Source organism: Caretta caretta, chromosome 1 (assembly GCF_965140235.1).
Source record: "Caretta caretta isolate rCarCar2 chromosome 1, rCarCar1.hap1, whole genome shotgun sequence".
In the NCBI taxonomy this organism is placed as follows: Eukaryota; Metazoa; Chordata; order Testudines; family Cheloniidae; genus Caretta; species Caretta caretta.
Genome location: NC_134206.1, coordinates 353,908,830 through 355,007,411, shown reverse-complemented (window position 1 = coordinate 355,007,411; position 1,098,582 = coordinate 353,908,830). Strand labels below are relative to the sequence as shown.

Below are 1,098,582 nucleotides of genomic sequence, written 5' to 3'. Positions count from 1 at the left end.
CTATACGTATATCTATTCGCCAACTACCCCGCACGCCCACGCCCCGCACGCCGACTACCCCACACGCCGGAGCACGCCAACGCCCCCCCACGCCAACTACCCCGCACGCCCACGCCCCGCACGCCAACGCCCCCGCACGCCAACGCCCCCGCACGCCAACTACCCCGCACGCCCACGCCCCGCACGCCAACTACCCCGCACGCCAACGCCCCGCACGCCGACTACCCCGCACGCCCACGCCCCGCACGCCGACTACCCCGCACGCCCACGCCCCGCACGCCGACTACCCCGCACGCCCACGCCCCGCACGCCAACTACCCCGCACGCCAACGCCCCGCACGCCGACTACCCCGCACGCCAACTACCCCGCACGCCCACGCCCCGCACGCCAACTACCCCGCACGCCCACGCCCCGCACGCCGACTACCCCGCACGCCCACGCCCCGCACGCCGACTACCCCGCACGCCGACTACCCCCGCACGCCAACTACCCCGCACGCCCACGCCCCGCACGCCAACTACCCCGCACGCCCACGCCCCGCACGCCAACTACCCCGCACGCCCACGCCCCGCACGCCGACTACCCCACACGCCGGAGCACGCCAACGCCCCCCACGCCAACTACCCCGCACGCCCACGCCCCGCACGCCAACTACCCCGCACGCCAACGCCCCGCACGCCGACTACCCCGCACGCCAACTACCCCGCACGCCGGAGCACGCCAACGCCCTGCACGCCGACGCCCCGCACGCCGACTACCCCACACGCCGGAGCACGCCAACGCCCTGCACGCCTACTACCCCGCACGCCCACGCCCCGCACGCCGACTACCCCACACGCCGGAGCACGCCCACGCCCTGCACGCCCACGCCCCGCACGCCGACTACCCCACACGCCGGAGCACGCCAACGCCCTGCACGCCGACGCCCCGCACGCCGACTACCCCACACGCCGGAGCACGCCAACGCCCTGCACGCCGACTACCCCGCACGCCCACGCCCCGCACGCCAACTACCCCGCACGCCGGAGCACGCCAACGCCCCCCACGCCAACGCCCCGCACGCCAACGCCAAGCACGCCGGAGCACGCCGACTACCCCGCACGCCAACTACCCCGCGTGCCAACTACCTCGCACGCCCACGCCCCGCACGCCCACGCCCCGCACGCCGACTACCCCGCACGCCAACGCCCCGCACGCCGACTACCCCGCACGCCAACTACCCCGCACGCCCACGCCCCGCACGCCAACGCCCCGCACGCCGACTACCCCGCACGCCAACTACCCCGCACGCCCACGCCCCGCACGCCGACTACCCCGCACGCCCACGCCCCGCACGCCGACTACCCCGCACGCCGGAGCACGCCCACGCCCCGCACGCCGACGCCCCGCACACCGACTACCCGCACGCCCACGCCCCGCACGCCGACTACCCCGCACGCCGGAGCACGCCCACGCCCCGCACGCCGACGCCCCCGCACACCGACTACCCACACGCCCACGCCCCGCACGCCAACTACCCCGCACGCCCACGCCCCGCACGCCGACTACCCCGCACGCCGACTACCCCGCACGCCAACTACCCCGCACGCCCACGCCCCGCACGCCGACTACCCCGCACGCCAACGCCCCGCACGCCGACTACCCCGCACGCCAACTACCCCGCACGCCCACGCCCCGCACGCCGACTACCCCGCACGCCAACGCCCCGCACGCCGACTACCCCGCACGCCGGAGCACGCCCACGCCCCGCACGCCGACGCCCCGCACACCGACTACCCGCACGCCCACGCCCCGCACGCCGACTACCCCGCACGCCGGAGCACGCCCACGCCCCGCACGCCGACGCCCCGCACACCGACTACCCACACGCCCACGCCCCGCACGCCAACTACCCCGCACGCCCACGCCCCGCACGCCGACTACCCCGCACGCCAACGCCCCGCACGCCGACTACCCCGCACGCCGGAGCACGCCAACGCCCTGCACGCCAACTACGCCGCACGCCGGAGCACGCCCACGCCCACGCCCCGCACGCCGACTACCCCGCACGCCGGAGCACGCCAACGCCCCGCACGCCGGAGCACGCCAACGCCCCCCACGCCCACGCCCCGCACGCCAACTACCCCGCACGCCAACGCCCCCCACACCCACGCCCCCCACGCCGACTACCCGCACGCCGACTACCCGCACGCCGACTACCTCGCACGCCGGAGCACGCCCACGCCCCGCACGCCGACTACCGCGCAGGCCGGAGCACGCCCACGCCCCGCACGCCCACGCCCCGCACGCCAACTACCCCCGCACGCCCACGCCCCCCACGCCCACGCCCCGCACGCCAACTACCCCGCACGCCCACGCCCCCCACGCCCACGCCCCCCCACGCCGACTACCCGCACGCCGACTACCCCGCACGCCGGAGCACGCCCACGCCCCGCACGCCCACGCCCCGCACGCCAACTACCCCGCACGCCCACGCCCCCCACGCCCACGCCCCGCACGCCAACTACCCCGCACGCCCACGCCCCCCACGCCCACGCCCCCCACGCCGACTACCCGCACGCCGACTACCCCGCACGCCGGAGCACGCCCACGCCCCGCACGCCGACTACCCCGCACGCCGGAGCACGCCAACGCCCCCCACGCCAACTACCCCGCACGCCGGAGCACGCCCACGCCCCCCACACCCCGCACGCCCCGCACGCCAACTACGCCGCACGCCGGAGCACGCCCACGCCCACGCCCCGCATGCCAACTACCCCGCACGCCAACGCCCCCCACGCCCACGCCCCGCACGCCGACTACCCCGCACGCCGGAGCACGCCAAAGCCCCGCACGCCGGAGCACGCCAACGCCCCCCACGCCCACGCCCCGCACGCCAACTACCCCGCACGCCAACGCCCCCCACGCCCACGCCCCCCACGCCGACTACCCGCACGCCGACTACCTCGCACGCCGGAGCACGCCCACGCCCCGCACGCCAACTACCGCGCACGCCGGAGCACGCCCACGCCCCGCACGCCAACTACCCCGCACGCCCACGCCCCCCACGCCCACGCCCCGCACGCCAACTACCCCGCACGCCCACGCCCCCCACGCCCACGCCCCCCACGCCGACTACCCGCACGCCGACTACCCCGCACGCCGGAGCACGCCCACGCCCCGCACGCCAACTACCCCGCACGCCCACACGCCCCCCATGCCCACGCCCCGCACGCCAACTACGCCGCACGCCCACGCCCCCCACGCCCACGCCCCCCACGCCGACTACCCGCACGCCGACTACCCCGCACGCAGGAGCACGCCCACGCCCCGCACGCCGACTACCCCGCACGCCGGAGCACGCCCACGCCCCCCACGCCAACTACCCCGCACGCCGGAGCACGCCCACGCCACCCACGCCCCGCACGCCCACGCCCCGCACGCCAACTACGCCGCACGCCGGAGCACGCCCACGCCCACGCCCCGCACGCCAACTACCCCGCACGCCAACGCCCCCCACGCCCACGCCCCGCACGCCGACTACCCCGCACGCCGGAGCACGCCAACGCCCCGCACGCCGGAGCACGCCAACGCCCCCCACGCCCACGCCCCGCACGCCAACTACCCCGCACGCCAACGCCCCCCACGCCCACGCCCCCCACGCCGACTACCCGCACGCCGACTACCTCGCACGCCGGAGCACGCCCACGCCCCGCACGCCGACTACCGCGCACGCCGGAGCACGCCCACGCCCCGCACGCCAACTAACCCGCACGCCCACGCCCCCCACGCCAACTACCCCGCACGCCAACTACCCCGCACGCCCACGCCCCCCACGCCCACGCCCCCCACGCCGACTACCCGCACGCCGACTACCCCGCACGCCGGAGCACGCCCACGCCCCGCACGCCAACTACCCCGCACGCCCACGCCCCCCACGCCCACCGCCCCGCACGCCAACTACCCCGCACGCCCACGCCCCCCACGCCGACTACCCGCACGCCCACGCCCCGCACGCCGACTACCCCGCACGCCGGAGCACGCCCACGCCCTGCACGCCGACGCCCCGCACGCCGACTACCCCACACGCCGGAGCACGCCAACGCCCTTCACGCCGACGCCCCGCACGCCGACTACCCCACACGCCGGAGCACGCCAACGCCCTGCACGCCGACTACCCCGCACGCCCACGCCCCGCACGCCAACTACCCCGCACGCCCACGCCCCGCACGCCAACTACCCCGCACGCCGGAGCACGCCAACGCCCCCCACGCCAACGCCCCGCACGCCAACGCCAAGCACGCCGGAGCACGCCGACTACCCCGCACGCCAACTACCCCGCGTGCCAACTACCTCGCACGCCCACGCCCCGCACGCCCACGCCCCGCACGCCGACTACCCCGCACGCCAACGCCCCGCACGCCGACTACCCCGCACGCCAACTACCCCGCACGCCCACGCCCCGCACGCCAACGCCCCGCACGCCGACTACCCCGCACGCCAACTACCCCGCACGCCCACGCCCCGCACGCCGACTACCCCGCACGCCAACGCCCGCGCACGCCGACTACCCCGCACGCCGGAGCACGCCCACGCCCCGCACGCCAACGCCCCGCACACCGACTACCCGCACGCCCACGCCCCGCACGCCGACTACCCCGCACGCCGGAGCACGCCCACGCCCCGCACGCCGACGCCCCGCACACCGACTACCCACACGCCCACGCCCCGCACGCCAACTACCCCGCACGCCCACGCCCCGCACGCCGACTACCCCGCACGCCAACGCCCCGCACGCCGACTACCCCGCACGCCAACTACCCCGCACGCCCACGCCCCGCACGCCGACTACCCCGCACGCCAACGCCCCGCACGCCGACTACCCCGCACGCCAACTACCCCGCACGCCCACGCCCCGCACGCCGACTACCCCGCACGCCCACGCCCCGCACGCCGACTACCCCGCACGCCAACTACCCCGCACGCCGACTACCCCGCACGCCGACTACCCCGCACACCAACTACCCCGCACGCCCACGCCCCGCACGCCAACTACCCCGCACGCCCACGCCCCGCACGCCAACTACCCCGCACGCCCACGCCCCGCACGCCCACGCCCCGCACGCCGACTACCCCGCACGCCAACGCCCCGCACGCCGACTACCCCGCACGCCAACTACCCCGCACGCCCACGCCCCGCACGCCAACGCCCCGCACGCCGACTACCCCGCACGCCAACTACCCCGCACGCCCACGCCCCGCACGCCGACTACCCCGCACGCCAACGCCCCGCACGCCGACTACCCCGCACGCCGGAGCACGCCCACGCCCCGCACGCCGACGCCCCGCACACCGACTACCCCGCACGCCCACGCCCCGCACGCCGACTACCCCGCACGCCAACGCCCCGCACGCCGACTACCCCGCACGCCGGAGCACGCCCACGCCCCGCACGCCGACGCCCCGCACACCGACTACCCACACGCCCACGCCCCGCACGCCAACTACCCCGCACGCCCACGCCCCGCACGCCGACTACCCCGCACGCCAACTACCCCGCACGCCCACGCCCCGCACGCCGACTACCCCGCACGCCAACGCCCCGCACGCCGACTACCCCCGCACGCCAACTACCCCGCACGCCCACGCCCCGCACGCCGACTACCCCGCACGCCAACGCCCCGCACGCCGACTACCCCGCACGCCGGAGCACGCCCACGCCCCGCACGCCGACGCCCCGCACACCGACTACCCGCACGCCCACGCCCCGCACGCCGACTACCCCGCACGCCGGAGCACGCCCACGCCCCGCACGCCGACGCCCCGCACACCGACTACCCACACGCCCACGCCCCGCACGCCAACTACCCCGCACGCCCACGCCCCGCACGCCGACTACCCCGCACGCCAACGCCCCGCACGCCGACTACCCCGCACGCCGGAGCACGCCAACGCCCTGCACGCCAACTACGCCGCACGCCGGAGCACGCCCACGCCCACGCCCCGCACGCCAACTACCCCGCACGCCAACGCCCCCCACGCCCACGCCCCCCACGCCGACTACCCGCACGCCGACTACCTCGCACGCCGGAGCACGCCCACGCCCCGCACGCCGACTACCGCGCACGCCGGAGCACGCCCACGCCCCGCACGCCCACGCCCCGCACGCCAACTAACCCCGCACGCCCACGCCCCCCACGCCCACACCCCGCACGCCAACTACCCCGCACGCCCACGCCCCCCACGCCCACGCCCCCCACGCCGACTACCCGCACGCCGACTACCCCGCACGCCGGAGCACGCCCACGCCCCGCACGCCCACGCCCCGCACGCCCACGCCCCGCACGCCAACTACCCCGCACGCCCACGCCCCCCACGCCCACGCCCCGCACGGCCAACTACCCCGCACGCCCACGCCCCCCACGCCCACGCCCCCCACGCCGACTACCCGCACGCCGACTACCCCGCACGCCGGAGCACGCCCACGCCCCGCACGCCGACTACCCCGCACGCCGGAGCACGCCAACGCCCCCCACGCCAACTACCCCGCACGCCGGAGCACGCCCACGCCCCCCACGCCCACGCCCCGCACGCCCCGCACGCCAACTACGCCGCACGCCGGAGCACGCCCACGCCCACGCCCCGCATGCCAACTACCCCGCACGCCAACGCCCCCCACGCCCACGCCCCGCACGCCGACTACCCCGCACGCCGGAGCACGCCAAAGCCCCGCACGCCGGAGCACGCCAACGCCCCCCACGCCCACGCCCCGCACGCCAACTACCCCGCACGCCAACGCCCCCCACGCCCACGCCCCCCCACGCCGACTACCCGCACGCCGACTACCTCGCACGCCGGAGCACGCCCACGCCCCGCACGCCGACTACCGCGCACGCCGGAGCACGCCCACGCCCCGCACGCCAACTACCCCGCACGCCCACGCCCCCCACGCCCACGCCCCGCACGCCAACTACCCCGCACGCCCACGCCCCCCACGCCCACGCCCCCCACGCCGACTACCCGCACGCCGACTACCCCGCACGCCGGAGCACGCCCACGCCCCGCACGCCAACTACCCCGCACGCCCACGCCCCCCATGCCTACGCCCCGCACGCCAACTACGCCGCACGCCCACGCCCCCCACGCCCACGCCCCCCACGCCGACTACCCGCACGCCGACTACCCCGCACGCAGGAGCACGCCCACGCCCCGCACGCCGACTACCCCGCACGCCGGAGCACGCCCACGCCCCCCACGCCAACTACCCCGCACGCCGGAGCACGCCCACGCCCCCCACGCCCCGCACGCCCACGCCCCGCACGCCAACTACGCCGCACGCCGGAGCACGCCCACGCCCACGCCCCGCACGCCAACTACCCCGCACGCCAACGCCCCCCACGCCCACGCCCCGCACGCCGACTACCCCGCACGCCGGAGCACGCCAACGCCCCGCACGCCGGAGCACGCCAACGCCCCCCACGCCCACGCCCCGCACGCCAACTACCCCGCACGCCAACGCCCCCCACGCCCACGCCCCCCACGCCGACTACCCGCACGCCGACTACCTCGCACGCCGGAGCACGCCCACGCCCCGCACGCCGACTACCGCGCACGCCGGAGCACGCCCACGCCCCGCACGCCAACTAACCCGCACGCCCATGCCCCCCACGCCAACTACCCCGCACGCCAACTACCCCGCACGCCCACGCCCCCCACGCCCACGCCCCCCACGCCGACTACCCGCACGCTGACTACCCCGCACGCCGGAGCACGCCCACGCCCCGCACGCCAACTACCCCGCACGCCCACGCCCCCCACGCCCACGCCCCGCACGCCAACTACCCCGCACGCCCACGCCCCCCACGCCCACGCCCCCCACGCCGACTACCCGCACGCCCACGCCCCGCACGCCGACTACCCCGCACGCCGGAGCACGCCCACGCCCTGCACGCCGACGCCCCGCACGCCGACTACCCCACACGCCGGAGCACGCCAACGCCCTTCACGCCGACGCCCCGCACGCCGACTACCCCACACGCCGGAGCACGCCAACGCCCTGCACGCCGACTACCCCGCACGCCCACGCCCCGCACGCCAACTACCCCGCACGCCCACGCCCCGCACGCCAACTACCCCGCACGCCGGAGCACGCCAACGCCCCCCACGCCAACGCCCCGCACGCCAACGCCAAGCACGCCGGAGCACGCCGACTACCCCGCACGCCAACTACCCCGCGTGCCAACTACCTCGCACGCCCACGCCCCGCACGCCCACGCCCCGCACGCCGACTACCCCGCACGCCAACGCCCCGCACGCCGACTACCCCGCACGCCAACTACCCCGCACGCCCACGCCCCGCACGCCAACGCCCCGCACGCCGACTACCCCGCACGCCAACTACCCCGCACGCCCACGCCCCGCACGCCGACTACCCCGCACGCCAACGCCCCGCACGCCGACTACCCCGCACGCCGGAGCACGCCCACGCCCCGCACGCCGACGCCCCGCACACCGACTACCCGCACGCCCACGCCCCGCACGCCGACTACCCCGCACGCCGGAGCACGCCCACGCCCCGCACGCCGACGCCCCGCACACCGACTACCCACACGCCCACGCCCCGCACGCCAACTACCCCGCACGCCCACGCCCCGCACGCCGACTACCCCGCACGCCAACGCCCCGCACGCCGACTACCCCGCACGCCAACTACCCCGCACGCCCACGCCCCGCACGCCGACTACCCCGCACGCCAACGCCCCGCACGCCGACTACCCCGCACGCCAACTACCCCGCACGCCCACGCCCCGCACGCCGACTACCCCGCACGCCCACGCCCCGCACGCCGACTACCCCGCACGCCAACTACCCCGCACGCCGACTACCCCGCACGCCGACTACCCCGCACGCCAACTACCCCGCACGCCCACGCCCCGCACGCCAACTACCCCGCACGCCCACGCCCCGCACGCCAACTACCCCGCACGCCCACGCCCCGCACGCCGACTACCCCACACGCCGGAGCACGCCAACGCCCCCCACGCCAACTACCCCGCACGCCCACGCCCCGCACGCCAACTACCCCGCACGCCAACGCCCCGCACGCCGACTACCCCGCACGCCAACTACCCCGCACGCCCACGCCCCGCACGCCAACTACCCCGCACGCCCACGCCCCGCACGCCGACTACCCCACACGCCGGAGCACGCCAACGCCCCCCACGCCAACTACCCCGCACGCCCACGCCCCGCACGCCAACTACCCCGCACGCCAACGCCCCGCACGCCGACTACCCCGCACGCCAACTACCCCGCACGCCCACGCCCCGCACGCCAACTACCCCGCACGCCAACGCCCCGCACGCCGACTACCCCGCACGCCAACTACCCCGCACGCCAACGCCCCGCACGCCGACTACCCCGCACGCCAACTACCCCGCACGCCCACGCCCCGCACGCCCACGCCCCGCACGCCGACTACCCCGCACGCCGACTACCCCGCACGCCCACGCCCCGCACGCCAACTACCCCGCACGCCAACGCCCCCCACGCCCACGCCCCGCACGCCGACTACCCCACACGCCGGAGCACGCCCACGCCCTGCACGCCCACGCCCCGCACGCCGACTACCCCACACGCCGGAGCACGCCAACGCCCTGCACGCCGACGCCCCGCACGCCGACTACCCCACACGCCGGAGCACGCCAACGCCCTGCACGCCGACTACCCCGCACGCCCACGCCCCGCACGCCAACTACCCCGCACGCCGGAGCACGCCAACGCCCTGCACGCCGACGCCCCGCACGCCGACTACCCCACACGCCGGAGCACGCCAACGCCCTGCACGCCGACTACCCCGCACGCCGGAGCACGCCCACGCCCTGCACGCCCACGCCCCGCACGCCGACTACCCCACACGCCGGAGCACGCCAACGCCCTGCACGCCGACGCCCCGCACGCCGACTACCCCACACGCCGGAGCACGCCAACGCCCTGCACGCCGACTACCCCGCACGCCCACGCCTCGCACGCCAACTACCCCGCACGCCGGAGCACGCCAACGCCCCCCACGCCAACGCCCCGCACGCCAACGCCAAGCACGCCGGAGCACGCCGACTACCCCACACGCCAACTACCCCGCGTGCCAACTACCTCGCACGCCCACGCCCCGCACGCCGACTACCCCGCACGCCAACGCCCCGCACGCCGACTACCCCGCACGCCAACTACCCCGCACGCCCACGCCCCGCACGCCAACGCCCCGCACGCCGACTACCCCGCACGCCAACTACCCCGCACGCCCACGCCCCGCACGCCGACTACCCCGCACGCCAACGCCCCGCACGCCGACTACCCCGCACGCCGGAGCACGCCCACGCCCCACACGCCGACGCCCCGCACACCGACTACCCGCACGCCCACGCCCCGCACGCCGACTACCCCGCACGCCGGAGCACGCCCACGCCCCGCACGCCGAAGCCCCGCACACCGACTACCCACACGCCCACGCCCCGCACGCCAACTACCCCGCACGCCCACGCCCCGCACGCCGACTACCCCGCACGCCAACGCCCCGCACGCCGACTACCCCGCACGCCAACTACCCCGCACGCCCACGCCCCGCACGCCGACTCTCCCGCACGCCAACGCCCCGCACGCCGACTACCCCGCACGCCAACTACCCCGCACGCCCACGCCCCGCACGCCGACTACCCCGCACGCCAACGCCCCGCACGCCGACTACCCCGCACGCCGGAGCACGCCCACGCCCCGCACGCCGACGCCCCGCACACCGACTACCCGCACGCCCACGCCCCGCACGCCGACTAGCCCGCACGCCGGAGCACGCCCACGCCCCGCACGCCGACGCCCCGCACACCGACTACCCACACGCCCACGCCCCGCACGCCAACTACCCCGCACGCCCACGCCCCGCACGCCGACTACCCCGCACGCCAACGCCCCGCACGCCGACTACCCCGCACGCCGGAGCACGCCAACGCCCTGCACGCCAACTACGCCGCACGCCGGAGCACGCCCACGCCCACGCCCCGCACGCCGACTACCCCGCACGCCGGAGAACGCCAACGCCCCGCGCACCGGAGCACGCCAACGCCCCCCACGCCCACGCCCCGCACGCCAACTACCCCGCACGCCAACGCCCCCCACGCCCACGCCCCCCACGCCGACTACCCGCACGCCGACTACCCGCACGCCGACTACCTCGCACGCCGGAGCACGCCCACGCCCCGCACGCCGACTACCGCGCACGCCGGAGCACGCCCACGCCCCGCACGCCCACGCCCCGCACGCCAACTACCCCCGCACGCCCACGCCCCCCACGCCCACGCCCCGCACGCCAACTACCCCGCACGCCCACGCCCCCCACGCCCACGCCCCCCACGCCGACTACCCGCACGCCGACTACCCCGCACGCCGGAGCACGCCCACGCCCCGCACGCCCACGCCCCGCACGCCAACTACCCCGCACGCCCACGCCCCCCACGCCCACGCCCCGCACGCCAACTACCCCGCACGCCCACGCCCCCCACGCCCACGCCCCCCACGCCGACTACCCGCACGCCGACTACCCCGCACGCCGGAGCACGCCCACGCCCCGCACGCCGACTACCCCGCACGCCGGAGCACGCCAACGCCCCCCACGCCAACTACCCCGCACGCCGGAGCACGCCCACGCCCCCCACGCCCACGCCCCGCACGCCCCGCACGCCAACTACGCCGCACGCCGGAGCACGCCCACGCCCACGCCCCGCACGCCAACTACCCCGCACGCCAACGCCCCCCACGCCCACGCCCCGCACGCCGACTACCCCGCACGCCGGAGCACGCCAAAGCCCCGCACGCCGGAGCACGCCAACGCCCCCCACGCCCACGCCCCGCACGCCAACTACCCCGCACGCCAACGCCCCCCACGCCCACGCCCCCCACGCCGACTACCCGCACGCCGACTACCTCGCACGCCGGAGCACGCCCACGCCCCGCACGCCGACTACCACGCACGCCGGAGCACGCCCACGCCCCGCACGCCAACTACCCCGCACGCCCACGCCCCCCACGCCCACGCCCCGCACGCCAACTACCCCGCACGCCAACGCCCCCCACGCCCACGCCCCCCACGCCGACTACCCGCACGCCGACTACCCCGCACGCCGGAGCACGCCCACGCCCCGCACGCCAACTACCCCGCACGCCCACGCCCCCCATGCCCACGCCCCGCACGCCAACTACGCCGCACGCCCACGCCCCCCACGCCCACGCCCCCCACGCCGACTACCCGCACGCCGACTACCCCGCACGCAGGAGCACGCCCACGCCCCGCACGCCGACTACCCCGCACGCCGGAGCACGCCCACGCCCCCCACGCCAACTACCCCGCACGCCGGAGCACGCCCACGCCCCCCACGCCCCGCACGCCCACGCCCCGCACGCCAACTACGCCGCACGCCGGAGCACGCCCACGCCCACGCCCACGCCCCGCACGCCAACTACCCCGCACGCCAACGCCCCCCACGCCCACGCCCCGCACGCCGACTACCCCGCACGCCGGAGCACGCCAACGCCCCGCACGCCGGAGCACGCCAACGCCCCCCACGCCCACGCCCCGCACGCCAACTACCCCGCACGCCAACGCCCCCCACGCCCACGCCCCCCACGCCGACTACCCGCACGCCGACTACCTCGCACGCCGGAGCACGCCCACGCCCCGCACACCGACTACCGCGCACGCCGGAGCACGCCCACGCCCCGCACGCCAACTACCCCGCACGCCCACGCCCCCCACGCCAACTACCCCGCACGCCAACTACCCCGCACGCCCACGCCCCCCACGCCCACGCCCCCCACGCCGACTACCCGCACGCCGACTACCCCGCACGCCGGAGCACGCCCACGCCCCGCACGCCAACTACCCCGCACGCCCACGCCCCCCACGCCCACGCCCCGCACGCCAACTACCCCGCACGCCCACGCCCCCCACGCCCACGCCCCCCACGCCGACTACCCGCACGCCCACGCCCCGCACGCCGACTACCCCGCACGCCGGAGCACGCCCACGCCCTGCACGCCGACGCCCCGCACGCCGACTACCCCACACGCCGGAGCACGCCAACGCCCTTCACGCCGACGCCCCGCACGCCGACTACCCCACACGCCGGAGCACGCCAACGCCCTGCACGCCGACTACCCCGCACGCCCACGCCCCGCACGCCAACTACCCCGCACGCCCACGCCCCGCACGCCAACTACCCCGCACGCCGGAGCACGCCAACGCCCCCCACGCCAACGCCCCGCACGCCAACGCCAAGCACGCCGGAGCACGCCGACTACCCCGCACGCCAACTACCCCGCGTGCCAACTACCTCGCACGCCCACGCCCCGCACGCCCACGCCCCGCACGCCGACTACCCCGCACGCCGACGCCCCGCACGCCGACTACCCCGCACGCCAACTACCCCGCACGCCCACGCCCCGCACGCCAACGCCCCGCACGCCGACTACCCCGCACGCCAACTACCCCGCACGCCCACGCCCCGCACGCCGACTACCCCGCACGCCAACGCCCCGCACGCCGACTACCCCGCACGCCGGAGCACGCCCACGCCCCGCACGCCGACGCCCCGCACACCGACTACCCGCACGCCCACGCCCCGCACGCCGACTACCCCGCACGCCGGAGCACGCCCACGCCCCGCACGCCGACACCCCGCACACCGACTACCCACACGCCCACGCCCCGCACGCCAACTACCCCGCACGCCCACGCCCCGCACGCCGACTACCCCGCACGCCAACGCCCCGCACGCCGACTACCCCGCACGCCAACGCCCCGCACGCCGACTACCCCGCACGCCAACTACCCCGCACGCCCACGCCCCGCACGCCGACTACCCCGCATGCCAACGCCCCGCACGCCGACTACCCCGCACGCCAACTACCCCGCACGCCCACGCCCCGCACGCCGACTACCCCGCACGCCAACGCCCCGCACGCCGACTACCCCGCACGCCGGAGCACGCCCACGCCCCGCACGCCGACGCCCCGCACACCGACTACCCGCACGCCCACGCCCCGCACGCCGACTACCCCGCACGCCGGAGCACGCCCACGCCCCGCACGCCGACGCCCCGCACACCGACTACCCACACGCCCACGCCCCGCACGCCAACTACCCCGCACGCCCACGCCCCGCACGCCGACTACCCCGCACGCCAACGCCCCGCACGCCGACTACCCCGCACGCCGGAGCACGCCAACGCCCTGCACGCCAACTACGCCGCACGCCGGAGCACGCCCACGCCCACGCCCCGCACTCCGACTACCCCGCACGCCGGAGCACGCCAACGCCCCGCACGCCGGAGCACGCCAACGCCCCCCACGCCCACGCCCCGCACGCCAACTACCCCGCACGCCAACGCCCCCCACGCCCACGCCCCCCACGCCGACTACCCGCACGCCGACTACCTCGCACGCCGGAGCACGCCCACGCCCCGCACGCCGACTACCGCGCACGCCGGAGCACGCCCACGCCCCGCACGCCCACGCCCCGCACGCCAACTACCCCCGCACGCCCACGCCCCCCACGCCCACGCCCCGCACGCCAACTACCCCGCACGCCCACGCCCCCCACGCCCACGCCCCCCACGCCGACTACCCGCACGCCGACTACCCCGCACGCCGGAGCACGCCCACGCCCCGCACGCCCACGCCCCGCACGCCAACTACCCCGCACGCCCACGCCCCCCACGCCCACGCCCCGCACGCCAACTACCCCGCACGCCCACGCCCCCGACGCCCACGCCCCCCACGCCGACTACCCGCACGCCGACTACCCCGCACGCCGGAGCACGCCCACGCCCCGCACGCCGACTACCCCGCACGCCGGAGCACGCCAACGCCCCCCACGCCAACTACCCCGCACGCCGGAGCACGCCCACGCCCCCCACGCCCACGCCCCGCACGCCCCGCACGCCAACTACGCCGCACGCCGGAGCACGCCCACGCCCACGCCCCGCACGCCAACTACCCCGCACGCCAACGCCCCCCACGCCCACGCCCCGCACGCCGACTACCCCGCACGCCGGAGCACGCCAAAGCCCCGCACGCCGGAGCACGCCAACGCCCCCCACGCCCACGCCCCGCACGCCAACTACCCCGCACGCCAACGCCCCCCACGCCCACGCCCCCCACGCCGACTACCCGCACGCCGACTACCTCGCACGCCGGAGCACGCCCACGCCCCGCACGCCGACTACCGCGCACGCCGGAGCACGCCCACGCCCCGCACGCCAACTACCCCGCACGCCCACGCCCCCCACGCCCACGCCCCGCACGCCAACTACCCCGCACGCCCACGCCCCCCACGCCCACGCCCCCCACGCCGACTACCCGCACGCCGACTACCCCGCACGCCGGAGCACGCCCACGCCCCGCACGCCAACTACCCCGCACGCCCACGCCCCCCATGCCCACGCCCCGCACGCCAACTACGCCGCACGCCGACGCCCCCCACGCCCACGCCCCCCACGCCGACTACCCGCACGCCGACTACCCCGCACGCAGGAGCACGCCCACGCCCCGCACGCCGACTACCCCGCACGCCGGAGCACGCCCATGCCCCCCACGCCAACTACCCCGCACGCCGGAGCACGCCCACGCCCCCCACGCCCACGCCCCGCACGCCCACGCCCCGCACGCCAACTACGCCGCACGCCGGAGCACGCCCACGCCCACGCCCCGCACGCCAACTACCCCGCACGCCAACGCCCCCCACGCCCACGCCCCGCACGCCGACTACCCCGCACGCCGGAGCACGCCAACGCCCCGCACGCCGGAGCACGCCAACGCCCCCCACGCCCACGCCCCGCACGCCAACTACCCCGCACGCCAACGCCCCCCACGCCCACGCCCCCCACGCCGACTACCCGCACGCCGACTACCTCGCACGCCGGAGCACGCCCACGCCCCGCACGCCGACTACCGCGCACGCCGGAGCACGCCCACGCCCCGCACGCCAACTACCCCGCACGCCCACGCCCCCCACGCCCACGCCCCGCACGCCAACTACCCCGCACGCCCACGCCCCCCACGCCCACGCCCCCCACGCCGACTACCCGCACGCCGACTACCCCGCACGCCGGAGCACGCCCACCACGCCCACGCCCCGCACGCCAACTACCCCGCACGCCCACGCCCCCCACGCCCACGCCCCGCACGCCAACTACCCCGCACGCCCACGCCCCCCACGCCCACGCCCACGCCCCCCACGCCGACTACCCGCACGCCGACTACCCCGCACGCCGGAGCACGCCCACGCCCCGCACGCCGACTACCCCGCACGCCGGAGCACGCCAACGCCCCCCACGCCAACTACCCCGCACGCCGGAGCACGCCCATGCCCCCCACGCCCACGCCCCGCACGCCCACGCCCCGCACGCCAACTACCCCGTACGCCAACGCCCCGCACGCCAACTACCCCGCACGCCAACGCCCCCCACGCCCACGCCCCGCACGCCGACTACCCCGCACGCCGGAGCACGCCAACGCCCCCCACGCCCACGCCCCGCACCCCAACTACCCCGCACGCCAACGCCCCCCACGCCCACGCCCCCCACGCCGACTACCCGCACGCCGACTACCTCGCACGCCGGAGCACGCCCACGCCCCGCACGCCGACTACCGCGCACGCCGGAGCACGCCCACGCCCCGCACGCCCACGCCCCGCACGCCAACTACCCCGCACGCCCACGCCCCCCACGCCCACTACCCCGCACGCCCACGCCCCCCACGCCCACGCCCCCCACGCCGACTACCCCGCACGCCGACTACCCCGCACGCCGGAGCACGCCCACGCCCCACACGCCGACTACCCCGCACGCCGGAGCACGCCCACGCCCCCCACGCCCACGCCCCGCATGCCAACTACCCCGCACGCCAACGCCCCCCACGCCCACGCCCCCCACGCCGACTACCCGCACGCCGACTACCCCGCACGCCGGAGCACGCCCACGCCCCGCACGCCGACTACCCCGCACGCCGGAGCACGCCAACGCCCCCCACGCCAACTACCCCGCACGCCGGAGCACGCCAACGCCCCCCACGCCAACTACCCCGCACGCCGGAGCACGCCCACGCCCCCCACGCCCACGCCCCGCACGCCAACTACCCCACACGCCGGAGGACGCCAACGCCCCCCACGCCGGAGCACGCCAACGCCCCCCACGCCAACGCCCCGCACGCCGGAGCACGCCAACGCCCCCCACGCCAACGCCCCCCACGCCGGAGCACGCCAACGCCCCGCACACCGACTACCCGCACGCCCACGCCCCGCATGCCGACTACCCCGCACGCCGGAGCACGCCCACGCCCCGCACGCCGACTACCCCGCACGCCGGAGCACGCCAGCGCCCCCCACGCCAACTACCCCGCACGCCGGAGCACGCCAACGCCCCCCACGCCAACTACCCCCCACGCCGGAGCACGCCAACGCCCCCCACGCCAACGCCCCCCACGCCGACTACCCCGCACGCCGGAGCACGCCAACGCCCCGCACGCCGACTACCCCGCACGCCGGAGCACGCCCACGCCCCGCACGCCGACTACCCCGCACGCCGGAGCACGCCCACGCCCCGCACGCCGACTACCCCGCACGCTGGAGCACGCCAACACCCCCCACGCCGACTACCCCGCACGCCGGAGCACGCCAACGCCCCCCACGCCAACGCCCCCCACGCCGGAGCACGCCAACGCCCCCCACGCCAACGCCCCCCACGCCGGAGCACGCCAACGCCCCCCACGCCAACTACCCCGCACGCCGGAGCACGCCAACGCCCCCCACGCCAACTACCCCCCATGCCGGAGCACGCCAACGCCCCCCACGCCAACGCCCCCCACGCCAACTACCCCGCACGCCGGAGCACGCCAACGCCCCCTATGCCGGAGCACGCCAACGCCCCCCACGCCAACGCCCCGCACGCCGGAGCACGCCAACGCCCCCCACGCCAACGCCCCCCAGGCCGGAGCACGCCAACGCCCCGCACACCGACTACCCGCATGCCCACGCCCCGCACGCCGACTACCCCGCACGCCGGAGCACGCCCACGCCCCGCACGCCGACTACCCCGCACGCCGGAACACGCCAACGCCCCCCACGCCAACTACTCCGCACGCCGGAGCACGCCAACGCCCCCCACGCCAACGCCCCCCACGCCGGAGCACGCCAACGCCCCCCACGCCAACTACCCCGCACGCCGGAGCACACCAACGCCCCCCACGCCAACGCCCCCCACGCCGGAGCACGCCAACGCCCCCCACGCCAACGCCCCCCACGCCGACTACCCCGCACGCCGGAGCACGCCAACGCCCCGCACGCCGACTACCCCGCACGCTGGAGCACGCCCACGCCCCGCACGCCGACTACCCCGCACGCCGGAGCACGCCAACGCCCCCCACGCCAACGCCCCCCACGCCGGAGCACGCCAACGCCCCCCACGCCAACTACCCCGCACGCCGGAGCACGCCAACGCCCCGCACGCCGGAGCACGCCAACGCCCCCCACGCCGGAGCACGCCAACGACCACCACGCCGGAGCATGCCAACGCCCCGCACGCCGACTACCCCGCACGCTGAAGCACGCCAACGCCCCCCACGCCAACTACCCCGCACGCCAACTACCCCGCACGCCAACGCCCCCCACGCCATCGCCCCGCACGCCGACTACCCCGCACGCCCACGCCCAGCACGCCAAAGCCCCGCACGCCGGAGCACGCCAAAGCCCCGCACGCCAACGCCCCGCACGCCGACTACCCCGCACGCCAACGCCCCGCACGCCGGAGCACGCCAACGCCCCACACGCCGACTACCCCGCACGCCAACGCCCCGCACGCCGGAGCACGCCAACGCCCCGCACGCCAACGCCCCGCACGCCGGAGCACGCCAACGCCCCCCACGCCAACGCCCCACACGCCGACTACCCCGCACGCCAACGCCCCGCACGCCGGAGCACGCCAACTACCCCGCACGCCAACGCCCCGCACGCCGGAGTACGCCAACTACCCCGCACGCCAATGCTCCCCACGCCGGAGCATGCCAACTACCCCGCACGCCGGAGCACGCCAACGCCACGCACACCAACGCCCCGCACGCCGGAGCACACCAACGCCCCGCACGCCGGAGCACGCCAACGCCCCGCACGCCAACTACCCCGCACGCCAACGCCCCGCACGCCAACGCCCCGCACGCCGGAGCACGCCAACTACCCCGCACGCCAACTACCCCGCACGCCGGAGCACGCCAACTACCCCGCACGCCGGAGCACGCCAACTACCCCGCACGCCGGAGCACGCCAACGCCCCGCACGCCAACGCCCCGCACGCCGGAGTACGCCAACGCCCCCCATGCCAACGCCCCACACGCCGGAGCACGCCAACGCCCCGCACGCCAACGCCCCGCACGCCGGAGCACGCCAACCCCCCCCACGCCAACGCCCCACACGCCGACTACCCCGCACGCCAACGCCCCGCACGCCGGAGCACGCCAACTACCCCGCACGCCAACGCCCCGCACGCCGGAGTACGCCAACGCCCCCCATGCCAACGCCCCACACGCCGGAGCACGCCAACGCCCCGCACGCCAATGCCCCGCACGCCGGAGCACGCCAACGCCCCCCACGCCAACGCCCCACACGCCGACTACCCCGCACGCCAACGCCCCGCACGCCGGAGCACGCCAACTACCCCGCACGCCAACGCCCCGCACGCCGGAGCACGCCAACTACCCCGCACGCCAACGCTCCCCACGCCGGAGCATGCCAACTACCCCGCACGCCGGAGCACGCCAACTACCCCGCACGCCGGAGCACGCCAACGCCCCGCACGCCAACGCCCCGCACGCCGGAGCACGCCAACGCCCCGCACGCCGGAGCACGCCAACGCCCCGCACGCCGGAGCACGCCAACGCCCCGCACGCCAACTACCCCGCACGCCAACGCCCCGCACGCCAACTACCCCGCACGCCAACGCCCCCCACGCCAACGCCCCGCACACCAACGCCCCGCAAGCCGAAGCACACCAACGCCCCGCACGCCGGAGCACGCCAACGCCCCGCACGCCAACGCCCCGCACGCCGGAGCACGCCAACTACCCCGCACGCCAACGCCCCGCACGCCGGAGCACGCCAACTACCCTGCACGCCGGAGCACGCCAACTACCCCGCACGCCGGAGCACGCCAACTACCCCGCACGCCGGAGCACGCCAACGCCCCCCACGCCAACGCCCCACACGCCGGAGCACGCCAACGCCCCCCACGCCAACGCCCCCCACGCCGGAGCACGCCAACGCCCCCCACGCCAACGCCCCGCACGCCAACTACCCCACACGCCAACGCCCCACACGCCGGAGCACGCCAACGCCCCGCACGCCAACGCCCTGCACGCCAACGCCCCGCACGCCAACGCCCCCTACGCCAACTACCCCGCATGCCAACTACCCCGCACGCCGGAGCACGCCAACGCCCCCCACGCCAACGCCCCGCACGCCGGAGCACGCCAACGCCCCCCACGCCAACGCCCCGCACGCCGGAGCACGCCAACGCCCCGCACGCCAACGCACGCCAACGCCCCGCACGCCAACTGCCCCGCACGCCGGAGCACGCCAACGCCCCCCACGCCAACGCCCCGCACGCCGGAGTACACCAACGCCCCGCACGTCAACGCCCCCCATGCCAACGCCCCGCACGCCGGATCACGCCAACGCCCCCCACGCCAACTACCCCGCACGCCAACGCCCCGCACGCCGACGCCCCGCACGCCGGAGCACGCCAACGCCCTGCACGCCAATGCGCCACACGCCGGAGCACGCCAACGCCCCCCACGCCAACGCCCCGCACGCCGGAGCACGCCAACGCCCCGCACGCCGGAGCACGCCAACGCCCCGCACGCCAACGCCCCGCACGCCGGAGCACGCCAACGCCCCGCACGCCGGAGCACGCCAACGCCCCGCACGCCAATGCGCCACACGCCGGAGCACGCCAATGCCCCGCACGCCAACGCCCCGCACGCCGGAGCACGCCAACGCCCCGCACGCCGGAGCACGCCAACGCCCCGCACGCCAACGCCCCGCACGCCGGAGCACGCCAACGCCCCGCATGCCAACGCCCCCCACGCCAACGCCCCCCACGCCGGAGCACGCCAACGCCCCGCACGCCAACGCCCCGCACGCCGGAGCACGCCAACGCCCCCCACGCCAACGCCCCCCACGCCGGAGCACGCCAACGCCCCGCACGCCAACGCCCCGCACGCCGGAGTACACCAACGCCCCGCACGCCAATGCCCTGCACGCCGGAGCACGCCAACGCCCCGCACGCCAACGCCCCCCATGCCAACGCCCCCCACGCCAACTACCCCGCACACCAACGCCCCCCATGCCAACTACCCTGCACGCCAACGCCCCCCACGCCAATGCCCCGCACGCTGGAGCACGCCAACGCCCCCCACACCGGACCACGCCAACGCCCCGCATACCAACACCCTGCACGCCAGAGCACGCCAACGCCCTGCACAGGGCCCTGTGAGCCCAACACACTGCAGCTTACACTCCTCCAGGCACCCGCTTGGCCCCAAAAGCCCAGGTAGGGCCGGGGCACAAGGAAGAGGGGGTTGTTGTAATCACTGGGCCTGTAACTTGATCCTAAGTGTGATCTGAACTGTGAAAAGGAAGTGAAAGTTCAGACAGCATCACAATAACCTAGAGTGACAAAGGGAGTCAGACAGGCGGAAGTAGACCAAACGAAAAGGCCGACTAATAGAACTCCAGGACTGTGTTAAGATCATGCCCGGTAAACAAGAGACATGTGGGACCAGAAATCAGTGAACCAAAATTGGTGTGTCAGATATTCGTCCTAACTAGTGGACAACATCATGAGGGGACAAGCTATTTAGCTTGTCACTCCCTTTTGGGGTCCTCAGAAAAAGCCTCTGGGGGGAAAGCTGGCTACCGCAATGCTGGATGACTGAACGACAAACGAAGGGGCAGGAGGGAGCTTCACCATCATAGCTGCAACCCTGACCTTCTCCTGGGACCCTGGGTTCTACTGTGACAACACAGTCCCTTCTTCGTCCTGATCCTGAGAGGTGTCCTGACAAGGCCAGGTCAGAGACAGGGATCACAATGACATCTTGTGATGGAGGGGGAATTCTCTAATATTTTGTATGAATACTGTGTGTGCCTCAGTTTCTCCTATGTGCTCCACGGTTAACGGGGGGGGGGGGGGGGGGGAAGGTTGCAGAGTTCCAGATGTGACTGATGCCTGGCCATCTGGGGCCTGGGGCCCATGCCCATGGACAGTCCAAGATGACAATGGCCACTCCAATTGCCTGGACATTTGGTACCTAGCAACTAATGACTGTGGACAGCCACCCCCTCTGCAGGAAGCCAGCTGTGTTTGCCCAGGAACAAGGACAAGGACTGAGGAGGGGTCCAGTGGGGGGTTGTTAAGTTTGGGCTACTGGAAGCAGGAGTCTCCTGAACTGGGACAGAAAAGGGGTCAGAGGGCTCTGGGCTGCCCAAGATGGACCAAGCAGTAACTTCCTATTCTCTGAGCTAACCAAGGATGGTCTACACCATGTTCCAGACATCTAATAAACGCGACTGTTTTTACCACGCTGGCTGCGAGTCACTGCAGATGCTGGAGGTGGATGCACTGCTCCCTTTGGGTGTATAAGTCTCTCTCCAGTGCCCAGCTCAGGACGACTTGCTGCAGGGAGCTCACAACATGAAGCAGGGGTGCTGAAGGCTTCAAGGGTTGGATCAAAGAGGTGGTGAAGCCGAGTGGCTTGCTCTAGCAATAGAGCGAGACCTAAGGGGGCTGGCACACTGAAGGGGTCTCCCAGGGACTGCTCCAGAGCTGCTCCAGAGCACTGGGTCTGTGGCTCCGTGACACACCTCCACCAGCTCTGGTTAAATCCCAATCATCACCTGGGATATGACACTTTGTCCTCCCTCCCTTCCGTGTGTCCTTTTCTCCCCCTACCTTAGCTTTTTTTTTTTTTTTTCCCATCTCTCTCCTTTTTCCTTCTGTCTAATCAGAGTCTGGTTTAGCCAGCCAGGACTGCCTATTTTGCAACACTGTGACCCGAATGTAACCCTTCTGCCCGTCAGAGTTGGCAGCAACAAGGGCCGGGTTCAATATCTAGGGGTTCCATTCCAATAACACAATGCAAACCAGCTCGAGCCCCCACCCAGTGACCTGGGACAAATATATACCACCCCCTCTGGGCGCCTCCAAGAGGCAATACTTCCCCTCTCGCAAGCACATAGTCTGAGTGTAGCAAAAGCCTTTTAATAACAGAGAGAAACAATGTGGCATTATGTTGGGGAAACACCACCAACAGGATTCATAACACAACCCATGAGCAAAAAAAACCCACCCCAGGCAAATTGGGGCATGCCCCTTTCCCTTTGGTTCTTGAGTCCAGCAACCCCAAATCACCCAAAGTCCCAAAAGTCCAATGCCCCAAAAGTCTCTGTCCCTGGTCAGGGCAGCCCCAGAGTTCGAAAGTTTATCTGCGGAGCTTTACCTCATAACCTGGGTGTAAATGGGACGGGGGTAAGAGGCACCTTACGTGATCTGAAGCTGACTGCCCCATAGCTCCATAGCAGCGCTCCGCTCCGCCAGCCGCCCCACGAACTCCTTCGCTCAGCTGCACTCCGCTCCACCAGCCGCCCCATGAATTCCTTCGCTCAGCTCCACGGCCCACAAGCAGCTCCTGCCATCCACACACTGCTCCGCATCGAACTGCTTCACCAGCCGTCCCGCAAACTGCTCCACAATATATCTTCAGGCTCCCCCACTACTTAACACAACACTCAGTGATTTCAGCTCTTAGGTGAATTCAGCTTATAGTAGGGGAGCCCCAGTGCTGGTGCACTGTCAGCCCAAAGTGAGCTCAGCAGCCTATAACTAGACTTCTAATGAAATCAAAATTAGCTCTGATATTCCACAGTGGAGAGAGGAGAAAGTGCAATTAGCATGTAAGGCCCTCACCAAGGGGCCTATGCCACCAAGTATTAATACTTGTCCCCAGCCTCTCTCTATTCACACAGTTTTGGAACCCATGACCCTTGCCTAGCGAGTGCTACTTAGTTGATGGTGAATCCCTCCATCATAACAAAAGGCCACGTACAGTTCCAAGCACAGTTCCCATAATCAGGGTAATAACAATTTATTCTTCCTGCCCCAATAACAGAGACACTGGGGATCCCACAGCAGCCAAAGTGACCATTTGGGCAGCTATGGTCTCATTCTAGGCGTGGTGGGTGTGCCTATGCAAATGAGATCGGCCCCTGAAGTTCTTTTCCACAACTTGCCACACCTCACCACCAGATGTCAGGGTGGAGCTCATCCTGACACTGCTTACACGAAAAACAGTTAAAAGCAATGCCCCAAACAGCTCGATGCTTATACAAGTTTGCCAGGTCTCAGACCAGCTGATAAAACCATGTGCTGGCCTGTGTTTCCAGCAGTGAGCTTACAAAAGAGAGTCAAAGCTAAAGACAGAAGCTGCATTTCCAGTCTTTGCTGCTCTTCCCCCTTGTCTGTACCTTGTTAGTCTTCAGGAAATGAGATTGGATTTTAACAACAGCCCCAGCCCATCTCAACTCACCTCTTCTCTTCTCCCCAGAAGGCCAGTGCTTATCATCGAAGAGACTCTCAGACGTGGGGGGTTTCCTGTAAATACTCTCTCCAGCTAATGGTAAAGGAAACAAGAAAGACTGTTAAAATAAAACCCTCACTTGCGTGCACCCAGTTGCCAAGTGACCCAGATTGCTGTTGATGACCTGTCCTCTCCATCATTCACCTCTCCCCGAGTCTTTGGCTCAGTTGGAAACTTTATCAGTGATGATTTTATGTTTTCTTCCAGGTCTCTGGGAACACAGGGCAACTCCAGCCGTGTGGCGGGTTTCGTGTCACTTTCATGTAACACTATAATTAGCTGCTTCTCCAGAGACGTTCAGCCAAGTCCCCTGGGCGAGCGTGTGGATTAAATGTTCTCTGCCTGATGCCACAGGCTTTGTGCTAATTCCCACTGGATGCATTCCCAGTGAGGTACCGAGTCCTTCAAACCAAGGTGCCGGGCCCCTGCTGGGAGGGAAGACAAGGCAGAGACTTGTCATTCCAGCTCTGCAGCTAGAGCAGCCCCAACTTCTGCATGCCTCGCTGGATGATCTGGGGAAGCGCCAGGCTGGTTTTGATCCCTCACCTCCGGGCAGGGTGGGCTGCTTATGCCGGCTTCGCTTGCTCTGCTACTCATGGCTCGTGCTACTCAGAGTCAGTGGGTCTGAAATTAGCCAAGCTGCGCGCTGGGTCTGTTGCTCTTTACACAGCAAATGTAATTGGAAGAAACCACACGGGCACAGTGGACTCAAATCACCCTGTCTGCCTAACCATGGACACCATGCGAGCCTAGCTACACCCAGCCCTGCCTCTCCGCAGGGACTGCGGGGGCTGGAACAGAGAAGACAGAGAGCGCCACGGGAGTGCTCACAGACTACTTGAAAGGATGCTGGCCAATTCTTATAGACTACAGAGAGAGACTGAACTGGGAGCCAGGGGACCTGTTGGGGGAGTTCAGATCTGACACCCCAAGGGCTGGTCAGAATCCAGGGGGTCCAGCACCCCCCACCCCCCCAGGCTGGCCCTAGCTATGGGAATGTTCCTCAGAGTCCACACACAAAGTTTCCCGTGAGCCGTGACCAGAACCCCTACCCTTCTCAGAAAGCACCCTCCAGGCCCTCTTCTCCGAACCACCCCAGCAACAGCTGGTCCAGCTTTGTTCTCTCGCTTTTTTCTATGAAGAGTGGCTCTTTGATTCAACAGAAAATTTCTTGCAAAAATGTCATTTAATGTTGGGATGGGGGCAGGGGGAGGTAGCTCTCTTTTGTGGACACCCAGCCAGCCAGTTAGCTATAAAATCCCTCTTGGTAGCTGTTCTCTACTTGCTTTACCTGTAAAGCCGGGGTCTCAAAGTCCCGGCCCGTGGGCCATCTGCAGCCTGAGAACCTCCCCACTGCAGCCCACGGAGGAGAGACCCATGCAGACAGGCTGGCAGCTCTGTCTGCTGCAGGCGCCGCCCCCCCAGCTCCCATTGGCTGGGGAGAGGGACAGAGATACCATCACTAGTCGCCGGGCAGAGTCAGCCACAGAGGCAGCGTCACTTTTTCCCGCAATGAATATAAACGAGTCCAAATCCCGAACACAGCGGTCTGACGCCCACCTCGCGGCAACCCGAAGGTGTCAGCTGCTCCCTCACGGAGGCCAAACATCAACAACCTGACAGAGCCGAAGCATTGCCGGGGTCTGGCCGACACTAAGAACTCTCGGGCAGGCGAAGAAGTGTATAACGTTGTATGACAGTGTTATTATTTCGAAGACTAGAAGAAGAAGAAGAAACAATACAAGATAAACATTTTCTTGTCTGAACACCATCTTCAGTGACATTATTGGCCCGCTGGGAAGATTTGAGGACTGGCCCTGGCCCTAAGGTAAATTGAGTTTGAGACCCCTGCTCTAAAGGGTTAAAAAGTCTCGCTGCTATGCATAGGTGAAAGGCAGCGAGTGGGCACCTGGCCAAAAGGGCCAATGGGAAGGCCAGAACTTTTTTAACATTGAAACAAGACTCCCCTTTTGTCTGTCTGTGGCTGTTCTCCCGGAGAGGGGACACAGAGCAGCAATGCTGTAAGAAGCTTGCACCAGGTACGAAAAATCATTAAATCATACAAAGAAACTACCCATTTTGAAACCCCAAATATGTGAGTAGGTCAGGGAATGTCGAGGGAGATGTGATGAGGTTTGTCTCTTTGATTTCTTCATGGCTTGTGGACTCCTCTGTGCTAAACCCAGGCGCTTTCGTTTTACTTGTAAGCCTCAGTTCCAGATGCATTTTCTTTCTTTTTGTTTTTAATAAAATTTACCTTTTTTAAGAACAGGATTGGATTTTTGTGTCTGTGACGCTCTGTACCTCGGGGAACACGCTACACCCCCATGTTCGTCTTTATAAAATGATTGTGGGGTATCCAATGCAAAGTTTGTCATGTTGGGAGTCTTTGGAAGGCTCATAATGCACTGAGCATGGTTGTTATAGTGATGTTGTAGTAATTGTTACAGTAATGTTATAATAAGGTTATAATTTCATGTATACAGTTATGAGGCTGAAAATGTGTCCTCATGGCTTAAAACAAGCCCAGGCAAAACTCTCCAGGAACAGAGGGGCAGTTCACACCTCATCAGGGCATGTATGGGACAAACCCAGCCCAGCCTCACAGGAGCAAAGGACACTGACCTAGGCAGCAGCTGACCTAGGCAGCAGCAAAGGATCTGTTGGACTCACGAGTGAGTCACCCCCCTTCCTTTGGTCAGTTTGGGACTCTCACAGAGTCCCGGGCGAAGCTCTGGAACTGCTCCCTACGAAGCCAGTCAGGACTCTGGGGAAGTCTCCTCTCTGGGAGCAGAGTGTCTGCAGGACACACAGCTCACACAGCTTCCACCTTCCTGGGTCTGACCTCGGAGCATTCAGCATCCTCTGCCCCTCCATGCACTTCCCACAGCAAGTCTGCCAAGGCAGGGTCCTGGGGAAGCCAGAGGGTCCTGCCCCCCAACTCCTCAATCAGACGTGACTCTCAGCCAGCCAGTAAAACAGAAGGTTTATTAGACGACAGGAACATGGTCTAACACAGAGCTTGCAGGTGCAGAGAACAGGACCCCTCAGCTGGGTCCATTTTGAGGGGGGGCAGTGAGCCAGACAACTCCGTCTGCCCTTCACTCCATGTCCCCAGCCAGCCCCAAACTGAAACTCCCTCCAGCCCCTCCTCCTCTGGGCTTTGTCCCTTTCCCCGGCCAGGAGCTCACCTGATTCCTTTGTTCTCCAACCCTTTAGCTCTCACCTTGCAGGCGGGAAGGGCCCAGGCCATCAGTGGCCAGGAAACAGGGTGTTGGCCATTCTCTGTGTCCAGACTCCTGCACACACCTGCCCTCTAGGGCTCTGCAACCATCATACACCTTTACCCCACCCCCTAGATACTTAAGAACTGCCTAGGGGAAACTGAGGCACCCTCACACTATTCAGAGGAAACATTAAGAAGTCCCGCTTCGTCACAGGGACTACGATGAGATAATGCTCACCTGACCCTGAAGTGGGGGTGCGGGGGCAAAGCCAAGAGGGAGGAAAGAACATGATAAAAGGGAGAGACATTTTGCCAGGCTCTCTCTCTCTTCCACCTACAGCTACAGACACCACCACCACCACCAAGCGACCGAAGCGCTGATCAGAGGGGAGAGCCTGGCTGAGAAGTGACCAGCCAGCCTGTGGTGAGAAGCGTCTATGTTTGCAAGGGCACTGAAGGTGTTAAGATCAGCTTAGAATGAGTTTTGCTTTTATTTCATTTGACCAAATCCGACTTGTTTTGCTTTGACTTATAATCACTTAAAATCTATCTTTATATTTAATAAATCTGTATGTTTGTTCTACCTGAAGCCGTGTGTTTGTTTTGAAGTGTGTCAGAGGCTCCCTTTGGGAGAACAAGCCTGGTGCATATCAATTTCTTTGTTAAATTGACAAACTCTTATAAGCTTGCAGCGTCCAGCAGACATAACTGGACACTGCAAGATGCAGGTTTCTAGGGTTGTGTCTGGGACCGGAGATATTGGCTCATGTCATTTGGTGGCAAGTAGCTGGGAGCAGCTTACATGCCAGAGGCCGTGCGTGAACAGCCCAGGAGTGGGGGTTCTCACAGCAGAGCAGGGTCAGGCTGGCTCCCAGAGGCAAGGATTGGGGTGGCCTAGCCGATAACCAGTCTAGATAACACCAGAGGGGAACATAAGAATGGCCTTACTGGGTCAGACCAAAGGTCCATCCAGCCCAGTATCCTGTCTACCGACAGTGGCCAATGCCAGGTGCCCCAGACGGAGTGAACCTAACAGGTAATGATCAAGTGATCTCTCTCCTGACATCCATCTCCACCCTCTGACAAACAGAGGCTAGGGACACCATTCCTTACCCATCCTGGCTAACAGCCATTAATGGACTTAGAACTAGATAAATTCATGGAGGTTCTTTTAAACCCTGTTATAGTCCTAGCCTTCACAACCTCCTCAGGCAAGGAGTTCCACACATTAACTGTGCGCTGAGTGAAGAAGAACTTCCTTTTATTTGTTTTAAACCTGCTGCCCATTAATTTCATTTGGTGGCCCCTAGTTCTTATATTATGGGAACAAGTAAATAACTTTTCCTTATTCACTTTCTCCACACCACTCATGATTTTATAGACCTCTATCATATCCCCCCTTAATCTCCTCTTTTCCAAGCTGAAAAGTCCTAGCCTCTTTAATCGCTCCTCATAGGAGCAACTCGTTTGAACAACTCGTTCAAAACCCCTAATCATTTTAGTTGCCCTTCTCTGAATCTTTTCTAATGCCAGTATATCTTTTTTGAGATGAGGAGATCACATCTGTATGCAGTATTAAAGATGTGGGCGTACCATGGATTTATACAAGGGCAATAAGATATTCTCCATCTTATTCTCTATCCCTTTTTTAATGATTCCTAACATTCCGTGTGCTTTTTTGACTGCCGCTGCACACTGCGTGGACATCTTCAGAGAACTATGCAGGATCCTCGGTCCTCGGGCCGGTTTTGTTCAAGATCTTCATAAATGATCTGGAGGATGGTGTGGATTGCACCCTCAGCAAGTTTGCAGATGACACTAAACTGGAAGGAGAGGTAGATATGTTGGAGGGTAGGGATAGGATACAGAGGGCCCTAGACAAATTAGACAACTGGGCCAAAAGAAATCTGATGAGGTTCAACAAGGACAAGTGCAGAATCTTGCACTTAGGAGGGAAGAATCCAATGCACCGCTACAGACTAGGGACCGAATGGCTAGGCAGCAGTTCTGCAGAAAAGGACCTAGGGGTTACAGTGGACAAGAAGCTGGATTTCAGTCAACAGTGTGCCCTTGTTGCCAAGGAGGCCAATGGCATTTTGGGATGTATAAGTAGGAGCATTGCCAGCAGATCGAGGGACGTGATCATTCCCCTCTATTCGACATTGGTGAGGCCTCATCTGGAGTCCTGTGTCCAGTTTTGGGCCCCACACTACAAGAAGGATGTGGAAAAATTGAAAAGAGTCCAGCGGAGGGCAACAAAAATGATTAGGGGACTGGAACACATGAGTTATGAGGAGAGGCTGAGGGAGCTGGGATTGTTTAGCCTGCAGAAGAGAAGAATGAGGGGGGATTTGATAGCTGCTTTCAACTACCTGAAAGGGGGTTCCAAAGAGGATGGCTCTAGACTGTTCTCAATGGTAGCAGATGACAGAACGAGGAGTAATGGTCTCAAGTTGCAGTGGGGGAGGTTTAGGTTGGATATTAGGAAAAACTTTTTCACTCGGAGGGTGGTGAAACACTGGAATGCGTTACCTAGGGAGGTGGTGAAATCTCCTTCCTTAGAAGTTTTAAAGGTCAGGCTTGACAAAGCCCTGGCTGGGATGATTTAGTTGGGGATTGGTCCTGCTTTGAGCAGGGGGTTGGACTAGATGACCTCCTGAGGTCCCTTCCAACCCTGATATTCTATGATTCTATGATTCTCCTACCCCAAAACATTCCTCAACCCTCATCCCAAATCTCCTGTAAAGGCAGAAGAGCCCAGAAGGTGCTATCAGTGTAATTCCACTGATCCCCTGAGGAATAGATGCCCTGTGCTAGGAGGAAGCAGGCAACCAATAGCCCATGTTAGCTCTGCTGCCCTCAACACAGAAACCCCCCAAGCAATTGGAACATACCATATTGGTTCTGTGAGGTTTAGCCTCTGAAGAGCCAGATACGGAGTTAAGGCTGTCCAACTTGATGGCAGGGAATACTTGGGGCAGAGGGATACAGGGGTCCAGATCTCTCTGGTTAAGCAGAGTGTGGTTCCAAAGGCCAGTATGTTGCCTGGCCAAATGGCAGAGATTGTGGGAGTGGGCAAAAGCAAATTCCTCATAGCACTAGCTAAAATCCATGTGGTTTGGGAAGGTTTGGAAAGGTTTGACTGTGGGGGTAATGGAACACCTCCTATTTGACCTGCTCCTTGGTAATGATATTTTCCGTGTAGCTCAGCTTAAAGTATTTGACTGCAGCAGGAGGCAGTGTTATGCTGGGACCCCCAGGGGAAAGGGTAAGGTCTCCAGAACTGCTGAGAGAATAGGAGAGAGTCTCCTTGATTCTTCTGCAGCTGAGGGAAGCCACATGCTTCCAGGTGGGAGGGTGGTGGGACTAGATCACCTCCTGAGGTCTCTTCCAACCCCAATATTCTATTATTCTGACTCCTGCATTAAAGCTAGAGGCAACACCACATCGGGAAGGGACGGGGGCGTGATGCCTGCCAGGGAGAGAACTGCCCAGGTTGTCAGCTGCCAGCAGGCTGCAGCTGAACCAGAGGCAAAACCATCTCTAGGGAGCAGAGCGAAATGTGTCCCAGAGGAGAGTCCAGAGAAGGGGCAGGGGATCTCAGAAACCACTGAGGTGGGTGAGGATTCCTGTGACTCTGTAACACAGGGAAGCGGGGTGCTTCCAAGTATGGGAGGGGCTGAGACTAGCTCCTTTCCAGCAGAAGGCAACATGCCCTCAGGTGTGGGGGAAGGAGAGGTGTTGTCGGTGATTAAGGAAACTGTCCCAGTTGTTAGCTGGCAGAGCTCTGCAGCTGAACAAAAGACAGGACCATCCCTAGGGAGCACGGAGAAACGTGTTTTATGAGGAGGCCCAGAGGAGGAAACGGGGGAAGGAACAGTGGGGGTACAGGAATGTCTCCTCACCAGTCACTTGGGGCAGGATGCCCAGGACGCTAGCAGGATGGCTGGGTCAGCATCTGTCACCCAAGCACTCAGCCTGTGACCCAGGTTTTGAGAAGGAACTGTGTGACTGACCTCCTGGAGGGGAGCAGTCACACAGCTGACTTCTCAGGGACAGAGAAAGGGGTGGCGGAGGTTACCCCAATCCAGGTCCCGTTTTTTCAGGATGCTATTTCTAATAAGTTTTTGGAAAGTCTCTTTAAATCAGGATGCAGCTCTAATGCCTGTGATAACAGAGGAGTTGAGACCAGGAAATTGCCAGGTGGTCATTTGCCAGAATACAAATGACCCAACTGACAGAGAAGGGGGTGTTTTCCCCAAGGCTGGAGAGACACAGAGAGCAGTTATGGGAAGGCTGCTGGAAAAGGTGCAGCTGATAGAAGGGTAAACACCCCTAGCCCACAGAGCATGGCTCGCAGCCCTCTAAGGGGCAGGGAGGGACTCAGTGCTGGGAGGGGGAAACACAGGGTAACGCCAAAAGGGAAGCTGGATTTTCTACATATGTACAATCCTGGGGTTGGGAGACCGCTCCCCACAGGGCCAGCCAATGTGCAGGATCCCCCTGAACACCTATCTTGCCAGACCCTGAGGCACCAAAATTCCAGAAAAATGATTAAATTAAGAGCCCACACATAGGGAAACACTGAAGGGACAGAAAAGCCAGTGACAGATTACATGGGAGAGAGTCAAAGGACACAATAGGTAATGAACAAACTAAAATATCTGAACAGAGGGCGTGGTATTATAAAGATACTTGTAAATGCACAGCTGAGATAACATTTTTGGTATTAATGTTAAGTTTTGGGATAAGAATTTTGTTACTGATGTTGAACCTTATGATAATGCTACTTTTCAATTAATACCTGTAAACAGGTTTAAAGCTTATCACAGCAGAGAAACCATTAAAAAAACTGGTTTGCTGTGTGTGAATGGGGAAACTGAGGCATGCTGCCTCATGCCTTAATGGCTGGATGCCAAGAGAACTATAACAACAAACTGCCTTCGAGCTAGTCAGTGACTAACCGTCTTGCAGTAAACCTAAGAGGGGAGGTGTCACGCTCTGTACCTTGGGGGAACACCCTACACCCCCATGTTCATCTTTATAAAACGATGCAACGTTTGTCATGCTGGGTGTCTCCAGAAGGCTCATGATGCACTGAGCATGGTTGTTATAGTGATGTTATAAGAACAGGAGGACTTGTGGCACCTTAGAGACTAACCAATTTATTTGAGCATGAGCTTTCGTGAGCTACAGCTCACTTCATCGGATGCATTCAGTGAAAAATACAGGGGGGAGATTTATATACAACCCTGTACGCAGCCAAGCAGGACTAAATTGGCCAGCTGGCAACCCTCAGCTCTAGAGTCACTGTCCCAAAGGTAGGCCTGCTCCTCCCTTGCCATGAACCACAGCCCACCAGAGACCGTAGGTCACACTGGAAGGGTCTACACGCAGACAGGCCCAGCCTGTGCCAGCCTTGGGCCCAACCTGGCTGTAGCCCGTGCTGTACACCGTTGCGGTGTGCCGCTCGTCACACATCAGTCAGTCACTGGGCACGACAGCACAGCTGGACACGGGGGGCTTGGGGTGCGGCAGGAGAGAACTCACGACTGAAGGGAGGCAGGATTATGGGGCGAATGACTAGGAAAGATCCAAGCAGGAACAGCGTGCGTGTGTGTGCACGAGAACGAGTGTGTCGGACAGTGCAGGTGTGAGAATGAGTGAGTGCTCAGGGGGGTGGGGAGGGATACCCAGCTCCGCAGGGGAGGGGGCAGTGAGTATTTGTGTACTTTTGCATTCACACTGAGCTCTTAGCTCCTGGGCTGGCAGGGTGACCAGACAGCAAGTGTGAAAAATCGGGACAGAGGATGGGGAGTAATAGGCGCCCATGTAAGACAAAGCCCCAAATATCGGGGCTGCCCCGATAAAATCGGGACACCTGGTCACCCTAGGGCTGGTCTGGTGAATTTCTCTGGCAGTTTTGCAAGACTGCTGGTGCCTTTGCACGTGCCGGAATGGAGTGTTTTAGACCCTTGCCGGGGGCACAAAGGGTCTCCAGACACCTCGGGGTAGGGCTGGGGTGACCTGGCTCTGCAGAGGGGCTGGGCTCATTAGAGTCCTGGGAGCTCCATGCTAGACTGTTCCTGCCAGAAGCTGGCTCCCTGAAGGGGGTTCTCCATGAGACCCCGGGCCCTGAGCTACAAGGAAATGCAGCAGCTGCTGTTCTGGTTCCTAGAATTCAGGCCCAGGCTGATCATACCACTGCTGTCTCTCCTGCATGCTCGTGCCTACCTCATCAACCTGCCCTGGGGACAGGGCGAGGCCTGGCTCCAGAACCTGTGCCAGTCCTATCTGCCCTGGGAGGGAGGGGGTTTTTGCCCCTTGTCCGCACCCTGCACCCATCCCCAGCTCTGGGTGCAGAGGTTCAGCCCTTGCAGGTCCATCTGCCTGCCTCTCAGCACACAATGGGTACACCATGCACCACAGGGATCCAGCGCTGCCAGCACGGTTTGCTGTGTCATCAATTATTCAGGGCCAAGAGGCAGAGCGAGGGGGTTTGCTGCTGCATAAGGAGCGAAGCTGCTGCAGAATTCCTGCCTCCCGCTGCCAGGGTCCTGAGCGAGCAAGTGGCAGCCCCCAGTGCTTGACCTTCCACAGCTTGACAGCGCTCCCCAGCCAGAGAAACGGCAGAGCCCAGGGGCCACCTCGGGATACGGAGAGGGCTGGGGAGAGCACGGCACGGGGCCCAGCAGATGCAGTGTGTCACCAAGCGAGCAGTGCAAACCAGGAGGCACAAAGGCCAATCCAAACCCAGAGAGGAGCCACCGCGCAGCCAGCGGCCTGGACCAGAGACTGGGCCATAAATGCCCCCAGCCAGTGTCCCAAACACCAGGCAATGCGAGGGGGAGAGCGAGAGATTCCCCGGAGCTGCTGGGAATTGTGAGCCATGCCTTGGGGAACAGCAATGAGGATGAATTGGGCCTGACCCTGTGAACTGGCCAGTGATGCAGAGATGGCCCCGCAGTGCACAGTCACCTGCCAGCAGGGTGGGAACGGACAGGAACCACAGACAGGAGTTCACAGCTGAGGAGGGAGGGACAAGGACCCTCCCCTACATTCTGATGCTTTGCAACACTTGTCCAGCGTGGCCTGCCCATCAAGCTGCAGTGAACTGAACTGAGTTGGGGGGAGCTCAAGCAAGCGTGGTATCCCTCTGCCAGGGGGAGTCTGCAGTGACAAGGGCTGAGTTCAATATCTAGGGGTTCCTCTAAACCACACAACACAGAACCAGCTCTAGGCCCCATGCAGTCACCCGGGACAATTACACACCACCCCTGGCACCCCCAAGGGGCAATACTTCCCCCCTCACAAGCACAGAGTCTAAGCACAGAACAGAAACTCCCAAGGGAAGGAGAGAAGTCACCTGACATTAATTTGGGAAAATGCCACAAGCAGGATTCCTAAATATAAAACCACGAGCCAAACCCCCACCCCAGTGCTTGTTGGGCAGCGTCCCTCTGCCTCAGGTTCCTAAGCCCAACAACCAAAAGTTCCTTTAATGCTTCTCCTTCCTTCTCCGCATCCAACTCACTGTTGTTGTCCTTGGCCAATGAAGACCCAGAGTTCAGAGGTGCATCTTCATGAGTTCACCTCCCACACTTGCAGGGGTGGGGGGAAAGGGACCTTGGTTGCCCTGCTGTCTAGGTACTCGCTCTGGAGTCTACCACTTAGCACTCTGCTCTGCTAGCAGCTCACCCAGCTTCTCTGCACTCTCTAGGATATCTTAAGGTGCTACCACTTAACACAACTCTTACTAATTTCAGCAGTTAGTAGGATAGCCTCTTACATCAGAGACACTATTCCAGAGCAGGTCTAATGCTTACACCTGGTTATCAGTAATTATAGCCCCAAAAATCTGTAACAAAAGACTCTCATCCTTATCTAGTACCCACACCACCAAGTACCCACAACTGTCCCTACCCTCTCTCATCCCTAGTAAGCTTTGGCATCCCTATCCCCTGCCTAGCACGTGCTGTTTCGTTTACAGTGACCCCTCACTCAGGGTATGCCAAGCACAGTTCTGCTGCCCTGGATTCACACAACAAGGACAATGACCTTTAGTACCCCTGCACCTAATAACAAAGGGCCTTGCAATCCAACACCTGCCAACAGTGATCATTGGGGAAGAGCAGCCCCATCACACTGCTCAGCTAGGCAGGGTGGGCGTGCCCATGCAAACAAGGTTGGCGCCTGAAGTCCTCTCCCCCGGCTCACCACTAGATGTCAGGGGAGAGCTCATTCAGACCCTGCTTGTGTGTGAATGGGCATGGAAACACATGCATGGGTGAGTGCAAATATGTCTGCATGCATGCAAGTGTGCATGTGTAGACATGTGAGTGTGTGTGGGCCTTGTGTGTCTGTGATGGTGCATGTCCTGCTTCTGAGCAGCACCAGCCCCCACCCGCACGCTCATGCGATGCCAAGCAGCCCCAGAGCTCGCTGGGCCACGCGCAGACCTGGCTCAGAGCTGACTCGGGAATTTTTCCCCCAAGCGGCCACAAGGGGGAGCAGCTGACTCACATAAAGGGCCCGACACCCGCCCATTGCCTGGGACCGGGATGGGGCCCACCCCTCCCAAACCCCACACAAGGCCCCAGAGCCAGCGCTAGCCATACACAGACTAAGAAGCGATTGCCTAGGGCCCCGAGCAGCTCAAAGGGGCCCACTATTCGCTTTTTATTATAAGACCTTGCCCGTTTTAGTGTGTGTGGGGGGGGGGGAATCCTGCTCAGTGCCCCCAGTGAGCTAGCAGGGGCACTGCCCTATCCCCTCCCCCACCTCCCTCCCACACCAGCCCCCCACTCCCGACACCAACTCCAGCCCTAACCCTTCCCCCACCTGTCCCCCAACACCAGCCCCTCCCCATCTCCCTCCAACACAAGTCCCAGCCCCTCCCCCACCTACACCCCACCCCTGACAACAGCCTCTCCCCCACTAATCACCCCCCTCAGCCCCAGGCCTAACCCTCCAGGCCAGCGGCCCAGTCATGCCCCACACACTCTGCCTGGGGCAGTGAGCACACCCCACAGGCACCACGCAGGACCCCAGGGGTCCCAGGGCACACCCGGGCCACGGGGCCCAGCCTCCCCACCCCAGAGCTCAGCGCCTGCAGCCCCACTGGCCGTCTGGCTGGCACGTGGCAATTCCCCAGCTGGGTTGCCAAGCCGCTGCCCAGCCTGGTAGGTCCCAGCCAGCGGGAAGCCAGTTAGTGCCGTTCCCTGACCAGGATGCTGCGCTGCCTGTCCACGCCGTGCGCCGGCAAAGGGGAGAGCGCCCGGCGGCTTGGCGCCCAGCCAGCCCAGCCCCAAGCGAGGGGCCTTGGTCCCGTGCTGGGCACCGCAGGCAGAGCCCGCCTCCCCTGGGGCTGCGGCACATGGCCAGCCGCGGCCAGCCGCGCCGGGCGTCTCCCTGGGGCAGGGAGCGTGGCCTGAGGCTGCGGCACTGAAGAACCCGGAGGAGGGGCCCCAACGCTACCTGGGGCAGGGCCCTGGTGCTGGGGTGGGGGATGTGCTAGGCCAGGGGCTGAGACTGTGAGCACTGACTCCCCCAAGGGAGAGGCCCCCATGCAGTGGGGCGGGCAGGGCCCTTCTGCTCCCAGCTGGGCTGGGAATGGACTGATTAGCCGCACGGCTTTGGCCCGATTGCCCTCCCCGGGGAGGGTGCCGAGGGGTACAGGCGCAGGGCAAATCCTCCCGTCCCCGGGCTAGGACCGGATTGGCTGGGCGATGGGGGGACCGGACGGCGTTCCTTGTCACATCGCCGCGGCGATATGGGGCATGCGACTGCTGCGTAGAGGAGCCCGTATTGACTGGGGTCCGTGCTGCATGCCAGGCCCAAAGGGGCCCCTGCGCCAGGCCCATCACATGTCCCTCCTGCCGGGGCCCCTAGCCATTCCCACAGGGAGCAGCACAGACTCAAACCAGGGTTAATGGCAACTAACAGGAGCCTCAGCTGGGGGTGCTACCCAGCCCCTGCAGCCCGTGCCACCGCCCCACTCTGTGATCGCTCGAGGGCTGCATCGGGAACGGGCCGCTATGGATCTGAGAAGCAAAGCCCTGCCTGGAACGGCTGGGCCCAGCTAACAATGGCCTGGGTGCCCCAAGGCTGGGCATGGGGTGTACTGAGACCTGGCAACCCCCCCGCCCCCATCTCCAGGGCCGCGGCAGCTATGCAGCTCCCCCGGTGCTGGATGCCCTGAAAGGGCTAAACCCAGCCAGCGACAGCCCTTGAGCCCCTGGCTGGGCAGCTGGGGGGGAGGGGGAGGGAAGCTGGCACTGCCGAAGCAGCTGGCTCTTCGCTGAGCAGGGGACAGCTGAGTGGCACATGCAGGGCAGCGCGAGTGGGAAGCGCGGCTCTGGAGCCACCTTCTGCTGGGCTCCTCTCTGCACCCTTGGTCCCAGGCATGGCCCAGAGGCCGAATCAGTCCCGAGGTGGGGGCTCAAGGAGGGGCAGGCTTAAGTCTCCCTACTGTGGGGTGAATTAGCTGGCTCCCCTGGAAAGCAGGGCCATTGCATGAGACTAGGTTAGCAGGGCTGCTTGGGCTCTATGGTGGGCTTTGCCCTGAGCATGGTCTAGGTGCCTAGGGTTGCCAACTTTCTACTTCCCCCTGCCCCGCCCTACTCCAAGGTCCTGCTCCTGCCCCGGCCCTTCTCTGAGGCCCAGCCCAGCTCACTCCATCCCCCCTCCCTCTGTTGCTCACTCTCCCCATCCTCACTCACTCATTCATTTTCACTGGGCTTGGACAGGGGTTGGGGTGCAGGGTTGGGAGAGCACTCTGGCTAGGGGTGAGGGCTCTGGTGTGGGGCCGTGGATGAGGGATTTGGGGTGGAGGAGGGGGCTCCGGGCTGGGTTTGAGGAGTTCGGAGTGTGGGAGGAGGCTCTGGGCTGGGGCAAGGGGTTGGGGAGCAGGAGAGGGTCGGGGTGCAGGCTCCAGGTGGCGCTTACCTCAAGCAGCTCCTGGAAGCAGCAACATGTCCCTGCTCCGACTCCTACACAGAGGCGCGGCCAGGCGGCCCTGCGCAATGCTCCATCTGCAAGCGCCACCCACGCAGCTCCCATTGGCAGCGGTTCCCGGCCAATGGGAGCTGCAGAGCCGGCGCTTGCAGTAGGGACAGTGCGCAGTGCCCCCTGGCTGCCGCTATGCCTAGGAGCCAAAGCAGGGACATGGCGCTGCTTCCAGGAGCCACGCAGAGCCACGATAGGCAGGGAGTCTGCCTTGTCGAAATGCACCGCTGACTGAACTTTTAATGGCCAGGTCAGCGGTGCTGACCAGAGCTGCCAGGTCCCTTTTCTACCAAGCGTTCTGGTCAAAAACCAGACACCTGGCAACCCTATAGCTGCTGCTTGACCCAGCTGGTTTGTTGGAGGGCCCAGGGATGATGGGGAGCCAAGAGACGTACTCCCCAGGAGAGGGGGAGGGGAAAGGGGGTGGTCCCCATGCACAGAGAGGCTCAGGGCCCTGGGGGGCTCCTCACTGCTCCTTGGGGATGAGAATCAGAGGGCAGGAACAGCCCTATCTGGCAATGTCAGGTGGCCCCAGTGATCCAGGCCCGGGGCTAGCTCGGGGCCCAGGGGAAGGGAAGTGGGAGAGTCAACGGCTGGCTGGTGCATTCCGCACTTGCGGAGTGGAGCTGGGACTGCGACTCACTAACACAGCTGTTTGGCTCAGCGGGGCCAGTGGACTCACTTCCAAGCGCTGATGGGATTGGCTAGGAAAATTGACACCCCCTTAGCTGAAGGCTCCTGGAGCAGAGAGGGCTGGAGAGCGCAAATGAAGTGTCCATTCCAGAGAGCCAGGGAAAGGCCATAAACTACCCCGGGCTGATTAATCTCCTCCAGTCCTAGGCACGCTCAGAGCCGTGGATCAGAGAGGACTGGCAGCCCCAGGTGATGGATAGCAGCCCCTTGACTTTTCCATGCCCAGGCTCAGAGCTGGCTATTAAAGGAACAGCAGCACTGAGTCTCAGAGACCGGGTCAGCTCACCGGGCTGGGGCTGCAGGGCTGTAAAACTGCAATGGGGTCGTTTGGGCTGGGGCTGGAGCCCTGGCTCTGGCACATGTCCCCCTTGGGGGTCCCAGAGCCCAGGCTCCTCCCCCGGCCCAAATGTGCACACTGCAGGTTTACAGCTCCACGAGCCTGAGTCAGCCTCCCCAGGCCAGCCGCAGCCGTGCCGGGGGCCTTGTCTTGCAGTGTAGATGTCCCCCTGAGGTTAGTGACAGCAGCTGGGGGGCATGTGGCTAAGGCCTGTTTTGATAATTGGGCCTACAAATTTACCATAATTGTGAGCGCAACTGTAAACCGTGCATATAAGTTCCTAGCATGTCGCACTATCGGAGCCCAATGAGCATTGCTGGGAAATGGTGCAAGGAGGAGACAGAGTGAATGAGCCAAATAAAAAGGCCACGTGGTGTAACTCAGGGACTGTGTTCAGGTCATGCTGGGTAAAGAGACATGTGGGACCGAAAATCCATGAACAAAAATTGGTGTGTCAGAAATTAGGGCTATTGGTGGACAAACTAATGAGGGGGTGGGCTATTTGGCCTGTCACTCACCTTTGGGGGGGCCTCAGAAAGAGACGGGGGGGAAATGGGGCTGGACGGATCCAAAATACTGGCTGGGCAAAGGGAAGGAAAAGCGTCACCATCCTGGTGCCACCCTCACTGTCTCCTGGGCCTTCGCCATCCTGTCCTGAGCAGACGGTCCAGAGAGAGGGACCCAGGGACACCGCCCCGGCTAAGTCCCAGGCACCACCTGGACTGGCCTGCACTGAAAGCTCTCATCGGCATAGCTGTGTCTCTCCGGGGTTTGAAAACCCCACCCCGAGAGCTGGAGCTCTGCCGCCCTCGCCCCTGCCCAGGCGCAGTTTGGGGGATGGACGGGTTTTCCCACTGAAGTCGCTACGGCCCGCGGGAGGTGGATGACTTGTGCTGACTGGAGAGCCCCTCCTGGCGCTGTGGCAAATGTCGACACCAAAGCCCAACAGCAGGTACGGCTGCCACTGTAGCCGTCTACGTGTAGACACAGCCGGAGCCTTTGTCACCCCCGCCCTAGGCTGTTCATTTCCCTCCCCACCGTTTCTTTCCGCGTGCTCTCCTCTTGCCGTCTGGCTTCGCTGCCCAAGCCGGCGTGAGAGCCTGTGACCAGAGACAGCTAACAGCAAGGCCGCCCGATGCTGGGGCACGGTTGCTAAGTCGGAGTGGCTGAGCAAACCCTGTGCTGGGCCCGTGTTTCTCCTGCCGGGAGGTTCCAAGCGCGAGCCGGCACCCGAGACAGAAGCTGCATTTTCCTGCTTTGCTGTTTGTTTCCTTCTCCTTGTGTGTGTCTCATTGTGTCCTCTTAGGCAGTGGGATCTTCCTTTAACAACAGTCCGTTTTCTCCTCTCCCCACAAGGACAGTTAGCATCGAAGAGACTGTCAGACCAGGGCCTTTTCCTTCTAAAAACTCGCTCCAGCTAAAGGAACAAAGGCTGTTGTTCCAACAAAAGCCTCACTTTGTACCGCGATTTCCAGCACTTCAGCTGCTTCTCCTTCCTTTCTGTCTCGCTGGGAGAAGATTAAAAGGATTTGTGGTGGGGTGTTTGCCCTGGCGCTGAGCAGGCTGAGCTGCTGTGTACCAACCCTGGACCTTGTTGAACACGGTTTAATGTTGAACAGTTTCAGGGTCATGTTAACACCTTTGACACTTTGGGCCCCTGCATTGCAACTAAATTAATGGGCAGGGACTCAGGGAGCAGGGGTATCTCCCCCTGACTCTGCTACAGCCTCATGTCCCCTGGGACGAGGGCTGTGCAGGGGATCCCGCACGGGGGTGGCAGGAGAGCTCAGGGCCCTGCTTTGGAGGACACACTGGGGATGGGGCCAATGCTGGAGTTTTGGGAATCTGGAATTTCTGGGAGGGGGCTGCAGCTGCTCCCAGCTGCCCAGCCCTGCTGCCCGTCACCTCGCCTGTGCGACCGGCAGCTGTGCAGGGCGGCATGTTCAGGCCTGGGTGACAGGGAGACTCCGGACATGGCAGCGGGACTCAGCGGGTAAGGGCAGGCCAGGCACAAGAAACATGCTCTCCAAGGAAAGGTTATTGCAGCACAAACAGGATCAGTCCCATACAGCTAGGCTAGGCCTGCCCTCCTGGGAATGGTCTGTAATATCGTTATGCCCCTGTCTTCCTATCTCTGTGGTATAGCTACCAGCAGCGCCCCAGGGCTACATGCTGCCCTGGGGCAGCACAGGAGACTGACGGTGTGTTCTCTGGGGTGGTCTGAATGGGTGGTTCAGGAGGGGCTGGGGCCAGCCCATATCAATGGAAGACCCCAAAGACTGAACAATTGGGACCTATGAGCAGGGGTTCCCAGGGGGCTGAATGTGTGACGGCAGCAGGGCCTTGCAGCAAGGCCGGTGGGCAGTGGTGACAGGAGACACGAGGAGAACTGGCCTCCCCAGTCTCTTACCTGGGGCTAGAGAGGGGAAGGCAGGATGGATCCTACAGCAGCAAGACCAAGGGAGCTGGGTGCTGGCTCGTCTGGACTAGGTCTGAACTGTTGCTTTGCTGCGCTGCCCAACGACCGTCCCAGGCGGCGTGCCAGGGGACTAGGACCCGCCTCTGATTATTTGAAATGGGTTCATGGAGTCACTGCAGATACCTGCTGATGGGCATTGATCCCTGAGGGGGTCAGAGTCTTTGACCAGGAATCGCTCACAGTTGGACTTGGTGGACAGCGCTCAGGGGAAGAACGGGATACGTCTACACAGGAAGCAGAAACCCACGACAGCAAGCCCCCGAGCCTGGGTCTACAGCAGAGATCCCCAAACTTTGCCATTCGGGGGCACAGCGGGGCCCAGGCCAGCCCCCACGGGGGCACGGGGAGGGAGCGCCACCCAGTCCTGCTCTGCCCTCAGCTCTGCTCCGACCCTGTCTCCAGTCCCAGCCCCAGCCTCTGGCTCCTGGCCTGGCTGCAGCCTTGGCTCCTGACCCTGTTCCTCTACCCCACCCCCACCCTCACCCACAGCCCCTGGCTCCTGGCCCCAGCCTCAGCCCTTGGCTCTCGACCACAGCCCGGCTCCCAACCCCAAACGGTGGTCTGGCTCCGGCCCAGCTCCCAGCCCAAACTGCACCCCCACTCCTGGCCCTGGCTCCCGGGGGTGGGGCCGGGGGCGCAGGCAGATTACATTAGGGGTAAGAGAGGGCACGACATAAAACATTGGGGCAGTACCAGCCCGCAGCATGGGGCTCTGGCAGGCCTTCGAGCTGAGACTAGCTGTGTAGACGTGAGTGCTCAGGCCTAGGGAAGGCAGAGGGCTTGAGACCCTGAGCACCCATGTCTACACAGCTGCTTTTAGCCGTGCAGCGCGAATCCCACAGCCCACAGATGTGGAGCCAGGCTCTGAGACGTGCTGCCAAGGGCTCTGCTTGCCATGTAGACGTACCCAGGAGCGCCGGAATCCAAGGCTCAGGCTAGGAGGTCATGTGGCCTACGTTGTGGAAGAGCGGGACCCCTTGGGGGTCTGGCACCCTGAAGAGGTCCTCCCAAGGCACTACTGACAAGCTGTGGGTCTGTGGCATCTCCCCACTGCCCTGGTGTCACGGAGTGTGGGGGAGTCCAGGCCCTGCACCCCTCTTCCTGGGATCTACTGAGACTCTCAGCCAGCCAGTAAAACAGAAGGTTTATTGGACAACAGGAACACAGTCCAAAACAGAGCTTGTGCGTACCCCCAGGACCCCTCAGTCAAGTCCTTCTGGGGGAGCAGGGAGCTTAGACCCCAGCCCTGGGGTTCCCTGTGTTCCTCCACCCAGCCCCAAACTGAAACTAACCCCCCCAGCAGGCTCCCTCCTGCAGCCTCCGTCCACATTCCTGGGCAGAGGTGTCACCTCTCCCTCCCCCTCCTGGCTCAGGTGACAGGCTCTCAGGTCTCCCCTCCCCAGGGCACATTCCCAGGTCAACACTCCCCCCTCCCTGCTGCCTCACATCCTCACACCTGGGAGCGCTGTGAGCGGGAGGGGATGCTCTCTAGGTCCTCTGGCCAGGGTTACCGCCTAGCCATTAGAGCACGGTGCTCCCAGGACGCCCCACGCCGCCCCGCTGGCTCCTTGGCCTGGCCGCTCGTTAGGGTTGCCAACTTTCTATTTGCTGAAAACTGAAGACCCTTGCCCCGCCCCTGCCCTGAGGCCACGCCCCTCTCCCATTCCTTCCCACCCCTGCTCCCTCCATCCCCCCTCCCTCCGTTGCTTGCTCGCCCCACCCTCGCTTGCTCTCTCGTTTTCAGTGGGCTGGGGCAGGGGTTTAGGGTGTGGGAGGGCGTGCGGGCTCTGGGTGGGGCCAAGGATGAGGGGTCTGGGGTGCGGAGGGGGCTCTGGGCGGAGGCCAAGGGGTTCAGAGTGCAGGAGTGGGTGCGGGTGCTGGGCTCAAGTTTGGGTGCAGGAGGGGGCTCAGGGCTGGGGCAAGGGGTTGGGGTGAGGAGTGTGGACTCTGGGTGGCGTTGACCTCAGAAAACTCCTGGGAGCAGCGACATGTCTGGCTTCTAGGAGGAGGGGCCGGAGGGCTCTGTCCCACGGTTCCCGGCCCATGGGAGCTCCAGAGCTGGCGCACAGGGCAGGGGCACCCCTGTGCCTAGGAGCCAGAGGGACATGCTGCCGCTTCCGGGAGCCATACAGAGCTGGGCAGGGAGCCTGCCTGCCCCGCAATCAGACTTTTAACGGCCCAGTCAGCCGTGCTGACCGGAGCCGCCAAGGTCCCTTTTCGACCGGGCCTCCTGCTTGGAAACCGGACGCCTGGCCACCCTACCGCTCTCAGCGGTGCGGCATGGCCTGGGCAGCAAATCGACCCTGCTGCAGATCCCACGTGCTGCACAAGCTCAGCGTAGCAGCAACCGGGTGGCAGGGGAGTCATGTGGGATCGAACCGGGGGCCTCTGGCCCTAAGACCTCGGGCTACAGCAGCTTGGACGAGCGGCCCTGCTCTGTCGCTCCACAGCCAGAACAGACTCCGCGCAGGAGGCTGAGGAATCCCTGGAATGGGGCTCAGATCCCCGCCCCCAGCCATGTGGGCTCAGGACACAGCCCCATGCCATATCCTGCCTGTCCCTCGCTCTCCCTGACACTGCCCCCCCCACCAGCATCCTCCCTGTCCTGTCCCCTTCCTAGCCCTGCCCCTTCCACAGCATCAGCTGTGACATTTAGTCTTCTGAAAGCCCCAGCTCCTGGGGCAACAGACTCAGGGAGTTTCCAGCCCTGGCGGCTGTGAAGACAAGCCTGGAAATGAGATCCCAGTGTGGCCGGATGGATCCAGAGCCAGAGGCCAAGAGAGACCCAGTGTTTATGATCCCTTGAGCCAGGGGCGGGGATGAGGGGTGACTGTGATTTTTGTGGGATTGGCAACACTGCACCCTCCCTACCCCCATCTTCCCCCTGAAGCCCCCCCCCCCACTCCTGGTGCTCCAGCTGCCATGGGGGACACGGGGGGTAGCGGCCCAAGGCTCAGTCCCTTCAGTGACCAGACACTGAAGCACGGCAGAGACGGCAGCAGCTCTGTGCTGGGCCTGACCCCGTGGTGTCTCAGCAGACGCAGGCCTTGCTGTGGGTGTGCTGGGGGGATGCCAGTGGGCACGGAGGGGGCCCTTGCCGTCTGCCAGGGGAGGATGGGAATGGAAAGAAGCCCACAGAGCCGCCAGCTCCTGGCATAATGTCTCCCCTGCAGCTCTCCGCAGTCCTGCCTCTGGCCTTCCCCAGCCCCGTCCTGCCGCACAGGCTAGCGGATTACAGACAGGGGCCCCCGGAGGGCCATGTTTCATGGGACTTTGGCCAGGTCAAGGCTAGGCAATGGGGACGGCCTAACAACATTGCTCGGGGGGAGAAATGCACCCCCAATGGGGCGGGCACAGAGGGTCCTCACTGCAGTGCTGCAGCTGACCGCTGTAGCATTTTAAGTGGGGACGGCCCTTTGCAGTGCTCCCCCCACCCAGGGCAGGGGAGCGAGAGCTGCATGGGGAGGCAGGGAAGCAGGTGCCGACTGGCACAACGGACCTGTCGGGCTGGCCACATGGGAATGGGGTCAAAGGAAGTCGCAAGGACATTAGCTCTTGGCACCTGCCAGCCAAGGGAGGAGGAGATGTGGGCACAGCAGAGCTGTGAGGGAATCATAGAATCATAGAATCATAGAATATAAGGGTTGGAAGGGACCCCAGAAGGTCATCTAGTCCAACCCCCTGCTCGAAGCAGGACCAATTCCCAGTTAAATCATCCCAGCCAGGGCTTTGTCAAGCCTGACCTTAAAAACCTCTAAGGAAGGAGATTCTACCACCTCCCTAGGTAACGCATTCCAGTGTTTCACCACCCTCTTAGTGAAAAAGTTTTTCCTAATATCCAATCTAAACCTCCCCCACTGCAGCTTGAGACCATTACTCCTCGTTCTGTCATCTGATACCACTGAGAACAGTCTAGAGCCATCCTCTTTGGAACCCCCTTTCAGGTAGTTGAAAGCAGCTATCAAATCCCCCCTCATTCTTCTCTTCTGCAGGCTAAACAATCCCAGCTCTCTCAGCCTCTCCTCATAACTCATGTGTTCCAGACCCCTAATCATTTTTGTTGCCCTTTGCTGGACTCTCTCCAATTTATCCACATCCTTCTTGAAGTGTGGGGCCCAAAACTGGACACAGTACTCCAGATGAGGCCTCACCAATGTCGAATAGAGGGGAACGATCACGTCCCTCGATCTGCTCGCTATGCCCCTACTTATACATCCCAAAATGCCATTGGCCTTCTTGGCAACAAGGGCACACTGCTGACTCATATCCAGCTTCTCGTCCACTGTCACCCCTAGGTCCTTTTCCGCAGAACTGCTGCCTAGCCATTCGGTCCCTAGTCTGTAGCTGTGCATTGGGTTCTTCCGTCCTAAGTGCAGGACCCTGCACTTATCCTTATTGAACCTCATCAGATTTCTTTTGGCCCAATCCTCCAATTTGTCTAGGTCCTTCTGTATCCTATCCCTCCCCTCCAGCGTATCTACCACTCCTCCCAGTTTAGTATCATCCGCAAATTTGCTGAGAGTGCAATCCACACCATCCTCCAGATCATTTATGAAGATATTGAACAAAACCGGCCCCAGGACCGACCCTTGGGGCACTCCACTTGATACCAGCTGCCAACTAGACATGGAGCCATTGATAACTACCCGTTGAGCCCGACAATCTAGCCAGCTTTCTACCCACCTTGTAGTGCATTCATCCAGCCCATACTTCCTTAACTTGCTGACAAGAATACTGTGGGAGACCATGTCAAAAGCTTTGCTAAAGTCAAGAAACAATACATCCACTGCTTTCCCTTCATCCACAGAACCAGTAATCTCATCATAGAAGGCGATTAGATTAGTCAGGCATGACCTTCCCTTGGTGAATCCATGCTGGCTGTTCCTGATCACTTTCCTCTCATGCAAGTGCTTCAGGATTGATTCTTTGAGGACCTGCTCCATGATTTTTCCAGGGACTGAAGTGAGGCTGACTGGCCTGTAGTTCCCAGGATCCTCCTTCTTCCCTTTTTTAAAGATTGGCACTACATTAGCCTTTTTCCAGTCATCCGGGACTTCCCCGGTTCGCCACGAGTTTTCAAAGATAATGGCCAATGGCTCTGCAATCACAGCCGCCAGTTCCTTCAGCACTCTCGGATGCAACTCGTCCGGCCCCATGGACTTGTGCACGTCCAGCTTTTCTAAATAGTCCCTAACCACCTCTATCTCCACAGGGGGCTGTCCATCTCTTCCCCATTTTGCGATGCCCAGCGTAGCAGTCTGGGAGCTGACCTTGTTAGTGAAAACAGAGGCAAAAAAAGCATTGAGTACATTAGCTTTTTCCACATCCTCTGTCACTAGTTTGCCTCCCTCATTCAGTAAGGGGCCCACACATTCCTTGGCTTTCTTCTTGTTGCCAACATACCTGAAGAAACCCTTCTTGTTACTCTTGACATCTCTGGCTAGCTGCAGCTCCAGGTGCGATTTGGCCCTCCTGATAACATTCCTACATGCCCGAGCAATATTTTTATACTCTTCCCTGGTCATATGTCCAACCTTCCACTTCTTGTAAGCTTCTTTTTTATGTTTAAGATCCGCTAAGATTTCACCATTAAGCCAAGCTGGTCGCCTGCCATATTTACTATTCTTTCGACTCATTGGGATGGTTTGTCCCTGTAACCTCAACAGGGATTCCTTGAAATACAGCCAGCTCTCCTGGACTCCTTTCCCCTTCAAGTTAGTCCCCCAGGGGATCCTGGCCATCCGTTCCCTGAGGGAGTCGAAGTCTGCTTTCCTGAAGTCCAGGGTCCGTATCGTGCTGCTTACCTTTCTTCCCTGTGTCAGGATCCTGAACTCAACCAACTCATGGTCACTGCCTCCCAGATTCCCATCCACTTTTGCTTCCCCCACTAATTCTACCCGGTTTGTGAGCAGCAGGTCAAGAAAAGCGCCCCCCCAGTTGGCTCCTCTAGCACTTGCGCCAGGAAATTGTCCCCTACGCTTTCCAAAAACTTCCTGGATTGTCTATGCACCGCTGTATTGCTCTCCCAGCAGATATCAGGAAAATTAAAGTCACCCATGAGAATCAGGGCATGCGATCCAGTAGCTTCCGTGAGCTGCCGGAAGAAAGCCTCATCTACCTCATCCCCCTGGTCCGGTGGTCTATAGCAGACTCCCACCACTACATCACTCTTGTTGCACACACTTCTAAACTTAATCCAGAGACACTCAGGTTTTTCTGCAGTTTCGTACCGGAGCTCTGAGCAGTCATACTGCTCCCTTACATACAGTGCTACTCCCCCACCTTTTCTGCCCTGCCTGTCCTTCCTGAACAGTTTATAACCATCCATGACAGTACTCCAGTCATGTGAGTTATCCCACCAAGTCTCTGTTATTCCGATCACGTCATAGTTCTTTGACATCACCAGGACCTCCAGTTCTCCCTGCTTGTTTCCAAGGCTTTGTGCATTTGTATATAAGCACTTGAGATAACCTGTTGATCGCCCCTCATTCCCAGTATGAGGCAGGAGCCCTCCCCTCACAGACATTCCTGCCTGTGCTTCCTCCCGGTATCCTGCTTTCCCACTTACCTCAGGGCTTTGGTCTCCTTCCCCCGGTGAACCTAGTTTAAAGCCCTCCTCACTAGGTTAGCCAGCCTGCTCGCGAAGATGCTCTTCCCTCTCTTCGTTAAGTGGAGCCCGTCTCTGCCTAGCACTCCTCCTTCATGGAACACCATCCCATGGTCAAAGAATCCAAAGCCTTCTCTCCGACACCACCTGCGTAGCCATTCGTTGACTTCCACGATTCGACGCTCCCTACCTAGGCCTTTTCCTTCCACGGGGAGGATGGACGAGAACACCACTTGCGCCTCCAACTCCTTTATCCTTCTTCCTAGAGCCACATAGTCCGCAGTGATCCGCTCAAGGTCATTCTTGGCAGTATCATTGGTGCCCACGTGGAGAAGCAGGAAGGGGTAGCGATCCGAGGGCTTGATGAGTCTCGGCAGTCTCTCCGTCACATCGCGAATCTTAGCCCCCGGCAAGCAGCAGACTTCTCGGTTTTCCCGGTCAGGGCGGCAGATAGATGACTCAGTCCCCCGGAGGAGAGAGTCCTCGACCACCACCACCCGCCTTCTCAAAGACAAAGGGGACAAAGACAGGCAGTTGTGACACTGCACCCCGTATTCTTCACAGTGATATTAGGGTGATATGGTCATGGCATAATTATGATGCATTTTGTACAAGATGGATCATGTGAAGTGTCACTGGAAAAGGTCTGATTTGCTGAACGTGAGTATCCTAGGGGTACATGTGTATCATTTTGTAGCTGAAGTTATGAATATTTTTGTAGCTGAAGTTATGAATATTGACTGTGTATCTGCATTTCACATGTAGTCACACCTGGGTGACACCCACTAGTCTAAATACTGGCTGTAAAGAGCCTATTCAGGGCAATGGGCCATGAGAAAAAACAATAGGCCTTAGGAGAAGCTTATCCCCCACCGGGTGAGCCTCCCTGAGAATGCTTCAGACAGCCTGTGAGTGATGGCTGCTATGACTCTATAAGGACATGTGACCAGGCCACATGATGCTGGACTCCATCTTGGGATGTCAGTATTTTTTCACAAATTGGTCTGGGAACCAAGCTTTGAAACAAAGGGTTCCCGCCATATGCTAAAGGCAGAGAGTAACATCATCTGTGGTTCTTCACTCCCCACACAAGGAGACTCCTGGAAACACCTGAGGAACAAAGACTGAACTGGGGGAAGTGCTGGACCCAGGCTAAAGGGATTTCTAGCCTGTGTATGAAACACCTAGGAATTCCAAGCTGTGCAGCTTGTCCCATAAGAATCTGCAGCTCTTCTGTCTCACCAGTCAAGGTGAGAATTTGCTAGTTCATATCCTGTCTTTCTAGTATCTCAGACTTAGTTTGCATTTTGTTTATTTACTAGGTAATCTGCTTTGGTCTGTTTGCCATCATTTATCATAGAATCACAGAAGATTAGGGTTGGAAGAGACCTCAGGAGCATCATCTAGTCCAACCCCCTGCTCAAAGCAGGACCAACCCCACTTAATCCCCCATTTATAATCACTTAAAATCGATCTTTTGTAGTTGTTAAACTTATTTTATGTTTTAATCCAAACCAGTGAGCTTTGACTGGCGTGTTTGCGGAAAATCTCTCCTTGGTTACCGCAAGCATGCATAGTTCTCTTCACATTGAGGGAGAGGCAGCCAGGGTGTTAAACCCATATACTGCCCAGCTTTGACCAGGGCGGGACGGCACTGCTCTGGGGTCCTAGGCTGGGAGGCTGGCGGTTAGAGAGCAGCTGGGTGTGTCCCTACCTGTGTGAATGCTGGTGAAAGTGCAGGCTGGAGGGCTTTGCAGCTTGTCACGGCAGCACAATGTGAGAGGAAGCCCCGGCTGGTGGGTCAGAAGGCTCAGTGGTACCCCAGTTCCAGGTGGCACCTTGGGGGGAACTGGTCACAGAGGTGTGAGGGGAGATGGTGTGTTCAGTGAATTGACACAGGCAGGCATGCCACATGGATCCCAGGAGGACATGGAGTGATGGGACAGTTGCTTCTGCCAGTGCCAGCTCTGTTTGGAGTGTGGCTTTTCCATGTGAAGCTAAGGCCTAGCTCATGCTGGATTCCCAGTGACTGATACCTGCTGGCTTGAGAAGGCTGCCCTGCCTTGGTGCATCACTCCCGGCGGGGGCAGCAGACTCCAGCAGCAGCCTGAACAGCTGCGGACCCACTGCGGGGCCCTGGCTGAGCGCATGCAGTGCTGCAGCCCAAAGGCCCATTCCTGCAGCTGTCGGACGCTAAGCCCAGGGCATGGTGAACATGAAGGGAGCTCCGCAAAGGGGCTGACGTGAGGGGCCCAACAGACTTGGGTAGATTTAGGACACCCCATGGCCATGTGAGCCGGGTGTTTCCCTCCCCTGGGGCCAGAATTTCTAAAGAGTTCAGCAGCCAACAGCCCCTGAATTCTCCATGCGGTGGGGGGTGAGGGCTGTTCTCCATTGCACTCCACACTGGGGTGGGCAGCTGGTCTCCATAGTGCTCCACACTGGAGGGGGGGGGGTGTCTTCTCCATTGCGCTCCATGAGCGGGGAGGATATTCTCCATTGCAATTCCACACTGGGGTGGGCAGCTGGTCTCCATAGTGCTCCACACTGGAGGGGGGGGTGTCTTCTTGTGACGAACTGGAACTGTTCTTAATGTTTCCTCTGAATATTGTGGGGGTGCCTCAGTTTCCCCTAGTCAGTTCTTAAGTATCTAAGTGGTGGGGTAAGGGTGTATAATCACTGCAGAGCCCTAGAGGGCATGTGTGTGCAGGAGTCTGGACACAGAGGATGGCCGACACCCTGTTTCCTGGCAACTGATGGCCTGGGCCTTTCCCCCCTGCAAGGTGAGAGCTAAAGGGTTGGAGAACAAAGGAATCCGGTGACCTCCTGGCCCGGGGAAAGGAACAAAGCCCAGAGGAGGAGGGGCTGGAGGGAGTTTCAGTTTGAGGCTGGCTGGGACATGGAGTGAAGGGCAGACATGGTTGTCTGGCTCACTGCCCCCCAAAATGGACCCAGCTGAGGGGTCCCGTTCTCTGCACCTACAAGCTCTGGTGGTGGTGACCTCGAGAAGGGCTGGCACACTAGGGGTTCTCCCTGGAAACCGTGGGGAGCTGAGAGCACACAGTCCTGTGAGTCCACAACAACTTGGGAAGAGCGGAGTGATGGCCTGTCACCGTCTCCTTAAGAAGGACATTGTAACCCTGTGCAGAAAGAGAGGGTTGAGCATTGGAAAGTTCACCAAAGCAGAGTTAACCGTGCAGCTGGAGGAGGATGACCGCTCTAAGGAACAGATTCCTGACCCCAACTGGGGCTATAGCAGGATCTGGGAGCAGCTGGAGTGGGAGCCAGGCATCCCCAAGACTCCTGTCCCCGACCAGACGAGGGTCTTCATGATCGGGTTCCCCATCGGGGGATCGGAGACGGATGGGATTGGAGCTGAGTCCGAGAGAGCCAGAGGACTGTGAGAGACAGCGAGAGCCCGAGAAAGAGCTGCAGAAGCAGCAGCATTAACTGGCGGAGGTGGAGCGGAGAGGCCTAGGGGACCTCCCAGGGGTGAGTGGGAATAGACCCCGGGGGGGCCAGTTCCGCAGGGAACCTCGAGACTAAATTGCTGCCCTTGGTTAAGGAGGGGGGGGATGTGGATGCCCACCTCACTGCCTTTGAGCAGGCTGGCGATTTGAACCAAGGGGACCCTGCGGAAAAGCCCCGGTGTCTAGCTCCCTTGCTGGGTCCCAAGGCCATAGACTCCGTCAGCCAGATGGTTGGGGATGTGGACAGGCTCCCACTCCTGGTCCCAACCTATATGTCTGTGTGGAGTTTCCTGGGGTCAGGCCCCTCGGACCTCCAGTGGGAGCAGAAGGTGATGGTCAATGGGGAGACATTCCTGGGGTGGCGAGATCCTGGGACAGAGAGAACTGGTGTCAGGCCCCGGGTGGTGCAGCCTCAGATGCTGAGGGGCTGTGTGAGCTGGGTGAGGGTCCCAGGGACGAAGCCCCTCACCCTGCCTATGGCCCAGATCCCTGTGCAGACCCAGGAGGGGTCGGGCTGGCTGGTTGTTGGGGTTCTCCGGGATATCGGCTGCGAGACCCTGTTGTGGGGTGACTGTGTCTCTTTGGGACAGGATCCAGGCCATGCTCTGGTAACTGCCAAGGGTTTGAATTTGAATCCAGGGAACCAATCGGTGGAGAGGGAAATGGTCAGTGAAAATGCAGATGACCTGGCTGGCAGGGGGAGGAGCGGCTAGGCTCAGGCTACCTGCCTGCCTGTAACCGGCTCCTGGGGCTGGGTGGGACAGAGAGATGCTCCCCACCCCCCTGCACACCGGAGAGGGGGGCTTAGGGGGCTCAGGCTCTGATGCAGTGAGGAAAGCAGCGAGCTCGTTGCCTACCCGCACTGGGACAGCAAGGGCAGCGCTGAGCACAGTGGGAGCTGAGACCCCAGCTGAGTGGGGGGAGTGTCACGGAGTCCCTGGGCGATGCTCTGGAACTGCTCCCCATGAAGCCAGTCAGGACTCTGGGGCAGTCGCCTTTCTGTGAGCAGCCTGTCTTCAGGACACGCAGCTCACTCAGCTTCCACCTTCCTGGGTCTGACCTCGGAGCATTCAGCATCCTCTGCCCCTCCGTGCGCTTCCCACAGCGAGTCCGCTCAGGCGGGGCTCCTGGGGAAGCCAGAGGGTCCTGCACCCCTACTTCGCAGTCAGACGTGACTCTCAGCCAGCCAGTAAAACAGAAGGTTTATTAGACGACAGGAACATGGTCTAAAACAGAGCTTGCAGGTGCAGAGAACGGGACCCCTCAGCTGGGTCCATTTGGGGGGCAGTGAGCCAGACAACCACGTCTGCACTTCACTCCATGTCCCAGCCAGCCCCAAACTGAAACTCCCCCCAGCCCCTCCTCCTCTGGGCTTTGTTCCTTTCCCGGGCCAGGTGGTCACCTGATTCCTTTGTTCTCCAACCCTTCAGCTCTCACCTTGCAGGGGGGGGGAAGGGCCCAGGCCATCAGTTGCCAGGAAACAGGGTGTCGGCCATTCTCTGTGTCCAGACTCCTGCACACACCTGCCCTCTAGGGCTCTGCAATGATCATACACCCTTACCCCACCCCCTAGAGACTTAAGAACTGCCTAGGGGAAACTGAGGCACCCCCACACTATTCAGAGGAAACATTAAGAACAGTCCCACTTCGTCACATGGAAAGCAGCGAGCTCGTTGCCTACCCGCACTGGGACAGCAAGGGCAGCGCTGAGCACAGTGGGAGCTGAGACCCCAGCTGAGTGGGGGGAGACACAGGCAGGGCAGGGGATCTGTTGGGAGTGGCAAGGTGCTTGGTAAGGAAAGTTTGGATGAGCCTAGGCAGCCTTGTGAGCTGATGGCTGTGTCTAGTCAGCAGGGTGGGAAGGCGAGGAGAGTGGAAGATGAGTGTCCCTGGACCTTACCTATTACCTGGGTGGAGAATTGCGACAGGGAAGGAAATGTGTCTGTGTCTGTCAGGGGTATTGACTTGTCTGTGGAGGGAGCTACCCTGATCTCCAAGCAGTTGTCTGTGACCAGCCTTGTGTGCTGGGACAAGGGGAATGAGATCCCAAGCTGTGTATCTGGGAAAGGAGAAAGTGTGTCCGGCTTGTCTTTGTCTGTGGAGCAGACAGAAGGGGCCTTTCAGCCTGTGATGGTTGAGGGTCGTGCAGTTGTCTCAGAGTTGGTTCTGGATTCAGCTAAAGCCCAGGAAGGGAAGGGTCCTAAGTTTGGGTCTGCTCGGGAGAATGGCCCTGTAATTAGGTCGCATCCAGTTAGTGTCTATGTAAAATCCCAGAGCCCAGGCAATTCTGGTGCTTGTATTTTGCCTGTTGCTAGTGTGTTGTTGGGAAAGGGTGGAGCAACTCTGTCTAATCAGGGTGAGATCCTAGCCAGGGCACAAGGAGATCATGAAGGTGATGTGATTGTGTTACCTACTGAGGGTGTAGAAACCTGTAGCAAGAAGGAAAAGATTCCTGAACTTGTGTGTGGCAAAGGGAAGGAGAATGCTTCTAGCCTTTTATCTAGGAAGTCTGTCAGTTTGCCTGAAAGGGGATTGTGTAGGAATCCGCTGGATGGGCCAGAGGTAATTCTGGATGTAAGGGAGACCCAGAAAGTGTCTGTTGTTGCTCAGGAAAGTGTTCCTCAACAGCAAGCCCTAGGTGAAGAGGGTAAGAGCAGAATTTCTGTGAGGGGTGAACTGTTGCATAGAAAAGCCCTAGGGAAAGGAATCCTCATGGAGTCTTTGCAAGCAGTTTACAGCAACTGAAGGGTGTGAAAGTGATTTAATCAAGAAAGTTTCAGTTCCTAGCAACCAGAAATTTTCTGCTGTGAATGGATCCACTGACTTTCCTGTTGAAAGATCCAGTGTGGAGAGCTTTGAGAAGGTCTCAGATGAAGTGAAAGTTGTTAAGAAAGTTAAACAGTCCGATAACCAAGTGGCTGTGTTTGGCCAGCTTGTTGGGGAGAAGACCCAATCCCAGTTTGACCCCCTGGGGTTTTGGGGTGGCCAAAGGGCACAGGCCGCATAAACCTTCCCACATGCGGCCTGCGAGTGCTATCGACCACCCCCGACCTAAGGGAGGGCGTGAAACTGGAAGGACCTGGTGTAACTCCTACCAAGGAACGGGAGAGATGCTGGGGCATCCATGGGAACGTTGGTGGCTTCGAACTTCCCCAGGTCACTGGCTAAAGTGACCCTGCTCAGTTCGATCTCGAAGGGGGGAGAGATGTGACGAACTGGGACTGTTCTTAATGTTTCCTCTGAATATTGTGGGGGTGCCTCAGTTTCCCCTAGGCAGTTCTTAAGTATCTAAGTGGTGGGGTAAGGGTGTATAATCACTGCAGAGCCCTAGAGGGCAGGTGTGTGCAGGAGTCTGGACACAGAGAATGGCTGACACCCTGTTTCCTGGCAACTGATGGCCTGGGCCCTTCCCCCCTGCAAGGTGAGAGCTGAAGGGTTGGAGAACAAAGGACTCAGGTGACCTCCTGGCCCAGGAAAGGAACAAAGCCCAGAGGAGGAGGGGCTGGAGCGAGTTTCAGTTTGAGGCTGGCTGGGACATGGAGTGAAGTGCAGACGTGGTTGTCTGGCTCACTGCCCCCCAAAATGGACCCAGCTGAGGGGTCCTGTTCTCTGCACCTACAAGCTCTGTTTTAGACCATGTTCCTGTCGTCTAATAAACCTCTGTTTTACTGGCTGGCTGAGAGTCACGTCTGACTGCGAAGTTGGGGCGCAGGACCCTCTGGCTTCCCCAGGAGCCCCGCCTGAGCGGACTCGCTGTGGGAAGCGCACGGAGGGGTAGAGGATGCTGAATGCTCCAAGGTCAGGCCCAGGAAGGTGGAAGCTGTGTGAGCTTTGTGTCCTGAAGACAGGCTGCTCACAGAAAGGCGACTGCCCCAGAGTCCTGACTGGCTTCATGGGGAGCAGTTCCAGAGCATCTCCCGGGGACTCTGTGACACTTCTCCATTGCGCTCCATGAACAGGGAGGATATTCTCCATTGCAATTCCACACTGGGGTGGGCAGCTGGTCTCCATAGTGCTCCACACTGGAGGGGGGGGGGTGTCTTCTCCATTGCGCTCCATGAGCAGGGAGGATATTCTCTATTGCAATTCCACACTGGGGTGGGCAGCTGGTCTCCATAGTGCTCCACACTGGAGGGGGAGAGGGGGGTGTCTTCTCCATTGCGCTCCATGAGCAGGGAGGATATTCTCCATTGCACTCCACACTGGGGTGGGCAGCTGGTCTCCATAGTGCTCCACACTGGAGGGGGAGGGGGGGGTGTCTTCTCCATTGCGCTCCATGAGCAGGAAGGATATTCTCCATTGCAATTCCACACTGGGGTGGGCAGCTGGTCTCCATAGTGCTCCACACTGGAGGGGGAGAGGGGGGTGTCTTCTCCATTGCGCTCCATGAGCAGGGAGGATATTCTCCATTGCAATTCCACACTGGGGTGGGCAGCTGGTCTCCATAGTGCTCCACACTGGAGGGGGGGGCTGTCTTCTCCATTGCGCTCCATGAGCAGGGAGGATATTCTCCATTGCAATTCCACACTGGGGTGGGCAGCTGGTCTCCATAGTGCTCCACACTGGAGGGGGAGGGGGGGGTGTCTTCTCCATTGCGCTCCATGAGCAGGAAGGATATTCTCCATTGCAATTCCACACTGGGGTGGGCAGCTGGTCTCCATAGTGCTCCACACTGGAGGGGGAGAGGGGGGTGTCTTCTCCATTGCGCTCCATGAGCAGGGAGGATATTCTCCATTGCAATTCCACACTGGGGTGGGCAGCTGGTCTCCATAGTGCTCCACACTGGAGGGGGAGGGGGGGGTGTCTTCTCCATTGCGCTCCATGAGCAGGAAGGATATTCTCCATTGCAATTCCACACTGGGGTGGGCAGCTGGTCTCCATAGTGCTCCACACTGGAGGGGGAGGGGGGGGTGTCTTCTCCATTGCGCTCCATGAGCAGGGAGGATATTCTCCATTGCAATTCCACACTGGGGTGGGCAGCTGGTCTCCATAGTGCTCCACACTGGAGGGGGGGTCTTCTCCATTGCGCTCCGTGGGTGGAGGGGGGCGTGCTCGCTGTTGTACTCCATGGGGGGCGGGGCATGCTGTCCCTTGCACTCCATGTGGTGGGGAGGGGGCTGCTCTCCATTGCGTCCCGGGGGCAGGGAGGGGGATGTTCTCCATTGCGCTCCATGGGGGCGGCGGGGGGGGATATTTTCCATTGCGCTCCTTGCCGGGGGGGGACACAACTGCTCTCCGTTGCATCCCGGGGGCAGCGAGGGGGATGTTCTCCATTGCTACATGCTGATCCCTTTTGCAAACCTGTCCTGGGGCCTGCTGGAAGGCCACGTGAAGGGGCCGTTCCCGGGACACTCATTTCCATCTGCTCATTTCTGACACACAAGCTCCTGCTCCTGGCTCACACCACACGCCTCCCTGGAGAAGCCAGCAGTTCGGGGGCATGAATAGAAGGGAACTAATGAGATGAATGCAAATAACTGGAGCTAGATCTGTCACAGCCCCGAGTTTTGCAGTGAAATCGAAACACTTTGCAGGAATGCGAGGCACAGAACTTTGATCTCAGAGAATTTGAGCCATTTTTAACCAATGCGGGTGCCTCTCTGAAATGCTGGGATCAGCACACACCACCCACCTCCCCCCGCAAACACCAGCTTCTTCTTTATATTTGAAATGTTTACCAGAACCATGCAGAGCCCTGGGTGCGGGGAGCCCTGCAATGGCGCAGCCGGGAAGGGGAGCTGCGGGTCGTGACTGCAGAATGCGGGGTGGAGAAGGGAGGAGCGGCCCGCACCTGGAATAGCAGGGGCCAGGGGTATGGATTGGGCTGGAGGGGCATAGCAGAGTAGGGCTGAGATAAGAGGGAGCTGCATGTGGGGACTAATTGGAGTGATGAGGAAGAGCTGGGAAAAGCAGGGGGCTGGAAGTCGAGACTGAAGAGCTGGGGGAAGAGCCCAGAGCTGGAATACCAGGGCCGTGGGTCAGGATTGAGGGGCATCGCAGAGCTTCATGGGAAGTTTGCAGGCACCTGCCTGCAGCATGCCTGGCTCAGCCAGCGCTAACAGTCCCTCCAGTGCAGCCCTGGGACTCTCCTGGGTTGAATAATTGTATCAGGCAGCTGTTGTGGCTGTTTAATAGACAGCAAAACGGGGGGCATGGGGCCAAAGGAGGCGAGCCTGGGGGAATGGGGCCTGGTAGGGATGGGGGCAGACAGATTCCGTGAAGCAGGGTGCAGGAAGGTGGGTCATGGGCCAGAGAAGGCCTGGGGTACAGGCGGAGAGAGAGGGGTGTGAGGGGCGCAGGTGGGAGAAGGTAGGGGGACAGGCGGAGAGGGAGGTGTGTGAGGGGTGTGGGTGGGAGAAGGCAGGGGGACAGGCGGAGAGGGAGGGGTGTGAGGGGCGTGGGCGGGAGAAGGCAGGGGGACAGGCGGAGAGGGAGGGGAGTGAGGGGCGCAGGCGGAAGAAGGCAGGGGACAGGCGGAGAGGGAGGGGAGTGAGAGGCGCGGGCGGGAGAAGGCAGGGGGACAGGCGGAGAGGGAGGGGAGTGAGGGGCGCGGGCGGGAGAAGGCAGGGGGACAGGCGGAGAGGGAGGGGAGTGAGGGGCGCAGGCGGGAGAAGACAGGGGGACAGGCGGAGAGGGAGGGGAGTGAGGGGCGCGGGCGGGAGAAGGCAGGGGGACAGGCGGAGAGGGAGGGGAGTGAGGGGCGCGGGCGGGAGAAGACAGGGGGACAGGCGGAGAGGGAGGGGCACGGGCGGGAGAAGGCAGGGGGACAGGCGGAGAGGGAGGGGCGCGGGAAGGAGAAGGCAGGGGGACAGGTGGAGAGGGAGGGGCACGGGCGGGAGAAGGCAGGGGGACAGGCGGAGAGGGAGGGGCACGGGCGGGAGAAGGCATGGGGACAGGCGGAGAGGGAGGGGCGCGGGCGGGAGAAGGCAGGGGGACAGGCGGAGAGAGAGGGGGGTGAGGGATGCGGCAGCAGAGGGAGATGTGCTGGCGGGGGAGACGTGGAGCCTGCATTGCGGGGGGCGCGAGCCCCTGTGATACGTGCTGGGCAGTTCTTGGTGTCAGGGTTCGGATCCCTGAGGCTGAAACATGGCTCTGCCTTTCTGCTTCTTCTCCCAGCTCGGGGCTGGGCCCTGGCCCGGTTCTGGGGTGAGTTGGGGCAGGGTGGGCGGGGAGCTGGTCCGGCACAGACAGCCATTTCATCCACTCACCCACGCTCCCCGTCTGCACAAAGCGGCCTCTGATCCCGCTCCTTGGCTGCTCCCCCTAGAACTGGGTCTCGCCCACTCTATGCTAATGGCACGGGGTGGCCTTTCGGGACTCAGTGCTGCTCCGACGGGGAGGGGTCCGCAGGCCAGACAAAGCCCAGAGACCTCCTTGTCCAAGGGGGTGAGGGGCAGAGGAGACAGGGTTAATTACTGGCCCGGCGAGAGGCTCAGGGAGCCGCCCATGGAGAGAACTCAGGTGGCCCCCCTGCCTCGAGCCTTCCCCACTTGCCTCTCACCGGGGGCCTGGCTGTGGATAAGGACCTGGCACTCCTGGCACTGCCAAGCAGGAGTCTGCAAACCTCACTCGCCAGCCACTGTTGAGGAAGACACTGAGCTCTGGGCAGCCCCTTCCCCCATCCCCAGCCCGCATGGCGCCAAGCCCCCAAACTTTGTGCTGCTCCCTGGGTGTCACTTATGCAAATTATTTAATAAGACAATTTGCATCTCTGCAATAACTCGCATATAACCATAAACTTCCTCTCTATGGTCAACACAGCCTGGCCCTAGCAGGCTGGGGGCACGTTAGCTCAGCCGAAGGGGAGTGGGAGCTGGGAGCAGCTGTATGGGGCTGGCTGGGGGTGAGAGCAGAGATCCCAGAGAATGGGTGGGTAGGTGCTAGAAGTAGCTGGAGGTGGGTGTTTGCAAGGGGCTGTGGCATCCAGGAGCATGAAGGATGCTGCGGGGTTGTGGGTCTGGGAGATGGGGGTAGAGGAGATGGGGGGCAGGTGTATAGGGGTGCAGAGGAGTTGGGGCAGAGGAGATGGGTGCAGAGGAGATGCGGGAGGTGTATGGGGGCAGAGCAGATGGGGGGTAGGTGTGTAAGGATGCAGAGGAGATGGGGCAGGTGTATAGGGGGGCAGAGGAGATGGGGGACAGGTATATAGGGGTGCAGAGGAGATGGGGGCAGGTGTATAGGGGTACAGAGGAGATGGGGGGCAGAGGAGATGGGGGCAGGTGTATAGGGGTGCAGAGGAGATGGGGGGCAGAGGAGATGGGAGCAGGTGTACAGGGGTGCAGAGGAGATGGGGGGCAGAGGAGATGGGGGCAGGTGTATGGGGGCAGAGGAAATGGCGGGCAGGTGTATAGGGGTACAGAGGAGATGGGGGGCAGAGGAGATGGGGGCAGGTGTATAGGGGTGCAGAGGAGATGGGGGCAGAAGAGATGGGGGCAGGTGTACAGGGATGCAGAGGAGATGGGGGCAGGTGTATGGGGGCAGAGGAGATGGGGGGCAGGTATATAGGGGTGCAGAGGAGATGGGGCAGAGGAGATGAGGGCAGGTGTATAGGGGCGCAGAGGAGATGGGGGGCACGTGTATGGGGTGTATGATGGTTGGGGCTGGAGCTGTAGATGGCAGTCTGGGTGCCAGAGTGTGTGGGAGAGGAAGGGGGCTGTGGCCCCTCCGGCCATCACCCTGAGCAATAGCAGCCTCAGTGCCCAGCCCAGGGGCAGGGAGGAAGCCCAGGGCAGCCGTAGGCTCCAGCCCAGCATGCCTGGCTATGCGGAAGGACAGGCAGGGCAGGGGAGCCTCATAGGCTCTGTCCCCATAAACTGACTTGCAGGGGGTGTAATGCGGGAAATAAACAGAAAGTGGGGCTGGAGCCCAGTTAATTCCTTGACAGTGAGAAGCAGGAACTCGGAATCGCCCCTGGGGGAAGGGCCGGGGCCCCCCCAACAGGGGGTGGATCCAGGTGGGAATCGCCCCCGGGGGAAGGGCTGGGACCCCCCCGACAGGGGGTGGATCCCAGTGGGAATCACCCCCGGGGGAAGGGCCGGGGTCTGTCACTCCCTGACACGGGGTGGATCCAGCCAGGAATTGCCCCCAGGGGAAGGGCCAGGGCCCTGTCAAGCCCCAACGGGGAATGGATCCAGGCAGGGATCCAGAGATCCCTGTGCAGGAAAGCTTGGAGGCAGCAGATCGGTTTGAGTCGCCCCTGCCCAACCCAGTGCCAGGACCTGAGCGCACACCTGTCTCCCTCCTGGCCCAGCCGCCTGCTCTGCCACACGCCCCACACGGGGTCACTCACTTCCAGCCTCCATATTGCCAGCCAGGGCCACGGGGCTGGGGAGGGACAGGAGCCCTGTGTGGAGCTGGGCACTGCCGGGCGAGCACACCACAGGCTCTGTGTCTCTGGGGTGGTTTGTGGGCAGGGACTGGCAGGGACTGCAGTCCTGTACAGGGCACTGAATTTAGCCGTATGGAGTGGAAATCCATGAACATCATGAAAAAACTTGTACAGATACAGACAGACAACATCTTCCTTCCCAAATGCAAACGGTTGGACATCGTACCAAAAGGACTGAGGGTAAAAAATCCGTTACAATCTACATACCACACAGACTAGGCTGACAGCTTGTGCCACACGCTCTCAAAGAAACTGCAGAACCACCTGATCAGCATCCTCTACAGCAAACAGGGAAGGTTAAGAATGAGCTCTCAAAAATGGATACTCTCATAAAAAAACAACCCTCCACACAAACTTCCTCATGGCTGGACTTTACAAAAACTAGACAAGCCATTTACAACACACACTTTGCTTCTCTACAAAAGAAAAAGGACACTAAACTATCTAAACTACGACATGCCACAAGGGGCCACAGCAATGGTTCCCTCAACCCACCCAGCAATATTGTTAACCTATCCAACTATACTCTCAGCCCAGCAGAAGCAGCTATCCTATCTCGGGGCCTCTCCTTCTGCCCCTCCACCCCCACGAACATGATACAGTTCTGTGGTGGCCTAGAATCCTATTTTCGACGTCTCCGACTCAAGGAATATTTCCAACACACCTCTGAACAACATACTAACCTACAGAGACCTTCCTACCAAGACTACAAAAAGAAGGATTCTAGGTGGACTCCTCCTGAAGGTCGAGACAGCAGACTGGATTTCTACATAGAGTGCTTCTGCCGACGTGCATGGGATGAAATTGTGGAAAAGCAGCATCACTTGCCCCATAACCTCAGCCGTGCAGAACACAATGCCATCCACAGCCTCAGAAACAACTCTGACATCATAATCAAAAAGGCTGACAAAGGGGGTGCTGTCGTCATCATGAATAGGTCAGAATATGAACAAAAGACCCATCATTCTCACAGATCTTGGGAGACAGGCCAGTCCTTGCTTACAGACAGCCCCCCAACCTGAAGCAAATACTCACCAGCAACCACACACCACACAACAGAACTTTAGGCCCCTTGTTTTGAAGAAAGCCTTTAATCTTCTTTTATGGTAGTTTAAATACTTGCAGAGGAGACTCATGGATCGGAGTTCATCCAGTTCATAGAATATCAGGGTTGGAAGGAACCTATCCCAGGAACCTATCCTTGCAACAAAGCCCGTTGCCAACTGTGTCCACATATCTATTCAGGGGACACCTTCACAGGGCCTAATCACATCAGCCACACTATCAGAGGCTCGTTCACCTGCACATCTATCAGTGTGATATATGCCATCATGTGCCAGCAATGCCCCTCTGCCAAGTACATTGGCGACGAAGTGAGCTGTAGCTCATGAAAGCTTATGCTCAGATAAATTGGTTAGTCTCTAAGGTGCCACAAGTCCTCCTTTTCTTTTTGTGGATACAGACTAACACGGCTGCTACTCTGAAACCCAGCAAGTCAGATGCTGTCCCTTCCTCAGCAATGCGGGAGAGGCTGCGCTAGGGGGCGGGGGCAGTTACGCGGCCCCTGAGGAGCCCAGGGGCGGGGGAGACTCTGGGTGCCGGGGACCTGCCCTCCTGCCAAGGCAATGAGAAGGGGGGTCACAGCCAGACAGGTCATTTCAGCTGAGCCCAGCAGCGGGAGAGGGGAGCCGGGGCTGGGTCCCTCTGGCCCAGGGAGCGTAGGGCCAGACAGCGCAGCCAGGCTGCATCCATCATTAACAAGCCATGCTCCAGCCCCTGCTAACGAGGGGAAGAGCAGCGTGGGGATCAGGTTCCAGGCCGAGCTGATGTTCCAGGTCAGGCTGGGGTCAGAGAGCGGCTCAGCCTCCGAGGCATGAAGGACCCATGGCAGAACGGGATCCCTCATCCAGGCCTACTTCACTCAGAGTGCCCATCCCCGGCCCTCTGGCCTGCCCTGGTGTGATGCAGGAGGGAGCGGGGCGGATTGACCAGGGAATATCATCTGGTTTTACTGGGACTGTCTGCATTGGGGATGGGAGAGCAGGAAGTGACTTTACTTGGGGGAGAATACCTGAGCCAGGAGGTGGTTGGACCCAGGTGCCCGGGAAACTGGACAAAGGCTGGAGGAGGAGCTGGGGGGATGGGGAGAGAGACGGCTGGAGGGGGGTTTGTTTTCAGTTTTGGGCTGGCGGGTGGAACGCAGGGACCCCCAAGGCTGGGGTCTAAGCTCCCTGCTCCCCCAGAAGGGCTTGACTGAGGGGCCCTGGTTGTACCTATGTGAAGATGTGACGCAGCAGGGAGGGGGGAGTGTTGACCTGGGAATGTGCCCTGGGGATGGGAGACCTGAGAGCCTGTCACCTGAGCCAGGAGGGGGAGGGGGAGGTGACACCTCTGCCCAGGAATGTGAAGACAGGCTGCAGGAGGGGGCCTGTGGAGGGGTGGTGGGGGGTGGTGGTTTAGTTTCAGTTTGGAGGCTGGGGGGAGGAACACAGGGAACCCCAGGGCTGGGGTCTAAGCTCCCTAATCCCCCAGAAGGACTTGACTGAGGGGTCCTGGGGGTACCCACAAGCTCTGTTTTGGACTGTGTTCCTGTTGTCCAATAAACCTTCTGTTTTACTGGCTGGCTGAGAGTCACGGTGAAGCCCAGGAAGAGGGGTGCAGGGCCTGGACTCCCCCACACTCCATGACAACCTACAAGCTCTGCTTTGGACTGTGTTCCTGTTGTCCAATAAACCTTCTGTTTTAATGGCTGGCTGAGAGTCACGGTGAATCCCAGGAAGAGGGGTGCAGGCCCCGGACTCCCACACACTCCGTGACACCTGGTGACAGCCTGGGGACCATCCCCCATCCTGCATGCTGGCCCAGCTTGGTGCTTCTTCCCCCCCCTACACTCACCCATGCTGTGTGCCCAGCCTGGTGTCCCCTCCCCGGCCAGCATCCCTCAGCCTTGGCATCTGCCCCCCAACACTGTGTGCCCAGCCTGGTGCCCCCGCCCCGGCCAGAACCCCCAGCCTTGGCGTCTCCCCCTCCAACGCTGTGTGCCCAGCCTGGTGCCCCCTCCCCGGCCAGAACCCCCAGCCTTGGTGTCTCCCCCCCCAACGCTGTGTGCCTAGCCTCGTGCCCCCTCCCCGGACAGAACCCCCAGCCTTGGCGTCTCCCCCCTCCAACGCTGTGTGCCCAGCCTGGTGCCCCCTCCCCGGACAGAACCCCCAGCCTTGGCGTCTCCCCCCTCCAACGCTGTGTGCCCAGCCTGGTGCCCCCTCCCCGGCCAGAACCCCCAGCCTTGGCGTCTCCCCCCTCCAACGCTGTGTGCCCAGCCTGGTGCCCCCTCCCCGGCCAGAACCCCCAGCCTTGGTGTCTCCCCCCCTCCAAAGCTGTGTGCCCAGCCTCGTGCCCCCTCCCCGGCCAGAACCCCCAGCCTTGGTGTCTCCCCCCTCCAACGCTGTGTGCCCAGCCTCGTGCCCCCTCCCCAGCCAGAACCCCCAGCCTTGGTGTCTCCCCCTTCCAATGCTGTGTGCCCAGCCTGGTGCCCCCTCCCCGGCCAGCACCCCCTGCATTGGCATCTGCCCCAACACGAAACCAGCCTCTGCTGCAGCTTCTCCCAGACCCAGCTCCATCTGCGCAGCCCGCCCTGCAGCAGTGCCCCGGGCACGGGCAGTGCCCTGCTGGGATGGGCAAGGCAGGACAGGCTGCGTGGGGGCACTCACCATGGCTCTCTGCAGAGAGGGGGTTCGCCAACTGGGATCAGCCCTGTTCTGGCTGGGGGCTCTGACTGGGCCCATGGGGGCCGAGCCAGGGGCACAAGGCAGGGCCTGGCTGTCAGTGCCCTGGCACCCCTGCTCAGTGGTTCTTTTCTTCTCTGCCCGCCTTTGTGTGGCTGGCGAATTCCAGGCACAGCTGCCTGCGGAGAGCGAGCCGTGTCCCGCCAGGCAGGGCCGGGCTGCAGCGCGGGGGCAGCTGCTGAAGGGCTGTGCTATGCCGGGGCGGGGGGGCTCCCTGCCTCCCCCTCTGCTCTGGCTCTCAGTGGCTGGTTTCTCTGCACCGAACCCTGCAGCCACCTTGGGTTTCACTGCCTGGGAGGCGGGCTGAGGCCGGAAGAGGAGCTGCCGGCTCGTGCTTGGGAGTGGTGCCCAGCCCATGGCAGCCCATCCCCTATGGGTTCTCCCGGGCACGCGCAGGGCCCCCAAGTGACCTGGGACCTTGCACCTCAGCTCCATCTCAGGGAGCGTTTGTCGGACCTGCTGGCCCCCGTCACCGAGTGGCTGCCGCTGCCCCCCCCAGGCTGCCACAGGACAGGTAGGTGACATTCCTGCTGCCCACTGCCCAGGGCCGGGTGTCTTGCCTCAGTCCTGCCCGCAGCGGCCCCCTCGGAGACAGGCCAGACAGGAGCTGGTGTGATCCCTGCAGCGGGGGGCAGGGGATGGCAAGCCAAGGACACGGCCCGGTGCGCTTGCCTGCCTGTCCCACGCCTCTGGGGCCTGGCCTGGCCGAGAGCAACCTGGGGGTGTTGGCTCCGCCCTTGCTGGGGTGGGCATGCGAGCCCAGCCGATCAGTGCCAGCAGCGCGGGCAGGCGGCCCTCTGGCAGAGCAGCCACCTGTTCCCCTCCCAGGCTCTGCTGAGTGCTGAATGGCAGGGTCCTAGAACTCCCTTCGCCACGGGAAACCGCGGACGGTGCGTTGTCACAGGGAGTCTTTGGTTTTTGCATTGTGAGAAAACAGAACCATGGTAATGATGCTGGTTCTGACGGGACCCAACGGAGAGTGCCAATTCAGGACAAATGGCTTCAAGCAGGGCAGTCATAGCCCAAGGCTGGGGTTTTTCCACCTCTAAGGCAAACCAAACCAGCCAGACAGAGCGGACTTTGGTCTCACCCCACTGGCTAACCACAAGTCACACAAGCAATTCCTTAGACACCCCAGTTTCCCAGTATCCCCACCAGGGCCACTCGTTATGGGGACAAATGGTTATGAAAACCAACACCCCAGTAAAAGAAAAAAGGTTCCCTCGATCCCAAAGGACCAAGCCCCAGACCCAGGTCAATATACCAAGCAGATCTTACCCACAAATCACGCTGTTGCCAATCCTTTAGAATCTAAAATCTAAAGGTTTATTCATAAAAGGGAAAAGATAGAGACGAGAGCTAGAATCGGTGAAATGGAATCAATGACATACAGGGATGGCCAAGTTCTTGGTTCAGGCTTGTGGCAGCGATGGAATAAACGGCAGGTTCAAATCAAGTCTCTGGAGAACATCCCCAGCTGGGATGGGTCCTTCAGTCCTTGGTTCAAAGCTTCAGTGTAGCCAAGTCCCCCCAGAGGTCAGAAGCAGGATTGAAGACCAGCTGGAGGAGCTGCAGCAGCTTTGTATAGTCTCTTGCCATGTGGTCTCTCTTTCTGTGTCCCAAGGACAAGCTGCCCATCCCATGGCCTGGAAAACCCTCAGAGTTCTGTCCATAGGCAGGTCCCTGCACACCTGGCTGAGTCCCCAGGCGTGTCTGCCTTCTCTCAATGGGTCAGTTGTGTAGCTGGTGGTCCTTAAGGGGCCATCCAGCAGGCTAGGCAGAGCTGACCCCAACTTGTCTGGGGCGTCCCCCAGAAGCACAGCACAGGTTTGAAATACAGACAGTACAGAGCCAATATTCGTAACTTCAACTATAAAAATGATACACACACAGACAGCATAATCATAACCAGCCAACCATAACCTTGTCTTAGACACCTCATTTGACCCCCTTTATACAAGATTTGGTGCCATTACACATGGTTGCAACAATGATCTATACGGTCCCAGCTTATGTCAATAACATCACAACCATACACAGCAGAAACCCGGTTATCCGTCCCTCTGTATTAACCGAGCCGGGCTGACAGCCCAAGTCCAGGACCAGCGGGGCGGCCTCCAAGGCCGAGCCCCGTGCCCCAGGGATGGCCAAGGGAGGAGCTCTAGGCTGGTGACTCCTTTGCTGCTTTCCCACCTTAAGCCCCACCCCCACTCTCCTCTTGTCCCAGCAAACCCACTCCCCGCCCCCCAGCCTCTTTCACCTGCTTCTCCCACACCCTCCTGCCACCTCTATGATGCCGCCAGGAGCCAGCTGCCAGCTGGTCTGGGCCAAGGGGCCGCAGGGCGCTGGGATCTCGTCACTTCTGGTACAGACACTGCCTCGGTGATGCAGAGCCGGCAGGTTGTGCCCAGCACCCCCTGTAACTGCGTGATCTAGTGTCACCCCCCCGCACACACATTGTACCTACTGTCTAGCTAGGCCCTTGTCTCCCTCTGGCCAGGTGCCTGGGTCACTGAGCAGGGCAGGCAGGGACTAGATAAGTTCATGGAGGATAGGTCCATCAATGGCTGTTAGCCAGGATGAGCAGGGATGGTGTCCCTTGCCTCTGTTTGCCAGAAGCTGGGAATGGGCGACAGGGGAATGATCACTTGATGATTCCCTGTTCTGTTCATTCCCTCTGGGGCACCTGGCATTGGCCACTGTCGGAAGACAGGACACTGGGCTAGATGGACCTTTGGTGTGACCCAGTATGGCCATTCTTATGACACCCTGACTGTCAGCACCACCCAATGTGCGGGGGGGGGGATCTGCTTCTCCACGTGGGCACTAATGATACTGCCAAGAACAACCTTGAGCGGATCACTGCGGACTACGTGGCTCTGGGAAGAAGGATAAAGGAGTCTGAGGTGCAAGTGGTGTTCTCGTCCATCCTCCCCGTGGAAGGAAAAGGCCCGGGTAGAGACCGTCGAATCGTGGAAGTCAACGAATGGCTACGCAGGTGGTGTCGGAGAGAAGGCTTTGGATTCTTTGACCATGAGATGGTGTTCCAGAAAGGAGGAGTGCTAGGCAGAGACGGGCTCCACCTAACGAAGAGAGGGAAGAGCATCTTCGCAAGCAGGCTGGCTAACCTAGTGAGGAGGGCTTTAAACTAGGTTCACCGGGGGAAGGAGACCAAAGCCCTGAGGTAAGTGGGGAAGTGGGATACTGGGAGGAAGCATGAGCAGGAGAGCGCGAAAGGGGAGGGCTCCTGCCTCATACTGAGAAAGAGGGACGATCAGCGAGTTATCTCAAGTGCCTATACACAAATGCAAGAAGCCTGGCTGTATTTTAAAGAATCCTTATTGAGGTTGCAGGAACAAACCATCCCGATGTGTAGAAAGAATAGTAAACATGGCAGGCGACCAGCTTGGCTTAACAATGAAATCCTTGCTGATCTTGAACACAAAAAAGAAGCTTATAAGAAGTGGAAGACTGGACAAATGACCAGGGAAGAGTATAAAAATATTGCTCGGGCATGCAGGAGTGAAATCAGGAAGGCCAAATCACACTTGGAGTTGCAGCTAGCAAGAGATGTTAAGAGTAACAAGAAGGGTTTCTTCAGGTATGTTAGCAACAAGAAGAAAGCCAAGGAAAGTGTGGGCCCCTTACTGAATGAGGGAGGCAACCTCGTGACAGAGGATGTGGAAAAAGCTAATGTACTCAATGCTTTTTTTGCCTCTGTCTTCACGAACAAGGTCAGCTTCCAGACTCCTGCACTGGACAGCACAGCATGGGGAGGAGGTGACCAGTCCTCTGTGGAGAAAGAAGTGGTTCGGGACTATTTAGAAAAGCTGGACGAGCACAAGTCCATGGGGCCGGATGCGTTGCATCCGAGAGTGCTAAAGGAGTTGGCGGATGTGATTGCAGAGCCATTGGCCATTATCTTTGAAAACTCATGGTGATCGGGGGAGGTTCCGGACGACTGGAAAAAGGCTAATGTAGTGCCCATCTTTAAAAAAGGGAAGAAGGAGGATCCTGGGAACTACAGGCCAGTCAGCTTCACCTCAGTCCCTGGAAAAATCATGGAGCAGGTTCTCAAGGAATCAATTCTGAAGCACTTAGAGGAGAGGAAAGTGATCAGGAACAGTCAGCCTGGATTCACCAAGGGCAAATCATGCCTGACTAACCTAATTGCCTTCTATGACGAGATAACTGGCTCTGTGGATGAGGGGAAAGCAGTGGACGTGTTGTTCCTTGACTTTAGCAAAGTTTTTGACACGGTCACCCACAGTATTCTTGCCAGCAAGTTAAAGAAGTATGGGCTGGATGAATGGATGATAAGGTGGATAGAAAGCTGGCTAGATTGTCGGGCTCAATGGGTAGTGATCAATGGCTCCATGTCTAGTTGGCAGCCGGTATCAAGTGGAGTGCCCCAAGAGTTGGTCCTTGGGCCGGTTTTGTTCAATATCGTCATAAATGATCTGTAGGATGGTGTGGATTGCACCCTCAGCAAGTTTGCAGATGACACTAAACTGGGAGGAGAGGTAGATACGCTGGAGGGTAAGGATAGGATACAGAGGGCCCTAGACAAATTGGAGGATTGGGTCAACTAAATCTGATGTGTTTCAGAGGAACAGCCGTGTTAGTCTGTATTCGCAAAAAGAAAAGGAGTACTTGTGGCACCTTAGAGACTAACCAATTTATTTGAGCATGAGCTTTCGTGAGCCACAGCTCACTTCATCAGATGTGTACCGTGGAAACTGCAGCAGACTTTATATACACACAGAGAATATGAAACAATACCTCCTCCCACCCCACTGTCCTGCTGGTAATAGCTTATCTAAAGTGATCAGCAGGTGGGCCATTTCCAGCACAAATCCAGGTTTTCTCACCCTCCACCCCCCCACACAAATTCACTCTCCTGCTGGTGCTAGCCCATCCAAAGTGACAACTCTTTACATAATCAAGTCGGGCTATTTCCTGCATAGATCCAGGTTCTCTCACTTCCCCCCCACCCCCATACACACACAAACTCACTCTCCTGCTGGTCTAAACTGACCACTCTCCAAGTTTAAATCCAAGTTAAACCAGAATATCTGGGGGGGGGGGGGGTAGGAAAAAACAAGAGGAAACAGGCTACCTTGCATAATGACTTAGCCACTCCCAGTCTCTATTTAAGCCTAAATTAATAGTATTCAATTTGCAAATGAATTCCAATTCAGCGGTTTCTCGCTGGAGTCTGGATTTGAAGTTTTTTTGTTTTAAGATAGCGACCTTCATGTCTGTGATTGCGTGACCAGAGAGATTGAAGTGTTCTCCGACTGGTTTATGAATGTTATAATTCTTGACATCTGATTTGTGTCCATTTATTCTTTTACGTAGAGACTGTCCAGTTTGACCAATGTACATGGCAGAGGGGCATTGCTGGCACATGATGGCATATATCACATTGGTGGATGTGCAGGTGAACGAGCCTCTGATAGTGTGGCTGATGTTATTAGGCCCTGTGATGGTGTCCCCTGAATAGATATGTGGGCACAATTGGCAACGGGCTTTGTTGCAAGGATAAGTTCCTGGGTTAGTGGTTCTGTTGTGTGGTGTGTGGTTGTTGGTGAGTATTTGCTTCAGGTTGCGGGGCTGTCTGTAGGCAAGGACTGGCCTGTCTCCCAAGACTTGTGAGAGTGTTGGGTCATCCTTTAGGATAGGTTGTAGATCCTTAATAATGCGTTGGAGGGGTTTTAGTTGGGGGCTGAAGGTGACCGCTAGTGGCGTTCTGTTATTTTCTTTGTTAGGCCTGTCCTGTAGTAGGTAACTTCTGGGAACTCTTCTGGCTCTATCAATCTGTTTCTTTACTTCTGCAGGTGGGTATTGTAGTTGTAAGAAAGCTTGACAGAGATCTTGTAGGTGTTTGTCTCTGTCTGAGGGGTTGGAGCAAATGCGGTTGTATCGCAGAGCTTGGCTGTAGACGATGGATCGTGTGGTGTGGTCTGGGTGAAAGCTGGAGGCATGCAGGTAGGAATAGCGGTCAGTAGGTTTCCGGTATAGGGTGGTGTTTATGTGGCCATTGTTTATTAGCACTGTAGTGTCCAGGAAGTGGATCTCTTGTGTGGACTGGACCAGGCTGAGGTTGGTGGTGGGATGGAAATTGTTGAAATCATGGTGGAATTCCTCAAGGGCTTCTTTTCCATGGGTCCAGATGATGAAGATGTCATCAATAGAGCGCAAGTAGAGTAGGGGCTTTAGGGGACGAGAGCTGAGGAAGCGTTGTTCTAAATCAGCCATAAAAATGTTGGCATACTGTGGGGCCATGCGGGTACCCATAGCAGTGCCGCTGATCTGAAGGTATACATTGTCCCCAAATGTGAAATAGTTATGGGTAAGGACAAAGTCACAAAGTTCAGCCACCAGGTTAGCCGTGACATTATCGGGGATAGTGTTCCTGACGGTTCAACAAGGACAAGTGCAAAGTCCTGCACTTAGGATGGAAGAATCCCATGCACCGCTTCAGACTAGGGACCGAATGGCTAGGCAGCAGTTCTGCGGAAAAGGACCTAGGGGTGACAGTGGATGAGAAGCTGGATATGAGTCAGCAGTGTGCCCTTGTTGCCAAGAAGGCCAATGGCATTTTGGGATGTATACGTAGAGACATTGCCAGCAGATCGAGGGACGTGATCGTTCCCCTCTATTCCACATTGGTGAGGCCTCATCTGGAGTACTGTGTCCAGTTTTGGGCCCCACACCACAAGAAGGATGTGGAAAAATTGGAAAACATCCAGCGGAGGTCAACAAAAATGATTGGGGACTGGAACGCATGGCTTAGGAGGAGAGGCTGGGAGAACTGGGATTGTTTAGTCTGCGGAAGAGAAGAATGAGGGGGGATTTGATAGCTGCTTTCAACTACCTGAAAGGGGGCTCCAAAGAGGATGGCTCTAGACTGTTCTCAGTGGTAGCAGATGACAGAACAAGGAGTAATGGTCTCAAGTTGCAGTGGGGGAGGTTTAGGTTGTATATTAGGAAAAACTTTTTCACTAGGAGGGTGGTGAAACACTGGAATGCGTTACCTAGGGAGGTGATGGAATCTCCATCCTTAGAGGTTTTTAAGGTCAGGTTTGACAAAGCCCTGGCTGGGCTGATTTAGTTGGGGATTGGTCCTGCTTTGAGCAGGGGGTTGGACTAGATGGCCTCCTGAGGTCCCTTCCAACCCTGATATTCTATGACCAGAGATGGGCCAGCAGCTCTCCGGGGACAAGGGGACAGCTGGCTGCTGAGAGAGCGTGGACTCCAGGGGGAGCCCCGCATGGCCTCTGCCAGACCCAGACTCAGGAGGGCTGAGGACCCCGGCACCGCCAGAGCCACTCCCACACCATCCCCAAAGCGAGCAACCATCCGCTGGATCCCCTCACCGATTGTGAGCTAGGGCCCCTGTGTCCAAACTGCCAGTCCCAGACCAGAGCTCCCTGAGGCCTCTGACCCCAGCCAGAGGCCCTGACCCAACCCACCTGGTGCCGCCTTCGGAGGCCCTGTGCACCGAGAGACCCCACACAGAGCCCCTCGGGCTGGCAACTCTGGCTGCATGGGTGCCAGCAGGCCTGGCTCCTGCTCACAGGGGCACCGCATAAGAGCCTGAGCAGCTCTCCCAGCCAGCACACCTACCCCATCGCCCTGGGGATGGCACGGCTTAACCAGCTGTTACTCTGCCCATCCACACACCAGCCAGGCAGCCAACCCATGCACCCATCCCTTGCCCCTGAGGGCCAGGACTGGACCTGGACTCCCACGGCTGGCCAGCCAGCCCTGCCGGCCCCCAAGGGGTTGGTCCCTCTCCCTGGCTCTTCCAGCCTCTCTGCTTTTGGCCAGAGCCTTTCTCCTGCCTGTGGCCCATGGGAGAGAGTTCAGCGCCTCCCCGTTCGGCATGAGTGGTCCAGGACTGGCCCTGGCTGGTGAACTGCAGAGAGGGGGGCTTAGAGCAGCCCCTATCAATCTGTGTCCTCTCCCGCTCCCCCCGTGCGGCTCCCCACACACTGTCGAACAAAACCTGCTTCTTGAAGTGATGTGGAGACTTCTTTATTTAATGACCAGGCACAAGCAGCTTCTCTGGGAGCCCCAGCACAGTGTCTGTGATTCATGGCTAGAAAACTGCCTTAAGTGCACCTTCCCTGTGGCTCCTGTGACAGGGCCACTCCTGGCAGGGAGCGAGCCGCATTCACAGAGCCGCTAGTGTAGGTGGGGAGGCAGGACTGAAATAGCGGGGGGGTACTGGGGCTGCGTGCGCGGGGAGACCAGAACTGGAATCGTGGGAGGGAGGGCTGCAAGGTCAGGGCTGAGGTGCATCCACAGAGCTGCTGGGAGGTGGGGAGAGAGCCCAGGGCTGGGCTAGCAGAGGGGCTGCGGGGTGGGAGTGAGGGGCACCGGCAGAGCTGTGCAAGTCAGGGCTAGACTAGCCAGGTTTGTTTGTTTTGGGGATGTGTGATGGGTTGTTTATCCTACAAATGCCATAATGGGATTAATCTGGGTCTGAGACCCAATTAAGCTGCCTGCTGGGACTGGGAGGGTGGGCCAGGGCTAATTAACGATATAGCAGAGCTGCGGAAGAGCAGGCCTGGGTGAGCCCCATTGGGGGAGTTTCTGCTCTCCGAGAAGCAGCCTGAAGGATGGCTATGGAGGTGAAAGGGAGGAGAGCAAACTGGTTTCTCTGGGGTGAGTGGAGCCTCCCCGGACCCCTGGGTAAGAGGAGGAGAGGGCCACCCCTAGGCTATGGGGTGGATAGAGGCACTGAATGCCAACCCAGAGGGCAGAGTTACACGTGCGACGAGAGGCAGGTCAGCTGAGCCCAGCCGGGCTGAAGGTCTGGTTTTTTATACATTACTTTAGGGCTTCAGTGAAGGCCTCTGAGGCCCCAGAAGGGGTGGGGCTCTGGAACGGAGTCTGGGTGGAAAGCCAGGATGCTCCGGTGACTGGAGTAGGCCAAAGGATGGGGTGGGGGAAACTGAGGCATGGCTGTTGCAATGCCATATCTGGACACAAGGGAGTGCATTGCGGTGGCAGCATACTACAGGGTGTTTCTTGCTGGGCCCATCCTATCTCCCGTGCCTAGGTCTAGGTCCCTCTGTATCCTATTGCTACCCTCCGGCGTATCTACTCCTCCTCCCAGTTTAGTGTCATCCGTGAACTTGCTGAGGGTGCAATCCATTAGCCTTTTTCCAGTCGTCCAGGACCTCTGTCACTAGGTTGCCTCCCTCATTCAGGAAGGGGCCCACACTTTCCCTGGTGCCTGGCAGATACAGAGGTGGCTCCTGCTGTATCCTCCAAGAGGGCTGTGCCCCCCTCCCGGTGGTCTCCCCACCCCCGCTCTGTGTGCAGGTGAGGCCCCCGGGGAGCCAGTGGGAGGGTTTGGGCTCTGGGGCCGCCCCAGCGCTCGGTGTCTCTGAGGCGCCAGGGCCAGGTGGTGCAGACTCCTGGCTGTCCCAGCCTGGCCGAGACGGGAGCCCGGCCAGCAGGAGCCGGTGAAACCTGGCTGGGTGGGGAAGGGATGGGGGCTGCCCCCACTGGCCCAGCCCTTGTCCTTGCCGGGCTGGGCACTGGGACGAGCTGCCACGCAGCACGACCCGCGCCCGCCGTGGTCCTGCAGCCGCAGGATTGGCCAGGAGGGAGTCAGTCTGGCAGTGACACGAGCAGCCTAGTGCATTTGAGCACTCTGATTGGCTGCCTGCCCCACTTGCCCGCCTCCTGAGGCTGAACAACCAATCAGAGCTGCTGGAGGCAGAGAGCCATCTCTCGCCCTTCCCCACGTCTCCCCATTCGCACTCTGCGGAGGGGGGGTGAGGAAAGAACCCAGCAGCCCAGGGCAGCCCCTCCCCCCATGAGCACCGGGAATGATGGTGACTCTGCCCCCCCAGAGCACCCAGCACAGGACGGGCACAGGGGACCCTGCTGCAGCTCCCGAGCCTCCAGGGCTCCCCCCGCCCCAGCCTGGGAACTGCTCGGGGGCCGCACTGCAGGGAGTTGGGGGCGCTGGACTGAGGGCCAGGGGATGGGCAGAACTGCTGTCAGGACAGGCTTGATTGGGAGGTGAGGGGCAGAATTAATGGCTGGGCAGGTGTTGGGGTGAGAGCTCCTGCAGCAGGGCCCAGCCCCAGGAAATGTGGCATACTCAGTCTGTTCTAGGGACACAGCGAGCCTGCCTGGTCCCGGAGGGGTGGGTGATGGATGCTGGACTCCACTGGGGGTGTGTTTCCTGCTCCAGAGGGGCTGGGAGATAGCGCATCCCGCCTGAGAACCAATCCACTTTAGTGCCCAGACCAGTGAGGGGCAACCAGCATGGCCAGGACCCAGGCTCCCCTCTCATTCCCTGCAGGCTCGGCTCATCCAGGCAGCGCCAGCCCAGCAGCTCTCCCCACAGGCACCACCTGGCTGTAGGGCCCCAACACCTCCCAGGGGACTGTGAAGCCCAAGGAGGCTCTGATTATATGGCGTCCCTAGGGCACAGACAGCTTGTGCAGCTGAGCCCAGCCAGCCGACTGGGAGCCTGGTATCTGATCCCCTTGGGGGAATGGAACGGATCCTGGGAATGAGATTCTCCTGGGAATGAGATTTCTCCTACCGTTTTTTGAATGTTATGATTCCTGATGTCAGATTTGTGTCCATTTATTAAAGAATAAATAATTTATAACCGGTAGGAGAACACTTCAACCTCTCTGGCCACTCAGTAAAAGATTTAAGGGTGGCAATTCTGCAACAGAAAAGCTTCAAAAACAGACTCCAACGAGAAACTGCTGAGCTTGAATGAATATGCAAACTAGATCCCATTAACTTGGGTTTGAATAGAGACTGGGAGTGGCTGGGTCATTATACAAATTGAATCTATCTCCCCATGTTAAGTATCCTCACACCTTCTTGTCAGCTGTCTACATGGGCCATCTTGAGTATCACTACAAAAGTTTTTTTCTCCTGATGACAATAGCTTATCTTAATTAATTAGCCTCTTACAGTTTGTGTGGCAACTTCCACCTTCTCTGTATATGTGTGTATATCTTCTTACTATATGTTCCATTCTGTGCATCCGATGAAGTGAGCTGTAGCCCACGGAAGCTTATGTGCTAATAAATTGATTAGTCTTCAAGGTGCCACAAGTCCTCCTGTTCTTTTTGGGCAGAGAGCAGCACCATGATGGGGAGCTGGGGCCTGGGCATTGAGTCAGGCTGGGGGCACTGGTATCCCAGTGACATTGGTGAGGCCTCATCTGGAGTCCTGTGTCCAGTTTTGGGCCCCACACTTCAAGAAGGATGTGGATAAATTGGAGAGAGTCCAGCGAAGGGCAACAAAAATGATTAGGGGTCTGGAACACATGACTTATGAGGAGAGGCTGAGGGAGCTGGGATTGTTTAGCCTGCAGAAGAGAAGAATGAGGGGGGATTTGATAGCTGCTTTCAACTACCTGAAAGGGGGTTCCAAAGAGGATGGCTCTAGACTGTTCTCAATGGTAGCAGATGACAGAACGAGGAGTAATGGTCTCAAGCTGCAGTGGGGGAGGTTTAGATTGGATATTAGGAAAAACTTTTTCACTAAGAGGGTGGTGAAACACTGGAATGCGTTACCTAGGGAGGTGGTAGAATCTCCTTCCTTAGAGGTTTTTAAGGTCAGGCTTGACAAAGCCCTGGCTGGGATGATTTAACTGGGAATTGGTCCTGCTTCGAGCAGGGGGTTGGACTAGATGACCTTCTGGGGTCCCTTCCAACCCTTATATTCTATGATTCTATGATTCTATGATCCTGGCTTGGGGAGGAGCTGAGCTGAGCTGAGCCGGGGGTGGGGGGGCAGAGATCCAAGCTGGGCTGGGGGTGCCAATACCAGGGCTTGGGGGGATCTGAGCTGAGCGGGGGGGGGTGGTTAAGCACGGGGGGGGGCATAAATTCAAGCTGGGGACAGGGATGCTGTTACCACAGGAGGATGGGGGATCCAAGCTGGGCTGGCACCAGTTACTGTAGGCTATGGGGGCAGAGATCCAAGCTGGGCTGGGGGAACCGGCACCATGGCTTGGGGTGGGGGGACCTGAGCCAGGGGGCTGTTACAACAGGGGGTGGGGGGCAGAGATTCCCCACTCAATGTCTCCTGCTGCCTCTGGGACCAGATCTTCCCCCATCCCTCTCCCCACACAGGGCATGGAGAAACAGCCTTGGGAACATGCGGGACCAGCCCTGCACCCCTCGCTGCCCTACAGGGGGTATGTGGCCCTCTCGGGGAGGCAGGGAAGGTTCTGGCCCAGGCTGCCCTACGCCCAGGCTTGGGGCAGATGCAAGCCCAAGCAGCAGCCCCAGGGCAGTAGTTTGAGGAGAGCCCAGGCAGGGTCATGGGGGAGGGTTCCCCTTCGAGCCAGGGGGCCTGGCAGGATAGAAAGCCCCTCCTTGCCTGGGGGAGCCTGACTGGCTGGCTCCCTGAGGCAGGGAGCTGGGGTGAGCCCTGGTGAAGGTCACAGACTCAGCTGGCTGGTGTTTTGCCCTGGGAAGAAGAGCCATCGCTCTCAGCCTAGGGAGGGGGCACCCAGCTCGTGGGCCAGCTGGGTGCTGAGCTCTCTGCACACCCAGTGCCGCCTGCTGGGTCAGCTGTGTGCCCTGGAGGGGCAGGGGTGTGGGCAGGCCTTGGCAGGTGCAGTCTGGGGGCTGTGCTCTGTGCCCGCTGTGGCTGGGCTTGCTCTGGGGACGCGGAGGCCGAGCCATCGGGGAGCAGAGGGGAAAGCAGGAGCTGCCAGGACGGTTTGTTCCCACAGAGAGATGGGCGGGGGCTGGAGGAAAGGGCAGTGCCTACGCTTGTCCCCCAGGAGAGTGACCCACTAAATCCGCCAGGGTGTGGCAGGAAAGGCTCTGAAAGGGCCATGGGGGCTCAAGAAGCCATGGGATTGGGTGCTGTGCCCCCCCCAATCATTGGGCACTGTGCCCCCCATCATTAGAAGCTGTGATCCCCTTCCCCATGTGACCCTGCACTGTGACCCCACCCCTGGCTCATGGCTGGGCGCCACGTCCCCCCCCACCCCCCCGGGTCTGTGGCTGGGTGCCGCATCCCCTCCCCCCCCCACACACACCTGTGGCTAAGAGTTTGAAGCATCACCTGCCCTTTGCTATGTCCCCAAGGCTCCATGGGTTCTGCAGAGCAGGACCTGAACCCCACCTCCCTCAGCCAGACAGCTCAGCCCAGCTCTGGCCCACTGGAGCAGGGCACACGAACCTGTGCGAGGAACCTGTGCTCTCCTCCCTCCCAGCTCTGCCCCCACTGACTCGCAGGTCTGAGCGGCTCTTCGTGCCTGGGTGCTGTTTCCCTGCCTCCTGCAGCCTTGCCGAGGTTGCTATGAGATGCCCCCTCAGCAGCCGGAGCAGAGACAAGGCACAGCGGAGAGACTTCAAATGGGCTGGGAGCTTAGAATCACAGAATCACAGGGCGGGAAGGGACCTCAGGAGGTCATCTCGTCCACTCCCTGCTCAAAGCAGGACCAATCCTCAATATTTGCCCCAGATGCCTAAATGGCCCCCTCAAGGATTGAACTACAATCCTGGGTTTAGCAGGCCAATGCTCAACCCACTGAGCTATCCCTCCCCCAAAGCTCAGCACACGACAGTAAATTGTCTGCTCTCCCCACCCTGCAACGTGGGCTCCTCATGCTGCATAGTTCACGGCTCTCTGGGTCTCGGGGTTAAGACAAATCTAAGGAGCATTTAGCCGCTGCTCGATAGTTAGTACCTCTGTGTTTGATATAACACCCCCATGGTACCATGGCATGCGGCAGCTCCCCAGCTCCAGGCCGGCGGGCTCTCTGCAAGGGACCCAGAACCAGCCCCCGCTCTGCAGCTTCTGCTCAGGAACAACCAGCTCACTCCAGTGCCTCCAGGTGGGAGAGGGAAATCTGCAGATACCGGACCCCGCCTGCCCGCTTCCCAGGGATCGGTGGGGCTCCCAACTCAAACAGCATCAACAGAACACACAGCTCAGAACACTGGCCTGGGCAGCTCTGGGTACAAGGTTTGCTCCAGCCCAGCCAGGCGTTCTGGGCTGGCTGCAGGAGTCACTGGGTGAGGGTGTCTGGCCTGCGCATTGCAGCCACTCAGACCAGCTGATCAGAACGCTCCCCTCTGGCCGTAACATCCGAGCCCGTAACTGGGGCCCTGCAGGCCCAAGCTGCCCCGATCCCAGCTGCTGCACAAGGGGAGTTCACTGCAAGCCCTAGCTCAGCTCAGTGAGTGCGTCTGCAGGGCAAGCAGAAAGCAGAGAGAGGCTCAGAGGCTGGGCCCACAGACTGGGGCTCGCAGGGTTCACGCTGCACCATTCAGAATATCTGTGGAGACACCCAGGCTCGTGCCGGAGCTCTGGCTCTGCAGCCCATCTACCCATCCCGTCCCTCCCCCGCCCCCCAACCCCTCAGCTTCATAGCGGAGCTGCAGCCCAAGCCTGTCTACACGACCATTAGCAGCATCGCACAAGCGCCAGGAGCCCAGCCACAGCCCCGCGACTTGCTGCCGGGGGTTCTGCTTGCCGTGTGGACGCACCCAAGCTGCCTCCCCTGCAGCTTCCACGGCCCTGGACACAGGAGCCCTGTGTCACCATGCAGGGGCCTAGCAGCTGAGACCATTACAGGGAGGTCTGGCTGCCCCCACCATTCCCCCAGCCCCCCCGGGGGGAAGAGCTGTTGTGTTCACAGTGCAGCATGGACGGATGTGCGTGGCCTGAACCTAGTGACCCACTTCCCCCTTGCTTAGGGCACTGTACCGTCCAGCGTGCACCCAGGCACTCCTGGGCGTGTGCCGGGGTGTGCACATGCCACTCCTGTGTGCGCACACCTGCGTGCACATGTGCACGTGCAGGCTTGTGATGCTGAGCCCAGCAGCCGCCTGCACAACTTGCTGGGATGCACGCGGGTCCCTCTCCAGGGCCTGGTTCTGCTACCCAGCCCCCTTCGTGGGATCTCTCTGAGAGGGGCAGATGGGAGCTCCCGCGAGCACCAGCCGCATGAACGGAGCTGTGAGTGGGCGGAGGGTCCTTTCTGTGCCGGAGCTCCAGGCTTCCCCACCTGTGCTGTCCCCTGAGCCGCTGCCAGGGCCAGATTTGGAGCCCCCATTTCCCCACCCCTAGGAGCTGGGGGGCTGTGGAAGGGGCTCAGGGCCTCATTGCTGGAGCCTCAGAGGGGCCCGAGAGGAGCGGGGGGATTTTCAGCCCGTGCCAATGGCCTTTCCTGGAGATGATCACAAGGCCCATGAAGGCCCCAGAGCTCCCCATGCACAGGGCTGATCCATCTGCTTCTCCTTCGGCTAAACCCACACGTTGGCCCTCCGACAGCAAAGGCCCTGAGTGCGGAGATTGCTAACCTGGGGAGCAACACACCCGTGAGCTGGGGTACATCACACTCTATCAATACCAGTCCCTGCAGGGCTCGGGCATCCAGGGGGCAGCCCTGGGGGCCGGGCTCCCGCATCCAGGGGTTAGGGCCGGGCATCCTGGTGCGGGGCCAGCCCTCTAGCAAATTTGAGCAGTCTATTGGCTGCCTGCTCACTTGCCCACCTCCTGGGGCAGAACCACCAGAATGCTGCAAGCAGAGCGCTCGCTCGCTCTCTCCCGCCCCCCAGCAACCCACACCGCTCTCACAGGAGCAGAGAGGTGAGCAAAGGGGGCCGAGCAGCTCAGGGCCACCCCTGCCCCCTCCTCACATGAGCAGCAGGGATGGGATGGTGCCTCTGCCCCCCTGCCAAATCCTTCCCTCCAGCACCCGCGTGGCAGGAGCAGAGGGGGGTGAAGAGCCCCTAGGGGCTGCAGTGGGGCTGGCTCCCTATGTCTTTTAGCCTGCTGTCATGGGACAAGTATACCCTGTTCCCTCTTGGGCTAGGGTTGGGGTGTCAAACTCATAGTTAAGTGTGGCAGGCTGCCCTCCACTCCTGAATGGCAGGGGCTAGCGGCCAAAGTCTATATGGCGTCCCTGCCTTCAGAGTTACGTGGCTTAGCAGCCAGAGTCACTATAGCTGCCCTTGTTTTCAGGGCTGTGTGGCCAATTAGCCAGCATCAATGGGCTGCCCCTTGGAGGACGGGGTGGCAGCCAGGGTAGGTGGACCCAGGCCCACCCTGCTCCACCGGATCCCAGTCCTGGGCCCTAGCAGCCGCAGAGTGCTCCACCACTGAGCCAGCTGGGCCCCACCTGAAACACGCCCCTTCCCCCAGCACTAGGGCTAGGACCCCCCGCCCCCTTCCTAGCCTGTCTCTTGGAGCAACAGTCAGGACATTGTTGGGGTCTCCAGGCTCCTCAGCACATGCAGTTCCCAGTAACGCCGATCCCTCTCCGGCATCCACAGGTACCTGGTTACCTGCCTGGCTTCCACTGTCAGAGCGGCTCCCAGGCTGGATGAGAGCCTGCAACGTGCATCCTTCCTCCTCAGCAGTCAACCCAGACTGAGCTGAACTGCTCCCTTTTTCACTAGTGCAGCAGCTGGAGCGAAGGGGCGTGGTTTCTTCTGCCCAGAAGGAGGGGTTCACCCCTGCCTGAGCATACCCCATCAAACCTGCCCTGAGAGCAAACAGTCCTTTTTCACCCACTGACAGCAATGCAATGCGTAGGGTAAACTGAGGCACACCTCGCTGTCATGTGAAAATACTACAAAAATTCCCATTTCATCACAATGGGCAGGCCAGAAACATGATTTTGTTATATCGGGTGATTTTTGGTCTCTGGAGGGTTGCAATATGCGGGATGCACCAGGCGTTTGCTGCCCTCCTACTGGAGGTGCCGCTGCCTTGGCACACTCTTAGAAGCAGCCCTTGTGGAAGAGAATACCAGCAAGTTCAGACCTCCACGGGTTGCCTAGAGAGGCCTTCTAGGAACAGCAGCTGGTGGAACCAGCAAGACATGGTCCTCCAGTGGCCTGAAGGGCTGGGAGCAGGCAGAGACCAATTGGGGCCCTGAAGGCCAGATAAAAAAGGCAGGGAGGGGTGTGTGTGATACTGGCCTGGCCTTTGCACCCAGGGCTAGGTGGCCATGCTGAGTGTTAGTCTGTTTTCTGTGATGTTAAGATGAGCTCGCTCTGCGTAATGCCATGGCTTGGCTGCACCCCTGGCTGTTTGGTCCTAGATGGGCTCCTACCCTGGGGTGTCTGAGCTCCTGGCAGTTGTGCACTGAGCAATGTGACTGGCCGGCATGGCTCACTCTCTCACCTCCTCCCAGGGAGCAGGGCATGCTTTGTGTTGGCAAGATTTCACTTCTTTTTATTTATGTCCATGCTGCTCTGTGTGTGTTAGGCAGGCCAGTCGGAGCAGTGCGCCTGGCATGGACTAGAAGGTGGGGCAGCCTGGGACCATCGGGCATTCCACACTCCAGGGCTGGTCCTCGAGAAACCTCCCTCTCCTTAGCACAGGAGCTCTGCCCTTGCTGTGGACAGCTCCATTGTGCCAGAGGAGAGCAGTTATTGAGCACAGCCCTCAGCCGGGAGCTTTAGTTTGCTGGGCCCAGGCCATGGAGTGCCTGGGAGATAAGGAGCAAGCCCAGGGATTTGACAGGGGGTCTTTGGGACAGCAGTGTCAGGCTGGAGGCCAGGTGTGACATGCTACATCATTCTGCACTAGCTGGAGTTTCCTAAGGGCTCAGACACGTGCCATTGCCGTAGCCCAACCAGGAGGTGACAAAAGCATGAACAGCTGAGCCCAGGTCTCATGTGCCATGATGGGGGGAGTCTCCGAGGCGACTGGAGCTGGTGGAAAGTGTCACTTGCAGCTGCTGCTGTGTGAGAGTGTGGTATCCCAGAGCCCCCCGCCAATCCCAGGCTGTGTGATGGGGCCGGGGGCAGGCTCCTGTGCCCTGGAGTCTCTGCACTGGTGTCAGGCACAGAGCCCCAGGTGCCCAAGGGCTGGTAGCAGGAGCTGACCACAGGTGTCCTGGGAACAGGCCTGGGACCCAGGCAAGCATGCGTGCAGCAGAAGGCGGCGGGGGCAGGATTAAGGAATCAGGGATGCAGCTGTGCTCAGCTGCGTCTCCCCTGGATGAACATCACCTGGGGGATGGGCAGGCTGGGGACCAACTACACACCCTTGCGGAGTGTCTGTCCTGGGAGGCAGAGGAGCCCACTGTGTCCATTGTCCCACTCGTCTGTTCTGGGGAGACATCTCCCCCGTGCCCCCCCTTGCTCCCAGGCTCAAGGGGAAGTGGGAGTCAGGAGAACTCTGGGGGAAGCCAGTGCTGCGGAGAGGAGTCGGGGGCAGGACAGGGATCCTGGTGCCAGGCCTTTCCCAGGGGGCAGTGGGGTGACCCTCCATGCAGAGTCAGCCCCTCCTGGGAGATCTCTTCCATGTCTCTGCACTGCGGCATCCACAGGGTTAACCCTGCTGTGACCCCTGGGTGTGAGCTCCAAGGGGCTAGGCCCACCTGAATGTCCTGGGCAGGAGCTGTGTCCTTTGTCTAGCAGGGGGAGCCCTGCTGCTTCTGCCTCCAGGGATTGGGCAGGTGGGGAGGCGCCATCTCCCCTGTGCCCGGGCTGGGGACAAAGCTGGCAGCTGCCCCTGCATGTCCTAGCTCCCCCGACTCCGTGCTGGGAGCTGGATCCAAACACACATGGTAGACCCGGAACAAGCCCAGAAATGTGTCTCCCTCGCACCTGGGGTCAAGTGCCTGGCTCCAAGCAGCCTGGCCATCTAACCCAGCCCCATCATCTCCCCGAGGAACCAGCACGGTCTAAAAATACAGCTTGTGCCATTGCTAGGCTCCTCCCGCCTTCGCTGAGCAAAAAGCAGGGTAAAAATAGCTGTCTCCGGGGTCGGACTGTGAGACGCAGCATCAATGAGGAGGCCTGGGGGAGCATCCCAAACAGCCTCAGCCCGTCGCCCAAGCCTGGAGCGGAGCTGGCTATCACTGGGCACGCTCTGGCCACAGCAGCTCTCCAGGTAGCAAAGACCCTGACGCCAGCCTGCTCCAAACTGCAGGAACAGCCTGGGCGGCAGGAGGGAGAGCCCCTATCAGCCCAGCTCTGGAGCTCCTGGGGCCCAGTCCAATGCCCAAGCCCCAGGCCAGGAGCTCCCCGACTCAGGGCCTGCATGGATGCCGAGGAGGCTCTGAGGTGGGAGAGGTCAGGTTCTCCAGCTCTGTGCTAAGGCTGGCATGTCAGGCACCGTGACCGCTACGCAGAGACGCGGTGGGTACAGTCCTGCTTTCCCCCAGGAAGCCAAAATCCTGTCCCAGGATCTCCGAGCAGGGACAGTCACGGCACGGCTGGTGCATGTGCCTGGCCAGCGGCTGTAAACCCCTCAGCGGCTCTAGGCCTGCAGCTTGTCTCTGCAGAGGCCTCTCCCGGTCCCCAGGACGATAGGGCACCCACCAGTCCTCCCAGCTAGGAAGGTTTGGTTGTAGGCACTGAGAATCTGGAGGCCAGGGCCTGGCCCCTCTTGGCTCTGGGGTTCCCACAGTTCCCCGTTCCCACATAAATCATCCTAGAGCCCAGTAACCAAGCCAGGTCCCATCAGAGGATTCCCCTGAGGCATGGGGATGGGTCCTCTAAGGAACCAGCGAAGGCTCTGCTGTATAGGCTGCTGCGTGGCACATCCTCTCCTGGGGACCGTGCCCAAACACCCAGCATCTCCGTGATTCAGGGAAATCCTCTGGCCTGCCTCACACAGCAGCTCAGAGTAAGGGATCACTGGTCCCTTCTGGCCTGAGACCCTCTGAAACCTCGAGTAGGGTGTGGCCCGCCCCTGTGTTCTGCGCATGGAGCCCTTGGCCAGCTCCCCCCACCTTGCACCTTCCCTCCTGCACAGGGGCCACCTTTGTCACCAGTGACCTGAAGGCTGAAGCAGGGTGAGCGGGTGCAATTGGCTGCCACAGTCGCAGGGAGCCTCAACCTCTCCCGAGGCCTGGCCGCGTCGGCACCAACAGGCCACACTGTAAACAAGCTGCAAGAAAACCCGACCACACAGACTGGCCCACTCGCTCCAAGGATTCGCACTGCTCGTTCTTCAGCAGGGGCCTCCACCTCAAAGACCCCGTCTGTCTAGCAAGGCCAGGGCAGCAGCTCGGTTTGGGCATTAGACAGGAGCAGCAGGGCAGGCTGCCGGCGCCTGCATCCCCACCCTCTGGCTTCTCAGCACTTGTGTCCTGACTTTAATGCGGATTTTACAGATTTTTTTAAACTGATTTTCAGAATTTTGAAAAAGAAACTGCTCCCTGATTAATCCCAGAGCGAGCTGTAATCACATTGCAATAAGGCACAGCTCCTGCTTATCTGAATGTGTAATCACCGCAATGAATAATACTCAGTACTTAGCATTTAGCTAATTAGCTCTGTCTGTGAGGTGCTGTGCTTTCCACAGACAAGCCCCCTCACCCTCTCCTTGGGAGCCCACCTGGAAGTCACAGCTCCGAGAAGGTCGGGGACGGAACCCTGGCATCTGGTCAGTTCTTAATGGTTAATAAGAATTGCTTGTATTTTAGAGGCCCCAGCTGTGGTGCTGGACTCTGTACAGACAGCTGGTGAGAGACAGTCCCTGCCCCAGGAGCTCCTGGTCTCCTGAGACAAAGCAGGATTATTATCCCCATATGACACATGGGAAACTGAGGCACAGGACTTCAGGGACTTGCCTAATGTCACATGGGGTGTCTGTGACAAAGCCAGGAACTGAATCCAGCTCTTCTGGATCCTAGTCCAGCCCCTGAACCTCTGATTCCTCCTCCCCCTACAGCCAGCGCTAATGGGCAGCCTGCACACAAGGTCTAGCTGTGTTCAGGACAGCTGCTGCGCACGCCTCCCACTGCCACTCTGGGAAGCTGTCACGGAGTCCCTGGGCGATGCTCTGGAACTGCTCCCCATGAAGTCAGTCAGGACTCTGGGGTAGTCGCCTTTCTGTGAGCAGCCTGTCTTCAGGACACACAGCTCACCCGGCTTCCACCTTCCTGGGTCTGACCTCGGAGCATTCAGCATCCTCTGCCTCTCCGTGTGCTTCCCCCAGCGAGTCCGCTCAGGCGGGGCTCCTGGGGAAGCCAGAGGGTCCTGCACCCCAACTTCGCAGTCAGACGTGACTCTCAGCCAGCCAGTAAAACAGAAGGTTTATTAGACGACAGGAACATGGTCTAAAACAGAGCTTGCAGGTGCAGAGAACGGGACCCCTCAGCTGGGTCCATTTTGGGGGGCAGTGAGCCAGACAACCACGTCTGCACTTCACTCCATGTCCCAGCCAGCCCCCAACTGAAACTCCCTCCAGCCCCTCCTCCTCTGGGCTTTGTTCCTTTCCCGGGCCAGGAGGTCACCTGATTCCTTTGTTCTCCAACCCTTTAGCTCTCACCTTGCAGGGGGAAGGGCCCAGGCCATCAGTTGCCAGGAAACAGGGAGTTGGCCATTCTCTGTGTCCAGACTCCTGCACACACCTGCCCTCTAGGGCTCTGCAATGATCATACACCCTTACCCCACCCCCTAGATACTTAAGAACTGCATAGGGGAAACTGAGGCACCCCCACACTATTCAGAGGAAACATTAAGAACAGGCCCACTTCGTCACATCTCTCCCCCCTTCGAGATCGAACTGAGCGGGGTCACTTTACCCGGTGACCTGGGGAAGTTCGAAGCCACCAACGTTCCCATGGATGCCCCAGCATCTCTCCCATTCCTTGGTAGGAGTTACACCAGGCCCTTCCATTTTCACACCCTCCCTTAGGTCAGGGGTGGTCGATAGCACTCGCAGGCCGCATGTGGGAAGGTTTATGCAGCCCATGCCCTTTGGCCACCCCAAGAATGTCTCCCCATTGACCATCACCTTCTGCTCCCACTGGAGGTCCGAGGGGCCTGGCCCCAGGAAACTCCACACAGACATATAGGTTGGGGTCAGGAGTGGGAGCCTGTCCACATCCCCAACCATCTGGCTGACGGAGTCTGTGGCCTTGGGACCCAGCAAGGGAGCTAGACACCGGGGCTTTTCCGCAGGGTCCCCCTGGTTCAAATCGTCAGCCTGCTCAAAGGCAGTGAGGTGGGCATCCACACACACCCCCCTCCTTAACCAGGGGCAGCAATTTAGTCTCGAGGTTCCCTGCGGAACTGGCCCCCCGGGATCTATCCCCACTCACCCCGGGGAGGTCCCCTAGGCCTCTCCGCCCCACCACCGCCAGTTCATGCTGCTGCTGCTTCTGCAGCTCTTTCTCGGGCTCTCGCTGTCTCCCACGGTCCTCTTGCTCTCTCAGACTCAGCTCCAATCCCGTCCGTCTCGATCCCCCAATGGGGAACCCGATCGTGAAGACCCTCGTCTGGTCGGGGACAGGAGTCTTGGCGATGCCTGGCTACTACTCCAGCTGCTCCCAGATCCTGCTATAGCCCCAGTTGGGGTCAGGAATCTGTTCCTTAGAGCAGTCATCCTCCTCCAGCTGCACGATTAACTCTGCTTTGGTGAACTTTCCAACGCTCAACCCTCTCTTTTTGCACAGGGTTACAATGTCCTTCTTAAGGAGAAGGTGACAGGCCATCACTCCGCTCCTCCCAAGTTGTTGTGGACTCACAGGCCCGTGTGTTCTCAGCTCCCCACGGTTTCCAGGGAGAACCCCTAGTGTGCCAGCCCTTCTCGAGGTCACCACCTCTTTGCCAGGGTCGAGCTGCAGACTCCTCCGCCCCTAAGACTGCTCACTGCAGTCCCCAGGAGGATCCCATTACTGCACAGTCCTTCTCGCTGGTCACACACTCCCAGGGGTTAACCGCCCCCCGAAACCGCTCCTTTCTGAGCCTTCAGCAGGCCTGGTCCTCGGCAATCCCCCTTCGTGTTACTGCTCCCCAGTCACTTACTGCAGGAAGCGCCATCCACGGGGTGCAGTACATCCCACCGCTGCCACCAGTTGTCACGGAGTCCCTGGGCGATGCTCTGGAACTGCTCCCCATGAAGTCAGTCAGGACTCTGGGGTAGTCGCCTTTCTGTGAGCAGCCTGTCTTCAGGACACACAGCTCACCCGGCTTCCACCTTCCTGGGTCTGACCTCGGAGCATTCAGCATCCTCTGCCTCTCCGTGTGCTTCCCCCAGCGAGTCCGCTCAGGCGGGGCTCCTGGGGAAGCCAGAGGGTCCTGCACCCCAACTTCGCAGTCAGACGTGACTCTCAGCCAGCCAGTAAAACAGAAGGTTTATTAGACGACAGGAACATGGTCTAAAACAGAGCTTGCAGGTGCAGAGAACGGGACCCCTCAGCTGGGTCCATTTTGGGGGGCAGTGAGCCAGACAACCACGTCTGCACTTCACTCCATGTCCCAGCCAGCCCCCAACTGAAACTCCCTCCAGCCCCTCCTCCTCTGGGCTTTGTTCCTTTCCCGGGCCAGGAGGTCACCTGATTCCTTTGTTCTCCAACCCTTTAGCTCTCACCTTGCAGGGGGGAAGGGCCCAGGCCATCAGTTGCCAGGAAACAGGGAGTTGGCCATTCTCTGTGTCCAGACTCCTGCACACACCTGCCCTCTAGGGCTCTGCAATGATCATACACCCTTACCCCACCCCCTAGATACTTAAGAACTGCCTAGGGGAAACTGAGGCACCCCCACACTATTCAGAGGAAACATTAAGAACAGTCCCACTTCGTCACAGAAGCATCCTGGAAGAATCATAGAACTGGAAGGGCCCTCAAGAGGTCATCTAGTCCAGTCCCCTGCACTCATGGCAGGACTAAGAATTATCTAGACCATCCCTGACAGGTGTTTGTCTAACCTGCTCTTAAAAACCTCCAGTGACGGAGATCCCACAACTTCCCTGGGCAATTTATTCCAGGGCGTAACCACCCTGACAGTTGGGAAGTTTTTCCTAATGTCCAACCTAAACCGCCCTTGCTGCAATTTAAACCCATTGCTTCTTGTCCAATTCTCAGAGGTTAAGGAGAACAATTTATCTCCCTCCTCCTTGTAACAACCTGTTATGTACTGAAAACTGTTATCATGTCCCCCCTCAATCTTTTCTTCTCCAGACTAAACACACCCATTTGTCACGGAGTCCCTGAGCGATGCTCTGGAACTGCTCCCCATGAAGCCAGTGAGGACTCTGGGGAAGTCTCCTTTCTGTGAGCAGCCTGTCTGCAGGATACACAGCTCACACAGCTTCCACCTTCCTGGGTCTGACCTTGGAGCATTCAGCACCCTCTGCCCCTCCGTGCGCTTCCCACAGCCAGTCCGCCCAGGCGGGGTCCTGGGGAAGCCAGAGGGTCCTGCACCCCAACTTCGCAGTCATTGGAACAATGTGTACAGTGGGGGTGCTGAGAGCCATTGAACCAAACTGTAAACCCTGGATATGGTGGAAACCACTTCAACCCAGGGGGTGCAGCAGCTCCCCCAGTTCCAGCACTGATGAGGCCAAGGTCCCAGTGTCTCAACTGACCACTGCCAAACACACAGCTGGAATCAGGCTGGTTCACCAGGGTGTTGGGATGGTTAAAACTGGTTTAGCATTATAAGGATGCATTTAGACGTTATTGAATACTCGTGAGTGGCTGCCTGCGTTACTTTCACTTATAGCAGCCATATCCCCTATGGCCATGAGCAGTTGTGTTCTTAGCCCCGTGACTGTGTAAGTCACCAGACAGCAGAGAGGTGTTCAGTAGTGTAAAGTGCTGATCTTCCGTCAATGTTGTTACATCTTTCCCAAAAGGAAAATCCCTCAACAGCAGACGACTATTGTGGGACATTAAAGAGGACAAAAAAGTTTCTTGTTCTTCTCTCCCCACATGAGCATGTTCTGCTCCCCCTCCTCCTTGTAACAACCTTTTATGTTCTTGAAAACTGTTCTCATGACCCCTCTTAGTCTTCTCTTCTCCAGACTAAACAAACCCAATTTTTTCAATCTTCCCTCATAGGTCATGTTTTCTAGACCTTTAATCAGTTTTGTTGCTCTTCTCTGGACTTTCTCCAATTTGTCCCCATCTTTTCTGAAATGTGGTGCCCAGAACTGGACACAACACTTGAGTTGAAACATAATCAGCGCGGAGTAAAGAAGAAGAACTACTTCTCGTGTCTTGCTTACCACACTCCTGCTAATACATCCCAGAATGATGGTTGCTTTTTTTTGTAACAGTGTCACACTGTTGTCTCATATTTCGCTTGTGATCCACTATCACCCCCAGCTCCCTTTGCACAGTACTTCTGGCACCGACCCCAGAGGTGTCTGTGCAGTGCCTGGAACGGACCCTGAGCTGGTGCTGACCCCGGGATGATCTGGACAAACTGGAGAAATGGACTGAAGTAAATGGGGTGAAATTCAATAAGGACCAATGCAAAGTCCTCCCCTTAGGAAGGAGCAGTCAGCTGCACACATACAAAAAGGGAAATGACTGCCTACAAAGGAGTCCCGTGGAAAGACAGGAGAAGTAATTCTTCTGCTCTAATCCGCACTGATTAGGCCTCAGCCAGAGGTGAAAGAGCCGGTACGCCGTGCCGGACCAGACCAGCTTCCCCAGGCCGGCGACTTAAAAGGCAGTGGCTGCAGCCCCGGGGCCCTTTAAATTGCCGTCCGAGCCCCGCTCCCAGAGCCCCTGGGTGGCAGAGGCCGCTCAGGCAGTGATGTAAAGGGCCCTTTAAATCACCCCCGGAGACCTTGGCGGCCACTGTTCCCCTGGGGGCTCCGGCAGCAGGGCTCGGGCAGCGATTTAAAGGGTCTGGGGCTCCAGCTGCTGCTGCCACAGTGGAGCCCTGGGCCCTTTAAACCTTCCCCAGAGTCCCGAGCCTGCAGCTGGGGACTCCGTTGGCGATTGAAAGGGTCTGGGGCTCTGCTGCAGTAGTGGTGGCGGGAGCCTGGGGCCCTTTAAATCGCCCCTGAGCCCTGGCCTTGTTTGGGCACCGGAGGCGTTTCCAGGCTGGGCTGGGCTGAGCTGAGCTGAGCCAGGCTACCTGTGAGTAAATGTGCAGCCTGCACCAAACTAAGCACTTAATTAGCAGGAGCATCTTCCTCAAGAACATCACCTAATTAACATAGAGAATGGTGATTAAAAGCCAAGGGGGAGAGAAGGCACCAGGGAAGGAGGAGGCCAGCCAACCAAGGCCAATGGGGCTATCAGGGAAACCTGGGCACCTGCCAGGCCTGGGCTTTCCACCCCACTGCCGCCCCCCGGGGGATCCTAGCCCCACCCAGAGCAAATCACTGCGACTCTCCCCCCAGAATCCCAGCCCTGACCAGAGCAGGTCACTGCCCCCGCCCAGGGGATCCCAGAGAAGGTCCATGCCCCCTTCTCCCAGGATCCCAGCCCCGCCAAGAGCAGGTCACTGCCCCCCCCCCGGATCCTGCCCACAGTGGGTCACTGACGTCCTCTCACCCCCACCCCCGGGGGATCCCACCGGCTTACCTCGTGAGGTAGGAGCAGTGAAGGCTGGGACTGTTGCCCACCTCTCGGCCAGCTGAGATGCTCCAAGCCCACAGGTTGAATCTGAGCTGCAGAGGTTGCCTGGTGGGGTTTGTCTGGTGAATTAACACTTAGAATCATAGAATCATAGAATATCAGGGTTGGAAGGGACCTCAGGAGGTCATCTAGTCCAATCCCCTGCTCAAAAGCAGGACCCATCCCCAATTAAATCATCCCAGCCAGGGCTTTATCAAGCCTGACCTTAAAAACTTCTAAGGAAGGAGATTCCACCACCTCCCTAGGTAACACATTCCAGTGTTTCACCACCCTCCTAGTGAAAAAGTTTTTCCTAATATCCAACCTAAACCTCCCCCACTGCAACTTGAGACCATTACTCCTTGTCCTGTCCTCTCCACCACTGAGAATAGTCTAGAACCATCCTCTCTGGAACCACCTCTCAGGTAGTTGAAAGCAGCTATCAAATCCCCCCTCATTCTTCTCTTCTGCAGACTAAACAATCCCAGTTCCCTCAGCCTCTCCTCATAACTCATGTGTTCCAGACCCCTAATCATTTTTGTTGCCCTTCACTGGAGTCTCTCCAATTTATCTACATCCTTCTTGTAGTGTGGGGCCCAAAACTGGACACAGTACTCCAGATGAGGCCTCACCAATGCCGAATAGAGGGGGACGATCACATCCCTCGATCTGCTCGCTATGCCCCTACTTATACATCCCAAAATGCCATTGGCCTTCTTGGCAACAAGGGCACACTGCTGACTCATATCCAGCTTCTCATCCACTGTCACCCCTAGGTCCTTTTCCGCAGAACTGCTGCCGAGCCATTCGGTCCCTAGTCTGTAGCTGTGCATTGGGTTCTTCCGTCCTAAGTGCAGGACCCTGCACTTATCCTTATTGAACCTCATCAGATTTCTTTTGGCCCAATCCTCCAATTTGTCTAGGGCCCTCTGTATCCTATCCCTGCCCTCCAGCGGATCTACCACTCCTCCCAGTTTAGTATCATCCGCAAATTTGCTGAGAGTGCAATCCACACCATCCTCCAGATCGTTTATGAAGATATTGAGGAGGCTCAGGCCACCTGCCCATACAGAGGTTAATCACTCAGGGAAACAGGGCAGGGCTTGTCCTTTTTGAGCGACCATTACAGTTCCCTGTGCTCGTAGCCCTTCGCCAGGGCTCTCCATTGCCGGTGCTCCAGGGAACATGCAATGACCAGCTGATAGCTCGGCCTCACCCCTCAGCACCTGGGGGCTGCTCATCCTTTGGTCCTCCCAGAATGAATAGCTGGGTCACAAGAATTATCTTCGTCTTGTGCTGGGGCTGTCACAGCTCACAGGACACACTTAAAGTCAGTGCCTGGGGCAATTCTGTGGGCTCAGGCCAGGGTGGAGGAGCGGGGGGTCCTGGGAGCCTGTGCACCCATGAGTCCCTGTGACGAAGTGGGACTGTTCTTAATGTTTCCTCTGAATAGTGTGGGGGTGCCTCAGTTTCCCCTAGGCAGTTCTTAAGTATCTAGGTGGTGGGGTAAGGGTGTATGATCATTGCAGAGCCCTAGAGGGCAGGTGTGTGCAGGGGTCTGGACACAGAGAATGGCCGACACCCTGTTTCCTGGCAACTGATGGCCTGGGCCCTTCCCCCCTGCAAGGTGAGAGCTGAAGGGTTGGAGAACAAAGGAATCCAGTGACCTCCTGGCCCGGGAAAGGAACAAAGCCCAGAGGAGGAGGGGCTGGAGGGGTTTTCAGTTTGGGGCTGGCTGGGACATGGAGTGAAGTGCAGACGTGGTTGTCTGGCTCACTGCCCCCCAGAATGGACCCAGCTGAGGGGTCCCGTTCTCTGCACCTGCAAGCTCTGTTTTAGACCATTTTCCTGTAGTCTAATAAACCTTCTGTTTTACTGGCTGGGTGAGAGTCCCATCTGACTGCGAAGTTGGGGTGCAGGACCCTCTGGCTTCCCCAGGAGCCCCGCCTGAGCGGACTCGCTGTGGGAAGCGCACGGAGGGGCAGAGGATGCTGAATGCTCCGAGGTCAGACCCAGGAAGGTGGAAGCTGTGTGAGCTGTGTGTCCTGAAGACAGGCTGCTCACAGACAGGCGACTACCCCAGAGTCCTGACTGACTTCATGGGGAGCAGTTCCAGAGCATCGCCCAGGGACTCCGTGACAGTCCCCTTGTCCATCCCCTTCCTTCACAGGAAGCTCTGCATTGCCTTCAGCATGCCCATAACTCTTGCAGCTCTGCATTATGACACTGACTATAATCAAATCTGGTGCTTCAGGGCTTAAGCCAGTCACTTGCAAGGGTCAGGAAGGAACTTTTCCCAATGAATGACTGGCCAGCTGTTTTCTGGGGTTTGTGTTTCACCTTCCTTCAGACGCATCAGACATTGACCATGGCTGGATCCAGGACACCAGGCACGTGCCCAGTGGTGCAGAGCTTTTTCTAGGGATCTGGCTGGTTTCGCTCACATGCTCAGGGTCACGCGGGTCATCAGATTTGGGGTGGGGAAGGAATTTTCCTTTGGGTCAGATTGGCAGGGACTTTGGGGACTTTTCATCTTCCTCTGAAGCATGGGGCCTGGTTCACCGACTGGCACCATCTGGGAAGGTCTCACCTAATCGGTTCCCTACCACTGCAAGCACCTTGGGCACTGATGGCTTCTAGCTCTCTCCTGTTCTCTGCCTGGCCTCACTAAGGACTGACGTGCTTCGGCTAACTAAAGTTTTTGGCTCAGTGTGGGGTAACTGCCGAAAATAAGAACATAAGAACGGCCCTACTGGGTCAACCAAAGGTCCAGCCAGCCCAGTATCCTGTCTTCTGACAGTGGCCAGTGCCAGGTGCCCCAGAGGGAATGAACAGAACAGGGAATCGTCAAGTGATCCTTCCCCTGTCACCCATTCCCAGCTTCTGGCAAACAGAGGCTAGGACACCATTCCTGTAAATGTAATGCCCTGTGGTGTGCAGGAGGGCAGACTGGATGGTTTGATGGTCCCTTCTGGCCTTGGACTCTGTGACACGATGAAATCATTAGGTCCTCAGATACGTGAGTGATAGTATCTCGCCAACTAGCTAGTGTCTCGCTAACTAGCTAGTGTCAACACCTTGACTCCCTGCCCAGGGATCTTGTTTAACCGGGTTGGCTGATTTCAGACAAGGCAGCTCGTGGGGCTTTCTTGACTAGTTCACTTTAGTAACTCAGCCAAATGCATTAACATGAAAACACCTGTGTGATCCTGACCCACTCCGGTGAGGTAAAGAGAAGCAACCACTCCACCTTCCCTGTCCCGTTCATTATTCCATATCCTGCTGTCCTAGCCCCTCTTACTCATCTCCACTCGAAACTATAGTAGTATTTGCAGGCCCCTAATCACTGGCACTGCCCATCCCTGAAGCCCTTGTGATGCTGGCAGACCAGGTGCCAGCTCAGGCCAAGGTCCCCCTGGGTCAACTGAACACTGACAAACCCACGGCTGAAATCAGGCCGGCTCACCAGGATGTGAGTACTGTTAAAACAGGTATCAGCATTACTAGGGCGTGTTTAGGGTTCAGACTCTATGGAATGCTGATGAGCGGCTGCCTGCCTTACTCTCACTGGCAACATCCGTACGCTCCACGATAAGGTAAAGTTTGCATGTCTGCATTGCAAGGCTCGGTAACTGTCAGTCACCGGACAGAGGAGAGACATTCCGCTACGCTGGAAGTGCTACGACGGCGCAGCTGGTGGCGACGGGAGAGAGCCTTCGTAATTACTCCACCTCCTGGGAGAGGCAGCAGCTGTGTTGGCGGGAGAAGCTCTCCTCTCAGCACAGCGCTGTCCACACCAGCACTTCGGGGGGTGTAAGTACGTCACTCGGGGTGGATTATTCACCCCCTGAGTGACTAGTTCTAGTGTAGACAAGGTCCTAGTGTAAAGTGCTGATCCCCAACGGAAGGTGTGATGTCCTGGCCAACAAGGAAGGCCCATTGACCCCAGACAGACGAGAGTGCGGCATTAAAGAGGACAAGACTTTGTTGTTTACTCTCCCTGAAACCGCCAGCTGAGTCTTGCAAGTGTATTCCTCCGCTCAGCTGAGTTTGCAGCTCAAAGCAGAAGGGGGGAAGGGAATAGAACCCCAAACCAGGGGGAACTGTATTTCATTCTTGCTTGGACTCTAGGGGCCAAGGATTACTAGACAGAAGCAAAAGATCCCTGCTTACCATAGAAGCTTCCATTACCATTCAAAACTTAAGATTGGAACTCATTTGTGTGTGTCTTTGTTCACCTGCTTCAGCCTTGTAAATAACAGTCTTATTACCTTGTCCTATATGATAAATCTGTAGACAGTTATTGTAGGATTGGCCACATGCATTGTCTTTGTTGTGAGAGCTAAAGTACAATTGATCCGGGGTAAGTGATTGGTCCAGTGGGACTGGAGTGATCACTTTAGATAAGCTATTACCAGCAGGAGAGTGGGGTGGGGGGAGAGAAAACCTTTTGTAGTGATAAACGCCCATTTTTTCATGGTTTGTGTGTATAAAACCATCTTCTGCAGTTTCCACGGTATGCATCCGATGAAGTGGGCTGTAGCTCACGAAAGCTCATGCTCAAATAAATGGGTTAGTCTCTAAGGTGCCACAAGTACTCCTTTTCTTTTTGCGGATACAGACTAACACGGCTGTTCCTCTGAAACCTGAGTATTGCTATGATCCTTAGTGTTCGGGACCATCTATCACAAAGGTGCACTCACCTGGGTGGTGAGGAGGATCCGAGTGCCCAAGGGGACTGTCGGTGACTCCATGTTACGGCTGTTATAGTGCTGAGCAGTTTACACTGGATAATTGGTTGGTGACATCAAAGTGTAGAACTCACAGACAATCTGGGGTTTGTGCCTGAAAGTGGGGTCTCTGATGGCCCTGGGGGGGAGGGGACGTGCTCAGATTCTCCAGTGCAGTCAGCGGGGAGAGTCTGGATTCACATCGCTAAGGCCGAGGGGAGCTGAGACAGCTGGTGACATGTGGCAGATACCGCAGGGCGGGGGAGCCCCTCGTTCACACAGGCAGCTGCTGAGGTGAATCACCCACTGGCTCTGCTCCCGCGTGCAGCCTGCCCTCCCGCTGGGCCTGCCCGTGGGGAACTCAGGGACGCCTCTCTGGGCTCCACAGCAGCCCACCCAGCAAAACCAGCAGCGGGGAGGCACTGACTCCACCCCCTGCCAGGTGCCTGGCTATGCCCCCGCCGCTCAGTGCACGCTCACCCTGACACGCTGCAAGGACCCAGCCCTTGCACACACACCCCGTGCACACACAGCTGGACAGGCTGCCTCCCACTCCCCCCCAGGTGTGCACACAGCCCGTGCACAAACAGCTGGACAGGCTGCCTCCCACTCCCCCCCAGGTGTGCACACAGCCCGTGCACACACAGCTGGACAGGCTGCCCACCCCAGACGTGCACACACAGCCGTACAGGCTCCCCTGCCCCCAGATGTGCGTGCGCGCACACACACGCTTTGCTCAGACATTCATTCACCCCTCTGCACACCCCCAGCATCCTCCCCTGCCTCCCCCGCGTGCCGTGCGTCACCAGCTCAGCCTCGTGCATCTCGCCTGAGCAGCCGTGAGCCAGGGATTGTCAGAAAACAAATGGAAATCGCACAGAAAACCTTGAGTTTTGCAGATTTTAGTGTGACCATGTGATGCTGTTGCCAGGACGACAAGTCATGTGCCCCCAGCTGTGACTTACACCTGTGGCAGCCCGTAAGTCAGGCCCCGGGGCTTCCCAGGGAACCAGGCTTTGGGCACATTCTGGCGCCCCCTCGCCGCGCGGCCTCGTCTGCCCCGGGCAGCCACGATTCGCCCACCCTTGCTAGGAGAGCCCCAGTCTTTGGGGCCCTTCTTGTCCCACACGTCAGATGGGGGGCCCTCTGTGGCTCTCAGCCCTCGGCCGGTCCCAACGGGGCCCGCTCTGCGCTTGCTCAAGGGCTGTCGTGGCCAGTACCAGGATGTCCGGGGCGTTGGGCCAGGACCACCAGGGCCCTCACAGCAACTCTTGGTCGCCTCCCTGTTGGCCTCTCCGCCGCTGCCCGGGGTAAGCCCCGCTCGCCGGACATAACCAGGGCTCTGTGGCTACCCAGGCCCCAGCCGCTCTCCGTAGAGAGCTCACAGCCTGGGTCAGCCGGGCACAGGGACTCGGGCCCTTCTCTCTGGCCCGGATCTCCCTGTGGGCAGCACTCGCTTGAAGTGCCTGCCAGGCCGTCCGGAGAGCCGGGCATGGGGGTGGGGAGGAGGGCGTCTTCGCGGAGGCAGCCAGAGCTCTGGGTTGGAATGACGGCGGGGCCAGGCCTTCGCCACAGACCACGGGTGGAGCCTCCTTCGCAGGTGGCTCAGAGACGGTCGCTTGCTGTTTGGAGCCACCTGAGCCGTGCCCAACGGCAGCAGCTGAGCACTCGCCGGCATGGGCTGGGACGGGCTCGCCTGCCTTGTGTAGGGCTGGCCCCGGTGCTGGCTCAGACGTGGGCGGTGCACCGTGAGCCTGTGTCCCGGCGTCCCCGGGCGATGCTCTGGAGCTGCTCCCTACGAAGCCAGGCAGGACTCTGGGGAAGTCTCCTCTCGGAGAGCAGCCTGTCTGTAGGACACACAGCTCACCCGGCTTCCCCCTTCCTGGGTCTGACCTCGGAGCCTTCAGCCTCCTCTGCCCCTCCGTGCGCGTCCCACAGCGAGTCCGCCCAGGTGGGGTCCTGGAGAAGCCAGAGGGTCCTGCCCCCCAACTCCGCAGTCAGATGTGACTCTCAGCCAGCCAGTAAAACAGAAGGTTTATTAGACGACAGGAACATGGTCTAACACAGAGCTTGTAGGTGCAGAGAACGGGACCCCTCAGCTGGGTCCATTTGGGGGGCAGGGAGCCAGACAACCGCGTCTGCCCTTCACTCCATGTCTCCAGCCAGCCCCAAACTGAAACTCTCTCCAGCCCCTCCTCCTCTGGGCTTTGTCCCTTTCCCGGGCCAGGTGGTCACCTGATTCCTTTGTTCTCCAACCCTTTAGCTCTCACCTTGCAGGGGGGAAGGGCCAGTCCATCGGTTGCCAGGAAACAGGGTGTCGGCCATTCTCTGTGTCCAGACTCCTGCACACACCTGCCCTCTAGGGCTCTGCAACGATCATACACCCTTACCCCACCCCCTAGATACTTAAGAACTGCCTAGGGGAAACTGAGGCACCCCCACACTATTCAGAGGAAACATTAAGAACAGTCCCACTTCATCACAGCCTGGTAGGAGGAGGCTGCAGCCCGGTACCTGTTCACCAGCAGCTGGACAATTCACCACCTGTGAGACACACACACCTGGATCCAGCATGCTTGGAGAGGAGCCTGGGCAGAGGCAGCGAAGAGAAGCCCCATTGTGGGCGTAGAGGAGGCTGGGGCACAAGGAGCGCCCTGGGCAAGGTCTGTCTCAGGCTGTCAGCAACCTGGGGCAGGGCCATGTCTGCCTATGCTCGTGTAGAGCCCAGCGCAATTGGGCCCGATCCCGGGTGGGGCCTGGGGCTGCTGCAATACAGATAACTATAGCTGGGCGGCGGGCCCCAGGATCTCTGAGCCTCTCTGCCTTAAGGAGGGTCTGGCTGTGGGGGCAGGGGCTGCCCCAGAAGGGATCCAGTCCAGTGCTGGCCCTGGGGCATTCACAGTCCCTGGAGAGAAATTTCCCAGCTGGCGTTTCTGGAGAGGGACCTGGCTGTGTCCCAACCTTCGACCTGGGGGTATCTGTGTTCTTGGGGACCCTGCCATTGACTCCTAGGCCCACGGGATGAAGGGTAGACAGTCATGGCACCCAGGGGACAGGATCGTTCCCTTGGGACTGGCACTTGCCCGCTGTCAGACATGACTGCAAATGCCCCTCCCCAGTGCCTGCCCTGGGCTCAGGTCAGGACTGACTAGGAGTGTCTCTGGGATTGCTTCATGCTGCTCAGCACCTGGGTCCATGAGACGCTGGGATCAGGCCTAGGTGCTCTCTGAAAAGCTGGCTTTGCGGAGATACCCTTCCCAGTGGCTGGGGCGCTTGCCCTGCATTTAATGCTGTGCTCCATGCAGATGCCTTTGATTCCGTAACTCACAGCCCTGGGAAGGCACCATCTGCAGCCGCACTGTAGGGAGCTTTCCTGCCGAGCCTGTGCCTGCCACGTCTGCTCTGCCACATGACCGGTGATGCATCCTAGGAGCTGGGGATGGCCTGGCCCAGTGCAGCCACCCATCCTGCAGCCTCACCCTCATGCCAGGCACCAGCCAGTGCCCTGGGGACTCTGCTCACCTCCTGACCTGCATGCCCCCCCATCCCCCAGAACTGCATGTCCCCCTCCAGAACTCTGACCAGAGATGGGATCCAGCTTCCTCTGGGCCACACGGCCTTGTCCCTGTGTCTGAGGGCACCATGCTCCTGGGCTCCAGTTCCGGCTGCCCAGGGTATGTTCCATAACTGGCCCCAGTCCAGTCGCGACTTTAGAGTGCAGTACCAGCTCTGTGGACTCTGCTTAGCTCTATGCACAGCCTCCCGCTGCCCCGTAGATCCATAGATGCCAAAGCCAGGAGGGACCATTAGGCTCATCTAGTCTGGCCCCCTGCAAGACGCAGGGCAGAGAATCTCAGCCAGGGATTTCTCTATCCTGCTTATCTCTTCTGGCTGAGCCAGAGCCTCAGAAACAGCCAGTCTTGATTTAAAGACCTCAGGGGGAGAACAGGGGGCCTGAACCCCAAAGAATAAGCAATTGAATCAGCTGATTGTATAAAAGATTATTAAACGTGTATCGAGTAAGTTCTTTTGTGAAAGCCCGTGACCCTGGCGATTAATGTCCCTGTGAAATGTCCGTATTAACACTCTGTGAGAGATTATGGATGCTCACTGATACTCTGCTTTAAAGTCTCTGGCCAAACAAAGGGAGAAACAGGTTTTCTCCCACACAGGAAAGATGGTTATGACTCACTGCTTACAGTTCATCCAGTGTCTGACCCCCCTGCAGCATTGTAATAGGAGAGGTGTGACCTTGGGAGCCCCTCAGTACCAACTGGTAGAGGGACCCCGCAGACTGTAACTCATAGCAGGCCTGGCACATACATTGCCCCAACACACTGTTGTCATAATATGGAGCTCAAAGGTGTCATGTAAGGCATCCTATGTAAACTGATGACATGTTGGTCCTCAAAATCACTGTGTGATGTATGTATGGATTGTGTACAAAGAGCTATGGATGTGTGCTAGAAATATGTTCTTAAAATGTGTTTAGGAAAAAGAGCATGAACCTAGCCTGCCCTAGACAAAGGAATGTATGTTCACCCATCTGACTAGCTTGGTTACAGGCAGAGGATGATGGAAGTACATCTACATGTAAGGTAAACAAAACCATTGAGATAAATGAGCGGGGAAGAAGTCCAGTTAACAATCATGCCAGGGGACAGAATCTGAACCCCAGGAAGCCTTCCTGGCTCTTGAGGCAGAGAGAATGGACTTTGAGTAATACAGGGAGCAAAACCACCTTTTAATTTCCCATCACAGAGGAGATGTAGGGTACAGCACTTTGTGAGCTTGGGAAAGTTGGATCACCCAGTCTGCAGGACAAAGGTTGCCGGTAACTGGATGTAAGTAAGAAAACTGCTTAGGCAAAGATTATAACGTGCTAACATTATGTTTTAGTCTCTAGGAACTGTATTTCGTTTTATGCCTAGCTCTTGTGTTCTTGCTTAGTATCACTTAGATCTCTGTTCGTGGTTAATCAGCTCATTCTTGTTTTATTACAAAACCAGCTCTGTGCTGTGTATTAAACTGGAGAGTGAGTCCTCAGCTAGCCAATCAGGCTTCTGTGAGCTCTGTCTCTTTGCAGGCAGCAAACTTAGTCCCTTTGTTGAGTGTCCAGGGAGAGGGACTGGACAGGGAAGGGAGTTGTCTCTGGGGAACTGGGGATCACTGCTTATTACCAGCAAGGCAAGGTGTGGACGGGCAGAGTCCTGAAGAGCTGGCTGGCAGGCAGACAGGCTGCTGCATCAGGGAGCTGACACAGTTCAGCAGCAGCAAACCTCTCACTTGCTGAGGTTGAGCGGGTAAAACAGGAGCTCACAATTCAGGGTACATCACAGACTCCAAATGATGGAGAACCCACCACATCCCCAGCTCAGCTGTTCCAATGATCAGTTGTTAAAATGTTCTTGAGTCCAGTTTGAATTAGAGCCATAGGCTTTTGGGCTGCTGTTGTCTACTAGGGTGAAGACCCCCCACCTCCCCCATCAGCAATCTCCTCCCATGTATGTACCAGATGGACCTTGATCAAATCACCTCTTGACCTTCTGAAACCTCAGGGTCAGTCCATCGAAGGGTGATACCGGCCGGGCGCTGCTCCCTCACCCATGGCTAGCAGGAGGTACCAATGGCTTCTCTACAGTGTACTCCGGAGCCTGACTGGGAAGGGGCATACGTAGTAAGTACCCTTGCTTGGGGCCAGCAGGTGAGGGCGGGACAGGGAACTGGTAGGGTTCTTTGCAGTGGGTGGTGGCCAAGTGACCAGATATCTCTGGGAGGTGGCTGACTTCTCAGGATGTCTATCTGCAGTGTCCTCATCTGTTCCAAGTACCCCCTCATCACCATGGTAGCTGAGCACCTTCCAGTTGTACATTCAGGGAGTGACTGTCATGTGTGGCTCATCCTCTCCCCAGGGGCTCTGTGCACAGCGTGGTGCTCTCTCTTGGTAGAGTTATGGGTTTATCATTTCTGCTCCGTGTTATGTTAGTGAAGGTTGGTTGGAGCAGTGCACCCGTGTGACAAAGCGGGACTGTTCTTAATGTTTCCTCTGAATAGTGTGGGGGTGCCTCAGTTTCCCCTAGGCAGTTCTTAAGTATCTAGGGGGTGGAGTAAGGGTGTATGATCATTGCAGAGCCCTAGAGGGCATGTGTGTGCAGGAGTCTGGACACAGAGAATGGCCAACACCCTGTTTCCTGGCAACTGATGGCCTGGCCCCTTCCCCCCCTCCAAGGTGAGAGCTGAAGGGTTGGAGAACAAAGGAATCAGGTGACCACCTGGCCCGGGAAAGGAACAAAGCCCAGAGGAGGAGGGGCTGGGGGGAGTTTTCAGTTTGGGGCTGGCTGGAACATGGAGTGAAGTGCAGACGTGGTTGTCTGGCTCACTGCCCCCCAAAATGGACCCAGCTGAGGGGTCCCGTTCTCTGCACCTGCAAGCTCTGTTTTAGACCATGTTCCTGTCGTCTAATAAACCTTCTGTTTTACTGGCTGGCTGAGAGTCCCGTCTGACTGCGAAGTTGGGGTGCAGGACCCTCTGGCTTCCCCAGGAGCCCCGCCTGAGCGGACTCGCTGGGGGGAAGCGCACAGAGGGGCAGAGGATGCTGAATGCTCCGAGGTCAGACCCAGGAAGGTGGAAGCTCTGTGAGCTGTGTGTCCTGAAGACAGGCTGCTCACAGAAAGGCGACTACCCCAGAGTCCTGACTGGCTTCATGGGGAGCAGTTCCAGAGCATCGCCCGGGAACTCTGTGACAGCGCCCGTGTGACGAAGCGGGACTGTTCTTAATGTTTCCTCTGAATAGTGTGGGGGTGCCTCAGTTTCCCCTAGGCAGTTCTTCAGTATCTAGGTGGTGGAGTAAGGGTGTATGATCATTGCAGAGCCCTAGAGGGCAGGGGTGTGCAGGGGTCTGGACACAGAGAATGGCCGACACCCTGTTTCCTGGCACCTGGTGGCCTGGGCCCTTTCCCCCTGCAAGGTGAGAGCTGAAGGGTTGGAGAACAAAGGAATCCGGTGACCTCCTGGCCCGGGAAAGGGACAAAGCCCAGAGGAGGAGGGGCTGGAGAGAGTTTCAGTTTGGGGCTGGCTGGAGACATGGAGTGAAGGGCAGATGTGGTTGTCTGGCTCACTGCCTCCCCCAAAATGGACCCGGTTGAGGGGTCCAGTTCTCTGCACCTACAAGCTCTGTGTTAGACCATGTTCCTGTCATCTAATAAACCTCTGTTTTACTGGCTGGCTGAGAGTCAAATCTGACTGCGAAGTTGGGGTGCAGGACCCTCTGGCTTCCCCAGGACCCCACCTGGGCGGACTCGCTGTGGGAAGTGCACGGAGGGGCAGAGGAGGCTGAATGCTCCGAGGTCAGACCCAGGAGGGTGGAAGCCGGGTGAGCTGTGTGTCCTGCAGACAGGCTGCTCACAGAAAGGAGACTTCCCCAGAGTCCTGACTGGCTTAATGGGGAGCCGTTCCAGAGCATCGCCCAGGGACTCTGTTACAGCCCGACACTTGGAGCGGCAGCTGGGGAGGTTAGGAGAGTCCTTTGCATCTGTGGCAGTTCATTCCACAGGCTGAGACCGGCCCCTGAGAAAGCTTTGTCTCCTGCCCAGATGAGCTGCTCCTTTGTGCCAGAAGAGCAGAGTTCTTGATCACAGGCTTCACCTTGGAGCTTTAGGCTCTTTTAGATTCACTTGTCCCAGGCCATTGAGCGCTTTGAAGATACAGAGCGACACCTGGAACTTGACGCAACGTTCTCTGGGAAGCCAGCGTAGCGAGCAGAGGACAGGCATGATGTGCTCGTGGCAGCCAGTGCTGCTCAGGAGACAAGCTGCAGCATTCTGGACTAGTCAGAGCTTCCTAAGCATGAGGCAAACCCTCAGCCAAACCAGGGCTGCTCACTCAGCTGGCCCCCCAACAGCCCCATCTGTGGCCACACCAAGTCGCGAACCTCCTCCTGGGCTGGCCAAGGAGAAGGAGGTTGGATGGGGAGGTGCTCTGCGAGTGTGGGGCTTATGTTCGCTCCTCCCTTGCCTCACATCCCCGGGCACAGTTCCTCTGGGCTGCCTCTGCTGGCCCCCTGGACGCCTTTGAGCAGCAGTGCTGTCTGGGGTTCTCTGCTCCATGTCCCGCTCTAGCTCCCTGCTTTTGACCCTGTAACCCTGTAACGATGCTGGTTCTGGCGGGACCCAACTGAGAGTGCCCATTCAGGACAAATTGCTTAAAGCAGGGCAGTTACAGCCCAAGGCTGGGGTTTCTGTGCACACCAAGGCAAACTAAACCGGCCAAACAGAGAAGACTTTGGTTTTACCCCAGTGGCTAACCACAAGTCACTCAAGCAATTCCCTTAGACACTCCAGTTTCCCAGCATCACTCGTTATGGGAACAAATAGTTATGAAAACCAATACCCCTGTAAAAGAACAAAGGTTCCCTCGATCCCAAAGGACCAAGCCCCAGACCAGGTCAATATACAAATCAGATCTTACCCACAAATCATGCTGTTGCCAATCCTTTAGAATCTAAAATCTAAAGGTTTATTCATAAAGGAAAAGAAATAGAGATGAGAGCTAGAACTGGTTCAATGGAATCAATGACATACAGTAATGGCAAAGTTCTTGGTTCAGGCTTGCAGCAGTGATAAAATAAACTGCAGGCTCAAATCAAGTCTCTGGAGAACATCCACAGCTGGGATGGGTCTCTCAGTCCTTGGTTCAAAACTTCAGTGTAGCAAGAGTCGGTCCTGGGGCTGGTTTTGTTCAATGTCTTCATAAATGATCTGGAGGATGGTGTGGATTGCACCCTCAGCAAGTTTGCAGATGACACTAAACTGGGAGGAGTGGTAGATACGCTGGAGGGTAGGGATAGGATACAGAGGGACCTAGACAAATTAGAGGTTTGGGCCAAAAGAAATCTGATGAGGTTCAACAAGGACAAGTGCAGAGTCCTGCACTTAGGACGGAAGAACCCAATGCACAGCTACAGACTAGGGACCGAATGGCTAGGTAGCAGTTCTGCGGAAAAGGACCTAGGGGTGACAGTGGATGAGAAGTTGGATATGAGTCAACAGTGTGCCCTTGTTGCCAAGAAGGCCAATGGCATTTTGGGATGTATAAGTAGGGGCATTGCCAGCAGATCGAGGGACGTGATTGTTCCCCTCTATTTGACACTGGTGAGGCCTCATCTGGAGTACTGTGTCCATATTTGGGCCCCACACTACAAGAAGGATGTGGAAAAATTGGAAAGAGTCCAGCGGAGGACAACAAAAATGATTAGGGGACTGGAACACATGAGTTCTGAGGAGAGGCTGAGGGAACTGGGATTGTTTAGTCTACAGAAGAGAAGAATGAGGGGGGATTTGATAGCTGCTTTCAACTACCTGAAAGGGGGTTCCAAAGAGGATGGCTCTAGACTGTTCTCAGTGGTACCAGATGACAGAACAAGGAGTAATGGTCTCAAGTTGCAGTGGGGGAGATTTAGGTTGGATATTAGGAAAAACTTTTTCACTAGGAGGGTGGTGAAACACTGGAATGCGTTACCTAGGGAGGTGGTGGAATCTCCTTCCTTAGAAGTTTTTAAGGTCAGGCTTGACATAGCCCTGGCTGGGATGATTTAATTGGGGATTGGTCCTGCTTTGAGCAGGGGGTTGGACTAGATGACCTCCTGAGGTCCCTTCCAACCCTGATATTCTATGATTCTATGAAAGTCCCTCCAGAGGTCAGAAGCAGGACTGAAGACCAGATGGAGGAGTTGCAGCAGCTCTTTATACTCTCTTTCTCTCTTTCTGTGTTCCAAAGACAAGCTGCCCATCCCATGGCCTGGAAAACGCTCAGAGTTCTGCTGTCAGGCTGCAGGAGCTCTGGTCCCAGTCCCGGGGCAGAGGGAGCCCAGCTGGCGGGGTGGGGGGAGGGAGGTGGAGATGATCCAGTGAGTGGCGTGCGGGAGGGGGAGCGAGCGATGGGGCGGGGCCTTGGGAGAAGAGGCAGAGAAGGGGGTGGGGCCTGGGAAGAAGTGGAGCAGGGGCGGGGCCTCAGGGGAAGAGGTAGAATGGGGGGGGCCTGCTCGGTGGGTGGGGGGCGGTTACTAGCAATTAGAAAGGTGACAACCCTACTGACCACCTGGCTTCGACCCTTTGCCAGTACCAGGACTCCGGCTACGGTACTGATTCTGGCTTGTCTGATCTCGGTTCTGACCGCGGCCTGGCCCCAGCTCTTGGTTCCAGCATGACTCTCTGCCCAGTCCCAACCCTATGGCCAGCGTCACTCTCCGCTCCAACCGCTCGGCCTGGCTTGCAGGCCGCAGCACCTGACAGTAAGGGCTGAAGGCTTCCCATCCAGGTGATTCACACTGCTGCAATGCAGCTGAGAGGGGATGAAGGCATGAATAACTGATGTCAGGTCTTCATCCACCAGGCTGGGATGGAGTCTCCTAGCCAGCCAGAGGTGGTGAAAAGTGTTCCTGGCAGCGGCTGCTATGTGAGGGCTCAACGTCAGTGGGGAATCCTGGTGCATCCTAAACCACAGCCTGGAATGACCAGTTGTGGGTGTAAACTTGCCTCTGCAGGAGACAAACTCCTTCAAGTGCTTTCCTCTGTCCTCCAGTGTCACCTCTGTCTCGCTCACGGCAGCCTCAGCCAGCTGTTCTGCCCCCGGGAGCTGATCTCGGCCCAGCCCTGGGCCAGCTCGTGGCAGTGCTGATGGACAGGTAAAGCTGCCTGTCATGTGCCTGTTGCCGGCACTTGCGCCCACGTCACATGAGCAGCTCACACTGTGGTTGCATGCAGACGCTGAAAGGTACTGGGCAGAGACTGGCCCTTTGTGGGACTCCAGAGGGGAAGGCCTGGAGGTAGAGCTGCAGCGCTCCATCACTACCAAGGACTCACACCCTACTCTGGACCCTGCACCTCCCTCAACTGGGACAGCAGCATTTCACGCTCCACGGGGCTGAGCGCTGCAGAGGGCACCAGGAGAGGGAGACTGGCCCCTGGCCAGAGGAGAGAATCCTCCCAGGTAGGGACCATTGAATTGTGGAGGTGAATGCATGGTTACACAGGTCGTGTCGGGGAGAGGGCTTTGGATTCTTTGACCATGGGATGCTGTTCCAGGAAGGAGGAGTGGTGGGCAGAGACGGGCTCCACCTAACGAAGAGAGGGAAGAGCATCTTCGCAGGCAGGCTGGCTAACCTAGTGAGGAGGGCTTTAAACTAGGTTCACTGGGGGAAGGAGACCAAAGCCCAGAGGTAAGTGGGGAAATGGCATACTGGGAGGAAACACAAGGAGGAGGATGCAACAGGGGAGACCTCCTTATTCATACTGAGAAAGTAGGACGATTGGCTAGTTAGCTTAGATGCCTGTGCATGAACGCAAGAAGCCTGGGAAACAAGCAGGGAGAATTGGAAGTCCTGGCACAGTCAAGGAACTATGATGGAACTGAAATAACAGAGACTTGGTGGGGTAACTCACATGACTGCTGCACTGTTCTGGAAGGACAGGCGGGGGAGAAAAGGTGGGGGAGTTGCACTGTATGTAAGGGAGCATTATGACTGCTCAGAGCTCCGGCATGAAACTGGAGAAAAGCCTGTTGAGAGTCTCTGGATTAAGTTTAGAGGCAAGAACAACAAAGGTGATGTCGTGGTGGGCGTCTGCTATAGACCACCAGACCAGGAGGATGAGGTGGACGAGGCTTTCTTCCAGCAACTAACAGAAGTTTCCAGATCACAGGCCCTGATTCTCACGGGGGACCTCAGTCACCCTGACATCTGCTGGGAGAGCAATACAGTGGTGCACAGACAAATCCAGGAAGTTTTTGGAGAGTGTTGGGGACAACTTCCTGGTGCAAGTGCTGGAGCAACCGACTAGGGGCCGTGCTCCTCTTGACCTGCTGCTCACAAACAGGGAAGAATTGGTAGGGGAAGTAGAAGTGGGGGGGCAGCCTGGGCAACAGTGACCATGAGATGGTCGAGTTCAGGATCCTGACACAAGGAAGAAAGGAGAGCAGCAGAATACGGACCCTGGACCTTTAGAAAAGCAGACTTTGACTCCCTCAGGGAACTGATGGGCAGGATCCTCTGGGAGAATAACATGAGGGGGAAAGGAGTCCAGGAGAGCTGGCTGTATTTTAAAGAATCTTTATTGAGATTGCAGGAACAAACTATCCCAATGTGTAGAAAGAATAGTAAATATGGCAGGCAACCAGCCTGGCTTAACAATGAAATCCTTGCTGATCTTAAACACAAAAAAGAAGCTTACAAGAAGTGGAAAATTGGACAAATGACCAGGGAAGAGTATAAAAATATTGCTCGGGCATGCAGGAGTGAAATCAGGAAGGCCAACTCACACCTGGAGGTGCAGCTAGCAAGAGATGTTAAGAGTAACAAGAAGGGTTTCTTCAGGTATGTTAGCAACAAGAAGAAAGTCAAGGGACGCGTGGGCCCCTTACTGAATGAGGGAGGCAACCTAGTGACAGAGGATGGGGAAAAAGCTAATGAACTCAATGCTTTTTTTGCCTTGGTCTTCACAGACAAGGTCAGCTCCCAGACTGCTGCACTGAGCAGCACGGTATGGGGAGGAGGTGAGCAGCCCTCAGTGTGGAAAGAACAGGTTAAGGACTATTTAGAAAAGCTGGACATTTACAAGTCCATGGGGCCGGACGCGCTGCATCCAAAGGTGCTGAGGGAGTTGGCTAATGTGATTGCAGAGCCATTGGCCATTATCTTTGAAAACTCGTGGTGATCGGGGGAGGTCCCAGACGATTGGAAAAAGGCAAATATAGTGCCCATCTTTAAAAAAGGGAAGAAGGAGACTACAGGGAACTACAGGCCAGTCAGCCTCACCTCAGTCCCTGGAAAAATCATGGAGCAGGTCCTCAAGGAATCAATTCTGAAGCACTTGGAGGAGAGGAAGGTGATCAGGAACAGTCAACATGGGTTCACCAAGGGCAAGTCAAGCCTGACCAACCTGATTGACTTCTATGATGAGATAACTGGCTCTGTGGATACGGGGAAAGCGGTGGACATGATATATCTTGACTTTGGCAAAGCTTTTGACACTGTCTCCCACAGTATTCTTGCCAGCAAGTTAAAAAAGTATGGATTGGATGAAAGGACTATGAGGTGGATAGAAAGCTGGCTAGATTGTCAGGCTTAATGGGTAGTGATCAATGGCTTAATGTCTAGTTGGCAGCTGGTAACAAGCAGAGTGCCCCGGGGTCGGTCCTGGGGCCAGTTTTATTCAACATCTTCATTAATGATCTGGATGATGGGATGAATTGCACCCTCAGCAAGTTCGCAGATGACGCAAAGGTGGGGGGAGAGGTAGATACACTGAAGGGTAGGGATAGGGTCCAGAGTGACCTAGATAAATTGGAGGATTGGGCCAAACCAAATCTGATGAGGTTCAACAAGGACAAGTGCAGATTCCTGCACTTAGGATGGAAGAATCCCAGGCACTGCTACAGGCTGGGGACTGACTGGTTAAGCAGCAGTTCTGCAGAAAAGGACCTGGGGATTACAGCGGACGAGAAGCTAGATATGAGTCAACAGTGAGCCCTTGTTGCCAAGAACGCTAACAGTATATTGGGCTGCATTAGTAGGAGCATTGCCATGAGACCGAGGGAAGTGATTATTCCCCTCTATTCGGCACTGGTGAGGCCACATCTGGAGTATTGCGTCCAGTTTGGGGCCCCCCACTACAGAAAGGACTTGGACAAATTGGAGAGAGTCCAGTGGAGGACAACGAAAGTGATTAGGGGGCTGGGGCACATGAATTACGAGGAGAGGCTGAGGGAACTGGGCTTGTTTAGTCTGCGGAAGAGAAGAATGAGGGGGGATTTGATAGGTGCTTTCAACTACCTGAAAGGGGGTTCCAAAGAGGATGGCGCTCGACTGTTCTCAGTGGTAGAAGAGGACAGGACAAGAAGTAATAGTCTCAAGTTGCAGTGGGGGAGGTCTCGGTTGGATATTAGGAAAAACTATTTTACTAGGAGGATAGTGAAACACTGGAATGCGTTACCTAGGGAGGTGGTGGAATCTCCATCCTTAGAGGTTTTTAAGGTCAGGCTTGACAAAGCCCTGGCTGGGATGATTTAGTTGGGGATTGGTCCTGCTTTGAGCAGGGGGTTGGACTAGATGACCTCCTGAGGTCTCTTCCACCCCTAATCTTAGAATCATAGAGTCATAGAATATCAGCTCCAGCCTGGCACACTCCCAAGCCAGGGCGGCCAGCTCTGTCCCCGCTCCATTTATGTGCGGATCTCTCCCACAAGCTTGTGTGCAAAGGGCGGGTGGGAGCAGCACATGTCCCAAGGGAGCACTCGGCTGTCTCTTCCCTTAAAGGGACAGTGACTCAGGGCACTGTTGCCAGAGTGCCCCCTGGGGCCACTCAGTGCTGGAGACAGGCAGGCATGGGATCTGGAGAGATGGGAGATGACTCCCCGCAACTCAGGGAGCATCCTTTCCACAGGGGATTACGCCTCAGTGCTTCTGCCAGGCCTAGTGCAGAGGTCCCCAAACTGGGATGTGCTCCCTGATGGGGGTGCAGAGGAACATTCAGGGGGTGTGGCTGGGGCCCAGGCCAGCTCCCAATGGGGGCAGGGAGGGAGCACCACCCAGCTCTGCTCCTGGCCCAGCCCCCACCCCTGCCCCCAGCTGTGGCCCCAGCCTCAGCCTCCTTCCCACTGTCCACGTCCCCTGTTCCCAGAGCCACGGCCCCACTCCCGGCTCTGGCTGGGAGGGGGCACGGACAGGGGTAAGGGGGGGCCTGAGGTAAAAAGTTTGTGGACCACCCACCTAGCGGGAAGCTCCCGAGAGTCTTTGAGGGCTGGAGGCCACATGCGGGGCGGCTGAGTGGAGCAGCCCAGCTCTGCACTGGGAGCCCAAACGCTGCTGGGGCTGCAGGCTCCCAGACTGTGGAACTGGGGCTCCAGCGGGCCCCATACATCCCCCAATCCCTAGTCTCTGTGTGCATCTCTGAGCACCAGATTGGGGCTCCCAGACGGGCCCTCCCCCGCCTGGCTCCATGCTCCCCTTCTGTTCCGGGAGACACCACTTCCTGCTGCCTCCCACTTGCCGTGCTTGGCTCCTGTTACGTATTCTCTGACCTTCAATTCAAGTAATACAGCCAGACATGCCAGGAGCTCAGCATCTCATTCTGTCCCCGTGCAACCCCTCCCTGTGCGAAAATCCCTATGTAACACCCGCAGTGCAATCCTCCATGCAGCACCCCCCAATTCCTGGATAGCCTACCCCCATCCCCGGGCTGCAATCCCCAACCCACCCCTCCCCAGAACTGAAAGCCTGAAGGCTTTGGTAAGACAGAGGCACTGCAGAACTGCTCCGCCAGACATTTGCACACTCGCTGTAGTGCAGACACACATGTATGTTTCCTCCACAGATTCATATCTATGCACATACTTATGCCTGCACATCTGTTGGACACACTCCTCCAGGGTGCACTCAGGTAAGGCTCAGATTTACACAGGGGCTGACAGGCGCCTGGCACCAAACGCCCCTGGGCTTTCACTGGCATTGGAACACCGGGCTCACTTAGGCCACAAACACTTGTGCTTGTATGGAGTCACATCCACACACAGAGACTTGCAAAAGTCTGCAGGTGTATGCACAGGCTCATATAGTCACACGCACCCACTTGCACACGCTTGTGCTCGCAGTTGCACACACTGACATAAGCCAACCCATGTACCCAGTGCAGCTTTCCTGAGCTCTGGGTCTCCGCTCTCTGCTCATTCAGGGTCTATTTCCCATTTGGCTGGTCTCCAGGGAGCTGCCCATGTGCACGGAGTGGCTCCATGCTCAGCTCTGGCATGGCTGAGCTTTCCCGGTGCAAAGTCTGGACCAGTGTGTGAGCTGCCCGTTCCCTGTCCCCAGCATGGGCCCAGGCAATGAGCTGTGCCAATGGCCCCCAGGAGAGTCCCCATAATCTCTGGAACATGCCTTACCCATGGGGTGACCTGCATTACTGGAGCAGAGCAGCTGCCATGGGTGGATTTATCCCCATCCTTGTCTGCCCATGACTGCCCTGTGCTCATGGTCCTTCCTGAAACCACCCAGCTGCCTGTCAGCCCCCTTCCCTCTCCTCTTGCTGGGGCCCGTCTCCCCATCACTGCTCGTGACAATAACGCCTTTGGCTCCCCTGACCCAGAGTTCTAAACTCTGTCCCTGGTCACCCCAGCGCACGGCCCTCGCTCACTCCCACTGGCTCTAACCTGCCCTGTCTGGGCCAGGGGCCTGGCGGTGTCTCCATCAGCGATATGCAGCTGTCAGTCTGTGCTCCAGCCCCTGAGTGCCCTCGCTGCTCCCTGCACGTTCCCCAGCTGGGCGCTAGCCTCCTACTAATGAGGAGCCCAGGTCGAGCCCGAGAGGCCAGGTATGCCCGTGCCAGAGCTGCTCCGAAAGGGGCAGTGTGTGAGGCCTCTGCATGCTGCTCAAGGTCACGTTGGCTTCCTCTGCAGCTGTGAGCCCAGGCAAACTCTGCTGCTCCTCAGTCCCTCTCCAAGGGGCTGCTCCTGGGCTTCTGGCCCCACCGGGGTTCTGGGCTCCGGATGGTTCCCCCCAGACAGCATGGCTGCCCTTTTCCAGATGAGTCTCTTTGTTCCATGGCCCCCACCCTCGCAGGTCCCATTGTTTGGTTTCTCTGGGTTACCCCCAGCTTTGTGGCATCTGGAAAAGTCATTCTCCCCTTCCGGGCCCTTGGTGAAGATGTTCAAGGAGAGCAGCCTTGTCTCTCACAGAGCCAGCTCTCCTTCACTAAGGCCAGCTCCTCAGCAGGATCCAGACTCCCATTGATTTCATAGAATCGTACAATATCAGGGTTGGAAGGGACCTCAGGAGGTCATCTAGTCCAACCCCTTCTCAAAGCAGGACCGATCCCCAATTAAATCATCCCAGCCAGGCCTTTGTCAAGCCTGACCTTAAAAACTTCTAAGGAAGGAGATTCTACCACCTCCCTAGGTAACACATTCCAGTGTCTCACCACCCTCCTAGTGAAAAAGTTTTTCCTAATATCCAACCTAAATCTCCCCCACTGCAACTTGAGACCATTACTCCTTGTTCTGTCATCTGGTACCACTGAGAACAGTCTAGAGCCATCCTCTTTGGAACCCCCTTTCAGGTAGTTGAAAGCAACTATCAAATCCCCCCTCATTCTTCTCTTCTGTAGACTAAACAATCCCAGTTCCCTCAGCCTCTCCTCGTAAGTCATGTGTTCCAGCCCCCTAATCATTTTTGTTGCCCTTCGCTGGACTTTCTCCAATTTTTCCACATTCTTCTTGTGGTGTGGGGCCCAAAACTGGACACAGTACTCCAGATGAGGCCTCACCAATGTTGAATAGAGGGGAACAATCACGTCCCTCGATCTGCTGGCAATGCCCCTACTTATACATCCCAAAATGCCATTGGCCTTCTTGGCAACAAGGGCACACTGCTGACTCATATCCAACTTCTCGTCCACTGTAACCCCTAGGTCCTTTTCTGCAGATCTCCTGCCGAGCCATTCGGTCCCTAGTCTGTAGCGGTGCATTGGGTTCTTCCGTCCTAAGTGCAGGACTCTGCCATAAGGGCTAGTTACATCTACACAGCAATTAACTGCCCACAGCTGGGCCAGGCCAGCTGACTTGGGCTCGCAGGGCTGTAAAACGGCCATGTAGACATTTGGGCTTGGTCTGGAGCTGGGGTTCTGGGACCCTGTGATGAAGTGACTCAGCAGGGAGGGGGGAGTGTTGACCTGGGAATGTGCCCTGGGGATGGGAGACCTGAGAGCCTGTCACCTGAGCCAGGAGGGGGAGGGGGAGGTAACACCTCTGCCCAGGAATGTGAACAGAGGCTGCAGCAGGGAACCTGCTGGGTGGGTTTAGTTGGCAGTTTGGGAGGCTGGGGAGAGGAACACAGGGAACCCCAGGGCTGGGGTCTAAGCTCCCTGCTCCCCCAGAAGGACGTGATTGAGGGGTCCTGGTTGTACCCACAAGCTCTGTTGTGGACTGTGTTCCTGTTGTCCAATAAACCTTCTGTTTTACTGGCTGGCTGAGAGTCTCAGTGGATCCCAGGAAGAGGGGTGCAGGGCCTGGACTCCCCCACACTCCGCGACAACTGGTGGCAGCGGTGGGATCTACTGCACCCCGTGAACGGCGCTTCCTGCAGTAAGTGACTGGGGAACAGTAAAACGAAGGGGAATTGACGGGGACCAGGCGTGCTGAAGATTCAGAGAGAGACGGTTTCGGGGGGCGGCTAACCCCTGGGAATGTGTGACCAGAGAGAAAGACTTTTGCAGTAACAGGGTCCCCCGGGGGATTGCAGCGAGCGGTCCCAGGGGCGGAGGAGTCTGCAGCTCGACCCTGGCAAAGAGGTGGTGACCTCAAGAAGGACTGGCACACTAAGGGCTTTTCCTGGAAACCGTGGGAAGCTGCCCGGCCTGCGAGTGGCCAGCAGGGAGATGTACGCTAAACGCCTTAAGAGTGACCTGGTGGAGCTGTGCAGGCAGAGGGGGCTGCGCATCGGGAGGTCCACCAAGGAACAACTGATTGCCCAGTTGGAGGAGAGGGATCGCTTGGATGACCCGATCCCTGTCCCTGAGGGGAGCCGCCCGGCAGACGCAGCGTGGGCCCCGGGGCCTGACCGGGCTGGGAGGGGTCAGACTGCTGCCGAGGACATCCCGAGACCCTTCCTACCTATGCCTGGGGGAGGGGTTGGGGGAAGCCCAGCGAATACCGAGGGCACCCTGACCCCAGCACCCAGCAGGGGATCCTCCCGGCGGAGCTCCCCATCCCTGGAGCGGAGGCGGCTGGAATGGGAGAGGGAGATGAAAATGAGGGAGCTGGAGGATCATGAAAAACAACGTCAACATGAGGAGAAACAACGTCAACATGAGCAGGAGGAGAAGGAGAAACAACGTCAACATGAGCAGGAGGAGAAGGAGAGGGAGCGTCAGGAGAAGGAGAGGGAGCGTCAGGAGAAGGAGAGGGAACGTCAGGAGAAGGAGAAACAAAGACAGCATGAACTGGAGCTGGCCAGGCTGAAGAGCAGTGGGGCCCCGGCTGTGGTGAATGAGGGGGGACCCAAGACTGCAAGGAACTTTGATAAGTGCTTCCTGGCCCAGCGTAAGGAGGGGGAGGACATAGATAGCTTCCTGACGGCCTTTGAGAATGCCTGTGAGCTGCACAGGGTTGACCCTGCAGACAGGCTCCAGTTTCTCACCCCCTTACTGGACCCCAAAGCCGTGGAGGTGTACAGCCGGATGACAGGGCCGGAGGCAGGGGACTATGAACTGTTCAAACAGGCCCTGCTCCGTGAGTTTGGGCTGACCCCCGAGATGTACCGGAGAAGGTTCCGGAGTCAGCGTAAAACGCCTGAGGTCACCTACCTACAACTGGCCAACCGGATGCAGGGGTATGCCCGCAAGTGGACAGCTGGGGCCCGAGCTAAAGAGGACCTGCTTGACCTAATTGTACTGGAGCAACTGTATGAACAGTGCCCTTCCGACCTGAGGCTGTGGTTGGTGGACAAAAAGCTCGAGAACCCCCAGCACGCAGGGCAGCTGGCCGACGAGTTTGTGAACAGTCGGTCAGGGGGTAGCCGGGAGGAGTCCCAAAAGAACAGGCCCCCCCCGATGCAGAGAGAGAGTCACCAGGGGGCCTCCCAGCGGGGAAATAGGGAGAACCCCCTCCCAAGGGGAACGCCTGGCGTCGGGCCCCTCCGACCCGCTCGAGGGGACCAACGTGACCTGAGCTGCTACCACTGTGGCCAGAGAGGCCACATACGGTCCCAGTGCCCTGGGCTCAGGGACAAACTGAGCAGACCCAACCTACCCAGGGTTAATTGGGTAGGGACCCAGCTGGACGAGGGGCAGACGACCCAGGAAAGGGGGCCTACCAGTTTACCACCTGCTCAGGAGGGAAGAGTACCCCAGGCCAGCTCCACCAGAGGGCTGGAGGCTCTGGACTCAGGGCGCTCAGTTTACAGGGTGGGCGCGGGGCTGTCCCTCCGGAGAGAGTGCCTTGTTCCCCTGGAGGTGGATGGGAGGAAGGTCAATGGATACTGGGATACGGGCGCGGAGGTGACGCTGGCCCGGCCCGAGGTGGTGGCCCCAGATCGGGTGGTGCCCAACACCTACCTGACCCTGACAGGGGTGGGCGGGACCCCATTTAAGGTGCCCGTGGCAAGGGTACACCTGAAATGGGGGGCCAAGGAGGGCCCCAAGGATGTGGGGGTACACCACCATTTGCCCACTGAAGTTTTGATGGGGGGAGACCTAGAGGACTGGCCAAGCAAGCCCCAGACCGCCCTGGTTGTGACCCGTAGCCAGAGCCGGCGAGGGCCACTGCTCCCTGACCTCGGGGAGGGTACCGCACCGGAGGCGCAGGACCCTACCCTGGTGGGAAGGGAGGGCCGAGGGGCACGGCTCAGAGAGGCTGAGGCCTCAGACCTGGCCACTGAGGGGGAACCGGTCCCCATCCCTTCCCCAGCTGCTGAGTTCCAGGCCGAGTTGAGGAAAGATCCCTCCTTGCGGAAGCTCAGGGACCTGGCCGACCTCAGGGTGGTACGGACCATGAGGAGAGGCTGCCAGGAGAGGTTCCTGTGGGAGAAGGGGTTCCTATACCGAGAATGGGCTCCCACAAGGGAAGTAGAGTCCTGTGGGATCAGGAGGCAGCTGGTGGTCCCCCAGAAGTATCGCCGCAAGCTCCTGTACCTGGCCCATGACATCCCCCTCGCAGGGCACCAGGGAATCCGGCGCACCCGGCAGAGGTTGCTACAGAACTTTTACTGGCCCGGGGTCTTTACCACGGTCCGGCAGTATTGCCGATCCTGTGACCCCTGTCAGAGGGTGGGGAAGGCCCGGGACAAGGGGAAAGCGGCTTTGAGACCTTTGCCCTTCATAGAGGAGCCTTTCCAGAAGGTGGCCATGGACATCGTGGGGCCTCTCAGCAAGACGACCCGGTCGGGGAAGAAATACATTCTGGTGGTGGTAGATTTTGCCACCCGCTACCCCGAGGCAGTGCCCTTAGCTTCCATTGAAGCAGACACCGTGGCCGATGCGCTCCTGACCATTTTCAGCCGAGTGGGGTTCCCCAAGGAAGTCTTGACAGACCAAGGCTCCAACTTCATGTCGGCCCTGCTCCGGTGCTTGTGGGAGAAATGTGGGGTCCGGCACGACTGGGCCTCAGCTTATCACCCCCAGTCCAACGGGCTGGTGGAGAGGTTTAACAGGACGCTAAAGATGATGCTGAAAACCTTTATGAACCAGCACCCGCAGGATTGGGACAAGTACTTACCTCACCTGCTGTTCGCGTACAGGGAGGTGCCACAGGAGTCTACCGGATTTTCGCCTTTCGAACTGTTATATGGAAGGAGGGTGAGGGGCCCCCTGGACCTGATGAGAGACGAGTGGGAGGGGAAGGCCACTCCCGATGGAGAGTCAGTGGTGGAGTATGTCCTGATCTTCCGAGAGAGACTGGCTGAACTCATGGGCCTGGCCAGGGAGAATCTGGCCAGAGCCCAGAAGAAGCAGAAGGTCTGGTATGACCGCACGGCAAGGGCCCGTGCCTACGCCACCGGGGATCCGGTGATGGTTCTCATCCCTGTGAGAAAGAACAAACTACAGGCCGCCTGGGAGGGCCCTTTCAAGGTCGTCAAGCAGCTCAATGAGGTAAACTATGTGGTGGAGCTGTCGAACCGGGCGCACCACCGCCGGGTGTACCATGTGAATATGATGAAGCCATATTATGCCAGGGGGAATGTGGTGTTGGCCGTGTGTGGACAGTGGGAGGAGCAGGGAGATGACCCTTTAGTAGATCTATTCCCTGGGACCAGAGCTGGTTCCCCCCTGGAAACAATCCCCCTCTCGGATCAGCTAACCCCTGCCCAGCAAGCTGAGGTCAGGGGGGTGCTGCATCCGTACCGACAGCTGTTTTCCAACCAGCCTGGACGCACTAATCTGACTGTCCACCGGGTGCAGACAGGGTCGCACCCGCCGATAAGATGCTCCCCCTTCCGAGTCACAGGGAAAACTGCTCAGGACCTGGAAAGAGAGGTCCGGGACATGCTGGCTTTGGGGGTGATCCAGCCATCGGCCAGCCCTTGGGCCTCGCCGGTGGTGCTGGTCCCCAAAAAGGACGGGTCGGTCCGGTTCTGCGTGGACTATCGGAAGCTCAATGCCATCACTGTATCTGATGCCTACCCCATGCCCAGGCCGGACGAGCTCCTAGACAAACTGGGAGGAGCTCGGTACCTTACCACCATGGACCTTACAAAGGGCTACTGGCAAGTGCCGCTGGATGCAGATGCCCGACTGAAATCGGCCTTTATCACCCCTCTGGGGCTCTATGAGTTCCTGACCCTGCCTTTCGGCCTCAAGGGAGCGCCGGCCACCTTCCAGCGCCTGGTGGACCAGCTCCTGAGGGGGATGGAGAGTTTTGCCGTGGCGTATATTGATGACATCTGTGTCTTTAGCCAGACCTGGGAGGACCACGTGTCCCAGGTTAGACAAGTGCTGGACCGACTCCAGGGGGCTGGGCTGACTGTAAAAGCGGAGAAGTGCAAGGTGGGGATGGCGGAAGTGTCTTACCTGGGCCATCGGGTGGGGAGCGGCCGCCTAAAGCCGGAACCAGCCAAGGTGGAGGTGATCAGAGACTGGCCCGCTCCCCACACCAAAAAGCAGGTCCAAGCCTTTATTGGGATGGCAGGATACTACCGAAGATTTGTGCCCCACTTTAGCGCCATAGCCACCCCCATCACTGAGCTATGCAAGAAGGGGAAGCCAGACAAGGTGGTCTGGACCGAGCAGTGCCAGGTGGCTTTCCGGGCGCTGAAGGAGGCTCTGGTCAGTGGCCCAGTTCTGGCGAACCCGGACTTTGACAAGCCCTTTGTGGTGTTCACCGACGCCTCCGACACGGGACTGGGGGCGGTGTTAATGCAGGAGGATGAAAAGGGGGAGAGACACCCCATCGTGTACCTGAGCAAGAAGTTGCTACCCCGGGAGCAACACTACGCGGCCATCGAGAAGGAGTGCCTGGCCATGGTGTGGGCCCTCAAGAAACTAGAGCCCTATCTCTTCGGGCGACACTTCACCGTCTACACCGACCACTCTCCCCTGACCTGGCTGCACCAGATGAAAGGAGCCAACGCCAAGCTCCTGAGATGGAGCCTGCTCCTGCAGGATTACGACATGGACGTGGTCCACGTGAAGGGAAGTGCCAACCTGATAGCGGATGCGCTGTCCCGGAGAGGGGGCCCCGAACTTCCCCAGGTCACTGGTCACAGTGACCCCGCTCAGTTCAGTCTCGAAGGGGGGAGAGATGTGACGAAGTGACTCAGCAGGGAGGGGGGAGTGTTGACCTGGGAATGTGCCCTGGGGATGGGAGACCTGAGAGCCTGTCACCTGAGCCAGGAGGGGGAGGGGGAGGTAACACCTCTGCCCGGGAATGTGAACAGAGGCTGCAGCGGGGAACCTGCGGGGTGAGTTTAGTTGGCAGTTTGGGAGGCTGGGGAGAGGAACACAGGGAACCCCAGGGCTGGGGTCTAAGCTCCCTGCTCCCCCAGAAGGACGTGATTGAGGGGTCCTGGTTGTACCCACAAGCTCTGTTGTGGACTGTGTTCCTGTTGTCCAATAAACCTTCTGTTTTACTGGCTGGCTGAGAGTCTCAGTGGATCCCAGGAAGAGGGGTGCAGGGCCTGGAGTCTCAGTGGATCCCAGGAAGAGGGGTGCAGGGCCTGGACTCCCCCACACTCCGCGACAGACCCTCCCCATAGAGATGGAAAATCCACACCCTGAGCTGACCTAGTGCCCAGACAGCGCTAGGCTGATGGCAGAATTCCTCTGTCCACTGAGCTACCTCCTCTTGAGTATGCTGATGGGAGCACCCCTCCCGTCGCCGTCGTGAGCTCGACAGCTGTGCTGTCAAAATGTTTCCAGTGTAGACAAGCCTTTAACGTCCCAGCTCCTGGAGTCCTCGGAATGGGGGAAAAGTCTCAGATCTTGTTTAAGAAAAACAAAGCTGGGAAACACGGCCCCTAATGTCAAAGCTCAGAAGGCAAAGAAACTCTAAAACATTGTTTAAAAAAAATCTCCTGGTTTTTAAGTGACTCTCAAGATTCGGAGGGCCTGGTGCACAGTTCCTGAGTGCACGGAGCGGGTGACACTGCATGAGCAAGGAAATAATCGTCTCCCGGTCACTGCAGCGGCTCTGGGAGCGTGGGAACTGGGGCTAGGTGTCCTGGGTGGAGATGGACGAGGACTCTTGGGCACTGCAGCTGTCCTCAGCACTGGGGAGCAAACAGGGCCCTTCCAAGATTACAGCAGAACAGGGCATGGGGGGATTAGAGCCCACAGGAACCTTGTGCTGGGCCAGAACAGCCTGGTGCTGGCTGGTCCACTCGCACTGGGAGAGGCCATTGTAGGAGTGGGTGACTCACGCTGATGCCTGGAGCCCCTGGGAGGCTATTGTCAGCCAGGGAGAGGTTTGTGCTGACCGGGCCCAGCCTTGGGGTGAGGTCTGCGCCAGCCCCTTGGGAGGGGGACTGGGCCGGCGCCTCGGGGCGGGGACCGGGGCGTTGCCTCGGGGCGGGGACCGGGCCGTTGCCTCGGGACGGGGACCGGGCTGGCGCCTCGGGACAGGGACCGGGCCAGTGCCTCGGGACAGGGACCGGGACGGCGCCTCGGGGCGGGGACCGGGGCGTTGCCTCGGGGCGGGGACGGGGGCGTTGCCTCGGGGCGGGGACCGGGCCGTTGCCTCGGGACGGGGACCGGGCTGGCGCCTCGGGACAGGGACCGGGCCAGTGCCTCGGGACAGGGACCGGGACGGCGCCTCGGGGCGGAGACCGGGGCGTTGCCTCGGGGCGGGGACCGGGCTGGCGCCTCGGGACAGGGACCGGGACGGCGCCTCGGGGCGGGGACCGGGGCGTTGCCTCGGGGCGGGGACTGGGCCGGCGCCTCGGGACGGGGACGGGGCCGGCGCCTCGGGGCGGGGACTGGGCCGTTGCCTCGGGACGGGGACCGGGCCGTTGCCTCGGGGCGGGGACGGGGCCAGCGCCTCGGGGCGGGGCCGGCGTCTTGGGGTGGGGACGGGGCCGGCGCCTCGGGACGGGGACCGGGCCGGCGCCTTGGGGCAGGGACGGCGCCTCGGGACGGGGACCGGGCCGTTGCCTCGGGGCGGGGACTGGGCCGTTGCCTCGGGATGGGGACCGGGCCGGTGCCTCGGGACGGGGACGGGGCCTTTGCCTCGGGGCGGGGACCGGGCCGTTGCCTCGGGACGGGGACCGGGCCGGTGCCTCGGGACGGGGACGGGGCCTTTGCCTCGGGGCGGGGACCGGGCCGTTGCCTCGGGACGGGGACCGGGCCTTTGCCTTGGGGCGGGGACCGGGCCGGTGCCTCGGGACGGGGACGGGGACGGCGCCTCGGGACGGGGACGGGGACGGTGCCTCGGGACGGGGACCGGGACGGTGCCTTGGGACGGGGACGGGGACGGCGCCTCGGGACGGGGACCGGGCCGGTGCCTCGGGGCGGGGACGGGGCCTTTGCCTCGGGGCGGGGACCGGGCCGTTGCCTTGGGACGGGGACCGGGCCGGTGCCTCGGGACGGGGACGGGGACGGGGACGGCGCCTCGGGACGGGGACCGGGCCGGTGCCTCGGGGCGGGGACGGGGCCGTTGCCTCGGGGCGGGACGGGGGGTTGGGCTGTCGGGGACATGCCCAGCACAGGTGGGTGTACAACCAGCTGGGTTAGGGTCCCTGCACTGATGACTCACACGGCACCAACCCTCGACGGGCAGCATGTCTGGGTTCCTTTTGGCAGGACAGACACAAGTCAGCCTCCCCCCCACCCCTGCGCGCTGTGCCCCTCTCACCAGGGGCAGGCCAGGTGGGCAGGGCTGGCCATGGGATGGGAGGCCACCAGAAGCCACCGAGGGACTCCAGGGTGGAGTGCTGGGGATTCAGTAGGGGGCGCAGTCCCTGTGGGTCGCTGCTAGCCCCACGGGCATGAGTGGGCCCTGCAGGACACAGTGCTGCTGGGGGGTTGCCTTAAGGACTACCTGAGTAGCTATTACCATTAACGATCATTCCATCCTGCCCGACCCCACACATTCCATCCTGCCCCACACCCTCAGGCCAGTCCCATGTCTGCCCAGCTCCGCGCACTCTGTCCTGCCTGCTCTCGGCTCGGCTCTACGTGCTCCATCCAGCCCCCTCCCGGCTTGGCCCCACAGGCTTGCTCCTTTCCCTGCTCAGCCCCACACATTCCATCATGTCCCACACCCTCAGGCCGGCCCCACCTCTGCCCAGCTCTCTACACTCTGTTCTGCCCCTGCCCACTCAACCCCACACGCTCCATCCTTTCCCTGCCTGGCCCCACAGGTTCCATCCGGCCCCACCCTCTCAGTCTGGCCCCACCCCTGCGCAACCCATCTGGCCCCTGGTTCATGCAATGAGTGCACCAGGCCTGGATGCAAACTGCCCCTCCCTGTGCCTTCTGCATTCCTATGGGGCTGACAGACAGTCCCGGGGGAGGAGGCTGCCCCCCATCACAGCCTGGGGGTGGGGCGGGGGGTTTCCTCTGGGCGCAGAGCAGGAGGAAGTGGAAATCACTGCTCTGGCAAGGTGCTTCCTGGCTGTGCAGATAGTCTGTGGAAGGCACATCCTGACTTGCCCGGTGTGTGTCCAGATTCTTTGGGAAGTGTGTGCGCACACACACACACACACCCCTCCATCACGGGACAGGCCCCACAACACACGTACACACAGACAGAGCCCTCCCAAGCCAGGCATATACACGGCCCCCCAGCCCATCTCCGCCCAGCATCGCTACTTCGCCCTGTCTATGGGCTTCCCTCCCGCGATGGGCCAAAGGGCTCATGCAGTGTCTCCGCCTGAGGAGGCGGGTTCTGTCCTGTGGCTGGAGAGGGGGCAGGCGAGAGCCTAAAGGGGCGTCCTTTTCCTGGCAGGAAAGGGGCAGAGCCAGTGGCTGCAGGTTTCCTTTTGGCGCTGGCCCTGAGCGAGGCCGGGAGCAGGAGCCGCTGTGGAGGTAAGCGGGGCCCGCTGGCTGGGCCCGCACTGAGTTCTGGGCCGAGGGAACTGGCTAGGACCTGGGCCTCCCTGGACGTGGTGGGGGAGCCACTGGGGCCGGGAGAGACCCTCCTGCTTCGCGACGGTGGCTACTGCCCATCATGGGCCCGGCCTCCCGAAGCGCTGGCATCGCCCCACCTCCAGAGTCCCGGCAGACCCTCCCGCTCCCTGCCCCGAGGAGCTGCCAGGCCAGGGAGGGCACGACGGGGAAGGGGCAGCAAAGCAGCCAGGGCACGGCTCATGCACTCGCCAGGGCTTTCCTCCTCCTGTCTAGCAGGGAGTGCTGGGCACTCTGCCATTTGCTCTGCCCCAACAGGGTGGGGCCCCGCGCTCTCATGGGCTCTGCTGAAGCCCCATTGTTGGGCTCCAGGGGAGCGGAGTCAAGCCCAGCTTTAGGGGCAGGGTCCTGGCTAGCTCTGTGGCCAGGGCCATGAGGCGGGTGGGCAGAGCAGCCTGCGGCCTGGGCCAGGCCAGTGGCCAGGGCTTGTGCTGTGCACGGAGAGCTCCCTGGTGAGCCGGAGTCCAGCCGCACGCTCCTTTGGGGCGTGCACGGCTCAGTGCCGCACTCTCAGCTGCTGGCGGTAATTCCCGTGTGCGGCAGGGAAGCGTCTTGTTGGCACACGGGAAATCTCACTGGCAGGGAGGGCTGCAGCCTCTCGCCCCTGCATGCCCTGAGATGGGCCATGCACCAGCCTCCTCCCCGTTCATTAGCTGCTCCAGAAAGTGGAATCCTGCCTGCAGATTTGTGCGTGGGGGGATGAGGGGGGGGAAGGTGGTGGCGGGAGGGGCAGGAACAGATGGGAAGAGGGGGCTGAGAACATTTTAACTCGCCTGAATTTCGTGGTGTGAAAAGTCGGTTGATAAGGAAAGATTAAAAGAGCGAATGGCACCAAGCAATAAGGTGTAGGTACAATCAGCTGCATCCTGGAGCTCCCCGATGGTGCTAGCGTCACCGAGAACGATTGTGGTGAGCGAGTTCTACCTCCCCCCGCCCACGCACACCCACCCCCACACACGTACACGCAGATGCACACATCCCCACATCCCCACTGCTCACACCACACATGAACACACACCCACACCCCCAGATACACACACACACACACACGCAAATGCACACACCCTACTCCACTCTCCCCACACATGTACCTACGCACACCCACATCCACATACACGCAGATTCACGCACCCCACATCCACACACACAGGCGTGCACACACACACACACACACACACCTCGCTCTGGGCTGAGTTCCTGGGTCTGTGCTGTCCTTTGTACTTGTCACAAAAGTGATGTTTACGACCCCCACTCCAGCCCCTAAAGGGCACCTGAGAATCCCCCCTCCCCCCAGGGCAGGGTACGGCCTTGGGCACAGCCCCCGGCTCCCCACCCCGCAGGGCAGGGTGTCACTGAGGACAGAGCCCCCAGCTCCCCTCCCCCACCAGGGCAGGGCGGGGCCGAGGACAGAGCCCCCAGCTCCCCTCCCCCCATGGAAGGACGTGGCCATGGGCAGAGCCCCCAGCTCCCCTCCCCGCGGAGCGTGGCATGGCCATAGCCAGTGCCCTGAGCTTCCCCCTACAAGGTTAGGGTGTGGCTTAGCACAGAGCTGCTTCCACACAGGCGTGTGTGCACACAGGTGTGCCATGCCCACCACCTGCACCCAGGTGGGCCCACCGCCTACACTCAGGGGTGTGCCGTGCCCCCTACCAGCGCAAGGGGTGTACCATGCCTGCCGCCCACACACAGGGGTGTACCGTGCCCACCGCCCACACACAGGGGTGTACTGTGCCCACCGCCTACACCCAGGGGTGTACCGTGCCCACCACCTGCACCCAGGTGTGTACCATGCCCACCGCCTGCACCCAGGGGTGTACCACGCCTGCCGCCCACACACAGGGTTGTACCGTGCCCACCGCCCGCACTGAGGGGTGTACCGTGTCCACCGCCTGCACCCAGGGGTGTACCATGCATGCCGCCCACACACAGGGTTGTACCGTGCCCACCGCCCGCACTCAGGGGTGTACCGTACTCACCGCCCGCACTCAGGGTCGTACCATGCCTGCCGCCCGCACTCAGGGGTGTACCGTGCCTGCCGCCTGCACTCAGGGGTGTACCGTGCCCACCGCCTGCACTCAGGAGTGTACCGTGCCCACCGCCTGCACGCTGGGGTGTACCGTGCCCACCGCCTGCACTCAGGAGTGTACCGTGCCCACCGCCTGCACTCTGGGGTGTACCGTGCCCACCGCCTGCACTCAGGAGTGTACCGTGCCCACCGCCTGCACTCTGGGGTGTACCGTGCCCACCGCCTGCACTCAGGAGTGTACCGTGCCCGCCGCCCGCACTCAGGGGTGTACCGTGCCCGCCGCCCGCACTCAGGGGTGTACTGTGCCCACTGCCCGCACTCAGGGGTGTACTGTGCCCACCGCCCGCACTCTGGGGTGTACCGTGCCCACTGCCCGCACTCAGGGGTGTACCGTGCCCGCCGCCCGTGCTCAGGGGTGTACCGTGCTGGCATGCACACAGGTGCACGGTGCTGACCCATGCATAGGGGCTTTGGGGGAAGCAGGGCCTGATGGGAGAGGTTTAGACCCCCCTGACTGTGGGAGGCTCCCCAGCTCCGAGCAGAGAGCCCCTCACTCCGCTCGTGGCCCCCCGGCACCGCGTCTGGTCCCTCTCGTGTGTGCAGAGGGTGCGTGTGAACAAGAGTGGCTGCGTCCTGGGCTGAGGTGCCCCTGCGTGTTCCCACGGCCCCCACAGGAGCCCCCCACCTGGCTGCTTTGGCCGGGGGGCTCAGGCAGGGCTCACGGTCCCCACAGTTTGTGAGCGGATGGTGCCACCTGCAGGGAGAAGGCCCCAGCGGACCGGGGCTGGGGGCCGCCAGAGGCCAGGACTTGCCCTGGGCATGCACCCGCCCCGGGCAAGTGACACCCCCTGGCCAGAGGCAGCTTTCGCCCCAAGGCCTGGGCCTGGGGCGGGGTGGCCCAGGAGGGAGCTGCTGGGCCAGGTGGGGCTGGCTCCCAGAGGGGAGGGGGATTCCGAGGGAAGGGCGCCAAGGTGAGGGGTGCTCAGCAATGGCGGCATGGGGGGTGGGTAGAGAGCTCTGGCAGCTGGCTGTGCCCTGGGATTCCTGTCCCCCCAAAAGGGAGCCAGCTCAGGGCAGGGGTAGTGTTTCTGAGGGGCGCTGGGGCGGGGGGGGGTGGCACCTGCCGGGTACCCCCCAGGAGACCCAGCCCCCCCACCCAGCTGGCTTTGAACTTTCCTTCCCTCTCCCTCTCTCCTCACACATACTCTGGTTGCCATGACAACACCTTAAACTAACACTCGGCTCCCCAGGCTGTGAGGGGGGCTGAGTTCGCAGGAGAAATTTATCTTTCTTGTTCCTCTCCCGAATCCCCTCCGCCCCCACCCCCAGCACTCCTCGCTTGCTGGCTCGCTGGCTGGCTCACTTGCACGCTGGCTGGCTCCTGGCGCTCGCTAGCGCTGCTATGGTTACTCGGGCCCTGCCATCCTATCCCTGTGCCGTGAACAGGCTCTGCTCCAAAGGTAAGAGCTGTGCTGGCCGTGGGCACCACACCGGGCTCAGGGGCTCGGGCCGGCTCCCGCTGCCCAGCAAACTAGCCACAAGTGGGCTTTCCTCGGCCAAGGCAGGGGAGGAGGGTGGGGAGCCTTCAGAAGTAATTAAATGCAGCGGGTGTAATGAACATGGGCACGGACAGAGCGGCGAGCGCATGTGCTGGTGGGCATGTGTTCCGAGGTGTGTGTGCCAGGGAATAGCCATCGTGTGTGCACATGTGGGAGTGCGGGCACAAGCAGCGAGGGGCTGTGCTTTCCCAGTGTGCGCGCCGGGGGAGAGGGGCACGTCTTCACAGGGAGCCTGGGCGGGTGCTTCTGCCGGGGAACGGGGGACATGTCTGCGCCGGGGACACGTGGGAGTTCGTGTGCTGGGGAAGACGAGTTGTGCTTTCACTTGGGGGGAGTGGGTGACAAGGGGCCGTACGTTCACGGGGTACACGTGGGAGTGCGGGCGCTGGTGAGCGGGCCGGGCTTTCGTAGCACATACACGTACACGCATGTGCTGGTAAGTAGGGCCCGGGAATTAACAGGGTACATGTGGGAATATGTGTGTTGGTGAGTAGGGGCTGTGCTTTTATTGGGTACACGTGGTAGTGTGCATGCCAGTGAATAAGGGCCGTGCTTTCACAGCACACACAGGAGTGTGTGTGCACTGGTGAGTAGAGGCAGTTGTTTCACAGCACACACATGGGAGTGTGTGCACTGGTGAATAAGGGTGTGCTTTCGCAGGGCACACACCGGAGTATGTGTGCGCTGGTGAGTAGGGGCCATGCTTTGACATGGTACAGGTGGGAGTGTGAGCGCTGGTGAATAAGGGCGTGCTTTCGCAGGGCACACACCGGAGTATGTGTGCACTGGTGAGTAGGGGCCATGCTTTGACATGGTACAGGTGGGAGTGTGAGCGCTGGTGAATAAGGGCGTGCTTTCGCAGGGCACGTGTCGTAGTATGTATGTTGTTCTTGCACAGGGCACACGTGGGAGTGCGTGCTGGTGAATAGGGGCTTTGCACAGGGGAAGCAGCAGTCATTTCTCAGGTGCAGGGTGTCCTTTGGTGTGTCTGTGTTATTGAGTGTTTGCCCTTGTGGGTTGTGCTGCACACATGACTGCCCATGCTCATTGCTGGCACACGTCTCTGTGGGTAGGTGCCCAGGGTGTCATTTTTCCTGTGACAGGTTTCAGAGGAACAGCCGTGTTAGTCTGTATTCGCAAAAAGAAAAGGAGTACTTGTGGCACCTTGGTTAGTCTCTAAGGTGCCACAAGTACTCCTTTTCATTTTTCCTGTGAGTGTAACGTGCATAGACTCCCTGCGTGCCACACCGTCGCCTGCCCCACGTGTTCCAAAATCACGGGCAGGTCCACAAACGTGGGAGGTTGTTCCAGTGGAAGTGCTGGGACCCTCCTATTTGCCTGTCCGATTCTGACCCTTCCGACTGCACTGAGGTCCTGCTTTGGGCTTTTCTCTGCAAGCACGTGGGCCATGCTAAAGTTGAGGTTTTCCTGTAATCGCCTCCTTGTGGAGCTGGGTCAGGTTCCACACCACGCTTGGCTAAATCAGTGAGTTGTGTGTGGGTGTGTGTTTGTCTGAGCATGCATGCGTGCTGTTGTGTGCACGTGTGAGTATATCTGTAATCAGACAGGAGTGCAACAACGGGGGACCCAGGTCTTCCCTTGGCCATAGACCAACACTACTCCAAATTCACTGTCCCGGTCTCTCCAGGGAAGGGGAGGGGAGAGAAGTCCCAGCCAGTCCCAGTCCCTCTGGTGGGAGGGGAATGGGCGGAGGTCCTAGCCGGTCCCAGTCTCTCTGGTGGGAGGGGAGGGGTGGGGGGATAGGTCCCAGCCGGTTCCGGTCTCTCTGGTGGGAAGGGAGGTGGGAGAGGTCTCTGACCAGGCTCCCTGCTTCCCAGAACCTTGAGCCGCCATCTTTTCACACTGCTTCCTCCACCTTTTGCACTCCTGGGTCTGCTCCAGAAGGGGAGATGGTGGCTTGGCGAGGACTTGTGTGGCAATGCAAAGGGGGGAAGGGGAACCCTGTGTGCATGCGTTCACCTCCCGAAATGCAATGCATGCACACAGCAGGATCCTGCTGATGAGGAAGTTGGGATGTAACATATGCTGTGACCTCTGCTACTGGATAGGTAACCTGGGGACTGGGCCCCCCTGGGCCCTCTCCTGAGAAGAATGCTGGTGGCACCTTTGATTTCAGGGCACTAGCATGGAGGGAGAACAGCCTTGAGGAAGCAGACTGGGCTGAAACAGGACCCAGTCTCTTGTCCCTAGCTTTTAAGCCAAGGCAGGAGCTCCTCAAAGCCCTCGGTGATATACATATTATGGCAGTCTGTGGCAAGGCATCATGGGAAATGTAGTTGAACATGGAGGTCATTTTTGTGGTCCTGCCTGTGACGAGGCCTGGTGGGAAAAGGCTGGGGGGTGACTAGTATATAACCAGCTCCCTTGGCAGTCCTAGGGGGAGATTGAAGGGAAGGGTTTGTGGGCAGAATTCCTTGGGTGCAGTGAAGGGTTCAAGGTGTGATGAGAAGCTTTAGAACCGACCCTCCTGCAGGCATCCACTGTTCTCTGGGTTTGTTCTCCCTCTGTGCATTTCTTTTTCCTCTTCAAGTGATTGCACATGTCCATTCCGCTTCAGGTGTGTGTGCCCAGCACACCAAAGTCAGGTATCCATCAGGACAACATATGCACCCTCTACACACTCATGCCACTAGCCGATTGTATTAAGAGAGGAGCATCCCTCAGTTCCTTCTCACTAGCCATGATCGGTAGTTGAAGCATGTGTGTCTTGTCACACAAGTTCCCATTTCTCTCAGAGAAAACTTCTTTACACTGAGTATCAGAGGAGTAATGGTGTTAGTCTGTATCCACAAAAGCAATGAGGGGTCCGGTGGCACCTTAAAGACTAACAGATTTATTTGGGCATAAGCTTTCATGGGTAAAAAATCCACTTCTTCAGATGCATCTGTAGAAGTGGATTTTTTACCCACAAAAGCTTATGCCCAAATAAATCTGCAAGTCTTTAAGGCGCCACCGGACTCCTCGTTGTTTCTTTACACTGCTGTCAATAGTTTGAATAGTCGGTTTAGCATTCGTTTTAGGTAGTGGTGCTCGCTTGGCTTTTTGTTTTATTGTTTTGATATTTCAGCTTTTACTTCATGTCATTGATGCCCGGGATCAGGAAATGCCTATGCCTCTGGAATTTAAATGCTGCTCTGGCTGTATTTAAATCTCTGCCAGTCAGTGATCCCCACCTCCCCAGTCTAAAGTGTTTGGGAGAGGGACATGTTTGGGGTAAACGCCTGAGCCTGATCTGCAAGAAGTTCAAGACTAGGGCCAGGAAATCCAGAGAGGTGATGGTTTGACACCCGCTGACGTAAGCGGCACTGCATCCTCTCTCAGAACTCAGCCACTTGGTACGCAGAGCTACCGACTCTGCTGTGCCTCGGAGTGCCCCTCTGGGCAATGCGCTTCCGGGGACTTGGGAAGGAAGCATCATTCTCCATCTCTGGTGCTGCGCAAGAGACAGAAGTCAGACAATCTGCATTCTTCAAAGCCTAGGAGACCTTCCTCATCAAGGAGACCCCAGTGCCTGGCAAACCAGGGAAATATAGCTTAGACAAACCTGCTATAAGGTGGGTGCATAACTGGTTGGAAAACCATGCTCAGAGAATAGTTATCAATGGATGACAGTCAAGCTGGAAGGGTATATTGAGTGGGGTCCTGAGGGATCTGTCTTGGGTCTGGTTCTGACCCAGTATCTTCAGTATCTTCATAAACGATGTGGATAATGGCATACAGAGTACAATTATAATATTTGCAGATGATACTAAGCTGGGAGGGGTCGCAAGCGCTTTGTGGGACAGGATTAGAATTCAAAATGGTCCTGACAAACTGGAGAAATGGTCTGAAATAAATAGGATGAAATTCAATAAGGACAAATGCAAAGTATTCCATTGAGGAAGGAATAATTAATTGCACAAATACAAAATGGCAAATGACTGCCTAGGAAGGAGTACTGCAGGAAAGGATCTAGGTGTTATAGTAGATCAGAAACTAAATCTTAGTCAACAGTGTAACACTGTTACAAAAAGAGCAAAAATCATCCTGGGGTGTGTTAGCAGGAGTGTTGTAAGAAAAACATGAGAAGTAATTCTTCCACTCAGCTCCACGCTGATTAGGCCTTAACTGGAGTGTTGTGTCCAGTTCTGGGCGCCACATTTCAGGAAAGATGGGGACAAATTGGAGGAAGTCCAGAGAAGAGCAAGAAAAATGATTAAAGGTCTAGAAAACAACCTACAAGGAGAGAGTGAAAAAAATGGGTTTGTTTAGTCTGTAGAAGAGAAGATTGAGGGGGGACATGAGAACAGTCTTCAAGTATGTAAAAGCTTGTTATAAAGATGGTGATAAATGGTTCTCCTTAACCACTGAAGGAAGCACAAGAACTAATGGGCTTAAATTGTAGCAAGAGAGATTTAGGTTAGACAACAGGAAAAGCTTCCTAACTATCAGGGTAGTTAAGCACTGGAACAAATTACCTAGAGCAATGGCTTTCAACTTTTTTTCATTTTTGGACCCTTAAAAAATTTCGAATCGTGGTGTGGACCCCTTTGGAAATCTTAGTCATAGTCTGCAGACCTCCAAGGATCTGCAGACCACAGGTGAAAACCACTGTTCTAAGGAAATGACAAACTTTCATAGACCCCCATAGGCATAGTCTGTGGACCCCTAGTAGTCTGCAGACCACAGGTTGAAAACCACTGACTTAGGGAGGTTGTGGAATCTCTGTCACTGGAGATTTTTAAGAGCAGGTTAGACAAACACCTGTCAGGGATGGTCTAGATCAGGGGTTCTCAAACTGGGGGTCATGACCTTTCAAGTGGTCGCAAGGTTATTACTTGCGGTGGTCGGGAGCTGTCAGCCTCCACCCCAAACCCTGCTTCGCCTCCAGCATTTATAAGAGTGTTAAATATAAAAAATGTGTTTTTAATTTATAAGGGGGGTATCACACTCATAGGCTTGCTGTGTGAAAGGGGTCACCAATACAGAAGTCTGAGAACCACTGGTCTAGATAATACTTAGTCCTCCCTCAGTGCAGGGCACTGGACTAGATGACCTAGCGAGAGCCCTTCTGGCCTACATTTCTATGATTCTGTGACCTTCCAGGAGCAAGTTGGGTACCCAGGTTAGAGCCCCAGATTAGGTGAGGCACTTCCCACTACCACATACTTCCTTGGCTTATGTCATGTGAAGTCATTGACTCTGCACCAACATTGGCAGCATTGAGACTGATTCCATTGCCGGGGCCTTGTGTGATTTCAGCTTCATACAGTGCTCTCAATACAGACTACATGTGAAGAGTAGGAAGCAGCTAAAGATCTTTGCCTTTCGGTACTGGGCTCCCTGATTCTACAGGCTGTAGGGTTATCAGTACCGCCTACCTCTTCACAAGTGCCGGTGCTGTCTGCAACTTTGTCACCCTATCATTCGATGCCGGTTTTGACATAGCAGCCCTTGGTACCGATGACTGCCAAGACTTCAGCACATCTTCCAAACAAAGGCTTGGTACCGTCAGTGGGTAAGCCCTCACTTCCAATCATAGATCTTGACTGCCAGTCCTTTCTACTCCACCCAGTACCCTGCCTCCACGGCCCTCCGATTACTCCTATTTATCTTTGGAGTCAGAGGTCGGATCCTACACATCCCAGTCATACAACAGGCGATCTCAATTTGCCCTCCTCCTCATGAAGATCAAGGACTCAGCACTGATGCTCCCACAGGAGTAGGTCCAGGGATATGGCCATGGGACACTTATAACTGGGACCCAATGCCTTACCAGTGGCCATTCTGGAATCTGTGGGGCATGCCCCCAACTTCTTGAGCTTCTCCAGTGCCTTGAATATTCAAATCTCCTCCAAGGCAAAGAGTCATGCCCCATGCCAATCCAAGTTCCGACCTTGGAACCCATCAAGAATCAGAGGTTTTACAGTCATAACTGGAGGGGGATGGGAGGGGAGGGATAGCTCAGTGGTTTGAGCATTGGCCTGCTAAACCCAGGGTTGTGAGTTCAATCCTTGAGGGGGCCGTTTAGGGATCTGGAGCAAAAATTGGGGATTGGTCCTGCTTCAAGCAGGGGGTTGGACTAGATGACCTCCTGAGGTCCCTTCCAACCCTAACCTTCTATGAATCTATGACCCAAGTGATATAACCTCATTACAGCCACCAGTGCACCATCCTGTACAGCCACCCCTTAGTACATCTTTGTCCTCTCTTGACGAAGCAACAGTGTTGGAGTCATCATCCCAGATTCAGGACTATTCTAAGGCCTAACAAGAGTTATGAAAAAGAGAGGGCAGCTCCGTGGGTGTGCAGGTAGAAATGGTGTAGGGGAATCAACGTAAATTGGTGGATAACTTGCACACTTCAGGGCCTGGTAGAGTACACCTGCCATCTTGGAGCCCACAAAAAATTGTGACAAACCCTGGCATCTCTTCCACCCACTGCTGAGAGAACAGAGGGGACATACCAAGTATCATCCCAAGGTCCCAAGTATTTCTACATGCAGCCCACCCTTGTTCTTTGGTGGTGACTGCACTCAACGAGAAATCACATCATGGATGTTCCAAATCTACCTAAGGATAAAGAATAAAAAAAGCTTGATTTTTTTGGTAGAAAAATTTATTCATGCTCAGGGTTACAATTTAGAATTGCAAACTACCCGGCTGTCTTGACCAGATACGATTTCTCCATGTGAGACAATATGGCTAAATTCATTGACAACTGCTAGATGAGGCTAAGCAAGAATATCAGGCCATGCTGAAGGAAGCTTGTCTGGTATCTGGCAACTTGCCTCAGTTGGCTGTGGATGGTACACACTCTGTGCCAGGAGTGACAGCATCTGTGGTCACAATGCGACACTCCTCTGGGCTGCAGCCTGGAACACCAGCTAAGGGCCAGCAGATGAGTGAGGATTTCCCAGTAGAGGATCCTAGTTTGTTTTGGGGAAAATGGAGAAAGTGCTGCATTCCCTAGAAGACTCTAGGGCAGCCCTTAAGTCTCTGGGGTGTTTACACCTGGGTCTTAAGAGGAAGCAGTTTCATCCTCAGACTCAGCAGAGGTACCCCTTGTATCCACCAAGGCAGCCTGAGCATATGAAGAGGTGCCATAAATCCCAAAGAGAGAGACGTTGCCAACTCCTCCTCCTGCAATAGCTCCATGGAGATAACCCACGACAGCTACTCAGTCTATCTGACTCCTTAGTCAAGGCCAGCGTACCACCTTGTTGGGATCGGATCTCTCTCCGTCCCTCTGGCAGCAGGTTGTCCCGCTTGCTAGGTTCTTGGAGCCCTGTTACAACTGATTGAGTTTGGGTTCTACCCTGCAGCTTGTCACTGGTCCCCCACACCTCCCACTTCCCTGTCCCTTTTCAGGGACGGATCTCATGGCCTGCTCTCATTCCAGAAGTGCAGTCTCTTTGCAATCAGAGGCTATAGAACCGGTACCTCCTCAGCACTGGGGGGAGAGATTTTCCCATTTCAAAGTCCAAGGGAGGCCTCAGACCTATTCTCGATCTGCGAAACCTGAACAAATACTTAACAAACAGAAAGTTTGGCATGATTACCTGGCCTGTGTTATCCTGTCCCTAGATCCCAACGATTGGTATGCTGCCTTCAACTTGAAAGACGCTTACGTACACCTGCCATCCGCCAGAGCCACAAGATCACTGAGGCAAAGGTTCCTTGTGGCAAAGGCCTATTATCAATTCACAGCCCCCTGTTCAGTCTGCCCTCAGCCCCTGGAGCCCTCACAAAGTGCATGGCAGTGGTGGCGTTACCTTTTAGGAAAGAAGGCGGCCAGGTGTTCCTGTCCTGGGCGATTGGTTGGTCTGAGGGTGATCCAGGTATCAGGTGGAGATCAGCTTTGAGCAGATCCAGGCCCTCTTTTGCTCCTTGGGCCTGTTGCTCACCAAGGACATGTCAGTATTGCTTCCTGTACAACCAGGCTTCTCTCCAACCAAGAGAACCTGAGCTCTGTCCTCCTTCCTGGACAGCACTGGTTCTCCAACCTCTTGAATCTTTCCATCCAGGAGCCCGTGACTCGTCCTCACGTCACAGACATAATTTCACAGAACCACAGCCAGCTGCTGAACCCCAACCCTTGCAGCCTTCATCTGATAGCTGGGATGCTGGGTGATGACCAGTTCAGGGACAGAGTATTCCCTAGAGGTTCTCCGAACCCACAGAAAACCATCCCCCAGGTCTAACTTCCTTTCTTGGTGTGGCCCAGCAGCAGGGTCCGCCTCCTGTGCACTGTTCTCCTCACTTATTGGAACATTGACTCTACGTTAAAGGGAAAGGGCTCTCCCTCAGTTCTCTGAGGGGTCAGCTGGTGGCAACTGCTGCGCTCCATCCCCTACAGAGGGTAGGTCTATATGTTGCAACCCTGTCACTGTATGATACTCAAAAGGATTGGACAGGCACTTTCCACCGGTAGAGACCCCACATCTCCATGGGGCCTGCATTTGGTTTTGTTGGCATTAATATGTCCAGCTCTTGAATCTATGGCTCTGGGTTCATTTCGGCCTCTCTCCACGAAAGTAGCTATTACTTGCACCAGGAGGAGTAGCTGGGATTTGGGCATTAGTAGCAGACCCCCCCCCCATATACAGTTTGTTATAACAAGTTATATTTGTGCCCACATCCTAAATTTCTGACTACAGTGGGCTAGGATTTCCACCTTAATCAGTCTATCTATTTACCAACGTTTTTTCCAAAACCTTCTTCATATAAGGACAAAGTGACGCTTCACAGTCTGGACATCCACAGGGCTTTAGCCTTGTACCTGGACAGGACGAAGCAGGTTACAGGGACCCCTCAGCTGCTTGTTTCCTTCGCTGATAAAATGAAGGTGGTGCCTGTCCTGTCGCAAAGAATACCTTCCCGGACTGGATCCTGGCTTGTGCGGTGCCTTGGTACCGCTAGAGGAGCTAAGCTGGGAGAGTGTCAGCACACTCTCCATGGGCTCAGCGGCGCCAGCAGGGTTGGACAGGGGCCCATCAGTAGCATAAGCAGAGCTGCAACCTGGGCACTGGGGCATATGTTCACTAGCCACTGTGCTCTCTCCCAAGCCTCGAGCGCTGAGGCTAGATTTGGGAGGGCTGTGTTGCAATTGTGGCTCAGATAGGCTCTGAAACCCTCTTCCATCCTGAACTGGTTGTGTGTCATCTAATGTGGAATGGACAAGTGCAGTCACTCGAAGAATTAAAATGTTTGCTTACCTGTTCTGTAACTGCTGTTCTTTGAGGCGCGTTGCACACATCCATCCCACGACACACCCTCCTTCCCCTCTACTTTGGCATATATGTCCTGGATTCCAGTGGGAACGAGCTGAAGGAGCGCTGGGCGGGCTCTGCCCTTTATACCAGCTGCTGGGAGCATGCGTGTGCGAAGGGTGCACATGCTGCCTCCGTGGGAACCACCACGGGAGGAACCTCCAGCTGTGGTACATGGGGCAGGCGCACTCCTGAAGTGGAATGGACAGGGGCAACCCATCTCGAAGAACAGCAGTTACAGGGCAGGAAAGTAACCACTTTTCCTTGAGCTCTGCCTGTCCGGCTGCTGTGAGGCTGGGTAATGGCAGGCCTTGGGGCGCATGTGGCCAGGTGGTGGAGTGCACTTGTGTGCACGTTTCACATGGCTAGTTATGCTTTGGTGGGCAGCAGTATGTGACTATGAGGGAGTGGACAGGTTGGGTGTGAATATGGGCTGTGAATGTGTGTGCTGTTGGGTGTGAGGCAGTGTGGGGTGTGTGTGTGTGTGTGTGTGCCTGCATGCCGGTATGTGCGTGTGCTGTGGGGGGGGAGCATGTGTGCCTGCGTGCTGGGTTGTGCGTGTGTTTGTGTGTGCATGTGTGTCTGTGGGCTGGATTGTGTGTGTGTGTGCTGTGGGGTGTGTGCGTATGTGTCTGAATGTGGGGTTGTACGTGTGTGTGTGTGTGTGTCTGTGGGCTGGATTGTGTGTGTGTGTGCTGTGGGGTGTGTGCGTATGTGTCTGAATGTGGGGTTGTACGTGTGTGTGTGTGTGTGTGTGTCTGTGTATGGGCCTGCAGGCTGGGTTGTGCGTGTGCTGCGGGGGTGTGTGAGTGTGTCTGAATGTGGGGTTGTACGTGTGTGTGTGTGTGTCTGTGTATGGGCCTGCAGGCTGGGTTGTACGTGTGTGTGTGTGTGTGTGTGTGAATGTGGGGTTGTACGTGTGTGTGTGTGTCTGTGTATGGGCCTGCAGGCTGGGTTGTGTGTGTGCTGCGGGGGGGGGGGGTGAGTGTGACAGGCCGGGCTTTGTTACGCGGAGCTGAGTGAAGGGTCCTGTGGCAGCTGTGTCAGGTGTGTGCTGGGCTGTCAGTCCCAGCAGGAGCCGTGGGCCGGAGCAGGCGTCACTGGCAGGCTCTCCGGGCTGCGCGTTGCAGACTGGACCTTCCTAGTCCTAGTCAGGGACTCTCCTCTGAGCGGCTGTGGATTAGAAGGGACCCGTTAGCTGTCCAGCTGCACCGGGCCTGACACCCTGACTGGCAGCAGGGCCTTGCCGGGCTCTGACAGAGAGCGGGGTGGAGCCATGGAGGGAGAGCCCACGCAGGGCTGCCTGGGCCTGGGGCCTGGGTTTCCTGCTCTCTTTGGTGCGGCGTTAGGGGAGGGGGGCGTTGGCAGAGGATGGGCCCCTCTCCTGAGCTCAGCACGTCTGTGCAGTACCAGGGTGCGGGAGCCCCTCTGATCTCTGAGACGGGGAGCCAGCTTTGCCACTGTGACGCCTACCTAGGTCTGGCCCTCCCAGGCCCTGCCCTGATGTGTGTGGAGGGGAAGACTGGCTTCTCTGGGCGTTACGGTCGTGTGCCTCCGGAGACGTCAGGGCCCCACTCTGCTGAGGTGCGGGGTTGGAGCTGTCACCAGCGCATGCGTCCTCGGCCCCAGGTACAGCCCATCGGCCGGGGCACAGCCCAGAGGAGCCCATCAGAGAGTCAAAAGAAAAGGAGTACTTGTGGCACCTTAGAGACTAACCAATTTATTTGAGCATGAGCTTTCGTGAGCTACAGCTCACTTGAGCTCATGCTCAAATAAATTGGTTAGTCTCTAAGGTGCCACAAGTACTCCTTTTCTTTTTGCGAATACAGACTAACACGGCTGCTACTCTGAAACCCATCAGAGAGTCCTTAGTCATGGTCGGTCACATGCTGCCCCTCCAGGTGACTGTACCAGCTCCCTCCTGCAGAGCCCAGAGGGGATAATCAGTCCCACAAGCTCGATGCAGAAGGGGAGGGGAGCCAATGAGACGACTGGGACAGGGGAATGTGTCATGAAGCCACAGGATCGGTGCTACGCCCCAGCTTGTAAACTGTCTCCTAGAGGAGCCCCCCCAGTGAGCCAGACCCCCACAGGGTCTCACTCTTTCTCCAGGGAGACAATGGAGCCTCACCGCCTCCCAGACCAAACTTCAGGGCTCCAGCCTTCCTGCTTCCTCCCGTCAGCTCTGCCCAGCGAGTCCAGCTGACAGAGACTCCTGCTCAGAGGCTATTACACGCGTTGGGGTCCGTGCACTGCAGAGACTCAGGGAGCCTTTCCAAAGCAGGCGGGTTTATCCGCGGACTGCAAGTCCTTAGGGGAGCACAGAAAAAGGAAAGTTATGGCACAGCCCATCTGGCCAAGCCCGTGCCAGCCACTAGCCAAGCTGCCCTGGACTCCATTTCAGACTGGCCCTCTGTCGGTCCCAGGTGAGAGCAACCCAGCCTCTCCCAAAGCCAGCTCTTCATGCCTGCCTGTTACCTCTCAGACCTGTGTTCCCGAGGCGGCTTCTGCTCAGCTTCTCTGCTGCTAGGAGGGGCAAGAACCTCCTTCCTCAGGGTCACTGATTTCTAGTGTCAATGTTCTTGCCATTGTGGTTTCCATCGTCTCCTTGGATTGTCCATTGATACATTAAGGATGGCCGGCTCCTTAATGACACATTATGTCCATCCCAGACAGCTGGCTGCACACACATCTTGTGTTGTCTGCACGGCCCCAAGAGCAGACCAAACCCTCTGGCCCCCACTGGAGAGCCAGGCAAAGTAGAGGGGGAAACTGAGGAACACACAGGCTGCATACAAATATTACAGAAAATTCCCACTTTGTCACAATGTGCTCAGAGCAGCAGGGGAGGAAGGAGAGGGTTCTAGGGTCTCCTCACCTCATACAGAGACAGGCTTGAGCCCTGAAGCAGGAGGTTGATCTCTTCCAGAGCTCTGTTAGCAATGGCTATTACAATGCTGGATACTCTCCTTTTCCAGGGGACTGTCCAGTTCCTTTCTGACTTAAGTTCTGAGCCTTGGTGCTGCTCTGCTCCAGCAATCCCTGCTGGCTGAGCAGCCCCTTGCCATCCAGCATAAGTTAGAGCAGCCCCAAGGCTTCAATAACTTACTCCAAGGCTGACTTGGTCCCAGTCAGCCTTGGAGATAAGGTAGAGCCAAGGAGGCTAAAGCTACCTTTGCTGCCATCTCCATGCACAGACCCTGGGCTGACACTGAGCCCGTCTTGGCGAGGCCCCGGGATTGGGCTCTTAGTCAGGGTTAGGGTTCTTCGGTCCCCTGCGCAGCAGCAGAATCCGGTGACATTAATAGTGACAGAAACCAACAGAAAAAACTGTGGACTGCCACAGGGCATTCTGGGGCTGGGCGGGGGGGCTGCCGTGGCATGGGGGTTCCACAGGGCATTCTGGGACTGGGGGGGGCTGCCGTGGCATGGGGGTTCCACAGGGCATTCTGGGAGTGGGGGGGGGCTGCCGTGGCATGGGGGTTCCACAATGCATTCTTGGAGTGGGGGGGGCTGCCGTGGCATGGGGGCTGCCACAATGCATTCTGGGACTGGGCGGGGGGCTGCCGTGGCATTGGGGTTCCACAATGCATTCTGGGACTGGGGGGGCTGCCATGGCATGGGGGTTCCACAGGGCATTCTGGGACTGGGGGGGGCTGCTGTGGCATGGGGGTTCCACAGTGCATTCTGGGACTGGGGGGGGGCTGCCGTGGCATAGGGGCTGCCACAGTGCATTCTGGGACGGGGGGGGCTGCCATGGCATGGGGGTTCCACGGGGCATTCTGGGACGGGGGGGGCTGCCGTGGCATGGGGGTTCCACAGGGCATTCTGGGACTGGGGGGGGCTGCCGTGGCATGGGGGTTCCACGGGGCATTCTGGGACTGGGGGGGGCTGCCGTGGCATGGGGGTTCCACAGGGCATTCTGGGACTGGGGGGGGCTGCCATGGCATGGGGGTTCCACGGGGCATTCTGGGACTGGGGGGGGCTGCAGTGGCATGGGGGTTCCACAGTGCATTCTGGGACTGGGGGGGGGCTGCCGTGGCATGGGGGTTCCACAGTGCATTCTGGGACGGGGGGGGCTGCCGTGGCATAGGGGCTGCCACAGGGCATTCTGGGACTGGGGGGGCCTGCCATGGCATAGGGGCTGCTGCAGTGCATTCTGGGACTGGGGGCGTTGCCCTGGTATGGGGGCTTCTGAAGGGCATTCTGAGCCTGGGGGGCTTCCCTAGCGTGGGAGCTGCTGCAGTACATTCTGGGCCTCAAAGGGCTGCCATGGAGTGGGGGCTGGCTAGGGTTGCCAGGTGTCTAGATTTTGTCCTGGCGGCTCCGGTCGGCCGTTAAAAGTCCGGTTGGCGGTGCTGTAGGGCTAAGGCAGGCTCCCTGCCCAGTTCCGGGTGGCTCCTAGAAGCAGCCAGCATGTTCGGCTCCTAGGCGAAGGGGCAGCCACAGGGGCTCCGCACGGTGCCCCAGCCCCAAGCACCAGCTCTGCATCTGCCATTGGCTGGAACTGTGGCCAGTGGGAGCTGTAGGGGCAGCGCCTGTGGATGGGGGCAGCGTGTGGGGCCACCTGGCCACCCCTGTGTCTAGGAGATACCCAGAGGGACATGTCAGCCGCTTCCAGGCTCTGATTGAGGTAAGTGCTGCCTGGAGCCCACACCTCTAACCCCTGCCCCAGCCCTGAGCCCCCTCCCACACTCTGAACCCCTCGGCCCCATCCCCCAGCCCGGAGCCCCCTCCTGTACCCTGAACCCCTCATATCTGGCCTCACCCTGGAGCCCACACCCCCAGCCCAGAGCCCATACCCCCTCCCTCACCTCAACCCTCTGCCCCAGCCCTGATCCCCCTCCCACATGCTGAACTTCTCAACCCCAGCCTGGAGCCCCCTCCTGCCCCCCAAACTCCTCATCCTTGGCCCCACCCAGAGCCTGCACCCCAGCCGAAGCCCTCACTTCCTCCCTCACCCCAACCCCCTGCCCCAGCCCGGAGTCCCCTCCTGCACCCTGAATCCCTCATTTCTGGCCCCACTCTGGAGCCTGCAACCCCAGCCCAGAGCCCGAACACCCCAACCTCCTGCCCCAGCTCTGTGAAAATGAGCGAGTGACGGAGGGATGGAGGATGGTGTGAGTGGGGGGCGGAGTCTCTGAGAAGGGGCAGGGCAGGGGGGCCTCGGAGAAGGGGGTGGGACAAGGGTATTAGTTTTTCTGCAAATAGAAAATTAGCAACCCTAGGGCTGCCTTAGTGCATTCCGGGCAGGAGGGGCTGCCATGGGGGCGAGGGCTGCCGCAGTGCATTCTGGGCGGGGGGGCTGCCATGGGGCGAGGGCTGCCGCAGTGCATTCTGGGCAGGGAGCGCTGCTATGGGGCAGAGGCTGCTGCAGTTAGGGTTGCCAACTTGGTAATACTTAAAAACTGGACACTTCCCCAAAAGCCCCACCCCTGCCCCATCCCATCTCTTCCCCTGAGGCCCTGCCCCATCCACTCCTCTTTCCCCCTCCCCGCTGTGGCTTGCTGCTTTTCCCCTCTCACCCCCCTCGCCCGGGTCAGGAGGGACTTGCCCGTGGGGCCGTGGCTGGGAGCTGCAGGCAGCCCACACAGGTAGGAGGCGGCCCTGGCTGAGTAGGGGCTGGAGCAGGTGATGACCCAGCGCCTCCCTACCACAGTAACCGGACTCTGCGTGTCCTGTCAGGAGAGCTGACCGGACACTGGCGAGCCCCCTTTTTGACCAGACTTTCCGGTCGCATGCCGGGCACTGGCCACCCTATCTGCAGCGCATTCTGGGCTGGGGGGTGCTCTCCCCGGGGCAGGAGGCTTGTTTCGGCTCCTGCTGCAGTGTGTTGGGGGACCCTGGGCCGCGTGGTGTGGCCGGCACAAGGGGAAGGTTATGCAGCTTCCAGCACAGGCAACGTTTACATCAAGACTGGGTGTTTTGGTCAGAGATCTGGTTCAAACAGGAACGATTTGGGGCAGCCTCTGGCCTGGGTCACATGGGAGATCAGACTCGATGATCACAGTGGTTTCTTTGGGCCTTGGAATGCACGAATAATCGATGAACGTGCCTGGAAAGAAGTTGTGGTCCCGGCCGGAGATGCAGCTGAGTCTGCGTAACTCTGGCAACAGGCAGGCACTCCGGTTCAATGGCGGCCTGTCAGCTGTGGGGCACCAGAGATCCAGCGCGCCACGGGGGAAGCTCCCCAGGGCTGATTTAAGCCCTTCCTGAGAGTCAAGTGTTTGTGCAAACCCTTACCAACCATCTGCCCCAGCTCCCTGTCACAGCCGGCTGGGGGGACGGGCCCCGCGTAAGGTGAGAAGCAGGTTAATCAGGAGCCTCTATGGTATCATTAAATATTGAAATAGCCTTCCCGGCGGCAGCGAACGCTCCTCTCAGCAGCGGTGTCGCTCTGTGCTCGGAACTCGCGGGAGGGTGACTTACCGCCGGGGCTGCTGGCTGGGAGCGGGGTTGTGCTGAGCCTGTGACTGTGTGGTAAGGAGCGTCCTGTCGCAGTGGGTCCTCTCCCCATGCCATGCGGCATCTTCCTGTCCAGGGGGCTGGACGGTTCCCCCACAGCAAGGACGCACCACTACCGCTTTCCTGGGGTGGGGGGGTGTTCCTCTTTCAGCCCCCCATTTTCAGGAGGAGCTCGTTTGTGGGCTGCTCGCTCTCTCCACTTGTTCCCAGCCCAGGGCAGGGCAGTGGAAAATGGCTGTGAGGAGCAAGGGGTGTTTTCCCCAGTGGACTAGCCTGGCCCCTTGGGCTCTGGGCTGTGTGGCACCTTCCCAAAGCTCACTCCCAGCCCTGGAGCCTGCAGGTCTCTTGCTCGGGAAGAGGACGATATTCTTAGCTCATTTAAGGAGTGGTTTGACTTTCCTACTGGATCCATCTGCTTTTTATAGACCCCCTCGGGGAGTGCAAAGAATGGCAGGAAAAGCTGCAGATCTGGAAGCGCTCAGCCCAGAAAGCCATTGTTCAGGGTGTGACGGAAGCCAGCTCCAGCCAGACAGGGCTGGGGCAACCTCTTCTTGCTTGGGGGAGGCGAGTGCCTGGCACTTGTAGCACAGATTTCTGCCGGGCAGCCCACAGCATCCCTTGCCCTGGGTACAGAGGTGCGGTCGACCGAGACTACAGGTCCCAGCCTGCAATGCGAAGGCAGGGCAAGGTGGTGCACTGCATGCTGCGACTGTGGGCCAAACCTCTGGAACAGGAGGGCAGCTGGAGTGCGCCTGGTTTGACACCTGCTGGGTGCAGGTCAGGGGCTGCCCACAGGTTGCCCAGGAGGCCCCTGGGGCTGCGGCAGGGTCACTGCCTGATGGCACATACTGACCCTCCTAGGACTCGCTGGGGCAGGTCAGTCCTACGCTCCTCGCCCATCTCTGGGGAGGAGCAAATCTGGGAACTGAGCAGAGAGGCTCAAGGGTGTGGGCTGAGCAGTCTGGGAGGAGGAGCTCTAGGAGCAGCCAAGCTGGGGCGAAGGTCTGAGCTGGACGTGCTGTGGTGGTGGTGAGGTTTGTGCTCATAAGGCCAGGTCCTAGGCCGGGGGAGTCTGGCCCCTGCCTGGAGGTGGGGACTGGCGCCTGCTCCTGGGGCGTGGCTGAGGGCATCAGCTTTTTCTTTATTCCTGGAGTGTCACCGAAAGTGTCCACTTCCTCCCTGTTTCCAGTGTCCTGGGCCTGTTGGGACATGAGGACAGGTGGGTGGCATGGCGGCCCACTCTTCTTTGGCCTGCCTTGCTGCGGGGGAACTGGAGAAGGGGCTGAGGGACAGGCTAGTAGCTGGCCAGGATGGTGCCCCTGATGTTCTGAGTCCTGGGAAGGCTCCTGCATGTCTCGGGGAGCATGGGCAGGTTCCTGGCTCTCATGGGGCCACAGGCAGCCCAGCTGTGCCCCACCGGCCCCACCTGCCCCGGGCGGCCCAGCTGTGCCCCACCGGCCCCACCCGACCCGGGCGGCCCAGTGCTCCCCACTGGCCCCTCCAGCCCCAGGCGGCCCAGCTGTTCCCCACCGGCCCCACCCGCCCCGGGTGGCCCAGCTGTTCCCCACCGGCCCCAGCGGCCCTGGGCGGCCCAGCTGTTCGCCACCGGCCGGCCCCGGGCGGCCCAGCTGTTCCCCACCGGCCCCACCTGACCCGGGCGGCCCATCTGCTCCCCACCGGCCCCTCCAGCCCCGGGCGGCCCAGCTGCTCCCCACCGGCCCCTCCAGCCCCGGGCAGCCCAGCTGTTCCCCACCGGCCCCACCTGCCCCGGGCAGCCCAGCTGTTCCCCACCGGCCCCAACCTGCCCCGGGTGGCTCAGCTGTTCCCCACGAGCCCCACCGGCCCCGGGCGGCCCAGCTGTTCCCCTCCAGCCCCGGGCGGCCCAGCTGTTCCCCACCGGCCCCACCGGCCCCGGGCGGCCCAGCTGTTCCCCACCAGCCCCACCTGCCCCGGGCAGCCCAGCTGTTCCCCACCGGCCCCAACCTGCCCCGGGTGGCTCAGCTGTTCCCCACCGGCCCCACCGGCCCCGGGCGGCCCAGCTGTTCCCCTCCAGCCCCGGGTGGCCCAGCTGTTCCCCACCGGCCCCACCGGCCCCGGGCGGCCCAGCTGTTCCCCACCAGCCCCACCTGCCCCGGGCAGCCCAGCTGTTCCCCACCGGCCCCAACCTGCCCCGGGTGGCTCAGCTGTTCCCCACTGGCCCCACCGGCCCCGGGCGGCCCAGCTGTACCCCTCCAGCCCCGGGCGGCCCAGCTGTTCCCCACCAGCCCCACCCGCCCCGGGCGGCCCAGTGCTCCCCACTGGCCCCTCCAGCCCCGGGCAGCCCAGCTGTTCCCCACCGGCCCCACCCGCCCTGGGCGGCCCAGCTGTTCCCCACCAGCCCTACCTGCCCCGGGCGGCCCAGCTGTTCCCCACCGGCCCCTCCAGCCACAGGGGGCCCAGCTGTTCCCCACCAGCCCCACCTGCCCCGGGCGGCCCAGCTGTTCCCCACCGGCCCCACCTGCCCCGGGTGGCCCAGCTGTTCCCCAACGGCCCCTCCAGCCCCGGGCGGCCCAGCTGCTCCCCACCGGCCCCACCTGCCCCGGGTGGCCCAGCTGTTCCCCAACGGCCCCTCCAGCCCCGGGCGGCCCAGCTGTTCCCCACCGGCCCCACCGGCCCCGGGCGGCCCAGCTGTTCCCCACCGGCCCCTCCAGCCACAGGGGGCCCAGCTGTTCCCCACCAGCCCCACCCGCCCCGGGCGGCCCAGTGCTACCCACTGGCCCCTCCAGCCCCGGGCGGCCCAGCTGTTCCCCACCGGCCCCACCGGCCCCGGGCGGCCCAGCTGTTCCCCACCAGCCCCACCTGCCCCGGGCGGCCCAGCTGTTCCCCACCGGCCCCACCGGCCCCGGGCGGCCCAACTGTTCTCCACCGGCCCCTCCAGCCACAGGGGGCCCAGCTGTTCCCCACCGGCCCCACCTGCCCCAGGCGGCCCAGTGCTACCCACTGGCCCCTCCAGCCCCGGGCGGCCCAGCTGTTCCCCACCGGCCCTACCGGCCCCGGGCGGCCCAGCAGCTCCCCACCGGCCCCTCCAGCCCCGGGCAGCCCAGCTGTACCCACCGGCCCCTCCAGCCACAGGGGGCCCAGCTGTTCCCCACCAGCCCCACCCGCCCCGGGCGGCCCAGTGCTCCCCACTGGCCCCTCCAGCCCCAGGCGGCCCAGCTGTTCCCCACCGGCCCCTCCAGCCCCGGGCGGCCCAGCTGTTCCCCACCGGCCCCACCGGCCCCGGGCGGCCCAGCTGTTCCCCACCAGCCCCACCTGCCCCGGGCAGCCCAGCTGTTCCCCACCGGCCCCAACCTGCCCCGGGTGGCTCAGCTGTTCCCCACTGGCCCCACCGGCCCCGGGCGGCCCAGCTGTACCCCTCCAGCCCCGGGCGGCCCAGCTGTTCCCCACCAGCCCCACCCGCCCCGGGCGGCCCAGTGCTCCCCACTGGCCCCTCCAGCCCCGGGCAGCCCAGCTGTTCCCCACCGGCCCCACCCGCCCTGGGCGGCCCAGCTGTTCCCCACCAGCCCTACCTGCCCCGGGCGGCCCAGCTGTTCCCCACCGGCCCCTCCAGCCACAGGGGGCCCAGCTGTTCCCCACCAGCCCCACCTGCCCCGGGCGGCCCAGCTGTTCCCCACCGGCCCCACCTGCCCCGGGTGGCCCAGCTGTTCCCCAACGGCCCCTCCAGCCCCGGGCGGCCCAGCTGCTCCCCACCGGCCCCACCTGCCCCGGGTGGCCCAGCTGTTCCCCAACGGCCCCTCCAGCCCCGGGCGGCCCAGCTGTTCCCCACCGGCCCCACCGGCCCCGGGCGGCCCAGCTGTTCCCCACCGGCCCCTCCAGCCACAGGGGGCCCAGCTGTTCCCCACCAGCCCCACCCGCCCCGGGCGGCCCAGTGCTACCCACTGGCCCCTCCAGCCCCGGGCGGCCCAGCTGTTCCCCACCGGCCCCACCGGCCCCGGGCGGCCCAGCTGTTCCCCACCAGCCCCACCTGCCCCGGGCGGCCCAGCTGTTCCCCACCGGCCCCACCGGCCCCGGGCGGCCCAACTGTTCTCCACCGGCCCCTCCAGCCACAGGGGGCCCAGCTGTTCCCCACCGGCCCCACCTGCCCCAGGCGGCCCAGTGCTACCCACTGGCCCCTCCAGCCCCGGGCGGCCCAGCTGTTCCCCACCGGCCCTACCGGCCCCGGGCGGCCCAGCAGCTCCCCACCGGCCCCTCCAGCCCCGGGCAGCCCAGCTGTACCCACCGGCCCCTCCAGCCACAGGGGGCCCAGCTGTTCCCCACCAGCCCCACCCGCCCCGGGCGGCCCAGTGCTCCCCACTGGCCCCTCCAGCCCCAGGCGGCCCAGCTGTTCCCCACCGGCCCCTCCAGCCCCGGGCGGCCCAGCTGTTCCCCACCAGCCCCACCTGCCCCGGGCGGCCCAGTGCTCCCCACTGGCCCCTCCAGCCCCGGGCGGCCCAGCTGTTCCCCACCGGCCCCACCGGCCCCGGGCGGCCCAGCTGTTCCCCACCAGCCCCACCTGCCCCGGGCGGCCCAGCTGTTCCCCACCGGCCCCTCCAGCCACAGGGGGCCCAGCTGTTCCCCACCAGCCCCACCCGCCCCGGGCGGCCCAGTGCTCCCCACTGGCCCCTCCAGCCCCAGGCGGCCCAGCTGTTCCCCACCGGCCCCACCTGCCCCGGGCAGCCCAGCTGTTCCCCACCGGCCCCACCCGCCCCGGGTGGCCCAGTGCTCCCCACTGGCCCCTCCAGCCCCAGGCGGCCCAGCTGTTCCCCACCGGCCCCACCCGCCCCGGGCGGCCCAACTGTTCCCCACCAGCCCCACCTGCCCTGGGCGGCCCAGCTGTTCCCCACCGGCCCCTCCAGCCACAGGGGGCCCAGCTGTTCCCCACCAGCCCCACCCGCCCCGGGCGGCCCAGTGCTACCCACTGGCCCCTCCAGCCCCGGGCGGCCCAGCTGTTCCCCACCAGCCCCACCTGCCCTGGGCAGCCCAGCTCTTCCCCACCGGCCCCTCCAGCCACAGGGGGCCCAGCTGTTCCCCACCAGCCCCACCCGCCCCGGGCGGCCCAGTGCTCCCCACTGGCCCCTCCAGCCCCAGGCGGCCCAGCTGTTCCCCACCGGCCCCACCCGCCCCGGGCGGCCCAGCTGTTCCCCACCGGCCCCAGCGCCCCTGGGCGGCCCAGCTGTTCGCCACCGGCCCTACTGGCCCCGGGCGACCCAGCTGTTCCCCACCGGCCCCTCCAGCCCCGGGCAGCCCAGCTGTTCCCCACCGGCCCCAACCTGCCCCAGGTGGCCCAGCTGTTCCCCAACGGCCCCTCCAGCCCCGGGCGGCCCAGCTGTTCCCCACTGGCCCCACCGGCCCTGGGCGGCCCAGCTGTTCCCCATCAGCCCCACCTGCCCCGGGCAGCCCAGCTGTTCCCCACCGGCCCCTCCAGCCACAGGGGGCCCAGCTGTTCCCCACCGGCCCCTCCAACCCCGGGCGGCCCAAGTGTACAGCTCCCTTTGGGTCTTACCAGCTCATATTCTGGCCTGAGTCTTCTCGGGTGAGAGTTCTCCGCAGGGGAGGCATGTGGGCCGCAGTTGGCCCAGGCCGTCTAGGGTCCATGCCCTGCAATAATGCCACTTCCAGGGTTTATTGGCTGTGTTGGCAGAGAAGAGGGGTCTATGCTACCCTCGCAGAGGCAGTGTCCTTACAGGGATGCCGTGGGTTACTGAATCAGAGCTCACACTGGGGATGGACGTCGGCTTTCCACAAGGCGGGTGAGGAGTGGCTGGACTAGCTTCCACGAGGAGTCCCCCTCACTTGGAGTCTTTGAAGCACACCTGGGAGTATCCTAAGAGCTGCTCTCACTCAGCCAGGAGCTGCGGGCTCAGTTTGGGCAGCACTGGGTGGGACAGTCTGGTCTGTGGGAGGATGCAGGGGTCTGACCGGATCCTAAGGAGAGTGGGACCCAGTGCACATCTCATGCCCTATGCACGGCTCTCTCTGGCTCCCTTGCGCCAGGAGGTGTAAGTGGTCTGGTAAGCATGGCCCCTTTTCGGCAGTGCTGGTGGTTGCTGAGCACTGGGATCTGTGGTTCGCAGTTGGGGGACAAGCCTCTTTGCCCTGCATTCTCCCTCTTCTCATGATGCTGTTCTGATGAGGTGTTGGTGGCTGCCAGCAAGCCTGTCTGTGATATATGGGCAATCACAGAAGCTGATGGGCATGCTTGTCACCTTGCATTCAGGTTAAATGGAAGAAGCAATTAGCTCCTTTATGGAGTAGAAAAGCAGAAACAATAGAAGCCACCACCCAAGGCACTGGCCACAGGGTTAGTCCTGAGCAAGAGAGGTTTCCCTGGGGACTGATCCTGAATGCAGGGCTAGGGCACTGACTGGCTGCAGTGTGTGTATCTGTGCTGGTGTCAGGGAGGAAGCCAGAGAAGCAGTCAGGAGCATGGCCCTGAAAGGGATCAGGGATGGAGTTCCTTGGGGCACAGGACAGACTGGTGAGGTAGGCTTGGAAATCGTGAACCTGCCTGCTGTTTGTAAATAAACAGGCTTGCATCAAAGAAATACCTGCCTCACATAATCAGTTTCTCCTCCTAACGGAAACAACCTGGCAAGGCCCAGGATTTTGGCTAACATCTCAGGCCGAGGGGCAACAATATTAAGCCAGCATGATGAAGCCACGGGTCCCAGGGCCTGCACTTTTAGGAGGTGAAAACAGAGGCAACTGATTGTGGCTGCACGAGGATGCCTCTCATGTTGGGCACCTGTGTTATTGTGTCTATCCCAGGGGTTCTCAAACTTCTTTGCACCATGACCCCCTTCAGATAGCCAAGTTAATACCTGACCCGGGGATGGGGGGACGGGGGGCAGAACCCAAGCCCCTCCATCCTGCGTGGGGGAAGAGGGGGCTGGAGCCTGAGCCCTGCTGCCCTGGGTGGGAGTGGAGCTCAGGCTTCAGCTTCAGACATGGGTCCCAGCAAGTCTAATGCTTTGGAGTCCCGACCCACAGTTTGGAACCACTGGTGTCTGAAGCCAATGCAATGGCGCGTCTCCTAGGGTAGGTCTACACAGCAGCAGCGAGTCTCAGAGCCCAGCAGGTGCTCCTGCTGGAGCCGGGCTCTGACACCTGCCGAGTGGGGTGGGGCATAGGCCAGGCTCCAGCCCCAGTGAGTTAAGTCCACACGGCTAGTTGTAGCCTCATAGTGCGAGCCGCAGAAGCCCGAACCAGTTGTCCTTGGCTCTGAGCCTCGCTGCTGTGGGTTTTTGTGCTAGGTGACTCCCCACTCTGTGGCAGGGACCGGCTCTCCGTGTGCTCTCTGCTGGATCAGGGTCCTTGATCTCTTTGTCCTCTGCTCAGATTGTGTTTCTGGGGCTCAGCGAATGGCACAAGCTGCTGCAGTTGCTGTGAGCCTGCAGTGCCAGAGTCGTATCCCAGGGGGGGAAAGGGGGTGGTAGGAAGGCAGGAATCAGGGTGCTGAAATGCCTGACTCTGTCAGGTGCCGTCCAGTGAGGATATGTGCAGCAGCTGGCACCTCTAGCAATCCCTGAGCAGACTCTGTCAGCAGCCAGCTCAGGCCAGCTGCCACCAAACTTAGAAAAACTCCAGGTAAAGTCTGTGCGAGAACAAGTGGCTCTTCTCCGCTGCACCAGCATGAGCTGGCCTGCAGGCCAGGGCTGCAGGTCTCGGCTGACACACCCGTCCCTGCAGATTTAAAGGTGTAATACATTGAAAACAAAAGCATAGGTTACAATCTAAATACATCATAGCTTATCTGCATAATTTATTCTCCTCTGAAGAGTTTAATCTGTCAGCTCCAATAATAAACTCATCAATCCCCTTCAGTGGTTGGCAGGGCTGCATTTCATGGTTCTGAGGAGACGCTAATGTTACGAGCACTGAATTTGTCTCTGAAATCGCCTCCTCTGCAGATGAATGCCTTTGGCAACACTGAATGCATATTCGGCCGATGCCACGTTCTGCGGGGCCAGACATCTTCATTTGTAATTTGGAACCAAAACCTGGTACCTAACTGGGCCCAGCTTGTCAGAGGAGTCCAGAGCCTGGGGCGGAGATCGGGGAGAACACGTTACTTGTGCTGCACCTGGGGCACTGGGAAATCACAGAACCATAGGGTATCCGGGCTGGACGGGACCTCAGGAGGCCACCTAGTCCAACCCCCTGCCCAGAGCAGGACAGATCCCCAGCTAAATCATCCCAGCCAGGGCTTTGTCAAGCCGGGCCCTAAACACCTCTGAGGACGGAGATTCCACCACCTCCCTAGGTAACCCCTTCCAGTGCTTCACCACCCCCTCTCAAATGGGGGCTCACAAAGAGGTGGAGAAAGAGGTGGTTAGGGACTATTTAGAAAAGCTGGACGTGCACAAGTCCATGGGGCCGGACGAGTTGCATCCGAGGGTGCTAAAGGAATTGGCGGCTGTGATTGCAGAGCCATTGGCCATTATCTTTGAAAACTCATGGCGAACGGGGAAAGTCCCGGATGACTGGAAAAAGGCTAATGTAGTGCCAATCTTTAAAAAAGGGAAGAAGGAGGATCCTGGGAACTACAGGCCAGTCAGCCTCACCTCAGTCCCTGGAAAAATCATGGAGCAGGTCCTCAAAGAATCAATCCTGAAGCACTTACATGAGAGGAAAGTGATCAGGAACAGTCAGCATGGATTCACCAAGGGAAGGTCATGCCTGACTAATCTAATCGCCTTCTATGATGAGATTACTGGTTCTGTGGATGAAGGGAAAGCAGTGGATGTATTGTTTCTTGACTTTAGCAAAGCTTTTGACACGGTCTCCCACAGTATTCTTGTCAGCAAGTTAAAGAAGTATGGGCTGGATGAATGCACTATAAGGTGGGTAGAAAGTTGGCTAGATTGTCGGGCTCAACAGGTAGTGATCCATGGCTCCATGTCTAGTTGGCAGCCGGTGTCAAGTGGAGTGCCCCAAGGGTCGGTCCTGGGGCCGGTTTTGTTCAATATCTTCATAAATGATCTGGAGGATGGTGTGGATTGCACTCTCAGCAAATTTGCGGATGATACTAAACTGGGAGGAGAGGTAGATACGCTGGAGGGCAGGGATAGGATACAGAGGGACCTAGACAAATTGGAGGATTGGGCCAAAAGAAATCTGATGAGGTTCAATAAGGATAAGTGCAGGGTCCTGCACTTAGGATGGAAGAACCCAATGCACCGCTACAGACTAGGTACCGAATGGCTCGGCAGCAATTCTGCGGAAAAGGACCTAGGGGTGACAGTGGATGAGAAGCTGGATATGAGTCAGCAGTGTGCCCTTGTTGCCAAGAAGGCCAATGGCATTTTGGGATGTATAAGTAGGGGCATAGCGAGCAGATCGAGGGACGTGATCGTCCCCCTCTATTCGGCATTCGTGAGGCCTCATCTGGAGTACTGTGTCCAGTTTTGGGCCCCACACTACTAGAAGGATGTGGATAACTTGGAGAGAGTCCAGCGAAGGGCAACAAAAATGATTAGGGGTCTGGAACACATGACTTATGAGGAGAGGCTGAGGGAACTGGGGATGTTTAGTCTGCGGAAGAGAAGAATGAGGGGGGATTTGATAGCTGCTTTCAACTACCTGAGAGGTGGTTCCAGAGAGGATGGTTCTAGACTATTCTCAGTGGTAGAAGAGGACAGGACAAGGAGTAATGGTCTCAAGTTGCAGTGGGGGAGGTTTAGGTTGGATATTAGGAAAAACTTTTTCACTAGGAGGGTGGTGAAACACTGGAATGCGTTACCTAGGGAGGTGGTGGAATCTCCTTCCTTAGAAGTTTTTAAGGTCAGGCTTGACAAAGCCCTGGCTGGGATAATTATTTGGGGATTGGTCCTGCTTTGAGCAGGGGGTTGGACTAGATGACCTCCTGAGGACCCTTCCAAACCTGATATTCTATGATTCTATGATTCACAACATCCCCTGGCAATGAGTTCCACAGATTGACTGCGTTGTGTGAACAAATACTTCCTTGCGTTTGTTTTCAACCTTCTTCCTATTAATTTCATCGGGTGACCCCTGGTTCTTGTGTTATGTGAAGGGATAAATAACACTTTCCTATTCACTCTCTCCACACCAGTCATGATTTTGCCAGAAACAGACAGGAGTGGAGGAGCTTTGTTGCTGCCCTAAATGCCAGAGGGCTAATGGGAACATGATGATGATGATTCTTGATTTTATAGACCTCTATCATATCCCCTCCTTAGATGAACAGTCCCAGGCCTTTGTAATCTTTCCTTATATGAAAGCTGTTCCATACCCTTAAACATTTTTCTTGTCCTTCTCTGTACTTTTTCCAATTCTAATATATCTTTTTTGAGATGGGGTGAGCAGAGCTGCACATAGGATTCCAAGTGTGGGCATACCATGGATGTATATAGTGGCATTATTATATTTTCTGTCATATTCTCTATCCCTTACGTAACATGCTGTTAGCTTTTTTCACTGCTGCTGCATTTTGAGCAGATGTTTTCAGAGAACTATCCACGATGACTCCAAGATCCCTTTCTTGAGAGGTAACAGTTAATTTAGACCCCATCATTTTGTACATGCAGCTGGGATTATGTTTGCCAATGTGCACTACTTTGCATTTATCAACAGTGAGTTTCATCTGCCATTTTCTTTCCCAGTCACCCCAGTTTTGTAAGATCCCTTTGTAACTCTTCGCAGTCTGCTTTGGACTTAACTATCTTGAGTAATTGTGTATCGTCTGCAAATTTTGCCATCTCACTGTTTACCCCTTTTTCTAGTTCATTTATGAACATGATTTACAAGGAGAGGCTGAGGGAACTGGGGTTATTTAGTCTGCAGAAGAGAAGAGTGAGGGGGGATTTGATAGCAGCCTTCAACTACCAGAAGGAAGGTTCCAAAGAGGATGGAGCTCGGCTGTTCTCAGTGGTGGCAGATGACAGAACAAGGAGCAATGGTCTCAAGTTGCAGTGGGGGAGGTCTAGGTTGGATATTAGGAAACACTATTTCACTAGGAGGGTGGTGAAGCACTGGAATCGGTTACCTAGGAAGGTGGTGGAATCTCCATCCTTTGAGGTTTTTAAGGCCCGGCTTGACAAAGCCTTGGCTGGGATGATTTAGTTGGTGTTGGTCCTGCTTTGAGCAGGGGTTGGACTAGATGACCTCCTGAGGTCTCTTCCAACCCTAATATTCTGTGATTCTATTAATTCTATGATTCTTTGTTGAACAGCACAGGTCCCAGTACAGATCTCTGGGAAACCCCACTATTTACCTCTCTCCCACCTTAAAAACTGACCATTTATTTCCTATCCTTTGTTTCTTCTTCGAATGCTGTCCCTGTGGGTGTTCCACTCAGGTGTCAGTGCATCCCGGCACGCTGATCGGAGATTTTCAGTAGCAGTGCCTGGTCGGGATGCGCGGGCTCAGTAACCAGCTCATGGTGCCGCTGGCGACTCAACTAGTGCCCGCATGTCCCGTCTCTCTCAGTTCCTTCTCAGCCGTCCTTAGCTGCACACAGAGCTCCAACGCCCGTGTCACAACATCCTCAGGAAAGAGTTAGAAATAGTTATTAGTTAAGTTTAGTCCTCAACAGTTAGTTACTTTATAGTTGACCAAGGTTTTTCCATTTTAACCAGTTAGATTCCCTAAAAAACAAACAAACAAAAAACCCGCTTGCATCCCGCAGTTTTTGACAGGGACGTTTTCAGATATGCCTGGCTCCTCAGGTTTTAAAAGGTGCACTTCTTGCAAAGATGCAGTACCAATCTCTGATTGGATTGACACTCCCTTTGTGTCTGATGCTTAGGCGAGTCGCACATACCACAGAAGTGCGCTCACTGCAACACTAGGGCAAGGAGAGATAGGGACCTTCAACTCAAACTCATTTTAATTGAGAAATCCCTAACACCTGCCTCGGACCCTGGACAGACCACAACAAGGGACACTCTGGGCACAGCCTTTGTTGACAGACTAAGTGCCATCTCCTCTGTAAAATCGAGGAAAAGGGCCACATCGTCACTGAGCTGAGAACTGTTAAAAAAGAAACAGTCTTCGGCGAGATCTCTAACTGCGGTTCTGACCTCATCCAGAGCAAGCACGGTTGATGCACTGGGCACCTAAGGCAGGACGAAGGAGTCGAGTGGCAGGCACAAAATGGCCTCCTCCTCCACTGCACTGATTACCCCTGCAAAGGGCTCAGTACCACAACCTCTGCCACACATGATGGCTCCCCCTCCAGCACCGAGTTCATTGGCGCCGACCACGGAACCGCCAGAACCGACGACTGCGGCACCGAGGAAGGCTACGCACAGAAGGTCTGCACCGACCTCGCTCCTACATGAGGAGGTGGCACAGCAGGATATGGCACCATCTGTGTCAGCACTGATCCCCCTAATACAGGTATCTGACAGGCAAGTGTCATCGACACCCGGATCTCCCTACTCGAGACCGGCTGCTGACTGGTACCGATGGCACTGGGCCAACCTGATTCTCCCTTTCTCAAGTGATGAGAATGATGACACAGAGGAGGCAGTCTTCTCTTTGGGACACTCCTCCCCCACAGGCACTGAACCTCATTATAGACCCAGGGAAGAGAGCACCAGGGACCTACCACCACGGCTCGCTAACCACTGGATGTGCCCTCCCATGCCATTTCCCATCCAATGGCCACCATGGGATCCATGGGCAGCCGACAGGTCTCAATTCCACAGACCTCCCTCTTCCCATAGGAAGCCCATACGCTCTGCACCAAGTCAGTACCCGAACCCTGTGTGGTAAGAGAGGAAGGGGAGGAAGAGTGGGATGACACTACGGAACAGGAGGCGTCCCCAGAGCACAACTCCTCTTCTTCCCTTGATGAAGCCGTTATGCTCCCACCTCCTGCGACTACAGATGACTTTAAACAATTTCAGGAGCTATTGCAGCGGGTGGCTCAGAGTCAGAACATTCCTCTTGAAGAGGAACAGGAGACAAAACACCAACTCCTTAAGACCCTACACACTTCCTCTACGTTGAAGATCGCATTGCCCATCAATGACGCCTTGCTGGAACCCGCTGACATGGTGTGGCAAACTCCTGCCACCGTTCCCCCAACCAAGAAACATACAGACAGGAAATACCACATACCAAATAAGGGAATGTACACAGGACCCTTGCTAGAACGCAGGATTTGGGATCCATGTGTGGTACCGCATTAACGCGGGGACCGCGTTAAAATGAATTGCAATTAAAGTAATTAAATTTGAGATCCATGGCCACGACCGCGTTATATGCAAATTTTCACTATATAGAGATGCGTTCTATCGAGGGTCCGGTGTATTTCCTGTTCTCACACCCACAACCAAACTCATTCGTAGTGGAGGCAGTTAACCGACGGGGCAAACAATCTCAATTCAAATCCACACCCCTGGACAAGGATTGGAAGAGATTAGACTTCATAGGACGCAACGTTTACACTTCAGCGACCCTACAATTCCGCACAGCTAACTATACAACATTGCTCTCAAACTGTGACCATGACAACTACACCAAATTGACAGAATTTGTACAGGATGTCCCTGAGGAAAAAAGAGAACAATTTCGGGCCATTGTCAATGAGGGACAACTTATTGCTAGAACAGCGCTCCAGGCATCCCTCGACGTGGCAGACACAGCAGCACACATGATGGCAACATGCGCAGAGCATCATGGCTTCATTCATCGGGCATCGCCAGAGAACTACAACACAAGGTTGACAATCTTCCCTTTGACAGAGACAAGCTCTTCTCCGCTAAGACGGATGTGGTCCTCCACTCCATGAAGGACTCTAGAGCGACACTAAGAACCCTTGGGATATACACCCCTGCCCCCCCCCCACAACAGAAGATATCAACCATACAATCAGAACAGAGACAACACATTGCAGGGCCAACAGAGGCCATACGATGGACAAAGACAAAGAAACAGACCACAGAGATGTCGCCATAACCAATCTCAGACTGCCACATCCCAACCGCCACCAAACAAACTGCAGTTTTAAAACGTTGGTCAAGGGCCTGACTGACTCCCTCAACCACCAGCACCACTAGAATGAGCAACCCAAATTTTTGGTCATCGACTCCAACCATTCTACCCTATGTGGGACACTATCACCACAGACCACTGGGTTTTGGAGATCATCCAAACGGGTTATAACATCCCCTTTACCTCCATCCCATCTACCCACCCCTTCCCTGTCCCTCTTCAAAGACTCTTCTCATGAGCATCTATTGAGAGAAGAAGTAGATCACCCCTCTACAATTAGGGGCCATGGAAAAAGTTCCAACACAACACAGAGGGAAAGGGTTTTACTCCCGTTATTTCCTGACTCAAAAGAAAAACGGAGGTTGGAGACCCATACTCGATCTCAGAAAACTGAACAAATTTGTCCACACCCACAGATTCAAAATGGTCACACTGAACTCGATCATCCCAGCGCTGGAACAGGGGGACTGGTTCTCAGCCCTCAACCTACAAGATGCATATTTCCACATTTCCATCCATTCCTCTCACAGGTGATTCCTATGATTCACAGTGGGACAAGATCACTTCCAATACAGAGTACTGTCATTCGGACTGTCGACAGCTCCATGAGACTCTACCAAAACCCTTGTGGTGGTAGGTGCTTATCTGCACAGACAGGGAATATTGAAATTCCCATACTTAGACGATTGCCTACTAAACGGCCCTACCAGGACAGAAACATTACACATCACTCGACAAACCATCCCTCTGTTTCACTCCCTAGGGCTACAGATCAACAAAAATAAATCTACCCTAACTCCAGCACAACAACTGGACTTCAGCGGAGCGCACCTGGACTCACTAGAGGCCAAAGCTTCGCTACCAATGCCCCGATTCACAGCGCTGACCTCCCTCATATCAGTGATCTCAGACAGCCCGTGTGTGTCTGCACGTACCTGCCTACGACTCCTGGGACACATGGCGGCCACCAGTTTTGTTGTGAAACATGCCAGACTACACTTGCGCTGTTTTCAAGGGTGGCTGAACTCAGTGTATGTTCCACGAACTCACAGCCTACACAAACGACTCACGCCGACCACAGAAGTCCTACAGTCACTACGAGGGTGGACAAACCCAACAAACGTGTACTCAGGCATCCCATTCCAGCAAGATCCACCATCCATACAAATCACAGCAGATGCCTCACTTATCGGACGGGGAGCTCACCTACACCAACGTACAACCCAAGGCAAGTGGTCCCCCACAGAAACACACTTACACATCAACCTGCTCGAATTACGCGCAGTCCATCACGCATGCCTACATTTCCTCCTATCTATTATAGGAGGCAAAATTATAAGGATCCTGACAGACAACACCGTGTGTATGTTCTATATAAATTGTTAGGTTGGGACACGTTCCCACTCCTTATGCACAGAGGTCCTAAAACTATGGAACTGGTGCATAAAACACAACACCTCTGTTACAGCAGCATACCTCCCAGGCTGACTGAACATGATGGCGGACACTTTAAGCACAGGTTTCCCAAGAGCACAAATGGGAACTGAAAGACGAAATAACACAACACATTTTTCACATGTGGGGATCTCCACACATAGACCTGTCCGTGACATCAGTAAACAAGAAATGCCCAAAGTTTTGCTCACAAGTAGGACTCAGAGCACAATCCATGGGGCATGCTTTTCTCACCAAATGGAATGCTCCTCTCCTATACGCATTCCCACTGTTACCTCTGATCTCCAAAGTGATACACAAAATATGAAACAACAAGCCAAAATAATACTCATAGTACCAGCATGGCCCAGACAGACTTGGTTCCCTTACCAGACGACACGCATAGCGATCTGCACACCGTTCACTCTCCCTTGCCTACGGAATCTTCTCTCCCAGGACGATGGTCAAGTCCTCCACCTGGATCCGGAGAGACTTCACCTGAAGGTATGGCTACTTCATGGCTCTGCCCTGGGAAACGGGCCTGCTCGGAACAGGTAAAACAAGTGGTAATAAACAGTAGGAAGCACAGCAGACGTACTACCTACCTCCAAAAATGGAAAAGATTTTCTGTGGTGCCAAAACAAGCAAATATCTGCAAGCCGGGCACCACTTCCTCTAATCATGGGTTATTTATTATCCCTAAAGAACTCAGGGCTCGCTGTGAGTTTACTTGGAGTTCACCTTGCGGCCATCACAGCCTTCCAACAGGTAGACGGGACGTTGGTATTCGCCCACCCGATTACCAAGAGATTCCTAACGGGCATACAGAATATGTACCCAGACATCTGAGAACCCACGTCTGAATGGGACTTAAATCTGGTTCTTAAAAGTCTAACCAGAGCCCCTTTTGAACCCCTAGCCACATGCTCATTACTTCACTTACCTATGAAAGTGGCATTCCTGGTCGCCATTACATTGGCACGAAGAGTCAGTGAGATAGGGGCTCTCATGGCTCACCACCCATACACAATATTCTTTAAGGACACTTAGAACCAGGGCCGTCCCTAGCAGGTGCGGGGCCCGGGACAAATCAGCCTGTATCGGCCCTCCTGGGGGCAGGGGCACGCTGGGTCTCCCATGGGGGTGCTGGTGGGGGGGGCAGGGGGCGCGCTGGTGGGAGCAATGGGGCTCCAGCTGCTCCATGGGGCGTGGGCCGAGGAGGCTTACCTGGAGCAAGGCGCACCCACTGGTGCTCGGGAGTGCCTCCTGCCCAGCCTGGGCTGGGACCCCCACCCTCCCCAGCCTCCGCATTCGAATAATGGCGGGGTCGGGGTGGGCGCATGGGGCGTGGGAACTGTGTGCTCAGCACCCTCCCGCCAGCACTGCCCCGGTCCCGGCAGGAGCCGTGGGGGAGCCCAGCTATCTACGCGGCAGCCAGAAACCCCTGATCTGGGCCTGCCGAGGCCCGCTCCCCTCCAGCTATGCCAAGGGGTGTGAGCCGCTGGGAGGAGACAGAGCCAGACGCACCACGCTGCCTCCTGCTCGCTGGCGGCCTCTGCCTGCTCTGCTCAAGGCGGACCGCTGCTGTCCTCACCCCATCTGACACCATGAGGCTGAAGCAGGAGGCGAGGCTGTGACGGGGCTGCCTGTGGGAGCCAGCTGAGGTCACTCAGTCAGGGTGAACTGCAAACAGACCGAGGCAGACACCCCCAAACGCTGGCGGCCATTCCACTACTGAGCTTTACCCAGCCAGCCCAAACCAGCTTCTATAGCCCCTCCCTGGTTACTCAGACGTCCAAATAATGCCATTCCCTTAAAGTGCCCAGCCTCCAGCCTCCATCCAGACACACCTGTCAAGCATAGGATGATCAATTCTGAAAATCTTATTTCATCATAGAAAAGAAAAGGTTCTCCTGACCCCAAAGGACCAAGCCCCAGACCCAGGTCAAATGATAACTCAGATTTTACCCCAAATACACGCTTGCAATCAATTCTTATTAACGAAACTAACATTTATTAAAAAAGGAGAGAGAGAGAGCGAGAGCGTGTTGGTTAAAAGATCAATATACAGACAGACTTGAGTTCAATTCTTGAGGTTCAGCTACAGAGCAGAGATGAGTTTGTAGTGGCCAAAAGTCCTTTTAGAAATAGTCCATAGGTTATAGTTCAATGTCCATGTTCAGGGTGACTCCAGTCAGTGACTGGGGATCTTAATCCTTATGGCTTAGGGTTTCCCCTTCTTGAAACCCAAAGCAGATCTAAGATGAAGAAGGTTCGTGTCCCAGGGTTTTTATACATTTCCTGCAGCCTTTTGGCCTGAGAAAACAATAGCTTAACTTTTCTTCTTCCAGACATCCTGGCAATTAGCACAGGATAATTTATCCATTAAACAGTTCAGATACAGGTTATCACAACCTTCCCAGTGACATATAGAGACAATAATACTATTTCACTCAAGTATCTTCCTAAATGTTAATATTCCTTTTTTGATCTTTGAATCAAAGCCATAGCCATCGACAAGACTTGTTTGCTTACATCACAAGACCTGAACAAACATCTACTCTTCTATCTCTAACAATGCAGGCTGCATTTCAAAGCTCTGTTCATTTACATCTCTTCCTAACCAGTCTCTAAAGTTCGGCCATGGGTCAGGTCAGTCTGTGAGTTAATTAACTCTTTCTGGCCCTGTCACCTCTCAATGAGATATTATATTACACTCATAACATCACAGAGGCCCCCCCAAAGTGCAGGGCCTGGAGCGTTCGCTCCTATTCGTGCTCTGCTTAGAACACATCCTAAATTTATACCCAAAATATCGTCTTTGTTCCACCTCAACCAACCAATTCACTTACCTACATTCCACCCAAAACCACACACTAATGTTCAAGAGGCAGTCCTGCCTCTTGATGTGCAGGGTGCCTTAGCTTTTTACCTAGACAGAACAAAGCCTTTCCATAAATCACCTAAACTCTTTGTTCAACAACAGAACAATTGCAAAGATTGCACCCTATCGACACAAAGATTATCCACATGGATATCCAGCTTACCCATACATGCTATTCACTACACAACACTGAAGCCCCTCTGGGCATCAGAACCCACTCGACAAGAGCTTTAGCTACCTCCATAGCATTCCTGCACAATGTGTCCATTCTCGACATCTGCAGGGCGGCCACCTGGGCCTCTGAACACGCATTCACAAACCACTATGCAATTACTCTCGGTTCAAGCTCAGACACAAGACTAGGCCTCACGGAACTAGTCTCAGCTACTAACTCCACTCCAAAGTCCTTTCCATCCTCATGAGGACATTGCTTTACATTCACCTGAAGTGAGCACCCACAGGGGCAGCACTCAAAAAAGACGAGGTTGGGCAGTAACATGTTCTTCGAGATGTGTGTCCCAGTGGGTGCTCCATTACCCACCCTCCTTCCCCCTTCTTTGGAGTTCGCAATAAAGACTCTACAGTAGAGAAGGAACCGGGGGGCTCGAGACATGCGGGCCCTAGTTGAATCACCAACAGCACCACAAGACAGCTACTGGGCACATGTGTCCCGACCAGGCACTGCTACCGAAAATCTCCGATCAGTGGCACCGGGACGCTCTGACACCTGGAGTGGAGCACCCACAGGGCACACATCCGAAGAACCGCAGTTATGGCACGAGGTGAGTAAGCTTCTCTTCCTGACTTTTAATCAGTTACTGATCCAGGAGAGGACCTTCCCTCTTATCCCATGACAGCTTACGCTGCTTAAGAGCCTTTGGTAAGAGACCTTGCTTGTCAAAGGCTTTCTGAAAATCTAAGTACACTATATCCACTGGCTCCCCCTTGTCCACATGCTTGTTGACCCCTCAAAGAATTCTAGTAGATGGGTGAGGCATGATTTCCCTTTACAAAAACCATGTTGACTCTTCCCCAGCAAATTATGTTCATCTCTGTGTGTCTGACAATTTTATTCTTTACTCTTGTTTCAACCAGTTTCCTTAGTACTGAAGCCAGGCTGACTGGCCTGTGATTGCCGGGATCACCTCTGGAGCTTGTTTTAAAAGTCAGTGTCACATTAGCTCTCCTCCCGTCATCTGGTGCAGAGGCTGGTTTGAGTGATGGCTCACAGACCACAGTTAGTAGTTCTGCAATTTCACATCTGAGTTCCTTCAGAACACTGGGGTGAATCCCATCTGGTCCTGGTGACTTACTACTGTTTAGTTTATCAATTTGTTCCAAAACCTCCTCTAATGACACCTCAATCTGGGACAGTTCCTCAGATTTGTCACCTAAAACTAGGTGTGCGGGGGAGACATGTACAGTACGCAGTCCCCAGAGGAGGCTGCCCCGTTGGTTTATATAATGGCATTATTATGCACCTCATCCTATTCCTTATGCATCCTGACATCTGCTTTACTTTTTCGACCACAGCTGCACATTGCACAGAGGTCTCCACTGAGTTTCCGCAGTAACGGCGAGTCAGGACCTTTCCTGAACGGCGACAGATACTTTAGAACCCTGTGTGCTGGATAAATCAGGGTGGACTAGGTGATCTCGCTGGGCTTTGCCATTGATAATTGCTGTGGTTCTAGGCTGAGGTTCGTTAACTGTCCCAGGAGAGCAACAGTGACTGCTGAGGCCCATGGGGCTGGGGCTCCCTGGGGCTGGGATTCCCTGGGGGAGCAGTGTGTGGTGAGGGGAGGGACATCTGCACGTACCCAAAGCCCAACTCTCACGGCCCTAGTGGTTCAGGGTCAGGGTGTCAGGTGAGGGGGTTGGGGGGAGGCTGCTGTGCAGAGGGGAAAGGGCCTGCAGAGCTTTGGAGGCAGGACCAGACTCAGGTCTTCTGGTTTTTAACCCCTCTCTCGCTCTCCTAGGAGTCCTGTTGCCCCCTTGCTATGGGTCTGTTTGTCCCAGGGCCTGTGGGAGGCAACGCCTCAGAGGGTGAGCTGGGCAGCCAGCAGGGCCCTGCCCTGCTCCCTGCCCATCCTGGCGCTGAGCTGCGGAGGCAGGACGCCAGCTCCCGAGGGCCGCACCCGGGCACCAGTGCTGCAGGAAATCCCTTGCCGCGGCCAGCCAGGGGATTCCCTGCTCCGCAGCCAGTATGAGCCAAGAGGCATTTCCCGGCTGTGCAGGCAGGCGGAAGCTGTGAGTGAGGCGTGGGGCAGGGCCCAGCCTGGGCTGGTGCCAAGTGGGGAGAAGGGAGAGGAAGCTTGCCCTTAACCCTTTTACTGCCCCTCCAGCTGGCCCCACGCTGGGGGCTGCAGCAGCTTCCCCTGGTAGCCAGGGGCTGCAGGGCTCAGTTCCTGGCTGTCGCCGGGCTGCAGGGCCCTCTGAGCCAAGGAGCTGAAACCCTCCTTCTCCGGCCCACAGGGCAGATGTCTCATGCTCCCATGCTCTCCCAGCCGCCGCAGCGCCCACGTGCATCGCGGGAAAGGTCTGCTTGGGCCTCGTTCTAAAGTCCGACCCGGGCCCGAAAACACCTGGCCCGAGCGGGACCCAACCTGCACCCAAGCCTCCCCCCAGTCCTGAGTCAGCACCGCCACTGCCTTGCCCTCGGAGCGGGGCCTGGGAGGGTTCCCCCTTTGCCATGCCATGGGCAGGGGGCTGTGAGCAGACACTTCCCAAGCCAAGCCAAGCGGGTCTGGTTCTTTTCTGACCTGACCTGAACCTGACACGTGGAGTTGGGTCCTCTCAGGTTCGGGTTGGGTTGCAGAGCCCTAAATCACAGCCCCTGGCCTTGCATGGCAGGGGGTCACCACAGGCTGCCCCTGCCCACATACAGGAGAGCTGCTGCCTCATTCACTGGTGCAGCCAAGCCAGCTGCTGGGGCCCAAGCACACACCACATTGTTTTTGTTAGGTCCTACATAAATAGTGGTGGGTGTTTTCCTTAGCTCTTGAAACCTGTCGATTCTGGTACTCCCAAGAGCTCTTCCTTGGGATAGCAGTGGGGGCGGGGTCACAGCTGGGCCATACGTGGGATGGGGGGATCACAGCTCGGCAGTACACAGGATGGGGGTCACAGCTGGGCTGTACGTGGGAGGAGGGGTCACAGCTGGGCCGTATACGGGATGGGGGTCACAGCCGGGCCGTACGTGGATGGGGGTCACAGCCGAGCTGTACTGGGAGGAGCGGTATGACACAGTAGGGAGTGGTGTTGCCCTGGGAATGTGGCAGGGGAGTTTCACTGGGGATGGGAGACCTGAGAACCAGAAACCTGAGCCAGGAGGGGGAGGGGGAGGTAACACCTCTGCCCGGGAATGTGGACAGAGGCTGCAGGAGGGAGCCTGCTGGGGGGGTTTAGTTTAGTTTAGTTTAGTTGGGTGGTGGAATGCAGGGAACTCCAGGGCTGGGGTCTAAGCTCCCTGCCCCCCAGAAGGACTTGACTGAGGGGTCCTGGGTGTACCCACAAGCTCTGTTTTGGACTGTGTTCTTGTTGTCCAATAAACCTTCCGTTTTACTGGCTGGCTGAGAGTCTCAGTGGATCCCAGGAAGAGGGGTGCAGAGCCCAGACTCCCCCACACTCCGTGACAAGGGGTCACAGCCAGGCCGTACATGGGAGGAGGGGTCACAGGTGGGCCGTACGCAGGATGGGGAGTCACAGCCGGGCCGTACATGGGGTGGGGTCACTTTTGGGCCGTAGGCGCGGGGGGGGGGGGGTCACAGCTGGGCTGTACACATCATGGCAAGACCCAGGCTGGGGCTGTGTCATGCTGCACAGAAAAAGAGGGCACTAAATATTTCAGAGAAATCTCAGTCCCTGTGATTTCTCTGCCAATGGATTCTACAGTGAAACTTATAAATTGTTAAAGGCCTCCTGGAGACTTGAGCATCCACACTGAGCCCCCCACGGAGCCTCCAAGAGTCAGGCTCCACCCCCACCCCCACGCTGACCCCTGGCTGTGTGCTCTGCAGCCGGGACCCCCCCACCCCTACATTGACCCCTGGCTGAGCGCTCTGCAGCCGGGATCCCCCCACCCCCACGCTGACCCCTGGCTGTGCGCTCTGCAGCCGGGACCCCCCCCACCCCTACATTGATCCCTGGCTGTGCGCTCTGCAGCCGGGACCCCCCCCACCCCTACATTGACCCCTGGCTGTGAGCTCTGCAGCCGGGACCCCCCCACCCCCACGCTGACCCCTGGCTGTGCGCTCTGCAGCCGGGACCCCCCCACCCCCACGCTGACCCCTGGCTGTGCGCTCTGCAGCCGGGACCCCCCCACCCTCACGCTGACCCCTGGCTGTGCGCTCTGCAGCCGGGACCCCCCCACCCCCACGCTGACCCCTGGCTGTGCGCTCTGGAGCCGGGACCCCCCCACCCCCACGCTGACCCCTGGCTGTGCGCTCTGCAGCTGGGACCCCCCCACCCTCACGCTGACCCCTGGCTGTGCGCTCTGGAGCCGGGACCCCCCCACCCCCACGCTGACCCCTGGCTGTGCGCTCTGCAGCCGGGACCCCCCCCACCCCCACGCTGACCCCTGGCTGTGAGCTCTGGAGCCGGGACCCCCCCACCCCCACGCTGACCCCTGGCTGTGAGCTCTGGAGCATCTCACAGTGGTGCAGCATCTCACAGACAACGCTTGGCAAAATCCCACGTTAAGACATTTGTAATTGTCTACCATGCAGCCACCATTTCAGCCCCGCGCCCAGGCAGGGTCTGTCAGGAGCAGCCGGGCGAGGGTCAGAGGGAGGGTTTCTAGGCAGGAGAGGGCAGAGGATGCGGTTCCCTCTCCTCCTGGCTGGCCGTGGTCATCTCCACATGAGCCTGGGAACGCCTTGGGGACGGGCTCGAGTGGTGCTGGGTCCCCTGTGGCTGGTGGCTGCTGGGCCCAGGGGGCCCTGCCCAGGGTGTGTGCAGCCAGCAGGCGGGAGCGGGGGTTTCTCTCAGTGTCGCTGGTCTTCTCGCTCGGTTCAGGTGGGCTAGCTGCCTCGCTGGGCACACAGCAGTGCCAGCCTGTGTGCTCCACGAGCTGGGAGGTGTTTGGGGAGACCCAGACCTGTCAGTTGGAGCCAGGTCCCTCTGCTGGAGCCCTCCAACCTGTGTGCCCCGTGCAATGCCGCAGGCCAGGCATGTTCTCCATGCTCTCGGGCCGTCTGCCTCAGACACGCCCTTCGTCGCATCTGCCTCTGCCCCACGGGTCCCCATGGTGGCTGAACGTCCGGCCCTGCGGGGTGCTGACCTGGGCCCGGTGATGAGTGACAGTCCTTGCTGATCCCTCTGCACCTGCCTCCTGCCGTGGATAGCCCAGGACTTCCCGGGGGTCGCTGCAGGTTCCAGATGGGGCCGGGCTGGGGGCTCTGCCCCTTCCCGGGGGGTCACTGCAGGTCCCAGACGGGGCCAGGCTGGGGGCTCTGCCCCTTCCCGGGGGGTCGGTGCAGGTTCCAGATGGGGCCGGGCTGGGGGCTCTGCCCCTTCCCGGGGGGTCGGTGCAGGTCCCAGACGGGGCCGGGCTGGGGGCTCTGCCCCTTCCCCGGGGGTCGCTGCAGGTCCCAGACGGGGCCGGGCTGGGGGCTCTGCCCCTTCCCGGGGGGTCGCTGCAGGTCCCAGACGGGGCCGGGCTGGGGGCTCTGCCCCTTCCCGGGGGGTCGCTGCAGGTCCCAGACGGGGCCGGGCTGGGGGCTCTGCCCCTTCCCGGGGGGTCGGTGCAGGTTCCAGATGGGGCCGGGCTGGGGGCTCTGCCCCTTCCCGGGGGGTCGTGCAGGTCCCAGACGGGGCCGGGCTGGGGGCTCTGCCCCTTCCCGGGGGGTCGCTGCAGGTCCCAGACGGGGCCGGGCTGGGGGCTCTGCCCCTTCCCGGGGGGTCGCTGCAGGTCCCAGACGGGGCCGGGCTGGGGGCTCTGCCCCTTCCCGGGGGGTCGGTGCAGGTTCCAGACGGGGCCGGGCTGGGGGCTCTGCCCCTTCCCGGGGGGTCGCTGCAGGTCCCAGACGGAGCTGGGCTGGGGGCTCTGCCCCTTCCCCGGGGGTCGCTGCAGGTCCCAGACGGAGCTGGGCTGGGGGCTCTGCCCCTTCCCGGGGGGTCGTGCAGGTCCTAGACGGGGCCAGGCTGGGGGCTCTGCCCCTTCCCGGGGGGTCGTGCAGGTCCCAGACGGGGCCGGGCTGGGGGCTCTGCCCCTTCCCGGGGGGTCGTGCAGGTCCTAGACGGGGCCGGGCTGGGGGCTCTGCCCCTTCCCGGGGGGTCGTGCAGGTCCCAGACGGGGCAGTGCTCGTTGCCTTGGGAAGCATGGGGCGGGGGGGGGGGGGGTTGCTGCCACCTCCCCACACTAGGGACACCCCAGCTCTGCTCTCTCCAACCCGGGCTCAGTGTGCAGGTGAGGTCCCTGGGCAGACAGGGGGAGAGGCTGGGGCTGTGCGCTCAGCTCCCGAGTGCCAATTCATCCGATCCACACTGCTGCCCGGACGGATGCCCGACAGAGCCCCTGCCCACCCTGAGTCCCTGTCTGTCCGCACTGCCCTCTGGCTCTGGGATGGGTGCACGGGGCACTGCATGCTATTGACCTCCTGCCCTCTCTGCGTGTTCTCGCCCCTAGGTAGATGAAGAGGGATTTCCATGAACCTCAAGCCTGTGACATTCTCATCAGGTAGGTCCCGCCGGTAACCCTCTGGGGAGCAGCCCTTCGGGATGGCATCGACCTCCTGGGTGGGAGTGAGGCGCAGCCTGGCAGGAGCCTATGGCAGGGCTCAGGCAGGCAGCTGGAGAGGGATGCAGAGATGTGGGTGGGTGGGACTGTGTGAAGCCCAGAGGGGAGGCTGGGGGACGTGAACTTGCTGCAGTGGGGGAGTGGGGGCTGATGAGGACTGGAACGGTGGGGACGGACATGCCCAGAGCAGTGCTGGGAGGGGGATCCTAGCAGCAGTGCTGTGCAGGGCCTGAAGAGGAAAGAGGTGGGCAGGCTGAGAGGGGGCCAGTAATGGAGGTGGGGGAAAGGGCTGGGCCTGGCCCAGGCTCTGAGAAGCCAGGAGGGAGGGTATGTGGTGGCGTTTGGGCAGTTCGAAAGGAGATCTTTGATGGGATCTCTGTATGGTGCACGTACACAATGGGAAATGACTGCCTAGGAAGGAGTCCTGCGGGAAGGGATCTGCGTGTCAGAGTGGATCACAAGGTAATATGAGTCAGCAGTGTGACACTGTTGCAAAAAAGCAAACATCCTTCTGGGCTGTGTTAGCAGGAGTGTCGTAAGCCAGACACGAGAAGTAATTCTCCCGCTCTGCTCCGTGCTGATTAGGCCCCAAATGGCGTATTGCCAAGGTTCTCAAACTGTGGTCAGTGGTCCGCAAGCTCCATGCAGGTGGTCCGTGGATAGTTCCCTCCAAGGTGCGCGCCTCGGCAACCGCACACGAGGGAACGAAGGGCCACCCACCTAATTAGTGGAGTCGGGGCTCCACTGATTAGGTGCCTGGACCCTGGAGAAAATGCACATGTGAGGTGAGGGGGTGGCCTTGGGGGGAATAGGGGCAGGCGGGAGGGGGCAGTGGGGTGAGGTAGGGGAATGGGGTAGGTGGGAGGGGGCAGTGGGGAGAGAAGAGGGGGTAGGGGGAATTTGGGACGTGCAGGGCTGTGGCAGCCAGAGAAAGAGGCGACTTTCCCCAGCTCCAGGGCTGCAGCTGCAGGGGAGACACTCCCTTGCTCCTTCCCAGCCCCAGCTTGGGGGCTACTGCGGTGGGGGAGAGAGGGAGAGACCCCCCCTCCTTCCCAGCCCCAGCTCGGGGGCTGCTGTGGAGGGGGGGAGAGGGCACATCCATCACATTAGAAAGGGGAGACTATGGATATTAAAATAGGAGTTGTGGGCTTTTATTTGTAGAACAAAAAAATGTTAATTATTATTAAATTTATTTTTTATCCAAAGTGCTTTACAATTGTTAGCTAACGGTACAAACAACATTTGGAAAGATCATTAAGTGGTCCGCCCAGACCCTCAGCAATTTTCAAGTAGTCCGTAAAAAATATTTTTTGAGAACCACTGGAGTGTTGTGTCCAGTTCTGGGGGCCACATTTCAGGAAAGATGGGGACCAACTGGAGAAAGTCCAGAGAAGAGCAACAAATATGATGAAAGGGCTAGAAAACATGACCTGTGAGGGAGGACTGAAAAAACTGGGTGTGTTTAGTCTGGAGAAGAGAAGACGGAGAGGGGACATGAGAAGAGTTTTCAAGTACATAAAAGGTTGTTACAAGGAAGAGGGAGAAAATTTTTTCTCCTTAACCCAAGAGGATCAGACAAGAAGCAACGGGCTTCAATTGCAGCAAGGGAGGTTTAGGTTGGACATGAGGAAAAACGTCCCAACTGTCAGGGTGGTCACGCCCTGGGATAAATTGCCCAGGGAGGTTGTGGAATCTCCCTCATTGGAGATGTTTAAGAGCAGGTTGGACAAACACCTGTCAGGGACGGTCCAGATAATACTTAGTCCTGTCTCAGTGCAGGGGTCTGGGCTAGGTGGCCTCTGGAGGGCCCTTCCAGTCCGACAGTTCTATGCTCTGCCAGGTGCCCGGATATGCCCCACCCCAGGGTATAGGTGTGTACCAGTGTAGGTGTGTACCAGCCCCACCCCGAGTGCAGGTGTGTACAGCCCCACCCCGAGTGCAGGTGTGTACAGCCCCACCCCGAGTGCAGGTATGTACAGCCCCACCCCGAGTGCAGGTGTGTACCAGCCCCACCCCGAGTGCAGGTGTGTACAGCCCCACCCTGAGTGCAGGTGTGTACCAGCCCCACCCCGAGTGCAGGTGTGTACAGCCCCACCCTGAGTGCAGGTGTGTACCAGCCCCACCCCGAGTGCAGGTGTGTACAGCCCCACCCTGAGTGCAGGTGTGTACCAGCCCCACCCCGAGTGCAGGTGTGTACAGCCCCACCCTGAGTGCAGGTGTGTATCAGCCCCACCCCGAGCAGCACCGGGCAACCAGCAGGGAAGGTGGAGACAGAGGGAGCCAGCAGCCACCTGGGCTGTGCTGGCAGGAGGGGGAACGTGGGGCAGACCTGTGGAAGTGGTCGGGGATGAAAGGGGGTATGGGGAGCTGAGAACGGCACTGGGGGGTGGTATGTGCGTGCGTGCTGGCTGCTACAGCACAGGAGCCTGCGGGGAGCCCCAGTGAGTTGTCGGATTTGATTTGTGAGACGAGTGTGTACGTCTGTTTGTGTCTCTCTGTGTGTGTGTCTGTGTCTCTGCATGTGTGTCTGTGTGTGTGTGTGTCTCTGTCTCTGTGTGTCTGTGGGTCTTTCTGTGGGTCTGTGTCTCTGAGTGTATGTCTGTGTCTGTCTCTGTGAGTGTGTCTCCGTGTGTGTGTATCTGAGTCTGTGTGTGTGTGTCTGTGGGTGTCTGTGTCTATCTGTGCGTTTGTGTGTGTGTCTATGTCTCTGCTATGTGTCTCTCTGTGTCTCCGTGTGTGTGTCCGTGTGTGTCTGTGTGTCTATGTCTCTGCATGTGTGTGTCTGTGTGTGTGTGTCTATGTCTCTGTGTGTGTGTGTCTGTGTGTGTGTGCGTCTGTGTGTCTATGTCTCTGTGTCTGTGTGTGTGTGTGTCCGTCTGTGTGTCTATGTCTCTGCGTGTGTGTGTCTGTGTCTGTGTGTGTCTGTGTGTCTATGTCTCTGTGTGTGTGTGTGTCTGTGTGTGTGTCTATGTCTCTGTGTGTCTGTGTGTGTCTGTGTGTGTGTGTCTATGTCTCTGTGTGTGTGTGTGTCTGTGTGTCTATGTCTCTGTGTCTGTGTGCGTCTGTGTGTCTGTGTGTGTGTCTGTCTCTGTGTGTCTATGTCTCTGTGTGTGTGTGTGTCTGTGTGTGTGTGTCTGTGTGTGCGTCTGTGTGTCTATGTCTGTGTGTGTGTGTCTGTGTCTGTGTGCGATGCATGGGCATTAGGGTATGGAGAGTTCGGGCAGATATAGGAGTTGCCAGGCCCAGCCCCGCCAGTTACCCTGGCCCCAGCGGGATTTGCCATTGCCTGTGTGTTCTGGGAGACGGGGGCTGAGCAGCAGCCAGTCTCCCTGGCATGGTTTGTTCCCTTCGTGTCCGTGGACATTGCACTGGGTTTGGTGTCACTCTCTGCTCCATTCCTTACGTATTGTGTTGCTCTCTTTGCTTTTGGGACAGCACCGTCCGCAGGCTCTGTGCGACGCCAGCTTTTCAACAAGCCCTTGAAGGAGCCCCCCAGGGGTCCCACTCTGCCTTAAGAGCAGGCCACAGGCCTTAACACCCCCAAGGCTGAGCATCTGGGCTCCAGCCCTGCTGGTTCACCCCAAAAGCTCTGCCCGGCAATTCCCGCTGAGACCGGCTCTGGCTCAGAGAGGCTGCACTGTTCAGGGATCCATGCACCATTACAGTGATGCCAGGCAGCCTTTCCAAACAGAGCAGGGTTTAGGGGTCCCCTGGAACATGGCATGGGGAGCCCGTAGACCAGCGTAGGGCAGCAAAGACACAGTCCAGACTGGCCAATGCCAAGGCTCCCGTTTGCTGTAGGAAGCACCTCGGTTTCCATTCTCTGTGTCTGGCCCATCGAGAGAGCTGTGTCTTTCCTGGGTGTGCAACTCCACACCTCGGAGAGACGTGGCTGCTCCAACCTAACCCCTAGGGGAGGGAGGAATTGTTCCTCGCCCTAGCTACGGCCTCTCAGGGAGGGGGAGTCCCTACGCCAAGGAGAACCCCTCCCATCGACAGGGTAGCGCTGTGAGTGTAGACATACCCACAGCTGCCTGCCCCATTGTCCTCCTCCTGCCCACCAGCTGCGCTCACATGTGCTGCCTGCCAGAATTGCCTGGGGATGGGGTCAGTAGCTCAGTCCTTGGGGTTCCCACTGTCTTTCCACAGCCTCCATTGCTCTGCGTCAGTTCCGGCCAGTCCTGAAAAACCCGTTCATACCACCCCAGACAAACATCTCCTGTCTCCTGCTTTCCTCCAGGGGCAGCATTTTAACCCTTTGACATCTAAGTCACTGCCATATGTCTTGCTGCCTGGAGCGGTTCATAGCCCGGAGTGCCAGCCTCAGGGCAGGCTGTCAGAAGCTGGGCAGACGCCCCAAGCCGGTCGCGTGTTCTGCGATTAGAGTTCACCAGCCCAGTAACAAGTGTGAGTTCCTGAAGCACGAGAGCAGTCTTACCGGGGAGTCACAGGGGCCCTCCAGTCTGTCTGCCATCCACGCCTCACTTCAAAGACAACACTGGTCGCCGATCCCATGGCAAACTAATGCAGGGTTCATTAACTAGGAAAAAGAAGCAAGAGAGTTATTCACATGTTAAAGCAGGCAACATGTACACACAGATGAGTTACAGTCTCTAACGTGAGAGAGCTGTAGCAATCTGTCAACACTGAATGTCTGATACGGCTAATCCCGGTTGACCCTGGGGATCTCTGCTTCTCTTCCCTAGCTCCAGCCCAGGGAGAGTCCAAACAGCTAAGAGTGAGATGAACAATTTTCTTGTGGTCCTGTTTTATTCCCTTCTTCCAGCATTCAAGCTGATGGGACAGGCTTTCCTGCACTTAACACCTGCATGGGTGTGAGAGGGCCCTGAACCAAGTCTTTGGATCCTGATGTTCTACAAGGGCCCATTGAGTTCTGATCGTCCTTCCTGATGGGTGGTGGACCATTCCTCCTGCCTGGGTTCACAGATTCAGAGCAGGCATTTCTACAGTTATAAAGCAAAGCTTACATATCACCTTGTAGCATGGGATACAGACATTACACATGAGATTAACTCTGGCAGCAACGTACAAGCGTTCCACAGAGTCTACACGCTGAACACATTATTGTAAGTTGACAGGTTTCAGAGTAGCAGCCGCGTTAGTCTGTATCCGCAAAAAGAACAGGAGGACTTGTGGCACCTTAGAGACTAACACATTTATTTGAGCATGAGCTTTCGTGAGCTACGGCTCACTTCATCCACTGAATGCATCCGATGAAGTGAGCTGTAGCTCACGGAAGCTTATGCTCAAATAAATGTGTTAGTCTCTAAGGTGCCACAAATCCTCCTTTTATTCTTGTAAAGCTCACCCCTAACTCGGACAACACTAACATACAGGAGAGCTGCGCTGGTGTCCAGCTATGGATTTGTCAGTGCAACGCTGACCCCTGCAGCCCTGGCACAAGCTGGTACCTGCTCTGCCAGCATCACACCCTGCACATCAGTCATAAAAATATTACAGAGAATTCCCACTTCATCCCACTCGCCATCACATTCCTTCTGCCTCGTGTTGCTCTGTTTGCTTTTGTGACAGCCCCTTCCCCTGGAGGAGGGTTTTCACTGAGCTCTCTGCAGAGAAGCCTCTGGTGACAGGAAGGCAGTCTCTTTCCTGAGCGTTTTACAGTGCCTGTTTCCTATAGGCCCCATGGCTGAAGGTGGCCTGGTGAGTCAGTTGCTGGTCCCCAGGAAGCTGATGAGATGCTGCCCTAGGGCTTGGGTTGACAGGCTTAAATAGTCAGCTGGCCCAGTGGACACCAGTCTCCCAATGAGAGACCCTGGGCTCTGCTGTGTGCATGCTCCCTCCCATATGAGACTTCCCCGCTCCCTGTCCCCCCCAGTAGCAGTCCCAGCTCCCGTCCCCCAGTAGGAGAGATCCCAGCCCCCTGTACCTGAGGTCCCCTGCACCCCTTGCCTCTGCTCCCCACAGGAGAGCTCCACACCTTCTGCAGCACCTGCCTCCTCTGTACAGCAGCGTCCCTCTTGTTCCCATGCTAAGCAGGTAGCCGATTCCGTCTCACGCAGAACAAGGTCAGGCCCAGGCCAAGGGAAGGGGTTAGGGTTCGGGAGAGCTTGGCAAAGGTTCCCCAGCCACGCACAGGGCAGTGATTTCATAGAATCATAGAATATCAGGGTTGGAAGGGACCTCAGGAGGTCATCTAGTCCAACTCCCTGCTCAAAGCAGGACCGATCCACTATTAAATCATCCCAGCCAGGCCTTTGTCAAGCCTGACCTTAAAAACTTCTAAGGAAGGAGATTCCACCACCTCCCTAGGTAACGCATTCCAGTGTTTCACCACCCTCCTAGTGAAAAAGTTTTTCCTAATATCCAACCTAACTCTCCCCCACTGCAACTTGAGACCATTACTCCTAGTTCTGTCATCTGCTACCACTGAGAACAGTCTAGAGCCATCCTCTTTGGAACCACCTCTCAGGTAGTTGAAAGCAGCTATCAAATACCCCCTCATTCTTCTCTTCCATAGACTAAACATCCCCAGTTCCCTCAGCCTCTCCTCATAAGTCATGTGTTCCAGTCCCCTAATCATTTTTGTTGCCCTCCGCGGGACTCTTTCCAATTTTTCCACATCCTTCTTGCAGTGTGGGGCCCAAAAGTGGACACAGTACTCCAGATGAGGCCTCACCAGTGTCGAATAGAGGGGAACGATCACGTTCCTCAATCTGCTGACTATGCCCCTACGTATACATCCCAAAATGCCACTGGCCTTCTTGGCAACAAGGGCACACTGTTGACTCATATCCAGCTTCTCGTCCGCTGTAACCCCTAGGTCCTTTTCTGCAGAACTGCTGCCGAGCCATTCGGTCCCTAGTCTGTAGTGGTGCATGGGATTCTTCCCTCCTAAGTGCAGGACTCTGCACTTGTCCTTGTTGAACCTCATCAGATTTCTTTTGGCCCAATCCTCTAATTTGTCTAGGGCCCTCCGTATCCTATCCCTACCCTCCAGCGTATCTACCTCTCCTCCCAGTTTAGTGTCATCTGCAAATTTGCTGAGGGTGCAATCCACACCATCCTCCAGGTCATTAATGAAGATATTGAACAAAACCGGCCCCAGGACCGACCCTTGGGGCACACCACTTGATACCGGCTGCCAACTAGACATGGAGCCATTGATCACTACCCGTTGAGCCCGACAATCTAGACAGCTTTCTATCCACCTTATAGTGCATTCATCCAGCCCATACTTCTTTAACTTGCTGGCAAGAATATTGTGGGAGACCGTGTCAAAAGTTTTGCTAAAGTCAAGGAACAACATGTCCACTGCTTTCCCTTCATCCACAGAACCAGATCTCAACCAGAATGGTTGTTAAAAGCAGAAGGAAAGTGGCGTTAAGGGGAGAGCTGCTTTGCTTCATGCTTCCCACAGCTCCGCTGGACCTGGCGCCCTCAGCTCAGCTCCCTGGAGAGTGTCCCTCGCAGCCCCACTGCCAGCCTGGCAGCATCACACAACCCTGCTTCCCTTCACCCCATCACTGGGATTAATAGCTGTCTTTCAAAGGCTTACTGATCTCGCGGGGTCAGACCCACCTAGGCCAGACCAGGTTGTTTGGCTGCAGCTCCTTTCCGTCAGGCCTCAGACCACTATCCTGCTGCCCACCACTGTAGTATCTGAACACAAGCCTTTAGCCGTCACAGAGCTTTTCACACCCCTCTTTGCAGAGGCCTGGGCGGGGGATTGAGGCCCCATCTGAACAATGTGGCTCAGTTAATGCCTCTATAGGAACTTTAACATTTGCATGTATCCACTTGTTTAACTGCCCATCTGCAGTGCTGTTTGCAGAGAGAGAACTCTTGGCTGGTTAATAACATTGGCCATTGCAATGGACTAAGCAAGGTGCTCCAGCCTCCCCCTCCCCCGGCCCCCCGAGATCACTTGGGGCAACAGGCCTGTTCCCCCCTTGGCTTCTCTCAGTGGTTAGCTGGATGTGGCAGGTTTCTGAATGGCTGGATGGGCCTAGCATGGGGCTAGCAGGATCCTGGCCACCAAAAGGCAGAAGGAGAACCCTAAAGCTTCGGGCGTGCAACACATTGCAGATGGAAAGCCCATGCTGCCTGCCCACACACATAGGCACAGCCCAGAACCACCCCGAGTTTAGCTGGGAGCAGCCACAGTCTCACATTCACATTGGCGTACATCTGTGCCAGGCCCAGTTTGCAAAAAGGTACCATGAAAGTATGCAACGTGCAAATGCAGCAGGTGTTTTTGCTCACTCATTTCTGTGTGTGCAGTGCTGAGAATCAGGCTGAAGCATCTCTTCCCTCTGTGGTCTCCTGTCCCTGAGGTTATGGGAAGGGGAGGGTCAGTGCAGCCAGGTCCCAGGGAATAGAGGGAAAGAGAGGGTCAGTGCAGCCCGGTCGGAGGGAGGATCAGTGCAGCCGGGTCCCAGGTTGGGGGAGGGTCAGTGCAGCCGGGCCCTAGAAAGCAGAGGGAGTGGGAGGGTCAGTGCAGAGGGGTTATCTTTTATTTCAGCAGATTCTCGTCAAGCTGTCCAAGCAAATCGCCCCCTGTGCTGTGCCTGAGACGGGAACTTGTCCCAGGTGGGACCCAGGTGGTCAGCTGGCCTGTTGCCTTTGCTGTGAGTCCGGTCGGGGTGGGGGGGGGGAGAGCCAGATTGTCATGAGCCTTCTGTGCCCTGTGGTGCTGGTCCCTGGATGGTGGGGGCGGAGGGCAGGCCCAGGGTAACTGCCCAGCCATGCTGTGTTCTGCCTGGCTCCGAGCACGCCTTTGGCTCTAGTGCACGGGATAGCGGGCTGGGGGTCCTTTGTTATTTGTGTTACAGCGAAGTGACTTTGTACCGCAGGGTTACCCCTACACTTGCCCAGTGTCCCAGACGTTTCTGCAGGACCCTGATTTGCACCAGTTCTTCATTCCATAAAACTGCCTTGTTCTGCCCCTGTGGAAGGTGCGTTGCTGCAGTGGGTCCAAGGCACTGGGGGTCCGCTGGGGCAGCCGGCCCCAGGGAGAGTGTTCAGGGCAAGGAACTGGGTTTGGTGACTGTCTGAGCTGTGCTTTTGCACCAAGTGAGGGTGGACAGCACTTATTCAATGTTTCCTTCAGATGTTGTGCCTGGGAGAGAGCCACTATCCCAGGAAATACCCCCGTGTCACTGCTGGGTCAGACAGTGGCAGCCAGCACACCAGAATATGGTCCCTAGCTGGCTGGCTAGCTTGCAGTCCTGAGTGTAGAAATTGGCCTGGCTTTTGATGTGAATTGTCTGGTCACCTCTTAGTGCAGCAGGCGGCGAAGGTTGCAGCCCCATGGCACTGGAAGTCGCACAGACCCTGCCCCAAAGGGCCTGCAGCGAGAATAGCTTTTCCCCCATGTCACCACGGGAAACTGGGGCAGAGACACAAGGGGACTTGCCACATGCTGCCTAGCAGGGAATTGAACCCAGCTCACCAGGCCAGAGCCCCAACCACACAGCCACCCTCCCTGTCAGTCTCGCTCCCTGACAGGCCCAGTGGGCAGCAGAGGGCAGAACCTGCCCCAGAAGTGCCAGGTCATCCTAGCAGTCCCCCCTGGGCTGGTGCAGGCTGTCCTGAGCATCTGCCCTTAAAGGGGGCCATGCCCAGGTCAGGGATGTGGGGGGATGATCCTGCCCCTCCTGAAGGGCTGGTAGCCGACGTGTGCAGGGAGGCACAGGGACAGCAAGGCTGCAGGGAGGTAGATTAGCCTGGCAGGCCCAGACGAACAGATGGAGGCAGCTTGATCCTATTACAGTGGCTAAGCAGAAGCAGCTGTGCTGAGTCTCGGCTGGCCGACTGGCCAGCTCTCTGGGCTCCTGTAGCCGCAGCCACCTGGTCTCTGCTCTGGCTGGGATCTCAGGAGCTCTGCGCCTCAGCGACACGCCTCCTGTGAGTACAGGTCAGAATTTCTTTCCTAGCATGCTGCACCGGCCAACCAGCAGCACCCCAGGCCCCGGCTCTGCCACCTGGAGCACTGGCACTTTGACAGCTAGGAGGCTGCCAGCTGGGAACATTGCGGCTCCCCCAGCTTCTGGCATTGGGACTTGGCCAGCCAAGGGACTCTGGGATGCAGCAAACCACTGGCTCTGGGACTTTCCTGGCTGGGTTCGCAAGGCTACTGTGAGCCATCAAAAGTGGCATTCAGCTAGCGGTTGGCACAAGGATCCTTCCAGCCTAGGGCTCTGGGTCCCTGGGTCTTGGCCAGCTGGTGTCACCAGGAATTTTCTAGCATGAGCCCTGGAGATTGGCCAGCCAGGAGCTCTGGGACTCGGTAGCTCCAGTCACTGAGACCCAGCAGGATGTGGAGAGTCGTGGGCCAGGGGCCACGGGGGCTCTGCCAGCTCCAGCTGTGGGCACTGTGAGTTTGCTGCAAACATCCGTGTGACTGCTGCTTCCATTGCATGCCAGCCTCATTACTCATACTCCCCTCTTTGGCACACGATGGTTCCTAGCCCTGAGGCTGGGTGCACTGCACATTGCAGCTTGGGCCAGGCCACATGCCCCCATGGCTCTGCAGGCGTGAAGAGCCATGCTTCATGCTGCAATGTGCCCATGTGGCTGTCGGCCAGGGAGGTCCAGTGCCTCAGGCCCCCGTCTCATCGGGCTCATTACCCAGGGGCTGCTGGGGCAGGGCTCTGTGCATTTTGCTCACAAGGGAGGGCCATGCTGCATTCTGCACTTTCCGGCACACAAGAGCCAGGTGGGAAATGCCCATTTGCCAAACCTGAAGCCGTTTGCAGGGAAGGGTCAGTGCGGATAGATTTCTCCATTGTCAATTCCTGAGCATTTTTCCCAGGATGTGAAACTATTTACTGTCCCCGTCTGCTGCACAAATCTGGCTGTCTCTGGGCCCTCATTCCCCATCTGTTACATGAGCAAGATAATACTTCTTTTTGTCTGCCTTGTCCTTTTAGGGTACAAGTTCCTGGGAACAGGGCCTGTCTTTCACCATGTGTCTGGAAGCACCTGGCACAATAAGGCCCTGATCTCCGCTGGGCAGGGCCTGTCTCCCTCTCTGTGTCTGGGCAGTGCCCGGCGTGATGGGGCTCTGGTCTCAGTTAGAACTTCCAGAAGCTCCTATAATACACACAGTAAATAACCATCTCAATAGCTTGACCCCACGGGCCTGGCCCCGAAAGATGTCAGTTCCCAGTTAGTACAGGGAAGATGGGTGAGAACAGGGTCCAGAGAGCGGGCCCGGGGGCCAGGGAAACACCAGGTGAAATGGAGAGAAGCGGGGAAGCCCAGCAGCCGCCCTGAGAGAGGGGCAATTGAGGGCCTTGGCAGAGAATGGCCCCACCGCTTGGTCAGGGCCCAGGGCACCCAGTGACAGCTCTGGATTGCCCAGGGGTTTACGCGTGGCTCTGTTAAATCACGCGGCTGTGGTTACCGAGGTTACTGTGTTAACTGATGTTCCTATGGCTACGAGTGTGAGCTGTATGACCCCCCCCACACACACACACGCAGTCCTGGTGATTCCCAGTGACGCAGCAACGCTGGCTGTTACCGCAGTGACAGGGTGGGAAATGGAGTGACCAGTTCACACTGTTTGGGAATGACCAGAGTGGAGGCTGTGATCCATGGTACTTCATACCTCACTGTAGCTGTGAACACACAGCCCCCACACGATGGCCACGCCTGTGGCTGGACCCCCACCCCACATCCCGCGTATGACTCATCCTAGGCGAGGAACTGGGGGCCTGGAGGCGCAGATTCGGCAGCTGTGCGTAGTGCCTGGGAGGGTGAGCTTTCAGGGTCTGGCTGGGGCACAGGGGCTGATTTCTGCATTCTCTGTCATGCACTGATTACTCCCTGTGGTGTAGGGACCTGTGTGCCCGAGCACCTTTGGACAAGGGCCTGTCCCCTCCTCTCACAGCCCAGCCAGGCCCCTCCAGGGGAGCAAGTGCCCCCAGACTTCGGGGGAGGTCCCGGACGACTGGAAAAAGGCTAATGTAGTGCCCATCTTTAAAAAAGGGAAGGAGGAGGATCCAGGGAACTACAGGCCAGTCAGCCTCACCTCAGTCTCTGGAAAAATCACGGAGCAGGTCCTCAAGGAATCAATTCTGAAGCATTTAGAGGAGAGGAAAGTGATCAGGAACAGTCAGCATGGATTCACCAAGGGCAAGTCATGCCTGACTAATCTAATTACCTTCTATGACGAGATAACTGGTTCTGTGGATGAAGGGAAAGCAGTGGACGTGTTATTCCTTGACTTTAGCAAAGCTTTTGACACAGTTTCCCACAGTATTCTTGCCAGCAAGTTAAAGAAGTATGGGCTGGATGAATGGACGATAAGGTGGATAGAAAGTTGGCTAGATTGTCGGGCTCAATGGGTAGTGATCAATGGCTCCATGTCTAGTTGGCAGCCGGTATCAAGTGGAGTGTCCCAAGGGTCGGTCCTCGGGCCGGTTTTGTTTAATATCTTCTTAAATGATCTGGCGGATGGTGTGGATTGCACCCTCAGCAAGTTTGCAGATGACACTAAACTAGGAGGAGTGGTAGATACGGTGGCAGGTAGGGATAGGATACAGAGGGCCCTAGACAAATTGGAGGATTGGGCCAAAAGAAATCTGATGAGGTTCAACAAGGACAAGTGCAGAGTCCTGCACTTAGGACGGAAGGATCCCATGCACCGCTACAGACTAGGGACCGAATGGCTCGGCAGCAGTTCTGCAGAAAAGGACCTAGGGGTTACAGCGGACGAGAAGCTGGATATGAGTCAACCGTGTGCCCCTGTTGCCAAGAAGGCCAATGGCATTTTGGGATGTATAAGTAGGGGCATAGCGAGCAGATCGAGGGACGTGATCGTTCCCCTCTATTCGAGATTGGTGAGGCCCCATCAGGAGTACTGTGTCCAGTTTTGGGCCCCACCCTACAAGAAGGATGTGGAAAAATTGGAAAGAGTCCAGCGGAGGAGAACAAAAATTATTTGGGGGCTGGAGTGTCACGGAGTCCCTGGGCGATGCTCTGGAACTGTTCTCCATGAAGCCAGTCAGGACTCTGGGGCAGTCTCTTTTCTGTGAGCAGCCTGTCTGCAGGACACAAAGGTCACACAGCTTCTCCCTTCCTGGGTCTAACCTCGGAGCATTCAGCATCCTCTGCCCCTCCGTGCACTTCCCCCAGCGAGTCCGCTCAGGCGGGGTCTTGGGGAAGCCAGAGGGTCCTGCCCCCCAACTCCGCAATCAGACGTGACTCTCAGCCAGCCAGTAAAACAGAGGTTTATCAGAGGAGAGGAACATGGTCTAACACAGAGTTTGCAAGTGCAGAGAACAGGACCTCCTCAGCCGGGTCCATTTTGCGGGGCAGTGAGCCAGACAACCACGTCTGCACTTCACTCCATGTCCCAGCCAGCCCCAAACTGAAACTCCCTCCAGCCCCTCCTCCTCTGGGCTCTGTCCCTTTCCCAGGCAGGAGGTCACCTGATTCCTTTGTTCTCCAACCCTTTAGCTCTCACCTTGGGGGGCGGGGGGAAGGGCCAGGCCATCAGTTGCCAGGAAACAGGGTGTAGGCCATTCTCTGTGTCCAGTCCCCTGCATGCACCTGCCCTCTAGGGCTCTGCAATGATCATACACCCTTATCCCACCCCCTAGATACTTAAGAACTGCATGGGGAAACTGAGGCACCCCCACACTATTCAGAGGAAACATTAAGAACAGTCCCACCTCGTCACACTCTCCTATTGGAAGTTTCCTGCACAGCCTCCCTAGGGTCCTATTCACCCCTTTCATGCCAGTGTGGGGCAGACTCCCCATAACAACCCTTTATGTCTCTGGCTAGTTTAATTTTGTTTAGGGCCTTGGCCTTTCTAATTTTGTCCTTACGTGCTTGTGGGTTTTTTATATTCATCCTTTGCAATTTGACCTAGTTTCCACTTTTTCTCAGATTCTTGAGTTTCAGATCATTGAAGATCTCCTGGTTAAGCCAGGGTGGTCTCTTGCCATACTTCCTCTTTCCTACGCAGTAGGATGATTTGCTATTGTGCCCTTAATAATGTCTCTTTGAAAAACTGCCAACTCTTTTGAACTATTTTACCCTTAGATTTTCTTCCCAGGGGTTCTTACCTACCAAATCCTGGAGTTTACTAAAGGCAGCATTCTTGAAATCCAATATCTTTATTGTGCTGTTTTCCCTCCTACCATTCCTTAGAATCATGAACTTTCATTTCATGATCACGTTCACACAAGCTGCCTTCCACTTTCAAATTCTAAACCCTTTCCTCCCCATTTATGATGTCTCCTTGCTGGGGGTCCCGGGGGCTGTGACATAGCAGAGGGGACAAAGTCATGTCTCAGGGCTGGGGGTACCCGGGGGCTGTGACGTAGCCGAGGGGACGCAGTTGTGTCTCAGGGCTGGGGGTCCCGGGGGCTGTGACGTAGCCGAGGGGACGCAGTCGTGTCTCAGGGCTGGGGGTCCCGGGGCTGTGACGTAGCAGAGGGGACGCAGTCGTGTCTCAGGGCTGGGGGTACCCGGGGGCTGTGACGTAGCCGAGGGGACTCAGTCGTGTCTCAGGGCTGGGGGTCCCGGGGCTGTGACGTAGCCGAGGGGACGCAGTCGTGTCTCAGGGCTGGGGGTACCCGGGGGCTGTGACGTAGCCGAGGGGACGCAGTCGTGTCTCAGGGCTGGGGGTACCCGGGGGCTGTGACGTAGCCGAGGGGACGCAGTCGTGTCTCAGGGCTGGGGGTCCCGGGGGCTGTGACGTAGCCGAGGGGATGCAGTCGTGTCTCAGGGCTGGGGGTCCCGGGGCTGTGACGTAGCCGAGGGGACGCAGTCGTGTCTCAGGGCTGGGGGTCCCGGGGCTGTGACATAGCAGAGGGGATGCAGTCGTGTCTCAGGGCTGGGGGTCCCGGGGGCTGTGACGTAGCCGAGGGGACGCAGTCGTGTCTCAGAGCTGGGGGTCCCGGGGCTGTGACATAGCAGAGGGGACGCAGTCGTGTCTCAGGGCTGGGGGTACCCAGGGGCTGTGACGTAGCCGAGGGGACGCAGTCGTGTCTCAGGGCTGGGGGTCCCGGGGCTGTGACATAGCAGAGGGGATGCAGTCGTGTCTCAGGGCTGGGGGTCCCGGGGGCTGTGACGTAGCCGAGGGGACGCAGTCGTGTCTCAGGGCTGGGGGTCCCGGGGCTGTGACATAGCAGAGGGGACGCAGTCGTGTCTCAGGGCTGGGGTCCCGGGGGCTGTGACGCAGCCGAGGGGACCCTGAGGCCGGGGTAGAGGTGTGCTGTCACTGAATGCTCTTGGTTGGGTTCTGGTCTCCCTTGGGGTCTGCCCTCCCCTTTTGTGGTCCTAGTGCCGGTGAAAGCCACTCAGCACCCCCGGCCTTCCCTCCGTGGTGACGTGGTTCTGGGCAGGCGCTGCTCTCACCTCCTCCGTCCTGCTGAGAGGAGAGGGAGAATGAGGTGCTGGAGGCCTTATCTGGGGACTGCTGGAGCAGAGCCCTCCCCAGTCACTGTCCTAGGGCTGGGCTGGCTGGGGATTGACTTTCTGGCCTGGGAGGTAAAGCCAGGTTTGACCCGCTGTCACGGAGTCCCTGGGCGATGCTCTGGAACTGCTCCCCATGAAGCCAGTCGGGACTCTGGGGCATTCGCCTTTCTGTGAGCAGCCTGTCTTCAGGACACACAGCTCACCCAGCTTCCACCTTCCTGGGTCTGACCTCGGAGCATTCAGCATCCTCTGCCCCTCCGTGCGCTTCCCCCCAGCGAGTCCGCTCAGGTGGGGCTCCTGGGGAAGCCAGAGGGTCCTGCACCCCTACTTCGCAGTCAGACGTGACTCTCAGCCAGCCAGTAAAACAGAAGGTTTATTAGACGACAGGAACATGGTCTAAAACAGAGCTTGCAGGTGCAGAGAACGGGACCCCTCAGCTGGGTCCATTTTGGGGGGCAGTGAGCCAGACAACCACGTCTGCACTTCCCTCCCTGTCCCAGCCAGCCCCAAACTGAAAACCCCCTCCAGCCCCTCCTCCTCTGGGCTTTGTTCCTTTCCTGGGCCAGGAGGTCACCTGATTCCTTTGTTCTCCAACCCTTCAGCTCTCACCTTGCAGGGGGGAAGGGCCCAGGCCATCAGTTGCCAGGAAACAGGGTGTTGGCCATTCTCTGTGTCCAGACTCCTGCACACACCTGCCCTCTAGGGCTCTGCAATGATCATACACCCTTATTCCACCCCCTAGATACTTAAGAACTGCCTAGGGGAAACTGAGGCACCCCCACACTATTCAGAGGAAACATTAAGAACAGTCCCACTTTGTCACATCTCTCCCCCCTTCGAGATCGAACTGAGCGGGGTCACTTTAGCCGGTGACCTGGGGAAGTTCGAAGCCACCAACGTTCCCATGGATGCCCCAGCATCTCTCCCATTCCTTGGTAGGAGTTACACCAGGCCCTTCCATTTTCACACCCTCCCTTAGGTCAGGGGTGGTCGATAGCACTCGCAGGCCGCATGTGGGAAGGTTTATGCAGCCCATGCCCTTTGGCCACCCCAAGAATGTCTCCCCATTGACCATCACCTTCTGCTCCCACTGGAGGTCTGAGGGGCCTGGCCCTAGGAAACTCCACACAGACATATAGTTTGGGGTCAGGAGTGGGAGCCTGTCCACATCCCCAACCATCTGGCTGACGGAGTCTATGGCCTTGGGACCCAGCAAGGGAGCTAGACACCGGGGCTTTTCCGCAGGGTCCCCTTGGTTCAAATCGCCAGCCTGCTCAAAGGCAGTGAGGTGGGCATCCACACCCCCCCCCCTTAACCAGGGGCAGCAATTTAGTCTCGAGGTTCCCTGCGGAACTGGCCCCCCGGGATCTATCCCCACTCACCCCGGGGAGGTCCCCTAGGCCTCTCCGCTCCCCCACCGCCAGTTCATGCTGCTGCTGCTTCTGCAGCTCTTTCTCGGGCTCTCGCTGTCTCCCACGGTCCTCTTGCTCTCTCAGACTCAGCTCCAATCCCGTCCGTCTCGATCCCCCGATGGGGAACCCGATCGTGAAGACCCTCGTCTGGTCGGGGACAGGAGTCTTGGCGATGCCTGGCTCCCGCTTCAGCTGCTCCCAGATCCTGCTATAGCCCCAGTTGTGGTCAGGAATCTGTTCCTTAGAGCGGTCATCCTCCTCCAGCTGCACGATTAACTCTGCTTTGGTGAACTTTCCAATGCTCAACCCTCTCTTTTTGCACAGGGTTACAATGTCCTTCTTAAGGAGACGGTGACAGGCCATCACTCCGCTCCTCCCAAGTTGTTGTGGACTCACAGGCCCGTGTGTTCTCAGCTCCCCACGGTTTCCAGGGAGAACCCCTAGTATGCCAGCCCTTCTCGAGGTCACCACCTCTTTGCCAGGGTCGAGCTGCAGACTCCTCCGCCCCTTGGACTGCTCGCTGCAATCCCCAGGGGAACCCTGTTACTGCACAGTCCTTCTCGCTGGTCACACACTCCCAGGGGTTAACCGCCCCCCGAAACCGCTCCTCTCCGAGCCTTCAGCAGGCCTGGTCCTCGGCAATCCCCCTTCGTGTTACTGCTTGTCACGGAGTCCCTGGGCGATGCTCTGGAACTGCTCCCCATGAAGTCAGTCAGGACTCTGGGGTAGTCGCCTTTCTGGGAGCAGCCTGTCTGCAGGACACACAGCTCACACAGCTTCCACCTTCCTGGGTCTGACCTCGGAGCATTCAGCATCCTCTGCCTCTTCGTGCGCTTTCCCCCAGCGAGTCCGCTCAGGCGGTGCTCCTGGGGAAGCCAGAGGGTCCTGCACCCCAACTTCGCAGTCAGACGTGACTCTCAGCCAGCCAGTAAAACAGAAGGTTTATTAGACTACAGGAACATGGTCTAAAACAGAGCTTGCAGGTGCAGAGAACGGGACCCCTCAGCTGGGTCCATTCTGGGGGGCAGTGAGCCAGACAACCACGTCTGCACTTCACTCCATGTCCCAGCCAGCCCCAAACTGAAAACCCCCTCCAGCCCCTCCTCCTCTGGGCTTTGTTCCTTTCCCGGGCCAGGTGGTCACCTGATTCCTTTGTTCTCCAACCCTTTAGCTCTCACCTTGCAGGGGGGAAGGGCCCAGGCCATCAGTTGCCAGGAAACAGGGAGTTGGCCATTCTCTGTGTCCAGACTCCTGCACACACCTGCCCTCTAGGGCTCTGCAATGATCATACACCCTTACCCCACCCCCTAGATACTTAAGAACTGCCTAGGGGAAACTGAGGCACCCCCACACTATTCAGAGGAAACATTAAGAACAGTCCCACTTCGTCACACTGCTCCCCAGTCACTTGGAAGCACCATCCACGGGGTGCAGTACATCCCACCACTGCCACCAGTTGTCACGGAGTCCCTGGGCGATGCTCTGGAACTGCTCCCCATGAAGCCAGTCGGGACTCTGGGGCAGTCGCCTTTCTGTGAGCAGCCTGTCTTCAGGACACACAGCTCACCCAGCTTCCACCTTCCTGGGTCTGACCTCGGAGCATTCAGCATCCTCTGCCCCTCTGTGCGCTTCCCCCCAGCGAGTCCGCTCAGGCGGGGCTCCTGGGGAAGCCAGAGGGTCCTGCACCCCTACTTCGCAGTCAGACGTGACTCTCAGCCAGCCAGTAAAACAGAAGGTTTATTAGACGACAGGAACATGGTCTAAAACAGAGCTTGCAGGTGCAGAGAACAGGACCCCTCAGCTGGGTCCATTTTGGGGGGGCAGTGAGCCAGACAACCACGTCTGCACTTCACTCCATGTCCCAGCCAGCCCCAACCTGAAACCCCCTCCAGCCCCTCCTCCTCTGGGCTTTGTTCCTTTCCCGGGCCAGGTGGTCACCTGATTCCTTTGTTCTCCAACCCTTCAGCTCTCACCTTGCAGGGGGGGAAGGGCCCAGGCCATCAGTTGCCAGGAAACAGGGTGTCGGCCATTCTCTGTGTCCAGACTCCTGCACACACATGCCCTCTAGGGCTCTGCAATGATCATACACCCTTATTCCACCCCCTAGATACTTAAGAACTGCCTAGGGGAAACTGAGGCACCCCCACACTATTCAGAGGAAACATTAAGAACAGTCCCACTTTGTCACACCCGCAAATCCTGTCCCTGCTTCCACTGTCCCAGGGCCCGGCGGGGTGCTGTGACTGAGAGCTCTGGGAGGGTGGAGGCAGACGCAACTCTCCTGAGCATCCCCGGCGCACTGGCAGGGCTGCAGTAACTCCGGTGCTTTCTCCATCCCATCCTGCCGTCGCCGGAGGGACCCTTCCACTTCGGGGAGTCCTGGCCCCCAGGTGTGCCAGAGGAGCCCCAGCTCCCCAGGACATACTAATCAACGGCCCAGGTACTAGCGCAGTGGCTCTGTCCTCTCCCCTGGGGTCCTGCTAGTGGAGGCTGGCCCCGGCCTGTGGGAGCTACTTGTGCCTGGCCCAGCCCGGGACACCTGGCCTCTGTCCCCAGAGCTGTTAGTCCTGCTGGGAGTCTGGGCTCCCCGATCCACGGCCAGTGCTGCTGGGACCCTAGAGTTCTCTTGGGAGGTTCTCGCACAGAAAGCACCTGGCTTTGCAGAGGAGAGATTCCCCTGGGCCTCTCCTCGCCTGGCCCGGCCACATCAGCAGCACCACGGAACCGATGAGGCCTCCCTCGCTCCTTTCACCCCCAGCAGCAGAGCGCCTGCTGGCTCACCCAGGGCTTCGTTGCCTTCAGCTCCAGTGAGCCTGGGCAGTAGACATGCTCCGCTGAAAGTGGCAGGACTTTCCCTTTAATCAGCCGCACGTCCCCAGTGACCCACTAACCTTGGGACGCAGAGAGAAGCAAAATCAATTGGCTGTGGAATTACCCATCAGGCCTTGGTAGACATTCTGTAGCTGGGAGTAAAGGCTGATCAATGCTCTTGCTGCTCTGCTTTCGTCTCCTCTCTCTACAATGCTGCTGAAGTCGCTCTGGCCGGGCGGTGTGGGAGGGACAGCTTAGAACACTGGGGCAGCCCAGCCCCACAGCCCGATTAGCTAGGTCATACAAAGAAAAGGAGGACTTGTGGCACCTTAGAGACTAACCAATTTATTTGAGCATAAGCTTTCGTGAGCTACGGCTGATGAAGATGAAGTGAAGCTTATGCTCAAATAAATTGGTTAGTCTCTAAGGTGCCACAAGTCCTCCTTTTCTTTTTGCAAATACAGACTAACACGGCTGTTACTCTGAAACTAGGTCATACAGCCGCCCTCCCCAGACGGGCTAGGGGAATGCAGCCCCGGCTTCCCCAACTCACACAGACCCACCTACCATAGAATCATAGAATATCAGGGTTGGAAGGTGTTAGGGGCTTATTCCTTCACCCACTTACTTCCCTGGTCCTTCTCGCATGAACAGAGAGCAACAATACCCGAAGTCCAAAGGTGCAAACAATTCGATGTTTATTGGGGTGAACTTCCAGCAAGCATGATTCCAGTTTCCTTCCTTAGTATCCTCCTTCCCAGCTCTGACACCACAGAGCCTTACACCTGTGTCCCTGTTCCCATTCCTGCCCTTAGCCAAACATGATTCCAACTTCCTTACTCCCATTCCCTGTTCCCATTTCCCCCTTTAGCAAAACATGATTCCAACTTCCTTACTCCCATTCCCTGTTCCCATCTCACACACCCACATGCCCATGCCCATGCCCATGCCCATGCCCATGCCCACCCACCCCCAGTCACTTCCTCATTGACTACAGATTATATAGTAAAACTTGAGTTCTGCTTAGCTATACCTTAACCAATCATTTTCCTGAAATTTAACTAACCAATCCTAACATATTGTAACATGATTATGTAACCAATTATATCCCACCACCTCAATTAGTTTACACCCAGCAAAATTAATTATACAGCAGGCAGGAACAATCACAGAACCAGACAGAGATTATACAGACAAACAACAGCAAAGTGGGAACTATAATGACAAAACAATACAGAAGTGAGGATTTCACATCCCAGCTATTGATAAGTGAGTTCTTGCCAGACAGGATGCTATCAAACTAAGTTTCCTTTTACATTTTCTAGGCACTTCCCTTTCTCTGGAGGTGATAGGAATACAATCCTGTCCTGATAGTGCCTAACAGCCCAATAGCACCTTATTTCAATGTGACTAGTTTGGAATGTGAGGATGTGACCGGTCGCTTCCCAGCTTATGGCTGCCTCTGCTGCTTAGCCAAAGGCCTGAGCCTAAGCACAGGGCCACAAACTGTCACAGTAAGAGAAGGCCCTTACACTGGCAGACAGTGGTTTTGATTCTTTCTTTTATACCTCTATCACTAGCCAAGTGATAAGAATACACCTAAATTCTTAGAGTATAGGCCTTTACAGACAGGCCTGAATATCTATATCCTAACAGAAGGGACCCCAGAAGGTCATCTAGTCCAACCCCCTGCTCAAAGCAGGACCAATTCCCAGTTAAATCATCCCAGCCAGGGCTTTGTCAAGCCTGACCTTAAAAACCTCTAAGGAAGGAGATTCCACCACCTCCCTAGGTAACGCATTCCAGTGTTTCACCACCCTTATAGTGAAAAAGTTTTTCCTAATATCCAACCTAAACCTCCCCCACTGCAACTTGAGACCATTACTCCTCGTTCTGTCATCTGCTACCATTGAGAACAGTCTAGGAACCCCCTTTCAGGTAGTTGAAAGCAGCTATCAAATCCCCTCTCATTCTTCTCTTCTGCAGGCTAAACAATCCCAGCTCCCTCAGCCTCTCCTCATAAGTCATGTGTTCTAGATCCCTAATCATTTTTGTTGCCCTTCGCTGGACTCTCTCCAATTTATCCACATCCTTCTTGAAGTGTGGGGCCCAAAACTGGACACAGTACTCCAGATGAGGTCTCACCAATGTCGAATAGAGGGGAACGATCACGTCCCTCGATCTGCTCGCTATGCCCCTACTTATACATCCCAGAATGCCATTGGCCTTCTTGGCAACAAGGGCACACTGCTGACTCATATCCAGCTTCTCGTCCACTGTCACCCCTAGGTCCTTTTCCGCAGAACTGCTGCCTAGCCATTCGGCCCCTAGTCTGTAGCGGTGCATTGGGTTCTTCCGTCCTAAGTGCAGGACCCTGCACTTATCCTTATTGAACCTCATCAGATTTCTTTTGGCCCAATCCTCCAATTTGTCTAGGTCCTTCTGTATCCTATCCCTCTGTCACGGAGTCCCTGGGCGATGCTCTGGAACTGCTCCCCATGAAGCCAGTCAGGACTCTGGGGCAGTCTCCTTTCTGTGAGCAGCCTGTCTTCAGGACACACAGCTCACACAGCTTCCACCTTCCTGGGTCTGACCTCGGAGCATTCAGCATCCTCTGCCCCTCCGTGCGCTTCCCACAGCGAGTCCGCTCAGGCGGGGTTCCTGGGGAAGCCAGAGGGTCCTGCACCCCAACTTCGCAGTCAGACGTGACTCTCAGCCAGCCAGTAAAACAGAAGGTTTATTAGACGACAGGAACATGGTCTAAAACAGAGCTTGCAGGTGCAGAGAACGGGACCCCTCAGCTGGGTCCATTTTGGGGGGCAGTGAGCCAGACAACCACGTCTGCACTTCACTCCATGTCACAGCCAGCCCCAAACTGAAAAACCCCCTCCAGCCCCTCCTCCTCTGGGCTTTGTTCCTTTCCCGGGCCAGGTGGTCACCTGATTCCTTTGTTCTCCAGCCCTTCAGCTCTCACCTTGCAGGGGGGGAAGGGCCCAGGCCATCAGTTGCCAGGAAACAGGGTGTTGGCCATTCTCTGTGTCCAGACCCCTGCACACACCTGCCCTCTAGGGCTCTGCAATGATCATACACTCTTACTCCACCCCCTAGATACTTAAGAACTGCCTAGGGGAAACTGAGGCACCCCCACACTATTCAGAGGAAACATTAAGAACAGTCCCACTTCGTCACACCCTCCCCTCCAGCGTATCTACCACTCCTCCCAGTTTAGTATCCGCAAATTTGCTGAGAGTGCAATCTACACCATCCTCCAGATCATTTATGAAGATATTGAACAAAACCGGCCCCAGGATCGACCCCTGGGGCACTCCACTTGACACCGGCTGCCAACTAGACATGGAGCCATTGATCACTACCCGTTGAGCCCGACAATCTAGCCAGCTTTCTACCCACCTTATAGTGCAGTGCAGTGGTATACCAGTGGTTCCCCAGGCAATGCTGCCTGCACCCCCCCAGCCCTGGGTTTTATTCCCAGCTCCCCTGGAGGGGCCCCCCTGCTCCTCGGAGAGCCTCAGTCACATAACCTGGAGGGGGAGCCCATCCTCTTGCAGCTCAGCCATGGGGCCAGCAGAGATGGCGGGGGCGGGCACGTTGTGGTCATGCCTCTGGCTGTGGATTCTGCCAGGAGCCTGCAATCATGGTGCAGAGCAGGTTCAGAGAGCGATGAGAAGGAGTCTGAGCTGCTCTGGGACGCACAGACAAGACAGTCTGTCATGCCAAGGTGTGCCGGCCAGTTCAGTACCAGACAGAGCAGGGACACCACAGACCTTGGCATCCTGCAAGGGCAGGCCTGGCAAGAGGTTGGGCAGCTGTGGGAGAGCAGGTAGGCGCCAGTGTCCCTTGGCAGCGGGAAAGGATGCAGGTGCAGGGCTTTACCCACCAGGTCAAGTGTGGCCAAGATTGCAGCTGCTTCCCTCACCCTGCTGGTGTTCCTGGGGTAGCCGCCGTACAAGCCCAGCTGGCCAGGGAACAAAGATATGGTGGAACCAGGCTCCTGGCACGGAATCATCCCCATTCTCATCCCTCCTGGCCCCTAGGCTGTTCTAAGGGAGTTAGCGGGGGGCAGGCCTGTGTGATGCAGGCCAGGCTAGGTGATCACAGTGGTCCCTGCTGGCCTTGGAATGTCTGAATCCATAGCGCATGGACTGTGCCCTCCCTCCCTGGCCTCAGGTGCTGGCAGAGTCTGCTCAGGTCCCCTCCGGTTTTCTTGGAGCCAGGCTAGACTGGGTTGGATCTCAATCAGCCCCCGGCCTGCAGCATTCCCAGGGCTCCTCTCGGCTCCCCCTCCAGCTGTCAGTTTCTGTCTGAGATGGAGAAGCCTGGAGCAGAGCACGGGGCCTGCGGGAGTTGGGTGGTGTCTCCCTGGAGCTGCGTAGCCAGGGGCCATCCCCTTGCTGTTCCATGATGCAAGGCCCCAAAGCACAGTGCCCCCTGGAAGCTGCCGTGTGGTTTGCTGCAAGCGAAGGTCTGCCCCTTCCCTGCCCAGCAGAGGGTCCGTTTACCTCAGGCATCTTGGCCACCCGGTGCTGGCCCAAATCTTGCTTGATTCCCAGCTACCTTGGCCCCTGGTGGACTGGTGCTTGTCAGACTTTGTTTGTTGGATGTCACTGAAGGATCAGAATGTGTCCAGAGCAGGGCGTCCCTGACACTGGAGACCCCGGCCCCAAGGCTAGCGACCCTCCGGCCAGGGCGCAACACCTGCTCTCACAGACCAGCGTGCAGGAGAGGGGGAAGGCGCTGGGCAGCCCCTCCTCTGGGGGCACGAAACACGCTTCCTTTCCTGCGTGAGATGGAGCCTGGAGAGCCATTACCAGCTTCCCCCAGCCATGTCCCTCCTGCCCACTGCAGAACGACATGGCTCCAGGGGGCTGGGGCTCCCTGCTCAGCCTGCGCCCAGCCCCGCAGCCCAGGGAACCTCCCCAGCGCCCCCTGCTGGGGAGGGCCGTGCACAGCTCCCCCTCGGTGATTCGTGCCGCATAAGGGAGAGCAAAGGACAAGGGCAGGCAGCCACATGCTGCTTGCCAGGGCACAGCTCACGTGGAGCTGGGCTGGAGCCACTGCAAACAGCCCCGCTCCCACACTGCATCCGTCCTGATACCCAGCACAGAGCCGGCGCCTCTGTGTGCCAGGGCTCCACCGCTGCCCCGGCTGAGTGCAGAGGTGCCCCGGGCCCACCAGCTGACGGGGCGTCTGGCGGGAGACACCAGCCCCGAGCCCTTGGATCAGCAGGAGAGTGACAGAGGAAAAGCCCTCGAGTCCCAACAGCCCCGCGGTGTGCTTGCTGTGCTGGGCGGGGGAGATGGTGGCCGCACACCCTCAGTCCTCCCCGCACGGGGGACATTGCTCCTGGGACTCCCACGCCTGCCTTCCACCCAGTCTGAAATCACTGACCTCATCGCCCAGCCTGGGCCCCTTGGCCTCTGGCAAATCAGTGACGTGCTGGCCCAGGCAGGGACGCCAGGCTGCAGCCTGCCCTGGCCCAGCTACAGAGTGCAGTGGACGCAGGCCTTGGTCCCGTGTGGCAGGATTTGGGGGCTAGGTGGGGGCCTTTGCCCCCCAGGGGAACAGTGGCTGGGGAAGGTAGGGAGTGATACCCGGGGCTGCGGGGGGCTCTTGGGGCCAGCAGGAAGCTGGGATGGTGAGGGGCTGTCTCTGCTTTGTGCCTGAAGGGTCTGAGGCAGGCTGTCTGGCTGGAGCTGATTGTGCAGGGGTTGTTAGTCTCTTCCTGTTACCCTGGCACTAGTGCCAGCCGGGCGGGTGGAGGGGTGAGGAAGGCTCTTTTGGGTGGGGCTTGCAGATGGGAAGCTCCTTGGGGTGGGGCTTTGTGTGGTGCTTGGTGCACTGGGCCCTTGGCCTGGCTTCTCTCACGGTGTTACTGCAATAGCAGTGTTCAGTAACAGTGCCCCTGGGGCAGAGCCCCCAGGCCCAGGAACCACACCTGGCTGGCTGCTGCAGCCTGCTCGGGTGCCCGGTTGAGGCGAGGTGCAGGGACCCTGGGAATTCCCTCTGCCGAGGGGCCTGGCTGCAGAGCTGCAGCCTGCTTGGGTGCCCAGATGTGGTGAGATGTAGCCCAATGAATGGCCTGTTAATGAATGAGGAGGCCAGGCTGAAATCATCGGGATCCTAGAGGGACTGCACTGCTTTAGCAAACTGGCCTGCACAGAGGAAAAGCAGTTTGACCAAAGAGGCCTGGTCAGCATGGCTGTTGGTGAAGGGCGTCTAAGGGAATACCTGGGAATGGCCAGCTAGGAGCAGCCCAGGACCCATCTCCTGGCTCACAAGGCCCAGCACCAGCTGCTTCAGGGGAAGGAGCAAAAAAATCCTTTAATGGGCAAGTCTGGAATAACCACCCATGGGGAGTTTCTCCCAGCCCAGCAGCCAGAGGCACATTCCATTCCATCCTATCTAATATGATGGGGGAGGGACCCATTCCCCACAAATAGCTGACCCGCTCTTGAATCCTGGTAATCCCTTGCCCTCAGTGATGTTTTGTGGCAGAGAGGTCCACAGGCTAGCTGTGCATTGTGTGAGAAATACTTGTTCCACTTTTAAATGTGCTGTCTTTCCATTTCCTTTCCTTTGTGCGTGAGAGGGGGCAGCCAAGCAGCCTTCTCCCACCCAGTCATGTTTTAAAATTCTGCTAGCAGGGTCCCTTACTGAGGTTCTCTCCCAACTAAACATTCAGTATTTCCTCTCCCAGTCCTTAGACAGCCTCATATGTCAATTGTGTTTCAAGCTCTTGGGCTGCACCTTCACCAAATGTTTCACTGAGCTGCCCCTGGTGTCGTGCAGGTCTCTTTGCTCTGTGGTTCATCAGAGCCCAGCAAGGCGTGAGTGTTTGAATTATTCTTTCCAATGTGCATTGTCAATACTGAACTCTAGCCACCACTGGGCTCCCCATTCCGCTGACTCAGTTGGGTACTGCTGACAAGAGGGTCTTACTCCCCTTGACTTGCAGTCATGCATCTGCCTTGGTTTCTCTCCTCTGGTCCCTATGCTATGCCCACTCCAGGTCATCCTAGAAATCATAATTAAAAATTACTTTTCTCCCAGGGAATTCCTTCCTCACTCCCTGGAAGTTCCCAGCCTGAGGCCTCCAGCCCACACCAGTGCTGTAACCCAGGCCGCCCCCTTAGTCAGTCTTCTGCGGACACACTCAAAGAATTGTGACAGATTAGTGAGGCATGAGTTTCCTTTGCAGAACCATTCTGGTGAACCTCTGTCATATCACGTTCATAAGTCTCTATTGTTTCAGCCTGTTCTCCTGGTATTGAAGCAAGACTTGCTGGTGTGTAATCCCCAGGATCACCACACCATCTTTTTTAAAGATAGTTACGTTTGCTTCCCTCTACTCCAGTAGCTGATTTTAATGAGAGAAAGGGAACGTATACAAAGCAGTAGGCCTGGATTCAGAGTCTTCTGGGTGTTATTGAACACATTTACTGAGCCATTGGCAGTTGTATTTTAAACGTTGTGGGGGACTAATGAGGTACCAGAGGGTTAGTAAAAGAAAAGTGATCCTGACAATTATCATCTGGTAAATCTAATGTCTCTCCCCAGTGAAATAACACGACAGATATGAAAAGAAATGAAATCTGTAAGTGACAAGAGGCAAACAGAACCAGGCGCAGTAAGCAGCCGATTAAGATAGAACAGATCTGCTCAGATGTCACTGCCTTGTCAGACACAATGACAGATTCAGTGAGGGAAGGGGGTCCACTTGGTGTCATGTCTCTGAACCGTAGTAATGCATTTGATACAGGCCCCCACGTCTTCTCACAAGCTTAACTCCAGGCAGCTTGGTTATGAATCTATGGGGTGGACGGCTGGGTAATGCCAGAGGGCAGCAGGGGGCCAGGCTGGGGCAAGGGAGCCAGGAGATGCAGGGTCCAGTTTTACCATCAGTCTTGCCCAAACTCCTCATTAATGGTCTGGAAGAAGTGGGGAATAGAATGTTAGCGACATGTCTGGATGCTGTAGACAGCAGGGAGCCATGTGCTCCGGTACCAGTGAAAAGGGCACCCGTGGGGCCAAGCAGTTAGGTCCCAGCGCAGGGAAAGAGGTGTTGGGTAGAAAATTGTGATGAAGTGGGAATGTTCTTAATGTTTTCTCTGAATACTGTGTGGATGCCTCAGTTTCCCCTATGCAGTTCTTAAGTATCTAGGTGGTGGGATAAGGGTATGTGATTGTTGCAGAGCCCTAGAGGGGCTGCACAGAGAATGGCTGACACCCTGTCTCCTGGCAACTGATGGCCTGGGCCCCTCTCCTCTGCAAAGGTGCCAGCTGAAGGGGTTGGAGAACAAAGAGATCAGGTGACCTCCTGGCCCGGGAAAGAGACAAAGGCTGGAGGAGGAGCTGGGGGGAGGTGGGGGAGTCTGGGGGAGACTGCTGGAGAGAGTTTCAGTTTTGGAGCTGGCTGGGGAAATGGTGGGAGGGCCAGAAGGGCCTCTGGCCTCCCTGCCCTCCATGGGGAAATGGAGGGAGAGCCAAATGGGGCTCTGGCCTCCCTGCCTCCCGAAGATTGTCACGGAGTCCCTGGGCGATGCTCTGGAACTGCTCCCTACGAAGCCAGTCAGGACTCTGGGGAAGTCTCCTCTCTGTGAGCAGCCTGTCTGCAGGACACACAGCTCACACAGCTTCCACCTTCCTGGGTCTGACCTCGGAGCATTCAGCGTCCTCTGCCCCTCCGTGCACTTCCCCCAGCGAGTCCACTCAGGTGGGGTACTGGGGAAGCCAGAGGGTCCTGCCCCCCAACTCCGCAGTCAGACATGACTCTCAGCCAGCCAGTAAAACAGAAAGTTTGTTAGACAACAGGAACATGGTCTAAAACAGAGCTTGCAGGTGCAGAGAACAGGACCCCTCAGCTGGGTCCATTTTGGGGGGCAGTGAGCCAGACAACCCCATCTGCCCTTCATTTCCCCAGCCAGCCCCAAACTGAAACCCCCTCCAGCCCCTCCTCCTCTGGGCTTTGTCCCTTTCCCCCGGCCAGGAGGCCACCTGATTCCTTTGTTCTCCAACCCTTCAGCTCTCACCTTGCAGGCAGGAAGGGCCCAGGCCATCAGTTGCCAGGAAACAGGGTGTCGGCCATTCTCTGTGTCCAGACCCCTGCACACACCTGCCCTCTAGGGCTCTGCAAGGATCATACACCCTTACCCCACCACCTAGATACTTAAGAACTGCATAGGGGAAACTGAGGCACCCCACACTATTCAGAGGAAACATTAATCAGTCCCACTTCGTCACATCTCTCCCCCCTTCGAGATCGAACTGAGCGGGGTCACTTTAGCCAGTGACCTGCGGAAGTTCGAAGCCAATAACGTTCCCGTGGATGCCCTAGCATCTCTCCCATTCCTTGGTGGGAGTTACACCAGGCCCTTCCAGTTTCACGCCTTCCCTTAGGTCGGGGTGGTCAGGGGTGGTTGAGCAGGGGGTTGGACTAGATGACCTCCTGAGGTCCCTTCCAACCCTGATATTCTATGATTCTATGATAGTACTCGCAGGCCGCATGTGGGAAGGTTTATGCAGCCCGTGCCCTTTGGCCACCCCAAAACCCCAGGGGGTCAAACTGGGATTGGGTCTTCTCCCCAACAAGCTGGCCAAACACAGCCACTTGGTTGTAGGACTGTTTAACTTTCTTAACAGCTTTCACTCCATCTGAGACCTTCTCAAAGCTCTCCACACTGGATCCTTCAACAGGAAAGTCAGTGGATCCATTCACAACAGAAAATTTCTGGCTGTTAGGAACTGAAACTTTCTTGATTAAATCAGGTTTCAGAGGAACAGCCCTGTTAGTCTGTATTCGCAAAAAGAAAAGGAGTACTTGTGGCACCTTAGAGACTAACCAATTTATTTGAGCATGAGCTTTCGTGAGCTACAGCTCACTTCATCAGATGTTTACCGTGGAAACTGCAGCAGACTTTATATACACACAGAGAATATGAAACAATACCTCCTCCCACCCCACTGTCCTGCTGGTAATAGCTTATCTAAAGTGATCAACAGGTGGGCCATTTCCAGCACAAATCCAGGTTTTCTCACCCTCCACCCCCCCACACAAATTCACTCTCCTGCTGGTGCTAGCCCATCCAAAGTGACAACTCTTTACATAGTCAAGTCGGGCTATTTCCTGCATAGATCCAGGTTTTCTCACATCCCCCCCACCCCCATACACACACAAACTCACTCTCCTGCTGGTAATAGCTCATCTAAACTGACCACTCTCCAAGTTTAAATCCAAGTTAAACCAGAACATCGGGGGGGGGGGGGGGGTAGGAAAAAACAAGAGGAAACAGGCTACCTTGCATAATGACTTAGCCACTCCCAGTCTCTATTTAAGCCTAAATTAATAGTATCCAATTTGCAAATGAATTCCAATTCAGCAGTTTCTCGCTGGAGTCTGGATTTGAAGTTTTTTTGTTTTAAGATAGCGACCTTCATGTCTGTGATTGCGTGACCAGAGAGATTGAAGTGTTCTCCGACTGGTTTATGAATGTTATAATTCTTGACATCTGATTTGTGTCCATTTATTCTTTTACGTAGAGACTGTCCAGTTTGACCAATGTACATGGCAGAGGGGCATTGCTGGCACAGGATGGCATATATCACATTGGTGGATGTGCAGGTGAACGAGCCTCTGATCGTGTGGCTGATGTTATTAGGCCCTGTGATGGTGTCCCCTGAATAGATATGTGGGCACAATTGGCAACGGGCTTTGTTGCAAGGATAAGTTCCTGGGTTAGTGGTTCTGTTGTGTGGTATGTGGTTGTTGGTGAGTATTTGCTTCAGGTTGCGGGGCTGTCTGTAGGCAAGGACTGGCCTGTCTCCCAAGACTTGTGAGAGTGTTGGGTCATCCTTTAGGATAGGTTGTAGATCCTTAATAATGCGTTGGAGGGGTTTTAGTTGGGGGCTGAAGGTGACCGCTAGTGGCGTTCTGTTATTTTCTTTGTTAGGCCTGTCCTGTAGTAGGTAACTTCTGGGAACTCTTCTGGCTCTATCAATCTGTTTCTTTACTTCTGCAGGTGGGTATTGTAGTTGTAAGAAAGCTTGACAGAGATCTTGTAGGTGTTTGTCTCTGTCTGAGGGGTTGGAGCAAATGCGGTTGTATCGCAGAGCTTGGCTGTAGACGATGGATCGTGTGGTGTGGTCAGGGTGAAAGCTGGAGGCATGCAGGTAGGAATAGCGGTCAGTAGGTTTCCGGTATAGGGTGGTGTTTATGTGGCCATTGTTTATTAGCACTGTAGTGTCCAGGAAGTGGATCTCTTGTGTGGACTGGACCAGGCTGAGGTTGGTGGTGGGATGGAAATTGTTGAAATCATGGTGGAATTCCTCAAGGGCTTCTTTTCCATGGGTCAAGATGATGAAGATGTCATCAATATAGCGCAAGTAGAATAGGGGCTTTAGGGGACGAGAGCTGAGGAAGCGTTGTTCTAAATCAGCCATAAAAATGTTGGCATACTGTGGGGCCATGTGGGTACCCATAGCAGTGCCGCTGATCTGAAGGTATACATTGTCCCCAAATGTAAAATAGTTATGGGTAAGGACAAAGTCACAAAGTTCAGCCACCAGGTTAGCTGTGACATTATCGGGGATAGTGTTCCTGACGGCCTGTAGTCCATCTTTGTGTGGAATGTTGGTCCGACTTGACTATGTAAAGAGTTGTCACTTTAGATGGGCTAGCACCAGCAGGAGAGTGAATTTGTGTGGGGGGGTGGAGGGTGAGAAAACCTGGATTTGTGCTGGAAATGGCCCACCTGTTGATCACTTTAGATAAGCTATTACCAGCAGGACAGTGGGGTGGGAGGAGGTATTGTTTCATATTCTCTGTGTGTATATAAAGTCTGCTGCAGTTTCCACGGTAAACATCTGATGAAGTGAGCTGTAGCTCACGAAAGCTCATGCTCAAATAAATTGGTTAGTCTCTAAGGTGCCACAAGTACTCCTTTTCTTTTTGATTAAATCACTTTCACACCCTTCAGTGGCAGTAAACTGCTTGCAAAGACTCCATGAGGATTCCTTTCTCTAGGGCTTTTCTGTGCAACAATTCACCCCTCACAGAAATTCTGCTCTTACCCTCTTCACCTAGGGCTTGCTCTAGAGAAACACTTTCCTGAGCAACAACAGACACTTTCTGGGTCTCCCTTACATCCAGAATTACCTCTGGCCCATCCGGGGGATTCCTACACAATCCCCTTTCAGGCATACTTACTGACTTCCTAGATAAAAGGTCAGAAGCATTCTCCTTCCCTTTGCCACACACAAGTTCAGGAATCTTTTCCTTCTTGCTACAGTTTTCCACACCCTCAGTAGGTAATACAATCACATCACCTTCATGCTCTCCTTGTGCCCTGGCTAGGATCTCACCCTGATTGGACAGAGTTGCTACACCCTTTCCCAACAACACACTAGCAACAGGCAAAATACAAGCACCAGAACTGTCTGATCTCTGGGATTTTACATAGACACTAACTGGATGCGACCTAGTTACAGTGCCATTCTCCCGAGCAGACACAAAGTTAGGACCCTTCCCTTCCTGGGCTTTAGCTGGATCCAGAACCAGCTCTGAGACAACTGCACGACCCTCAACCATCACAGGCTGAAAGGCCCCTTCTGTCTGCCCCACAGACAAAGACAAGCCGGACACACTTTCTCCTTTCCCAGATACACAGCTTGGGATCTCATTCCCCTTGTCCCAGCACACAAGGCTGGTCACAGACAACTGCTTGGAGATCAGGGTAGCTCCCTCCACAGGCAAGTCAATACCCCTGACAGACACAGACACATTTCCTTCCCTGTCGCAATTCTCCACCCAGCTAACAGGTAAGGTCCAGGGACACTCATCTTCCACTCTCCTCGCCTTCCCACCCTGCTGACTAGACACAGCCATCAGCTCACAAGGCTGCCTAGGCTCATCCAGACTTTCCTTACCAAGCACCTTGCCACTCCCCACAGATCCCCTGCCCTGCCTGTGTCTCCCCCCACTCAGCTGGGGTCTCAGCTCCCACTGTGCTCAGCGCTGCCCTTGCTGTCCCAGTGGGGTAGGCAGCGAGCTCGCTGTTTTCCTCACTGCATCAGAGCCAGCCTGAGCCCCCCTCTCTGGTGTGCAAGGGCGGCGGGGAGCCCCAGGGGGCTGGTCATAGGCAGGCAGGTAGCCTGAGCCTAGCAGCTCCTTCCTGCTGCCAGCCAGGTCATCTGCATTTTCACTGACCATTTCCCTCTCCACCGATTGGTTCCCTGGATTCAAATTCAAACCCTTGGCAGTTACCGGAGCATGGCCTGGATCCTGTCCCAAAGAGACACAGTCACCCCACAACAGGGTCTCACAGCCGATATCCCGGAGAACCCCAACAACCAGCCAGCCCCACCCCTCCTGGGTCTGCACAGGGATCTGGGCCATAGGCAGGGCGAGGGGCTTCATCCCTGGGACCCTCACCCAGCTCACCCAGCCCCTCAGCATCTGAGGCTGCACCACCCAGGGCCTGACACCAGTTCTCTCTGTCCCCGGATCTCACCACCCCAGGAATGTCTCCCCAGTGACCAGTTTCAGAGGAACAGCCGTGTTAGTCTGTATTCGCAAAAAGAAAAGGAGTACTTGTGGCACCTTAGAGACTAACCAATTTATTTGAGCATGAGCTTTCGTGAGCCACAGATGAAGTGAGCTGTGGCTCACGAAAGCTCATGCTCAAATAAATTGGTTAGTCTCTAAGGTGCCACAAGTACTCCTTTTCTTTTTCCCCAGTGACCATCACCTTCTGCTCCCACTGGGGGGCCGAGGGGCCTGGACCCAGGAAGCTCCACACAGACAGATAGGTTGGGACCAGGAGAGGGAGCCTGTGCACATCCCCACCCATCTGGCTGACGGAGTCTATGGCCTTGGGACCCAGCAAGGGAGCTAGACACTGCAGCTCTTTCTTGGGCTCTCGCTGTCTCTCACAGTCCTCTGGCTCTCTCAGACTCAGCTCCAATCCCGTCCGTCTCCGATCCCCCGATGGGGAACCCGATCGTGAAGACCCCAGTCTGGTCGGGGACAGGAGTCTTGGGGATGCCTGGCTCCCACTCCAGCTGCTCCCAAATCCTGCTATAGCCCCATTTGGGGTCAGGAATCTGTTCCTTAGAGCGGTCATCCTCCTCCAGCTGCGCGATTAACTGTGCTTTGGTGAACTTTCCAGTGGGCAACCCTCTTTCTGCACAGGGTTACAATGTCCTTCTTCAGGAGACGGTGATAGGCCATCACTCCGCTCTTCCCAAGTTGTGGACTCACAGGCCTGTGTGCTCTCAGCTCCCCACGGTTTCCAGGGAGAACCCCTAGTGTGCCAGCCCTTCTCGAGGTCACCACCTCTTTGCCAGGGTCGAGCTGCAGACTCATCCGCCCCTGGGACCGCTCGCTGCAATCCCCCGGGGGACCCTGTTACTGCAAAAGTCCTTCTCTCTGGTCTCACTGGGGTTAACCGCCCCCTGAAACTGTTTCTCTCTGAATCTTCAGCACGCCTGGTCCCCATCAATCCCCCTTCGTTTTACTGCTCCCCAGTCACTTACTGCAGGAAGCGCCGTCCACGGGGTGCAGTACATCCCACCACTGCCACCAGTTGTCACGGCGTCCCCGGGCGAAGCTCTGGAACTGCTCCCCATGAAGCCAGGCAGGACTCTGGGGAAGTCTCCTTTCTGTGAGCAGCCTGTCTGCAGGACACGCAGCTCACACAGCTTCCACCTTCCTGGGTCTGACCTCGGAGCATTCAGCATCCTCTGCCCCTCCGTGCGCTTCCCACAGCGAGTCCGCCCGGGTGGGGTCCTGGGGAAGCCAAAGGGTCCTGCCCCCCAACTCCGCAGTCAGACGGGACTCTCAGGCAGCCAGTAAAACAGAAGGTTTATTAGACGACAGGAACATGGTCTAACACAGAGCTTGTAGGTGCAGAGAACAGGACCCTTCAGCTGGGTCCATTTTGGGGGGCAGTGAGCCAGACAACCACGTCTGCCCTTCACTCCATGTCCCCAGCCAGCCCCAAACTGAAACTCTCTCCAGCCCCTCCTCCTCTGGGCTTTGTCCCTTTCCCGGGCCAGGAGGTCACCTGATTCCTTTGTTCTCCAACCCTTTAGCTCTCACCTTGCAGGAGGGAAGGGCCCAGGCCGTCAGGTGCCAGGAAACAGGGTGTCGGCCATTCTCTGTGTCCAGACCCCTGCACACACCTGCCCTCTAGGGCTCTGCAAGGATCATACACCCTTACCCCACCACCTAGATACTTAAGAACTGCCTAGGGGAAACTGAGGCACCTCCACACTATTCAGAGGAAACATTAAGAACAGTCCCACTTCCCTGCCCCCCGAAAATGGACTGAGGGGTCTTGGTCTTTGTACCTACAAGCTCTGTTTTAGACCATGTTCCTGTCGTCTAATAAACCATCTGTGTTACTGGCTGGCTGAGAGTCACGTCTCACTGCGGAGTCGCGGGGCAGGACCCTCTGGCCCCCCAGGACCCCACCTGGGTGGACTCGCTGGGGGAAGCGCACGGAGGGGCAGAGGATGCTGAATGCTCTGAGGTCAGACCCAGGAAGGTGAAAGCCGTGTGAGCTTTTTGCCCTGGAGACAGTTGGCTCCCAGAGAGAAGACCTCACCAGAGTCCTGCCTGGCTTTGTAGGGAGCAGTTCCAGAGCATGGCCTGGTGAAGCCATGACAAAAATGCCATAGGGATCCTCTCATGGGGCGGTCCCCAAGTCACAGTGGGTTTGCCCCCACCTCCATGGACTGGGCAGTGACTCCACCGCACAGCCCCTTGGAAGTGACTCGGAGAGCCCAGGGACCTGGTGCCCCGGTGCAGCCTGGCCCTTCGTCTCTCCACAGTCCAAGGATCCGGTGTGTTGCGGTCTCTGAGCTCCCTTCAATGTCTAACACCATTCCAGGTCGTGCCATGCCCAGAGCAGCGTGCAGCGTCCCAGAACAGGTGCCGCATGCAACCTGGGAGTCCTGATGCCACGGGATGACCCTCCCTGCTCCATGGCGTCAACCCGTCAGCCCAAGGACATGGTGGGTTTCCGTAGCGCACAGCAAACTCACGTCTAATTTGCTGCCCACAATCATGCCTGGGTCTCTTTCAGCCTTTCCCTCCCACAGGGTATGAGCACACCCAGCGCGTGCCTTAGCAGTGATTTGCCTTGCTGATTATTTCCCCCCTTAGCTTTTAGCTGCATTTTTCCAAGCTGAATTTCGTGTTGTTCTTTCCTGCCCTTGTTTCCAAGCTCTTTATGGCCTTTTATATTAATTCTCTTGCCTCTTTGCTGGTTACAGCTCCTCCCAATTTAATATCAACTGCAAATTTCATTAATGTGCTCCTTACTCCCTTCCTTCAGATCATTAATAAAAACATCCAGGCTGGGCCCAGAGCTGGCCCTCTGGCCCCGGCCAGGCACCTCCTCCCAGCTCCGCGTGGTGTGTTTCCTGGGAGGCTGTATCCCTCCCAACAGCAGGCTTCCCTACAGTCTCTCTGCAGCACATCTGGCATCATGCGGTGAAGACTGCCTGCCTGCCTGTGGAGCAGTGACGCTGCCAGCACCAGGGAGAACTTTCAAATGGGATCCCCGCAGGGGGTGCATTGCCAGGGGGCTGGGATCTGCCCCCAGGGGTGCTTTGCCAGGGGGCTGGGATGCCCCCAGGGGTGCATTGCCAGGGGTCTGGGATCTGCCCCCAGGAGTGCATTGCCAGGGGGCTGGGATCCCCCTGTGGGGTGCAGTGAGGGGGTTCTGGGATCCCTCCATGGGATGCATTGCTGCGGGGCTGGGATCCCCGCAGGGGGTGCATTGCTGGGGGGGGGGCTGGGATCCCCGCAGGGGGTGCATTGCTGGGGGTCCGGCCCCAGAGCCAGGAGAATCTTCCCTTGTGCATCCGTTGCCACTTCCGTCCATCACCCGTCTCTGTAACCCGGCCAAGTCACTCCTGTTCATGTTGCTCAGCCCCCTCCCCACGTGCTGCTCATCCTGTAGCCGCTCGGGCCCTAAGCAAGGGCTCCTTGCGCAGCTGTAACTCCGCCCTTCTCAGGCTGATCTCCCACGGACTCCAGGGAGAAAGGGCCCTGCGGCTCACAAATGGCCACTTAGTTTGGGTGCCTCAGCACCCTGGATGCTCCCCAGGAGAACCTTGGTCCTGGTTTTCCAAGGTGCTGAGAACTTGCCTCTGGTGGAGCTGTGTGCAAGAGGCAGGCCTGCCCGTGTCTCTGGCCCGTGTGAGCGTGCCCTGCTGGTGATGCCAGGCACCCGCTGCTCTCCCCTGCTGCTGTCACCATTTCTCCACTGGCCATGCCTCCTCCTGGCCAGCAGCAATCCTTAGCTGAGTCTCTTATGGTGAGAGTTCCCCTGTGCACAAACCTAGGCAGCGCCTTGCTCCCACTCAGGCCCCGGGGGTGCAAAGCCTTCCACTGTCCCTCTGCACAGGGCAAGTGTCATCTTTGCTCCATCCAGCGCAGAGCAGCTAGCTGCCTTTCATGCTCCTACTTCCCCTGTATTCCCTCCCCAGCCCTTTGTTCTGCAGCTATCTTTGTCCGCTCCTCCTCGCTCCCTCCCTGACCAAACTTCTGCCTTTATCTTTGTACTGCAGGGAGACCTCAGACAGGAGCTTGAGTCTCAGCCGTGTGTGAGTCACTGGCTATTTCATCCTCCTTCTCCCGTGCTACCAGGCACCCCTACTTTTCTCCTGGCGTTTCTGCCTACAAGCCCTCTTTCCCACTCCCTCACTCTGCCTCTTCCCCAGAGCCCCCGAGATCTTCACCTCCAGGACTGGTCTCTCCACGTCCCAGAACATGAGCCACCTGGTGACTGCTGCTTCTTCTCTGCATTCTTCCTCTGCAGAGGAACGGTCGCCTTGCCATGCCCTTGTCCTGGGACTGGCAGAGGGCTACAGCCCGTGGGAGCTGCACAGGGAGGTGCTGAGCTCTGCATGGGGGGAATTTTGCATGGGGTCCCTTGAGCTTCCCCCTTGCTTCTCTCAGTTGCACCTTCCTCACTAGGTCTCCTTCCAGAGGCAGGGTGTCCCAGGAGATGCTCCTCCACTCCCCAGTGAGGTGCTAGGCTGACGTAGGTCTGGGACCTGTCATTCTGGACTTTCCCTACTCCTGAGCGAGGGCAGGTTTGCGCTGTCTGCTCTGGAGCTGGTCAGAGGCTGTCGTTGCTGCCACGCCCCATAGAATCATAGAATATCAGGGTTGGAAGGAACCTCAGGAGGTCATCTAGTCCAACCCCTGCTCAAAGCAGGACCAATCCCCAACTAAATCATCCCAGCCAGGGCTTTGTCAAGCCTGACCTTAAAAACCTCTAAGGAAGGAGATTCCACCACCTCCCTAGGTAACGCATTCCAGTGCTTCACCACCCTCTTAGTGAAAAAGCTTTTCCTAATATCCAACCTAAACCTCCCCCACTGCAACTTGAGACCATTACTCCTCGTTCTGTCATCTGCTACCACTGAGAACAGTCTAGATCCATCCTCTTTGGAACCGCCTTTCAGGTAGTTAAAAGCAGCTATCAAATCCCCCCTCATTCTTCTCTTCTGCAGACTAAATAATCCCAGTTCCCTCAGCCTCTCCTCATAAGTCATGTGCTCCATGTGACGAAATAGGACTGTTCTTAATATTTCCTCTGAATAGTGTGGGAGTGCCTCAGTTTCCCCTAGGCAGTTCTTAAGTATCTAGGTGGTGGGATAAGGGTGTATGATCATTGCAGAGCCCTAGAGGGCAGGGGTGTGCAGGGGTCTGGACACAGAGAATGGCCGACACCCAGTTTCCTGGCACCTGATGGCCTGGCCCTTCTCCCCTGCAAGGTGAGAGCTGAAGGGTTGGAGAACAAAGGAATCCGGTGACCTCCTGGCCCGGGAAAGGGACAAAGCCCAGAGAAGGAGGAGGGGCTGGAGGGAGTTTCAGTTTGGGGCTGGCTGGGGACATGGAGTGAAGTGCAGACGTGGTTCTGGCTCACTGCCCCCCAAAATGGACCCAGCTGAAGGGTCCTGTTCTCTGCATCTACAAGCTCTGTGTTAGACCATGTTCCTGCCATCTAATAAACCTCTGTTTTACTGGCTGGCTGAGAGTCTCGTCTGATTGCGGAGTTGGGGGGCAGGACCCTCTGGCTTCCCCAAGACCCCGCCTGGGCGGACTCGCTGTGGGAAGTGCACGGAGGGGCAGAGGATGCTGAATGCTCTGAGGTCAGACCCCAGAAGGTGGAGCCGGGTGAGCTGTGTGTCCTGCAGACAGGCTGCTCACAGAAAGGAGACTTCCTCAGAGTCCTGACTGGCTTCATGGAGAGCAGTTCCAGAGCATCGCCCAGGGACTCCGTGACACTCCAGCCCCCTAATAATTTTTGTTGTCCTCCGCTGGACTCTTTCCAATTTTTCCACATGCTTCTTGAAGTGTGGGGCCCAAAACTGGACACAGTACTCCAGATGAGGCCTCACCAATGTCGAATAGAGGGGAACGATCACGTCCCTCGATCTGCTCGTGTCACGGAGTGTGGGGGAGTCCAGGCCCTGCACCCCTCTTCCTGGGATCCACTGAGACTCTCAGCCAGCCAGTAAAACAGAAGGTTTATTGGACAACAGGAACACAGTCCACAACAGAGCTTGTGGGTACAACCAGGACCCCTCAATCACGTCCTTCTGGGGGAGCAGGGAGCTTAGACCCCAGCCCTGGGGTTCCCTGTGTTCCTCCCCCCAGCCTCCAAACTGCCCACTAAACTCACCCCGCAGGTTCCCTGCTGCAGCCTCTGTTCACATTCCTGGGCAGAGGTGTTACCTCCCCCTCCCCCTCCTGGCTCAGGTGACAGGCTCTCAGGTCTCCCATCCCCAGGGCACATTCCCAGGTCAACACTCCCCCCTCCCTGCTGAGTCACATCGTCACATCTCTCCCCCCTTCGAGACTGAACTGAGCGGGGTCACTGTGACCAGTGACCTGGGGAAGTTCGGGGCCCCCTCTCCGGGACAGCGCATCCGCTATCAGGTTGGCACTTCCCTTCACGTGGACCACGTCCATGTCGTAATCCTGCAGGAGCAGGCTCCATCTCAGGAGCTTGGCGTTGGCTCCTTTCATCTGGTGCAGCCAGGTCAGGGGAGAGTGGTCGGTGTAGACGGTGAAGTGTCGCCCGAAGAGATAGGGCTCTAGTTTCTTGAGGGCCCACACCATGGCCAGGCACTCCTTCTCGATGGCCGCGTAGTGTTGCTCCCGGGGTAGCAACTTCTTGCTCAGGTACACGATGGGGTGTCTCTCCCCCTTTTCATCCTCCTGCATTAACACCGCCCCCAGTCCCGTGTCGGAGGCGTCGGTGAACACCACAAAGGGCTTGTCAAAGTCTGGGTTTGCCAGAACTGGGCCACTGACCAGAGCCTCCTTCAGCGCCCGGAAAGCCTCCTGGCACTGCTCGGTCCAGACCACCTTGTCTGGCTTCCCCTTCTTGCATAGCTCAGTGATGGGGGTGGCTATGGCGCTAAAGTGAGGCACAAATCTTCGGTAGTATCCTGCCATCCCAATAAAGGCTTGGACCTGCTTTTTGGTGTGGGGAGCGGGCCAGTCTCTGATCACCTCCACCTTGGCTGGTTCCGGCTTTAGGCGGCCGCTCCCCACCCGATGGCCCAGGTAAGACACTTCCGCCATCCCCACCTTGCACTTCTCCGCTTTTACAGTCAGCCCAGCCCCCTGGAGTCGGTCCAGCACTTGTCTAACCTGGGACACATGGTCCTCCCAGGTCTGGCTAAAGACACAGATGTCATCAATATATGCCACGGCAAAACTCTCCATCCCCCTCAGGAGCTGGTCCACTAGGCGCTGGAAGGTGGCCGGCGCTCCCTTGAGGCCGAAAGGCAGGGTCAGGAACTCATAGAGCCCCAGAGGGGTGATAAAGGCCGATTTCAGCCGGGCATCTGCATCCAGCGGCACTTGCCAGTAGCCCTTTGTAAGGTCCATGGTGGTAAGGTACCGAGCTCCTCCCAGCTTGTCTAGGAGCTCATCAGGCCTGGGCATGGGGTAGGCATCAGATACTGTGATGGCATTGAGCTTCCGATAGTCCACGCAGAACCGGACCGACCCATCCTTTTTGGGGACCAGCACCACCGGCGAGGCCCAAGGGCTGGCAGATGGCTGGATCACCCCCAAAGCCAGCATGTCCCGGACCTCTCTTTCCAGGTCCTGAGCAGTTTTCCCTGTGACTCGGAAGGGGGAGCATCTTATCGGCGGGTGCGACCCTGTCTGCACCCGGTGGACAGTCAGATTAGTGCGTCCAGGCTGGTTGGAAAACAGCTGTCGGTACGGATGCAGCACCTCCCTGACCTCAGCTTGCTGGGCAGGGGTTAGCTGATCCGAGAGGGGAATTGTTTCCAGGGGGGAACCAGCTCTGGTCCCAGGGAATAGATCTACTAAAGGGTCATCTCCCTGCTCTTCCCACTGTCCACACACGGCAAACACCACATTCCCCCTGGCATAATATGGCTTCATCATATTCACATGGTACACCCGGCGGTGGTGCGCCCGGTTCGACAGCTCTACCACATAGTTTACCTCATTGAGCTGCTTGACGACCTTGAAAGGGCCCTCCCAGGCGGCCTGTAGTTTGTTCTTTCTCACTGGGATGAGAACCATCACCGGATCCCCGGTGGCGTAGGCACGGGCCCTTGCCGTGCGGTCATACCAGACCTTCTGCTTCTTCTGGGCTCTGGCCAGATTCTCCCTGGCCAGGCCCATGAGTTCAGCAAGTCTCTCTCGGAAGATCAGGACATACTCCACCACTGACTCTCCATCGGGAGTGGCCTTCCCCTCCCACTCGTCTCTCATCAGGTCCAGGGGGCCCCTCACCCTCCTTCCATGTAACAGTTCGAAAGGCGAAAATCCGGTAGACTCCTGTGGCACCTCCCTGTACGCGAACAGCAGGTGAGGTAAGTACTTGTCCCAATCCTGCGGGTGCTGGTTCATAAAGGTTTTCAGCATCATCTTTAGCGTCCCGTTAAACCTCTCCACCAGCCCGTTGGACTGGGGGTGATAAGCTGAGGCCCAGTCGTGCCGGACCCCACATTTCTCCCACAAGCACCGGAGCAGGGCCGACATGAAGTTGGAGCCTTGGTCTGTCAAGACTTCCTTGGGGAACCCCACTCGGCTGAAAATGGTCAGGAGCGCATCGGCCACGGTGTCTGCTTCAATGGAAGCTAAGGGCACTGCCTCGGGGTAGCGGGTGGCAAAATCTACCACGACCAGAATGTATTTCTTCCCCGACCGGGTCGTCCTGCTGAGAGGCCCCACGATGTCCATGGCCACCTTCTGGAAAGGCTCCTCTATGATGGGCAAAGGTCTCAAAGCCGCTTTCCCCTTGTCCCGGGCCTTCCCCACCCTCTGACAGGGGTCACAGGATCGGCAATACTGCCGGACCGTGGTAAAGACCCCGGGCCAGTAAAAGTTCTGTAGCAACCTCTGCCGGGTGCGCCGGATTCCCTGGTGCCCTGCGAGGGGGATGTCATGGGCCAGGTACAGGAGCTTGCGGCGATACTTCTGGGGGACCAGCAGCTGCCTCCTGACCCCACAGGACTCTACTTCCCTTGTGGGAGCCCATTCTCGGTATAGGAACCCCTTCTCCCACAGGAACCTCTCCTGGCAGCCTCTCCTCATGGTCCGTACCACCCTGAGGTCGGCCAGGTCCCTGAGCTTCCGCAAGGAGGGATCTTTCCTCAACTCGGCCTGGAACTCAGCAGCTGGGGAAGGGATGGGGCCCGGTTCCCCCTCAGTGGCCAGGTCTGAGGCCTCAGCCTCTCTGAGCCGTGCCCCTCGGCGCTCCCTCCCCACCAGGGTAGGGTCCTGCGCCTCCGGTGCGGTACCCTCCCCGAGGTCAGGGAGCAGTGGCCCTCGCCGGCTCTGGCTACGGGTCACAACCAGGGCGGTCTGGGGCTTGCTTGGCCAGTCCTCTAGGTCTCCCCCCATCAAAACTTCAGTGGGCAAATGGTGGTGTACCCCCACATCCTTGTGGCCCTCCTTGGCCCCCCATTTCAGGTGTACCCTTGCCACGGGCACCTTAAATGGGGTCCCACCCACCCCTGTCAGGGTCAGGTAGGTGTTGGGCACCACCCGATCTGGGGCCACCACCTCGGGCCGGGCCAGCGTCACCTCCGCACCCGTATCCCAGTATCCATTGACCTTCCTCCCATCCACCTCCAGGGGAACAAGGCACTCTCTCCGGAGGGACAGCCCCGCGCCCACCCTGTAAACTGAGCGCCCTGAGTCCAGAGCCTCCAGCCCTCTGGTGGAGCTGGCCTGGGGTACTCTTCCCTCCGGGGCAGGTGGTAAACTGGCAGCCCCCCTTGCCCGAGTCGTCTGCCCCTCGTCCAGCTGGGTCCCTACCCAGTTAACCCTGGGTAGGTTGGGTCTGCTCAGTTTGTCCCTGAGCCCAGGGCACTGGGACCGTACGTGGCCTCTCTGGCCACAGTGATAGCAGCTCAGGTCACGTTGGTCCCCTCGAGCGGGTCGGAGGGGCCCGACGCCAGGCGTTCCCCTTGGGAGGGGGTTCTCCCTATTTCCCCGCTGGGAGGCCCCCTGGTGACTCTCTCTCTGCATCGGGGGGGGCCTGTTCTTTTGGGACTCCTCCCGGCTACCCCCTGACCGACTGTTCACAAACTCGTCGGCCAGCTGCCCTGCGTGCTGGGGGTTCTCGAGCTTTTTGTCCACCAACCACAGCCTCAGGTCGGAAGGGCACTGTTCATACAGCTGCTCCAGTACAATTAGGTCAAGCAGGTCCTCTTTAGCTCGGGCCCCCGCTGTCCACTTGCGGGCATACCCCTGCATCCGGTTGGCCAGTTGTAGGTAGGTGACCTCAGGCGTTTTACGCTGACTCCGGAACCTTCTCCGGTACATCTCGGGGGTCAGCCCAAACTCACGGAGCAGGGCCTGTTTGAACAGTTCATAGTCCCCTGCCTCCGGCCCTGTCATCCGGCTGTACACCTCCACGGCTTTGGGGTCCAGTAAGGGGGTGAGAAACTGGAGCCTGTCTGCAGGGTCAACCCTGTGCAGCTCACAGGCATTCTCAAAGGCCGTCAGGAAGCTATCTATGTCCTCCCCCTCCTTACGCTGGGCCAGGAAGCACTTATCAAAGCTCCTTGCAGTCTTGGGTCCCCCCTCACTCACCACAGCCGGGGCCCCACTGCTCTTCAGCCTGGCCAGCTCCAGTTCGTGCTGTCTTTGTTTCTCCTTCTCCTGGCGCTCCCTCTCCTTCTCCTGACGCTCCCTCTCCTTCTCCTGACGCTCCCTCTCCTTCTCCTGACGCTCATGTTGACGTTGTTTCTCCTTCTCCTCCTGCTCATGTTGACGTTGTTTCTCATGATCCTCCAGCTCCCTCATTTTCATCTCCCTCTCCCATTCCAGCCGCCTCCGCTCCAGGGATGGGGAGCTCCGCCGGGAGGATCCCCTGCTGGGTGCTGGGGTCAGGGTGCCCTCGGTATTCGCTGGGCTTCCCCCAACCCCTCCCCCAGACATAGGTAGGAAGGGTCTCGGGATGTCCTCGGCAGCAGTCTGACCCCTCCCAGCCCGGTCAGGCCCCAGGGCCCACGCTGCGTCTGCCGGGCGGCTCCCCTCAGGGATAGGGATCGGGTCATCCAAGCGATCCCTCTCCTCCAACTGGGCAATCAGTTGTTCCTTGGTGGACCTCCCGATGCGCAGCCCCCTCTGCCTGCACAGCTCCACCAGGTCACTCTTAAGGCGTTTAGCGTACATCTCCCTGCTGGCCACTCGCAGGCCGGGCAGCTTCCCACGGTTTCCAGGAAAAGCCCTTAGTGTGCCAGTCCTTCTTGAGGTCACCACCTCTTTGCCAGGGTCGAGCTGCAGACTCCTCCGCCCCTGGGACTGCTCGCTGCAATCCCCCGGGGGACCCTGTTACTGCAAAAGTCTTTCTCTCTGGTCACACATTCCCAGGGGTTAACCGCCCCCCGAAACCGTCTCTGAATCTTCAGCACGCCTGGTCCCCGTCAATTCCCCTTCGTTTTACTGTTCCCCAGTCACTTACTGCAGGAAGCGCCGTTCACGGGGTGCAGTAGATCCCACCGCTGCCACCAGTTGTCACGGAGTGTGGGGGAGTCCAGGCCCTGCACCCCTCTTCCTGGGATCCACTGAGACTCTCAGCCAGCCAGTAAAACAGAAGGTTTATTGGACAACAGGAACACAGTCCACAACAGAGCTTGTGGGTACAACCAGGACCCCTCAATCACGTCCTTCTGGGGGAGCAGGGAGCTTAGACCCCAGCCCTGGGGTTCCCTGTGTTCCTCCCCCCAGCCTCCAAACTGCCCACTAAACTCACCCCGCAGGTTCCCTGCTGCAGCCTCTGTTCACATTCCTGGGCAGAGGTGTTACCTCCCCCTCCCCCTCCTGGCTCAGGTGACAGGCTCTCAGGTCTCCCATCCCCAGGGCACATTCCCAGGTCAACACTCCCCCCTCCCTGCTGAGTCACATCGTCACAGCTCGCTATGCCCCTACTTATACATCCCAAAATGCCATTGGCCTTCTTGGCAACAAGGGCACACTGCTGACTCATATCCAGCTTCTCGTCCACTGTCACCCCTAGGTCCTTTTCCGCAGAACTGCTGCCTAGCCATTCGGTCCCTAGTCTGTAGCAGTGCATTGGATTCTTCCATCCTAAGTGCAGGACCCTGCACTTGTCCTTGTTGAACCTCATCAGATTTCTTTTGGCCCAATCCTCCGATTTGTCTAGGTCCCTCTGTATCCTATCCCTCCCCTCCAGTGTATCTACCACTCCTCCTAGTTTAGTGTCATCTGCAAACTTGCATAGGAGCCTTTGTGTCCCTCCGATCATGCTGGCCCACCCCTGGGCTGGGCCTGTGCTGGGGCAATTGCTAGGAGCCCTGCGTAGACCTAGCCTTGGAGAAGTGCCAGCTCTCAAGGGATTTCCAGCTGGCCCAGGGAAAACCCCTTCTAATTGGCTGCCTTTCCCCGCGCCTCCTGGGGAGGAGCAGCCAATCAGAGCTGCTGCAAGAGCCAGGCAGGGCTCTCCCACCCCCTCACCCCGGTGGAGGGAGCAGAAAGAGCCAGCTGCTCAAGGTGGGTCTGCTACCCCTGGCCCCCATGCTGGGGCGGGGGAGAGCAGAGAATCACCCCTAGGGTGGGTGGCAGGGGCAGAAATAACTGCTGGGTGGGAGGCAGGTCTGGGGATGGGGGCTCAGGAGAAGCTGGAAGCTCTGCACAATCCAGCGGCTGTGAGAGCTCCTGCGGCAGGGCCAGAGCCATCCCAATCGTGCATGAGGGAGGGTTGGCAGAGCTGTGGCTGCCCCACGCTCATGAAAGGGGACGGGGGGACCCAGACAGCCCAAAGCACACACGATGACCGCGAGCCCTGGGCTGATCTCGTGGTTCTTTGGCATCTGACTCATGATTTTGGAGCTTCTAGGGCCTCTGGGGAACGTGCACAGGGGATTGAGATATGCACACCCACCGGGACCCACTGGCTTTCGGTGTCCACAGACGCTGCCTCCCAGGGAATGATCTTCCCACCCCTTCTCCCCGGCGACGGCTTTCCCAGCAGACCCTGCACCAGCCGGGAGAGCCAGGCTAAATCTTGGGTCAAGCTTCGGATTTCCCAGGAGACCCTGTGTCACGGAGTCCCCGGGCGATGCTCTGGAACTGCTCCCTACGAAGCCAGGCAGGATTCTGGGGAAGTCTCTTTTCTGTGAGCAGCCTGTCTGCAGGACCCACAGCTCACACAGCTTCCACCTTCCTGGGTCTGATCTCGGAGCATTCAGCCTCCTCTGCCCCTCTGTGCGCTTCCCACAGCGAGTCCGCCCAGGCGGGGTCCTGCGGGGGCCAGAGGGTCCTGCGGGGGCCAGAGGGTCCTGCCCTCCAACTCCGCAATCAGACGTGACTCTCAGCCAGCCAGTAAAACAGAAGGTTTATTAGATGACAGGAACATGGTCTAAAACAGAGTTTGCAGGTGCAGAGAACAGGACCCCTCAGCTGGGTCCATTTTGGGGGGCAGTGAGCCAGACAACCACGTCTGCCCTTCACTCCATGTCCCCAGCCAGCGCCAAACTGAAACTCTCTCCAGCCCCTCCTCCTCTGGGCTTTGTCCCTTTCCCCGGCCAGGAGGTCACCTGATTCCTTTGTTCTCCAACCCTTTAGCTCTCACCTTGCAGAGGGGAAGGGCCAGGCCATCAGGTGCCAGGAAACAGGGTGTCGGCCATTCTCTGTGTCCAGACCCCTGCACACCCCTGCCCTCCAGGGCTCTGCAATGATCATACACCCTTATCCCACCACTTAGATACTTAAGAACTGCCTAGGGGAAACTGAGGCACCCCCACACTAATCAAAGGAAACATTAAGAACAGTCCTGCTTCGTCACACCCTGCAGCAGTCGGGAGAGCCAGGCTAAATCTGGGGTCAAGCTTCGGCTTTCCCAGCAGACCCTGAACCAGCCGGGAGAGCCAGGCTAAATCTGGGGTCAAGCTTTCACTGATGCCAGCCCTCTGCAGTCCCCCAGCCTCCGGGCTCGCTGCCTGGGGGCAGGGCCATTAATTATTTCCTGGACAGATCCAGGTCATCCCGTAAATCTCCTCAGCTCTTTGACACTCTTCAAACAGAAATAGCCCCAAAGCACAAAGTGGATTAACACCTTGAGGCCCAGCTCTGCTTGGCCCTGGAGCTGCTTCTCTTGAAGGGGCAGAGTCCTTCGATCTATGCTCAGCTGGGCCTTGGCAGCACTGGGGATTGCTCCAGCTGCAGTCATGGTTGGCAGCTGCTTGACACCAGGGTAAGCGCCGTGGGTGCAGAGTGACTTTGCATGTCCGCATTAGGGGCTCAATGGGTACAGCCTCACCAGTGGCTGTAACTGGGGCAAATCCCCCCCTACCGAGAAAGGTTTGGGGTCAGGGGGAAGGGGCAGAGTCGGGGACTGGGTGGGGTCAGGGGGAGGGGGCGGAGTCGGGGGGCTGGGTGGGGTCAGGGGGAGGGGCGGAGTCGGGGGCTGGGTGGGGTCAGGGGGAGGGGCGGAGTCGGGGGCTGGTGTGGTGGGGTCAGGGGGAGGGGGCGGAGTCGGGGGCTGGGTGGGGTCAGGGGGAGGGGGCGGAGTCAAGGACTGGGTGGGGTCAGGGGGAGGGGGCGGAGTCGGGGCTGGGTGGGGTCAGGGGGAGGGGGCGGAGTCGGGGCTGGGTGGGGTCAGGGGGAGGGGGCGGAGTCGGGGCTGGGTGGGGGTCAGGGGGAGGGGGCGGAGTCAGGGGCTGGTGTGGTGGGAGGGTGACTCGTGCGCAGTGCTCCTGGGTCACTGTTATCCTCACTGCGGGAGACACAGCAGCTTTGGCTTAAAGGAAAGGAGCACTTTTGCTTAGTGGCTGGTCACACTCAAGCACTGAAAGGGTTAACAGATGCCAGGGTCCAAATTCAGCCGTGGAGTTCATTTCCCTTGGAAATCGAGTGGGGCTGGCGCCCCTTGGACCACACCCATGGGTCATGCTGATAGTGCCTCTCACTGTGGCCTCTGGCCTCCCAGCAGCTGGAAATCCCCAGCCTGGTCCCTCCAGGAGACTTTGCTGCAGCAGGGAGGGGGGGTGGAAAGGAGGAAGCAGAGGGATGGAAGGAATGGGCCCCCTTCCCTGACACTGTTTGCCGGCTGACTCCTTCCATCACTGGAAGGGGTGTGAGGAATCAGAGGGTTTCAAAGAGGGGCAGCAGGAATGATCGGGGGGCTGGAGAGGCCGACAGGATCGGCCCTGCTGACCTTTGTGGGGAGGCAAAGGAGCAGGGATGTGACGGAGTACCGGCAAATGGAGAAAGAGTGTTTCACTTTCCCCCAGTGCAGGGAGATGAGGGGCCCTGTCACCCCACAACAGCTCAGGCCTGGACTCCCCTGAGCCGCATCAATGAAGGGCAAATTCAAAACTGACATAAGGAAATGCTTTTTCACACAATGCACAGCCAGCCTGTGGAACTCACTGCCACAGGACATCAGTGAGGCCAACAATTTAGTGGGATTCAACCAAGGCTCAAACACTGACTTGGGTAACAAGAGCACCCTGACTAACAGTACATATTAAAATAGACCAGCATTTGGGGAGGGCTGTAAACCACCCCTGCCCCTGCCCCTGGCCAGGGGCCAGCCTGATTATTGGGGGTCAGGAGGAACCAAGCTAGCCCATTGCTGCCCCTTCCCAGCCTGTTGGAGACCAGAGGCTGGGCTAGGTGGGTCCTGGCTTGATCCAGGCTGGCCATCCTCATGAACTTAAGAGAGGAGAGCTAATGGGTCTTGCTGGCAGAGCCCCAGGGAACTGAGGGACAGGGGCTGGCCCCAGAGTGGGGAGGCACCCCTTGATTTCCCCAAGGGGTGCAGTGCCGGGGGGGGCTGGGACATCCCAGGGGGTGCAGTGCCGGGGGTGGGCTAGGGTTCCCCCAAGAGGGGGTGCATTCTTGGGCAGGCAGTACTGGGGGAATGGGGATTCTCCCCATGCAGTGATGGGATTCCCCAGAGGGTGCAGTATCAGGCAGGGATGGAATCCCTTGGGGCGGGTGCAGTGCCAGGGGGGCGGGGATCCCCAGAGGGGGGTGCAGTGCCAGGCGGGCTGGGATCCCCAGAGGGTACAGTGCTGGGGGATTGGGATCCACGGGGGCGGGGTGCAGTGCCAGGACGGTGGGGATCCCCAGAGGGTGCAGTGTTGGGGGATTGGGATCCCCCCGAGGGTGCAGTGCCAGGGGGCAGGGATCCCCAGGGGGGTTTAGTGTCAGGGGGGCAGGGATCCCCGGGGGGGTTTAGTGCCAGGGGGGCGGGGATCTCCAGTGGTTGCAATGACAGGTGGGTGGGGTTCCTGAGAGGGGGGTGCAGTGCCGGCGCGGTGGGGCTCCCCAGGGGCCGGGGGGATCCCCGGGGGGGGCGCAGTGCCGGGGGGGCGGGGGGGCTCCCCAGGGGCCGGGGGGATCCCCGGGGGGGGCGCAGTGCCGGGGGGGGCGGTGGGGCTCCCCAGGGGCCGGGGGGATCCCCGGGGGGGGCGCAGTGCCGGGGGGGGCGGGGGGGCTCCCCAGGGGCCGGGGGGATCCCCGGGGGGGGCGCAGTGCTGGGGGGGCGGAGGGGCTCCCCAGGGGCCGGGGGGATCCCCGGGGGGGGCGCAGTGCCGGGGGGCGGGGGGGCTCCCCAGGGGCCGGGGGGATCCCCGGGGGGGCGCAGTGCCGGGGGGCGGGGGGCTCCCCAGGGGCCGGGGGATCCCCGGGGGGGCGCAGTGCCGGGGGGCGGGGGGGCTCCCCAGGGGCCGGGGGGATCCCCGGGGCGGTGCAGTGCTGGGGGGCGGGGGGGCTCCCCAGGGGCCGGGGGGATCCCCGGGGGGGGCGCAGTGCCGGGGGGGGCGGTGGGGCTCCCCAGGGGCCGGGGGGATCCCCGGGGGGGCGCAGTGCCGGGGGGGGCGGTGGGGCTCCCCAGGGGCCGGGGGGATCCCCGGGGGGGCGCAGTGCCGGGGGGAGCGGTGGGGATCCCCAGGGGCCGGGGGGATCCCCGGGGGGGCGCAGTGCCGGGGGGAGCGGTGGGGATCCCCAGGGGCCGGGGGGATCCCCGGGGGGGCGCAGTGCCGGGGGGAGCGGTGGGGATCCCCAGGGGCCGGGGGGATCCCCGGGGGGGCGCAGTGCCGGGGGGGCGGTGGGGCTCCCCAGGGGCCGGGGGGATCCCCGGGGGGGGGCGCAGTGCCGGGGGGCGGGGGGGCTCCCCAGGGGCCGGGGGGTTCCCCGGGGGGCGCAGTGCCGGGGGGCGGGGGGGTTCCCCAGGGGCCGGGGGGATCCCCGGGGGGGCGCAGTGCCGGGGGGCGGTGGGGCTCCCCAGGGGCCGGGGGGATCCCCGGGGGGCGCAGGGGCGGGGGGGATCCCCAGGGGCCGCACCCCGGCCCGGCGGTGACTCTCTCTCTCCCCCCCCGGCCAGCGCTGCGCTGTGCGGGCTCTAGGTCCCGCGGCCCCGCCGCCCCCGCGCCGCCCCCCGCCCGCACGGACCATGCCGCTGCCGCCCGCCGCCGGCCAACATGAGACTCCGGAGCCGCCGCCGGAGCAGCCGCCGCCTGCGCGCCCGCCCCGCGCGGTGGCCGGGGAGCCGGGGGAGCCCGCGGGCCGCGCCCGGGACGAGACCCCCTATGCCAGCATCGAGCCCCCGGCCCCCCGCGCCGAGCCGCCGCCGCCGGCCCGCATGGAGGACGCCGCCGCCAGCGCCATCGTGGTGCGCATCGGGATCCCCGACCTGCAGCAGACGGTGAGTGGGGCCGGGCGGGACCGGCGCGGGACCCGGAGCGGGACCGGCCGGCGCCCCTGGGACCCGCCGGCCCCCGCCGAGGGGCTGTGACAGCCGCCGCTTAACCCCTGCGCTGCTGGAGCCCCGCGGCAGGTCCCCGCTGAACGCGGCGCTTGCTGCCTGGCTAAACTTTACCCCAACTGCAGCGCCGGGGAGAGCTGGGCGGAGGAGGGGAGAGGCTCCCAGCCCAGACCCTTCCAGCGAGAGTCCAGCTGGCGCCCAGCTGCCCCCGGCTGGGAGCGTGCCGTGGGAACCCTCTCGCCGGCTGGGTGCGTGGCATGGGAACCCTCTCCCCAGCTGGGTGCACGGGAACCTCTCGCCGGCTGGGTGGGTGGCTTGGGAACCCTCTCCCCGGCTGGGTGGGTGGCTTGGGAACCCTCTCCCCGGCTGGGTGGGTGGCTTGGGAACCCTCTCCCCGGCTGGGTGGGTGGCTTGGGAACCCTGTCCCCGGCTGGGTGCGTGGCATGGGAACCCTGTCCCCGGCTGGGTGCGTGGCATGGGAACCCTGTCCCCGGCTGGGTGCGTGGCATGGGAACCCTCTCCCCGGCTGGGTGCGTGGCATGGGAACCCTCTCCCCGGCTGGGTGCGTGGCATGGGAACCCTCTCCCCGGCTGGGTGCGTGGCATGGGAACCCTCTCCCCGGCTGGGTGCGTGGCATGGGAACCCTCTCCCCGGCTGGGTGCGTGGCATGGGAACCCTCTCCCCGGCTGGGTGCGTGGCTTGGGAACCCTCTCCCCGGCTGGGTGGGTGGCTTGGGAACCCTCTCCCCGGCTGGGTGGGTGGCTTGGGAACCCTCTCCCCGGCTGGGTGGGTGGCTTGGGAACCCTCTCCCCGGCTGGGTGGGTGGCTTGGGAACCCTCTCCCCGGCTGGGTGGGTGGCTTGGGAACCCTCTCCCCGGCTGGGTGCGTGGCTTGGGAACCCTCTCCCTGGCTGGGTGCGTGGCATGGGAACCCTGTCCCCGGCTGGGTGCGTGGCTTGGGAACCCTGTCCCCGGCTGGGTGCGTGGCATGGGAACCCTCTCCCCGGCTGGGTGCACGGGAACCTCTCGCCGGCTGGGTGGGTGGCTTGGGAACCCTCTCCCCGGCTGGGTGCGTGGCATGGGAACCCTCTCCCCGGCTGGGTGCGTGGCATGGGAACCCTCTCCCCGGCTGGGTGCACGGGAACCTCTCGCCGGCTGGGTGGGTGGCATGGGAACCCTCTCCCCGGCTGGGTGCGTGGCTTGGGAACCCTCTCCCCGGCTGGGTGCGTGGCATGGGAACCCTCTCCCCGGCTGGGTGCGTGGCATGGGAACCCTCTCCCCGGCTGGGTGCGTGGCTTGGGAACCCTCTCCCCGGCTGGGTGCGTGGCTTGGGAACCCTCTCCCCGGCTGGGTGCGTGGCATGGGAACCCTGTCCCCGGCTGGGTGCGTGGCATGGGAACCCTGTCCCCGGCTGGGTGCGTGGCATGGGAACCCTGTCCCCGGCTGGGTGCGTGGCTTGGGAACCCTGTCCCCGGCTGGGTGCGTGGCATGGGAACCCTGTCCCCGGCTGGGTGCGTGGCATGGGAACCCTGTCCCCGGCTGGGTGCGTGGCTTGGGAACCCTCTCCCCGGCTGGGTGCGTGGCTTGGGAACCCTCTCCCCGGCTGGGTGCGTGGCTTGGGAACCCTCTCCCCGGCTGGGTGCGTGGCTTGGGAACCCTCTCCCCGGCTGGGTGCGTGGCTTGGGAACCCTCTCCCCGGCTGGGTGCGTGGCTTGGGAACCCTCTCCCCGGCTGGGTGCGTGGCTTGGGAACCCTCTCCCCGGCTGGGTGTGCGCCTGCCACTGGAACTGGCGCCCCCCCAGCCCTGCACCCAGGTGGTAGGACCAGAGGAGTGGGCATGACAAGCTCCATCATGGCTGGCCTGGAGTATGCCCCAGTCCCTGGGAGCCAGGGACTCAGCCCTGGACTCTGACTCGCTCGCCGCCCCCTCCCCCAGCACTGCCGGCAGGGAGAGCTGCTGAGTCTGAAAGACCAGGAGCAAATTCCCAGCTAATCAGGGCCCCTTGCGGCTGCCAAGCACAGGGCCAGTCCCAGCTGGGGACTTGAAGGAGCTGGCATCCCCTCGGTGCCCCTGTGCAGTGTGCCTGATGGTGAGGGTTGGTTCTCCCTCTTATTCTGCCCCAGCCACCTGGCTCCAGGCTGGGGCTCTCGCTTGCCTCTGCATCCGCCTGACAAGATGCAGTGATCTTGCAGAAGGAGCACCATTGCTGGGACAGGCAGTGCTGCAGATGGGAGAGGCACCGGGGCAGGCTGGCTGGCTGCACAGAGCTGTTCAGGAGGAAGAAACTGCCTGGGACTGGAGCCTGCTGCACATTAGGACATGGCTCCTAAGTCAATGCAGCGTCCTTCTGCCTCAGAGCACAGGCAGGGCTGCCTGAAGCCTGCACTGACAGCAGGAGGGATGGAGCCAGGAGAGGAGCTGAGTTACTGTAGCACAGATTGAAACTAGTTACTGCTGGTCTGATACCTCACGGCGCATGATAAAGAGGGATTCTGCTGAGATCGGGCTGTTGGTGACGGGAGAGCTACAGCGGGTGTTAGTGGAGGGCATGGGGTATCAGTGAGGGGGTGTGACACCCCATGCCCTGCTCTAACACCCGCTATATCACACCCCCTCACTGAGACAGCGGGTGTTAGAGCAGGGCGCGGTGTATCAGTGAGGGGGTGTGATACAATAGGTGTTAGAGCAGGGCGCGGTGTATCTATCAGTGACCGGGTGTGATACACCGCGCCCTGCTCTAACACCCGCTGTCTCAGTGAGGGGGTGTGATATAGCGGGTGTTAGAGCAGGGCGCGGTGTATCAGTGAGGGGGTGTGATACAATAGGTGTTAGAGCAGGGCGCGGTGTATTTATCAGTGACGGGGTGTGATACACCGCGCCCTGCTCTAACACCCGCTGTCTCACACCCGCTCACTGATACAACGTTCTCTGCTCGATCAGTGATGGAGTGTGATATGCTGTGGTCTGCTCTTAACACCTGCTGTGTCAGTGAGGTGTGTGTGATACATGGTAGTGTGCCCTGCTATAACACTCAGATATACCCGTAGGGGGGTGTGATTCAGCTGGGCGTTATAGCAGGGCACAGTGTGTCACTGAGGGCAGGTGTTGGAGCTGGTTGAGGGGTGTCACTGAGGGTGGGCGATGGAGCCGGGCCCAGGGCGTCGGCGGGCACTGGAGCCTGGTGTCAGTTGAATGCGGGTGTTGGAGCAAGGCATGGGGTGTGTGGGAGCTGTATTGCTGGGTGTTGCATGGCAGGGAGGGTGTGTCTACACTGCAGTAAAACACCCGTGGCTGGCCCGTGTCAGCTGATCCAGGCTCGCAGGGCTCTAAACTTGCTGTGTAGACATTCGGACTCTGGGACCCCTTGAGTGGGAGGGGTCTGAGCCTGAGCCCAGATGTCTACGCTGCAGTTTTAGAGCCCCGCACCCTGAGCCCTGTGAGCCTGTCAGCGGCCGTGGGCCAGCCACGGGTATTACTGCAGTGTGAACATACCCTGCGTGGCTCTCCTGGCAGGCTGTGGTCTGGTAGCCAGCAGTGAGGGCTCGGGGAGGAGGGTCTGAAGAACTCGGTGCCCCCGGCTCTGCAGAGCAGCTGGAAGGAGCTGTGGAGGCAAAGGAGGGACGCTGCACTGCCTTTGCTGTCGAAGAATCGACGGTGTGTTTTAATGAGAACTGACCTTGTGCTGCAGGAGAGGCCTCAGCACACGCTTGCTGGCACTGAGCAGCTCCTGCCAGAGCCTCTGCTGGGATTCTGAGCCAGGCCTTTTTGGACGGCTCTCCTTCCCTCCCTGGCCAGAGGGGCAGAGTGCTTTGGTGCCCCCACCCCTCCCTCTCACCAGCCTGTGTGTCGGCGGTGTCCATGCTAACCCCTCCGCCTTCCCCAGATTGATCCCTGCGGCCACAGCCCCCACTCGCCTGCCAGCCTCTGTCCCGGAGCCTGCTGTGTCACGCGACGCTGTCAGCAGTGGCCCAGTGGGGTTGTCAGTACAGTGCAGTCACACTTGGCATCGTTATCAGGATGTGGTGAGCCCACCTCTCATGAGCTGTTCCCCTTCCCTGGTGCCCTCTCCTCCTGTGGGCACCCAGTCGGCTTCCTGCTGCCCTCCAGGGCCCTGGCCCAGCCCTGCAAGGGGACAATCCCAGCAAGGGGACAAACCCTGCCAGGCCATCCAGTCCCTCTCCAGGGTGGGGTAGTCACTACCTTGTCCAGACTGGCTCCCCTCATCAGCCCCAGGGTAGATTGTGGGTCAGGAGGCCTGGTGGGAGAACTGGGTGCTGCTCTGGCCCCATCACCAGAGAACGTGTGCATCTCTACAGGCCCAACCGAGGAGACCTCACCTTCCCTAAGGCGAATCTGTGCACACAGGAAGGGGGAGCAGAGAGGAAATGCGGCACTGTGGAGAGCCCACAGCTGTGCCAAGGAACGGGCGGTGCACGTGTGCACGGGGCCCATAGGGCTGTTCCAGCACCGGCCCTGTGGGGCTGGGGGGCAGCTTAGCTCAGCAGGCCCAGGAGGCAGGCTGGTGACGTTCCCGCTGGGGAAGGTGGCGCGTTTAACACGCAGGCAGGAATGTGGAGCGGTGGCAGAGGGGGTGTGTAGGGCATGGGCTGCTGCGCCCTGATAAGAGCAGAGAGGTGCTTGCATTCCACCAGGCAAGGCCTGCTCACACCACATGCCTGGTTAATGTTTAGAGGAATTCTCTGCAGTCTCGGCTCTGGCTCAGGGCACAGGCACCTGGCAATTTTACAGCCAGAGCTGGGAAGCTCCCAGCGTGGTCACTCACACAGCGCCAGGCGGATAACAACTCCGGATAACAGAGAGCATAAAGACTCTGCACCCGCCAACTCCAGAGCTATAGCTCAGTGGGGTGGTGAGCGTGAGACAACGTAGTGCTGAACAGGCTGGACTGCTGCCTATTCTGTGTCACCCACGGCTGGCCTGAGCGATGCCTCACCCCTGGGGAAGCACAGCAGTGGGATCTGTTAGGGCAGATGCTGCTTCTCCTCTGGGACAGGGAAAGAGCTCTGAAATACTTCCCCATAGCACCCCCATGTTACCGCAATGTCCAGCATGCTCACAGGCAGGGGAATGGAGTCTAGCTCCCCCTTCGGAGCTCTCTCCAGCACTGCTGCGTTAGCTCAGCCCTGCCTGGCGCGTGACCCCGTATTGCCCCCATACAGAATTTCCATCGGATGTCCCCATTCCTGAGAGATGGGACGGATTTCTGCAGATTTCTTTATTCTTTGTGAAATTTGTCCCAGCCCCTTCTAAGCCAAGCCACAGGGGTTTTTCTTTTTCTGCCACACAGCTTGGGGGCCTCTTCCTGCAACCAGGAGCTACTAAATCAGCCGGACCTGTTTCAGTGGGCCTGCCACCCTCTCCCGAGGATGGGGCAGGGGATCACTGAGGGTCTAAGGCACTAGCGCCAGGGATTTTAAAGCTGAGCTCTATGGCTCCATCCTCTGTGTGAGCAGATCCGGGCAGGGAATGTCCCTGATGGACAGTCCCATGTGGGAGGAGCCCCTCTGTGGCTCTTCTTAGCAAAGGCTCATGGAGAGGTAGCAGCTCTGCTCTCAGCTGTGCAAGGAGACCCATCTTCCCATGTTATCCCATAGTCCCATTACCTTCCAGAGCAGTGTTTGGGCATCGCTGTTTCGGACGTGTGTGGCAATAGCTCTGCAGCTCCCAGCAGAGATCGGGGCCCGTTGTGGCGGGCACTGTACAGACCCAGAGTGAGAGGCAGCCCCTCTCTGGACTTCCATCGACCCTGAGAATTAGCTCTTTAGGGCCTGGGAAGTGGGATATTACAGGCACCACATGGTTGTGGCTGAACTGGAGCCATCGGGACCCAGGTGGCGTAAAAGGGTTTTGTCCTGTCTCTATAGCTGGCTCCTAACTCACAGCCTGGCCTCCTGCAGGGCAAAACTTCCTGTCTGGGTTCCCTGCACATTAGGGTGACCATATGTCCCGCTTTGGCCGGGACAGACCCCTTTTTAAGCCCTGTTCCAGCCATCCCTACTTTTTTGGCAAAAAGCGCTCCACGGGCTAAGTGCTGCCTGCCCTCCTCGGCTCTGAACACCCTGCCTGGATCCTGCCCCCTGTCAGGGAGCGACAGGCCCTTGGCCCTTTCCCGGGGGACGATTCCCGTCCGGATCCATCCTCCTGTCAGGGAGCAACAGGCCCCTGACCCTTCTCTGGGGGTGCTTCTGGCTGGATTCATCCCGCTGTCAGGGAGTGACGGGGCCCTGGCCCTTCCCCCAGGGATGATTCCCAGATCCAACTGTCAGGGAGCGACAGGCCCCAGACTTTCCCATGGGGGCGATTCGTGGCTGTATGTGTCTCACAGGCTAGTTTTCCCTGATATTCTATCTGAGTTTCACTTCCTGTCCCTTTTGGATCCTCCTTTCCCCCTCGGGCTCTGTCCTAGCAGAGACTCACCCGCCCTTAGCCAGCTGTTCAGTGTTTCTCCGCATCTCCTTCCCTCCATCCCAGAGGGTCCTGTTGTGTGTCCCTGCACTCCCTCCATAGTCAGCATCGCTCTAGTCCTGTGGGGCTCAGCGCTGAGCCCTGCACCTCTGGGGTGGGAGAATCCAGCCTGAGCAGTAGCTGGCAGTAAGAGCCATCCTTCCCATCTTCTCTTTGCCTAGCAGCTGGCTTGTCAGGCTGGCAAGGCTGAGCATGCAGGCCCCCAGGAGCTCTGGGGTGCTGGGCAGGGAGCCCTTTTTCAGCTGTGTTCCTGGGGCTGCCCGAAGCTATTCCTGCTCCTTTTCCCTTGGAGTGAGGGTTCCAGCCTGGATCAGGCCTTTCGTCTTCCTGTGTTAGGAACAAGCAGCAGAGTGGCATTGTTCTCCAAGCATGCATGTGCCCTGGCACCCAGTACTGCAGGGGCCTTGCCTGCTCTCCACTCCCAGGGCCCCCGCGGTCTCTGCGCGCCCTGCCTGCCCCCAGGGTCCACGCCGTCTCTGGGCCCCCTCCCTGCAACCCCGGAGGCTCCTCTCCCCTGTGAGACTCCCGGCCCAGGAACAGTGCATTCTGATCACAAGCAGGTAATTTCCACACTCGTTAGCTCTCATGATGGGAATCTCAGTAAGTTCCTCTGCAACTTGCCTGGCAGATTTGTAACTGCTCCTCTGCCCGGCTTTGCTGGTGCCTGCTCCCCCTGGCTGCCCTCTCAGTGCCTGATGCACCTCTGGGGAGAAGATGAGGTTTGAATCTCCAGGCTGAGACATTCTTGGCCAGCTCTGGCTCATACCCTCCCCTCCCCTCCTCTCCTCCCGGCTCTGCCCCAACGGTGCCGTCCCTGGGTTGCACAGGGGGCTTCAGCCTCCAGCACTGGCCTAGAACGTGTAGGGTCAGGGTGTGTGTTGCCTTTTTTCTCTGGGCCATTCCCGGGGAGGGTTGGTAAGGACCCTCCCTCTGAGCCAGCTCTCAGAGGATGCAGTGAGTTCAGTCCTGGGGTCCCTGGCTGGGCACGGCACAAGCTGCATGTGGGATTAGTGCCACTAGTGAGTCAGGAGGGGTTTCCATGCATTGGGTCAGACTCAGCAGCTGTTCTGCCAGCCCCTGGTTAAGGGGGAGGGCCTTTAGCGCTGGGCAGGTGTAGGCCTGCTGGCTCCATACTCTGCCAGCCCTGTGGCACAGGCAGGACTGATGGGGCATACTGGAAGGGAGACTGGCCTATTTGCAGGTTGTCTGGACCCCTAGAGAGGAAGTGGGGTGCAGTGCACCTGGGATGCATGAGCTGCCTTCCAGCTGGGTTTACAGAAAGGCCCCGGGGCCTGAGAAGGGGCGGGTGGGAAGGGGCAGGGCATGTCGCTATTAATGTACATCGCTCAGGGGTGTGAATGGGGGACTGGAACAATGTGTACAGTGGGGGTGGGGCTGAGAGCCATTAAACCGAACTGTAAACTCTGGATATGAGGGAAACCACTTCGCGCCAGGGGGTGCAGCAGCTCCCCAGCACCTCTGGTTCCACCTATGGGTGTGAATACGCCACCCGCCGAGCGACATAAGTTGCACCGACCTAAGCGCCGGTGTGGACAGTGCTAGGTCGTTGGGAGATGCTCTCTTGCTGACACAGCTACGCTGCTCGCTGCTGGGGTGGGGGTGGGGGTGGCGGGGGGGAGTATTTAAGTCCAGGGGAGAGCTCTCTCCCATTGGCTTAGACCGGCTCCATCTAGGGAGCTCAGTGCAGCTGTTAGCTCTCGAGTGTAGCCATAGCCTAGGAGAGAGCTGTCTGCAACAGAGGTGTCCGCGGGAAGGAGCGGCTGGACACTTGTAAGGGTGAGCTGGTGGGGGTGAGTTCTGCGCAGAACTGGCTAGAGCCAGGGTACCCTGCTAAGCTGCAGCTTGTGCAGCGGCCTTAGGAATGAGGGGAAGGAGTAATGTGGTCAGTGTAAGCTCAAAATGTGAACTGTAGACAGGGCATTGTCATCCTGTGGGCCTGTTTCCAGTAGGGTCCTGCAGGGATCGGTTCTTGGCTCTATGCTATTTAACATCTTTATCAATGACCTGGAAGCAAACATAAAATCATCGCTGATAAAGTTTGCAGATGACCCAGAAATTGGGGGAGTGGTAAATAATGAAGAGGACCCGTCACTGATACAGAGCGATCTGGATCTCCTGGTAAACTGGGTGCAAGAAAACAATATGCATTTGAATTTGGCTAAACGGAAATGTATACATCTGGGAACAAAGAATTTAGGCTTTACTTCAGGATGGGCGACTCTACCCTGGGAAACAGTGACTCTGAAAAAGCTTTGGGTGTTGAGGTGGATAATCAGCTCAATATGAGCTCCCGGTGTGACAAAAGGGCCAATGCGATTCTGGGGTGCATAAACCAAGGAATCTCTGGTAGGAGCAGAGCGGTTATTTTGCCACTCTCTGGAACTGGTGTGAACGGCTGGAATCCTGTGTCCCTTTCTGGTGCCCACAACTCAAGAAGGGTGCTGATAAATTGGAGAGGGGTCAGAGAAGAGCCGCGAGAATGATTAAAGGGAGAAAAATCTCATAGAGATAGACTCAAGGAGCTCAATCTGTTTAGCTTACCAAAGAGAAGGCTAAGGGGTGACTTTATTACAATCTATGAGTACTACAAGGGGAACAAATATTTAAAATGGGCTCCTCAATCTAGCAGAGGAAGGTCTAACAGGTTCCAGTGGCTGGAAGTTGAAGCTAGACAAATTCAGACTGGAAATAAGGTATAAATGTTTAACGGTGACAGTAATTAACCATTGGAACAATTTACCAAGGGTTGGGATGGATTCTCCATCACTGACCATTTTTAAACCAAGATTGGATTTTTGTCTAAAAGCTTTGCTCTAGGAATTATTGTGGGGCAGGTCTCTGGCCCATGCTACATAGGAGGCCAGACTAGGTGATCACAATGGCCCCTTCTGGACTTGGAATCTATGAATAAAGGGGAAACTGAGGCAAGTGCACCTGTCATGCCACAGGAGAGCAACCTGAGGTGGGTGTTGTCTTTCACAGGAGTCCTGTTGGCAGGGCCAACAATACCTCGCTCTCTCCCAGACAGATTCTGGGGGGAGTCCTTGGGTCTGCACAGGGGATGCAGTCTCTCAAGCATCTGTGCAATGGCAGAGGCTCTGGGTGCTGGTCCCTTGGTCCTCCATTGTCCAATCAAGGAGATGAGTTCCCTTCTGAATGGCAGTGAGCGGAGGTGAAGGTGCACTCAGAGTGGAGCAGGGCAAGAACCTGATTCTCCTTCCAGCTTGGCCCATGGAGGGTGCAAATGTAAGAGGAGAGCGCTGGTAGCGGGGGCTGGGCACTAGGAAGACTATATGGCTCAGCTTTAACTGGAGGGGGCAGGAGTGGACAAGGGAGGGGGGTACAAATAATGAATGGAAAGAGAAGATAGACTGGAGGCTGCTGTTTGCACACTCACAATATGAGAACCAGGAATCTGAATGGCAGCACATTCAAACTGCTAAAAGGAAATAGTCTTTTACAGAGCCAGGGGAACTGCTCCCGCACGCCTTTAGCAAAGAGCTTGACAAGAGTGAGGAAAGGATCAGCCACTGATATGGATAATGGGCCCATCCCCAGCTACGTGAGATGGGATGAAAAGAAGGGCTCTGAACCCTAAGTCTGCAGGGTGTGATCCAGCCACTCGCTGGTGGGGTTAGGGAGACACTCCCTCTGGGCAGGTACTTCCACAATTGCCTACTGGGGCTGTCAGACTTTCCTCTGCTATGGCTGATGTTGGCTGCTGTCAGAGACAGGCTGTGTTGTTTGTACTTCAGTTGTACCTGGGGGCCCCGGGCAGTGCCCCACCGTGCTGGGTGGCACTCAGGCACAGTACAGAGTCCCGGCCCTGCAGCGCGCAATGCACTGTTGACAGAACTCATGCTCCTATTGTCCAAACACAGCCGGACTCCCCTGGGACCCTCTGTGCTGTCTGATCATGTCTAGATGGAAGTTTTTGCTGCTGTTCCAACTCGAGTTAGCTAATGCAGGTGTGAACACTCATCCACATGCTCACCACCTTTGCGTGCTGCTGGAGTGGCAGCATGCCCTGGGTCTTGGGGGTGAGCAGGTAAGCAGTTGGCAGGGCCTAGGAGAGTGCACTCTCCTGCAGGGTGCAAGTGGGGCTGGATTTAGTGCTCTCTCATTCTGGCGTCAGTGAGTGAAAAAAAGGATGTGGTTCAGTTTGGAATGGAGGGCAGCAAGCTCAGTCAGTCAGGGCAGAGGTGTGACCTGAAGGATTGCAGTTCATTCCCAGGGGATCTCAGGAGTCTTTTGGTGATGTGTCAGAATGGGCTGGAGAGAGAGATGGGGGTTATAAATGGGGACCAGTTATGTTCACAGATGTCCCCACAGGTGACGCTGACACCTGCCACAGAGCTCTTGGGGAGGGCTGGAGAACATAAGAATGGCTATAGTGGGTCAGACCAAAGATCCATCTATCCCAGTGTCCTGTCTTCTGACAGCGGCCAATGCCAGGTGCCCCAGAGGGAATGAACAGAACAGGGAATCAAGTGATCCATCCCCTGTAGCCCATTCCCAGCTTCTGGCAAACAGGCTAGGGACACCATCCCTGCTCATCCTGGCTAACAGCCATTGATGGACCTATCCTCCATGAATATATCTAGTTCTTTTTTGAAACCCTGTTATAGTCTTGGCCCTCACAACATCCTCTGGCAAGGAGTTCCACAGGTTGACGGTGCATTGTGTGAAAAAATACTTCCTTTTGTTTGTTTTAAACATGTTGCCTTTTAATTTCATGGGGTGTCCCTTAGCTCTTGTGTTATGAGAAGGAGTAAATAACACTACCTTATTTACTTTCTCCACACCAGTCATGATTTTATAGACCTGAATCATATCCTCCTTTAGTCATCTCTTTTCTAAGCTGAAAAGTCCCAGTCTTATTAATCTCTCCTCATATGGCAGCCATTCCATACCCCTAATCATTTTTGTTGCCCCTTTTCTGAACCTTTTCCAATTCCAATGTATCTTTTTTGAGATGGGGCGACCACATCTGCTTGCAGTATTCAAGATGTGGGCATACCATGGATTTCTATAGAGGCAATGTGATATTTTCTGTCTTATTATCTATCCCTTTCTTAATGATTCCCAGCGTTCTGTTCGCTTTTTTAAACTGCTGCTGCACATTGAGTGGATGTTTTCAGAGAACTATCCACAGTGACTCCAAGATCTCTTTCTTGAGTGGTAACAGCTAATTTAGACCCCATCATTTTATACGGATAGTTGGGATTATGTTTTCTAATGTGCATTACTTTGCATTTATCCATATTGAATTTCATCTGCCATTTTGTTGCCCAGTCATCCAGTTTTGGGAGATCCCTTTGTAACTCTTCACAATCTGCTTTGGACTTAACTATCTTGAGTAGTTTTGTATCATCTGTAAATTTTACCACCTCCCTGTTTACCCCTTTTTCCAGATCATTTATGAATATATGGAAAAGGATTGGTCCCAGTACTGGGAGGACATTATTTACCTCTCTCCTTTCTGAAAACTGACCACTTATCAGTGAGGGGATGTGAAACAGCAGATGTTAGAGGAGGGCATGGTGTATCAGTGGGTGTGTGTGATTGGTAACTGGTTAAAAGATAGGAAACAAAGGTAACTGATACCCCGTGCCCTGCTCTACCCCCCCACTGTATCAGTGGCTGTGTGTGTGGTGTGGCATGATTTCCCTTTATAAAAACTATGCTGACTCTTCCCTAACAAATTCTGTTCATCTATGTCTCTGACAATTTTGTTCTTTACTGTTGTTTCAACCAGTTTGCCTGGTACTGAAGTCAGGCTTACTGGCCTGTAATTGCTGGGTTCACCCCAGGAGCCCAGAGGTGACCCCTGTGGAGGGAAGGGGTGAGTGACTCCTGAAGAGGGGATGTACTGGAGCCTGCCTTGTTGACTTCAGGAAAGCTTTAGATCAGGGTTTCTCAAACTTCATTGCACCGCCACCCCCTTCTGACAACAAAAATTACTACATGACCCCGGAAATGGGGACCAAAGCCCGAGCCCTATCTCCCTGGGGGGCCCAAAGCTTGAGGTCTTCAGCCATGGGCCGTGGGGCTCAGACTTTGGCTTCAACCCCGAGCCCCAGCAAGTCTAACACCAGCTCTGGTGATCCCATTAAAATGGGTTTGTGACCCACTTTGGGGTCCCAACCCACAGTCAGAGAACTGCTGCTTTAGACCAAGCACCGTGTGCATAAATGCTTGATTCTGAGACTGACCAGCCAGGATCTGGCACAAAGCTACGTAAATCAGAGAGCAAATTGGTTACATGGTGTGACAGACTAGAAACCATCTGTCCAGGACTTACCTATTCTATCACTTGAAATCATCACAGAGCAGAGACCCTAAGGAAGGAGGGGGTTACTCAGCATGCCAGCTAGGTCTCTAAGCCCAGGTTTATGGGAGACTCAGAGCCAGAGAGCAGGTAGGAGGGCCAGCCAGGGACAATTAACACAGACAAGGAGGGGAAGCAGGCTGGATCAAGAACAGACAGTCCTCTTAGTGGGAAGATGCTAAATTGGGATGAAAGACAAAAAGCAGTTTGTGGGGGCGACACTGAACTGTGGACAAGCTCCTTTTGGTACCGCTGCTTCAGTGCAAACAAGTCCATGTCTCTCAGGAGCTGCAGGGAACCAGGGATCCAGAACTGTCCATGGCAGCAGACACTGTTGGCAATGACTCTGGACCTTGCAGGAGAGAGGAGGAGAGATGGCCACAGCTCCCCTCAGTCACCCCTTGCATTTCAGAAATGTTCAGGATCTGTAACTGAGCTGACTCCGGGGATGCACTCTTAGGGGCTAAGAGCTGGACACTGGTGCAAAGGGTCACAGGACTATTGGGAGCGACAATGGGTGCTCGAGAAATGCGACTATCTATTTGCTGATTTCTTGTCTGTAGCTTCAGTGTTCTGGGCCTCTTAGGATCAGCTCAAGGAGTCTCAGGCCAATGAATAGTGTGTGACCCAGGCTGTTTTGGTGTGCGTAGGAATTGCTAATTCCTGTCCTGATGAACCATGTTTGAATGCAGTCTATGCTGTTTCATAGTGCTTGGGAATTTCATTCAGGCCTTCCCTGTAGAGGCGATTAAGCTTTTGATCTTTTTCAGAGATTCCAAGGCCAGAAGGGACAATTGTGATCTGACCTTCTGTATGTAGCACAGATTATAGAATTTTTTCACAATAATTCCTAGACCCGAGCTTTTAGAAAAACATCCAGTCTGGATTTAAAAATTGTCAGTGGTGGAGAAACGACCACGACCCTTGGTAAATTGTTCCAATGGTTAATAATTGTCACTGTTAAAAATATACCCCTTATTTCCAGTCTGAATTTATCTACCTTCGACTTCCAGCCATTGAATCACAGAATCATAGAATATCAGAGTTGGAAGGGACCTCTGGAGGTCATCTAGTCCAACCCCCTGCTCAAAGCAGGACCACTCCCCAACTAAATCATCTCAGCCAGGGCTTTGTCAAGCCTGACCTTAAAAACTTCTAAGGAAGGAGATTCCACCACCTCCCTAGGTAACGCATTCCAGTGTTTCACCACCCTCTTAGTGAAAAAGTTTTTCCTAATATCCAACCTAAACCTCCCCCACTGCAACTTGAGACCATTACTCCTTGAGACCATTACTCATCTGCTATCACTGAGAATAGTCTAGATCCATCCTCTTTGGATCCACCATTCAGGTAGTTAAAAGCAGCTATCAAACCCCCCTCATTCTTCTCTTCCGTAGACTAAACAATCCCAGTTCCCTCAGCCTCTCCTCATAAGTCATGTGTTCCAGACCCCTAATCATTTTTGTTGCCCTTCGCTGGACTCTCTCCAATTTATCCACATCCTTCTTGTAGTGTGGGGCCCAAAACTGGACACAGTACTCCAGATGAGGCCTCACCAATGTCGAATAGAGGGGAACGATCACATCTCTCGATCTGCTGGCAATGCCCCTACTTATACACCCCAAAATGCCATTGGCCTTCTTGGCAACAAGGGCACACTGTTGACTCATATCCAGCTTCTCGTCCACTGTCACCCCTAGGTCCTTCTCTGCAGAACTGCTGCCGAGCCATTCGGTCCCTAGTCTGTAGCGGTGCATGGGATTCTTCCGTCCTAAGTTCAGGACTCTGCACTTGTCCTTGTTGAACCTCATCAGATTTCTTTTGGCCCAATCCTCCAATTTGTCTAGGTCCCTCTGTATCCTATCCCTGCCCTCCAGCGGATCTACCACTCCTCCCAGTTTAGTGTCATCCGCAAACTTGCTGAGGATGCAATCCACACCATCCTCCAGATCATTAATGAAGATATTAAACAAAACCGGCCTGAGGACCGACCCTTGGGGCACTCCGCTAGATACTGGCTGCCAACTAGACATGGAGCCATGGATCACTACCCGTTGAGCCCGACAATCTAGCCAGCTTTCTACCCACCTTGTAGTGCATCCATCCAGCCCATACTTCTTTAACTTGCTGGCAAGAATAGTGTGGGAGACCGTGTCAAAAGCTTTGCTAAAGTCAAGGAATAACACGTCCACTGCTTTCCCTTCATCCACAGAACCAGTTATCTCATCATAGAAGGCAATTAGATTAGTCAGGCATGACTTTCCCTTGGTGAATCCATGCTGACTGTTCCTGATCACTTTCCTCTCTTCTAAGTGCTTCAGAATTGATTCCTTGAGGACATGCTCCATGATTTTTCTGGGGACTGAGGTGAGGCTGATTGGCCTGTAGTTGCCAGGATCCTCCTTCTTCCCTTTTTTTAAAGATTGGCACTACATTAGCCTTTTTCCAGTCATCTGGGACTTAGAATCATAGAATCATAGAATATAAGGGTTGGAAGGGACCCCAGAAGGTCATCTAGTCCAACCCCCTGCTCGAAGCAGGACCAATTCCCAGTTAAATCATCCCAGCCAGGGCTTTGACTTCCCCGGATCGCCATGAGTTTTCAAAGATAATGACCAATGGCTCTGCAATCACATCTTACAAAAACCCTTCTTGTTACTCTTAACATCTGTTGCTAGCTGCAACTCCCGGTGTGATTTGGCCTTCCTGATTTCACTCCTGCATGCCCGAGCAATATTTTTATACTCATCCCTGGTCATTTGTCCAATCTTCCACTTCTTGTAAGCTTCTTTTTTGTGTTTAAGATCAGCAAGGATTTCACTATTAAGCCAAGCTGGTCGCCTGCCGTATTTACTATTCTTTCTACACATCGGGATGGTTTGTCCCTGTAACCTCAATAGGGATTCTTTAAAATACAGCCAGTTCTCCTGGACTCCTTTCCCCCTCATGTTATTCTCCGAGGGGATCCTGCCCATTCGTTCCCGGAGGGAGTCAAAGTCTGCTTTTCTGAAGTCCAGGGTCCATATTCTGCTGCTTTCCTTTCTTCCCTGTGTCAGGATCCTGAACTCGACCATCTCATGGTCACTGCCTCCCAGGTTCCCATCCACTTTTGCTTCCCCTACTAATTCTTCCCTGTTTGTGAGCAGCAGGTCAAGAAAAGCTGCGCCCCAGTTGGTTCCTCCAGCACTTGCACCAGGAAATTGTCCCTTACAGTTTCCAAAAACTTCCTGGATTGTCTGTGGGATTGGATTGTCTGTGGGATTGGATTGGGTTAGATCTTTCTCTGCTACATTGAAGAACCTGTTATCAAATATTTGTCCCCCATGTATATACTTTCCGGACTACGATCAGATTACCCCTTAATCTTCTCTTTGTTAAACTAAATAGATGGAGCTCCTTGAGTCCATCGCTATGGGCATGTCTACACTGCAGCTGGGAGCCAGCCCCTAGCCTGCTAAAAACAGCAATGTGGACATGGGTGCTTAGGCTGCGGCTTGGATTCGCCTGGGCCGGGGAGGCTTGACTATAAGTATTAGGGAGGGAATGACTCTATAGCCTGGTGGTTCGGGTGCCCACCTGGGAGATGGCAGAGCAGGGTCCAGTCCCCCTGCTCCAATCCCTCCTCAATTATTTATCCAAACTGGAACAACTTCAATAGGAGAGAGTGAGGGAGTCCCATATCAGAGTATCCCCAGCGCTTAGAACTCTCTCCGGAGAGGTGGGAGACGTCTGTACAAATCCTTTCTCCCCATCAAGCAGAGGGAGGAGAACCTGGGTCTCCCAAGTCCTGGCTGAGTGCTCTAGCCAATGGGTAGTCACCACCACCATCTCCTTCTCTTGCTCTGGCCATTCCATGTGGAGCTGGGTGTCTGCCTACGTCATTCTTACAAGAAGTGGCTTAGGTGCCCAAGCTGCCTGGCTGCACATCATCCTCTGTCACAGCCAAATGCACGTGCAACACACTCTGCATCCCCTCCTCGCACGTCACCATACACGCATGCACACACACTGTGCATCTCTCCTTGCACATCACCCTCCATCGCAGACACACACGTGCACACACACTCCTGCATCCCCTCCCGCACGTTACCCTCCATTGCAGCCACGTGTGTGTGGAGCGGGGTTCCTGTTCATGAATCGCTAGTAGAGATAGGCGCCTCCCTGCAGCCTGGATCTAGGTGCCTGTATCCCTGAGTGGGAGGAGCTTAAAACATGCATTTCATTGCCATCTCTCACTGGCTATCTTAGGCAGCTACCTGCCTAATGTGCTGGCTTTTGTGAGTCACACTCTATGGTACTTGTGGCACCTTAGAGACGAACCAATTTATTTGAGCATAAGCTTTCGTGAGCTACAGCTCACTTCATCGGATGCATACTGTAGAAAGTATACTGTAGCTCATGAAAGCTTATGCTCAAATAAATTGGTTAGTCTCTAAGGTGCCACAAGTCCTCCTTTTCTTTTTGCAAATACAGACTAACACGGCTGTTACTCTGAAACTCTGTGGTACCTATCTCTCCCCATGCTTTGTATAGGGACACTAGGCACCTAGCAGGCTTTGCAAACTGCAGCCTGTTCCTGTGATTTTTCTAGGTGCCTAAAAATGAAGCATTGAAACGCTCAGCATTGTAATGCCTAAGTACCCGTGCTCTCACCAGGTCTTTGCAAGCAGAGCTCTCGAGTCTTGGAGAGCAAAGCTCCTTCTTTTAATGTCTTTTCCTTTTAACATTGTTCCCTGCCATGTGTCTTTATTCAAAAAAATGAAAAGGGGAGAGAGAGAGAATCTAGGAAATTTCACACAACGCACATTTCTGCATCATTAAAGCTTCCCAGTTAAGCACTCAAATGCCAAAGTTAAGGTTTCCTGTTGAGCCTTCCTGTAACCCTGCCCCCTCTTGAGCATTTGTGACTCAACACGGTGTTTAATTACACAGTCACGTACAGGTTTTCAAACAGTACATAGCGTATCGTGCAGTTTTTTTTTCTACAGCCTTAGAAACATTCTTGTAACATCTTGAAGTGCTGTGCACAGCTCTGTGTACGAGACATACTAGGAATGAGGAGACCATGGTGGTGGGTGCAGCTTAAATGCTTAGCTATACTGAGCCTATGGATATAGCTTATATGAAGAGGACATAGGAAACCATACTTACAATTTATTACAGGTTAAATGTCTGGCAGAGAGTAAGAGTGAGAATGTGCTGGTATACACAGCCCACTTAAATTCACAGCCAAGTTAGCTCTGCAGTTAACTTCTTCATTCCCAGTATTGCAGCTTTGAAAACTCTGATCTTGGTTGAAAAGAGAATATCTACCAGATTGGTACTGACAAAAGCCTTGGCCAGTAATGATCTGTTGGAGGATCCCTGCACCTGCACCTGCACAGAGCTCACTACAGGCCTAACTGCTAAAAATGCAGACTGTAGAGAGAGAAAGACTTACCACATAAACAGTGAGACAAGGTGGATGAGAAAATATATTTTATTGGACCAATTTCTGTTGGTGAAAGAGACAAGCTTTTGAGACTTGAGGAGAAGCTCTGGGGACCTCGAAAGTTTGTCTCTTTCACCAGCAGAAGTTGGTCCAGTAACTTTTGAGCTCCACAGAGCTCTGCTTTGGTCTCCTCTCTGTGGAACTTAAAAGCTTGTCTTTTTCACTAACAGAAGCCGGTCCAATAAAAGTTTGTACTTCACCCACCTTGTCTCTCTCTTAGTCTGGGACCAACATGGCTACAACAACACTGCAAACATAAACTTGTGTAATTCGTAAAGACACACGGTACTATGTAATGGCAAGGAATTGCATTTTTCTTGGTATGAAAAAATATTAGACGCTGATTGTGATGGGATCCCAGGGGTGCGACTTGGAACTTGTGGGACCACTGTGCCCCCTTAACTCTCCAGCCTGAGCCGTCTCACGCAATGCTATGCCAGTGAAAAGCAGTAAAACCCCTTCAGGCATCAGCATGTGGAGACCCACACCCAACTAAATTGCATGAATGCTCCCTGAGCCACTCATGAATTATACAGAGAGAAGCACCAGCCAATTGCCCCATCGCCCAGCCTTGCACCCCAGAAATATATCGTTTTACACTGCTCAAGACTCGCTTGGACAGTGCAAGCTCATTAATTAATTTGCCATTTCAACAAAGGAAAGTGGACATGCACCAGCCTTTGTCATCGGAGGTGAGATTCCCCAAGCACTTCAACCAAAACCACACTGTTTTAGGTCAAATATAAAACAGATTTATTAACTACAAAAAGATAGATTTTAAATAATTGTAAGTAGTAGGCATAGAAATCAAAGTTGGTTACATAAGAAACAAAATAAATTTGCAGTCTAAATTCTACAAACTAAGCAAGATTTGAATCAAGCAGTCTCTCACCCTAATAGACGTTAAAGGCAGCACACAGTTCTCAGTGCACAGGCTGGATTCCCTTCCCAGACTGGGATCAATCTCCCCAGGTCAAAGTCTTTGTCTTCCAGACATGCTTCCAGGTGTTGAGATGTGGGGGCGGGGAAGAGAGGCCACGTGATGATGTCACTATCCCTCTTTTAGATTTTCTTCCAGCTGCTAGAAAGATCCTTTCTGTGACATGGGGGTCAGGCAGTGTCCCCATTGCGTACGTGCCCTGTCTTAAGGAGCCTCTGGGAGAGTGGATTTTTCTTGCTGGGCTATCAATGCATGTCTAGCCTGTGATGGTTGCCCCTTTGTCCTTACTGAAAGGCCAGCACTCGGCCTCTCCCAACCTCACAACATAGTCCAGTAACACATCTAGCAACACTTTATAATGTCACAAACAATGATCCTACATATAATTCAACAGGATATTACGGTTCAACAGACCAAAACTTTTAAAATGATACCTCACAAGGCATGCATTGTACAGAACATATCGTAATCATATGATGGGTGAATATGGGGGTTCCAGGGTGCTACCTTGAGGTACAAAGTGCCACACTCCTGCACAAGTGTAACTGAGGAGAAGGATCTCCTGTTGTAGTCTTTGAGCAATAATGTGATTGTGTAATTACAGACAGGAAGTTAATGTGCCCACAAGGGGGCAGAATTACAGTGTTCTGCATGGAACAAATGTCTTAAATGGGGCAAAGACTTATAATGGCATTCTGTCCAGTTCTGGTGACAGAGCTAATGTTCAGAGAGATGTAGCACATGATGGGATAGGGCTGGGAAATGGCTGGCAGAGTGTAGCATGTGTAAATGCAACATGAGGATGTATTTACATTCTAAACGGCGAATGGGTATGATGGTCTGTGCAGACCCTGTGCTGACCCAAGGCGGGAAGGGATGAATGGTCTGTCCTAGTGAAAGAGGTTTAAATCTATACCTGCAGGACCCACCAGAAGAGCCGAGCCTGGAGGCAGGGGTCCCAGCTGTAGTTAATTACAGGGGGCAGGCACAGAGCACCAGGCATGTAGGTTGTGGTGCAGGGTTTTGTCTGTTTCCCTAGAACCCTGAGACATCTGGTCTCCTCCACCAACAGCCAGTGACAGGAATGGGGAGGCAGGGAGCAGAGGTGCTCAAATGCTGCTGTTCAACAGGAGGGGAGGGGGAGCAAGGAGGGTTGAGTGGCCTAAGAATCCCCACCACTCTTTCTCAGCGGGGAACGGCAGATTGAGAAACTTTCAGAAGTGGTATATCTTGAGCTGCTGCTCCTTCAAGAGGAGGGGAGTAAGAGTAAAGCAGACCAGGTGCAGGAGGAGGTTGGAGGAGGAGGGCAGGAGCCACACATTCAGTTCCCTGAGCGCAGTAGGCTCCACGTGCTCCTTCTTCAAGTGCACTAGTGCCCACAATTCAGCTCCATTGCACACTGCATGGATGTGGTGTTCGTGTTTCACTCCACCAACCCATTTCATATGGTAACAGTAGGGTATGGAATTGATTTGTTTTGACAGTCCAGGCTGCCGCGGTCTGCACTGTTCTCATCATCCAGAGACAGTAATTTACTTGGAGCTTGGTGACCTAGAATCACAGCTTCCTCTTTTAACACTGGTCTGTGTGAGCTGCTGGTATGGGCCCTGGGGGTGGCGGGAAGCAGATGGGCTCTTGTAGCAGACCAAGGATTCCTTTTAATTACTGATGCAATGGCTGCTTGGCATCTGTCTGCTTCTGTGCTCGGCCTCTCACTGCTCATCTGATAGGCAGAGAGACCGGAGCCCTTTCAGCCAGGCTCTGTGCTGTACTTGGCAGTGTGTGGGAGAGGTTGATGGGGAGAAAGTGAGGCCCAGTGTAAAATTTCTCAAAAGGGAACCTATGTCCCATTTTTCAAGGTGACTCAGGTACTTAGGAGCCAGAGTCTCATTAAAAGTCCTTTTGATTTCAGCCTTCGAGTCAATGAGATGCTTTTGAAAATGTTACCCTCAGTCTCTCACAGCAGGAGTACTTAGCAATTGTGATCTCAGCCTCTGCTTGGAGGAGGCCCTAGTGCAGAGAAGAGTGGGACCATAGGAATGATCACAGTGTAAAGCACTAAGGGTCCCTCTAGTATTCAGTCCAGTGTCCTCTCTCTGTCAGGGATATGTACGGGAGGCTCAGAGGAAGATAAAAATCCCAGGAAGTGCCTGACCACATATGTGATAGCATCCCATGGGAAAGCTGCCCCAGCTGCTGATCAGCTCTGGCCCTATGCAGCGTGCACTAATAGACACTGTAGTTTGATCTTAGCCATCTCTGACAGGGTGGGACTTTGCTTCACGTGACAAAAGCCACAGGAGAGAGAAAAGTGGTTCCAAGGAATCATGGCTCAGCATGTTGCATAACAAATGTACAGGTAGGTAGATGAGAACCTTGTTCATGCAGGTGGTACTAAGGAAGCTTCTGTCTGTTTGAGGGCTGGAGCCTCGTGTGAAACATCTCAGAAAGACACACCAGAGAAGGTGTGTTCAACCAGTGGGACTTTGATGCTAACATTTCCTATTTTAGATAGGGCCTTAAGATGACTTCCAAAGGATTTTTTGTTTAAATTGGGATCGTGTCTTTTTAATCATAGAATCATAGAGTTGGAAGGGACCTCTGGAGGCCATCTAGTCCAACCCCCTGCCCAGAGCAGGACCAATCCCAACTAAATCATCCCAGCCAGGGCTTTTTCTTCATTCTTTATGGCTTGTGAAGAGCGAGACTGAAAAATGTGGGAGTTTTTTCTCTCCCCAGATGCACACACATTCCCCCCACTTTTTTCCTTTTCTGATTTTCTTGTAGGAAAAGTCAAGTCTCTCTTTCTTTCTTTTTTGAGGGTCTCGGAGGTATTTATTGTGAGCTCCTGTGCCTTAACCGTAGTGGGGAGGATGTTGAGTTTTTAACAAAGATGTCCTTTCGCTCTCTTGTGTTCTTGTCAGATCACTAGTTCTTTAATCAATATAGGTTTTATCTACTGTGGAAGACTTTAAATTTCCACTAGGGGAAAAAACCTGGCACCCCTAAACACTTTGTATTGTTTTTTAATAAAAATTGTTCAGGTCTTTATCCACCATCATAAAGAGCAGAAAAGCCCAATTTTTTCCCCTTTGCAGTCCACCTTTAATTCTAGGAATGAGAAGGACTTGACTCCAGTTAAGTGACACCCTCTCTTCTAACACCAAAAGGGGTAGGGAGGAAGTTTTATACTGAGCACACTGGAAGCCTAATGGGGAGGTGAGACATGCTGTTTCCATTATCATATTGGCTGAGATGGGATTTGGCCTGTTCAGCTAGCATGCTCGTCGGATGTGGTAGAAGTTTGTAGTTTAGGCAAGACCCAAGAGGACAGAAGAGAGAGTTGGAGCTAGAGAGAGAGAGAGAGAAGGGAGCTGAGAACAAGTTACATTATAAGGCTCCCTCTCTAACGGCTGGCTTACTCTGTGGGGCAGATACGCAGCTCCAAGATACCTCCCATGGATTTGTCAGCCAGCTGCTGTAAGACTTCACAAGCTTATCTCTTCATTCTTCTTTAATATCCGTGTTCCACTCACGCTACCAATCTTCTGGTTAGTGTCACAGTTACATGTTCTCCAGAATTCTTTTTTCCCATTGTGTTTCTCTTTTCCTGTTATGGTTCTGTAAACAGTATAAAATTTCAGACAAAAAATGTACGTTCAAAGAATGTTGAGGTAGTAAAGTGAAGCACTCTGAAGTCAGGAAACACCGAAACTTACCCATACAATCTTAACTTTATCCCTTGGGCCTGACTTCCCTTTCACATTATTTCAGATTTCTGCTGGTATAAATTCATTCACGTTAATAGTCATTTGTCATTTTTAGCACTTTGAGTGGGGAATCAGACCACTTATACGCATGCATTGAGATAGACTTCAATTACATGATCACATAGAATATTTTGCGTTGGACCCTTGCCTCATTCAGACTAGAAGATTAATGGTGTTCAATGAATGAGACAGCTGTTCAATATTTCTTTTTATCCTCCTCATTCATTGTGCAGTCCTGTGCCTCATTTACTGTACACCATCCAAATGCTGCACCAAATACGGAGTTTTAAAATGTATTTTGAGGTATTTCTGTTGTTCTTATCTTCCTGATGTCTCACCCACATTCATAAATTTGTACGTGGGACACCCTGTGAGGTAGGGTTCATAGAGTTTAAGGCCAAAAGGGTCCATTAGATCATCCACTCTGATTTCCTGTAGATCACTGGCCATTAAATTTCACCTGTATTGAGCCCAGTTATCTGTGTGTGACTGAACATCTCTTCCAGAAAGGTACTAGTCTGGATTTGAAACCAGCAAAAGATGGAGAATCCCTCATTTCCCTGGGTCATTAGCAGATGACAGAACGAGGAGTAATGGTCTCAAGTTGCAGTGGGGGAGGTTTAGATTGGATATTAGGAAAACCTTTTTCACTAAGAGGGTGGTGAAACACTGGAATGTGTTACCTAGGGAGGTGGTAGAATCTCCTTCCTTAGAGGTTTTTAAGGTCAGGCTTGACAAAGCCCTGGCTGGGATGATTTAACTGGGATTTGGTCCTGCTTCGAGCAGGGGGTTGGACTAGATGACCTTCTGGGGTCCCTTCCAACCCTTATATTCTATGATTCTATGATTCTATGATTTGTTCCAATGGGAGTAGCATTTTACAGATGGGGAACCAAGGCACAGAGAGATTAAGGCCAAAATTTGCAATGATCTCTGATTTGGGTGTTCAACTACAGACACAAAGTGTCTCAATTTAGGGTACCTAATTGGAGATCACTTGCTGTGTTTTCTGGCCTAGGTGAGTTCCCTAGGCATATGTGGGCAGTCTGGAGAAGGGGCAGGCCCAGACCCAGCTCTGCTCTTGACCGTTCCTAAGCCCGGCTAGGCTGGGTGCAGAGCCCATAGCTGCAGGGACTCAGGGTGCATGTGCTAGCTGCCCCCAGCCTGACCCCTGCTCGCGGTGCCTGAGTCTGCGGGGAAACGGGGTCCCATCCCATCGGCTTGGCACCGACTCGGTGCTGCCAATTCTCACGACACGACGGGATTGGCTGGGCTGGAGCCAGCCTGGAGATGACACAAGAAGGGCCAGCCCTGAATTTGTGCCCTCTGATTGGCTGCCCGCCCGCCCCACTGGGCCACCTGCTGGGCATGACAACCAATCAGAGCTGCGGCAGGAAGAGCGCTCTTCCCCTCCCGCCACAGCAACTGGAGCCGTCCTCCGCGGGGGCGGGGGCAGCAAAGAGCCCCGCGGCTTTGGGGGCTGAGGGGGCAGAGGTGGGGTGAGAGCACCTGCAGTGGGGCCAGAGCCCGCTCACCCTGTACCTGTGTGTATGTGGGGGGGAGGGGGGGCAGTGCAAACAACCAGTCCACAGCCCAGGATCACGACCGTGTTATCCGAAGCAACCCCCCCACTGGACACCGCAAGGCATTTGGACCAGGCTGGGGCTGTGTGGGTCCGACTGCCGATCTTGTAGGGCTGGCAGCACTCCTGCTATGGCCAGCGCCCCCCTACCCCAGAGAGCCACTGCGCTGTGCAACAGGGAGCCATAAACAGCAGCCCCGGGTCCGGACGCTGGTGCTCGCTGCCCTGGGCAGAGGGACTCTGCCCAACTCCTCACAACCCAGGGCCAGGAGGGAAAGGGTGACTGGGCCGTGGGCCCTTTGCGGGCAACCACGGGGTGGGGGTGGGGGTGTTCCATGGACATAGTGCAGGAGGGGCTGGTACCTCAGGCCCGGGGGGGGGGTGAGGGGGGGGGGTTGGGAAGCCGTGCAGGAGGGGCTGGTACCTCAGGCCCGGGGGGGGGTGGGGGGGAGTTGGGAAGCCGTGCAGGAGGGGCTGGTACCTCAGGCCCGGGGGGGGGTGAGGGGGGGTTGGGAAGCCGTGCAGGGGGGGCTGGTACCTCAGGCCCGGGGGGGGTGAGGGGGGGTTGGGAAGCCGTGCAGGAGGGGCTGGTACCTCAGGCCCGGGGGGGGGGTGAGGGGGGGTTGGGAAGCCGTACAGGAGGGGCTGGTACCTCAGGCCCGGGGGGGGGGTGAGGGGGGTTTGGGAAGCCGTGCAGGAGGGGCTGGTACCTCAGGCCCGGGGGGGGGTGGGGGGGGTGGGAAGCCGTGCAGGAGGGGCTGGTACCTCAGGCCCGGGGGGGGGGGAGGGGGGGTTGGGAAGCCGTGCAGGAGGGGCTGGTACCTCAGGCCCGGGGGGGGTGGGGGGGGTGGGAAGCCGTGCAGGAGGGGCTGGTACCTCAGGCCCGGGGGGGGTGGGAAGCCGTGCAGGAGGGGCTGGTACCTCAGGCTGGCGGGGAGAGGGGGAGGGTGCTTTGGGAAGCCGTGCAGGAGGAGTGGGTGGCTCAGGGTGGGTCAGTGAGAAGGAGCCATGTAGTGGGTAGTTTCGAGGGGAAATCCTTCCTGATGTCTGAGAGAGATCAGCTGACATTTGAGGTCTGCACAGGGCTTGGGGGCCTTGGGCCAGTGGCCTAGGGAAGGGGGGAACCTGGGGGGGGAAGCCTTGCTTGTTGGGGAGGGGGGAACCTGGGGAATTGTCCATGTTTAGAAATGGGAGTCTCAGTGTCCTAGCATGGGCAGGGAGCACTGTGTGACAGCGTGCGCGTCCAGAGGGAAATGGGAAGGTGGGACTGGCTCAGCTCCAGAGTCAGCCTGAGGTGGAGGGATCTACCAAGCTGCCAGCCTGGCTCTGACTGTACTGAGAGGGACAAGAGGGGTGTACAGCCCCCCACACCAGAGCCTGTCAGTAGCAGGGAGCTAGTCCTGTTCTCCCTCAGAGGCTGCTAGAGATGTCAAGGGATTCACCCGACCCCCAGGCCTCCAGAGCCTGCCAGAGAAGAGAGATTTCCCAACAGAGAGAATTCAGAGTAAAAACAGTGATAAAACCCAGGAAAAAGCAAAGGTAATGAGTGGGAGGGCTCGCACCCTTGGGGTGCGGGGTGTGGGGGAGAAAGAGTGGGAGGGAGGGAGGATTTGGGTTCCTTCATTTCTTGAGTACCTGGTGGAGCTGGAGCAGGAAGGCCATCCGCTGCTATTGGATACTTTGGCTGCAAGGTTTGGCCCTAGAGCAGTGGCTTTCAACCGTTTTCCATTTGCGAACCTACAAAAATTTGGAATGGAGGTGCGGTCCCCTTTGGAAATCTGAGACACAGTCTGCAGATCTCCAGGGGTCTGCACGCCACAGGTTGAAAACCATTGCCCCAGAGAATGCTAGCATCTGAAACCTGTGGAGGCATAGCTACCACACTGTGTATAGGTCCATGTGAATTTTTATGCATATTATGCATGAGGTCATTTAAATATCAACAACTAATTTGAATACAACTGTAAAATCTGTTTGTTTTTTAAATTGTGTGGACTGAGTGCTCTTGCAGTCCCAGTGAATGAAATTCTCTGTTTATCTACAGGGCACAGTAGCACAAGCTTCCTGCATATTCTGCTTTGCCAGCATTTTTCACCACTGAAGTGGGAAACACTTCCTCTAGGGATAACCAGGAGAGTTCAGTTTCCATGGCTTGTGAAGTTTTTGGCTTCTCACCTGGGTCAGCCAAATAGTGCCAAGCATGGCGTTAAGTTTATGCTTTGAGAGCTGGAACTGGGACACACCAACCTCATATAGGGGCTACCAAGCATCCATTAGATGGGAACAATTTCTAATCCCTATTGAGTTTGCTGGATTCACGCTGGTGATCAGAAAGCAAAAGGCTCTGAAGCTCTTTAGCAACATTCAAGGTACTGAGTCCCTAATGAGAACTAATGTTACAGTTTCAGGAGTGAAGCTTGCTTCTGGAAGGATAACTTTATCAAATTAAGTTCTGACCTTTTTGGAGTTTGCACAGACAAGCTCTTCTAGTCTGCTCACACAAGCAACATCTCCCATCTACTGTTGTCTTCTTCAGCCAAGGCCTGTAATATGTGCCCAACTGTGTTCTTAAGGGGACAATTAAATATTAAACAAATATTAGTACAGTATTCAAATTCACCTCTAAATACGCTTTGCAGTACTGTGTAAGATGATTTCAACAACTTTTCAACAACTTTTCCAGGGTCCTAATATTAATTGATATTTACCTTCTTTTCACATGGGTCATCAGATGCACAGCATGGACTGTTTTGCTACAGGAATAATTGGTGTGGGGCAGATATTTTACAGTTCACCTCTATGGGAAACAGCCCATAGAAGGCGACACGTTTTATCACTGGGTTCCACAACTATTGGTGAGCTGGCAATAAATGCTGGGCATTAGGGTTCCTTGGCTCTGGGTGCAGGGTATATTAGAGGCATCATAGCTATGTGTAATGAGCCCCTGTTTGAGCCAACTGCAGGGAATGAGTCGGGGACATCTGGATCTGAAAGCGTGAGCTTCTACCACTTGAACTAAAGGACTAACCCATTCTCATGGAGGCAGCAGCAGATTTATAAATCTGTGTATGTGGCCTAGCCACTTGAGAGATCCCTCTGGGGCACTAAGACTTTGCATGTCACCCCTCGTGAGGCCTTGGCGAAAGAAACCAATCAGAGACAGAAGGTGCCCCAGCTGCTGCAGAAGGTAGTTCCAGCAGGGACCAGTGGACACTGATGTCATCAAACTGCTTTCTGCAGTTTCCACTTGGCACATTCTCTCCCCTGTACTGACTGCCTTTTTGCTCCAGCTCCCTCCAACCATGCCCTGTTTTGTCTGTCCATCTAGCTAATCTCCTAACATAACTCTACTGGAAGGATTTAACTAACAAAACAAAACTGAATCATGGAACTGACATGACACTTGCGGCTTTCATGTTTTTCATTCTGCTTGTATGTTGTGTCTCTTTCCCTCACCATATGTCTCTCTCTTGTCTATTTAGATTGTAAACTCTTTGGGGCTGGGACAGTCTCTTCTATATTTATGCAGTGCCTTGCACAGTGGGGCCCAGTTCTTGTTTGGGCCCTAGATACTGCCATAATAATCGATATAAGAGATTTGGCAAGCACAGAGTTTGTCCCATTCATCTGAGAGGCAGTGTGGCAAAGTGGATCAGACTTGGGCCTGTCTGTAAGAGTATTGTTAGACTGGGTACTTTTTTCTCTTTCACCTGCAGTGACCTTGTTTAACCTCTGTTATCTTCTCCATAAGATGAGTGAATGATCGTTGCCTCCCTTTAAGAGTGTGGCATTGGTTAATAAGGGTTGTGAAATGAACAGAAATATTAAGAACAGTCAGAAGATCTTGAATTAAAATTCATAAGCTCTTGGTTTGCAGTTCGGTGTACCTTCCCCTATGGAATAGGTATTGTGTAGGGGCATTTCTTGGTCATGCAAAAAATGTGTGGAAATGTTACCAGCTGTGCAGGAATGCATGAGCTGCACAATGTTCAAGTGTCATGTGAGATTTGTGAGCCTGCGCAGGCTGGAGGAGGTGTTATAATTTCTTTCTGAAATGCATTACTAGCTAAGACCGACAAGTCTTCAAACTGAGCTCAGCAAAATCGCTTCACTTAGCCTGCCTAGATACATCCATAAGAATGTGAGGACCAGCCCTCTTTGAATGCTCAGGCCATGTCTACACGCACAGTGCTGCAACGGTTTAGCTGTACCAATACAGCTGCACTGCTGCAGTATGTCTCGTGAAGATACTCTATGATGATGGGAGAGAGCTCTCTCGTCGTCATAAAAACCCCACCTCCATGTATGGCAGAAGCTATGTTGGCGGTAGACGCTCTCCCACCGACATAGTGCTGTGCACACGAGCGCTCACATCAGTGTAACTTACGTCACTTGGGGGGTGGTTTATTTGCACCCCTGTGCGACATAAGTTATGCCGACATAGGCTGTAGTGTGGACATAGCCTCAGCCTCGCCACAGAGAAAGAAAGCGAATTGGTGGTGAGAGATCAGGGCAGGGCAGGCAGCATAATAATCATGCCTAGCTTTTTATGTAGCACTTCTCACTCATAGGTCTCAAAGTATTTTGCAAAGATGGATTATTCTCATTTTAGGAATAGTGAAACCAAAGCATAGAGAGAGTAAGAGACTTGCCCAAGGTCTGGTAGACAGAGCTGGCTCCAGGCACCAGCATTCCAAGCAGGTGCTTGGGGCGGCAGTTAGAAAGGGGCGGCAGCTTCTCTGTTCTGTCGGCTGCGGTGGCAAATCGGCGGCAGCTTTTCCCTTTTGCCGTCTGCAGCGGCAGTTTTTTTCCATTGCTTGGGGTGGCAAAAACTGTAGAGCCGGCCCTGCTGGTAGAGCTGGGAATGGGACCCAAGTCTCCTGAGGCCATCCACTAGTCCACAGTGCCTTGCTAGCTGGTGAAGGGGGAGTGAAAGACAAACCCTTGCCTTGTCTCTTGGTTCAGGAGTTGATTTGGGTGAAGGAGGGGACTGCAGTGGTTCTGTCATATATTAATAAAATAAAAATAGTTTGGGAAAAAAAGTTTTGAATATAAATAGTTTTGAACATAAAGTCGATGGGAATTGGCTGAGACCTGGGCAGCATGCACTCTAAATCCCAGCAGCATTCACTGAGCTAGACAAGGGTGGACCCAGCCAGCAATTCCCTGTCCCCGCTAACCATGCTTTGAAAGTGTACATCAATTCATTCACCACTTTCTTCTCATTAGGGAGGCTCTTGATTTCCTCACTCCCAACTGACCAGATTCTTCGCTGTCTTTGGCACATCAACAACTTTGAAGTCACCTTTCTTTCTGTGATCCGCCAAACCCACCGTTAGCACCTATGGTGAAAGTTGCTGACACTTTGACAGTTCCCTTTGCGTTTTTTGCTTGAGATCAGGCTGAGAGCCAGTTCTGTATTCAGGACATACTAGTCTTGGGCCGTGGAGGCAGCTGTGAGAAAAACAGACTTCTGAGATGACTCCGGCCCTGTAGGGAATTGCCTCCTTATGCAGCTCTGGGCAGATGCTCTCGGGCAGAGGGTCTCCATCACTTCTGTTCTTTTGGACCAGTTTGTAAGATAGAGATCCCCATGCACCTTTTCCTTTCTCAGTCTTCCAGTGCATGGTTTGTGAAATGTTTCATTCTTCAGGCCACAGTTTGAGATCTGTAGGTGACTGGGCTGAAGTTTGAAGGACTGGAGATACATACGGTAGTGTGTAACTGGTAGCATGGTAAAATATGTATGTGGGACATGTGCCAACCAGGGAGAACAGAGCCTCTATCAATGTAAGTGAGATTTTCATTAAATGATTTTTCTCACTTCCTGCTGTAGAATGAAGTCTCTGCTTCCTGTCTCTGCATTCCCTATCAAAAGAGAGTGTAAATTCTCGTTGCTGAGTTGTTAGCTTCATTCTAGCTGTTCTATAGCTGCTATTTTAACAACTCTGCTTTTATTTCAATTTCCTTGCTTCCTGAATGGAACAGGCAGAGTAAATGATGGACCAGAGAGGACCACGAGGAATGAAGGGAGGGTTGGCGACAGCTCATAGGGAGGGGAGGCTGAGAGAGAGAGAGGCTAGAGAGTGCCATAGGAAGGGGCAGGAATCAGATATAATTTATAATGAAATTGGTGAGGAAGGATTTCAGAATAAATAAGATATAAAAGATTTAATGGGCATAGTGTCCTGTAGTTAAATAGTTAAAATCAGGATTTTTCTTTTTCTTTCTGGGCTCTGCTTCTCAACCTTGCTGTGACCTACAGTTCTGGAATCTAACCATGTTGCTGGAGCTCTAAGAAGATTTTCTCCAACTCTAGGACTTGAATCCCTATCCAGGTCCATTGCAGATGGGGAGGGGTAGACTTCCCAGTCTCTCAGAGAGATTATTTTAGAATGTCCTGTATCAATTCAACGTGTACTCACTGGATTCTTTACTTGGGCCTGGTTGTGTATGTACATGAGTTTTTAAACATGTATTCTGAGATATATTTGTGTAAAAACACATCCGTGTAGCCTTCCCCCTCCTTCTCCAGCCTGTGCCTAGAGGACATAGTGAGTGTAATTGAGCCATAATTCAATGTTACTGGAGAAAAAACCTGAGCCATAATGTGGGAAGCGGCATTGCAGCTCTATATTACAGCCATCTCCAGGGGAGATTATTTTTATTAAAATCTGGGTTGATGGCAAACGCTGAGATTAACTTCATTTTTAATGTATGGTTCCCCATGGATCCGTCTGAAAAGAGGCTTTTAACTGTCCCCAAGTAAAGCCCAGCAGGTCTGTGACGTAAGACCCTGCTCACTGGAGATGCCCAGATCCAATGCATGTCCAAAATTAATTGTCAGCATTTCTAAAAAAACCAACCATACAAAACCTAAGTAAAGAGGGCTGGCTCAAGCAAGCCATATTATCATAAATGTACATTAAACATAAGCAAAACAACAGCCTTACTTCCCCATGAACCTCTGCCTCCTCTGGCATGAACACAAAATATGCAAAGAGTGAATCGGGAGATGAAAACCTCACTTCCAGAGGAAGGAAGTTCCCCACCTGCTGGAATTTTACACAGAATTGTAGGAACTGGGAAAATCTCCTAAAGGTCACATCTGGTCCATCTTTCTTGGAATGATGGAGGGAAGGGCAGGATTGTGCTTTGCCCACAGTCTGTTATCCAGTACTTTGCTTGCTCTAGTTTTACATGTGCCAGGTGAAGCGGTGTTCTCTCTGCTACCCTTTGGAGGCAGTTACACAGCCTAGGGCACTGGTTCTCAACCTTTCCAGACTACTATACACCTTTCAGGAGTTTGTTTTCAGCCCCGGGTGGCAGGGCTCGGGCTTCAGCTTCAGCATGTATCTTAGCTTCATGCAGCCCCTGCTTGCCACCCCCTAATGGCAGCTCTGCGCTTGCCACCCCTGTAAACCCATCCCATGACCCCACGGGGGTTGCCACACTTTGTGAAACACTGATATAGTATATAGAGCAGTATAACAAGTCATTGTTTGTATGAAATTTTAATTTGTACTGACTTCACTAGTGCTTTTTATGTAGCCTGTTGTAAAACCAGGCAAATATCTAGATGAGTTGATGTATCGCCTGGAAGACCTCTGCATACCCCTAGGGGTACGCGTACCCCTGGTTGAGAACCACTGGCCTACGGGACTTGCAGCCAGCAAAGGTTTCCTGATGTTACTTGAACATATTTATTTTTTGAGGCCTGTTCTCCACACAGAAACTGCAGCAATTTAACTAAATTGGCTTCTAAATTGTTTTTGTTAAATTTGTGCAATCCAGTTAAACACTGGGTTAAGCTATCCCCAAATCAGATGATCTTAGAATGAAATAAGAGGGTCTACACACAAACTTGCACTGGTTTAACTAAATGGGTCTAAAAACTGATTTAAATTAAACAAGTGTATCTTCTGTGTATAGATAAAGCTTAAGAGTGTCCACACCCAGGAGTTACAAACTTATACCAGTTTAACTAAATCAGTTTTAAAAAACACCTTTAGGCCTTGGCTACACTATGGAATTAGGTCAAATTTATAGAAATCAGTTTTGTAGAAAGTGTTTTTATACAGTCAATTGTGTGTCCCCCCACCCAAATGTACTAAGTGCATGCAGTCGGTGGAGTGCGTCCACAGTACCGAGGCAACTGTCGACTTCTGGAGCGTTGCACTGTGGGTAGCTATCCCACAGTTCCTGCAGTCTCCGCCGCCCATTTGAATTCTGGGTAGAAATCTCAATGCCTGATGGGGCTAAAATATTGTCGCAGGTGGTTCTGGGTACATATCGTCGGGCCCCCCTTCCCTCCCTCCCTCCCTCTGTGAAAGCAACGGCAGACAATCGTTTCACGCCTTTTTTCCTGGTTTACCCGTGCAGATGCCATACCACGGCAAGCATGGAGCCCGCTCAGCTCACTATCACCGTATGTCTCCTGGGTGCTGGCAGACACGGTACTGCATTGCTACACAGCAGCCACTCATTGCCTTTTGGCAGCAGACAGTGCAGTATGACTGGTAGCCGTTGTCGACGTAGTCCAGGTCTTTTAACTGACCTCGATGAAGTCAGGGGCGCCTGGGCAAACATGGGAGTGACTCAGCCAGATCGTTACCCTTTTAAGTTTCGTCTCATGGCGATTCAGTCTTACCGGCAGTCCTACTGCACCGTCTTTTAATGAGCAGCCAGGAGATGACGATGGCCAGCAGTCATACTGCACCGTCTTCTGCTGAGCACCCAGGACATGACGATGGTGAGCAGTCGTACTGCACAGTCTGCTGCCAGCAAGATGTATAAAGATAGATGAAGTGGATCAAAACAAGAAATAGACCAGATTTGTTTTGTGTTCTTTTTCTCCTACCTTCCTCCCTCCCTCCCTGAAATCAACGGCCTGCTAAACCCAGTTTTGAGTTCTATCCTTGAGGGGCCCATTCTGTTTCTCGCAAAGCCACCCCCTTCGTTGATTTTAATTCCCTGTAAGCCATGTTGTCGGTCGCCCCTCCCTCCGTCAGAGCAACGGAAAACAATCGGTTCGCGCTCTTTTCCCTGGATTGCCCGAGCAGACGCCATAGCACAGCAAGCATGGAACCCGTTCAGCTCACTGCAGCAGTTATGACCATTGTAAATACTTTGCGCATTATCGTGCAGTTTATGCAGAACCAGCACCTGAAAAACCAGGCGAGGAGGTGACGGAAGCGCAGTGATGAGGACATGAACGCACTTTTCTCTAAAACTGCGTTCCCCCGCAATTTGGAGATCATGGTGTTAATGGGGCAGGCTCATGCCTTGGAACGCCGATTCTGGGCCCGGGAAACAAGCACAGAGTGGTGGGACTGCATAGTGTTGCAGATCTGGGATGATTCCCAGTGGCTCCGAAACTTTTGCATGCGTAAGGGCACTTTCATGGAACTCTGTGACTTGCTTTCCCCCTGCCCTGAAGCACAAGAACACCAAGATGAGAGCAGCCGTCACAGTTCACAAGCAAGTGGCAATAGCCCTGTGGAAGCTTGCAACGCCAGACAGCTACCGGACAATCGGTAATCATTTTGGAGTAGGCAAATCTACTGTGAGGGTTGCTGTGATGCAAGTAGCCAACAGAATCATTGAGCTGCTGCTATCAAACGTAGTGACTCTGGGAAATGTGCAGGTCATACTCGATGGCTTTGCTGCAATGGGATTCCCTAACTGTGGTGGGGCTATAGATGGAACCCATATCCCTATCTTGGGACCGGACCACCAGGGCAGCCAGTACATAAACCGCAAGGGGTACTTTTCGATGGTGCTGCAAGCACTGGTGGATCACAAGGGACGTTTCACCAACATCAACATGGGATGGCCGTGAAAGGTTCATGATGCTCGCGTCTTCAGGAACTCTGGTCTGTTTAAACGGCTGCTGGAAGGGATTTACTTCCCAGACCAGAAAATAACTGTTGGAGATGTTGAAATGCCTATAATTATCCTTGGGGACCCAGCCTACCCCTTAATGTCCTGGCTCATGAAGCCGTACACAGGCACCCTGGACAGTAGTAATGAGCTGTTCAACTATAGGCTGAGCAAGTGCAGAATGGTGGTAGAGTGCCAGGCTTTGCCATGCAGTGATGCCAGATTACTTGCTACTAGCATGGTGTGGTAAAGTGTCCTACCATGGAGGATGGAATAAGGCTGCTTTCCCCAGAAACCTTCTGCAAAGGCTTTTAGAGTACCTCCAGGAGAGCTTCATGGAGATGTCACTGGAGGATTTCTGCTCCATCCCCAGACACGTTAACAGACTTTTCCAGTAGCAGTACTGGCCACAAATGCATCCCAAGTCCTCAGGGCTACTTAATCATTAAAAAACGCTTGCTTTTATAACATGTATTGTATTAAAAAGCTACACTCACCAGAGGTCCCTTCTCTGGCTTCGTTGGGTTGGGAGGGTATTTCAGTCAGGGTGATAAAAAGATCCTGGCTGTCGGGGAGAACGGTGTGCTGTGTGCTCTCCCCAAGCTTGTCGTCTTCGTCCTCCTCATCTTCCCCATCTGCAAAATCCTCAGGCATGGCGGAGAGTACCCTATCATTGGAGTCCACAGACAGGGGTGGGGTATGGTGGCGGCCCCCCCTAGAATTGCATGCAGCTCAGCGTAGAAGCGGCATGTCTGGGACTCTGTCCCAGAGCGTCTGTTTGATTCTTTGGTTTTCTGGTGCGCTTGTGTGAGCTCCTTAAGTTTCACGCGGCACTGTGTTGCGTCCCTGCTGTAGCCTCTGTCCCTCATGGCCTCTGAGATTTTTTGAAATGTTTTGGCATTTCGTTTTTTGGAAAGAAGTTCTGATAACACGGATTTCTCTCCCCATACAGCTATCAGATCCAGTACCTACCGTTCGGTCCATGCTGAAGCTCTTTTTCGATTCTGAGACTGCATGGTTACCTGTGCTGATGAGCTCTGCATGGTCACCTGTGCTGATGAGCTTGCCTAGCCAAACAGGAAATGAGATTCAAAAGTTCCCGGGACTTTTCCTGTACACCTGGCCAGTGCATCCAAGTTCAGAGTGCTGTCCAGAGCGGTCACAATGGTGCACTGTGGGATAGCTCCTGGAGGCCAATACCTTCAAATTGCTCCCACACTAACCCTAATTTGAAACGGCGATGTTGATTTCAGCGCTAATCCCCTCGTTGGGGAGGAGTACAGAAATTGGTTTTAAGAGCCCTTTATGTCGAAAAAATGGCTTCGTTATGTGGACGGGTGCAGGGTTAATTCAGATTTAACGCTGCTAAATCCGACCTAAACTCGTAGTGTAGACCAGGCCTTACTTAAATCTGTGCAAACTTAGGCTTTGTCTACACTAAACAGCTTTTAGCGACACAGCCTTGTTGCTAAAAGTTGGGCAGTGTAGCCATTGTTTGTCAGCACTTTTGCTGACAAAATACTTCCACCCCCAACGAGTGGCGTTCGCGTTGTCGACAATGTGCTGTTTACACTGACACTTGTTGCGGCAAAACTTTTGTATTTTGTGAGGGAGGGGTAGCACCTCTGAATGACAAAAGTTTTGTCGCTCAGTTGCCAGTGTAGACATAGCCTTATGTATAGAAAGGGGCTCAGATCAGTTTGAGTGGCCAATATCAATTTAGCTAAATTCGGTAATGAATTACACGAAGGTGATATTAGCTGCTCAGTTTAAGAGTGTTCACTCAAAGATCTTGCACTGATAAATCGGTGCAATTTCTGTGTGTAGAGAAGCCCTTGGCTTCACTTACTTATTCCTAGTTACACCCCCTTGAATCAGCATAAACTATTTCCAGCTTCCTTGGTGTTTATACCCTGCAAATACTTAGGGATTGTGTACAAGGCGACTGCTACAGCGGCATAGCTGCAGCGCTTCAGTGTAGACACTACCTACGTCGATGGGAGAGGGGTTCTCCTGTCGGTGTAGGTACTCCACCTCCTTGAGGGGCAGTAGCTAGGTCGACAGTGGAATTCTCCTGTCAACCCAGTGTTGTTTACATCAGGGGTTAGATTAACTGCATTTCTCCGAGATGCGGATTTTTCATGCCCCTGAGCAGTGGAGTTATACTGGACTAATTTCCTAGTATAGACCAGGCCTTAGTTATCATTACCCCCTTTGTAATTGTCATGTGGTCAAGCAGCTGTGTATGGGTGAAGCTGGAAAACAATTTCCATTAGAACACTCCTATTTTTACATACATTTCCTAAACACTCCCCTTCTATGATAATTTCTATGCTTTTTCTCTCTGGCCTTTTCCCCCTCAGTTGTGTTTGGTTATATGAAAAATATGCTCTTTCTTGTACTGAATACCACTTTATTTTTCCTTTTAAACAAAAAACAACTAAAAATGTTCTAAGGTTTGAGATTCAGATTTGGGGCTATGTCCAAGGAGTGCACTGTGCATTTCAGGAAGGAGCACATACAAAGGAGTCTTTAAGCATGATCTGGCCATGGACTGGAATGGTCCCTCGGTGTAAATTAGAGTAGCTTAAGCACTCATCTGGCTTCCAGTGCCCTATACCTCCTTATACTTGGCCTCACCTCCAGTGCTGGCAATGGCAGGGTGGGATAGCTTAGTGATGCTATGGGGTGAGCCTTCCATGGTAGGCCTCACCAGCTTTAAGTCTTGTATCTTCCAGCAGTGGGGTGCAAAGCAGTCGCACCTCAAGGGAGACATTATACAACTGTAATGCCGCCTCAATACAATTTTGCATTTAATACATACCATGGCTAGTTCTCTTAATATTTCCTCCTCCTTCAAGTGATTGTACATGTCCATTCCACTTCAGGTGTGCGCACTCCCAGTGCACTGAAGCTGAAGAACTTTTTCCCACAGCGGTACCTATTGGGGTGGCGCATGCGCCTTCTACATGCTCATGCTGCCAGCTAATTGCATAAAGGGGTGGAGCTGTCCCAACTATCCCTCAGTTCCTTCTCACTTCTCTGGTTGCTAGTCAGAGCACGTGTGGACTATGACACTTTTCCCTTTTTCACTAAAAGAAAAGTTTTCCTCAAATTGTTGCCATATATAGTTAGCTCATTCGCTGTAGTGTAGTTATAGGCAGTTAGTGGTACTTGTTTTTAGATAAATGTCGGTATAAATGTGTGTCACCTGAAGTGGATTAGACATGTGCAGTCACACAAAGAAGAAAAAAGTGGTTGCTTACCTGTCCTTGTAACTGTTCTTTAAGATGTGTTGCACATGTCCATCCCATGATCCACCCTCCTTCCCCTCTACATCATAGTCCATCTCACTGGATTCGAAGAAGGAACTAGGGGGAGGGAGATTTGGGGCAGCTCTGCCCCTTTATGCCTTCGGCAAGCAGCTTGATTGTGCGGAGGGCCCATGCGCTGCCCCAGCAGGTACCATTATGCCACTGGCACAGTATGAACAGGCCATGGTGAGACTGTTTGAGGTCACCTGGTCCCAAACCATTGAGCACCTCAAGATTAGGATCAGGGCTTTTAGTTGGTCCCAGAAACAAGTGGGATACCAGGGGATGATGCAGAGCACTGGGGGCTATTCTCATTCTCTGTCCAGCCCCTCCTGTGTGTTGTACTAGTTAGAGTTTTGACTGCTCTATAACTGAAAGCCTGCAGTATTGAGAGTTACAGTAGTCCAGTCTTGAGATAACAAATCTGTGGATCATGATTACTGGGCTCTCATCTGTGAGGAATGGGTACAATCTCCAAGCTGCTTGGAGCTAGACAGTGTGTTCGTGCAACTGTGTCTACCTGGGGATCAAGGAACAGAGATAATTTAGTAAATCTTTGCAATTGAATTTGCTATTCCAGTTGCAGTCACACCAGAGCTGTACAGAGAGGGTCTCTTTCCTCCCTGCTCTGTAAGGTGAGAGCTTTGGCTCCGATCAACAAAGGGTTTTAAGCATTGCAACACTGAGCATTGAAAGGTTTAACTTTAAGCACCTTGAAAATCACTGGTTTCAGAGTAGCAGCCGTGTTAGTCTGTATTCGCAAAAAGAAAAGGAGTACTTGTGGCACCTTAGAGACTAACCCATTTATTTGAGCATAAGATTTCGTGAGCTACAGCTCACTTCATCAGATGCATACTGTGGAAAGTACAGAAGATCTTTTTATACACACAAACCATGAAAAAATGGGTGTTTACCACTACAAAAGGTTTTCTCTCCCCCCACCCCACTCTCCTGCTGGTAATAGCTTATCTAAAGTGATCACTCTCCTTACAACGTATTTGATAATCAAGTTGGGCCATTTCCAGCACAAATCCAGGTTTTCTCGCCCCCCCCCCCAACCCACTCTCCTGTTGGTAAGAGCTTATCTAAAGTGATCACTCTCCTTACAACATGTATGATAATCAAGGTGGGCCATTTCCAGCACAAATCCAGGGTTTAACAAGAACGTCGGGGGGGGGGGGGGGGGGGAGGAAAAAACAAGGGGAAATAGGTTACCTTGCATAATGACTTAGCCACTCCCAGTCTCTATTCAAGCCTAAGTTAATTGTATCCAATTTGCAAATGAATTCCAATTCAGCAGTCTCTCGCTGGAGTCTGGATTTGAAGTTTTTCTGTTGTAATATCGCAACTTTCATGTCTGTAATCACGTGACCAGAGAGCTTGAAGTGTTCTCCGACTGCTTTATGAATGTTATAATTCTTGACATCTGATTTGTGTCCATTTATTCTTTTACGTAGAGACTGTCCAGTTTGACCAATGTACATGGCAGAGGGGCATTGCTGGCACATGATGGCATATATCACATTGGTGGATGTGCAGGTGAATGAGCCTCTGATAGTGTGACTGATGTTATTTGTCCTTACACATAACTATTTTACATTTGGGGACAATGTATACCTTCAAATCAGCAGCACTGCGATGGGTACCCGCATGGCCCCACAGTATGCCAACATTTTTATGGCTGACTTAGAACAACGCTTCCTCAGCTCTCGTCCCCTAACGCCCCTACTCTACTTGCACTATATTGATGACATCTTCATCATCTGGACCCATGGAAAAGAAGCCCTTGAGGAATTCCACCATGATTTCAACAATTTCCATCCCACCATCAACCTCAGCCTGGTCCAGTCCACACAAGAGATCCACTTCCTGGACACTACAGTGCTAATAAACGATGGCCACATAAACAACACCCTATACCGGAAACCTACTGACCGCTATTCTACCTACATGCCTCCAGCTTTCACCCTGACCACACCACACGATCCATTGTCTACAGCCAAGCTCTACGATACAAACGCATTTGCTCCAACCCCTCAGACAGAGACAAATGCCTACAAGATCTCTATCAAGTATTCTTACAACTACAATACCCACCTGCAGAAGTGAAGAAACAGATTGATAGAGCCAGAAGAGTTCCCAGAAGTCACCTACTACAGGACAGGCCTAACAAAGAAAATAACAGAACGCCACTAGCCGTCACCTTCAGCCCCCAACTAAAACCCCTCCAACGCATGATTAAGGATCTACAACCTATCCTGAAGGATGACCCAACACTCTCACAAGTCTTGGGAGACAGGCCAGTCCTTGCCTACAGACAGCCCCCCAACCTGAAGCAAATACTCACTAGCAACCACATACCACACAACAGAACCACTAATTCAGGAACCTATCCTTGCAACAAAGCCCGTTGCCAACTGTGTCCACATATCTATTCAGGGGACACCATCACAGGGCCTAATAACATCAGCCACACTATCAGAGGCTCGTTCACCTGCACATCTATCAATGTGATATATGCCATCATGTGCCAGCAATGCCCCTCTGCCATGTACATTGGTCAAACTGGACAGTCTCTACGTAAAAGAATAAATGGACACAAATCAGATGTCAAGAATTATAACATTCATAAACCAGTCGGAGAACACTTCAATCTCTCTGGTCACGCGATTAAAGACATGAAAGTTGCGATATTACAACAGAAGAACTTCAAAACCAGACTCCAGCGAGAGACTGTTGAATTGGAATTCATTTGCAAATTGGATACAATTAATTTAGGTTACCTTGCATAATGACTTAGCCACTCCCAGTCTCTATTCAAGCCTATTTCCCCTTGTTTTTTCCTACCCCCCCACCCCAGACGTTCTTTTTAAACCCTGGATTTGTGCTGGAAATGGCCCACCTTGATTATCATACACATTGTAAGGAGAGTGATCACTTTAGATAAGCTATTACCAACAGGAGAGTGGGTTTGGGGGTGGGGGTGGGGGGGAGAAAACCTGGATTTGTGCTGGAAATGGCCCAACTTGATTATCAAATACATTGTAAGGAGAGTGATCACTTTAGATAAGCTATTACCAGCAGGAGAGTGGGGTTGGGGGAGAGAAAACCTTTTGTAGTGGTAAACACCCATTTTTTTATGGTTTGTGTGTATAAAAAGATCCTCTGTACTTTCCACAGTATGCATCCGATGAAGTGAGCTGTAGCTCACGAAAGCTCATTCTCAAATAAATTGGTTAGTCTCTAAGGTGCCACAAGTACTCCTTTTCTTTTTGAAAATCACTGGGATCCACAAAGTCTGAATTAGGCACTTAGGCTCTCTGTGCAGTGAACAGGGAGAGATAGGCACCTAAGAATGGGATCCACAAAAGCCAGCACACTCCAATGGGAGATGCTGAGGACGAAGGTATTTACAAGCCCTGCCACCTCACCAAGTTAGGCGCCTAAGTGTGGGCTGCTTGAAGGCACCTGTAGAATCACAGAAATGTAGGGCCAGAAGGGATCTCCAGAGGTCATCTAGTCCAGACCCCCACACTGAGGCAGGACCAAATAAACCTAGGCCATCCATGGCAGGTGTTTGTCCAACCTGTTCTTAAAAATCTCCAAAGATGGGGATCCCACAACTTGCCTTGAAAGCCCTTTTCCAGAGCTTAAATACCCTTGTAGTTAGAAAATGTTGCCTAATATTTAACCTAAATCTGCAGATTAAGCCCATTGCTTCTTGTCCTCCCTTCAGTGGACGTGGAGAACAATTTATCCCCGTAACATATGTGAAGATTGTTATCAGTTTCCCCCCTCAGTCTTCTTTTCTCAAAACTAAACTTACCCAGTTTGTTTAACCTTTCCTCGCAGGCCAGGATTTCTAAACCTTTTATCATTTCTGTTGCTCTCTAGACTCTCTCCAATTTGTCCACTTCTCTCCTAAAGTGTGCGGTGCCCAGAAGATCTCAGACCAATTCTCTACTTTGTCAAGGTCATTTTGTCTTTCCTTGTGATTCACAGCCAGGAACCACTCTTCTGGAGTCAGGCAGCTTAGGAGTCTGGGTTCTTCATGCAAGAAATGCTGGAGGGAGTGGTGGTGGCTCCAATATAACTTTTAGCTCATTGGTTAGATCACTATACTGAGATGTGGGAGCCCTGGGTTCAATTTCTGCGCTCTTTCTGATGGGTAGAAAATATTTGAACAGTGTTTTCCTACTTTTCAGGAGAGGCCCTAATCACTGGGCTATGGGATATTCTGATGTTGGTGTCTCAGTCTTAATGTCTTCTCTGGAAGCTATTCCATTCTTTATAAACACTTAAACAGCCATTGGGCCAGTGAGAGTGAGTGAGAATAACTGGATAGCCTGGTGGTTAGGGCACACAGTCCTCCTGGTCCACTGACTGTTTAATTAGGATCCTAAGTCCCTTTGTGGATCTGAGCCTCTGTGTACAGTTCACAACATTGCGGTGTATTTTTTTTGCAACCAAGCTGGTTGGCAAACATCTGTCTAGTCAGCTGTTTCACGTCCCGGGCTGTTTTAGCCACTGCTGCTTTCCAGGTTTCCCTCTCCTACTGAGTGCTGGGGCTTGTTTTTCCAAAACCTGATTAACTGGAATATTTCTGAATCTCATGTTGTTTCTTGCCTGTGTCCCTAAAATGTTTTTGTCTGGTTGGATTATTTCTGTGTACTCATTGGTGTACCATCTCGCTGTTTCGTATATACATTTTATTAATGTGCTGTTAATTCCCGCACCGTGCTCAAAATGCTAAATAAAACTAGATCTAAGATCATTCCCTGTGGTTCTCACTAGATGCCATACTCCCCGTTCATCAATTCAGTTCTCTGCCATTATTCCTCACCCTTAGTTTACAAAACTTCAGTTTCAGTCTATGTGATGATTTCATATCCAAGTTAATTTGATTAATTTTGCAAGTGAGACTTCCTGAGACAATATTCACTGCTTCACTAAAATTCAAGTATATGGCATTTACTCCATTCCCTTTTGTCCACTAATTTTGTAATTCTATCAGATAAATCATTTAATGCTCATTGTTGTATTCTCTAAAGATCTGTGATTTTCTAAATGTAGCTCAAAGGGTATTTGCAGGAAGCTGAGGGAGCTGCCTCTGTTCCATCTGTAAAGCTTCTTTCTTTTTGGGTCTTCAAAGGCTTTATTGAGCAACTAAACTGAAACAAAAACTAAAACAAGAAGACCCACCCACAAAACCCAAACCCAACCAACCAGCCAAAGCAATCTTCTCTCTTTCTCTGATTGGCTGCTTCATGTCTTTGTTGGTTGTGTTTGAGAGAGACAAAGTGGGTGAAGCAATATCTTGTATTGGAGCAACTTCTGTGGTGGAAGAGACAGGTTTTTGAGCTTCACAGAGCTCTACTTCAGGGCTCTACTTTTGAGCTACACAGAGCAATTGACAGTCATAGAACTGTCATGGACTCACAGGCCCCATGCTCTCTCCAGACGCCTTACGGTCCCTGGGAGGAACCCCCTTCGGTGTGACAGCCCTTCCCAGGGGTCCACTCTCTCTTGGGGGTTAAGCCATAAGCCCCTCTGCCTCCTGGAACCGGACATCTCTGAGCCTTCTGTATGACTGTCTCTCGCTGTTGGCCCCCTCAGGTAGTGCATGTGCTCTGGACCTCCAGGGCCTCCACTCCCAGAGGAGCAACCCTGATCTCTAGACTGGAGTGACTCTCGGGCAGCATAAAACAGGAAGGTTTATTGAGCATCTGAACCGAGCCTAGGAAACTCTCTGGGCCCTTGGCCCTAGCAACCCTCAGTCAGTACATCTAGGTCTCTCCTGCATCCAGGTGGGCTCTGGCTGCTCTCTCACCCCAGTCCAGCCACTCCCTCTTTCCAGCCAATCATCCTAGATCATCTCCCCCAACAGTTTCTCCCCTGTCCTTTGTCTTCGGTCCCAGGCAAACAGGTTGTCTGGGCCTCCTCTCTTCCATCCTTTGTTCCCCACTGGCTGGAACCAGCTGGTCAGGTCACCGGGGTCCTCTCCCCTCAGCCCTTTGTCCTCCCACTGGTCAGAACCGGCTGACTGCCAAGCTGGGGTGGGCCTCTCGGTCACCGGTCGCTAGGGCTCCCCATCTCCAGGCAGTTGTCTGGGATCCCAACTGCTAGGCGAGGTCATGCCTAGTCTCCTGCAACAATAAATGCCCTTTCCCACCACCTCATTACAGGGAAACTGAGATCCACACAGTATACATGCAAAACTCTAAGAAAATCCCCTACTTCGTCACAAGGACAAAGAAGGGTTAGTAGGTTACAAATTGTTGTCATGAGCTATAAAACCAGTGTGTCTGTTGAGACCGTGATATTTTGTGTTTAGCGGAGTTATGAATTTAAGTTCCCAGGCTCGCCTTTTAAAGGTGTTGTGCAGGTTTCCTTTGCAGACGAGGCGTGATTGCTTTGTAAAAATGTTTGCCCCTGAGTGATAGGATATTTTTGTCTTTTATCACTTTTCTGTGTGAGTTCATTCCAGAGCATAGTGGATGACTGGTTTCACCTGTGTAGTTATTGCTGGGGCATTTGATGCACTGGATGAGGAACAGCATGTGTTGTGACAGACGTGTAGGAGCCATGGATCTTGACAGTTGTGTTGATCATCATAGCAGTGGAGATATGTCTGCAGGTTTTGCATCTGTTGATCTGGCAGGGTCTGGTGCCGCTTTGAATCTGGTGGTTCCTGGTCTGTGGGGAGCTTGCTTCTGATGATGAGCTTGGAGAGACTGGGGGGTTGTTTGAAGGCCAGAGAAGGAGTTTTGGAAAAGATATCTTTCATGATGTGGGTCCCCATCAAATATGGTGTATAGTTGTTTGATTATACTTTACATGGGTTGCAGTTTGCATGGTATGTGACAGCTAGGGGTGTGCGATCAGTGGGTCCACCCCCTACTCCCCCCGTATTGAAGCATGTTTTCTCAGGTATGTGGGTGGCCCATTTCATGATGCAATCTACTTCTCTGTAGGAGTGTCCTTGTTTGGGGAAGGTGGTTTTAAATGCGTTAAGGTGAGTCTCCTGAACTTTCTCATTGTAGCATATTATGTGGTATCTGAGTGCTTGGCTATAGATAACAGATTTCTTGGTTTGTCTGGGATGGTTACTGGATTTGTGAAGGTAGGTGTGGTGATCTGTGGGTTTCTTGTATGTAATTGTCAGTAGGGTTTCAATGTTGAAGCTGATCACGCCATCCAGAGTTTGATGCTGGTATGGGAGTGTTCTAGAGCAGTGGTTCTCAAACTTTTTTTTTCACAGATGACTTGAAAATTGCTGAGGGTCTTGGCGGACCACTTAATGATCTTTCCAGATGTTGTTTGTACCGTTAGCTAACTATTGTAAAGGGCTTGGGATAAAAGTGCTATAAATAAAAAAATTTAATAATTAACTTTTTTTGTTCTACAAATAAAAGCACACAACTGATATTTTAATATCAGTAGTCTCTCCACCGCTGTGGCAGCCACCAAGCTGGGCTGGGAAGGAGCTGGGGCGGGAGGTGTCTCTCCCCAGCAGCCGCAGCCCTGGAGCTGGAGAAGGTCGCCTCTTTCTCTGGCTGCCACAGCTCTGCACGTCCCAAATTCCCCCTACCCCGTCTTCTCACCCTACTGTCCCTCCACCTACCTCCTATTTCCCCCACCTCACCCCACAGCCCCCTCCCACCTATGCCCTATTCCCCCCCAAGACCACCACCTCACCTTACAATGTGCATCTTCTCCAGGATCCAGGCACCTAATTAGTGGACCCATGCCTGCGCAGGTGGGTGGGTGGCCCTTTATTCTCTCGTGTGCGGCTGCCCAGGCATGAACTTTAGAAGGAATTATCTGCAGACCACCCGAATGGAGCTCACAGACCACTGGTGGTCTGTGGACCGCAGTTTGAGAACCTCTGTTCTATAGAGAGTTTGATGGACGGGTGGGGGTGTTTGAAACTGTGGTGAAAATCTGTGAGGGAGTTTAGGTCATCTATCCAGAGAATGAAAATATCACCAATGTAATTCAAGTATATCATTGGTTTGTGATGCATTTGTCTAGACCTCCTTCCTTGAGGTGACCTGTGAAGCAGTTGGCATATTGGAGAGCCATCCTAGTACCCATGGCTGTTCCCGTGGTTTGGACAAAATGTTTGTTGTTAAATGTAAAGTTGTTGTGGGTGAGGACGAAGTGGATGAGTCTGGTAATGTGTTTGGGGTGGATGTCTGAGTGTTATTCATTGTCTTGTAGATATTTGAGTCAGACAGCGATGTCAGCATGGAAAGGGATGTTGGTGTGTAATGAGGTGACATCCGTGGTGGCAGAGATGGTGTTCTGAAGGAGATTGTTAATGCTGAGGAGTTTCTGAAGGAAGTCAGTTGTAACCTGGAGAAAACTGGCCCCTTGGGCAATGAATGGTTTGAGGATGATTTCTGTGAGTGCTGTTATTCCTTAAATAACTGAGGTGTGGCCAGACAAGATGGGCCTGCCTGGGTTCCCTGTATCTGGGAAGCATTAAAAGGTACCTGGGTGGATTCGTGGGGGGTGAGGTTGCAGAGTTTATCTTGGAGTTGCATGGGGAAGGATTTGATAATATCTTTAAATTACTGTGTGAATTGTAGCGTGGGGTCGTCTTTGATTTTTTTATAGGAGGTGATGTTGGAGAGTTGCTGGTTGGCCTTGCTGACATAGTCATCATGGACAAGGGCTACAGTGGCACCCCCTTCGTCTGGTGGTTGGATTTCAAGGACTGTTTATCTGTCTTCTCATCAGTGGAGAGGTTGTGGTGGATGTGAGGTTTGTTAAGGATTTCATAGTCAATTTTTTTTTTTTTTTGGTCCTGAAGCAATCGATGTAATAATCAACTATGTGGTTTCTTCCACTGTGGGGGGGGTGTCCAGTTAGATGATTCTTTATGACTGTCCGTGGGAATGTGGTAGTTGTGGGAGGTGTCGTCTTTTTGTGGAAGAATTCTTTGAGTCAGTGAAATAATTCTTCTATTTCTCCAGATGTTAATATGGTATCAGGTTCTGTGATGGAGCAGAAGTTGAGTCCCTTGGAGAGGACAGGTAATACAGCTCTGATTGGGGGTAGTCTTGATAGGTTGATGATATTGATGTTGTGTAGTGAGCATGTGTTGGGTCCTGGTGTCATGGTTTCCCCTGGAGGTGGTGTTCTGTGACTGTGTAGTTGTTGTAGTTGTAATTGGTTCCAATTTTTGTTTTTGTGTTGGATGGCTGTCATTAGGTTTTTTTAGAGAGACAAGGTGAGTGAGATAATATCTTCTATTGGACTAACTTCTGTTGGTGAGGGAGACAGGCTTTTGAGCTTACACAGAGCTCTTCTTCAGGTCTGGAAAAGGTAACCAGAGTATTACAGCTAAATACAAGGTGGAAAGATTGTTATGGATACGGGGTTAACATGTATTGCAAGAAACCACTTAAAATGAAACGGGCAATTGACATCTCTGCAGCACAGGAGGTATTTGTCAGTGTAAATTCAATAGGGATCAGATTTGTGGATGACAGTGCAGTTGGAGTGGTAACGAACACACAGGTGAGGAGAATTAAACTACAAAGTGACCTAGAGAGAGAACATGAGCTTATAGTGGGGGTGGTTTCAGTGCTGATAAAATGAAAGAAAGAGGAAGTAGTCCAAATACAAAATGGGAGGTTGTTAGTAAGCAGCAACACTCACTGCAATAAAGCAAATGTGTTTTCATCTTTCCCCATAGTAATGTCCTAACATTAATTTTTCATATAACCAAGCATTATTGTTGCTACAGGGAAAGTGGAATTGAGGTTGAGAGATGAGGTATCCCCAAGAGGGTCTCAGCCCGCAATAAGGAAGTTTGAGAACTATGGCTGCAGATGTCTACAGAATTTCTCTGTTAATAATGTTGTCAGCCGTGTTTTGTTTTTAACTTACTGGATTGTAATTACTGGGATTGTTCTTTTTTTTAAAAAAAGTTGGTACCATATTTGGTATTACTAAACCTTTGGTATCTCCCAGTTCTCTGACTTTTAAAAAATAATTGTCAGCGTTCAGTAAGTATGCTGGCTAATTCTAGTGAAACCTCAGAATGAATGTCTGCTGGGTCATCTGATCTGTCCACATTTTCAAGTATTCTTGAGTGTGCTGTTTGGCCTCAGTTGAGCAAAACTCTGAAATACACTGAAGTAAGTGGGATTTAAGCATGTGTTTATGTATTTCTCTGTGACAAGGTGATGTCATGGTTATGGGACTAGCCTAGGGCTTGGGTAACCTGGCTTCAATTCCCTGCTGCACTCCAGACTTCCTAAGTGATCTTGGGCAAAAAAGGGTGGGATCCATAAAGTATTTAGTTGCCTCAGTCCCATTTTCAGTCACCACTGCGACCCACAAAACTCCTGCTTGTGCCTAACTCTGTAGGTGCCGAAACTCACCTGGACTCCAAGTTTTTGCAGTAAAAGTTTCCTACATTTCAACCTCGAAACACGTGCAATGCTGCCTCATTCTGGGTGCCTGGGTGCCTATCTCCTGCTTGAGCCCCAGAGATCTCCACTAATGGGAGGAAGACAGGAACTTCTCTGCCTAAATTGCATGTGGGGCCTGCTCCTAATGCCACACAAGAACAGCTGGGTGACTGGCGGGACCTCCCTCATAACCCTTAGCCCAGGGGTTAGAGCACTCACTTGGGATGTGGGAGACTACCAGTTCAAATCCTCCCTCAGCCCGATGAGGAGAAGGGATAGAACAGGGCCCTGCTGCCTCTCAGGTAACTGCCCTAAGCATTGGGCTAGAGAATAGTCTGCTGTGGGTCTCCTCAATCTCTCAGGTCAAAGTTGTTCCACTTTAATTATTTAACGGAATAATTGAAGAGTAACTGGGCCAGGGAAAGAGTAAGACTAACTCTAGTGGTTAGAAGAAAGTAAAGGAGTACTTGTGGCACCTTAGAGACTAACAAATTTATTTGAGCATAAGCTTTCATCAGATGCATTCAGTGGAAAATACAGTGGGGAGATTTATATACATAGAGAACATGAAACAATGTGTGTTATCATACACACTGTAAGGAGAGTGATCAGGTAAGATGAGCTAATACCAGCAGGAGAGCAGGGGAGGGGGGGGAGGGAAAGAAAACCTTTTGTAGTGATAATCAAGGTGGGCCATTTCCAGTAGTTGACAAGAACGTCTGAGGAACAGTGTGTGTGTGTGTGGGGGGGGGGAATAAACATGGGGAAATAGTTTTACTTTGTGTAATGACCCATCCACTCCCAGTCTCTATTCAAGCCTAAGTTAATTGTATCCAGTTTGCAGATTAATTCCAATTCAGCACTCTCTCATTGGAGTCTGTTTTTGAAGTCTTTTTGTTGTAATATTGCGACTTTTAGGTCTGTAATTGAGTGACCAGAGAGACTGAAGTGTTCTCCGACTGGTTTATGAATGTTATAATTCTTGACATCTGATTTGTGTCCATTTATTCTATTACGTAGAGACTGTCCAGTCTGACCAATGTACATGGCAGAGGGGCATTGCTGGCACATGATGGCATATATCACATTGATAGATGTGCAGGTGAACGAGCCTCTGATAATGTGACTGATGTGATTAGGCCCTGTGATGGTGTCCCCTGAATAGATATGTGGGCACAGTTGGCAACGGGCTTTGTTGCAAGGGTAGGTTCCTGGATTAGTGGTTCTGTTGTGTGGTGTGTGGTTGCTGGTGAGTATTTGCTTCAGGTTGGGGGGCTGTCTGTAAGCAAGGACTGGCCTGTCTCCCAAGATGTGTGAGAGTGATGGGTCATCCTTCAGGATAGGTTGTAGATCCTTGATGATGCGTTGGAGAGGTTTTAGTTGGGGGCTGAAGGTGATGGCTAGTGGCGTTCTGTTATTTTCTTTGTTGGGCCTGTCCTGTAGTAGGTGACTTCTGTGTACTCTTCTGGCTCTGTCAATCTGTTTCTTCACTTCTGCAGGTGGGTATTGTAGTTGTAAGAATACTTGATAGAGATCTTGTAGGCGTTTGTCTCTGTCTGAGGGGTTGGAGCAAATGCGGTTGTATCGTAGAGCTTGGCTGTAGCCAATGGATCGTGTGGTGTGATCTGGGTGAGAGCTGGAGGCATGTAGGTAGGAATAGTGGTCAGTAGGTTTCTGGTATAGGGTGTTGTTTATGTGACCATCGCTTATTAGCACTGTAGTGTCCAGGAAGTGGACTCATCGAAATAATGTCATTTCCCAATGTTCTTAGTGACAGGGCACGTTCAGTCCATCGCTTTCCTTTAACTGGTGTCAGAGTAGCAGCCGTATTAGTCTGTATTCACAAAAAGAAAAGAAGTACTTGTGGCACCTTAGAGACTAACCAATTTATTTGAGCATGAGCTTTCGTGAGCTACAGCTCACTTCATCGGATGCGAGCTGTAGCTCACGAAAGCTTATGCTCAAATAAATTGGTTAGTCTCTAAGGTACCACAAGTACTCCTTTTCTTTAACTGTTGTGTTTAGGGTCCAAGGTTACTAGCTTGAAGTTGCCACCAATGTCACTGCATCATGACCAGGGATCCTAGAAATCCGTTTGCCATGGAAAAATGCGGAATTTGCATTTTTACAGAGAATCTTTAGGTTTTACATTTTGTGAAAAACTAAAAACATATACAGCAGAACCCTGTTTATCCTAGCCTCCATGATCCGGCTCTCCATGTTAACTGAACCACCAGCCCCTTGGGGATGACAATGGCAGGGGTTGGGCTGTGAGTCCCAGGCGGCTGGTGGTTTGGTTAATATGGAGATCCAGATAATGGAGGCTCGGATAAATGGGGTTCTGCTTTATATCAATAAAACATAGTGTTCAACTAATACTTATATGTATTGTGGCTAGGGAAACTAAAGTTGAGCGTTTCATTTTAATCATGGAAAAACATGGATTTTTATGTTTTTTTAATCAGATAATTTTGTTTTTTTAATCTCCGAAAACTAGAATCCCTGATTATGACCTAGCCCCTTCATACTCTGTAGCTAGTTTGACTTGCATTCTGTGGCAGGCTCTTTGATTCTACAGTAGTCCAGAGCAACAGACTGGAAATTGTGTGGCAGCTTCAGAAAAAAATTAAAATGAAATTTCTTCTTTCAGTGGTGTAGATGTGTATTGCCCTGAGGTGTTTGTGTCAGATGCACTGAGAGCTGGAGACCTTCCTCCTGCAGCAGCATCCTCTAGGGCAGCGCACATATCTTGCGTCTCCTTGTGGCCTTTTCAGAGGCTATAAATGGGCAACAATGCCCCATCCCCACTCAGTTCCTTCTTACTGCCAGTGGCCTAAGTCTGATCTCCCCACGTGGTTCTGTCTTCACAGTTTGTTTCCTGTGTCACAGCTACTTGATGAATTTTTGTAGTGTAAGTAGTTAGTAGAAGTTAGAACTAGTAGTGTAGTGTGTATTTAGTTGGTTTTAGTAGGTTATGCAGTGTTCTTATCTAATTCTTTTCTGAACCCTGTTATACTTTTGGACTTTACAACATTTCCTGGCAATGAGTTCCACAGGCTGGCTGTGTGTTGTGTGAAAAAGTACTTTCTTATGTTTGTTTTAAACTTAATGCCTGTTAATTTTATTTGGTGACCCCTGGTTCTTGGGTTAGGTGAATGAGTAAATACGGGATCCTCGGAGCTATCCTCCCCTTAGTCATCTCTTTTCTAAGCTGACTGGTCACAGTCTTTTTAATCTCTCCTCATATGGAAGCTGTTCCATACCCCTAATCATTTTCATTGCCCTTCTCTGTACCTTCACCAATTCTATCTTTTTTGAGATGGGGTGACCAGAACTGCATGCAGTAGTCAAGATGTGGGTGTAGTATGGATTTATATAGTGGCATTATGATATTTACTGTCTTATTATTTATCCATTTCCTAATGGTTCCTAACATTGTTAGCTTTTTTGACTGCTGCTGTATATTGAGTAGATGTTTTCAAAGAACTATCTATGATGACTCTAAAATCTCTTTCTTGAGTGCTAATTTAGACCCCATCATTTTGTCTGTATGGTTGTGATTATGTTTTCCTGTGTGCATTATTTTGCAGTTACCAACACTGAAATTCATCTGCCAGTTTCTTGCCCAGTTGCCCAGTTTTGAGAAATCCCCTTGTAACTCTTAGCTAAGTCCAAAGCAGACTACAATCTTGAGTAATTTTGTATCATCTGCAAACTTTTCCACCTGTTTACCCTTTTTTCCAAATCCTTTATGAATGTCTTAAACAGCACTGATTCCAGTATAGATCATTGGGGGAACCTCATTATTTACCTCTCTCCATTGTGTAAACTACCATTTATTCCTACTCTTTGTTTTCTGCCTTTTAACCACATACTGATCCATGAGAGGATTTTCCCTCTTATCTCATGACTGGCTACTTTGCTTAAGAGCCTTTGGTAAGGGACCTTATCAAAGACATTCTGAAAGTCCTAGTATACTATATTGACTGAATCGCCCATGTCCACCTGTTTGTTGAATCCCTCAGAGAATTCTTATAGATTGGTGAGGCATGATTTATCTTTACAAAAGCCATGTTGACTCTTTCCCATCAAACTGTGTTAATCTATGTGCCTGATAATTCTGTTCTTTATTATAGTTTCAACAGATTTGCCTGGTACTGAAGTTACGCTTACTGGTCTGTAATTGCCAGGATCGCCTCTGGAGCCTTTTAAAAAAATCTGCATTCCATTAGCTATTGTCCAGTCATCTGGTACAAGAGACTGATTTAAGCAATAGGTCACATATCACAATTAGTTGTTTTGCAATTTCATATGTGAGTTCCTTCAGAACTCTTGGATCAATCCCATCTACTCCTGGTGACTTATTACTGTTTAATTATCAGTTTGTTCCAAAACCTCCCCCATTGACACCTGAATCTGGGACAGTTCCTCAGATTTGTCACCTAAAAAGAATGGCTCAGGTGTGGGACTCTTCCTCCGATCCTCTGCAGTGAAGACTGATGCAAAGAATTCATTTAGTTTCTCCGCAATGGTCTTGTTTTCCTTGAGTGCTCCACTATCACCTCAATCGTCCAGTGGCCCCACTGATTGTTTGCAGGCTTCCCACTTCTGATGTACTTAAAATAAATTTCCTGTTAGTTTTTGTGTCTTTTGCTGGTTGCTTTTCATTTTTTTTTTGTCCTGCCTAATTATGCTTTTACGCCTGACTTGCCAGAGTTTATGCTCCTTTCTCTTTTCCTTTGTAGGGTTTCACTTCCAGTTTTTAAAGGATGCCTGTTTGCCTCCAGCTTCCTCTTTTACTCTGCGGTTTAGCCATGGTTTATTTTTTGGGGTCCTCTTACTGTTTTTTTATTTGGGGTTCTGGCACTCCCAGAACCCCGTATTCACCCCTGGCGTGTAATTATGATACGTTTCATACAAAGCATGCTGTGTAAGAGATCATATGAAAAGTCATGATCTGCTGAAACTCATTGTTCTGTCCAAATGTGTATATCATTAGTGTGTATCAAGATATGAGATTTTTGTTGTGTGGTTGTTACTGAAATATGTTGTAAGTTTGCTAGTGGCATACAAAGAAAGCAAACCACTCAAAGGAGGGTCCTCAGGCAGAGGGTACTCAATGACTATTAACAAGCAGGGAAATTGTAATCAGGGGATTTACAATTCAAGGACAGTTGTGGAAGCACCCACACTGGGGGGATTGCTCAACTGGGCAACTCAGGGAAGCCCTCCAGGACCTGCCAAGACAAGTGTCTTCTAGGCACAGGGACTATGGATATAGAAGAGGGGACAGTGGCTGCATGGCTTGGCCTCACTCTCCCCACAACTCAACACCTGGAAACACGTCTGGAAGGGGGAAGGTGGTCCAGGGTTGGAGAAGAATTTCAGCCTGTGTACTGAAGATCTGTAACCTTCTTGTACTATCAGAATGAGGCACTGCTTGATTCAAATCCTGTTTAGTTTATACAGCTTAGATTGTGCGCTTATTTTTATTTTCTTTGGTAACCATCTCTGTCCTTTATGCCTACCACTTATAGTCACTTAAAATCTATCTTTCTGTAGTTAATAAACCTGTTTTATGGTTTACCTAAAACAGTGTGTTTTGGTTGAAGTGCTTGAGAAATCTGCTCAGGAATAAGAGCTGGTGCATTTCCTCTCCACATTGAGGGAGGGATGACTGGGTTATAAATGTATGCTGGTCAGGCTTCTGATCAGGGAAGGATATCACAGCCCCGGGGACCAAAGATGGGGAGCTGGGGGAATTGGCTGGAGCCTCTCTATTGTTAGTTCATGAGTGGCTGGGAGAAGCATTCATGTAACTCAGCTGGGTGTGTCCCTGCCTGGGGATGTCTGTGTGAATGCAGGACCTACCAGAGGTTTTCAGCTTGTCACGGCATCACATGGTGAGAGGGAGCCCAGGTTGGAGGGACAGAGGACTCAGTGGTACCCCAGGTCCAGGCCGCACCCCTGGAAGGCCCCTCACAGTTAGTTTGAGCCTTGTGTTTTTAAATCATCTCCATGTAGTTTGCAGGCATTTCACTCTTGTGACTGTTCCTTTTAATTTCCATTTAACAAGCCTCTTCATTTGTGTAGTTCCCCTTTTTGTGAAGATAAAAGCTGCTGTGGTGAGTTTCTTTGGCATTTTCTCCCCTCCAAGGATGTTGTTAAATGTAGTTATGTTATGGTCTCTATTACTGAGCAGTTTAGCTATATTCATCTCCTGGACCAGATCCTGTGCGCCATTTGGGACTAAATCAAGAACTGCCTCTCCCCTTGTGGGTTCTAGGACTAGCTGCTCCAAGAAGCAGTCATAAATGGTGTCTAGAAATGTTATGTAGAGCTCTGCCTCCTTTTTCAAGGACTCTCCTCCCAATGGTTAAAGACCTCCCTGGGTTCCTTCATTGTCCCTAATTGAGCTTGCAGTCTCCAGCCTTGCAAAATCATTTGTCTCTGTTTATATGTGTGAGATCTTTCCATTTCTGGATATCCAGTTTAAGATGAATAATGGAGTAAACTTCCTGACAGTGAATTGTATGGTATTAAGCCATGGAATACTCTCCCAGACATCCCATTACTTGAAACATTTATTTGCAGAGAGGATAAAACCCTGTAGATTAGATTGTAGAGAATGATCCTGCCCTGGCATCACAGGAGATAGACAAGATGGGACCTAATGAATCTTATCCTCCCTAATTTCTGCAGATTATCTATTTCTACTTACTCACTGCCATGGAAAAGGTTATAGATTTCCTGTTCTAAGCTTGTTCCATGGTCTCACCACTGTTGTTCTTGGATGTGGTTATGGAATTACAGAAATGCTGCGTTGCCATCCCCTAATCACTCTCTTTCTCTCCATAGAAATGTCTGCGGCTAAATCCTGATGTTCCTGTCTGGGTCTCTAAACAGCGCATTCTCTGCACCTTGAACCACAGCCTGAAGGATGTTCTGAACTATGGGCTTTTCCAGCCAGCCTTCAATGGCAGGGCTGGAAAGTTCCTGGATGAGGAGAGACTGCTGAGAGAATACCCTCTGAATCCAGACACTCCTGTCCCCTACCTGGAGGTATCTATCTGCTTTTTTATCTGACTTATGTGGTCTCCATCATGGTAGTGTCTGAGTGCCTCAGAAGTACTAAAGAAAAGTAAGAAAAATCTTTCTTTTTTTTTTTTTTGCCAGTGGGAGTGAAAACATGAATATACCATAACAATTTGGGTGGATGGGTGGGTTAGTGTGTTTGCTTGTGTGAAGAAGTTACGGAGGGCAAGCTGAATCACAGAAACGAGCTTGACATTTAGTTCTCAATGTGCCAAGCGTCCTGGTTATTGTTTGTCTTTGCTGGCAATGGGCTCCACAGTGTTGGTCCTGCTTATGTAAAAGTTCTGTCCCTTGTGATCAACAGCTTCCAGTGGAGTGTAGCTGTTGTGAAAAGCCAAAGTCACGGTGGGAGAGGGAGTTTGTCAGGTAGCTAAGGACTGTCTCACGGAGAACTGGGAATATCAGGACAGAGACCTTGAATTCGATGTTGTATTCAATATGTGTCCATTGCAGAGACTGGAGTACCAAAGTGGTGTGCTTAGGTAACAAGTAGCAGACCCTGTTTGGGCACCCTTTGTGTAATGGGTGCTGGGGGTAAATATTATGTACATCTCCATAACCCTCCCCTTTCCTGCACCTCAGTTTAACTCTTTGCTGAAACACAGGTCAGAGTTCTGTCACTTCAGGACTTTTCAGAAAGCATTACATAGTTAACCCTTATGGACTGTTACATACATAACCCTGAACATAGGTTTTAATAACAGTTCCCTGTCAGCTGCAACGAGAAAGGGCAACACAGAGGGCTGGCTCCAGCTTTTTTGCCACCCCACGCGGCGAAGAAAAAAAGAAAAGAAAAACCCGATTGAGCTGCCGCCGAAGAGGAAGAGAGGGAATGAAGGACTTGCCGCCGAAGGCCCAGACGCACCGCCCCAATAATGCAGGGACTGCCGCCCCTTTCTATTGGCCGCCCCAGGCACCTGCTTCCTCCTCTGGTGCCTGGAGCCGGCCCTGGCAACACAACTTCTTAGTAAACACTTCATACACATTTTAAACATTTTAATCAGTATTTGGAATGTTTAATAGCTTTTATCTGAAAGCTATTATTTAGTAAATCCACCAGTCTTCCTTAGACAGACTTTCACCACTTAGCTGCTGTTAAATATATTTCAATATAAGGTTTCAACAGAACTTGCATACTTTAGCACACACGCATAATGACATCCCCTCTGATCTTCTTTCAGAAATAATTTCTCAGTTTCTGTCTAATGGCCATCATATGCAGTGTGTGGCATCTGGATTCTTCAGACCTTGGGCAGAATAGCAGCTTCTGAGTTATTCTCCAAACACTTCAGAGCCTTGTCAGTAAACAAAAGTCTGGGATTCTAATAGGGAGCAGCGTTCCAGCCCTTGGGTTAATAGCTCTCTTAGTCTACTGAGCTTCTGGTGAGATAAGAAATCTGTAGGCTATAGCCAAAGTTGTACAGGTATTGGGATCAGCATATAAAATATCCATTTCCTGGCTTTCCCCATAAGCGCAGCTGAGTCAGATAAAGATTTATAGCCCCTCATGTTGCTGAGGTCTACCCCTGTTCTTTCTTTATCTGAGACAAAATCCTAATTTCTTCTTCCAGTGTCCGTCTGTCTGTATCCCACTCGTGGTGCGCATGCGCCGCTTGCACAGGATTATGGAATATATTCACAGGCAATGTCCTGCGCACCCTTGTCCTTCCCTCCCAATGGCAGAAAGGGCCACTCCAGCCACCACTCTGAGCACCCCTTGGCAGAGACTCAGAACAACCTCAGTCTCCCATAAGAGTTAGTTTGTAGGTACATAGTTCACTGTACTTTCTGTAGTTACTAGTTTGTTTCATGGTGTTTCATTTTGAGCCAACTAGCAAAAAAATTATTTTCTATAGATATAATTTAGTAGTTAGGATACCTGGTGCCTGAACCCATATTTCCACAATTCAAGACTTGTCCTTCATGTTGGAGAGGTAATTCCCCTTAATGACTAACGTACTCCTTAGGAGAGAGTCATATTCCCTCTAAGTGTGCAATTTCTAACACATTCAAAAAAATACACACAAAAGGCCAGGGAATCTTGGCTAAAACTTTACTGCCTGGAATAATCTGTGGGCATGATCAGATTCAGAAGTGGCTCAAAAGGAAGAAGTTCAAGATTAGATACTTCCCTGAAAACTCATGCAGCTAGTATTCAGCCACTATTACTGCTCCTGGATTGAAGGGGTCAAAGAGAGCTCACTGGTCCTCCAAGAGCTTGTAAATGGCACCACAAACACTGTTGCAACATTCCGTGGTCTGTGCTATCCGCAAGAGAAAGGAGATTACCTCTAATTTTGCCTCTTGGCACTGTTTTCCTTCTCTGGTACCAAACAAAAGGAAACCACAGAGCCAATGGTCTATGGACATGGCTAAATCGGCACAATGCAGTTGGCCCTGCAGAAGTAACTGGAATCAACACCGGCACAACGCTGAGCTAAGAAGGCACCCACTGATCTGTTTGCGGTACCTATGACTTTGGCCTCTCCAGCTAGATCTGCAGCACTGAGAGCTCTTTTGACACCAACTCTTTGAATGCCAGCACGCTCACTGCGAGCTCACTTGGTATAGATTCATTTAGCATGGGCTCAGTCAGTGATGACACACTCACCAGTCACTGGCTCATTCAGCACTGTCCCAGATTTCCATGGTGTTCAGACATCCTGTACCTGCAACACCTATTGAAATATCATTACTACCTAGGCAGTGTCGCGAGTGACTCTGGAACTGAAGTCTCCTCTGGTAGATGTTACCTTTTAATTACTGTCTGTGAATCCTTTTCACCACCAGGGCCACAGGTACCAGTTTTTCTTTCTTTTTTTTTTTTTTCTCTGTCAGTTTACAGGAAGGTCAATGAGTTCACCTCAGGAGTTGGGATCCCCCAAGTGTATCTCCTCCTCTGGAAGTTTTCTTGTCTTCCTCTTTGTCTCCTATTTGCAGTAGAAAACCTTCCCCCAGCCTGGCTCAATTCTCTGTGGGCCAATCCAGGGATATAAAACAGCATAGGAAGTATTCTTGCTATTTTTCATACAGCGGTCATGTTCCTCAGCCTCCCCATGCTCCTTGGGTGCGTCCTTCTTGGCCTGATATGTCATGTCTGTATGGATTCCAGACCTCACTATTTGGTCGTATTAGTTTCATTTTCAGGGTCAATTTCCATTACCTATTCCAAGGTCCAGAGACAAATCTCCTAAACCTGTCTCCAAAGTCTCTCACTCACCTGCAGGGGAAATTATTCAGGAAGAGCAGCAGCAGGTGAATGAAGAAGATGACATAGAGCCATCAGATAGATCCATCCGCACCTCCTCTTTTTTCATCATTCTCATCAGATGAGGCAATGACTCCTCCTGTCCCTGCTACCGTAGATGACTTTAACGCATTTCAGGGGTTGCTTAAGAGGGTGGCTGGAACCTTCTAGGTTCCTCTGGATATGGCACAAGAAAAGGTATATAAACTATTTTCTATTTTGAAGCCTACATACCAGAGTATGGCAGTATTGCCGATCCAGGAGGGGATTTTAGATCTGTGGGCTATTCTAGCTTCAATCTCTGCCACATCAAGACATGTGAATTTGAGACATGAAGTTACATCAAAGGGTTTTTAATTTTTGCATTTTTACTTGCTGTCGTCCTTAGTAGTAACTGCAGCCAATTAAAGATCCAAGTAGTCAGTGAAATATAGGCTGGAGAATAAAAAAGCAAAAAATTGGGTAGTTGGAAGAGAAAAATCTACTCCTTTGCTAACCTGCAGGTCAGGATAGAGCATGATTAGGCCATGTTGGCCAGAAAGGATTTATTTGCAGTGGGATTACACCAGAGAACCGTAAAGAGGTGTTCAGCTCCATTTGTACAGCAGGTCAGTTAGTTACTAGGACTTTCACACAAGCTGTTTTGATGCTGTAGACATGGGAGTGAGATCAGTGATAACAATTGAGTGAGATCAATGGAGTGACAATGAGGAGAGCTTCATGGTTCTTTGAGCGATTGCAGATGTGCACTCCACTCAGATGTGCGTGTGCCCAGTGTGGCAAATCTGGAGAGCTTTGCTTAGCAGCACCCATTGGGGTGGCGATTGTGCCCTCTGGCCCTTGTAGCCTCTCCCAAGACATTGCCCCAATCCCTGTCACTTCCCTCTCACCACCCACAATCTGAGTCAGAGCTTTCATTGGGGTTCTACTGCATGATTACTGATGACAGCAATGAGATTGTCTGTTAGCTTTTGTAAATAGTTAATGAGTAGTACCACTGCACTTATTTAGTTAGTTCAGTAGTTAGTTACTGTTTACTGTATTACCTGGTGCTATGCCCTCACCAGGTTTTAAGCACTCTCCTTTATGTGGGATAGGTCTTCTGAGGATGGGAATTCCCCAAGTGGACATGTTCACCTCCAAAAGGGACAAGAAATGAAAAGCCTGGCCTACATAGCAAATGCTTTCATGATTCCATGCTCAAATCACCTAATCTACGCTTTTCCATCTTGCATTTTCATTCTCAGAGTGTTATAGAAAGTGAGACAAAACAATGCTCGGATCATCCTAGTAGCTCCAGCCTGGCCTCACCAGGTCTGGTACTCAGACCTATTGCTTCTGTCCAGCCAGCAATTCATAACTCTACCTAGCCAGGCAGACATAATCTCCCAGAGTTCCAGCATAATTCTTCACCCAGACCCTGCTTGGATGGTTTGGATGCTATGTGGACGTCATTGTAGCTGTTCATTGGAAATTCAAGATCTTTTGTTACAGAGTAGAAAACCCTTCACTAGGAGAACTGCATGGCCAAATGGAAATATTTTTCCATCTGGTCATCCTCACATGACTATGCTCCGTTACAAGTTTCTACACTTATGATTCTAGACTGTTTACTGTCTTGGAAGCAATCAGGATTGTCCATTAATTCAATCAAGGTTCACTTAGCAGCAATTTCGGCCTTCTATCCACCATTACAGGGAGCCTTAGTATTTTTGCATCGGATGGTTCATGATGTATAAAGGGTCCTATAAGGAACCTATAAGGAAAATAGCTGCACCATGGTATTTGAACATGGTACTCTCATCCCTTATAGATCTTGAACCAATGTCATCTTTCTTATTGCCTCATTTGTCAGTGAAAACAGCAATCATTTCAGCACATAGAATGAGAGATTCGGGCTCTGATGGCAACCCTCTATGTACAATATTTCCAGCAGATAGGGTAACAATGAGATCTTGCCCTAAATTTATTCTGAGAGCGATGTCGGATTTCTGTATTAGTCATTAAATCCATTTGCCAATGTTTTTTCCAAGGCCTCATTTATCTGCGGGAGAGACAAAGCTACACACCTTGGATCTTAAAATGGCACTTCAGTATTATCTTCACAGGACAAGACATATGTGTAAATCACCTGGGCTGTTTATATCATTTAGTATTACATTCAGAGCGAAGGCTGTTTCAACACAAAGACTCTAAATGGGTTTCTGACCCATTGATGAGCTGAGCCCTCCACGTGATAGTAGAACTCGTTCTACCAGAGGCCAGGCTGTTTCAGCAGCATGCAATAGCAGCAACATGGTCTTCCGCTCACACGTTCACTCAAAATTATTCTCTGGTGGTGGCTTCTAGCTCAGATACCCCACTTGGTAGGGTAGCACCACCAAATGTTCAGATGAACTCCTACCTTCCATCCTATGCAGCAGTCAGCTGCGGGCTAATTGCCGGGAGTGGGATCCATGCATATAGATATGCGAAGAAAACATGGTTACTTACTGTACAGTAACTCCGATTCTTCAAGATGCTCTGCACATGCAGATCCCATGAGCCACCCTCTTTTCCCGCAGCTCGGAATTTAACATATGAATTCTGGATGCTGAAGGAACTGAGTGCTGGTTGGGGTCACTCCATCTTTTGTGTCCTCGGGAGGGGAAGAGCAAGGGTGTGCAGGGTGCATTCGCCAACCCAGTGGGTGCTGCTGGTGAGAATATTCCAAACTCCTGTGCATAGGGCATGTGCACCATGTCTAGGATGGACAGAACATCTTGAAGAAACACACTTACTGTCAGGTAAGCTAACTGCTGTAAAAGACAGTTACCAATAGCTAAATGTAAACTCTATAGATTGTATAGCCTCTGGGGCTGATAGAAGTCATCTCTCTCTCTTTTCTCCCCACCCCCGGCTCTCCCTATAGGATCATAAAACACACTGCAGTGGACCATAAATTATCCTGAGAGCTTCCCTAGATTTTTTCCTTCCTCTGAAGCAGTGTATGCTGGCTGCTGTCACAGGTGGGATACTGAATTAGATGAGCCATGAGTCTGATCCAGTCTGGGAATTCCTATATCCTATGCCTGTACTAGCCAGGAATTGAACCTAGATCAGTTCCACCTGTTACCTTAGTAGGATTCTCTATTTTCTGGGGATAGAGTACAGGCCTTCTTGTTTACTATCTAAAGAGCTCTGTCCGTTGGGGATCAAACTGAGCTTTACTCCTCAAAGGAGTTAATGTTAAACAATATTTACTAGGGATAAACATTTTAAAATCAGCAGGCCTGGCTAACTTGTACCCAAGAGACCTAAAATTGACTGAGGAGGTCTCTGGCCCACTGATGTTAATTTTTAATAAATCTTGGATTCTGGGGAAATTCCAGAAGACTGGAAGAGTGCTAATGTTGTGCCAATATTCAAAAAGGGCAAGTGGGATGACCCGAATAACTATGGGACGGTTAGCGTGACATTAATCCTGGGCAAAATAACAGGAAATCTGATCCAGGAGTCAATTGATAAAGGGAGTATAGTTAATGCCAGTCAACGTGGTTTTATGGAAAATAAAGCTTGTCAAACAAATGTGATTTCATTCTTTGAGATTACAAGTTTGGTTGATAAAGGTAACTGTGTAGATATAATATACTTAGACTTTTGTAAAGTGTTTGACTTAGTACTGCATAAAGAACAGGAGTACTTATGGCACCTTAGAGACTAACAAATTTATTGGAGAATAAGCTTCCGTGGGTTACAGCCCACTTCATCAGATGAATAGAATGGAACATATAGTAAGAAGATATATATATATATATATACACACACACAGAGAGAACATGAAAAGGTGGAGTAAGAGGCTAATTAATTAAAATGAGCTATTATCAGCAGGAGAAAAAAACTTTTGTAGTGATAATCAAGATGGCCCATGTAGACAGCTGACAAGAAGGTGTGAGGATACTCAACATGGGGAAATAGATTCAATATGTGGAATGACCCAGCCACTCCCAGTCTCTAGTCAAACCCAAGTTAATGGTATCTAGTTTGCATGTTAAGTATTCTCACACCTTCTTGTCAACTGTCTACATAGCATCTTGATTATCACTACAAAAGTTTTTTTCTCCTGCTGATAATAGCTCATCTTAATTAATTAGCCTCTTACTCCACTTTTTCATGTTCTCTGTATGTGTGTATATATATATCTTCGTACTATATGTTCCATTCTATGCATCTGATGAAGTGGGCTGTTGTCCACGAATGCTTATGTTCAAATAAATGTGTTAGTCTCTAAGGTGCCACGAGTACTCCTGTTCTTTTTGCAGATACAGACTAACACGGCTGCTACTCTGAAACCTTAGTACCGCATGACATTCTGATTAAAAATTAGCCCAATACATGAGTTAAGATCTGGCTAAGCAGTATCTCAAAATGTAGTTCTCAGGGGAGAATCATCATCGCATGGGGGTGCGATGTTCCGCCTGATGCTATTCAGTGTTTTCATCAGTGTTCTGGAGGTAAATATAAAATCACTGCTGATACAATTTGCCGATGACCCAGAGAGGGCAGAGCAGCAAATAATAATAAGGACAAAAGGTAGTCAAACAAAGTGATTAGGATTGTTTGGTAAACTAGGCCCATTAAAAAATGTATTTTAGAACAGCCAAATCCAAAGTTGTACATCTAGGAAAAAGGAGTGCAGGCCACATCTGCAGAATGGGGGACTGTAACCTGGAAAGCTGTGACACTGAAAAGAATTTAGGGGTCATAGCGGACAAGCAACTGCACAAGAGCTCCCAATGCAAAGCTGTGGCAAAAAGTGTAATTGTGATTCTGGGATGTATGAACACGGGAATAGTGAGTAGGACAGGGGTGGGCAAACTATGGCCCCGGGGCCGCATCCGGTCCTTCAGATGTTTTAATCTGGCCCTTGAGCTCCTGCTGGGGAGTGGGATCTGGGGCTTGCCCCGTTCCAGCTGGGGAGTGGGGTCTGGGGCTTGCCGTTCTCCACGTGTGCTGTGGCTCTGCACAGCTCCCAGAAGCAGCGACATGAAGCAGCGTAGGGGCAGCCAGGGGGGTCCACACACTGCCCCTGCCCCAAGTGCTGCCCCCGCAGCTCCTATTGGCCAGGAACCACAGCCAATGGGAGCTGCAGGGGCGGCGCCTGCGGACTAGGCAGTGCACAGAGGCACCTGGCCGCACCTCCTCATAGGAGCTGGAGTGGGGACATGCCGCTACTTCCAGGAGCTGCTTGAGGTAAGTGCCACCTGGATCCTGCACCCCTGACCCCCTCCCATGCCCCGACCCCCTCCCATGCCCCAACCCCCTGCCCCAGCCCTCATCCCCCTCCCGCCTTCCGAACCTCTCCCTCCAAGCCCAGAGCATCCTCCTGCACCCCCAACTCCTTATCCCCAGCCCCACCCCAGAGCTTGCACTCCCAGCCTGAGCTCTTCCTCCCCCCCCCACACTCCAACCCTCTGCCCCAGCCCAGAGCTCCCTCCCACACCCTGAACTCCCCATTTCTGGCCCCACCCCAGAGGCTGCACCCCCAGCCAGAGCCCTCACCCCCTCCTGCATCCTAACCCCCAATTTCATGAGCATTCATGGCCCACCATACAATTTCCATACCCAGATGTGACCCTTTGGCCAAAAAGTTTGCCCACTTCTGGAGTAGGAGTAGGAGTAGGGAGGGGATTTTTTCCATATGGCAAAGGTGAGACTGATACTGGGATCATCGTGAATAGTTCTCTGACAACATCTGCTCCATGTGCGGCAGCAGTGAAAAAAGCTAGCAGCATGTTAGGAACCATTAGGAAAGGGATTGATAATGAGACAGGAAATACCATAATGCCACTCTATAAATCCATGGGACGCCCACACCTTGAATACTGTGTGTAGTTCTGGTTCCCCGCCCCACTTAAAAAAGATATATTGGAATTGAAAAGGATGCAGAAAAGGGAAACAAAAATTATTAGGAGTACGGAACAGCTTCCTTGTGAGGAGAGATTAAAAAGATGGGGATTGTTCAGCTTCGAAAAGAGACGACGAAGGTGGAATATGACGGAGGTCTATAAAACCATGACTGGTGGGAAGATGGTGACTAGGGACATGTTATTGACCTCTTCGCATAATGTGAGAATTAGGGATCACCCAATGAAATTAAAGAAGATTTAAAACAAACAAAAGGAAGTACTTCTTCACACAATGCACAGACAACTGGTGGAACTCATTGCCGTGGAATGCTGTGAAGACCAAAAATATAACAGGGTTAAAAAAAGAGTTAGATAAATTCATGGAGGACAGGTCCATCTGTGGCTATTAGCCAAGATGGTCAGGAATGCAGCCCCATGTGCCAAGTGTCCCTAAACCTCTGACTTCCAGAAGCTGGGACTGGACGACGGGGTGGATCACTCGATAAATTGCCCTCTTCTGTTCATTCCCTCTGAAGTGCTTGGCACTGGCCACTGTCGGAAGACAGGACACTGGGCTAGACAGACCATTGGTCTGACCCAGTGTGACCATTTTTTATGTTCTGGTGTTCATCCTTAAGAAGGTTGTTGAAAAACAAGTGGGTGCAGAAAAGAGCCACAAAAATTATTCAAGGGCTGGAAAAAATGACTTACTTAAAGAGCTCTGTCTGGTTAGTTTATTAAAATGAAGATTGAGAAGTGACTTGATTACAGTGTCTAAGTACCTGTATGGGGAGAAAATACCAGGTGTTAAAGGACTCTTTAATCTAGTGGAGAAAGGCAGAACCAGTGCCTGGAAGCTGAAGCCAGACAAATTCAAATTGGAAATAAGGCACAGATTTTCAACGGGTGCTTAACCACTGGTACAAATAATCAAGGGAAGTGCTGGATATTCCATCTCTTCATGTCTTCAGATCCAAACTGGTTGCCTTTCTGGAAGAGATGCTTTAGCCAAACACAAGTTATTGGGCTAGGTACAATGTTAACTGGAAAAATTCTATGGCCTGTCATGTAGAGGGGGGGCAGACTAGATCATCTGATGGTCCTTTCTAGACCTAAAATTTGTATTAAACAAAGGCTCTTTAACCTGTGAAATGACGTGAGATCTAGAATAATAAAATCATAGAAGTGCAGGGCTGGAAGGGACCTTGAGAAGTCATCTAGTCCTGCGCCCTGCGCTGAGGCAGGACTAAGTAAACCTAGACCTTTCCTGACAGGTGTTTGTCTAATAACTTGTTCTTAAAAATCTCCAATGACAGGGATTCCACAACCTCCCTGAGAAGCCTATTCCAGTACTTAACCGCCCTTATAGTTAGAAAGTTTTTCCTAATATCTAACCTAAATCTTATTTGCTATAGATTAAGCCCATTGCTTCTTGTCTGACCTTCAGGGGACATGGAGAACAGTTGATCACCATCCTCTTTATAGGTCCCTTTAACATATTAGAAGACTGTTCTCAGGTTCCCCCTTCAGTCTTCTTTTCTCACAGCTAATGCAAGATCTACATTAAAAAGTTAGGTCGACTCAACTGCGTCACCCAGAAGTGCGAAAAATCCGCACCCCTGAGCCAGTGTAGTTGAGATGACCTAACTTGTGGTGCAGACAGCACTAGATCAATGGATGAATTCGTCTGTCGGCTTAGCTGCCACCTCTTGGGGAGGTGGATTAACGACAGTGACGGGAGAACTCCTCCCTTTGCTGTCCTGCGTGGCTACACTGAAGTGCTGCAGCAGCGCAGCTGCAATGCTTTAAGTGTAAACGTAGCCTAAACATGCACAGTTTTCATTAAACCTTTCCTCATAGAGCAGGTTTGCTCAACCTTTCGTCATTTGTGTTGCTCTCCTCTGGACTCTCTCCAATTTGTCCACATCATTCTTAAAGTGCGGCGCCCAGAGCTGGACACAGTACTCCAGCTGAGGTCTAACCACGCTGCAGAGAGCAGGACGATTACCTCCTGTGTCTTAGGTAATGTCCACTCCATGAGCTAGGAGTGTGGTTTCCCTGCCTGGGTGCACAGGCTCGGAGTAGCTCGATGAGAGCGATGATGAACAGAAACGGCAGTGTAGCATGACTGAGCTGTACCTAGTACCTACCCACCAATTTCAGGCAGGTTTGTACTTGGCACAGCTCAGTCGTGCTTTCGCTGACACTGCCTCTGCTGTTGCTGCTACACGGCTGTGTATACTTGCGTGAGCTCTCACCGAACTACTGCAAGTGTGTGCACAAGAGCAGGGGAATTACACCCCTAACTTGTCGTGAAGACGTAGCCTTACATACAAGACTCCTGTTAATATGCACAAGAATATTAGCCTTTTTTTTAACTGCATTACATCGTTGGCTCCGACTCAGTTTGTGATCCATTTTAGCCCTCAGACCCTTTTCAACTGTACTGCTGCCAAGGCAGTCCTTCCCCATTTTGTATTTGTGCATTTGATTTTTTCCTTCCTAAGTGAAGTACTTTGCACTTGTCTTTATTGAATTTCATCTTGTTGATTTCAGACCAGTTCTCCAATTTGTCAAGGTCATTTTGAATTCTAATCCTGCCCTCCAAAGTGCTTGCAACCCCACCCAGGTTGGTGTCCTCACAAATTTTATAAGCATATTTTCCACTCCATTATTCAAGTCATTAATGAAAATATTGATTAGCACTGGGCCCAGGATTGACCTATGTGGGACCCCACTAGATGTGTTCCCCCACTTTGACAGCAAACCATTCATAACTACTCTTTGAGTACAGTCTTTAAGCCAGCTTTTCCCCCCACCGTATAGTAATTTCATCGAGACCACATTCCCCTGTATTGCCCTTGGCTTTTGTTCGGCTTTTGTGTCTGACCACTTTTCTTTCCCTTCTCCTCTCTAGTTCCGGTACAAGAGGCGTGTGTACACCCAGAGTCTGCTGGATGACAAGCAGTTTGCCAAGCTCCACACAAAGGTAAGACTGGCATCTAGCCTCAGGGAGCTTGAAGTCTGGATAGCTGTATCGACAGCCTATCCAGATAAGTCATAGTCTGTCAGAGAGACTCTCGCTGGCAAAGAGAGTGTTGGAGAAGAAGAGATTTGTGTACATTCCAGACTTCCCCCTTTGCCAGACCTCAAATTCCCCCCTAAAAATGTATGTTGATTGCCAAGGGCTGGATTGTGTTACTTAGTGATCTGAGCTGAAGGCCCCCCCATGGAACTGTGGCTGGAAGCCCACCTTGGTGACATTGAACTGATTACATACTCTCAGCAATCAGTTGTGCAGCTGGACTGAGTTCTGAGGGAGAGGTCAGGGCTAAGCCTCTCCTGGGATGGTGAGGCTGGGAGAAACACATGATGGGCCAGCTGAAGAGCCGCTTTATTCGCTGATTTTGATGAGTCACTGAATACCAGTACAGCACAATGGTGTACATTGACAAGCACCCTTCCTCTCCCCTGGCAGACACTGCAGGGCTTCTCTTCCTCACGTACAGAAACATTATTGCACTGCCTTGTCCCCAGGCTTTAACCCATGTGTGTATCAGGACAGGAGAGTCTGATTTCTTTGGGGACTCGTCATCTGGCCTGAACTAAGTTCAGAATGGAGACAACTTTAGTAAAAAGAGCAAAAGATTTTTTTGTGGTTGTTTCCTGGAAAGGAATGTACTTTCCAAGTCCTCCACTTCCCAAGTACACTGCAGATGGGTGGTGTGTGTGTGTGTGTGACAGAGAGAGACTTCAGATGTTACACTGGGAAGAACTTTTTTTCAGGAACCTAGCTGAAACTCAGATATTACTGTCAGGCATAGACACCCTTCTTTCCCCCGAGCCTGATTCTCCCCCCCTCAGGCCAAGGTATCCTTAATTGTTGTTGATTTGTATAGTGGTAGTGCATAGAGGGCTCAATCAGGATCGGGCCCAGTTGTGCTGGATGCTGCACAAGGACTTAAAAAGACAGGATTTCCTGTTTTGAAAAGCTTAGGGTTTAATTGGAAGCAAGATGCAATCAGCAAGTATGAGAAACAATGGATGATAAAAGAGGAATGAGGCAAGACTTCCTGTCCCTCAGCTCCAAAGATTAGCTGTGTACATAGCTTGCTTGATGGGTCCAACACATTTGAAAGTATTAAAAAATATAAATAAACAAATAGTGTGAGCTACTCCTGACTCCCTGCATTCTGGCCATCAATAAGGGTTGATTTCTTATAAGAGTCACAGGAGAAGAGGGATTTAAAGAGGAGAGAGTAGTGGCTTTATGGAGAACCTCATAATGTGTGTTCTTCCCCACATGCCATCATTTGACTCTGACCTGCTCGGATGTGGACCCCTCGTATCTACCCTCAGGCATAGACTCTGACTTACTCAAACTGGGGCAACCTTGAGCCATCTCCAGGCACGGCTTCTTCAGCTGCCAGTCACTCTTGCACTGTGAAATAGAAAGTGTATTATTAGTGCACTGTGGAATTTCCTTCAGACACATGCCATTTGTCCCTGTTTTTTCCTCCATGCTCATGGCAGTGTTGGAGTCTGTTTGACCTTCAGCTGTAGGCTTCCTTAGTTTAACTCCTGGCACAATTCCACAGGTCAATACTGGGATGTTGGGATCTTTGATGCTGCTGACTTATGCTGCTGGGCAGAGGGGCAGAAAAGGGTCAGTTGGTCTATAAAACAACAGCAGCTGAATGGGAGGAACTCTTAACAGATCCTAAGCAGAAAGAGAGAAAACAATCTCCCCAAAAGGCTTGTCCTTCCAGATGGGACCCTCAAACCCAGAAGAGGGAATTACAGACCCTTCCGTTAGCCTTTGCAGGGTTGCCGCAACATGAGACTAACTGTGTCTGTGGAGTGAGTCAAGGGAGAGATTTTATGCAGCGAGTAGCATGATGTTTGGCACAAGAACATCTGAGCAATGGACACAAGTCTCCCGCACTCTCCTAGTGGCAAGGAGTTCAAGTCACTATTGTATGGCACTAGTGGACTGTGCAGCTTGAGGGCCATGTTTTCAGAAAGGCGGGGGGCTGAGGACTAGTGTATAGTGGGGGGACATCTGAGCCTGTGTGCAATGTGCTGCCCCCAAAGATGTGTGGGGAAGGGCATAGGCACTTTGCAGACAAACCTCTATTAAAAATAATCCCTTTGTGTTGGGTCTTCTTTTGTTCCCCAAACTGTATTGAATCTGTCCCTTATTATACAGACAGGGCAGTGCAATGAAAAGCTGAGCCTCCAGTCCCACCTGATTTCTGTGGGGAAGATGCTGACTTGTGCATTTAATTTAGTTAGCTTTTTCCTGTGTATGTGTGTTGCATCCACTGATGTGTCGCTCCGAGGTCGTGAGGATCAGACAGCAAAAGAGAAGCCCATATCCAGCAGCCAACTGGAGAGACCGTTCCCTGTGAGGGACAGAGAAATACAGTGGCAAAGAGAGAGGGGGAGGCTGTCAGACAGAGAGACAAAGTGTGTGTGTGTGTTACATGCACGCCGGCTGCTCACTTGAAGAGAACACGGTCCTGAAAGCCAGTGCTGGTGTAACCTGTACCCTCGGCACAGACTGCTGTTGCTTTACTTGGAGAGAATGAGATTGTGGAAAGCATGTGTTTGCAAGCTCCACATCCCGGTTTGGAGCCTTCTCTGGCCTGAGACAGGGACTGAGAGATCGGAGTGAGAAAGGAGAGGGGCAGAGTGAGGGACATGGGCTCCTCCCTAGGAAGAAAACTGACTGAACAGAAAGACAAAAGGCAAACTTCAGGGGCCAGCAGGTCCAGAATGAAGAGCAAGGTACCCTCTGCTTCCATCCTCATCTCCTATTCTGTTCTCACAATTACAGCCCTAGGCGTCTGTCTCTCTGTGAGTAGTGGCGTGGTGTGTTGGTGCTGGGACGGCCCTCACACGCTGTGTGAGTGACATTGTGGCTGATGGATGTGATGGATCTCAGAGGAGCATTGGATTTGGGTGAGAGATTTTGTGTTTGAGAAACACTTTTTGTGGAATATCTCTGAGACCAGTCTGAGGGCAGAGTTTATTTCCCTGTGATGTGACCATTGGTATGTAGTTGGCTTACATTTCTAAGCAAACTGGTGTGTATATTTATACTCCTTCCTTTGTGTGGTTTGGGGCATCAGTTTTGAGGCTGTTTCCCTTGGGAAAATGGATGCACATAGCTGATTTATTTTGGGCAGTGTATAGAGTACAGTTCTCTCAGGAGAAAGACATGAAAACAGGATTGATTCTACATGGTTTGTGGTGCTGTGGAACCTCATGGTGCTGTAGTGCATAGCATATTTCTAGAGGCAGTTGTTTTGAATACTATAAGAGATTTGTCCATTTGCTCAGCAGAGTACAAGAGACTACATTTCAGTGGCCAGCTGCATTTGGCATTACAGAGTGGGGGACGGAAGGGGAAAGGAAAGGAGGATCCTTGTACTCTATACCTTCCCTGCATTCTGACCATATCTGTGTTTGTGGCTGTGGTTCTCTCATGGCAGTGATGATTAGGATATCTCTGGAGGTGGGGTTGGGTGGTGTCTTCCGTGGTGCTGGAATTTGGCATTCTCTCTTAAACAAAGCTATTATGGCTGTTGGTTGGGGTGTCAAAGACAATACAGACTGGTGACATTTTGGTGCTGCTTAGTTTTGTTTAAAAACCTGCCTTCTGTATGCTCATAATTTTTTGATAAATTACCCAGGTTTGGGCTGAATTTTCTCATGACTCAGTCTTGCCAACTCTTTGCAATTTTATTGCTAGTCTTTAAATTTTTTTAAAGACCCAGCTCCCAGAGCCATGTGATTGTGTGAGAATGTCAGCTTCCACTTCAGAATAAAGCAAATTTTAGTCCTTGTGGTTGCAGAGAAAAGTCTGAAAATGTAAACTGTAGTATTCAGAAACCAAAAGACAAATGAAAAGAACATAGTTAATTTTTTTAAAAATCTCATAATGTAAGCCAATCTCTTGGTTTTTGGGGGCCTGATTCATGCCCCTAAAAGCTTGGTGTTGGTAATACTGAACTGTGACTTTGTAGCATTCTGTCTGTGAGTTATCAGCATGTTGTGCAAGAAGCCACTATGCAGGCAGAAAAACATGAAAGGTTGGAAAGATTTCTGCCACTAGGGTTCTGGACAGCTAGGAGGGTCTGGCTAAGTCAGGCACTTGTCTGGGGGAAGGTTGGGAGAGGGGATGAAATCTTCTAGATGATGTTTAGTTCTGTGGTTTCTGTATACTTCATTTCTTAGAAATTCTGATCTGTTATTTGTCTTAGGAGCTGAGAGGCCTGCTCACCCAGATGGGGAGAGATAGAAAGCAGCCATTTAAGCAAGTATCCTAGGGCTCAACCTTATTCATCCTATACTGATGCCCTCTGCTCTCTCTCTCTGAGGACGGAGAGAAAGGTGTAGGGGGCAGGGGGTCTCCCTGCTGAACATCTCTTGCTGTTATTTAGCATTTATCTGTATTGCAGCAGTGCCCAGAATGCCCAGTGGAGATTAGGGCCCCTGGTGCTGGCCAGCACACGCTCCTGTCAGAGCCTGCTCCTGCCCCAAAGGTAGAATCAACAAATAGGTGTAAGAAACAAGTGGAAGATGTTGAGGTGGGATATTGAGGGGAAGAGTGACCGGAATGTGGGCTACCTAGGGACAGGAAGATGGGTTACGTAGACCGACAGTGCACAATTGACAGAACTGAGGGTTTTTTACAGGTAAATAAGAAACTTTGATCATGTCAGTTATCCTGACTGTCTCATTTAAACTCCCTCACCCTTTTTGCATGGACCACCTTCTCTGAGCCTGTAAAAATTTTCCCCCTATGTCTGGGAAGAAAATATCTCTGGCAGACCTTCCCGTGGATTCTGGGAAGTGTAACATCCCAGCACACAGATGTGCTCATTTGTTAAAGGAGTTTCACCTCTGTGTGCAGAGAAAAGACTCCATGACACTCTGTAATACATTAATTGGATAATTCAGGAGCTCTATACTGCATGAGGCAACTAGCCCTACTGAGGCATGCCAGACGTTTTCCTCCTGGGGCAGTTAACTAAAGCTAGTCCTCTTTCACAGCCAGACTCCAGGTAATTAGTCAGTTTCCATCTCATAATAAACAAATAAAAAGATACAATGAACAGTCATATTGTGTTACAGTTAATGTCACCTGCAGAAATGCATGCACCTCTGGGGTGGAGCGCAGCAGCTCTTTCACAGCAGTGTTAATGTGCCTGTTTAGGTCAGGAAGCGAAGGACAATCCTGTGTCCAGCTGAGCTTACGACAGGTGGGGGGAATGGGGTCAGTAGAATGTACTTAGCTGAGTTAGAAATTGGCTGGGACATCAGGGTTAACACCCTGACTCTTGCCAAAAGCACCATGGGTTGCTAACGTATATGAGTGGTCAGGGACTTGGGGATTGATAGCTGCTGATGGTAGCATCCTTTAGTTGCGACATACAACTAACACTGCACTGAGGCTTTGGGGTCAGTGCTAATTCCAAAGGGAAAGTGCTCACATAGACACCCACGCTACCAGCTGCTCTGAGCATCCCCTAATGCTGTGCCAGACATTGGGGTTCGTACTGATTCGGTGGGGACAGTGCCTCCACTGAGTGACTCACGCTGTTCCTTGCGGCACACTTCTTTACACTGTGCAGAGGCTGTTACTGACTCTGAAACAAGAATCCCCCCTTCAGAGTCAACCATACCACTCCCTTTATCACAGCTCCACCCTGGAGCACAAAGTTAGAGGGGAGAGCGCTCCCAGTGGATTCTGCTTCTGAGGGCTAGAATGCCTGCCACGGAATCACCAGCACTACTAGGTGCTCTTCAGAGAGCTCTAGCCAAGTCTTGACCCTACTTCACGTATGGGATTAGTCTGGGTCACAGCCCAAAGTGGTGGTCTGGCTTCAGGTCTCTGAACCCACTTTGAGATGCTTCTTGTAGGGTCAAAGAATCATTCACTGGGCCTCCTGAGAGGACAGCTAAACCCTCTTTGTTATGTAAGAAAATTGATTATTTGACAGCTTGTAGTAGGAGTGATTGAAACCTCTGTTTGTTGATGTTCAATAGTCTGTGTGAAACCCATTCGATCACTGGTATTTCAACTGCCTCCTGCTAGCAACTGGAAATGTGATCAAATGGCACCGCACTCCCCCCTGCTCTGGGAGCTGGATGCTTTTGTTACAGTCTTGCCAGCATTCCGGCTAAACTGAGCCCTGGAAAGGTTTTCTTTTATGCTGAAATTGCTCATGAGCCACAGGAAGGACTTTGAAGCAGAAGCCTCCAAGTGTTCCCTATGTAAAGGGAATATCTTCTTCCCACCCTCAGAAAGTATGACCCTACACCTAGCTTCTCATAAGAATGGCCATACTGGGTCAGACCAAAGGTCCATGTAGTCCAGTATCCCAGGTAATCATCAATTGCCCATTCCCAGCTTCTGGCAGACAGAGGCTAGGGACACCATCCCTGCCCCTCCTGGCTAAAAGCCATCAATGGATCTATCTTCCATGAATGTATCTAGTTCTTTTTTGAGCCCTCTTATAGTCTTGGCCTTCACAACATCCTCTGGCAAGGAGTTCCACTGGTTGACTGTGCATTGTGTGGAAAAAATACTTCTTTTTGTTTGTTTTAAACCTGCTGCCTATTAATTTCATTTGGTGACCCCTAGTTCTTCTGTTATGAGAAGGAGTAAATAACATTTCCTTATTTACTTTCTCCACCCCAGTCATGATATTATACACCTCTATCATATCCCCCCTTAGTTGTCTCTCTTTGAAGCTGAAAAGTCCCAGTCTTATTAATCTCTCCTCATATGGCAGCCATTCCATACCCCTAATCATTATTGTTGCCTGTTTCTGAAGCTTTTCCAATTCCAATGTATCTTTTTTGAGATGGGGCGACCACATCTGCACGCAGTATTCAAGACATGGGCATACCATGGATTTACATAGAGGCAATATATTTTCTGTCTTATCTATCCCTTTCTTAATGATTCCCAACATTCTGTTCTCTTTTTTGACTGCCGCTGTACATTGAGTGGATGTTTTCAGAGAACTATACGCAATGACTCCAAGACCTTTCTTGAGTGGTAAGAGCTAATTTAGATCCCATCGTTTTGTCTATATGGTTATAATTATTTTTTTCAACATGCATTACTTTGCACTTCTCAACACTGAATTTTATCTGCCATTTTGTTGCTCACTCACCCAGTTTTGTGAGATCCTTTTGGAGTTCTTCACAGTTTGCCTGGGACTTAACTATCTTGAGTAGTTTTGTATCATCTGCAAATTTTGCCATCTCACTGTTTATCCCTTTTTCCGGATCATTTATTAATATATTGAATAGGACTGGTCCCAGTACAGACTCCTGGGGGGACATTATTTACCTCTCTCCTTTCTGAAAACTGACAACTTATTCCTACCCTTTATTTCAGCTGGGGGGTAGAGCAGGGTATAGGGTATCAGTTACCTTTGTTTCCTATCTTTTAACCAATTACCGATGCATGAGAGGACCATCCCTCTTATCCCATGACAGCTTACTTTGCTTAAGAGCCTTTGGTGAGGGACCTTGTCAAAGGCTTTCTGAAAATTTAAGTATACTATATCCACTGGATTCCCCTTGTTCACATGCTTGTTGACCCCCTCAAAGAATTCTAGTAGATTGGTGAGGCATGATTTCCCTTTACAAAAACAATGTTGATTCTTCCCCAACAAATTATGTTCATCTGTGTGTCTGACAATGTTGTTCTTTACTATAGTTTCAACCAGTTTGCCTGGTACTAAAGTCAGGTATACTGGCCTGTAATTGCCGGGCTCACCTCTGGAGCCCTTTTTAAAAATTGGCATAACATTAGCTATCCTTCAGTCATCTGCTACAGAAGCTGGTTTAAATGATAGGTTACAGACTACAGTTAGTAGTTTTGCAATTTCAGATTTGAGTTCCTTCAGAACTCTTGGGTGAGTATCATGATCTGGTCCTGGTGACTTATTACTGTTTAATTTATCAATTTGTTCCAAAACCTCCTCTAATGACACCTCAATCTGGGACAGTTCCTCCAATTTGTCATCTAAAAAGAATGACTCAGGTTTGGGAATCTCCCTCACATCCTTAACTGTGAAGACTGATGCAAAGAGTTAACTTAGTTTCTCTGCAATGGCCTTATCATCCTTGAGTGCTTCTTTAGCATCTCGATTGTCCAGTGGCCCTGCTGGTTGTTCAGAAGCAGGAAGCCCGCTAATATACTTAAAATTTTTTTTGTATTACTTTTGGAGTCTTTGGCTAGCTGTTCTTCAAATTCTTTTTTGGCCTTCCTAATTACATTTCATTTGCCAGAGTTTATGCTCCTTTCTATTTTTCTCATTAGGATTTAACTTCCACTTTTTAAAGGATGCCTTTTTGCCTCTCACTGCTTCTTTTACTTTGTTGTTTAGCCACGGTGGCACTTTTTTGGTTCTCTACGTTTTTTATTTAATTTGTGATATACATTTAAGTTGAGCCTCCTATTATGGTGTCTTTAAAAAATTTCCCTGCAGCTTTCAGGGATTTCACTTTGGGCACTGTACCCTTTAATTTTTGTTTAACTAACCTCCTCTTTTTTGTGTAGTCCCCCTTTCTGAAATTAAATGCTATGCTACAGTGTTGGGCCACAGTGGTGTTTTCCCCGCCACAGGGATGTTAAATTTAATTATATTATGGTCACTGTTACCAAGCGGTCCAGCTATATTCACCTCTTGGACTGATCCTGTGCTCCACTTAGGACTAAATCAAGAATTGCCTCTCCTCTTGCGGATTCCAGGACTAGCTGCTCCAAGAAGCAGTCATTTAAGGTATCAAGAAACTTCATCTCTGCATCCCATCCTGAGGTGACATGTACCCAGTCAATGTGGGGATGGTTGAAATCCCCCATTACGACATTGGAGTAATTCCTCTACAAGAAGAATCTCTCATTTATTTTCTTTCATTTCAAGGAAGGGGATCTCCCCTGCCTTGTATCATTTCCTCCCAAAGAGCTTTTTTCTGGAGGCTGTTGATTTTTCTTGTAATTTCTTGCTAATGGAGGATAATGGACTGCAGCACAATGGGTTGCCAGCTGGACTGCTGTGTGCTACACAACTTCCTCCCCCCTGCACAAGCACATTCCTGTTGCTTAACCTCATTCCCCCTTTTGTAAACATGCCTCAAACTTGCTTAGCAAAATAATCTACTGGTACTGAGCATTGTGGGGACTGATATGCAGCGTGCACTGAAGAACAAGAAACTATGCTTTGTAGTCATGTCGAGAGGAGCTAGCGTGAGAGGTTTCATTTGTTGAACATCTTCATTAATGATCTGGAGTATGGGATGGATTGCATCCTCAGCAAGTTTGCGGATGACACTAAGCTGGGGGGAGAGGTAGATATGCTGGAGGCTAGGAATAGGATACAGAGTGACCTAGACAAATTGGAGGACTGAGCCAAAAGAAATCTGATGAGGTTCAACAAGGACAAGTGCAGAGTCCTGCACTTAGGAAGGAAGAATTCCATGCACCGCTACAGGCTGGGGACCGACTGGCTGAGCGGCAGTTCTGCAGAAAAGGACCTGGGGATTACAGTGGACGAGAAGCTGGATATGAGTCAACAGTGTGCCCTTGTTGCCAAGAAGGCTAACGGCATATTGGGCTGCATTAGTAGGAGCGCTGCCAGCAGATTGAGGGAAGTGATTATTCCCCTCTATTCGGCACTGGTGAGGCCACATCTGGAGTATTGCATCCAGTTTTGGGCCCCCCCACTACAGAAAGGATGTGGACAAATTGGAGAGAGTCCAGCAGAGGGTAGCAAAATTGTTTAGGGGGCTGGGGCACATGACTTACGAGGACAGGCTGAGGGAACTGGGGTTATTTAGTCTGCAGAAGAGAAGAGTGAGGGGGGATTTGATAGCAGCCTTCAACTTTCTGAAGAGGGGTTCCAAAGAGGATGGATCTAGACTGTTCTCAGTGGTAGCAGATGACAGAACAAGGAGCAATGGTCTCAAGTTGCAGTGGGGGAGGTCTAGGTTGGATATTAGGAAACACTATTTCACTAGGAGGGTGGTGAAGCACTGGAATGGGTTACCTAGGGAGGTGGTGGAATCTCCATCCTTAGAGGTTTTTAAGGCCCGGCTTGACAAAGCCCTGGCTGGGATGATTTAGTTGGTGTTGGTCCTGCTTTGAGCAGGGGGTTGGACTAGATGACCTCCTGAGGTCTCTTCCAACCATAATCTTCTATGATTCTATGTGGCCATGAGGTATCCAGGGCAGTGGTCTTGGGTATGTGTCTTTTCAAGTCCCAATCTTGCAGATAAGAAAATAATCCTAGAATTCATGGATTGCAAGGCTGGAAGGATCCATTGTGATCATCTAGTTTGACCTCCTGTATAACACAAGCCATAGAACTTCCCCAAAATAATTCCTAGGGTGTATCTTTTAGAATAGCATCCAATCTTGATTTAAAATTGCAAGGTGATGGAGAACCTATCATCTCAGGAAGGGATCCACCTTAAATGACTGCTTCTTGGAGCAGCTAGTTCTGGAACCCAGAAGAGGAGAGGCAGTTCTTAATTTAGTCCTAAGTGGAGCACAGGATCAGGTCCAAGAAGTGAATATAGCTGGACTGCTTGGTAATCGTCACCATAATATAATTAAATTTAACATCCCTGTGGTGGGGAAAACACCACAGCAGCCCAACGCTATGGCATTTAATCTCAGAAGGGGAACTACAGAAAAATGAGTTTAGTTAAACAGAAATTAAAAGCTACAGCACTGTAGTGGGGTGGCTATCCCACTCCTATACTAGAGGGGGCTCCAGCAGGCCAGAGAGGCTGTGCGGGTGGGCGGCCAATCAGAGAAGGCTTGCTAGGGAGCCAATCAGAGGCTGAGTAAGAGATAACCAATCAGGGCCAGGCTCAGCCCTATATAAAGGCTGCCCAGGAAGGGAGCAGGCAGTCTCTCCCAGGCCTTCAGAGGGTGAAGGTCTGTCTCCTATGTGAGGGGACTAGCACCAGGGACAGCGCAGCGCAGCGCAGCGCAGCGCAGCGCAGCGCAGGTGAGGGGAGCAGAAGGAACTTCAGCCTGGTATCTGCCAGGCTGCAGGCTCTGAGGGAAGGGCTGGGCTGGGCTGGTGCAAAGGGGACGAAGGGGAAGCGACCCAGGGAGAGATGCAGACATGGGGAGAGAAGGAGGGCAGGAAGGCTGCCGCCAAAGGGTCCCTGGGTCGGGACCCAGAGTAGAGGGCGGGCCTGGGTCCCCCACTTCTCCCTTGCACATACACCCAGCCGTTGGATGTGGCAATAGTGGACTGCACCAACCCCTGGCAAAAGGGGGTTAGACTTTGGGGTGTGGTTGGCCGCTGTGGCTGGGCGAAGTGAAAGACTGCTGGAAACCCACCCGTAAGGGGGTGAACAAGGAATAGTGGGCACTGCCGGAGGGCAGTGTCTTGAAGAGGATGCTGCAAGAAGGGAGCAACACAGGTCCAGGCGCCAAGAGAGGGCGAGAGACAGATGGGACACCACCAGTGAAGGGCGTTCCACACTGGCCTGAGCTAACTCCCTGATGAGTCAGCAGGAGGTCCTGCGGTGGTGAATCCCAACCCCATCACAAGCACCAAAAGTAAAATCCCTGCAAGCTGCATGGAAACTCTGTAAAGACGCTAGAATAGAGGCTCAACTTAAATGTATACCCCAAATTAAAAAACATATTTGAAGAAAACCAGAAAAGCCACCGTGGCTCAACAACAAAGTAAAAGAAGCAGTGAGAGGCAAAAAGGCATCCTTTAAAAAGTGGAAGTTAAATCCTAATGAGGAAAATAGAAAGGAGCAAACTCTGGCAAACGAAGTGGAAAAATATAATTCGGAAGGTGTCGTGGGGCGACAACTCACCACTGTGGCATCTCCTGCTGGTTGTCCAGGGAATTAGCTCTTTTCAGCCAGGAGTACCCTCAGCTGGTCAGTGTCTTGCCTGCCCCTGGCCCTGTGCCCCTCCCAGACCCTGGTGCCCTTCTAGATTAGGGTTCTGCCCCCTGGCAGAACCCCCTCAGTCGGGGTCTCCCCTCCCTGGGGAACCCCCAACCCCCTATCCCTCCCTTGCCTCCGTGGCTACTGTCAGTCATCGTCTAGCCCCCGCTCCCAGTCTGTACCACTCATCATCAGCAAGGGAGGTTGGACCAGCTGCCTCTGTCTAGGTCTGGGCTGCTCCTCTGCCTCCTTAGTACCCTTTCGTGGGCCTTTACCTCGGCCTGCAGCTTGGGGCTCTGTTAGGTTGGAGCTCCCCAGCTCCCTTTGCCCTTCCTCAGCACTGCTATTGGCCTGCGGCTCTGCTAGGCTGGAGCTCCCCAGCTCCCTCTGCCCTAGGTACCATCCTCAGCTTCCCCAGCAGCCAGGTCCTCCTCTCTCCATGTAGCTAGAGAGAGTGTCTGTCTCAGCTCCTGACTAACAGCCCTCTTATAGGGCCAGCTGTGGCCTGATTAGGGCGTGGCCCCACCTGTGGCTACTTCTCCCAGTCAGCCTAGCTTTCCTCTGGCTACAGCCCTCTTTTAGGGCTGTTTTAAGCCCTTCGAGGCATGGTGGGGTCACCACCCCGCCACAGAAGGCCAAAAAGGAATTTGAAGAACAGCTGGCCAAAGACTCAAAAAGTAATAGCAAAAATTTTTTTAAGTACATCAGAAACAGGAAGCCTGCTAAACAACAAGTGGGGCCACTGGACAATCGATATTCTAAAGGAGCACTGAAGGATGATAAGGCCATTGTGGAGAAATTAAATGTATTCTTTGCATCGGGGTGTGTGTGTGGGGGGGAAGGTTCTCTCATTGATTGGTAACTGGTTAAAAGATAGGAAACAAAGGGTAGGAATAAATGGTCTGCTCTCAGAATGGAGGGAGGTAGATAGTGGTGTCCCCCAGGATGTACTGGGCCGAGTCCTATTTACCATGTTTATAAATGATCTGGAAAAAGGGTTAAAAAGTGAGGTGGCAAAATTTGCAGATGATACAAAATTACTCAAGATAGTCCTAGGCAGACTGTGAAGCTATAAAATCATGACTGTTGTGGAGAAAGTAAATAAGGAAGTGTTATTTACTCCTTCTCATAACACAAGAACTAGGGGTCACCAAATGAAATTAATAGGCAGCAGGTTTAAAACAAACAAAAGGAAGTATTTTTTCATACAACGCACAGTCAACCTGTGGAACTCCTTGCCAGAGGATGTTATGAAGGCCAAGACTATAACAGGGTTAAAAAAAGAACTAGATAAATTCATGGAGGATAGGTCCATCAATGGCTATTATCCAGGATGGGCAGGGATGGAGTCCCTAGCCTCTGTTTGCCAGAAGCTGGGAATGGGCGACAGCGGATGGATCACTTGATGATTCCCTGTTCTGTTCATTCCCTCTGGGGCAGCTGGCATTGGCCACTGTTGGAAGACAGGACACTGGGCTAGATGGATCTTTGGTCTGACCCGGTATGTCCATTCTTATGTATCATGAGCCTGGGTAAATTGTTCCAATGGTTAATTACTCTCACTGTTAAATGTTACACCTTATTTCCAGTCTGAATTTTTCTAGCTTCAGCTTCCAGTCATTGTGTTATACTTTTCTCTGCTAGATTGAAGAGGCCATTAATAAATACTTGTTCCCCATGTAGATATTTATAGACTGTAATCAAGTCCCTTTTTAACTGTCTTTGTTAAACTAACTAGATAGACTCAAGGAGCTCAATCGCTATAAAGCAGATTATCCTTTAATCATTCTTTTGGCTCGTTTCTGAACCCTGTGCAGTTTGTCAGCATCCTTCTTGACTTGTGGACACCAGAACTGAGCTTAGCATCGCAGCAGCTGGTCGCAGCAGTGCCAAATACAGAGGTAAAATAACATCTCTGCTCCTACACGGGACTGTAAAAGTTGGAGACAGAAAATCTTACTGGGTTCATCCATGTCGTTTCCTGGGGGCTAAAGTAGGATTCTTCCCCATATAACATTTCTTACTGCGCTAGCTGTAAGGAAAGGTGGTGTTTGCTCACAGGCCTTGTCAGGCTGCCCTGCAGTAACTTAAGAGCCTGAGTATCAACTTCATGGCAAAAAGAAAAGGAGTACTTGTAGCACCTTAGAGACTAACCAATTTATTTGAGCATGAGCTTTCGTGAGCTACAGCTCACTTCATCAGATCACCTTTGTGATAGGTGGTCCCTTACATCAAAAATCACAGTAATATTCAGGTTACTCCCAGTCCCAAGGGACCAGTCACTTACCCAGTTGCACCTTAGCTCTCACACCAAAGATAGCACTTGTAGCCAATTCTATAATAAACTGTATATATATTTATTAACAGGAAAGGAAACCAGAGAGTTATTTACAAGGTTAAAGCAGGTAGTCATATGCACACAAATGAGTTACAATCTTAAGTTTCCAAAAAGTAATAGGCGTTGCTATGATAAGCAAGCTCTGTGTGTCCCTTAGGGCTAACCCAGGCTAAGCAGTGGAGATCTTTTGCTTATGTCTAGTAATCCTTGCCCCCCAGAATCCAAGAAGCAATAGTTCCTCCTGGTTTGGGGTTTTTATTCCCTTCCCACTTCTGCTTTGAGCTGAGGGGCAGAATACACTTGCAAAACTCATCTTCATACAGGTGGGAAGAGTAAACAGCAAAGTCTTTTGTCCTCTTTTATGTTCTGCTCTAGTCTCTGGTGTCAATGTGCCTGGAGACAGCATTATACATGAGTTAATGTCTCTCTCCTGTTGGGAGATTTACAGTGGCTCACAATGCAAATGCTTAACTATTACCCTACACTATGTTATAAATGTTATACACAGATGTTATAAATGAGCAGCTCACAAGCATTCAATAAAGTCTAAACACTAAACTCATTCTTATCATTCTAATACCTATTTTAACAATACTAACACCCTGGTGAGCCAGACTGATTCCAGCTCTGTGTTTGTTGGTATTCCATTGAGGTATGGGAACATTGGCCTGAGCTGGTAACTGGTTGCCAATGTTGCAGACCTTGTAAACCACATTCATGTGAGCAGCAAGAAGCACTTTCTAACCTCAGTTTGGTATTCACAGCCCAAACTCCAAGGCTCAGTTACTGCTCTCTCACCTCCACTGTGTGCAACTAGCCTATTGGAAGTGGAGAATACAGATCCAGAGGCATCCAGAGCCCTATCATAGAATATCAGAGTCGGAAGGGACCTCTGGAGGTCATCAGTCCAACCCCCTACCCAGAGCAGGACCAATCCCCAACTAAATCATCCCAGCCAGGGCTTTGTCAAGCCTGACCTTAAAAACCTCTAAGGAAGGGGATTCCACCACCTCCCTAGGTAACGCATTCCAGTGTTTCACCACCCTCCTAGTGAAAAAGATTTTCCTAATATCCAGCCTAAATCTCCCCCACTGCAACTTGAGACCATTACTCCTTGTCCTGTCATCTGCTATCACTGAAAATAGTCTAGCTCCATCCTCTTTGGAACCCCCTTTCAGGTAGTTAAAAGCAGCTATCAAATCCCCCCTCATTCTTCTCTTCTGTAGACTAAACAATCCCAGTTCCCTCAGCCTCTCCTCATAAGTCATGTGTTCCAGACCCCTAATCATTTTTGTTGCCCTTCGCTGGACTCTCTCCAAGTTATTCACATCCTTCTAGTAGTGTGGGGCCCAAAACTGGACACAGTACTCCAGATGAGGCCTCACCAATGTCGAATAGAGGGGAACGATCACATCCCTCGATCTGCTGGCAATGCCCCTACTTATACATCCCAAAATGCCATTGGCCTTCTTGGCAACAAGGGCACACTGCTGACTCATATCCAGCTTCTCGTCCACTGTAACCCCTAGGTCCTTTTCTGCAGAACTGCTGCCGAGCCATTCGGTCCCTAGTCTGTAGCTGTGCATTGGATTCTTCCGTCCTAAGTGCAGGACTCTGCACTTGTCCTTGTTGAACCTCATCAGATTTCTTTTGGCCCAATCCTCCAATTTGTCTAGGTCCCTCTGTATCCTATCCCTATCCTCCAGCATATCTACCACTCCTCCCAGTTTAGTGTCATCTGCAAACTTGCTGTGGGTGCAATCCACACCATCCTCCAGATCATTAATGAAGATATTGAACAAAACCGGCCCCAGGACCGACCCTTGGGGCACTCCGCTTGATACCGGCTGCCAACTAGACATGGAGCCATTGATCACTACCCGTTGAGCCCGACAATCTAGCCAACTTTCTACCCACCTTGTAGTGCATCCATCCAGCCCATACTTCTTTAACTTGCTGACAAGAATAGTGTGGGAGACCGTGTCAAAAGCTTTGCTAAAGTCAAGGAATAACACGTCCCCTGCTTTCCCTTCGTCCACAGAATCAGTTATCTCATCATAGAAGGCAATTAGATTAGTCAGGCATGACTTTCCCTTGGTGAATCCATGCTGACTGTTCCTGATCACTTTCCTCTCCTCTAAATGCTTCAGAATTGATTCCTTGAGGACCTGCTCCATGATTTTTCCGGGGACTGAGGTGAGGCTGACTGGCCTGTAGTTCCCAGGATTCTCCTCCTTCCCTTTTTTAAAGATGGGCACTACATTAGCCTTTTTCCAGTCTTCTGGGACTTCCCCTGATGGCCATGAGTTTTCAAAGATAATGGCCAATGGCTCTGCAATCACATCCGCCAGTTCCTTTAGCACTCTTGGATGCAATGCATCCGGCCCCATTGACTTGTGCACGTCCAGCTTTTCTAAACAGTCCCGAACCACTTCTTTGTTCACAGAGGGCTGGCCACCTCCTCCCCATGCTGTGCCGCCCAGTGCAGTAGTCTGGGAGCTGACTTTGTTCGTGAAGATAGAGGCAAAAAAAGCATTGAGTACATTAGCTTTTTCCACATCCTCTGTCACGAGGTTGCCTCCCTCATTCAGTAAGGAAGACGAAATGATGGGGGATTTGATAGCTGCTTTCAACTACCTGAAAGGTGGTTCCAAAGAGGATGGATCTAGACTGTTCTCAGTGGTACCAGATGACAGAACGAGGAGTAATGGTCTTAAGTTGCAGTGAGGGACGTTTAGGTTGGATATGAGGAAAAACTTTTTCACTAGGACAGTGGGGAAGCACTAGAATGGGTTACCTAGGGAGGTGGTGGAATCTCCTTCCTTAGAGGTTTTTAAGGTCAGGCTTGACAAAGCCCTGGCTGGGATGATTTAGTGGGGATTGGTCCTGCTTTGAGCAGGGAGTTGGACTAGATTACCTCCTGAAGTCCCTTCCAACCCTGATAGTCTATGAGTCTATGAAATAAACAGAATGAGACAGCGCATTTGCAGGAAATATTATCTGGTAACTCCTAGAATGTTACATCACTCACGAGTCATACTATTGTACTTGCCAAATACTGCATTCTCCAGATGAAATGGACCACTCCCCATTCCCTCATACGTCTCTGTTTTCATTCTTATTATTTTTATGTTATTTGGTGACCCCCTGTAGTGGGGTTGTCCATTTGGTCAGCAGGTCTGTTGGTCAGGGCCTGCTGCTCTAGTCTCTCTTTCAGTTCAGTGCGTCAGGCACACCCTGAATGGGGTTCATCTGGGTCAGCTTTCTTGTTGGTAAACCCTAGTCCTGTCCGTCTCAGTACTAGGTATAGGGAAATCTGGGGTGGGTAGAGGGACCTGGGTCCTCCTGCTCCATCAGATCCTGGCCCAGGGCCCTGAAAGTGTGACAGCATGGGCTGGCCTACACTTGGCCCACTTCCTGTTCATCTTCCCCTTCCTCACTCAGTGTCTCAGTTCGGGGCATAGCTGCTGTTCATAGCGCTTTGATCCAAACTCCCAGAGTCTCAGGACTGGCGCTGACAACCCTCTTGTGCCCCACATGTGGTTCTCCCTACCTCTGGGGTGATGTCTCAAAGTGGGAGGGGAATGATGCTCAGCAGGCCCCCTCAGTAAGAGGCCATGCCTGGCTTTCGGGAGCTCTCTTTATACCGCGTTTTTCCCCAGACGCATGCTCAGCAGTGCTTTAAGGATGGAGCTTTCCTGGTGCAGTACTGCTCCAGCCTTCCCCCTACCTCAGCCTTAGTGAGTGGTTTGTTAACCCCATCGCCCCCCATCAATAATGTAAGTGCTCAGTTTGTAAGAGATGATCCCTGCCACTGGGGGATTGCAGTAGTGCAGTGTTGTACCCACCAAACTTGTGTTGCAGCTCACATCTCTTGCTTTTGTAGGAGACCCTGGTTACTCACTTAGCATGGTTCAGTGCCTCAGGATCCCCCTAACACAATCAAACCCAGTTGTTTGAATTGTTCGCTAGTACTGTGGTATAGTATTGTCATGGGAGATCCAACATAGCCTCATTTCCGTCTCTATCTGTTATACCAATCCAATGGTCTCTTGGGCCTCAAGGAACACTGCATTTGACTGGGTCATTGGATTATGAGCCACAAAATCTTCCAGAAAGGAGGCAAATCCAACCTCCCTCTCCATCCCACCCCGAACCAGTCAATACCCAGCCCCTCGACTGCATTCCCTTTCTTGGTGTTTCTTCCGGGGAGGGGGAGAATGCAGCTTTTCTGGCTGTTTGCAATAGATGCTATGTTGCTAGGTGCAGTAAAAATATTTAGACAAGACTCTCCCCTGTGGCCTGTCTGGCAGACTCAGTTCTGGAGACAGTGAGACCGCCTGAGGTCTCCTGAAAGTCACACCTCTCAGCCAGTGTGTGGGACAGATATTGTTTGCTGGTCTGAGACTTGGGGCCTGCTGCTTCTGCAGTCATGGGTGGGAGTGGGAGAAAGAGGTTGGAGGAGGAGACTGGTGGGCGTGAGGTGGGAGGGGTTATGGAGATTGATAGGTATTGCTACTGTGCTGGTGACTAGGACTTTCTTTGAATCATGCCTTGAATCAAGAGATGTCTTTCTGAAAGTGACTGGATTGGTTCCTGGGTACATTGACTGAATGGCAAAGGGAAATTGGAGCACAGAGAGGATCTCTGAGCTGCTGTTCAGTCAGAGGTAGCGAAAATGGCAGGGTCTGGAAGAATGGTGTCTCATAACAGTGTTCTGCTGGGGATGAGGCCGTAGGTACTGGGAGACAGAACAGGTGTGATTTTGCACCAGTTTGTCTTGACTGTGCTTGATTGGCTTCAGTGGATACAAATCATGATTAAAACAATTATAAATGTTTTAAAACTTAAAAATTAATTTTTAAAATTAAAAAAAAATAATTTTTTTTTAATTTACATGTTGCTAGTTCTTTACTTTCTTCACGTTTTGTAGTCTTAAGTTGCTATGGTGGATGCTTTGTACTTTGTTCCTTTAATTTCCTAATTCTTAGTAGAATTTCAGATTGTACAGAGATTTTTTTTCTACTAAGAAGTTTCACATTTAAAATACTCATCCGGGCTGAAAAAGACAATTCCAGGGGCTCCTTAACATCCTTGCTGTGAGAACAACACAAACTCAGACACAACACTGATAAGTGAATAGGCTGTACTTTATTTGCAACCAACAATGCTTTCAGCTGTATTGCGCTTCCACCAATTAAGAAAGCTGCAGTTTTCTGAGCAGAGTGCCTGCCTTTGTCAGAATTTGCAGCCTGAACTGAAAGGGACTTACGCTCCTAAGGCACATAGGCCCAGATTTTTAGAGGTATTTAAGCATTGTTGTGGTCAGCATTGCAACACCTAACTGATTTAGGAGTTTTCAAAAGGGAGTTAAGAACTTAGAACCTAACTCCTATCAACTGTCAATGGGATTTTGGCTCTAGTGCCTAAATCCTGTTTGAAAATGAGATTAAGGCTCCTAAATCTGTTAGGCATTACAACGCTGAGCACAGCAACGCCTAAATACATTTAAAAATCTGGGTTCTAGGTGCTTTAGAAAATTCTACTCTTAGGTGCCTATGCATTGACTTGGGAACCTAACTTTAGGTTCATCTTTTTAAAAATTTGTCCTGTATGTATAAATTAATATTAACTTTGTTAATATATTGGAACTCTAAATAACTTTTCATTAACATTGAAGCAATTTTGTTTTGAATTGATAAAGATTTTGTGCCATTAGGAGAAAAGTTTTCAATAAAACAGGTACAGTTTTAGCCCCTGATGATGCAAACATTTATGTGTATGTTTAACTTTAAGCACAAGTGGTCCAATTGACTGTTAATGCGAGTAAAGTGTTTGCAGGGCTGCACCATATTTTGGTTTTTGCCTATAGCAATTTTGTAAACTTCAAGTGAGACCCTACAAGTAGTGGCATTTAAAGAAACCAACATGTATAATTTAATTCTGTATAAATTTGAACTCAAAATTGCATTAGCACAATTTTTCAAATTAAATTTACAAAGCCTCAACCTAATTTAAAAAAAGAATCAAGTGATTTTAAATCACTGAACAAATTATTTAAATCTCCTTGTTTTAAATTTCTGCACTCTGCTTCAGTGGAATAACTCCTGATTTACACCAGCATAAAAATCTAAAATCTATGAATGTATAAACAAAGGGGAATAAGACTCCTTATTTTCATACAGCTACCAAAATTACACTAGTTGCTTTACAAACAAACCAAGCCATTACATTCCTTACCATGATGTGGTTAGGATCTAGAGGAGAGACAAGCTGTTCTGAGTGTCAGTAGTAACAGTGGGGTAGGAATAAAAGCTAAGGAGGACAAAGACTACAAAAACAAGGTGGTACAGTTAGTTTGGTGATGTGCATGTCTTTGTGGTTGTGATATGTGTCTATATGCAAATATGTATGTACAGTACAAGCATTTGTAGATTATTTTCAATTCCCTGGTTTTTATTGGGAACCTTTCTCTGGGCTGCAGAGCTGCTGCTGGGGTGGGCCATGATTTGAGGCTGATATAGGGTCTTTCTCCTCCAGCTGGAAGTTACACCTTCGAGTTTCAGTGTCGACAGACCCATAGAATGTTATGTTGGTGAGGTGCATGTTTGCGGAGTTTTCAGTGGTTTTGCTGATCTGGCCCCAGGCCAGAGTCAGGATCTCCTGTATTAGCTGATCTGGTCCCAGCCAAGTATTCACCCTTTGTTGGCCAGGATTGAAGGAGCTGTGGATGCTATTGCAGTGTGTTTTTCTTATCTGACTTGTGTTCTGTGTCAGCCCTCAACTGTTACTCTCAAGCACGTTTGAAACTTCCGCTGAATTACTGACTGCCTCAGTGTACCAGTGTATACTTCCTGGGTGCGGTGTTCTGTCCCCTCTAGTGGCACCGAGACCACTTAGAGATTAATGAGTCTGCTACAGCCTTTGCTAAGAGCTTTGTGGCTTTTAGCTCATGCAGTAGAGGCTCATGCATTAAGCTCCAGAGGTCCCAGGTTCGATCCTGCCCACCAACGACCGGGGTCTGCTGGTGTTACACGCGGCTGGTGTATCTGAGCTGCATGAGCTTCTCTTGTCATTCCTGTCTTGGAGTCCTCAAAGTGGAGAGGCTTCCGATGTCTTATCTGTTTGCCTACCAGAGAGTCACTGTGTAGCAAGGTGCCTGTGGGCACCTCCCTGCCTTTCATGGAGAGCGAGTGAAAGTTCAGTGTGGTAGAGGGGAGCTCAGCTGACATATATATAAAATTTGTATTGCAGAAGTGCCATGGGGTACCAGTTATTGACCAGGCCCCCATTGTGCTCCATGCTGTAGTAACACAGAACAAAACCAAAGAGCTTACGGTGCACGTATCAGAGAAAAGACGACAGGTGGAGACAAGACAGATGGGGGAGCACAAGGAAGCAGTGAGGCAGTTCTGGGCAGCATGCTGGGGAATGGTCTTATTGCACCAGCTGCTTAACCATGAATGATGAAGTTCGGTACCAAGGATGCGATAGAGGCATGCTGGGAAGAGATTGTTCTGTTTCGTGGTCCCTGTTGTTTGACAGAGGTCTGGGTTACACAAAGTTATACTCTTATCTTGTGGCTAAGAAGAGTATGCCCTGACTGCAGTGGCTACTGCTGTGTCTTCCCTTAAAAAAATCAAATAAAAATGAACTAGGGGGTTCCACCCCCCCCATAAGCATCCTGGGTGCCACCCTCCCATCCCCCTCTGCTTCAGGGACTCCTTGCAACTCTCCACCCATCCAGCCCCATTCCAGGATCCCTGATTTCCCCTGCAATGTCAGGGGCTTTGTGTGTGTCCCATTCCACCCATTTGACCCCATGCACCCCATTACCTTTTCCCTCCATACCAGCATCCCCCAGTAACCCCCTACCAGGGGGGTTCTGTGTGTCATCTCCCACCCACTTCCACCTCCCTCCCCCACACCAGAAGCTCTGGGTGGCCTTCCTTTCCCTATTGCCAGGACCTCATTTCCCCTTCATGGTAGGGGCTCTCTGTGTGCATCCATTCCCTCCTCCTTTCAATAGCTGGGTCCCCCAATCTCCATCCCCACCGGGGGTTCTGACTGGTGATCCCTTTCCCCACTCCACCCCTTTCAAATTTCCCCATTCTCCCCCAAGCAGGGATTCTGCATCCCCGTCCCCCCCAGTCTCACTTTTCCCTTTCTGCTTGGGGTTCTGTAGGCTCCCTTCTCTCCTCCCCTCCACCAGGGGCTGTGTGAGTGTCCCCATTTCCCTTCCCCATATGCTCCTTCCCCCACCCCATTCTTTCTGTGCCAGCTTGCTAAAATCTATTGAGAGGCTAGGCAGAGATGAGATAGGTGTATTGTTATTCTTCAAGGCATTAAAGGGTGCCACCAACCAGTTGTCTGATATATAGAGAATTGCAGAGGAACTTGGAGGGGTGGGTGTGCTCAAGAACTGTCAGGGCTTTTGTTCCTCCATTTTCCCCATTTGGTTTTTTTCCCCACCCCCCACCCCCAATCAATAGGGATCTGGACATTGACGCCTAGAACACTCCCTGAAATGTTGGGATTGATTGGATGCGGCATTCAAAAGTTATCGTGGTACAAACATATAGCAGATAGTCAGAGAATGCCATTAAGTTGAGTGCAAGCTTGGCCAAACATACGGTCAAAAACAACAATCACAAATGAATACAGGCAGTTAACAAAATACACTAATGGAGAAGTCATGTTAGATGACCTGAACTCCCTGACAGGTGAGAGGAATATTCTTCCTTTTATTGGAGGTATGTTGACAAATACCATCTTTGAATCTCTGGCTTCTGATCTCAGAGCCCTTTCTTATTTCCAGAACAGTTCCTTCTGCTGTGGTTTGTTCAGCCACTGAGGTGAATCTGCGAGTTGGAGCCTGCATTTGCTACTACTCAATTGTCTGTGACTGGGTGGGGATGTTCTACTTCTGTCAGTGCATGAGCACTTCTATAGCATTTTGAATGCCTTCAAGGAACAAAGCCAGCATCTTCCTTCGTTTCATTTAGATGTCTTCCATTCCTCCTTTGGGACTGACGCTCAGGGGTAGTTATGGTGTAAGTTGGTGAGGAGGGTATAGCTGTTTACTTTGTAGGCTGCCAGATGCTTCCTGTTTGGGGCCTAGTATTCTCTCCCACGTGGAATGGGATTAACTGTTTGGCATTCTTGTCATCTCTCTTCTGTTTTTTGGTGCATAATTCTTTTGTAATTATGTCGGGTTAATTTTCGGTCCCTGAAGGGACTTATTAGATCTTGGCCCTAAGGTATTTGCTCTTCTGCCATGTGTCTCTGTACCGGTGTTTCAATAGACTTGTGAGTGCTGTTGTGGTGTTCTAAAAGTTCTAAACATGGATCTCTTGAAGCCTTCTTCAAGTGCTGATCTCTATGTGTATTCCACAAATGGGTATGCATGCATCCCATGCACCAGAGTCCAGAGATTTTAGCAAGCAGTGTCCATTGGCCTGCACATACGCAGTAGATCTCCTTGTACTCCCAAGTGAGAGTAGAAGAAACAGTGCGGGTCGACGCCCCCTAAGTTCTTCTTACCGCTGCATGATCGGAGCTGGGATCCAGAGTCCTCTCTTGCTTCAGCCTGTCAGAAAATCCTGTAAATAAGATTGTAAATAGTTATTCTTTTAGCCTAGTACAGTTAGTTTTTAGTATAGTTAGTTTAGTTTGTTTCCTTGGACCAGGAATTGCCTTCCTGCAATTGGGAACAATGCCCAGAGTCATGGGCTTCAAAAACTGCGTCTCCTGCCCTAGATCCTTCTCTGTCAGCAACGAACACCAAAGCTGCCTCTACTCTCTGGGTGAGACACATATTTCGATGAAGTACAACATTTGTTATTTGTTTCCAGTGAGAGCTTGCAAAGCCCATGAACTTCAGCTTGGAAAACATTTAATGCAGAAGACCACGAGGCTCCTCTCCGATGTGGGCCAGGGAGACCTCCCTGTACATGAGCCTCACCAAACAAACAGTGCCCCTCTGATCATGTGCTTGATCCCTTGGTTTCTAAGCCTCCTCCAGAGCCTCTCATGAAGGTAAGGAACGCTCTCATGGGCAAAAGGAGAGCTCTCTATCAAGAACTGTCCATAAGAGATGCACTCCTTCCCCAAGCCCATCGAGGTTGGGCAAGCCCTTACACACAGATATTAAGGAACTGGTTCTGTAAAGATAAACCCAGACTGGAAAGGAAAATGTGCAGGAAGAAGGATCCACTGGTTCCGTTGGTGATTTGAATACCAAAGCATAAGGACCGTCATCTGTCAATGAGTGCGACTCCAGACACTGTGGTACCAATTCGTCTGCCCAAGGAACGCACCATGACTAAAGATGCTCCGGTATTGTTGATGCCAGTCATTGAAAACCCTTCGCACGTTGGGGCATACAGAGACCTACATGGCACCAGAGGCTATCTTTCTTTTCCACCTGCAGCCTCCCCTCTTCTCTAGCCCAGCCCTCCTGAGGGACATTACTACACTGGAAGATGATGCTACTTCAGTTTCCCAGGAACCATTTCACTTACAACCGGAAGGCAGGACTGCCCCGGTACTGACTTTGGATCAATCTGATGAGCCGTCACTCCTTCATCTCCATAGAGAAAGCCAAACCTGGACAGGCGATCCAGGAATTACAGTCGCTACCCTTATGGGCATGACCTCCCTAGGGACTGATGGTTTCTGATGCCATGGGTTCCCCACCAAATGGTTGGCCCCTCTTTTTGGCTTCATTGTGGGCTGTGGGATCCCTATACCAGATGTCCGGGACCCACCCAGGAGTCTTTCCCATTCTTCTCCCATATGTCAACAGCCTGTTCCATCAGTGTCTGAGGATGAGGTGGATGTTGAACTGGAACTGCAGGTACCAACGATTCTGATGGGAATTGCCTCCTTTTTCCCAGGTGAGACAGTCTCTCCTTCCTCCCCATCCCCACCAGATGACTACAAGCAATACTAGGACATATTACGAAGAGTGGCTAACGATCTCCTTATATCTCTGGAGGAAGTCCAAGACCCACACCATTGACTGTTGGACATTCTGCAGCCTCAGGGCCCAAGTAAGGTAGCCCTCTCAGTTAATGAGGCCATAATGGAACTGGTGAGATGGGTCTGGCACACCGCAGCGTCCTGTGCCCCCACACCTCAGAGGACTGAGAAGTGCTGTTTTGTTCTAGCAAAGGGAGCTGAATTTCTCTTCTCTCACCAAGCTCCCTAGTGGTACAGGCTGCTATGGAACGAAATAGGTTGCAGTACCTGAGGCCTACCTCATCAGACAAGGGCTCCAAGAGACTCGACCTCAGGGGAGAAAAGTCTTCTCCTCTGCAGGTTGCAATTCCTCATTGCCAGTTACCAGGCCCTGCTATCCAAGGAGGACTTTAATAACTACTTCAGGCTGGCGGCCTCTTAGGACAAACTCTCTGCTGAGGACAGTACCCAGTTCCTTTCCTGTTTAGAGGAGGACAGACTGTTGGCAAAAATGGCTCTTCGGGCTGCAGTTGATGCAGCAGATACAGCATCCAGAAGTTTGGCCATGGGTATTGTAATGAGGTGGGATTTGTGTTTGCAATCCTTGGACTTCCCCAGGGAGGTGCAAAACAGTATCCAAGGGTAGCGAAGCAATGACTCACCGGCACGGCACCTCCGGCTGGTCGTCTTGGGAATTAGCACTTCACCAGCTCTGGAGCATCCTCTGCTGGCCAATGTCTCGCTTGAATCAGGCCCCATGTCTCCCCCCAGATCCTGGTGCCCTTTACCCTGGGGTTCTGCCCCCAGCAGTAACCCACAGTCTGGGTTTCCCCTCCCAGGGGAACCCCCAACCCTCTACCCCACCTTGCCTCAGTGGCTACTGCCAGTCATCATCTAGCCCCCGCTCACTGAGGCAGACTGCAGTCTGTAAACCACTCATTACTGGCAAGGGGGTTTTGGACCAGTTGCCTCTGCCTAACCCCAGACTGTACCTCTGCAACCCCAGTACTTTCTTTGGCCTTTAGCAAGGCCTCAGCCTGGGGAGTTGCCAGGCTGGAGCTTCCTAGCTCCTCTGGCCTTTCCCCAGCCCTGCTCCACTCTAGGTACCCTTTTCTTCCAGACAGCCAGCTCCTTCTCTCTCCACAGCTAGAGAGAGACTCTCTCAGCTCCTGGCTCACAGCCCTTTTGTAGGGCCAGCTCTGGCCTAACTTGGCTGCTTTTCCCAGCTGCAGCACTCTCTATGGCTGCTTTCAACCCCTGTTCTGCGGGAGTGGGGCAGCTGCCCCACTACACGAAGACCTTCTCTTTGATGAGTCCAGCAACTTTAATGAGAAGACTGAATCCTTTAACGAGTGGAGGGAGTCATCAAAGTCTACCCATGCATCTGATGAAGTGAGCTGTAGCTCACGAAAACTTATGCTCAAATAAATTTGTTAGTCTCTAAGGTGCCACAAGTACTCCTTTTCTTTTTGCGGATACAGACTAACACGGCTGCTACTCTGAAACCTTTGCTCCCTGTGGATCTACACACCAGTCCCAAGGAGGATGCACCAAAGGCAAACCTTTCAACCAAGACAGCCTACTTGTCCGCCTCCTCCTCCTTTGTTCTACTACCAGTATCCTGCTGAGCCTCCGCATAAGCAAAAAGAAGACTGAGACCCTTTTTTTTGCCTCCTCTACTACCACATCAGTGACCCATTCCCAGCCCACTGCTAGCAACCACTTTTGATGTTTTAGTTGAGACCTATTTGCCATCTCTGATGCTACCTGCCCCTTCTTCTGTCACCTTTGGAGGCCGTCTCACTCTGTTCACCCGCAACTGGGAACTAATCACAACGGACAGTTGGGTCTTGGAGATTGTCCATCAGGGATGCTGCAAAGAATTCCTCTCCCTCCCTCCTCACAAACGCACTTCTTGGTCCCCCTTTGGGGACCACTCTCATGAGGTTGTGCTTCATCAGGAAGCAGAATCCCTATTGCGCAAGGGTCAACAAGGGTAACCTTGTGTTCTCAAAACTTGTTGGTCCTCCGTTTGAACCCTTAGCGACATGTTCCATGTCCCACCTATCCATGATGGTGGCATTTCTAGTGGCCATCACTTCAGCCAGGCCTCATGAAGGACCCCTCCTTTAGGGTATTTCACAAGGACAAAGTATCCCTTTGCCTTCAACCTAAATTTCTACCCAAGGCGATCTCCGAATTCAACCTTAACCAGTGTATTCACTTGCCTGTTCTTTTCTCAGAACCCACACTTTGTCTGAAGAGACTTCACTCCCTCGACCTGAGGCATACAGTGGCCTTTTACCTGCAAACAATCAAACACATCAGGAAGTCTCCAAGACTCTTCTTCGCAATAGCAGAGAGATCCTGTTGTCAAGCTATATCGTCTCAGAGGATTTCTAACTGGGATTCTGGCTACAAACTGGCTTGCATCCCACATGTGGAACACACACAGAAATGGAGGTTATTTCTCTTACAAACATCTGCCCGAGCAACCTGAATTCTGGCATTTCCTAACTTTTGAGTGCTGGACTTTTAATGTAGTTTCCTTGGATGCAATTTTTGTTTTATATTTTTAAAAGTCAAATTTTAAAATAAAAAATGCACCAGATGAAGCCATACTGACCCTCCACTGGGCGATGAGCTGGATGGCGATCTTTGCAGGCACAGCACAGGTCTCTACCACTCTAGCTAACAGAGTAACTGAGTAGCAGAAGCACATTGTTATCGTCTCTGTGGACCTCTGTGGTAGTGATCAATGGCTCCATGTCTAGTTGGCAGCCGGTATCAAGTGGAGTGCCCCAAGGGTCGGTCCTGGGGCCGGTTTTGTTCAATATCTTCATCAATGATCTGGAGGATGGTGTGGATTGCACTCTCAGCAAATTTGCGGATGATACTAAACTGGGAGGAGTGGTAGATACGCTGGAGGGGAGGGATAGGATACAGAAGGACCTAGACAAATTGGAGGATTGGGCCAAAAGAAATCTGATGAGGTTCAAGAAGGATAAGTGCAGGGTCCTGCACTTAGGACGGAAGAACCCAATGCACAGCTACAGACTAGGGACCGAATGGCTCGGCAGCAGTTCTGCGGAAAAGGACCTAGGGGTGACAGTGGACGAGAAGCTGGATATGAGTCAGCAGTGTGCCCTTGTTGCCAAGAAGGCCAATGGCATTTTGGGATGTATAAGTAGGGGCATAGCGAGCAGATCGAGGGACGTGATCGTTCCCCTCTATTCGACATTGGTGAGGCCTCATCTGGAGTACTGTGTCCAGTTTTGGGCCCCACACTTCAAGAAGGATGTGGAAAAATTGGAGAGAGTCCAGCGAAGGGCAACAAAAATGATTAGGGGTCTGGAACACATGAGTTATGAGGAGAGGCTGAGGGAGCTGGGATTGTTTAGCCTGCAGAAGAGAAGAATGAGGGGGGATTTGATAGCTGCTTTCAACTACCTGAAAGGGGGTTCCAAAGAGGATGGCTCTAGACTGTTCTCAATGGTAGCAGATGACAGAACGAGGAGTAATGGTCTCAAGTTGCAGTGGGGGAGGTTTAGATTGGATATTAGGAAAAACTTTTTCACTAAGAGGGTGGTGAAACATTGGAATGCGTTACCTAGGGAGGTGGTAGAATCTCCTTCCTTAGAGGTTTTTAAGGTCAGGCTTGACAAAGCCCTGGCTGGGATGATTTAACTGGGAATTGGTCCTGCTTCGAGCAGGGGGTTGAACTAAATGACCTTCTGGGGTCCCTTCCAACCCTGATATTCTATGATTCTATGACCTGCCACTGACAGCGGCATATTATCGCCTAGGCCGACAAATTTGCAGGGGCGGCAAATTTTTAATAGCAGCATTTTTGTAATCGTGGCATCAGTGACGCACGCCGCAATTCTACCAATCATAGCGCATATTGAAACCACCCACGACAGTGCGCCGCGATGCAATGCGATTTAGTAAAGAACATGCTCGTGACCATCCTAAGCATTAACAATATGACCGGAAGGAAGAAATTAAGCGGTTCTTAGTTAAAAAAAAAATGCTATACAAAAGAAAGAAAGGGAAAATTAAATGATAGCAAAAATGCGCAAACTGGATTCCTTTGTTGTATCAGTTAGTGCCGACAGTGAGACAGAAAAAATACTTGAAAGCAGTAGTGAAGTTAAAAGAGAAAATATTGGTGTTGTTATTGGAAATATTGATGTGATTAAAGTACATAGTGAAACTAAGGAAGAAATTCCGGGTGCGGTTAGTGTTGAAGAAAATGCTCCAAATACTAGCATATCAGAGACTACCGGGAATCATGTTGATCTGGATATCTTTGACAATACTGCAGAGATTTGCGAATTATGTCAATCTGACATTGAAATATCTACCATAAGTGATGACCTGGCCCAATGGATGTTGAATGATGCTACAATTGAGTATTTATCAACACATGATATTAAACAAAATATTGATAGTGATTTTACTAACTCAAAAAGACAATATACTGATAAAATGCGTGTTCAAACAAAAAATGTGTTTGAACGACATCTTTTAAACAGTGAAGTAAAGCTACAGTAATATCTTGTATATTCGGAGAGCAAAGGAGCCGTGTTTTGTGCCCCATGTCGATTATTCGGAGGGATCTCAAGTCTGGCGACGAGTGGATACCATGACTGGAAAAACATATCAGCTCGACTACGTGAACATGAAAATTCGATTGAACATAAAACATGTGTACTGACAATGGTGAAGAGAGACAAGATATCCAGAAGAATTTATACAAATTTCAAATTTCAAATGGAAGAAGACATTATTTATTGGAGAAATGTGTTGAAGAGGATTGTAGCAGTGGTAAAGAAACTGTCAAGCAGAAGACTTGCATTTGGAGGTAAGGTGGAAAAATTTGGATCACCTTATAATGGCAATTACATGATGGCCCTTGAGCTTGTCGCAGAATTTGATCCATTTCTAGCAAATCACATTGCACGTTACGGAAATGAAGGTCGAGGTAACGTATCTTTCATCCTATATATATAATGAATTTATAAAATTGATGGCTTCAAATGTGATCTCAAATATTATTAAAGAAGTAAAAGAAGACAAATTATTTCTCGATAAGTTTTGACTCAACTCCTGACATCTCTCATGTTGATTAATTGGCTTTTATACTGAGATATGTAAATGATGATGTAGACCGGTTTCTTTGTTTTTTACCAAATACTAGCCACAAATCAGAACAGTTAGCTGATGCTGTACTTTCAACTTTGAATTGTAATGGATTAGATATCGCAGACTGCCGTGGCCAGTCGTATGACAATGCCACTAATGTGTCTAGTGTATATAGCGGGTTGCAAGCAAGAATAAAGAATATAAATCCTTTTGCTGTGTATGTGCCTTGCTCTGCACATTCTTTAAATCTGGTTGGAGTATGTGCAGCGAAAAGTTGTCAAGAAGCATGTTCATTTTTCTCAACTGTCCAACATCTTTATTCATTTTTTTCTGCCTCTACTCACCGGTGAGAGATTTTACTATCTAATTTGAAGCCAGGCAGTAAAGTAATAAAAAGACTTTCTAAGACTCGATGGTCATCTCGAGTGGAAGCTTGTCATAATTTGAGTGAAAACTGGAATGGTATAATTAAAGCCTTAAATACAATAAAGGAAGATGCTACTGAGAAACCTGTTACTCGTAATGAAGCTACAGGCCTGCAGCGAAAACTCCATCGACTTGAGGCAGCTTTTATGGCTGTATTTTGGAGCTCACTCTTGGAAAGATTTCACATAACTAGCCCAAAACTGCAAAATGTTTATACTGATATACAGACAGTTGTAGAACTCCACAACTCACTAATAGGATGCATTTACTCTATATGGGACTTGTTTGATACGTACGAAGAGACAGCGAAAGAAAAATCTGAAATTGAAGACAACGAATTTGACCCAAGGCGAAAAAGAAAGTGTAAACTTCAATCTGATGAGACATGTGAAGTTGAAGTGGAAATGTGTGGTAGAGATAAATTTAAAGTAGATACCTTTTTAACAATACTAGACCTTGTATGTTCCGAATTAAAACGCAGAAGTAATGCGTATCAAGAAATTTATGTCAGATTTCAGTTTCTCTGTAACATTACCAATACTTCAACAACAGATATAACAGTTCACGCTAAAAAATTACAGCTATGCTACCAAGGAGTTTTGGAAGAATCATTCGTGAATGAGTGTCTACATTTTCGATCATATTTGGAAGGTGTAGAAATTCCTGAAAATGAAAAGAAGTCAATTTTAAGATATTGCAGCCTTCTTGGAAATTGAAACATTCATTCAGTATATCCAAATATTGATATTGCCTTCCGAATGTTCGTTTGCACACCTGCTATAAACTGTTCAGCGGAACGATCATTTTCGGCATTAAAAAGGTGAAAAACTATTTGAGGGCTAATCTCAGTGAAGAAAAAGTAAATACCTTTCTCTCCTGACAATTGAAAAGGATCTAACAACTTCTCTAGATTATACAGAATTAATTAATAAGTTTGCCACTCAAAGGTGTAGGCGTAAACAAATGTAATTACTTACTACTCACATACTTTTATTTCTTTTATTGTATTTACATAAAATAAAAAATAAATATTTGTTATACACCAGACCCCCGCTTCAACGCGGGGTTTTGGATCCATGTGCGGTCCCGCGCTATAAGTGAAATCGTGCTATACAGACGTGCGTTCAAGTGAGGGTCCACTGTACTTGTAATTTTCTTTATAATAAAACTTGTAAATGTTCATTTATTTTAATGACATTTAAATTCATTTTAGTTCAAATGAATTTGTAAAAAAAAGGAAAAAAAGTTCATATGGGGGGTGGGGGCGGCAATTATTTCAGGGCCTAGGGGCGGCAAAATCATTAATTCACCACTGGCCACTGAGAGACATTTTGCCAGTTTCCTAGCTATTTGCTAGACATCAAAGGAATGCTGAAACTCAAGAAAAACTGAATGCACTAGAGCCTTTGGTAGGGGAGCATTCTCTAGTGGCTACAAGCCCTCTGTCCCTGTTCATCCCCAGGTTCTCCCTATCAGGCTGCTCCTGTCCCACATCCTGCCCCTGTTCACTCCATGCCTGATTCTTCCTCCAGCTGCCCTCAGTTCCTGTCTTCACTCCCTGCCCAGCTCTTTCCCATTTTCCCTGCCACTCCTATCCTCCCTATCCCTAGCTCTTGCCCTGCTCCCCCTCCCTTTTCTCCTGCCTCTCTACTCCTTTATTCCTACCCCCATCCCCTATATTCTGTCCCCCTCTGCTCCTCCCCTTCCCCTCCTCCAAGCTCCCCTGTTCTCATCTGTCTGCTTTAGAATCAGGCTGCTTCTTTCCTTCTCCCCCCTGCCTGATGCTAGCAGAGGGAGCACAGAGGAAAGACAGACTTCTGCTCTCAATTCTGTGCCCAGTGCTATAGCAGCCCAGAGTGGCCTGGACCAGCAATTGCCTGGAAAGTCCATCTCCGCCCCTCCACCCAAGGTCAGCACTTATGAGTTGTGAGGGGATGGAGCATGCTCAATGCAGGCAAAATCTTCAGAGAATTTAGCTGCCAAACTAACAAATTTCTACTGAGACTGTGCAAATTGTGATTTTTTCAGAGGCTTATAACTTGGGCACACTTTGGTGAGTTTTCTTGGAGACGGCAAGAGGCACATCCTTGACGCAAAAACCACCCCAAATTTCATATGTTTGCGCCAAAGCATGGGGCTGGTGGATGTTCTCAGAGAAACGATTGTAAGAGGCTTTTTTAACATGGCTAAAACTATATATTTTCCCCCAACATCATTCTCAGAAACAGCTGGTTTGTTTTAGCTGAAACCCAACCCCCACCACACACACACACCCAATTCAGCTTGAGGCAGGCACCTGTCATGGAAAACTTCACTCCAAATGGGTAAAGGTGGCGAAGATATAAGTAACTGAAAAAAGGGTCTTGTAATGGGGAGTGTTGAGTAACTGTCAATAATCAAATGGTTCTGAACCAGCAAGCTGAGTGACTAAACTGTGCAATCAAGTGTTTTTAAGGTCAGGCTTGACAAAACCCTGCCGGGGATGATTTAATTGGGGATTGGTCCTGCTTTGAGCAGAGGGTTGGACTAGATGACCTCCTGAGGTCCCTTCCAACCCTGATATTCTATGATTCTAAGTGATCTTCATATTGTAACCCTCATCCCTGTTCTTTGTTACGCTCACTCCTGCATCTTTTTTCAAATTACTATGTAAGTAATGTGACAGGGTCGGGCCAGATGGCTATAGGAGAGTAATAGAAGTAGGCTAAGTAGGTCCCTTTTCCCTGGGTAAGGTAACAGGGAAGGTTCCAGAACAATCAGGAACCTTCTGGAGACAATTAAGACAGGCTGATTAGAACACCTGCAGCCAATCAAGAAGCTGCTAGAATCAATTAAGGCAGGCTAATGAGGGCACCTGGGTTTAAAAAGGAGCTCACTTCAGTTTGTGGTGTGTGCGCGTGTGAGGAGCTGGGAGCAAGAGGCACTAAGAGCTGAGAGTGAGAACGTGGACTGTTGGAGGACTGAGGTGTACAAGCATTATCAGACACCAGGAGGAAGGTCCTATGGTGAGGATAAGGAAGGTGTTGGGAGGAGGCCATGGGGAAGTAGCCCAGGGAGTTGTAGCTGTCACACAGCTGTTCCAGGGGGCACTCTAGACAGCTGCATTCCACAGGGCCCTGGGCTGGAACCTGGAGTAGAGGACAGGCCCGGATTCCCCCCCAAATCCTCCCAACTCTTGGTCAGACACAGGAGGAGGAGTCGACCTGGACTGTGAGTTTAGAAAAATGGCCAAGCTGAGGGCTGCCGTGAAGCTCCAAGGCGAGCAAATCCGCCAATAAGCGCAAGACCCACCAAGGTAGAGCAGGAAATTTTGTCACAGAAAATAAATGTCTTCGGCATGATCTAAAGCCCCAGTGCTGTTCCCTTGCCCAGCAGCACTGCAGCTTCTTCCCGCCCCAATTCCTTTCTTGCTTTCTAATGGAAATTGTAACTTTCCAATGGTTTCCTACGACTAGTATTTCATGAGCCAGCTCTTCTAACCATGAAGACTCCCAGTCCAATTAGGAAGCAGACCTGGGCTCACAGAGCGGAGAGCCAAGGATCTGAGGGATTTAATTCTTTACTTGCAAAATTATTGCTAGAACAGCAACACTCCTGAGAGTAAACTGGGGTTGCATGTAGCTGCATTGAAGAATCACTTGGCAGAGCAGCCCAGAGTGCTGTAGTGCTGGTGAGTGCAATCTGTCTCTCCCGTGAAGCAGCAGATGAGCGCTAAGAATGATTTCCCTGTTTTCTGTCGAGTGTCTTATTAATAAAAACACGTGTATTTTTATGTGTGACGACAACAGAATGATTCGCTTTGAATCCTTCCCTGTCCCTCTGCTTCTTGTCTTGGCCCACACAGCCTGCTCTCTCCCCATCTAGGCCAGCAGCAGACCCTGCCCACATTTATATTTAGCAAGCACGGATTCTCCCAGATTACAGCTAGTGACTGCTGATAGAACATGTGTCAGGGACTCGGGGTCTTGAACCCTGGGCCACATAGGTGCTTTGGAGCTAGTACTCCCCAACGTGTTGTCGGAATAGGAGTTGAACTCTGACAGAGGACCCCAGTACTGGGAGCTGATTGCCGGAATGCTGGAGGTCCTGATTGGTTCACAGCTCCTATTTAAACCCAGCACAGGAACAGAATTTTGTCCATGCAACGGGGTTCATTCTGCTTCAGACTCCTTTCCCTGGAATACCTGCTCCTATTGCCTGCTGCTGATCTGCTGGTAACCTGACCCTGCCTGCCTCCTGGTTTGTCCTCTGGCATGTCTCGGGCTCTGATCTCCAGGTATCTGACCCGGCCCAACTCCTGACCAATGTGACAGGATACACCTTAGGAAAAAACAGCTATGTTCACTTCTTGGATCTTTTTTACTTTCCTCAGTAGAAAAGAAACAGGTTACTCAGAAGAGAGAGGTTTCTCAAGACATATGTTGTCCCAGTTAAAACTGGATAATCTTGATCTGTGCTCTGAAGGTTGCCAGCACAGATCTCAAAGTTATTCAGGAAAAAAAGTGGGTGTAATGGTATCATGAACCTCAAAACCCCAGTTCATGCTGCACTTTAAGCTCTGCAGCAGGAGTCTGGTGAAAAGTTCTTGCACTTTTTGTTCCAAACACAGGACACCATGCAATCAGAGAAGAATCCTTCTGCCGCTGAGAATTTGCAGCCTGTGGTGAGGGTCTGAAAGGAGCTAGCGTTTTCCTATATCTTAACAATTCTTACCTTTAACATGTCACTAGTGAGCTGCTCCCTCTCAAATTAGTCTTGAATAGAGACGGGGAGTGGATGAGTCATTACACAAAGTAAAACTATTTTCTCATGTTTATTCCCACCCCCACCCCACTGTTCCTCAGACGTTCTTGTTAACTGTTGGAAATGGCCCACCTTGATTATCACTACAAAAGATTTTCTTCTCCCCTCCCCCCGCCTCCCCCTCCGCTCTCCTGCTGGTAATAGCTCATCTTAAGTGATCACTCTCCTTACAGTGTATATGATAACACCCATTTTTTCATGTTCTCTGTGTATATAAATCTCCTCACTGTATTTTCCACTGAATGCATCCGCTTAAGTGAGCTCTAGCTCACGAAAGCTTATGCTCAAATAAATTGAGTAGTCTCTAAGGTGCCACAAGTCCTCCTCTTCTTTTTGCGAATACAGACTAATACGGCTGCTCCTCTGAAACCTCTGCACCTGGTGGCTGTCTGTGTTGTAGCGAGTGTCCTATGGCATGAATTCTTCTCTGCGAAGTGAGGGAGGGTTTATTATCTGATGAGTCAGTGACCACTATTACTGTATTAACAAATCAAACTTTAATTAGACCACCAAGATAGTCCGTTTAGGCACCTGCATCCCTTTGTGCTGATATTGTTATGACCCTGCCCTCCCCTTCCCTAAGGCATGTCACCTTCTCTTCACCTCACGTCAGCATTTAGATTGGAAACTCTTTGTGCAGGAACCGTGTGTTGTTTTGTTTTTGGAAAAAACCCAGAGTGTGGACAGAGTGAAAATAAAAACCCATAATATATTAGCACCCAGTACATGGAAGGTACTTTACAGGGGTAGAGTAAGACAAGTCTATGCCTGGGGGCACATGCAGTCTGAATGGACAACGTACAGACAAAATATAGACCCAGGAGTAGAGGAAGAAGCAAACAGGCAATGGGGATGGTACAGTATGCATCACGTTAGCACCATGGTTTACTGAAACACTAAAATTTTTACTTGTTCATAGTGAATTAGAGGCACACTTCTGGGATTATAGAAAGAGGTGGGTTCTGAGGAGGGATTTGAAGGATGACATGGAGATTGTCTGGTAGTTGAGGTGGGGAACAGAATCAGGGAACAAAGGGAGTGAGAGGGATGATGGAATTGTTGGAGTCTAGACTGTGAACAGGAGAATGGATGGAAGTGCACGAATCCAGCACTATCATGCTTGCCTCTCGATCCTGCTGTGCTCAGAGCACAGGATTCTAGATCCAGTACTAGCGTGCTGGGTTCTGGATCCTGCTGCTGTCAGTGGGTGGGAGCGAGACCCTCGTTTTTAGTGTATCAACATTAAGATGAAAGTGAATATTAAACTGTCGTTTGATGAAATTGCATCATGCAGAATCCTGGGGCGAAATCTTTCACCACTGAAATGAATGGGAGTTTTGTCTTCCCATTGGACTTCCGTGCAGCAGGATTTCAGCTCTGGTCTGTAGTGATAGCCTTCTTAGCTGGATGGGGTTGCAGGTTGAAAGAGAGAGGGAGAAGAAAGCAGAGGGAAAGGGTTTGGAAGGGTGTATGGGGGTCCTTTGCCAGACATTAAAGAACATGCATCTGGCATGTTCTCATTAATATTTAAGGTTTCAGAGTAGCAGCCGTGTTAGTCTGTATTCACAAAAAGAAAAGGAGTACTTGTGGCACCTTAGAGACGAACAAATGTATTTGAACATAAGCTTTCGTGAGCTACATCCGATGAAGTGAGCTGTAGCTCACGAAAGCTTATGCGCAAATAAATGTGTTAGTCTCTAAGGTGCCACAAGTCCTCCTTTTCTTTTTATTAATATTTAAGAATCAAGTCTGCCTGTGAGGAGAAACTAGAGCAGACTCAAGCTGTTTGGGACTAGAGAGGAAAGAGACACAGTGAAGAGACACTCTTGTGTTCCCAAAGACTCCAGGAAGAGTACAAAGAGACAGCTGTGTGGAAGATTACTGGCTTCCAATGGGAGGGTTGTTGCCCTGTTTTTGTGTGTGTGCTGCCATCCTGTGGAATGAAGTGTTAAAGAAGAAAGTCTGATTGGAGCCTGGAAATGTGTAAGCTATTGCTAATGCCTGTGGGAGAAGGTAACCCAAAATAACATGTCCTCAATGGGCAGGAGAAGCCCACAGAGCTGCAGCAGCAAGGCGAGACTGAGCGTGGAGAGTATATTTCTAGTGTGATGGGGCAGAAGAATGGCCATTGCAGTCTTAGGTTCCTGAGGAATCATACCATGTGTGTGCACATCCTTTGCCTGGGGCCACATAATTTTTTCTCCCCAATTTCCCACTCTCGTTAACGCCAGTTCAGCCCCATGGGTGCAAGCACCAGGAGAAATGCTAGTGTGCGTGCCGTTTTTACTTTGCGTTTAGGACTGCCTGGGGAGGGATTAGCGACACAGTGACAAGAAAACTTGTGATGGCTGGCGTCTTCTCTCTGCTAGTGCTCCTTCTGTGGGGCATTCCCAGTGTGGGCAGCAGTGGGACACTTTAGAGGCAAATTCGTGTATACAACAGGTAGATGGTTCTGGTGCAAGGTACTGAAATATTTTGAAATTGGACGGTGCGGGCCTTGGGTGATCAGAGTTAAATTAGTACAGTTTGGATAAGTTGTGCGTGGGAAGGATATTGTAACAGTGTGGAAATATCTGAAGATGTTTGGTGTCAGAGTAGCAGCCGTGTTAGTCTGTATTCGCAAAAAGACAAGGAGTACTTGTGTACTTTAGAGACTGTGTGTATATAAATCTCCCCACTGTATTTTCCACTGAATGCATCCGATGAAGTGAGCTGGAGCTCACGAAAGCTTATGCTCAAATAAATTGGTTAGTCTCTAAGGTGCCACAAGTCCTCCTTTTCTTTTTGAAGATGTTTGGGAAGGGGCTTGGGAGGGTTTATTTCTCTCTTGCTGTTGGGGTGTGAGGAGATGTTTGGGAAATGGTTCACTGATGTTGGGGAGCCTGTGAGGTTTGAGGGGTGTTCCTCCATTGTTAGGAGGAGGGGAAGTTTGGGGCATACAGGAATTGGTGCCATGTCCTCCTCTCCAGCACCGCTCACTCTGTCATACTGTGTGTACTCAGGAACATGATATCCTGGTAAGCTTTGCCAGCACCGTCCAGTCCTAATGACCTGGATCCTCTTTGCTTTCTGAACTGCTTCTCATGTCTTAGTGAGCCAGCCGCTGTGTTCCTCAGCTTAATTTGGTGCTCGTTTCAGCTGCTGCCGTAGGCTGCTTTTTCTTGGCTGATGATCAGAGGATGTCTCAATGTGGGGCTTCTTGTGAAGCAGGGAAGCTGGGGCGGGACCTGGACTCGGAGGGTAAGGTGATAAGGCGTCAGGTTCAGCACTCTCTAATAAACCAGGGATTCCTCTCCTCTGCCCTTGTCCGTGGCCCTGCTCTGTTGCTCTGCCAGCGGCAGTCAGAGTATCAGAATGTGCTGCAACTGAACTTGCACATTGATTTCTTCAAGCTTCAGGTTTTGGTGTCTCGTAAAACGGACTCCTCTGCGTGCCTTCCCCGGCCTCTCACTGGGGTTGTTTGGGTAAATGGCATTTAAATGTTACCCCAGGTTCGGAGCTGCAGCGCTTGCTGTGGTGTCACGGCGTCCCCGGGCGATGCTCTGGAGCTGCTCCCTACGAAGCCAGTCAGGACTCTGGGAGAGCCTCCTCTGTGAGCAGACTGTCTCCCGAGCAAACAGCTCACACGGCTTCCACCTTCCTGGGTCTGACCTCGGAGCATTCAGCCTCCTCTGCCCCTCCATGCGCTTCCCACAGCGAGTCCGCTCAGGCGGGGTCCTGGGGAAGCCAGAGGGTCCTGCCCCCAACTCCACAGTCAGACGTGACTCTCAGCCAGCCAGTAAAACAGAAGGTTATTAGACAACAGGAACATGGTCTAAAACAGAGCTTGCAGGTACAGAGACCAGGACCCCGCAATCAGGTCCATCTTGGGGGGCAGGGAGGCCAGAGGTCCATCTGGCCCTCCCTCCATTTCCCCAGCCAGCTCCAAACTGAAACTCTCCAGCCCCTCATCTGGCCTTTGTCTCTTTCCTGGGCCAGGAGGCCGCCTGATCTCTTTGTTCCTCAACACCTTCAGTCAGCACCTTCGTAGGGGAGGGGCCCAGGCCATCAGTTGCCAGGAGACAGGGTGTTGGCCATTCTCTGTGTAGATGCCATCACACTGGCCCTCTTGGGCTGTGCAACAATCACACACCCTTATCCCCCCACCTATATACTTAAGAAATGCATAGGGGAAACTGAGGCACCCACACAGTTTCAGAGAAAGTATAAAGAACATTCCCACTTTGCAACAGAAGGAGAGCAACAACAGATGTATATTATGTTGCCAGGGTCTCATTTTCCTGGACTTTTATTTCTCATGCTGAACTGGGGCTGGTTCTCAGCTGGTTTTAGGAGCTTGCTGTAGGTGCCAGCATAGCTTTAGAAAAATATTTTGATATCCTTTGGCCCTGTCTGGACTGACTAGCTAAATCACTTATGATCCTGGTTTAAACTGAGTTCAAAGCCCCATGCAGATTCACTTCAAACTGGATCACTTTTAAGCTTTATTGCATTGGTGAATGCATCCAGCTGACTTCCCTCCACCATCTTTCCAGCAAGGAGGGTGATGCTGAAGGAGCAAAGGTTCCAGTTTGGGGGTGCTGATTGCTGGTGGAGCCATGAGGGCTCTTTTGGTCTTTGGTTGCAGAGTTCTGGAATGGTTTCCTTGATCGCTGTAGACAGGGTTTTTTTCTGAGACTCATACTAGCCAGATCATTATTAATATTATTTCTTTTGTGATAGGCACTTCCTCAAAGACCTTGCACAGTTCCATCTAAGCTGGCTATTGCAGGGTTTGATAACACATGTCTCAGAGGAAGAAATTCCTGTGCACACAAACCTGGGAAGTTGAACTAAAGCCCGCTGGGGAATGAGCATGTTCAAGCTCTGTTGTGTTCATGTAGATCTGCTGTCTGTCTGCTTGGGGCTGTCTCCTCAAATCAGCAACTTCTGTATCCTACGCATTTGTGTGGAATTTGCTTAAATAAATATATTTGCTAAACATTATAATTGAAAAAAACCCACAATCCTAAAAGGAGGACCTATGTGCAGCTGAGAAAAGACAACTCCCTTGAGAACAGGTCTAATTGCAGGCCCCATTTGGGAGGCCCACGGCAAAAAGTGACATCAATAATAAAAGCACAGTTATGAAGTAGAGAGTGAAAGCGACAGCTACTCCAGTTATAAGAACTCACAATAAGAGTTAATGTTCAAGGAACCTGATCTTGTCTAATTTAAGTATGTTAAGTTCAAGAGGCAGATAGATGGATTATACCACTTTAAAATGTTGTCTGGGTACAACATAGTGTAAACAAGAGATACAAATAAAGCCATCTGCCATACGTTTTACATGCATCAGTTTGATTTTGCTGCGTAACAGGAAGCTGGCATGTCACCTTAGGTTTCAAGCAGTGTGTGGTCTTGATGGAGAAGTTGTTGCTAAAAGTCACATAACTGCTGAGACTTCAGTTTATTGTGTGTCTGTGTCACAGTTGTATAGTTGTATATACTGTATATGTTTCTCTTTGTGGTGTATATGAATAGAAGATACCTAGTAGGAGGGTAGAGGTGTGTGTCATGGGGACTTGGGTGGAGGGCAGGGGGAGATAATTATTTGCCCCAGTGGCTCTGGCTTCCATGATACGCTTCAGCTGTCTCCAGTCTCTGGGGCAGGAAATGTGTCCCTGGTAGCTCATCTGCAGTATGCCCTCTGGCTGGTTTAAGGTGCTGGGAGTGGATATGTGCCCCAGTGGCTCTGGTGGATGTTGTTTCCAGTATACCTTGGGTCTCCAGGAAGGGTGTGTTTCCCCCAGTGGCTTTTTTTCTTCAGTAACAGGGTGTTAACATTGTGTGTTGTGTATTTTCCTGGGATTTCATGGCTGCAGGCAAATCTGAAGAAGTTCATGGAGTACGTGCAAATGCTAAATGTGGAGAAGGTCTGCAGACTGCTGGAGAAGGGACTGGACCCCAACTTCCATGATCCGGACACTGGAGGTGAGACTAGCTTTCTCAGAGATGGGGGATGGCAGAAGAGGGTTGCGGGCAGCTGGTTGCTTTGGCAATACAGTGGGATTTTGGGGGAGTAGTAGTTTGCTTGAGAGGGTAGCAAATGGCGTTAGGGGAAAGGTGGGAGTTGGATTTTGAGTTACAGGGACCTTTAGCAAAGAGTCCCAATATGGTTTTATTATGTTTCTCTCATGGGGGTTGGAGCCTGGTTTTCTTAAGCTGGAAAGGACTGTCTTTGGGAGATACAGAGGCCTGGAATTGTCAGACTAGATGAAAACATAGGACAGCCAAGGGTTCTCTCGATGATGCAGTCATGGGGATGCAGAAGTATTCTCAGGATAGATTACACAGTTCCTGGCTTCTGAGTCCTTCAGGAATTGCCCATCTATGTGAGAAGCCACATACATCCCCAACAGTGTGTTGAACCCACCACAAAAGCAGTGACTGTTGGGGCTGGGTGCATGCTCCCTGGCAGATCCAGATGTTTGATACTGAAGATGTGAAAGGAGCTGCAGCACTGGTCCCAGCTAGTACTTTTCTCACTGCTTCTGTAGTGAGTATGGAGCTCTCACCCTTTCCCCACCTTTGTGGTGTCCTTTAGTGCATGTCTGGGATAGGTTTAGTTATTGCTCTTATTTCTGTATTAAAATAACAGTGTGAAGTTTGTTACTTTTAGTACAGAGTAGGCTCCATGCCTGCTGCATGGCTTAGGCAGATTTCCAACCAATGAGTGTGTCAAGCTGTTGTGCAGAGAGACAAGAGCGTGAGTACCAATCCCAGGGCTGACTGTGAGGAAACAGGGTACAAACCCCAAGCTGGTTGTGAGTGCTGTATTTCAATTTCACTAACCAATTATCAAGGGTAAACTCCTCAGCCTTAATGTGGAGTCACAGACAGTCCCCTTGGGTACTGTGATCTGTCTCGCCACCCAGGTGAGCCTCGCTCGTCAGGTGAGCCTACCTTTGTGAGAAATGTCCCTTACACCAAGCATCTCAGCAAAATTCCGGTTACTCCCAGTGCCAAAGGACCAGTCACTTACCCCAGGTCAGTTGCACCTTAGATCTCATACCAAAAACAATGCATGTAGCCAATCCTGTAATAAACTGTGTGCAGATTTATTAAATAGGAAAAGGAAACTGGAGAATTATTTACAGGGTTAAAGGAGGTAAACATAGATGTAAAAATTAGTTACAGTCTTAAATTTCAAAAAGTAATAGAAGCTTCTATAATAACCGAGCTCTATGGGGTTGATGCAAGTGCAGGGCTCAGAACAGGTGGAGGTCTGATTGGGATGCCTCAGAACTGAGTGTCCTAGTTCTTGTACAAAGACAGCCTGCTTCCTCATTACAGTCATACTTTAAATCTGGGTCCTGAGCTGATTCAATTACTTGGTGGTATATGACATTAGACCATTGTTCACATTCATTGAGTTTAAGGCCAGAAAGGATCATTACATCAGCTAGTCCGACCTTCTGTATGTCAGAGGCCATTACATTTCATCCAGTTACCCCCTATTGAGCTCAATACCTTGTGTTTGACTAAAGAATATGTTTAAGAAACGCATCCCATTTTAATCTGAAGACATCAAGAGATTGAGAATCCACCACTTCCCTTGGGAGTTTGTTCCAGCAGTTTGTGCCTAACTTCTAACTTGAATTTGTCTGGCTTCAGCTTCCATCCATTGGCTCTTGTTCTGCCTTTTCCTGCTCGATTAAAGAGCTCTTCACCCCATGAAGGCTCTTAGACACTGTAATCAAGTCACCTCGGTCTTCTTTTTGACAAGCTAATAAGATTTCCTTAAGTCTCTCACTGTAGGGCATTTTCTCAGCCCATGGATATTTTTGTGGCTCTTTTCTGAACCCTTTCCAATTTCTCAGCATCCTTTTAAAAGTGTGGGCACGGTATTCCATTATTGGTCTCACAGGTGCTATAGAAAGAGGTAAAAATCATGTCCTTACTCCTACCCACTACTCCTGTTTATTTATCCACAGATTACATTAGCCCTTTGGCCATGGCACCACACTGGGAGTTCATAATCTACCATGATCCCCAGTTCTTTTCCAGAATCACTGCTTCCCAGGGTAGATTCCCCCCATTTTGTAGCATGGCCTGTATTCTTTGTTCCTAGATGAATGACTTTACATTTGGACATATTGAAACATATATTGTTTGCTTGTGCCCAGTTTACCAAGCAATCCAGATCACTTTATAACACTGACCTGTCCTCTTCATTATTTACGACTCCCCCAATCTGTGTGTCATCTGCAAACCTTAGTAGTGATGACTTTATGGTTTCTTCCAGGTTATTGATAAAAATTTTGTTGTATATAGACAAGAACCGATCCCTGTGGGATGCCCCTTGAAACACACCTGCTTGTAAATGATTCCCTATTAACAATTACATTTTGAGACCTATCAGTCAGCCAGTTTTTAATCAATTTAGTATGTGCCATGTTGAATTTGTATTCTAGTTTCTTAATCAAAATGTTGTGTAATACCAAGTCAAATGCCTTACAGAAGTCTAAGTATATTACATCAACACTATTAGCTTTATTAAAAAAATCAAGTTAGTTTGACAAGATCCATTTTTCATAAACCTATCGAGATTAGCATAAATTATTTTACCTTGCTTTAATTTTTTATTAATCGAGTCCTGTATTAGCTGTTCGATTATTTTCCCCCAGGATCGACATCAGGTGACAGGCTTATGATTACCTCAGTCATCCGATTAATCCTTTTATTAAGTATTGGTACAACATTAAATTTTTTTCCTTAGTGCTCTGGAATTTCCCCAGTGTTCACAACTTATTGAAAATCAACATTAACAATCCAGAGGGTTCATTGGCCAGCTCTTTTAAAACTCTTGGATGCAAGTTATCTGGATCTCCTTATTTAGAAAATATGTAGCTTCAGTAGCTGCTGTTTAACATCCTCATAAGTTGCTGCTGGAATGGAAAGTATTTTATCGTTTATACGTCATGAATACATCAACTCGCTTTTTCCCAGATATAGAGCAGAAATGTTTATGGAACACTTCTGCCTTTTCTGCATTATCATTGACAAATCTGCCATTTCCATCTAGTAAAGTACCAGGACCATTGCTAGGACTCCTTTTTATTTTCCTTAACTCTGCTGGCCATTTATTTCTCCTTGTGTCCTTTGGATTCCTTTACCAGTTTTCTACATTTCCTATCTTCTGATTTATATTAATCACGATCAAGTTACCCTTTTCTCAATTTGTTTTATATATATATATATATTTAAATAATTTGTAATTCTCGTCTTAGTCAGATTATTTTTTAACCCACGTAGCCTTCTTCCTCAGTTGTAGGATAGTGGATTTTGGGGGATCTAATGAAATGTTCTTTAAACAGTTCCAAATTGTCACTCATGTTTTTCTTTTTAAACTCTTTCTTTCAACTGATTTGGCTCATAATTGTTTTCAGTTTTGTGCAACTGGTCCTTCTTCCATGGGGTCCTTCTACCTCCTCCTCTTCTTCTTTGAGCACTGTTCTATCATTGTTCATCCGTTTGGGAGTCCTCTCAGGATAGCAGGGCTCAGGTTTGAGGACTGTTGAAAGTGATCTCACTTCTGTCTGGGATGCCTTGAATCCAGGCAGTTCCAGGTATGGAATCTTCTGAGGACAAAGGTCTTGCTACAGTCATTGAATCATAGAACAAAAAGGACCTTGAGAGGTCAACTAGTCCAGTCCCTGCACTGAGACAGGACTAAGTATTATCCAGGCCATCCCTGAGAGGTGTTTGTCTAACCTGCTCTAAAAAACCTTCAGTGATGGAGATTCCACGACCTCTCTAGGCAATTTATCCCAGTGCTTAACCTCCCTGACAGTTAGGAACTTTTTCCTAATGTCCAACCTAAACTGCCCTTGCTGCTATTTAAGCCCATTGCTTGTCCTGTCCTCAGTGATTAAGGAGAACAATTTTTCTCCCGCCTCCTTGTAACAACCTTTTATGTACTTGAAAACTGTTATCATGTCCCCTCAGTCAGAGACAGTCCCCTTGGTAGTCTGATCTATTTTGCCACCCCTGTGGCAGAGATGTCCCTTATACCAAGAATCACAGCAAAGGTTACTCCCAGTCCCAAAGGACAAGTTATTTACCCCAGGTCAATTGCATCTTAGATCTCACACCAAAGACCATGCTTGTAGCCAATCCTATAATAATTTATATACAGATTTATTAAATATGAAAAGGAAACCAGAGAACTGTTTACAAGGTTAAGGCAGGTAAACATAGATACACAAATGAGTTACTATTGTAAGTTTCAAAAGGTATTAGAAACATCTATAACCAGCAAGCTCTATATATCCTTTAGGGCAGCTGGGGATGTCTTGCTTATGCCTGGAAAAACCTTGCCTCACAGAGTCCAAGCTGCACAGAGATACCTAGTTCCATTTGTTTGAGGTTTATATCCCTTTTCTGCCATGTGCTCTGAGCTTCAAACTCAGCCGATGGGAAGAATCATAGAATATCAGGGTTGGAAGGGACCTCAGGAAGTCATCTAGTCCAACCCCCTGCTCAAAGCAGGACCGATCCCCAATTAAATCATCCCAGCCAGGGCTTTGTCAAGCCTGACCTTAAAAACTTCAAAGGAAGGAGATTCCACCACCTCCCTAGGTAACACATTCCAGTGTTTCACCACCCTCCTAATGAAAAAGATTTTCCTAATATCTAACCTAAATCTCCCCACTGCAGCTTGAGACCATTACTCCTTGTCCTGTCATCTGCTATCACTGAAAATAGTCTAGCTCCATCCTCTGTGGAACCCCCTTTCAGGTAGTTAAAAGCAGCTATCAAATCCCCCCTCATTCTTTTCTTCCGTAGACTAAACATCCCCAGTTCCCTCAGCCTCTCCTCATAAGTCATGTGTTCCAGTCCCCTGATCATTTTTGTTGCCCTCTGCTGGACATTTTCCAGTTTTTCCACATCCTTCTTGTAGTGTGGGGCCCAAAACTGGACACTGTACTCCAGAGGAGGCCTCACCAATGCTGAATAGAGGGGAATGATCACGTCCCTCGATTTGCTGGCAATGCTCCTACTTATACATCCCAAAATGCCATTGGCCTTCTTGGCAACAAGGGCACACTGTTGACTGAAATCCAGCTTCTCGTCCACTGTAACCCCTAGGTCCTTTTCTGCAGAACTGCTGCCGAGCCATTCGGTCCCTAGTCTGTAGCGGTGCATGGGATTCTTCTGTCCTAAGTGCAGGACTCTGCACTTGTCCTTGTTGAACCTCATCAGATTTCTTTTGGCCCAGTTGTCTAATTTGTCTAGGGCCCTCTGTATCCTATCCCTACCCTCCAGCGTATCTACCTCTCCTCCCAGTTTAGTGTCATCTGCAAACTTGCTGAGGGTGCAATCCACACCATCCTCCAGATCATTTATGAAGATATTGAACAAAACCGGCCCGAGGACCAACCCTTGGGGCACTCCACTTGATACCGGCTGCCAACTAGACATGGAGCCATTGATCACTACCCGTTGAGCCCGACAATCTAGCCAGCTTTCTATCCACCTTATAGTCCATTCATCCAGCCCATACTTCTTTAACTTCCTGGCAAGAATACTGTGGGAGACAGTGTCAAAAGCTTTGCTAAAGTCAAGGAACAACACGTCCACTGCTTTCCCTTCATCCACAGAACCAGTTATCTCGTCATAGAAGGCAATTAGATTAGTCAGGCATGACTTTCCCTTGGTGAATCCATGCTGACTGTTCCTGATCACTTTCCTCTTCTCTAAGTGCTTCAGAATTGATTCCTTGAGGACCTGCTCCATGATTTTTCCAGGGTCTGAGGTGAGGCTGACCAGTCTGTAGTTCCCAGGATCCTCCTCCTTCCCTTTTTTAAAGATGGGCACTACATTAGCCTTTTTCCAGGCTAATCCACTTGCATGGCTTATCTTCTTGGGTGGGGGAGCAGAACAACAAACCCCTTTTTGTGCTCTTTAATGCCCACCACAGTCCCACTACTGTCAATGAACCTTTCCCACTGGGGAGGACATTGCACCTTCTGTAGAAGATCATCCCATCACCCTAATTAACATCTCTCTCCTGTCTGAAGGTTTACACATCACAGAGGCTCACAATGCACCCTCTCAGATGTTACCTTGCAGTGTGGGATACAGATATTACAAGTGAGAGCAATGCTGGCAGCAACTCACAAGTGTTCAAGAAGGTGTAAGCGCATTCTTAGAATTCTAATACCTATTTTAACAATGCCAACATGCAGGTGAGCCAGCCTGGTTCCAGCTGTGTATTTGTCAGTTTAGACACAGGGACATTGACATGAGCTAGCATCTAGTCTTCCAGCATCACAGTCCTGCCCTGGAAGAGTTTACAATATAAATGGTTACATGAGAGACTAGGTAACATATAGAATGTGCCAGGAAGGGGAGGGGAATGAAGAGAGACATCAATTGCAGAGATATGATTTCAGTGGTAAATTTAGGCAGAACTACATCTTGGCCGTTCAGGCTGTAGGGCTGTAACGTTGCTGTGGCATTTGGGCTCAGGCTGGAGCCGAGCTCTGGGATCCCATGAAGGGGGAGGGTCCTAGAGCCCAGGGTCCACTCTGAACCCAAATGTCTACACTGCAATTTTTAGCCCTGCAGCCTGAGCCCCTCAAGGCCGAGTCAGCTGACCCAGGCCAGCTGCATCCATTCTGTAGGTCTTTTATTCCAGTGTCGATGTATCCCAATAGTCTCATGCCTGAGTGCACCCAAACTTGCACCAGTTTTACTGAAAGTGTGATGTTAAATCAGTATAGTGAAACCAATGCACTTTGTGTGCAGACAATCTTACATCAGGCAAGCTAAAGCCGTGTAAGCCAGGTTTAAACTAACACAAGAGTGTCTGCACTTGGAGTTACATCCATTTAACATCACACCTTTAGAGCTTGTCTATGCAGTAAAGTTGCACTGGTATAACTTGCCAACATCATTAAACCTGTACAAGATACTGTGTAGATACTCTTATTTCAGAATAAGAATGGCTGATCTCAGTTCTGGTCAAATAGAGTCACTCATATCAGAATAAGAGTGTCCACACAGTCTTTGGTACCAGTTCAACTATATCTGTTTCAGAGTCAATTCAAGTTATTCTTGGACAACTTTCTCATGTAGACAACTCGTGTGTACAGACAAGTCCCAGTGAGAAGGCAAGATCAGGACAGACACCTAGATCTAGACCTCTTGATAAACATGTCAAAAAAGGACAGGTGAGGAAGGAAGACACACTTATTGGTAGGGCCCTACCAAATTCACAGCCATGAAAAGCATGTCATGGATCATGAAATCTGTTCTCCCCCTGTGAAATCTGGTCTTTTGTGTGCTTTTACCTTATTCTATACAGATTTCACAGGGGAGACCAGTGTTTCTCAAAGTGGGGGTCCTGACCCAAAAAGGAGTTGCAGGGGGGTCACAAGGTTATTGGGGGGGGTCATGCTGTCTTCAGAGCTGGGTGGCTGGAGAGTGGCTGTTGACTGCTGGCCCTGGTCTGCAGGCAGCAGTGCAGAAGGAAGGGTGGCAATACCACACCATGCCGTCTTTACTTCTGCGCTGCTGCTGGCAGCAGATCTGCCTTCAAACTTGGGCTTCTGGCCAGCAGCTGCCGCTCTCCAGCTGCCCAGCTCTGACGGCAACACCGCCACCAGCAGCAGCGCAGAAGTAAGGGTAGCCGTACCGCAACCCCCCCACAATAACCTTGCGACCCTCCCCCACAGCTCCTTTTTGGATCAGGATGCCTATAATTCCAACACCGTGAAATTTCAGATTTAAATAGCTGAAATCATGAAATTTATGATTTTTAAAATCCTATGACTGAAATTGACCAAAATGGACTGTGAATTTGGTAGGGCCTTACTTATCGGTGATGTTGCAGTCCAGCATTGCTGCAGCACACAGTGGATAATTACAAGAGGTGGGTCAACACTGATATTTAGTTTATATAATCCAATTGAAAAAAACAACTTTGCATAATGCACAACTATTTTAACTGAGTAACTATATAACCTTGTTGTGTAACTCATGTCCTTTCTTCCTATCGCTGATGTCATAGCTGAAAGTAGATTGTAAGCCCTGTGGGCATTTTCATCTGTACTTGCGGGTGCTATAAAATAATACTACCAGGCAATGTTGGTGAGAGAGAATTATTTCCCTCAGGATGTTCTGTTCTCCTTTCTATTCCCCATTCTTATACTCCTTCTTCATAATGTATGAGTGCTTTCCAGTCGTGCATTAAGTAATGTGACTGATGTTTGTAATGTGTGGTTCTTTTTTCGTCATCCCCTCCCCAAGAGGAAACTAGTGTGTGCAGTTTAGTGTTTTGTGGTGATAGGCTTTAAAATAGAAATATTATTATATGTCCATGCTGCTCTGTGTTTATCTTAGAGAAGGCAGGTCAAAGAAGTGTGCTTTGGAGTGGAAGGAGGTGAGGTTTGGAATAGTCCTTAGTTTATTCCATAATCTGGAACCAGATCCCAAGAAAATTCTATCTCCTGCGCAAACCAGATTCGTAACAAGACTGAACAGATCCATTGTTCCTGAGGAGTAGAGTTCTCAACCACAGTCCTCATTTTGGAGTGTTAATCGATCTTTAGGTCTCCTGGGCAAAGACCATTGAGCACCTTGAGGATAAAGACTGAGACCAGGAACTTGATTTGATATTCTGTGTCAGAGTCGAGAAAGGAGGAAAAGTGTGACATGCTCATGGTAGCCTGGATTGCTGAGGAGATACACTGGAGTGTTTTGTACTTGTTGGAATTTCTTAAGAGCTGATGGTTTCATGCCCAAGTAGATTGCATTGTTGTAGTTCACATGGGAAGTGATAAAGGGTGCATAACTGAGGCCATGTCATCCATCTGCCAGGATGGGACGGAGGCCCTAGCCAACCAAAGATGGTAGGAAGCGTCACTTGTGGATGCTGCTGTGTGAGAGCTCTGTGTCAGCAAGGAATCCAGGAGCCTCCTAAACTATGGAATGAATTGAACAATTGCTGGCATGAACGTGTAACCAAAGGAGACTGTATAGTGACTGCAAACTTCACTATTCCAAGATTCCTTCCTTTGTTGACAGCATCACCTCTGCCTTTGTGTTCAGCTTCAACCAGCTGTTCTTCATCCAGGAGTTGACCTTGGCTAAGCATTGTGCTATCTCAATGCAGGTCTACAACAGAAACATTTTCTGATATAATGTCAGTTAGGGATGTGATTTTTTGTTTTAAACAATATTTTTATACCAGCAAAATCCTGAGTATAGATCCAGTTATCCAGCAAAAAAGTGCTTTTGCTAGTAGCTAGTTTATTTAGTTTAGGAAATTGGTATAAACCAGTGTCTCTCAATCTTTCCTGACAACTGTACCCCTTTCAGGAGTCTGATTTGTCTTGCATACCCCCAAGTTTCACCTCACTTAAAAACTACTTGCTTACACAATCAGCTGTAAAAATACAAATGTGTCACAGCACACTATTACTGAAAAATTGCTTACTTTCTCATTTTTATCAATTGGAATATAAATATTGTACTTCATTTCAGGGTATCGTATATAGAGCAGTATAAACAAGTCATTGCCTGTATGAAATTTTAGTTTGTACTGACTTTGCTTGTGCTTTTTGTGTAGCCTACTGCAAAACTAGACAAATATCTACATGAGTTTATGTACTCCTTGGAAGACCTCTGTGTACCCCCAGGGATATGCGTATCCCTGATTGAGAACAACTGGTATAAGCTATCTGCAAGCAAAAGCAAATTTTTTGCCCATTAGAACAGCGTTTCTCAAACTGGGGGGACAGAGCAGGGTATTCTCAAATACCATACCATGCCACCCTTACTTCTCCGATTCTGCTGGTGGGCGGTGCTGCTTTCAGAGCCGGGCACCCGTCTCTGCTCTGCCTTCATAGCTAGGTATTCCATAACAACAAGACCATATTGATTTTGTCACTTCCCTAAGCAACAGCCTTGTTGTCATGGAATGTGGTCTACCACTTTTGTAGTGTATTGTTGAAGTCGGCCAGCCCTCGCTCTAACAGCGGGGGGGAGGAATAGGTAGCAAAAATAAAAAATGTACAGTATTGTAATTTCTGAAATAAGCAAATTCATTTTGTTAAAACAATGGATCGTTTTGCTGTACCTGGCACAAAAAGGGGAGCTGAAGCCAACATAGATGGTGGAAAACAGGAGTCATAACTGTGATAAAACAACCCCAACCCCCCGCCCCCAAAATACTGCAGTTCTTATTTGGCATTTGGATTTATTTACATTGGCTCAGAAGACAATTCAAGTCCCCAGTGTATTTCATGCAGTGAAGTTTTGGTTAATAACAGCCTAAAACCAAATAAACTCCAGCGACATTTACAAACAAAACACCCTACATATGTGGAGATGTCTGTGGAATTTTTTGAAAGAAAACTTCATGAACTTGAGCAACAAAAACTGTTATACATAGATGAGAAACTATGATAGCCAAAACTCTGGAGGTGTCTTATGCTGTTTCACTTTTAATCTCTAGGGCAAAAAAGCCTCACAACATTGCTGAATCTCTCATTCTTCCTGCAGCTAAACAAATGTGTGAGATTATTGATTGGCAAAGATGCTGCTGCTCAGCTGAGCTCTATTTCATTATCAGACGGCACAGTGAGTCGTTGTATTAAGGATAAGTCCGATGACATACAAGAGCAAGTGGTGGAAAGGATTAAAAAGAGCAAGTTGTTTACATATTGATGAATCCACCAATGTTTCGGGGCAGCACCGTTACTGATCTACGTTTGCTACATTTGGGAAACACAGTAAAAGAAGACTTTTTTTTCTGCAAAGCACTGCCAACATATACTAGAGGAGAGGAAATATTTAAGTTCCTTCACACCTTTATAACGGGGGAACACATTAACTGGAACAGCTGTGTAGGGATATGCACTGATGCTGCGAAAGCTATGTCTGGTACTAAGAGTGGGTTTGTTGGCAGAAAAAAGAAAATCCAATGAAGTGAGCTGTAGCTCACAAAAGCTTATGCTCAAATAAATTGGTTAGTCTCTAAGGTGCCACAAGTCCTCCTTTTCTTTTTGTGGATACAGACTAACACGGCTGCTACTCTGAAACCAGACTTAAAGAAGTGGCCCCAGAAGCCCAATGGACACACTGCATGATCCACAGGGAGCCTCTGGCTGGCAGGAACATGGATCCTTACGTTAAATCAATTTCGAGTCAAGCTGTAGCAATCGTTAATTTTATTAAAGCAAAGCTGCTGAATTCCTGACTTTTTAATGGTCTCTGTGCAGAAATGGGTTTGGAGAATCAGCACTTTTTACTACACACACACAGACGCACTGGCTGTTGCGGGGAAGAGTTCTAACCAGTCTGTTTAAATTCAGAGATTAGGTGCATTTGCTTCTGATTGAAGTGGATTCTACCCTGAAGAAGCATTTAAGTGACATCAGATGGTTGGCAGCACTCTCATATCTAGCAAATATTTTGGAGTGTTTAAATTCATTGAATGAGTCACTACAAAGAAGAGAAACAAACATTCTCAAACTCAACGACAAAATTAGTGCCTTTACTAAAAAACGAGATCTTTGGCAATCACAAGTCAGCAACAAAAATTTACAGATGTTTTCAACACTGAATGATCTCCTGGAAATCTCATCCAGTGATGTCACTGTTGGAGAGATAAAAGAACACGTAGCTGAACACCTGTCTACACTGAACAGGTAGTTGCTGCTTGTCACTAGGTGCTGCATATTTGAGGTAACAAAGCATCCCCATGGATCCGTACCTTGATGACTAGTTTCCAAAAGCACCATTTCCCTAAGGGATCCAGCTAGTCCTTCAGACAGAATTTGCCTTTTTTCCCATCTGTAGGGCCAAGTCTGAACCTGGAGAAAGCCTTGTATTTGCTCCAAGTCAGAGGGTAGAATTCATAAGAGCTGTCCTGGATTCTGTCACATGGCAAGGCTTGTCCCCAGCTTCCAAACACACACTGCCTTGCCCAGGCTCCTTTAAATAGGTTTGTTTTTCAAACATAAACAAACCAAACACAAATTGCTGCTTAGCTCCCCCTTCTCAGCTAGCTCCCTTCTCCTTCTATAGCACTGGTCCCAGGGCTGCCTTGCTGAGCCTCACCAGAGGAGTTAGCTCTACTCTGTTTCTGTTCTCTTCAGAAACAGCCTGTCCTAATGACTCCCTCCTTCCTGCCCCTGACAGGACTTTATAGCTCCAGGTGTAGCCATGCCTCCTTTAATTGATCAGTTCTCGCTCCAGGATTGAGCCGTGCTGCTTCTCTTTCTCAGCCTCCACCTGAACCCAGGCTAACTCTTGTTCCAAACCTACAAACTGCTTAATAATCTTCCCTCCTCCAGCTCTTGTTGATTCCTCTTTAGCTGCTCCCGCAAGCCTTGCGGATGGTCGGGAGCTCTCTCGGCCCTCTTTGCCTTTGGCTCTGTCAATGTATCATGAAGAGGCAATAGTCTCTCTGGAGTCAGGACTGACTACTTTACCCAGGGGTGCATCTTCACTGCAGAGTTAAGTCCTGTTATCTACATTAGAGTTAACCTAGCCTGGGTGACCGCAGCCGTACTGTGAAATGACTCTCCAGCTGCTGGGTCCAGATCAGGGCTGCACTCACTCAGGTGAGGCACTAAGACCTCTGGGGCATATCCCAGGGTTCTTCGAGTTGCATCAAGCTGAGCCACTCTACAAATTCTGTCCCAGTGAATTGTGGGAGAACTCGTCTGTCACTGCTGAGTGCACACGAGGAATTCTAGGAAGGATTAGCAGTACACAAGTGGTGTCCACTTGGCAGGGTGGTCATGCTAGCAGCTGATGAGTTGTGCTATGCAAGCTTCGGCCTCTGCCTCCTGGCAGGTCAGCCAACTCGAGGGAAATGCACGTCATCACTCAAGGCAAGCAGGTCTCTATGTGAAAGGGAACAGAGTCAGGGGCAATGCTATAAAGACAAGCTGTGGTAGGGGATAGTTATAAGGCTGATTTTTGACACCCTTCCACCATATAACTGTTTTAAAATGTCCAGTTAGTCCCACTGACAACCAGAACAGGTTCTGAAAAACAGGAGTAAATGGAATAACTTTTCTTTATATTAAAAGCCTTTAAAAGAGCTTATTTTAAAATTTATTGCAAAATGTCTAGTTTATTTGTGTCCCTCCGTCTGCCTGATGAAATCCCATTACATCACAACTTGAAATCAATACTAGATTTTTAGACTGGCTTGTGCAGCAGGTAGTTTTCAAGAGTAATATTAATCATGTTTAAGATACTGCCATTAATCAAAAATTAGATCCAAGTCTCTGTTGTAGGCTGGGATGGAGAAAAATGAACCAGTGGTGAATGTATTGTACTGTGGCCAGCAGGGTGCAGGGAGAGAACGAGTGAAGGCAGTTTTATTCATACCGAAATTATAAAGGCTGCTGGACAGTATTAGCCAGTGCTAGTCAGGGTCTCTTGCACAACATGTGGGCAAGTAGCAGCTTCTTCCAGGGCAGAGGTAAATGTGGCAAAGAGTGAAGAAGCTGTGGTAGTGGGTAGGTGCCCTGCTGCACACCTAAGCTCTGTCACAGGAGAGTGTGGAAATCTGCAAGGTAGTCCCCTCCTCCAGTAAGTTCTCTGCTACTGCTGGTCAGCTGTGCCCCACACTCCTTGCCAGCCACAGCACATTCCCTCTTTTCCCCTACCACTGCCTAAAGTCTGCAGGAGCCTGACATGGAGCACTCAGGAGAGAAATTCATATTGGTTCATTAACCACTGGAATAATTTACATAGGGATGTGGTGGACTCTGTTACTTGAAGTCTTTAAATCCAGGTTGGATGTCTTCCTAAAAGCTACGCTTTAGCTCAGACAGAAGTTATGGGCTTGATGAAGGAACCACTTGGTGAAATTCTGTGGTCTATGTTCTGCAGAATTAGATAGAATAGAACAGGGGTTCTCAAAATTCATTGCACCACGATCCCCTTCTGACAACAAAAATTACTACATGACCCTTAGAGGGGGGACCGAAGGCTGATCTCGCTTGAGCCCTGCTGTCCCAGGGGGAGAGGGGGTGCAAAGACGAAGCCTGACCCCCGCTGCCCCGGGCAGGGGAGCCGGACTTGAAGTCCAAGTCCTGCCACCCAGGGCTGAAGACCTTGGGCTTTGGTCCCAGGTGGTGGGGCTAGGGCGTCAGCTTCAGCCCTGGGCAATGGGGCTCAGGCTTCAGCTTTGGCCCCAGCCCCAGCAAGCCTAACGCCAGCCCTGGCGACCCCATTAAAATGGGGTCCCGACCCACTTTGGGGTCCCGACCCACAGTTTGAGAACCACTGGACTAGATGATCCAAATGGTCCCTTAATCTTTTAATCTAGTTACTTGGAACCTTTGGCTGACAAATCAGTGACATCTCATTGAACTCACTTCAATGTGTCGGGTGAATTATGAACAATTCATTTGCACTCAACCAAAAGTGTATGCGGCATTGTTTGTCATAAGTGACATGGCGCTGTGTAGTGGTTTCAGCTACAGCTACAAAGATACCGGTGTCATGTGTTGCTTGTAGGCTGTGCATGTCAGGGACAGATTCTTCCTATGACAATGGCAAAAGCTACGGGAGCGTTATAGGAAGTTTCTTGTCTCTCTTTAGTAAGGTTGCAACCAGGCTCCCAAGTCAAGGCTGATTTATCATCTTGAATTAATTTAGGGAAGTCCTCTGCCAGGACCCCTCTGGCCTTATGATTTATGAGTCTATGCTTGTAACTTGAAAAACAGCTTCATATTTGCTAAATGCTAACGTTAACTCTCAAGGGGAAGTGAATTTTTCCCTTCTGATAATATGAATGAAATTGAACATATTCATTTCAGTAGGAGAGATTATAACATAGTTTCTTTCTGCTGCATTTAGAAGTGTCTCTGATACTTCATTGAAAGCTGAGTAAAGCCAGTCCTTGAGAATCCCTTGGTAAATAATTTTCAGCATAGTCTTGAAACAATCATTATGATTTATTTACACCAGGGTAGCTCCCTCAGTACCCCGTTAGGATTGGGGGCAGTTGTTCTGGGTGCTATACAGATATACAAGAAGTAGTCGTGGCTGTCCTCAAAGAACGTGCAATCTAAAGAAAAGATGTAGCAAATGAATGTGACAAACAGGAAGAGGGATGGGGGAAAGAAAGGATGAGGAGGTAACAGCATTGAGGCCTCTCGTTAGCTGCATGCTCAACTTGATATTTCTAAATTCTTTGCAAGTTTAAATAAATAAATGTCAGCTCTCCCCAACTGATATTCAAGCTGCCATTGTTAGTTGGTGGATTTGTTGTGTGAATCACAGCAGAGTTGGATTTGGAGGAGGGCTTTGAAGAAAGCTAGTTTTCAAACAAAAATATTTTTTCTAGGGCTGACAATTAATTGCAGTTAACTCATGTGATTAACTAAAAAATTAACTGTGATTAAAAATTTATCATGATTAATCGCACTGTTAAACAGTAGAATATCAATTAAAATTTATTAAATATTTTGGATGTTTTTCTGCATTTTCAAATATAGTGATTTAAATTACAAAACAGAATAGAAGGTATACAGTGCACAGTTTATATTTATTTTTTATTATATATGCACTGTAAAAATGATAAACAAAAGAAATACTATTTTTCAATTCACCTCATACAAGTACTGTAGTGCAATCTATTTATTGTGAAAGTGTAACTTACAAATGTAGATTTTTGTGTTACATAACTGCACTCAAAAACAAAACAATTTAAAACATTAGAGCCTACAAGTCCACTAAGTCCTACTTCTTGTTCAGCCAACCACTAAGACAAACAAGTTTGTTTACATTTACGAGAGATACTGCTGCCTGCTTTTTATTTACAGTGTCACCTGAAAGTGAGAACAGGCATTCGCATGGCACTTTTGTAGTCGGTGTTGCAAGGTATTTATGTGACAGATATACTAAACATTCTTATGCCCCTTCATGCTTCGGCCACCATTCCAGAGGATGTGCTTCCATGCTGATAACGCTTTTTTAAAAAAAAACACATTATTTAAATTTGTGATTAAACTTCTTGGGGGAGAATTGTTTGTCTCCTGTTCTGTTTCACCCGCATTCTGCCATATACTTCATGTAATAGCAGTCTTGGATGATGACCCAGCACATGTTCGTTTTAAGAACGCTTTCACAGCAGTTTTGACAAAACGCAAAGAAGGTACCAATGTGAGATTTCTAAAAATAGCTTCAGCACTCGACTCAAGGTTTAAGAATCTGAAGTGCTGTTCAAAATCTGAGAGGGATGGGATGTGGCGCATGCTTTCAGAAATCTTAAAAGGGCAACACTCAGATGTGGAAACTACTCTTGATTAGCACCACCAAAAAATAAAATCAACCTTCTGCTGGTGGCATCTGACTCGGATGATGAAAATAAACATGCGTCGGTCCGCTCTGCTTTGGATCATTATTGAGCAGAACCCATCATCAGCATGGACGCATGTCTTCTGAAATGGTGGTTGAAGCATTAAGGGACATATGAATCTTTAGTGCATCTGACACACAAATATCTTGCGATGCTGGCTATAACAGTGCCATACGAACACCTGTTCTCACTTTCAGGTGACATTGTAAACAAGAAGCGGGCAGCATTATCTCCTGAAAATTGTAAGCAAACTTGTTTGTCTGAGTGATTGGCTGAAGTAGGACTGAGTGGACGAGTAGGCGCTAAAGTTTTACATTGTTTTATTTTTGAATGCAATTATTTTTTGTAAATAATTCTACATGTGTAAGTTCAACTTTCATGATAAAGATATTGCACTACAGTACTTGTATTAAGTGAATTGAAAAATACTATTTCTTTTGTTTTTTACACTGCAAATACATATAATAAAAATTAAATATAAAGTGAGCACTGTATACTTTGTATTCTGTGTTGTAGTTGAAATCAATATATTTGAAAATGTAGAAGACGTCCAAAAATATTTAAATAAATGGTATTCTAGTATTAACAGCATGATTAATCATGATTAATTTTTTTAATTGCTTGACAGCCCGAGTATTGTCATAATTAGCATTAAAAAATAGCAATGTGTCTCCATCATCGAAGCTGATGGAGAGAAAAGCATGCTGATGGATAATATTTTCAGCCTCAAAGCCAGTATAAAATGGGTCCCCCTTTTTGCTAGAGAATAATCTACGTGTGAACAACTGTTACATTGGACCTACTGTCCTTTTCACAGGAAAAAATATACATTCCAGTTGGTTGGAGAAGGGAGATTTTCTAGGAGAATTGACTCCTGAAAATGTTGAACTTCAGCACAATAATATGTGTCCTGATGGTCTGAGTTCTTCTCTTGCTAATCAAGAGTATAGTCCCTGCTCTACATCCCCTCCCTTCTGACCAAGTTCATGTGATGCTTCTCAAATCCTCAAAGGAAACTACACACTCGGCAGACCCAGTCCATACGGTACTTCTAAGTTGTTTTGGGGCATGTGCTGTTATAAGCTGAGGGTTTTTTATCACATGTGGAATTATTCCCATAAAGGCAGTCACCTGTGTCTTGGTTGGGTTAGCACGAAGCAGGGTCTTATTGTAATAAACTGGGAGGTTTCTCAGTGTACATTGTCTTTTCTCGAGAGCGTCAAAATCCTTCTCCTGTGACGTAATGCATAGATCATCAGGAAATATAAAGCTCCGTGTATTGCTCTGTATGGGCTGGTGATTGGTGTATCTATTGAAGAGGATTGGTTCCAACACACTGCCCTGTGGGAGGCCATTTCATTGTCATCTCCAGTGGATCTGTTTCTTGCACAGTTTTACGTAAAAACATCTGTTCTCCAGTTCTCCAGAAGAGATTGGATGAGCTGCACTAGGCAGTAGTTGTGTGTGATATCGTAGACTTTGTCAAGCAAGTTATGGCGGTTGACCATATCATATGTTGCTGATAGATCTATGAACATAGTGCCTGTTATCATCCCTCTCTCAAATCCATCTTCTCTGTGCTGAGTGATATTTAATATTTGTCCAGTACAGGACTTACGTGATCTAAATCTAGCTTGTTCGGCATTAGATGCTGTTCAGTATGAGGTGAGAGGCGATAGAGAAGAAGAAGCAGCAGAAGAACCAGCTTTGTGCCAACAAGATACGGGTGACGGCCTTTCACCTACACCATCAAGAAGCCAAGCGGAAACTAAACATCACCTGGGATGGAATCCCACTGGCTGAACCCCATCCAAACCCTGTCTACCTGGGGGTGACATTGGAATGGACGCTTTCCCTCAAAGTACATGTAGAGAAGACAAAAGGGAAAGTTGGCGCCCATCAACAACATCCTTTGAAAATTGGTCACCTCAGTTACTTTGCAAACCACTGCTATTGCCTTGTGCTAACTCCATAGCAGAGTATGCATGCCCAGTGTGGAAACGATCTGTCCATGCTAAGAAACTAGACTCTATTCTAACCAACATTTGTCCTGGAATAACAGGATATCTAAACACCAAAGGATAACCTGTACTTACTGGCTGGCATTGCACCACTTGATCTCAGGAGGAAGGTAGCAAGCCAAAGGGAAAGATCATGGCAGATGGAAGATCCAAGGGATCCATTATATGGTCATATAGGAGTCATCAAACTCCTTAAATCGTGAAAGAGTTTTATAACCAGTGTTACGCCTTTGGATACGACAGCTGGCAAGGCACAACTGAGGTTATGGAATGAAAGACTATGTGCAGTCGGACACACTGAAATAGATGTGGAACCCCAGAAAGACCATCCCAGAGGGGATGACACAGACTGGTCAATGCAACAATGACTGAACTACGTGTGCATGCAAACTGGTAGATCAAAGACTAATATGATCAAATGGGGCTACTCTAATGACACAAACATGTGAGTGCGTTGCAGACCATGGACCACCTGCTTGTTTGCCGACTCTTTGGGGAAACCTGCAGTGATGGAAAGAGCCATTGCTTGTGTATGGTTCTGGTAAAACATCTCGTTTGTGACAAGGATACGAGAAGAAGAAGATGCCCATAAACCTTTATTGGCTGGAAATGGATCAGTACATATAGTTTTATGCACATAACACTTCATACAGTGAAAATACTCCAACATGTAAAAACGTATGGAAAGAAATACTTATAAAATAAAAGATTAACTAACTGGTGCTGTTAGGATAAATTTGTAGGCCCAGTTATCACAACTGTAAGCTCAACTGTAAACAGTGAGTGAAAGTTCACAAAATGTCACACTAATCTATAACAATAAATGTTGATGTACCCCATCTTTTTACCCAAATCATGTACTTTTTACCCAAAAGTGTAGAAAGGAGACAGAAAAAACAGAACTAGTACAAACAAAAAAGGCCTACTGAAGTAACTAGAAGACTGTGTTAAGGTCATGTCTGGTAAACAAGCTTCAGAGGGGTAGCCGTGTTAGTCTGGATCTGTAAAAGCAGCAAAGAGTCTACAAGGTGCCACAGAACTAACAGACGTATTGGACATGAGCTTTCGTGGGTGAATACCCACTTCGTCGGATGCATGGAATGGAAATTTCCTACCTGCCTCTGGAAATTTCCACTACATGCATCCGACAAAGTGGGTATTCACCCACGAAAGCTCATGCTCCAATACGTCTGTTAGTCTACAAGGTGCCACAGGGCTCTTTGCCGCTTTTTCTGGTAAACAAGAAAAGTGTGTGACTGAAAGTTAATGAACCAAAATTGGTGTGTCAGAAATTAGATCTAATCGGTGAACAAAATAATGAGGGGATGGGCTATTCTTTGCATCACCCCCAGTTGGAGTCCTAAAAGAAAAGACTTCAGGGTAAATCCAAATCAAGAGGAGAAACAACTGCAACTCTGGCTAACTAAAAGATGGGAGAACGGGAAGGAGTGAGCTTCACCATCATGGCTGCCACCCCCACAGTCTCCTGGGGCCCTGGGATCCACTGTTACATTGTTGGGCCTTTGTCCTACTTATCCTGAGATGTTCTGATCAGACCTGGCCAGAGAGAGGGACTCAGATGCCATTGCCACCTTCGCTGACTCTGGTTGAATCCCAAACACAACTTTGTCTTCTCTTCCTCCCCCACCTTGTCTCCCCCCCCCACACACACATTCTGTGTGTTTTCCTTCCCCACCTTATTTTTCCTCTTCCTCACCTTTTGCGTTCTGTATAATTTGCAACATGGCAGTAAGCCTGTAACCAGAAAGAGGCAGCCAGATGCAGTGCCCTAAACAGCCTGGTAGTGGGAAAGGTTTGCTGGGTCTTGGAGTGGCTGATAGGATCATGTGCTTGGCCTGAGTTCTCCAGCAGTGACGTTGTTGTGAATAAGAGTCAACACCAGAGACAGAAGCTGTGTTTACTATCTTTGCTGTTCATTTCTCCCCCCTTTTGTGTGTTTTTGTCTTGTTCTGTCTTTAGGAAATGGGTTCGGCCTTTAACAATGGCAGTGACAACAACTCCAGCCCATCTCAGCTAACTTCTTCTCTTTTCCCCAAGGAAGATGGTTATTACCATCTTTAATACCATCTGAAACATCCCGTTCTTTGGCCTCACCATCACTCTCACAAAGACACGGGTCTTGTTACAACCAGCTTCTTATTCCAGTGCCACAGCACCAGCCATCTTCATTCAAGGCACACGGCTGAAAAATGTGGATCAGTTCAAGCATTTGGGCAGCACCATCTTAAGTGATGGTACCCTTGATAAGGAAATTTCCACAAGAACTAGTAAAGCCAGCCAGGCCCTTGGCCAACTCCGAACAAAAGTCCTTAACCAACACAACATTCGTCTCTCCACCAAATTGAAGATCTACAGTGCAGTGGGGAGCTGAGGCAGGGCAAAGAAAGAAGGGTCATTCGTATAAGCACTTCAAAAATAACCTGAAGAGCTGGCATCCAGTGGGCTGGCATCAATCTTAAAGAACTGGAGCAAATGGCTCAGAACAGGACTCACTGACAGTCTCAGCGTGTCACAGGTTTGAGCAGGATCAAGGAAATCATCTCCACACTGCACGTGAAAGGCGCCACAGAACTGCATCCTCAAACATCATAGATATAGACTTCCCATGCCCTCAGTGTGGCCAACTCTGTGCATCAGGGTTCTGACTTCGGAGTCATATAGAATATCAGGGCTGGAAGGGACCTCAGGAGGTCATCTACTCCAACCCCCTGCTCAAAGCAGGTCCAATCCCCAGTTTTTTCCCTAGATCCCTAAATGGCCCCCTCAAGGATCAAACTCACAACCCTGGGTTTAGCAGGCCATTGCTCAAACCACTGAGCTATCCCTCCGTAGCCATAGATGAGAACTGAGACAATATCATCATCATTGTCAGCGATAGACTGCCAACACTACCTGAATGACTGTCAGATTCAGGGTGTATGTGTTCCTTTTAAACACTTCGCCCAGCCAATGGAACAAGAGATGTTGTTAAAACAAAAGCCTTATTTAATAACTTTACATTTCATATGTGTTAATGTTTTTCCTTCTTTTTCTGTATCTTTAATAACAAGTTTAAAAAAGATGTTTAAAGTTGTGCTTGCCATGGTACTAAGCAGTCTGAAGTTTCTGTGTGCTAAACCTCGAACCTTGGGCAGTAACAGGGTTGTTAACATCTCTTTCTCTTTGGGCCCATATATTCCATCTAAATCAATACAACAGAGCTTGGAATCTATGAGTATGCTGTGGATACTGATTGTCATGTTCTGATCTGGCCTTTTTGATGAGGTCGCACCCGTGCACCAGTTCCCACTGGTAAAGAGCTGGGACTTCATCACAAAAAACTGAATACCCCTATGCATGTTGTGTTAAGTGTCTTAAAACCATAGGAGAGAGAATCTATTTCCTCCCTATATCCTGCGTTATCCCTTTTGCTGTAATGGATGCGGTAGTATCCCCCATCCTGCAACATTCCAGCCAACCCTTTAACTGCTCTTCACTCCTGCTTCACCCTCCCACTTCCAGCCCTTCTCTTCCCCTTTCTGCTGCTCAGGACTCCCAGCCTCACCAAAATGTGGGTGTTTGGGTCCAGAAACTGATGATGAGCTCCTAGTTCAACTTCCTACTGTCAAGGGATCTTCAAACAGTGCAGCTGCTGCTGTCTGCAGCCAGGCTGGGAGGGGAGGTGAAGTGTCCCTTTGCTATCTCCCTGGAGAAGCTGGGGATATGTAGTGTCATGCAGAGCCGGGATGAGGGAATATGACTGAACTTGAAGGGAGACAGCTTATTAAAAGGGAAAGTGATACAAACAACTACTAGATATCACTGGGGTGAAGGAGTGGGCATGGGGCACTTCTGTTGAACTGCCCGGGAGTCACCTGTGGTCAGCTTGAGGGAACAGAGGAGAAAGGTATTTTATTATGTTTCTCAGATGTTCCTTTTCTCTTTCCTGGGTGGGTGGGTGCTTCAGAATGCCCTCTGACAATGGCAGCCCAGCTGGAGCACAGTGCCGAGGTGATCAAAGTGCTGAAGAATGGAGGAGCACATCTGGATTTCAGGACTCGGGAGGGAATGACAGCACTTCATAAGGCCATCCGGTGCCGGAACCACATTGCCCTGATGGTGAGTCCTTGGGAGAGTGAGATGTGCTGGCAGGGCCACCTGGCCCTGAAGGGATCAGACTGAGAAGGGAAGATCTGGGGCACTCCTGTCCCTTCCACTTTCCTACTACTCCCAAGATGCATGCTGCCCTCTCCTTAAGTTACCCTGCTTTCCTGCCATCCCTCCTCCCCTCCTTTGTGTATGGTCTGGGTAAAACCTAAGTTGTCTGCAGCCAGGATGTTGTCTTCAGACCTCTCTGAAACACAGTGCACGGCTGTTTATAACTAATTGTAAGCTGGCTAAGTGAGCTCTGGGATGGAGTGAGTCCTGCAGTCTGCTAGGGCTAGAGACATATATCCCCTCCCTTCCCCTGCAGGTTTTGTACTGTGTTGTTCCTGATCTTGATCTTTGTAACACTCAGACCCCAAAGAAATCCCCAGTGAATCTTGCACTCTTCCTGCAGACACTCTTAGACCTGGGTGCCTCCCCGGATTACAAGGACAGCCGAGGATTAACTCCTTTGTACCACAGTGCCATGGTTGGAGGAGACCCATACTGCTGCGAGCTTCTGCTTCATGACTATGCCAAGGTGGGCTGTGTAGATGAGAATGGCTGGCAAGAAATCCACCAGGTAAGTCTAGAAGAGTGGCATGATGGAAGTCACTTAGATTAGAGCCTTATATTTTATGGTTGTCCTTGTGAATGTATTCTTAAAATAGGCACCCCCAGAGTAAACGTTTTTCTGTTGTCGGTGGATTGGGTTTTCCCCAAATGAGAGTTCTCCCCATACCCAGGCATTTCACTCTGAGGACAGCCAGGACACCCATCGCTAGCATGAGAAACAAGATGCTTTTTACTGCATTAGTCAATACAGAGATGCCTTCAACCTGTGGTCTTCATTGCAGGTCTTTGCAGTTGCCCCTTGTGACACTGTCTGGAATCACTATATAGACCAGAGTTAGAAGGGAGAAACTACTCAGTAACCTAGAGATTCTGGCTTCCTGTCATCGTCCTTCCCCTTCTGTATCTTAGGGCTTGTCTTCACTAGGAAATTACACTGAGTTAGAATAGATGGGGTTTACCCAGGAGCAGCTGACGCAACATTGACCACACTGGCTACAAAGTTGTGGTCAGTTTTATGTTAGTTAACATGACTCCACAAGGACATAGTTCTCGAAACATCTCTGTATTGACTAATTACTTCTTGTGTCTTGTAAGCAAGACATGAGAAGTAAGTCTTCTGCTCTACTGCACACTGATTAGGCCTCAGATGGAGTATGGTGTCCAGTTCTGGGTGCCGTAGGAAAGATGGGAACATATTGGAGAAAGTCCAGAGAAGAGCAACAAAAATGATTAAGCATCAGAGGGGTTGCCGTGTTAGTCTGGATCTGTAAAAGCGGCAAAGAGTCCTGTGGCACCTTACAGTCTAACAGGCATATCTGAGCGTAAGCTTTCGTGGGTGAATACCCACTTCATCAGATGCACATCCGACAAAGTGGGTATTCACCCACGAAAGCTTATGCTCCAATATGTCTATTAGTCTGTAAGGTGCCACAGGACTCTTTGCCACTTTTAAAAATGATTAAATGTCTAGAAAATGTGACTTATGAAGGAAGATTGAAAGAATTGGGTTTGTTTCGTCTGGAAAAGAGAAGACTGGGGGCGGGGGGAAACATAACAGTTTTCAAGTACAGAAAAAGTTGTTACAAGGAGGAGAGAGAAAAAAATTGTTCTTGTTAATCTCTGAGAACAGGACAAGAAGCAATGGGCTTAAATTGTAGCGAGGGCGGTTTAGGTTGGACATTAGGACTAAATTGCCTAGAGAGGTTGTGGAATCTCCATCATTGGAAGTTTTTAAAAGCAGATTAGACAAACACCTGTCAGGGATGGTCTAGATAATAGTCCTGCCATGAGTGAAGGGGACTGGACTAGAAAACATCTCGAGGTTCCTTCCAGTCCTACGATTCTGTGATTCTGCGATGTAATTGTTTAGTGAAGATAAGACCAGAGGAGTATGGGTCTGACGTTTGCTGCTGGGTGAAAGGCAGTTGTTAAAGTCTGAAAGGTGTTTGAGAACAGAACAGCTATGATTTGCTTGGCCTGGCGTATTCTGTACCCTGCCATGTGGCTGTATTCAAAAGCCATTTCCAAATTACTTTCAAATCTGTGTGAATGGGTCCAAAACTTTCCTGTTCTTCCTTATCATCTTTCTCTTTTTCTCTGTTTCATTGTTTCTCTGTTCCTTTCTGAGTAGGCATGTCGCTATGGCCATGTGCAGCACCTGGAGCATCTTCTCTTCTATGGAGCCGACATGACTTCACAGAATGCCTCAGGAAACACAGCGCTCCATATCTGCGCTCTCTATAATCAGGTGAGGAGAGAGACATGAGGCAGATGGGCACCAGAACAGGGGACACACAGGGCAGGGGACATACAGACCAACAGGGAGGGGACTTGGGGATAGAGAATACATAGGCTTGGATATATCCTCTTGCTGTTATTCCTAAACCTAGAGCTGGAAAAGAGTTGTTGGGTCCAATTTAGTTCTCTGTCCTTGACTAATGCAGGATTGACCCATTTGTACATGTTGTCCAGTCTAATTTGAAATTTCCCAAGGGATAGCTCTCCCAGCCCTTCCCATGGGGAGATGATTCCGCTGTCTAATACATACCATTACCAAGGAATGTTTCCTGTTATTCTGTGTGACTTTTTCCTTCATTGCTCCCAGTTAAACCCCTGGTATGCCAAACGAATGGTGGAAGAGCGTCAGGGGTAGAGGCCTCCATCGTAAAGCAGGAGGGGATAGTTCCTTTCTAAATAGCTCTGGTGTCACCACATCTGGAATATTATATTCAGTTTAGAGGCCCTCAATACCAGAAAGATATGATAAACTAGAAAAAATCTATAGAATAGCAAGTGAACTTCTTGGAGGATTGGAAGGACTGCATTCTCTGGAGAGATGATACAGAGTTGCAATCTTTTAGTTTGTTAAAAAGTAGTGAGAAAACTAGGGCTCTTGATTTAATCGCAGTTAACTCATGTGATTAACTCAAAAAAACTTAATTGCGATTTAAAAAAACTAAGCCCAGTTAACCACAGTTTTAATCACACTGTTAAACAATAGAATACCAACTGAAATTTATTAAATATTTTGGATGTTTTTCTACATTTTCATATATATTGTATTCTGTGTTGTAACTGAAATCAAAGTGTATATTATTTTTGACTACAAATATTTGCACGATAAAAATAATAAACAAAAGAAATAGTATTTTTCAATTCACCTCATACAAGTACTGTAGTACGATCTCTTTATTGTGAAAGTGCAACCTACAAATGTAGATTTTTTTTGTTACATAACTGCACTCAAAAACAAAACAATGTAAAACTTCACAGCCTACAAGTCCACTCAGTTCTACTTCTTGTTCAGCTAATTGCTAGGACAGACAAGTTTGTTTACATTTACAGGAGATAATGCTGCCCTCTTTTTATTTACAATGTCACCAGAAAGTGAGAACAGGCATTTGCATGACACTTTTGTAGCTGTCATTGCAAAGTATTTACGTGCTAGGTATGCTAAACATTCGTACGTTCCTTCATGCTTCGGCCACCATTCCGGAGGACATGCTTCCATGCTGATGACGCTTGTTAAAAAAAAATGTGTTAATTAAATTTGTGACTGAACTCCGTGGGGGAGAATTGTATGTCCCCTTTTCTGTTTTACCCGTATTCTGCCATATATTTCATATTTTAGCAGTCTCAGATGATGACCCAGCACATGTTGTTCATTTTAAGAACACTTTCACTGCAGATTTCATAAAATGCAAAGAAGGCACCAATGTGAGATTTCTAAAGATAGCTGCAGCACTTGACCCAAGGTTTAAGAATCTGAAGTGCCTTCCAAAATCTCTGAAGGATGAAATGTGGAGCATGCTTTCATAGAATCATAGAATATCAGGGTTGGAAGGAACCTCAGGAGGTCATCTAGTCCAACCCCCTGCTCAAAGCAGGAACAATCCCCAACTAAATCATCCCAGCCAGGGCTTTGTCAAGCCTGACCTTAAAAACTTCAAGGGAAGGAGATTCCACCACCTCCCTAGGTAACACATTCCAGTGTTTCACCACCCTCCTAGTGAAAAAGTTTTTCCTAATATCCAACCTAAACCTCCCCCACTGCAACTTGAGACCATTACTCCTTGTTCTGTCATCTGCTACCACTGAGAGCAGTCTAGCTCCATCCTCTTTGGAATCCCCTTTCAGGTGGTTGAAAGCAGCTATCAAATCCCCCCTCATTCTTCTCTTCCACAGACTAAACAATCCCAGTTCCCTCAGCCTCTCCTCATAAGTCATGTGTTCCAGCCCCCTGATCATTTTTGTTGCCCTCTGCTGGACATTTTCCAATTTTTCCACATCCTTCTTGTAGTGTGGGGCCCAAAACTGGACACAGTAATCCAGATGAGGCCTCACCAAAGTCGAATAGAGGGGAACGATCATGTCCCTCGATCTGCTAGCAATGCCCCTACCTATACATTCCAAAACGGTATGCATCCGATGAAGTGAGCTGTAGCTCACCAAAGCTCATGCTCAAATAAATTGGTTAGTTTCTAAGGTGCCACAAGTACTCCTTCTCTTTTTGCAAAGACAGACTAACACGGCTGTTACTCTGAAACCTGTCAAAATGCTATTGGCCTCCTTGGCAAGAAGGGCACACTGTTGACTCATATCCAGCTTCTCGTCTACTGTAACCCCTAGGTCCTTTTCTGCAAAACTGCTGCCTAGCCATTCGGTCCCTAGTCTGTAGCGGTGCATGGGATTTTTCAGTCCTAAGTGCAGGACTCTGCACTTGTCCTTGTTGAACCTCATCAGATTTATTTTGGCCCAATCCTCTAATATGTCTAGGTCCCTTTGTATCCTATCCCTACCCTCCAGCATATCTACCTCTCCTCCCAGTTTAGTGTCATCTGCAAACTTGCTGGGGGTGCAATACACACTATCCTCCAGATCGTTAATGAAGATATTGAACAGAACCGGCCCCAGGACCGACCCTTGGGGCACTCCACTTGATACCGGCTGCCAACTAGACATGGAGCCGTTGATCACTACCTTTTGAGCCCAACAATCTAGCCAGCTTTCTATCCACGTTATAGTCCATTCATCCAGCCCATACTTCTTTAACTTGCTGGCAAGAATACTGTGGGAGACGGTGTCAAAAGCTTTGCTAAAGTCAAGGAACAACACATCCACTGCTTTCCCCTCATCCACAGAGCCAGTTATCTCGTCATAGAAGGCAATTAGATTAGTCAGGCATGACTTGCCCTTGGTGAATCCATGCTGACTGTTCCTGATCACTTTCCTCTCCTCTGAGTGCTTCAGAATTGATTCCTTGAGGACCTGCTCCATGATTTTTCCAGGAACTGAGGTGAAGCTGACTGGCCTGCAGTACCCAGGATCCTCCTTCTTCCCTTTTTTAAAGATGGGCACTACATTAGCCTTTTTCCACTCGTCCGGGACCTCCCCCGATCGCCACGAGTTTTCAAAGGTAATGGCCAATGGATCTGCAATCACATCCGCCAACTCCTTTAGCACTCTCGGATGCAGCGCATCCGGCCCCATTTGGACTTGTGCTCGTCCAGCTTTTCTAAATAGTCTCGAACCACTTCTTTCTCCACAGAGGGCTAGTTACCTCCTCCCCATGCTGTGCTGCCCAGTGCAGCAGTCTGGGAGCTGACCTTGTTCGTGAAGACAGAGGCAAAAAGAGCATTGAGTACATTAGCTTTTTCCACATCCTCTGTCGCTAGGTTGCCTCACTCATTCAGTAAGGGGCCCACACTTTCCTTGACTTTCTTCTTGTTGCTAACATACCTGAAGAAACCCTTCTTGTTACTCTAAACATCTCTTGCTAGCTGCACCTCCTGGTGTGATTTGGCCTTCCTGATTTCACTCCTGCATGCCCGAGCAATATTTTAATACTCTTCCCTGGTCATCTGTCCAATCTTCCGCTTCTTGTAAGCTTCTTTTTTGTGTTTAAGATCAGCAAGGATTTCACTGTTAAGCCAAGCTGGTCACCTGCCATATTTACTATTCTTTCTACACATTGGGATGGTATGTCCCTGTAACCTCAATAAGGATTCTTTAAAATACAGCCAGCTCTCCTGGACTCCTTTCCCCCTCATGTTATTCTCCCAGGGAATCCTGCCCATCAGTTCCCTGAGGTTGTCAAAGTCTGCTTTTCTGAAGTCCAGGGTCCGTATTCTGCTGCTCTCCTTTCTTCCCTGTGTCAGGATCCTGAACTCGACCATCTCATGGTCACTGCCTCCCAGGTTCCCATCCACTTTTGCTTCCCCTACTAATTCTTCCTGGTTTGTGAGCAGCAGGTCAAGAAGAGCTCTGCTCCTAGTTGGTTCCTACAGCACTTGCACCAGGAAATTGTCCCCTACCCTTTCCAAAAACTTCCTGGATTGTCTGTGCACCACTGTATTGCTCTCCCAGCAGATATCAGGGTGATTGAAATTTCCCATAAGAACCAGAAGTCTTAAAAGAGCAACACTCAGATGAGGAAACTACAGAACCCAAACCACCTAAAAATAAAATCAGCCTTCTGCTGATGGCATCTGACTCAGTTAATGAAAATGAACATGCGTCGGCCCGCACTGCTTTGGATTGTTGTCGAGTAGAACCCATCATCAGCATGGACGCGTGTCCCCGGGAGTGGTGGTTGAAGCATGAAGGGACATATGAATCTTTAGGAATCTGGCACATAAATATCTTGTGACGCTTGCTACAACAGTGCCATGAGAATGCCTGTTCTCACTTTCAAGTGAGATTGTAAACAAGACGCGGGCAGCTCTCTCCTGCAAATGTAAACAAACCTGTTTGTCTGAGCGATTGGCTGAACAGGAAGTTGGACTGAGCAGTTTTTTGTACCTAGTTCTACATTTGTAAGTTCAACTTTCATGATAAAGAGATTGCCCTACAGTCCTTGTATGAGGTGAATTGAAAAATCCTATTTTGTTTTTTACAGTGCAAATACTTGTAATCAAAAATAAATATAAATTGAGCACTGTATACTTTGTATTTGGTGTTATAATTGAAATAAATATATTTGAAAATGTAGAAAACATCCAAAATATTTAAATAAATGGTATTCTAGTATTGTTTAACAGTGTGATTAATCGCGATTAATTTTTTTAATTGCGCGATTAATGGCAATTAATTTTTTTAATTGCTTGACAGCCGTAGAGGAAGCATAAATCTGCAGCCATCCAAAGTGTGTAAATATCAGGGAGGGAGGGTGATCCTTGACTTTGTTACAAGGGGGGTAGCTTGGAGTAAATGGCTGAAACTAAGAAAGGGTAATTTTAAAGGTGTATATCAGGAAAAAGCTCCTGCCAGTGAGACCTGCTTGAATGTAGGATAGTCCCCAAAAGAAGGGGGTTGAGCCAAGCAACCCCACTAGCAATGCAGGGAACAGTCCTGCAATATGGGGTCTTGCACAGGATTAGTCGGAAATAGGGTGTTTCCATTGATAATTTCTCCTCCCCCTCCCCCTCCTTTCCATTGATAATTTCTCTTCCCCCTCCCCCTCCCCCTCCTGGCTCAGGTGACAGGCTCTCAGGTCTCCCATCCCCAGGGCACATTCCCAGGTCAACACTCCCCCCTCCCTGCTGAGTCACATCGTCACATCTCTCCCCCCTTCGAGACTGAACTGAGCGGGGTCACTCTGACCAGTGACCTGGGGAAGTTCGGGCCCCCTCTCCGGGACAGCGCATCTGCTATCAGGTTGGCACTTCCCTTCACGTGGACCACGTCCATGTCATAATCCTGCAGGAGCAGGCTCCACCTCAGGAACTTGGCGTTGGCTCCTTTCATCTGGTGCAGCCAGGTCAGGGGAGAGTGGTCGGTGTAGACGGTGAAGTGCCGCCCGAAGAGATAGGGCTCTAGTTTCTTGAAGGCCCACACCATGGCCAGGCACTCCTTCTTGATGGCTGCATAGTGTTGCTCCCGGGGTAGCAACTTCTTGCTCAGGTACATGATGGGGTGTCTCTCCCCCTTTTCATCCTCCTGCATTAACACCGCCCCCAGTCCCGTGTCTGAGGCGTCGGTGAACACCACAAAGGGCTTGTCAAAGTCTGGGTTTGCCAGAACTGGGCCACTGACCAGAGCCTCCTTCAGCTCCCGGAAAGCCTCCTGGCACTGCTCGGTCCAGACCACCTTGTCTGGCTTCCCCTTCTTGCATAGCTCAGTGATGGGGGTGGCTATGGCGCTAAAGTGGGGCACAAATCTTCGGTAGTATCCTGCCATCCCAATAAAGGCTTGGACCTGCTTTTTGGTGTGAGGAGCGGGCCAGTCTCTGATCACCTCCACCTTGGCTGGTTCCGACTTTAGGCGGCCGCTCCCCAGCCGATGGCCCAGGTAAGATACTTCAGCCATCCCCACCTTGCACTTCTCCGCTTTTACAGTCAGCCCAGCCCCCTGGAGTCGGTCCAGCACTTGTCTAACCTGGGACACGTGGTCCTCCCAGGTCTGGCTAAAGACACATATGTCATCAATATACGCCACAGCAAAACTCTCCATCCCCCTCAGTAGCTGGTCCACTAGGCGCTGGAAGGTGGCCGGCGCTCCCTTGAGGCCGAAAGGCAGGGTCAGGAACTCATAGAGCCCCAGAGGGGTGATAAAGGCCGATTTCAGCCGGGCATCTGCATCCAGCGGCACTTGCCAGTAGCCCTTAGTAAGGTCCATCCTGCCCTTCAGCACTGTTTTATATTACTGGGTATCTACTCCTCTTCATTGGCAGGCTGAGTGTATGGCTAGAGGGCGCCAGAAGCAGGAGACTAGGCACAAGTTGCCTTCCTTACATGGCAGCTTCTTTCAGATATTCACACACTGGGAGACCTCCCTGGGGGAAGAGTCTGATGTCCTCTGAGCAATCTCAGAGGTTCTTGCTGAGGCTTCATGGCAGGTTGTGGTGGAATGATGCATGTCGGGACACAGGGACCCTGCCAGTAGGAGGCAGTGTCTACATTGTGGCCTGGCACTGCCCCTGTACCACCAGCAGGAACAATTTTTGGGGGACTCTTCACAGCCTGGCCAGGCACACACACCTTCAGGCCTCCTGAGTGGTGGTTTCTTTCTGGTTTTATCTTTTAAATGGCATTAACAGTAGATCATTTATGTAGAGGGGCCCAGGTGGGGGACAAGTAATACGTTATATTTGAGGCATTTCTCCTGCCAGGGTCAGAGGCCAGCAGGGTGGGAAATTAGTAAAGTGTGAATCCACTGGTGTGGTACCTGTGGTAGACTATGTGGCGAGGAGGCTTGATGTAGGTGATGTGGGATTAGACGCGGGGACAGCGTGTGCTGGGAGAGGCCAAGAGGTATCGTCAATTTGTGTGCTATCTTCTTTCTTTCTGAGAGTGAGTCTTAAAAATCGAGAGGGGGAGATAAAAGGGTGTGAATCCATGAGTGAGAGAGGCCCTTGGGGTTAAGGGTAAGGACGGTCTTGAATTCTTCTCTCTATTGTTTCTGTGAGAGTGAGACTGGTGGGGTAAGGTGCAGAGACCATGGAAGTCAGTGCTTGTGCTGTGTTCCTTTCACTGTAGTGGCAGAGCGGTTCTAGGGACGGGGGGGACACAATGCTTGGAGTAATGAGGGGGTTATTTGTTTTGAGAGGGATGACATGGAAGGCCATGAGAGGGCCTTAGCTGGGAGAGACAGTTGCTGGCTAGTGAATGGGTGCAAGGTTAGGAAGGGGATTTTAGTTTAAGATGTCTCTTGCAGAGGGCTGTGGGGGGCGGGGGGGAGAGGGTCACTCTTTGGGTACTCAACCATAGCAGCTATGTCCCTTCGGTGGCTACTGCTAAGTGACAAAGGCCTGGTCTACATTACGAGATTATGTCGGATTTAGCAGTGTTAAATCGAATTGACCCTGCACCCGTCCACACAACTAAGCCATTTTTTCGACATAAAGGGCTCTTAAAACCGATTTCTGTACTCCTCCCCAAGGGATTAGCACTGAAATCAACATCACTGTTTCAAATTAGGGTTAGTGTGGACGCAATTCGAAGGTATTGGCCTCCAGGAGCTATCCCACAGTGCACCATTGTGACCACTCTGGATGGCACTCTGAACTTGGATGCACTGGTCAGGTGTACAGGAAAAGCCCCGGGAACTTTAGAATCTCATTTCCTGATTGGCCAGGCAAGCTCATCAGCATAGGTGACTATGCAGTCCCAAATCGAAAAAGAGCTCCAGCATGGACCTAACAGGAGATACTGGATCTGATCGCTGTATGGGGAGAGGAATCCGTGCTATCAGAACTACTTTCCAAAAGACGAAATGCCAAAACATTTCAGAAAATCTCAGAGGCCATGAGGGACAGAGGCTACAGCGGGGACGCAACACAGTGCCACATGAAACCTAAGGAGCTCAGACAAGCATACTAGAAAACCAAAGAATCAAACGGATGCTCCGGGACAGAGTCCCAGACATGCTGCTTCTACGCTGAGCTGCATGCAATTCTAGGGGGGGCCGCCACCACTACCCCACCCCTCTCCATGGACTCCGATGATGGGGTACTCTCCGCCATGCCTGAGGATTTTGTAGACGGGGAAGATGAGGAGGAGGAGGACGAGCTTGGGGAGAGCACACAGCACACCGTTCTCCCCGACAGCCAGGATCTTTTTATCACTCTGACTGAAATACCCTCCCAATCCAATGAAGCCGGAGAAGGGACCTCTGGTGAGTGTACCTTTTAAAATATAATACATGTTATAAAAGCAAGCATTTTTTAATGATTAAGTAGCCCTGAGGACTTGGGATGCATTCGTGGCCAGTACAACAACTGGAAAAGTCTGTTAACGTGTCTGGGGATGGAGCAGAAATCCTCCAGGTACATCTCCATGAAGCTCTCCTGGAGGTACTCTAAAAGCCTTTGCAGAAGGTTTCTGGGGAAAGCAGCCTTATTCTGTCCTCCATGGTAGGACACTTTACCACGCCATGCTAGTAGCAAGTAATCTGGCATCATTGCGTGACAAAGCCTGGCAGCGTATGGTCCCGGTATTTGCTGGCATTCAAGCAACATCCGTTCTTTATCTCTCTGTGTTATCCTCAGGAGAGTGATATCGTTCATGGTAACCTGGTTGAAATAGGGGAATTTAATTAAAGGGACATTCAGAGGTGGCTGTTCCTACTGGGCTGTTTGCCTGTGGCTGAAAAGAAATCCTCCCCACAGTTAGCCACGTTTGGGGGGGTCATTGGCGCTGAGCTGTTCACGTTTGGCTAGCAGGGATCTTCCCTGATACCAGCCGTGCGGTGCGGTGAGGGGTAAAGCAATCATCCCAGAGAATTGGATGGGGTGGGGGTTAGTTTGGTTTCTGCTGCTGCATGTTAACAGGAAAACCGCAGCACTGAATGGCCAGCTCAGCGGGCTTTGCTTGGTATGGGAAAGGAGGGCGCTGCAGTTATGAAGATTGCAGAAGCCGAAAGACTATGGCTTACCGTGGCCGCCTGCAAGTGGAAATCTGTTGCCCGGCACTGCATGTGTGATCTCTAACACCAAAGCTGCAGGCACTCAATATAAGATGCAAAATGCGACCTTGTACCAAAATCATATGTGCTATGTAATGTGAATAGTGTTGTTCACCATGAAGGAGTATGGCCATTGCTCTGTAAAATGTATCTTTTTAAATACTTCGCTCCCTTTTTTTCCTCCAGCAGCTGCAAATGTTTCAAGTCTCCCTCCTCCGTCCCAAAGGCTATCTCAGATAAGGCAGCGAAAAAAACGCACGCACGATGAAATGTTCTCTGAGCTCATGCAGTCGTCTGGCACTGACAGAGCTCAGCAGAATGTGTGGAGGGACACAATAGCAGAGTACAGGACAGTGGCCGATGAACATGAGGAGGGGTGGCAGCAGGAAGATCAGAGGAGGCATGAGGCAATGCTGGGGCTACTGCGGGAGCAAACGGAGATGCTCCAGCATCTGGTGGAGGTTCATGAACAGCAGCAGGATCACAGACTGCCGCTGCAGCCCCTGCTTAACTGCCCTCCGTCCTCCCCAAGTTCCATAGCCTCCTCACCCAGACGCCCAAGAACGCGGCGGGGGAGGCTCCGGGCACCCAACCACTCCACCCCAGTGGACAGCCCAAGCAACAGAAGGCTGTCATTCAAGAAGTTTTTAAGTGGCCTTTTCCTTCCCTCCTACCCTCCTCCCACACCCCACCCGAGCTACCTTGTGAATTATCTCCCTATTTTTATAATCAATTAATAAAGAATACATGTTTTTTAAATGATAGTGTCTTTATTTCCTTTGCAAGCAAGCTCTGATTGAAGAGTGGAGGGCAGGTGGCTTACAGGGAATTTAGAGGCAACCAAGGGGGCAGGTTTTCATCAAGGAGAAACAAACAGAAGTGTCACACAGTACCCTGGCCAGTCATGAAACTGGTTTTCAAAGCTTCTCTGATGCGCAGTGCTTCCTGCTATGCTCTTCTAACTGCCCTGGTGTCTGGCTGCGCGTATTCAGCGGCCAGGCAATTTGCATCAACCTCCCACCCCGCCATAAACGTCTCCCCCTTACTCTCACAGAGATTGTGGAGCACACAGCAAGCAGCAATAACAATGGGAATATTGGTTTTGCTGAGGTCTGAGCGAATCAGTAAACTGTGCCAGCGACCCTTTAGATGTCCAAATGCACACTCTACCACCATTCTGCACTTGCTCAGCCTATAGTTGAACAGCTCATTACTACTGTCCAGGGTGCCTGTGTACGGCTTCATGAGCCAGGACATTAAGGGGTAGGCTGGGTCCCCAAGGATAACTATAGGCATTTCAACATCTCCAACAGTTATTTTCTGGTCTGGAAAGTAAATCCCTTCCTGCAGCCATTTAAACAGACCAGAGTTCCTGAAGACATGAGCGTCATGAACCTTTCCCGGCCATCCCACGTTGATGTTGGTGAAATGTCCCTTGTGATCCACCAGTGCTTGCAGCACCATTGAAAAGTACCCCTTGCGGTTTATGTACTGGCTGCCCTGGTGGTCCGGTCCAAGATAGGGATATGCGTTCCATCTATAGCCCCACCACAGTTAGAGAATCCCATTGCAGCAAAGCCATCCACCACATTTCCCAGAGTCACTACCTTTGATAGCAGCAGCTCAATGATTGCGTTGGATACTTGCATCACAGCAACCCCCATGGTAGATTTGCCAACTCCAAATTGATTCCTGACTGACCAGTAGCTGTCTGGCGTTGCAAGCTTCCACAGAGCTATTGCCACTTGCTTGTGAACTGTGAGGGCTGCTCTCATCTTGGTATTCTTGCACTTCAGGGCAAAGATGAGAGCAGCCTGTGCTTTGGATCCATGCCCTTGCTGACTGGTGAAGGCAGGTGAAAAAATGATGGGCCCCTGGCTTGTGGAGATTATAGAGGGTAGGCTACATATTGCTCTGAAGGAAGCAATAGTGCAGCCTTTACTCAAGAAGTCATCGCGTGACACTGAAAATCTTGTTGTTTTTACTGATGCAGACTAACATGGCTACCCCTCTGAAAACTGAAAATCTAGTTAATTATCAACAGTATGCTGGTAACATCCACCAATATGTCTCTGTCTCATCTGACCTGAACAATGCCCTTTCCTCAGCTGGAGAGAACAAGACTTGCAGCATGTGGCCAGAGAGCCTGCTGCTGCTGAGAGAGCCCAAAGCCCATCAGGGAAGATTGTCACAATGGTGTCTTGCCTTCCTGCCTGCAGAGTGTGTCCTCTTGCTGTCCCAACTGCTTTGGGGAGAACATTAATGTGATCCCAACACTGACCATAAGGGTCTAGCGGGGGAACTCCCTAGAGGGAGCAGCAGAGCTTGCTGGGTACAATATGTTCCACACTTTTCATGCCATCCATTGGAGTGAAGTGCTTCAAGGCTGACAGGGAGACAGGCCCGGGCAGCCAGTTCTCACGACAGTGCTCTCAAGGCCTTTTGACCAATATTTGAAGTTTTAAATATGATGGGACCAGGCAACCTGCAGGATCCTTTTCTGCCCTATGTCCTGTCTTGGTAACTGAGCTCAGCGCAGGGGAAATCTGGGGTATGGCGAGAGACCTGTGTGATTCTCTATTTCTCTTGCATACAGATGGAGCTCGGTAGCCACTCCATCAGGACCAGCCTCCCCTGGTTGTTTTACTGGGCTGTGTCGATTTAGAATCTGGTTTCCCCAAGATTCTGTTCCTTCTGTTGCCTATTGTAAATGGAGTTTTCAGTTTCCTCTGTTTAGGTGGCTGAAAGACCCCAGGCATGAGAAATGATACGTTGTGTTTATTTCTTATTAAACAGATAGTGTTACATTACGGATGATTTCTAGCTTGTGGGGCGGCAGCTGCATTAACTCTACAGCTAGGAGACTGTCTGTCCCCAGGGAATGTAAGCCTTTATGGGAGGGATGGAAGGACATTGGCTTCAACACCACAATATTGCCTAAACTATGCTGTGTTTTGACAGAAGCACAGCACCCCCAAAAAGGTAGAAAGGGATGGAACATGTCCAGATTATGGGGAACAGCACCCCCCCACCCCAGGCACAGTGTATGATGGGAGCACTTCCAGCCCTGTGCCTCTGAATGCTAAGTGGGTATTTGGAGAAATGGCGCTTGTCTGGGTTGTGGGTGGGCAGGAGGGCAGTTCCCGTGAAGCCGTGATGGAGTCAGGAGACGTGGAATTGGAGAGACTTGATCTAAGGCTGTAGAAGTAAATTCTGACATTGTTACCTTATTTCTCATCCTTGCAATAGGGAGCTCTCCACTCCTGAATGAACCAAGGTCACCTCTTCCGTCATATCAGTGCTAATAATTTCCTTCTTTCTTCTCTGGTTTTCTTCTTCTAGGAGAGTTGTGCTCGGGTCCTCCTGTTCCGTGGTGCAAGCAAAGAGATTCGTAACTACAACAGCCAGACAGCATTCCAGGTAGGAGAGTGTGAGCCCATCCCACCTTTGTTGATGATGGAGATGTGCCTGGGGGCCGTCTTGTTTTAGAGAGCACTGAGAAAGAGTATTAGTAGATAAAGCATAGTTGTGTGCCCAGAGAAGAAGGGGAGTCTGTGTTGACCATTTTCTAATCACAGGTGGGTGTAACCCTTCTGTCATGTGGAGTCAGCAGCCACAAGGGCCTGGTTCAATATCTCGGAGTTCCTCTTAACATTACAAAACTAAGCCAACTTGAGCCATAATCCAGAAACCTGGAAAAACTAAACACCAGCCCATGGCACCTCTATGAGGCAATACATCCCTCCTGGGAAGCACTGAACCTATATATAACAAGAGAAAACCTGTACTAAGAGGAGAAGGAACACCGCATTAACAAAAACAATGATTCAAAATGATGCAAACAGTAAGTAAACACCTAGAGCACTGCGCAGATACAAAATGTGTATCTGCATCTGATCGGTGAGACTCAGAAATAATCTGTGGATATAAAGTGGATATCTGTGGATTTGCAGAGCTCTAGATCCAAAATTTGTATCCACATCTGATCTGTGACCTGCAAAAATGGTCCATGGCTATCTGCATCTGCGGATGCAGATATCTGCAGATATAAAGCGGATATCCATGGATTTGAAGGGCTCTATAAACACTACCAGTATCTCTGGTAGTGTTCTTTGCCTTAAGTTTCCCATCTTGTGGTGTGAAAGTCCAACAGACGAATGCCCCTTTAATGTGCCCCTCCCGCTTTCACTCACTGTACCGCACTCAGTTCGTTGTCTGAGATCAGCGAAGTCCCAGAGTCCGGGGCTACATTCAGGGGGGTTCACCTCCTGCCGCGAAGGTGGTGGGGCTGGAGCATTACCTCTGTGTCCATTGCTGCTCATCACTCGCAGCTGCTGCTGCTGCTTATCGCTGCCACTGCCCTTTTAGCTGTGTTGCTGTTTTCTGAGGTTCCACCACCTGGCCCAGCCCTTTGTGATTTCAGCTCTCAGTGATTCCCTGGCCAGTGGGGAACCTCACCCACACCAGGTCTAAGGTTTAGCCCCCTAGCCCAGCTTACTAGCGATTGCAGCTCTGGTCATCCCTGGGAAGACACAAGGACTCTCACTTGAGTCTAACCAGCTCTGTCTTTAAACACTGGAGAGAAAGGATCACATGGCATGTAGACCCTGTCAGTAGAGTCTGTACCACCAAGTAGGAACACCTGTCCCCCACGCCCTCACACACAAACTTTTAGTTGGATGCGGCAGCATCTAGCTTTCTCTCTCACCCATACACCCTTAGTGAGTGACGTTACAGTTAGGGTGACCACCTTCAATTAGGATATACTAAGTACATTTCTGCTGTGCTTTAGTCAGACAGTACGGATAACAACAGTTCGCTCGCCCTGTGTCCAAGACTGAAATTAGTTTTAACCGAAAACAGTCAAAATTGATCACTTTGGCAAAGCAGAGATGTCTGTTGATCACCTACGCAAAGTCTAGATAAATACAGTCTGCTCCTGGGGTCTTTTGCTCCAGTTAATCAATAGATGGTAGGGGAGAGCTCATTCATATCACTGGTTTATTTGGGGATGGGGATTACTGGAACAAACTCTAGCCCCATCTTCCTTATTCTGGAACTGGTTCAGTCCCTGGAGTGACTGGGGGAGGCAGTGCACATGTGCACACAGTAAATACTGCATTCTTATTTTTATTGTTGAACTTGTAGCCCCCCTTTCACACACTTGCTTACCCACATTCACTCACATATCCCCATTCAGAAAAGACTTAAAACCATGGTCCTGATTATCAAAGATCTCCAGTTATCTTTCGCAAGAGTAGTGGTTATTAACTCCAACTTGGGTAGATACGGTCTGCCTCCCTAAATTCCCCCCTGCAGTTGCCGTTTGGAAACTGGCTTCCTTACTTCCTTTTCCAAAGTGCTGTGTACAGATGCTATAGGTTGTCTGAAGACTGTTATGTTCTACTCCGAGGTGGCTGCATTTCAATGGAACATAAAATGATTTTTATCAAGCACGAGAATCTGATTTTTAAACAGATTAAGCAAACAGGTCACACACAATGTTTCCAGTCCAGTAGGTAATGTGCATGTGCAATTACCATGATTGCATATGCAGATTAGGCCATTGTAGGCAAGAGGTATGCTGATGGCCTTTCAAAGAGCAGTGAGTCTCAACCTCTTTGGATCTGTCACCCATGAAATGACTCCAGATCATACAGTGACCCTTTTGCATAGGATTGTGTGATTTGGATCATGAGAAGAAACAGTGGCGGGGGACACTGTAGAGTGGGTGATGGAAATGATGAGGGCTATAGTGCTTGTGAGGGTTGGTGGCTGCTGTATTGGGGGATGCTGCGTTGGGGATATTTTCCTTTCCCCTCCCCCCCATCTCATCTCCCTAACCTAACCTACAAAGCATTCAGCTCCGCGAAAATACTGCACCCAGAGACTGCAGCGTCGGCACCCCAGCCTCTAGAATGGCTCTTCCTCCGCCCCAGAGCTGAGCACTGTCTGGGCTGGAGAAGTGGGGAAAGAGAGATCTTCCATTGCTGGAGTTTGTAGGAAGTAGGGGGCAAAGCAGAGGTGGGGAAGCAGCAGGAGGAGGGGAATGAGATGCTCCTGTCCTGACCTCTCTTCCCTCCTGCTGTGTTCTAGTGAGCTGGTGATTTTGCAGAATGTTGTTCTCAATCAGTGAGGTAAGACCCACTTGAAGATTCCACCCGTAGGGTGAGAAACTGCCCTAGGTAACCCACTGCTGTATGTTGTGTAGTTGTAGCCATCTTGATCCCAGGATATTAGAGAGACAAGGTGGGTGAGGTAATTGTGACATTCCCCAGGGTACAGTCTGGACTGCTGGACAACTGTGTCCCCTCAGTTCTCCAACTTGGGGTGCTTTTACACTGCTTTGCCGTGAGAGCAACCACCCCTGGTCTGCTCACACAGAGCCTCCAGCATGTAAATCACTCCTAGCTGTAGTGCAAGAGGGCTGTAGCCGGCCAGCCACTCTGGAATTAGACTGCAGGGCAGCACCAGTAAACTCCCTGTCCCAGGCTTTTCCCAGAAATGTACCCCTTGTACTGCCCCGCACGCCCTGGGATAACACATGCTCATAGACAGTCCATCACTTCATTAATGGAAAATGATGTGTACAAATTCAGTTATCTCAAATGGAGTTTCCCAAACACTTCAAACACACTGGTTAGATAAAACAATAAAACAAGTTTATTAACTACAAAAAGATAGATTTTAAATGATTATAGGTAACGAGGCATAAAAGTTAGAATTGGTTTCAAAGAAATAAAAGGTAAAATGCATCCAATGCCTAACTTAACAAGCTTAGTTATTACAAAGCAAAAGTTTCTCTCACCACATGCTGTAGCAGTCTGACGGGCTGAAGTCCCTTCAGCCGAGATCCCTCCCTAGTCCAGTGATGCTTTCGTTCCCCTCTATTCGACATTGGTGAGGCCTCATCTGGAGTACTGTGTCCAGTTTTGGGCCCCACACTTCAAGAAGGATGTGGATAAATTGGAGAGAGTCCAGCGAAGGGCAACAAAAATGATTAGGGGTCTGGAACACATGACTTATGAGGAGAGGCTGAGGGAGCTGGGATTGTTTAGCCTGCAGAAGAGAAGAATGAGGGGGGATTTGATAGCTGCTTTCAACTACCTGAAAGGGGGTTCCAAAGAGGATGGCTCTAGACTGTTCTCAATGGTAGCAGATGACAGAATGAGGAGTAATGGTCTCAAGTTGCAGTGGGGGAGGTTTAGATTGGATATTAGGAAAAACTTTTTCACCAGGAGGGTGGTGAAACACTGGAATGCGTTACCTAGGGAGGTGGTAGAATCTCCTTCCTTAGAGGTTTTTAAGGTCAGGCTTGACAAAGCCCTGGCTGGGATGATTTAACTGGGATTTGGTCCTGCTTCGAGCAGGGGGTTGGACTAGATGACCTTCTGGGGTCCCTTCCAACCCTTATATTCTATGATCCTTCAAGTATTGTTGATGCCGTGAGTAGAGTCGAAGGGAGAGATATCTTGGGGCATCTATCCTCCTTTCTTATAGCTCTCCTTTTCTTCGAAAATCATCTCCAGCCAGGGTTCAGGAGACAGGAAGTCTGAGAGGATGGGAACCTCCATCTGTTTCTTTGCCAAAATGTAAATTCCTTGCTCGCACTCTTTTTCCTGCCAAAGAATGGTTGCATAACCAGGTGATAATCCATCTGATTTTGTTTAAATCTGGCTGAGGCGTCAGTTTGCCTTTTGTTTTTGAGGAACTGGTTTGTGCCTGCTTTTCTAAACTTGGAACATGTCTCAGTAATGTTATACAGTAGAATCTTACAACTTTTCAATGTTGCCACACATATTTTACCAGGACAATAATAATCAGCAAATTATTCATTTTCAAATGATACTTCATGTCACGGAGTTCCTGGGCAATGCTCTGGAACTGCTCCCCACAAAGCCAGACAGGACTCTGGGGAAATCTCCTTTCTGTGAGCAGACTGTCTTCAGAACACACAGCTCAGACAACTTCCACCTTCCTGGGTCTGACCTCGGAGCATTCAGCATCCTCCGCCCCTCTGTGCGCGTCCCACAGCCAGTCCGCCCAGGCAGGGTCCTGGGGAAGCAGAGGGTCCTGCACCCCAACTTCGTGACTCTCAGCCAGCCAGTAAAACAGAGGTTTATTAGATGACAGGAACATGGTCTAAAACAGAGCTTGTGGGTGCAGAGAAGAGGACCCCTCAGCTGGGTCCATTTCGGGGGGCAGTGAGCCAGAAAACCACATCTGCACTTCACTCCATGTCCCCAGCCAGCACCAAACTGACTCCCCCTCCAGCCCCTCCTCCTCTGGGCTTTGTCCCTTTCCCAGGCCAGGAGGTCACCTGATTCCTTTGTTCTCCAACCCTTTAGCTCTCACCTTGCAGGGAGGAAGGGCCCAGGCCATCAGTTGCCAGGAGGCAAAGTGTCGGCCATTTATGTACCCTGGCCCTTTGCTCTGCAACAATTACACTCCCTTATCCCACCACCTAGAGACTTGAAAAATGCATAGGGGAAACTGAGGCACCCCTACAGTATTCAGAGGAAACATTAAGAACAGTCCCGCTTCGTCACACTTCACAAGGTATACTTTGAACAAAATCCATTATAGTTTTGTAAAATGTGTGAACATAGGAATACAGACCATTACAATAATCTCTTTTATTGGACCAACTTCTTTTGGTGAGAGAGACAAGTTTTTGAGCTACACAGAGCTCTTCTTCAAGTCTAGGAAAGGTATTCTGAGCTAAATGCAAGAGGGAACAGATTGTTTAGCATAAGTGATTAGCACATATTGTAAGGGACCATTCAAGGTAGAGTGGCCCGTTAATACCTCTCCAGTCTCTGAACTGTTTGGATTCTGAGAGAGCAGAATAACTGATTGAGAAGATGGAGATCCCCAGAGTTAGTCTGGGTAGCTCTGAAAGACCTTTGGGAAACTGGCAGATTACTACATGTCTGCTACTGTTTGGAATTATAGACTGAGACTCATATGTACATGAATGTTACCTGCTCTAACCTCTTAATAATTTTCTTTCCTTTTTCTTAGCTAATAAACCTTTAGTCAGTTCACTATGGAATTGAATACCAGCATTGTCTTTGGATGCAAATTGATGTGGGTGAGTGACTGGTCTCTTGGGACTGGAATATTTGTGATTTCTGGAGAACATGACCAGCTATCACATAGTCCAGTTTGCCTGGGTGGCAAGATAGACTGAGTGTCTAAGGGGACGTATTTCAGAGTAGCAGCCGTGTTAGTCTGTATTCGCAAAAAGAAAAGGAGTACTTGTGGCACCTTAGAGATTAACAAATTTATTTGAGCGTAAGCTTTTGTGAGCTATAGCTCACTTCATCGGATGGGAGTTCACATTAGATAAGAGATGGACAAACTACGTCCTGCGGGCCACATCCAGCCCACGGGACCCTCCTGCCAGCCCCCTGAGCTCCTGGCCTGGGAGGCTCACCCCCGACCCCTCCTCCACTGTTCCCCCTCCGCGCAGCCTCAGCACGCCATGCTGCCGGTGTCGTGTATTAAACTGCACTTCGTAGGAATGTGCGACTGGGGTGTGGATGGGGTTGGGGCGGTCAGAGGGCGAGGAATGGCAGGGGGTTGAATGGGGACGGGGTTCTGGGGGGGATAGTCAGGAAGGAGTGGTGGTTGAATAGGGTGGTGGGGGGCAGTCGGGGCAAGGGTTCCGGGGGCGACCATGGGACAGGGAGTGGGGGTGTGTGGGTGGGGCAGGGGTCCTGGGGAGGGCCATCAGGGAACAGGGTGGGTTGGATGGGGCCATCATCCCGGGTGGGGGGACCATCAGGGGAAGAGAAGTAAAGGGGGGGGCGGGGGCATAGCCTGGCACAGCCTCCCCTAACCGGTGCTCCATACAATTTCCAAAACCCGATGTGGCCCTCAGGCCAAAAAGTTTGCTCGCCCCTGCATTAGATGCTTGTGTGTGTGTGAAATCTAATTGAACACATGACCAGTTTGAAGTGTCAGCCCTGCTTTTGACAGTCTGCACTGAGGTAGGCACTCACAGTCCTGAGTCACTCTAGACAGTCTGACAATTGAATGGGACAAGAGATAGAGATACTAAATTTATGTACCTGGCATCGGCCACTGTCAGCAGACAAAAAGAAAAGGAGTACTTGTGGCACCTTAGAGACTAACCAATTTATTTGAGCATGAGCTTTCGTGAGCCACAGCTCACTTCATCAGATGTGTACCGTGGAAACTGCAGCAGACTTTATATACACACAGAGAATATGAAACAATACCTCCTCCCACCCCACTGTCCTGCTGGTAATAGCTTATCTAAAGTGATCAACAGGTGGGCCATTTCCAGCACAAATCCAGGTTTTCTCACCCTCCACCCCCCCACACAAATTCACTCTCCTGCTGGTGCTAGCCCATCCAAAGTGACAACTCTTTACATAATCAAGTCGGGCTATTTCCTGCATAGATCCAGGTTTTCTCACTTCCCCCCCACCCCCATACACACACAAACTCACTCTCCTGCTGGTAATAGCTCATCTAAACTGACCACTCTCCAAGTTTAAATCCAAGTTAAACCAGAATATCTGGGGGAGGGGGGGTAGGAAAAAACAAGAGGAAACAGGCTACCTTGCATAATGACTTAGCCACTCCCAGTCTCTATTTAAGCCTAAATTAATAGTATCCAATTTGCAAATGAATTCCAATTCAGCGGTTTCTCGCTGGAGTCTGGATTTGAAGTTTTTTTGTTTTAAGATAGCGACCTTCATGTCTGTGATTGCGTGACCAGAGAGATTGAAGTGTTCTCCGACTGGTTTATGAATGTTAGAATTCTTGACATCTGATTTGTGTCCATTTATTCTTTTACGTAGAGACTGTCCAGTTTGACCAATGTACATGGCAGAGGGGCATTGCTGGCACATGATGGCATATATCACATTGGTGGATGTGCAGGTGAACGAGCCTCTGATAGTGTGGCTGATGTTATTAGGCCCTGTGATGGTGTCCCCTGAATAGATATGTGGGCACAATTGGCAACGGGCTTTGTTGCAAGGATAAGTTCCTGGGTTAGTGGTTCTGTTGTGTGGTATGTGGTTGTTGGTGAGTATTTGCTTCAGGTTGCGGGGCTGTCTGTAGGCAAGGACTGGCCTGTCTCCCAAGACTTGTGAGAGTGTTGGGTCATCCTTTAGGATAGGTTGTAGATCCTTAATAATGCGTTGGAGGGGTTTTAGTTGGGGGCTGAAGGTGACCGCTAGTGGCGTTCTGTTATTTTCTTTGTTAGGCCTGTCCTGTAGTAGGTAACTTCTGGGAACTCTTCTGGCTCTATCAATCTGTTTCTTTACTTCTGCAGGTGGGTATTGTAGTTGTAAGAAAGCTTGACAGAGATCTTGTAGGTGTTTGTCTCTGTCTGAGGGGTTGGAGCAAATGCGGTTGTATCGCAGAGCTTGGCTGTAGACAATGGATCGTGTGGTGTGGTCAGGGTGAAAGCTGGAGGCATGCAGGTAGGAATAGCGGTCAGTAGGTTTCCGGTATAGGGTGGTGTTTATGTGGCCATTGTTTATTAGCACTGTAGTGTCCAGGAAGTGGATCTCTTGTGTGGACTGGACCAGGCTGAGGTTGGTGGTGGGATGGAAATTGTTGAAATCATGGTGGAATTCCTCAAGGGCTTCTTTTCCATGGGTCCAGATGATGAAGATGTCATAAATATAGCGCAAGTAGAGTAGGGGCTTTAGGGGACGAGAGCTGAGGAAGCGTTGTTCTAAATCAGCCATAAAAATGTTGGCATACTGTGGGGCCATGCGGGTACCCATAGCAGTGCCGCTGATCTGAAGGTATACATTGTCCCCAAATGTGAAATAGTTATGGGTAAGGACAAAGTCACAAAGTTCAGCCACCAGGTTAGCCGTGACATTATCGGGGATAGTGTTCCTGACGGCCTGTAGTCCATCTTTGTGTGGAATGTTGGTGTAGAGGGCTTCTACATCCATAGTAGCCAGGATGGTGTTATCAGGAAGATCACCGATGGATTGAAGTTTCCTCAGGAAGTCAGTGGTGTCTCGAAGGTAGCTGGGAGTGCTGGTAGCGTAGGGCCTGAGGAGGGAGTCTACATAGCCAGACAATCCTGCTGTCAGGGTGCCAATGCCTGAGATGATGGGGCGCCCAGGATTTCCAGGTTTATGGATCTTGGGTAGTAGATAGAATATCCCAGGTCGGGGTTCCAGGGGTGTGTCTGTGCGGATTTGATCTTGTGCTTTTTCAGGAAGTTTCTTGAGCAAATGCTGTAGTTGCTTTTGGTAACTCTCAGTGGGATCATAGGGTAATGGCTTGTAGAAACTCGTGTTGGAGAGCTGCCGAGCAGCCTCTTTTCAGCCTGGTCCAGTCCACACAAGAGATCCACTTCCTGGACACTACAGTGCTAATAAACAATGGCCACATAAACACCACCCTATACCGGAAACCTACTGACTGCTATTCCTACCTGCATGCCTCCAGCTTTCACCCTGACCACACCACACGATCCATCGTCTACAGCCAAGCTCTGCGATACAACCGCATTTGCTCCAACCCCTCAGACAGAGACAAACACCTACAAGATCTCTGTCAAGCTTTCTTACAACTACAATACCCACCTGCAGAAGTAAAGAAACAGATTGATAGAGCCAGAAGAGTTCCCAGAAGTTACCTACTACAGGACAGGCCTAACAAAGAAAATAACAGAACGCCACTAGCGGTCACCTTCAGCCCCCAACTAAAACCCCTCCAACGCATTATTAAGGATCTACAACCTATCCTAAAGGATGACCCAACACTCTCACAAGTCTTGGGAGACAGGCCAGTCCTTGCCTACAGACAGCCCCGCAACCTGAAGCAAATACTCACCAACAACCACATACCACACAACAGAACCACTAACCCAGGAACTTATCCTTGCAACAAAGCCCGTTGCCAATTGTGCCCACATATCTATTCAGGGGACACCATCACAGGGCCTAATAACATCAGCCACACTATCAGAGGCTCGTTCACCTGCACATCCACCAATGTGATATATGCCATCATGTGCCAGCAATGCCCCTCTGCCATGTACATTGGTCAAACTGGACAGTCTCTACGTAAAAGAATAAATGGACACAAATCAGATGTCAAGAATTCTAACATTCATAAACCAGTCGGAGAACACTTCAATCTCTCTGGTCACGCAATCACAGACATGAAGGTCGCTATCTTAAAACAAAAAAACTTCAAATCCAGACTCCAGCGAGAAACCGCTGAATTGGAATTCATTTGCAAATTGGATACTATTAATTTAGGCTTAAATAGAGACTGGGAGTGGCTAAGTCATTATGCAAGGTAGCCTGTTTCCTCTTGTTTTTTCCTCCCCCCCCCCCCCAGATATTCTGGTTTAACTTGGATTTAAACTTGGAGAGTGGTCAGTTTAGATGAGCTATTACCAGCAGGAGAGTGAGTTTGTGTGTGTATGGGGGTGGGGGGGAAGTGAGAAAACCTGGATCTATGCAGGAAATAGCCCGACTTGATTATGTAAAGAGTTGTCACTTTGGATGGGCTAGCACCAGCAGGAGAGTGAATTTGTGGGGGGGGGTGGAGGGTGAGAAAACCTGGATTTGTGCTGGAAATGGCCCACCTGTTGATCACTTTAGATAAGCTATTACCAGCAGGACAGTGGGGTGGGAGGAGGTATTGTTTCATATTCTCTGTGTGTATATAAAGTCTGCTGCAGTTTCCACGGTACACATCTGATGAAGTGAGCTGTGGCTCACGAAAGCTCATGCTCAAATAAATTGGTTAGTCTCTAAGGTGCCACAAGTACTCCTTTTCTTTTTGCGAATACAGACTAACACGGCTGTTCCTCTGAAACCTGTCAGCAGACAGGATACTGGGCTGGATGGACCTTTAGTCTGACCCAATATGGCCATTCTTATGTTCTTATGGCTTATTACAACAATCTGTGTAACCCACTAACTCCCTCTTTTTGTCCTATGATTGCAGAGGTGTTAACGGGCCACTCTACCTCGAATGGCCCCTTAGAACATGTGCTAACTACTTATGCTAAACAATCTGTTCCAGCTTGCATTTAGCTGTTACACTTAAGGTGCCTTTCCCAGACCTGAAGAATTGCTCTGTGAGGCTCCAGAGCTTCTCTCTCATCAGCAGATATTGCTCCAATAAAGGCTATTACCCCATCTCTTTAGATAACCCTGGCAGTTTGTAGATATCCTACAGACATCTTGCTCCAAATGAAGTGATGAGTGTCAGAGTCCAGTGCTCCTGTCATTGCCCCTTCTTCATCAAGAAACTCTGTAATTGAATTATTTGCTTAAGATGTCAGCATGTCTTTAACTAACTGACTGACAAGGTTTGATTTTGCTGTGGCAAGTAATCCTCTAGAGATGGCACCATGGGATATCACGTATATTGTCTTGCAGTGGCTGGATCTCATGTGCTTAATGTTTACAAGCACAAACTAATTTATTTCTAAGTGCCAGCCCAGGAAACTCAGCCTGGGTTCTGTGAGTCTCCTGTTTCCTTCTTACACATCATCCCCAGTAACATCCAAAATGCTCCCTCAGTGACACCTGTGCAACCCCGCAGCCTTTAGTGCTGTGAGCAATGGTGGTTACACCAATCATAACCATCTTGCTGTGTGAGATAGTGAGATTAAAAAACACACCGTGAATAAACCATTTAATTAACCAGTTTCAGAGTAGCAGCCGTGTTAGTCTGTATTCGCAAAAAGAAAAGGAGGACTTGTGGCACCTTAGAGACTAAATAAAATTTGTTAGTCTCTAAGGTGCCACAAGTACTCCTTTTCTTTTTAATTAACCAGTTACCTCTGCTAGGTTTTTCTCTCTGTTTCTTAGCTAAAGAACAGACTAGAGAATTATTATAAATTTATGAGTTGAATTAGAAAAAAATAGCTTTTAAAGCAATTAAGAAATTATAGAAAGCAGAATGAAGATGGTTAGATGACATTGTGAACACTCACAAATTGAACTGAACCTGAGAAGTTACAGTTATCGAGAGTTAATAAATCAGTTCAATTAATTCAGTACTAGTTCTATACTAGCCTAGGCAGGTGATTTTGATATGAACATGAAATCATGGATCCTTAAATATAGATCATTTTTATCAATTTTATGTGTCAATGGATTATTGCACATTAAACCCAAATATAATATGCAGGTAATTATTTTTATGCTATTCTAATTTTTCTGGAATATCACCAGCACTGCAAGCTCTTATGTCACTTTAACCAAAGGTTCAAATAGTGGTAAAACCTTTTCATTTACAGCCAGATCAAAGCTTCTTCCTCTTTTTGTCTGTGAAGTTATCAGTTCTTTTGACCACAACATCTGTGATTTCTAGGCTGAGCTTTTTGAAACACTAAGGGTTTCTCACCAACTTTTGCTGTAGGCAAGCACAATTTCCTGTTATGTAGTGAAGTATCGGGGGTAGCCATGTTAGTCTGTATCCCCAAAAACATCTGAAGAAGTGTTTTTTTACCCACAAAAGCTTATGCCCAAATAAATCTGTTTAGTCTTTAAGATGCCACTGGACTCCTTGTGGTTATGTAGTGAGTTTCTCCAGCCTCAACACTCTGAATGACTTGTTGATTTTAGCCTAGTTTCTAGAAAATTAAGATTAAACTTGTTAGTGAAACACATACACATCATACATTTTAGTTATTCAGAGGGTTTTAACTGAAGTATGTACTTTCTGAAAAGCATTTAGCCTGACATAATTCAGTTGCCACTTGGTAAGCACCGATATATAATAAACCGTAAGATACATATTTATGCCATGCCAAGAGTCCTAGACCCTTGTGATGTCAGAGGTAAGTCAAACAATCACCACCTTCGCTCTACAGCTAATTTACATGCAACAATTTCGTAGAGATTTGAGGGAGACTGCACAGATAGTGGATTACTTGGCTCAACTACCACAGTTCTTCGAAGGTTGATTCACTATCCATACAACTTAAAACAAACTCCCCAATACAACTTTCACATCCAAACAGATCAGCACAAAATCCCAATTGAACACCCACCCACCCACAAATCAATACAAATCTCCTAGCACAGCACCAACACAAATCAACACAAGCACCCAGGCAAATGTAAAACCAGCAGACACAATAACTCCACGCGCAGATAGCTTCTCACTGTAGCACGCATCCCTTGTTTGCCACCCGCAAAAAATAGAACAAATCTCCCAGCACAACACATACACTCCCCCACCCTCATTCATACACTTGAGTGGCAAACCTGTGGATTATCACTAGTGAATGTATAAAAGTCATTTGGCTACTTACCAGCTGGAACTGGCGTGATGGTGAGTTCTCCTGGTCAGCTTCACAGTCACAATTACAAGCTTCTTGATATGGAAAGTTCATTCAGTGTGATAGCTGCATTACTATTCTCTTTCTGGATTTCACAGCAGTCTTCCTAGATAGGACTTGAACAGACAATTAATAGGGTGTTTGTCAATGATAAGGCTTTAGTTGTTACCAAGCAAGGGGCACTCTCACTGTCCTCAACTTCCATTAGATTTTGTGAGATCTTGATCTGCTAGAGTGAAGAGCCCTCTATTTTCAAATTTCTGTTCCCCATGTAGGTACTAATAGACTGTGATCATGTTGCCTCTTGGTTAAACTAAAGAGATTGATCTTGAGTCTGTTACTCTAAGGCAGGTTTTCCAATCATTTAAACATTCTTGTAGCTCTTCTCTGAACTCTGTCCAATTTATCATCAACATCCTTCTTGAATTGTGGGCACCAGGACTGGACGCAGTATTTCAGTAGTGGTTGCACCAGTACAAAATACAGAGCTAATATAACCTCCCTCCTGCTACTCGGTATTCCCTTGTCAGGCAGTGTACACATCCAGCATCAACTTTGGAGCTTGACCTGCAGAAGTGGGCAAGCTGCCTCACTCACCTCTGCCCCTGGGAGGCTGCTCAGGCTCAGTTGTATAAATCTAGTAAGGTGCAAGTCCAATTTTGGAGATCTGCCAGCCAAAGTGGCTTGTGCCCAACTTAAACAACATCCAGGTCCCCAATCTTCTCTACCTGACAGAGCCCATTATGCAAGTCTGGCACAGTCAACATGGCACCAAGGTCTCTGAATTTGTCTGGGGCAGCCTAATCTGGCACCGAAGTCCCAGCACATTCAATATGGCATCAAGATCTCTAGATCCCTCCAGGTTGACCCAACTCAGTGCCAGGACCTGGCACTATCAACTCTAGTCAACCAAGTGTGGTTTGGTGCCTACTATAAGTAGAACTAAAGTCCCAGGATCCGTCCGAGTTGACAGAAGCTAGAGCCTAGGATCTAGCACCATGGACTGTGGTGAACCACTTGATAAAACAATCCAGTGCCCTTTATACCTGTCCCCACAGCTGTCAGGCTTGTCAGGTGCAGTGTCAAGGTTTCGGCAGAATTGAATGGTGTCTCACTTACTTGAAATGTTGCAGCATCAGTATATTGGGTCGGGTTCCTGGATCTATCTCGGTTGACCACGTCTGTTGAATCTGAGAATCTGGCAAAATTGACTCTGTTGAGCCATTTTGCTGTAAGACCCCTGGATTCCACCAATGCTGAAGATACAGCACTGGTGACTTGAATAAATCACTAACTGAAGTGGTTCTGTATCCATCTCAAAGGACAATAGGATCCTCAGATCCATCTGTAAAAACAATGAGGAGTCCTTGTGGCATTTTAGAGACTAACAAATTTATTTGGGCATAAGCTTTTGTGGGCTAAAACCCACTTCATCAGATACATGGAGTGAAAAATACAATAAGCAGTATATGTATTGCAGCACATGAAAAGATGGGAGTTGTCTTACCAAGTGGGGGGTCAGTGCTAATGAGACCAATTAAATTAAGGTGGAAGTGGCCTATTCTCAACAGTTGTTGTGAATATCAACAGAGGGGTACCTAACCCTAGTCCCTTTCCCAGGTCAGCTGGGTCCAGTGTAAGCCCTGTTGACTGTCTCTGAAGTACCACTTACTAGACAGGTGTTATAGCCTATCTAAGTGTTGTCAGAGTTCCTGATTTGTCAAGGTTGGCTGTGTCTGAAGGTGTGGCACCCTTGATTTTCTAGTACCATCAACTCTATGCTGAGCAGACCTATGCTGAGGATCCAGCACTGCAGATTCAGGCATACCACATTCAGTGAGCAGTCCAGTGGCTCACAGGCCCCAAGTCTAGCGAAACTGACTTTAGGCTATATCTACACCACTGCCTTTGTCGGCATAATTTAGGTTGCTCAAGGGGGCAAATAGATCACACCCCTGAGTGACATAAGTTACACTGGCATAAGTGCTGCTGTGGACAAACAGTTCCTGTAAACTCTCTAGTGTAGCCCTGAGTCTGGTGCTATGAACTTGGCACGATTGCCTCTCTGTTTTATAGGTGGCACCATCATCCCCCTGACCCTTTGGGTTCTACTGAGTTGGCACCCCTAAATCTGGGTCTCCTGTCCCAGTGTCTTTCCAGTGTCAGACATAAACAGTACTCAGAGTTGATGTCTACAGCTAGTTTACTCCTAGGGCCCGCAGGGATAGTGAAATGAGGCTCTAGTTGATCTTCTCGTGGAAGTCCCTCCAGATTCAATAGAACAGTTACATTTGAAGACTGGGGTTCTGAGTAGGATCCAGAAAGGTCTCTGTTGGCTCTGAAAACCTTTAGCTGGGTTCCCTAGCCAAAGTGTCCTAGACATCCTCAACACTTAAAACCTTGGAAACCATTCCCAGGCCCTGACTGAGGTAACTCCAGTAACTTCTGGATCTCATTCAGTGCCACACTGCTCACTGATTCTTAAAATGACTGAGTTCTAATCTGCTGCTGATGCCTTGACATTGAAACCATTCATGGCCATTCCTGCTTGGAGACACCCAGGTTCCAAACATCAGTTTCCATACTTTGTTTCTGAAGACAGGCCATAAAGAACTTTCCTGGAGTCTGCTCCAATATCACCTGCTTATACCGAATCTTTGAATCTGTAGGCTTCTCCTATTTCTGCGCAGTCCAGCTGTGCTTTGCCATCGCCCTGAGCTTCTAGGAAGCAAGGATTTTTTTAAGAAGAGACATTTAGGCAGCCACCTTCTGGAACCACGCTGCCTTGGCACCAAAGGTCTTGGTTCTGATTGGCCTGGGCTCCCTGGCGCCTCATCTCAAATGATTTTAGTCCTGGGACCTGTTCTGCTGTGGTGCCAGGATGATCCAGGATTTTCATGCTCTGGGCACGGTAGGCAGGGTGTCAGGCTCATGCACCTTGGAAGTGCTGTCACGCTATTTAAAACTTACCTGAGCACTTAGGTAGTGACCGTCTCCAATGGGAAGGCAGGTAACTTGTGAATATAGGATTCTCCACTGAGATTAAAAACTTCAAATGCTTGGAATTGTTGGTGTGCAATGCTATTCCGCAGCCACACAGTGCAGGAAAATGCCTGCCGGTAGGTGACATTGGCATTTTACCATCTCTTCTCATGGAACAAACTCCAGCTCTGGTATGTCAGTCTAATCAGCCACAAGTACCCATGAGACCTTTCCTTTAAGCAACAAACACACACACACACACAAAAGCAAGAACCCTGCTGTCCTGACTTCATGTGTCTCAGATGTCAGGGCCTTTATGCATTCATTTCTGTATCTAGACTTTGGTTTACAAACAGGTTCCTGTAATTGGGTGACCCCTTTGGGACACCATTAGGGGGGAAATTGTGAAAAAATGTGTTTTTAAAAATCAGTTTCTTCTAAGCTGGGACCACAAACACTAAAATGCTTTAATTACTGTCCTGATCTGCTTCTTTCCAGAGCACCTGTGCAATAATACTGGTGGCACATGGTACCTCTAGTGCCATGCTGCAGAACTGCCTTAGAGAGAATCATAGAATATCAGGGTTGGAAGGGACCTCAGGAGGTCATCTAGTCCAACCCCCTGCTCAAAGCCGGACCAATCCCCAACTAAATCATCCCAGCCAGGGCTTTGTCAAGCCTGACCTTAAAAACTTCTAAGGAAGGAGATTCCACCACCTCCCGAGGTAACGCATTCCAGTGTTTCACCACCTCCTAGTGAAAAAGTTTTTCCTAATATCCAACCTAAATCTCCCCCACTGTAACTTGAGACCATTACTCCTTGTTCTGTCATCTGCTACCACTGAGAACAGTCTAGATCCATCCTCTTTGGAACCCCCTTCAGGTAGTTGAAAGCAGCTATCAAACCCCCCCTCATTCTTCTCTTCTGAAGACTAAACATCCCCAGTTCCCTCAGCCTCTCCTCATAAGTCATGTGTTCCAGTCCCCTAATCATTTTTGTTGCCCTCCACTGGACGCTTTCCAATTTTTCCACATCCTTCTTGTAGTGTGGGGCCCAAAACTGGACACAGTACTCCAGATGAGGCCTCACCAGTGTCGAATAGAGGGGAACGATCATGTCCCTCGATCTGCTGGCAATGCCCCTACATATACATCCCAAAATGCCATTGGCCTTCTTGGCAACAAGGGCACACTGTTGACTCATATACCTGGGGAGGTACACAAACACTGTCTCTCGAGTGAGGCTGATATCATATCCCTAGTCCATAGAAAGGAGTGAACCCCAAAACTGTCATGGTTAATTCACTGCTTCTGCAGAGAGCAAGTGGAACTCAGCCCTGTCCAGTTCTTTGACCCTTCTCTAGCAATTTCCTGTTTAGATATTTGTATATAGTTTTTAGTGCAGTGTTAGATGTCGGTGTGGCTAATACCCTGAGATAGCTCCTTCTGCCACTTAGACTCCCTGGGCTCCCTGACAGAGCTATATTGGGCCCTGATCCCTGTTCGGGCTTCACAGATTCATAGTAGTATTTGTATGTGTAGAGGCTTGAAGGGGCTTTGTGCTGGGAGAGAAGCTGAGCCCTGATTAGGGGCCGGGGCTTCTCTGACTAGGGGTCCTAAAAGGGAGCCAGCCAGTCAGGCAGCGGCACAGGAGCTAGCAAACAGAGCTGTAAACAGGGGAGTCTGAGGGAGAGTTTGTCAGGGGAGTTTGTCTTGTGGTGCTTGTTTGGGGTTTGTTGTTGCTGTGGGGGGTGAGGTTTGGGTGTGGTTTGTGTTTCCCAGATGAACAGGGTTTAGGTGGGAAGGGTCTGACAGACACAGAGGCAGCAGTGGGCGTGACCCATGTCATGGAAGACACAATGGAGATGACTGGATGTGGAAGCTGTGGTATGTCCATGGTCCTGGAGGGGGGACCTGGTAAGAGCTTTGTCTGCATGAAATGCCGTCTGCTAGAGCTGATGGAGGAGAAGATTCGAGGTTTGGAGATGCAGGTGGAAAGTCTGGTTGAGTTTAGAAAGGGGTTTGAGCAGATGATGGAGCAAAGGCATGAAGGGAAAAGCTCAGACTTGCAGATGGAAGCAGGGTCTGGGGAATTTTAGGAGAGACTGCTGGGTGAGGAAAGTGGTCAGTGGAAGCATGTGACTAAAAGAACCAGGCAGAGGAAAAGACGGGCTTGTGAAGGAGAAATAGAGCTCAGGAATAGGTTTTGAGAGTTGGAAAATGAAGAAGGGACTCAGCAGGTAGTCACTGAAGGTGGAAGGGCAAGAAGAGAAGAGCGGCTAGTCCTATAGGAAAAGGGGAAGAGTCAACGGAGACTACACCAAATATGAGCCCTAGGAGGATACAGGATGGTTGAAGAGGATTACAAGGGAGAACAGGAATGGAAAGAACTTGCAGCCAGAGGGAACAGGGGATAGACTGGAGAATAGCACCGTCACCAGGAAAAGGCAGGTCTATGTGATAGGGGACTCCTTACTGAGAAGAATAGACAGGCCTGTAACCAGAGCTGATCCAGAGAATAGAAGGGTGTGCTGTCTTCCAGGTGCTAAGATACGGGATGTAGATCTGAGGTTGAAAAGGATCCTAATCCCCTAATTATCCTTCATGTGGGAACAAATGATACGGCTAGATTCTCACTGGAAAGTATTAAGGGAAACTATGCTAGGCTGGGGAAGACGCTTAAGGAAATCGAGGCTCAGGTGATCTTTGGTGGGATTCTGCCTGTTCCTAGAGAAGGGCAACAAAGGTGTGACAAGATTATGACTATTAACAAATGGCTTAGGCAGTGGTGCTATAAGGAGGGCTTTGGGATGTATGGCCACTGGGAGGCGTTCCTGGACAGAGGACAGTTCTCTCGGGATGGACTTCATCTGAGTAGGGAAGGAAATAGACTTCTAGGATGGAGGCTGGCACAACTGATTAAGAGAGCTTTAAACTAGGAATTTGGGGGAGATGGTTGGGAGATGTCCAGGTAATCTCCACACCGGATTTTAGCATTGAGAGGGAAGAAAACAAAGTAAAAAAGGATACAGCCATGGGTAGGAGAATGTATATAAGGAGGTAGGGCAGCGTGGATACCAGTCTAATAGGTTATACTGGCTGTAGAATGACTGTGCCTAATCGGGTACAGAATGTGAGCGAGGCCAAACAGCCAAAATTAAGATGTTTGTACACCAATGTGAGGAGCCTAGGTAACAAAATGGAGGAACTAGAGCTACTGGTGCAGGAAGTGAAACCAGATATTCTAGGGATAACAGAAACATGGTGGAATAGTAGTCATGACTGGACTACAGGCATTGAAGGGTATGTGCGGTTTAGGAAAGACCGAAATAAAGGTAAAGGTGGTGGAGTAGCATTGTCTATCAATGAGGAGGTAGAATGTAAAGAAATCAGGGATGGAATGGATAAGACAGAGTCCGTCTGGGCAAAAATTACATTGGGGAAGAAAACTATTAGAGCCTCCCCTGGGATAGTGCTTGGGGTGTGCTATACACCGCCAGGATCTAATTTGGATATGGATAGAGCCCTTTTTAATGTTTTTAATAAAGTAAATACTAATGGAAACTGTGTGATCATGGGATATAGACTGGAGGACGAGTGCTAGTAATAATAATAGGGTTCAGATTTTCCTAGATGCGATAGCTAATGGATTCCTTCATCGAGTAGTTGCTGAACCGACTAGAGGGGATGCCATTTTAGATTTGGTTTTGGTGAGTAGTGAGGACCTTATAGAGGAAATAGTTATAGGGGATAATCTTGGTTCAAGTGATCATGAGCTAATTCAGTTCAAACTGAATGGAAGGATTAACAAAAATAAATCTGCAACTAGGGTTTTTGATTTCAAAAGGGCTGACTTCTAAAAATTAAGGAAATTAGTTAGGGAAGTGGATTGGACTGAAGAATTTGTGGATCTAAAGGTGGAGGAGGCCTGGAATTACTTCAAGTCACAGCTGTAGAAGCTATTGGAAGCCTGCATCCCAAGAAAGGGGAGAAAATTCATAGGCAGGAGTTGTAGACCAAGCTGGACGAGCAAGCATCTCAGAGAGGTGATTAAGAAAATGCAGAAAGCCTACAGGGAGTGGAAGATGGGAGGGATCAGCAAGGAAAGCTACCTTATTGAGGTCAGAACATATAGGGATAAAGTGAGAAAGGCTAAAAGTCAAGTAGAGTTGGACCTTGCAAAGGGAATTAAAACCAATAGTAAAAGGTTCTATGGTCATATAAATAAGAAGAAAACAAAGAAAGAAGAAGTGGACCGCTAAATACTGAGGATGGAGTGGAGGTCAAGGATAATCTAGGCATGGCCCAATATCTAAACAAATACTTTGCCTCAGTTTTTAATAAGGCTAAAGAGGATCTTAGGGATAATGGTAGGATGACAAATGGGAATGAGGATATGTAAGTAGATATTACCACATCCGAGGTAGAAGCGAAACTCAAATAGCTTAATGGGACTAAATCGGGGGGTCCAGATAATCTTCATCCAAGAATATTAAAGGAATTGGCACAATAAAGTGCAAGCCCATTAGCAAGAATTTTTAACGAATCTGTAAACTCAGGGGTTGTACCGTATGATTGGAGAATTGCTAACATAGTTCCTATTTTTAAGAAAGGGAAAAAAAGTGATCTGGATAACTACAGGCCTGTTAGTTTGACATCTGTAGTATGCAAGGTCTTGGAAAAAATTTTGAAGGAGAAAGTAGTTAAGGACATTGAAGTCAGTGGTAAATGGGACAAAATACAACATGGTTTTACAAAAGGTAGATTGTGCCAAACCAACCTGATCTCCTTCTTTGAGAAGGTAACAGATTTTTTAGACAAAGGAAACTCAGTGGATCTAATTTACCTAGATTTCAGTAAGGCGTTTGATACTGTGCTACATAAGGAATTATTAGTTAAATTGGAAAAGATGGGAATCAATATGAACATTGAAAGGTGGATAACGAATTGGTTAAAGGGGAGACTACAAAAGGTCCTACTGAAAGGTGAACTGTCAGGCTGGAGGGAGGTTACCAGTGGAGTTCCTCAGGGATCGGTTTTGGGACCAATCTTATTTAATCTTTTTATTACTGACCTCGGCACAAAAAGTGGGAGTGCGCAAATAAAGTTTGCGGATGATACAAAGCTGGGAGGTAATGCCAATTTAGAGAAGGACTGGGATATCAAACAGGAGGATCTGGATGACCTTGTAAACTGGACTAATGCTAATAGGATGAAATTTAATAGTGAGAAGTGTAAGGTTATGCATTTAGGGATTAATAACAAGAATTTTAGTTATAAACTGGGGACGCATCAATTAGAAGTAACGGAGGAGGAGAAGGACCTTGGAGTATTGGCAACGAAAGAAGGGCAACAAAAATGATTAGGGGTCTGGAACACATGACTTATGAGGAGAGGCTGAGGGAACTGGGATTGTTTAGTCTGCAGAAGAGAAGTTTGAGGGGGGATTTGATAGCTGCTTTCAACTACCTGAGAGGTGGTTCCAAAGAGGATGGTTCTAGACTATTCTCAGTGGTAGAAGATGACAGGACAAGGAGTAATGGTCTCAAGTTGCAGTGGGGGAGATTTAGGTTGGATATTAGGTTGGGTAGAAAGCTGGCTAGATTGTCGGGCTCAACGGGTAGTTATCAATGGCTCCATGTCTAGTTGGCAGCCGGTATCAAGTGGAGTGCCCCAAGGGTCGGTCCTGGGGCCGGTTTTGTTCAATATCTTCATAAATGATCTGGAGGATGGTGTGGATTGCACTCTCAGCAAATTTGCGGATGATACTAAACTGGGAGGAGTGGTAGATACGCTGGAGGGGAGGGATAGGATACAGAAGGACCTAGACAAATTGGAGGATTGGGCCAAAAGAAATCTGATGAGGTTCAATAAGGATAAGTGCAGGGTCCTGCACTTAGGACGGAAGAACCCAATGCACAGCTACAGACTAGGGACCGAATGGCTCGGCAGCAGTTCTGCGGAAAAGGACCTAGGGGTGACAGTGGACGAGAAGCTGGATATGAGTCAGCAGTGTGCCCTTGTTGCCAAGAAGGCCAATGGCATTTTGGGATGTATAAGTAGGGGCATAGCGAGCAGATCGAGGGACGTGATCGTCCCCCTCTATTCGACATTGGTGAGGCCTCATCTGGAGTACTGTGTCCAGTTTTGGGCCCCACACTTCAAGAAGGATGTGGATAAATTGGAGAGAGTCCAGCGAAGGGCAACAAAAATGATTAGGGGTCTGGAACACATGAGTTATGAGGAGAGGCTGAGGGAGCTGGGATTGTTTAGCCTGCAGAAGAGAAGAATGAGGGGGGATTTGATAGCTGCTTTCAACTACCTGAAAGGGGGTTCCAAAGAGGATGGCTCTAGACTGTTCTCAATGGTATCAGATGATAGAACGAGGAGTAATGGTCTCAAGCTGCAGTGAGGGAGGTTTAGATTGGATATTAGGAAAAACTTTTTCACTAAGAGGGTGGTGAAACACTGGAATGCGTTACCTAGGGAGGTGGTAGAATCTCCTACCTTAGAGGTTTTTAAGGTCAGGCTTGACAAAGCCCTGGCTGGGATGATTTAACTGGGAATTGGTCCTGCTTCGAGCAGGGGGTTGGACTAGATGACCTTCTGGGGTCCCTTCCAACCCTTATATTCTATGATTCTATGATTCTATGATTAGGAAAAACTTTTTCACTAGGAGGGTGCTGAAACACTGGAATGCGTTACCTAGGGAGGTGGTAGAATCTCCTTCCTTAGAAGTTTTTAAGGTCAGGCTTGACAAAGCTCTGGCTGGGATGATTTAATTGGGGATTGTTCCTGCTTTGAGCAGGGGGTTGGACTAGATGACCTCCTGAGGTCCCTTCCAACCCTGATATTCTATGATTCTATGATTCTATTGGTTGATCATAGGATGACTATGAGCCGCCAATGTGATATGGCTGTGAAAAAAGCTAATGTGGTCTTGGGATGCATCAGGAGAGGTATTTCCAGTAGGTATAAGGAGGCTTTAGTACCGTTATACAAGGCACTGGTGAGACCTCACCTGGAATACTGTGTGCAGTTCTGGTCTCCCATGTTTAAGAAGGATGAATTCAAACTGGAACAGGTACAGAGAAGGGCTACTAGGATGATCCGAGGAATGGAAAACTTGTCTTATGAAAGGAGACTCAAGGAGTTTGTCTTGTTTAGCCTAACTAAAAGAAGGTTGAGGGGCGATATGATTGCTTTCTATAAATATATCAGAGGGATAAATACTGGAAAGGGAGAGGAATTATTTAAGCTCAGTACCAATGTGGACACAAGAACAAATAGATATAAACTGGCCACCAGGAAGTTTAGACTTGAAATTAGATGAAGGTTTCTAACCATCAGAGGAGTGAAGTTTTGGAATAGCCTTCCAAGGGAAGCAGTGGGGGCAAAAGATCTATCTGGCTTTAAGATTAAACTCGATAAGTTTATGGAGGAGATGGTATGATGGGATAACATGATTTTGGTAATTAATTGATCTTTAAATATTCATGGTAAATAAGCCTAATGGCCTGTGATGGGATGTTAGATGGGGTGGGATCTGAGTTATCCAGGAAAGAATTTTCTGTAGCATCTGGCTGGTGAATCTTGCCCATATGCTCAGGGTTTAGCTGATCGCCATATTTGGGGTTGGGAAGGAATTTTCCTCCATGGCAGATTGGAAGAGGCCCTGGAGGTTTTTCGCCTTCCTCTGTAGCATGGGGCACAGGTCACTTGCTGGAGCATTCTCTGCTCCTTGAAGTCTTTAAACCACGATTTGAGGACTTCAATAGCTCAGACATAGGTGAGGTTTTTCGCAGGAGTGGTGGGTGAGATTCTGTGGCCTGCGTTGTGCAGGAGGTCAGGCTAGATGATCATAATGGTCCCTTCTGACCTTAGTATCTCTGAATCTATGAATCTATAACATGGCACTGGCCACATAAGCTGCTATCTCAGTTCTCCAGCTGTTGAGTTGGCCCCATGTTCCAGACTCTTTTAAAACCCTCATAGGAACTGCATGACAAAAACCATCAGCACTGACTCAGCCTCTGGTGCCACAGAACTCCTTTGGCACCAGCGTTTCCCACGGGAGCAACACATCCCACTTGATCATCACAGTCTCTGGCATGGACTCCAGTGCCTCAGCATACGGAACCTCAGCATGCTCAGCCTGACTAAGATGGCTGTGATGATGGTGTTCCTGGGGAACATACTAGTTCCTGTGGGCAGTCAGCACAGATGTCACCTTTCTTGAACACCAGATTGGTACTCCTACGTTTCCACCAGATGTGCAAAAAAATTTCAGGAATTCCTGAGGGAGGATGGAACAGATCCTCTCGCTGCCAACAGGGGTGTCACAGCTCCAGAAACTTTCAGACTTCGTTTGTTGGAGTCACAGCCTAAGGAGAAGCTGGCTCTCCCACTCAGTTCCGACCTCTTAAACCCAGTCAGGGACATCTAGTTATCTTGTTTCTTGTCCCCTCCTAGGAAAATGTACATACAGGTTGTACCCAGTACCTGTGGAGGATTATCAGTTTGTTGTACAACATCCAGGAGCCAACTCTGATGATGTCCACAGCACTAGACTGGTCCTGGGGAACTAGACTGTCACATTCCTCTCCCATGGACAGGGAAGGCATAAACTATATTACTTTGCTAGAAAGTCTTATTCTTCTGGATCTCTTGTCCTCAGGGTAGTCAGTTATCAGGCCATCATGTCGTGATACCATTATGTTCTGTGGGAATTCAGGAGTCTGATTCTTGATTTCCTCCCAGAGAAGCAACAGTAAGCAGCGGAGATGTGGGTGACAGACGGATGTACCCTAGCCAGGCACTATCTGATGCCCATGATATGAATGCCTGGACAGTGGCTAGCTGGGTATCTTACTTCCCAATCCCCAAGAAGAGTTATGGTTTGAGACCCGTCTGGACCTCAGAAACCTGAACAGTAATATAAGAACATTCAAGTGAACGATGATCACATTAGTGAACATCATTCCTTCCTTACCTGGGGAGATTTTTATGCAGCTTTGGCTTAAAGGATGCTTATTTTCATGTGACCATCAAACAAACTCACCACACTTATTTGAGATTCTGTGTGGGGATAATACGCTTGCAATTCAAAGTCCTTCCATACATCTTGTGCACAGCCCCATGGGTCATCACAAAATGTCTCATTGTGGTTGCTGGACCCCTCAGACTCAGAGGAATCTTTGTGTACCTGTATCTAGACAATTGGCTCCTTGCGGCCATCTGTCTGGACCAATTTAGTACATGTGCAGACTGTCCCAATCCACTGAGGTTATTAATCAACTGGGAGAGATCTACCCTCCACCCTGAACAGAGGATTGCTGTCATTGGAGAGGTCCTGGACTGTATCCAAGGAGAAAAGATTCCTCGAAGTATAAGATACCCTGCTGGTACTTGGGGAAGAGCTGGGACAGATGACTCAACTTTAAGAACATAAGAATGGCCTTACTGGATCACACCAGTGGTCCATCTAGCCCAGTATCTTGTTTTCTGCTAGTGTCCAATGCCAGGTGCTTCAGAGGGAGAGAACAGGGCATTTATTGAGTGACTCATCCCCTGTTGTCCAGTCCTAGCATCTGGCAGCCAGAGGCTAGGGACACCCAGAACATGGGGTTGCATCCCTGACCATCTTGGCTAACAACCATTGATGGACCTATCCTCCATGAATTTATCCAGTTCTTTTTTGAACCCAGTTATATTTTTGACCTTCACAACATCCCCTGGCAATGGGTTCCACAGGTTGTCTATGGAACTTTATCTCAGATGTCTGTGTCTGATGGCCTCGTTCACCTGTGTCACCCCTTCATTTCTGAACATGAGCCCTTTTCAGCACTAGGTGGCAGAACACCACACTCCAAATATACATAGTCTGCAAAGGAGACTTACCATCCCTCCATGAGTGCTGCAGCCATTTTGCTCGTGGGAGAGCATCCTCCAAGGGGCTACCCTTCATTCTCCCCTCCCATACAATCAAATACAAAGATGTCTCCAACCTGGGCTGGGGTGCACTTTGCCATGACCTCAAAGGAGATAAAAAGAAAAGGAGTACTTGTGGCACCTTAGAGACTAACCAATTTATTTGAGCATGAGCTTTCGTGAGCTACAGCTCACTTCATCGGATGCATACCGTGGAAACTGCAGCAGACTTTATATACACACAGAGAATATGAAACAGCAGGACAGTGGGGTGGGAGGAGGTATTGTTTCATATTCTCTGTGTGTATATAAAGTCTGCTGCAGTTTCCACGGTATGCATCCGATGAAGTGAGCTGTAGCTCACGAAAGCTCATGCTCAAATAAATTGGTTAGTCTCTAAGGTGCCACAAGTACTCCTTTTCTTTTTGCGAATACAGACTAACACGGCTGTTACTCTGAAACCTCTCAAAGGAGATAGTCTCCTTCTAAGCCAGAGGTCCACACTCCATATCAGTGTTGTTAGTGGTTTGGTTTAGATTATTGATTAAAAAGACATCAGATAACTTGGCTCATTCAGTTTATTAATTAAAGACAGACCAGCATAGAGAGGGTCATACATTACCAACTCTGGGGAATATTTCTGCAGTGACCACAGCTTACATTTTCAGTGTGTATCTGTCCCAAAGTATGAACTTAATTTGACTTCTGTTTAGAGTCCCCTTGCTTACAACATCTTGTTCCCCTTTTCTTATCTAGTTTCATACCTATTTTTCAGGATACAAAGATATCTGCCCCAGTCCTCCCTAGCACAGTGTACCCATCACACGAAAACATTCCGGTTGTCAGTACGCTGTAAAGTACAAGTAATAGGGACATGAACTGTTTTGTACTAACACACAATTCATATGTAACATTGTGATGTTCCCCTCTAGTGTTATCTGGACTGGTGATCTGCTAGGCCATTCCAGTCCTTGACTCTGGGAGCCAGCCTTACCCTGCTCTGCTGTGAGAACCCCCACTCCTGGGCTGTTCATGCTCAGACTCTGGCATGTAAACTGCTCCCAGCTACTTGCAAGCGAATGATGCTAGCCAATATCTCCGGTCCCAGACATAACCCTAGGAACCTCCCTCTTGCAGTGTCCAGTTATGCCCACTGGACCCTGCAAGCTTATATGAGTTCGTCAATTTAACAAAGAAATTGATATGTACCAGGCTTGTTATCCCAAGGGGAGCTTCTGACACACTTCAAACCAAACACACTGCTTCAGGCAGAATAAACAAACAGATTTATTAACTATAAAGATAGATTTTAAGTGATTATAAGTCAAAGCATAACAAGTCAGATTTGGTCAAATGAAATAAAAGCAAAACACATTCTAAGCTGATCTTAATGCTTTCAGTGCCCTTACAAACTTAGATGCTTCTCACCACAGGCTGGCTGGTTTCTCTTCAGCCAGGCTCTCCCCTTTGATAAGCACTTCAGCCTCTTGGTGGTGTCTGTAGGTGTAGGTGGAAGAGAGAGAAGAGCATGGCAAACATCTCTTCCTTTTATCATGTCCTTTCCTCCCTCTTGGCTTTGCCCCCACCCCCTTCAGAGTCAGGTAAGCATTATCTCATCGCAGTTCCAAACTGACCAAAGGAAGGGGGTGACTTCCTTGAGAGCCTGACAGATTCTTTTGTTGCTGCCTAAGCCAGCGTCCATTGTTCATGTGAGGCTGGGCTGGTTTTGTCCCATCCATGCCCTGATGAGGTGTGAACTGCCTCTCTGTTCTTGGAGAGTTTTTGCATGGGCTTGCTTTAAGCCATGAGGATACATTTTCAGCCTCATAACCATATACATGAAATTATAATCTATAACTTTACTATAACATTACTAAAACATCACTATAACAACCATGCTCAGTGTATCATGAGCCTTCCGAAGACACCCAACTTGACCAACTTTGCAATGGATATCACACAATCGTTTTATAAAGAGGAATGTGGGGGTGTAGGTGTTCTCCTGAGGTACAGAGTGTCACAAACCATACATTTTACTTCTCACAGATTCTGCCCATTCAAAGAACAAAGGCTGGAACAATTTAACTCCTAGTAACTTTCCACAATAAAGCTTGACATGAGTACAACGTATTCTAGGAAATGGAGTTTAAACTTATACAACTTAGGATAAATACAAAGTCATCTAGAAATGTATAATAGCTAATAGTGTGCTTGAGCTTGGAGCAGTATGGTGAGTCCTCAAGGCCTTTCATCCATCCCTGTCGTACTGAGTAGTACAAGTGCTGAAGAACATCACAGTAGCCATGACCCATATAAACCAGCTGGGAGGAGTGCGGTCCCAGCTCCTGTCTGTAGAAGCATGAAAATTGTGGCTGTGGTGCTTTCAGAATCGGCTTCATCCCACGGTTCTACCCCTGGCGGGGGAGGAAGATGGACATGTTCAGCAGGAGGACTCAGGATCAATGCAAATGGGCCTTAAAGCCAATGGTGGCCAGAGCGCTATTTCTCAAATGGAGCTGCCCAAAGAGAGACTCCTTTGTGTCCATTCAAAACACCAAGTACCATCAATACTGCACCAGGCAGAGGGGGACCAAATCTCGCTCTCAACATGTTTCTGTGGGATTGGAGCCAATCTCTCCTGTATGCCTTCATAGAATATCAGGGTTGGAAGGGACCTCAGGAGGTCATCTAGTCCAAACTCCTGCTCAAAGCAGGACCAATCCCCAACAAAATCATCCCAGCCAGGGTTTTGTCAAGCCTGACCTTAAAAGCTTCTAAGGAAGGAGATTCTACCACCTCCCTAGGTAACGCATTCCAGTGTTTCACCACCCTCCCAGTGAAAAAGTTTTTCCTAATATCCAATCTAAACCTCCCCCACTGCAACTTGAGACCATTACTCCTTGTTCTGTCATCTGCTACCACTGAGAACAGTCCAGATCCATCCTCTTTGGAACCCCCTTTCATGTAGTTGAAAGCAGCTATCAGATCCCCCCTCATTCTTCTCTTCCGCAGACTAAACAATCCCAGTTCCCTCAGCCTCTCCTCGTAAGTCATGTGTTCCAGTCCCCTAATCATTTTTGTTGCCCTCCACTGGACTCTTTCTAATTTTTCCACATCCTTCTTGTAGTGTGGGGCCCAAAACTGGACACAGTACTCCAGAGGAAGCCTCACCAATGCTGAATAGAGGGGAATGATCACGTCCCTCGATCTGCTGGCAATGCCCCTACTTATACATCCCAAAATGCCATTGGCCTTCTTGGGAACAACAGCACACTGTTGACTGAAATCCAGCTTCTCGTCCACTGTCACCCCTAGGTCCTTTTCTGCAGAACTGCTGCCGAGCCATTCGGTCCCTAGTCTGTAGCGGTGCATGGGATTCTTCTGTCCTAAGTGCAGGACTCTGCACTTGTCCTTGTTGAACCTCATCAGATTTCTTTTGGCCCAGTCCTCTAATTTGTCTAGGTCCCTGTGTATCCTATCCGTACCCTCCAGCATATCTACCTCTCCTCCCAGTTTAGTATCATCTGCAAACTTGCTGAGGGTGCAATCCATACCATCCTTCAGACCGTTAATGAAGATATTGAACAAAACTAGCCCGAGGACCGACCCTTGGGGCACTCCACTTGATACCGAATGCCAACTAGACATGGAGCCATTGATCACTACCGGTTGAGCCCGACAATCTAGCCAGCTTTCTATCCACCTTATAGTCCATTCATCCAGCCCATACTTCTTTAACTTGCTGGCAAGAATACTGTGGGAGACCACGTGAAAAGCTTTGCTAAAGTCAAGGAACAACACGTCCACCGCTTTCCCCTCATCCACAGAGCCAGTTATCTCGTCATAGAAGGCAATCCTTCTCATATCCCTTAGTATATAGGGTTATAAGAAAAATTGACAGACAGTGCTAACATCCTATTGATAATTCCAATGCAACCTTTCCATCATTGGTATTCAGACCTTCAACACCTGTCTGAAGAGCCACTGTAACTGATGCGTCTCTCTCCAGACCTCCTGTCTCAACAGAAAAGGTGAGTTCTGTATCCCAATCCAGAGTCACATTAGAGTCGTCACAGTGTGGAAGATAATTTACTAACTAACGTAGCCCATTTCTGCTCCCAGAGAGCCCAGACACTCCTGTTGCAGTCTAGGAAAGGCTCTGTCCTTAAATGTTGTAAGAAAAAATGGCCATGGTTCTCTGTCTGGGCCAATAATAAAGGAGTAACCCTGTTTTAAACTGGAGTCCCTGCAGTCTAGAATACATGTTACATTTAAAGTCTCAGGGCGTAGCCAGAGCCTCTTTAAAGGTCCATTTGGCAGTATATCTGCCTATCACATATACATGAAGAACAGGTCTATTTTCTCTCACCAAGTGTCTCTGGGTTCCTGAAAGCATGACAATTGCATAGAAAATCAGGGAAACCCCTGCATCCTGGGACTTGAACCTCGTTGTAACTAACCTGATAGTCCCCCAGTACGAGCATCTTGCACAAGCCTCACTGGAGCACTTCTTCTTCTTCGAGTGCTTGTTCACATCAGTTCCAATCAGGTGTGCTCATGCCCCATGCACGATCATCAGAAAGTTTTCCCTTAGCAGCACCCATCGGGCAGCCATGGAGCCCCCTGGAGTGGCGCCTTTATGGCACTCAATATATGACCCTGCTGACCTGACCCCCCTTCAGTTCCTTCTTACTGCCTGTAATGGTCGTTGGAACAGCATTCTCTTGCCTCGCAAGTGCTTCCCTTAGCTTGTTCGTTAGGTTTAGCTTAGGTTTCAGTTCTTAGTTCAGCATAGTTTAGAGTTATACTTCTGGTTAGGGACTACCCTATCCCTTTCCTTCTCTTGGTTCTGGGGCATGCCTTGGGGCCAAGTGTTTAAACCATGTGGGACCTGCAGTAAGTCCATGCCAATGGGCGACCCCCACGATGCGTGCCTGAAGTGTCTGGGGGAAGAGCACCAAACAGACAGGTGCAAAATCTGCAGGTTCAACCCAGGACGAAAAGAGATTGGGATTTCCATCTGAAACAGCTTTTCATGGAGTCCGCTCTCTGTCCTCAACGTGCCTCGGAGCGTGGGGTCCCGGCGCTGAGTGCAGTGCTCCAGCCTCAGCACACAGTGCTCCAGCCTCTGTGCACGATATGGCACAAAGGAAAGAGTCCAGAGACCCTCAACACCGCTCCCTGGCACTGCAGACTAGTTGTCACTGTTCCCACTCGCCAGTACTGCACAAGTGGAAGAAAATGGATAGAGGCCACTCACCGAGGTCAAAGGTGTCTCAGTCTCTGGGTGCATCAACAGTGCATCTCGAGAAGGAGCACTCAGCTCCCAAGGGTCAAGAGTTGGCACCATTGACTTCGGTTCCCCGGGGAGGACTGTTGAGTCTGGCGCCCAGTGACTCCCCGGACAGGCAGTGCCAGATGGAGGACTTGGAGCTCCCCTCCATCCCGGACACTTGTGAAGCTGCCAGGGAGTTCACAGAACTGACAGCACCACAACCCTTGGCGGTCAGGGACAAGCCCCCTCTGTCTCCACGCCCAGAGCCAGCTAGAGGAAAGCCTGCTCTGATGCAGCGTTCTCTTTCTCCTGCATGGTGCCGTTCTCCTCTGCACCGCTCCTGCTCGCCATTGCCCAGGCACCAGCAGCCATCTCGGGACCCCTTATACTTCTCCCCGGTGCCAGCCAGGCAGTCCAAATCTCAGGCACCAGCGGAGCGGCACCCACCTCTGGCACTGGTGGAGTGGCACCAACCTCCTGCACGGCTGGAATGCCACCGACCTCCGGCACAGTTAGAGAGGCAACAATCGCCAATCTCTGGCACCCAGCTTTCAGCACCGATCCCTGGTGCAGGAGCATCGGCACCGATCCCCTGTGCAATACAGGTCAGCACCGCCATGTCCAAGTCTAATCTGGGTCGTTGGATTTGGATGCAGAATCATTCTACTCCCGCCACAGTGGGCGCTGTTCCCACAGACATAGGAGTGAGGCACCTGTAGCTTGGCCTCTGCGCTGTCAGCCTCAGCCGCAATGGCCCTTTTGGACCCCCTGGGCTTATCACCAGGCCTAGGGTTCATTCTCCAGGGGCTCTCGTTCGGTCATCTTCAAAACCAGGCCACCCCAACCGCCTAGGGATTGCCCAGCCCCTAAGGGATCGGAGACAGCTACTTCCCATGAGTAGGCAGCCTAGGTCATCACAGAGGTTGCCGGGACGACAACACCAATGGCAGACCATCGCCGCAATGAGGGTCAGTCCACGGGGCCCAGATATCGAATAGGAGGAGGCCAGAGAGCTTGAGGGACAAGAGGACCCCGTGCCACCCCTAGCCTCATCATCCTTGTCCCATGACGAGGCAGTGGCAGGGGCCTCGGCTTCTGGATCTCCACCTATAGTCCAGGGCAAACCAGGACCTCCGGCGCAGGATCGCCCACAACATGAGATTGCAGGCGGAGTCAGACCTGAGGACCCTATGGTCGATATCCTAACTTTGGAGGGCCCGTCCAGAGTCACTCTGCCCCTGATTAAAACTATACAGAGCAATGTGAAAACGCTCTGGCAGACCCCAGCGTCCATCCCCCCACTGCAATGGGCGTTGAATGCAAGTACTTTGTCCCATGCAAGGGATATGAGTATTTGTTTTCTTATCTACAGCCGTGTTCCCTGGTTGTTGCCACAGTTAATGAGAAAGAAAGAGAGGGGCAGCAGGGGCCAACCCTGAAGTCAAGGGAGTCAAAATGGTTAGATCTATTCGGTAGGAAGGTCTGTTCAACTGGGGGCCTGCAACTGAAGACAGCTAATCAACAAGCTATCCTTAGAAGATATAGCTTCAATTCGTGGGCCTCGATGTCTACCTCCAGAAGTGCAGCAAACCCTGAAGGACCTACCATTTGAGGATGCAGGGTTATTCTCAGACCAGACTGATTCTAAGCTGCACAACTTAAGACTCTTGGGCAATGATGAAGTTGCGGGGGATGCATACCCCAGTGAAAACATTTCAAGCCCCAGCCCTAACAGCAATGGTCCTACCTTCCTCGCCCTAGACAAGACTTTTACAGACGACGGCCTAGAAATTCTAGGCACAAACCACCCCACTCCCAGTCAGGACAAGGCAGGGGCCCAACCAAGCCATTGTCAGGCTCAAAGCAGGCCTTTTGAAGGGGCGCCCAAGGATGGTGTACCCAACATGACACCAGAACCTCCCCCTTACTTTTTTAATCACTTATCCCATGTCTGCCATGCATGGTCCCAAATAACATCGGACCGCTGGGTTCCTTGCATGGTAGAGGTGGGATATTCTCTTCAGTTCTACTCCTTCCCTCCCTCCCACCCCCCTTCCCTGTCGCTCTTCAGGGACCCTTCTCTTGAGCAACTCCTTATCCAGGAGGTGCAATCATTCCTAGATGTAGGAGAAGTGGAGGAGATTCTTCAGGAGCAAAGGGGCAAAGGATTCTACTCCGATTATTTCCTTATCCCTAAGGCAAAGGGGAGGTCTCAGACCCATTTTAGACCTGCGTGGACTCAAGAAGTTCATGGTAAAGTTGAAATTCCGCATGGTCTCCCTGAGCACAATTATTCCTTCCCTGAATTCGGGCGACTGGTATGCTGCCCTTGATGTGAAAGACGCGTACTTCCACATAACCATTCAACCTCAGCACAGATGGTTTCTGCAGTTTGTGGTCAGCCACAAACTTTACCAGTTCATGGTCCTCCCGTTTGGCCTATCGACTGAGAACTGGGTACTCACCAAGTGCATGTTGGTAGGAGTAGCCTTTCTCCGCAGGAGGCAGGTACAGGTACATCACAACCTAGACGACTGGCTGCCGTGGGGCCGTTCCATGGAGCAGGTGGAGTCTCATGTCCAACTAGTCAAATCCACATTTCAGAGACTAGGACTCCTTCTCAAAGTGAATAAGTCAACCCTATCACTGACCCAGAGAATATAATTCATCAGGGCTGTGCTGGACTCAGTACAAGCGAAAGCGTACCTACCAGAGACATGATTTCAAGCCATAGCGGGCATCATTCAGAGCCTCATGAAGTACCCCACCACTATGGCTCAGGGTTGCCTGGCCCTCTTCAGCCACAGTGGTCAGGCATGCCAGACTCAGGCCACTCCAAGCATGGCTCGCTTCTGTGTATTGCCCATGGTGAGACAGGCTGGACTCAGTACTTACGTTGCCACAACAGGTATTCCAGTCCCTCCGGTGGTGGCTCAACCCCGTACAGGGTGTGAGGGAGTTCCTTTCAGCAGCCCACAGACCACCTTGACCCTAATAACGGATGCTTCATCGCTGGGTTGGGGGGCACACCTGGGGGACCGCCAGATGCAGGGGTATGGTCACAAGATAAACTCTCTCGTCACGTCAATATCAGAGAATTCAGAGTGGTACGATTGGCTTGCCAAGCGTTCCTGTCCGTACTACAAGGCCAGTGTGTGGCAGTGATGACAGACAACACCACTGCCATGTTTTACATCAACAAGCAGGGGGGAGCGCGTTCCTCTTCCCTTTGTCAAGAAACCCTTCAACTTCGGGAGTTCTGCATAGCCCACTCCATTCACATGGTGTCTGAGCTGAAGGCACTAACTTTTGATCTACCTTACATGGTCTTTCACAAGGCTTCCACAAGGACAAGGTGCAACTCAGGCCTCACCTGGCTTTTCTTCCCCAGGTGGTGTCTCATTTTCATATCACCCAAGATATCTTCCTGCCCGAGTTTTACCCCAAGCCTCACATCAGTGCCTGAGAACAGCGGCTTCATTCACTGGAGATCCGGAGGGCCTTGGCATTCTACATCGAGCGTACTAAGCTGTTCAGAAAATCGAACCAACCAAGGCCCCGGTTCCACCTATTACGGCTCACTCCACAAGAGCTCAAGCCTCTTCAGCAGCATTTCTGCCCCAAGTGCTGGTATAGGAGATCTGCAGAGCAGCTATTTGGTCATGGGTGCATACGTTCACCTCTCTCTGTGTTATCACCCATCATGTCAGAGATGATGCAGCCTTCAGCAGAGCGGTGCGCCAGTCAGTGGTTCCTTGACTCCAACCCCTCTTCCAGGGTAGAGCTTGAGAGTCACCTGACTGGAGCTGATGTGAACAAGCACTCGAAGAAGAAAAAATGTCTAGTTGGCAGCCGGTGTCAAGTGGAGTGCCCAGGGGTCGGTCCTGGGGCCGGTTTTGTTCAAGATCTTCATAAATGATCTGGAGGATGGTGTGGATTGCACTCTCAGCAAATTTGCGGATGATACTAAACTGGGAGGAGAGGTAGATACGCTGGAGGGCAGGGATAGGATACAGAGGGACCTAGACAAATTGGAGGATTGGGCCAAAAGAAATCTGATGAGGTTCAATAAGGATAAGTGCAGGGTCCTGCACTTAGGACGGAAGAACCCAATGCACAGCTACAGACTAGGGACCGAATGGCTCGGCAGCAGTTCTGCGGAAAAGGACCTAGGGGTGACAGTGGACGAGAAGCTGGATATGAGTCAGCAGTGTGCCCTTGTTGCCAAGAAGGCCAATGGCATTTTGGGATGTATAAGTAGGGGCATAGCGAGCAGATCGAGGGACGTGATCGTCCCCCTCTATTCGACATTGGTGAGGCCTCATCTGGAGTACTGTGTCCAGTTTTGGGCCCCACACTACAAGAAGGATGTGGATAAATTGGAGAGAGTCTAGCGAAGGGCAACAGAAATGATTAGGGGTCTGGAACACATGAGTTATGAGGAGAGGCTGAGGGAGCTGGGATTGTTTAGTCTGCGGAAGAGAAGAATGAGGGGGGATTTGATAGCTGCTTTCAACTACCTGAGAGGTAGTTCCAGAGAGTATGGTTCTAGACTATTCTCAGTGGTGGAAGAGGACAGGACAAGGAGTAATGGTCTCAAGTTGCAGTGGGAAGATTTAGGTTGGATATTAGGAAAAACTTTTTCACTAGGAGGGTAGTGAAACACTGGAATGCGTTGCCTAGGGAGGTGGTGGAATCTCCTTCCTTAGAAGTTTTTAAGGTCAGGCTTGACAAAGCCTTGGCTGGGATGATTTAATTGGGGATGGGTCCTGCTTTGAGCAGGGGGTTGGACTAGAAGACCTCCTGAGGTCCCTTCCAACCCTGATATTCTATGATTGTATGATATGGTTACTCACCTTCTTGTAACCGTTGTTCTTCAAGATGTGTTGTTCACATCCATTCCAATACCCACCTTCCTTCCCTTCTGTTGGAGTAGCCAGCAAGAAGGAATTGAAGGGTTGTCGGGTTGGCAGGGTCATATATTGAGTGCCATAAAGGTGCCACTGCAGGGGGCTCCACGACCGACCCGACAGGTGCTGCTAAGGGAAATCTTTCCAATGATTGTGCATGCGGCACACGCATACCTGATTGGAATGAATGTGAACAACGCATCTCGAAGAACAACCGTTACGAGAAGGTAAGTATCCATTTTTTTTTTAAAAGATGGTCTTCCTCATCGCAGTCATCTCTGCTGGGGTTAGTGCGCTCAGTGCATTAAGGGCTCCCCTGCCTGACGCTGTGGTCTGGGACAACGCTTCCTCACTTAATGCCTAAGGTGGTGTCCAACTTCCACCTTTCTCAATATATTTCCTACTCTGTGTGTTCTTCTCAAGTCTCTATTAGCATCCAGGGGAAGCACATCTTCATATCCTAGATGTGAAATTATGTTCTGTTTTTAACTAGAGGAGACCAAGACGTTTAGAAAAAATGACAGGTAAATGCTGGGGGGACCCACTTATTTCCTAATAAAGGGTTTCACAACTTATTAAAAAATTGTATAGAGCACTGTTCTGTCTGAGCTAGGACACCAGTTCTTCCCTCTGCACTCCATTAGAGGCACTCCTCTGCAGCACTGGTGGCATGCCTAGATGTATTTTGCTGGTGGACACATGCAAAGCAGCAAGCTGGAGTTCAGTGCATACTTTCACCCAGCACTATTCTCTGGCCTTGGTTCTGATGCCTGTTTTGGAGAAAGTGGTGCTGCAGTGCATATTCCATTAAAGAACTGCTCGCCTACCTTCTATCTAGGGGTTAGTTACCAGTAATTGTTGTTCTTTGATAGTCACCTCTGTGCATTCATACTTGCCCCCCACCAACTGCTCTACCTTGGAGTTCTGTATACAGTCAGGACATGAGTTTATTCAGGGAGTGCCCCCGATATAGAATATGGTGCCACTGTTAGGCACACTTGATCCCCCAACAAACACAGCTTTTGAAGGCACTTCCACAGTGCTACACCAGGGGCACAGTATCCCTCAAGCATGAATGCAGAGGTGATGATTGAAGCATAGCAAATACTGGTAAGTAAGCTGTCTTCATTGCATGATGTTGCTACAAGGCAGAGTTAAGGTTGTTTGAGTGTTTGTTTCTGTCCAGCTCTGCCATGCCATTGCCTGTCTGTGACAAGCGTGAATAAAGTGAGGTTTCCTCTGTGAACCCATGGGATTTAATGACTGCTGATTTGTATTGTCTGTCCCAAGTGACCTGTGGTTTGCCCCTCCTCTCAGAGGAAACTGCAGTGTCCTTTAGTGAAGATTCCTAAGAGGAACAGAGGCTATGTCTACACAGCCACTTTCAGCGCTAAACTTTAGTCATTCAGGGGTGTGAAAAAACATCCTCCTGTGTGACAAAAGTTTAGGAACTGAAAAGTGCCAATATAGACAGTGCTTTATTGCTGGGAACTATGCTCCGAGCGATAAAGCTACCAGCCCTCATTCGGGGTGGTTAGTTTGTTATCGCTGGGAGAGAGCTCTCCCCCGGCGAGAAAGCATGACTACACTGTCCACGTCACAGTGCTGCCACGGCCGTGCTGTAACGTGGGAAGTGTAAACATACCCAGAGATGCGGCCCCCTTGACCATTCCAGATGTGTAGGAGAGGGAATAAGTCCAGTGCAGAGCACAACTCAGTTTGCAGGGCCTGAGGAAACAAGAGAGCAAAAACGCTAGTATAAATTATGAGGAGATTGAAAAATCTCTTCTAAGGAAATCCCTCTCTGATACCAAAGCCACCGCTGCTGGCAGGGAACAGGGAGAGAAAGGCTTGGCTGGGGGTGGCCTCAGTGGGTAGGTCTACACAGCAATTAGACACCTGCAGGTGGCCCCTACCAGCTGACTTGTACTCGTGGGGCTCGGGCTGTGGGGCTGTTTAATTGCAGTGTAGTCGTTCCGGCTCAGGCCGAAGCTCAAGCTCTGGGACCCTCCAACCTCACAGGGTCCTAGAGCTCAGGCTCCCACCCAAGCCCAGACGTCTACACTGTAGTTAAACAGCCTCTTAGCCTGAGCCTGCGAGCTCCAGTCAGCTGGCAGAAGCCAGCTGCAGGTTTTTAATTGCAGTGTAGACCTACCCAATAGGAGCTGCCAGAAACCATCACAGCAACAAGTGTGGGGCAATTGGAGCAGCCCTGAAGGCATGGATGGAAAAGATTCCTTAATATAGCCAATGACCGGCATAATTGAGGAAGCTCACGCTGCCACAGGCCTGGCTGCCATGGGTCTGGGATGGGGGGAAACTCACCCTGCCACAGGCCTGGCTGCCATGGGGGCCAGGGCCTGTCCTCATTTCTTTCTGCAGACTAGAGTTTTCTGGTTTGATATTTGCGACCATTCAGTGAAAGGCTGCTGTGCTGGTTCTGCTAATAGGAAGTGAGATCCATCATTTGCAGGTGGTCTCTTAGTGCGTTACGCTTTGGCAGGACATTACTGTACCAGGGATAAATCCTGGGCTATTTTTATCCCAGGCCTGTGTCAGCATATCTCCCATGGGGAGAGCAGCAGAGGCTGAGGGATCTTCTCGTTCCTGTTACAGACTGGACTGCGCACAGGTGAAACTGTGATGATTAATGTACGTTGCAAATGGGCAGCAAACTGCAGTGGCAGCATGACCACTAGATCCTTGCTGAATGGGAGCCACGTTTTGGGGACAGGAAATAGGCAGAAGAGGGATTCAAGGAAAGGTGGTCTCCAGCCAGTCCCCTAGGGTCTGTGCCCTGCCCCTGTGGTGGGGAGAGGAACCTCATGCACAGGGGCAGCATCAGCATCAAACAGCATGCTTCCCTTGCAGGAGAACATCCTCGCAGACACAGTGCAACCCTGAGCTGCAGCGCCCTGTGGTGTTCCAGCCCTGGGCTCTATGCCCCTCTTCACATCAGGAACGGGGTGCATTGGCTGAGCTGGGTGTTCATGGGGAAGGGGTGGAATAGCAGAGTGGGCAGCAGCAGGGAACTGAGCTGGAGTAAAAGGTGGCTGAGGGTCCTGGAGCTGTGCGTTGGCAAAGCTCGAGAAGTGCTTGAGGTTTGAATAGTAGAGGATACCGCAGGTTGGATGTCCCTTTCTCTAGCAAAGCTGTGTGTGGAGTGGCTCGCACAATTCCTGCCACCACTGAATCTGGCTTAAATCCCAGAGCTGCTGGCCACTTCCTGTCGTATAGCTACGTTTGAGTGGATCTTTCTGTTCTTTGCCCTGAATTTTAAAATGGCTCCTTCATAGGGTTGCATGGGTACAACCTCACTTTTGGATTGTCCTTAGGCCTGGATGCATGGACCACCGTATTGTGTGAAAGCAGTTAGACTTTAGGGGGCATGGCCTCAGGCACGGATCTGAGCCTTCTGTTCCTTGGCATTATATACAGACCTCCTTGCCCAAATGTCCTGTGTTTCATTGATTGGAAGTGCAAGCGACGGCTCCTTTTTGGGGCTTGGGAGCCAATAATTCACAGTGATCCTATACCACAGTAGGAGGGAAAAGAATGTGCAGTCCCCAATGGGAGGGAAAAAGGTGGTTAGATTGGAAGGAAAGGATTAGGAGTTTCACAGAGAAGATCAAGCACCCTGTTCCAAATCTCATGAAATAAGCCAGCTGTCCTGCGATAGGAATCCTTTCTTAAAGTCACTGCAGACATTATTAATCTCACTGCAGTAATAGAGACATCAAAGGCTGCTCAAAGGGCATGTCTCACTGGATTTGGTTCTCTTTGCACTATGGCTGTAAAATCTGTCATTTTAGATTCCAGAAAATAGGCCATGGTGCAATTTTATAAAATGCTAGCCTTTTGCATTGCGTAGAACATACAGGAATATCAAGGGCATGAGAAATATGAAGGATTAGCTGTTGGAATGTCTTTACAGTCCCTGCCAAAGGACTACTTGAATCTACAGATGCTGAGGAACTCTCCCTCCTGCTATGCCTACCCCAGGCCCTTTCTCGTAAGAACTGGTTGGGTGAGATCCATCTGAAAGCAATACACCAGGTTTGCAGTCACATTCCATGGAATTGGTTTGTATTCTTCCAGTTTTCTTTTCTCAAGGAAGTGTTGCATGGTAACACTAAGTGCCATCATCCTCTCCCTGCATTGCCAGGACTAGGTTGAGCCCTGTACTGTTGGAATCTATCCTTACATATCTCCATAAAACACCGTGAATTGAGTACCGGGACAGTACCTCCTCTCAGCAGCTTCCCTGATCTTCACCAAGCATCCAGGAATGTTGTCTGCTCATCTTTGTCAGCAAGTTCTCTTGGGTGACAGACTCATGCAAGTTCAATATGTGAAGGTCTGAGCCAGTCTTTTGAAGACCCCTTCTCTTGTGGAGGAAGCTAGAGCTTAGCGCAAGTTTATGAATTTCTTTCTTGGAGCCTACTGAGAGACTTCCTAGAGTCAATGCTGCAGAGCACGTTTGATTTGCCTGCTCTGAAAGTATTTTCTGGAAATGTAGAAAGTTACCAAGCCAGTTATTACCCACCTGAAATTAAGTCCTTTCCTGCCTCTGAATTTCAGGCTTATGGCCTCTAGCCTAGCAGCCGTCTCCTCTGTCAGTTTAAAAATGTGACCTCGCCATGCTTAGCTAAAATGTCTCTATACAGCAAGTTGGGCCAAGCTTAGGAGAATTGTGTGTGTTCCTTCGCCTGTCTGTTAATCCTTGCTGTTGTGGCCTGTCCCTCAGAATGTGCTCTGACCGTTTCCTTTTTTCCACCCAGCACTGGTATTTGGAAGAGAATTTCCACCCTCGTCTCTGAAACGGTGTCTTTGCTGAGAAAGGAAAAATGGCAGAGATTCTTACAGGCAATACGGAATCACCAAGTGGAAAAGAGACAGAGGGAATAATGCATATGAAATCCAATAGCCCTGTAAGCTGTTCTGTGGCAGGACAGGAAAACCTTCTAACGGACAACCTGATTTGCAGATATTTCCATCAATATGAGTGGAAGGAGTCAGTGGTGAATCAGATTTTCCTCCTGTTTTGTGAAGAAGTGAGCAGGGGTTGAGGAGCCCATTCAGATGCCTTTGTGCTCTGTTAGCCCTGAGGTCTCCTTTTTGCTTCTCCCTTATTCCTTCTGCTCCCTTCTGTGCTTCCAAAAGTGAAGCAAGAGATGGCTCATTTAACTGTGGTGGCTTTAGCTTGGGCAGACACTGATGTTCAGATTTCTTTTGCAAATAAGTTACTTTGGATATCACCAGTGTCCCTAGATTCATCTTGGAAGAAGCAGCTCACTCTGCACCGAAATCTAAGGTCCCTTCTCCTAGTGAGTTGGATCTTGGCACCTTAATGGATGAAAATTTGGACAGCTCAGCAGAACTCTGTCAGGTTTCACTGGCATCTTTAAACCACGGTGTCCAAAGCATGGCTCTGTGTCCCTTGAGGGTGACTGTATTGAGGAGAAAATTTGAAAGTGTTCTCCCTAGTACCTTTCTGTAGGGACCAGGGCATGGGTGGGTCAGGCCTCAGGGTTAGAGAGTCAGGAGCCAGGAACCAGAGCTGGGGACAGAGCCAGAGTCAGGAGTCAAGCCAGGGGTTGAAGCTGTAGTCATCATCAGGAGTAGGGCATTGTAGCAGAGACATAGAGTGAGGCAGGAAAGCAGGAATCAGGAACAGACGGGGCCAGAGGTAAGGAGAGCAGGAACCCAGGTGTCAGGCATGTAGGGAGGGTCCGAAGTAGCAGTCAGCCTGGGATTCACCTTGCTGGTCAGACAACTTTCTGTGCCTCTTTCTGGTTTAAGTAGTGCATTTCAGCCAATTGGTGGGGATGGACGGCTCCCCCAGTCAGGAGCTTTGTGCACAGGGCCCTTTGTGAGATAAACTAAGGAGGAGTGGTAGATACGCTGGAGGATAGGGATAGGAAACAGAGGGACCTAGACAAATTAGAGGATTGGGCCAAAAGAAATCTAATGAGGTTCAACACAAGTGCAGAGTCCTGCACTTAGGACCGAAGAATCCCATGCACCGCTACAGACTAGGGACCGAGTGGCTAGGCAACAGTTCTGCAGAAAAACACCTAGGGATTACAGTGGACGAGAAGCTGGATGAGTCAACAGTGTGCCCTTGTTGCCAAGAAGGCTAATGGCATTTTGGGCTGTATAAGTAGGAGCATTGCCAGCAGATCGAGGGACGTGGTCATTCCCCTCTGTTCAGCACTGGTGAAGCCTCATCTGGAGTACTGTGTCCAGTTTTGGGCTCCACACTACAAGAAGGATGTGGAAAAATTGGAAAGCGTCCAGTGGAGGGCAACAAAAATGATTAGGGGGCTGGAGCACATGACTTATGAGGAGAGGCTGAGGGAACTGGGATTATTTAGTCTGCAGAAAGGGAACTGGGAACTGGGATTATTTAGTCTGCAGAAGAGAAGAATGAGGGGGGATTTGATAGCTGCTTTCAACTACCTGAAAGGGGGTTCCAAAGAGGATGGATCTAGATTGTTCTCAGTGGTAGCAGATGACAGAACAAGGAGTAATGGTCTCAAGTTGCAGTGGGGGAGATTTAGGTTAGGCTTTATCCCCAGCTCTCATGTGCTTTGTCTAGGTTTTGTGATTGAATTCAGTCTTTGATGTAACAGGGCATGAGCCATTAATTGCTTTGAAAATTAGGACCAAAGCCTTAAACCGGCCTCAGAAGCTGACCGGGAGTCAGTTGAGGGACTTGAGCACAGGCCGGAAGTGCTCATGGTGGTCTAGGCCATGGAGGAGGCAGGCAGCTGCCTTCTGTGCCAGCGGGAGCCTCTACATTATCTTCACATTTAATTTCAGTTACATGGAAATCCAGCCAGCGGGTGAAAATGCATGTTGTACTGTGGCCAGGCCCTAATTCAGGAGGGAGGGAAGAAGCTGCAGGTGGAAGAAGGCATTTTTAGTCACTGGTCATCCAAGCTTAGTGGGGAGTCAAACAGGACTCTGAGGCTTTGTACCACTTTGATGAAGGGGGCTGTGCAACTTCAATGAAAGGTGGAGACCGTGGCTTGGCCAGCTCTTTAAAGCATTTCCTTTTCTGATCAGCATTACTTTGGTCTTGCCTGGGTTCAGCTTGAGACAGGTGCTCTCTATCCGAGAGCTGATCTCATATAGGGAGGCAAGGCTGGAGGTTTCTGTGGGGGGTCAGGTTTCAGAAGAGAAACGCGGGACCAGAGGTGTAGAAATACAGATATGGGACTGGTGAGTAGGGACCAACAGCAGAGCCTCAGCATGTGAAGTGGGCTGCTCAGCACACATCATAAAGTTCTGTTTCTAACACCTCTGCCTGTTTGCGACATCCCTTATTGCTAATTAAACACCTGTCACTCATTCTTCAAAGAAGCTGCCTTTGCCTATTTAAACTCCTTGCCTATCTTCCCCTAGTACTTAGAGGTTTTCTGTATCTGTGGACTCTGGTGTTCCTGTGAAGGAACTGAGGGAATCGGGGCTGCACCTTTCTTGGGCACTTAATGTTCATTGCCACAAGACAGCATTTGTGCAGTATCCCTAGTCACACATTCTCAGAAAGTTCCAGCATCTTGTGTAGCGGGGGCCCCTTTTCTAGGAGCGTGTATGCGATGGCAGCCGCCCAGAAAGAACGATAGTCACTGGTAAGCAGCCCTTGAGTGTGTACCCAACAGTCTGTCCATGCATCATTTTCTTGGGATTTGAACGTAATTCTGACTCAGCTCATGGGTTTCATCCTTTACACTTGTCACAGGCTTTGCTTTTTTATCACCTACCTCTGCAGATAGCATTGCTGGTGGCAACAGCATGCGCCTGAGACTGTGAGAGTGATTCAGCATCTCGTGGTTCGTGTGCCCATAACAAGTGATTACAGGGATAAAATTGTTATGACCTAAATTCTTGCTCAGAGTGCTGTCAAACTTTCATCTGCAGCAAACAATTATCCTGCCAGTGTTGGTTCTGAAGCGACATAGGCCAGACTATATAACGGGTTTTTTAGATGAGGGAAATGCAGATCTAATATACTTGGACTTCAGTAAAGTATTTAACCAGGTGCCACCCAGGAAATTATTAGTTAAATTAGAGAAGATGGGGATCAGTACAAGAATTGTACAGTGGATAAGGGACTGGCTAAAGGGAGATGGCAAGGCATTGTATTAAAAGATGAACTGTCGGACTGGAGAAAGGTTACTAGTGGAGTTCCTCTAGTCGGTCTTGGGACCAATCTTATTCAATATTTTTATTAATGACCTTAACACAAACAGTAGGAGTGTGCTGATATTTGCTGATGATACAAAGTTGGGAGGCACCGTCAATACAGAGGAGTATCAGAATGGTGCAGGGGGATCTGGGTGACTTTGAAGACTGGACTGACAGAAATGGGATGAAATTCAGTAGTACAAAATGCAAGACCGTGCACTTAGGGTCTAATAAGAATTTCTACTACAAGTTGCAAAAAGAAAAGGAGTACGTGTGGCACCTTAGAGACCAACCAATTTATTTGAGCATAAGCTTTCGTGAGCTACAGCTCACTTCATCGGATACATAAAGTGGAAAGTACAGTGAGGAGATTTATATACACACAGACCATGAAAAAATGGGTGTTTATCATACACATTGTAAGGAGAGTGATCACTTAAGATGAGCTGTTACCAGCAGGAGAGTGGGGTGGGGGGAGAGAAAACCTTTTGAAGTGATAATCAAGGTGGGCCATTTCCAGCACATTTCCAGGAGTTAACAAGAATGTCTGAGAAACAGTGGGTGGAGGGGGTGGGGAGAGGAAGGAATAAACAAGGGGAAATAGTTTTACTTTGTATAATGACTCAACCACTCCCAGTCTCTATTCAAGCCTAAGTTAATTGTATCCAATTTGCAAATTAATTCCAATTCAGCAGTCTCTCATTGGAGTCTGTTTTCGAAGTTTTTTTGTTGAAGAATAGTCACTTTTAGATCAGAAATCGAGTGACCAGAGAGATTGAAGTGTTCTCCGACTGGTTTATGAATGTTATAATTCTTGACGTCTGATTTGGGTCCATTTATTCTACTACGTAGAGACTGTCCAGTTTGACCAATGTACATGGCAGAGGGGCATTGCTGGCACATGATGGCATATATCACATTGGTAGATGTGCAGGTGAACGAGCCTCTGATAATGTGGTTGATGTGATTAGGCCCTGTGATGGTGTCCCCTGAATAGATATGTGGACACAGTTGGCAACGGGCTTTGTTGCAAGGATAGGTTCCTGAGTTAGTGGTTCTGGTGTGTGGTGTGTGGTTGCTGGTGAGTATTTGCTTCAGGTTGGGGGGCTGTCTGTAAGCAAGGACTGGCCTGTCTCCCAAGATTTGTGAGAGTGATGGGTCGTCCTTCAGGATAGGTTGTAGATCCTTGATAATGCATTGGAGAGGTTTTAGTTGGGGGCTAAAGGTGACGGCTAGTGGCGTTCTGTTATTTTCTTTGTTGGGCCTGTCCTGTAGTAGGTGACTTCTGGGTACTCTTCTGGCTCTGTCAATCTGTTTCTTCACTTCAGCAGGTGGGTATTGTAGTTGTAAGAAAGCTTGACAGAGATCTTGTAGGTGTTTGTCTCTGTCTGAGGGGTTGGAGCAAATGCAGTTGTATCGCAGAGCTTGGCTGTAGACGATGGATCGTGTGGTGTGGTCAGGGTGAAAGCTGGAGGCATGTAGGTAGGAATAGTGGTCAGTAGGTTTCCGGTATAGGGTGGTGTTTATGTGACCATCGCTTGTTAGCACCGTAGTGTCCAGGAAGTGGATCTTTTGCGTGGACTGGTCCAGGCTGAGGTTGATGGTGGGATGGAAATTGTTGAAATCATGGTGGAATTCCTCAAGGGCTTCTTTTCCATGGGTCCAGATGATGAAGATGTCATCAATAGAGCGCAAGTAGAGTAGGGGCATTAGGGGACACTCTTCAGCTGGAAGTGACGGAAGAGGAGAAAAACCTGGGTGTGGGGGTCGATCAGTGGATGACTCTGAGCCACCAATGTGATGCAGCTGTGAAAAAGGCAAATATGATCCTAGCGTGTATCAGGTGAGGCATTTCCAGGAGAGAGAGAGAGAAGTATTAATGCCACTTTACAAGACACTGGTAAAACCTTGTTTGGAATACTGTGTACAATCCTGGGCACCCATGTTCAAGAAAGATTAATTTAAACTGGACCAGGTGCAGAGAAGAGCTGCTAGGATGATATGGGGAATAGAGGGCCTGTCTTAGGAGAGGAGAGTGGAGGAGGTTGGCTTGTTTAGCCTGGCAAACAGAAAACGGGGGGGTGGGAGGTATCTGATGGGTCTCAATAAACACATTTGGGGTAAACAGCAGGGCGGGTGGTGAGCTATTGAAACTGAAAGGCAGTGTTGGCACAACCATAGGCACTGACTTTTCTTTTTCCCTGGGAGTGCTTCACCCCGGCTTTCCCTCAGGGCCCGCCCCTACTCTGCTCCCTCTCCGAGGCCCTGCTCTCGCTGTGCCTCTTCCCGCCCCCGCTCCTCCCCTCCCCGAACAAACTCAGGCTGGAACAAACCCCAAACAAACCTGGCCATGAACAAACTCAGGCTGGAAATTAGAAGCAGGTTTCTAACCACTGGAGGGGCGAGGTTCTGGGGCAGCCTCCCGGTATTTTAGTGGGGGATCGGTCCTGCTCTGAGCAGGGGGTGGGACTAGATGGCCTCCTGAGGGCCCTTCCAACCCTGATCTTCCATGGTTCGATGGTTCTATGATTCTATGAGTTGTGGGGGGCAAACAACTTAATTAGTTTTAAGAGAGCAGGACGAATGTAAGAGTATGAGTTTATGACAGGACTGTTGGTGATAGTAGGAGTCAAGGCTCAATAGCTTGGGGCTCACTTTCAGCTTATCAGAACAGGCTCTAGGCATCAGCAAAGCAAGCACGTGCTTGGGGTGGCACAATTCCAGGGGTGGCGTTCTGGCCACCCTTTTTTTTGGCTTTGGCAGTTGCGCTCTCGGAGCTTGGGGTGGCAAATTTTTTGCTTGGGGTGGCAAAAAACCTAGAGCCAGCCCTGAGCTTATACCTTACATTCCTAACAATCTCATGCTTCAGGGCTGAGGGGTCAGGACTCATGAAGGGATTCTCTGGCCAATGCATCCTGGTGGTTTTTGTGTCCTTCCTCTGAAGCGTCAGGGGTGGCCCCGTCTGGAGATGGGACACTGGACTGTGTGGTCTAGTACTCTCAGGTGGCACTGAGCATTCTCTCTCTCAGTTGCGTGGCTGGCTGGCTCTTGCCCACGTACTCAGAGTCTCACTGATCATCATATGTGTGGTTGGGAAGGAATTGTCCTCCAGGTCAGACTGGCAGTGACCTTGGAGCTTTTTCCCCTTCCTCTGCAGCATGTGGGTGTGGGTCGCTGCCAGGTTATCTGCGTATATGGCACTTAGTCATTTCCCTGCCATTGCAGTGGCCTTGGGCACTGGTGCCCTGAGGTGCCTCCTCTTCTCTCCGTGTGGCACAGCATAGTCTAGTCTCCTGAGGGCTGTGATGCTTTGGTCTGATTCTGGCTGTAGGGGTTAGTGTGCAGAAGCTGGGTGGGGTTGGTGGCTTGTGATGTACAGGTCAGACCGGATGATCTGTCAGTCCCTCTGGCCTTACGCTCTCTGACTCTGAGAAAAGGGTGCTGTAAATTACTCCCATGTGCAGGATTAAGCCCTTTTGCAAATCATCCTGGTGGGTTGTTGCATGTGGAGATAAGTCTAATGAGCAAGAGATTTTTGGCCCAAAGGCTATTTAAAAAGATGATATTTTATGTTCAGACTTGTTACAGCCAGAAAGGGTTGCAGGTACCAGATGTTAGGACTCACTATGCTAGGGCAGTACCAGCTCTGGCAGCTTGTCTTTGTAATGCTTTAATAGTCTGAATGTGTAAGAAGGCTCTACATAGAGTTCAATTCATATTTTTCCGCTACTGTCTTGATTGGATGCTCATTTCTGGAGACAAGTCCTTCACTCGCTGTCTACTTAATCACATATTAGCCCTCCTGAGGATTGCTAGTGGTGTCTTGTTTCCCAGAAGTGAGGATGAGTAGCAGCAATTCCTTGAAGGAGAAAAAAGGATCCTAACTAGTAACTAGAATTCTCTACATGTGTTTCCTGTTCAGATCTATGTTCAGCCTCCCTTTTTTCCTTGCTCCTTTTGAGTATTATGAGAATCTTTGCCATACTACAAGCTGGTTAATGGGCAGGGCTTTATTTAATCTTGGTTTAGAGTGCTGTGGCCATTGTCTGGAGCAGGCTGCCCCCAACAGCTGCCTGCTTTGAAATGGTTCCACGGCCTGCACAGCTTGGAACAAGTATAACACAGGTCTATGACTTTGCCAAGGCAAGACCTGCAGAGAGTTCAGTTACTGGTAAATAACCGAGAGTAAATGTTTTCCTAACAAGCTCCAGACATGAGAATTTTTCAGCAGCAACTACAAGTCCCAGATTTAATCCCCAGCTAGTAGTGGAAGCATCACCACTCAACCTCCTCCGAGCTCTGAGTTCTCTGCCACCTTCTGAGTGTAGGAGTCATTGCAGGAAGAATGTGGATTGCTGTTGGCACCAGGATGCCATGTCAGGGGTGCTGGCTGCGTACGCTGCTTTTGGGCCAAGCCAGGAGGAGTGCTGGCTGTGGCAGTCCGCCACAGTGAATGGCTGTTGCTAGCCCATGTGGTATGGCAGTTCCCTCTGTGCTAGCAGGCCTGGTCTTTCTTGGGGAATAGTGCAGCTCAGAATCATTCACTTCTCCTCCCTTCCTCTCTTTTCAGGTGGCCATCATTGCAGGAAATTTTGAACTGGCTGAAATCATCAAAACCCACAAAGAGTCTGATGTTGGTGAGTTTGGCCTTTGACCCTATTTTCCCCTTTTATCTCACTTTAGGTCCTGCGATATTTCAGTGGTTCTCATTTCCCAGCGCTGCCTAGGAAGACCAGTGAGCTACTGTAACGGGGGTCTGGCACCCCTGTGGGTTTTTGGGTGCTGGGGCTTGCATGGGTGGTTGCCGTGTGGGGGTTTGTGCTGTCCATGGGGATAGGGCAGGAGTTGCCTGTGTCTCAGTCTGTGGGGCAGCCTGAAACGGCGGTCACTGATTGCAGTTAGCGTGTTGGGTGGAATGTTTACTGTTTTGGTTGCCGTACCAAAGAGTATAAACAGATTATCAGGCATTCAGCAGGTTGGACTGTCTCTCCAAAACTCCATTTTTCAATTCCACGTCCTCTCTTGTGTGCTTGGGGCAGTTAGTCCCCATGGGTAATCTCTCATGCTAAAGCCCTTCAGCTGGACTCCGTGCAGGGGAGAGGAACACTGCCCACCTCAGGCCACCATTGCTGGGCTCCTGGTGCTGCAGCAGGCTCCTTTCTAGTCGCACTCACCCAGGGCTGTCGCCTCACTTATGCAGGGAACGTGCCAAGTCCTGGATCCACTGGGGCATCCCCATTCCTTGCAACATCTCTGCAGCCCTACACAGAGAACCCCCGCAGAGCTGAGCTCAATACTATGCATAAAGCCAGGCCCCATGCTGAACTTCCTCCAATTCTGTCCCTGAGAAATCCTCCCCCTTGAGAAACTGTTGGCACCGGAGTCCTTTAGAGCAATGAAGGAACTGACAGGATTTACTCCTGGGAGAGGGTTAACTCCACACAGTGGGTCAAATGCCTGCTCTGAACAGAGGGTGCAGAGGTGTCAAAGCAAGTGGTGGACTTCCTGGAGTGTGGACCTTGAAGTAGATGTTCAAGCAAATATTGGGCTACCGCCTTACCCCTGAGACATGGCTGTCTCTTGGGAATCTTGGGCCTCACTCGCCCTCCTTTGACTTCCCTAAAACCTTCACAGCAGCTGTCACTTCTGACCTTTCCTCTCTGTTCATTTTATTCATATGCTCACTGGAGAGCGATGGTCTAATACTGGTAAAATGAGCTCCCCTCGTTTGTGAAAAGGAGTGTTAATGCTGCCAAAGGGCCTTGAGGAAATCTGAAGTCTCCTTATAAGTATATCAAGCATAAGTACTGGCAAGAAAGCAAGCACATTAATGAATGACAAATGAGATTGCATTCATGATTATTATAAGATGGCTGAGCTACTGAACTCCTTTATTAAATCTCTTTCTGTTGAGAAAAGAGGTAGGAAATCATCTGATCAATTAAGAAGAAAATGCTGACTTTGTCTGAACTGTATAGCTGCTGATACGAAGTAGGTCAGATAATACTTGGGATACTGAACATACACAAACCAGCAGGTCCAGATGGCATGCACCTGCAAGTCAAGGGAGTTAGCTAATGAACTTTCCAAACACTAGAAATTATTTTTAAATGTCCATTGAGAACTGGGAAGATACCAAAGGATTAGAAAAAAACCAAGAAGGTGTTGATCATGAAGAAAGGAGGAGAGCATGATCCTGCTTGTTATATCTCATTTGCCTACTATAAATGCCTAGTAAGGTAATGGAACATATACTAAAAGAAAGAAAAGTTCACTGCATTTCTAGGTTAATGGAGCCTTGAGCAGGAACTTATAAAGGATAATTCTTGGATAATGGTTCTATGGGTCCCCGCCGTCAGGTTGCACATGCCTGGCTGTGTGCCAAGAACTGTCGGTGGAGCTGTCAACACAAGCCCTCGCAAATGAGACCCACCATGTAAGGCAGTAAAAGGGGTCATGATCAGCAATCACCTCCGTAACTTTCTGTGTCTGGACACTCTCCCAGCTCAGAACCCATCAGGCGGTTCTCTAGGTGTGACGAAGCGGGACTGTTCTTAATGTTTCCTCTGAATATTGTGGGGGTGCCTCAGTTTCCCCTGTGCAGTTCTTAAGTATCTAGGGGGTGGGGTAAGGGTGTATGATCGTTGCAGAGCCCTAGAGGGCAGGTGTGTTCAGGGGTCTGGACACAGAGAATGGCCGACACCCTGTTTCCTGGCAGCTAATGGCCTGGCCCTTCCCCCCTGCAAGGTGAGAGCTGAAGGGTTGGAGAACAAAGGAATCAGGTGACCTCCTGGCCTGGGAAAGGGACAAAGCCCAGAGAAGGAGGGGCTGGAGAGAGTTTTCAGTTTGGGACTGGCTGGGGACGAGGAGTGAAGGGGAGACAGGGTTGTCTGGCTCACTGCCCCCCAAAATGGACCCAGCTGAGGGGTCCTGTTCTCTGCACCTACAAGCTCTGTTTTAGACCATGTTCCTGTCATCTAATAAACCTTCTGTTTTACTGGCTGGCTGAGAGTCATGTCTGACTGCGAAGTTGGGGTGCAGGACCCTCTGGCTTCCCCAGTAGCCCGCCTGAGCGGACTCTCTTTGGGAAATGCACGGAGGGGCAGAGGATGCTGAATGCTCCAAGGTCAGACCCAGGAAGGTGGAAGCTGTGTGAGCTGTGTGTCCTGAAGAGAGGCTGCTCACAGAAAGGAGACTTCCCCAGACTCCTGCCTGGCTTCGTGGGGAGCAGTTCCAGAGCATCACCCGGGGACTCCGTGACACTAGGTTCTTACTTTCTTTTTTAGAGAGATTCAGCCCCTTTAATTTGATTTGTACACCTTTGATCTGGGGCAGGGCAGTGTAGAGTTCAGGGTAGAGGAGAGGGGAGCTGTTTATTTCACCAGATTCACTGGGATTGAAGCTGCTTCTACTAGAAATGTGTCTGTGACTCCAGGTGGAGCTGGTTGGTTCTGACCCTGTCAGCTCATTTTTCTTGGCATGGACGGTTTGAAATCCTCTGACAGTGGATATGCCCTGTGGGGAGAGGGATCTCTGCAGACACTATTGAAGTTGGGCTCGTCTGTCTTTTCTGTCGCACTCTTTGAGGGTCTGCAGAAGAGGAAAGTGGGAATAGGGACTGCTCTCTTCTCTCCTATTGGTTAGAACTGAGAGGCTAGATCGTACATAGAATCTCGTCACTACCAACATGATCACTCTCCAGGATCCCTCCAAGCTATCGATACATTGGATTGTGGAGGAGGCTCTTTGGGAGGTGCAGACTCTATCACCTGAGCTGCGACCTTCAATGACACAATGCAGAGGTGAAGATAACTTCTTATTCCTTTGATTCTCATCAGTTAAGGGGTATGTGTCTGTGTCTGTGTGGTGTGGTGGGGTGGGGGAGAGGGAGAGAGATTTATAGAATCATAGAAGTGTAGGGCTGGAAGGAACCTTGAGAAGTTATCAAGTCCAGCCCTCTGCACTGAGGCAGGACCGATAAACCTAGACCATTGGTTCTCAATCCCAACCCAATCAGCATACAGCTGCAGCCTATGCCATATCCTCAGGGCCACACATGTAGTATATATATATTGTGTGGATGCGGCCCACGTAATACATAGAGAGCTGCATATATGGGCCACAATGGTAAATATATTGAGAACCACTGACCTAGACCAACCTGTCCTTAAAATCCTCCAGTTAGTTAGTTAAACAGATATTAAAAGGTACAGTGCCGAAAGTGAAATCCTTGCAAGCTGCATGGAAACTTTTTAAAGATACCATGATAGAGGCTCCACTTAAATGTACACCCCAAATTAAAAAACATAGTAAGAGAACCAAAAAGGTGCCACTATGGCTAACAACAAAGTAAAAGGAAGTGGTGTGAGGCAAAAAGGCATCATTTAAAAAATGGAAGTTAAATCCTATTGTGGAAAATAGAAAGGAGCATAAACTCTGGCAAGTGAAATGTAAAAATATAGTTATGCGGGCCAAAAAAGAATTTGAAGAACAGCTGGCCAAAGACTCAAAAAGTAATAGCAAAAAATGTTTTAAGTACATCAGAAGCAGGAAGCCTGCTAAACAACCAGTGGGGCTACTGGACGATAGAGATGCTAATGGAGCACGCAAGGGTGATAAGGCCATTGTGGAGAAACCAAATGAATTCTTTGCTTGGTCTTCACAGCTGAGGATGTGAGGGAGATTCCCAAAGCTGAGCCATTCTTTTTAGGTGACAAATCTGAGGAACTGTCCCAGATTGAGATGTCATTAGAGGAGGTTTTGGAAAAAATTAATAAATTAAACAGTAATAAGTTACCAGGACCAGATGGTATTCACCCAAGAGTTCTGAAGGAACTCAAGTGTAAAATTGAAGAACTACTAACTGTGGTTTCTGACCTATCATTTAAATCAGCTTCTGTATCAAATGACTGAAGGATAACTAATGTGATGCCAATTTTTAAAAAGGTCTCCAGAGGTGATCCCGGCAATTACATGCTGATAAGCCTGACTCCAGAACCAGGCGAACTGGTTGAAACTATAGTAAAGAACAGAATTATCAGACACACAGATGACCAGTCTGGGAACAGTCAACATAGTTTTTGTAAAGGGAAATCATGCCTCGCCAATCTATTAGAATTCTTTGAGAGGGTCAACAAGCATGTGGACAAGGGAGATCCAGTGGATATAGTGTACTTAGATTTTCAGAAAGCCTGTGACAAGGTTCCTCACCAAAGGCTCTTAAGCAAAGTAAGCAGTCATGGGATAAGATGGAAGGTCCGCTCATGAATTGGAAACTAGTTAAAAATAGGAAACAAAGGGTAGGAATAAATGGTCAGTTTTCAGAATGGAGAGAGGTAAATAGTGGTGTCCTCCAGGGGTCTGTACTAGAACTAGTCCTATTCAACATATTCATAAATGAACTAGAAAAAGGGGTAAACAGTGAGGTGGCAAAATTTGCAGATGAGACAAAACTACTGAAGATAGTTAAGTCCAAAGCAGACTGCAAAGAACTACAAAGGGATCTCACAAAACTGGGTGACTGGGCAACAAAATGGCAGATGAAATTCTGTGTTGATAAATGCAAAGTAATGCACATCGGAAAAGATAATCCCAACTATACATATAAAATGATGGGGTCTAAATTAGCTGTTACCAGTCGAGAAAGAGGTCTTGGAGTCAAGAAAGAGATCTTGGAGTCATTGTGGATAGTTCTCTGGAATCATCCGCTCAATGTGCAGCACCAGTCAAAAAAGCTAACAGAAATTTGGGAATCATTAAGAAAGGGATAGATAAGATGACATAAAATATCATATTGCCTCTATATAAATCCATGGTATGCCCACATCTTGAATACTGCATACACATGTGGTCACCCCATCTCAAAAAAGATACATTGGAATTGGAAAATCTTCAGAAAAGGGCAACAAAAATTATTAGGAGTATGGAACGGCTGCCATATAAGGAGAGATTAATAAGACTGGGACTTTTCAGCTTCACAGAGAGACAACTAAGAGGGGATATGATACAGGTGTATAATATCATGACTGGTGTGGAGAAAGTAAATAAGGAAATGTTATTTACTCCTTCTCATAACACAAAATCTAGGGGTCACCAAATGAAATTAATAGGCAGCAGGTTTAAAACAAACAAAAGGAAGTATTTCTTCACACAGCGCACAGTCAACCTGTGGAACTCTTTGCCAGAAGATGTTGTGAAGGCCAAGACTATAACAGGGTTCAAAAAAGAACTAAATAAGTTCCTGGAGGATAGGTCCATCAATGGCTATTAGCCAGGATGGGCAGGGCTGGTGTCCCTAGCCTGTGTTTGCCAGAAGCTGGGAATGAGCAACAGGGGATGGATCACTTGATGATCACCTGTTTGTTCATTCCCTTTGGGGCACCTGGCATTGGCTGCAGTTAGAAGACAGGATACTGGGCTGGATGGACCTTTGGTCTGACCCAGTAGGGCCGTTCTTATGTTCTGTATTCGTCAAGGTCCATTTGAATTCTAATCCTGTCTTCCAGAGTATTTGCAACCTCTCCCGGCTTGGTGTCATCTGAAAAATTTATAAGTGTCCTCTCCACTGCATTATCCAAGCCATTAGTGAAAATATTAAATGGCACCGGACCCAGGACTCATTTCTGTGGGACCCCACTAGAGGCCCCCTCACAGTTTTCCAGTGAGCTGTTCATCGTTACTCTTTAACCAAAGTCTTTCAACCAATTGTGCAGATTTGTATTGTGCATGTGTGGTGCAGAGGGATCGTACACCCACCTTTCAGTAATTTCATCTAGACCTCATTTCATGGAATCATAGACTATCAGGGCTGGAAGGGACCTCAGGAGGTCATCTAGTCCAACCCGCTGCTCAAAGCAGGACCAACCCCAACTAAATCCCTAGTTTCCTTATGAGAATGGGACTACATCATGGGACTACATCAAATACCTTACTAAAATAAAGATGCATCACATTTCCTGCTTCTGCCCTATCTACTAGGCCATTAATCTTATCAAAGAAGGAACTTAGGAAGATTTGCTTTTGTTGTTCTTAATAAAAACATCCTGGCTATTCCTTATAACTCTATTATTCCCTGGGTGTTTACAAATTGATTATTTAATAATTTGTCCTAGTATCTTTCCAGGTATTGAAATTAGGCTGACTGGTCTTTAATTCTCCAGATCCTCTTTGATCCTCTTTAGATCATAGACAGGTACTATATGTTTCTCCTTCTCTAGTCCTCTGGAACCTTCCCTGTCCTCCATGCATTCTCAAAGATAATTGCTAACAGTTCCAAGATTGTGTCAGTTAGTTTCTTAAGTACCCTAGATGCATTTTTTCAGGTCCGGCCAACTTGAATACATCTAACTTATCTAAATAGTCTTTAACCTGTTTTGGATTGTATTTTTTCCCACCTGTTTTTAATCTTAATTGTGTTGAGTATCTGGTCACCATTAAACTTTTTAGTGAAGAGAGAAACAAAATAGGCATTAAACATCTCAGCCTTCTTGATATCATCAGTTATTAGCTCTCCTTCTCCACTAAGTTGAGGACCAACGCTTTCCTACACCTTTGTCTTGGTCCCACTGTGTTAAAGAACCTCCTTATTCCATTTTATTTCTCTTCCTAGGAGTAATTCAGTTTGTGCCTTAGTTTTTCTGATTTTGCCCCTACAAAATTTGCTTGTGCTATTTTTTTGTGCTCATCCTTTGTAATAAGTCCATGTTTCCACCTTTTGTAGGATACCTTTTAGATTTTCAGATCATTAATGAGCTCCTGATGGAGTGATATTACCCTTTTATTCTTCTTCCTATATTTTCTTCTCATTGGGATAGTTTCCAGTTATGCCTTTAATATTGTCTCCTTGAGAAACTGCCAGCTCTCCTGAACTCCTTTTTCCTTTAGATTTTCTTCCCATGGGACTGTTGTATGGGTAGTGATCTCAAAGGCTTAAAAGAGTTTAAGGTTTTTATACACTCTTTCACTGTCCAACATTAAATAGTAATAGATAGGTTTGGGTTTAAATAATTTTAAACAGAGGTCTTGGTTTTACTTGGTTACTTGGGAAATACCCTGAAGTATTTGCAGAAGAAGTTGAAGAAGTTGCATCCGAGAGTGCTGAAGGAATTGGCGGCTGTGATTGCAGAGCCATTGGCCATTATCTTTGAAAACTCGTGGCAAACCGGGGAAGTCCCGGATGACTGGAAAAAGGCTAATGTAGTGCCCATCTTTAAAAAAGGGAAGAAGGAGGATCCTGGGAACTATAGGCCAGTCAGCCTCAGCTCAGTCCCCGGAAAAATCATGGAGCAGGTCCTCAAAGAATCAATTCTGAAGCACTTGCATGAGAGGAAAGTGATCAGGAACAGCCAGCATGGATTCACCAAGGGAAGGTCATGCCTGACTAATCTAATCGCCTTTTATGATGAGATTACTGGTGCTGTGGATGAAGGGAAAGCAGTGGATGTATTGTTTCTTGACTTTAGCAAAGCTTTTGACACAGTCTCCCACAGTATTCTTGTCAGCAAGTTAAGGAAGTATGGGCTGGATGAATGCACTATAAGGTGGGTAGAAAGCTGGCTAGATTGTCGGGCTCAACGGGTAGTGATCAATGGCTCCATGTCTAGTTGGCAGCCGGTATCAAGTGGAGTGCCCCAAGGGTCGGTCCTGGGGCCGGTTTTGTTCAATATCTTCATCAATGATCTGGAGGATGGTGTGGATTGCACTCTCAGCAAATTTGCGGATGATACTAAACTGGGAGGAGTGGTAGATATGCTGGAGGGGAGGGATAGGATACAGAAGGACCTAGACAAATTGGAGGATTGGGCCAAAAGAAATCTGATGAGGTTCAATAAGGATAAGTGCAGGGTCCTGCACTTAGGACGGAAGAACCCAATGCACAGCTACAGACTAGGGACCGAATGGCTAGGCAGCAGTTCTTCGGAAAAGGACCTAGGGGTGACAGTGGACGAGAAGCTGGATATGAGTCAGCAGTGTGCCCTTGTTGCCAAGAAGGCCAATGGCATTTTGGGATGTATAAGTAGGGGCATAGCGAGCAGATCGAGGGACGTGATCGTTCCCCTCTATTCGACATTGGTGAGGCCTCATCTGGAGTACTGTGTCCAGTTTTGGGCCCCACACTACAAGAAGGATGTGGATAAATTGGAGAGAGTCCAGCGAAGGGCAACAAAAATGATTAGGGGTCTGGAACACATGAGTTATGAGGAGAGGCTGAGGGAGCTGGGATTGTTTAGCCTGCAGAAGAGAAGAATGAGGGGGGATTTGATAGCTGCTTTCAACTACCTGAAAGGGGGTTCCAAAGAGGATGGCTCTAGACTGTTCTCAATGGTAGCAGATGATAGAACGAGGAGTAATGGTCTCAAGTTGCAGTGGGGGAGGTTTAGATTGGATATTAGGAAAAACTTTTTCACTAAGAGGGTGGTGAAACACTGGAATGCGTTACCTAGGGAGGTGGTAGAATCTCCTTCCTTAGAGGTTTTTAAGGTCAGGCTTGACAAAGCCCTGGCTGGGATGATTTAACTGGGATTTGGTCCTGCTTCGAGCAGGGGGTTGGACTAGATGACCTTCAGGGGTCCCTTCCAACCCTGATATTCTATGATTCTATTCACTGTTGATTAAACACAAGAAAGAGCAAGACATTAAAACAAGCATTCATGTTGAAACTGTGGTGGTGTGATTATGCAAAACAAACGTGGAGCTTATCAGAGTCTCTCTGCTTTTGGAGAGAAAGTATCAATGTCTCATATTTTCAGAACAACCTTTCTTTGATGGGAACAAAAAAGTTAATTTTATTCTCTCCTCTTGTGAAGGGCATGCACTTATCCTGTTCTTAACAAACAAGTAGACACAAGGTGGAAGAGAGAGAGGATAGAAAAACTGGTTGAAATATGGCCTTTGTTGATTTTTTGTGTCACTGCTGGTTAGTTATGAGTGGATGCTCTGGCTGGCAAGTCGTCCACGACACCTGCTGCTTGGACACTGGTTAGTTACTGTCTGTTAGGGCTGTCATCTGGTCTGGTTGGATTCTTTTTCTTTGACAAGGCAAGTTTGGATGAATGCAGTATAGCTGATTTCAGGATTCAATAAAAAGCCAAGAGAGGGAAATAGGAGAGGAGGCAAGAAATAGGGGGGTAGAAAATAACACAAGAAGGGAAGGGAATACAATACCAGATCTTACTTGCCCCTGCGGTGCTGCTAATTAGGTCTCCTTACTGGTGACTGGGCATTAGATGTCACAATTATGCGATGACTTTTAGCATTGACAGGTGAAAACAAAGTTCCTTAAACAAGGGCAAGGCCAGCTGGCCTATCTATCAGAAAGAAAGTCCATTAGATAAGTCGAAGTGAGCTGCAGTGCAGGAAGGGCAGGGGATGAGCCAGGGGAAGATGGCTCTTTTTAAAAGAAAGTCTTTTTAAGAAGCCCAAAAAACAAGTAAAAGGGGGTGGCATATTTTAGCCTTCTTATGGAAATGGATTTAATTGGTGGTTGAAATATGGTCAAACTTTGGAGCGGTAACTTTGTTCCCACATTTCTTGTTTACTAAGTAGGATCTCACCACTGTCCTTGACTTATATCTGTAGGTCATTTTATTTGGACCAGTACAAACCTCTGTGTGGTTTTCTTGCATTTGTAGCAACTAGATCTATTGTTCATGGTTATTGTATTTGGATACAGACTGGCTAACCTAGTGAGGAGGACTAGGTTTGGTGGGGCAGGTGACAAAAGCCCACAGGTAAGTGAAAAACTTGGAGACCTGGGAGAAGGGTCGGAATCGGGGGTGGGGATGGGGGAGGGAGGCAGCAGGCATGGGCCTTTATAGCTGGGATAAGGGAGAGGAGACCAGAGAGAACATAGGGGGAAAATCAAATCAGTATCTTAGATATCTGTATACTAATGCAAGAAGTATGGGGAATAAGCAGGAAGAACTAGAAATGCTAGTTAATAAACACAACTGTGACATAGCTGGCACCACAGCAATTTGGTGGGACAATACACATGGCTGGAATATTGGTATAGAAGGGTACAGCTTGCTCATGAAGGACAGGCAGGGGGAAAAGGGAGGAAATGTTGCCTTATATATTAAAAATGTATACATCTGTACTGTGATTGACCTGGAAATAGGAGACAGACTGGTTGAAAGTCTTTGGGTAAGGATAAAAGGGTTAAAAAACAAGGATGATGTCATGGTAGGGGTAGGGGTTTACCACAGACCACCTAACCAGGAAGAAGAGATGGATGACCCTTTTTTTAAACAACTAACAAAATCATCCAAAGCATGGGACATGGTGGTGATGGGGGACTTCAACTACCCAGACATTGGTTGGGAAAATAACACAGTAGGGCACAGATTATCCAACAAGTTCTTGGAATGCATTAGAGACCATTTTTATTTCAGAAGGTGGAGAAAGCTACTAGGAGAGAGGCTGTTCTAGATTTGATTTTGACAAATAGAGAGGAACTGGTTGAGAATTTGAAAGTGGCAAAGGCAGCTTCGGTGAAAGTGATCATGAAGTGAGAGTTCACAATTCTAAGGAATGGTAGGAGGGAAAACAGCACAGTAAAGATATTGGGTTTCAAGAAAGCAGACTTTACCAAACTCCAGGAAAGTCTAAAAGGAAAAACAGTTCAAGAGAGTTGGCAGTTTTTCAAAGACACGTTATTAAGGGTACAGGAGCAAACTATCTCACTGCATAGTGTGACAAAGTTCCTGCTCTACCTTGGTGGGGCTTGTGCTTATTGGCAGATTTGCTCACCTTGGAGCTTCACAGCAGCCCTCAGCTTGGCTGTTTTTTTGAATTCACAGTCCAGGTCGACTCCTCCTGTGTCTGACCAGGAGTTGGGAGGATCTGGGGGGAACCCGGGCCCACCCTCTACTCCGGGTTCCAGCCCAGGGCCCTGTGGAATGCAACTCTCTAGAGTGCCTCCTGGAACAGCTGTGTGACAGCTACAACTCCCTGGGCTACTTCCCCATGGCCTCCTCCCAACCCCTTCTTTATCCCCACCATAGGACCTTCCTCCTGATGTCTGATAATGCTTGTACTCCTCAGTCCTCGAACAGTCCACGTTCTCACTCTCAGCTCCTAGTGCCTCTTGCTCCCAGCTCCTCACATGCACACCACAAACTGAAGTGAGCTCCTTTTTAAAACCCAGGTGCCCTCATTAGCCTTCCTGAATTGATTCTAGCAGCTTCTTGATTGGTTGCAGGTGTTCTAACCAGCCTGTTTGTCTTAATTGTCTTCAGAAGGTTCCTGATTATTCTGGAACCTTCCCTGTTACCTTACCCAGGGAAAAGGGACCTACTTAGCCTGGGGCTAATATATCTGCCTTCTGTTACTCTCCTATAGCCATCTGGCTCGACCCTGTCACACTGAGCCATTAGCAATTATCTCTGAAAAGTCATGGAAGACAGGAGAAATTACAGAGGACTGGAGAAGGGCAAATATAGTGCCAACCAAAAAAAAAAAGGAAATAAGAATAACCCAGGGAATTACAGACCAGTCAAAGTACCCCACTTAGGAAGGAACAATCAGTTGCACACATACAAAATGGAAAATGACTGCATAGGAAGGAGTACTGCGGAAAGGGATCAGGGGGTTATAGTAGCTCACAACTTAATATGTTGCAAAAAAAGCAAACATAATTCTGAGATGTATTAGCAGCAGTGTTGTAAGCAAGACACGAGAAGCAATTCTTCCTCTCTAGTCCAGGCTGAGTAGGTCTCAGCTAGAGCATTGTGTCCAGTTCTGGGAACCACATTTCAGGAAAGATGGGGACAAATTGGAGAAAGTCCAGAGAAGAGCAACAAAAATGATTAAAGGTCTAGAAAACATGACCTATTAGGAAAGACTGAAAAAATTAGGTTGTTTACTTTGAAGAAGAGAAGACTGAGAGGTAGAGAGTTATCAAATACATAAAAGGTTGTTACAAGGAGGAGGGAGAAAAATGGTTCTCCTTAACTTGTGAGGGTGGGACAAGAAGCAATGGGCATAAATTGCTACAAGGTAGGTTTAGGTTGGACATTAGGAAAAACTTCCTGTCAGGGTGGTAAAACACTGGAATAAATTGTCCAGGGAGGTTGTGGAATCTCCATCACTGGAGATTTTTAAGAGCAGGGTAGACAAACGCTTGTCAGAGATGATCTAGATCAGAGGTGAGCAAACTACGGGCCACATCCGGCCCGCAGGACTGTCCTGCCCAGCCCCTGAGCTCCTGGCCTTGGAGGCTCACCTCCGGCCCCTCCCCTCCTGTCCACCCTCCCCCGCAGCCTCAGTGCTCTGGCCTGCCGCTCCTGCCGGGCAGCACAGCGGTGTGGCTGGCTTCGGCATGGTAAGGGGGCAGGGAGCGGGGGGTTATGGGGGACAGTCAGGGAACAGGGAGTGGGGATGTTGGATAGGGTGGAGGTTCTGGGGGTCGGGGCAGTCAGGGGACAGGGAGCAGGGCGGGGTTGGATATGCGTGGGAGTCCCATGGGGCCTGTCAGGGGGCGGGGGTGTGGATAGGGGTCAGGGCAGTCAGGGGACAGGGAGAGGGGGCAGTTGGATAGGGGGTGGGGTCCCAGGAGGGGGCAGTCCGGGGACAAGGAGCAGGGGGGGTTGGATGGGTCGGGGTTTCTGAGGGGGGCAGTCAGGGGGCGGGAAGTGGGAGGGGGCGGATAGGGGGTGGGGGCCAGGCTGTTTGGGGAGACACAACCCTCCATTTTGTTTTGCAAACCTGATATGGCCCTCGGGCCAAAAAGTTTGCCCACCCCTTGTCTAGATAATACTTAGTCCTGCCTCAGTGCAGGGGACTGGACTAGATGATCTCTTGAGGTCCCCTCCAGTCTTATGATTCTGTGAGTCTATTGTAACATCTTATGACCTTTCACAGTCATTTTACAGTTGAGCTGAGGGTAACTTTGTAGATTCGATAATCACAGCAAGACCTTATCTACCAGTTCTACAGAGTCTACTTTATTGAAGTCCATTGTCCTTATTCTGATGCTCTAACTCTTTCGTTGCCTTAGAATCATGAAACCTCTCATTTCACAATCACTTTCACCCAAATTGCCTTCCTCCTTCAAATTTGCTTCCAATTCCTCCCTGTTGGTTGGAATCAAATTTAAAATGGCCGTGCCCCTGGTTACTTCCTTTTCTTTCTGAAACAAAAAGTTGCCCGCATATTTTTCCAACAGATATCTGGGTAGTTAAAGTCCCCCATTACTACCAGGTAGAGCAGCTCGTTCTCCTTCCTCCTCTGGTACTGCTGTAGTCACCTGTAGTCAGCTAGCAGCCTTCATCCCAGATGTTTCCATGTGTGTCCCTTCACTGAAGTCATTGTGCTCCTGCATGCTATGCAAATAAACCACTTCCTCCTGTAGCTCTCTTACCTGCTTCCTGAGGGCGGGGGCGGCTCCTTCAGACACCTCTCACGCCAGTGGTTCCCCCTGCCTGGCTTTTGTTGGTAGGGACACGCAGGCTGCATTCCCAGCAAGTCAAGACCAGGGTCGGGGTGGAAGCCTCCAGGGTCAGGACGTGTGTCCGGTGAGAGCCCCACAGGTACAGGCAGAGGAAGAGCTAGCAGTGTTGTCGATGACATGCCATTCTCCTCCCATGGCAGGCTCTTCTTTGTAGAGCAGGTGCAAGTTACGGAAAGGAAAAAAAATCAACACACCACCTTACTGCCCTTCCTTCCTGTTCTGACAACTCAGCTAGGTAGCTCCCTTCATCTCCCAGCTGCCTGTATCTCACCAGCCATTTGTCTTACCAGCCATTGTGAGTTAGGGTGCTTTTTAAAACCCGGGCCCCACACACAGCTGGAGTGGGCGACTCAACCCCTCTCACTCAGCCACCTCTATTCATGGCCCTAGATGATGAATAACTGCACTGCTCTCACTTCATACAGCCCTGCTGGAAAGCAGATGCTAACACCCAGCGGCAGGGCAATCTCACCTTTACAGTCAGCAACCTAGCCCAGATTTCAGAACACAGCAAGCAACCCAGATTCGCACCAAACTCAACGACAAGTTCCCAGCACAAAAAGTGCTCCTTTCTTGTCCCCCAAAGTTAATCAAATAGCAATAAGACACAAATTTCCAAGATACTCACCAGCTGGCTACCTTCCTTAGTCTCCCAGCTGCCTTCATCTCACCACCCATGTGTCTCCTGAGTCCTCTAGGTGGATTTGGAAAAGGGTTTCAGTTGAGAGCTATTATGCTCCAGCTGGGGATAAACTAGAGCAGCATTTCCCAAACTTGGGATGCTGCTTGTGCCGGGAAAAGCCCCTGATGGGCCGGGCCGGTTTGTTTACCTGCCGCGTCTGCAGGTTCGGCCAATCGTGGCTCCCACTGGCCGCGGTTCGCTGCTCTAGGCCAAAGGGGGCTGTGGGAAGCGGCGGCCAGTACGTCCCTCGGCCTGCGCTACTTCCCACGGCCCCCATTGGCCTGGAGCGGCGAACCACAGCCAGTGGGAGCCGCGATTGGCCGAACCTGCGGATGCGGCAGGTAAACAAACCAGCCTGGCCCGCCAGGGGCTTTCCGTGAACAAGCAGTGTCCCAAGTTTGGGAAACACCCGGTACTAGAGTAACCATCCTTGGTGTGCTCAGCTCTCGTAGGAGGCCTTACCGCCTCTTCAGGGGAAACATCCATTTCCGTTTGTCTTCATTTCTTGTAGTCCTTTGGGAGCCAATCTTTTCACCCTCCATTGTTTATGCCAGCCCCTTACCCTCTACCAGCTTTATGGGTCCCGTGGTCTTGCACTTGGTCTGGTGCCACTGTCACAGCCGTTCTCAGTAGACCTGTCTTAGAAGAATCTGGTTCAGGAGTGAGACTCCAGACCCTCTGTCCCACAGCATCATGAGGCTCCTCGCTCACATCTGAGAGAATGGTACTGCCTCGTGTGATTAGAATAGCTGTTCTGAGTTAGGCTTTGAAGGTGAATTAAAAATTGATCAAAGGAAATGCTTTTTCACACAATGCCTAATTAGCCTGTGAAAGTCATTGCCAGAGGAAATCATTGAGACCAGGAACTTAACAATGATCTTTTGGAGCCCACCCAAGATCTGTGGTTTAAATCATCCTTGATATCCTTTAATCTTGACAAATGTATGAATGGGATTATATGATGGGGTTTCCTGCCATAGCAGAGGACTGCACTCGATAACCCATGAGGTCCCTTCCAGTCCTATGTTCTTATGGACCCCTGGCAACAGTAACAAAAGTGGACAGGCTGTACCAAGTATCACCACTGTGCTATGACTGTTTGTATCAGAACTCAATGTCAGGGTCTCTTGTGACTCTGTGGGGGTGAATAAATCAAAATCTTCCAGTTCTGCCAAGACTCTTCCAGCAGATAAGGACTCAAGGGACATGGGCTATAAATTCTACTCCACTGAGCACTAGGGTTGGACATGGCCACTTGCCAAGCTCTGATAGACTCTTTATAACTTCATGTGAAATAAAATGTCATTTTTGGTGGCACAGATTCATGAAAACTGTTGCTGTAAGGGCAATCTCTGAATTAGGGCTTCAACCAGCACTTGTTTATGCTTCTTCTGATGTTATGGAATGAAGACCACTGCTGTGACTAGTTGACCTCATGTGAGGCTCAGGATACCTCAAATGCCTGATTCCATGTTCCCAATCTGATTTGTTCAGTCAGAAGCCCAAGGAGCCTTTGGGTCATAGAATCATAGAATATCAGGGTTGGAAGGGACCTCAGGAGGTCATCTAGTCCAACCCCCTGCTCAAAGCAGGACCAATCCCCAAGTAAATCATCCTAGCCAGGGCTTTGTCAAGCCTGACTTCAAAAACTTCAAAGGAAGGAGATTCCACTACCTCCCTAGGTAACGCATTCCAGTGTTTCACCACCCTCCTAGTGAAAAAGTTTTTCCTAATATCCAACCTAACACACCCCCCATCTCCCACACCCCGCAACTTGAGACCATTGCTCCTCGTTCTGTCATCTGCTACCACTGGGTCAGATAAGTCTGCTTCCATTCTGCCTGTCTTGAGGCAGCAGATGTGATATTTCAGCAGAGAACCTGAATCAATTTCAAAAGAAGATTCTTCATTTTCCCTGTCCTCTCTGGAGCCACTTTGGTTCTTTCAGAGTAGCATGGCGTGGAATTACTTCAGGTGGATTAGATGTATTAGAGGTAGAAAAGAGTGGTTATGCTGTTCAGTTCCTTGCCATGCCAGCTACTCATCTTTCTTCTCAGTTGCTTTTCAAGCTTCTTACTACAAAGTGCTGAGGGATGATGTTGTACACTGTTTTAGGCAGAAGCCATAGGAAAAGGTTGCTGAGCAGAATTGTGAAAAGTTTTATTCCTGTCTGTACTCTGGCAGACTCCAGGACCCTGAAAAGGATGCAGGGCTCCTTTCTCGAATTATCTTGTTTTGTAAGGTTTATAAAGCCTATGTAGAGAATATGTGAAATTTCTGTATCATTTTTATGAAAAAGATGTGTCACAGTTTACCCACTCACTGTGTTTTGTGACCTAATAGAATCATAGAATACCAGGGTTGGAAGGGAATGTCAGGAGGTCATCTAGTCCAACCCCCTGCTCAAAGCAAGAGCTATCCCAGCCAGAACTGAGGCAGTTAATTGCTTTCTGGGGAAGAAGGACTGGAGAGGAGTTATGCAGGAAGTAGGCAGTTTGGGGTGCTTGACTTGAGAGATGCCTATTTTCACATCTCAGTCATTTATGTAGGAGAAGATCAGTACCAGGTCCTTTCCTTAGGGTTGTCCACAGTCCATGGCCTCTTCACCAAATGTACTCTGTGAATCTAAGAAGCCAGAGCAATTGCAGCTGTCCCTGCTTAGATAAATAGCTTAGTCACCTTTGAGGGATAACCTTATCCCTCCATACAACTTGTCACTGATGTCAAAGGTTGGACCTTTAGAAAAATTGAGAGACATCCATATTAATTTCTAACTTTCTAATGACCAGGGAAGAGTATAAAAATGTTGCTCGGGCATGTAGGAATGAAATCAGGAGGCCAAATCGCACCTGGAGCTGCAGCTAGCAAGAGATGTTAAGAGTAACAAGAAGGGTTTCTTCAGGTATGTTGGCAACCAGAAGAAAGCCAAGGAAAGTTTGGGCCCCTTACTGAATGAGGGAGGCAACCTAGTGACAGAGGATGTGGAAAAAGCTAATGTACTCAATGCTCTTTTTGCCTCTGTCTTCACAAAAAAGGTCAGCTCCCAGACTGCTGCACTGGGCAACATAGCATGGGGAGTAGGTGACCAGCCCTCTGTGGAGAAAGAAGTGGTTCGGGACTATTTAGAAAAGCGGGACGTGCACAAGTCTATGGGGCCAGATGCGTTGCATCCGAGAGTGCTAAAGGAGTTGGCGGCTGTGATTGCAGAGCCATTGGCCATTATCTTTGAAAACTCATGGCGATAGGGGGAAGTCCCGGACGACTGGAAAAAGGCTAATGTAGTGCCCATCTTTAAAAAAGGGAAGAAGGAGGATCCTGGGAACTCCAGGCCAGTCAGCCTCACCTCAGTCCCCGGAAAAATCATGGAGCAGGTCCTCAAGGAATCAATTCTGAAGCACTTACACGAGAGGAAAGTGATCAGGAACAGTCAGCATGGATTCACGAAGGGAAGGTCATGCCTGACTAATCTAATCGCCTTCTATGATGAGATTACTGGTTCTGTGGATGAAGGGAAAGCAGTGGATGTATTGTTTCTTGACTTTAGCAAAGCTTTTGACATGGTCACCCACAGTTTTCTTGTCAGCAAGTTAAAGAAGTATGGGCTGGATGAATGCACTATAAGGTGGGTAGAAAGTTGGCTAGATTGTCGGGCTCAACGGGTAGTGATCAATGGCTCCATGTCTAGATGGCAGCCGGTATCAAGTGGAGTGCCCCAAGGGTCGGTCCTGGGGCCGGTTTTGTTCAATATCTTCATAAATGATCTGGAGGATGGTGTGGATTGCACCCTCAGCAAGTTTGCAGATGACACTAAACTAGGAGGAGTGGTAGATATGGTGGCAGGTAGGGATAGGATACAGAGGGACCTAGACAAATTGGAGGATTGGGCCAAAAGAAATCTGATGAGGTTCAACAAGGATAAGTGCAGGGTCCTGCACTTAGGACAGAAGAATCCAATGCACCGCTACAGATTAGGGACCGAATGGCTAGGCAGCAGTTCTTCGGAAAAGGACCTAGGGGTGACAGTGGACGAGAAGCTGGATATGCGTCAACAGTGTGCCCTTGTTGCCAAGAAGGCCAATGGCATTTTGGGATGTATAAGTAGGGGCATAGCCAGCAGATTGAGGGACGTGATCATCCCCCTCTATTCGACATTGGTGAGGCCTCATCTGGAGTACTGTGTCCAGTTTTGGGCCCCACACTACAAGAAGGATGTGGATAAATTGGAGAGAGTCCAGCGAAGGGCAACAAAAATGATTAGGGGTCTGGAACACATGACTTATGAGGAGAGGCTGAGGGAACTGGGATTGTTTAGTTTGCAGAAGAGAAGAATGAGGGGGGATTTGATAGCTGCTTTCAACTACCTGAGAGGTGGTTCCAGAGAGGATGGTTCTAGACTATTCTCAGTGGTGGAAGAGGACAGGACAAGGAGTAATGGTCTCAAGTTGCAGTGGGGGAGGTTTAGGTTGGATATTAGGAAAACCTTTTTCACTAGGAGGGTGGTGAAACACTGGAATGCATTACCTAGGGAGGTGGTAGAATCTCCTTCCTTAGAAGTTTTTAAGGTCAGGCTTGACAAAGCCCTGGCTGGGATTATTTAGTTGGGGATTGGTCCTGCTTTGAGCAGGGGGTTGGACTAGATGACCTCCTGAGGTCCCTTCCAACCCTGATATTCTATGATTCTATGAACTTAGAGTTCAGTTTTCATAGGAGTCATGCAAGGTGCTTTCAGAGTGCTTGCTACCTTCCCTCTGGAAAATATCAAAATATGAAAAGTCTATAACTGCTCTTTTCAAAGAACCTTGGGTAATTGTGAGGACATTGTCACCATGGTCCTTCATGCACACGTGACTGTACACCTGAAGTTACAGTTGTCAGTGCATCCAGGACTGTGTGTCACATTCTTACCTCTTGCCTCCAGCATGAGGGTGTCTTGCTCCTGCCTGGCTGGGTGTCAGCTCCCTGCCACCACCTGCCTTTCAGCCACTTAAGCACGCTCCTCTCAGCTCTGCCAGTCCTGTCTTGGCCTTGCATGTTAACAGTAGGTCACCTCAGTCAGTGAGTACCTTTGAATGTTTCCCTTTGTGATATCCAGCCCCTGACACTGGCCACTCACAGACGTCCCAGATCCTCTGCCCCCAAAGGATCATTTATCTTTCCTGTGTAATGAAATAGGCCCCTCCCCTCTCACCAATTTCCGTCTGTTGCAGAGCTGACTGTTTTCACAAGACTCAGGATCCAAACATTCAGGAAAACACCCCTGCTCTGCAAGGGCTTTCCTCAGTGAATGAATACAAAGAGATTTTCCATCCTCTGTGTAATACTAAGAACATCTTTTTTGTTTCTGTTCACAGACAGGGAAACCCAAGTCCATTTTGTAGCTTCAAGTGGTTTTGATTGTTTGCAATGGCCTCTGATGGCCTTCCATTGGAAGTCTTAGTATTGCACAAGGCTAGACAATTGAGCCTTGCATTGCATCACTGGCTAAACAGGGCAGGATGGCAACTTCCCCCTGCCCATACAGGCCATCACCGAGACACATCTCCTGGTGACTAATTTTAACTCAGAGTCCACAAAGCATACTTTCAGTATAAATACACTTTTCTTTAAATGTTACCCATACATACACCTCTCAAGGATCATGAATTTTGACAAGTCGTGAGCTTTCTGTAAATACCTTACCTGTTACTCTGTGTGAATAAATATCCTGAAAGATGTGTTTGGTGGAGTGAGTATGTCAAGTCTGAGGTGAAAGTTGTTTGCAAAGACCATGCCAAGGAGCCTCTATCGCACCTTCCTCAGGGTGAGGCTACTTCAGACTTTGCTTAAACATTGTCCAGTTTCAATTTGAAATTCTCAATCGTCTCTATAAACATTGATTTATAGATTTCAGCAGGGACCATTGTGATAATCTAGTCTTATCTTTCGTGCATAATACAGGCTGTACAATCTCACCCAGTAATGTCTGAATCAAGCCCATAACTTCTGTTGGTCTATAATATATCTTTTACAAAGGCAATCCAGTCTTGCTTTAAAGACTTCAAGTGATGAGGAACCCAGCACATGCCTAGGTGAATGGTGCCAATGGTTAATTAGCCTCAAATGTGCAGTTTCTCTCTAATCTGAATGTGTGTAGGTTCAAGTTCCAGCCATTGGATCTCATTCCACCTTTTTCTGCTACTTTAGAAAGCCATCTACTATCAGAAATCTCCTCCCCATTCTGGTATCTGTAGATTGTGATCAAGTCACCTCTTACCCCTCTCTTGGATAAACGAAGCAGATTGATCTTCTTTAATCTCTAACTGTAAAACAAGTTTACCAGACCTCAAATTATTCTTGTAGCTCTTTTTAATTCTTTTCAGTTTTTTTAACATCCCCTTTGAAGTGTAGACACCAGAAATGGATACAGTGTGGTCTCATAATCTTAGAGGTTTTTAAGGTCCGGCTTGACAAAGCCCTGGCTGGGATGATTTAGTTGGGGCTGGTCCTGCTTTGATCAGGGTGTTGGACTAGATGACCTCCTGAGGTCTCTTCCAACCCTAATCTTCTGTGATTCTATGGTCTTCCTAAAATATAGGCTTTAACCCAGCATCTATGGCCTTTGTATGCAGGGGTTCTGGCTGGATGGTGGCAGTGGCGACCTCTGGTCTTGGAAGCTGTGATCAGTGAGTCCCCCTATTTATCCCCTTCCTTCATAGGCCGCGGGGAGAAGAGGACTGCCTGCATTGTCCTCAATATGCTTATAACACTTCCAGCTCTGCATTAAGAAAATGATTGTAATTAAATCTCAGGCTGCAGGGCTTGAGATGGTCACCTGTAGGGATCAGGAAGGAATGTTTTTTCCCTAGTGCACATTTGCCTGAATGTATTCTGTTGGGGTTTTTTTGTTTGTTTTTGTTTTTCACCTTACTCTGAATCATAGAATCATAGAATATCAGGGTTGGAAGGGACCTCAGGAGGTCATCTAGTCCAACCCCCTGGTCAAAGCAGGACCAATCTCCAACTAAATCAGCCCAGCCAGGGCTTTGTCAAGCCTGACCTTAAAAACCTCTAAGGAAGGAGATTCCACCACCTCCCTAGGTAACACATTCCAGTGTTTCACCACCCTCCTAGTGAAAAAGTTTTTCCTAATATCCAACCTAAACCTCCCCCACTGCAACTTGAGACCATTACTCCTTGTTCTGTCATCAGCTACCACTGAGAGCAGTCTACATCAATCCTCTTTGGAACCCCCTTTCAGGTAGTTGAAAGCAGCTATCAAATCCCCCCTCACTCTTCTCTTCCGCAGATGAAACAATCCCAGTTCCCTCAGCCTCTCCTCATAAGTCATGTGTTCCAGTCCCCTAATCATTTTTGTTGCTCTCCGCTGGACTTTTTCCAATTTTTCCACATCCTTCTTGTAGTGTGGGGCCCAAAACTGGACACTACTCCAGATGAGCCCTCACCAATGTCGAATAGAGGGGAACAACCACGTCCCTCGATCTGCTGGCAATATATATACATATACATCCCAAAATGCCATTGGCCTTCTTGGCAACAACAGCACACTGTTGACTCATATCCAGCTTCTCGTCTACTGTAACCCCTAGGTCCTTTTCTGCAGAACTGCTGCCTAGCCATCCGGTCCCTAGTCTGTAGCTGTGCATGGGATTCTTCCGTCCTAAGTGCAGGACTCTGCACTTGTCCTTGTTGAACCTCATCAGATTTCTTTTGGCCCAATCCTCCAATTTGTCTAGGTCCCTCTGTATCCTATCCCTACCCTCCAGTGTATCTACCTCTCCTCCCAGTTTAGTGTCCTTTGCAAACTTGCTGAGGGTGCAATCCACACCATCCTCCAGATCATTTATGAAGATACTGAACAAAACCGGCCCGAGGACCGACCCTTGGGGCACTCCACTTGATACCGGCTGCCATCTAGACATGGAGCCATTGATAACTACCCGTTGAGCCCGACAATCTAGCCAGCTTTCTACCCACCTTATAGTGCATTCATCCAGCCCATACTTCTTTAACTTGCTGATAAGAATACTATGGGAGACCATGTCAAAAGCTTTGCTAAAGTCAAGGAACAACACGTCCACCGCTTTCCCTTCATCCACAGAGTCAGTTATCTCATCATAGAAGGCAATTAGATTAGTCAGGCATGACTTTCCCTTGGTGAATCCATGCTGATTGTTCCTGATCATTTTTCTCTCGTGTAAGTGCTTCATACTGATTCCTTGAGGACCTGCTCCATGATTTTTCCAGGGACTGAGGTGAGGCTGACTGTCCTGTAGTTCCCAGGATCCTCCTCCTTCCCTTTTTAAAAGATGGGCACTACATTAGCCTTTTTCCAGTCATCTGGGACTTCCCCGGGTCGCCATGAGTTTTCAAAGATCATAGAATCATAGAATATCAGGGTTGGAAGGGACCTCAGGAGGTTATCTAGTCCAACCCCCTGCTCAAAGCAGGACCAATCCCCAATTAAATCATCCCAGCCAGGGCTTTGTCAAGCCTGACCTTAAAAACTGCTAAGGAAGGAGATTCTACCACCTCCCTAGGTAATGCATTCCAGTGTTTAACCACCCTCCTAGTGAAAAAGTTTTTCCTAATATCCAACCTAAACCTCCCCCACTGCAACTTGAGACCATTACTCCTTGTCCTGTCCTCTTCTACCACTGAGAATAGTCTAGAACCATCCTCTCTGGAACCACCTCTCAGGTAGTTGAAAGCAGCTATCAAATCCCCCCTCATTCTTCTCTTCTGCAGACTAAACAATCCCAGTTCCCTCAGCCTCTCCTCATAACTCATGTATTCCAGACCCCTAATCATTTTTGTTGCCCTTCGCTGGACTCTCTCCAATTTATCCACATCCTTCTTGTAGTGTGGGGCCCAAAACTGGACACAGTACTCCAGTTGAGGCCTCACCAATGTCGAATAGAGGGGGATGATCACATCCCTCCATCTGCTTGCTATGCCCCTACTTATACATCCCAGAATGCCATTGGCCTTCTTGGCAACAAGGGCACACTGCTGACTCATATCCAGCTTCTCGTTCACTGTCACCCCTAGGTCCTTTTCCGCAGAACTGATGCCTAGCCATTCGGATTAGGGACCGAATAATAGATAATGGCCAATGGCTCTGCAATCACATCCGCCAACTCCTTTAGCACTCTCGGATGCAGCGCTTCCGGCCCCATGGACTTGTGCTCGTTCAGCTTTTCTAAATAGTCCCGAACCACTTCTTTCTCCACAGAGGGCTGGTCACCTCCTCCCCATGCTGTGCTGCCCAGTGCAGTAGTCTGGGAGCTGGCCTTGTTCATGAAGACAGACATTCTCCAGAGCTGGAGAAGGGACATCAGATGGGATGGACCAGTGCTCTGAGGTCATATAGAGCAGTGGTTCTCAAACTTTTTTCATTTGCGGACCCCTATAAAATTTTGAGTGGAGGTGCGGACCCCTTTGGAAATCTCAGGCATAGTTGGTGAATCCCCAGGGTTCAACGGACCACAAGTTGAGAACCACTGGTCCATCTACCTCAGTGTCCTGTCCTCCAACACTGGCCAGTGCCAGACACTTTTTAGAAGGAATGAACAGATCAGGGCAGTTTATCAAGTGATCCATCCCCTGTCATCCATGCCCAGCTTCTGGCAGTCAGAGGATTAGGGACATGCAGAGCATGGGGTTGCATCCTTGACCATCTTGGCTAACAGCTATTGATGAACCTATGCTCCATGAACTTATCTAATTCCTTTTTTAACCCAGTCATACTTTTGGCCTTTACAACATCCCCTGCTAATGAGTCCCACAGGTTGGCTGTTCATTGTGTGAAGAGGTACTTCCTTATGTTTCTTTTAAATCTGCTGCTTATTAATTTCATTGTGACAGGTTTCAGAGTGGTAGTCATGTTAGTCTGTATCATCAAAAAGAATGAGGAGTACTTATGGCACCTTAGAGACTAACAAATTATTTGGGCATAAGCTTTCATGGGCTAAAACCCACTTCATCAGATGCGTGGAGTGGAATATACAGTAGGAAGAGATTTTATATATATATACAGAGAACATGAAAAGATGGGGGTTGCCTTACCAATTGTAACGAGACAAATCAATTACAGTGGGCTATTATCAGCAGGAGAAAAAAATCACGTTTATAGTGGTAATCAGGATGGCCCATTTCAAACAGTTGACAAGAAGGTGTGAATAACAGTAGGGGGAAGAATTAGCATGGGGAAATAGTTTTTAGTTTGTGTAATGACCCATCCACTTGTGTGACTCCTGGTTCTTACGTTATGTGAAGGATTCAATAACACGTCCTTATTCACTTTCTCCCCACCAGTCCTGATTGTACAGACCTCCGTCATCTCCCTTCTCAGTCATCTCTTTTAAACTGAACAGTCCCAGTCTTTTTACTCTGTCCTTATATGGAAGCTGTTCCATATCCCTGATCATTTTTGTTGCACTTCTCTTTACTTTTTCCAATTACTGGTATATCTTTTTTGAAATGGAGTGACCAGAACTACATGCACTATTCAAGGTGTGGGAATACATGGATTTATATATTGGCACTATGATGCTTTTTGTCTTCTTATCTATCCTTTAGTGGTTCTTAACATTCTGTTAGCTCTTTTGACTGCCGCTGCACACTGAGCAGATATGTTTAGAGAACTATCCACAATGGCTCCAAGATCTCTTTCTTCAATGATAAGAGCAGATTTAGACCCCATCATTTGGTCTGCATAGTGGGATTATGTTTTCCAATGTGCATTACTTTGCATTTGTCAACAATGAATTTCTTCTGCCGTTTTGTTGCCCAGTCACCCAGTTTTGTGAGATCCCTTTGTAACTATTCACAATCTGCTTTGGACTTAACTCTCTTGAGTAATTTTGTATTGTCTGCAAAACTTTGCCACCTTGCTGTTTACCGCTTTTTCCAGATCATTTATGAATATGTTGAACAGCACAGGTCCCAGCATAGACCCTTGGGGGACTCAGCTATTTACCTCTCTCTACTGTGAAAATTCACCATTTGTTCCTAACCTTTGTTTCCCATCTTTTAACCAGTTACTGACTTATGAGAGGACCTTCCCTTTTATCCCATGACAGCTTACTTTTCTTGAGAGCCTTTGGTGAGGGACGTTGTCAAAGGCTTTCAGAGAGTCCAAGTTCATTTTATCCACTGAATCATCCTTGTCCATACTTGCTGACCTCCTCAAAGAATTTGAATAGATTGGTGAGGCATGATTTCCCTTTACAAAAGCTGTGTTGACTCTTCCCCATCGTACTGTGTTCATCTGTGTACCTAATAATTATATTCTTTGCTATAGTTTCAACCAGTTTGCCTTGTATTGAAGTTAGGCTCACCAGCCTGTAATTGCTAGGATTGCTTCTGGAGCTTTTTAAAAAAATCGGTGTGATGGGTTCAGTCATAGAGACCCCCTTGATGCTGTCACCTGACGTGCTGGAATTACCTCTGAGCCTGTTTTCCTTTCCAGCTTGGGACTCCAGAACCCTGCCTTGTTGAGTCAGACAGGCTAGTCTGCTGCAACACAGACCCAGGTCTGGTCCACACCCCCAAAGCTGCAGACTTTAACCAAAGCCTGCTCAGCAAGTAACCTATCTCCAGCACCCAGACACCCAGTTCCCAGTGGGATCCAAACCCCAAATAAATCCGTTTTACTCTGTATAAAGTTTATACAGGGTAAACTCATAAATTGTCTGCCCTCTATAACACTGATAGAGAGTTATGCACAGCTGTTTGCTCCTCCCAGGTATTAATCACTTACTCTGGGTTTACTAATAAACAAAAGTGATTGTATTAAGTAAAAAAAGTAGGATTTAAAATGTTTCAAGTAATAACAGACAGAACAAAGTAAGTTACCAAGCAAAATAAAGTAAAACACACAACTCTAAGCCTAATACATTTAAGAAACTGAATAAAGCTAAATCTCACCCTCAAAGTTGTTCCAATAAGCTTCTTTCACAGACTAGATTCCTTTTTAGTCTGGGCCCAATCGTTCCCCTTGTTAGTTCCAGCTCAGGTGGTAACTCGGGGATTTCTCATGGTTGGCAGCCCTCTCCATTCTGCTCCATCCCGTTTTGGCACAAGGCAGGAATCTTTTGTCTCTCTGGGTCCCCACCCCTCCTTCTAAATGGAAAAGCACCAGGTTTAAGATGGATTCCAGTACCAAGTGACATGATCACATCTCACTGTAAGACCTCATTCTCCATTCTTTCAGGTCTGGCCTGCACCTACCCAGGAAGGTTTGTGAGTAAACAGAGCCATTCACAACCAGTTGTCCTAGTTAATGGGAACCATCAAAGTTCCAAGCCACCATTAACGGCCCTCTGCAGATTCATTCTTGGCCTGCCTATATATACCTTTATACTTGATTTGCCAGAGTTTATGGTTCTTTCTATTTTCCTTTGTAGTATTTGATTTCCAATTTTGAAAGAATGTTTTTTTGTCTCTAACTGCCTCTTTTACTCTGTTGGTTAGCAGTGATGGTGTTTTTATGGCCCTTACTGTTTTTTTTTATTTGGGGTGTACATTTTGTTTGAGCCTCTATAATGGTGCTTTAAAATAGTTTTCATGCAGCTTGCAAGCATTTCACTCTTGTGACTGTTCCTTTTAATTTCTGTTTAACTAGTTTCCTCATTTCTGCGTAATTCCCCTTTTTGAAGTTAAATACTACTATGGTGGGTTTCTTTGGTATTTCTCCCCATAGCATTGTTAGATTTAATTACTTTATGGCTGCAATTACTGAGAGGTTCAGCTATATTCACCTCTTGGACCAGATCCTATGTGCCACTTAGGACTAAATCAGGAATTGCCTTTCACCTTGTGGGTTCCAGGGCTAGCTGCTCTAAGAAGCAGTCGTTAATGGTGGCTAGAAATTTTATCTCTGCATCCCGTCTTGAGATATCATGTACCAGTGTACTAGATCCCCTATTATGATTGAGTTTTCTGTTTTTGTAGCCTCTGTGAGCTCTCTGTGAGCATTTCACAATCAAAAGGGGCATTCTGTTATACCCTTTTAAAAGCTGGCACTACACTAGCTTCTTCCAGTCCTCGGGAAATTCTTGTTTTCTAAAATGAACTTACAAGTTAACATCAACAGTTCAGAGAGCTCCTTGGCTAACTTTCTGAAAACTTTTGGGTGCAAGTTATCCAGACCGGGTGATTTAAAGATGTGTAACTCTTAGTTTGTGTAAATGCTGTTTACCACCTTCATTAGTTACTGATAGCGAAGAAGTATTTTGTCAATTATGCAATCTATGTATACATTGTTGAGCTTGTTTTCAGTCATTTCTTCCTTTTCTCTATCCATCCATTAATGGACTTGTGGCATTGTAGGATTTCTTTTGTGGGGTTCCTGGTAGGATTTCTGAGGGGCTAGAGCCTGAAACAGAACAAAGGAAAGAGAAACCATAGGCTGCAGATGAGAAAGAACTTCCTGACAGTAAGATGCATCAGGCTGTGGAATAATCTCCCAAGAGAAGGCGTGAAAGCCCCATGTTTAAGTTATTTAAAATGAAACTGGACAAAGCCTTGGGGAATTGCTTATAGGGAACAGTTATCAATTAAATTAAATGTCTATGATGCCTTAAATGTACATTGCACTTTAATGAGTGAGAACAATTGCCGGCTTTGAGAGGCTCACAGTCTCTGTAAGGCCAGGCAAAACAAGGAGTTGCCATTTGGGTGGGGGGAGATGAGAAGCTGAGTGACAGTTTTGGAAAAGGTGAGTTACATGAAGTGACTTGAGAGGGATCTTGGTGGAAGGAAGGGGCTTTGGAGGACTCTGCCAAGGCGAAGAATGATAAGGGATGAAATTGTATTGCTGAGAGGCCGAAGGAGTAGGAAGGAAAGACGAATGGAGGAAGAGGAGACTTTTAAAAAATGTAAATGAGAAAAATATTAGGCCTTGTCAGTGGTGGTGTGGACTGGACGGCCTCAACTGCCAGTGGGCTGCTCACAGCTGCTTCTGGTTTCTTGCAGGGGGCCTGCCTGCCTGCCAGTATTGCAGCCATTCATCCTTTCAGTTTAGGGCCCTGGGATAATTCCTGGAAAGTCTGTTTTCAGTGGCCTCTCTCCCGTGCCTGGAGTGGAGGAGTAGTGAGTAAATTTGCAGCAGCCATGTGGCATGGGATTGCATCAGGGGAGTTTGCAAATAGCCACGCATGTGCATTCTCTTTGCTCTATTTTGTAAGTTGCCTCTATTAAAATGTAAATGTGGCCTCCCACCTTGAAACTGTGGAAACATTTGCTCATGGTTTATTTTTGCTCTTTTAGATGACTAACACAGGGCCAGAAAATTTCTAAATAACCGAACCTTGATTTCATTTCAGCTCATTAGTCTGCTGGCTTCAGATTGGCTGCAGCTTGGTCCAGCTGCTTCTTAAGTGACACTAAATAGTCTCAAATGCTGGGAGTTCCCTAGAGAAGCCCAGTTTAGTTTCCTCCCTCACCAAACAGGATGGAGCTTCTTCAAGTCAAAGGCAAGGCATTTCCGCTCCTGAAGAGCAAAAGGCAAACAGGGAAGTGGCAGATTAACCAGACTGGCTAGAGCAGTGTTGTCATGGTAACTGGAGTGATTCATTTTGCTGCAAAAAACCCACTCAACATACTTTGATTAAACTCTTGAGAAGAAACAGAAAATAATCATCAAACTGGATTGTGTGAACTGAGCAAAGTGTTTCTCTTTGGACACTGCATTTAGTGCCCATGCTACCCTCCCACCAGGGTGGCAACAGCTTGTGGCTTTCGGGGTAGGTTGGGTGACCCATACTGTTGGGTTTGTTAGCTGGAGAAAACATGGCTAAAAGCTGCTTTCTGATGAGCAGCAGTCTGATTTCTGGCTGGTTGGCTTCTCCATCCTGATAGTTCCCACTGGATTGGTGCATATAGGGAATCTGGTTTGTAAATACCCAGGGTATTGTGAGATGAAGGTTCTGTTCCTGGAGGCAGGTTTATGGATTTCATTGCACACTCAAACTCATACATCTGTCATTTCAGTCGCTTTCCATAGTAACTTACTCTGCATGTTTATTCCTCCACCCTATAGTACAGGAATTAGCTCTTCGCCCAGTACACCAGGCAGGCGGAGACTGCCCATGGCTTCATAGCATCTCAGTATCACCATCTCCAGATCCGTAATCTTTTCCCCATGGGATTTGTCCATAAATCTCTGGCTATATCTAGGCAACTCTAAGGAACTTCTGAAATTTCCTGGCACTGCAGTAAGACAGTAACCACTCTTCTTCCCCACCGGGCACATCCAACCCGATTAGTGTTTGCTGAGATCCCAGAGGGCTTTCTTACCTGCAGTGGCCCTCACTCTGGAGCTCTGTGCTGTGCCTTTTCTAAAGTTCCAGGTTTCTGGGCTTCACTCTTGCTGTTGAGACAGCCTGACTGCTGGCTCCTGACTTATATTGCACACTGTGCCCTCCTTGTTCCAAAGATGCCCTTTCCCCCCTCTTCTGACACCATTGGGGCATCTGAGCACTTACAGGATTACACTTGTAGTCAGACTGGATTTTTACTCCCCTTCTCCTTAGCTCTCCTGGGGTGCCTGCTTGAATTTCTGTCTCTCTCCTTTTTTCCTGATTCTCCTCTTCTGTATTAACCTTCCTCTTCCTTGTGTCCTTTCTCTCCCTCCCCAGTACCTTTGTCAGCAGGCTTTGAATAGCGATGCTGCTCCTGAACGGTTCAGTGATAAAGAAATAACAAGCTGCCACTGTCCCAGCTCTGCATAGCCCCGAGACAAGAATCCCCAGTATGTCCGCCAGCTGCTGCCATGACCTTGTGTTGTGCACTGGAATTTTAACATCACTGTCCCTGCTACAAATCTTGCAGCAATACACCGTATCCTTCCGTAGTACTGCAGACAGCACCCCCTCAAGCCTCATCACACATCCCATATGCTCTGCCATCAGGTCCAGGGTGCTGCATTACTAGATCAGACCGGTGGCCCATCTAGTCCAGTACCATGTCTGTGACAGTGGCCAGCACCAGCTGCTTCAGAGGAAGGTACAGAGAACTTCACAGTAGGCAGCTATGGAATAACCTCCCAAAGGGTAAGTTTTTACAATGCCACCATGAGCCTCATTCTGCTTCCTATCATCCTTATAGCCTTCAGCTCCACTAAGGTCAGACCTAGCGTGCAACCCATTGTGCCTCCCTCGTGCCCTGCGTCATGCCCTGGCATTGGGCACAGTGCCATCTTCACACCTCCAGCATCATCTCTATCTTTCTACTAGCTCTTCTGATACCAGAAGTTACATGGTGTTAAAATGCATATGAGAGGGAGATCCAGACCAGAATAGAATGGGGTAAAATCACCCTTTAATATCTGCATAGTGGTTTAGTAACCTCTGCTACCACCAGTGTCTGTGACGTTTTGGGGTTTCACCCAGACCAGTAAGGGGTTGTGTCACCGCCTGCCCCGTAACCCTGGGTGCTTCTGTGCTGAGCTGCTTTAGCTCAGAGCCCTGACCCCAGCCGTTTGCTCACCGCCCAATGGTTTCACCCTGCCTTCCACCAGCCTGGGTACTCCTTGCAGGGTGACAACAGCAGCCCTTCAGGCCGGAGTCTCCCCAGAATTGCCTCCCCTGTAGTGTTCGGTCCGTCTCGCTGGACCCACACCAGTTACCAAGTTCGCTGCCTCCGAAGAGAGAGAACATACTCCTGTCTATTAGTTTGGCTGAAGACCCACATTTCAATTTAGTACACAGCACCGAGATGGTTTTGTAACAAAACAAGAATAATTTTGTTAACAAAGAACATAGGGTAAGTGATTTCAGGTAAGAGTGAAAGAGAGAGGGAAGAATAGACATAAAACAGAACAAAACATGCTTTCTAGTGATTAAAACTTAATTCTAGGAAGTTACAGCCTTTGCCTTAGCAGTTTCCTTACTTACATCAAGTTATCAGCCTCCCTCATAGAATCAGAGAATTCTAGAATATTAGGGTAGGAAGAGACCTCAGGAGATCATCTAGTCTAACCCCCTGCTCAAAGCAGGACCAACCCCAACTAAATCATCCCAGCCAGGGCTTTGTCAAGCCAGGCCTTAAAAACCTCTAAGGATGGAGATTCCACCACCTCCCTAGATAACCCATTCCAGTGCTTCACCACCCTCCTCGTGAAATTTTTTTTCCTAATATCCAACCTAAACCTCCCCCACTGCAACTTGAGACCGTTATTCCTTGTTCTGTCATCTGCTACCACTGAGAACAGTCTAGAGCATCCTCTTTGGAACTCCCCTTGAGGTAGTCCTCCAGACCAGAGGACCCAACTTCCATAGGCTCAAAGGGTGCTATACCCTAGCAGCCCCTCACTGATTGATGGCAAAATGGCTTTTTGCCTCTGCTTGTATCTTCCCAAAGTTTGTTGATCCTGTTTCAAGAGGCAGGAAGGCTTCCCGGGGGTGCAAGCTCCATCACGCATTGAGATTGTTAAGAGGTCATCTTCCCCCGCTTTCTCTCCTTAAGGTTTTTTTTGCAGTGCATGGAAATGTGTTTTTCATTGTCTTGGGTCACACTTTGCTTAATCTACCCTGGAGACACCATCCCGCCTGAGAGACAGATTCCTTTGTCTGGGGCAGGCTGGGGCTAGGCACTGTCTGCCGAATACATTTTAGGAGCTGTGACAAAGTTCCTCCTATACCTTGGTGGGTTTTGCGCTTATTGGCGGATTTGATCCCCTTGGAGCTTCACAGCAGCCCTCAGCTTGGCCGTTTTTCTGAACCCACGGTCCAGGTCGACTCCTCCTGTGTCTGACCAGGAGTTGGGAGGATTTGGGGGGAACCCGGGCCTGCCCTCTACTCCGGGTTCCAGCCCAGGGCCCTGTGGAATGCAGCTGTCTAGAGTGCCTCCTGGAACAGCTGTGCGACAGCTACATCTCCCTGGGCTATTTCCCCATGGCCTCCTCCCAACACCTTCTTTATCCTCACCATAGGACCTTCCTCCTGGTGTCTGATAATGCTTGTACTCCTCAGTCCTCAACAGTCCGCGTTCTCACTCTCAGCTCCTAGTGCCTCTTGCTCCCAAGTCCTCACACGCACACCACAAACTGAAGTGAGCTCCTTTTTAAAACCCAGGTGCCTGATTAACCTTCCCTAATTGATTCTAGCAGCTTCTTGATTGCCTGCAGGTGTTCTAATCAGCCTGTCTGTCTTAATTGTCTCCAGAAGGTTCCTGATTGTTCTGGAACCTTCCCTATTACCTTACCCAGGGAAAAGGGACCTACTTAGCCTGGGGCTAATATATCTGCCTTCTATTACTCTCCTATAGCCATTTGGCTTGACCCTGTCACATATCCCCCCCCTCTGCTCAACACTACGGGGTTGGGCAACTTGGGACGTCAGGCAGTGTACTCGTGAGAAGCCATCTGCATTGCCATGGTGGCTTCCAGCCCGGTGTTGTATGGTGAATTGGAAAGGTTGTAGGAACAGGAAACATCTGGTCACCGTTGCGTTCTTCTCTTTATTTCGCTGCATCCACTGGAGGGGTGTATGGTCGGTCACAAGGGTAAACTGTCATCCCAGAAGGTAATAACATAGTGTTTCCATGGCCCATTTCATAGCTGGGCACTCTCTTTCAACCACGGCATACTTCTGCTCTCTCGGGAGGAGTTTCCTGCTGAGGTAGAGGATTGGGTGTTCTTCATCTCTGATCATCTGCGATAGGACAGCTCCCAATCCTACTTCAGATGCATCTGTTTGTAAAATGAATTCTTTGTTGAAGTCTGGGGCTATAAGCACTGGGTTACTGCAGAGGGCTGTCTGTAGATCCATGAATGCTTTCTCTGCGGCATCTGTCCACTTCACCATGTCTGGACCCTGGGCTTTTATCAGGTCTGTCAGGAGACTCGCTCTGGTAGCAAAATGGGGAATAAATCATCGGTAGTACCCCACCACACCCAGAAATGCCGGGACTTGCTTTTTCCGATTCGGCCGGGGCCAATTTTGGATAGCCTCTAGTTTGTTTAGTTGGGGCTTGACCGTGCCCCTTCCTACAATGTAGCCAAGGTATTTAGCCTCGGCTAGCCCTATAGCACACTTGGCTGGGTTGGCTGTGAGGCCAGCCCGTCTTAGCGTATCCAGAACCGTTTCCACCTTTCCTAAGTGGGTTTCCCAGTCGGAGGTGTGAATAATCACATCATCCAGGTATGCCGCTGCATAACTGATATGGGGCCGTAGGAGTTTGTCCATAAGACGCTGGAAGGTGGCAGGTGCCCCATGCAGTCCAAAAGGAAGAACAGTATATTGAAACAGACCCTCTGGTGTAGAGAATGCCGTCTTTTCTTTCGCATCTTTGGCAAGGGGAATCTGCCAGTATCCCTTTGTTAAATCAAGGGTGGTCAAAAATCAGGCATTGCCCAGGTGGTCAACTAACTCAACGATACGGGGTATGCGGTATGCATCGAATTTGGATATCTCATTCAGCCGGCGAAAGTCATTACAAAACCTAGTAGTGCCATCGGGTTTGGGCACCAACACAATCAGGCTTGACCACTGACTGTGGGACTCTTTGATGACTCCCAGCTCCAACATCCTTTTCACCTCTGCCTTGAGCTCCTCCCTTTTTGCCGCTGGGACCCGATAGGGCCTTAAAGTGACCTTTGCCCCAGGGTATGTGATAATGTGGTGATATGCTTCTGTGGTCCGACCTGGTTTGGTTGAAAACATGTCCTGGTATCGGTTGATCATCTCAGTTACTTCCTTCTTTTGGTTTGGTGTCAGATCAGTGGATATCCTGATCTGCTCCTGTGTTATTTCACTGGATCAGGTCTCTTGAGCCACTACACATGCCTCTCGCTGGTGCCAAGGCTTTAAGAGGTTAATGTGATAAATTTGTTGTTGTTTCTGGCATCCTGGCTGCCGCACCTTGTAGGTTACTTCCCCCACGGGTTCAGCCACCTCATAGGCCCCTGCCATTGGGCCAAAAGCTTCCTTTCTGCCGTGGGTACCAACACCATCACCCGATCCCCTGGTTGGAACTGTTGGACTTTTGCCTGGCAATTGTAATGGGTTTGCTGGGCCTCCTGCGTCTTTTCCAAATGTTCCTGTACAATAGGGGTGACCCGGGCTATCCTTTCTCACATCTGCAACACATGGTCAATTATATTTCTCCCCTCATTGGGTTCCTCTTCCCAGATTTCTTTTGCGATATCTAGTATGCCACGGGGGTGGCGTCCGTATAATAATTCAAAGGGGGAAAACCCAGTTGAGGCCTGAGGTACCTCCCGGATTGCAAACATAAGGTAGGGTAGTAGGGTGTCCCAATCCTTCCCGTCCCGACTTACCACTTCCCTTATCATTGCCTTGAGGGTTCAGTTAAACCTTTCTACCAGTCCATCAGTCTGCGGATGATAGACTGAAGTTCTCAGGGTATGTATATGGAGCAGCGTACAGAGGTCCTTCATTAGCTTCAACATAAATGGGGTACCTTGGTCTGTTAATATCTCCTTTGGTAGCCCCACTCGGGCAAAGATCCCCACCAACTCTTTAGCTATCGTTTTAGAGGCCGTGTTCCGGAGGGGGATGTAGTAGCATAATTATGCGAGTAGCATAATCCAGAACGACAAGTATATATTGGTGGCCCTGGGCTGTCTTCTCCAGGGGTCCCACTAGATCCATGGCTATTTGCTCGAAGGGGACCTCTATGATGGGAAGGAGTACTAAAGGTGCCGTCAAGTGGGGACGGGGACTGTGCAGCTGACACTCCGTGCAGGACGCACAGTACCTCTGCACTTCTTCATGTACTCTGGGCCAGAAGAATCATCGCAGGACCTGTGCCAGGGTCTTCTCTACCCCCAAATGCCCCCCAAAAAGATGACTATGGGCCAGACTTAATACAGCATTCTGGTGTTTTTGACGTACTAGGATCTGCTGTACCTTCTGCCCCTGTACCGGTGTAACCCGGTATAAGAGATTCTTCTTCATTATGAAGTAGGGTCCTGGTCCCTGGGTTTTCCCTTCCATGGGGCCCCATCTATTTTGGTCACCTCCTTCCTAATGTTGTTGTACCTTGGGTCTTCATCCTGGTCCCATCCAAAATTTCCTCTCCTGGGGCTAATCTGCCCGACATCTAGGGAGCCAGTCTCTGTTGCCTCTCCTGGTTCAGAGGCATTAGGGTGTGGGTCAGACTCGGGTGCTTCTCCCTCCTGGGTGGCCTCCTTTTCAGCTGCTCGGGTCCGCCTACCTATGAGAGCGACCCTCTGGCTTTGGGCCAGTATTCGGGTTCCCAAGGCCTTGGCTGCTCTTCTTTCCCTTTTCATCTTTCTACGCTGTCTGGGAGTGGAGAACAAATCTAGGGATATTTCAGAGAAGGTTGGGTGTTGACAGTCTACTGTGGATGCCTCACTACTTTCAGGGCTTCCCCCTTTCTCTAATTTCCCTACTGGGAGTAAGTCTCAGTGGTAACAGATGACAGAACAAGGAGTAATGTTCTCAAGTTACAGTGGGGGAGGTTTCGGTTGGACATTAGGAAAAACTTTTTCACTAGGAGGGTGGTGAAACACTGGAATGCGTTACCTAGGGAGGTGGTGGAATCTCCTTCCTTAGAAGTTTTTAAGGTCAGGCTTGACAAAGCCCTGGCTGGGATGATTTAATTGGGGCTCGGTCCTGCTTTGAGCAGGGGGTTGGACTAGATGACCTCCTGAGGTCCCTTCCAACCCTGATATTCTATGAACCCTGGGAAGTCCCTCCCTATGAGCACTGGGTATGGGAGTTTAGGGACTACCCCTGCTGCTACCTCAGTAATGTTCCCCTGAATCTCGATTTTTACTGGGATGGTGGGGTAATAACCAACTGTCCCATGGACGCAAGTTATCCCCATATGCTTAGACCACAGCAGCTGACTACGCTTCACGAGCTTCCCCGAGAGAAGCGTGATAGCACTCCCCGAATCAACCAGTGCTGTGGTCTCTACCCCATTTAGCTTCATTGGTCTAGTGTACATATGTGGGGTTAGTGAGACCCCCACAAGGTGGATTAGGGAGCATGGGTCTGCCCAGTTCCCCAGGTTACACTGCCGAGGCTCCTCGGCATTGGGACACTGTGCAGCTATGTGTCCCCACTCTCCGCAGGCGTAACATCTGTGGGAGCCCTAGGTGTTCCCCAGTCTCGTGGTTTGGGCAGTGTAACATCACAATTCTCTTTCCCCTCAGTGCTCCGACTCTTTGTGGCTTCTGGTGGCCTTCAGCCCCTTTCTTTTTCCACCTGGGTTCTCCTGGTGGCCTAGACACCCAAGCTGTAGGGCTTGGTGCTGCTAGTTTAACCCAGGGTGCTTCTTCCTTAACTGGTCGGGTCAGCTCCCTCGCCGTCCTTCGCCTTTCTACCAGCGCGACAATCTCGTCGTAGGTGGAGGGTTCGTTGTGGCTTACCCAGGCACGGAGGTCTGGCGGTAGTCCTCTCATGTACCGGTCGATGATAAGAACCTCTAGTATCTCCTCCGGACACTGGGACACAGTTCGTAACCACTTTCGTGCGAGATGGATGAGGTCATATAATTGGGACCACGGGGTTTTGTTTTCCTGGTACCTCCACTCATGATATCGTTGCGGTCATTACCCCAGATCTGGACAGGATCTCTGCTTTCAGCTGGGGGTAATCTGCCGCAGCCTCTTCAGGCAAATCATAGTAGGCCTTCTGGGCCTCCCCACACAGGAATGGAGCGAGGATGCCAGACCACTGTTCTCGGGGCCAAGCCTCCCACAGGGCTGTCCTCTCAAAGACCAGGAGGTATGCCTCTACATCATCCTCCCGCGTCATTTTCTGTAGCCAATTGCTGGCCTGCATGATCTGCGTCCCATCATGGCCGTGGTTCAGCTCTGTAAGGGCCTTTACCTGGTTTACCAGTTCCCGCAAGATAGCCCGGTCTTGGACAGCCTGGTCCATCAGCAGGCGATTAGTCTCTGGCTGGAGCTGCACTGCCTCCTGTTGGGCAGCTGCCTGGACACGAGTAGCCTCCTGCTGAGCAGCCATGGCTTGTATCAGTGCCCGCACTCCCTCCTCCATTGTGGTGAAAAAAAAAAATAGACCCTCTTCCCTTTTTTTTTTTTAATCCCTTCCTTCCAAACACCCTCCTTCTTCCGCTGCGCTGTGGACACCAGATCCCACTTCCGACACCAATTGAGATAAAGTTCCTTGTATACCTTGGTGGGTCTTGCGCTTATTGGCGGATTTGCTCACCTAGGAGCTTCACGGCAGCCCTCAGCTTGGCCGTTTTTCTGAATCCACAGTCCAGGTCGACTCCCCCTGTGTCTGACCAGCAGTTGGGAGGATTTGGGGGGAACCCGGGCCCACCCTCTACTCTGGGTTCCAACCCAGGGCCCTGTGGAATGCAGCTGTCTAGAGTGCCTCCTGGAACAGCTGTCCGACAGCTACAACTCCCTGGGCTACTTCCCCATGGCCTCCTCCCAACACCTTCTTTATCCTCACCATAGGACCTTCCTCCTGGTGTCTGATAATGCTTGTACACCTCAGTCCTCCAACAGTCAATGTTCTCACTCTCAGCTCCCAGTGCCTCTTGCTCCCAGCTCCTCACATGCACACCACAAACTGAAGTGAGCTCCTTTTTAAAACCCAGGTGCCCTGATTAGCCTTTCTTAATTGATTCTAGCAGCTTCTTGATTGGCTGCAGGTGTTCTAACCAGCCTGTCTGTCTTAATTGTCTCCAGAAGGTTCCTGATTGTTTTGGAACCTTCCCTATTACCTTACCCAGGGAAAAGGGACCTACTTAGCCTGGGGCTAATATATCTGCCTTCTATTACTCTCCTTTAGCCATCTGGCCTGACCCTGTCACAGAGCATAGCTCCAGCACACATCTGTCATTCTTTATACCCCACCCGTACCCACATTGTGCAACAATGTTAATGACCAGCATTTGCATATGGCACCTTGCACGATACCTGTTAGACACAGATTATGACAGCAGTGATCTGAGCAATGAGTGTGTCAGGTGTGATGAGAGTAACAAGACTGTGCGCCCTCTTCAGGAGGCATTGAGGGGATCCCGGGGTCACAGTGGCTGCTTTGTAGGCTTGAGTTTGGTATGCTTTTGACAAATCTTAGTGACAGGAGCTGACAGCAGCTGCCTCCTTGTGAGATGCTTCTGTGGCCTTTTTCCTTGGGGTACATAACCATACTGTCATATTTCAAGCATGTGGGGTCTTAAAGCTGCTCAGCACCATTCCGAAAGAACTCTCCAAATCCTGGTAGCAGGACTCCAGGAAGTGGTATGCAGGAGAGAGGTGGCAAAATATGTTCCATGGAGCTGGAACCTCACAAAATTCTGCTGCTGTGCTGGGGAACGGGTTAGTCATCTTCGCTCTCCCATGCACACGCACTTGGGAAGAGCTGTAAAGACATTGCTGGATAGGCGGAGAGGTGCTGCCTGTAGGAAGATTCTTTACCCAGGCTCATAGCAACAGAGTAAACTCTAACCTAGGAGAGCTTTGTTTCTATCTTCAGAATAAAGCACAATTAGATACTCCAAACATAAACCTAATTCTCAGATATTCCTGGGGCCAAGCTACCCAGAATATTCATTCTCTTGCACCAGAATGAGGTGAAATTTTCAGCTGCGCACATTTTGATGCAGAAGCTGTGGAAGCAGAGCCATTTCCACTGAGATTCCCTTTGGAATTTTGGGTGAATCAGGATGTGAATCCTACATGATTTCTAAACAAAGAAAACGTTTCTAGGATCCTTGAGAAACCCTAGATTTCTGCACAATACTACTGCTAAACAGCCATGTTCTTCTATCTTACCCCATGGCCCTTGGATCCTTCTGTGGGGCTAGTGGAAAGACCTCATCATCCCCTGCCAATCTCTTCATAGGAAAGGGGGTCCCAGAGCCCAGGTCAGGAATTCAGAAAGTGCAAGTCAAGCAGAGGAGAAAGAAATGAATCTGGAATAACTCATGCACATCCCAGAAAGTGGTCACCAGAGAGTGTATTAGTAACACCGAGGAAGAAGTCATCATCACTCTTGGTAAAATTAGGACAAGATTTGCAACAATGTTGGTGGCCTCTTCATCCCCTCTTCCACTTCCTAGTGCCCAGGGTCTGAGGACCCTGTGAGGCCCTGTCTACATGGGTGAAAAAGATTTAGTTGGGGAAACCTGAGAAAGCCATGGAAGGCCAGTTTGGACCGGCACAAAGAGCACGGGGGACAGAGGTCCCTGAACGAGACGCGCCCAAAAGACCCCAGCACTTAAAACCCTCCCAAGAGCTGAAGCAAATCGGAGATCAACAGCGGACCCTGGACGGCCTGTGCACAGGACAGAACTCTTGTCCACCCTTCCCCTCTTCTTCTGACATTACACCCAGGCTTGGCCAGGCTTGGGTTGTGCGTGTGATAGTATGAAAGTGGGTTAGGCACTGATGCTTTCTTTCTTCCCCTGAGTGACATGGGGAGCCCCCAGCACTGACCACTGTGATTAAACCACTGTTGAATGTCCACACTATGCTTCTTGTGTTGGCAGAGTGCATCCACACTAGCAGCTCTTGCATCGACACAGAGAGCAGTGCACTGTGCGTAGTTACCCCACTGCGCAATTAGCCACAGGGTGCTTTGGGAAGGGTTTGCAATGCCTCATGGGGTAGGTACAGCATCACACAATGCAAATTTCTCAATCCCATCATTCCCTGTGCATCCTACTAGATTTCCAATTGCTTTTCAACTACCCTGGTAACCTGCAAGCCAACCATCTGTGTCAGAAAGCATGGATCCTTCACTACTGTTCAGGACTGTGCTGTGCGTTATGAACACAAGGCTATACAATGAGCCCAACAGGGGGCAATTCAGCTGAGTGAGGCTTTGAAAGAGCAGTTTAACACTGAGCCACAGTAATGTGTGTTGCTGTAGTATGCTAAGCCTGGAATTGTTTGTTTGCACCGTGCTATGAACCTTTTAATGATTGCTGTGTGTGCCTGACTATTACAATGCACATGCACCTGTTGCTATTGCCTGTGAATTTGAGCAGCAGCCATCATGTGATGGAGAATAAGAAGATAAATTCAGTTTCCCTAAGTAGATTTTTATTCCACACCCATGCAAACATACCTTTGTAATGCTGAAGTAAACATCATACGTGCAGGGGAAAGTATCTTTAGAGGGGAGGGAAAAGGGGATTCACAAACACATACACTAAGGAGGCTCTCACAGCTGGGTGTATGTGCAGCTGTCATTATGTGTAATCTCCTGCGGAGTGGAGTGTCTAGGGTACTGCTGTGGCCCTGGAAGATACGTGGAATGTGTGTGGGAGGAGAGGGAGGAAAGTGTAGGGAGGTCCTGGAATGCTGTTTTTTTTCTAATTAAGCTTTGTAATATTGGAGATGGTTTCAGCCAGAATTAAAACAAACCTCAAACATAGGAATTTATTTCACAGAGTTTATTTACATTTTTATCTAATGATTTGTTGTAGAGTGTGTAACTCACATGCAGCGCACTGCAGACTGAGACGTACGGAGAACTCCCTTGTGATTCTCTTCACAGTGATTTCTCTTTGTATCAGGACTTGTGCACCTATGCCAAGAGGAAAGGATTTGATCCCCTTTGCTTATAATTTCTCTGTAGCTACTAGCTCTTATGAATTCTGTTGTAAAAACAAGTACAACCCCAATACAGAACTGAGGCAAAAGAGGATATCAGAGCAAAAATAACTACAGGTGCAGTGGAAAGACAGAGATTCTTGAAATTGGAGGCACTGGACCAGTTTTTTTTCCAGAAACCTGATTGCTTTTGAGACACCCCCCTCCTTCTTTTGACAGAGGTGAGAGTCCAAAGGATACCACTGTGCATCTGTGATCATGGTGGAGGTAGAGACCCAAGTCATATTGTCCAAATAACAAAAGTTCATTCCAATTCTGAATATGTACAATGTAATGGCAGTACATTATCTGTCCTGCATGACACTGACTCACTTTTAATTACGCTGTACAGAGCCATGGAATGCTGCAATTTATTTTAATATAAAGTAACATGTTTACTAAAGTAAAGATGTCTTGAAAATGGGGTATTGTTTTAACACAAAAACTGTCCTCAGGAGATGTAAATCTGTTTTATTTAATGAATAATCTACAGTAGGCGTACAAAATTTGTACCAATTTCCCACCCTCCATCAGTATTTTAGCTGTGTGCAGTTTACATCTATATGAAAAAGTGAATGCCAGTGGTATCTGTTTATACTTGTCCAGGGGAAGTTTTAATTCTGTTTCTTTTCATTCTTTCTTAAAACCATGCCCTCTTTTCCTACAGCCTGAGGTTAAGCACCCTGACCCCCCACCCTGACTGCTCCCCCACCAGCCCTCCACCCATATACCCCCACTCTGACCCCAACTCCCACCTTCCACCAGAGCCCCCACCCTGATTGCTCTCCCCACTCACATACCAGTATCCTGACCCCAGCCCCCACCTTCCTCCACAGGTGCCACCCATGTTCGGATTTCCAATTAGGCACAGAAGGTACGTGCCTAGGGGCGCCAGTGTTCTAGGGGCACCTAAAAGTTAAAAGTGGGTTAAAAGTTAAAAAGTTAACACATACGTGCTTAAAAGTGGTTAGCATAAGCTTATTTTTAAAAATTATAAACAACCCAAAGATAAAATTACATGGGAAACCGTGGCAACACTATACCTGGATTTCATATTGCGTGTGATACGGCTCTGCTTGTTCGTGATTGGTCACCATCGTCACTGACTTTAGATGCTTGTGTGTATGCACTAAGTTTAGTTACCGGCCCGCATCTGTGCTTGCAGCTATATTCATGCATGTGCACAAATGCTATTTCTACCTTTACCATAGTATATTGCGGCCAACGTGGATTTGATACGATATGAAATAAGTTTCACGTTCATATTGGTGCAGGGTATTTTTTGTCCCAGTGACAATGAGCGAACCAAAGAAGAAATTGCGTGATTATCAAAATAGGACTGACAGAAGCAGAACATAAAAAGACAGCCGAGTTCCTAAATAAAGTTCTGAAAATCAACATTTATTTTGGTAGTCGGGGCAGTTCAAAGCGTCGTGATAAAACCGTGAATGCTGAAAAGGAAAAATGTAGTGTTAATGATAAGGGTGTATTAGAGACAGTGGATGAAGAAACTGATATTCATGACAACTCTATACTTTCTGTGTCTGATAGAAAAAAATACAGAAATGAAACAGTGGCTGCAAACGTGCGTCATCTTACAACTGTGATGTTTAGCATTAGCATTGATCCCGCCGAGTGGATAATTAATGATGAAACATGAGTTTGTATAGCAATGCATGGTGCACATCAGAATACTGAAGTAGGCTTTGACAAATCAAAGTGAGTTATGGAGACAATACATTAAGATTTTGTTCGGATGAACTTTTTAAAAGGAAGCTAAAGAGTAGCAAAGTAAGAGCGTGGCTAGTTTATTCAGAAAGTAAAGGTAGTATGTTTTCTGTACTGTGCCTTCTTTTCGGCAACAAACTAAATGCATTTTGTACGGGATTCAGCAACTGGAAGAATGGTGCAATGTGTGTTCTACGGCACAAAAATTCATGTTACCACATGTCATGTGTCGCCGCTTTGAAAATAAGAGGAACTGCCAAGGGGCGAGTCAACAGAATTCTTATGCAACAGTTGGAAAAGGAAAGGCAGTAATGGAGAAGTGTTTTAAGATGTGTACCTGCAACGGTCAAATCTCTTGTGATTCGCGGACTGCGATTTTGAGGTGATGATGAGTGTTTTGGTAATGTGCACAACAGCAGTTACCTTGGAACATTGGAACTGATTACACAATTTGATTAATTTCTGTCAGAACATTTGCAGCGGTATGGAAATGTGGGCAGCGGGCACACTTCCTACCTCTCTAAAACTGTGCAATGAATTTATTCAACTAATGAGTGATAAATTAACTGCACAAATTCTGAATAAAGTTAAGAATGCAAAATATTATGGAATAAGCATTGATTTGACTCCAGACATTTCACATGTGGACCAGTTAACGTTCATAATAAGATATATAAAAGTAGGTGGCACAGCCATAGAACAATTTATGGGCTTTATACCCAATGCAGGGCATAAATCTCAACAGCTTGCAGAGACTATACTGAATACTTTGGACAAATATGGCCTAGACATTAGGGACTGCCGTGGTTAGTCTTACAATAATGCAAGCAATATGTCTGGTGCGTACTCAGGAGTACAAGCTAGAATAAGGGAAGTGAATGGGTGGGCGCAGTACATCCCATGTGCTGCTTACTCACTGACCCTCATGGGATCATATGCCACCGAGTGCTGCAATGAAATGTCTTATTTCTGTACTTTGCAACAGCTGTACATATTTTTCACTGCTTCCACCCATCATTGTGGCATATTAATGTCTTGTATCAAACCTGGTATACATGTTGTTAAAAACTTATCTCAGACATGTTGGTCAGCAAGGCAAGATGCCTGCCAAGCTCTTCAAGAAGGTTGGACTGATATTATTAATGCCCTTTAACATATCTCGGACGATACCTCTGAAAAGGTAATGTCACGAAATGAATCAAGGGGTATTCTTGATAAACTCATATGCCTGGAGACTGCAGTAATGACAAACATATGGTGAACCATACTCCAGCGGTTCAAAGCAGTTGATGTAAAGTTGCAGAGTGTCCACACTGATTTGGGAACAATTGTTCAGCTTTACAACTCTCTTTCCGAATTTATGACAAGCGTAAGAGACAATTTTGATCATTACGAACAATTCGCTAAATCAGTATCCTGACTAAATGAATATGAGTATGACCATAAGTGGAAGAAGAAACGTAACCCTAGGTTTGATGATAACAAATAAGATGAATAACGAAAAACAGGTTGAGACAACTATTGTATTAATACATTGAATGTAGTAATGGATAGACTACATAAAGAGATGTGTTGACGAACTGGAAAAAGTGGAAGTCAGATCCTAGTGAGGTAAATAGAAAGGAGCATAAACACTACAAATTAAATGTAAAAATGTAATAAGAAAAGCTAAAAAGGAGTTTGAAGAACAACTAGCCAAAAACTCAAAAGGTAATAACAAAATTTTTTAAGTACATCAAAAGCAGGAAGCTTGCTAAACAACCAGTGGGGCCCCTGGACAATCGAGATACAAAAGGAGCACTTAAAGATGATAAAGTCATCGCAGAGAAACTAAATGAATTCTTTCCTTCAGTCTTCATGGCTGAGGATGTTAGGGAGATTCCCAAACCTGAGCCATCTTTTGTAGGTGAGAAATCTGAGGAATTGTCACAGATTGAAGTGTCACTAGAGGAGGTTTTGGAATTAGTTGAGAAACTTGACAGTAACAAGTCACCAGGACTAGATGGCATTCACCCAAGAGTTCTGAAAGAACTCAAATGTGAAATTGCAGAACTATTAACTATGGTTTGTAACCTGTCCTTTAAATCAGCTACTGTACCAATGACTAGAAGACAGCTAATGTAACGCCAGTATTTAAGAAGGGCTCTAGAGGTGATCCTGGCAATTACAGACTGGTAAGTCTAACTTCAGTACAGGGCAAATTAGTTGAAACAATAGTAAAGAACAAAATTGTCAGACACATAGAAGAACATAAATTGTTGCACAAAAGTCAACGTGGTTTCGTTAAAGGGAGATATGTCTTACTAATCTATTAGAGTTCTTTGAGGGGGTCGACAAACATGTGGACAAGGGGGATCCAGTGGACATAGTGTACTTAGATTTCCCAAAAGCCTTTGACAAGGTCCCTCACCAAAGGCTCTTATGTAAATTAAGTTGTCATGGGATAAGAGGGAAGATCCTTTCATGGATTGAGAACTGGTTAAAAGACAAGGAACAAAGGGTAGGAATAAATGGTAAATTTTCAGAATGGAAAGGGGTAACTAGTGGTGTTCCCCAAGGGTCAGTCTGAGGACCAATCCTATTCAACTTATCAGAAATGATCTGGAGAAGGGGTAAACAGTGAGGTGGCAAAGTTTGCAGATGAGATTAAACTGATACGAACAGATTTAATAATTTTATTAAGATAACATTGAAGTAAAAAAGAAAACGGTACAGAGTTTAGGCATAGAAGTTTCTGGTTATCAGGGAATAAGGTACAGATTATCAAGGGGTGCGAAATTCGGTTTAGGAACAGGTGGCATAAGGAATACATAATCTGCAATCTCCCCGATTGGGGGTAAAAGTTTAACCAGTCAAAGTACAGACATTGAGATATGGGGGTATGTTGTCCATATAATGGCTATGTTCACGTGTGGAGTATAATGAGTGGATACGATGATGGGGATGGATCTACCCTCATTTGGTGGGATTTAATGTTCCATGGGTTTATGGTTCAAGTTCATATGGTCCAATGGAAAAAGCCTCTCAGTCCCTTTCCCATAGTGGATGCACGATATCGTACCGGCTCACACCTCCTGGTACTGTCAGTGGCTGGTGATGTGTTCGATGTAGATGTCCCTGGACCATCGGATGGTGTCCGAGACCATGAGGCGCCACATGAGCAGTGCATAGCGTCAACCGATCCCACAGGTCTGCAGCAAACGCTCGTTGCAGGGGTCCCAAGTGACCAGGGCTCCGACAATCAGGGCATCCATCTGCACCTCGTAGCCCTTCGCTCTCAGGGTGTGGGCCAGAGGGGCGTATTTTTCCAGCTTAGAATCATAGAATATCAGGGTTGGAAGGGACCTCAGGAGGTCATCTAGTCCAACCCCCAAAGTAAAAGCCTGAGCTTCCGAGCTCAGGCTTCTCGGAAGGCCGGGGTAAAGTTGTCGAAGGAGACCGTGATGTTGACGAGGATGATCTTTTTCTGGGCCTCGTCGGTGGCTACCACGTCAGGTCGCAACTGGCTGTCAATACCGGGGATGGCGCAATTCACGGCAACCTCTCCCAGGCGCGGTGCGATGGCTTTCACTAGGCGGTTCTGGATGGCTTTGTGGTGCAGCTGCCCTAAACTGCTCAAGACAGTTAAGACCAAAGCAGACTATGAAGAACTTCAAAAAGATCTCACAAAACTAAGTGATTGGGAAACAAAATGGCAAATGAAATTTAATGTGGATAAATGTAAAGTAATGCACATTGGGAAAAATAACCCTAACTATACATACAATATGATGAGGGCTAATTTAGCTACAACTAATCAGGAGAAAGATCTTGGAGTCATTGTGGATAGTTCTCTGAAGACGTCCACGCAGTGTGCAGCGGCAGTCAAAAAAGCAAACGGGATGTTAGGAATCATTAAAAAAGGGATAGAGAATAAGATGGAGAATATCTTATTCCCCTTATAAATCCATGGTATGCCCACATCTTGAATACTGCGTATAGATGTGGTCCCCTCATCTCAAAAAAGATATACCGGCATTAGAAAAGGTTCAGAAAAGAGCAACTAAAATGATTCGGGCTTTTGAACGGGTCCCCTATGAGGAGTGATTAAAGAGGCTAGGACTTTTCATCTTGAAAAAGAGGAGACTAAGGGGGGATATGACAGAGGTCTATAAAATCATGACTGGTGTGGAGAAAGTGAATAAGGGAAAGTTATTTACTTGTTCCCATAATATAAGAACCAGGGGCCACCAAATGAAATTAATGGGCAGCAGGTTTAAAACAAATAAAAGGAAATTCTTCTTCACTCAGCACGCAGTCAACCTGTGGAACTCCTTGCCTGAGGAGGTTGTGAAGTCTAGGACTATAACAGAGGGACTGAGAAAGAGGGGCGATCAGCGAGTTATCTCAAGTGCCTATACACAAATGCAAGAAGCCTGGGAAACAAGCAGGGAGAACTGGAAGTCCTGGCATAGTCAAGGAATTATGATGTGACTGGAATAACAGAGACTTGGTGGGATAACTCACATGATAACTCCTTGCCTACAGACAGCCCCCCAACCTGAAGCAAATACTCACCAGCAACCACACACCACACAACAGAACCACTAACCCAGGAACCTATCCTTGCAACAAAGCCCGTTGCCAACTGTGCCCACATATCTATTCAGGGGACACCATCACAGGGCCTAATAACATCAGCCACACTATCAGAGACTCATTCACCTGCACATCCACTAATGTGATATATGCCATCATGTGCCAGCAATGCCCCTCTGCCATGTACATTGGTCAAATTGGACAGTCTTCACATAGAATCATAGAATATAAGGGTTGGAAGGGACCCCAGAAGGTCATCTAGTCCAATCCCCTGCTCGAAGCAGGACCAAATCCCAGTTAAATCATCCCAGCCAGGGCTTTGTCAAGCCTGACCTTAAAAACCTCTAAGGAAGGAGATTCTACCACCTCCCTAGGTAACGCATTCCAGTGTTTCACCACCCTCTTAGTGAAAAAGTTTTTCCTAATATCCAATCTAAACCTCCCCCACTGCAGCTTGAGACCATTACTCCTCGTTCTGTCATCTGCTACCATTGAGAACAGTCTAGAGCCATCCTCTTTGGAACCCCCTTTCAGGTAGTTGAAAGCAGCTATCAAATCCCCCCTCATTCTTCTCTTCTGCAGGCTAAACAATCCCAGCTCCCTCAGCCTCTCCTCATAACTCATGTGTTCCAGACCCCTAATCATTTTTGTTGCCCTTCGCTGGACTCTCTCCAATTTATCCACGTCCTTCTTGAAGTGTGGGGCCCAAAACTGGACACAGTACTCCAGATGAGGCCTCACCAATGTCGAATAGAGGGGAATGATCACGTCCCTCGATCTGCTCGCTATGCCCCTACTTATACACCCCAAAATGCCATTGGCCTTCTTGGCAACAAGGGCACACTGCTGACTCATATCCAGCTTCTCGTCCACTGTCACCCCTAGGTCCTTTTCCGCAGAACTGCTGCCTAGCCATTCGGTCCCTAGTCTGTAGCTGTGCATTGGGTTCTTCCGTCCTAAGTGCAGGACCCTGCACTTATCCTTATTGAACCTCATCAGATTTCTTTTGGCCCAATCCTCCAATTTGTCTAGGTCCTTCTGTATCCTATCCCTCCCCTCCAGCGTATCTACCACTCCTCCCAGTTTAGTATCATCCGCAAATTTGCTGAGAGTGCAATCCACACCATCCTCCAGATCATTGATGAAGATATTGAACAAAACCGGCCCCAGGACCGACCCTTGATACCGGCTGCCAACTAGACATGGAACCATTGATAACTACCCGTTGAGCCCGACAATCTAGCCAGCTTTCTACCCACCTTATAGTGCATTCTTCCAGCCCATACTTCCTTAACTTGCTGACAAGAATACTGTGGGAGACCGTGTCAAAAGCTTTGCTAAAGTCAAGAAACAATACATCCACTGCTTTCCCTTCATCCACAGAACCAGTAATCTCATCATAAAAGGCGATTAGATTAGTCAGGCATGACCTTCCCTTGGTGAATCCATGCTGGCTGTTCCTGATCACTTTCCTCTCATGCAAGTGCTTCAGGATTGATTCTTTGAGGACCTGCTCCATTATTTTTCCAGGGACTGAGGTGAGGCTGACTGGCCTGTAGTTCCCAGGATCCTCCTTCTTCCCTTTTTTAAAGATTGGCACTACATTAGCCTTTTTCCAGTCATCCGGGACTTCCCCCGTTCGCCACGAGTTTTCAAAGATAATGGCCAATGGCTCTGCAATCACAGCCACCAATTCCTTCAGCACTCTCGGATGCAACTCGTCCGGCCCCATGGACTTGTGCACGTCCAGCTTTTCTAAATAGTCCCTAACCACCTTTATCTCCACAGAGGGCTGGCCATCTCTTCCCCATTTTGCGATGCCCAGCGCAGCAGTCTGGGAGCTGACCTTGTTAGTGAAAACAGAGGCAAAAAAAGCATTGAGTACATTAGCTTTTTCCACATCCTCTGTCACTAGGTTGCCTCCCTCATTCAGTAAGGGGCCCACACTTTCCTTGGCTTTCTTCTTGTTGCCAACATACCTGAAGAAACCCTTCTTGTTACTCTTGACATCTCTGGCTAGCTGCAGCTCCAGGTGCGATTTGGCCCTCCTGATATCATTCCTACATGCCCGAGCAATATTTTTATACTCTTCCCTGGTCATATGTCCAATCTTCCACTTCTTGTAAGCCTCTTTTTTATGTTTAAGATCCGCTAGGATTTCACCATTAAGCCAAGCTGGTCGCCTGCCATATTTACTATTCTTTCGACTCATCGGGATGGTTTGTCCCTGTAACCTCAACAGGGATTCCTTGAAATACAGCCAGCTCTCCTGGACTCCTTTCCCCTTCAAGTTAGTCCCCCAGGGGATCCTGGCCATCCGTTCTCTGAGGAAGTCGAAGTCTGCTTTTCTGAAGTCCAGGGTCCGTATCCTGCTGCTTACCTTTCTTCCCTGCGTCAGGATCCTGAACTCAACCAACTCATGGTCACTGCCTCCCAGATTCCCATCCACTTTTGCTTCCCCCACTAATTCTACCCCACTAATTCTACTAGTCTCTACGTAAAAGAATAAATGGACACAAATCAGATGTCAAGAATTATAACATTCATAAACCAGTCGGAGAACATTTCAATCTCTTTGGTCACGCGATTACAGTCATGAAAGTTGCGATATTACAACAAAAAACTTCAAATCCAGACTCCAGCGAGAAACTGTTGAATTGGAATTCATTTACAAATTGGATACAATTAACTTAGGCTTGAATAGAGACTGGGAGTGGCTAAGTCATTATGCAAGGTAACCTCTTTCCCCTTGTTTTTTCCTACCCCCCCCCCCCAGACATTCTTGTTAAACCCTGGATTTGTGCTGGAAATGGCCCACCTTGATTATCATACACATTGTAAGGAGAGTGGTCACTTTAGATAAGCTATTACCAGCAGGAGAGTGGGGTGGGGGGAGGTATTTCTTCATGCTTTGTGTGTATAAAAAGATCTTCTACACTTTCCACAGTATGCATCCAATGAAGTGAGCTGTAGCTCACGAAAACTTATGCTCAAATAAATTGGTTAGTCTCTAAGGTGCCACAAGTACTCCTTTTCTTTTTGCGAATACAGACTAACACGGCTGTTGCTCTGAAACCTGTCACATGACTGGAGTACTGTCATGGAGGGATATAAACTGTTCAGGAAGGACAGGCAGGGCAGAAAAGGTGGAGGAGTTGCACTGTATGTAAGGGATCAGTATGACTGCGCAGAGCTCAAGTATGAAACTGCAGAAAAACCTGAGAGTCTCTGGATTAAGTTTAGAAGCGTGAGCAACAAGGGTGATGTCGTGGTGGGAGTCTGCTATAGACCACCGGACCAGGGGGATGAGGTGGACGAGGCTTTCTTCCGGCAACTCACGGAAGTTACTAGATCTCAGGCCCTGGTTCTCATTCTCAATCACCCTGATATCTGCTGGGAAAGCAATACAGCGGTGCACAACAATCCAGAAAGTTTTTGGAAAGGGTAGGGGACAATTTCCTGGTACAAGTGCTGGAGGAACCAACTAGGGGCAGAGCTCTTCTTGACCTGCTGCTCACAAACCGGGAAGAATTAGTAGGGGAAGCTAAAGTGGATGGGAACCTGGGAGGCAGTGACCATGAGATGGTCGAGTTCAGGATCCTGACACAAGGAAGAAAGGAGAGCAGCAGAATACGAACCCTGGACTTCAGAAAAGCAGACTTTGACTCACTCAGGGAACTGATGGGCAGGATCCCCTGGGAGAATAACATGGCAATCTGGGGAAGTCCCGGACAACTGGAAAAAAGGTAATGTAGTGCCCATCTTTAAAAAAGGGATGGAGGAGGATCCTGGGTACTACAGGCCAGTCAGCCTCACCTCAGTCCCTGGAAAAATCATGGAGCAGATCCTCAAGGAATCAATTCTGAAGCACTTAGAGGAGAGGAAAGTGATCAGGAACAGTCAGCATGGATTCACCAAGGGCAAGTCCTGCCTGACTAATCTAATTGCCTTCTATGACGAGATGACTGGCTCTGTGGATGAGGGGAAAGCGGTGGATGTGTTGTTCCTTGACTTTAGCAAAGTTTTTGACACGGTTTCCCACAGTATTCTTGCCAGCAAGTTAAAGAAGTATGGGCTGGATGAATGGACGATAAGGTGGATAGAAAGTTGGCTAGATTGTCGGGCTCAACGGGTAGTGATCAATGGCTCCATGTCTAGCTGGCAGCCGGTGTCAAGTGGAGTGCCCCAAGGGTCGGTCCTCGGGCCAGTTTTGTTCAATATCTTCATAAATGATCTGTAGGATGGTGTGGATTGCACCCTGAGCAAGTTTGCAGATGACACTAAACTGGGAGGAGAGGTAGATACGCTGGAGGGTAGGGATAGGATACAGAGGGCCCTAGACAAATTAGAGGATTGGGCCAAAAGAAATCTGATGAGGTTCAACAAGGACAAGTGCAGAGTCCTGCACTTAGGAGGGAAGAATCCCATGCACCGCTACAGACTAGGGACCGAATGGCTCGGCAGCAGTTCCACAGAAAAGGACCTAGGGGTGATAGTGGACGAGAAGCTGGATATGAGTCAGCAGTGTGCCCTTGTTGCCAAGAAGGCCAATGGCATTTTGGGATGTATACGTAGGGGCATTGCCAGCAGATCAAGGGACGTGATCTTTCCCCTCTATTTGACATTGGTGAGGCCTCATCTGGAGTACTGTATCCAGTTTTGGGCCCCACACTACAAGAAAAATGTGGAAAAATTGGAAAGAGTCTAGCGAAGGGCAACAAAAATGATTAGGGGACTGGAACACATGACTTATGAGGAGAGGCTCAGGGAACTCAGATTGTTTAGTCTGCGTAAGAGAAGAATGAGGGGGGATCTGACAGCTGCTTTCAACTACCTGAAAGTGGGTTCCAAAGAGGATGGATCTAGACTGTTGTCAGTGGTAGTTGATGACGGAACGAGGAGTAATGGTCTCAAATTACAGTGGAGGAGGTTTCGGTTGGATATTAGGAAAAACTTTTTCACTAAGAGGGTGGTGAAACACTGGAATGCGTTACCTAGGGAGGTGGTGGAATCTCCTTCCTTAGAGGTTTTTAAGGTCAGGCTTGACAAAGCCCTGGCTGGGATGATTTAGTTGGGGATCGGTCCTGCTTTGAGGTGACCTCCTGAGGTCCCTTCCAACCCTGATATTCTATGATTCTATGAACAGGGTTTAAAAGAGAATTTGATAAATTCATGGAGGTTAAGTCCATTAATGGCTATAAGCCAGGATGGATAAGGAATGGTATCCCTAGCCTCTGTTTGTCAGATGGTGGAGATGGATGGCAAGAGAGAGATCACTTGATCATTATCTGTTAGATTCACTCCCCCTGGGGCACCTGGCATTGGCCACTGTCGGCAGACAGGATACTGGGCTGGATGGACCTTTGGTCTGACCCGGTATGGCCATTCTTATGTTCTTATGAAGTGAGGCTTACAACATGCTGTTTGAACACTTCAGTTTTCTAGAAAACTTAGACATTTACTATATCGGAAATCTTGACTGGTGCTGCTAATTTGTTAGCGGAGTTCAATGAGTACTTGAAATATTCATTTACAGATGAATGTATCCACCTCACCAGGCAACTGAAGGAATTGATGGAGGAGACAACCATCCCATTGACACAGTTATGCAGTATGTTGCTTGAGTAGGACTTGTAGGATAATTATCTGAATGTGTAGATTGCCCTTCGCTTTTTTCTCTCAACTCCAGCGATGAACTGTTCAGGAGATCATAGTTGCCGACTTTCATTCGGTAAATAAGCACCCCGACTTTCACAATTAGCCAAAAATCATAGAATCATAGAATATCAGGGTTGGAAGGGACCTCAGGACGTCATCTAGTCCAACCCCCTGCTCAAAAGCAGGACCAATCCCCAATTAAATCATCCCAGCCAGGGCTTTGTCAAGCCTGACCTTAAAAACTTCTAAGGAAGGAGATTCCACCACCTCCCTAGGCAACGCATTCCAGTGTTTCACCACCCTCCTAGTGAAAAAAGTTTTTCCTAATATCCAACCTAAACCTCCCCCACTGCAACTTGAGACCATTACTCCTTGTCCTGTCCTCTTCTACCACTGAGAATAGTCTAGAACCATCCTCTCTGGAACCACCTCTCAGGTAGTTGAAAGCAGCTATCAAATCCCCCCTCATTCTTCTCTTCTGCAGACTAAACAATCCCAGTTCCCTCAGCCTCTCCTCATAAGTCATGTGTTCCAGACCCCTAATCATTTTTGTTGCCCTTCGCTGGACTCTTTCCAATTTGTCCACATCCTTCTTGTAGTGTTGGGCCCAAAACTGGACACAGTACTCCAGATGAGGCCTCACCAATGTCAAATAGAAGGGGACGATCACGTCCCTCGATCTGCTTGCTATGCCCCTACTTATACATCCCAAAATGCCATTGACCTTCTTGGCAACAAGGGCACACTGCTGACTCATATCCAGCTTCTCGTCCACTGTCACCCCTAGATCCTTTTCCGCAGAACTGCTGCCTAGCCATTCGGTCCCTAGTCTGTAGCTGTGCATTGGGTTCTTCCATCCTAAGTGCAGGACCCTGCACTTATCCTTATTGAACCTCATCAGATTTCTTTTGGCCCAATCCTCCAATTTGTCTAGGTCCCTCTGTATCCGATCCCTCCTCTCCAGCGTATCTACCACTCCTCCCAGTTTAGTATCATCCGCAAATTTGCTGAGGGTGCAATCCATGCCATCCTCCAGATCATTTATGAAGATATTGAACAAAACCGGCCCCAGGACCGACCCCTGGGGTACTCCACTTGACACCGGCTGCCAGCTAGACATGGAGCCATTGATCACTACCCGTTGAGCCCGACAATCTAGCCAACTTTCTACCCACCTTATAGTGCATTCATCCAGCCCATACTTCTTTAACTTGCTGACAAGAATACTGTGGGAGACCGTGTCAAAAGCTTTGCTAAAGTCAAGAAACAATACATCCACTGCTTTCCCTTCATCCACAGAACCAGTAATCTCATCATAGAAGGCGATTAGATTAGTCAGGCATGACCTTCCCTTGGTGAATCCATGCTGACTGTTCCTGATCACTTTCCTCTCATGTAAGTGCTTCAGGATTGATTCTTTGAGGACCTGCTCCATGATTTTTCTGGGGACTGAGGTAATCCAATCAAGGTAATCCAATTTCAAAACAAGGCCAAAACAAGCCAATCCCTAAGAACTCCAACATCCTATGTGACTAGATCCCCCTGGTGTGCAGTCTGGGACTGTGGTGGGCCTGCTGTGCACCCCTGACTCTCTCCTCCCTTTGCCCCCGCTTGTCTCCCTTGCCCTTGCTTGCCAGGAGCCGATCAAAAAAAAAGAAGCAACAAGCTACAAGACAAACAAGCAACAAGCTAAAAGCAAAAAACTAGCCAACAAGCAACTCACAAGCCAATTAAACCAAAAACAAGCCCGATTTCTGCGTTTTTTTACGGGTTTGGCATGTCTGCCAGGGAGTGATCCTTTTCCACTCAGAGAAGAGTTTAAAAACTACTTGCGGGGATCCATGGTGGAAGAACGATTAAATGCACTCTTCCTTCTAACTATTGAAGGAGAACTTTTAAAAGATATGGATGCGAGGATATCATTAGCGTTTGCGGAGCAGAAGTTAAGGAAGCAATGTGCAGTAAAATAGCACCTACCTGCAACCTATGAGATTGTTTTAATTACATGTATTTTTGTTATTGTATTGAATATTTAAATTATCATATTTCTTTTCATTTCATTTTTTACGGAAAACACAAAGGTTAGCTGTTGGGGGGGGGGGGGGCGCTGAAGACGCTGTGCCTAGGGCTGTGTAAGGTGTAAATCTGGCCCTGACCCCACCCTGACTGCTCCTCCACCACCCTCCCACCCATATGCCACTACCCTGACCTCAGCACCCTCCTTTTAGAAGCAGCATGTCTGCAGCTCCTCACCAGAGCCTTTCTTGCCTTCTGGCATGCCTGCCTCAGCTCTTTGATTTTACAAGCTCTTCTCCACCATGCCTCCAGCGATCTGGCTGTAGAGATTAATGTTCCTGCAGCTGGAGCGGAGCTGTGACTGCACAGCCCCCTCTCCCCACAGCCCCAGAAGATCCACCCCGTCTTGTGTACTTCAGGCAGGAATGTGTTTGCTGTGTGGAGCCGGCATGCTCAGCTGGGCAGGAGCTATCTGAGCTCTCCATAGGGAGCAAACAGGAAGAGCAAGTCTGAAACTTCCCGGGGCTTTAAAGGGGAGGGGCGCATGCCTGTCTACCTGGCTGAAGGGCAGTGGAGTTCAAACTGGTGATCATGGTGGGCACTGTGGGACGCCTCTTGGAGGCCACTGAGGTGGACGTAAGCCCTATGTTTCTCGTCTAGGTGGTTTTATTAGGTCGGCATAGCAGGCGAGTTAAAGCGGCGGGAGGAGAATTGCAGTGTGTACACCTCCACACACCTGCCTTATGTCGACTTAACTTCGTAGTTTAGACAAGCCCTCAGTCTCATGGCCACTTGTAGCATGGGCCTTTTCTCGGATTTTAACCCTTTCATGCAGCAGGTGATCTTAGATTTAATCACCAAACCAAGAGTGTCAGTATCAGAACAGTTTCTCTCAGAGGCAGACATGACTCACCTCTCTACTCTTCTTTTATACATGGTCTGAGGCTGGAAAGTGGTGTCGGGTTTGACTGGCTGTGAAGACTACCATCTTCCGCAATGAGATGATAAAATGGGTGCTTGCTTCATTTGGCTGCTTGAATGGTGATTTAATGATTCAGACGTTTGGAAAGTCGTCGTGAATGTGTAAGGGAGATGGACATGTGATGTGCTCTTGTGTTCTAGACGGAGCCGGAGGGAGTGCTGTCTGTAAAAGGCCTGGTTGAGGCGAGTGGAGGTATGGCCACGCTTTTTGGCAGTAGCATTCATTTAGAGGGTGTGAAAACAGGTGTCAGGATGACTAACTTGAGTGCCAGAGCGCAAGGTCTGTGCAATAGCACTATGCAGCCAGGAACCCTCCTGCTGCCTTGCAGCATGCCAGACTCCAGTGACTCCCAGCCTGCTCCTGATCCAATTCCTGCCACGGTCCCTGCCTGGCCCGAGCCCTGTTCCACTCCTGGCCTTGCCCTACCCTCATCTTGCTCCAGCCCTGTTACTGACCTGCTCCAGCCTTGCCTCCTCTGCCTGACCCTCCCTGAACCCTCAGAATCTGACCACCTAACCTGAACCTTTAGCCTGTATCTAAACCCTAGCTACGATCCTGTCTTGGCTTGTCCCTGGACTCTGACCACCTGGCTTCAACTCCTGGCTTGTACCTGAACTTCGGTGTGGTACTGATTATGGCTTGTCTATGGACTCTGAGCTCGGTTCTGACCCTGGCATGCCCCCAGACTCCAGCACCATCCTTGGCCAAGTCCTGACTGGACGTCCTGCTTCAACCTCCACTCCAGCCACTAGGCCTGGCTACCCGAAGGCAGCTCCTGACACAGTGTCCCATTTATATGCTGAGTGCACATTAGTCACAATGGGGAAGGCAGGGACTGAGACTGGCCCATTTTATTTGAACACAAATTCATGGGTATCTAAGACAGCTATAGACAGAGGAGTCATGCCAGAGTCTAAACTGTTTACCCAATTGATGTATTTATTCCTTCCCAGGTTCTCTTCTGGGGAGATATTGTCTCTCTTCCTAGAAACCTTACCTCCGTCTTAAACACGAACCATTTTGCCCAAGCTATTCCAAATTATCCCCCTAGAAAGCCCAATAAGAAACACTTCCCAAAGCTACGTAAAGAGCTGTAACTTTGCCTGGGGCCAAGTCCTGCAAACCCCCCTGCTCTGCAGAGTACAGTTCCACTGGAAGCAGGGTAGCAGAAACAGCTCACTTGCCAACAAGAGCACATTAAAGAGATCTGGAATACATCAGTGAAACATACAATTATACATTTCCCCTAAGCAGTTAGCATCAAGAAACTAATAATTACCTTGTACAGCACATTTACAGCAAAACCCAAACCAAACTGTTGCTCTCCCAGGAGCTTCTTCATCCCTTAGTTTTGCTTCTGCATTCCTACCTCCTGCCCTTCCCCTGCTTTGGTTCGCTATCAGATAGCAGGAGGATACGTGCAGTGTAGAACCTAGAGAGACAAGCTAGATACATACCTCACTAGAAGCTTGGCTCTGCAGACCCTTACATGTATGAGTTATCCTTGTGCTTGGAAGTAGCCCCATTTACTTCAGAGGGAGAAAGGAGCAGCAGGATCAGGCCTGTGGACTGTATAATGCCATAGGGCCCCAGGGTCGAATTCTTGCCCTGGGTTACTCTGATTCACCTTACTGAAGTCAACAGGATTACATGGGTATAACTGAGACCAAAATTTGGCTTTTGGTCTCAGAAGTCTGTAAAGTGCCACATGTCCAAGGGGCACTTACATAAACTAATATTTGGACCAGGTTATCCACTGCATCCAAATCCTCCTGGGTGCAGCAAAAAAGGCTGTCAGGAAGGTTTTCCAGAACCCAAATCATTCTTGTAGCTCTTTGCTGAACCCTTTCCAATTTGAAAATATCCTTATTAAAATGTGGGCACCAGTCCTGGACTCAGTATTCTGTAATGGTCTCACTAATGCCATATACAGAGAAAAAAACACCTGCCTACTCCTACTTACTATTCTTGCTTATACAGTCCAGGATAGCATTAGCTCTTAGCCGCCACATTGCACGTTCATTTAGTTTCCACCATGATCCCTAAAACCCTTTCAGAGGTATTGCTTTCCAAAATACAATCCCCCAGCCTGTTAGCATGATGAACATTGTTGGTGCCTAGATGCATGCCCTTGTATTTAGCTATACTAAAATGCATGTTTTTCAGATGAGTCCACAAAACTATCCGGACTGGTCTATACAATTGATCTGTCCTGTCATTATTCACCACTCTAGCAATGTTTGTATCAGCTGGAAACTTTACCAGCAGTGACTTTGTATTTTCTTTTTGATCTTCGATTAATGTATTGAATAGCATTGGGCCAAGAAAAGAACCCTGCAGGAGCCCACTAGAAATACCCCATCGGATGATAATTTCCACTTGACAGTTACTTTTTTAGCTCTGTCAGTTAGTCGGTTCTTAATTCGTTTAATATGTGCTCCACTGATTCTGAATGGTGCTTTTGTCAAAATTAGAATGTTGTGTAGAACAAAGCCAAATGCCTCAAAGAAGTCTCAGTTTGTTTTTGGCACCAGTTACCATTGTTAACCAAATTTGTAATAGCATAAAATGCTGTCAAGTTTTCTGTATTTCCTATTTTTCATAAAATAATGTCAATTTCAATTAATTATGTTGCCATCCTTTTAAATCTTTACCAATTGCATCCTGCATCAGCCTTGCCATGACTTTTCCTGGGATTGATGTCAAGCTAACTGGTCTGTAGTTATCCAGGTCATCCTTTTTTGTGCTTTTTGACCCCAGAACTCAATACAATTACACCAGGGGTGAATTTGGCCCATGGGCTTGGTGTCATTGCCCACCAGCAGTTGTCTTCAGTTGTTCTCACTTGTGTCTCTAGTTCCCTGTCTGTGAGCTGGCACATCAACAGTGGCTATTAACCCTGCTTTGAAACTGGAATTGGTCATTGAGCCCTAGGGGACTTGTAATGCCCGGCAGCCGGGTACACACAGACACTCAATGTGCCGCAGGCTAGTGCAGGGTAGATATGCATCCCAGTTTGCCACAAACTAAGTGTTTGTACAGATAAACCCTTCTAAAATCCAGGGGGAAGAAGACATCTCCTTTTACCTCCTGCTGTCCTCCACCTCTCCTGGTGCTCTGCTGCCTCCACTATGCACATCTGAGACCTGATGGTACACATGGAAACCACCTGTGCAGGAAGGAGGAGGAGAGTGCTATGAACTCATCCAAGGAGACATGCAGGGGTCTGCTTTTGGGTACCAATGGCTGAAGAATAGTCTAGTCTCTATTCTGGAAACTCGCCTCTCCTCTCCCTCCCTCCATCCCATATAAGTGCAGGTTACAGACTGAATGGGGCTTAATCACCACTGTGAATGCTGATACCTTGAAGTGAAATTCCAGAACCATGTGACTAAAACCAGAGAGAATAAGTGCATCAAGTTGCTATGACAACAGGAAGGTTTTTACAGGACATTGAAAGTTATGTATTTTGAACATAAAAGATTCTTCTGTGAACTAAGCAGAGTGTCTGGTTGCGTGGCACAGCTGGTAATGTGCAGGGCATGAGTTCAGGTTGAAAAGAGCCATGAGGCCTCTGTAAAGGCAGAGAAAGATACCCTGCCTGCCCCCTTCCCTGAAACCTGTCAGACAGCATGATTAGGCCACCTTCAGAGCTTACACTCTGCCTTTTTACATTTAACCTGTGTTAGTTGCTATGGAAATAGTGACATTAGGATGGATGGAACCTAGGGATGTGGGTAAATGCAGAATAGAGAAAGGCATTCCTGCTGAGCAGGCTCACACCATTTCACTGGTCTGCGCTAGACTAAGATAAAAGGTGATCTCACATGTATTAACTAACATGTTTTAAACACTAGCTACCTTGTGTAGACAGAGCTTGACCTTTAAAAATGTGTGAGAGGTGAGCTGATCATGGTCAGCCCTAGGCTGCCTACTAGAATTGTCCACAACCAGCTAACAGGGTTTAAAGGAACTAAACCATATCTGCACTGACTTAAAAACATGCCAGCTGACACAGTGTGGAAAACACCTTTTCTCCTAGGGGTTGTCTACCCCGGGGTTTAATCCACAGCTTTTTGCTGTGCGTTGGGTAAGTGCAGGGTTCAAGCATCGGTAATAGCATGCACACAGATGGTGTGCCCTCTGTCAATGTGCCTCGTTGTGTACATATGGAACAGTGTATTCTGAACTGAGGGCACAGTGTTCTCTAAGGATAGCACATATTCCTTTGCTTCGATGTTAAGCAGTGTGCATGCTGGGCCTTTTCACGCTCTGCATTGTGGGAGACATGGCAGAAGCCAGGTGCATTCACATTTTTTTTTAAATCCCACGATTCATCTATTTCCGCCCTGAGCTTCCTTTCTGGGCGGGCTAGTGCCATTTCCAACTTGCGCTTGGCCAGCGTGGACCCACCAATGCTCCGTGCCTTTATGTTGACAACCTTGAATACACAAAGCTGCTTGGGCAGTATTTCAGCTGTCAAAACAGAATGAATTTGGCTTGGGGGTCTTTGTCTGCTGCTCCACTAGGCAGATGATGTGGTGGCAGCAGCAGGAGGGTCTTCAGCAGTAGTGGAACCAGGATGTGGAAGAGAAAGAACAGGAATACACTGAGCAACTGGTGTAAAGGACCCATTCCTGGAGCAACTTCACAGCACGCAGCACCATGTTTGGGCTTGGGAAGCCAGTGTGGAGTGGTGGGAAAGAATTGTTCTGCAGACTTGGGGTAAACAGCTGTGGTGAGAGAATTTCAGGATGATGAAGGCAACCTTCCTGGAGTTATGTGCTGAACAGACCGGGGAGCTGCAGCAGCAGCGTACCAACATGCAGTGCCCCATACGCATGGATGAGCACGTCGGTATTGCTGTCTGGGAGCTGGCCAGCCCCAAATACTGCCCGTCCGTAGCATACCAATTCGGCATGGGAAGATCAGGTGTTGGGGCCGTCATGCAGATGTGTGATGCCATGGACAAGGTATTGTTGAACCGAGTTAGAAAGCTCGGTAGTGTTCAGGAGGTTTGACAGCTTTGCTCTCCTGGAATTCACAAAATGTAGTGGGGTGATGGATGGAACCCATGTGCTTGTTCCCCACCACCACCCCCATCAGGGCACAGAACTCATAAATAGAAAGGGGTATTTCTCCAGGGTGCTTCAAGGGCTTGTTGACCACTGTGGCTGGGTGGTCTGGAAGGGGCCATCATGCTATGATCTTCCAGCTCTCTTTATATTGGTGGAGAAAGGACTCTTTATCCCAAGGATCGTGATGGACATTAATGATGTGGCCATTGCTCTGGTTATCCTGGGGGAGGCTGGGGTTCAGAGGCTTGCTCAGCCTGGGCACTGTTGTCAGGGACGCCTGCTCTTATGTTGAGTCTCAGACCTGAAATTGTGCAGCTCTACATCCCACGAAGGGGTGGGGGCTGGAAGTTTTTTGTGCGTTCAGTGTTGTGTATGGGCGCTTGATGTGAAACGTTGTGGCAGTCCCTATTGTACCTTGTGCCTTTGCCTACATGTGTTTGTAAAACCTTATGAATTAGTGCAAACTTAAGTATTTTCGGTGTAAAATGAACGGCCACGTCCTCATGAATGAAATTGTAAAGGTTTTTGTTATTAAACAATCTATTAATTAACAAACATAAATGAATCTGCAACTGAAACAACTGCTTTTAATTATGAAACAATGTGTTAAAAACTAATCTATTATCTAGCTACAAAAAAAATCTCTTTTAATTAAACCAGCTGTGAAACAAAACAGCAAAGCGCAACAGTGCAGTGCAGGGAACAACGGAAGAGGTGGGGAGGCATAAAGTCACAGGTGGTATACATCTTGGCTCTGCTTCTTTTGGTTTGTGGGGCTTCTGATGTGAAGTGTCGATGCTCAAAGGTACCAGGAGCAATCGAGGTCTCAAAAGAGCTGGGGTCCAGGTGCTACTGCTCTCAGCTGGGCTCTGGGAGGGGGCTGGCTTGTGGGAGCAGTGCTGCAGGGGTACAGCAGGGTGGAGGAGCTTTTGTGCCCAGTAGCCTGTATTGTCCAGGGGCTGCATAACATGGCTGGGTGTTGGCTTACAGTACTGCATTGCCTGCTGCCCCGATAGTGACGTGCTACAATAGGGCATCTTGGGTTTGTATTGCCTCCAGGATCAGATGAGATGGATCAGGATCAGGATCAGGATGAGAGGAAAGTGATCAGGAACAGCCAGCATGGATTCACCAAGGGAAGGTCATGCCTGACTAATCTAATCGCCTTTTATGATGAGATTACTGGTTCTGTGGATGAAGGGAAAGCAGTGGATGTATTGTTTCTTGACTTTAGCAAAGCTTTTGACACGGTCTCCCACAGTATTCTTGTCAGCAAGTTAAGGAAGTATGGGCTGGATGAATGCACTACAAGGTGGGTAGAAAGCTGGCTAGATTGTCGGGCTCAACGGGTAGTGATCAATGGCTCCATATCTAGTTGGCAGCCGGTATCAAGTGGAGTACCCCAAGGGTCGGTCCTGGGGCCGGTTTTGTTCAATATCTTCATAAATGATCTGGAGGATGGTGTGGATTGCACTCTCAGCAAATTTGCGGATGATACTAAACTGGGAGGAGTGGTAGATACGCTGGAGGGGAGGGATAGGATACAGAAGGACCTAGACAAATTGGAGGATTGGGCCAAAAGAAATCTGATGAGGTTCAATAAGGATAAGTGCAGGGTCCTGCACTTAGGACGGAAGAACCCAATGCACAGCTACAGACTAGGGACCGAATGGCTAGGCAGCAGTTCTGCGGAAAAGGACCTAGGGGTGACAGTGGACGAGAAGCTGGATATGAGTCAGCAGTGTGCCCTTGTTGCCAAGAAGGCCAATGGCATTTTGGGATGTATAAGTAGGGGCATAGCGAGCAGATCGAGGGACGTGATCGTCCCCCTCTATTCGACATTGGTGAGGCCTCATCTGGAGTACTGTGTCCAGTTTTGGGCCCCACACTTCAAGAAGGATGTGGATAAATTGGAGAGAGTCCAGCGAAGGGCAACAAAAATGATTAGGGGACTGGAACACATGAGTTATGAGGAGAGGCTGAGGGAGCTGGGATTGTTTAGCCTGCAGAAGAGAAGAATGAGGGGGGATTTGATAGCTGCTTTCAACTACCTGAAAGGGGGTTCCAAAGAGGATGGCTCTAGACTGTTCTCAATGGTAGCAGATGACAGAACGAGGAGTAATGGTCTCAAGTTGCAGTGGGGGAGGTTTAGATTGGATATTAGGAAAAACTTTTTCACTAAGAGGGTGGTGAAACACTGGAATGCGTTACCTAGGGAGGTGGTAGAATCTCCTTCCTTAGAGGTTTTTAAGGTCAGGCTTGACAAAGCCCTGGCTGGGATGATTTAACTGGGAATTGGTCCTGCTTTGAGCAGGGGGTTGGACTAGATGACCTTCTGGGGTCCCTTCCAACCCTGATATTCTATGATTCTATGATCTGCGTCTCCCTTTCTTTTGGGCATGGTAATTCTTTCCTTGGCAACTGCTACGCATCCTTTGCCACTGCCATGATTTCCCTTGAAAGTGCCTTGCCAGATCCCCAGTCTGCCCTCAGATATTTCCACCACCGTGTCACGTTTTTTGTTTTCCTTTGGGACTGTGTCATGATGTCTCTGAGAGTTTCCCATTTTCTCCCCCTCAGATTTGTCCGCCATTCCCTCATTGATAAGGGCCCTGTGCTTGAGGGTCTGGCCAGTGCAGGTGCCACAAATGTGGGTATATTTAACAAAAATGGCAAGCAGGTATTGTTCATATTCTAGGGAGGCCGTGATGGCATTTTTTACATGCATTTCCAGCTTTACCACCCTGAGATTTTTTCCCAGTTGTGGGTGAGCCTCTGAGATGGTGAATGGTGTGTGGGTTTTTTACCTGTGCGGTATATGCTGTTTGGCTTGGCCATGGTGCCGTGGAGGCCAGGGGATGGGGAGGGATGGGTTGGGATTTGTATTCCCCAGTCTGTGGATGGTGTTGGGAATTGAGTTCCCCATCTGGCTTTGCAGTTGTGTTGTACCTTGGAGGTGCTTACATGGTGTTGGGGGCATTAGCCAGGTGAACCTGTGAGAGAGCTGGATAGTAATCCCCTTTACATCCCTTTTAATTTGACCTGACCTGGATAATGTTACACTGAGGCAGGTGACGGGGCAGACAGTGGCCTTATTCATAAGGGCAGACCAGGGAGAGACGCTGTGACATTATCCACCAGGATGCCCCCCACCCACCCCTAAGGAGTGCAGTAAAATGGCGTCACTCAGGCTATACCAGGAAATAATCCCTCATAATTTCTGAACAAAAATTAGACATTTTTTCCGTCTTAGATTTTGTTTGTATCACACCTGCAGACATGGAAAAAGTGCAGAGCACAATAGCTAGGGTCTGCGCTGATTGCCTGAAGCATTCGCTGTTACCAGCTTTTCTCTAGGTAAGCCTATGAAAAGCCAGTAAGAGCGTTGCTACCACCAGAGCAAAGCCATTGTACTGTAAGAATGCACACAGGGCATGTATCCCTCGGCAGGGAGCTGTGCTCATTGCACTTTTACTGGGGGGCAGTGTCCATTTCTACCTCATATGTCAAGTGAGACTGCTAGCCAAACTGTCTTTCCTGTAATCTCTGTCTCACCAAACGTTTACGTTTCACACCAAAGCACGTTTTCGCTGTTAAAATCTGCCATAGGGTGGTGGTGGTACAGGTTGCAGCTGTGCATGCCGCCCGTTGCCCTTTTGAGATGGTGAACTAGGTTGGGTGGGCGGGGGGTATTCTCCAAGTGCTTGCTCATGTCGATTCCATTCTAGGTGTGCGTGCGCCCACGTGCACAGTTGTCAGAGATTTTTGCCTTAGTGGTATCCGTAGGGTCGGCTGTGGCGCCCTCTGGAGAGCTGCACTCCTGCATCGGTATATCAGGCACTGCCAGCCCTACGCCCTTTCAGTTCCTTCATACCGCCCGGGACAGCTGGTTGGAGCACTTTCCCTTTGCCTCCCAAGTGGATAACGGTTTTCTCTCTAACTCTCATAGTTGTTAGCTTTGTACATAGTTTGTTTACAGTAGTTAGTCAGTAAGTTGGTGTTAAGTAGTGTTAGTTAGTGGGGGACTTAACCCCGGGACGGAGCATGTCCCGGTCCTCAGGTTTAAGCCTTGTTCTGCCTGCAATAGGCCCATGCCCATTAGCAACCCCTATAGCAGCTGCCGGTACCATGCATGGCATTGGACCCAGCTAAGGCTCCCCAAGGGGGTAAGCTAGCCATGAGACCTCCCCAGCGGGCAGTCGAACACCATTGATCCCTGGAGCGGAGGCAGCGTTCCCTGTCTCCACAGCCTAGGTCTCCCGTTAGATGACCTACGTTGCTGACATCGCACTCGTGGTCACGATCAACTCGGTGCGGATTGCCTATGGGGAGACGTCGGTCACTGTATATCTGGCACTGATCGTCCTCTTGCCAGCCAACCCCTCGGCGTAGATCTCTGTCGGTGCATTGTTCCCCTCAACTATGGAACCGGTCACCGGTGCAGCACTGATCACCCTGCTCCTGGCACTGATCCCTGAAAAGACAGTGCTCCTATTCAAGGCATCACTCCACCATGGTTACGGTCAGCTGTCAGATACAAGCTCGGACGGCCCCACTCTGGTCACCAGAAGGGGATTCATCTGGGTTGGAATGGGACTTCAGCCCCTCACCACAACAGCAGCGGCCCTTGTGGGCACCCGAGGACTCCTCTGCTCCCACAGCGATGACCTGGCAGCAGGGCCAGTGGCCTGTATGGTGGCCATATTGGAATGGGTGGGGCATGCCGGTTAAGCCAATGCCCTTCTGGCACCACTCCTCCCTTGCTGCCTCAGAGAAGCAGCCCCCAGGCTGATGGCACCGTGCTCGGGGTGTGGAGCTGAATCTGACACTGGGGTGAAGGAGCGGATGCCCGCTCCAAAAGAACCTTCCCCCACGAGGGGACGAGGCAGTGGCAGGGCCCTCTCACGCCAACCCGCCTGAGGGCTTGAAGGAACACCAAGCCTTACTCAGAACGACGGCTGAGAATTTGGGCCTGGAGGTGGAAGAAATGGCAGTTTTCTGACCCTTTTTTCCACGTGCTTTCGGTGGCAGCCCCCTCACGAGTTGCGCTGCCCATGCACAACAGGGGTCTAAAAATAGCCAAAGCCCTCTGGCAAACCCCCCTCCTCTATCCCACCCACCTCCACTTGGGCCCAGAAGAAGTATTTTGCCCCTGTTAAGGGGTCTGAATAACTTTATACCCATCTGTCCCGAGGGTTGCTCGTCATAGCTGCTGCCAATGAGAGAGACAGACTAGGGCAAGCAAGTTCCACCCCCAAAAATAAAGACGCCAAGAGGCTGGACCTTTTTGGGAGGAAAGTCTATTCAGTGGCCATCTTTCTGTTTAGGTGGCGAACCACCAGGCTTTATTGGGGAGGTATAACTTTAATCTGTGGGACTCCCTCCAGAAATTCAAAGATGCTCTGCCCCAAGACTTGGCCCAAGAGTTCACTGCCTTCATAGAGGAGGGTACAGCAGTGGCCAGGAGCTCCCTCCAGATGGCCAGGGATGCGGCCAATTTAGCAGCCAGGGTGGTCGCCTCGGCTGTGGTTATAAGGCACGGTTCCTGACTTCAAACCATGAGCCTGTCCCAGGAGATGCCATCCTCCATCTAAAACCTCCCGTTTGTTGGGAGCAGACTCTTCTCTGAGCAGACAGATGCGAGACTGCATGGGCTCAAGGACACTAAAGCCACCTGCCACTCACTGGGCCTGCATACGCTGCAAATGGCCAGGAAGCAGTGGAGGCTGCCCCCACCTCATAGGCCTTGCCCTCCTCAGCAGGGCTCCGCTCGGAGAAGGGACAGAGACACAGGTTTTAGTCATCGCTGTCCCTCTACCTCCCGTTCACTACTCGGTCTGGCCTGGTGAAACACCACGGGGGCCAGAAGCACTCAATTTGAGGGCGCACTCAGGAGTGATGCCCTAGTCAGTTTCCTGGATCCACCTTACTCTTTCCTCAACCACCTACACCACTACCATTCAGCCTGGTCACGAATGACGTCGGATCGCTGGGTGCTCGGCATTGTATCTCTGGGCTGTATCCTGCAATTCTTTACCACCCCTCTGTCCCACCCCCCTTCCCCATCCCTCTTCAGGGACCCTTCTCACAAACAACTCCTCGCTCAGGAAGTGGAAAGCCTCCTACAGCTGGGAGAGGTGGAGGAGGTCCTTCGAGAAATGAGGGGGAAAGGGTTCTACTCCCGTTATTTCCTAATTCCAAAAGCGAAAGGGAGCCTAAGACCCATCCTGGGTCTGCGACGCCTCAACAAATATCTCAAAAAGTTAGTTTCGCATGGTCTCACAAGCCTCCATCATTCTTGTTAGAGGGCTTTCCCTTCACCCTCTCCCCTGGTTCTTGTCACACAGACAGAAAGCAGAAGACCAGAAGTCCGAAGTGTAGACAATGTGATGTTTATTGGAGTTAGTTTCCAGCAAATGTGTTCCATAACTCTGACCCTGCAGAGCCTTGTTTCCCCGTGTCCCCCCCTGCCCCTCTGGAGGCATAATTATACTTGAAATGCATGCTCAAAGTCCCACTCCTTACAACTTAGGGTCATGTTCCATTTTGGGTCTAGGGTCTTCATCCCACCCCTTTTGTACCCCATGGGAGGGGTAAGGAGTGAGGTTGTGCTCAGTCAGGGAGGGGCATTTCTTTGGTCTTTTAGTGTTTTATACCTTTCCACCAAGCCCTTTGCCCCTCCCGACTGGTTGCTTGATTTTGCCTTGAGATAGGGGTTGAGGCAATCTTTGTGTGCTCTGTGTAACACTTTAACTGCTCTTATCTATTCCCATTGTACTAACAAATAAGAACATAAGAATGGCCATACTGGGACAGACCAAAGGTCCATCCAGCCCAGTATCCTGTCTGCCGACAGTGACCAGTGCCAGGTGCCCCAGAGGGAGTGAACCTAACAGGTAATAATCTAGTGATCTCTCTCCTGCCATCCATCTCCACCCTCTGACAAACAGAGGCTAGGGACACCATTCCTTCCCCATCCTGGCTAATAGCCATTAATGGACTTAACCTCCATGAATTTATCCAGTTCTCTTTTAAACCCTGTTATAGTCCTAGCCTTCACAATCTCCTCAGGCAAGGAGTTCCACACGTTGAATGTGCGCTGAGTGAAGAAGAACTTCCTTTTATTTTTTTTATTATTATATGCCCTTGTTGCCAAGAAGGCCAATGGCATTTAGGGATGTATAAGTAGGGGCATAGCGAGCAGATCGAGGAACGTGATTGTCCCCCTCTATTCGACATTGGTGAGGCCTCATCTGGAGCACTGTGTCCAGTTTTGGGCCCCACACTACAAGAAGGATGTGGATAAATTGGAAAGAGTCCAGCGAAGGGCAACAAAAATGATTAGGGGTCTGGAACACATGACTTATGAGGAGAGGCTGAGGGAACTGGGATTGTTTAGTCTGCAGAAGAGAAGAATGAGGGGGGATTTGATAGCTGCTTTCAACTACCTGAGAGGTGGTTCCAGAGAGGATGGTTCTAGACTATTCTCAGTGGTGGAAGAGGACAGGACAAGGAGTAATGGTCTCAAGTTGCAGTGGGGGAGGTTTAGGTTGGATATTAGGAAAAACTTTTTCATTCTATGATTTGTTTTAAACCTGCTGCCCATTAATTTCATTTGGTGGCCTCTAGTTCTTATATTATGGGAACAAGTAAATAACTTTCCCTTATTCACTTTCTCCACACCACTCATGATTTTATAGACCTCTATCATAGAATCATAGAATATCAGGGTTGGAAGGGATCTCAGGAGGTCATCTAGTCCAACCCCCTGCTCTAAGCAGGACCAACCCCAACTAAATCATCCCAGCCAGGCCTTTGTCAAGCCTGACCTTAAAAACCTCAAAGGAAGGAGATTCCACCACCTCCCTAGGTAACGCATTCCAGTGTTTCACCACCCTCTTAGTGAAAAAGTTTTTCCTAATATCCAACCTAAACCTCCCCCACTGCAACTTGAGACCATTACTCCTCATTCTGTCATCTGCTACCACTGAGAACAGTCTAGATCCATCCTCTTTGGAACCCCCTTTCAGGGAGTTGAAAGCAGCTACCAAATCCCCCCTCATTCTTCTCTTCCGCAGACTAAACAATCCCACTTCCCTCAGCCTCTCCTCATAAGTCATGTGCTCCAGCCCCCTAATCATTTTTATTGCCCTCCGCTGGACGCTTTCCAATTTTTCCACATCCTTCTTGTAGTGTGGGGCCCAAAACTGGAGATGAGGCCTCACCAATGTCGAATAGAGGGGAACGATCATGTACCTTGATCTGCTGGCAATGCCCCTTCTTATACAGCCCAAAATGCTAATGGCCTTCTTGGCAACAAGGGCACACTGTTGACTCATATCCAGCTTCTCGTCTACTGTAACCCCTAGGTCCTTTTCTGTGGAACTGCTGCCGAGCCATTCAGTCCCTAGTCTGCAGCGATGCATGGGATTCTTCTGTCCTAAGTGCAGGACTCTGCACTTGTCTTTGTTGAACCTCATCAGATTTCTTTTGGCCCAATCCTCTAATTTGTCTAGGTCCCTCTGTATCCTATCCCTACCCTCCAGCGTATCTACCTCTCCTCCCAGTTTAGTGTCATCTGCAAACTTGCTGAGGGTGCAGTCCACGCCATCCTCCAGATCATTAATGAAGATATTGAACAAAAGCGGCCCCAGGACTGACCTTTTGGGCACTCCGCTTGATACCGGCTGCCAACTAGACATGGAGACATTGATCACTACCCTTTGAGCCCGACAATCTAGCCAGCTTTCTATCCACCTTATAGTCCATTCATCCAGCCCATACTTCTTTAACTTGCTGGCAAGAATACTGTGGGAGACCGTGTCAAAAGCTTTGCTAAAGTCAAGGAACAACACGTCCACTGCTTTCCCCTCACCCACAGAGCCAGTTATCTCATCATAGAAGGCAATTAGATTAGTCAGGCATGATTTGCCCTTGGTGAATCCATGCTGACTGTTCCTGATCACTTTCCTCTCACTCTAAGTGCTTCAGAATTGATTCCTTGAGGACCTGCTTCATGATTTTTCCAGGGACTGAGGTGAGGCTGACTGGCCTGTAGTTCCCTGGATCCTCCTCCTTCCTTTTAATCATATCCCCCCCTTGGTCTCCTCTTTTCTAAGCTGAAAAGTTCTAGCCTCTTTAATCTCTCCTCATATGGGACCCGTTCCAAACCCCAAATAATTTTAGTTGCTCTTTTCTGAACCTTTTCTAATGCTAGTATATCTTTTTTGAGATAAGGGGACCACATCTGTGCGCAGTATTCAAGATGTGGGCGTACCATGGATTTGTATAAGGGGAATAAGATATTCTCCATCTTATTCTCTATCCCTTTTTTAATGATTCCTAACATCCCGTTTGCTTTTTTGACTGCCGCTGCACACTGCGTGGACGTCTTCAGAGAACTATCCACGATGACTCCAAGATCTTTCTCCTGATTAGTTGTAGCTAAATTAGCCCCCATCATTTTATATGTATAGTAGGGGTTATTTTTCCCAATGTGCATTACTTTACATTTATCCACATTAAATTTGATTTGCCATTTTGTTTCTCAATCACTTAGTTTTGTGAGATCTTTTTGAAGTTCTTCACAGTCTGCTTTGGTCTTAACTATCTTGAGCAGTTTAGTATCTTCTACAAACTTTGCCACCTCTCTGTTTACCCAAATCCATCTGACTAGGCAGAAGCAACATCACAGTGCCTTTGTCCTTTGTTTACACATATTGGTATAAGAGTATCAAAAAGTCAAACCCAAAATTCTATCCTAGGCTAACTAACAATTCCCTCCCTCGATCCTGGAGACTGGTACACTGCCTTGAACTTGAAGGACGAATATTTTCATATCTCCATCTTCCAAGGGCACAGACAGTTCTTCCGTTTTGTGGTGGGTCTGTGTCACTTCCAATTCATGGCGCTCCCCTTTGGACTCTCATTGGCCCCATGAGTGTTCATAAAATGCAAGGCGCTAGTGGCTGCTTATCTGAGGTGTCGAGATGTCCAGGTCTATCTGTGTCTCGAAGACTCTGTATCAGTGTTGGAGGGAGTTCCCTTTGTGGCTTCTTCCCCGTCACTGACCCTGCTCTCCAGTGCTTTGGACCTGGGCTGGGGAGCCCACCTGGGCGAGGATAGCATACAAGGCCGCTGGTCGCGGGACAATCGCTCCCTCCACATAAATGTCAGAGAGCTCAAAGCAGTTTGCTTGGCCTGCCAGGCTTTCCTGCCCCACCTGTTACGTGCCATCAACAGCATGAGCCTGGATACAGTTAGTACTCGGTGCCTTTGCACTCTTTGTTTTTGCCCAATGAAGCAGTCACTGTTTTGGAAAGGTGCTTGTGCAGGGTCTGAATGGACAGCATGGGCCGAGGGAGGGAGGGAGGGGAAGGGATCTTGACATGGAGAAGCTTCTAGCTCGCATCCGTCTACAATGGGGTGCGGCTGGGGTCACCCAGAACAGAAGATAGCACGGCAGTGTAGCTTACTAATAATAAATTAAAACTTAAATAGTAAATTAGTAACAAAGTTACAGGAAAATTTATATGTTGATGTTCTCTCCATAGGATAAGCTGCCTCAGCCCTAGTCTGGGAATTGGGGTTGGTTGCTGCAGGGAGGGAATCAGGCTTGCCTTCCATGTCTCCTGCACAAAGGAGGTCTCCTGAGGTCTCTCCCAACCCTAATCTTCTAGGATTCTAAGGTCCCAAGTCCCGAAGGGATCCTGGCTTAAAGGGGAGATCTTTCCACTGGCCTTCTCAAGCTCATCCCCCCATGACTCTTGCTGACCATCCTTGGGGGAAGGCAGCCAGCAGGCGCCACAAGCTGCCAGGGTTCAATGGTCATGGAGTTTGCAAAATGTTGTCCAGCGCCTCAAAAAATGGACTGGTTACATGTCCCCTCGTCATCCCTCATTATTGTCATTCCTCATTTTAATGTAGGTGCTTCTGAGCTAGCTGTCTCCTTATCTAGCACTGTTCTGCGTCCTGGGCATGGCCTAGCAATGTCCACAAAAATGTCTTCCAGTGCCTGGCCACAAGCTCTTCCTGCACCAGGGCTTCTCCCCAGATTGCAATGAGATCTGGGGTCTCAGCACAGGTCCATGCAGCAACTCCAGGCATTTTGTAGGGCTGCTGGAATACTTTTGAAGCTCTTGTGCTAAACTGGAATCCAGTAGTGAATGGACAAAATCTGGCAGTACCCCAGCTTATAAATGGGGTGACGGGACATCTGATCAGCTTGACTCGAGAGCAGAGGAGGGCCCACAGGGAAACAGGTCAGAAACCATCGCCCACAAAGCAGAGGGGGTCAGCTGTTCGAAGACTGTCAAAGGAGATTGCAGCACCGTTTCATGCACAGGAGTCATAGCCCAGACTGACTGGCTTTGCAGTTTAAAAGAGAACTCCAGAGCTTGTGATAAATGCAGTCAGTGCACTGTGATGGATTGCGTTGCGTGTAAACAAGCGGTTTCAAACTGGACTAAGTAAAAAGCTGCATATTAAACCACCTGTGTAAACAAGCCCCTAGTGTAGACAAGGCCTCTGATGCTTCTGCTACCTCCACGTCCCTCTGTCCAGTCTCCACAGTATCCGTAACATTTTCTTTACGGAGGTAGAAGGTGGCTCTTTCAGTAGCTTCCTGGGTGTCATAAAGGCACACAGGAGGAGGTGGGGATGCTGGAGGGTTCGGGCAGCGCAGTGGTGAGGGAGTGGGGACAGAGGCGGGAATGGTGGACTCAGACTGTGGAGACTGTTGGGTGACATGCTCAGTTAGTGGTGTGTTATGTAGGGAGTTGTTGGGATGTCAGACCTGTGCTTTGGACCTGAGGCAGCGATCCAGCCATTGAGGACTCCCAAGGCCCTTTGGGTTTCTGGGAGCTGCTGTGGGATGTTAGTGGGAATTCTAGCAGTCGGGCGATAGCCATTTGGTCAGAGTGCTAAGGCTTGCCAGCTGGAGGAGGGCTGTTTCGGACCTGTCCGGAGGGACTCTAAATTTGCTCATTCATGGGTTCATTCACCAAGTCTGGAGTTTCCTGGGATGTTTGTGCAGTGGCCTGGGAAGAGCATCCATTGTTTTTATCAGTCAGCTCCCCACGCTTGAGGACAGGACTTTGGAATGAGGGAGCAAAGTGAGGGATGAGAGGAGGTGTAATTTCCAAATGTAAACCTTGCGGGTGGCAGCAGCTGCCCCGAGCCTGGGGCACAGGGAGCCTGGGGTCATGACAGGGCACTTAAGAGTCGGTGCGGCGAGAGTTGTGAAGGAATTGGAGGGAGAGTCCATTCTACACACCTCCCTATGAGTGGTCAGTTTTCCTCCTGGTGAAAGGCTAATAGGCGGATGCCTGGAGTGGTGTCAGAGCCAGGATTCTGGACTCGATGGATGAACCATGAGTCTGACCCAGTTTGGCAATTCCCACGTTCCCTCTATGTTCCCCTCTCCTTCCCTGCCTGGGGGGTTGCAGCAGGCCTTGCACCTTCACCATCTTTCTAGCCAAACAGGACTGGGTGAGATTCACCTTCGTTCCATTATCCTGAACCCCAATTAACAGAAACATGGCATGATGGGTGACTTGTGTCTCCGGAAACTCACTGTGCTGCTTCTCAGCACTGGCTCTCAGCACCTGGTAACCCTAGGAGCAAGAGGCCAGCACTGGAAATAAACCAGACTACGCATTTTCTCTTGGCAATCAACATCATTATTGGTAGAAATGAATATTTTCAGAGATGTTGAGCACTGCAAAGCTGCGTTTAGCTTCTTGCGCGGTTGGTAACTGATGGGACTCTCTTTGCTTGGTTTCTTGCAGTGCCTTTTAGAGAAACTCCCAGCTACACAAAGAGGAGACGGATCACTGGCGCAGGCGGCCTCTCCTCCCCCCGCATGCTGCAGCGTTCTGCCAGCGACAACAATTTGAAAGCCGAGAGCCACCCGTCCTACTCACCAGTGCCCTCGCTCCGCAGCCTGCCCCCACAGCTGCTGGCACAGATGCAGGAAGCTGCTGTTGGGGCGGGGGTGGGGGACAGTAGCCTGGCGAGCACGGGCAGCTCCCGGAGCACTCACAGCCGCTCCCCATCTCTGCAGCGCGTGCAGGAAGAGAAGGAGGCCGACATGCACACACTCAGGAGAAGCAGCCGAGGCAAGGCCAGGTAAGAGAGGGCGTGGGGATGAGGGAGATAGGTCGCTTGGTGCTCACCCGGCAGCCCACTGTGGTTCCTTGCTGAGTTTGTGAGCTCCTGTGCTGGAGTTGTGAGAGAACTGGAAGGGGCTGCTGGGTTTGTGTGCATGGGTTGGTGCGATCTCAGCCTCAGCGAAGCTGATATTGGACCTGGCCTGCCTCCTTCAGTGGAGTTTGCTGTGACAGGTGGTGCTGGATGTAGCTGACCTGACATGTTGGTGTTCCTGGGAAGTCCCAGCTCTTGGAGCTAGTCAGGGACCCTGCTTTGTCTCTCCATGGTTGCGGGGAGCAGGGACACTGTTTGAGTGGGAACGGGCTGATCTGCGGAGTGTGAAGATACAGTGCAGTAACCTGATCTCTGAGGCTCTGCAACTTCCTAACCAAGCACCTCGGAGATTAGGAGCTGTCCTGGCTACCAAAGGGGCATGTGCCCAGAGTTCATGCAGCAGGGGTTCATTTCCTTTTCTCTCCTCCCACCCCCAATCTATTTCCGTGCCTCAGGAAACCTGTGAGTACATCAGATGCCATAGTTGACTTTGTTGTTGCTATGAGAATGGAGCGTATTTTGAGGACGAAGACATAGAGGTGGCATATTGCAGACAATCGAACATCCACTATAGCCGAACTGACTTCCTGGCAGTACTCACTCACTCCTGCCTAGAAGTAGGTGCAGTTCCATTGTCCTGTAGAACCCAGCGCCATCTTTCACCCCCTCCACCATGCCAGGGTTTGGTACTGTTTGATACTGCCATCTTGCTGACGGAACAGTGGAGAGCTGGGTGAGGTTGGGCAATATCCAGGCAGACAGCCACTGCTAGGGTCACATGGGAAAGCTGCCAGAATGCTGTTTCATTTAGATTTATTGAACTGAATGCATGGGAACAATATAACACACGTTCTCTCCTATTATTTCCCAGTCACACACTGGTCTTTCAGGGAATGATCCTCAGGTCTGACACCAACTCCTCATTGGCTGGTACTTCTCTTTGTAAAGGTGGTGGTGTGGATCCTGGGAACAACAAACACATGAGCATCACCTGGGCACCAGGGAAAATGACTAAGGCTGTAATTAAGGACATAAGAACAGCCATACTGGGCCACACTGATGGTCCCTCTAGACCAGTATCCTATCTCCGATAGAGGCCAGGTGCTTCAGAGGGAATGAACAGAACAGGGCAATTTCAAGGGACCCATCCCATCATAAAGTCCCAGCTTCTGGTAGTTGGAGGCTTAAGGACACCTCGAGCATGGGGTTGAATCCTGGACCATATTGGCTAATAGCCGTTTATGTACCTGCCCTCCATGAACTTATCTTGTTCATTTTTGAACCCAGTTATACTTTTGGCCTTCACAACATCCCCTGGCAATGAGTTCCACAGCTTGACAGTGCGTTGTGTGATGAAGTTCTTCCTTTTGTAAGTTTTAAACCTGCTGCTTATTGATTTCATTGGGTGACCCTAGTTCTTGTGTTATGTGAAGGGGTAAATAACACTTTCCTATTTGCTTTCTCCCCACCAGTCATGATTTTATAGACCTCTGTCATCTCCCCTCTTAGTTGTCTCATTCAGAAGCTGAACAGTCCCAGTCTTTTCAATCCATCCTTGTATGGAAGCTGTTCTGTACTCCTAATCGTATTTGTTGCTTTTCTCTGTCTGTACCTTTTCCAATTCTAACATAGCTCTTAAGATGGGGCAACGAGAACTGCACTCAGTATTCAATATGTGAGCATAGGATGGATTTATTTAGTGCCATTATAATATTTTCTGTTCTATTATTGAAGGACATAAATCCACACCATGTAGAGGTCAAGCACAGGAGTTTATTACGTATAGCGCTGACGGAGTGTCACCTTGCTTACTAGGCTCAGAGACACTGTCAATCAATTGATTATAATGGAATATATGGATTTTCCATGGGTGGGGGAAAGTGACGGGGTAGGCAGTCCCACTTCCTCGGATAGGTCTAGCAGCAAGACATGATAGCACAGTAGCCAATGGTCAAAGGTTACATGATGTCTCTGCCCATGGTCTCAAGTTACCAAATTAACATTTAACATTTAATTAGTACTTTAATAAATGTATTCGTATATACCATATACCAGGTTAATACATCAGCAATGGATTTTAACCCTTCAATTATCTATCTCTTTCCTAATGGTTCCTAACATTCCTTTTTTTGACTGCCGCTGCAAACTGAACGGAAGTTTTCAGAGAACTATCCACAATGACTCTAAGGTCTTTCTTGAGTGGTAACAGCTAATTTAGATCCCATCATTTTGTCTGTATAGTTATAATTATTTTTTCCAACATGCATTACTTTGCACTTGTCAACATTGAATTTTATCTGCCATTTTGTTTCCCAGTCACTCGGTTTAGTGAGATCCCTTTGGAGCTCTTCGCAGTGTGATTTGGACATAATTATCTTGAGTAATTTTGTATTGCCTACAAATTTTGCTGTCTCACTGTTCATCCCCTTTTCCATATTATTTGTGAATATATTGAACAGCACATGTCCATGTACAGATACTTGGGGGACCCTGCTATTTATCTCTCTTCACTGTGAAAACTGACCATTGATTCCTACTCCTTGTTTCTTCTCTTTTAACCAGTTACTGATCCATGAGAGGACCTTCCCTCTTATCCCATGACAGCTTACTTTGCTGAATAGCTTTTGTCAAAGGCTTTCCAGAAGTCCAAGTACACTATATTGACTGGATCACCCTTGTCCAAACACTTGTTGCTACCCTCAAAGAAATCTAATAGATTGGTAGGCATGATTTGCCTTTACAAAAGATGTGTTGACTCTTGTCCAATAAATCATGTTCAACAGCGTGTCTGATAATTCTGTTCCTTACTATAGTTTTAACTAATTTGCCTGGTACTGAAGTTAGGCTTACTGGCCTGTAATTGCCAGGATCACCTCTGAAGTCTTTTTTAAAAATTGGCTTACCTTAGCTACCCTTCAGCCATCTGATACAAAGACTGATTTAAATGCTAGGTTATATACCACAATTAGCAGTTCTGCAATTTCATATTTGAGTTCCTTTAGGACTTTTGGATGAATACCTGTTGGTCCTGGTTTTGGCGGGATTCCTGGGGTGCAGCCTGGGACTGTGGGACTGCTGTGCCCTCTTAACTCTCTCCATCCTGGGCTGTCTCTCACAATGCCTTGTTAGTGACCAGCAGCAAACCCCTCCAGGTGCGGTGATCACTCAGCCAACAGCATGTGGAGCCCCACACCCAGCTAGATTGCATGAATGCTCCCAGAGCCACTCGCGAATCACGCAGAGAAAGGCACCTGCCAAATCCCCCCAGCTCCCAGCACGGTACCTCAGGAATATACCATCCCGTGCTGCTCAAGATGAGCAGTGCAGATTTGTTAATTGGTTCCCCACTTCATCAATGGAAAATGGATATACACCAGCCTTTGCCACACACTTCATACAAACTCACTGGTAAAGATAAACAGTTAAACAAATTTATATGTGATAGGCAAAAAGTCAGAGTTGATTGCCAAAATAAAATACAAACATGTAGTCTAAACTCTCAACCCTATTAGGTTGGGCAACATCTAGATTAAGCAGTTTTTCCCATCCCACTTGGCATTGCAGTTGTTAATATACAGATTTGTCCCTTGAACTTGGGCCAGCCTCATCTGTTGGAGTCTTCTTCTGAGTGTCTTGGTTGCTTGCAGCATGGGGGGTGGGGGAGGGGCAGGAGAAAGCCAAGCATGGGGCCCCTGTGTTCTGTTTTATACCCCCAGTCCCATGTGCTTGGAGAACACAAATCCAGGCATGTCTGGGGGGCATTTCTGAGTCCCCTGGCAAGGTTGAGCAATTCCCCTGGTGTGGCCTCATGCAGGTGAGTCATGGAATTGTAGCTCCTCTGCACTGAAGATTGATGCAAATAATTCATTTAGCTTCTCTGCAGTGGCCTGGTCTTCTTTGAGTGCTCTGTTAGCACCTTGATCGTCCAGTGGTCCCATTGACTTCTTTGGCAGGCTTCTCATGTACTTAAAATATATTCTGCTTTTGGTTTTTGTGTCCTTAGCCAGTTGTTCTTCAGATTCTTTCTTGGCCTGCCTTATACTTTTACCCTTTACTAGCCAGAGTTTATGCTCCTTTTTATTTTCCTCTGTAGGATTAGATTTCCAATTTTTAAAGGGTGTCTTTTTGCCACTAATGACTCCTTTTACTCTGCTGTTTCACCGTGGTGGCATTTTTTTTGGTCGTCCTTCTCTTTTTTTTATTTGGGCCTCTATTACGGAGTTTTTAAATCGTTTCCATGCAGCTTGTCGACATTTCACCCTTTTGACTGTTCCTTTTAATTTTTATTTAACTAGCTTCCTCATTTTTGTGTAGTTCCCCTTTTTTGAAGTTAAATGCTACTGTGGAGGGTTTTTTTGACATATTCCCACCTACAAGGATGTTAAATTTAATTACATTATGGTCAATATTACTGAGCGGTTCAGCTATGTTCACTCTTGGACCAGATCCTGTGCTGTACTTAGGACTAAATCAAGAATTGCCCCTCCCCTTGTGGGTTCCAGGACCAGCTGCTCCAAGAAACAGCCATTTAAGGTGTCAAGAAACTTTATCTCTGCATCCCGTCCTGAGGTGACATGTGCCCAGTCAATATGGAGATAATAGAAATCCCCCATTATTACTGAGTTTTTTATTTTTATAGTCTCTCTAATCTTCCTGAGCATTTCACGGTCACTATCACCATCCTGGTCAGGTGGTCGGTAACATATCCCTACTTCTATATTCTTATTATTAGAGCATGGAATTACTATCCATAGAGATTCTGTGGTTCAGTTTGGTTCCTTTAAGACTTTTACTTCATTTGATTCTACGCTTTCTTTCACATATAGTGCCACTCCCCCACCAGCACGACCTGTTCTGTCCTCCTTATTTATTTGTACCCTGATATTACCCTGTCCCATTGATTATCATTGTTCCATCAAATTTCTGTGGTGCCTATTATAGCAATATCCTCATTTAATGCCAGGAATTCTAGTTCACCCATATTCGTAGCATTTAGACTTCGAGAATTTGTATATAAGCACATGTACATTTTGTCAGTATTCAGTTGCTTGCCTTCATGTGTTATATTTAAATGGGACTCTTTTATGTTTGACTACTCCTACCCGTAGTTTACCAACTTTTTTCCTATCCTCTTTACTAGGATGTAGAGTTCCCCCTTTAATAAATTAATCTCTAAGGAATGTCTCTGCCCAACCCGTGTGCTCTTCTGCACCTGTCGACTTCTCCACAGCCTTTAGTTTAAAAACTGCTCTACATCCTTTTTGCTTTTACAAGCCAGCAGTCTGGTTCCATTTTGGTTTAGGGGGAGCCCATCCTTTCTGTGTAGGCTTCTCCTTTCCCCGAAGGTTCCCAAATTCCTAACAAACCTAAACCCTTCCTCCGTACATCATTTTCTGATCCACGCATTGAGACCCTGTTGCGGTCCAAATACAAGACAGCACAAAGCTTTAAGCAAGCAAGCAGTCTGGTCTGCCAACGGGCTGGTCCTGTCAACTTTCCACCCTCTCCTTTATTCTTTCTCTCCCCCCGCGCATTACATTCTCCAACAGATAAAAGGAATACACTGGCTTTGTTTAACATTCTTATTTACCAATTTCTATCTACCGCATTCCTTGCTCTCGGGCCTTGAGCCCAGTCCGAGGCTTCCCACGGTTCATGTCATCTGGGCGAGATCATAGAATATAAGGGTTGGAAGGGACCCTAGAAGGTCATCTAGTCCAACCCCCTGCTCGAAGCAGGACCAATTCCCAGTTAAATCATCCCAGCCAGGGCTTTGTCAAGCCTGACCTTAAAAACCTCTAAGGAAGGAGATTCTACCACCTCCCTAGGTAACGCATTCCAGTGTTTCACCACCCTCTTAGTGAAAAAGTTTTTCCTAATATCCAATCTAAACCTCCCCCACTGCAGCTTGAGACCATTACTCCTCGTTCTGTCATCTGATACCATTGAGAACAGTCTAGAGCCATCCTCTTTGGAACCCCCTTTCAGGTAGTTGAAAGCAGCTATCAAATCCCCCCTCATTCTTCTCTTCTGCAGGCTAAACAATCCCAGCTCCCTCAGCCTCTCCTCATAACTCATGTGTTCCAGACCCCTAATCATTTTTGTTGCCCTTCGCTGGACTCTCTCCAATTTATCCACATCCTTCTTGAAGTGTGGGGCCCAAAACTGGACACAGTACTCCAGATGAGGCCTCACCAATGTCGAATAGAGGGGAACGATCACGTCCCTCGATCTGCTCGCTATGCCCCTACTTATACATCCCAAAATGCCATTGGCCTTCTTGGCAACAAGGGCACACTGCTGACTCATATCCAGCTTCTCGTCCACTGTCACCCCTTGGTCCTTTTCCGCAGAACTGCTGCCTAGCCATTCGGTCCCTAGTCTGTAGCTGTGCATTGGGTTCTTCCGTCCTAAGTGCAGGACCCTGCACTTATCCTTATTGAACCTCATCAGATTTCTTTTGGCCCAATCCTCCAATTTGTCTAGGTCCTTCTGTATCCTGTCCCTCCCCTCCAGCGTATCTACCACTCCTCCCAGTTTAGTATCATCCGCAAATTTGCTGAGAGTGCAATCCACACCATCCTCCAGATCATTGATGAAGATATTGAACAAAACCGGCCCCAGGACCGACCCTTGGGGCACTCCACTTGATACCGGCTGCCAACTAGACATGGAGCCATTGATCACTACCCGTTGAGCCCGACAATCTAGCCAGCTTTCTACCCACCTTATAATGCATTCTTCCAGCCCATACTTCCTTAACTTGCTGACAAGAATACTGTGGGAGACCGTGTCAAAAGCTTTGCTAAAGTCAAGAAACAATACATCCCTTCATCCACAGAACCAGTAATCTCATCATAAAAGGCGATTAGATTAGTCAGGCATGACCTTCCCTTGGTGAATCCATGCTGGCTGTTCCTGATCACTTTCCTCTCATACAAGTGCTTCAGGATTGATTCTTTGAGGACCTGCTCCATGATTTTTCCAGGGACTGAGGTGAGGCTGACTGGCCTGTAGTTCCCAGGATCCTCCTTCTTCCCTTTTTTAAAGATTGGCACTACATTAGCCTTTTTCCAGATTCCAAGGTTCATGTCCTTGAGAGGAGCCGTGTGTGCACTGCTCCTACACAACACTCCGGGTGTGCCCTGAATGTTGCCAAGTGCATGAACCTTGTATGAATGCTACAAGACCCTGCAGCTGTGCTTGTCTTCCTGGTCCTGTGTGTGGAACTAGAAGCATTTCAGACAATGCTACCACGGAGGTCCTGGACTTTTATCTCTTACCTAGCAGCCTACATTTGGCCTCCAGGCCCTCGCTCCTACCTTTCCCTATGTCACTGGTACCCACATGTACCACGATCACCAGCTGCTCCCCAGCTCTGCACATAAGTCTGTCTAGATGTCTTGTGAGATCTGCAACCTTTGCACCCAGTAGGCAATTCACCCTTCGGTTCTCCTGATCATCACAAATCCAACCATCAATATTTCTAAGAATCAAATCCCCCATTACTATTACCTGGCTCTTCCTAGTACCTGGGATTCCCTCCCTAAGACAGGTATCCTCAGGGCAAGAGGATACCATGACATCAGCTGGAAGAAGCGTCCCAGCAATGGGATTGTTTCCCTCTGCTCCAGCTTGGTGTTCTCCTTTCCCAAGACTTTCATTCTTCTCAGCAGCACAAAGGCTGTCAGACTGGGAGTAGGACCGCACTGCTGTGTCCCAGAAAGTCTCATCTATGTACCTCTCTGTCTCCCTGTGCTCCTCAGCACACAGCCCCCCAAAACAGACCTCACTCTAATCTTCGATCAAGCAAGCACATGGCTAGCAAACAACAAACAAACGGACAGACAAACTCACCTCAAGGATCATGTAATCTTTCCTCCTTCACCTGGGGAACTCCTTCAAACAATTCCTCTGCATGGGCTGGCCCATGGATGTGTGTAATCTGACAGGGTCAGACCAGTTCTTCATCTCCGAGGAGAAGTTGTGTCTCTTCAACAAACTTTCAGTTTCGTTTTTTAAATTAATAACATAGTAGAGAAGATTGACTTGGCTTTTCAAAAGGCTTCAGGAATATAAATAACTATGAGGTATTATTTGATGTGTCAAAAACTGGCTAGGAGACAGAAAGGAAAGAGTAGGAATAAATGAGAGACAAGGTGGGTGAGGTAATAACTTTTACTGGACCAACTTCTGTTGGTGAGAGACAAGCTTTCCAGCTTACAGAGTTTTGGGTTAGGGACCCTGAGGAAGAGCTCTATGGGGCTCGAAAGCTTGTCTCTCTCACTAACAGAAGTTGGTCCAATAAAAGATATTACGTCAACTACACTGCATGCAACGATAGGAATAAATGGTCAGTTTTCACCATGGCAAAAGGGTAACAGCAGGGGCTTTAGGGTGTCATACTCTGCCCATTGTTTATTGTGTTTATTAATTATTTGGAAATGGGGTGACCAGTTATGTAGCAAATGCTGCAAAGGACAAAGTTATTTAGGTTCGTCAAGACCATGGAGGACTGTGAAGAACTTCAGAAAGACCTCCTGTGCCTCAAACAACCTCCTTGTCCAGGGACTCGCACACTCTTCCCCTCATGCTAGCGTTCAGGCGAGCTGCCACTCATCAGCTCCAGCTCACCCTGGGAGTAGCCTGTCTGCTCTTCTTCTTTTCTGCTCCTCCTTTCAGGCTGCTGCCCAAAGAGAGGGCAGTTCCCAGCTCCTCCCCTCTGGGCCTCTCCCCTCCAGCTCCATCCAGCTCTTCGTGGAAATCCCCTGCTCATCCCTCTGCTGGGTCTGATCACTGAGTGGAGCCACCTGAGCTGCAGCCCGTCAGATGAGCTGAGGTGGTGGCAGATGTTCTGTCACAGGCCGAAGCCTTATGGGCAAGTCAGCATATGACACTGTCTCATCGCACGAGAACAGGGCGATATACAACGAAATAAAAAGGTGGCGAATTCCTAACTGATAAAAGGAAACACATTTTCACACAGTATGTGATTAGACTGTAGAACTCATTACAAGAGGAAATTGCTGAAGCCAGGAGCTTAGTAAGATTCAAAAAAGGATTGGACATTTATATGGGTAACAAGAATACATGAAGTGTTATAATTAATGGAAGCATTTTCAAAATGATCTGAAGCAACTGGTGCTGGCCACCTCTTGAGGCAGGATGCTGGATTCTATGGACCTTGCATCTGATCCAGTCTGGCCTTTCCTATGTTCCGGTGTAAAGCTAATGTACTCAATGCTTTTTTTGCCTCTGTCTTCATGAACAAGGTCAGCTCCCAGACTACTGCATTGGACAGCACAGCGTGGGGAGAAGGTGACCAGCCCTCTGTGGAGAAAGAAGTGGTTCGGGACTATTTAGAAAAGCTGGACGAACACAAGTCCATGGGGCCGAATGCGTTGCATCTGAGAGTGCTAAAGGAGTTGGCGGCTGTGATTGCAGAGCCATTGACCATTATCTTTGAAAACTCATGACGATCGGGGGAGGTCCCGGATGGCTGGAAAAAGGCTAATGTAGTGCCCATCTTTAAAAAAAGGAAGGAGGATCCGGGGAACTACAGGCCAGTCAGCCTCACCTCAGTCCCTGGAAAAATCATGGAGCAGGTCCTCAAGGAATCAATTCTGAAGCACTTAGAGGAGAGGAAAGTGATCAGGAACAGTCAGTATGGATTCACCAAGGGCAAGTCATGCCTGACTAATTTAATTGCCTTCTATGATGAGATAACTGGCTCTGTGGATGAAGGGAAAGCAGTGGACGTGTTGTTTCTTGACTTTAGCAAAGCTTTTGACACGGTCTCTCACAGTATTCTTGCCAGCAGGTTAAAGAAGTATGGGCTGGATGAATGGATGATAAGGTGGATAGAAAGCTGTCTAGATTGTCGGGCTCAACGGGTAGTGATCAATGGCTCCATGTCTAGTTGGCAGCCGGTATCAAGAGGAGTGCCCCAAGGGTCAGTCCTGGGGCCGGTTTTGTTCAATATCTTCATAAATGATCTGGAGGATGATGTGGATTGCACCCTCCACAAGTTTGCAGATGACACTAAACTGGGAGGAGAGGTAGATACGCTGGAGGGCAGGGATAGGATACAGAGTGACCTAGACAAATTGGAGGATTGGGCCAAAAGAAATCTGATGAGGTTCAACAAGGACAAGTGCAGAGTCCTGCACTTAGGACAGAAGAATCCCATGCACCGCTACAGACTAGGGACCGAATGGCTCGGCAGCAGTTCTGCAGAAAAGGACCTAGGGGTTACAGTGGACGAGAAGTTGGATATGAGTCAACAGTGTGCCCTTGTTGCCAAGAAGGCCAATGGCGTTTTGAGATGTATAAGTAGGGGCATTGCCAGCAGATCGAGGGACGTAATCGTTCCCCTCTATTTGACATTCGCCTCATCTGGAGTACTGTGTCCAGTTTTGGGCCCCGCACTACAAGAAGGATGTGGAAAAATTGGAAAGAGTCCAGCGGAGGGCAACAAAAATGATTAGGGGACTGGAACACATGACTTATGAGGAGAGGCTGAGGGAACTGGAGATGTTTAGTCTGCAGAAGAGAAGAATGAGGGGGGATTTGATAGCTACTTTCAACTCCCTGAAAGGGGGTTCCAAAGAGGATGGCTCTAGACTGTTCTCAATGGTAGCAGATGACAGAACAAGGAGTAATGGTCTCAAGTTGCAATGGGGGAGATTTAGGTTGGATATTAGGAAAAACTTTTTCACTAGGAGGGTGGTGAAACACTGGAATGTGTTACCTAGGGAGGTGGTGGAATCTCCTTCCCTAGAAGTTTTTAAGGTCAGGTTTGACAGAGCTCTGGCTGGGATGATTTAGTTGGGGATTGGTCCTGCTTTGAACAGGGGGTTGGACTAGATGACCCCCTGAGGTCCCTTCCAACCCTGATATTCTATGATTCTAAGGCACGAAGGCCTGATGAGCAGCAGGACCCAAAGGTGTAGTAAATAGAGAGAAGTTAATAGTGGGAGACACAATGGTCTCTCCTACACCAATGGATACATTACAGATCTGGAGGAGGAGGTGGGCAGTGACTTGATGAGCTTTGCTGATGACACTGCTTGACCAGTCATTGTCCTGTTTGCCTGCCCTGCTTTTTATGTGTTGGGTGCCTACAAAATGGTGGATTGGCTTTAAATTCATCCTGTTGCTGTAGGCCCTGTACTCTTTGTTCTTGTACTCAATCACCTCCGTATTGAGGGATCCTGCTGTGGTTCTTTAAGTGATTGGGCCTGTTCTGTGATGGGTCTTACTGTGAGGAACCCACTCCCCCAATGTCCATCTCAGCTCTAATACTGAAGGAATTATAAACACCTGAAAAGAACGGGATAGCCCCTCCCTCCCCTCTCTTCCTTCCTTCTTTCCAACCCCTACCTGCTTTTATAGCCTCCTTCCTCCCACAGTGTGTGGGATGTTTAAAAGTTTAGAGGGAGTGGGTTTTTCTTCTACTCTAATGATTTTGTTGCGTTCTGTTTAATGTTTTTACTGTGCTATTGTGAGGCACCCTGAACCTCTTGGGGAGGGTGAGAGGGGAAGCTGTGTTGAGGACTATGAGACTGTCTGTTGCACTGGGGTTTGAACTGCAATGGCAGGTGAAACTCATAATGTACATTGGTTAAAATACTCATAGTTTTCCATAGAATAACAAGTTCTGAATTGGCAGGATCCTTTGGGGTCAGTTTGGAACTCTAGGAGGCTGCCTGCCCTCTTCATAGGTGCTGTTAGAAAAGTAAAGAAAGGGCTCAAAAATAGAGGATGTGGTATCAAGTGATGGGAGGCCTTCCTCTGTGGTCTTGTGTCCTGCTAGGTCACCTCCCCTTGAGACTGAAAAAGTCAGTGGTTAGAAATGTGGGCAATATTTCCATAGGACGTGATCTTAGCAGAAACCAATAATTTAGTGTGTGGTGTTACCATAGAGTCATAGAAATGTAGGGCTGGAAGGGACCTTGAGAGGGACCAGCCCCGTGCTGATGCACGACTAAGTAAACCTAGACCATCCATGACAAGTGTTTGTCCAACCTGTTCTTAAAAACCTCTAGTGACAGGGATTCCACAACCCTCCTTGGGAGTCTGTTCCAGACCGTAACTACTCTGAGAGTTAGAAAGTTTCTCCTAATATCTAACTTAAGCCTCCCTTGCTGCCGATTAAACCTTTTACTTCTTGTCCTTCCTTCAGTGGACATGAAGAACAAATGATCATAATCCTCTTTATAACTGCTCTTAACATATTGGAAGGCTGTTATCAGGTCCCCCTGCAGTCGTCTTTATCAAGACTAAACTTACCCAGATTTTTTACCTTTCCTCATAGGTTTTCTAAACTTGTTATAATTTTTGTTACTCCCCTCTGGACTCTCTGCAATTTGAGCAGTGAAGGAAATGCCTTGCATTGTATGTCTACACAGCAGCTGGGATGGTGCTTCCCAGCATGGGGAGACAGAGGCACTAGTTCTGCTCAAGCTAGCGCACTAAAAATAGCAGGTTGGGTGGTGGTATGGGCTAGGCATCTGAATACAGTTTCACCTGACCCCTGGGGTACGTACTTGGGCAGCAAACCTGAGCTGCCACCAGTGTTCCCTCTAATTTTTCCCACCCATGTGCAGAATGAATTTTGTTATGTGCACCAATATGGAGGTGAAGTGTGACACATCACCTTCATATCGGTGCACATAACAAAATTCATGTGGTGGGGGTGGGGCCGAGGGGTTTGGAGTGTGGGAGGGAGCTCATGGCTGGGGCAGAGGTTTGGGGTGCAGGGGTGTGAGGGCTCAGGCTGGGGATGCAGGATAGCTGCCCCTCTCCTGGCCCCAGCAGGTCCAGGCCGGTGCTGGATTCGAGCCAGGTGGGGATGCCCCAGCTGTGCCTGGGTGCGGGTGGTCGGCCGTGCCTGGGTCCAGGCTGGGCTGCCCTGGCTGTGCCTGGGTCCGGGTCGCGCCTGCATCCATGCTGGACCTGGGGCTGGGCCAGGCTGCCCTGGCCACACTTGGGTCCGGGCCAGGCTGCGCCTCTCCTGCCGTGTCTGGGTCCGGGCCGGGCTGCGCTGCCCTGGTCGTGCCTGGGTCCGGGCTGGGTGGACTTACAAGGGCTCTGGTCTGCTCCAGCTAAAAGCGCAAGGATCTTTCAATCTTGACCTTATGAACCTAGGATAGGCAGGTGGATACAGGGAAACTGTGTAAAGTATTTAGTATACTCTCAGTCCCCTGGACCCACAGCTGACTTACTCTGCCTGTCACTGTCCCCGGAAAATGGCCTTCCTTGTAAGGAACTTGACCTTACAAGTAAAATGGGCCTCAAAGGGAGATCTCATTAACTTCCACAAAACCATGTAGTATCAATAACTCAGTCTGGGAGGTGAGTTTAAATTTCTCAAGCCCTTGTAGCAGATTCTGTCAACTCATGCCAATTTTCGGTACTGGAGCCCTGTATGAAGGTACAGGATAAATGTTGCTGGTCCTAGTGGCAGATATATCTTGATAATTCCAATCAGGATATAAAAGGAGTTGGGGGGTCTCTCTCTGTCTCTGTCTCTCTCTCTCTCTCTCTTTCTGTCTGTAGAGGGAAATGGAGGGCTGAAACCGAGAAGGTCCTGTGGTGAAATCCTGAAAGTTTAGGCTTACGTCTGTGTTTGAATTATTAGAAAAGCCAGGCTACCAGAGGGAGGTAAGTTTGAGTTGTATACAGTCTGAATATTCTTATCAGAGCAATGTGGGGACTCCTCCTCCTTGCAGCCTTCATGGATGTGTAGACAGGAGCCTGCCAAGAAAATGCTGAGCCCTCTTCATAGTCACCAAAGGTCAGAACAACTGCTGGTTGGTTTTCAGGTTGATTTTTAAGGTGATGGTTTTGATGGATAAAGGTTGAAATGGCCTGGGACTTACCTGTCTAAGAGACCACCTCTCTCTCTGAGCCAGAGTGCTGCAGCTGAAGTTATCAGTGGTGCCTAAGCTGGAGCTTTTGTTTGGTTCTCCATAGGTCCTAATACCGCACTCATTGCCAGAGTGCGAGCACCTTCCAGTCGTAGAGTAAGCAGCACGACTAACACCTTCTTGTGTTCTCTTCGGAGGAGGAGGGGCGGGGGTTGTGCATGCAGGGTGGTATTTTGATAGGCTTATTTAATAAGTATGGACACTGGACCTTGAACTTGACTTGATATTCTATGGGAAGCCAGTGTAGAGAGTGGAGGATGATGGGTATGAGAGGGGGACTGCTGCCAGGGTGTCCCTGTGCCTTGGGAATTTGTTCTTGCCTTGGTCCATAATTGCCTGACTTTGTTAACTTTGTGGGCACACTGCAATGCTTATCTTTTTTCCTGAGCTTGTCTTGTGTGGGAAGAATGGGGTGTGTGTGTGGTGGGGGGTGTCTGCAGAGGACTTCGCAGCCAGGAGAAGGAGAGGATACATTTTGTTACACCTTTGCTGCTGCCAGTATATTATTTTATGGACTAACTGAGGGAGTCTGCTGATTTCACAGTCTCGTGTACAGTTCTAGATAGACTGTCAGAGCTGCAGATGGGCCTATTTTCATTTAATGTAAATAAATGAATTCAAAGTTAGAGACATGAAATCTGTGAAAGAAAGGACATCTAAGCCCACTTGTGTGGGGCTTATCAACGGCTCCGCATGGGTCTCGTTTCAGCAAGCTACGGACCTATTCCACTTCATGTCAGAGTTGGACTGTGCTGCAAGACCAGTGTGAGTTACTTGGAAGTTGGTGACATTTTTAAATGGTGACATTTGATTGGGGTGAAGCAGAGAGAAAAAGGTGCAAGTTTCTTGGCCCTCTCATGAGTGAGGGTGGAAGCCCTAAGGATGTGCCGAGATGAGGTTATATTCCTGAACGTTGGCAGTAAAGGTGTTAGCTGGAGAAGCTGGACGCAATTTGACCCACAGAGACTGGGGTAGTCCTACGATAGGGTTGTGGCTGAGTTAGCTCAGCTGGCCCTGCACACTAGGACTGGGGCAGCAGGTACTGGTGGGCCAAGCAGTGGACGCTTTTCTGTTACAGACTTGAGGGAAAGGGCTTATTTGTTGGGGAAATTTTGGAAATGATTTCTAAGATGCATGTTACTTTTGTTTTGTCTTTTGGTACCATATTTGCACTAAGTAAATGCTTCCACACTGGGGAAAATGGGTTTGTAATATATTTGGGCCACCTAATCTGTCAATACTGACACATACATGAATGTGTATGGCTGTTTGTCATAAATATAAAGGGAAAATCCCTCCTGGCCAGAGGAAAATATTAAAATCCCTCCTGCCCGAGGAAAAACCCTTTCACCTGTAAAGGGTTAAGAGGCTAGGATAACCTCGCTGGCACCTGACCAAAATGACCAATGAGGAGACAAGATACTTTCAAAGCTGGAGGGGGGGAGAAACAAAGGCTCTCTGGCTGTCTGTGTGATGCTTTTGCCGGGAACAGAACAGGAATGGAGTCTTAGAACTTAGTAAGTAATCTAGCTAGATATGCATTAGATTATGATTTCTTTAAATGGCTGAGAAAATACGCTGTGCTGAATGGAATGGATATTCCTGTTTTTGTGTCTTTTTGTAACTTAAGGTTTTGCCTAGAGGGATTCTCTGTGTTTTGAATCTGATTACCCTGTAAGGTATTTACCATCCTGATTTTACAGAGGTGATTCTTTTATTTTTTTCTTCTATTAACATTCTTCTTTTAAGAATCTGATTGTTTTTTCATTGTTCTTAAGATCCAAGGGTTTGGGTCTGTGTTCACCTATGCAAATTGGTGAGGATTTTTATCAAACCTTCCCCAGGAAAGGGGGTGTAAGATTTGGGAGGATTTTGGGGGGAAAGACGTTTCCAAACGGGCTCTTTCCCAGTTATATATCTGTTAGACGTTTGGTGGTGGCAGTGATAAATTACAAGGGCAAAAGGTAAAATAGTTTGTACCTTGGGGAAGTGTTAACCTAAGCTGGTAAAAGTAAGTTTAGGAGGTTTTCATGCAGGTCCCCACATCTCTACCCTAGAGTTCAGAGTGGGGAAGGAACCTTGACACTGTTCTGAGAGGGTCTTTCTGTGCATGTCAGGATACTTGCTTGGAAACACCAATCTTCTCCATTTCTGCCCTCTCAAGGATCCTGCTTTCACTACATGCTGACACAGACTGGCTCTAGCAAGTCCTCTCTGCTGGCCTACAGCCTTCTGGGGCAGGAAGGTTTTGAGATGAGCCATGTATACCAGTGCTTCTGTACATCAGTTAACTCTGGGGAATTAGGTGGGACTTTGCCTGGAACCCTAGTGTCTCCAGAACTGTGATAGAGGTGCAGACTGATTCTAGGAACCCTTTGAGCAGCTTATCCTCTCGGGGAGAACTTCCACACTTCGGTCATGGGTACTTCTATGCAATCATGTATTGACTCGTGTGAACTAATATAGAGGTGGTCCCGTTCCTATATCATAATCCTGATTAATGTAATGTATTCCTAGTGAGACAAATTCGGACCTGGCTGCTATCAGAGAGTGGTTGGTGGAAGGCAGCCTAGAATGGTGAAGGTCACTTTTCCTATGAATTGAAAGAGGCTACCTCAGGGTAATTAGAGACACCTACATCCAATTAAAGGCTGCAGGTGACTTCTAAAAACCCCTCTTCCAGTAGGAGAGTGGGAGGAGGGATGAGAAACAATCTGTGGCTGGGAGAAAAGGCTTCTCCTAGCTGGAGGGCTGTTCTCTCTACAGGGGGAACACTGCACTTACCTCTGTTTGAGGAAGGCTGGCGACCGGAAGCCAGCATGTCAGTGCTCCAGTGGGAGCACGGAAAAAGCCCTGGCTGGGCTGATTTAGTTGGTGTTGGTCCTGCTTTGAGCAGGGGGTTGGACTAGATGACCTCCTGAGGTCTCTTCCAACTGTAATCTTCTATGATTCTATGTATATCTTTTGTGTTGTGGGTTTCTCACTTAAGAGAGCTCCTCCAGTCTGCCCTGAGGCCTGCCCTGTCACTACTGTAAATAAACCAAAGTGAAGAATTAAAAACTTCGGGAGTAAGTTTACTGCAGGTCCAGCTCCCCCCAGCCAGAGGGAGAAACGCCGAGTCTGATGTGGCGAAAGAGGTGTCTTGCCACGCTGGGATTGTCTTGATGAACCTGTCATAAAGGCTGAAAGAATCGATCCCATATTTCAGCCCCAAGCCCTTTGCAAACATTCGCTGGGCACTTCCAAGTTAATGTTCCACTTTGCAAACTCCCCTCCTGACTCAAGACAGTGGAGGCTCCACTGTAAGGAGAGAGGTACTGGAAATGTCAGGCTCCTCTCTGGGGTCCCAGACAAACACATGGCAACCCACTTCAGTCCATAAAGAGGCAGCCACTAATGCTCATTCATAGCTCTCCGCTTGTATCTGTCAAGTGATTCCTCATCCTCTAATGCCATATTTTAAGATGCTTTTCACCACCTTCAAAGATCTGCATAACTTGGCCCTCCCCTATTTATCCGCCTCACTGAGCTTCGTATTGTCCCCCACTCCACCAATGTTCCAAGCTTTGTCCACCTATATGTCAGCCTCTTGCACAGCCCCCTGTGTGCCTTCTTCCACGCCGCGCCCCGTGCACCTTCTTCCACCCCACCCACTATGCGTTTTCTTCCACGCCGCCCTGTGTGCCTTTTTGCACAGAGATATTCTAATTGTTAGCCGTGTAATGAGTATTTGGGACAAATGACTCTTGGTCATCAAGCAACTGTAAATACAAAGTTTTCTTTGTCTGACTGTATTAGTGTTTTCATGTGCAAGAGCAGGAGAGGCCAGGAGCATCCATCCATTTGTTTTGTAATCACTGAGGCCAGGGGGCAGCACCTCATTAGAGCTGCAGAGCCCGTTTCCAATAGGGTAATTTATCACTATTAGTGCACATTCGTTCAGAAAGAAACTCCAGGGGAGTCTCACATTTGTCCATTGAAGATTCTTATCCCAACTGTTAAAACAGGTCTAAGAGCCACAATAGTGGCATTTCCTTTGTCTGTAATGACCCTTTGCATAGCTTTGGCAACATAATTTCTTATGCCCTCAGAAACAGGTGCTTTCTCATCTCCAAGGCCTGCTTGCCTCTGCAGACTCCTACTTCTAACACTCCCTGTGCCATCAAGACAAGTCTGTTTCTTCCCATGGATTTTGTATATTGTATATTGTACATGTCATTTTATTTTCCTCCTCTCTGAAATGCAGCCAAGCATAGTAATGAAGCTACAGTTCAGAAAATGTTCTCTCTGGCTTCTTTACCAGGTGGATTTTTGGGCTGATAACTGAAGGAGTTGATGGTGACATGACTAACAATCTCAGCACCTCTATTACATCTGGCACTGGCAACCTCACTAGTAATCCAGTCCTCACCACTAACTTTAGCCCATTCAAGTAAACTGTGTCCAGCAACAGAGGGGCATGTTTTCTTTATTTGCCCTCAACAGCAGGAATCTTTGAAAGGGGAGATGTCAAACCACAAAATTACAACTGGCTTGGCACATGTTCACAGGCTGGAGCGTGTAGGACCACAGTAGAATAGTGCCCTTTCTAGATAGTTTTTATAACGTATATGATGGAAACAACCTCCCCTTGCCCTTTTCAACTGCAAAAGAAGTGTGGACGCCTCCTTCCCTTTTCTAGACCCCTCTCCTGAAGAATTCTGGCAACCTTCTTTCATTAACGAATTACAGATTTTAAAGGTGCTAAGACATCAGTTTTATTTCAACAGCCAAAGCCCAGGAATTTTATTTTTAATCTTCTCTGACCCATCCCGAGCGGTTTTAACAAAATGACTTCCCTATATCAGCCTTGTGCACTTTTTTTAACAATATGAATTAATTCACTGTTCCCATAGTTTTTATTTTACTTCAGCAGTCTGAATGAGAGCTCTGTCCCCAGGCCTGCATGGTTGGTTGGTTGGTTTTTATAAAATCAATGTGCTTTATGCTTCTGGCTTACTGGAGGGTTTGAATCGATTGGTTTTGTTCTCCCTGCTTTGAGAGAGTGTGTGCGTGTGTGGGAAACGCCACGATTTGCTCTTCTTTGAGTGACTGCACATGCGCGTTCCACTTTGGTGTGTGCGCGTCCCACGCGCAGTCATTGGAAACTTCCCCATTAGTGGTACCCATCAGGACAGCTCAAGCGCCCTCTGCTGCCGAGTGCCACTGGAACCAGTATAAAGGACCTGGCTGACCTTGAGCCCCCTCAGTTCTGTCTTACCGCCCATTGTGGTTGCTGGAACTGCTCTTCATGTATTTGCAAGTTCTCTCAGTGGACTGTGCTCTCTTGTATTGCAAATAGTTTGTGTTATTAAGATTGTTGTATTTAGAATTGTTCCAAGTTTCGATTGACTCCCGGGGCCGAAGGATGCCTCTGTCACTGGGCTTCAAGCCCTGTGTTTCTGACAGTAAGGCTCAAGGTGCTGTGGGGATGCTCACATTGGAGAGCGTTGCCAAATTTGTAGGGACTTTAAGCCTCACATGAAGAAAGATGGTGAAGTCAGGCTAAAGTTTCTACTCACGGGGTGGCTTTGAGACCTTCATCTGAGCCAGATTGGTCACCATGTGCCTTAGTGTCAGTGTGTCTTAACCTTAAGAGTCCATCAAGTCTGGAGTCAGAAGGAGCTCCTTCCGCGCCTGCAGCCCTGCGCCATAATGACATTGTCTTGGCACCAAGCATGCTGAAGGCATACGCGGCTGCCAGGATCGATCTGATCACTATCAGTACAAGGGTTGGTGTTGTTGGGGCTGGTGGACATGGGAGAACGGATGGGATTTCTGCAACACTTGGTACCATGCCAGTTTCATGTACTCTGATGGCTCACCCTTCAGAGCCATCAAAGGGAAAACCCAAGATGCTCACTTCTCTCTGGGCTTCTCCACCTTGGCACTGATGGCTGGCACCATTGGAACTGCTTCTTCATGGTCAGCAGAAAGAGAGTCGTCATCTTCTGAATTGGAGGTTGAGTCCTACATTTCCCATCCTCAGAGCCACTCTCGCACAAGACATTCCCACCCTTCCATATATCCTGTCACAGGAGTACCACTGAATGGTTGGCAGGAGGTCACAGGGGGATTATGCCTGTCCAGTGGCCTTTTTGGAATCCATGGAGCTTTTCCCCAGTTTCCAGATTGTCTTCAAAGTTGGTGACCTCAGAAAGGCATGTGGTTCTTACTCACTGGGCAGCACAGTTCCTGACTCCACTACTGAGCCTAGTACCGTCCTCCAAGAGCCAGCTCAACAGCACCGTGCAGATCAAGAAAGGAAGGAAGAACATCCACAACCAGTGCTGGCCTCCTCTTCCTCCTTCTCTGATGAGGCAGTCTCGGGGTGGGGGCCATGTTGCCTCTCCCAGATGACTAGACGGTGCCCCAGGAATTGTTAAAGAGGTTGCCTTAAGTCTGGCATACATGTGGAGGAAATAAAAGAATCCTCTCATGTCCTGGTTGATATTTTAGTCACTGCAGGTCCTTCCAGATTGGCCTTGCCTCTCAATGAGGCCAAAATGGGTGCAGTTAAGGGACTGTGGCAGACACCTGACTCCCTATTCAAATGGGGCTGAGCGCAAGCATTATGTGCCCATCTCAGGATTCTGAGTTTCTTTACTCCTGCTCCTCCCACCCCGGGTTGCTGGTGGTATCTGCTGCCAATGAGAGGGAAAGGCAGGGGCTCCAGGGTGCAACCCCAAAATCAAAAGACTCAGAGAAGTTAGAAATGTTGGTTAGGAAAATTTATTCTATGGAGAGGAGGAAGGGGTTTGTAGCTCAGGATTGCAAACCAGCATGCACTTTTGGGCAGGTGTGACTTTACCATATGGGGCTCCATGCTGAAATTTAAAGACATGCTCCCAGAAGAGGCTAAGCAGGAGTTTACCTTGCTAGTGGATGAGGGGAAATTAGTTATAAGGATCTCGCTGCAAGCTGCTCTGGGTGCTACCGACTTGGCTGTCAGGTCCATGGCTTCAGCAGTGGTCATGCATAGGAGCTCCTGGTTGCTGTCCTCTGGGCTCCCTCAAGAGATCCAGCAGACTGTGCAGAACCTGCTCTTGGAGGGATCCTTGCTCTTTGAGGGATCCTTGCTCTTTTCGGAGCAGAATGATGCTCAGCTCCATGGGTTAAAGGACTCAAGGGCAACCCTAAAGTCCATTGGGTTGTACACCCTAGCCCCTTCCAGGAAGCACTCCAGGCCTCAGCAGCCCCTTGACTCTTATGCTCTGGCTGTCCAACAGGACCTGCAGAGAAAGAAGAGTTTAGTATAAGCTTACACCACCTCCTCTTTCAACCTCTGTCTACCCCACCTTGACATCCAGGGGGTTTTAAGCAGGTGTTTTGATGGGAGGCTTGAGGATGCTGCACCAGTTTCCAGGAGTCCATACCCTATTTTTCCTTGGTTTGCAATCCGCTTTTCCCATTTCCTCAGTGCTTGGACCTCTATGACCATGGACCATTGAGTGTTGAGCACTGTAGAAGTTGTATAAATGCTCCAATTTAATTTCTACCCCTCCTTTCCACCCTCCTTCCCTGTCCCTCTTCAGGGACCCTTCTCACAAAGAACTTCTGGTCCAGGAGGTTCAATCTTTCCTTCAGGTGGGAGATGTAGTGGAGTTTTGTAAGAGGGAAGGGTTTCTACTGGTGTTGTTTCCTAATTCTGAAAGCTAACGGAGGTCTCAGACCTATTTTAGATCTGTGTCAGCTCAACAACAATCTCAGAAAAATAGATCCCAGAGACTGGTACACAACCCTTGATTTAGGAGATGTCTACTTTCGTATGTCGATATATCAAGGGCACAAAAAATGCCACAGATTTGTAGTGGAGCACTTGCCTTACCAGTTCATGGGGTGCTTCCATCTGCAGCTCCTTGACTGTTCACAAAATATATGGCTTTGGTAGCAGCATTCATCAGGAGACTGGGAGTGCAGGCCTACCCTGAGCAGGATGACTAGCTAGTCCAAGGCCAGTCCAAAGCACAGGTTATATCCAGTGTTCAACTCATTCAGTCAGCTTTCGAGGCCGTAGGCCTTCTGATCAAAGCAGACAAGTCTATCCTTTGCCTGGTAGAGAGAACAGAGTTCATAGGGGTTGTGTTGGACTCTACCCAGGCCACAGCGTTCCTACCAGAGTCGAGATTCCAGTCTATTCAATCTGTCATGGCAGACCTCAAGATTCATCCATCACAACAGCCTGAAACTGTATGTGGCTCCTAGGGCACGTGGCCTCATGCACATAGGTAGTACAACACGCGAGACTGCACCTCGGACATGGCTGGCCTCAGTGTACTCGCCAAGCCTTCTGCGTTTGGGCACTGCTCATGGTACTTTCATAGGTTCTAATTTCGCTGAATTGGTGGCTGAATCCTCTAAATGTTTGTGTGGGCATTCCCTTCCTCCGCCCTGAACCTGGGGGGAGGGATAGCTCAGTGGTTTGAGCATTGGCCTGCTAAACCCAGGGTTGTGAGTTCAATCCTTGAGGGGGCCATTTAGGGATCTGGGGCAAAAATTGGGGATTGGTCCTGCTTCAAGCAGGGGGATTGGACTAGATGATCTCCTGAGGTCCCTTCCAACCCTAACCTTCTATGATTCTAGTGTATAAGTGGGGTACTAAAAGATGATTACCATCTGTATCCTATTTCTGGGGGGGAGGGATAGCTCTGCAGTTTGAGCATTGGCCTGCTAAACCCAGGGTTGTGAGTTCAATCCTTGAGGAGGCCATTTAGGGATCTGGGGCAAAAATTGGGGATTGGTCCTGCTTTGAGCAGGGGGTTGGACTAGATGACCTCCTGAGGTCCCTTCCAACCCTGATATTCTATGATTCTATGATCAATGACTCTGGTTTCAGACATGTCGGCTCTAGGGTAGGGTGAACTCAGAGCCTTTGGTCCTCAACAGAGCTCGCTCTTCATATCAATGTCAGAGAGTTCAGAGCAATCCATTTTGCCAGTCAGGCATCCTACCTCACAGACAATATTGCAGCCCTGTTTTACCTCAACAGGCAGGGAGGAGCTCACTCATTGCTCCTGTGTCTGGAAGCATTTCAACTATGGGAATTTTGTGTAGCCCCTTCAATCAACTGCAAGGCCTTTTACCCTCCATGGTGCAGAACGAGCTAGCTGATTGCCTGAGCAGGTCTTTCTGCAGTCACCACAAGTGGTCTCGTCACCTGGATATAGCCAGATGCATTTTCCAGCAGTGGGGGAACTCTCCAAATTGACCTATTTGCAAACAAGTATAACAGAAAATGTCACCAGTCCTGCTCCCTCACAGATGTCTTCCTCCTACTGTGGACAGGAAAGCTTTATTATGCTTTCCCCCTCAATCCCACTCCTACACAGAGTGCTACTAAAGATCAAGAGGGACCACACCTGGTCAAAGATAAAGCTGCAAAATCTAGGACCAGGCCTACCTGCGACTCCAATCTCTTTGAATAATGAAACTGTTGAAGCAGTCTCCAGCTTTTGCTATTTGGGTCTATACTCTCCAGTTCCTCCAACTCTCTCTCGGAAGTTCTCAATTGGATTGGCATCGCAGCGTCTGCCATGGGTCGTTTACAGTGAATATGGAATTAACATCATCTCAGCACAATAACCAAGTTCAAGATCTATTCGAGCTGTATCCTCTCTGTACTCTTGTATGGTTGCGAAACATGGACACTATACCGCGCAGACAGGGCAAAGCTGGAGGCTTTCCACACAAAATGTCATCATTAAATATTTGATATAAAGTGGAATGACTTCATCTGTAATGCAGATGTTTATGGTTGCTCCAGTCAACAGACTCCTGGGGCCATTGTCTGCAGGTGGCATCTTACACTTTTTGGATATGTCGCAAGAATGCCACAAGACGTTCTGGTGAACGTAGTTCTCCGGGTGGCTTGTAACATTCATGATAAAATTCCACCAGCCAAGGGGTGGAGGTGTCCCAGAGGCAGATCCCCTATTACATGGGTTCATCAAGTCTATTCTGATGTTGGTCTCTCAGGCCATCAAGGCCTTGCAGCCACACAGGAATGGACCAAATGGTGAACAATCGCTATGGCCAACTGTTCGGCTGAGCATTGAAGAAGAAGTGTGGCCCCTCCAACATCATTTCTTGTCTGATGCAGGTTTATAAAGAGTACAGTGCTCCAATGCATGCTTCATAAATATACTTTGGCCTTGTGTACTTTATAACATAAACGAAAAGAACTGTCAAAGCAAGCTCTTCTGGGGAAAAGTGTCATAAAAATGGCATAGGGGGCTCCATGGTTATCATCTCCCAGTGACTGCACACCAGATGTGTGCAGGTTACAAGTAAAAACCATGTGTGTTTGTTTTTTAAGTGCCAACCTTGCAGACTCAATGTGTGCTCTGGGAGTCAACCTTGGCTCTGTCCTTCCTGTACATCACTGCTAGCAATCAATGTTCCGCAGGCCAAATGCTGCCCTTTCTTAAACTCTGTGCAGCCCCTTTATTTTCAATGGTTTTGCACGTGTGTAATAGACTGGAGCTTAGGGAACGCAACCCTGCTGATAATACACGAGGAGGAATAGAATCCAGCTGATCTCTTGTCTCAGTGATATTATCAGGAGCAAAAGAGAGAGAGAGTATGAGAGATAAAGTGTCATTTGCTAGGATCGGTGGTTAGCTACACATTCCCTGTTTGTCCTCTAGTACTAGCCTTTGCTAGTAGCAACTGTACTTTGCCCACCTCTAGCACCCTCCATGTGAGCATCTCAAAGTGCTTTCCAGTAAGGAATGAATACATCCTCACCCTTCATTGCACCCCTTGAGTTCTGGATGATGACTTAATCACTGTTCCTTCCTCTGGCTCCTCCATCTGGGATCACACCACTCTTGATTGTTGACCTCCCTAGTCTCATCACCAGCCTTTCTGTCCTCTTCAGCCCTTATTTTCTGACTGATTTAACTGGGAATTGGTCCTGCTTCGAGCAGGGGGTTGGACTAGATGACCTTCTGGGGTCCCTTCCAACCCTGATATTCTATGATTCTATGATTCTATGACTCCATCCCCTCCACGTACAAACATACAATACTATTCCCCTATCCTCAGAAAGCTATCCCTCCACCCCATCTCTTTGCCTTTCACCTCTCAGTGCCTCGGATGATCCATTTGCAACCACTGGACATCCTCTTCTCTAACTCCCTCCTGGATCTGCTCCAATATGGCTTCCACACTCTTCAGTCCATTGAAACTGCTCTCAACAAGCCCTCCAAAGAGCTGATGCTGGCCAAGTCTTGGGGTCTCCACAGCAACCTTTGTTTCTGCAGGTTTTGTTATTGTTGCTTACTACCTTCTCTCTTAGCATTTCTATCTGTGTGGCTGTTTTTTTAGAGTCGCCTTTGGTGGATTCTGTTCTTTCCCTCTCTATATGGGTCCCACAGGCTCTCACCTTTACACCTTATCCCAGAATGACATAGAATCATAGAATATCAGGGTTGGAAGGGACCTCAGGAGGTCATCTAGTCCAACCCCCTGCTCAAAAGCAGGACCCATCCCCAACTAAATCATCCCAGCCAGGGCTTGTCAAGCCTGACCTTAAAAACCTCAAAGGAAGGAGATTCCACCACCTTCCTAGGTAACACATTCCATTCTCACTGATTCAGCTGCCATTTCTATGGTGATAATTGAAATCTACCTCCCTAACGTGACCTGTCCCACTGGCCAATCCCACATACCTGGATGTCCCTGTGCCAGCTCAAACTCAGCACTGGGCTCACATTGGGGGAAGGAAAGGCTCTGTCCACAAATCAGGCTCCACTGACTTGAGACACCAAATTGAGGTGTCCGTCTGAGAAGATTGTGCAGATCTTCATAGTATGCTCTTCCATGGCTGTACCTACGTGCCTTGAGCGTTGGTGAAATAGACAACAATGTTGACCCTGAGCATGTGAGTTAACACTCCTTTGAAATGAATGGAACACTTCACACCTTTGAGCTTCATGGTCTCTGCAGATTCAGGTCTCTTGGCTGTATCAGTTACATGGGAATCACATTTTAAAGGTTTTCTTCATAACCATGAAATCTGAGATTCTGGAGCGGAAGGTGGCAGCTTGGCAGAGGTACCAGAACACTGTGCTGCCGTGTATCTCCAGTTCGAGCCCTGATCAGAATGGCCAAAAGAGAGTTCCTTAATGTTCCTCGAAAACTCACTCCACTTCTGCCTTTCTCTGTCTATGGACACGACTATCTCCACTCTAGGCATCCTCTTTGACTCCTTCTCATTCTCTCCTCACAGTCATTTCTGATGCTGCTTACTCAATCGCATATAAAGGATCTGATCCTTCCTTCCTTTGCCAGTGTCAAAAACACTTGTCCCACAGCCTGAATGTCTTTCTTTCGTTACTGCGGGCTCCTCTTCGCTGGTCTGTAAGCCCAGCGCCCTGCATTGTGGCAGAACCAAGTAAACCTAGGCTGCCTAGACTGCCAGTTATTGTCCTAACCAACCTCCACTGATGGGGATTCTACAGCCTCCCTTGGAAGCCTGTTCCAGTGCTTGACTATTGTTATAGTTAGTTTTTCCTCATATCTAATGTAAATCTCCCTTGCTGCAGATTAAGCCCATCGCTTCTTGTGCTACATAGAGCACAACTGATCATCATCCTCTTTGTAACAGCTCTTAACGTATTTGAAGGCTGTTCTCTTGTTCTCCTCAGTCTTCTTTTCTCAAGACTAAACATACCCAGTTTTTTTAACCTTTCCTCATAGGTCAGGTTTTCTAAACCTTTTATCATTTTTCTTGCTCTCCTCTGGACTCTCCAGTTTGCCCATATTTTTCCTAAAGTGTTTCTCCCAGAAAGGTCACAGTACTCAGCTGAGGCCTCACCAGTGCCGAGTGGAGTGGCGGAATTACTTCCAGTATCTGACATATGACACACCTGTTAATACCACCATTGTGGTGTTAGCCTTTTTAGCAACTCCATCCCATTGTTGACTCAGATTCAATTTGTGAGCCACTGTAACCCCCAAATTCTTTTCCGCAGTGCTACCAACTAGCCAGTTATTTCATGTTTTGTAGTTGTGCATTTGATTTTTTCCTTCCCAAGTGAAGTACTTTACACTTGTTACTGAATTTCATCATGGTGATTGAGACCAATTCTCCACCTTGTCACGGTCATTTTTAATTCTAATCCTTCCTCCAAAGTTCTTCCAATCCCTCCCATCTTGGTGTCCTCTGTAAATTTTATTAGCATACTCTTCACTCTTCATTAATGAAATTATTGAATAGTACCAGCTCAGGATAAACCCCACTAGATATGTTCCCCCTGTTTGACAGTGAACCATTGATAATTACTTTTTGAGTACAGTCTTTTCTATGAGTTGTGCAGATTTGCTTTGTGCATGTGTGGTATAGTGAAACTGTCTCGCAGCTTCCCCTCTCCTTCCCTCCAGTTACTTAGGTTGTTTATTTCTATGTCTGAGATGCACTGTAATACAGGGAAAGCTGAATTGCCCCCATGCCCCACCACCACCAAAAGCTCCCGAATAAGCAGCTCCTGGCCTTGAATGAGCCTTTTAGATGCTCCCATGCCATCTCCGGTGCAACTTTGTTGATTTTCAGTTTAAAATCACTTCTGTTAGACAGCAGTTTTTGGATTAGTTTCTGTGGATGATAGTTTATATGCGTGAGGATGGCATTGTCATCCCCTAAAGCCCCTTCTCCCACAGAGAGGTGTGGAAGCCGTTAGAACCAGGAACGTAGCATTCACATTAGAAAGCCAAGCGCAGCTTCTCTTCCAGAAGTCCCCTAGGAAGTGGTGGCAGGGGCTGACATGGTCACACATTTTACAACCTGGGGCTCCTGAACAAGGGACGATTCTGTCTAAATCACATCCGAAAACTAGCCCCTGAGATCCATAATATGTACAGATGTCCCCCGCTCCCCTCTGAGCAGGAGCTGTCCTTAGCCATTCCCACGACAACTCACCCACTCTCCATACATTGTCGACATTGGGGCGTATGGTACATCTGACAGTTGGGCGACATTTTGTGACATGAGATCTGACCAATGAGCAGCGATGTGTTAGGTTTCTAGGTGGATGGGAGACTGCCTAGGGCAGCTAGGTGCTGCAGAGAGCAGGGTGGGCGACTCGGTGGATGGTGCTCTGCCCTCACAGCCAGGGCTGTCCCCCGCGCCCTACCACAGGATGGAGGGGTGGGTGCTGTGCTGCACAGAGTGGTGGGTGACCCAGCAAGGAAGGGCTGTCCCCTCTCAGTCAGTGCTGATGCCACGATCACGGTGGCATTAGCGGGCGCTGTGCTGCTGGGCGTGCTGTATTTCAATTGAGGCATAATGCTGAAAACCTGACTGCCTATTGTTGGAGCGAGTCAGGGAGCTAACCCTGGTTTTCCTTGGCAAATTGCTAGGTGGTTGTTACTGGGATGCATGTGAGCCCTCGGTGCTGAACCAGGCCTTTTAGAACGCAGCGACTGGAGCTGCATGGAAAGCCTGTCCTGAAGCTGAGTACTTGAGCCTCAGCGTGTAAGAGAGCTGTGGCTGTGATCTTTCCTCATGTCCCTCTGAACTCAGCTGAAAGCCATCCGATGGGTTCCAGGGCTTTCCTGCCTCTGCTAAGGCTCCGCTCAGCCTAGGTCTGGACCAACAATACTGATGCCTTGCGGTCTTTCCAGGACCACATGAAGTGACGTGTCACATGTGCTTCTCTCTTTCTGCTGTTCTCCATAAAGTTCCACACCGCCTATAATTTTGGACTCTGCTGTTGCCTGGACAATCTGGAGTATCTTTGAGTACTGGCATCTGTAGCACCATGTCCACTCCTAGTACAAAACCTTCCATATGTAAATGGAAGAGAATTTTGGAAGGACTGGTTCATGGCTGCTCTCCTGAGTGAGCCTTCACCTTCTCAGGTTTGTTTTTGGTGCTTACGAAACGGGTAGAGTTACCCTTTGAGAATATTTGTGGAGCCATCTGTCGCTACAGGAAGCTGTCACAATTTTGGTCCCCTTTAGGGTGGCTCAGCAACTGTGAAGGAGCCACAAAGCTGACTTAGCAAACCTCCAGGGAACAACCACAGCCCCATGCCATGCTTCCTTACAGCACCTGGCTCAAAGGTATGCTGGGGCTGTAGATGGTGTGTCACGGTAGGGAATGCTTTGCATTCAGCCTGGTCTGGTGGTGAGTGGACTGGCACACAGGTGGCCAATCCAAGCTCCTGTAAGTTAGAGCAGCCCCTGGATTCAGGCATGTCCCTATCTGGGCACAGAATTCTGGGAGTGCAAAGGTGGTTTAAAGCCACCTTTTCCCCTCAACCTCAGCTGACCTTCTGACAGATGCAACACAGAATCGAGTCTCAGATTCTACCATGCTTAAAGTGTGGTTGCTGACCTCCACTAACAGTACTCCCAAGGATTCACATCCCCAGCATCTAACTGAGGTTGTAATAGGCACTTGTAAGCATGAAGCCTGGTTACTAAATAATTGCCACCCTTCCCAAAGTGACTACAGCTAGCTACCAGGAACCATTTCAGGAGTGTATTCAGGAAGGCCAAAGCACAATTGGAGTTGCAGCTAGCAAGGGATGTGAAGGGTAACAAGAAGGGTTTCTACAGGTATGTTAGCACCAAGAAGATCGGGAAAGTGTGGGACCCTTACTGAATGGGGGAGGCCACCTACTGACAGGAGATGTCAAAAAATGTTGAAGTACTCAATACTTTTTTTGCCTCGGTCTTCACAGACAAGGTCAGCTCCCAGACTGCTGCACTGGGCAGCACAGTATGGGGAGGAAGTGGTGAAAGAACAGGTTAAGGACTATTTTAAAAAGCTGGACATTCACAAGTCCATGGGGCCAGATGCAATGCATCCGAGGGTGCTGAGGGAGTTGGCTGATGTGATTGCAGAGCTAATGGCCATTATCTCTGAAAACTCGTGGTGATATGGGGAGCTCCCAGACTATTGGAAAAAGGCAAATATAGTGCCCATGTTTAAAAAAGGGAAGAAGGAGAATCCGGGGAACTACAGACTGGTCAGCCTCACCTCAGTCCCTGGAAAAATCATGGAGCAGGTCCTCAAGGAATCCATTCTGAAGCACTTGGAGGAGAGGAAGGTGATCAGGAACAGTCAACATGGATTCACCAAGGGCAAGTCATGCCTGACCAACCTGATTGCCTTCTATGACGAGATAACTGGCTCTGTGGATATGGGGAAAGCGGTGGACGTGATATACCTTGACTTTAGCAAAGCTTTTGATACGGTCTCCCACAATATTCTTGCCAGCCTGTTAAAGAAGTATGGATTTGATGAATGGACTATAAGGTGGATAGAAAGCTGGCTAGATCGTTGGTCTCAGTGTGTAGTGATTAACAGCTTGATGTCTAGTTGGCAGCCAGTATCAAGTGGAGTGCCCCAGGGGGTCGGTCCTGGGGCTAGTTTGTTCAACGTCTTCGTTCATGATCTGGATGATGGGATGGATTGCACCCTCAGCAAGTTAATGGATGACACAAAGCTGGGGGGAGAGGTAGATACGCTGGAGGGTAGGGATAGGGTCCAGAGTGACCTAGACAAATTGGAGGATTGGGCCAAAAGAAATCTGATAAGTGCAGAGTCCTGTACTTAGGACAGAAGAATCCCATGCACTGCTACAGGCTGGGGACCGACTGGCTAAGCGGCAGATCTGCAGGAAAGGACCTGGGGATTACCATGGATGAGAACCTGGATATGAGTCAACAGTGTGCCCTTGTTGCCAAGAAAGCTATTGGCATATTTGGCTGCATTAGTAGGAGCGTTGCCAGCAGATTGAGGGAAGTGATTATTCCCCTCTATTCAGCACTGGTGAGGCCACACCTGGAGTATTGCATCCAGTTTTTGGGCCCCCACTACAGAAAGGATGTGGTCAAATTGGAGAGAGTCCAGGGGAGGGCAAGGAAAATGATTTGTGGGCTGGGACACATGACTTATGACTACAAGCTGAGGGAACTGGGCTTGTTTAGTTTGCAGAAGAGAAGAGTGAGGGGTGATTTAGTTGGGGATTGGTCCTGCTTTGAGCAGGGGTTTGGACTAGATGACCACCTGAGGTCCCTTCCAACCCTGATATTCTATGATATGATAGCAGCCTTCAACTACCTGAAGTGGGATTCCAAAGAGGATGGAGCCCAGCTGTTCTCAGTGGTGGCCGATGGAAGAACAAGGAGCAATGGTCTCCAGTTGCAGTGGGGCAGGTCTAGGTTGGATATTAGGAAAAACTTTTTCACTAGGAGGGTGGTGAAACACTGGAATGCGTTACCTAGGGAGGTGGTGGAATCTCCATCCTGAGAGATTTTTAAGGCCCGGTTTGACAAAGCCCTGTCTGGGATGATTTAGTTGGGGTTGGTCCTGCTTTGAGCCAGGGGTTGGACTAGATGACCTCCTGAGATCTCTTCCAACCCTAATCTTCTATGATTCTGTGATTAAATGTATGAGTGATCACTAACTCTCTGATCAGGCTACTAACGCTGTCCTCCTCACATCATCCCCTTCTAGTCTGAAAATAAATAATTAAATAAACTCTTCTGACAGGATCACCTCACATACGGGATTAACAATGTGACTTTGGTGAGAGCAAGCTCTTCTCTTTACCCTTTCAGCAAGGAAATGAGAGCTTGCAGTGCTTGTTAACATCATCTTAGGAACCGCCACATCGGATCTAACCGGTGCTCCTTCCGGTCTGGTCATGTGTCTTCTGCCACAGTCAGTACTAGCTGATTCAGAGAGATGTGACAAACTCCAAAATGGACGACTATAGTGTAACCTGCCCGTGGGGGAAGTTTCTTTCTAACCTCCATCAATGGTATGCAAAGAAGCATGAGGGTGTGTATCCCTTGATAATTTTTTCTACCTCTAAAAGATCCTTTTTGGATTCTGCTAACCTCATTGCTTCTATGCATCTTGCCACAGTGAGTTCCATGGTTTAATTGTGCTGTTGGTGGAAGGGGGCCTGTTTATCAGTTATAAATAGGTGTTAATTACTCGGCCCCCATGAGCGGCGGTAGCTGCATTGGCAGGAGAAGCTCTCCCGCTGACATAGCCCTGTCCACACTGGCACTTAAGTTGGCATAAATTATGTCACACTGAATACCCAGCCAGCCAGTTAGCTGTAAAATGCCTCTTGGTGTCCTTTTAAAATCCTGAGGTCTGTGCTTCTGGTTCAAAATGATCCCACCTATGCCACCATGTCAAGGCTGAATCTCCACTCTGGCACTCCGAGTGCAGAAGGTTGGGGCCTGCAAGGATTCTAAAAATCAGTATGTGCCACTCCAGGCTTGTATTAAACTCCCAAGTTTCCAGCTTTTCTCTGATCTGGGCTTGGTAAACGCTGCCACCACTCAAATGCAAAAACCCCCCTTGGACGCAGGAAGGAACACTTTGGAATTTCTCCCTGTGGGGTACCCTCAAGCCCTTTCACCGGCCCCCTCACCTCTCCAGGGAAGAGCTGAGAAAGAAAACCAAGGAAATGAGCTGTTGCCACCAGCTAATCAAACAGCAGATTCACAAACCTCTGAGGACACAACAATTCAAATCCTGTCCTTAAAAAAGGTACATTTTATTAAAAACAGAAAGGAAGAAAATCCATCTGGAACTTAGGCTTTTGCTAGATTTTAAAAGAGCAATTCCAAAAATTAAGCACCCAAAATAGCTTTCTTGGGGTTTCAGTTGAAAGGTTACGAGCAAACAAAAGCATCAGGGGTTAGCACAGAGGAGATCCACAAGCGAAAATAAACCTGATTGTATCTAACTAAACATTCCCTATCCAAATAATTTCTTCTAGATATGGAAGATAAATTTTCATGCCTGATTCAACCGTTAGACAGCATTGCTGCTCTGTGTCTCCTTCTCCGGAGAACAACAGACAAAGGGAAAGTTTCTTTCCCAAATTTAAAAGTTCTAGCCTTCCCATTGGCTCTTTTGGTCAGGTGCCCACTCCTTTTTTTTTCCCTATGGGCTTGTTACCCCTTTACAGGTAAAGCAAGCAGAGAACAGACACCAAGAGGGATTTTACAGCTAACTGACTGGCTGGGAGTTCATAAACGGGGGCTATCCCCCTCCCCTTCATTTATCACAGCACCTTATCATCTCACTTGGCCCATTTACTGTACTTAAGGTCTCTTATTCTCTTCCTGTATTTAGCAACTTGCACCTGTCTGCAATCTAATCTATTCTGCTCCAGCTAAGAGAGGGCTGGTGCATATATTCTTTCCTGCTGGTGAGTCCTGACATGGGAGCTCAGCCTAGTGTGGAGAAGGTAACAGAAGCAGCCTTTATTTCTCCTTTCACTGCAAGCAGCTGTTCTGATTGCAGTACCATCTGCCAGAGAGTGAATGAGCTTCAGCTTCGATGGCTGATCCTCCCTTCCTGATGTTCCACCCGGGCAAAGTTTTCCAGTGCCCTCATACTAAAATGTTTCCAAAAAGGGAGTCTGAATTCCACCGGATCATCCGTCTCCAAGTTTTCTTCCCCAGACTTCATTCTCATTCTGTGCCGTTACAATCCGTGCCCTGAATGTCATAAGAGTTTTGGAGTCTGATTCGCATAGGACAGAATTGCTTAGGAAATCATTGGGGCTTTTTATATCCTTTGGCAGTCACTGTGGGGGGCAGACATCTCCACTCAGCTGCCTAATTGCATTAGGCTTATGGCTATATCTACACTGGAGAGCTTAGGCAGGGCAGTGCAGCTGCTTGGCTGTACGCTCTCTAATATAGCCACTCTAGACTGACACAGAGCTCTCTCCCGTCGGCTGAATTACTCAGCCCTCACGAGCGGCAGTAGCTGCGTTGGCAGGAGAAGCTCTCCCGCTGACATAGCCCTGTCCACACTGGCACTTAAGTTAGCATAAATTATGTCACTTTGCGGGGTGGGTAATTCACACCCCTGAGCGACATAATTTACGTCGACTTAAGCTGTAGTGTAGCCATAGGCTACACACTTGAGCCCCTGTTAAACCTGACCATTAGACCAGGGTCTCAGACTCTCAGGGCCTTAGTGCTGGCTTCATTAGGGCTCACATTGATTTTCTGGCATGCTTCCATAATGTTTCCATTTGAGAGCTCTCTGGGGAGCCTATCAGGAGTTCTGTACATCTACCATCTCGTCCAGGCATCCAGGACACTGCTGTGTGCTTCAGGAGGACAGTTCTGTGTCCTTGTTCAATTAGAACTCCTCAGCCCACCTTTGCAAAGTTTGGTCTGCTAACCAACCTCCCCCCCACCCCGTGAATACGCAGAGACTCCCTGAAGAAGGGAGAGAGAGAGAATATTTAGAGCCACTCTAGACAATGACGTCGTCCTCATCACCATAGTATCTGATCCCCTCCATCATTAGTGGATTTTATCATCACATCATCTCTGAGGTAGGAAAGGACCATCCCACAGTTACAGATGGAGAGCTGAAACACCAAGATTTAACCAAAATCACACAGGAAATATGTGGGGGTCTGGGAATTGAACACAGGCTTCTGACCCCCAATGCTGTGCTTTATCCACTCACTTATCCTCTCACCCTATAGTCACACTCCCCACCTGCCTTCCTGTCTTCTTTGGAGTTCTGCTTCCCTGGGAATCTGGGACATAGTAAGAGGGGAGTGGATTTGGTGGGCTCACAGAGTGGTATAACCTGGGCCTCTGGGTTGTGCTTTCTGGAAGTTCTTGAACCTCAGCAGCACTGGGAGGACAGCCCTCAGGTGTGTGCCACTGTGATGCTCTTAATGAGCAACAGTGCTTGGGAAGTTACCTTTCTGCTGAATTCCTGTCCTCGCCTTTGCTGCAGTGTGTTGCAGAGCCTGCTGTTTCAGGCAATCTCTGTGTTTGGCTAAAGAAGTTATTTTGTTTTTCAGAGTTTTCTCATGGGGTTGTTAAGCTGGTCACTAGAACCAGAGTCGTGTTTTACATGCACGTGTGAGAGATCAACCTCTCTGGTAGTTCCCAAGGCCTCTGAATCTGAAACTCTGTCCCCAGGAAGCTGTCAGTCCCCCTCAAAGCATCTCAGGGTGGTCCCCTCTGTCTTTACATTCAGGAGGGCTCTGAGTCAATCCCCAAGGATCAGGCACAGACAGAGAATGGAGACTACAGACAATCTACTTGAACGACAGTTACTTTTTTATCATTTTTGTTACCGTAGCACCTAGGACTCCTAGTCATGGACTAGGAGCCGATCGCACTAGGCGCTGTACGAACACAGGACAAAGAGACAGTCCTTGCACAAAGAGCTGACCGCCTAAGAATGAGACAAGAGACACCAGATGGACACAGACAGATGGGGGAGTGCAAGTGAACAATGAGCCAGTGCTGGTCAGCATGACAGGCCGTGGTCTCTGCACACCAGTAGCTGAACCATTGTCATGTTTTTTGTAGGCATCAGGCAAAGAAGAATTTTGAGGAAGGATTTGAAGGAAGATAATGAGGTGACTTTGTGGATGTCTATGGGGAGTGCCTCCCAAACGTATGGGGCTGTGTGGGAGAAAGCACAAAGGTGTCTGAAAAGTTGGACAAGTGGCCAGTGAAGGTTGCCATCACGGCTAAATTTTCTTGGCTAAATTCCAGTTTGGATAATTATAATCTGCCTATCTAAATTCCCTCTGCTGTTTTGACTTAATATGATGTTCTTCTTCACTTCCCGTACTAAGCCTTGAATGAAAGATCCTACAGAAGTGCAAAATATTATTAAGAGTCATTGATTTCAGGGCCAGCAGGGACTACTGTTATCATCTGGTCTGACTTCCTGCACAACACAGGCCATAGGACTCCCCTGAACTCATTCCTGGAGTAGTGTTACCAGCAGCGTGAACAGTAACCAGCCCATTTCAGTATTGGTGCTGGGGTCAAGATAACATTGCTGTGGGGACTGTGATTCTGATGTGTTTCTGTGCTTACTGCATTTTGAAAGCTCTGCCTATGAACCAGCCAGGCATGTGGAATTGGTGCCGCACACAATTAGATAGGTCTGTGTCCCTGAGTGCAGGAATTGGGCCAGTCAGGTGCAATATCCCTGTGTGAGGTCTTTACATATCTCCGATGGAAACCTTGGCTAAAGACTGAGGCAGATGGACAGTCAAGAGGGCGGGATCTGGGACAATGTTCTGTTGTGCAGGGATGGTGAGGGGTTAGCTGTGAGTGTTTTGTTTTGCCTTCTGTCTCTTTGCAATTTGCAGAGTCGGTGGGAGAGACTGGCTAAAGGAAATTGTCATGTGGAGCCTTGGCAGAGACCCAGAGTAGGGGAAGTGCATGTTGGACGGCACTAGAGATGACCTTTTCATGGGAGCTGCGGTAAATACTACATCCTACCACTTTATTTTGTATAGCATTTTGCACAGAGTGTCCTTCCCAAAATGCTTTACAGAGTGTGTCATACAGAGCAGTGTACGTACTTTATATAGAGAGTGACTGAAGTGGAGCTGTCAGTCATAAGGAAGGCAAGGAAAGGAGAGAAGTTGGAAGGTCAGATTTGAAAGTGGATGGCGAGTTAACGAGATGGCGAGAAACAGGAAGACTGCTCCAGATGGCAGGAGCTGCAGAGTAGATGTCTCTTTCGCTGATACTGTGTGAAGGGGCTGAGAGAAGGAATGTAAGCATGGGAAGTCAGTAAAATAGAGGTCTCTTTTCTCCTGGATTCTGAGATGAGTGGAGAGCTCGTGGAGTTGTTTGAAGGTGGGAGTGTGTCTTTTGGGTTTCTCTGAATCTGTGAGCCGGTAGAGGCAGCAGCATCCTGCATACGCTGAAGAACTGGAAAATTGAGAGGCTGGGTAAGGGAGCTGCAGTAATTACGGTGAGTGGAGGCTGAGGTCTGGGGGAGGAATCCAGCAGAGAAGGAATCGAAGAGCATGGGGAGAAGACCGAGATCTGGGTGGGAATTTCAGCAGAAGTAGAGCTGAGGCTGTGCTGTGACATAAGGCAGTTTGTCACAGCTGAGTGAGGCATAGTTACAGCTGTAAGTGACGCAGGAGGAGGAGCGGCACTCGGGGACAGCACAGACATATGGGAGGCCTGAGTTGAGGAGGATGGTGGGGTAAAGCTTGGAGATGCTTCTCTTGCACATGAGATACTCTTCTGACTTCAAAGACATGTAGCTGAAAAATTCTGAGAAAAGCCCCAAATGTGCATCAAACATAGAAACCAAAGGAGGCAGCTCCCTGGGACAGCACAGAATTCACAGAGGATGAGGAGGGGCAGTGGCCAGCACAAGCAGAAGGGAGGAGTTCATTAGCTGCAGAGAGGAGAGCCATTCCTGTCTGTGACTAGAGTAACACCCAGACTGCACGGTGGCAAAGCTGTTATTAGGCTGGGTTATTTCTATAGCACATAAAGTGGTGGGAGAGGAGAGAGGGAGACTCTTTCTGGCCTCCTGCTCGGGAAGGGAAGTTTGGAGATGGGGTGTTAGTGTAAGAGCTGTGCTCTGGGATGGGGTTATGGAGTGGCTAGGGGTAGATTTCTGGGGCCAGGGTTGGGGCAAAGGTGTCGCTGACTAAGGCTGACAAAAGGAAGGGAATTCCTCACATCTAGCGGGAGGGATGCACCGGACAGTTTGTACTGAAGTCAATCAGGAAAAGGCTGCTCTGTGGATGCTTTGTGCAACATTTTCATAACTTCAATTGTTTCAAACCCAAATCTTTGTGATTTTAGCAAAGCTCATATTCCTCCTCGAGGACGAGGCACACACCAAGGCTAAACCGCCAAGATTAGGCTAGTTTTGACTTAAGAGTGCAAAACCCAACTGAACAATGTTTGGAAGTGGCTCACATCTTGGCTAAGTGCAGCATTTGCCGCTCCTTCCCTTGCAGCGTGCATGAGGGTCGAGATCAGAGAACACCTGATGGAGATGGGCGTAAGATCCGAATCAGATCTGGGCTCGGGAGACCCTGTACAGCCTCAATTGCGGGGGAGGGATAGCTCAGTGGCTTGAGCATTGGCCTGCTAAACCCAGGGTTGTGATTTCAATCCTTGAAGGGGCCATTTAGGGATCTGAGGCAAAAATTGGGGAATGGTCCTGCTTTGAGCAAGGCGCTGGACTAGATGACCTCCTGAGGTCCCTTCCAACCCTGATATTCTATGAATCAACAGGCAGCGCCCCTCCGAGCACCCTTGGAGTCGACGTCAAGACTTCTAGCCTAAGGAGATGCCTTCTCATGCGAGTAAGGGGTACTCTTATAAGCTTAGCGACAAATCTTCCAAAGCTGCACTGAGGAAAAGAGATCCCTCCCCATCTCCTTCAAAGTCAGGAGAGTCTTTGCACCAGAGTCTTAAAGATTTAGGCCCAAAGAAACCTTCTGAGCAGGAGAAAGTGGCACAAATGGATCCGTCAGTTCCGGTACTGGTTCTGAGGTGCAAACGGAAAGACATCCATCAATCGACACTCCTTCTGACATCCAGACGGACTCTGTGCTGAGGTTATCACAGCCCCAGAGGGATCTGATATCCATTGTGACCAGGGAAGCTCTGGATCCAACGGCTCCACCAGATGTTTCCCCCGTACCTTGGGGCAGTCCAAGGCCTATGTCTCTGTCACATCTTCAGGTGCATCCAGACCAATGAGGGGCTGTGTCATTGCCTGCCCTGTAACACTGAGTGCCTCAAAATGCTGTGATGCTGTGATTCTCCTGTCTGCACACTTCCAGCCAGCGTAGAATCATGCAGTCTGCTGTGTGTCTGGGTGCTGTGCAGCCCTGGTTCAGTGCTCTGACCCCAGTAGACTGCCTACGACACAACAGCTCCACTCTCATCTCTGTCACCCAGTGACTTACACAGGGATGGCCGCAGCACACTCCCAGTTCTGACCTTTCCAAGAACCATGAACTCTGCAACATCCAGCCCCCTCCTCTACCATTCAGAGAGCTAGTAAGGTTCATTTGCTCCTCCAAAGATTCCATACCCAGCAGCTTGCCACATTAAATGGAGTTAACGTTCACTTTAAATCAAACCCAGTACTGAGTTGGTTTAGATGAAAAGTAAAATAAGTTTATTAACAAAAGGAGATGGGATTTTAATTCTTTCAAGCATAAAGAATAGAGTAAGAATCGGTTACAAGCAAATAAATGTGAAAATGCTTTCTAGAGGTTAAGACTTAACAAACCAAGCCACAGCCTTCATGCAAGGCAGTTTCCTTACCCGCTGACCAACCCTTTGGTCAGGCTCTCTCACAAAGCCCAGAGTGCTCGGTTCCTTTGTCTTCTTAAGTGAAAGATACCTGGCGGGGGGGGTTGCCCCCCTCTTCCGGTGAATCTTTGAAATAGATTCTTCAGATGGTTACACCTCTCAGTAAAGTTCAGTCAAGCTGTGAAGAAGGCGACATGGAGTCTCCTGGTAAAGGAAGTTTCATGCTGGTTTCTTCCTCTGCTGGTGTTTGCTAAACTGCAGATTGGTCTGTTCCTGCAGTCTCCTCCCTCTGCTATCTTGATGGTCCTGTTTACCTTCTGTCATTTGCATTCCCATTTTCTCTTAATGTACCCTAGAAATCCCACATTTCTTTATCTACAGTAGAGTAACTTCAGCCCTGCCTGGCACAGGCATTTTGGGAACATCATTCCCAATGTGTTTGTAAGTTTGAATTTGGCCTCCATACATACACCACACAATAATATTAATGATCAGTGAGTTGTTAGCTTTTTATTTGATATCTTACATGACAACTTTTAGATATAGCTTATGACATTCATGAGTTGGGATAGGTTCAACTGATGAGGCAGCTGAAACTCCTAACAGATACCAGTCCCTTGCCTTCTTGCACTGGGGTGGTGTTAGGATCACAGTCGCCCTGGAGGGTGTTTTCACTCTTCCTTACTTGCATTCCCCCCTCCTCTCGCCTCTGTCATTGTTCAGAGACATAGTTACTCCTCGTACTACTCATATGTTAAAAGCCAAGTGAGCTAGTTCTACTTACTTATCCAGCTTCAAAGTCACTGGACACAGGGGTTTGCATTAGGCAACATTGACAGATTGTTACAGTCCTTAACTAATATTCCATAGTGCTCTAACAGCCAGGTAGAAATATTTCCTAGACATCGTGGAGAGGAAAAACAGCCTCCAAGGTGCTTTAGCATCAGTAACAGACATTTCTGCAGATGCTGTGAAGAGCAGAGTGAAGTGGGAAGAGCTAAACCCCATCATGTTGCCAAAGAGAGAGAGAGTCTGTATAGCAGGGACCAATAAATGAGTTTCACAGAGAGCATTTCCCCCATGTAAGGAACTTTTGTCAACATTGTGCTTCCTGCATGGTTCACACCCCAGCCTATGCAAGGGGTATCAGCCTCACAGCCCGATGTGATGGAGCTGGAGGAGCAGACTGGCCCCATGTGACCCTCCTATCAGCGGAGAGATCTAATGATGCCCAAATGTTTGCGCTTACTTCAGCCCCGCACTGCTGGAGAGGGAAGGCGGAGACACGTCCAGTAGGCAATGATGTAGTTGACTTAATTACCCTCTCTACATATACGCAGGCCTCATAAATCATTTGAAAGCTTATTATGTCTTCTTTAAGAGGAGGTATGCCGGGGAACTGTCAAGTGGTGCCGTTACCATAGAAATGAGGATTAACCATGACACCATCAACACATTAGAATGACCACTTTGAAATATTTGCTATGGTTTCTGTTTGTTTAATGGCACAATATATTATATTAAGACATAAAAAGAAAAGGAGTACTTGTGGCACCTTAGAGATTAACCAATTAATTTGAGCATGAGCTTTCGTGAGCTACAGCTCACTTCATCAGATGTTTACCGTGGAAACTGCAGCAGAAACTGCTGCAGTTTCCACGGTAAACATCTGATGAAGTGAGCTGTAGCTCACAAAAGCTCATGCTCAAATAAATTGGTTAGTCTCTAAGGTGCCACAAGTACTCCTTTTCTTTTTGCGAATACAGACTAACACGGCTGTTCCTCTGAAACCTATATTAAGACATACAATTAGATGTCTTTGAGACCTCAAAGCTTTGCAACAATAATCTAAAGGGTAAAACAAAATCTCATAATCAATGTGTTCAGGTATCATTGAAATGTAATAGTGCTGGTGACATTTCTAGTCTAGACAGATAATCATTATCATCATTCTGATCTCTGTCGACAGAGTGTGGCTTACCACAGCCTTCACTGCTTTGGCATGGACACAGTTCTGTTCAGGGAAGATTGTTCTGACTACAGATACCAGCAACCTCTTCTGGTGCAGGCACAAATAAGAACTTAGAATCATAGAATCATAGAATATAAGGGTTGGAAGGGACCCCAGAAGGTCATCTAGTCCAACCCCCTGCTCGAAGCAGGACCAATTCCCAGTTAAATCATCCCAGCCAGGGCTTTGTCAAGCCTGACCTTAAAAACCTCTAAGGAAGGAGATTCTACCACCTCCCTAGGTAACGCATTCCAGTGTTTCACCACCCTCTTAGTGAAAAAGTTTTTCCTAATATCCAATCTAAACCTCCCCCACTGCAGCTTGAGACCATTACTCCTCGTTCTGTCATCTGATACCATTGAGAACAGTCTAGAGCCATCCTCTTTGGAACCCCCTTTCAGGTAGTTGAAAGCAGCTATCAAATCCCCCCTCATTCTTCTCTTCTGCAGGCTAAACTTGTCGACTAACTTGTCGAAGCTCAGACACCATTGGGCCCTTGAAGCATAAAAAAATTGGTTCATCAAAGGTACAACAGTGATCCAATATCTGGTTCACCTATGTGCAAAGACATCCAGATCTGTGTTTTCCAACATGCTCTTTTGACATGCTTGTCAGAACTGTCCTCACATGGTGGGAACTTGGCCAGTGACTTGTCCTTGTTGATGGCTAGATTGTGGCGCAAGCAAGTCACGTCTCTGACGGGCTTCTTTTCCTTTCTGGTCATCCAGCACTGTTACCAACCTCCTTGCTGCAGAAATTGTGGCTTGTCTGTCACTCTCTCCCAAGTGATAAGATCTCTGAAGCGGTAAGATGCCTTTGTTTTAACATCAGACACAGATTTTTCCCAATCCCAAATAGGGATAACACGGAGTCACATCCTGTTAACGTGTGTACAGCAGGAAGTAAGTTGCAGAAGTCAGGAGTGGGGGCGTCATAAATTGCATGCGCAGGTATGAAGTGATGTTTGTCCCCTGTGCTGGTCATGGTGCCTGTTCCAATCCACACATTATCTATGTGTCCCGTTTTCGGAAAGTAGCAAACAGCAAGGAACCAAACCTCTGTATCAGGTGACCTAATGACTATGGTCCCTTTGACACCAAGAGACCCCAAAGCCATAATGGCACGTACAACATACAGAAGCATCCTTGTGTCTGCTTCATCTTGAATACTGTACATGTCTTGGGCTTCTTCAGCACCTCTACTGGTGATGGCGTTTGGTATTCACCATTGGAAAAGCCTCCAGCAAGAAGGAGTTTTGTGTGGTTGTGCTCCTATACTTCCAGGGGCATTTTAACTACATAATCACAGAAGAATTTTACAATTGACTGCTCCTTGGATGCCACATTTAGAAACTTTTTCTGTGAAGGTACAGGGCATCTGTCAATCACCTGATATTTCTTGCATTCAACCTTAGATCCTGTCCAGCCTTGTCTTCCTGAAGTTTTCACGGAGTTATTGTTGTCATAAATGTCAAAGACTTCTGTGATGAAGTGAGAATTTCCTTTAATATTTTTAATCCTACACGTGCTTCAGTTTCCCTCTGTACTGTGCATTGCTGCACAATGAGTGCAAAAGGATACTTCTTTTGCCTTTCAAACGTTGTTGAGGCCGTGACTAGAGATGAGGGGAGAGAGGTGACTGCCTTACAAAAAGGAGAAGCAACATTACCTTCAGGCTAGGTTGTTCTCTGAGGGTGGGATATCCCTCCATTCCTTGGGTTCCAGAGTCACTTCTGGCTCTTCTCTCAGTCTGACACTGAAGACTTCTGAGGCACTTTCTGCTTCAGAGGATGATGTAATCCTTTTTGTTCTGACTTTACACTCTTCACATAGGTGCTCTTGGGCAGTTGTCTCTTTCTCTCTCAGACCCCGTTGTGGAGCATGAGCTGGCTGTGTTGGAACCTCAGCTCTGGGCCAGTCTTGTTGCCATCTAGAATGGGCTTAGAGGGCCACCCTTCTAGCCTTTGGAGGAGGAGAGCGTCTGTGTCCAGTAGCTCCTGATCGTCCTCTGAATTAGGGCTTTGCCATCCCTCTGAGGCAACTCTGGACAAGCTCCCTTCCCTTGGTCTTTGTTTAGTCCTTGAGCAATGTGTCCCTGTTGGCCTCATGGTGATCCTGGAGGTCACAAAAGGCTAGCTGAAAAGTCTGCTTCTCATCATTCTTACGCCGCACCAAAAATAACAGGATGTAGTCTCCAGCACCACACCAGCTCCTGCTTTGGTCTCTCCTCCTGCTATTCATGATGATCCATCTAACGCCAAGGAGGAAGAAGAGGAAAGAAATTTGGATCAATCATCCCGTGAAGGTCAGGAAGGTGTAAATGACATGTCATCCTGGGTCAGTGTTATTACCCAGTGCCTGCAAGCAGGTCATAGAATCATAGAATATCAGGGTTGGAAGGGACCTCAGGAGGTCATCTAGTCCAACCCCCTGCTCAAAAGCAGGACCCATCCCCAACTAAATCATCCCAGCCAGGGCTTGTCAAGCCTGACCTTAAAAACTTCTAAGGAAGGAGATTCTACCACCTCCCTAGGTAACACATTCCAGTGTTTCACCACCCTCCTAGTGAAAAAGTCCAGGGACTCCTGGACTGAATGGCGAAGTCACCAAGGAAAGACACCTTTTGGAGTCCAAGGGGAAAGGGGAGATCATGTTCCTTACTAATGCAGGATTTTTGGACCCTGTTCAGGGTATTTGGCTACTACACCAAATGATTTCTGTGGTAGCAGAAAAGAAGGACAGCCACCTTTAAGTAGGTCCTCCAGCAAGGTTTCCAATACTTTTTCATTTATCCTACTCCAGACTCACTGGTGCTGTGGCTGTCAATGAATGGGTGAAAGCTTCCATGGTTGGCTGTACCTTCCCATCTGACGAGTGCAAAAAGAAATAGCCTTCCTAGGGAAGAAGGTCTATTGCTCAACTATCCTAGACATCAGGGTTGCAAATTGTCAGGCCATTATGGCCAGTTACCACTTCTAGCTGTGGGAGGGGATGCTTCCTCTGACTGAACACCCGACAAAAGAGCAGAGGGAAATGGCAAAGGCACTGGTGCTGTAAGGAGGGCTTTGGGATGTACGGCGACTGGGAGGCATTCATGGACAGAGGACTGTTCTCTCGGGATGGACTTCTCCTGAGTAGGGAGGGAAATAGAATTCTAGGATGGAGGATGGCACAACTGATCAAGAGAGCTTTAAACTAGGAGTCTGGAGGAGATGGTTGGGAGATGTGCAGGTAATCTCCATGCTGGATTTTAGCATTGAGAGGAAAGAAAACGAAGTAGGAGAGGATACAGCCATGGGTAGGAGAATGGACATCAGCAGGAAGGGTAGTGTACATACCAGTCTAATAAGTGATACTGACAGTAGACTGTCTGTGCCTAACTGTGTAAAGAATGTGAGTGAGGCCAAACAGCAAAAATTAAGATGTTTGTACACTAATGCGAGGAGCCTAAGTAACAAAATGGAGGAACTAGAGCTACTGGTGCAGGAAGGGAAACCAGATATTCTCGGGATAACAGGAACATGGTGGAATAGTAGTCCTGACTGGACTACAGGTATTGAGGGGTATGTGCTGTTTAGGAAAGACCGAAATAAAGGCAAAGGTGGTGGAGTAGCATTGTCTATCAATGATGAGGTAGAATGTAAAGAAATAAGAAGTGATGGACAAGACAGAGTCTGTCCGGGCAAAAGTCACATTGGGGGGAAGAAAGCTACTAGAGCCTCCCCTGGGATAGTGCTTGGGGTGTGCTATAGACCGCCGGGATCCAATGTGGATATGGATAGAGGCCTCTTTAATGTTTTTAATGAAGTAAATACAAATGGAAATTGTGTGATCATGGGAGACTTTAACTTCCCAGATATAGACTGGAGGACAAGTGCTAGTAATAATAATAGGGCACAGATTTTCCTGGATATGATAGCTGATGGATTCCTTCACTAAGTAGTTGCTGAACCGACTAGAGGGGATGCCATTTTAGATTTGGTTTTAGCGAGTAGTGAGGACCTCATAGAAGTAATGGTTGTAGGGGACAGCCTTGGTTCAAGTGATCATGAGCTAAGTCAGTTCAAACTAAATGGAAGGATAAACAAAAACAGATCTGTGACTAGGGTTTTTGATTTCAAAAGAGCTAACTTAAAAAATTAAGGAAATTAGTTAGGGAAGTGGATTGGACTGAAGAATTTGTGGATCTAAAGGTGGAGGAGGCCTGGAATTACTTCAAGTCAAAGTTGCAGAAACTATCAGAAGCCTGCATCCCAAGAAAGGGGGAAAAATTCATAGTCAGGAGTTGTAGACGAAGCTGAATGAGCAAGCACCTTAGAGAGGAGGTTAAGAAAAAGCAGAAAGCCTACAAGGAGTGGAAGATGGGAGGGATCAGCAAGGAAAGCTACCTTATTGAGGTCAGAACATGTAGGGATAAAGTGAGAAAGACCAAAAGCCATGTAGAGTTGGACCTTGCAAAGGGAATTAAGACCAATAGTAAAAGGTTCTATAGCCATATAAATAAGAAGAAAACAAAGAAAGAAGAAATGGGACTGCTAAACACTGAGGATGGAGTGGAGGTTAAGGATAATCTAGGCATGGCCCAATATCTGAACAAATACTTTGCCTCAGTCTTTAATTAGGCTAATGAGGAGCTTAGGGATAATGGTAGGATGACAAATGGGAAGGAGGATATGGAGGTAGATATTACCACATCCAAGGTAGATGCCAAACTCAAACAGCTTAATGGGACTAAATCGGGGGGCCCAGATAATCTTCATCCAAGAATATTAAAGGAACTGGCACATGAAATTGCAAGCCCATTAGCAAAATTTTTTAATGAATCTGTAAACTCAGGGGTTGTGCCGTATGATTGGAGAATTGCTAACATAGTTCCTATTTTTAAGAAAGGGGAAAAAAGTGATCCGGGTAACTACAGGCCTGTTAGTTTGACATCTGTAGTATGCAAGGTCTTGGAAAAAATTTTGAAGGAGAAAGTAGTTAAGGACATTGAGGTCAATGGTAATTGGGACAAAATACAACATGGTTTTACGAAGGTAGATCATGTCAAATCAACCTGATCTCCTTCTTTGAGAAGGTAACAGATTTTTTAGACAAAGGAAACACAGTGGATCTAAATTACCTCGATTTCAGTAAGACATTTGATATGGTTCCACAGGGAGAATTAGCAGCTAAATTGGAAAAGATGGGGATCAATATGAAAATTGAAAGGTGGATAAGGAACTGGTTAAAGGGAAGACTACAACGGGTCACACTGAAAGGTGAACTGTCAGGCTGGAAGGAGGTTACTCGTGGAGTTCTTCAGGGAATTGGTTTTGGGACCAATCTTATTTAATCTTTTTATTACTGATCTTGGCACAAAAAGCGGAAATGTGCTAATGAAGTTTGCAGATGACACAAAGCTGGGAGGTATTGCCAATACAGAGAGGGACCGGGATATCCTACAGGAAGATCTGGATGACCTTGTAAACTGGAGTAAGAGTAATAGGGTGAAATTTAATAGTGAAAAGTGCAAGGTCATGTATTTAGGGATTAATAACAGCAATTTTTATTATAAACTGGGGACATATCACTTGGAAGTAACAGAGGAGGAGAGGGACCTTGGAGTATTGGTTGATCACAGGATGACTATGAGCCGCCAATGTGATATGGCCGTGAAAAAAGCTAATGCAATCTTGTGATGCATCAGGAGAGGTATTTCCAGTAGAGATAAGGAGGTGTTATTAGTGTTATACAAGGCACTGGTGAGACCTCCTCTGGAATATTATGTGCAGTTCTGGTCTCCCATGGTCTGGTCTCCCTCCCTTAGGAAGGATGAATTCAAACTGGAACAGGTACAGAGAAGGGCTACTAGGATGATCTGAGGGTTGGAAAACGTGTCTTATGAAAGGAGACTCAAAGAGCTTGGCTTGTTTAGCCTAACCAAAAGAAGGCTGAGAGGAGCTATGATTGCTCTCTATAAATATATCAGAGGGATATATACCACCATAAATACATTAGTTATTGGCAGACAGATGGCAGGTGTTGAGCAGCATTCAGGCCCAGCCACAAAACAGACAAGTGCTTATGGGGGCCATTAGCACTCATAAGAGAAGAGTCCATTGGGAAGAATTGAATTTTCTGTGGCAAGGCCAATAGAGGAAAATGCAATCTTGGCACTGTTCCGGGAAAACCAGGGTTTCTGCTAAATGGGGCTCATGGCAGTGGTGATACTGTTCAAATTCTGGCTTTGTGCTGACTCCGGAAGTTCGCACCATACCGAGTAGAGTACTTAGTTTGGTGACGGAGGCTCAAGAGCAGCATGGCTGGTATCTCCGAGGTGCCGTGGGATGATACAGATCAGCTGGGGACGGGTCTGTCTAGCTGCACGGTACACATACCGAAGACAGCGGCATAGCCAGGTGGAGAAAACAGGGGGAGCAGAGATTAAAAAAGGCGCCACCTGCTTGTACTCACCCGGCGGCACTCCCGGTCTTCGGCGGGGGGGTCGGGCGGCACTCCCGGTCTTCGGCGGCGGGTCAGGCGGCGCTCCGGGTCTTCTGCGGCACCTCGGCGTCAGGTCCTTCACTCGCTCCAGTCTTCGGCGGCACTGAAGGACCCCCCTCCGCCGAAACGCCTCCAAAGGCCAGAGCGAGTAAAGGACCTGACGCCGAAGTGCCGCCAAAGACCCGGAGCACCTCCGGGTGAGTAAAAATTAAAAAGATGCCAAAAAATTGGAAAGGCGCCACCTCTGCTGGGTGAGAGAGTGGCCGCTGCCCCGCTCCCCCCCCAGCTACGCTACTGAGAGGAGGGCGAGGTAGGCTGCGGAAGGGGAGGAGTTGAGTGGTGCACGTAGGAGAGCATCAATCCTGCCAAAAGGTCATTTACGAGGAGAGAGAACCAAGAGAGGGGGTCGATTTGGTTACAAATCCCAGGCAAGAAAAAAGCTAACACAGCTGTAGGAGTAAACGGCAGGCCTCCGGGCGTGGTAGCAAAGACTTAGTATGTTCAAAGGTAAAGGAAGCTGCAAACATCTCACTGCTGTACTAAGTGTGCGATGTTTAAAAAAATCTTTTGTCTCTAGGTTTTTGTAACGCGTCCATCACCAAGGTATCTGAGACTTAAATAGTGTGTTGGGATGTGGTTTGGAAAAGCAATCTCTGTATCTATTGATAAAGGGTAAAATTTTCAAATGTGCTTCAGCCACTTAGGAGGGATGTCGGTGCCTAAGTGACTTAGGAGCTTTTGAAAATGTTACACAGTGTATATTCCTGTGTCCTTTAAGCAGGTTTTCTGAAAATGTGACTGTGAAATGTGTGAGACTGAGCCCTGGAGCAGAGCCAGCGCTAGGCCTAAGCAGACTAAACACCTGTTTAGGGCCCTGAGTAGTTCAAGGGAGCCCCCTAATCATTTTTTCAGTATGTGTTGGGGGTGGGGGACAAAATACTCCTCCTTCGGGCCCCCAATGAGCTAGCACTGCCCTGCTCTAGAGGCCGAAGTTAGACTAATAGAATCATAGACTCATAGGGTTAGAAGGGACTGCAAGGGTCATCGAGTCTAATCCCCAGCCAAGGTGCAGGATTTGTTGTGCCTAAACCATCCAAGACAGATGGCTATCCAACCTCCTTCTGAAAACCTCCACAATCTCCCAAGGCAATCTGCTCCATTGTCATATTGTTCTTACAGTAAAGGAGTTTTTCCTGAGATTTCATCTAAATCCACTGTGCTGTAGTTCGAACCATTGTCTCTTGTCCTGCCCTCTGTGGCAAGAGAGAACTTTTCTCCATCTGTTTTATGGCAGCAGTTCAAGTATTTGAAGACCACTATCGCCTCCCCCCTTCATCTCCTCTTTTCCAAACTGAGCATACTCAGTTCCTTCAGCCTTTGCTCGTATGGCGGCGATCCATCCCTTTGATCATCTTTGTGTCTCACCTCTGGATTCTTTCCAGTCTCTCTACATCCTCTCTATACACTGTTGACCAAAATTGGGCACAGTTCTCCAGCTGAGGACTAACCAACGCCGAGTAGAGCGGTACTATCACCTCCCATGAGTTGCATGCTATGCCTCTGTTAATGTAACCTAAAATCACATTTACTTTTTTGCAACAGCATTGCACTGTTGACTCATGCTGCAGTTGTGGTCCACCATAACTCCCAGATCCTTCTCAGCAGTGCTGCTGCCAAGCCAGTTATCCCCCATTCTGTATTTGAGCCTTTGGTTTTTCTTCCCTAAGTGTAGCATCTTTTACATTTGTCTTTGTTGAATTTCATTGTGTCGTCTGTAGCCCAGTTCTTCAATTTATCAAGATCCCTTTGAATCTTAGCTCTACTGTCCAAAGTGCTTGCACACACCCCGCCCCCCGAGCTTTGTGACATCTGCAAATTTGATCTGTCTGCTTTCTATTGCCACATCCAGGTTGTTAATAAAGATGTTAAAAAAACCCAGACCCAGAACAGATCCCTGTGGAACCCCATCTGAGACCTCCCTCCAATCCGACATCATTCCATTTAATAGTGACTCTTTTGTTTGCGGTAGTTTAGCCAATTATGTAGCCACTTAATTTTAGTTCCATTGAGCCCACATTTCTCCAGCTTACTTATCACAATGACATGTGGGACTGTGTCAAAAGTCTTGCTGAAGTCCAGATATATTATGTCCACTGCATTCCCCCATCCACTAAATTAGTTACCCTGTCAAAGAAGGAAATCAAGCTGGTTTGACAGGGTTTGTTCTTAGTAAAACCAGGCTGGCTGCTAGTGATCACCCCTTGTCCTCCCGCTATTCGCAAAGTGAATGTTTTATACATTGCTCTCATAGCTTCCCAGGTATGGAGGCCAGGCTGACTGGTCTCTAGTTCCCTGGCTCCACCTTTCCCCCCGTTTTTAAAGATGGGCACCATGTGAGCCCTTCTCCGGTCTTCCAGGACCTCTCCTGTCATCCAGGAATTTGCAAATATTTTTGCCTGTGGCTCTGAGATTTCTTCAGCTATTTCCTTCAGCACCCTGGGATGAATAGCATCCGGCCCTGCTGACATGAATTTATTCAGATTGCTCAGAAGATCTCTAATGTGTTCTTTACTTGTCCCGATCTGTAACCCTTCCCCTTTATAATCTGTGGTAAATTCTCTAGTCGTCGGGTCACGTGTTAATTTTTGGTAGAAGACAGAAGCAAAGTAGGCATTGAGCAGCTCTTCCTTCCTATCATCTTCTGTTATCAGCTCACTTTCTCCACTGATCAGTGGGCCCACACCATCACTGATCTTTCTTTTTTTTGTCTGACATATTGAAGAACACCTTGTTGTCTCTAACATTCCTTGCCAGCTGTAACTCATTCTTTGCCTTGGCTCTCCTGATTTTGTCCTTACACACTCATGCTATTCCTATGTATACCTCCTTGACAACATGCTCCTCCTTCCATTTCCTGCATTCCCTTTTGATTTTTAGATTATTTTCTATCTACTGAACAGCAGAAGTCCAGGTAGAGGCCGAGCAAACCTTCCTCATGCTGCTTCACCAATATGCTTCAGTCCTGACCTGGAGAATCACTCTAGGGGGAGGGGAGTTCAGTTTCCTTTCCCAGTTCAATCCTTGCCTTCTCTGCTGAGATAGTCAACAAAACACTCAATAAGGCCAGCTCTGGTGGTGGTCTTGTCATGTGGACTTTTGTCCCCTAGGAGCTGGATGGATACCCAAGAACACATCTCACACAGCAGCCACTGAATGGTCATTGGATGACAGTAACCTTTGATCAGTATTGACCTGGGCTGGGTTTGACCCAGCAACCAAGATCCCAAGCCCTGGCTGGGATGATTTAGTTGGGGATTGGTCCTGCTTTGAGCAGGGGGTTGGACTAGATGACCTCCTGAGGTCCCTTCCAACCCTGATATTCTATGATTCGATGATTTAAAAGGCTCCATATCCATTCCGAGGCTTGCAGAAGGACCCATTTTTACAGCAGCATGTTCTCTCTCTGTCATGTTGTGGCTTCCACAAGCCCGCTGTAGGAGTGAAGTGCCTAGCAATGCTGCCACAGAGATTCTTTGGAGTAGTAATTGTTAGAGGGTTCACCTAACCTCCAGCCAAACACCCAGCCCTTCTACCTATCCTGCAGTCCGTCTGACTCTCCCAGTCAGTGTGAATCTGTCATATCCTGCTTCCTAAGATTAGCCTTTCCCCTGGCTTTGTGCTTGTGAGTTAGGTGGACATTAGTGTTAGTTTCATGTAGCTCATGAGTCTGTCTCATACTTTAAATATTTTGTTTGACTTTGGATTTTCATTGGCTTCGGCACCACTGAGAGTCCAGACAAAATGTGAGGATTAAAACAAGTTTCACTTGCCCTGTGAAAAGGTCTGTGCTTGGCAGATCCAAGTGACACTCTCCTCAGAGGGTGTTTTCTGCGGCCTAGCGTATGTGCTCTGGGAGTTTATTGCTCTGCAGCAGTGTTCACGTGGTAAGTGGTACGCTGTAGATTCACACCCTGCCTTGCCGCTCACTAACTCACTGCATAGACAAGCAGGTGATGGGACATGCCCCCTCCCACTGACAGCAAGCCTAAGGAGCATCAATGCACCAAGGCAGTGCCAGTTAGGTGCAGCTGCAGCCCACGCTCTGCCGAGAGAACGGGAGCTTAAAGCAAAGCTGGCTGCAGAGCCGGGGGAAGGAGTTTGCTCAAGAGGAGATGCTGCTAGAAACTGCAAGGGAGCCTAACTGGAGGCAGTGACTCGCCTTCCCTGCCCCCCAGCCCTTGTTTACGGCAGACAGACACTGCAGCCCTGAGAGGGGCTCTGGGCGTCTGCCCTCCTTCAGTCCAGCTACAGGGCACTGATGGAGCAGCACCAGGGACTGGAGGTAGTTGGACTCAGAAAGGACCAAGGAGTGAGTTCAACTCCCGTGAACCTAACCAGGGGTGGGGTTCTGGAGGGGACCAGGGGCCAGAGAGGCAGGCCGAGCTCAGGCTGAGAGCTGGCCAACTGCCAATGGTGCAGAATGCAGGCACGATGCCCTATCCCTGATCCAAGGCCCTGAGACAGGTGCTGCACCAGTCCTTGGAGAAGGGGCATTGGTCGAGATGGACCCTGAGCACTGGTGTATGTGGATGGTGGAGTGGCAGGAGCAGGAGGCCAACCAGCAACCTCAGTTCCAGCCGAAATGTTGCAGCAATGAACAGCCCAGCAGCTGCTGCAGGAGATTGTGCCCCACCAGCAAGACTTCTGGAGAGACTTTTCACAGCAGTTAAAAGCCCCAGCCCCTGTCCAAGGAGGCCCAGTAGGGCCCAATACACCGGGGCAGTTCTGCCACCCGTTCTGGTGAAGTTAACTAAGATGGGGCCTGCTGACAATCTGAAGAGATTCCCCACCGCCTTTGAGAGGGTAGTGTTCGCCTCTCAATGGCCTCTGGAGCATTGGGTGCTAGTTTTAGCCCCTACCTGACAAGACAGGTACCGCTGGCCTACCATGGCCTTGACCCAGAGCAGGCTGGAGGCTCTGATCAAGTGAAGACTGCTGTTCTAGGTTATCTGGACAGTAGTGAAGAAGCACATCAGCAGTGCTTTAGGGCAGAGAGCAACCCCAAGGGGGCTCGCTCCTGGGTAGTGGCACAGTGATTAAAAAGCATTGTTTGTGGTGGCTTTGCCGTGAGCAGTGCTTGGGCTCAACTAGCAGAGCTGGTTTTTGCAGAGCGGTTTGTGTCCATGCTTCTGGTGACTAGCAGAGAGAGGTTCTCTGGCATTGCCTTGAGTCATCGTTGGATGTGGTGCAGCTGATGGAAAATTTTCTCAGTTCATGTCAATAACGTCACAGTGGCATCAAACTGGGAGGGGTTGCAAGAACTTTGGAGGACAGAATTTGAATTCAAAATGACCTTGACAAATTGGAGAATTGGTTTGAAGTCAACAAGATGAAATTCAGTAAAGACGTGTAAAAATATTATTTTGAGGAAGGAAAAATCAAATACACTACAAAATGGGGAATAACTGGCTAAGTGGTAATACTGCTGAAAAGGATCTGGAAGTTATAGTGGAACACAAACTAAATATGTCAACAATATGATGAAGTTGCTTAAAAGGCTAATCTCATTCTGCGGTGTACTAGTAGGAGTATCATACGTCAGACCTGGAAGGTAATTGTCCTGCTCTACTCAGCACCGATGAGGCCTCAGCTGGAGTGCTAGTGTCCAGTTCTGGGTACCACACTTAGGAAAGATGTCGACAAATTGAGAGAGAGAGAGTCCAGAGGAGGGCAACAATATGATAAAAGGTTTTAGAAATCCTGACACATGAGAAAGGTTAAAAAGAACTGGGCATGTTTGGTCTTGAGAAAAGACGACTGATGGGGGAACCCTCAGTCTCCCAGTATGTTGCGGGATGTTATAAAGAGGACTGTGATCAGTTATCTCCATGTCCACTGAAGGCAAGACAAGAAGCAATGGGCTTAATTTGCAGGAAGGGAGATTTAGGTCAGATATTAGGGAAAACTTGTTAAGTATAAGGATAGTTAAGCTTGGAATTGGTCTCCAAGGCAAGTTGTGGGATCCCCATCACTGGAGGGTTTAAAGAACAGGTTGGACAAACACCTGTCCGGGATGGCTTAGGTTTACTTGGTCCTGCCTCAGTGTAGGGGGATGGACTTGATGACCTTGCAAGGTCCCATTCAGCCCTATATTTCTGTGATTCTACCCTATGGCAATGGAGGCAGAATGAGGACCTAGAGAGACAGAAGGCAGTAGAGCCCATATCACCTCACCAATCCCGCTGGGAGGTTCAGGGTTCAAACTAAATGTGCTTGGGGCATGACACTGAATCAGAAAAGGGAGAATTCCCCAAAAGACAGAGTCAGACTCTCAGCCCAGGGCACAGCCCCAAATTCAGAGGTGGATTACTTGCACTGAGGATTTGGTTTCTCGCCTTTGGGACTTGACTCCAATCACAGCTCTGTAGAGGGACCTGAGTTCTCCCCACCAGGTTAGTTAGGTAACAGTGTGGGGAGGAGCTCTATATTGCTCTCTGGAAACTCTTCAACTGATTGTTTTTATTGCTTCAGTTCCTAGCAGATTATAAATTTTATTTAACATTCACAGTCTGGTTGGAAACTTAGTCTCGGGTCCCCTCCCTGCATCTAAATAGAAAGCAATGCAACCATCCAGTAATTAGAGCCAATTAGTGGCAGGCTTCACACTCTGCATCAGGAGGAGTGCAGTAGTAAGAGAGAGAGAAATCTCAGTTATTTAGGGCTCACATTCCCTTCCATCCCCTCAGAGGGCAATGAGACTAGCACACCAACTAATTAGCAGCAGAAGACTGGGGAACTGTGTAAACCAGGACCTGAGGAGCACTCAGCTCTGACAGTGAAATCTGCTAGGTGCTGCAGGCACGCAGCGAGACTGACATCCTGGATGAAGAAGGATGATATATGGGGCTGTACAAGAGGACAAAGCAATTCCGTGCAATAACAACCTGGTATCCGCCAAAAGTGGGGGCATAGGAGGTTTGCAAAACAATGCAGAGTAAAGAAAAGGACAACGGGACTGAGTGGCACTGAGAATCCTGACATAAGAGACACAGGGGAGATTCTGCTGTCAATGCCATACTGTTACCCGCATAAAACTCTCTGTTATTCGCACACTCTAGGGGCACCCACTTTACCCAGTTCCTAGGGCTCAGGTGTAACCCTCTTTGCAGGTTTGCAGGACCTTTTACCAGTGAAAGAGCCTTACACAATAATATCCTTATCCTCTATTTATTAACAATCACCAGACAGAATACACATGCTGAGCATACAATGCTATGCTCACCAGTCCTGATCAGGCAGGCAGACTTTCCCTGTTGGCCAGGCAAGGTCAGTCTCTTCTGGATTCTGGTTGCTGCACATCACGGTCGTGCAGAGGATTCTTAGCAGCTTTTACCTTAGGCTGTGTCTTAGAGGTGAGTTCTTCTTCCTCCAGGTCTTTCCTTCTTCTTATTCTTCAGTTCCTTCTGCTGGTCTCCTTCTTGAACCCCAGTTTATATAGTGAAACTTGAGTCCTTTTTAGCTGTACCTTAACCAGTCATTTTACTAACATTGTACTAACCAGTCCTAACATATTGTAGCAAAATTCTCTAACCAATCATACCCCACCACCTTAATTAATTTACACCTAGCAAAATTAATTATGTAACAAACAGAAACAATCAAAGAACTAGACAGAGATCATACAGACAAACAATAGAGAAGTGAAAAGAAAAGGAGTACTTGTGGCACCTTAGAGACTAACCAATTTATTTGAGCATGAGCTTTCGTGAGCCACAGCTCACTTCCATAAAGATAAAGCAATAAAGAAATGAGGATTTCATAACCACAACTATTGATAAGTGATTTCTTGCCAGACAGATGCTAACAAACTAAGTTTTCTTTAACCATCTTAAGATTTGTTTCTTTATCTGGTGATGGTAGGTGCTATTAGACAGGATCGCATTCTTAACAGACCGATTTTACATTGTTTTAATGTAATTTAGATGAAGTGTGAGGATGTGACTTTCTGCTTCTTGGCTAATGGCTGCTGCTCTCCTAATATGGCTGCAGACAAAGGCCTTAGGCCTTACAATATGGCTACAGGAAAAGGCCTTCTCCTTACTGTGATGGGTTGGACCCTCCTATTGGGATGCTATCTGACGTGCTGGGGTTTAACTGAGCCTCCCTTGCGCAATCAGCCTGGGTTTCTTCTCCCTGCTTTGCTGAATTAGGCTCTCCGGCTTCTTGCAGCACACACACACAGGTAAGGTCACACCCCGCTGCAGACACAGACTGAAGTCAGCTCTGTGTGAGAGGGCTCCCCCAGCACTCACGTGCCCACCCCTTTTGGGAGACAAATCCAAAATAATGTCTTGCAATGTATAGAAATATTTGTACAGCGCAAGCTCATAAAATTCACCCTCTTCCTCAATATGAAGAGAGATGTGCATGACTTCTTGCTCCCACCCCAGTTAGAAATTACATAAACTGGGTTATTTTATAAACAAGCAATAAAACAAATAAAAGGAAGTTCTCCTTCACTCAGAGCACAGTCAACCTGTGGAACTCCTTGCCTGAGGAGGTTGTGAAGGCTAGGACTATAACAGGGTTTAAAAGAGAACTGGATAAATTCATGGAAGTTAAGTCCATTAATGGCTATTAGCCAGGATGGGTAAGGAATGGTGTCCCTAGCCTCTGTTTGTAAGAGCGTGGAGCTAGATGGCAGGAGAGAGATCACTAGATCATTACCTGTTAAGTTCACTCCCTCTGGGGCACCTGGCATTGGTAGACAGGATACTGGGCTGGATGGACCTTTGGTCTGACCCAGTGTGGCCGGTCTTACGTTCTTAATTTATTAACTACAAAAGATGAATTTTAAGTGAATATAAGAGATAACAGACAGAACAAAGCAGATTACTGACCAAATAAAGAAAAATACGCAAGCTGAGCTCAATATACTTAAAAAAACAGGTTACAAAATGTAAATTCTCACCGTAAATGTTGTTTTAGGCTGGTTGCAAAGTTGTTGTGGTTCAGAGTTACAGTTATATTCCTTTTCAGACTGGACTCCTGTCTCAATCTGGACACCCTCCTTCCCTTCCCTTCAGGTAGCTTTAGTAGTCTTTCTTCTTGGGCAGACAGGCCATGGAGAGGAGGAGTCCTATTTGCCTTCCTCCCCACCCTTCAATAGGATTTACATAGCGGGAATCCTTTGTTTCCCAAACTTGACCCCCCTTCCCTTCCAGTGAAAAGTTACAAGAAGTCCCAGGTAATGTTTAGTATCAGATGACAAGACCACCTGACTCTATAGTATCACAGCATCCATGAATGTCCACAGGAAGGTCAAGCCTTTTCACAGTCCATTGCCTCAGTGATGGGTCATGCGCCTTGTCTGGCTTTTCCATTGTCATACCTGAAGTGTTAGCAGTGGGCATCACCCAAAGTAGCAGAGTTGAAGTACAGATACATAGTCAATATTCCTAACTTCAGATACAGAAATGATACAGGCATACAAATTGGATAATCACATTCAGTAGTTCATTCCCTTTCCAATGATATCTCACATGAGTCATCTTGCATAAAGTATATCTCAGTTATGTGGTATTCATAACATAAGCATATTTTCATAAAGAATATGGAATGAAATGTCACATTTACAGTATGATGGACTGGCTAGGTCAGATCACAGAGATAAGCAAGGGAAGAGATCTGCTGGTCACCCGTATGCCCAGGGAAGGACTGTGGCCTATAGTTACCACATTGCTCTTATAACTATTAGTTTAATACCAGCAATGTGCTGACTGTTGTACAGAGCGCAGCACTGGAGACCGTTCTTGGCCTAAAGAGCTTGCAGCCTAAGTGACAGATGTGGGGGAGGCAGGTAAGGGGCAGAACTCAGCAGCCCTAGAGCTCACTCCCAGTTTTTGTCTTATGTTCCCAAAAGCTCAGGCTCCAGTGTATCAGCTGGCCACCTGAAGGGGTCGGGAAGGGATTTTCCACCCCCACACCCCCCAGTGTGTGCTGGGTTTTTATCATCTCCTTCCTCTGAAACATCAGGACGGGCCGTGGCTGGAGATGGGACAATGGGCAAGGTGGGCCAAGGGTGGGCCATTTTCCCCCAGGTTCAATTGGCAGTGACCCTGGGAGTTTTCACTGTCCTCTGCAGTGTATGGGTGAGGGTCACTTTCTAGGATTATCTTGGTACTTCTCACTTAATCATTACCCTGCCATTGCAACGGCCTCAGGCCTTGGTGCACCTTGGTCCTTCCTGTTCTCTGTCTGAGGCATGTCCACTCTTCTGGGTGCTGCACTGCATTGGTCTCTTTTTGGTTTGGGTTTACTGTGCAGGTGCTGGCTGGTGCTGGTAGCCTGTAATGTGCGGGATGTCAGACTAGAGGATCTGGTGGGCCTCTCTGGCCTTACACTTTGTGACTCTATAAGATTTGCAGGGAAACCTAGAGAAGAGAAATAGTTACAGGGCTTTTTCCTTCGTATACTTATTACTATAGACTCACTTCTTGTGGGCACCAGAGTGTAACAGAATTTCTCAGTCTGTCCAGCCTAGTACTAAATGTTCCAAGTAATGATGGCTCTTATGCCCTGTCCCTTCCCCTTGGGCGACACTTCTACAACCCAATTAATCTCCTGCTCAGAACTTTTATTTTACCTTTTATCAATTTCATTCCATTTGTCTTCGGTGCACCTCTAGCAGAACCCTTTGCCTCTTTGGGTTTATACCCCTCTCGTATCTGCAGACTCTGGTCAGGTCCCCCATTAGTTGTCACATAGCTAAATTATATATTTCTGTTCCTTTTAATCTTTCTTCATAACTCAGACACTCCAGATCCCACAACAATTTGTTGCTCCTTCTCTTTGAGTCTGGTCTTTCAACCAGTTGTGCACCCACGTTATAATAATTTAATGTAGACCGCATTTCCCTAGTTGACTTATGAGAATTTGTCAAAAGCCTGACTAAAATCACGATATATCTCACCTACTGCTTATCCCCATCCACCGGGCCAGTAACCCTGTCAAAGAAGGAAATTAGGTGGGTTTGATATGATTTTTCTTGCAAGTCGATGCTGGCTTTCTGCTATTACCCTATCAATTGTTTAATAATTTGTTCCGGTATCGTTTCATGTATTGAAGTTAGGCTGACTGGTCTATAATTCACCAGCTCTCTTTGTTTGCTTTTTAAATCTAGGTACTATATTTACCCTTCTCCAGTTCTCTGGCCCCTCACCCATCCTCTATGATTCCTTGAAGATAATTGCTAAGAGCTCTGAGATTGCTTCAGCTCGTTCACTAAGTATGCTCAAATAAATTGGTTAGTCTCTAAGGTGCCACAAGTACTCCTTTTCTTTTTACTCTGAGATGAATTTCATTGGAACCTGCTGACTCGACTACATCTAACTTATCCAAAATAGGGAACCCTACCCCCGGTACTCTCAGTTTCTTCCAGACACCTGAGCAGCAGGTCAGGACTTCCTCTGCTCCCCTGACTTTCTTGGCTCACCAACTTTTTGTTTGTGCGTATTTGTTTTTCCCTGGGCAGGAGTTCATTTATTTGTTACCTGCACACTCTCAAGGGCACCCACCTTTACCCTTCTGTGGGCTCAAGGTGTAACCCTGTTAATTTAGGCATCCCATGCTTTACTGTTTAGGGCTCAGGGTATAAGGCACCCAACTTTACCCCTCTGTGGGATCAGGGCTCTACCCCTCCATGGGTTCAGGGTATAACACCCATTCCCTGTGGACTCATGGCAAACATCCATTCCCTGTGTACTCAGTGCTCTATGGGTCTGCGGGGTCTTTCACCAGTGAAAGAGCCTTACAAAGTAATAGCCTTAACCTCTGTTTATTAACAGTTACCAAAACAGAATGCACATGCTAAGCCTACAATGCTCAACACTCCCAATAAGGCAGGTTAACTTTTCCTGCTGCCCAGTCAGGATCAGGTCATGCAGGGACTCCAGCTTCTGCATGATGTAATTGGCAGCATGTTGAAGTCTGACAGCTCTGATCTTGGGGCTAGGTCCTGGCATTTGTTCCAAAGAACTTCCTTTTGGACCCCAGTTTATATAGTGAAACTTGAGTTCTGCTTAGCTGTACTGTAACCAGTCATTTTAAACTAAAGTACAGTATTTTTCACCGATCTAGCCCATTATGAAACAATTCTTTAACCAAGAATTACCACCATAGTTGATTTACACCTAGCAAAATTAGTTATGAAACAGACAGAAACAATCACAGAACCTGACAGAGACCATACAGATAAACAATAGAGAAGTAGGAAACATAAAAGCAAAACAATAAAAAGTATAGATTTTACAATCACAATTGTTGATAAGTGATTCCTTGCTAGACAGAATGCTATCAAAGTTTTCTTTAAATATCTTAAGAGATTCCTTGGTTATCTGGTGATGGTGGGTACTATTAGGAGGGGCACCTTCTTAAGCACCTGATATTACATTGTTTTGATATAATGTAGAAGGAATGTGAGGGTGTGACTTTCTGCTTCTTGGTTCGTGGCTGCTGCTCTCCCAAAATGACTGCAGAAAAAGGCCTCAGACATGATATATATTTATCTAGATGTAGTATTAGTTCACACAGTAATTCCCCTCCCATAAAACGACAGTAAGATATTAGCTCTGGTTTCATGAGAACAGCTGTTCCTAATCTAGCTCAATTGTTTTGATTCATAGAGTTCAAGGCCACAAGTGACCATTAGATCATCTGGTCTGACCTCCTGTGTATCGTAGGCCATTCATTTCACCCAGTTGTCCCTATACTGCACCCAGTAACTGATGTTTGTTTGAAGCATCTCTTCCAAAAAGGCATCTGAAGACAAGAAGAGAGAGAGAATCGACCACTTCTCTTGGCAGCCTGTTCCAGTGGTTAATCACCCTCATTGTAAAAAAAGGGGGACATTATTTCTAATTTGAATTTGTCTGGCTTCAGCTTCCAGCCATTGGTTCTTGTTAAGCCTTCTTCACTGGATTAAACAGACCCTCCGTGCCGAGTATTTGCTCCCCATGAAGGTCCTTACACACTATAATCAAGTCACCTTTTAATCTCTTTTTTGAAAAACTAACAGGTTGAGCTCTTCAAGTCTCTCAGTGTCAGGCATTTTCTTCAGCCCTTGAATAATTTTTGAGGCTCTTTTCTGCACCTCTTCAGTTTTTCAACATCCTGTTTAAAGTGTGGACACCGAACCTTTATGCAGTATTCTTGTATCGGTCTCACCAATGCTGAATTATACATGTAAAAATCATCTCCTTACTCCTAGTCACTACTCCTGTTTATACATCCAAGGATTGCATTCGCTCTTTGTTCCACAGCTTCAAACATGGAACCCATGGTGAGTTGTTTGTTTGCAGTGACCCCCACATCCTTTTTGCAAGTCACTGATTTCCAAGATGCCATTCCCAATTCAGGCATGGCCTGCATTCCTTGTTCCTAGATGTATAACTTTGCTATTACACGTCCTAGGGGGAAGATCAGGGTTAAGATCTGCTGTTCATGTGGGGGCTTGGTGTCTGTAATAGTCCCGTACCTAATGCTTTTGATGGTTGAGTGAGGGGCACTTCCTCAATAGATACTCCATCCACCTACAGTACACTTCTGAGCCTGAAATGGAAGTGAATCTTGATTTCGGTTAATGTTGAAGGAAGAAGCTGTTAGGACTTCCAGGGGGGATTTAGGGGTTGGTACTGGCTCAAGGCCCTTCTCCAAAGCCCCATTCCTAAAATCAAAATCCCATTCAAGAGATCCTTGTTTTCCAAGAGGACCCGAGAAGCCAAATGCATCACTGGACTCCCCATGTATGGCTGTTTCTTGATATTGAAAGCCTAGAAGAAGAAGAGTCAGCCCATCACCCTCTGGAGACGGGCTTCTTTTCTGTGAGAGGGAGTGGAAATGGACGTGGTAGAGAACTGGCACTAAAAGGTAGAATGGGAGACCGAAGTAGGAGGTCCCTCTTCCAAGTGTTCCTCTCACCAAGGCTGCAGTCTCCCTCCCTGGTGAGGTTGCCTTTTTGTTTCTGGAGGAGATTGTGACAGGTTCAGTCACAGAGATTCCCCTCAAGATTGTCACTCGATGAGCTGGGATACCACTGAGAACAACCCTCCTTCCAGAACAGGTGCCCCTCCACTCTTGTCTTGCTGAGTTAGACACTCCAGTCAGCTCCAGCACAGACCCAGAGGTTGGGCCACGCCTCTCTGCAGTTCACTGAAACAGAGATTCACTCAGCCAGGGGCATCTCAGTTAACAGGGACTTTCCCAGCACCCAGTGTTCAGCCTTTCTGGGAGCCTGAACCCCAAATAAATCCGTTTTACTCTGTATAAAGGTTATACAGGGTAAATTCATAAATTGTTCACCCTCTATAACATTGATAGAGAGATATGCACAGCTGTTTGCTGCCCCAGGTATTAATCACTTACTCTGGGTTAATTAATAAACAAAAGTGATTTTATTAAGTATAAAAAGTAGGAGGGAGAGGAATTATTTAAGCTCAGTACCAATGTGGACACAAGAACAAATGGATATAAACTGGCCATCAGGAAGTTTGGACTTGAAATTAGATGCAGGTTTCTAACCATCAGAGGAGTGAAGTTCTGGAACAGCCTTCCAAGGGGAGCAGTGGGGGCAAAAGACATATCTGGCTTCAAGACTAAGCTTGATAAGTTTATGGAGGGGATGGTATGATGGGATAGCCTAATTTTTGGAAATTAATTGATCTTTGACTATTAGTGGTAAATATGCCGAATGGCCTGTGATGGGATGTTAGATGAGGTGGGATCTGAGTTACTACAGAGAATTCTTTCCTGGATGTCTGGCTGGTGAGTCTTGCCCACATGCTCAGGGTTTTGCTGATTGCCATATTTGGGGTCGGGAAGGAATTTTCCTCCAGGGCAGATTGGCAGCATGGGCACGGGTCACTTTTTGGAGGAGTCTCTGCACCTTGAAGTCTTTAAACCATGATTTGAGGACTTCAATAGCTCAGACATAGGTTAGGGGTTTATTACAGGAGTGGGTGGGTGAGTGAGATTTTACGGCTTGTGTTGTGCAGAAGGTCAGACTAGATGATCATAATGGTCCTTTCTGACCTTAAAGTCTATGACTCTATGGTTTCAAGTAACAACAGACAGAACAAAGTAAGTCACCAAGCAAAATAAAACAAAACATGCAAGTCTAAGCCTAATACATCAAGAAACTGATTACAGGTAATATCTCACCCTCAAAGATGTTCCAATAAGCTTCTTTCACAGACTAGACTCCTTCCTAGTCTGGGCCCAATCCTGTCTCCTGGTACAGACCTTGTTAGTTCCAGCAGACCTCTCCGGTGGTAAGCAGGGGTTTTCTCATGACTGGCAGCCCCCTTTGTCCTGCTCCACCCCCTTTTATAGCTTTGGCACAAGGTGGGAATCTTTTGTCTCTCTGGGTCCCCACCCCTCCTTCTAAATGGAAGAGTATCAGATTTAAGGTGGATTTCATTATCAGGTAACATGGTCACATGTCACAGTAAGACCTCTAGTCTCCATTCCCCATGGGCTGGCCCACACATACACAGGCAGGCTTTCAAGTAACTAAGGCCACTTACAACTGATTTGTTTCTGGAGCACCCTTAATGGCCTCCACTTAATATGTTTACATCAGTGATACAAGTTCATAACTTATTCTCCTAACTCGAGCCATAGAAATAATACATAGAAAACAAATAGGATGATCACACTCAGTAGATTAGAAGCTTTGTAATGATACCTTACAAGAGACCTTTTGCATAAAGCGTATCCCAGTTACATCATATTCACATTCATAAACATATTTTCATAAAACATATGGAGTGCAATGTCACAGATACCAATAGAGAGTTATATCCACTGCACCTTTTCCTAGGTCCTCTTTATTCCATCACAAGGAATCCCATCCCTGGTCACTCCCCTTCTAAGGCAGGGCTGAAGGTTCCTTTGGAACCAAAGATCTGAATCAGGTGGTGTGGCAAAATGAGATGATTTGTATGGCAGTGACTTACCTCAACTGATGTTGTACCCAATGGGTGCAGAAGGGTTAAAATGCTCGTGGGGCAGAGCAGGAGACATGAGGTGTTTCCGGTCATGTAACTGTCTGGGGCGGCATGAATGGGTTGTTCAGGCCTGGCTAGAACCAGCCCATATCAATGGAGAATCCGGAATGACAACAGGAACCCCAGCAACTGATCAACTGACACCTAACACTGGAAAGCTATGCGAAGTGGAAAACGTGGACTCAGCTGGACTCTGCAGGAGGAGGACAGTGGACTGAAGTGTGTCAGAGGTGAAAATACAGGAAACTCTCACCTGGGATTGACAGACAAAGGGACAGACACAGAGAAAGGGAATCCAAGAGATGGGGGATCAGAGTTGGCTGATGGAAGGAGTCGGGGCTCTCACCTGGTGTCTGACCAAGGCGATCAGACAGAGGGAGATGTACAGAACCTGGACACTGAGGGTTACTACAGTTTGGCTGGGCTCTGGGCCAACCTGAATGGGCCATGCTTTAACCTACAGTTCTCCAGGCTACCCAAAGGACGTCCTGTGCTGTGGGCCAGTGAACTAATAAACCCAACTGTTTTGACCACACTGAGTGTCACTGCAAGTGCCTGGTGAAGTGCATTAATCCCTGAAGAGTGGCCAAGTCTCCATCAGGGTCTGTCTCAGTGGGACTCACTAAACGGAGCTCACTGGATGAAGCAGGGGGCTGCAGGCCCAGAGGTCCCATCTCAGGACAGGAGGCAGTGAAGTTGTGTGGTTTACCCTGGAGGACGAGTGAGATCCCTAGCCGGTCTGTCACATTGAAGGGTTCCCCCTAGAGACTGTTGTAAATCTGGAGACATGGCCACAATCCTGTGGGCCTGTGAGAGAGGGTAATCTTAGCACGTCCTGATGCTGTGTTCCTGTTGGCTAATAAACTTTATTCTGCTTTGAAAAGGCAGTGTGACGTCACTGCAAACACTTGCTGAAGTGCATTGATCCCTGAAGACGGTGACAGCCTCGGAACTGGAGTCTGACTCAGATGGACTTGCTGGGCTGTGTGGCCTATCCATAAGGAAGAGTGGGATCCCTTGGGGGTCTGACGCAATAAAAGGGTACCTCCAAGGGAATGTTTAAAAGCCAGGGCACAGCACAGAACTTGTGGATCTAGGACAGGAGGTTTTTGGAGTCAACCTCACTGCCATCCAGGATGGAGTCTGTGGCTCCCTCCATGGACTCTTCATACCTTATGCATCAAGCTTGGGCTTCCTGGCATCCACGTTCAGTATCAGGGACTTTGGTACAAGCCTCTCAAATCGTGTTTAAACTCCCACATCTTTGGACATTTTCATGGGGCTTCACTGCCTGAATTGTGGGGGAAAACAGAGCAGTACTTAGAATCATAGAATATCAGGGTTGGAAGGGACCTCAGGAGGTCATCTAGTCCAACCCCCTGCTCAAAGCAAGAGCTATCCCCAGTTTTTGCCCCAGATCCCTAAATAGCCCCCTCAAGGATTGAACTCACAACCTTGGGTTTGGCAGGCCAATGTTCAGACCACTGAGCTATTGTCCAGGCTCCACCCACAAACCACACTCCCCCCTCTCGAGAGAGCTCACAGCAGACCGTACAGACGTTCAAATTGCTTGCTTTGCGGTTTCCTTGGGTCTTCGCTCCCCTGCGGTGACATCCAGATACAACCAAGTGCTCTGCTGGGCTTCCCAGGCCTGGCTGTCCCTCTGTGGGGCTTGGCTGTCCCGTATGCTCTGCTCCTCCCCTTCTGTCTGGTAGTTTAGAAAAATAGAAGTGGTGGTACTGTTTCAGGTCATGTTCACAGCCAGACAGAACATACTCATGGCACCAACGTGTGAGGTCAATACCAGGCTATGCAAATCATTATAGTCTGATCATCCCTCTGCTTTTTGATAATTAGTGTTGATGCTATTAGGCTTTAGAGATAACGATCCATTGAGATGACAGGGGAGGCTCCGCTATGGGGGCTGCTATTTCAGGGTGTCTATAGATTAGGGGAAAACACTGCATTTGTTTAACACTTTCCAGATTATTTTCACAACCGTAAGGGCTGAAAACGTAATTATTTTTTTTACAAAGCGTAGATTCAGGAGAAATAGCCTGGGTCATTGAGCCTGCCGATCTTGACCCCTTTATTCTCAAGGAAGCTGTTCTCCATGGACCAAGAGTTCTTTCCTCTTTTCCATTGATCATAGACTATCAGGGTTGGAAGGGACCTCAGGAGGTCATCTGGTCCAACCCCCTGATCAAAGCAGGACCAATCCTCAATTCCTGCCCCAGATCCCTAAATGGCCCCTTCAAGGATTGAACTCACACCCCTGGGTTTAGGAGGCCAATGCTCAAACCACTGAGCTGTCCCTAAAACCAGGTGCTTTCAGTGTTGCCCCAGATAAGGTGAAGATCTGGTTGCCTAACAGACGCCTTCTTACTGGACCCCAGCAAATATCTGTATGGTTCTCCAGACTCCATGATCCCCAGTGTGATCAAGAAATCTAATAGAACAAGGGTCATATTCTGTGGTTGCCCCAAATGGAGCGATATTTTTGGTACTTGGGGCTTCTGTACCTAGCAGTGTAGTCACCTTTCCCTCCTCTGTCTCTTCTGAACTTTCTGTCAGAACACCAAGGACAAAGACTTCAGTCAGATTTGAAGCCTCTGCTGTTAGAGGCTTGGTTCGTATGCCCATGATCTTGGGAGATCAAATTTTCTCAAAAGAGTTCCTCTTGTTACTGTTGCAGAGTTAGAAGCCTTCAACTGGAGAACTCTATGTAGCCAAATAGGCGACTTTTTATCGGGGCAGCATATGGATACATACCAGTGGTTCTCAAACTTTGGCTACCCGAGGACCCCCATTTTGATTTAATAATTTTCGCAAACTCCCAAACTAGCTTCTAATTTTCCCAGGGGGTGCTCAACCCCCGTTCAGCCCCAGGCCCCAGCCCCACTCCACCTCTTCCTGCCCCTGCTTCACCCCTGCGCCTCTTCTTCCCACCCCCTCCCCTGAGTGCACCCTGTTCCCACCCTTCCCCATCCCTCCCAGTGACTCCTGAATGCCACTGAACAGCTATTCTGTGGCATGCAGGAGGCACTGGGAGGGAGGGGGAGAAATTGATCAGCAGGGCCAGCTGCCCCAGACATGATTCGCGGATCCCCTGGAGCCGGACATGATACTTTCAGGGGGAAGGGATAGCTCATTGTTTTGAGCATTGGCCTGCTAAACCCAAGGTTGTGAGTTCAATCCTTGAGGGGGCCATTTAGGGATCTGGGGCAAAAATTGGGGATTGGTCCTGCTTTGAGCAGGGGGGTGGACTAGATGACCTCCTGAGGTCCCTTCCAACCCTGATATTCTATGACTTATGGACCCCTGGAGTACCCTTGCAGACCCCAGACCTCAGTTTGAGAACTGCTGATATATACCACTTCTGTAAGGACCTGTTTCAGACATTTTTGACTAAAAAAAGGTAAAAATCATCTCTGTAAAATCAGGATGGAAAATACTTTAAGGGTATTCAGATTCAAAACACAGAGGATCCCCCTCTGGGCAAAACCTTAAAGTTACAGAAAACAGGAATAAACCTCCCTCTTAACACAGGGAAAATTCACATAAAACAAAAGATAAACTAATCCACCTTGCCTGGTTTACCTCTACTGGTTGCAATATTGGAGACTTGGATTAGGATGGGTTGGAGAAGGTGGATTTCTGTCTGGCCTCTCTCAGTCCCAAGAGAGAACAACCCCGTAAACAAAGAGCACAAACAAAAACCTTCCCCTCCCCTCTCCCCCGTCCAATATTTTACAGTATCTTGTCCCCTTATTGGTCCTTTGGGTTAGGTGCCAGCCAGGTTAGCTGAGCTTCTTAACCCTTTACAGGTAACACGATGTTGCCTCTGGCCAGGAAGGATTTTATAGCACTGTAGACAGAAAGGTGGTTACCCTTCCCTGTATATTTATGACACAGGTCTACAAAGGGATTTAGGAATTGTAACACCTAAGTTTCAGGCGCTTAGCCTCCCAGTGGAGTTCACAAACCCTGGGTTAAGCACCTGGGATCCCTATACAATGCACAGGGAGAGAGAAGCTCCTGAGCATGGGATCCACAAAAGCCAGCACACTATGCAAGGAGTCACCTAAACTAGCCAATAGCAGATGCTGATGAGAAGATGTGTCCCAAGACCGCCCCCCACACCCCCACCGTCACTGGGACTTAGGTGACTATCTCTGCTTGGGATCCACAGCTGGAGTCAGGTGTCTGTGCCGTTTCTCGTAAGGACAGTGATGGATGCACACCTATCTCCCAACAAAACGGGGGGGGGGGGTCTTCCTCTATCATCCTTCGCCCAGTGGTTAGGGAACTCAGTCAGAATGTGGGAGCCCCCAGGTCAGTTTTGCCCTCTGCTCAGTGACCTGAAGGGACTTGAACATAGGTTTCTCCTACCTCTCAGGTTGAGTGCCCTAACCACCAGAAAGAAAAGGAGTACTTGTGGCACCTTAGAGACTAACCAATTTATTTGAGCATGAGCTTTCGTGAGCTACAGCTCACTTCATCGGATGCATACTGTGGAAACTGCAGAAGACATTATATACACAGAGACCATGAAACAATACCTCCTCCCACCCCACTCTCCTGCTGGTAATAGCTTATCTAAAGTGATCATCAAGTAAGTCATTATGCAAGGTAGCCTATTTCCCCTTTTTTTTTCATCCCCCCCCCCCCCCCCCCCCGACGTTTTGGTTAAACTTGGATTTATGCTGGAAATTACCCACCTTGATTATCATGCACATTGTAAGGAGAGTGGTCAGTTTGGATGAGCTATTGCCAGCAGGAGAGTGAGTTTGTGTGTGTATGGGGGTGGGGGTGGGGGGTGAGAAAACCTGGATTTGTGCTGGAAATGGCCCACCTTGATTATCATGCACATTCTGAGGAGAGTGGTCACTTTGGATAAGCTATTACCAGCAGGAGAGTGAGTTTTTGTGTGTGTGTTTTTTTGAAAAAAAAGGGGATGGGGGGGTGAGAAAACCTGTATTTGTGCTGAAAATGGCCCATCTTGATTTTCATACACATTGTGAGGAGAGTGGTCACTTTGGATAAGCTATTACCAGCAGGAGAGTGAGTTTGTGTGTGTGGTTTTTGGAGGGGGGTGGGGGGGTGAGAAAACCTGGATTTGTGCTGGAAATGGCCCACCTTGATTATCATACACATTTTAAAGAGAGTGGTCACTTTGGATGGGCTATTACCAGCAGGAGAGTGAGTTTGTGTGTGGGGGGCGGAGGGTGAGAAAACCTGGATTTGTGCTGGAAATGGCCCAACTTGATGATCACTTTAGATAAGCTATTACCAGCAGGAGAGTGGGGTGGGAGGAGGTATTGTTTCATGGTCTCTGTGTATATAATGTCTTCTGCAGTTTCCACAGTATGCATCCGATGAAGTGAGCTGTAGCTCACGAAAGCTCATGCTCAAATAAATTGGTTAGTCTCTAAGGTGCCACAAGTACTCCTTTTCTTTTTGCGAATACAGACTAACACGGCTGTTACTCTGAAACCTAACCACCAGACTATAGCTTCACTCTTCCTTGCTCTCTCTGGCCCACTGCATACTTAATTATTTATACAGAGTGGAACACCTGCAACAGGAGAAAGTGAGAGAAGTCCACATCAGAATATCCCACACTCCAGTGGCTTGTGTATTCCTGTTAACTGTTTCTGGACCATTAAACTAGCATCTTAAAGAAGCTAAGAAACAGTATTATGTAAAGTAATAAGAACAGCCATACTGGGTCAGACCAATGGTCCATCTAGTCCAGTATCCTGTCTCCGACACTGGCCAGTGCCAGGTGCTTCAGAGGGAGTGAACAGAACAGGGCAATTTATCAAATGATCCATCCTCTCTTGTTCAGTCCCAGCTTCTAGCAGTTTAGGGACACCCAGGACATGGGATTGAATCCCTGACCATCTTGGCTAGTAGCCACTGATGGACCTGTCCTCCATGAACTTATCTAGTTCTTTTTTGAACCCAGTTATACTTTTGGCCTTCACAACATCCCCTGGCAATGGGTTCCACAGGTTGACTGTGCACTGTGTGAAGAAGTACTTCCTTATGTTTATTTTAAACCTGCTTCTTATTAACTTAATTGGGTGACCGTAGGTTCAAGTGTTGAGAAGGAGTAAATAGCACTGCTCTATTCACTCTCTCCACCCCAGTCATGATTTTATAGTCCTCCATCATCTCCCCCCCGGAGTCGTCTCTTTTCTGCGCTGAACACTCCCGATCTTTTTAATCTCTCCTCATAGGGAAGCCGTTCCAGACCCCTCAGCATTTTTGTTGCCCTTCTCTGTATTTTTTTCAATTCTAAATCTTTTTTTGAGATGAGTGAATCAGAATTTTACACAGTATTCAAGGTGTGGGCACATCATGGCTTTATAAAGAGGCATCATGATATTTTCAGTTGTATTATCTATTGCTTTCTTAATGTTTCCTAACATTCTGTTGACTGCCGCTGTACTTTGAGCAGATGTGTTTAGAGAACTATCCATGACTCCAAAATCGCTTTCTTGAGTGGTAACAGCTCATTTAGACACCATCATTTTGTATGTGTAATTGGGATTATGTTTTTGAATGTGCATTACTTCGCATTTATCAACACTGAATTTCATCTGCCATTTTGTTCCCCAGTCACCTAGTTTAATGAGAGCTCTTTGTAACTCTTTGCAGTCTGCTTTGGACATAACTATCTTGAGTAATTTAAAGTATCATCTGCAAATTTTGCCACCTCACTGTTTACCTCCTTTCCCAGATTATTTATGAATACGTTGAACAGCAGTGGTTCCAGTAAGGAGTCTTGGGAGACCCTGCTATTTACATCTCTTCACTGTGAAAACTGACCATTTATTCTTACTCTTTGTTTCCAACTTTTAACCAATTACTGATTCATCAGAGGGTGTGCTCTCGTGTCCCATGACAGCTTACTTTGTTTAAGAGACTTTGGTGAGGTACCTTGCCAAAGGCTTTTTGAAAGTCCACATTCACTGTATCCACTGGATCACCTTGTCCGCATGTTTGTTTACACCCTCAAAGAATTCTAATAGATTGGTGAGGCATGATTTCCTTTACAAAAGCCACGTTGACTCTTTCCCAACATATTGTTTACCTATGTGTCTGATAATTCTGTTCTTTACTCTAGTTGCAACCAATTTGCCTGGTACAGAAGTTAAGTTTATTGAACTGTAATGGCCAGGATTGCCCCGGAGCCTTTTTTTAAAAATCGGCATCTGGTATTACCATGTTTCATTGATTATGATCATTCCACCAAGTTTCTCTGATGCCTGGTATATCAATATCCTTATTTAGTACCAGGCACTCAAGTTCACAAACACTTATAAAATGTGTCAATATTTAGTTGTCTGTCTTCATGTGACGTAATTGAATGGCAATCTTTTTTTCATTTGTCTTTTTCTCTTCAGTTTCTACCTGTACTTTATCAACATCTATCCTCTCCTTTTTACTAGGATATAGAGTATCCTCTTTAATAAATCCTCCCCTAAGGGATGAGTCTGGCCAAGCTGTGTGCTGCTCCACACCTGCTCGCTTTCCCCCAGCCCTTAGTTTAAAAACTCTATGACCTTTGTAATTTTCATGCCAGCAATCTGGCTCTGTTTTGGTTTAGGGGGAGCCCATCCTTCCCATATAGGCTCCTCCTTTCCCAAAAAGTTAGTTCCTAATACACCTAAATCCCTCCTCTGAACACCGTTGTCTCATCCATGTATCGAGACCCTGCAGTTCTGCCTAACTGCCCCTGTGTGAGGAACTGGAAGCACTTCAAAGAATGCTGCCAAGGAGTCCTGGACTGAAATCTCCTTCCTAGCAGCCTAAATTTGGCTGCCAAGACCTCTCTTCTACTTTTTCCTATGTCATTGGTACCCTCATATATTACTACCACTGGATCCTCCCTTGCACTGTGCATAAGGCTATCTCGATGTGTCGAGAGGTTGTGGCAGAGTCACTGGGTGATGCTCTGGATCTACTCCATAAGAAAGCCAGTCAGGACTCTGGGGATGCCTCCTCTCCCCAGGGCAAGAAGCTTACACAACTCCGACCTTCCTAGGGCTGACCTCGGAGCATTCAGCATCCCTGTCCACACTGTGCACTTCCCACAGTGAGTCCGCACAGGAAGGGCTCCTGGGGGAGCCAGAGAGCTCCGCAGTCAGACGTGACTCTCAGCCAGCCAGTAAAAAAGGTTTATTAGACGACAGGAACATGGTCTAAAACAGAGCTTGTAGGTACAGAGAACAGGACCCCTCAGTCAGGTCCATCTTGGGGGGCAGGGAGGCCAGAGCCGCATCTGAGCCTCCCCCCATTTCCCCAGCCAGCTCCAAACTGAAACTCTCCAGCCCCTCCTCCTCTGGGCTTTGTCTCTTTCCCGGGCCAGGAGGCCACTGATCTCTTTGTTCTCCAGCACCTTCAGTTGGCACCTTTGTAGAGGAGGGGCCCAGGCCATCAGGAGACAGGGTGTCGGCCATTCTTTGTGCAGTCACCATCACGCTGGTCTCCTCGGGCTCTGCCACAATCACACACCCTTATCCCACCATCTAGATACTTAAGAACTGCATAGGGGAAACTGAGGCACACACACAGTATTCAGAGAAAACATTAAGAACAGTCCCACTTCGTCACATCTGTCCCCCCTTCGAGACCAAACTGAGTGAGGTCACTTTAGCCGGTGACCTGGGGAAGTTTGAACCCACCAATATTCCCCTGGATGCCCCAGCATCTCTCCCATTCCTTGGTGGGAGTTGCACCAGGCCCTTCCAGTTTCACGCCCTCCCTTAGGTCAGGTGTGCTCGATGGCACTCGCAGACCGCATATGGGAAGGTTTATGTGGCCCATGCCCTTTTGCCACCCCAATACCCCTGGGGTTCAAACTGGGATTGGGATTTCTCCCAGCGCTCCAGTTTGGAGGTCTGCGATTTGGGCTCTTTTGGTTAAGAACTCGCATCTTGACCTTGGCCAGCTCTGGGCTTGGGCAGCTGCTCCCCACCTTGTGGCCCAGGTACGACACCTCTGCCATCTCCACCTTACACTTTCCAGCTTTTACCTTCAGTCCTGCCTCCTTGAGGCAGCCCAGGACCCTCTTCATCTGGGACACGTGTTCCTCCCAGGTCTGGCTAGAGACACACACGTCATCAACGTACGCTAGGGCCAAGTTCTCCATCCCCCTCAGTAACCGATCCACCCAGCGCTGGGGGGTGGCCGATGCCCCCTTGATGTCGAAAGGCAGGACCAGGAACTCAGAGAGCCCGCAAGGGGTGGTCAAGGCAGATTTCAACTTGGCATCTGGTCCAAAGGCACCTGCCAGTTGCCCTTGGAGAGAGCCATAGTAGAGAGGTAATGAGACCCCCCAGCTTGTCTTGAATCTTACCAGGCCTAGGCGTGGTATAGGGATCTGACACGGTGATGGCATTAAGCTTCCAATAGTCCCCAAAGAACCTGATCGACCCGTCTTCCTTAGGGACCCACCCCACGGGTGAGGCCCATGGGCTGTTGAACAGCTGGATCACCTCTAAAGCCAGCATGTCCTTGACCTCTCTCTCCAGGCTCTGGGCTGTTTTCCCAGGGACTCTGAACAGGGGACACCTGATGGGAGGATTGGCTCCCACCTCAGGGAAGAGATCTTCCCCCTTCTCCTTCCAATCCTCCCTTTCCAGGTCCAGGGGTCCCCTCACTCTCCTCCCATACAGCAGCTCGAAAGGGAAGAACCCGGTGGATTCCTGGGGCACTTCCCCGTAACATGGGTGGGGCAGGTGCTTGTCCCTGTCCTGCGGATGCTGATTCATAAAAGTCCTCAGCATCATCCCCAGGGTCCCATAAACTCTCTCCACCAGCCCATGGGACAGGGAGGGTGACCTGCAGAGGCCCAGGTGGGCCAGACCCCACATTTCTCCCACCAGCCCCAGAGCAGGGCTGACAGGACATTGGACCCCTGGTCTGTAAGGACCTCGCTGGGGACCCCCCTCTGCTGAAGATGGTCAGCAGCGCGTCTGCCCTGGTGTCTGCCTCGGTGGAGGACAGAGCCCCTGCCCCTGGGTAGCGGGTGGCGAAATCCATCACCCCCAGGACGTATTTCTTCCCTGCCTGGGTTGCCTTGCTGAGGGGCCCCACTATGTCTAGAGCCCCCTTCTGGAAAGGTTCCTCTATGATGGGGAGGGGTCTCAAGGGGGCTTCACCCTTATCCCGGCCTTCCCCCCCCCCGGCCGGGGTCGCAGGACCTGCAGTGCTGCTGGGCTGCGTCCCAGACTCCGGGCCAGTCACGGTTCTGCAGCAGCTGCTGCCTGGGGCCTGGATCCCCTGGTGTCCCGAGAGAGGGTCATTGTGGGCCAGGTACGACAGCCGGCGGCGACACTTCTGGGGCACCCCCAGCGGCCTCCTGATCCCCCACGGTTCTACTTCCCCTGGGGGAGCCCCTTCCCGGTACAGGAATCCCTTCTCCCACGGGAATCTGTCCCTGCAGCCTTCCCCACGGGGGTTTGCAGCCTGTGGCCAGCAAGTCCCCTCAGCTCCTCCTAGGAGGGATCCTTCTGCAGCTCGGTCTGGAATTGAGCTGCTGGGGGAGGGAGTGGGACCTGTTCCCACTTGCTAGCTGGGCTTGGGGTCACAGCCCCGCTGAGCCCTGTCTCTGGTCGCTCCCTCCCTGCTGTGAGATCACTTCCCAGCAGCGCCTCTGGACCAGCTAAACCTGGTTGGCAGCCGAACTGCCCTGCCTGTGGGTCCCCTAACTCAGCTGGGGTCTCAGGTCCCCCCGTGCTCAGCGCTGCTCTTGCTGTCCCAGTGGGGTAGGCAGCGAGCTCGCTGCTCTCCTTACAGCATCAGAGCCAGCGTCAGCCCCCTCTCCGGTGTGCAGGGGGGGAGGGAACATCTCTCTGTCCCACCCAGCCCCAGGGGTCTGGTTACAGGCAGGCAGGTATCCTGAGCCTAGCCACTCCTCCCCCTTGCCAGCCAGGTCATCTGTATTTTCACTGACCATTTCCGTCTCCGCCGATTGGTTCCCTGGATTCAAATTCAAACCTTCAGCCGTTACAGGAGCAGGGCCTGGATCCTGTCCCAAAGAGACACAGTCATCCCCCAACAGGGTCTCACAGCCGGTATCCTGGAGAACCCAAACGACCAGCCAGCCCGACCCCCCCCGGGTCTGCACAGGGATCCGGGCCATAGGCAGGGCGAGGGGCTTCATCCCTGGGACCGTCACCCAGCTCACACAGCCCCTCAGCATCTGAGGCTGCACTACCCGGGGCCTGACAACAGTTCTTTCCATCCCAGAATCTCGCCACCCCAGGAATGTCTCCCCATTGACCATCACCTCCCGCTCCCACTGTGGGTCCGAGGGGCCTGAGCCCAGGAGACTGCACGCAGACACACAGGCCAGGGCCAGGAGTGGGAGCCTGTCCACCTCCCCACCCATCTGGCTGACGGAGTCTGTGGCCTTGGGACCCAGCAAGGGAGCTAGATACCGGGGCTTTTCCGCAGGGTCCCCCTGGTTCAGATCTCCAGCCTGCTCAAAGGCAGTGAGGTGGGCATCTACATCCCCCCCCCCTTCCTTAACCAGGTCAGCACTTTAGTCTCGAGGTTCCCTGCGGAGCTGGCACCCCGGGGTCTATCCCCACTCACCCCGGGGAGGTCCCCTATGCCATCTCCACTCCACCATGCCGCTGCTGCTGCTTCTCCTGCAGCTCTGTCTCGGGCTTTCGCTGTCTCTCACGGTCCTCTCGCTCATCTTGGACTCAGCTCCAATCCCGTCCGTCTCCGATCCCCTGATGGGGAACCCAATCATGAAGACCCCCCCCCCCCACATCTGGTCGGGGACAGGACTCTTGGGGATGCCTGGCTACCACTCCAGCTGCTCCAGATCCTGCTATAGCCCCATTTGGGGTCAGAAATCTGCTCCTTAGAGTGGTCATCCTCCTCCAGCTGCACGATGAACTGTGCTTTGGTGAACTTTCCAATGCGTAACCCTCTCTTTTTGCACAGGGTTACAATGTCCTTCTTAAGGAGATGGTGATAGGCCATCACCTCGCTGTTCCCAAGTTGTTGTGGACTCACAGGCCTGTGTGCTCTCAGCTCCCCACGGTTTCCAGGAAGAACCTCTCCTGTGCCAGACCTTCTCCAGGTCACCACCTCTCTCCCAGGGCCAAGCCACAGGCTCCTCCACCCCTGAGACTGCTCACCGCAGTCCCCACAGGGGACCCTGTTACTGTGACAGTCTTTCTCGCTGGTCACACACTCCCAGGGGTTAAGGGTAGCTCCTTCGCCCCCTGAAACTGTCCCTCTCTGAGCCTTCAGCATGCCTGGTCCTCGTTACTCCCCCTTCATTTTACTGCTCCCCAGTCACTTACTGCAAGAAGTGCCATTCATGGGGTGCAGTACATGCCACCAGTTGTCACGGAGACACCGGGCGATGCTCTGGAACTGCTCCATAGAAAGCCAGTCAGGACTCTGTGGAAGCTTCCTCTCCCCAGGGCAAGAAGCTTACACAGCTTTGACCTTCCTGGAGCTGACCTTGGGGCATTCAGCATCCCTGTCCACACTGTGTGCTTCCCACAGCAAGTCCGCACAGGCGGAGCTCCTGGGGAAGCCACTGCGTCCTGCACCCCAATTCCTCAGTCAGATGTGACTCTCAGCCAGCCGGGGAAACAGAGGTTTATTAGACGACAGGAACATGGTCTAAAACAGAGCTTGTAGGTACAGAGAAAAGGACCCCTCAGTCAGGTCCGTCTTGGGGCGGGGTGGGGGGGGGCAGGAAGACCAGAGCCGCATCTGAGCCTCCCCCCATTTCCACAGCCAGCTCCAAACTGAAACTCTCCAGCCCCTCCTCCTCTGGGCTTTGTCTCTTTACTGGGCCAGGAGGCCGCCTGATCTCTTTGTTCTCCAACACCTTCAGTTGGCACCTTTGTAGAGGAGGGGCCCAGCCCATCAGTTGCAAGGAGACAGGGTGTCGGCCATTCTCTGTGCAGACACCATCCCACTGGCCCCCTAGGGCTCAGCCACAATCACACCCCCTTATCTCACCACCTGGATACTTAAGAACTGCATAGGGGAAACTGAGGCACCCACACAGTATTCAGAGAAAACATTAAGAACATTCCCACTTTGTCACAGAGGTCCACAACCTTTGCACCTGGCAAGCAATTCACTAGGTGGTTCTCCTGGTCATCACAAATCCAACTATTTCTAATAATCAAATCCCCATTACTATTACTTCTGCAGTTAGTAAAAATGATACTAAGGTGCGATTTAGAACTCTTATTACAGAGTTTTATTTATTTTGTATAAGCAGCAGTTCACTCCAGGGACTACAGCTTTGTACTTTACAAAGAACACCAAGCTTTTGAACTGAGGCCCCGTTTATTACAGAAAAATGCCCACTCCAATACCACAGCGTGTTTGGAGTTGAAGCCTGAGTCTGTGCATGGGACTGAGTTTGATGAAAGAATTTGCTTAAATGGTGATTTCCAAGACACGAGGCCTTGCCATTTGTTGTTATGTGTTTTTGTCAAGGTTCCTCCCCCACTCTGAAGTTTTGTTTAAGTATTAACCATCCCTTCCCCTCTTCTTTGTATGGGGGTATCTGGCTGTTCATTGGTCGGTGATTTCGGGAACTATGAACTATTTCCTCTCCATCCAGAATTTGCTCTTTCCAGAATTGCCTGTTTTACCCCCCACCTGGTTGCAAATCCAAGGAATTACATAATCTGTGCATTGGAGTGATGCCTATCAGTGTGGTACCTCTGAGAGCACCTGAAGGGCTCGCTTTTCTTTTAACCCTGACAGGGTGCACACCCCCCCCCCCCCCCCCCCGGCAGCGATGCATCTGCTCAGCCAAGCAGCAACTCTGAGCAGCAGCAGAGCCCAACACAAAAGAGAAGACCCCGCTATACTGCCCCCTCCCCCCCCAGCCTCCTTTATGTGTCTGCATGGCCCTCCCACTCCCCCAAGGGCAGGAGGAGGCTGGCTCTATGCTGGCCTTGGCTGAGGAGGGTTTGGTCTGAGGCAGGTCTTTTTCCAGCCACTGTTCTGGGACAGTGAATTGAAGAGGTTACTATCAGAAGCCATGGAAGGTGGGGGGCGGGGGGGACCTGGCACTGAGATGCTGAGGTGCAACTCTGTGCACTGAGGGGCCCTCACAAAGGGCTGAATGTATGCATCGGGGAAGAGCCTGGAGCACTGAGGCCGAGCTTGAGGTCGAGTGGGAAGGGCAGTGCAGGGGAGCTGGCTGAGAATCCTGCCTTTCATCACCTTTCCCACTATTGCGGGCAGCTGGCTGGTGACTGATGTTGACCAGAGGAAACCCCAACCCCCCCCCCTACGTTTACAGCCCCCAGTCCCCAGAGCAGACAGCAGGAGGGGGGCCCTGTGGTGATGGGGCTGCAAAGCCCTTTGAGAGCCACCAGGCCTGGGCCCCTGGAATGCTTCCACCTGTCCGACCCCGCTCCTCCTCCGTGTCCCACCCCCCCACACACCCCTGTGCCCCACTCTTCTCTCTCTTCACCACTCTGCCCTGCCCCTCACTCTTCTCTGCCCGCTAGTCTGTCCCCTCTCGATGTCCCGAGGCCGAGGCCGTGTCCCTGTTCCACAGGTATCCCAGCCCTGGCTCCTTGCAGCCATTCACAGGCGCCTGCGGGGCGGGAGCTGGAGCAGAGACAGGGAGGAAGCTCGGTTCTGCTGAAATAGGGAGGCTGGCTCAGCAAAGGGCAGGGGGGGATTCCCAGCGTCCCCACCCCCTTCGTAGAGCAGGAGGGGCACAGAATAAATTACACAAACCTCAGCACAACCCCTGGGGCTGACATTCACCCTCCCCAACGCCATGCACGTCCCCCGCCTCCCACATAAACCATCAGGCCCTGTCCTCCCCCGCCTCCCCCGGGCACTGCCCCCACCTGCCTCCCACACAAACCACCAGGTCCCTAACCCCCCGCCTCCCCTGGGCACTGCCCCCCCTCCGGACACTGCCCCCGCCTCCCCTGGGCACTGCTCCCCCTCCCTACACACCCCTCCTCCGGACGCTGCCCCCGCCTCCCCTGGGCACTGCTCCCCCTCCCTACACACCCCTCCTCCAGACGCTGCCCCCGCCTCCCCTGGGCACTGCCCCCCCTCCGGACACTGCCCCCGCCTCCCCTGGGCACTGCTCCCCCTCCGGACACTGCCCCCGCCTCCCCTGGGCACTGCTCCCCCTCCCTACACACCCCTCCTCCGGACGCTGCCCCCGCCTCCCCTGGGCACTGCCCCCCCCCCGGACGCTGCCCCCGCCTCCCCTGGCCACTGCCCCCCCTTCCTACACACCCCTCCTCCGGACGCTGCCCTCGCCTCCCCTGGGCACTGCCCCCCCTCCCTACACACCCCCCCTCCGGACGCTGCCCCCGCCTCCCCTGGGCACTGCTCCCCCTCCGGACGCTGCCCCCGCCTCCCCTGGGCACTGCCCCCCCTCCCTACACACCCCCCCTCCGGACGCTGCCCTCGCCTCCCCCGGACGCCTCCCCTGGACACTGTCCCCGTTTCTCACACAAACCACCAGGTCCCGCTCCCCACCGCCGCCCACATCACTACCCAGCACTGTTCTCCCAGCCCCTACTCCCAGGCCGTGGGCTTCCCCCAACTCCCTCAATACCCGGGGCACGGCCCTCACCTCTGACAGCCCTCAGGCACCGCTCCCATACAAACCACCATCCTGGCCTCCCAGGGCCCAGCCCTGCCCGCCGGCCCCACCCCCGGCGCTGCCCCCCAACACCGCCGCATTACCCCCGTCCCTGCACCAACACCCTGGCTCTGTGCTCAGCTTGCCCCCCAACCCCTAACACCCAGCGCTGCCCCCCAACCCCTGCCCCCCCGACACCCAGCGCTGCCCCCGACACACTGCCCCCCTGCCCCTGGCCCCCTAACCCCCAGCGCTGCCCCCCTGCCTCTGCCCCCCCGATACCCAGCGCTGCCCCCCGACACACTGCCCCCTAACACCCAGCACTGCCCCCCTGCCTCTGCCCCCCCGACACCCAGCGCTGCCCCCCGACACACTGCCCCCCTGCCCCTGGCCCCCTAACACCCAGCGCTGCCCCCCTGCCTCTGCCCCCCCGACACCCAGCGCTGCCCCCCGACACACTGCCCCCCTGCCCCTGGCCCCCTAACCCCCAGCGCTGCCCCCCTGCCTCTGCCCCCCCGACACCCAGCGCTGCCCCCCGACACACTGCCCCCCTGGCCCCCCGACACCCAGCGCTGCCCCCCGACACACTGCCCCCCTGCCCCTGGCCCCCTAACACCCAGCACTGCCCCCCTGCCTCTGCCCCCCGACACCCAGCGCTGCCCCCCGACACACTGCCCCCCTGGCCCCCTAACACCCAGCACTGCCCCCCTGCCTCTGCCCCCCCGACACCCAGCGCTGCCCCCCGACACACTGCCCCCCTGGCCCCCTAACACCCAGCGCTGCCCCCCAACCCCTGCTCCCCCGACACTCAGCGCTGCCCCCCGACACGCTGCCCCCCTGCCCCTGGCCCCCTAACACCCAGCACTGCCCCCCTGCCTCTGCCCCCCCGACACCCAGCGCTGCCCCCCGACACACTGCCCCCCTGGCCCCCTAACACCCAGCGCTGCCCCCCAATCCCTGCTCCCCCGACACCCAGCGCTGCCCCCCGACACGCTGCCCCCCTGCCCCTGCCCCCCCAACACCCAGCGCTGCCCCCCAACCTCTGCCCCTGACACCTGGTGCTGCCCCCCGACCCCTGTCCCCCCCGACCCCCAGCACTGCCCCTCTGACACCCAGCGCTGCCCCCCAACCTCTGCCCCCGACCCCCAGCGCCGCCCCCCGACCCCCAGCGCCGCCCCCCGGCCCTAGCCCCCGGGCGCCGCCCCCCAGCCGCGGCACGTGGCTCTGCCCCACACGCAGGCCGGCCAGGGCAGCGCTGGGCGGGTGGCCCCGGGCCGGGCCGGGCCGGGCCGTGCCGGGGAGGCGGCGAGTCCCCGCCCGCCGAGGGGCGGAGCCGCGGCCGCCGAGAGGCACCTGCCGCCCGGCCTGTGCGAGCGGCGGCGCCGGAGGGAGCCGAGCCCCGCGGGGCGCCGCGCCCGGGCCATGCGCCGGCGGCAGCCCGCAGGCAGCGCGGCGGGGCGGCGCGGAGCCATGGAGCCGCCCGCGGCCGGCGGCCCCCGGGGCCCGGGCCGGGCCGGAGCCGCGCCAGGGCGGCCGCTGGCGGGGCTGCGCTGAGCCCCGCGCCCCCGCCATGGCGCTGCCCCGCGGCGGGCCGGGCTGCGCGCTGCCGGGCATCAGCACCGTAACCTATGTCTTCGTTTACAGCCCCAGCGGCGGCCAGGGCGCCCCCCCGCGGCCGGGGCCGGGGCCGGGGCCCGAGCCCGCCCGCCACGCCGCGCCCGCCGCCCTGCGCGGGCCCAAGCGCAAGTTGTACAGCGCCGTGCCCGGCCGCAGGTTCATCGTGGTCAAGAGCTACACGCCGCAGGGCGAGGGCGAGATCCAGCTGAACCGGGGCGAAGCCATCAAGGGTGAGTGCGGGGTGGGCAGGGCACGGCCGCGGTGCAGGGGGTGGGAGCGGGCAGGGTGCCCGTGGGCAGCGCTGATCGAGGGGTGCTGGGCACGGCCGGGGGACAGGGGGTGGGAGCAGGCAGGGTGCCCGTGGGCAGCGCTGATCGAGGGGTGCTGGGCACGGCCGCGGTGCAGGGGGTGGGAGCGGGCAGGGGCTCCCGTGGGCAGCGCTGATCGAGGGGTGCTGGGCACGGCCGGGGGACAGGGGGTGGGAGCAGGCGGGCACTCGTGGACAGCGCTGATCGAGGGGTGCTGGGCACGGCCGGGGGGTAGGGGGTGGGAGCAGGCAGGGTGCCTGTGGGCAGCGCTGATCGAGGGGTGCTGGGCACAGCCGGGGGGCAGGGGGTGGGAGCAGGCGGGCGCCTGTGGGCAGCGCTGATCGAGGGGTGCTGGGCACGGCCGGGGCACAGGGGGTGGGAGCAGGCAGGGTGCCCGTGGGCAGTGCTGATCGAGGGGTGCTGGGCACGGCCGGGGGGCAGGGGGTGGGAGCGGGCAGGGTGCCTGTGGGCAGTGCTGATCGAGGGGTGCTGGGCACGGCCGGGGGGCAGGGGGTGGGAGCAGGCAGGGGTGCTCGTGGACAGCGCTGATCGAGGGGTGCTGGGCACGGCCGGGGGGCAGGCGGTGGGAGCGGGCAGGGGTGCCCGTAGGCAGCGCTGATCGAGGGGTGCTGGGCACGGCCGCGGTGCAGGGGGTGGGAGCGGGCAGGGGCGCCCGTGGACAGTGCTGATCGAGGGGTGCTGGGCACGGCCGGGGGGCAGGGGGTGGGAGCAGGCAGGGTGCCTGTGGGCAGCGCTGATCGAGGGATGCTGGGTACGGCCGGGGGCAGGGGGTGGGAGCAGGCAGGGGCACCCGTGGGCAGTGCTGATCGAGGGGTGCTGGGCATGGCCGGGGGGCAGGGGGTGGGAGCAGGCAGGGTGCCTGTGGGCAGCGCTGATCGAGGGATGCTGGGCACGGCCGGGGGGCAGGGGGTGGGAGCGGGCAGGGGCACCCGTGGGCAGTGCTGATCGAGGGGTGCTGGGCACGGCCGGGGGGCAGGGGGTGGGAGCAGGCAGGGGTGCTCGTGGACAGCGCTGATCGAGGGGTGCTGGGCATGGGCAGGGTGGGAGTGGGCAGGGGCACCCGTGGGCAGCAGAGATCAAGGGGTGCGGGGCACGGTCCCGGTGCAGGGGGTGGGAGCGGGCAGGGGCACCCGTGGGCAGTGCTGATCGAGGGGTTCTGGGCACGGCCGGGGAGCAGGGGGTGGGAGTGGGCAGGGACACCCGTCGGCAGTGCTGATCGAGGGGTGCTGGGCATGGTCAGGGTGGGAGTGGGCAGGGGTGCCCATGAGCAGCGCTGATCGAGGGGTTCTGGGCACGGCTGGGGGGCAGGGGGTGGGTGCGGGTAGGGACACCTGTGGGCAGCAGAGATCAAGGGGTGCTGGGCACGGTCAGCGTGGGAGCGGGCAGGGGTGCCCATGGTCAGCGCTGATCGAGGGGTGCTGGGCACGGCCGGGGGGCAGGCGGTGGGAGCAGGCAGGGGTGCCTGTGGGCAGTGCTGATCGAGGGGTGCTGGGCACGGTCAGGGTGGGAGCGGGCAGGGGCACCCATGGGCAGTGCTGATCGAGGGGTGCTGGGCACGGCCGGGGTGCAGGGGGTGGGAGCGGGCAGGGGCGCCCGTGGGCAGCGCTGATCAAGGGGTCCTGGGCACAGCCGGGGGGCAGGGGGTGGGAGCAGGCGGGTGCTCGTGGACAGCGCTGATCGAGGGGTGCTGGGCACGGCCGGGGGGCAGGCGGTGGGAGCGGGCAGGGGTGCCCGTAGGCAGCGCTAATCGAGGGGTGCTGGGCACGGCCGCGGTGCAGGGGGTGGGAGCGGGCAGGGGCGCCCGTGGACAGTGCTGATCGAGGGGTGCTGGGCACAGCCGGGGGGTAGGGGGTGGGAGCGGGCAGGGGCACCCGTGGGCAGTGCTGATTGAGGGGTGCTGGGCATGGTAAGGGTGCAGGGGGTGGGAGCGGGCAGGGGCACCCATGGGCAGTGCTGATCGAGGGGTGCTGGGCAGAGCACGGTTGGGGTGTAGGGGGTGGGAGTTTGCAGGGGCGCCAGTGGGCAGCGCTGATCAAGGGGCCCTGGGCATGGCCGGGGTGGGAGCGGGCAGGGGCACCCGTGGGCAGCAGTGATCGAGTGGTGCTGGGCATGGCCCGGGTGCAGGGGGTGGGAGCGGGCAGGGGTATCCCGTGGGCAGCACTGATCGAGGGGCCCTGGGCACAGCTGGGGTGCAGGGGGTGGGAGCGGGTAGGGGAACCCTGTGGGCAGCGCTGGGCCCTGGGCATGGCCAAGGTGCAGAGTTTGTAAGCGCGTATGGGGAGTCCTGTAGTGGGATAGGGCAGCATGGGACCCCGCTGACCCAGGGCAGTGGTCAAGGGCCCAGAGCAAAGCTGTGTGCAGGCAAACGGTGAAATCCTAGCGGATCTTAAGCATAAAAAAGAAGCTTACAAGAAGTGGAAGGTTGGACATATGACCAGGGAAGAGTATAAAAATATTGCTCGGGCATGTAGGAATTAAATCAGGAGGGCCAAATCGCACCTGGAGCTGCAGCTAGCGAGAGATGTTAAGAGTAACAAGAAGGGTTTCTTCAGGTATGTTGGCAACAAGAAGAAAGCCAAGGAAAGTGTGGGCCCCTTAATGAATGAGGGAGGCAACCTAGTGACGGAGGATGTGGAAAAAGCTAATGTACTCAATGCTTTTTTTGCCTCTGTCTTCACGAACAAGGTCAGCTCCCAGACTGCTATGCTGGGCATCACAACATGGGGAATAGATGGCCAGCCCTCTGTGGAGAAAGAGGTGGTTAGGGACTATTTAGAAAAGCTGGATGTGCACAAGTCCATGGGGCCGGACGAGTTGCATCCGAGAGTGCTAAAGGAACTGGCGGCTGTGATTGCAGAGCCATTGGCCATTATCTTTAAAAACTCGTGGCGAACGGGGGAAGTCCCGGACGAGTGGAAAAAGGCTAATGTAGTGCCAATCTTTAAAAAAGGGAAGAAGGAGGATCTTGGGAACTACAGGCCAGTCAGCCTCACTTCAGTCCCTGGAAAAATCATGGAGCAGGTCCTCGAAGAATCAATCCTGAAGCACTTACATGAGAGGAAGGTGATCAGGAACAGTCAGCATGGATTCACCAAGGGAAGGTCATGCCTGACTAATCTAATCGCCTTCTATGATGAGATTACTGGTTCTGTGGATGAAGGGAAAGCAGTGGATGTATTATATCTTGACTTTAGCAAAGCTTTTGACACGGTCTCCCACAGTATTCTTGTCAGCAAGTTAAGGAAGTATGGGCTGGATGAATGCACCATAAGGTGGGTAGAAAGCTGGCTAGATTGTCGGGCTCAACGGGTAGTTATCAATGGCTCCATGTCTAGTTGGCAGCCGGTATCAAGTGGAGTGCCCCAAGGGTCGGTCCTGGGGCCGGTTTTGTTCAATATCTTCATAAATGATCTGGAGGATGGTGTGGATTGCACTCTCAGCAAATTTGCGGATGATACTAAACTGGGAGGAGTGGTAGATACGCTGCAGGGCAGGGTTAGGATACAGAGGGACCTAGACAAATTGGAGGATTGGGCCAAAAGAAATCTGATGAGGTTCAATAAGGATAAGTGCAGGGTCCTGCACTTAGGACGGAAGAACCCAATGCACAGCTACAGACTAGGGACCGAATGGCTCGGCAGCAGTTCTGCGGAAAAGGACCTAGGGGTGACAGTGGACGAGAAGCTGGATATGAGCCAGCAGTGTGCCCTTGTTGCCAAGAAGGCCAATGGCATTTTGGGATGTATAAGTAGGGGCATAGCGAGCAGATCGAGGGACGTGATCGTTCCCCTCTATTCGACATTGGTGAGGCCTCATCTGGAGTACTGTGTCCAGTTTTGGGCCCCACACTACAAGAAGGATGTGGATAAATTGGAGAGAGTCCAGCGAAGGGCAACAAAAATGATTAGGGGTCTGGAACACATGAATTACGAGGAGAGGCAGGCTGAGGGAACTGGGATTGTTTAGTCTGCAGAAGAGAAGAATGAGGGGGGATTTGATAGATGCTTTCAACTACCTGAGAGGTAGTTCCAGAGAGGATGGTTCTAGACTATTCTCAGTGGTGGAAGAGGACAGGACAAGGAGTAATAGTCTCAAGTTGCAGTGGGGGAGGTTCAGGTTGGATATTAGGAAAAACTTTTTCACTCGGAGGGTGGTGAAACACTGGAATGCGTTGCCTAGGGAGGTGGTGGAATCTCCTTCCTTAGAAGTTTTTAAGGTCAGGCTTGACAAAGCCCTGGCTGGGATGATTTAATTGGGGATGGGTCCTGCTTTTGAGCAGGGGGTTGGACTAGATGACCTCCTGAGGTCCCTTCCAACCCTGATATTCTATGATTCTAAAGTGCAGTCAGCAGCTGGACAAGGGGCTGGTTCCGGTTCGCAGCAGATCCCCTCTCGGCTCTGTGGAGGGAGGGGCCAACAGAAGTTGGTGGTTGCTTGCCTGACTGGGAACATTCCTGTGTCGGCTGCCTTTGGGGTGGCCCCGTTGGGTATGCATCTCCTTAGTCATGTTTGTCTTTAGTGGGGTCTGCTTCGTACGGGAGAATTTCCCTCAGGGTTACCCACTCCTCTTCGAAATAGGAAGTGCAGCGAAGATGATTTGGGGGACTGCAGAAACTTACAGTTTTGCTGCACATTCTTGCTGTGCTCCATGCATGTTTCAGGGCATGGGGGTGAAGGCAAAGAGTTCCAGTGACTCCCAGACTCTGCTCACTGGGGTTTTGTCAGTATCAAGTGTTCACAAAACTGCTGAAGTGGTGAAGCGGAGGCTGGAAGCTTCCTTTGCTTGGAAGCTGCTCCTCATGGGGTATTCTCATCCTGGCAGAGATGGCGGGGCCTTACCCTGGTGCATATGATTCTATGGATTATCCTCTTGCACACACCGTTCCTGATGACTGTCTGAGATTTTAGAGGAATCTGGTAGCAGTAATCTACCTAGTAAGCAGCAGCTAAGTTTTGCATTTCCTTTTCTTTCCCTGTGGGCCTAATATCTTACCTGCCTGTCCTACATCTAACCTTTGGCCTGGTTCTGCCCGCATTCATTGTTGTCTAGATTCCCAGTAATATTGCCTCCCTCTCTAGAATAGGAATATTTTTGAAAAGAGATGCTGTTGAACTGGATGGTTTTGGGCAGAATGCTGGGCAGTCTCCTTTAAGGACATGTTTCAAGAATCACCTGCTCCTGGCCCAAGACAGGGGATGGGGCAGGAGATTGTTTTGAGAGGAAACACTAAAGTGACTCTTAGTTTCCCTTTCTTTTTGTATGTTGCTTGCTGAACGTTGCTTCACTTCACTGATATTTTCAAGTTTGTCATAAATGTCATACGTCGCCAAACGCGCACGTTGATGGGAGAGGTTATGTTTGAAGCTGCATTGGCATCACATTTCTCCTTCTCCCCTAAATTCTGGGTTAATATAGTGCCTTGGATGTCTCCTTTCTGTTTTTCCTTTATTTTTCCTACTTCTTCCTCCATTATGTATCTCTGCTTTGTGTTTTCAATAGGCACATAAAATAATGGTTGGGATCAACAGCGTAGGTGGGTTGCTCTTACTTGTCCTCGTAGCACAACCTGCAGGGACTCAAGAGCACGAGTACCAACCTCAGGGCAGACTGTTAGGAAGCTGGGCACAAACCCCAGATTGTCTGAGTTCCATACTTCGATTTCACCAACCAATTCATAGAATCATAGAATATCAGGGTTGGAAGGGACCTCAGGAGGTCATCTAGTCCAACCCCCTGCTCAAAGCAGGACTGAACCCCAACTAAATCATCCCAGCCAGGGCTTGTCAAGCCTGACCTTAAAAATATGTAAGGAAGGAGATTCCACCACTTCCCTAGGTAACGCAATCCAGTGTATCACCACCCTCCTAGTGAAAAAGTTTTTCCTAATATCCAACCTAAACCTCCCCCACTGCAACTTGAGACCATTACTCCTTGTTCTGTCATTTGCTACCATTGAGAATAGTCTAGAACCATCCTCTTTGGAACCAACTCTCAGGTAGTTGAAAGCAACTATCAAATCCCCCCTCATTCTTCTCTTCCACAGACTAAACAATCCCAGTTCCCTCAGCCTCTCCTGGTAAGTCATGTGTTCCAGATCCCTAATCATTTTTGTTGCCTTTTGCTGGACTCTTTCCAATTTATCCACATCCTTCTTGTAGTGTGGGGCCCAAAACTGGACACAGTACTCCATATGAGGCCTCACCAATGTCGAATAGAGGGGAATGATCACGTCCCTCGTTCTGCTGGCAATGCCCCTACATATACATCCCAAAATGCCATTGGCCTTCTTGGGAACAAGGGCACACTGTCGACTGATATCCAGCTTCTCGTCCACTGTCACCCCAGGTCCTTTTCTGCTGATCTGCTGCCGAGCCGTTCGGTCCCTAGTCTGTAGTGGTGCATGGGATTCTTCCGTCCTAAGTGCAGGATCTGCACTTGTCCTTGTTGAACCTCATCAGATTTCTTTTGGTCCAATCCTCTAATTTGTCTAGGTCCCTCTGTATCCTATCCCTACCCTCCAGCGTACCTACCTCTCCTCCCAGTTTAGTGTCATCTGCAAACTTGCTGAGGGTGCAATCCACACCATCCTCCAGATCATTTATGAAGATATTGAACAAAACTGGCCCAAGGACCGACCCTTGGGTCACTCCACTTGATACCGGCTGCCAACTAGACATGGAGCCATTGATCACTACCCATTGAGCCTGACAGTCTAGCCAGCTTTCTACCCACCTTATAGTCCGTTCATCCAGCCCATACTTCTTTAACTTGCTGGCAAGAATACTGTGGGAGACCGTGTCAGAAGCTTTGCTAAAGTCAAGGAACAACACGTCCACCGCTTTCTCTTCATCCACAGAGCCAGTTATCTTGTCCTGGAGGGCAATTAGATTAGTCAGGCGTGACTTTCCCTTGGTGAATCCATGCTGACTGTTCCTGATCACTTTCCTCTCCTCTAAGTGCTTCAGAATTGATTCCTTGAGGATCTGCTCCATGATTTTTCCAGGGACCGAGGTGAGGCTGACCTGCCTGTAGTTCCCAGGATCCTCCTCCTTCCCTTTTTTAAAGATGGGCACCACGTTAGCCTTTTTCCAGTCATCTGGGACTTCCCCTGATCGCCATGAGTTTTCAAAGATAATGGCCAATGGCTCTGCAATCACATCCGCCAACTCCTTTAGCACTCTCGGATGCAGCGCATACGGCCCCGTTTGGACTTGTGCTCATCCTGCTTTTTTCTAAATAGTCCCGAACCACTTCTTTCTCCACAGAGGTCTGGTCACCTCCTCCCCATGCTGTGCTGCCCAGTGCAGCAGTCTGGGAGCTGACCTTGTTCGTGAAGACAGAGGCAAAAAAAGCATTGAGGACATTAGCTTTTTCCACATCCTCTATCACTAGGTTGCCTCCCTCATTTAGTAAGGGGCCCATACTTTCCTTAGAGACTAACCAATTTATTTGAGCATAAGCTTTCGTGAGCTACAGCTCACTTCATCGGATGCATACTGTGGAAAGTGTAGAAGATCTTATTATATACACACAAAGCATGAAAAAATACCTCCTCCCACCCCACTCTCCTGCTGGTAATACCTTATCTAAAGTGATCACTCTCCTTACAATGTGTATGATAATCAAGTTGGGCCATTTCCAGCACAAATCCAGGTTTCCTCCCCCCCCCCACACAAACTCACTCTCCTGCTGGTAATAGCATTATTTGAGCATAAGCTGTAGCTCACGAAAGCTCATGCTCAAATAAATTGGTTGGTCTCTGGGGTGCCACAGGTACTCCTTTTCTTTTTGCGAATACAGACGAGCACGGCTGTTACTGTGAAATGTAAGGAGAGTGGTCACTTTGGATAAGCTATTACCAGCTAGGGGGAGGGGGTGAGAAAATCAAGGTGGGCCATTTCCAACACAAATCTAGGTTTTCTCACCCCCCCCCCACACACACAAACTCACTCTCCTGCTGGTAATAGCTTATCCAAAGTGACCACTCTCCTTACATTTCAGAGTAACAGCCGTGTTAGTCTGTATTCGCAAAAAGAAAAGGAGTACTTGTGGCACCCCAGAGACCAACCAATTTATTTGAGCATGAGCTTTCGTGAGCTACAGCTTATGCTCAAATAATGCTATTACCAGCAGGGGAGTGAGTTTGTGTGTGTGTGTGGGGGGGGCGGTGAGAGAACCTGGATTTGTGTTGGAAATGGCCCACCTTGATTATCATACACGTTGTAAGGAGAGTGATCACTTTAGATAAGCTATTACCAGCAGGAGAGTGGGGTGGGAGGAGGTATTTTTTTCATGCTTTGTGTGAATAAAAAGATCTTCTACACTTTCCACAGTAAGCATCCAATGAAGTGAGCTGTGGCTCACGAAAGCTTATGCTCAAATAAATTGGTTGGTCTCTGGGGTGCCACAAGTACTCCTCTTCTTTTTGCGAATACAGACTAACACGGCTGTTACTCTGAAACCTAATACCAACGGCAATATTCTAGTTCCTCCCAGTCTCACTGGACCTGTCACTTACCTCATGTCAGTTGTACCTTAGGTCTCACACCAAAGACCATGCTTGTAGCTAACCCTATAATAAAATCTATTCGGATTTATCAACTAGGAAAAGGAAACCAGAGTTATTTACAAGGTTAAAGCATAGACACAGATACCCAAATGAGTTATCTTTCAACACTTACAATTATAATAGAAGTTTCTGTAATCAGCAAGCTCTCTATGTCCTTTAGGGCAAACGCAGGCTAAACATCTGGGGATCTCTTGCTTATTCCAAAAAACACCTCTCCCCTCTCCTCCCCCCTTCCAGGCAGCTCAAGGAGATAGCAAGTTGCTTTTGTTTGGGTTATTCTCCTCTTCCTGCCATGTGCTCTGAGCTGAGCACTCAGCTGTTGGGTAGAGTCCACTTGCAGGGCTCATCTTCATGGGGAAGGGAGCGGAAGAACAAATGTCTTTTGTCCTCTTGTTGCTGGTGTGCAGGGACATTCCAGTTGCAGCCACCCACAATAGTGCATCTGGTATTGATGGACCTTTCCTGTAGCATAGCACGTTCTGATGAAGATCAGCTCTTCACACTAATGAATTTCTCTCTCCTGCCTGGTGATTTACGCAGTCAGAGGTTTAGAGCAGAACCACTCCTGTTCTATCTTACGGTGTCGGGTACAGATGTTACAAGTGACAGTAATGCCGGCAGCAACTGACAAGCATTCAATGAAGTCTAAACGCACCCTTATCATTCTAGTTTGATAATACGAACACCCAGGTGAGCCGGGCTGATTCCGGCTCTGTGTTTGTCAGCGTCTCACTGAGGCATGGGGACCTTGGCAGGAGCTGGCTCCTCTCTGCCGGCACCACAGACCTCTCTCATAATACACAAACAAGGGGACAGTCAATTAAACTGAAAGACAACCAATATAAAACCGATAAAAGGAAATGCTTTTTGCACAAAACACAATTCATCTATGGAATAGACTGCCACAGTGTGTCAGTGAGGCCAAAATTATAGCGGAATTCATGATAGGATTAGAGATTTATGGGATCTTGAGAATATCCTCTGTTACATTAGACAGGATTTTTTAAAATCGTGTAAGAGCTCCTGCTTCAGGGCAGAAGTCAGCCTCCCACTGACAAGGTTAGGAAAAACCTTCCCCATGAGCAAGAATCCCATCATTTTCACAGCAAGATTTCTTGAATCTTCCTAGAGAGCATTGTATGCTGGGCCCTGTCAGAGAGAGGGTACTGAGCTAGGACCATTGGTCTGATCCACTGATAGGATCTCTGTGCTGAGATTTTAGCCTGGCTCTGACCTATTGGAAACCTGAGGATGGGAAATATACCCGCTCTGTACCTTTGTTCTTGTTCCTATTTATTTGAAGCTGTGAAAGGCGCCATTTCGACAGACCTGGAGACAGAAGTCCTCTGTCTACAACAGGAGAGGCAGAGGGCAGGAGTGGGCAGCTCTTTACTCTGTCGCTGTGGTGCTGTTCTTGTGGGAAGGAGAGGGATGATCCGATAGATATGGGGCTCTTCCCTTGTAGTTGCTCTTCTAGTTTGCCCTCAGGTTCCCTACCCAGGCAGAAGAGTCTGCTGGGGGTTGTGAGGGCTACTTTGGTAGATGTTTGGTCACCAGTTTGTGTACAAACCCGTGCCTCCCATTGCAAGCTGGGGCAGATGTCCGGCTAGTGGCTCTGAGTCTCTTCTGCCTGACCTGTAGGAGTGAGGGACGGTCCCTGGCTGACACGCTGGGGCATTCTTCTGGAGCTGGCTCTGAATAACATGGGCGCCAGAGCGTCAACCTCTCAAGAGACACCTGGGTCTGGGGGGGGAGTCAGGATCTGACCAGAAGTGGGAGGGCAGCTCTCTGAGGTTGGGATAATGTTCACAGGGTGCCAATGGCAATGGAATTTCCACAGATGGAAGTACTGAAAGGTGTGTGGAGGAGCGAGAACTAGGCAATCTGTCTGGGGATGGAGGTGCTGTACTGGGAGGAGGGTGCTTTAGGGAGCTAGAGAGAAGCAGGTGGAGGTGTCCCTGGATGGCAGAAGGTGAAGAGGGGAGCGGTCTACAGATGTGGTGGGGCTGAACAGGGGAAGATGATGGGGAGAGTTGTTTGGGCAGGGCTTGGTGGGATCGGGGCTGAGAGAATGGATGTGTAACATTTCTCTCTGTCAGGTTTTAGAGTAGCGGCCGTGTTAGTCTGTATTTGCAAAAAGAAAAGGAGGATTTGTGGCACTTTAGAAGTAACAAATTTATTTGAGCATAAGCTTTTGTGAGCTACAGCTCACTTCATCGGATGCATTCAGTGGAAAATACAGTGGGGAGATTTATATACACAGAGAACATGTTACCATGCACACTGTAAGGAGAGTGATCACTTAAGATGAGCTATTACGAGCTGGGGGGGGATCCTTTTGTAGTGATAGGTGGGCCATTTCCAGTAGTTGACAAGAACGTCTGAGGAGCAGTGGGGGGTGGGGGAATAAACATGGGGAAATAGTTTTACTTTGTGTAATGACGCATCCACTCCCAGTTTCTACTCAAGCCTAAGTTAGTTGTATCCAGTTTCTCTCTGTGTCAGTGGTGTGGGGCATGTGAGGGTGTCTCAGTGTGAGAAGTAGCTGTTCAGTTGAAGGTATATTCATAGAATCATAGACTATCAGGATTGGAAGGGACCTCAGGAGGTCATCTAGTCCAACCCCCCTGCTCAAAGCAGGACCGATCCCCAATTTTTGCCCCAAATCCCTAAATGGCACCCCCTCAAGGATTGAACTCAGAACCCTGGGTTTAGCAGGCCAATGCTCAAACCACTGAGCGGTCCCTCCCCCTGCAATTGCCTGCTGCCATCTTACCCTGTACTGCTCCCTGTCTTTAGAACCCATTGTGCCATCCTGAAGGTGCCTGGGGGTTAAGTTCTTTGTCAAAGCGTTTGCCTTTTCACCATTCCCTCTAGGGCTGTTGAGGCTGCAGGACAAAGTCTCTGAGCAAGTGTCTGATCTGCTGGGCTTGGTGGCATCAGGAACCCGCAGAAGTGCTCCTTGCTATTGAGCCTGCAGGAACTGTTCTCAGCCACAGAGCTAATCGCTTGCCTTCCAGATGGGAATCCTGCCCTTCGCTAGTGGATTTCCTGGGGCGTGTTCAGCATCACATTGAAGCACATATGTGGGGGGGAAGAGGCGGGGGGGATTCTTCTGGGCTGTTGTGCTGGGGTGTGTGTGTGTTCATCTGGACTCTAGTACTTTAACTATCTTGAGGATGGCTGGTAACAAATAACCACACATGAATCAGCATAGAAGTTCCATGTGTAAGTTACTTAAGGACAGAATCCAAGCCAAGGGGAATTCGTCTTTGATCTGCTTCTTGCGGATAGGGAGCCATGGGGTGAGAATACTAGGCTAGTGATCATCATCTGCTGGAATTCAGTGTAGCAAGAATGTAGGAAGAAACAGTTGACAGACACAGCAGAACAAGGGTATGCAACTTCAGGAACACAAACTCTGGGTGAATTTAGAAAACTTGTGAGCCTGTTGTTGTGTGAGTCTGGTGTGCTTTATATTCCCAGAATGATAGAGATTCCTAAGGAATCGCCATGACGCATAGTAGTGGTTTGTCTGGCTTAGGGTTTCATACGGCCATTCGTCAGCAGAGTATCTAAGCAACTCCTGTGTAAAACTGGTAGCACTAGTGAAGTCCCTAGTGGAGTTCATGAAGTCCTACCTCTCCACCTTTTTGGGGGTTTAAATCTTTGCTTGCGAAGGGGTTGTAGTTTTGTTTGCTTCCTTGGTTCAGATTTCTGGTTGTTGTTTTTTTTTTATTTTATTTTGTGTGTGTGCGGGAGGGGGTATGGGATGTGGGAGGGGGAACTGTTATAGTGGTATCATTCTCATGGTGAAAAGGATTTTGTCAAAGCGCAAGGGTTTGCAGTGTTTCCTAACAATAGTCAGACTCTGGATTCGCTTAGTCTCCTCTGAAAGATCTTTACACAGCCAGAGCCCCAAGACAGAGAATGCTTCGTTTGTGCTTGAGTGCTTCGTTTGTGATCTGTACTGTCCCAGAGGAATGCAGCTGTTTGGTGGTTTGTAGATGGAGATGTGGTCACTGCGGTAGATGGGGCTTAATCCACAATTAGGACCCAGGCCTTAAAATGCCATTTGAAACTGATTGGGAACCATTGGAGGGACTTGAGCACAAGTCTGGTGTACCATGGGGGCCTAGATCACGGAGGAGGCAGGCAGCTGCTTTCTATACCAGCTGCAGCCTGTGCATCATCTTCACATTCAGCTTCAGAAACAGTGAATTGCAGTAATCCGGCTGGGCAGTGATGAATGTACGGATCGTCATGGCCAGGTTCTCATCCACGATGGAAGGGGTGGAGTTTTCTGGAGAGCGGGATGTGAAAGAAGGTGTTTTTAGTCACTGGGGCTACCTGCTCCTCCAAGCTAAGCGAGGAGTCACACAGAACCCCAAAGCTTTGCATCACTTCGACGAATGGGGTCTATGCATGTCATAAAAATAAAGGGAAGGGTAACCACCTTTCTGTATACAGTGCTATAAAATCCCGCCTGGCCAGAGGCAAAACCCTTTCACCTGCAGAGGGTTAAGAAGCTAAGATAACCTCGCTGTCACCTGACCAAAATGACCAATGAGGAGACAAGATACTTTCAAATCGTGAGGTGTGTGTGTGGGGGGGGAAACAAAGGTCTGTCTGTCTGTGTGATGCTTTTGCCAGAAACAGATCAGGAATACAGACTCAGAACTTCTGTAAAGTTAGAATAATCTAGCTAGAAATGCATTAGATTTCCTTTTGTTTAATGGCTGGTAAAATACGCTGTGCTGAATGGAATGGATATTCCTGTTTTTGTGTCTTTTTGTAACTTAAGGTTTTGCCTAGAGGGATTCTCTATGTTTTGAATCTGATTACCCTGTAAGGTATTTACCATCCTGATTTTACAGAAGTGATTCTTTTACCTTTTCTTTAAATAAAATTATTATTTTAAGAACCTGATTGATTTTTCATTGTTCTTAAGATCCAAGGGTTTGGGTCTGTGTTCACCTGTACAAATTGGTGAGGATTCTTATCAAGCCTTCCCCAGGAAAGGGGGTGTAGGGCTTGGGGGAAGACATCTCCAAGTGGTCTCTTTCCCTGTTCTTTGTTTAAAACACTTGGTGGTGACAGCATACGGTTCAAGGATGAGGCAAAGTTTGTACCTTGGGGAAGTTTTTAACCTAAGCTGGTAAGAATAAGGTTAGGGGGTCTTTCATGCAGGTCCCCACATCTGTACCCTAGAGTTCAGAGTGGGGAAGGAACCTCAACAATGCATCTTTAGGGGAAGGTGCAGTCTGTTCGGCACCTCTTTGAAGTGTTTACTTCTGCCAGCCAGGATCACTTTGTTCTTACCTGGATTCGCAGCTTCAGGGTTAACTGTTCCTTTGACTCCCCTTCTGGTCTTCCTGAGGGGGACCCACTTAAGGTTTTAGGCTTCCTAGCAGTCCCCTCACTTGGGTCAGAGACCCGCATCTCCCTCTTTTCAGACCCAGAGTTTAAGCTTGCAGTCCCTCTGCACTCCCTGTGATTTCCCAGCAGGTCTGACCACGATCCAGTGTCCAGGGTTAACTCTTTCTCCAAGGGTTGTAACAGTCTATGCCAGTTGCCAAGCAGCTTTCACAAAGCATACTGCATTTACTCTTGGGGGCGGGGGGATTACAAACACATGTTAAAAAACCTCCAAATGCCTGCATTCATGCTAAAAGTGTACCAGAGGTCACCCTCAGCTCCAACATAGGACTCTGGTAGATGTCAGTCTTTCAAACCCCAAACCTCAGTTTGATCCCTTGATTACAAGTTCATGTCAGTTTTTAGCTCAGAAACCAGACCCCGATTGGACAGTTCATTTGTTCCTTTGCATAGCTCTGGCCTTTGATCTCCAGTCTCTGGGGACAGGTAATCACAAGTCAATGGCCCTCTCCTCAGAGCGTAGCTTCGAAAGGCTGAGCTTTTGGGTAACCAGGGTTATGTAATTTGTGTTAACCACTCCCAAGAGAATCCCAGGAAACCCAGTTAACACTTAGTACCCAAAAGTCCATGCCTGGCACATTTCAGTACAGTGGAGTCGCATCTTACGCGGGGATTAGCTTCTAAAGTCAGCGCATAAGGCGAAAATTGGCTATAGTCAAAATTACCCTTGAAAATCCCTTAAATCACCCATAAAGTACAGTATACACTCCATCACTCAGCACAACCTGTGGAACTCCTTACCTGAGGAGGTTGTGAAGGCTAGGACTATAACAGGGTTTAAAAGAGAACTGGATAAATTCATGGAGGTTAAGTCCATTAATGGCTATTAGCCAGGATGGGGAAGGAATGGTGTCCCTAGCCTCTGTTTGTCAGAGGGTGGAGATGGATGGCAGGAGAGAGATCACTAGATCATTAACTATTAAGTTCACTCTCTCTGGGGCACTTGGCATTGGCCACTGTTGGTAGACAGGATACTGGGCTGGATGGACCTTTGGTCTGACCCAGTATGGCCATTCTTATGTTCTTATGACTTGATTAATAAAGAATTAAAGGATGGTAATGTAATTAATGCAGATCAACATGGATTTATGGAAAATAGATCCTGTCAAACCAACTTGTTACCTTTTTTTGACAAGATGACAAGTTTGGTTGATAAAAGTAATAGTGTTGATGTAATAGACTTAGACTGCTGTAAGGTGTTTGACTTGGTACCACACAGTATTTCAAAACAAGAATGATATAAAATTAACACGGCATGCATTAAATGGATTTAAAACTGGCTAACTGATAGGTATAAAAATGTAATTGTAAACTGGGAATTGTCATCGAGTGGATGTTTTATTTTTTTAGTGGGGTTCCGCTGGGATCAGTTCTTGGCCTTACACTATTTAACATTGTTATCAGTGGCCTGGAAGAAAACATAAAATTCTCACTGATAAAGTTTGCAGATGACACACAATTTGGGGGAGTGGTAAATAATGAAGAGGACAGGTCACTGATTCAGAGCGATCTGGATTGCTTGATAAACTGGTGCAAACAAACAAGATGAGTTTTAATATTGCTAAATATGTACATTTAGGAACAAAAAATATAGGCATATTTACAGAGTGGGCGACTCTATCCTGGGAAACAGCGACTCTGAAAATTTTTGTGGGGTGATGGTGGATAGTCAGCTAAGTATGAGCTCCCAGTCAAACACCGTGGCCAAAAGGGCGAATGGGATCCTGGGATGCACTGACAGGGGAATCTCAAATAGGAGCAGAGAGGTTATTTTACCTCTGTGTTTGGCTCCGGTTCAACTGTTGCTGGAACAGTTCTGGTGTCCACAATACTAGAAGGATGTTGATAAATTTGCGAGGGGTCAGAAAAGAGCCACGAGAATGGTCATGCCTCAGGTTAAGACTCTGTCACGGTTATTTTTAATAAAAGTCAGGGACAGGTCATGGGAAATAAACAAAAATTCATGGAAGCCCGTGACCTGTCCCTGACTTTTACTAAAAATAACCGTGACAAAACACGGCTGATGGGGTGAGAGCCTGAGCCCTGCCGCAGGAGCGGATCCAGCACACGCTGCTGGTATGGCTGAAAGCTCCAGGGTTCCCCTGCCACTGGTGGCATTTTGGAGCTCTGGGGTCCCCCCACTGCCCACAGTGGCTTGGAGCTCCAGGGCTGGCATCTCAGAGCTCCGGGTCCCTCTGCCGCCCATGGCGACTAGGAGCTGCGGCGGTCCCCACCGCCCCCTGCAGTGGCTTGGAGCTTCGGGGCTGTCCATGGGAAGCTGCGGGGGACCCCTGCTAGCTGGCAGCTCCAGCCCCACCATCCCAGGGCTGAAGCAGACAATGTCACAGAGGTCTCTGGATGTCACGGAATCTGTGACCTCTGTGACATACTCTTATCCTTAATCATGCCTTATAGTGATAGACTCAAGGAGCTCAATTATTTAGCTTAACAAAGAGAAGGTTAAGGGGTGACTTGATCACAGTCTGTAAGTACCTACATGGTAAACAAATATTTGATAACAGAGGGCTCTTCAGTCTACCAGACAAAGGTATCCCATGATCCAATGGCTGGAAGTTGAAGCTAGACAAATTAATACTGGAAATAAGGCGTACATTTTCAACAGTGAGGGTGATCAACCATCGGAACAACTTACCCAGGGTTGTGATGGATTCTCCATCACTGACCATTTTTAAATCAAGGTATTATGTCCCCTTGTGATGGGGTAGGCTAGGTCCAGAGGCCCCCTGCTGGGGGCCTCAGGGGTCTGCCATATCCATCCCAGGAAAGGAGCAGTGGAGAGGTCCTCCAAGCAGGCTGGAGTGGCTGCAGGGGAAGGGCCAGGAAGGCCATATAAAAGGAGCTGCAGAGCAGAACAGCAAGTTGCTGCTGGAAGCTGGAGAAGAAATGACTACATGCCTGGCTGGCTGAGGGAACTGCAGCACAACAACAGCTAAGCAGGGACATGGATCAGGGGAGCAAGAAGCTCCTGGCTGGCTGCTAGGACTGAGCCAAAAACAGTTTGCTAGCAGAACTAGGGGAGCAATGAAGGAGCTCCGGACTGGCTGCGGACACTGCGTAAGGACTGAGCCTGGGGAGGATTGCAGGTAAATAGTGTCTCCAGGGTGGAAGTCCTGGGGATACAGCCCTATACCAGGGGCTGACCGTGGACACACTCAACCAAGGGAGGTGATGGATTCTTTGTCACGAGAAGGCTTCACATCAAGACTGGACATAGTTCTAAAAGAGACTCTAGCTCAATCCAAAGTTATAGATCTCAGTGCAGGAATCTCTGGGTGAGATTCTTTGGCCTGTGTTAGGCAAGCAAGAGTAGTGATCATAATGGTTCCCTCTGATTTTAAAATCTCTGAATTCTAAATTTGTATCCAAGGGGCTCTGGGACTGCCACTTCCACCAGTCCATTAACCTGCCTGTGTTGTTTCCTAACCCCCATTTGCACCTTGGGAAGGTGGGGTTACGCACACTAGATATTCTACAGGCTCTCAGCTATTACTAGGATATGACTAAATGTTTTCACCAAACATCTCTCCTTTTTGTTGCTCAAGGAGATAACTTTCTACCCAAAGACTCTCCAACAAGTAGATAAGACCGTGTATCCAAGCCTGCTGTGAACTGCCAGGACTCATTAATGTCCTGGCACGAGGGCTCACTCTGCCAGATTTAAGGTAACTTTATGAGTGTCTTAGAAGTGTCCAATTTTAGACAGAGGTAAAGCTGCGTTCAGGAGCTCTCTTCGTGCTTTTACCTAGCTTCACTCTCTCACTCTCTAATATTCAGGTCTGATGCTGGATTTGGGAAAATTGAGACTTCTCAAATCCTCTAGAAGTGACTGCTAACTAATCACCAGGAGTGGGGATCCACACAGACAATGCTCAGACAAACTTACCAACGATAAGTGTGGTTCTTTGACATTTCTGTCTGTGTGGATCCCTGCCATCCACCCTCCTCTGCTGCTCCAGTGTTTTACGCTATGATGGTGGTTGAGTTGGGGAAGTGCTCAGTGGCAGTTGTTGGGGATGCACCCACTTAGACACCTTGGGTAGGGCCACATGATCACAGGCAAGGAGCATGTGCAGTCCTGGCAAATGCTGCTCTCCAGAGCTTCTGCGCTTGTGCACACATTGAAGTGGGGATCCACACTAAGTGTCCAAAAGAAGCACATTCAATGTAAATAAGTGATGCTAGTTCTCGCAAGGCTAATGGAAGGTCTTTTGGAGCCTCTGGGGATCTGCTCCTTATTGGTTCTGTCCCCCTGTGGCTGTGACCTCTGCAAGGAGAGTTTCAGAGCTACGGGGTTGGATGGAAGAACCTTTCGTAAGGACAAAGATTTCCTAAAATCCTATCCCAAGTTGTTGTCTGGAGGTCTTGGGTTATCACTTAAATCAGACAGCTTCTTTTCTGATATTTTCCTCTGTCTCATGTTCTCCCTGGTTAAATAAGATTCTACACCTTGGATGTTCAGGGAGCTTTGATATTTGACACAAAAACGTCAGTCTTTTAAGAAATCCTCAAGGTTGTTTGTGTCTTCTGGTGAAATGTGAGCCAATCCATTTTCAGACCAGAGGGGATGGAAACGGATAACATCCTCTATTCTGCTAGGCGGTGTGCTCATTGAAATTCCTATGCCAGTTAGACTAAGAACATAAGAGTGGCCATACTGAGTCAGACCAATGGTCCATCTAGCTCAGTATCCTGTCTTCTGACAATGGCCAGTGCTGAATGTTTCAGGGGGAATGAACAGAAGAGGTCAATTTTAAGTCATCCATCCCCTGTCATCCAGTGACCGCTTCTGGCGGATGGAGATTTAGAGACACCCGGAGCATGGGGTTGCATCCATGACCATCTTGGCTAATAACTGTTGATGGACCTATCCTCCATGAACTTATGTAATTTTTTTAACCCAGTTATACTTTTGGCCTTAGCAGCATCCCCTGGCAATGAGTTCCACAGGTTGACTGTGTGTTGTGTGAAGTAGTATGTCTTTTTTTGTTTGTTTTAAACTTTCTGCCTATTGATTTCATTGAGTGACCACCTGGTTCTTGTGTTACGTGAAGAGGTAAATAACATTTCCCTGTTCACTTTCTCCACACCAGTCGTGATTTTATAGATCTCTATTATATCCCCCATTAGTTATCTTTTTTATTAGATGAACAGTCCTTGTCTTTTTAATCTCTCCTCATATGGAAGCTGGTCCATACCCCTGATCATTTTTGTTGCCCTTCTCTGTACCTTTACCAGTTCCAATATATCTTTTTTGAGATACGGCAAACAGAACTGCATGAAGTCCTCAAGGCGTGGGCGTAACATGGATGTATGTAGGGGGACTGTGATATTTTCTCTAATCTGTCCCTTTCCTAATGGTTCCTAACAGTCTGTTAGCTCTTTTGATTGCTGCTGCACATTGAGCAGATGGTTTTCAGGGAACTAGCCACAATTTTGCTAAAATCTCTTTCTTGAGTTGTAACAGCTAATTTAGACCCGATTGTTTTATATGTGTAGTTGAGATTATTTTTTCCAATGTGCATTACTTTGCACTTACCAACACTGAATTTCATCTGCTCTTTTCTTTCACAGTCACCCAGTTTTGTGAGATCCCTTTGTAAGCCTTTGTAGTCAGCTTTGGACTTAACTATCTTGAGTAATTTTGTATTTTCCATAAACTGAAGGTTTTTCTGCTGTGGGTGGGAGGGTAACAGATTTTGCTATACCTGTTTGTTACGTGCAGACTGTTGAGGATCTGCACAATTACAACTTGGAGCTCCATGCCCAGTTGTACAAAGTATTATTCTCTCAGACTGGTTGGTCCATATGAGAGAGCAATGTTCAGTCATTTCTCAGTTGGCTGTACTCCTCCACCCTGCCCCTGCGGAGGATCCCCATTTAGGAGGAATCTGTGAAGATGATATAGACATGAAGGAGAAAAAGAGGTCACTTACCAAAGTAACATTTGTTCTACAAATACAATGCCCCACTGACCCTCCCTGCTTGCCTCTGCTTTGGAGATGTCAAGGCTATGCCTGGTGTTAGAAAGGAACTGAAGAAGAGTTGAAGCTGAGAGGTTTTGTAGAACCAAAGGTATCTAAATAATGCTGGAACACAGGGTCAAGCACATGTTTCCTCAAAGGCTAACTTATTTCAAATCCGTTCCGTTGCTGCGTGGCATTTCATGTGCTCGCACAGCACAGATCTGCAGATGTGCTGCATTCCGAGAACCAGAGTTACTTTGGTAAGTCACTACTTTTCTTGCAGACTTTCTTCTTGCAAAAGAGTGAGTGAGTTCTGTCTTCACTAGCTTATCCTCCCTTCGTTGAATTCCAGAGATAGGATTCCCTGATGCAAGGGTCAGATTGGGGTACTCAAAGTGTGATATTCTGTGACGTTACACTCCATATTCTTTATAGAAATATGCTTATGATATGAATATGGCATAACTAAGATATATTTCCTGCAAGATAGGTCTTGTAAAATATCATTGGAAAGGGTATGATTATCCAATTTGTGTGCCTGTATCATTTCTGTATCTAAAGTTAGGAATATTGACTATGTAGCGATTACAACTGTGTGTGTCCTTGGGAAACACCCACCAAACAGTGGGCTATCAGCCTCGATGGGCCATTAGGAAGAAACAGTGAGACTTTGAAGATACTAATCTCTCTCCACCCTGGGATGTTCCTTTGACACCACAAGTCATGTGGTCATGCCACCTGGTACTAAACACCATCTTGGACTTCTAGTGATTTTTTTCACTAAAAGGAGGGGGAGGTCAAGACTGGGAAACAAAAGGTTCCCGCCTTATGTAAATTCTATTTAAGACTGGGGAGTAAGTTGATCTAGGTTCACTCTTCACTGAATCCCCACTCTGGATGAAGCTAAAAAGATTTGAGAAACAAAGACGGGGCTGGGGGAGATTTGAGCCCAGGCTGGAAAAGGGATCTGGTCTGTGAATATTGTGTCTAAAGATTTAAGCTGCAAGCAGGGCAGCTAACTTTCAAGAATTTCTGCAGCCTGCCCAAAAGCAACATTTAGGGTGAGAAATTACTTCTTGAAACCAGTCTCTTTAAGATCTTAAGCTTAGTATGCATGTTTGTTTGTTTGCTTACTAATCTGCTTTGTTCTCTTTTCTGTCCCTTATAATCAATTAAAATCTGCCTTTTGTAGTTAATAAACTTGTTTTTGTTTATTATAAAACCCAGTTTTGCAATTTTTAACTGTGGGGGAGGGTGGCGAGAAGCTGTGAATATCTTCTTCCACATTGAGGGGGGGGGCGAATTTACACTCTATAGATTTCTCTACAGCACAAGACAATATTCTCTTGGGTGTACTCTCAAGAGGGGAGGTGCACTTGAGTGCTGGACAATTCCCTAGCTGTTTGCAGTCTCTGTGTGATTCTCCAGCTGATGTATCCCTACCTGTGTGTGTGTGCTGCAAGAGGCCAGAGAGCCTAATTCAGCAAACCAGGGAGAGAGAGTCCGGGCTGGTGGAGCAGGAGGGGCTCAGTGAAACCTCAGTACAGCAGGTGGCGTCCCAAAAGGGGGATCCAACCTATCACACTCTCCCAAGCCCTATCCAGATGAGCTATCAAAACAAGACGCTGTTCTCAGTAGATAATGTTGATCTTCATGATACGTTTGGCTCTCCCTCCACTTTCTTCTGTGTTTTGAACTGTAGTGAATTAGCTAACGATGCTGGCATTTAGGTTGCCATCACTAGGCTTCATGGTTAACATTCCACGGTGTTGAGCTAAGGCAGTTCACATGCTGCTCTGAGTTCTTGTTTCAGGCTTTCACCACACTCAAGTTGCCATCACTGCATCAGTTTAGTTTCAGTTCACATTTTACAGACGATCTTCCATAAAGGCTGTAAACTCTTTTTTTTTTTTTTCTCTTTTAACTGAAAGTTGAGATTTGGAAACACAAGACAGCAGCTTCCAGAAGAAATACCAGCTCACCGAGCCTGGCCCAATTTAATCTCTGGTTTCATGTCCTTGTCCCAGACCTAAAGTGATAACTCATTTCCACCTTAATTAAGCCACTTACCTCTGGACTTCTGTCTGAAACCTTCATTCCTTAGGGCGTTAGGTTCCTCCTGCTTTTATGTCTCAAGTGCAGCTCTTCATCTTTACTGGGCTAAGGCTTTGTCTACACTATCACTTTTATTGTTCCGGGGTGTGAAAAAACCACACCCCCCACTAACGTTTCATTGACAAGGGCGCCGGTGTGGACAGTGCAATGTCGGCGGGAGACGCTCTCTGCTGACGGAGCTACTGATGTTCGTTAGGGGTGGTTTCATTATGCTGGTGAGAGAGCTCTTTCACGCCAGCATAGAGCGGCTACACAGGAGACCTTACAGTGGCACAGCTGCAGCGGGTACTGCTGTGTCGCTGTATGGTCCATAGTGTAGGCAGAGCCTAAGGGCATGGCTACACTTGCAGTTGTAGAGTACTTTGAGCTAAACCCGCCTTCGGAGAGCGCAGTAGGGAAAGAGCTGCAGCCTGTCCACACTGACAGCTGCAAGCGCACGGGCGTGGCCACGTTTGCCGCACTTGCAGCGGCATTGGGAGCGGTGCATTATGGGCAGCTATCTTACGGAGCACCTCTTCCCATTCTGGCGCTGTGGCTTGTGGGAAGGGGGTGGGAGATGCGGGGCACTCTGGGTCCTGTCCCGACGCCCCGTGCTGCATCGGTTCGCATCCCAGCAATCCCTCTGCTTCTGTCCACATTTGGCACCATCTTTCAATGTTTTTTGTGCTTCGCGCTCTGTCTTCCCTTTTGGTCTGCGGGAATGGAGCCCGAACTGCTGAGGAATATGCTGACAAGTCACATTTGGCAGTCAAGTTACTCCTTACGATCCAAACTGACAGTGAGAACTCTGATGATGATATCGACTTGAGTAACGCATACGACACGAGATTGCTTGTGTCATTCATGGACATGCTTGCCACCGTGGAATGCCGCTTTTGGTGGGATCGCATCGTCATGCAAGTCTGGGATGATGAGCACTGGCTGCAGAACCAATCTGTCCTGGAGGAAAATTCCCTCCTAACTCCAGATATGTCGATCAGCTAAACCCTGAGCATGTGGGCAAGACTCACCAGCCAGACACCCAGGAAAGAATTCTCTGTAGTAACTCAGATCCCACCCCATCTAACATCCCATCACAGACCATTGGGCATATCTACTGCTAATAGTCGAAGATCAATTATTGCCAAAATTAGGTTATCCCATCGTATCATCCCTTCCATAAACTTATCAAGCTTAGTCTTGAAGCCAGATATGACTTTTGTCCCCACTGCTTCCCTTGGAAGGCTATTCCAAAACTTCACTCCTCTGATGGTTAGAAACCTTCATCTGATTTCAAGTCTAAACTTCCTGATGGCCAGTTTATATCCATTTGTTCTTGTGTCCACGTTGGTACTGAGCTTAAATAATTCTTCTCCCTCCGTGGTATTTATTCCTCTGATATATTTATAGAGAGCAATCCTATCTCCTCTCAGCCTTCTTTTGGTTAGGCTAAACAAGCCAAGCTCTTTGAGTCTCCTTTCATAAGACAGGTTTTCCATTCCTCAGATCATCCTAGTAGCCCTTCTCTGTACCTGTTCCAGTTTGAATTCATCCTTCTTAAGGGAGGGAGACTAGAACTGCACACAATATTCCAGATGAGGTCTTACCAGTGCCTTGTATAACGGTACTAACACCTCCTTATCTCTACTGGAAATACCTTGCCTGATGCATCCCAAGACTGGATTAGCTTTTATCACGGCGATATCACGTTGGCGGCTCATAGTCATCCTATGATCAACCAATACTCCAAGGTCCTTCTCCTCCTCTGTTACTTGCAAGTAATGTGTTCCCAGTTTATAACAAAAAATTCTTGTTATTAATCCCTAAATACCTGACCTTGCACTTTTCACAATTAAATTTCAACCTATTACTCCAATATACAAGGTCATCCAGCTCTTCCTGTATGATATCCCGGTCCCTCTCTGTATTGGCAATACCTCCCAGCTTTGTGTCATCCTCAAACTTTATTAGCACATTTCCGCTTTTTGTGCCAAGGTCAGTAATAAAAAGATTAAATAAGATTGGTCCCAAAACCAATTCCCTGAGGAACTCCATGAGTAACCTCCTTCCAGCCTGACAGTTCACCTTTCAGTGTGACCTGTTGTAGTCTTCCCTTTAACCAGTTCCTTATCCACCTTTCAATTTTCATATTGATCCCCATCTTTTTCCAGTTTAGCTAATAATTCCCCCTGTGGAACCGTATCAAATGTCTTACTGAAATCAAGATAAATTAGATCCACTGTGTTTCCTTTGTCTAAAAAATCTGTTACCTTCTCAAAGAAGGAGATCAGGTTGATTTGACACGATCTACCTTTGTAAAACCATGTTGTATTTTGTCCCAATTACCATTGACCTCAATGTCCTTAACTACTTTCTCCTTCAGAATTTTTCCCAAGACCTTGCATACTACAGATGTCAAACTAACAGGCCTGTAGTTACCCAGATCACTTTTTTTCCCCTTTCTTAAAAACAGGAACTATGTTAGCAATTCTCCAATCATACGGCACAACCCCTGAGTTTACAGATTCATTAAAAATTCTTGCTAATGGGCTTGCAATTTCATGTGCCAGTTCCTTTAATATTCTTGGATGAAGATTATCTGGGCCCCCCGATTTTAGTCCCATTGAGCTGTTCGAGTTTCGCTTCTACTTCGGATGTGTTAATATCTACCTCCATATCCTCCTTCCCATTTGTCATCCTACCATTATCCCTAAGCTCCTCATTAGCCTAATTAAAGACTGAGGCAAAGTATTTGATCGGATATTGGGCCATGCCTAGATTATCCTTAACCTCCACTCCATCCTCAGTGTTTAGCGGTCCCACTTCTTCTTTCTTTGTTTTCTTCTTATTTATATGGCTATAGAACCTTTTACTATTGGTTTTAATTCCCTTTGCAAGGTCCAACTCTACATGGCTTTTGGCCTTTCTCACTTTATACCTACATGTTCTGACCTCAATAAGGTAGCTTTCCTTGCTGATCCATCCCATCTTCCATTCCTTGTAGGCTTTCTGCTTTTTCTTAATCACCTCTCTGAGATGCTTGCTCCTCCAGCTTGGTGTACAACTCCTGCCTATGAGTTTTTTCCCCCTTTCTTGGGATGCAGGCTTCCGATAGCTTCTGCAGCTGTGACTTGAAGGCCTCCTCGCCTTTAGATCCACAAATTCTTCGGTCCAATCCACTTCCCTAACTAATTTCCTTATTTTTTTAAAGTTAGCCCTTTTGAAATCAAAAACCCTAGTCACAGATCTGTTTTTGTTTATCCTTCCATTTAGCTTGAACTGAATTAGTTCATCATAGACTCATAGAATATCAGGGTTGGAAGGGACCTCAGGAGGTCATCTAGTCCAACCCCCTGCTCAAAGCAGGACTAATCCCTCAATCACTCGAACCAAGGTTGTCCCCTACAACCATTTCTTCTATGAGGTCCTCACTACTCAACAAAACCAAATCTAAAATGGCATTCCCTCTTTTTGGTTCAGCAACTGCTTGGTGAAGGAATCCATCAGCTATTGCATCCAGGACAATCTGAGCCCTATTATTATTACTAGCACTTGTCCTCCAGTCTATATCTGGGAAGTTGGACATGTTATTCCTTGACTTTAGCAAAGTTTTTGATACGGTCTGCCACAGTATTCTTGCCAGCAAGTTAAAGAAGTATGGGCTGGATGAATGGACGATAAGGTAGATAGAAAGCTGGCCAGATCGACAGGCTCAACAGGTAGTGATCAATGGCTCCATGTCTAGTTGGCAGCGGGTATCAAGCGGAGTGACCCAAGGGTCGGTTCTGGAGCCGGTTTTGTTCAATATCTTCATTAATGATCTGGAGGATGGCGTGGACTGCACCCTCAGGAAGTTTGCAGATGACGTTAAAGTGGGAGGAGAGGTAGATACGCTGGAGGATAGGGATAGGATACAGAGGGACCTAGACAAATTAGAGGATTGGACCAAAAGAAATCTGATGAGGTTCCACAAGGACAAGTGCAGAGTCCTGCGCTTAGGACAGAAGAATCCCATGCACCACTACAGACTAGGGACCGAATGGCTCGGCAGCAGTTCTGCAGAAAAGGACCTAGAGGTTACAGTGAATGAGAAGCTGGATATGAGTCATAGAGTATCAGGGTTGGAAGGGGCCTCGAGGTCATCTAGTCCAACCCCCTGCTTAAAGCAGGACCAATCCCCAATTGTTGCCCCAGATCCCTAAATGGCCCCCTCAAGGATTGAACTCGCAATCCTGGGTTTAGCAGGCTAGTGCTCAAACTACTGAGCTATCCCTCCCTGCTCATTGCCAAGAAGGCTAATGGCATTTTGGGCTATATAAGTAGGGGCCATTGCCAGCAGATCGAGGGATGTTACCATTCCCCTCTATTTGACATTGGTGAGGCCTCATCAGGGGTACTGTGTCCAGTTTTGGGCTCTACACTACAAGAAGGATGTGAAAAAAATTGGAAAGCGTCCAGCTCCCTGCTTTTGTGCTGGCGAGCCACATTTTGCTGGTGGATCCTCCTTTCACTCTCCCTCCACTCCTATGCTTTTAGATTCTTGTTAAGTGACTGCTGCATTACTTCATGCAGCATGTCTTCTTTGCTTCTACATGGCCTCTTCCTGGGTCTTTTTGCAGTCTCTCGGCCGGTGATAACACGGGCGGCTGAGATCTCAAGGTTGCATCTGTAAAGGCAAAATGCAACACTTACCAGAGGCAGCATTGTTCACACCAGACAGAGCAATGATTCCCCCGTACACAATAGCATAATTTGCCAGTCCCAAAGTGAGCGCACATAACCCACAGGAGCCCCAAAATGGTGAGTAAGCCCAGGGTCAAGCGTGAGTGATTGTTTCATGGCTGCACTGTCCTCTGGGTTTCTGTGCCTTAGGGGGAGACAACAGCTGCAGGGGGCCCCTATACTGAACACTGTCCCCACATTTTCCACAGGAGTTCGTCCTGGAAGAGATCTCGCTGCTGAGGGTGACCTGGGAAGCAAGGGAGGGTCTTCTACTGCAAGGCGGCTTCTGCCCTGGCCCATATGCAGCTTGCCTGTGTGCAGCAATGGTCCCCCCGCCCCTCATGGCACAGTGGCGTGGACATGTTAGCCTGACTGGGACAAGGACCACAGTGGCTCTCCCGAAACACCTGTGCAAGCGCATTGCCAGAGTTCTGGCTGAGACTTTTGAAGAGATCACTGAGGCCGATTACCGCGATGCGAGAGAGCACATCAATACCCTATTCCGCATCTAGGCATGCATGCAGCCCTAACCCTCCTCGCCCCAAGAGCCCGCACCGAATAACTTCCTTCCCAAAATAAAAGCCGCTCACCGGGAACCTCCTCTGGTGTTTTCCTTCCCCAAGCACCGGCCGCTGCGACTGGCTACCTTCCTCCGGGCTTAGAACAGCTCCTGGCTGCATGCACCTTGGGATTCTGGGGTGTCTTCTTCCGCCTCAGCACCCTCGCTCCCGCTTTCCTCTTCCTCCTCCTCCCTTGTTGGACTGGACTCTGAAGTGTCCATGGTGGTACTCAGAGTTTAGGTGGGGTCACCCCCCAAGTATCGCGTCCAGCTCTTTGTAGAAACGGCAGGTCAGGGGGGCAGCACTGGAGTGGCTGTTTGCCTCGTGGGCTTTGCAGTAGGCATCCCGCAGCTCCTTCACTTTAACCCTGCACTGCAGTGTGTCCCAGTCATGGCCCTTTTCCAGCATGGCCCTTGATATCTGCCCGAAGACATCGTAAATCCTACAGCTGGAGCGCAGCTGGGACTGGACAGCTTCCTCCCCCCAAACACTGATGAGGTCCAGCACCTTGCCATTGCTCCATACTGGGGATCGCCTGGCGCGTGGTGGCATAGTCACCTCGGAAGATTCGCTGAGAGCCAGCTGGGAGCCTGTCTACACTAGCGCTTTAAAGCGCTCTGACTTGCTGTGCTCGGGGGGTGATTTTTCACACCCCAGAGCCAGCAAGTTAGGGCGCTATAAAATGTAAGTGTAGGCAAGCCCTAGATCTAGAAGCCTGGTAGATACGCTGGAGGGGAGGGATAGGATACAGAAAGACCTAGACAAATTGGAGGATTGGGCCAAAAGAAATCTGATGAGGTTCAATAAGGATAAGTGCAGGGTCCTGCACTTAGGACGGAAGAACCCAATGCACAGCTACAGACTAGGGACCGAATGGCTAGGCAGCAGTTCTGCAGAAAAGGACCTAGGGGTGACAGTGGACGAGAAGCTGGATATGAGTCAACAGTGTGCCCTTGTTGCCAAGAAGGCCAATGGCATTTTGGGATGTATAAGTAGGGGCATAGCGAGCAGATCGAGGGACGTGATCGTTCCCCTCTATTCGACATTGGTGAGGCCTCATCTGGAGTACTGTGTCCAGTTTTGGGCCCCACACTTCAAGAAGGATGTGGATAAATTGGAGAGAGTCCAGCGAAGGGCAACAAAAATGATTAGGGGTCTGGAACACATGAGTTATGAGGAGAGGCTGAGGGAGCTGGGATTGTTTAGCCTGCAGAAGAGAAGAATGAGGGGGGATTTGATAGCTGCTTTCAACTACCTGAAAGGGGGTTCCAAAGAGGATGGCTCTAGACTGTTCTCAATGGTAGCAGATGACAGAACGAGGAGTAATGGTCTCAAGTTGCAGTGGGGGAGGTTTAGATTGGATATTAGGAAAAACTTTTTCACTAAGAGGGTGGTGAAACACTGGAATGCGTTACCTAGGGAGGTGGTAGAATCTCCTTCCTTAGAGGTTTTTAAGGTCAGGCTTGACAAAGCCCTGGCTGGGATGATTTAACTGGGAATTGGTCCTGCTTTGAGCAGGGGGTTGGACTAGATGACCTTCTGGGGTCCCTTCCAACCCTGATATTCTATGATTCTATGATCTCACGCTGACTTTGGGAGGGCAGATCGGTCTCCAGGGCTGCTGGAACAATTTGTACAGTGGGGGTGGTGAGAGCCATTGAACCAAACTGTAAACCCAGTTTATATAATGGAAACCACTTCGCGCCATGGGGTGCTGCAGCCCCCCCTCCACCGCACTCCTAGTTCTAGCACCTATGTCTGCCTCCTTGTTTAAGTAGAACTTTTCAGCTCCCCTTTGTCGGGGCTCACAGGACTCCTCCTTGTGGAAATGGGCAGCGCTCACTATGAAGAAGGACAGTAACTGCCAGCCCTTGTGAATGCTGAATCTGCACGTACATTTCATAAGCAGGCCCAAAGGGAGGGACCTGTGCAGCCCCAGCGGGTTACTGCTGTCAGCAGTGCCAGGCACACAGCTCACAGTGGGAATTTGCAGTGGCAGGTCTCACAGAACCCCCTCTACTGTGGAGCAATCTTCCTTTACCAGAGCAAAAGCACCGTGAACCCAAAACCTGAGCTCCTGCTGCACTTGAAGCTAAGAGTTTGGTGCACAGTTCTTGCACTTTTTGTTCCACACACAGGACATGATGCAATCAGACAAGTATTGCCCTGAAACAGTTGTTGGTTTCCTTCTGTCTCTGAGTGTTTTCAAGCCTGTGGTGAGGGTCTGAAAGGAGCTGGCGTTTTCATTTTTCTTAACAATTCCTACCTTTAACATGTCACTTGTGAGCTGCTCCCTCTGCACCTGGTGGCTTTTGGTGTGGTAGTGAGTTCACTACCTGGTGGCACGAATTCTTCTCTGCGAGGAGAGGGAGGGTTTATTATGTGAAGAGTCAATTACGCCTATTACTGTATTAGTAAATCAGACTTTAATTAGACCGCCAAGATACACAGGTGCTTAGACTGAATCCTTTTGAGATGATATTGATGGGACCCTGCCTGGCCTGGCCCTTCCCTTCCATTCCCTAGGACACGTCCCTCGCGTCTGCATTTATATTGGAGGCTCTTTGGGTAGCGACCATGTGTTTGTGTTTTGTTTCTGTGAAGTGCCCAGATCATGGGCTGAGTGAAAATAAAAACTAATAATATAATAGCACAGAGTACGTGCTTTACAGGGACAGAGTAAGGTGGGTTTTTGCACGTGCAGTCTAAGCAGACCTTCTCAGTTAATCACTTCCCCTTTCAGTTAATCAGGATCCCTGTTTTTGGCATCTGGAATGTCCCAGTCACCTACAGAGTATTGCCAGAAAAAAATTGAGTTTCTAATGTTAAAACAGGCAAACAAAGCCAACAATGTTTTTCTTGAAGAAGGGAAAACCCTGCTTGGAGAATTGTCCGTGTTGGTGACCCACATGCTGGGCATGCAGGCTTGGAAGCTTCTTGTCATAATATCTGTTGGGACTGTGCCTCCATGTGACCTCCCGCCTGCCAGCACAGCCCTGCCTGTTAACAGGCACAGCCCTGCCTGTTACTCAGCCACTTTTATCACCCAGGGTGCAAGTTGGCACTCCCTGGGGCTTGCCTCCTGTCTGCACTTGACCGCAGAACTGTACTGCATGTTTTTGGTGCTGTCGTGACAGGTACAGCAATTTCCTGCCATATCTTCGGGAGATCTTAGCGTATGTCTACACTACCCGCCGGATCGGCAGGCAGCAATCGATCCAGCGGGGATCGATTTATCGCGTCTAGTCTAGACGCGATAAGTCGACCCCCGAGCGCTCTCCCGTGGACTCCTGTACTCCAGCGCCACCAGAGGCGCAGGCGGAGTCGATGGGGGAGCGGCAGCTGTCGACTCAGCGCGGTGGAGACACCCTGGTAAGTCGATCTGTGTACGTTGCGTAACTTAGATCAGTCCCCCTCTAGTGTAGACCAGGGCTTACTGCATGAAGATATTGAACCGTTGAGGGCAGGACCGGAAGGGAAGACAGTTCCTTGCCTTCACTACCTGGTTCTTTAAGGTGTTTGTGTGGATCCTCTCTCCTCGGCCTCCTCCGGCTTCTGTGGAGTCTCTCAGTGCCCTGGATTCGGAGTCCGTGACGGAGCTGAGTGGGCAGTTGGGCCACGCGAGTGGGGCTTACAGGGGCAGCCAGGGTGGGGGCATGTGCTGCTGGAGCGTCCAGACCCGCCCAAGTGCGGTACATGCACACAATGAGTGGGGCCCAGACAGACGGTGCTGGAAGAGCTACGGGGAAATAACTGTTCTTGTCAGGTGTCCTCTATCTGACAGAAAAGAACTCAAGCTTCCCTCCCCCGCCTTCTCCTCCTCTGCAGGCCAGGTGTGTAGGCTGCGTGTTGGCACTGTGAGAGTGTCTGAGCTAGGAGGAGACATGAAGTCCCCTGCCATCTCTCGCTGCTCATTTCCATGCTTCTAGCTGTAACATTTCTTGACAAACACAGAGCAACCTTCCCTTCAAGTGCAGCCAGTACCGTCTCCTGCAGCAGGGGAAATGGGATAGAAAGCCCAGCGCCTAGGCATGTGGAGTGAGAGACCTTGGAAGGCACGATGAGTGAGGGAAATTGAACCTGGAGAGTGGGGAGCCTGTTAACTGTTAGTGAGCCCTGTAACCACACACAAACCAGCCAACCTCTGGTTAGAGCTACTTGGCTGGAGACATCCAATTATGGAGCAGGATGTGTGGGGTGGTGGTGTCTCTACGCAGGTGTGGGGCCACCAAACCTGGGATGTAGGGTTCCGTTGTTGGCATCTCAGAGTCAAGGAGATGGTGATGAATTGGAGGGAATTCAGGCATGAATTCACATGACTAGGGTGCATCTCGGCAAATCAGTGATTTGGGATTTAACGTCCGTGTGCAGTATCTGAAGGGGGTGGGCTCCACAGAGGATGATTTAGTTGGGGATTGGTCAGGCTTGACAAAGCCATGGCTGGGATGATTTAGTTGGGGATTGGCCCTGCTTTGAGCAGGGGGTTGGACTAGATGACCTCCTGAGGTCCCTTCCAACCCTGATATTCTATGATTCTGTGAGGGATTGAACATGGGGATAGGACTAGCAGAGACGGAGTGACGTTAGAAAAGGGGAGCATTATTCTGGATACCAGGAAACTGCCTGACTGTGAGATGCACTTGCTGTTGTCATTTGGATACTTAACAGCTGGCACTTTTAAAACTCTGCTGGACAAAACCTAGACAAAGGTCTGTCTGGGTAACATTTTCTAAAGTGCCCAAGTCTTATTGCAGCCTAAGTCCTATTGACTTTCAGTGCGATTTTAGGCACTTTTGCAAATGGGACTTAAGTGTTTGTGAAAATGTTACCCACTGTTTGTCAGTCTTTATACAGCATTGTTGGTGTACATGGGACGGTCTGGGCAAGAGAGGGGCAAGACACTGATCACAAAGGCTGGCAATCTATGTGAGAATGAAAATACAGCAAGCCAGGGAGGGGATGGTATTCGGAATGAGACGCTGCGTTGCTGGAGGTGGGGTTGGAGGGTTGTTTGATGGGTTTTGTTCATTTCTTTTTGGATTTTGTTGTATTTGTCCCATCATTCGCTTCTCTTTTATCATTTTCATTCATGCTCCACCCTAGATGACCTGCTCCATGATCTAGGTAATTATGTTTTTTCATTCTCCCCTGACCTACAGCTCTCCCACCCGCATTGCCATCCCGACTTCCCTTGGTGAGAGCTGGGAGGCTTCTGGGAGCAGGGGGCAAGTGCTCTTTCCTTCTCTTCCCTCGCTTGCTCCCTCTCAGTCCCAGGCAACTCCAGCCCAGATGGATGGACCAAAGCACAAGGCGTAGGGGCTTCCTTTCCCAGCCTGCTGTCTGTCCTGCAGTCCCCAAAGCTCCTCTCCTGCTTGATGTCCCTTTGGGAGGTCCTCAGCGATGCCAGCAAGGGCGGCACTGTTACTTCCCAGAAGAATGGAGATAAGTTCTTACGGTACCTGAGCCATTGTGGGTTGTTCTCCTCCTGTGGAGCGGACGCTGGAGGGAGATGGGACACACAGTTCGCCAGTGGGCTTCACAGCTGTTTGCCAGAAAGTAGAAGAATGCTGAGACTTGGGAATCCTGCGTTCTCTTCTAGGTTGTGGAAGGAAGCATGATCTACTGCTTACACATTCTGTGCTCCCTGCCTCCCATGCCTGTATACTGTCCTCCCCCCATGTGCTCCCCTAGCCTGTATGTCTGGTTGTATGTAGTCAGATGAATAAATAGGCCAAAGATGTGAACCTCACCCAGTCACTGTCCATCATTAAGTCGTGTTAAACGAGTCTCTGGGTTTGTTATACAGAGACCTCAGATTGCTTAGTACCATGGCAAAGAGACCATAAAAATTATTTTAACCTTTTTGTTAAAGATACAGAAAAGAATGAAAATCCAGTTAATGCATTTAAAATGTAAAGTATTAATAAGGCTTTTATTTTAACAATATTCCTTGTTCCCTTTCCCTTTTTAGCTGCAGGGAGTTTCAAAAGGGAAAGAAAAGCCCTTGTTTGACAGTCTTTGAGATGTGTCTACTGCCCTTTTGGGTAACCGAGAGGAAATATAGCAGGGATGAGCTGGAGCTACTGCTGTTTGTTGGAGTTTTTAAAACTGTCCTTTTGGGTAAAGAGGGGTTAAATGAGAGGCTGGAGGGGTCGCTGCTGCTGCTGCTGTTAAAGTTCAGTTCCATTTTTGAGGAAAACAGAACAAGACAAACACACACAAAAGGGGAGAGGAAAGAACAGCAAAGAGAGAAAATGCAGCTTCTGTCTCCGATGCTGACTCTCGCTTGCAGCCGCACTGCTGGAGAGAGAGGCATGGCACATAATCTTAGCAGGCACTCTGAGACCTGGCAAACTTGTACCAGCATCAGGTTGTTTAGGGCATAGGTTTTAGCTGCCTCCTTCTGGTCACTGGCTTACAGCAGTATTGCAGAATATATAGTCTTGGCTGGCTAAGCCAGACTCTTGTTAGATAGAAGGAAAAAGGAGAGAGAGAGGAAAGAGAAGAAATAAGGTAGGGAAGGAAAAGAACACACGCAGCAGGGGTGAGAGGGAGAGTTTCACTTCCCAGTGGTGTTTGGGATTTAGCTGGTGCCTATCTGGGAGGGTGGGGAGGTGATTTGGGTCCCTCTCTCTGCATCAGTCTGATCAAGACGATAAAGGCCTGGGGTCCCAGGACGTGATGGGGGAGGCAGCCATAATGGTGAAGTGGTTCCAATAGGTTTCAGAGTAGCAGCCATGTTCGTCTATATCCGCAAAAAGAAAAGGAGGACTTGTGGCACCTTAGAGACCAACAAATTTGTTTGAGCATAAGCTTTCGTGAGCTACAGCTCACTTCATCGGATGGTTCCAATAGTCTCCGTTGGTTCTTTCATCTTCGGTTTGGGGAAGGTGAGCTGAGCTGGGATGCGATTAATTGAGCTGGTATGTGAAGCTGACAGGTTGGTTTCTTCAAAGTCTCCTTTCTAAGGACTCCAAAAGGGAGCGAGGGGCAATAGAATTAATCCCCTCATCATTTCGCTCACCAATTAAATCCACTTATGAAAGGCTGAATTTGGCAGAGGTAATTTCATTTCCACATTTTCTTGTTAACCCAAGTTTGAGCTCACAAAGTCCTTGGACTATAGCAGTGGGCCCTGGTTGTTTCAGCTAATAGTTTCTCTGTCTGGTTTTCTTGCACCTGTTATAACATTCATTGTTGTCAACAACTTGACCCATTTGTCATGGTTATTGTAACATCTTAGGAATTTTCATAGAATTGTAGGACTGGAAGGGACTTCGAGAGTGCAGTCCCCTGCACTCAAGGCAGGACTAAGTATTATCTGGACCATCCCTGACAGGTGTGTGTCTGAACTGCTCTTAACCATTTCCAATGATGGAGATTCCACAGCTTCCCTAGGGAATTTATTCCAGTGCTTAACTACCCTAACAGGAAGTTTTTGCTAATGTCCAGTCTAAACTGCCCTTGCTGCAATTTAAGCCCATTGTTTCTTGTCCTGTCCTCAGACGTTAAGAACAATTCTTCTTCCTCCTTCTTGTAACAACCTTTTATGTACTTGAAAACTGTTATTATGTCCCCTCACAATCTTCTCTTCTCCAGACTAAACAAACCCAGTTTTTTCAATCTGCCCTCATAGGTCACATTTTCTAGACCTTTAGTCAGTTTTGTTGCTCTTCTCTGGACTTTCTCCACATCTTTCTTGAAATGTGGCGTGCAGAACTGGACACAACACTCCAGATGAGGCCTAATCAGAGCGGAGCAGAGTGGAAGAATTACTTGCTGACTGTTGAAACTTATCACCTTATTATCTTCTAGGTGTTTGCAAATTGCTTAATTATTTGCTCCATTGTCTTTCTGGGTACAGAAGTTAAGCTGACTGGTCTGTAATTCCCCCTGTTGTCCTTATTCCCATTTTTATATTTTGGCACTATATTTGCCCTTTTCCAGTCTTCTGGAATCTCTTCCATCTTCCATGACTTTTTGAAGACCATCACTAATGGCTCAGCTATCTCCTGAGTCAGCTCCTTGAGTATTCTAGGATGTATTTCATCAGGCCCTGTCTGACGTGAAGACATCTAACTTGTCTAATTTCAGAGTAACATCAATGTTAGTCTGTATCCGCAAAAAGAAAAGGAGGACTTGTGGCACCTTAGAGACTAACAAATTTGTTTGAGCATAAGCTTTTGTGAGCTACAGCTCACTTCATCGGCTGCATGCAGTGGAAAATACAGTGGGGAGATTTTATATATACAGAGAACATGAAACAATGAGTGTTACCATACACACTGTAACGAGAGTGATAAGGTAAGGTGAGCTATTAACAGCAGGAGAGAAAAAAAACCTTTTGTAGTGAATAATCAAGGTGGGCCATTTCCAGCAGTTGACAAGAACATGTGAGGAACAGTAGGGGGGAAAGTAAACATGGGGAAATAGTTTTACTTTGTGTAATGACACATCCACTCCCAGTCTTTATTCAAGCCTAACGTAATGAATGGTGTCCAGTTTGCAAATTAATTCCAATTCAGCAATTCTCTCGTTGGAGTCATGTTTGAAGTTTTTTTGTTGAAGAATTCCCACTTTTAGGTCTGTAATTGAGTGACCAGAGAGATTGAAGTGTTCTCCGACTGGTTTTTGAATGTTATTATTCTTGACGTCTGATTTGTGTCCATTTATTCTTTTACGTAGAGACTGTCCGGTTTGGCCAGTATACATGGCAGAGGGGCATTGCTGGCACATGATGGCATATATCACATTGTTAGATGTGCAGGTGAACGAGCCTCTGATAATGTGGCTGATGTGATTAGGCCCTATGATGGTGTCCCCTGAATAGATATGTGGACACAGTTGGCAATGGGCTTTGTTGCAAGGATAGGTTCCTGGGTTAGTGGTTCTGTTGTGTGGTGTGTGGTTGCTGGTGAGTATTTGCTTCAGGTCGGGGGGCTGTCTGTAGGCAAGGACTGGCCTGTCTCCCAAGATCTGTGAGAGTGATAGGCCGTCCTTCAGGATAGGTTGTAGATCCTTGATGATGTGTAGGAGAGGTTTTAGTTGGGGGCTGAAGGTGACGGCTAGTGGCGTTCTGTTATTTTCTTTGTTAGGCCTGTCCTGTAGTAGGTGACTTCTGTGTACTCTTCTGGCTCTGTCAATCTGTTTCTTCACTTCAGCAGGTGGGTATTGTAGTTGTAAGAATGCTTGATAGAGATCTTGTAGGTGTTTGTCTCTGTCTGAGGGGTTGGAGCAAATGCGTTTGTATCGTAGAGCTTGGCTGTAGACAATGGATCGTGTAGCGTGGTCTGGATGAAAGCTGGAGGCATGTAGGTAAGTATAGCGGTCAGTAGGTTTCCGGTATACTCCTCAAAGAATATTTCCAACACACCTCTGAACAGCATACTAACCCACAGAGACCTTCGTACCAACACTACAAAAAGAAGGATTCTGGGTGGACTCCTCCTGAAGGTCGAAACAACAGACTGGACTTCTACATAGAGTGGACCTCTGGGGGAGAGAGTCAGAAGCTTGGAGGGAGGAGCCAAGCCTGGGAAGAAGGTCTGATTCAAAATATGTTGTGCTGTTAATAAAACCAAACCTCAGAATAGGGAGGAGTCTGGTCTCCACTCCTGTCTGCACACTGAGAGTACCTGCCCACACCTCTTTGCTGTAGCTATGGATGTTCCTTTTATCCATGTAAGCTGTTGATTCTTATTTCAATCCTCCTGAGCTCTTGGCCTCCACAGTAAATTGTGGCAATGAGTTTCACTGGCTAAATATATGGTCTATAATTTTTTAAAGTTTTAAAAAATTTTAAATGGTTTCTGTTCACTTTAATTGTATGTCCCATATTTCTTGCATTGTGAGAAGGGGTAAATAAGAGCCGTTGATGTACCTTCTCTACCCATTTGTTACTTCTGTATTTCTCTGTCAGGTCTTCTCATATTCACCTCTTCTTTAACCTGGCCCAGGTTTTTCAGTCTCTCTTTCTATACAAAAGTCTTTTCAGGCCTCTGATCATTTTAGTTACCATCTCTGACACTGTTCTAATTCCATAATATCCTTTGTGAGACAAGGTGACCAGTACTGCTCACAGTATCCAGGTGTGGGTATCCCATTGATTTGTATAGTGACATTATAATATTTTCCATATTATTCTGCATCACATTTTGGGGTGTGTTTTTTGGTTTTTTGTGTGCTTGCAGTGGCTGCCTCCCTCACATTGAGCAGAGGTTTCTTTCTTTCTGTGGTTATGGTTTGATTAGAATCCAGCAAGTGGTGAGCTGTTCAAGTTATTCAGAGAAATATCAGGCTGAAAGTGACCTCGAGAGATTGTCTAGTCCAACCCCCTGCACTGAGACAGGAGCAAGTAACCCTAGACCATCCATGACAGGTGTTTGTCCAACCTGCTCTTAAAACCTCCAGTGACAGGGATTCACCAACCTCCCTTGGAAGCCTGTTCCAGAGCTTAAATTATTCTGGTAATTTGAAGGTTTTCCTAATATCTAACCTGAATCTCCCTTGCTGCACATGGAGCCAGTTACTGCTTTTCCTGCTTTCAGTCGAGGTGGAAAACAATTGATCACAGCCCTCTTTATAATGGCCGGAACATATTTGAAGGCTGGCCCCCCTCAGTCTTCTTTTCTCCAGACTAAACGTACCCGCTCTTTTTAGCCTTTCCTCACAGGTCAGGGTTTCCAAACTTTTTATCATTGTTCTTGCTTTCCTCTGGACTCTCCAATTTGTCCACATTTTTAAAGTGTGGTGCTGAGAACTGGACACAGTACTCCTGCTCAGGCCTCACCATTGCCGAGTAGAGTGCGACAATTACATATGACGCTCCTGTTAACACACCCTAGAATGAGATTAGCCTTTTTAGCAACCGTATCACATTGTTGACTCCTATTCAAATTGTGATCCACTAGAACCCCCAGATCCTTTTCAGCAGTGCTGCCACCTAGTCCATAGTCCCCAGTTCGTAGTTGTGCCTTTGATTTTTGCTTCCTAAGTGTAGTACTTTGCACTTGTCTTTATTGAATTTTATCTTGTTGATTTCAGACCATTTCTTCAATTTTTCAGAGTCATTTTGAGTTCTAATCCGGTCCTCAAAAGTGCTTGCAACCCCGCCCAGCTTGGTGTCATCTTTAGATTTTATAAGCATACCTTCCACTCCATTATCTAGGTCAGTAGTAAGAATATTGAATAGTACTGAACCCAGGACTGTCCTCTGAGGGACCCCACTAGATACATATCTCCAGGTTGACAGCAAACTATTGATAATTACTCTTTGAGTGGGGTCTTTAAACAAGTTTTGCACCCATTTTATAGTAATTTCATCTAGACCACATTTTCCCTAGTTTGCTTATGAGAATGTCATGTGGAACTTTGTTGAAAACCTTACAGCAAGCAAGATATATCACGTCTACTGCAGCCACCAAAGGGCTGAACTGGACTTTCGTTACCTAGGACACCTTAAGGAGCAGGCCTCTGCACCTGTGTGTAGCTGGTGAGCGGTGCAGACTTGGCGGGTGCCTCTTTAACATGGCATGTAGGGCAGGGTAAGGGTCTCCCCAAAGCTGTGCGCCATCGCTGCTCGTGCCCAGGGCTTGCATAAAGTGCAGCTGCAATGGAGCAGAGAAGTTACAAGCTGCTTTTTACTGCCCTGGCTGCAGAGCCAGCATATGTCAGGTGCCTGCCGTCGGTCAGCTGTGCCAAGAGCTGCAGGGAGCAGCTCATATTCCTCTGCCCTGGCTGGGGTCCTCTCCTCTCTCTGTGGCCTCAGTAGCAGCCTGCTGCGGGGGCGGCTGCTACTCACAAATGAATTCTTCCTTTCATCTGCGCCCTTCCCTCGTTTATTTCTGTGTGGGTGTTTCTGTCTCAGGAAAATTGGATTGTGGGTTGATGAAGCAGAGCCCCTGGGAACTGTGGTGAGCCAGGCTCAACGACTCAAGCAGACGGCTGGGTAGAGTTAACAGCATCAGAATAACAACAACAGGTCTGGTCCCCTACACCACCAGGAAGGAACCGAGAGCTGCACATTCAGGGACCCTGCATGGACTTCTGTGGCCACTGCAGAGAAGAGAGGCTGTTCCCCTAGAGCTCCCTTTGTCCATTCCCCCGTGGAGAGGCCAGGATCTGAGTGGAACAGGGGCCCAGAGCCTGGTTGCCTTGGAGGCTGTGTAGTGTAGGGTATAGAGGCTAGGCAGGGGCAGTCACAGGCCCTGTGGAGTTTTTCAGGCCCTAACCTCTGCCCCACACCTCTCTTCCTCAAGTGCTGCAGCTCCGCATTTTCTTAGCAAGTGTTTTTGAGAGCCTGTGAGAGAAGGCAATAGCCCCAGTGTCTGTGGCTTCCCTGTCCCCACCTGGGAATTAAGGGCTCCGTGGATCTATTGCAAGAGGCTTCACACGGGGGATAAGAAAGCTGAAGGATGAGGCTGTGGGTAGGCTAGGGGTGGATGAAAGGGATTTACTGCCTGGATGGGGAGAGCCAGCTGCCAGCCATGCCAGGATATAATGTACTGAGCCTCGCGAGTAGTAACGTAAAGCCTTGCTTGGGGACCCAGTTGTGGGGTGTCCTCAGAGTTTCTGCCATGGGACAAGTCCCAGCATTCCAAATTCCTCTCTTACGTCCTGAGGTGATGATGGCATAACATTGCACAGAGCATTTCCCAGTCTTTCTCCTGCCCTCAGGAGCTCCGAGACCATGTGATGGGGCAGGGCATTTCAGAAGGGGGCTTCTCTCTGAACACAGAGGTTTCCTGCAGCTTCGTTACTTGACTGGTAACACGTTGAGCTACACACACAGATGACCACACTGTGGAGGTGGGAGGGCTTTGAGGACTGATGCTTCTTGAGTCATCCCCACAAGATGGAAAGGGTGATGCTGGCCCTGGGTCTGAATGACAAGACCCTGGGCCATGCCTGAAGAACTGCCATTCAGGCAATGCTGTAGAGCAGTGATACTCAGATTGAGGCTCACGAGCTGCAAGTGGCTCTTTGCAGCACAGGATGTTAAAGCATTGTGTGATTGAATTAGTAACCAGGCTGAGATATTAACCAATCAGGATGCATCTTCTATTTAATAGGCAGCAGATTTAAAACCAAACGAAGTATTTTTTCACACAATGCACAGTCAGCCTGTGGAACTCCTTGCCACAGGATTTTGTGAAGGCCAAGACTATAACAGGGTTCTAAAAAGAACTAGATAAATTCATGGAGGATAGATCCATCAATGGCTATTTGCCAGAAGGGGCGGGGATGGTGTCGCTAGCCTCTGTTTGCCAGAAGCTGGGAATGGGCAACAGGGGATGGATCACTTGATGATTCCCTGTTCTGTTCATTCCTTCTGGGGCACCTGGCACTGGCCACTGTCAGCAAACAGGACACTGGGCTAGATGGACCTTTGGTCTGACTCAGTCTGGCCGTTCTTATGTTCTTACGTCATTAATCAATTGTAGCTGATAAAGTAATAATACTTGGTCAGTCATTTTGCTGTGAGAATGATTGAGATATAAAAATAGGAACTGAAAGTATGATTCCCATGACTGTGGCTCTTTTGGGTAATGTTGATGGCTAATTTGGCTCCTGAACCCTTAAGGTCTGAGTTTCACTGCTGTTGAGTGTCTGGGGCCTTTCCTACAGGGATGTGTGTATATATATATAAGTGAAGGCCAACAGGACGGATCCTCTGAGCAATGTCCTTGTGCTTTGGGGACTGTCACAGCTCTGCCCCAAGGGTGTGAATTTCACCTTAGGTCAAATTCATCCCTGTTGCCACTCTGCCTTGGGGATTGCTATGACCTGCCTGCAGGAAAGCCTCCGTGCAGCCCCCGGAGTTACATGTGTGGGGTCTGGACAGATGGCTCCAGCACTGCAAGACAAGACCCAGTTGCTCGGGACTGGGCGGGAATAGTTTTATGCAGGTGAGGGGCCATCTCCTGACAGAACAAAACAGCTAAAGTCCTTCTTTGAGAATTGGCTGCATGGACCCCTCAGCTTGCCAGTGTAGAGTTTCTGGACAGCAGTGTCCACGGAAGCTGCCCCCCTCCGTGCCCCGGCGTCTCTACTCAGGGGCATAGAAGAGGACCCAGCCCTAATGGCGTTCAGTTTCTTCTGACAGCTGAAGGCAGCAAACAGGAGCTCACTGGTACCTGTAGCTCCCCTGAGCTGGCTGAACCAGCTTCACTGCGTTTTTGGTCCTGCTGGACACTCACCCACTGGACTCCAGTGTGCTCTCCTCTCTCCATCTTGGGCACCTTTTCTATGGGATGGCAAAGGCCAAACCCACCAGCTCTGTGCCATGTCCCTTCTGTGAGGGCACAGCATCCTTGACGGATAAACACACCACAGCCCTCTGGTCTCAGGGAAGATCAGAACCCTGATGCTCTCATTGTAGAGCCGTCACCAGCAGGACTTGCTGGGCTCCACCTCCTTGGAGTAGCCATGTGGCCATTGTGCCTAGTGCTAGATACAAGGTTAACTCAGTGTCAAGATTTCCGTCCTGCTCTGCTGAGTGTGGTGCCAAAAGCTGAGTGGTTCCCTGCCCAGGGAGTGCCCAGTGTTCAGCAACTCTGCATCTAGGTCCTCGGGGTGAGTTCCAGTGAGTAGAGTAGAAGTACCATTGAGTGGCTGCCCCATGGGTTGAGGACTCTTCCTAGTCAGTCAGGCACTGGGGACTGCAAGAATTCAACTCTTAAGCACCACATCACTCTGCTGTCAAACTCTGGTAGGACAAGTAAGAAATCCTGAATTCTGCTATAAGGTGCAAGCATAATAAACTCCAGACCAGTAATGCATAGACTAAGTGGTTTAATGGGGCCAGTTTCACAAAGCTGATGGAACTCGGTGACCTCAGGTATGGTCTGAGAGGTCCCAGTGCTTGAGCAGTGCAGTATGCTTGAACTATTTACTCATAGTAATGCTGAATTTTTTTAATGCTGCCCCAAAGTGTTTCATTTTCAATGTGCTGCAGAATTGTATTTTGGAAATGCGTAAGTGCATTGTAGAACTTGTGGGTCTGGGGTGCTTGAGTAGGGGACAGAGCGGGTTGTGGCATTTGCAGTGGTGTGGGGAGGTGGCTTTGGGATGTGCATTAGCTGGCTTTTTCTGCGTAGTTGATCAGCATTGACTAGTGAACAGTGTTAACAGCTCAATGAGATGAGTGAGACAGTTCACACTTCTCACAGCGATTATGTCAGGCGGCCTGAAGGCTCCGGCAGACAGCAATGCATCTCTCTGCCCTTGAGTCCTGTTGGGAAGGTTTTCTTCATAACCGTAAGGGCTTTCGAGTGAAAGCTCCATTGTGCAGGAGCATTCTGCAGTAAGGGATGGGTTCTCTGGGAAGTTCCTCAGCTTTGGAATCACAGAGACCTGGGGGATGGGCAGGGACTCCTTGCCTCAGCTTCGGTTTTCCAGGGAACCTCCCACCCCTCTGCCCAGCCGAGGGGCAGATTCGGAAGTGCCTGCATGTGACTGCCTGGCTGCTGGCTGCCTGAGTGTGGTCACAAATCAGCATGCTTGGCATCAGACTCCCAGATGTAGGGAACACCTCCAGTTCACTCTTTTGCAGTGCACGCTTCTGATACTAGATGTGCAAAGGGCAGAGGGGAGGCTGACATCACTCAGGGCAGAGTTAAGGTCGTTTTGGATGTGCAGACCACCACAGCATTTCCTGGTTTCCTAACATCTGGGTTTTGTTTAACTCTAGCTTCTAATGCGCATTTTGGGCAGCAGCCTTAACTAACTCCAGCATTAACAGTTGAATGGCTTTGAGAAAGAAGAGTCAAGCCTGCACCAGCCCAGAGGTGTGCTTTGCCTGTATTTTCCATGAGTCTGTTGTGAGAGCGAGGAGTTGGAGCAGGATTCCTTCCCCTTCGGCTTCTCACTCCTTTGCAGCTCTGGGTTTTCTTTGCAGTCGTTGCTGTGAATAGATCTGAGCATTTCCTAATCCATCTCTCAAAGGCCCTTTCTCAGCTGGAGCTGTAATGGACAATTGTGATTGCAAGTCCTCTTGTAAGCACCTGAGTTGGAACCCCTCCACAGAGTGGGGCTCGTACAGCGAGGGCTTGGAAAATGGCATCAGCCTGTAATAACCTACCGGATGCTGACTCGCTTTTCTTTGAGAAGGTATTTCAGATCCCTGAGTGGAGTTAATACAACAACATGTGTCACAGCGTTTCAGTGGGAAGGGATTCAGGCAGCAGACAGTGGGGTTCGCTGAAATCTAGGGCTCTGTCTGTCTGGGATCCTCCTCCTCCAGGAGGATAGCACTCAGCTGGGAGGTGTTAGAACAGGCAGCGAAGTGAAGGACCATAGTTTGGGGACATTTCCCACAGATTTCTCCTCTCCCCCAGGTGCGGGGGGCTAGTTCCCGGTCCTGGCTGAGGCCAGTAGGAGTTCTGGGGTGTGTGTGTGTGTGTCAATGCCGATTGCGGAGTGCCCTCTCCTGCAGAGCACTAGGACACCCGGCCGGCCTGCCTGTTGGGCTTTCAGAGAGCTGAGATCACCATGTAAGTCAAGGCCCTGCATGTCCCCACTTTGCACTGCTGATGAACATGCCCAGAGTGGCAGCAAATTAACATTCACAGGAGAGCTGCAGCAGCTGCAGTAAGAGCCAGAACAGCCCTGGTCCTCGCTTGGATTGCCCGCCCATGGGAGGCTTGGCAATGAGAGGACAAAGGCATTTAAAATGATAATGAGATAGGGGAAAGACACATCTCATCTCATGCTGAGGAGAAACCCTGAGCCAGGCTGCGGGGAGGAGAGGGGAGGGGAGGGAAGGGGGAGTGCTGACTCGTTCTGTGCATCTCTGCTGTGTGCATACAGCATGCTTTGGTACAGTGCCCAGAGGAAATAGATCTGTTCACAGCCCAATACATCTTCCCCTTATCTGGGCGGCTGAGATGGGATCTTGAATTCTGGAAAGTCACCCTGTTGCAGGGCTGTTGAGTGGTAAAACCTCCAATGCAGGGGCTGAGGATTGAGCAGAGTGGGGGCTTCGTTCTCCCATCAGCAGGGTATGCAGCCCCCACTGGCTACAACACAGCTGATGGGATCATCTGGCCCTAGAAGTTCAACTGAACAGGCTGGTAACTGGCTAGAGCAGCACACCAGACATGTGGGTCAGTGCTCAGGGGAAGAGAAGGCCCTCAGCACCAATCTCCCCAGTCTTGGGAAAGCAGTCGCTCTTCTCCACTCTGTTGTGTTCTGCTGGGTTATTATATCCTGCTCCTCACCTCGGTATCTCAGCGCCTTCCAGCAGCACGTTACATGACGTGACTGACACTTGTTCTGTGTTGGTCTCTCTTTCTCCCTCCCTCTCTGCAGGGGGAAAAGAGGTGGGATTTTTTTATTGAATATATTCAATTGTGCTGTGCTCCGTGTTTATATTAGCAAGGTCAAGGAAAAGTCAAAGAAGTAGGGGAGGAGGGAAACTCCTGCTTCATACCGTAGGAGGGGCTCTCTCCTCAACCTTCTGCATGAGCAGGAAAGAACATAAGAACTCAAGAATGGTCCTACTGGGTCAGACCAAAGGTCTATCCCAGTGTCTTGTTTTCTGACAGTGGCCAATGCCAGGTGCCCCAGAGGGAATGAACAAAACAGGGAATCATCAAGTGATCCGTCCCCTGTAGCCCATTCCCAGCTTCTGGCAAACAGAGGCTAGGGACACCATTTCTGCCCATCCTGGCTAATAGCCATTGTTGGACCTATCCTCCATGAACTTATCTAGTTATTTTTAGAAGCCTGTTATACTCTTGGCCTTCACAACATCCTCTGGCAAAGAGTTCCACAGGTTGACTGTGCATTGTGTGAAGACATTCTTCCTTTTGTTTGTTTTAAACCTGCTGCCCAGCTCTGAAACACCTGAGGAGTTCTGTCTGTAAGAGAGGTGCACAGTGTGCCTTGCACTTGGAGTGCAAGCTGGTGAGGTTTGTGTTACTTTTGTAGCTCCTATGGGACATCATTCCATACTCTGGGGCCAGGCCCCAAGAAAACTCTCCTGCACAGGTGAGTTCCACCCGCAAAGTGAGCAAGTTCCATAGCATCTGAGGAGCAGAGTTGTTGGCTTCAGTCTTCATACCAGACCTTCTCACTCTTTTAGATACCTCAGGCCAGACTTCTGAATGCCTCAACGATAAGGGCCTCGAATTTGATGTGATATTCTCTGGGATGCCCGGGAAAGTTCAAAGCATTCACCATATCCCGTATTACTGACGAGATGCACTCCAGCGTTCTTGACTAGTCGGTGTTCCCCGAGTCCAGCTGAGAGGTGTTGAAGGCCTGTATTACATAGGCCAGATCATTGTCTGCCAGGATCAGAGAGAGTCTCCTAGCCAACCGGAAATGGTAGAAAGTCACATAACAGCAAAGGCAAAAATAGTGCCCATATTTTAAAAAGGGAAAAAGGAGAACCCAGGGAACTACAGACCTGTCAGCTGCACCTCAGTCCCTGGAAAAATCATGGAGCAGGTCCTCAAGGAATCCATTTTGAACCACTTGGAGGAGAGGAAGGTGATCAGGAACACTCAACATGGATTCATCAAGGGCAAGTCATGCGTGACCAACCTGATTGCCTTCTATGATGAGATAACTGGCTCTGTGGATATAGGGAAAGCAGTGGACATGATATACCTTGACTTGAGCAAAGCTTTTGATACGGTCTCCCACAGTATTCCTGCCAGCAAGTTAAAGAAGTATGGATTGGATGAATGGACTATAAGGTGGATAGAAAACTGGTTAGATTGTCGGGCTCAACGGGTAGTAATCACAAAAAGAAAAGGAGTACTTGTGGCACCTTAGAGACTAACCAATTTATTTGAGCATGAGCTTTCGTGAGCTACAGCTCACTTCATCAGATGTATACCGTGGAAACTGCAGCAGACTTTATATACACACAGAGAATATGAAACAATTACAATAGTAATCAATGGCTTAATGTCTAGTTGGCAGCTAGTATCAAGTGGAGTGCCCCAGGGGTCGGTCCTGGGGCTGGTTTTGTTCAACATCTTCGTTAATGATCTGGATGATGGGATGGATTGAACCCTCAGCAAGTTCACGGATGACACTGAGCTGGGGGGAGAGGTAGATACGCTGGAGGGTAGGGATAGGGTCCAGAGTGACCTAGACAAATTGCAGGATTGGGCCAAAAAGAAATCTGATGACGTTCAACAAGGACAAGTGCAGAGTCCTGCACTTAGGATCGAAGAATCCCATGCACTGCTACAGACTAGGGACTGAGTGGCTCGGCAGCAGTTCTGCAGAAAAGGACCTAGGACTTACAGTGGACGAGAAGCTGGATATGAGTCAACAGTGTGTCCTTGTTGCCAAGAAGGCTTACGGCATATTGGGCTGCATTAGTAGAATGGAGGGGAGTGATTATTCCCCTCTATTCGGCACTGGTGAGGCCACACCTGGCGTATTGCGTCCAGTTTTAGTCCCCCCCCACTACAGAAAGGATGTGGACAAATTGGAGAGTCGAGCAGAGGTCAACGAAAATGATCAGGGGACTGGAACACATGACTTACGAGGAGAGGCTGAGGGAACTGGGCTTATTTAGTCTGCAGAAGAGAAGAGTGAGGGGGGATTTGATAGCTGCTTTCAACTACCTGAAAGGGGGTTCCAAAGAGGATGGCGCTCGGCTGTTCTCAGTGGTGGCAGATGACAGAACAAGGAGTAATGGTCTCAAGTTGAAGTGGGGGAGGTCTAGGTTGGATATTAGGAAACACTATTTCACTAGGAGGGCGGTGAAGCACTGGAAGGGGTTACCTAGGGAGGTGGTGGAATCTCCATCCTTAGAGGTTTTTAAGGTCAGGCTTGACAAAGCCATGGCTGGGATGATTTGGTTGGGGATTGGTCCTGCTTTGAGCAGAGGATTGGACTCGATGACCTCCTGAGATCTCTTCCAACCCTAATATTCTATGAAATGGCTCCAGGCAGCAGGCTAACGAGGGGTTAATGTAGTCATATCTGAGTGGTGATAAGGAGAGATCAGTGCTGGGGAGGTAGCGGTAAAGCAGAGTGGACAATGCCTGTGGGGTGGCAGGGCAGGGGGAAGCTGGATTTGCAAGTATCTCAGCTTTACTGCTGGTCCTTGTTGCCAAGCACCACATTGATCCAAGCTGCACCTGGGCCCTGCCTTTGGAATCGTCGAGTTAGTTCCAGGGTATTAATGAACTATCAGTCTGAAAAGTCCTCATTAATTTCTGGAATAAATTAATTTCCCCCTTTCCCCACCCAAGCCTGGCTGACTTTGATTGGCACCTGTTTTTTACACAAATGTTTAATTAAAGGCATAATGAGTATAAAATCAGCTCAGCCGCTGGAGATGAGCGCTCGGAGTAGCTCGGGAGCAGCCAGAGCCACAGGCCCTGCTTAGAACAGGCCCTGCTTTGTGATTTCTATTCCACGGGCAGCGCGGGGGGCACGGCACATGCCAGGGGACATGGCCCCTGCCACAAGGCACTCAGGGGAACAGTACAGCTTGGGAGGGAAGACCTGGGTAATGCAGATACGTAATGTTGGCGACAGGCAGCGTCTCCATTTCTTCATGGGATAATGAGTGCCTAGCCGCTCTCATTGAGTGGGTTACTGTGGGTGTGGTGATAGAGGGGGCAGTCTTGGGAAATACAGGGTACAGCCAAGGGCAATGGATTGTGCTCGAACTGGGTATACACTGTGACTCCGATACACTCCAGAGAACAGATTTGCTGAGGAATAGGGACTCCAACTACTATCCCGAGACTAACCTCTCTCATAGCAGCATTCATAGAATCATAGAATATCAGGGTTGGAAGGGACCCCAGAAGGTCATCTAGTCCAACCCCCTGCTCGAAGCAGGACCAATTCCCAGTTAAATCATCCCAGCCAGGGCTTTGTCAAGCCTGACCTTAAAAACCTCTAAGGAAGGAGATTCTACCACCTCCCTAGGTAACGCATTCCAGTGTTTCACCACCCTCTTAGTGAAAAAGTTTTTCCTAATATCCAATCTAAACCTCCCCCACTGCAGCTTGAGACCATTACTCCTCGTTCTGTCATCTGCTACCATTGAGAACAGTCTAGAGCCATCCTCTTTGGAACCCCCTTTCAGGTAGTTGAAAGCAGCTATCAAATCCCCCCTCATTCTTCTCTTCTGCAGGCTAAACAATCCCAGCTCCCTCAGCCTCTCCTCATAACTCATGTGTTCCAGACCCCTAATCATTTTTGTTGCCCTTCGCTGGACTCTCTCCAATTTATCCACATCCTTCTTGAAGTGTGGGGCCCAAAACTGGACACAGTACTCCAGATGAGGCCTCACCAATGTCGAATAGAGGGGAACAATCACGTCCTTCGATCTGCTCGCTATGCCCCTACTTATACATCCCAAAATGCCATTGGCCTTCTTGGCAACAAGGGCACACTGCTGACTCATATCCAGCTTCTCGTCCACTGTCACCCCTAGGTCCTTTTCCGCAGAACTGCTGCCTAGCCATTCGGTCCCTAGTCTGTAGCTGTGCATTGGGTTCTTCCGTCCTAAGTGCAGGACCCTGCACTTATCCTTATTGAACCTCATCAGATTTCTTTTGGCCCAATCCTCCAATTTGTCTAGGTCCCTCTGTATCCTATCCCTCCCCTCCAGCATATCTACCACTCCTCCCAGTTTAGTATCATCCGCAAATTTGCTGAGAGTGCAATCCACACCATCCTCCAGATCATTTATGAAGATATTGAACAAAACCGGCCCCAGGACCGACCCTTGGGGCACTCCACTTGATACCGGCTGCCAACTAGACATGGAGCCATTGATCACTACCCGTTGAGCCCGACAATCTAGCCAACTTTCTACCCACCTTATGGTGCATTCATCCAGCCCATACTTCCTTAACTTGCTGACAAGAATACTGTGGGAGACCGTGTCAAAAGCTTTGCTAAAGTCAAGAAACAATATATCCACTGCTTTCCCTTCATCCACAGAACCAGTAATCTCATCATAAAAGGCGATTAGATTAGTCAGGCATGACCTTCCCTTGGTGAATCCATGCTGGCTGTTCCTGATCACTTTCCTCTCATGCAAGTGCTTCAGGATTGATTCTTTGAGGACCTGCTCCATGATTTTTCCGGGGACTGAGGTGAGGCTGACTGGCCTGTAGTTCCCAGGATCCTCCTTCTTCCCTTTGTATTTGTAGGCATCACATTCTGCCTTATGCAGCTGGCTAGGAGAATGTGTCCTGTCCTCGTGGACAATGACCTGCCTCAGCTATTCTCACTTTTGTCAGTTAGTGGCTGGACCTCATCAGTGTGGTATGCCTGGGCATGACGTCCTTCGGAAACACCAGCTAGTCCAGAACGCTGCAGCATGTCTCCTCGGCAGCGCTGGCTGCCATAGGCGCATCACCTGTCCTCCGCTCGCTACACTGGCTTCCCAGAGACGTTGGGTCAAGTTCAAGGCCTCGCTCCTCTCCCCTCCAGTCCCACCAAGCCACCCTGTCTGCAGAAATTACCACCCGAGGAGGGACAAGAGAGCGGTTAGTTGCATCACTCAGTGTGCTGCTGGAAGGCACCCAGGTGCCCTGATGATAGGGCAGTGCAAGAATTGAATAGAATAGAAGTGCCCCAGGGCTTCTCTATCATTTTTCTTGGGATGCTCCCAGGATTGTGCCAGGCTGAGGACTGTGTGTCCTGGCTCTTGTTGTTGTGCTTCTGTGCACAGATTTCTGCTGTGGCTTCTGTAATAGCTCTCACATGAATTCCATCTGCTCCTGGAGACTTGTCAGATCCCTGGGGCTGGAGCTTAATTGCTTTTACTTGCCTGCTGCTGATGCTACCCAGGAAAGCAAAGGCAGTCAGTGGCAGATGGCTTGTGAGAGTGATCTCTGCCCTCTGTTTCCCCCTACCCCGTTCTCTCCTTGTCCCCATTCTGGGTTCATGTCCCAATCCATCTCCAGGGCTGCTTGTTATCCCAAATCCTGTTTAGAGCCATCAGTGCTGCTCTGTCACTTAGGTGCATTTCAAGCTCTCCTCCTCATCACAGCCAGGTAGCTGTCTGTTTCTGTACCCCCATGCTACAGAGGGGACCCTGCAGCGCAGAGGAGACGGGGCTTGCTTGGAGTCACGGAGTCTGAGACACAGCTGGGAACTGCGCCCAGCTCTGTGGACTCCTAGGCCAGTGCTCTCAGCACAGAATGGAGTCCTGATGGCATCCCCTGTCTCTCCATGGGGCTGTGACCTTGCTTAGCTTTGAGGCACTTTCTTCATTGGGTGATTTCATCCTCGGAGTCTCTTCCTTGGATTTAGGAGACGTTTCTCCTCATCAGCATTTAAACTCTACGTTCTTGGGCCCCTCCCAGCCCGTCAGTGTCGGGGTTCCTGGGCCCAACCTGTCCCTTCTGTCTGATGGCTGCAGGGTCCTCTTCCCAGCTACGTCGGATCCCTTGGCCCTGCAGGTTCATCGGCCTCTGGCTCTGCATCCCCTGATGTCACTACTGACTTGGGCTGGCTGAAGCTGGGCATTTGTGCATACGAATGCACAAAGCCTTGGAAACAAGCAGGGAGAACTGGAGGTCCTGGTGATGTCAAGGAATTATGATGTGATTGGAATAACAGAGACTTGGTGGGATAACTCACATGACTGGAGTACTGTCATGGATGGTTATAAACTGTTCAGGAAGGACAGGCAGGGCAGAAAAGGTGGGGGAGTTGCACTGTATGTAAGGGAGCAGTATGACTGCTCAGAGCTCTGGTACGAAACTGCAGAAAAACCTGAGTGTCTCTGGATTAAGTTTAGAGGTGTGAGCAACAGGAGTGATGTAGTGGTGGGAGTCTGCTATAGACCACCAGACCAGGGGGATGAGGTGGATGAGGCTTTCTTCCGGCAGCTCGCGGAAGCTACTAGATCGCATGCCCTGGTTCTCATGGGTGACTTTAATTTTCCTGATATCTGCTGGGAGAGCAATACAGCAGTGCATAGAAAATCCAGGAAGTTTTTGGAAAGCGTAGGGGACAATTTCCTGGTGCAAGTGCTAGAGGAGCCAACTAGGGGGGGAGCTTTTCTTGACCTGCTGCTCACAAACCGGGAAGAATTAGTGGGGGAAGCAAAAGTGGATGGGAATCTGGGAGGCAGTGACCATGAGTTGGTTGAGTTCAGGATCCTGACACAGGGAAGAAAGGTAAGCAGCAGGATACGGACCCTGGACTTCAGGAAAGCAGACTTCGACTCCCTCAGGGAACGGATGGCCAGGATCCCCTGGGGGACTAACATGAAGGGGAAAGGAGTCCAGGAGAGCTGGCTGTATTTCAAGGAATCCCTGTTGAGGTTACAGGGACAAACCATCCCGATGTGTCGAAAGAATAGTAAATATGGCAGGCGACCAGCTTGGCTTAACGGTGAAATCCTAGCGGATCTTAAGCATAAAAAAGAAGCTTACAAGAAGTGTAAGGTTAGACATATGACCAGGGAAGAGTATAAAAATATTGCTTGGGCATGTAGGAATGAAATTAGGAGGGCCAAATCGCACCTGGAGCTGCAGCTAGCGAGAGATGTTAAGAGTAACAAGAAGGGTTTCTTCAGGTATGTTGGCAACAAGAAGAAAGCCAAGGAAAGTGTGGGCCCCTTACTGAATGAGGGAGGCAACCTAGTGACAGAGGATGTGGAAAAAGCTAATGTACTCAATGCTTTTTTTGCCTCTGTCTTCACGAACAAGGTCAGCTCCCAGACTGCAGCGCTGGGCATCACAACATGGGGAATAGATGGCCAGCCCTCTGTGGAGAAAGAGGTGGTTAGGGACTGTTTAGAAAAGCTGGACGTGCACAAGTCCATGGGACTGGACGAGTTGCATCCGAGAGTGCTAAAGGAACTGGCGGCTGTGATTGCAGAGCCATTGGCCATTATCTTTGAAAACTCGTGGCGAACGGGGGAAGTCCCGGATGACTGGAAAAAGGCTAATGTAGTGCCAATCTTTTAAAAAGGGAAGAAGGAGGATCCTGGGAACTACAGGCCAGTCAGCCTCACCTCAGTCCCTGGAAAAATCATGGAGCAGGTCCTCAAAGAATCAATCCTGAAGAATTACATGAGAGGAAAGTGATCAGGAACAGTCAGCATGGATTCACCAAGGGAAGGTCATGCCTGACTAATCTAATCGCCTTCTATGATGAGATTACTGGTTCTGTGGATGAAGGGAAAGCAGTGGATGTATTATATCTTGACTTTAGCAAAGCTTTTGACATGGTCTCCCACAGTATTCTTGTCAGCAAGTTAAAGAAGTATGGGCTGGATGAATGCACCATAAGGTGGGTAGAAAGTTGGCTAGATTGTCGGGCTCAACGGGTAGTGATCAATGGCTCCATGTCTAGTTGGCAGCCGGTGTCAAGAGGAGTGCCCCAGGGGTCGGTCCTGGGGCCGGTTTTGTTCAATATCTTCATCAATGATCTGGAGGATGGTGTGGATTGCACTCTCAGCAAATTTGCGGATGATACTAAACTGGGAGGAGTGGTAGATATGCTGGAGGGGAGGGATAGGATACAGAGGGACCTAGACAAATTGGAGGATTGGGCCAAAAGAAATCTGATGAGGTTCAATAAGGATAAGTGCAGGGTCCTGCACTTAGGACGGAAGAACCCAATGCACAGCTACAGACTAGGGACCGAATGGCTAGGCAGCAGTTCTTCGGAAAAGGACCTAGGGGTGACAGTGGACGAGAAGCTGGATATGAGTCAGCAGTGTGCCCTTGTTGCCAAGAAGGCCAATGGCATTTTGGGATGTATAAGTAGGGGCATAGCGAGCAGATCGAGGGACGTGATCGTCCCCCTCTATTCGACATTGGTGAGGCCTCATCTGGAGTACTGTGTCCAGTTTTGGGCCCCACACTACAAGAAGGATGTGGAGAAATTGGAGAGAGTCCAGCGAAGGGCAACAAAAATGATTAGGGGTCTGGAACACATGACTTATGAGGAGAGGCTGAGGGAACTGGGATTGTTCATTCTACGGAAGAGAAGAATGAGGGGGGATTTGATAGCTGCTTTCAACTACCTGAGAGGTGGTTCCAGAGAGGATGGTTCTAGACTATTCTCCGTGGTGGAAGAGGACAGGACAAGGAGTAATGGTCTCAAGTTGCAGTGGGGGAGGTTTAGATTGGATATTAGGAAAACTTTTTTCACTAGGAGGGTGGTGAAACACTGGAATGCGTTGCCTAGGGAGGTGGTGGAATCTCCTTCCTTAGAAGTTTTTAAGGTCAGGCTTGACAAAGCCCTGGCTGGGATGATTTAATTGGGTATGGGTCCTGCTTTTGAGCAGGGGGTTGGACTAGATGACCTCCTGAGGTCCCTTCCAACCCTGATATTCTATGATTCTATGATTTATATTTGATTTCAGATGTTCTCAGATGTAATGATATCGTTCTTGTTTTTCTGAGTATGGGTGCATTTCCAGAAGGGGCTGTCTCTGACCCCCGGGCAGGGAGCAGATGGGACAGCGGGTTACTGATGCAGATGCTAAAATGGGAGGAACGTGGAGTGCAGTGGGGACAGAGAAACAACCCAGAGGGGCTGCCTCTTTAGTGTCGAGAGTCGAAGGGTGCGTCTGCCCTCAAGCTTGACGGAGTTCTCTGTACGAGCTGTGATTGAGCTACTGCACTAAAATAGACATGAGCCATGGTGGAGCGGGCAGTAGGACAGGCTGGCCCCCTGAGTAAGCGCTGACGGTCCCGGGCAGGACTGTACTTGGGATGGCTAGCCTGTGCCATCACCCTCCCCGCCATGGCGACACTTCTGTTGCTAGCATGCTAGCTCAATCCATTGCATCGACCTGTGATGGATGTTGCACCTGCAGCTTGAATGTAGATGTACCCAGAGCGGAAGGGCTGATCTTGCTGTCCTGCTGCTGCTAACTGCTTTCCACCCGTACCGTTGTCCTCGCAGTCAGCAAGATCAGTACTAGCGCAGGAACGGCTGGAAACATCTTTTCCATCCATTACTTCTCCAGATGAGTTTGTGGGCTCCTAGATGCATAGATATGAAACCAGAAGGGACCACTCTGATCATCCAGTCTTGCCTCTTGCATAACACTGGCCATAGGACTTCCCCCAAGTAATTCCTGTTTGAATTAGAGCAGATCTTTTAGAAAAATAGTCAATCTTGATTTGAAAATCTCCAGGAATGGAGGATCCTCCCTGACATGTACCCATGTGTGAATGTGGGTACACCTGCGGGCGAGGGTGCGTACCCGTGTGTGAATGTGGGCGGGTGTGTACCCATGTGTGAATGTAAATTGTTCCAATAGTTAATTACTCTCTGTTAAAAACGTACACTTTATTTCCAGTGTGAATTTATCTAGCTTCGGCTTCCAGCCATTGGATCTTGTTCAGGAGTTCTCTATTTTAATCAAATTTCTGTTCTCCATGTAGATAATTATAGACTGTGATCAAGTCACCCCTTAACATTCTCTTGATTAGACTAAATTGGTTGAGCTCCTTCAGTCTGTCACTCTAAGGCAGGTTTTCTAATTCTTCGATCATACTTGTGACTCTTCTCTAAACCCTCTCCAATTTATCACCATCCTTCTGGAATTGTGGACTTGCTAGGATCTGCAAGAGGGGGAGGAGCAGAGAGGAGGAGCACTTCTGCTGTACGCCTTAGAAGGAGAGGAACTCCACTCATGCAGAAGGTTGAAGGAGAGAGTCCAGATCTGAAATACCCAAGGGGAGCTCTGCAATTGAGGGTTTAAAGTGTCTTCCCAGATGTGCAAAACCTCCATCTGTACCTGTGTCTAAAAGTAGGACTGCAGGTTTTGTGTGCACATGCCTATGCGTGCCTGTGTGTGAATGTGTGTACACCTGCAGATGAAAGCTGGCACACTTGTGGGTGAGGGTGTATACCAGAGGGGGAATGTGGGTACGCCTGCGGGCGGGTGTTTAGATCTGTGTGTGAATGCGTGTATGCCTGCGGGCGGGTGTGTGCTCGTGGGTGAAAGTGGGTACACCTGTGGGTGGGTGTATGTATCCATGTGTGAATGTTGGCAGGCATGTACCCGTGTGTGAATGCAGGTACTCCTGTGGGCCGGCATATACCTGTGGGTGAATGTGGGCATGCCTGCGGGTGGGGGCATGGACCCATGTGTGAATGCGGGTACACCTGTGGGTGGGCATGTACCCATGTGTGAAGGTGGGTATGCCTGCGGGAGGGGGCATGTACTTTTGTGTGAATGCGGGTGTGTGTGTAACAGTGTGTGAATGTGGGTATGCCTGTGGGTGGGGCTGTGGACCCATGTGTGAAGGTGGGTACGCCTGTGGGCGGGGCTGTGTACCTGTGGGCGAAGGTGGGTATGCCTTTGGGCGGGCATGTACCCGTGGGCAAAGGTGGGTATGCCTTTGGGCGGGCATGTACCCGTGGGCAAAGGTGGGTATGCCTTTGGGCGGGCATGTACCCGTGGGCAAAGGTGGGTATGCCTGTGGGTGGGGCTGTGGACCTGTGTGTTAAGGCGGGTATGCCTGTGGGTGCGCATGTACCTGTGTGAGAGGGTGGGTACACCTGTGGGCAGGGCTCTGTACATAAGAACATAAGAATGGCTACACTGGGTCAGACCAAAGGTCCGCCCAGCCCAGCCCAGCCCAGCATCCTGTCAGCCGCCAGTGGCCAACGCCAGGTGCCCCAGAGAGAGTGAACCTAACAGGTAATGATCTAGTGATCTCTCTCCTGCCATCCATCTCCACCCTCTGACAAACAGAGGCTAGGGACACCATTCCTTACCCAATTCCTGTACCTGTGTGTGAATGCAGGAGGGCTTGTGGCCTGTGCACAGAGTTCAATTTCTGTGACCTGTTCCATCCTTGACATCTGCTGAGGCTGCCAGCACGGGAGCAGATCGTGCGATGTGAACAGCTGCTCAGCGTGAAGTGGCCTGACACCCAGGGGCCACCAATCAGCTGGGGGATGGGCAGGTCATTGTCCCTGCTGGCTTGGGTGGCCTAGTAACAAGGATCTTTCTAGCTTCCCTGATCCCTTTGACTGCCAGCTCGTCTCTCCCAGATCCCTTATTAACAAACTCAAATGAAATCAGGCTTTGTGCTGAAAGGCCCTGCAAACACCTGCCAGAGGCCCGGTGCGCAGCCAGCGTATTGGTGTAATTGGGCATTTTACAGTCAGCTCTTGTAATTGCATTTTAATTTGTTAGCAAGCGAAGCTGCTGTGCCAGGCGAAATTCGGGCCCAGCACTGGCTGCCTTTGAAAGGGGCATGTGGGCCTTAAGGTTTGACCCCATCATTGACTTCTGGGCTTCAAGCAGTAAGAGGGCCCCCGAGCCTCCAAACTCTGCCGTTTGGAAGAACAGCAGCCTCCAAGCTGTAACAGCCAAAAGCCAATTGTGCTCGCTCTGCCCTGTCGTTCCAGGGACTCGCAGTCCAGAGGGCAATTCCTACTGTTCTTTATACGTTTCTTACCAGACACTTCCAGCACTGGTGGCATGTATGCAATCGTGTATTTGTCTGTGCATAGCCACGTGAGATGATGTGTTCATGCCTGGGTGTGTGTGTAAGTGCAGGTAGGAATTAGCAGACCCGGGGGTAGTGTTCTGTCCAAGATGTTGGGCTTGCTCCCAGTTCCACCAGGACACTGAACAGCGTGAGAACACTCTCTCTTTCTAATGTGGAAACAGCAACAGCAAGAAACCAGAGCCCAAGGGTCCAGGAGGAAATGTAACGTCCCAGCACAAGGCTGCTCCTCAGGCATGGCACTGGGATGGAAATTGGGTCAAAGTCACTGAAAGCTTTTCTGGGGTGAGCCTCAGGAATTCGTGGCTCGCACTGAGCCAGTTTGTGCCTGGAATATGTTGCGGTGAGGTCCCGTGGATCTGGATCCCTGCCAAGAATGCTGGAAAATGGGGTCTCCAGCACCTGGCCAAAGGAGGAAGGGATGGGGGAGAGGCTGCATTGTCTCTCCTGGGTCTCCTCAGAGGGATATGGATGCCCTCTAGAGCACCTAGGACAGGGTTCTCGAACTTCACTGCACTGCAACCCCCTTCTGACAACAAAAATTACTACACAACCCCAGGAAGGGGGACTGAAGACCGAGCCCCTCCGCCCCAGGTAGGGGGGCCAAACCAGAAGCCTGAGCCTTGCCCTGCTGGGTGGGTGGGGGCTGTAACCTGAGCTCTGCTGCCCAGGGCTGAAGCCCTCTGGTTTTGGCTCCAGCTCTTGGCGGTGGGGCTTGGACTCTTGGCTTCAGCCCCAGGCCCCAGCAAGCCTAATGCCAGCCCTGGCGACCCCATTAAAAGAGGATTGCGAGCCACTTTGGGGTCCCGACCCACAGTTTGAGAACCGCTGACCTAGGAGAGATGGGAGTTCTCGGTGGCATGGGATTCTGGTGTAGTTTGGTGCTGCCTCTCTGTGGAGGAGCTATTGTGGCCCGTAGCCCTGCAGATGAGAGCCTCTAGGAAGCCCTCTAGGCACACAGAGGCAGTGCAATTGCTGGTCCCAGCAGTGTCCCTGCTGGTCCTATGAAAGGACTGGTGGAAAGGCGGCCAGTCGCAGTGATGGCCCCGACTGGACCAGAGAGGAGGTGGCTGCCCTGTCTCTAGCCCATCCCTCAGCTCATCACACCGGAGCTGGATGGCTGCAGGGAAGAGCCTACGACCTGGGCATTTCTGAGGTCGAGGAAAACCCTCTGAGACTCCCACACTCTGTCAGGAGGGTAAGGGCTCCTTCTCCTCTGAGTCTCAGCCCTCTGCCCTCAGCCTCCTTTCCTTGAGTTGCCTCATGCTGTAGAGAGCTAGTGTGGTGAGGGGATGTACTGCAACCTGTCCTCAGAATGGCCCCCGTCTCCCAGGCTTTGGGTGACAGCTGGTATGTGTGCACCCAGCGGTTTATACCTTCCCCCCTCACCTCTTCCAGCCCCCTACCTTATCCTGCCTCCCCCCACCCCATGCTAATCTTACACACCCTCCCTAACCTCTGATCTCTGCTTGTTTCTCTCTGTTATGTGCTGTGGGTTGGGAGCAAGGCGGGGTAGCTTGGGGATGTTGTTACTCTGGGTGCAGCCGGTTTTAAGAATGCACAGTGAACCGTTGCTGTTTGAGCACCTTAACTTGCAGAATGGATGCAGAGAAGGGCTTCTAGGGTGATCCGAGAAACGGAAAACCTACCTTGTGGGAGGAGACTCAAAGAGCTTGGCTTGTTCAGCCTAAGCAAGTGAAGGCTGAGGGGAGATAGGATTGCTCTCTATAAATACATCAGAGGGATAAATACCAGGGAGGGAGAGGAGTTATTTAAATTATGGGGTGATGTTATCACAAGAAGAAGTGGAAATAAACTGGCCATCACCAAGTTTAGGCTTGAAATTAGGCAAAGGTTTCTAACCATCAGAGGAGTGAAGTTCTGGAGCAGCCTCCCAAGGGGAGCAAAAAACCTAACTGGCTTCAAGATGGAGCTTGATAAGTTTACGGAGGGGATGGTCTGATGAGTTTGCCTACGATGGCATGTGGCCGATCTGCAGCTGCTAGCAGCAAATATTTCCAACGGCCAGAGACGGGAGACTAGGGGGGTGGGGGGCTCTGAGTTTTTTGCCTTCCCTGCAGCACAGGGCACGGGTCACCTGCAGGTTTAAACTAGAGCGAATGGTGGATTCTCTGTAACTTGGGGTTTTTAAACCATGATGTGAGGATTTCAGTATCTCAGCCAGAGGCTAGGGGTCTATTACAGCAGTGGGTGGGTGAGGTTCTGTGGTCTGCGATGTGCAGGAGGTCAGACAACATGATTACGATGGTCCCTTCTGGCCTTAATCTATGAGTCTCTTGACTTAGTTGTACCTCTGAGACTGCTCAATTGGGAGCAGCCCTTGAACACCCGCAATGCTTCTGAAAATACCCATCCCCCCGGCCATGTCCTACCCGGCCTCTGGGGAGAGCTCAAGCCACTAGCTGCTCAGATCACTTGGGTTTGCCCAGCCACCAGCTTTGAAAGTCTCCTGGACTCAGGGTCCAGGTCACTCCTGCGATAGGCACCCACGACTATTGGTGCTGGTCTAATCTATTATCAGTTTTGGCCTGAGTCTGTCTGTCTGCCTCGGTTTCTCAGTGTGTGAAATGGGGAGAATGATGTTTCCCAACCTCCCAAGGGTGTGTGAGGCTCAGTTCATTCTGGCTGTGAGGACTTGTTTATGAGGGTGCTAGGAGCCACAGAAATGCCATAAATACGTAACGCACCAGGGAGGGTCCCAGTTTGTAACTCAGTGTCTCTGTCAGGCGGAAGTGGCGCATCAGGGACACAAAAATCCAGGTGAACCCAAAGGGCCCTGCACAGGGCACTGGTAGGAGCTGTTACGTAGAGGGAAGAGCTGAGTGTTGCTGATGCAGCCTTGAGGGGCCTTTCATGTGCAGCCCCGTGTTAGTGCGCTCCGAGAGGGTATGGGTGGAGACTGAGTGTCCTTGGGAGTACATCCATGAAGTGTCACGGAATCACTGGGGGAGCCAGGCCCCTGAGAGAAGCAGAGAGGAACCATGGGAGCGAGCAGTGGGGGGAGCCCAGGACATTAGTAGCAGAGGGGGCAACTGGTCCTCCGAGCTGTCTCCCAGTCCCCTTCTCCCTGGTTCGGTAGCTCTGCGATGCTCCATGCGTTGGCGCTGCCTCGCTCCCCCCCACCCACGCAGGCTCAGGAGCAGCTGAGAGGTTACTCCATTGATCTTGTGTTGCCATGGGGATGTGGACACAACGGGGTGCAAATACACCTCTCAATCCATGCCATTGATATTAACCAAGGGAGTGCTGACCTCCCTTCAGTCGTGGGAGACACCAATCCTAGAACCAGCAAACACATGGAATGGTCAACAGACTTCAGTTGACCCCAGATTGGCGTGAGCATCTGGGAGCTGAGACCACGTTGACAGGAGCTTTAGATACACTTTACATAGAGCTAGCAGAGCATGATTCCCCTCCAGCCACCCAAAAGAGAGGTCAGGAGCATGAATGCTAGTAAACGGTGACATTAGTGGAATAAAATGTACTCACTAGGCAGAGTTACCTCTACTTGGAGAATACACCTCTCCAGGCGCTCCAGCTGCTCCTATTCTCCATTCCCATGGCAGAGCAGTGCATCCTCCTTGAGGACAAATACTACAAGCGGAGGATTGAGGGTCCTATTAGAGCTACTAATAGGGACTGGAGTACTGTCATGGATGGGTATAAACTGTTCAGGAAGGACAGGGTGGCCAGAATAGGTGGGGGAGTTGCACTGTATGTAAGGGAGCAGTATGACTGCTCAGAGCTCAAGAATGAAACTGCAGAAAAACCTGAGAGTCTCTGGATTAAGTTTAGAAGCCTGAGCAACAAGGGTGATGTCGTGGTGGGAGTCTGCTATAGACCACCGGACCAGGGGGATGAGGTGGACGAGGCTTTCTTCCGGCAAGTCGCAGAAGCTACTAGATCGCACGCCCTGGTTCTCATGGGCAACTTCAATCATCCTGATATCTGCTGGGAGAGCAATACAGCAGTGCACAGACAATCCAGGAAGTTTTTGGAAAGTGTAGGGGACAATTTCCTGGTGCAAGTGCTGGAGGAACCAACTAGGGGGGGAGCTCTTCTTGACCTGCTGCTCACAAACCGGGAAGAATTAGTAGGGGAAGCTAAAGTGGATGGGAACCTGGGAGGCAGTGACCATGAAATGGTCGAGTTCAGGATCCTGACACAAGGAAGAAAGGAAAGCAGCAGAATACGGACCCTGGACTTCAGAAAAGCAGACTTTGACTCCCTCAGGGAACTGATGGGCAAGATCCCCTGGGAGAATCAGATGAGGGGGAAAGGAGTCCAGGACAGCTGGCTGTATTTTAAAGAATCCTTATTGAGGTTACAGGGACAAACCATCCCGATGTGTAGAAAGAATAGTAAATATGGCAGGCAACCAGCTTGGCTTAACAGTGAAATCCTTGCTGATCTTAAACACAAAAAAGAGGCTTACAAGAAGTGGAAGATCGGACAAATGACCAGGGATGAGTATATAAATATTGCTCGGGCATGTAGGAATGGAATCAGGAAAGCTAAATCACACCTGGAGTTGCAGCTAGCGAGGAATGTTAAGAGTAATAAGAAGGGTTTCTTCAGATATGTTGGCAATAAGAAGAAACCAAGGAAAGTGTGGGCCCCTTACTAAATGAGGGAGGCAACCTAGTGACAGAGGATGTGGAAAAAGCTAACGTACTCAATGCCTTTTTTGCCTCTGTCTTCACGAAAAAGGTCAGCTCCCAGACTACTGCACTGGGCAGCACAGCATGGGGAGGAGGTGGCCAGCCCTCTGTGAAGAAAGAAGTGGTTCAGGACTATTTAGAAAAACTGGACGAGCACAAGTCCATGGGGCCGGATGCGTTGCATCCGAGAATGCTAAAGGAATTGGCGGATGTGATTGCAGAGCCATTGGCCATTATCTTTGAAAACTCATGGCGATCAGGGGAAGTCCCGGAAGATTGGAAAAAGGCTAATATAGTGCCCTTCTTTAAAAAAGGGAAGAAGGATTATCCTGGGAACTACAGGCCGGTCAGCCTCACCTCAGTCCCCGGAAAAATCATGGAGCATGTCCTCAAGAATCAATTCTGAAGCACTTGGACGAGAGGAAAGTGATCAGGAACAGTCAGCATGGATTCACCAAGGGAAAGTCACGCCTGACTAATCTAATTGCCTTCTATGATGAGATAACTGGTTCTGTGGATGAAGGGAAAGCAGTGGACGTGTTATTCCTTGACTTTAGCAAAGCTTTTGACACGGTCTCCCACAGTATTCTTGTCAGCAAGTTAAAGAAGTATGGGCTGGATGGATGCACTACAAGGTGGGTAGAAAGTTGGCTAGATTGTCGGGCTCAACGGGTAGTGATCAATGGCTCCATATCTAGTTGGCAGCCGGTATCAAGTGGAGTGCCCCAAGGGTCGGTCCTGGGGCCGGTTTTGTTCAATATCTTCATAAATGATCTGGAGGATGGTGTGGATTGCACTCTCAGCAAATTTGCGGATGATACTAAACTGGGAGGAGTGGTAGATATGCTGGAGGGGAGGGATAGGATACAGAGGGACCTAGACAAATTGGAGGATTGGGCCAAAAGAAATCTGATGAGGTTCAATAAGGATAAGTGCAGGGTCCTGCACTTAGGACGGAAGAACCCAATGCACAGCTACAGACTAGGGACCGAATGGCTAGGCAGCAGTTCTGCGGAAAAGGACCTAGGGGTGACAGTGGACGAGAAGCTGGATATGAGTCAGCAGTGTGCCCTTGTTGCCAAGAAGGCCAATGGCATTTTGGGATGTATAAGTAGGGGCATAGCGAGCAGATCGAGGGACGTGATCATCTCCCTCTATTCGACATTGGTGAGGCCTCATCTGGAATACTGTGTCCAGTTTTGGGCCCCACACTACAAGAAGGATGTGGAGAAACTGGAGAGAGTCCAGCGAAGGGCAACAAAAATGATTAGGGGTCTGGAACATATGAGTTATGAGGAGAGGCTGAGGGAACTGGGATTGTTTAGTCTGCGGAAGAGAAGAATGAGGGGGGATTTGATAGCTGCTTTTAACTACCTGAAAGGTGGATCCAAAGAGGATGGATCTAGACTATTCTCAGTGATAGCAGATGACAGGACAAGGAGTAATGGTCTCAAGTTGCAGTGGGGGAGGTTTAGGTTGGATATTAGGAAAAAGCTTTTTCACTAGGAGGGTGGTGAAACACTGGAATGCGTTACCTAGGGAGGTGGTGGAATCCCCTTCCTTAGAAGTTTTTAAGGTCAGGCTTGACAAAGCCCTGGCTGGGATGATTTAGTTGGGTATTGGTCCTGCTCTGGGCAGGGGGTTGGACTAGATGGCCTCCAGAGGTCCCTTCCAACTCTGTTATTCTATGATTCTATGATCTGCTCCTTCAAAACCCAGCCTGCAGCTAACCTTCTCAGAATCCCAGAGGGCAACACAGGAGAAAAGGAGGCCATTTGTTCCCACTCTGGGAAAGGGCTTAGTGCTGCAGGTCAGGCTCAGGCTTGGCTTCTGCCCGAGAACAAGAGAAAGAGTCCGGCCTACATGGGGGGAAGAATAGCACCTGAACAAAACATTCAGACAGCTGTGAACAAGCTACTCCTGCCCTGGGGCCGTGGCCTCCAGCCATGACGGTCCTCACTAACCCTCAGGCCCAAATGCTTGTATTAATTTAGATGGAATAAATGGGCCCAAAGAGTCAAAGGTATTTGCATCACCAGTCACTGCCCAACCGTAAACCAATTTTTAAATCAGTTTTGGGGTTTGATATACAGAGACCTCAGCCTGCTTAGTACCGTGGCAAACAGACCATGAAAAACCCTTCTAACCTTTTATTAAAGTTACAGAAAAAGAAGGAAAAGCAGTTAAAGTGTGTGAAATGGGAAGTGTTAATTAAGCCTTTTATTATAACAGTATCTCTGTAGCTATAGAGTCTTCTTTTAGCTAGAGAGTCTTTAGAAGGGGAAAAAGCCCTGTTTGACGGTTGTAGATGGTAACAGCTGTCCTTTTGGGGTGCAGGGGAAGAGAAAAAGTGAGCTGAAATGGGCTGGAGCTGTCTTTTCTGCTGTTGTCTGATCCTGTTTTCGAAAAGACAAAACAAAACAAACAGGGAGAAAATAAACAGCACAGAGAGAAAATGCAGCTTTTGCCTCTGGTGCTGACATTTGCTTGGAACCTCACTGCTGGAAAAATGCAGGCATGGCCTATGGTCTTAATCACCCACCCAAGACCTGGCTAACTTGTACCAGCATTAGACAGTTTAGGGCACTTCTGTTAGCTACCTTACAGCAGTGTTGCAAAATATCCAGTCTTAGCTGGCTAAGCTAGATTCTTAATGAACAGAAGACAGGAAGAGAAGGGTAGGAAAGAGAAGGTGGGAAAGGAAAAGGACACACGAGGGGGTGGGTGTGACAATCTCAAATCCCAGGTAATGTTCAGGACTGGTCTGATCAGGATATATTGTAGGATGAGGATGACAAAGATCCAGTGGGTGTCACTGTGGATGGCGACGTCCCAGGACACAGCTCGGGTGGCAGTCATGTTGGTGAAGCTTGTTTCTGGTCCACCCATCTCCCAGCCAGCCAGTGTTGTCAGGCAGCTTGAATCACATTTCTCTCCCAAAGTCTTTTCTTTTCAAAATCTCTAAACTGGAGTGATGAGTGGAACAGCCCATCGCCTCCTTGTTTTGTCCACCAGTTAAACCTTTTTCATTACTATTTATGGTTATAGGTTATTGTGACACTTTATGACCTTTCACTTACATCTCACAATTAGGGTAAAGTTGTAGGCCCAGTTATTGTACCGCTCACCTCTGACCCACCCTCTGCTATCGTGCTTGCCTGCAGCCATTATAGGCCATAGCCCCTCAGCACCCATATGTTAAAATATGGTTAAAGAATAGTTTGATAAGTTATATGTATTGAGCTCAGCAGGGCCTGATGAAATTCATCATAAGGTACTTAAGGAACTAGCTGAAGCAGTCTCTGAACCATTAGCAATTATCTTTGAGAACTTATGGAGGACAGGAGAGGTCCAAGAGGCCTGGAGAAGGGTGAACATAGCAGCATTCATTAAAAAGGAGAACAAAGACGACCTGGGGAAGTATGGACCTGTGAGACTAACTTCGATTCCTGGAAAGATATTGGAACAGGTTATTTAAACAATCAGTTCCTGAGAAATTCAAGGATAATAGGGTGATAAATAATAGCCTACATGGATTTGTCAAGAACAAATCATGCCCAACCAACCTAAGTTCCTTCTTTGACATGGTCGCTGGCCTAGTGGATGGGGGAAGCTGTAGTTGTGCTATATCATTACTTTATAGTAAAGCTTTTGACACACTCCCACATGACATTCTCAGAAACAAACTAGGGCAATATGTTCTGGATTAAATTACTATAAAGTGTGCGCACATTGGTTGAAAAACTGTACTCTGAGATTAGGGATCAATAGTTCTTTGAGTGATTGGTCGTGTGTATTCCACAATAGGTGTGAATGCTTGCCACGTGCACCAGTGTCGGAAGTTTTTCCCCTAGCAGTACCTGTAGGGGAGCACCCCAGCGACTCCTGGAGTGGCACCTCCATGGCACAGTATAAGGGGAGCTGCGCGCTCCCCCCACCCTCAGTTCCTTCTTGCCGCCAGTGAAGGTACGTCGGAACTGCTCTGCTCCAGCTTTGCTGCAGCTCGTCCCCAGAACTCTTGTTTGTTCAGTGTTGGTACCTGTAGTTTAGTTTAGTTTAGTTAGTGCGCCCAGCCTGGGGCATGCCCCGCCCCCCGGGTTTTAACTCATGCAACACTTGTAGGTGACCGATGCCAGTGAGTGTTCTGCATGCAGACTGTTTACGCTGTTGGGGTGAAATCCAACGCAGTGATCGCTGCAAGATTTGCAAGTTGTTTAAGCCTCGGACCCAGAGAGAGAGAGATATTAGGCTCCAGGCCATCCTGATGGAGTCGGCGTTGACCCCGACTCTGGTGCGCCACTCTGAGTTGGTACCAGGTACCGTGGTGTCAGTCCGCAGTGACCCACTGGTGGCATCTACCAGTCAGCACCACTCCCTGTCCACGGGGCACGCCAAGAAGGCGGAGAAGAGGAGCACCGGAGCAAGACTGGGGGAGAGGCTAGACCCATGTTGGGCAGTCCTCGATCCCCGTCAGCCGCTAGGCCTCCGACTCAGGTCGAGTGGAGTAGCCCGGCCAGTTAAGAGCAGGCTTCCGCCGATGGCCGGATACCCTCCACGCCAGAGGCCCTGCAAGCAGCTCACGATGTTATGTCCATGCTGGTACCAGGAGCACCGCCAGTGTTGGCCCTGTGGTCCAGAGGTAAGCCGCTGCTGGATCTCTGCAGTTGCCCCCGACTCGGTACCGGTCTTGGTCGAGGGAATGTTTCTGACACCGTTCACTGCTGAGCAACCGTCCTACGCATAGTCCACGCAGGTCGACCCCCACCAGGTTGTCTAGCTGGGTTCCATCTGACAGAGACTCCTGGCAACGCTCTGCCTTGAGAAGCGGATACCGACAGGATCGAGGCAAACGCCGCCGAAGGTCCTTGTCTCAGAAGGGCTATTGTAGCCAGTCGCAACACAAACATCGATGCCGTTCTCGTTCGTCGTCTCGCTCCAGGACCCCGCCACAGCTCCTGTAGCCCTGGGCATCGATCGCCGTCGCTTCGCTGTCCCCGATCCGCCCGCCAGAGCCGATTGCAGAGCAGCTGCTTCCGGCGGTACCGTTCTTCCGCGTCAGGGTCGTGGTCTCGTGATCAGCACCACTCCCGGCGTCGCCGCTTCTCCTGGTCTAGGGACACCGGCAGGTCGTACGTCAGCCCGGCCTCCCTTCGTAGTCGTCCATCCGTGGGTCAGGCAGCCAGCCTGCTCTGCCGTGCCACAACAGGTGCAGTGGCACGGGGCCCCGTGGCCGGCACAGTGGTACCAGTGGGCACCGTGGCCCCCGACACAACCCCCGGTGCGGGCTCGCTCGGTGGCCGGAGCCTTGGAACGGCCATCGGCCTCCCACTCCCAGCCTCCGAGGAAGGAGTCGGTGGGACGTGCATCTTTGGCGCCGTGCCCGGAGAGCGACCAGGGAGTGGATCCTCCAGTGCCGGTGGACACGCAAAATACCCCGCCTGCCTCCTCGCCCTCCCCTGATGAGGCGATTATGGCCCCTCCTTCCCGCCGGAGGACTCTAAAGCACACCAGGAGCTATGGAAAAGGGTGGCATCAAACCTCAACCTTCAGGCAGAGGAGCTGGAGGAGCCCTTGGACTCCCTTTTTAACATCCTGTCCACCTCAGTACCGAGCAGGGTACCACTCCACGAAGGGGTGGCGAAAATTTCAAATGCCTTGTGGCAAACTCTGGCCTCTTTGGCCCCCATCTCTAAGAGAGTGGAATGCAAGTATTTTGTGCCCACCAAAGAACATGAATACCTTTACACCCACCCTACTCCTAACTCCTTGGTGGTTGAGTCGGTCAATGACAGGGAATGGCGGGGCCAACTAGCCCCTACTCTGAAAAATAGAGATTCAAGGAAGCTGGATTCATTTGGGAGAAAAATTTATTCGTCATAGAATCATAGACTATCAGGGTTGGAAGAGACCACAGGAGGTCCTCTAGTCCAAGCCCCTGCTCAAAGCAGGACGAACCCCAACTAAATCATCCCAGCCAGGGCTTTGTCAAGCCTGACCTTAAAAACCTCTAAGGAAGGCGATTCCTCCACCTCCCTAGGTAACCCATTCCAGTGCAATAAAAAATATTTTTTTTATAAAAAAAAAAGAATAAAAAAAGTATTAGTCTTCGAGCTTCCAGTTACGGGTGGCGAACCATCAGGCTCTCCGGGGCCAGTATGAGTTCAATCTATGGGGCTCTCTGCCCAAGTTCGAGGGCTCCCTCCAGGAGCGTGACAGGAAGGAGTTCAAAGCTCTGGTGGAGGAGGGTACAGCAGCTGCCAAGGCAACCCTGCAGGCAGCAGCGGATGCAGCGGACACGGCTGTGCGGTCCATGGCCTCCACGGTGCCCATGAGAAGGGTGTCATGGCTCCTGCTGTCCGGGCTGTCCAGTGGGGCACAGAGCTCCTTGCAGGACCTCCCGTTTGACGGCAAGGCTCTGTTTGCGGAACAGAAGGACATAAAACTGCATGGCCTGAAGGACTCCTACACTACGCTTAAGACTCTTGGCCTCTATGTTCTGGCTCCTGCTAGACCTAAGTTTAAGCCGCAGCAGGCTCCCACTCAGGCCACACACTCTAAATATGAGTCCCCTTATAATGGGACTATAAGAAATGGCCGCAGACAGAGTCTCGGTCTGCCCCCCAGCCTGGGTCCTCCAAAGGCAAACAAGCAGGGAAACGGCAGTTTTGACGGGAGGCCTGGGGGTGACCTACCAGTTCTCATCAGGGATCCACCCTCAATAAAGCTTCCCTTCTCTAACTGGTTGTGTGCTTTTCTCCCGGAGTGGTCGCGGCTGACCTTGGACTGATGGGTCCTCAGCATCATCTCTTGGGGCTACACCCTCCAGTTTACCTCCACCTACCATGAGTCAGGATATCTTCCTGCCGGTCCTCTGCCCCAAGCCCCATGTGTCCAGCAAGGAACGCCATCTCCACACGCTGGATGTGAGACGGGCTCTGGCTTTTTACCTGGAGCAGACCAAGCCATTCAGAAAGGCTTCACAGCTGTTCATCGCCTCGGCCGAACGCATGAGGGGTCGGCCAGTCTCCACTCAGCGGCTCTCCAACTGGATCACCTCGTGCATCCATACCTGTTATGACCTGGCAGGAATCCCTCTGCCGTCAATTGTGAGGGCATACTCAACTAGGGCGCAAGCCTCGTTGGCTGCCTTTTTAGCCCATGTCCCCATTCAGGACATTTGCAGGGCTGCTACATGGTCTCCAGTTCACACATTCACCTCGCATGATGCGATCGTCTCCCAGACTAGGGAGGACGCCGGGTTCGGCAGGGCCGTGCTCCGTCCCGAGAGTTTGTGAACTCCTACCCACCTTCAACAAATATAGCTTGGAATCACCTATTGTGGAATACACATGAGCAACCACTCGAAGAAGAAAAGACAGTTACCTTTTCCATAACTGGTGTTCTTCAAGATGTGTTGCTCATGTCTATTCCACATCCCGCCCTCCTTCCCCTCTGTCGGAGTTGTCTGACAAGAAGGAACTGAGGGTGGGGGGAGCGTGCAGCCCCCTTATACCGCACCATGGAGGTGCCACTCCAGGGGTCGCTGGGGCGCTCCCCTACAGGTATTACTAGGGAAGAAACTTCCGACACCGGTGCATGTGGCAAGCTCCCACACCTATTGTGGAATAGACATGAGCAACACATCTCGAAGAGCACCAGTTACGGAAAAGGTAACTGTCTTTTCGCTTTTAACCTGGAAAGTTATACCAGTGGAGACCTTCAGGTATCTGTCCTGGGTCCAGTATCTAGTGGGATCCCACAGTAGTCTGACACTGTTCAATATTTTCATTTATGACTTGGATAATGGAGTGGAAAGTACGCTTATAAAGTGTGCAGATGACACCAAGCTGAGAAAGGTTGCAAGCACTTCGGAGGTCAGGATTAGAATTCAAAATGACCGTGATAAATTGAAGAATTGGTCTGAAATCAATGAGATGAAATTTAATAAAGACAAGTTCAAAGTACCACATGTAGGAAACAGAAATCCTATCCACTACTACAAAACGGGGAATAACTGGCTAGGTGGTAATACTGCCAAAAAGGATCTTGTGGTTATAATGGATCACAAATTGCATATGAGCCAACAACGTGATGCAGTTGACTAATCGCTCTAGGATATATTAACAGGACTGTCATATGTAAGACATGGGGGGTGGTAGTTCCACTCTGTTTGGCACTGGTGAGGAGGCCTTAGTGGAGTATTGTGTCCAGTTTTGGGCACCATGCTTTAAGACCGTGGTTTTCAACCTGTGTTCCGTGGACCTCGGGGGGTCTGCAGACTATGTCTAAGATTTCCAGAGGGGTCTGCTCCTCCATTTGAAATTTTTTAGGGATCTGCAAATGAAAAAGAAGTTTGAAAACCACTTTAAGAAATCTGGGACAAACTGGAGAGTCCAGAAGAGAGCAACAACAATGCTAAAAGGTTTAGAAAACCTGACCCGAGGAAAGGTTAAAACAACTGGGCAAGTTTAGTGTTGAGAAGAAAAGCCTGAGGTGGGAGATGATAACAGGGTTGTTAGAAAGAGGAGGTGAATGACTGTTTTCCATGTCCGCTGCAGGTAGGACAAGAAGTAATGGACTGAATCCTCAGCCAAGGAGTGTGAAAGGGTGATCGGCCCCTTTAAGAAGGGCCTGTGCACCTGTGACTGGTCAGCTGACCCCAGTTAACTTTAAAAGAGGGCACCCAAGCATAGGAGAAAGAGAGACAGGATGAGTCAGAGAGCTGCAGGAAGCAGCAGTAGGTGACAGCAAAAACAGAGAAGTTCCTTGAGAGGAGAGGCAGTGAGACCCTGATGGGGAAAAGCTTAGGGTGGCAGTGCTCTGCGAACAGAGCCTGGACGTGAAGCCCTGACACAGGAAGGACTGAGAGGTAAAGGGGAAGTTATGTGGGAGCTGTAGCCCAGGGTGGACCGAGGAACTGCTTATTATGTGTGGAGAATGTAGGCTTAGTGATTGCCCCTGAAATGAGGGGAGAGTGATCGAAGTGGGGTGGGGGAGGTGGGGAGGTGGAGTATGTGGAAGCCTTCTTAGCTGAGGAAGTGTCTCTCCTTCCGAGCTGGCATATGGAGGGACACTGGTGGCTGCTGGAGCTTCCACTCCTGTTTTTCAGGCAGCCAGGCTGCAGAAGCACTTGGAACTGTGAAGGGATTGGTGCTGGAGGAGTAGCAGCGCTCCCTCCGGGAGCTAGCTCCTGCACCAGGTGAGAGGAGCTCAAGGACATGAGGTTTCAGCCCAGCAGAGGATGTGTTTGGCACGTGGGTCAAATAGGGAGTGTTTGCCCCCATGTGGACGTTAGTATTTGCTAGGCTGGGCAAAGCTCAGAAGAAACCGGAGAGATTCTGGGTGATACCCTCATGGGAGGCCTCGGTGTCATATGTTTTCATTGTGCTGTTGCCCCACAAAGACTTCAGACTGGGGGAAGTCTGGTCGTGGATGGTTTGTGTGCCCCATGGGAGGTTTGCAGACCAAGGGAAGTACTTGCCCCGGGAGAGAGGCCAAGCGGGAAAGATCACAGAGATCAGTAGATCTAAAGTCCATGAGGCAGTCTGCAGCAGCAGAATCTCCTGGGGCAGAAAAGGGCTGTAACCTGCTGGCTGAAGTACAAGGGCAGGAGAGCCAGACACCTCCCCTAGCCAAGGCTGGGGAGAGGGAATTGAACCAGAAGGTTGAGCGGGAGAAGGTGACGAAGTGGACACAGCATCATAGTCCGTAAAAAGACATGTCTGTAGTTTTGTCCCAGCAACAGTGAATGCCCCAGGATAGGCATGGTACAGTCCTCTCCAAGAGGGTCACTTGCATGAGCGTGTGCTCCTCTAAGGAGAAACAGGCTGTTTTCCTGGGGGTGCAAGTCCTTGTCACCTCACAGGGCATGCACTGGGCCAATTGTCCTGTCAGCCTGGTGCCTGGCTGGGAGCTCAGTGCTCGTGCAGCGGGCGATGGAAATACCGGAAATGTGTCTTGGGAGACAGAGCAAACAAGTAGGATTCTCTGGTGGAATTTATCACGGGTCTTGCAGTGAATGAGATGAGAGGGCTGGCCTGCGCCCAGGCGTGGGTTGAATGAGCAGGAGTTGCTGGGAGCGACCTGTGTAATGAAGGGGAAACAATGTGAGATCAGAGCAAGGTAAATCTTTATCCAAGAGGCTCTGAGGAGCAGCCTCTGGCATCACAGCAGGGAGGATCATTCACAGATCAGTGTAAGGGAGATGAGTGGAGAAGGGAAGAAAGGAACCACCATAGCAGCCGGGTTTACAGTTCCATCTCTGAGCTCCTGCAAACTGACAGGAAAGGAGGATCCCTCAGAGTCACTGAGACGAGATAGGAGGAGCAAGCTATGAAGATTTGCAGACTCAGCTGCTCTGAGCCCTTCCCTCAGTATTACTGGTGAATACTGATGATATGGTAGTGCCCAGAGGCCCCGCTCGGGACTGGGGCCCTGTTCTGCTGCACAAGCACAGAGCAGATGGTCCCTGCCCTAGAATCATAGAATATCAGGGTTGGAAGGGACCTCAGGAGGTCATCTAGTCCAACCCCCTGCTCAAAGCAGGACCTATCCCCAAGTAAATCATCCCAGCCAGGGCTTTGTCAAGCCTGACCTTAAAAACTTCTAAGGAAGGAGATTCCACCACCTCCCTAGGTAACGCATTCCAGTGTTTCACCACCCTCCTAGTGAAAAAGTTTTTCCTAATATCCAACCTAAACCTCCCCCACTGCAACTTGAGACCATTACTCCTTGTCCTGTCATCTTCTACCACTGAGAATAGTCTAGAACCATCCTCTCTGGAACTACCTCTCAGGTAGTTGAAAGCAGCTATCAAATCCCCCCTCATTCTTCTCTTCTGCAGACTAAACAATCCCAGTTCCCTCAGCCTCTCCTCATAAGTCATGTGTTCCAGACCCCTAATCATTTTTGTTCCCCTTCGCTGGACTCTCTCCAATTTATCCATATCCTTCTTGTAGTATGGAGCCCAAAACTGGACACAGTACTCCAGATGAGGCCTCACCAATGTCGAATAGAGGGGGACGATCACGTCCCTCGATCTGCTCGCTATGCCCCTACTTATACATCCCAAAATGCCATTGGCCTTCTTGGCAACAAGGGCACACTGCTGACTCATATCCAGCTTCTCGTCCACTGTCACCCCTAGGTCCTTTTCCGCAGAACTGCTGCCTAGCCATTCGGTCCCTAGTCTGTAGCTGTGCATGGGATTCTTCTGTCCTAAGAGCAGGACCCTGCACTTATCCTTGTTGAACCTCATCAGATTTCTTTTGGCCCAATCCTCCAATTTGTCTAGGTCCCTCTGTATCCTATCCCTCCCCTCCAGCGTATCTACCACTCCTCCCAGTTTAGTATCATCCGCAAATTTGCTGAGAGTGCAAACCACACCATCCTCCAGATCATTTATGAAGATATTGAACAAAACCGGCCCCAGGACCGACCCCTGGGGCACTCCACTTGACACCGGCTACCAACTAGACATGGAGCCATTGATCACTACCCGTTGAGCCCGACAATCTAGCCAACTTTCTACCCACCTTATGGTGCATTCATCCAGCCCATACTTCCTTAACTTGCTGACAAGAATACTGTGGGAGACCGTGTCAAAAGCTTTGCTAAAGTCAAGAAACAATATATCCACTGCTTTCCCTTCATCCACAGAACCAGTTATCTCATCATAAAAGGCGATTAGATTAGTCAGGCATGACCTTCCCTTGGTGAATCCATGCTGACTGTTCCTGATCACTTTTCTCTCATGCAAGTGCTTCAGGATTGATTCTTTGAGGACCTGCTCCATGATTTTTCCAGGGACTGAGGTGAGGCTGACTGGCCTGTAGTTCCCAGGATCCTCCTTCTTCCCTTTTTTAAAGATTGGCACTACATTAGCCTTTTTCCAGTCATCCGGGACTTCCCCCGTTCGCCACGAGTTTTCAAAGATAATGGCCAATGGCTCTGCAATCACAGCCGCCAATTCCTTTAGCACTCTTGGATGCAACTCGTCCGGCCCCATGGACTTGTGCACATCCAGCTTTTCTAAATAGTCCCTAACCACCTCTTTCTCCACAGTGGGCTGGCCATCTATTCCTCATGTGGTGATGCCCAGCGCTGCAGTCTGGGAGCTGACCTTGTTCGTGAAGATAGAGGCAAAAAAAGCATTGAGTACATTAGCTTTTTCCACATCCTGTGTCACTAGGTTGCCTCCCTCATTCATTAAGGGGCTGTCAAAGTTTGACTCAGACTCACAATTTATCAGACCACTCTGTTTTATTAGCAAAGCTGCTCTGCTAATACATTTAGAAGTGAGCCCCCCGAGTGGGGCTTGTGTCTCTTAATTTATACAGCTTGCTGGAGAACAAGTTACAGAGAAGTTACAGACAAAAGAAGAAAAAAGATTTTAGTCACCGCCCTTCGAGATCCCTGAGACCAGTCACGTATCTTCAATTACCTGCCACCCTTAACAATCTCCTTTAACAGCTTCCAGTTAACTTAACTAATTGCCCTCCACACCTTCCATTCTGATGCCTGCTTCTTAGACGTGCTGGCTCTATCTTAATTGCTTCTCCATTCAAAAGCTAACTGTCCCTACGTGTGCTCCCTCAGATACTTTGTAACATGTTTTGGCATGCCCTCTCATATACAATGTATCCAGCATGTCCCCTTATACAACGCTATACTTACACAATGTTATACTTCCACAATCCCCCCTTTTGGTCAAGGCTACGCCCATGACCAATGACTTACTGGATTCCATACATCAATCGTTCTTTTTCATTACTTTCACTGGTGACATTTAACAACATTAGATTAGCACTCTGGATTCCCCAGACCCTCAGGACACAGTAGCTGAGGATTAAGCTTCTCAAAGGACACATGTTGGAAGCAGGACCCTTTCTGGTTCTGACAACCCCTTTCGAGGGAACCGCAGTCACGGTTTTATGTCCACCAGGCAGCAGGCGCTAGGCTCACTACTGCTTCTTGTTTGTTGGGTCCTGCTGTCTGCTTACCCTCTGCTTCTGGCAACCCTTACGAGAGCGCAGATTGTAAGGTATTGCAGGCTGTTCCTCTTTGTCTTCTGGGGTTGAAGCTGGTTCTGCGTGGTCTTGCAGAGGTGCTTGGTCCCCTTGAGGTGGCGCTGGCTTACACTGTGAGGCGTGGATCCATGCAGCGATGCCGGATAATTTCACTGCTGTCTGGGTGGTGAGCAGTACCTGGTATGGACCCTTCCACCGGGGTTCCAAGGCGTGCTTCCGAAGGTGGTGCCGCAGGCAGACCCACTCACCAGGCTCAAGAGCGTGACAGGCAGCAGAGGTGGGTTCCCTCGGCCAAGCTGCTCGCACCTGCGAATGGAAGGAGCTCACAGCTTGCATTAACCCTTTGCAGTACTGGAGGAGCGTGCTGTGAGTTAGGTTTAGGTCTGGGGCTGGGGTAATAGTAGCCATTGTTCGCATAGGGCGTCCCATGATGATTTCAAATGGACTCAGTTTGTGTCTCTGGGATGGGGATGACCGAATTTCCATAAGGGCCAGTGGTAAAGCAGCTGGCCAGTTTAACCCTGTGGAACTACAGATTTTTGCCAGCTTATTTTTAAGCACACCATTTCGCCTTTCAACTGCCCCTGCACTCTGTGGATGGTAAGGGCAGTGCAACAGGTGGGTGACATGTAATACCTGGTTTAGATGTTGAACAATTTTTCCAGTAAAATGTGTTCCCCGGTCACTAGACAAAGTGGCAGGAATCCCTTGGTAGGGATAATGTGGTTTAACAGACATTTTGCAACGGACAATGAATCAGCTTTGCGACAGGGAAAGGCTTCAATCCAACCCGAAAACAGACATATTATAACTAAAATGAATTCATATTTCTGACACTTTGGCATTTGTACAAAATCAAGTTGCCAGTGTAGGAAAGGTGCTTGAGGCAAACCCCGGAACCCTTGTGTTACTTTTACAGATTTGCCTACATTGTGGCTTTGACAAGTAACACAAGCGGCACAGTGGCGGGTTGCAGAGGAGCTGAAATGGGGAGCCCACCACCCCGCCTTACTCATAGCAGAGACCATCCCCTCCTTGCCGACATGCGAAACACCATGTAGCAGGGCGGCTAGAAATGGGTAGAGTGAGAGGGGGGCTACAAAGGTACCGGTGGGCGATCGCCAAAGGGAATCAGAATGCAAAGAGCAACCCAAAGCACTCCAGGAGTCTTTCTCTGTTTCTGGGGCAGAATCCTGGAGCTGAGCGAGATGAGACAGGGATGGTGGCGTTACAGAGACAGAGAGGGGACCAAGAAACGCTTCTGGTGAAGGTTTTATAGTGGCGGCATGTTTTGCAGCAGCATCAGCAAGTGCATTACCTTTTGCCACCTCGGTGTCTGCCGCTGAGTGGCCAGTACACTTAACAATTGCCAAGGCAGACGGTAGTAAAACTGCATACAGGAGGGCGGCAATGTAGGGGCCATTCTTTGATAGGGGTACCAGTAGAGGTAAGAAAACCTCGAGCCTGCCAGAGGGTGCCAAAGTCATGCACATCCCCAAAGGCATACCGAGAATCAGTAAAAATAGTGGCAGAGAGCCCCTCGGCTAGAAAGCAGGCACGGGTTAGAGCAATCAGTTCAGCCACCTGGGCAGAGGTCACAGAGGGTAAGGGCACAGCTTCTATGCTCTCAGAGAGAGAGACCACAGCGTACCCTGCAAGAAGGTGGCCTTGGTCATTTCTATAACAGGACCCATCAGTGAATAATACCAGGTCAGAGTTAGGGAGAGGTACATCTGAAAGGTCGGGGCACGGGCCAGTGATAGCGGAGACAGTTGCAAGGCAGTCATGGGGTTCACCATCACTAGGTAAAGGAAGGAGGGTAGCAGGGTTTAACCGGGAGCAGCGCTTAATAGTGATATGTGAGGCTGAAAGCAGCAAAAGTTCATACCTAGTGAGGCGAGTAGAGGAGAGGTGAGCAGTAAATAGAACAGCCAAGTTTGCATAGCAAGTCCCGTCCCAGAAGGTTTGCAGGGGTGGAATCAGAGAGGAGGAATGCATGCTCCTCAGAGAGAGGACCAACCTGAACAGACAAAGGTTTTGAGAGGGGAAAAGAGGTAGGGATCCCTGTAATGCCAACAGCAGACACAGATTTTCCAGATCGGGAAACCTCAGGCAAGTCAGTGGTGCGGATTGTAGAAAGAGAAGCTCCAGTATCAACAAGGAAAGGGAGAGAGAGATCATTTTACAGTCAGGACACATTCTCCAGTAGGGGACAGAGGTAATAAGGGAGCTAAAACTTTGTGAGGTTCCCCAGCATCCCGTCATTGTTGGGGTGAAAAATAGGGTTGGGGATCAGCTGGAGGAACCAGCGGGGGGGTTCACTTGATTTCCCATACAATTATTAGGTCGTCTTGGACACTCTTTTTTTCCAGTGTCCAGGCTGTTTACAGTAGTTACAAACCACAGTTAATCCAGCCCCTCGCCCCCTTCCACAACCCCGTCCCTGTCCCCGGTGTGGTCTGCTTAGTCCTGAATAATGCTGTATCTGCAGAGCCATTAACTTTTGGGAGGACTGTTCCTCCTTTCCTTTTAAAGTGCGGTGGCAACGCTCTGCTACTGCCAGCAATTTGTCCATGGTTTCAGTCTCCCATCCCACACTTATTCATTTTAACATGCTGCCTGTGGCAGGGAGAAGACCATCAACAAATGCATGTGCCAAGGCCCCCTGCCCATTTACATCGGGCTCTTGTATTCCTGAATGTTGTAGGAAAATATCAGTTAGCCGGGACCTACAGTCGCCTGGGCTTTCTCTTAGCCCTTGCTTACAGCAACGTATTGCTGTCCAGTTTGTTTTAGGAGACCACACTTTGCGAATGGCTTGATGCAGGCGCTTCCAAAGAGCCATACACCGGTCTCTGTATGCCGAATCTGGGCCAGTACTTTCTATGGTTGAGTGGCGTGCCTCAGCTGGCCAGTCTGCGGCAGCCAACCATTTTTCATAATAACTGGCAGGAGCTAACAATTTACACAGTTGGAGGAGATCTGTCTCAGAGGGTTCATAGGTTTCACAGATTAACAGAAACTCCTCAGCAAATTTGACAGAGTTTTCCTGTGGTTTGGGAAAACTTTAACTATAGATAAAAGCTCCGTACGAGTCCAGGGTTTATAATCCCATATGGACTCACTTTCTCCCATCTTAAGGACTCGTAAGGGTGCCAGAACAGTTTGATCAGAGTCTCTCATTAACCTCCCATCAGGTTCTCTTTTCCAAGAAGAGATGTCAAGAGAATCTTTGCAGACTGCTTTGGATTTTTTCTTCATAATATTTTGCAGAGCTGCAAGGCCAATGAGGGTATCTTCTTCACTTTCATTATCTGTAGTCACTGAAGATTTTTTCTTTTCTGATTTCTTATTTGCGCAGGAGTATGGTGGGGGTCGGGTTTGATCCGGATCATTGCACAGGACTGGGCAAAGGGGAGCGCTAGGACTAGTGGTGGGAGGGACTGCATCCAATTGAACTGTTAGTTTTTTGATAGAATTTTTAAGAGAGGTGAGTTTTGACTCAGTCCATCTATGATTTGCCTCTTCCCACCACTGCATGAAGCCGTCTACTTCTCCTCTCTCCAATTTGGTTTTTGGGAGGACGAGTTTGCTTTTTAAAGCGTCCACTCGATCCTTGTCCCAAGAACCTAACAGTGGCCACTGTAATTTGGGGTTCTCTAGAGCTAATTTGGACCATTTTTCGAGAAACCTACAAGAGTCCGGACCCCTCCTAAAATACATAAAATAAGCTGGAGTTCCCTTAGGGAACTGTTCTACCTTAGACTTCTGATTACCCATCCAGGAGGACTTCACACAGCACTCACACAAGAAGGAAATTCGGGCTCAGCAGAGCGGTGCCCGGTGCAACACACAGAAAGGAGCCCACAGGCTACTGCCTCAACTGCCCTTGCTTTCACACCAGGGGTTATACCCAAGGTGTGGTGCGGCTGCAGCTGTGCAGATTCCACTTATTCAGACCGTGGGGACGGGGACCCCTTGGTCAGCCAGTCTCCGGACAGAGATGGCTCCCAGATTCACACACGCACCACGGGGAAGACGGATAGACACAAAGACAAGACAGTCCTCAAACCGGTTAAAGCACAAAAATAATAATTACCTGAGACGTCTGATTCCAGAAGCTGGATCCAAAGACCACTACCCGAACAGAGTGGGAACCAACAAGTTCAATGGCGTAGACTGCGCTGCTGCTGTGTACCTTTCTGTCTTGTGGAGGATCGCTTGGACTAAGCGTCCAGGCACCGGCTGCCACGATCGTCCTGCAAGGCAGTCAGGGATCACACAGCCTCAATGAAGCCACTTGCCATCTCGGTGGAACCTCCAAATTGTCAAAGTTTGACTCAGACTCACAATTTATCAGACCACTCTGTTTTATTAGCAAAGCTGCTCTGCTAATACATTTAGAAGTGAGCCCCCCGAGTGGGGCTTGTGTCTCTTAATTTATACAGCTTGCTGGAGAACAAGTTACAGAGAAGTTACAGACAAAAGAAGAAAAAAGATTTTAGTCACCGCCCTTCGAGATCCCTGAGACCAGTCACGTATCTTCAATTACCTGCCACCCTTAACAATCTCCTTTAACAGCTTCCAGTTAACTTAACTAATTGCCCTCCACACCTTCCATTCTGATGCCTGCTTCTTAGACGTGCTGGCTCTATCTTAATTGCTTCTCCATTCAAAAGCTAACTGTCCCTACGTGTGCTCCCTTGTAACATGTTTTGGCATGCCCTCTCATATACAATGTATCCAGCATGTCCCCTTATACAATGCTATACTTACACAATGTTATACTTCCACAGGGCCCACACTTTCCTTGGCTTTCTTCTTGTTGCCAACATACCTGAAGAAACCCTTCTTGTTACTCTTGACATCTCTCGCTAGCTGCAGCTCCAGGTGCGATTTGGCCCTCCTGATTTCATTCCTACATGCCCGAGCAATATTTTTATACTCTTCCCTGGTCATATGTCCAACCTTCCACTTCTTGTAAGCTTCTTTTTTATGTTTAAGATCGCTAGGATTTCACCGTTAAGCCAAGCTGGTCGCCTGCCATATTTACTATTCTTTCGACACATCGGGATGGTTTGTCCCTGTAACCTCAACAGGGATTCCTTGAAATACAGCCAGCTCTCCTGGACTCCTTTCCCCTTCATGTTAGTCCCCCAGGGGATCCTGGCCATCCGTTCCCTGAGGGAGTCGAAGTCTGCTTTCCTGAAGTCCAGGGTCCGTATCCTGCTGCTTACCTTTCTTCCCTGTGTCCGGATCCTGAACTCGACCATCTCATGGTCACTGCCTCCCAGATTCCCATCCACTTTTGCTTCCCCTACTAATTCTTCCCGGTTTGTGAGCAGCAGGTCAAGAAAAGCTCCCCCCTAGTTCGCTCCTCTAGCACTTGCACCAGGAAATTGTCCCCTACGCTTTCCAAAAGCTTCCTTCCCTAACGCATTTGCCTTTATTGACCGCAGCAGATGAGTGGCGGGGGTGTATGGATACAGCGTACAAGCCAATGGGCTTGTGAAGAACTGGCCCTGCTCAGTTGTCTACACGGATTGCAGATTTTGGCTTTTTTCTAGTAACTGGGATTGGAGGCAGGCCGCAGGAAAAGGAAAGCGGAACAGTCCGGTCTCACCTGCCTGGCCTGTTCTGTAGGCGGCATGACAGAGGTGAGCCTTACAGCTGGGCTGGAAGGAGGCTCAGGATGTAGAGGTTTGGATTTTTGTCAGGGCTTTTTCCCCAGGCATACAGGGCTGCGTGGGAGGCAGGGAGAAGCTGGCTGGTAGGCAGAGAAGGCTGGGAGTGAAAGGAAAGTGAAGGCAGGGTGGCATCAGGATGGGTTCCTAGGTCAGCTACATAAGATGGAGGCAGTTCGGACAAGCTGAAAGGTGAACACAAGACGAATGTGTGGGGGAGGCTAAAGGGGAGCCTACAGAGAACCCAAAGAGGTGGCTGGTGTGTGACTGAAGCGACAAACAAGGACACTCCAGCAGCAGCGACTTTCTGAAGAGACTTGCGGGGAACCAGGTTGTAGGTGTCAAGGCCAGAAAAGTGGAGGGGACAGTTACTCCCATCTCCAGCATCCTGATTTGTTTCTGTTCAATGATATTCCCATTTTCCCCATTATCCCCCTGCAGTAGTCAGGACATGAGGTGAGGAGGGCTTGAGGAATTTCTGTCGGTGTGGATAGAGGAGAGGCCAGACTTTAGAGATTTCTGGGATAAAAAATTGGCAAGATTTAGAAGTGGGCTGAGCAGGTGGGTCCAGTGAGGGGTGAGTCAAAGCTGAAACCCAGGTCACAAGCCTGAGTGGGAGGATGGTGGTGGTGTCCATAGAGAGAGAGTGGGGGAAAGGGCAGGCCTTGCCGGGCATTCACGATCTTCAGCTGGGAGCGTCACCTCATCTGGCCCAGAGTTCAGGCAGTGCATACAGAGGGTGGCTACGGAGAGCCCCGGAGTAGGCCTGGTGCCTTGCAAACATGCGACATGGACAGTGCAGGGCGTAAATTTCATGCTCCAGAAGACGGGAGGGTCCTACACCTGCAAATGCAGGAGGGAGATGAGCAAGGTGACAATGCGAGAGGCTCCTGAGGCTATTCAGTGAGGCAGCAGCACAGCTTGATGGCTCTCGAGGTAGCTTCTCCACCTCCCTGTGGTATGGTGACGCTTTGTGACCCTTCCCCCAGGGACGCCTGGTGTGTCACAGTCAGACCCCTGCTCGCTCCCCAGTATGGAATTGCCCTTGTATGGGAACTTTCTACCCAGCATGCATCTCTGGGTCATGTCCCTACGTGGGTGGCCTTGTAAACACACATGCATGTACCTGCACCCGGGTGCTTGTGCTGAGCACAAATGGACAGACTCAGCAAAGCTACAGTTACCAGAAAGCACCAGTCAAGCTCTTTGAGATCACTGAGAGCCTTGGGTAGGACAGGCTACACTTGACACGTGCACGAATGCCCGTGCTCTCCGTCCATTTCTGAGCACGATGCAATGGGTGGGATATTGTGAAACCTCCCTGTGCTCCCCAGGAACCAGAACTTGGATTCTGCCAAGGAACACAAGGAGAAACCTCTGGCAAGCGGAGTTAAGGACAATAAGGAGTTTTAAAATATATTAGGAACAGAAAGAATCCTGACCATGGTATTGGTCCATTCCCAGCTGGCAGTGGTAGGGTTATCAATGATAATACAGCAAGGGCAGACATGTTCAATAAATGTTCTGTTTTGGAGTGTGGGGGGAACAGACAGATCACGTTGTGGTATCATAATGCTTTTTCTATTCCGCTGATCTCCGTGAAACAGCTGCTACTAAAGTCAGACATTTTTAAATATCGGCACAACATTAGCTTTCTTCTGGGACTTCCTCGGTGTCCCAAGACATATAGAAAATCAATATTAATGATCCAGCCAGCTTTTAAAACTCTTGGATTCAAGTTATCCAGGCCAGCTGATTTAAAAATGTCTTTTCTGCTTTGTTAGTGATAATTCTACCACTACCATCTGGTCATGGACCAATACCACTGTCAGGGCTCTTTTTGTTCCTAATATACTTAAACTCCTTATTGTCTTTAACTCTGCCAGCCACACATTTTATTTTCTTTGTGTTCCTTAGCTTCCCAGTTTCTAGCTTTGGATTTATATTCATTACTATCTATTGGCCAACTTTCTGTTTCTTCCACTTGCTATAGAATAATGTTTTTATAGCTGCCTTCACTCCCCCTCTAAACCAGTTTCTTTTACCCAATACGGTTTTCTCCCTTGGTTGTAAAAAGAAAAGGAGTACTTGTGGCACCTTAGAGACTAACCAATTTATTTGAGCATAAGCTTTCGTGAGCTACAGCTCACTTCATCGGATGCAAGCTTATGCTCAAATAAATTGGTTAGTCTCTAAGGTGCCACAACTACTCCTTTTCTTTTTGCGAATACAGACTAACATGGCTGCTACTCTGAAACCTCCCTTGGTTGTGGCATTTTGGGCAACTAGTATGGTGTTCTTAAACAATTTCTGATTATCATTCATATTTTTCTGATTAAATTCTTTCTCCCAGCTTATTTGGCTTGTATTGTTTTCAGCTTGTGAAATTAGTCCTCTTACATATTGTGACAGGGTCAGGCTAGATGGCTACAGGAGGGTAATAGAAGGCAGATATATTAGCCCCAGGTTAAGTAGGTCCCTTTTCCCTGGGTAAGGTAATAGGGAAGGTTCTAGAACAATCAGGAACCTTCTGCAGACAATTAAGACAGACAGGCTGATTAGAACACCTGCAGGCAATCAAGAAGCTGCTAGAATCAATTAAGGCAGACTAATCACGGCACCTGGGTTTTAAAAAGGAACTCACTTCAGTTTGTGGTGTGCGTGTGAGGAGCTGGGAGCAAGAGGCACTAGGAGCTGAGAGTGAGAACGCAGACTGTTGGAGGACTGAGGAGTACAAGCATTATCAGACACCAGGAGGAAGGTCCTATGGTGAGGATAAAGAAGGTGTTTGGAGGAGGCCATGGGGAAGTAGCCCAGGGAGTTGTAGCTGTCACACAGCTGTTCCAGGGGGCACTCTAGACAGCTGCATTCCACAGGGCCCTGGGCTGGAATCTGGAGTAGAGGACAGGCCTGGGTTCCCCCCAGATCCTCCCAACTCCTGGTCAGACACAGGAGGAGTTGACCTGGACTGTGAATTCAAAAAAACGGCCAAGCTGAGGGCTGCTGTGAAGCTCCAAGGTGAGCAAATCCGCCAATAAGCGCAAGACCCACCAAGGTAGAGGAGGAACTTTGTCACAACACATATAGTTGGTACTTTATCTGTCAGTCACTGGTTTGGACTCTATTCTGTTTGCACATTATAAATGTGATTGAATCATGGTTCCTGGCACCTAAGTTACCATTAATTTTTAGAGACAAGGTAGATGAGGTAATATCTTCTATTGAACTAGCTTCTGTTGATGGAAGGTATAAGCTTTCGAGCTACACAGAGGTTTTCCTCAGGTCTGGGGAAGGAAACGGAGTGTCTGACAAACATTATTTTTTAGTTCTATGATCAGTTCCTCTCAAGATGAGTGTCCATTTCTAGTGTCTAAATCAGGAAAGCCTGATTAAAGGATGAGAAAACCTGCTTTTTGATAGACTCAAGGATCTCAATCTATTTGGCTTAACAAAGAGGAGGTTAAGAGGTGACTTGATTACAGTATACAAGTACCTACATGGGGAACAAATATTAGATAATAGACTGTATGGGCTAGCAGAGAAAGGGATCACACTAGCCCGTGGCTGGAAGTTGAAGCCAGAAAAATTCAGACAGGAAGTAAGGCATGAATTACCCTCACCGTTAAAAATTTACCATGGGTTGTGGTCAATATTCCATCACTGAAATCAAGATTGGCTATGTTTTGTAAAAGATCTGCTCTAGGAATTTTTGCAGGGAAGGTCTATGGCCTGTGTCAGACTGGAGGCTGGACTAGATCACAGTGGTCCCTTGTGGCCTTGGAATCTGTGAATAAAATTGGAGGGGCTGGGGTCATTTGGGCCCCTAACAAGGAAAACTCTAGACCAGAGAACAGGCTGAGCTATTCATTTTCTATAGGAACCAGTGGCTGGGCATAGTTAGAACGTGCAGTACAAAGCCTCTTCCTCATGCGGTTTGCGCGGGTTAGGGTAGGTCAACATTAATTTATAAGTTATGCTAATAGTGGTTTTCGTTATGTAATGACAGGTGTGCACCGTGGTAAAGGGCACAGAAATGATGCTAACTAATAGTAACTCTAGCTGCTAAACTCTTCCCAGGTTGTTGTATTCGGAGGAGGTGAGAGTCGGCAGGTCCTGGAGGCGATGGTTACCCAGGGGTACAGGAGGTGGATTGAAATTGGAGAAGGCAGGCTCTCCAGAAGACCGTGTTGCTTGCCGTGCTGCAACTTTCTCCTTGGTGCAGCATAGGCCTGGGAGAGCCCAGGCGTGGGGATGGGCATGATAAAGCGGCTAGGCTTGAGAAATGCTGTCTCAGGACAGGAAAAGAGAGAAGCCACTTTCTTCACGAGGCTTTTATCACCTCAGCTGGGAGGCGCGGTTGCTCCCATGATGATGGCAAAATAAAACAAAGGACCCTAGGGAGGTTAATTGCAAGGGAAGGAAATAACAGCAGATTCAGCTTGAATAATACAGTGAATGTGCAGAAAGCCCAAATACTGAATGGGAGGAAGAACCAGTGTGCTGGGATTGACTGGCCTAGCAGGAGAGCGGGGAACAGAGTGACACAGCTAGTGAGCAGCCCCGTGATCACACTCCTGTAAACCTCTCCTTCCTCACATGCATACACCCGGCTAGCGGTGCCATGGTGAAACTGAGGCCATGTCTACCCAGGATCATTGAGTTAAGCCATATTAACTACAGGTGTGAATTCAAAGTGCTTTAAACTGCTGTGTGGGTGCTGTCCTTCAGAGGTAAAGTGATCTTAGTTCCCTTTAGTTTCAGAAGCAAATTAAGGCAGCCTTACTTGGGAATGAGTGTTCACATGGGGGCTTAATTCATTTTAAGTTGATTCCATTCAAACTAAATGGAAAGATAAAAATACATCTGCAACTAAGGTCCTTTTTTATTTTTTCAGAAGGACAAACTTAAAAAATGATGAGAATTAGTTAGGGGAACTGGGTGGGCTGAAGACTTAAGGATCTGACTGTGAAGGAGGCTTAGCATTACTTTAGGTTAAAGTTGCAGAAACTATCAGGAGCCTGGATTGTAAAGAAAGGGGAGAAATCTCCTAGAGAAGGGTTGCAGACCAAACTAGATGAGCAAGGATCTCAAACAGGTTATTAAGAGAGAGTCTTCAAGGAGTGGCAGAAGGGAGGGATCAGCAAGGAAAGCTGCCTCTTGGAGGTCAGGAAGTGTAGGGATAAAGTGAGAACTGCCAACAGCCAAGCAGAGTTGGACTCTGCAAAGGAAATTAAAACCAATAGTAAAAGATGCTTTAGCCATATGGGCCCATTGAGGAGATTAAAGATAATCTAGGCATGGCCCAACACCTAAATTGATACTTTGCTCCAGTTTTTAATGAGGGTGATAGGAAATTTGGGGTCAGTGGCAGGGTGGCTAATTGAAACAAGGATATGGAAGTAAAAATTACCACATCCTAAGTGGAAGCCACACTCAGACACCTTAATGCGACCAAATTGGGGGGCGGGGTGGGCAGTTAATCTCTGTGCAAGAATATTAGAGGAATTGGCACATACAATTGCAAGCAAAGCCCTGGCAGGACTAGTATAGAGCCCTGCAGCGGGACTGGGGTCCCATAGGACCTGCTGCCATAATAGCAGGTGCAGGATTAAATGTAGTTCTGCACAGGGCTTTGATTGCAAGCCCAGCAGTCAGGATTTCTAATGAATCTGTGAACTCAGGGTTGTACCCTGTGACTTGAGAATTGCATATATGGTAAATGTATTTAAGAAAGGGGGAGGGGGGAAGGGATCCGGGAAGCTACAGGCCCGTTAGGTAGATCTCAGTTGTATGCCAGGTCTCAGGACAAATTTGGCAAGAGAGTAATTAAAGGCATAGAGGTAAACGGTGACTGGGATAAAATACAGCACGGCTTTATAAAATGTAGATTTTGCCAGCAGCCAGACCAAGCTGATCTGTCTTTGGGAAGATAACTGGTTCTTTAGACAAAGGAAGTGAAGTAGGTGTAATCTACCTGGATGTCAGTACAGCATTTGATACAGTTCTACATGAGAAATTATCAGTTAAATTGGAGAAGATGGGGATTAATATGAGAACTGAAAGGTGGCTAAGGAACTGGTTAAAGGGGCGTCTACAAGGGGTCACACTGAAAGGTGACCTGTCAGGCTGGAGGGAGGTTACTAGTGAAGTTCCTCAGGGATCGGTCTTGGGACCAGTCTTCATTAAGGTTTTCGTTATTGATCTTGGCACAAAATTTTGCAGATGCACAAAGTTGGGAGGTGTTTCCAATATGGAGAAGATTGAGAAGATCTGACTGTGGCAGGGCGCGGCTGGGGAGCCTCAATTAGCTCCTGCCACCTGAGCCCCAGTCTGGGGGAATGGACTGGGACTGGGTAAATAGCTGAGGTTTGCCTAATCACTGACTGCACCTGCCAGCCTCAGTAGGCAGGAGCTATAAGGGTGGGAGGAAGGGAGTGAAATGGCGGGGGGGAGAGAGACCAGGAGGGAAGGGAGGCTCAGGGAGAGATAGGAGCCTGCTACTCTGTTGCTGACCACGCCTGTGTTAGGTCAAGCCACTGTAAATTGCCTGTATGTAGTAGGAAACTGGTGGTGGGAAATGGACAAATAAAGATCACAGATGTTGCACCAGCTTGGAGTGTCCCTGAGTCAGTGAGGAGAGGGCCAAGGGGCTGGATATGCAGGGACGTGCTGTGCACCCCATTACACATACAAGAAGATTTGGATGACCCTGAAAACAGGAGTAATAGAAGTGGGATAAATTTAATGGTGCAAAGTGCAAGGTCATGCATAGAGGGACTAAGAACGAGAGTTTTTTGCCCTGGGGATTTACCAGTTCGAAGTAATGGTGGAAAAAGACCTGGTGTATTGGTCGATCCCAGGATGACTGAGCTGCCAATGCAGTATGGCCATGAAAAAGGCTAATTCCTCACCCAGTGCATCCCAGGATTACATTTCCAGCAGAGAAGAGAGAGAGAGAAAAAGAGAGAAGTGTTATGACTATTGTACGAGGCACGGCACCTGGAATACTGTCCGCAGTTCTCGTGTCCCATGTTTAAGAGAGAGGAATTCAAACTGGAACTCGTACAGAGAAGGGCTGCGAGGATGATGAGAGGAATGGAGAGCCTGTCTTATGAGATGAGACTTAGGGGCTTGGCTTGTGTAGCTTGACCAAAGGAAGGCTAAGAGGAGATATGATTGCTCTCTGTAAATACACCAGGGAGGCTGTGACGTTCCCCTCTGGTGTTATCTGGACAGGTGATCTGCTAGGTCACCCCAATCCTTGACTCTGGGAGCCAGCCTTACCCTGCTCTGCTGTGAGAACCCCCACTCCTGGGCTGTTCACTCACGGCCTCTGGCATGTAAGCTGCTTCCAGCTACTTGCAGCCGAATGACACGAGCCAATATCTCTGGTTCCAGACACAACCCTAGGAACCTCCACCTTGCAGTGTCCAGTTATGTCTGTTGGACGCCGCAAGCTTATATGAGTTTGTCATTTTAACAAAGAAATTGATATGCACCAGGCTTGTTCTCCCAAGGGGAGCCTCCAACACACTTCAAGCCAAACACACTGCTTCGGGTAGTATAAACCACCAGATTTATTAACTATAAAGATAGATTTTAAGTGATTATAAATCAAAGCATCACAAGTCAGAGTGATTACCAAAATAAAATAAAATATAAGCATGCAGTCTAAACTCTCAACCCTATTAGACTGGGCAGCAACTAGATTAAGCAGTTTTTCTCACCCCACTGGATATTGCAGTCCTTAATATACAGGTTTGTTCCTTAAACCTGGACCAATCTCCTATATTGGAGTCTTCATAGACTCATAGAATATCAGGGTTGGAAGGGACCTCAGGAGGTCATCTAGTCCAACCCCCTGCTCAAAGCAGGACCGATCCCCAACTAAATCATCCCAGCCAGGGCTTTGTCAAGCATGACCTTGAAAAGCTAAGGAAGGAGATTCCACCACCTCTGTAGGTAACCAATTCCAGTGCTTCACCACCCTCCTAGTGAAAAAGTTTTTCCTAACATCCAACCTAAACCTCCCCCACTGCAACTTGAAACCATTACTCCTTGTCCTGTCATCTGGTACCACTGAGAACAGTCTAGAGCCATCCTCTTTGGAACCCCCTTTCAGGTAGTTGAAAGCAGCTATCAAATCCCCCCTCATTCTTCTCTTCTGCAGACTAAACAATCCCAGTTCCCTCAGCCTCTCCTCATAAGTCATGTGTTCCAGTCCCCTAATAATTTTTGTTACCCTCCACTGGTTTCTTTCCAATTTTTCCACATCCTTCTTGTAGTGTGGGGCCCAAAACTGGACACAGTACTCCAGATGAGGCCTCACCAATGTCGAATAGAGGGGAACGATCACGTCCCTCAATCTGCCCCTACTTATACAGGCCAAAGTGTCGTTAGCCTTCTTAACAACAAAAGCACACTGTTGACTCATATCCAGCTTCTCGTCCACTGTAACCCCCAGATCCTTTTCTGCCGAACTGCTGCCGAGCCATTCAGTTCCTGGTCTGTAGCGGTGCATGGGATTCTTCCGTCCTAAGTGCAGGACTCCGCACTTGTCCTTGTTGACCCTCACCAGATTTCCTTTGGCCCAATTCTCTAATTTGTCTAGGTCCCTTTGTATCCTATTCCTGCCCTCCAGCGTATCTACCACTCCTCCCAGTTTAGTGTCATCTGCAGACTTGCTGAGGGTGCAGTCCACGCCATCCTCCAGATCATTAATGAAGATATTGAACAAAACCGGCCCCAGGACCGACCCTTGGGGCACTCTGCTTGATACCGGCTTCCAACTAGACATGGAGCCATTGATCACTACCCGTTGAGCCCAACGATCTACCCAGCTTTCTACCCACCTTATCGTCCATTCATCCAGCCCATACTTCCTTAACTTGCTGACAAGAATACTGTGGGAGACCGTGTCACAAGCTTTGCTAAAGTCAAGGAATAACATGTCCACTGCTTTCCCCTCATCCACAGAGCCAGTTATCTTGTCATAGAAGGCAATTAGGTTAGTCAGGCATGACTTGCCCTTGGTGAATCCTTGCTGACTGTTCCTGATCACTTTACTCTCCTCTCAGTGCTTCAGAATTGATTCCCTGAGGACCTGCTCCATGATTTTTTCCAGAGACCGAGGTGAGGCTGACTGGCCTGTAGTTCCCCAGATCCTCCTCCTTCCCTTTTTAAAAAATGGACACTACATTAGCCTTTTTCCAGTCATCTGGGATCTCCCCCAATTGCCAGGAGCTTTCAAAGATAATGGCCATTGGCTCTGCAATCACATCTGTCAACTCCTTTAGCACTCTCGGATGCAGCGCATCCGGCCCCATGGACTTATGCTTATCCAGCTTTTCTAAATAAATTCTACTGCTCTCTTTTCTTCCCTGTGTCAAGATCCTGAACTCAACCATCTCATGGTCACTGCCTCCCAGGTTCCCATCCACTTTTGCTTCCCCCACTAATTCTTCCCAGTTTGTGAGCAGCGGGTCAAGAAGAGCTCTGCCCCTAGTTGGTTGCTCCAGCACTTGCACCAGGAAATTGTCCCCTACGCTTTCCAAAAACTTCTTAGTTTGTCTGTGCACCGCTGTATTGCTCTCCCAGCAGATATCAGGATGATTGAAGTCCCCCATGAGAAGGGCCTACGATATAGTAACTTTCATTAGTTGCCGGAAGAAAGCCTCGTCCACCTCCTCCCCCTGGTCTGGTGGTCTATAGCAGACTCCCACCACGACATCACCCTTGTTTCTCACACTTCTAAACTTAATCCAGAGACACTCAGGTTTTTCTGCAGTTTCATACCGGAGCTCTGAGCAGTCATACTGCTCCCTCTCATACAGTGCAACTCCCCCACCTTTTCTGCCCTGCCTGTCCTTCCTGAACAGTTTATATCCATCCATGACAGTACTCCAGTCATGTGAGTTATCCCACCAAGTCTCTGTTATTCCAATCACATCCTAATTCCTTGACTGTGCCAGGACTTCCAGTTCTCCCTGCTTGTTTCCCAGGCTTCTTGCATTTGCGTATAGGCACTTAAAATAACTCACTGATTGTCTTGCTTTCTCAGTATGAGGCAGGAGTCCTCCCCTCTTGCACTCTCCTGCTCATATTTCCTCCCAGTATGCCACATCCGCACTTACCTCAGAGCTTTGGTCTCCTTCCCCCGGTGAACGTAGTTTAAAGCCCTCCTCACTAGATTAGCCAGCCTGCTTGCGAAGATGCTCTTCCCTGTCTTCATTAGGTGGAGCCCGTCTCTGCCTAGCACTCCTCCTTCTTGGAACACCATCCCATGGTCAAAGAATCCAAAACCTTCTCTCCAACACCACCTGCGTAGCCATTCGTTGACTTCCACAATTTGACGGTCTCTACCTGGGCCTTTTCTTTCCACAGGGAGGATGGACGAGAACACCATTTGTGCCTCAAGCTCCTTTATCCTTCTTCCCAGAGCCACATAGTCTGCAGTGATCCACTCAAGGTTGTTTGCAGCATAGGTCTTGGTCTCTTGCAGCATAGGTGGGGGCAGGAGAAGGGCCCAGTATGTGTCCACTCAGTCTGTTTTATACTCTCAGTCCATGTGCTTGGAAAACACAAGTCCAGGCATGTCCGGGGGCCATTGCTGAGTCTCCAGGCAAGGTTGAGCAATTCCCCTGGTGTAGCCTCATGCAGGTGAGTCATGGAATTGTAGCTCCCTTGCTGGACAATGGCTGTTGATGGGCTGTTTCACACCCAGCCCGGGCGTTGGTGACTTTCCTTGCTGTTGCTTCTGGGGAGCGAATATCTGGCTGATTCCCCAACTTCCAGCATGTTTTAGTGACCACCATACAACACAATTCTCATAACTTCATACGCATCAACGATACACATCTATGGACAGAGAAATGACTTTCAGCAGATCATAACCTTTTCCCGATCCCTTACAAGGCCTGCTTTATATGTAAGATCATGATTTTATGAAAATGAGGAATATGGGGGCTACAGTACGCTCCCCCAATGTATAGAATGTCACGGAGGGAGAGGTGCCATTTTAAGTTATGGGGTGATGTTGTCACAAGACGAAATGGGTATAAACTGGCCATTGACAAGTTTAGGGTTAAAATTAGACCAAGGTTTCTAACCACCAGAGGAGTGAAATTCTGGAGCAGCCTCCCAAGGGGAGCAGTGGGGGCAAAAAGCCGAACTGGCTTCAAGACTTGAGCTTGTTAGGTTTATGAAGGGGATGGAATGAAAAGTTGGCTGCAATGGCATGTGCTCCATCTATGACAGGTTTCAGAGGAACAGCCGTGTTAGTCTGTATTCGCAAAAAGAAAAGGAGTACTTGTGGCACCTTAGAGACTAACCAATTTATTTGAGCATGAGCTTTCGTGAGCTACAGCTCACTTCATCAGATGCATACCGTGGAAACTGCAGCAGATTTTATATATACACAGAGAATATGATATCATATTCTCTGTGTATATATAAAGTCTGCTGCAGTTTCCACGGTATGCATCTGATGAAGTGAGCTGTAGCTCACGAAAGCTCATGCTCAAATAAATTGGTTAGTCTCTAAGGTGCCACAAGTACTCCTTTTCTTTTTGCTCCATCTATGACTCTGATTAGCAAATATCTCCAATAGCCAGAGATGGGACACTAGATGGAGAGGGCTCAGAGGTTACTATAGAGAATTCTTTCCCACGTGTCTAGCTGGTGGGTCTTGCCCACATGCTCAGGGGCCTCGCTACCATATTTTGGGTCAGGAAGGAACTTTCTTCCAGGTCAGACTGGCAGAGACCTCCCCTTTACCACTCTGCAGCACAAGGCATGGGTCACTTGCTGGTTTGAATTAGAGTACATGGGAGGTTCTCTGTAACCTAAATTCTTGATTTAGTCCTAAGTGGAACACAGGATCTGGTCCTAGAGATGCATATAGCTGGACCGCTTGCTAATAGTGACCATAATATAATAAATTTTAACATCCCTGTGATGGGGAAAACACCACAGCAGCCCGCCCTGGTATCATTTAATTTCAGAAAGGGGAACTACACCAAAATGAGGAAGTTAGTTAAACAGAAATTAAAAGGTACAGCGACAAAAGTGAAATCCCTTCAAGCTGCATGGAAACTTTTTAGACAACATAATAGAGGCTTAATTTAAATGTATACCCCAAATTAAAAAACATAGAGAACCAAAAAAGTGCCACTGTGGCTAAACAACAAAGTAAAAGAAGCAGTGAGAGGCAAAAAGGCATCCTTTGAAAAGTGGAAGTTAAATCCTACTGAGGAAAATGGAAAGGAGCATAAACTCTGGCAAGTGAAGTGTAAAAATATAATTAGGAAGGCCGAAAAGGAATTTGAAGAACATCTAGCCAACGACTCAAAATAATAGCAAATTTTTTTTTACGTACATTAGAAACAGGAAGCCTGCTAAACAACCAGTGGGGACACCGGATGATTGAGATGCTAAAGGAGCACTCAAGGGTGATAAGGCCATTGTGGAGAAACTAAATGAATTCTTTGCATCAGTCTCCTCAGCTGAGGAAGAGGGAGATTCCCAAACCTGAGCCATTCTTTTTAAGTGACAAATCTGAGGAACTGTCCCAGATTGAGGTGTCATTAGAAGAGGTTTTGGAACAAATTGATAAACTAAACAATAATAAGTCACCAGGACCAGATGATGATACTCACCCAAGAGTTTTGAAGGAACTCAGATCTGAAATTGCAGAATTACTAACTGTGGTCTGTAACCTATCATTTAAACCAGCTTCTGTACCAGCTGACTGGAGGACAGCTAATGTGACACCAATTTTTAAAAAGGGCTCCAGAGGTGATCCTGGTAATTGCAGGCCAGTTAGCCTGACTTCAGTACCGGGTGCACTGGTTGAAACTCTAGTAAAGAACAAAATTGTCAGACACATAGGTGAACGTAATTTGTTGAAGAGTCCACATGGTTTTTTTAAAGGGAAATCATGCCTCACCAATCTACTGGAATTCCTTGCGAGTGGCAACAAGCATGTGGACAAGGGAGATCCAGTAAATACAGTGGCTGGTTTCAGAATGGCAGCTGTGTTAGTCTGTATCAGCAAAAACAATGAGGAGTCCTTGTGGCACCTTAGAGACTAACAAATTTATTTGGGCATAAGCTTTCATGGGCTATAACCCACTGCATCAGATGCATGGAGTGAAAAATACAGTAGGCCGGTATAAATATACAGCACATAAAAGATGGGAGTTGCCGTACCTCGCTGGGGGTCAGTGCTAATGAGGCCAGTTCATTCAGGATGGATGTGGCCCATTCCCAACAGTTGACAAGAAGGGCTGAATATCAACAGAGGGAAAATTACTTTTTGTAGTGACCTAGCCACTCCCAGTCTTTATTCAGGGCTAATTTGATGGTGTCAAGTTTGCAAATTAATTCCAGTTCTGCAGTTTCTCGTTGAAGTCTGTTTTTTGAAGTTTTTTTTGTTGAAGAATGGCCACTGTTAAGTCTCTTATTGAGTGTCCAGGGAGATTGAAGTGCTCTCCGACTGGTTTTTGAACATTACAGTTTGTGGTGTGTGATTTGTGTCCATTTATTCTTTTGCATAGAGACTGTCCGGTTTGGCCAATGTACATGGCAGAGGGGCATTGCTGGCACATGATGGCATATATCACATTGGTAGATGTGCAGGTGAACGAGCCCCTGATGGTGTGGCTGATGTGGTTAGGTCCTATGATGGTGTCCCTTGAATAGATATGCAGACAGAGTTGGCAACGGGCTTTGTTACAGGGACAATCCCTCACTCTCACAGACCTTGGGAGACAGGCCTGTCCTTGCTTACAGACAGCCCCCCAACCTGAAGCAAATACTCATCAGCAACTACACACCACACAACAGAAACACTAACCCAGGAACCAATCTTTGCAACAATCCCATTGCCATCTCTCTCTGCATATCTATTCAGTGCCCAAATAAATTGGTTAGTCTCTAAGGTGCCACAAGGACTCCACGTTCTTTTAGTGAATATAGTGTATTTAGATTTTCAGAAAGCCTTTGTCAATGTCCCTCACCAAAGGCTCTTTAAGCAAAGTAAGCTGTCATGGGATAAGAGGGAAGGTCCTTTCATGGATTGTTAACTGGTTAAAAGATAGGAAACAAAGGGTAGGAATAAATGATCAGTTTTCAGAATGGAGAGAGGTAAATAGTGGTGTCCCCCAGGGTTCTGTACTGGACCCAGTGCTATTCAACATATTCATAAATTATCTGAAAAAAGGGCAAAAAGCGAGGTAGCAACATTTGCAAATGATACAAAACTACTTAAGCTAGTTAAGTCCAAAGCAGACTGCACAGAGCTACAAAGGGATCTCACAAAACTGGGTGACTGGGCAACAAAATGGCAGATGAAATTCAATGTTTATAAATACAAGGTAATACACATTGGAAAACATAATCTTAACTATACATATAAAATGATGGGGTCTAAATTAGCTCAAGAAAGAGATCTTGGAGTCATTGTGGATAGTTCTCAGAAAACATCCACTCAATGTGCAGCGGCAGTCGAAAAAGCGAACAGAAATTTGGGAATCATTAAGACAGGGATCGATAATAAGACAGAAAATATCATCTTGGCTCCATAGAAATCCATGGAATGCCAACATCTTGAATACTGCATACACATGTGGTCGCCCCATCTCAAAAAAGATATATTGGAATTGGAAAATGTTCAGAGAAGGGGCAACAAAAATGATTAGGGGTCTGGAACAGCTGCCGTATAAGGAGAGATTAATAAGACTGGGACTGTTCAGCATGGAAAAGAGACGAATAAGGGGGGGATATGATAGGGGTCTATAAAATCATGACTGGTGTGGAGAAAGTAAATAAGGAAGTGTTATTTACTCCTTCTCATAACACAAGAACTAGGGGACACCCCATGATGTTAATAGGCAGCAGGTTTAAAACCAACAAAGGAAGCATTTTTTCACACAACGCACAGTCAACCTGTGTGGAACTCTTTGCCAGAGGATATTGTGAAGGCCAAGACTGTAACAGGGTTCAAAAAAGAACTAGATAAATTCATGGAGGACAGGCCCATCAATGGCCATTAGCCAGGATGGGCAGGGATGGTGTTCCTAGCCTCTGTTTGCCAGAAGCTGGGAATGGGCAACAGGGGATGGATCACTTGATGATTCCCTGTTCTGTTCATTCCCTCTGGGGCACCTGGCGTTGGCCACTATCGGAAGACCGGATACTGGGCTAGATGGACCTTTGGTCTGACCCAGAATCGCTGTTCTTATGTTCTTATGTAACCTGAAGTCTTTAAATCAAGATTTGAGGGCTTCAGTGTCTCAGCCAGAGGTGCGGGGTCTATCACAGGAGTGAGTGGGTGAGGTTCTGTGGCATGCAATGTGCAGGAGGTCAGACTAGATCATGATGGTTCCTTCTGGCCTTAAAGTCTCAGTCTAAGTACTGCACTTTAAATTCATGCTATTAGCTAACTTGGTTTAACTTTGCATGTCAATAAGCCCTCAGACTGTCCGGTCTTGGGAGGGTTTGTTCTGTAAATGCCCAGCCCACCCAAGGGTGCTGTAATAAAAAATAGGGCATTTAGAAAGACGATTGCAGTTTTGTGCGGCATATGCAGAGTTCTTGCATCATGGAGCAAGGATGCGATAGTCCCTGTCTAGGGTTATGTTGACACAGCAAAAAGAGTTGTGTGTTAAATCAGGTTAGTTAATCCACTTTAGCTAACTCAGGTTAAAATAGAGAAGACATGGCAGCTTGGCTTTTAACGTGCGCCAGCTGCTCGAATTCAACCACTGGCTCCCCACCAGGCTTTAACTCGAGCTGCAAACCCTCATTAAAGCCATGTTGACATGTCTTTGCTACTATTTTAACCTGAGGTAGCTAACCTAGGTTAACTAATCGGATTTAAGAACACACCTTTTTTGCAGTGTAGATACCCTGTGTGGCTCAGAAGATGCCACGCGGAAATACATCAGTATTATCTATTCCTTAATATCTCATTGGCTCCACCTGCCAGTGATCAGACTCGGATCTGTCCACCGTGCCCCACGAGTCTCAGTTTCTCCATTCTTCACCTGGGGCAATATCAGGCAACTCTTTCTCATTCCTGGGGGTGGTGCAGGGTCTGTTCATTTACTCCTCCGGCTCAGCCTGCAGTTAAGGGTTGGCCTCACCAAGGCAACGTTGGCTTGCTAACTAGTCCTACAGCTCCATTTGCTGGGGCCTGGATGGTGAAGGTGATGGATCGTCTGAGTGCCTGGGGTTTGGGTGAGAGGGAGCTGGTTTGGGCTTCATCTGGGTGAGACTGGGGTGGTGATTCTAGGACATCCCTCTTTTTGCCTGCCCTTTGTTACTCAGATTAGCCCTCCGGGTCCTGTTGAGTGCCCTGAGAGCAGTTCATACCAGCTGTGCTTGCTGTAAAGTTGCTGATCACCACTGTTGCATTTGGGGCTCCCCCACAGTGATCCAGGTGTTTCACCTTAAGGCTGGGCATGGCATTTGTGGTGCTGTGCCCGCAGAGCACTCTGCAGCTGGTGCAGAATGCTTGGCAAAGCCTCTGACTGGGAGCATGACACTGCTCTGCGATCTGCACTGGCTCCAAAGTCACTTTTAGAGGTCGTGAAAGGTGATGGATTCAACCTATAAACCTTTCATGATTTTGGCCTTTGTTGCTGCAGTAATGCACGGGAATCAGTGAGGTGTCAGCCAACCAGTGCCCTGGTTTAGTTAGGAAAAGGCCGCTGGCAAGATGCCAGCGAAGGACCCTTGGTTCTGGAATTCACTTCTGCCCTTGGCCTAGTCTTCCAGAACTGTTTCAAGGCTCCTCTCTTTTCCTGGGCTGTTGGAGTGGGTGACTTGGGAAGGGAAGGTTATTAGTTAGCCCTGATGGGTTGGGAGGATTTTGCCATTGATGTTGAAGTGTCCTGATAGTAGATAAGACATCTAAGCTGTACCTTAACTCAGATTAAAAGAGCAGCGAGGACAAGGCCACTCGGGTCTGAACTCCGGTTAGTAGCTTGAATTCAGCCCCAGGCTCCTCACTGCTCTTCTAACCTGAGTTAGCTAGCCTAAGTTCACATCATCGCCTCTTTCTGCAGGGAAGATGCACTCAGCATTTTCTAGTTCTGGGAGCACGAGGCTGGGTGCCAGACCCCTGGGATCTGATTCCAGCTCTGATACTGACTTGCTGTTTGGCTTTGGGAAAATCACTGTCCCTTCCATGCCTCGGTTTCCCTGTTTGTAAAATACTGGCAGTACTTCCCTGCCTTGCAGGAGACATCTGAAGTTGCAAAGTCAACACAGTCATGGTGTTGAGACCTTGTTTCCAAAAAGTCTCTGACGTCTGGAACACACTGGCTTCCCTTCCAGTGCTTCCTGTGAACGGAGTGGATGCTCCTGGCTCTCTCTCCAAGCGTTTCGCTGCATGCACCCCAGGTCTCTCACTTTCTAACTGAGGCGGCTGGAAGGACAAAAGACAACCCTTTCCGAGGGCTCTTAGGTGGCTCCTTCTTTCCCAGGTTGTGCACGTCCACAGACCGTGCACTTGGACATGGTAATTCTGTACCCTGCAGTGCCCCTCTCCCTGTTCTGATCTCTGCCCATTTCTCTTTCCATAGTGCTCAGTATTGGTGAGGGTGGCTTCTGGGAAGGAACCGTGAAAGGACGGACCGGTTGGTTCCCAGCAGAATGCGTTGAGGAAGTGCAGATGCGACAGTATGATCCACGGCAAGGTAAGCTTCCCTGCTCGGGTAGGGCAACTGTCTCAGATACTGGGCTGAGTGCTTCCTCTGCAAGGCAGCCACGTCCAGCCCCCATCAATTCGGACTGGTTGATGTCCACTTACACAAAAGTCTCAGGCTGCCCATCTTCTGCCCTGGGTGCCCAGCCCAGAAACTGAAACCCACAAAATAGCAGAAGTTACAGTCGAGTCAGTTTGTCACTGATTCTCTTGCTGCTCCCAGTCCAGAGTTCCCACCTTCAGCACTTTCAGTGTCGTGACCTATGTGCTTGCCGCCCTGTGGGAGCATTATTTAGTCATACAGGGCAACGGCTTCAAATCCTACCACTGATTTTTGGGTGCCAAATTTGAGATGGTTCAGCGGCTGTAGCGCTTTGAGCAGTGGCTGTAGGTGTGGTACGGCCTGGGGCTCCTATCCCCTTAATCAGGTCTCAGCTTATGCTTGTGCAGGAAGCCAACTCCCATGTGCAGGAAGCCATGTTCCTCCCATGTGCATCTCGTGCTTTCCTCACACCGTTTGAACACAAGACGCACTGAAGGCAAAGCGGCTGAGTGACATGGAGCTGGTTTGCTTCCCCTGCCAAGTGCCTTCTACAGTGCCATGTGCAGACACTGGCTTAGTGAGCAGTTGCTCACCTCAGGAAGCTCTGGCCTCCTGGAACAGCACCTAGCACGGCACGAGTGGCTAGCAAGGGGCCAGTCCATCTGGTGCTTTCCATACATCTGAAAAAAGACACAAGTTACATCTGATCCTCCAAAGAAGCTCCATGTGTGGGCAGGGCCTTCTGGGAAGGAGGTGTGGTCATGGCAGAACCCTTCCAACAGCTGTGTAAAACAGGCAGCTTGCTGACTCTGTGCAGAGGGCCCTGGCAGGCGCTGGCGTGGAGTCCTCGAGTGCCCATGGACTGCACTGTTGATGAACATCCTGCAAGGCTCGTATGGCGCACCAGCTCTGCTAGAGTTCAGACTGAGAAGGCCTTTCTGTTCAAAGTGACCTTTTCTGGGTCACTCTTCTAATTGTGCTAAAATGCACACACTTACTGAGATTGCCTTGGAATGTGGTATGCCTCATGGGGGCATGGGTTAGTGGGAGTGATCCAAATTTGGGGTCACTTGAGTGAGGAGTTCCTGAGGTGCAGCTCCCCGCACCAGTTCTGGAGGTTGACAGATTCTACCAGTGTTTTTTGCACACACCAGTGGCTCAAACTGTGGCTCTGATTTTCCCCCGTTTGATCTCAGTTGCCTGACTTTGGTCCCAGCTAGTGCAAGATTCCCACAGCATCTTGGGGGAAACAAAGTAGAAACATTATTAAAGGAAGAGTTTAGCTCTCTGTGTTAGCACATGCTAAACACTCCCACACCAGACTGCAATGCATGCGTGCAGAAAGACTAGCCAAGAGTTTCAGGCCAGCTAGCTTTTACGTGACCTGAGTGGCTTAGGAGCATGCTGTGGCTGGACTTAAGCTACTGTTGGGCACTGCAAGTTCAAACCCAACCTTGGCAGAAAATGTAACGTGGACCTGTTGCTATACGCTGCCTCTAGCAAATGGTGGGGGGTGTAGTCTGAGTAGAGCGGAAATCCAGGAGGTGCTGAAACTATTCTAATGATGTGAATTTTTGTGGGGAGGGGGATAAATGGGGTTGCGTGGGCAGAGGGACGCTGGAGGAGTGATATGGGGCTGGGTTGCAGGAAGCATTGGGGGGATCATGTCAGGCCCACATTCTCCCCTAATGTGTGTGTGTGTGTGTGTGTGATGAGGACTGGGAGGCCTGCCCCATGGGACCTCTGTTCCTGTTGCCATGTGTTACTGGGACCCTTCCCTGCCCCCTCTTGTCAGCTGGGGATTCCTGCCCATCGAGGCTGTCTAAGCCCCTCTCCCTGCCCCAGGAGGGTGAAGGCTGACACTCTGAGGGGTTGGAGCCCCTCTCCATGGGAGCTCTGCTTCTTTGTGTGGGAGGTTCACCGAGCACACTGAGACGGAGCTGAGAATGGGCATGCTTGGGACATTGCACCAGCTAGCAAGTGCCCTCACTGGGGTGGGGGCGTGAGACGAATGGAGCAGTTTGTGTGCCTCAGAACCATTGTTTCAGGCTGTCCTCATCTCCAGGGGCTCTCCTGGCTCAGCTAGGAGCAGGCCACTTCGCTCTGACTCTAGTATACTGCAGCTGTAAGGATGTGAACATCCTTCCCCTGTTCTTCCTCAAATGTCCCATCTTAGGATTGTCCCGTGCCGCACACCTGAGCAGAGCAAAGCGGTTGCTGATTCATTTCGTGCAGTAGCTCACGGGAGCGTCAGCTCCACTTGAGTTCAGGTTGAGAAACTCTGAATGTTCAAAGGTCGACTTTTGGAAGTGCGGTAAAATCTGTATGTCTGCTCCCCTTGCCTTGGCGTTTGCTGTGCCTCATGGCAGGGCGGGTAGGGTTAGTGAGCCAAATCTGGGTTCGTTTGAGCCAAGGATTCCTGACATGCATGCTTCCAAAAACACCGTTTCACAAAACCCACAGATTCTGCCTGGCTGTGTGTGTGTCTTGTTTTTTGCACAGGTGGGGCTCAAACCAAGGCTCTGAGCATCTCCCAGTTGCTTGATATTTATCCCAATTAGTGCATGGCACCCACAGACCCACTGGGGAAGTGTCAAAGGATGACACTCCCTCTTTAAGAGGGAAGAGGCCAGTGCACCTGTGGTAAGCTGACCTCAGTTGGCCTTAAAAGGGGGTCAGGAGGTGAGAGCTGCCTGGGAGTAAGAGATTATTCTATGATTCTACGATTAGCAGGTGAGAGTTGCTGGAGATCGGAAGAGGTCCCTGAAGGAAGCTGTAGCTGTTGCCTGGGGGAAAGCTGAAGGCCGGAGAGCAGCAAGAGGGGTTTTCCAACTGATCTCTCAGGGCTAGAGAGGGCTGAAGGCAGGGCAACGGTGGAGGGACTTAGCCACTGATGTCTCCATGTTGGAGAGCTAGAGCCAGAGGGCTGGAAAGGGGGCGAGCTGGGGAAGGGAGGGTCCTGGTGCAAATGAGCTCCCAGTAGAGAGGCTCCTCTTGCTGAGAAGAGCAGGGTTGCACTCCAGCCGGAAGGGCTGGGGTGGTATGGAGAAGGCCAAAGGGGAGCCTTTGAAATGTGAAGTATTAGATAACACTTTCATTGGAACAGCCTCCCTTGATCCCGCCCCCTTTAATCATAGAATCATGGACTATCAGGGTTGGAAGGGACCTCAGGAGGTCATCTAGTCCAACCCTCATTAGGTATTGTAGCACCTGTGGGATACAAATTCACTCACTGAATTTGTATCCCACTCTCTCACTTTAGCTGGAGAGAGTCTTAGAAGGGAAAGCCCCTGGTTTGACAGTCCCTCAGATGGTGCTAATTGTCCTTGTGGGGAACAGAGATGCTAGCTGAGATGGGTGGAGCTGCTGCTGCTGTAAAAGTCCAAACCCATTTTTTCTGCGGGGGAGGTTGGGATTCATCTGGGGTGGTGATGTCATGTGGGTCCCTTTCAGTGGGACAGGAAGCTGCTCAGGACATTCCTCGGAGACAGTCCAGGGCCCCACGAGGTTTTGGTGGTGGTGAGGACATCCATGATGGTGGAGCTTGCATCAGTACTCTCCATCTGTTCTTCCAAGTTTTTCTAGGTGTTCTTTTCCCCATAGTCCTTTTTGTTCTTTTAAGACCCCAAAAGGGAGTGATAGGTGGAATGGCCCCTTCCCTCATTAGTTTGTCTTCCATTTAGGCCCAATATCCAACACACTAATTCTGGGTTAATTCATTTCTGATCCCATGTCTTGTTCTGTTTTTACCAAGCATGAGTTCAATACAATCCTTGAATTCTATCAACATGAACTAATTTAGTTTGTCTGGTTGTCTTGCACCAGTTTATAACACTTTTTATTGAAAATAACTTGACCTGCTTTCCATGCTAAACTCTGAAGCAGGCCAAAGTTAGAGACTAATTGTCACAACAACCCAGCAGGGGGAATCAGTTCTGAATACCTTGGACTGTGTGAAGCTCTTAAGGAGCCCTGAGAATGGGGAACTGATGCAGGGCTGCTGTAGAGGCACCATAGGCCACAAGGGGGCACTGTGGAGGCAGCATACCTAGTTACGATTTTTGGGCTGTGCTGGCTCCGCTGTATGGTTGAGCACGACTTTCTGTTTAAAGGATGCCTCTCCTAGGTTCTCTAAACTCCGCATGCTTACGCAGAGTGGCCTGAAAGGTTCTGTGATTCGTGGGAGGGTGAATGGGCCAAATTTGGGTTCATCTGAGCAAATAGTTCCCGAGATATAGATCCCTGGGGGAAAAACAGTATTTTACAAAATCAGCAGGTTCTGACAACTTCTTTGCATAGATCTGAGGATCAAGCCCTGGCCCGGATTTGTCCATCACTTAGCCCTTGCCTCAGCTAGTGCACGGCACCCACTGTCCCTTTGAGGAAGCAACGCAAAGTTATTAAAGGAAGAGTTCAGCTCTCTAGAATGGGGTTTGCAATCAGTTGTGTGCTGAGACTGAAAGGAGCATGCACAGCAAGATGACGAAGGGGATTGGCAGACATAATACCTGTGGTCATTGAACCTGCGCTGTACCCATGCAATCAATGTAAATTCAAACCCTACCCGGGGCAGAAATTGTGAGAATGAACTGTCGACAGGTTGCTCCTGTCCACCTCTTTCCAGGGTTCTGTACTTTTGGGGAATGTGCCTTGCTGACTAGCATGGCTAACGTCCAGGGGCTCTTTTCTGAAAGGTAATAAATCTCACATGCTGCACAGCTATGTGAGAACAATTTCTGGTCATGCTGCTATTTTCTACCTGCTGATTTATTACAGCACAGAGTCACAGCATCGTATATTCTCAGGCCAGCAAGGATCCTTGTGATTAATCTAGTCTGACTATGGTATAATACAGGCCGTAGGATTTCCCTGACTTAACTCCTGTTTGAGCCAGAGCCTGTCTCTTAGAAAATGATCCAGGTGCCCTGGACTGTGAGTCACTGTATTACCCCCTGCCTCTCATGCAAGGTAGCCTTGCCTGGGTGCCAGCTCCTTAGCACCACCAAACTCTCAGGCACTCTTCTCTGGGCTAGGCCAGCCCTGTCCTTGCCGTACAGGTTATCAAGAGGGGCACCTGAGTCCCTTTGAATTGTTCCCTGTGAGATCCAGCTCCTGAGACTGGTTCCTCACAGAAATCCACATCCTCTGTCCCCAAAGGAGCAGCGTAGCCCAGTTTTACCTGAAATCATTGCTGCTATATGACACACAGCACGTGTGAGCACTGACAACCAAACAAAAGTGCATTTCATTAAGAAAGACTGGAGGGTTGAGGGTTTCAGAGTAGCAGCCGTGTTAGTCTGTATTCGCAAAAAGAACAGGAGGACTTGTGGCACCTTAGAGACTAATTAATTTATCTGAGCATAAGCTTTCGTGAGCTAAGGCTCACTTCATCGGATGCATAAGGGTTAAGTACAGATGAGAGAGGGGTGGAAACCTGGTTACGCTACAAAACAGACTCGTAACCCAAACCTGCACCTACACTGAGTGGGTCCCCTTGCCTATCTAACCAAGCACATCTCTCTTCCCCCACTCATCTCCCAAACAGGTTCAGTCTGTGGCAGAGGTGGGTGGTTTCCCAGGAAGCAGGATCCATTTTTTCAAGAGAACATCCCTGCTCCCCAAGATGTCTTCTCCGGGAAAGGCTAAAGTGCTTTTCCCCTCCCTGTTATACAGGAACGGTCTTGTGGCTTCCCTCAGAGACAGGGTGGCTCTCTGTCTGTTGTGCTGTTCCTCTTGTCTCTCCCAGTGGTTGTGATTGTTTGTGGTTGTCCTGGCTGGTTTATCGTTGAAAGTCTTGGGATGGAGCAAGGCTGCACTAGTGAGCCTGGGGTTCCGTCACCAGCAGACAAGGGCTGGGTGGCAGCTCGCGCCCCGGCAGAAGGAGATGTTGCTGCTGCCCATCTCTCAGGGTTTTATGCTGCCGCACAACACTGTAGTGCCCAAGCGCCTCCCACATAAACACTAGAGCAATAGCGAAGTCCATGGAGGCCTTTCTGGGGCCTCTGACGCGCCTCCCTTTCCAGGGTAAAGACTCTGACTGGGGTTGGGCTTGTAAATTTATTTTATTAAAAGAACCCTATGTACTTCGGGTTGGAGGGCTTTAGGCTGACTTTGGGGGGATTGGTTGGTTTGGGATTTGAGCGGTAGAATTGAGGGTGCTAATGTTGTGAGTTTTGTTGCCATGATGTAAAAGCCTTTTTGAAGAAGGTTTTGCAGCTTTTCCGAAAGAGAGTCAGACTCTGGACCTGTACCAGCTGTCACATGCTTTGTCCTGCGCTTTGTGCCTGTGTTTTCCCAGGGGAGCGCAGCATTATGGTGGCTCATAGATTGAAATTTGGTGTGGCCAGTCACAGAATGGAAGCTGATTTTTAATATGTCTGGGGCTTGTTCCATTAATTGCCTTGAAAATTAGAACCAAGACATTAAACTCACATTTGGAACTGACGGGGAGCCCAGTGGATGGACTTGAGCACAGGCAGGATGTGCTCATGGTGGCCTAGCTCATGGAGGAGGCAGGCGGGCACATTCTGTACCATCTGGAGCTGGTGCATCATCTTCATATTCAGTTTCAGATGCACAGTTAGTGGCAATGATCCAGGTAACAAACGCATGTTTTACTGTGGCCTGCTCCTTGTTTGAGAGGAGGGGACAAGTTTCCCAGCAAGGGGAATTTTTCACCCAGAAGGTGAAGGAAGCTGGGTTTTAGGTTCAGATGCTACCCGGTTTCCCAGCTTAGTGAAGAGTCAAACAGGACCCCAGCACTTCACACCATTTAGACAAGTCGGGGCTGTGCAACTTCAATGGACAGTGAGGACAGTGTCCCAGCTAGTTCTTTGAAGCACTTTCTCCTTCCCAACTAGCATCACTTCAGTTTTACCTGCATTCAGCTTGAGCCAGCTGCTTTCTCTCCAAGAGCTGATTTCGTGTAGAATTCAGACGTGTCTGTAATGGCCACGTTACATCGGTGAAGAAGATGACATAGAGTTGAGTGTCATGGGCATGCTGTTGGCAGCTCACTGTCTCCCAGTTCTCATGTGGATACTGGAGAGAAGTAGACAATATGGACCCCTCTGCAGGCAAGGAGCGCTTGCCCATCACTCTTCTGCGCTCTTCTGGAGAGGAAGACTAGAGCCACTGCGGTGCTGGGCCCTTCATTCTGGCTGTGTCATGTTGGTGGGTTAGCAGTGCCTTGCAGCCTCCTGGGTCAGGGGCTGCAGAGAGGCCCAGCAGCCCGTGCATGGAGCACTTGCCTATCCCTGGCCTTATGAGGGGGGTATTCGCTTGAGCTGCTAGAGCCATCTCTGTGCTGTGCCCTGGTCTGAAGCCTGATTGGGAGGCATCCAGGATGGTGGCTGATGTCACATCTTGCTGGAGCTTGGTGGTTAGGACTTTCTCAGTTATTTTGCCCAGGAATGGAAGGTTAGCGACAGATGGTCGTTTGAGAGAACTTAATGACTGAGCAAGGCTTCGTGAGGAGAGGGTGAACTATTGCGCGTTTGAAGGTGTTAGATAGAAGCATTGCTCTGAAGGAGGCATTGACTGTTTCCATTAGTAATGGGTGTCGTTGTTCTTCACTGTCCTTCACCAGCCAGGAGGGGAATAAAGCCTTTCCACAGGTAGTGGCAGGGATATTTTTCAGAGTTTCTTGAGTTTTGTCGTGTGTAATGGGGCCAAACCCAGACAGAGGCATTGGGGTAGGTAATATTCACTGTTGAGGGATGGAACTTTCTTTCCTATTTTCATGGGTATTCAGTTGTTCTTGTCAACAAAGTATACTGACAGCTTTTCACAGCAGGAGATGCCTGTGACTGGTGCCTAGGCTATGAAGTGGGTTGATTAGCGGGCTCAGTATGCAAAATAACTCTGCTGCCCTTGATTCTGTGTCCCTGATCATGGAGGAGGAGGAGATTTGTTTTGCCTCCTTTACTGCAGTGGTGAAATCCTGTCAGAGTTGTTTGTGCGGCATTCAGAATACTTGGTGTGCTACTAGTGTTCTAACTTTCCTGGGCACAGCATCTGCCGTAGCTCGTCTATGAACTGTGGTGATCGTCTCAGTCAGTGGGGTGGGGGAGAGCGGGCAGCTTGGGGCCAAGGCATCTGAGGTAGTGGACATCAGGCGAACGTGTTGTGGTACTAACTCATCTGTGCCTTGGGCTGCTTCTTGTAGGGCAAGTTGGAAACCTAGGTTCAGGAATCTTGGGAGGCACCCGCTTTGGCTCTTCACTACCCTGGAGGGAAGGAGGGAAGTCTCTGAGCTCTGCCTGGGTATTGGAGACATCACCTACAGGAGAGGGTTATGTTGGTGACATCTCCAATGTCTAGTCCAAAGCCAAAGATAGGATCCAGTGTATGTCTGGCTGCACGTGTGGATCCAGAGACTGCCTGCTAGAATGCCATACTTTCCGTGTGCTCAATGAGATCAAGTACTATTGCATCTTTTGCATTGTCTATATGGAGACTGAAGTCACCAAAGCCATGAATTCTGGGGGACTCCAGTACTGTGCTGGGCAGAAGCTCTGGGAGATCCTCCAGAAAATAGACCAGGTTTCTGTCTGGAGGTCTGTACGCCATTAGGAGCCCTAGGTCCCTCTTGTCCTTTGCCTCACAGAACACAGGGATGTACTTAAATGTGTTTGTTGCTGGGGTGGAACATCTTCTGTATCTGAGTTTGGAGAGGAACAGGAGAGCTTCTGTCTCCTCTTTTTTTCATGGTACATTCTGGGGTCTCTCTTGGCCTCTGGTATATAGAGTATCCTCTGGGAGGCTTGGTGTGTTAGGGTAGGAATGGACCATTGAACCATTTCTGTGATGCAAGTAAGGACGGGACTTCATCCAAAATGGGATAATGCATGGTCCAGTCAGGAGCTAATGTGGCCCGTAGCCCTGCAGATGAGAGCCTCTAGGAAGCCCTCTAGGCACACAGAGGCAGTGCAATTGCTGGTCCCAGCAGTGTCCCTGCTGGTCCTATGAAAGGACTGGTGGAAAGGCGGCCAGTCGCAGTGATGGCCCCGACTGGACCGGAGCTGCCCTGTCTCTAGCCCATCCCTCAGCCCATCACACCGGAGCTGGATGGCTGCAGGGAAGAGCCTACGACCTGGGCATTTCTGAAGTCAATGAAGCTCTCTGAGGGCTTGCCTACACTACGGGCATTAGAGCGGCACACCAGCTCTGCCACTACTGAGCCATAGTGCAGGTCCTTCCTACAGCAGGGGAAGGGTTCTGGGTTGCTGTAGGAAACCCAGCTCCCCAAGCTGCAGTACCAAGGTCTGCAGAAGCATTCTACCACCAGTCCAGCCCTCAGGACACCAGGCTTTAGGTTGGCCTAGCTAGAGTGCAGCTTTGAAAGTCTCCCAGACTCAGCTTCCATGCCCTTCCCATGATAGGCACCTCATGGCTGTTTTGTGCCAGCCTAATCTAGTAAGAGTTTTAGCCTTAGTGGCTATTTTTCGTGAACATTCTGCTTTTAGAGGCATTGAGGATCTGTCCTTTTCCAAACTCTCCCAGAGATTGAGCACAGCGTGGCTCCGTAAACTGGTTTTGAAGCACCCAAGCCCAGCTGTCTGCTTCCATGTCCCTTTTCCTGTCTGGGCTCATGTACATCCTTATTTTCACACTCCATTAGCCTAATGTGGAGTTATGCGTTGCTGTCACCTAAAATAGGCTCCCAAAAGCCTGTCTGATTCACATCTGACTTATTACTAATGGGGAAAAAAAATCTCATCTCTTTTTCTGTGCAAGAGCTGAGCGACTGCACTTAGAAGCGGGAGCAGGGGCAGTATGATTGGAAATGAAAGATTGTCTATCTTGGCTATTTGAAATTTCCAATTCCAAGACTTAAGGTGGAAAGCTCTGGTTGAATATTGATAAGTGCAGAATCTGTGGTTCGTCTTTTCTGTGAATATGTGTAGAAGACGGTCTCTGAGAATTCGAATGGAAAGGATTTCTGGAGTGGGCATCTGTTCCTGGATAAAAACAACAAGGAGTCCTTGTGGCACCTTAGAAACTAACAAATTTATTTGGCCATAAGCTTTCGTGGGCTAAAACCCACTCCATCAGATGCATGGAGTGAAAAATACAGTAAGCAGTATATATATATATAGCACATGAAAAGATGGGAGTTGCCTTACCAAGTGGGGGATCAGTGCTAACGAGGCCAATTCAATTAAGATGGAGGTGGAAGCCCACGAAAGCTTATGCCTAAATAAATTTGTTAGCCTCTAAGGTGCCACACGGACTCCTCATTGTTTTTGCTGATACAGATTAACACAGCTACCACTCTGAAACCTGTTCCTGGATAGTCTCCTAGGAGGAGCCAACCTGGTGCAGTGCTGTGGCTGGTCTGGGAACATATCTGAAAACCTAGGAAAACAGAACAGTGTCAAGGCGGACCATGATAGCCAAGGCTGTGGCTGCTTCTGCCTTTTGTAAAAAGAAAAGGAGTCCTTGTGGCATCTTAGAGACTAAAAAATTTATTTGAGCATAAGCTTTCGTGAGCTACAGCTGAATGCATCCTATGAAGTGAGCTGTAGCTCACGAAAGCTTATGCTTAAATAAATTTGTTAGTCCTCATGGCACCTTAGACTCGTTTTCTTTTTGCGGATACAGACTAACACGGCTGCTACTCTGAAATCCGCCTTTTGTGTTTCTGAGATCAGCCCTTTTCGTTGGTTCCTACAGCTAGAACTATGGTCCATGCCCTCATTACCTCCTGCCTTGCCTGTCTGACATCTAGACTGGGCCCAGGACACAGCTGCTGAGATCATATTCCTGGCCCACTGCTCTCACCGGTTCACCTTCTTCCAGTTAATTCTCTACCACATTCGAGCTTGTCATCCCCTTCAAAATTCTGCATTTCATTTTGTCTCCTTGCTTATTCTCCCTTGTCTCTTACTGGATCACCCGTGCATCCCTTTCACTCTGCCATTGAGACCAGCCTTGACACCCAATTTGCCCACTTCTCCCACAACATTCTCTGCATTTGCTTTCACACTGTCCCCTATGCCTGGAATGCTCTTCCTTAGTGTTTCTGAAATTGCAGAACTGCTAGTTGTGATATGTAACCTTTCGCTTAAAGCAGCCTCTGTACAGATGATTGGAGGGTAGCTTGTGTAATGCCAGTGGGATTTTTTAGAAAATCTTCAGAGGAGATCCTGGCAATTACAGGCTGGTAAGCCCAACTTCAATAGCAGGCAAATTGGTTGAAAGTATAATAAAGAACAGAATTATCAGACGTATAGGTGAACACGATTTGCTGGGGAAGAGTCAACGTGGCTTTTGCAATGGGAAATCGTTCCCCACCAATTTATTAGAATTCTTTGACAGGATCAACAAACGTGGACAAGGTTGATCCAGCTTATAGAGTGTACTTGGACTTTCAGAAAGCCTTTGACAAGGACCCTCACCAAAGGCTCTTAAGCTAAGTGAGCTGTCGGGATAAGAGGGAAGGTTCTCCCATGGGTTAGTAACTGGTTAAAAGACAGGAAACAAAGGGTTGGAATAAGTGGTCAGTTTTCATAATGGAAAGTGATAAATAGTGGCATCCTCACAGGCTCTGTACTGGGACCAGGGCTGTTCAACGTATTCATCAATTATCCAAAAAAAGTGGGGGAAGCAATGAGGTGGCAGAGTTTGCAGATGATACAAAACTACTAGATAGTTAAGTCCAAAGCAGGCTGTGAAGAGTTACAAAGGGATCTCACAAAACTGGGTGACTGGGCAATTAAATGACAAATGAAATTCAGTGCTGATAAATGCCAAGTCATACATATTGCAGAAATGATTCTAACTGTTCATACAAAACGATGGGTTTTGTATTAGCTGTTACCACTCAAGAAAAAGATTTTGGAGTCATAATGGATAGTTGAGAACACATCTCCTCAATGTGCAGCAGCAGTCAAAAAAGCGAACAGAGTTTTAAAAACCATTAGCAAAGGGACTGATAATTAAAATATTACAGTTCCACTGTTTAAATCCATGGTATGCCTACTCCTTGAATACTGCGTGCAGTTCTGGTCACCCTATCTCAGAAAAGATATATTTGAATTGGTCAAGGTACGGAGAAGGGTAAAGGTACAGAGAAGGGCAACAGAAGTTATTAGGGGTCTGGAACAGCTTCCACACGAGGAGAAATTAAAAAGACTGGTACTTTCAGCTTGGAAAAGAGACGGTTAAGGTTGAGTGTGGTAAAATGTATGAAATCAACAATGGGATGGAGAGAGTGAGTAGGGAAGTGTGATTTATCCCTTCACATAACATGAGAACCAGGGGTCACCCGATGAGATGAATAGGCGGCAAGTTTAAAACAAACAAAAGGAAGTATTTCTTCACACAACGCACAGTCAACCTGAGGAACTCGTTGCCAACGGATGTTGTGAAGGCCAAAAGTGTAACTGGGTTAAAAAAAAAAGAACAGATAAATTTGTGAACAGGTCCATCAATGGCTATTAGACACGGTGGACAGAGATATAACCCCATGCTCTCAGTGTCCCTAAACCTCTGACTTCCAGAAGCTGGATCTGGATCGCTCTGTAATTGCTCTGTTCTGTTCATTGCCTCTGAAGCACCTGGCACTGGCAATTGTCACACTGGATACTGGGCTAGATGGACCGTTGGCCCACAGGTCTGCATCTCTCTCATTTAAATGCCTGCTCAAGACCCACTTCTTCAACATCTATCAAAACCATGCACTGGATCCTGCCTACACTACATTAGCAATTCAAAGAGGGCTTAAAGCTGCTGCAAAGGAGCAACTGAGGGTGTCTCTTGCTTAGGGCAGTCCCTATGTGGTGTATCCGTCTCCTGGGCCCCTCCATCATGGGAGATGTGCTGGGAGTAGGCTGGGGCACAAATGAAGCTGTTTTAACTAGCACCAAGATCTGATCAGGCTGTGGAGGGGGGACAATGACTCAATGTCACCAATGAGCCTCTATCTCTGCAGCACACTTGATAGAGCACTAGGGAACTGAGTCTTCTACTTACTTATCTTATGTATTTTTCCTCTGAGTGAACTGCTAATTTATGGGGAGGGAACTAATTAGCCATGGTCTATCACCACCACCCTGTTCCCTTTGCACATACGGTATGCTGTGTTCCTTCCTCCACACCCCGCCCCCCAGCCTGTGAGGTCTGCGGGACAGAGAGGGCTGCTTCCTCCATTTGGAAAGTGCCTGGTGCCTGAATGATACTAGGATGGCAATTTGTAGGGGGGTGGCTATTGCATCTTCAGCTCCTGAGGTCAGAATTCAAGCTTCAGGTCACAAGTCAAATGAGTTTAATAGTCCCATTTTAATACCCTGAGTGTGACCTTGTCTAAATCAAAACAAGGCTTTGGCAGAGTTCGTAGTCTCTGTGCAGGAGAAGCCCACAGTGGACGTAGCCGGTGGTACTGCAGGTCAGGACAGATCTGTCAGCCAAGCAGCATAGTTCTTGGGGGTTCTGCACGTCAGGAGTGAGGTGCACTGAAATCAGAAGGGGAGTTGCAGGGGTTGCAGGAAGCTGGAACTGAATTGCTCGAGCAGAGGTCTGTGGAGCTCAGCATGGGACTAACTGGGGTGTTACAAGCCAGGGTTTTGGAATTGCTACCCCCTGAATCATTGCCTGGAGTATTGGCAGACTTCACTGTGTTACAGGCTTGGGCTGTGCGGGTAACTAGCTATGTGCTCTGAGGTTACGGGTATACAGCTGCTGAGGTAGCAGTCCCTTGGGGGCTGGTGGGAACTGGGCTCGTTCAGAAGGGCACTCATTCTCTGGAAACTGTGAAGACAGAGTTCCCTGACGTGTTGAGAGCTTTGCAGCTGACTGGGGTCCCAGCTGGAGTTGTGTATGCAGCTAATGCACATGTGGAAATGTGCACAGAAAGGGCTGAGGGCTGAAAACAATGGAGCAGTCGATTACAGAGCATTGATTGACAAGGCCGACCAGCTGCCTGGGAAAGTGGGCAAATTAAAAACCGTCTTCTAAAAGCACTGATATCCTCTCCTCGCCCCGCAGACCTGGCGTGCCAGCCAGAATCCCAAGCAGGGCTGTTCCCCACCACTGACAGTCATTGCTTGCATCACACAGGAAGTGGGAATGAGCCCTGTAGCTGCTTGGTGCAGCACTTTGAAAATGCACTTCATTTGCCTTCCACTTTGCTGGCTCTCATCTCCAGCCCCACCTCATTTCCTCTTTCTCCTCCTCAACGCAGGCCTCCTGTTCGGCTGCGTTGCCAATAACCTGGACTCCCTTCTTGACCCTAAACTCTCCTCCTCCTTCATCGCATTAGGTGTGCTGCCCCTGCACTACTGCCTTCCTACACCGTGGCCATGATTCCCCGGCTCGGCCTCTGTCTTCTCTTGCCTCGCTATGCTAAATTCCTCACACGGCCTCCATCTCCCCTGAGTCTGAGTCCACCTCTAGTGAATGCTTCAACTCACCTCCTTGCATGTACAAAGCGTGACCCCATCACAGACTATCTCAGACCTGTTACGTCTCCCAGTTGTGGGTTGGCTGTTCAGAGACGCCTGAGTCTCCTGTTGTTTATGGGCACGCCCCAGGCAATGGAGGAAATAGAATCATAGAAGATCGGGGCTGGAAGGGACCTCAGGAGGCCATCTAGTCCCACCCCCTGCCCAGAGCAGGACCGATCCCCGACTAAATCATCCCAGCCACGGCTTTGTCAAGCCTGACCTTAAAAGACCACGAAGGAAGGAGATTCCACCACCTCCCTAGGTAACGCATTCCAGTGCTTCACCACCCTCCGAGTGAAAAAGTTTTTCCTAATATCCAACCTAAACCTCCCCCACTGCAACTTGAGACCATTGCTCCTTGTTCTGTCATCTGCTACCACTGAGAACAGTCTAGAGCCATCCTCTTTGGAACCCCCTTTCAGGTAGTTGAAAGCAGCTATCAAATCCCCCCTCACTCCTCTCTTCTGCCCCAGTTCTAAATAGCCCCAGTTCCCTCAGCCTCTCCTCATAAGTCATAAGGAATGAAGACTATGGAGCAGCATGGTGTGGAGCGAGTGGGTGTTGGGGTGTGGGTTACTGCAGTTCAGCAAACGCAGGCAGAGGCAGCTGGTGTGCAGCCGAATGGAAGTGATTAGAGGGGAAATGGGCTTGGTCACCCCGCAGCAAGTGGTGTGGCACATCTGGAGACTTGCGGGGGTGAGAGAGGCAACTACCAGGGATAGTTTTCAGAGGAGCAGCCGTGTTAGTCTGTATTCGCAAAAAGAACAGGAGGACTTGTGGCACCTTAGAGACTAACCAATTTATTTTGTTACTCCTTTTCTTTTTACCAGGCATAGTGCAGAGGGAGAATAAGTGAGGAAGGTGTTTGGCCAAGACACCTGGGTTCGCACCCAAATCCTTGGGCAGAAGGGGTTAAAAGCCCCACTAGAACTTTAATGTCTAGCCAGGCATGCACTGCATAACATCTTGGCTTTCTGTCTCACGGGGCTACACAGATTTTATGTATTTATGTTTTAACACATACAGTTTTGATCTAACTCTGTAGTATTTTGGACAAGCTGCAGTTCCCAGAGAAGAGATGGTCAGGTGCAACGTGGGGCTGAGCTGCTCCTAGGGCACCAGCGGTTTCATTGCGGCTTTTAAGTCCCTCCTGAAACCTCTTCCTCTTGTAAGGAAAAATCCAAGAGACCTTACAGGAGAGGGAAAGAGTGGGTGATGTGCTCTCAACTCTAGTAACCCGGTGACTTCATTTGTATAAACAGGGAAATGCATATTCATCAAATCTGCAAATTAGGGTAGTACATCATTTGCTTAAAACTCCAGATTTCTGGACCTTCGACCTTAACAGGTATGTTCTATGCACAACTGTGGCACTATAAATCCACATTAACAAATATTCTCCCCAACAGAGTTGGTTAACTTAAGGCTGTTCATTTAATTTAATAAACCTTCGACATATATTGCAAGAACCTTTCACTGAAAAACCCTAGCCTGAAACCAGTTCTGCTGCTAGTGTGCTGAGACCGTTGCCTGTCATGCTGACTCCGCCTGGTCTGGCTGCATACATCTGTTTTCTCTTGTCTTAGATTTAGTTGTAAGCTGCTTGGGGCAGGGACTGTCTTTTTGTTCTGTGTTTGTACAGCACCAAACACAACAGCGTTCTAGACGCTACAGTAATACAAATGATAAGCTCCAAAAAGTATGGAAATTGCCTGTTACAGTTCATACACCCCAAGAACAACAACTCTGTTGTGTACAATTCGATTGTACAAACTATCTTGTCTTTGACTCTCGAAGCTGAGACCGTGGCATATTTCCTGACCCTCCTGCGGTCTTGAGAATTCTTTGCTGTAGAAGCAAAGCGGCTTATAGCTTAGCCAGTTAAGCGCTTCGACACTTGAAGATTTGTGTCTACAGCTTTAAAGTAGTGAACCGCTAACCTAACGATGTGTAATCTGTAAACACTGATTTCCCTGATGATGAAAAGGGAAAAACTTTATTCTTTGAAAGTGGTTATTTTCAGAGCTGTCCCATGTAGGAGTGTACATGTGTAAGTTTAGTAATCATTGCCTTTCAGAAGGATGGCAGACAGAGAGCCTTGCATTTCTAACTTGTGTTTTTTTTTTTAAAGGGGCCATTTTTAAGTCCTTGTAATTTGCATGAAGTTGTAACCACAGGAGGGAAAACTAGATCTTCTTCTTATTAAGGACAAAGATTTCAGAGGACAATGTTATTTCTGTAGAAAGTGAGTGGGGTAAAGGGATCAGGGGAAGGCTAATAATGGAAGCCTGGATACCCCCACTGCTATGGAGTCACAACTAACACCTCCATAAAAAATATGGCACCTATCCTCGTTCAGTCATTGAGGATTCGTTTCAGAATTCATCTAGTTTGTTTTTTCCGTTGTCTATTGATACTGTAATAGCTGTTGCCAGCTTGCTATTATCGCGTAAGAAGAGATACTGGAAACTTTTTCAGTAACAGTAATCCCTTACTTCACTGTTGCTAAGAACTGCACAGGTGGGTATTGCTGGCCTGCCTGTCGAGCTCCAAGTGCCAGCAAAGTGTGTCTGCTGGTAAAGCTCACGGCGTAATGATTCCCAGGAGTAACAAGACTATCACTGTCCCTTTATTTTTTCTGTATTCAAACTGACAACTTGTGACTCAGGAGACTGGTCTTCTACTGCTTGCGTTTCCGAGTTGGGCGTTCACACATTCTGTTCTTCCATGTTTTCATTCTCCTCCTGCTCAATTACTTTAGCGCTCAACAAACCGTTTCCATTTCTTCTACAGATATCTTGTTGAGACAGAGGATGGAGATAAGATCTTGGAACACTTACGTGTTAATCAGGTTTCAGAGTAGCAGCCGTGTTAGTCTTTATTCGCAAAAAGAACAGGAGGACTTGTGGCACCTTAGAGACTAACCCATTTATTTGAGCATAAGCTTTCGTGAGCTACAGCTGAATGCATCCGATGAAGTGAGCTGTAGCTCACAAAAGCTTATGCTCAAATAAATTGGTTAGTCTCTAAGGTGCCACAAGTCCTCCTTTTCTTTATGTGTTGATCAATCACCTTTGCAGGTTTCCATGCTCCTTTCTGACGAATACAAACAGACTCTCCGTTTTCCAGTGGTGATAAAGGCTTTGCACCTCTGTCAAAGAAATATTTTCCTCTTTGCTTGTCTCAATTTTAGCTGGTTTGTATTGCTCCTTGTAACGGCTTGTGTTGCATCAATTTTAAAGTTGGCAATCTGGTCCTTAGATGTCTTCCCATGAGGAGTTGAGTAGGTGATCCCCAGTCTCCCATCAATGTATTCCCATAGCCCAACAGGCTAAGATCAGTGTCTATGTTACCAAACAAGATTTTTTTTCTGAATCCTTTTTACAGTTCCATTCAGTTGAGGAAACAATGGACTGGAAATTTTGTGAATAAAGTTCCATTGCTTTGTAAAAGGTTTAAAGTCTCTGGAGCAAAACTATGGCCCATTTGTCACTAATGAGTTCTCCGGGTATGCCATACCTTGCAAACATAGACTTGCGGTGTGTGATGGCAGATGCACTTAGAAATCTGCCCCCTTCAAAACACTAAGTATTTGAAATAATATTCAACCAGAATAAGATAATCTGCACCTTGAAACTCAGACAGGTCAATGACAAGTTTCTGCCAAGGTCTATTTGGGACCTCATGTGCTAGCATTTTTGTTTCTGAAGGTTTGACAGGTATTGCAAGACTGTACCGTGTCCTCAATTTGACTACACATGCATAGCCAATAGAAAGCCTTTTCTGAGGCTTTCCAGCACTATAATTTTGTCACTTTTAGAGACAAGTCCATCTTGCACTTAGTTCCTCTTGTGACAGACTCAGACCAGTGGGGTACAGGAGTCTGGTAGAAGGCAAATATACTGGCTACTGGATAAACAGTTTTCTGTTTCCTGAGTGACCAGAGCAGAGGCTGCCCTAGAGCAATCAGGAACCTGCTAGAACCAATTAAGACAGGCAAGCTAATCAAGACACCTGGAGCCAATTAAGAACTTTCTAGAATCAATTATGGAAGGCAGGCTAATCAGGACACCTGGTTTAAAAAGGACCTCCCGTCAGTAGGGGGGCATGCAAGGAGCAGGGAGTGAGAAGGCGTACTGCAGGAGGACTGAAGAGTTCAAGCATGATCAGGCTTCAGGAGGAAGATCCTGCAGTGAGGATAAAGAAGGTGCTGGGCGAAGCCATGGGGAAGTAGCCCTGGGAGTTGTAGCTGTCATGCAGCTGATACAAAGAACACTGTAGACAGCTGCTATCCACAGGGCCCTGGGCTGGAACCCGGAGTAGAGGGTGGGCCCGGGTTCCCCCCGTCCCCACAACTCCTGATTGGACACAGGAGAAGTTGACCTGGTCTGTGAGAAACATCAGAAGGGAAGGTCTAAACTGGAAAGGGATCTAGCCTTTCCCCGACCCTCTAGGTGGGACACATACTGTGGGGATTGTTCTCCGTTTCCCCCATGCTGGCCAGTGATGAGGTTAGCTGAGTGGACAGCAGGTTTGAGCCACTAGCAAAAGTGGCCAAACTGAGGGCCGCTGGGAATCTCTGAGGAAAGCAAATCCGCTAAAAAGCGCAGGACCCACCAAGACAGAGGGGGATCTTTGTCACGCTCTCTGTATGACCAATAAGCATATGTATATCTTCTGGTACTGCAGGTCTCTTGTCTGGCCATCCTTGCAAAGTAGTTTGTCTTAAAGTTTGTAGGGCAGCATAATTTGCAGTAGCTGCTTGAAATTCCTTTCATTTCTGTCTGAAATAGGCAAACAAGGACATTGTGAGATGCATTGCACCATCAGCTTCCTCTGAACTTTCTCCTTCACCATGCTACATGAATGTGTAACGCTGACAGACTCCAGTCATCAGCGGGCAGGATTGAACCGGGGACCTCTGGAGCTTAGTGCATGAGCTAAAAGCCAACTGGCTCTTAGCTAAGGCTGTAGAGCAGACTCATTTTGTCTCTCTCTCTCTCTCTCTAAGTGGTCTTGGTGCCACTAGATGGGACAGAACACCACACCCAGGAAGTGTGTGGGTTACAAACGCTCTGGATGAAGCATTAGCATTGGCTAACTCTTTCCCTGGTCTGTATGCAGCCTCCAGTTAATATTTCTGGAGCATTGGCTACCATCTTTAAACCCTTGGTGGAGCAATGTACAAACGTTTTCTGAAAATGGCCTGAAGTGGTTTGTGGTTTGTTTTCACAGCCACTGTCCCCCCATAGATAAAGTGATGAAATAAAGTACAACCAAATACTGTCACCAGTGTTTCTTTTTCTGTTTGGGAATAGTTCTGCAGTTTAGTTGTCAGACCTCTGGAGCCATAACCAGCAGGAGCTGTCTTTTGCAGCAGTACGGCTCCAATCTAGTAGAACTTGCATCCACTGACACAGTGACTGGTTCTTCGACATTAAAGTACCTTCAGCCCTTGTAAGCAGTTCTTTCGAGTGTTCCTCTGCCACCTCGGGTATTGGCACCCAGGCAAACTTGATCTGTTTTATCAACAGTTGCCTTCAAGGAGTTGCTGCTGTTGACACGTGTGAGATAAATGTCCCGAGGTAAGTAACTATTCCAAGAAATCTTTGCAGTTCAGCCTTTCAGGTCGACATGGTCCTTTCAGTTATTGCAGCAGTTTTTGAGTAGTCAGGTTTTAGGCCGTCTTTGGTCAAGTGAAGCCCCAAATATCTGATCTCTGTCAGAGCCAGTTTTCATTTGCTCATGTTCAGTTTCAGGCTCCTTTCATAAGGCCTGTCTAGACCTTGCTTCTGCCTTTCACCATGCTATTTCCTCACGTCAGGGTTTCATCACTGTCACTTTCAGCTCCTTCCAGACCTTCCGATATCTGTTGGCTCATTCCTTGGTCCACTTCAGGAGCGGAGCAGGTGCCAGAAGGCAGTCTGGTGAACCTGTACCTGCCAGACAGTGGGCTGGATGTACAGGCCCTCTAGAACTTTAATCATCTAGCTCTATTCGCCAAAATCCGCCACTGACATCTATGGGTGAAAATTGTAGCTCTTGCTGACTGGCTGTTGATTTCTTGCACTGTAGGCACCCACAAACGTTCCCTTCGTATTGCTTTTCTCAGATTTCCTAGCATCTCAACCTCATCTGTCTACACTTACTAGAGAATTGACCCATTTTGTAGGTTCTTGCACTTTTGCAACAGTTCCATATGGTGCAGTTTTTTTCTGCTTTGTCCCTTAATGCCACTGGCACTTTGTGAGGTGTATGAATCACAGGTGGTGCTGGTGAGTTCATCTTTACGGTGTACTTACCTGGCAAGTACCCTAAATCTTCAAAGACATCCTTGCAGTCTTTAAAAAAATCCCAGTTACCTTCTGGTTCTTTGTACTAAGTTTAAACTTGTCACAGCCTGTAAACCCAGGTTATGAGTCAGATTCCACCACCTGAAATTCCAGCAATGCTTCCTTATCCTGATACTCACAGTCCAAGCTGCATTTACCAGGAACTTGCTTCCCCTGAGTAGATTATCAATCAGATAAGTGAGCTACAAAGTGGTTTGGCCCTTAAAGTGTAGTATAATGTGGCCCTGGGGTGCATAAATGGGAATCTCAGGCAGGAGCAGAGAGGTGATTTTACCTCTGTGTTTGGCACTGGTGTAACCGCTGCTGGAATCCTGTGTCCAGCTCTGGTGTCCACACTTCAAGAAGGATGTTGATCATTGGAGAGGGTTCAGAGAAGAGCCACGAGAATGATTAAAGGATTAGAAAACCTTCCTTATAGTGATAGACTCCAGGATCGTAATCTGTTTAGTTTAACAAAGAGAAGATTAAGGGGTGATTTGATCACAGTCTGTAGGTATCTACCTGGGGAACAAATATTTGATAGCGGACTCTTCAGTCTAGCAGAGAAAGGTATAACATGATCCAATGGCTGGAAGTTGAAGCTAGACAAATTCAGACTGGAAGTAAGGTGTAAATTTTTAACAGTGACAGTAATTAATCACTGGAACAGTTTACCCAGGCTTGTGGTGGATTCTCCATCGCTGGCAGTTTTTGAATCGAGAGGTTGGGTGTTTTTTCTAAAATATCCTCTCTAGGAATTGTTTAGCAAAGTTCTACACCTGTGTTATAGGGCAGGTCAGACAAGATGATCACAGGGGCCCCTTCTGCCTTAGAATCTATGAATAACTTAACAGAATCACATTGGCCTGTGTCCCAGTATCGATTTTGAAACTCAGTTTTGTGATTATTAACAAGCAAATCAATATTCCACTCACCCTTGGGAGGCTCAGTACTGTGCACATAGCAAGGAACGGATGTTGTGAGTGCTCGTTGCCTCTGTGACGGGAAAACACCCCTTTGCCCTGGTCCTTTCCAGAGTTTCACATTTTGGCAAAATAGCTGCATTTGTCTCGTCTATGGCATTGTTGCTCACATGCAGGACATTCCTTTCGGCATGGCTACAGCTGCATTTATAACAACCCTGAGTTGCCACTGACAGGTTAGTCAGTCTTTCTTGTCTCGATCATAGGCTTTTATTAGCACCAGGACACCACCCAGTCCATGGCCTCATATGTAGGTGCTTGCTAAAGGGGGATTTATGCTGCAATGTGTGTACATATTTTTCCTGTGCAGAGACATGGAGGATTCAACTGAAATCCCTTTTTCCTCCCCATTGCTTCTCTTCTTTCCTTTGGACTTAGGGAAAAATAGAGGACTGCCGTGGAAGTGTGTGGGTTGCACAGCGCATTTTAAACAACAGAGTGTTAAACATGTGTTTGCTCTTAGTGTGGACAAGAACAGCCATTAGTTTTAAGTGTTAGCTTGTCATGGTTAACCATAGGGGTCTCTTCCCATTGCACGCTTGTTCCAGTGAGGCCCAGTTCCCCTTTAAATGCGCAACCAGGCAGTTGTGAGGGGGCCCAATCAATGGGTCCCATATGTAGCTGTGCCAGCTGGGTCTGGGCAGCGTCTAGTCACTGCCTTTAGCTCTGGGTCTGTATGCCACACTCCCAGGCTCACACCTCTAGTCTGAGCCCTTCCTTGAGACATGGAACTCTGAAGTCCAGCTGCCCCAGACCTGGAACCGGAGCCTCAGACTGCCCAAGGCCCCGTCACTTTACATCAGAGGTGTACCTATACGAAGAGGAGTTCACAGCTGGGTTCAGATGTAACCCACTCTGTCACGCCAAACCCCATTGTGCAGAAAAGGCACGACATGTATTTAGGTGCCTGAACAAGTGCTGAAGAGCCTAAATTTGAAATCCAGGGCCTTAATTGAATATCAGAACTGTCAGAAGTGTATCAGCACCAGGGGGTGCTGGGTTGATTGTAATGACCTTTGTGATAGGACCTAACATGTCTCTTCCTCCTCTTTTCTGTATAAACCTTCCAGTTCATGTTAATGGCTCAGGCTGGGTTACTTACTGTGGCTCTTTCCTGCCACTCCTTTTCCCACTCTGTCTCCTGATGTTCAGCTCTGATGGGCAGACTCCAGGAAGGTAGAACATCTAATTGTGATAGCTTACAGTACTCCCAAGGATGTGAGCCCAGCGTGACTTATACTCATGTAACTGAGGTCAGAATTGGGGCCAAAGTCCTACTGATTGGCTTTTGGATAATAACATTGTTAATGTAAATATCTGTAAGAAACAGATGGATAGTTCTCATCCTATCCTAGAAGTATTTTTGTCTTATCGTGCCCTTTCCTCCCCTCTCCTCTAGTTAAGCAAAAGGAGAGGAAGACCTCCAACCAGAGCCAGGCACACCACAGAGGCAAAGAACATCATAAAAGGGTGTTAGTTCTCACACCCTGCATAGTTACTGTGTGCTCTTGTAGCCAGACCACTGGCAGGTCAGTCTGATTCGTTCTAACCCAGAAGGATAAAAGGGTTTGGTTTTGAATGTCTCTGCTGATGAGGGAACTAGGCGCAAGGACGTGGGGAACACAAGAAACTACCGAGCTCAGGAGCCATTTATGGCTAAAATATACGTGATGCTCTTTAAATGGACGGTGGCCACAGGGTACGCAGCAATCTTTCTTCGAGTGCTTGTCTGTATGTGTTCCACGTGCGCTCCAAGCGCTGAGCTTGGAACGCTTCAGGTAGCCGTGCCTGTTGGCGGCACCTGCACCGGCATAGCCTCAAGCCCCTCCTCCCTTCAGGCTATAAAAGGGGGGGAAGCGACCAACCAGGCCTCGCTTCCGTTCACTACTCTTAGCTGTAAGATAAACGGAGCCAGCGGGCAGTGTCCTATCCCATCCACTCACATATTAGTGTATCTGTAATAGTTGTTCATGGTAGCTACAGTATGTTGTAATTTATCTGATAGTTAATAGTGTGCTTTGGTTTGGCGTTTCCAGTTTATGAGACTTTCCTCATGTTTCCTCAAAACTCCTCAGGTTTTAAATTTTGTTTGTCACGTGGGGTCGCTATGCCCCTTAACCAGGACCGGCTCTAGGCACTAGCAAACCAAGCACATGCTTGGGGAGGCACAATTCCAGGGGCGGCGTTCCGGGTGAGTTGGGTTTTTTTGTTTGGTTGGGTTTTTTGCTTTAACAGTTGGGCTCTTGGAGGTGTGGTGGGTTTTTTTGTTTTGTTTTGCTTTGCTTGGGGCAGCAAAAAACCTAGACCCGGCCCTGCCCTTAATGACACCCTCTCTATTTGTCCTTTACTGCCTGGTCAAGGTACATGGCCAGGGAAAATGTAAGGATTGTTAGTCCCTTACACATCTGAAAGAACTCCCATTCTTCGGGTGATGGTCCCTAGGGTACTCCACTGAGGGTTTACACATGTACACCATGTGTCTGGAGCTGGAGAATTTGAAAGTGGCATCCATTGGTCCACACATGCTTCCTGACTCGCCTCCGGGTTTCATCTGAGGTAACAAAGGGAGGGGCGGGCCAACCATGTCTCCAATTCCTTCTCACTGCCGCATGGTCTGGACCGGAGCTATCAGTGTCTCTTGCAGGTGACACAGTTGTATATAGTTAGTTTTTTACAGATTTTTTTCACTCTTTTACTGTTTTATATAGTTTTGAGTAGTTTTAGTAATTTTAGGAGTTGAATGGGTCGTTTAGGGGTTTGTTTTCTTCTAAACTCCCCAGGCTTTATAATCTGCGCCTCCTGCCTGTGCTCTTTCTTGGTCAGCGGCGAACATCAATCCTGCTTCTACTGCTTGGGAAAAGGCCACATGGCATCCAGGTGCAGCATCTGCCAGTCCTTCCCCACCCGTACCCGCGAATCCCGGGCTCTCCGGGATTCTATCCAGCCTATCTCCCGATACCCTCTCGAAGCACCTAATGGAAGTTGCCACGAGGCCTCCTTCGGAACCACACTGGGAAATGCCCCTGTATGTCAGCCTGAGACAGTCAGGAGTGCACCTCCAGCTACAGAGTCTAGACCCGGCCCTGGCAGTACCACCACTGTGGACCCTGCGCCAGGGCTAATCGGGAGATAAGAAAGCATGCCCATAAGCATGGCCTTAAGCCTTCCTCCAAACGCCAAACCCAAGAAAGGGGACGCTCTTTCCAGAAGCTCTAGTCATGTAAGCCACACAACCATGAGAAGAGGTCTCAAAGATGACAAGATTCACTGGTACCGAGTACCAAACCGCTGAAACCTTCAACATCAGCACCCCATAAAGTATGAGAGACCCCCTCCCCCCACTTCAGGGAAGTCCACTGCCCCGGCGCCACTACCAGATAGAAAGAAAGAAAGAGTGCCCTTAACACCGGGGAGATCGGGGAGAGCGCCAGAACCCCAGGAAGTGTTTCCCCTGGGGGAGCCGGCATCTCCACTCCTTTTGGGACCCTCCTCATAGAAAGCAATCAGGATGGTCATGCATGACTTACACTTGGTGAATCCATGTTGATTGTTCTTGATCATCTTCCTCTCCTCCAAGTGCTTTAAAATTGATTCCTTGAGGACCTGCTCCAGGATTTTTCCAGGGACTGAGGTGAGGCTGACCGGTCTGTAGTTCCCCGGATTCCTCTTCTTCCCTTTTTTAAAGACAGGCACTATCGTCTGGGACCTCCCCTGATCACCATGAGTTTTCAAAGATAATGGGCAATGGCTCTGCAATCACATCAGCCAACTCCCTCAGCACCCTCGGATGCATTGCATCCGGCTGCATGGAATTGTGCATGTCCAGCTTTTCTAAATAGTCCTTAACCTGTTCTTTCACCACTGAGACTGCTCACCTCCTCCCCATACTGTGCTGCTCAGTGCAGCAGTCTGGGAGCTGACCTTGTCTGTGAAGACCAAAGCAAAAAAAGCATTGAGTACTTCAGCTTTTTCCACATCATCTGTCACTAGGGTGCCTCCTCCATTCAGTAAGGTTCCCACATTTTCCCTGACCTTCTTGTTGCTAATATACCTATAGAAACCCTTCTTGTTACTATTCACATCCCTTGCTAGCTGCAACTCCAATTGTGATTTGGCCTTCCTGATTACACATGGTCAAGCAATATTTTTAGACTTCTCCCTAGTCATCTGTCCAAGTTTCCACTTCTTGTAAGCTTCCTTTTTCTGTTTAAGCTCACCGAAGATTTCTCTATTAAGCCAAGCTGGTCGCCTGCCGTATTTGCTATTCTTTCTGCACATTGGAATGGTTTGTTCTTGCACCCTCAATAAGGCTTCTTTAAAATACAGCCAGCTCTCCAGAACTCCTTTCACTCTCTTATTAGTCTCCCAGGGGATCCTGCCCATTCATTCCCTGAGAGAGTCAGTCTGATTTTCTGAAGTCCAAAGTCTGTATTCTGCTGTTCTCCTTTCTTCCTTTTGTCAGGATCCTGAACTCAACTATCTCATGGTCACTGCTGCCCAGGTTGCCACTCACTTCTACTTCCCATACCAATTCTTCCCTGTTAGTAGGCAGCAGGCCAAGAGGAGCACGGCCCCTATTTGGTTCCTCCAGCACTTGCACCAGGAAGTTGTCCCCAGCACTCTCCAAAAACTTCCTGGATTGTCTGTGCATTGCTGTATTGCTCTCCAAGCAGATGTCAGGGTGACTGAGGTCCCCCATGAGAACCAGGGCCTGTGATCTGTAAACTTCTGTTAGTTGTCCGAAGAAAGCCTCGTCTACCTCATCCTCCTGGTCTGGTGGTCTATAGCAGACGCCCACCACGACATCACCCTTGTTGCTCTTGCCTCTAAACTTAACCCAAAGACTCTCAACAGGCTTTTCTCCAGTTCCATACTGGAGCTCTGAGCAATCATACTACTCTCTTACATACAGTGCAACTCCTCCACCTTTCCTCCCCTGCCTGTCCTTCCTGAGCAGTTTATACCCATCCATGACAGTGCTCCAGTCATCTGAGTTACCCCACCAAATCTCTGTTGTTCCAATCACATCATAGTTCCTTGATTGTGCCAGGACTTCCAATTCTTCTTGCTTGTTTCCCAGGCTTTTTGTGTTCGTGTACAGACACCTAAGATAACTAGCTGATTGCCCTCCTTTCTCAGTATGAATCAGGAGGCCTCCCCTGTTGCATCTTCCTCCTTGTGTTTCCTCCCAGTGTACCAGTTCCCCACTTATCTCAGGGCATAGGTCTCCATCCCCCAGCGAACTTAGTTTAAAGCCCTCCTCACTAGGTTAGCAAGCCTGCCTGCAAAGATGCTCTTCCCTCTCTTCGTTAGGTGGATCCCATCACTTCCTAGCAATCCTTCTTCCTGGAACAACATCCCATGGGCAAAGAATCCATGGCCCTCTCTCCGACACCCCCTGTGTAACCACGCATTTACCTCCACAATTAGATAGTCCGTACCTGGGCTTTTTCCTTCAACAGGATGGATGGACGAAAACACGACTTGCATCTCAAACTCCTTTATCCTTCTTCCCAGAGCCACATAGTCTTCAGTAACCTGCTTAAGGTCATTCTTGGCAGTATCATTGGTGCCCATGTGGAGAAGTAGGAAGAGGGTAGCGGTCCGAGGGCTTGATCAGTCTCAGCAGACACTCTGCCACATCCTGAATTCTAGCTCCAGGAAAACAGCACATTTCTTGAGTTTCCCAGTCTGGATGGCAGATAGATGAGTCTGTCCACCTTAGGAGGGAGTCCCCAACCACCACCACCCATCTCCTCCTCTTGGGAGTGATGGTTATGGAACCACCATCCCTAGGACAAAGCATCACACACCTTCCATCGATGGGGTCAGAAGAACATAAGAATGGCCCTACTGGGTCAGACCAAGGGTCCATCTAGCCCAGCATCCTGTCTTCTGACAGTGGCCAATGCCAGGTGCCGAAGAGGGAATGAACAGAACAGGGAATCATCAAGTGATTCATCCCGTCGCCCATTCCCAGCTTCTGGCAAACAGAGGCTAGGGACACCATCCCTGCCGATCTTGGCTAATAGCCATTGATGGAACACTCCTCCATGAATTTATCTAGTTCTTTTTTGAACCCTGTTATAGTCTTGGCCTTCACAACATCGTCTGGCAAGGAGTTCCACAGGTTGACTGTGTGTTGTGTGAAAACATACTTCCTTTTGTTTGTTTTAAACTTGCTGCCTATTAATTTCATTTGGTGACCCCTATTTCTTGTGTTATGAGAAGGAGTAAATAATACTTCCTTATTTACTTTCTCCACACCAGTCATGATTTTGTAGACCTCTATCATATCCTCCCTTAGTTGTCTTTTTTCCAACTGAAAAGTCTCAGTCTTATTAATCTCTCCTTATATGGCAGCTGTTCCATACTCCTAATAATTTTTGTTGCCCTTTTCTGAACCTTTTCCAATTCTAATCTCCTTCTGATCCCTTCCCTCAGTGGACTCTTCCAAACCATTCTCCACCGTAGTACTGTGTGGAGAGCCTGAAAATGGTTTCTTACCTCTATCTGCACTGGGGGTACATGGGTTCTCCTCTTTCTTCTTCTTGAGGTCACATGCTGCCATTTCTCTTCCCCGTTCTGCATTGCCCTCTCTCATTCTTCAGCATGCTGTGTCTGCAGTACCAAATGCTGACTTCTATCCAGAAAGTCTTTATTTTCTCTGATTCAGCACAGGGTTGATACTTGGGTCTCTAGTCCTTTAACCTTCTCTTCCAATATGTCAAGTATCAGAGGGGTAGCCATGTTAGTCTGGATCTGTAGAAGCGGCAAAGAGTCCTGTGGCACCTTATAGACTAACAGACGTATTGGAGCATAAGCTTTCATGGGCACTCCTCCCCAGACAAGACGATTATCATCCATGCATCCCTCCTAGGGAGCCCCTGAATTCTTCAGGAATCCAGAATGCGTATCAACATCCTGGAGCTCTGAGCTGTAAGGAAGGCATATCAGGCCTTTCTCCTACTCCTCCATTCCCATCGTATTCTCATCATGTTTGATAACACCACCACTGTTTGCTACATAACAAACAGGGGCACGAGGTCAACAGCTGTGCTCAGAAATAGTCACCCTTTGAAACTGGTGCATCGCCCACCAGATCATCTTGTCTGTAGCCTATCTCCAAGGGACAAAGAATCATAGAATATAAGGGTTGGAAGGGACCCCAGAAGGTCATCTAGTCCAACCCCCTGCTCGAAGCAGGACCAATTCCCAGTTAAATCATCCCAGCCAGGGCTTTGTCAAGCCTGACCTTAAAAACCTCTAAGGAAGGAGATTCTACCACCTCCCTAGGTAAGGCATTCTAGTGTTTCACCACCCTCTTAGTGAAAAAGTTTTTCCTAATATCCAATCTAAACCTCCCCCACTGCAGCTTGAGACCATTACTCCTCGTTCTGTCATCTGCTACCATTGAGAATAGTCTAGAGCCATCCTCTTTGGAACCCCCTTTCAGGTAGTTGAAAGCAGCTATCAAATCCCCCCTCATTCTTCTCTTCTGCAGGCTAAACAATCCCAGCTCCCTCAGCCTCTCCTCATAACTCATGTGTTCCAGACCCCTAATCATTTTTGTTGCCCTTCGCTGGACTCTCTCCAATTTATCCACATCCTTCTTGAAGTGTGGGGCCCAAAACTGGACACAGTACTCCAGATGAGGCCTCACCAATGTCAAATAGAGGGGAACGATCACGTCCCTCGATCTGCTCGCTATGCCCCTACTTATACATCCCAAAATGCCATTGGCCTTCTTGGCAACAAGGGCACACTGCTGACTCATATCCAGCTTCTCGTCCACTGTCACCCCTAGGTCCTTTTCCGCAGAACTGCTGCCTAGCCATTCGGTCCCTAGTCTGTAGCTGTGCATTGGGTTCTTCCGTCCTAAGTGCAGGACCCTGCACTTATCCTTATTGAACCTCATCAGATTTCTTTTGGCCCAATCCTCCAATTTGTCTAGGTCCTTCTGTATCCTATCCCTCCCCTCCAGCGTATCTACCACTCCTCCCAGTTTAGTATCATCCGCAAATTTGCTGAGAGTGCAAGCCACACCATCCTCCAGATCATTGATGAAGATATTGAACAAAACCGGCCCCAGGACCGACCCTTGGGGCACTCCACTTGATACCGGCTGCCAACTAGACATGGAGCCATTGATAACTACCCGTTGAGCCCGACAATCTAGCCAGCTTTCTACCCACCTTGTAGTGCATTCATCCAGCCCATACTTCCTTAACTTGCTGACAAGAATACTGTGGGAGACTGTGTCAAAAGCTTTGCTAAAGTCAAGAAACAATACATCCACTGCTTTCCCTTCATCCACAGAACCAGTAATCTCATCATAGAAGGCGATTAGATTAGTCAGACATGACCTTCCCTTGGTGAATCCATGCTGACTGTTCCTGATCACTTTCCTCTCATGCAAGTGCTTCAGGATTGATTCTTTGAGGACCTGCTCCATGATTTTTCCAGGGACTGAAGTGAGGCTGACTGGCCTGTAGTTCCCAGGATCCTCCTTCTTCCCTTTTTTAAAGATTGGCACTACATTAGCCTTTTTCCAGTCATCCGGGACTTCCCCGGTTCGCCACGAGTTTTCAAAGATAATGGCCAATGGCTCTGCAATCACAGCCGCCAGTTCCTTCAGCACTCTCGGATGCAACTCGAATTTGTGTTTGAATGTGATTACAGACTCACTCAGCAGGCAGTTTGTGGCCAACCATGACATCACAGTACCGACAAATGGAGAACTCCAGCCAGAGACCTCTTCACATTCCCAGTGAACAGATAATGCAGCGCATATTGCTCCAGATAGGGTCTGGGGCACCACTCTCAGGGCAATGCTCTCCTCCTCCCCTGGTCAGACCAACTCAACCACGCCTTCCCCCCTCTCCCACTCCTACCACGAGTACTTCACAAGATCAGAAGAGACAAAGCAACAGTCCTCTTGATCGCCCCCTACTGGCCCAGACGGTTTTGGTTTCCCAATCTCCTTCATATGTCTGTCCATCCCCCAGTTCCCATCCCCGCTCTCCCCAATGTCCTGACACAGTGCAACGGCAGCAGCAGCCATCCCAGTCCATAGGTACTTCACCTCAGTATTCGGATGAGCATCTGAGCATCTTCTGTAGAATGGGCATGCTCATCAGACATGCCCAGCATCCTCTCTGGCAGCAGGAAGGAATCCAGTAGGAATTGTTACCGAGTTAAGTGGTATGCTTCATCTCCTGGGCAAAGCACAAGGGACTTTTCCAAGAAGCAGTGGGGATTCTCCTCCTCCTGAACTACCTCCTGTCCTTGAAGGCATTGGGTCTTGCCCTCAGCTCTCTCAAGGTCCACTGGCGGCAATTAGCACCTTTCACCCCCACAGTGGAAGGACACTCGTCTTTAACTGCTACATTTTGGAAGGGCCTCATGAGAACCTTCCTACCTGTTCAACCCATCACTCCCGAGTGGGACCTCAACCTGGTTCTGTCTGTACTGACAAAACTGCCCTTTGAACCACTGGCATCATGTTCTATGTCCCTCTTTTCCATGAAGGTTGCTTTCCTTGGTGCTATCACTTTGCTGAGCCGGCTCGGTGAATTTGTGGCCATGATGGCTGACCCTCTTTTCACGACTTTGTGTAAAGATAAAGTCTCCCTTCACCTGCATCCCAAATCTTTGCCAAAGGTCATCTCCCTGTTCCATGTTAATCCATCCATTCACTTACTTGCTTTCTTCCCAAAGCCACACACCTCTGAAGAGGAACAGTGACTCCACTCCCTCGATGTCTGTCGGGCCTTGGCCTTCTACCTTCTTGGACAAGACTGAAAGAGTTAAGGGGCAAGCAATCTCTACACAACGAATCTCCAAGTTGGAGATTTGGGGGTTGCATTACACTCTATCAATTTTCTGACCTCCCACCACTGTTGGGGGTGTGGGCCCATTCCATGAGAGCCCAGATTTTGACCATTGCCTGCTGCCACAATGTGCCGCTTCAGGATATCTGTAAATGGCCACGTGGAGTTCAGTACTCACCTTTGCTATGCATTACACCTTGGTGCAGGACTCAGTCGTAGATGTCTCTCAGCACGGCTGTCTTCCACTCAGCCCTTCCATCTTCATCCTCACACCCTCTTCCGACTTAGGTACTGCTTGTTAATCTTCCTCAGTGGAATACAGTGGGACCATCACTCGAAGAAGAAGAGGAGGTTACTTACTTGTAACTGGAGGTTCTTCGAGATGTGTGGTCCCTATCTATATTCCACTCCCCACCCTCCTTCGCCTCTGCTGCGGAGCTGTTGGGATTTGCGGTGGAGAAGGAACTGGAGATGCAGTCGATCTGCCCTGTCCTTCATCACCTCGGACAAAACCACAAGGTGAGTCAGGGTGCATGTGTGGACCAATGGACGCTACTTTCAAATTCGTTGACTCTGGATGCATGGTGCACATGCATAAACCCTCAGTGGAATACAGATAGGGGCCACACATCTCAAAGAACTTCCAGTTACAGGTAAGTAACCTCCTCTTACTGAACAGGTAAGTAACTTTTCTCTCTCTCCTATCCTGGACAGACGAGAGATCAAAACGCAAGTCTTCAGTTGAGCAGGAAGCCAGCATTGCCATCAGGGTCCACGCATGTAAACTCATTACTCTAGCCAAATTTCCAGAAATCCTCAGGAAAAAAAACCCCAAACACCTGACAGGCATAGAGTGGAAGAACTTGTGAAACATTTATGACCACTCCCCACACATACTTTCCCTGTTGTTCCCCCAGTATGTTAGCACAAAACACAGGCAGATACAGATATTCTTCATCACAAGAATCTGCTGGACTCTTACTCTGCAGCTGAAGTAGAGTTAAGAAGTGTTTTTCTTCCTCTGCTATTGCAGTCACTAATTCCTGATCAGCTGAACTCTTCCCGACTGTATCCCTCTGACAGCCCCAACTGCTTCCACATAACCCCAGAACACAGCCCCTTTTGTGAAGAACTGTAGAGCTTCATCCCTGTCTCCGCAGCTAGAGAACAAGAACTGTACTTGGAACCCCAGGATAAAATTATCAAAAGCTCCTGCATGATTTCGGAGCCTAAGTTCCATTTTCAGAAGTGACTGAAGCACTTAGGAGTCTCTTGGTGAAAGTCAAAGGGTGCTAAGCGTCTAAGTGCCTGAAGTCACTTTTGAAATCGGGACATAGCAGCACTTTTGATAACTTTACCTCCGGCCCAAAAACGCCTCTCTCCCCATTTTTTCATAATTCAGCCGATTCACACAACGAGATATTTGAAGCAGTACAAGAAATCAGTCACCATATGTGACAGTACCATACCTTTCTCCGTTAGTCAAGGACACTGAGGTCACCTACTGACTGAGACTACCAATGCCATTATTTTGAGAGAGAGAGATGTCCCTCCCACCCCTTACCATGTCATAGTCCAGCCACTCAGTCTGGTGTTTCTAGATTCATCAGACCAGACCAACTAGCACCTGGTATCAGATCTTCCATTCCTGAGCAAGGTAACTGGAAAACAAGCCAAGAGCTGCCTTCAGCTGTTCACCCCCAATATTCTGAATCCTTCCCAGGCACACGCCATGGGCAAGGGGAAGATGTCCATTCTTATATTGCTAGTTTTCTTTGTGATATTTACTGGTGATCATCCTGTACTGCCTTCTGCAGAGTGGTCAATATAGGTGTAAATATAGGAATGGTTCTGTGGCAGGTACCCAGGCCCTTTTAGGCCCCCTGCTGGAGGCCTTGTGGTTCTACCATACCCCATCCCAGGAAAAGAGCAGCCAATCAGAGCACAGCAGGCTCAGTTAAAAGGAGCTGCAGGGCCTGAGCAGGTCAGTTGCTGGTGGGAACCAGAGGAGCAAGGAAGGGGGAACCAGAAGACTGGTTCTTGTGGCATTGGCACTCTGTGAGGAAGAGCTTCAGCCCTGAGTTAAGGGTGAAACAGAAGGAGCAATTATTAAACGTGGCTGCTATTTGTAGAGTGGCCTAACACCCGAGAAGGGGATAAGGCTTGTTTAGAGGCCCATGAGAAGAACAGGACTTAAAGGGACACCAAAGAACGGCTAAAGGACTTAAAGAGTCTCCAGGGAGGAAGCCCAGGAGGCACTGTTATGTACCAGGACCGACACGGACTTTAAGCTCGCCCAGAAAGGGCTGAGGACTGAGCCCAGAGACAGGGCTGCAGACATTACTGAGGGCACAGGGTTAGGGTTAGCTCTAACCCTCTTGGACCTTTTACCCCGGAGGAGGTGCCTGCACATGCTAGACTGTGTCATTTAGCCAGAGGGCTGAGCCACTGAAGACCCGTCTGACAAGAGCAACCAGCCAACGGGGCAACAGGAAAGGAAAGAGTGCAGGTTTGCACCTGGCCAAAAGGAGGTGCTCACGATAGGAGGTTGTTCCAATCATTCCTTTGAGGTCACGCCTAGAGAGTGGTGATGGGCAACTGCCCTTCTGTCACCAGAGTGCTCACTGACAAAGTTCAATGAGACTTCGTCGTTTCTCCCATCCTAATTCAGATCTGTGAAGGGAAATTGTGGGATATTGTTTACTTGAACACCAGCAGTGCACAGATAACATCCAACTTTGTCCATCGCATACTTCTACTGCTGATACGTAATTGCCTAGCTATCCCAATGGTGGCCAAGACCAGCACCTGGATGACAGACAGCTGGGGGAAACTGAACCCAGGCAAAGTGACAGTGGGAAGAGAAGAACGTTTTGAAAATCGAACCACCTCCAGTTGCTGTGAAGGGAGTCTGCCCTGTTTGTAGCCTTGAGTTCTTTCCAGAACCTCTCAGCTGCTGGGGACTCAAATAGCTGCAGCTGCTAACAGGTCATGGTGGTATGTGGATGGGAGAGTTGGACTAGATGACCTCCTGAGGTCCCTTCCAACCTTGATATTCTATGATTCTATGAGAGATGGAACAGAAAGGAGAAAAACTAGAGAAGTAGAAGTTGTGTGAATTGCAGTACGATCCCTGAAAGTGTGATCAGCTAAACTGACACATCTGAGTTTTCTTTCTGAGGCTTTGGCTAGTGTTTGTTCCTGGAGTTTGGAAGTGCGTGGGGAGCCTGTGGCTGTGATCTGCAAGTAGAACTCATGCCCCTCGTGATTAGCAGTTTCCAGTGGGATTGGTACAGAGACTGAATTGATACATCTCGGTTTCCAGCAATGGATGAAAAGTAAGGGTCCATGCTGCTGCTTCTGGAGTGGCCGCTGCCTTTGCTGCTGCTTACCACAAAGTACTGTTGTCATGCCAACAGACTGCTCGTGTCTTCATTCTTTACTTTCTCTGAAGAAGCAGAAATCAGTACTGAGCAAGTGCTCGTCTGCCGATACCATTCTGTTGTGTAATCCGTCCTCGGGACAGCTGAGATAAGGACCTGCGGGACCCCTGATCATCATCCAGTCTCACCCCCTGCATATCACAGGCCATAGGACTTCCCTGAATTAATTCCTGCTTTAAGTGCAGTGAGTGTGTTTTGAACTAGAGCGTATCTTTTTAGAAAAATATCCAATCTTGATTGCAAGGATTTCCAGCAATGGAGAATCCACCACAGCCCTTGGGTATGTTGTTCCAGTGGTTAGTTACTCCCACTGTTAAAAAATTGTGCCTAATTTCTAGTGTGAATTTGTCTAACTTCGGCTTCCAACCCATGTTATACTTGTTGTCCACTAGACTGAAAGGCCCTCTATTGTCAAATTTCTGCTCCCTGTATAGGTCCTTACCTACTGTGCTCACGTCACCCCTTAACCTTCCCATTGTGGGACTGAAGGAGCTCAGTCTGTTTAGCTTATCACTCTAAGACAGGTTTTCCAATCCTTTAATCATTCGCATAGCTCCTCAGGGAACCCTCTCCAGGTTAGCATTATCTTTGTACTGTGGACACCAGAACTGGACACTGTATTCCAGTAGTTGTTCAACCAGTGCCAAATACAGAGGTAAAATAATCTCCCTACTTCTACGCGATATTCCCCTATTTATACATCCGAGGATCATATTCTCCCCTTTGGCCACAGTATCACACTGGGTGGTGTTAAGCTGATTGATTTTCCACCATAACTCCCAAATCCTTTCCAGAGTCCCTGCTTCCCAGGATAGAATGCCCCATCCTCTAAGTGTGGCCTTCATCTTTGTTCCGAGATGTATGACTTCTACATTTGGCTGTATTAAAATGCATATTTATTTGCATCCAACCTAAAGTGATACAGATCACTCTGTATCAGTGACCTGTCCTCTTCAGCATTTAACACTCACCCCCCCAGGGTTTAAGTCATTGATGATAATGTTAAATAATGTAGGACCAAGGATTGATCCCTGGAGGACCCCACTAATCCGTTTAATGTGTGCTGTGTTAATTTTGAAGTGTTCTAGTTTTTTAATCAAAATGTCATGCAGTACTTAGTCTCTAAATGCCGTACAGAAGTCTAATTATATTACATCAACTCTATTACCGTTTATCAACCAAACTTGTAGCCTAATAAACAGATAAGTTCTTTTCGTTAGGTCCATGTTGATGGGCATTAATTATATTATCCTGCTTTAACAGAGTTCCATATTAGCCATTCTATCATTTTGCCTGGGCTAAATGTCAGATTGACAAGCCTATAATTACCTGTGTCATCCTGTTTGCCTTTTTAAAATATTGTCACAGCATTAGGTTTCTTCCTGTCTTCTGTAGGTTCCCCAGTGTTCCGAGACTTATGGAAAATCAACATGAACAGTCGAGACTCCTCCGCAGCCAGCTCTTTAAAAACTCTTGAATACAAGTTATTTAAAAATGTCTGATTTTAAAAATGTCCAACTTTAGTAGCTGCTGTTTTAATATCCTCCTGAGTGACTGTTGGAATGGAGTATTTTATCACATGATGTGACTACACCAAACACAACAAAAATATCTATTAAACACTTCTGCCTTTTCTGCATTATTATTGATAATTCTACCATTTCCATCTAGTAATGTACCAGTGCCCTTACTAGGACTCCTTTGGTTCCTAATATACTTTTAAAACACCTTATTTTAACTCTGCAGGTCAGATTTTTCCTTGTCTCCTTATATTATTTTTTTTATTAGTAGATGCAAGCCCATGCTGTCTGTACAGGTTGGGCAGCTGGGCCAATTAATCCACCATCTATGCAGACCAGTGAAATTGGTGTACGTAAATTAGCTGTAGAGTGAGGGTGGTGATTGTTTGAGTTACCTCTGATACCACATTGGTCTAGGAGTCTTGGCATGGCATAGATACATTTCTCACTGTAGCTGTACACTGCATGGGTGTAATTCATAAAGTTAAAATAGCTGAAAACTTAAAAATTGAATGGTAAGGGGCCATGAATCCCAATGATGTTTGAACCTGGTGATACTCACCAAAAGAGCTCTCAGCCATGCTCATACTGGTATCCATCACTTCACACTGACTCGACAGACATTCTAGACTTCAGAATGACGCAGACAGTGACAATCCTGAAATTTTATTATATAGATTATTTGTGTTCCTGCATCACCTAGGAGCCCTAGTCATGAACCAGAACCCTGTTTGCCAGGCACTCTGCAAACACAGAACCAAAAGGTGGTCCTTTTGCCTCCCTTATGAAATGGATGAGTGAAGCAAGATGAAAGTGACTCCATCTACCCTTGCTAGGTCTTGTTGTTAATGAGCACCATTTCAGTCTGCAGTGCTGGAATGCTGAGAAGTGTCCAGGATAATGAGCATGGCCATTTACCCCATGTACACGGATGATCAGCCCTTCTCTCGGTGCTGCGGAGTGCTTTCTGCAGGTCAAGCACTCGGCCAGAGCATCTCATAATTGTCAAAAAGATTGATGAGATTATCGTCTTCCTCATGTGAACCCAGGTCTGTGAAAATAATAGGTGTCAGCTTTGGACAGAACAGAGTTCTTTCACCCAGAAAGTTCATGTACGTTTGAAGCTCTCGTTTATTATTTCAGTGATTGAGCACATCTTAATTTCTGTCTGCAAAATCACAGGTGTGTCTCTGGAGCTGTGAACTGGGCAGTTGGCTAATATTCCTTCTGGTTTGTTGTGCTGTTGTCTAAAAAAGTATTGCCCGCAATGCCAAGCAGCTGTGCCTCCAGAGGGGCATTGGATCCAGTGCCACACAGTTGTTGGGCCCAAAGGGGCATTGCACTAGGTTTATGCTGAGATTTTGCTGGTGTGTCTGCTTTTACCAAGGAGACTCTGGTGGAGAGTCACACAAAATGAATCCTTTTTTCATCTCCCCGAATCTTTTGGAGATGGAACTAATTTGTTTTCAGGGCCAGGCCTATAGTTGTAGCTGGGTGACTGCCCTTTACCTCAGTGGAAATTGTCCATCTCTGAATGGACTCTAAGCCCATTAAATCTACCTGCATGGTGTTGTGTGATGATTGCGAATGATCACCCATCACCATCAATTGCAGAGCAACGTTCAGTGCAGACGCTTTTTTATAAATGCGGCAGGTGTGAAAATCTGCCTGTGGGGGGAAGAATTCCTTGTGTGCCCCTGGTCTCTGTGGTTGTCTTCCCTCTTTCAGGGGTGGCGTCTGGTCCCTGTGGTGTACAGAAAGCAGCTACAAAAGCTTGTCTGGAGCAAATGACCCATTAAGTGCCAGAGGATCTGGCCCTTTAGGGGGTTGGTGCTCTGCTTGTGAACCTGCAAAGGGGGAGGATAGGCTGAGAGACAGTGAGCTCACCCCTATCGAAGGAGATTCTTCAGGTAACTCTCTTGACAGCAAAAAGGAGTTTGAAGAACGGCTAGCCAAAAACTCAAAAGTAATAACAAAATGTTTTTTAAGTAGATCAGAAGCAGGAAGCCTGTTAAACAACCAGTGGGGCCCCTGGATAATCAAGATACTAAAGGAGCACTTAAAGACAATAAAGTCATCGCAGAGAAACTAAATGAATTCTTTGCTTCAGTCTTCACGGCTGAGGATGTTAGGGAGATTCCCAAACCTGAGCCGTCTTTTGTAGGTGACAAATCTGAGGAATTGTCACAAATTGAAGTGTCACTAGAGGAGGTTTTGGAATTAATTGAGAAACTGAACAGGAACAAGTCACTGGGACCAGATGGCATTCACCCAAGAGTTCTGAAAGAACTCAAATGTGAAATTGTGGAACTATTAACTATTTAGCATTGTGAAATTGTGGAACTATTAACTATTTAGCATTGGCCTGCTAAACCCAGGGTTGTGAGTTCAATCCTTGAGGGGGCCATTTAGGGATGGGGCAAAAATTGGGGATTGGCCCTGCTTTGAGCAGGGGGTTGGACTAGATGAGGTCCCCTCCGACCCTGATATTCTATGATTCTATGACTGGAAGATAGCTAATGTAACGCCTATATTTAAGTAGGGCTCTAGAGGTGATCCTGGCAATTACAGACTAACATCAGTATCGTAAGTACAGTAACGTAAGTACCATAAGTAACGTTACCGTAAATACAGTAAGTCAGTACCGTAAGTCAGTAAGTACCATAAGTCAGTAACGTCAGTACCGGACAAATTAGTTGAAACAATAGTAAAGAATAAAATTGTCAAACACATAGAAGAGGATACAGAGGGACCTAGACAAATTAGAGGATTGGGCCAAAAGAAATCTGATGAGGTTCAACAAGGACAAGTGCAGAGTCCTGCACTTAGGAGGGAAGAATCCCATGCACCGCTACAGACTAGGGACCGAATGGCTCGGCAGCAGTTCCGCAGAAAAGGACCTAGGGGTTACAGTGGACGAGAAGCTGGATATGAGTCAACAGTGTACTGTTGTTGCCAAAAAGGCCAATGGCATTTTGGGATGTATAAGTAGGGACATTGCCAGCAGATCCAGGGAGGTGATCGTTCCCCTCTATTCGACATTGGTGAGGCCTCATCTGGAGTACTGTGTCCAGTTTTGGGCCCCACACTACAAGAAGGATGTGGATAAATTGGAAAGAGTCCAGCGAAAGGCAACAAAAATGATTAGGGGGCTGGAACACATGAGTTATGAGGAGAGGCTGAGGGAACTGGGATTGTTTAGTCTGCGGAAGAGAAGAATGAGGGGGAATTTGATAGCTGCTTTCAACAACCTGAAAGGGGGTTCCAGAGAGGATGGATCTAGACTGTTCTCCGTGGTAGCAGATGACAGAACAAGGAGTAATGGTCTCAAGTTGCAGTGGGGGAGGTTTAGGTTGGATATTAGGAAAAACTTTTTCACTCGGAGGGTGGTGAAACACTGGAATGCGTTACCTAGGGAGGTGGTGGAATCTCCTTCCTTAGAGGTTTTTAAGGTCAGGCTTGACAAAGCCCTGGCTGGGATGATTTAACTGGGAATTGGTCCTGCTTTGAGCAGGGGGTTGGACTAGATGACCTCCTGAGGTCTCTTCCATCCCTGATATTCTATGATTCTATGAAGAGCATAAATTGTTGCACAAAAGTCAACATGGTTTCGGTAAAGGGAGATCATGTCTTACTAATCTATTAGAGTTCTTTGCGGGGGTCAACAAACACATGGACAAGGGGGATGCAGTGGACATAGTGTACTTAGATTTCCAGAAAGCCTTTGACAAGGTCCCTCACCAAAGGCTCTTACGTAAATTAAGTTGTCATGGGATAAGAGGGAAGATCCTTTCATGGATTGAGAACTGGTTAAAAGACAGGGAACAAAGGGTAGGAATAAATGGCAAATTTTCAGAATGGAGAGGGGTAACTAGTGGTGTTCCCCAAGGGTCAGTCCTAGGACCAATCCTATTCAACTTATTCATAAACAATCTGGAGAAAGGGATAAACAGTGAGGTGACAAAGTTTGCAGACGATACTAAACTGCTCAAGATAGTTAAGACCAAAGCAGACTATGAAGAACTTCAAAAAGATCTCACAAAACTAAGTGATTGGGCAACAAAATAGCAAATGAAATTTAATGTGGATAAATGTAAAGTAATGCACATTGGAAAAAATAACCCCAACTATACATACAATATGATGGGGGCTAATTTAGCTCCAACTAATCAGGCGAAAGATCTTGGAGTCATCGTGGATAGTTCTCTGAAGACGTCCACGCAGTGTGCAGCGGCAGTCAAAAAAGCAAATGGGATGTTAGGAATCATTAAAAAAGGGATCGAGAATAAGAGGTAGACTATCTTATTCCCCTTATATAAATCCATGGTACGCCCACATCTTGAATACTGTGTATAGATGTGGTCCCCTCATCTCAAAAAAGATATACTGGCATTAGAAAAGGTTCAGAAAAGGGCAACTAAAATGATTCGGGGGGTTTGGAACGGGTCCCCTATGAGGAGCGATTAAAGAGGCTAGGACTTTTCAGCTTGGAAAAGAGGAGACTAAGTGGGGATATGATAGAGGTCTATAAAATCATGAGTGGTGTGGAGAAAGTGAATAAGGAAAAGTTATTTACTTGTTCCCATAATATAAGAAGTAGGGGCCACCAAATGAAATTAATGGGTAGCAGGTTTAAAACAAATAAAAGGAAGTTCTTCTTCATTCAGCGCACAGTCAACCTGTGGAACTCCTTGCCTGAGGAAGTTGTGAAGACTAGGACTATAATAGGGTTTAAAAGAGAACTGGATAAATTCATGGAGGTTAAGTCCATTAATGTTTATCAGCCAAGATGGGTAAGGAATGGTGTCTCTAGCCTCTGTTTGTGACAGGGTGGAGCTGGATGGAAGGAGAGAGATCACTAGGTCATTACCTGTTAAGTTCACTCCCTCTGGGGCACCTGGCATTGGCCACTGTCGGTAGATGGGATACTTTGGTCTGACCCAGAATAGCCATTCTTATGTTCTTATGAAGGATTGACTGGCTCAGTCTGCAGAAGGCCAGAGCAGCATAGACAAAAATGAGAGTTTTCTAAGTAGAAACTAATGTTCAAATTGTCTGGTGAGGAATTGACTGTAGGATTTGACTGAAGACTGGCAAGTGTAGAACCTAAGAAAGGGAGAAAATGTGATCTGAGCGACTACACACCCATTAGTTTGAGCTCAGTAGCATGCAAGAGTGTCGAACACATTTTGAAAGAGAGAATAATTAAAAAAGTAGGTAAATGGAAAATGGGATATAATGCAACATAGATTTACATCAGGTGGATCATGCCTGATTAATCCAATATCCTCTTCTGATAAGATAACTGACTTTTTGTTTTTAAGGGAAATGTGGTAGATCTGATCTAGCTGGACTTCAATAAAGCATTTGATACTTTGCCACATGGGAAATTATTAGTTAAACTGGAAAAGATGGGGATTAGTTAGCAACAAGAAGAAAGTCAAGGAAAGTGTGGGCCCCTTACTGAATGAGGGAGGCAACCTAGTGACAGAGGATGTGGAAAAAGCTAATGTACTTGATGCTTTTTTTGCCTCTGTCTTCACGAACAAGGTCGGCTCCCAGACTACTGCACTGGGCAGCACAGCATGGGGAGGAGGTGACCAGACCTCTGTGGAGAAAGAAGTGGTTCGGGACTATTTAGAAAAGCTGGATGAGCACAAGTCCTGGGGCCGGATGCGCTGCATCCAAGAGTGCTAAAGGAGTTGGCGGATGTGATTGCAGATCCATTAGCCATTATCTTTGAAAACTCATGGTGATCGGGGAAGGTCCCGGATGACTGGAAAAAGGCTAATGTAGTGCCCATCTTTAAAAAAGGGAAGAAGAAGGATCCTGGGAACTATAGGCCAGTCAGCCTCACCTCAGTCCCTGGAAAAATCATGGAGCAGGTCCTCAAGGAATCAGTTCTGAAGCACTTAGAGGAGAGGAAAGTGATCAGGAACAGTCAGCATGGATTCACCAAGGGAAGGGGCTAATCTAATTGCCTTCTATGACGAGATAACTGGCCCTGTAGATGAGGGGAAAGCAGTGGACGTGTTATTTCTTGACTTTAGCAAAGCTTTTGATACTGTCTCCCACAGTATTCTTGCCAGCAAGTTAAAGAAGTATGGGCTGGATGAATGGACGATAAGGTGGATAGAAAGCTGGGTAGATCGTTGGGCTCAACGGGTAGTGATCAATGGCTCCATGTCTAGATGGCAGCCGGTAACAAGCGGAGTGCCCCAAGGGTCGGTCCTGGGGCCGGTTTTGTTCAATATCTTCATTAATGATCTGGAGGATGGTGTGGATTGCACCCTCAGCAGGTTTGCAGAGGACGCTAAACTGGGAGGAGAGGTAGATACGCTGGTGGGTAGGGATAGGATACAGAGGGACCTAGACAAATTAGAGGATTGGGCCAAAAGAAATCTGATGTTGTTCAACAAGGAGAAGTGCAGAGTCCTGCACTTAGGACGGAAGAATCCCATGCACCGCTACAGACTAGGGACTGAATGGCTCGGCAGCAGTTCCGCAGAAAAGGACCTAGGGGTTACAGTGGACGAGAAGCTGCATATGAGTCAACAGTGTGCCCTTGTTGCCAACACAGAGGAGAATTGGAATATCACATGGGAAGAACTGGATGATCTTAGGAATTGGAGTAACAGAAATGGGATGAAATGTAATAGTACAAAGTGCAGAGTCAAGCTCTTAGGGACTAATAATGAGAATTTCTGCTATCAGGTGGGGGCTCCTCAGTTGGAAATGACAGGAGAAGAGAAAGACCCCTGGTATTAGCTGATCACAGGAAGACTGAGTTATCGTAGGACGAGGTCACAAAAAATGGAAAGACATCCTAGGATCACATCATGCAAGGTGTTTTCAGTATAGCTAGGGCAGTAGTAATGCCATTGCATAAGGCATTGGGCAGATCACACAGAGTCTGGTATACAGTTCCGGTCACCCATGTTTAAGAAAGGGCTGCAAGGCTGGTCCGATGAATGGAGAGCTGACCTTACGAGACAAGGCTAAAAGAGTGAGGCTTAGAGGAACATCAATGCTCTCTGGAAATGCACACAGTGGGGAGACACCAGGGAAGGAGAATAGCTATTTAAGCTAAAGCAAATGGGAATTAACTGGCTGTGAACAAAGTTAGGTTACAAATTAGAAGAAAGAAAGTTTCTAACTGTCATTGGAGTGAGGTTCTGAAACAGGAGGAGTGAGGGCAAACAACCTAGCTGGTTTTAAAATTGAGCGTGATACATTTATTATTAAGGTTGATGTGATGGGATTGCTGGTGATAGCAGAGGACTAGACTCGATGATCCAGGGGATCCCTTCCTTTTCTGTGTACAAGGATAAGTGGTGAGGGGCATGGCTGCAGACCTTTGCGGGAAGAGGTGACAAGAAAAGGCCCTAGAGATTCAGGGACTTGAACTGGAAATGGTACTCCCTCTGAGCAGTGACACAGCAGAGCTGGGAACTCCTTTAATTCTGGGGCTGGCCTAGAGCTGAGACATTACTCATTCTTCAGTCTTCTCAGTATCTCCCCAGTATTTATGTTCCTCCTCTGTGGATGCTGCTGCCATCCACTTGTAGAAAGTCGTAGTGGATTTGAAATCATTGTGTGACCTGTGTCATTAAGCCCAGAGCAGTCTTGGAGCAGCTCCTCTCGGTTTCTGTTCCACGTGACTTTATTGAGAAGCTGAACGAGTGTTGCCAAAGTGGGGGGAAAGAGAGAGAGACAGACCCCCTCAGGCTTCAGTCTGCGGAAGGGAGGGTGCAGCTTTGATCTGCTGTATTGGTTTGTCAGTGGCATCCATTCCTGATCTCAGGGCAGGTGGCTCCGTAGCACAATGCTGTGTTTGTGTCCATCTCTCTCTCCCTCCTTTTCTTCCAGGCTCAGGCAGTTTTTTGTCATCACTTTTTAGTGAGACCTGTAATTCTCATTTGAGGAAATATTTTTCTAGCATTTGTTTGTTTTTCAGACATTGGAGGAGAAAATGTCTCTCCTGGGTCATACTTCTTGCACATTTTCTCCTTGTCGGGTTTGGACTGTACAGTATACTTTCGCTATAACACCCTTCATAACAGCAAACCTTTGGCACTAATGAACTTGGTCCCTGGATCTTTCCTCCAGGAGGGGCCATGACCAGGGTGAACATCTCCAGCTCCAAGGCCATGGCCCCTACCCTAGGCCCGGGGCTGGAGTAGCTGTCAGCCCCCACACCCACCCCAGTGGCAGGGCTGTTTCTCTCGAACAAATCCCTGGCTATAACAGCCTGGCTTGGCTCCCCCAGGGCTCAGTATCGCAAGGGTGCTTCATACCTCCCAATTTACACCTCTGCTTCTGATCACTGATTATGTCTTCAGTGAGAACCGATCTAAGCTTTGCATATTCAGTTGAGACAGGACTGGGTCTTAACAGTCAGTCTGCAGTGTACGAGAGGACGGTTTTACCACCCGAGCAGGGCCAGTGCAATGGCAGAAACTCTGTTCTCTCCCAGGTTCTGAAGTAATCACTGCAGCAGAACTGACCCCAGAAAGGCCCAGAGCAGTTTCTAGAATTTCTGGGGAGTTTTCTCCTCTGATATCAAGTCACTCTATGAAAAGTTGCTAGAGAGGACGGAATGTGCCAGAGATTGTCTTGTGGCTTTGATTGCTCCCTTCTCTGCACAATTTCTGGTTAGGGGGGAGTGGGCCCTAGGAATTAAATATGCAGTAAAATACCTCCAGCTGTGTTTCATACAGTCTTGTGTTCCGCTACTTCCTGCAGGAGCTAACAGCTGCTTCAGAGGAAGGTGAAACCCTCCATCGCGCATTTGGTCAACTGTGCCAGGCGGCAGTAATTACCCTGATTTATCCCAGTCTCCTGTCTTAAAATCTGACCTGCTTCTGGGGCAGTTTTAAAGTGGCTAGGAGAGGGGGAAGGGGAGCTTTCACTTAATTCCACACATTTGACACGTTTTTCCAATTTAAAATAAGAAGCAGATGGTCTACAAGCGATGAATAATAAGAATAAAGAAGTATTTGTGCACTTTGGTGTCTGTACACAAATACGAGGAGCAGAGGAAATAAACAAAAGGAACTAGAAGTGCCGTTGAATGATGAAGATTATGCCCAGTGGGCAAAACTGAAACCTGGTGAGATGATTCTTGTACCTGGTATGTTACCAGTGTTGGCAGCGGTCTCCAGCAGACTGTATCGTAAGAATAGGAGACTCTGGTATGGTGTTGTATATTAAAATATTCACAAGCTAGTGTGAAACAAATTGGTACTAGAGATAATGACATTCTTAGGGTAAAGTTAAAAGGAATGAAAATCAAAGGTGAAACAGCTGAGTACATCTGCTACAGATTGCTGGGACCAGAAATATGTAGAATTGTAATGAATCCCAGACACAAATCCACTCACCATAGCAATGAGCATAGTATAAAAACTTAAGAATTCTCATCTTTGGATTAATTGATTCTTGAACACACCTCTTCCCTACGGGCCACTTCACCTTCAATGGTTATTTGAAATACATAACTACTTATACTAAACAATCTGTTCCATCTTGTATTTAGCTGTGACGCTCTGAGTAAGTTTCCCAGACCTGAAGAAGAGCTCTGTGTAAGCTTGAAAGCTTGTCTCGCTCACCAAAAGAAGTTGGTCCAATAAAAGATATCTCACCCACTTTGTCTCCCTAATATGCTGGTACCGACACGGCTACAACAACACAGCTTATGGTTTCTAAGCTAGTTTTGGGTTTTTCAAGTTTGTCAGGTTGCTCTAGGTTTTGCTGTACACCAGCTCAGAATGCTTTGCTACATGTATACTGTGGCTAGGACAATTATAGTTGCTGAATGGTTTTTATATATTAACCCAATAACCAGCCTTTTCATGATTTGCATTCCCCAAAATCACAATAGTTAGCCAATGTGCGCAGAGCTCTTATAAAACATTCAAGATTTCCCCCAGTTCTTGAATTCTCTGGTGAAAACATGTTCTTTCATAAACCACATTTTTCTGAGAGCTAAAGTATGATCAAACATAGAATCCTTTCATTGTTATATTTTTGACTGTTTTCAGTAAAGTCAAAGAATTTAAAGGTATGCTCTGCTTGCTTCCCCAAAGCATAAATCAAAGAAGATGCCTGAATATCATCAGTTTCCTCAAGGAACTTGGTAGTATTGTGAAATCTTGCAAAATATTGTTTCCAGTCTGTCCATTCTGAAGGTTTGTCAAATCTGACATTCTCTGGGGCATTGAAGAGTGGCATGTGGATGAGATTCTGCAACCTTTGTTGCTTTGATCCTTCTGTCTGCAAACTTTGTTTCTGTTTTCCTTCTGTTTCTATTCTTAGTTTAAACCAGACAGTATGTCATGTTCTTCTGTCCCAGATGTGGACTGGTCACAGAGTTTGCTTATACACCCCAGATGTGCTCTTCATAAGATCCTTTAATTCTCCGCCAGGTGTGGAGAATTACATTTAAATAAGGTATTGTACATGGCGCTGCCTAGTGGCTGAACAGTATAATACAGATTAGTATTCCATGACCCCTTGGCCCCATGTCTGGCAGTAGAGTGAACTCTGCATTGAGTCCCTGGAACAAAAGAGCAGAGCAGGGCTTGGATGACATTAGTTCCATGTTTTTACCCCATATCAAATGGCCTGGAAAGGCAGAGGACCCCAAATTCAAGAGTAGATCTCTCCAGGGCTCACACAGTGGGGAGGGGTGGCTACGAGGTTTCTATTCACTAGGAAAGTGAAATCACAAGACTGAGGAGTACATGTTTTCCATATTTCTGAGGCTACGGAGAAGTAGATGCTGTACAATAATTTGAGGCAATCTCTGAAAAAAGAGAACGCAAACTCGTACTGAGAGAGAGGTTGAAGAGTGATGACAAGTTAGGAGCAATCTCTCCACAACAAGGGTAGTGAGAACTACAACCCTGGAAATTATAAATGAAAAAGATTTATTTAGTTCTGTGGTCTGTCAACAGACAGTGCAGAATTACAGCATGTTTTCTCGTGTTTGTCTTGGCCAAGTTTATGTGAGCCAGAGGATGGGGTTTCCACCATTTCCCATGGGAAGCTTTTTAGGCTTAACAAATTTTACCATAAGCAAGTTTTTCCTAATACTTGTTCTACATTTTCCCTTTCTTAACTTCATCCCGTTCCTCCTTGTTCATTTATTAGTGGATTTAAGGCCAGACGGGTCGGTTGATGATCATCTAGTTTGGCCTCTGCTTAACACGGGCCCGAATTTCACCCAATGGTTCCTGCAGATGAGGGAATTATTCTCCTTTGTTACGGAAGTGAATGCTGTTGAGCCCCATAACTGGGGCTGAACTAGAATGAATATTCTATAGAGGCGTCCCATTTCAGATTAAAGACTCCAGGTAGTGAGATGTTTCAATGATTAAGTCCATCATTGTTAAAAAGTTGCATCTTATTTCCAATTTGATTTATTTTTATTTCAACTTCTAGCTTCTGTATATCACGGTAAACAATTCCTCTCCCTTCAAGTACTTGCAAATGGTTCCCCCTCTCACCCCATTAGTCATTGTTGAAGTAAGCTGAAGTTTATGTGACGTTCTTAGGCTTGGACTGGGGAATGGAATAGATATGAGCAACACATCTTGAAGAACATCTATTCCATTCCCCCCACGCCTTCCCCTCTGTTGGAGTTGCCGGCAAGAAGGAACTGAAGGGGGGTCGGGCCGGCAGGGTCATATATAGAGCGCCATGTCAGCGCCACTCCAGGGGGCTCCACAGCCAGCCCGACGGGTGCTGCTAGGGAAAAGTTTCTGACATCCGTGCACGCGGCGCACGAACACCTACCTGGAATAGATCTGAGCAACACATCTCGAAGAACAAGAGTTACAAAAAGGGTGAGTAACCGCTTTTTATGGGGGCAGGCCTCCTCTTCCTCCTGCTGCTCTGTCAGCTCCAGCTCTAGGCGCTTCAAGAACCCCAGGAAGTTCCAGACAGTCATTTAATGGGCCTGTCGAGGTCGTCATACCAGTCTCCATCTCTCCAGACCCAAATCCCCCACCTTTGCAAACCCTCTGTCCCACTTCCTAAATGCTTGGTCCCGAATTACTTCAGACCAGTGGGTCTTGAGCTCGGTGGAGGTGCGATTAACCCTTCAGTTTGTTCCCACGCCCCCCCATCATGCCCCTCTTCAGGGACTACTCTCACGGGGAGTTTCGCATTGTCCAGACTTACGGGTTCCCCATTTGAACCTTTAGCTACTTGCTCTGTGCTGCATCTGTCAATGAAGGTTGCATTTTCAGTGGCCAGAAGGGTAGAAGAGCTGCATGCCTTCATATTCAGGCCTCCATATACAATATTCTTTGAGGACAAGGTGTCCGTGCATCCTCACCTGACATTTGTCATCTTTCCATATCAACCCGCCCGTTTATTTGCCTGCATTCTACCCAGTGCTGCACTCGAGCAGGGAAGAGGAGCATTTACATACCTGGGATTTCAGAAGAGCTCTGGCGTTCTTTCTGGGTGGTCCCAGGCACTTCTGTAAATCCAGGGCTGGATTAACCTTTTGTGGGCCCTGCGCCAAACCTGTTTGTGGGCCCCGCATGAGGAACGATTGTAGAAGCCAGGAGAGCGATGCCGAAGTCGTCTTTGACACAGCACATGGCTGCACAGGGTTTTATTTACAAGGTTAAGTAGCAGGTGGAGGGGGCTGCCACTAGGGTCCCAGCAATGGCAGCCCCAGGGCAGAAAGATACATGCACACGTGTGCATCAAATACACAATACAGGAAAAAATACAAACTAAAACCCAGTGGGTAAAAACAGTGAACAAAAGCCAAAGCACCAGCCGCGAGCTGCTGCCACGAAAAGGGAACTCGTGCCCTTCACACGAACTACCACGCCGTGAGTCACATTTCTGTGTGAAATTGGGGCGGATTTAAAAATATGAACATCGTTATTACATTTTATTTACAGTGTCATTATTCATACTGGCCTTGCTTGGCCTTCCCTTCAGACAGAGAGACCCAGAGACAAGGCTCAGGGCCAGCTGTGCCGCCAAAAGACCAGGCCAACCCTCCAAATTGCACCAGACCCACATCCCTCCCCACAACGACCCCCCTGAACCGCACCAGACCCACGTCCCTCCCCAGACCAACCCCTCTGTATTGGATTAAACCCTTCTGTGAACCAACCCCTCTCAACCCGAAGCTCCCCATTGCCTACCAGAACAGGGCTCCTCCAGGGCCGAGCTGCTTCAGCGGCATCGTAGCCCGGCTGGGCCGAGCTGCTTCGGCACGGAGAGTGTCTAAGTGAGTCGCCTCTTGCATTTGCCTGAGTTATTCTACCAAGCTAGGGCCCCACTCCAGTAGGGCCCATTCTACACAAGCCACTGCCACCTAAGTAGCATGGCTCAGCAAATAGAGGAGAGTGATGCTCAGCCAGTTCTGCGGAAAAGGACCTAGGGGTGACAGTGGACGAGAAGCTGGATATGAGTCAGCAGTGTGCCCTTGTTGCCAAGAAGGCCAATGGCATTTTGGGATGTATAAGTAGGGGCATAGCGAGCAGATCGAGGGACGTGATCGTTCCCCTCTATTCAACATTGGTGAGGCCTCATCTGGAGTACTGTGTCCAGTTTTGGGCCCCACACTTCAAGAAGGATGTGGATAAATTGGAGAGAGTCCAGCGAAGAGCAACAAAAATGATTAGGGGTCTGGAACACGTGACTTATGAGGAGAGGCTGAGGGAGCTGGGATTGTTTAGCCTGCAGAAGAGAAGAATGAGGGGGGATTTGATAGCTGCTTTCAACTACCTGAAAGGGGGTTCCAAAGAGGATGGCTCTAGACTGTTTTCAATGGCAGCAGATGACAGAACGAGGAGTAATGGTCTCAAGTTGCAGTGGGGGAGGTTTAGATTGGATATTAGGAAAAACTTTTTCACTAAGAGGGTGGTGAAACACTGGAATGCGTTGCCTAGGGAGGTGGTAGAATCTCCTTCCTTAGAGGTTTTTAAGGTCAGGCTTGACAAAGCCCTGGCTGGGGTGATTTAACTGGGAATTGGTCCTGCTTTGAGCAGGGGGTTGGACTAGATGACCTTCTGGGGTCCCTTCCAACCCTGATATTCTATGATTCTATGGAGTTGCATCCGTCTGGTCAAGAGCTCCCGGACCCACCGTCCTCTGTTGGGGCACTGCTCACTACGCTCCCACCAGAGGGGGAATGTACAGGGGCCCTTGAAAAATAAAGAGATTACTTGCTGCTATGTAATGTTCTTTGAGAGGCACTTTGTGCATTCCCCTTCCCTACCCACCTTCCCCTCGGCCTCGGAGTTCTCACCACACCTCGGGACCCTGCTGTGCTAAGGAGAAAGTATTAAGGTGCATGGGGGCTGCGCTTCCTGTGTCCGCTGAGATGCTGGCAGCTGAGGTCAGTAGGGGCATGGCTAAGGCGGAGGTTCCATGACTTGACACTTGGGGGCACCAGGCCACACACACCAGGCCCACTGCACAGCGGCAGTAGGTGACCTTTCTTCATCCCCACGTTTCACAAAGGGAACGGAGGCACACAGAGGGGAATGAGATGCCACCCAGGAAATTCTACCCGTGGCAGAGCCAGGACTAGAATTCAGAGTCCCAGCTCATGGCTGGAAGCTACACAGCCACCCTTTCTGGCTGTTAACACAACTCTGTGCGTGTATTTATCTGAGATACCATCACAAGCTGCTTGTCAGAGCTGGATCCACCTGCAAAGGGAATCAAAAATACCCTGCGCAGGGGTTAATAATGGCCCTTAGCAGCCGGATCCATGCCAGGAAAGAGGAGGAACCCTGCCTGAGTAGCCTGCAAGTGTTAGGCCTTTGAAATGCATCAGCCCTCCTGAGGGGTGGGGGGGCTTGCAGGCAGAGGTGCTAAACAAGGGAAGACGTCATCCATGCTGGCAGGCCAGGGGTGGGGTGGGTAAAGACCCTGCCCCATATCTTCGGACACTAGTGCTGCTGTCAGAAGAGCTGCACCAGCCAGTTGCTTCTGAGCACTGGGAGCTAGATAATGCCAAGGTCTCCTGCAGGCATGCTGCTGGGGGAAGGCTCACGGTACCCCTTCCAGTCCAGGACAGTGTGGCCTTAGAAGTGCAGAGAGGAATTATTTTAAATACGATATTGAGAGAGAGATACGGCCCTTCTGACAAGTAAACTAATAGTGTGACAGATCTTATATATTGCTACCCATGTGGATCTCAGCTGCTTAACAAATGGTCTGATATACTCTTTTATTGTCTGAGGAGTAGTCTGTGATTGTGTAATGAATATGCCCAAGGGGTGGAGTTAAGGTCACTTAGACAGCCTTCACTTTGGCATTTCCTGAGTGTTCGCTGCTTAACCATGGGTTGTTAATGTTCTTATATTTATTTGCATTTAATTAGATATACGTATTAAACTACCTGCCTAGGGAGAATTGTCTTTGAAAAGCTTTACAAAAGCAATTTGTTTTAAGGACTGATTTAAGTAAGAGGGTGCTTGAGTGAAGGCTATATCCCCTGAGTTTGTCTGCCCTGTCTGGTTTTCAGCCTGTAGCTTTTCTGCATCGCCTCTGTTTATTTATTCCCACACCCGTTTCCCTATTTGGGTCTCTCCCTTGCAGGCTGCCCTGGCCCTCCTCCTGCATATCAATGAACTGCCACCTCCGTGTGAGCACAGCCCCACCCCTGGGGCTGCCCCAGCACTTCTAGCTGCTCTGTTAGCTCCCATGCTAGGGTCCTCTTGCTGTGTCTCCTCTAAATATAGAGCCTCCCCCTCCACACCTATCTCCAAGTAGCTCTTTTCTCTCCATCCATCAGCCACTGTCCCTGGTGCCTACTTGACGGCTTCATTAACCACGAGCTCAGCAGTGGCTATATTTAGAAGTTGGGAGGAGAATGTGCTTTCGGGCTGCGGACAGCCCATTAATCCAGCTCCCTCGTGCAATCACGATTCTCTGCTCTGATCTGGAATGAGATCGATAGCAGTGTTTTCAGATGAGGAACAAGCGTCTGTGAGTGGAAGGTAGGAGATGAGGGAACAGGTAGACGGGAGAGAGACCTGAGGAAGAAATGGGAGCAGAGGGGGCAGGGGAGAGTGCAGAGGGCAAAGAGAGGGGGCCAACAAACCATGGGTGATGGATTACTGGTAAATAGCAGCCAAAGAGTGGGTCCCTGCATCCAACAGCCAGAGACTAGGGAAGTCTGGGAAAGGAGCCAGGGACAGACAGAGAGAAGAATGGAGATGAAAACACAGAGGTGGGGTCTTTATCCCTTGGACTAGGAGTCTGGCCATTGGGTGCCAGCTTCATTCCGACTGTCCCACAGTTCAGCCTCGTTCTCATCAGTCGCTGCTAATCGTCTGACTCCAGTCCCACTCCCCGGCCCAAAGAACCCGTAACAATGAGGCTACAGCAGCAAAGAGGGGCTGCGACCAGGGTCACGCCCACCCCATGGCCCCGCCCCAGGCAGCCGGGTGGGGCTGGCACCAGGGGACACGCCCACCCCATGGCCCTGCCCCACGCAGCCGGGTGGGGCTGGAACCGGGGGACACACCCATCCCATGGCCCTGCCCCCAGTAGCCAGGTGAGGCTGTGACCAGGGCACACCCAGCCCATGGCCCCGCCCCTGGTAGCCGGGTGAGGCTGTGACCAGGGCACACCCAGCCCATGGCCCCGCCCCCGGTAGCCGGGTGAGGCTGTGACCAGGGCACACCCACCCCATGGCCCCGCCCCTGGTAGCTGGAGGCACGCCCAGCCCATGGCCCCGCCCCAGGGGCCACTCTCACCTAATTCTGTCCTGTATCTTGCTTACTTTCATGCCCAGCCTGCTGAGGGCTGGGTGCAGAGGCTGAGGCCGGGCAGTTCGGGCTCTGCACTCTGTCATACTCCAGCAGTTTGTGGGGATGGCAGCTCTTTCTGGGCAGCCTCAGACAAGACTGTCTGCTTTTCCCAAGCCATGGAGCTTTGATCTCCTTGCGTTACAACAAGCCTGCCCACCTCTCTCATCCCCTTCCATATACTACTGCATCCTCTCTCCCTGTTAATTCCTCTCTCCTTCCCTGACCTTGTGTGCCTGGCTCTTGCTTGTGTCCCTTCTTGTTGGCCTCCATCTTGGTTATGACGGATGTCACATTGTAAACGCAAGAACTGTAGGTGCCAGCATGTTCCAAGTGGGCCATGGGTCCCTAGATCATAGAATCATAGAATATCAGGGTTGGAAGGGACCCCAGAAGGTCATCTAGTCCAACCCCCTGCTTGAAGCAGGACCAATTCCCAGTTAAATCATCCCAGCCAGGGCTTTGTCAAGCCTGACCTTAAAAACCTCTAAGGAAGGAGATTCTACCACCTCCCTAGGTAACGCATTCCAGTGTTTCACCACCCTCTTAGTGAAAAAGTTTTTCCTAATCTCCAATCTAAACCTCCCCCACTGCAACTTGAGACCATTACTCCTCATTCTGTCATCTGCTACCATTGAGAACAGTCTAGAGCCATCCTCTTTGGAATCCCCTTTCAGGTAGTTGAAAGCAGCTATCAAATCCCCCCTCATTCTTCTCTTCTGCAGGCTAAACAATCCCAGCTTCCTCAGCCTCTCCTCATAAGTCATGTGTTCTAGACCCCTAATCATTTTTGTTGCCCTTCGCTGGACTCTCTCCAATTTATCCACATCCTTCTTGTAGTGTGGGGCCCAAAACTGGACACAGTACTCCAGATGAGGCCTCACCAATGTCGAATAGAGGGGAACGATCACGACCCTCGATCTGCTCGCTATGCCCCTACTTATACATCCCAAAATGCCATTGGCCTTCTTGGCAACAAGGGCACACTGCTGACTCATATCCAGCTTCTCGTCCACTGTCACCCCTAGATCCTTTTCCGCAGAACTGCTGCCTAGCCATTCGGTCCCTAGTCTGTAGCTGTGCATTGGGTTCTTCTGTCCTAAGTGCAGGACCCTGCACTTATCCTTATTGAACCTCATCAGATTTCTTTTGGCCCAATCCTCCAATTTGTCTAGGTCCTTCTGTATCCTATCCCTCCCCTCCAGCGTATCTACCACTCCTCCCAGTTTAGTATCATCCGCAAATTTGCTGAGAGTGCAATCCACACCATCCTCCAGATCATTGATGAAGATATTGAACAAAACCGGCCCCAGGACCGACCCTTGGGGCACTCCACTTGATACCGGCTGCCAACTAGACATGGAGCCATTGATCACTACCCATTGAGCCCGACAATCTAGCCAGCTTTCTACCCACCTTATGGTGCATTCATCCAGCCCATACTTCCTTAACTTGCTGACAAGAATACTGTGGGAGACCGTGTCAAAAGCTTTGCTAAAGTCAAGATACAATACATCCACTGCTTTCCCTTCATCCACAGAACCAGTAATCTCATCATAAAAGGTGATTAGATTAGTCAGGCATGACCTTCCCTTGGTGAATCCATGCTGACTGTTCCTGATCACTTTCCTCTCATGCAAGTGCTTCAGGATTGATTCTTTGAGGACCTGCTCCATGATTTTTCCAGGGACTGAGGTGAGGCTGACTGGCCTGTAGTTCCCAGGATCCTCCTTCTTCCCTTTTTTAAAGATTGGCACTACATTAGCCTTTTTCCAGTCATCCGGGACTTCCCCGGTTCGCCACGAGTTTTCAAAGATAATGGCCAATGGCTCTTTAATCACAGCCGCCAATTCCTTCAGCACTCTCGGATGCAACTCGTCATCTCGTCATGCAACTCGTATAACATATAGATCTGTTATACAGAGAGAAGCTGCAAGGATGGTTGTGCTCACAACTCAGAAGCCTCTTGTTCCTCTTGCTGGTTTGCACCATGCTCTTGATGAGAGGGAATGCAGCAGCATAACTATGCAGGCCAAGAAAGAATCTGAAGAGCAACTAGCTAAGGATAGAAAAACTAACAGCAATGTTTTTAAATTATATCAGAAGCAGGAAGCCTGCTAAACAATCAGTGGGGCCACTGGACAATGGAGGTGCTAACAGAACACTCAAGGAAGACAAGGCCATTGCAGAGAAGCTAAATGAATTCTTTGCATTGGTCTTCACTGCAGAGGATGTAAAGGAGATTCCCACACCTGAGCCATTCTTTTTAGGTGAAAAATCTGAGGAACTGTCCCAGATTGAGGTGTTGAGAGAGGAAGTTTTGGAACAAACTGATAAATTAAAAAAGTAATAAGACCCTAGGACCAGATGAGAGTCACCCAAGAGTTCTGAAGGAACTCAAATATGAAATTGCAGAACTACTAATTGTGATATGTAACCTATCGCTTAAATCAGCCTCTGCACCAGATGATGGGAGGATAGTTAATGTAACACTAATTTTTAATAAAAGACTCCAGAGGCGATCCTGGCAACTACAGTCTGGTAAACCTAACTTCAGTACCAGGGAAATTGATTGAAACTATAGTAAAGAGCAGAATTATCAGACACATAGATGAACACAGTACATTGGAGAAGAATCAACATGGCTTTTGTGAAGGAAAACCATGCCTCACCAATCTACTAGAATTCTTTGAGGGGGACAACAAATGTGGACAAAGGCAATCCGGTGGATATAGTGTACTTAGACTTTCAGCAAGCCTTTGACAAGGTCCCTCACCAAAGGCTCTTAAGCAAACTAAGCCGTCATGGGATAAGGGGGTATGTCCTCTCCTGGATCAGTAACTGGTTAAAAGACAGGAAACAAATGGTAGGAATAAATGATCATTTTTCACAAGAGGTAAGAGGTAAATAGTGGGGTCCTCCAGGGATCTGTTTGGGGACCAGTGCTGTTCAACGTATTCATAAATAATCTGGGAAAGGAGGTAAACAGTGAAGTGCCAAAATTTGCAGATGATACAAAACTACTCAAGATAAGTCCAAAGTAGACTGTGAAGAGTTACAAAGAAATCTCACAAAACTGGGTGACTGAACAGCAAAATGGCAGATGAAATTCAGTGTTGATAAATGGAAAGTAATGCATATTAGAAAAACTAATCCCAACTATACATACAAAATAATGGTGTCTAAATTAGCTGTTGCCACTCAAGAAAGAGATCTTGAAGTCATCGTGGATAGTTCTCTGAAAACATCTGTTCAACGTGCAGCAGCAGTCAAAAAAGCTGACAAAATGTTAGGAACCGTTAGGAAAGGGATAGATAATAAGACAGAAAATACAATGCAGCTGTATAAATCTCTGGTACGCCCACACCGTGAATACTTCATGCAGTTCTGGTCACCCCATCTCATAAAAGATGTATTAGAACTGGATAAAGTACAGAGAAGGCAGCAGAAATGATTAGCGGGTGAAACAGCTTCCATATGAGGAGAGATTAATAAGACTGGGACTGTTCAGCTTGGAAAAGAGATGACTAAGGGGGGTATGATAGAGGTCTATACAATCAGGACTGGAGTGGAGAAAGTGTTATTTCTAGGGAAGTGTTATTTACTCCTTCACATACCGCAAGAACACAATGAAATTAATAGGTAGCAGGTTTAAAACAACCATAAGTAAGCATTTCTTCACACAATGCATAGTCAATCTGTGGAACTCATTGCCAGGGGATGTTGTGAGGCCAAAAGTATAGCTGGGTTAAAAAAATAATTAGATAAGATAATCGATGATAGGTCCATCAATGGCTGTTAGCGAAGATGGTCAGGGACGCAACCCCATGCTCTGGGTGTCCCTAAACCTCTGGCTGCCCAAAGCTGGGACTGAATGACAAGGGGGTGGATCACTCGATAATTGCCCTGTTCTGTTCATATCCTCTGAAGCAATTTGTGCAGGCCACTGTTGGAAGACAGGATATTGGGCTAGCTGAACGATTGGCCATTCCTATGTTCTCACTCTGCTCCTAGTATAGAGACAGAAGCTGGTGAAGAGTTTCTGGTAACAGGCTGCTAAGTGATCCTTGCAGTTGCTGCCTGGACACTTCTGTTCCAGTAGTTTGGGGGGCTGGGGGGGCCGTCTGTGATGGCCAGTGCAGCCATTTCTCTGAGGGCAAGGCCAGGTGCCCCTTGCAAATTCTTCAGACTTTCTTCATCCAAGGCTGCAGCCTGTTTCTTGATGTTCTGTCACGAGCAGAATTCATGGATGTGTTTCCAGGAGTACAGGCTGAGGGGGGCACCCAGGGGGACCAGATAGCAAGGGGACAGGGGGTGGGAGGTAATAGGCTCGTATATATGACAAAGCCCTGAATATCGGGACTGTCCCTATAAAATCAGGACATCTGGTCACCCTAGGGGCACCTGTTCCCAGGACTGAATGCGAGCAGGATGGCGAGTTGCTGTGAGTGATCTTAGAGTCAGGACAACAGCAGCCCTTTTGCAGCTGTCTGTTCACCGTTCGCATCGTGTTATTGCCCTAGCAAGCTGTTAACATATTCCTCTCCAGGCACAAAGTGACATCTTGCCAATAAGCGTGTTGTTAATTCCTTGGCTCTCGGAGCCAGCTTTCCCCAGGGCCGTGGGGCCAAGGCTCAGTGGAGGATCAGCCAAGCACAGGACTGTGAGGATTCATGTGGCAGCCTCAGCCCCCATCGCACCTGCATCCATCTCCAGGAAGTCTCTCTTGGCATTAGGTAAATGTCCTCCACTAATGGGCCCAGCAACAGGACCAAAGAAGGCAAAATAATGAGTCAAACAGCGATGGCAGCTGAGATTGACAAGGCTGGTTTTGGGCAGAGCTTTCATTTGCACTGTGACGATCTGCGTTCTGTCACTGTCTGCTCGTCACGGGGATGGAACTGCTGGAGTCTGACAGCTCAGTGCCCGGGGACCACTGCAGGCATCTGCTAGGCTGCCGCTGTGGCCTTGCCACCTAGGTGGGACGGCCCAAGGTGCCTGCCCTGCTCACTGCGCTCTCACCGTCTCCTTGCGCCTAGTGTGGGTATTTCTGCCACTGCATATGCTGCATGCGCCCTGCTGCCAGGTCGTCCCCAGGCACCTGGGGTGCACGTGTCCGCAGCACAGCATGGCTGTTTCTTCTAGACTCCTCACTCTCACCAGGCCTCCGTGAGCGTTCGCCGCGTTCTCACTGTGCACTCCCCCTCCCATTGGGATTCTGTGCATGTGGGCACTCTCCTGCCCGATGGGATCACAGAAAGCACCTGCCCTGCTCTCGCCACCCGCCCCAGAGCACCAGGTGTATCAGGGCACTCACCATGTCGATGGGACGCTGCTGCAATCTGTCGTACTCTCACTGTGTTCTCATAAAGAACATAAGAACGGCCAGACTGGGTCAGACCAAAGGTCCATCCAGCCCAGTATCCTGTTTTCTGACAGTGGCCAATCCCAGGTGCCCCAGAGGGAGGGAACCTAACAGGTAATGATCTAGTGATCTCTCTCCTGCCCTCCATCTCCACCCTCTGACAAACAGAGGCTAGGGACACCACTCCTTACTTCTGACCACATGCTGCAACCTACTGAGTGAATTGGGGCACTTGCCCTCTAGATGGCCTACCCATGGGCATGGCTGTGCCCTCCCTACACGCTTGCCGTAGTAGTATATTGCTCCGCTGTTACAGAGATGGGTGCGGTATCAATACCTTGGGTGATGGATGCGGAGAGAGATGCGTGTCTGCTGTGGTTGCCACCTATGAGACATTACTGTAACATCTGCTCTAGTCTGTGTTCTATTTAGGCTCTGATGCTGTGCCATCATTGTGGTATCTGGGCACTTTCAGTAACATGTTGAGTAACAAGACTAGTTTCTTTCACAGGTGGTTCTTTCGCCATTTCTCTCGCTGGACAGTAAATTGCATATGGAGATAATTTTATGTTCTGTGTGTTTGTTGTCTGTAAGTATGGTGTGATACGTGTGTTAATTTGCTGCCAGCTGGCCACCCTGGATGGGCCCCCCACCAGTGCCCGCTCTGCTGGCTCGCTGCACTGTACGGGCAGTGTTCACCATTGCCTGATCTGCACAGGTGTGTTCTCACCACTTGCATGGAGCGAATGTGACTGTCAAGCACTCACTACCCTCCTGAGGCTCATCCTGGGTCGTCCAGGTGCTCTTTATGCACAAGAACCGTGGCTGCGACCCTCTTATTCTGTGCTCAGCCCGTGCTGACCCGGCACACGTTGACATGGAAATCCAGAGAAGGTGTTACCTGCATGCAGGCCCTGTGGAGCTGTTCAGAGGCAGAGTCTATCTGCTTTCCCGGACAGAGCCCTTCTGTCAGCCCGGGGCTCAGATTAGCTGATAATAGGCTCTGTTTGGAACATCTGCTTGATCAAGACTCGCTGATTATCCGAGCTGCTGAGACAAGAACTGGAAGGTCCAGAGGTTAAATAAATGTCTGACTAAACAGCAGCAGCAGCTTTGGACTTAGCCAAAGTCTCTCAACTGTGGGGTGAGATTACCCTCTGCTGGTGACAGGGAGACCCTACACTGTCAGCACCAGAGGGCAGAGGAAATACACCTCCTGCGGCACCACTCCGTGCCCGAATGGGCCTTTCTGGCTCCTGGGACAAGGGACCGTCCACAGCTCCTAGCGCAGGAAGGAGATGCGTGGGGACCAATCCTAGTATTCCACAGATCACAACTGATCGTGCATGGGAGCAGCGAGCACACCTCAGAGGAGGTGGAGGGGCATGGTTTGGTATGCAGGAGGCAGCAGGCACAGAGCATCACACGCCTGGAGGATCGGGAAGAGTGTGCTGGGGGTGGGGCGCACAGAGGAGCATCACCCTGAGTGTCCACACCACAAAAGGGATGTTGCTGTGAGATTTCACTCCCCGCCCCCACCTCTTTTCAGGCAAAGCATTTAGCCAGCAGGTTCTCCCTAGAGGCAGAAAGGATTGTTGTCACAATAGTGGAAATAGAGTCCGAGGATGCATGTCGCCTGAAGGGACTGTTATTGATGGGACACTGGGAACTCGGGAGCTGGGCTAGAAGCAAACGACCACGTGGGCAGAGCAGTGCACAGAGTTTAATAAAGTCCCACTTTCATTCAGCTTCGCGCATTTCCAATCAAACACGGTGGCAGTATCTGAGCAGTGTGTTCTCTGGAGTGCAGCAGCTGGCAGTGGGAGCCCTGGGATGCAGTCTCAAGTCCCCTGGAGCCCTGGGTTTTGCAGACACAAACCTAGACCAGCAATGGACCCAGTGGAACTGTACGCAGACCTGGCCATGCAGGAGAGTAAAGCTGTTGTTTTCCCGTATTGGGGAATAAGGGAGAGATTCTGCACCACTCTGAAGCTCCTCCCTTGCCTCACGGCAATCCTGGGGCCCTGGACCCATTGCTCCCCAAACCGGAATGGATCTGTGGAGCAACGCAGGTATCTCACTGGAGACTAAGGTGAAGGGGAGAGGATAAACTCCGGGGTTACTGCCTCACACACACTGGCTGCTTCTGGGGACTCCCTAATTCAGGCATTTCGGGTCAATCACCATGTGCAGGAGCGGCTGCTCCAGGAAGTCAGTCTCGCGCTAGACAGGTGCCTAGACATGGGGCGTGCAGCAGGGAGCCTCAAGAGGAAGGATGGAGGCCCTGGGAGGCATGACACCCCCAGAAGTACACGCAGGAAGACAACAGCAAAGGAGAGCAGGCAGCCAGGGTTCCATACCCATAGTGAGATGCATTTACTGTGAGAAACAGCCTGAGCGGATAAAGGAGACAGGCCCTGCACTAGGCCGGCATGGCAGGGACTGTGGCAAGTTGAACCGTGTTAGCCGCATGTGCCAGAGCAGGGGAAGTTCTCAAAATGATTCAGTCAGACGTGTGCAAGTGGAGTTGGCACATCAGCCCGCGGTGACGACATCATGACTCTCTCAAGTCCAAGAGCATATTATGTTCAGGCCGTCGGAACAGGAACCAGCACGGGATGATACCAACCTCCATGCATAGTAGGGAAACGGCCAAGGCAATTTCACTGCATAGAAGAGCCTTCTGCAATGTGATTGCAGGCGACCAGCTTGGCTTAATGGTGAAATCTTAGCGGATCTTAAACATAAAAAAGAAGCTTACAAGAAGTGGAAGGTTGGACATATGACCAGGGAAGAGTATAAAAATATTGCTCGGGCATGTAGGAATGTTATCAGGAGGGCCAAATCGCACCTGGAGCTGCAGCTAGCCAGAGATGTCAAGAGTAACAAGAAGGGTTTCTTCAGGTATGTTGGCAACAAGAAGAAAGCCAAGGAATGTGTGGGCCCCTTACTGAATGAGGGAGGCAAACTAGTGACAGAGGATGTGGAAAAAGCTAATGTACTCAATGCTTTTTTTGCCTCTGTTTTCACTAACAAGGTTAGCTCCCAGACTGCTACGCTGGGCATCACAAAATGGGGAAGAGATGGCCAGCCCTCTGTGGAGATAGAGGTGGTTAGGGACTATTTAGAAAAGCTGGACGTGCACAAGTCCATGGGGCCGGACGAGTTGCATCCGAGAGTGCTGAAGGAACTGGCGGCTGTGATTGCAGAACTACAGGCCAGTCAGCCTCACTTCAGTCCCTGGAAAAATCATGGAGCAGGTCCTCAAAGAATCAATCCTGAAGCACTTGCATGAGAGGAAAGTGATCAGGAACAGCCAGCATGGATTCACCAAGGGAAGGTCATGCCTGACTAATCTAATCGCCTTCTATGATGAGATTACTGGTTCTGTGGATGAAGGGAAAGCAGTGGATGTATTGTTTCTTGACTTTAGCAAAGCTTTTGACACGGTCTCCCACAGTATTCTTGTCAGCAAGTTAAGGAAGTATGGGCTGGATGAATGCACTACAAGGTGGGTAGAAAGCTGGCTAGATTGTCGGGCTCAACGGGTAGTTATCAATGGCTCCATGTCTAGTTGGCAGCCGGTATCAAGTGGAGTGCCCCAAGGGTCGGTCCTGGGGCCGGTTTTGTTCAATATCTTCATCAATGATCTGGAGGATGGTGTGGCTTGCACTCTCAGCAAATTTGCGGATGATACTAAACTGGGAGGAGTGGTAGATACGCTGGAGGGGAGGGATAGGATACAGAAGGACCTAGACAAATTGGAGGATTGGGCCAAAAGAAATCTGATGAGGTTCAATAAGGATAAGTGCAGGGTCCTGCACTTAGGACGGAAGAACCCAATGCACAGCTACAGACTAGGGACCGAATGGCTAGGCAGCAGTTCTGCGGAAAAGGACCTAGGGGTGACAGTGGACGAGAAGCTGGATATGAGTCAGCAGTGTGCCCTTGTTGCCAAGAAGGCCAATGGCATTTTGGGATGTATAAGTAGGGGCATAGCGAGCAGATTGAGGGTCGTGATCGTTCCCCTCTATTCGACATTGGTGAGGCCTCATCTGGAGTACTGTGTCCAGTTTTGGGCCCCACACTTCAAGAAGGATGTGGATAAATTGGAGAGAGTCCAGCAAAGGGCAACAAAAATGATTAGGGGTCTGGAACACATGAGTTATGAGGAGAGGCTGAGGGAGCTGGGATTGTTTAGCCTGCAGAAGAGAAGAATGAGGGGGGATTTGATAGCTGCTTTCAACTACCTGAAAGGGGGTTCCAAAGAGGATGGCTCTAGACTGTTCTCAATGGTAGCAGATGACAGAACGAGGAGTAATGGTCTCAAGCTGCAGTGGGGGAGGTTTAGGTGGGATATTAGGAAAAACTTTTTCACTAAGAGGGTGGTGAAACACTGGAATGCGTTACCTAGGGAGGTGGTAGAATCTCCTTCCTTAGAGGTTTTTAAGGTCAGGCTTGACAAAGCCCTGGCTGGGATGATTTAACTGGGAATTGGTCCTGCTTCGAGCAGGGGGTTGGACTAGATGACCTTCTGGGGTCCCTTCCAACCCTTATATTCTATGATTCTATGATTCCTTGAGGTGAACTGGACTCGATCATCTCCGTGTAAAAGAAAAGTTCCAATCTAATAATGTACAATAAGAGCATAATGCAGCCCATAGGAGAATGAGACCTCAGAGTAACTAGCCTGAAAAATGCCAGACGGTCCTGCTGAAGTTTGTGGTGGTGGATGGTAAGCACCGCGTTCCCCTTTTGGGGAATACTGCCATACAAGCCATGGGTTTGATCAGGGTGCAGCATCAGAACTTAATAACTGCAGTGGACGAAGTAAAAGGGGGACTCCCATGGACAATGGAGACAATTTTAAAAGCCCGTGGGGATGTTTTCAAAGGCAGTGGGTGCCTGTAAGGGAAGCTGTGCCTGGAAGTAGGCCCCACAGTGGAACCTGTGTTCACCATGAAGGAACATTCCAGTGGCACGGTGTAATCCTGCATGCCTGGAGCATGAACGTCTACAGAGCAGGGATATCATAGCACCTGCAGAGGCCACTGTGGCCTGGGTAAGCAGCATGATGGTGTAAAGGAGCCATTCGGCAATTATGTATCTGCACAGGCCCAATACCAGTGAACCAGGCTTTGAGAAGATACCACTGTCCAGTGCCCATCATTGATGACATCTGGCCAAAGCCGGAATCTTTACAGCGTATGATGTCAGGAAATGGGTTTTGGTACATAAGCCTGAATAAAGAGTCCAGCATGCTGACAGCCTTCGCAACACCGTTTGATTGCTACAGATGGCTGTGTATGGCAATAGGTATAAGCCCAGCACCAGAGCAATTCCAGAGAAGGCTCAGACAAGCGCTGGAAGACTTGGCTGGGGTGAAAGTAATTGCAGGTAATATCCTTGTCGTGGGTGAAGGGAGTCATGACAGAACAAGACACGACACAGAACTTACACGCTTTTTTGCAGCTGTGCAGGGATAAAAACATAAACTCAACCCAGAAAAAAACTCAACAGTGTGCTACTAGCCAGGAGAGCGACTGATACTCCAGTTCGATAAATTGGAAAATGGATTGAGGATAGCTCTTTTGTAGGAGAAGCCAATTACTCAGCCAGTTGAATCCTGTCAGAGAAAGAACAAGGGTATGCCCAAATAGAGAGAGACCTTCTGGCTGTGGAATTTGGAGTGGAGCAATTCCATCAGTGCCCCTATGGCTGCCCAGGAATAGTGCAATCAGATCACAGATCGCTAGAGATGATCGTGGCAAAGACCCTTCTGAGTGCTCCAAAGAGATCGCAGCGCATGTGGCTGCACCTCCAGCACTACCAAGTAGAGCTCGGATCTCGTCCAGGATGATTACTGGAGTTAGCTGGCAGCCCGAGCAGGGCATATATATCCAGCATCAGTGAGTTGGGGAAAGGGGATCAGGACATAGTGTGTTACTGGAATCAATCTCCAGTTTCAACAGTGAAACTGATGGAAACCAAAGAGGCTAGGGAAAAGGGCACCCAACTACAGCCAGTCAAGAGAACGATACTAGCAGGTGGCCAGAAGACAAAATCCAGGTACTGTAGGAGTAGAATCATACGTTCAAATGAAAGATGGGTTGAGTGTGTAGGATGGAAGGATATTTCGAGGACAGAAATCTGCTGTCCCACCTCTTTACCTAAGGATGTCATGCAAAAAATACACACTTCACACCTAGGCATTGACAGCTACCCTAGATGGGCTTGAGAGTGAGTTTACTGTCTGGGAATGAATACCCAACTTTGCGGGGAGTGACACCTGCCTGTTGGGTGATAACTGCCAGCAGAAGCAGAGTCTGTTACCACAGAAGCTGCCCACCTGGCCAGAGGAAAAGGTGGTAGTGGACTTACTTACCTCCAAGAAAAAGCAGTACTTGATTACAGTGGACTACTTTTCAAATTTTTGGGAGGTTGCTGCCCTGCATGATACAAGAAGCAGGCCACTGATTGGCACACAAAATGTAAAGTGTACATCTAGGAACGAAGACCAAAGGCCATATTTACACAATGGAAGGCTCTGTTCTGGAAGCAGTAACTCTGAAAATGATTTTGGGGGGGGGGGGGGGCAGGGGTGTCCTGGTGGATAATCAGTGATCATGAGCTCCCAGTGCCATGCTGTGGCCAAAGGGGGTAATGCCACCTTTGGGTGCATAAACAGGGGGATCTCAAGGAGAAGTAGAGAGGTTATTTTTCATCTGTATTTGGCACTGGTGTGACTGCTGGAATCCTGTGTCTAGTCCACAGTTCAAGATGGGTGTTGATAAATTGGTGAGAGTTCAGAGATACATGAGAATGATTGAAGCGTTAGAAAACATGCCATATAGCGATAGATTCAAGGCGCTCTATCTGTATAGCTTAACAAAGAGAAGGTTAAAAGGTGACTTGATTGCAATTTACAAATACATACATGAGGAACAAATATTTAATAATAAGCACTTCAATCTAGCCGAGAAACCTACAAAACAATCCAATGGCTGGAAAAAGAACAGGAGTACTTGTGGCACCTTAGAGACCACAAGTACTTCTGTTCTTTTTGCGGATACAGACTAACACGGCTGCTACTCTGAAATTTGTCAATGGCTGGAAGTTGAAGCTAGAGAAATTCAGACTGGAAATAAAGCACAATTTTTTAACAGAGTAATTAACCACTGGCACAATTTACCAAGGGCTGTGGTGGATTCTCCATCACTAACAGTTCTTAAATCCAGATTGGATGTTTGTCTAAAAAAAATGGCCCTGGGAATTATTTGGGGGGCAGTTCTCTGACCAGTGTTACACAGGAGGTCACAATAGATGATCACAATAGTCCCTTCTGGCCTGGGAATCTAGGAACGACTGAAGGCTGTCTTTATGAGATGTGGCATTCCAGACACTGTATTCACTGACAACAGTCAACAAACCCCAATCTACCTTGGAAGAATTCAAGTACTTTGCACACAAATGGGAGTTTGACCACAACACCTCCTTCCCAGCACACCCACAGAGTAATAGTAAGGTGGAATCAGCTGTGAAAATAACCAAGAGGCTGTTTGTTCTGGATCAGATCGCTTGTTAGCATTTTTGGCCCACAGGGATATCAAAACAGGCCAGCACAGGCGGGGGGGGGGGGAAGGACCAAAACCCTGGTACCAAGGAGAGGAGACCTGTTGCAGCCAGAAGAATGAAGATGCCGCCCAGAGGAGCTGGCCAACAATCAGAGAAAGCAGGAACTAGAGTATGTCAGGTCAGCCAAGGACCTACCAGCCTTGGAAACTGTGAAGATCCAGCCAATAGAGAGACACCAGCAGGAGTGGACAAAAGGCGTTGTGAGGGGTGCAATGGGACCCCAGTCATACAAAGTGACTACGTAAGAGGGACACGTGAACTGAAGGAACAGGAGACGCTTAGGAGCCAGCAGACACAGTCCCCAGAGAGAGCTGACAGAAATACAGGGATTGTCACTGGTTGGAGAAACAGAGAACCACCCAGAGGCAGCCCCGCAGAGAGGAGGGACACTCCACAGAGAGACAGGTGACAGGGAGACGGAGATAGGTCACTTCTGGTGTGATCACCTGGTGAGGAGACCAGTTTATCTCAAAGACTGTTTAAGCAACCGAGTCTGTGTTACAGACAAGATGCCAGCTCAGGTATGTGCTGGCAACCTCTGGCTGAAGAGACACGGGGTGAGGGTCAGAGCATCAGCTATTTGTTTTTAATAACTGTCAAAATGTTCAAAAGTAGGGAAGATGTATAGTGATTGGTGGAACTGGAGTCGGATCATAGAATCATAGAATATCAGGGTTGGAAGGGACCTCAGGAGGTCATCTAGTCCAACCCCCTGCTCAAAACAGGACCAATCCCCAAGTAAATCATCCCAGCCAGGGCTTTGTCAAGCCTGACCTTAAAAACCTGTAAGGAAGGAGATTCCACCATCCCCTAGGTAACGCATTCCAGTGTTTCACCACCCTCCTAGTGAAAAAGTTTTTCCTAATATCCAACCTAAACCTCCCCCACTGCAACCTGAGACCATTACTCCTCGTTCTTTCATCTGCTACCACTGAGAACAGTCTAGATCCATCCTCTTTGGAACCCCCTTTCAGGTAGTTGAAAGTAGCTATCAAATCCCCCCTCATTCTTCTCTTCCGCAGACTAAACAATCCCAGTTCCCTCAGCCTCTCCTCATAAGTCATGTGTTCCAGTCCCCTAATCATTTTTGTTGCCCTCCGCTGGACTTTTTCCAATTTTTCCACATCCTTCTTGCAGTGTGGGGCCCAAAACTGGACACAGTACTCCAGATGAGGCCTCACCAATGTCGAATAGAGGGAGACGATCACGTCCCTCGATCTGCTCGCTATGCCCCTACTTATACATCCCAAAATGCCATTGGCCTTCTTGCCAACAAGGGCACACTGTTGACTCATATCCAACTTCTCGTCCACTGTAACTCCTAGGTCCTTTTCTGCAGAACTGCTGCTGAGCCACTCGGTCCCTAGTTTGTAGCGGTGCATTGGATTCTTCCGTCCTAAGTGCAGGACTCTGCACTTGTCCTTGTTGAACCTCATCAGATTTCTTTTGGTCCAATCCTCCAATTTGTCTAGGTCCCTCTGTAGCCTATCCCTACCCTCCAGCTTATCTACCTCTCCTCCCAGTTTAGTGTCATCTGCAAACTTGCTGAGGGTGCAATCCACACCATCCTCCAGATCATTTATGAAGATCTTGAACAAAACTGGCCCGAGGACCGACCCTTGGGGCACTCCACTTGATACTGGCTGCCAACTAGACATGGAGCCATTGATCACTACCCTTTGAGCCCAACGATCTAGCCAGCTTTCTATCCACCTTATAGTCCATTCATCCAGCCCATACTTCTTTAACTTGCTGGCAAGAATACTGTGGGAGACCGTGTCAGAGGGCCCATGTTCCGTGGAGGAACTGTTATGGGGCAGGACACAAGGAAGACATGAGGAATGCAGGGAGTTAGGCTGGAGGCAACTCGGCCAGAGGGACAGAGCAGTGCACAGGGTTTGTCCTTCAATTTATCCTCCCTTCCCATCTGTTGTGTTCCTCTCCCTCACTCTGCCCCTCCACACATGCTATGGAACAGGGAAGCTGCCAGATTAGATCAGACCAGTGCTCCTTTAATGAGGTATCTGGTTTCTGAGAGTGACCGGAAGCAGTTGCTTCAGAGGGAGGGGCAAGAAACTCCATAATGGGCAATTTATTGAATAACCTGTTCACGGAGAAGCTTCTTCTGGACCCCATCAGTAGGTTGTTGGCTTATGCCCCGAAGCAGGAGGGTTTATATCTGTTCTTTAAAGACTCCATGTCTCAAATAACCATAGAAGATTTCATTCTGTGTAACCATCAATCCATTTTTGAATCCTATTAACGTCTTGGCCTCAATTGCATCTTACGGCAGCGAGTCCCGCAGATTAATCATGGGTCATATAAATAAAAATAGTGTTTACTTCTATAGTTTTAAATTGTTGCTTTTTAGCATTTCATTGGAGTTCCAGTTACTGTATTAGGAGAGAGGGTGAATAGAAGCGGCTGATTTACCTTCTCACTCTCATTTTGTATTTCTCTGTCATGTCACATCTTAACACAGTTCATATCTTTTCCAGCTCACCAGTAGGAAAGTTTCTTCAGCTCTCTAATCATTTCCTTTGCTCCCTCTGTTTCTGTTAGGTCTTTTTTAAGGTGCTGTGATCAAAACCAGGTGCAGCAGTCCAGCCCAGAGTACCCCGTAGATTGCTAGAATAACACCACCATTGGCATTATTATTTTCTATCTGCTTTGTTGGGGCTGGTCTTCCCTGAAGACTTACATCGGCATAGCAACGTCTCTCGGGTGTGAAAAGTCTGTCCTCCAAGAGACATAGTCATGCCAACCTAATCCCCAGTGTATCCAATGCTAGACTGACAGACGCATTCTTCCAGCAACCTAGCTCCCGTCGCTTGGGGAGGCGGGTTAACTACAGCAACAGGAGTACGTCCCTCACGGCTGGAGTGAGTGGCTACGCTGAAGTGCTCGGGTGCAGCTGTGCTGCTGAAGTGTTTTAATTGTAGACAAACCCAACACTTGTGTTGCTTTCATTCATTGTCTTTGCATTCTGAGCTGCCCTGGCCCGTTGCCTCATCCCCCTGCATGTACTGTATTCACGTCTATGATTCTACTGCATTCACTTCTCTTGGCCGTTCATCTCCCACTGGTGGCTGAGGTCTCAGGACAGCACCGGCTCTGTCCTTCTCTTAGTAGCACTGTCTTCCACAAGAAGCAGCCAAGTTGGCCCCCCCCTTCCGAAGTCTAGCTGCCTAGGTAGCTGCCTTGCCTTGAAAGAAAGACTCTGGATACCCGCAGATGCAACTTCTCCCAAGCACATCTGAGAGGCAGCTGCTCCTAGCACCACACTTGGCTGCCCACCCCCTCTCTCCCCAGCAACCTGCTCCCATGTCCCCATGTGTGCATTTGAATAGAGCTGAATGTAAAAGTATACCTCTAGAAACAGAATGCAGCCGTACTTACAGGCTGTGCGGGAACTCTGAAAAACATTTGGGGGTTGTGGTGAAGAATCAGCTGAATGTGAGCTCCCGGTGTGATTCTGTACCCAAAAGGACTAATTTAATCCTGGATCCATAAATTGGGGTCTCGGGTATGAGCAGAGAGGTTATTTTACCTCTGTGTTTGGCACTGGTGTGACTGCTGCTGGGCTCCTGTGTCCAGTTCTGCTGCCCACAGTTCAAGAAGGATGCTGATGAATTGGAGGGGGTCAGAGAAGAGCCAGGAGAATGACTATGATTCTCGTAATAAACTACATAGATTGAGCTCCTTGACTCTAACAAAGAGAAGGTGAAGGAGTGACTTGGTTACAGTTTCTAAGTGCCTGCATGGGGAACAGATAGTTAATAATGGGCTCTTCAGTTTAGCAGACGAAGGTGTAACACAGTCCAGTGACTGGAAGCTGAAGCTAGACAGATTCAGACTGGAAATAAGGTGTAAATTGTTGATAGTGAGAGTAATTAACCATTGGAACAATTCACCCAGGATCACAGAGAATTTTAAAATCCCTGACAATTTTTAAATCCAGACTGGATGTTTTTTCTAAAAGCTCTGCTCTAGGAATTATTGTGGGGCAGGCCTCTGGCCTGTGCTGTGCAGGGGGTCAGACCAGATGATCACAGTGGTCCCTGCTGACCTTGGAATCTATGGGCATGTCCGCGCTGCAAAAAAACACTTGCAGCTGGCCCATGTCAGCTGACTTAGGGTCACAGGGCTCGGGCTGCAGGTCTGTGAAATTGCAGTGTAGATGCTTGGGCTTGCACTGGAGCCTGGGTTCTGGGATCCCACGAGGGAGACAGCCCCAGAGACTAGGCTCCAGCCCAAGCCTGGATGTCTGCACTGCAATTTTATAGCCCTCAGCCCAAGCTGCGGGTGTTTTATTGCAACAGTTTCTGCACCCACCAAATGTGTTTGAACTTAAAATCCAGACCTAAGGGCCAGGTCCAACTCCAGTGACAACAGTGGGAGCTGGATCAACGACATATGAGAGTGCGTCTCGCCTGTACCTTATTCCGTGTGGGTTTCTGAACATTCGTTAAGTTTTGGGACAAACCTTTGGTGCTTGTCAACCAGTGGGTTGGAAGCCATATTGAAAAGTCCTTGTAGAAAACTCTTTTCTGTTATGTGCTTGTGGATCTTTATTCAGAGACACTCTGAGAAGTGAAGAAGTGTCTATGTATGGACACCTTCTGGGACAGAGGAGTATGCGTGCAAAATCTCTGTAAATGAGTCTGTGTGGGTACATACGGCGATGAAGAGGGGTATGTATGCACAAATGGGTGTCTGTGTAGACACGTACCTGGAGGGAGCAGGTAGAGGAGCATGTGCATGCCTGCTCATGCAGTCACATACTTTCAGGAAGATGGTTCTTATCCCATCTTTCAGCAGCATGAGAAATCTCTGCTTTTTTCTTACAGAAACGAGAGAGGACAGGACAAAGCGTCTCTTCCGACATTACACTGTGGGTTCATATGACAACTTCACCTCTCACAGGTAAGTGCCAGAATACCTCGTCGGTGAGAGACGGCAGAAAATGGGACTGGTATCTCCTTTATTTGTGTTACAGTAGATCATGGGAAGGGAGCTTCCTTCAGTCAATCCACATTCTATACTGACCGTCCAGGAGTGGGTTCTTTAGGCAAAAGGCCGAGATTGGTGATGAATATGAGGTTGGTGCCTGAGATTAGGAATAAAAGTACTTTTGGCGGCAGAGAAGTAGGGGTCCGAGAAGAGCCTTTTTACCTTAGTGACCCACGTTGGGGAATTGTGTCGGGCATCCTGGGAGCTGGAGCCTGAGCACTGGGTAGGGATGGAGAGTCCATGGGGCTGGATGTGTTGCATCCGAGAGTGCTAAAGGAATTGGCGGCTGTGATTGCAGAGCCATTGGCCATTATCTTTGAAAACTCGTGGCGAACGGGGGAAGTCCCGGATGACTGGAAAAAGACTGATGTAGTGCCCATCTTTAAAAAAGGGAAGAAGGAGGATCCTGGGAACCACAGGCCAGTCAGCCTCACCTCAGTCCCCGGAAAAATCATGGAGCAGGTCTCAAGGAATCTATCCTGAAACACTTACACGAGAAGAAAGTGATCAGGAACAGTCAGCATGGATTCACCAAGGGAAGGTCATGCCTGACTAATCTAATCGCCTTCTATGATGCGATTACTGGTTCTGTGGATGAAGGGAAAGCAGTGGATGTATTGTTTCTTGACTTTAGCAAAGCTTTTGACACGGTCTCCCACAGTATTCTTGTCAGCAAGTTAAAGAAGTATGGGTTGGATGAATGCACTATAAGGTGGGTAGAAAGTTGGCTAGATTGTCAGGCTCAACGGGTAGTGATCAATGGCTCCATGTCTAGCTGGCAGCCGGTATCAAGTGGAGTGCCCCAAGGGTCGGTCCTGGGGCCGGTTTTGTTCAATATCTTCATAAATGATCTGGAGGATGGTGTGGATTGAACTCTCAGCAAATTTGCAGATGATACTAAACTAGGAGGAGTAGTAGATACGGTGGCAGGTAGGGATAGGATACAGAGGGACCTAGACAAATTGGAGGATTGGACCAAAAGAAATCTGATGAGGTTCAACAAGGATAAGTGCAGGGTCCTGCACTTAGGACGGAAGAATCCAATGCACCGCTACAGACTAGGGACCGAATGGCTAGGCAGCAGTTCTGCGGAAAAGGACCTAGGGGTGACAGTGGACGAGAAGCTGGATATGAGTCAACAGTGTGCCCTTGTTGGCAAGAAGGCCAATGGCATTTTGGGATGTATAAGTAGGGGCATAGCCAGCAGATCGAGGGATGTGATCGTTCCCCTCTGTTCGACATTGGTGAGGCCTCATCTGGAGTACTGTGTCCAGTTTTGGGCCCCACACTACAAGAAGGATGTGGATAAACTGGAGAGAGTCCAGCGAAGGGCAACAAAAATGATTAGGGGGCTGGAACACATGACTTATGAGGAGAGGCTGAGGGAACTGGGATTGTTTAGTCTACAGAGGAAAAGAATGAGTAGGGATTTGATAGCTGCTCAACTACCTGAGAGGTGGTTCCAAAGAGGATGGTTCTAGACTATTCTCAGTGGTAGAAGAGGACAGGACAAGGAGTAATGGTCTCAAGTTGCAGTGGGGGAGGTTTAGGTTGGATATTAGGAAAAGCTTTTTCACTTGGAGGGTGGTGAAACACTGGGTTACCTAGGGAGGTTACCTAGGGAGGTGGTGGAATCTCCTTCCTTAGAAGTTTTTAAGGTCAGGCTTGACAAAGCCCTGGCTGGGATGATTTACTTGGGGATTGGTCCTGTTTTGAGCAGGGGGTTGGACTAGATGACCTCCTGAGGTCCCTTCCAACCCTGATATTCTATGATTCTATGATGGAGAGCTCTGGTTCTCTGCTGGAGAAGGACAGAGGGGACGCTATGTGTGTGCGTGAGATAAAACAGGGACAGGTGTGTTAGAAATGCCATAGTTGAGATAGGGCTGGAGTGTTCTGGGACTGGAGGTCTGGAGGTGGTATGTGGTTTGCTGCATTTGAGACAACCCCAAGATAAAATGTAAAGAGTTACAGCACTCAGGGTGGAAATAGTTAAGAGAACGGGGTCTCTGTTGTTACACAGCCATGCTTGGCCTGGGCTATGCGTGACTGGGAGACATTCGGAACAGAAGGGGTCCTAGAACTTGGTTTGGTGTTTGAATACAAAGCTGCACCTGGAGCTGAGTTTCTATGTGAGGTGTTTGGCTGTATAGAGAAGGGGATAGGCTTGATGGTGCTTTGAGGATATGATCTCTGCTTACTCCTATGTGCCTATGCTTGTATAAGGTATTGGTCGGTGCAGGAGAATGGGATAGGCATTACAGAACGTGATACGATATGAACAAATTGTCACAGATCTTTATAGGAAAACAATCTCTCCAACCACATTGAAATCCTTCAATGAGTGTGTCAACAAAAGAGTGGATGAATGTTGTTCTATTGAGGTTCTGATAACAAGACCATCAGTGTGGTGTCTGGGCACCTTTGAGGAGAACTGGTAGATGTAATTTATATGCATTTTCCAAAAAAGCTTTTGACAAAGTCCCTCAAGAGGGGCTGGTAAGGGTACTATGTGGTACTTTGGGCATGTGGCAAATAGCTCTTGTTGCCTTAGAGAGGCAGGCTGGAAAGGGTGTTAGGGTTATTATAGGATGAGGATTGGAATGGCGAATGAAAAGAACTGGGGCTGGTATTGAGTAGCGTGGTACACCTATTTGCCTGGCTGCCCATCACCACTGGTAAAGTTTGCAGATAACACAAAAATTGGGGGAGTGGTAAATAATGAAGGGGACAAGTCACTGGTGCAAAGCAATCTGGATCGCTTGGTAAACTGGGTGCAAGCAAACAATGTCAAATAAAAAACCACAGTAGGAGGACCAAAATAATGCCACCATGGCTAAACAGCAGAGTCTGGAGGCTGTTAGAGACAAGAAGGCATCCTTTAAAATTTGGAAGTCAGTCCTCATGAGGAAAATAGGAAGGAGCATAAACTCTGGCAAGTAAAATGTAGACAAGTAATAAGGCAGGCCAATACAGAATTTGAGAAGCCCTTGCTGGAGATGCAAAAACTCAGAGTAAAAATTTTAAAGTACATCAGGAGCAGTGGATCACATTGTAGTGGGGTTACTAGATGACAAATGTGTTAAAGGAGAACACCAAAGACAAGACCACTGCAGAGAAGCGAAATGAATTCTTTGCATCAGTCTTCATTGCAGAGGATGTTATATCAGAGCTATTCAGATTTGGACGACAAATCTGAACTGTCCCACATTGATGTGTCAGTGGAAGAGGTTTTAGAACAAATGGATAAATTAAACAGTAATAAGAAAAGGAGTACTTGTGGCACCTTAGAGACTAACCAATTTATTTGAGCATGAGCTTTCGTGAGCTACAGCTCAAATAAATTGGTTAGTCTCTAAGGTGCCACAAGTACTCCTTTTCTTTTTGCGAATACAGACTAACACGGCTGTTACTCTGAAACCTAAACAGTAATAAGTTATCAGGACCAGTTGGAATTCACCCAAGAATTCTGAAGGAACTCAAATATGAAATTACAAAACTACTAGCTGTGGTATTTAACCTATCACTGAAATCGGCCTCTGTACCATATGACAGGAAGGTAGCTAATGTAACACTGATTTTTAAAAAGGGCTCCCGAGGAGCTACTAGCAGCTACAGGCTGGTGAGCCTAACTTTAGTATTGGACCAATTGGTTGAAACAGTAGTAAAGAACAGAATTTTCAGACACATAGATAAACACGATTTGTTGGCTTTTGTAAAAGGAAATCATGCCTCACCAATCTGTTAGAATTCTTTGAGGGAGTCAGCAAGCATGTAGATATAACATACTTGGATTTTCAGAAAGACTTTGACAAGGTCCAATTCCAAAGGCTCTTACGTAAACGAAGTAGCCTTGGGGTAAGATGGAAGGTCCTCTCATGGATCGTAACTGGTTGAAAGATAGGAAACGAAGTATAGAACTAAATGGCCAGTTTTCACAATGGAAAGAGGTGAACAGTGGAGTCCCCCAAGGATCTGTACTGGGACATGTGTTGTTCAACATATTCATTAATGATCTGGAAAAGGGGGTGAACAGTGAAGTGGCAAAGTTTGCAGATGATTCAAAATTATCCAAGATAGTTAAGTCCAAAGTAGACTGCAAGGAGGTAGAGGGATCTCAGAAAGCTGGGTGACTGGGTGACAAAATGGCAGATAGAACTCAATGTTGATAAGTGCAAAGTAATCCACATTGGAAAAAATAATCACACCTATATACAGAATGATGGGTTCTAAATTAGCTGTTACCACCTAAGAAAGCGATCTTGGAGTCATTGTGCACAGTTCTCTGAAAACTGCCGCTCATTGCACAGCAACAGTCAGAAAGGCTAAAGTATGTTAGGAAGTACTAGGAAAGGAGTAGAAAATAAGAGAGAAAATATAATAATGCCACTATATAAATCCCTGATGTGCCCACATCTTGAGTGTGCGTAGTTCTGGTGGCCCCTTCTCAAAAGAAAAAAATATATAGTGGAACTGGAAAAGGTTCCGAGAAGGACAACAAAGATAATTAAGCGTGTGAAATGGCTTGCATAAGAGGAGATACTAAAAAGGTTAGGGCAGTTCACCTTAGAAAAGAGAAGACTAAAGAAGATATGATAGAGAGCTATAAAATGATGAACAGTATGGATAGTACTTACCTTTTATGTTACTTTACCTATGAATAGTGTTTACCCTTTCACACAATACAAAAACCAGGGGTCACCTGATTAAATTAATAGGCTGCAGGTTTAGTACAAACAAGAGGAAGTACTTTTTCACACAACACGAAAGTAACCTGTGGAACTCATTGCTGTGGGATGTTGTGAAGGCCAAAAATATAACTGACTTTGAAAAAGAACATGATAAGTTCATGAAGGATAGGTCCATCAATGGCTTTTAGCCAAGATGGTCAGGACACAACCCTGTGGTCTGAGTGTCCCTAAGCCTCTGGCTGCACGAAGCCGGGAGTGGAAGACAGGGTTGGATCACTCCATAACTGCCCTGTTCTGTGCACTCCCCCTGAAGCTCTGGTATGGACCAATGTTAAAGACAAGATACTGGCCAAGATGGACCATGGTCCGACCAACTATGGCAGCTCTTGTGTTCTTAATGTGCATTTTAACACAGCTAAATGTATACGTCTAGGAACAAAGAATGCAGACCATGCTTACAGAATTGGGGACTCTATCCTGGGAGGTAGTGACTCTGAAAAAGATTTGGGGGTCATGGTGGATAATCACCTAAACAAGAGCTTCCAGTATGGTGCTGTGGCCAACAGAGCTAACGTGATCCTGGGGTGCATAAACGAGGGAATCTCTGGTAGGAGCAGAGCGGTTATTTTACCTCTTTCTCTGGAACTGGTGTGAACGGCTGGAATTCTGTGTCCAGTTCTGGTGCACACAATTCAAGAAGGATGTTGATAATTGAAGAGGGTTCAGAGAAGAGCCACGAGAATGATTAACGGATTTGAAAACATACTGTATAGTGATAGACTCCAAGAGCTCCATCTATTTAGCTAAACGAAGAGAAGGTTAAGGGGTGACTTGATCACAGTCCGTAAGTATCTACGTGGGGACAAATGTTTAATGGGCTCCTCAGTGTAGCAGAGAAAGGCATGTTCCAATGCCTGTAAATTGAAGCTAGACAAATTCAGACTGGAAATAAGGTGTAATTTTTTAACAGTGACAGTAATTAACCATCGGAACATTTTACCAGGGGTTGGGGTAGATTCTCTAGCACTTAAAATTTTTAACTCACGAGTGGATGTTTTTTCTAAAAGTTCTGTTCTAGGAATTATTGTGGGGTAGGTCTCTGGCCTCTGCTGTACAGGAGCTCAGACTAGATGATCACAATGGTACCTTCTGGCCTTGGAATCTGTGACTCTGTGATCAGTGATATGAGGTTGGAATTGCTGTGATTTTCTTTGGAAAATAGAAATATCACAAATAGTGAGAACTTGTTTTCCTCTTTGCCCTCAGCAGCTGCTTCAGAGCTGAGATCTTTTCTTCTGAAAGCATCTTTCCAGGCAAGGGGAGCAGTAGACAGATACAACAGTGTACAGGTGCATCCCCCAGGTGGCTGATGTGGGTAGCCCCTGTTGGGAAAACCCAGATCCAAATATTATGGATTAAGGTGCCGTGAACCAACAGTATATCGGGGAAGGAAAATTCTGATTTCAGACTGGGGCAGAGAGCAGGCATGTCTCTCCAGGAGAAGGGAAACTCTGATTTCAGATCTGAGCAGTCCAAGCTCACTAGCTTTCTAAGGCAGTGGTCTAGGGTGGAACTGCTGATACCTGCTCCCAGCAGGCCAGCAGGCCATGACATGGTATCCCCAGGAGTGCATAGGTTGGGTTGGCCTAACAAGCTAGTACATCTGAAACTCATTTGTTGCAGAAGCTGTACAACAAACCAAAGAGTGCAGAGATGGTGAGATAATATCTAAGGTACTGTCGGCTCAGTATAGCAAAGCAGATTAAAATGATTTGAAGGAGAGCACTTATCCTGCCATCTCTCACTTCACTGGAGATCTCGAGAGTGGAAAGAGATCAACTCAATTACATTGTTTAAGGAAAGACTTCAAGGTGCTTGAGAAAATTATATACCATCTAGCTTAAATTGCAGGGAAAGTCTTTGTAATAGTTTCCAGGTGTGAATGGATGTCCCCCAGTGTGTAGTACGCAACAGCTGGATCATAGCAAAATAGCAGGTTTGTGGGCTTAGAAGATTTACTCATCCTCCTCTTAGTTTAATAAATTGCAAGGAGAGCCTAACAACCAGGCTGCAGCTGCAGCCCCGCCTACTGGTAAGGGTCTGCGGTAACACGCGAGGAGGGGAACCCAGGCCCTCCCACTCCACCAAGTTCCAATGCGGGGGCTCTTTTGGGTATTGTAAGGCAGCAGTCTGTTTCCTGTGGACCAGCTAACACTTTCCCGTGTCTCTTCCTACCTCTCTGCCCCTCCTTGGCCTGTGTCATGGCTGGCAGTTGTCCCTGGCAATCTGTTCCACAGGTCTCAGTGGGGAGCCCCAGCTCCACGCAGTAGGCCTCTCCCTGGGAATGCCGTCCTGGCATAGTCCTGCTGCAGCAGTGAGCGCAGATCTGCTTCTCTCCACCGCCACCCTGCTGTGCTGAAGAGGCTCCCTGTTAAATCCCTGCCTCAGGCCAGTCAGCTGGGCTTCCCAGGCCCAGAACTGCTCCTGCATCCTTCGCTCTCCAGTGGGAGGTTTACCCACCCATCGCATATCTGCAGACTTGAGCAGGGATGATTTTATGTTCTCTTCCAGGCCATTAATAAAAATGCTAAATAGCTTAGGGCCAAGACCTGTTACCTGTGGGACTGCACTGGAAACAGACCGTTCAGTGATGGTTCCCTATTTACAATCACATCTGGAGATCTGTCCATTAGCCGGTTTTCAATCCATTTAATGTAGGCCATGTGAATTTTATCTTTCTAGTTTTGAATCAGAATGTCATGCAGCATCAAATCAAATGCCTCACAGAAGTCTAAGTGTATTACATCAACTCTATTATCTTTATCAGTCAAACTTGTGATCTCATCAAAACAATCAAGTAGGTTTGACAGGATCTATTTTCCATAGAACCCTGTTGATTGGCATTAATTATATTAATCTCCTTTAATACTGTATTAATTAAGTCCCATATCAGATTGTCTTGCCCAACTCCAATGTCAGATTGACAGACCTATAATTAGCCAGGTCCCCCCGTTTACCCTCTTTAAGACTGGCACAAGAGCCGTCTTCTGGAACTTCCCCAGCATTTTGTAGCTTATTGAAAATGAGCATTAAGGGTCCAGCGAGCTGCTCAGCCAGAACTTTCACTGATCAAATGCGGGAGGGATGTCAGAGTGTGTGATTAATAAAAGACAGCGATCCCACTCAGCCGGGGCCATGGCCCTGCTGCTCTTCCTGGCTGGGCCCACGCATCCCTGCTGTTTCCCATCTCCAGTTCCGGTTTGGGTGCTTTCATTTCCCACCTCTTCCCCAGTCCCACACTGCAAAAGTTTCTTGGGGATGAGACCCACAAGTCTCACTTTTCCACCTATGACAAGCTTTGGGTTTTCTCTAGGGCCCACCACTGTAGCACCTAAAAGGCAGTTCCTCATGGCACTGGTTTCCAGTCCAAGTCCAGCCCATCTTTAAGAAAGGGAACGAGGAGGATCCGGGGAACTACAGGCCAGTCAGCCTCACCTCAGTCCCTGGAAAAATCATGGAGCAGGTCCTCAGGGAATCAATTCTGAAGCACTTAGAGGAGAGGAAAGTGATCAGGAACAGTCAGCACGGATTCACCAAGGGCAAGTCCTGCCTGACTAATCTAATTGCCTTCTATGACGAGATAACTGGCTCTGTGGATGAGGGGAAAGCAGTGGACGTGTTATTGCTTGATTTTAGCAAAGCATTTGACACGGTCTCCCACAGTATTCTTGCCAGCAAGTTAAAGAAGTATGGGCTGGATGAATGGACGATAAGGTGGATAGAAAGTTGGCTAGATTGTCGGGCTCAACGGGTAGTGATCAATGGCTCCATGTCTAGTTGGCAGCCGGTATCAAGTGGAGTGCCCCAAGGGTCAGTCTTGGGGCCGGTTTTGTTCAATATCTTCATAAATGATCTGGAGGATGGCGTGGATTGCACCCTCAGCAAATTTGCAAATGACACTTAACTGGGAGGAGTGGTAGATACGCTGGAGGGTAGGGATAGGATACAGAGAGCCCTAGACAAATTAGAGGATTGGGCCAAAGGAAATCTGATGAGGTTCAACAAGGACAAGTGCAGAGTCCTGCACTTAGGACGGAAGGATCCCATACAACGCTACAGACTAGGGACGGAATGGCTCGGCAGCAGTTCTGCAGAAAAAGACGTAGGGGTTACAGTGGACGAGAAGCTGGATATGAGTCAACAGTGTGCCCTTGTTCCCAAGAAGGCCAATGGCATTTTGGGGTGTATAAGTAGGGACATTGCCAGCAGATGAAGGGATGTGATTGTTCCCCTCTATTCATAGTCCAACCCCCTGCTCAAAGCAGGACTGATCCACAATTAAATCATCCCAGCCAGGGCTTTGTCAAGCCTGACCTTAAAAACTTCTAAGGAAGGAGATTCCACCACCTCCCTAGGTAACACATTCCAGTGTTTCAGCACCCTCGTAGTGAAAAAGTTTTTCCTAATATCCAACCTAAATCTCCCCCACTGCAACTTGAGACCATTACTCCTTGTCCTGTCACCTGCCACCACTGAGAATAGTCTAGATCCATCCTCTTTGGAACCCCCTTTCAGGTAGTTGAAAGCAGCTATCAAATCCCTCCTCATTCTTCTCTTCTGTGGACTAAACAATCCCAGTTCCCTCAGCCTCTCCTCGTAAGTCATGTGTTCCAGTCCCCTAATCATTTTTGTTGCCCTCCGCTGGACTTTTTCCAATTTTTCCACATCCTTCTTGTAGTGTGGGGCCCCAAACTGGACACAGTACTCCAGATGAGACCTCACCAATGTCGAATAGAGGGGAACGATCATGTCCCTCGATCTGCTGGCAATGCCCCTACTTATACATCCTAAAATGCCATTGGCCTTCTTGGGAACAAGGGCACACTGTTGACTCATATCCAGCTTCTCGTCCACTGTAACCACTAGGTTTCAGAGTAACAGCCGTGTTAGTCTGTATTCGCAAAAAGAAAAGGAGTACTTGTGGCACCTTAGAGACTAACCAATTTATTTGAGCATGAGCTTTCGTGAGCTACAGCTCACTTCATCGGATGCATACCGTGGAAACTGCAGCAGACTTTATATACTTTATATACTATGTGTATATAAAGTCTGCTGCAGTTTCCACGGTATGCATCCGATGAAGTGAGCTGTAGCTCACGAAAGCTCATGCTCAAATAAATTGGTTAGTCTCTAAGGTGCCACAAGTACTCCTTTTCTTTTTGTAACCACTAGGTCATTTTCTGCAGAACTGCTGCCGAGCCATTCGGTCCCTAGTCTGTAGCAGTGCATTGGATTCTTCCGTCCTAAGTGCAGGACTCTGCACTTGTCCTTGTTGAACCTCATCAGATTTCTTTTGGCCCAATCCTCCAATTTGTCTAGGTCCCTCTGTATCCTATCCCTACCCTCCAGTGTATCTACCACTCCTCCCAGTTCGACAATGGTGAGGCCTCATCTGGAGTACTGTGTCCAGTTTTGGGCCCAACACTACAAGAAGGATGTGAAAAAATTAGAAAACGTCCAGCGGAGGGCAACAAAATGATTAGGGGTCTGGAACACATGACTTATGAGGAGAGGCTGAGGGAGCTGGGATTGTTCAGCCTGCAGAAGAGAAGAATGAGGGGGGATTTGATAGCTGCTTTCAACTACCTAAAAGGGGGTTCCAAAGAGGATGGCTCTAGACTGTTCTCAGTGGTAGCAGATGACAGAACAAGGAGTAATGGTCTCAAGTTGCAGTGGGGGAGGTTTAGATTGGATATTAGGAAAAACTTTTTCACTAGGAGGGTGGTGAAACACTGGAATGCATTACCTAGGGAGGTGGTAGAATCTCCTTCCTTAGAAGTTTTTAAGGTCAGGCTTGACATAGCCCTGGCTGGGATGATTTAATTGGGGATCAGTCCTGCTTTGAGCAGGGGGTTGGACTAGATGACCTCCTGAGGTCTCTTCCAACCCCGATATTCTATGTTTCTATGATTCTAAATGTGGTGCCTGGTCTCTGCTCTGAGGAGCTTGCAGTCTAGAAGGAAAGCAACAGACAGAGAGCGGGGGTGAAGAATGAGGCACTACAGCAGAAGTTGCTGGCATTGTTCTGCCCTTCTGCCTCGACATTGCGAGTTGGTCAGGGTTTTGTCGGCATTGTGATATAAGTGCGGAGGAATTTGAAAGAGGCCAGGGTAGTTCAGCTGAGTATCCATGTGGAAAAGGTCTGTTGTTCAATAGCTGGTGTGACAGAAGCTGAGTTTTAACAGCCTTTCCCTGCCGGTTTAGCTGTGTTTGTCGAGTGGCCTTGGCTGTCTGAGTAAGATGCCTGCTTTGAAAAAGTGTTCATTATAAAAAAGCTAATTTGCCTTAGACCAGGTATCCCACATTTTTCATTCCATTCTGAGATGCTGTTGTTGTGGGAGAGGGCAGGACCCCAGGCCAACGGTAGCAGAGTTAATTAAACTGATTCTGGGAAAGACCCCCCAGATTATCCTTCCAACAAGGGTGGAGTTGGGGAAGGCACCTGTAAAGGTCCCAGTGGCTCTAAGAGAACAAACAAAGAGAGGGGCAGCAAGTTATCCATCACAGGTGTTTCCGTAGCAGTCATTCACTGAAATGCCTAAGCACTGAATAAGCAAATTAGATCTTCGTGGCAGAGTCCACACTGGACTCCATCGAGGACTCTGCTTTTCACTCTTCTGGGTGCTAGGAAACCCTACTTGCTTTCTACTTGCCCTTTAGTTGGAAAGCTTTAATAAACAGGTGAGGCTTGCAAACTGTTCAACAAACAGTCAGCTTTGGGGCTAATCTAATCTCATCTACTAGCTCATTCTACAATTGAGCAACCCTCAGCAAAGAGTGCTTTATTTCCGGCTCTCTCAAGGAGAATCTTATGCCGAGCACCTTCTCTACCTGCACAGCCACAAATGTTCTAAAAGAAAATGCACCCAATAGCTCTCTAAATTAACATAATGTCTAAGAGCGGTACTAACAGCATTCCCTCCCACCCAGCCCAGCCCTTCAGATAAAGCATCACAAGAGTACGGGCTCAAACGTCAATTGTAAAGGACTGGACATTAATTTCATAATCGCTCACAGGCTAAATGGAAAAATAATTTACTCTTTGGCAAAGAATCTGAGATGTGTCTCATCTTTAAATTAAAAGCAAGAAAATGTTGCATTTTCTCTCTCTCTCTCTTTTAATTGTCACTATCCCAGTGACCTGTAAGAGTCCTTCAGAACGCAAAGCCTTCTAGGAAAGCAATGCTGAATTTTTAATAAGAGCATCTCTTGTAATATACATGATGAATATACATATATCACCCCTTCAGTCCAGCCTATCTCATCTGGAGACACAGTAAGACAGTGGTTCTCAACCAGGGGTGTGCATACTTCTCGGGGTACACAGAGGTCTTCCAGGGGGTACATCAACTCATCTAGATATTTGCCTAGTTCTTGTGTTATGAGAAGGAGTAAATAAAACTTCCTTATTTACTTTGTCCACAACAGTCATGATTTTATAGACCTCTATCATATCCCCCCTTAGTTGTCTCTTTTCCAAGATGAAAAGTTCCAGTCTTATTAATCTCTCCTCATATGGAAGCCATTCCATGCCCCTAATAATTTTGGTTGCCCTTTTCTGAACCTTTTCCAAGTCCAATATATCTTTTTTGAGAAGGGGTGACCACATCTGCACACAGTATTCAAGATGTGGGCGTACCATGGATTTATATAGAGGCAATATAATATTTTCTGTCTTATTATCTATCCCTTTCTTAATGATTCCCAGCATTCTGTTCGCTTTTTGACGGCTGCTGCACATTGAGTGGATGTTTTCAGAGAACTCTCCACAATGACTCCAAGATTATTCACGAAAAAGGTCAGCTCCCAGACTACTGCACTGGGCAGCACAGTATGGGGAGAAGGTGACCAGCCCTCTGTGGAGAAAGAAGTGGTTCAGGACTATTTACAAAAGGTGGACAAGCACAAGTTCATGGGGTCGGATTCGCTGCATCCAAGGGTGCTAAAGGAGTTGGCGGATGTGATTGCAGAGCCATTGGCCATTATCTTTGAAAACTCATGGCGATCCGGGGAAGTCCCAGACGATTGGAAAAAGGCTAAGGTAGTGCCCATCTTTAAAAAAGGGAAGGAGGATCTGGGGAACTGCAGGCCAGTCAGCCTTACCTCAGTCCCTGGAAAAATCATGGAGCAAGTCCTCAAGGAATCAACATTGAAGCACTTCGAGGAGAGGAAAGTGATCAGAAAGAGCATGGATTCACCAAGGGCAAGTCATGCCTGACTAACCTAATTGCCTTCTATGATGAGATAACTGGCTCTGTGGATGAGGAGAAAGCAGTGGACATGTTATTGCTTGACTTTAGCAAAGCATTTGACACGGTCTCCCACAGTATTCTTGCCAGCAAGTTAAAGAAATATGGGATAGGTGAATGGACTGTAAGGTGGATAGAAAGTTGGCTAGATTGTTGGGCTCAACGGGTAGTGATCAATGGCTGCATGTCTAGTTGGCAGCCGGTATTAAGTGGAGTGCCCCAAGGGTCGGTCCTCGGGCCAGTTTTGTTCAATATCTTCATAAATGATCTGGAGGATGGTGTGGATTGCACCCTGAGCAAGTTTGCAGATGACACTAAACTGGGAGGAGAGGTAGATACGCTGGAGGATAGGGATAGGATACAGAGGGACCTAGACAAATTGGAGGATTGGGCCAAAAGAAATCTGATGAGGTTCAACAAGGACAAGAGCAGAGTCCTGCACTTAGGAAGGAAAAATCCCATGCACCGCTACAGACTAGGGATGGAATGGCTAGGCAGCAGTTTTGCAGAAAAGGACCTAGAGGTTACAGTGGACGAGAAGCTGGATATGAGTCAACAGTGTGCCCTTGTTGCCAAGAAGGTCAATGGCATTTTGGGATGTATAAGTAGGAGCATTGCCAGCAGATCGAGGGACGTGATCATTCACCTCTGTTCGGCATTGGTGAGGTCTCGTCTGGAGTACTGTGCCCAGTTTTGGGCCCGACACTACAAGAAGGATGTGAAAAAATTGGAAAACGTCCAGCGGAGGGCAACAAAAATTATTAGGGGGCTGGAACACATGACTTATGAGGAGAAGCTGACGGATCTGGGCTTGTTTAGTCTGCAGAAGAGAAGAGTGAGAGGGGATTTGATAGCTGCTTTCAACTAACTGAAAGGGGGTTCCAAAGAGGATGGAGCTAGACTGTTCTCAGTGGTAGCAGATGACAGAATGAGGAGTAACGGTCTCAAGTTGAGTGGGGGAGGTTTAGGTTTGATATTAGGAAAAGTTTTTTACTAGGAGGGTGGTGAAACACTGGAATGCGTTACCTAGGGAGGTGGTGGAATCTCCTTCCTTAGAGGTTTTTAAGGTCATGCTTGACAAAGCCCTGGCTGGGATGATTTAGTTGGGGATTAGGTCCTGCTTTGAGCAGGGGGTTGGACTAGATGACCTCCTGAGATTCCTTCCAACCCTATGATCCTATGATTCTAAGATCCCTTTCTTGAGTGGTAACAGCTAATTTAGACCCCATCGTTTTATATGTATAGTTGCGATTATGTTTTCCAGTGTGCATTACTTTGCATTTATCTACGTTAAATTTAATCTGCCATTTTGTTGCCCAGTCACCTAGTTTTGTGAGATGCTTCTGTAGCTCTTCGCAGTCTGCTTTGGACTTAACTAGCTTGAGTAGTTTTGTATCATCTGCAAATTTTGCCACCTCCCTGTTTACCCCTTTTTCCAGATCATTTATGAATTTGACTGATATAGACAGTATGGACACCTGGGGGACACCACTATTTACCTCTCTCCATTCTGAAAACTGAGCATTTATTCCTACCCTTTGTTTCCTATCTTTTAACCAGTTACCAGTCTATGAGAGGACCTTCCCTTTTATCCCAGGGCAGCTTACTTTGCTTAAAAGCCTTTGGTGAGGACGTTGTCAAAGCTTTTCTGAAAATCTAAGTGTACACTGTATCCACTGGATCTCCCTTATTCAGATGCTTGTTGATCCCCTCAAAGAATTCTAGTAGATTGGTGAGGCATGATTTCCCTTTTAAAAAACCCTGTTGACTCTTCCCCAACAAATTATGTTCATCTATGTCTGACAATTTTGTTCTTTACTATAGTTTCAACCAGTTTGCCTGGTACTGAAGTAAGGCTTACTGGCCTATAATTGCCGGGATCACCTCTGGAGCCCTTTTTAAAAATTGGCATCACGTTAGCTATCCTCCAGTCATCTGGTGCAGAAGCTGATTTAAATGATAGGTTACAGACCACATTTAGTAGTTCTGCAATTTCACATTTGAGTTCCTTCAGAACCCTTTGGTGAATACCATCTGGTCCTGGTGACTTATTACTGTTTAGTGTATCAATTTGTTCCAAAACCTCCTCTAATGACACCTCAATCTGGGACAGTTCCTCAGATTTGTCACCTAAAAAGAATGGCTCAGCTTTGGGAATCTCCCCCACATCCTCAGCTGTGAAGACCAATGCAGTGAATTTATTTAGTTTCTCCACAATGGCCTTATCGTCCTTGAGTGCTCCTTTAGCATTCTGATCGTCCCGTGGCCCCACTGGTTGTTTAGCGGGCTTTCTGGTTTTGATGTACTTACAAAAATTTTGCTGTTACTTTTTGAGTCCTTGGCCAGCTGCTCCTCAAATTCTTTTTTGGGCTTCCTAATTATATTTTTACACTTCATTTGCCAGAGTTTATGCTCCTTTCTATTTTCCTCAGTAGGATTTAACTTCCACTTTTTCAAGGATGCCTTTTTGCCTCTCACTGCTTCTTTTACTTTGTTTAGCCGTGGTGGCACTTTTTTGGTTCTCTTACTATGTTTTTTAATTTGGGGTATGCATTTGAGTTGAGCCTCTATTATGGTGTCTTTAAAAAATTTCCAGGCAGCTTTCAGGGATTTTGGTGTTGTACCTTTTAATTTCTTTTTAACATCCTCATTTCTGTGTAGTCCCCCTGTCTGAAATTAAATGCTACAGTGTTGGGTTGCTGTGGTGTTTTCCTCGCCACAGGGATATTAAATTGTATCATGTTATGGTCACTGTTACCAAGCGGTCCAGCTATATTCACCTCTTGGACCAGATCCTGTGCTCCATTTAGGACTAAATCAAGACTTGCCCCTCCCCTCATGGATTCTAGCACTAGCTGCTCCAAGAAGCAGTCATTTAAGATGTCAAGAAACTTTATCTCTGCATCCCGTCCTGAGGTGACATGGACCCAGTCAATATGGGGATAGTTGAAATCCCCCATTATTATTGAGTTTTTTATTTTTATAGCCTCTCTAAACTCCCTGAGCATTTCACAGTCACTGTCACCATCGTGGTCAGGTGGTTGGTAATTTATCTCTACTGCTATATTCTTATTATTCAAGCATGGAATTACTATCCATAGAGATTTTATGGTACAGTTTGGTTCATTTAAGATTTTACTTCATTTGATTCTACGCTTTCTTTCACATATAGTGCCACTCCCCCACCAGCACGACCTGTTCTGTCCTTCCGATATATTTAGTACCTTGGTATTACCGTGTCCCATTGGTTAATCTCATTCCACCAAGTTTCTGTGATGCCTATTGTATCAATATTCTCATTTAATACGAGGCATTCACATTCACCCATCTTATTATTTAGACTTCTAGCATTGATATATAAGCACTTTAAAAACTTGTCACTTTTCAGCTGTCTGCCATTACATGATGTAATTGAATGGGACTCTTTTTCATTTGACTGTTTCTCATCAGCCCCTACCCGTATTTTATCATCTTCCATCTTCTCCTCCTTACTAGGACATAGAGAATCTCCATTAATAGATCCTCCCCTAAGGGACGTCTCTGTCCGAACCACGTGCTCCTCCACACCTGTCGACTTCCCCCAGCCCTTAGTTTAAAAACTGCTCTACGGCCTTTTTAAGTTTAAGTGGCTGCAATTTGGTTCCATTTGGCTTAGGTGGAGCCCATCCTTCCGTTTTGAGATCTCTCAGTGAGACCGTTTTTAATCCATCTAATATGCACCCTGTTAGTGCCACATAATGCAAGTTTTTTAATCAAAATCTCATGTGGTAATAAGTCAAATGCCTTGGAGAAATCCAAGCTTATTGTATCAACACAGTGACCTTTATCAACCAGAACTGTAATCCTGTCAAAAAGAGACAACAGGTTTGTTTGACAAGACCTCGCGTCCATGAAACTATGCTGACTGGCAGTAATTATACATTTCTAGCCTCCCGTTCTCTGTTGATGGAGTCCTGAATTAACTTCTCCACTATTTTACCCAGGATGGATGTCAGGCTAACTGATCTGTAGTTCCCCATGGTTTCCCTTTTACAGTATTGGAATTATGCTGGCTGACCTCCGGGTCGGTGGAATTCCCCCCGTTTTCCAGGATTTGTTAAGAATTGGCATTAGGGATTCTGAGAGTGCCGCAGTTAGTGGCTTTACCTCGGGGTGATGTTGTCCACGCCCATTGGTTTGGAAATGTTCAGTTTCAGCCGATGCTGCCTCACGTCCTCCTTTGTTGCAGATGGTAAGCTTTTTATTCCATCCGTAACATCATATGGGATGGACACATCCTCCGGCTTTGTTCCAAGCACAGAACAGAAATATCTCTTGAACATTTCTGTCTTTTCTGTATCACTATTTACAGTTTTGCCATCTGCATCTAGCAATGGATCTATACCTGACCTGGCGGTATTTTTTTGTGGGCAGGCACCTTCCTTGCCATGGAGATATTGTAAAAGTCATTGAGCATATTTCCGTACCCAAGTGTTTCTTGGGCTGTACTCTATCTCTCTAACGATGGAATCAGACCTTCAGAGAAATAACGGGACTCAAAACACTGAACAAAGATATAAAATATCTCTGGAGCCATAGAGCAACCCTCACAGTACCACCATCTCAGAGCAGTTAGTCGCCTTAACCTATGTGAAGGAGATGTAGGTTTGCTTTCCGGCGAGGCTGTGACACAGCATGCCCTGTGTTTTACAAGATGCTTCTGTTACAAGGGCCTTCCATTTATTTTTTAAACACCTCAGCAAATCCCTGCCAAGATATTTTATGCCAATGGTCCTGCAGCACCTTTGTGAACAAATGGCTCTGATTTGGGATGGCATTCACATCAGGGCTCAGCCAGAAATGCAGTTCTGAAAGCCAACAGACTACAGTTCTTCCACTGAACCAACGCAGCCTTGTGATTAACTTCAAGAGCAACAGCAAACACACGTCCAGATCCCTACCCCATTGGGCATGCTCACTAGAAGAGTATTGATTTCTTCAGAAAATAGCTAAGAACCTCTTATTAACCTGTCTGTCCAATCCCTGTTAAAACTACTGTGAAGAATAGCCTCCTACACAGAACTGCTTTCCTGTAAAAATGACATCTGACGTTGCTGCAATGGGTCTGCTGGACTAGAGGGATTCCACTCACTTTCATGTGCAAAGTACAGGGTTTGTTAATTTAGCAGACGAAGGCATACCCATATCCAATGACTGAAAGCTGAAATTAGATAAATTCAAACTGGAAAAAAGGTACAATTTTTTTTAACAGTGAGTATAACTAACCTTTAAACAACTAATTTATGGATGTGGTGGATTCTTCTCTTGAAATCTTGAAATCAGGATTGGATGTCTTTTTAAAAGATCTGCACTAGCTCAACTAGAAGTTTGGGCTTGGTGCAGGAATCACTCTGCGAAATTCTGTGGCCTGTCTTACAAAAGAGATCGGACGAGATGAGCATAATGGTCCTTTCTGGCATTAAGATATATGGAAGATTAACCACCTGGGTCATCAGGACAATTCTGTCTAAGGTCATTATCATCTTTCTAGATTCTTATAGCTCACCCAGTAGAGCACCTTCCAGCAATCCATAAAGTGAGGTGTCATATCAGATTCCTTCTCAGTTTCTGTCCCTGGGGAAACATGCATATGGTGTTCTTGTTGTAGGGTTTTGGGGTGTCATAAACATACAGCTAAGGGTAACATAAAATCCCTCCTTTACCTGTAAAGGGTTAATCAGTTCCATTAACCTAGTTGGCACCTGACCAGAAGGCCCAATGGGGAAAGAAGATACTTTCAAATCTGGGTGGGGGGAAGGTTTTTGTTTGTGCTCTTTGTTGTTCTCTCCAAGACAAAGAGAGAGACCAAGCAAGTAATCCAGCTCCTACTGAATGATACCTCTAAAATTACAGAAATAGTAAGTAATAGCAAGGAAATGCGTTAGAGTATCTTTTGTTTTAGCTTGTGAATTTTCCCTATGCTAAGAAGAAGGTTTTTTCCTTTTTTTTTGTAACTTTAAAGTTTTGCCTAGAGGGGAATTCTCTGTCTTTTAAATCTTATTACCCTGTAAAATTACCCTCTATCCTGATTTTACAGAGGTGCTTCTTTTACTTTTTTTCTTTATAATAAAGTTCTGTTTTTAAGAATCTGATTGTGGTTTTAGTGTCCTAAAAACCCAAGGGTCTGGTCTGTGCTGACCTTGTGTACTCTCAACCCTCCCCAGGAAAGGGGGTGAAGGGCTTGGGAGGATATTTTGGGGAAACAGGAATTCCAAGTGGTCCTTTTCCTAAATCTTTGTCTAACTCACTTGGTGGTGGCAGCGATACCATCCAAGGACAAGGAAGAATTTGTGCCTTGGGGAAGTTTTTAACCTAAGCTGGTAGAAATAAGCTTAGGGGGTCATTCATGCGGGTCCCCACATCTGTACCCTAGAGTTCAGAGTGGGGAGGGAACCCTGACGGGGGGAGGGGAGTAATTATCTGATAGGTGAATTTTTCAGTTACAGTGAGGTTACAGAAGTGCATCTTCCCCTTGAATCAGAGAGTGGGACGTTGGAGGTGGTTCTGGAGGAGTGAGTTCTATACGGTCTTGGACCAGCCCCCGGAAAGTGCTGTCTGTTGCACAAACACCTTTACAGTGGACAGTCACATTGTGCCTGTGTGGTAGTTGTTGTGGGAGGTTGAGGTGCTCCAGGCAATCTTTTAGGTGTCCTGGACCCATTCTGTTCATCTCTTGAAGATAGAAACCGAAGTCTTGCATTTGATGAGGTGATTTTGGGGAGACGGTGTCGTGAATGGAGGGCAGGTCTGATGTGTTCATGACAATCCATGCTGCTGATGAGAAGGGCTACCACATTGTTCTCAAGGGTGGGACAGAGCCTTCTCGCCAAGCAGAGCTGGTACATGCTACTCACAGGTGTGGCAATGTGAGAGCTCAGTGACGGTGAGGAATCTGGTAGCCTTCTAAACTATGGACTGACTTGACCAGTGTTAGGGGGCTTACTCATTCACTCATTACTTCGCTGGTCCTTCTCGCATGAACAGAGAGCAACAATACCCGAAGTTCAAAGGTGCAAACAATTCAATGTTTATTGGTGTGAACTTCCAGCAAGCATGATTCCAGTTTCCTTCCTTAGTATCCCCCTTCCCAGCTCTGACACCACAGAGCCTTACCTGTGTCCCTGTTCCCATTCCTGTCCTTAGGTAAACATGATTCCAGTTTCCCCACCCCCATTCCGATTTCCCCACGCACACACACACACACTTCCTGATTGACTGCAGACTATATAGTAAAACTTGAGTTCTGCTTAGCTATACCTTAACTAATCGTTTTCCTGAAATTTAACTAACCAATCCTAACATATTGTAACATGATTATTTAACAAATTATATCCCACCACCTTAATTAGTTTACACCCAGCAAAATTAATTATACAGCAGACAGAAACAATCAGAGAACCAGACAGAGACCATGCAAATAAACAATAGCAAAGTGGGAACTATAATGACAAAACAATACAGAAGTGAGGATTTCACAACTACATCTATAAAGACACAGGCGTTTCCCAGCTGTGTCTATTGATAAGTGAGTTCTTGCTAGACAGGATGCAATCAAACTAAGTTTCCTTTTACATTTTCTAGGCACTTCCCTTTCTCTGGAGGCGATAGGCATTATCAGGACAGGATTGTATCCTAACAGCCCAATAGCACCTTATTTCAGTGTGACTCATTTGGAATGTGAGGATCTGACCGTTCGCTTCCCAGCTTAGGGCTGCCTCTGCTGCTTAGCCAAAGGCCTTAGCCCAAGAACAGGGCCTCAGACTGTCTCAGTAAGAGAAGGCCCTTACACCGGCAGACAGTGATTTTGATTCTTTCTTTCTTTTATACCTCTACAACAAGCTAAGTGATAAGAATACATCTAAATTCTTAGAGTATAGGCCTTTACAGACAGGCCTGAATATCTATATCCTCACAACCAGCTGTGGGTGTGAGTTTTCATCCAGGGAGACTGCACCAGGGCTGCAAACTCCTCAAATCATTTTTCCCCTCTGTCACATGCTACGGTTTAACTTCAGTCAGTTCTGCAGAAGCTGAACTCAGCCGAACAGTGGGTGGCCGTGGTATTGTCATATGTTCTGTAGGACAGAGAGAGCTGTGTGTTACCCTGCGTTGTTGGCATTTAAGTCTATGTTGTCTCAGTAGGGGTATGGGACCGGAGAGAGAACTGATCTTTGTGGGACTCTGCACGCAAAAGGCCAGGTGGCAGAAGAGCAATTTCTTTTCGCTCTCCTTTGGGGTGAGACCTTCTAGGAGGGATTCAGAACATTTGGATGCATTCCTCTGGATTTCTGCTGTCTCCTTCAGGTGAGAGAGTAGAACCTCATGATCAACAGTGACAAATGCTGCAATACGCTTCAGGAATGGAAGAACGTTGCTTGTCCTTCATCCATTGACAGCAAGAGATAAACCATCAGTGCCACTTGTTGTCAGATATTTGGCTTGCGTGTGTGCTCTACCTGTGTGCTGTACTGACTCCATGATTTGCTCTGAATCCAGTTTACGCAGAATCCTGTATATTGAACCAGCTAGCTAGGCTTAAAGGTAACTTTTAGCTACCTGCTCTGTGAGCTTGCTGAGGAATAGAAGTTTTGATGTTACATACTTTGTTAGCTGGGTGTGATGCTTCAGTGATGATGGTCACATAACTGCCAGACATTCCTCCACTGAATGAGGCACTGGCTGTTTCACTCAGAAGAGAAACAAATTGCTCATGGGTCTCAATAACCAGCCAGGAGGGCTGGGGCCTCATTCACAGGTAGTGGATCATGCCTCCATTAGTGTGAGAGCAACAGAATGAGGACAATCAGCTTCAAAAAAAGCCAACTTCAGCAGTCTCCGAGAACTGGTACGTGTAGATATGGTCCTGTGGGAAGAAAAAACTAAGGGAAAAAGGAATTCAGAGGAGCTGGCAGTTTCTCACGGAGACAATATTAAAGGTACAACTACAAACTATCCCTATGTGAAGGAAAGTCAGAGCCACATTAGCCACGTACTATGCATCCTATCAGGAGCTCTTTAATGACCTGAAATTTAAAAACTACTGCTACAAAAAGCATGAATGAATTGCAGAGGAGTATCAAAGAACAGCACAAGCATGTAGGGACAAAATCAGAAAGGCTAAGGCACAAAATGAGTTACACCCAAGCAAGGGATATAAAAGGCAATAAGAAGAGGTTCTTTAAATATATTAGGAGCAAGAGAAAAATGAAGGAAAGTGCAAGTCCCCTACTTAGTGAGGAAGAAGAGCTAATAACTGATGACATCAAGAAGCCTGAGGTGTTTAATGCCTGTTTTGCTTTGGTCTTCACTAAGAGGGTTGATGGTGACCAGTCCCTCAATACAATTAATATTAACAAAGGGGAAGGAATACACGCTAAGGTAGGGAAAGAACCAGTTAAAGAGTATTTACTTAAGTTAGAAATATTCAAGTCAGCACTGCCTAATGAAATTCACCCTGGGATACTTAAGGAACTAGCTGAAGCAATCTTGGCACCATTAGCAGTTATCTTTGAGACCTGATTGAGAATGGATTTGGTTCCAGAGGCCTGGAGAGGGCAAACATAGTACCTGTCTTTAAAAAGGGGAACAAAGAGGATGCTGGGACTTAGAGGCTGGTGAGCCCTGACTTCTGTACCTGGCGACATACTGGAATAAATTATTAAACAATCATTTTGTAAGCATCTAGAGCAGTGGTGGGCAACCTGAAGACCGCGGGCCGCGCGCAGCCCGTCAGGGTAATCCACTGTGGGCTTCCAGACAGTTTGTTTACATTTGCATGACAGCCTGTAGCTTCCAGTGGCCATAGTTTGCCGTTCCCAGCCAATGGGAGCTGAGGGAAGCAGTGGCCAGCACATCCCTGTGGCCTGCGCTGCTTCCTGCAGCTCCCGTTGGCCGGATAATGGCGTGGAAAGTATTGTTTATAAAATTTGCAGATGACACCAAGCTTGGAGGGGTTGTGAGTACTTCAGAGAACAGGATTAGAATTCTAAGTGACCTTGACAAATTGAAGAATTGGTCTGAGACCAATAAGATGAAATTCAGTAAAGATAAGTGCAAAGTACTTCATGTAGGAGGGGAAAATCAAATGTACAGCTAAAAAATGAGGAATAACGGGCTAAGTGGGAACACTGCTGAAAAGGATCTGTCAGTTAGAGTTGATCACTGAAGTACTCACTGCTTTTTTTGCCTCGGTCTTCACAGACAAGGTCAGCTCCCAGACTGCTGCACTGAGCAGCACGGTATGGGGAGGAGGTGAGCAGCCCTCAGTGGTGAAAGAACAGGTTAAGGACTGTTTAGAAAAGCTGGTTATGAACAAGTCCATGGGTCCAGATCTAATGCATCCGAAGGTGCTGAGGGAGTTGGCTGATGTGATTGCTGAGCCATTGGCCATTATCTTTGAAAACTCGCAGCGATCCGGGGAGGTCCCAGACGATTGGAAAAAGGCAATTATAGTGCCCACCTTTAAAAGAGGGAAGAAGGAGACTACAGGGAACTACAGACCGGTGAGCCTCACTTCAGTCCCTGGAAAAATCATGGAGCATGTCGTCAAGCAATCCATTTTGAAGCAGTTGGAGGAGAGGAAGGTGATCAGGAACAGTCAACATGGATTCACCAAGGGCAAGTCATGCCTGACCAACCTGATTGCCTTCTGTGATGAGATAACTGGCTCTGTGGATATGGGGAAAGCGCTGTATGTGATATACCTTGATTTTAACAAAGCTTTTGATACGGTCTCCCACAGTGTTCTTGCCAGCAAGTTAAAAAAGTATGGATTGGATGAATGGACTGTGAGGTGGATAGCAAGTTGGATAGATTGTCGGGATCGATGGGTAGTGATCAAAGGCTCGATGTCTAGTTGGCAGCTGGTATCATGCGGAGTACCCCAGTGGTCGGTCCTGGGGCCGCTTTTGTTCAACATCTTCATTAATGATCTGGATGATGGGATGGATTGCACCCTCAGCAAGTTCACAGATGACTCTAAGCTTGGGGGAGAGGTAAATACGATGGAAGGTAGGGATAGGGTCCAGAGTGACCTAGACTAATTGGAGGATTGGGCCAAAAGAAATTTGTCAACAAGGACAAGTGCAGAGTCCTGCACTTAGGACGGAAGAATCCAATGCACCGCTACAGACTAGGGACCGAATGGCTAAGCAGCAGTTCTGCAGAAAGGACCTAGGGATTACAGTGGACGAGAAGCTGGATATGAGTCAGCAGTGTGCCCTTGTTGCCAAGAAGGTTAACGGCATTTTGGGCTGCATTAGTAGGAGCATTGCCAGCCGATGGAGGGAAGTGATTGTTCCCCTCTATTCGGCACTGGTGAGGCCACATCTGGAGTATTGCGTCTAGTTGCGGTCCCTTCTAGCCCTATGGGTCTGTGATTCAGATCCCTTCTGGAATCTCCCTTCTTCCCTAAGTGTTGCCTTCAGCCCAGCCTGCAGCTGCCTTCGATTGCTTTGAAAGATTTGTATCAAAGGTGTGCTGTATCAAAGCTGCTGCCCGCTGATAGAGACCCAGCTTTCCTGAAGCAGATAATCTGCTCCACTTGTCTCCAAATGATCTGCATTGCTTGTTTCAAGCAGATGTCTCCCAAGTGCATTGAGGCCTCAATGCACTGGGTGGATCCGGATGCGCAGTTGGGGCTGAGCTGCAGTTTACCCCATGAGGTACCCACCCATTTGTGTGGTAAGCGTGGATTGCCTCCAGGGACGAACTGAGTGCAGGAGGTGCTGAGTGTGAGCTAGTGACCCTTCAACACTTGGAGCCCCTCTCTCCAGCCAGCTCCACGCTGACACCTCTGGTACCCCTCTTCCCTGTGTTTGGGGGTGGAGCTGAGGAACCTCACTGGAAACACATGCTGCTGGGTTTCCCTACGTTTACTGGGTTCATTGCTGAGGCTGTCTTGTGTGCAGCTGTACTGCCTTTGACGCACAATCTAGCGGGACTCTGCACTGAGTCTGTCGCAGATACCAGCGCAATGGAAAGAATCTTTGCTTCAAGAGTTTGCTTTGTTGGCACAGGCCACATGGTGGGCTCATGCTCAAGGGCCTGGGTGCCCCCTGCACTGTGACGAAGTGGGACTGTTCTTAATGTTTCCTCCGAATATTGTGGGGGTGCCTCAGTTTCCCCTATGCAGTTCTTAAGTATCTAGGGGGTGGGGTAAGGGTGTATGATCATTGCAGAGCCCTACAGGGCAGGTGTGTGCAGGGGTCTGGACACAGAGAATGGCCGACACCCTGTTTCCTGGCAACTGATGGCCTGGGCCCTTCCCCCCTGCAAGGTGAGAGCTGAAGGGTTGGAGAACAAAGGAATCCGGTGACCTCCTGGCCCGGGAAAGGAACAAAGCCCAGAGGAGGTGGGGCTGGAGGGAGTTTCAGTTTGGGGCTGGCTGGGACATGGAGTGAAGTGCAGACGTGGTTGTCTGACTCACTGCCCCCCAAAATGGACCCAGCCGAGAGGTCATAGAATCATAGAATATCAGGGTTGGAAGGGACCTCAGGAGGTCATCTAGTCCAACCCCCTGCTCAAAAGCAGGACCCATCCCCAATTAAATCATCCCAGCCAGGGCTTTGTCAAGCCTGACCTTAAAAACCTCTAAGGAAGGAGATTCCACCACCTCCCTAGGCAACGCATTCCAGTGTTTCACCACCCTCCTAGTGAAAAAGTTTTTCCTAATATCCAACCTAAACCTCCCACACGGCAACTTGAGACCATTACTCCTTGTTCTGTCATCTGCTACCATTGAGAACAGTCTAGAACCATCCTCTCTGGAACTACCTCTCAGGTAGTTGAAAGCAGCTATCAAATCCCCCCTCATTCTTCTCTTCTGCAGACTAAACAATCCCAGTTCCCTCAGCCTCTCCTCATAACTCATGTGTTCCAGACCCCTAATCATTTCTGTTGCCCTTCGCTGGACTCTTTCCAATTTATCCACATCCTTCTTGTAGTATGGGGCCCAAAACTGGACACAGTACTCCAGATGAGACCTCACCAATGTCAAATAGAGGGGGACGATCACGTCCCTCGATCTGCTCGCTATGCCCCTACTTATACATCCCAAAATGCCATTGGCCTTCTTGGCAACAAGGGCACACTGCTGGCTCATATCCAGCTTCTCGTCCACTGTCACCCCTAGGTCCTTTTCCGCAGAACTGCTGCCGAGCCATTCGGTCCCTAGTCTGTAGCTGTGCATTGGGTTCTTCCGTCCTAAGTGCAGGACCCTGCACTTATCCTTATTGAACCTCATCAGATTTCTTTTGGCCCAATCCTCCAATTTGTCTAGGTCCCTCTGTATCCTATCCCTGCCCTCCAGTGTATCTACCACTCCTCCCAGTTTAGTATCATCCGCAAATTTGCTGAGAGTGCAATCCACACCATCCTCCAGATCATTTATGAAGATATTGAACAAAACCGGCCCCAGGAACGACCCCTGGGGCACTCCACTTGATACCGGCTGCCAACTAGACATGGAGCCATTGATCACTACCCGTTGAGCCCGACAATCTAGCCAACTTTCTACCCACCTTATGGTGCATTCATCCAGCCCATACTTCCTTAACTTGCTGACAAGAATACTGTGGGAGACCGTGTCCCGTTCTCTGCACCTGCAAGCTCTGTGTTAGACCATGTTCCTGTTGTTTAATAAACCTCTGTTTTACTGTCTGGCTGAGAGTCACGTCTGACTGCGGAGTTGGGAAGCAGGACCCTCTGGCTTCCCCAGGACCCCGTCTGGGTGGACTCGCTGTGGGAAGCGCAGGGAGGGGCAGAGGAGGCTGAATGCTCCGAGGTCAGACCCAGGAAGGTGGAGCCGGGTGAGCTGTGTGTCCTGTAGACAGACTGCTCCCTGAGAGACTTCCCCAGAGTGCTGCCTGGCTTCGTAGGGAGCAGTTCCAGAGCATCGCCCAGGGACTCCGTGACAGCTTCAGCGCAGTGAAGGTTAATATTTCTTCAGCCCTTCACTCAAGCAGCATTGTGAGTGGTCTGAGCAGGGCGACAGGGTTGTTCCTCTGCAGGACGGCTGTTAGCCTCTGACAAGTCCTCTGCATTGTCAGTGTAAGTGAGCCATCCGCTGCAGCAATAACAATGACTCTCCTTAGGTAATCCAGCCTCTTCTACAGGAATTGGCCATGCACATCCCTAGCGGTCATCTGCGGGCACCTCAGGCCATGGACCTATGAACCCCTCTCCCAGGGAACACCCTGCCCGGAAATACCTCCAACTGCCAGACTTCCTCTCCAGTCTTGGGATTGTGGCTTTTGGGGCATCTACTAAAGTGTTCTTAGACAATCTCCAGTTATCCTTTGCATTTTCTGATTGAACTCTTCCTCCCAGCTGATCTGGCTCATGATTAAGGCTGCGAGTCTGTCACAGAAGTCACGGATTCTGTGACTTTACAGGAACTCTGTGACTTCTGCAGCCGTCAGGAGCAACTGACCCCAGGACCCATGCCAGCAGCACCGGCCTCCCTACCGCTACAGCAGCGTTGGCAGTCCTGGGCCACCCCTCGCCAGCAGCAGCCGCGGCAGTCCCAGGCCAGCGGGGCTACCCCAGCCAGCCGCGGCGGTGGTGGTCCCGGGCCTCCCCCCTACCCCTGGCACCAGCGGGCGCCCCGGAGGCCCCCACCCCGAGCACCAGTGGGCGCCCCGGAGGCCCCCACCCTGGGCACCAGGGGGCGCCCCGGAGGACCCCACCCCGAGCACCAGCGGGCGCCCCGGAGGCCCCCACCCCGAGCACCAGCGGGCGCCCCGGAGGCCCCCACCCCGAGCACCAGCGGACGCCCCGGAGGCCCCTATCCCGAGCACCAGCAGGCGCCCCGTAGGCCCCCACCCCGAGCACCAGCAGACGCCCCGGAGGCCCCTACCCCGAGCACCAGCGGGTGCCCCGGAGGCCCCCACCCCGAGCACCAGGGGGCGCCCCGGAGGCCCCTACCCCGAGCACCAGCGGGCACCCCGGAGGCCCCTACCCCTAGCACCAGGGGGTGCCCCGGAGGCCCCCTCCAACACTAATTGGTGCCCCAGAGTCCCTCCTCCACAGCAGCAGCACCCTCGGAGCCCCCAGAGCACCCGCGTGAGCCAGTCATGGACAGGTCATGGGGCCATGGATGTTTGTTTATTGCCCGTGATCTATCCGTGACTTTTACTAAAAATACCCATGACTAAATCTTAACCTTACTAATAATCATTTTCAGCTTTGTGAAATTGGCCCTTTTAAAGCACCAAGTATCTGTATAACTGGTCTGGACTTTATTCTCCTTGCTCGTTATAGATGTGAACAAGTGATGATCACTTGTACCTCGTTGCCATTATTTTTTGTTCTGTGACGAGTTCCTCTGTCTGTCAAGACGAGGTCTAATAAAGAATTCCTGTTTCGGATGCTCCACTCTTCGCATTTGGAAATTGTCTCAATGATATGTAGAAATTCCCAGGATGTTGGCAGCGTGAGACCTCCAGCATAGGTCACTCAAAGAGAAATCCCCAATGGTCATAGAGTTTTTTACCCCTACACATTATAGATAGGTGCTTGAAGAAGTGCTCATCCTGTTCCCTTCTGTGATTTGGGAGTCTGTAGCAGGCAGACGCATTCAAGAGAATGGCTTGGGAACCAGTAATGCCATTTTTGACTCTCTCTGCCCTTTTGTCCACTTGAGCCTTTCTAAATAGATTTCTTACCGTTGCTTTTTACTGTCCAGTCACAAAAATCATCCCACCAGGTCTCAGTAAGATGGAAAGATGGACGAAGAATGTTTCCTTCTTTCCAGGGTGTTTTTTTTTAAAAAATTGACCGCTCTTTGGAGCTGATCAGAGGTTAGACTAAATCCTGGCAGAGACCGATGAGTGGGAAGAGGGCAGGCAGAATGGGTGAAGGTACACATGAATAGCTGCAGTTTGTCACAGGCTAAAACTTCCGCATCTGGACTGTACAAAGAAGTGCAGATAAGTAGTTTTCCCTTGTTGTGCACTTTTAACCACCTCATTGGCAACCTGCTCCCTGATCCATTCCCAGCGGGACTAATCATACCACTCCAAACTGCTGGGCAGCTTCCCTCAGACCCCACTTAAAATAAAACGACTAGCTTGCATAGCAAAGGTTGCCTACTTCCTCTCCTAGGCCACGGTGGAATTTTCCCCCCAGGACAATTGCTTTGTGTCACGGAGTCCCCGGGCGATGCTCTGGAACTGCTCCCTACGAAGCCAGGCAGGACTCTGGGGAAGTCTCCTTTCTGGGAGCAGCCTGTCTGCAGGACACACAGCTCACACAGCTTCCACCTTCCTGGGTCTGACCTCGGAGCATTCAGCATCCTCTGCCCCTCCATGCGCATCCCACAGCGAGTCTGCCCAGGCGGGGTCCTGGGGAAGCCAGAGGGTCCTGCCCCCAACTCCACAGTCAGACGTGACTCTCAGCCAGCCAGTAAAACAGAAGGTTTATTAGGAGACAGGAACATGGTCTAACACAGAGCTTGTAGGTGCAGAGAACAGGACCCCTCAGCTGGGTCCATTTTGGGGGGCAGGGAGCCAGACAACCACATCCACACTTCACTCCTCGTCCCCAGCCAGTCCCAACCGACTCCCCCTCCAGCCCCTCCTCCTCTGGGCTTTGTCCCTTTCCTGGGCCAGGAGGGCACCTGATCCCTTTGTTCTCCAACCCTTTAGCTCTCACCTTGCAGGGGGGAGGGGCCAGGCCATCAGTTGCCAGGAAACAGGGTGTTGGCCATTCTCTGCGTCCAGACTCCTGCACACACCTGCCCTGTAGGTCTCTGCAAGGATCATGCACCCTTATTCCACCACCTAGATACTTAAGAATTGCATAGGGGAAACTGAGGCACTCCCACACCATTCAGAGGAAACATTAAGAACAGTCCCACTTCTCACATCTTGTGAATACCTGGTGAATGGGAGCTGCTTACCATGGGAAAGGAGAGCTGTACCTACAGGTGTGGTGGATTCTCCATCACTGGAAGTCTGACAATCAAGACTGAGTGTTTTTCTAAAAGATCTGCTCTCATTCAAACCAGAAGTCACGGGCTTGACGCAGGAATCACCGGGTGGCTTCTCTGCTCTGTGTAATGCAGGAGGTTAGACAGGATGATCAGAATGAGCCCATCTGTGAGTCTCTTCCCAAAAGGGTGCGTCTCGCGTTGTCTGCGTTTAGAGGGTTCCTTGTCCTGGAAGGGGACTAATGGATTGAAGGGGGGAGAGGATTTTGTGTATATTGGGGAGCGTATTTCCTAATTAGAAGTGGGTTAAAAAAGCTAAGTAATCACTTCATTTCATTTAGGAGAGGATGATAGATGCAATGGGCACGCTGCTAGCCTCTTAGTACCTTTGCTAAAGTCCTGATCTGCCACAGGCTTTCGGTGTGCCTTGGGGCAGGGCCCTTAAGGCTAGATTCGCAAAGGAACATAGGCACATAACTGCCTCCTTAGTGCAACACCACTGACATTCACAAAACCACCACTCAGCTTCTGCCTAGCCCTGTGTGACACAGCAGGGAAGGGGAGTGTTGACCTGGGAATGTGGCAGGGGAGTTTCACTAGGGATGGCAGACCTGAGAGCCTGTAACCTGAGCCAGGAGGGGGTGGTAACACCTCTGCCCAGGAATGTGGACAGAGGCTGCAGGAAAGAGCCTGCTGGGGGCGGATGGGGGGGTGTAGTTTTCCGTTTGGAGATGGGTGGTGGAATGCAGGGAACCCCCAGGGCTGGGGTCTAAGCTCCCTGCTCCCCCAGAAGGACTTGACTGAGGGGTCCTGGTTGTACCCACAAGCTCTGTTTGAGACTGTGTTCCTATTGTCCAATAAACCTTCCGTTTTACTGCCTGGCTGAGAGTATCAGTGAATCCCAGGAAGAGGGGTGCAGGGCCTGGACTCCCCCACACTCCGTGACAACTGGCAGAGGTGGGATCTACTGCACCCCGTGAACGGCGCTTCCTGCAGTAAGTGACTGGGAAACAGTAAAATGAAGGGGGATTGACAGGGACCAGGTGTGCTGAAGATTCAGAGAGAGACGGTTTCAGGGGGCGGTTAACCCCTGGGAGTGTGTGACCAGAGAGAAGGACTTTTGCAGTAACAGGGTCCTCTGGGGGATTGCAGCGAGCGGTCCCAGGGGCGGAGGAGTCTGCAGCTCGACCCTGGCAAAGAGGTGGTGACCTCAAGAAGGACTGGCACACAAGGGGTTTTTCCTGGAAACCGTAGAAAGCTGCCCGGCCTGCGAGTGGTCAGCAGGGAGATGTACGCTAAACGCCTTAAGAGCGAGCTGGTGGAGCTGTGCAGGCAGAGGGGGCTGCGCATCGGGAGGTCCACCAAGAACAGCTGATTGCCAGTTGGAAGAGAGGGATCGCTTGGATGACCCGATCCCTGTCCCTGAGGGAAGCCACCCGATGGATGCAGCGTGGGCCCTGGGGCCTGACCGAGCTGGGAGGGGTCAGACTGCTGCCGAGGACATGCCGAGACCCTTCCTACCTATGCCTGGGGGAGGGGTTGAGGGAAGCCCAGTGAATACCGAGGGCACCCTGACCCCGGAAGCCAACAGGGGATCCTCCCGGCGGAACTCCCCATCCCTGGAGCGGATGCGGCTGGAATGGGAGAGGGAGATGAAAATGAGAGACCTGGAGGATGATGGGGACGTGCACAAGTCCATGGGGCCGGATGCGTTGCATCCGAGAGTGCTAAAGGAGTTGGCGGCTGTGATTACAGAGCCATTGGCCATTATCTTTGAAAGCTCATGGCGATCGGGGGAAGTCCCGGACAACTGGAAAAAGGCTAATGTAGTGCCCATCTTTAAAAAAGGGAAGAAGGAGGATCCTGGGAACTACAGGCCAGTCAGCCTCACCTCAGTCCCCGGAAAAATCATGGAGCATGTCCTCAAGGAATCAATCCTGAAGCACTTACACAAGAGGAAAGTGATCAGGAACAGTCAGCATGGATTCATCAAGGGAAGGTCATGCCTGACAAATCTAATCACCTTCTATGATGAGATTACTTGTTCTGTGGATGAAGGGAAAGCAGTGGATGTATTGTTTCTTGACTTTAGCAAAGCTTTTGACACGGTCTCTCACAGTATTCTTGTCAGCAAGTTAAAGAAGTATGGGCTGGATGAATGCACTATAAGGTGGGTAGAAAGTTGGCTAGATTGTCGGGCCCAACGGGTAGTGATCAATGGCTCCATGTCTAGTTGGCAGCCGGTATCAAGTGGAGTGCCCCAAGGGTCGGTCCTGGGGCCGGTTTTGTTCAATATCTTCATAAATGATCTGGAGGATGGTGTGGATTGCACTCTCAGCAAATTTGCGGATGATACTAAACTAGGAGGAGTGGTAGATACGGTGGCAGGTAGGGATAGGATACAGAGAGCCCTAGACAAATTGGAGGATTGGGCCAAAAGAAGTCTGATGAGGTTCAATAAGGATAAGTGCAGGGTCCTGCACTTAGGATGGAAGAATCCAATGCACCGCTATAGACTAGGGACCGAATGGCTAGGCAGCAGTTCTGCAGAAAAGGACCTAGGGGTGACAGTGGACGAGAAGCTGGATATGAGCCAGCAGTGTGCCCTTGTTGCCAAGAAGGCCAATGGCATTTTGGGATGTATAAGTAGGGGCATAGCGAGCAGATCGAGGGACGTGATCGTTCCCCTCTATTCGACATTGGTGTGGCCTCATCTGCAGTATTGTGTCCAGTTTTGGGCCCCACACTACAAGAAGGATGTGGAAAAATTGGAGAGAGTCCAGCGAAGGGCAACAAAAATGATTAGGGGACTGGAACACATGACTTATGAGGAGAGGCTGATGGAACTGGGATTGTTTAGTCTGCAGAAGAGAAGAATGAGGGGGGATTTGATAGCTGCTTTCAACTGCCTGAGAGGTGGTTCCACAGAGGATGGTTCTAGACTATTCTCATTGGTAGAAGATGACAGGACAATGAGTAATGGTCTCAAGTTGCAGTGGGGGAGGTTTAGGTTGGATATTAGGAAAAAACTTTTTCACTAGGAGGGTGGTGAAACACTGGAATGCGTTACCTAGGGAGGTGGTAGAATCTCCTTCCTTAGAAGTTTTTAAGGTCAGGCTTGACAAAGCCCTGGCTGGGATGATTTACTTGGGGATTGGTCCTGCTTTGAGCAGGGGGTTGGACTAGATGACCTCCTGAGGTCCCTTCCAACCCTGATATTCTATGATTCTATGACCATGAAAAGCAGCGCATCAGCATGAGTGGGAAGAGAAGGAGAAACAGAGGCAGCATGAAGAGAAGCAGATACAGCATGAACTGGAGCTGGCCAGGCTGAGGAGCAGTGGGGCCCCGGCTGCGGTGAGTGCGGGGGGACCCAAGACTGCAAGGAGCTTTGATAAGTGCTTCCTGGCCCAGCGGAAGGAGGGGGGACATAGCTTCCTGATGGCCTTTGAGAATGCCTGCGAGATGCACAGGGTTGACCCTGCCAACAGGCTCCAGTTTCTCACCCCCTTACTGGACCCCAAAGCCGTGGAGGTGTACAGCCGAATGACAGGGGCGGAGGCAGGGGACTACAAACTGTTCAAACAGGCCCTGCTCCGTGAGTTTGGGCTGACCCCCGAGATGTACGAGAAAAGGTTCCCAGAGTCAGCGTAAAACACCTGAGGTCACCTACCTACAACTGGTCAACCGGATGCAGGGATATGCCCGCAAGTGGACAGCTGGGGCCCAAGCTAAAGAGGACCTGCTTGACCTAATCGTACTGGAGCAACTGTATGAACAGTGCCCTTCTGACCTGAGGCTATGGTTGGTGGACAAAAATGTAGAGAACCCCCAGCATGCAGGGCAGCTGGCCGACGAGTTTGTGAACAGTCGGTCAGGGGGTAGCCGGGAGGAGTCCCAAAAGAACAGGCCCCCCACGATGCAGAGAGTCACCATGGGACCTCCCAGCTGGGAAATACGGAGAACCCCCTGTCACGGAGTCCCTGGGCGATGCTCTGGAACTGCTCCCCATGAAGCCAGTCAGGACTCTGGGGCAGTCGCCTTTCTGTGAGCAGCCTGTCTTCAGGACACACAGCTCACCCAGCTTCCCCCTTCCTGGGTCTGACCTCGGAGCATTCAGCATCCTCTGCCCCTCCGTGCGCTTCCCCCAGCGAGTCCGCTCAGGCAGGGCTCCTGGGGAAGCCAGAGGGTCCTGCACCCCAACTTTGCAGTCAGATGTGACTCTCAGCCAGCCAGTAAAACAGAGGTTTATTAGACGACAGGAACATGGTCTAACACAGAGCTTGCAGGTGCAGAGAACAGGACCCCTCAGCTGGGTCCATTTTGGGGGGCAGTGAGTCAGACAACCACGTCTGCCCTTCACTCCATGTCCCAGCCAGCCCCAAACTGAAACCCCCTCCAGCCCCTCCTCCTCTGGGCTTTGTTCCTTTCCTGGGCCAGGTGGTCACCTGATTCCTTTGTTCTCCAACCCTTTAGCTCTCACCTTGCAGGGGGGAAGGGCCCAGGCCATCAGTTGCCAGGAAACAGGGTGTCGGCCATTCTCTGTGTCCAGACCCCTGCACACACCTGCCCTCTAGGGCTCTGCAATGATCATACACCCTTACCCCACCCCCTAGATACTTAAGAACTGCCTAGGGAAAACTGAGGCACCCCCACACTGTTCAGAGGAAACATTAAGAACAGTCCCTCTTTGTCACATCCCCTCCCAAGGGGAACGCCTGGCGTCGGGCCCCTCCGACCCGCTCGAGGAGACCAACGTGACCTGAGCTGCTATCATTGTGACCAGAGAGGCCACGTACGGACCCAGTGCCCCAGGCTCAGGGACAGACTGGCCAGACCCAACCTACCCAGGGTTAACTGGGTAGGGACCCAGCTGGACGAGGGGCAGACGGTGCAGGCAAGGGGGGCTGCCAGCTTACCACCTGCTCCGGAGGGAAGAGTACCCCAGGCCAGCTCCGCCAGAGGGCTGGATGCTCTGGACTCAGAGTTCTCGGTTTACAGGGTGGGCGCGGGGCTGTCCCTCCGGAGAGAGTGCCTTGTTCCCCTGGAGGTGGATGGGAGGAAGGTCAATGGATATTGGGATACGGGTGCGTAGGTGACACTGGCCCGGCCCGAGGTGGTGGCCCTAGATCGGGTGGTGCCCAACACCTACCTGACCCTGACGGGTGTGGGTGGGACCCCATTCAAGGTGCCCGTGGCAAGGGTACACCTGAAATGGGGGGCCAAGGAGCCCCAAGGACGTGGGGGTGCACCACCATTTGCCCACTGAGGTTTTGATGGGGGGAGACGTAGACGACTGGCCAAGCAAGCCCCAGACCACCCTGGTTGTGACCCGTAGCCAGAGCCGGCGAGGGGCACTGCTCCCTGACCTTGGGGAGGGTACCACACCAGAGGCGCAGGACCCTTCCCTGGGGGGGAGGGAGCGCCGAGGGGCACGGCTCAGAGAGCCTGAGGCCTCAGACCTGGCCACTGAGGGGGAACCGGGCCCCATCCCTTCCCCAGCCGCTGAGTTCCAGGCCGAGTTGAGGAAAGATCCCTCCTTGCGGAAGCTCAGGGACCTGGCCGACCTCAGGGTGGGACGGACCATGAGGAGAGGCTGCCAGGAGAGGTTCCTGTGGGAGAAGGGGTTCCTATACCGAGAATGGGCTCCCCCAAGGGAAGTGGAGTCCTGTGGGATCAGGAGGCAGCTGGTGGTCCCCCAGAAGTATCGCCCCAAGCTCCTGAACCTGGCCCATGACATCCCCCTCGCAGGGCACCAGGGAATCCGGCGCACCCGGCAGAGGCTGCTACAGAACTTTTACTGGCCCAGGGTGTGACGATGTGACGCAGCAGGGAGGGGGGAGTGTTGACCTGGGAATGTGCCCTGCGGATGGGAGACCTGAGAGCCTGTCACCTGAGCCAGGAGGGGGAGGGGGAGGTGACACCTCTGCCCAGGAATGTGGACGGAGGCTGCAGCAGGGAACCTGCTGGGTGGGTTTAGTTTTCAGTTTGGGGCTGGGTGGAGGAACACAGGGAACCCCAGGGCTGGGGTCTAAGTTCCCTGCTCCCCCAGAAGGATTTGACTGAAGGGTCCTGGTTGTACCCACAAGCTCTGTTTTGGACTGTGTTCCTGTTGTCCAATAAACCTTCTGTTTTACTGGCTGGCGGAGAGTCTCAGTGAATCCCAGGAAGAGGGGTGCAGGGCCTGGACTCCCCCACACTCCGTGACATGGGGTCTTTACCATGGTCTGGCAGTATTGCAGATCCTGTGAACCCTGTCAGAGGGTGGGGAAGGCCCGGGACAAGGGGAAAGCGCCTTTGAAACCTTTGCCTATCATAGAGGAGCCTTTCCAGAAGGTGGCCATAGACATAGTGGGACCTCGCAGCAAGACGACCCGGTCGGAGAAGAAATACATTCTGGTGGTGGTAGATTTTGCCACCCGCTACCCCGAGGCAGTGCCCTTAGCTTCCATTGAAGCAGACACCGTGGCCGATGCGCTCCTGACCATTTTCAGCCGAGTGGGGTTCCCCAAGGAAGTCTTGACAGACCAAGGCTCCAACTTCAAGTGGGCCCTGCTCCGGTGCTTGTGGGAGAAATGTGGGGTCCGGCACAACTGGGCCTCAGCTTATCACCCCACGTCCAATGGGCTGGTGGAGAGGTTTAACGGGACGCTAAAGATGATGCTGAAAACCTTTATGAACCAGCACCCGCAGGATTGGGACAAGTACTTACCTCACCTGCTGTTCCCCAGGAGTCTACCGGGTTCTTGCCTTTCGAACTGTTATACGGAAGGAGGGTGAGGGGCCTCCTGGACCTGATGAGAGACGAATGGGAGGGGAAGGCCACTCCCGATGGAGAGTCAGTGGTGGAGTATGTCCTGATCTTCCGAGAGAGACTGGCTGAACTCATGGGCCTGGCCAGGGAGAATCTGGCCAGAGCCCAGAGGAAGCAGAAGGTCTGGTATGACAGCACGGCATGGGCCCGTGCCTGCGCCACCGGGGATCAGGTGATGGTTCTCAACCCTGTGAGAAAGAACAAACTACAGGCCGCCTGGGAGGGCCCTTTCAAGGTCATCAAGCAGCTAAACGAGGTAAACTATGTGGTGGAGCTGTCGAACCGGGCGCACCACCGCCGGGTGTACCATGTGAATATGATGAAGCCATACTATGCCAGGGGGAATGTGGTGTTGGCCGTGTGTGGACATTGGGAGGAGCAGGGAGATGACCCTTTAGTAGATCTATTCTCTGGGACCAGAGCTGGTTCCCCCCTGGAAACAGTTCCCCTCTCGGATCAGCTAACCCCTGCCTAGCAAGCTGAGGTCAGGGGGGTGCTGCATCCTTACCGACAGCTGTTTTCCAGCCAGCCTGGACGCACTAATCTGACTGTCCACCGGGTGCAGACAGGGTCGCACCCGCCGATAAGATGCTCCCCCTTCCGAGTCACAGGGAAAACTGCTCTGGACCTGGAAAGAGAGGTCCGGGACATGCTGGCTTTGGGGGTTATCCAGCCATCGGCCAGTCCTTGGGCCTCCCCGGTGGTGCTGGTCCCCAAAAAGGACGGGTCGATCCGGTTCTGTGTGGCCTATCGGAAGCTCAATGCCATCACTGCATCTGATGCCTACCCCATGCCCAGACCTGTTGAGCTCCTAGACAAATTGGGAGGAGCTCGGTACCTTACCACCATGGACCTTACAAAGGGCTACTGGCAAGTGCCGCTGGATGCAGATGCCCAGCTGAAATTGGCCTTTATCACCCCTCTGGGGCTCTGTGAGTTCCTGACCCTGCCTTTTGGCCTCAAGGGAGCGCCGGCCACCTTCCAGCTCCTGGTGGATGAGCTACTGAGGGGGATGGAGAGTTTTGCCGTGGCGTATATTGATGACATCTGTGTCTTTAGCCAGACCGGGGAGGACCACGTGTTCCAGGTTAGACAAGTGCTGGACCGACTCCAGGGGGCTGGGCTGACTGTAAAAGCGGAGAAGTGCAAGGTGGGGATGGCGGAAGTGTCTTACCTGGGCCATCGGGTGGGGAGCGGCCGCCTAAAGCCGGAACCAGCTAAGGTGGAGGTGATCAGAAACTGGCCCGTTCCTCACACCAAAAAGCAGGTCCAAGCCTTTATTGGGTTGGCAGGATACTACCGAAGATTTGTGCCCCACTTTAGCGCCATAGCCGCCCCCATCACTGGGCTATGCAAGAAGGGGAAGCCAGACAAGGTGGTCTGGACCGAGCAATGCCAGGAGGCTTTCCAGGCGCTGAAGGAGGTTCTGGTCAGTGGCCCAGTTCTGGCAAACCCAGACTTTGACAAGCCCTTTATGGTGTTCACCGATGCCTCAGACACAGGACTGGGGGCGGTGTTAATGCAGGAAGATGGAAAGGGGGAGAGACTCCCTATCGTGTACCTGAGCAAGAAGTTGCTACCCCGGGAGCTACACTACGCGGCCATCGAGGAGGAGTGCCTGGCCATGTTGTGGGCCCTCAAGAAACTAGAGCCATATCTCTGCGGGTGACACTTCACCGTGTGCACCGACCACTCTCCGCTGACCTGGCTGCACCAGATGAAAGGAGCCAACGCCAAACTCCTGAGGTGGAGCCTGCTCCTGCAGGATTACGACATGGACGTGGTCCACGTGAAGGGAAGTGCCAACCTGATAGCGGATGCGGTGTCCCGGAGAGGGGGCCCGAACTTCCCCAGGTCACTGGTCACAGTGACCCCGCTCAGTTCAGTCTCGAAGGGGGGAGAGATGTGACGATGTGACGCAGCAAGGAGGGGGGAATGTTGACTTGGGAATGTGGCAGGGGAGTTTCACTGGGAGACCTGAGAGCCTGTAACCTGAGTCAGGAGGGGGAGGTAACACCTCTGCACGGGAATATGGACAGAAGCTGCAGGAGGGAGCCTGCTGGGGGGGGGTTCGTTTCAGTTTGGGGCTGGGTGGTGGAATGCAGGGAACCCCAGGGCTGGGTCTAAGCTCCCTGCTCCCCCAGAAGGACTTGACTGAGGGGTCCTGATTGTACCCACAAGCTTTGTTTGAGACTGTGTTCCTATTGCCCAATAAACCTTCTGTTTACTGGCTGGCTGAGAGTCTCAGTGAATCCCAGGAAGAGGGGTGCAGGCCCCAGACTCCCCCACACTCGGTGACACCCTGGGGTGCCTACATCCACAGAGGCACCTCCGTTTCCACTTGTAGACATGCAAAGCCACCTAAGTCTTGATGCCGTGGCACAGCTAATGAGCTGGTGGGAACCTGCACTCACACCTAAGCCCTGGCATGACACTGAAGCCAGGCATCCCCCCCCATATTGCCTGGGGGGACTGATCCAGTAGGTGTGCTTAGTGCAGGTGTAACCCACCGCAGCGATTACTGGGACTAGCTGGTTGGGAATAGTGGTGGCTGGCTCTCTGTGTGTCCTCCCGAATACACAATAACCCAGTGATTAGGGCATTCACCTGGGATGTGGGAAACCAGTGTTCAAATCCTCTCTCTATTTAATTATTTACACACTGGAACAGCTTCCACAGGCGAAACTCAGACCCACCCACAATACCCCCCAGCCTGGGGGTTCAGGCACTCACTTAGAAATGGGGGAAACCTGGGCTGAAGTCTCTGCTCCAAATGAGCCAGAGCGGGGATTTGAAAACAGGTCTTCCCATCGCAAGGGAGAGCCCGACCACGGAACTGTGGGCTGTAATGGGGCAGGTGTTTCTCTCATTTTGCCTGTGACAGGGCTGCCCTGGCCTAGGTGCCTAACTCGAGAAGCGGGGTGGGGATCGGTGCCTCCCTCCAGCCAGCCCAGATCCCTGGGAGCTTCTGGCACCTTTGCGGATCTGGGCTCTCAGCCCCATGCCTTTCTTCTGCATTTCACTCCTGGCTGGCTTGGGTGCCTTCCCGCTCAGCTTACTGGCTTCTGAGACTCTTTCTTAGGCACCTAACGCTCCCCATACCATGTGTGGGGAGCCCCGGCGCCTAGCTCAGGGCTGTGAATTCCACTGGCCAGAGGAGCACAGCAGAGTCAGTCAGGCATTGCAACTTCTAAGACCCCTTTGTGAATCTAGCCCATACCTGCTCTCTGCTCCAGGGATAACAGCACCGCCCTGCCTCACAGAGGGTTGTGAGGATAAATACATTAACGCGTGGGGAGTTCTCAGGCACTACAGGAATGGGGGTGGAATCAGTGCCCTAGATCGATTTGTTTGTGATCCTCATTCACCCATCCCCATTCGCTGCGGCTCTCATTGGTGTCTTGTGCGTATGTGCCGTGCTCACGTGTCTGGGCACGACTGGATTCTAAATCATAATGTTATTCGTCGTGTTCTCTCCCGCTGAGGCCTGCGCCACTGGATTCATAAGTTCGGCACTTTAACTTACAAATGCAGGGATAAAAAAACCTGAAAAATTGTTCGTCTGTAAAATCTGCTGCCTGTTTTCTCCCTGCTGCCCCTTGTGCCTGGGGGGTGCTCCCCAGAAACTTCTGCAAAGCTGCCTCATCGTGCACCTTCCAAAGCCTCCTCACTACTCTCCTTTGCCAGGATCCCAGCAAAAACCTGACAGCGGCGTCTCCTTATGCTCTTCCATCAGTCCGTGGCCAGCTGGTGTCTCTTGTCTTCGGTTGTAGACTCCTTGGGAGGGGACAGCGTGGCAGTCAGGTTTTGTTCGTACAACACCTTGCCTGGGAGTGCGGATCCTTGGTGGGGGCTCCTGGGGCTACACTAACACACAGACTAATAAGTAGGGGTGCTGCCCCTCCTAATAAATCATGCGGAATGCCTGGGCTGTCAGGTGGGATTCAAATCTTACTGGCACAAATTTGAGGTGACCCGCATAACTCAGGGCTTCGCTGTTCATGAATAGTGCACCCGTCCTAAACGAGCTGAGACAGCTTTATAACATGCCACACACCACGGTATCTCTTACGTAGCTGCAGTGCATGCATTTTCCTGGCATAAATTACTTACAGTGTGTGTGTGTGTACAATCCACGGCGACAAACCTACACACAGATACCGCCGTCTCCAGCTATCTACATACAGCAGTGGTTCTCAGCTGTGGTCCACTGCTCGTTCAGGGAAAGCCCCTGGCGCGCCGGGCCAGTTTGTTTACCTGCCACGTCAGCAGGTTCGGCCGATTGCGGCTCCCATTTGCCGCGGTTCGCCGCTCCAGGCTGATGGGGGCTGCGGGAAGGGTGGCCAGCACATCCTTCGGCTCGCGCCGCTTTCCGCAGCCCCCATCGGCCTGGAGCGGCGAACCGCTGCCAGTGGGAGACGCGATCGGCTGAACCTGCAGACGCGGCAGGCAAACAAATGGGCCCAGCCCACCAGCGGCTTTCCCTGAACAAGTGGTGGACCACAGTTGAGAACCACTGACATACAGGCAGCATGGGAATCAAATGTATGGACTTCTGCTTCAGAAACCCAAGTGTTTCCCCAGCGAGCAGAGACAGCTGCTCCACTGACTCCGGTAGCAGAGAGGTTTGAAAAATCCACTTGTCAAGCCCTTTTATTTTTGATAGTTCCTTCTGACAGTAAAGACATTTCCACGGCTTGTGTAGCTGCATCATCATTCCATCCCGCGAAGGTGGCTGTGCTCAGCACACTGTAAGAGCTCCTGGGTCTCCCAGGAGAAATGAATATGATCTAGTTCCTCTGTAGAAAACTTCTTCTCAGATTTTGGATATGTTTGTCCACATCCTGGACACTCACAGATGGATTAAAAACAAAGTTCTGGCACCTCCTCCTGGCTGACAGTTTGTGTTTATAGTTCAGCCCTTGTAGACGATAAACTCTTCAGTGGTGCATCCAAAGTTGATAGAGCCAAAGGAGTGAAGTGTCACATCAGAACAGTCAAAAGGTTCCACGAGAGGTAAATCAGACCCACTCTGTATTTACATCATCCTTAGTATTCGAGCCCTGCGAATCCGCAGATACTCACTGACCATTTATCCAGATTGCGGATCAGATGCGGATACAATTTTGTGTCTGCTCAGGGCTCTACTCAGCATCATGGTATCCAAATGCTGATGGAGCCAAATTGCCCAAACTGTGCGATCCAGGGCAATGAGCTGAACGTAGTAAGTCAGAAGGTAACTGTGTAATCAGGTCTGATCAACTCTATATTGGAGTAACTCAAGTAGGTTCTGTAGCTCTTCCCAAACAAATGGCAGTGAAAACAGCAGATTCCTTCCCCACATTGTCACTTTTTTCCCCCCAGTACTTATCCCTCCTGTGATTTGGGAAACAGAGGTGTTTATGCATCTCTGTGTATTTACCTATGTAAGAGCCAGGGTATTATTCTTAGCGATTGTATTTATTAGTATGTGACAGTTCTAGCAGGAATCTAAAGCTGTGACTCCTCCATTAAGGGGTGTGTACGAGCACACCCAAGCTGCTGGCAGATTTGGCTACACTCAGTGCAGAATATAAGGGGCCACCTACTAATTCAAACACTGGTCTGCAATGGCTTGTGGCTGGGCAGATGCTAATGCCAAGGTACCAGCTAAGTGCCCACTGCATGCACCTTGAAGTATAGCACTTGGAACCCACCCCCTTTTCAATCCAGAAATACAGCTCTCTTCTTACTCTGAGTCTGGCATACAGATACTGCTGTGATGCTGGTGGTATATGGGAGCAATTCCACACGCTCCATCGGGGAAGTGAGAAGTCCTTGATCAGCTGTGACACTCATTCCAAGCAGTGGAGGGCAGCAGCAGCCGGATCCAGCACTGTGGATTAGTGTGTAGTATGTGTGTGTTCGTGGGTGTGGGTCTCTGCATGCAGTGCGTGCAGCTGGGTGTGCTGAGGAAGGGAGTTTCTACTGCAGTGTGTGTGTGGTGCACACTCTGTCTGTCTTGCACAGGTGTCCGTCTGTAGTGCTTCCTTTTCCCACCGGTGCGCGGGAACCATGCAGAGGTGTCCCTGGAGGGTTTACTTCTCCAGGCAGTGCCTGGATGCTTTGGCTCTTTGTTTCTCTGTTGCTGCACTCGGGGTGTATCAGCCTGAATGGCTACACGCATGTAGTTGTGGATTTGGGACTGGCACATTCCCTGCCCTCTTGCTGTGCCTTGCTCTTTCCGGTTTGGCAAGTAAAACTCCTTCGCTGTGCTGCTGAAAAGCACTGAGATCTCTGATTAATTCCACTCTGATGTCAGACATGCGGCTCTGCTGGGAGGGATTTACAGAGCTGCGTTTAAGCTCTCGTTCACTGAGAGAATCTTTCTCTGTCTCTTCCCTCCCCCCTTCCCCTTCCCCCCCACCCCCCGCCCCAGCTCTCTGAAAATGTGTAGACATTTTTCTGTTGAAAGGGTCGCTAAGGCTTGGGGTTGGTTCAGAGCTTTGTATTTGATTCCCTCTCTTTACCACTGGATATTTTTTCATTCTTCTCATTCAGCTGCCATTGAGGACAGAGAGAGCAGCTTTGTTGGAACAGGACAATGAAATGAACACCCCCCCTTTTTATCCCTGATGACAGCCCGTTACTTAGCAACGGGGTGGGGGGATTTTCACAGAAGATCAGAGCGTCAGGATGAGGAGATAACCTCTGCCATTCCCTCTCCCAGGAAACTTACTCAAGAGCCACCTTCCCTGTTGACAGGCTCCTGATTCTTTTCCTCCCAAGAGCCCGCAGGAAAGTCTCAGAGAGAATCCTCCCAGATGGCTGGCTGGCTGCCTCCCCCTGCAACTCCTCTGCTCAGGCACCCCACTCTTCAGTGACATGCTAAGGGCATCATGTAAAGGGAAGCCCAGTGTGGGATCAGTAAGCTCTCTGCATACACATGCAGGTGACTGAGAGGGGGATCCGTGGGCAGAAGGGAGAGCCAGGCGGCCAGGGCTGACCCCTACCCACACAGGGAGGGAAAGGAGCGTTCGCCTTTTTGTTCTGACAGTGGGCAAGGGAGGGAGGGAGAGAGACTGTGCCCAGCTCCGTGCTGAGAGCGATGGTTGCTCCGAAGAGGTCTCCGTGTGAAAGGCAGAGAGGCCACCTGCGCCTGGCAGCATGGTGCTGAAATCTAACCCTAGCATCATTCTCTTGTGCTCTTTCCTGCCCAGTGACTACATCATCGAGGAGAAGACGGCCGTGCTGCAGAAGAGGGAGCATGAGGGATTCGGGTTTGTGTTGCGAGGGGCCAAAGGTAAGGGCTGGTTTATTTCACTCAGGGCTGGGGCTGGGAGGGGAAGCTCCTTGTCTACAGGGCCCTGCTCTGGCTGGCTGCACTGGTGTTACACACTGCCAGCCCGTGGGCCCCCGTACAGCAGGGCTCTCCGGGGACTCTCCCTCCCCTTGTCTCATGCCTGGGCACATTAGAGTTTAACTCTGTTGATGTACATTGTCCACACCTGGGATTTCATGGCAAATGTGCAGCCGTTGCACCCTGACTGGCAGGTCTCTGCTAGACTCTGTGCTGTGCAGAAAACTCTGCATGCCGAGGAGTTTCACCTTCAGCCTATTGCATGTGGACAGTTTGCATGCTCTGTGCATGCGTGATTCAGACAGGGAGCCCCTCAGAGCAGGGCTCGTGTGCAGCCCCAGGCCCCCACGTTGACTGTGAATTTGGAGACCAGTTACTACAGTCACTGGCTGTGCTGGGGCATAACTGCAGGCTGGGAAGAAGAATCGTGTGGTGGAGCCTCTGTTCTGAGGCGGCCACTTGTGGGACTGTGCTGTCAGCCCTGCCTGATCAGGGTCTCCCCTGCTGGCATCAAGGGGACATTTCCATTCCCCACACTGTCTTGGGGAATTCCTCAGCTCACGCTGCCAGTGCATCTGGCTCCCATAGTAGCTATTGTGGCTCATATTACCAGGAATTGTTACCAGAAAGAATCCCTCTGGGACGGAGAGTGATTGAGCTCATATATTGGCATTGACTAACCAGCGTTAACCCTGAGCTGGGAGCATGGGGAAGGCAGGGGATTCCTAGGACAGAGGGTCATTTTTCCAGAAATCTCAGGTTGAAGACTGGGGCAGACCCAGCACTGAAGTGTAATCAGATCAGTATGGGAGAACATAGCCACAGTGATGTCTGTCTGTGTCCCCTCCTGCTCCCCAGGAGACATGGTACCTATAGGGAAGGCTTGGAGAGAGGCTGCCAGCTTTGAATAGAAGATCTGCTCCTTTTCAAGACCTTGCTGTGGGTGGAGACCCTTTTGATTTGGGTTTGAGCCCCACAAGTGATTTCCTCCTAGCATTCACCGATTGTCTTTTTCTGCATGTATCACAGAAGGGTTTTGTGTGCAAGTGGGTGTGTCTTTCAGTACATGTATGTGTGTGTGTGTGTGTGTGTCCTACTCATATCTGCTAGTCTGCAAATTGTGTAATGAAACTTGCCAGCCCTCAGCATGGCATCTCCCTTTCTCACGGGTTCGGTTGTCATGGTGCGGGGTTACTCCCGTAACGACCAGCTTTTCTCCTATTCTCTCAGGCTTTCTCAGTTTCCTCTCCTCAAGTTTGTATGCTTTGTATTTTCTTGTGTCTGCTGATAGCTGGCGGAAGAGACTCCAGGCAGGTTAGACAATGGGCATTTGGCTGTGGGGCTCTGCAGCCAAATGAGTCTTTGTGGGATTTTTGGTATAAATATGGCTTAGAGTCTGTATGACTCTGGGGGCCACAACACTACTGTCAGAGGCCATGGGGAAGCATATCAGAGGGTCATGGAGGTGAAGGTGGCTTTGAGGGCAGGCCTTGTAGGGGTTTCAGAGTAACAGCCGTGTTAGTCTGTATTCGCAAAAAGAAAAGGAGGACTTGTGGCACCTTAGAGACTAACCCATTTATTTGAGCATGAGCTTTCGTGAGCTACAGCTCACTTCATCGGATGCAGCTGTAGCTCACGAAAGCTTATGCTCAAATAAATGGGTTAGTCTCTAAGGTGCCACAAGTACTCCTTTCCTTGTAGGGGTGAAGATCTCTGATTAGTGAGGGATGGGTGTGGCTCACTTGGGAGCCCATCACTCTCCCATGGTCACAAACTGTTAATCTGGGAGTCATCCTTGACCCCTCTCTCCCCTTTACGTTCCCCTGATTAAAGCTACTGCCAAGCCCTGCTTCTTCCTCTGTAGCGTGCCCCAATCCACCCATCCTCCGTTCCCATTTCCAGAAGCCTTGCCCATGCCCTGGTGACACCCAGCCGGGGCTGCAGCCTCCATCTTTCTGGATAACCCACTCACCCCTCCCACCTGTTTATGTGACTGAAGAAAACATAAACCAGCCCCCATCCCTTCCTGTGCCCACTGTTATCACAATAAGTATATGGGGTGTTTCCTGCTCCCAGAGTAATGGCACTCACAGACAAGTGCACAGACCAGGCACTGATGTCCACTCACCCTACAACAGCCATAACTTTATTATTGATTTGGCACGTCCTGGGGCCGGGTGCTGGACAGACATACAGAAACAGGTGGGCCCTGCCTCAGGGACTTTGCCATCTAAACGAGTACTTGGCAGTTAGGTGAATAGTGAAAACATCCCCAGCTATGTGAATTGGAGTAAAAAAAACAGACGGGCTGTAAGCCCCCATGCTTGAAGGGAGGTCGCAGCCACTAGCTGACTGGGTTGGGGGAGAAGCAGCCCCACTCGTCAGGTTATTCCCTACGTGGTTTTTGTACTTTCCTATGAGGCAGCTGGTCTGAAGTCTGGTTGGAGCTGGGATCCTGGGCTGATCCTGTTCCTATTTCTCTTCCAAATGCTGTTGCTGAACTCCTCTTCTTGTCCTGCCTCTCTGAGCGTGCCATCTGCCCCCTTCCTTTTTCGAGTCCCTTCATTGGCTCTACCAGTCTCAGATTCAAACTCCTTGTCCTCGCTGTCAGGTCTCTACCCAGCTCTGCCCCCGCCTGCCTCTCTTCTCTCATCACTTGCTGCTTCCTGGCCCAGGACCTGCACTCTATCAACTCCAGTTCCCTCCATCTGCCATGAGCACTTCCACCTTCCCTTACTCTCCTCTGTGCCTGGAACAACCTCCTTGGTCTTACAGGCCACACAATATCCTTCCCTTCAGATCCCAGTGTTGTATGTCCGATGTCGAACCACACACTTGCACCAAACTAATTACTGAAAAGTAAACAAAGCACAAATGGAAGACGTATATCTAATGTGGTGTATCCACTGCAGAGTCAAGTAAACTCATGAGGGAAAGGATGGTGCTGTGGTTAGGATGCTAGTCTGGGACTCTGAACCCATAATTCACAGATTCCAAGGCCCAAAGAGACCATTGTGATCATCTAGTCTGACCTCCTGCGTATAACAGGCCATCAAGCTTCCCCAAAATAATTTAGTTCCCTCCCTCATTACAGACTTCCTGTGTGGCTGTGGGCAAGTCTCTGTACCATGAGATGACCGAACTTTCCAACCTCACAGGGGTGTTGTAGGATAAATCTATTTCAGATTGTGAAGTGATACTTCAGTGATAGATACGCCTTATTTCATTACGCTGTTCCTAACCCACTGACCTCTGTCTTTTGTCATCTTCATCGTTTGCTTGGAAGAGGCTTAAGGTTTGATACTTGATGTCCCGTGTTTGGTGGTTACACTCTTTGGGGGGCTGCATGAGGCATAGCCACAGTGCTGAAGCAGCACTTTCCATTGTGGGGCGTGGACACACGAGCAATATAGAAATATTCAAAGTACTGGGAAATAGCAGCTTCAGAAATCCAGTCATTAGCCATAGTCCCGGTGGAATCCCCTGGTCTCATTGTGATCATAATTCTGGGACAATGGGAATAAGACTCATACCTGCAGCTCATGGTATTAGCATACAGTTGGTTGTTGTAAATCCATCACCATCCTCAATTTAATGGTGGCTGAGACACCTGACCTTACTTGAACTTCTTTGGTTCATGCTTCTGGCCCTGTTTTGTCTTTGAGCCTTTGTCCAGAGGGGTAGTAGACTTGGTTCGGAATGGTTTGACCATGCACACTTTGTCCTCACCTGTATCGGGCATCACACCTTCAATGTGGTCTCCCTTGGTATATGAGTCCTAGAATGAAATAAACACTGGAGTTGTCTTAGTTACAGGGTAGGCACCCTGGTCCCTGAGATTCCTCTCTCTGTTGGCGATTTATCTGGTCTGTTTTTGGAATTGAGACAAATTGCTCTGAATGAGTTTGATTCTTCTCACCAACTGAAACTCTTCTATGCATTTGCTCTGGATCTCACAGCTTCCATCTCACAGTTTCCATGGCAACTTTTAGACTCTCCTAGGTCATTTTAGGGTCAGTCATCACCTGGTGGCGGGGTGCTACACTCTGATCTTCACGATGGGACTGGACATTGGAGAAGTGAAAATGACACACCACCTCTTCCTCCACACCACCACCTCTTCTATGCTGAGGCCAAGAACTCCCCTCATGCCTGAGGAGATGGGCGTGCTACTGTAAGTGCCTGCCCTAGGAGACTGATAGGCACAGCTGGATTCCAGACGTCTCTTGGGCGATGTCTAGAGTGGTGGCGAGGGGCGTGATTCCCCTGCTCATGTACACATGTTGACGCTAGCTCTCAGCAGGCTAGTGCAAGTACAAATAGCAGTGTATCCATGGTAGCTTGGGTAACAGCCGCAGAGGCATGGCTTAGCCATGCCACGTATATACCCAGCAGCTTCTGGCGGGTTTGTACTTGGGATGGCTAAGCCATGGCACTGCAGCTACACTGCTCTTTATACTCACGCTGGCTTGACGAGTGTACGCGAGCAGAAGAATCTCACCTCTAGCTCATAGTGTAGACCTTGCCCAAGGCAAGAGACGCTGCTCCTCTCCCACAGAACCACTCTGCCCAGGGATCAGTAGAGGAATTTTTCTTCTTTGAGGTGGAGTCTGCATAGTTCCACATGTCAGGTAAGTTTGTCCCAGTGCACAAACTTGGAATCTGCTACAGAGCAAAGTTCATTAGAGCTACTCACCTCCCCTTCCTCCTCTTCTCCTGCAGAGCTCGAGGGTAAAAAAGGGGAACTGGCCCCAGATGACGGCTGAAGGTGCAGTGAGCTCAGAATTTGTTCACTTAAATTCATGGCCTCCCTCATTTTTTTTTCTTCTGCCCCACTGGAGCCTCTTGTTGTGTATACATACGTGACGATGTGACGCAGCAGAGAGGGGGGAGTGTTGACCTGGGAATGTGCCCTGGGGATGGGAGACCTGAGAGCCTGTCACCTGAGCCAGGAGGGGGAGGGGGAGGTAACACCTCTGCCCAGGAATGTGAAGACAGGCTGCAGGAGGGAGCCTGCTGGGTGGGTTTAGTTTCAGTTTGGGGCTGGGTGGAGGAACACAGGAAACCCCAGGGCTGGGATCTAAGCTCCCTGCTCCCCTAGAAGGACTTGACTGAGGGGTCCTGGGTGTACCCACAAGCTCTGTTTTGGACTGTGTTCCTGTTGTCCAATAAACCTTCTGTTTTACTGGCTGGCGGAGAGTCTCAGTGAATCCCAGGAAGAGGGGTGCAGGGCCTGGACTCCCCCACACTCCGTGACAACTGGTGGCAGTGGTGGGATGTACTGCACCCCGTGAACAGCACTTCCTGCAGTAAGTGACTGGGGAACAGTAAAACGAAGGGGGAGTGACGGGGACCAGGCGTGCTGAAGATTCAGAGAGAGACGGTTTCGGGGGGCGGTTAACCCCTGGGAGTGTGTGACCATAGAGAAGGATTTTTGCAGTAACAGGGTTCCCCGGGGGATTGCAGCGAGCGGTCCCAGGGGCGGAGGAGTCTGCAGCTCGACCCTGGCAAAGAGTTGGTGACCTCAAGAAGGACTGGCACACTAGGGGCTTTTCCTGAAAACCGTGGAAGGCTGCCCAGCCTGCAAGTGGCCAGCAGGGAGATGTACGCTAAACGCCTTAAGAGTGACCTGGTGGAGCTGTGCAGGCAGAGGGGGCTGCGCATCGGGAGGTCCACCAAGGAACAGCTGATTGCCCAGTTAGAGGAGAGGGATCGCTTGGATGACCCGATCCCTGTCCCTGAGGGAAGCCGCCCAGTGGATGCAGCATGGGCCCTGGGGCCTGACCGGGCTAGGAGGGGTCAGACTGCTGCCCAGGACATCATGAGACCCTTCCTACCTATGCCTCGGGGAGGGGTTGGGGGAAGCCCAGTGAATACCGAGGGCACCCTGACCCCGGCAGCCAGCGGGGGATCCTCCCGGCGGAGCTCCCCATCCCTGGAGCGGATGCGGCTGGAATGGGAAAGGGAGATGAAAATGAGGGAGCTGGAGGATCATGAAAAACAACGTCAACATGAGCAGGAGGAGAAGGAGAAACAACGTCAACATGAGCAGGAGGAGAAGGAGAGGGAGCGTCAGGAGAAGGAGAAGGAACGTCAGGAGAAGGAGAAACAAAGACAGCATGAACTGGAGCTGGCCAGGCTGAGGAACAGTGGGGCCCCGGCTGCGGTGAGTGCGGGGGGACCCAAGACTGCAAGGAGCTTTGATAAGTGCTTCCTGGCCCAGCGTAAGGAGGGGGAGGACATAGATAGCTTCCTGACAGCCTTTGAGAATGCCTGCGAGATGCACAGGGTTGACCCCGCAGACAGGCTCCAGTTCCTCACCCCCTTACTGGACCCCAAAGCCGTGGAGGTGTACAGCCGAATGACAGGGGCGGAGGCAGGGGACTAAGAACTGTTCAAACAGGCCCTGCTCCGTGAGTTTGGGCTGACCCCCGAGATGTACCGGAGAAGGTTCCGGAGTCAGCGTAAAATGCCTGAGGTCACCTACCTACAACTGGTCAACCGGATGCAGGGGTATGCCCACAAGTGGACAGCTGGGGCCCAAGCTAAAGAGGACCTGCTTGACCTAATCGTACTGGAGCAACTGTATGAACAGTGCCCTTCCGACCTGAGGCTGTGGTTGGTGGACAAAAAGCTCGAGAACCCCCAGCACTCAGGGCAGCTGGCCGACGAGTTTGTGAACAGTTGGTCAGGGGGTAGCCAGGAGGAGTCCCAAAAGAACAGCCCTCCCCCCCCCGATGCAGAGAGAGAGTCACCATGGGACCTCCCAGCGGGGAAATAGGGAGAACCCCCTCCAAAGGGGAACGCCTGGCGTCGGGCCCCTCCGACCCGCTCGAGGGGACCAACGTGACATGAGCTGCTATCACTGTGGCCAGACAGGCCACGTACGGACCCAGAGCCCCGGGCTCAGGGACAGACTGAGCAGACCCAACCTACCCAGGGTTAACTGGGTAGGGACCCAGCTGGATGAGGGGCAGACAGCCCAGGCAAGGGGGGCTACCAGTTTCCCACCTGCTCAGGAGGGAAGAGTACCCCAGGCCAGCTCCGCCAGAGGGCTGGAGGCTCTGGACTCAGGGTGCTCGGTTTACAGGGTGGGCGCGGGGCTGTCCCTCCGGAGAGAGTACCTTGTTCCCCTGGAGGTGGATGGGAGGAAGGCCAATGGATACTGGGATACGGGCACAGAAGTGACGCTGGCCCGGCCCGAGGTGGTGGCCCCAGATCAGGTGGTGCCCAAGACCTACCTGACCCTGACAGGGGTGGGCGGGACCCCATTTAAGGTGCCCGTGGCAAGGGTACATCTGAAATGGGGGGCCAAGGAGGGCCCCAAGGATGTGGGGGTACACCACCATTTGCCCACTGAAGTTTTGATGGGGGGAGACGTAGACGACTGGCCAAGCAACCCCCAGACCGCCCTGGTTGTGAGCCGTAGCCAGAGCTGGCGAGGGGCACTGCTCCCTGACCTCGGGGAGGGTACCACACCGGAGGCGCAGGACCCTACCCTTATGGGGAGGGAGCGCCGAGGGGCACGGCTCAGAGAGGCGGAGGCCTCAGACCTGGCCACTGAGGGGGAACCGGGCCCCATCCCTTCCCCAGCCGCTGAGTTCCAGGCCGAGTTGAGGAAAGATCCCTCCTTGCGGAAGCTCAGGGACCTGGCCGACCTCAGGGTGGTACGGACCATGAGGAGAGGCTGCCAGGAGAGGTTCCTGTGGGAGAAGGGGTTCCTGTACCAAGAATGGGCTCCCACAAGGGAAGTAGAGCCCTGTGGGATCAGGAGGCAGCTGGTGGTCCCCCAGAAGTATCACCGTAAGCTCCTGTACCTAGCCCATGACGTCCCTCTCGCAGGGCACCAGGGAATCCGGCGCACCCGGCAGAGGTTGCTACAGAACTTTTACTGGCCCGGGGTCTTTACCACAGTCCGGCAGTATTGCCGATCCTGTGACCCCTGTCAGAGGGTGTGGAAAGCCCGGGACAAGGGGAAAGCGGCTTTGAGACCTTTGCCCATCATAGAGGAGCCTTTCCAGAAGGTGGCCATGGACATCGTGGGGCCTCTCAGCAAGATGACCCGGTCGGGGAAGAAATACATTCTGGGGGTGGTAGATTTTGCCACCCACTACCCCGAGGCAGTGCCCTTAGCTTCCATTGAAGCCGACACCGTGGCCGATGCGCTCCTGACCATTTTCAGCTGAGTGGGGTTCCCCAAGGAAGTCTTGACAGACCAAGGCTCCAACTTCATGTCGGCCCTGCTCCGGTGCTTGTGGGAGAAATGTGGGGTCCGGCACAACTGGGCCTCAGCTTATCACCCCCAGTCCAATGGGCTGGTGGAGAGGTTTAACGGGACGCTAAAGATGATGCTGAAAACCTTTATGAACCAGCACCCGCAGGATTGGGACAAGTACTTACCTCACCTGCTGTTCCCCAGGAGTCTACCGGGTTCTTGCCTTTCGAACTGTTATACGAAAGGAGAGTGAGGGGCCCCCTGGACCTGATGAGAGACAAATGGGAGGGGAAGGCCACTCCCGATGGAGAGTCAGTGGTGGAGTATGTCCTGATCTTCCGAGAGAGACTGGCTGAACTCATGGGCCTGGCCAGGGAGAATCTGGCCAGAGCCCAGAAGAAGCAGAAGGTCTGGTATGACCGCACGGCATGGGCCCGTGCCTACGCCACCGGGGATCAGGTGATGGTTCTCATCCCCGTGAGAAAGAACAAACTACAGGCCGCTTGGGTGGGCCCTTTCAAGGTTGTCCAGCAGCTCATTGAGGTAAACTATGTGGTGGAGCTGTCGAACCGGGCGCACCACCGCCGGGTGTACCATGTGAATATGGTGAAGCCATATTATGCCAGGGGGAATGTGGTGTTGGCCGTGTGTGGACAGTGGGAAGAGCAGGGAGATGACCCTTTAGTAGATCTATTCCCTGGGACCAGAGCTGGTTCCCCCCTGGAAACAATTCCCCTCTCGGATCAGCTAACCCCTGCCCAGCACATGAGGTCAGGGGGGTGCTGCATCCGTACCGACAGCTGTTTTCCAACCAGCTTGGACGCACTAATCTGACTGTCCACCGGGTGCAGACAGGGTCGCACCCGCCGATAAGATGCTCCCCCTTCCGAGTCACAGGGAAAACTGCTCGGGAACTAGAAAGAGAGGTCCGGGACATGCTGGCTTTGGGGGTGATCCAGCCATTGGCCAGCCCTTGGGCCTCGTCGGTGGTGCTGGTCCCCAAAAAGGATGGGTCGGTCCGGCTCTGTGTGGACTATCGGAAGCTCAATGCCATCACTGTATCTGATGCCTACCCCATGCCCAGGCCGGACGAGCTCCTAGGCAAGCTGGGAGGAGCTCGGTACCTTACCACCATGGACCTTACAAAGGGCTACTGGCAAGTGCCGCTGGATGCAGATGCCCGGCTGAAATTGGCCTTTATCACCCCTCTGGGGCTCTATGAGTTCCTGACCCTGCCTTTCGGCCTCAAGGGAGCGCCGGCCACCTTCCAGCGCCTAGTGGGCCAGCTCCTGAGGTGGATAGAGAGTTTTGTCGTGGCGTATATTGATGACATCTGTGTCTTTAGCCAGACCTGGGAGGACCACGTGTCCCAGGTTAGACAAGTGCTGGACGACTCCAGGGGGCTGGGCTGACTGTAAAAGTGGAGAAGTGCAAGGTGGGGATGGCGGAAGTGTCTTACCTGGGCCATCGGGTGGGGAGCGGCCGCCTAAAGCCGGAACCAGCCAAGGTGGAGGTGATCAGAGACTGGCCCGCTCCCCACCCCAAAAAGCAGGTCCAAGCCTTTATTGGGATGACAGGATACTACCGAAGATTTGTGCCCCACTTTAGCGCCATCGCCACCCCCATCACTGAGCTATGCAAGAAGGGGAAGCCAGACAAGGTGGTCTGGACCGAGCAGTGCCAGGAGGCTTTCTGGGCGCTGAAGGAGGCTCTGGTCAGTGGCCCAGTTCTGGCAAACCCAGACTTTAACAAGCCCTTTGTGGTGTTCACCGACGCCTCCGACACGGGACTGGGGGCGGTGTTAATGCAGGAAGATGGAAAGGGGGAGAGACACCCCATCGTGTACCTGAGCAAGAAGCTGCTATCCCGGGAGCAACACTACGCGGCCATCGAGAAGGAGTGCCTGGCTATGCGCTGTCCCGGAGAGGGGGCCCTGAACTTCCCCAGGTCACCGGTCAGAGTGACCCCGCTCAGTTCAGTCTCGAAGGGGGGAGAGATGTGACGATGTGACTCAGCAGGGAGGGGGGAGTGTTGACCTGGGAATGTGCCCTGGGGATGGGAGACCTGAGAGCCTGTCACCTGAGCCAGGAGGGGGAGGGGGAGGTAACACCTCTGCCCAGGAATGTGAAGACAGGCTGCAGCAGGGAACCTGCTGGGGGAGTTTAGTTTCAGTTTGGGGCTGGGTGGAGGAACACAGGGAACCCCAGGGCTGGGGTCTAAGCTCCCTGCTCCCCCAGAAGGACTTGACTGAGGGGTCCTGTGTGTACCCACAAGCTCTGTTTTGGACTGTGTTCCTGTTGTCCAATAAACCTTCTGTTTTACTGGCTGGCGGAGAGTCTCAGTGAATCCCAGGAAGAGGGGTGAAGGGCCTGGACTCCCCCACGCTCCGTGACAACATAGTGTGACAGCTTGCTTTTTACAGCAAAGAAACACAAAACATGAGAGAGAAGCCAGGCAAGGGTGCCTCTATGTTGTGGGCTTTGTATAGATCTGCAACGACCAGAAGGGCCACCTCACACCTCTTCTGACCTAGGGAAGCTCATCAAGCCCAGTTGACTCTGCCGGTTACTGTGCAGATAACATCAGCTTTGGAGAACCACTTGCCCAAATGGTTCTGTGCTCAGCTAAAGCATTAGACAGGTGCCCAATCTCATCTGGCCAAGCAAGTCCGCTGCCAGTGACGAAACGACACCCTGCTCTGTGGCCAGCACAAGCAATCCCTAGATATCTGGGTTGATGTTCGGATCCTCTGTCTTTCTGCGCTGACTGAATTCAGTGCTGGGGGTCTGGATTTAAGGATTTATGTTGATGGCACTGCCAAGGGGCATGGCCAGGCCCAAGAATGTCCAGATGATCTTCATGGGGGACTTCAGTTTGAGTGACACATGCTGGAGGTCTCAGGGTGCCAGTCGTAAAACACCTTGGGAGTTTCTAAACATTATAGGTGACAATGTCCTAACTCAAAAAGTGTTTCAGCCAACATAAGGGAATCCTTTGTTAGACCTTGTCTTAACAGATAAAGAGGACCTGATCACAGGACTGAAAATTAATGGTAGATTAAGTACAAATGATCATGACCAGGGCTAAGATTTAGTCATGGGTATTTTTTGTAAAGGTCATGGACAGATCATGGGCAATAAACAGAAGTTTACGGCCCCTGACCTGTCCATGACTTGTACTATAAATACCCCGGACTAAACCTTATCTGCTTTAGGAGGGCCCTGGGACCGCTGTTGCTCTGGTAGTCTCTGGGGCCAGCCACACCTGCTGCTGCAGCTGCAGAAGTCCCAGAGGTCCCAGAAATTCATGACATCTGTGACTTCCATGACCTCTGTGACAGACTCGCAGACTCTTCCATATATATATGGAAGAAGGGGAAAGTTGCTAGCAATGACTATAACTCAGAAGTTAGGAATTGAAGAAAATTGGATAAGGGGGAAGCAAAAGGACATGAGGCGAAAGCTGTGGCCAGCAGAGTTAAGGACAATAAGAAGGAGTTTTTAAAATATATTAGGTCCAAAAGAATTCCTGACAATGCTGTTGGTCCATTATTAGATGGAAATGGCAGAATTATCAATAATAATGCAGAAAAAGGCATGCTCCAGGAATTATTTTGGGGAAGTTCTCTGGCCTGTGCTATACAGGAGGTCAAACTAGATTATCACAATGGTTCCTTCTGGCCTTCGGCTCTATGAATTTTTGGAGCCCCTTCCTGTCCCATGAGGGAAGGAAAACAGAAGGCAAAGGATTCTGGAAGTGAACATTGCCAAGTTAAGTGGTGTAAGGGAGAGGGTTTGGGTTTTCTGGATCATCTGCCCCCCTTCTGTGGGAAGAGAGGGCTGAATACTTTAGGTGGTCTCTATCTCAGTAAAAGGGGGACCAATTTCCTCGAGGACAAGCTGGCTAGAGTAGTCAGAAGGGGGTTGAACTAATACCAAAAGAGGAGGGTGAAAACAGAGAACAAATGTGCACTCAGCACAAAATCTAGATGTTGAGAACAAAATTAATCAAGACACCAAAGTACCGAAGGAGAAGAAATTCTTTGATTGCTGATACACCAACGCTAGGAGCTTAGGTAACAAATGAGAATTGGAATTGCTAATTTAGTAGCATAAATTCAATCTAGCTGGTATTACTGAAACGTGGTGGGATGATTCACCATGATTGGAATGTTAAAATCAATACTTATAGCCCATTTAGGAAGGATTGAGTGGGCCAAAGGGGAGTGGCACTCTTGTCAAAAAATAACACTGCCTGTTTCCAAGGCCTTGTCTAGATGAACTTCAGTTCCCAGCAGCCTGGAGTGTACACGTACCCTGCAATAGCTTGCTGCACGCTACGGGTACGTTACACGGCTATGGAACACCTGCGGCAAGGACACTGCTGGTCCGGCTCAGATGCCTGGGGCTCACAGGGCTAATAATTGAAATGTAAATGTTTGGGCTTGGGCTGGAGGTCTGAGATCTCGGAGTCCGGGCTGCAGCTTGAGCCCAAACGTCTACGTTGCCGTTTTTTGCCCCACAGTCTGTGACCTGTGAGCCTGAATCAATTGGCCCAGGCCCTGAGACTCAGTGCTGCGGGTGTTTTAGTACAGTGTGACATGCCCTAAGTGTCTCTATGGACCCTGCTGCCATGTACGTAAAATTCCCTCCTGCGTTTAATCAGTTCCCGTTTCACAGTGGGCTTGATCAAAGTGGTCTAGGGAACTTCTCGTGTGGCAGCAGGGCCCACGCAGATATGTAGAGCTGTCACTTTACACCCAGATTGCCGCAAACAAAGTGTTCATACAGACAGGCCCCAAGTCACTGCCAGCTCGGAGGACAACGACCGTGAATGCTGGGAATCGGAATCCTAACAGAAAAGGCACGAGATGGGGTACTAGTAGGTGTTTGCTTACAGATGACCAATCCCACTGGGGAGCAGGATGGCCAGCCCCTAAAGTCCTGGTCTATAATGTGCAGGAAACCAGCTCCGCGCCCCTGGGGGACTTCAGTCTGAATGACACATGCTGGAGGTCTCCTTGTGCCAGCACGAACAGCCCCAGAATGATAGGTGACCTTTCTCCCTTGAGAGATTGTGCACATACACACTCTCCACTGCAGGGGTTTGTGCCCCCAGTGCACTCGCGTCCGCGACTTTTGCCAGCCGTACCAGTAGGTGAAGCATGTGCTCCTGCTCTTGTGCTCTCAGATAAGGGCATATTCGCCGCCTCCCTCTTGGTTCCCTCTTACCAGCCATGGTGGGTGAGAGTTGTTGAAGCCCCCTCTAGCGCTTGCTTTGGTTAGCCGGTGATTCCAAGTTCCTGTCATGTACATAGTTATAGATAGTCGTGTTTAGAGTAGGGTTGCCAGTCGAATTATAGCGTTTGCTATAGGTACCTGGTGGATTTATTCTGAAAAGATCCCCAAATTTCCAGCAGCGTGCAGCATGCAGGGCTGTTTCCCCTGTGATGGGTAAGAACAAGAGCTTCTGGGTTTGCCTTGGCGATGGCTATGTGGGGACAGATGCCCTATTTGCACCTCCTTCCTCACCAGGACAAAAATCAGGGATTTCTACCTCAGTTCCCCTTGTGAAAGAGGCAATGCATTCCACCTCAGAACCGAGGCCTGACCACAAGATAGTGGACTGAGACCACAAGGATTACTCCTCCAGCTGCACAAGTCTGATGAGAAATGTTGCCCTTCTCTCTCACCAGCAGCCTCCTCAGAAACACTCCAAGCATTCTGATGATGACAAGTGCTCAAAGCCTCAGTCTCCAAAAAGGATTTCCAGTGAGACCTCCAGTACCAGTCTGAGACACCACAAATCTAGACTTTCACCCGCTCCATCTGAGGCGGCACTATTGACTCCAGCTGTGGATGCCGGAGTCTTCACTCTTTCCGGCTCCATCTTCATTGTTCCCACCTGACCGTCACTATCGGCGCTGATGGACGGATACTTACCTATTTGGGTGCCCTCTACGCCACAGGCCTTGCTGCCCAGGGATCTTTGGTGCCTCTCCCAGTGGACTCTCCTTGCTAAAATCAGCTCCTATGAAGACAACTCCGGTGTCCTCAGCACCCCTCCTGATGCATTTCCAGAGCCCTTGTCATTACCTTTGATGTCATCTAGAGATCTAGCGCCGTCTCTCCAACCCATTGTGCTGCTACTGCCAGCACCGATCCTTTGATCAGAATTCAAACCATCTCTGCCCTCGGTTATGTTGAACCCCCAGGTATCTCCTGTAGCCAGACCACCTGGAACCCCAAAAGGGACCACTCCCTGTGTCACCCTTGAGGTCTTTTAGCTCTCCTTGCAGACCTCCTCCTAAGGTTATGGACCAAGTCTGGTTTTCTTATAAAGAGGCGCCAGCGTGGTGTCCCCACCTTGGATGACTCAGACAATGCAATATCCTCTGTGGCCTGACTGGTCTTGGGCTGCTCCGAGGTATTCTGGACCTCCATCAAAGTCACGCTGTCGGAGGAATTCCCCTCCTCCCCAGTGCAGGAAACCTCTACCCAGGATTCTACTATCATCCTTCCACCCACTGTACTGGACCCTATGGAGGACGGAGAAATAATGAAGGATCCCCTGGTTGTTTCCACCCATATTTCATCATCTTCTCCAGAGTCAACATCTTTCACCACAACCCCCCTGAGTACTTCAAGGTCTTCCAGGACCTTATAAGGAGGGTGCCACTTCCCTAGGAGAGCATGCCGAACATGAACAAAAAAACCTGCACAGCCTCCTTGATATTTTTCAGACTCTAATAATGCCCCATGAAGCATTGTCCTTCCCATCAGTGAAGCCTTGCTGGAGACGGCAGAAACCCTCTGGCAGACCCCACCCTCTGTACGACCTATGGCCAAGCAAGGGGATATCAAGTTCCTCAACAAGATATTGATTATTTTTTTACCTACCCAGTTCCCAGTTTTTCAGTGGTCATAGCTGCTAATGAGCGGTCTCATCAATCCCATCTTAAAGCTACTCCCAAAGACAAAGAATTAATGAGACTGTATTTAGATGACTGAAAGGCTTAGTCCATTGCTGCTCTTCAAATGCATGTGGCTAACTATCAGTCTCTCTTATCTAAATATATTAGTATTAATTTCTGAGCAGTTTCTAAGTTTGCTGGCATGTTGACAGAGGAGGGAAATGAACAGTTTCTGTCTTTAGTTTTGGAGGGGAACCATCATGGCCTTCAAGCAGCTATTGAAGCTGCTGATATGGCTTCATGTTCAGTGGCTGCCATGGATTTAGGGGGCAGGGATAGCTCAGGGGTTTGAGCATTGGCCTGCTAAATCCAGAGTTGTGAGTTCAATCCTTGAGGGGGCCATTTAGGGTTCTGGGGCAAAAATTGGGGATTGGTCTTGCTTTGAGCAAGGGGTTGGACTAGATGACCTCCTGTGGTCCCTTCCAACCCTGACATTCTATGATTTCCAAGAGAAGCTCTTCCTTGTTGCAGGTGTCTGGCATTCCAAAGGTGCTGCAAAATACAATTTAAGATTCACACTTCGAACTGTCTAAACTATTTACCAGCAAAACAGATGATGCTATGCACACCCACCCTAAAAGCTTCCCCGGCAATACTTCATGACTGGGAGTTCACACTTCAGTTACAAAGAGGAAACAGTTTAGTCCACACCTTTAGTATAAATCCTCTTTCCAGAAGAAGTCACTGGATTCCTCAAAAAGGTCAAGACCTCCTCAACATTGCCAGCTGCCTTCTTCTACAGTAAGTCTTTCTCATCTGACAACCGCAGCCCCCAAGCAATCATTCTGACTGCTCAGTTGAGGACAGCACACTAACATCACTTCAGAACATGCCTGTCCCTCTTTCGTTGTGCCTGGGAAAGCATCACATCAGACAAGTGGGTCCTCAATACTAGAAAGGAGGGATATGTTCTCCAATTCACCTCCTTCCCTTTTCCTAGCACACCTTTCCCGCCCCTTTTCAGGGACCCATTTCATGAGACTGCGTTACTTCAAGACACAGAGTCTCCTTTGGAATTGGGGTGGCAGAGGGAGTTCCTTAGCAGCACAGAAGCAAAGGCTTCTACCTGTATTTTCTAGTCTGGAATAACCCTTCTGGTCTTCACCCCATCCTAGATTTAAGAAACTGAAACTTTTCATCAAGAAAGTCAAGTTCAGAATTGTCACCCTCACTTCCATTGTCCCTTCCCTGGAGATCGGTATGCTGCCCTCACTTTTCACGACTTGTACGTCCAGCCACAGGATGTATCTTCGATTCATAGCAGGCAACAACCATGCCTAGGAGTCAGTGTTTCCCTTCAGGCTTATATCAACCCCAGCGGTCTTCACCAAGTGCAAGTTGATGGTAGACGTCCACCTGTGCCATTTAGGCTTTCAGATATTTCCTTACCTGGATAATTGGCTGGTATGCGGAACATCAAACAACCAAAACAACATCCATGTGCAAAACAACATCCTTGTCATCAGAGAGCTGTTCTTTTGTCTGGGCCCAAAACTAAATTTGGACAAATCACAGTTACAACCAACACAACTCATAACCTTCATAGGAGCAGACCTTGACCCCATAATCGCATGGCTTACTTTCAAAAGGAAGGGTTTCAGAAAATACCTTTTCATTCAGAAGGCCTCAAGTCCGACCCAACGACATTGGTGCATGCCTTCCTACAACTCCTGGGCCACATGGCTTTGTGCACATATGTAACTCCACATGCTTGACTTCCCCTTCGCTTTCTGCAGGCCTGGTTCTATTTGGCATGTTGTCCTTCCAGACTTGCGGATTTATGTATCTACACAAGTGTTTCAGTCTCTGGATTGGTGGTTGGATCTGTGGAACATGTAAAAAGGAGTTCTGTTTCTGTTCCCGGAACCAGCTATGACTCTATAATGAATGTTTCTGCCAAAGGCTGGGGGCCCATCTCAATCAATTTCAGGCTCAAGCTTTTTGTCACACCAGGAAGTTTCACTCCATATAAATGTGCTGGAGCTTTGAGCTATTGGTGGGTTCTGTGAGATGTTTCTGTCCACCCTCAAGAACCAGGTGATACAAGTTCTTATGGACAACGCCACTACCATCTTTTATCTGAATAAGCAGGGAAGTGCATGATCATCTCAGTTATGCCAGGAAGCTATCCTTCTACAGAATCTATGTATAAGAAATAATGTCTCCTGAAGATGACCATCTTGGCTAATGTCATTGATAGACCTATCCTCCCTGAACTTATCTAATTCTTTTTTGAACCCAGTTAATACTGTTGGTACTTTTGGCCTTCAGAACATCCCCTGGCGATTGGTTCCAAAGGTTGACTGCATGACAAAGCAACATTAATCCAAATTAGTCAAATTCTCATGAGAAATTGTGTTCTTGAGATGTTCGGGCCATCTTGATGAGTAGCAGAAAAGAATCCACTAGAGCTACATGGGCAGCAAAGTAGAAGAGATTTTTGGTTTGGGTGCAATCTCAAGACTTATCACCCCATCACACAGAGGTTGGACATGTGCTGGACTATCTGTTGCACCTGAAAGCACTGAGCCTTTCAGTTAGTTCCTGAGAGTTCACCTGGCTTCCATATTTGCACTCCATCTACCCGTCAAAGGGATTTCTATTTTCTCTCACCCTCTCATTTCCCAAGTCTTGAAAGGTCTACTCAATGCTACCCTCCTGTGTCTGATACTTGTCAGGGATCTCAGAACACATGACTTATGAGGAGAGGCTGAGGGAGCTGGGATTGTTTAGTCTGCAGAAGAGAAGAGTGAGGGGGGATTTGATAGCTGCTTTCAACTACCTGAAAGGGGGTTCCAAAGAGGATGGCTCTAGACTGTTCTCAATGGTAGCAGATGACAGAACAAGGAGTAATGGTCTCAAGTTGCAGGGGGGGAGGTTTAGATTGGATATTAGGAAAAACTTTTCCACTAAGAGGGTGGTGAAACACTGGAATGCGTTACCTAGGGAGGTGGTGGAATCTCCTTCCTTAGAGGTTTTTAAGGTCAGGCTTGACAAAGCCCTGGCTGGGATGATTTAACTGGGAATTGGTCCTGCTTCGAGCAGGGGGTTGGACTAGATGACCTTCTGGGGTCCCTTCCAACCCTGATATTCTATGATTCTATGATTCTATCTCAACCTAGTCCTCTCCCAACTGATAGTATCCCCCTTTGAATTGATGGTGGCAACCTCAATGCCTTTATTGTCTATGAAAATGCTGCTTCTGGTGGCAGTCAGTTCCACAACCTTGCTGAAGTCTCTCCTCCACTAAAAGTAATGGCTCACTCCACCAGGGCTCAGTCCACTTCACCAGCTTTTCTAAACAATATCCCTAGAGCAGATATCCACAAAGCACAAATGTGGTCATCTGGGCCTACCTTTTCCAGACATCGTGCCATCACTCAAGCTTCTCGGAATGATGACAACTTCGGCAAGTCAGTGTTACCGTATCTGTTCAGGTGATCTGAAGCCCCTCGATCTGAAAGGGAACTGCTGAGGCATCAGCTGCAGTGGTAGTTTATGTGCACATTCACTCGAAGGAGAAAACTGCTTACTTACCTCTACAGTAACTCTTGTTCTTTGAGATGCGTTGTGCACACAGAGTTCTGTGGCCCTCCCACCTTCCCAGCTATTGTGAATTACATACAGTGGTCCAAAGGAACGGAGAAGGAGGTGGCAGACCCACCTCTTTTATGCCATCATCTGAGAGCATGAGAGGAGCAAGGTCACATGCACTGCCTAGTGGTACTCCTGGCAAAAGTCTCCAGCTCAGCTACCTTGGATGCCTACACACCTGCAGTGGAATGTATCGGTGCACAGTCACACAAAGAACAACAGTTACTGTACAGGTAGGTAACTGTATTTTTCCTAACTCAAAAAATGTTACACCCAACAAAGAGAAATTCTATATTAGATCTCATCTTGACAGGTAACGAGGAATTAATCACAGAACTAAAAATCAGTGGTAATTTAAATACAGGTGATTATGACTTAATCGCATTTGTCATAAGCAAACACTACAAAATCAAAACCAGTAATATATTCACACTTCGTGCTTTTTAAAAGGGTCAGCTTCACAAAGTTGAAAACAAATATAAGATCACTTGGGAGAAAGAATTTAAATAGAGAAATATGAATGATAATTGGAAACTGTTCAAGAACATTGGTACTAAAAAGTTTATGGTAAGGAATATAAATCAGAAGCTAGGAATTGTAGAAAATTTATAAGGGAAGCACAAAGACCCAAGACGAGCAGAATTAAGGACAGTAAGAAGTTAAACTATATTAGGAACACAAAGAATGCTAATAATAGTATTGTTCCCTTACTAAATGGAAATGGCAGAATTGTGAATAATGCAGAATAGGCAAAAGTGTTCAATAAGTATTTTCTGTTCTATATTTTGCAAAATAACAGATGATCTAGTGATATATGCTGCTGCTGATGATGATAATATACTTTCCATTCCAATAGTATCTCACGAGAATGCTAAACAGCAGCTAATAAAGTTAAACATTTTTAAATCAGCAGGTCCAGATGATTTGCATCCAAGAGTTCTAAAAGAGCTGGCTGAGGAGCTCACAGGACTGTTAATGTTTCTTTTCAGTAAGTCTTGTAACACTGGGGAAGATCCAGAAGACCAGAAGAAAGGTTATATTGTTGTGTTAATATTTAAGAAGTATACATGGGACAACTCAGGTTACTACAGGCCTGTCTGTCTGACATTAATCCTGGACAAAATAATGGAGTAGTTCTTCCGGGACTCAATTAATAAAGAATTAAAGGACAGTAATACCATTAATGCCAGTCAACATGGGTTTATGGAAAAAAGGTCCTGTCAAACTAACTTGATATATTTTTATGAGATTACTAATTTGATTGATAATAGTAATAATGTTGATGTAATATACTTAGACTTCTGTAAGGCATTTGACTTAGTACACCATGGCATTTTGATCAAAAAACTAAAATGATATAAAATTAAGAACTGATTAACTGATAGGTCTCAAAAGTTAACTGTAAACAGACAATCATCGTTGAGAAGATGTGTTTCTAAAGAAGTTCTTGGCCCCATTTTGTAATTAACCCAGGAGAAAACATGAAATTGTCACTATTAATGTTTGCAGATGACACAAAAATTGGGGGAGTACTAAAAATAACGAGGACCAGTCACTGATGCAGAGCTATCTGGTAAACTCGGCACAAGTGAACAATATGTTTTAATAGCTGAATGTAAATGGCCTACATCCTTTCTTCTTATATGTATATATACATATTAACAGGATGGGGGACTCTGTTCTGGGAAGCAGTGACTCTAAAAAAGACTTGGGAGTCATGGTGGATAATCAGCTGAACATGAGCTGCTAATATTACACTGGCCAAAATAGCTGAATGTGAGCTTCTAATGTGACAATGTGCATGCATAAACAGGGGAATATCAGATTGGAAGTGCCTCTGTATTTGGCACTGGTGCAACTATTTCTGCAATAATATGTCCACTTCTAGTGTCCACAATTCAAGAAGGTTCTTGATAAATTGAAGAGGGTTCAGAGAAGAGCCACAAGAATGATTAAAGAACAGGAAAACTTGCCTTATAATGAATAGACTCAAGGTGCTCAGTCCATTTAGTTTAAAGAGAAGGTGAAGAGGTGATTTGATCACTATCTGTAAGTGTCTACGTGGGGAACAAATATGTGATAATGGGTTCCTCAACCCAGCAGACAAAGCATAACACAATCCAATGGCTGAATGCTGAAGTTAGACAAATTTAGACTGGAAATAAGGCATCCATTTTTAACAGTGAGATTAATTAACCATTGGAACAATTTACCAAGGATTGTGATGGATTCTCCATAATAGGCAATTTTTAAATCAAGATTGAATGTTTTTCTAAACATTCTAGTTTAGAAATGCTGTAGTTTGAACAGGAATTAAGTCTGGGAAGTCCTATGGTGTTATTCAAGAGTTGCATTATTCAGGAGGTGAGACTAGATGATCACAGTGGTCCTTTCTGTTCTCATAATCTGTGAATTATCATAGAAGGCTTTAGGCTCAGGAAATACAGCATCTGCAAGCCTAGTATTATTGGGAGTTCCTTGCTGTCGAGTCTGGTTAAAATACCTCAGGTTTCTGACTTAGTGTTGGTTTCTTCATTGCTTGGCCAGAAAGAGAAGCAGAAGAAGTAAAATGTCAAAGGCAGGACAATGTAAGATTAAGGATTTTACCCATTGTTGGTTAGAACTTGTTTAGTTCAAGAACTCTTCCAGAGACAAATTTTGAAATAGGATTATGTTAATCATGGTTCTCTAAAGACAACAAGAGGTCATCTTTGACTTCCAAACATTTGTCCTTGGTATTGGGAAGCCATTGCAGACACTTTACTGAATTGCAAAAAGAAAAGGAGGACTTGTGGCACCTTAGAGACTAACAAATTTATTTGAGCATAAGCGTTCATGAGCTACAGCTCACTTCATCAGATGCATTCAGTGGAAATACAGTGGGGAGATTTATATACATAGAGAACATGAAACAATGCGTGTTACCGTACACACTGTAACAAGAGAGTGATCACTTAAGGTGAGCAATTACCAGCAGGAGAGCGGGGGGGGGGAAACCTTTTGTAGTGATAATCAAGGTGGGCCATTTCCAGCAGTTGACAAGAACGTCTGAGGAACAGTGGAGGGTGAAGGGGGAGAATAAACATGGGGAAATAGTTTTACTTTGTTTAATGACCCATCCACTCCCAGTCTCTATTCAAGCCTAAGTTAATTGTATCCAGTTTGCAAATTAATTCCAATTCAGCAGTCTCTCCTTGGAGTCTGTTTTTGAAGTTTTTTTGTTGAAGAATTGCCACTTTTAGGTCTGTAATTGAGTGACCAAAGGGATTGAAGTATTCTCCAACTGGATTTTGAATGTTATAATTCTTGACGTCTTATTTGTGTCCATTTATTCTATTACGTAGAGACTGTCCAGTTTGACCAATGTACATGGCAGAGGGCATTGCGGCACATGATGGCATATATCACATTGGTAGATGTACAGGTGAACAAGCCTCTGATAATGTGGCTGATGTGATTAGGCCCTATGATGGTGTCCCCTGAATAGATATGTGGACACAGTTGGCAACGGGCTTTGTTGCAAGGATAGGTTCCTGGGTTAGTGGTTCTGTTGTGTGCTGTGTGGTTGCTGGTGAGCATTCGCTTCAGGTTGGGGGGCTGTCTGTAAGCAAGGACTCCAATTTGTCTAGGTCACTCTGGACCTACTCTCCAGCATATCTGCCTCTCGCTCCAGCTTAGTGTCATCTGTGAACTTGCTGAAGGTGCAATCTGTCCCATCATCCAGATCATTAATCAAGATGTTGAACAAAACCGGCCCCAGGACCAACCCCTGGTGCACTCCGCTTGATACCAGCTGCCAACTCAACATTGAGCCGTTGATCACTACCCTTTGAGCCCAACAATCTAGCCAGCTTTCTATCCACCTTATAGTACATTCATCCAATCCATACTTCAACTTTCTGGCAAGAATAATGTGGGAGACCATATCAAAAACTTTGCTAAAGTCAAGGTTTATCACGTCCACCGCTTTCCCCATATCCACAGAGCCAGTTATCTCATCAGAAGATTGATCCAGATCCAGTCTGGTCTTTACAACCAATGCAGCCGAAGTCAGGCACAAGCAGAGTTGGGAAATCAGCACCAACATCTTCTCAGGCAGAGAGTGTGTGACTGATTCTGGGTTTTTTTCCCCTTTGGTTGACCCTAGCAGAGATTCTTCTTCTTTGACTGCACATGTCCATTCCACTTTAGGAGTGTGCACACCCTGTGCATTGGAACCAGAGACTTTTTCCCATAGCGGTACCCATCATGGCCACACATGTACCCTCCACACACGCATGCTCCCAGCTGAAGGTTTAAAGGGGTGGAGTTGCCCCAACACCCTGTTCAGTTTCTTGTCACCCTCTGGAGTTGGAGATTGGAGCATGTTGTGTTTCTCATCACACAACTTTCCCTTTTCTCTCAGAACTGAGAATTTCTCTAAAACAGTGTAAATAATTGTTAGTGGGAGTTACAGTTTGTATGTAGTGGGACAAATTTTTATTTTTATGTTTTTACTTTGGTTTTGGGCTGCTTTCTGGCATCCTTGTCACCTGGTACTGGAGTTTGTGTAAGTCCCTGAGATTTAAGCACTGTTCTGACTAGAAAATCTAAGCGAGATAGTGATCCTCATTCCCACTGCCTGAACTGCCCGGGAGAGGTCACGTCAGACAGAAGTGCCAGATTTGGAGCGGGTTCAAATGGAGACCCAGAAGTCCAGAGAGGTGGGGCTCTGGCACTTCTTCCTTGAGTCTGTTGAAGGTCCAGTGTCAGAGCCCAGCCATTCAGTGCACACCAGTGCAGACACCACTCCATCCTGGAGTGCACGTCCGGACATTTCACATTACCCTGTCACCGGTACCTAGGGAGAAGGTTTTATTCTGCTTCTCCAGTGCCATTGAAAAGTCAGAAGATGTCTGTCAGCACAGTCTTCAAAGCCTAAGAAGTCTTCATCAAAGAAACCTCAGTCTCCTGCAGAACCCTCCAGAAGCAAGTCGGGTACAAAGGTTTAGTGCATGGGCCTTGGCTAGGCACTCCCTAGTACCTGATACTACTTTGGCTTGTAGTGTCTAGTCAATGACTCTGGCACCGACCTCAGTACTGCTGAAACAGAGTCCATCACCAGGGCCTGCCATGCTGGAACCTTGATCCTTGCATGTTGCTGTCCACCCACCATTCTTGGCACTGACAACAGCAGGCATACGCAGCAGCCAACAACCTCCTCTGCCTCTCAGTGCTGGACTTCCTTCTGCTTCACAAGGTGGATGTCTCTGCGCTATCTGTTTCTTCTGTGCGAGCTCCGGTACCCACTACATCTGTGGCACCGGCTCACTCAGCACCGACTTAAATGTTGCGGCTCTTGATACTGGCAACAGCTAAGAAATCTTCAGTGAATCTCCAAGGCAGATTTACGGTACCATGGGCGGGTAAGCTCCCAGTGCTCCCCAGTGTCCACCACTGCGTATCAGGCCTAGTCTCCAGCTCCCTCTGCTCCCCCCAGTACTGCACCTATGTGGCTCTTAGACTACTCCTACTCCTCCTCGGAACTGGAGGTAGGATCTTATGCTGCTAGATCCTATTACAGGAAGTCCTGAGGTTCACCTCCACCTTCTTCACTGAGATTGAGATCTCAGCCCAGCACTCTCACAGGAGCAGGTCTACAGACAGAATGCCATGGGATATTTTTAAGTGGGGCCTGATGTCTGATCACTGGCTTTTTTGGAGCTCTGCGGTCATGCCTCCAGCATCTTGTACAGCCTGCCCCGTGCCTCGTCTGTCTTAAGTCACCTCCATGACAGCAAGAAATGTCTGGTGTTGATCTCATTACCAACCGTGGTATCAGTCAGGTGGTAGAGGTGATATTGACAATACCCAACCCATCTGACAAGGACATACTGCATCAAACTTTACAAGATGAACCTGTACAGTCACCATTGAACAAATCCTACACTTTATTTGACAAAGTGACATCATCATTCCTAGTTGGACAATTATAAGACCTACCAAGAGCTGTTAAAGAGTGTGGCCACTTCCCTGGGGATCCAGATGGATCTGGTGCAGGAGAATCCACATAAATTAGTGGGTACTTTACACACCTCAGGACCCAGCAATCTGGAGCCCATTAAAAAAATACTCTGGCAGACATCTGTGTCTTTAACACCTACAGCTAACAAAATAGAAGAAGATACCATGTGTCATCCCAGAGTCATGAGCCAATTTTGTTCAGTCCTACCCCAGGAGCTTTGGTGGTGGTTACTGCAGTCAATGAAAAGACAAGATAAGGATGTTCCAATACTAACCCCAAAAACAAAGACTCAGAAAAGCTTGATCTTTTTGGTAGAGAGATTTATTCAACCTTGGAATGCAAACCACCAGGCTGTCTTAGCCAGAGATGTTTTTTACATTTGGGATAATATGGCTAAATTCATGGACAAACTACCAGCGGAAGCCAAACAGGAATATCAGGCCATGCTTAATGAGGATCTGTCAGAAATCAGGGCCTGCAGCGGAGCTAGTCTCCAGGCAGCCTCATCAGTACAGCTGGCCTGCAGCAGGCTGCCTGATTAGCCATGCCACCTGATCGGGTGCAGAGGCCAGCAGGCTGGCTCTTAAGCCAGCAGCACCAGCAGCTCACTGGCTTCTCAACGCTCATACCCACCTCTGTGCCTGCTCCTGCGTTACCTGGTTCTTCTTCGAGTGATGGTTGCTATCTGTATTCCAAAAGTGGGTGCGCATGCACACCATGCACTAGAGCTGGAAGTTTTCAGCAGCAGTGTCCGTTGACCTGCACATGTGTCTTAAGTTGCCACATGCTCCAAATGAGGATATAAGTTCCCTCTTACGGCATGGTCGGAGTCGGAATCTTCTCTCATCATGCTTGTAGCTTCTACGAGAGCACTCAAATCCGTTGTGTATAGTTCGTTAGTTTAGTTGTTTTCTTCGTTGTGTACGTACCTATAGTTAGAGTAGATTGTTGCCGCTTTTGGGCACTGTTGACTCCCACACTGACCGTGCAATACAGCAGCCCTCTGAGGCACACCCCTCCATCTTGGCAGGAGTCCCCACGCTCCACTCTGTGCACCCCTTGCCCCCAATTTGGTGGACATCAGGATGTGCCCTGGGCACCTGGACAGGCTAAACCCATGACAGTGCACCTTAACTTGCCATAGCCACCCTCCCTGCTCCTCTTGGCTCCACAGCCACCTACTCCAGAGGATGCGCCACTCTTTCTGGGTCAGGATCTGCATCCGGCGACTGCCGGCCCGCCTGCACCGACGGTCCTGTCATTGCCACAGGCCTCTTCAGATTTGGAGGGTTTTTCCATGGAGGAGCCATCGTTCTCCCTGATGTCCAGGTGCAGCTCAGACTCCCGAGTGCGTCCGCCGCACCCGACGGGCTGCCCCCTGGTCCAGCTGCACTGATACTCTTATTCCTGGGACCCACAGTATCCACCAAACCCGGCCCCATGGCTACACTGGCCCACGTGGGATCCGTACCACCCCCTGTACCTACCCCCACCAGCTTTGCACCATTCCATCCATGCCCGTCTGCTGGAACCGTCCAGCTCAGACAAAGAGGTGAACCCAGAATGCAGCCCAGTACCATCAGTCCTCTTCCCAGGACAAAACCATAATCTCCCCAACCCTCTCACCTCCTGGTGATCACCTCCAGTATCAGGAGCTGCTGCAGAGGGTGGCCCTCAGTCTGGGTATCCCCTTGGAGTAGGTCCAGGACCAATCCCATCAACTGCTGGACATCCTCCAGCCTTGAGGGCCAGCATACCTGGCTTTCGCCATCAACGAGGCCGTCCTCCACCCGGCACTGGAGGTCTGGCACCCCCTGTGCCCCGACACCTAAGAGGGCAGAACGCTGCTATTTTGTGCCATCTAAGGGAGCTGACTTTCTTTTCTCCCACCCGGCCCCGGCCTCGCTGGTGGTGCATGCGGCTACCAGTGAGTGAGGCACCACTTCTCCACCCTGCCAGATAACGTGGTGAAGCACCTGAACCGGCACTGCTGCAAACCCTGCTCCTCCGCAGCCCTGCGATTCCGCATTTCAAACTATCAGGCTCTGCTGGCTAAGTGTGATTTCAACAGTTTTGCGAAGCTGGCTGAGTTCTTGGAGGACTTCCCACAGGACAAGCAACACAGGTCCCAGGCTCTGGTGGAGGAAGGCCCCTGATGGCCAGAGTCTGCCTACAGGTCGCAGTGGATGTGGTGGAAACATCCTCCTGCTCCCTGGCCACGGGTTTGGTTAGGTGTCAGGAAGTCTGGCTCCAATCCACATGCTTTCCTAGGGAAATCCAATCTACCATCCAGGACATCCCCTTCAATGAGGACAAATTGTTCTTCGCCAAGACGGATGAGGCTCTCCACTCCCTGAATGACTCAAGGGCTACCGTCCTGTCGGTGGGAACATACAATCCAGCCCCCCAGTCACCAGCTGTGACATTCTCTACCTTGGGGGAGCACCCTTAACCCCCATATTCCTCATTTATGTATGATTGTGATCTTGCAATATAAAGCAGGCCTTCTAAGGTATCGGGGAAAGGTTATGATCTACTGAAAGTCATTTCTCTGTCCATAGATGTGTATCGTTAATGCATATGAAGTTATGAGAATTGTGTTGTATGGTGGTCACTAAAACATGCTGTAAGTTGGGAATCAGCCAGATACTAGCTCCCCAGGGGCAGCAGCAAGGAAAGTCACCAACACGCGGGCAGGGTGTCAAACAACCCATCAACAGCCATTGTCCAGCGAGGGAGCTACAATGCAATGACTTACCTGCATGAAGCTACACCAGGGGAGTTGCTCAACCTTGCTTGGAGACTCAGCAATGCCCCCCACATGTGCCTGGACTTGTGTTTTCCAAGCAGGCTGGGCCTTTCTCCTTCACCCACCTATGCTGCAAGCAACAAGGACACTCTGAAGACTCCAACTGAGGGGACTGATCAAGATTTCAAGGACAAAATCTGTATACTATGGACTGCAATATCCAGTGGGGTGAGAAAAACTGCTTAATCTAGATGTTGCCCCGTCTAACAGGGTTGAGAGTTTAGACTGTGTGGCTTATGTTTTATTTTATTTCGGTAACTAACTCTGACTTTTTGCCTGTCACTTAATATCACTTAAAATCTATCAATACAGTAAAATGTAGTCAATATATGTGTTTAGCTGTTTATCTTTACCAGTGAGTTTGCCTGAAGCGTGTGGCAAATGTACTCAGGTCTGCGAAGGCCAGTATACATCCACTTTTCATTGATGAAGTGGGAAACCAATTCATAAATTTGCATTGCTCATCTTGAGCAGCACGGGATGGTATATTCCTGAGGTACAGTGCTGGGAGCTGTGGGGATTTGGCGGGTGCCTTTCTCTATGTGATTCATGAGTGGCTCTGGGAGCATTCATTCAATCTAGCTGGGTGTGGGGTCTCCACATGCGGTTGTGCTGAGTGATCACCGCACCTGGACGGGTTTGCAGCTGGTCACTAGCAAGGCATTGTGAGAGACAGCCCAGGCTGTAGAGAGTTCATGAGGCACAATGGTCCCACAGTCCCAGGCTGCACCCTAGGGATCCCATCACACCGGCAACTCAAGCCATGGTTCCATCCAAGCCCCTATTCCCCATACCAACCAACCTACATCTGGTACCAGGAGAGGGCCTGACAGCGCCTCAGATCTCAGCGCACGTGCCCATCAGCCACCACCACCTCCTCTGTCGCACATCAGCACCAACTGAAGGCCCAATTTTGGCACATTGGTCGAGAGCTGCAAAGCCCCTGTGTCACTGCCTACGCACCCCCCTCCATCACCTTTGGGGGCCGTCTTGCCCTGTTCGCCCACCACTGGGACAAGATCACCATGGATCGCTAGTTCCTGGAGATCATACAACACGACTGCTCTATAAAGTTCTGCACCGTTCCCTCCCACCGGGGCCTCCCCCAGATGCCTCCAGGGAGCCCACCCATCACACGACATGAGGCGGACACCCTCCTAACAAAGGGTGTGATGGAGCCCATGCCTGTCCCCTTCATCAACAAGGGCTTCAACTCCCTGTACTTCCTCATTCCAAAGAAGGGTGAAGACCTCTGCCCTATCATCAATCTCTGCTTACTCAACACTTTCTTCAGGAAGACCAAGTTCTTACGGTGACCGGTCGCATCCATCATTCTCTCCCTCAGGGGGTATGATTCGCAGCCCTCAACATGAAAGACGAGTACTTCCATGTTGATATCTGTTGGAGGGCTTATTCCTTCACCCACTTACTTCCCTGGTCCTTCTTGCATGAACAGAGAGTAACAATACCCAAAGTCCGAAAGTGCAAACAATTCGATGTTTATTGGGGTGAACTTCCAGCAAGCATGATTCCAGTTTCCTTCCTTAGTGTCCCCCTTCCCAGCTCTGACACCACAGAGCCTTGCCTGTGTCCCTGTTCCTATTCCCCCCCCTTTAGCAAAACATAATTCCAATTCCGCCACCCGCATTCCCTGTTCCCGTTCCCCCCCTTACTTCTTGATTGACTGCAGACTATATATACCTCCTGATTGATTGCAGACTATAACCAATCCTAACATATTGTAACATGATTATTTAACCAATTATATCCCACCACCTTAATTGGTTTACACCCAGCAAAATTAATTGTACAGCAGACAGAAACAATCACAGAACCAGACAGAGATTATACAGACAAACAATAGGTAAATGGGGACTACAGTGATAGAACAACAAAGAAATGAGGATTTCATACCCCAGCTATTGATAAGTGAGTTCTTGCCAGACAGGATGCTATCAAACTAAGTTTCCTTTTACATCTTCTAGGCTCTTCTCTTTCTCTGGAGGTGATAGGCATTATCAAGACAGGATTGTATTCTTAACAGCCCAATGGCACCTTATTTCAGTGTGACTAGTCTGGAATGTGAGGATGTGACCCGTTGCCTTCCCAGCTTAGGGCTGCCTCTGCTGCTTAGCCAAAGGCCTTAGTCTAAGCACAGGGCCTCAGACTGTCACAGTGAAAAAAGGCCCTATACAGTCAGACAGTGATTTTGATTCTTTCTTTTATACCTCTGTAACTAGCTAAGTGGTAAGAATACACCTAAATTCTTAAAGTATAGGCCTTTACAGACAGACCTGAATATCTATATCCTAACAATATCCACCCAGTACATCGCAAATTCCTCTGCTTCAACATAGGCAACAACCACTGTCAGTTCCAAATCCTTCCCTTCGGCATCGCCACGGTCCCCAGGGTCTTCACCCAGGTCTTTGCGGTCATTGCAGCCCACCTTCACCGGCTGGGGCACTGGGTGTCACCATGCTCCGCTTGCCCCTCACCTCACTGGACATCTGTGTCAACAAGGAGAAGCCCATGCTGCTCCCAGTGTAGATGATCCATTTCACTGGGGCGCGCCTGGAGTCAGTAAGTCAGCGCAAGTCTTCCTCCCAGCAGACCGTTTCACCGTCCTTACAGCTCTCAGGACAACCCTGCGCTGCAACCCGCACATGATGGTGTGCCGCTGTCTCTGCCTCCTAAGCCACACGGCAGCCTGCACCCACGTGACCCCGCAGGTTCACTTCCACATGCACTGTCTACAGCTATGGCTCCTCTCGGTCTGCCGACCCCACCTCACCCACCTGGATTCACCCTTGAATGCCCAAGTTGGGTCCGCGCCTCCCTCGCTTGGTGAACTGATCCCTCCAAGGTGCTCCACAGCACCCCATTCGCCCCTCCCGTCCCTAGGGTCACCCTTACCATGGACGCCTCCCTAGCAGGGTGGGGCGCACACACAAATGTCCATGCCGAACAAGGGACATGGACTCCCCGGGAAGGGCGCATGTACATCAACCTTTTGGAGCTACGGGTGATCTGCCTGGCTTGCCATGCGTTCCTACCTCTCTCCACAATCAACATGTCCAGGTACTCAGACAACACCACTGCAGTGGCGTACATAAACAGACAAGGCGGCACCAGGTCCTGATCACTCTGCATGGAGGCCATCTGCCTCTGGAACCGGTGCCTGCACCGCACCGTCCTGCCCCGCGTGCCTCCCAGGGGTGCAGAACTCCCTGGCGGACACACTCGGCCGGACCTGGTACCTCAACCACGAGTGGGAACTCCACGACCCCACGCTCAGCTCCATCTGCCGTGCCTGGGGCACCCCTGGTTGGGACCTCTTCGCTACTCATGAGAATTGCAAATTCCCTCTGTACTGCATCCGGGGAGCCAGGGGTCGAGATTCCAAGGGCAACACCCTCCTCCTTCCATGTCACGAGGGCCTCAGATACGCCTTTCCCCCCGCCCTGGTTCCCTCCTCCCCCCAAGTCCTGCGCAAGATCCGCTGGGACCGGGCCATAATCATCTTGATAGCCCCATGCTGTCCCCGACAGTTCTGGTTTCCCAGTCTACTCAGACTGTCCACCTGTCCACCGATAAGCCTCCCCACCCTGCTGGATCTCCTCTCCTAGGAACAAAGCAAGGTTCGACACCCCAACCCAGGCCCACTCCAGCAGATGGCCTGGTTTTTGGATGGGGCTCACAGGTTAACAATGCCTGTTTATCACCCGTCCGCCATATACTGACACACAGCCGACAAGACTCCACATGGGCGTGGTATGCTGCAAAGGGAAGTGCTTCACCTCTTTGGCGCAACGCCACCACCTTCCTCACAAGGACATCTCCGTGCCTGTCATCCAAGAGCACCTCCTGGAGCTTGAGCACTCGGGCCTCGCACATAGCTTAATACGTGTTCACCTTGCGACACTCTGTGCCTTCCTCCCCCCACTGAACAGAGGGTCGCTGTTTACCCACCCGGCCACTACCCGCTTTCTAAAGGGCCAGATGAACTGCTTTCTGCCTGTCCTTACCCCTATGCCTCCCTCCCTCCTCCTCCCTGGGACCGTAATCTTGTGCTATCTGCCCTCACCAGGCCCCCCTTCAAACCACTGGCCACATACTTCCTTTCACACCTATCCATGAAGGTCCTCTTCCTCGTGGCCATCACTTCCGCTCAGCGGGTCAGTGAATTGGTAGGCATGATGGCTGACTCCCTGCATACCATCTTCCGTAAGGACAAATTCTCCATGCACCTTCACCCTACGATTCTCCCAAAGGTAGTCTCCGAATTCCACCTCAAACAGTCTATCCAGCTCCCTGTCTTTCATCCGAAGCTGCACGCCACTCCCACGGACAGGACACTCTCTCCCCCCTCTGGCAGCAGGTTGTCCCGCTTGCTAGGTGCTTGGAGCCCTAGTACAACTGATGATTGGGTTTGGGTTCTATCCTGCAGCTTGTCACTGTTCCCCCATGCCTCCCACTTCCCTGTCCCTTTTCAGGGACTAATCTCACGGGCTTGCTCTCATTCCAGAAGTACAGTCTCTTTGCAGTCAGAGATTACAGGACAGATATCTCCTCAGCACTGGGGGAAGGGATTTTGTTCCTGGTATTTTTCCATTCCAAAGTCCAAGGGAGGCCTCAAACCTATTCTCAATCTGTGAAACCTGAACAAATACTTAACAAACAGAAAGTTTGGCATGATTATCCGGCCTGTGTTATCCTGTCCCTAGATCCTGACGATTGGTATGCTGCCCTCAATTTTAAGGTTTCTCATGGTAGATGTCCAGTTCACAGTCATGTTGGGTCTGTCCTCAGCCCCTCGAGTCTTCACAAAGTGTATGGCAAGGTGGTGCTATCTCTCAGAGGGCTGGCATCCAAGTATTTCTGTACCTGGATGATTAGTTGATACAAGGACAATCCACGTACCAGGTGTAGGTCTCTATCAAGACAGTCCAATCCCTCTTTCATGCCTCGGGCCAGTTGATCAACAAGGGCAAGTCAGTACTGCTTCCTGTGCAGAGAATTGATTTTACAGGCGCAGTTCTCGACTCCAGTTCAGGGAAGGCATACTTACTCCCAGGCAGATTTCAGGCAACATTGGACCTATGCAAAAGTCTCAAGGCCCATCCTTGTACAACGGTAAGGAATTGCCTGAGACTTCTAGGACCCGTGGCAACTTGCATGACATGCTTCACCTCAGAGGCAGGGTGGTTGGAGTTTGCTTACTGTGCATCTCGTCACCTACTGGACATGCTGATGCACTTGCTGCAAGTGTCTTTTCATCCCTAGATTGGTGGATGGACCTGCCAGCATATGCAAAGAGGTCTAATTTTCCCTGACTCTGCCCTACATGACTCTGCTTACGGATGCTTTGTCCCTAGGCCAGGGAGTTCATCTGGGCAGACCTTCAGACTTGGACAGATCAAAAACTCTCTGTCCACATAAATGTTCAAGAGGGATTCATCTGGTGGGTCAAGTGGATCCACACATCAAAGGCTGTACTGTGCAAGTCCTCACAGACAACACTGCTGCTATGTTCTGCCTGAATAGACAGGGAGGTGACAAGTCAGATCACCTTTGCCAGGAAAGTATAGAGCTCTGGGATTTTTGCTTCTGAAATACCATGACCCTCAAAGCCTCACACCTCCCAGGTGTTCAGAACTGTCTGGCAGATCAGCTCAGCAGAACATGCAGCAGGAATCACAAAGGGTCCCTCAAGATGGATGCAGTCAAATCTATCTTCCAGGCCCCAGATCTCGCTCGTGTAATTGAAGAGGAAGTGTCCCCTGCTCTGTCCAGGTCAGATTACAGCCCAGGGTCTACCTCACACACGTTCCTTCTCCTGTGGAAGGACAAGCTGCTGAATGCCTTTCCTCCCAGTCCCTTGAATCCAGTGGTTTTATGCCAGCTCAAACAGGATTATGCCATTCTGATTCTGACAGCACCAGCCTAGTCACATCAGCGTTGGTCCGTGGACCTCCTGAGATGCTCCCTCAAGGACTCTATAACACTGCCTCAAGTCACTGATATAATTTCACAGAACTACGGCCAGCCCTCATCTCGCAGTTGGGATGCTCAGTGGTTGTCAGCTCAAGAGACTGAGTGTTTCCTAGAGTGTCTGGACATTCTCTTAGGAAACCATCCATTAGATATATTTACATGATGATGTGAAGATGTTTCTCTGTGTGGTCCTAGTCGTGGGATACACCTCTTATGCAGACTTCTCCTTCACTTATACTGGAGTATTTACTTCCCCTAAAGGGAAAAGGACTTTCCACTTATGAGGGATCCCACACCCCTTTGGGACTTAAATTTGGTTTTGTCAGTGTCAATAGGTCCTCCTTTTGAGCCTATGGCTACTTGTTTATTATTGCATCTCTCACTGAAAGTAGTATGCCCAGTCGCTAGTAAGAGGCTGGGAGAGCTCTGAGCATTAGTTGCAGACCTCGAGGGTACAGGTGTCTTTAAGGACAGGGTTTATTTAGGGCCTCGCCTTGTGTGCCTGGCAATGGAGGTTTTGGATACCCTCCTTAATCAGTCTGTCTACTTGCCAGACTTTTCTCTAAAGCTTCACTGTCATGAGGATGAAGAAAGCCCTGTATTTTGGATGCCCACAAGGCATTAGTCTTCTACTTGGACAGGTCTAACCTGTGTAGTGTCCCTCAGCTGCTCATGTCCTTCACTGGCAGAATGAAGGGGCAGCCCGTGTCTACACAGAGTATATCAACCTGGATCTGAGCCCTGCTCTGCACTACATGCTTAAGTCGGTATCACGAGAGTTATGTCTGGGGTCTGTACAGCCCCACCGGAGGACAGGGCTGGGGGCGGGGCTGGGGGCGGTACAGACCCCAGACAGCAGATGCAGCTGCGTGGAAGGGCTGGGGGTCTGTACAGCCGCGCCAGAGGAGCTGCTGGCGAGGGGCACTGGCTCCTGGGAGCGGCGGCCCCACATTCTGCTCCTTCCACCACTGCAGTTCCCGGGAGAGCCCTGCGGTTCAGCAGATACCATTCTCTATCCGCGGATATCTGCATCCACAGATATAAATTTGTGTCCGCGCAGGGCCCTAGTCACGGAACATTTTGGGAGGGTGGGGGGGAGAGTCGGGGGTGGGATACTGTACCAGTAAGAGTTAAAATCTACTTGTATCACAGGCCAGAAGGGACCATTCAAACCACTGGTCTGGCCTCCTGTATATCACAGGCCATTCAATTTAACCCAGGTACCCTGTGTTAAGCCCAGAACTTGTTAGATCAAAGCACTTACATCCCCTCCCCACAATGGCAAAAGGCCCCAGCAGGAACATTCCAGAGGAGACAGAGGCTACGTCTGTGGGTCTGCACGGAGCTGGGGGTGCGATTCCAGCTTGCACACACATCCTCGCACTACCTCTCATTAAACTAGCAGGCGACAAGCAGTAGTGTAGCCACGGTAGTCCGGCCAGTGGTTAGCGAGGGTGTGAGCTAGCCATCAAACCTGCCTGAACCCAGGGGTACCTACTCGGCATGGCTAATCCATGCCACCGCTCGGCACTGCCCCCGCTTTCACAGCCACGCTACTGCTTTTCATGAGTGCAGAGACGAGTATGTCTGCGTGAGCATACCCCAAGCTCAGAGTGTCGACGTACCCTGAAAGAGCTCGGCTTGCTTGGCCGACCAAAACAAAGGCTGGGGAGAGATGCAGACACTCTCTATGCATCAGGGGGCAAACACCACGGAGGGGGAAGGGCTGTTCATAGTAAAGGACAATGTTGGCACAAGAACAAGTGGGGATAAACTGGCCATGAATAAATTCAGGCTGAAAACCAGAAGGCTTCTAACCATTATCAGAAGGAGGCTCTGGAACAGCCTCCCATTGGAAGTGGGCGGGGGGCAAAAGGCCTAACTATTTTTAAGGCAGGTTTATGAATGGGATGGTATGATGGGCTGCCTGTGACAGCAGGGATGGGACTCGATGACCCAGAAGGTCCCTTCCAGCCCTATGTCCAATGTTCCTATGTGCCAGTCTTGCCCCAGCCACATGAGCTGAGGGAGAAAGAAATTCCCACAGAGTCAGGGGTAGCCCCTGGCAGCCATAGACTGCACCAGCAGCAGCCAGAGCCTAGGAGGAGTGATCCAGCTGAGGCAAGTCCCTGTTTCTCCATCAGGGACCTAGATCCCAGTGAGGCGGGCAGCAGCAGCCCAGCCAAGGCCTTTGCTGCCTTTAAAGCCTATGGCAGGGGTTCTCAAACTTCATTGCACCGCGACCCCCTTCTGACAACAAAAATTATTACACGACCCCAGGAGGGGAGACTGAAGCCTGAGGCCTCCCGAGACCCGCCACCCTGGGCGGAGGCAAAGCCCAAGGGATTCAGCCCCAGGCAGGTGGCCTGTAACCTGAGCTCCACTCCCTAGGGCTGAAGCCTTCGGGCGTCAGCCCCAGGTGGTGGGGGTTCTGCTTTGGCCCTGGACGGTGGGGCTCGGGCTTTAGCACCGGCAAATCTAACGCCAGCCCTGGTGACCCCATTAAAGCGGAGTTGTGGCCCATTTTCGGGTCCTGACCCACAGTTCGAGAACTGCTGCCCTATGGCATTCCTGGAGGTGGTATTTTTTTCTCTGTTCCTGGATACCTGCAACGGTCTTCTTTATGGGGGTCAGACAGCATACCCTCACCTTCTCCCCACACTGCTCCACACAAGGGAGAAATCCATATCTCCTCCCCCTCTCTCCCCCCGAGTGATGGTTCCCAGTACCTCCTAGGCAAAATGACTCACCGTGGCTGGACAGCGAAGTCGAATGGGGTCGGTGGAGGGTGGGATGTAAGGGAGCAGGGGGTGGAGGCTGGAAGGTGATTTTGGTTGGTTTGTGGGGAGGAAATTTCATGTATATTGGGGGACGTAATTCCTAGCCAGCCATGTGGTTAAAGTCTAAGTAAGCATGTGACCCTCTTTCTGTAGGTATTTCTTGGTTTTGCACGTGGCTCTGGGAGGAGGGACTGGGGTGAATGGCTGTGGGGCATCTTGTGGAGGATGAATGTGAGTCTCTCTGTGTGAGGTAAATGTGGCTCTGTGGGGCCATTAGCAGGTTCTATGATGATGAACATCACGGAAATGACTGTACATAAATAAGCATTAAATCACCATTCTGCAAGAGAAGCGGGTCAGGTGCTCAGTAGAGACACCTCTGCTTGGTCTCTGAGCCAGCTAAGCTCCTGGAGAGCTTTTTTCTAGACGTCACTGAATGTTCTGTTGCCTCCCTGCTGCGTACTGCTAAATGGGGCTCGCTCTTTCTCTTTCAGCCGAGACTCCAATTGAGGAGTTCACCCCGACGCCAGCCTTCCCAGCGCTCCAGTACCTGGAGTCAGTGGATGTGGAAGGTGTGGCCTGGAAAGCAGGACTTCGCACAGGAGACTTTCTGATTGAGGTAAGCCCCAGAGGCTGAGGAGAGAGGAAATGCTGGCCAGCATGTTTCTGTGCTGCCCCAGGGACACAGCTAAACAAAAGAGCCCTTCATTTGTAAGGTGCTTTCAGAGCTAGGTGTGCTCATTGCTAAGGTTAAGATTCTGTCACGGTTATTTTTAGTAAAAGTCAGGGACAGGTCATGGGCTATAAACAAAAATTCAAGGAAGCCCATGACCTGTCCCTGACTTTTACTAAAAATAACTGTGACAAAAGGGGGCTGACGTGGTAGGGGAGGGCTGGAGCCTGAGTGGAGGAGATGAGAGCCAGAGCACTACTGCACAAAGGAGGGGGTCCAGCACCTACTGCTCATGGTTGCTCGGAGCTGTGGGGGCCCCCTGCTGCCCACAGAGGCTCAGAGCTCCAGGGCCCCCGCCAGCTGACCACTCTGGCCCACCACCCTGGGGCTGGAAAATGTCACAAAGGTCTCTGTATGTCATGGAATCCGTGTGCTCCATGACATAATCTTACCCTTACTCATGACTTAAATCTCTGAATCTGCCTCCTGTCTCGGCTCCTCCAGTGAACCCTCCAGCTTCTCCAAACGTGACAGTGCAGCCAGGGAAGACATGCAAGCAACTATGTGCTTCTCATTCCACCAGTCAGGAAACAGGCTGACTTGGCTGTGATGGGATGTGCCCTGGGGTGAAGCCTGGAAGCAATTGGAACTGCTCTGCCCCCTAACTATTCAGCTGGGTTGGCCTCTCACCCTGCTTTTGCTGATGACACACAGCCAGCCCTTGGGCTCTACCATGACCCAACACGACAGCAGGTGACACCACACCCCCAGCTGAGTTACCTGAGTGCTTTACCTAAGCCACTCATGGACCAACAGTGGAGGCACCAGCCAATTTCCCAGCTCCCCAGCCTTGCACCCCTACTGGAGTATAAACCCAGAATTATTCCATCTTGCGCCGGTCAGGGGTCTGTACGGTACAAGCTCATTAATTAGTCCGCTTCCCTCTCCATGTGGGGAAGATATGCACCAGCCTTTGTTAACAGAGCTAAGATTCCCTAACACTTCACTCAAAAACATACTGGTTAAGATAAAACATAAAACAGGTTTATTAATTACAGAAAGATAGATTTTAAGTGATTATAAGTGATAGCAAACAGATCTAAGCAGATTACCCAGCAAATAAACAAAAAATGCAATCTAAGCCTAATATACTAGATAGGATTTGAATCAAACAGTGTCTCAGTCTGTTAGCTAGTACAAGCAATTTGTAGATGTTCTGTACACAGGAAGGAATCCTCTCTTCCAGCCTGGGACCAGCACTTCCCCCAGTTCTAAGGTGTTTCCAGGTGTTGAGTTGCAGAGGGAGTGACGCCTCTTGGTGACGTCACTTCCCCCTTTTATAGTTTCTTCTATATGGCGGGAACCCCTTTGTTCCAAGCCAAGTTCCCAGCCCAGTTTGTGGAAAAATACAGGCACCAAAATGGAGTTCAGTATCATGTGGTCTAGTCACATGCCCTGGCATGCTTGATGAGTTATGGCAGCCATTATCCATAGGCTGTCTGAAGCATTCCCTGGTGAGGACAAGTCTTTTCCATGGCCATTTTTTTTGTTGATGGGCCATTAGCACTGTCTAGCTTCTTCATTGTTATATGTGAAAGGCTAGTTGTGGGCATGTCAAGGTTCCTTCCCCACTCTGAACTCTAGGGTACAGATGTGGGGACCCGCATGAAAGACCCCCTAAGCTTATTCTTACCAGCTTAGGTTAAAAACTTCCCCAAGGTACAAACTTTGCCTTGTCCTTGAACCGTATGCTGCCACCACCAAGCGTTTAAACAAAGAACAGGGAAAGAGCCCACTTGGAGACGTCTTCCCCCAAAATATCCCTCCAAGCCCTACACCCACTTTCCTGGGGAGGGCTTGATAAGACTCCTCACCAATTTGTACAGGTGAACACAGACCCAAACCCTTGGATCTTAAGAACAATGAAAAATCAATCAGGTTCTTAAAAGAAGAATTTTAATTAAAGAAAAGGTAAAAGAATCACCTCTGTAAAATCAGAATGGTAAATACCTTACAGGGTAATCAGATTCAAAACATAGAGAACCCCTCTAGGCAAAACCTTAAGTTACAAAAAGACACAAAAAACAGGAATATACATTCCATCCAGCAAAGCGTATTTTACCAGCCATTAAACAAAAGGAAATCGAATGCATTTCTAGCTGGATTACTTACTAACTTAACAGGAGTTCTGAGGCTGCTTTCCTGATCTGTTCCCGGCAAAAGCATCACACAGACAGACCAAACCCTTTGTTCCCCCCCTCCAGATTTGAAAGAATCTTGTCCCCTCATTGGCCATTTTGGGTCTGGTGCCAGCAGGGTTACCTTAGCTTCTTAACCCTTTACAGGTGAAAGGATTTTGCCTCTGGCCAGGAGGGGTTTTATAGCCGTGTATACAGAAGGGTGGTTACCCTTCCCTTTATATTTCTGACAGGACATTTCTAGCTTCACAACATCTTTCAGTAACACACACACAGCAAAACTTCATAACGTCACATACAATGACAGCACATACAATCCACCAGGATATTAACGTTCAACAGATCAAGACTTCTAGAAGGATACCTCACAAGGCATACTTTGTACAAAACAGCCTAATTCTATGACAGTGGTGAATATGGGGGTGCCAGGGTGTCACAATGTCCCCTGCCACTGACCAGGAATCATAATAATAATTGAGGTTAGAAATAGAAATGGTCCACTGGATGGCACCCAGCCCCTCTCCTGGAGGCCAGTGCAGGATTGGTCACCACAGGACATTTACTGGAACAGTCTGAAATATCACAAGTACTGGGGCTTCCAGCCAGGTATCGCATTGAGCTGATGCAGAGTGTTGCACTCCTCCAGCGCCGCGCCGGAGGCTCCAGCAGTTTCTGCAGAAGGTCAGAGACAATCAGTAGATAGCTGTGCTCTGCCTTCTATCTGCCTTCACGACATTTTTGTGTGTGGAATTTCCTGATTTTGTTTAAAAAACAAACGAACCAAACTTGAACGTCTGTGGTATTATTTCCTAATTCTGCTGTATAGATAGTTAAGTATTAGAATGAAGAAAATCTTATTACCCTCTATGCTGGTGTGTAAACAGACGCTCAGAATCCAGCCACACCGATCAGTTAAAAAAAAAACCCCTCTGACCAGGGGCTGATACTGACAGGGCTTGTGTGTCCATGTTTGGAGCTGGGGCCTAGCAAGACATCCTGTCTGGGGAGCCCAGCCCTTGAGTCAGGGATGTTGAGTCACCTGGTATGGGAAGCATACAGAAGCTTTGTTAACATTTTACATTATTATTTAGTATTCATATGACATTCAGTCCCAGAGCCCCCAGTGATGATCAGAACCCCAGGGCGCTGGGTGTTGTGTTAACACACAGGCCGACACAAGGTGCTGGGGGGATAATCGGATGGATACACAAGACAGCGAACTGGGGAGTTTTAGAAAAGGAGCTGCCAAGCCGCTATGAGTCCAAGTTTCATGATCCGTGTTGAGCCTGAACTACTCCCTGTTTCCTCGAGTCCAAGGCCAGCAGGGACCACGGTGATCATCTAGTCTGACCCCCTGCGTAACACAGGCCGGAGACCTGCCCTACAATAATATTGGATCTGTGTGGTTGGTTACAGCACTTGCCTTGAAACCTTCGCACCTTTGGTGCCATATGAGTCTCTGTTCTAGGTCAGACTGGTGCCAGCATCACATCTATGGGATCTGTTATTTTGACTGTGCCCGAGTTTGGTTCATTGGAGTTCTTAGATCTGAGAAAAGCTAGTTACACCCAGTTCAGTTCCTGCTGCTCATAGAGAGCCAGACAGAGGACCAGGGACTCCGTCTGAGCTTTATTTACATCCTTGGACTGTTCTTGAACAGAAGCCTTATCCCGGGCAAATTCCTCATTTTGGGTACTCTACCCTTGGTGGGCCACCTGGGCCTCCCACTTCAGTAACACCATGAAAGAGGTGTCCATCCAAGCCGAAGTCACCACCTCTTAAAAAGGGAAAGAAACTTGTGGCGTCATCCCATCTCCTGCTCGCGTATCCCCTGCAATGTGGTAGTGGGAAATGTGGTTTCTGCAGGTTATAAGAGAAGGAGGAAGAACCAGTGAGCGGACTGAATCAGAAACTTCCCCACTGGACAGGTTATCCCATAATAGTCTATTAATGGGTTTCTTAACCTTCCTTGGAAGCATTTTACAGTGTTGCTCGTCGGAGACAGGCTACTGGGCTAGATGGTCTGATCCAGTAGGACAATTCCTTTGGTCCGACATGACCTCTTGGGCCAATTTATACTAGAGAGAAATAGGAAGGAGTTCCTTGGACTCTTTAAGAAGGGCTGGAAGGAGTCAAAGCACTCTTTGATGGCGTCCTTTCACGTCTCTGACACTGAAAGCAGGTCTTCGGCCACAGCTGTGACTTTTCCATTTCAAGGCTGATGAGGTTTTTAAAAATTGAAGGGCCCTCAAGGCAGGAGGCAGGCATTCGGACTGGAGCCAGCCTGCCGTCAGAGGGCTGTCAGCCTCCAGTTCCAGCTGTTCTCAGGGACAATACAATCCAGAGCCAGGCATCAGGGAAGCTAGACAAACCTTGCAGGGGCATTAGGGAGCCTCCCCTCTGCATCTCTGAAGCCTCCGCCTCAGGAGGCGCTGTGTCTAGGACTGAGGACATATTTAGGCTTGGCAGAATTCACTTTCTATTTTTATATCATTTTGAAAGATAATGTCAATGTTTATTTTAAGCATTTTTTTCCACACTTGCGAAAAATTATGGGGAGGTCAGACAATTATTTAATGACAGTAAAAGTTGAGATTCAAGAAGTTAGAGCTTTATAAACTGTTAAACATCACATGTCCAAATGTACAAAGTAAATGTCCTTAAATCCTCAAATCCTAACTGGTTTTACAATTCATTTGCTAGTCCATGTACAACAAGCCTAATTCAAAATCACTGGGTTTTGACTCCAATAATTTCTGAAGTAGCATTTTTCTTACTTTGCCTACCTGTAAATTTCTGTTGTTATTGGTGGAAATATTTTTTCGTTGGCTTCTGCCTACACAGTGAAATTGATGTTAGCCAACATACACCAATATAAATGTAATTTTTCCAAGCCTACATATACTAGACAACACAGAAACAGCTCTGAAGTTAGATCTGCCTTCTCCATCTATCTCACCTTTTGGGGAATGCTTAACCCAACTTTTTCCAGCGTGGCAGAAGATCTGTTTGGACTCTTGGGTCCTGGAGATCATCACCCAGTTTTGTGAAATCCTTTTGTAGCGCTTTGCAGTCTGCCTGGGACTTAACTATCTTGAGCAATTTTGTATCTGCAAATTTTGCCACCTTGCTGTTTACCCCTTTTTCCAGATCATTTATGAATATGTTGAATAGGTCTGGGCCCAGTACAGACCCCTGGGGGACACCACTATTTACGTCTCTCCATTCTGAAAACTGCGTTTATTCCTACCCTTTGTTTCCTATCTTTTAACTAGTTACCAATCCATGAGAGGACCTTCCCTCTTCTCCCATGACAGCTTACTTTGCTTAAGAGCCTTTGGCGAGGGACCTTGTCAAAGGCTTTCTGAAAATCTAAGCACACTATATCCAATGGATCCCTCTTGTTCACATGCTTGTTGACCCCCTCAAAGAATTCTAGTTGATTGGTGAGACATGATTTCCCGTTACAAAAAAACATGTTGACTCTTCCCCAACAAATTACGTTCATCTCTGTGTCTGACAATTTTGTTCTTTACTATGGTTTCAACTAGTTTGCCCAAAACGGAAGCCAGGCTTACTGGCCTGTAATTGCTGGGATCATGTTTGGAGCCCTTTTTAAAAATTGGCATCACATTAGCTATCCTCCAGTCATTTGGGACAGAAGCTGATTTAAATGATAGGTTACAGACCACAGTTAGTAGTTCTGCAATTTCACATTTGAGTTCCTTCAGAACTCTTGGATGAGTATCATGATCTGGTCCTGGTGATTTATTACTGTTTAGTTTATCAGTTTGTTCCAAAACCTCCTCTAATGACACCTCAATCTGGGACAGTTCATCAGATTTGTCACCTAAAAAGCATAGTTCAGGTTTGGGAATCTCCCTCACATCCTCAGCCATGAAGACCGATGCGAAGAATTCATTTAGTTTCTCCGCAAAGGCCTTGAGTGCTCCTTTAGCATCTCGATCGTCCAGGGGCCCCACTGCTTGTTTAGCAGGCTTCCTGCTTCTGATGTACTTCAAAAAAAAATTTGCTATTACTTTCTGAGTCTTTGGCTAGCTGTTCTTCAAATTCTTTTTTGGCCTTCTGTAGCAAGCCGCCAACTCACTGGCATGGCGCCTCCAGCTGGTCAGTCTGGGAATTAGCTTCAGCTCAGGAGTGCCCTCCTCTGGCCAGTTTCTCCTCTGCCCTTACCTGCCCCTCTGCAGTCCCTTTATCTCCTCCAGTTCAGGCCCCACATCCCTCCCAGACCACAGTGCCCCTTACCTTCGGGTACTGCCCTCCCCAGCAGTGTCCCCACACTCTGGGTCTCACCTCTTCAGGGGAACCCCAACCCCCCTATATCCACCTTGCCTCAATGGTTACTGCCAGTCGTCATCTAGCCCCTTCTCTCAGGGGCAAACTGCAGTCTGTGATGGCCACTCATCACTGGCAAGGGGGTTGGACCTGCTGCCTTTCTAGCCCCAGCTGCCTCCTTGCAGCCCTAGTACCTCCCCTGGCCTTTAGCTGGCAGAAGATGTCACACTGTGGGGGTCAGCTCCACCACATGGCTGACATGCCCTTCCCCCTTCCTGACACAGCGGGGGGAAGAGGGTGCAGGAGGCGGCTCCTCCAGTGCAGATTCGCCTCCCCTCCAGGGACTGCGACTGGTTTAAGGACACTTTGTGCCACATCACGGGGGTATCTGGGCTTTGAAATGGCCTGTGATACACAAGAGGTCGGACTGCGTGAGCTGGTGGCTGTTTTCGACTTAAACTCTGTGAAGTTATTAAATTGTTGTTAATGATGCAGAAAATCATTAAATCTCAGGAGAAATTTCCTAAGTGTCAGAGCAGTAGGACAATGGACCAGACACCTCGGGAAGTCGTGGAATCTCCTTCACTGGAGGGTTTTGGGAGGAGGCTGAAGAGCCATCTGTCTTGGATGGTGTAGACACAGCATATCCTGCGTCTTGGCAGGGGGTTAGACTAGATGACCCTTGTGATCCCTTCTAGCCCTACGGGTCTGTGATTCTGTGGGAAGGCAGACATGTTCAATAACTGTTTCTGGTCTGTATTTGTAAAGATGCAGGATGATCTAATCGTATCACATGAGGATGATGAAGTATTTTACATTCACTAGGGAGAAACGTTTTCAAACCAGCCGGTCCAGATAACTTTCACTCCTAAAAGAGTTCACTGAGGAGCTCTCTGGCCCGCAGATGTTAATTTTTAATAAATATTGGAATATAAGGAACACTCTAGAAGAGTGGATGCTAATGTTGTGCCGGTAGTCAAAAGGGGCAAGTGCCATGACCCTGGAAACCTGCAGGCCGGCTAGTCTATCAGTTCCAGGCAAAGTAACAAAAAAACTGATACAGGATTCAACTAATGAAGGCTTAAAGGATAGGAATGTTATTAATGCCAGCTAGCGTGGTTTTATGGAGCATCAGTCTGGTCCAACAAACCGGATTTAGTTCTATGATGCAATTACAAGTTTGGTTGATGAAGATGACTGTGTAGATGTATTTCAGAGTAGCAGCCATGTTAGTCTGTATTCACAAAAAGAAAAGGAGGACTTGTGGCACCTTAGAGACTAACCAATTTATTTGAGCATAAGCTTTCGTGAGCTACAGCTCAAATCATTGGATGCTCTGGAACTGCTCCCTACGAAGCCAGTCAGGACCCTGGGGCAGTCTCCTTTCTGTGAGCAGCCTGACTTCAGGACACACAGCTCACACAGCTTCCACCTTCCTCGGTCTGACCTCGGAGCATTCAGCATCCTCTGCCCCTCTGTGCGCTTCCCACAGCGAGTCCGCCCAGGCTGGGTCTTGGGGAAGCCAGAGGGTCCTGCCCCCCAATTCCGCAGTCAGACGTGACTCTCAGCCAGCCAGTAAAACAGAAGGTTTATTAGACGACAGGAACATGGTCTAACACAGAGCTTGTAGATGTAGAGAACAGGACCCCTCAGCCGGGTCCATTTTGGCAGGCAGTGAGCCAGACAATCATGTCTGCACTTCACTCCTCATCCCCTGCCAGCCCCAAACTGACTCCCCCTCCAGCCCCTCCTTCTCTGGGTTTTGTCCCTTTCCCAGGCCAGGAGGTCACCGGATTCCTTTGTTCTCCATCCCTTCAGCTCTCACCTTGCAGGGGGGAAGGGCCCAGGCCATCAGTTGCCAGGAAACAGGGTGTCGGCCATTCTCTGTGTCCAGACCCCTGCATACCCCTGCCCTCTAGGGCTCTGCAACCATCATACACCCTTATCCCACCACATAGATACTTAAGAACTGCCTAGGGGAAACTGAGGCACCCCCACATTATGCAGAGGAAACATTAAGAACAGTCCCGCTTTGTCACAGGCTAAAACCCACTGCATCGGATACATGCAGTAGAAAATACAGTAGGAAGATATATATATACACAGAAAACATGAAACAATGGGTGTTATACAGATCTCAGAAAGCTGTTGTCAGTGGTGAATCAACATTTTATGGGAGTGTTTCTAGTGACGTGCCACAGGGATCAATTCTAGGCCTGATGCTATTTATCATCTCCATCAATGATCTGGGAGTGAAACATGGAATCACTGGTGATACAATTTGTGAATGACACAGAGATTGTGAGAGCGATGTATAGTGACAAGGACAGGGCAGTCATACAGAGCGATCTTGATAGCTTGATAAGCCGGGCCCACTCAAACAAAATGCCTTGTAATCCAGCCAAATGCAAAGTTATATATCTAGGAACAAGGAATGCTGGCTGTACCTGCAGACTGGGCCTGTGTCCTGGAAAGCTGAGGCTCTGGAAAGGATTTAGGGGTCGCAGTGCACAAGCAGCTCAACTCGCTCTCCCGATGTTATGCGATTGCAAAAAAAAAAAAAAAAAAAGCGAATGCAATTCTTAGACGTATAAATAGGGGAGTAGCAAGCAGGCGTAGTAAGGATTTGATTTTACCTGCGTGTATATGGTATTGGTGAGACCAATACTGTGTACAGTTCTGGTGTCGACATTTTTAAAAGGATGTTGAAAAATTGGAGACTGTAACCTCCTGAATATCACAGGCCTTTACATTTTGCCCAGTTACTCCTGTATTTCACCCAATAGCTTATGTTTGGCTAGAGCATAAAGGCCTTCCAGAAAGGCATCTAGGCTTGGTTTGATGACATCAAGAGATGGAATATCCACCACGTCTCTTTGGAGTCTGCTCCAGTGGTTAATCACCTGCACTGTTAATAAATTGTGCCTTATTTCTAATTGGTCAGTCTTGAATTTCAAGCTATCAGTTCTTTTTATGCCTTCCTCTGCCTTTAGTATCTGGCAGTTTCTCTCCATGAAGGTGCTTGGACAGTGTAACCAAGTCACCTCTCAATCTTATTTCTGATGAGCAAGACAGTTTGGGTTCCGGCATCCTCGCACCGTCAGGCGTTTCCCACATCTCATCTTTCCCCTTCTTTTATGTTCTCTGTAGCCTCCAATTTTTAAACATCATTTTTAAAATGTTGCCACCGGATTTCTGTGCAGTTATTCCCACACGGGTCTCATCAGTGCAGTGTAGAGAGGTAAAATCACCTCCCTCCTATCATGCTCCTCTTCTCTCACAGCGGTGATATGGCTATAAATTCCATTAAAGTATGAGAGTCTCTCAGATGCTGTGTGGATGAGCACCGCAGAAAAGACCACGAGGAAATGAATAATGCAGTATTCAGGGCAGGCTCTGGCTGGTGTCCAGTACATAAGGCAAGGGTCACTTAAAGAAATATGAAAAAAATCCCGACCAGCTGTTCATCCTGTGCACTGAATGAGCCAGCGGTCCTGTAGATGACGGTCTTATAATGAATGTGCACAAGGGAGCAGAATTAATGTTGCACAGGCCACATAAACAGGCTTGATAGCACAACCTTCGTAGTGTTCTTTTATCATATATATTTTCTTTTTAAAATTTTATTTTATTTAAATTCTATTCCCAATAGATAATGTCAGTGTCAACCGTCCTCATCTGCCCACCTTCTAGCCCCCACTAATGAACTCCTGGTCACAATACCTGTGGCTATACCACAATACGTATATGGCCCTTTTCATCAGCAGCTGTCAAAGCACTTTACAAAAGTGGGTATTCCATGGTCCCCAGCCCCTATTTTACAAAGGAGGTGACTGAGTCACGGAGTGCTTGAGGCCAACGCTTCCAAGCACAGGGGCCCAGAGCAAGACGCACAGATCCATGTTTAGGCACCTAGATCTGTGCTCTGATTTTCAAAGACTCTGCGCACCTCCACTTGCAAGGGTCCTGTGCTCAGTAGCTCTCAAATTCAGGCCACTTGTTTACGTGACTAACGGGGGCCTGATTTTTTCATTTCCTCCATTTCATGCTCGTCTTATTGCATGTTAGGAGGCCTCGGGCCACAACCAGACTGTTTATGACCCAAGAAGTCTTTAAAAAGCTGGATACTAGCACTGGAAATGGGGGGGAAGAATGATACCCAACATGGCTCCTACTGATTGCTGAAAAGATTTGCCAAACATGGTGACAAAGGAGGAAATTCTGGGGAATTAAACTCAGGGCTAGAAAGCAGAAATTCCTGGGTTCTCCTTTGAGTGATTGTCCATACGCGTATTCCACTTACGGTGCGCATGCGTCCCGTGGGCCTGAGATCAGAGTTGTTTGCCTAGCAATGTCCAGCGCGGCCACAGATGTTACAGTTCATTCCTATGGCAATTGGCGCCACCGTGGTAGATTTTTCAGAGTAGGTTCCTTTTTACGAGCAGATGGCTTATTTTTCCTCCTGGTACCAGGATGCCTCATTCTAAGTCTCCTGGTTTCAAACACTGACCCTTATGTATGGATGCTGTGCCCCATAAAAAATGTTAATTCTGTTTGGTGGAGGTGTGCGTCCACGGTAAATGTGCGATATGCAAGTCCTTTACACCTAGGTCTTGACAGGCAGGCCCACCTCCAGATATTTCTAATGGACACATCAATGAGACAGGCTTTGGCCCCTGCCTTGTTTGACCCCACTGTACACGAGCTGACTATCTGAGTGCTTCTGTTAGCACAATCTCTGCAACATCTGAAAGCCCATCTGCTATGGCTTCAGGCCTGATGCTGACACCCTCTGTGATCTTGGACAGTTCATGTCACCTGGCAGCCTCGGTTTCCCCATCTGTTAAATATAACTACAGAACAGTAAAGAGGCTCTGTGCAGGTGACCTGGGTTTCCTGTCCCTCACCCTCCTTCCTGATGCACACACATCTCCAGTGTGTCCTGCAAGTTCAGAACACAGCCTGGGACCCCTAAGCCCCATTGTTCCTGCTGCCTGTTTGCTGGGCAGCGTTTGTGCTGATCAGTGTCTCTTTGTGTCCCAGGTGAATGGTGTGAATGTGGTCAAGGTAGGGCACAAGCAAGTGGTGTCGCTGATCCGGCAGGGGGGAAACCACCTGGTGATGAAGGTTGTCTCCGTCAGCCGCAAGCCAGAATCAGAAGAAGTCGTCCGAAAGAAGGGTAGGTGTGGAATGGCCTGTTATTTCTGAGCAACGAACAAGTGAGCTCCGCCTCATTCTGCAGGTTGTCCCCCCAGCTCAGCCTAGCCATTCGTTATGCTGGGTTCAGTCTCCCACCAGCTCAAGCTCTCGGTGTCTCTGGACCCTTTCTCTGCTGCCAGGGCCTATTATCCTGCTGGCCCGGCTCAGCCTCCAGTTCCCCTGGGGTCCTTATCCCACCAGCTCGGCTCATTTAATCCGGGGTGAGCTGGCTGGCCGGGGGCCTCCCGAACTAAAAGCGTGAGTGTGCAGTGTGAGCTGAAGAGCTGTGCCCCTGGAATCGGGCACCGTAACCACTCGTATCCTCGCCAGATTGGCCCAGCGTGGGCCTTGGACCCGAGGATGATACTTTGCCACTCGTTACCAGGGCCTGTTTGTTGCCCTGGCCCTGCCCAGCGGAGGTGAGACCCACTGCCTGCTGCTCTGTCCCTGGTGACGGGAGACTGGCTCCTTGCCTGCGAAGATCGACGGGGTTTTCACAGCAACAACGGGAGGGAAGTGAAGGTGCAATGGCTGTCCGGGTGCAGCCTGAGCTAAACAGCGGCCATACCTGCTGCGGCCTCCAGGCCAGAGGTGCTTACCTGCGCCAACACCCCTGGGCTGCACTTGGCACAGGAAACGCTGCAGCACGCAGCATAGGCCTTCGGGCACCGCGTCGGCCAGAGCCCTGGACTGCGCGAAGCAGGCTAAAGCCTGCCAGCGTAGGACACGTCTCAGGCTGGCGGCTCCAGCAGGACAGAACAAGGGAGTCCTGACCAGAACAACGTATCAGAAACCAGTGTTACTGGGCACCCCAGGCTCAGGATGGCATGTCCAGGGCTCCCCCAGGGCTGAGAGAAGCACCCCAGACTCTGGCTCCGTAGGGCATCCCGATGTGCCCCTTCTAGCTTCTGCCAGGCAGAGCCCCCCACTGTTCACCAAACGAGATCAAGGGCTGGAATCTCCACTCAGAGCTCAGAGGAATTAGGGGAGGGGGGGCCACAGGGAGCCAGGCGTGGCTTCCTTATCCTGAGCCACAGGGGCCCTTAGGCCCTTTAGTCAATGGAGGACAGGGCAGAGCAGAACTCTGTTCCACCATGCCCCCCCTGCCCTGCCCCTCACCCCTTTCACGGGGCCTTGGGGTGTTTGGCAGCTTTATGCAGGAGAATTATTCACAGACCATCCACATAAGCAGCTGTAGAGGACTGGTGAATTCAGCCCTGAGTATATAGGCTTTCTTTGGCAAGGGGTTGTACCTGCAGGCCTCCCAGCACGGACCAAAAGACACTTGAGGCTTTGGCAATTCCAGTGGTTCTGTGCGGGAGGAGCTCATTGTGACGTGTTTGTCAGGAGAAGGGAATTTCTTCTGGTTTCTGGCACAGGTCCTGCCATCTAGAGGTTTTCCCAGTTGACCAAAGGAGTTTTTTTTCAAGGGTGGAGAGGTGCCAGGTGCGGATTGTGCCCCTGGCCTGGAGAGGGAGGTGCCAGATGCGGATTGTGCCCCGGATGCGGATCTTGCCCCGGGCCCAGAGGGAGAGGTGCCAGGAGGGGATCTTGCTCTTGGCCCCAAGGAGAAGGTGCAGGGTGCGGTTCATGTCCCCAGCCCGGAGGGAGAGGTGCCAGGTGGGGGTAGTGCCCTTGGCCCAGAGTGGGAGGCGCTGGGTGGAGTTTTTTCCACGGGGCCGGGCTGGGTGGGGATCATGCCCCCGGCCCGCAGGGGGAGGTGCCAGGTGGGGTTTGTGCCACAGGGGGAGGTGCTGGGTGCAGATTCTCTCCCCTGCTGAGCCAGGGAGGTGTCTGGGGCACATGGAGCGTCAGGAGGCTGTTAGAGGAGGAGGGTGGTTGCAGGGGAGAGGCCCCTCTTTCCTCCACGCCATGGGACCCGCGTGGACCTTCCGGCCGGCAGCAGTTCCCTGGGGAGATTCCGAGCAGTGTGATCCCCGGCAGCCGGGCTGAGCGCAGCGGGTGGACCGGGGGCAGGCAGCAGGTCAGAGCGAGTGCTGGTTTAGCGGCGAGGGTCTGTGTGGCGAAGGAGCCCGTTCCCTTGGGGAGTGTGGCTGGGCGCCAGGCGCTGAAGGAAAGGGAGGACTGAGGCGCTCGGAAAGCAAGACACGAGGAGAGGGGGAGGGAGGCAGCTCTGTGCTGACACTAAGAGCTGTAATTATATTGTCACTGCTCGAGAGCACGAGTCGTGGGAAAGACTGAGGCTCAGGAGCTGGTGCTGGGATCTTTGCCGGGGTCGCTTCCTCCTCCTCTTCCCGCACTTCCAGCCTCTTCTGCCCCTGCTCTCCAGCACCAGCTTGCTCCCCAGGCCTGCTGCGGGGGCCCTGCCTGGGAACCGCACCCCTGCTCTTTCCAGCGGAGTGGCAGAGAGCGGAGTGAGTGTGCGGGCTGCCACCTGGGCCGTGGCCTCACCGAGCCGGCCGGTACTCAGGCCCTGGCATTCACCGAGCCAGCTGGTACCCGGGCCCTGGCCTCACCGAGCCGGCTGCCACCTGGGCCCTGGCATTCACCGAGCCGGCTGCCACCCGGGCCCTGGCATTCACCGAGCCGGCTGCCACCCAGGCCCTGGCATTCACCGAGCCGGCTGCCACCCGGGCCCTGGCCTCACTGAGCCGGCTGCCACCCGGGCCCTGGCTCACCGAGCCGGCTGCCACCCGGGCCCTGGCTCACCGAGCCGGCTGCCACCCGGGCCCTTGCAGGCTCCCCTTGGCTGGAGGAAGATTGTTTCTGCGGGGCTCTGATCGCCCAGGGGCCAAGGCCGCCGTGCCCCCGCCGCAGAGCTCTGCCCGGGCTGGCCTCCTCTCCTCCCAGCGCGGGTCGGCCTGTGTTCCTGGCTCATGGAGGCCTGTGTGGGAGCAGCGTTCCCTGCCCGAATCCGCCCCTGTTGGGGTCTCTGATGCAGGCAGCTCGGCACCAGCCTGAAGCTCTGGTTCCCATGGTAACGCCTGAGCGTTGAATCCTGCATTGTTCCAGCCGAGCAGGCGAGGAGGAGGCACCTGAAGTGAAGAGGAAAAGCCTTCAACTCATCTCCACTCCCTGAGCCCATGGCATGGCACCTCTCTCCGGCAGAGCCACCGGCGGGCCTGGCTAGGGAGCCCCTCTCCCCAGCCCTGCCCCTCGCCACAGCGCCCACTGCTCGTGGGCTTTCCCACATGCGCCACGCGGCCCCTCAGCTTGGCACAGAGACATCCCTCTCCAGCCTTTCGCTGGGGCCCTGACACCGCCGCCGGGCCTGGATCCAGCCTGAGTTCAGAGACGGGGCGAGGTGGGCACTGGGCACTGCAGGATGGACTCCCCCCCAGGAGCTGGGGAGTGAGAGGCTGAGAGCCTGGACTCTGTCCCCCTCTCCTACCCTCCGCCCATGGCGTGCACGGAGGGGAAGCAGCCAGCCAAGCTGTTTGCCGAGTCACACAGGCAGCCAGCTGCCTGCGGGTGAATTTGAGAGAGAGGCTTTCCCAACCTGATCCTCTCCTGGCACTGCAGGGGTGCGAGCAGCCCAGGGACCATGGCTTGGAGTCTCGCAGGCTGAGGGTCTGTGGTTACCTGGGCGCAGGACGCTCCCTGGCAGACCTCAGCAGTCCCAGGGCTGCCCTGTGCCCTTGGGACCCTGTGACTGGGACAATGAAGAAGTTTGCTTCCACGCGCAGCCTTAATAAGATTCTGCAGCAGTGCGACTCCTCGTCCCGCGAGTACGAGGAGATCCAGGCTGTGGAGAAGAAGTGGCACCTGCACTTGGCCACTCCTCGCAAGTTCCTGGACAAGAAGTGCAAAATGCCATCTCTCTTCCTTTCAGCCCCGCCGCCTCCCAAGAGAGCCCCCAGCACCACCCTGACGCTGCGCTCCAAGTCCATGACGGCCGAGCTGGAGGAACTAGGTAAGCAAGGGGCGCGGGGGCAGACGCAGGAATGCCCAGGTGCATGAGGAGCATGCGCGGGACATGGAGAGTGCAGGGACACACCCAGCAGGAAGCCACACGTAACACACGCTTCCCTGGGAGGGGGACAGGTGGGCGCTTGGAGGGACGCACGCACACTCCACACATGGAAGTTTCTGCAGGGCTTGGCCTGTGCAAAGCGTCGCTTGCCACCAGCGCAGACGCAGCCAGCAGGAGAAGAAACCCTGCGCAGAATCACCCGATCCCCGGCGTCTGCACCGCCCGTGCTCAGGGGTGGGGCCCTCTGAGAGTGCTTCCTGGCAGCCACGCATCCCCCCCGGCCTGCACACATGCTGTTCTCGGCAGCCCCCACCCCCTGTATGTGTCCAGTAGCCCAGTGTCTTCTGCCTTCCTGCCCTTCCAGGTGGAGCCCCCCCACTTCCTGGGGTCACCATGCAGCCCCCCTCCCCCCACACTTCCGGGTGTCGCCATGGAGCCCCCCTCCCCCACCCCTTCCGAGTGTCACCACAGACCACCCCCCTTTCCCCAGTTCCTGGTGTCACCACAGATCCCCCCTTCCCTGCCTGCTTCCAGGTGCTCCAGGGAGCCCCAAGCGCTTCCCGTCTGTCCTCGTGGAGCCCTCACCTTATTCCAGGAGCTCGGACATTCCTGCAGAGCCCCCTGATCCCATGGCCACCTCCCGGCACCCCTGCATGCACTTCCACGTGCGTCAGGGCTTCCATATGCGTACGTAGGGCACTTCCACGTGCGTCAGGGCTTCCACAGCTTGGGGATCACAGCTTGTTTCCTGTGCATAGAAATGGTCCCCTGTTCCAGGCCAGAGTCTGCCCAGTACGCTGCAGGGCAGCTCCTGTGCCTGCCTGGGGGTGCGCATGTCGGCTGGGCTGGCTGGCTCAGAGATGGGGCAGTGGCGTGGGCCTTTGCGGGTTCTAGAGTGGGGTGCTAGCTAGCCGCAGGCACCAGAGGTAGTGAGGAATCTCCTTACCCCCGGTGCCCCCAGTCGTGTTGCACGCCCATTTGGCATGAAGGGTGTGTGCTGCTCAGGGGCCCGGGGCTGGAACCGAGGTGCATGCTGAGCTCCGGAGCCAGGAGCTCTGGCAGAGTTGAGTGGAGGGATCTTGCACAGTACCTGCCTGCCCCAGCCCCGGCTCATCATTGCTTGGACACTGAAAAGCAGCGATGTGTCCACCGCTGCCTCTCTGAGCATCGCGCAGTGGGAGGAGAGATGCTGGGGTGGGGAGGGTCTCCCTGTACCAGCGCCTCTCTCTCGCATGGCCCTTCTCACCCAGCTGTGCCCTTGGCTGGGGCTAGGCTGGCCCTCGTGCTTTTTAAACAGAACTTTGGAGTCCACGGTTTCCTTAAGCTTTTGTGTCCGGTCTCCCCATCGTTGACCTGGCTCCAGGCAGGAGCAGCCCTTCTGGCTCAGGCCCCTGCACCCTCAGGCTAGGCATCGAAATCTAGGTAATGGTGTCTGATAAGGTGTCTCTTCTGGTCACCGAAGGAAGGTCCTGACTCCTTGGTCCCGCCCCCGCCAGGGGAAGCGCTGGGTTTGAACAGTGGGCATTAGGCAGGGCCTCGGGCCAGTCCGAGTCGTCTCCTCTTTCTTGCCTTTCCCTTTGAACACGTGGGACACAGCTGCTCAGCTCAGCGGTTGGTGCTCACAGGATTGTGCCCCAGGCCTTCTGCTCTCGCAGGGCTGCTGATCAACTTGGTGCGGGCCCATGAGGGTTGTGAGTGGACACTGACAGGGAGCACGGCGCTGTGCCCATGGCAGGCCGTCATCGGAGACTGGCATGTGCACTGCCCTCGCATGTAGACGGGGACATGCCAGCCTGGGCACTCGCCCAGCAAGTCACTGTGCACACACAGGAGGGACGCATGAACGTGTACTATATGCATGTGTGAAGGCAGCTCTCCAGGCATGGGGGTGCAAACTCACAGCATGGAAAGGAAAGTCCCCAGAAAGGCAGGAATTGTCTCCCTGTGGGGGGAGATTTAGGGAGAGTCCCTACTCTCATCTCCCTGGGGGGTCATTGACAGCCAGTCCCTCCATCAGGCCTCGGGGCAGCAGGGGAAAAGCAGACGCTCTCTTCCTCGTGTCCTGGGGCAGGTTGCCCTGTGTCTCCCTGGGGGTGGGGGGAGGAGAGTGATTATCAGCCAGGCTCTGCCCCACCTTTCTCTGGAGTGAATGGGGGGAATTAGTGGCTGGTCTCTCTCCCACCTCTCCCCAACAGTGAGGGTAATCCGCAGATTGTCGGGGTCAGTTCTCCATCACTGGCCATCTTCAGCCAGGTAGGAGGTGTATGTGAAAGCTCTGCTCTGGGAATGAGCGGGGGGCAGCCCCTTGGTGGCCTGTGCAATGCAGGAGGTCAGGCTAGGGGGTCACAATGGTCCCTGCTGGCCTGGGGATCTGTGGAGCTCCCTGCAGGGTGATGAGCAGTGAGCCCTTCCCCACAGGCTCTTGGCGTGGGAGGAGAAGAGCAGCTGGTCTCTGCCCCATGTCTCCTGGGAGTGGGGGGGTTAGCAGCTGGCATCTGCCCTGCCTGTCCTGGGGGAGTCCTTGCCCTGCAGCTAACTTGGAGAGGCATTATCGGTCAGCCAGCATCACGTCTCCCTGGGGTGGATTTAGTGGCCAGTCCCTGCCCTGTCTCCCTGCGGGGTAGTTCGTGGCCAGTCTCTACCCCACGTCTTCCCAGGGGGTTAGTGGCTGGTCTCTGTCCCTCCACCTTTCCCGGGGGGGTTAGCAGCTGGTCTCTGTCCCCCCACCTCTTCTGGGGGGGGTTAGCAACTGGTCTCTGTCCCCCCACGTCTCCCGGGGTGGGTTAGGGGCTGGTCTCTGTCCCCCCACCTCACCCAGCGGGGGTTAGCGGCTGGTCTCTGTCCCCCCCACCTCTCCCAGGGGGCGAGGGAGGTAGCGGCTGGTCTCTCAGGTCCCTGGGTTTCACAGGTCAGTCCCTGTACCCAAGGTGAGTGCTCCTTGGGGGGTTGGGGGCGCACTCTCCTTTGCACCCTTCGAGCCGCTTGTGGGTTCTGTGGCGGGGCCATGTCAGCCCAGTGGAGAACGGTACATTCCCCATGAGCCCCTGGTGAGCAGTGGGGGCTAAAGCCTCCTCCCTCCAAGAGGCCTTTCTTGGTGTTTGTCTCCTCCAGGACTTCAGGCATCCAACCCTGTCCAGGCCTCCCTCCACTCCTCTTCTGCCATCATCTCTCCTGCTGGGCTAGTGCTGGCCATGGCCCCGTAGCCAGGCAGGGCTGGGCTCAGGTCTGCCTGGGCATGAGGGTGGGACATGGGAGAGTCGGCCTGGCCTTGTGTCCTATCGTGCTGTGAGTCGCAGTGCCGCACGATGGCCCTTCTGCTCCCACGAAGGGGCTGCAAAGAGCCGCATTATCGTGTGCTGGCCCCATGCTGGAGGAGTGAGCATGGACCAGGCCTCGGGGCTGTCCGAGCCCTAATACACCGCAAGCGCCATTGCAGAAACTGGGAGGTAACTGCCCGGAGAGCCACCCCTTGACTGGCCAGAGCTTAGTTCCTGCCAGGTGGGCCCAGCGTCCTCCCGGGTGTTGAGAAGCTGGGAGTGTGGGGCAGAGTTAGGGAGGGCAGCTGGCGAGGAGCGAGCGGGACAGGGAGCAGGGACTGTGCATGCCATTCATGTCCTGTGTTTTGTTTCTTGATTCCAAGCCTCGATGCGGAGGAGAAAAGGGGGTGAGTGAAACTGTACAGCCTGGGGGCTCTTCCCATCCCTGCCGAACCCCACAACGTTCCTGGCCTTCATCCCCAAGAAACCCCTTACACCTCCCTTCAGAAAGTGGGTCAGGGCTAAGTGCACCCCAGGAAATCCCCGAATGAGCACAGCTCTCAGCAGAGCTGAGGTTCCCATGCCCGAGAACAGAGCAGAGTGCAGCTGCAGAGGTGACTAGCCCCTTGACCAGATGCTCAGAGTGGGGAATTCCCTTGTCAACTAGAGTCCCAGAATCCCAGGCCCTGGTCCTTCCCTGCTTTCTATCCTTCACGCTGCACAGGGTGGGGTAAAGCTGATGGCCACAATCCTCCATTGGCTTCAGTTTGCTTCGTGCCTGTGCCCCACTGAAAGCAGCCCCTGCATAGGGGGGTCATTGGGTGCTACCCCGTCCTGGCCCCTGGAACTCACAGCTAGATGAAGTAATGACAACTAACCTGGCCACGCTCACTACTAGGTGCAAACCCTCGCCTTGCCTGTGTAGACAGGTCAGCGGGACGAGGCTGATCCCGTCCCATGGTGCTGTGTTTCTGTGCGCTGATACCCTGAGCCCTGGCCAGAGGCAGGCACCAGGCGTGGGGCTGGAGCAGGCGGGCGTCACGGAATCCCCAGCTTTTCTGGAAGTTTGGTGCCAGCTGTACTGGTCAGAGGCAAAACTCTGCTGGTGCTGGTGCAGGAACGTAGAGCACCCTGATGAGGGGGCCAACACCCCCTCTCCTTCCCTGCGAGGGAAGGGCAAACCAGGCACCAGGGAGACACCCAGTCTCGGTCACAAGGACATAAATTGAGGAGCGCCCTTGGGTAGCCTCCCTGACTTTCAGCACAGCCAGAGAGGAAAAGGGGATGGGCAGGGAGGGAGGGACCCGTTTAAGAGGGCTCGCTGGGGGGAAAATGAGGACATGGAAATAGCTGTTGAGTGAAGCTCAGCTCTGTCAGGCTGGGGAATTGTCCCTCTAGGCAGGAGGGGTGAGCCCGTCTCCTGGGATCTCCATAGAACTAGCTGGGGGGCTGCTTTGGCGGACGCTCTCTGCTGCAAGGCACACGCTAGCCGTGACTTCATGGGGCTTTTCTAGCTCGTGCCAGGGCCCCGCAGAGGCATGTGGCTGTTAGCGTCAGTTCTCTCCTCCCACTCTCGTGGCCCCACTGAACGGTCATTCATTACCGGAGGTTTGGAAAGACGATTGTGATGTTTCCCGGGCACCAGGCCCGCGAGGCACCTCGCTACCCCCTGCTCTTAACTTCAGGGAGCCTCGGCTGTGCCGGCCAGTGGTCAACTCCCCGACCCCACTGGCCACGGGCAGCACAAGCACTTCCCTCCCAGCCCACGCGGCACCACTGTCCCCTGCAGGCTACCGCCAGGCAGTCTTCCCCCCCAAGTGCTCCGAGCAGCCCCCTGCTCTGCCCAGCCCTGACCCATGGGCCACTCACGGAATTGCCAGGCCTGCTGTTCCCAAAGGAACAGTACCCAGCAGCTTAAGCCGGACACCTTGGACCACGGCCCCGCTTACCACACAGCATCTGCATTACGTTTATTTAACAAAGACCAAAGTTGTCTGGTGGCAAAGGGAATATTGGAAACGAAGGGTTACATAGAAACAAAACTGTCACACGTACTCTAGAGCCTGCGCTCAGCACACAAGCTGCCTGCTTGTCCAGGAAGGTCCTGCTCACCCCAAAGGCCTTCTCATAGTGTCTTCACCAAGATGGCTGAGACCCTTCCTTCCTGGGCCCAAACCCCATGGAAGCTTGCCCTCCCCCCTATGAAGGGAGCCAGCATGTCTTTCTGCACCCCCAGATATATCAGCCCAGACCTTTGAGCTTCACCTAAAAGCAGGGTACCCTGCCCCCTGCTGTTTACATCTTCCTGTTCATTTTCCTCCCAAAGACCCCCATTTGACTCAGTGGGAGAACAGACTTCTATTGTAAGCCACACAATATGCTTTGGTTAGCCAGGGAGATGTGTGACCCCTTCTTGAGACGCCTGTCTCAAAGCACACAGCCTCCGAGAGACCTGCTGTTAACTCCAAAGCCTCAGGAACAGAGTTTCCAGGAGATATACAGATCTCCTTACGTATTGCCTGCACACGTTCCACAAAGATAAAGCCTTGCGTGGGACTGTTTTTTTAGCCCCGCTCCTGTCCCGCCCGCAGTCCCCGCTCCCACTCCCCCTCGCTCCTGTCCCACCCACAATCCCCACTCCCCCTCGCTCCCGCCCTGCCCACAATCCCCACTCCCACTCCCCCTCGCTCCCGCCCACAATCCCCACTCCCATTCCCCCTCGCTCCCGCCCACAATCCCCACTCCCATTCCCCCTCGCTCCCGCCCACAATCCCCAACTCCCACTCCCCCTCGCTCCCACCCCACCCGCAATCCCCAACTCCCACTCCCCCTTGCTCCTGCCCCGCCCGCAATCCCCGCTCTCACTCCCCCTTGCTCCTGCCCTGCCCACAATCCCCAACTCCTACTCCCCCTCGTTCCCACCCCGCCTGCAATCCCCGCTCCCACTCCTCCTCGCTCCCGCCCACAATCCACACTCCCACTCCTCCTCGCTCCTGTCCCGCCCACAAATTCCCACTGCCACTCCTCCTCGCTCCCGCATTGTTTCTTACATTTTTATCCCACTCTCACCCGCAAAAACCTTAGATCCCACAAGAGAGACAGATTCCCCCATACTACTAAAAAAACAAAAACAAAACCACCCAAACCAGTCGGTTAATATGTTTGATATCTAAATGAAATTCAAACACAATTTTTACCACTAAAAGAATAAAACAAATCTTGCATAAACCATGTAAAAAAATACTTTAACTCCTGTTATAATAGACATCAAATCGCTTTTTATCCCTCACTTAAATTTAAGTAGTAAACCCTTTATTTGAAAAACAAAGACAAACTTGCTTTCCATTTCCATTGCTGAAATTCGGTTTGTGACAAACTGACAAGAAATTTAGTGTTTTCCCAGAAATTACCGCAGGCTGGGGGTTTTGCCCACCCAGTCCTGCCTCCAACAAAGTCCATTTTATCTGCTCCTGCTCTTATGGAAGTGGGTCCTGCAGGATCCCAGTCCCACTGGAGGGCTCTCCAGCCCAGCTTCAGGCGAGAGCTTACCTGACACTTCAGTGAACCAGAGTGTACGTACCAGAGCCCGGGGAGCCCGGTGACCCTCTGCCACTTGCCATCAAGAGGCCCTTGGGTCACAGCGACAAAGCCCGGACGTGAATCGGGCTTTCCAGGTGGGAGTGCCCAGGGCGCAGGGCCTGACTGTTCTGTCGCTCGTGTCATCAGTCCCCAGGATTGTGCCCTCACAGGTACCAGGGATGATGGCTGATGTGGCACATTCCCAATCTCCTCAATTCAGCAGAGAATTTAGCGCATGGCCCGTCCTCTCCTGCTGTCTTCCTGGTGTTCCGCTTTGTGCAGCCATAGAGGGGGCACTTGCTCTCCAAGGCCCTGGATCCTGTCCACTGGCCAGCCCTGCAAATGGTTTGGCTCATGCCCAGGAGGGGACAGTGGAGAGCCACCTGGGCTCAGTGGGTGGGGTTGTGCACAGATGTGGGGCTATGGCTGTCGAGATGGGCACAGCGCCTGGTCCTGGCTCTCCCCACATGAGCTCACAGGAACTCCAGCCGTACCAGCACGGGGAGAGAGGAGCTAAATCAGACTTCTGCTGCCGTCTTCTGGGGTGGGCCGCCCTCCTCCACCGGCTCGCCCAGGCCAAGTCCTTGGCTTTCAGATGTTCTGGAGCCGCTTTGTCCACCACTCCAGAGAGGCATTGCACATGGCCAGTGCCTCCCGTCCCATGAGTCTCTGGCTCCTGACTGCTCTATACAGCTGTCAGGCAGTGGCGCCAGGGGTCTGCCCCAGAGAGGGTTTGCAGGTGGGTGGCCAGCTCAGCAGGGATCTAGTAGCTCCTAAAGCTTCCACCCCTAGGGAAACCTAGAGCAGTGGTCCCCAAACTTTTCAGGGTCATGCCCCTGTTACCCCAGTCTGTGCCTCCCCCCAAGCTGGGTCTGGGAGCGGAGCAGTGGCTCCAGTGGGCGGGGGGAGGATGCAGACTGGAAAGGGGGCCAAGGCTGGACACAGCTGGGAGTGGGAGCAGAGCTCCGCCCAGGGGCTGAGGCTAGAAGCCAGAGCCACAGGCGTGGGGCCAGGAGCCTGGGCACGGGGCCAGGAGCAGAGCTGGGTGGCATTCCTTCCTGCCCCACTGGGGGCTGGTCCGGGCCCCAGCCATGCTCCCCCAAATGGGGTACACCCCACAGTTTGGGGACCTCTGACCTCAAGGCTCTGTGCCATGGAGGCACAGCAATGCTCACTGGGGGGGCGTGAGGTCTAAAGTGCAGCGACACGCTGTGCAGGAACTCACCTGCATGGCCCCTGCTGGTGCAAACGTACCACAGTGCTGATTCGCACGTCGATGGTGGAGACGGCTGCGCCAGGCAGACAAGCCCTTGGGGACAGCTGCTTTCATGGAGCGATGGCAGTCTCCCCGAGTCAAGGCTGTGAGTAGCTTTCAGGCAGACTCAGTCTGAAGCTCTCTGCCTGAGGTGGCAGGTGTGGTCGCCACTAGCAGAGGATTCATGGGTTTGATTGCTGTCACGGGCCCCACTGCAGACTGGAGTGCTGGATATTTGAGGGGTTTTCAAGTTTTCTCATTTTTTCCCCGTCTGAAAGCAAAAACGATTGGCCTAGCCATGCCAAACGTGGCTCGTTCTGCTGTCCTCAGTGAGCACTGCTGCCTTTGCCCAGCCGGTACAATCACTCTGGAGTTGTCCCATGTGCTTCTCTTGAACCTCTGAGATGTCTATGTTCTTTATAGACGCTGCAGCTGTGACATTCCAAACTCTCCGCGTTTCCTAAAGCTTCTGTTTGGCTCGCCAGGCTTACAGGGTTTAGGACTTGAGCAGCCACAGATTGGAGGCGTAGAGGCCCACGTTCAACAGCCAGGCTGGACAGAGTCTAGACGTTTGTACATGCCTTATGGGCGCTGGCCGAGCCTGACAGCCACCTGGACAGTCATTCTTTTCAGGAGACATATTTCAAAAATTGAAAGTATTTCCTAGAGTAGACAAAGGGCATCACTGGGAATGTAGGGAAAGGAACTGCAGCAACACGTGGCAGTTAAAAACGCAGCCCAACCCGGATGTTGGCCAGCCAGAAATTGTAAACTAGGTGAAACTTTAGAAGTTCCTGTTGTTTGGAAGGGCAGCAATACAGACATGGCCTGGGCAGTGAGTGACGGAATGGGGCTGCTTCCCTCAGGATGGCACATACTGGCTAATGCGGCACTCACACCTGAGCCCGTACCTGGATGTAATGTAGGCAAATGACGGGGGTAGGGGCTTCGTTAGGATTGCAGGACTTAGTGCGAAGGAGGAGAGTGAACAGCAGCTGCCACAAACTCAGTCTCCACCCGATCTGTGGCCCATCCCCAAGTGCAGAGTTCAGCCTGTCCCCTGCCACACACTGATTTGGCTTTATGTCTGAATTTCCAGAGAAACTGGATGAGATCTTGGCAGCAGCTGAGCCCTCGCTGAGAGCAGACATTGTCGAAGCAGATTCCAGGGCAGCCACTGTGAAGCAACGACCCACGAGCCGGCGCATCACGCCCGCGGAGATCAGTGTGAGAGAGGAGGGCATCTGGGCGTGGGAGGGGGTTCTGCTTACTGGCGTCCAGCAAGGACGGCAAGTGTTATAACAAGCATCTAGCTGTGGGGCAGCAAACAGCAAGGGTACAAAGGAGCCAGAGCAGGGAGACGTTTTCTTGGGATGGAATGGGGAGGAGGTGGTAGGTTGGCTGAGAGGACATTGGTCAGCATAGTGAGTGGAGGGAGGCCAAAGAGGTTGCAGGAGAGAGGGGGATGGGAGATGGGGCAGTGGGCTCATGGGGGGATGCTAGAGAGATTGCAGTGGGGAGGGAGATGGGGGAGCAGATGGAGTAGGGGGGTCGTGGAGTGCAGAGGGGAGGCCAGAGGTTGCAGGGGAGATGGGGGAGCAGAGGGGAGGCCAGAGAGGTTGCAGGGGAGATGGGGGCCAGAGGGGAGGCCAGAGGTTGCAGGGGAGATGGGGGGGCAGAGGGGAGGCCAGAAGGGTTGCAGGGGAGATGGGGGAGGAGAGGGGAGGCCAGAGGGTTTGCAGGAGAGATGGGGGGACAGAGGGGAGGCCAGAGGTTGCAGGGGAGATGGGGGAGCAGAGGGGAGGCCAGAGAGGTTGCAGGGAAGATGGGGGAGCAGAGGGGAGGCCAGAGGTTGCAAGGGAAATGGGGGAGCAGTGGGGAGGTCAGAGGTTGCAGGGGAGATGGGGGGCCAGAGAGGAGGCCGGAGAAGTGGCAGGGGAGATGTGGGGCCAGAGAGGTTGCAGGGTCAATGGGGGGCCAGAGGGGAGGCCAGAGAGGTTGCAGGGGAGATGGGGGGCCAGAGAGGTTGCAGGGGAGATGGGGGACCAGAAGGGTTGCAGGGGGTCATGTCCAGGGCGATATCGGGAAGGCCAGTGGCCATGCTGGGTGTGACGGGGAGATGGACGGTGAGGCGGTGCAGGTGGCAGGGAGGACAGTGCTCCAGGTCTGTCCGGCGTGAGAGCGCAGGCTGGCTGCAGCATGTCAGGGCACCTGGGGGTTGAGTCTGGGATTTCGGGAAGATGATAAAGGAGGGAAGACAGTCCGAGAGGTGATTGGAGCAGGACTCAGGCTCTGGAGGACTCAGTGAGGACTCAGGGTCTGGAGATGAGGCAGGACAGATCATTGGGGCTAGTGGAGGACTCCGGATAAAAGAAGGGCAAGAGAGAAGTCTGAAGCCTGAGGCGGTTTTAGACAGAGGATCTCAGAGGCTGGAGCAGACAGAGACGTGGCTGAGGCGCTGGGGAAGTGCCATGTACCGTCACTGCAGGGTGAGGTGTTGCAGTGCAGCAGTGAAATGGGCACGTGGGAGGGAGGCGCGGCTAATGGCCGAGGGTTTTGAGACGTCCTTGAGGGAGAAGAGAGTCAGAGACAGAGGTCGGGGGTGCGGGGGAGAGTGGGCCCCTGAGGCTGTGAGCTTGCGCCGTACATTCGCTATAAGCTCTACGGATGCGGCTTATTTCCATTACACTCCAGGGACCGCAGCCTGCTCCCAGTGAAATCAGTGAGGCTTTGGCTGTTGGCCTCAATGGGAGCCAAGAGGGAAGGGGACGCAGCTCCCCTGGACTGTTACGTTAGCGAATGCTCGCCACCCCATGCTGTATGAAGGCCCCGCTGTGCAGGGCACTGCACACACAGCAAGAGACGGGCCTTGCCCAGAGTTCAGGCCTGACCTCAGTGCCCCGCTCGTCCTTCACACCACGTAGCAGAGTGGGACAGTGCTGAGGTTGAAGTTTTGTTTCTGTTCAGTGGAGTCCGGTGTCAGAGTGACGTTCCCATCTTTGTTTCTTTCCTAGTCACTATTCGAACGCCAGGGAATGGCAGCTCACTCGGGAGTTCTCCCAGGGGCCGAGAAACCCCACGTGTCCCTACGCAAAGGAATGCCCCGGACAAAATCTGTAGGTAAGGCAAACTGCAGGACGGTCCGTTCTTAGAGACAGGGTGAGCTCTGGGAAGGGTCTGCTGCAGAACACGAGAGGTTCACGAGCCAGCAGGTTCACGAGCCAGCACGAGAGGTTCACGAGCCACTCCTCCAGCACCTTCCATCCCAGGAGCTCGACAGCCTGGTCAGATACTAATGACAGAGCTCACACCCCTGGAGGAGGTCGGAAAATATCAGCATCTCGTTCCCCAGGAAGCCAGGCCCAGGAGTGAAATGGCTGTGTGGTACAGCTCAGTCCGAAGGGCCCAGGGCCAAGTCCGAAGGGCCCAGGGCCAGGCCCGAAGCCCTGTTGTGCTACAAGGACGTTACTGTGAGGCTAAAAGAGGAGTTGCTCCTGCTGGCGCTGAAAGGGCTGTCACATCTCATGTCTGCTGTGGATTGGCGCAGAGGGGGACCTGTAACCCACACGCACCCTGGTCCAGAGAGCGTCCAGTCCAGATCAGTGATCCCCAAACTTCCAAGGGTTGTGCCCCCCCAACTCCTGTCCACACCCCTCCCTGGAGCCGGGGCCGTAGCCTGGAGGGTGGGGACACGGATGGGATAAGCGGGCCAAGGCTGGGGCTGCAGCTGTGGGTGGTCTGGGGCCAGGAGCAGGACTGCACCCAGGGGCCAAGGCTGGGGGCGAGGACAGATCCACAGATGGGCTGTGGTGAGGGCTGGCAACCGGACCCGTGACCAGGTGCAGCTCTGTTCCTGGTCTCCCCCAGCCTCGGCCCCAGGCCGGAAACAGAGCCAGGGCCAGCAGCTAAAGCTCTGGGCCGGTGCAGGGCTGGGAGTGGAGCCATGCCAAGGCTGGGCACAGGGCCAGGAGCTGGGGATGCGGCTGGGGGAGGGATCAGAGCAGAGCTGGTGGTGGGGAGGGGCTGGGTAGCGCTCCCTCCTTGCCCCCTGAGAGGGCTGGCCCGGGCCCTTCTGTGCCCCCCCAGATGTTCCTCCAGCCCCAGAGTTTGGAGACCTCTGGTCTACATAGAGACCAAAGCAGGCTCTGGCTGGGGGGTACGACTCAGGAGCTAAGTGATCCAGGTGGTGGCAGGAGAAGCATGTCAATTCCATGTCTGTTTTTGTCTTTTTCTCTGGAATTATGAATATATTTGTTTATTTCTGTGCTAAACCCTTAGTTTTTGGGACTTGGGGGCAGTCAGGTTTGGAGTGGGGGAGAGGAGGGGTTGTTGGATAAGAGAGAGAAGCTGAGGGGGAAGGAGGTAGAAAGGAGAGAGAGGAGAGTAGTGGGTACCATATAACAGGTACCTACAATAACCTGGATCCATCCCTGTGACTAGGGACAAGAGAGAAAGTCAAGTCTCTCTTACCAGCACTCCTGTGTGTTACATCCTGATGTATATGCAGCCAGAAGAAAACATGCTCTTTGGCAAAAATGGGAGCAAATGAACGACCGGAACCTCCCAGTCAGGAAAGGAGCCTGGCAGAAAATTGAAGGATGTGGTCGCAGGACTCCCAGATCCTCCTGGAGGCAAGTTACATTGCAAAGAAGTCCGATGGTGCAATCCTGCCTGGTGCTCTGTGTGGCTGTTCAACAGACGGAGAGAATCTACAGCACACCCTCGTGGAGGCATGAAGAGGAGTGCAGATTGCTAGACAGAGCCATTCACATATGTCAGATACCCTGTGTTCCACCCCAGAGTGTCACGCAGGAAGGTCTCGTTTTCTTTACCAGGAACCAGCTACTCAGTGAGACCGTTGGCCATTATGTTTCCGACCTGTGTAATACACTAAGGCATATGAATATGAGCAATTAAATAGTGGACCAATTGGAGACTGAGTTATTGTGGTTTAACAACTAGGTCAAAGCAAGGTTATTGCAAGAAGTGGACTTGCCTTTGCCAGAAACAGGAGATATTTACAGGACTAGCGAAAACTGCTTTTCACCGGAAAGTGGTAACAAGCAGAGAATGACCTGCAGTATATCCAGGTTAAACACACACAGCATGGTACAAGGACAGAATACAGAGACCAGATTTGTTTGCAGTAAATGTGGAAGCAATCACAACAGTGTGCTAAGTATCCAGTGTGCAGGGGGTGCAGTGCAAAGCATTCAGTGAAAGCAGCCATGTTACCAAAGTATAGCTGAGCCCGAATTGCAAAGAAATACAAAATAAGTTCATGAGCAGACAGCCGAAGGACAAAGGGATGATGATGATGATGAAGAAGAAGAAGAAGAAGATGAAGCAGAAAACAGAAGTCTTGGTTGGGTCCCATAAGAGATTTACAAGGCAAGATTCTACAACTGATGGGGGTTATTCAGCACTGGAAATAAATGAATAAAAAGTAAACTTCAAAATAGATCCTGGAGCTGAGTGCAACATAATCACAACAAGCTTATACAGAATTAATTGTGACTGCCCAATGTTAAAATTAAAAAATGTGCTTCTTTCATTTAATGGACATGAAATTAGCCCCCGTGGCAATGCCTCAGGGGAATGTTTATATAAGAACAGCTTTCAGAGTAGCAGCCGTGTTAGTCTGTATTCGCAAAAAGAAAAGGAGGACTTGTGGCACCTTAGAGACTAACCAATTTATTTGAGCATAAGCTGTAGCTCATGAAAGCTTATGCTCAAATAAATTTGTTAGTCTCTAAGGTGCCACAAGTCCTCCTTTTCTTTTTATATAAGAACAGGTTACACGTGTTCTCATGCGGGCTTAAGCTGAAGAGCAGTATGCAAATACGGATGATCAAATGTGTATATAACTTGTCTTCAGAACAGGATGCCACAGATATCTAAGAATTGGTTGAGGTGTTTAACGGATGGGTATGCAATAAGGATAGAATACATCACGTTAGCGTAGATCCTAAAGTGCCACCAGAAATACAGGTATGAAGTACCATTAGCACTGAGAAAGTGTAAAAGCTGAACTTGAATGGATGGTAAAATAAGATATTGGAAGCAAATACAGGCACCATCTGGCTGGGCTAAGAGTATGATCACCATAATAAACCAAATAAGCCAAGGATTTGCATAGATCCAAAAGATTGGAATAAGGCCAGGTGAGATGCAGCACCATGAGAGGAGGCCACAGCAAGGCTTAAGCATGCAAGAGTATTTTCAGTTTTGAATGCAAGCCAAGACTTTTAGCAGGTCTGACTCGATAAAGGAAGTGCAGAAGTCTGAGCCACCAACTCGCCTTTTGGTAGATACATGTTTAGATTACTTCCTTTTGGGGTTGCCTCACCACCTGAGGAGACCAAAGCAGAATGCCTCAGATCTCTGGGGATCTGGGTGGGGTGGAAGTGCTTGCTGATTGGCTGATTTGGGGAAAAAAAGATCAGTAATACACTGAAAGACTGTAAGGTTCTGCTCTGTGCCAAAGAAAAGCTATTTAAAGTGAAGAGAAACAAATACCAGATGGGGCTAAATCTGAGCACAACTGAATAGGAACGTAAGAGCCGCCACACTGGGTCAGACAAAGGTCCATCTAGCCCAGTATCCTGTCTTCCAACAGTGGCCAGTGCCAGGTGCTTCAGAGGGAATAAACAGAACAGGGAATCATCAAGTGATCCATTCCTTGTCCACTCCCAGCTTCTGGCAAACAGAGGCTAGGGACACCCAGAGCATGGGGTTGCATCCCTGACCATCTTAGCTAATAGCCATTGATGAACCTACACTCCTTGAGTACAAGCCAAGAAGGGTGAAGGCAGTTGTACAAATGGAAAGGTCCTCAAAATGGGGGTCGTACAGAGATTCCTATGCACGTTCACACATCTAAGCTAGTTCATCCCTAATACGTCACAGTGAAGTGCTCCATTCAGAATGCTGCTTGAGGACAGTACAGAATGGTCCAGGGATGCCTGGCAAGAGGAAAGTTTTGGGGAATTAAAAGCAAGTTGGCAAAGAAGCACTGGTACTGAAATACTTTGAGATTCAAGATGGGTAAGGTAATACTTTTTATTGGACCAACTTCTTCTGTTGAAAGAGACAAGCTTCCAAGCTACATAAAGCTCTTCTTCAGAGCCGAAGATCTTTGCTGATGCAAACTTAAATGGGTTCGGGACTGTCCTGCAAAATGGTCACCTGGAGGTGGATGCTTTCAAACCACTGACACACACATGTTCACACTGAAAGAGAAATGCTAGCCATTGGTTCTGGTGTGAGCTGTTTTGTGAAAATGCTTATGGCTAGTAATTGTTCGAGATAGGATCAGGTCATAGGCAGCTGGGAAATGTTGTAAAAATCATTGTGCAAAGCACCACCCAGACTCAATAAGTGATCATAAAACTGCAAAAATACGCATTAAAAATGAAATACAGACCCAGAAAGGAGCTCTGAATAGCAGACATGCTTTCAAGAGTGCCTGTAAATAGGGAAAGCAGAGAATTGCAGAAAGAGGACCTAGAAAGAGGATTTGTGTGTTTCAGACATCTGAGGCATCTTTTCTTAAGCCTAGAGTTTGAGTTCTCTGGGACAACGACTGTCCTGTTTGTACAGTGCCTAGGACAATGAGGCCCTGAGACCTAGTCAGGGCTCCTGGCACTACTGTCATACCAGAGATAATACACACAACATGAGGTTGGAAATGCTAAATATGATCTGCACCACCCACCTGGGCCTGGAGAAGTTTGAGCAGAGATGTCCAATTCTGGCCTGTCATGGGGACAGCTATCAAAAATATGGTATCTGAGTGTGAGCAGATACAAGGAGTGAAGCCACACGTGATTCCCAATCATCCTTAGTCCAAGGCTGCCACAGATGTATTTGAATTAAATAGGAATAATACTTTGTATTAGTGAACTGCTACTCAGATTTGTGTGAATTCAGCTGTTCCACGGCTCATTGAGTAGCAGTGTGTGCTGGCAATCACAGGGGCCTCACCATGGAATTCCAAGTGAGCTAGTAAGAGCTATTAGACCACCAATTCAGAAGTGTCTTATTTCAGAAATTCTCTTTGATCTCTCAGTCCAAGCCCACCCTGACAAGCCCATGCCATGCACAGGCAAACATGTTAGTGGAAAAAACAGTACAAGGAGCAACGAACTTGTTGATCAATAAAGAACCCTGGTGATTTCAAGGGATGCATAATTAGCACTGTTAGACTCTCCCAGCACAGAGCTGATGATTAGAATCTCCGGCTCAAGACTCATGGACAAAAACCTCAGTGTCAACATACAACAAGTTCCTTGAGCCAAAGAACTTGAGGGGTTTACAAAAGAGCTCTATATGCCTGGAAAGCAGAACAGAAGAAGAAGAAATGTTAGAGACTGTTAGATCCCAAGCCGTCTGCCCCAAGGTCATTTGTGCTAAGGGCCAGTCCTGCAGGATGGATCGATGACATCTAAATGAAACCAAAGAGGACACTGGCTCTACTTCCTGAGGACATTGCATCTAAATACCTTTACAAGTTTGGCCCTTAGGCACTTAGAAGTTTAGGTTCCCTTGACTTGACTTAGGATCCGAAGGCCCTGATCATCAAAGGTCATTAGGTGGCCTTCCACCTATGCAGCTAGGCCCCCAGGCTAGGGGGAGAGACAGGCACCTAAGAAAGGGATCCTCAAAAGCCAGCAGGCTGCGTGGGGAGCCACCTAAGCTAGCCAGGAGTGAAATGCTGAGGAGAAGGGCTTAGGTGCCCAAGCAGCTGACTGATGCTCCTGGCTGATGGACCAGAGAAGAAACCTGCCTGTCTTCGGGCACCTCAGCTGTGAACTCCCTCCTGGAGTCAGGCACCTGAGCCCAGGCCAGCTGCTTAGGCAGCCCGTGCTCTATCAGCTGAAACAGCCTCTTCTATCTCTGTCTCCGTCTGTCCAGCTCGCCCTACCTTGTCCTGTCCTAGCTGTCTGTAACGCAGGCTTGTACATTGGTGGCCTGCATCCGGCCATCTCCCTGCAGAGTCTGAGAAGGGTTATGTCGTAGATGTGCTCAGAACACTCCAGCAGGATCAGGCCCTGCTGGTGAGACCGATGGCATTGGTGTGAGCCAAGGCTCCAAGCTGCTCATGGGCTGTGGGCCAGCATCAACATTCAGGGAGCTGATTGTTGGGAACGTAGGCACCCAGAGGATTTAGGTGCCTACAGGGTTAAATGGAGGCTGAGCAACAGGTTTGAAAATTTCAGTGGTGCGTAAATGGTGGATTTAGGCACCTAAAGAGGCAGAGAGGTGCCTAAATAGCTTTGAGGATCATGTGCCTAAGTCAGTTCTGAAAAGGAGACTTAGTGCCTTAGATCTTGCAACACTGAGCCGAGTAGGACCTAGATACCTTTAAAATCTGGGCCCTGGTGTGTCTGTGGCTGACTCGCTGAGCTGTAAAAGGAGGGTGCTAATGCTGCCCTGCCTCAGGCGGTGTGTGGAGGACAAATGCAGCACATCACATACTGCGCTCAGTTACTGCGGAGCCAGGGGCCACGTCCCTAAGGCAGAGAGGGGCCCAAACACTCTTGGCTCTTGCACCATCTAAGAAGGGAATGTGGCCAGTGGCAACTCAGCCCAGGCTTTCTGGTTGCAGCATCGGCCGAATTCTGTGAAGGAAGGAGTTGTGTGGTGGGTTTGGTGTGTGCTAGCCAAGCCTGGATTCCAGAAAGACCATCCCAGATGACGGTGATATTCAAGAAGATATTCCTTGGACTGCTCTGTGCTGGGTTCTGGACCGCTCAGTTATCTGTCTTTCTGGGTTTTTATCTGAGGGCCCAGAGCATTGCTTTCTCTTAGGATTACTACAGGCTAGCTGGAGTGTGACCCATCACCGCTTGGCCACCTTCTCACTGAGAAGGGGCAGAGCTCTGTTTTTGCCTAGGAGAAGCTGGGGGTCTGTCTGTGTTAGGGGTATATTTCTTGTATTGCCTGTGATCGTATCCAGAATAAAGATCGGATCACGTCTGTGACTGTCTCCGGTCAGCAGTTCAGAGGCATTATCTACCTGATGCGGAAGTCTAGGGGATTCCAGCACCATGCTGCTTGGTCTGCCTGTTAGGAATACCACGGTTAGTTTTGTCTCTGCCGTCCCAGAGCAGGTGGATGCATTTCCAGGACTAGTGTTCCTGGTGGGGCTTTTCCTGGGTTTGATGTCAGACTCGAATACTATGCCTACTCCTCCAGATTCTCCTTTCCCCATTCCATACATTTCACTTCTGGGATTATAAAGGAGGGAGTATCTTGGGAAGGAGGTGGGCCGGCCTGGGGTCTGTGGTATCGTCAAGCCACACCTCAGGCATACAGGCAAGGTCTACGTTTTTCTTTTCAGGTCTGATTCTCCTGAGGTATCTGGAGATAGTCTTCGCCCCTTGGCCTTTTCTGGACTCTTGAGGATTTGTCCACTTTGACCCAGGCTCATTACCCTGTTGGGCCTTTTATACCTTGACCTAAGTGGCCCATCTGACATCAGCTTTCTTATGTCCTTCCTTGTCATGGACTTCCTACTAAGAAGTTACTGTGTAGACATGCTGTATCTTAATCTACCCTTCCCTAGACTGGCAAAGGGATACAACTACTGCTTCTCAGAGAAAGGTGTCCTCTACTTTGAGCTAGAACACGAGCCATCTGAGTCAGATGAAAAGGAGGAGTGGAGGAACCTGGCCTCAGTCCCAGACCAGTGTTCTCTGTCTTCAGTGACCACTGCCTTCTCTTCTTCTACTCATGACTGTGAACAGCTTCAGAAGTTGCTGGTTTGTCTGACAGAAGCACCTCAACTTACATGTTAGGCATCAGGGAAAGATCCCACAAAGACAGTTGGAAGTTTCTATTCCCTATCAGAAATGGAGGCCTGGAACCAGCTGGGGATATTTGGAGCCCATGGGCCCATAATGCAACAAAAAGGCTAGTAACTGGTGGTTCGGGATGCAGAAGGTGAGGGATCAGACCCAGGGACAAGATTGCACAGCTATCAGTACAGGCGTATGCTCAGCATGGATATTCTTCTTGTTGGCTTATTTATTTTCTATAATAGATAATATAAATAAATGAAATGAAGTAAAATGATTTGGTTGGCGCCCGCGTTTTGGCATCACAGTAGAAATGGGCTGTGGAAGATCCGAATGAGGTGAGGGGAGCGTCATGGTGAACCAGCTCAAAAAGGGCTGTGCAGAAAGGCATGAAGCAGGCTGTGGGGAAGTGGATGCCTGGGGCATCAGACCTGGCATCATCAGCAGAGCGTGCAGGGCCATGCGATGAGGAATGAGTGTGGATAAGTAGATGGGGTGCAGTTCTACAGGGCGTAGAAGGCAGCACAGTGGCGCTGTGTTGGAATGGTGGGTAGGGACAGAATGGAGAAAGTGTCTTGTCTCCCACCCTCCTTCCCCTTCCCTTTCCAGGGATCCATCTGAGCCCTGGGCACTTTCTCTCTAGCGTGGAAGCAACAGAAGAGATTCCTGAGCAGTTTGAAGGGGATACATGTCATCCCTGGCACTTGTCGTAGCCTTATGGCGAAGGCACTTGGCCAGGCACCCAGGAGAGCTGGGCTCAAGCCCCAGTTCTTCTGCCAACTCCCTGAGTGACCTGGGGCGAATCACTGACTCCTGCTGGGCCCCTCGCCCCATCTGGGCCATGGAGTTAATGAGGCTTCTCCGCTCTCCTTGGAAAACGAAATGAGACGTCAGCACAGGAGATGGACATAAAATATAGAAGTGGGCGGGGGCTGAAAGGAATAGAAACAGGTGTTTAAAATACAAATGAAACAGAAATGAGTGGGCATGGGGTGAACACTCCTGGGGCTCGTCTGCCCAGAGAGTTAGTGCCTGGCAAGCTGGGGTGTTAATCAGTAGCTCACCAGCCTTTGGGCTCACTGGAGCGCAGTGAAGTTGCCTGCCCAGCGCAGTACGCAGCTGCCTTAGAAAAGCAGAACAGGATGCAAAATAATAGAGAAAGTAACTGACATGCCAGGCCGTGGCACGCCCTCATCTTCGGTGCTCACCCAAGACTGGTTACTCACATTGAGGAAGATCTAGCTGAGGCTGACCAGAGCCAGGAAGGCAAATGATGATTTGAGGTGTAAGGTGGGGTTGGGGTAGGAGGGGCCAGATTCACAGGGGAGACCAGGAAGAGTCTAAATTGGTGTAACTCACATCTTCTTTCGGCCCCCTGAGTGTACATGGTACATCAGTTTACTCTCCCCCAGACTGCCTTTTGCCAGCCCAGGCGCTGATATCCTTCTTTTGAGTGGTACCTTAGCCTGAAAACAGTCTCACTGAGTATTCAAAACACTAGAGTAATGGAGAGATACATTGGTCCGCAGTTATGAATCTATTTACCAGCACAGAAGGCAGATCCCTTGGACACATTCCCCTGAGTTTCAATATGTGTAATTCACTCCCAGGGAGGAGAAGTGGGGACAAGATAGAAGTGTGGCAGGGCAAGCAGCAAAATGGGAGGGTGCAGGTGAGAATGTACATTGTAGCAGCCACCCCTGGCTCTAATCAACCCCCACGACCTTCTGGCTGCCTTCAGGGAAGCTCCCGTGCACCTTGGTATTTGGTGACTGTGTCCAAGGACTCTGTGTCTAATTACAGCATCTCTGGATTTGGCCCTGGGATTATTTAGCCTGGCCAGGGAAGAGGTGGAAAGGACCAACTGAGGGATTTATAATAAATTGATGAAGGACATAGTGGGAGCCAGTCATTGCCTGCCCTGCACCCTGTCTCGTCAAACAGGGGAGCAAGCTGCGAAATTAGTGGCTAGTCGTGTAGCATAAAGATGAGGAGGGTCGCTTCAAAACTAGAAATGCAGTGGGAAGTGGAATCCCGCACTAGGGCACCAGACCTCCAGCGTGCAGTGCCCAGGGAAGGACTGAATTCTCAGCAGGCCCCATCTCCCTTTGTTCTGGGATTCTGACTTTGCTGTTCTTCTGGTTTCCTAGGTGAAGATGAGAAACTTGCTGCTTCCTTTATGGATGGGAAATTTCCTCGGAGCACGTCAATGCAAGACACCGTCAGGGAAGGGCATGGAATCCCACCCCCACCTCAGACGGCTCCACCCCCTCCTCCGTCTCCATATTACTTTGACACAGGCCCTCCCCCATCCTTCTCCCCACCTCCACCTCCGGGAAGGGTTTATGATACCATAAGATCGAGCTTTAAGCCGAGCCTGGAAGCCAAACTCCATGGCCTCCCCCAGGTTATCAGTGCAGCTGAGATGTATGACCAGGCAAGGACTTCCATCCCGTATCCTGAAAGGCAAAAGAGAGCCCGGTCCATGATAATCCTGCAGGACTCCTCTCATCTTCCTGTAGAGCCAACAGAGATCCCCCGGCCTGGCCCTTCCGCCACACCCCCAGAGAAGCTGAAAAGGAAAGGGCGAGTGATTGATAACCCTTACGCCAACATGGGCCAGTTCAACGTTAGCCTGTTTGCTCCCACCAAGCCCCAGAGGAAGAAGAGCCCTTTAGTGAAGCAGCTGCAAGTAGAGGACGCTCAGGAAAGAGCAGCTTTATCCATCACTGGAGGCTTTACGCGGGAGCCCTCTCCCACACGCCGGAGCCATCGCATGAGTGGCATCGAGTATCAGCACCACGCTGGCATCGCTCAGGTCGACCCCTCGAGCATCCCCTTTGCCACTGCCATAGCTGGAGTCATGAAGGACAGAGAGCGTCGTCTTGATGAGAGGCGGAAATCCACTGTCTTCCTCTCGGTTGGGGCCATTGAAGGGAGCCCCCCCAGCATCGACATGCCATCCCTGCAGCAGTCCAGGTCTATTGATGAGCGGCTGTTAGGAAGCCGAGATGTACTGCTGCCTTCACCTGTCTCAGCTTTAAAGCCATTAATTAGCAGCTCTTCCTCAACGTTCATCCACCCGCTCACAGGAAAGCCCCTAGATCCAAACTCGCCCCTGGCGCTTGCGCTGGCCGCAAGGGAGCGAGCCCTGTCCACTCAAGTCCCATCCAGATCGCCCACCCCAATCCAGAGCCCAGATTCAGACCGAGCAGCACCCCTGTTTGTGGACATCCAAACCAAAGAACCAGAAAGGGGGGAGCTAGAGGGCCTAGTGTCACCTGCATATTCGCCCGGAGCCAAAGGGGCAGCAGGAGCAGCTCCTGGGACTTTGGCCCCTACAAAAAGCCACTGGGGGACTCCAACAACACTGAGAAAAGAGACTGAGACAAGAGCAGAAACACCTGTGAAAGAAGAGAAAAAACACGAAGACAAGAAATCTATGATCATTAGTATAATGGACACATCACAGCAGAAGACAGCCGGCCTCATCATGGTCCATGCAACAAGTAATGGCCAAGAGGAAATAGGACTTGAGATGAAGGAGGAGACACCAGATGTTCCTGAAGCAAGCGTGGAGCCGGCAGAGCTGCCCAAAGCGGAAACTGAGCCCAGCCCTGTGGGAAAGTCTCCGGTTAGTCCAGCATCTGACAAGACACTTGGTCAAGGAAGTTCAGAGGAGGAAGCGGAGCCCTACACAGTTACCCTCCCACCAGCTCAGCTGTCTTCAAGTGATGAAGAGACCAGGGAGGAACTGGCCAAGATTGGGCTGGTGCCTCCACCAGATGAGTTTGCAAATGGGGTACTAGTCACCACCCCTGGCACACCGATCAGCCAGCTGGCTACGCCTCGCACGCCATCCATGCCAGCGGCAGCCGTAGCACCTTCTGCCACTGGTGGAACACCCTCAGGGAAGCCCTCTGATGCCCCCGTAGCCCCAGAGTCTGCCGCAGATTCAGGAGTAGAAGAGGTGGACACCAGAAGTTCAAGTGACCATCACCTGGAGACCACAAGCACCATCTCTACAGTCTCCAGTATGTCTACATTGTCCTCTGAAAGCGGGGAGCCTACTGACACATACACTTCCTTTGCGGATGGACAAACTTTTATACTCGAGAAGCCACCAGTGCCTCCAAAGCCAAAACTCAAGTCCCAGCTCAGCAAGGGGCCAGTTACTTTCAGGGACCCACTTTTGAAGCAGTCTTCGGACAGTGAGCTCATCTCCCAGCAACATGCGGCTACTCTGGCTTCAGCCAGTGTTGGTCGGCCACGCTACCTCTTTCAGAGAAGATCCAAGCTATGGGGGGACCCCATGGAGAGCAGGCCAGTCCACGGGGCTGAGGATGACAAACCAACTGTGATCAGTGAGCTAAGTTCCCGGTTACAACAGCTGAATAAGGATACACGATCACTGGGGGAGGAACCTACCGGGCCCCCTTTAGATCCCGGGAAGAAGTCACCTGTGGTCGCAGCACGGTAAGACTTATGCTGGTCAGGGGAGGGGATTGGTGCAGAGTGTAGGCACTCCAGGAAGATAGGGAAACTCATCAGCAATGGTGGCCTATAAATGTGCTGCATAATCACAAGATGCATTTTGAGGAACATTTCAGAGATGTCAGGATTCCTCAGCTGCACAGAGGAGAGAAAAGCTGAGACAGACACTCCTAGAAATTGTCATGTTTGGTTTTGGGGCATCTCCTTAATTCTGCCCACAAACACGGACCTTTCTCACTGTCTCCTTTCCTCTTCAAATTGCCTTTCTGTTGTTTCATGTTCCTTCTCTCTATGTCTTGAATCTGTTGTTAAATTGCTGTATTTGGTTGTGGGTTCCTCTTTTAAGTGTTTTCTCCTGAACAGTTAATAATTATTTGCATTTCTCTAGTGCCTTTTGTCCCAAAGGATCCCAAATGCTCTCAGACTAAGTACATAGGAATTGTGTAACCCATCAGTGAAAGCAAGCCACCTCTGAGGTGGGATGTGGCAGCCTTTGAACAGGCCACAGGAACATTACGCACTACCTCTATAACATGAAATGCAAATTAATCCCGTATCCGACTGAAACTGCAGAGGGAATTTAGGCTGGCTGAAAGTTGGCAGGAAAAATGCCATGTGAGTAGTCAGGGCCTCAGTTTTACATCACATCTGTCAACATTCCACCATCCATAACGCGGGTCTCCCGAGCACCATGACACAGTCACCCATGCTCCTCCCTGCAGCACGGCCCTTCCTGTCCCCACCCTGAGGCTTGGAGACTGTCACTGACTCAGAGGGGCGAACGCCCCCACTGCGGCGTCCACACCACTGCCCACACTACCTGAGGTTTTCCTCTTCAGGTCTCTCATTCAAGTACAGACCTGGCCAGAAACTGAGCTCTGACAAGATTGCAGCCCCAGAAGACAGGGATAAGAAGCCCATAGAAGCTTCTTTCTCCGTCCCAGCTATGTTAGATTCCTTCATCCCCACGATGCCCAGGAGACACCAGCTCCCACCCACACGTCAGTGACCTCCATACTCCCTTAGTGGTATCAATCTCTCCCCATTCCTCACAGATCTCAAGGGACACCAGCCCGCCCCTGCCTACGCAGACTCCCAGGAACACAAGCCTCCCATAGCCCTGCCTCTTCCTTCAAGGGCCCTTAGTAGTGTCAGCCTCCCCATTCCCTGAGTCATGGCCACTGCCCACAGACCCTTCCTGATCCCCATGCTCCGCAAGTGACCCTGGCTGCCCATAGCCTCCCTGTGCTCCTGCCCTGCTCAGCTCCCTCCCATGGGCCCAAGCCTAGATTTCTAGCTCCGACTTGGATTGTGCTGGTGGAGCTATACAGGGAAGGCCACAGTGGCCTCTCCCCGTCCAGCAGGTTAAATATCTCAGTACGCTGTGCTGAGGGCTATGAGCATGACCAGCGCCTCTTCTGCCCCCCTACCTTGGGTTCCCAGGGACACCAGCTTTATAACCTTCATGTTATAGGCCACCTCTCTGTCTTCCACAGCCTGAGAGACACCAGCTTTCCCAGCCCCACATACCCCCTCGGATATGCCAACGCCAGATAAACACCCTGCGACCTCCGTTGCTCCCTGAGTGACAGCCTCTCTCCATCCCCCACATTCCCTGAAAAACACCATCCCCTCTCTTCCAGAGGGACCCTCACCCGCCACATTCCTCCCCTGTCTCACAAAGGCACTGAGATACCTGCTCACCCTCTGCTGCCCATGGGCCTTGAATGGCTGCAGCCTGCCTCTCCACTGTACCTGCCACCCGAGACACCAGTTCCCCCCTGCCCCAGCTCTTTCCATCCCCACGTATTCTGGGACACCAGACTCTTCTGACCGTCATGCTTCAAAAGATGCTGGCCTCCCATGCTCCCTGACAGACATCATCCCAGATCCCAGCCCTTTTCCCAGAGAGCCCCCTCACTGTGCTCCGTGAAATCAGTTCCTGCACTGCAGTCTTCTGTTCCCCACGGCCCCTCAGTCCCGTGCCCTGCGGAGAGCCGCCAGCACCCCACCCTCCCCCACACTGTCACAGGGGGATGCTGCTCTTTCCCAGGCGTTTAGCGTCTTTTGCTGGTCTTGTAGAGTTAAATGTTTCTCATTCACTTTTTATGAAAGTTGTGGCCTTTCCTCTCTGAAATTTGGTGCACTTGGCGGGTGTCCAAGAACTGGAAATATTTCCCAGGAAGTCAGCTGTAAATAGGATATTCTAGAGTGATGTGAGGTGCTCTCTATCATTGTGCTAATTCCTTCTCTTTTATTCAACTCCTGTCAGTTCAGAAATTAACGTAGAGAACAATTTACAAATATACAAATGCAGCCCACTTCCGCACACTTTCCAGTCCCTGTGCTTGGTTTTAAGAGAGAAATTGCCACCCGAAGCTTCCACAGCACACTACCCTTCAGTCCCTCCAGTACTGTGACGAAGGACAAGAGAAGCCGAACTAGCTAAATCTGCTGCTGCCACCACCACTGACGGCCCTTGGATGCGCCTGGTTGCTGAAGAATAGCGAGGTCCCGCCTGCCAGAGATGACCCTGAGCCCACAGTTGCCATTGCTGCTGCCAGAAATGGCCTTTGGATCCTGCAGGGTTGCATAAGGGGAGTGAAGATGCTGCTGCCAAAACCTCTGGTGCTGTCGTCCTTGAGCCCCTCCTTGCTTCAGGAGGCGAATGAGGGCCATTTGTTAGGGGCCAAGCTGAAGCCAGGTCTCAGGGAGTTGCCCAGGAATCTCCCCGTGGTTTGAGAAAGACAGTGAGGTCGCTGCTCCCAAAAGCCATCCCAGCACAGCTGCTGCTATTGCCAGAGATTCTCATTAGACCAGAGCCCGGGGGGAGCTGGAAGAACGGCTGATTAAGCGGACCCGATGGTGCGCAGTTTTGTCTGTTCCTTATCCCATTAATTTCTGAGTATACAACAGGCAAACCGTGGTGCATTTCTCTTCCAGAGGTTTATAGAGTTCCTGGCTAGAGAGCTCCAGGGATGAAAGACAGAAACTGGGTTCTCTGACTGTGTCTCCTTGCAAGACAGGCTCCCCCAGGAGGATGTTTGATGAGAGTCACTGAAAAAGAGGTCAAGAGGCACTGATAATGAAGAGAACACAAGGTCCGAGTTAAGGCAATCAGTAGTGAGAATATTCCTTCTCTCCTCCCTGTTCTTAGGCCATTGCTGAATAGGGTGAGGAAGGCTGTGCTTGGCCAAATGTCGCATGCTCTATGCACAGATGAAGATTTTGGACACTAGTGGCAAAACGGCAGCGCTTCCCCGTCCACGGATACAGCACACATCCTGCAGGACAGTGCTCAAAGCGGCACCATAGAGTCTGGCAGGGGATCCTGGCAGAGCCATGCGGCAGCGTCCAGTCATGGAGTCTCGCTGGCATGTGTGGTACCCAAACTTTGCTCAACCCGCAACCACATTGGCAATTGCAAGGAGCCCATGGAGCCCAACAAGCACAGCATAAAGTTAGCTGCAGCCACCTTCATCTTTAATGTGGATGTGGCCCTTGGAGACGGCAGGTCCCAACATCCAGTGTTCTGAGCAGCAGAGAAACATACCAGTACCATGAAATAGCTGTGAGGTGTGTTAACTTCTGAGTTACCGTGTGCTAGCCCCTAAGGCAACATGAGCCGTCACGCAGTAGCTCCACTGGACTGCTAGCCTTACATTAGCTGGCGGAAGGGTTATGAAAAGCTTGCAGCTGAAGGACGCTCTCTGGACACTACAGTGGAATCACTGCGAGACATGCGTTATCACAAGACAACTCCAAAGTTAACTCCTGATCCCTGAGTTCCTTGATCAGTGAGTGGTAGGCCTAGTAAGTCATAGCGAGCTGTGAAAAGGCAGCTGGAGACCTACATCCTAGCACCAGAGTCTGAAAGTATAGCCATACAGGGCGAATCTCACCTGTTACATGTACAACATTAAAACATATGTTTAAAATGGCATTCTCGTTTAATGTCCTTGTGTCATGTGACTCTGGCCGTGGCCATCCAGTCTCATCAGGGTTGTGCCATTCTCATTGGGTGTAGTGAACCTGGACCTAAACCTCCCACCTCTGCTGATCAGCTGTGCTGTAACCGTGGTCATCTGGACCTCAAGGCGTACCTGTGAACAAGTGTTCGACTCAAGCCAGGATTGTTCAATAGTGTCGACACAGTCTCAATTTTACGTGCCAGCTAATTCAGCGGAGAATCCGGGTTAGAGGGTTCTCTGCACAGGGTTTTGGTTCTTGTGTCTAAGCAACAACAGAACATGCCAGATGTATCGTTTGAAGCAAATTTTTAGATGCAAAACTGAGTTTTTCAGGTGCTGTTCTGGAAACCCACAACTGCTTTGTATTTCTACAGATCTGAAAGAGAGAGAGAAGAAAAATAAGCCCTTTAGGCATTTAGCTCCTAGGGTAAAGCTACCTCTTTCTATATACACTCATCAATTAATTCTGTTTCAGTCAAATGGTGTAACATTTCTGGTGTAAGCTTTCCGCCACTGCAGTTACAACCCCCTGTTTCCTTGTAGGCTTTTTGTCTCCTCATTGTGTCTAAACTCATGCACAAAAAAGAACTGAAGTTTCATTCCAGAGCCAGGGCAGATTCCTATGGAGAGCTGATTGAGGGGCTCAGATTTGGTGTTTGTCAAGTCAAAGATGAAATTAGATCCATTGTTCTCAGGCCCTTTCATAATGGGGATCCCCTGGTGTATAGGTACAATCACACAACCACTTCTACTCCTGTTTGGAGAGAATGTGGCCTTTCCAAGTCAGGTTCTGAATCCAGTGCAGGAGTACAGACAGGAGTGCCAGAATTAGGTGAAGTGAGAAACTAAATTCCTCCCCCAACCTCTCAGGAAGGTGGTCCCCCTAGGCTGGGACTAGGGTCCAATGGTGAAGTAGAACAGAGAATGCCAGTATTAGGTGAACAAATCTGTGTTCCCCTCCCTCCCCAGGAAAGGGTGGTCCCTCTGCCTCCTGGCGGGGCATGTGAGTTTAAGGAGTGTGGGAACAGCCTGCAATCAATTGAGCTAGAAACTGAAGCTCTGTCCAGAGCTGGATTGTGTTGGTGGAGCAGGTACTGTGAGTGTTAGTGCTAAGAACATCCCACCCATTCAGTTGTGCTCTCTTCTTCTCACATAGGGCTGGATCCTGCACCACTGAAGATGGCGCAAAATTCCAGTTGAGTTCAGTGGAAGCAGAATGGGCCCCATATTCCCTTAGAGTCCATCCTTCACTTCAGGAGAGCCCCTGATGTTTGGCAATGTGGAGAAGCCCCTATTCATGGAGGCACACTTCAGTGTGATCACCTTAGCACCACATTTCAATTAGACACCCACGGCTCGCCCGTGCCAGCTGACGCGGGATAAGGGGCTGTTTAATTGCTGTGTAGATGTTCTGGCTGCGCCCTGAGGTCTGGGACCCTCCGACCTCACAGTTCCTAGAGTCCAGCTTCCAGCCCGAGTCTGCCAGGACAGGACAGCCGTGGGTGTCTAATTGCAGTGTAGACATACCCTCTGTGATCGGAAACTCAGTGTGGCCCAGCCCTCCCCTGCCTGGTGTGTGTCAGAGGGATAATGCCTTGCTCATGAGCATACCCAAATGATAGGGAAATTGACCAGAGATCAAGCGCTAGAGTATTAAGGAAGCCATCTAGGTAAGAATGTTGAAACTCATCTTACCTGCAAACTTGCTGGGTGCTGGTATGTTGTTTTCCATGTGGTTCCTAAACTATGCCACCACCCAAAGGTGTTTTCAATGAGGCGGATGCTATGGCGTTCCTGAAACCAGTCTCTGTCTCCGTCTTTGAGGTTTCCCTTCTAGATCTGGCACTGCAGACAGCAGTAGAACGTGATACACATGCCCTGTAGGGACACAGCTGTGGAGACGCGGTATCGGGAGAGTACGGGCCATGTTTCTGGGTTAGTCGATGAAGAACTAGTGATTCGTTAATGGTTGTCTCCCTGCAAAGAAATTAGCCCTTTGATCCTGAGCAGACACACTAATCTGAAACCAATTAAAGATTTCCCTCCCTGGAAGAATGGGTGGGTTTGTGTTTTTTAAATGTTAATGTTCATTGCCTACAAGGAGACAGGGGCATTGTGGGTAATAAGTCTCAGCATGTGTTCATATCACAGCAAGCACAGCTGGCTTCACCTCATCTGATCACTAACGTACTAATCACAGCTCATGCACCCATTACTCTGAGGAGTGAGTAGAAGAGCAAACCTTGACTTCAGCTCATTTATGCCCACTGGGTTATCACATAGGAATGAGTATCTCAAACACGTTACCTACACATTGGTAAGAAACATACCCATGCCCCTGACAGATTATTTCAGTGTCAAAGTGGCCAGAAAAAGCAGGAATTAAACCTTACAAAGCTTATCCTCAGTGTTGATGTCAGCACTGAGAGCGTCCGGTGATGAAGTTTTGTTTTATACAAATTATTGCCTAGGTATAGGGGAATAGAGTCTCTGCTCCAGGGAGAAGACTGTTCCTGCCAACTTTAAAACTGGAAAGGAAGGTCACAAAAAGGAAGCTAAAGGAATTCAGGACTTTCCTGCTTCTAGATCAGCCTCCAAAGAGCCACATTTCAGCTGTAAGGCTATGGTCAAGGAACAGGTTGCCTAGCAGAAGGTAGAAGCAGTCAATGTAGCAAGCTCCCTGCAAGCCACCTTAGAGTGGTTCTGTAGGAGTCCCACCATGTTCACTCAAACTCATTGTGTAGGTAGATTAAGAGATTGGCTTGAAGAGTCCCAGAGGTTGCATACATGGTGAATAGAAAAAAGCCCCTCTCCCATTAGGAGAGGCTGGGCCTTGTAGAGGAGGGTTGAGGTCTCCTGTGGATTAAGGATTAGACCTGAATTCCCTTCTCACCACCAAAGGCAGATCTGAGGCACACGGGTGGGGCAGTAAGCAACGTTGCGGCAGCATTCATGGTTATCATGGATGTTGTGTTTATAAGTCTCCTATTCCTAATGCAGATTTGCTGTTGTCCATGGTTTCGATTGAAATACAGATTTTGTTTCCTATTTCTCCCTGTTTCACCACTCTGCAGATTGTGACCAAGAGACACAGCAGTGTCAGGTGTCAGAAAGACTTTCACTTGACTTACAGGCGTTCTGCAGTCATGTCATGGTGTTTGAAATTGCCCTAGGAAAGCTAGGGAAGCCGTTTCATGCCCAGACCCTTTTACGTTAAAAGAATGGGAGGGACATTTTTCAAAAAGAGCTTGGAAGTCCTCTTGCTCTTCTACTTCATTCTAGCAAGCATAGCAAAGTTGTTACTGTGACATGCAGCTGGGACAGCACTCTCTTTAGAAACCCACTGAAATCCAGAGATGTTCACCAGGGGAATGGCCACCGTACTTTATGAGCCAGACAGGTGTGTTTGTGGGGCTTGCTCTATGCATTGACTTTGGGTTGCTCTGCAGCTTCATAAGGATCTGGGGTGGCCTCCACCAGTGCAAGACTCACTTGGGCCTGACGTTTGTGTCCTGTATTGGGTGCTTGCTAGCACATTTCATTTGCTGTCTCTCATTTGGCAGAAGACAGTTATGTCTGAAACAATGGGACCAATTAAATTGCTTGTTTCTCTCCCTTTGGAGTCTGATGCAGGCAGGAGAGAGCTATATGTTCAGTACAATGTTCTTGTGAACTTTGTTCCATTGTAAGTGCAACCTCTTTCCTTGTAGAAACTTTTAATTAATCCAAGGTTAAGCCCCTGTGCTCGTAACACCAATACCAGATTGAAATATTGACTAAAGCCCCTGATACAGTGAGCAAAACTTCAGGAAACAAGGAGGATTCTGGAAATGTAATTCAGAGAGATGAAGAGTTCCTGTTAGGAGGGAGATGTGGTGAGCTATGTTCTAAAACAGGTTCCTGTACTCTCAAATCCATTGGGGAGAGACTTAATTTTGAAATATGCAAAGGGAATGGTTAGGAGTTCCTCTTAGGAGTTAGGCAGAAGCAGGATTCCGTCTGGGACGAGAGCGGACAACTCTCTTGAGCTTTCCTGACACTCAATCTGGCCCAGCTATTTTCTGGAAACCAGATGACGAGCTCAATCTCATTTTCTGAAGAGAAATTCTTAGCGTCCCTGAATGGGCAGGAAAAACCTACAGTTTATTGCAGGCCCTCTGGTAGGGATTAAACCAAACTTCCATACCCAGAGAACCTGGGGTTGTCCCCTTTGGGAAATAGTCTCTCTCTCTCTCTCTCAAGAGCACATTAATAGTCTATTGGCCATTAGTTCTATTACTGTTCTCACAACTGTCAAAAATCAAACCACTAAAGCAGATTTCTGGGTCAGATAAAATGTTGAATTGTATTTACCGCTCTCATTCTCTTGTTCTTTCTGTAGAGCATTCTCTCTCATGCACGTGTTCTTTCTCCCTCTCTTATTCTCCCCTTCTCCCCTCTCTCTCTGTTCCCCATACTCTCCTTCCCCCCCCACACCCCCATTCTCTACTCCCTATCTTTAGGAATACCACTGTCAGATTGTCTCCGGCTTTGGCTGTTGAATTCATGTGATTATGAATGTCCCATTTTCTCTAGTAAATGCAGGAATGTGAACTCAGTGAATACTGAACTGAACTGGCTCCCCGAATCCTTTTGGTTCCAATCACCTGGATCCCTTTTAACGTCTCCCCGAGAACCACACTCAGCCCCCTCTGGTCTGCTGCATCACAGTAAACTTCAAACCCCGTCAGAGCATCCAAGCCTCACTCATGCCACTTGCAGACCTCAAACCCTTTCTGTTCTGCATTGTCTCTGCAGATGAGGGGCTGAGACTACTGCACACTCACCAAACCAGAGAGAGCTGGGGCACCGCCCTGGGGGATGCATGAAACCATTTGACGTCAGGCTTATGCCTGATACCCAGCAGTGAAAGAGCTGTGAGGGAGTCACCAAACCCTGCAGTGCTAATCAATTATAAGTGTAGCACTTAGAGAATTGCTTTTCTACCATAGACTTCAGCACATTTCTGTGAAATGGGGAACATGCCCCACCTCAGAAGAGCAAGGACTGCCCACGTATTCGCTTCTCAATACAGCTGCACCCGCCCTCCCACTGTTGCTCAGTTGGTCATTCTCCTCAGCTTCTTCCACCCAGCAGAGACCTCTGCAATGGGAGGGAAGTGTGAGGAGCCAGCCCTTTGGCCCAGCATGGGTTTCTGGGAGTCGCAGTGGTTCTGGAATGGTTTGGGATGAAGTCTGTTCATTCTTTTCCGTGTTGTTATTGTGCCCCGGACTGATGCTAACATTCTCTCTCATTGCCTCTCTTCCTGCTCTCACATCTGCATGTCTGCGCTGCTCTGTCTAGAACCACCTCAGGCCTCAGGAGGGTGGGCGAGTTGTGTAAGTGAGCATACTCTCATCTCATAGCAAACCCATGTTGTCCTCCCTGTGCTGCTCTGTGTGTCGCGTGCCAGTCACTCTCCCTTCTTCTCCCACAACCTTTGGGATGTGGGAGAGGAGGGAGTGGAGCTTGCTGTGAAGTGTGAACTTCACACCCCCCCTTTCCCCTTTTGTGCCCCAGTAGCATGTCTGTGTCCCTGTGCTGTGATATTATGTGCTGCTGATTTCTAGCAGGAAACTGAGGAAATTCCCTTCTGGCTTTGACATGGTTCCAGCTATGGCTTGGGAGAGCCCTCCCACCCCAAATCATTGCTCCCAGGGGGACAGACAGCAGAGGATGCACGGGGGCGGGGGGAAATTCCAGGTCACTCGGCAAGTTTTCAATCAAGCATTTGCATTTGTAAGGAAAAGGCGGAGAGTGAATTAGCTGGCAGCTCCCCCACCGCCAGCATTTGCTCCTCCTGCACCTTTCCCATCAGCTCCCTGAGAGCTGACCACATTCTCTTTGTCAGAACTGGAAGAGCTCAGAGCCCCAAATGTCTTTTCCTTTGAGTACATGTTTCCCTGCCCTAGGACATCTTTAGCTCACTGCCTGGGCCCTGGAGCAGACTCGGGGGTGAGGGGTGGTTGTGAGATGGGGAAAGTAGCATTTTATCCTGTTTCAGCTCCTGAAATGAAATAACTTTTCTAGGCGTGGGACAAAATGGCAGACAGAGAAGGGGCTATCTGGGCTGGGTAGCAGGAGAATGCTGTCCTCTTTGCCAGGTGGCTGAGCAGCTACAGGGCAACTGAGGTGGTCACGTCAGGTTCTTGTCTTGATTCTAACTGAGTGAACGTGAAGGCCTGTCCCATGCAGACTCTAGTACAGACACCATCAGTGACCAGTGTCTGCACGGAGAAGTCACAGGGGACTCTCAGCCTGAAGATCCTGTCTGAGCCCAGCACAGACCCTGGTGGTGGCCAGTACCCCTTGAGGACATTGACAAGCAAATGGCTGATCTGTTCAATGTAGCTACCTGGCAGGAACAGGCAGTAGGACCCTAAGAAAGGAAGTTCATGTTTAAACAATACCATTTTCACTGCAGAGTGACAAGAAGAAAATCCCAAGCATGAACTGAATGTGACTGGCCAGAAGGTGACCTGGGGCCTTGAGTAGGCGAGGGAAGCTTTGAATTGTGACATGCTCCAGAGTCCAGGGGGCCAACCCAATGAATTTCCCCAGAGTGCATGCCCCACTGTGTTCCAGTTGTGTGACTGCTGTGTCTGTCTATCCCTCTGTCTCTCACCAGTAGCATAAATCGGAGTCAAGCTCACTACCTATGTGCTATCTCCATGTGTGAAGGCAGCTCCAGAGCACAAGCAAAGTTCTGGACAGACTCATGTTGGTTTTTACTTGTCTCATTTTTTGCTGATTGCTGAATTTCCAAGACTGCCTCCCCATCCCAGTGTACAGCTGGGCTGGGCCAGAACCCCAGGTGTAACCAAATGGCAACACCTAAGGAATCTCCTATCCCCATCCCTTTCCAGCCAGACACACAACTCACTTCCACAGGGACCAGAGATGCTCCATTCCCACAGTCTCTGATGTACAGGAATTCTTAACAGAGATGTAGGAAATGCAGAAGCCCATCTGTCTCTGGGCTGCCTACAAATTTTAAAGCCCTTCAACCCTTAAGTATACCAGGAGACCCTGGGAAATAAGTATGTTCATGGCCAGCGAGGAAGGGTCCTCCTCAGGTCAGAGTTCACTCCACATGTCTGTGTTTTCATGCATTCAGTCCTGTTGACTCTGTGACTGGTGTTATACAATGTCTGAGTGTTTAGGGCATTATCATGTGGATTTAGGAAGAACTGGGCCCCTGCATCCAGATGTGGATTCAAACATGTCTCAAAGATCCAAACTGAGGCAGCACCCTGGACCTCCCCCATCCTGATGCTACAGAGAGAGAGGAGGGATCTGAACATAGCTGTTGCTTAGACCCTTCACTTCTTCACATCTCATACTCCCAGAACAGTGAGAGCCTGCCGGCAGCACCAAAGACGTTAGAAAGAATCAAAGTGATCAGTTTTGCTTGGAGTGGGTGGAGCTGGTGTCGTCCCCGTCCAACTGAGTATGGGTGTCAGATGATGGTCACCTTGTCTATGTCCCACTGAACAGGAGATTCAGACAGCGCTTTGATCTCTCTCTCACACACACCCATATACACACAACACACACACACACACACCATGTGACTGAACATGCGCATCAGCTGTTGTTTCCACTGCACAGCCCTGTTTGTTTCTGTGAGAATTTTTTGCATGTTGGTTCTTCTGAGCCCAGCAGCCCCATCTGACTGTGAGCATAAGCTTCAAGCAGTCCCGTGCGTCAGCCCCATCCAGCTGTTCATGAGCTTTGAACAATATTTTGTCTCTGCCCCACAGCCCCATCTGTTGCTCATAAACGGCAGACAGTGCTCAGGCACAACTCCAAGAGGGTGCAACCTTTGGCTGATTCTCGTCATGGTGCCCTAGCCCCATCCAAGTATACATGAGCTTCATACAAAGCTTAGTCTCCATCCTACTGCCCCATCCTTCTGAACATGAGCGTGATTTCTGTGCTACCCAGCTGTATGGGAAGAGCCTCTTAATAATAATCCTAGTTTCTTCGTTGAGTATCCTCTGCATATTCCCACTTTGGGGATATGTGTCAACTGGTATCACTGAACGGTGCAGCCTTCTCCTAGCAATGCCTGTTAGAGTGCTCATGTGTCCCCCCCCCAACTCCACCTCCCCCCTCACCCCCCGGCTTTGAGCACATTCTGAGGGTGGAGCTATAAAAGAGGGTGTGGCGATGGTCACCTCAGTTCCTTCCAGTCATGCGAGGGTGTGAACCTTCTTGGGAGTCAAGATCCCTAGGAAGGTGCCTTACTTTGTTAATCATTAGCAAGTTAGGTGTAAATAGAATGCTCTTCGTCTTCTTTAAGCATGAGGATCGCTAACTGTCTAGCCAGTTTCCCCTGTAGGATAAGAGTTCATGCTTTACTGAGAATCCACCTGATGAGCACTGCAGACTAATAATGCCCCCTATTAAGGAGGACCGTAATGATGCTGAGCATGCACTGAGAGCACCCTTTGTTGTCTCTGATGCATCTTCAACATGGATAGCTGCAGCGATAACTGTCTGAAGACAAGCATGGCTATGCTCGTCCACTTTTCCCCATCTAACAAGGTCAAAGATTGAAGATCTTCTGCTTGAAAGGGATAGACTTCTTAGCTCTAAAATGGATGGAGGATTGGAGAAAATGAAAGAAACAAGATCAACAGCTAGCTCACTGGGTCTCTTGTAACCTTTCAAGAGAAGAATTCTTACAGCTGCCTTCAGATATTGAAGGCAATATTATCCACCTTATTCTTCATCTTCATATTTCAGCAAAGGCAGACAACACTACCAACAGCAATCCTCTGCTTCTCAGCAGCAATATAAAAGATGTCCCTTTAAATCCAAGATGAGACAAAAGAATTCATCCTCCACTTCTTCTTTCCTTACAGTTAAACTTCAGGTTTGACATGAAGATCGGGAACCAGAAACCCAGCCTTAATTCTGTTCCCCTAACAGTTGGAGAACGTTTATGCCATTTGGACACTATAGTTTTGGACACTATAAAACACAGTTGTATGATCCAGTTTGAGAACCTTCCTCTAAACCAATCTCCCCCATCAGGACCCTTCTTACAACTCAGTGTTAAGAACAAAAATCAACACTCCACTAAGGGAGAAAGAAGTAGAAGAGGTTCCAGTAAATCTAAGAAATCGGGGTTTCTACTCCTGCTCTTTCCTAATTCCTAAGAAAGATGGAGGTCTTTGTCCAGTCCTGGATCTGAAGAAGCTAAACCGATAGATCCAAAGGTTTCATATCAGAAAGTTAACTCTAGGATCCCTTATCCTCTCCTTGTCCCATCTAGATTGGTTTGCTGCTCTCTATCTCAAAGAACCGTACTTTCATATTTTGATAAGCCCATCACATGGGAAGTACCTTAATTTTGACATAGGTCATTTCCAACACAGGGTTCGCTTCTTTGACCTTTCTAGTGTACCCCAAGTATTTACAGAATGTCTATCTGTACTGGCAGCTTTTCTGAGAAGATGGGATTTTTATTTTACCGTAATTCAATGATTAGCTCCTAAAAGCAGCTGCCACAGATGAAATGAAGGGAGTCACTCAATTCACATGCTCTCCATTAGAAAGGTTGCGATTTTTGATAAATGAAAAGAAATCCCTATTGACATTTCTCACAAAATATCCTTTTCATAGGAGCACTTGACTCCAGAATGATGAGAGCTTACCTTCCAAAGGAGAATTCCTGAAGATGAAATCTACCATTCAGTCTCTACTTCAAAGTCCATCTCAGAATGTAAAGTTCTTCCTCTCCCTACTGGGTCTTATGGCGTCACCATATATGTTACCCCTTATGCAAGACTAAGAATGAGACCCTCCCCTTCAGCACTGATTGGCAAGAAACTTCAGACCTGCAGTACAGGATATGAATCTAATAGTTAACATTCCAACAAGCTTCTAGAAAGCTCTTTTGTTGTGGATGAACCAGGAACACGTACGGAGGGGCGTGATGGTCAGCCTTCCCTCTCCTTTCATGATCATTACAACAGATGCCTCTAAAACAGGATGGGGTGAGCACCTCAGCAATCATTTAACAAAAGTTCTCCGGAATCAGAAAGGTGACCCTCTGGCTATCTGTGTCCTGGAGTGAAGAACAACTCATTTGGCACTCAGATCTTTCCTCCCTTGGGTGCAAGGATCTGTGGTTCAAATGGCCATGGACACTATGACAGCCGTGTACTGTGTGAACAAACAGGGAGGAGCCCATTCCTCACAGCTCTGCGAGGAGGCTTTGGAGATGGATGTATTCTTCACCAGAATTGTCCAGTAGCTCTGCGTATGGCATGATCGCTCAACCAGTTAGCAGACCAATAAAGTAGAGACTCTTCCAGAATGCAAGAATGGTACTTCTTCAAGACTGTGATCCAGGACATTTTCTCTCTTTGGGGTGCTCCAAATATAGACCCGTTTGCCATAAAATTCAACACCAAATGCCATTGCTTTTGTTAAAAGGTGAGCAGATACTTCTGCTCTTGAATAGATGCATTCCTGCTCAGATGGGGTACAGATCTAATGTATGCTTTCCCACCATTCCCTTTAAGTGTGAAGGTTGTGAAGATGATCAGACAGGACTCAGCAAGGATTATATTTATCACCTCTGCATAGCCGAGACAACAGTGGTACATGGACTTGCTCCTTCTTTCCAAAGGGAACTGCAGATGCTTACCTGTGTCTCCAGACCTTCTGTTATAGCAGCACGGGAAAGTGTACCATCGTGATCCACTTTCATTGCATCTAACAGCATGGGCACTCGGGCTCTGACAGAATTAGAGAATGGTTCTCTATGGATGTACTTGTTTTACTTAACGCTAGAAGGTGATCTAGGAAATGTTACCATTTAAAATGGAAAAGATTTTCACTATGGGTATCTGTTAAGGATATTGATTCTGAGTCAGCTCCTATTCAATCCATATTAAAGTATTTGCTGTTTCTAAAGAATAAGGATGTATCTGTTACATCACACAGGGTACATTTAGCCGAAGTTGTGGCTTTTTATATACCAGTAGTCAATCTATATTCTTGCATGATATCGTTGAGGTTTCTGAAAGGCTGAATCGTTATCCCCTGTGAGACAGCCTGTTTCCTCATGAGATTTGGACTTAGTGCTATCACACCTCGTCTCCACCCTTCAAACTGTGTCTTCTTGCTGTCTATTACATCTTCTGACTAAACTGCATTTGTTATAGCGATAATGTCAGCCAGGAGGTTTAGTGCCCTTCATGCCTTAATGACTCACCTTCCAGTTACAATTTTTCATAAAGATGAAGTAGTTCTTCATCCGCACCAAAAATGCATACAAAAAATAATTTCTTATTTCCCTGTCAATCAATCCAGTACTCTTCAAGACCACATTCAAACAAGGGCAAGTCAAAGCTACACTGTTTGGGTGCTAAGACTGTTACATTTCTATTTCAATAGGACTACAGATTTTAGATGTTCATGCAAGCTCTTTGTTTTCTACATGGATGCCTGTAAATGAAATCCATTTCCACACAAACTGATGTCGGTGGGTCAGGCTGTGTAGAGTAGAAAAGGGATAACAGTGCCTCATGGGCTCCCTTGCTCTGCAGTGAGCACACGCCACAAGAGCAGTGGTTGCTTCTGTTGCGTGGTTCAAACAAGTCCCACTAACTGAAAATTGTAAAGCAGCCCCGTGGAGTTGAATACAATGTTTCCCAAGTGTTATGTGTTAGATAGATGTCCAGTTTGGTGGCTTGATACTGCCTTCCTTGTTCTAATTAGGACTCCTTATCCACCATGCATCTTTCAGTCTATACTGCTGACTACACTGTCCCAAGAATGGGAATTTGCAGAGGACACTCAGAGAAATGAAGGTAACTTACTTGTGGCCAAGATTCCTCGAGATGGACTCTGCATAGTCACACTCCTTCCCCTTCTTCCCCTCTTCTGCGGCGCTGTGAGTACTCATGGCTCTTCCCGTGGAAGGCACTGAGGCAGCAGCTGCTGCCATGTCCCCTTTTACAGCCTTATGCTCAGAAAGTGCTTGATCGCTGAGGGGAGGGGTAGGAGGGGGCACGTGAGAGCTCTGATAGGCACTACTAGCAGACGGCTGCACCATTCAACAGCTCCAGCTGATGCTTATCCCAAGAGTGGAAATGTGCAGAGTCCATCCCAAAGAACCTTGGTTACAAGTAAGTAACCTTCATTTACCTTTTGAACCGGAGCTGCCTAGCGAGGACTCTTCCCATAAGCAGCACAGACAGGAGGCAGGCATTGCTCATATATAAAGCACTTTATGAAGATGCATTTCCGCTTAATGTTTAAAAAAATAAAATAGAGAATCATCGCAAGGGGGCAGAGTCCAGGTTGTGTATTCAACCGTAACCTTTGCTTTGCCTGACTCCTGCTTAGCTGTGCAGCCTTAACATTGCTTTATTGTAACTTTTTGCGTTTAATTTCCTAATTTTTTTAAAGACAGAAGCTTTAAAAAAATAATAAAAAGGAGGGGGGAAGGAAAGAGGCCCAATTCTAAAACCGACTAGGAGCAGTCAACACAGATTCCCAGGTGTCTGCTAATACTGAAGACTAGATACGCATTTCCAGACCTGTGCGTGTCCATATCTATTTTAGCTATATTACACTCTGTGAGGGGGCCCTACTGTCAGCAGTGTTAAAACATTCCTGGGCAAAATTTTGATCTCACTTGTACCTGTGTAAAGCCAGACTGATCCCACTGAAGTCAATGGATTTACTCCAGATTTACAGCAGTGTAACTCTGAAAAGAATGTGACTCATATAACTTTCAAACGTCAAAACCAAATTTCCCTATACCTGGCTTAGCACTTTGATCTCAGTGAGATTTACAAAACAAGCTAGGCTTGAAGGAAATCAGTCCCGTAGCTTGAATGCGACAAACATTTATGTAATCAAATCAACTGCCTCCTATTACTCAGCTTTGAAATATGCTGACTTTCTGAGCTGTCTCTCATTGAGTGTGCACCTCCTGGCTTGATGAAAAATAGCTATTGCACGTGCTCAGTGCACAATTTTATTTAATTTACACTATTCTTTCCAAACCAGCTGAAGTGCCTACTCACTCCTAAGGACTGGATCCAATTTCAAGTGTCAAACTTTGGCCATTTTGGGTGTTCCAAGGTATGGTTAGAATTTTCAAAGCAACAAAAGTGTAGTTTTCCACACTTATAACTCAAATGCAGAAAAGGGATTTTAATCAAACTCTCTAGACAAACTTATCATCTGATAGGACACAAACAAGGAGGTTCAGCTCAGTGTCTCAGGTAAATTTCTCAGAAGTATCTTAGCATGTGAAAAAAGCAGGCTAGAATGGAAGCTGTTTTGCAACCTTAATGTACAGTTCTGCCCTCCTAATGCAGCCCCCTGTCCAGGGCCATCTAACTGCCCCCACACACAGGAGCTTCTGGGTACCAATATGCCCTCTTCCAGGACCAGCCAACTGCCCACATAATGCAGCTCCTCTAGGGATCAATATAACAACCCTCAAAATGCATCCCTTTGGGAACCACCTGACCTACCTTGAAGATGGCTGCCCATAAGCAAAGGAAACAACCAGAGAACAGGTAAATATACAGTTGGGTGTCACAGATGGGTCAGAGCAGGAGTCAGAAGCTAGGAAGCAGAAATCAGAGACCAAGTCAGGAGTCAAGCCAAGGGTTAGAATCAGGAGTCAAGCCAAGAAGGCGGTGTAGAAGCAGGATCTGAAACAAGTCAGGTGGTCAGGAAGGCAGAAATCAGGAACAGGGTAAGGCCCAGGAGTCAGGCAAGAGGCAGGATCCAATGTAGCAGCCAGTCAGGAATTCATCTAGTTGTTCACACAAATTCCTGTGCCTCCCAGCTTATATAGTGAGTCTGAGCTAATTGGAGAAGCCAGATGTCTCCTCCAGTTGGGAGCTTTGTGGGCGGTGCCTATGGTGAGCAAGGTTCTACCAGCCCATACTTGCTGCTGGTACTAGTAAGCTTCTGGGTGCTGGCTGTGGTCTGGGGACCTGCAGATCCAGGTTCAGGACCCATCATCCTTCACACTGGGGCAATTAATGATTCAGATCCAGCACAAGAAACTTCTAGTGTCCCTTGAGTGGCGTGTTAGCACAGGACCCATTCTGGGGTGCACCTGCACCAAAGCCTCTGGAAAGCTGTGACCATCGGGGCTGCCTACACACTATCTTATACTATCAAATGTTCTAGCAGAGGTTATATAGCCACATGGCCCACCGCTGCCCCTGCTCTTTCTAGCCACCACACAGCCAGGTTGGAACTTCCTTGCTCCCTTCCTAACACATAGGCCCTGTCTGCAGTGGTCTGTCATGCCTGCCTTTGTATTTCTAGTTAGTGCTTTAGAGGACATGAGAGAACCTGTTATTTGGGATCAGGTAATTCCCACTGCCCCATTCCCTTGTTGCTATGACCCTCACCAATGAGATGGTCTCAAAGAATGGCTCTCCTGGCTGATAGCATTTCAGGACAGGGGCATCTGATACAATGTGTGTCAGGGTGTCAAACGTTTGCTGGTGAGGAACTGCCCAGTTCTGCTCACCATCTTGCCTTGTGTATGCCTGTTGTATGGCCTCCGCTCCTGGACAGAACATTTCTCGTTCCTGTGAAGTGCTGTCTCCCTTTCATAGCAAGTGACGCTGACGTGTCTCTGAGTGCCTTGCTCTTGCTGGGCTCTGCTCTCCGCCCCACTGTTGTGAGCAAGTGTTGCACGTACATCACTTTTCCCTGTATGAGATAAAAAATTTTCTGGGATCAGTTTTACATTCTTGTCCCTGCCTAGCCGTAGAAAAGCTTGTAGTTTTCTCTCATGGTTTCATTCAGCTTCTGTACCATTGCTCCCTTCTCCTGCAATGGGGATATCATCTGCAGTTATTTTCAGCCTGGGCAGTCCTTCCAGCATTAGGGAGAGTTTCGCTGGAACGCCTCTGATGCTGGGCTTGTGCCCATCTGCTTGTACAGCCATCTATAGCCACCTAATGCTGTGGGTGTCAGCATGCTGGACTCTTATCCAGGCCTATGTGCCGTTCCTCACCTCACAGACCATGAAGATGCTGGGGTTGGAAAGTGCGGGCAAGATGTCATCAATTGTGGACAGTGGCTGCTGGTATCTTTTCAATGCCCAATCCAGTGGCTTTGGGCTCGGAGTCCCCTTTACCACCACCATGCTGCTTCCCCGGGCCATACTGGCCTCACCAGGTGCTGTGCTACCCCTGTTTGCAAACCGAGGTCCCTGGCTCCCACTGCCAGCTGCTGCACTGCAGAGGACACACTGCTCAGACGCTGCCACCGTGTTTTGTTCACAGAGAGAAATGCTGAATGCAGGTTACGTTGAACAAGTGGAACTTTGTTAAATCGCGTAGAATTGGAGGAGGGTGAGAGAAGGGAGATCAGAAAGAGCAAAGCCTGGAAAAACTCTCAGAGATTGAAAAGATTTAGATTGTTACTTTACAGAGGAGACAAATGAGGGGGGATTCAGTTAAAAGTATAAAAAATACTAAATGGTTTAGAGAAGAGAGACTGGGCACTTTGTTCTTGTCACATAGCACAAGAAAGGGCATGCAGTGAAATGAGAAGGTGGCAAGTTCATAATAGATAGATGAAGTACTTCTTCACAATGCATGATTAAACAGTGGAACTCATTGCCATCGTGTGCCTATTTTAAAAAGGCTCTTATGCCACCCTCATCACCATGGTCTCTGAGCACCTTCCAGCATGCTTTAAGCAACATGACTAACTCCTGTCACATGTGGCTGATTCTCTCTCATCCTTTCCCCAGGGAGAGAATTTGTGTGCAGTTGAGTGGGTTGTTTCGACAGCGTTTTGTTTCTCTGAGTTTTCCTTTTTTTTCTTTCTTTTCTTTCTTTTTTTCTTTATTGTGCATATCAGCTGTCAGTGAGGTCAAGAACTTAGTGAGGTTCCAAAATAGATTGGGCATTTCTATGGCTAACAAGATTAGCCATCGCCCGGGTAGCTATTTCTAACACGTGGCAGGAATGCATAACTCTGTGCTTTAGGGCTTAAAACTCTAATGATTAGAGATCATGATCAGATCTTCCTGGGGATCAGATTATCCCATATCTGCTATTGGGGAATTGTGATGAAGTGGGACTGTTCTTAATGTTTTCTCTGGATATTCTAGGGGTGCCTCAGTTTCCCCTGGGCAGTTCTTAAGTATCTAGGTGGTGGGATAAGCGTGTATGATTGTTGCAGAGCCCTAGAGGGCAGGTGTGTGCAGGGGTCTGGACACAGAGAATGGCCTGTTTCCTGGCAACTGATGGCCTGGCCCTTCCCCCCTGCAAGGTGAGAGCTAAAGGGTTGGAGAACAAAGGAATCAGGTGACCTCCTGGCCCGGGACAGGGACAAAGCCCAGAGGAGGAGGGGCTGGAGGGGGAGTCGGTTGGGGCTGGCTGGGGACATGGAGTGAAGGGCAGACGTGGTTGTCTGGCTCACTGTCCCCCAGAATGGACCCAGCTGAGGGGTCCTGTTCTCTGCACCTGCAAGCTCTGTGTTAGACCATGTTCCTGTCGTCTAATAAACCTCCATTTTACTGGCTGGCTGAGAGTCACAAAGTTGGGGGGCAGGACCCTCTGGCTTCCCGAGGAGCCCACCTGAGCGGACTCGCTGTAGGAAGTGCACGGAGGGGCAGAGGATGCTGAATGCTCCGAAGTCAGACCCAGGAAGGTGGAAGCTGTGTGAGCTTTGTGTCCTGCAGACAGTCTGCTCACAGAAAGGAGACTGCCCCAGAGTCCTGCCTGGCTTCATAGGGAGCAGTTCCAGAGCATCGCCCGGGGACTCCGTGACAGGGATTCTCAGACCTCCTCTGAAGCAGCTAATGCTGGCCACTGTTGGAGCCAGGCTACTGAACTCGATGGACCGCCGGTCTGATCCAGTGAGGCAATTCCTGTGTTCCTGTGTTGCTGAGGAGACTCCATTTTAGTTGTAGTTTTCTCAGGGCTGACAATGTCATGCACAAGGTGGTGGAAAACCAGGGAGATCTACAATGGGAAGGAGGGCCTGTTGGGCGCCAGCATGGTGGTGGCTGAGGTTAGCATAAGCCATTGTAATTAGTTGCCATATGCACCACGCCTTGGCCTGGTGGGGAAGTGTGGCCGGTTTTCTGCATGCCCTTTAATTTGGAAGGGTCAGTGAGCCTTTGTGGACAAGCCAGAATTGTGGACCTTTTGAGTTCCAGAGATCTGGGAGAGCTCAGACCACAGTCTGAATGTGCAGGAAAGGGACTAGACTGTGACACTCTCTATATCAACATCTCATCCAAAGAGCAGGTGTAGGATGTGACCAGCTGTGTAGGATGTGACCAGCCATGTAGGCAGGTGATGACCTGCCAGAATCCCAAGAAAGCAAGCAACTAAATAAGTTTGGGAGGTTTTGTGTCTGATGCCTTGTTGATGTGGATATAGGAGTCCCCCAAGGCAACCAGCTGAGGGTGGTTCGTCACCATGGGCACGGTCAGTGCCTTTATGAGCCATGAAGCCTTTGGCAGTCTGTACCTAAGAACTCAGTCAGCGTTAGCTGTGCTTCTGGTTTCCACTGTTAGGTGGCTGAATTTAAATGATTTGGTTTTACCTGTCTCTTTTGGATCTAAAGTTGGAGGAGAAGAATCCTGTTCCACCTGCCACCGTGCACTTTCTTGGCTTGTGATGGGCTAAGCAGCCTGGAGGCGACGAGGGGGGCTGGTCTGGGGCTCAGGGTGCCATCCTGCCAGGTCTCATAATGCAGGCTTTATTGTGAGCTTCACCAGTCATGACAGCATAGTCGGCTGTCTATGTGCTGACCACAAATCTTCACTGACCACCATCAATTTGTGTTCATGTGACTTTGTAGCACCTGCTGTGTGTATGTCTAGGCCATGGCTCTGAGCGGGGACTAGGCAGTAAATATCTGCCATAAGACATCCTATATCTGACATGTCTTTTTTCTCTTGGACCATTCCCAGTTTGGACTGTGATAAGTGATGAGCTGGGTTGAATCAAGGAGCCTTCTGAGTGGTGCTGGGTTTCTGGTTCTCAAATGCTGTGATTACAACAGACCCATTTGACACTCAGCTAGCTGAGTCCTTAGAGGAGAATGGTTATGGAGAATGGTAGGGGGAATAGTGGAAGGTTTTTGCCCTCTTCATGTTCAGCGTAGTCTTCAGTCTATGCAAGTAGGAGCTTCTCTCTAAGTATTCTTCCAGAGTCTTCGATTCTACCAATAGCCACTGGTCACCCTTGCTGCCAGCCACGCAAAGGCTGAGGCATGTGGGGGCTTTTGAACATTTTACTCTTTGTGTATTAAAAACAAAGTATTTCCTTCTATCAGTTTTAGATGTGTTGCCTTTCAGTGTCATTGTGTATCCCCTGGTTCTTGCGTTGTGAGAAAGGGTAAACAGGAGTGTCGGATCTACCCTCTCCAATTGGAGTGTTGGCCCACGGGGATTCCCCAAAGCTCACTCCCAGGAGAAGGGTGCAAGGCAATTAGAACGCCTTGGATGTAAGCACTGGTCCTCACCAGCTCCTCCACTAAGGGTGGAAATCATCAGGCACCTCTAGCCCCGTAATGATTCCTTGGCACGGGATCAGATGATCCCCCTTTCAGATCACTTTGCAGAAGGCCATTGAAGGACAAAGGATGGCCCGACATTCCCTGAAGGCAGCTCTTAACGCTTCAGATAAAGCAGCTCCATCTGTTGCTACTGCTGTTACCATGCAGAGAGCAGTGGCAAAGTCTTCCTGCAGACTTCCTGTCTGCGGAGAATACTTACTTTTGGAGGGCCCGGGGTTTTCAATTCCTGCATGGTTAGGCTTGGTTCAACTTTTTGATCTTTGGGAGTTTATCAGGCATTCTTCAGGAAGCATCCTGACAGTAGGGTACATCCTTCCAATGTCAGAGACAGTCCCAGCCGCTTCCATCTACAAACCAACAGAGAAACCTCACGGACATTTACCTATTATGGGCAGAAAGATCTAAATCTCAGACAGAAAACAGTGACTTCTCCTTCCACTTCTCCTTCTCCTTCTCCTTCTCATCATTTGTGAAAGAGAATATTGGAAAGCCTCAGACTGGTTCCGTGAATTTCTTCATCTTTCCTCTCCCTTTTGAAAACTGTTGGCGGCATGCAGTGAATGGGTTTTGCAGATCACCCAGAGATGCTTTTTTCCATTCAGTTCTGCCCCAAACCAGTCCCTTTCCCCTCGCTTTTCAGGGATAACTCTTGTGAGTGAAAGTGTTCTGAGACTCAGTCACCACCCTCCTTCAGGTGGGGAGGAGCAGAAGTGAGACCTCAGCCCAACAGAATCAGGGAGGAGGATTACTGTGCCCATTATTGCCCCAGTTCGGAGATGCCAGGATGCCTCATCACCTTCTGGACCTAAGAGGACAACCCCTTCCCTAAATCCAAAGCACTGGTCTCAGCTCACCCTTACCTTTGCTACAGCGAGATCACTATAACGACAAAGTTCTACATTTGGTCTTCCCATTGCACCAAGTTTTCATGCCAGATCACATGAGAAGGCAGGGGATTTGCATCTCCCCATACCTCAGCAATTGGTTGGTACAGGTTGTACATCACAAAGAGTGCATGTCCTCACCTAGACCTGAAACCTTTGCAACTGGCAGCATGGTTAATGCAATCTTGATGTGAGGAGTTGAGGATTACTTATTGCAGGTATGAAAGCACCTGCTGGAGAGTAAAAAAAACAGCGACTAGAGAGTCTTACTAAGCAAACTGGTTAAAAGCTCAGCACCCCAGTCTTGGCATCTGTCCCTAACATCCTGGATTATTTGTTACTTTTGAAGAAATCTGGATTGAGCCTCTTGAGTCCATTGATAGGACACAACTGTGTCAGCTCACCAGGATTCTGGTCAAGGAACCTGTGTTTGGACACCCTGCTGTAAAATGATTCTTAAACAGGTTAGCCAGGCTGTTCCCAGCTATATGGAATTCAGTTCCCTCATGACTTTTACACTGAGTTTTCACTAAACTGATGCTCCTTTGCAACCTTTAGGAGGCTGGCTCCTACAGGCCCTTTTCTTCCCCCTGCATTGAAGTCAGTCGAAATCACTCCTATCCTGTGGTGGGAGAATCAGGCCCTATCTTACTTGTTTCCAAAGACTGCATTCCTCATACCAATAGCATTGGCCTCAAGAGCCTGCTAACTCCAAGCCTTAATGGCTAGCCACATGGCCCCCCACTCACTCCTGGCACACGGTATTCCCTGAGGATGAAGGTAGCAGAGCTCATTCTCCCTGGCCTAAAACAGCTCTGCCTCACGTCTGCAAAACATTTCTATGGTGGAGATAGGTAGGGGTGCCACCTGGAACTCGACCCATTCCCTTACATGGCATCAGTCTCGTGGCCTGGCCTCCAGGTCTGCTACCAATTTGGGAGAGCAATCCTGCAATCACTTTTGAATGACTCTTCTTCTCCCATCCTCCTCACTGGGGATTTGGGACTGCCTGTCAACCTCCCCAGAGCATGGATGTGTGCCGACAATGCTCGGCTCAGAACGTACGTTTATCCACCAGTAACTGTAGCTCTTTGAGTAACTCCCCAGCCCAGATCTCCACCCACCACTTTGTTGGAGCGTCTCCTAGATTCAAAGTGGAAGGAACTGAGAGGTGGGAACCACTGTGCCTTTTGAAAGGCTGAGTAGAACTGGCCAAAATTGTTTGGCAAATTATTTATTTGTCAAAAATGCAGTTCTTGGTCAACTAAAACTCTTCAAGAATTCAGGTTCAATTCAGCAGATACTTCCAGCTGGAAAAAAAATTGGGGGGAGAAATCCTGGCAAAGTGGAAACATATTTATTTTGAAATGACGTTTTGTTTAGTAAATTAGCTAGATTTGATGAGAAAAACTCAACAGAAGCAAACAAAAGACTCAAAAATGAAACATTACATTTTGAGTCGAACACAACATTTCATTCAACTCTAAACTATTTTATTTATGTATTTGTTTGTTTATTTATTGGGGGGGTTGTTTTGGCAAGAAAAACTGGAAAATTGTCATTTGGGGTTAACATGAAATGAATATTTTTTTTAATTTTTCTATTCGGCCACTGAACTAAAAACTCAGTTATTTGCCCAACTCTAGTGTTGAGGGAGTGTGGTGGGGGGGCCCCCAATGGTCACAGCTCTCCAGAAGCTCCAGCCCATGGTGCTTTGCACAGAGATGTCCCAGTCTGCTCTGATACCCCCAGGGGCAGGTGAGTAACTGCTCTTTCCAACTATGAAGCCAAAGCCAGAATGACCCAGGCAGCAACAGAGAGAGGGGAAGGGTAACATGTCACGCAACATCAGAAAGAGCCAGACAGCGGCTGAGACGGAAGCGAGGCACTGTCTGAGAGCCCCAGGCCATTAATTCTGCCTTTCCACTGGATTGGCTGCAGGCCTGCGCAGCCTCCCATCCGTATGGCTGGGTTAGAGGCTGCTTCATCCACGTCACATAAAGGTGCGTCTGCCTCTCAAAGAAGATTGGGTAGTGAAGGAAGCACCGTGGCCTAGCTACGCCCACCCTCGCTCCAGCCTTTAGCATTTCACCCCAGGATTAGCTGTTGTGTTTTGTGTCCATGGAGCACAGAAACAGAGCCATGGGGTGACTTCAGTCCCCTCTCTGATTCCAGTCCCACATGCACCCTTGTATCTGCCCCACTCCCCATTAGTGACCTGGCCCAGCTTTTAGTGGAATGGGAACATCTGACGAGAACTGACAGTCAGCTCTGTTCTTGTGACTATTCCCTGAGCCTCTCCCTGGGGCACCCAAACAGGTATCGGTGCACTGGACAGCCAGTCTTCAGTCCCAGGATGTTAGTGTTTCAGTTTAAATACACTCTTTAATGCTTACACAAATTCTTCTGATCCCAAGGTTGATCCAGGATAGAGGCGGCTGGTTTTCTACCCCCAGCACCAAGTCCTGCCTCCACCCAGCCAGATATCATATGCTGTCACTCACTCCCCACCCACTGCAGCAGGAGGCAGAGAACTACCCCGTGGTGCTAAACAGCTGGTATTGCATTGCATTGCACCCATTCTATCTGGTGGGCCGCGCTCTGTGATATTGGGATATCCAGACCCAAGCCAGTGGGTCCGAGGACCTGGATGAGGGATGCCTCAACCCATACCAGTGACACTCAACCTACCCAGCCTGGGGCTACCTGGACCCCCCCTGTGGGGCTGAGCTACCTGGCCTGGGGCTACCTGGACCCATGCCAGTGGCGCCAAGCTAGCCAACATGGGGATACCAGAATCTGAGCCAGTGAGGCCTTGCTTCTCTGCTCAGGGACCCTCAAACCAGAGTCCATCTGCCATGATTTCCTTCACAGGAACATTCAGAGCAATGCCACATTGATCCACAGTGGGTGAGAGGAGCCTGTACCTTTGGCAATGCGAGAACTGGCCTTTCCTAGCCAGTCTGGCGGAGAGCCTGGGATGTGTACACTGAGAGAAGTGAACCTTCTCTGGTTCCACCCACCCACCACCAATAGCCACCTAGGGGGAGGGAGGGAATAAACACAAGCAGAAAAGAAGACGTTCTTCAAGGAAGAGGCCTTGACTGTAGCACATAGGGTAGCCCTCAGTGGCACGTAAACCTCACAGCTTCTAAAGGAGCAGGGGGCACACTCAGCCTTCTCCAGCCATGCCCCTCTCTCATGCACACACATGTGCCTGGGTCAGCATTACCCACACGGAAGATCTCACACCCTGCATTAATGGGCCAAGAGAAACAGTCAAAACACCTTGTACCCCGTGTCCTGCAATGCCACCTGCGCCCCAATACTTAGCTCTCACACCTCCCCTGTGGTGACACACACTCTGCTCAATACCGCCTCACTGTACGGCAGCTTTACTCCCATTCACACCCCATGATGCGATATGAGCCCAGCTGGGTCCATCTTGTTCCAGGCTTGGCTCTGCCCTCTGTGATGGGAGAATGCGCTCAGGAGGTTTCCATTACTTTCTGATAGCATAGTGGGACGTAATGTCAAAGGCGGATTCACAGTGTTAGCAGGAGGAAGCTGCGGAGATGACAGGCAGTGTAGTGAGGAGGCTCAAGTTGTCTCAGCCTGTGAGGATGGTGTAAAGCGGGAGTCCGGTTAAGAAGCTGCTGCAGCTCTGCATGTGTATGTAGGGAATGTCAGGGCCTCCCTGGTGCATCTCCGTGGGCGTCAAGAGTTGGTGCATCTGGGCTGTGTTTGACCCGGATGTGGATTCTCGCACACACCTCTGAGGCTTCCTCCAGAATCTGGCCATCAGGGCTTTCCCGAGAATCTTGGCTAAAACACTCCAGGCTTGATGCCACCCCAAGAACAGCATTCCCTTGGCCACTACACAGAACCCTTCCTCCTGTCCCAGACTGACGCTGTTCTCCAGCGGCTGGCTGCTCCCCCCATGTATACTGTATCTGTATGTTCTTGTGTCTCGGGAGCTCCACCTCACCCCTACCCTTTGCTCTCTCTCTCTCTCTCTCTCCCTCTCCCTCCCTGTATCTCTCTTTCCACAGACTTTTCAGTAGTTTAGGAGAACTCAGCACCATTTCCCAGCGGAGCTCCGGAACCACCTACACAGTTCGACCTGGCAGCCGCTACCCTGTAACCCGGCGTACTCCCAGTCCAGTGAAGCCTGCCCTGGATAGGACAGACCCTCTCAGCACCGTGCGGCCCTATGGATTGACACCTCCCACCATCCTCAAATCTTCCAGCCTCTCCATCCCGCATGAGCCCAAGGAGGTGCGCTTTGTGGTGCGGAGCGTGAGTGCCCGGAGCCGCTCCCCATCCCCCTCACCCTCTCCTGGGGCCCCCCTGCACACTCTGCACCCACCGCGGCCCTTCATGCAGAAACCCGTCCACCTGTGGAACAAATACGATGTAGGGGACTGGCTGGAAAGCATCAATTTGGTGGAGCATCGAGACAAGTTTGAGGACAATGAGATTGAGGGCACGCACTTACCTGCCCTCACCAAGGAGGACTTTGTGGAGTTGGGGGTGACACGTGTGGGGCACCGCATGAACATTGAGCGAGCACTCAAAGAGCTGGTAGACAGTTGACCATCCTAGGCAGTGCTGGCCTCTTCCAGAGCCAACTAATGGGGGGGAGGGGGGCGTTTCTACTAGATGAATAAAACCAATTTGATTCTCTTTCTATTCTGACCACTGCACTGAAGGGCGAAGAGCTGAGGAGCGCCCACTCACTCCATACACCCAGAGCCCCAGGTGTGCACAAACACACACGGACACGCACACGCACACACACACAAACACATGCTCAGCCCCCCCCCACTCAACCCTGCACCAGCCAACACCGCCTTTGGGAAAAGGAATGTTGCATGAAATACACCCTCTTTTCTGTTCTTCTAAAGGGTCAGGCCTGCATAGCGCTTGATGTGCCTTTCCCCAGGGGCGCTGCTGGTGGCAGGAGGGCAGCGGGCCATGCCTGGCTGGCCCGTGCTCCCAGTCTGCGGGAGAACCTTGCTCACCTGCATGGAGCAGGCTGTGGAATGTATTCTGATCAAAGGGCTGTGGAGAGCAGGGGGAGAGGCCGGTGTTAGTGGTGCAAATTAGGAACCAGAGCTCAGTTTAGGGTGATGGGGCTGTCAGCTAATGAGGCTCAGCTGTGTTGCAATGGTCGTCTGGTGACCCAGGAATTGAACTGATCTGTATGTGATACAAGGTGGGCGCTTGTCTGAATGTCAGTTGCGTCCCTGTTCCCTGAGCTGGGGCAACCAGAGGCCTAGGCTCTGTCCTGCCACGCTGCTGCTCAGCCGTCCCGCGAGAGTGGCTGGCTGGTAGGCAGGTCGGGGTCCTCTGTGACCAGCAGGGCAGGCGGCTGTGAGACGCCCGGAGGAGCTGCTGAATAGCATGGTCGTGGTGATGGGAGACTTGGAGGGGCCAAGGGGAGAGGGCAGTGCTGGCCTTCACGCGGCCCCTGACGCCAGCTCCAAGACAGGTGAGGGCAGGCAGGCAGCGAGGTGCAGGTCCCTAGGCCCCGCAGGGCAGGGGGAGGCAGCGTGTTTCCCATGTGGGCAAAGCCTGTGCTGGCATGTGGGCGCCTGGCACTATTGGTGGGCTCCAGCTCAGACAGGCCCTAGCGGCCGCTGCAGCACGAAGGGCCATTCTGATTCCATGGCCAAGAGGCACAGTCGGGGCTGCCCCGCAGGGAGAACCAGATCGGCTGCCTCTAGCCAATCGCTGCTTCTGCCTGGGGAGCCCCTTCGCTCTGGGCTCCTTCAGCAGCTTCCGCCCCGAAGCGGAGCAAGCCTGTTGCCATGCAAACAAGAAAATGGTGATGGCCTTGCCAAGAAAGCCGAGCCTTTGGACTCTGTGTTCCTCTGCCCTGTTGCCCTGGGCTGCCCTGGTGAGAGAGGAAGTGAAGCCGCATGGATCGAAGCATGTTTGGGGGATGTCCAAGGGAGGCTGGTGGGGAATCAAGCAGAAAATGCTTTGCCAACGTTCAAAGGGGGTGCGGGGTGGGGGGAGTCTTCTTTTGCCTCTTGGTTTGGGGTCTTGTTTCCAAGGGGGACACATTGATGGCTAATATATAATCTCCATGCGTTTATGTAGAGCAGCTGATGATCAACAAGAGATGATGCTAAACTCCAGGATTCCCATGCCATCCTAGTCATCCTTATTTTGCATCTTTTTAATCAGCTCTATATTTGAAACGAGAAGAGAACAAATATCTATATATCTATATCTGTAGCACCTGAGTTTGTTCGCATTTGACTAAATCTCTGTATCTCTAGACTTACCGAGCTGCTCCCTTTCCCTGGGACACTCACGACTTGGCGAGTTTTTAGTGACTGACTGAACGAATGTTAAAGTCTTCTAAAGAATCTCCATCTCCTTTCGGACCCTCAGTATTTTAAAGATTTAGAAACACAGAATAAAACGTGGGCCTGGGCCATGCCAGGTCTCCCATTCCCAGAGCGAGCTGAACGAAGCTGCAGTTTCCCCGACACGGCCGCAGTCCTGGGGTGCCCGGTGCAGCAGGTCCCTCCCCGCCTCCCCTCCTGAGGAAGAGGCATTGTCGTCCCGCCGCATGTGCGGCAGGGGTCTGAGTGCAGGGAGGCTAGGGGCCCACACCCAGCCAGCAGGGCAAGGAGGCGGGCGCCCTTCGGCTGCTCCGCAGGACGTGAGGGTCAGGAGTGAGGCCGCGGAGGGGAACAAAGAAGGGCTCTGTCAGGACAGAGACTGGGAGGTGGAAGGAAATGCGCCCCTCCCCGTTCCAGGGCTGGGCAGGGCAGCTCTCCAAGTCCCCTGTCTCTGAGGCCTGGTGTGTGGCTAGGCAGGAGGAAGGCCTGCTGGGAGGAGATGCTCAATCTGGGCAAAGGGCTTGGTTGCAGGGGCAGTGTCCCTCCTGGTCTGGGGGATGGTTTGGCTTTTTCACCAGTCAGCTGTAGGAGAGTAATAATAGCCCCTGGCACCCCCGCCACGGGCCCACCTGGCCCCCAGCGGCCCTGGGGGGAGCAGCGTTCCTTTGTAACGCTGGGACGAGCCCAGGAGGTGCTCCCAGGTGTGGTTGGAGCCAGCGAGATCTGCGGCTCACTCCTTGGCTAGTGCTTGTCCCTTCCCTGCTAGCGCACTGAGTTGTATCAGGTCTCATGTCTGCCACCACGCCCTCCAGCTCCCTTCAGGCATGAGAGCATGCAAGGGGGGTGAGTAAATTACAAAGAAAGAAAATACGCAGGGAGGGGACTGTCCTGCAGGGCCACCCCAGCGTGGCCTGCAAATGTCACGCACTGGCTTTTCACCTGTCTTTGATCTCTCACTCATATGCTCAGCCCCCAGTTTCTAGGCGCCCCATCTGGGGTGGGGTGGGGCTCAGCCCTTGCCCCCTTGGGGGACTGGTGTGCCCGAAAGGCCAAGTGCCCCTGTGAAGGCATTAACGCTTCTGGTGCTAGAGGGAAGGACAACGAGGTTCCTCTCCGACCTTCACACATCTCGGAACCTTACAGCCATCAGCTGGGGCAGCCCCACTGTGTGCTGGGGAGGGGGCTTGGGGAGCGAGCTCCCCACATACTCTGAGGGTGCTGTCTCCCTTCCCTGAGCTGTCACTCGTGCGCTGGGCTCAGAGGAGCAAACCCAGCCCTGTCAATTGCACCAGTTCACCCCATGCTGCATCTGGGAGCTGGCAACGTGGGGCAGCGCCATGGGGAAGGGACAGAGGGGGGCTGGGCATCTATAGCCAGATTAGTCTGGAAAGTAAACCCTGCTGTGCACCCTGTATGGACCCCAAACACTCACTGGCTAATCCCATGCCCTGACCCAGATGCAACCCCAATCACCCCATTTCCCCGGGGCCCCACAGCGCCTACCCCAGCCCGAGCCCATAGCACAGCCGTCCCAGCACAGCAGCCCTGCGAAAGCCACCGTCCCAGCACTCCTTAAGTGCCCAGCCCCACGTCCCAGCCACCAGCCCCATGTCCCAGCCACTAGCTTCACGTCCCAGCCCCACATCCCAGCCACCAGCCCTTTGTACCCAGCCCCACGTCCCATCCACCAGCCTCACATCCCAGCCACCAGCCCTTCGTACCCAGCCCCACATCCCAGCCACCAGCCCCACGTCCCAGCCACCTGCCCCAGGTCCCAGCCACCAGCCCTTTGTACCCAGCCCCACGTCCCCACACGCGTTACTCCTGTACCCATCCCTGGTCACATATTCCAATACACGCTACCCACACACCATAGCCGCAGCCCCACACACTGTATCTCCCAGAATAAATCTCCAGACACTGCATTTGCACTCCCCTGCCCCATATCCCCAAACATACCCAACCTCTATCCCCATACACCGTATCCCAGCCCCCAAGCCCCAAACACAGTGCCCCCAACCCCCTAGCCCCGTACGCTACCCCAGCACTGTATCCCCATACACTGTACCCCAACCCCTATCCCCATACACCATACCCCAGCCCCCTAGCCCCATACACCGTACCCCCAACCCCCTATCCCCATATACTGTACCCCCCAATCCTCATACACCATGCCCTATCCCCATACATCATACTCCCCCAACCCCATCCCCATATACCATAGCCCCCCCATACATGACATCTAGCCCCATGCCCAACTCATCTACACCCCTTCCCAATCCCTCCCCCCGTACTCCGTGCCCCCCCAAGTCATTGTCACAGGTGATATCACACACAGGATCCAGGCCCATACGCAGCCCCCTCCATGCTGTCAACATCCAGCCCCACTCATCAGCAACTGCCGCGGCGCCCTGCAGCCTGCACCAGGCAAAAGCCCACTTCATGCGGCAACTGTCCTCACCCCTCTCACCAGAGCCCCTTGCTCATCTTTTGCCCAGGACTCAACAGCGAGACTCGGTGGGATCCCATCATTCACGCCAGTGCAGACCAAGTGCTACCAGACAGGCTTTCCCATTCGAGCCCTGCCCCTTCGCCCAGCACCTCAGCTCCCATGCTGGGCCTCACTGCCGTTCACCCCACACACCCCAGCGTCCGGCACACCCACCCCTGGCCCCAGCACTTTGCCCTGAGATGCAGCCTCCACCCGGCGGTCCCAGCAGCTCCTCAGGCTGGCAGCAGGCCCCTGCAGGCAGCCGTGATCCCCAGGCCTGCTGAACAGCGAGCCGGAAAAGCAAACTTTCCTCTTTGGGGTGGTTCATACACTTCTCCCACCTGTCTTTGCAAGCCCCATCTTGGATCTCTGGGCCCCGCGTGGCAGCGTGAAGGCCTTGTCTGGCTCTTGGGCGCCTGAGGGGTGAGTTGCAGCATTACGGGTTGTGTTAGCCTGAGTGCAGGCTGAATTCGAGTTCATGCTCTTGAACTCTGGGTCTTTGTCCCTTCCGCAGCTGTTTCTGGGGCAAACCTGTCGAGACCCTGCCTGCACCCTGCCTCCTGTCTTGGGAGGCCACAAGCCTGCAGACCGTACCTTGTCTGCAGCATGTTCCGCCGGGGCCAGGGAAAGCTGGGGACCTTCGGCCCCTTTCCCACACGCCCTCCCGCATGGCGTTGTTGTCCCACGGGAGGGCTGGGAATGGCAGAAGCAGTGCTTCTCAGCCTCCATCCCACAAAGCAGCTGCAGCCGTACCTGTGTTAGCAAACACTGCGTGATCTCCTGACACCAGACGGTCAGTCCTGGGGACACCACGGCGAGGCCCAGGCACGCATAACACAAGCGAAAGCAACGTCCAACCAAAGTGGCTCAACTCTTTCCTGCGCTGGAAACGTCTCTGGCCAACCAGGGCCTACCCGGCTCGATCAGCCAACAGCCCATTTCCCTGCCCACCCAGTACCTGCAGCCTGTCAGCGACTGGCCCACCTGAAAGGCTCTTCCCCTCTTATGGGTCACCCTCCCCTTCCAGGACAAGATTGGCTGGTTCCTCTTATTACCCTCCCTCCTGCCCGCTGCCCCCATGACTGCAGTCAGCTCTGTGGTACGGACACAGCACCCTCCCAGTATGCGCGCGACGCCCCAATGGCACGTGCCTTTGATGAGACGCCGCAGAGGTCTGGTGACGTCTCTACAGCCGCTGGCGGAGGAGACCTCCCTGCCTGCTGCATCGGGGCCTGGCAAGGAACTCACCTGTCAGGCTGCAGGGTGACCAGCTGGGCTGCGTTTCTCTTGAGATGAGCATTAATTGCCAAAGGCAATTGCTGGTGATGATGCTTAACCTAAGGCAGTGACAGGCTGAGGCAAATTCCACAGCTCTGCTTCCTTCTTCCTCGCGGCAGACAACAGACTCTCGTTTTGTATCAGTCCGCGACAGCGTCAGAGCCCCGGTTCTGGTGAACACAGGACTGTTGCGGGAGGGTCTTGGCTGCCCAGTGAAAGCCTTGGGCATGCTGAGGTCTGCACAGAGCCTTGGTTGTCTCACAGTTTCATTGACATCTTGGGGCATAGCATCCCATAGTTCTGCAACATTTGCCCCGGGCTCAGTCTTGAGAGCCCCATCTGTGGTCTGCTGGCTGTGACGAATGTCTCGCGCATTCGTCGCACCCACAGAAGTCCAGTTCGGAGCTGCCCACCTTCCCAGGTTGCACAACGTCCTGCTGGCCCCCAGTGGCCTTGTCCCATGGTCATTTTGAGACTCCCCTTGGCACAAGTGTAACTTGCCAGTTACCGCAGCTGCTGTGCCAGACCCTTGTGTTCTCAGCTGAAGCAAAGGGGATTTTTTCCATGTGTAGATAGCACTTTCCTGACTTTATACCTATCCTAGCTGCATTGGCATCGCTGTTCCCACCGTCTCCAGACAGAGAGGAACAGCTCATTCTGAAAAGCCATTGGGGGGAGGCCGCGTGACCCAGGAAAAGGGAGCCAACCATGACACGTTAGCGTCAGGGTCATGTCGCGAACAAATGCGCCCATCTGGCAGGACATCCCGCGCGGCTCGGGATTTGACGTGCTGAGGTGACTGTGATGTCTCATGGCTTCTCAATGCCTTTTGGTAGCTTCTATATAAACTGAGGGCAACGTTTTTGTTTTGGGGTTGGTTTTTTTTAAAGGTGTCGATTTTTTTTTTTTTTGGTCCAGACTAAATTCATTAATTTTTTGTTCTTCATGCTCTTCTCTTTGTATTTCTAGACATTAAAACAAGGAAGACTCAAAATCCTAAACACTTTGCCCCTGATGGTTAAAAGCTTTTCCAGCTACAACCTCATGGAACTGGAAACAAAGTGTGGGTTCATTGTCCAGCCTCACATGCACACATGCCCCTACCTACACACGCACATGCACACACCCTGTTCTTTCACCCAGACAAACTCACCTGTGGGTTTTTGGTTTGGTTTGGTTTGGTTTTTTAAATTTTACAGGGTCAGTTTGACTTCACACCTTATTTTGTATGGATTTTCGGAGATTTCTCCTGCTCCAGAGTCATGGAGGTGTGGCCCATGCACCTCCTTCCCCTCAACGTTGTGATACACACACCCCACAGAGATCTATGTTTCTTATATTATTATTAATTATTATTATTATTATTATATTATTATTATTATGTAATAAATTTATAAGAAACCTTTTGTTGTGTTCTGGGCTGCAGCTTTGCTCTTCCTGGCTTGGGACCAGGGTGAGCAGATTGGGGAGCAGCACCCCCGGACAGTGAGTCTGTGGGCATCTGTTTGCACCTTATGACATGCCCAGTCCATGGGGCTGGCTCTGCGCGTGGGGGTAGAACAGTGACACTCAGACCTCAGGAGTTCAGGAGCCAAATGAACCATCAGCATTCCCCGAAGAGCCGCAGGGGTGGGAGTTCGGTGATAGTGCTGCAGAGTCACCTTGAACCCATATGGCAGGAAATGCCGTTTATCTCGGTCATTCTCACAGCATCCTGACTGGCCAGTCGCTCAGCCTGGTACGCATTCACACAGCGCTTTAACGTCCTGTGCTGCCAAGAGCCCCAGGAGAGATGTTAACGAACCGCTCGCGGCTCCCGCACTGCAGGCTGAGGCTCTCACTGGGGCAGAATCAACACTCAACCAATACGGGCACAAAGCCAGCCCCACCCTGCCCCCCGCCCAACCCCCTGCAGTAAATCCCCGGCAGGCTACAGCGCTTTCTCGCCCGCACGCTGGCCAGCCACAGTCCATCGGCCTGACACCAAGGCCAGGCTGGATCACAGCTTCCCACACCACACTCGAAAGGCTCCCAAATGTGGGCTTTGCTGGGCTGTGGGATGGCATGAAATCCAGGACCAGGGGGCCCTGGGCTGGGACTGTTCGATCCCTGGCTTGGAGCTCAGCCTTCGGGTGAGGACAGACAGCAAGAGCATGCCCAGACAAGCAGACGGGGGTGTGAGCCTGGGACTTCTGACCCAGTCCCTGGAGGTGGTGTACATGGACTGGCCTAAGGAAGGGGCTGGGCCTGCTGTCATCAGCCCAGCACAGTGCAGCAGCAGGGCCCCCCCGTGCTCGGCCAGGTGACCTCTATGCAGTGCGCGTGGCCCCAGGGAAAGATCCAGGAGTTTGGGGAGGGCTCCACATTGGCGAGGCAGGAGAGGTTTCCCCAGGCAGCTGACCCATGCCCCACAGTCCCTAGCTCGGCGCCTGCACTCCAGGAGCAGAGAGGGTGTCCACATGACCCTCAGGGTCAGCTGGGGGCATTGCCCGCATTCTCCGCCAGGGTCAGTCACAGCCACTGGGCAGTTCCCCTTCCTGCCAGCAGCACCAGTGCCTGGGCTGCACTGGGCTTCAGCCCCCACCCCCAGCGTTCAGCCAGCCTCCCTGCTTGGCCAAGCATGGGGGGACCAAGGAAATGGCACAGGGCAGCCAGGACCCAAAGGAGCTGCAGGACTTAGTGTCAGATGCCCAGTTCAGGAACTGGAGCCGAGACCCCTCAGGCGTGTCCCACAAAGGCACCTGCTGGCTGGACCGGAGGGAGCCCTTGTGGGCGGAGGGGGGAATGCCCAGCAAACCCTGCCTAGGGACAAGAGTGGGGCTGGGGGAGCCACCCCATCCACCCCAGCAGTGGCTGCAAACCAGTCACCAGCCCTTGTGTCTAGCTGCCGCAGCAGAAGCCAAATGCCTCAGCAAGGTACCTGGTCTCCGCCTGCCGTGACCAGGGTGGCCATGTCACTGCCCTCCCCAGGCCTTACCGAGGGTCAGAGCCTGGTGGAGCCAAGGACACCAGGCTCCTCACCCAGCTTTCACCAGTCATGTGGGCCAACGGCTGCTGAACGAGGCCGAGCCTCCACCAGGGAAACACTGCCTGCCACATGCCCCTCCTGCCCTGACGTGGGGGCCACAGCACCAGCCTCGCAGTAGCCAGCTTCGTGCCTATGGCTGCAAGTTCAGTGCAGGCCTGGGAGCTCAGGCAAGATCTTGGAGGCAGTGCGTGGGGGGCCTGTACCCATGGCTCCTACACTAGGCCACCTGGGGATTCACACATTCACAGACCCTCATCTTGGGGCTGAAAGACCCCAGATGGCTCAGCCAGGGCTCGGCCACACACACACACTGGGATGGGGCTTAGTCACAAACGAATTGTGGCAATGGAAGCAGGCGTGCTCACGCTGCAGCATTGCTGCTGTGCGCTGGAGGGCGATGCTCAAAGCACCAGGGCCTGTGAGTGCCCAGAGAGCTTCTGGCTAGGTTCCCATGCAGCTGGGCCTAGCCTTGCACAGTGCTAAGCATGAGCTGGCAGAGCAAGGGCACAGCAAGTGAGCCAGGCTGGCTGCCCTGGCTGGGCAAAGAGATGTGTTCAGACCAACCTGAGAAAATGTACCCAGAGCTGGTGGCCCGGGGACCGTAATCAGGCTGACTGAGGCATTTCAGAGACAAAACGGCCATAAGCCCCCACCCAGTGTAAATTTGGAGCCAGGCCTCTGACTCCAGCTGAGTGACGCTGGTTTTACAGAGAGAAGTGACTGCGAGCAAGCTCCGGCCCGTCGGGTGCAACTCCCTCCTGCAGACATGGCTCTGCAGGGCTCCAAGGGGCCAGTGGGGCTGGAGTCCAGGGCAGGAGCAGGCGGGAATACAACACGGGCTAGCTGTGCTGGTAGTTGCATGGCCACGCATGTGGCCACCTTGCCATATGTGTAGTTTGCATGTGGCCAGCTCACCAAGGGAACCAGCATGCTCTGTGGATGGTGCCTGGCCTTGTCTCCACCCACCAAGATGTGGGAGGGCCAAGGCCCAACCCCGGCGGGACCCTGCAGGAAACAGCCGCACTGGCGGATGAGCCCCCATGTGAAGTGACACTGTGAGATCTGTCACGGACTCGCAGGCCCCGTGCTCGCTCAGCTCCGTACGGGCCCCTTCAGTGTGACAGCCCTTCTCGGGGCAGGGCACGCTCTCTCGGGGGGTTAAGCCGTGGGCCCCGCCACCGCCCCTGAGCCGTCAGCACGCCTGTCTCCTGTCTCCTACCGCAGGTGGGGTTGCCAGGGCTCCGGTTTTCGTCCGGCACGCCCAGTCAAACAGGGGCCCTCGTGGCGCCGGCCAGCACCGCAGCATTCTGGTCGGCTGTGCTAAGGTGCGGCTCCTAGGCGGGGCGGTGGGGGGGGGGGGGGGGGGGGCTGTCCACTGGGCTCCGTGCACTGCCCCCGCCCTGAGCACCAGCTCCACACTCCCATTGGCCGGGAACCGCGGCCAATGGGAGCTGCGGGGGGGGGGGGCGGTGCCTGCAGGCGAGAGCAGCACACTGAGCCTCCTGCCCCCCCCGCCCCGCCTGCCTCGAGCTGGACCTGCTGCTGGCCGCTTCCAGGATGCGGCACAGTGCCAGGACAGATAGGAAGCCTGCCTTAGCCCTGCTGCGCTGCTGACCGGGAGCTCATGCCCAAACCTCCTGCCCCAGCCCTGAGCACCCCCTAAACCCGGAGCCCTCTCCTGCACCCCAAACCCCTCATCCCCAGCCGAACCCCCAGTTAGTGCCCACAGCCCTCCCGCAACGCCAACCCCCTCCCCCAGCTCAGTGAAAGTGAGTGAGGGTGGGGGAGAGCGAACCACTGAGGGAGGTGGAATGTAGTGGGGGGGCAGGGCCTCGGGGAAGGGGTGGGGCAGGGGGCAGGGCTACAGGGAAGGGGTGGGGCTAGACCGTTGACAACCCTCGCCGTGGGCCCCCTCAGGGAGTCCCCTGGCTCTGGACCCCCGGGGCCTCCACTCCCCGAGGGAATAATGCAACCCTGATCTCTAGACTGGAGTGACTCTCGGGCAGCATAAAACAGGAAGGTTTATTGAGCATCTCAACCGAGCCTAGGAAACTCTCTGGGCCCTTGGCCCTAGCAACCCTCAGTCAGTACATCTAGGTCTCTCCTGCATCCAGGTGGGCTCTGGCTGCTCTCTCACCCCAGTCCAGCCACTCCCTCTTTCCAGCCAATCATCCTAGATCATCTCCCCCAACAGTTTCTCCCCTGTCCTTTGTCTTCGGTCCCAGGCAAACAGGTTGTCTGGGCCTCCTCTCTTCCATCCTTTGTTCCCCACTGGCTGGAACCAGCTGGTCAGTCCTCTCCCCTCAGCCCTTTGTCCTCCCACTGGCCAGAACCGGCTGAGGGCCAAGCTGGGGTGGGCCTCTCGGTCACCAGGTCACCGGTCGCTAGGGTTCCCCATCTCCAGGCACTTGTCTGGGATCCCAGCTGCTAAGCGAGGTCATGCCTGGTCTCCTGCAACAACAAATTTCCTCTCCCACCCCCTTGTTACACACACAGCAAACGGGGAAACTGAGCCCCACACAATGGTCATGCCAAGCCCTCGGAAAATCCCCCACTGTCAAGCCCCATTTGCTGTGCCATGTTGGGCTTTGCTCAGTGACAGCTGGGAACTGGTCTAGGGAGACCGGTGCGGCATGGGGGGTGCGAGTCAGGAAGGCCGTGGGGCAGCAGGCCTGCATGGCATAAGGTTTGGGCTCTGTGCCGGCTGCTGAGGGGCCCCCACCGTCAGACCAGGGGTGCGTGGGCAGCCTGGTGCAGGCCCTGCAGAGGGGAACAGCCCAAGGGGCCAAGCCAGGGACGTCTGTAACCCTGCATGTGTGGTGGGCTGCCTGTGAGGGGGGTACAGGGGGAGACCCTGCTAGATACACCCCTGCCCCGACCCGGACAGGCTGGGCTAGGCAGGGCCTGAGCAGGCGGCCCCTTGCCAATGGGCCAGTTACCCACCCGCTAGCTGCCATCCCTTTAGGCTGTGCCTGCTGGGCTCTCCTACAGCTCAGCGGGCCGGGCTGCCCCGGGGCGTGGCGTGACGCTGGAGACCCAGCAGCGTGCCCGGCCAGCTGCCAGGCCCGCCCCACGGAGCTGTGCGCTGAGAGGGCTGCAGCTTGCGCCCCCCACCCCCAGCATGGCTTTGGCACCAGCGTGTACCTGTTGCACCAGAGCTAGTGAAAAATGGCCTCTGGCCTTTTGCCTACTGTCCACTAGCCGTGCGCCCAGCAGGCCTGCGGCTCCACCCCCGCGCTCGGGCTCCCCCAGGGCCAGCCAGTGCCGCCGCGTGGCGAGGGGGATCGCGAAGGTGGGGCCCGGCTCTGGCTGCACGCGGACGGATGCCTGGCGTAGCTGGGGCCCCGATGTGACAGGAACCCAAAGGCCCAGCTCAGCGTGGGCCTGATCCCCAGCACCAAAGCCCGGTGTCCCTGGCCTCAGGGCAGCCTCAGCCTGGAACCTGGGCCCTGACTGCATCCGGCAGCTGCTCTTCGTAGCGTTCGCAAAAAGAACAGGAGGACGTGTGGCACCATGGAGACTAATCCATTTATTTGAGCATCAGCTTTCGTGAGCTACCGCTCACTTCATCAGATGCATTCAGCCGTAGCTCACGAAAGCTGATGCTCAAATAAATGGGTTAGTCTCTAAGGTGCCACAAGTCCTCCTGTTCTTTTTGCGGATACAGACTAACACGGCGGCTCCTCTGAAACCTTCGTATCGTTGTTAAAACAGCGGCTACCTCCCGCCCCAGAGGTGGCTGCATTTCAGGGGTGGTCGGGCGGGTTGACCGGCGTGAACTAGAGGGAGGAGCCTAGTCTGCCTGCGCGTGTACACCCCTTCAGAGGGCCTGAGACAGGACCCCTGGCTGTGCCCCCTCCCCCCGGCGCCCCCGAACGGCTGAGCACACGCTGGGCTGCACAGCCCGGCTCTGGGGCAGCTGACAGACGGGCCCAGCCCTCGGGGTCACACAAGCATATCTTTATTTCTTGAAAGACCCGCCAGGCGGCGGCCGTGAGGGGGAGAATCGTGACCCGGGGTTTTGTACACATCACAGACGCTCCGGAGGCCCGGGGGGCTCGAGTCGTGGGGCCGGCGTACGCAGAGCGGCGTGGGGCTATGGGTGCGAAGCGAGCACTGGGCGGAGAGACACGCGGGCTGGCAAGCCACAGGCACAGCAGCGGGGCAGGGAGAGCCGGGCAGAGGAGCTGGGCGCTCGCCCAGAGGGGCCTGACGGCAGCTGCAGGAGCTCAGCTCACAGGCCCTATGGCCCCAGCCGCCCCGGGGCTCCAGCCAGAGCTGGCTTCGTAGCCACGGGCTCGTGACGTGGGCTCTTGGGGTGTCTGTTGTAACCGCCCGAGCTGCTCCGGTGGTGGTGCAGGATGGGGGGCCACGAACCAGCCCCCCCGCTCCCTGGTGGCCCCTGCACAGGTGCAAAGCCCCTCCTGCACCCCAGCCCCCAGGCTGCCCCGGAGAGCTCAGACCGGCCCCATCCCCCTGGCCGGGCCTGCCCCTGGGCCAGCCCCACGTGGCTACGGCGGGTGCCCTGACAGAGACACATTCCCGGGCAGGGGGCACTGGCCGGGGGGGCCAGGCAGGGCACGGCCCTGAGCACGGCAGAGGCCAAGTGGCCCGGGGTCAGCGCCGCACCTTGGGGGGCGGGGGACACAGGTTGCCAGGTGCAGGTGGTGGTGGGGAGGACTTAGCCCAGGGGTTCACATCACGGGGGGGGTCACGGGGGATGAGCCGGCCCAGGGGCCTTTGGGGGGGCTGGGGGGGATGAGTTGGCACGGGGTCATTGGGGGGGGATAAGCTGGCCCAGGGGCCGTTGTGGGGGGGTTGTGGGGGATGAGACAGCTGGGGGGAACAGTGTGGGGGGTGAAGCCTGATGTAAAGGCTGGAGGGGCCCAGACCAGGCTCACCTCCGCGCCGGGCACCCCTCCCCCACTCCAGGTGTGGCCTCAGGCCCCTTCCCGTGACCTCGGACCCTCAGTGCAGGGTCTGAACAATGAGCCCCCCCCCGAGAGTCAGGTGCCGGCCACGGCCAGAGGGGTGGCCACGGCCACGGAGCGGGCCAGGCAGGGCCCAGCCGGGGGGGCTGGAACAGGTTGTACAGTGGGGGGGCAGAAAGCCACTGAACCACCAGCCCCATGCCCCTCCCCCCACTCTGCACTTCCCCAACCCCCTGCCAACTCCCCACTCCCTGAGCTCTCCCTCGCCGGCCCCACCCTCACTCCCTGCGTCCCCCCTCTGCCCCCGCCGGCCCCTCCCCCACTCCCTGCGTCCCCCCTCTGCCCCCGCCGGCCCCTCCCCCACTCCCTGTGTCCTCCCTCTGCCCCCGCTGGCCCCTCCCCCACTCCCTGTGTCCTCCCTCTGCCCCCGCCGGCCCCTCCCCCACTCCCTGTGCTCTCTCCCTCCCCCGCCAGCCCCTCCCCCACTCCCTGCATCCCCCCTCTGCCCCCGCTGACCCCTCCCCCACTCCCTGTGCTCTCTCCCTCCTCCGCCGGCCCCTCCCCCACTCCCTGCATCCCCCTCTGCCCCCGCCGGCCCCTCCCCCACTCCCTGTGCTCTCTCCCTCCCCCGCCAGCCCCTCCCCGGGGAGCCTGCTGCAGGGGGCAGCTGCCCGGCCCAGCCCTTGTGCCCTCCATGCCTTAGCGTGGGTCACTGAGGCAGGTGCCCCTGCGGCGCAGTCTATCCTCAGGCCCCCTGGGCTCCGCTCCCATCAGCCACCGGGGAAGGGGCCGGCCAGGGCTGGGTGCCCCCCGCCAAAGCCTGCCCCGCCTGGGATGGGCCTGCCCTCCAGCCCCAGCTCAGGGAGGAGCAGCCGGCTCTCCGGGCCCCCAGGGAGAAGCAGTGAGGATGGGCAGCGAGTCTGTGCGGGGGGTGGGGGCCGCAGCGTGTGCGGAAGGAGGGTCCAAGCCGGCTGGTTGTGGGGTCAGACAGAGTCTCTGGCCATCTGTGGGGCTAGACGGGGGGCGGAAGCAGGAGCTGCAGTGACTCGCGCCCTTACTCCAGGTAAATGTCCTCTGTGGGGCAGGCGTACTCCAGGTGCTCCTGGTAATATTCCTGAAACGCCCGGCTGCAAGGCAAGGGACACGGTGAGCGGGGGGCAGACAGCACGTGAGCCACGGGCCGGGGCAAACCCCATGGGGGAGGGAGCCACGCCGCACGCCAGCCACGGGTCGGGACAAACCCCGTGGGGGAGGGAGCCACGCCGCACGCCAGCCACGGGTCGGGGCAAACCCCGTGGGGGAGGGAGCCACGCCGCATGCCAGCCACGGGTCGGGGCAAACCCCGTGGGGGAGGGAGCCACGCTGCACGCCAGCCACGGGTCGGGGCAAACCCCGTGGGGGAGGGGGGCCATGCCGCAGGCCAGCCACGGGCCGGGGCAAACCCCATGGGGAAGGGGGCCACACTGCAAGGGCTGGGGCAAACCCTGGGACCCCATAACTCCAGCTCCAAGGTTCCCCCTGCTCCCTCTGTAGCTCAGCTCCCAGCCCCCCCTTCCCGCAGGCCCCCCACCCCAGCTCACCCGACACACTCGGCGACATGCCGCATGGACTCCTGGGAGACGAAGACGTGGCAGGCGAAGCGGCTGAGCACGGGATGTTTGGTGATGAACCCGAAGTAACTGCAGCACAAAGGGAGGGTCAGAGCAGAGCCCCAGAGAGGCACCAGGGCCGGCCTGCTTGCTGTGCGGTGATCAGACCCCAGGGCTGCCCCACGGGGCTGTGGGGAAGTCAGCAGAGGGGCTGGAGAAGACCCATGATCCCCAAAGCCCCCCTCGCACCCCAGTTTTGCACAACAGCAGACAAGATTCAGGAGCCGAAGCAACTGCAGTAAACTATTGCCATGGTTCAGGGATGGGACCCCCCCGCATCTCAGCACATCGGGGAGAGGGGCTCCGGGGGGCACAGGCTGGGGGGGCAGAGGCGGGGAGGGCTCTGGGGGGCACAGGCTGGCCGGGGGCAGAGGCGGGGGGCGGCTCCGGGGGGCACAGGCTGGGCGGGGGCAGAAGCGGGGAGGGGCTCCGGGGGGCACAGGCTGGGGGGGGCAGGGGCGGGGGAGGCTCCGGGGGGCACAGGCTGGGTGTGGGCAGAGGTGGTGGGTGGCTCCGGAGGGCACAGGCTGGGCGGTGGCAGAGGTGTGGGAGGCTCCCGGGGGCACAGGCTGGGCGGGGGCAGAGGCAGGGGGGCTCCAGGGTGCACAGGCTGGGCAGGGGGGGGCTCCATGGTCACAGGCTGGGCGGGGGCAGAGGCGGTGGGAGGCTCCCGGGGGCACAGGCTGGGCGGGGGCAGAGGCAGGGGGGCTCCAGGGTGCACAGGCGGGGCGGGGGGGGCTCCATGGTCACAGGCTGGGCAGGGGCAGAGGTGTGGGAGGCTCCCGGGGACACAGGCTGGGCGGGGGCAGAGGCGGTGGGTGGCTCCGGAGGGCACAGGCTGGGCGGGGGGGGGCTCCCGGGGTCAGAGGCGTGGGAGGCTCCCGGGGGCACAGGCTGGGCGGGGGCAGAGGCGGGGGGAGTTCCGGGGGACACAGGCTGGGTGTGGGCAGAGGCGGTGGGTGGCTCCGGAGGGCACAGGCTGGGCGGGGGGGGCTCCGGGGTCAGAGGCTGGGCGGGGTCAGAGGCGGTGGGAGGCTCCCGGGGGCACAGGCTGGGCGGGGGCAGAGGCAGGGGGGCTCCAGGGTGCACAGGCTGGGCGGGGGGGGGCTCCGGGGTCACAGGCTGGGCGGTGGCAGAGGTGTGGGAGGCTCCCGGGGTCACAGGCTGGGTGGGGGCAGAGGCAGGGGGGCTCCCGGGGGCACAGGCTGGGCGGGGGCAGAGGCAGGGGGGCTCCAGGGTGCACAGGCTGGGCGGGGGGGGGCTCCGGGGTCACAGGCTGGGCGGTGGCAGAGGTGTGGGAGGCTCCCGGGGTCACAGGCTGGGTGGGGGCAGAGGCAGGGGGGCTCCAGGGTGCACAGGCTGGGCGGGGGCAGAGGCGGGGGGGCTCCGGGGTCACAGGCTGGGCAGGGGCAGAGGCGTGGGAGGCTCCCGGGGTCACAGGCTGGGCGGGGGCAGAGGCGGGGGGGCTCCAGGGTGCACAGGCTGGGCGGGGGCAGAGGCGGGGGGGCTCCGGGGGGCACAGGCTGGGGGGGGCAGAGGCGGGGGGTGGGCTCCGTGGGGCACAGGCTGGGCAGGGCAGGGTAGGATGAGTGTGTTGGGCTGGAGGCCACCTCCAGAGCCCTGACCCTGGGTAACCAGCTGCTGCGCTGTGCTGCTGGTTTGCCCCGTTTCCTGCCGGGCGGGGGCCTCTCACCAGCTGTTCCTGGGGTGGCAGCCACAGAAGGAGATGTTCTTCATCTGGAAGAAGTGGCTGCATCGCTCCAACTGAAAAGGAAGCAGAAGTCAGAGACGATCTGAGCCCTGCCGCCCCCTCTAGTGAAAGGGCGCCCCGTCCTTCTGTCTGTCAGACCCCCACGCCCTCGTCAGAGCGTCTCTTCCCCCGTTGTACCAGCTTTAGCCTTATTCGGTGTGTGTCTAACTCTCCCGCTTTCACCTCCTGTCTGACACATGACCCCCTCTGGCCCCCCACTCTCTCCGCCTCGGGCCGGGCCCCGTCTCTCTGCTCGGACCGGGCCCTTTCAAAGCCTTCTTCTGTCAGACATGGGGACAAGGGTTTGGCCTGTGTCACTGTCACTCCAGTTCCTGCCCCTGGCCTGGCTCCAGCTAGCCAAATTTCCTGTTGCTGCAACTCGGTCTGATCCTTGTGCACTTCCTGCATGAGGCCGTGGGCACCCCTTGCCACGCTTCAGACCATTTCTCCAGTTTGTCCAGATCCGTTTGAATTTTAATCCCCCGCCCAGCCTGTGACCCCTCAAAGCACTTGCAACCCCTCCCAGCTTGGTATCATCCACAAACGTTATAAGTGTACTCTCTATGTCATTATCTAACTCATTGATGAAGATATTGAACAGAACCAGACCCAGAACTGATCCCTGCCGGACCCCACTCGTTCTGTCCTTCCAGCCTGACTGTGAACCACTGATGACTACCCTCTGGGAATGGTTTTCAACCCTTTATGCACCCACCTTAGAGTAGCTCTATCTCGGTTGCATTTCCCTAGTTTGTGTATGAGAAGGTCATTTGAGACCATATGAAAAGCCTTACCAAAGTCAAATTATACCACTTCTACCGCTTCCCCCCTCTCGACAAGGCTTGTTACCCTGTCAAAGAAAGCTATCGGGTTGGTTTGACAGGATTTGTTCTTGACAAATCCATGCTGACTGTTACTTATCACCTCATTATCTTCTAGGTGTTTGCAGCCAATCATCCGGCCAAGGGCCGCTGCCCCCACCCCAGCCCAGAGCTCCCCACCCACCCTCACCTCGTCGTCCCGGCTGTACTCATTCACGGTCAGGATCAGCTTGATGCCCTGCAGCATTATCTCCAGGTCACAAGTGGCCGGTGGGCGCAAATGCACCGTCAGCTTCCTGGTGGTGGCGATCTGGAAATGCCCAGGGAGAGTGTAAGCGGGAGGAAGGGGCCAGGCTGGAGCAATGGAAACAGGCTGCTAGTCAGGAATAGCCGAGATGGCCGCACGCACTGGACCCACCTTCTGCAGGCACGCTTCCCACCGTCCAGTGCCCCCGGCAGCCAGGCCAGACAGGAGTTGCCAGAAGCTCCCCCGCAGCTAGCACTCCTGCCCCACTCCCTGCAGTGCCGCTCGAGTCAGAAACTTATTCTGATCCCCTGGGTAACTGTCACAGAGTGTGGGGTAGTCTGGGGCCTGCACCCCTCTTCCTGAGATTCACTCTCAGCCAGCCAGTAAAAGGGAAGGCTTATTGGACAATAGGAACACAGTCTAAAACAGAGCTTGTGGGTACAACCAGGACCCCTCAGTCAAGTCCTTCTGGGGGGCAGGGAGCTTAGACCCCAGCCCTGGGGTTCCCTGCGTTCCTCCACCCAGCCCCAAACTGAAACTAAACCCCCCCAGCAGGCTCCCTCCTGCAGCCTCTGTCCACATTCCCGGGCAGAGGTGTTACCTCCCCCTCCCCCTCCTGGCTCAGGTGACAGGCTCTCAGGTCTCCCATCCCTAGTGAAACTCCCCTGCCACATTCCCAGGGCAACACTCCCCCCACCCTGCTGTATCACATCGCTCCCCCCTTCGAGACTGAACTGGGCAGGGTCTCTCTGACCAGTGACCTGGGGAAGTTCGGGGCCCCCTCTCCGGGACAGCGCATCCGCTATCATGTTGGCACTTCACTTCACATGGACCACGTCCATGTCGTAATCCTGCAGGAGCAGGCTCCACCTCAGGAGCTTGCCGTTGGCTCCTTTCATCTGGTGCAGCCAGGTCAGGGGAGAGTGGTCGGTGTAGACGGTGAAGTGTCGCCCGAAGAGATAGGGCTCTAGTTTCTTGAGGGCCCACACCATGGCCAGGCACTCCTTCTCGATGGCCGCGTAGTGTTGCTCCCGGGGTAGCAACTTCTTGCTCAGGTACACGATGGGGTGTCTCTCCCCCTTTTCATCCTCCCGCATTAACACCGCCCCCAGTCCCGTGTCGGAGGTGTCGGTGAACACCACAAAGGGCTTCTGAAAGTCTGGAAAGTTTGCCAGAACTGGGCCACTGACCAGAGCCTCCTTCAGTGCCTGGAAAGCCTCCTGGCACTGCTTGGTCCAGACCACCTTGTCTGGCTTCCCCTTCTTGCATAGCTCAGTGATGGGGGTGGCTATGGCGCTAAAGTGGGGCAAAAACCTTCGATAGTATCCTGCCATCCCAATAAAGGCTTGGACCTGCTTTTTGGTGTGGGGAGCGGGCCAGTCTCTGATCACCTCCACCTTAGCTGGTTCCGGCTTTAGGCGGCCGCTCCCCACCCGATGGCCCAGGTAAGATACTTCCGCCACCCCCACCTTGCACTTCTCTGCTTTTACAGTCAGCCCAGCCCCCTGGAGTCGGTCCAGCACTTGTCTAACCTGGGACACGTGGTCCTCCCAGGTCTGGCTAAAGACACAGATGTCATCAATATATGCCACGGCAAAACTCTCCATCCCCCTCAGGAGCTGGTCCACCAGGCGCTGGAAGGTGGCCGGCGCTCCCTTGAGGCCGAAAGGCAGGGTCAGGAACTCATAGAGCCCCAGAGGGGTGATAAAGGCCGATTTCAGCCGGGCATCTGCATCCAGCGGCACTTGCCAGTAGCCCTTTGTAAGGTCCATGGTGGTGAGGTACCGAGCTCCTCCCAGCTTGTCTAGGAGCTTGTCCGGCCTGGGCATGGGGTAGGCATCAGATACAGTGATGGCATTGAGCTTCCGATAGTCCACACAGAACCGGACCGACCCGTCCTTTTTGGGGACCAGCACCACCGGCGAGGCCCAAGGGCTGGCCGATGGCTGGATCACCCCCAAAGCCAGCATGTCCCGGACCTCTCTTTCCAGGTCCTGAGCAGTTTTCCCTGGGACTCGGAACGGGGAGCATCTTATCGGCGGGTGCGACCCTGTCTGCACCCGGTGGACAGTCAGATTAGTGCGTCCAGGCTGGTTGGAAAACAGCTGTCGGTACGGATGCAGCACCCCCCTGACCTCAGCTTGCTGGGCAGGGGTTAGCTGATCCGAGAGGGGGATTGTTTCCAGGGGGGAACCAGCTCTGGTCCCAGGGAATAGATCTACTAAAGGGTCATCTCCCTGCTCCTCCCAATGTCCACACACGGCCAACACCACATTCCCCCTGGCATAATATGGCTTCATCATATTCACATGGTACACCCGGCGGTGGTGCGCCCGGTTAGACAGCTCCACCACATAGTTTACCTCATTGAGCTGCTTGACGACCTTGAAAGGGCCCTCCCAGGCGGCCTGTAGTTTGTTCTTTCTCACGGGGATGAGAACCATCACCTGATCCCCGGTGGCGTAGGCACGGGCCCGTGCCCTGCGGTCATACCAGACCTTCTGCTTCCTCTGGGCTCTGGCCAGATTCTCCCTGGCCAGGCCCATGAGTTCAGCCAGTCTCTCTCGGAAGATCAGGACATACTCCACCACTGACTCTCCATCGGGAGAGGCCTCCCCCTCCCACTCGTCTCTCATCAGGTCCAGCAGGCCCCTCACCCTCCTTCCATATAACAGTTCGAAAGGCGAAAATCCGGTAGACTCCTGGGGCACCTCCCTGTACGCGAACAGCAGGTGAGGTAAATACTTGTCCCAATCCTGCGGGTGCTGGTTCATAAAGGTTTTCAGCATCATCTTTAGCGTCCCATTGAACCTCTCCACCAGCCCATTGGACTGGGGGTGATAAGCTGAGGCCCAGTCGTGCCGGACCCCACATTTCTCCCACAAGCACCGGAGCAGGGCCGACATGAAGTTGGAGCCTTGGTCTGTCAAGACTTCCTTGGGGAACCCCACTCGGCTGAAAATGGTCAGGAGCGCATCGGCCATGGTGTCTGCTTCAATGGAAGCTAAGGGCACTGCCTCGGGGTAGCGGGTGGCAAAATCTACCACCACCAGAATGTATTTCTTCCCCGACCGGGTCGTCTTGCTGAGAGGCCCCACGATGTCCATGGCCACCTTCTGGAAAGGCTCCTCTATGATGGGCAAAGGTCTCAAAGCCGCTTTCCCCTTGTCCCGGGCCTTCCCCACCCTCTGACAGGGGTCGCAGGATCGGCAATACTGCCGGACCGTGGTAAAGACCCCGGGCCAGTAAAAGTTCTGTAGCAACCTCTGCCGGGTGCGCCGGATTCCCTGGTGCCCTGCGAGGGGGATGTCATGGGCCAGGGACAGGAGCTTGCGGCGATACTTCTGGGGGACCACCAGCTGCCTCCTGATCCCACAGGACTCTACTTCCCTTGTGGGAGCCCATTCTCGGTACAGGAACCCCTTCTCCCACAGGAACCTCTCCTGGCAGCCTCTCCTCATGGTCCGTACCACTCTGAGGTCGGCCAGGTCCCTGAGCTTCCGCAAGGAGGGATCTTTCCTCAACTCAGCCTGGAACTCAGCGGCTGGGGAACGGATGGGGCCCGGTTCCCTCTCACTGGCCGGGTCTGAGGCCACAGCCTCTCTGAGCCGTGCCCCTCGGCGCTCCCTCCCCACCAGGGTAGGGTCCTGCGTCTCCGGTGTGGTACCCTCCCCGAGGTCAGGGAGCAGTGCCCCTCGCCGGCTCTGGCTACGGGTCACAACCAGGGTGGTCTGGGGGTTGCTTGACCAGTCCTCTAGGTCCCCCCCCATCAAAACTTCAGTGGGCAAATGGTGGTGCACCCCCACCTCCTTCGGGCCCTCCTTGGCCCCCCATTTCAGGTGTACCCTTGCCACGGGCACCTTAAATGGGGTCCCGCCCACCCCTGTCACGGTCAGGTAAGTGTTCGGCACCACCCGATCTGGGGCCACCACCTCGGGCCGGGCCAGCGTCACCTCCGCACCCGTATCCCAGTATCCATTGACTTTCCTCCTATCCACCTCCAGGGGAACAAGGTACTCTCTCCAGAGGGACAGCCCCGCACCCACCCTGTAAACCGAGCACCCTGAGTCCAGAGTCTCCAGCCCTCTGGCTGAGCTGGCCGGCGGTATTCTCCCCTCCTGAGCAGGCAATAAGCGGTAAGCTCGCAGCCCCCCTTGCCTGGGACGTCTGCCCCTCGTCCAGCTGGGTCCCTACCCAGTTAACCCTGGGTAGGTTGGGTCTGCTCAGTCTGTCCCTGAGCCTGGGGCACTGGGTCCGTACGTGGCCTCTCTGGCCACAGTGATAGCAGCTCAGGTCACGTTGGTCCCCTCGAGCAGGTCGGAGGGGCCCGACGCCAGGCGTTCCCCTCTGGAGGGGGTTCTCCCTATTTCCCCACTGGGAGGTCCCATGGTGACTCTCTCTCTGCATCGGGGGGGGGGGCTGTTCTTTTGGGACTCCTCCCGGCTACCCCCTGACCGACTGTTCACAAACTCGTCGGCCAGCTGCCCTGCGTGCTGGGGGTTCTCGAGCTTTTTGTCCACCAGCCACAGCCTCAGGTCGGATGGGCACTGTTCATACAGTTGCTCCAGTACGATTAGGTCAAGCAGGTCCTCTTTAGCTTGGGCCCCAGCTGTCCACTTGCGGGCATATCCCTGCATCCGGTTGACCAGTTGTAGGTAGGTGACCTCAGGCGTTTTACGCTGACTCCGGAACCTTCTCCGGTACATCTCGGGGGTCAGCCCAAACTCACGGAGCAGGGCCTGTTTGAACAGTTCATAGTCCCCTGCCTCCGCCCCTGTCATTCGGCTGTACACCTCCACGGCTTTGGGGTCCAGTAAGGGGGTGAGAAACTGGAGCCTGTCTTCGGGGTCAACCCTGTGCATCTTGCAGGCATTCTCAAAGGCCGTCAGGAAGCTATCTATGTCCTCCCCCTCCTTCCGCTGGGCCAGGAAGCACTTATCAAAGCTCCCTGCAGTCTTGGGTCCCCCCTCACTCACTGCAGCCGCGGCCCCACTGCTCCTCAGGCTGGCCAACTCCAGTTCATGCTGTCTCTGCTTCTCTTCATGCTGGCATTGTTTCTCCTTCTCCTCCTGCTCATGCTGATGTTGCTTCTCCTCATGCTGATGCTGCTTTTCATAATCCTCCAGCTCTCTCATAGAATCATCGAATATCAGGGTTGGAAGGGACCCCAGAAGGTCATCTAGTCCAACCCCCTGCTCGAAGCAGGACCAATTCCCAGTTAAATCATTTTCATCTCCCTCTCCCATTCCAGCCGCCTCCGCTCCAGGGATGGGGAGCTCCACCGGGAGGATCCCCTGCTGGCTGCCGGGGTCAGAGTGCCCTCGGTATTCGCTGGGCTTCCCCTAACTCCTCCCCTAGGTACAGTCTGACCCCTCGGCAGCAGTCTGACCCCTCCCAGCCTGGTCAGGCCCCAGGGCCCATGCTGCGTCCGCCGGGCGGCTTCCCTCCGGGACAGGGATCGGGTCATCCAAGTGATCCTTCTCCTCCAACTGGGCAATCAGCTGTTCCTTGGTGGACCTCCCAAGGCGCAGCCCCCTCTGCCTGCACAGCTCCACCAGGTCGCTCTTAAGGCGTTTAGCGTACATCTCCCTGCTGGCCACTCGCAGGCCGGGCAGCTTTCCATGGTTTCCAGGGAGAACCCCTAGTGTGCCAGTCCTTCTTGAGGTCACCACCTCTTTGCCAGGGTTGAGCTGTAGACTCCTCCGCCCCTGGGACTGCTCGCTGCAATCCCCCGGGGGACCCTGTTACTGCAAAAGTCCTTCTCTCTGGTCACACTCCCAGGGGTTAACCGCCCCCTGAAACCGTCTCTCTCTGAATCTTCAGCATGCCTGGTCCCTGTCAATCCCCCTTCGTTTTACTGTTCCCCAGTCACTTACTGCAGAAAGCGCCATTTACAGGGTGCAGTAGATCCCACCTCTGCCACCAGTTGTCACGGAGTGTGGGAAGTCCGGGGCCTGCACCCCTCTTCCTGGGATTCACTGAGACTCTCAGCCAGCCAGTAAAACAGAAGGTTCATTGGACAACAGGAACACAGTCCAAAACCGAGCTTGTGGGTACAACCAGGACCCCTCAGTCAAGTCCTTCTAGGGGAGCAGGGAGCTTAGATCCCAGCCCTGGGGTTCCCTGCGTTCCTCCACCCAGCCCCAAACTGAAACTAAACCCCCCCCAGCAGGCTCCCTCCTGCAGCCTTTGTCCAGTTTCCCAGGCAGAGGTGTTACCTCCCCCTCCCCTTCCTGGCTCAGGTGACAGGCTCTCAGGTCTCCCATCCCCAGTGAAACTCCCCGGCCACATTCCCAGGGCAACACTCTCCCCTCCCTGCTGCGTCACAGTAACACCGACCAGAGACCCTCGCCCCGTGCTTCCTGCATCCAGCCCAACCCTTCTGGCTGAGTGTCTCTGAGACAGACCCACCCGATCTCCGAGTGAGGGAGCAGCCATCAGTGGTTAATTGCCCTCACTGGTAAAAGCGGGCCCCTATTTCCAGGTGAATGGGCCTCGCTCCAAGCTGCCAGCCACTGGATTTGTTGTGTCCTTGCTAGACTCAAGAGCTGTCAGCTAGCAAAACCCTTCTCCCAAGGGAGTTACTCGTAAACAGACTGGGACCAAGTCACCCCTTCACCTTCTTTGTTGAGCTAACCAGAGGGAGCCCCTGTTGGTTCTCCCTCTAAGGCAGGTTTCTCACCCTTTAGTCATTCTCCTGGCTCTTCTCTGGACCCTCTCCAGTTTCTCCACACTCTTTCGATGAGTGGACATGAGAACTGGGCCCCGCCCACCCGGGGACTGTCTGACTTGTGGGGGTCGGACCTCTGCGCGACTCACTCCTCTGCCGCTGGTAGGGCTGGGGACTGCGCTGCCTTTCTTAGCGACCCACCACCCTGGGAGCTCGCACAGGGCTGCTGGAACGAGGGTGCTGGGCTGTGGCAGGCTTGAAGTAATAATAGCAACCAGATGCCTGGCTTCCATCACCCACAGGGCCCGTGGCTTTGTACAATGGCTTTCGGCTCCCACAAGTGACCAGACGACCCAATGTTAGGGGCTTTGTCTTCAGTAGGGAACTATTTCCCTCCCCCATCCTGATGTTTCACATTTTCTGTCTAGTCACCCTACAGCGCCCCAGAGTTCACGTTCAGCTGGTTTCCACCACGACCTGTAGCCCCTGGCAGAGTCACTGCATTGCAAAGTACAGTGCTCCCACAGCCAGGGCTCCTGCCCCATTCCCTACAGTGCCCCTGGCTGGGACTGTGGTAGCTGGGAGCACCCCCCACAGCCAGGGCTCCTGCCCCATTCCCTACAGTGCCCCTGGCTGGGACTGGGGTAGCTGGGAGCACCCCCCACAGCCAGGGCTCCTGCCCCATTCCCTACAGTGCCCCTGGCTGGGAGAGGCTGGGACTGGGGTAGCCGGGAGCGCCCCCCACAGCCTGTGCTCCTGCCCCATTCCCTACAGTGCCCCTGGCTGGGACTGGGGTAGCCGGGAGCGCCCCCCACATCCAGTGCTCCTGCCCCATTCCCTACAGTGCCCCTGGCTGGGACTGGGGTAGCTGGGAGCACCCCCCACAGCCAGGGCTCCTGCTCCATTCCCTACAGTGCCCCCGGCTGGCAGAGGCTGGGACTGGGGTAGCCGGGAGCGCCCCCACAGCCAGGACTCCTGCTCCGTTCTTCACAGCACCCCCTGCTGGGAGAGGCTGAGACTGGGGTGGCTAGGAGACCCCTCCCCACAAGCCCAGAGCTCCTGGGTTATAACAGCAATTCCCTGGGAAGTACAAAGTCACGTCCCTTGACTCCAGCGACCCACGTTGCTTGGCCCGCCCCCTGCAGAGCTGTTGCCTCACCTTCTGCATGGCTGCACATAGGATGCCATTCCCCTGATGGTATGGGACCTCCACAGAGCCCAGAAACTGCACGTTGAACCTCTCCACCCAGCCAGGGTTCCTCTTCAGACCTGAAAACAGAGTCATGCAAGCCCTGGAGAAAACCATCAGCACCAAAGGATTGGGGGGGGGGTGGTGGTGGGGTTTGAGGCCTTATCCCAGCCAGCAGCGCCCCGCTGAGTGGGGGGGAGCCAGAGGCATTGGATGCACTCAGCCAGAGGCAGGGTTGCAGGATACCTGCGGATGGGCTGGGCACTGGGGAGCGCTGGAGTCCCGGCTGGCAGAAGCATACACATCAGAGACAGGAAGAGCCCACTGGGTACGTTCTCTAGTGCCCTGCCCTAGGGACCCCCACCTCCTCCCAGTGCCATTCAGTGCCAAGGAACTTCAGCCCCCTCCTCCTAGATACCCCTCGCGCCACCCGAGACACCTCGTCCCTCCCTGGGGGTCGCGCCCCCCTGTGCAACCTGCAGACAGCTATCATCTCCCTGAGACACAGGGGTGCCTAAAGGCCTGTAGCCCGCGGGGCCCTGCGGTGGCTACACCCAATGCAGCGGCCGTCGCTGTCCCCTCCCACAGCAGACACGACCTCAGAGAGAGGGAACCAGCGAGGGAGCACAGATCAGCCCCCCCGCCAGCCGGCCCGCCCAGCCTCTACGCGCTGCGCCCACTTTCTCAGACTCTCACTGGCAAGAAGCCGCCCAGAGCAGAGCGGGGCCCAGGTGCCATCCAACCCTATGGGCAGGGACTGTCCCCGCCCAGCTCCCCCACAGGAGGCCTCTGCAAAAGCTGCCCCATAACAGCAGTGCCCTTTCCCCCCGCTGCCGCCCCAGCAAACGCCTGACCACAGTGCTGCCCCCTCAGACACTCTCAGCCAGGCCTGCTCCTGGCTTCCTCCTCCCTCTGAGGACATGGGCTGACTCCTGGGTTGTTCCTGCCCAGGGCTCTGACCTCTCGCAGCCCCGCTGGGTTCCCAGCTTCTCCTGGTTTAGAATCGTAGGACTGGAAGGGACCTCGAGAGGTCAAGTAGTCCAGTCCCCTGCACTCCTGGCAGGACTATTATCTAGCCCAACCCTGACAGGTGTTTGTCTAACCTGCTCTTAAAAATCTCCACAACCTCCCTGGGCAACTTTTCCCAGGGCTTAACCACCCTGACGCTGGGAAGTTTTTCCTAATGTCCAACCTAAACCTCCCTTGCTGAAATTTAAGCCCATTGCTTCTTGTCCTGTCCTCAGAGGTTAAGGAGAACAATTTTTCTCCCTCCTCCTTGTAGCCACCTTTTATTTACTTGATTTAGTATCATCTGTACGTGTCAGCAACAGGCTAGTGAAGATGCTAAACAAGCCTGGACCTAACAGAGACCCCACAAGGCTCTGCTCCCAGCTTCCCTATCGTCTGTTCTCCACGGGCTACTCCCTGCTGGAGCCCCGGCTCTGCATCCCGTGTGCCCGGGTGGGAGGGCAGGGCTCCTGTACTTGGTCTGGTGCGATAATGGGGCAAAAACGTACCCCAACTATGAGCTCAGCTGCAGAGGGAGGGCAAGTTTATAATGTGGCATATTAAGCAGTGACAACAAATGTCGGTGGGGAAAGGGGCAGAAAAGAGAGTGACTGAATGAGCCCAAGGGAAATGGGCTCCTGGCAGAACTCCCGGGCCGGGTTAAGATCCTGCCTGCTGCAAGAGAAGCGTGGGACTGGAAATCCGGGCACTGAAATTGGTGTGCTGGAAATTCGATCTAACTGGAGCACACAACAACAAGGGGCTATTCCGCCTTCACCGGCTTCTGGGGTCCTTAGAGATGGGAGGGAGGGGGAAAATGACCAGGGGGGAGCTGCTGGGTCCCATGATGCTGGATGACTGACAGACGAGTACGGGAAGCAGCAAGCTTCCCAATCATGGCTGCACCTCCCACCATCTCCTGGGACCCCAGACTTCCCTCATCCTGATCCTTACAGGAGGCCTGATCAGACTGGGCTGGAGGGTGGGACCCAGATGACATCATCATTGTCACTGGCTCCAGCCTAATCCTGGACACTGCTTGGGACATGAGACGTCATCTCCCCCGTTCCCACAAAGCATGTCCTGTTCCTTCCTGCCTCGATTCTCCTCTTTCCTCTCCCGCTCCTGTTCCTCCCCCGCCTCGGTTCCCCTCTTTCCTCTCCCGCTCCTGTTCCTCCCCCGCCTCGGTTCCCCTCTTTCCTCTCCCGCTCCTCTTCCTCCCCCGCCTCGGTTCCCCTCTTTCCTCTCCCGCTCCTCTTCCTCCCCTGCCTCGGTTCCCCTCTTTCTTCTCCCGTTCCTGTTCCTCCCCCACCTCGTTTCTCCTCTTTCCTCTCCCACTCCTGTTCCTCCCCACCTCGGTTCTCCTCTTTCCTCTCCCGTTCCTGTTCCTCCCCCGCCGCAGTTCTCCTCTTTCCTTTCCCGCTCCTCTTCCTCCCCCGCCTCGGTTCCCCTCTTTCCTCTCCCACTCCTGTTCCTCCCCCGCCGCGGTTCTCCTCTTTCCTCTCCCGCTCCTGTTCCTCCCCTGCCTCAGTTCCCCTCTTTCCTCTCCCACTCCTGTTCCTCCCCCGCTTCGGTTCTCCTCTTTCCTCTCCCACTCCTCTTCCTCCCCTGCCTCGGTTCCCCTCTTTCCTCTCCCGCTCCTGTTCCTCCCCCGCCTTGGTTCCTCTCTTTCCTCTCCCGCTCCTCTTCCTCCCCCGCCTCAGTTCCCCTCTTTCTTCTCCCGTTCCTGTTCCTCCCCCACCTCGGTTCTCCTCTTTCCTCTCCCGCTCCTCTTCCTCCCCGCCTCGGTTCTCCTCTTTCCTCTCCCGCTCCTGTTCCTCTCCCGTTCCTGTTCCTCCCCCGCCGCAGTTCTCCTCTTTCCTTTCCCGCTCCTCTTCCTCCCCCGCCTCGGTTCCCCTCTTTCCTCTCCCGCTCCTGTTCCTCCCCTGCCGCGGTTCTCCTCTTTCCTCTCCCGCTCCTGTTCCTCCCCTGCCTCAGTTCCCCTCTTTCCTCTCCCACTCCTGTTCCTCGCCCGCTTCGGTTCTCCTCTTTCCTCTCCCACTCCTCTTCCTCCCCTGCCTCGGTTCCCCTCTTTCCTCTCCCACTCCTGTTCCTCCCCCGCCTCGGTTCCCCTCTTTCCTTTCCCGCTCCTCTTCCTCCCCCGCCTCGGTTCCCCTCTTTCCTCTCCTGCTCCTGTTCCTCTCCCGCTCCTGTCCCTTCTGTCTAATGGGAGTTTGGCTTAGCCAGCCAAGATTGTGTAGTTTGGAACACTGCTGTGAACCTGTGGTCAGAAAGAGTCTGCTAAAAGCAGTGCCTTCAACCAGTGGTTCTCAACAAGAGGTACGTGTACCCCTGGGGCTATGTAGAGATCTTCCAGGGGGTACGTCAGCTCATCTAGATATTTGCCTGGTTTTACAACTGACTACATAAAAAGCACTAGCGAACTCAGTACAAACTAAAATTTCATACAGACAATGACTTGTTTATATGGCTCTATATACGATACCCTGAAATTTAAGTACAATATTTATATTCCAATTGATTTGTTTTATAATTATATGGTAAAAAGGAGAAAGTCAGCCATTGTTCAGTACTAGTGGGCTGTGACACGTCTGTATTTTTAGGTCTGATTTTGTCAGCAAGTCGTTTTTAAGAGAGTTGAAACTTGGGGTACGCAAGACAAATCAGCCTCCTGAAAGGGGAACAGATGTTCGGAAAACTTGAGAGCCACTGCCCTAAACTACCTGATGCTGGTACAAGTGGCCGGTCTCAGAGTGGCTAATCAGACTGGGTGCTGGGCCTGTATTTTTCCAGCCATGAGGTTGCAAGGGCGAGTCAGCACCAGAGGCAGAAGCCGCGTCTGCTCTCTTTGCTGTTCTTTCCTCTCCCCTCTTGTGCTGGTCTTGTCTTGGCTTTTGGGAGCCGATATTGGATTTTAACAACATCAACAGCAATGCCAGCTGCAGCCCAGCTCCACTGACTCCTCTTTTCCCCAAAACGGAACAGAGACCATGGTTAGCACCAGCTAAGAGACTGTCAGACAAAGGGCTTTTCCTTCTAAAGGCTCTGCGAAGCTAAAGGGAACCCGGGGTGCTGTTGAAATGAAAGTCTTACTCAATACTTACATTTCAAATGTTTTAACTGTGTTTCCTTCTCTTCTGTATCTTTACTAAAGGGATCAAAGGAGTTGTCGGGGTCTGTTTGCCATGTACTAAGAGGTGGAGGTCTCTGTGTACCCAGCCACAGACCTCATTTAAAACTCTTTAATGCTGGATAGTTCAGGGTCATGTTAACACCTTTGACTCGTTGGCCCCTTTATTCCATCTAACTCAGTGGTTTGCAACCTCCCACAGGTCCATGGACCACAGCTTGAAAACCATCGATCTGGGCCTCTACGGGTTCTGGGGATCGATAGCCACACTTCCAAGAACAATACAGAACGGTTACTCCCGTATCCTGTGGCTGTTCTTCTTCGCGATGTGTTGCAAGTCTCCATTCCGTATTAGGTGTGTGCACGCCCAGTGCACCGAAGCTGGAGGCTGTTCCCACAGCGGTCTCTGTTGGGCTGGTACATGTACCCAGTGTCTGACCGTGCTCCCAGTGGAGGGTATAAAGGGCACCAGTGCTGCCTGGGCCAAGCAGGGGTTATGGAGATCAACTTGGTGCAGTCCTGCTTGAGCCTGAGAATCACCTTAGGAATTAAAGGCATGGGAGGGAATGCACAGAGTAGACTGTCCTTCCTCGGGAGCAGCAGCCAGTCCAGGACGGAGCCCCGACTGTAACCTGCCCTGCAGCAGCACTGATCGCACTTCCTGCTCTGCTTTATGGTGCACAGATCTACTGCAGGTGCCCACCAAGTGTGAAACGGCAACCTGAGCACTTTGGTTTTCAGACCCCAGTCATGGCCCATCCTGAAGGACCTGCCGAGCTGGCTTGTCAGGCTGCTCTGTATTCCTAGAGGTGCGGCCCTTTGAGCAGGACTGCGTTCCTGGTGCAGAACTTCGAAAGGTTCGCTGCTTCCTGTCGCCCATGGCGTTGCCCTGTCTGTTCAAATAAAACATGGCTGTGGGGTTGTCCATGTGGACGTGCAAAGGACTGCCTTTGATGTGTGGCAGGAAGACCTGGCCTGCCTGCTATACTGTGCAAAGCTTGAGAACATTCATGGGTAGGGATAGCTCCGGATCTGACTAAGTCCTTGAGTTCAGAGATCTCGTAAGTGTGCTCCTCAGCCTAAGGATGATGTCGATGTGGCTAGGCTCATGGAGGGAAGGGGACGTGAGAAGGAAATTCCCCTGCACAAGTTGGACAGGTTCACCCACCAATCCAAGGAAGCTAGAACCCTTGCAGGGATGAGAACTAGCACGTCCCGCTGATGGTAGAGAGACTTCAGTCACTCCTGCACGCGCCTCAGGTGACGACTGCCATAACGAGTCACGTATGCACAAGCCGCCATGTGCCCAAGGAGTCTCAGACAATTTCTTACAGGAGTCTGAGGGTGAGGCTGGAGAGGGGCGCACAGGTCCAGAGTCACTTGGAACCTGGCCTGCGGCATGCAGGCTGTTGTCGAATTGAGAACTGCCTTGATAAACTCTGTCCTTTGCAGAGTGCAGGACTGGGGTGTCAAATGGGGACTGGATTTGTCTGTTGTCTTCCACCTGCTCTCTGGAGCAGCCTTGGACCCACCAGCTGTCCAGACACAGGAACACTTGAACACTGATCTTCCAGAGGTCATCAGTCACCACTGCCGTGCATTGGGGGCTCACAACAGGCCAAAGTGGGGACTGTAAAGTGGAAGTGAGCATGTACAACCATGAACCTGGGGAAACGTCTTTGGCTCAGGTGGACAGCCACATGAAATCAGCGTCTCTCATGCTGAGAGCAGCATGCCAAGCAACAAGATCTATGGAAAGGATACAGGGAACCAGGGAAACCAGGCAAAACATCATCTTCTTGATGAATCTATTCAAGTTTCATAGATTGAGGATAAGCCTCAGGTCCCCTGGACTTGGCTTGGAGGGAATAGCAAGAGTAAAACTGCTTTCACCAATGTTGTGCCGGTACCTCCTCTATGACTCCTAACCCGAGTAGAGTCTGTTCTCTTGTTTGAGAACAGCCTGATGAGACTGGCCACTGAAAAGCCCGGAGAGAAACTACAGCGTGTAGCCCAGTCCCACAGTTCTTAGCACCCACCAGTCTGCTGTAATGGCCCTCCAAGCACTGAGGAAGTGAGATGGCCTTTCTCCAAAGGGAGCAGTGGGACAAGGAATAGCCCCATGAATGGATATGCTGGCCTCAGCTGAAGAGTCAAAGAGCATGCTTTGAACTAGAGAGTTGCTGAGATGAAGCAGAGATGGCATGTCCTCTGGTGCCGCCGGTACCCCCCAGCCTAGTTGCACGGCCCTGCACGTTGAGGCTGGCTCCCTGATACAGTACAGCTGGGGTCGGTCTCAACGGTGCCCAGGACTGCACCGTGGTCGACAAATCCAGCACAGGAGAGTCTCTAGCCCTCAGCATCTGGGAGCACCAAGCCAGAATTCGTGCCCTAACCTCAGCACCCAAACGGCTCTGCCAGGTATCAGCCGAGGCAGAACAATGTTCCTTAGTGGCCGAGGAGGTTTTCTTAGCCCTCTATTCCAGAGGCTGCTCTGCAACTCTTCTACCTCTTGCTCATGGGCCCCCGAGAGGGAGAATGTCGTCTTCTCGAGCTCTGCTTGACACGGAGAGTCCGACAAGTCAGGACGGGCACTTCTGAGCTGCTGCGTTGCACTGATGGCCCTGGATCCAAGCGGGACGTAAAGCACACTCCATCCGAAAGTCTCTGAGCCTCACCTCCCTTGACTTCTGAGTTCTGGTCTTGAAGCCCCTGCAGCTGTGGCTCTTGTCTCTGAGACGACCCTCCCCAAACATTTTAAATAGCAGGGTCACTGTTGGGCATAGCTACTGTACAGACAGCAGGGCTTGTAACCGGGAGACTAACGCATTGCTAAGTCCAGGTCCCCGATACCTGACACCCAGAGCAAACCAGTACAAGGAGAACAGAAGTGAAAAAACCCAGCTAGGACAAAACCTGAGTCCTAGTTGTAGGGAGAATGGTCACTTTGGATGAGCTATTACCAGCAGGATAGTGAGTTTGTGTGTGTGGTTTTTTGGAGGGGGGTGAGGGGGTGAGAGAACCTGGATTTGTGCAGGAAATGGCCCACCTTGATTATCATGCACATTGTGTAGAGAGTTGTCACTTTGGATGGGCTATCACCAGCAGGAGAGTGAATTTGTGTGGGGGGGTGGAGGGTGAGAAAACCTGGATTTGTGCTGGAAATGGCCCACCTGATGATCACTTTAGATAAGCTATTACCAGCAGGACAGTGGGGTGGGAGGAGGTATTGTTTCATATTCTCTGTGTATATATAAAGTCTGCTGCAGTTTCCACGGTATGCATCCGATGAAGTGAGCTGTAGCTCACGAAAGCTCATGCTCAAATAAATTGGTTAGTCTCTAAGGTGCCACAAGTCCTCCTTTTCTTTTTGCGAATACAGACTAACACGGCTGTTACTCTGAAACCTGTCTAAGAATGATTTCTAAACGATTTTCAGTGGGAAATAATCCCCTTCAGAGCAAGACAGCCGTGTGCTCCTGCACATGGGATACTCCGACTACCAGCCCCAGGCAGTGAGAAGGAACCAAAGGGGTTGGGGCAGCTCTGCCCTTTATGGCCTCGGCTGGGAGCAGACAGAAGCAGCTGTAGGACAAATCTCTGTCTTCGGCACACTGGGCGGGCACACACCTTACGTGCAATGGACATGTGCAGTCACTGGAAGAAAACCTGGGGTTCCCTGACCCCACGGCCAGGCCAGGGGGTCTGGCTCTCTCTGCTCCTGCAGCGGATGGCCCCAGGCGTGTCTGTCCTGTGCTGCTTTCCCCGTGCCCTAGCACTAAGGATCCTGCGCTGTCCAACTGCAGCTCCCTGGAGCTCTCACTCCTTTGCTGCCCCCCGCCCCAGCCTGCCAGCCCGGCTACGAGCCACAGCCTCCCAGCGCCCCTTACGCTGGCCCTCGCCTGGCCTCCTCGCCCTCCTGGCCCGTCTCCCTGCTCCCAGCACTGGGTGCAGACACTTCAGTCCATCCAGGCTCTTCTGCAGCATCAGGGTCAGAGCGACTCCACCCGCTGCTTCACTGCGCCCGCAGGCAGGACTGGCCCCCTCACCGGAATGGAGGAAAAACTCCTCTCTCTTCCCTGCCAGCTTGAAAGCCTCCTACCGGGCCCTGCCTGCCAGGGACCAGGATTCCTCCTGCTCGAGTGGAGACTGTCAGAGCCAGGCTGGCTCTCAGCACAGGAGTCGTGCAGCTCCTGAGGCTCCCCCCACACACACACAGGTGCCGGCACTGGAAGTTCCCTGTGCCACCCCCATCTCTACTCCTCTCACCAGGGCCCTGAACCTGCTGCACGTGGGCTCATTCACAGGAGCTTCCCAGCATGCGTTGGGGAACCCACACCGGCTGTCTGAAGCATCGTTTGCCCGGGCACAGCATCTGGTTCCTGTGAGGGTACCACAGACCGCTTGGGCCAGGTTCCTCCCTATGATGCTCCTGTCTTGCTGGTGACTCCTGTCAGCGCTCACTTCCCTGGAGCTCTCCGCTCAGACTTCCCCTCTCCTGGCAAGGGCAGTGGGTGCTGCAGGGATCAGCACCTCTTCCCCACTGCCTCTCCTTCTATGCCTTCCTCTCCTACCACTGTCCCACGAGCTCAGGTACTTGTGCAGACAGAACCACCTGCTGGAGTCAGCCGGGTGCCCTTTGCCTCTGGCAGAGAACCCAGCAGCTGGCCAGGCTCCCAGAGCACCTAACAGATATGGATCCTTGGTGGTCTCCACTCAGAGACGGGCCCACTGTGCACTGGGCAGCCTGGACCATCAACAACCAACCTCCATCACCCAATTGCTGCACCATTGCAGGCCTTCCTGTGCAACTGTCTGCTCCCCCGAGAGCTGCCCCCCATGTGCTCGCCTGCCCCCTCTACAGACTCTGAATGTTCGGGACATTCCATGTGGATTCACGCCCTCCTCTGCTCGTAAGGACGTAAGAACGGCCCTAGTGGGTCAGACCAAAGGTCCATCCAGCCCAGTGTCCTGTCTTCTGACAGTGGCCAGGGCCAGGTGCTCCACAGGGAGTGAACAGAACAGGGAATCAGCAACTGATCCATCCCTGTGGCCCATTCCCAGCTTCTGCTGCTGCACTCAGTCTGCAGCTGCCGAGCGACCCCAGGGGCCCGTGGGTTTGCTCTCGCTCTGTTCCTTGCTGCCACTCAGAGCGCCAGAGCCCAGGACGGGCTCTTGGTGGGGATAGGGGGTGAGTGGTGGATTCCTGGTGCTTTCTCAGTGATTACACACGATGATCTAGCGGCACTTGGGTGGCAGGATGGGGTCAGTGCTCACCCATCTGGGTGGGTGTGTCTGTGAGGGGGTGTTTGTGTGGGGTGGGTCTCCCTGGCAGCCCTCCCCATCTGCAGCAGAGCGCTCTGGGTCACTGCCTGAAACTGTGGCTGAGCCTTACCCTGACGGCAGTGCCATGAGCTGGCTATTGCTGTCCCTGCAGGGCCCATGGCAGCACCAAGGCCTGCAGGTGCTCAGGGCTCCCACGCCACAGGGAGGGAGGGAGGGGAGATGCCTACCTATGACCTCCTTAGCTTGGCTCACCACCTCGTGGGCATAGAACGCCGGGAAGATGCCTCTCTCTCCAGTCCGCATGTTGTAGCCTCGGTACCAGTAATCATCCTCCTCCAGCTCCACCAGGATCGGGTCGTCCACATCCAGCTCCAGCTCGTCCTCGTGGCGAGGGATAAACCTGCAAGAGGAGGCGACGGCACCAGGATGGGGGGAAGGGGCGTTGGGTGGGGGAGGAGGGCAGAGGAAACGCGAGAGAGGGAAAGAGAGACGGAGATGAAGACGGGCAAGGATGCTCTTGCCCACAGGAGCCAGAGGCACCGTGCCCGGTTCCCAGCAGCTCCCTCAGGCCTCCCTGCCATAGCAGGGGGCAGGACAATCACAGGCAGCCTTGGGACTCCTTGGCACCAGCTGGGCCACCATCCTATAAATGTATCTACTAGGAAGCGGTGGGCTGCCCCAGAGAGGGATGCTGCCTGCCTCACCCCCATTCGTTGCCCTGGGGCTGTGTATTTATCAGCTGCTCAGCCCCGGGGATGAAGCAGTTTCCTCCTCTCAGCACCAGGTAGACCCCAACTTGTTCCTGGCCATGCGCCCAGAGGGGCAGCATTGGTGCGGCCCTGGGGTCCAGGCTAGGGTGCTCTTCTCACCTGAAGACAGCCCGGTGTGTCTGCTCCCGTTCTTCCCCATTCACCATGCATGAGAACAGCCCAAAGGACTCCGTACCTAGGGAGCACAGGAGAGGTCACTGCAGCCCGGCAGGAGGACGACATGCAGGAGGCACCCTCGCCAGCCAAGCAAAGGACAAGAGACCTGAGCCACTCGGGCCCAGCTCCTCGGCGGGGAACGCCCGGCCCCGAGCCACTCGGGCCCGGCTCCTCGGCGGGGAACGCCCGGCCCCGAGCCACTCGGGCCCGGCTCCTCGGCGGGGAACGCCCGGCCCCGAGCCACTCGGGCCCGGCTCCTCGGCGGGGAACGCCCGGCCCCGAGCCACTCGGGCCCGGCTCCTCGGCGGGGAACGCCCGGCCCCGAGCCACTCGGGCCCGGCTCCTCGGTGGGGAACGCCCGGCCCCGAGCCACTCGGGCCCGGCTCCTCGGCGGGGAACGTCCAGGTCAGAGCCAGTTGGGGTTGCCCTTCCTGTGTTAATTCATCCCCCACAGTCTGGGGAGAATGTCTTCAGAAAGGAAGGAAGAAAGATGTCCCAGCAGTTAGGGCACTTGCTCTGGTTCAATTCCCTGCTCCATCACGGACGTCCTGTGTGACTTAGGGCTTATCGCCAGGGCCCCGCAGTCGGAGCACTGCGATGCGATTTACAGCACATACCCAAGTGCTGTCCTGGAACTGCCCTCTGTGGATGCTGCTGGCGTGAGTTCGAAGGCCCCTCGTCCCTGCTAACGTAGTCCTGTTTGAAGAGGGCGACGTTAACACCAACGAGGTACCTTTGAGTTCATGCCCGCAGTGTAACACGGGGAGGTTACAGACCAGCACTTCGGTGCGCACTGCAATTCACACCCTCGTCGTCTGGACCTGGTGCGGTGTAGACTCAGCCTTTGTCTGTCTGGGTCTGTACAGTGAGGAGTGTAGCACCCCCACCTTCCAGGGGTGCGGTGGGGACAAACGTACCGCAGAGAGGGAGGTGTTTAGACACTGCAATGACTGGGGGCTCGGCACATGCCCTACCCGGGGAGATAAGTAGGTTTATGGGTGGCCCAGTCTGGATGTGGGACTCTCCTACAGGGAGAGACATGGCTGACCCCTCTCTGGGGCGGGCAGGGGAATTGGTACTTACTGGAGGAGCGGGATGTGCTATTGACAAAGACATTGAGGAACTTCTTGGAGAACTGGAGGTCGGCTTCAGGGGAGGAGTCCTCCGAGGAGCTCTGCCCGTCCTGTGCCGCCAGCCCCCCCCCAAACTCGTCCTCGTCCTCCAGGTCGCAGTTGTCGCAGGCGGTCAGCAGCTCACTGTCGTCGCTCAGCACGGAGGTGCAGCGCTTTAGGCTCACCAGCTCCAGCTGCGTGTTCTCATCCACCACCAGAGTGTATTTGATGGAGTCGTAGACCAGGGACTCATCCAGCGGCCGAGGCTCCAGGGCCATGGGGGGCGGAGGAAGCGGCAGGTCCTCCTTGAAGCTCTGCGTGTCGTCGTGGAAGGGGGAGCCCTTCAGGCTGCCGAAATACGGCACGTCATCCTCGTCTGTGGAGTAGGTCAGGTTAAAGCACCGGTTGGTCTTGGCCGTAGAGACGTCGAGCATGGGCAGGAAGGCGTCGGGGTTCTGGTCCAGGCTCTCTAACCGGATGTCATCGATCATGTCATTGTCCTCCAGGATCCCCGAGTCCAGGTCCTTATCGATGGCCCAATCCTCTCGCCCAGCTGCCGGCTCCACCTCTATGCCGTGTTCTCTGGATGCTGGATCCGAGCCCTCTGTGCTGGTGTGAGGGGCGAAAGGGAAGCTTTTGATGGGCCCCGTACAGCAGCCAAAGTTTGCCAGCACCCCTGAGCTGCCCAGCCTGTCGATGGAGAGGGGGTGCCCCAGGAACACTGGGGTGATAGTGTCATTGGTCGGGTTGCTCATGAATAAATACGGGCCGGAGTCACTTCCCGGAGGCGAGGACTCTGTGGCAGGGCTGGTGCTCGTGGGTTTCTCGTCCTCGGCATTCTGGAGTGAGCTGCGCAGAGTCTCCATGTCCACCAGCTCGATGCTCTGCTGGGAACAGGACAGCTTGACCGGCTCTGCTTCACTCCCTGGGGAGTCCCGCAAGCTGGGCTGTACGTCCAGGGACTCGCTGAGGATCTCGGGCTCAAGGTCAGAGGCCGGGGAGATGGTGTCGCAGAGGGAGTGGGCCTGCTGGAAGCACTCGTCCGGGCACTTGAGGGGGTATGAGCCCTCCAAGATCATCTTGTTGACGAGGTTGCTGAGCAGCCAGGGTGAGTCTGAGTCCTCGCTCAGGTCAGGCTCCGACTCGGAGTCAGAGTCGTACTCGCTGTTACCCTCGTCGTCCACCTCCGGCAGGAGCTTGGGCCCGATGGGCAGGTAGAAGGAGCGGCGGATGCTCTCCAGGCTGTGGTCTGGGTCAATCTTTAGATCCAGGGGACTGGACCCAGACACATCTGTCTGGTCAACGGGGGCGGAAGAGTCCTCTGGGTTCAAGGTGTCATAATAACCCTCCATCTTCAGGTCGGCCAGGCTCTCTCTCCTCACCATGCTCCTGTCCCTCAAGCGGCTCTCCGGCAGCTCCCCGTCCAGGGTCATCTCCTCCTCCTCCTTGCACTTATCCAGCAGCAGCGAGTCCTTGATGCCCATGAGCCCCTGGCCTTCAAGCTCCGTCTCCAGCTCGGCCTCCGAGGTGGGGGAGCTGGCCTCCTCGATGGAGTTAGTGAGGTGGGAGGACCTGCCGCTGCTGCTGTCGCTGCTCAGATCCAGCTCCGTCTCCGAGATGGAGGAAATCATGTTGCTGACCAGGCGGCCCCCACAAGCAAAAGCTGCCTCGATTTCCCCCTCTACATCTGAGTCAGAACCCGGGGAGCTGAGGTCGTCACTGTGCCGGCTGCGGGGCAGGAACTGCTTTGAGTTCCTGCTGGTGAGATCTGCCTCGATGCCTGGGTCGGACGATGGAGACGTGGTCTCGGAGGAGCCTGAAGGGAGCCCATGCATGCTGGCGGCCCTGCTGCAGTGGGGACCCTCCCCTTCAGAGCTCAGCTGCTCTGTCAGCCCTCTCAGGCAGACATAGGCCCCCAGGGTGCACCCCCCATCCCCATCGCTCCGATCAGCGAAGGCTGCAGCTTCAGGGTCTCCATAGCCCTTGGGCAGCTCTTCCTCAGAGAGTGGGGTGCTGGACTGGCCACGGCGGGTGATGGGGGAGCCACGACCAAGAGCCAGGCCTGCGTCCCCCCCAGCGCCATCTGCAGGGGTACCCTCCTCACTGGGTTTTTGTCTCTCCCTGCCGCTGGCTGCCTCTGGCTTGAGGTTTGCACAGTAGCTTTCGGTGGCTTTGGGCTGCTGGGAGTTGGCTTCGCAGGTCTGGGGCTCCTTGCTGGCTTCCGAGTGAGAGGCTATGTTAGGAGGAGCGGCAGGCCCTGTTGGAGAGAGAGACTGTTTAGGAGACGGCTGGCTGAGATGAGATGGGGTATGTGGTGAGCATGGTGCAGAGGAGATGATATTCATATTATAATCTTCCCCGGCTCTCTCCAGCGGTTGGTTACCATATGCCAGAGACTCATGTCTGTTGCCTTCCAAGTCATAGAAGGAGGGTTTGAGCAGCGTCTGGGCCTGCCCTGTTTCCTCAGTGGTCAGCCCCAGGCCGTTCTGACTTTCCAAGCAGGGGCCATCTTGGACACAAGGGTGAGAAGGAGACAGGCGCCCTGAGAAGAAAAAGCAAAGAGCCTGAGATTAGAGCTTTGAACCAGTTCCCCCACCCAACCCCGGCTAGGGCCTCTCATTCTCCCCCTGCTTCACTGGGAAAGCCAGTGCAGGAGAGTCCCCAAGCCCAGCTCGCTGATCCCTGCTGGGCAGTGCCCCACGCACATGGGATGAGACAGAAGCTGGCTCGGCTCCTTCCGTGGAGCCACATCTTCAGCTGCTGGAGGGGAAGGGTCCCCTGGTCCGTGCCCCTGGGGATGAGCAAGACGGCCCTAAGTGCCATTCCAGGGAGGAATAACCAGGGCCCGTGTGCTCGGCAGTGCATTGACGCACAACGTGGCAGTGACTCTTTCCAGCGAGGACTGGTGTGGAGGGTGGATAGTTTTGCCGTGTTCTCCAGGCACTCAGCTCTGTGGGCCTCAGCAGTTAGGCTGGTGTCTGGAAACTCGGCTCAGAGTCTCCTTCCCCCGCCCTGCGTGTGCCAGGGAGGTGGGGCTCAGCGGTTCACCTTCTCCGCTCCCCAGATCTCGGCTACTGCTCTGTTCTCGAGGCAGCGGGGCTGCCCAGCCTGTACGTTTGGCTCCCGGGCCCCCTCCTGCCCGCTGCCGTAGGACAGGGCCGGCAGCAGGCACTGCCATCAAGTCAGCAGTCCCTGGTGGGGAAAGGCGCAGCACCAGGGGCAGCCGCAGGCAGAAGACAGGGCCAGGAGCAGCAGAGTAACGAATCCTACAGCAAAAGCACCACAGTCTGTGGGATCGTGGGAAACGCTGAACTCCGGGGCCTCCTCGTCACTGAGCCCATGGGCCCCTGTGTCCGGTTGCCCCGCTCTGAGCCAGGACGGCTGGCTCTCTGTGGACGGCAGTCACACTTGGGTCCCATTTTCGAGGACTGAGAGCAAAGCGTGGCTCTGCCTTTCGGGTATGAGCCGAGCTTCTGGACATCGGGCAGCCCCGGAAACAGCCTGAGGGGAGCAGCGTGGGGAGGAGGGGCAGAGGAAGCATGAATCTCCCCAACACAGGGCTCGGACACAGCCCTGGGGGAGAAGCTGGGCCTGGAACCCTCCATGGAGCAGCTCACCCCATCTCCTGAACATCCAGCCTCGGTTTCCCACCCCTCCCCCATCCCCAGGGCCCAGAGCAGAGCCTGGCTCTTAGGACAGCCACACAGCTGAGCTCAGACGCACAAGCCCCCCCAGCCCTTCTGCTGGCGCAGGTGGGGGGGGCTGCAGCAGGTGGGAGAGGGGAGTATGCTCACCAGTGTGTGAGGAAGAGGAGGAGGAGGAGGAGGAGTGGAGAAGGGTCTCCTGCCAGGTGGCCCGCTGAGCAGTGGGGGGAGGAGGGTAGCTGCCGTTGTTATTCAGGGAATCCTGGTCAGAAAGAGAAGAGCCGGTGAGTTTAGAAACGAGGGCGGGGGGGTCCAGGGGTGAGGGATGGGAGGGCCAGAGGAGAGGGAGGAGGGGGAACATGGAAGTGAGGCCAAGTGCTTTACAGGAATCGGCCGGCCAGGCTCCAGGACTCCCTGCTCTGCAAAGCTGGGCTGTGCCCGACGAAGTCTGGAGGGTTCCTCTGGCCACATGCAGCCAGATCAGGTCTCTGCAAAAGCTGCCTCTGTGCTTGTCAGTCCCCACTCAGACGCAGGCTCCCCACAGGGAATGACCCCCGGCCTGCCGCTGCACACGCTGGGTGAACGACAGGTCAGACAGCGTCCCCTAAACTCTGAAAGCTGAGCCCTGAGTCAGCAGCCCTCTCAGCCCCCCACCCCAGCTAGCCCCTTCTCCCCCGAGTGCTCCGGGAAACTTCAAACATGGGGCAGCTCCTCATGCCAGGGGACTCCCGTCCCCGTCCGACATGCTTGTGGGAGGAGCGAACTAGCCGCAGCAGGGACAGGATCAGCACTGCCAGCTGCGTTAGCCCCACCGGCAGGAACGGGACAGTTCACACCACACAGCCACCGGTTTAGACTCTCTGCAAACTCTGCCTCTGGCTCTCGGGGTCACAATGGGAAGGTTTTCACCACTCGTGTAACAGCTAGAGACTGACTTGTTAAACTGAGAGCTGGGACTTTGAAGGAGAACCCAGAGGTCCATTGGCTCCCCCCATCAGGCTTTGTGTCCCCCAGAGGACACGTCCCCCAGGTGGGGAAACACTGGTGCAAGACATGCTGCCGGCACCACACGATCTTCCCCTTACAATCTGACACATGCACAGAGACACAGAGGAGACAGACACACACAGACACACACATGCGCAGACATACACACACGCACAGAGACACAGACACACACGTGCGGAGATGAAAAAAGGCAGAGCAAATGTTGCTGATGGGGCGAGGGCGATGAGACGAGGCTGTTGTAACTCCACTGAGGAAAAGCAGCACGAGCAGGGGGCGGATCCCACTCTGAGGGGGTAAAGGGGGGCTGTGCAATAGCAGAGACACTCAGATCTTCGTCAGACCCCACCGTGAAGAAGAAAGAAAAGCCATTCTGTTCGATCTGCTCTAGTTCTCGCACGGTGCCCTCCACTGGGTACCGGAACCACGGTCTGTCCAGACAGTTGGTGAGTCGGGGCGATGCTGCACCGAGAAGTGAGCAGTGACTCGGAGATGAGGGGAAAGCAAATGTAGTGTTTCTGTCTCAAAACAAGTGACTAGAACAATCGCACATACACAATGGGAAATGACTGCCCAGGAAGGAGTTCTGCGGGAAGGGATCTGGGGGTCAGAGGGGATCACAAGCTAAATCTGAGTCAACAGTGTAACGCTGTTGCAAAAAAAGTGAACATCCTTCTGGGCTGTATTAGCAGGAGTGTCGTAAGCAAGACACAAGAAGTAATTCTCCCGCTCTGCTCCGCGCTGATTAGACCTCAAGTGGAGTATTGTGCCCAGTTCTGGGGGCCACATTTCAGGAAAGATGGGGACAAATTGGAGAAAGTCCAGAGAACAGCAATAAAAATGAAGAAAGGGCTAGAAAACATGACCTGTGAGGGAGGACTGAAAAAACTGGGTGTGTTTAGTCTGGAGAAGAGAAGACGGAGAGGGGAGATGAGAAGAGTTTTCAAGCACGTAAAAGGTTGTTACAAGGAGAAGGGAGAAAAATGGTTCTCGTTTAACCTCTGAGGGCAGGACAAGAAGCAATGGGCGTAAATTACAGCAAGGGAGGTTTAGGTTGGACATGAGGAAAAACGTCCCGACTGTCAGGGTGGTCACGCCCTGGGATAAATTGCCCAGGGAGGTGGTGGAATCTCCCTCATTGGAGATGTTTAAGAGCAGGTTGGACAAACACCTGTCAGGGATGGTCTAGATCAGGGATCTCAAACTCAAATGACCACGAGGGCCACATGAGGACTAGTACATTGGCCAAAGGGCCACACCACCGACCACCCCACCCCTGCTGTCCCGGCCCCGCCCCCACTCCACCCCTTCCATGAGGCCCCGCCCTGCTCTGCCTCTTCCCACCCCTTCCCTGCCCTCATTCCAACCCCTTCCCTGAAATCACCATCCCAACTCTGCCCCCTCCCTGTCCCCAGGGGGTGCAGGAAGGGTGCAGGGTGCAGTAGGGGGCTCAGGGCAGGGGCTTGGGGTGCAGGAGGGGTGTGGCGGGGGCTCGGGGGGCGGGTCCGGCCCGGCACGCACCATGGCCAGGGCAGGCTCCCTACCTGCCTGCCCTGCCCCCTCACCGCTCCGGGAAGCGGCTGGGACCTGGGGGAGGTGGGGGGGCACAGGGGTCTGTGTGTTGCCCTGGCCGCACTTCCAGGTACCTCCCCTGAAGCTCCCATTGGCTGCGGTTCCCCGTTCCCAGCCAATGGGAGCTTCAGGGGAGGTACCTGGAGGCGCTGCCAGGCCAACACACAGACCCCTGTGCCCCCCCACCTCCCCCAGGTCCCAGACGCTTCCCGGAGCAGTGTGGGGCAGGGCAGGCAGGCAGGGAGCCTGCCCTGCCCCTGGTGCGCGCCGGGCTGGAGCCGATCTAGGTAAACGCTCGGGGGGCGGGGGGGGGCACGGGGAGCTGGTGGGCCACAGAAAATAACCCTGTGGCCGCGTGTTTGAGACCCCTGGTCTAGATAATACTTCGTCCGGCCGCAGTGCAGGGGTCTGGGCTAGATGGCCTCTCGAGGGCCCTTCCAGTCCTATGATTCTATGATCCTGGCCACGACTGTCCCTACCTCGCTCCCCAGGAGAGTGGTACAAGCTGTGTGGGGTACCGAGCACCCTCATCTCCTGAAAGCAAAGGGAGTCAAGGGGCAGTTTGGGCCCTTACGAGAAAAGGTCGCTGAGGGTGGGCTGGAGGTAGCTGCGCTGGGAGTCACCCAGAATCCGCCTCGCCAGACAAACCATGTGACTCTATTCGTATTCACCTGCAGGCCACGGCTGTGTCAGCATCTGCCAGGTAAATCACACGCGGCGGGCCCTGGACGCCGTTAGGGATGTTGGATACAGCATCTCCTGGGAGGCTTGGCTGGGGCACAGTCACCGAAAATTTGCTGAAAGGTTGTAAACAAATTGTCCTGGAAGCAGCAGAGAGGGACCTGGGGGAGCTTCCGACTCAGCCCTGGCCCCATTGATTATCCAGCCCAGGAGGATTTAATGACATTTGCAAATTAGACTCTGAGAGGAGCTGTGAGTGCAAGAGGGGATAAAGCCCTAATCCTGGGGCTGAGAGAGATTAGAGATGTGGGCAGGAAACAACAAGAGATTGGGCAAATCCAGCTAATCCAGCTGGGGACAGATCACTGGAGCCCAAGTCTGTGATGGGGGAGAGAAACATGGAGATCACGTGGCTGAGAGGGACCGGGGGGCAGTGAACCAGACAGGAGTTTGGCAGGGAATATTGCTGCAGATGAAGCCGATGTGATTCTATGCTGCATGTCCCAAGGAATCATGTCCTGGGAAAGGGGGAGACACCCCAGGATCCTCAGTGGAGACACCCCAGGATCCTACATTCCTAGAAGCCGCCTTGTTCTGGGGAGCAGAGAAAGGAGAGTCCCTATCTCCCCAGCCCTGGGAACACCGGGTTTAACTCTGGGCGCATCCTCTCCAGAATGCTAGAGACGAGAAACAGAAATGGGCACTGAAGAGAAGCAAACCGCTCCATCTGCCTGGCTTGGCTGTGTGATGTCCAAGGAGGGGACACGACCCCAGTCTGCAAATACATACAAGAGGGGGGAGACCTCCAGGATTACTTGAGCAGGAAATTAGTAGATAAATGATCAGGGTGATACCTGGAGTGCAGCTCAGAATAACGGGATAGAATTAGGGAAAGAATACTTTATATGGAATCTCAACAACTCTGTCAGCAACTGACAGGGGATCTGGTCAGAAATCCCCCCAAAGGGAAGGGCCGGGGCCTGTCACTCCCTGACAGAGGGATGGATCCAGGTGGGAATTTCCCCCAGGGAAGGGCCGGGGCCCGTCGCTCCCTGACAGGGGGTGGATCCAGATGTGGCAGGGCTTCAATCGATGGTGGAAAGAAATGTTTGATACTCTCAAGCCCCGTTCTGAAGGGGTTGGCCCACTGCTGGCACCTCCTCATGGCCAGGCGTGGCGTGACAGCTCTCTCCCCTTCGCTCTGTGGCCACTGGGTGCTCCACTTCTGTAGTGGCCTGTCTCTTCCTGTGCCTTGGCCCTCCGGCCGGCTCCCTTCCAAGCCTCTCCCCTTCTGGGGTCCTCTGGGGACAAAAGCCAGGGGAATTAACACCAACAAACGGAGTTAGTGCAAGAGAAGGAAACACCTCCCTCGCAGGGCGTATCACGACTGGGCCCTCCCGTCCCTCAGGGAGGGGCCTTCAGGCAGTGCTTGTAGGGGAAGCTCCTGCCTTCCCTCAGTCCTTTCCTCAGGGCTGAGGGGCTGGTCTCATCCCTGGGCTGCCCATAAGTGAGCTGTTCTACTCCCTTTTTACCTCCTCCTCCAGCCTCGTGGGTGTGGTGTGGCGGGGCTGGCTGAGCTCAGGGCAGCTCCAAAACCCTTGTTATCCAGTGTGGGGTTTGTGTGCCCCATCACACCCCCTGCCCCTCATGATGGCACCCGGGGAACCAGGCCCAGCAGATGGTTCACCCTGCCTCCCTGGAAAACCAAATCAGCCTGTTGGTGGGCTCTCCCCGCTCCATGCTGAACTGGGAAGGTATACGGCTGGAGGGACAGGTATCAGCACACAGCCCGGGGGCGTAGGGTGTCCTTCATGGCATTTCATCATCTCAAGGGGGCATGGTCGGTGAATTGATTTCACAAGAGGTACTGTCGGTGCAAGTCCATAGCCCGTTTCACAGCGAGACCGTCCTTCTCTACTATGGATTGCGCCGTTCCCCAGGGCCCTGGGTGCTCCTCTCCGCTTCCTGGGACAATCCTGCACCTGCGCCAGTTTGTAAAACAAGCTCTTTGGAGAAGTCAGGACTGGCCAGGTCAGACTGTTTACATGGGTGTTTTTTCAACTGCTGAAAGGCCTTTTCACAGGCCTTGGACCAGCGTGCCTTCCTGGGGCTCCTGTCCTGAACTGGGCCCATGAGGGGAGCTCCTAGCATCGAAAACCCTGGTACAAATCAGCAGCAGTAGCCTACAGGCCCCCCAAAGCTTTGGACTTTCATCTTTGTGGCTGAGCATGGGCACATTGTGAGGGCCTGGACTTTGCCAACGAGGGGCTGGACTTGGCCCTTCCCCAGAATATATCCCAGGTAGGTGGTCTCTTTTCCCGCACTTTTGCACTTTGCCAGTAGCCCAGCCCCCCCATAAGAACCAGAGTACAGCAGCAATCTGTGCTGGATTTTCCTCCCACTCTTGGCTGTAGATGACCATGTCGTCTCACTAGGCTGTTGTTTGTAAGCCATGGGGTTGAAGAACTTGATCCATGAGCCGCTGGAACATTGCAAGGAGGCCAAAGGGAATACTCTGAAATTGACAGAGGCCAAATGGCGTGGCAAAGGTTTGTCTCCCATACCGGGAGAATCCAGTCGATGATTAGGGGATTTCTCAAACAGCAAATAACAGGAACGGGATCAGCTGATCCCAGTGACGGAGATCCTCAGCAACAAACCTTCTTTTCAGGGTCATATAGCCAGACCATCCATTTGTGGACGATGTTCATAGAGTCTTTGTTTTCAGAAAATCACATACCTGTTTCAGCAGCCGAGGTGGCTTGATCAGTGAGGATCTCCTTAGGTGGCACAGCAATAGTCTTTGCATTGGTGTGTGAGGTGGGATTGCCTCAAGACAGTGGGCAGCCTGATCATCTATCACGAAGATCTGCTTGTACCCAGCAGCACCATTTTCCAAGGGTCCAGCAAGGTCCATCCCGAGCCCTTCAAATGGGATGTCGACTATGGGGAGTGTGACCAGAGGGGCTTCTATCCCCTTTTAGGTCCTATGAGTTGGCATTTGGGGCAGAGTCTTGGTGAATTCTGGGCCAAAAGAAGTGATCCAAAATCCTGGACAGGGTCTTCTCAGGACACCACAGAGGGGATAGCATGAGCCCGCTGCATGGCTTCGTGCCTGAGCCACGGAATGGAGGAGTTGCCACCAAACTTCCTCCATCAGTTGGTCTTTCTCCAACTGGTGCAGGAGCTCAAACCATGGTACTGCTCTGCTCGTTGTGAGTCTATGACTTCCCCGCTAATCATAGTCTGGCACAAAGTTTCGTCCTCCCTCTGGTCCTTTATGAAGTCTGTCTCTCTGGTTAGGATGTCTCTTCTGTAGGGCGGCCACTGTGGCTTCGTTGTTAAGGGGGCCTTCTGGAGAAGCTTCCCTCTGGCTGGATCCTACCTCTCCAGGATCCTCACCTACACCTGCCAATGTCACAGGTTTTGGGCTCCCATCTCCCCAGGTCTCCTCAGCTGCTCCCTCCAGGGTCTCTGGGGTTGGTTTAAATTCCCTCAATACCTCTGAGAAATACTCCCAATCCTGTCCCAAGATAAGAGGGTAGGACACTGTTGAGGCCAGCCCCATTACAAGGCACTTTGTGTTTTCCCCTACAGCCAATGGCACACTTCTCCGTGGTTACACTGGAGGAAGACAGTCTCCATGGGGGCTTCAGGGTTTGAGACCATATCCTCCCAGACCAGGGCCTGGCCACACCCAGAATCCACTAGGCCTGTGACCTCAGTTCCATTTATCTGCATAAGAGCCGTTACTTCAGCTGGAGTTCGTTTATGGTCCCTGTCCATAGCCACACTCCTTTTGGGGCACTCATGGTAGCAGTGACCTGGGGCCCACATGAAAAGCAAGTCCCTGCTGCTGGCCGAGTGGCTGCTGGCCCTGGGCCCGCTATTTGAGATAGCCCTTCCCTGTGTGCCTTGTCTTCTCCCCCTCCATAGGGGTTCCAAGAGCCTTTGTCCGGACTGGGGTCTGAGATGCTGGGGTTTGCTACCAGGGCCCAGTCCAGGGCTTGACAGCCTGCTGGGCACCTTAGAGGCTGGTGCTTGCAAGACCACCCGGTCCGATTGCTGGCTCCCGGGTTGGGCTCTCCCTTCAGCTGAGGTGCCCTGGGCTTCAGGCAGTTGCTCATATGAAGCAGTTAGAGCCATCTCTGCAGCTAAATAATTCTCCATCAGCCAGGCTGCACTGGCTAGGGACTTGTCCCTGCCCTCAGCCAGAAGTATGGGGGTGAGCTGCTCCACCACACTGAGCTCGGCCACCTCCACTCCCGTCTGAGTCTCCGGCGATTGCCACTTAAAACCCAAGCCTCTTAACTTCTGGGTGACCACGTTGGGCCTGGCCCCAGGGGCATTTCTCCCCAGGGAACCTCTGCCAGAAAGTCTCCTCTGTGAAGCTGAGGTAGTCAAGTAGGGCCTCTTTCACCTGTACTGGTCCCGTCACCTGCACTGTACCTGCGCTGGTCCCGTCAGGTATGGTGCCAACAGGGTGGCCCAGTGGGCATGAGGCTTCCGTGGCCACTCGTTCACAGGTTATCAGGAAGGCCTCCGGGTCATCCTCAGGACCCATCTGTGTGAGTTTCACTGGCATGGGCTGGACCACTGGTCCGGGGCCTACAACCCCGGGAGGGGAAGCCCTGGGGAGGCCCTCCGGCTGCATCAGAGCTACCAGCTGCTCGACCAGCCGTTGCTGCTGTTGTGCCCCTAGGCCCCAGAGCAGCCGTTGCTGCCGGGCAGCCATTTGCTGCAGGAGCAGTTGCTGCTGTGGGTTCTCAGTCACCCATTTGAGAAGATGCTGTAGGTCCATGTTGTCGGACCTACCAACCCCCGTCTCTAGGTCACGGGTGTTTGACCCCTAGGTCAGCCAGTCCTCCCCACTCTCCCGCAGTGGGGTGTGGACGCACCTGTAGGAAGCTGCACTCAGGCCTGGGCACAGCAGGGATGTACATTGGGCCATGTGATGGCATCAGAATCTGCAATCCCATGAAACACACTGTTTCTAGCCCTCCTGGCTGTGGTGGAAAGCCCGGTGACGTCACCCAGTGTCGCCGGTGCAGCACAGAATCATAGACTATCAGGGCTGGAAGGGACCTCGGGAGGTCAACTAGTCCAACCTCCTGCTCAAAGCAGGACCAATCCCCAATTTTTGCTCCAGATCCCAAATGGCCCCCTCAAGGATTGAACTCACAACCCTGGGTTTAGCAGGCCAATGCTCAAACCACTGAGCTATCCCTCCCCCTGCCTGCGTCTAGGAGAGCCAGGGAGGAGGCTGCCGGGCCCCGGCCTAGCCCTGGCTGCTCCGGGGGTGGAGCTGGCTGACTGGGAAGCCTGGACAGCCAGCCATGCCCTCTGTAACTGGCTCCCCTGGGCATGGCTCAGATGCCCCTGGGTCGGAGTGAGGAATAAAAGGTGCTGGTGTCTCCTGAGGGTCACCCACCCACGGCACCAAGACAAGACACGCCTCACAGCCGCTTGGCAGGGTCCCGCTCCTTTCTTGCCTGCTCTGATCAGCAGCGAACCGGGCAGTGTAGGTGCTGAGCGGCCTGCCCTGGCCTCCGAGCCGAGCCCGTGCCAACGACAGGCATTTCCCGCCACTCAGTGCGGCCCACTCAGGCGCTGCACGGGTGCAGGTTTCCCGCGTCACTCACGTTTCACAGCTTCTCTGCAGCCACAGGGGCCAGAGACCCGACTCTCTTCTTGTGACGAACGCTCAGATTCTGGAAAACAAGACAGCAGCCTCCGGACCTGGGCTGCCCCCATGCCATGCGCAGGGAGATGGGCCCAGCTTGGGCCCTGAGCTAGGGAACCATCTCCCCGCGGCATGGCATGGAATGGGATTAGGGTTGCCAATCCTCCAGGATTGTCCTGTAGTCTCCAGAAATTAACAATTAAATTTTAATTAAAGATTCTATCAGGGGATGAAACCTCCAGGAATACGTCCGACCAAAAGTGGCACCCCTGGACGGGCAGGAAGGGGAGGGGAGAGGAGCCTTACAAACTAAAGCTAGCAGGGGTGGAGCACTCGTCACTGCACCCTAGGGACAGCCCTGCCCTGGCCCCTGGGAGAGGGATGGGCCAGGACCCAGTGGGCTTCATCCGTCTGTAACTTCAGATACGCCCCCTCAGCACCTCACACAACTGACAACACCACTCAGCACCACACACACAAACGGCCCACGATCACAGTGCTGCGTGTGGGCCCCCACATGCCCTGCAGACTCCAACACCTTCAGTGCCTGAGACCGAGACATGGGAAAATCAGCCAGCCAAGCTCAGCGCCACGCACCGAGACCCCCCCAAACACCCTCAGTGCCATATGCAGAGACCCTCCCAAACCCCCCTCAGCACCGTGTGCAGAGACCCCCCCAAACCCTCTCAGTGCTGCATGCAGCGACCCCCCCAACCCCCTTCAACACTGCGCGCAGCGACCCCCCACGACTTCTCAGTGCCTCATGCAGAGACCCCCCCCTCAGCCCCGCATACAGTGACCTCCCCAGCCCCCGTCTCAGCAGAGCTGCAGGCCCCTCACCTGGGCCCCCGGCACGCTCAGGCTCAGGGTGCTGGGTCGGGGCTTCTGCGTTTCCTCGGCGCCGGGCGAGGGGATGGGGGAGGCCGAAGGTGAGGGGGTCACATCCAGCCCGGTCCCGTCCGGCTCCTCCTCATCCTCGTTGTCATCGATCATCTCAAACTCCTGGAAATCCTCTGAGAAGGTGCAGATGGGGTGGGGCTGCTCACAGCGCTCCAGCACCAGGCCGTCCTGGAGGGGCACACGGGGGTTAGGGGGCAGCGCTCCAGCACCAGGCCGTCCTGGGGGGGCACACGGGGGTTAGGGGGCAGCGCTCCAGCACCAGGCCGTCCTGGGAGGGCACACGGGTGTTAGGGGGCAGCGCTCCAGCACCAGGCCGTCCTGGGAGGGCACACGGGGGTTAGGGGGCAGCGCTCCAGCACCAGGCCGTCCTGGGGGGGCACACGGGGGTTAGGGGGCAGCGCTCCAGCACCAGGCCGTCCTGGGGGGGCACACGGGGGTTAGGGGGCAGCGCTCCAGCACCAGGCCGTCCGGGGGGGGCACACGGGGGTTAGGGGGCAGCGCTCCAGCACCAGGCCATCCTGGGGGGGCACATGGGGGTTACGGGGCAGCGCTCCAGCACCAGGCCGTCCGGGGGGGGCACACGGGGGTAGGGGGCAGCGCTCCAGCACCAGGCCGTCCGGGGGGGGCACACGGGGGTTTGGGGACGGCGCTCCAGCACCAGGCCGTCCTGGGGGGGCACACGGGGGTTAGGGGACAGCGCTCCGGCACCAGGCCGTCCTGGGGGGGCACATGGGGGTTAGGGGACAGCGCTCCAGCACCTGGCCGTCTGGGGGGGGGGGCACACGGGGGTTAGGGGGCAGCGCTTCAGCACCAGGCCGTCCTGGGGGGGGGTGTAATGATGCTGGTTCTGGCGGGACCCAACTGAGAGTGCCAGTTCAGGACAAATTGCTCAGAGCAGGGCAGTGACAGCCCAAGGCTGGGGTTTCTCCACCTCTAAGGCAAACCGAACCAGCCAGACAGAGAGGACTTTGGAGGACTTACCCCACTGGCTAACCACAAGTCACACAAGCAATTCCCTTAGACACTCCAGTTTCCCAGTATCACCACCAGGGCCACTCGTTATGGGGATGAATGGTTATGAAAACTAATACCCCAGTAAAAGAACAAAGGTTCCCTCGATCCCAAAGGACCAAGCCCCAGACCCAGGTCAATATACAACTCAGATCTTACCCATAAATCACGCTGTTGCCAATCCTTTAGAATCTAAAATCTAAAGGTTTATTCATAAAAGGAAAGAGATAGAGACAAGAGCTAGAATTGGTGAAATGGAATCAATGACATACAGGGATGGCCAAGTTCTTGGTTCAGGCTTGTGGCAGCGATGGAATAAACGGCAGGTTCAAATCAAGTCTCTGGAGAACATCCCCAGCTGGGAGGGGTCATTCAGTCCTTGGTTCAAAGCTTTAATGTAGCCAAGTCCCCCCAGAGGTCAGAAGCAGGATTGAAGACAAGATGGAGGACCTGCAGCAGCTCTTTATACTCTCTTGCCATGTGGTCTCTTTCTGTGTCCCAAGGACAAGCTGCCCATCACACGGCCTGGAAAACCCTCAGAGTTCTGTCCATAGGCAGGTCCCTGCACACCTGGCTGAATCCCAAGGCTTATCTGCCTTCTCTCAATGGATCAGGTGTGTAGCTGATGGTCCTTAAGGGGCCATCCAGCAGGCTAGGCATAAGTTTGAAATACAGACGGCAGAGAGCCAGTATTCATAACTTCAACTACAAAATGATACACGCATATAGACAGCATAATCCTAACCAGCCAACCATCACCTTCCCATAGACATCTCACACGACAACCTTTGCACAATATTTGGTGCACTGCAGAACCTTGGTCACAACAATGATCTATGTGGTCCCAGTTTGTCAATAACCTCACAGGAGGGCACAGGGGTTAGGGGGCAGCACTCCAGCACCAGGCCACCCCGGGGAGGGGGCACAGGAGTTAGGGGGCAGCGCTCCAGCACCAGGCCACCATGGGGGGCACACGGGGGTTAGGGGGAAGCGCTCCAGTACCCGGCTGTCCTGGGGGGCACACAGGGGGCTAGGGGGAAGCTCTCCAGCACCAGGCTGTCCTTGGGGGGGCCACAGGGGTTAGGGGGCAGCGCTCCAGCACCTAGCTGTCCTTGGGGGGCACAGTTTAAATCTGAAATGGTGCTTCTGCCCAAACCCTGGAATGTGAGTGAATGGAGGGGATAGTGACCCACTGAACTGGGAGGTGCAGCCCCACATCTGTCTGGAACCCGGTGTGACGTTATGAGTATAATATAATATCTCATTGAGAGGTGACAGGGCCAGAAAGAGTTAATTAACTCCCAGACTGACCTGACCCATGGCCGAACTTTAGAGGCTGGTTAGGAAGAGATGGAAATGAACAGAGCTGTGAAATGCAGCCGGCATGGCTAGAGAGAGAGAAGGGGAGCTGAGTGTTCAGGACTTGTGATGTCAGCAAACAAGTCTTGTCTATTGCTGTGGCTTTGATTCAAAGATCAGAAAAGGAGTATTAACATTTAGGAAAAACGAGGAGTCCTTATGGCACCTTAGAGACTAACAAATTTATTAGAGCATAAGCTTCTGTGGGCTACAGCTCACTGCATCGGGTGGAGTCGGAGTAAGCCCAGCGCCGACCGGCACACCGGAGCGCTGAGTCACCACTGTGTCGTGTGTCCCCCCCACCCCCTGCACCTGTCCCCCAGCTGGCTCGGCCGGAGGAGCAGAGCAGGGGACTCAGAGTCCTGGCATGTCTGTGCTAGCGGAATTCGGGGCTGGCTTTCAGCACCTGCCAGCTGCACCCCTGGCACCAGCAGGGAGCGCGATACCAGCATGGCAGGGCTGGTGCTTTACCACCATGTGCTCTGGCCCTGCTCTTGGGTGACAGTGTGGTAGGGCGCCTGGATCCTCTCTGCATGAGCCGCTTAGCGCCGGGGCCCCAGGACTCGTGCTGGCAGGGGCTGGAAAATGCTCACAGATTAGAGAGCCAGAAGGGACCATTGTGAGAACATAAGAACGGCCCTATTGGGTCAGACCAAAGGTCCATCTAGCCCCGTATCCTGTCTCCGATAGTGGCCAATGCCAGGTGCCCCAGAAGGAATGAACCGAACAGGGCAATCATTGAGCGATCCATCCCATGTCATAGAATCCTAGAATCACAGAGTTGGAAGGGGCCTCTGGAGGCCATCTAGTCCAACCCCCTGCCCAGAGCAGGACCGATCAGTGTCATCAATGTCATCCAGTCCCAGTGTCTGGCAGTCAGAGGTTTAGGGACACCCAGAGCATGAGGCTGCATCCCTGACCATCCTGGCTAGGAGCCACTGATGGACCCGTCCTCCAAAAACATATTGAGTTCCACAGGTTGACTGTGCGCTGTGTGAAGAAATACTTCCTTTGTTTGTTTTAAACCTGCTGCCTATTAATGTCATTGGGTGACCCCGAGTTCTTGTGTTATGAGAAGGAGTAAATAACACGTCCCTCTTCACTTTCCCCACCCCAGTCACGATTTTACAAACCGCTGTCATCTCCCCCCGTAGTCGTCTCTTTTCCAAACTGAACACTCCCAGTCTTATCACTCTCTCCTCATACGGCAGCCGTTCCAGACCCCTAATCATTTTTGTTGCCCTTTTCTGAACCTTTTCCAGTTCCAATGTATCTTTTTTGAGAGGGGCGACCACATCTGCACGCAGTATTCAAGGTGTGGGCATCCCATGGATTTATACAGAGGCAATATGATATAGTCTCTCCTATTACCGATCCCTTTCCTAATGATCCCCAACATTCTGTTCGCTTTTTTGACTGGCGCTGCACATTGAGTGGGTGTTTTCAGAGACTATCCACAGTGACTCCAAGATCTCTTTCTTGAGTGGTAACAGCTAATTTAGACCCCATCATTCTGTATGCATAGTCAGGATTATGTTTTCCAATGTGCATTACTTTGCATTTATCAACACTGAATTTCATTGGCCATTTTGTTGCCCAGTCACCCAGTTTAGTGAGATCCCTTTGTAACTCTTCGCAGCCTGCATTGGACTTAACTATCTTGAGTAATTTTGTATCCTCTGCAAACTTTGCCATCTCATTGTTCACCCCCTTTTCCATATCTTTTATGAATATGTTGAATAGGACTGGTTCCAGTACAGATCCCTGGGGGACCCCACTACTTACCCTCTCCATTCTGAAAACTGACAATTTATTCCTACCCTTTGTTTCCTATCTTTTAATCAGTTACCAGTCCAGGAGAGGACCTTCCCTCTTACCCCATTACAGCTCACTTTGCTTAACAGCCTTTGGTGAGGGACCTTGTCAAAGGCTTTCTGAAAGTCCAAGTACATTCTATCCACTGGGTCCCCCTTGTCCACATGCTTGTTGACCCCCTCAAAGAATTCTGGTAGATCGGTGGGGCATGATTTCCCTTTACAAAAGCTGTGTTGACTTTTCCACAGCTAATTGTGTTCATCTGTGCGTCTGACAATTCTGTTCTTTACTTTAGTTTCAACCAATTCGCCTGCTATTGGAGTTAGGCTAACCGGCCTGTAATTGTCAGGATCGCCTCTGAAACCTTTTTTAAAAAATGGTGTACATCTGGGACAGAAGCGGATTTAAATGATAGTTTACAAACCACAGTTAGTAGTTCTGCAATTTCACATTTGAGTTCCTTCAGAACCCTTGCGTGAATACCATCTGGTCCTGGAGACTTATTACTGTTTAGCGTGTTTAGTTTAGTACTGTTTAGTTTGTTCCAAAACCTCCTCTAATGACACCTCAGTCTGGGACAGTTCCTCAGATTTGTCACCTAAAAAGAATGGCTCAGGTGTGGGAATCTCCCTCCCACCCTCTGCAGTGAAGATGACACAAAGAATGCATTTAGCTTCTCTGCAATGGCCTGTGATCATCTAGTCTGACCCCTTCTGTAACACAGGCCAGAGAACTTCCCTGAGATAATTCCTATTTGAAGTAGAGCAGATCTGTTAGAAAAACATCCAATTGATTTAAAAAATTGCCCGTGGCGAAGAACCCACCCCGACTGTGGGGAAGCTGCCCCGGAGGTTAATAACCCTCATTTTAAAAATTGCACCTTATTTCTAGTCTGAATTTATCTAGCTTCAACTGCCAGTGCTGGATCTTGGTACACCTGGCTCTGCTAAACTGACCAGCCCTCTATTACCCAATAATCTGTGATCGATTCACCCCTTAACCTTCTCTGTTAGCTAAACAGATTGAGCTCCTTGAGTCTATTGCTACAAGACCTATTTTCCAATTCTTCAATCACTCTTGTGTCTCTTCTGGGACCCCTCTCCAGCTTATCAACAGCCTTCTCGAATTGTGGGCATGGAACTGGGCACAGGATCCCAGCAGTGGTCTCCCCAGTGCACAAGCTCCCTGGTGCTAGGAGAAGAAACTAGGAGGCCGCTGCACAGAAGGACTCCCTAATGGTATGTGATGTTATTGACATTAACCGTGACCGTATAGATCATTGTTGCAATCGCTGTTATATGTTTGCAGCAAATATTGTACAAAGGTTACAAAAATATCGTGTAAGGTTTCTATAAAAAGGTTAGAATTTGCTGGTTATGATTATGCTATCTGTATGTGCGTATCATTTTTGTAGTTGAAGTTATGAATCTTGGCTATGTACTTGTATCTCAATGTGTTTGATTCTAAGTGGCCACAGTGAAGCATTTGGTCAGCTTCTTGAGAAAGGAATTTGCAGATTAAGTGCCCAATCAAGAAACACTTAACTGACAATGGACCTTGGGAGACTCTAATCCACATGAGAAGTCTTCCTAGGAATGTTCAAGGTAACACGTGAGCAATGGCTGCTTTCCTTGTAAAAACCGAAGTCATACATGGACATGTGACTTGCCCAGGTGACTCCAGACTCCATCTTTCTGCTGTGATTTTCCACAATAAGAACACAGGGGTGTCCTTCCACAGGGCAGGGGATATAAAAGGCCCTGGAAACCCCTCCATCTTGTCTTCAATCCTGCTTCTTGCTTCTGGAGGAACTTTGCTACAAACTGAAGGCTCTGAACAAAGGACTGAATGACCCATCACAGCTGGGGATGTTCTCCAGAGACTTGATTTGAGCCTGCCATTTATTCCATCACTGCTGCAAGCCTGAACCAAGAACTTTGCCATCACTGTCTGTCATTGATTCCATTTCACCAATTCTAGCTCTCGTCTCTATTTCTTTCTTTCTATGAAGAAACCTTTAGATTTTAGATTCTAAAGGATTGGCAACAGCATGTTTTGTGGGCAAGATCTGACTTGTATATTGACCTGGGTCTGGGGCTTGGTCCTTTGGGATTGGGAGAACCTGTTTTCTTTTACTGGGGTGTTGGGTTTTCATAACCATTCGTCCCCATAACGAGTGGCCCTGGTGGGGATACTGGGAAACTGGAGTGTCTAAGGGAATTGCTTGTGTGACTTCTGGTTAGCCAGTAGGGTGAGACCAAAGTCCTCTCTGTTTGGCTGGTTTGGTGCCTTAATAATAAAGGACACCCAGCCTTGGGCTGGATCTGCCGTGCACTAAGCAATTTGTCCTGAACTGATACGCGCAGTTGTGTCCCGCCACTGGCCGCATGGCTACAGGCGAATAGCCCGCAGGGCAGTCTGTCAGACGTTGCTGGGGTGAGGGGTGGCAGACCTGGAGGAATGGGAGGTGCTGCAGGCTGGAATTGAGGGGCATCAGCAGAGCCAGAGATGCCAAGGGCAGCAGGGACCATTGCGACCTGTATCCGGGACCTGCCCCACAATCCCTCTGACAGCAGATCTCTTTGCAAAACCAGCGATCTGGATTTTCAAATGTGCCGAGCTAGGGGGAGGGGGGAGCCCGGGATGGAAAGCAGCTGGGTGCTGCTGGTTGGGTTTGAGGGGCATCAGCCGAAGTGTGTGAGTGAGTGCCCATGCAGGCGCACACATGCTTGGGGAGCCCGGAGCGGGGCGCAGGGCACAGGTCTGGGGTAACAAGGCATTTGGCTTCCGGCATCTGAACTTTGCCCATTGGGATTTACCTGGGGGGGCACTGCTGGTTGGGAGCAGGAGCTCAGTTGTGCTCAGCCTGCACTGGCCTCCCATTTCTGGGTGGCAGCACATCACCCTGTTGGCACACGGGGCACCAGGGTCTCTGCCTGTCTCAGCCCCGCCTTCCCCCCTCACCTTCTCATAATGGTCCGAGTCATAGTTAAGTCCAATTCCACAGTCATCCGTGATTTCGGACAGGTCCTCATCGTCAAACTCCTCCAGGCTGATGTCCTGCGGGGGCCTGGGGCAAAGGGAGAGCAGCAGAGATCAGGGCTTCTGGGCCGCTCACACACAGCCATCCTATGCAGGGAGGCAGGCCTGGAAACTGGGGGCCCTCTGGGCTGGGGAAGGGCAGGCAGGGGGCCTGTCAGGCCTCAAGAGGCAAAGTCCCAAACGCTTTGGGGTGGAAGGAGATGATGGAGAGGAGACGACAATGAGGCCACCCCACCCCAAACTGCAGAAACAAGCATGCTCGCACATGCTGTCCCTTACACGTGGAGGCCCCTTCTCCCCCCATCAGTTCACAGAATCACCACCCACCTCCTCCCACATGCCAGTTCTGCTGTAACCCCCATGGGAGCCAGGCAGGGCCGGGCCGGGTCAGGGTCATGTCTCCCAGCCACAGCCCATTAAACCCAAAAGCGGTTGCCTCCAGCCTGCACCCGAATAAAGGTGTGAGCCCTCGTCTTCCACTTGCTGCCCCCTGGCACTCCCACCGCTGGGTCTCCTCGTGGGCAGGGACTGGCTCCTTCTACACCTGCCCAGCGCCCAGCACAATGGGGCCTGAACTTGCCAGGGGCTCTGGGTGCTGCCAGCCCACACACAACAGCGGGATGGGTGAGAGGAAGGCCCCTGTCTGCAGCGTGGGACGCGCCCCTGGGTGGGGCAGAGGGAAAGGGTCAGAGACGCAGGCTGGCATCCCCGGTGGGCTTCCATTTGAAGTCTTAGAAGGGGTTAAAAATAACTTTCCCAGCCAGAGCCAAGGCAGACCCCCTCCCTTCAGGGCTGGTCCTCCGGCTGCTCTGGCTCCTGCGACAGGGAGTTTGCTTGGGGAGCTGACGGGGCACTAGAGGGCGGGGGGAAGTTCCAGGCTTCATGGGGGCTCAGAGCTGCCACAGGCATTTTGCTCTGTCCTCACTAGAAAACACATTCCCCCACTCTCCAAACTTCCTGAGCTCTGGGCCCCAGCCAGGCAGCACGAGCCGGCCCCGGCCCGGTGGGAGCGAGTGCACCTGGCGGGGGGGGGGGGGGGAGGGGCTCTGCGGGAGTCAGACTAGCAGCTTCTTTTGCATCCCAGGAGTGGGGCCTTTTCCCTGGAGCCTCCGTCCCCGAGAGCAGGGGCTCGGACGGGGAGCTCCCCGCAAATAGCTGCCCCACCTCCCGGTGCGCGCCTTCAAATCCCTCCTTTGCCCTGCTGCCTACTAAACGCTCCGGAGCCCGGCCTACGACGCTGACCAGTCCCCTCTGCTTCCCTGACAGCCTGGCTGTGTCCAGCTCTTGGCTCCCGTCTGACACTTCGATTGCCAGCTCCCTGGGCAGGGGCAGCCTTTTGTTCTGTCTGTCCAGTGCCTGGCACAGGGGGGGTTGGGCCAGGGCTGGGGCTCCCCGGTGTACAAATAGTAAATAACAATCTCACAGGGAATCGCAGGCACTGAAGGGCAACAGACCAGCCTGGACTGAGCAGCCCTGATTCTGTCTAACTTCAAAGCGAAGGGAATGTGCCCGCGGCTGGCTAATCGGTCTTTGTGTCTGTGTATGGGGGTGTGAAGTCCAGCACAGCATAACCCAGAGTCAGGTTGTTGCTTCTCACTGGAGAAGCCACCATGTCCTACAAACTACACTTCACCCACCACTGCCATGCAGCCACCTCTGGGGAGCAACATGCACAGGGATTTAGGCCAGGAAGTGCAAAAAACTCTTCTATCTGACTGAGGCTGCTGGGGGGCTGCAGGGAGGCAGAATGGAGCCATCCAGTTTGGAACGTGGCACGAATATCTGTGACAAGCAAATTCCCATGTGTGAGTTGTCATGGAAACTCAACTTTAAACTCACACTGCTTGTGCCTGGGCACCGACTCAGGCGGGGCACAGAACCAGGAGCGTGAGCCCAGCTCAGCAGCCAGCCCCGACACCGGATTCTCCCCGTGTGCCAAACACAACTGGCCAAGCGTGTGGAGTGGGGAATAAACGGGAGGCAGCTGTGACCTGCTCCTGGCCATGGCTCTCGGCAAGGCCCTGGTCTCTGACCTGCTCTTCTGTCCTGCCTCCACCAATGCACTGGCCACGAGCGACCCTGGGCTTGCTCCTCTCGCTGGCAGCTGCCTCCCTGCTGGCCAGCCACCCCCTCTCTGGACTCCAACCATGACCTGCCCGAGAAACTCCCTCCTGCCCTCTCCCCTGCAGTGCCACCCTGGGCCCTGACCCTGCTGCATGCCCCCGTCCTGTCCCTTCACGTGACGCTCACTGGCGGGATTTGCATGGTACGCACTCCCAGGGGGCGGGTGTCACGGAGTCCCTGGGCGATGCTCTGGAGCTGCTCCCCATGAAGCCAGGCAGGACTCTGGGGAAGTCTCCTCTCAGGGAGCAGCCTGTCTGCAGGACACACAGCTCACACAGCTTCCACCTTCCTGGGTCTGACCTCGGAGCATTCAGCATCCTCTGCCGCTCCGTGCGCTTCCCACAGCGAGTCCGCCCAGGCGGGGCTCCTGGGGAAGCCAGAGGGTCCTGCACCCCAACTCTGCAGTCAGATGGGACTCTCAGCCAGCCAGTAAAACAGAAGGTTTATTAGACGACAGGAACATGGTCTAAAACAGAGCTTGTAGATACAGAGAACAGGACCCCGCAGCTGGGTCCATTTGGGGGGCAGTGAGCTAGACAACCACGTCTGCACTTCACTCCATGTCCCCAGCCAGCCCCAAACTGAAACTCCCTCCAGCCCCTCCTCCCCTGGGTTTTGTCCCTTTCCCGGGCCAGGAGGGCACCCGATTCCTTTGTTCTCCAACCCTTTAGCTCTCACCTTGCAGGGGGGAAGGGCCCAGGCCATCAGTTGCCAGGAAACAGGGTATCGACCATTGTCTGTGTCCAGACCCCTGCACACACCTGCCCTCTAGGGCTCTGCAACGATCATACCCCCTTATATCACCACCTAGATACTTAAGTACTGTGTAGGGGAAACTGAGGCACCCCCACACTATTCAGAGGAAACATTAAGAACAGTCCCACTTCATCACAGAGGGCCCTGACTCTGCTGCACGTCCTCCTCCCGTCACGTGGCTTTAGAGGCACTGAGTGGCTTTTGGGCCTGCAAAGTGATACATGGATATTCCCAAGCAGCGGGGAGGCCAGCTCTGTTATCTGCTGGGAACTATTCACTCAGCTACACAGAAAATAAAGTTCAAGGGGTCTCCCCCGACCTCTGTTCCCACCACTAAGGGGCTCAGCAAAGGGCTCTGGGCAATGGCTGAGTTTGCACTAAATGGGGTGTGATGAAGTGGGACTGTTCTTAATGTTTCCTCTGAATAGTGTAGGGGTGCCTCAGTTTCACCTATGCAGTTCTTAAGTCTCTAGGTGGTGGGATAAGAGGGTGTAATTGTTGGAGAGCAAAGGGCCAGGGTACATAAATGGCCGACACTCTGTCTCCTGGCACCTGATGGCCTGGCCCATCCCCCCTGCAAGCTGAGAGCTAAAGGGTTGGAGAACAAAGGAATCCGGTGACCTCCTGGCCCAGGAAAGGGACAAAGCCCAGAGGAGGAGGGGCTGGAGAGAGTTTCAGTTTGGGGCTGGCTGGGACATGGAGTGAAGTGCAGACGTGGTTGTCTGGCTCGCTGCCCTCCCAAAATGGACCCAGCGGAGGGGTCCTGTTCTCTGCACCTGCAACTTCTGTTTTAGACCAACGTTCCTGTCATCTAATAAACCTTCTGTTTTACTGGCTAGCTGAGAGTCACGTCTGACTGCGGAGTTGGGGGGCAGGACCCTCTGGCTTCCCCAGGACCCCGCCTGAGCGGACTCGCTGTGGGAAGCGCACAGAGGGGCAGAGGATGCTGAATGCTCCGAGGTCAGGCCCAGGAAGGTGGAAGCTGCATGAGCTTTGTGTCCTGAAGACAGGCTGCTCACAGAAAGGAGACTTCCCCAGAGTCCTGACTGACTTTGTAGGGAGCAGTTCCAGAGCATCGCCCAGGGACACCGTGACATGGGGTGAGACACAAACTCAGCAGGGCTGGACCCTTCTCACTGCCCCTCAGCAGCAGGCAAGGAAACTGCCTCTCTGGGGAATGAGAGGCCTGGGGTCACAGACCCTGCACTGCAGCAATGAGTCAGAGCCCTTCTCCCTGGTCTAGCTGGAGACAAACCACTGTCCTGACCCTCCGGGGCTGGGTTTGCCACCCCGACAAATCCATGCCCCCTGGTGAGTGTGGGAGAGAAGACAAGAGCGAGTTGCCCAGGAGCGGGGTCCTGGTACTGCCAGACAGACGGACATAGGCCTGCACTCTGCAGTGTGGGAGAGAAGACAAGCACCCGGAACGGCGGGTCCTGGTGCTGCCGGACAGACGGATGTAGGGCTGCACTCGGCCTGGCCTCACTGGTTCCAATGGGAGGAGGTTCTGCGCTGCCAGGGCAGCTGCATGCGGAGAGGAGTCCCAGCCACTTGCAAACCCTGGGCCCATTCCCTCTGCTGCTGCGCTAGGCACTGCAGGGCGCCGCGTCGCCAGCCCCACGCACAGAACATCGCCAGACGGGCCCAGGAATCAGGAGATTGTTTCAAAACAGCCCCCTGGGTGATTTTTCATTTGCCTTCTGCCCCTTGGGGGTCACGCAGGTCACATGTTCAGGCTTCTCGCCTCTGCCACGAGGGCTGGAAACGTACTGTTCTTTCTCATGGAAGCTGAGATTCTCAGGGGATCCCAGGACTCCAGGAGCTGGGGCTGCCAGAAAACACCCCAAACAGCGCTACGCTCCTGGCCAAATGGTGGACCTTGGCACCCCGGGCAGTGTGTGGTCACAGAGGGTGCATTGGTGTGCCCTGAAGCCCACAGAGCCATTATGCCTTATTCTCCGACAAGCCCAGGGGATGCCAACAGCCACGAAGGGCCAGGCCAGACCAGCTGAAGGCTCCTAAGAGAAGAGTCTAGTTAAACTGGAGCGAAGGAAACGGTTTCAGTAACTGAGGGCACGTCTACACTACAAGAAAAGCCCACAGCTGCAAGTCCCAGAGCTCCGGTCAGCTGACTGGGGCTTGCACTTGGGAGCTAAAACTAACAATGTAGCTGTTCCGGCTCTCTCAGACCCTCTCCCCTCGCCGGGTTCAGTGCCCGGGCGGGAACGTCGACACTGCTGCCTTATCCCCAGAGCACCAGGCTGAGTCAGTTGCCCTGGGCTCTGAGCCTCACAGCTGGCAGGTCTTTTCTGCAGTGCGGACGTCCCCAGAGATGTTTGAGAGCTCCCGAGAAGACTGCAGTGACCCCAGACCAGCCAGAAAGGAAGGGATTGAAGGAAAGGTTAAATTCAGAATAACCCCAGCACTGGCAAGGATGGCCACAAACCCGGGTCCCCTCCAACTAGCCACGGCCCAAGGAAAGGGAGGCAGTGGAGGAGCCCCGCCTGGAGAGCCCGGTCACGGAGAGCCCGGACCCCCAGCCGTTCCAGGCCGCTCCCTGTGTGTCAGTCATTTCACAGAACGCTGATGCCCAGAGCCTGGAATTACAGCCAGACAGACGTGTGCGGGGAACCCGGTCCTCCAGGAGCGCAGCAGTGCAGAGACTTACAGGCGTCACAAACCCTTGCTCCAAAGGGAACCCGAGCTGCTCGGCAGGTCTGGGCGAAGACGGGAGCTGGGGTCACTACAGGGCAGAGGCTCTGTGCTGGAGTGACCTGAACTGCATTTCTGCACTTTCTAGGCCTTGGGGTCTATTTTAACTCTAACCTGACCAGAATTCCCTGCAATTCTGATCACTCTAAGGTACTCCTCTGCCCCTCACCAGTCCAGCACCGGAGCCCCCTGATTTCATCTTCACCCCCCCGCCCCCCGGGGGGAAGGGTCACTTTTGTAACTGCAAGAGTCTTGCAGGGGGGGGTTACTTTCCCGTTCCTGCTCTTGTCCCCGCCTCTCTCAGCTCAGTACGATGTTAAAGGTGTGACACACCAGGCAAGCATCACCAAAGTGTTAAAAGGAAAAAACGAAAAGTGAGGCAGAGCTGGTCAAAAAAAGTAGAACAAAACGTTTTCCTGCCAGACAACAGGGTTTCATTGAAACCGTCTTCAAGAAAAGGTCACTTCCAGCAGGATTCTCTCTCAGGGAAGTTGGCCTGAAACGTTTTGAGTCAATGTTAGTCTCTACCTCAGCCAGGGCTGCTGCAGTGCCTCATGGGAGCTGTAGTTCCGAGGGCCTCAGGCTCCCATTCCCCGCGGCTGCTCTTGCGCCCTGGCCAGACTACATCTGCCTTGATGCACCGTGGTCACTCCCTGGGGCTGATCACAAGGCATTATGGGAGTTGTAATCCAACCAAGGAACAGGCCTGAGAGGCCCTGCAGCAGCCCCAGCAGGCAGAGCTCACTGCCAACCCTAGCAAAACCTTTTCACCATTTCTGAATCAATGTGTTTGACTTTTCCTTCCTGTGACAAGTCTGGCTGTTTGCCATGATCCCCTTTTCCAAGGAGCTGCAGGCAGAGCCCTCATGCCCCTGCTGGGGTGTGTACGACTTGCCCAGGACCAAACTTCACAGGACTCTGGGGGTTGAAGCTTCTGTACCCACTTGCCTTCGCTGGCCGTTTCTGACAGCAGCTTGGCCAGCTCCCAAACTTCCCCAAGTCAGGCCTCCCCAATCACAGAAGTGGCACAAAACCAGGAGATTTTTAAAAAGAACAAACGTGGGATTGTTTTTCTGTGCCCTCTGGCTCTGTGCCCCAGACCTGGATTCTCATTCCCCTTCTAAGCGTCGGGTGTTGGCTTGCTGGGGACCTCGTGAGGTCAGCAAGAGCCAGGGGTCTGACGTGGGGGGTGATAAAGTTCCCAGGGATCTACCACGATCCCCAGCAGCTCTTGTGAGCTTTGGAAGGCAGCCAGGAGGCAGCTCTGCAGCAGAACGGGAGGGGAAGTCCAAGGGCAGGAGCTCTCTCAGCTCGGAGGGAAGGGCCGTTCACAGCTCTTCAGCAAGCCCCCCCTGGAGACCCCCTACCCTTAGCACTCCCCAGCAGTCACTAATGAGCAATGTCCCAAAGAAGCCTGCCCTGCCCCAGGAGGGGGCTCTGCACTCGGCCTCGCTGGTGGTTTCCAGGGGGAGTGGCACGCCAGACGGGCGTGGGAAGCAGTTGAGGCCGTGATCACCACCTAGAGTTTGTCCAAGGCCTGGCTTCCAGAAACAGCTTCTCTGAGTCTCCTGAAATGTGGGCTAGTCAGCGCCCGCCGGCCACAGCCACACGTGCAAAGCCCTGGGAGAGAAGGATCCTGGAGGGGTGTTCTGGAGTGGGACACACCTGGGGCTCCTGGCGGAAAGCAGCTCTCAGGCTGTGCGTGCCGGCCGCTGCCTCTCCACGATAAACCACCAGGGAAGTTTCTAGGTCAAGCCGCTGGTTTGCTACTGCCTGACGCGAGAGCCCCTGAGTGCTCCCGGTGTGAGGGAAGCTTCCTCCGTCTGGCTCTCCCAGCCCCTCAACGGCTCCACCAGGCACCAGCCCCAGCCCCGTCTTGCCAGGCACCAGCCCGCAGCGGGAAGGACCATTCCAGAGCACGCTCCTCTGGGCTTGGGGCTACCGCCGAACTTACTGGGGGCGGGGAGGGCTGGCCACTGCCTGCATCTGGGGATGCTGCCTGTTGCCGCCTGCCTGCCCCTGGGAGTTACCAGAGCAAGGCCTGGCTGCTCCCAGCTCCCCCAGGCCGCCATAGCCCAGAAACCCCTGTCTGAGAAAACTCGGATCCGTCCCCTTTGGGCCCCGGCTAGGAGAGGGGCGGTGCTCTGGGCGAGGGGGCTGTGCTGCTGGCCTGGCTGCTGCCGGATGCTCCGTTTCCTTGGCACATGGCCTCTGAGATTGTCCAGATCTCTCTTCAGCCCACCCCTGCCTGCCTTCCTCCTGGCAGGATTTGGAGGAAGGAGGGGCTGCCGGGGGGGGGGAAGGGGCTGTTGCATGGGAGGGTCAGAAGATCATGTTGCCAGCAGCCCCCGCCCCATACAGGAGGCAGCAGAGTGCACCCCATGGGGCCTTCTGCAAGGGAGGGGGTCTCCTTGAAATAGAAGCTGAGCATCATCGTGCCCCCCTGGCCGAGGCAGGGTGCTGCTCGGGGGAGGCTGCTGGCCCCATGGGAGTGGGACGGAGCTGACTCCTCTTGTTTCATAGGACGTGGGGGAAGGGTTGTTTCCTGGAGTCTCTTCAGCCCCAGAAACAGCACCCCAGGGTCACACCCCAGGGCGATGGGGGGGCGTCTCAGGCCTAGGGGCTGCGGAAGGGCGGCTTTGCCTGGGGGCTCTGCTGGGCCAGGCTGTGAGGCCATGTGCAGGCTCTGAGGGGAGCCCCTGGGGCCTGTCCCCTCCAGGGTGTTGTGCAAACACACCAGTGAGGGGGAGGGAAGCAGATACCTGCCCCTGGCATGGTGAGATTTCACTGGGTGCTGGGCGTGTGAGGCGGAGGGTGGTAAGTTCCCCTAGCACTAACCACTCGCTCGTGGGCGGGAAGGGCAGGCCGAGGGTGGCGCAGCCGGGCCTGTCTCTAAAGGCAGAACGTTAGGAGCGAGCTCAGCTGGAGCATGGAGGGCACAGGCTCCTGCAGGGGAGGTGGGCAGGGCTGCTTCTGGGACCTGATCTCTCTCCCTCCTCGGAGCACTGAGTCCAACCATGGTGCCTTGGGGCAGGGATCAGCCTCCATTTGCCTGGAGAACACTGAGCGCAGCCAGGAGGCTGCAGGACAATAATCAAACCCCGGTAAATCTAACCCTCCCCTGCTCTGTGGGTGGATTCCCCAACCAGCAGGGACGGAGGGAGAGAGGAGCATGGGGGCCAGGTCCCCATGTTAGTTTCCCCTCATGCTAAGCACTGCTCCTCCCATCTGCAACGGGCAGTCAGCCCTTGGGGCGCCTTCTTGGAGACAGGACTCTGCTCGGCTGTTAGGGCCCGTCTACACTGGCCTTAGACACCCGCGGCTGGCCCAGGTGCCACGGTGGGAGGGAAACGTGCAAGTGGGGAACTCACGGACGAACCCAAGACGATCTGGGACAGGTTCAGAACTGGAGGAGAAAAGAACCAGCTGGGGAAATGCAGGCAAGGCCCCTCAGAGGAAGCCGCCCCAAACCCCGTGGAGGGAGACAGTGGGGGGTGGAGAGGAGCTGGTGCCCCTCCCACCACAGGGGCTGTCTTAGCCCCTACCCAGGCCCATGACTCTATTCCCCAGCTGTCCTACCATGCAGGGACCCTGGGGCTGGGGGAATCAGGAGATGAACAGCACTTCCCTCACTTCCTTCTCCCACTCCCATCATGGTACCGGCCTTTTGCTGCCCCCAGGCACGGATGGCATCAGGCACCCCCCATCCCAACGCCTCTGCATGACTCGCTGCTTCCACCAGGCCCACAGACACACCGAGAAAGATACCGGTGGGTGCACGCCCGCCCCCCGTGTCTGTCTGACCAGTGCATGCCTCAGGGCAGGCTCTGTGCTGCCGTGGGCCCCCCACCCAGGGCTCAGCAAAGCCTGGGGGCTGGTCTAACAGCAACTGCCAGTCACGGCTCTCCACGTGCCAAGGCCACAGCTCAGAGGCCGGTCACAGCGCAGGAGGAGCCGCTAAGCCCAGCTATCGCCTGTACAGGACAGCCCCTGCCTGGCTGAAACATGGCTGTGACCCGAGAGCGGAGGACAGGCTGCCCTTTCTGCAAGGGGGGAGGGAATGTTTCTCCCCTGGTGCAGTAACCGTCGTTCTTCGAGACGCCTGGCCCTCCAGGTGCATGCGGGCCCGTGGTCGGAGATTTTGAGCTAGCAGCGCCCATTCGGCCCCCGCACGTGCCCAGTGCCTCCTCGTGGCAGACACCAAGGCTGTGTAAGGGTGCGTGGGCGAACCTCCCTCAGTTCCTTAGGGAACAACGGAAGCAGAGAGGAAGGAGGGTGGGTCGTGGTGCACCCACAGGGGCACACACCTCGAAGAACTCCAGTTACTGCATGGGGTGAGCAATGCTTCCTTCTTCTAGTAGGCTCCTGGTGGCCCTGTGAGAGGAAGGGAGCAGCTGCTGTTTAGAGGACACTTGGTGGCCGTGGAGGACAGTTGGGCGGCCCTCTTCCTCAGAGATCTGTCTCTCTTTCTGGGCAGTTTCCTGCCCATAGGTGCGTAAAGGCCCCAGGGATGTAGGGCAGCCCTGGAGTCCTTCAGCGTGTGCAGGGAGACATTTGCGGTCTCCGAGAAAGCGTATGACCTTCAAAGGCGTGGCGCTCCACAGTGCTCTGAACACCTCTCCGACCCCGGAAGTTGGAACCACGGTGCCCTGCACACAACTACCGCTGGCGAGATGGATCTGGCAGCAGCGTCCGCGGCACCTGGGTGCTCCTGGAGAGCCATTCTGGCCACTAGTTTGCCCGCCACAACTACGGACTGGAGTTGCTCCTGGCAGTCTTGTGGCTGCTGTTCAATAAAGGCTGTGAGCTTGTTGCCATGAGTAAAGTTGTATTTGGCCATGGACCATCTGACAGCCCAGGATCCAGAACTGCAGGGCTTTCATCCAAAGAGATTTAGTCACTTTGGTTCTGGTCATGGGGGGAGTTCTCAAAAAGGGCTGCTTGCTCCACTCATTTGCTGCACCCACCACTAAGGGGTTGGGGGGAGGGGTTGGAAAATAAAAAGTGGAATCCTTAAGGGGCATGGAGCGCTTCATATCCGCCCCTTTGGCACGTCAGTGGAATAGTGGCCGGTGTCTGCCCTGCCATCTGAGCCGGATTCTCCCTGCACGAAGGTGGATTTCCAAAGGGGTCCCGGATCGACGGGGAGTCCTGTTCCTCCACATCCTCCCATGGGGGCTGGGGGGCAGCCAGTGAGGACAGAGGAGCGTCCTGGGCCATGAAATGGCCACTCAGAGTCGGAGATCTCGCAGGTCACAACGACGGGGACGCTGGTTTATCCAACAGCACGAGATCCCTGGGAGTGCCAGAATTCCTGGGTGGTACCGGAGAGGACCCCGTGCCAACGCCAGAGCCGAAGACACTGGTGACAATGGGCATGCTGCAGGAGTTGCAGGGGTCAGGCACCCGTGCTCGCACAGTGCCCCCGGCTGAGCGTGGGTGGGTGCCGAAGGTGGGTCAAGGCACTCGATGGGACCAGCGGCTGAACGAGTGCTTCGGGGCCCGTGGCAGGGCCGAGCTTGAGGGGACCTGGTGCTTTCTCTCTCCACTGGAGCCATGCGCCCCATCCTTGGAGCGCCAGGCTTGGCGGGCCTGCTGGGGCCGGAAGGAGAGCCCTCAGGCTCAGCTGTACCCTCGGTGACGGCTCTTTTGGAGTTGGCTCCTTACAGTTAAAAGTTTGCGCTCCACTTTTTGGCTTCCCTTTCGGAGGAGAAGCACGCCCCAAGGTTGATGGGGTGCTGGGTCTGGCTGAGGACAGATGTATTGGGGGGAGGGGGAGGAGATGTACCCAGAGGGCGGCTGCAGGGAACATCCCATGGCCAACAGTCTGAGCTTCATCCCCCTGTCCTTCCTAGCCCTGGCCTAAAGAGCCAAGGAGAAGTTGCACTTCTGGGAGATGGGGGACTCCACTCGGCACTGGACTGTCGCTTGCCAATGCAGCACCCCAGCAAGAGAAGCAGTGTTAGAAGCCTGGCGAACCGGGCAACCCTACCAGGAGGGGACAGGTCTTCCTGGGGAAAGGAGAAGGAAGAAGCCGTACTCTCACCTTAGCTAACTATTACTAATCACTAAACAGTCACCTACTACCACAAACTAACTGAAGAAGGAGAAAAGGCCGAGTACACTCTAGGAGGACATGCTGCTGCTCCGTCTCAGGCTGAGGCGGTAGAGAAGGAACCTGCTCTGAGCAGGGGGTTGGACTAGATGACCTCCTGAGGTCCCTTCCAACCCTGATCTTCTATGATTCTATGAGGGTGGTTTGCCCGCACACACCTACACAGCCGGGGTGTCTGCCACAAGGAGGCACTGGGCACAGGCATGGGCCGAACAGACACTGCTAGCTAGAAATCTCCCAGCGAGGGCTGGAGATGTGCATGAGCCCCTGAAGTGGAGCACCCATAGGGGCAAACCCTGCTGAAGGCTCCAGGTCTGGTCTACAGCTACTGGTACGTCAAGAGACCTGCCTGCTTCCCACCTGGAGGCAGCTGAGACCTTAACCTAGGTTGGTAACCAAGGAAAAGCCCTGGCCATGTGGCAGTCAGACGGCACTTTGATCGCATACGTCCCGCATGGAGCTGCTCAGACCCTGACAGCTCTGCCCCGCTCAGACTTCGAGAGGGCCTTGCTCTGAAGGCTGAGCCCAGCCCCAGCAGAGTAACACAAAGCAGGCCCAACAATCCCGGGCTCCGTCTCATTTCACAGAGAGGGGAAGAGACTCCCGCAAGGTCACAAGGAAATGGCAGAGCTGGACGCGAACCAGGCTATCAGCTGCACCCCACAGGTAGACGCCAAGCACCCAGGTTGTAGGGAGGAGCAACAGCAGCGTCAGCCCAGAGAGGGAAATCTGGGCAGCCCCGTGAACCGGCCAGCGCATTATAGGTGCCCTGTGAAGGGTTTGTAAACCTCAGTCTTGTGCCCTTCCCGATGGAGAAGGGGGCCTGGGAGGGGTTATGTTAACCAGCGTTTAGCTCCTGCTTGTCTGTTCCCTCCACAGTGCTGGTACGCAGGGCTGGGCCCTACCTAGGGCTCTCGGGGATGGCTATTGTGGGCGCTCAGCACCTTCAGTGAAGAAGCCAGGATGCTAACTGTGTGCCAAGACTTCCTTTCTGCCCCATGTTAACCAACCACCGGAGTTCAACAAACCCCAACCCCAGAGCACAACTCCCTTCTCCTCCCAGCGCCCCGGTTCCTGCCCCTTGGCTTGCAGGTGGCCCTGTCCCATTGGCTCTCCAGTCAGCCTGCCCAGTGGGACCTGGATTTCTACAGCAGAAAAACTAGCATCTCTCTGCTGTCCATGAGTGCCAGGCCGAGGCAAAGCCCAGCCCTTGTTTGCTCCGCCACTTGCGGAGACTGGGTGACGCGGACCATGGTTCTGATGCACTCGGGCAATCCCCATGTTTGCACCTGCTCATCTTTACATATGGCCTAGGAGGGACCCCACCAGCAACCAGCCATGAAAATCCCCCTGCGACCGAGTGCCACATGGTACAGCCACAGAGCCACACTCGAGGGCAGCCTTTTCGCTCCTGTCCTCACGGGGCCTCCTGTCTGGGGATCTCTGACTTCTATCCGGCGGGCACAGGGCCACCCTGCCACTTGCCAGCGAGCTCTGGAAGGTCAGAGACAATCCTGGGAACCTCCCTGCTCGAGGGACTGCAGTGGGCCTGACCCTGATCTCACCTGCCCACATGCCCCCCCAACCCCCGCTTCCCGTTTCACCCTGGAATGGGAGGGAGAAGACACAGGCCCAGCAGCTCCCCCATTGGAGGCTTGGAAGCTCCCCAGCCGGCCAGTGCCAGGATCGGTTCCCGGCCAGGGGTAATGCGCCCACCTCCATGGGAGCAGAGCGCGGCTCCAGCCCGAGGAGTCTGGGGCAGTGTTGATCTCGGCAACGGGAGCTGAGGGCCTGTGGGGATGGGCCCCTGGGAAACACCAGGAGTAACAACAAGCAAAGTGGAGCCAGATCAGAGGAGAGCAAGGGATCGACTTCCCAGGAAAGATTAAACCAGCTAAATCTGTCGAGTTGGGCTCAACAGGGGCGGGGGAGGGGACGTGCTCAAAGCCTGCAAATCTCTGGAGGGCGTAAATCCCAAGGACACAGAGCATGACACCAGGGGTGTAACTAGGGCAAGGACAGGCTGAACAGCCAGATGACATCCTGGCAGAGTATCCGATGGGACTAGGGAATCGTCCCCGGGGAAGGGCCGGGGCCCCTCGTCGCTCCCTGACAGGGGGAGGATCCGGGCGGGAATCGTCTCCAGGGGACGGGACGGGGGTCACAACACTGGGGCATTCAGAGCCCTTGGGAATGGGCACTTGGGGTGGGTCCCAGCCCTGGTCCACAGGATGCAACTGTGGGATGCAACTGCAACTAGGTGGGATGCAACTGGGCTTTTGGTCTCTAGTTTCTGAGCTTCCATGAGAGGAGGGGTGGGATCAGCCCTACAGCAGCCAAGGGCAGGGGCTCTCCGTCTCTGCCCTCTGTCACACCACGTGGCTAAGATGTTGGCCTGCAGCTGGCTCTCAGAAGTGGGGTCTGTGCCTTGGATGCTGCCCGGCCCCCTTGTTTAGGATTCACTCCCCAAACACACCATTTTCTGATAACATCAGCTGAGGACCGACTCCCCCCCCCGCAGCCCCGGGAACCAGCTGCTAGGAGAGGTCTCAGTCCTGGTGAACAGGGTGGGTCCTGGGGACAGAGAGTGAGGCCCATAGGCTCTGAAGCTCCCACCCCACAAGCCCACTACCTTTGGGGGCAGCTCCCCCATACACACACCAGCTCATGGCCCCTGTGGGGCTGGGCCCAGCTCCTGCCATGGGGCAGGGGAACCAACCATCAAACCCATGAGACAAAGGCCCTAGGCTACTGGGCTATGTGCTGAGAGCTGGGGCCTGGGCCGGCTTTGGGACAGGTCCCGGCAGCCTGATGGCTCGTGCTGTGGGAGGCTGGGGCCCACTAGCGGGGCATAGGGAAGCTCTGCCTGGCCTCTCCTCAGGGTTTCCCTGGGAAGCCTGAACCCCCAGACACTTCCCCCAATTTGTCCCCAGGCCAAGGGGAGCTGGCTGGGCAGACTTGGGGGGGAGCCCCCTGCCCATGGGCAGAGCTGTCCCAGGCCCTCCACCCGATCCCCCTTGGGGCAGGCCTGGACCACCAGCCCTGTGGCCCTGCCCTGGAGCTGGGTCAGAGCTGGCCATGCCGGAGCATTGCAGCAGCTGCGGGGGCAGGCAGAGACCCAGGCCAGCCCGGGGGCGGGGGGGGGGGGGAGACCCGACCCAGCCTGGCCCTGGGGGGAGACCCGACCCGACCCAGCCCAGCTGGGGAGGGGGGGCGGCAGGCAGAGACGCAGCCTGGCCCTGTGCGGGGGGAGGGGGAGAAAGGGAAGAGACCCGACCCAGCCTGGCCCTGGGGGGGGGGGGTAGAGACCCGACCCAGCCCAGCTGGGGAGGGGGGGGCAGGCAGAGACGCAGCCTGGCCCTGGGGGGGGGGGGTAGAGACCCGACCCAGCCTGGCCCTGGAGGGGGGAAGACCCAGCCCAGCGTGGGGGGTGGCAGGCAGAGACCCAGCCTGGCCCTGGGGGGAGACCCAGCCCAGCGTGCGGGGGGCAGGCAGAGACGCAGCCCGGCCCGGTGGGGCAGGGAGCGGGGCAGGCAGAGACGCAGCCCGGGGGGCAGAGACCCAGGGCCCCCCCGTGCCGGCCCGGCTGGGGGCTCCGGGCTGTGTCCGGGCGGGCAGGGCGCGGGCCCAGGGGATGCGGAGGCGGCGGGGCCCGGCGAGCTCCGGGCTGGGGAGGGGGCGCGGGCGGGGGTCCCGGCCTGCCGGGCCGGGGGTCCGGGCCCCTCTTACCTGCAGCCCGGCGGGGAGAGCGCGTGGAAGGTGGCGAGGGAGAACATCTCCGCCCGGTCCGCCATCTTCTCCAGCCCCGAGCCCGACTGCGGAGCGAGCCTGGCGCAGGCGGGGAGCGAGCCGGGCAGGGCTGGGCCACACGCGGGGCGGGGAGCTGCGGGGCGGGGCGGGAATCAGGGCTGGATGGGGGGTGTATGGGGGGAGGGGGGCGGAGAGCTGGATGGGGGGTGTATGGGGGGAGGGGGCTGTACAGAGGGACGAGAGCGGGGGTTGAGGGGGGGCGGAGAGCTGTGTCGGGGGCTGTATGGGGGGCAGAGCGCACCGGGAGGCTCTATGGGGGGGTCAGAGCTGGAGGGGGCAGGGCCGGGGAGCTGGGAGGATCAGAGCTGGGGGGCAGAGCTGTATGGGGGGCAGGTCCGGGCCGGGGGTTGTATGGGGGGTCAGAGCTGTAGGGGGCAGGGCCGGGGAGCTGGGAGGGAGGGAGGGAGGATCAGAGCTGGGGGGGGTGGGCAGAGCTGTACGGGGGACAGGTCCGGGTGGGGGGCTGTGTGGGGGCGAGGGGGCTGTACAGAGGGGCCAGGGCAGGGGGCTGTATCGGGGGGCGGAGGCTGCGCCCCCCTTACTGCAGACCCCGGCCCGAGCGCTTTGCCCCGTCCATCCCCCGCCGGCGGGCCGGGCCGATGCTCGCAGCCCCGCTGGCTCCAGAGCTCGGCTCCCCGGGCCAGGCCCAGCCGCTGCTGGAGGCGGAGCCCGCGGGCCGAGCCCAGAGCCAGGGACCGGGCCGGCTGCAGCGCCCGGGGGCGGCCGGTGGAGCGGCCGGGCTGGGGTCCCCGCTGGCCCGGCCCGGGCGCAGGGAAGGCGGCGGGAGCTGTCCGCAGGCTGGTGCTGATCAGCCGGGCGCTGTCCCGGGCCCGGGGTGCTGCAGGGCGGAGCTCGGGGCTGGGCCGGGGGGCGAGGCGCTGGCGGGTCTCAGCCCGGCCCCGCGGGAAGGGGCCCCGCAGCTGGGCAGGGAATGACCCCGGCTGCCCGCTCAGCGGTGCGGAGCCAGCCGCGCCCAGCCCGGCTCACAGCAGCGGCCGCGGGGGAAGGAGCCGGGGGCAACGCCGGGGAGTACCAGGTTGCCGGGCCTCCGGCTGGCTGAGAGGCCCACGGGCTGGGCCTGGGCCTCCCAGCAGCGAGGCTGCGGGTGAGTCTCACCCCCAGAGACAGACGCTGCGTTTTCTGGCTTTTCTCTCCCCCCTTTGCATGTGTTTGGCTCCTCGGGCCCACTCCCGCTAGCCTCTTCCCTTGCCCCACAGAGCAGCGACGCCCAGGGGGCTGGCAGAGGAGGGTTTCTGTCCTTTCATGCTCCCTCCAGCGAAGGGGAAAGGGAGTAGGGGGGCTTGTTGAAATAAACCCCTTACTTAGTACGTGACCTTTCAGATGCGTTCATAGAATCATAGAATCATAGAATATCAGGGTTGGAAGGGACCCCAGAAGGTCATCTAGTCCAACCCCCTGCTCGAAGCAGGACCAATTCCCAGTTAAATCATCCCAGCCAGGGCTTTGTCAAGCTTGACCTTAAAAACCTCTAAGGAAGGAGATTCTACCACCTCCCTAGGTAACGCATTCCAGTGTTTCACCACCCTCTTAGTGAAAAAGTTTTTCCTAATATCCAATCTAAACCTCCCCCACTGCAACTTGAGACCATTACTCCTCGTTCTGTCATCTGCTACCATTGAGAACAGTCTAGAGCCATCCTCTTTGGAACCCCCTTTCAGGTAGTTGAAAGCAGCTATCAAATCCCCCCTCATTCTTCTCTTCCGCAGACTAAACAATCCCAGCTCCCTCAGCTTCTCCTCATAACTCATGTGTTCCAGACCCCTAATCATTTTTGTTGCCCTTCGCTGGACTCTCTCCAATTTATCCACATCCTTCTTGAAGTGTGGGGCCCAAAACTGGACACAGTACTCCAGATGAGGCCTCACCAATGTCGAATAGAGGGGAACGATCACGTCCCTCGATCTGCTCGCTATGCCCCTACTTATACATCCCAAAATGCCATTGGCCTTCTTGGCAACAAGGGCACACTGCTGACTCATATCCAGCTTCTCGTCCACTGTCACCCCTAGGTCCTTTTCCGCAGAACTGCTGCCGAGCCATTCGGTCCCTAGTCTGTAGCTGTGCATTGGGTTCTTCCGTCCTAAGTGCAGGACCCTGCACTTATCCTTATTGAACCTCATCAGATTTCTTTTGGCCCAATCCTCCAATTTGTCTAGGTCCTTCTGTATCCTATCCCTCCCCTCCAGTGTATCTACCACTCCTCCCAGTTTAGTATCATCCGCAAATTTGCTGAGAGTGCAATCCACACCATCCTCCAGATCATTGATGAAGATATTGAACAAAACCGGCTCCAGGACCGACCCTTGGGGCACTCCACTTGATACCGGCTGCCAACTAGACATGGAGCCATTGATAACTACCCGTTAGGCCCGAGCCAGGCCCAGGCCCAGGCCCGAGCCAGGCCCAGGCCCAGCCGCTGCTGGAGGCTCCCTCATGATTGTACCTTCTTTTCTGTGTCTTTAGCGGAGGGTCCCCAGGGTGTTTCAGGGGGCGTTTGCCATGGGGCTAAGCAGCCTGAGGTGTCTGTGTACCAAACCCGCTTCCACGGGGGCACTTACAGCGGGACATTTGACTCTTTGGGTTCCTCTGTTCCATCAGAATTAATACAGACCGCCCTGTCCCCCTGGGGCCGGGGAAAGCCTCGGCTAGGGGAGGGGGTAGTTTGCTGGGCCTGTCCCAGAGCTGGGGGGCAATGTGTGCATCAGGGGCCTGTCCCAGAGCTGGGGGGCAATGTGTGAAGGGGGGGGTCCCACCAGGGCTGGAGGACAGTGTGTGTGTGGGGGTGGGTGGGAAGGGGAGCCTTTCCAGAGCTGGGGGGCAGTTCAGTGTGGGGTTGGGAGGAGTCTGTCCCAGAGCTGGGGGGCAGTGTGTGAAGGGGGGGTTCCCACCAGGGCTGGAGGACAGTCATAGAGAGAGTGTGTGTGTGTAGGGGGGAGGTGCCTTTCCAGAGCAGGGGGGCAGTGTGTCTAGGGGGGCATTCCCGCCAGAGCTGGAGGACAGTGTGTGTGGGGGTGGGGGTGGGAAGGGGAGCCTTTCCAGAGCAGGGGGTAGTTCAGGGTGGGGTTGGGAGGAGTCTGTCCCAGAGCTGGGGGGCAGTGTGTGAAGGGGGGGTTCCCACCAGAGCTGGGGGACAGTGCAGCATGGGGTGGGGAGGGGGGCCTGGCCCAGAGCTGGGGGGCAGCGTGGGGAGGAAGGAGGAGCTGGCAGCACCCGGGTTGCTACGCCAGCCCCTTAGCGGCAGCTGTGTTTGTGAGGGCCCCCGGGAGGGCAGGCTGGAGCCGTGTGCACCATGTGCCAGCTGCCTCCCTCCCCATCCCCCAGGTGTGCGTTGCCATAGCGCTGCACCTGGGGCCCGTTCGACCCGCAGTCCGTCCTTGCCAGGTGTTTGCTACCGCTGGCAAAGGCTCCTGGGAGCACTAACCGCTCCTAGATAAGGCGGGCCGAAGGGAAGCAGTCACTGCTCCAGGCCAGGCCCCAGGGGCCAGGGCAGCTGCTCGGGGGCTGCAGGCCCCCTGACCCCAGCTGCACCTGCGCCGTGGTAAGAGCGGCTGAGCCCCCGCCCTGGCCCCTGGGAGCTGCTGACAGACTAGTGCGAGGCAGGAGCCCTCCCCGGCGGCTCAGGTGTAAGTTGTCTCCCTGCAGAGCTCCTGCTACCATGCCAGGGACACTGCTGCCCATGGCAGAATTGTAACCACCGCTCGCCTCACCAGGGCCCAGCAGAGACCTCCCCTGCCCGCCCTGGCTCCATCGCCACTGAAGGGCGAACTCACTTAACTCACTTAACAGACCCTGCTGGGATCACGGCTCCTGAGCTCCTCAGCCAGGGAGTTCTGGTTCCACCCCATCGCTTTGCCGTTCCTCCTCTGGGTTCGCGTTTGCAGCAGGATGCAGCCCTGGAGAAGGAGGGACCCTGCCCATCCTCTGCACAACACCACCTGCCTCCAGGCGCCACCCTGACCCCCAGCTTTTCATTAAAGTGCCCGTAGCTGGTTGAAGTCAATCCTACAACCCTCAGCCACCTCCACGAGCTACACTGAGAGGAAGCCAACAGCACCGTCTCTCCACAGGGATTTCACACTGGGATCGCTCTCACTGGGTAAAAACAACCTTTCTCTGGAAGGAGCAAAGCCCTAATCACCTTCCTGCCTGTGCCAGAACCATGGCGTCCCCGAAAGCCAGGCGTGGGGCGGGTCTGAGTGCCAGTAGCTGTCAGGACAAGAGGCGAGACAAGCTCTCCCTGCCGGAGGTTTTGGTCTGAAAGGAGGCCTGGCAATTGGTAACCACCAGAGGCAAGAGGTCACAGCAGCATTGTGCATGGCTGGAGACGGATGACGATGGGTGGATGCGGGCCACCACGGAGAAGAGACGCAGGAGGAATTCCATGCAACTAGAAGTTTCAAATTGATCCCAAGTCCTCAGTGTGAACACTGTGGAAGGTACCGCTCACGTTCCAGCGGGTCCCAGGGAATGGAGAGCTGTACGGGACACAGTATGGATGGCAGCTGTAAGAAAATCAAGTTGACCCACAAAGAATTCTCCAACTGTCCAAAGTAGACAAACAATCCTTGTTGGAGATGAAATACGCAGAATCAAAAGAACATACTGCAAGGGACAGGTGGAGAAACCAGACAGTGTCCTGCCTTCCCAGAACCAGGACACAAGATATCACTCTCAGTCTGGACAAGTTTCTGAAACTGACGGGCAAGGATCCGTCCGAGATGGTTCATATCAGCACTAAGGACACTGCACTGCAGGATCACTCACAGATGACAGATCACTTCAGGGAACTTGGAAGCCTGCTGAAGAAGAATGTCCTTGAAACGATCTTTTCTGAGAGCTTTCCTGTTCTGTGAGCCCAGGAAGGCAGAAGATGCTGAAAACTGTGCAGGGCTTTGGTTTCATGGAACATCGGCCCATCTTCTACAGGGAGAAGGGGTGGGATAGTCTGGCTGGCCTCCATCTCAGTGGAAGGAGGACCAATCTCTTTGAGGACAGGCTGGCGAGAGTAGTCAGGAGGGGGTTAAACTAATAGCAAAAGGGGAGGGTACAAAGAGGGAAGATACGAGCTCTCAACACAAAATCAAGATGTTGAGAACAAAATGAACCAAGAAACCAAAGGACATGAAGAGAAGCAATTCTTGACTTGCTGACACACCAATTCTAGGAGCCTGGGGAACAAACAAGTAGAACGGGAATTGCTCATTTAGGAGCATAAATTTGATCTATTTGGTGTCACTGACACCTGAGTGGCTGGTTCACAGGATTGGAATGTAAAATGAATGGTTATGACCTCTCTAGGAAGGATCAGGTGGGCAAAAGGGGACTGGCATTATCTGTTTTCAAGTCACGGATAACACAGAAGAAAATGAGCATGAATGCGTATGGATCAATGTCCTTTCAGCTAAAGTCCTAGCTGGGGTCTGCTACAGACCCCCAAATCACACTAGAGAACAGGATGACCGCTTCCTTACACACTTACCCAGAGTGTGTTGGGAAAAACCTACTTGATCATGGGGGGTTTCAGTCTGACTGACGTATGCTCGAGGTCTCATGCTGCCAGTGCTAAAACACATCCTTAAATTTCTCAACTTTCTGTATGACAATTTCCTAACTCAAAAAGTGTTGCATCCAACATGGGAAAATTCTATATTAGACCTCATCCTAACAGACAAAGAGGAACTGATCACAGAACGAAACATTAATGGTAGCTTAGGTACAAGTGATTGTGACTTAATCACATTTATAATGTGTGTTAGGATATAGATATTCAGGCCTGTCTGTAAAGGCCTATAACTCTAAGAATTTAGGTGTATTCTTATCACTTGGCTAGTGATAGAGGTATAAAAGAAAGAATCAAAACCACTGTCTGCCAGTGTAAGGGCCTTCTCTTACTGTGACAGTTTGTGGCCCTGTGCTTAGGCTCAGGCCTTTGGCTAAGCAGCAGAGGCAGCCATAAGCTGGGAAGCGACCGGTCACATCCTCACATTCCAAACTAGTCACATTGAAATAAGGTGCTATTGGGCTGTTAGGCACTATCAGGACAGGATTGTATTCCTATCACCTCCAGAGAAAGGGAAGTGCCTAGAAAATGTAAAAGGAAACTTAGTTTGATAGCATCCTGTCTGGCAAGAACTCACTTATCAATAGCTGGGATGTGAAATCCTCACTTCTGTATTGTTTTGTCATTATAGTTCCCACTTTGCTGTTGTTTGTCTGTATAATCTCTGTCTGGTTCTGTGATTGTTCCTGTCTGCTGTATAATTAATTTTGCTGGGTGTAAACTAATTGAGGTGGTGGGATATAATTGGTTACATAATCATGTTACAATATGTTAGGATTGGTTAGTTAAATTTCAGGAAAATGATTGGTTAAGGTATAGCAAAGCAGAACTCAAATTTTACTATATAATCTGTAGTCAATGAGGAAGTGATGGGGGTGGGTGTGGGTGGGCATGTGGGTGTGTGAGATGGGAACAGGGAATGGGGGTAAGAAAATTGGAATCATGTTTTGCTAAAGGGGGAGATGGGAACAGGGAATGGGGGTAAGAAAATTGGAATCATGTTTTGCTAAAGGGGGAAATGGGAACAGGGAATGGGAGTAAGGAAGTTGGAGTAAGGAAGTTGCAGTGGGGGAGGTTTAGATTGGATATTAGGAAAAACTTTTTCACTAAGAGGGTGGTGAAACACTGGAATGCGTTACCTAGGGAGGTGGTAGAATCTCCTTCCTTAGAGGTTTTTAAGGTCAGGCTTGACAAAGCCCTGGCTGGGATGATTTAACTGGGAATTGGTCCTGCTTCGAGCAGGGGGTTGGACTAGATGACCTTCTGGGGTCCCTTCCAACCCTGAGATTCTATGATTCTAAGTTGGAATCATGTTTGGCTAAGGGTAGGAATGGGAACAGGGACACAGGCGTAAGGCTCTGTGGTGTCAGAGCTGGGAAGGAGGATACTAAGGAAGGAAACTGGAATCATGCTTGCTGGAAGTTCACCCCAATAAACATCGAATTGTTTGCACCTTTGGACTTCGGGTATTGTTGCTCTCTGTTCATGCGAGAAGGACCAGGGAAGTAAGTGGGTGAAGGAATAAGCCCCCTAACATCTTGGTGCCGTGACTCGGATGCATCGCATTGGATAGGTGAGTGGCAGCCTGTAAGTCCCCCTCCCCAACAGTCCGCGCAGCTGCTTGGAGGGGGTATCGCGAACTCTCGTGATGGTAGTTGCGGGTTCTGGCAAGCCAGGGTAAAGGATTTTTTGGATAAATGGATAAGGGAGGACCAGGGCCCATACCAGGTACAGGGGTCAACCTGGGATAAGATTAAAAAGGAAATGGAGGAAGTGTTAGGGGACCCAGAGGTATGGGGGGTGGCTGAGGAGCCCACCCTCCTTTGTATATGGGTAGGGGAAGAAGGTCCCTGCCCATGGGGACTGAATGCCTCCCAGGGAAAAGAGGCACTTCAGTCTGCTTGAGAGGTTTGAAGTAAGGGCAGCATTATGGGAAGCTGCCAGTAATCTTTCAAGTTTGGTGCTGCTTCAGCAAGGGCTGCTGAAGGGTTGTAAATTAGTTAGGGGTAGTGAAAGATGATTTGGCACAAAAGGGTTTAAGGTCAAAAGCAGAGTTAACAGGCCACCTTTAGAGACTGGATCTGAGACTTGGTCCTGGGGGAGTGGAGGAAAAAAAAATAAAAGTTTCAAAGTGCAACCTGCCTTTCCACACTCTTTTGTTTTTCTGAAGTTTTAACGGAGGGTACTTCGGATACTCATGTGAGATGTCAAGAAGGAAGTTTTTGTTTAATGATAAAACCCAGGTATATAAATGTCACTGTATGTGCAACTCTGTGCAGTCACATTGGATGGAAGTTGGTCATTAAATTATCCAAGGGGATCAGGTAGAGTGGCTACTATCACCACTGCGCTTCTGTCCCCAGAAGCCTTTATAGCTATTCTGAGGGAAGATGGGCCCTTTTCCCACAGAAATGGTCTATAAGGGACTGCTGCAGGCAGCAGGCAGAGAGAGAATCTGAGCAAAATTATTTGACTATTGGGTAATGTAATCAAAATCACTAAAGGATGGAAGAGGTTTCTTTTGGAATTTAACTTGGCTGCCTCTAGTTGTGTCTAGTTGTACAAGATGGAAGTGTAATTGGGGTACAGTTGTGTAAAAAAGAGTAATCACAGTGCAAGGGATGTTAGGCAAAACAGAATTTTGTGTGTGTGTGCACAGGTAAAAGAAAAGGAAAAGGGGAGGAATGATGGGAACACTGAGCCTTGGGATGGCTCTGGGGGATTAGATTGTTGCTTTGGTGGGTGTGCATGAAAACTCTGTAGGCATGGGGGAGGCAGTTATACCTTGTGTAAAATTAATTTGGCTAATATGATGTTATGGAGGTTAAACTATATGGAAGGAATTTGCATTTTCCCAGGACATGTGCAGTGTATATTGGAAAAGGAGTAAAAGAAATGCAAATAAAACATGGTACTTCATTAAAATCCTAATAGGGCTCCAAAAGGAGCCACAATAGGTTGTGCTTTCTTTTTCAGATCGCTGTGTTTTGGAGCAGGAGATGAAAGTGGAAAGTAATCAGAACTCTGGTGGAAGTAAAATGCTTCCCTTTTAAGACAGTGTCTGAGCTGCTAACAGCTTTGGATCCAAAAGCAAGCTAGTAAGCCTCTGTGTGTAAATGCAAATTACCTAGCTGATGGGCACAAAGGAGCTGCAAATAACTGAATACATCTGGTCAGCAAACTGAGCTGTAGCTCACGAAAGCTCATGCTCAAATAAATTGGTTAGTCTCTAAGGTGCCACAAGTACTCCTTTTCTTTTTGCGAATACAGACTAACACGGCTGTTCCTCTGAAAGCTACTAGAAGACTCAGATTATGGCCCTTCAGGAAAGGGAGGTGAAAAAAACAAGTCAAGCCTGAAAATAAGGGGGACAGGTTAACCTTACGGGGTGTGTGTGTGTGTGTGTGTGTGTACAGTGCTAAAATCTGAAGCTGTGTCTCAGCTATTACCGGAGAATAAACTTAAAGCTTGGTACAGCAGAGAAACTATTGCAAACTTAGTCTGTTGTACAAGAGGGGAAACTGAGGTACACCATCTCATGAATTTCATAAATGACCAGTGAGTGAGGTAATTCACTAGCCTGACTATAGAACAAAATAAGGACAGTCTGGGGGTAATTCTTCTGTTTTTCCTGCAAGTAGCAAGGACATTTGTAAAAGAAAGTGGTATTATTATTAAGCAATAATCTGTCCCCACCATGGGGAAGGAAATTGTTTCTTTTGTTTTTCAGACACTCTACAAGCAAGCTGGCGCCAGCGGGAAAAATAACCCAGAATACCATGGATCTATGTTTTGTGTTTGGGAATTAATGGAGGGGTGTGTAAAAATACAATGTGCAAGCACAATAAAGTCCAGACCAGTTATATAGATACTTGATGCTTTTGTAGGGCCAATTTCACAAAGCCAAAAACAATTATGGGCCAGATCTGCTGGGAGGAACAATTTAATCAGAAAAACGTGAATGATAATTGGGAATCATTTAAGAACATCTTATTAGCCACAGCCACAACTGAGGAAGAAGGCTGTGCTGGTTAAAACCCCCCCACAACAACTTGGTTTAGAGGGGAAGTGAAGGCAACTGTAAAAATAAGAAATAAATATATACACTAAATAGAATAGAATATATAGAGAGAAAGTGATAATAATGAATATAAATCAGAAGTGAGAAATTGTAGAAAATTGATAAGGGAAGCCAAGGGACACAAGGAGACCTCTTTGGCCATGAGACAGGGTGCTCTGGATTGCACCTCCCCCTGGCTTTTCTGGGGATTAGCTTCATAAGGTCAGCACTCTGTCCTGCAGTTGCACACTGTCTCTCTGCCTTGCTCTCTTGGTCTACAGCCCCTCTCTCACTCCACAAGCTGTTGCTGTCTCCTTGTGACTCAGACCTCCAGCCAGATCGCTCTACGCATTTTTCCCTTCCAGGGTACCACAGTGTTCCTTCAGGAATCCTGGGAAGGCTTCTGAATCCCTGACACATAGTGCTGTACCCTCAGTGGCTGGCAGGGGAACCCAGGCCCACCCACTACTCCAGGGTCTGGCTCAGGGATCCTCTAGTGAGCAGTCAAGGGCTGTTCCCTTCTAGACCTTACAGCCTTTCCCTGAGCCCTTTTCTTACCATCTAGCACTCCTCCACCTCCCAGGGGGTAACTCTAGGCTACCTGTCTCTGCAGCCTTCTCCCAGGGAGTGACTGGAGCCTTTCCCAGCAGCCCCCTTTAACTACCAATTTCCTGCCTTTGTAAGCACAGCCCAGCTTGTTCCTCCTCAGCTGGGCTCCTTCACTCAGTCCAGGGATTCCCCTCTTCTGTGGCTTGTTGGGTTAATTAGTCCCCTTCTCATCCTGCATTAACCCTTTCAGGGCAAGTGTGGTGAACACCCTATTCCAGGCCAGCGGAATTACAGATAATAATATTGAGGATTTTAAAAATATACTAGGCCCAAAAAGAATCCTGACCATGGTGTTGGGCCATTACTAGATGGAAATGAAAAGTTATCAGTAACAATGCAGAAAAGGCAGAAATGTTCAATAAATATTTGTTTTGTTTTTTTGGGGGAAAAAACTATCATACAGTCTCATGGTATGGTGATGTTAACACTCTGTCCATTCCTCGAGTATCTCTGGAGGATGTTAAACAGAAGCTACTAAAGTTAGACATTTTTAAATCAGCAGAGGACTTTGCCAGAGGACTTTGCATCCAAGAGTTTTAAAAGAGCTGCCGTATGACCATTAACATTGATTTTCAATAAGTCTTGGTGCACTGGGGAAGTTCCAGAAGACTGGAAAAAAGCTTCTGTTATGTCAATATTTAAAAAGGATAAACAGGATGACCCCGCTAGTTACTGGCTTATCCGCCAGACGCCAGTGCCGGGCAAGATAATGGAGTGGCTGGTATGTGACTCAATTAATAAATGGAGGGTAATGTAATTAATGCAAATCAACATGGTTTTATGGGAAATAGATCCTCTCAAACTTACTTGATATCTTTATTTTTGGGATGAGATGATAAGTTTGGTTGATGAAGGTAATAGTGTGACGTGATAGACTTAAACTTCTGTAAGGCACTTGACCTGGTACCGCAGGACATTTTGATTAAAAAACCAGAATGATATAAACCGAGCATGGACACATTAAATGGAATAAAAACTGGCTGACTGATAGGTCTCCGAATGTAATGGGAAACAGGGAATTGTTATCGAGTGGGGGTGCTTCTAGCCGGGCCCGCCGGGATCAGTTCTGGGCCCTGCACTGTTTAACACTGTTATCAGTGATGTGGAAGAAAACATAAAGCATCCCTGATAGAGCTTGCAGATGACACAAAAACTGGGGGAGAGGTAAATAGTGAAGAGGACCCGTCACTGGTTCAGAGCGATCTGGATCTCCTGGTAAACTGGGTGCAAGCCAACAATACGTTTTCAGAGAGCTAACTGTAAATGCAGACATCTAGGAACAAAGAACTTAGGCCAGACGTACAGGCTGGGGGACCCTATCCTGGGAAGCAGGAACTCTGAAAAAGATTTGGGGGTCATGGTGGACAAGCAGCTGAACAGGAGTTCCCAGTGTGAACTCGTTGCCAAAAGAACGCATGTGATCCTGGGAGGCATAAACGGTGAATCTCGAGGGGGAGCAGAGAGGTTATTTGACCTCGTATTTGGCCCTGGTGCGACTGCTAAGGAAGACCTTGTCCAGTTCTGGTGTCTGTAATTCAAGAACGATGTTGATACATTGGAGGGGGTTCGGAGGCGATCCACAAGAACCATTAATGGATTAGAAAACCTGCTGTATAGTGCTAAGCCAAGTGGATAGAACTCCTTAACAAAGAGATGGCTGGAGTGACGCGATCACAGTCTATAAGTACCATGGGGAACAAGTATTTGATTTTGGTCTCTTCAGCTTAGCAGAGGAAGGTCTAACATGGGCCAATGACCGGAAGTTGAAGCTAGACAAATTCAGACTGGGAATAAGGTGTAACATTTTCAATGGTGAGAGTCGTTAACCACTGGAACAATTTACTCAGGGTCACTGTGGATTCTCCATCACTGACCATTTTAAAATCATGATTGGAAGTTTTTCTAAAAGCTCTGCTCTGGGAATTATGGGGCAGTTCTGTGGCCTGTGCTACGCAGGGGGTCAGATTAGATGATCACAGTGTTTCTGCTCTACTCCGCCCTGATTAGGCCTCAGCTGGAGCATTGTGTCCAGTTCTAGGGGCCACATTTCAGGAAAGATGTGGGCAAACTAGAGAGAGTCCAGAGAAGAGCAACAACAATGATTGAAGGTCTAGAAAACATGACCTGTGAGGAGACATTGAAAAAACTGGGTTTGTTTAGTCTGGAGAAGAGAAGACGGAGCGGGGAGATGAGAACAGTTTTCAAGTACATAAAAGGTTGTTACAAGGAGGAGGGAGGAAAATGGTTCTTGTTTAACCCCAGAGGGCAGGACAAGAAGCAATGGGCGTAAATTGCAGCAAGGGAGGTTTAAGTTGGACATTAGGAAAAACTTCCCAAATGTCAGCGTGGTTCAGCACTGGAATAAATTGCCCAGGGAGGTTGTGGAATCTCTGTTATCAGAGATTTTTAAGAGCAGGTTAGACAAACTCCTGCCAGGAATAGTCTAGGGGTCGGGATGGATGGTAGTTGGGGTTCTCCGGGATGTCAGCTTTGGGGGAATGACTGTGTCACTTTAAGACAAAGTTCAGTCCCTGTTCCCGCACCAGCCCATGATCTGAACCAGGAGAGCGCAGTTATCAGGATCCAGAACATCTCCTCCCAGCCCCTCACAGGGTCTGAACCAAGCCAGGCAGGAGGCTCAGAGGGGAGAAGTCATTGGCTGGCCGAGAGGGGCAGAGGATTTTCCCTCTGGCCAGTCTGAATGAGCTCTCCCGGATGGCTGGCAGCGCAATGGGGCAAAGGGCTTCAGGAGCAGCCCGTATCGGCAGAGGCACAATTCTTCTGCCCAGGTGTGCAGCAGAGGGAGCTGCTTTGCCAAAGGGATCAGTGACAAATCAGTGCAGAGCTCATGGCTCGGGGTTATCCTTGTAGGAGTCAAGGGCAGCCGAACGGTGCTTAGCCCTGATTGAGGGGGTCACCCTCCAGGGACTGTCCCTCGCAAGCGAAGTCCCAGAGCCGGCATTTAAAGGCACCGCTGAGGGGACTCCGTGGAGAGTCCTTGTTTCTGTTCAGCGCCTACAGGAGCCGAAGTCGCTGGCGAGCAGATCTCTAGGGGCCGAGCCTTAGGCCCGGTGCGGGGACAGGGCTGCAGTGAAAGACAATGGAGAGGCAGCTGCACAGAGGTTTCCTGCTACCCAGTGGGCTCCGGGGGGGCTCGGAGCGTGGTGTCTCCGACGTGGCACGGAGCCGCAGCGGGATCACAGCCGCAGCCAGGAGCCAGTTGCAGAGATGGTGGTGACAGCAGCCGAGGCAGTGCTTGATGCCCCCCCCGCCCACTTCCGGGGCAGGAGGTGGACCTGTGTGAATGCACCTCTGAACTCTGGGTCTCCAGTGTCTGGGGGCAGGGGTCTGCAGGTGGGGTGCAGCGGAGGGGAGTGTGCAAGGGACATTGGTCCACTGGACTTTCACGCCACAAGGTGGGAAAGTGAGTCACGGGACAGTGCCCAATGCACTGTGGTTGGGTGTTTGGTTAGGGCTCCACGCTCTCGAGTCCTGGTGGGGGTGGTTTCCCCCATTAACGCTGGGCTCCCTTTGCCCTTGTAGGAGCAGTTCTCTGCTGCTACGTAGGCTCCGTGCCTGCGAGTGGGGCAGTCTGGCCTCGTAGAGGCGCCCGGGGTGGTGTGTAATTTTCCCAGGTTGCTGGGTGGGGGCTCGAGCCGGTTCTGTGTGGCAGGGTTCAGAGGAACCCCTGGATATTGAACCCGGCCCCTGGAGCTGCCGACTCCACCTGGCAGGAGCACAGGTGCTGGCTTAGAATCATAGAATCATAGAATATCAGGGTTCGAAGGGACCTCAGGAGGTCATCTAGTCCAACCCCCTGCTCGAAGCAGGACCAATTCCCAGTTAAATCATCCCAGCCAGGGCTTTGTCAAGCCTGACCTTAAAAACCTCTAAGGAAGGAGATTCTACCACCTCCCTAGGTAACGCATTCCAGTGTTTCACCACCCTCTTAGTGAAAAAGTTTTTCCTAATATCCAATCTAAACCTCCCCCACTGCAGCTTGAGACCATTACTCCTCGTTCTGTCATCTGCTACCATTGAGAACAGTCTAGAGCCATCCTCTTTGGAACCCCCTTTCAGGTAGTTGAAAGCAGCTATCAAGTCCCCCCTCATTCTTCTCTTCTGCAGGCTAAACAATCCCAGCTCCCTCAGCCTCTCCTCATAACTCATGTGTTCCAGACCCCTAATCATTTTTGTTGCCCTTCGCTGGACTCTCTCCAATTTATCCACATCCTTCTTGAAGTGTGGGGCCCAAAACTGGACACAGTACTCCAGATGAGGCCTCACCAATGTCGAATAGAGGGGAACGATCACGTCCCTCGATCTGCTCGCTATGCCCCTACTTATACATCCCAAAATGCCATTGGCCTTCTTGGCAACAAGGGCACACTGCTGACTCATATCCAGCTTCTCGTCCACTGTCACCCCTAGGTCCTTTTCCGCAGAACTGCTGCCTAGCCATTCGGTCCCTAGTCTGTAGCTGTGCATTGGGTTCTTCCGTCCTAAGTGCAGGACCCTGCACTTATCCTTATTGAACCTCATCAGATTTCTTTTGGCCCAATCCTCCAATTTGTCTAGGTCCTTCTGTATCCTATCCCTCCCCTCCAGCGTATCTACCACTCCTCCCAGTTTAGTATCATCCGCAAATTTGCTGAGAGTGCAATCCACACCATCCTCCAGATCATTGATGAAGATATTGAACAAAACCGGCCCCAGGACCAACCCTTGGGGCACTCCACTTGGTACCGGCTGCCAACTAGACATGGAGCCATTGATAACTAGGCTTCCTCCTTTCTGCGGGGTGCTCAGCCCCCGCCCCAGCCCCCGCTCCACCCAGCAGGAACAGCTGATTGCAGCAGGCAGGAGGTGCTGGGTGGGGGGGGCTGCTGGTGGGTGCTAAGCACCCGCTAATTTTTTTCAGGTGGTGCTCCAGGGCTGGAGCACCCACGGAGCGAGGCTCAGGACACCTTCTGCCTGTAACCAGACCCCTGATCCGAGGGGGGCAGGGGAACGGCCCTCACGGGCTCAGGCAAAACTTCCCTGCAGCCTGGTGCTGTGCGGGAGGGAGCCAGTTCCCAGCCCGCCCTCGCCGGGGAGCAGAGGCCGAGTGAGCCCTGTGGCAGTGAGACCTGTCTGGGCGTGCCCAGGGGCGAAGGGAGAAGCAGCTGGCACAGAGATGCCTGGTCAGAGGACGGCCACGGCCAGGTGGGGTCTATCACCCAATCGACCCCGAATCACAGCCCAGCAGGGGAGGGGCTGAGAGAGGGCTGGGTCCTAGGGCTGAGGGCAGCAGGGTAATGCCAAGAGGGGAGACGGGCACCTGGCATATGCACAGCCCTGGGGACACAACTCCAGAGGGGGCCTGACCACGTGGGGGAGCCACTTCAGCCTGGCCTCCCCAGCCCCTGGGCACCAGAGCCCTGGAGGTAGGGCTGGGTCAAGACCAAATGCTCCAGGGGTCACTCCCTGCCCTCTCCTAAGATCAGGACACCCCAGCTGCAGCCGTGACAGCTGACACATGGAGGCAGGTGGGTCACTGCCTCCCTCACTCCCTGGCAGACGAGGAGGAGGGGCAGTGGCAGGACCCCAGCCTGGTCTCAAGCCCAAAGGTTTTGGGGTGGCAAAAGGGCCCAGGGTCACATGAAAACTCCCCCTGTGCCCCCTGCAAGTGCCAGCGACCAGCCCGGACGTGACGCTGCCCTGAACTGGGTCTTGGAACAGTTTGAGTTAATGGCGATGGTGCTGTAAGATCTGGGGCATGCCTGGGAGGACAGCTGCCCAGGGGAGGGGAAAGATGCTGCCGAATCTTGGGCTAACGTTGGTCAGTTCCAGCTTCCCCAGCTCACTGGTTAAAATCACCCTGCTCAGTTCGTTCTCAAAGCGGGAAGAAATGTGACAAAAAGGGACTTTTGTGTAATATTTTTATAACCCCGATGCGTGCCTCAGTTTCCCTGATATTTGGCCTGGCTACCCAGGAGGGGGTTAGGGGTGTGGAAAGAACTGTTAGCTCTCAGGGCAGGCTATGAGACACGGGTGTGAATGCCGCTGGGCTGTCTGACCCTGAATGGGTCATTAAAACGCGCTGGCCAAGCCCCACCCCATTTCAGGGCAGAATCCAAGGGGACAATGGTAAATCCAATCGCCAGGACATGGACACCTGGCGACCCAGAGGGAGGTGGATTTCCCTGAAGCTGATCACAATCCCCCTGCTGGAGGACACGGGGCTGGGGAGGTGTGAGGTAGGGATAACAGGTGGCTGCTGGAAGGATTCGGGTGCTGACCTGGGAACTGACCAAGTTGCTTGGAGGGAGACAGACAGACCTTGAATGCTGGGGCTATGAGAAGGGGTGACGCTTTAACCTTCAGTTCTCTGCGCTACCCTAAGGGCTTCCTGTGCAGGATAAACCGGCCTGTTCTGAGAGCGCTGGGGGAGCATCCCTGCATGTGTTGGGCGAGGTGCATTAATCCCTGCAGAGTGGGCACGTCTTTCCCAGGGGTCTGTCTCAGCTGGTGTCCAGGCTGAATCTCCACTCTGGCACTTCGAGTGCAGAAGGTCGGGGCCTGCAAGGATTCTAAAAATTAATACTGGCCACTCCCGGCTTGTATTAAACTCTGAAGGTTCCAGCTTTTCTCTGACCTTGGCTTGGTAAATGCTGCCACCACCCAAATGCAAAAAACCCAAAACCCCTTGGACCCAGGAAGACGCACTTGGGAATTCCTCCCTCTGGGAGACCCTCAAGCCCTTTCACGCCCCCCCTCCGGGGAAGAGCTGAGAAAGAAAACAAAGTAAATCAGCTGTGGCCACCAGCTAATCTAACAACCTGCACACACCTCTGAGGACACCAAAAATCCAAATCCTGTCCTTAAAAAAGGTAAATTTTATTAAAAACAAAAAGGAAAAAATCCATCTGGAACTTAGACTTTTGCTAGATTTTAAAAGAGCAATTCCAAAAATCAAGCACCCAAACTAGCATCCTTGGGGGTTCAGCTGAAAGGTTACAAGCAAACAAAAGCCTCAGGGGTTGGCACAGAGGAGATGCACAAGCCAAAATAAGAAATAAACCTGATAGTGTCTAACTAAACAGTCCTGATCCAAATTATTCCTTCCAGGTATGGAAAATACTTTTTCATACCTGGTTCAAACCGTACACAGCATTGCTGCCTAGCCTGGCTGCTCCGTCCCTGCAGCCCAGAGGGCCACAGACCAAGAGAAAGTTTCTTTCCCCATTTTAAAAAGTTCCAGCCTTCCCATTGGCTCTTTTGGTCAGGTGCCCACTTTTTTTTCTTCACCTGGTGGACTTTTTAACCCTTTACAGGTAAAGCAAGCACAGAACAGCAACCAAGAGGATTTTACAGCAGAACTGGCTGGCTGGGTGTCCATCAAAGGGAGCTACTCCCCTCCTTTATTTATCACAGCTGGATTTCCTGACCGGAGCTCATGGGGTGAAGCAGGAGGCCACATGGCTCACCCTGGAGGAAGAGAGACCCTTGCGGGTCTGGCCCACTGAAGGGTTCCTCCTGGAGATTGGTCTAAGGCTGGGAGCATGGCACCTCCCATTGGGATGAGATTTGGGGTCTCTTGGTTAAGAGAACCCGTCATGGCCACCCTCGTGCCTGGCCTCTCTGTTACCAGCACCAGCCTTCCAGATGCTTTCCCCTTCTCTGGGGCTTCCCTCACCCCCGGGCAGGCCAAAGTTGCCTGGCCGTTGGCCTGCCCTGCCTGTGTCCCCACCACGCTCAGCTGGGGGCTCAGCTCGGCCTCTGCCCTGCCCAGGCTCCACCAGCTGTCCTGAGCTTAGCCGCCTTTCCTGGCTGCTGCAGGCAAGGGGGGAAAGCCCCTCCACCCTGCCAGCTCAGCTCAAGCCTTGACTCTTACAAGTAAGGGAGAGAGACTGAGTTTTGTCTCAGGGGATACAGTCATTTCCTGAGGAGGATGTTAAATGTGAGGTCATGGGGATACCCTGACTACCAGCCACCCTGATCCCTCCTTGTCTGCCCAGGAAGCTGAGCCGTGGGCAGGATTTGGAGCCTTGACCCAGCCCTTGATGGGGTTCTACCACGCCAGGTTTGACAAGGGGTCTCTCTGTCCCTGAATCTCTTCACCCCTGAATGTCTCCCCAGTAACCTCCACCTTCCGTTTCCCCTGGGGGTCAGATGCGTCTGAGTCCAGGAGAGTACAGCGGGACACGCGCACACCCACTTATGCCCTGTTTTCCCGCAGGTCCATGAGATCCCTCATCAAGTTTCTACTGGGGACAGCTGCTACCCCCACTTTGGGTTTACTCAAAGTCTCACTTCTGGGGTGCCTCCGCTGGTTCCTAGTCCCCAGTATTGGCTCTGTCCAGCTGGCTGCACGCATCTGTAGCTCTGGGACTGAGTAAGGGGTGAGAGACAATGGAGCTGGTCTGCCGGGTCAGTGTGGTGCAAATCACAGGTCTTCTCAAAGGCAGTGAGGTGGGCATCATTGTCCACCCCCCCTTAAACTGGGGCAGCAATTTAGTATCAAGGCTCCCTGCAGAACTGGCTTCCTGTGGTCTCCCCCCACTTCTCCCTTGATTCTCCATCTCCAGGTCATGATGGCAACCTTCCCTGGCTTTCCTGTTGTTCCTACTCATGTTTTCACTGCTCCTGATGGACAGCTCCATCCCTTTCAAGGTCTGCTAGCCTCTGTCGCTCCCTGCACTTGCACCTCCAACTTCCACTGCTTCAAATCTGTCAATGGGGAACCAGGCGGGGAGACACTTTATTGTACGGGGAACTGAGTCATGAGAACACCTGGCTATTGCCATGACTGCTGCCTCTGTCATCCTGGGACCCTCTTGGGAACCCCGCCCGGGTCTGTATCCTGGTTCTTGGTCCGATCATCCTTCTCCAGCTGCGCAATCAGCTGCACCTTGTTTAATCCTCTCACTCTGCACAGCTCTGGGGTACTCTTGTCAGGGGGGTGGTTATGTGCCATTTTGTCGCTGTTTCCTTTGACTGACATTGTTTTTACTGCTGCAAGTCACTTACTGGTGCATGCAATATCCCACCTCTCCCACCAACGGTCCCGGAGCCACAGGATCTGAGCTATATCCCAGCTTTTAAATGCTCCTAGGTTTGTACATTCCCAAGCCAGAAGGGGCTGTTTTGATTATCTAATCTGGCCTCCTGTGTAACACAGGCCAGAGAAGTGCCCCACAATAATTCCTGGAGCAAAGCCTTTAGAAAAACATCCAAGTGTGATCTAAAAATTGTCAGTGATGGAGAATCCACCCAAACCCTTGGTCATTTATTCCCATGGTTAATGATTCTCCTTGTTAAATATTGATGTCTTATTTCCAGTCTGCGCCAGAAGCTGACGCCCCCTCAGTTAATGCTCTGTCCTTGAGGGCTTGGTTGTTGGAGCTGGTAACCAGCCTAGTTCCTCTGTGTCACAGAGTCCCCGGGCCATGCTCTGTAACGGCTCCCCATGAAGCCCGTCAGGACTCTGGGGCAGTCTCCTTTCTGGGAGCAGCCTGTCTGGAGGACACACAGCTCACACAGCTTCCACCTTCCTGGGTCTGACCTCGGAGCATTCAGCATCCTCTGCCTCTCCGTGCGCTTCCCACAGCGACTCCACTCAGGCGGGGTCCTGGGGAAGCCAGAGGGTCCTGCCCCCCAACTTCGCAGGCAGACGTGACTCTCAGCCAGCCAGTAAAACAGAAGGTTTATTAGATGACAGGAACATGGTCTAAAACAGAGCTTGCAGGTGCAGAGAACAGGACCCCTCAGCTGGGTCCATTTTGGGGGGCAGTGAGCCAGACAACCCCATCTGCCCTTCACTCCTCGTCCCCAGCCAGCCCCAAACTGAAAACTCTCTCCAGCCCCTCCTCCTCTGGGCTTTGTCCCTTTCCCGGGCCAGGAGGTCACCGGATTCTTTTGTTCTCCAACCCTTCAGCTCTCACTTTGCAGGGTGGAAGGGCCCAGGGCATCAGCTGCCAGGAAACAGGGTGTCGGCCATTCTCTGTGTCCAGACCCCTGCACACACCTGCCCTCTAGGGCTCTGCAACGATCATACACCCTTATCCCACCACCTAGATACTTAAGAACTGCACAGGGGAAACTGAGGCACCCCCACACTATTCAGAGGAAACATTAAGAACAGTCCCACTTCATCACACTCTGGCCTCCTTTCCCGTCCCAGCCCTGGGAGCACTCGGGGCCACCGGCCCAGCCCAGAGCAGACACAATGATGCACTCACCTGCTGATCCATTTTGCCAACTGCAGCCTTTTAAGAGAAGTGCTTTGTTCCCAGGGACGGAGCCAAGACAGAGGGGAAGCGCATTACGCTGGTGCAGCCACCTCCCTCCTCACGGGGTCGCAGAGCCTAGGGAACCAGCCCGAGCCCGAACATCTACACTGCAGTTTACATCCCCGGCAGCTTGAGCCCTGCAAGCCAAGTCCGCTGACATGGGCCACCAACAACGTAGACGTACCCCAAGAGCCCAGCCAGGAGTGGGGGACGCCGGCTCGGAGAGGGGGCTGGAGCCGGCTCCCAGGGAGCCCTGGGTCAGGTTGGCTCAAGGCTCCTTTTGCACCATGAATAATCCAAGCTGTGTCAATCTGAGGCTGCACCGTCTGGGCTGGGCTCCAAACCTAGTGCCTGGAATGGGGCAAAGCCTGCGGGCTGCAGACAGCTGGGAGGGGTCTGTGCTCTGCACAAGGGGGTTGCCCTGCACTGGGGGGAGGAGGGGAGCTGTGACCTGTCCCCAGCGTCAGCACCACAAGGGGCTCCCTGGTGAAGCGTCTTAGGGGTCATGCCCCAGCCTCAGCCAGCGGGGAATTCCCCTTGCGCAGACTCCAGCGGGGCAGAGGCTCTGCTTGGTGGGACTGCGCCGTGCCCGGGCGTGCCCTGCCCCTGCAGGCGGTGAACGCTGCCTCCCCCGGGCCGGCACTTGTTCCGCACAGGATGGAGCGGTGCCACTCTGCTCCCGGGGTCTTTTGCCTGGACAGCTGCAGGCTCAGCCGCTCTCACCCTGCCCCTTCCTCCCGCACAGTCGGCCTGCCCCAGCCCTCGTCTGCCGGGACAGGCCGAGCCCTCGTTCCGTGACTCGCCCACTTGGTTCTCAGCCAGGCGTCTGCGCCCCAGTCCCTCCCCGCTCTGCACGTGGCTGGCTGGCGGGGCTGCAGGGCAGGGCCTGGGAGCGTCGCGCAGGGTCAGAGGCCCACACTGAGCCCCCTGGCACTGTTCGGTGCGACTGACGAGCCAGCCTGACTCCCGGCACCCATAGGAGTCGACAGGCAGCTGTGCATCCACCCCGAGGGAACCGAAAGGTGGCACCCCCCAGGTTGGGCCTGGTCTCTCAGGATGCTCAGCGCCAAGCTACGACATCCTGGCAAGCCCATTGCTAGCAGGCCCCGGTGCCACCCAGCTGGGCTCTGTTAGCAGGCATGGGCCCTGGAGGATAAAGCCACTGCAGCCACCCCATCCTCCACCCACGGGACACACCAGGCTAGCTGCTGGTGTGTATTCACCTCCCCGCCAGCCCATGGCGGCTCTCCTGGCAGCCCCTTCCCTGTGCTCCTCCCCCCGTCTGCGGGCAGCCTGGCTCCAGAGGGGCCCGGCTGGGGCTCGCAGGCCCTTGGGGAACAGGGTCTGGCTGAATTCAACCATTCATGGATGCAAAGGCCAGAACAGAACCCGAGGACCGCAAGGGCCCTTGATAGATGATCTAGGCCAGTCCCCTGCACCCCCAGCGAGGCCGGTGCTCTGCTGGATGAGGCCTGGTCTCACCCTCATGGGGCAGATGGGGCCCTGTGCCCAGCTCTAGCCCTTGCCAGAGCACGGCATGGGGGCAAGGCATCTTGCTCCTTGTGCCTCCAGCTCCTCTCCCCTGCAGTGACCCAGCCCCACTCCCCCTTCCCTACCCCTCTCCTGCAGCTGCTGTCACCCTGTGAGGCTTTGGGGGCAACCTGGGGACTCTACTCCCTGCCCGCTCTGCATGCAGCCCTCCCATGGACTCAATGGCTGAGGAAGGGCCCTGGATGCAGAGTGGAGGGTCCCCCTCAGGGGCCTGAGAATGTATATGCTGGTTTGTACTTTACAGACTCTCTTGGATCCAGACTCCCTCTGCCAGGGTCCTTTTTGAGTGCGGCAGGGTGGACACTTGCTTGAGGCCACAAAGGGAGGCAGGGGCAGGCACAGAACCCAGGTGTCCTGGCTCTCAGTGGCAGGACTCCTACCCCAGCAGCCACCAGGCTCCCCACTGGTTATTTCAGCTCAAGCAAGAAGACAGATCTGTTGTACCAGGGTGGTTTATTAAGGACAGGGAGCCCCTCCTCAGGCCCCTTGTCCCAGGTAAGGTGGACATGGGGTCCACCTTGCTGAAGGAGACTGCCCCCATAACACCACCTCACTCAGACAGGCTGAGCAGGGGAGGGGAGTCCCCTCTAACCCAGCTGCAGGGGTGGGGAAGAGCAGTATCTGTGGTCCGGCCACAAGAACGAGCAGAGGGAGATGAGGGCAGAGGACTCTTGCTTCACCCCTCGGAGGCCGCATTCTTTCCCAGTCTCGGGGGCGGAAGGTTTACCTCCCTGTGCCCCAGGGGCAGGAATCCCCATCAGGTTGCATGTAGCTGATGAGTGGGGTATAGGCTAGGAAGTGGGGGGCAAAGACGATGAGCAGGGGCGCAGGTTCCTAGGTGGGACTCCCTCCTGCTAGGAGAAGGTCTAGGTAGGCCCCAGCGACCAGATCCTCCTCCTGGACTCCCAGCTCCTCCATCAGCCTCCGGGCCACCCGCTCGCCGTCCTCGGGGCTCTGCTGCTCACTCAGCACCACCTGCAGAGGGCACACAGGGCTCGGGTCAGAGCAGGGTGGCAGGGAAAGCCCCTGGAGGGAGAGTAGCACTCCACCCCAGAGACAGCTGCATTCCGATAGCAGGCGAGGTGACCCCTTCACAGCCTGTGGGGTGAAATGCAGGATCCAGTGCCTGGCCTGGCCCTCACTGTCGCTCACCTCCAGCTCCAGGAAATCACCCAGCCCTTCTACACGGTCCAAGTGCACACGGGTCTGTCCCACCATGTAGAGACGACGCTCCTTCTTCACCACGCCCTGCACTCCAAGCGCCTCTGACAACACAGCCTGCAGAGACATCAGGGCCGGGACAGCTCAGCCAGCTGCCCCCTCCCCCCAGTTCTCTCTCCCCCGGTCCATGAACTGATGTCCCTATGACACTGCCTGGGGCCACCACGGGCTCAGCACGAAGGGACTGGCCCCTGGCCATCCCTCCGACCTGCCTGGGTCCCAGCCTCACCTACCAGGGAGCGTTGGACTCATCTGTTGGTCCAAGGGGCCATGGCCAGGGCCCTCGGGGTTTTCCCTGCAGCACTGTGATTCCAGGCAGGGCTGGCAGGAATCCATCTCCTCTGTGATCTGGAGCATCCCAGCAGAGGTACGGCAGCTCTAACCACGGGGTTGGCTGCGTGGACGGGGGCAGCCAGAGTTATGGGGAAGGACTCTTACCACCAGACCCAATGGTCCAGTGGGAGGGTCTGTCCAGCACCATGCCTGCAAAGGGAAATGGCGTCCCACTGATCTACTACAATTCTCCGGACATCTCAGTGCAGTGAGGGGCGAAGCAGCACCGGCTGACATAACTGGGTTAGATTCCCAAAAGCCTTTGACAAGATCCCTCCAAAGAGGCTCATTATGTGGTGGGAAGCAAAGCTACTGTCACGGATCAGAACTGGCCCAGAGAGAGAGAAACAAAGAGCAGTGTGAAACAGGTCATTTTCATCCCGTCAGAAGATGGGAAGAGGGGCCTCACGGGTCTGTACTAGGTCCCATGTTTATTTATTGCCAATCTGGAAAGGGAGTGAGCAGTGAGGTGGCAAAGTTTGCAGAGGACACAACATTCGGGACCAGAGAGGACTGTGAAAAACCAAACCCAAGCAAGCCAGGGAAAGGGCAACACTGTGGTTGATGAAATTCAGGGTCAGTAAGTGCAAAGTAATGCACATTGGAGGGGAAATTTAAACTACTCACATACCTTACAGGAATCGAATTCAACTGTACCAGCTCAAGAAAGGGGCCTAAGCATTGGAGAGAGTCCAGCGAAGGGCAACAAAAATGATTAGGGGTCTGGAACACATGAGTTATGAGGAGAGGCTGAGGGAGCTGGGATTGTTTAGCCTGCAGAAGAATGAGGGGGGATTTGATAGCTGCTTTCAACTACCTGAAAGGGGGTTCCAAAGAGGATGGCTCTAGACTGTTCTCAATGGTAGCAGATGACAGAACGAGGAGTAATGGTCTCAAGTTGCAGTGGGGGAGGTTTAGATTGGATATTAGGAAAAACTTTTTCACTAAGAGGGTGGTGAAACACTGGAATGCGTTACCTAGGGAGGTGGTAGAATCTCCTTCCTTAGAGGTTTTTAAGGTCAGGCTTGACAAAGCCCTGGCTGGGATGATTTAACTGGGAATTGGTCCTGCTTTGAGCAGGGGGTTGGACTAGATGACCTTCTGGGGTCCCTTCCAACCCTGATATTCTATTCTATGATTCTATTCTATGATTCTATCAGTGTAGACAGTTCAATAGAGACCTCTGCTCAATCTGTGGTCAAAAAAGCACACAAGCTGTGGGGATGCACTTGGCATGGGATGGAAAGGGAGACGGAGTTCAGTCTGGTGCCTGCCTATAAATCAGGAGTGCAGCCTCATCTGGATACTGCATGCAGGACGCGCCTGCCCAGATGACAGAGAAAGGACCACAGCGCTCATCTAGTGTGAGCTCCTGTATAACACAGGCCATGGAACTTCCCCACATAATTCCTGTTTGAACTAGAGCAGATCTGTTAGAAAACATCCAATCACACAATGTAGGGCTGGAAAGGACCTCGAGAGGTCATATTGTCCAGCCCCCCGCACCAAGGCAAGACCAAGTGACCCTAGAGCCCCCTGACAGGTGTTTGTTCAGCTTGTTCTTAAAACCCTCCAGTGACAGGGATTCCACAGCCTCCCTTGGGAGCCTGTTCCAGAGCTTCACTGCCCTGAGAGTCAGAGAGTTTCTGCTAATATCTGACCTAACTCTCCCTTGCTGCACATTAAGCCCATTGCTGCTTGTCCTGCCTTCAGCGGATATGGAGACAATTGATCATCGTCCTCTTTATACCAGCACTTGACATTTTTGTAGGCTGTCCTCAGGTCCCCTCTCAGTCTCTTTTCTCAGGACTAAACGTCCCCAGTTTGACCTTTCCCCATGGCTCAGGTTCTCTAAACCTTCCATCATTTCTGTTGCTCTCCTCTGGACTCTCTCCAGTTGGTCCCCATCTTTCCTAAAGTGCGGGGCCCAGCCCTGGACACCGTATCCAGCTGAGGCCTCCCCAGTGCCAAGCAGAGCAGGACAGTTACCTCCTCTGACTGACGTACCACCCTCCTGTTAATATGGCCCCGGGTGATATTATCCCTCTTCGCAACCGCATCCTGCTGTTGACTTGTATTCAACCTGCGATCCACTAGAACCCCCAGCTCCTGGGCAGCAGTGCTCACACCTACCCATCATTCCCCATTTTGTGGCTGAACATTTGATTTTTCCTTCCTGAGCGTAGTGCTTTGCACTTGTCTTTACTGAATTTCATCCTGGTAATTTCAGACCAGTTCTCCAACTTTTCAAGGTCATTTTGAATTCTAATCCAGCCCTCCAAAATGTTAGCAACCTCTGCCAGGTTGATGTCATCCCCAAATTTTATAAGCATCCTTTCCATCTTATTATTCAAGTCATTTCAAGATATTGAATAGTACTGAACCCAGAATAGATAATCTCGATTTAAAAACTGCCAGTGATGGAGAATCCACTACCACCTTTGGTAAATTGTTCCAATGGTTAATGACCCTCACTGTTAAAAAGCTATGCCTCATTCCCAGTCTTTGTCTAGCTTCAACTTCTAGCCACTCAATCATGTCAGAGCTTTTTCTTCTAGACTGAACAGCCCATGAGCCCCACGTATGTAATTTACAGACTGTGATCAAGTTACCCCTTAACCTTCTCTTTATTACGATAAACACCTGTCAGGAATCGGGGCCTGCATCAGCTCCGATCTCCAGGCAACCGAATGAGCACAGCTGGTCTGACGGGCAGGAAGCGTCAGCAGACTAGCTCTCTAGCCCAGCAGCAGTTCAGTGACTGCTCAAAGATTCGCCCATGACTGTGATAGCCCCTATGAGTGCTGGTTCACAGCACTGCCTCACTCCCGGTAACCTGTCTCTGAACCTGGGCTCTGACATCTGACCCCCGACTCTGGCTCTAATCATCAGGCCTCACTGGCCATATCCAGGTCTCTGAGTCTATCACTCTAAGGCAGGTTTTCTAATCCTTTAATCGTTCTCGTGGCTCTTCTCTGAACCCTCTCCAATGATCAACATCCTTCTTGAAGTGTGGGCACCAGAACAGGATTCCAGCAGCGGTTGCACCAGTGCCAAATATAGAGGTAAAATAACCGCTCTGCTCCTGCTTGAGATTCCCCTGGTTATGCACCCCAGAATCCCACTAGCTCTTCTGGATCCTGCATTGCACTGGGACCCCATGTTGAGCAGATTATCCACCACGATCCTAAATCCCTGCTTCCCAGGACAGAGTCCCCCATCCTGTAAGCGTGGCCTGCGTTGTTTGTCCGAGATGTACACGCTTACAGTTAGCTGTATTAAAATGCATACTGCTTGCTTGTGCCCAGTTTACCAAGCAATCCAGACTGATTTCAGTGACCTGTCCTCTTCATTATTGATCACCCCCCAATTTTTGTGTCATCTGCAATCTCTATCAGCGATGATTTTATGTTTTCTTCCAGGTCACTGATAAAAATGTTAAATAGCATAAGGCCAACAACCGATCCCTGCAGGACCCCACCAGAAACAGTCCCACTCAATGAGCCCTCATTTACAATTACACATTGAGACCTGTCAGCCAGTTTTTAATCCATTTCATGTTACTGGGCATTGCAGAACTAGAGGGATTCACAGAAGAGAGACAAGGATGATCAAGGACTTCAACAAACTCTCACATGAAGCAAGATTGAACAGATTGGGATTGTTACCTGGGAGAAGGGACATGGTTAAAAAAAAAAAGGTCTCGAGAAGGGAGATTGTGAGTTTCCGTTCTCTGTCTCAGCACAAGAACAAGGGGTTGAGCACTGAAACTGGAAGATGGCAAATTCAAAATGGATAAAAAGAAATACTTTTCCTGCCACACAAATACAACACATGTAACTAGACTGTGGAACTCACGGCCACTGGAAGTTGGTGAGGCCAAGAGCTTCGCAAAAGTCAAAGAAGGATTGGACACAGATACGGGTAACAAGACTGTCCACTTAAAATAGTTAATGCCACAAACAATTCCGGATCGGACACTGAACATCCTATTTCAGGGCTTTAGTCAAACTAATGATTAGAGAGCAGGGTTAGATTTAATGTGAGGGCAAATTATCCCACATCTGCTACTGCAAGGTTCTTAGCCCTAGACTACATTTCAACAGTTCACATAGGTACGGCACTCTCACCCGAGTACCACAGCTAGGCTAACAGCTAAATCGACTGAAGAATTCTTCCATCGACTTAGTTGCTGTCACTTGGAGAGGTGGCCGACAGCAGGGGACTAACCCTTCCATCACTCTAGTCTGCGTCTGTGTGTGGCTGTGGTCATGCTGCTGTAGTGTTCCTAGTGTAGACATGGCCTTACTCCTTCCTTTGTGGGGTCTGGCACTGGCCACTGTTAGAAACAAACACTGGACCAGAGAAGCCTGGGGGCTTCTCCAGCCTGCTCAGACCGATGTTCCTGGGAAAAGGGCTGTGTGCACCTGTCTGCAGACGATCTCAGGCGGGGAAAGGCTCTTACCACCAGGCCTGCAGGGTCGGCTGTGGGGGAGATGGAGTAATGAGAAAGTTTGGGACCTTCAGAGTCAGGACGCTCATAAAATATCAGCTGCCCCTGGCCATCCTGAAAAGGAAACGGAGAAGGGCGTCAGCGCGGGAGGTGGCTGCTTGGTTCCCCGGCTGGCAGGCCAACAACCTACAAACTCGAGCGAGTTCAGGAGAGGCCCAGAAACGCTCTGGGGACGGAGGGAGCGACTAAGGAAGAGACGAAAGGCAGATCTGTCTGTTTGGCTCAGACATGCTGGTGGGGACCTAAGAACACCCTTGCAGTTATACGAGGGCGTGAGCCCCATCGAGCGAGCTCCAGGCTGTGTAACCAGGGGAATCGGCAGGGTAAGGCCAGAGAGTCGAGTCTGTAGGAAATGGATCTACATTAGGAGAGGTTTGCTAGTAAGTTCCTGGTTGTACAGGTGTAGCGCCCTTGGCAAACCCCGCTCCCAGTGCGGCCCAGCATACACCGGCACACAAGCGCCGCCCGCTTCCAGCCGCAAAACAAGCTAGGGAGAGAGAAGGCCCTTGATGCCAGGATAATTACAGCAGGGCTTGGGCCGATACAAAGACGCCCTCACCTCCCCGGGGCATTACATCAAGTGTGCAGCACCCAGCCAGCCCCACACTCCGCACGCCCCGCAGAACACGACAGCAGGGACCGGGGATGCATGGGAAAGGAGCTGCCAACCCCCTGGGATGGGACAGCAGGGGCCGGGAGAGGCTGTCCTTCCCGGCCACCCTGCGGGATGCGCCGAGCAGAACCCGCAGCCTGCAGAGCCAGCCCCGGGGCTGGGGATTGGGATGCAGGAGGGGACAGGCTCAGGGCTGGGGGTCAGGCTCTGGGAGGGAGTTGGGGGGCAGGAGGGAGGTGGGGGTCAGGCTCTGGGAGGGAGTTGGGGGGCAGGAAGGGGCAGGCTGGGAGTGGGGCTCTGGGAGTGAAATTGGGGGCAGGTTCAGGGCTGGGGCTCTGGGAGGGAGTTGAGGGCAGGACGGAGGTGGGGGTCAGGCTCTGGGAGGCAGTTGGGGGGCAGGAGGGAGGTGGGGGTCAGGCTCTGGGAGGGAGTTGGGGGGCAGGAGGGGGCAGGCTGGGGCTCTGGGAGGCAGTTGGGGGGCAGGAGGGAGGTGGGGGTCAGGCTCTGGGAGGGAGGTGGGGGGCAGGAAGGGGCAGGCTGGGGCTCTGGGAGGGAGTTGGGGGGCAGGAGGGAGGTGGGGGTCAGGCTCTGGGAGGGAGTTGGGGGGCAGGAAGGGGCAGGCTGGGGCTCTGGGAGGGAGTTGGGGGGCAGGAAGGGGCAGGCTGGGGCTCTGGGAGGGAGTTGGGGGGCAGGAAGGGGCAGGCTGGGGCTCTGGGAGGCAGTTGGGGGGCAGGAGGGAGGTGGGGATGGGGCTCTGGGAGGGAGTTGGGGGGCAGGAAGGGGCAGGCTGGGGCTCTGGGAGGCAGTTGGGGGGCAGGAGGGAGGTGGGGGTCAGGCTCTGGGAGGGAGTTGGGGGGCAGGAAGGGGCAGGCTGGGGGTGGGGCTCTGGGAGGCAGTTGGGGGGCAGGAGGGAGGCGGGGGTCAGGCTCTGGGAGGGAGTTGGGGGGCAGGAGGGGGCAGGCTGGGGCTCTGGGAGGCAGTTGGGGGGCAGGAGGGAGGTGGGGGTCAGGCTCTGGGAGGGAGTTGGGGGGCAGGAAGGGGCAGGCTGGGGCTCTGGGAGGCAGTTGGGGGGCAGGAGGGAGGTGGGGGTCAGGCTCTGGGAGGGAGTTGGGGGGCAGGAAGGGGCAGGCTGGGGCTCTGGGAGGCAGTTGGGGGGCAGGAGGGAGGTGGGGGTCGGGCTCTGGGAGGGAGTTGGGGGGCAGGAAGGGGCAGGCTGGGGCTCTGGGAGGCAGTTGGGGGGCAGGAGGGAGGTGGGGGTCGGGCTCTGGGAGGGAGTTGGGGGGCAGGAAGGGGCAGGCTGGGGCTCTGGGAGGCAGTTGGGGGGCAGGAGGGAGGTGGGGGTCGGGCTCTGGGAGGGAGGTGGGGGGCAGGAAGGGGCAGGCTGGGGCTCTGGGAGGGAGTTGGGGGGCAGGAGGGAGGTGGGGGTCAGGCTCTGGGAGGGAGGTGGGGGGCAGGAAGGGGCAGGCTGGGGCTCTGGGAGGGAGTTGGGGGGCAGGAGGGAGGTGGGGGTCAGGCTCTGGGAGGGAGTTGGGGGGCAGGAGGGAGGTGGGGATGGGGCTCTGGGAGGCAGTTGGGGGGCAGGAGGGAGGTGGGGGTCAGGCTCTGGGAGGGAGGTGGGGGGCAGGAAGGGGCAGGCTGGGGCTCTGGGAGGGAGTTGGGGGGCAGGAGGGAGGTGGGGGTCAGGCTCTGGGAGGGAGTTGGGGGGCAGGAGGGAGGTGGGGATGGGGCTCTGGGAGGCAGTTGGGGGGCAGGAGGGAGGTGGGGGTCAGGCTCTGGGAGGGAGTTGGGGGGCAGGAAGGGGCAGGCTGGGGCTCTGGGAGGGAGTTGGGGGGCAGGAGGGAGGTGGGGGTCAGGCTCTGGGAGGGAGTTGGGGGGCAGGAGGGAGGTGGGGGTCAGGCTCTGGGAGGCAGTTGGGGGGCAGGAGGGAGGTGGGGGTGGGGCTCTGGGAGGCAGTTGGGGGGCAGGAGGGAGGTGGGGGTCAGGCTCTGGGAGGGAGGTGGGGGGCAGGAAGGGGCAGGCTGGGGCTCTGGGAGGCAGTTGGGGGGCAGGAGGGAGGTGGGGGTCAGGCTCTGGGAGGGAGTTGGGGGGCAGGAAGGGGCAGGCTGGGGCTCTGGGAGGCAGTTGGGGGGCAGGAGGGAGGTGGGGGTCAGGCTCTGGGAGGGAGTTGGGGGGCAGGAAGGGGCAGGCTGGGGCTCTGGGAGGGAGTTGGGGGGCAGGAGGGAGGTGGGGGTCAGGCTCTGGGAGGGAGTTGGGGGGCAGGAGGGGGCAGGCTGGGGCTCTGGGAGGGAGTTGGGGGGCAGGAGGGAGGTGGGGGTCAGGCTCTGGGAGGGAGTTGGGGGGCAGGAAGGGGCAGGCTGGGGCTCTGGGAGGGAGTTGGGGGGCAGGAAGGGGCAGGCTGGGGCTCTGGGAGGGAGTTGGGGGGCAGGAAGGGGCAGGCTGGGGCTCTGGGAGGCAGTTGGGGGGCAGGAGGGAGGTGGGGGTCAGGCTCTGGGAGGGAGTTGGGGGGCAGGAAGGGGCAGGCTGGGGGTGGGGCTCTGGGAGGCAGTTGGGGGGCAGGAGGGAGGTGGGAGTCAGGCTCTGGGAGGGAGTTGGGGGGCAGGAGGGGGCAGGCTGGGGCTCTGGGAGGCAGTTGGGGGGCAGGAGGGAGGTGGGGGTCAGGCTCTGGGAGGGAGTTGGGGGGCAGGAAGGGGCAGGCTGGGGCTCTGGGAGGCAGTTGGGGGGCAGGAGGGAGGTGGGGGTCAGGCTCTGGGAGGGAGTTGGGGGGCAGGAAGGGGCAGGCTGGGGCTCTGGGAGGCAGTTGGGGGGCAGGAGGGAGGTGGGGGTCGGGCTCTGGGAGGGAGTTGGGGGGCAGGAAGGGGCAGGCTGGGGCTCTGGGAGGCAGTTGGGGGGCAGGAGGGAGGTGGGGGTCGGGCTCTGGGAGGGAGTTGGGGGGCAGGAAGGGGCAGGCTGGGGCTCTGGGAGGCAGTTGGGGGGCAGGAGGGAGGTGGGGGTCAGGCTCTGGGAGGGAGTTGGGGGGCAGGAAGGGGCAGGCTGGGGCTCTGGGAGGCAGTTGGGGGGCAGGAGGGAGGTGGGGGTCAGGCTCTGGGAGGGAGTTGGGGGGCAGGAAGGGGCAGGCTGGGGCTCTGGGAGGCAGTTGGGGGGCAGGAGGGAGGTGGGGGTCGGGCTCTGGGAGGGAGTTGGGGGGCAGGAAGGGGCAGGCTGGGGCTCTGGGAGGCAGTTGGGGGGCAGGAGGGAGGTGGGGGTCGGGCTCTGGGAGGGAGTTGGGGGGCAGGAAGGGGCAGGCTGGGGCTCTGGGAGGCAGTTGGGGGGCAGGAGGGAGGTGGGGGTCAGGCTCTGGGAGGGAGGTGGGGGGCAGGAAGGGGCAGGCTGGGGCTCTGGGAGGGAGTTGGGGGGCAGGAGGGAGGTGGGGGTCAGGCTCTGGGAGGGAGTTGGGGGGCAGGAAGGGGCAGGCTGGGGCTCTGGGAGGGAGTTGGGGGGCAGGAGGGAGGTGGGGGTCAGGCTCTGGGAGGGAGTTGGGGGACAGGAGGGAGGTGGGGGTGGGGCTCTGGGAGGGAGTTGGGGGGCAGGAGGGAGGTGGGGGTCAGGCTCTGGGAGGGAGTTGGGGGGCAGGAGGGAGGTGGGGGTCAGGCTCTGGGAGGCAGTTGGGGGGCAGGAGGGAGGTGGGGGTGGGGCTCTGGGAGGCAGTTGGGGGGCAGGAGGGAGGTGGGGGTCAGGCTCTGGGAGGGAGTTGGGGGGCAGGAGGGGGCAGGCTGGGGCTCTGGGAGGGAGTTGGGGGGCAGGAGGGAGGTGGGGGTCAGGCTCTGGGAGGGAGTTGGGGGGCAGGAAGGGGCAGGCTGGGGCTCTGGGAGGGAGTTGGGGGGCAGGAGGGAGGTGGGGGTCAGGCTCTGGGAGGGAGGTGGGGGGCAGGAGGGGGCAGGCTGGGGCTCTGGGAGGGAGGTGGGGGGCAGGAGGGAGGTGGGGGTCAGGCTCTGGGAGGGAGTTGGGGGGCAGGAAGGGGCAGGCTGGGGCTCTGGGAGGGAGGTGGGGGGCAGGAGGGAGGTGGGGGTCAGGCTCTGGGAGGGAGGTGGGGGGCAGGAGGGGGCAGGCTGGGGCTCTGGGAGGCAGTTGGGGGGCAGGAGGGAGGTGGGGGTCAGGCTCTGGGAGGGAGGTGGGGGGCAGGAGGGGGCAGGCTGGGGCTCTGGGAGGGAGGTGGGGGGCAGGAGGGAGGTGGGGGTCAGGCTCTGGGAGGGAGTTGGGGGGCAGGAAGGGGCAGGCTGGGGCTCTGGGAGGGAGGTGGGGGGCAGGAGGGGGCAGGCTGGGGCTCTGGGAGGGAGGTGGGGGGCAGGAGGGAGGTGGGGGTCAGGCTCTGGGAGGGAGTTGGGGGGCAGGAAGGGGCAGGCTGGGGCTCTGGGAGGGAGGTGGGGGGCAGGAGGGGGGCACATCTCTGGGGCCCCTTGGGGGAGGGCGGGGGCTCCACGCGCTGCCGGGTCCCGCCGCGGCCGGCCAATGGGAGCTGCGGAGGCGGCGCGCGGGGCGGGGGCGCGCGCGGGGCGGGGGCGCGCGCTGACCGGACGCGCTGACCGTTACCCCCCCGGCTCGCACCCCGCAGTCGCGCAGCTTGAGGCGGCCGCGCGGCGCGCGCAGGAAGGTGTCGGTCTGGGTGAGCGCGCGGCCCGCGCCCCCGCTGAGCCGCTCGGCGACGCGCTCCGCGCGCGCCAGGTCCCGCGCGCGCGCCTTGAGCTCCACGTTCCGCGGCATCCTGCGGCGCCTCGCCCCTCCCGCGGCGCACTGGCCGCGCTGCCCTGGCCACGGGACTCTCGGTCCTGATTGGCTGTCACTGGGGCAAAGGCTCCGCGGCGATTGGCTGATTCAGGCTTCCCCTTCCGGGCTGGTCTCGCCAATCACAACGGTGAGTCCGCGAGCCTCGCTGACACCAGACCAATCGCGCTGCCAGCGGCGCCGCGAGGACAGGGCGCTGATTGGCGGAACGTGCGCCCCGTGAAGGCGGAAGGCGGCACGGCGATTGGCGGAGGCGGGCGGCGATTGGCGGAGGCGGAGCCGGGCCGGCGGCGATTGGCGGAGGCGGAGCCGGGCCGGCGGGGGCGGGCGGCGATTGGCGGGGGCGGAGCCGGGCCGGCGGCGATTGGCGGAGGCCGGCGGGGGCGGGCGGCGATTGGCGGAGGCGGAGCCGGGCCGGCGGGGGCGGGCGGCGATTGGCGGGGGCGGAGCCGGGCCGGCGGCGATTGGCGGAGGCCGGCGGGGGCGGGCGGCGATTGGCGGAGGCGGAGCCGGGCCGGCGGGGGCGGGCGGCGATTGGCGGGGGCGGAGCCGGGCCGGCGGCGATTGGCGGAGGCCGGCGGGGGCGGGCGGCGATTGGCGGAGGCGGAGCCGGGCCGGCGGGGGCGGGCGGCGATTGGCGGGGGCGGAGCCGGGCCGGCGGCGATTGGCGGAGGCCGGCGGGGGCGGGCGGCGATTGGCGGAGGCGGAGCCGGGCCGGCGGCGAGCTGGAGCTGGCGATGGAGGCGGCGGCCCCCGGCGCGCGGTGCCCGGGCGATGGCGAGTGCGCGGGGCCCGGCCCCCCCCGCGGCCCCGCCGTGCCCGGCCACACCCGGCTCCGCGCCTTCGTGTGGTGCCGCGAGTTCCTGGCCGGCGCCTGGAAGCTGCTCGAGCCCGAGGAGCTCGGCATCAGCCCGGTCAGGTACCGGGGCGGGGTCGGGGCCGGTCCGGTCCGGGAGCGGGACCGGGAGGGGTGGCGGGTGGGGGCGGGGCCTGGGCTGGGCGGGGCCGGGAGCCGGACCGGGCGGGGTGGCGGGTGGGGGCGGGGCCGGGAGCCGGACCGGGCGGGGTGGCGGGTGGGGGCGGGGCCGGGAGCCGGACCGGGCGGGGTGGCGGGTGGGGGCGGGGCCGGGAGCCGGACCGGGCGGGGTGGCGGGTGGGGGCGGGGCCTGGGCTGGGCGGGGCCGGGAGCCGGACGCCGGACCGGGCGGGTGGGGGCGGGGCCGGGAGCCGGACCGGGCGGGGTGGCGGGTGGGGGGCTGGCCTGGGGGGTGGTGTGCAGGAAGCGGGGTCCGGGGTGTGTCCGAGGCAGGGATCAGCCGGGTAACGGGTAACGGGTCTCCGAGCCAGCACTGCCGGGTAGTCATTAGGGTCCAGAGTTAACGCCGCTCTCCAAGCTCCGGGGCGGGCGGGGGCCGATTAGGGCCGAGCTTGGGGGCGCAGGAGCCGGGAGCCGGACCGGGCGGGGTGGCTGGTGGGGGGCTGACCTGGAGGGGTTGGGCTGGGGGGGGGTGGAGTGCAGGGAACGGGGTGCTTGGAAGCGGGGTCCGGGGTGTGTCCGAGGCAGGGATCAGCCGGGTAACGGGTCTCCGAGCTAGCACTGCCGGGTAGTCATTAGGGTCCAGAGTTAACGCCGCTCTCCGAGCTCTGGGGCGGGCTCGGGCAGACCCTGGGTCGCGCTGGCAGGTGGGGCGACAGGCCTGCAGTGTTTCCAGTGACCGCACAGCATCTGGAGCCTGGTTGTGGGGCGAGGGGCCCACCTCTCGGGTGGGCTGTTGCTGCAGCGCCCCCAGGAAAGCTGCCTTGGCGCAGACCCCTAATGTAGATGTGCTTCACCCCCATAAAACCTGGCTTGTCATCGCCCCGGGGCTCCACTGGCGAGGGGGGAACCCACGGGCCACACAGGCCGTGTCCTTAGCTGGGCCTGGGGGTGCCTCTGCCGGGCGGAGACCTGTGCAGGGCACCCTCCCGCTCGCAGCCCTGGCTGGGTGCGGGGCAGCCGGAGCTGAGTGTCTCTGAGCGCCCGCCTGCGAGCTTTGCCCCCGCTCGGTGCCCGAGTCCCTGCTGCCAGCCCAGCCCAGCCACACGGCTCGGAGGGGCGCGAAGGTCCCAGTGCGGCTTCTGCTACCCCCACACACCCCGGCTCCGCAGCCGTGCCCAGGCCGCGAGAGCCCTGCCCGGTCAGGGGCCAGCCTGCTGCTGCTTCCTCTGCCCCCCCGCCTCGCAGGGGCTCCTCTCTCGCATGCCCGGGGCTCCTGGATCATCCCCTGAACGTGCCCTCGGGCCTGGTCTGGCATAGCGCGCGCAGCTAGGCTTTGGGAAGCAGACCCGTGCCTGCCGCCCGGGGTGAGGCTGGTACAAGCCAGAGAGGAGTGGAAGGGGGGTACTCCCTGTCCCCTCGCTCTGGGGCAGGCCCAGGGCCATGCTGGAGTTCCCAGCAGGGTGCTGTCCCGGGCACAGCCGCGGTCCTGTGTGGGCCTGTGCCCAGGTCTCTCCCCATGCAGGCGTAGGAGCCGGGGGCTCTGGGGCACACGCAGCCGGCCCCTCGGCCAGGGCGTGCTCAGGGGTGCTGGAGGGGCCCGGTTCACGCCCACGGCAGGATCTGGGCAGGAGCTCGCTTGTGTGGGCTGAGGCTGAACTGGCCAGGGAGGGATCCGCAAACCTTCCGGGCTGTGCCCCGTCTCCTGGCCTGCCCAGTGCTGCCCCCCAGCGCCTGGGCTGCGTCCCAGTGCACTGGGCCCCATGGCCTCTGATCTGGGGTCTGCTTCCCTTTGCAGTGGGGGGCTCAGTAACCTGCTGTACAAATGCAGCCTCCCGGAACACATCCTGAGTGTGGGCGATGAGCCTCGGCAGGTGCTGCTGCGCGTCTACGGGGCCATTCTGCAGGTGAGGCTCCCCCGCCTGGCAGCAGGGCACAGGGGTGGGGGCGACCAGGGACCCACCGAACGGCTTCCTGCGCTGCATGCGATGGCCTGGCTGGGGTCAGTGTGTGGGTGAACTGGCCCCACCCCACCTCGTCAGCGACCGGCTCCCTGGCTGCCACGCACTGGGCCAGCTGTGCCCCCTGTCACCAGCCAGCTGTTGGGGTTATGCAGGCCTCTGCAGGGAGTGTAATCGACCGCCCCACGGTGAGGGCCCAGGTCAGCCCTGCCCCCTCCCAGCTGTGCCAGTGCCCCGCAGCCCCCTGCCCCCCAGCTCTGCCAGTGCCCCATAGTCCCCACCTGCAGCCCCCTGCTATCCCAGCTCCGCCCCCCAGCTCTGCCAGTGACCCACAGTCCCCACTCATAGCCCCCTTCTATCCCAGCCCTGCCCCCCAGCTCTACCAGCGCCCGTAGTCCCCACCTGCAGCCCCCTGCTTACCCAGCCCTGCCCCCAGCTCTGCCAGTACCCCAAAGTCCCCCCCCGCAGCCCCCTGCTATCCCAGCCCTGCCCCCGCTCTGCCAGTATCCTGGAGTCCCCACCCGCAGCCCCCTGCTCTCCCAGCCCTGCAGCACCCTCCGGGCTAGAGAAATGGCTCTGTCCAGCTTGCTGCTGCTGGGTGCTGACTCTGGGGAGCTTTCTGCACAGGACAGCGAAGGGTTCAAGGCTGAGGGGGTTAATGCCATCCTCCCTTCTCTGGTGGGCTTCTCAGACCCTCGAGGGGCCCCTCCCATGGGTGGTGGGGGTTCCTTTGTGAGGTTCCCCATGACTGTGCACTGGGGTGGGCTGTGGATTGTGGGTTTGCTGCCTCCCCACCCTGGCATCAAGCAGCATCTTGGGGTCACTCCCCCCCATATTGTGCAGGGTTGGGGGGATCCCAGGGTCACTGCCCCACACCCTGCACAATCTGAGGGGGAGGGGCACTCAGGGTCACGGCCCTTTCCCCGACTGCACAGATTTGGGGGTGGCTGCCCCTCACCCATGCCTTCTGTCTCTGCAGGGCGTGGACTCGCTGGTTCTGGAGAGCGTGATGTTTGCCATCCTGGCAGAGCGGGCACTGGGGCCGCGGCTCTACGGGGTCTTTCCCCAGGGGCGGCTGGAGCAGTACATTCCGGTACGGGCCTCGCTGGGTGGCCTACCCTCTACCCTTCCCCCACGCCGGATGCCTGGCCCCCAACGGGCTGGCCAGAGTACCTCCCTGCCTGAGTTCAAGGGCTGGTGGGGCCCAAGTGGTTCTTCCTCCGTGGCCCCAGATGGCTGCTGTGCATGGCAGGTGCCTGGGTTGCCCCGGCTCTGTGCCCCTCCTGGCCAGCTTGCTCCTTTGTGCTGTCGCTTGGCTCAGACCTGTGGGCTCCCGGGGGCGCTGAGAGGGCTCTGTCCCTCCGCCGGCGCTGGAGGCCCCGTGCCAGGCCAAGCGAGCCCCGGGGTCCCTGCCGCCCCCATCCCATTCCTTGGAGGCAGGTGTCTCATGCCTGCCGCGTGTCCCCAGAGCCGGCGTCTGTGCACAGAGGACCTGCAGGACCCCGACATCTCCAGGGAGATAGCGATGAAGATGTCCCGCTTCCACGGCATGGTGATGCCCTTCAACAAGGAGCCCAAGTGGCTGTTTGGGACCATGGAACGGTAACACCTGCCCTCGCACTGCTCTGGGCTACTCTGGCCTGCGGGCTGCAGGGGGGCAGCACCAGCTGTGTCCCCCTGGGGGGGACCCTTCCCCTGCAGGAATGGGGGCCTGGATTGTGCCTGGGAAGGAGTCGGCTCCCATCACTTCGCAGCAATAGTTCTGAGGGGAGTGCACCCCCACCCCGATGCAGTGCTGCAGGGTCTCTGCCCATAGGTGTCCTCTGCCATGGGGCCAGGAGGGAGAATAATGGGCCCTGTCTTGCTGTGAGTGGAGGGGTCCCTCCCCATCTCACTGCTGGGGTGGGGGACTGAGTGACGGGGTGTCTCCCCATCTCCCTGCTCCCAGGGGAGGCAAGTTGGGGGGGGTGTCATGGAGGCGGGGAGTGAGTGCTGGGGGAATTCCCGTCTCCCTGCTCCCGGGGGTGGGGGTCTCCCTGCTCCCGGGGGAGGAGGGCTGGGGGAATTCCCGTCTCCCTGCTCCCGGGGGAGGAGGGCTGGGGGAATTCCCGTCTCCCTGCTCCCGGGGAGGAGGGCTGGGGGAATTCCCGTCTCCCTGCTCCCGGGGGTGGGGGTCTCCCTGCTCCCGGGGGAGGAGGGCTGGGGGAATTCCCGTCTCCCTGCTCCCGGGGGAGGAGGGCTGGGGGAATTCCCGTCTCCCTGCTCCCGGGGGAGGAGGGCTGGGGGAATTCCCGTCTCCCTGCTCCCGGGGAGGAGGGCTGGGGGAATTCCCGTCTCCCTGCTCCCGGGGGTGGGGGTCTCCCTGCTCCCAGGGAGGAGGGCTGGGGGAATTCCCGTCTCCCTGCTCCCGGGGGTGGGGGTCTCCCTGCTCCCGGGGAGGAGGGCTGGGGGAATTCCCGTCTCCCTGCTCCGGGGAGGAGGGCTGGGGGAATTCCCGTCTCCCTGCTCCGGGGAGGAGGGCTGGGGGCCTCGCCCTGCGGAGGTGACGGGACCCTGCGCTCTAGGTACCTGAAGCAGATCGCCGAGCTCACCTTCCTTCAGGACGCCCAGCGGAAGTTGTTCAGCCAGCTGAAAGCCTATAACCTGCAGAAGGAAATGGGGAGCCTCAGGTGAGCGCAGGGCCCGAGGAGCCGCCATGGACACGTGGGGGTTGGGGAGGACGAACTGCCATAGAGGCTGGGCAGAAAGGTGCCCCCCCCCCCAGCGCCGCAGGGGTGCCCCTCGCTGCTGGTTCCTGCTAGTTCTGCACTGCAACAGGCCCATGCGCTCACCCCCGTCTCCCATCCGGCTCCGGCTACCCCGCGGTTGGCTCCGGCTCCCCTCCCTGTGTCCGCGGTCAGCTCCGGTTTTCCTACCCAGAGGTGGGCGGGTCTCTGCCCGGCACCGCGAGCGGCAGAAGCTAGAAGCGTCAGAGCCTGCTCTCCTTGGGGCTCCCTCTCGCAGTGCACCCTGCTGGAGAGGCCTGGGGGAGTGGGAACGATGAAGCAGGCTGTCTACTGATGTCTCTCTCCCCTGAATTCCAGGGAGCTGCTGGAGTCGACGCCCTCCCCTGTGGTCTTCTGCCACAATGATGTGCAGGAAGGTGAGTGGCAGGGGGTGAAATGCCCCCATTGTCTGTTGGCGGTCGCCATTGCCAGCCAGAATAGCCCAGCCTTGGGCCCGCTGGGGCCTGAGCCACCACGACAGTGTGGCTCCCCTCCCCACAGCCTCTCTGGGGTTAGGTCGGGGGGACCTCGCTGGCCTGAGCGCAGCTTGTCCCGGGGAGCAGCCTGAGCCCTGCCTGGGGGCCAGTCCTGCTTCGGCTCCGGGGCAGGGCTACATGGGACCAGAGGGGCTCCCCCAGCTCCGACTCCTCCACCCTGCCTGTGTCGCTTCCCCCAGCCCCTGCAAGCTCCCCAAGGTAGCTGCTCTCACCTGTCCTGCCCCTTTCCAGGGAACATCCTGCTGCTGGCTGGGCGCGAGTCACACCCCAGCGACAAGCTGATGCTGATTGACTTTGAATACAGCAGCTACAACTACAGGTGGGTGATGGGAGGTGGGGTCGGCCGTGGGGAGCAGAGCTAATGGGGGGCAGGGTGGGTGTGGTGCCGAGCCGTAAGCTGGTGTGTATAGGACATCCACTGCCCAGCCCGGTGCTCTCCCTGGGCTGTGCGACCCACACGGGGCTGTCAGGCCGGCTCTGAGGATGGCTGTCCAGCCTGGTGTTCTCCCTGGGCCATGCGACCCATGCGAGGCTGTCGGGGCAGCTCTGCTGCGGATGCCCGGTGGGGTGAGGTCGGGGCCGCGAGGAGGCTGGAACCCTGTGAGCATGGAAGCTCCTAACCCCCCCTCTCCCTGCAGGGGCTTTGACATTGGCAATCACTTCTGTGAGTGGGTGTACGACTACACCCATGACACGTGGCCCTTCTACCAGGCCTCCATGGAGAACTACCCCACGCGTCAGCAGCAGGTAACGGCCGCCTGGCTGGGGGAGCCCCTGGGGAGGCCGGAGGGCAGGCGGGCAGGCAGGCAGTGAATCCAATCCTTGCCAGGCTGCTGCCCTGTGGGGTGAGGTGCTTGTGTTCTGGTTGGTGGGGCTGTAGCTGTTGGGATTGTTGCTGGGTGTTGGGCCCCTTTCTGAGCCCCCTGCCCCGGGAGCTCCCCTACTCCTCATGGGGGAATTCTGTGCCAAAAACTTAAAAATTCTGTGCAGAATATTTTAAAATTCTGCAAAATTCTGCGTATTTTGTTTGTCAAAGTAACATAGTATAATCACGCCAGTTTCAGTTAATTCGGTAATTGATTTCAGAATACCTGTCAGCAATTGTCTGTAACAGTACAGACAACAAAAAACCTTCAGGAAATGTTTCTTGACAAATAGATCCTCACTAGGCATGTTAATACAGACCTTTGAGTAATTCATTTCTACTGTAATACAGAACCGGATTCCCACCCCCCTCAGAAGCAGTGCAAAGGCTGGGGAGAGACGGGGAATGGAGGAGCTGAGGGAGAAGGCAGGAGCCTGGGAATGAACCTGGAGGGTTGGTGGGTGTGGCTGGGAGAAGTATGGAACAGGGTTGTTGTTTTTTTTTTTTTTTTTGGGGCGGGGGGGCCAGATTGTTAGTAAGTTGGGGAGCCTCCCCCATGCAGGCCCTGGCTGACCCCTAGCCTCTTCCATTCAGCCAGGAACATCTGCCCCCGTCCCCTTGTGGCCCTGTACTCCACTCCCATTCAGCCCCTGGGTCAGTGCTCTCACCCCGCTAGCTCCTGTGCCCCCACCCTAGTCTGTCCCCTCCACTAGCCCTTCTGAATCTATGTGGCCGCCCGCAGCCCTGTGTGCCCCGTGCTGTCCCCCTCCCAATATCCCATGCCTCCTCGCCTGGCCCCATGGGCAGGGCGCTGTGAGGAATGCAGCCTCTTCACCTCCCTCTCTGTAGCGGGCTGCTCCGGCCCTGACTCAGCTGCCCTCTCTTCTGGGTCCACAACAGTTTCTGGTGCATAAAAGGGGTAACTGCAGCACCTCCCTAGCAGAATTTATAATTCTGTGGGGAGGAAAAAAAAAATCTGTGGGGGACATGAATTCTGTGCATGTGTAGTGGTGCAGAATTCCCCCAGGAGCACCCAACTCACTCTGGGCCTCGCCCAGATGGGCAGGGAGGCAGAGCCTTGGTTTCCCCATCCTGCGTTTGGGGCCTGAGGCTGAGACTTGCTCGTCCTGCCCGCAGTTGCACTTCATCCGGCACTACCTGTGGGAGGACTCGGTGCGGCGCGGGGACACCACGCAAGAGGAGCAGGCCCGCATCGAGGAGGAGATGCTCACCGAGATCAGCCGGTGCGTGAATGACGGGGGGCGGCAAGGGGAGACCCCCACCCCTGTTTCCCCCACAGAGAGCGGGTGTAGGGGGCTGGCATGGGGGGACCCCCACCCTGCTGCCCTCCCCAAGGACAGATCTTCTCTTTAAAGAGCCCTTCAGCGCAGTCAGGCATCTGTTGCAGGCTCCTTCTCCCAGCCTTGCTGCCCAGTCTGGGGGTGCCTGAGGGGCTCTGAAAGGGGAGCCAGGTGCCCTGGGGACTGGGGAGGCTGTGCAGGCTTGGGGTGGAATCTGGGACATGGCACAGTTGGGGGTCTCTCCCAGCGTCTCCCCAACGGCTGCTCTCTCCCCTCAGGTTTGCTCTGGCCTCTCACTTCTTTTGGGGCCTCTGGTCCATCCTGCAGGCGAAGATCTCCACCATTGAGTTCGGCTACCTGGTGAGCACAGGGCACGGGCGACCCTGCCCCTTGGCTCCCACAGGGCACTGCCCAGGGCTGCCTGCTGAGACAGGGCATAGGTCAGGGGGCGCAGCCTGGCAGCCTGGATTCAGCGTCCTGAGGGGCGTCTCTCCTAAACTGTCCCTTTGCAGAGGATGGGAGGGACCTGCCCAGCTGAGCACTGTGGGTACCTGCTGCCTCCCTGTGCCCAGCCCTCAGTGCGACTGCACATGAGGTCCTTATGTTCTGGCTCTGCCCCCATGGCTGGGGGTCTGCGTGGGGTGACTGGGTTCCCCTGCCCCCACAGCTGGGGGGCTCCGCGGGATGTGAAGTTACTGGGCTCCCCTGCCCCCATTCCTGGGGGGCTCTGTGGGGATCCCTGTTCTGGCCCTGCCCCCACGTCTGGGGGGCTCCATGGGATGATTGGTCTCCCCTTCCCTCATGGCTGGGGGGCTCTGAGGGGTGTGAAGTTACTGGCCTCTCCTGTCCCCATGGCTGGGGGGCTCTGAGGGGATCCCTGTTTTGGCCCTTCCCCCCACAGCTTGGGGGCTCCATGGGATGACTGGTCTCCCCTGTCCCCACGGCTGGGGGGCTCTGAGAGGATCCCTGTTCTTGCTCTGCACCAGCCTGATGCTGTCTCCCTGCCCAGGATTACGCGCGGTGCCGTTTCGAGGCCTACTTCCAGCAGAAGGCACAGTGCCTGTGACCAGCCCGGCTCTGCCTGCCCCGCGCTTGCCTGCCTCCTGCCTTAGGACCTCGGCCTCGCCGTGCTGCAGACATGTGGGGCCTGGCTGGAGCAGCGGAGTGGCCCCTCCCCGGCCAAGGGACAGCAGCTGGCAAGGACCCCAAGGGACCAACGCCCCCAGACCAGCCTCCCTTGCCCCCCGGGTGGGGGCGGGGGGGATGCCCTGGCTGGCCAGTGAGCAGCGGTGGGTGCTGGGGGTCTGGCTCACTCCAGGGCAGGGATCTCCTTGCAGGGTGTTTGGGGGCAAGGCTGGGCTGTCAGGGCAGGGAAACGGTTAATGTTCCGGTTTGGGGAGTGAAGGCATGGGCTGCCCTCCCCCAGTGTGTGTTAGGATCCCCACCCTCTCCAGGGTGGGTTGTGTGGGGCCGGCTCCCCCTGTACCGCCTCTCCGCACTGCCCATTGTCAGATGGTTCTGTGTGGCCATGGGGGTCCCACTGAGCAGGGCGGCTGCAGCCTCGGTCCCCTCCCTGGGGCAGGAGGGGCTCAGCTCCCCTGGGTTCCCTTCGAGTGCACTGGGGGCTGCGCTGGGCATGTGCAGGGGTCTCCGCTCTGGGAGATGGGGCCTGGGAGCTGAATGTGCTACACGGGCATTTGCCTCTGCCCCACGGTTCTGTCCTTGCGTCTCTGCCTCCCCTGGCCTGGGGCGCTACCCAGCTCTGCTGCCCCACCCTTCTGCCCCAGTGCCCTTCCTGCACCCCATACACCCGCTTCCTGCAGGTGTGGGGGGCCTGGGGCTCCGGCCTGCCGATGTAACCTGGGCTCCGCGAGCGTGGGCTGCATGGGGGAGACCTGGATGCTCTGCCCCTGCCCCCGGCAGAGCCCCTCCTGCTGGCCCCTTTTCTGGAGAAGCAGGGGGAGTTTGTAGGTGTGTGGCCAGCCCGGGATGCTGCCCCCGCAGGCAGTGCTGGCCTATCTCCAGCGCCGCTCATGGGATGAAGGTGGCAGCTGCTGGCAATGGGGGATGGGCTCTAGTAGGGTCCCCTGCTCCGGCTGGGGGAGTTGGTGGGGGCCACCTCCTGCAGCCCTGCCCCAAAGCGCCTCCCTGCCTGGGCCCTGTGACCGGGGCTCTGCACTCGCTTTCTCTGCCAGTCCCCAGCATCTGCTGCCCCCTCGGAGCCGAGCCCCCGGGCGGGGCCCTCCACTGCCTAGCAAGAGACTGTGAACTCTGCACTCAGACCAATAAATGCCTGGCACTGTCTGCCTGTGTGTGTGTGTCTGTCCCTCCTCCTGCCCTGGGCACTCGGCGTCTCTGCCTGGGTCTGTCTGTCTGGCTGCAGAGCTGCGAGGGTCCCCAGGGCAGTGGGCACCAAGGCCTTGGCCTGGTTGAGGTGATGTGATCTGTGCTCCGTGGGGGGGCACGGACGCTGGCAGGGGGAGGGGAGGCTGGTGCCATCAGGCCCTTAGCATGCTTGGGAGAGGTGCAGCCCCGCCCTGATGCCCCGGCCCCGGTGGGGGCAGCGCCCTGGCCCTGGCAGTGTGGAAGGGGGGAGCGCGTTTGGAGCCGTCGCGGCCCCCGTCAGCCACGGGGCTCTGCTGCTGGGCCTCCTGGCCGTGCTGGTGCTGCCCGGCTACCCGCTGGAGCGGCGTGTCCGTGTTCTGTTGTGGTGCCCCTGCCTGCCTGGGGCAGGCTCCGCAGCCATGTCCTTCTGTCCTCCCAGGCCTAGCCCTGCTGCTCCAGGCTGCATCTGGACAGGAAGGCCAAAGGCTGGGGTGCCTCGGCAGTCCGCTCTGCCTGGCCCCGTTTCCTCCCCCAGGGCCCTGCCTGGCCCCAGGGCCCTGCCTGCAGGAGCCGCTTCTGGCCGGGGCAGCCTCACCGAGCTGGCTGGAGCCTGGGCGCGCCCCTTCCTCTGCTGCTCTGCTTGGCCGGGGCCCTGCTGCTTCCACCCTCAGCTTGGCCGAGCTGGCCCCGGGCGCCGATGGGCTGGGTCCTAGGCGGGCTCAGCTTTCCCGCTCGCTGGCTGGCAGCAGGTTAAAAATAGCTCTGCCCTCCTGCCTGCTCTGAGATTCCTGTGGCGGCCCCGGCCCGGGCCTGCGCTGCCCAGAACTCCCCGCGCGGCCGGCGGCCCCAGGACGGGCCTGCAGGAGCTGCCATGGGCCAGGCCCCGCGGGGCCCTCTGTGCTACTCTGCGCAGCCGGAGATGGGGGGGCGAAGGCTTCTGGGCTGCAGCCTGGCACGCCGTGACTCGCCCCCCGAGGGGTGCGGCTGGCTGGGCTCTGAGCTTCCTTTGCACCCTGACCAGCTTCTTCCTGCTGCCCAGCAAGGGGCCGGGCGGCCGGGCGCCACAGGCAGAGCCCTGGGAGAGCAGCCCTGAGCAGAGGGTCTACAGGAGCCAAGGGGCAGGGCTGCCCCTCATTACCATCCAGACAGATCCCTGTGCTTTCCAGGTATGCTGCTGAAAACGCCACCTTCCTGGAGGGTGTCACGGAGTCCCTGGGCAATGCTCTGGAACTGCTCCCCATGAAGCCAGGCAGGACTCTGGGGCAGTCGCCTTTCTGTGAGCAGCCTGTCTGCAGGACACACAGCTCACGCAGCTTCCCCCTTCCTGGGTCTGACCTTGGAGCATTCAGCATCCTCTGCCCCTCCGTGCACTTCCCCCAGCGAGTCCGCTCAGGCAGGGCTCCTGGGGAAGCCAGAGGGTCCTGCCCCCCAACTCCGCAGTCAGACGTGACTCTCAGCCAGCCAGTAAAACAGAGGTTTATTAGATGACAGGAACATGGTCTAAAGCAGAGCTTGCAGGTGCAGAGAACAGGACCCCTCAGCTGGGTCCATTTTGGGGGGCAGTGAGCCAGACAACCACGTCTGCCCTTCACTCCATGTCCCAGCCAGCCCCAAACTGAAACTCCCTCCAGCCCCTCCTCCTCTGGGCTTTGTCCCTTTCCCGGGCCAGGTGGTCACCTGATTCCTTTGTTCTCCAACCCTTCAGCTCTCACCTTGCAGGGGGGAAGGGTCAGGCCATCAGTTGCCAGGAAACAGGGTGTCGGCCATTCTCTGTGTCCAGACCCCTGCACACACCTGCCCTCTAGGGCTCTGCAGTGATCATACACCCTTACCCCACCCCCTAGATACTTAAGAACTGCCTAGGGGAAACTGAGGCACCCCCACAATATTCGGAGGAAACATTAAGAACAGTCCCACTTCGTCACAGAGGGCTGTGCCCGTCGCTGCCAGAGCCTGCTCCCCCATGGGGCCCCGTGGAGCTGGGGTGGGGGCACCCCCCTAAATGCCACTGCACAGGCTGCGTGTTACTGCTTGGGGGCCTGGGCGTCCTGCTGGGCTGGGTGCAGTCCGGGGCCATGGGCCCCTCACCCGTGAGCCGAGCCCTGCCCTGTGGGTGCATGCAGCCCGCCATCTGTCTGCGCCCGGTGGAGCAGAGCGTCCCGCGAGCCCCTCCCCATTGGCGCGAAGGGGCTGGGTCTCCCCCCAGGGCTCTGTGCCCAGCAGCTTGCAGCCCAAAGCACCCCTTGGGTCCCCTCTGCCCCCTGTCCCTCGGTGAGCCAAGGTGCCCTCAGGCTGCAGGTTCCAGCCCCAGGGATTCCTGCTGGCTGTCGCCCCCATGGGCCACGCCTGGGTCTCCACTGGTGCGGGCTGGGTCACTTCTGCAGCCCCACAGGCCTGTGGCCGTGGCTCAATCCAGCCCGGGCCTGGCTGGGACCACGGAGGCCTGTCTCTGGCCAGACGAGCAGCACGGGTGGGTCTGCAGACCCTGGCCCGGAGATGCCCCCCTTGCGGGAGGTGGCAGCTGCCCAGCAGCGCTGTGGGGAGAGGCCTGGGCTGCGCTCAGTGGCTGCGTCCAGTGCAGTGTCGGGTTGGGGCCCTGGTCTGGGGTGATGAGACCAGGGCTAAGGGCCCTGTGGCACAGAGTCCCCAGGCGATGCTCTGGAACTGCTCCCCATGAAGCCAGGCAGGACTCTGGGGCAGTCGCCTTTCTGTGAGCAGCCTGTCTTCAGGACACACAGCTTCCACCTTCCTGGGTCTGACCTCGGAGCATTCAGCGTCCTCTGCCCCTCCGTGTGCTTCCCACAGCGAGTCCGCTCAGGCGGGCTCCTGGGGAAGCCAGAGGGTCCTGCCCCCCAACTTCGCAGTCAGACATGACTCTCAGCCAGCCAGTAAAACAGAAGGTTTATTAGACGACAGGAACATGGTCTAAAACAGCTTGCAAGTGCAGAGAACAGGACCCCTCAGCTGGGTCCATTTTGGGGGGAGCAGTGAGCCAGACAACCCCGTCTGCCCTTCACTCCATGTCCCAGCCAGCCCCAAACTGAAACTCCCTCCAGCCCCTCCTCCTCTGGGCTTTGTTCCTTTCCGGGGCCAGGAGGTCACCTGATTCCTTTGTTCTCCAACCCTTTAGCTCTCACCTTGCGGGGGGGGGGGAAGAAGGGCCCAGGCCATCAGTGGCCAGGAAACAGGGTGTCGGCCATTCTCTGTGTCCAGACCCCTGCACACACCTGCCCTCTAGGGCTCTGCAACGATCATACACCCTTACCCCACCACCTAGATACTTAACAACTGCATAGGGGAAACTGAGGCAGCCCCACACTATTCAGAGGAAACATTAAGAACAGTCCCACTTTGTCACATCTCTCCCCCCTTCGAGATCGAACTGAGCGGGGTCACTTTATCCGGTGACCTGGGGAAGTTCGAAGCCACCAACGTTCCCATGGATGCCCCAGCATCTCTCCCATTCCTTGGTAGGAGTTACACCAGGCCCTTGCAGTTTCACGCCCTCCCTTAGGTCGGGGGTGGTCAATAGCACTCGCAGGCCGCATGTGGGAAGGTTTATGTGGCCCATGCCCTTTGGCCACCCCAAAACCCCAGGGGGTCAAACTGGGATTGGGTCTTCTCCCCAACAAGCTGGCCAAACACAGCCACTTGGTTATAGGACTGTTTAACTTTCTTAACAGCTTTCACTCCATCTGAGACCTTCTCAAAGCTCTCCACACTGGGTCTTTCAACAGGAAAGTCAGTGGATCCATTCACAACAGAAAATTTCTGGCTGTTAGGAACTGAAACCGGTGAAGTGGAGTGCCCCAGGGGTCGGTCCTGGGGCCGGTTTTGTTCAATATCTTCATAAATGATCTGGAGGATGGTGTGGATTGCACTCTCAGCAAATTTGCGGATGATACTAAACTGGGAGGAGTGGTAGATACGCTGGAGGGCAGGGATAGGATACAGAAGGACCTAGACAAATTGGAGGATTGGGCCAAAAGAAATCTGATGAGGTTCAATAAGGGTAAGTGCAGGGTCCTGCACTTAGGACGGAAGAACCCAATGCACCGCTACAGACTAGGGACCAAATGGCTAGGCAGCAGTTCTGCGGAAAAGGACCTAGGGGTGACAGTGGACGAGAAGCTGGATATGAGTCAGCAGTGTGCCCTTGTTGCCAAGAAGGCCAATGGCATTTTGGGATGTATAAGTAGGGGCATAGTGAGCAGATTGAGGGACGTGATCGTCCCCCTCTATTCGATATTGGTGAGGCCTCATCTGGAGTACTGTGTCCAGTTTTGGGCCCCACACTACAAGAAGGATGTGGATAAATTGGAGAGAGTCCAGCGAAGGGCAACAAAAATGATTAGGGGTCTGGAACACATGACTTATGAGGAGAGGCTGAGGGAACTGGGGATGTTTAGTCTGCGGAAGAGAAGAATGAGGGGGGATTTGATAGCTGCTTTCAACTACCTGAGAGGTGGTTCCAGAGAGGATGGTTCTAGACTGTTCTCAGTGGTAGAAGATGACAGAACGAGGAGTAATGGTCTCAAGTTGCAGTGGGGGGGGGGGGTTAGGTTGGATATTAGGAAAAACTTTTTCACTAGGAGGGTGGTGAAAGACTGGAATGCGTTACCTAGGGAGGTGGTAAAATCTCCTTCCTTAGAAGTTTTTAAGGTCAGGCTTGACAAAGCCCTGGCTGGGATGATTGAATTGGGGATTGGTCCTGCTTTTGAGCAGGGGGTTGGACTAGATGACCTCCTGAGGTCCCTTCCAACCGTGATATTCTATGATTCTATGAAACTTTCTTGATTAAATCACTTTCACACCCTTCGGTTGCAGTAAACTGATTGCAAAGACTCCATACGGATTTCCCTAGGGCTTTTCTATGCAACAATTCACCCCTCACAGAAATTCTGCTCTTACCCTCTTCTCCTAGGGCGTGCTCTAGAGGAACACTGTCCTGAGCAACAACAGACTCTTTCTGGGTCTCACTTACATCCAGAATTACCTATGGCTCATCCAGCGGATTCCTACACAATCCCCTTTCAGGCAAACTGGCAGACTTCCTAGATAAAAGGTCAGAAGCATTCTCCTTCCCTTTGCCACACATGAGTTCAGGAATCTTTTCCTTCTTGCTGCAGGTTTCCACACCCTCAGTAGGTAACACAATCACACACCTTCATGCTCTCCTTGTGCCCTGGCTAGGATCTCACCCTGATTAGACAGAGTTCCTCCACCCTTTCCCAGCCACACACTAGCAACAGGCAAAATACAAGCACCAGAATTGTCTGGTCTCTGGGATTTTACATAGACACTAACTGGATGCGACCTAGTTACAGGGCCATTCTCCCGAGCAGACACAAACTTAGGACCTTTCCCTTCCTGGGCTTTAGCTGAATCCAGAACCAGCTCTGAGACAACTGCACGACCCTCAACCATCACAGGCTGAAAGGCCCCTTCTGTCTGCTCCATAAAGAAGAGCCGGACACACTTTCTCCTTTCCCAGACACACAGCTTGGGATCTCTTTCCCCTGGTCCCTGCACACAAGGCTGGTCACAGACAACTGCTTGGAGATCAGGGTAGCTCCCTCCATAGGCAAGTCAATACCCCTGACAGACACAGGCACGTTTCCTTCCCTGTCGCAATTCTCCACCCAGGTAACAGGTAAGGTCCAGGGACACTCATCTTCCACTCTCCTGGCCTTCCCACCCTGCTGACTAGACAAAGGCATCAGCTCACAAGGCTGCCTAGGCTCATCCAGACTTTCCTTACCAAGCACCTTGCCACTCCCCACAGATCCCCTGCCCTGCCTGTGTCTCCCCCCACTCAGCTGGGGTCTCAGCTCCCACTGTGCTCAGCGCTGCCCTTGCTGTCCCAGTGGGGTAGGCAGTGAGCTCCCTGCTTTCCTCACTGCATCAGACACAGTGTGAGCCCCCTCTCTGGTGCTCAAGGGGGCGGGGAGCCCCAGGGGTCTGGTTACCGACAGGCAGGTAGCCTGAGCCCAGCAGCTCCTCCCTGCTGCCAGCCAGGTCATCTGCATTTTCACTGACCATTTCCCTCTCCACTGATTGGTTCCCTGGATTCAAATTCAAACCCTTGGGAGTTTCAGGAGCAGGGCCTGGATCCTGTCCCAAAGAGACACAGTCACCCCACAACAGGGTCTCGCAGCTGGTGTCCCCAACAACCAGCCAGCCCCACCCCTCCTGGGTCTGCACAGGGATCTGGGCCATAGGCAGGGCGAGGGGCTTCGTCCCTGGCACCCTCACCCAGCTCACACAGCGCCTCAGCATCTGAGGCTGCACCACCCAGGGCCTGACAACAGTTCTCTCCGTCCCAAGATCTCACCACCCCGGGAATGTCTCCCCCTTGACCATCACCTTCCGCTCCCACTGAGGTCACCACCTCTTTGCCAGGGTCGAGCTGCAGACTCCTCCGCCCCTGGGACCGCTCGCTGCAATCCCCCGGGGGACCCTGTTACTGCAAAAGTCCTTCTCTCTGGTCACACACTTCCAGGAGTTAACCGCCCCCTTAAACCATCTCTCTCTGAATCTTCAGCACGCCTGGTCCCCATCAATCCCCCTTTGTTTTACTGCTCCCCAGTCACTTACTGCAGGAAGTCCAATCCACGGGGTGCAGTACATCCCAGTGCTGCCACCAGTTGTCATGGAGTCCTGGGCGATGCTCTGGAACTGCTCCCTTGAAGCCAGGCAGGACTCTGGGGAAGTCTCCTCTCGGGGAGCAGCCTGTCTGCAGGACACACAACTCACACGGCTTCCACCTTCCTGGGTCTGACCTCGGAGCATTCAGCATCCTCTGCCCCTCCGTGCGCTTCCCACAGCGAGTCCGCTCAGGCAGGGCTCCTGGGGAAGCCAGAGGGTCCTGCCCCCCAACTCCGCAGTCAGACGGGACTCTCAGCCAGCCAGTAAAACAGAAGGTTTATTAGATGACAGGAACATGGTCTAAAACAGAGCTTGCAGGTGCAGAGAACAGGACCCCTCAGCTGGGTCCATTTTGGGGGGCAGTGAGCCAGACAACCACGTCTGCCCTTCACTCCATGTCCCAGCCAGCCCCAAACTGAAACTCCCTCCAGCCCCTCCTCCTCTGGGCTTTGACCCTTTCCCGGGCCAGGAGGTCACCGGATTCCTTTGTTCTCCAACCCTTCAGCTCTCACCTTGCAGGGGGGAAGGGCCCAGGCCATCAGTAGCCAGGAGACAGGGTGTCGGACATTCTCTGTGTCCAGACTCCTGCACACACCTGCTCTCTGGGGCTCTGCAATGATCATAGACCCTTACCCCACCACCTAGATACTTAAGAACTGCATAGGGGAAACTAAGGCACCCCCACAGTATTCAGAGGAAACATTAAGAACAGTCCCACTTCGTCATACCCTGGTATCCCCGAGCTACCCCCTCCCACCTGGGAGCAGCTCCCCGTGCCCAGAGCCTGCAGTGCCGGGGGCAGGGATGAGGGGAGCCCCTGCCCAGCAGACAGGTTCCCTGCGGGAGGAGGCTGGGGCAGGCCGAGCCCTACGGGGGGCCTGGCACCAGCTGGGGATAACATGGCCAGGAATCTCTACATGTGTTGCCCCGAGGGAGCTGTCGTCCCCCTGCCCTGGGCCCTGACTCCTCCCTGCCCGAGCTGGGCCAGGCCCTGCTTAGCAGCCCCGGGTCTCTTGGTGCCCGCAGGTGGTGCTGGCCTGGCCGGCTGGCGTGTATTTCGGGGTGCTGGCACGATCCCAGATGCAGGAGGCTGCGGAGGGGCGGCTGGTGCTGGAGCACGTCCCATCGGGCGCCTTCCGCGCCATCCTGGAGTTTGTCTTCCTGGGGCACTTCGGGCTGGGTGAGGAGGAGCTGCTGCCCGCCGTCCAGGCTGCCAGCTACTTGCTGGTTGTCACGGAGTCCCTGGGCGATGCTCTGGAACTGCTCCCCATGAAGTCAGTCAGGACTCTGGGGTAGTCGCCTTTCTGTGAGCAGCCTGTCTTCAGGACACACAGCTCACACAGCTTCCACCTTCCTGGGTCTGACCTCGGAGCATTCAGCATCCTCTGCCTCTCCGTGCGCTTCCCACAGCGAGTCCGCTCAGGCGGTGCTCCTGGGGAAGCCAGAGGGTCCTGCACCCCAACTCCGCAGTCAGACGTGACTCTCAGCCAGCCAGTAAAACAGAAGGTTTATTAGACGACAGGAACATGGTCTAAAACAGAGCTTGCAGGTGCAGAGAATGGGACCCCTCAGCTGGGTCCATTCTGGGGGGCAGTGAGCCAGACAACCACGTCTGCACTTCACTCCATGTCCCAGCCAGCCCCAAACTGAAACTCCCTCCAGCCCCTCCTCCTCTGGGCTTTGTTCCTTTCCCGGGCCAGGAGGTCACCTGATTCCTTTGTTCTCCAACCCTTCAGCTCTCACCTTGCAGGGGGGGAAGGGCCCAGGCCATCAGTTGCCAGGAAACAGGGTGTCGGCCATTCTCTGTGTCCAGACTCCTGCACACACATGCCCTCTAGGGCACTGCAATGATCATACACCCTTACCCCACCACCTAGATACTTAAGAACTGCCTAGGGGAAACTGAGGCACCCCCACACTATTCAGAGGAAACATTAAGAACAGTCCCACTTCGTCACATCTCTCCCCCCTTCGAGATTGAACTGAGCGGGGTCACTTTAGCCGGTGACCTGGGGAAGTTCGAAGCCACCAACGTTCCCATGGATGCCCCAGCATCTCTCCCATTCCTTGGTAGGAGTTACACCAGGCCCTTCCAGTTTCACACCCTCCCTTAGATCAGGGGTGGTCGATAGCACTCGCAGGCCGCATGTGGGAAGGTTTATGCAGCCCATGCCCTTTGGCCACCCCAAGAATGTCTCCCCATTGACCATCACCTTCTGCTCCCACTGGAGGTCCGGGGGGCCTGGCCCCAGGAAACTCCACACAGACATATAGGTTGGGGTCAGGAGTGGGAGCCTGTCCACATCCCCAACCACCTGGCTGACGGAGTCTATGGCCTTGGGGCCCAGCAAGGGAGCTAGAAACCGGGGCTTTTCCGCAGGGTCCCCTTGGTTCAAATCGCCAGCCTGCTCAAAGGCAGTGAGGTGGGCATCCACACCCCCCCCCCTCCTTAACCAGGGGCAGCAATTTAGTCTCGAGGTTCCCTGCGGAACTGGCCCCCCGGGATCTATCCCCACTCACCCCGGGGAGGTCCCCTAGGCCTCTCCGCTCCCCCACCGCCAGTTCATGCTGCTGCTGCTTCTGCAGCTCTTTCTCGGGCTCTCGCTGTCTCCCATGGTCCTCTTGCTCTCTCAGACTCAGCTCCAGTCCCGTCCGTCTTGATCCCCCGATGGGGAACCCGATCGTGAAGACCCTCGTCTGGTCGGGGACAGGAGTCTTGGCGATGCCTGGCTCCCGCTTCAGCTGCTCCCAGATCCTGCTATAGCCCCAGTTGGGGTCAGGAATCTGTTCCTTAGAGCGGTCATCCTCCTCCAGCTGCACGATTAACTCTGCTTTGGTGAACTTTCCAATGCTCAACCCTCTCTTTCTGCACAGGGTTACAATGTCCTTCTTAAGGAGACGGTGACAGGCCATCACTCCGCTCCTCCCAAGTTGTTGTGGACTCACAGGCCCGTGTGTTCTCAGCTCCCCACGGTTTCCAGGGAGAACCCCTAGTGTGCCAGCCCTTCTCAAGGTCACCACCTCTTTGCCAGGGTCGAGCTGCAGACTCCTCCGCCCCTGAGACTGCTCACTGCAGTCCCCAGGGGGACCCCATTACTGCACAGTACTTCTCGCTGGTCACACACTCCCAGGGGTTAACCGCCCCCCGAAACCGCTCCTTTCTGAGCCTTCAGCAGGCCTGGTCCTCGGCAATCCCCCTTCGTGTTACTGCTCCCCAGTCACTTACTGCAGGAAGCGCCATCCCCGGGGTGCAGTACATCCCACCGCTGCCACCAGTTGTCACGGAGTCCCTGGGCGATGCTCTGGAACTGCTCCCCATGAAGTCAGTCAGGACTCTGGGGTAGTCGCCTTTCTGTGAGCAGCCTGTCTTCAGGACACACAGCTCACACAGCTTCCACCTTCCTGGGTCTGACCTTGGAGCATTCAGCATCCTCTGCCTCTCCGTGCGCTTCCCACAGCGAGTCCGCTCAGGCGGTGCTCCTGGGGAAGCCAGAGGGTCCTGCACCCCAACTCCGCAGTCAGACGTGACTCTCAGCCAGCCAGTAAAACAGAAGGTTTATTAGACGACAGGAACATGGTCTAAAACAGAGCTTGCAGGTGCAGAGAATGGGACCCCTCAGCTGGGTCCATTCTGGGGGGCAGTGAGCCAGACAACCACGTCTGCACTTCACTCCATGTCCCAGCCAGCCCCAAACTGAAACTCCCTCCAGCCCCTCCTCCTCTGGGCTTTGTTCCTTTCCCGGGCCAGGAGGTCACCTGATTCCTTTGTTCTCCAACCCTTCAGCTCTCACCTTGCAGGGGGGGAAGGGCCCAGGCCATCAGTTGCCAGGAAACAGGGTGTCGGCCATTCTCTGTGTCCAGACTCCTGCACACACATGCCCTCTAGGGCACTGCAATGATCATACACCCTTACCCCACCACCTAGATACTTAAGAACTGCCTAGGGGAAACTGAGGCACCCCCACACTATTCAGAGGAAACATTAAGAACAGTCCCACTTCGTCACACTGGTGCCCTCCTTCCTGGAGCCGTGCTGGCTGGCCCTGCGCCCCTCCTGTGCCCGGCAACTGCCTGTCCCACCTGCGCTTTGCCGAGGCCATCGGCTGCCCGGAGATGCCGGCCGTGCTATGCCAGTTCCTGAGCGCCCAGCTCCTGGAGCTGGTGCCCGTCACAGGCAGCTGGCCCCGCTGCTGCAGGAGGATCTGCATGGCTCCGGACGCGGGGCCCCCAGCAGCTGCGTGTGCTCCGAAAGGAGAACCTGAGGACCCCGGCCACCCCCGACATGGAGCCCCTGCGCGGCCTCTACTGCCTGCCCCCGGGCCAGGGGGCACCTGGCGCCGGGCCACCGGGCTGCCCTTCCGGGCCGACAAGTGGAGCTTCGGCACTGCCCAGCTGCTGAACTACCTGTTCCTCATCGGCGGCTACCGGGAGCGCCGCGGGGCCCGCGGGTTCGCCTTCCGCATGGCGGCCTTCCGCTACAACCCGCTGGCTGGCTGCTGGCAGCCCACCGCCCCGCTGCTGCAGGCCAGTGTCCCCTGCCCTGGTACCCCTGTGCCTGGTACCTGCCCCCCCGCTATCACTCCTTGACCCACTGCTTCCAGACCACCGCCCCGCTGCTGCAGGCCAGTGTCCCCTGCCCTGGTACCCCTGTGCCTGGTACCTGCCCCCCCCTGCTATCGCTCCTTGACCCATTGCTTCCAGCCCACCGCCCCGCTGCTGCAGGTCAGTGTCCCCTGCCCTGGTACCTGCCCCCCCCGCTATCACTCCTTGACCCACTGCTTCCAGCCCACTGCCCCGCTGCTGCAGGTCAGTGTCCCCTGCCCTGGTACCCCTGTGCCCTGGTACCTGCCCCCCCCTGCTATCACTCCTTGACCCACTGCTTCCAGCCCACCGCCCCGCTGCTGCAGGTCAGTGTCCCCTGCCCTGGTACCCCTGTGCCTGGTACCTGCCCCCCCCGCTATCGCTCCTTGACCCACTGCTTCCAGCCCACCGCCCCGCTGCTGCAGGTCAGTGTCCCCTGCCCTGGTACCTGCCCCCCCCGCTATCACTCCTTGACCCACTGCTTCCAGCCCACCGCCCCGCTGCTGCAGGTCAGTGTCCCCTGCCCTGGTACCCCTGTGCCTGGTACCTGCCCCCCCGCTATCACTCCTTGACCCACTGCTTCCAGCCCACCGCCCCGCTGCTGCAGGTCAGTGCCCCCTGCCCTGGTACCTGCCCCCCCCTGCTATCGCTCCTTGACCCACTGCTTCCAGCCCACCGCCCCGCTGCTGCAGGTCAGTGTCCCCTGCCCTGGTACCCCTGTGCCTGGTACCTGCCCCCCCGCTATCACTCCTTGACCCACTGCTTCCAGCCCACCGCCCCGCTGCTGCAGGTCAGTGCCCCCTGCCCTGGTACCTGCCCCCCCCGCTATCGCTCCTTGACCCACTGCTTCCAGCCCACCGCCCCGCTGCTGCAGGTCAGTGTCCCCTGCCCTGGTACCCCTGTGCCCTGGTACCCCTGTGCTCCTGTGCCCTGTGCCCTGGTACCCCTGTGCCCTGGTACCCCCCCTGCCCTGGTACCTCCCTGCTGCACCCGCTGGCTCCCTCCTGAGGGCCCCTGGCACGCGCCGCTGGATGGGATGTGGGACCCGCTGCCCCAGGCGCCGAGCCTCCCAGGGCCAGGCTCCCGCCCCCAGCTCTCAGCCTGGACCCCCGGCTATGCGCTGCCCCCCCGCGTGGCATGGGGCGGGGCTCGGGCGGCTGCCCCCAGGCTCCGGGGTGCGAGGCTCCGGGCGGGGTCAGCTCTGAATCCCCCCGCTCGCCTCGCAGCGCCGGTGGGGCAGCGGATTTACGCCATCGGGGGCTGGTACCTGGGCACGCTGCTGGCGCCGGACGGCGGCACGGCCCCCGGCGCGACTCCTGGGCCTTGGCCTCCTCGCTGCCCCTCACCGGCTTCGCCTTCGCCCTCTCGCTGTCCCGCGACCTGCCGCCCTGCGCGGCTCGCGCCGGGAGCGTCTACGCCCTGGGCCGCGTGCAGGGGACGGGCGAGACGCTGCTGCTGCGTTACGACGTCAGGGCAGGGGAGCACTGCCCGGGGAGAGAGCCCCGGCCCCCACGCAGCCCCGTCTCCAGCCGCCCGCTCCTCCCTGCGGCTGGGCTGTGATCAGAGACGCTGCGGACGGACGGGAGTCCCCGGCCCGCGCCCCCCGTCTGCTGGGCCGTCTCAGGGAGCCTTCCAGCTCCCAGGCTGATGGGCCTCGCGGTGTGGGGAGGGAAGGGGGAGGAGACTGGGGGGCGCAAGGGGGGCTGGGGCAAACATGGGGGTGAGGATGGGTTGGGCATGGGGAGTGGATTGGGATGAAAGTAGGGGGAGTTGAGAGGGGGATGGGCTGGGGTAGGGTGAGGTCTGGGCAGGGTGAGGACAGGTGGGGGCGTGGGCAGGGGTGAGGGTGGGCAGGGTGAGGACGGGCATGGGGGTGGGCGGGGTGAGGCTAGAGGGGTGGGCAGGTGAGGACAGGCATGGGGGTGGGCAGTGGTGGGGTGAGGGGGTGGGCAGAGTGAGGACGGGTGTGGAGGTGGCCTGGGGTGAGGGTGGGCAGGGAGAGGACGGGCATGGGGGTCAGGCGATAGGGGTGGGCAGCTGAGGGTGGGTGTGGGTGTGGGCCGAGGTGAGCTGAGGTCCGGGCTGGGTGAAGGTGGGCAGGCAGAGGATGAGATGCGGGGGTGTAACGGTGCTGCCCGTGGGAGCCCGCTGAGGTCAGGGTGAACTGCAAACAGACCGGGGCAGACAAACCCCAAACGCTGGTGGCTATTCCACTACAGAGTTTGTGTGTGTGTGGGCGGGGGGTGGTGGTGGTGGTGGTGAGAAAACCTGGATTTGTGCTGGAAATGGCCCACCTTGATTATCATACACATTTTAAAGAGAGTGGTCACTTTGGATGGGCTATTAACAGCAGGAGAGTGAGTTTGTGTGTGTGGTTTTTGGAGGGGGGTGAGGGAGTGAGAGAAGCTGGATTTGTGCTGGAAATGACCCACCTTAGTTATCATACACATTGTGTAGAGAGTTTTCAGAGTAACAGCCGTGTTAGTCTGTATTCGCAAAAAGAAAAGGAGGACTTGTGGCACCTTAGAGACTAACCAATTTATTTGAGCATGAGCTTTCGTGAGCACATCCGATGAAGTGAGCTGTAGCTCACGAAAGCTCATGCTCAAATAAATTGGTTAGTCTCTAAGGTGCCACAAGTCCTCCTTTTCTTTTTGTGTAGAGAGTTGTCACTTTGGATGGGCTATTACCAGCAGGAGAGTGAGTTTGGGGGGGGGGGGGGGTGGCGGAGGGTGAGAAAACCTGGATTTGTGCTGGAAATGGCCCAACTTGATCACTTTAGATAAGCTATTACCAGCAGGACAGTGGGGTGGGAGGAGGTATTGTTTCATGGTCTCTGTGTATATAAAGTCTGCTGCAGTTTCCACAGTACGCATCCGATGAAGTGAGCTGTAGCTCACGAAAGCTCATGCTCAAATAAATTGGTTAGTCTCTAAGGTGCCACAAGTACTCCTTTTCTTTTTGCAAAGACAGACTAACACGGCTGTTACTCTGAAACCTATTCCACTACTGAGATTTGCCCAGCCAGCCCAAACCAGCTTCTATAGCCCCTCCCTGGTTACTCAGCCGTCCAAATAATGCTGTTCCCTTAAAGTGACCAGCCTCCGGCCTCCCTCCAGACACACCTGTCAGATACGATGATGATCACTGAAAATCTTCTCTCATCATATTCAAGAAAAGGTGCTTCCAGTCCCAAAGGTCTGGGCCTTGGGTCAAATTATAACTTAGATCTTACCCAAATACACACTTGCGGCCAATTCTTATCAACTGAACTAAAATGTATTTGTCACGGAGTCCCCGGGCGATGCTCTGGAGCTGCTCCCCATGAAGCCAGGCAGGACTCTGGGGAAGTCTCCTCTCGGGGAGCAGCCTGTCTGCAGGACACACAGCTCACCCGGCTTCCACCTTCCTGGGTCTGACCTCGGAGCATTCAGCCTCCTCTGCCCCTCCCTGCGCTTCCCACAGCGAGTCCGCCCAGGCCGGGTCCTGGGGAAGCCAGAGGGTCCTGCACCCCAACTTCGCAGTCAGACGTGACTCTCTGCCAGCCAGGAAAGCAGAAGGTTTATTAGACGACAGGAACATGGTCTAACACAGAGCTTGTACGTGCAGAGAACAGGACCCCGCAGCTGGGTCCATTTGGGGGCCAGTGAGCCAGACAACCACATCTGCCCTTCACTCCATGTCTCAGCCAGCCCCAAACTGACTCACCCTCCAACCCCTCCTCCTCTGGGCTTTGTCCCTTTCCCGGGCCAGGAGGTCACCTGATTCCTTTGTTCTCCAACCCTTTAGCTCTCATCTTGCAGGGGGGAAGGGCCCAGGCCATCAGTTGCCAGGAGACAGGGTGTCGGCCATTCTCTGTGTAGATGCCATCACACTGGCCCTCTGCTCTGCAACAATCACCCCCCCTTATCCAAGCCCCTAGATACTTAAGAGCTGCATAGGGGAAACTGAGGCACCCACACAGTATTCAGCGAGAACCTTAAGAACAGCTCCACTTTGTCACACATAGTAATAGACAAGACTTGTTTGCTTACATCACAAGACCTGAGCAAACAGCTCCCCTTCTATCTCTAACAATGCAGGCTGCATTTCAGAGCTCTATTCATTTACAGATCTTCCTAACAAGTCTTTAAAGGTTTCAGAGTGGTAGCCATGTTAGTCTGTATCAGCAAAAACAACGGGAAGTCCTTGTGGCACCTTAGAGACTAACAAATTTATTTGGGCATAAACTTTCATGGGTTAGAACCCACTTCATCAGATGCATGGAGTGGAAAATATGATACCAATGTGATCTATGCCATCATGTGCCAGCAATGCCCCTCTGCCATGTACATTGGCCAGCCTGGACAGTCTCTACTCAAAAGAATAAATGGACACAAATCTGACATCAGGAATTTATAATATTCATAAACCAGTCGGAGAACACTTCAACCTCCCTGGACACTCAATAACAGACCTAAAAGTGGCAATTCTTCAACAACAAAACTTCAAAAACAGACTGCACCATGAAGCTGCAGAACTGGGATTAATTTGCAAACTGGACACCATCAGATTAGGCCTGAATAAAGACTGGGAGTGGCTGGATCATTATAAAACCTAAACCGAATTTCCCCCTATTGTTACTCCCACCTTGTCAACTCTCATTACCATTGCAGAAGTTATTTTCCCTCCCTTGGTATCTTGCTGTCAATTGAATTGTCTCGTTGGCCTGACCTCACATGAGGTAAGGCAACTCTCAGCCTTTCGTGTATTTATACCTGCTCCTGTATTTTCACTCCATGCATCTGATGAAGTGGGTTCTAGCCCACAAAAGCTTATGCCCAAATAAATGTGTTAGTTTCTAAGTCTTTACAGTTTGTCCATGGGTCAGGTCAGTCTGTGAGTTAATTAACTCTTTCTGGCCTGGTGTCATCTTTCAGTGAGATATCACATTGCACTCACAATGTCACAGGGGGTGCCTGGGCCTGAGGGACCTGGGGTGTGGGACCTGGGATGAAGGTGGGTCTGGGCCAGGTGGGATGAGGGTGATGGGTCGAGTGAGGACGAGTGTGGGGGTGGGCGGGATGAGGGTGAGTCCAGGCCGGGTGGGGCAAGGCCCAGGCAAGATGAGGACAGGTGTGTGTGGGGGGTGGGCTTGGATGAGGATGAGGGGTGGGGATATGCTGGAGTAAGGTTAGGGGTGGGTAGGGGTGAGGGGGCGGGCAGATGAGGACGGTCATGGGCCTGGGCTAGGGTGAGGTGAGGACGGGGCTGGGTGAAGGTGAGGAGGGGTGTTGGGTTGGCAGGGTAAGATGCACAGGGTGAGGATAGACGCGGTGAGGACAGGTGGGGGGAGTGGGGTGAGGGCGGGCAGGGGAGTGGGCAGGGTGAGGGAAGGCAGAGTGAGGATGGGGGTGGGCAGGGTGAGGATGGGGGGACTGGGGTGAGGGCAGTCAGGGGAGTGGGCAGGGTGAGGATGGGTGTGGGGGTGGGTGGGGTGAGGATGGGGGAATGGGTGGGGTGAGGATGGGTGTGGGGGTGGGCGGGATGAGGGTGGGGGGACTGGGGTGAGGGTGGGTGTGGGGGTGGGCAGCATGAGGGGGACTGGGCTGAGAGCAGGCAGGGGAGTGGGCGGGGTGAGGATGGGTGTGGGGGTGGGCGGGGTGAGGGTGGGTCCGGCCCGGGTGGGGCAGGGGCTGGTCCGGTGCGGGGGTGTGACGATGTGACGCAGCAGGGAGGGGGGAGTGTTGACCTGGGAATGTGCCCTGGGGATGGGAGACCTGAGAGCCTGTCACCTGAGCCAGGAGAGGGAGGGGGAGGTGACACCTCTGCCCGGGAATGTGAAGACAGGCTGCAGGAGGGAGCCTGCTGGCGGGGTTTAGTTTCAGTTTGGGGCTGGGTGGAGGAACACAGGGAACCCCAGGGCTGGGGTCTAAGCTCCCTGCTCCCCCAGAAGGACGTGATTGAGGGGTCCTGTTTGTACCCACAAGCTCTGTTGTGGACTGTGTTCCTGTTGTCCAATAAACCTTCCGTTTTACTGGCTGGCTGAGAGTCTCAGCGAATCCCAGGAAGAGGGGTGCAGGGCCTGGACTCCCCCACACTCCGTGACAACTGGTGGCAGCGGTGGGATCTACTGCACCCCATGAACAGCGCTTCCTGCAGTAAGTGACTGGGGAGCAGTAAAACAAAGGGGGATTGACGGGGACCAGGTGTGCTGAAGAGTCAGAGAGAGATGGTTTCAGGGGGCGGTTAACCCCTGGGAGTGTGACCAGAGAGAAAGACTTTTGCAGTAACAGGGTCCTCCGGGGATCGCAGCGAGCGGTCCCAGGGGCGGAGGAGTCTGCAGCTCGACCCTGGCAAAGAGTCGGTGACCTCAAGAAGGACTGGCACACGAGGGGTTTTTCCTGGAAACCGTGGGAAGCTGCCCGGCCTGCGAGTGGCCAGCAGGGAGATGTACGCTAAACGCCTTAAGAGCGACCTGGTGGAGCTGTGCAGGCAGAGGGGGCTGCGCATCGGGAGGTCCACCAAGGAACAGCTGATTGCCCAGTTGGAGGAGAGGGATCGCTTGGATGACCCGATCCCTGTCCCTGAGGGAAGCCGCCCGGCGGACGCAGCGTGGGCCCTGGGGCCTGACCGGGCTGGGAGGGGTCAGACTGCTGCCGAGGACATCCCGAGACCCTTCCTACTTATGCCTGGGGGAGGGGTTGGGGGAAGCCCAGCGAATACCGAGGGCACCCTGACCCCAGCAGCCAGCAGGGGATCCTCCCGGCGGAGCTCCCCTTCCCTGGAGCGGAGGCGGCTGGAATGGGAGAGGGAGATGAAAATGAGGGAGCTGGAGGATCATGAGAAACAACGTCAACATGAGCAGGAGGAGAAGGAGAGGGAACGTCAGGAGAAGGAGAAACAAAGACAGCATGAACTGGAGCTGGCCAGGCTGAGGAGCAGTGGGGCCCCGGCTGCGGTGAGTGTGGGGGGACCCAAGACTGCAAGGAGCTTTGATAAGTGCTTCCTGGCCCAGCGGAAGGAGGGGGAGGACATAGATGCTTCCTGACGGCCTTTGAGAATGCCTGCGAGATGCACAGGTTGACCCTGCAGACAGGCTCCAGTTCCTCACCCCCTTACTGGACCCCAAAGCCGTGGAGGTGTACAGCCGGAGGACAGGGCCGGAGGCAGGGGACTATGAACTGTTCAAACAGGCCCTGCTCCGTGAGTTTGGGCTGACCCCCGAGATGTACCGGAGAAGGTTCCGGAGTCAGCGTAAAACGCCTGAGGTCACCTACCTACAACTGGTCAACCGGATGCAGGGATATGCCCGCAAGTGGACAGCTGGGGCCCGAGCTAAAGAGGACCTGCTTGACCTAATCGTACTGGAGCAACTGTATGAACAGTGCCCTTCCGACCTGAGGCTGTGGCTGGTGGACAAAAAGCTCGAGAACCCCCAGCACGCAGGGCAGCTGGCTGACGAGTTTGTGAACAGTCGGTCAGGGGGTAGCCGGGAGGAGTCCCAAAAGAACAGGCCCCCCCCCGATGCAGAGAGAGAGTCACCATGGGGCCTCCCAGCGGGGAAATAGGGAGAACCCCCTTCCAAGGGGAACTCCTGGCGTCAGGACCGTCCGACCCGCTCGAGGGGACCAACGTGACATGAGATGCTATCACTGTGGCCAGAGAGGCCACGTACGGACCCAGTGCCCCAGGCTCAGGGACAGACTGAGCAGACCCAACCTATCCAGGGTTAACTGGGTAGGGACCCAGCTGGATGAGGGGCAGATGGCCCAGGCAAGGGGGGCTGCCAGCTTATCACCTGCTCAGGGGGGAAGAGTACCCCCGGCCAGCCCCGCCAGAGGGCTGGAGGCTCTGGGCTCAGGATGCTCGGTTTACAGGGTGGGCGCGGGGCTGTCCCTCCGGAGAGAGTGCCTTGTTCCCCTGGAGGTGAATGGGAGGAAGGCCAATGGATACTGGGATACGGGCGCGGAGGTGACGCTGGCCCGGCCCGAGGTGGTGGCCCCAGATCGGGTGGTGCCCAACACCTACCTGACCCTGACGGGGGTGGGCGGGACCCCATTTAAGGTGCCTGTGGCAAGGGTACACCTGAAATGGGGGGCCAAGGAGGGCCCCAAGGATGTGGGGGTACACCACCAATTGCCCACTGAAGTTTTGATGGGTGGAGACGTAGAGGACTGGCCAAGCAAGCCCCAGACCGCCCTGGTTGTGACCCGTAGCCAGAGCCGGCGAGGGGCACTGCACTCTGACCTCGGGGAGGGTACCACACCAGAGGCGTAGGACCCTACCCTGGTGGGGAGGGAGCGCCGAGGGGCACAGCTCAGAGAGGCGGAGGCCTCAGACCTGGCCACTGAGGGGAAACCGGGCCCCATCCCTTCCCCAGCCGCTGAGTTCCAGGCCGAGTTGAGGAAAGATCCCTCCTTGCGGAAGCTCAGGGACCTGGCCGACCTCAGTGTGGGACGGACCATGAGGAGAGGCTGCCAGGAGAGGTTCCTGTGGGAGAAGGGGTTCCTGTACCGAGAATGGGCTCCCACAAGGGAAGTAGAGTCCTGTGGGATCAGGAGGCAGCTGGTGGTCCCCCAGAAGTATCACCGTAAGCTACTGTACCTGGCCCATGACATCCCCCTCGCAGGGCACCAGGGAATCCGGCGCACCCGGCAGAGGTTGCTACAGAACTTTTACTGGCCCGGGGTGTGACGATGTGACGCAGCAGGGAGGGGGGAGTGTTGACCTGGGAATGTGCCCTGGGGATGGGAGACCTGAGAGCCTGTCACCTGAGCCAGGAGGGGGAGGTAACACCTCTGCCCGGGAATGTGGACAGAGGCTGCAGGAGGGAGCCTGCTGGCGGGGTTTAGTTTCAGTTTGGGGCTGGGTGGAGGAACGCAGGGAACCCCAGGGCTGGGGTCTAAGCTCCCTGCTCCCCCAGAAGGTCTTGACTGAGGGGTCCTGGTTGTACCCACAAGCTCTGTTTTGGACTGTGTTCCTGTTGTCCAATAAACCTTCTGTTTTACTGGCTGGCTGAGAGTCTCAGTGAATCCCAGGAAGAGGGGTGCAGGGCCTGGACTCCCCCACACTCCGTGACAATGGGGTCTTTACCACGGTCCGGCAGTATTGCTGATCCTGCGACCCCTGTCAGAGGGTGGGGAAGGCCCGGGACAAGGGGAAAGCGGCTTTGAGACCTTTGCCCATCATAGAGGAACCTTTCCAGAAGGTGGCCATGGACATCGTGGGGCCTCTCAGCAAGACGACCCGGTCGGGGAAGAAATACATTCTGGGGGTGGTAGATTTTGCCACCCGCTACCCCGAGGCAGTGCCCTTAGCTTCCATTGAAGCAGACACCATGGCCGATGCGCTCCTGACCATTTTCAGCCGAGTGGGGTTCCCCAAGGAAGTCTTGACAGACCAAGGCTCCAACTTCATGTCGGCCCTGCTCCGGTGCTTGTGGGAGAAATGTGGGGTCCGGCACGACTGGGCCTCAGCTTATCACCCCCAGTCCAATAGGCTGGTGGAGAGGTTTAACGGGACACTAAAGATGATGCTGAAAACCTTTATGAACCAGCACCCGCAGGATTGGGAGAAGTACTTACCTCACCTGCTGTTCGCGTACAGGGAGGTGCCCCAGGAGTCTACCGGATTTTCGCCTTTCGAACTGTTATACGGAAGGAGGGTGAGGGGCCCCCTGGACCTGATGAGAGACGAGTGGGAGGGGAAGGCCACTCCCGATGGAGAGTCAGTGGTGGAGAATGTCCTGATCTTCCGAGAGAGACTGGCTGAACTCATGGGCCTGGCCAGGGAGAATCTGGCCAGAGCCCAGAAGAAGCAGAAGGTCTGGTATGACCACACGGCGCGGGCCCGTGCCTACGCCACCGGGGATCCGGTGATGGTTCTCCTCCCCGTGAGAAAGAACAAACTACAGGCCGCCTGGGAGGGCTCTTTCAAGGTTGTCAAGCAGCTCAATGAGGTAAACTATGTGGTGGAGCTGTCGAACCGGGCGCACCACCACCGGGTGTACTATGTGAATATGATGAAGCCATATTATGCCAGGGGGAATGTGGTTGTGACGAAGTGGGACTGTTCTTAATGTTTCCTCTGAATAGTGTGGGGGTTCCTCAGTTTCCCCTAGGCAGTTCTTAAGTATCTAGGGGGTGGGGTAAGGGTGTATGATCATTGCAGAGCCCTAGAGGGCAGGTGTGTGCAGGAGTCTGGACACAGAGAATGGCCGACACCCTGTTTCCTGGCCACTGATGGCCGGGGCCCTTCCCCCCCCCTGCAAGGTGAGAGCTGAAGGGTTGGAGAACAAAGGAATCAGGTGACCACCTGGCCCGGGAAAGGAACAAAGCCCAGAGGAGGAGGGGCTGGAGAGAGTTTCAGTTTGGGGCTGGCTGGGACATGGAGTGAAGTGCAGACGTGGTTGTCTGGCTCACTGCCCCAAAAATGGACCCAGCTGAGAGGTCCCGTTCTCTGCACCTGCAAGCTCTGTGTTAGACCATGTTCCTGTCGTCTAATAAACCTTCTGTTTTACTGGCTGGCTGAGAGTCACGTCTGACTGTGGAGTTGGGGGCAGGACCCTCTGGCTTCCCCAGGACCCCGCCTGGGCAGACTCGCTGTGGGATGCGCATGGAGGGGCAGAGGATGCTGAATGCTCCGAGGTCAGACCCAGGAAGGTGGAAGCTGTGTGAGCTGTGTGTCCTGAAGACAGGCTGCTCACAGAAAGGTGACTGCCCCAGAGTCCTGACTGGCTTCATGGGGAGCAGTTCCAGAGCATCGCCCAGGGACTCCGTGACAGTGGTGTTGGCCGTATGTGGACAGTGGGAGGAGCAGGGAGATGACCCTTTAGTAGATCTATTCCCTGGGACCAGAGCTGGTTCCCCCCTGGAAACAATTCCCCTCTCGGATCAGCTAACCCCTGCCCAGCAAGCTGAGGTCAGGGGGGTGCTGCATCCGTACCGACAGCTGTTTTCCAACCAGCCTGGACGCACTAATCTGACTGTCCACCGGGTGCAGACAGGGTCGCACCCACCGATAAGATGCTCCCCCTTCCGAGTCACAGGGAAAACTGCTCAGGACCTGGAAAGAGAGGTCCGGGACATGCTGGCTTTGGGGGTGATCCAGCCCTTGGGCCTCGCCGGTGGTGCTGGTCCTCAAAAAGGACGGGTCGGTCCGGTTCTGCGTGGACTATCGGAAGCTCAATGCCATCACTGTATCTGATGCCTACCCCATGCCCAGGCCGGACGAGCTCCTAGACGAGCTGGGAGGAGCTCGGTACCTTACCACCATGGACCTTACAAAGGGCTACTGGCAAGTGCCGCTGGATGCAGATGCCCGGCTGAAATTGGCCTTTATCACCCCTCTGGGGCTCTATGAGTTCCTGACCCTGCCTTTCGGCCTCAAGGGAGCGCCGGCCACCTTCCAGCGCCTGGTGGACCAGCTCCTGAGGGGGATGGAGAGTTTTGCCGTGGCGTATATTGATGACATCTGTGTCTTTAGCCAGACCTGGGAGGATCACGTGTCCCAGGTTAGACAAGTGCTGGACCGACTCCAGGGGGCTGGGCTGACTGTAAAAGCGGAGAAGTGCAAGGTGGGGATGGCGGAAGTATCTTACCTGGGCCATCGGGTGGGGAGCGGCCGCCTAAAGCCGGAACCAGCCAAGGTGGAGGTGATCAGAGACTGGCCCGCTCCCCACCCCAAAAAGCAGGTCCAAGCCTTTATTGGGTTGGCAGGATACTACCGAAGATTTGTGCCCCACTTTAGCGCCATAGCCGCCCCCATCACTGAGCTATGCAAGAAGGGGAAGCCAGACAAGGTGGTCTGGACCGAGCAGTGCCAGGAGGCTTTCCGGGCGCTGAAGGAGGCTCTGGTCAGTGGCCCAGTTCTGGCAAACCCAGACTTTGACAAGCCCTTTGTGGTGTTCACCGACGCCTCCGACACGGGACTGGGGGCGGTGTTAATGCAGGAGGATGAAAAGGGGGAGAGACACCCCATCGTGTACCTGAGCAAGAAGTTGCTACCCTGGGAGCAACACTACGCGGCCATCGAGAAGGAGTGCCTGGCCATGGTGTGGGCCCTCAAGAAACTAGAGCCCTATCTCTTTGGGTGACACTTCACCGTCTACACCGACCACTCTCCCCTGACCTGGCTGCACCAGATGAAAGGAGCCAACGCCAAGCTCCTGAGATGGAGCCTGCTCCTGCAGGATTACGACATGGACGTGGTCCACGTGAAGGGAAGTGCCAACCTGATAGCGGATGCGCTGTCCCGGAGAGGGGGCCCCGAACTTCCCCAGGTCACCGGTCACAGTGACCCCGCTCAGTTCAGTCTCGAAGGGGGGAGAGATGTGACGATGTGACGCAGCAGGGAGGGGGGAGTGTTGACCTGGGAATGTGCCCTGGGGATGGGAGACCTGAGAGCCTGTCACCTGAGCCGGGAGGGGGAGGGGGAGGTAACACCTCTGCCCAGGAATGTGGACGGAGGCTGCAGCAGGGAACCTGCTGGGGGGGTTTAGTTTCAGTTTGGGGCTGGGTGGAGGAACACAGGGAACCCCAGGGCTGGGGTCTAAGCTCCCTGCTCCCCCAGAAGGACTTGACTGAGGGGTCCTGGATGTCCCCACAAGCTCCGTTGTGGACTGTGTTCCTGTTGTCCAATAAACCTTCTGTTTTACTGGCTGGCTGAGAGTCTCAGTGAATCCCAGGAAGAGGGGTGCAGGGCCTGGTCTCCCCCACACTCCGTGACAGGGGGCGACGCCCGAGCCCCCCACGCTCTCTCGTTGCAGACACGTGGCAGGAGCTGTTCCCAACGCTGACGCGAGCCGACGCCGACCTGCCCGGCCTCTATTTCCTGGGGGGCTCGGAGCCCCTCTACGTGGTGGGGGGCAACGCCCAGGAGAACGTGGTGATTTCCTTCAGCCCGGGGGCCCGGCGTGGAGCCTGCCCAAGTGCAGCCACCTCTACATGGTGGCGCCGGAGCTGGGCTCGCTGCCCTGCTGCCCGCTGCCCACCCCGCCCTTCCCCCTCTCCTACGAGGCCCTCTTCTTCCTGCACTTCCTTCTGCCCCCACCCCCGGGTGGGGAGCTGGGCACTGAGCGGGGGCAGGCGGGCGCCAGAGGGCCCAGGAGCCAGCTGGGGCAGTGAGGGGACCCCCCGCCCCCGGCTGGCAGGACCCCGTCATGGGGAGCCCGGGGTTCACCCCCTGCCACGAGCGGTGTGCAGCGTGGGCCGGGGGGCTCGTCTGCCTACTGATGACTCGCTGGCTCGTTAAGGTCACTGTGAGACCCGGACCGGTGCCACGTGGGGGCTGCGGCTGGTTCCTGGCGCTGTGCGGGGCTCTCGGGGACACACGGCGTTTACACCTGCCGCAGGTTCTCCCCGGGCAAAGGCTGGACTGAGGCCGACGCGGCAGCCCGGGGGGACCCTTTGTCTGGATCGGAGGCTGCAGCAGGAAGGGGGGTCCCCGTAGCCGTCCTGGAGCCTGCCGAGCTGGGGCTGGGCGCCTGTCACAAGCCTCCAGGTCCCTGGGGTGTTGAACGGTGGGGGAGGAACTCGCAGGGGGCCCCCCGCGGGCACTGCCCATTCCCGGAGGTGGGGGGGGGCTGAGCCTGGTGCCTGGTTTGTTGCTGCCGTTTCCCACCCCCCCTGCTCCCAGCCCCCTCCCACCTTATTTGTCCCGTTGCCCTTTCACCCGCGTACCGGCTGCTATTTCCGGGGCTGGCTCTGAGCCCAGGGCCAGCTGCCGGGTGGGCACCGGGCATGGCCAGGGGCACCATGGGGTGCGCCTCGGGCAGGGGGGTGTCCCGGGCCACACCCAACAGCGTCCCTGGCTCAGCTCCGTCTCCCTCCTCCTGCCCAAAGCCAGGGCACGGCACCGGGTGCTGGGGCAGGCCTGGCCCCTCCCCACTTCCTGGCTGGTGCCCCCTTCCCGTGGCCCAGCCTGGCAGGGGAGGGGTGGGCTCTGATTAGTCCCAGATTTGGGGACCCCCCTGCACCAGGGGTTGCTGAGTGTCTTGGTGAGTTTGTCGCCTTCCTTCGTGCGGGGAGGGAAGGGAAAAGGCCTGGCCCACTCAGCCCTTGTGCCCGTGCCTGGAGCACGCCTGGGCACGCTCACACACATGCAGACACACACACACCCTCCTGGCATCCCCCCCTGCCCCCCCCCCCGAGGCCGTGTCCCCCGGGGCCGTGCCCCACTCAGCCGCCCTCCCGGGCTGCAGCCTGGGCAGAGCCCTGCCGGGCGCAGGGAGGCCTGGGCCGGGGACTCTCCTCCAGGTGCCCTTGTGGCGGTGGAGGGAGGGGGCCGCGTGCTGGCGGCTGGCTCCAGGCCGCTGGCAGGGTGCTGGCTCAGTGGGGCTCTGGCCCGGGGGAAGGACACGGGGCCAGGGGGGTTGGCAGGGGCTGGGGCACCTTGAGGCCAGGGCGGCTCGTCCACTTCAGCCCAGCGCTGGAGCAGCTGAGCTCCCCTGCACACCAGCGAAGGGGCAGGCCCCTGGCTGCCCCCTGGCTGGGTGGACGTCCAGCCCGGCCCCAGCCTCCTGCCCCCCGTGACATCGTCCCCTCCAGTACCGGGGTTGGGGGGGCACAGGCAGGGCTGGTTTTGGGCCACGTGAGGTGCGTGCAGGGAGCATCATCAGACTCCCCATCCCAGGGCGGCTGGGGGCTGGGAACAAGGCAGAGCCAGTGGCCCTGTGTCAGGACAGCGGCTCCCCTTCGGCCAATGCGGGGGGTCACGGTGGGGGGCTGTCCGGGGCCAGGCAAAACGGCGAGATGGAGAGGCCCAGGTAGGTTTGGGCCCTGGGAGAAGCTGAAGGCAGAACAGCAAGGGGGACAGGGGGGCTGGTGAGGGCTGAAGGCCGGGGTGCAGCGGAGCAAACTGGACCCATAAGAGCCATGGGGGGGGGAGGGGATTGGGGAGGGAGGAGGCTCCCTGGTAAAGGGGCTCTCCCGGGCGAGAGGCTGGGGGCTCCTCGCTGGGCAGAGTGGGGTAACACTGGGGAGGCTCTGCTGGTACAAGGACAGGGCAGGAGTGCCAGGGAGTCCGGGTGCTGGTGTGTGAGATGTTGTGGGGGGGGGGGGGGGGGGAGTTGTGCGCCGGGATGTTGGGTGATTTTGCAGGAGAGAAAGAACCGATGTGTGGGACGGTCCGCGCAATGCCTGATAATAAACCATCCCCATGGAGGGTATTGGTGAGGCAAGACAGTGTGTGTGGAGTTATTGGGGACTCAGAAAGGGGAAACTGAGGCAGGCATGCCTGCCATGCTGCGGCCTGCTGCAGGATGGTGCCCTGGGCAGTGGCTGCCCTCTGACACCCACCCACCTAGGTCCCCACCTCCCCCCGTGCAGGGCAGGGAAGGGCAGCATGGCCAGGCCCAGTTGCGCCCCAGCCTGGCTTGGGTGCTGCCCTGGGGCTGGAGTAGCTGTCTCTGGTGAGAAGCCGCCATTCTCCGGGAAGAGCAGCCGGTGCTAGAGCCAGGAGGGGTCAGGACAGGCAGCCACGTGCTATAGCTGGCAGCTGCCTGGAGGGGTAGAGAAGGGGCATGGGGGGCTAGGCGGGGGGGCATCGTGGGCAGGGGTGGAGTGAGACACTTCTGTCCTTGGCCCTTTGCTAGCCAGGGCCTCAGGCAGGCTGCAGGCAGGCAGGGGCGCGGGTGAGAGGGGGAGGCGGGGGTGGCCCGCGGGGGCAGGGTCCGATTTCAGGATGCCATGTAGGGCCGCAGGGAGGCCGGATGCCAGGTGTCCTGTTACAGGCAGCGTGGAGCGGGGCAGGCAGGGGACGCAGAGCAGCGGGTTTGAAGGACGCAGGAAGCACCGTTCCTAGGGGCTCTGCCAAGGGCGGACGTGGCGCTGACGCCCGGAGTCTCGGCACCTTCTGAGCAGGTACCAGCGTCTGCGGCTCGGCTCCCCGGGCAGGGCAGGGCCTGGGGCTGGGGCTGGGGCTGGGGCTGCCCATCCAGGATGGGCCTTGCAGGGCCAAGGCTGCGCTTTGCCTCAGTTGGCCGCCAGCCAAGTCCCCAGCCTGTCCAGCTGACTGCCTCCCAGTGCCCTGGCTAGGGTGCCCGTAGGCTGGCCTGCAGCTGCTGGCCACCCTGGGCGTGTTTCGGGCCGTGCTGACCCCTGTGCTCCACATGTCTGTAGCGTGTTGCCCCCTGCCCTCCGTGTGTCCTTGGCATGTTGGGGATGCGCTGTCCCTTTGTGTGGTACATGCTCCTGCCGGGTTTGGGGTGCAGATGGTGGGTTTGGATGAACACTCCCCTTTGGACCATGGCTGGGCTTGGCTGTGGGGGTGGGGTGTCCTCAGCACATGTAGGGGTGCACTGTCCCTTTGTATAGGCCTTTGGGGGACCTGGGGCTACGGGGTCTGGGGTACCCTGCCCATTTGCAGCCTGTGTTCCCTGGTGTTTGGGGTACACCATCCCTGTGTCGGGGTGTCACGGGGTCCCTGGGCGATGCTCTGGAGCTGCTCCCCATGAAGCCAGGCAGGACTCTGGGGAAGTCTCCTCTCTGGGAGCAGCCTGTCTGCAGGACACACAGCTCCCCCAGCTCCACCTTCCTGGGTCTGACCTCGGAGCATTCAGCATCCTCTGCCCCTCCGTGCGCTTCCCTCAGTGAGTCCGCCCAGGCGGGGTCTTGGGGAAGCCAGAGGGTCCTGCCCCCCTCTGAACTTCACTCCTTGTCCCTAGCCAGCCCCAAACTGAAACTCTCTCCAGCCCCCCCTCCTCTGGGCTTTGTCCCTTTCCCGGGCCAGGAGGGCACCTGATCCCTTTGTTCTCCAACCCTTTAGCTCTCACCTTGAGGGGGGAAGGCCCAGGCCATCAGTGGCCAGGAAACAAGGTGTCAGCCATTCTCTGTGTCCAGACCCCTGCACACACCTGCCCTGTAGGTCTCTGCAACCATCATACACCCTTACCCCACCACCTAGATACTTAAGAACTGCCTAGGGGAAACTGAGGCACCCCCACACTATTCAGAGGAAACATTAAGAACAGTCCCGCTTCATCACATGGGGGTCTCTTAACACGCTGGGTTTGGGGACACGCTCGAGGTGCTGGCTCTGCAGGGGGTGCACTGGCCCTTGCTAGCTGGGCCTTGCCTTGTTGGGGTCCCTTCACCTCTTGTGCTTTGAGTGCAAAAACGCTGTTCCTCTCCTTGACCTTACCTAGCATTTAGCACTCGCTAATGTGGGTTAGCTCGTCCCAGATCCTGGCTGCATGCGTCAGCCCAGGGGGTGTCTGTATCCGTCCGTGTGTCTGTCTGCAGCCGGGTGTGCCAGCCCACAGGGGAGTTGGTGCCCGCGGCTGGCCGTGTCTGTCTGTGCCTCTCCCTGCTGCTCCGAGGAAGCTGGGTAGCTCTGACCCTTCCCTCACTTGGCCCATTCCCAGCTGCATGTGATGGAAACAAACCCTGGGAGCCGTGGCCAAGCTGCCCGTCGGCGTGACGGCACCACTGGCCCCCAGCCCAGGGAATGTCACAGCTGCCGCAGGACGGCGTGCGATTGGCTGGCAGGGCCTAGTGGGGGGTGGGGGGGCCACACGGGTACTGTGGGGAGCCGTGTGAGGGCAGCAGGACCTAGAGTGAGGTGTGTCAGCGGCCTGCACTCCGTGCTATGCCCCAGCCTTCAAACAGTGTGTAGGAGGGACCCCTTCCCTGCGCCAGCCCCACAAGGGGTCCCACAGCCTCGCCGCCCCCGAGGCCGAGCCGCTGGGTTCCAGCCCCCCGACTTCACCCCGTGAGCTCTGCCCAGAGAGTCCTGCTGAGCCAGACGCTGGGTCAGAGCCCGTGACTCTGCAAGGCCCCGGCACCTCAGCCGGTGTCTGCAGCGCGTCCAGGCAGCCGGGTTTGGGACTCATCTGGACACCGCGTCCGGAAGTCCTGAGGTCAGCAGCTGTGGAGGAAATGAAGGGGACGACAGAGATCAGCCTGGCCAGTGCCAGGCCCCCTTGAGCCAGGTGCTGCAGGAACCAGCGGGGGCTTCTTTTTCTCTGCCCCCTCCCTTTGTCTTGCCCTCAGGCGTCCCGGATTCACAGGGTCGGGGTTACAGCTCCAGCTCTGGCCCAGTCTCTAGGAGGGGCCCATCCGTGGGCCAGACCCCCGAGGGGTCTTACACTTCCTCCAGGGTCAGCCACGCGGCCTCACCGCCTCCGGAGACGGGGCCTCTGGGCCTGCAGCCGCCCACTGCACGCCATGAGCTCCGGCTGAGCCAAACCCTGAGGGAGGCTTGGCCAGGCTGCCGGGCCTAACGCACCTCGCCCAGCATCTGCCGTGACGCCCGCCCAGCGCGGGCCGAGCAGCCGGGTTGCCAGCTGGGCACCGCGCGGGACAGAACGCCGGGTACAGCCTCGTCGGCTCTGCCCGCCCAGCTCCGGGTGGCGCTCCCTGTCTGATCTCCATGGGCAGACTCCAGGCCAGCACCCCGACTCCTCCCAGCAGCTGGCTCTGACCCCCACCTCCCAGCCCTTTGGTCTCAGATGGGATGGTTGTCCGCGGGTTGCGGGGGGCATCCACATCCCTCTGGGCCCTTGGGCGCTGGGGGTCTCTGTCACAGTGATTGGCTCTGCCATTGCCTCCTCACATGCTTCATTGAGCTGGGGACTAAGGCCCAGACAGCCGGGTGACGGCCACACCTGTGTCTCTTTGCCCGCCCTGAGAGCCACCAGCCCTTCCCTCCCCCCCCGGGGAACAATGCAGCACATGGTGGAAACTGAGCCAGGAGACTCATAACTATAGTACAGAATGGTCTCCCTGTGTCACCGCAGGGCAGAGACACCGGCTCGTGAGCTCAGTTCCCAGCCCAGCTGCCAAGCCAGGTGTGACGATGTGACGCAGCAGGGAGGGGGGAGTGTTGACCTGGGAATGTGCCCTGGGGATGGGAGACCTGAGAGCCTGTCACCTGAGCCGGGAGGGGGAGGGGGAGGTGACACCTCTGCCCGGGAATGTGAACAGAGGTTGCAGGAGGGAGCCTGCTGGGGGGGGTTAGTTTCAGTTTGGGGCTGGGTGGAGGAACACAGGGAACCCCAGGGCTGGGGTCTAAGTTCCCTGCTCCCCCAGAAGGATTTGACTGAAGGGTCCTGGTTGTCCCCACAAGCTCTGTTTTGGACTGTGGTCCTGTTGTCCAATAAACCTTCCGTTTTACTGGCTGGCTGAGAGTCTCAGTGAATCCCAGGAAGAGGGGTGCAGGGCCTGGACTCCCCCACACTCCGTGACACCGGGCCATGTGCAGCCCGCAGGCAGCTGCCCAGTGACAAGGGTCAGTTCAGTCCTTGGGCTTCCCGCTGTCTCTGCAGGGTCTTTTCTGGCAGCGGTTTTCAAACTACCGGTCGGGACCCAATTCTGGGTCGTGGAGTGGAAGGCCCTGGGTCGCGGCGGCTCTGGTCAGCACGGCCGACCGGGCCGTTAAAAGTCCCATCGGCAGTGCTGCCCGGCTAAGGCAGGCTAGTCCCTACCTGGCCCGGAAGTGGCCAGCAGCAGGTCTGGCTCCTAGGCGAGGGGGCCACGGGGCTCTGCACTGCCCCCATCCCAAGCACCGACTCCACACTCCCATTGGTCGGTTCTCGGCCAATGGGAACTGGGGGGGCGTGGTGCCTGCGGGCAAGAGCCATGCTGAACTGCTTGAGTGCCTCTGCCGAGGAGCCGGACCTGCTGCTGGCTGCTTCTGGGGTGCAGCGCGGTCCGCAGCGCCAGGACAGGCGGGAAGCCTGCCTTAGCACCCCCGCTGCACCGCTGAGAGGGAGCTGCCCGAGGTAAGCCTGCGCCCCAAGCCCCTGTCCCAGCCCTGAGCCCCCCCAAACCCGGCGCCTCCTCCTGCACCCGAATGGCCCATTCGTAGTGCCCCCGAGAAAACACAGCATGGCTCCTGTTTGCCCCACTTGAACCCTTCGAATCTCCACCCGCTGGGTACCAGTACCAGGGCCACGGGGCAGCGTCAGCCGACTGGGTCATCTGAAGGGTACAGGCAGTTCCCACGGCAGGGGGATGGCCCCCACGGGGGTGGGGGGCAGGGCTGAGACCAGGGGCTGGGGGGTGGCCCCCTGGAGGGAGGAAGGCAGGGCCTAGAGTTGGGGCTGAGGACCAGTCCCCTGTGGGGCAATGGGGCCTGGGGTGGAGGAGCAGTGGGGCTGAGAGTTGGGGACTGGTCCCATGTAGGGGGTTGGGGCTGGGGAAATGGCCCCATGGGGGGCAGCAGGGCCTAGAGCTGGGGGTCAGTCCCCTGTGGGCGCAATGGGCCCTGGGGGTGGGGGGGCGGTGGGGCTGAGAGCTGGGGCTGAGGGCCGCCCCCTGAGGGAGGGGTGCCTGGGAGTGATTCCCTGTGGGAGGACAGCAGGGCCTACAACCTGGGCTGGGGGGAGTCTCCTGTGGGGGCAGTGGGGCTGGGGTTCCCCTCTCTAGGAAGTCCTCTGTGGGGGAAGCCCCTGGAGGGCTCCAGTTCATGCCAAGGCTGGGGCTCAGGAGTCCACTGTGGGGGAGGCAGGGGTTGGGGCTGGGGAAGGGGGTGCTCTCTGGGTCTGGAGGGTTCCCCTGTGGGAGAGGCAGGGCCTACAGTTGGGGCTGGGGTAGGAGGTGGGGCTGGGACAGGGGGTGCCCCCTCTGGGGCGGGAGTGGGGCAGGGGCAGGGGGTGCCCTCTGTGGGGCGGGAGTGGGGCAGGGGGTGCCCCCTCTGGGGCGGGAGTGGGGCAGGGGGTGCCCTCTGTGGGGCGGGGCACTGTCTGGGCTCTGCCGGAGCCGGCGGTGGGGCCGGGGCTGGGGGTTCTCTGGCAGTTGGGGCGGGGGGGCGGAATCGATCCCCAGGACGTCCGGCGCCAGGGTCAGGAGGCCGGCGCCCTGGGGCTGCCCCGCGCGGCCTGGGCCCCCCGTGTTGGGTGCTGCCCAAAGGCAGCCGGAGAAGCTCACGCTCCATCTCCACCCGTCCCTGTCGCTCTCGGGGGTCAGGGCCGGAGCCGTCGCTGCCGGGGGGCAGGGGTTCCTCGGGGCATCGGGCCCCGGGAGCAAGCTGGTCCCTGGCGGGTTGCGGCACCGGGAGCCGAAGAGAGCGGGGCCAGGCCTCCTGGGCTCTGTTTCCAGCCCCCCGGGAGAGCCGGGGCTTGTTCCTGCGTGTGCAGGGTCCGGAGGGGCCCCGCAACCGCCCCGTGGCCCAGTCTCGGGGTCCCCTTCCCTCCGCGCCCTCCAGGGCTGCCTCTGTCTGCCCCGGCCCGGGCCCTGGGCTGGGGTCGGGCGCTCCCCGTGGGGCGGGGAGGTCCTGTTTCCCGGGCAGGGGTGGCTGTTGGGTCCTGCTCAGGGGGAAGACGGGGGCAGCGCTGCTTTGTGGGCCGCGTGCAGGGGTGTCAGGAGGAGCCGATGCCGGGGAGAAGGGGGGGGCGAGTGCCCGTGCTCAGCGGGGACCCCAATGCCTGCTCTCTGCCCCTCCCCCGGCAGGCAGCGCAGGGCCCCCAAGATGGCGGAAGCGCACCAGGCCGTGGCCTTCCAGTTCACGGTGACCCCCGAGGGCGTCGACGTCCGGCTCAGCCGGGAGGCCCTCAAGCAGATCTACCTGTCTGGGGTCGCCGCCTGGAAGAAACGCTTTGCCCGCATCAGGGTGAGCTGGGCCCCAGAGGGTGGTGGTGCCGGGGGGCAATGGGGGAGGGTGCCAAGGGGCACTGGGGGGGTGCCAAGGGGCACTGGGAGGGGCTAGGGGGAGTGCCGGGGGGGTGCAGTGTGCGTGTGTGGCTGCACTGTTGGGATGGCCGTGCCCAAGGGGTCTGGGGGATGCAGTGCCGGGGGGCAGGTCTGGGAGGGCACTGGGGCGGGGGGCGGTGCTCGAGTGTTGGTGCAGAGGTGGTACTGGGAGCTGTCAGACTGGGGGGTTTGGTGCCTGAGGGTGGCGCTGGGGGCCCCGGGGTGTGTGGCAGCAGAGGGTGGGGGGGCAGGGGGGTGCAGTGCTGGGGTGGTTACAGGGGGCACTGGGAGGGGAGTGTGATGCTGGGGGGTTTTGGAGGGGCCCCGGGGTGTGTGGCAGCAGAGGGTGGGGGGGCAGGGGGGTGCAGTGCTGGGGTGGTTACAGGGGGCACTGGGAGGGGAGTGTGATGCTGGGGGGTTTTGGAGGGGCCCCGGGGTGTGTGGCAGCAGAGGGTGGGAGGGCTGGGGGTGCAGTGCTGGGGTGGTTACAGGGGGCACTGGGAGGGGAGTGTGATGCTGGGGGGTTTTGGAGGGGCCCCGGGGTGTGTGGCCCCAGAGGGTGGGGGGGCTGGGGGGTGCAGTGCTGGGGTGGTTACAGGGTGTGCTGACGGGAGGCCCTGAGGGGTTGTGTTGCTAGTGGGGGGGTGCCACGGGGTGGGGGTGGGTGGTGCCATGGCAAAGGGTGGGGCCAGGAGGCACTTGGGGGTGCAGTGCTAGGGGGTCATGGGGGGCACTGGGAGAGGAGTGCGGGGCCAGGGGGGCCCCGGGTTGGGGTTTGCAGTGCCGAAGGTTGGGGCTGGTGGGCACTGGGGGTCTGGGGCGGGGACACTGCCGGGTGTGGGGCCAGCGCCGGCGGACAGGGCGGGAGCGGGGAGGCATGCCGGGGGTCAGGGGGATGTGCCGGGCGGGCAGCGCCCTGGTGCCCCTGCCCCGCGTGGCCCTGACTCGCACTCTCCCCCCAGAACAGCGTCCTGACCGGCGTGTACCCCGCCACCCCCTCCAGCTGGCTGGTGGTTGTCATGGCGACGGTGAGCTCCATGTACTGCCGCATTGACCTCTCCATGGGCCTGGTCTGCCACATCAGGCGCTACCTGCCCGGCTGGTGAGTGTCAGCCCCTCCGCCCGCCTGGGCGCCCATCACCGCAGCCTCCGGGCCTCCCAGTCTTTCCGGTCTGTCACTCCCTGGGGCAGCTGGGGCCCAGAGGCGAAGTGGCTGGCCCAGGTCACACAGGGAGTCTGTGCCAGAGCAGGGACTTGAACCCAGGGCTCCCCACTTCCAGGCCACACTGGAGCCACTGGACCACACCTCCCTTGAAGTCCACTGGGACCCCCCTGCCTTTCCCCTGGTTTCCCACTGGTGCTGCTGCTCCCTTCCCAGCAGCCCCCAGTGATTCCCGGAGCCCCTGGTGCCCCCATGCTGCTCCGCGGCGCCTGGGGGAGGCGCCTGCGGGGTGGGGAAGGCTGCCCCGGCACTGAGCTTCCTCTTCTCGTTCATGGCAGCCGCTACCTGAGCTTCCAACACCGGACCTTGCTGAGTGCCGCGCTCTTCTCCACGGGGGTCTGGCTCTCGGGGATCCTGCTATGCCGGCAGTCTCTCAAGCTGCTGCTCTCCTACCACGGCTGGATGTTCGAGCCCCATGGCAAGATGAGCCGGAGCACCAGGGTCTGGGTGGTGAGTGTGCCAGGGCAGCCCATTGCTGGGCATGCGTGCGACAGGGAGGTCAGCGTGGCGCAGAGGTGGAAGTAAGCCGGTCCGGTCTGGCATGCCGGCCCGGCCCGGCTTCCCCAGGCTGGCGATTTAAAGGGCCTGGGGTGCCTTGCAGGGGCTGGAGCCCCGGGTATTTAAAGGCCCCGCCTCTTCCGGTTGAGGCCATGCCCCCTGCTCAGGACTCTGGCGTACCAGTAAGTCCTTTAAGTTCCTTTCACCCCTGGCGTGGTGGGAGGGTGGTTCATGGCTGTGGAGCGGGGTACAAGGCTCTGTGTGTGTGTGTTGGGGTGGTATGGTTAATAATGCACCAGGCAGAGTGTGGGGGCTCAGTCCCCTTCTCCTTCACTCCAGCCTCTTCCTTTGCTTTTCAGGCTCTAGTGAAGGTGATGTCTGGCCGCAAGCCCATGCTCTACAGCTTCCAGACCTCTCTGCCCAAGCTGCCAGTTCCCAGCGTGGAGGCCACAATCCACAGGGTAAGAGGGGGCACGATCTTACTTAGTGACTCGTCTCACCACCGTCCTGTGACAGTGAGTGGACTCAAATGGACTCATGATTAAGGTTAAGATTTTGACATGGGTATTTTGAGTAAAAGTCACAGACAGGTCATGGGCAATAAACAATAAATCATGGAAGCCCGAGCCCCACTGCCCGGGGCAGAAGCAGCAGCCCATGCCCCACCGCCTGGGACAGAAGCCGCAGCCTCAGTCCCGCCGCCCGGAGCTGACCATTTGCCTTTCCTTGTATCTGTTATATCTCAGTGTTCCCAACTGCCCCTTGCCGTTCTCTTGTGGTACAGCCAGTCCCACACCTGCCTTTTCTAAGAGCAGCACCTGCTGGCACTGGATGGCAGATGATGGCCACTTCCCCAGCGAAATGGAATGCTAATCTGTATTCTATCGTTCAGCCCCTTAGTGGCACTGTGTGTAAAGCACCCTATTGAAATGACCTCTGCCGTACCTGGCAGCTTATTAAAGGATCTTATGCTGAACACATCTGGTGCATATAAGCCATAGAATCATAGAATCCTAGAATATCAGGGTTGGAAGGGACCTCAGGAGGTCATCTAGTCCAACCCCCTGCTCAAAGCAGGACCAATCCCCAATTAAATCATCCCAGCCAGGGCTTTGTCAAGCCTGACCTTAAAAACTTCTAAGGAAGGAGATTCCACCACCTCCGTAGGTAACGCATTCCAGTGTTTCACCACCCTCCTGGTGAAAAAGTTTTTCCTAATATCCAACCTAAACCTCCCCCACTGCAACTTGAGACCATTACTCCTTGTCCTGTCCTCTTCTACCACTGAGAATAGTCTAGAACCATCCTCTCTGGAACCACCTCTCAGGGAGTTGAAAGCAGTTATCAAATCCCCCCTCATTCTTCTCTTCTGCAGACTAAACAATCCCAGCTCCCTCAGCCTCTCCTCATAAGTCATGTGTTCCAGACCCCTAATCATTTTTGTTGCCCTTCGCTGGACTCTCTCCAATTTATCCACATCCTTCTTGTAGTGTGGGGCCCAAAACTGGACACAGTACTCCAGATGAGGCCTCACCAATGTCGAATAGAGGGGGACAATCACGTCCCTTGATCTGCTCGCTATGCCCCTACTTATACATCCCAAAATGCCATTGGCCTTCTTGGCAACAAGGGCACACTGCTGACTCATATCCAGCTTCTCGTCCACTGTCACCCCTAGGTCCTTTTCCGCAGAACTGCTGCCGAGCCATTCGGTCCCTAGTCTGTAGCTGTGCATTGGGTTCTTCCGTCCTAAGTGCAGGACCCTGCACTTATCCTTATTGAACCTCATCAGATTTCTTTTGGCCCAATCCTCCAATTTGTCTAGGTCCTTCTGTATCCTATCCCTCCCCTCCAGCGTATCTACCACTCCTCCCAGTTTAGTATCATCCGCAAATTTGCTGAGGGTGCAATCCACGCCATCCTCCAGATCATTTATGAAGATATTGAACAAAACCGGCCCCAGGACCCAGTCTATAGCTGGTACAGAAGTACATGACATGGTGTCAGGAGTAAACTAAGAACAGAAACAGAAGGAATCAAGCAACAAAGGTTGCAGGATTGCATCAACATACCACCCTTCATTGCCCCAGAGAACTTCAGCTTTGACAAACCTTCCCAGTGGACAGAATGCAAACAGTAGTTTGCAAGACTTCAGACTGCAAACAAACTCACAAAGAAGGTTTTCTGAACTTGGGCCAGTTTACCACAGAAATAACATACACTCTGAATACATAGCTTTTGATCAAAGGACCACCGACCAACAGCCTTCTCAGCTGCAGTGTGGCACCAGGATGGACATAGTGAGAAAAGTGGAGGAACTCAATGGAATATTTGGTGATATTGGACTTCTGAAAGGAGATCCAGTACAAATCACCTTAAGACATGATGCTGAACCATACAGTGTACATACACCTTGAAGGATTCCTATCCCCGTATTTCATACAGTGGAAACTGAGTTAAAGAGAATAGAGCGGATGGGCATAATTGAGGAAATCTCTGAGCCAATAGCACGGTGTGCCCCAACGGCACCGGTTATAAAGAAACATGGAAAAATCCAAATCTGTGTGGATCTTAAAAGACTTTATGAGAAGAGGAAGGTAAGAGAAAAATAAATCCTCCCACCCCTGGCTGACTTCCTGCCCAAAGTGAAAGGAGCTACAGTATTCTGCAAGCTGGTTGCCTCCAGCAGATTCCTTTAGCCAAAGAAAGTGCTAAACTGACTGCATTTGTCACACCCTTTGGGAGATTTTGCTTTTGTAGATGACCTTTTGGGATCACCAGTGCACCTGAAATTTTCCAAAGACTGATGGCAGAACTGTTAATGAACCAAGTGGAGCTGCAGGTTTCATGGATGGTATTCTGATTGATGGATCTTTGAAAACTCTCAACACAGTCCTGGGCCTGATCAGTCAGTCTGGGCTGAAGCAAAACAAGGAAAAATGGTTTCCGCCTCACCCTCCAAATTGAGTGGATCAGTCCTAGCCCTGAGTAAGAGCAATTCAAGAATCGACAGCACCAAGTCACATACCAGAACTGAGACGTGTACTGGGGATAGTCAGTTACTTTGGTTGATACCCACAAGTCATTTACACCTGCACCGAACGAACTGTTAAAGTCCAACACACCATGGCTCTGGGGCCAAATCAACACATTGCCTTAAAAAGGCAAAGGAAATTATCTCAGCAGCTCCAGTTCTCGAGTTCTGTGATCTGAGCAAACCCACAATGGGGCCAGAGCGGATGCAAGCAGCTGCAGCCTCCGTGGTGTCGTGTTGCAACAACTGGGCTCAGAGTGGAAGCCAGCTGCACTTGGCTCTGGTACACTCACCGAAGCAGACAGTCGATCTGCACAGATTGGCACGGAGGGCCTGGTAGGCGTGTGGGCTTGTGAGCACTTTTACAGATCCTTGTGCGCCCTGGATTTGTTTACACTGATTGATAACAGACCCTAAACTGCTTGTAAACCTGATCAGGGAAAAGACCTGGGTCAAGCACCCCCTGAGATGCCAGTGTCTATTGCTAAGGTTAATGCGATCCCAATTGCTGGATATGTTCCTGGGAACAATCTGGAAGTAGCGGACACTCCGTCATGGAGCCCGGCATCGCACCCAACTACCCGTGAGCTCGAAGGTGACGTAAAGGCGTATGAGGATGCTGTGGACACACACAGACCAGTGTCAGGAAGGAGACTACTTCAGCTACAAAAACAACCCTGATAGACACACAACTTCAGGACGTTCTAAGTTACACTGGGGCGGCTGCCCGAGTATCTAAAGGGCGTTAAGGAAGTGATGAGAGGCTACTTTGAAGTGTGGGAACAAGTAAGTGACTCAAATGGACTCATGATTAAGGTTAAGATTTTGTCACGGGTATTTTGAGTAAAAGTCACAGACAGGTCGTGGGCAATAAACAATAAATCATGGAAGCCTGAGCCCCACTGCCCGGGGCTGAAGCTGCAGAGGTCACCCAAAACCCGGAATCCGTGACCTGCGTGACCAACTCATAGCCTTGCTCATGGTTAAAGGCAATTGCGTTGTAATTCCAAAGGAAATGAGAGGAGAAACCCTAAACCTTATCTGTGAAGGGCATCACGGATTAACTAAATGCTGTGAATGGGCCAAACAGTCAGCGTGGTGGCTGGGCATCAGCGAGGACATAAAGTATCTGCATGTGAACCTTGCAGAACTAACAGACCATCACAACACAAAGAAAATGAATAACAACAACCCTACCAGACAAACCTGGGAAGAACAAGCTGCAGATTTATGGGACATCATGACCTCATCTTCTTAGACTATTTTTCCAGGTGTACATGTAACAGCGACAGACCCCAGTCGTCGACGGGCAGGATTGAACCTGGGACCTTGGGAGCTCAGGGCATGAGCCTCTGCTGCATGAGCTAAAAGCCGTATGGCTGCGCTCGCTCGCTCTCTCTCTCTCTCTCTCTCGCTCTCTCTCCCTCTCTCTCTCTCTCGTCGTCTCAGTGCCACTAGATGGGACAGAGCACCACACCCAGGAGGTGTGTGGGTTACAGTTGGCAATAACGAACTTGAAAGACATGACATCAACGTCACGTAGTGTTATAGAGAAAGTGATGTGCACTTTTGCTCACTTTGGCATTCCAGAACAAACAGCGACAGACAATGGACCACAATTCATTGCAGCAGAATTTAAGTCCTTTTGAACAAAATATGATTGTGATCATATTACTGGCAGCCCACATTACCCACAAGCGAATGGAAAGGCAGAGAGAGCTGTCCAGCTGTTGTAACGAAAAAGAATTCAGAGCCCAGATCGTACGGGATTGCGACCGACAGTGGAGAGTTCAACAGAAACCACTGACATCTGCAATTCGATCCTCAGAACAATGAACAGAACAAGAAGAGGACGACTCCACAACGCCAAGCTGACCAAAGCCCATCCTTGTAACTAATGGACAGCCTGACGACCAAGTTGTTACACATTCAGGTCATGCAATTAGCAAACCAGGACGATTCAGACACAGACTGATCCATACTGAACTTGAAAGCGACAGATTGTCCATGGCAGGAATGGAGCATTTAAAGAGGGCGATGTGATAAAAGGCGAAACTGTCTGAGCCGGTTCAGCCGCCAGGTGGTGCAGTCAGACCGGAGAGTTCTGGGCACCGGGGATGGAGGCTGTGCCCAGCCGGACGCTGACCCGAATGTTACGATTCTGATACCTTCTGCCCGTCAGAGTTGGCAGCAACAAGGGCCGGGTTCAATATCTAGGGGATCCATTCCAATAACACAATGCAAAACTGGCTCGAACCCCCCTCCTCCAGTGACCTGGGACAAATATATACCACCCCCGCTGGGCACCTCCAAGAGGCAATACTTCCCCTCTCGCAAGCACAGAGTCTGAGTGTAGCAAAAAGCCTTTTAATAAAAGAGAGAAACAATGTGGCATTATGTTGGGGAAACACCACCAACAGGATTCATAACACAAACCATGAGCAAAAAACCCACCCCAAGCAAATTGGGGCATGCCCCTTTCCCTTTGGTTCTTGAGTCCAGCAACCCAAAATCACCCAAAGTCCCAAAAGTCCAATGACCCAGAAGTCTCTGTCCCTGGCCAGAGCAGCCCCAGAGTTCGAAAGTTTATCTGCAGAGTTTTACCTCCCAACCTGGGTGGAGATTGGGGGGGGGGGGGTTAAGGGGCACCTTACGTGGTCCAAAGCTGATGGCCCCACCTCTCCATGGGGCCCCGCTCTGCCATGAGCTGCTCCAGGCATCCGACAAACTGTTCTGCTCCACCAGCCACTCTGCTCATCGTCCCGCAAACTGCAGTGCTCTGCTCTGCCAGCTGTCCCACAAACTGCTCTGCTCCACATGCTTTGCTCACTGTCACGGAGTGTGGGGGAGTCCAGGCCCTGCACCCCTCTTCCTGGGATTCACTGAGACTCTCAGCCAGCCAGTAAAACAGAAGGTTTATTGGACAACAGGAACACAGTCCAAAATGGAGCTTGTGGGTACAACCAGGACCCCTCAGTCAAGACCTTCTGGGGGAGCAGGGAGCTTAGACCCCAGCCCTGGGGTTCCCTGTGTTCCTCCACCCAGCCCCAAACTGAAAACTAAACCCACCCAGCAGGTTCCCTCCTGCAGCCTGTCTTCACATTCCTGGGCAGAGGTGTTACCTCCCCCTCCCCCTCCTGGCTCAGGTGACAGGCTCTCAGGTCTCCCATTGACACTCCCCTGCCACATTCCCAGGTCAACACTCCCCCCTCCCTGCTGCGTCACATCATCACACTCACCATCCCACAAACTGCTCCGCCATATATCTTCAGGCTCCCCCACTACTTAACACAACACTCAGCAATTTCAGCTGTTAGTAAGTTTAGCTCTTTTGTGATTTCAGCTTGTAGGAGGAGAGCCCCAGGGCTGGTGCACCATTGGCCCAAAGTGAATTCAGCTCAGCAGCCTGTAACTAGACTCCTAATGGAATCAAAAGTATCTCTGATATTCCACCGTGGAGAGAGGAGAAAGTGCAATTAGCATGTAAGGCCCTCACGGGGGAGGGGGGGCTATACCACCAAATATTAATACCTGTCCCCAGCCTTTCTTCATTCACTGGGTTTTGGAACCCATGACCCTTGCCTAGCGAGTGCCACTTAGTTGATGGTGAGTCCCTCCATCATAACAAAAGGCCAAGTACAGTTCCACTGTCCTTGAGTCACATAATCAGGATAATAACAGTTTATTCCTGCCCCAATAAAGAGAAACTGGGGCTCCTACAGCAGCCAAAGTGACCATCTAGGCGGGGTGGGTGCCTATGCAAGTGAGATCGGCCCCTGAAGTTCTTTTCCACAACCCGCCACGACTCGCCACCAGATGTCAGAGTGGAGCTCATCCTGGCTGTGCTCACACGACTCTTCTGTCAAACGATTACAACTGAACAGGGACTTGATGCGGCTCAGAAACTTCCCTCTGCAGAAGAAAAATGCTGCTTGTAGCCGCCGTAACTGAAACGAAACAAGCCCAGACACAGCTCCCTGACCTCATCACATCTCTTTTTAACTCTTCCGTTAGCCGGTTAGCGGTTCACGTTTAACACAGCACTGTCCAGAACTTGCTTTTCTCCCTTCCACTCTGCCCGATTGCGCGCGTCCGGGTCCACACGAGGCTTGACTGGCCAGTTCGTAACTCTGAGACGCGACTGTGTTATTTACACAAACCTCGGCCACACCTGGCCAAGCATCAAAGGGCATTACGGGGTGTGTAAGGTGGCTCTGCGGTCAGTCTCTAGCTGGTACCGGGGCATGGCACCCGCAGGATCTCTGGCTCGTGGGCTCCCCACTGCCAGGGCCTGTTAGAAGAGCTCTGTCCTGGGAAGGAAACGGGCATGGAGCGGGGCTCCAGTAACGGGGCCAGTCCTGCCTGCGGGCGCAGTGAAGCAGCGGGTGGAGTCGCTCTGACCCTGACGCTGCAGAAGAGCCTGGATGGACTGAAGTGTCTGCACCCAGTGCTGGGAGCAGGGAGACGGGCCAGGAGGGCGAGGAGGCCAGGCGAGGGCCAGCGTAAGGGGCGCTGGGAGGCTGTGGCTCGTAGCCGGGCTGGCAGGCTGGGGCGGGGGGCAGCAAAGGAGTGAGAGCTCCAGGGAGCTGCAGTTGGACAGCGCAGGATCCTTAGTGCTAGGGCACGGGGAAAGCAGCACAGGACAGACACGCCTGGGGCCATCCGCTGCAGGAGCAGAGTGAGCCAGACCCCCTGGCCTGGCCGTGGGAACCCCTGGATGTCACTCTTGGCTGGGTGGCTGTCTGTAGGGGAACAAATGCAGTCCAGTGGGCACCCTCAGGAGCTCTGCCCTGCAGCGTGGGCACACGGGGGGCAGCGTGGAAACCCCAGTAGGGTTCAGCAAGGCAGACTCCGGAGGGGCTGGCTGGGGGCGTGGGAATGGGAGAAGCCAAACTGGCCTGGAATGAGGTGGGGACATGGCAGCTGAGTGGGGGAGGCCCAGGGAGGGAGCGGCTCTGTTGGGGGGGATTCCAGGGCGTGGAAAGGGGAGAAATGGGGGAATCAATGCAGGAAATGTGAAGCCTGGTTTCAAGAAGCGGGTCCTGGCAGGGAGCTGGGGGACTGTCTTCCAGGAGAAGGGCTTCGGGGTGGGGGTAAAGGGGGGCATTGCTTCCTGACGTGGGTGGAGCTGGCTGGGAACTGTCCCCAAGGAAAGGGCTGGGGCATTCAGAACTGCTGCTTGAACCGGGGCTGCTGAGGGGGCAGCTCAGACCCACAAGGCAGAAATCCTCTCTTTGCTCTGAAACGACGCGAGCACCCGCTCTGAGCCCTGACAGCGGTGCCCCAAGACCGTGGAGGGCTGAGACGGTCCCCGCAGGGAGCCCGGACTCAGGCTGGCCGTGTCTCCGCAGTACCTGGAGTCTGTGCGCCCCCTGCTGGAGGATGAGAAGTACCGCAAGATGGAAGCCCTAGCCCAAGCCTTCCAGCAGCACACAGCCCCCAGGCTGCAGAAGTTCCTGGTCCTCAAATCCTGGTGGGCACCCAACTATGTGAGTTCCCCTGTGTCACCGAGTGCCCGGAGCCAGCAGCCCTCCCGCTCCACTCTGCCCCAGCTCCTGCCTCTCCCGCCTTCTCCCGGGCCCTGCCCAACTCCCCCCCAGCCGGGCTCCAGAGCTGGCGGGCTGCGGGCTCTGGGGTCCGCGGTGCCCAGGCTGGCCCGGTGCGGATGGCAGGGCGGGGGAGCTTGCGGTGGTGAGCCTGCCTGCTGGCAGGGGCTGGCTCTGCATGGGGGACAGCTGCCCTGGGCTTGCCCCGGCAGTACCTCCCCCCCATCCTGCCAGCCCCAGGGCTGGAGTGTGGCTCTCAGGCCTGTGACAAAAGGAGCTACAGCCCGTCTGCCTGACACAGCCGCGCGGCTCCGTCTGCCTCGGCTCTGCCTGTGTGCACCAGCGCTGGCCCCACCCAGCTCCTGGCCCCGCCGTGGGCAGCAGCTGCTCCAGCATCAACGCAGTGCGAAGCGAGGACGGTTGGGCCCCCGCCACCTACCCCGCTTGACTGGGAGGGGGCCGGTGGGGAGCCGCGGAGAGGACAAGGATGTCAGAGGCTGGGGAAAGGCTAGCACAGGCTCAGAAGTGGCCGGCTCTGGCTGGCGTCCATGGGAGTCCGCAGGCTCCTCCCAGGCCTAACCAGCATGGCAGCATGCCCAGTCTGTCGCGGTGGGGGGAAGCAGCAAGACTCAAGTCCTTGTGAATCAGGGACCCCCGGCCTGCCCCCTCTCAGGAGCTTGGGGGCTGCGGGGGGCAGTGCAAGGACACAGCTCTGCGTGTTGTTCCCAGCCCCTCCTGCAGGAGGCAGGCACAGCCCAGCGGTCCCAGAAGGGGAGGTGGGAACCTGAGACCAGCCGCTGGGACTTGCCCTGGGGTTTATGCAAGGCAGAGGCAGCATGGAGGAGTCGGGAGGCCCCTGCCAGCCCTGGCCTCTCCCGCAGTCCTTGGCTGCGCTTCCCGCTGGCGGCTGCTCGCGCTCATGGCGCTCTCCCGTTGGCAGGTGAGCGACTGGTGGGAGGAGTTCGTCTACCTGCGCGGACGAGGCCCCATCATGGTCAACAGCAACTACTACGCCATGGTGAGGGCGCAGGGCCGGCGAGGGGGGCGGGGGGCTTCAGCCTGTCCTCTCCAAAGGGCACCCAGTGGAGCGGCCAGAGAGCCTGACCCCCTTCCCCAGAGGGGCCCAGTGTGTGTGTGGGGGGGTCACCGCTGCTGCCGGGCTGGGGGCTGCAGCTCCCAGCCACCCCTGCACCCCCAGAGCCTGAGCAGTGCCCCCAGCTCAGCCCCAGCCTCCCTCTTCCAGGGGCTCGGCTCGGGGCAGGCTGTGACCCTCCTCTCTCTCCCCATTGCCCAGGATTTCCTGTACGTGACACCCAGCCCCTTGCAGGCAGCCCGGGCTGGCAACACCGTGCACGCCATCCTGCTCTATCGGCGGAAGCTGGACCGCGAGGAGATCCCCCCGGTGAGTGTCGGCTGCCATGCTGGGAGGGGCTGACACGTGGGGGGATGGCCTGAGCGGGGCGGGTGGGCGCTGAGGCTGTGGGGGGCCGGCAGGGACCGTGTGTGAGTCCTCTCTGTGCTGTGCTGCTAGGTGAAGGCGCTCGGGATCGTGCCCATGTGCTCCTACCAGATGGAGAGAATGTTCAACACCACCCGCATCCCCGGGATGAAGTCGGGTACGTGGCACGGGGGGAAGGGGGAACAGGAACCCGGAGCGGCTGCTCCCTCTCCCTCTCCCCAGAGCCCGTTTGCCCTGGGCATCGTGGCTCTGTCCCCCCGGAGCCAGGACCCGGAGCTCCTACCGCCCCCGGCACAGCGGCTCTGTCCCCCCGGAGCCAGGACCTGGAGCTCCTACCCCCCCCCGGCACAGCGGCTCTGTCCCCCTGGAGCCAGGACCTGGAGCTCCTACCCCCCCCGGCTCAGCGGCTCTGTCCCCCCGGAGCCAGGACCTGGAGCTCCTACCGCCCCCGGCACAGCGGCTATGTCCCCCTGGAGCAGCGTCCGGAGCCTGTACCTCTGCGGCTCTGCTCTGCAGCTGGGCTCTTTCCCCGCGCTCCCAGGTGCAGGGCTCCGTGGGCCCTTCATTAACCCCCAAGGGCTGCCCTGCATGCCCGGGCTGGATCCCCACAGCCTAGTGCCCTGGCTGCAGTGAGCAGTGGAGAAGGTGACTGTGGCCGGTGCGTCTCCTGCCCGCAGACACCCTGCAGCACGTGTTGGAAAGCAAGCACCTGGCCGTCTACCACAAGGGCCGCTTCTACAAGCTGTGGCTGTACCAGGGCGGGAAGCTGCTGAAGCCGCGGGACCTGGAGCTGCAGTTCCAAAGGATTCTGGACGACCCGTCGCCCCCGCAGCCTGGGGAGGAGAAGCTGGCGGCCCTCACTGCTGGAGAAAGGTGGGTACCCAAGGAGTCAATGCCAGGGGCTGGTGAATGGGGCACTGTCAGCCTTGGGGATCCAATGCTGGGAGGTACTGGCCCAGCGAGCTGCAGATGGGCATCACCAGCTGGGAGACCGCCCAAGTGCGGGCATGGCTTAGGGCGGGGAGGGGAACTGGGCCTGGCCGGTGGTGGAAGGGAGGAATGCCAGGGGGGACGCATCAGGATCCTGGCATGGGTCTGCCCCAGCCTCTTGATCGGCCTCAGTAATATGCCCCCCTCCCATCTGGCCAGGGTCCCGTGGGCCGAGGCCCGGGCCCGGTTCTTCAGCCAAGGGAAGAACAAGGTGTCCCTGGACGCCATCGAGCGGGCTGCCTTCTTCCTGGCGCTGGATGAGGAGGCGCAGGGGTACGAGCGGGACAGGGAGGATAGCATGGACCGCTACGGCAAGTCCTTGCTGCATGGCCGCTGCTACGACAGGTAGGGGACAGCACCACCATCCTGCACCTCCACCCTGGCCCTGTCCTGGGCACCGGCCTCCCCAGCCTTGACTCCAGCCTCTTCCCATCACTGCATCCCTCCCCGTTCCCTCGCACGCCCGTGCCAGCCGTGGGTCTCGCGCCGTGTCCCCCGCCCCCTTGTGATCCCCCCCGTGCCAGCCGCGGGTCTCGCGCCGTGTCCCCCGCCCCCTTGTGATCCCCCCCGTGCCAGCTGTGAATGTCTCACCCCATATCCCCTGCCCCCCTTGTGATCCCCCCGTGCCAGCCGCGGGTCTCGCGCCGTGTCCCCCGCCCCCTTGTGATCCCCCCCATGCCAGCCGCCGGACTCGCGCCATGTCCCCCGCCCCCTTGTGATCTCCCCCGTGCCAGCTGTGAATGTCTCACACAGTGTCCCCCGCCCCTTTGTGATCCCCCCCATGCCAGCCGCGGGTCTCGCGCCGTGTCCCCCGCCCCCTTGTGATCCCCCCTGTGCCAGCTGTGAATGTCTCACCCCATATCCCCTGCCCCCCTTGTGATCCCCCCGTGCCAGCCGCGGGTCTCGCGCCATGTCCCCCACCCCCTTGTGATCCCTCCGGGCCAGCCATGGGTGTCTCAGGCTGTGTCCCGGCCCAGTGCCAGCCATGTGCATCTCACAAGATGTCCTCCACCCTCTCACTGGCCACTGTGTGTAACTCATGCCATGTCCTCAGTGGCCTCGCGCCCGCCAGTGCCAGCCAGGTGTGCCCCTCCTCCCCTTCCCCCCATGCCAGTTGTGTGCATCTCACGCTGTGTCCCTGCCCCTTGCACTCTCCCCCGTCTCAGCGTCTGCCAAGGACGTCTCATGCTGCTCCCCTCCCCCAGGTGGTTCGATAAATCCTTCACCCTGGTTGTGTATAAGAATGGCAAAGTGGGCACCAACGCGGAGCACTCATGGGCCGACGCGCCCATCATCGGGCATCTCTGGGAGGTAATGGAACGGGGAGAAGGGGACCATCCATGGCCCGCCTGGGGCAGGGGCCACGATCCCACCCTCAGTTCAGAGAGGATAGTGCCAGGAGATGCTGTTTCAGGGTGTTCATCTGCAGGCGGGTCTGAGCCCTGGTGATGCGGGGGTGATGCCAGCGGGTATGTGGGCACAGAGACAGGAGGTTTTGTGAGTTCCCAGTGCAGGGGTGATGCCAGGGGGTACGTGGGCAGAGGGTCTGGCTCTATGGGCAGAGGGATTTGAGTTCTTGGCCCCAGGGTTGCGTGGACACCCCCAGGAGGGTTCATGAGTTCCCAGCCCTTGGGGTGCAAGGGTGGTGCCAGGGGTACATGGGCAGAGGGACAGGAGGGGCTGTGGGTTCCCAGCCTAGGGGGGGTGTCGTGTGGACATGGGCACAGGGATAGGAGGGACTGTGGGTTCCCGGCCCCAGGGGAGTGTCGGGGGGACGTGGGCACAGGGACAGGAGGGGCTGTGGGTTCCTGTCTCCGGGGGGGGGGGGTGTCAGGGGGATGTGGGCACAGGGACAGGAGGAGCTGTGGGTTCCCGGCCCCAGGGGGTGTCGTGTGGACGTGGGCACAGGGACAGGAGGGTCTGTGGGTTCCCGTCCCCATGGGGGGTGTCGGGGGGACGTGGGCACAGGGACAGGAGGGACTGTGGGTTCCTGGCCCCAGGGGTCCGGGGGGGTTTTCCTGACTCACACAGGCCTCTCCCTGTCCCCCTCCCCCTCCCGCTCCCCCTCCTTGTCTTCTTTGCAGTTCATGCTGGGGACAGACATCTTCCACCTGGGCTACAGCGAGGGGGGGCACTGCTGTGGGGAGCCCAGCCCAGCCCTGGCCCCTCCCCAGAGGCTGCAGTGGGACATTCCAGAGGAGGTAGGTTTAGGCCAGCAGCAAGCAAGGGAGATTCCTTTCATAGAATCATAGAATCATAGAATATCAGGGTTGGAAGGGACCCCAGAAGGTCATCTAGTCCAACCCCCTGCTCGAAGCAGGACCAATTCCCAGTTAAATCATCCCAGCCAGGGCTTTGTCAAGCCTGACCTTAAAAACCTCTAAGGAAGGAGATTCTACCACCTCCCTAGGTAACGCATTCCAGTGTTTCACCACCCTCTTAGTGAAAAAGTTTTTCCTAATATCCAATCTAAACCTCCCCCACTGCAGCTTGAGACCATTACTCCTCGTTCTGTCATCTGCTACCATTGAGAACAGTCTAGAGCCATCCTCTTTGGAACCCCCTTTCAGGTAGTTGAAAGCAGCTATCAAATCCCCCCTCATTCTTCTCTTCTGCAGGCTAAACAATCCCAGCTCCCTCAGCCTCTCCTCATAACTCATGTGTTCCAGACCCCTAATCATTTTTGTTGCCCTTCGCTGGACTCTCTCCAATTTATCCACATCCTTCTTGAAGTGTGGGGCCCAAAACTGGACACAGTACTCCAGATGAGGCCTCACCAATGTCGAATAGAGGGAAACGATCACGTCCCTCGATCTGCTCGCTATGCCCCTACTTATACATCCCAAAATGCCATTGGCCTTCTTGGCAACAAGGGCACACTGCTGACTCATATCCAGCTTCTCGTCCACTGTCACCCCTAGGTCCTTTTCCGCAGAACTGCTGCCGAGCCATTCGGTCCCTAGTCTGTAGCTGTGCATTGGGTTCTTCCGTCCTAAGTGCAGGACCCTGCACTTATCCTTATTGAACCTCATCAGATTTCTTTTGGCCCAATCCTCCAATTTGTCTAGGTCCTTCTGTATCCTATCCCTCCCCTCCAGTGTATCTACCACTCCTCCCAGTTTAGTATCATCCGCAAATTTGCTGAGAGTGCAATCCACACCATCCTCCAGATCATTTATGAAGATATTGAACAAAACCGGCCCCAGGACTGACCCTTGGGGCACTCCACTTGATACCGGCTGCCAACTAGACATGGAGCCATTGATCACTACCCGTTGAGCCCGACAATCTAGCCAACTTTCTACCCACCTTATAGTGCATTCTTCCAGCCCATACTTCCTTAACTTGCTGACAAGAATACTGTGGGAGACCGTGTCAAAAGCGTTGCTAAAGTCAAGAAACAATACATCCACTGCTTTCCCTTCATCCACAGAACCAGTAATCTCATCATAAAAGGCGATTAGATTAGTCAGGCATGACCTTCCCTTGGTGAATCCATGCTGGCTGTTCCTGATTTCTCCCAAGCCCGCCTGGGCGCAGCAGACCCCCTTTACCCCAAGCAGGAGGGAGCTGTGAGTAGGGCGCTGGCTCCCCGGCTCTGCCAGAGCCCGGATTCATTGCCCTCCAGGCCTCTCTACTCTCCCTGCCTTGGGGGTAGATTTGTTATGGGCAGTGCAGGTAGCAACACCTACAGATAAGGCTGCCAGACGCTTCCCATTGCAAGAGCCTGTTTTCAGCTGCTTATAATTTTACCAAACTTCAAGCCTTGGGCTGGAATTTCCCCGGCCGGGTGTCTGCCTCGGGCTGAATTCTTCTAGAAAAAGGTAAGAAAAAACAGGTGGGCTGTTCCCAAGGGTGGGACTGGGGAAAGGACGTTATTTGTCGGGTCCATATGAAACATTCCGAGAACTGCTTCGTTGTTTTGGAGCAGAGCCTGGGGTGACCCTGCGTCAGGCGCCTCGTGTCATCCCAGTGCAGATCCCCCGTTTGGGACCTCTGAAAATCTCCGTTTGCACACGCTCAGTGGAGACTGGCAGCTGAATTCTCCCAGATTCTGTCTGCACTGAGCACACTCCCTCTCCTCACCGCTCCAGAGCGTGACCGGACTGTGTACGTATCCCGGATCCGCAGGACTGGTGCTGTGCCCCACTGCCGGCACTGTCTCTAGGAGGAGCTCATCCGTGGGCCAGACCCCCAGGGCCTCTCGCTTCCTCCAGGGCGAGCCATGCAGCCTCAGCGCCTTGGACTGGACCTCTGGGGCTCCAGCTGTCCTGCTTCACACCACGAGCTCAGTCCCTGATGGAGCCTTGTCCCGGAGACAGACCCTGCTGGAGACTTGTCTGCTCCTCAGGGATTAAAGCACCGCGCCCAGCATTTGCATTGACACCCACACCGCTCTGTCAGAACAGCTGGGTTTATCAGTCACCTAGCACTCAGCCTAGGGCATCCTCAGGCCAGCACAGAGAGAGGCAGGTGAAAGCAGAGACCTCCTGGTTAGCCCAGAGCCCAGCCCAGCTGTGGTGAGCCCCACTCTTCAGGCTCTTCAGTCATTTCCAGGGCAGAGCTAAGATTCCTGCCAGCAGCCAGCTCCTATTCGCCCTTCCCAGCTGGGAAACCCGGCTCCCCCTGGGGCGCCTTGTCCTGGAGCCTGGGCCTGCCACTGCCTTCTCAGATTCTCCACTGGTACGGGGTCAGTCCTTTGTAATGACCCATTCAGGGTCAGACAGCCAGGCCACATTCCCACCCACATCTCATAGCCTGCCCTGAGAGCCAACAGTCCTTCCCCCCTTGGGGAGCCATGCAAAATGTAGGGGAAACAGAGGCACACACAGGAGTCATAACAGCATTGCAAAAAATCCCTGCGTCGTCACATCTCCTTCCCCTCACGACCGCACTGGGCAGGGTCATTTTAACCAGTGACCGGGGAAGTCCAGGGACCCCGTTTCACAGAAAGCACCAGCCAGAACGTCTGCAAGCCGTGAACGACGGCCACAGCGCAGTCCTGGAGGGTCAGGCGCCTTTCATGTAACGTAGCCAGGCCGCGGAGCCTGGTCAGGACAAACAGTAAAGCGCCACCCGAACACATATGGCTGAAGAGCCCCATGGCCAGGCATTCCTTCTCTATGGCCGCATGGTTCTGCTTCCCGGGGAATAGCTTTCTGCTCAGGGTTACAGTTGGGTGCCTCTCCCCTTTAGTATCGGCCTGCATCAGCACCGCCCTGTGTCTGAGGCATCTGTGAACACCAGGAAGGGTCTGTCAAAGTCTGGGTTTGCCCAAGCTGGACCCCAGCTTAGAGCCTCCTTTAGAGCGCAGAGACCCCCTGGCCCTGCTCGGTCCAGACCACCCTGTCTGTTCAGCTGCTAGAGAGCTAACGGGGGCACAAACCTCTGGTAGTGCCCCGCCATCCCAGCGGAGGCCTGGGCCTGTTTCTTGGTCTGGGGAGCAGGCCAATCTCTGAGCACCCCCACCTTGGCCAGCTCTGGCCTTACGCGGCCGCTTCCCATCTTGTGGCCCAGGTACGACATCTCGGCCATCCCCACCTTACACTTTTCCACCTTTACAGTCAGTCCTGCCTCCTGGATTCACACGCATTAGCATATTTCCATGACACATTATGGAGTGCAACGTCACAGTCACCATCTTTTCTTACCTCCCCATCCCAGAGGAGACGTTAACTCCTTCACCCCCATTGGCTAACAATACAAAGTGAGGGGAAACTGAGTCACGCATATGTCCACAAAAATATTACAAGGAAGCCCAGGTTCTCCGCAGCGCTGATGTAATTAACTACTGGATCATAACACATATGCACAAGAGGAGGGTGAAGGCACCAGGCAACCTTCGTTCTGGCATTTTCTAACTCTTGAGGGCTTGGCTTTGCCATGCTAATGTTCTTCTAATTTCGTTTTGTGTGTGTAATTCTGTCTGCTCCTGATGGCTCTTCCCTCCTCTGCCAGTGGGGGTCAGCAGCCCTGGTGTTGTATGGATTGGGCACCCCGAGCTCTAGGTGGTGCCCTGAGGGGCTGGGGGACTGAGGCCTGGGCAGTGGAAGGGATAACCCAGGAGGCAGTGAGGGAACCCTCCCCCCCACCCGCCCACCTCAGCCGTTGTGCTCCGGGAAGGGTGACCTGGACTGGAGCATGACGGGGTCTGTGTCCTGCCTGGGGAGCAGCCCCTGCCCACATTGGGTCACAGACCGTGGCCCAGCCGAGCTCCCCAGCTGCTCCTCTCCCTGACTCTCTGCCTGGCTGGGACAGACATTGCTAGTGGAATTGCCCTGAGAAAGCTCTGGGTTAAATCCCAGGGAGAAGGTTTGTGAGCTGCAGTCCGGGAGCCCAGAGAGGCCCTGCGAGATCCCCCACTCCCAACATTCCCTGTCCCCGTTAGCACGATAGCCCAGCTCGGGCCCCCGCGTGCTAGCCAGGAGGGCATTAGCCGGTGCTCTCTGCAGTGCAGGAAGGTTATCGACAGTTCCTACCGCGTGGCCAAGGCACTGGCAGACGACGTCGATTTCCACGTTTTCCAATTCACCAACTTCGGGAAGGGCCTGATCAAGCGATTCAAGATCAGCCCCGACGCCTTCATCCAGATCTCGCTGCAGCTGGCTCACTTCAGGGTAAGAGCCGCCCCGCGGCCCCATCTGTCTCTCCCTTTCCCTGCATCCATGGCTGTCTCTGTCTCTGGCGCCCACAGAGGTGGGTGCAGCTGGCTCGCCATTTTACTGTCATCCTACCAATGACTGGGGTGTTTCTTAAGGCCCCAGCTCCGGGAGTCCTGGGGGTGGCAGAGTCTCGGCTGTTTCTAGCCCTCGTGGCTGCAGAGGAAAGGTTGACCATGTAAAGCCCGCGTGACCCCGTCGGCTCAGACCCGGGCAGCAAAGAGCAGCTCCCAGTGCGCGAGTTACAGTCTGGGGACTGTTTGGGACCGGCAACGGTGCCGGTGGCTTGTCCGGCTCTGGTGCTGGGCTGCTCCCTCCCTGCAGCCCTCCCGGTCCCCACTGGCAGGGCGCGAGCAAAGGGCTGAGGGGAGCCTCTCGGCCAGGCCCTGTGCGCTGCTCTGCTGGGGCTCCCCCGTGGGCACGAGGGGCAGGTAGCGCTCCTCATTCGCCCCCTCCTCCATGCCCCCTCCTATCCCCCGTCCCCAGCTCTGACCTGCCCCGTCTCCTTCCAGGACAAGGGCAGCTTCTGTCTCACCTACGAGGCGTCCATGACGCGCCTCTTCCGGGAGGGCAGGACCGAGACAGTGAGATCGTGCACCAGGGAGTCCACGGCGTTCGTGCGGAGCATGATGGACCCAGCCCGGGGTGTGAGTGTGACCCAGCCAGGCCCAGCCCCTGCCCCCCAGCCAGGCCCAGGGTCCCCCTGCGTCCCCCCCAGCCAGGCCCAGCCCCCACCCCCTAGCCAGGCCCAGGGTCCCCCTGCGTCACCCAGCCAGGCCCAGCCACCTCACCCCGCCTCCCTCCAGTCAGGCCCAGGGCCCCCCATGTGTCCTCTCAGCCAGGCCCAGTCCTCTCCCCCTGCCCCCCCACCAGTCCCAGGGCCCCCCCTGCTTCCCCTCCAGCTGGAGCCAGGGCCCTCCTGGGCCCCCAACAGCCAGGCCCAGGGCTCCCCCTGTATCCCCCCAGAGAGGCCCAGGGCCTACCCCCCCAGCCCCACCTACCCCCCCACTGCTGGGCTAAGCAAGGGTCCTTCTTCCCTATGCTGTGCACTATTCTCTGGACACTATGCTTCTTCCACTGTGTCCAGTGGGTCCCATGGGGCTGGTAAGGGGGTGCTCTCCCCAGGGCAGGGCACATAGAAGACACCCCCTAGAGCCAGTGCACTCAGTCAGAGCCCTTGGTGGAGGGGGAGAGGGACACAGGGAGCTGCAATAGGCCAGGGTCGAGTGCCCAGCCCGTGCCCCATGGAGGGGAAGCTCCTGGCCCCTGTGTCCCGGCTCTGCCCTGAGTGCGCCCCTTTCTCACTGCAGCAGCTGGAGCGTCTGCAGCTCTTACAGGTGGCAGCAGAGAAGCACCAACACATGTACCGGCTGGCCATGACGGGCGCCGGCATTGACCGACACCTCTTCTGCCTCTATGTGGTCTCCAGGTACCTGCGGGTGGAGTCGCCCTTCCTGGCACAGGTGAGGATTCCCTAGGCCACAGCCTGCTGGGATGGGAATGCACCGGGACAGGGCAGCAGGGGCTGTACAGACAGGCAGGGTACGGCTGCTCCAGCCCTGCTTGCCCTGTGCCTCCCAAACGGTGCCAAGTAACCATGGCCCCTGCCAGTGCTGTCTGCTGCCCGCACGGGGGCCTGTGGTGATCTGCCTTCCACCTATTCCCAGCTTCGAACTCGGAGTCCGGGCAGACGTAATCTCCAGGCCTGGTTCCAGCCCTGAGTGGGAGAGAGGGTATGGCAATGGAGAAAGGAACAGCAGAGGGGAGCGGAAGGGACATTAAGAGGAAAGATAGTTGCCCTGCCAGTGACCCTAGCAGCCAGGTAGGCGACACCGGCACCAGAATGACTGTGCCCAGCTGGGGGAGGAATCTGAGCGAAGCCAAGCAGAAACAACTAAGATGTCTGACTCCAAAGCAAGGAGCCTGGGTAACCAGGTGGACGAGGTAGAACGACTGTGCAGGCGGTGAAAGCAGGTATTCTAGGGGTAACAGAAACAAGGGGGAATAGTCGTCATGAGTAAGGCTAAGATTTTGTCATGGATATTTTTAGTAAAAGTCACGGACAGGTCACGGGCAAAAAAGAAAAATTCACAGACGCCGTGACCTGTCCGTGACTTTTATGAAAAATATCCCTGACAAAACGGGTGAGGGGATCTGTGGGTCCCCTCAGTGTCTGTGGAGCAGCTGCACAGGGGCTAGGAGCCGCCTGCAGCAGCTGGGGGCTACGAAGTACCCTGCCAACAGCAGCTCCGGGGGTCCCCTGCTGCCCGCGGGGGCCGGGAGCTGTGGGGTGCCCCAGCCTCCCATGTTGGCCTGGAGTTGTGGGGTACCCCGTTGGTGGCGGTCCAGGAGCTCGGGGGTTCCTCCACTGCCCGTGGCAGCCGGGGGCTTGGGTATTCTTCCCAGACAAGGTCAGCTCCCAGACGGCTGCACTGGGCAGCACAGCATGGGGAGGAGGGGACCAGCCCTCTGTGGAGAAAGAAGTGGTTCGGGACTATTTAGAAAAGCTGGACGAGCACAAGTCCATGGGGCCAGATGCGTTGCGTCCGAGAGTGCTAAAGGAGTTGGCTGATGTGATTGCAGAGCCATTGGCCATTATCTTTGAAAACTCGTGGCGATCGGGGGAGGTCCCAAACTACTGGAAAAAGGCAAATATAGTGCCCATCTTTAAAAAGGGGAAGGAGGAGGATCCGGGGAACTACAGACTGGTCAGCCTCACCTCTGTCCCTGAAAAAATCATGGAGCAGGTCCTCAAGGAATCCATTTTGAAGCACTTGGAGGAGAGGAAGGTGATCAGGAACAGTCAACATGGATTCACCAAGGGCAAGTCAAGCCTGACCAACCTGATTGGCTTCTGTGATGAGATAACTGGCTCTGTGGATGAGGGGAAAGCAGTGGACGTGTTGTTCCTTGACTTTAGCAAAGCTTTTGACACGGTCTCCCACAAAAACGAGGAGTCCGGTGGCACCTTAAAGACTAACAGATTTATTTGGGCAGAAGCTTTCATGGGTGAAAAACCCACTTCTTCAGATGCATGGAGTGAAAATTACAGATACAGGCATAAATATACTGACACATGAAGAGAAGGGAGTTACCTTACCAGTGGAGAACCAGTGCTGACAAGGCCAATTCAGTCAGGGTGGATGTGGTCCACTCCCAATAATTGATGAGGAGGTGTTAATACCAAGAGAGGGAAAATTGCTTTTGTAGTGAGCCAGCCACTCCCAGGCCCTATTCAAACCCAGACTGATGGTGTTAAGTTTGCAAATGAATTTTAGTTCTGCTGTTTCTCTTTGAAGTCTGTTTCTGAAGTTTTTTTGTTCAAGTATGGCTACTTTTACATCTGTTATTGAGTGTCCAGAGAGATTGCAGTGTTCTCCCACTGGCTTTTGTGTGTTACCACTCCTGCAAATACTCACCAGCAACTACACGCCACAGAAACACTAACCCAGGAACCAAGCCCTGTAGCAAACCCCGTTGCCAACTCTGTCCCCATATCTACTCTAGCAACACGGGTGTTTGAGGTGGGACTAGGTGACTTCCTGAGGTCTCTTCCAACCCTAATCTTTTATGATTCTATGATTCCCCCACTGCCCACGGCAGCCGGGGGCTCGGGGGCCCTCTGCCAGGGGCTCGGGGATTCTCCCACCACCCACGGTGGCTGGGGGATCAGGAATTCCCGTGCTGCCTGTGGTGGCCGGACCTCAGGGGTTTCCCTGCTGGTGGCCGGGGGTCCTCTGCCGGTGGGGGTTTGGGGGTTCCCCCATTGCCCGCAGGCGCCAGGGACTCAGGGGTTCCCCCACCGTCTGCAGCAGCTTGGAGCTCTGGGGGCCGCCAGAGGTGCTGGGGGTACCCCACAGCTCCCTGCCTCCGCTGGGGGTGGGGGACCATGCAGCTCCCGACCACCGCAGGCTGAAGTCACGGAGGTCACTGGAAGTCATGGATTCTGTGACTTCCGTGGCTAAATCGTAGCCTTAGTCATGAGTGGAGCACAGGTATTGATGGGCACGTGCTGTTCAGCAGAGGCAGAAACAAAGGCAAAGGTGGTGGAGTGGCACTGCGTGTTGATGATGAGTAGGCTGTAAAGAAATGGTGGAGTGAGTACCACAGAGTCGAGGTACAGACCGGAGGACAAGCGCTACTAATAATGGCAGAGCCCAGATATTCCTGGCTGTGGTGGCTGACAGACGTCTTCACCAGGTACTCACTGAACCCACAAGAGGTGATGCCATTGTAGATTTTGTACTGGGAAGTGGCTCACGGAAGAGCTGGTTGCAGGGGATGACCTTCGTTCGAGTGATCACAAGCTAATTCATCTTAAACTAAATGGAAGGATAAGCAAAAATAGATCTGCAGCCAGGGTCCTTGATTTCAGAAGATCAAACTCTAAAAATATGAAGGGAATGAGTCAGGGAAGTGGACTGGACTGAAGAACTCAAGGATCTGAATGTGGAGGAGACCTGGAATCACTTTAAATCAAAGTTGCAGAAGCTCTCTGAAGCCTGCATCCCAAGCAAGGGGAAAACATTTGTAGGGAAGAGTTGCAGACCAAGCATCTCAAACAGGTGATTAGAGAAAGCCGAAAGCCTACAAGGTGTGGAAGAAGGGAGGGATCAGCAAGGAAAGCTGTCTCTTGGAGGTCAGGAAGTGTAGGGATAAAGTGAGAACTGCCAGCAGCCAAGTAGAGCTGGACCCTGCAAAGGGAATTAAAACTGATAGTAAAAGGTTCTCAAGCCATATAAATAAAAAAAAAAAACAAGGGAAGAAGAAGTGGGACCGCTAAGCACTGAGGATGGGGTGGAGATTAAAGAGAATCTAGGCCTGGCCCAACACCTAACAAATACTTTGCCTCTGTTTTTAATGAGGGTAATGAAGAGCTTAGGGGCAGTGGCAGGCTGGCTAATGGGAGGGAGGATATGGAAGTAGAAATTACCACATCGGAGGTGGAAGTCAAACGCAAACTGCTTCATGGGACTAAATTGCGGAGGGCAGATAATCTCCATCCAAGAATATTAAAGGAACGGGCACATGAAATTGCAAGCCCAGTAGCAAGGATTTTTAATGAATCTATAAACTCGGGGGTTGTACCCTATGACCGGAGAATTGCTAAGATAGTTCCTATTTTTAAGAAAGGGGAAAATGTGATTTGGGAAACTACAGGCCTGGAAGTCAACTGCATGTGAGGTCTCGGAAAAAATTCTGAAAGAGGAAGTAGTTAAGGACATAGAGGTAAATGGTAACTGGGATAAAATACAACCTGGTTCTACGAAAGGGAGATCATGCCAGACCAACCTGATCTCCTTCTGTGAGAAGACACCTGTTTTTTTAGACAAAGGAAATGCAATAGATCTAATCGACCTGGATTTCAATACAGCATTGACAGGTGGCTAAGGAACTGGTTAAAGGGGCGTCTACAAGGGGTCACACTGAAAGGTGACCTGTCAGGCTGGAGGGAGGTTACCAGTGGAGTTCCTCAGGGATCGGTCTTGGGTCCAATCTTGGTTAACACACACGCACACCCTAGCATGCCTTACACACAGCACCATGCACACCCCTCTCTACACACGCGCACACCCTACCCCACCTGACAAGTGTACAAACACCCTCTCACCCACGCTCATCTGGTAACGCCCCACAAACCAAGTGAGCTCCTTCTCCTGGAGGCTGGGAAGAGAGGGCCGGAGCCGTGTTGGTCTCTTCGTGTTCACGTACTGTGGCAGGAGGCTGCCTCTGGACCGGGATAGACAGAAGCTGGCCCGGCCTGTGAGCTCCCCTCTGGCGTCTGCCTGCCCCATTCAACCTCCCCCCCGTGCGAAACTGCTCGTGTCCATTTCTGCCCTTGTGGCACTGGGGGCTCTTACAAAAAGCCAGAAAAGAGCCAAGTGCCGAGACTCAGCCGGGGATCCAGGTGTGAATGCCCTTTGTGCCGGGGCTGTCAGTCTGGGCCCTGGGCTGTGGCTATGGGCTGGCAGCTCGGCTCTGGGCAGTGCTGGGTTCTGGAAGGGAGGGCCCTGGGCTCCGTGCCCAGCTCAGGTCTCTGCAGAGTTCGGAGCCCCGTGCTGGAGGGGAGGTGGGGCTGGCAAGGGCATGGTGCTCACCGGAGAGTGGTTCTGTGCAGGTGCTGGCTGAGCCCTGGCGTCTCTCCACCAGTCAGACTCCCCAGCAACAGATCAAAATGTTTGATATGGAGAAGAACCAGGATCATGTCTCCTCCGGAGGCGGCTTCGGCCCAGTGAGTTTTACTCCCACCCTGGGGCTCCCGTGCTGTGTCTGGGCAGGGTATGAGCATATGGGACTGCAGCTGGGTGGGTGGGGAGGGTACGTGGGCAAATGTAGGCTAGGAAGGGCACTTCAGGGGGTGCAGGGGCTGGGCAGGCGGGTGCCCTGGGTACAGCAGGGGGGACGGGACACCTCTGGTCTCTGCAGGGGCTGGGCGGGCGGGTGCCCTGGGTACAGCAGGGGGGATGGGGCACCTCTGGTCTCTGCAGGGGCTGGGCGGGCGGGTGCCCTGGGTACAGCAGGGGGAACGGGGCACCTCTGGTCTCTGCAGCGGCTGGGCGGGCGGGTGCCCTGGGTACAGCAGGGGGAACGAGGCACCTCTGGTCTCTGCAGCGGCTGGGCGGGCGGGTGCCCTGGGTACAGCAGGGGGGATGGGGCACCTCTGGTCTCTGCAGAGGCTGGGCGGGCGGGTGCCCTGGGTACAGCAGGGGGGACGGGGCACCTCTGGTCTCTGCAGGGGCTAGGTGGGTGGGTGCCCTGGGTACAGCAGGGGGGACGGGGCACCTCTGGTCTCTGCAGCGGCTGGGCAGGCGGGTGCCCTGGGTACAGCAGGGGGAACGGGGCACCTCTGGTCTCTGCAGGGGCTGGGCGGGCAGGAGTCCCACTGGGATAGTTGGTGGAGCGAGGCTGCTCCGTGCGAGTGAGGGCAGCAAGCGAGACCCTACTGTTTCTCAGGGAGTCTGGCATTGCTGCAGCTCGCGGGGTGTCAGCCCGTGAACACCTGTCCAGCCCAGCACCCAGCTACCAGCCCCCCGGCCTGTGCTGGGACTGGGCAGGGTCTGAGTGGCACATATATAAATGTGAGTCAACAGTGTAATGCTGTTGCAAAGAAAGAGAACATCCTTCTGGGCTGTATTAGCAGGAGTGTCGTAAGCCAGACATGAGAAGTAATTCTCCCGCTCTGCTCCGTGCTGATTAGGCCTCAGCTGGAGCATTGTGTCCAGTTCTGGGGGCCACATTTCAGGAAAGATGGGGACAAATTGGAGAAAGTCTAGAGCAACAAATATGATGAAAGGGCTAGAAAACATGGCCTATGAGGAGAGATTATAAAAATTGGGTGTGTTTAATCTGGAGACGAGAAGACGGAGCGGGGAGATGAGAACAGTTTTCAAGTACATAAAAGGTTGTTACAAGGAGGAGGGATAAAAATGGTTCTCGTTTAACCTCTGAGGGTGGGACAAGAAGCAATGGGCGTAAATTGCAGCAAGGGAGGTTTAGGTTGGACATGAGGAAAAACGTCCCAACTGTCAGGGTGGTCACGCCCTGGGATAAATTGCCCAGGGAGGTTGTGGAATCTCCCTCATTGGAGATGTTTAAGAGCAGGTTGGACAAACGCCTGTCAGGGACGGTCTAGCTAATACTTAGTCCTGCCAGGAGTGCAGGGGACTGGACTAGATGACCTCTCGAGGGCCCTTCCAGTTCTCTGATTCTGTGATGACTCCAGCTTGCTGAGCACAGAGCCGGGCACAGGGCACCCACCCTAAGGCTGTTCCTGAGTCTGGCTTGCCGGGTGGCCCAACTGAGGTTGCACCACCCACAGTCAGTGGCTCCAGCCCCTTCCTCCAGGCTGCATTCCCCCTTGGTGCTCCATCCGCCTCTCTCTGACTGTCCCTGCAGGTGGCTGACGATGGATACGGCGTCTCTTACATCATTGCTGGCGAGAACCTGATCACTTTCCACATCTCCAGCAAGTTCTCCAGCCCCGAAACGGTCAGAGTCCCCCCCAGGCCTGGCTGCGCACAGACTGCCTGGCTGATAGGTGCCAGGCTAGGCCCCTCCTGGGCCTCGTGGCCCATCAGCATTCATGACTCTCCCTAGGAGATGAGCCCTGGGGTACACCTAGCCAGCCGGAGGGCAGCCCTGAGAGGAGACACGGGGTCTGAGAGCCCTCCCTGGGGCATGCTGTCTTTTAGCTAGTCACTATCCCCAGTTCCCACTGCCACACACAGCCACATGGGAACTGGCAGTGTGGATCATCCCCAGGGGCCCATCTTGCCCTGTCTCTGATGGGCCAGGACCAGGACCAGGACCTTCGGAGGGAGGGGCAAGGATTCTGGAATAATGTGCCCTGGGAGAAGTGTGTCCCAGCCTGTTCAGTTGTGGGCTGGCTCGTACCTGTTGGCAGGTCTTCCCTTCTGTGTTTGTCAGGCCTATTCTAAACAGGGATGTTTCTGTTATCCAGGCCAATGCCTGACCCTTGTTTGAACCTCACTAAGTTGTACTCTCTCTGGCATCTTGTGGCAATGAGTTACACGGGTTAATTATAACATGGTGTAAGAAAAGCATTTCCTTTGATCTGTGTAAATGTGCTGCCCGTCTGTGCCCTTGTGTGTCCCCTGGCTCCTCTGTTTTAGGACAGCACATGAGAGCATCCTGCCCCTGCCCATTTGTGTCCTTTCAGCATTTCCTACCTCTGGCACATTGCCTCTTCTTCGGCTCCTGTCTAAACAGCCAGACTCTCCAGCCACTAAGAGATCTTGCCACCCGTCCCTGGCCCCTCAATCCCTGCGGTTCCCTACCAGATGGGCGAGCATGTAGCTCCTTCCCCTGGCCCTGCAGTCTGTGGGCATTGTCCCTGTGACTCGTCTGGGGGCCAGATCTCCCTGCTGTCCCAGCAGACATCTATCTCTGGACGCCCCGTCTTCTGTGGGTGCTGCACATGGGGTGGGTGCAGCCCTGGGGGCTGGGTTAGGGTCAAGCCTGCCGTCTGGGGCATGAGAGCGCCAGTCAGGCTCTCCCCACTAATGCACGCTGGCCGAGGGTCGGGAGGGTTTGCAGATCACTCCCCGAGTGGGGCTTAGAAGCTGCTGTTGCAGGACCCGCCTCACCCTGCCGCTGAGGTATGTGCGGGGGAGGGGGAGCTCTGTTGGGGCCTCCGACTCCCTCCTGTTCCACTGACCCTCGTCCCTGTCCCGCCCCGTCATAGAATCATAGAATCATAGAATATAAGGGTTGGAAGGGACCCCAGAAGGTCATCTAGTCCAACCCCCTGCTCGAAGCAGGACCAATTCCCAGTTAAATCATCCCAGCCAGGGCTTTGTCAAGCCTGACCTTAAAAACCTCTAAGGAAGGAGATTCTACCACCTCCCTAGGTAACGCATTCCAGTGTTTCACCACCCTCTTAGTGAAAAAGTTTTTCCTAATATCCAATCTAAACCTCCCCCACTGTAACACCGTCCTGCTGTAGCACCCCCACTTCCAGAGCAGGATGGGCCCCTCCACATCCAGCAGCCCCCCCGCCCCGCAATGCCATGAGCCTGAGAACTGTGCCCTCCTGGGGCTTCTCAAGCTGCCCCCCCCCCGCTCCTGCCCCCTGCTAACCCATGTCTCCAGCTGGGACCCGTGTTAACCAGTACCCCATCTCCTCTCCCACCACAGGACTCCAGACGGTTCGGGAGGAACATCCGCCAGGCCATGCTGGACATCGCAGACCTCTTCAACCTTCCTGCCAGCAAGGTGGCCAACTGACCCCGCACCGTGGGAGGGGCGCCGGCCCGGTGCCGGGACGCGTGAGGCTGGCCCCAGGGACGGGAACGCCGGGCGAGCTGGCAGGGCTGCCCCTCCAGTGCCAGCGTTCGCCCTGCGGCGGGGCCGGGCCTGTCGGAGCCCAGCCAGCCACGGGGACCTGGGGATGCACAAAACCACGGGAGCGGGTGAGGGAGATTTCCTCCCTCAATGTTACCGATAAAGAAGGCTCTTTGTGTAATGCCAGCCTGGCTGCCGGGTGATGCACTCCGCCTGGGACTGGGGGGGACAGACAGAAGGAAGCTCCTGGAGAAAGATGGGCAAGCGTCCCCAACGCCACAGGCCGGGGGAATGACAGATCGGGGAACAGGGCCAGCCTGGGCCTCGCTACCACGTCCCGATGGCCCAGGGGAGTCCGGCTCTGTCCGAGAGGGGCGGGACGGGGGCAGCAGATTCTGGCCGGGCTGGTGGAAGGAGGTCCCTGAAAGTCTGGTCTAAATAGGACTTGGCTGGGCTGGGGGTAGTTTATGGGGTGGGGGCACCAGTGGGGTATGGTATGGGGTTATGTGGCCCTGGCTGGGTATGGGAGGGTCGGTGGCATGTGGGATGGAGTGAGGGGGCTCTGGCTGTGTATGAGGGTAAGTTTTTTGTGGGATGGGGTGTTGGGGCTCTGGCTGGGAAGTGGGGAGTCAGTGGGATGGGGGATGGGGTGTTGGGGCTCTGGCTGGTTATGGGGGTCAGTGGGGTGGGAGATGGGGTGACAGGCTCTGGCTGGGTATTGGGGGACAGTGGGGTGTGAGATGAGGTGATGGGGCTCTGACTGGGAAGTGGGGAGTCAGTGGGGTGCAGGATGGTGTGATGCAGGTCTGGCTGGGAAGTGGGGAGTCAGTGGGGTGTGGGATGGGGTGTTAGGGCTCTGGCTGCGTATGGGAGTTCAGTGGGGTGTGGGATGGGGTGTTTGGGCTCTGGCTGGGTATGATGGTCAGTGGGGTGTGGGATGGGGTGATGGGGCTCTGGCTGGGTATGGGGGTTCAGTGGGGTGTGGGATGGGGTGTTGGGGCTCTGGCTGGGTATGGTGGTCAGTGGGGTGTGGGATGGGGTGATGGGGCTCTGGCAGGGTATGGGGGTTCAGTGGGGTGTGGAATGGGGTGTTGGGGCTCTGGCTGGGTATGGTGGTCAGTGGGGTGTGGGATGGGGTGATGGGGCTCTGGCTGGGTATGGGGGTTCAGTGGGGTGTGGAATGGGGTGTTGGGGCTCTGGCTGGGTATGGTGGTCAGTGGGATTTGGGATGGGGTGATGGGGCTCTGGCTGCGTATGGGGGTTCAGTGGGATTTGGGATGGGGTGTTGGGGCTCTGGCTGGGTATGGTGGTCAGTGGGATTTGGGATGGGGTGTTGGGGCTCTGGCTGCGTATGGGAGTTCAGTGGGGTGTGGGATGGGGTGTTTCGGCTCTGGCTGGGTATGGGAGTTCAGTGGGGTGTGGGATGGGGTGTTTGGGCTCTGGCTGGGTATGGTGGTCAGTGGGGTGTGGGATGGGGTGTTTGGGCTCTGGCTGCGTATGGGAGTTCAGTGGGGTGTGGGATGGGGTGTTGGGGCTCTGGCTGGGTATGGTGGTCAGTGGGGTGTGGGATGGGGTGTTGGGGCTCTGGCTGCGTATGGGGGTTCAGTGGGGTGTGGGATGGGGTGTTTGGGCTCTGGCTGGGTATGGGGATTCAGTGGGGTGTGGGATGGGGTGTTGGGGCTCTGGCTGGGTATGGGGGTTCAGTGGGGTGTGGGATGGGGTGTTGGGGCTCTGGCTGGGTATGGTGGTCAGTGGGGTGTGGGATGGGGTGTTGGGGCTCTGGCTGGGTATGGTGGTCAGTGGGATTTGGGATGGGGTGATGGGGCTCTGGCTGCGTATGGGGGTTCAGTGGGGTGTGGGATGGGGTGATGGGGCTCTGGCTGCGTATGGGGGTTCAGTGGGGTGTGGGATGGGGTGTTGCCTTTCTGTGTAAAACACTGACACTGGTGACGGGAACGTGTCCGGTAGAGAATGCGGGTGCCACGCAGCTGGGACCCTGCCTCTTCAGCCACAGGGTCCCACTCCCCGATCGCGCCGTCTCACTCAGGGAAAGGCACCGACCCGCGATGATTGTGCTGAGCACAGCACCATAGGTGCTGAACGCACGGCTGCTCCAGCCCCGGAGCATCCATGGCAAAAAGTGGTGGGTGCTCAGCACCCCGCGGCAGCCCCTCCGATCAGCTCCCCCCCGCCCCCCAGTGCCTCCCTCCTGCCACAGATCAGCTGTTCTGCTGCGTGCAGGAGGCACTGGCGGGAGGGGGAGGAGTGGGGCAGGAAGAGGCGGAATGAGAGCGTGAAGAGGCGGGGCAGGGTGGGGCCTTGGGGGAAGGGGTGGGGTGGGGCCTCGGAGCAAGGGTTGAGCCCCCCCGGGGAAACCAGGAAGTCGGCAGCTCTGTCCAGCGCTCCAAGAGTATGCCGTGGAGATTAAACGCATCAAGGGCAAAGAGAGCGTCGTGGCCAACGCCCTGGCCAGGCAAGAGGGCAGAGGCCTGCAGAGCGCTCAGTTGCTGACCCTACTGCATGAGGGTCAGGGGGCGGAAGGGCACAGACATGCCCAGGCAGGTACATGTCACCTGTGTCCGAACATCCTTCCAGGGTTTCCCTGCAGGGGGTCATGTGGGGTCTCCACCAAAAGCTAAGAACTAGCCGTTTGTCGTGGTTATGGCAGGTTTGTACGGGAAACCCCTTTAGAGCCACATACCGTGGACTACTGGGTTCCCAAACCATTGGAAGCACTCAGCCAACACTGAGAACAGGTGCCAAACCTCGTCCTGGCCCAGCCCTGGGTTTACAGGTGGAGCCAGATGCAGGCCTGAGCTCTAACTAAGCTAAAAGAACCCCGGGGCAGGACCCTGAACGGGGGACCCTCTGGACCGAGCAGTTCACGAAGAGCCATGATTGTGAAAAGGGCACAAGCTGTTATCCATTACGGGAGGGTGTTATGCTTATAAGAAGCACATGGGATCTTTTTCAGGGGAAAAGGCAGTATGCCGCATTTATTGAAGATACAACAATTAGCATATGCATTCAGTCACACACACACACAGTCCTCAGGTTTCAGAGGAACAGCCGTGTTAGTCTGTATTCGCAAAAAGAAAAGGAGTACTTGTGGCACCTTAGAGACTAACCAATTTATTTGAGCATGAGCTTTCGTGAGCTACAGCTCACTTCATCAGATGTTTACCGTGGAAACTGCAGCAGACTTTATATACACACAGAAATCATGAAACAATACCTCCTCCCACCCCACTGTCCTGCTGGTAATAGCTTATCTAAAGTGATCAACAGGTGGGCCATTTCCAGCACAAATCCAGGTTTTCTCACCCTCCACCCCCCCACACAAATTCACTCTCCTGCTGGTGCTAGCCCATCCAAAGTGACAACTCTTTACATAATCAAGTCGGGCTATTTCCTGCATAGATCAAGGTTTTCTCACATCCCCCCCACCCCCATACACACACAAACTCACTCTCCTGCTGGTAATAGCTCATCTAAACTGACCACTCTCCAGGTTTAAATCCAAGTTAAACCAGAACATGTGGGGGGGGGGGGTAGGAAAAAACAAGAGGAAACAGGCTACCTTGCATAATGACTTAGCCACTCCCAGTCTCTATTTAAGCCTAAATTAATAGTATCCAATTTGCAAATGAATTCCAATTCAGCAGTTTCTCGCTGGAGTCTGGATTTGAAGTTTTTTTGTTTTAAGATAGCGACCTTCATGTCTGTGATTGCGTGACCAGAGAGATTGAAGTGTTCTCCGACTGGTTTATGAATGTTATAATTCTTGACATCTGATTTGTGTCCATTTATTCTTTTACGTAGAGACTGTCCAGTTTGACCAATGTACATGGCAATGTACATGTACATGACACAGTCCTACCACTCAGTGTTATAGTTACCGGTCCACAGTCTGGATCAATCTGGTGGCCAGCGAGGTTGATCAAGGGTAGGGAGGAGCCGAGTTCTGTCGGTCAAGACATGATGCTCTGGGGAAGTCTTGGCAGGACCAACCCAAGTTTCAAGGCAAGGCCCCCTGTTTCTATAGTGATTTTCCTCTATTGGAACCAATGAGTTTTGCACTGTCATGCTGTAATCAATTGTTGTCTGACAAGTGCTTGTTTTCTTAAATTGTCCTTCTCATCCGTTATCTTGTTCTTTCATCAGGTCTCTCAGGGAGTTACCCCAGGCTGGTTTTGATCACAGCTACCTTGTCCCCATGGATAGGTGCCTGTCTCATCTTTAGAGTCGTCAATCTGCTCTCCTCTGACATTTCAGTAGGGGGCGCGTTGTAATCTCCTGGTGCCCTTGCATCTGTTCTCGGTTCCTCCCTAGAATATCTGGTTCGGCAATGGCCTTCACACTTATCTCATAGCACACATTCCTCATTCACACACAACACAGAACTGATTTACACAGAACACTTTGAACAGGAACATCAAATTGCAATGCAAAAGAAAAACAATCTTGGCATTTTTTTACATATTTTAAAATGCTAAGCCAACAACAAAGTGGTGACCCTCAAAGGTCTGTTACTGCCTTGAAATCAGTCCAGACACACGCAAATTCTGGCTGATGCATCTCTACCAATGGCACATTAGGCCATTCCTTTCTGCTGTTCAAAAAGGGTGGCTGGCAGGATATGGTCAAATCAATACCTTTAATACATGCTACATTATTATCTTATTATGCTTTAGCCTTCATTCTAAATTATCAAAACACAAACATAAAATCCTACTACTACGGGCCCCTCTGCCGGGGAGCATCCCCTGAAAAGTGGGTCCCTGCACTCTGGCCTGGACACACGACCACTGGGTGACTGGACTTGTCAGTCAGTACGGGCTCCGGGCTACATTTTATGGTTCTCTTTCACCTGTAACCTCACGTTTCCCACCCTTTTCCTGTTTACTCAAACAGGACCGAGTGCTGCGTGCTCCGGAGGGGGCTGAACTGAGGCTTAGCCAGCGACCTGGGGGCAGCGGCTCTGCGTGTGGCGTGTGTCCAGAAGTCAAGTCACTGGACACTGGCGTGTAAGGCAGTGGGGCGCACAACCAGGTTGGAGGGACCTGTGCCCCGGGGCCAGAGCAGAACTGTGTCAGCCAACTGTCTCCATTGACTTAGCCACAGGCTTACTCTCTCTGCCCCAGGCCTCTCGTAGGGAGCCTGAGGACGGGGGTACGGGAATTGCCGGCTTGCGGAAGGAAGGAGTGGGCCTTGCAGAGCCCAGAGGGGGCCACTGGCCAGTAGTTTGGGGCGAGTTTCCCCCAGTGGGAACTGACACGTCTCCCACCTGTTGTAAGCAGGTGGCAGTGATTCACCCTGTACCCCTGGGGTAACCCCAAAAGTGGCACAGTTCCCACCCCCCCGGGGGGGCGGGGGAGGAAAACCAGACATGTTTCCTTGGGAATTTTGACAAAAATTGGAACAAAATTTTGAAGAGACAAAAGTGTGGTTTTGAACTAGGTCATTTACAGTGCGAGGGAGTCAGCCCCTGTCCCAGCTCTGGGCCCGGGAACCCCTGCAGGAAGCAGCCTTGCCTGGCCGCCCCAGCAGGCTGGGGTCACTGGGACAGGCAGGTCCTTCCCTTCGCTGATAGGGGCATGTGTAAGTGAGCAGAACCTGCCCTCTCTGCTCCGCTGTGGGGCTCCTCCCCCAGCTCTTCCTGCCCTCCCCATGGAGGTGCTAAGGGGAATAGAACCAGACTTGGCCTGACCTTATTTACTGAGCCCAGGGCCATGGAGTCTGGGAATCTCCCATGAGCCTCTGCATGGCCAGGCACCCTGTGGGTCCTGGGCCCCTTCAGCCTCGAGGAGGAAACTGTCCAGGATGGAACAGGCCAATACAGCTGAGAATGGGGCCAGGTCCTTACATATGTAACCCTTCTGCCCGTCAGAGTTGGCAGCAACAAGGGCCGGGTTCAATATCTAGGGGATCCATTCCAATAACACAATGCAAACCGGCTCGAGCCCCCACTCAGTGACCTGGGACAAATATATACCACCCCCGCTGGGCGCCTCCAAGAGGCAATACTTCCCCTCTCGTAAGCACATAGTCTGAGTGTAGCAAAAGCCTTTTAATAACAGAGAGAAACAATGTGGCATTATGTTTGGGAAACACCACCAACAGGATTCATAACAAAACCCATGAGCAAAAACCCACCCCAAGCAAATTGGGCATGCCCTTTTCCCTTTGGTTCTTGAGTCCAGCAACCCCAAATCACTCAAAGTCCCAAAAGTCCAATGCCCCAAAAGTCTCTGTCCCTGGTCAGGGCCGCCCCAGAGTTCGAAAGTTTATCTGCGGAGCTTTACCTCCCAACCTGGGTGGAAATGGGACGGGGGTAAGAGGCACCTTACATGATCTGAAGCTGACCACCCCATGAACTCCCTCACTCAGCTGCGCTCCGCTCCGCCAGTCGCCCCACGAACTCCTTCGCTCAGCTCCACAAGCAGCTCCTGCCATCCACAAACTGCTCCTCCAGCCGGCTCCCCCACTACTTAACACAACACTCAGTGATTTCAGCTCTTAGGTGAATTCAGCTTGTAGTAGGGGAGCCCCAGTGCTGGTGCACTGTCAGCCCAAAATGAGCTCAGCAGCCTATAACTAGACTTCTAATGAAATCAAAATTAGCTCTGATATTCCACAGTGGAGAGAAGAGGAAGTGCAATTAGCATGTAAAGCCCTCACCCAGGGGCCCATACCACCAAGTATTAGTACTTGTCCCCAGCCTCTCTCCATTCACACAGTTTTGGAACCCATGACCCTTGCCTAGCGAGTGCTACTTAGTTGATGGCGAGTCCCTCCATCATAACAAAAGGCCACGTACAGTTCCAAGCACAGTTCCCATAATCAGGGTAATAACAATTTATTCTTCCTGCCCCAATAACAGAGACACTGGGGATCCCACAGCAGCCAAAGTGACCATTTGGGCAGCTATGGTCTCATTCTAGGCGGGGTGGGTGTGCCTATGCAAATGAGATCGGCCCCTGAAGTTCTTTTCCACAACTTGCCACACCTCACCACCAGATGTCAGGGTGGAGCTCATCCTGACACTGCTTACACATAAAGAAAAGGAGTACTTGTGGCACCTTAGAGACTAACCAATTTATTTGAGCATGAGCTTTCGTGAGCCACAGCTCACTTCATCAGATGTGTACCGTGGAAACTGCAGCAGACTTTATATACACACAGAGAATATGAAACAATACCTCCTCCCACCCCACTGTCCTGCTGGTAATAGCTTATCTAAAGTGATCAGCAGGTGGGCCATTTCCAGCACAAATCCAGGTTTTCTCACCCTCCACCCCCCCACACAAATTCACTCTCCTGCTGGTGCTAGCCCATCCAAAGTGACAACTCTTTACATAATCAAGTCGGGCTATTTCCTCTCATTCTAGGCGGGGTGGTATGCAGGAAATAGCCCGACTTGATTATGTAAAGAGTTGTCACTTTGGATGGGCTAGCACCAGCAGGAGAGTGAATTTGTGTGGGGGGGTGGAGGGTGAGAAAACCTGGATTTGTGCTGGAAATGGCCCACCTGCTGATCACTTTAGATAAGCTATTACCAGCAGGACAGTGGGGTGGGAGGAGGTATTGTTTCATATTCTCTGTGTGTATATAAAGTCTGCTGCAGTTTCCACGGTACACATCTGATGAAGTGAGCTGTGGCTCACGAAAGCTCATGCTCAAATAAATTGGTTAGTCTCTAAGGTGCCACAAGTACTCCTTTTCTTTTTGCGAATACAGACTAACACGGCTGTTCCTCTGAAACCTGCTTACACATATGATCCCTGTGGGGACAGGTCCTGGAGAAGACACTTCTGGGGAAGAGCTGACCGGCGTCTCCCTCGGAAGGGGTTATTCCCCCCCAGGTAATCAGCACCTCAGAAATAGGGCCCAGGGTGGTACAGGACTGGCCCACGGTCACACGGAAAATCCATGGCAGCCACAGATACAGATCTTTCTTCCCTGACACAGGGAAGAAAGGTAAGCAGCACGATACGGACCCTGGACTTCAGGAAAGCAGACTTCGACTCCCTCAGGGAACGGATGGCCAGGATCCCCTGGGGGACTAACTTGAAGGGGAAAGGAGTCCAGGAGAGCTGGCTGTATTTCAAGGAATCCCTGTTGAGGTTACAGGGACAAACCATCCCGATGAGTCGAAAGAATAGTAAATATGGCAGGCGACCAGCTTGGCTTAATGGTGAAATCTTAGCAGATCTTAAACATAAAAAAGAAGCTTACAAGAAGTGGAAGGTTGGACATATGACCAGGGAAGAGTATAAAAATATTGCTCGGGCATGTAGGAATGTTATCAGGAGGGCCAAATCGCACCTGGAGCTGCAGCTAGCCAGAGATGTCAAGAGTAACAAGAAGGGTTTCTTCAGGTATGTTGGCAATAAGAAGAAAGCCAAGGAATGTGTGGGCCCCTTACTAAATGAGGGAGGCAAACTAGTGACAGAGAATGTGGAAAAAGCTAATGTACTCAATGCTTTTTTTGCCTCTGTTTTCACTAACAAGGTCAGCTCCCAGACTGCTACGCTGGGCATCACAAAATGGGGAAGAGATGGCCAGCCCTCTGTGGAGATAGAGGTGGTTAGGGACTATTTAGAAAAGCTGGACGTGCACAAGTCCATGGGGCCGGACGAGTTGCATCCGAGAGTGCTGAAGGAACTGGCGGCTGTGATTGCAGAGCCATTGGCCATTATCTTTGAAAACTCGTGGCGAACCGGGGAAGTCCCGGATGACTGGAAAAAGGCTAATGTAGTGCCAATCTTTAAAAAAGGGAAGAAGGAGGATCCTGGGAACTACAGGCCAGTCAGCCTCACTTCAGTCCCTGGAAAAATCATGGAGCAGGTCCTCAAAGAATCAATCCTGAAGCACTTGCATGAGAGGAAAGTGATCAGGAACAGCCAGCATGGATTCACCAAGGGAAGGTCATGCCTGACTAATCTAATCGCCTTCTATGATGAGATTACTGGTTCTGTGGATGAAGGGAAAGCAGTGGATGTATTGTTTCTTGACTTTAGCAAAGCTTTTGACACGGTCTCCCACAGTATTCTTGTCAGCAAGTTAAGGAAGTATGGGCTGGATGAATGCACTACAAGGTGGGTAGAAAGCTGGCTAGATTGTCGGGCTCAACGGGTAGTTATCAATGGCTCCATGTCTAGTTGGCAGCCGGTATCAAGTGGAGTGCCCCAAGGGTCGGTCCTGGGGCCGGTTTTGTTCAATATCTTCATAAATGATCTGGAGGATGGTGTGGATTGCACTCTCAGCAAATTTGCGGATGATACTAAACTGGGAGGAGTGGTAGATACGCTGGAGGGGAGGGATAGGATACAGAAGGACCTAGACAAATTGGAGGATTGGGCCAAAAGAAATCTGATGAGGTTCAATAAGGATAAATGCAGGGTCCTGCACTTAGGACGGAAGAACCCAATGCACAGCTACAGACTAGGGACCGAATGGCTAGGCAGCAGTTCTGCGGAAAAGGACCTAGGGGTGACAGTGGACGAGAAGCTGGATATGAGTCAGCAGTGTGCCCTTGTTGCCAAGAAGGCCAATGGCATTTTGGGATGTATAAGTAGGGGCATAGCGAGCAGATCGAGGGACGTGATCGTTCCCCTCTATTCGACATTGGTGAGGCCTCATCTGGAGTACTGTGTCCAGTTTTGGGCCCCACACTTCAAGAAGGATGTGGATAAATTGGAGAGAGTCCAGCGAAGGGCAACAAAAATGATTAGGGGTCTGGAACACATGAGTTATGAGGAGAGGCTGAGGGAGCTGGGATTGTTTAGCCTGCAGAAGAGAAGAATGAGGGGGGATTTGATAGCTGCTTTCAACTACCTGAAAGGGGGTTCCAAAGAGGATGGCTCTAGACTGTTCTCAATGGTATCAGATGACAGAATGAGGAGTAATGGTCTCAAGCTGCAGTGGGGGAGGTTTAGATTGGATATTAGGAAAAACTTTTTCACTAAGAGGGTGGTGAAACACTGGACTGCGTTACCTAGGGAGGTGGTAGAATCTCCTTCCTTAGAGGTTTTTAAGGTCAGGCTTGACAAAGCCCTGGCTGGGATGATTTAACTGGGAATTGGTCCTGCTTCGAGCAGGGGGTTGGACTAGATGACCTTCTGGGGTCCCTTCCAACCCTTATATTCTATGATTCTATGATCTCACATCCCCTGAAAGCCAGGCCAGGCTTCTGCCCGAACAGCGACTCGGAGGGAGTGCAGCTGGCACCAGGCAGGGGGAGAAATGTAGACGAGCACATCTGAGATGCACAGAGCAGCCTGCTGCAGAGAGTTTATCATCAGCCCAGGACTCCACGATTGCCGAGGGCACAAGGGGTGGGGTGGGGCCAAGCGAGACTGACCCAGAGACCCAGGGGAGTGGGGTGTGATGGAGAAGGGTCTTTGCAGCTGGGCCAGGGGCTCTGCTGTCTGGGGGGAGCAGGGGATGGCCCCTCAGTGCAGTCACAGCAGCAGCCGAGTGGCTGGGACGTGTCTGCTAACACAGTGGCTGCTCCCTGCCCGAGGGCCCGGCTCACTCACACCCCAGGTGCGGAGCGCTCTCTGCAGGCTCAGCCCAGTCACTTCCCTGGCTGGCGTTGGTACTGGCAGATGAATGAGCTTTGGACGTCACAGGGCTCAGCATTCCATTTCAGGAAGCCTGCAAGGAAATCAAATGACCCCGGAGCGGGACAGGCCGGGCTGTTGCTGTACATACAGTGACCTCTCTCCCTGCCTCTTCTGTGCCCCTCGGAGAAGATCCCAGCTCCTGTGTGGCCCCGAGGAAGAGGAGGGTGGGATGGAGCCCTGGGCACCCCAATCTGAGACAGGCCCATCCCCCAGAGAGATGCTGTGGCCCAGATTAGCCGTATTGGCCGAGGGGCTGGACACTGGAGCCGAGTTAAAGGGAAAGCCGGTGTTGGAGACGAGATCCCAACCCCAAATCAGTTGTCAAAGGGCTGCAAATCCCTGAGAGGAACCAACAGCCCAAGGAAGCTGAACCAGCCTCATTCATGGTTAACAAGTTTTGTGCAGCTCCAGGGGTGTTTATGCACATTACTTCATGATCTAATTGGCCTAGCTGCAAATAATTTGCATATGATCCTTTAAAAAAACAGTGTGCATTGAAAGTCAGTGAAAGGTGCTGGCTTGAGCTCCTCGCCAGAGATCTCCTTGGCCAACTCTTTCAGGGCTTTTGTGTGCCAGTTATTGATTTAGAAATGTTTAGCCCTCGTAGATGTTGTCTAACATCCTATAGAATCCTAGAATATCCGGGTTGGAAGGGACCTCAGGAGGTCATCTAGTCCAACCCCCTGCTCAAAGCAGGACCAATCCCTAACTAAATCATCCCAGCCAGGGCTTTGTCAAGCCTGATCTTAAAAACTTCTAGGGAAGGAGATTCCACCATCTCCCTAGGTAACGCATTCCAATGTTTCACCACCCTCCTAGTGAAAAAGTTTTTCCTAATATCCAGCCTAAATCTCCCCCACTGCAACTTGAGACTGTTTCTCCTTGTTCTGTCATCAGCTACCACTGAGAACAGTCTAGATCCATCCTCTCTGGAACCCCCTCTCAGGTAGTTGAAAGCAGCTATCAAATCCCCCCTCATTCTTCTCTTCCGCAGACTAAACAATCCCAGTTCCCTCAGCCTGTCCTCGTAAGTCATGTGTTCCAGTCTCCTGATCATTTTTGTTGCCCTCCGACTTTTTCCAATTTTTCCACATCCTTCTTGTAGTGTGGGGCCCCAAACTGGACACAGTACTCCAGATGAGGCCTCACCAATGTCGAATAGAGGGGAATGATCACGTCCCTTGATCTGCTGGCAAAATTGGTCCTCCTCAATTACTAATGGATTGGACACTCCGTCATCCTCCTCCTGCGATACGAGTACAACATCCCTCCTCTTCTGAAAGACACGTTGACCACTAGGCCTACACCACTGCCAGGATTTCATTTGTTCTTGACGTACTTGAAAAATTCCTCATTGTCCTTAGTCCTGCCAGCCATGGATTGGTACCTGATGTCTTTGGCTTCTCTTATCCATTTTTTTACGCTTCATAACTACTAGCTTATATGGTGCATGTACATGAATGCAAGAAGCCTGGGAAACAAGCAGGAAAAATTGAAGTCCTGGCACAATCAAGGGACTATGATGTGATTGGAATAACAGAGACTTGGTGGAGCAGTTCACATGACTGGAGCACTGTCATGGGTGGATATAAACTGTTCAGGAAGGACAGGTACAGGAGGAAAGGTGAGGGAGTTGCACTGTATGGAAGAGAACAGTATGACTGCTCAGAGCTCCGGTATGAAACTGGAGAAAAGCCTGTTGAGAGTCTTTGGGTTAAGTTTAGAGGCAAGAGGAACAAGGGTGATGTCGTGGTGGGCGTCTGCTATAGACCACCGGACCAGGAGGATGAGGTGGACGAGGCTTTCTGCAGACAACTAACTGAAGTTTCCAGATCACAGGCCCTGGTTCTCATGGGGGACCTCAGTCACCCTGACATCTGCTGGGAGAGCAATACAGCAATGCACAGACAATCCAGGAAGTTTTTGGAGAGTGTTGGGGACAACTGTCACGGAGTCACTGGGTGATGCTCTGGAACTGCTCCCCATGAAGCCAGTCAGGACTCTGGGGCAGTCGCCTTTCTGGGAGCAGCCTGTCTGCAGGACGCACAGCTTCCACCTTCCTTGGTCTGACCTCAGAGCATTCAGCATCCTCTGCCCCTCCATGCGCTTCCCACAGCGAGTCCACCCAGGCGGGGCTCCTGGGGAAGCCAGAGGGTCCTGCACCCCAACTCCGCAGTCAGACGGGACTCTCAGTCAGCCAGTAAAACAGAAGGTTTATTAGACGACAGGAACATGGTCTAACACAGAGCTTGTAGGTGCAGAGAACAGGACCCCGCAGCTGGGTCCATTTTGGGGGCAGTGAGCCAGACAACCACGTCTGCCCTTCACTCCATGTCCCAGCCAGCCCCAAACTGAAACTCCCTCCAGCCCCTCCTCCTCTGGGCTTTGTCCCTTTCCCGGGCCAGGAGGTCACCTGATCCCTTTGTTCTCCAACCCTTTAGCTCTCACCTTGCAGGGGGAAGGCCCCAGGCCATCAGTTGCCAGGAAACAGGGTGTCGGCCATTCTCTGTGTCCAGACCCCTGCATACACCTGCCCTCTAGGGCTCTGCAATGATCATACACCCTTATCCCACCACCTAGATACTTAAGAACTTCCTAGGGGAAACTGAGGCACCCCCACACTATTCAGAGGAAACATTAAGAACAGTCCCACTTTGTCACATCTCTCCCTGCTTCGAGATCGAACTGAGCGGGGTCACTTTAGCCGGTGACCCGGGGACATTCGAAGCCACCAACGTTCCCATGGATGCCCCAGCATCTCTCCCATTCCTTGGTGGGAGTTACACCAGGCCCTTCCAGTTTTATGCCCTCCCTTATGTCGCAGGTGGTTGATAGCACTCACAGGCCGCATGTGGGAAGGTTTATGCAGCCCGTGCCCTTTGGCCACCCCAAAACCCCAGGGGGTCAAACTGGGATTGGGTCTTCTCCCCAACAAGCTGACCAAACACAGCCACTTGGTTATAGGACTGTTTAACTTTCTTAACAGCTTTCACTTCATCTGAGACCTTCTCAAAGCTCTCCACACTGGATCTTTCAACAGGAAAGTCAGTGGTCCATTCACAACAGAAAGTTTCTGGCTGTTAGGAACTGAAACTTTCTTGATTAAATCACTTTCACACCCTTCAGTGGCAGTAAACTGCTTGCAAAGACTCCAGGAGGATTCCTTTCCCTAGGGCTTGTCTATGCAACAATTCACCCCTCACAGAAATTCTGCTCTTACCCTCTTTACCTAGGGCTTGCTCTAGAGGAACACTTTCCTGAGCAACAACAGACTCTTTCTGTGTCTCCCTTACATCCAGAATTATCTCTGGCCCATCCGGCGGATTCCTACACAATCCCCTTTCAGGCAAACTTACAGACTTCCTAGATAAAAGGTCAGAAGCATTCTCCTTCCCTTTGCCACACACAAGTTCAGGAATCTTTTCTTTCTTGCTACAGGTTTCCACACCCTCAGTAGGTAACACAATCACATCACCTTCATGCTCTCCTTGTGCCCTGGCTAGGATCTCACCCTGATTAGACAGAGTTGCTACACCCTTTCCAACAACACACTAGTAACAGGCAAAATACAAGCACCAGAATTGTCTGATCTCTGGGATTTTACATAGACACTAACTGGCTGCGACCTAGTTACAGGGCCATTCTCCCGAGCAGACACAAACTTACGACCCTTCCCTTCGTGGGCTTTAGCTGGATCCAGAACCAACTCTGGGACAACTGCACAACCCTCAACCATCACAGGCTGAAAGGCCCCTTCTGTCTGCTCCACAGACAAAGAAGAGCCAGACACACTTTCTCCTTTCCCAGACCCACAGCTTGGGATCTCATTCCCCTTGTCCCAGCACACAAGGCTGGTCACAGACAACTGCTTGGAGACCAGGGTAGCTCCATCCACAGGCAAGTCAATACCCCTGACAGACACAGGCACTTTCCTTCCCTGTCGCAATTCTCCACCCAGCTAACAGGTAAGGTCCAGGGACACTCATCTTCCACTCTCCTGGCCTTCCCACCCTGCTGACTAGACAAAGGCATCATCTCACAAGGCTGCCTAGGCTCATCCAAACTTTCATAGAATATCAGGGTTGGAAGGGACCTCAGGAGGTCATCTAGTCCAACCTCCTGCTCAAAGCAGGACCAATCCCCAATTTTTGCCCCAGATCCCTAAATGGCCCCCTCAAGGATTGAACTCACAACCCTGGGTTTTGCAGGCCAATGCTCAAACCACTGAGCTATCCCTCCCCCGCTTTCCTTACCAAGCACCTTGCCACTCCCCACAGATAAACTTCTGCTCTTCTCACTACCCTGAACTACTTCCAGCAAATCATATTTACCTTTTCCAGGTTTACTTTTACAAGCTGTACTAGCCAACAATCCATCACCCATCAAAAATCTACCCTTTCCTTCCTCAGTTAGGGCTTTAACCTCACCATTCACTTTAATCTGCTCCTGAGAAACATTGTCCTCAAATTTGGATAGCGTGGGATTCTGACCCAAAGTTTAATTGACCTGGTTCTGTGGATCCTAGCATGACTACGCCACTGTAATGGTGCTGGTTCAGGCGGGACCCAACTGAGAGTGCCAATTCTTCAAGCAGGGCAGTTACAGCCCAAGGTGGGGGTTTCTATGCACACCAAGTTTCAGAGGAGCAGCCGTGTTAGTCTGTATCCTCAAAAAGAAAAGGAGGACTTGTGGCACCTTAGAGACTAACCAATTTATTTGAGCATAAGCTTTCGTGAGCTACAGCTCACTTCATCGGATGCATTCAGTGGAAAATACAGTGAGGAGATTTATATACACACAGACCATGAAAAAATGGGTGTTATCATACACACTGTAAGGAGAATGATCACTTAAGATGAGCTATTACCAGCAGGAGAGCTGGAGGTGGGGGGGAGGGGGGGAGAGAAAACCTTTTGTAGTGATAATCAAGGTGGGCCATTTCCAGTAGTTGACAAGAACGTCTGAGGAACAGTGGGAGGTGAGGGTGGAAAATAGTTTTACTTTGTGTAATGACCCATCCACTCCCAGTCTCTATTCAAGCCTAAGTTAATTGTATCCAGTTTGCAAATTAATTCCTATTCAGCAGTCTCTCATTGGAGTCTGTTTTTGAAGTTTTTTTGTTGAAGAATTGCAACTTTTAGGTCTGTTATTGAGTGACCAGAGAGATTGAAGTGCTCTCCAACTGGTTTTTGAATAATTCTTGACGTCTGATTTGTGTCCATTTATTCTTTTACGTAGAGACTGTCCGGTTTGACCAATGTACATGGCAGAGGGGCATTGCTGGCACAGGATGGCATATATCACATTGGTAGATGTGCAGGTGAACGAGTCTCTGATAGTGTGGCTGATGTGATTAGGCCCTATGATGGTGTCCCCTGAATAGATATGTGGACACAGTTGGCAACGGGCTTTGTTGCAAGGATAGGTTCCTGGCTTAGTGGTTCTGTGGTGTGGTGTGTGGTTGCTGGTGAGTATTTGCTTCAGGTTGCGGGGCTGTCTGTAAGCAAGGACTGGCCTGTCTCCCAAGATTTGTGAGAGTGATGGGTCGTCCTTCAGGATAGGTTGTAGATCCTTGATGATGCGTTGGAGAGGTTTTAGTTGGGGGCTGAAGGTGACGGCTAGTGGCGTTCTGTTATTTTCTTTGTTGGGCCTGTCCTGTAGTAGGTGACTTCTGGGTACTCTTCTGGCTAAATTGTTTAGTTTCTAAGGTGCCACAAGTACTCCTTTTCTTTTTGCGAATACAGAGTAACACGGCTGCTACTCTGAAACCTGTCTTCTGGCTCTGCCAATCTGTTTCTTCACTTCCGCAGGTGGGTATTGTAGTTGTAAGAATGCTTGATAGAGATCTTGTAGGTGTTTGTCTCTGTCTGAGGGGTTGGAGCAAATGCGGTTGTATCGCAGAGCTTGGCTGTAGACAATGGATCGTGTGGTGTGGTCAGGGTGAAAGCTGGAGGCATGCAGGTAGGAATAGCGGTCAGTAGGTTTCCGGTATAGGGTGGTGTTTATGTGACCATCGCTTATTAGCACTGTAGTGTCCAGGAAGTGGATCTCTTGTGTGGACTGGACCAGGCTGAGGTTGATGGTGGGATGGAAATTGTTGAAATCCTGGTGGAATTCCTCAAGGGCTTCTTTTCCATGGGTCCAGATGATGAAGATTTCATCAATATAGTGCAAGTAGAGTAGGGGCTTTAGGGGACGAGAGCTGAGGAAGCGTTGTTCTAAGTCAGCCATAAAAATGTTGCATACTGTGGGGCCATGCGGGTACCCACAGCAGTGCCGCTGATCTGAAGGTATACATTGTCCCCAAATGTGAAATAGTTATGGGTAAGGACAAAGTCACAAAGTTCAGCCACCAGGTTAGCCGTGATAATATCGGGGATACTGTTCCTGACGGCCTGTAGTCCATCTTTGTGTGGAATGTGGGTGTAGAGGGCTTCTACAGCCATAGTGGCCAGGATGGTGTTTAGTTTCAGTTCCTAACAGCCAGAAATTTTCTGTGATGAATGGATCCACTGACTTTCCTGTTGAAAGATCCAGTGTGGAGAGCTTTGAGAAGGGCTCAGATGGGGTGAAAGCTGTTAAGAAAGTTGAAGAGTCCTATAACCAAGTGGCTGTGTTTGGCCAGCTTGTTGGGGAGACAAGGTTGTTGAGAGAGGAATGTCTCCATACTAATTCTGTGAAGGAACAGTCTGGCCCAGGTTCAGAGGAACGACTGGGGAGCTGAGTCTGTGGAGCAGAACAGCTGGGTAGTTAATCTCTCGAGAGTGCAGGGGATGGCAGGTCCACTTTCATCTCTAGACACTTTGGATAGGACTCGTAGTCTCTCAGTGAACCTAACATCTGATTCCATGTGGAAGCAGAGCTTGGTAAGGGAAGGACCACGGAACTTGGAGTCTGGCTTGTTAGTGAAAATGGATAGTTTCTCTTTAAGACAGAGTCCAGCCTTGGAATTGGTAGCAGTTAAGGATCTGAAAACTGGTGAACTGGCTTCTGTCTGTGGTAATGCAAATTACTTGGCTGGCAGGGAGCAGAAGGACTTGCTAATAGCTGTTAGCACAGAGAGCATGCCCAATCACCCAGTGAATTCCGTTAAGCAAGAGAAATCAGGGTTTGATCCTTCAGGACAGGAAGGAAAGAGACACCTTAATTTTGCAAAGGGAAGCCACAGGCTAACCCTAAAAGGCCCAAACCCAAGTGGTATTGAGCCAAAGGGGTGGCATGACAAAAATGGTTGTAAATGGACACTTGCAATGAATTTGTTGTTATTGCTAATGGTAATTCTTGTAACTAATGTGTTGCTAATACCAAAAACTGCAAAAATGTACAATGTGCCTAATCTTTTGGAAAATCCCTTGAACATGGTAAAAGGAATACATGAGAACACACTTTGTGTTAAAAGGCCTTGTTATACTGATGTTTCACAGTTAATGCCTGTAAACAGTCTTGGAACTTTTCACAGGGGAAAAGACATTCCAAACCTGATGTGCTGTATGAAAAGGGAAACTGAGGCACACTACCATATTGCTTTCATGGCTAAAGGCCAAGATTCCTATACTATGAACAACATTAATATCTACATTGACTTGATGTTAATTGGGTTTCAAACATTTGCCAGAGATTGTATGGATAAGGTAGCTACGTTCTTTAGCTCTTGGCAAGATCACATGAGACATACAGGAACCATGCTGGAAAAGCAGATCCAATCCGCTATTGTTCTAACCAAGTTTTACCTTGAGTTTGTAAAGAGATTCATTCATGTTATTGAACATGACTTTGATAAACCATTTCTGTTATACACTGGTACAGCTTCTAACCCAATACTAGCTGTAGTAAGACAGAACCAAGGATGGGGAGCTCTTAGGATGCAGTCAGTGACGTTTGTGTCATCCCGTCCTGCACCAATTTTGCATTGGGGCTGTGATGTTATTGACTTGAACTGGGACCGTATAGATCATCGTTGCAACCAAGGTCCTGTAGTGGCACCAAATCTTATATAAAGGGGGTAAAATAAGGTGTCTAAGACAAGGTTATGGTTGGCTGGTTATGATTATGCTGTCTGTGTGTGTGTATCATTTTTATAGTTAAAGTTATGAATATTGGCTCTGTACTGTCTGTATTTCAAACCTGTGCTCTGCTTCTGGGTGATGCCCCAGACAAGTTGGGGTCAGCTCTGCCTAGCCTGCTGGATGGCCCATTAAGGACCATCAGCTACACAACTGACCCGTTGAGAGAAGGCAGACACACCTTGTGACTCAGCCAGGCATGCGGGGACCTGCCTTTTGGACAGAACTCTAAGGTTTTTCTGTGCCATGTGCTGGATAGCGTGTCCTTGGGACAAAGAAAGCGAAGACCACATGGCAAGAGACTATAAAAGGGTGATGTCTCATCTCCATCTTGTCTTCAATTCTGCTTCTTGCCTCTGGAGGAACCTTGCTACAAACTGAAGCTCTGAACAAAGGACTGGAGGGCCCATTCCAGCTGGGGATGTTCTCCAGAGACTTGATTTGAACCTGCAGTTTAATCCATCACTGCTACAAGCCTGAACCAAGAACTTGGCCATGACTGTATGTCATTGATTCCATTTCACCAATTCTAGCTCTCATCTCTATTTCTTTCCTTTTATGAATAAACCTTTAGATTTTAGATTCTAAAGGGTTGGCAACAGCGTGATTTATGGGTAAGATCTGATTTGTATATTGACCTGGGTCTGGGGCTTGGGCCTTTGGGGTCGGGAGAACCTCTTTTCTTTTACTGGGGTGTTGGTTTTCATAACCATTCGTCCCCATAACGAGTGGCCCTGGTGGTGATACTGGGAAACTGGAGTGTCTAAGGGAATTGCTTGTGTGACTTGTGGTTAGCCAGTGGGGTGAGACCAAAGCCTTCTCTGTCTGTCTGGTTTGGTTTGCCTTGGTGTGCACAGAAACCCCAGCCTGGGGCTGTAACTGCCCTGCTTGAAGCAATTTGTCCTGAATTGGCACCTCTCAGTTGTGTCCCGCCAAAACCAGCATCATTATAGGGAGCCCCCGGACGGGGCAGCTCCTGGGAAGGGCTCACTGGCCAGGGATTGCTGCCGGCTCCGCACGGCCCCTTGGGCAGGGAAATGAAATCCAGGGCCCGGGGAGGAGCAGTGGCGATGGGAAGGTGGCGCCGGGCACTCACCTGCTCAGGGTCATAGAGCCCGATCCAGATGTCACCAGCTTGTGGGAACTGGCTGAGGTACCTGGTGTGACGCAGCAGGGAGGGGGGAGTGTTGACCTGGGAATGTGGCAGGTTTGCGAATACAGACTAACACGGTTGTTACTCTGAAACCTGTCATTATGCAAGGCACTGCATTTAGCCGTATGGAGTGGAAATCTATCAACTGCATGAAAAAACTTGTCATATTCTCTGTGTATATATAAAGTCTGCTGCAGTTTCCACGGTATGCATCTGATGAAGTGAGCTGTAGCTCACGAAAGCTCATGCTCAAATAAATTGGTTAGTCTCTAAGGTGCCACAAGTACTCCTTTTCTTTTTGCGAATACAGACTAACACGGCTGTTACTCTGAAACCTGTCACTGGGGATGGGAGACCTGAGACCCTGTAACCTGAGCCAGGAGGGGGAGGGGGAGGTGACACCTCTGCCTGGGAAACTGGACAAAGGCTGCAGGAGGGAGCCTGCTGGGGGGGGTTTAGTTTCAGTTTGGGGCTGGGTGGAGGAACGCAGGGAACCCCAGGGCTGGGATCTGAGCTCCCTGCCCCCCAGAAGGACTTGACTGAGGGGTCCTGGTTGTACCCACAAGCTCTGTTTTAGACTGTGTTCCTATTGTCCAATAAACCTCCCATTTTACTGGCTGGCTGAGAGTCACGGCGAATCCCAGGAAGAGGGGTGCAGGCCCCGGACTCCCCCACACTCCGTGACAACTGGCAACAAAACCATCTTCTGCTGCAATGGGAATGGAGGCGAGATGGGCCCCACGGCTGGAGCTCCAGCACTCAGCCTGCGGGGAGAGCCACGCAGTCACCTCCACAGTGATCACGGCCGGGGGTACGCTGCCCAAAGGGGCTATGGGGGCCTGGCAGGAGCTATCGCTGCTGAGTCACTGCCTGCCAGCTGGGGGCTGCCCAGGGGGCTGTGAGGTGGGTGGGCCCTGCGTCTGGGGCAGGATCGGGCCCTGGCTGCTGTGTGCTGAGGGGGCAGGATGAGGCCCTGGCTGCTGTGGGGCGGGCGGGCCCTGCGTCTGGGGCAGGGTCGGGCCCTGGCTGTGGTGGGGTGAGCGGGCAGGATGGGGCCCTGGCTGCTCAGACAAAGGGCAGTTTGGGTCATTTGAGAGGTGGCATCGACGTCTCCTCAGACTCTTTCGGGGCACCCCCTCCCACCGAGCCGACACTGGGGGGCAGCCCTGGGTTTCTGGCGGAGAGCTGATCCAGTGCCCTCATGCTCGCCCCTGGCCAGAGCCCAGCGAGCGAGTGGGGTGCCTAGGGCATGGCACTTCTGCCAGCGCCCTGGTGCTGACGGTGATACCCAAGCCCTGCCCCCACATGCTCACTCCCCGTCTCGGACCCACCTGTCTCCTGCCTCTTGAGGCCCGTCCCCGAGGTCCCTGCTCCGAAAGCTCACCTTCCAAATCTGCAAACACCTCTGCCCCTGAATAACTGCCTGCGTGAGGCACTGCGTACCAGGGCCTCACACCCGGGCAGAGCGTGTGTGTTTGCAGCACCAGGGCGTAGATCTGAAATGAGGCCACTGGTGGGGCTAGAATCGCTGGGCAGGAGAAGGGAAGGGATGGCAGACCCGGGCGCAGGGAAGCCTTGGGCAAAGCGGCTGGAGTGTGGGGAGCGCTGCTCGGGGAGGAGCTCCAGTGGGGGAGGTTTAGATTGGATATTAGGAAAAACTTTTTCACTAAGAGGGTGGTGAACCACTGGAATGCGTTACCTAGGGAGGTGGTGGAATCTCCTTTCTTAGAGGTTTTTAAGGTCAGGCTTGACAAAGCCCTGGCTGGGATGATTTAACTGGGAATTGGTCCTGCTTCGAGCAGGGGGTTGGACTAGATGACCTTCTGGGGTCCCTTCCAACCCTGATATTCTATGATTCTATGATTCCAAGGGGCTTAACCTCCACGTGTTCCACCTTGCCCCACGGACACTGCTAGGTTTAGGGCTGGGCCTCGCTGGGTGTCCATTTGATACATTTCTTGTGACTGTATTTTTCTTTCCTCTGCCTAATTCCACTCACCTTCCTTCTGCCCAAGTTGTCAGAAGTAAGTGCTGAGGTTTGGGATGGTCCTTCATTGCTGTAGGAGTTTCTCCCAGCCTGGGACCAGTCCCGCAGAAAGCAGGCGGAGGATCTTTACCCTGGCTGCAGACAGCTCCCTGGGGCCAGACGAGTGGGGCTGTTGCCCATGGTCTTTGTCCTGGCTGGGTCCTGGGTCACTGAGCTGCATCCTGCAGATAAGGAGCGAGACCTTGAACTTGGCCCAAGGGTCTCTGGGAGGCCAGCGTAGCGAGTGGAGGGCGGGTGCGGCATGCTCGCGGTAGCCAGTGCTGTTGGGGAGATGCGCTGCAGTGTTCTGTGCCAGCAGGAGTTGTTTAAGAGCGACCAGCTTCATGCCCAGCTGTATCGCGCTGCGGCCGTGCCGCTGGGAGGTGACGAAGGCGTGAGTAACTGAGGCCAGGGCACCGTATGCAGGACGGAGCAGGGTCTCCTGGACAGACAGAGGTGGTAGAACACATTCCCTGCAGATGCTGCCATGTGTCAGGCTGGCTGGCCCGCCCTTCTAAGGGGAGACAGGTCCCAGCTGACCCAGCTGATTTGCCTCCCCAGGTGAAGAGTGTGACGGGTTACCCCTGGGGTGCCCTTGGAACTGGGGTACCACTGAGCCCTCCTGACCCACCAGCCTGGGCTCCCTTCATGCTGTACTTCTGAGGCAAGCCAGCCAAGCCCTTTGCCAGGCTTCAGAGAACACATACACACACACACACCAGTTACTCAAGTGCACTCCCCTCTGTAGTGTAAACCCAAAATTGTCCTGCCTTGTGCTGCACAGAGAACTGTATAGCGTCGGTTCATGGAATCCGCCCCCTCCCTCGGGGTGCAGGCGGATAATGCAACAGCTTTTTGCCCCCCGCCCCCCCCATCATGTTTTCCACACTCTGGTCTTAGACCAAACAAAACAAGTTTATTAACTAGAAAGGATAGATTTGAAGTGATTAAAAGGGACAGCAAACGGATCCAAGCAGATTACCCAGCAAATAAAACAAACACACAAACTAAGCTTAAAATACTGATGAAACTGTTGTTTTAGGCAGATGGCAGAGATTCTTGAAGGCCAGCTGCACTTGCTTTCACCTTAAATCTCCAGTTATTCCGTCCACAGGCCAGACACCCTCTAGCCTGGGTTCAGCCCTTCTCCTCTAGTTCCGTCTTTTTCTCCAGCAGCCTTCTTTCTTGGGCGGGGAGCCAGCGAAGGATGACCCAGGATGATGTCACTCCCCTGCCTTAAATAGTTTTTGCTTACGGTGGGAATTCTTTGTCTCCCACGCTGGTCAGTGGAAAACCACCAGTATTCTCATGGAGTCCAGTACCAGGTGACTTGGTCACATGTCCCCATAGGGCCACCATAGCCATGACTCAAAGGCTGTTTGCAGCACCCCCAGGAAGGCTCCCTCCCCACCCGGTGGGAGATTAGCATCTTCTAAGACCTATTGTTCTCCCTAATGGCCCTTCCCAGCCATCCATCCAGACGGCTTGCATTGTGTCCAGTGGGCATTCTCCAAGTGTAAACACATTTGTAATAGATGCACAGACAATATTCCTAACTTCAGATACAAAAACGATCCATGCTTATGGGGAGGATAATCCTATTCAGTAAATGGAAACCTTGCCAGTGACACCTCACATGCCGCATCCTGCACAAAAGACATGGGCATTGTGCCACACTCATATCGTAACGGTATTACTATGAAGAATATGAGGCGTAATGCCACAACGAGAATGATGTAAGTCACATGATAGATGATCGTGTGACTAGACCAGGCCTGTGGAGGGGCTGGGGGTGGTGGTGAGCCAGAGGGGGGCTGCAGGCTCTGCAGGGCTCCCTGAGGAAGGCAGTCGAGGCTGGGGAGAAAGCCCTGTCCCCAAAGGAAAACAAACTTCCAGCTAGGCTAAGCCATAGGGTTGCCAACTTTATAATTGCAATAAACTGAAGGGGGGGCTCTGGGCTGGGGCAGGGGTTTAGGGATGAGGGGTTTGGGGTGCAGGCGGGGGCTCTGGGCTGGGGCTGAGGGGTTCAGATTAGGGGAGGGGGCGAGGGCTCTGGCTGGGGGTGTCCCGTACAGTCAGTCAGCCTGTCACCACCTCCTGCTTGTGTGGGTCCATCTCCCAGCAATGGGAGAACAATTCCAGAGGGAAAAGTGTGATCATCATGTCGCACAGCTTGGCGGGCAGGGTGTGTGTGTGTGTTTTGGGGGCGGTTCTCAGAAAGGGGGTTAAACCATTGTGGTGCCAACCCCCTAACTTGGACCTACAGGAAACCCACACCATGTCCCCCTGGGAGATAGATCTGCCCCAGTTCCTGCCCCAAAGCTGCCCCGATTGCCAGGCAGTGACTGAGCAGCACTATTGCCTGCCCCCTTGGTCCCTCAGGGGCCCCTCTGCACTGGGGTGGGAGTGTTGGTTCCCTTAACTATCACCACCTGGGATGATTTGCCCATTCAGCCTCTTCCACGGCCCCTCCCCCCAGCAGTGCTATGCCCCCCCGCCCCAGGACCAGCGCCCAGCACAGGCTGAACTCAAATCCCCAAGGCTACGAACCCAGACAGACGGACAGGTGAGTCCCTGCCCCCTCTTCTCCCCTCTCCCCTCCGCGCTGGGTGCTGGGCTCTCAGTGGCAGGCGAGCTCTCAGGGCCTCATGGCCATGCCCTGTGTGAGCTGCCTACCGGGCTATCCACCACCCACAGGCCTGCCCCCCTCTCCCCACCGCACATGGACGGGAGCTGAGCAGCCTGTCCCAGAGAGCGGTGCCCAGGGCCCCATGCTCCCCGGCTGGCACTGAACTGATATCTCCCTGTTTGTGACTCCTGACACATCACCCCCTGCAGGGTGGCACCTGGCCCCCATCTCACTTCCGCAGCCCCAGACTGTGACACTGTATGATTAAAATATGGCCATGTTTGTCATTGTTGTTACCACTGTTACAGAATTGCAACAAATCCTATAGGAAGTATGTCATGTACGGTATGGAAAAGTTACAATCAAATATGATTATCCTCTTTATATGCATGTATCATTTTTGTATCTGAAGTTATGAATATGGACTGTGTACCTGTATGTCAAATGTGTTTGCTTCTGGGGTAACACCCACAATGCAGTTTGCATCCAGTCAGGCCAGCACATTGTGAATGGACTTTTCAAGTTGACGGCCCATTAAATGACACTCGGCTTGCAGGATGGGCCTTCCTGTGGAGGTTTTAGCCAAAATATGGGTAACAGCTGCTCCTATGGCTCATCAAAGCAGGCAACGGCATGTGACTTGTTCATGTGACCCTGGACTCCATCGTGTGCCTGTAATTTCCCACAGACTAAGACTCAGAGCATCCCCTCGACATGGGAGAAGGTATAAAAGGCCCTGGAAGCATCTCCATTGGGCCTCTTTCCTGCTCTGATCTCTGCACTATGGACTTACACTAACAGGAGCATCTTGGCTATTGCTAAGGACCTTCCAATCTTTTGGAAGTTACCAGAAACGTTACAAGCCAGCAGTTTGTTACATCACCGCTGCAAACCTGACCCAAGAACCTAGCAATGATTCTCTGTATACGATTGCTTTGACCATTTAACTCTCTCCTCTATCTCTTCTTTTATAAATAAACTTTTGGATATTAGATACTAAAGGATTGGCAGTGTGATTATTGGGTAAGATCTGAGTTCTGTTGGCCTGGGTATGTGGCTGATGTCTGGGGATTAGAAGGACCCTTTGTTTGATTACACTGGTTTTAAGTAACCGCTCATCATTAAGTGCAGTGTCTGGCTGGTGAAACAAGGACTGGAATACCTAAGGAGACTGCATTATTGACTTCTTATTAGCCAGTGTGGTAAGACAGAAGTTTACTTCGTCACTGGCTTGGTATATCCTATGAAAGAATAACCACTAGTTTGGGGTGAGTCTGCCCCTATTCCTCAGCACTTTGTCTTGAATCTGGCATCCTCAGCTGTGATCCACTGAGGCACAGTGACAGACCCTACAGCCCTGTGACAGGGTGCTGGGTACCAGCCCCCTGCCACGCCAGCCCAATTAAGGGGAGTAGGTTGGAGCTGGCTGAATAGGCCTGTGCCTGCCTGGCAACTAGCAACAGCTATCGCTGAATTAGCCAGGGGTTATGTACTGGAGTGGCTGCCCCACTCCTATCCTAGATGGGGCTTTAGCAGGCCAGGGAGGCGGTGCAGGTGGGCGGCCAATCAGAGAAGGCCTGCTAGGGAAGCAGGAAAAGGACCTGGGGTGACAGTGGACGAGAAGCTGGATATGAGTCAGCAGTGTGCCCTTGTTGCCAAGAAGGCCAATGGCATTTTGGGATGTATAAGTAGGGGCATAGCGAGCAGATCAAGGGACGTGATTGTCCCCCTCTATTCGACATTGGTGAGGCCTCATCTGGAGTACTGTGTCCAGTTTTGGGCCCCACACTACAAGAAGGATGTGGATAAATTGGAGAGAGTCCAGCGAAGGGCAACAAAAATGATTAGGGGTCTGGAACACATGAGTTATGAGGAGAGGCTGAGGGAGCTGGGATTGTTTAGCCTGCAGAAGAGAAGAATGAGGGGGGATTTGATAGCTGCTTTCAACTACCTGAAAGGGGGTTCCAAAGAGGATGGCTCTAGACTGTTCTCAATGGTAGCAGATGACAGAACGAGGAGTAATGGTCTCAAGTTGCAGTGGGGGAGGTTTAGATTGGATATTAGGAAAAACTTTTTCACTAAGAGGGTGGTGAAACACTGGAATGCGTTACCTAGGGAGGTGGTGGAATCTCCTTCCTTAGAGGTTTTTAAGGTCAGGCTTGACAAAGCCCTGGCTGGGATGATTTAACTGGGAATTGGTCCTGCTTCGAGCAGGGGGTTGGACTAGATGACCTTCTGGGGTCCCTTCCAACCCTGATATTCTATGATTCTATGATAGGGAGCCAATCAGAGGCTGAGTTAGAGACAGCCAATCGGAGCCAGACTCAGCCACATATAAAGGCTGCCCAGGAAGGGAGCAGGCAGTCTCTCCCTGGTGGTCAAGGGAGGAGGATGGGCTCCCCTGCTGGAAGGGAGCATCTTGGACAGAGCGGTGCTGGGGAAGGCCAGAAGGAGCTGGGGAGCTCTGGCCAAGGAAAGTGTTAGGGAAAAAGGGTTCCCCTCCCGTCTAGGGTTAGGAGGGTAGCCTTCCCTGGACTTCTGTATTAGCCAAACAAAACACAGAGTCTTGGCTCTTTGATAAAGTGAGGCACTTTATTGCTAGCAAATACGACAGCTGAAGGGCTCACCAATTCCTTTTCAGAGGAAAATGGTGAAGCCCCGAACAAAGAACAGGGATGAGCTTTTATAGCTTGGTTCAACATACATTGTGATATCTCTTCCAGTTCGAACCGGTTAACCCAGTCTGTTTGAAGTTCTGGGGTAGGTACGAGCATGGAGGCTTATCTGTATAAGGAATTCTCTTCCCAAAAGAAGGGAGTGCAGGTTACACACAGTTCACATTCTTTCTATCCATAAACAAAGTAGAAAGGACAGATAAGCATAGAAAAAAGACAGCAGCGTAGCTTTACATGATTATAGGGTCGTTTTCTGGTTTTTTTTTCCTATCAGTTCCTCCCTTTGAGCCTGAAGATAATTATCTTACATGGCTCATTATTTATTGTTTAACATGTTCATATGTTTTTCATCTTGGTTAACACCACCCTTCTTTACATATAGTATCTTTGCTGGGCTCATGGTTTTGGTACATACCCGGTGGAAGAGGGCACAACAACTGGACGCACAGCAGAACAGCAGACCCACAATCATAAGGAATCCCACTCCATACACAAACAAGGTTTTTAGCCATCCAAAGTTAGGCAACCAGCTGGTGAGCCAGCCCCACAAGTCAAAGCCCACACTGGGGGAAATAGAGGCCTGCTTATGAAAGAAGGCTGACACGTTTGCAATTATGTTAGTATCTGTGACTATGCGTCCGCTTTGATTTACATAAAGGCAGCATGTGGCATTGAGAAATGTGCACACCCCTCCCTGTACACTTAAAAGCTGATCCAGGGCCAACCTGTTTTGCATACTGTAGCGAGCTAGTGAGCTTATTTCTTCTTGCAAAGCTTGGATTGCATCTCGAGTGGCGTTAGTAAATATTTCCATTTCGGCTGACATATTTTTTAGCACGTATTCAAGTTGGCCCACCCCCACCCACGGAAAAAGAATACGGAAGGCACGCATACCTGTACTGCCTTCCTCGACAATAGGATTATAACTGGTATCTCGACGGGTTCGTCGGGTTGTGTCTCTGATTTCTATTAAGTCTCTACGATGCATCCCTCCTGGCCAGGCAAAGGCCACCGTGCATCTTCCCAACCACTTTGGGGGCAAGGTCTTTCCTGCCCAAGTGCCACATACCCACCATAAGTGATGATCTCCTAATACTATGCTATAGTTGCCTTTATTGCCCCCTGAGTTCTGAGATACTTCCTGCAATCGTCCCACCAGGGATGCAGCATCATCAGGATTGGGTCCTATTCCCCCCCATTTCCATAATGTAAGGCCGGCAAATTGAGTCGCATTTTCTCTGAGAATGTACCCCACATAGCCTCCAGCACGGGCATAGTTGGCTACCTCAGTACCATTGGGATACAGCAAAAGAGTGGTACTTGCATTGTTTCCCAAAATTAGAATTTTCTCACAGTGGGTTTTCGGGTATTTTCCCAGAGTAGTTTTGCCTCGGGTGCGTAGCGACCTTTTTTCTACGCACAAGGGGGCCTTAACGAGCAAGTCTGGGCGATGGTTCGGGATCCAGGTCCTAAAATCTATGGGTCCCCTTCCCCTTTTTCCCTTTTGGCCATACCACACCAAACCATTTTGCCAAGAATTGAGGAGCGCTGGAACCGGCAAAATGGGGAACCCTTGCAGTGAATGGGAAGAGAAGTGGGAACACACCCAACAGTCACTAACATTCCATGCGTTGGTTAAATTTTGGGCTAATTGTAGAAACGTATTTTTATCCCAACCCCCCAGGGCAGAGGTCCAGGTTAACGCCCATAGCCATACATACATTATAAACACTACCAGCTACTAACAACTCTAAAAAAAATAATATTAATACAATATTTGTAACAGTATACTAATACTCCAGAGTTCTGTAACTGCTTCTGATTCCGCTGATTGACCGGTACCCAGTTCATGTAGAAGCGGCGGTCGTGATGGGAGTCGTTGGGGATGTTGGAGCAGGAACCTTTTTACAGTGGCTGCAGTGCACCCATCTATCGATGCCCTCGACCTTCACTGCAGTTGGAGTAGTCAGAAGGACTTGGGCCGGGGCCGACCACCTTGGTTCCAGGCAATGCTTCCTTCAATGGATTTTAACACAGACAAAGTCTCCTGGAAAAAGAGAGTGCGCACAAGTATCAAGCGGTAAAGGTTGGGCATCTTTTACTCTGGCCCATGCATCACTCAAGGCATCTTGCAACATGCGACAATAACCTGCCAATTTATCTTGCCCAGCCATTAATGAAGTTTTTGCTGGGGCAAACCCGTCTACACTGGTTAGAGGAATCGGCAAGGGTCAGCCAAATAGAATTTCGAACGGTGTCAACGAATGCTTCCTATGGGGTGTATTACGAAGATTGGTTAACACTATGGGTAACACTTTAGGCCACTTTAATCCAGTCTGCTCGCATAGCTTTGCCAATTGGGTTTTTATTAGCCCATTCACCCTTTCTACTTTTCCTGAACTTTGTGGATGATAGGGGGTATGTAAGGCTTGTTTTATGCCGAGGGCCTTTGCTAAGTGTTGAATAATTTGGGAAGTGAAATGGGGGCCTTGGTCACTTTCCAAACGAGTCATTATCCCGAAGCGGGGCACTATCTCCTTGAGGAGACACTTCGCTACGGATACTGCATCTGCCCTTCGAGTGGGGAAAGCCTCAACCCACCCTGAAAAAAGATCAACCAGGACAAGCAAGTGTTTTAGTCCTGTCACTGGTGGTAAGTCCATAAAGTCCATCTGGACCACAGCAAATGGGTACTCAGGCAGTTTGCAATGTCCCATAGCTTGTGGTTTGACTGCTCCTTGGTGACTGTACCGTTGACACAATTCACACTGTGCAGTGACGGTCTTCGCAGCTGCATGGACCCCCGGAGCAAAAAACAACTTCTCCATTTGAGCCACTAATCCCCCCTTTCCCAGGTGCGAGGCCAGGTGGAGTGCCTGGGAAACCTGAGGGAGGAGTTGTCTTGGGAGAACCGGACGACCGTCCGGGCTGACGTAGAGGTTGTCCTCATTTAGGTGGCATCCAATGGATTTCCAACGGCTAACTTCGGCCGGGGGCGTCGTCTGCTGGGCAGAGAGCAAAACGGCTGGCGTCACTGGTTGCAGTAGCAGGGGTGCCAAAAAAGGAAAAGGGGCTGGAGCCCCACAGAGGGCAGCATGACGGGCCGCCGAATCAGCTGCAGCATTTCCCTTGGAAACCTCGTCCGAGGCGCGGGAGTGGCCCTTACAGTGTGTAACCAAAACAGCTGCAGGAAGTTGAATAGCCTCTAACAGGGCAGAAATCAAGGCAACATGGGAGATCTGAGAGCCACTGGAGGTAAGGAACCCACGATGCTTCCAAAGTTGTCCAGTAGAGTGGCATACCGAAAAGGCATATTTGGAGTCAGTATAGATGGCCACAGTTTTGTTTTCGGCTAATTGACAGGCCCTAACAAGCGCCACGAGATCTGCTGCTTGCGCTGACTTTTGTGTAGGTAAGGCATGCGCTTCAAGCGTTGCCATCAGGGTAACAATTGCATAGCCAACTCGTAAGGCCCCAAACTCGTCCCGACAGGCGGAACCATCACAAAATAATTGGAGGTCAGGATTCCGCAATGGAATATCAGAGAGGTCAGGACGAGGCGTGGAGATCAAATCCACCACGTGGAGGCAATTATGAGGTTCCCCATCCTCAGGCAGAGGCAAAAGGGTGGCAGGATTCAGGACTTCGCAGCGGCGTAGGGTAACAGCCTGATTGGCGAGCAAGGCCAATTCGTACCTGGTCAGTCTGGCTGCTGTGAGGTGCTGCGTGGATCCACGATTAAGAAGTGCTGCAACGGCATGAGGCACTTGAACTAGAAGAGGGTGGCCCAAGGTAAGCCCCGAAGCTTTCTCGACCAACACAGCGGCAGCCGCAACAGCGCGGAGACAGGGCGGAAGACCCTGAGCCACTGGGTCAAGAAGGACCGAAAAATAAGCCACCGGTCGCTGGCCAGGCCCAAAGGGCTGAGTTAGCACACCAGACGCCGTGCCAGATTGTTCATGGCAAAATAAGGTGAAAGGCTTTGCGTAATCCGGTCTGCCCAGGGCTGGTGCAGAAGTTAATGCTTGTTTGAGGGCGGTAAGGGCGTTGTTGTGTAGAGTCGTCCATGGTAAGGGTTCGGGAACGGAATCCAGCAGCAAATCGGTGAGGGGGTGCACTAA

At 52.4% G+C, this 1,098,582-nt stretch overlaps 4 protein-coding genes, 1 long non-coding RNA gene and 1 pseudogene across 22 annotated transcripts; 5 read left to right on the top strand and 1 right to left on the bottom strand.

Annotated features, from left to right (window-relative positions):
* Nucleotides 1-123,682: 123,682 nt before the first annotated feature.
* Nucleotides 123,683-218,802, top strand: LOC142070970 (uncharacterized). Its single transcript, XR_012666918.1, has 3 exons — nt 123,683-123,722; nt 168,072-168,122; nt 218,719-218,802. It is a non-coding gene; the product is annotated as an uncharacterized LOC142070970 (long non-coding RNA).
* Nucleotides 218,803-218,884: 82 nt separating this feature from the next.
* On the top strand, nt 218,885-894,459 carry SHANK3 (SH3 and multiple ankyrin repeat domains 3). Of its 12 annotated transcripts, none has more exons than XR_012666651.1 (24): nt 218,885-219,039; nt 274,202-274,405; nt 286,491-286,562; nt 328,067-328,175; nt 350,572-350,723; nt 351,166-351,333; nt 352,957-353,073; nt 365,571-365,648; nt 414,410-414,476; nt 488,379-488,718; nt 569,673-569,875; nt 667,764-667,877; nt 739,136-739,211; nt 783,281-783,363; nt 820,287-820,411; nt 832,003-832,138; nt 835,952-836,032; nt 839,733-839,756; nt 845,283-845,410; nt 847,198-847,303; nt 857,136-859,461; nt 863,825-863,877; nt 868,794-868,828; nt 886,978-887,030. XR_012666651.1 is itself a non-coding variant. In XM_075124630.1 (24 exons), exons 1-24 carry the CDS (start codon nt 218,977-218,979, stop codon nt 886,992-886,994), a joined length of 4,869 nt encoding a protein of 1,622 aa, XP_074980731.1. In that variant the 5' UTR covers nt 218,885-218,976; the 3' UTR covers nt 886,995-887,124. The 12 variants fall into 12 exon arrangements, 11 of the variants coding, with proteins under 11 accessions (XP_074980731.1, XP_074980728.1, XP_074980733.1 ...); XM_075124630.1 differs by lacking the exon at nt 863,825-863,877 and adding an exon at nt 867,953-867,997 and having other exon boundaries at nt 886,978-887,124; XM_075124627.1 differs by lacking the exons at nt 863,825-863,877; nt 868,794-868,828 and adding an exon at nt 867,953-867,997 and having other exon boundaries at nt 886,978-894,459.
* A 7,154-nt stretch (nt 894,460-901,613) lies between these two features.
* MAPK8IP2 (mitogen-activated protein kinase 8 interacting protein 2) lies at nt 901,614-961,108 on the bottom strand. Of its 2 annotated transcripts, XM_048820519.2 has the most exons (13): nt 960,949-961,108; nt 945,435-945,540; nt 938,226-938,453; nt 928,595-928,706; nt 927,184-927,342; nt 924,772-927,057; nt 923,632-923,707; nt 922,990-923,162; nt 913,309-913,418; nt 905,423-905,542; nt 904,355-904,425; nt 902,593-902,691; nt 901,614-902,139 (listed from the first exon to the last, which is right to left on the bottom strand). In XM_048820519.2, the coding sequence occupies exons 1-13, from the start codon at nt 961,011-961,013 to the stop codon at nt 902,067-902,069; spliced, it is 3,678 nt and encodes a 1,225-aa protein (XP_048676476.2). In that variant the 5' UTR covers nt 961,014-961,108; the 3' UTR covers nt 901,614-902,066. The 2 variants fall into 2 exon arrangements, with proteins under 2 accessions (XP_048676476.2, XP_048676387.2); XM_048820430.2 differs by having other exon boundaries at nt 924,772-927,342.
* Nucleotides 961,109-995,193: 34,085 nt separating this feature from the next.
* Nucleotides 995,194-1,005,211, top strand: CHKB (choline kinase beta). Of its 3 annotated transcripts, none has more exons than XM_075124623.1 (11): nt 995,194-995,461; nt 997,317-997,425; nt 998,459-998,572; nt 998,948-999,081; nt 1,000,044-1,000,148; nt 1,000,563-1,000,621; nt 1,000,973-1,001,060; nt 1,001,380-1,001,488; nt 1,002,744-1,002,850; nt 1,003,186-1,003,267; nt 1,003,894-1,005,211. In XM_075124623.1, exons 1-11 carry the CDS (start codon nt 995,280-995,282, stop codon nt 1,004,017-1,004,019), a joined length of 1,215 nt encoding a protein of 404 aa, XP_074980724.1. In that variant the 5' UTR covers nt 995,194-995,279; the 3' UTR covers nt 1,004,020-1,005,211. The 3 variants fall into 3 exon arrangements, with proteins under 3 accessions (XP_074980724.1, XP_074980726.1, XP_074980725.1); XM_075124625.1 differs by having other exon boundaries at nt 995,265-995,461; nt 1,003,917-1,005,211; XM_075124624.1 differs by having other exon boundaries at nt 995,300-995,456.
* Nucleotides 1,005,212-1,005,447: 236 nt separating this feature from the next.
* LOC125637298 (uncharacterized) lies at nt 1,005,448-1,029,567 on the top strand (annotated as a pseudogene).
* Nucleotides 1,029,568-1,032,167: 2,600 nt separating this feature from the next.
* CPT1B (carnitine palmitoyltransferase 1B) lies at nt 1,032,168-1,067,470 on the top strand. Of its 4 annotated transcripts, none has more exons than XM_075124620.1 (19): nt 1,032,168-1,032,303; nt 1,037,830-1,037,992; nt 1,039,035-1,039,174; nt 1,039,573-1,039,744; nt 1,040,152-1,040,253; nt 1,048,178-1,048,315; nt 1,049,313-1,049,390; nt 1,049,667-1,049,774; nt 1,049,904-1,049,988; nt 1,050,509-1,050,704; nt 1,050,981-1,051,166; nt 1,052,027-1,052,132; nt 1,052,906-1,053,022; nt 1,057,274-1,057,438; nt 1,057,993-1,058,127; nt 1,058,791-1,058,943; nt 1,063,599-1,063,712; nt 1,065,377-1,065,469; nt 1,067,138-1,067,470. In XM_075124620.1, the coding sequence occupies exons 2-19, from the start codon at nt 1,037,852-1,037,854 to the stop codon at nt 1,067,225-1,067,227; spliced, it is 2,319 nt and encodes a 772-aa protein (XP_074980721.1). In that variant the 5' UTR covers nt 1,032,168-1,032,303; nt 1,037,830-1,037,851; the 3' UTR covers nt 1,067,228-1,067,470. The 4 variants fall into 4 exon arrangements, with proteins under 4 accessions (XP_074980721.1, XP_074980722.1, XP_048678455.2 ...); XM_048822498.2 differs by having other exon boundaries at nt 1,032,169-1,032,303; nt 1,037,833-1,037,992; XM_075124621.1 differs by lacking the exon at nt 1,049,313-1,049,390 and having other exon boundaries at nt 1,037,833-1,037,992.
* Nucleotides 1,067,471-1,098,582: the final 31,112 nt, after the last annotated feature.

Coding starts and splice junctions, on each gene's coding strand:
- SHANK3 (XM_075124627.1), top strand. CDS start 218,977: ATGGAGGACGCCGCCGCCAGCGCCATCGTGGTGCGCATCGGGATCCCC. Junction 820,412..832,002: donor CAGGAGACTTTCTGATTGAG/GTAAGCCCCAGA, acceptor TTTGTGTCCCAG/GTGAATGGTGTGAATGTGGT. Junction 845,411..847,197: donor TCACGCCCGCGGAGATCAGT/GTGAGAGAGGAG, acceptor TTTCTTTCCTAG/TCACTATTCGAACGCCAGGG.
- MAPK8IP2 (XM_048820430.2), bottom strand. CDS start 961,013: ATGGCGGACCGGGCGGAGATGTTCTCCCTCGCCACCTTCCACGCGCTC. Junction 927,343..928,594: donor CTCCTCTTCCTCACACACTG/GTGAGCATACTC, acceptor TTTTCTTCTCAG/GGCGCCTGTCTCCTTCTCAC. Junction 923,708..924,771: donor TAGCACATCCCGCTCCTCCA/GTAAGTACCAAT, acceptor TGTGCTCCCTAG/GTACGGAGTCCTTTGGGCTG.
- CHKB (XM_075124623.1), top strand. CDS start 995,280: ATGGAGGCGGCGGCCCCCGGCGCGCGGTGCCCGGGCGATGGCGAGTGC. Junction 999,082..1,000,043: donor CTGTTTGGGACCATGGAACG/GTAACACCTGCC, acceptor CCTGCGCTCTAG/GTACCTGAAGCAGATCGCCG. Junction 1,000,149..1,000,562: donor AAGGAAATGGGGAGCCTCAG/GTGAGCGCAGGG, acceptor CCTGAATTCCAG/GGAGCTGCTGGAGTCGACGC.
- CPT1B (XM_075124620.1), top strand. CDS start 1,037,852: ATGGCGGAAGCGCACCAGGCCGTGGCCTTCCAGTTCACGGTGACCCCC. Junction 1,049,775..1,049,903: donor ACCGCGAGGAGATCCCCCCG/GTGAGTGTCGGC, acceptor CTGTGCTGCTAG/GTGAAGGCGCTCGGGATCGT. Junction 1,058,944..1,063,598: donor AGTCGCCCTTCCTGGCACAG/GTGAGGATTCCC, acceptor GGTTCTGTGCAG/GTGCTGGCTGAGCCCTGGCG.